This window comes from Natrix helvetica (genome assembly GCF_964273705.1).
Source record: "Natrix helvetica genome assembly, chromosome: 1".
In the NCBI taxonomy this organism is placed as follows: domain Eukaryota; kingdom Metazoa; phylum Chordata; class Lepidosauria; order Squamata; family Natricidae; genus Natrix; species Natrix helvetica.
In genome coordinates, this window is record NC_138548.1 from 329,561,438 (window position 1) to 330,534,745 (window position 973,308).

Consider the following 973,308-nt stretch of genomic DNA (forward strand, 5'->3'; position numbering starts at 1 on the left):
ACATAACGCAAGGTTCTTCTAGAGATGCTGGAAACTGTTGTCATAAATCAGTGTAGTCATTGTCACTTAGTGACAAAGTTATTGGTCCCAATTGCCATTGTTAACTGAGGACTACCTGCACATTTAGTTTTACTCATTAATGATTCCTCTGTTTGCTTTCTTGTGGGTGTGCATGTTTCATTACACATGGGATGGCAGATGTAGGGATGAAATATTTTAATTTGTTACTGTAGCAGTTTTCTTCATGGGATTTTACTGTGTTTATTTTAGCAATTTACCCTTGTCTTAAGTATCACTTTGTTTATTTTTCTTACTTGGACAAAATTGTCACCCATTTTAATCTCCTTCATTTGCTAAACAGGTTACAGTCATTCTAACTTTGTCTAACCCTCAACTTTGTGTACATCCTATTTAGACTTCTGTTACCATTGTTTTAAACAACTACCCAAATGGTTCAGTTGGGGGTGGGGAAGAGGGAGAATGTATACAATTGAATAGTATTTCCTAAATAATTTTCCATGAATATACATCAGGACTGTCAAAATTGCAGGCCGGATGCATCAAGTGCTCGCCATGCCTATGCCCGGTTTAATGAAGGTGGGGGGGGGAGGAGTCCCGATTTATTTATTTATTTATTTATTTATTGGATTTGTCAACCGCTCCCTCTCCCCAAGGGGACTCCAGGCAGTGTACAGACAGAATAAAAAACATTATATACAACAATTACAAAATCCCATAAAAACAAATTAAACACAAGTCTGTACAATAGTGCAAAAATTAATTAGTGATTAAAACCAAATTAAAATACCCCAAAATTTAAAATAACCGGCCAGGAGAGTCAAGGGATTAGATCATAATTGTGATTGGGCCAGGCCTGCTAATTGGAACAGGTGGGTCTTGAGTTTCTTACGGAAGGAGCGGAGATCAGTAATGATTCTAATGTCAGGGGGGGAGGTCGTTCCAGAGGGTCGGGCCCATCACAGAGAAGGCCCTACTCCTGGGCATCGCCCGCCGGCATTGTTTGGCGGACGGCACCCGGAGGAGTCCCTCTCTGTGAGAGCGAATTGGTCGCAGGGATGTATGGGGTAGGATGCGATCCCGCAGATAACTAGGTCACGTGACGCCATGGTGACGCAGCAAGTTTGACACTCCGGATGTACATCATTGGCTATTTTTCATTTAATTGTGGAGATCACCTAGAGGAGATCACCCCTGACTGCTCTTTAGAAGGCCAGATCCTGAAGATCCTTAAATACTTTGGCCACCTAATGAGAAGGAAGAACTCACTGGAGAAGAGCCTAATGCTGGGAAAGATTGAGGGCAAAAGAAGAAGGGGACAACAGAGAGTGAGGTGGCTGAATCGAGTGACTGAAGCAGTTGGCATGAGTTTAAAGGGACTCCAGAGGATGGTAGAGGACAGGAAGGCTTGGAGGAACGTTGTTCATGGGTCAGACATGACTTCGCAACTAACAACAACAACCACCTTCTGAAAGTCCAAATGGGACTAAGATAGGATAGGTCCCTGTTACTACATTCCTTGTTGTTTCTTATGGAAATAGCCATAATAGTAAAGTTGATTAGAATTAAATTTATCTGCATCCCTTGCCACTGAGAGTGTAGGAAAAAAAGCATAAGAACGATATTGATTCTAATTTGCACCGTTTGTAGCTGGAATGCTTGCAACCTTGATTTAGGGTGTTCTGCCCTTGACAAAAAGGACTCCTCCTTATTTGTATGCAAAAGTAGACAAGCATAAATACTTGGGTGATACATAATGATTGATATTATTGACCCCTTTTTAAATAATCAAAAGCAATTGTTTAGAGAGTGGCCCTATTGGCTGTGGTGTTTATAGAAGGGGATGGAAAAGGGCAGCTTATGGACTCTGCTAACATGAGTCACTGCAAAAGGGAACTGAAGACTTTTGAAATGGACTGGATTATGAAGATTTGCCTTTCCCTCTTAGACTGAGGCAATTGGATGAAAAAAACACTTGTCTATAAAACCTGAAAATTGTACACATAACCCCCCTCCCACACATCTAAAAAGATCATTAAGAGTGAAAAAAACTCCACATGTCAACCAGTATCGAAGTGTTTTTCTTAAAAAAAAAGAAAAGAAAAGTAAATTTACTTTGTAAAGTATAGGCATTTATTTGTGAATGGATGTTTATAGATCATGTCAGATCACTGTAAATATTTATTATCAGATGTGCCAGGGTTTAAAAATGTATGTTCTACAACCCTTTTTCCTCTGGAGCAAACATTTATTCCTTAATTATTGGAAAAACATTAGGATCCTTAATGCATTCTCATCCATCATCAGATTAAAGCTTTGGAGTCTGTGTCTTGGAAAGATGCACTGACTTTGAATGGTCATCATAATAACTAAATGGACAGCACAGTCTAGAGCCCCATATGCTGTTAATTATCTGCTAAAGAAATAGAAGGGATGCAGTGGCTTAGTGGCTAAGACGCTGAGCTTGTCGATCAGAAAGGCCGGCAGTTCGGTGGTTCGAATCCCTAGCACCGTGTTGTGAGCTCCCGTTACTTGTCCCAGCTTCTGTCAACCTAGCAGTTCGAAAGCATGTAAAAATGCAAGTAGAAAAATAGGAACCATCTTTGTGGGAAGGTAATAGTGTTCCATGCGCCTTCGGTGTTTAGTCATGCCGGCCACATGACCACAGAGATGTCTTCGGACAGCTGACTCTTTGACTTTGAAATGGAGATGAGCACTGCCCCCTAGAGTCGGGAACGACTAGCACATATGTGCGAGGGGAACCTTTATTTTATCTTTAAATGTATACATCTGAATGAAACTGTGTTGTCTTTATCTTTAAAGAAATAGAATCAAAGAAAGAAAAATGAGCTGGAACTTATTACTATCCCAAAATATTAAAGAGAAATGTAAGACTGTGCTGATGAATTTGGAGATTAGTTCATCATTCCTAGTGTGAGGAAAGACTTGGCAAAAACTAATATTCACATTATAGTAATTAGAATAACTTTTGTTAGACTCAGAATAACTTTATTGTCACTTTGAATGTACACTAATCGGCATATAATAAAATGAAATTTCTTTGCATACAGCCCTCAAAGGGTCACCACCTACAATATACACTACACAACCATGACTAAATAAATAAATAAATAAATAAATACATACATACATACATACATAATTATACGTATACCCACTTATATGACATGGAGAAACAACAAAGTCTCATTCAGATGTATACATGTGCATGGCAAAAAACCCTAATCTTGCAAGTTTACAAGACGGATAGCATAAGGAACAAAGCTGTTGCAGAATCTGCTAGAAATACTTTGAACCACCTCCCAGAGGGGAGAAACAGAAACATACCATAAAGTGGGTGTGTGGGGTCTCTAACAATGCTTTGAGCTCTAAGCACATAGCTCTTATAAGCAGTATCCTGAATGACAGGAAGCGAGGTTCCTATAATCTTCTCGGGTGTCTTAACCACTCTCTATATGGACTTTCTATCTGAAGCACTGCTGCCACCAAACAGTGATGCAGCTTGTTAAAATGCTCTCAATCATGCCTCTGTAAAAAGTGGCCAGGATAGAAGGAGAAAGATGTGCTCTACTCATCCGGCGCAGGAAATGCAGACCCTGGTTTGCACACTTCACTAAGTATGACGTGTGGAGAGACCAGTTCAGATTGTTATCTGCATCCCTAGATACTTAATACTGTTGACCATCTCTACAGCTGCATCCTTAATACTGAATAGAGTTTTAGATGTTTTAAATTTTAAATGTTGTAACAAAATATATAGAGAAGAAAGGCCAGAAACTTTAGGCACTAGACGAATAAGATATTTGGGCAAGCTGAAGGCTTTCTTTGTTTAGCGACTGAGTTTCATTTTAACAACCAGGTTGTTAAGTGAAATGATTCTCTTACTACAGTACACCAGTGTTACTTATTCCAGTGTGCATTGTTGTCAGGTGCACAAAATGTAGTCATAAATATGGACACGGATTGGAAAATGAATTATTGCCATTGTATTGGCAAATGGTCACTAACCAGGCTAGTTGCTAAACAAGGAGTGGGTTGTAGTGACTGGGCTACATAATGCAAGGCTTAGGACTTGTATTAGATTCATTGGAAATACTCCCTACCAAAGCTCATAGATTCATAAATTGTCTAGTAATTACATATCCCTCTGTAGTTTATATTCCCAAAACTTCATTTCAACGGTGTAATAGAAGGTGATGAATGCATGTTGATAATAATGTGATGCACTGTGTAACATACTGCCTGAAAATATTTTGGATCTATGTATCTCAATACATAGAGAACAGTGACCTACACATCGTTTTTTATACTATCGTTCTATTATGAAATGTTGCTCCATGCACTCCAGGTATTTCAAAATGTATGAAGCCATTCACTTGAAAGGAACAAGGATTTTGAGGACTGGAACAACTCATTTTACCTTTAAATACAGATTGAGAAGAACTGTTTTTAATTTTGTAAGCGAGTAAACTATTTCTTATTCATTTGAAAAGCTTTGTCCTATGCCACCAGTTTCTGAATTGGTTTTTTGTTTTATTCCTGAACAGCCTTTTGCTATTGACTTTTGAAATAAAACACCAGCTTTTGGTCTTTGAGCATTTTTCATTTTTTGATAAAGCGATTTCTTTGAAAAAAAACAATAAGGTTTCGGTGTGCTATTTTGCTTTCTCTACATGCCCATCCATCCATTACTCCCAGCTTTAAAGAGTTTTAAGCAGGTGTACTTTTTGCATTCCCATGTGTTTCATGCAATAGAGTGTATACTCTACACTGCGCAATTATTTTATATATATTTTAAGCACTGCAATGATTTTATATATATTTAAGGTGCACAATCTATTTTCAGGCTCCTTTACAGGTTTTTTTTTCAATATTTAATACGCCACTAGATGGTGCCAAAATACTGTCGGGTTAGGAATGATAATTCAGATGGGAGAATGAAATTTAGGATCTAAAAGCATAGTTTAGAAACTCCAAGATTCACCTATAATTAGATGTGAACACACTAACAGAGTCATTTAATTATTATGGGTTGGGTCTAGGCTTAATTATATCTAGATTAAATTCAATGAAATCAACGGAGCTTAAGTTAATCACGACGAATTGATTTCCATTTATTTCAATGGATCTACTCGAAAGGGTAGATCCAACGTGCGAAAGTTTATAATCCCCTCTTTTTATCAACTAGGTCCTCCAGGTGGCGTACAAACATAATTCCACAGCACTATAAAAATGTCAACAATAAAATGTACAAACAAGCTAACAAAAACAGTTTAATGTATTTAGCTGCAGATTAAAATGTTTGTTTTAATTGGAACCGTCCCTGTGAGCAGATGTTCGGTGATGATAGTTTGTTACATTTAACCTCGGCACATCTTGATGCAGAGAGCAGGCTTTTTCCAAACAATACATTATTTGCCTTCTGGGCAAATGTTAACCTTGACTAGAGAGACTCAGCATTTCAGATGTGTCTTTTCTGTGATAAGTGCCTCTGGATCTTCATAGACTATAGAAAATAGTGGGTTTTGCTTTTCCTCATATAGATTGAGCTGTCAGATTAAAGCTTTTTCTAAGTCTTGAGGAAAACTGAGGCATTCCGATGGGTAAAAAATATGACATATCAGTGACAACTATATTTGACTTTAGTGGTGTCTCCCAAAATCATACTGTTATGCTATAACTCTGTCATTAATTCTTCATATCTGAGGTATCCTTTCCCATATTTGTGATAGCCGTGTGACATGAAAGCAGTGATTGTGAAGCTGTTCTGTTCTGTCACACATACATAGAATTCTCCATTAAAAGCAGGAGAAGATGTAGGGAAGAAATTTAGGCAGAAAAAGACTAATTTCATCCGCTCAAGACATCCCACAATAGTATATAGCTAATAGATATAAATAGAATTTGAGATAACGTGATGTACCTCACTTTTGTATGAAATGACCGAGGCACAATTAAAACATTAATGAGGATCCTCCTAATTAAATAAATTAGGCTCAGTTTTTCAAATTAAGCTTGATGATAACAAAGAGTCTGGTTCCTTAGAAACACCGATACCCAAAATTTCCCCAATCCCCTGATGTCTGCAGATTCCTCAAATTAAATCCTTACTCAATTAGTATACATTATTATGGATATCGTGTATGCTGCTGTTCAAGTGCCAACTTGCTAGTTGTTTGTTAAAACATTTTTAATCTGGTTACTAAATTAATAGATTTTCTGCTAATGTAATATGCAAAACAATTAACCAGATTATTCTGGTTCATATAATTAAGCCACAGGACACCCCCCCCCCCCCAAATTTAGCACATTATTGCTGCTGCTAGTTTGGTACTTGACATGGTTAAATATGTCATAGGTAAAGGTTCTCCTCGCACATATGTGCTAGTCATTCCCGACTCTAGGGGGCGGTGCTCATTTCCGTTTCAAAGACAAAGAGCCAGCGCTGTCCGAAGACGTCTCTGTGGTCATGTGGCAGGCATGACTAAATGCCGAAGGTGCATGGAACACTGTTACCTTCCCACCAAAGGTGGTTCCTATTTTTCTGCTTGCATTTTTACATGCTTTCGAACTGCTAGCTTGGCAGAAGCTGGGACAAGTAATGGGAGCTCACTCCGTTACGCGGCACTAGGGATTCGAATCACCAAACTGCCGACCTTTCTGATCGACAAGCTCAGCGTCTTAGCCACTGAGCCACTGCCTCCCTGTCATACAAGTCAGCAATTATCTATGTTGCTGATCTTATTCTATGTCCAAGGTAAGTATAGAAAAAAGAAAGAGAGCCACTCTGATCTAGTCATTAAGGCCTCAGTCGAGAAAGCAGGAGTCCAAAATCTCTAATCCTGTCACTCCCTCTCAGCCCAACCTACCTCACAGGGTTGCCGTTGTGGGGAAAATAGAAGGCAGGTGTGTTGAATATGTTTGCCACCTTGAGTTATACAAAAATAATAAACCTTTATTGATATAAATAAAACAGACCAATCCCCAGCTACAGCATATAAACCGACAGCAAGCCCATTCTCACTTGTGCCGATGATATTTCCTAGATAGGTATTGAAATGCCTGCAAGTAAGCAATCAGCCTCAAAACTTAAAATTTCTTTTCCACAGACACAAAAATATTTTAAGAATCTATATGGCAGATTTGCTTGTTTACTTTGGCAAACTAGCACGCCAGTCAAAGCTTATTCATAGTGTGAATATCAGATCCCTATTCTTGCCTATGTTTTGGATCCATCCGGAAGATTAAATTAGTTATAATTTTAAAATGTATTACCAAGTTTCTCATATTCTATCCCCGTGCACTAAGATGAAAATGTGCCAGTATATCCTATAGACAGAAAAATGCTTATACATCATACACATACAATGCAGATTCTAGTGTATTGATAAACAGTGCATGTAACTCCATTAAATACTTTAACCTTCCGTATCCTAAGCTAGTTAGTAACCCCAGGACCTAAAGGATCAGAATTTGCAATGCTAATGGAATCCATTTACAAAGCAGAATGTTTTGAAGAGGGCAGTTTGAATAAATTTGCCTTCTGCTTTACTAATGGGTGAATAGGAAAGTGGAAAATCATTAGCAATGAAATTGTTTTGAATAGATACCCACTCCTCAATCACAGTTCATTTATAATGCAGTTTTTCTGTGCAGGATGAAACCTTCCTAGCACAAAGGGAATATTTCCACTGAAAAAGTCAAATGAAAGTCAACAAATGATAAGAAGAAATATAGCCTGTAAGCAACGAAGCAAAATGCCACTAATTTCCAGAACTTGGAATTAAAGCAAAAGCAATATAAAAGGACTTTAGATAATTTCTTCAGCTGCAGCCCAGTACAAGCTAACCTCTAACATGTTTTGAAAGGCAAAGGAATTTAGATTTGCCTCCTTACCATTCCTTCTTAACTCTCGCTTTCCAAAATCTGCATGCTGCACTGTCTACATTTAAAAAGAAAAAGTTTTCTCCAAATTGTGTTGCAAACAGGAATGTTCTATGTGATTTCATCACAGAAGTTGCCCAACCATCCCCATGCATAACTACCTCAGTATCACACCCATTTGGTGGAGGAGATTTGGTATAATACTGGATAAAGAAGGCATAATTAGATTAACGGGCAGGCTAAAATTTGATAAATAAAAGCAGTACTTTCCCCTAATGACCAAGCATGGGCCAATCTTACACTACTGAGGCATGCTGAAAATATTTTCTTTGCATTTGACACATGATTTAAACTGATCAACTATTCATGGGTACAGATATGTATAAAATCGATTTGTATAAAATAAAAGAAGAACTAGGGGTGACATAATAGCAGTGTTCCAATATTTGAGGGGCTGCTACTACAAAGAAGAGGCAGTCAACCTATTTTTCAAAGCACCAGAAGGCAGAACAAGAAAGAGCGGATGGAAACTAATCAAGGAGAGAAGCAACCTAGAATTAAAAAATTTCCTAACAGAACAATGAACCAGTGGAACAGCTTGACTTCAGAAGTTGTGGGTGTTTCATCCCTGGAGGTTTTTAAGAAGAGACTGGACAGCCATATGTCTGAAATTGTAGGATCTGCATCTGCGGGGGATTGGACTAGAATATCTCCAAGGTCCCTTCCAACTGTGTTATTCTGATTTTACATTGTACTGTTAAAATTGGTGTGACCCTTGGTGACACTTTTCCTGGAGCCTCTTGTAAGTCTTGTATCTCAGCTTGTGCACCCAATATAGAAGGACAGAGTTGATAATTTCCTATAGAAATATGAATGGGACAATTGCACATATTTTAGTCACTCATTCGTTTTATGCGTTATAATAATTCTCAGTTTTTAAAACACTGTCCAAAAAAACTTTTATCTGTGTGTGGTATTTAGAGGAGGGAGCTTTGTATCCAGGCAGAATAGTCTGGTAAAAATCTATACAATGGATAGGTGGCTTTTTAAAAACTAACTGTGCATGTGGGATTTTAAATATATCTAATATAATCTCTCTCATGAAATACTGCCCAAATGGCGGCAGAAGAAGATATGGACAACTGAAAACATTAGGTGAAGTATCTTTATTGGGTGTTCTGTGTTGGGATGCAGAGGTGCATATAAAGGTAATATATTGCCTTTTGGTGTTTTAAAAAGAACAATTGGTTGTGAAGGGCATTTCAGAAAGATGCTTTTTACCTGGCTCAAAAAAACAAAACAAAACAAAACATACACCACAGGTGAATCCCATTGATCGTAACGTGGTTAAATCTTCACATGACAACTCAATCTTTTATACAAGTCTAGTACTGCAGAAATGACTCTCGACTTAAAACCAGCGCTAAGACTGGCATGGCAGTAGCTTTAATACAATTAGTTCAGTCCTTCCTAGCTGCAGTGTTGATCCACGGTCAGTTAGCATTGTTCTTATAGTACTCCTATAGCAGACGGGCTCACTATGGAATCCCCCTGTTTCCATACCTCTACGTTCTGCAAATCGTAACAGAATAGCAGTTGGAAAGGATCTTGGAGATCTTTAGTCCAACCCTGTGCTCAAGCAGGAGACCCTATACAATTCCAGATAAATGGTTGCCCTCTTCTTAAAAACCTTAGTGATGGAGCATCCACAATTTCTGGAGGCAAGCCCTTCCACTGATTAATTGCTCTAAATGTAAGGAAATTTCTCCTTAGTTCTGGGTTGGTTCTCTCCTTGGTTAGTTTCCATCCATTGCTTCTTGTCCTGCCTTCAGATGCTCTGGAGAATAGGTTGACCCCCCCCTCTTCTTTGTGACAACCCCTTAGATATTGGAAAAACTATTCTCACAACACCCTTAGTCCTTCTTTTTATATCCATACAAGACATATCCAATTCCTGCAATCATTCTTCATATGTTTTATCCTCCTGTCACATGGCTTCCCACTATTTTGTACAGTGTGGTCCTTTTTCGTTACTTGTTGCTTTGCACGTACATTTGCTTTGCATGTAGATTGAGAGCTTCTGCAACGGAGATACATTTCTTGTGTGTCTAATCACACTTGGACAAATAAAGCATTTAATTGTCTTGAGGAATGAAGAATTATATTCCAATAATTGTCACAAGGAAATGTATCTTAAGCCAGGGTGATGTATATGTGTGTGTATGTGTTACATTCCTTGCTACTAATACCTAACTGTTCATGATAAATCCACTGGCTGTTCAGACTAATTTGAGATTCCAACCATTTTAATCACAGCCATTCCTTCTTTAAAAACAAATCAAAGTTAAGCTCCAAATGCTGCAGGTTACAAAGCAGAAAGGATCGCTTACTAGTAAAAAGGCAGTTGTGTCATCCTTGGATGGCCACAGCTTAAATTGTTTGTCTTTCCATGGAATAGGTTAAATAGATTAGCTGACAATCAGATCAAGTGCTAACCTTTCCAGTTCTGTCCTCAGACAAGTTTATCATGATAGGGATGAGAATGGCTGCACATGCGGGATTTTCTTCTACGTTATGAAGAAATATGATGCCTGACATGTAATAATTCTGTCAATTATTATATTCCTTCTGACTGTGTTCTCTGTCATAAAGAGCTCTGTTGCTGAAGGGTGCCAGCACTTTCTGACAGAAGGAAATAAGGGACATCTTATAATTTCATTTTGTAAAATGATCAATTGCTTTGTTTCTCCATGCTAAACCATTTCTCTGTGAATCACAACAAGAAAATGTACTATAAATAGACCTCACTTAATGACCCCAATTGGGATTGGCAACTCTGTTGTCTAGCAAAACATCCCATGACCATGCTGGACCTACAGCTTTGCTTTTACCAAAGTGACTCACCTGTGGTTATTAAGTAAGATGTCACCTGATCATGACTCACAATTTTACTGCAAGCCATTGATTTTGCTTGTTGGAAGCCAGCTGTGAGGTATGCAATGATTGGCCATGACTATGGGATGCTTCAGTATTCACAAGTCTGAGAACTAGATGTAAAATTACTTTTTTCAGAAGCATAACTTTGAATGGTATTTAAACAGGGCAGTCATTAAGGAAGGATTCTCTCTAACATAACAGACAACTGTCAATACAGTGGCAGAACTGACAGTAATATTAATAAATCTTTAATGGCCGAGTTTCCACAAACTCCTAACATTGGGGGCAGGTTTCTTTAATGAATCTATCCCTGGACTTGGGGTTCAAGCAAAAAATAATAATCCTTTCCATTAAGAATGTCATTCCCATTTCTAATGCACAAAGAGAAAAAAAATCTAAACCAATTATTTCCATTTGAGATAAATTTTAGTATAGAAAAGGCCACAGGTAACAGGCCATGCTTTTTCTGTGACAACTGAAAACAACATACGTTTCATTCAGACAAGGCCCAGACACAGGATCCATCATCTCTGAGAACTGTGAAGTCACCCTGAAATATGCAATTAGTAGGGATGTGGACCATTCTTGACTATTTAATTTGGGAGGGGAAGCAAACAATCTTAAGAGTTCAGGACAAAGAATTGATGGTATATGCATTTGTCGGAAGAAGGAAAATGAGATGAAATTAATTAAAATTAATCTATTTAATGTTCCCTTTATTTCTTCTGCTACATTAAAAGTTATAATTTGGCTGCCATTTCTTGATGATGCACATCCAAATTTTGGAGGGAACTCATATTGTCTTAGAATTCCTGGACCTATTGTATAGCAATATTCTCCCAAGGTGAGGCTGGCTCCAACACTGTGGGGCTTCTGGGAGACCCTCAAATCATAGCTTTGTCAAGTGGCTTGCTGATCCCATGATAGAAAGGAACGTACTAAATCATTACATGATGGCTTATTAAATGCACTTTCTGTATTTTTTATCTATTTGGATTCTTTTATTGTGTACGCTGCCCAGAATCACTACAGACATTGGGATCTATATATGTAAATGATAAATTAGTAGTCTTCATAAGGTAAAGGTAAACCCTCACACATATGTGCTAGTCGTTCCTGACAGTAGGGGGCAGTGCTCATCTCCATTTCAAAGCCAAAAAGCCAGCTGTCCGAAGACGTCTCCATGGCCATGTAGCCGGCATAACTAAATACCAAAGGCTCACGGAACGCTGTTACCTTCCCACCAAAGGTGGTTCCTATTTTTCTACTTGCATTTTTGCATGCTTTCGAACTGCTAGGTTGGCAGAAGCTGGGACAAGTAATGGGAGTAATATATATAGATACCTAAAATAAATAGAAATGCCCAAAAATGAATAACTTTTTAGTAAACAAATCAAAAGCCCTTTTTAACAAGACTGTTATTTATTTGGGTATTAACTTTGTGACAATTAATAATGTCAGAACTTTGACATATATTATTTACATATTGAAGAGAAGGACTAGGGGTGATAAGATTTCCAATATTTGAGGGCTGTCACAGAGAAATGGAAGGTCAATCTGTTCATCAAAGCATCTGAGGGCAGGACAAGAAGCAATAGATGGAAACTAATCAAGGAGAGAAGCAACCTAGGACCAAGGAGAAATTTCCTGACAGAACAATTAATCAATGGAACAACTTTCCTTCGGAAGTTTTGGGTGCTCCATGACTGGAGGTTTTAAAGAAGAGATTGGACAGTCATTTGTCTGGAATAGTATAGATAGAGTCTCCTGCCTGAGCAAAGGTTGGATTAGAATATCTCTAAGGCCCCTTCCAATTCTGTATTAATAAAAGAAAATATCTATAGCTCAAGGTTGAAATGAGTTATTAGCACTGATGGTGTTACCTAGTTTGGGTAATGAAATGTCTGCAAGAAAATAAACAAACTCAGAGAGCACCAAAGACTCATCTGTTCTGTATTCTACTCTGTATATATAACATCCTAATCTTTCAGACTTAATACTTTGTTTAGCCAAACCTAAGTTTCTAAACCTTTACTTCCTCAATCAGCAGATTCCATCTCTTATTATTACACCCATAAACCAAGCAAACAGGTAGGGCTGCTGATTTATTTATATAGGCATCTATATAGGTGTTTGGATGATGCTCAGGATTGAAGGCTTGTGCCCAGAGCTGATATTCCGCTGTTTGTCAGGGTTCATTATCGTAAATCCAATCCAATGATTCTGGACCTGATTAACAGGCACACTTTAGATTATAGAGAAGAAAAAGAAACATGCTGGCTCTGACAGTCATAATTAAAGGCCATTCTGATTATAACTGCAGTGGGGATTTCCACACTAATCTAGGCAGCTGGAGGCAAGAGAAGGAATGATTATTGATTCAAGCAAGGCTACTAGGGTTTCCTATTCAAACTGTAAGTTCAAGTGAAAAGGTTCAGGAGGTTATTGCAAAAGGGGGGGGAGGACCAAACAGAATTGCAATCAAATAGACATTGGGCATCTGTGTCAGCTGACTTGGCTGCTATATGCATGTGTGAAACTTTCCAAGTTATGTTTTCACACTGTTCCATGAGCAGAAGGTAGAACAGGTTGTCCTAATCACGAGAACTGAGTGAAATGATTTCAATTAACCTGTTTCAATCCAATCTAGTTTAGTGGCAGTGGTTTCACCAGAGGACTGGAAGGAAGAATTGGATAGTGGTATGTGCCTCTTGAGGAACACGGTGGCTCAGTGGCTAAGACGCTGAGCTTGTCAATCCCTAGGGCTGCGTAACCAAGTGAGCTCCCATTACTTGTCCCAGTTTCTGCCAACCTAGCAGTTCGAAAGCAGGTAAAAATGCAAGTAGAAAAAATAGGAACCACCTTTGGTGAGAAGGGAACAGCATTCCATGCGCCTTCGATATTTAGTCATGCCGGCCACATAACCATGGAGACATCTTCGGCTTTGCTTCTTCGGCTTTGAAACAGATGAGCACCGCTCCCTAGAGTCGGGAACCACTAGCACATACGTACGAGAGGAGCCTTTACCTTTACCTATGTGCCTTTTTCCCTAAACTTGCTGAATACACAGAACATATTACCATATAACTTTTGGTGGGGTTGGCCTTCAAGTCTTGACTTCTGGTGATTGTCTGGACATGTTTCTGCAGTTATCTCAGCAAGATTTTAGGCAGGGATTTAACATTGGCTAAACAACATCTGTTTCCTCTCTCAGGTTTCCTAAGCCTGAAAAAGAAAACAAATGGCCCTGGATCACGCAATAGGTTTCATCCCTAAGATGTAACTAGAACTCCCAGTCTCCCAATTTCTAGCCTGGTGCCATAACTGCTATCAAATTGACATAAAATGATTAAGTAGAATTTTAAAAATCATTTATTTGTAGTCGATAAATTATTATATTCTGCTTTGTCCAGTCTTTGATATGGGACACCTGTAGAGTAGGACTTTTTCCCATCTTGACAGCAAAGTCTTGAGATGGTTTTGTTGCTGCTAGTTGTAAACAAATGCTCCTTAATCTTCATGATTTCACCCTTGGCAGGAATAGGTAAAGCATTCCCAGAAAAAGATAACCAGGATTTGCCTTTTTTGTCCTTGTCAAAACCAAGTAAAACCCGGATCCATTGAAAGCAGGTGTAATTTATTATATGTTAGAGCCTATGTGAGCTAGTTGGAACAACTCCATTCGATAGAATTTCAACGCATATAATACATGCACTGATAATACAGAGATAATTGGGAGGGCGTGCATTGCAGCTGTCTACGAAGGCCTCAGCTTAGCTTCATCTCTGGAGTTCCTGACTGGCAGAATGGATGCAAGGAATTTCTTTTTAGAATAGACTAGAATAACAGAGTTGGAAGGGACCTTGCTACATCATTTACCTCTACTTAGGATCAAACTCAGAACCTCCTGAATGTGAGGCAAGAGCTCCACCGCTAGGCCATAGCAGTCCACTTTTTAAACTTTTTAAAAGTTTTTACTTTTACTTTTTAAACATGCAGTTATTTTAGGTCTTTGAAATCTATTCCCACAGTTTCGTTAGACACTACCATAGAGGGGATCAAAGATTCTTTTCAGATTAAAAAAAACATACAGAATCCTTGCCACTCTTACAAATACACATACTTCACATAAATATATGGGTTGCTGATGTTTAATAAACATATCTCAGGATGGAATGGAATTATGGCTTTCAAAACTTGTTCCATTCTACAATGAATCATTTTCCAATACTGTTGCATTTTGCAACTCTGCCACTCCATATGGAAGAAGGATCCAATCTATTCATTGGATTTCTGGCATTTTGCAAAAAAAGGAGATCTAGTTCCATAGTCCCTTTGCAAGCTGTGAAAATATTGAAACTCTTTAAGTGTGGAACTTCACAGGTTAAGGCAATTTTAATTTTATCCTATTAATAAAATCTTGTAATCTCACAAATTGTCGTCTCTTGTCTAAGCAAACTTAATTCCTTCCTCATAGAGGTTCTAGATATCTGAACAGGCAAAGGAGAGCACAGACAATTAGATGAGGACAATTTTTTAAACTTTTAAAAATATTTTATTTTATTTTGATTCAAACATCATCTTCCATTAGTGTATCATCTGGGTAGATACATTTTGTGCAAACACATACAATAACAATTACAATTTACAGCCATATTTATTTATCTATTCTTAACTTAATACTAATACTAATATATACCATATCTAATACTATAACAATTCTCTTCTTAACATTTAACTTCTTTAAAACATTTTCTCTATTTCATTCCTCTGCTTTTTTCCACTTTTCATATTTATTCTCTGTCACAATTGTATGATAGTAATATCTGCCAGACCATCTCATTCTATGGAATCCTATGAGTTCTTGAATTTAATCCTTGGCTTCTGTTAGTCCATACATAGTCCATTATTGTTCAATGCCAGTCATTTCATGTCATTTTACTCACTATAGATTGAAGTAATTCGAAATGAAACATTTAGTCTTGGTAATATATTCGATCTCTGCAATGCCTCCTAATCAAGAGAGGGTTGATATGTTTTGTTTATTTCTGTTGCTGTTATTTTATTGTGTTTAAATGGTAGCTACTTTGAAAACATTTGGGCTGAAGAAGAGAAGCTAAATTGTTTGAATTAAATAATTAGGAAGTGGAAATAACAGTATTAATTATTAAGTATCCATTTGGAGTGGCAACCATTTATGAATTTTAAAAATTAGCAGGAAAGCAGTTTGGGAGAATGTGGACAAAGGAAGCTGAAACTTTTTCTTAGTCCTGGGCTCTTTACATTTGATTGTTAGCAGCATGATATTAGTGCTAATCCAGATAGTACTAAAAAGATACTGAAACAGCAATAGTAACAACACTTAGATGTCTATACCGCTTCACAGTGCTTTACAGACATCTCTAAGCGGTTTACAGAGTCAGCATATTGGCCTCAATAATCTGGGTCCTCCTTTTGCTGACCTCGGAAGGATGGAAGGCTGAGTCAACATTGATCTGATCCCAATTGAACTCCAGGCTGTGGGTACAGTTAGCCTGCAATACGCATTCTAACCACTGTGCCACCAGGGCTCTTACAGGAAAACATGTAACTCTTTGCTGCCACCTGTGCTAAACTAGAATATTCCAGCCAGATTTAGTAGGTCCACCCTGCGGTAGATGGAGCACTGTATGATATTGTTATAAGAGACCATTGCCACCTATGGAAGTTTGCATATAGAGTGTCTGGTGCGAACCCAAGGCAGCCATTTCTGTTTCAATCTCGTTTCAATTTCATTTCCTGCAAACTGGAAAAGGTGGTTAAAATGACCCTCTACATCATGGACGTTTTGGGATTCCAGGTGGGCGGTGGGGATTTCGGAGGTTAAAACCTCCTTTTCAACTAATGCGTGCGAGAATGCGTGCGTTAGGGATTTCGGAGGTTAAAACCTCCTTTTGAACTAACGCACGCGAGAATGCGTGTGTTAGGGATTTCGGAGGTTAAAACCTCCTTTTGTGCAAGTGGGCAGGCGAGCGCAAGCGCATACATCAATGAACTAATGCGCGTGTGCACGCAAACAAGCAAACACGTGGGAAGAGGAAGGGGAGGAGTAGAAACTGATAGCAGGGACAGGCAGAAGCGGAGCAGAGCAGTTGCAAAATAGGAGAAAGAAAAGGCAGGAGAGAATTGTTGTTGGTTAATAATTTACTTTATTGTTTTCTAATTAAACTTTATAAAGTTAAAAACATTATAAGCATGCATAAAGTAGAAATAAAAAGATAAATGTATGTACATTTCTTTTTTTAAAAAACACCCTCCTTTCTAAAAAATATTCTGCACTTGCGCAAAAACTGGTGGGCGGTAAGGAAATTTTTCCATCAAGAAAGATCCATGCACAGTGTAATTAAAATTGTTCTGCGCATGCGCAGAACTGAAAAACAAGATGGCTCCACTGTTCGGGCAACTGGTTTGGGGGTGTGGCAGGCCTGGGTTGCTGCTGTTTCCAGCGATCCAGGCTGCCAAACAACTACCTATGTCTCTCAGGACATACAGTAAGCATGCATATACATTCTTATTTGGTGGGATGGTATCTTACATGCAATAAAGCAAATATTTCAGTCAGGGTTTTCAAATATTAGGAGTGTAAAATTTTCTCTTTCAAGTCTTCTATCAAAACTAATACTCTCTACAGAAGAAAAGATATGGAAATATCCTGTTTTCTTACCTGTTTTTTTCTAGCATCTCAGTGCAGATTCAGCTTTGGGGGGAAAAGTATTCAACAAGCATTAATGTTATTTATAAAGTGTTTCTCACCCAGGCATGGTCTAACCACATTAAAAAATTAAAAACTAAGCAATTAAAATTAGAGAAAAACTAAAAATCAATATACAACATGATATATTTATAGCCACAATAAAAATAACACACAATCATAAAATCCTCAGCCTACTTTATTAACGTTGCTAATAAGATTTACAGCACAACAGCCCTGCTATTATTCTTGGCATCTGGTGGCAATCACTTCCACTAATCAGTTTGCTTTAATAAATAAAATGTTTTCCACTCTTTCTTAAATGCATTCAAAGATCCATGCAGCCAGAGTTGGGGGCTAAGGATTCCTTAATTGGGGATCTGGGTCTTGAAATTCACATAACAAAAAACAAAACAAAACAAAACATAAAAAGCCATTTAAAAAAGGTCTATGGAGATTCTCAGGCATCCAGGTCATGGTTGTACCTCTTGAAAAAGCACTTTTGGGACATGGAGACCTGAGGTGATATTCAGCAGGTTCTGACCAGTTTGGGAGAACCAGTAGCGGAAATTTTGAGTAGTTTGGAAAACCGGTAAATACCGCCTCTGACTGGCCTTGCCCCCATCTATTCTCTACCTCCCGAGTCCCAGCTGATCGGGAGGGAATGGGGATTTTGCAGTAACCTTCTCCTGAAGTGGGAGGGAATGGCAATTTTACGCTCCCACCAAGCCACGCCCACCAAGCCACATCATGCCATGCCAACCAAGCCACACCCACTATGTCTGCCAAGCCACGCCCACCAAGCCACACCCACAGGACCGGCAGTAAAAAAATTTGAATCCCACCACTGATGTAGACATCTTTGGGAATAGAAAGAAACTTGTTTCATTGATTGCATTGTCTTATACACAGTAAATAGGACTATATCTTGAAGGGAACTGGGACAAATAGAGATGGCTTATTCCTGTTTACATGGAGTTTTGGGTCTAAGGGGGAGCCAGTGTAAGGTCTAGCAATTGAAGGCAGCTTTCAGAAACAAGGGAGGTCTGCTATACTGTGTACAGGTAGTCCTCGATTTACAAGCATTCATTTAAAGACCGTTCAAAGTTACAATGGCACTAAAAAAGGTGACTTATCACCAGTCCTCAAATTTATAACCATTGCCGCGCCTCCACAATCATGTGATCAAAATTTGGGAGCTTGGCAACCATCATGTACTTATAACCAATGCAGCATCCTGAAGATCACTACTTGTGACCTTCCCAGTCAGCTTCGGACAAGCAAGATCAGTCGTGGTGACTGGATTTGCTCAACAACCATGTGATTCACATAACAACTGAAGTAATTTGCTTAACAATTGCAGCAAAAAAAAAACCCTTGTCAAACTGGGCACAACTTGCTTAACAAATACGTTGCTTAGCAATGGAAATTCTGGTCAAAATTCTGGTCTTAAGTAGCAATAGCACTTAGCAATAGCACTTAGACTTATATACCGCTTCACAGTGCTTTACAGCCCTCTCTAAGCGGTTTACAGAGTCAGAATATTGCCCCCAACAATCTGGGTCCTCATTTTATCCACCTTGGAAGGATGGAAGGCTGAGTCAACCTTGATCCTGGTGGGATTTGAACTCCCAAATTGCAGTCAGTATAAGTAGCCTGCATTACTGCACTCTAACCACTCTGCCACTGAGGCTCTTACAGTAGGGTTGGCCCTACTGTACTTGGAAGCCTCCTGATCCTCCTTATCCCTTGGGAGTCCTCTGAGTCATCTTGACCCTGAGAACTGCAGTTCCTTGGCTGACAAGATCCTGCACACTTTCAAATATGTAACTGTGCTCATTTCCATAACACCCATATCCCTATCTATCTATTGGATTTCACATGGAGGCAATTGTGCAGGATTCATCGATGCTCCACTCTTCCCTGACTTCACATTCAGCATTTAGCAAATGTTGCTTTCCTGCTACATTGTCTACTACTCTATAAAAATATTACCAGAGGTTATCAGGATAGCAAGCTATCACAGTTGCAATACAACATTTGTGGTATAGAGAAAAGGCATTACCTTGAAAGGACTTTTGACCAGCATACTAGAGCCTATTAGTTCTATATGGCTATATGGTCCTCTAATCCACTGGTCATTGAACGCTTTGGAGATAAACTACCTAAACCTGGGATTGTTAGTACTGTATTTGCAAACATCATAAGATACAGGGCTATCTCAGATGACAGCGAGAAAACTCCAAAATTGTGTTCATATGTGTCTTTGAAAATAAAACCGAAAAAGCTTTCTGATGCTTGTTTGGGTAGGGTGCAACTGAACTCCTCCATGTAGAAAAAGAAGGATTAAAAAGTAATAAGAAATTATATATAGCAGAATAACACTTGGAAAGGACGTTGGAGGCCTTCTAGTCCAATCCTATGCTCAAGCAGTAAACCCTTTACTATCTCTATCTCTCTCTCTCTCTCTCTCTCTCTCTCTCTCTCTCTCTCTCTCTCTCTCTCTCTCTCTCTCATCCATCCATCCATCCATCCATCCATCCATCCATCTATTTATCTATCTATCTACATCATCCATCCATTCATCCATCCAACCAACCATCCACACATCCATCCATTCATCCACCCACCCACCTACCCAATCAGCTCACATTATCCATTTTGCTAATGCAAGAACAAATCAAATCAAATCTCATCTCATCTCTTAAAGCATTGCCCCCCACAGCCTTCCTTTTGCACCAAAATTTAGCACCTGGGCATTTTAACAGCTTAGATAAAAATTAGAAGTTTAAATTTATGAGTCCAAAGCATTCTTTGTATCTATTTAGGATATATAGTCATGCATTTGTGATTCATCCTTTGACCGGATTTTAAATATTATTTCAGAAAAGCGGCAAAACCCTTTGAAATCTCATTACAGTTTTGGAATCACTGTGTCTGTGCAAACTCAGTAAAAGTGGAATTATCCTCTGCGTACTGGAGACCTGACAGCCAATACGATATTCAGTAATCCTTCAAGAATTCAGGTAGAAGAAATTGTTGTACCAGTAAATGCTTCTGTTGAATATAGAAATCTATACCTGGCATATAATGGGCATAATGGCTTGTATAGCTTGTTCTGTAGAGGGATAAACAGATCATACTTTCTTCTGCTTAAAATAAAATGCAATCAGATTATTTTAAAATGCTGCATGATCTCCTTATTACAAAAGTTTCTTGAAAATCATGATAGATTATTATATTGTGTCCTGGGCATAAACAAGATGAATGGAAGGAATTTAGACACGATGGGATAATGATGGATTTGGGAAAGATCAAGTTTCTAGAGCCTATGAAGAATGCTTTATTTCTTTCCATCATTTGGAATTGCAGCCATTACCTAAAGCTGTTTTCAAAACAGTCTGATCTAATCAATAAAAGAGTTTTACATCAAATGACTGCAACAATATTTTTCCTCTTTTTTTCCTTTTTGTTTCAAAACACTTATCTCTCTCCTGGATTCCCTGCTTCAAAGAAAATCATTAAGGTTATTAAGTGTAGTAATGATTGATTTATTACATAACATTCCAAAGTGTAGGCTTTGAACACCGAATTAAAAGGTCTCATATTCTCATTTTTTTTTCCTTAAGGGCTGAATACTAAAAATGCTGAGCAGATATTATCAAAGGCAGCCTTGTAACCAAGGGCATTGGAAGGTGGCTTTGCAGCATCTGAACTCTCTTCCACATTTACTTAGCTGTATTTTAATGACATGTTTAATATTCTGCCTAGGATTTGGGTGATAGTTCTTTTTTTTATTTTCTGAGCAGGAAAAAAACCTGAGTGAGTGGGGAAGGTGAGTTTGAAGATATTGCTCCATACATGCCCTGCCGAGTTATTGATTTATTTATTAAATTTTTATGCCACCCATCTTTCCTGTAAATTGACTCTGGGTGGTTTACGAATTATAAAAAGACGAATGGAAAAATGATTAAAATATTAAAATGATGCAAATTAAAATTTGAAAGCTATGCAAACTAGGACTTACAGATGAACAGCATGGGACGAGGTCTTTGTATCCGGTCAAACATATCCAAAAACGGGTGCCCCTCTCAGGCTCCCTCAACAAGTTTTATTATATTTATTTATTTAGTTAGTTAGTTTGTCAAACATGTACGAGATTACAGGTATAAGTATAAACATAGACATGAACACAGGAAATGGTTACGAATAAATGGGGACATTAGAACAGGGACGGTAGGCATGTCGGTGCACTTATGCATGCCCCCTTACATACGTCTTAGGAATGGGGTGAGGTCCACAATAGACAGTTTAAGGTTAAAGTTATGGAGGTTTGAGGATGTGACAACAGAGTCAGGTAGTGCATTCCAGGCATTGACCACTCTGTTGCTGAAGTCATATTTTCTGCAATCGAGTTTGGAGCGGTTTACCTTGAGTTTGTATCTATTGTGTGCCCGTGTATTATTGCAGTTGAAGCTGAAATAGACGTTGACAGGTAGGACATTGTAGCAGACAATTTTGTGTCAGGCCGTCGGCGGCGTAGTTCTAGGTTGTCCAAGCCCCAAATTTCAAGCCTGGTGGCATAAGGTTTCTATCGTGAGCAGAGGAGTGGAGTACTCTTCTCGTGAAATACCTCTGGACTCGCTCATTTGTATTAATGTCTGTATACATTGTGGATTCCAGGCAGACGAGCTGTGTTTGAGAATTGGTCTGGCAAAGGTTTTGTATTACTAACTATCCAGTCTCTTCTTAAAAACTTCCAATGCTGGAACACCCACAATTCTGAAGGGCAAGCTGTTTCATTGATTAATCCTTCTTGCTGTCAGGAAATTCCTCCTTATTTACAGATTGTATCTCTCTTTGGTAAGTTTTCAACCCTTACTTCTTATCCTGCCCTCAAATCAGAGGTAGTATTCAGCAGGTTCTGAACAGTTCTGGAGAACCGGCAGCTGCAATTTGAGTAGTTCAGAGAACCGGTAACTACCACCCAGACTGGCCATGCCCACACCTATTCTCTGCCTCCCAGCTGATTGGGAGGGAATGGGGATTTTGCAGTAACCTTCCTCTGCCACACCCACCAAGCCACACCCACAGAACCGGCAGTAAAAAGTTTTGAATCCGACCACTGCTTCAGATGCTTTGGAGAATAGATTGACCTCCTCTCCTCTCAACAAACCCTCAACAGCCCTCAAGAGTAATATAAATATAATAAATATGATATGTAAAGAGTGATATAATTTTTTTCAATAAATAAATAAATATAAATTCACCATGACTGCAAATAAATATACAACTAAATAAGAAAGAAAAAGTTGTGCTGATTCAGACCAAGGGCCACTTTTGTCCAGTATGTGCTTCTCCAAATGACCACTCAGATAAGTTCAAGGAGATCATTGGCAGGACACCAAGAGCAATTTCTGAAGACATTCCCCAGATACTGGGGTTATATACAACTTCTGATTCTGGAGATAATGTATAGCCATCGTGATTAGTATCCATTAAGAGCTTTCTCCTCTATAAATCTGTCTCATTCCTTTTATCCCATCCAAGTCATCACAATATCTTGTGGTAGCAACTCTTCCTGGTTAATTATGGGTTTGTGCAAAAGTGCTTCCTTTCATCTGCCCTGAATTATTTGCCATTCGGCTACATTGGATCGCTCAAAATCTGGAAAAAAGGATGGGAAACAGGAACAAAAAAGGGGGGGAAATACTTTTTCTTCACTCCCCCTCCCCACAAGCAAGTATAATTTTGTATCACTTTATCTTGTCCCAGTTGACTATTTTTCTCCAATTAAGTTCCTTTCACTGCTGTTACCCTTTGTTGTTTGGCTTTTATTTTAATTCACAGTTGCTTCAATCTAATTAATTTATTTTAGATTTTACATAGTGCGTTATTACATTTGTGCGCTTAATAGTAGTATTACAAATGCTACTTCACAAATAACAAATGAAGTCCCAAGAAACTTGGCCATTAGGTATTGTAGAAATGCAGAAAGTAAAATAAATAAGCAAAATTACCAGTAACATATGGGAGGAAAAGGTTTTTTTAAAATACCTATAAATACCCACAGTATATTACTATTTTATATAACACGTAAAAATATCTATACAATATTTTCCCACGGAGATCAGAAAATAGAGTTCTGAATTCAATATTTTAAACAATATTTAATCAACACATAAATCCAAACTGCAATTTTTGCTTGTGTGATATTTTGCAGCAAAATCATTCTTAACCACACTTTTAAGCGAAACATTTTTAAATTTAATATATCAATATCATGACATTATGAGTAAAATAAATTATATATGTATCCTTTAATGTACTAGAAGACTGAAACTTTTTTCCACAAAAAAAATGTATATTTTTGCTTTGGCTTGTGTGTGCATATGCACACATTGAAAAACAGAGAAGATATTGGTTGATGGGATTTTCCTCCCTTTTATATTTTTTTAAAATGGACATTATTGAATACTTGCATAGATACACATCCCAAACTAGAAACTCATCAACAAATGTTACAGGCTTTTACTGCCAGTTGATCTTCTCCTTTGATGCCACCACATATTCATTCTTTCTTCCCATCCATCATAATGGATTAGGCAAGCAAGAATGCTGGATAAAAATGAAAAGAGATTATGGCTACTATCTGATCCCCTAACTCACCTATTGGTAAAAAGAACTGGGGTAGACCATTTGTTTGAATGGTCCTTTTTCCTACTGCTTAGTGCAAACATTCCAAAACTTGAAACAGGCCAGAAGTAGCTGTAAGTCAGATGAAAACAACAATAGGACAACCACATTTGATATGATGGCATTGCAAGTCCCTGAGTTCCTAATCATCAATATGGCCATATGGACACATAGCACGGAATTGAGGCATTTAAAATTCATATAAAAGGATTTTCTCTCCATGCCAGCCATTATGTTTTTAAATTGTTTTCAAAGTCGTCCAACTGTGTTTCATTCTAAACCAAAGTGGAACAAGAAAGTACTACCTAATTAAAAAAAAAAACCTCTTCTATCTAACAAATATATTATCACATAAGCTGGTGAACTTTTAGAAGGCCATAATAATACCTTGCTGAATCTAAATGGTTGCCTTTATGGAATCACTAACCAGTCTGAGTTGAGAAATGGAAAATATTTTTTTTGATAAGATGATGTAAAAATCTTGATGTCAGCATTAGACTACAAGGTGTGAAGGGAAGGGAGCTTTAAAAAGTCAGTAGGATCTAGGCTTCTTCAATAATGAATAATGATGCATCAAAGGAAGATGTCAGAGGGCTGAAAGGGCAGATGTGATATTTTAAAGTAACTTAGCACCATGGTAAATAAATTATGAGGAAGATTTGTACAGCCCTGAAAATAAATGAAGTTAGTGGAAAGGGAACTTTGGCTCTGTGACAATGTAACTTCAATATCCAAAGTGTTGTTTGCAAAGTGATGTTGTCTACCTATCTATCTCCTTCAGTTTCTAAAATAACACGGGAATAGGATCAAGATTCTGGTATTTTATCAAGACAGCGCCTTTCATTCTTGAAACTTTCATCCCCTCTTCCTTCAGGGCTGTGAACTGATTTTGATGTCAGTGACAAGGAAGCTCTGGACTCTGACAGATGTTGCACCGTTAGTCCTTTAGCCCTTTATAGTGGCAAGTGTTACCTTCACTTTATTGAACATCTATAGTACCAGAGGGTCCAGTGTATTGCCGCTGCATGCTTATTCATTCAAGTCCTGAGGGCCTTGGGCCTGAACTACTTCAACCATCTTTGAATGCTCTTTTGCTTTCTTTCCAAGAACAAGCATGGATATTGGGGAGTTTAAAATTGATTGATTTAGTGTATGTTTCTTCTCTTTTCAGGAATATAGCTGCACCCCCACCATATGAATAAGCATCAAAAAGCACTTTCTCATATCATTTTCAAAGACACACAGTCACAATTTTGGAATTTTCTTGATGCTACCAGTATCTTTATGATGCTTGCAAGTATGGTCGCCCCCAGGTTTATTTGGTTGCTCTCAAAAGCTTTCAGTAATCACTGATTTTTTGGTTCTTGTTAGTTGTGAAGTTGTGTCCGACCCAACGCGACCCCATGGAGAATGTTTCTCCAGGCCTTCCTGTCCTCTACCATCCTCCAGAGTCCATTTAAGCTCATGCCGACTGCTTCGGTGACTCCATCCATCCACCTCATTCTCTGTCGTCCCCTTCTTCTTTTGCCCTCAATCTTTCCCAACATTAGGCTCTCCTCCTTTCTTCTCACTAAACCACTGAATTAGAGAACCATAAAGCAGAACAAGTGGGCTATAATATACTGGTCAAAAGTTTTTTCAATGGGATACTTGTTCTCTGTACCATAAAATGTTGTATTGCAAATCGTCATATTATAGTCTGTTACACTGATAATTGACCTGCATCTAATAGTATGTCTATAGAGTACTAGACAATGTACCAAAAATGGCATTTGCTAAATCCTGAATAATAAGTTGGGGAAGAGCTGAGTGTCTCCAGTATGAATTTAAATGGATTGATGGATATATGGGGCATTATAGAAATGAGCACAGCTACTTATTTGCAAGGGTGCAGCATTTACGATCTATAAGCACTTGCCCTTCCTAGTCAATAGCTAAGAAAAGAAATGTCTCAGGCAATCATTGTTAATTTGTTGGTCAGCCAGGGAAGAACACCTCAATCTGCCCTCTCTGTTTTATGTGTATGCTTGTCTATGTATGTATGTCTGGTGTGTGTGTGTGTGCGTGGGTGGGTGTTGTGGGTATAAAATTTAGAAACCACCCATCTCATTCACAGAGCAATTCCCTCTGAGATGGAATATAATACAGTGATGGAACCCTGCCAAGCTGTTGTATGCCTAGACCTCTTTGCCGAGTTATGCCATAAAGAAGTCATGTCAGAATTAATAGGAGCTGAGAGAAGTGGGACCAGATATCCACTGGAATGCCTATACAAACAGTTTAACCCAACCAAATAAAATGTTACCCTTTCTTTAGTGCCTGTGGCTGCTTGAAATGGAAATGCAATGGTGAACTTAACTTGATGGTGACCACTAGCCATAATAGCATGTGATTAGCTAAGGGATCAAGTACCTACTAACTAGAGGTGGAATTCAGCAAGTTCTGACCAGTTCTGGAGAACTGGTAGTGGAAATTTTGAGTAGTTTGGAGAACCGGCAAATACCACTTCTGACTGGCCCCACCCCCATCTATTCTCTGCCTCCCGAGTTCCAGTTGATCAGGAGGAAATGGGGATTTTGCAGTAACCTTCCCCTGGAGTGGGGAGGAAATGGAGACTTTTCAGTATCCTTCCCCTGCCAAGCCCACCAAGCCATGCCCACAGAACTGGTAGTAAAAAAATTTGAAACCCACCACTGCTACCAACTGGAAGTGGCATATTTAAAATACAATTACAATACAATTTTATGGGAGTCTTGCCTGAGAATAGTAGGAAACTATGCCCCTGATTTTTAGCAAAGGTGAAGAGCCTGGGCAGCCCCGATGAGGCCTTCCCTAATCCAATACACCAATGTTTCTCAACCTTGGGAAATTTAAGATGCATGGGCTTCAACCCCCAAAATTCCCCAGGTAGCCAAGGTTGGCTGGGGAAATCTGAGAATTGAAATCCATGCATCTTAAAGTTGTCATGCTTGAGAAATGCTGCATTAGACCACAGAACACCATATCTTCTCCAATATTGCAAACTACTCTTGAAATTGAAAGGAATTTCCAAGTACTTTTAGATACGGCAATGAGGCAGGCTATTTAAAAACAAATAAAATTTTCTGGGTGCACCTAAAACCATTTTTTTTTTACATTGCCAGCTCCTCCATAAGCATTTTGTAGTTTTAAAAGCTTATTTGAATGGTTGTATACATCTAAAATAACCACTTACTGAAAAAAAAACACATTAGATAGTTTGTAATACTATAAGCATTAATTTCCCCGGGTTAATTAAAAGATAATGTCATTGAACTTGAAGATTGGAACTTGGTTACAGGCTGTAGCATTAAGATTAATGCAGTAAGAATAAGCAAAGGATTTGCAGAAAATTAAAGCAGGGGAAAATAGCTTGTTCCACAAAGCACTAGGTTTGCACACAGTAGTGAGATAAGAGAGATCAGTACATATACCTGCCTGCCTAAAGAAACAGGCTCCTCCAATCTGTATGTTGTGAATGGCTTGGACTTCAACTCCCATATTTCTCAGCTGGCATAATATTGATTATGGGAGTTAATATCTAGCAATTATGAGGATGCTGGAGTAGAAGTATGCTTTAGAGCAGGGGTGTCAAAGTCATGGCCCATGTGATATGACGACATGTCGGTGCGAGTTTGACACCTCTGTTTTAGAGTATAATTAACAGATCAGTTTCCAATCAGTCTGTTGTGGCCCACTAGCAGCCCGCAGAGCTGGCAGTAGATTTGGACAGTGAGGAGGTTGGGGGGGAACATGGGCCAATCCTGGACTCTGGGGAAGGCTCTGACGAGTGCTCTGCCAGTTATCAGCTGCCTTCACAGTCAGACATCAGTGAGGCAGATGAACAGCTGGAAACTTTTCCAGTTTGCGCATGCGCAGAGTTGCTAGATGAAGTGAACAGCTAAGGAACAAGGGTCAACTTGGGAGTAAGGCCACAGATGGATGGTGAATGGCCCCTCCCATAAATAAAATAAAAGAGGAGCGAAAGGGGAAGGGGTGTTTGCAGGAGACAATTAGTTCATTCCTGCCTTCTTGCCAAGTATTGCGGCATCTGAAACATATTGGCTTGGCCACTCTCCAAGTCTGATAAAGGTCGGTAATTGTGAACTATCTTGAAAGACTGTGGGAGAGGAAAGACTTTGCTGGAGAGGAATTCACTGTAAATTAAATAAAAAGGGTTTATTGGGACAAGGACTTGGCTTTGTGCTGCTATGTCAGAACACAGCCATACATATAATCCTGTATGTAATTTTGATTGTTCTATGGATGAAAGCCACCAATCAGCAAAAAGAGAGAAGGTTGTTTATGGTTCAAGCCCCTCCATCCCAACTGGTTAGCTGCAGAGGGACTTGGTCTTAACTGTTTCATCTCTCTCCTTCCATGTTCCATTACAGATAGTCCTCAATTTACAACAACAGTTGTAACAACAATTGTACAACAATTGTATAAACAACAATAAAAAAACTTGATAAGTAAATGACATGGTTGTGAAGTGAACCTGGCTTTTCTTATTGACCTTGCATGTAGGAAGCTGGCTGGGAAAGTCTCAGATCTCAATAACATGGCCTGGGACACTGCAACTATCAAACATGGCATTTGCTAAGTGCCTGAATTTTGATGCCATATCTGTGGGGCTGCTGTGTTGGTCATAAATACAAAGACCAGTCAGTAAGTCACTTCTTCAGTGCCACTGTAACTTTGAATGATCACTAAACAAATGCTTGTAAACTGAGGACTGCTTGTACTGGGGTAATACTAAATGAATGCAATCCATAGCTCCTCTGGTTTTGTAGATGACTTGATCATATTGCTAATCCCAGATAATCCCTTGCCAGCTTTCTCTTTAAAGGCTGAGCTTTTGATCAGCTCAGTAAAAATGCCAAATTCAGGTGCTGTCATGAACGGGGAGGGTGTGTATGAAGACAAGAATGGGCATTATTGAAGTTTAGGCTTTGGTGGAGAGGGGACATATGGGTTTCCTCCAGGCAGCAAAGTATTCTGTTTTACTACCATAAGTGGTCATTTCCGTGTCTGGATGGCATGAGGATCTGTAGCAGGGGTGAAATCCAGCTGGTTGTGACAGGTTCTGGAAAACCGGTAGCGGAAATTTCGAGTAATTTGGAGAACTGGCAAATGCCACCTCTGGCTGGTCCCAGAGTGGGGAGGGAATGGAGATTTTGCAGTATCCTTGCCCTGCCATGCCCACCAAGCCACACCACATCTATCAAGCCATGCCCACAGAACCGGTAGTAAAAAAAATTGAATTTCACCATCGGTCTGTAGTCTCACAGAGCTCTTATCCTCATCATTAACTCATCCGTGGGACCTTCAAATTAATCCAGGAATTTGAACAGAACTCCACAAACAGTATATGACCACACACATAGTAGTCTCCTTCCATTAGGTATCTTACTCAGTGTCTTGGACTACAAGTAGTCCTTGACTTACAACAGTTCATTTAATGTCTGTTTGAAGTTACAATGTCACTGCAAAAAGGGATTTATGACTGCTTTCCACATTTACAACCTCATTGCATCCTTTAATTGCAGCATTCCCATAGTCAGGTGATCAAAATTCAGAAGCTTGGCCACTGACTCATATTTATAGCAGTTGTAGTGCCCTAGGGTCATGTGATTTACCTTTTGCAATCTTCTTTCCCACAAGGTAATCAACGGATAATCAAGCCAGATTCACTTAATAGAGCTGACTCATATATTATTCTATTGTTGTTTGTATAAGGGGGTGAGAGATAAGTACCTTGATCCACATATGAAACATATGGCCCAGTGGGAGGCCCAGTGGGAGGCCCATATTAAAACAACGTACCTCATGTGTGGCCAGAATTTGAAAACGACATTTAATACAGCACAATTTCTGACTCAAATGGTCTGACTGAAATCGGCATATGTGGGCCTGATTGGCGTAGGTTGCAGGGGTGATACAGAAATGTAATTTTATTGTCATTTTATTCTATTTTACATATTTATGTATTAAATTATTGCATTTTATCCTATAAATGTTGTATTTTACCCTACTCTTATTTTAAATTGTTTGTATAGGATTTTATTGGTAATACACATTTGAACTTTGTACGTTGATGTGATCAACAGCAGTAATGGGGGAACCTTTTTGGCACCAAATCAGAATTTGTGTGCATGTGAGCCAGTGGTGGGTTTCAAAATTTTTAGAACCTTTTCTGTAGGTGTGACCTGCTTTGTGGGAGTGGCTTTCTGGCCATGTGACCAGGTGGGAGTGGCTTGCTGGCCATGTGACTGGGTAGGCGTGGCCAACTTGTAAAATGTGGTGAAACACTTAACAACGCTCTTGCTTAGCAACCAAAATGTTGGCTCAGGAACTCTGGCATTTGAAGCACACAAGTCTTAAAGCTGTCAAGTTACAAGACCCTTGCAACCCTAACCCTTTAGAAAAAAAAAAACCAGGGGTGTTCAAACTTGACAGCTTTAAGACTTGTGGACTTCAACTCCCAGAATTCCTCCTCTCGCTCTTCATCTTGATGATGTGCAGACGGGCGGGGGGAGGGAGCTGGAACCGGTTCTAAACGGCACTGTAGATTTGTGGAACCTCTTCTATAGAAGAGATTAAAACTGGCAGGAACCCACCCCTGAGGTGAGCTCATGTGCATGCATGCATGCACACTCTGGAGCACCGGAAACCTGATACATGCGCGTGCTGGCCAACTGGTCTTGGAGTTTCTGGCACGTGCATGCACACCAGCCAGCTGGTCTTTGCGGGCGCTGGAGCACCAGAAAACCCAAGACCAGCTAGCCAGTGTGCGCATGCTTGTTTTTGTGGCATTTTTTGCCATTTTTTCAGGCCATTTTCAGGCTGTTTTCCTGTGCTCCGGTGCCCACGAAGATCAGCCGGAAACCAGAAGAGAGCTGGCAATGGCACACATATCTACAGAGAAGGCTCTACATGTCACCTCTGGCATGCGTGCCTTAGGTTCGCCATCACACTCATATAGAATAAGAGAATCAATAAATAAAGAGAAAATCAAACCAAAATCAACGGAGAAGTCGTGTCAGTAACTTAACAACTTTAGTAACTTTAGTGATTCACTTAAAAATGGTGGCAAGGAAGATTGTCAAATGCGGTGAAAGCACACTTAACTGTCTTGCTTAGCGACAGAAATTTTGGGCTCAACTGTGGTCATAAGTCAAGGACTACCTGTACAATTTCCAAAATTGCCTTTTGGATACACTCGATTTGGAATTTTGAGATTGGAATTTAACACATCTAGAGGACATGCAGGTGGGCATGGCTAATTAAATTTTACTGCCAACGCTGAGGTGTCTTTTAAAAAATAGGATGAGACATCACCAGCAGCAGTGGCTAATCTAACACTAGCTGCAGCACTCCAATCCAAATGCTTGAGACAATCTGTTGCTTAAAAGAAGCAATGCTAAGAAACACTGATAACACCTTCTGTCATAAGAGCAATACCATTTTCTAATTAAACTTATTTCATGTCAACCATTGTGGGCAGAAAATAGCAAAGCAATATTTTCAAATTAAACTTACATATGGAAGATCTAAAAATTAATTCCTCCACCAGATGGAACTAACAATTCTAGATGACACAGACAAAATGTCTTATAAGAGCAGATCTTGGTTGCTTTCATGCCTGAATTGGGACTTCTTAAAAGGGCTGCCCAATGTAATAACAACTATCCATGCTGACTAATAAATCCATTGCACATTTACTAGCTGCTACCATGTATCTCTGAAACCAGATAAAAATGAATCACACGCCAAGTATCTCTAAGAAGACTTGCACAGAGGAGGACAATAGTCAATAAACAGAAATGTAGACATGTAGAACTAAGAGGTGACCAAGATGTGACCTTTAGAAGGCCAAGTGATCATGATTTGGGAATCTCCAAGTACAGTGCCAATGGGCGCCAATGTCTCTGCATATACTTTCTTGTTCTTTGCCAAATCTTTAATCCCACCTACCATTGAAAAAAAAAATGAAATGGAGTTGGCTTACTACAGCGTTATGTTTGTTTGTTTCCAAGGCTATCTCTGGAACCAAATTCTCTTATTTGGTATTTTTAGAAAATAATAATTGCAGATAGCAGCAGTCTAGTAGTTTGAATGGAGGAACATTTTACCCATTCATAAAATGTAAATTGGGTATGTTGTATAGAACGTTGGAAAGGCAGGGTCTTTGATGGAGCAGCATCCTCACTGGTTATTCTCTGGTAAATGAGTATGTTGTGATTCATGTGGCAGCTGTTTTGTGAATGAGCAATAAAGTTTCACAATGACTGATATTTTCTGATAGCATCTATTCTTAAAGTTTCAGATATACTGAGCAAAAGAGAAGGGGTGGACTTGTGTTCTCAGTCACTGTACTCAGTGATAATAGAATAGAAATAGTATAGAATAGAATAGGAATGGCAGAGTTGGAAGAGACCTTGAAGGTCTTCTAGTCCAACCCCCTGTCTAGGCAGGAAACCCTATACCGTTTCAGACAAATGGCTATCCAACATCTTCTTAAAAACTTCCAGTGTTGGGGCATTCACAACTCCTGGAGGCAAGTTGTTCCACTGATTAATTGTTCTAACTCTCAGGAAATTTCTCCTTAGTTCTAAGTTGCTTCTCTCCTTGATTAGTTTCCATCTATTGCTTCTTGTCCTGCCCTCAGATGCTTTGGAGTTTGATGTTCCACTGTTTTCAGTACCAGCAATTATAAATTCTCATTCATGGAAGTTATGTACAGGTAGTCCTCGACTTACACAGACAATTAAATCCAAATTTTCTGTTGTTAAGTGAGACAGTTGCTAAGTGAGTTTATCCCCAATTTACGACCTTTGTTTATATGTGTAAGTGAATAACTGCAGTTGTTATATTAATAACAAGGTTGTTAAGCAAATCTGGCTTCCCTAATGACTTTGTCAGAAGTTTGCAAAAGGTGATCACATGACCCCAGGACACTGTACCCACCAAAAATATGAACCAGTTGCCAAGTGTCCAAATTTTGAACACATGACAATGCGGATGCTACAATGCTTGTGAATGTGAAAAATGATCATAAGTCACTTTTTTCAGTGTCATTGTAACTTTGGTCACTAAACGAATGGTTGTAAGTTGAGGACAACCTGTACTAACGTAAGAATCATAAACATGGACAGTAATGGATTTTTTCAGTTGCGTGTGGGGAGTCAAAGTAAGTCTCTGGAATAAATACTGAAATTGTTTCTTCTAATTATATGAGCTAGAAACTTTGTCTGATTAAGCAAAAACAGAAGAAAATGTGATTCTGTTTGCTAGTAACAGTAATGCTTAATAAAGCATTAAAACTAACAAAATTCCCACGAGAATTAGCGTCAGTGTTTTATTTTTAGTTCTTAACCTAAGAACTCTAGAATTCCCTCATTTTCTAGCTCAGAGAAAATAAATGTCTACCTTGAGTGAATTCACATGTGCTCGTTCTCAGAATATGATTCATGTTATCTTTATTTCCTTTTCTATTTTCCCATATGCAAAATAATGTTTATATATAAAGGCCTTTTTGTAGACAATAATCCCTTAAAGGCTATATTAGAAAAAACATCAGTTGGCATTAAGGCTTGGACTGTGTGATGAATATTTTAATAGTTAAACATCTTGTGAGGGAGAAGAGACAGTGTTAATGTAGAAAATAAATATCACTGTGGCTTTTAATGCGCAAAAATGGACAGTGGTGCTTTTAAAAAGTTTCTACAAGGGCTTAGAACTGTACTTAGTCTCTCTACATCTGTAGCCACTGATGTTTTATTGTTGGCTTCAAGTAATGTGCAAACTTTTTTCTAGTTTCAATGAACTCTAAACAAAGATAAATAATAAATGAATTAAGTTAATTCCAGTCCTGTCAATTTCAACAGACAGTTCAAAATCACACTGAAATAAAATTAATGTAAAACTCAGCAGATTCGGCTTTCTCGCAGAGAAAACTGATATTGCTCTGATGTCTGTGTATAGAGCAGGTTCAGGAAAACCAGGAGAGGAAAGAGGCAAAGATGTATCTATAAAAGAGAACGTGTGAAGTTCTTAGTTGAACTGCGAGGTCCTTGGTCCTTTCTGAGATTGGTTGTTTGCTTGCAGACATTTCATTAACCGACTAGGTAGCACTGATGATGTTACCTAGTTGGGTAATGAAAAATCTGCAAGAAAACAAGCCCGGAGAGCTCTCAGGACTCAAAATATTTATCTTTTTAGTATGGAACTTTGGTGCCATAAGTCTTCTGTAAGGTGTTGAAGCATATAGCTTCCTGGGACAGCTTTATTTGTTTCTTCAGCTATTTCTCTGGACAAAAGGATACTGATATTGCCTTGATTTTTATTATCTGATCCATAAGCTTTAGAAATGCTTTCATTCAGAAAAATGAAAAAAGGTAGGCAAAGCATACAGAATATGGCTCCTAGAATTCTATTATCAGCGATGCCAAACATTTCTGTAAACATGGGCACTGAATACATACAGAATGCTACAGATATACTTACTATGGGTTGCACAACTGAGAAGAGGCAGCCAATCTGAATGTGCTGGGTTTTTCCCCGCTCCCTCCCATGGTTCCCAACTGGATTGGGATCATTTTCGAAGTTAATCTTTCTTTTCTGCAGGTTCACTTTTATATCAATGTTGGTCTCGTTCTGATCTGATTTTGGAGAGTTATTGTATTGATGATGAATAGAACATTCAACCTCCACACGATTACTTTTCTATACATTATTGGGTTGCAAAGAATAAATGATTCTTCAGAAAATAAAAAAGGGAGAAATAACCCTCCCATGAACACCCCTGCCGATCCAGCAGGGTCCCTGCTTACGTTCTTATCTTCTTAATCCATTTTTGCAAGAATTCTTGCAATGTGTTTTGTTAATTACTGTGAAATTGCCAGCTGCATTTGGTAAGTTTAAATGTAGGCTTTTTAACCGACGATTTGATAGAGAGAACTGAGGACTTTTTCATTCCCAAACTTTCTATTCTTCAAGTTGAAAAAAGACGGATAAGAATTAAAAACAAATGTTGTTTTTATTATGATGCCCACATTCATTCTTACACATAAAATACATTTTAAAAACGAAAAACATTTGCGCATTACTCTTCATGTGGAGAATCTGAAATTTACCCAGATAATGCACATTTTAAAATAACCCTTTCCTTAGTGATGCTTCATACTAGACTGAATATCATGTATTCAGGTAACTCTTTCCTAGACGTAGGTTTGCATCAGGCATTTGAAGAAAATTAAGCGTTATGGAGGATACTCAGATTTAAAGATAATTCGCTGATTTCTTATCTTTCCTACAAGGAGCTCTGTTGGATACACAGATCATTCTATTTTATCTTTAATGAAACCTGTAAAACAGACTAAACTAAATGTCAGAGCCTCTTAATCAGCTTCATGGCTGAATAAGGGTTTGATTTTCATGATCTCCCTGGCCCTTTTAGCATCACATCCAGATGTCTGACCTACTTAGTTCCCAATATTTATTGTGACTGGTCATATTGCTTTAAGCATATAGGAGATGATGTAGAAAACATCTCCAACTTGTCCGCTTTGGAGATATGGATCATCTGATGTGTGCAGGGGTGGTATTCACTTACTTTCCCTACCGGTTTGCAAATGTGAGCGCATGTGCTCGGCATGCGCTTTGGCTTGAAAACGTGCCTAAATAGCATAGAGCTGGGGTGGGTAGTTGGGCCCACCCGCAACTTCCACTATCAGTTTGGGTGAACCGGTTTGAACCAGCTGAATAGCACCTCTGAGTGTGTGTATCCATGTCCATAAGACTGATTATATTAATGCAGGGGTGTCCAAACTTGAGAACTTTAAGACTTGTGGACTTCAACTCCCAGAATTCCCCAGCCAGCATGGCTGGCTGGGGAATTCTGGGAGTTGAAGTCCACAAGTCTTAAAGTTCCCAAGTTTGGACACCCCTGCATTAATGTCATAGGAGCACTGATACAAGAAGCTCTGTCTTTATTCTGATGTCTTCATTCTTCATTCAAGAGAGGAAAAGAAATGGGGACCAGCCCACTGGGCTTGATACTTTTGGGGATTCTGAATCCTGATCACCCAGTTTCTATTTTGCTTTCAAGGGGGAAAAAAAATCAGTGTTATGCTTTTTGCAGCCAGAACACCTGGCATTCACTGGCTTTTATAAATTAATAATAGGCTGTTCCTTTCCATTAGCTTTACAAAAGAAAACACTGAGCAGTATTTTTGGCTAATTGCTCACCTAGGTCTAATGCTGAGGCAGAAGGCCTCCAGGTTTTTGTTGCACGCTCAGTAATTTGAGGGCGAGTATTTAGATCAGCCCTCCCCAGCTGCTAAGAACGTCCACGTGGGTGGGGCATATTGTCACAATTCCCTAACTGACAAGGGGCAGGGGATTATTAGAGTTACCCTGAGGTAAAATAGACAGCCAATAAATTTTCTAAATAAATAAAGTTCAATTCCATCTAATAGGCCTCAAGTTGGCAATCCCCTAACTGACAAGAGGAAGGGGATTATTAGAGATACCTGAGGTAAGATAGAAGGCCAATAAAACTTATAAATAAATAAATAAATACATACATACATGTAAAGGTTCGCCTTGCACATATGTGCTAGTCGTTCCCGACTCTAGGGGAAGATGTACATCTCCGTGGCCATGTGGCCGGCATGACTAAATGCCGAAGGTGCACGGAACGCTGTTACCTTCCCACCAAAGGTGGTTCCTATTTTTCTACTTGCATTTTTACATGCTTTCGAACTGCTAGGTTGGTAGAAGCTGGGACAAGTAATGGGAACTCACTCCGTTACGCGGCACTAGGGATTCAAACCACCAAACTGCCGACCTTTCTGATCAACAAGCTCAGCATCTTAGCCACTGAGCCACCGCATCCCTACATACATACACCATGCCCCTACATACCACTGGTGGGTTCCCACCGGTTTGGACCAGTTTGGCCGAACTAGTGGTGGTTTGGTGCCCTGGGTTGCTGGAACCAGCAGCGATCCAGGCCTGCCACACCACTGAACCAGTTCTCCGGGCGTCGCCATAGGCACCGCCATCTTATTTTTTGCTTCTGCACATGCGCAGAACAATTTCTATTGAACTGTGCTTGGGTGTGAAGAGTGCATCAAGCGCGCACAAGTAGCGTGCCCATGAGCAAACCAGCAGTAGTGCCTGCCGGAACCCACCCCTGCTACATACATACATACATACATACATACATACATACATACATACATACATACATACATACATACATAAATGCTGTTGAATTCCAGTCCACCTAATAGGCCTCAAGTTGGCAAAATTGCCCTAGAGAATTGGATCATCTTGCAAACAGATGTTTAAGAATAAATATAGGGAGAAGGAGCCAACGTCGTGACGATATGGACGTGCGGTCTCGATGCTTCGAGACCGCAGCCAATACTTTTGCTGCTGGGTGGTCCAATCGGACCTAAACTGTCCTGCAGATATGGTGAACAGGAAGAACACGTCTTGCTGATCTCAGGGACATTGCAAAGTCCCTGATCGATCCAAGAGAAGTTCTTCAAGCCGGCGACAAAAAGTCCAGCCACCAGGCTGATGAAGTTGGGACAGCTCCGAAACAGAAGGATACGGAAAGAGAAAGTGTTTCCAGCTGGTGAGGAATTTTTACCGTTTTAAGAGAGACTGCCTATAAAAAACTTAAAGTTAATTTAAATTTGAGAACAGGAGAAATAAGCAGCGGAATTAAGCTTTGAATGGTTTTGGACAGTGGGTTATCTTACTTTTTAAATGTTATTTTCATGGATGGAATTTATGCAAGCCTTTTAAAATGAATGGATTAAGTTTTCTTCTTCTTTTTTCATTATTATTTTTTGCAACCTATGGACTAAAATTCTCCTTCCTCATTACTGCATGTGTTTTTCCTTTTTTCTTCTCTATTTCATTCAAGAATTTGACTTTTTAAAAACTTGGAATAAAAAAGACACAAAAAGCAACAAAGAAAATTGTAATAACAGAGGCAAAGACGACACTGCTGCTTGGAGCTGGAGGTTTGTGTATTGGAAACAAAGCACTTTCACTTTCCTCACTGATTATTCTGGCTTGGCACTTCAAGATCTCACTGTTTTGTCTATAGAGAGTGGTAAGAAGAAAAGCATACACATGTTCCTTTGAAGTATATCTTTAACCAGAGAAAAGTGAAAATAAGACCTTATTGTGAATTTATGCTTAATCTTGTAAAAACCTTCCAAGTCAGAGCAGCAGTGTTTGTCAGCTGGAGATAATGGCACAATCTCAACAGCAGAAAGAAACTTTAAGTTTGCAAAGGATATTGTTAGAAATTCAGAAATTATCAAACACATTTGAGAGGATGGAGAAGAAGTTGGAAAATCTAGAGCATCTAACAGTAAAATATAATGAAGAAGTTGGAGATGTTTATCAAATGGAAAAAGTGGAGGTTAGAGTCCTAAAAACCAAAGAGAAAAATGACTACAAAGAAATTAAATCCACTGATATCTATGGTGATTGGTTTGGGTCTGGAAATGGAAAGAGTGGAATACGGAAAGAGGAATTAAATGGAGGGGAACTCTACCCCAAATGGCAAGATACAGAAGAAGAAAAAATAAAAGAATTTATGGATTCAAAGAGAGAAATTTTGTTAGCAACATCATTGAAAACACCACTGATAATTAAAGATAAGCTGATTAAGGAAACAGAAGAAGTGCATCGAAATTACATGAGAGACTTAATAAGCAATGAGTTGCAAAGAGGAGTCCATACAAATTTGATTAAGGAGATGATTAGAGGACTGATACCACAAATGGCAGAAGACGTGAGATTGTTTTGCTACTAGAAAGATACAGGTTGATAGATGAAAGGGTATAATATAAAACTAGTTAGTGAAATTTAGTCACAATAGATATAGTTAAATAAATAATTGATAATGATAATAATGTATACATATGTATTGCTATGATAAGTAATAATTGGATATGAATATTGAATGGGTACCTATGAAAGGAAGATTAGAAAAAAATGGTTATATATAAAAGTTAATAAAAAAGAACTAAGTTAAATTTAGTTAAGTTTTGTTTATTAGGGGGGAAAATGTTATGATAAAGGACACAGTAAAATAAAGAAGGGATAATGATAACAACATATATATATGCATGGGTACAACATAAGGAAAGTGGATGTAAATTGTAAACAGTGATTTAGAAAGGAGGATTAGAAATTTTTGTTACTAAATATTATGGACGTTTAGCAAGAATAGGCCATAAGGATTCAGTGTTTTTGGAGGATATTAGAAATAGCAAATGAAATGCCAGTATGTGGTTATGTTTTAAATCTTGATATATTTTATGATGAAGGACGTTTAAAAAATTACAGTCAAATAAAAATGGAGGTATGATGATGGTAATATGTATAAATATATCTGAGTTAAAATACTTGAGTTAATATGAATGAATTATGGAGGAGAGGCACGAAAGTCTTTTGTTACTAACTGAGGATTCTTTGTGTTGTGTCTGTGTATGTATGTATGTATGTATGTATGTATGTATGTATGTATGTGTATATATATATATATATATATATATATATATATATATATATATATATATATATATATATATATATATATATATATATATATATATATATATATATATATATATATATATATATATATATATATATATATATATATATATATATATATATATAAATAAATATGTGTTTGTGTTACAACCCCTGGTATGACCAATTATTTTATCAGCACAAATACAACATATATATATATGCTGGTTTTGTTGTATTCGGGTCTTTTCCCGTGTAAGGTTGAGATTGTCTTTGCAACGTTTCGGCAGGATCACACCTGCCATCTTCAAGCTGTGGGCTTTGCATTTTAAGCCCACAGCTTGAAGATGGCAGGTGTGATCCTGCCGAAACATTGCAAAGACAATCTCAACCTTACACGGGAAAAGACCCGAATATAACAAAACCAGCATACCTACACCCGTGAAAATCTACGAAAACATGTATGTATATATATATATATATATATATATATATATATATATATATATATATATATATATATATATATATATATATATATATATATATATATATATATATATATATATATATATATATATATATATATATATATATATATATATATATATATATATATATATATATATATATATATATATATATATATATATATATATATATATATATATATATATATATATATATATATATATATATATATATATATATATATATATATATATAATTATAATTATAAAATTATATAATATAATAAAAGAATAAATACAGGATTAATAGCAAGATAGTGGTCTGGGTAAGGGAAGTGGTTGGAAAGGGATGGTAACAAGTTTGCACGACTTATGTCATAGAAAAGAATGATTTGATGCTCCTGAGACTTCAAAATCAATAACAGTCAATAAGGAGGAAAAGGGAGAAATATTAAATTATGACAAACTATCTTCTGGAGGCATCTGCCAGTATCCAATTGTGAGCGCCAGCATATTCTTTTTTTTATTCTTTTTTTTTTTTCAAAGAAAGCCAAGCAAATCGTAATTTCAAAAGAAAGACCTGGCTTCCATTAGAGACCATTCGATTACTCTAAATGGAGTTGCAGTATTTTAGTATACCGGGTAATTGAGAATGGCTTTTGTTTCCTAGCTGGTCTCATTATGCTTCTCCCTTCAGAAAGGAAGATTGGAAATAATCTTACTTAAACCAAACGGCAAGCGACTTTAATCGCACAGCACGGAGAGCACCAGAACTACACAGAGGGGAGTTTAAAAAAAAATCTAAAAAAGGTACGAGAATCCTCTAATCTTTGGTTTAGTTGTAATGAAATTGTACAGGATAAAGAAGAAACAGATGGATCCTGATTAATTTTTCACTGAGAAGGGTGGAGGGTGGTGGTGGAAAGGGGGTCGGGATGGGTGGGGGGAGAGAGAGAGAAGGAAAAAAACAAAATAAAACAAAGCTGATCTTGATACCCAGCATCAACAAACAAACATTGACTGAGAACTCCTCATACACATTAAGCAGACACCAAAGTGCTACAGCCGAACATCATGATTCATATCTACGTTGGATACATAGCTCATGGGAGAATGACAGTATTTATCCTTCCTATTCAGCCAAACATTAAACAATGCAGATATGACCAACATTGTTTTTGTGGCCTTTCCTCAACACTTTTGAACTATAATAAATGGAATACAGGCATCTGCATGCAGCTGCCTTTCCTTCTTGCTAGGTTTCATTTTTTTTTTTTTTTTTTTTGCAGCTCACGGTTAACTAAAAAGAGTAGTTGTCATTGCTTCCCCATCAGAATAAGAGACTTTGATTGACTAATTTGTTCTTGCAGAAATTACGGCAAAATATTGGCTATGGGGAAAGGGAATATGGGACGCCACACAATTATTACGGCTATAGATCAGGTATAGATTACGTCTCTTCTAGTGTGATTCCTCCCAGATCTCTTAGACTACAACTCCCATTAATGCTGGACAGCATGGCCAATGAAAAAGCCAATGATAAAGCTTGATGAGACCAAAGGGCATCAGACTGCAAAATGCTAACGGGTTATTTTCTCCATCCAGTGTCTCTAACATATGTGGGAAAATATGCCATTCCCCCAAATGATATTGCGTTTTACAGTCTGATTCTTGGACTTGTCTCATTGAATGATTAAACCAATTCAATTTCAATTCAATTTATTAGCGCTTATAGACCGCCCCCTCTCCCGAAAGGGACTCGGGGCGGTATACAGTCCATGTCAAAGAACAAAATTAAAACAATTAAAATTACTAAATGGACAATATATATATACAAATATAAAATAGATGGATAAGAGGAGGATAAAAGATGTGCAGGACTGTATTGCTAATAAATAATTAAAATAAACAGACATTAAAATCCCAATACCCAATAAAATTAAGTCTACAGAATAATCCCCTAAAAACCAGTAAAAATATAAATGCCAGGAGATAGGCGTTGAAATTATGCCAGGCCAGCCAGTCGGAACAGGTGAGTCTTTAGTTTCTGCCGGAAGGAGCGGAAGTCAGTGGTGGTTCTAATGTCGGGGGGGAGGTCATTCCATATTAGAGTCTCAGTATGCAACAGCATCACCGGACCTTCCCGGCAACCCGAAGAGCAATTTTGGCTGTTTCAGTCATTGGCTATTTGTTGTTATTTCGACAATGCTTTCATCCCTAGGGTTCTCAACAAGGACCAGACAAAAAGCAAAGGGGGAAAAAAGAAACAGCAAAAGAAACGACCCTCTCTATACAGAGAGAATAATATCAACCAGTAAAATTCATAAAGAGCAGCTAGAATCATTATTAGCTTCACTGGAAACGCTTGGCTGAAGAGGAAGGATTTACTTCCTTTCCCAAAGAGGAGGAATTAGATGTTGCTGCAGAAGAAATCTATTCCTTTACTTGGGGGTGGGATGCAGGCCAGCATCGAAGAAATGGTGGTCTTTTAAAAACATCTGGCTGTTTTTGTTTCAAAAGCTATGACATCTTCATACAGTACCCAAAAGTTGAGATCCTTGTTCTGTTGCATTTTCAACTAGAGTTGTCACTTTAGGCATAAAGGACCAATCTCATGTTATTCTATGGATACATTATGCAAAGACTCAGCTCTCTCCAATGCTGGGAAAGATGGAAGGAAAGAGAAGAAGAGGATGGCCAGCTTACAAGGTGGGTAGATACAGTTAACAGTAGTCGTGAATGGAAGATCTGAAGGATCAAATTAGGGATTGTTTATCATAGACAAACATTGTTAGGAGTTCAAAATGACTTGGTGGCACACCATCAATCGATCACTGTTGCATTTTCCAATGATCGCAGTAGCAGCAGCAACATTGGATTAATCTTACAAAAACTAAGCACAACTGAATCTGGTTAGGGCTTCAATTGGGGGATCAAGAGGATCAAGAGGAAATCCCAGACATGAAAAATGGATTGGCCCTCTCAAAATGGAGACATCCCAGACATTAGTGAACCATTTTCTGCATTGGGCCAAACAAACAGAATGGAAATATCCACATAGTCACCAGAAGTGGTGCTTTCTGGATTGCCGAATGAATGTAAATGAGATCGAAAAGTTGTTTTCCTGAGTATAATGGCAGAAAACAATTTCAGTGCCGGTATAACTTTGAACAGTCATTGAGATAAATGGTTGTAAGTCGAGAACTATGTGTATCCTGAAGAGCGAATGTGCAATAGTAATAATATCGTGAAGAGCCAGGATATAATCCAAATGGGCAACATGGCTCCTTGAAACCTTTTTCCGAACACTGCAATGGGACATAGTTGTTCTGTTGTGCAGAAGTGCTGTAGTTAAAGAGTGCTGGTAGCAAAAGAGGGCAGGATGTACAGAAGAGTTTGTTTTTTTGATTATACTCCGTTTATGTGTAATTGAATTAGATTTTTTTTTGAAGTATGTTTTAAGCCTTTTGCATTCAGCCTCTCTGTTCTTAATTAATCAGACCCTGCTAGCTCTTGTAAATTATTATGAGGTTTTCCATTAGCATTCAATTAGGTTACAGGATTTAGGCTTCTAAATAAAATGCCTCACAAAGGGAAGAGGATGCTTTTTATTTCCTCCCTTGAACCACAGATTAATGAGCAATTGTTTAATATTTTCCATTTGCTGACAATCTGTACCATCTCGTGCAGCAAATATAGGAAGGGAAGAAAATTGAAGAACTGCTCTGTAACTTGCCAGAAATATTCATGTAACAGCAAAAATAACAATATAAATGTCGGGTTTATTAAACATACAGTGTACTCCTTTTGAGTGGGAGCAACCTCAGTAGAATGCAACCAAGGGGGCAAAATTAATTTGTGTACTGTAGCTAACACTGAAGTCCCACCAGTGACCTTCCGTTGTCTAATTTGCAACAAGAATCCTTTCACAGGCTTTGTAGGTGAACTTTTCTGAAATCTCAGGGTCCTTCTTTAAATCATTTGATGGCCTTCAGACATTATTGAATGCTGGAAGAGATCATACAGTAATAGGGCCGCTGGTTCTCACAGTCTCAACACTAGCATAGTGAAGGAAGGATAGGTTCCTTCTGCTCCAAATGACAGCATAATGGGAAGAGATGGCATTGGCTGAGTGTGAACTGGCAAGGTAAAAATGCACTATGTCACTGAAACGTGATGACAATTCACCACTTCCCCCATAGGAACAACTTGAATCTGTGAGTTACATGTGATTGCAGCTCCTGGTTGTTGACATCTGCTAGCGAATCACTTGTGATTGGAGGTGCGTTGCCTATCACATTTGGAAAGGGAGAAAAAAAATGTCATATATTTCCTGAAACCCGTGTCTGTGCTCAGCAAATATTGCAATTGCACCACATGGCCAGTGGGTAGGGTGAAATGGGAGCTGAGGAATGAAACTGAGCACCTTAATCAGAACTAAGAGTTACAAAGGATGTGGCAGATGCAAAGAATCAGGACCATAGGTTAAGTTGCAGTTAAAAAGATGTATTGCTCAAGCCTACTCACAAGTCAATTAACCTTCAGTACAAAATTGGTGCTAGATAAGGGTCAATGGAATTCAAGAGGGGTTTGACCTTTTGTGGGAATGTAATGACTCTAGGCTGATGACTTGCTTAACTCCAACTTCCCAGCTCTGCCAGCTCTTTTCCTACAGGATGCCTGGTTCTAAAATGAGTGAATAATAAGATCTTTTGTTGATGGCATTCAAATAATCCAATTTACCCTAAAAACAAAAACCAGTGGTGATACTTAAAGAAAACTGAACAGAAGGCGCACCCTTAGACATTCTTTTAAAGCTGAGCTTTATTTATAAAAAAAAAATCTGTCCACTGTTTTCTGCTTTTGAGAGATATTTTCTTTCTATCGCTGTTCCCTAAATAATGTTTATGGAAAAGTCAACAACAAAACATCTTCATTCATTGCTGGGCCCAGACTTAGCCCTCTTGGGAATCTGGAATGTCTTTGTTCTGTTACCGAGCTACCATCAAGTCAGAAGCAATACACAGGTGAGTTCTTATAACAAAGGCATATTTAAAAACAGTGCATCTCAGGATTGGTGATCACACCTGCCTCAGAGAAAGGGCTGGATTTTATGCAGGAATAACCTGAAGGCATGAAGGGGAATGACAGTGAAGGAGAAAATGGCAGTCACTGGGCAAACAGTATTTAAGCAGTACTGAGAGAATAGCAAGAGATCACCAGTAATCGATAGTAATCGAATAGCAGCTTTGGTGGTGAAAGCAAGCCCTGCTCTATTGAAGCCATCCTCTCTGCTTTGGATAATTTTGGATAACCTTGGAAAGAGGAGATTGACAATATAATACAATACAATACAATAGTAGAGTTGGAAGGTCTTCTAGTCCAACCCCCTGCCTAGGCAGGAAACCCTATACCGTTTCAGACAGATGGCTATCCAACATCTTCTTAAAGACTTCCAGTGTTGGGGCATTCACAACTTCTGGAGGCAACTTCTGTTCCACTGATTAATTGTTCTCACTGTCAGGAAGTTTCTCCTCAGTTCTAAGTTGCTTCTCTCCTTGATTCGTTTCCACCCATTGCTTCTTATCTACCCTCAGGTGCCTTGGAGAATAGTTTGACTCCCTCTTCTTTGTGGCAACCCCTGAGATATTGGAACACTGCTATTATGTCTCCCCTAGTCCTTCTTTTAATTAAACTACACATATCCACTTCCTGCAATCGTTCTTCATATGTTTTAGTCTCCAGTCCCCTAATCATCTTTGTTGCTCTTCTCTGCACTCTCTCCAGAGTCTCCACATCTTTTTTACATCGTGGCGACCAAAACTGAATGCAGTATTCCAAGTGTGGCCTTACCAAGGGATTATAAACTGGTATTAACACATCTACCTTAATTTTGGGAATCAAGAATTCAGCAGGACAAGGAGGAAAAGGACATCTGAAGAGCAAGGCTGATTTGGAGTAGCTGATCAGCAGAAATTCGTCGACTCCTCCAGGTTGCAATCACCAACTCAGGGCAGCTTGTGCTTCTGAGATTCAAGGGGGCAACAAACCAGGAGGGCTGCATTTATCACTTTCCTGGAGATGTGACTTCAAATCCAACCGAGTCGAGGATCTTGACAGGCCCCTGCCACCTTGTGGTCACATTGATTAGGCCAACGTCCTGTCCATTAAGAAAACATGGAAAATACAACCATTCGCAAAGATCCAAAGTGATTTCAATTCTCAATTAGAGAGGCAGAAAAGAGCTTCTTAGTAAGGGGTCAGACTTGAGTTTAATACAATATGCACTCAGTTGAGAGTAGTTAGGGAATGCAGAATCATCCTTTCACACAGATGAAATTTACAAGAGGCTTCCAAGTTCTGAGTACATACAAATATGCTATCGTTTTACATCTACTTTCAAGGTGATCAGCTTTGATATAATTTGTAATCCAATCAACCTTTCAGCAGGTTGTCTTCTTTCTTTTTCTCTCTCTACAGTGGCATTTTTATTCTTTCAGAAAGCATTAAATCAGAGCAACAGCTCCGTTTCTCTGGTGGGAGTGGAAGAGGGGATTCCCAATACATCCCATGTTATGAAGACATTTCTTTCTGTAAAACCATTACTGGGCTTTCAGAAGTGAGAGATTTCCCACCAGATGGGGGAAATGCAGGGGTGGGATTCAGCTGGTTCGGGCCGGTTTGGACGAACCAAATGTTAATTTGGCATCTGGTTCTCTGAACTGGTTGTTGCAAGAACCAGATGGCCCGCATGGAGGCTCAGGGAGGGTAAAAAATGGGTCTCCCAGAAGTCCAGAAACAGTCCCGTTTCCAGCCTCCGGAGCCCAGAGGAGACTGTTTTCGCTCTCCTGGAGGCTTGGGGAAAGCCTCCAGAGCCTGCAGAGGGTGAAAATGCCCCCCGCCCGTGCCGTGGTGTAGGAGACCGAGGCCACACCCACCATGGCCACACCCACCATGGCCACACCCACCCAGCAACCAGGCAGAGAACCAGTTGCTAACATTTTTCAATCCCACCCCTGGGGAAATCCTTTACAACTCTCTTTAAAAAAGGACTACTTCTATCACTTTTGCAAAGATCAAACTTTTACAGGAAAAGCAACAAAGGTTGCCTAACCTTGGAGGTGTTGGTGGTGGCAGTGTTGGTGTACCTTCATTTTTTATATTAAAAAAGACTCTTCTACATTCCTTTGCTAACCCAGGTAGTCCTTGACTTACAACAGTTCATTTAGTGACCCTTCAAAGTTACGATGACCCCGGAAAAAGTGACTTATGACCGTTTTTCAGTAACAACCTTTGCAGCATCCCCATGGTCATGTGATCAAAATTCAGATGGGTGGTGACTGGTTCATTCTTGTGACCACTGCAGCGTCCTGGGGCTCCTTCTGTGACCTTCTGACAAATAAAATCAATGAGGAAGCCAGATTCACTTAACGATGAGATTACACTGCAGTTGATAAACTGCAGTGATTCACATAACAACTGTTACAAGAAATGTCATAAAATGGGGCAAAACTCACTTTAAAAATGTCTCACTTAATAACATAAAGTTTGGGCTCAATTCTGGTCGTACGTCGAGGACAACCTGTTATATCAGTATGGGAGCTCTCCTCTCTTATGCAGCGACTTCTGAATATCATCGTCTCTGCACAGCTGTATGTGGCCCCTTAATCAATGTTGCAGGCTCTGGTGATCCATTTCCAGAAGGAGTTGCCAGATAGAGATTACCTGGACTGTAACATGAATGCATCTGGGAGGCCTTTTTAAAGTTGATGGACAAAAAGGCCTTCCACCATAATAACCTCCTGCAAAGAAAAGCCATCTGCTCCTTCTCAAAATTCCATTAAGGATTTTGAACAGAATTCTCACCTCTTTATTTTTGTTTGTTCCTGTTAAAATTCATTTGACTTCACAGTGGAGCATATTACAAGGCAGCAAACAGATTGGCATGGTGCTATTTTTGGAATTTTAAATTAGGTTTGGAACTTTTGGACAAAAGCATGTTGAACAGGTTCAGAGTGCCCTATCTTCAGCACCGAATAATCATGGCCCCCACTCATATGCTTAAAATTAGTAATAAAGTTAGAGACGAGGTTTCTCACAGAGGTCTAAGCTCTTTCGTTTTTATTACAAGTGCTAAATAATAATAATGATGATGATGATGATGATGACGACAACAACAATAATAATAATAATAAAAAAAGAACAGCTTATATCCTTCGAGAACAGCTTATATCCTTCGACGTTACCTTAACAGTTCCTAGGTCCTTGGTTAGGACTTGAGCTGTTGAGCTACCAACCAGCCCCAAAGGCTGTGAATCTCACCAAAGATTAACCATGCAATAATAATAAAAAAAACCCAAATGTTCAAACGGGTGTCATAGTCAAGGTTTCCATGACTGCAGCAAACTGGATAAATCAAATAATTTGTTAGACTTCGTTATCTGTCATCCTAATTGCAGCGTGCAAAGATGGAGCACTTGTTATAAGCCTATAAAAAGGATTTGCTCTAAAATCACTATTCTCCAACCTGATGTTTCTGAACCTGTTGCGGGTTGACTGAAAATGATGGGAATTGTAGTATCAGATTTGTGAAGGACAGTGTGGCTTGTTCTGGATGAAATTAGTTTGTCCATTATGTATTTTTACATTATAGACAAAAAGACCCAGAAGTAAAGATAGGACGTGGTGGCTCAGTGGCTAAGTTGCTGAGCTTGTCGATCTGAAAGGTCGGCAGTTCGGCGGTTTGAATCCCTAGTGCCATGTAACGGAGTGAACTCCCGTTACTTGTCCCAGCTTCTGCCAACCTAGCAGTTCGAAAGCATGTAAAACATAAATAGAAAAATAGGAACCACCTTTGGTGGGAAGATAATAGTGCTCTGTGCGCCTTCAGTGTTTTGTCATGCTGGCCACATGACCACGGCACTGGTCCTTCAGCTGGAAATGAGCAACGCCCCTCTAGAGTCAGGAACAACTAGCACATATGTGCGAGGGGAACCTTTACCTTTACATTCAAAGATGCTGAAGCAACTGGATATCTTTCAGTCTGGAAAAGACTGAAGACAAAGGATTGTTTTCTAAACATTTGAAGGGTTGCAAGATGGCCTATTTGTGTTTTATTTTTTTAATCCATTCCGGTGTTAGCTGTGATTCCAGTTTCAGTCTTGTGAAATTTGATTTGTGACTTTAATATTTCACTTTTACTATCTACGCCAGCACTACAGACACATCCACATGTGCAAGAGTCCTGATAACAATTCAACATTCCTGGAACTGAATGATGTAGTGAATGCAAGTAACATTGGAAAAGATGCACTTAAAAATCATTGGGCAGCTGAGTAGATAATATTGACATAGCGTCTGGACCACGGTATTAAGAATGCTGAATTATCTAATCCTGGGCCATTACTCCACGACTCAAGTACCCTGTGGTTTGAGTTGTCTATGACCCCTATTTTAATTTAAAGTACACACGACTGCAAGTGACAGAAGATCAAATATGGACGGAAGTCTGCTGTTTGTAAAGTTTCAGCAGCCAAAGCACACATTTCCAGGCGGCTCCAGGGATGCTGTGTGAGTCAGCAGAACGGTATAGATCTGTTCTGACCTAGGCTTCCCCAAAAAAGCACGAGGCAGAGTTCTGGTCCTGACAAAACTCCTTTTATTAAACAAATGTGAATTCCCCTCATTCACATTCAGAAAGGCCTGGGAAACAATCTTTCAAAGGAATATTTATGACTACAAACCTTATCTATCTTGGAAAGTTGCCATGTAAATATTTTCCAAATGCAGGGCTGTGCAAGGAAAGACTGGGCACAGAGTCTCTGAGATTCACGGATGGATCTTCACACTCCTGAAACGAATCTAACGACTGAACGAACTGTTCCCTGCAAAAGCCCACTCCCCTTTTATTTCCTATGGAGGGGCCTATCATCTTCCACTTGTGGCTTTGCTCCCAAGTCTACCCTGATTTCTGAGTTGCTCTTTTCTTCTGGCAGCTCTGCGCATGCGCACAGTGGGAACAGGCTCTAGCTGTTCCTCTGCCTCACTGCTGTCAAGCTCCGTAGGCACCTGATCATTGCCATATGGCCTCGGCCCCATCTCTACCTCCAATGCAGAGCCTCGTCCAAGCCTTCCCCAGCCTCCAGGACTGGCCCATACTCCTCTCCAACCTCCTCACTTTCTGATTCTGCTGCCAGCTCTGCTGGCGGGCCACAAGATCTCCAAGGGGTCATCTAAATAAAACAAGCCTGCAGAATGAAGCATTGCCCTGTTTTTAATAAGCAGAAGCGACAGACATCCCCCTTTGCTTGGTAACAACAGTCTTGTTACTGAGCAGCTCCTGCTTGTGAGGTGGCTAGTTTGAGCCAGAATGGCCCCTTCTAGTATATTATTTCACGGTACACATACCTCCAGGAAGGGAAGTGCCTCATCTAGGTGGATGATTCCCACTCTGAATGTTCTTTTCAGCCAGAACAGTCACAATGTCATCCCAAGTGAGCTATTACTGTTACGATATGCAAAAAGTCATGTTCCCACGAAGTATTGAAAATTATTTTAGCATTTGGAATTAAGAGAGCATTTCTTTCTAGCTGACCAGCTTAGGAATTACCACAATTCCATGTCTGGTGACACCTCTTTGTAGCCTAGCAGAACTGACCCATATGCAAAAGTTTGGCAGCAAACTACCGGTAGTAGATCATTTATAACCATCTCTGTTCAGTGGCTAAAAGGTGAGCTTTGTTACATACTGACAATCAGCATGGGAGTTTCCACCAAGGTCCTCTGTTCCGGCGGGAACAGTATTCAAATCTGATTGGTCGAAGGGTCTGACAGCTCCCTATAAAAGGGCTGCTGCCAGACATTGTACAAAGTTGTTACTTATTTATTTATTTATTTATTTGATTTGATTTGATTTCTAGACCGCCCCCTCTCCCCAAAGGGACTCTTTACTTAATAAAGAGCTGTTGTTGCTGAAGCCTGAGTCTGCCTCATCCATTCACCGATCTAACAAGCTTCATCTCATGGTGGTAATATCCCCAAAGTTTCCTGTTTCTGGTCCACAAAGCTGCCTAAGCTAATTGTGTGTGAAAAGTCCACCCAGAGTTCCCCTGTGATAAGGTGGAGGACCAATAAATTTTAGAAATAAATAAACAGCACTTAGCAATAGCATTTCAGACTTATATACCACTTAACAGTGCTTTATAGCCCTCTCTAAGTGGTTTACAAAGTCAGTGTATTGCCACCAACAATCTGGGTCCTCATTTTACTGATCTTGGAAGGATGGAAGCCTGAGTCAATCTTGAGCTTGTCAAGATTGAACTCTTGGCAGTGGGCGGAGTTAGCCTACAATACTGCATTCTAACTACTGTGCCATCTTGGCTCTTACAATAAATACATAAATAAATAAAACTGCTCTTCCAAAATAAATAACTAATGACAAACATGCTTGGAACTGAAATACATGCTGTTTATTAAAACAGAATCTTATTTTCAGAATTATAAAATGCAGTTCTTACTATTCATTTCCATTTAATTAATAAAATCACATCGAGCTTTTTGAAGAGCTACCTTTTTTTAACTAATATTTCTTATTTTGCTCATGCAGATAAACTTGTCTGATCTTGATAACCAACTGGTGTTAGTTCCATTTTTCTGCAATTGGATTTTGTGATGGAAAACTGTTAAAACACAACAATAAAAAATCACAATATATTACTATACTTAGTAGACTACTACTATATTTAAGACAAAGTGATCAATTGTTTATAGGATTTGTTATAACATGAGTGAACCTGTGGGAAACTAATTAGAACAGCTCATGGGGAAACACATTTTTAAATGTGTTGTGTAGCTGAGTAACAATCAGGGAGAAATGGATATCAGTGCTTGATTGGAATTTGATCAGGAATGGAAAGATGACATTAATTAGCCTTTGTTGTACATATATAATTTCTACATGCACAAATTTGGGCACAATGTTTAACAGGCTTGTAGCATACCAAAATATATGCAATATGTTTAAACATGCAATAAAATAGGTACACCTAAAATGGAGAATTACTACAGACCAAATCTAGTTCAGCTATTTTTTTTTCTCACAAGCATACACACTTGAACAATTTACAGTATAGACATAAGGTATCTGCTGCACCTTTTAAGATCTCAAATACATTTGGGTCAGTTTTTGTTTGAAGAATTATACTCTCAAAGAAGAGTATCAAAATGTTTGCCCCATTTGCTTTGCTGACACTGTGACTTTCTATGTCGCTAAACCTGCATAAAATGTAGACTACAAAAGGCTTATTTTTGTTTAAGGAGCACAATTTCCCATAAGCATCTCATCCTTCCAGATAGCAATCCCTGAACAAGACAGGTGACTTCATTCTTTCTTGAGCAATGGAATCAGGCTTCTCATTGATATTCAGCCAGTGATCCTCATTTATGAAATATTTTGATTAGTGTGTAAACTGTTTATAATAAGCAAGGAATGGAGAAAGGTCTGCTGTATATATATATAGTAAAAGGAAGCACTACAGGTAATCTTCAACTTACAACCACTCATTTAGTGACTGTAGTTACAATGGCATTGAAAAAAAACGACTTTTGATCCATCTTTGCAGAATCCCCACATAATCAAAATCCATCTGTTTGGCTACCAGCATGTATTTGCCATGGTTGCAGTGTTCTGGGGTCATGTGATTGCCGTTTATGACTTTCCTAGTCAGTTTCCAACAAGAAAAGTCAAAGGAGGAAACCAGATTCATTTAACAACCATATGATTCCTTTAACAACTGCAGCAGTTCACTTAAGCATGGCAAAAAAAAGGTCGTAAAATTGGGTGCAACTCAGTTAACATTCGATTTGCATAGCAATGTAAATTCTGGTTCCTAATTGAGGTTGTAAGATAAGGACTACTGGTATGCATTTTTGCATGCTAGGAATACTTGAGTGCTTATAAAATAGTAATGCTATGAGAATGAAATGTGCCAATTTGAGAAGAAAACAAATGTGCAAAAGTAGTTATAATCATTCCAGAAAAAAAAACAGAAAACAAAAATCTTCACTTTCAGGTTGTTCCTAGATAATTATGAAATATGTGGAAGTAGACTATTCCCTATATAGTTATGACTTCAACATTGGAAATTGAAATAATTGGCCATGTTGACACCTTTGAGGATTATCTTGACCAAAAATATCATTCCAAAGAAACTTCCGGTACAATCGGTTGAATGGAGAAATTAAGAGTGCAAAAATAGATGCAGCTAATGCAAACCTTTAGGCTTTCCAAAAGTTCTCAATGGCTGAGTTAACCATCACAAGTGGAAATGGAGAGGATGATACCTGTGCAGAGTTGGTATTCAGCCAGTTCTGACAGGTTCTTGAGAATCGGTAGCGAAAATTTTGAGTAGTTCGGAGAACCAGCAAATAGGCTGGCCCCACCCCACTGCCTCCCAGATGATCTTCTTTTGTTGCCCTGAACAGGAAAACAGAGCTGGAAAGCAGGTTAGTGGGGTGGGGAGGGAATGGGGATTTTGTAGTAACCTTCCCAGTGGTGAAATTCAATTTTTTTTACTACGGGTTCTATGTGCGTGGCTTGGTAGGCATGGCAGGGGAAGGATACTGCAAAATCCCCATTCCCTCCCCACTCCTGGGGAAAAGATATTGTAAAATCTCCATTCCCACCCCAATCTGGGGCCCGCCAGAGGCGGTATTTGCCGATTCTCCGAACTACGGTACTCAAAATTTCTGCTACTGGTTCTCCAGAACCTGTCACAACCTGCTGAATTTCACTCCTGAACCTTCCCCCAGGAGTGGGGAAGGAATGGGGATTTTGCAGTATCCTTCCCCTGCCATACCCACAAAGCCACACCACGCTCACAAAGCCTTGCCTGCAGAAGTGGCAATAAAATTTTTTGAATCCCACCACTGAACCTGTGGAATTAATCCACAAGACTGATCAAATTCTGGCCAGTGGTACCCCAAAGAAACAGACAAAGAAGGTTGGAAGACTAAATTGTTTCAACTTTAAGAATGAATAGAAACTACATGAAATTTTTTATTCTTTTGAGTTAGATGTACTTGACGAAAACAACTGATAAGCCATTATTTCTCAACCTTGGCAACTTTTATTATATGTGGATTACAACCAGGGATAAAATTCAGAAGGTTCTGAAGAACCGGTAGCGGAAATTTGAATAATTTGGAGAACCAGCAAATACCACCTCTGGCTGGCCCCAGAGTTTGGTGGGAATGGAGATTTTGCAATATCCTTCCCCCAGGAGTGGGGAGGGAATGAGGATTTTGCAGTATCCTTCCCCTGCCATGTCCACCAAGCCACGCCCACAGAACCGGGAGTAAAAAAAAATTGAATTTCACTACTGATTACAACTCGCAGAATTTCCCAGTCAGCATGCTGACTGAAGAATTCTGGGAGTTGAAGTCCATACATCTTAAAGTTGTCAGGGTTGAGGAATACTGGATTAGCAAATAAAATATTATGAAGGATTTTTAGATGACTGCCTTATTTTTTTCAGACATGTTTTCAATTGCCTTGGCTGCTGAATTGACTGTGATATATTATATTGTTATTGCTTATAGTGGTAATTCTCCAAGAGCAGTTTTAATCTTCGCAACAAAGGAAATACATAAGCAGTAGGCTCTCAATATTTATTTATTTAATGATTTTCAGGAATACTCATGTCAGAGCAATGATTCTAAGCAGTTACTTCTCTCATTCATAGTTTTCTATGAATCAACGTCTTGATTTGTTCCTTTTTTTCAGTTTCTTGAGTAGAGACAGGATATAAATTTTAAAAAATGCAAGGTTCAATTAAATCTGAATAGAGGTGTAGTATATCTGTGGTTTTCTACAACATAGAAGTGTTTACACTTTTATAGAAGTGTAAACTTCTATAAAATATTATTTTCTCTCCCTTTCCACCACTATGACGCTATAGAGCACTGCACACCAAGACAACTATACACAAGAACAGTTTTTCCCCGAAAGCCATCACTTTGCTAAACAAATAATTCCCTCACCACTGTCAGACCATTCACTAAGGCTGCATTACTATTACTATTAGTCTTTTCATCGTTCCTATCGCCCGTCTCCTCCCATATGTGACTGAAGGACTGTAACTTCGTTGCTTGTATCCTTACTATTTATATTGATATTGATTGTTTCCTGATTGCTTATTTGTACCCTATGACTATCACTGAGTGTTGTACCTTATGATTCTTGATGAATGTATGCAATTGTTCTATGCAATTACTCTGAGAAAAACTTTGCTTAGGAATCAGAGCAATTAGGTTGAACCAAATGAAGAGTGAGCTTAGGAGTGACCACTTCTCTAAGGTGGAGAGATTTCTGACAGCAACTAACAACCACTAACAACCAATAACTAACAGCCACTAACAGAACTCCAGTGCTGGAGTTTTCCTCACAGCTGAAAGCAAGGATTCCATGGTCCATAGCCCTTCCTTTTAAACTGATTAAAAGGATATTAATTATAATATCAAAGATATTAGAGTAAGTCCTGCAGGAACAAAGCATTACCTGCAGATATCATTTAATTAAGTTCTTCCTTGCAATGTGTTCTTTTTCTCAGGAAGTGACACATGGATGTGGTCTTGTTCCTTTGGTGTATCAGCATTAAGCACTGAAGTAAGAAATGGGGCTACAATCCTATATGCTACACCTGTCTTAAATAAATACTCTTGAAGCCCACACAACTTCCAGTGTTTGAGTAACAACTCCAAGCTAACAACATCAAGCTTAACTTTGCTTTCATTCAACCCCACACTTGAAGGGGGAGGAGGAGAAATCACTTAACTGCAGTGATTCACTTAACAATTGTGGCAAGAAAGGCCGTAAAATGGGGCAAAATTCACTTACAAATATCTCACTTAGCAAGAGAAATATTGGGCTACACTGTCTCTGCAAATTGAGGATTACTTGGTAGTTTTGTTTTGCACTTGGAAGAGTGGCAAAAAATGGAAGAGACATGTCTGCTTCACAACTGGCTGGCACAGGACAGCCTCAACTCCAGGATCTCCAGCTAGATAAAGTGCAACTCAACGTTCAACCAACAAAAGTGCATAGTCAAGGCTATGGTTTTCCCAGTTGCAATGTATGGCTGTGAAAGTTGCATCATAAGAAAGGCTGAGTACCAAACAATTGAGGCCTTTGAACTATGATGCTGGAGAAGACTTCTGTGAATCCTTTGGACTGCAAGACGACCAAACCAGTCAGTCCTAGAGGAGATTAACCCTGACTGCTCTTTAGAAGGCCAGATCCTGAAGATGAAACTTGACCATCTAATGAAAAGGAAGGACTCACTGGAGAAGAGCCTAATGCTGGGAACGACTGAGGGCAAAAGAAGAAGGGGATAGGAGAGAATGAGGTGGCTGGATGGTCACTGAAGCAGTAGGCATGAGCTTAAATGGACTCCAGAGGATGGTACACAGGAAGGCTTGGAGGAACATTGTCCATGGGGTCGTGATGGGTTGGACACAACTTTGCAAGGATCAGAGGATGGAATGTATGTACAGATGAGGCCGTGGGGATTAGAAGAAGGGTCACATGTGGAGATAGGACCCAGGTATGGATGGAATGGACATGAGAGTGAGGAATATGAATGCTGATAAAACATGTTCTCTTTTCTTGATTTCTTTGCCTTGACAATTAAGAGCTTTGCTCCTTTCCTGCCTCTCTCACTGAAGAGGGGGTTGCTGCCTCAGACAAAAGTTTTAAACTGCTTTTACTTTGCTCTGCAGAAGGAGTGGGGTCACGGGGGAGCTGCCTCAGATAAAACTGTTTGTTCTTTTATTCTGCTCTGCAATAGGAAGGAGGGGGGCTACACATGAACATTGAGACAGAAGTTAGCACTTTAAAACCACTAGCCAGGATATTAGGAACAAGAATAGCTCACTTATAAGAAAACCCCCAAAACTCACATAGCTGGCAAATTTGCAAGATCCTCCTGACCTGGGATGAAAAACAGGTGACATGATATTTAGCTATTTAACACAACAAGCATAAGGGTTGGGGGGGGGGGGGCTGAAATCCAAATAACCAATCAATCTGTTATGCATGCATTATTAGAAGGGCAAAGGCTTGAATGCGACCATCCCTTGACTATAAAAACTGCTGTAAGATCCTAATCTTGGCCCTTGGTTAGCTTTTCACACCGGGATCCTTATATCTTGATACCAAAATAAAAGTATAATTCTGTATCACACCTTGCGTCTGGTGACTTATCGGCTTAGACACCAAGTAAGAGCCCAGTTTTGGGGACAACCCAACAACAAACTCAACGTTCAGTCTTTGTGACAGGGCTCTCCAGCAGGCGGGAAGCGCTCCTTCGCGTCTCCGGGAGAAATCAGAATTCCCTCCTTCGACCTTACCTCGAACTGGGCACGGGGGAATAGTGACGTGCACCAGAGAGGGGGAGGAGGGGGGGGGGAGGAGAGAGAAAGCAAACAAGCCTTCACTTTGAGGCGGAGAAGAAACGCCAGAGCCTGGGAAAAGAGGCGGGTCGCTCCTCCTGTCGCCCAATCAGGGCCGCCCGACCCGGGGAGCTTTGAAAGAAGCTCAAGCGAGCGCTCGTGGTCTTCTTGCCGGCTTTCCAAACGGAGCCGGTGGCTGCTCGGCTTCTGCTAGCCTGTCAGTGATCGCAGATTCCCGTGGTGGTGGAACTTTTCCTCCTGCTCTTTCTTCCCGTTCGACCCTATTGCTGTTTCCCTCCTTTCTCCTTCTGGCTTTCACTTCTTCCGACGACGAAGACCGCAAACGCCCCCGGGCTCCATCCAATTCCCTTCGCCGCCGGGATTGAGCTTTGTTTTTGATCCTGCTCTTTTTCCCAGCCGCGAGCGCCGAAGTAGCCCATTTCGGTTCCTCGGCGCCACCGAAGCTTTACCGTGGGGAGGGGAGGGGGCGTAATAAAGGCAAGGGCGTCTTTGAATGGAGTCTTGCTGCTGTTTGGCGCCAGTCTCCTGCGAGGTATCCTGAGCATCCCTCCGAAACGCGCTCCAGGTAAGGATCGTGGGCACGCGCGCCGCTTTCTCTCCTTCCTGCGAGCGGGAGAAAAAGTCCTGCAAACGGGGTGTATAATATATCAGTGGCGCCGGTGCAGTCGTTAAGTTGCTGGTGTTTCACCTCCTACATAAAGTACTTGCGAGTGGGTGACATTGACCCTCTTTCCATCCGTTCTTTCCATCGATCGGGCGGGTTTGGAATCCACTGCGGCCAGCAATCGAGCGCTGCTTCTCATTCTGTTCCGGAGGAAGCCCGGTCCAGTCAAAGGGCGGGCTGTGCTCGGTTTGCGGGGAAGAAACAGCTGCGGCGAGAGGAGGAAGCGCTAGCGGGCGGCAGAGTAAGGAGTTTGCAAACCTTGGGAGCCTTGGGAGCAGAAGCGTTCCTCCTTTCCCCCTAGGGACCCGGAGAACTTGAGCCGAGCAACTTACAGAGCTGGCTGCCCCGGGAGCGATGGGAGAAGACCTTCGGGAGCCCGGTGGGTGTCATTTCCCACGCGCTTAGTTTGGAGAAATAGCCTATCCCCCCCTGGATGTACAGGTTGTCCTGGACCTACGACCATAACGGAGCCCGATCTTTCTGTTGTTAAGTGAGACATTGAGAAGTGGGTTTAGCCTCATTTTAAGACCTTTCTTGCCACCGTTGTTAAGGGCATCGCTGCAGTTGATAAATGAGTCACCCGGTTATTAAGTAAATCTGGCTTCCTCCATTGACTTAGCTCCTCAGAGGTCGCAAAAAGGGATCGCATGACCTTGGGGGGCATAGCAACGTATCATAAATACGAACCAGTTGCCAAGGGTCTGAATTTTGATTAGGGGACAGCTGCCAAGGTCATAACTGTGAAAAACGGCCATGAGTCCCATTTTTTTCAGCGCCGTTGTCACTTTGAACGGTCGCTAAATAAACTGTTGTAAATCGAGGACTAGCTTTGTGGCGATATGACCTCTCTCAAGGTTGGGGGGAGTTTTCCTTCCACCTCAGGCTTTACTTTAACACAGGGCTGTCTAGACCCCCATCCCTTTCTCCATAACTTGACTGGGGAAGAAAGCTGCGGTCACTCGTAGTCGAGCGTAGCGGGAGAACGAAGGCTGGCGGACAGCCCATTGCCGGCGCTTCTACTCCAGAGGCTTCAGCCTTACGGAGTTCCAGCAAACTTCGCTCCAAGACTGGAGGGAAGGGAGCGGCCTGCAAGACGGTCGTGTCTGCCGCCGGAAGAAACCCAGGCACCGGCTTGGAAAGCGGGGGGCCTGAAACGCTGCTCGGCTGGCGGGGACGAGGAGCGAACAGCAAAGCCTCGGCCGCCCGTTTGCTCCTGTGCCCAGGAAAGCCTTTGTTTCTCGAACATGTGATCGGGCTGACGGTGCCGCCCAGACGCAGCCTGCTCGCCTCTCTTCGGGTGACTCCTTGTTCTCTTTGGGTGGTTGCAGCGGTGTTTATCCCCAGGTGGACTTGCTCAGCCAACGAATTTGATTGAAAAGCAGCACCGAGTAGGTTGGGGGAGAGGGAGAGAACGAGGAGTCACTGCACCCTATCCTAGTAACTGCGCCCTATCCTGCGTTCAAAGGGCACGTGAGCGCAAAAGATCGGTCCCTCCTCCTGGCAAGTTAGGAGCTTCCTTTCCACCTGTTCTCTCCTAGACTCACCTTTGGTCCTCTTAACCCGTTTTGGCGAGGTGCCTTGGCGTGCAGAGGTGAAGAGTGGTCGGGGACGTTGGTGGTCATGGCTGGTGGACATGGATCTCTTGCCCCCCTCTTCCATCTCTGTTTCAGCAAGCTGCTCTCTTTTGCTTGCTTCCATATGTACACCCTGAACCTGGTTGGAAGGAGCTATGCAGAAGGAGCCGCTCCCCCCCAGGCTGTGACATTAACCAGGCTAGGTAGATTAGATTTCTGGCGTGGGTGAGATGGGTTGTCCACAGCAAAACAAAGCCTTAGCTTGCTTCATCTATAGAGGTTCCTAATTGGATACGGAGGATCCTTCCTTTTGTTGGAAGACAAAGAAACTGTTTGGGGAAGTTTTGGTTCATTTATTCCCCCTTGCAAAAGAATAATTAGTTTTCTAAGTTCTACTGTACAGCTTCTGAAGTTTTATATTCCTGTCACAACTGGGGAAGGAGTGGCTTTGCTGATGAAATACAGCCATAATGTTTTGTGTTCTTGTGATATTGGTAGACTTTCCTCACAAGCTGCATCTACCCACTTTAGGGTGACAGTAACATCCTACAGAAGAACATTTTTTGTTCAGGTGTAACTGCCTGCTGTGTGACATGCATTAATTGAATTCTGTGGGTGTTTCTTACAAGTAATGTAGATTATTAAGGAACATAATCTTGAGAAATGCAGACCTTTATAAGGGCAATGTAATAAAAATACTTACGAATATACAACCTTCTCTTGATCACATCTTTGCTTCTGCACTCTAGTATCAACATTGTAGCATCAACTTCAATATAATTAATATTTATTGACTTTTTCAGAATGGGTTTGGAATGTACCAAAGCTTGAACCAGGATAACTACCGGTATTTAATAATTCCATGCAGTTTTCTAGGCAACATTTTCAGAAGTGATTGTTAATTGCCTCCTTCCTAGGGCAGAGAGAGGCAGAGGGAGAGAACTGGTCCAAGATTACCCAGCTGTCTTTGTCTCTAAAGCAGGACTGAATGTTGGAGTTCCCTCAGTTTTTACCCTGGTGCCTTAACTACTGAACCAAAGTGACTACCTAAAAGGGAACATAAACAGATTTGGTTGTGAAAGCATTTCTATCCCTTAAAGCTTCAATTAGTAATTCCTGGAATGTTTAGGTAATCACTTGAAATAAGCACCACAAACACATCCAATTTTAATCCTATGTGCTACAAATACTGATATTTGCAGTATACCAGACAGTATATTCCAAGATACATGCTTAATAATTGCATGCATACCTTTGCACAGACATATTTCCAAATTGTTTTGACATATCCCCCCCTCCCTAAACAAGTTGCATTTACACAGCTGGCATTTATTTTCTGCATATTTTGAAACAAGGTATTTGAAGGAAAGCACCCTAAATTCATAGTTTTTAATTTTAGTGCTCTACTGAGTAATCGTGATTTTTCATAGCAAGTAATCTAAATCTCATATTATTTGGCAGAAGTAAACAGCTCTGTCACCTTGCCCACTAAACAATAGCAATATGTCTATTGTGATAACTTAAAGCAAAAAATGATAATGAACTGTGAAGATAGTCTGTTCCAAAGAGACCATCTGGCTGTTTGCAGGCAGTCTGCTGCTTCTATGGAAAATTATTAACAACTCACTGTATCACTTAAATATCCATATCTATATATTTAGAATTTGGAATATTTTCATGACCTGGTTATCTTGTTAAAGGTGTCATCTCTTGAAAATGTTGAATCAGGTGTATTTTGATTATGTGTAGCATCTATATGTATCTGCTCAGATGCCTCACAAGTGTGAACACGCTATGTTAAGCCATGGCTTCTTCAACTATAACATGGTTAGTTTCTATTTTATCATAATTTATTGAATAAGATGAAACAAATTACATGATGATTTAACGTGGTACATAAACCCAGCCACTGAGCTCAATAAAGCTTACTCACATTAAAGGTACGTAATATTCACAACCTTGCTATTTATCAAAATCTTATGGAAAAATTTAAATCTTCCTGCAAGGAAATTCTGGAAAGAGAAAGAAAGAAAGCTTTTGTAACTGTGGATTTTCCTGCTGACCACATACTGTTTTATGCCAAACTCCCTTAATGTTTCAACAGGTTATTGAAGTATGTTAGTAGCTTAGCAATACTCTCTCCACGTTAACACTTAGAGGAATATTTTTGCTTATAAGCTGCCTGAGAGGATGCCTAAGAGATGCTGAAACTACACTTAATAGAAATCAAGTCTGTGCTTACATTATTAATAAGAGGAAGCGGACCGTCCTCTGTTAGAAACGCTCTGTCATAATCAAAGCAAACTCAAACACGAGTTTTTTTTTAAAAAATCCAGTCATTTTTGGTGTTACTAGGCCTGGGCTGCAGAAATCTTGATCCCACTAGAGATGGCAGCAAGAACAAGGATTTTTGCTGCTAATTGGTCATCCAGATTTTTGTATCCCACAGTAGTTCCTAGCCATTTCAGCTTTGCTCTTAAGAACCTAAAGAATTTTTATATGTGTACATATGTATGCATGTGTAACACATATCTAGATGGAAACGATGCCTGTAGATTCCCACAGCAGTTTTTAAGAACCTTGCTTAAAGCAGAAAATTGGGATTGCTTCCTGAAGAAAGACATGTTCAATTGCACCGAGTGTGTTTAGGTTTTCCCTTACTATTAAAACTCTTAAATGTCTCATTTCTCAATGTGTATGCCTGAATGTTACCATTAATTTTGGAATCCTTGTTCCTGGGAGTTAAACGTGCAGCAAAGAGAGAGGTGCTGTTTTTGTCATGTTACCCTGAATGTTAAGTGCCAACCCCAGAAAGGTTTAGTTCATTTGAGTTTGATGCTTCTCATTGAAGGCCATGTTTAAGTAGCAAAATCAGTACTGCGTCTACTGCTTTGACCTGGATCTGTCTTTTTGCCTCATTGATTATCATTATTTTATGTTTGTACATTAACTCATTTGGGATATGAATACCTCTAAGGAAAGCAAGTTGATGTGATCAAATACAGGTAGTCCTCAACTTACGATGACAATTGAGCCCAACATTTATGTTGTTAAGTGAGAAATTTGTTAAATTGGATTTTGCTCCATTTTTACAACTTGGAATCACTGCAGCTGTTAATTAGTAACACGGTCCTTAAGTGAATCTGGCTTCCCCATTGATTTTGCTTGTCAGAAGGTCGCAAAACGGGAATCACTTGAGTCGGGGATATTGCAAACATCATAAACGTGAGTCAGTTGTTAAGCATCGGAGTGTAGATCACATGGCCATGGAGATGCTGCAATGGTCATAAGTGTGAAAAATGGTCATAAGTCACTTTTTAAAGTGCTGTTGTAACTGCGAATGGTCATTAAATGAACTGTTGTAAGTCGAGGGTAGCCTGTATTTCACTTTCCTGGCAAGAAAATATGCTGTAAATGTTAATGGTATTTTTGTTATTGTGATTCGTACATTGACCATCTTTAACAATTTTTGGTTTTGTTTATCTGCCTAGCCCAGCCCTATTTTTCAGATACTGTATTTTTCGAAGTATAAGACACACCGGAGTATAGGACGCACCAAGATTTTGAAGAGGCAAATTAAAAAAAAGAAGTGTCACTCTGCAGACCTCCCAAAAATGGCAGTTTTTTCATGAAAACGGGCCCGTTCCCCCCCCCCCCCAAGGCATGAGTAGCCTTTAGGCGGCTTGTAGAGTGCTAATGCAAAAATGGCCCCGTTTTGTGTCAAAAAAAGGGCATGCATAGCCTTTAGGAGGCTTATAGAGTGTTCCTTGGGGCTGAGGGGGACAAAAGTGAACATAAAACGGCTCATTTTTTGCTCATTTCTGCCCTCCCCAGCCCCCAGGAGCACTCTGAAAGCCTCCTAAAGGCTCTACATGGCCATGCTGGTGAAGGAGGCGGGGTTTCGGGAGACAAAATGCTGTATTCAGTGTATAAGACGCACCCAGATTTTCAGCCTCTTTTTTGAGGGGAAAAGATGCGTCTTATACTCCGAAAAATATGGTAATTAAATTGTATCTGTGCTGGTTGATTCTTCTACCTGATGTAAATCTGCATGTGGTCCAGCAAGGGCAATGAAGAGCAGCACCACTGATGATACTTTAGACCAGCCTGCCCTAAGCCACTGTCCTTCAGTCGTGCTTTTTCCTTGAGAGTGGTGGTGTCCATTCGGACTATCAGAAAAAATCGGAGAGTAGGTGCTGAGGAAAAGCCAGAACAATTTGGGTAGTGATTAAGGTACTGAACTAGAAACTAGGAGACTTGTGAGTTCTGGTTTTCCCTTCAATACAAACTCTGGCCAGGTGATTTGGGGCAAATCTCAATCAGCCCCCCCTCCCAACCCCCTCAATGGTTCTGGGCAAAATAGGAAGCGGTAGCATTATATCCTCTATTTGGGAGCTATATAGGTAAAAGAAGTGGAATATAAACCTAATATATAACATTTAGAGTTGCTTTATTGGTGAGATGGGCAGCATATAAATTTAACGAAATAAATATTTTGTGACTAAACCAGGCCACTTGTAAGGTAAAGATAAAGATAAACATATGTGCTAGTCGTTCCCGACTCTAGGGAACGACTCCGTTTCAAAGCCGAAGAGCCAGTGCTGTCCAAAGACATCTCCGTGGTCATGTGGCTGGCATGACAAAACGCTAAAGACGCACGGAACACTGTTACCTTCCCATCAAAGGGGGTCCCTATTTTTCTACTTGCATTTTTTTACTTGCTTTCGAATTACTAGGTTGGCAGAAGCTGAGACAATTAATGGGAGCTCACTCCGTTATGTGGTGCTAGGGATTCGAAGTTGTACATTATGCAATAAAAGCTGGATTTGGGAGTATTCATAGCCTAATCTTTTTACCAAGCCACCAGGGCAGAATATATGAAACTTTTTTTTTTTTTGCTATCATAGGGGTAGGGCCTTCAAATGTTTTGGGCATCAGCTTCCATTACCTAGCTAATATGGCCAGTGATGTGGGATTGTGGAAGCTATAGTTCTAATATTTGCAGACATGAATAAAACCTACCAGAGATTGAAATTGCCTACTCTAGTCTTTGCATACAAAATATGTGAGGCCGTTAGATTTGTTTAATCCAATTAAGAAAAGTATTTTCCTTGGCAGCTTGCATGGATAGGTGCATGTTGAAACAAACTCTATAGAAAAGGGTGGCCAGTGAATTCCTTGATTTAATTTATTTGTACTTGTGTATAATTTATTTTCAGTTGGCCAGAAAATGTTCCATGAGTTGAATTAATTTAAATTAGAAAATAGTAAATAACTATTTAGTTATCATGGGAATATTCAAATAAGCAGAATATTAACTTTGCTTGGTACGTTATTCCACTTTTAAAAAGCAAGTTGGAAAATGACATTGGCACCTGTTGATTAGGAAACTGCTAGGGAATAAAAGAAACTGTTATAAGTACACTAAGTTAGTTTTAATTGTTTAAATTGTGTTTAAGGTTCTGCCCTATTTAAATTTGATAATTAGGTTTATATGAAGAAAACAATCAAGTTGATTACAGAAAATAGGAACTGTAGTTCAACACATCAGCAATTAGGCAAGGTTAAGTACTGGAGCAAGGAATCACCCAAGTTGGAAGAGGCCATTAAAACTACTGAGGACTAAATGTGTGCCTATAAAGATCCGGATTTAAAACATTAAAAGATGGAGAGCATGCCCATTTCCCTTTGTGACTGATATTGCTGTCAGAGTCTCTTATTGTCTGGAGATTTGCTCTATATTCCAGAAGAATCTACCTTCCTGTAGTTTAAGTCCATGATTCAACCTTCCTCTGTGTAGCACCTACTCTGAAGTGTTATCGTTTGCCCTTGATCTTTCTTGTGCCTTCCAGTCATTATTGGACCAGCTTCCCAGATCCTTCAGCAGATATCAAGAGAGCTAAAAGTCCACTTAATTTAAAGCTCTCTTGTGAATCCCATCAATTGTCTTAACAGAAAATATTAGATAAAAATAAAGGCATTTTTGTCATCTACCTGTAAATGCATGAATGACCTCATTGTTTGGATCTTTTTTGTTAACTTTAAAATTAACTTTTGTTAACTTTAACTGACAGAAAATCCAATATTATGATTTCAGAAATGGCTTTGGTTTTTTTTTTATGCTGCATCTAATTGTTAATATCTATGATGATCAGTTAAGAATGAAAAGTGCAGCTTAGAGACTTGAGAGGGAAGACTAAATATAAGAACTAATAATTGTATTAGTTTTGTTGGAAGAAATATCCATGTGGTTCAGTTCCAAGCCAGGAGAAGGTCACTGGAAACCTAGAGGATGCTTGGAAAGATGGTTTAATGATGAAGCAGAACCACCAGCAGTCCTGGGTTCTGGGCAGCTGACCACATGGAGTTGAGAATGAGGGGTTTTTCTACCTTCTCTTGGGACTTTGAACTTTAGCTTCCTGTTCCTGTGCAAGAACATGTATTCTATTGACTGTTGTCAGACTCCAATGGGGGTATGTAAGGGTCATAGCTTGTCTGAGCTAAGTTTGGTTGAAATTTGGAGGGTAATGGAATGTCCTTAGAAGATTGTGCAATGTGGTGAGCTTTGCTGCTAGATGGTAGTGGGTTAATCCTATTATGTTCTGAAGGGTCATGTCTTAATCCAGCGATGGCGAACCTTTTTTGGCTCGCGTGCCACAAGTGGGGGGAGCGCGGGGGGGGGGTCGTGTGCGGGCGTGCCGCACCCATAATGCAACGCGCCCCCAGTGCGCATGCGCGCACAACGCACCCATTTTTGCATGATTTTTTCGCCTTCCCCAGGCTCCAGAGGCTTTATAGGAGCCTGGGGAGGGCGAAAAGAGCCTCCCCCGCCCCCCCCGGAGGCTTCAGAGAACGTCAGGAGGCTTCCCTGAAGCCTTCGGAACACTTAAAACCTCCCCGCCCCCCCGGAGGCTTCAGGTGAACGTCCGGAGGCTTCCCTGAAGCCTTCGGAACACTTAAAACCTCCCCGCCCCCCCCGGAGGCTTCAGGGAACGTCCGGAGGTTTCCCTGAAGCCTTCGGAACACTTAAAACCAACCTCCGAGCAACCCGGACTTCCGGGTTGCTCGGATGGTCGTTTTAAGCGCTCTGAAGGCTTCAGGGAAGCCTCGGGACGGTCCCTGAACAGGCACGAGACGTGCGTCTCCATCGCCCGGGCCCGGATCGCCTCCACCGCGCGGCGCCTCAGGCTCAGCGTCCTTGCGCCCGGCCTTCAAATCGCTGCCGCCGCCGCCACCGCCGCTAGGACGGGCTAGGCTTCAGCCGCGACGCCCTCGCCTCCTCCTCCTCCTCCTCTAGCCGCGCCATCGCAAGGATTAAGGCGAAAGGGGGCGGGGGCGGGGAAAGCAAAGGGGGCTTTGCATAGTCGCCCCGGCTGGGAGACAAAGGAGGGGAAAGGCGGCAGGCAGCCGAGTTACGACTATTGTCGCCGCTGCTGCCGCCGTTCACAGGACCCGCCTCTCACCCTCTTCCTCCAGTCGGCAGGCTCCGACTCGTTCGCTGCCTGCCGGGCCCCGGCGCCGCGTTCGAGCATTCCATGAAGCCTCCAGGGGGGCAGGGGAGGCTCTTTTCGCCCTCCCCAGGCTCCTATAAAGCCTCTGGAGCCTGGGGAAGGCGAAAAAATCATGCAAAGCCCCCTTCGCTTTCCCCGCCCCCGCCCCCTTTCGCCTTAATCCTTGCGATGGCACGGCTACAGGAGGAGGAGGAGGAGGCGAGGGCGGCGCGGCTGAAGCCTAGCCCGTCCTAGCGGCGGTGGCGGCGGCGGCAGCGATTTGAAGGCCGGGCGCAAGGACGGCGAGCCTGAGGCGCCGCGCGGTGGAGGCGATCCGGGCCCGGGCGATGGAGACGCACGTCTCGTGCCTGTTCAGGGACCGTTCCGAGGCTTCCCTGAAGCCTTCAGAGCGCTTAAAACGACCATCCGAGCAACCCGGAAGTCACTTCCGGGTTGCTCGGAGGTTGGTTTTAAGTGTTCCGAAGGCTTCAGGGAAGCCTCGGGATGTTCCCTGAAGCCTCTGGGGGGGGGCGGGGGAGGCTCTTTTCTCCCTCCCCAGGCTCCTATAAAGCCTCTGGAGCCTGGGGAAGGCGAAAAATAGCTTTTAAAAAGGTGAACTCAGCTGGCCAGCGCGCGCATGCGCGCTGTCCAGCTGACAGGGCAGCGCCTCGCGTGCCCTGACAAATGGCTCTGCGTGCCACTTGTGGCACGCGTGCCATAGGTTCACCATCACGGTCTTAATCCCATCACCCTGGGGCTGAAGGTCTTTTGCTTTGTAGATAGGATGGCCCAATCTCTCTAAATGGGCACAGAATATCTGCTGGTGGGGTGGGGGCGAGGGAGATACAGTCTGCTTTCTATCTTTTAAGAAAAAACATGTTTCTCCACTTCTGCCTTTGGGAAATATAATAGTCTGCCTTTTTAAATATTTCCTAAAACATTTCATTCTTCTAGGAGAGGGGTGGGTGCTAACATTCTACAGTTTGCATCCATGACAAAACAGGTACGAAAAAGCAGTTGGGATTTTGTAAACAGTAGAATGATAACGAATGTGATAAATCATTTTCTGGCTATTTCAGTAGTTATAGAAGAGCAAGGTTACTTGTCCTGCAAGCCATGAGTAGGCTGGATTCTATTTATTGGTAATTTTATAGGTAAATTGTCTTAGTTATTTTGTATTCCTAATTTCTTCTAGCAGGAGGTAATTTGGTCATTAACCTGAGATTTACAGGTTTTTTTTTTAAAAAAATAAGCATATACTCTCTGTGAAGTCAGACACAATCTGTACCCCCACCCCCTCGGTTTCAAAATGTATGAAGGGACCCAGTGTGGCTAGCCAAATGGAATGGAGCATATACAGCCAGTGCCTGATTCTAAGGATAAAGAAAGGTTCATTTAAAACTACAGAGAGAAACCAGAAGAATTAACATTAGAAAGAAAAATGGGTCCTATTGCAGATTTATTATCTTGATTTATACGTACATTTCTTATTCCTAATGTCATGTCCATATCATAACAGCTTAAAGCCATATCTGTCTTCCATTTATTTTTTTGAGAGAGAACATGACATGTCATATTTCTTACAAAATCTAGACAGCACAAAACTCAAGTGGAGCACAGAATGACATGCTGGTCTTTTAGAATGATTTACCAGGTATAATTGTAAAGTGGCAAGTAACAATGAAATACAGGTAGTCGTCCTCAACTTACGACCCGCAATTGAGTTCAATATTTCCACTGCTGAGCAAGAGAGTTGTGAATTGAGGTTTGCCCTATTTTATGACCTTTATTGCCATAGTGGCTAAGTGAATCACTGCAGTTGTTAAGTTAGTAACACAGTTGTTAAGTGGATCTGACTTCCCCATTGACTTTGCTTGTCAGAAGGTTCAAAAGGTGATCACATGACCCTGGGATTCTGCAACCATCATCAATACATGCCAGTTGCCAAGAGTTCAAATTCTGATCATGTGATCATGAGGGTACTTCAACAGTGGTAATATAAAAACTGGTCATAAGTCACTTTCTTCATTGCCATTGCCATTGTAATTTTGAATCGTTATTAAACAAACGGTTGCAGTCATCCAACTTTTATCCCTATTCACTCATCGTTGTAGACAACAATGCAATCCATTAATTCATCAAAGGTTCAAAATTAGCCATCTTATTACTGGCCTTATGGTTCCTCCTTTTTTCCCTGCTATCTTATCCTATTAATATTTGAACACTATCCTTCAGGTTATCTCTCTGTCTTCTCTCTTCCTTCCCAGCAACAGTGACTTCATAGTTTGTTTATTTATGTCCTACCATTATTATCCCTCCTTTCTGTTTGTGTTGGGTTCCTCTTTTTTAAAATTTATTTATAAAAATACACTTCTTGGGAGAAAGGAAGACAATAGGACAACTGGAAAACTCTTATTTTTCGATTGCTGAAAGTAGTAAATTTTATATTACTCACTTTAACATAAAATGGTTAGAAAATAATTTAAAAATTGGCCATGAGTGGATCATAAAAAGCTGTGGACTGTAAGAGATGTAAAAGTTTTTTAGGCTGAGAACCACAGTTCTTTGAATGATATATAAAAGCTTCAAAGTGCCAGATCAGCAAGTACAAAGAATTGGGCAGACAGCAAAATACTGAATGTGTTTGAATTGAATTTAAATATAATTAAACTAAGAGTTAGTTTACTATTGACTTTCTAAGCACACAATGATTACTCCCTTTTGTCACTTAGTACATGACAAACTCCTGATGTCTTTTGCAGGATTTCTGGGGCTGTCATCAAAGACTTTCATGAGCCTACTGGCCTGGGGTTTCAAGTTATATATTCCATTTACAAAAAAAGAAGCTTATTTTATCCATCTGACTCTTAGCAGTAATAGTCAGATGGATATGTGCCCAAGAGCACACTAAGAGAAGGGAAAATTGAAATTAATAATATTATGGAAAAAAAAGATTACGAAGATAATTGCAAATGAGGAGAACCTTTGCAAAATGAAATTCATTTTTTCTCTTTTCTTTATTTTGGGCAGAGGGAGCTAATATGCTATAACCAAACAGACATACAGTAAGCACAGTAGGAGACCACATTTCAATTGGCCTCTCACTGCTGCTACAATGAACATAATATATTAATAATGTGATTGATTTAAGATTTACCTGTTTTAAAAAGATATGCAATGACTGTGAGTGATCCTACAGCTCACTGTAGCGGAACAATGAGAATATCCCAGCAGGGTAAGTTGCTAATACCACACACAGAAATTAATTCTGCTTGCTTCAAGCATTAAATAATTAGAGGCAGTCATCAGGCTAACTTCATCAGTGCATCTAAAAAGAAGAAAAATGACAATCGGGTTTTTGTTCCCTTATCTCATCTAGCATTCATAGTGATAAAATTCAAAAACTCTCTGTGATTTGCTCCAATGAATTTCCACATTTCCAATAAGAAATGTTAGCCTGCCAACTTCTAGTTTTGGCCTATCTCCAAGGGTTGACAAACACTTGCTTTCTTGGAACTTGTATTTTAAAGCTTACTGTCTCTCCAGAACTTCAATTGAACAAGTGTGCACACATGCACAAACACTTTTTTAATGTGTGTGTGTGTGTGTGCATCACCTCATCTGCATTCTCTGCTTCTAGGTGCCCCTGACCTTCAGAGGATATCAATAGATGAAGCCGTGAAAAGGAAGGAGTTGTGATCCTTTTTTCCCCCAACCTCCGTAATCTCAAAAATAACATACAGCACACAATACTCATCCATATATATTTCTTCTATATAAATATATCTTTTTTGTATAGTGACAGACTGGTTAGGTGCTCTGTAGTTTGGTTGACGTGAGATACAACAGCTGTCCAGTTATTCCATAAATTTCCATAACTGAAGTTAGATTTGAACCTGAGATCTCATCCCTAATTCAATACCCTAACCACTGTACTGTTCTTTTTACCCCTGAGCTTGGATGAAATTTATAGTATAAGAATTCATTTGCATTTGTGTTTGGTTTAGATCTTGAGTTTAACAGCACAATGTTTTGCCAACACCAGGAGCTTTGTACTTTGGAATAGCGATTTGAAGAAATCGTCTTACAGATTTTTCCCCCCTAAATGAAAATCACACGGTGTTCCAAAATGGAATTTTTCATTGCACAAACAGGTGCACAGTTCACAAATCTGTTGGTATATCTTCCCATGTTTCCAGAGTCAAACCAGTATGGATTTGGAGAATCCTACACAAAGAAGTAAACATTTAGGAAAGCTGAGCAGACTCAAAAAAATATTTAGGAAAGATATCACAGTTGTAGTCTTTTGATAGCTTCTTTATTCTTAAAGATAATTCTTATAAAATTTGACAGAACTGACTAATTACTAAGTGCACGCAATATCGATACATGGATTGGATTTTTGTTGATCTGCACATCAATGAATTATCACATAGAATATACTTCCTTGCTTAAGGAATTATTTTGATCAGAATAAAGAACCTTTTCAATACATTGCTTGATGCTATTCTCTGAAATGTTGCGCAAAATCCCCTATATGAATCGAAACAAAATTCCAGGAAGGAAGCATGATGCTGTAGTGAAAAGTCATCTTCCATGAAGAGAACCTTTGATTTTTCAATTGTACAGGTAAATGAATAGATAAGGAAGTAGTAGAAGAGCAGACTTTACATAGCCTGCAACGTTAGAGGGGGAAAAAATGCAAGAAAAGAATTGTAAGGCAGAAGAACTCTTTAACAAATATAAGGAGGAGGGATTAACTTTAGTAGGTCACTATATCTAATTGCTTGGAGCCATTTTGTTTGAGATTGGTTACATTATAGTAGCTAAAAGAACATATAATTGCACTACATTTTACAGCTTTGTCCTCTCCCACATTTTATTCAATATCTCCCTGAAACCTCTTGATGAGTTCAGAGGGGGAGAGACTGAGTTGTATATCTCTACCCTAAACTCAGTGTAAGATTGTGGTGCAATACTAGTTCAATGTCTAAGGACTGTTCAAGAGAAAGGCAAGTCCAGATTCAACCGAGCAAGGTAGAGTTGTTCAAGGACTGTTCCATTTAAAAATAGTTGTGGAATCTGTTTGTGCGTGGTGTGTGGATATGTCTGTGTCTTTCTAGACTTAAGGCTCCTGCTACAGTAAAAGAGCAGGTAAAACATGATTGGGACAGGCTTCACCCAGCTTTCAAGGACTTTTCCATTTTAAAATAGTTGTGGAATTTGTTTGTGCGTGGTGTGTGGATATGTGTGTGTCTTTCTAGACTTAAGGCTCCTGCTACAGTAAAAGAACAGGTAAAACATGATTGGGACAGGCTTCGCCCAGCTTTCATAGGTATGCTAGTTGCCACCTTTCCTGGAATTAAGGGCGCTTCATACCTTTTCCAGCTTTTGATTGTTCTATTATAATTTGCTTTAATGGAGCTGATCTTGAAAATGATCAATACAGAATTCAATTTTCTGATGTGGTCATGTTTCAGACTCAGAATAATATTACACAATCTGCACTGGTTATCAATAGGTTTCTGGCAGAGGTGGGTTGCTCCTGGTTCAGCCTGGATCGGGCGAACCAGTAGTGGCGGCAGCTGAAGGCTCCGCCCACCCACCGGGACACTTCTGCGCAGGCGCAGAAGCGCCGCACACAAGCAAACCAGTAGTAAAAGTAATGGAAACTCATCAATGGTTTCTGGGTTGTATTTACAGTTATGGATATCACCGCCGTCTGGCTTTTGGGAGCTGGATATCTCTTGAGAGTTCTTGTTACAGATAGACTCTGCCTCTACATTTCATGCAAGCTGAAAGTGCTGATTGACAGCCCCCGGAATTGAGATGTTTGGTGAAAGCAGGCATTCTTTCTAGGAGTTGATGGGGCAAGATAGTACTTTCCCTTTTGCCATGCCTGAATGCCTTCCAGGAGTAGCTGAGAAGTATGTTGTTTATTAAATTAATGGCACCATCTAATATATCATAATTTAATGTATTGCATCTTTTTATTATTACCTTATTGTATTTTATTATTCTACTATAAGGATATAATATATCTTTTGAGTACCACTGATAGTCGGTCATGACTGTGGGATTTCTCTCTCTCTCTCTCTCTCTCACACACACACACAAACACACACACACACACACACACATTCTCCCTTTTTTGGCTTTTGAGTCAGTTTTTTTACTTCTGGTGACTGCTTCCAGTTTTCTTCAAAAATATTTTTTATAAATGGTGCCAGTGCCAGAGTGATTGTTGAGCAATACTAGTTCAGTGTCTAAGGACCGTTCAAGAGAAAGGCAAGACCAGATTCAACCGAGCAAGGTAAAGTTGTTCAAGGACTGTTCCATTTAAAAATAGTGGGCATTGTGACTAAGACAGGACTAGAACTCATGATCTAGTCTCCCTGTTCCTAATCTAATGCTATGCAGTTTGATATACAAACAAAATATATGGTTTACTTACGCACATTTAATGAGTGTAGATTACATTGGGAACCTATTAAGAGAAAAGATCTAATGTGTCCATTTTATTCAGAATTACACCAGGGCATGCAAGTGCCATCCTTTTAATGGAAGAAACTATTAAAATGCAGATTTCTGGGATTGCAACCTGGACTAATTTTGGAGACAGTGCCCTAAGGTGAAAAAAAGTTAAGTGGGTCCATCTTGTCATGCCTGCAAGTAGCCCATTTCATTTTTGCACCAGTGATCAAGCCATGATGGCAGCCATGTTTTCCTTCAATACCATAGGGGAGATGGCAATGGCAAGGAGAGAAAATCTTAGCAAATCAGCAGTGGATCATGTATATGGGAGATACATTCGAAGATATATATTCCTCCAGGTACGAAGGATGAAATTGTCAATAACCAGCTGCCATTTAGCACAGAGGGGGAATTGTGTAAACCAGGGACGGTGGGGAGAAGAGGTATTGACTTAAAATTCAGCAGGATAGAAGCTGTCAATAATCTTAGCTTTCAAAAATCAGTCCAATTGTTTGAAGTGGCATTCTTCCTAGGGTGAATTAAGGATGCTTTAGTAGTCTTGCCTTGTTGAGTGTATGAGAAATCTTCAGCCAGGTTGGAGCCAGTTAAATGGGGCATCTTAACACTGGCTGATGAGCCAGCAGTGTGCAGCAGCTGCCAAAAAAGCCAACACAGTTCTAGGCTGCATAAACAGAGGGATAGAATCAAGATGACATGAAGTGTTAATACCACTTTATAATGCCTTGGTAAGGCCACACTTGAAATACTGCATTCAGTATTGGTCTCCACGATGTAGAAAAGATGTGGAGACTCTAGAAAGAGTGCAGAGAAGAGCAACAAAGATGATTAGGGGACTGGAGGCTAAAACATATAAAGAACAGTTGCTGGAATTGGGTATGTCTAGTTTAATGAAAAGAAGGACTAGGGGAGACATGATAGCAGTCTTTCAGTATCTCAGCGGCTGCCACAAAAAAGTGGGAATCAAGTTAGTCTCAAAAGCACCTGAGGCAGGATAAGAAGCAATGGCTGGAAACTAATCAAGGAGAAAACCAACCTAGAACTAAGGAGAAATTTCCTGACAGTTAGAACAATTAATCAGTGGAACAACTTGCCTCTGGAAGTTGTGGGTACTCCAACACTGGAAGTTTTTAAGAAGAGATTGGATAACCATTTGTCTGAAATGGTATAGTGTTTCCTTCCTAAACAAGGGGTTGGACTAGAAGACTTCCAAGGTCCCTTCCAGCTCTATCATTTTGTTGTGTTCTGAAATGCTGTCAACATCTGGAGGATGAAAACGGGTTATCTATATAATTTATCAGAAAGGAATTGTGATGTTTAGGATGGCCACCTGCTCCTTACAAAAAGAAATGATGCTTTACATAAAATTTCCATGTATTAATTGATATATGCAGATGCAAATGTGGGAATAATTGTTAGAATTTAAAGAGATGCAGCAAAGGGGAAGACTCCAAGGATGCACCTGATGTGTTTGCTTAATCTGCTGCTTGCCCAGGTGCTGCTTATTGGTGAGAATGTTCAAGATCCTTATTCTTTAAATTTTGTGGATAAATTGTCCAACTGGAGATCTCTTTAAACCCAGATGTTCATCAGTAGGATGCATTCACTCTACTAATTTGGTTTGTTTTCATTCAAACTCTGGCACATTTCTAAGAGTCTGTTATCCTATCCCAACATACCGTAGTATTCCTCTAATCCAAGGGTGTCAAACTGCCCCCCCCGTCCCAGATACATCACATGCAGACCACGCCCACTGTTAACTCCATGAAGGGAAAAAAGGTCATGATACATCATGTGACAGCAACGTGATGCCACAACGTTGACACCCGCGCTCTAATCCTTGTGTCATCTGTATCCTGACTTGGCATACTTGAAAGGGCTGACCTTTGGCCACAGACAAATGGCCTCTATCTTGCCCTGTACTTTGTGAAAGTTTGTAGCTATTCCAGGCAGATGTTATTAATAGTCTTGAACCTGTCATTGCTTTTCTCTTTTTCTGCTTTCCTCAATTTTCATATTCTAGCCCAGAGATGTCAAACTCAATTTCATGGAGGGCCACATTAAGGTTGTGTATGACCTTAGGGGAGTGGAGCGGAGTGGGCTTGGCCAGCTTGACGTCACTTGTGTTAGAGGTGCCTGTGGTGGCCTGAACACTCTGCCAGTGAAAATGAGCTCCCATGCTCCTTTTTTTTTTGCTGCAGTGGCCTTCTGCAACCCTCTGCTAGGAAAAGGGAGCTCGGGAGGGCTGCCTGCGGCCCTCCCACGTTCTGTTTTTGGCTGAAATGGCCTCTTGAAACCCTCTGCCAATGAAAACAGCTCAGGAGGGCTGCCCACAGGAGAGCCGCCACTGTTTCCAGAGTGGCCCTGTAGGCCAGATCTAAACATCTTGTGGGCCGGTCCCCCTATCAGGCCCCTTGCTTTGAGTTTGACACTCCTGTTCTAACCCTTTTTCTAATTATTAATTTATAGAATGGAATTCTATATTGTCCAAGTGTACTTGGACACACAAGGAATTTGTCTTTGGTGCATATACGCCCAGAGGACATAAAGAAAAATAAAATAAAATAAAATACATTCATCAAAAATTGTAAGATACAACACTTAATGATAGTCATAGGATACAAATATGCAATCAGGAAACAAAATCAATATAAATCATAAGGATACATTATTTGCATCGTCTATCCACACATACCTCTTACTAATGTGTGTTTTGCTTCAGCCCTAATGATGCTCTTCTGAGTTTTCCAGTAAGGCTAATTTATTAGTCCTCAATTAAACAACCATTCATTCAGTGACTGTTTGAAGTTACAATAATGTTGAGAAGGGAGACTTAAAACCAGTTCTCAAGATTCTGGCTGTCACAGCATCCCTGTGGTCATGTGACGGCAATCTGGGTGCTTGGCATACTTAAGATGGCTGCAGCAGCCCATGGTCACATGATCACCATTTGATCATGTGACCGTACTGGCTTCACGCAAGCAAAGTCAATGGGGAAACTAGCGGGGAAGGTTGTAAGTTACTCTGGTAAGTTACTTGCACCCTCTTGCACCCAGCAGCAGTCTACCCTCACACCGCACCTCATGGGCCACTCTCGTATCTTCCCTTGCTTGGCAGCAGCCACCTATGGCTCCACTGCGCAGCTAGCAGGAAGTAAGACCACGTGCAGTGCCCTACTTGCCTGCTAGCTGCTAGAAAGCCACAATCTTTGCCTAACTACAACAGTCAATAGTGCTGGGATTGCCATCACTAAGTGATATAGTCATGTGATGTCATGCTTTACAATCACATTGCTTAATGAGGCATATTCTGGTCTGAATTACTGCATTGTCATTAATTGTGGATTGCCGGTACTTAGTTTTTATTGTCAGAGAGAGACTACCAGCTCTTTCTCGTATCTTGGTGACTGTCCCCATGTTGGAATGCATTTTTGTGGCAGGTGCGGAGAGCTTTAAAGTATCTGTTTAGGTCCACATTTAGCAAAACCAATCAGAACTGGTTTATGGGTATAAAAATGTTGTGGTTGTAGCATTGCAGCAGTAGTTACACTTTTAGCTGTTTGGCATTAAGGATTGTTTTTGCACTCGAGATCATATTTGTCAAATAATCCTATTGCCCAACTATCCCTGCTTAATTTTATTTTTAGAATTAATAACCGCTAGCTGCAAAAAGTTAACAAAAGCATATTTTGCTTTCACTATATCCACAAATTTAACTATATGGCTGTTCTACTTTTGAATGTGACTTCAGTAATGAATAAATTATCTAAGCTAATTTGGAACAGTATAGTAGATAGTAACAATGCTAAATGCAATTCTCTTGCCATATATTTCTTCCCACAAAACACAGTCTTATTCCTTTGCTTTTTATTATTCCTTACTAGTTTTAGCTAAATTGCTTTACTGAAGATATATATTTTTTTAAAAAAAGAAAATCCCTTTATGGATTTGGTGAAAGTAATGCTTTGCTGTTTGCAGGCCTCAAGCAAAAGATTTCGCAGAGAAAAAGGCATATTTTGAATCTATTCTTGGAGATGACTATTGTCAATAAGGTTAACAAAACTTACATGAGAAAAATGCATATCCAGATGACTTTGCTTTCAATAACAAGTTTGCCTTTAATTGCACATTCTGTAGTTGATATGCAATGGCTTTAAAAGTTTTAGAAGAACTTGTTTATGCTGCTAATTGAAATACTAACTATATAATTGCCTGAAAGAACAAGAGAAGGCTCGGAAGATATAGAGATGGTGTCTGGTGTCTTAATCTGACAAACAGGAGTTGGTTCCTGTACTGACAGAAGGACACTTTACCATCTGCTTAAGGAATAGAATTAGCGATTGATCTGCTTGTTAGATCAAAGACTTTCATAAACACGGCATGTTTATTCATTATAGTCATTACTTTGTGGGAAGTAGTTGTGCTGATAACCTGTAATACAAGTATTGAACTGTGCTTGATTTTTTTTTGTGCTGATTGACCCCCTTCTGTGTGAGTTGTATCAATGTACTCTTTGTCAGAATATACATAAATATTGCCAAACATCATCGGTTAAAGGGGAACAGAGTATAGCTGTATAGCCCCACCAATCATTAGCAAATGTTATGAGATGTACATATGGAAAAGCTTCCTTCTGAATTGTGTTAAACAGTGTTTTAGAATAAAAATATGTAGAAGTGTGAAATTACAAAAGACGTACAAAACCCTTGTGGCATTGGTAGAAAGTGAGGGAGAAAGAGGGTGGGATTTTTCTCTAGCAAAAATTAATTGATTATTCATTTGGAATAAACAAAAATCAGTTTAAATCAGCAATAGTCAATAGCTCAGCCTTTTTAAAAAATAAATGTATGCTTTTGAACAGATTTCTGTCACCATATTTTCTAATATATAAAGAAGATAAATAATCATTACACCAAAAGGAATTGATTGTCGGCACCCACAAAAATAAACACCATGCATTTTAAAAATATGAAAGCTAAAGTCACCCTGAAAAGATTCTTTGCAATGATTAGGAAGAAAAATGGGGGGAGGGGATGCAGAAATCCCAGCATCCTGAAGAAATTAGGATTCAAAGTTTACTTTTTTATATAGTTACAGCTGAAGGATCCCAAGTGTGAAAAACGATGTATTTTGATATGCAAATATTGTTAAATTCTATATGGCATATAAAATGAACATGAGCTTTCAAGCATATTAGCTTTAAAAATGGAGAAGAGTTCCCTTTGTTTTGGTTTGGTTTTGTACCTTTTAATCAGTGTTGATTCCTGGAGACTTCCTGGAAAGATCCCTGCAGTTTTCTTGGCTGGAGTTAAGAAGTGGCTTGCCCTTGCCTCCTTCCTAGGGTTGACAGAAAGTGACTGGCTCAAAGTCACCTCATGTTTAAGTGCCTTTAATGCCTTTAATCACTGCACTAAACTGGATCTAAGTCTATGATGGCCCCCCAAAAAATTAAAAAATAAAATAAAATCAAGAATTTGTAGCACATTACAAAGTATAAGCTCCCCCTGAACTGCTTCATTTCATTAGATGAATAGAATGACTGATGTTTGATTGAAACTGGGGGGAAGGCTGTGGGGGGGAGGAGGAGGGGAAGATAAGTTGGTTATACAGATGCAGGATACATAATTGTCACCTAACTCAGGGGTCAGCAAACTGTGGCTCTGGAGCTGCATGTGGCTCTTTCCTCCCTCTGGTGCGGCTCCGTCACCGGTTGGCACCACAATTTTGAGAGGAGCTTCCGGGGGGGGGGGGGCGGGGGCGGGGCGGAGAGAAGCACAGTGCGCCAGGAGAAGACTCTATGGCAAGGAGAGGATTTTCCAGTTGTCTCCACAATTGATAGGGCTTTTGGTTATGACAGGTAGAGGAAAAAGTACGCCGTGCTAGGAGGAGACTCTATGGTGGGGGAACTGAACTTCCGGTCAGTTCCAGAATTGAATGGGGGGCTTCCAGTTAGGACCTTTGTGGCTCCCAGTGTTTTCTTTTCTGTGGGAAACGGGTCCAAATGGCTCTTTCAGTGTTTAGGTTTGCCGACCCCTGACCTAACTGATGGGAAGGAATCAGTGGTGAAATTCAAATGGTTTTACTACAGGTTCTGTGGGCGTGGCTTGGTGGGAATGGCAGGGGAAGGATACTGCAAAATTTATTTATTTATTTATTTATTTATTTAATTAGATTTCTAGACTGCCCCCTCTCCCCGAAGGGACTCTCCATTCCCAGCCACTCTGGGGCCAGCCAGAGGTGGCATTTGCCAGTTCTACGAACTACTCAAAATTTCCGCTACCGGTTCTCCAGAACCTGTGAGGACCTGCTGGATTTCACCCCTGGAAGGGATGTCTTTTAGTCAGTCTTGACTCCTGGCATTTACATAAACAAGGTCCTGCAGTGTTCTTAGCAAGGCTTCTCTGCGGTTGTAAGTGCAGGCAGGCACCCGGATTTTGATCACGTGACCATGGGAGCCCCATAACTTCAGGAAAGGGTTGCAAGTCTCTCCATTCAGTACTGTAGTTATTGGTTGCTGAACGAATGTTCGTAAGTCGAGTACAGCTTGCAGTTCCCTGTACTGTCTATACGTAGAGTAGAGCAGTGTAATGATATTTTAACTGTAATGTGTTGTGTGTTAGTTAGGAAGATAATTTCCTTTTTTAAAAGTGCTGCTTTCTTAGGCCTATGTTCAGAACAAACTCTTGGACATTAATGCAGTGAGGCTGTTATTATTTTCATAATAGTAAATCATGCTACTTCCAAACCAGTCGCTTTAATTTTCATTTCCTCCACTAAAAGAAGATGGAGGTGTAAATATGTTTAATCTGTGACCAAAGGAATGGAGCCCTAGAGGGGTAACTTCTTGGAAGCCCTTACGCTATGGATTTCCTTTCCCCCAAGTTGCTGGGAGATTCCACCTTGTTCACTTTTCACAAGGTGGTTAAAAACATTGCATGGTTGGCTTTAGCTATCAGGGGCGAAACTGGGCAGCCTCAGTTGTTTTTTTCTTTCAAAGAGTCTGTAATCCCTTGCATCAGGGTGGAATTGGGGTGACTTGAATGGAGTTGAGCGTTTACTGGCCGGATGCCCTTCCTGATGCCTATGCAGAGCTCACAGCAGATATTTTTTCTTTGCACCCAGAGAGACAAATCTGCTGTTACCTAGGATCAAAGTCACAGCCTCCTGATCGTGAGGTGAGAGCTCCACCTGTAGGCCACTGCGCCACTTAGCTGGGCAGCCTCAATATTTTAATTTGCTTGGGTTATGTGGTTGATCCTCCTTCTGCCTGGGTTTGTTTTTATTTTGTTTTTGTTTGTATTTTATTATAAATTGCCTTGTGGATTCTGAAGTAGGGCAATATAAAGATCTATATAAATAAAGCCACAATTTGACTGAATAAGTATCTTTTTCTGCTTTTGCAATGGAATTTATCCTCCTTTGCACCCCTCTATAACCAGCCATCTGCTTGGCTGGGATTTTTCTCTTAAAAACGATAGCTATTCGGCAGATGGAAAGGCATCATTAGATGAAATGTGACCAAAAAGCATGGCACATGCTGGCAAGTATGTCATTGGTATCCACAATAAATGTAAATCTGTCTTCTTTTCTGAAGGTATATATGATTATTAGCATGGGCTTCCAGAATATAAACAGTCTCTGGTCTGTAGCATTTTATATGCATATGCTTAGTGCGTATGCTTCATTTTTCTCCTGCTAGGTTGTGCGACAACTATGGTACTGTTAAGATGTCAGAAGATACGATTATGCTCTTAAACATCAGCATAGAAATGGACTCTTAATTGTGAATTTAGGGCTTGTGTTAGAGCAATAAAGCAGCTTCAAATTGTTTAAGGCTATTAAAATAATCAAATATTCTTTAAATTACTTGGGAAATGGGTTTAAAGGAAGCCAATGTAGAGGGATGCACATTGGTGCAAATAATCTGAACAATGAGATTGAGGTCCATATTTTTGTGGAGATTCAAACTACATATAATGCCTCCAAAATGGAGCATTTTCTGTATGACTTTGCTGCCATCTAATGGTCACCTGGCTTTTACAGACCCGGATCAAAAATCATGCTTTGAACAAGGGAACTATTTTATGCTTCTTTGCAACTATGCTGACAAATAAAATACCCAATACCCAAGTGCCCAATGCTATAAGAACACTAGCATTTCCACTTTGTTAAAAGTATGCAAGAGGATTAGATGCCTTTCAGGCAAATTTAATGATGTACTCTTCTGACTAAATATTGGAGAGAGCACTGGCTCTCTCCAATATTTTTTACTGATGCACTTGGCGAGAATATCATGAAAGATCTATGAAATGCTGTAATGTAGCTAGTGTTGAAGCATGCTGGGAATTGTAGTTAAAATTACCCAGTTAATTCATTATGCACATTATTGCCAAACCTTCTGGTTATCAATGAGATCACTATGCAGGTAAGGAAAAGAATAAACATTTCTGGTTTTTTTTTAAAAAAATCATCATTGTTTGTTCTTTGCTACTGTTTGTTCTTTTTTTGTTGTTTTTCTTCTTTTTATTTCTGGCACATCTCCCAGTTCTAATTTTGATTAAACATATATTTGGTTTCACTGCAAAGAAGTTATAAACACCTGCTACTTTAATAAGGCTTTAGCTACAGATGAAGCAACAGAATGGGAGGTGATGTTTTTAGTTTACGAAATGGAAAACTATCAGAATCAAAGATGTAAATAAGATCTGCTGAACATTTTGTAAACCTGCCAGATCTAGTTTGTCAGCTCCCTCTCCTCCAGTTGTTGAAAACATGGCTTCAGAGATAAGATTGGCAAAGTAATATAATGAGAAAGTCCTCCTTTTCAATAAACCCGATAGTTTATGGAAGAAATAATCGTGTCATATTAAAGTAAAGAAAAAATAAAATAAATTAGAAGCTGTTTAAAGTCTGTCTAAGTTGATTAAAATTGCAAGTGATGAATTTAAAGTCTCGGTAAGACTAGATAAGAATAGTAAATCAACTTAAATTGCAAAAACTTGCATTACCTTACCCCATAATCCTGTCCGTATTTGCTTGGAAGAAAGTCTTGCTGTATTTAGAAGGGTAATATTGTTCTCTCCCTACTAAATGTTTAGGAAATAATCTAATATGTTCTTATTTTGTGAATTATTCTTGCTAATTTGCTGTGTTATCATGCTTCAGCCTCGTCTTCATTAATTAAGGCATAAAGTCTCTGTAGCCATTTAATAATATGAAAGTAGGAATGTGGGAAAAAAGGAAAAATCTTTCAATATGGAAAGAAGGAAACATCTTTTCATAGAAACAAAGAAATGGAAGGTATCCAAGAGGTCATCAGGCCCAACACTGCAAGATTCACTACAACAAAATTTTCTTCTTCTCTCTGTCTCTTGAACATAGATCCTGGTATAATCAAGTAACATAACTGGATGTGATGCTTCCTGCAGTGCATTTCCAAAGCTAGCAACTTCATCCCCTCTGCCGCCACCTGATCATTTTCTTATTCAGTTATCTATATATATAAAAAGCAAAATACCACTCACTCATCACAAAATCTCCATAACCGTAAAGCCTACAAACTTGAAATTTGGCACCTATGTTTCTCTTGGCTTCTAGGTGCTCACTAAGAAAGGATTTTTTGAAATGACCATCAGATCATTAGTATTTCTTATACAGCAATTAACATGCTGTGATGCTAAGGAGTTCTACTCCCCTCCCCCCCCTGAAAACAACTCTGTCTCAGCTGCCAGTTGCCTTATATTAATACGCTCTGATGATAAGGAGTTAGACATGCTACTCCCCCTCTCTACCTGAAAAGAACTCTGTTCCAACTGCAAGTTGCCTCACATTCTGTTACCTCAGTTCAAACTGGCAGACGTTCCACTCCTTTACTTGGGAGTGGTCTGGGGCTCCTTACAGTACTAAACATTGGTACCTCACCAAAATGTCTACGCCTTCCACCTATGGAGCTGCTTCCAGACTCAAGGCGGTGGGAGCGATATTCTCTTATGTATTTCAATCACTGACCACCACTGAACCAATGGATTGTGAGCCAAATTTCTCCTGCATAGACCAATCACATAGTTTTGTCGTGAAGCAAGGGTATTCAGCTGATTTTAAATAAAAAGAAGAATATGTGGACATTTGACATGGCTACCCCTTTGAACTTTGACCTCAAAACCCAAATAGAATAATTTAAAATATAGTAAATTAGATTTTTTTTCAATCTTATTTGTTCTTGGAACTGTAAAAGAAAAAGGAACTATCGATACATGGTGTCTAACTTATACAACACCACAAAAATACTTACAGGACAGATGTTGGTGACTCTCAGCCTTTCTCAATCTATTGGCTTTCTTTTTTTAGGTTCTTTTAACTAAAAATGTAAATGGGTTAGTAGTAAAAAGCATGTTCTTGCTGTAAGAATTGGAGGAAGCTTCTATTAAGCAGCTAATAATTATGGTTGATTTTGAAAACAGCTAAGCACACATAGATCTGATTAGTAATTTGATGGAATGCCACCAGAAAATTCCTAGATATAGGTTGGAGGAAGATGATGATAAACCAAGAAGACAAGGCGGATGAATCCATGTTGCATATTTAGAATGAAACAGAACGGTACAGTACAGTATAGTATATACTATGAGTTGGAAGGCACTTTGGGGGTCTTCTAGTCCAACCCCCTGCTTAGGCAGGAAACCCTACACCACTTCAGACAAATGGTTGTCCAATCTCTTCTTAAAAACCTCCAGTGTTGGTGCATTCAAAACTTCGGGAGGCAAGCTGTTCCACTGATTAATTGTTCTAACTGTCAGGAAATTTCTCCTTAGTTCTAGGTTGCTTCTCTCCTTCATTAGGTTCCATCCATCCATTGCTTCTTGTCCTGCCTTCAGGTGCTTTGGTGTTTGATGTTCCACTGTTCTCAGTACCAGCAATTATAGGTTCCTTTCGCTACTTTGGCAATTCTAGTATTCTGTTTAATAGGTTTTCCTGAGCAACGATATATTCCGCGTGCTGCTGTACTGCAGATGCATCCAACTCAGACCACAGGGTGAAATTATGGATCCCTCCCTGTTGCATTGGCATCCTTAACTAAGCAACCTATTAATTTCTCTAGACAAAAAAAGGATGAATCAGGAAACCTCACTAATCTGATACGTAGGAAAAGGGCTTTCACCATTCAAAGTAGATTTATTAAGTGAAGCAAGGAAGTCTACTTGTTGGCAGAAAGAACAAGGGTTAATGAATGAATGAATTAAAGTAATTAAAGTTATGAAGCCTAGATTTCATTGCAGTTTGTTGGAAAAGTCATTACTTTTAATAGGATGAGCATCCAAGCCATGCGATAAAGCATGGGTGGGCTGTATCAACCTGTGGCCATTCTTTCCATAGTTCCCAAAAGCCCAAACCATTTTCTCCTATGGTTGAGAGAAAGCAGGGCTTCCGTATTCTCACAGCTGCTTCCCTGCCATCAAAACTCTGGTTAGGATTATTAGGAGGAAAGATGCTGACACTTCTAGTTGTCTTGCTCAAGATAACTGCTTCCTCCTAATTGCTAGCATCAAGAAAACAGCAGGCTTTGGTTAAATAAAAGCTTGTAAGGAACACATAGCTGTGAGTAATTGGTTATTCTTCTACTTATTCATATTCAAAGGAATAAAAAAAATGCTAAGAGGGTCAGGCAGGGAGAAGGAACCTGGCAGAATACAGTTAGTCCTTGGTTTACAATCATTTGTTTAGTGACTATTCAAAGTTACAATGGCATTAGAAAAAAAAAGACTTATGAGCTTTTTTCACATGACTGTTGCACATCTCTACGGTCACATGATCAAAATTTGGGTCCTTGGGGACAGGCATACATTTATGATGGTTGCGGTGTCCTGGGGTCATGTGATCACCTTTTGTGACCTTCGGACAAGCAAAGTCAATGGGAAAGTGTGATTCACTGAACCATTGTGTTACTAACCTAACAACTATATTATATTATATTATATTTATTAAATTTATAGACCGCCCCCTCTCCCCGAAGGGACTCGGGGCGGTGTACAGACCACACAATAAAAACAGTATACAAAATTAAATATTCTTAGATACCCGTAAAATCAAATTAAATACTTGGCTGTACAGTATGATTAAAAATTAAAACAACCTAAAAACCTACCCCTAACAATTTAAAATACAGGCTAGAGGGACACAAAACTACAGTTAGGCCAGGCCAGCTAAGCTGAACAGGTGGGTCTTAAGCTTCTTACGGAAGGAGCGGAGATCGGTGGTTATTCTAATATCGGGGGGAGGTCATTCCAGAGGGTCGGGCCCATCACAGAGAAGGCCCTACTCCTGGGCGTCGCCCGCTGGCACTGCCTAGTGGACAGCACCCGGAGGAGTCCCTCCCTGTGAGAGCGAATCGGCCGCAGGGATGTATGGGGCAGGATGCGATCCCGCAAATACCTAGGTCCTGTGCCATGGAGCGCTTCAAAGATGATAGTCAACACCTTGAAACGCACCCGAAAAGCCACAGGTAGCCAGTGCAGCCCGCGCAGGAGAGGTGTTACATGAGAGTACCTAGTACCTCCCATAATTGCCCGCGCGGCTGCATTCTGGACCAACTGCAGCCTTCGGGTGCATCTCAAGGGAAGCCCCATGTAGAGGGCATTGCAATAGTCCAGTCGGTACATCACTAGCGCATGGGTGACTGTGTGCAGGGCGCTCCGGTCCAATAGGGGGTGCAATTGGCGCACCAGGCGAACCTGGTGGAACGCCCCCCTTGCCACGGCCGTCACATGGTCATCCATTGACAGCCGGGCATCCAGGAGGATGCCCAAATTGCGTGCCCGCTCCACGGGGGCCAGCTGTTCGCCCCCGATGGCCAGTGATGGAACCCACTGGTTGAACCGGGGTGCCGGTAACCACAGCCACTCCGTCTTGGAGGGGTTGAGCTTGAGTCTGTTACTGCCCATCCAGACCCGTACGACCTCCAGGCACCGGGACATCATTTCGACAGCCTCGTTGGGGTGGTTCGGGGTAGAGATGTACAGCTGAGTGTCGTCAGCGTACAGATGGTACTCGACCCCAAAACCACGAATGATCTCACCCAGCGGCTTCATATATGTGTTGAACAGGAGAGGCGAGAGGACCGACCCCTGCGGCACCCCTCTCTCAAGGAGGTGTTGACTAACTCCTGGAGCCAGCCTCGTGTAACCTCCCAGGATGCCAGTATAAGCCAGGAGGGACACGGGTCCAATAAACATGTAGTGGCTCGTAGTCGCCCACGCAACCTGTCCATATCATCGGCAGTAACAGAGTCAAACTCCTCCCAGAATGGTCCCTCAAGACTCGCCTCCGACGTCCCTCCTAGACCACTGAAGGGGACCCACTCGCTACGGATCTGAGCGATTTTGTCCTGCAGATATTCCCCAAATTCCTCTGCTCTACCCTGCAAAGGGGCTTCCCGCGGCCTCTGTAAAAGGAGGGAGCGGGTCACCCGAAACAGCGCGGCAGGGCGGTTGTCTGCGGACGCAATAAGAGCGGCACAATATTGACGCTTGGCCACTCTTAATGCCACAAGGTAGGTCCGTAAATAGGCTCTCACCTGTGTTCGGTCAGATTCAGAGCGTGAAGATCTCCATCTGCTCTCTAGTGGCGCTTCATCTCCCTCAGCTCCTCGGTAAACCAAGGGGCCTGGGTGGATCGCTGCTGCAGGCGAGGCCGCAAAGGCGCAACCCGGCGCAACCCGGCGCAACCCGGTCCAAGGCCCCGGCAGCCGCACTGTTCCATGCGGCCACCAGGTCCTCCATCCGGGAGCGGGTCAGGACTACAGGAAGTGGCCCAAGCTCCGTCTGGAACCTATCAGGTTCCATCAGGCGCCTGGGGCGGAACCATCTAGGACATTCCGGTTCTGCCTCCCCGCGATGGGGAGTAGCGCCCGGGAAGTCGAGCCGGAGAAGTGAGTGATCTGACCATGTCAGGGGTGTAATATCTAATTTCCCTACTCCCAGATCACTCCTCCACTGGTCAGAGACAAAAATAAGGTCCAGCGTGTGACCTCCCTCGTGTGTGGGGCCCTGAATTATTTGGGTCAGGTCCATGGCTGTCATGGAAGCCATGAACTCCCGAGCCACCTCGGATGATTCCCCTGTCGACGGCAGGTTGAAATCCCCCATAATCAATAGCTTGGGGGTCTCAACCGCCATCTTGGCGATCACCTCGAAGAGCTCTGGCAGGGCCGCTGATGCATAGCGAGGAGCCAAGTATACAATCAGCAAGCCCAACTGTTTCCCTGGGCCCCACTTCACGCATAGGGACTCACACCCGGATATCTGTGGCACAGTGAACTCTCTCGGCTCCAGACCTTCCCTTACAATAACTGCTACCCCGCCACCCCTACCCAGGGCCCGAGGCTGATGAAATGCGCGGTACCCTGGTGGGCACATTTCCACGAGGGGGAGGCCCCCCTCGCGGCCCAGCCAGGTCTCCGTAATCCCTGCAAGGTCCGGCTCCCCCTCCGAAACCAAATCATTAATGAGGGGGGCCTTATTGACAACGGACCTTGCGTTGCACAACATCAGCCTCAGGCCCTGCCTCTGTAGATCCTGGCCACCTAGAGTGCGGGGGTTGGAACAGATAACCGACTTCCGCTCCTTCCGACAAAAACTGAAGACTCACCTGTTCCGTTTAGCCGGCCTGGCCCATTCATAGTTCATTCTACCTCCTGGCAGATATTTTAATTGGGTATTTTTAGGGTTATTTAAATATTGTTTTTAACTGCTTTGCTTTTTGTACAGTTTCTTATTGCCTCCTCTTTTATGTTTGTATTTATGTTTGTATTTTCTATCTTGATGTGTTTTACCTGACTGTACACCGCCCCGAGTCCCTTTGGGGAGAGGGGGCGGTATAAAAGTCTAAATAAAAGTAAAGTAAAGTAAAGTAAAAAGGTCGTGTCCAATGACCATGGTCTCCCAACCGGCAACAAAATCTTTGTCTGCCCTTGCACCTATCCCTCCCCACGACCGTTGGGATGACAAGACCCTCTACTGGAATATCGTTATTCCCCCTTCCCCCCGTAGCTCCGCTCACTCCCCTACCAACGTCACCTGTCCGCCTGGCACTAGCCCCTCCCTCGGCCTGACTAACCCCACCCCCCACCCTGGGACCCACTAAAATATGTATATAACATTTCATTGAAAAACCCCTAAGTTTTCGCTTCCTCCACCTCTCTGGATTGATGAATCCCTCATCAAGGCGGGCCCTCGAAAGGGCGGAGAGCCATACTTGCGAGAGGGGGGACTCCCGCAGTAAGATCAGGTCTGCCCTCGAGTAAATGATAGACCATAATTCAGCAGGGCCTCAGATCGATTAAGGGTGCTACAGATGTTAAAATATATAGTACATAATGCACTGAATCCAGTAAGATGCAGAAAACCAGAGCTTGGGTACAGGTGGTAAGCTGGACCAGTCAGGTGCCGAAAGGCCAAAGTCCTAGGTGGGGATGGTGAGCTAGTCAGATAGTCTGCTGATGGTAAATGATAGGTGGTCAGTAGGTGGTCAGCAGGGGGCAGATGGTCAATAGGTGGTAAACGGGGCAGATGGTCAGTAGATAGTAAGCAGGGGGCAGATGATCAATAGGTGGTAAATAGGTGGTAAGCAGGGGGCAGCGGTGCTTCACTTAACAACTCTGGCAAGAAAGGTCATAAAACAGGGCAAGCCTGAGTTAATAACTGTCTTGCTTAGCAATGGAAATGTTGAACTCAATTGTGGACATAAGTCAAGGACTACCTTGTAATCTTATGGTCTGATAAGTGTTGTTTTGGTTATTGGAGCAAAATTATTAAAGTCTCCAGTGTTTTTCATCCCAAAGTAACATCCTGCCACTAATGAATTGAACAAAACCCATACCAGCTTCCACATTTTACCAAGGACATACATACATAGGATTTTTGTGTGCAACATTTTAAAATAAGCAAACAGTTTTAGAAGCATAATGTCTAAAACAAACATTTTTTATAGTGGCTGCAATCTAGTAGGAAATTAGGCCCATTGTAATTGTAACTTTGCAGGACATGGTGGCTCAGTGACTAAGACGCTGAGCTTGTCGATCAGAAAGGTCAGCAGTTTGGCGGTTCAAATCCCCAGTGCCTCGTAATGGAGTGAGCTCCCGTTACTCGTCCCAGTTTATGTCAACCTAGCAGTTCAAAAGCACGTAAAAATGCAAGTAGAAAAATAGGGACCACCTTGGTGGTAAGGTAACAGCATTTCATGCACTTTCGGCATTTAGTCATGCTGGCCACATGACCATGGAGACGTCTTCGGACAATGCTGGTTCTTCGGCTTTGAAATGGAGATGAGCACCGCCGCCTATAGTCGGGAACGACTAGCACATATGTACGAGGGGAACCTTTACTGTTACCTTAATTGTAATTTTGCTGTATTGTACTGCTAAGCAGTGCTACCCATGTTATAAACTTTGTGTCTGAATCAGGAACATCTGCTTCTGGATGTTGTTGTTTTTTTTAAAAAAACACCACACTCTTATAGAACTTGAATAGTGAAAGGAGTTCAGCGAGGAATCACTGTAACGTGTAAAGGTTTCACTTTTACGTCCCACCACATCAATCATTAAAGGAGACTCTCTGGCAGGTTAAGCAGGCCTAATTGGCTGATTTACAAGAAGAATCACTTTCAAAAGGGGGTTTGCAGTTCATTTGCAGCATGAAATTAAAAGCAAAACTCACCCCCACACTAAAATTCTCATTGGATGGTAAATTAATGCTCATGTTTGCGCCTCCTAATGAGAGCATCAGGGCCTTAAAAACAATCTCATGCTTGAACTGGAAAGCTCCCTAAACTTTCAAAACCTTTGATAAAATGTCCTAGAGGATTTGGGGGAAAATAGTGCATTATGAGTGATTTTTGTTTATGAAATTTCTCCTCTTAGAGATGCATATGTATCAAGAGCTGTCAAGATATTTTTATAACTTTCTGCAGCGCTAATGAAATTAATAGCACATTGGCATAATATGAGCCCACAAGATTAACCAACAGCTATGCATTGTGTCTTTAAGACTGTCCAAATTGCCTTTTCTGCTTGCTGCATTTCAGGGTGGCCAACATTATTTTTGGAAGTCTATAAAGTAACAAAAAAGTGGAGAAAGTATGTGGACAGAGGTTTACATTCTTACAAAATAAACAGGCTGGTAATCCATGAAAGATTATAAACTTTGTAAGCTTTAGCATGTGAACATCTTTCAAAGTACACATAGATGCAAATGTTGCACCTGTTTGCACTCCTTTAAAATAACGACAAAAAGCATTTTTTGTGAAGAAGCCACACAGATGCGGGAAAAGATAAGGCTGCTTTAAGGAGTTCTGGAAATACAGTTCATTTGTAGTTCTGTGCACTCCAAACTACTTCCCCCCCCCTCCGTCATATCAAAAGCTCCGTGCAGCCTTAAGAGATCATCTCCATTTAATGACCCCATAATTCCTTGCGGGGTGGAGTCTGGGCAACTGAATGGAGCTGAGTGTTTACTGGCCAGATGCCCTTCCTGTCGCCACACAGCCCTAAGATAACCAGTAAAGATGTACCATATTTTTCGGAGTATAAGACGCACCTTTTCCTTCCCCAAAAGTGGGTGAAAATCTGGGTGCGTCTTATACACTGAATACAGCATTTTTGGCCTACCGAAACCCCACCTCCTTTGCAAAAATGGATGTGCAGAGAGTTTGGGAGGCTTGCAATATGCTCCTGGGGGCTTGGCAGGGCAAAAACAAGCAAAAAATGGACTGTTTTTTGCTTGCTTTTGCCCCCCCCCCCCCCGCCACCAGGAGCTTTCTACAGGCCTCCCAAAGCTCTGCATGCCCTTTTTTTTCCTTTTGCAAAAATAAGGCAGAGGGTTTGGGAGGCTTACATAGTGCAAAAACTTTTTTTTTATTTACCTCTTCAAAATCATGGTGTGTCTTATACTCCGGTGCGTCTTATGATCCGAAAAATACGGTACCTCTTCACAGATAATCCTCGATGTACCACAATTTGGACCAACAATTTCTGTTGTTAAGATGGAGGTTGTTAAGCGAGTTGTGCCCAATTTTATGACCTTTTCGCCACAATTGATAAGAAAATCATTGCAGTTGTTAAGTAAATAATGTAGTCATTAAGCGAATCTGGCTTGCCCCATTGACTTTCTTGTCAGAAACTAGCAATTATGTGGCCTCAGGACACTGCAATCATTGTAAATATATACTGGTTGCCAAGCACCCATATTTTGGTCACGTGACCATGGGGACGCTTGCATTGGTTGCAAGGGCTGGTTATCAGCTCTTTTTTCAGTGCTGTTATAACTTTGACCAGTCACTAAACAAATCATTGTAAATCGAGGATTACCTGTATTCATTTCATAGCAAACTCATGAGAACTGTAGCCATAATTAATAACAATTTCCCTTTGTTTGGAATAAGAGCAAGCAACATGAAAATGTGAGCTTTTAGTCTAGTGGCTAAGATACCAGTTTAGGAAGCAGGAGGCTGTGGATTCTAGATCCACTTTAGGTCTGAAAGCTGGCTGGATGATTTTGGACTAGTCAATCTCTCTCAGTTCATGCTATCGGGCTCGGACAACAAGCTGGTCAGTCAGTTTCTGTTGCAATCAATGAATAAACCCTTGATTGATCGGAAAAAAGTCAAACCTGCACTTGTGGAAAAACGCTAGGATGAAAAAACAAGGTCAATTATAAATAGGAGGAAATTTATTTTACCTTCACCTCGAATCTCTCCATCTATATCTAATATGTAATAATTTAATCCACAATATAAAAATTTGCACGTGTATTTCATTTTGCTTTGCAGCAATTGAAATAAAATTCTCAAATAGATATTGTGAATTGCAGCCTTCAAAAATTCACCACCAGGTCAAGATTTCTGTCATTCATCTATATACCATTGCAACGGTTCCAAAACGTGGCAAAATTTGTGGGAGAGTTACCTGCCTGTTGAAAAGCAGAGGCTCAAGACATAGTACCTGAGAATGAAGTCTCCCAAGTTTTCACTGGCTGGTCTCAGTGTTGACACTGAATCTCTCCATAGAACAGAGCTGAGACAAGTTTTAAGCTCTCATTTAATGTACAGAACCTACTACGAGGAAAAGCTGTAACCTCTAAGCTGCTTTTTCCCAAAGGTGCTTTTTCAAGAGGCAACTGGACTTTCTGGTTTTTCTTTGAAGAGGTTCGCTTCTCATCCAAGAAGCTTCTTCAGCTCTGAAGAAGCTTCTTGGATGAGAAGTGAAACATCTTCAAAGAAAAACCAGAAAGTCCAGTTGCCTCTCGAAAAAGTACCTTTGAGACAACCATGACCTGAATGACTGAGAATCTCCATAGACGTATAGGCTGCTTTGCTTCCCTGCTATACTGGGGACATCGGACCAAAGATAAAAGAAGCATGTAAAGACATTTTAGCATTTGTATTCATTTGGGTGACCTTCCAAAATATATGCTAAAAGCAAGAAGGTCTCCCTGAGTGCAGTATTATAAGACCAGATAACAGATTTGATCTGCCTTCTTTATACGCTCTAATCTTACTTAATGTGCACCTTATCTCATGTAAAGCTAATCTTGTGTGGAGATTTTGAAAGATATGATTTGATATAGTACTCAAATGCTTGGATTCTCAAGGTGACCTGTAAAAATGACATCTTCCAGAGAGGAAAGATTTCTCAGTCAATGCTAGCCATGAGGAGTTATATCAAGTCTCCATGATTAGAGGCAATGGAGGCTTGTTTGCAGTGAGACAATAGCGACAGCAGCTGATGCATTCCATCCAGTTGCCATTGTTGGGAGACCAACTGGATAATTGATCAAGGCTGGAGGTTATTTTATTTTTCCCCAGCCAGAGGAATGAATTAATCTTGGACTGCATGCTAGTAGTGGAAAAGTCTATGCCAAACTAGAGAGGGAAAGCTGTGCTGAAAATGGATGGAGCCAATGGTGGCACATGCCACTTACTCACTTTATCTCTCTTATGGATGTAGACATGTTAAAAGGATCATGGAACCGGAGAGATGGATTGATATAAGGCATGATGGCTAACCTTTTTTGTCATCGTGTGTCGAAAGCGCGTGCGCGACAACATGCGCCCCTGCACCCATAATGCAATGTGCATGCAATTCACTCTGTGCCCCAAACCCTCTATGTATGTGGGCTTGATCCTCCTACATTTCCCCCACCCCAGACGCAGGTGTGTGCGACCTCCCTGCGCCCCATTCTGGGCTTAGTAGGCCTCCCTGCAGCCTCCTGCGACCAAAAATGCCTTCCATGCATGCATGCATGCATGCATGTCCCCATCCCCCATGCATGTACATGTGCCCCCTGCATTTGCACATGACTTCCCATTTCCCCATGCATGCGTGTGCATCTCCCACATGCACTTCGCCCCCCATGAATGCATGGCAGAAATCCGAACATCAGCTGGCCAACGGGAGGCGCACGTGCATGCACAGCAGAGCTGAGCTGGGGCGACGGCTTGCGTGCCCGCAGAAAGATCTCTTCGTGCCACCTGTGGCACGCGTACTATAGGTTCGCCATCACAGATATAAAGAATGAAATAGCTGGTTATTATGTGACTGATCCGATTTTATGACATATATTCTTCTATGGTCATTAAGCAAACACAATAGTTGTTAAGAAAATCCATTGTCTGCAGTGGGGTTGTTGTTTTGCCTGAAATCAGAAGTAAGTGTTGGTTTCTGGTAAAAAAAAAAAGATCAAAGGGTTAAAAACCCTAAATGCAATTAGATTCGAGAGGGGGAGCTGAATCCAGGTTGTAAGTTACCTATTGGGGGATCCTTCATAACTTTGAACAAATGCTAAGTGACCAGTTTTAGGCAAGAATTACCTACACATTTTGTGTCTATATGTTTTTATTTTTCTTCTTGTATCAAAGGTGAGAGGCAACTGGACTTTTGTTTTTCTTCTTCTTCTTCTTCGGATCTTCAGAACTGAAGAAGCTTCTTGGATGAGAAGTGAAACAACTTCAAGGAAAAACAAAGAAAGTCCAGTTGTCTTGAAGACGTTTCACTTCTCATCCAAGAAGCTTCTTCAGTTCTGAAGAACCGAAGAAGAAGAAGAAAAACAAAAGTCCAGTTGCCTTCTCAAAAAGTACCTTTGGGACATGACTGAGAATCTCCATAGACAATTGTAGGTTCTTGTAGGTTTTCAGTGATGAATTTGAATACATACCTGATGTTGTGGCAATCTGGCTGTGACATCTGTCACTCTAGGACAGGGGTCGGCAACCTTAAACACTCAAAGAGCCACAAAGGTCCTAACCGGAAGCCCCCCGTTCAGCTTTGGAGCCGACCGGAAGTCTGGTTTCCCCACCATAGAGTCTCCTCCTAGTGTGGCATCCTTTTTTCCTCTATCTGTCCTAACCGAAAGCCCTATCAATTGTGGAGCCGATCGGTGACAGGGAGCCGCAGCAGAGGGATGAAAGAGCCACATGCGGCTCCAGAGCCATGGGTTGCCTACCACTGCTCTAGGATGATTAAGTTGATTTGACTGGTTAGGCCTGCATTTTCCTCTCCCACTCCCCAAAGTTGTGGGCTCATCTGTGTCTCCCCAAAGCTGTGGTCTTAGTGGAAGAAGATAACCATCATAAATAGTGTTCTTCAGCCAAGAATATATGAAACTGGGTTCTCCTTGGTAGGACTTCCCAAAAGCCCAGGGCCCACTTGTTAGGAAAACATATGGTTGTTAACCTAAATGCATATGATGCCATTGTGGATATTTATGAAAACTTTAAATAAAATGAGTACTTTCTTCAGGATCTCATGGCATTAATTTGTAAAAGACTATGCTGATATACTGCTTTTAAGTATCACGATGTATCCTACTTGGATGGAGCAATATACTATCGATATAATTTCAAGTTGATTGTTAAGATATAACCTCAATATTATACCTATTAGGATCATTTAACACCTTTCCATGGTCTTGGAAAGGGTCCTGAAATTAAGCCCCTGGATTTTCCCCAATGCTGAGCTTTTTTAAAAAAAAAATGTCATAAGAGATAGAGGTATCTAGGCTATCAATATTCAGTGTCTGGCCTCCTGCAGCAGAGGCCCGGCTGGGGAAAAAAAAAATCAATGCTCCAGTGAGCCATACATTTTGGAAGCACTTGTGTAACATCATCTATAGTTGCCCTGTCTGATATTGGTAAACCAGATAAAGATATGTGGGAACTCTTTTCTGAATGTATTTTAGCCACTTAACTAGGAAAAAGATTGGATGAGATTGGGTTAATCTTTTAAGTGCAATTATTTATTGATCAGGCTTTGAATCATCGCCCTGGTACAAATGCCTCTGTAGCCTCTTACCTGTGTTTTGCTTTCAGTCTGTGAATTATAGAAAATGAAGAGTGACATTAAACATGCCATCTTCGGGAATAGTTACCAGACTGCAGCAGATGAAGAAGTCATGGAAATCAGCGTCAATGTTCTCCCATTTTAGAAGATGCAGAGAGGGGGAAAATGACATTTTATACTTTCAAGATAATTTTAGAAATGCATTCTCTGAAATGGACATAGTCCTTAACTCTAGAAAGAAATACTTTGCCAGTGAGATCAATGCTTCCCCTAAAGAAATAATTTGGAATAATTCAGGTTGGAAGAATGAAACAAACAAAGACACATTCTTCCTAATCTTTTAATGTTTTCCCCAAAATAAGACTGGGTCTTATTTTTTATGAGCCCCAAAATAAGCACTAGGCCTTATTTTTTTGGTGTGTGTGTGTCTGCCTGGCTGGTGGGGCCCTGAGATAAGCTGATGTGGGGTGCGTGGGGCAGCTCCACTCAGTGGTAAAATGCAATTTTTTAATTATCGGTTCTGTGGGTGCAGCTTGGTAGACGTGACAGGGGAAGGATACTGCAAAATCTCCATTCCCATTGCACTCCTGGGGAAGGATGCTGCAAAATCTCCATTCCTATCCCACTTCACGGGAAGGATACTGCAAAATCCCCATTCCTTCCCCACTCCTGGGGGAAGGATACTGCAAAATCCCCATTCCTTCCCCACTCCTGGGGGAAGGATACTGCAAAATCCCCATTCCTTCCCCACTCCTGGGGGAAGGATACTGCAAAATCCCCATTCCTTCCCCACTCCTGGGGGAAGGATACTGCAAAATCCCCATTCCTTCCCCACTCCTGGGGGAAGGATACTGCAAAATCCCCATTCCTTCCCCACTCCTGGGGGAAGGATACTGCAAAATCCCCATTCCTTCCCCACTCCTGGGGGAAGGATACTGCAAAATCCCCATTCCTTCCCCACTCCTGGGGGAAGGATATTGCAAAATCTCCATTCCCACCCAATTCTGGGGCCAGCCTGAGGTGATATTTGCCGGTTCTCCAAACTATTCAAAATTTCCGCTGGTGGCCAGCTGCACAGACTCTTAAGTAAGAGTTATTTGGGGGTAGGTCTTATATTAGGCACACATGTAGAAACATGCTAAGTCTTATTTTAAAGATAGGTCTTATTTTTGGGAAAACAGGGTAATTATTTATCCCTTTCCTCCCACTGAAAGTAAGTTGTTTGAGCCTTTTTTGTATTGTCAAAGAGCACATACGTCCTTTGGAGAAAAGAATGTGTTGCAGCTATATTTAACTTATTTGATATATTTCAAAGGTATATCACTTCCTTAAAGTCTCCCTTAAAGCCAAGAAAGCAAAATGTTTCTGCGTTCTCATCATCAGTCATCAGTTCAGTGTGATGCCCAATATATTAGTTATCCTGTGGTAGACGACAGGGGTGATCACAGAAAAAGTACATTATTTTGAGTGACGGTAAATTTAACTCTAATTCTACACAGGTTTTTCATTAAGTTGGATTGTCTTCATAATTTTACGCGGATATTTTTGAAATTTATTCTTGCAAGAGCCCAGAATTTTCTATTCCATCTGCTTCCCAGTTCCAAGATAGTAATTCATATAGGGAGTTAAATCACTTCCTTTTTCAACCTGTGGTTCCATGGGTATGGGAACTCTTAATCCTTCTGATATTTGGTTGCATGATCTGAGAAACTTAAGTTTCCCTTTCGAAAATTGCATTCTGATTTGGCAAACAATTATTAGAATCTAAACCTGTTCCCTGGTTCTAGGTCAGGTCTTGCTAGCAGGCAGCCACTTCTGTTTGTGGTTTTATCAAGTTTGTGATGGACCTAAAGGACAAAAATCTTTCTCTGTAATGAAGATTTGGTTGGTGAATGTAGAAGTGAAATGTTGTGTCTTACATGCAGCTCTAAGGATGATAAGAATGGTTATCAAGATATGCTTCCCATCTATATGGGATAAGGAGTGATTGAGGAACTTGTATGGATTAACATTTTGACTTCCTTCTTCTTCAGAGGTTAGGAATTTAGAGATTAGTAGTCTAGGTTCCATAGGACGCGGTGGCTCAGTGACTAAGATGCTGAGCTTGTCAATTAGAAAGGTCGGCAGTTTGAATCCCTAGCACCGCGTAGCAGAGTGAGCTCCTGTTACTTGTCCCGGCTTCTGCCAACCTAGCAGTTCGAAAGCACGTAAAAATGCAAGTAGAAAAATAGGAACCACCTTTGGTGGGAAGGTAACAGCGTTCCGTGCACCTTCGGTGTTTAGACATGCCAGCCACATGACCACGGGGACGTCTTTGGACAGTGCTGGCTCTTAGGCTTTGTAACAGAGATGAGCACTGCGCCTAGAGTCGGGAACGACTAGCACATATGTGCAAGCGGAAGCTTTATCTTTATCTTAGCCTAGGTTCCATCGATTATCCACAAGGCGAGATTTTAGCTCAGAGTGGGATAAAATACCAAGGTGGTTAGTGAAAAGAGCATTAGGGAAATGTAGTACAGGTAGTTCCCCCAGTTAAAACAATTCATTTAGTGACTGTTCAAAGTTACAATGGCACTGAAAAAAGTGACTTAAGACTGATTTTCACACTTTCAGTTGCAGCATCCCCATGGCCACATGGTCAAAGTTCATAAGATACTTATGAATTTTGCTGTGCCCCAGGGTCGTTTGATCAGCTTTTGCGACCTTCTGACGATCAAAGTCAGTGGGAAAGCCAGATTCACTTAACAACCATATTACTAACTACAGAGATCCGCTTAACAACTGTGGCAAGAAAGGTTGTAAAATGGAACAAAACTCACTTAACAAATGTTTCACTTAGCAACATAAAATTTGGGGTCAGTGGTGGTTATAACTAGAGGACTCACTGCAAATCAAATGGAAGTACAGGGTTTTTATATTATCATGGAACTATTGGGTCAGTTGGTTTTATGCACTAAAATTTAGGACTTGTGTTAAGTTTGTGTAACACTGGAAGGGATTTGTTTTTATCGTTGTTTTGGTCTTTTTTTACACTCGATACTGAGCCACAAATTTGGGCTGCAAAGGAGCCCCTGCCAAGGCAAAGCTAGGAAATTGCACAATGGTTTAACGTGCTGTAAACCAGCTGCTATTTCTTTAGGTGATTTTTACTACAGCGCGATTTTCTTTTTTGTAATGCTGTTTGATTCCAGTGTGTTCAATTCTGCTTAGTAGCTCAAGACTGAAAGCCAGATCGAGATTGGTGGGTCTGTCTGGCATGCTGATCTTCAGCCTTTGTTCACAATTGCAGAATCATAGCTAGTAAAGAGTTGGTGTGTAAATTTTTGGATGGATTATACCTGAATATTTCACTACCTTGCTTAGCAACTAAAATTCTGCTCCCAATTATGTTCATAAAATGAAAATTACCTGGAGTCAGATTTCTTCTTGCTTTTTCAAGTGGTTTTGTTTTACTAAGTAAGTCTATCCACAGAGATAAATACAAATTCCCCAGATGAGATGCTACCGTTAAGTACAGTGATACAGCTCAAAGCTGATTCGCAGGTCAGATCGCAGTTTTAAGTACATAACTTTGCCTTGAACATTAATTCATCTTTCACCAATGTGTAGAACTGACAATAGCCCAGGAAATGCAAAAGGCAAGTTATTTTTAAATGCAAAATCTCTGCCTAGCTGACTCCTTAAAACAAGAAATGGGCAGAGGAATATTTATCACCCTTTCTCGCTCTCCTGATCAATACAAGAGACTAAACAGCTACTGCTATCTGTTTATCAGGATTGGGGATTATGTATATAATTATATAAGCATCCCTATTGCTTCCTGGCTCCTATGGAGTTACTTTCTATGAGTCAGAGTATCGGCTCAAAGTAGTTTTCAACTGCAGTGTCAGTAGCTGTAGCTAAAATGCTTACAACCATCTCACAACTCTCAAGGGTCTGTCACTTTACACCATGTACTCCCTACATAGAATAAAATTTCTGAAATGTTGTGACAACCTGATAACAGTGAAGATCCCTTGAAATGGTATCTAAGCTTCAGAACCGGCTCAGGACATTTTGGTGACTGAACTGATGACATCCTGTGCATAGGATGGCATCTGAATCATATTTTGACAGGCTTCTGACCTTAGGCCCGCATACTAAGTGAGTGCAAGTGGGGCGTGTGACAATCCACATCATCCAACATCTCACCAGTACTTTGGTCCTCGTGCATTTACTTCGCGTGGGAGGCTCTTAGAGCATAGAACGTAGGACAATAGGGTTGGAAGGAACCTTTGAGGTCTTCTAGGCCAACTTGCTGCTTCACTCTGCTTAACAGAAGGATTTGCTCTGCTTAATTTCTTAGGAGATTGGAGGCACTGTACACTCTTGCAGATTTTGGCTTTTTCTGTTAGTGGTCCATGGATACCCAGAGATAGTAGCAGAATCATCATACTGGTCCACCAATAAAGCAGGAATGTCAAACTCAAGTCATGCGGGCCACATCTGGCCCACGGATTGATTAGATCTGGCCCCCTGGGATGCCCTGGAAATAGCAAAGGACCGGCCCATGGTGCCTCTGGCAGTGAAAATGCAGCTTACGTACAACCCTCCCTGGCGCTATTTTCTGCTGTGATCATTTCCTGCAGCCCTCTGCCAGTGAAAACAGAGGGTGTGGGGGGGACCGTGATTCAGATGCTTGGCAACTGACTCATGCTTACGACAGTTGCAGTTTCCTGGGGTCATGTGATCCCCTTTTGCGACCTTCTGACAGACAAAGTCAACGGGGAAGCTAACCTACCAACTGCAGTGATTCACTTAACACAGGGGTGTCCAAACTTGGGAACTTTAAGACTTGTGGACTTCAACTCCCAGAATTCCCCAGCCAGCATGGCTGGCTGGGGAATTCTGGAAGTTGAAGTCCACAAGTCTTAAAGTTCCCAAGTTTGGACACCCCTGACTTAACAAGTGTGGCAAGAAACTGCAGCAAAATGGGACAAAGTTTACTTAAGCCGTGGTGGTGTAATGGTTGGGCTTAATTGTGGTTGTAAGCAGAGGTGGTATTCAGCCGGTTTGGTCTGAACCGGTAGTGGAAATCGCGGTTGGGTCCACCCATCTGCCCCAGCTCCATGCCATCCTATTTAGGCACATTTTTGATGCCGGGTGACTGCGCGGAAGGGGTGCTTACACCCGCACTTGGGATGAACGGCTGGTAACAAAATGTGAAACCCACCGCTGGTTGCAGTTCAAGGACTACCTGTACTTTTTAATGCTATAAAGGCAGGGCTAGTATTGTTCCTCCAGTTCCAACCAGTTCCCATAGAACCTGCTCTTCTCAGTAAAAGAAGAACAATTTAATGGGAGGAAAGCAGCGTAGGCAGTCGGGCTAGAGGAAATCGGTCCCTGAAAACGGAGGCGTGCCAAAGTAACCAACCGCTTGATACTTCCGAATCCTGGTCCGAGGGGAGGAGCAGGACATTCCATTACATCTGTTCAATTTTCTGTCCGTGCACAACCCTGAGCAGACAGTCAGTGCATTGACAGTCTTGAGGTCAGGATGTCGTGGACCTTATTTACCAGTTATGTAGCTAGCTATCATCGCACAGCAGCTGTGTGGGGTCCCCCCCTCTGGGATCACAGGGTCCTTTCTGGCACCGTGTGTGCTGCCTTGGTTTTTGATTGAGGGTAAAAGGTGAATTGCTGGAGGGAACGCCGCTGCCTGGTTGTGTAGCTTAAGCTGTTTATTGCTGAGGCCAGTTTGCCTCCACGAAAGGAAAAATAGGATAAAGCTTGGTAACTCTGAAAAGGAGCAACTTTCAGGAAATAGTCTTTTGAGTGGTCAGCCACGGTGGGTCCGGCCAGAGTAGAGAACCAGGTAGGTACATACATATGCTAGTGATTGGGAAGCTTCTGTCTCAGTGGCTTGGTAACTGGCACAGTGCAGAAGGAAAAAGATGAATGCGAGGCTGTGATAGCCCTGGCACCTGAATATGAAGAACGGCGCAATTTAATTTTCACAGGTGATTCATATCCGCACAAAGGAGAATTCTCAGATTAGTAGCTTTGCAGCAAGGGTGGACGGCTTTGAAAGGATTTGTTGGAGGACGAGAAAGAGTAGGGAGAATAGAAGAGTATTGCACAGCATTCTATGAAATGAGTGGTAATGAGATTATGACCCAAATTAGAAATATTAAATATCTTTTTATCGCTGTAAATTATACGTATATAGTTTAATGATCTTCCTTACACTTCCCAGAAGGCAGGAATAATTTAATTGGACTCTGAGAACAAGGATAGATTTCGTTTAGTCCTTTTCTGATTATTTTTAAAGCACCACTGAAATGATAATGAAGTGTGCAAGCCACAAATGGCAGCAGCTGCTGTTGCTGGAGCCGATCTGAGGATTCTGTTTTAGAAAGCCACAAGAGGGCAACCTTGTAACGCTCAAGTCAGAAATTCACACAGTAAACTTGCAGAGTTCATGCTAAAATGCTTTATATACAGGTGCAGTTAGGCTGTCTCAACCTTTTAAGCTGATCCCTGATGTTTGTAAACTTTATGGATTTTTTCTAGGAAGTTTTGTCTCTCTGTCTCTCTGTCTCTCTGTGCCTCTAACTCTGCCTGCCTGCCTGCCCGCTTGCCTGCCTGCCTGCCTGCCTGCCTGCCTGCCTGCCCGCCTACCTACCTACCCACCCACTCACCCACTACTATCATCTACCATCTACAATCTATTACCTATCTCTGTCTGTCTGTCTTCTCATCTGTCTATCTGAAGGTATCTATCTACAGGTCATCACCTATATATCTATCTTTCTGTGTATCATTTATCTAAATCTATTGTCTCTATCATCTATCTATCTATCTATCTATCTATCTATCTATCTATCTATCTATCTATCTATCTATCTATCATCTATCTATCCATTCATCCATCTATACACCCACTACTATCATCTACCATCTACAATCTATTACCTATCTCTGTCTGTCTGTCTTCTCATCTGTCTATCTAAAGGTATCTATCTACAGGTCATCACCTATATATATATCTTTCTGTGTATCATTTATCTAAATCTATTGTCTGTCTGTATCTATCTATCTATCTATCTATCTATCTATCTATCTATCATCTATCTATCTATCTATCTATCTATCTATCTATCTATCTATCTATCTATCTATCTATCTATCATCTATCTATCTATCATCTATCTATCCATTCATCCATCTATACACCCACTACTATCATCTACCATCTACCATCTACAATCTATTACCTATCTCTGTCTGTCTGTCTTCTCATCTGTCTATCTAAAGGTATCTATCTACAGGTCATCACCTATTTATCTATCTTTCTGTGTATCATTTATCTAAATCTATTGTCTGTCTGTCTGTATCTATCTATCTATCTATCTATCATCTATCTATCTATCTATCTATCTATCTATCTATCTATCTATCTATCTATCTATCTATCATCTATCTATCCATTCATCCATCTATACACCCACTACTATCATCACCATCTACAATCAATTACCAACTCTGTCTGTTTGTCTCATCTATCTATCTAAAGATATCTACCAGTCATCACCTATGTATGTGTCTTTCTGTCTATCATTTATCTATACCTATTGTCCGTCTGTCTGTCATCTCAAGGGGATTGGACTAAAGCAAGTGGCAGGAAAATCCTAGTATGCTTTGTGGGAATTAACTCAAAAACAGATTAAGAATTCAGGCAATAGCAACATGCCATGGGTTGGAATGAGAGCAAGTGAGAAAAGATAGCCCATGGCTTTTTTTCCACGGAGAGGCATTTCTGTAAAATGGTGTGAAATATTTGATGGATGACTGGGTTATACATTTGTAACGTTCCTCTTGCTCGGATGCTGTCAAGGGTCTCTTGTACCTGGTATAAATGTTTCCTAGCCAAGTAGGCCTTGTCTCTGGAGAGAGCATGACTCAATCTATACCTACTAGATGCAGTACATAGTGTGCATACTGAACCTCGAACACATGTGGTTTTGCTCCTGCAGAAGTGCAGCAGGAGACTGAAATGATACCGCTTAGTCTTTGCTGAATGTTAATTTTCAATATCCCTGAGGATTTATTGTGTTTTAGACAAGTTCCCCAATTTTTATTTATTTTTGGTACAAAATAATTTGTCATTGACCAGCTCAGTGGTGAGGAGTTATGGCACTACCAATGACCCTAAATCACTGTTCTGACTTGGAAATTGGAGTTAGTCATAACTGAATAGTAGAAAATATGTTTTGTTCACAGATGGTCCTTGTCCTATTTATTTGCAATCTTTGTATATCATCATATTTCAAAACAACCTCAGTGGTTCACATAGAAAACTTTCAAACAAAATAACCAACAAAAAGGCAGTTAAAGCAATTCCATTCTAAATCATCATCATCATTGTCAATCATCCATCAATGTCCGAGACAGCGTGTTGTTCAAAGTTGCCACAAAGCGCTGTTTCGGAGTTGTCGCACACATGCAGGAGGAGGGGGTGCATGGGGGCCACAGATGGATGTCGGGGGATGAGAGGAACCAGGAAGGCAAGCCAACTGTGGTCGGTTCAGAAGCCTGAAGAGTACTTGTTGGAGCTGGCCAGGGAGCAACCGGGCTCAAAGAGTACTTTCTGAAGCCAGGCCCAAAAAGTACTTGTTAGGGATGTAACCCTAGTCTTGGCTTGGCAATGTATATAAGCCATGATTGTAACAAATGTATCTGTTACTTTAAATGCTAGAGAGATGTAATTGGTTGCTGTTACCTCAAGCAGCCATAAGAGGGAGCCAGAATGACTGTTAGCTCTCTGTTTGTTAGATGCTGATTGTGGATACTGTTTGATACTGCTCATGAGTTAATGAGTCTTGCTACTGTTAGCTACTTTGTGTGTTAAACTGAGAATATTGATAACTGACTGACTGAACTGTTTATGACTTGGACTGTAAATTGGACTCTGAATACCTCTATATTTCCACATAGTAAACTACTATATTTTATACTATTCTGTGTCCCTGTATGCTGGTTTGTGCGTGTTCTTGCATACCACTCTCATTACGCTTCTCTGTGCACTCGCTCTCCTAATGGGGAGCTTACTTACTTAACAGTACTTGCTGGAGCCAACCAGGAGCAACTGGGATCAGGAAGGCAGGGCGTGCTGAGTCCGTATAGCCAGCTGGTTAGCAGAAGCCAGTAATGCTGGCTAGAAATCCTTTTACTTATATTGTTCACCACATGCCACGCTGAGACTCGAGTAAAGAGACCCGTTCTGCTCACAGTGTGGCCTCTTCTTTTGCTGGCTTGGTTTGGAACTGTAACAACAACAACAACTACTACTACTTCTTCTTCTTCTTCTTCTTCTTCTTCTTCTTCTTCTTCTTCTTCTTCTTCTTCTTCTTCTTCTTCTTCTTCTTCTTCTTCTTCTTCTTCTTCTTCGCACATAACCCTACTGATAACAAATCAAATCTCTAATTAAAAGAGATTTAAAGCACAGTTATAGAGAACTAGTGGCCCAGGGTGTCAGCCTTCTCAGGTAGCTCAGATAGGCAACATGATCAGATGAAACTAATTCTACTTTATTGCAAGGCTACATTAAAAAAAACTCATAAGTCTGAAAGCACAAATGTCTCGCCTTCTCTTTTTACATCCTGATCAGTTAGGGAGGATCCCAAATTTGTTTCTGTTATGCAGCTTTGGGCTCTCTCTCTCTCACACACACCCCATTTATCTGATCGTTCCTAGGCTGCAGCTCTTCTTCCCTTCCCCTCTCCCAAGGCCATTCCCACATAGCACTACACAGGGGTTAAATGAGATCCAGCAGGAAGGTTGCATGTACAGTAGCTGCCTGTGAATTCCATGGTACTGTCCTTTATCCAAATGCTTTGTATGAAAAAGAGAGAATGCAGGGGGGGTTGGTTGGTTCATATCACCATTTTTTTTAAAAAAAATCTCAGAATCTGCTGACAATGATCACTATAAAAGCATGTGTAAAGACGAAACAAGGAGTTGAATCAATTAAAATAATATTAACACTTAATTACAGGTAGTTCTCGACTTACTTATGACTTCAAACTTTCAGTTGCTAAGCAAGGGAGTTGTTAAGTGATTTTACAACCTTTCCTGGCACATTTGTTAAGTAAATCACTGCAGTTATTAGTAACACAGTTATTAAGTGACTCTGGGCTTTCCCCTTGTCAGAAGGTTACAAAAGGTCACATGACCCAGTACACTGCATTTGCCATAAATACCGTCCAGTTGACAAGTATCCACACTTTGATCATGAGTATGCTATAACTGTCACAAGTGTGAAAATTGTCCCTAAGCCACTTTTTTCAGTGCCCTTCAGAGGTGGTATTTTGCAGGTTCTGTCCAGTTCTGAAGAACCAGTTGCGGAAATTTTGAGTAGTTCGGAGAACGAATAAATAGCACTTCTGACTGTCCTCCATCTATTCTCTGCCTCCTGAATCTCAGCTTATCGGGAGGAAACGGGAATTTTGCAGTAACCTTCCCCTGGAGTGGGAGGGAATGGAGATCTTAAAGTATCCTTCCCCTGCCACGCCCACCACACCATGCCCACCAAGCCATGCCACGCCTACCAAGCTATGCCCACAGAACTGGTAGTAATTTTTTTTGAATCCCACCACTGGTGTCGTCGTAACTTTTAATAAACGAATGGTTGTACATGAATGGTTGTAGGTCGAGGACTCCCTGTATTGTAATATATTTTTCCCTCACCTACATTTTCAAAATGCTTTCCCCCTTTTTTATCACGCTATAAATTACCCTGGAGGGGCAACTTTTAGTGGAATTTAGGAGCATTCAGAAGGACTGCTCTGACCATGGAGGTCTCCAATTGTGCAAATCTGTTTCAGTGTTATCAGATGAGCAGATTTATTAAAAATGGCAACAGCACTTTAGACTGAACATATTGGAGAGAAAATTGCTCTGAGGCTGGAACATTTTATACCACAAATTTAACTATTAAAAACACCTGTTAATACCTACTGTTCAGAGAGCTGGTAGGACTGTAGATTCCTGACAAACTGACAATTCTACTTTGATGTCAGGTTGCTCAGAATTCATTTTAAAAGTCTACATGCTTCATTGAAGGTCCATATAATGGAATTTTTAAAATTTTCATCTGAAAGTAAGAATCAGAATTATGAAGAAAATGCTGCATTAAAGGGAGATGCGTATGCATAGTGGCAATTACCCTGTACTCTTAGCAGGCTAAGCATGTACAGCAATGAAACACGGTGTGCAGACAAATAGAAACAGCTTCTAAAGTACAAGTAGTCCTTGATTTACATCCACCATTGTAAGTTACATCCAGTTGCTACTGCTATGTAAGTTGAATATAATATATTATAATATAATATATTATAATAATATAATATAATATAATAATTAATAATATAATATGATATGATATGATATGATATGATATAATATATTATAATATAATATAATATATTATAATATAATATAATATAATAATATATTATAATATAATATAATATAATAATATATTATAATATATTATATTATAATATAATATAATATAATAAATATAATATTATATTATATTATATTATATAATATAATATATTATAATATAATATAATATAATATAATTAATATAATATAATATAATTAATATAATAATATAATATAATATAATATAATATAATATAATATAATATAATATAATATAATATAATATAATATAATAATATAATATAATATAATATAATATAATATAATATAATATAATAATAACATAATTGGAAGGGACCTTGGAGGTCTTCTAGTACAACCACCTGCTTAGGCAGGAAACACCACACTTTATTAAGAGAATCATGTGATTGTTAACCAAATCTGCCCCCCTTCAGAAGCCAAGTGGGAAGGTCGCAACCAATCTGCAGCCAATGTAAACACAAGATGGTTTTCCAATCACCTAAATTTTGATCACATGACTATGGGTATGATGAAGTGGTCATAAGTGCAAGGATCAGTAATAACTACCTTTTTTTTGTTCCCTTGTAACTTTGAACATCACTAAGCAAATGGTTGTAAGTCAAGGATTACCTGTAGTTGAATAATCCTGTGGTTGATTTAATTATTAAAAAAGAGATGCTTCCTTTGGGCTCTGAAATATCTCTTTCTAAGGATTTGCATAACTATACCATCTGTGTCTATTCAGGTAGATAAGAAGTTTCTACAGACATAACATTCTCCTCATCAAAAATCTTGATTTATGAAGATACGGAATCAGGATGACAACACTCTGGAGTTGATAGGCACATTTAGACTGGATTATGTATATTCCCCAAGAATGGCAACCATTGGAAGAGATGGCTTCCCAAGATGGCTGCTTGGGTAGCTCTGACCTGTTGATGAAGATCTTCCCTACTTCCCAATATATTCTCTGCTTTCTTAGCTTAGTCTTGTCATTTTCTGGCCTGTGGGAGAGACATCTAAATAAGGCATCAGCGGTTGTTTGTATCTTCTAAGATGGCATATGAAACCAGGCTGGGGCTACACAAGCTCTCTTAAAAACCAAGAGACTTCAAAGGCTGTGACTTCCCTTTGTGCCAGCACAGCTTCCTGTTCAATTATTATTGTTTTTAATTAAAGCAATCTTTTGAAAATGAAAATTAAGGAAGGAAAACTTGGCATGTGTTGAGAGGATGTGTTCATGGGTACATAGGGGGTTCAAACACCTGTTTTTTTGTGAGTTCCTTTTTCATCCTGTCTCAGCGATTCCTGGAAATCCCTTGGAAGCCTGTAATTGTGACAAAGAGATGTTAATGAAAGCAGCAAGACAAATGAAGATCATCCTAATTGATTTGGTCATGCCCTCTGGTCATTCTATTTTGATTGAATATCCTTAATATGGTGAATCAGGTTCAAGGATGAGATTTAAAGATTTAATTAATTGTTGAATTATAGTCCCCAAATTTGGAATTATCTGTTTATGAAGAACTTTGGGTCTGTTGAATATTGCAAAAAAGACTGTTCTTGGAACATGCACATGTTCTTGGAAAGACATTTGGGCACCAGATACCAACATTTTGGCTTGATGAAATGTGTCGTCAGCCCTTGAATAGTTCCTTCATTGACATCATGAAAGCCTGAACAGAATGATTTTGGGGTAGTCAAGATTAACCTGCTTTTAAAAATCGAAGTGTGTTTACTTTGTATATATTTTAAGTTATTGAATTTTATTGTTTTTGTGGATTTTTCATGTTTTATTTCTGTGCATCACACCCACAATGCAATATGCCCCACCCCCTGCGTATGTGCGCAACTTCTCGGTGACACCCCCCCCCCCGCACATTTGTGTGACCCTCACACCCTGTTTTGGGCCTAGCAGCCCTCCATGAAGCCTCCTGGGACCAAAAATGGGGTGGGGGGCGCACTGCACCCCCTATGGCCCGTTCTGGGTTTAGCAGGCCTCCCTGAAGCCTCTTGAAACAAAAAAATGGGGCATCGGGAGGGGTGCCACTGCACCCTGCGGTGGAGCTGAGTTGGGTGACGGCTTGTGTGTCCACAGAGGGTCCCGTATGCCACCTATGCCATGAGTGCCATAGGTTCGCCATCACGAGTCTAGTCTGTGGCTCTTCCTTCTGTCTCCTAAGGTCATTTTCATATGCTATTACAAACAATCATGGGCAATATATATATATTTAATCAGAAAAGAGAAAACTAAGGAACCAAATCATAATAACTCAAGAGCAAGTGTTGTTTTCTTTATTTTTATTTTTTCACATTCATGGAAATTTACTCACTGTACGTGAAGTTAGGGCTAAAGCCCAATTTTTTAAAAAAGGTCCAATCATTTAAAAAAGTTGAATAGAAACAGATAATTGGCCTATGGGGATTTGATGTTAACTATCCATTACAGTTCACATTTATTTAGGCTATTAAAGGACAGTCTGACTTGGACAGCAGATTATGTTAAGGATTTGGTAAGTGCATTTTTGTTCTACTTTATATTTTTTTTGCTTGGATGATTTTTAAAGCTACCTGAACAATAGTAGCATGAGTTGATTTCCCCCTCTGTGCTTGTGCTTTTTCTAACATTTCTTGGAAAATGTAGCTCATTTACATAACATTTGGTGATAATAGATTCTTTCTCAGCTGCTTTTTAATAGCCTTCATTTTGTAAACATTGCAAATATGGTATACTTGTTTATTTCATAGTTATAAATGTTACACAAGCACTTCTTAAAATGGTGATACTGTAGAGAGAGTAAGAACAAGCAATGGACCACTTATTTTAAAACATGAAGGCAAACTGGGGAATAATTCAGATTAAATCCACATTCATAATTTAATTCATATTCAAATCCACATTCATATTTAATTGCTTTGCGTGTCTCTGGGTAAAATATCCCACCCATTAAACAAGATGATTTTGTGTGTGTGTGTGTGTGTGTGTGTGTGTGCGTGCGTGGTGTGTGTGTGCGCATGTGTGTGTAAAATTGCATTGAGAATAAATGATTATAGAGGAAAACTGGGCATGAGGGGATGTGGGAGGAATGCGTGTGGCCCCTCTGCAGCCTGTTTTGGCTGGCAGGATGCTGCAGGAGGTGTCTGTCCCATCTCTCCCTCCCCCTCTCCCTCCCCCTGGCTGGCCCGTGAAGGAGAACTATAATGCTGATCGGACCCTCGAAGAAATCCAGTTTGACACCCCTGTTCTACAGTAAAAATAAATCCTATCAAAGTAACAGTTATTGTAGTTACACCAGTAAAAGGGTGAGACTCACTGTTGTAGTGGAGGGTTTCAAATTTTTTTAGAACCTCTTCTGTAGGTGTGGCCTGCTTTGTGGGAGTGGCTTGCCGGCCATGTGACCAGATGGGAGTGGCTTGCCTGCCATGTGAATGGGTGGGCGTGGCCAACTTGTAAAATGTGGTGAAACTCACTTAATAACGCTCTTGCTTAGCAACCAAAATGTTGGCTCAGGAACTCTGGCATTTGAAGCACACAAGTCTTAAAGCTGTCAAGTTACAAGACCCTTGCACCCCTAACTCTTTAGAAAAAAAACCAGGGGTGTTCAAACTTGATAGATTTAAGACTTGTGGGCTTCAACTCCCAGAATTCCTCCTCCAGTCATGTTGGCTCAGGAACTCTGGCATTGAAGTGTGCAAGTCTTAAAGCTGTCAGGTTACAAGATCCTTGCACCCCTAACCCTTTAGGAAAAAACCCCCCAGGGGTGTTCAAATTTGACAGCTTTAAGACTTGTGGAGTTCAACTCCCAGAATTCCTCCTCTTGCTCTTCATCTTGATGATGTGCGGACAGATGGGGGGAGGGAGCTGGAACCGGTTCTAAACAGCACTGTAGATTTGTGGAACCTCTTCTATAGAAGAGGTTAGAACTGGCAGGAACCCACCCCTGCATTGTTGGGTTTGTAAAAGTTACAGTACAGGAACAAGAACTCAACTTGGGTAGCTGTTAGGTTGCCTCTTTCTGCAGACCACACATTTGGGAGCAGAGCCTGTGCAAATCATCGCGTAAACAAGGCTGCTAATTAATAACTTTCTTTTACCATGACACCAATGCTCAAGGGACTGGCTGCAGTCAAAAACCTCAGTTCTCCAGAAGGTCAGGAGAAGATTGTGTTGTTTATGCTATATGTGAGAGTCATTACAGGCTTTCTCAGAATAGACATGTCTAGTGTGAGCAGTACTCTATCCAAAAAACAACCCCTCATCTAGCAGGTCTTTCCCCTTACACACATGCTTCTGGTCTTATTCTGGATGCTACCCTTATTTACTTTAGGTTTCCTTCCATTTGGAGATTGTTTAAAATAGAAACCCAGTGAAAATATGGGTCGGATAAAGATTTTATCAATACATGTAGCAAAATCAGGCATTCTGTTCTCTGCTTCAAGCATTTATGAAATACTTATTTTTATACATTTTTCAGGGCATGTTTATCATTAGGAAGAACATGGGTACCATTTGTTGCCCTTTCCCTAGTGGAGAGGTCAAGAAGGACAAATAATTGTGTTGCATTCTTCAGATTTTTCAAGCTTTATGTTGAGGGTTGCAGAATTCTTTTTTTTAAATCCTGTTAGACAACATTGGTGAAGATGTTTTGAAGTGAGATTTTTAGTTGCTCCCCCTTCCCTGTAGGACCATTCACAGTTTTCACTTATCAGCTCCAATCAATAGGACTGGGATCTCAAGGTTGGACATGTGTGTGTGTGTGTGTGTGTGTGTGTGTGTGCCTCTGCCTCTGCCTGCCTGCTTGCCTGCCTACCTACCTACCTACCTACCTACCTACCCACCCACCTAACTACCTACCTAATATCCATCCATCCACCCACCCCAGAACAATTTTTGGGGGTGTAAAATTTTTTGGTGGTATTAAAATCATAACTTAGTACCATAAAACAGAAAAAAGAATTTGATAATTACAGAACCGTCATTGTCTAATAACGTACTTTCACTCAGGGATCAAGTATACTACCTATTTGGCCATGTATGAGACCCGGCTCAAGCTGTAGCTCTGACTGAAAGAGCCAATTATGTTGGCTTGTTTCATGGGAAAAAAAAGAACCAAGTTTGTTGGTGCTGAATAAAGAAAAATAATCACTACCCTCAAATTAACATGACTTGGACTGTTTTGTGGTATGGGGGAAAAAAAGAAAGGAGGAAGAGAAGCAGCATGCAATTCCGATGCCTCTGTTATTTGTTTGGCCTGGTTTGAGCCAAGATGTTTGAGAGAGAGAGAAGAAAACGGAAAATGGAGACTCTTTTATGCAACCCAGAATACAGGAGCGGTCCCTGATCAACCTGACCTACCAGGGTTCATGCTTCCGCTGTGCACCTCCCAGATATAATTGATCAGGTCAAATAAATCAAAGCCGCTATTCCGTTGTCAAGAGCTGAAGTAGCAGAATGGGATGTTATATTTCCTGCCTTGGCAGCCCTTCGCATATTCCCCAAGTGAACCCTCTTGTCTTCTCACTTCATCTCACACTGCCAATCCAATTTAATAGGCAGTAATAAAATGGGATGCAGAGTAGGGGCCTTAGTGCTTTCTATTTATGTGGGAAAAGTTCAGGTAGCGGATGCACATCTGGTCATGCAGCTGGTTCAGGATAATTGCCAGGGGGTCTTCGGAGTTACATTGGAACAGTGTTTCCTTGAATCCCATCACTCGACTTCCGTACAAGCAGGTTTTTGGTTTGGGAAATGCCTGGCATAGAAGTCCCAGTGGTCCTTACTGACATATGTCCCACAAAATAATGAGCCAGCGAAGCTCCTTCCATCTCATAGAAATGCAGAAGCTTTTGTTGCAACTGTTTATTGTTCCTCCCTCTCCAGTCCCTGGGCTCAACTTGACCTTCAGCTACCCAGGAGCTCAATACAAGCCAGGCTTATAATAATGAATTATGCAGTCCACCCCCCATCCCCCAATAATAGTTACATACATTGGCTCAAGAAATAAACATGACAGAATTGTCTCTTTTAATGAAATGTGGCAACCAACCGGTTGCATTTCTCCAGCAACCCTAAGTATAGGTTGGGAATGACAGGTTTTAATTGCTACTTTTCCCATGCTTCTTTAGGCTATTCAAGGAAATGAATTATGAGATGGGGGAGAGTGGGGAGATTGAAGATTTTATAAATATTATATGCTTGGAGAGGAATGTATATGCATGACACTTAGGTCTGGGATCAATTTATTATTTATTTTATTTATTTAGCATATGCCATACAATGTCAGGGAAATCTACAAATGCTAGATACAATAGCAATAGCTCTTAGGCATGCATACTGCTTCACAGTGCTTTTACAGCTCTCTCTAAGCAGTTTACAGAGTGAGCATCTTTGCCTCCAACAATCTGGGTCCTCATTTTACCGACCTCGGAAGGATGGAAGGTTGAGTCAACCTTGAGCCTGGTGAGATTTGAACTGTCAAATTGCAGGCAGCCAGCCAGCAGGCAGCAAAGGGAACCTGCAGTACTGCACTCTTAACTACTGTGCCACCATGGATCATATGAAGAATAACTCTAGCAATCTTTACAAACAATCTTTCAAAATTAATTTTATTGAACATGTAAAGATTGGAGGCAATGAAGGTGTGATCAGCAGAAGTAGCCTGCAGTACTGCACTCTAACCACAGCAGCACCGCAATGCAGTCTGGATAGCTTAAATTGCTAGCTCAGTCTGTTCGGCGCTTGCATGCCTAGCCTTGGTGCACCGCAGGGGGCGAACTATCTTACACTGATTAGCGGCACTCAGGTTATTGCCTCTTCTGGGCTCCTTCGCCGGTCTCGCCTCGGGTTGCGTGGCCTTGTGTCCGGCCAGGTCCAACATTGGCTTCCGCACAGATGAATGCAGCTAGGGATCAATTTAGAGAAGATGGATTAGGAATGTAGAAAAAGGTCCATTTCTGATTCTCATGGAACACATTTAGATGTTGCAGTACAATGCTACTTATAAACCTAACTCTGGTAGCAACCATACTTCTCTAAAACTCACCTGAGAATTCTTTGTGGGATATTGCATGGGTACATGTCTTATTTGTTAACTGGCCTATGCAAAAGAGCTTGCTGTTGATCGACTTTAGCGCTTGAAGGAAAGTGCTGGAAAAGGTCGCTAAAAGTTGACTCAGAGCCAAGCCACCTCACACAACCACTTTGCTTCAAGGCAAGTGGCTTCTGTGCATACAGAGAATGCAGAGGAACATTCAAAGTGAAGTGGAATGGCTGCTGTGATCTAGCAAGTAGAGTATTGCTTCAGTTTGCATCTTAACTGGCTCCAACTCAGCTTAGTACGTCTTTATGACTGAAGCATAAAGGGGTGACTGAAAAATGAATTCTTTTCTCTGTGGAGACACAAAGAAGAAACATCAGTATTTCTGGAAAATACTTATTATGGAAGAGCACATGATCAGTTGGGGATTCAAAGGAGTTTAGCATGAAGAAGACACATAGATTGAAGAAGCCTGCAGTTACAATAACCTCTATAAGTCTCTACTGTAATCCAGTCAGCAGAATAGCAAAATTAATAATTCTGAAAAGATTTGGCAGCATGGAACATCTAGCTGAATGACTGAGGCAAAGGAAAGTACCAATAGTGTTGAGTGCCTTGGGTGCAATCCCAAAACATCACTTGAGCACTGTCAGCATTGATAAAACCACCATCAGTCAATTGCAAAAACAAAAACAAAACAGCTTTACTCAGAACAGCTTACGTCCTGTGACAATACTTTTAATCTTATTAAACAATATCTGCTTATCCCAGGTCCTTGGGAAAGTTTATGTAGGTATATAAAAATGCCAGGTTCAGTCTAAACATCTGGTTGACTGTGTGACATCATCATATGCACATTGACAAAATTTCCATCTCACAATTAAAAAGACCACACTGGGATCTGCACATATACTACGCCATTACATTGCAATATCCTAGAACCCAGGTTCTTGGAAAGAACTTGATCCAGATGAAAGCCAACATCAGCTAAAGAACTCGCAGTTGTGGTTTTTGTCTATGTAATAATAATAACACGACCTTTTATGCTTTTGTCTAATGCATTGTACTTCTATTTTATTGTAGTCAAAATACAGTAGCATTACCATCTCTAAATGTTCATTCACATAGACAAGATAGATAAATAACTACCTACAGGAAAGTGCAGAATTTATGAAAATATGCATCTACTTTCTTGCTGATGTCTGTGGCGACCATTTTACTGGTAATTTTCTTGAATTTATTGCAACCTACTTGAATGCTAGTTTTCAAACAATATTTAACACTTGGTTAAGAGAACAAGGAGATTGCATGTATGAATTACAGGGTGTAAGGGTATCTGCGGGAGTGGGAGCAGTATCACAATCTAAGCGCTGCCTGTTTTGTATATGTAGGCAACATTGACACATGTACCTAAGGGTGTGGTTTGGATTATAATACTTGCCTCATGTACAGGTGTTGACCTCCTGCAGATCCCACTATTGATACAAAACTCAGGCATAGAGATGTCAGCATTCTCATCTAAGATCTTCTGAAAAGCCCCTGAAATTTTGCAAGATGTTGAAATATTGCACGTTTTTTCATTGTTCGGAGGCTAGGTATATTTCTGGCTCTGGAAGATGTATCGCTAACATGTTGTGATTACTGTTCCTAAAGACCTTCGTTCATACCTAGATGTGGGAGAATCATGTGAATAATGTTAAAGAGATTATTGTACCTTTCTTTGGTAGGCTGCTGTGTAACAATGTAAAAAAGTTTCTAATTTAACCAACCCCTATCCTCAATAATAATACAGTATTTTCCCAATCCATTTGTCCTCTAGGCTTCGAATGTGTAGGAAAATTTGGGTGCAGAAATGCTCGGATATATTTACAAATGGGAATCTGCATTTCTGGCAGAAGGTACCTGCTGCTAAGATTGCTGTCCTGCAATAAAAACCTGAAAAAATTATCAAGGTAAGAAGTGCTCCCTATCCTTTAAACAGATCCTGAGATTTCTGAAATATTTGGTGATAGCATAAGCGTAATAAAGTTCTTTGAAGTATTTTGCCTCCTTCAAAAGAGATGTCTCCAAACTCTTTAGCTCATTGACCCCTTCATGACATTTCATTAACCCCCAAACATTTATTATATGACAATAATTTAATACATACTATTTTAACTATACAGTACTTTGAATAATAATAATAATGGGAACTGAAGACTACTCTCACTGCTGGCTGACCATTTGATGCTGAGCAAGATTGTCTTGTCAATAGCTTCCTCACCTTCAATCTTAGGGACTGGCATGGAATTCTACGGAGGCCCCAGAAGGTTAATTGAGCCCAGTCAACTTCCCCCCCCTAATTAAAATAGAAGGTGAAAGATTTATACTTACTAATCCCCTTGACTCCCAGCCATTTTTGACCACTTTGGGGAACCTTGTTCTAAAACAGGAGTAGGCAACTATAGGCCCTTTATGGCCTGTGTACTTCAACTCCCAGAATTCCTCAATCTGCAACCTTTAGTGGGGCCACAATTTATGTGTATGGAGTTATAGAAGGCTAAGTGAGCCTGGGTATTTTGGGAGGGGGGATTTGCAGCTTATTTTTGAATTATGCTAATGTTATTTTAGAGGATGCGGTGGCTCAGTGGCTAAGACGCTGAGCTTGTCGATCAGAAGTTCGGCAGTTCGAATCCCTAGCAACATTTGGAAGTCACTAAAAGTTGACTTAGAGCCAGCCCACCTCACACAACCACTTTGCTTCGAGGCAAGTGGCTTCTGTGCATGCAGAGAATGCAGAAAAACATTCTTCTGCCCATTTGTGTACAAAACATTGTTTTGTATTCTTCCCAGAAGAATTCACCTGGGTTGACTGCAGGAGCACGGAGAGGCAGGAAGTGATTGGGGTGGTAGGAGGAGCGGGAGAGAGGCAGGCTGCAGCATCTAGTGAAATCCTTCTTTAGAATATCTTTTCTAAAAATGTAATCCAAATTGTTCAAATTTATGATTATGATGCCCATGTCCAGTGACTCTGGGTGATTTAAAAATCTAAACCTTATCTTAATCAAAATTTCTGAATATCGTATTTAAATAGGAAATTTATAGGTGTTGTATGTACGTTTTCCTTTGTACTTGATTTTTGCTCAGTATTCCTTTAAATCATAAGATCTATGCATTGGAAGGAGTTTGTGGACCATTTAGCCCAGTGTTTTTCAAACTTGGCAACTTAAGATATGTGGACTTCGACTTTCAGAATTTCCCAGCCATTTTAGGAATACTGAGAGTTGAAGTCTGCTCATCTTAAGTTGCCAAGTTTGAAAAACACGATATAGTCAAGTTCTTAAATAATGTTGTGTAAGAATGCTAGATATTAATAAATTATATTTTATGACAATAGAATCTATACTGCCTGATAATACTGTTTCACTTTAAAACACTTTTTAATTAACAATAACCAGAAAAAAATCTTTAATCTAGACATACAACAATTTCTAATTAATTGTTGCTCATTAACGTTTCATCTTAACTGCAAGAGTCTAGGCAATCAATAGGTAGAAATGAAGAGATTCAAAACATTCTAAATCTTTGCTGCTCTTTTTTCTGTGATCCTTCCTTCCTTCCTTCCTTCCTTCCTTCCTTCCTTCCTTCCTTCCTTCCTTCCTTCCTTTTTTCCTCCCTCCCTCCCTTTTTTGCTTGAGAATGTACAACAGACTAGCAAACTTTTGGATTGGTCTCTTTGGAATTTTGAAAGTAGACTGTATAGGAGGAGCCAACATCGCTACAAGACGGTCATGCGATCTCAAAGCTCTGAGATCGCTGCTGAAACTTTTATCACTGGGTGGTCTAATCGGACCTAAACCGTCCCGTAGAGACGGTGAACGGGAAGAATACGTCCTGCTGATCGCAGGGACACCGCAAAGTCCCTGATTGACCCAGGAGAAGTTCTTCTAGCTGGCAATAAAAGCACAGCCCCTAGGCTGATAAAGTTGGGATGGCTTCAAACGGAAGGAAACGGAAAGAGAAAGTGTTTACAGCTGGTGAGGAATTTTTACCGTTTTAAAAGAGACTGCCTACAAAAAACTTAAAATTAATTTAAATCTGAGAACAGAAGAAATAAGCGGCGGAATTAAGCTTTGAATGGTTTTGGTCAGTGTGTTATCTTGTTCTTAAATGCTATTTTTATGGATGGAATTTATGCAAGCCTTTTAAAACGAATGGATTAAGTTTTATTCTTCTATCTTTTTTTATTATTATTTTTGCAACCTATGGACTAAAATTCTCCTTCCTCATTACTACGTGTGTTTTCCTCTTTTTCTCCTCTATTTTACTCGAGAATTTGATTTTTATTTTTTTAACTTGGAATATAAAAGAAAAGAAAAGAAGGAAACAAAGAGAACTCTAACAACAGAGGGAAAGTCAGTGCTGCTGCTCGGAGGCTGGAGGCTTGTGTATTGGAAACAAAGTACTTTCACTTTCCTCACTGAACAGTTTGGCTTAGTAATTCAAAGTCTCACAGTTTCTTTATAGAGAGTGATAAGAACCAAAGGACAAATTGTTTATACAGGTGTCCTTTTGAACTATATCTCTAACCAGAGAAAGTGAAAAGAAGATTTTACTGTGAATTTATGTTTAACCTTGTAAAAATTCTTCAAGCCAGAGCAGCAATATTTGTCAGCTGGAAATTATGGCACAACTTCAACAGCAGAAAGAAGCTTTAAGTTTGCAAAAGATAATGTTTGAAATCCAGAAATTATCAAACACATTTGAGAGGACAGAGAAGAAGTTGGAAAATCTAGAGCACCTAACAGTAAAATATGATGAAGAAGTTGGAGATGTTTATCAAGTGGAAAAAGTGGAGGTTAGAGTCCTAAAAACCGAAGAAAAAAATGACCACAAAGAAATCAAATCCGCTGATATCTATGGTGATTGATTTGTGTCTGGAAATGGAAAGAGTGGAATACAGGAAGACAAATTAAATGGAGGGGAACTCTACCCCAGATGGCAAGGTATAGAAGAAGAAAAAACACAAGAATTTATGGATTTAAAGAGAGAAATTTTATTAGCAACATCATTGATAACACCACTGACAATTGAAGATAAGCTGATCAAGGAAACAGAAGAAGGGCATCGAAATTGCATGAGAGACTTAATAAGCAATGAGTTGCAAAGAGGAGTCCATACAAATTTGATTAAGGAGATGATTAGAGGACTGATAACACAAATGGCAGAAGACATGAGATTGTTTTGCTACTGGAAAGATACAGGTTGATAGATAAAAGTGTATAATCTAAAACTAGTTAAATCTAGTGAAATTTAGTGACAATAGATATGGTTAAATAAACAACTGATAATGATAATAACCGTATGCATATGTATTGATATGAGAAGTAGTAATTGGATATGAATATTGAATGGTACCTATGAAAGGAAGATTAGAAATTATTTGGTTATATATAAAGGTTAAAAAAAAAGAACTAAGTTGAATTTAGCTAAGTTTTGATTATTAGGGAAAAATCCTATGATAATGGATATAGTCAAATAAAGGAGGGATAATGATAACAACATATATATATATATATATATATATATATATATGTATATGTATATGTATATGTATATGTATATGTATATGTATATGTATATGTATATGTATATGTATATGTATATGTATATGTATATGTATATGTATATGTATATGTATATGTATATGTATATGTATATGTATATGTATATGTATGGGTACAACATAAGGAAATTGGATGGAAATTGTAAACAGTGATTTGGAAAGGAGGATTATAAATTTTTGTTACTAAATATTATTGATGTTTAGTCAGAATAGGCCATAAGGAGGAGGATATTAGAAATAACAAATGAAATGCCAATATGTGGTCAGGTTTTTAAATCTTGGTACATTTTATGATGAAGGACGTTTAAACAATTATAGTCAAATGAAAATGGAGGTATGATGATGATAATATGTATAAAAATATCTGATTTAAAATACTTGAGTTAATACGAATTTTGTGACGACAGTAGAAGAGACGTACGAAAGCTTTTTGTAACCAACTGATACACTTTCTACAGTATGTAAAGAAGGAGGATTCTTTGTGTTGTGTTTGTTTTGAAAATTTAAAATAAAAAAAACTTGTTATCTCAAAAAATTCTGCGTGTTGAGCTTTGCCAATTCCCAAAACATCTGTCAATGGGTACAGAACACCTGTTGTCAGAATTTAGATGAGTGAGTTTGTTCATTGTCATGTCTTCTAGCTGATCAAAATTATTTCTAGTACTGGATTTGTTCTTTTTTCCTTCATCAGAGGCATCATCCCCACCATTTTCTAAAATTGCTTTATCAATGAAAAAAGGCCTCCCCCCCCCAATGCTGGTACGTGCATTCCTCAACTTACAACAGTTCATTTAGTGACTGCGAAGTTACAACATCACTGAAAAAAGTGACTTATGACCATTTCCCACACTTATGACCATTTGCCACATCCTCATGTTAACTGATTTGGATGCTCAGCAAATGGTTCATATTTATGACGGTTGCAGTATCTCCAGATTTTGCAACCTTCTGGAAAGCAAAGTCAATGGGGAAGGCAGTTTCACTTAACAACTGAGTTATTAATTTAACAAGTGCAATGATTTACTTAACAACTATGGCTGGAAAAGTCAGAAAATGGGGCAAAATTCACTTAACAAATGTGTCACTTAGCAACTTAAATTTTGGGTTCAATTATAGTGGTTAAGTCGAGGTCTACCTGCATTTTGAGGTCTTCTTGGAATAGGCTCCTCCCAAAAATTGCCTCCTTTGGATGTTATTTGGTGATGGGTTAAGTGTCTTCAAAAGCCTGATAATGAACCAGACAGAGCTCATAGTCTCAGCCTCATAATGGAATCAGACAAAGATCATCTCCAGAGACAGAAATTGGAAAGAAAAGATGTGCTGTTCTTCATCCTTTCTTATAAAGCATGACTGATTAAGAATTGACCTCGGTTTAGGTTTGAATGTGATTCTACCCCCTTAAGTATTATGCTTTTATTAATCCGTTTCATTTAATTTCCAGTCTTCATTAACTTTTCCTCTCCCACCCCTTTTTTTATAGCTTTTGCCTTGTATTTTACCCTGTTCCAAAATTATTATTGTTCTTTCATTCTCAGCTCTTTCCTCCCCCCCCACTCCCCTGCCCTCCTTTTCTGCAGGATGAGCTCCTGTGCCAAATCAATGCTTCCATCTCAGTGGCTGTTCCTGGCATATGTGTTAATGGTGTGCTGTAAATTGTTGTCCGCAAGTAGCCATCCTCCTCGGGGACCGGCAGGTAGGAGCTTTCAAACTCATTAGGCACTACCGAGGCCAATTAATAACACTCTCCAAATGTTAAAGTCCACTTTTTCGCCATAGATAATTGATGAAACTGTTTGGCAATGCGGTTGTGAACAGAGTGAAAGAGACGAGAGGTTATGAACTCACGCATAAAGGAAGATGAATTATTGCTGAGCCTTTGAAGCAGTTCATGGTGTTGTCTATGTCAGACAATTTCCTGAATGAATTCATGAGACTCTGTGGATTTCAAATGTGCATGTTTTTCTTTTTTACATGACTCCCCTCCCCCTCCACAAAGCAGAACCAAAAAGTAGAATAAATATTCTCCAGAATTGTGAGGAGAGGAGATATTGTTCTCCTGCAAACAGTTTACACTGATTACCTGAATAGAAAAAAAATTCCTTTCCTGAACAGCTGTTGCGATCTCGAGCAGTTGGCATGTTCTCATCTATAAAGAGATAAAAACAAGTTGCCTTATGCTGTGGCCTCCTAGAGAAATCAGCTTTCAAATGATGGAAAAGATGGGAGGGCTTTCAGTTAAATTTGGGTCCAAGCGCAAAGCTTTGGCAGTGGCACTCATAGCAAACCATAAGAATGTAGAAGTAATGTTGAACTAATGTTGAAGCGTGATGGCTCAGCGGTTGAAGATGCTGAGCATATCAGCTGGAGAGCTGACAGCCCGGGTTTGAAATCCCAGTCAATGGCAGGGTTTTTGTGGGGGAAAAAATGAAACCACTTTCAACAATACTGTACAGGAAGGAAGGAGGTTATGAAATGAGTTATACCACTGGTTCTCAACCTGTGGTCCATAGACCCCTGGAGGGTTGCAATGTCCACGAAGGCTTGAAGAAATGTTATGATTTAAATCTTGAGTTTAGTCTTGGGGGTCCGTGACCATGGTCCGTGGCCACAAAAGATCCATGGGGGGGGGGGTCCATGGTGAAGAAAAGGTTGAGAACCACTGAGTTGCGCTGATTACTTTTCTTTGAATTGTTAGAATTCATACACTTAGAGTAGGGGTGAAATCAACTTGATAGCAGTGTTTCAATATCTCAGGGGTTGCCACAAAGAAGAGGGAGTCAAGCTATTCTCCAAAGCACCCAAGGGTAGAACAAGAAGCAGTGGGTGGAAACTAACCAAGGAGAGAAGCAACTTAGAACTGAGGAGAAATTTCCTGACAGTGAAAACAATTAATCAGTGGAACAACTTGCCTTCAGAAGTTGTGAATGCTCAAACATTGGAAATTTTTAGGAAGATGTTGGATAACCATTTGTCTGAAATGATATAGGGCTTCCTGCCTCGGCAGGAGGTTGGACTAGAAGACCTCCAAGGCCCCTTCCAACTCTGTTATTCTATTCTATTCTATTCTATTTTTCTGATGTCTTCATTTTGAGCAAAACATTACCATACACTGTGCATCTCTATGGCTTCACTCGTGCATGGACCTTTTGATGACTTCCAAGATGGTGTTTTGGGGAAAAACATTTCCCATACTCCACACATTTGTATGTCTTCTCCTCCATGTGGATTCTCTGATGAACCCAAAGCAGTGTTGCTGTGAGAAAACCTTCCCCACACTTCCCCACATGTATAGGGCCTCTCTCCTGTGTGCCTCTTCTGGTGTCTCCAAAGTCTAGAACACTCCACAAATCGTTTCTCACATTGTGGGCATTGATAGGGTGTGTCTCCAGTGTGAAGTCTCTGATGTTGAATTAGCTTTGACTTACCTTCGCTACCAGTTCGCAAATGGTGAATGTGTGCTCACTTAGCTCACATGTACCACCTCTGTGCATGTGCAGAGTGTCAAAAACAGGACATGTTGAAGTCTGGGTGGGTGGTGGAGCCTCCCGCCGTCAGCGCTACCGGTTCATCCGAACCAGATAGAACCGGCTGAATTTCACCACTGACATAGAGTGTGAACAGCTGCGTCTAGCCAACCTTGGCTGTTCTTAAAAAGCTAAGCAGGATTGGATGGGGTCGCCACTTGAATGGGAGACAACCAGAAAATCTCAGGGCTGTAGATTAGATGGGAAAGGTTTCATTCAAAAATAATTGTTTCATTTATTTATTTAATAAATAATTTATTAATTGTTTATTTATTTATTTAATTATTCTGAAAAATCTCGTCATAAGGTTTAAAGGACTCATATAGAAAACTAAAGAAATAAAAGCAATAGATTAATGCTTAAACATTATGTTAACGTTAAACAGCAATGTTTGAACTTGACGATATTAAGTCAGCCATTAATTTAATAATCACTATAGATATTATCTTTGTTTTACCATGGCTGTTTTAATATACTGTATATTGCCTCTATTGATGCTTTTGGTTTTGTACCAAGTGCATGGCATATAGATTTCATATACGTAGATTTATTTTAAAAAGAATTGTATGACCCCTTACATCTCTTTCTCAGTGAGCAAAATTGGTCTAATTTGGGAGGGGGGTATTTACGATATTAAGACATACTTTTGAATACAGGTAGTCCTCGACTTACAAGAGTTAATTTAATGACCATTCAAAGCTACAATAGCACTGAGTGATTTATGATCATTTTTCATACTTACAAACTTTATAGCAGCCCTGTGATGATGTGATCCTTGAGAGCTGACTCACATTTATGATGGTTACAATGTCCCAGAGTTATGTGATTTCCTTTTGTGACCTTTTGGCAAGGAAAGTCAATGAGGGAAGCCAGATTCACTTAACAACTGAATACTTAATAGCAATAGCACTTAGACTTATATACCGCTTCATAGTGCTTTTACAGCCCTCCTCTACTAATATCACTCTATAAAGCCTTAGTAAGACCGCACTAGAAAACTGCATCCAGTTTTGATCACCACACTACAAAAATGATGTTGAGACTCTAGAAAGAGTACAGAGAAGAGCAACAAAGATGATTAAGGGACTAGAGACTGAAACATATAAAGAACAGTTACAGGAACTTTGCATGGTTAGTCTAGTGAAGAGAATGACTAAGGGAGACAGAGAGAAGGTGGTCAATCTATTTTCCAAAGCACCTGAAGGCCAGAAAGGAATAATAGATGGAAACTGGTCAAGGAGAGATTCAACTTAGAAATAAGGACAAATTTTCTGACAATGAGAACAGTCAACCAATGGAATAGCTTGCTTTCGCAAGTTGTGGAGCTTCATCACTGGAAGCTTTCAAGAAGAGACTGGACTGCCAACTTTCAGAAATGGTATAGGGCAGGGGTATCAAACTGAATTTCTTCGAGGGCTGGATCAGCATTATAGTTCTCCTCTGCGGGCTGGCTGGGAGGGAGATGGGACAGATGTGTCCTGCAGCACCCTGGCTTGTGTGCCCTCCCTATGCCCCATTTTTGGCCTGGACGCCCTCCTACGGCACCCTGCCAACCAAAACAAGCCCCACCACACCCTGTTTTGGCTGCTAGAGGCACTGCGGGCCGGTCCTTTGCTATTTCCAGGCTGGCCCACGGGCCATATTTAAGCATACACGGGCCTTGTGTTTGGCACCTCTGGTATAAGGTATCCTGCCTAAGCAGGGGGTTGGACTAAATGACCTACAAGGTGGTTTCCAACTCTGTTATTCTATTCAATTCTTCAGTGGAAAGCAAAGCTTAGAGCAGAGAAGGCCAACCCAGCACTCCGTTTGAAGATAGCATTCTGCTCAAGGGTATGAGCCATGGAAATACAACTGTGCAAAAGCCTTAAACCAACCACTACTTTTCCAAAAAAGCCATCACACAAACAAGAGAGTCATACATTTAGCAATTCCCTCTAGTTGCATGGCTTCTCCTAATCCCATTATAGTTGGGGTTGCGGTGAGGGTTAGTCTCTATCCATAGATAAGGTCAAAATTATAGAGTACTTCTGCAAATAAAAATAATCCCTGAAAGGGGCAGGAAAAAGATGTGGCTCATGCTTTTTTGGGATAGATAACAATTAAATAGAGCTGTGATGTTCATAGAAATGTATATGTTGCAGTAAGAACAGTACTTGATATTCTGATTGTTTTGAAAAAACCATGGAAGGACGCCTGCCTTGCGTTGAATGCTATGTGTTTGGGATATAGGGAATCTTGTAGCTTCTGTGGGGATAAAAATCCGTGAATTTGTGAAGCAAATTAAGCTAAGTAAGTTCAGCTTATTTAAATATTTTCAAGGTGCGGAAATGATGTGTGTCTGTGGGAAGGACAGGCTAATTTAGAATTAATCCAGCTTTAGAATCAGAATTAGAATTCTAATTAGAATTATCCAGCTTTCCTGATAGTGCACTGCTCTTCTTTCATTTCATCGTAGCCAGATGCCATTGCAGCATTAAGATGAAATTTTTAGTAAATTATAAATTTAGAAACGCCTATTTTGCTACTATTACCTATTGCCCTTATTAAAACCAAATGTCTATGTTATGGTTCTGTGTTAAAGTTCTAATTAACACCATCTGTCTTTTAAGAAATCTGTGATTGCTGGCAATCCCTGACTTCATTTACCTAGTCCCCCATCTAACAATTCAATGTGCAGAAATCTGTGTGCTCTTATCATAAGGAGTGTCTAACATATGAATGTCTGAAAGTACAGTACAGGTAGTCTTCAACTTACAACCATTTGTTTAGTGACGGTTTAAGTTAGAACGGCACTGGCTTACAACTGTTTTTCATACCATTGCATGATCCTCATGGCCATATGATCAAAATTTGGATGCTTGGCAACTGGCATGCATTTATGATGGTTGCAGTGTCCCTGGGTCGTGTGATCATCTTTTGCGACCTTCTGATAATTTAAGTCAATCTGGCGGAAGCCAGATTCACTTAACAACAGTATTCTAACTTAACAACTGCCGTGATTCCCTTAACAACTATGGCAGGAAAGGTCGTAAAATGGAGCAAAACTCACAATTGTCTTGCTTAGCAACATAAATTTTGAGCTCAGTTGAGGTCACAAGTCAAGGATTACCTATAGCCGTGATGGTGAACCTATGGCACACATGCCATAGGTGGCACACGGAGCCATATTTGCTGGCACAGCAGCCCTCGGCAGCCCTCAGCTCCAGCGTGCATGTGCGTGCTGGCCATCTGATTTTCGCCTTTCCGGAGGGCTGTGGGAGGCCATTTGCACCCTCCCCAGGCTTCAGGAAAGCCTCCAGAGCCTAGAGAGGGTGAAAAACAGGCGCAACGGTCCAACTGGAAGTTCGCCCTCCCCAGGCTTCGGAGGCTTTCCGTAAATGGCCTCCCCCAGCCCCTGAAGGCCCTCTGGAAAGCCTCCACAGCCTGGGGAGGGCAAATTTCTCGCCCTCCCCACTTGTGCATGCATGGGGGGGGGGGCTTGCTAGCACATGCACAGTTTTGGCACACCTTTAGAAAAAGGTTAGCCATCACTGATCTATAGGAAGTGTAGCAAAGTTGTCCTTGAGGATGAACTTCAGGGTTCCTTTTGAAAACACCATCTACGGTTAGTGACCAAAATAAATGTGCATATTTTGAATGCATAAAATCCATCCTTGTTTAGCTTGTTAGCCATTAACGTCTAGACAAGTGTTCCAACTATATTTTAGGTTTTATTTTTCTGGAATGCAAGAGAAGATGCAGTGGCAAAAACATGTTGACATTGGAATTTGTTTCCAACCTAGGACTCAATCACACCTCTTTAAAATTCATTCACCATCCAGTCCCAAGAGAAATACCTGTGATGGGAATTTGATGCTGTGTGTTGTGTGCATGAAAGATAAGCACTCATTATAGGTAATGCAAACTCTTTAACTTTAGATTATGATTATACATTTTGGTAGGATTAAGACCGACTTTTAGACTTTCCAGAATGCACCTTCTGATATTTAAGACTTTGCAAAATGTGAACCACTTGATGTGAAAGAAAAATAGATGACCTTATGGGTAATTGCTTCTGGAAACCTCAAAGAACACACAAGCAATATACTGTTGTCATTGCTAAGTTTTGCTTCTTCTTGGGAATTGAAGCAAACAGTTTAAATTTGAGTGGAATGGAAGATTAGACTATCACATAGGCTAAAACGTAGCCTGCCACATTTTGGCCGAGATTCTCCCCCCCCCCCCCATAACCTTGCTAAGCTGCTTTGAGGTCACAGAATATTCCATCACATTCTAACTGCTCAGGTTGAGATCAGTCATTAGGATGTTGATAAACCATGAAGTCTTTGTGAAGGATGTGAAGAGACAGAGAGAGAGAGAGAGAGATTTACAGAAAAGGGGGAGGGTTCCTAGGAAAACAGAGGCTGGTGGATAAGAAATAAGAATAGAGAATAAATAAGTGGAAGAGAAGATAGAGAGAAATCAGAATGGCTGAAGGAAGGGTCAGATAACTAAAAAAAGTTGAGAGGAGGAAGCAGATAATTTAATTAAGATCAAGGATGTAATTGAGAAAAAGAAGAATTGGTCAAGAGAGCGATACACCCAAATATTGAGTCTCTCCAAACTGCAAAAGGCAAGGAGTACTAGGTGATTTGATAGAATGGAATGGAATGAAATAGAATAGAATAGAATTCTTTATTGGCCAAGTGTGATTGGACACACAAGGAATTTGACTTTGATGCATATGCTCTCAGTGTACATAAAAAGACAAGATACATTCGTCAAGAATCATAAGGTACAACACATAATGATAGTCATAGGGTACAAATAAGCAATCAGGAAACAATCAATATCAATATAAATTGATAATAAAATTATATGGAATGAGCCAGGAAGCTTAAAAGCAGAGGTTTGAGATGCTCAGTCTAGACAAATAGAAATCCCAGAGAATAGAAATGAAACTTAGATCCTAGTGTTAGGCTTCTGGGCTTTCGTTACAGGAATTTTTGCTGCATTTAATCATATCAAAGCAGTAAAAGATTTACTTTATGGGTATCAGTAAGAGCTGTGATGGTGCAGTGGTTAGAATGCGGTACTGCAGGCTACTTCTGCTGGCTGCTGGCTGCCTGCAATTTGGCAGTTTAAATCCCACAAGGCTCAAGGTCAACTCAGCCTTCCATCCTGCCGAGTTGGGTAAAATGAGGAGCCAGTTTGTTGGGGGCAATATGCTGACTCTGTAAACCGCTTAGAGGGGGCTGTAAAGCACTATAAAGCAGTATATAAGTCTAAGTGCTATTTCTATTTGTTGAGTCCTCGGATTTACGACTCTGTCAAAAGCCATGCCGGCTGCAGAACACCTGATTGACTAAGACGCGAGCAGCCTTTCAGCGGGAAAACGCAGCCTCCTGATTGGTTCAGCCATCTGACAGTTACTATATAAAGAGCTGTCAGACGGCTACTGTTGTGGCTGCTGGTTCGGGAGTTGCCTTGCACTTTGCACTGTTAGCTATTACAATAAAGGTTGAGCACTATTGCTAATACTTATACAAGGAACGCCTTTGATTTGTGATCATGGCAGTTGCTAATATTTCTGAGCAAGGTGCTCAACTGATTCCTTGGAATCTTCTCCTGCTCTTCAGTTCACTAACACCAGGCAAGTTTTAGCAGCCCCAACTGCCAGTTTTAGCAACGCCTGGCAGATTGATTTCTTCAAGCAGGCAGGAGTAGGCAATGAGATACCTATGGCAGTCCTTGGAAAACTCAAGCTTTATGCTACTCTCCCAGATTCTCCTCTTTATATATAGTTTATGTTTTTAAAACTCCATCTTCTAAATGGTAACTTAGAATCTTCATATACAGGAATGTAACTAAGGCATTTCTAGAATTTGAATTAAAATTATTGCTTATTTATTTATTTATTTCTTGGATTTCTAAACCGCCCCCTCTCCCAGAAAGGGACTCGGGGCGGTGTACAGTCAAATGCAGATAAAAATACAATAGTAATATAAAACAATTAAATACATTTGGATGGAGGAGATAAGGCTGTACAAGAAATAAATAGACTATAAAAACCCTAAAAACACCCCAATTAAAACCCAAACCCAATTAAGATATATCCCGGGAGGTAAACTAAGAGAGTGCCAGGCCAGCTGATTGAAATAGGTGAGTCTTTAATTTCTGACGGAAGGAACGGAGGTCGGTGGTAGTTCGAATGTCGGGGGGGAGGTCATTCCAGAGGGTTGGGCCCATCACAGAGAAGGACCTACTCCTAGGTGTCGCCCGCTGGCATTGCCTAGCGGACGGCACCAGGAGGAGTCCCTCTCTGTGTGAGCGGATAGGTCGCAGGGACATGTGTGGAAGGATGCGATCCTGCAGATAACTAGGTCCTATGCCATGGAGCGCTTTAAAGATGGTGATCAGTACCTTGAAACGCACCCGAAAGGCCACAGGTAGCCAGTGCAGCTCGCGCAGGAGAGGTGTTACGTGGGAGTAACGTGTACTCCCCATGATAACCCGCGCGGCTGCGTTCTGAACTAGCTGCAGTCTCCGGATGCGTCCCAAGGGAAGCCCCATGTAGAGGGCATTGCAGTAGTCCAGGCGAGACGTCACCAGCGCATGAGTGACCATGCGCAGGGCACTCCGGTCCAGTAGGGGGCGCAATTGGCGCACCAGGCGAACCTGGTGGAACGCCCCCCTTGCCACGGCTGCCACATGGTCCTCCATTGACAGCCGGGCATCAAGGAGGACGCCCAAATTGCGCGCCCGCTCCACAGGGGACAGTTGTTCGCCCCCTATGGCCAGCGATGGCGTCAGCTGGCTGAACCGAGGTGCCGGTACCCACAGCCACTCAGTCTTGGAGGGGTTGAGTTTGAGTCTGTTGTCCCCCATCCAGACCCCGACGGCTTCCAAACACCGGGACATCACTTCGACAGCCTCGTTGGGGTGGTTTGGGGTTGAAATGTACAGCTGAGTATTGCTGGCTACAATATATCACTTTGTTCAAAAAAAGGCCTATCCGTCTACCAGAAGGAAAAGATAAGTTAGCCCGGTAGAAAGTGTCTTAGGATATTGGAGGGAATGGTGGAGGATAGACTCTCATGTTTGCCTTCTGGTAAACAATTTTTTTACAATCACCTATGTATAATCTACACATTCACTGTGGCATCCATTTTGTGAGATAATAGTGATTTTTGTGAGAGCTGGTTTGGTCTAGTGGGTAAGGCACCAGTCTAGAAAGTGGAAAACTATGATTTCAAACCTTTGCCATGAAAGTCAGCTGGGTGACTTTGGCCCAGTTTCTCTCGCTCAGCCCAACTCACTTCACAGAATTGTTTTTGTGGGGAAAATGTATTGGAGGAAGGAAGGAAAGAGGAGGAAGATGTGTTGGATATGTTCTCAGGCTTGGGTTGTTTGTAAAAATAATAAAGGTGGGATACAAACAAATAAATAATATTTTCAACATTCCCTAATAATATTTTCAACCAGCCCCAAGTGGTTTCCTAGTCTTGCAAGAAAGATGAGACTAGAAATGCTCACTCGTAAGCAAAAAATGATGGCACAACAGGATTTTGAGCCCAAAGTTGCACAAATTCTATAGAAGATTTTACTTGATTTAATATTGCTGACCTCTATGACACAGCCCAGTTTTATAGCTTCTAAGAACTGCTGCACCCTCCCCATAGGATTTCAGGTGCTTAAATCACCCAGGCTGTCAGGGTTCCAATAACACCCCCAACAAAATTAGACTCCGAGGCTTGAAGTTCCTCAAAGTTCCATTTTATTAGTAATGTCATATTGGCACATCTGGGAAAACCTGAATCTGAAGCTCCCAGTTTTTTCCCACCCAAAAAAAAGTCCAAGCATCTACCCAGCACCCACAGGTCCAATCAAAGCACGTTCCAACTGGAGATACCTCCCAGTCACTCCTCTACATGTGCAGGGGAGAATGTCCTTGACTCTTGGAGAAAGGAATGTTATTATGACTAATATCTCCCCAGCTCCATACAATCCCCCCTTCCAGTTTCCCACAGACTAAATGTGGCAGGCCTGAAGATCCAATGCCCAAGATGGCTTCCAGGCCTGACACAGGCATTTTCCCCACACTTCCTCCTAATACAGGATTAATGCCCAGAGTAAAATTATAGATGTCAAGATGCCAGCTTCTATGGGTAATCAGAAAGAAGAGACTTTGTCATGAGACATGAAGAATGTGTCAATCCTACAGCTTGGTTCTCCATCTAAACAAACAGCTGCATCCTGTGGAGATAAAAATATGTGTCATTGACAGGACAGTAGGAGGGAAGCTGAAGTTAATACGTTCACCCCTCCTTCTGTTACCCATTCCATTTTATACCCTGTTTCTATTTCCTCAGTATCAATCTGAAGTTAATTTAAGGCAAGAAATGTTCGGGATGAATATATTTCTCTCTTTATCTAAATCTAATCAAATAAGTTTCCCCTGGGTTTCAAAGTGATCAAGCCATAGACAAATACTTTGACAGCAGTTCATGTGCCATTCCCCAAGCTTGCATGCATATACAATTGAGGTATTTATCTCCATCAAAATTTGCAAGTAATTCTAGAGCAGAAAGATTGGAATGGAGGGAAGGGAAGGGAAAAACTGTGTCATCAAGGGGCAAAGTGCAGTGGTGACAGTAGCATCATGCCAGTACAATGGAAGTTCTACCTCTTTCATACACATTGTGATGCCTCCCGCCATTTTGGCAAAAATAGTAGGTCTCACGGATAGTTCTGGGAAGAAAGTATCGGTTGGAATTTGATGGGCCACAGTTTTTATTTGGCTTGTAGTACATATATAATAGGGAGTATTGTAGTACATATATAATAGGGACACGGAGTACATATATAATAGGGAGTATTGTAGTACATATATAATAGGGAGTATTGTAGTACATATATAATAGGGACACGGAGACTCAGTGGCTAAGACACTGAGCTTGTTGATAAGAAGGTCGGAAGGTCGGCAGTTCAGCGGTCCGAATCCCTAGCACCGCATAACGGAGAGAGGTCCCATTATTCGTCCCAGCTTCTGCCAACCTAGCAGTTAGAAAGCACGTAGAAAATGCAAGTCGAAAAATAGGAACCACCTGTGGTGGGAAGGTAGCAGCGTTCTGTGCGCCTTGATCTCTGAGGGGGAGCTGGACCTTGCAGGGATAACGGAGACCTGGTTGGGCCACGAGGGTGGTTTACCCCTCGTGGAAATGTGCCCACCAGGTTTCCGCGCATTCCATCAGCGTCGGGCCCTGGGTAAGGGTGGTGGGGTGGCGGTAGTTATACGGGAAGGTCTAGAGCCGAGGGAGTTCACTGTTCCTCAGATATCCGGGTGTGAGTCCCTTGGTGTGAAATGGGGCCCAGGGAGGCAGTTGGGTTTGCTGATTGTATACTTGGCTCCTCGCTATACATCAGCGGCCCTGCCCGAGCTCCTCGAGCTGATCTCGGAGACGGCGGTTGAGATCCCCAGGCTTGTGGTTATGGGGGATTTCAACCTGCCGTCGACGGGTGCAGCGTCTGAGGTGGCTCGGGAGTTCATGGCTTCCATGACAGCCATGGGCCTGACCCAGTTAATTCAGGGCCCCACACACGAAGGTGGCCACACATTGGCCTTGTTTTTGTATCTGAGCAGTGGACGAGTGATCTGGGTATAGGGGACTTTGTTGTTACACCCCTGTCATGGTCGGATCACTCATGTCTCCGGCTGGACTTCCCTGGCGCTACCCCCCACCGCGAGGAGGCGGGACCAGATGGTCCAAGCTGGTACCGCCCCAAGCACCTGATGGAGCCGGATAGGTTCCAGATGGAGCTTGGGCCATTACCTGTAGCCCTGACCCGCGCTCGGTCGGAGGACCTAGCGGCCGCCTGGAATAGGGCGGCGGCTGGGGCCTTGGACCGGGTTGCACCTTTGCGACCTCTCCTGCGGCAGCGACCCACCCGGGCTCCTTGGTATACCGAGGAGCTGAGGGTGATGAAGCGCCATAGGAGACGTCTAGAGAGCAGGTGGAGGTCCTCACGCTCCGAATCTGATCGAACACAGGTAAGAGCCTATTTACGGACCTACCTTGTGGCATTAAGGGCGGCCAAACGTAGATATTGCGCTGCTCTTATTGCATCCGCGGATAACCGCCCTGCCGCCCTGTTTAGGGTGACCCGCTCCCTCTTGTCACAGAGGACGCAAGGGGCACCCTTGCAGGGCAGAGCAGAGGAGTTTGGGGAATATCTGCAGGATAAAGTCGCTCAGATCCGGAGCGGATGGGCCCCCCTCAGTGGACCGGACGGGCCGCCAACAGCGAGTCTTGTGAGACCATCATGGGAGGAGTTTGATTCTGTTGCCCCCGAGGATTTGGATAGGTTGCGTGGATGGCTGCGACCCACCACATGTTTAATGGACCCGTGTCCCTCCTGGTTGGTACTGGCATCTTGGGAGGTGACCCGAGGCTGGCTTCTGGGCCTGGTGAATGCCTCATTGGGTGAGGGATCCTTACCAGCCGCCTTGAAGGAGGCGGTGGTGAGACCCTTACTTAAGAGGCCTGCACTCGACCCAATGGAGCTAGCTAACTATCGTCCAGTCTCCAACCTTCCGTTTTTAGCGAAGGTTGTCGAGAATGTGGTGGCGCAGCAGTTTCCACAACACCTTGACGAATCCGAGTATCTAGACTCACGCCAGTCCGGCTTCCGACCCGGGCACAGCACAGAGACAGCCTTGGTCGCGTTGGTCGATGATCTCTGGAGGGCCAGAGATAGAGGTTGTTCCTCTATCCTGGTCCTATTAGACCTCTCGGCGGCTTTTGATACCATCGACCATGGTATCCTATTGCGCCGGTTGGAGGGGATAGGAGTCGGAGGTACTGTTTTGCGGTGGTTCGGCTCCTACCTCTCCGACCGGAGGCAATGTGTGTTGACAGGGGGACAGAGGTCGACCCCGAGGCCACTCACTTGTGGAGTGCCACAGGGGTCGGTCCTCTCGCCTCTCCTGTTCAACACATATGTGAAGCCGCTGGGTGAGATCATCCGTGGTTTTGGGGTTGAGTATCACCTCTACGCTGATGATACTCAGCTGTATATTTCAACCCCAAACCACCCCAACGAGGCTGTTGAAGTGATGTCCCGGTGCTTGGAAGCCGTCGGGGTCTGGATGGGGGACAACAGACTTAAACTCAACCCCTCCAAGACCGAGTGGCTGTGGCTACCGGCACCTCGGTTCAGCCAGCTGATTCCATCGCTGGCCATAGGGGGCGAACAATTGCCCCCTGTGGAACGGGCGCGCAATTTGGGCGTCCTCCTTGATGCCCGGCTGTCAATGGATGACCATGTGGCAGCCGTGGCGAGGGGGGCGTTCCACCAGGTTCGCTTGGTGCGCCAATTGCGCCCCCTACTGGACCGGGATGCCCTACGCACGGTCACTCATGCGCTGGTGACGTCCCGCCTGGATTACTGCAACGCTCTCTACATGGGGCTGCCCTTGGGACGCGCCCGGAGACTGCAGTTGGTTCAGAACGCAGCCGCGCGGGCTGTGATGGGGAGTACGAGGTACTCCCACGTAACACCTCTCCTGCGCGAGCTGCACTGGCTACCTGTGGTTTTTCGGGTGCGTTTCAAGGTGCTGATTACCATCTTTAAAGCGCTCCATGGCACGGGACCTAGTTACTTGCGGGATCGCATCCTCCCACATACATCCCTGCGGCCAATTCGCTCACACAGGGAGGGACTTCTCCTGGTGCCGTCCACTAGGCAATGCCAACGGGCGACACCAAGGAGTAGGGCCTTCTCTGTGATGGGCCCAACCCTCTGGAATGACCTCCCCCCCGACATTAGAACCACTTCTGACCTCCGCTCCTTCCGGCAAAAATTGAAGACTCACCTGTTCCGATTAGCAGGCCTGGCATAATTACAACTGTCCCTCCTGGCAAATGTATTATTATCTGGTTATTTTAGGGTTTTTTAATCTGTTGTGTCTGTTTTAGGGATTTTAAAAAAATTATATTTATTCAGCTTTGTACAGTTCTTTTAATTGCATTTTAACCTCCTCCAAACTGTACATATTTAATTTTTTATTGTATTTTTGTGATATTCTCTATGGACTGTACACCGCCCCGAGTCCCTTCTGGGAGAGGCGGCGGTCTAGAAGCACAAATAAATTGAATTGAATTGAAATTCCGCATTTAGTCATGCCGGCCACATGACCATGGAGAAGTCTTCGGACAGTGCTGGCTCTCCGGCTTAGAAATGGGGATGAACACGGCCGGAAACTATTAGCACGCATGTGCGGGGGACCCCTTATCTTACATATATAAAGTGATCTTGGTTAGACATTAATTCATGGCATACCAATATCTCATCTTGTATATCTTCTTCTAACTATAGTTGGGGTACTCTACATGGGGAAAAAATACAGGGGAGAAGACCAAATGACAGGGCTGTTCTACAGCATCCCCTATTCTTTTTTTTGCCCTTTCCCCTTTAGGTACATGTCCCCCTTAACCTTGTTCATATCTGGTAAACAAGTAAAATCTGTAGAATTTCAATGAACCTTTTATTCAGCTGATTTGATTCCGGGCACCTATCATAGACCTTTTGACCAAAGGATTTTTATTGTCCGGCTGGCTTTGTATTTTGTTTCTATGTTGCTCCACACCATTCAGACTCCCTCAGGGTAGATAAATGCTATTAATGAATAATAAATAAAATAATAATTCTTCTGTGGTGGGACCTCTAATAACTAAGCAGCCTAAGATGGATTTCCGTCTTGGTATTCACCTCATCCCAGACGTAACTCTTTTCCAATTAAAAATGAGGCATTTTACCAACTGTGCTCTCAAGCAAGCTCTTAACTCACTCGAGACTGTACCTACTTACATATTAAACTCTTTATGATTTCTGTGACCACTGTTTTCATTCATCATCTCGTTTGGAGCCATGCGAGACATTTCCCCTTAAACACTGGAATAGTCTAGACATTTACAAGAACATGAAATATTGGACCATGAAAGAACTTTCAAGGAAACACAATAAAGATACTAGCCTTAAATAATTTAGTGGAATAGACTTGATGCTTCCTGTTTGTGACTCACGACTCACAAACTTCTTCAAAAATAAGGTAGCAGGAGAGAGGAGTAGTGAAAGACAATATTTGGCATGCTATTGATTCATCTTTTAAATCTCCTCTACAGTTACCATTGGAAGTTGCCTACAGAGTGTTTAGGTGCTGCTCTTCATCATTTTAACTTAGTTGATTTCTACTTCTCCATCTCTGTCTCTCAATCTCATGCTATTTACGTATAAATAAGGCAAGGTAGCTCCTTCGTCAGGTCTGACAGGTGTTTTTCAGTGAAATGATCTTCTTCAGAAGTATATTTGTATCTGCGTTCTGAATATTTAAGATTTGTGGGGAATTTTTCATGTGCGCGTTGTTTAAACTTGGTAAAAGTTGCATGCATTTTGAGAATCTATACCCTCTGAAAAGCTATTATGATGAATGGTGCCATTTGCTGTTTCACACACAAACAGCATTGCATGCCTAATGAAAATTTAAGCAAAAGTATAATGTTAACCCACTTGAAGAGTCACCATGGTATAATGGTTATCGCCAGTGAAATTCATTGGGGTCAGGCTTGTCATTATGAAGAAAAGAGAGGAAATATTTCATAGGTTGACTCAGCCTTCCATCCTTCCGAAGTCAGTAAAATGAGGACCCAGATTGTTGGGGGCAATATGCTGACTCTGTAAACTGCATAGAGCTGTAAAGCACTATGATGCAGCATATAAGTCTACGTGCTATTGCTATATTAGGATTGAGTGTGTTCAAAAATGTTTTGGTGAAGTGTTTAAAACTTCATGTAGATGTGAGCACAGAACCTCTCTGCTGTTTATTAAAGCAGCCATGGCTCTTCAGGGAATCTGAAGAATCAAGAAGGAGCTTTTCCTAACAATTTCACAGATAGCCTTATCACACACTTGCTTGGTCCCTGAACCCAAGAGGGTGTCTAAAATCTAAAGATGAGATTCTTTCTGCATGGTCTTTTACCACTCAGCAATCTCAAACAACTCCTTGGTCCGCAGAAGAGCTGCAGAAGAAGAAGCGGTGATAAAGATGCTTAGATGAATAATGGCTGAAAAGCAGACTGAACACAAGTGAGTGAATCCATGCTGCAGCATGCTGGCTGGGGAATTCTGGGAGTTGAAGTCCATACATTTAAAGTTGCCAAGGTTCAGAAACATGGATGCTGAGGAGTGATTGGTGATGGCAGCTCAGTTCTTTGTTGAAACATGTCTCCAGATGCCCAGGAAAAAAAAGCTGAAGCTAAGATGATAGAGTTGAAATGGATGTATGGTTGGGGGCTGTATATTTATTTTGTTTGCTTTCTGGATGGCTGATTGCATCTCTCAGGACAAGTGATTTTGTGAAAAGCTTTATAAGTACAGGTAGTCCTCAACGTACAACAATTCATTTATCGACTGTTCGAAGCTACAAGGGCACTAAAAAAAAAGTGACTTATGAACGTTTTTCACACTTGCAAACATTGCAGCATCCCCATAGTCACGTGATCAAAATTCAAATGCTTGGCAACCGACTCATATTTATGACGGTTGCTGTGACCCGGGATCATGTGATCACCTTTTGTAAACACCTGACAAGCAAAGGGAATGTAGACTTGTTTAACAACCATTTTACTAACTTAACAACTGCAAGGATCCGCTTAACAACTGTGGTGAGGAAGGTCGTAAAATAGGACAAAATTTACTTAATAACTATCTCACTTAGCAACAGAAATTTTGGGCTCAATTGTGGTTGTAAATCAAGGACTACCCGTGGTCCAAAGTTGTTACAGAATCCCCACTTTAGACTCTGCAGGATTCAGATATTAAATGCATTTCTACCAGGGGTGGGCTTCAAAAAATTCAGCAATTCTCTGCCCGGTTGCTGGGTGGGCTTGTCCATCGTGGGCATGGCCTAGGTGGCCTCCTGCACTACGACAGAGAGGCTGTTTTCGCCTTCCCCAGGCTCTGGAGGCTTTCCTTGAGCCTCTGGGAGGGCGAAAACTGCCTCCCCGGGTTCCAGAGGCCCTTCGGAGGGCCAGAAATGAGCCCGTTTGAACCCTTCTGGAACTCCGGGAGACCCATTTCCCGCCCTCCTCTAGCCTCCTCATGGGCCCTGCACTTACCATGCATCCAAAACGGGCCGCGTGGAGACTCCTGGGAGGGTTGGGGAGGGCGGGGCGGGGCCAGCCAGGGGTGTGATTTGGAGGTTCTCCGAACTGGCCATAACGTTAGCTATGGGTTCTCCTGAACCTGGGCGAACCCGTAGCAGCCACCCCTGATTTCTACAAATCCATGCGCAATTTGCATAAAGAAGTCTGCTACTTTGAAGGACCCTTCTGAATATAGAAACCTGTGTCTCCACCCAGTCTTTCTTAGCGAAGGAAAGGAGGCCACACAGAACAATTCTTCAGCATTCTTCTTTTTTGTTTTGTAGTTTGTCGTCTCACTGTCCGTCATAGCTAGTGGGGGTGGGGGGGAGAAATGAAATTAAAAACGTTGCAATCCTGTCAAACCCACTAGAGGGCTCTGCAAGATTAAAAAACCAGACACCCAACTCTCTATCAAAGAATCAAAGTCACAATGCTGCAATTTGCTAATAAGCATAATAATAAGATGTTTGCCTTTTCACAGGTCAGGCATGGAAGATTCCCGCCGTTTTCTTGTGCTTGGCTCCTTTGATGTCTTAATGTTTTATTCCCAATGTATATTTATGGATATTGTTGCTCCTTTAAAAATATGAAATAAAAAGGCTAGTTGTGGTGGTGGAAGGCTGTATCAACTTGCTGTAGGTAATAAAATGAAAAAAAAAATCTGTAAGAAAAATGGTTTTGTTTAAATAATGAATACTGGATTTTGGAATACGTGCGTTGCTGAAAAATAAAGAGGGGAAGGGAAAAAAAGAATCTATAATTGTATCTGTTTTAAATACTATAAGGGACATAGTACACCCAGGTTTTTTGACAAAGTCTTCCATTTAAATGCATAGGTAAACTTTCTCCTGGGAGTAATTCAGTGTTAATTTAGTCTTTTATAATGTAAAATATAGCCTCTGGTATAGTTTCTCAGAACATGCACTTCACAATGTGTTACTGTAGGAATAAATTTATATATTCAAGGAAGCTGGATAAAAATTACAGATTAGATGATTAATATGTAGGTTTCAAAGGTCAGGTTTCATAATAATTAGGAAAGAATGATATTCCTTTTAGATATGTGAAGTGAACTTAAATTATCATAGCTCAAGCAGTGAATGTCAACTTCACTCTGGCTTTTCTTTACCTGTGATCCATATATCTGAATCTTATTTTCTCCACCCTACTCAGTAGGGTAGTCCTTCTTACTCCAAAATTACTTCAAGGTTGCTGCGGAGCACGCAACTTTTATTTAACTGACATTTTATCCAAAGTTCAAAATACAATGTAAAATATAACATAACATGAAATATAATATTGAACTCTACCCACATCCTGGAGTTAGATCCTGATGCGGCTCAATGTTGACTCATCCTTCCATCCTTCCAAGATTGATAAAATGAGGAGTAGGTTGTTGGTAGCAATATGCAAATAATGCTTCTACATTACAAACCACCCAGAGAGTGCTGTATAGCACTATTGGGTGGTATATAGGTCTAAATGCTATTGGTAATTAGAGACACTGTATATGGAAGACAGTTATCTGCTAAACTGGAAAATTACCATGTTTGAGTTCTGAGCTATTTTAAGAGAGAGATAGAGGCTCACATTGATGGTTTTACTAAGCAGAAATATGGTGACTGATATTGTCTCAAGCAATCCACAGATAACTTAGCCCTCAAAATAAAGTGTGTTCTCAAAATATTCTGGAAAGTGATAGACTCATGCTAGATGATGTTCTTCAAGTTGAGCGTTGAGATACCAAGTAAACATATACAAAATTCTCACTCTTATGGAGTTGTTTGATTAGGAGGTTTTTCTCTTTCAATGGTTTGCAAGTCAAATAGGCTGTTACAAACTAATTTGTGTGTATAACTTGCAATTATAGAATTTTCTTCAAGGTCTACCCCATTGGCTATCATAATGGCTGTTATTCAATAGCAGAGTTATATGTAGATGATCCTATGTTCACTATCTCTATGACCTAAAGTAGGATTGGAAAAGGCTCAACTCAAAATCATGGAAAGCCATTCTTAGTTGGCATTGGATTTGATGCACCATTGGTCTGACTCAGTATAAGGCAGATTATGAGTTGGGACGCAGTGGCTCAGTGGCTAAGATGCTGAGCTTGTCGATCAGAAAGGTAGGCAGTTTGGTGGTTCGAATCTCTAGTGCAGTGTAACGGAGTGAGGTCCTGTTCCTTGTCTCAACTTCTGCCAACGTAACAGTTTGAAAGCATGTAAAAGTGCAAGTAGAAAAATAGTTACCTTCCCCCTTTGGTGGGAAGGTAACAGCATTCTGTGCGCCTTTGGCTTTTAGTCATGCCAGCCACATGACCATGGAGACATCTTTGGACAGTGCTGGCTCTTTGGCTTTAAAACAGAGATGAGCACCACCTCCTAGAGTTGGGAATGACTAGCACATACGGTATGTGCAAGGGGAACCTTTACTTTTACCTATGAGTTGGGAATGTATTTTATTTTTGGTGCCTTCAAGTCAGTGGGATATCCTGGTGACTACCTGGACAAGTCCCTACAGTGTTTATTGGCAAGATTTCAGAAATGGTTTGCCATTGCCTCTTTTCTAGAGTTGAAGAGAGTGATGACCCCAAGGTCATTTAGTTGATGTTGTCTCTTAATGGTCTAACTCAATATAGGGCCGGTTCTATGTAGCACTGCTTAAAATACCATAGTTCTAAAGCAGCTCAAAAGCAATTTCTTGTTATTTGTTGGCTATAGGATGAAATGTAGGAATGCCATGTCACAGAACAGTTTAGCCACTATTTACAGAACTCAAATTGCAGGTTGGTGAACCTCTGAAAATCGCCTCCATTTCTGTGTTGTCCCATTCATCTAATACTTTTCTCTCTCTAGACTGCCTAAGAGGCTAGGTAGGCAATATGGACAGCTCTCTCAGAACAAGGAGTAATTTTATAGAATTTTGAGTTTGATTTCAGTTAAATACATTCTCATGAAACCTCTCTTCAAAGAAATGTAATGCAGCTATCTTTTTCTGACTGCAGTTGAACTGCTTTGTTTCACTTACACACGCAAAAGACAGTTGGAGGGCAATGCCTGTTGAAAGTAGGAGATTAGATATATCAGAGTCTGTTCTGTTAGGTAATCTCTTCTCATCAGACTGGAAATGATATCTGTCAGAACAGAATGGAACAAACATTGGGTATCCATTAACTTTCTAGGATAGCAATTTTTAACGGTATACTCTAAAATAAATTTAAAAAGTGTCCAAGGAGCTCAAACATTGATATTTGCATTACATGGTATGGAGTTTCTCTTCTTATTTCTATATAAGATTTAAAAGCCTGTTTAGTTCTTCAAAAATGCCAGGAAAAAATGCTTTCTCCTTTGCTGTGAGAAACACTTAGACACAGACAGAAATGTTGTTAGTTCCACAGAAGAACACATAGTCTAACTATAGAAAGGGGAAAGATGCTGGCCCCAAAAACCTTGCCCTATAATGTTGTTATATAATGTTACAGTCAATTCCCAGATAGATATGCAGGCATTAGGATAAACAGCAAAGAGGGATGCTCTATTTTTCATTGTTGTGCTGTTTGGAGAGATTTTACAGAAATGTTACGGATCAACACACTTTCGTAAATTTTCAGGTATCTTGCTTTGGCACCAAAAGTACATAATCTGCTTTAGCAAGTATTTCTTCTAGCCTAGTCATGATCAATAATCAAGGCTAGGACAATGTAGGTCATTCTGTCATAGAAAAGATAAAATGTGTTATGAAAAAAAGAACAACAGAGTCATTTCCTATAGCCCAAGGAGGAGTGGGACAAACACATTTTGTCTGTCGAGGATGTAAAGAATGTAAAGAACATTCTGCTCTTAATAAAATGCCAGTTGAATGCGGTGCAGTGGTTAGAGTGCAGTACTGCAGGCTACTTCAGCTGATTGCTAGCTGCAGTTTGGCAGTTCAAATCTCACCAGCTCAAGGTTGGCTCAGCCTTCCATCCTTCCAAGGTGGGTAAAATGAGGACCCAAATTGTTGGGGGCAATATGTGGATGCTGTAAACCGCTTAGAGACGGCTGTAAAAAGCATTGTGAAGCGGTATATAAGTCTAAGTGATATTGCTATTGCTGTTATGTTTCCTCCTTACAAGGTTTAGCAACAAGGGTGTATCCTAGATTGAACTGTCACTTCCTGGAAATTTGGTGAGTTTTTGCTGCTGACTTCATTCTTTTTGTTGGATGGGCCTCTTCAGAATCAAACCAGGAGACCCAACCAGAAGTGGAGATTGCTTTTACTTTTCCTGCCAGAGTTGTTATTGACTTTTTTTGTTTGAACCGTAGATGGAAGGACACTTCTGTCAAAAGAGGTTATGACCAATGGATACTTGGAAGAGGGCAAACATGCTTTTTACATCTTTGGAGCTGAAAGAGAAGGGGAAAAAATTGTTGCCGGAGGGTCCTTTGGGAGACATTTGCTGCAGCAAAGAGTCTTGAGGGCCCAGCAAGGTTCTGATTCTCACATGAAGAACCTAGTAATATATTGACGCTTAAACATAATTCTATTTTGCTAATGGCAAGAGACGTTTTTTCTATTGGAATTGAAGACTTGTTTGTTTGCACCAAAAAAGAACAAAGTCTGTGCTGAAAACATATCCCTTAGCTGTTTCACATTGTTGACCAAAAGAATGTTTCTGTGACAGTCCAAGGAGTAAGAAACTCATTCAGACCACTCTTAAAAAAAAAACAACCTTTCAAAGCACTGATAAGGATTTTATTTTGTTTCACTGTTTTCCTTTTAAGGGGACTGGAGCAGTAGTGGGATTCAAATTTTTTTACTACCAGTTCTGTGGGCGTGGCTTTATGGACGTGGCGTGGCTTTGTAAGCGTAGCAGGGGAAGAATACTGCAAAATCCCCATTCCCTCCTCATCCCACTAAACTGCTTTTCAGCTCCGTTCCCCTGTTCAGGGCACAAAAGAAGATCAGCTGCAGCAGGGGTAAGGCCAGCCTATTTACCCGTTCTCCGAACTACTCAAAATTTCTGCTACCGGTTCTCCAGAACCTGTCAGAACTGGCTGAATACCATCTCTGGACTGGAGATGGCCAGTATTAATGCTTCTAAGACAATCGTTCCTATCCTGTGGGTTCTGCTTGTGGCCCACAAGAATGGGGTGGTGTGGGCATCAAAATAGAACTTAACAAACACATGCAAATGATTGAATGAAGTCACCAAATCTCTCATTCGTTCACATAAGTTATCCGTTTAAATTAAAAACGTCATTGTTGCACTAACTGATATGGTGGAATAGGGATGCCAGTTAAACATCTGCTGCATTGGCAATGACATCATCATCCTGGTGGCGCAGTGGTTAGAATGCAGTATTACAAGCTAACTCTGCCCACTGCCAGGAGTTCGATCCAGACTAGCTTAAGGTTGACTCATCCCCAGATTGTTGGGCGCAAGATGCTGACTATAAACCACTTAGAAAGGGCTGTAAAACACTATGAAGTGGTATATAAGTCTTAAGTGCTATTGCTATCCATAATGATCAATGACATCATGGATTCCACATCATTCAGATTATCTCTTCTCTGCTATAGTAGCTTCTTCCACCCATTATTACTAGTCTGGCTCTATGGACACAGCTAAAGTTCAGTAATGAAACCTGATATTTAGGTTGACTCACTTAATATAAAATGCAGGATTATTTTGATTACCAAGAGTCATGGTGGTGCAATGGTTAGAATGCAGTATTGCTGACTAATTCAGTTCACTGGCATCAGTTTGATCCTGACTGGCTCAAGATGGATTCACCCTTCCCTCTTTCCGAGGTTGGTAAAATTAGGACCCAGAATTTTTGGGGTGATATGCTAACTCTGTAAACTGCTTAGAGAGGGTTGTAAAGCACAATGAAGCGGTATAGAAATCTAAGTGCTATTGCTATTATGGGGACTATTATCCAATTAGGTGTTCTGAGTAACCCCCAGTTCCTTTGAGATCATTGATTAATTTCCAATTGAACTTATTGGAATACATTTTTAAGGAATCATTTATAGGTATGTCAACCTTCTGATTGAATGTTCAAACACATTCTAAATAATAAAAGCAGTTTGACCTTGGAATCAATTATCCATTTGCTGGATATGCTCAGGCAGAGGCTTGATGGTCATCCATCAAAGATTCTTTAATTTGAATTTGTTTATTGGACTTAGTGACTCTTTCCAAGTCTATATTATCTACCTTCTTCTTCTTCTTGTGCCATATCTGTCATTGGACATTGGCGATCATGTTGGCGATCCTATTTTTATCAAGAGTCACACGAAAAAGTCCTGCTGAGTTTTGTCCAAACCAGTCCCTTAGATTTGGAAACCAGGATGTTCTTCTTCTTCCTGGACCTCGTTTGCCTTCAATCTTTCCCTGGAGAATTAAGTGAAGTATGCTGTATTTTTCCGGATGTCACATCACATGTCCAAAATACAGTTAGATGGTTTTGATTATTTCCCTTGGCTTTCCCAGATGGTTTATCACTTCCTCATTTCATAGATATTATCTATCTATTCTTGACTAAATATTGCAAACCTTTGTGTGTATTTTGGCCATGACTCTGTGACTACTGATTTTTGATGTGAATAAGCAGTAGACTGCTGCAGTGCATTGCTTGCTATAGAGCGGATATGCTGCTCCTACATCACAATGTGATGAGAAAGTAAAGCATGGAAAGATGGAAAAATGATAAGAGAATTTTGCAAATGGTTTCTGTTATGGCTGTATCCAATTTTAAAGAAGTTGCTTTTATTGATACTGTTGTTGTTATTTACTACCATAAATCATGGAACTGAAATGTACGGCATTGAGTAATGAAGACAAATCAAGCTTGAATTGATAAATCAAGTAAGATATGACAGTCTGTAGAGGGAAAGAAAAGGAAAACATTTTTGGCAAGGACAGGAATTTAAGTTGTTAGATACTTGCTCTAACTACAGTGGTTTCCACCAAGGTCCTCTTTTCCGGCAGGAACAGAGGTTTAATCCTATTGGTCGAAGGGTCTGACAGCTCCCTATAAAAGGGCTGCTGTCAGACTCAACCTTCGCTGGATTGTTCTCACTTGTTGTACTTAATAAAGAGCTGTTGTTACCGTTAAGCCTGTGTGTGCCTATCCATTACCCAATATAACACTGGCGATGAGGGTGGGATTGGAAGGCAACTAGGCGAACCGAAAGAGCGTAGCAATCCAGCAAGTACATCCAGCCTGGAGCTCAGCGCAGCTTCGAGCAGCCATTTTTGAGCGGCAAACTCAAAACTCCCTCTGAACACAAAATGGCCATGCATGCCCCACTGACTCCATAAGACCCAGTCACCGAGCACTGGGACTCGTACATGCTACGATTTGACTGCTTCATCAAGGCAAACGACCTCATGGGCGTTTCTGAAGGCAGCAAGAAGAACATGTTCCTCTGATACTGTGGCCAGGAAGTGTTCAAGACAGTGAAAGACCTTTCTGAGCCGACACTGCTACAATCAGTAACCTGGTCCATGCTTCAGCAGACGCTGAGGACCCACTATGCGCCCAAGCCATCTCAGCATGTTTGCCGGCATGAGTTTAACATCAGAAACCAGAAAGAGGGTGAGTCAATTAATGAGTACGTTGTGGCGCTCTGCAAGGCCGCAGCGTACTGCAAATTCCAAGGCCTGTACAAGCTGATTCTGGACCACATAATTTGCGGCATGTGGGACATTAACCTGCAGAGGAGGTTACTCGCTAAATCTAACCTTACTCTGCAGATCGCATTGGATGAGGCTAGGGCGTCTGAATCAGCCATCAAATCTACTGAGATTCTGCAGCACCAAAGCGCTCCACAAGACGCGCAAAAGAGTACAAACATACATTACGAGGCTGCAGAGCCCGAGAGCTCAGAAGACGAGGAAGATGACAGCTGCCGCATGTGCAGTAGCCACGCCCAGCTGGCACGCAAATTCAAACCGTGTATCCCTCCTTGCGCTAGCTGCGGAGGAGACCATGCCAGATTGGCTTGCAGTTTCCGTGATGCAACCTGCCAGTGCTGCGAGCGAAAGGGGCACATCGCCAAGGTGTGCCGGAACAAGTTCCCTGCCACTACCTGACAGCCTAGAAGTGCACCAAACTGCCAACAGAGGCCCAACCAGAAGCCACCATAGCGCTCAGAGGGCGACAATAGAGTCACCTACCACATGTCAATTGGCCAAGTCCACACCAGGCGGCCAAAAAAGCTGAAGGTCACAGTCCTCATCGAGGACTTTCCATGTGAGATGGAGATCGACACCGGGCCATCACTGACCATCATACCGTGGTCTACCCTAAAGCAGGCTATCCCTAGCCTAAAGAAGAGCATCTTCGCATCCCTGACATCCGCCTAGGCGATTGCCAGGGAACCGGGTCCCCATCGTAGGCCAAGGCACCTTCCAGGTGAAGTTCAAGCAGTTCAGTGGGAAACTCCCAGTGACAATGGTCAGCAGCAACCTGCAGAACCTCCTAGGGCTAGATTGGTTCCAAGCCCTGGGCTTAGAGGTGACCGGTATCAACACCTGGAAAGACGACGGCGCTGAAGCCATCTTTAAGAAATTCGAAGATGTCTTCGGCAGCAGTCTGGGCAAGTATGTGGGGACTCTAATTTCTGTTAGCTTGGACTCCATCATAGCCCCAATAAGGCTAAAACCCAGGAGAGTACCTTTTGCTCTCCGCCCCAAAATTGACAGGGAAATTGACCAGCTTGTAGGCCAGGGAATCCTAGAGCCAGTCTATCATGCACGCTGGGAGACCCCTATAGTGACACCTGTCAAATCTGATGGGTCTGTCTGCATCTGCACAGACTATAAGTGCACAATAAATAAAGCGCTACAGCAATTGTACAGCACCTGCTTCATACACCATCTTCCTAGCTGCCTACTCCTACTGTCTCATCCACTGATCAGGCTCCACTTTGGGGCACGCTGATGCTCTAAGCCGCTGCCCGCTGCCTGAACTTCTCGCTGAACCTACCCCCGAGATGCCAGTCCTCCTCATTGACTGCCTTGAGACTGGGCCTGTCTCATCCAGTGATGTTGCCCGTCACTCTGCTAAGGACTCCACCATCAAACAAATTTTGAACTGGGTGTGGAGGGGGTGGCCTAAGGATCATGTTGGGGCTGGTTTCAAAATTTATTTTGCCAAACGCGATGAGCTATCGGTTGTAAATGGCTGTTTACTGTGGGGGGACCGGGTTGTGTTTCCACCCAAACTGCGCATTACAGTATTAGAGGCTTTACATGTAGGGCATCCTGGAATTGTCGGGATGAAATCTTTGGCTAGGAGTTCGTGTAGTGATCGAAGAATGGGTGGCTACCTGCACACCGTGCCAGGAGTCCAGACCAGCTCCACCAGAGGCACCCTCTAAGGAGTGGGAGCGACCTCAAGCACCATGATCTAGGGTGCACATTGATTTTGCCGGCCCAGTTCAGGGCCAGACAATTTTCCTAATTGTGGACGCCTACTCGAATTGGTTAGAGGTAGTCCTGATGACCTCCACTACAGCAGAAGCGGTCATCGAGGTGCTACGGAGACTTTTTTCCATGCCCAATGTCTTGGTCTCTGACAACGGGTCCCAATTCACAGCCATGCAATTTGAGACCTTCCTAGCAGCTCAGGGAATCAGGCATGCCCTGGTCGTGCCATTCTATCTGGCCTCCAATGGTCAGGTGGAGAGAATGGTGAGATCTGCAAAAGAGGCCCTCTCTAGGATGGGCCCGGGAGATTGGCAAACACAGGTTGACCACTATTTGCTAATTCAGCACATCACACCCAGTGCCACCACAGGGAGAAGCCCCTCCAAGCTTCTCATGCTTCTCATAAATAAGTTTCCTCTACTGATTATATCACTTCTTGACTGAAATATTTAAGACAACTAGTTGTTAACCCGGTGTTGCCCGGGTATTTATTTATAGAGGGAAAATGTCTGGACCAAACATAATTTCTAATGTTGGATTTTCCCCCTTACCAGAAGGAGCCCCCTTGTGGAGTAATGTGAAGCCTTTACCATGGCAACTGCACTATGCTGCACAGTAAAAGCCATTTTAAGGCGCAACAGATTGTTTCTACAGAACACCCCCCCCCCCCAAGAGGTTTTAGGGCTATCTTACCTCCACAGTATTTATTTCCAGAGAGTAAGTCATCTGTTTACCAAGTTTGGTTGAAATTGCTTGAGGCATTCCAGATTTATGCTGGAACATACACACATAACCATATATCTATTCATTCTATCTCTATCTCTATCTCTCTATCTCTCTATCATCTATCTATCTATCTATCTATCTATCTATCTATCTATCTATCTATCTATCTATCTATCTATCTATCATCTACCTACCTACCTACCTACCTACCTACCTACCTACCTACCTACCTATATGCTTTTAAATATGCTTGGAAGTGTTTGTTACACCTGGGGAACATTTTGACCATAGGTTATGATGCCGCTTGGCTCAGTAGAGTGAGTCAAAGTATTGTCAGCTGTATTCCCATAGTCAACAATATTAATGGATGTTCTACCAGAGCAACTGATAACTTCAAGATGAGGTGGATGCTATTTACTATAGCAAGGTTAGGATTTGGGAGAGATAGGACTAACACATGTAAGATGAAGAAGCTGCACATTTACAGGTATAACTAATGCTGATCAGTGTCTTACAGAAAGTCTTACAGTGTTACATCTTCTATATCTCTAAATGTCATCCACAGAATTCCCAAATTATTATTATTTTAAAAATATAAAAATGTTTTTAAAAGTTCCAACATCTCACAAGAGGGTTTGAAACTCACAAGCTGTCAGCGTTCTTGCACGAGTTCTCACAGGGGAAGCAAAATCTGATAAACTTCCACAATTTTACAAAATTTGAGACAATTTTATTTTGAGGTGATTGATGACTTTTGCAATCCTCGATGAGGGCTCATTTTCAGAAACAGCTTTTCCTCAGCTAGTGAGAACTTGGCTCAAGTTGCCTGGCAGAAGGTGCAAATTTGGCAGAAGTTACTCTTTTGATACGGCATGGCTAAGTGAGAAACTATTGTATTGTATTGTTTTGTATTGTATATGTATTGTTCATTTGTTTTAAGCAATTGATTGTTTTCTGTAAACATCAATTGGAGACCAGCAGGGTTTTTAATTTCACTGCAGCTTTCTACATATTCCCCATGGTTTATTTTTGCTATGTTCTTCTCAGCCTTGGGAATAAAGAAATGTTGATTGTTGACACAACTAATATTTCCAACCTATTCCTATGTAACCACTTCTGACTCCATAGTTAAGTGGTTATTTTCCGAATTAATGCAAAACGCAATTGTAACTTTAATAATTTTGTGACCATAACTCTTACTTTTCATGTACTTTTATAACAGTCGTGGGAAGGAATATGTGTGTACCTTGTTTCCCTGAAAATAAGACCTCCCTGGATAATAAGCCCAATCGGCTTTTGAGCACATGCTCTAAAATAAGCCCTCCCAAAAAAATAAGCTCTCCCCAAAAATATTGCAACACAGCAGCAGCCAGGAGGTGACCATGCTTGCCGCCTCCTGCACCTCAAAAATAATAAGACCTCCCCGAAAATAAGGCAAAGTGCTTATTTTGAGGGTCAAAAGAAAATAAGACTCTGTCTTATTTTCGGGGAAACACAGTATGTGTGTCTTTATTGCATTTTTATGAGGGAAAGTTCAATGACATATCAGATACCTTTTATTCAGCATGTATCAAATTAAATCTTGCCATTTCCATATGAGGGTAGAAAATGTCCTTCAAAGTCCTTGGAGAACTGCTGCCATCCAGTACCAAACTGCACTGAACATGAAGGGCTAATAGTTTCACTAAGGAAGATCATATGATTGAAAGGAAAAAAAAACCCGGCAAAACATTAAGTCTACAGAGAGTCTCAATCATGCAAGTCATAGTTATCCCTGAAGAAGCTTCTTGGATGAGAAACGAAACATCTTCAAGGAAAAAAAATACCCCAAAGAAAGTCCAGTTACCTTTTGAAAAAGCATCTTTGGGACACTAAAAAAATTACATGTATGTGATGTAAGAAAATCCACATCAGATTAACTATTTGTACAATTTCATAATGTTTCTCTGGGCACACCAGCAGTCGTTCGTTGCTCTTCCAGGTTCTGGTGCGCCAGGGAGCTGCTCTTCCGGTTTCTAACACTCCCGAGTGCACAAAGACCAACTGCTCTTCCAGTTTCCAGCGCTCCAGTGCATGTTACCTAGTCTTCCATTTTTGGGTGTTTCCACATGCGCACATGCACTCCCGTTCGGTGCCAAAAAAGGTTCACCAACACTGGACTAGACAGTCACTTGTCTGAAATGATCACTTGTTTGCTTGAGCAGCGGGCTGGATCCTATTGCCATTACCATTGCCATTGCCAATTCCATCCCATCCCATGCCATTCTATCCTATTCTATTCTTTTCCTCATAGCATACTTTGAAAACACAGAACACCTTCTCTAACGCACTGATACTATTGCTAAAACACTTACGATACAAAGATACAAGTTTTCCAGTGGCTAAGTTTTGGTTGATAGTAGGACCAGATAAATGATACAAAATTCCTACAATAAAAATGCATACAACTTGAAAAAAATAATCAAGTGTCAATTCCCACGCAAAACACATCAATGTAAATTACTATTAAACAAAAATCTTAGTCAGATGTTGCACCTCAAGTGGTAACTAGCAATGATCTTTCAGATTCCTGGAATAAAATTGACCTGGAAAGTTTGTCTGATATTCCCCAAATTTTCTTCCAAAGTTTCTCTGCAGAGTTAGCCAGGAAGGAAAGACCTGAAGAAAACCAGAGAATCCAAATACTTTATGTATCATGATAGGTGTAATTAGAGCTAGTGTAACCCTGGGATTGCTACAGTTTGGAAGGGTGTCACTTGACAGAAGTCCTTAAGGTGATGGGCACAACAATATTTCTGACTGTCATTATCAAACTCTGGACCCACATAGTTATTCCAGAAACCATTAAAGTCCCTGAGAATGAGGTTAATATTGCTTCTTCTCTTACTATTTTTTAAATGATAGCTCTGGACATGTTCGTTCTTTCTTTCTTTCTTTCTTTCTTTCTATCTATCTATCTATCTATCTATCTATCTATCTATCTATCTATCTATCTATCATCTATCTATCAATCATCTATCATCTATCTATCTATCTATCTATCTATCTATCTATCTATCTATCTATCTATCTATCTATCTATCTATCATCTACTGTATCTATCTATCTATCTATCTTTCTATCTATCTATCATCTATCTATCATCTATCTATCTATCTATCTATCTATCTATCTATCTATCTATCTATCTATCTATCTATCCATCCATCCATCCATCCATCCATCCATCCATCCATCCATCCATCCATCCATCCATCCATCCATCCATCCATCCATCCATCTTACACCCTTATATGCACATATAGACACATACACCAGTGGTGGGTTCCTACTGGTTCAGTCGAATTGGTAGTGGTTTGGCGGCCTAGGTCGCTGGAACAGGCAGCGACCCAGGCATGCCACCGGTTCTCCTTTTGGCGCCATAGGTGCCGCCATCTTGTTTTTCAGTTCTGCACATCTGCAGAACAATTTTACTGCGCTTGCGTGCACAGCGTGCATCAAGCATGCGTGCAGCATGCACATGAGCAAACCGGCAGTAGTGCCTGCCGGAACCCACCCCTGACATACACGTAGATATAAATGAAATATATTCTGACAATATAATATTGTTCATTTCTAAATTAATTCTGTACTGCACAGTAACATGATATCTACAACAAAAGTAACTGCACACCGCTAAGCCTATTATGTTTGATATCTAAAGATTTTTAGCTGAACTACTGACCCTCATGGTTCTGCTGTCATATCAAATTATATTGTGCAGGGTGCTGAAACAACCAATTTGATATTCTCTACATTGTGATAACAATCAGCTAGGACTAGGTATAAGAGTCCTTTTTATATATATAGTTGTAACCTTTCTTAACATGTTTTTATATTTGTCTTGAGCAGCAGATGGCAGTAGAACAACGCACAGAAAGAAAGTGCATCCGGATTTAATTTATAAGTAGCATGTAACATTTACACCCTTACCACCTCCTGATTTTGTAGCACCTCAGCTTCTCTCCACCCAAAATTTGGTTGTGTGCCGTCAGGAGGTAAGACTGGTGCCTTAATTCAATAATTACCACAAGGATGAAGGGAAAAAACCCCCAGATATTCCCTTGCTGGTAGCTAAAGACGCAGGTGGCTGAGTCATACCTTGTCTATTACAAATATGCCAGGTTGAATTTCATGGGTCATATTCCTGGAATGAACAGAGAGTCAAGTCTAGTCAAAATCTTATTGGGAGAAAAAAATCCATCTAGATGCAAATCAAGCTGCTGTAATTAAAAGGTATAGAAATTTTGTTTCCATAAAAATCAAAGCGAAATATCTTCTCCTGAAAAAAACAAAAAGAATTAAACATTACAACACCGTAACTACATGGTTCAAATTTAAAAAAAAAACCACATTTGCCCTTGAGGCATTTGCTGTTTCCAATATTACTTGTAGATAGTCCTTCCATTGGAAAGAAAATATGATGATGCATATTTGTAATATGGGAGAATTTTTCACAACCAAGCATCAATTTCTTGTACTGATCCCCCACCCCACCCCCAAGCATGAATGCCCATATCTCTCTGCTACAGAGTGCTGGCTCTGAAATGGTGACTAGCAAAAGTTAGTCATCCATCACGAAGAAGTTCACACTTTTCAAAGTGCCTGCAAATGCCATACAACAATAAAAGTGAGATTTGTCTAGTAAAGGTCTTCCCAGTTACACTTGAAACTCCTGGATCCAGATTATTCTCCCAACCCCAGCAATTTGAGAGATAGCATAAGGATATTGATTGAATGTATTTTGTGTAGAAAATCAGGATATTAATTTAAAGAATAGCTGCAACAGCATAATTTAGTTCTCTGCTAGACAAAGCATCTACATCACGTGTGTCAAACTCGCTGTGTTACATTGTCATCACGTGCCTTTTCGTGACGTTTTTCCCATTTGCGGAGCTGGCGTGGGCGTGGCCTGCATGTGACCCATCTGGTGCGTGGTGCTGCCAGTTTGACAACCCCGATTACGTGAAAGAGAGACTTCCCAGCTTCGCTTCACAAGTTTGCTTTCAAACGGAGATAGCAGGCCATCGTGATACAGCATCATAGCTGCCCTGGCACCACCAGATGGGTTCTTATAGGCTCCTGATTAAGAAAAACAAATTGAAAGTGGCAGAGTGAACTAATCATATTGCCATATATTGCTAGTTTGATATCTTAGCACTTTGGCGTTATTGATTGATTGGGATATTGTGCTTTCCCATTATAAATGTGTTAGATGTTTTGTATCATTTGTATGAGTTGTGTTTTTTTAAGTATTAATTTACTGTTCTAGAGTTTTTAATGAAGCTACAACAGACAGTCACAGATAGGTGACAGCGAAGCTATCTAGGATTATTTTAAAACTGTCAAATATGGTAGTCATGCTTGGCAATGCATATTCCGTGATGTAACTAGTTTTATTTTTTTATTTAAACGGTTTCAATGCTGCTTCCCAACTTAAAAATCTGACAGTGGTTTACAGTTAAAAATGATGCTGACAACTAAACATAATAAGTTAAGATAATCAACAGAAAAATTATACACGAAGCTGTTTTATAGAAATATACTACAAAAATAGAAATGAGTAAAATAAACTAAAACCTTAAAACTAAAATCAATACAAATGTTCAAAATCACAGCAGATTTCATACTTTCTTAAAGTTATGTGTTACATAAAAAGCAGTGCAATCCTGAATCTGCATCCATTTAACTTTAATAAGCAACGTTCTAAGATTAGGAGAGAGAATGAAAATAACTTTTCTGCAGACAGTTTTTGCATCATATGCAAGATTTAAAATACCGCTGGTATAGCCTTCTTACTTTAAATTACCTGAAACACTCTAATTTTCTCTAAATGAGGAACTGCTCTATCCTTTAATTATTAGATATTGCCTTTTTCTGCATTTTTACAGCTGCATACTATCCTTTCTCAGATGATGTAACCAGGTTTGTGTACAGAGTATTCAGATATCATATCATAGATTAATAGCAGTTTTACTTCAATCTTCTGAGCAATTCCTAGCTGGAAATTCTTCTTTCTTTTAGCAGCCTTGACATTTTCACTAAATTATCTGGCATGACTTCAAAATCTTGCTCAGTTCCTGTCAGCTGTAGCCTCTTTATATTGTTTTTTTTAAAAAAAATATGTATATATCAATGTGCGTCATTTTGTGTTTGCTTGCATTAAGGTGTATTTGCTATGTGAAATTTCACTATTTTAGTTTGAAAACATTTTATAGAGGTCTGCATATTCCCTTTTTTTTAATGTGCCACAATTTGGTGTCATTAGTAGACTTGGTCATTTAATACCTGCAGCCAGGAATGGTCTTCACTTACCTTCCCTACTGGTTTGCAAATGTGTGTGTGCATGTGGTCGCCACACTCGCATGTGCCCCGTCCACGTACGCGCCTGTCATTCTGCGCATGCGCTTTGCTCTTGTTGAAAGAAATGTCCTTCTGGGTTCGGCCCCAAGTGGGGAAAAAGACACTGGAGACATGGAGGCTGCTTGGAAAGATGGTTTTATTGGTGGACAGGACCATATGGCTTGAGTCCTGAACAGAAAAGGTGATCATCAATGTTGGTAGAGAAGAGAAGGAAGGAAGAGAAGCCGAGTCCCTGGTTTTATGCCCTCTTTGGCCTTTGATCTTGAGCTTGTATTCTGATTGGTTGTCAGACTCCCATGGGGCCATGCAGGGCAACTCTCTAGGCTGCGTTTTGAATCCAGGTTTGGTTGAGTTCTCAGATGCCATGTGGTGAGTTGGGTAAAGGGCCAATATTATCATGTCTTAATCCCATCCCCCTGGAGCTGAAGGGGAGAACTCTTTATTACATAAAGGGACTGGCTTGGCCTTCTTAATGGCCCATTGACAAACTGGGTGAAGGCAGAAAGCTACAGGGAGCTATTCTCTCTTTATAAAATGTTTCTCCCTTTTCACATCCAGGGAAATATAATATTCTGCCTTTTCAATATTTCCTAGGATATTTCATTTTTCTGGGAGAGGGCTGGGTGTTAACTTTTCACACTCTCACGCATGTGATTCGTGCGTGCGCCTGGTGAAAAAAACGTTCCTAAAAAGGACGACATAGAACTGGGGCGGGTGGGCAGGCCCACCCGCGATTTCTACTACCAGTTTGGGCGAACCGGTCCAAACTGGCTTAATATCACCTCTGCTTCCAGTCCTGTTCTAAGGTAATCCCACCTATAACATGCAAAGGAACTAAATTTGTGTCTTTTTCACAGACTGGAAAGATATTCAGCCTCTTTACCACAGCCCAGGGCCAATTCTGTGCAATATGAAGGAGAAATTAATTATGAATCTCGATTGTACTGAGGATACCATATAGATTTCTGTTTCCTTCTGTTGTCATTATGCTGGTGCATCTGCCCTTTAATTAGAAAGTTTTGGAAGAATGACACATTCAGCATAGTTAAATATTTTGAGAGTTTAATCACTTGAAGTTTCGATAGCTAACAATTCAGTTACATTCTGTGTCTTTTTAAAGATATTGCTAAGACAGATTCTTAGAGACCCACTCTTCTTTATGCTGGATATTCATTGTCTTCATAATAGCCATGGGAAATGTAACACCTAAATGTTATTGAATTCCAGTGGTTACTGAACTCCCATGAAATCTAATCAGCTTAGTCCAGGGGTGTCCAAACTTGGCAACTTTAAGACTTGTGGACTTCAACTCCCAGAATTCCCCAGCCAGCAGAGCTGGGGAGCAGAGCTGGCTGGGGAATTCTGGGAGTTGAAGTCCACAAGTCTTAAAGTTGCCAAGTTTGGACACCCCTGGCTTAGTCAATGGTGATGGGAGTTGAAGTCCAACAATCTTGGGAGAACCACAGTAGCTAATGAATCTTATGTAACACAGATATATTTGGATGAGGTGTTTTGCTCCGTTCTGAAAAGAAATCCAATCCTAGATCACTACCTTTAACAGCTGTAACTGGATGAGCCTTGCCATAAAAAAAAAGATGGTTATTGGGTCTGATGGCTTGTTTGACTTGTGTTTGATAGCTTTTTAAATGGCTATTCCTTTTTGGCGTGACAGAGACAAATACATGCTCTTTAAATGCTGACTAATGCTTATTCAATTATTCAACACAAATATGAGCATCAGGATCAAGTTTTTTTTTCTGATTACTTCCGACGTGTATTTTACTTCAGTCTTACATTATGTCTCCTATTTAAATTTTACATATGTCTTGTGTGCGTAGAGCAGGGGTTGGCAACCTTAAACACTCAAAGAGCCATTTGGACCCGTTTCCCACAGAAAAGAAGACACCGGGAACCACAAAACCCTTCGCGTGCCTGACTATTTCCTGAGCAGCCACAAAACTAGTATATGTAGTTGAATTAAACATTCTGTTTTCTTCTGAAACTTTTCTTTTCTTGGATTTAACCATGGTTGGCCTTCCGGGGGTTGAAAAGCTCAATAAATCATGTTCCAGCAGGTGTTGCACATTGGCGGTTGTGACGCATATTTTGAGCAACAGGGAGCCGCAGCAGAGCCACGTGTGGCTCCATGTGGTTGCTGACCCCTGGTGTAGGCTAAAATTGTCCTTAAGAGATTTCATTGCAGAAGATTCTGCCCATGACAATCTCAAGCGGCTCAGGCTTGGAACAGAACAAGCCCGTTTGAGATAGGACCCTTCACTCTTAAGGATACCACCTAGCCATTCTCTTCCTACAGAAAGCATTGCTGCCTGGCAACGACCCTTTGTCCTCCCTTGCCAAAGGTCTGACTGCAGAATCAGCAATGCTGACTACATTTCAGAATATGCTACTCAGGGGAGGCGTTCAGCTGACCTTCAAGAAGGGTAGGCATCCTTGGAGCTTTGCTTCCAGAAACCTTTATAATTGGCTGAGTTGATGAATATTGAAGGCATTCAAGATACCTGCAGAGCAGTAGGTTGCCCGTTCCTGCTAGAAAATGTTGCTGAATGGCTCTGCAAACTCTTCCAAAGAATTGCTGTGAAACATGGAAGCATTTACACTGTGTCCAATGAAGCAGCTGTGTCCTTTGTTGAGGCTCCTTTGGTGGTTTTGGAAACAGCTCACAGATCAGAGGTGGTATTCAGCAGGTTCTGACCAGTTCTGGAGAACCAGTAGCGGAAATTTTGAGTAGTTTGGAGAACCAGTAAATACCACCTTTGACTTGCCCCGTCCCCATCTATTCTCTGCCTCCAGAGTCCCAGCTGATCAGGAGGAAATGGGGATTTTGCAGTAACCTTCCCCTGGAAGGGGGGGGGGGATGGAGATTTTACATGATCCTTCCCCTGCCATGCCCAACAAGCCACACCCACATAACCAGTACAATTTTTTTTTGAATCCCACCACTGTCACAGATACTTCCATTATGTATACGCCAGATTTATAGGGAACCAAAGTTGGGAAAGGCAGATATACACGCATATTTTATCCAACCATCCTATTTAATGACTGTGTATATCATTTCCTCTGCATAGTTTCTCTATATTAATGAAATCAGGCAAAATATTAAAATCAACATAGCATGAGACTCTTGCAGATGAAAATGTTTCAACATGTAGTTTGTACTATTTGTTGCTAGGTTTGTTGCAGCTAAGTGGATTTCTCAGATGTTTTCAGCTGTTAACGGGAATAATCTCCTGAGCAGGAATCACTTCAGCCCAAATAAAAAGCAGATTTGCTTTGCTTTTGATATAGAATCTGTAGCCTTCAGATCTTGGTAAATTAAAAGTCACACTTTCGCTCACCACTGACTATGCTGGCAGGGATGGCAAAGAGGATATAAGTGTCCTTGATCTTAATAGTGCAAGCTTTGTTGTGATTGCACAGAATCAGATTCTTTGAATTATTATATTTATTAAATTTATTTAATATACCCCCATTTTTTTCTACCTATAGCACATTCAAGGCACTACCCATCTACAACAAAGCACAGGCAACTGAAATCTAGGAATAGCAACTAAAATGATTATTTGTTTGGCTCAGAAGTTTTGGCTGAGAAGGAAGATCTTAAAAATGGGGAGTACATTCAACTCTCAAGCGAGCACACCCCATAATTTGAGCAGGAAGATACCATAACTGTGTTACTAATGGATAGGATAGGAAAACATAGGTATATTTCACAGGTTATCTATGGAGATTCTCAGCCATCCAGGTCATGGTTGTCCCAAAGATGCTTTTTCAAAAGGCAATTGGGCTTTCTTTGTGTTTCTATGAATACTTTTCACATCTCATCCAAGACGTTTCTTCAGTTCTGACTAATGGTGGAGAATGAAAGGATTTAAGGACTGCAAGGAATATAAATCCTTCCATTGTCCACCATTCAATCAGAACTGAAGAAGCTTCTTGGATGAGAAGTGGTACCTTCTCAACCTTTGTGGTATTGCATAGGTTCTTTCCTACCTATTTGAATGTTTGTGAAATTCTTACTGAATGAAGTGACCTCCTCAGATATTCAGCTTCAAAAAGCAAATAGCCATGTATTAACACTTTCCACAGGACTTTAATATGATTCAGGGTTCATGTGCTACCTTTTGCATCGTCCAGATGTAGCTACAAGTAGTACAATGGATTTGATTGTGTGGTAAGTGACAGTAGACTTTTACCTTAAGGTTCATGGCCAAGTTGTTCAACTTCAGCTAGGAAACTGCTTTGTAAGTTGTCTGGCACAACAGCGATAACAAATATAAATAGTAATAATGCCACAATCTCCATTTGCGAAAATTATTGATGGGCTAAAGCATGCTACTTTATGCTACATAAATTATCTTGCAGAACACAGCAGCAGAAGCTGGGTTGGAATTTAAGATTGACCTATCTGGCTGTTTGGATTAAATTAATATACCAAATGGTAGAAAAGCTAAAAAAAAATGGAACAATTTTTAAAAAAGGGATGTGTGGGGCAGGGACGTGCGGTCAGGGAAGGCAAGGGAGGCAGAGCCTCACCTCTCTTCATGAAATAATAGTATATAATATTATATTATTATTATTATAATATTATATACATCCGCCGGCCGCGCCCGGGAGCTGCGGAGGCAGAAATGTTGTCGGCGCTCCCGGATGACGAAGCCACGAAAGCGACGGATGTAGCCAGAGCGACGCCGAGGCGGTCCGGGCGGACAAAAGAGCGAGCGATGGATGATGAAGCCACGAAAGCGACTGGGGAACGATGAGAACCTTCCTGCCTCTGCTGGACTGCAAAGTCCAGCAGAGGCAGGAAGGTTCTCGTCGTTCCCCAGTCGCTTTCGAGGACTGCGGAGCGCGAGCCGGCGGAGCACGCTCAGGAAGGCAGGGAATGGGATCACGTGTGCTGGAGGCTGAGGCAGCCTCAGCTTCCAGCACATGTGGTCCCATTCCCCGGCTTCCTGATGACGTCACCAGCCTCACCAGCCATAAACCTCACCGCACGTCACTGGTGTGGGGAGGAAGAAAAAGAACCTACTCTTTTAATTAAGATAAATGGTGCCAAAGATGACTAACACAATTTTGTGATTGAACCTCAAAAATTACTCCTTTTATGTGTCTTAATGTAGGAGATGACCAGGGTGAGCCTGAGAGCAGGGTCAAATGCATCATTGGTTTGGAATTGCCCCATGACCAGCTGCCCCATAAATTCTGTTGACTCTTATCTAGTGCCACTTTGCCTTAAATGTTAGTAGATCAGATTCTTGTGTATAAGTAGCATGAAATAAACGTGTACTTTTGAACTCTACCTGGCTATGGTTTCTTGCACCTGACACTCAAGCAATATAAGGGCAACCAAGCTATTAAGAAATTATATGTAATATATTAAAAAAAATTCTAGACTGTGCAGAGATGAACAGATTGACTTTGAAAATAAAGGATAAAGAGGAACTTTACTTCAAGACATGGGGAAAATGTTATGAATGGTTAGAGAAAGACATACAGAAAAGAAAGTATGGGGAAGATATGGAACCCAGACGATATACCATAGAGTAGAAAAGGGAGGGAAGGGGGGGGGGAGAGGAAAAATAATAATATATAAGTATATATTTAAAAGTAAGATACAAAGGGGAAAAACATAATCAGGATATATTTGAGAAGGAAAGGGAACAAGAAATGATATTCAACTATTTTTGGCTCTGCAGAAATATCACCCCAAGAAAATAAAAATTAAGAGATGGAGGAGACACTTACAACAATAGAAAAAGAAAGGAAGAGAGGAGGAGAGGAGATGAGAGGAAGAAGAGGGAAGGAAGGTGAGGAGAGGAAGATGGAAGGGAGAAGGAGAGAGGGTAGGAAGAGGAAGAGAGGAGTAGTGGAGAGGTAAGGGAAGAAGGAAGGGAAAGGAGAGAGGAAGGAAGAAAGTAGAGAAGGGAGGGTGGGAGAAGAGAAAGGGAAAAGAAGGTGGTGTCAAAACAGGTGAGGTGAGGGATCGTAAACAAATCAACCCAAACGGTATAAGTTAGAACCCTGTAAATGGAGTGACAAATGTATAAGAACGATGAATGTAAAAAATAATAACTATGTGAATGTATACCTATAATTGTATATAGAGAACAAAAAATAAAAAACTTTTCAAAAAAAAGAAATTATATGGAAGTGCATACTTTATTATTAACATTTCTCTAATACTTGAAGAATTCACATTACTTTACAAATTTTATGTTATATATCTGTACTATGTGCAGTAAAACATAAGGTAGAAAACCTGAGTGATCTTCTCATCAGTATTGCAATTTCTACTGCTGAACATTTGTGGTTTTTTCTTCTTCCTCCTCCTCCTCCTCTTCTTCCTCTTTTTTTGTGTGACCTAAGGATTCTGTGGACTGCTGAGGCACTTCTCCAGATTTTTGGGAGGCAGAAAGTTCAAAACATTTTTAAAAAGCCATAAAACAGCTGAAAAACAAGTTCATTCCTTCACAAAAATGGGAGGGAATCCCAAAAGATCTTTTTTGTATGATGGATGTCCATCTACTTTATTCAATCACATTATCCACTAAGACCTCTGGACTTCCAAAATACTTCCCTGTCATCAAATGTTAGCCTGCTCTGGTTCTCAGTATGAAGAAGAATGTAATTTTGGTCAGGGAAAGAAAATAAAATAAATATGAAACTGCTTCTCAGATGTCCTTTGAGCTTTCAGGGCTCAAGTTGGAGACGAGAAATTTCAAATGGTAGGGAAAGGGGTGAAGGGGTAAGCCCGTTCAAGCCCATTATAAATTGCAGAAAGGATTTCAGAATCCACGGGCAGTAGATCAGTGGTTGTGCATTTGTGAGGTTTTGGGGGATTTATACTCAGCAGTGTAGGATATCTCAATGCAAGATTAATTTTTTTATTTTTTTATGATGTACACTGCCCAGAGTCACTTGCTGAGATGGGAGGCTATAGAAATCAAATAAATAAAACATAAATAAAATACATAGAAAGCTAGCCACTGCTACTATAGAGCCCCTAAGATGCTTGCCTTTAGCACTTGTACCAAGCTCTACATTTTTACCGTGAAGATCCTTGAGGTGAAATCTTCACATTTATTCTCTCATAGTAGGTGGAACACCATAAAGTCAGGATGCAGCAGCTGTTTTTTAAATATTTGGCCCCACATGTGGTGTTCTCAAGATATTTCACTTAAACCAGGAGATTCACATAATTGTCTCCATTTGGTAAAAGAGTGTTGACTGAGGCCTCACTTGGCTTTGGAATACCGCGTTTTCCCAAAAATAAAACAGTGTCTTATTTTTGTTTGACCCACCCCAAAACAAGTGCTTGGCCTTATTTTTGGGGAGGTCTTATTATTTTTGAGGTGCAGGAGGCAGTGAGCGTGGTCACCTCATGGCTGCTGCTGCATTGCAATATTTTCAGGGAGGGCTTATTTTTTGGGGACGGCATACTTTAACACATGCACTCAAAAACCCAACTGGTCTTATTATCCAAAGAGGTCTTATTTTGGGGGAAACAGGGTAGGAAACACCGTCGATTTTCCCCATCTGCAGTCATGTACATTGTTTCACTAAGAGATAAAATTGTACTTACTACCCATTAAAATATCATTTGATATTTTTAATACTACCCATTAAAATATCATTTGATATCATTTGAACCTTCCTGAAGCTAGGATTGGAGCTGCTGGAGAGAAGGAGGGGGTGAGTCACAAGACAAAGACACTGAGGTGGGGGCCCGCGCGCCTAACGGCGCGCGAATCATATATCTATAAACCAAAATAGCAATAATACATTCTGGATTAGTGTGTTTGAGATTGTGATTTTATTTATTTCAAAATGACTGGCTTAGTTCAATGTAATAGCTGTTTTGCACCTGTCTTTCGCAGTACTCTTTTCAAATTTGGATACTGTCCCCTTTGTAAACAAATTACGAGTCTACATAGGCAGATTACCTATCTAGAATCTGTAATCTGTGCTCTCCAAGCAGAAACTAGGTGTCTACGTCAGCCATTCCACTCTATGGTGAAGCCACACTATCAGCCCCCTCTACCACAAAGATCTTGCAGGAGAAGAGCTTTCTGGACAACTGTGGGATCTGGCAGGTTGAGAGCTGTGAACCATAAACCCAAAGCTTTTGCTGTGACCCAGCAAAACAGATATAGTGCCCTTGATGACCTTAATGGAGACATTAAAGAGATAGGTCAAGGTAGTTGTGATAATGACGACTCAAATAAGCAGGGGATCGTGGTCCAAAACGAAGAACTTTCTTCGGAAAGGCAAAAAGGGGAACCAGGTATCACACATCAGTCGCAGAAGAAGATCAAGGTATGTAAAAAGAAAAGTCACCTTCTGGTTGGTGATTCAATCGTAAGAGATGTTAATTTAGGAGAGGATAAGGAGGTTTTAAAAGAGGTCAGGTGTCTGCCAGGTGCTACTGCCAGCAGAGACAAGAGGCGTATTCTTAAGATAGTCAAGAATGCAAGTAAGGACTGTGACGTTGATGCTATTATACATCTTGGCACTAATGATCTATCCCAGAAAGATGTACTTTCTGTGCAGAATGATTTCCAGAACTTGGGGTATGAACTTAATAGTATAGGTTGTAGGCTTATCTTTTCAGAGGTTTTACCTGTATATAAGGAACAAAAAGGGAAGGGCCAGCGTGTAGCAGAGTTTAATGTTTGGCTAAAGGAGTGGTGTAAAAGGGAAGGCTTTGGTTTTATTAGTCATGAAGCCTGTAGCTGGTCCAATGAAAAACTGTACAAAAGAGATGGGTTGCACCCATCCAAGAAAGGAACTGAGTTACTTGGCATTAAATTCACAGATTTTCTTGATAAACATTTAAACTGAAGAGCGGGGACAGAGAATTAATAGATACAGAACATCTCTGTCCCCAGCAAACTAAAATTCATAGGGTTATAAATGCATGTAACATAGATGTGTGTGTGTGTAAGATTATCACTCCTGCTGTCAAGCAAAACCAAGCATGTAATAGTGATTGTCATACCATGTGCATGAATCACACAAGTGGCAAGAAAATAGGGGCAGTCAGGCATAATACAGGTTATGTAGACAGTAAACACAAGGTCAATCAAAATGGACTCAAATGTCTATATACCAATGCACAGAGTATGAGGAATAAACAGGGAGAATTAGAAATTCAAGTAAAAGAGGGCAGATATGATATTATTGCCATTACAGAAACTTGGTGGGATGAAACTGACAAATGGAACATACAGCTAGAAGGATTTAAATTATTTAAAAGAAATAGACCAAATAAAAGAGGAGGTGGAGTTGCACTATATATAAGAAATAACTATGTCTCTACAGAAATAGAGCACAACAATAATGAGAACTATCTTGAATGCATTTGGGTCAATATTAAAGGTTGTGGGGGAAATGACATTGCCATAGGTCTATACTACAGGCCACCCAACCAAGCAGAGGAAGAAGATGAACTTTTTGCTAGTCAGCTAACTAAGGTATGTAGGAAGCATACCACAATAGTAATGGGAGATTTTAACTACCCTGACATCAACTGGGAAACAAACTCTGCACCAAGTGGAAGATCCAACAGGTTCCTAACAAACCTAGCAGACAACTTTGTTTTCCAAAAAGTAGAGAAGGAAACAAGGGGATCAGCCATACTGGACTTAATTCTCACTAACAGAGAGGAAATGATAGAAGGTGTTGAAGCCATAGGAACCCTGGGGGCAAGTGACCATGCAATATTGGAATTCAACATTATCCAAACACAAGTAGTAGAACAAAGTCAAACTAGAGTCTTGGACTTTAAGAAAGCTAATTTCAATAAACTTAGAGAGAGCTTGGGAAAAATTCCATGGATGAGAATCCTCGAGGGGAAAACAACTCAAGAAGCTTGGGAAATTTTGAAAAATGAGATTAGAAAAGCCGAGTCTAACACAATACCAATGAAGAAGAAAAACAACAGCTCCCAAAAGAAACCAGCATGGCTGCATAAACAACTATCTGACAAACTGAAAGACAAAAAAAGTAAGTATAAAAAGTGGAAGGAGGGGGACATAACTAAGGCAGAATATCAGCAAATAGCCCGAGCCTGTAAAGATGAAGTGAGGAAAGCTAAGGCTCACAATGAAGAAAGGCTTGCCACAAAAGTAAAAATTAACAAAAAAAGCTTCTTCCAACATGTTAAAAACAAGAAAAAAGTTAAGGAAACAATTGGTCCATTGCTAGGAGAAAGTGGCAAGAAGGTGACAAGCAACAGGGAGAAAGCAGAACTATTTAACTCATGTTTTGCATCTGTCTTTACACAAAGGGATAAAACAGTCCAACCTATCAAAAGCAGCACAACAAAATTAGGAACACAAATTGAAATAGGGAAGAAAATGGTAAGTGAGCACCTGTCTACCCTAGACGAGTTCAAATCACCAGGACCGGATGGATTACACCCCAGAGTTCTGAAGGAACTAGCAGACGAGATCTCAGAACCACTGAATTATATCTTTCAGAGATCCTGGAACACCGGGGAACTACCAGAGGACTGGAAAAGAGCTGATGTGGTTCCCATCTTCAAAAAAGGGAAAAAATTAGATCCAGGAAACTACAGACCTATCAGCCTAACCTCAATACCAGGAAAGATTCTGGAAAAAATAATCAAGCAACGAATTTGCGAACACCTAGAAGCAAACAAAGTAATAGCCAAAAGCCAACATGGATTTGTAAAAAACAGATCATGCCAGACTAATCTTATTGCATTCTTTGATAATGTGACAAAATTAGTGGACCAGAGGAATGCCGTTGATATAGTTTACTTGGACTTCAGTAAGGCTTTTGATAAGGTAGACCATAACCTACTACTAGATAAAGTAGAAGAATGTGGGTTAGACAGCATCACCACCAGATGGATTGGTAACTGGCTGACCAACCGCACTCAACGTGTAGTTCTCAATGGAACTGCATCTACATGGAGGGAAGTATGCAGTGGAGTACCCCAAGGCTCTGTTTTAGGCCCAGTACTCTTCAACATCTTCATCAATGATTTGGATGAGGGAATAAATGGGGAACTCATCAAATTTGCAGATGATACCAAGCTGGCAGGAATAGCCAACACTCCAGAAGATAGGCTTAAGATACAGAAGGATCTTGACAAACTTGAACATTGGGCACTATCTAATAAAATGAAATTCAATGGTGAAAAGAGTAAGGTTCTACATTTAGGCAACAAAAACGGAATGCACAGGTACAGTATAGGTGATACCTTACTCAGTAGTAGTAACTGTGAAAGGGATCTTGGAGTCCTAGTGGACAACCATTTAAATATGAGCCAGCAGTGTGCAGCAGCTGCCAAAAAAGCCAACACAGTTCTAGGCTGCATCAACAGAGGGATAGAATCAAGATCACGTGAAGTGTTAATACCACTTTATAATGCCTTGGTAAGGCCACACTTGGAATACTGCATTCAGTTCTGGTCGCCACGATGTAAAAAAGATGTGGAGACTCTAGAAAGAGTGCAGAGAAGAGCAACAAAGATGATTAGGGGACTGGAGACTAAAACATATGAAGAACGGTTGCAGGAACTGGGTATGTTTAGCTTAAGAGAAAGAAGGACTAGGGGAGACATGATAGCATTATTCCAATATCTCAGAGGTTGCCACAAAGAAGAGGGAGTCAAACTATTCTCCAAAGCACCTGAGGGTAGAACAAGAAGCAATGGGTGGAAACTAATCAAGGAGAGAAGCAACTTAGAACTGAGGAGAAATTTCCTGACAGTGAGAACAATTAATCAGTGGAACAGCTTGCCTCCAGAAGTTGTGAATGCCCCAACACTGGAAGTCTTTAAGAAGATGTTGGATAGCTATTTGTCTGAAACGGTATAGGGTATCCTGCCTAGGCAGGGGGTTGGACTAGAAGACCTCCAAGGTCCCTTCCAACTCTACTATTGTATTGTATTGTATTGTAAAATATTTTCAGAGAAATGTGGGCAACCACTCCCCTCCCAGAAGAATGAAATATTTTAGGAAATATTAAAAAGATAGAATATTATATTTCCCTGGATGATAAAAGAAGAAACATGTTTTAAAGACAGAAAGCAGCTCCCTGCCCCCAGCAGATATTTGGTGCCCCTTAAGAAAGACTGAGCCAGCCTATCTACAAAACAAAAGACCTCCAGCTCCAGGGTGATGGGATTAAGACATGACATTTCAGGATATAATAGGATTAATCCATCTAGCAGCAGAGCTCACCGCATGGCACAATCACCTGGGGACATTGCATCACCCAGCAAACTTCAACCAAACCAGCTCAGACAAACATCATCCCTACATGGCCCCATGGGAGTCTGACAAAGCCAATAGAACACATGTTCTTCCACGGGAACAGGAAGCTCAAGTTCAAAGCCAAAAAGAAGATATAAATACCCCTCACTCTCAACTCCATGTGGTTCTGCTTCATCATTAAACCATCTTTTCAATCAGTTTCCAGTAGCTTGGAACTGAACCAGATGAATGTTTCTTCCAACAGTAACTTATACATAACCCATTGCTAGCCAGTTGGCTTGCAAGAAATTGCTATTTTTTCTGCATCTGGTCAAATTAGCCATATCCATCCATGATGATGTTAGTGAAACCATCGATCTGATGTACATCAGAGGATGTGGGAAAAAGAACCAGTGATGAACAAGAGGTCTTTGGAGCAGATATGTATGGTTATTTGTTTTTCAAACCATGTGGCATCAGTCATTTTGAACCTCAGATTCAGCCATCTGAAAGAGAAGGAGATGGGGGAAGCTTTAATTGTGGCAGATCTGCACAGACTACTCTGCCTGTTGCCACTGGAGTAGGAGGAGGTTGGGTAATCACTCTGCAGAGCTTTGAAAAACCCAGCAGGGAGAAGAGGACAGCCTAACCTCAGAACCTGGAGCGGCCTAATTTGACAATTCTTGCTGATTCCTTGAGGCTAAGGTTCTAACCATTCTTGCCCCTAGTGACCTAATTATGATACCTGCCTGCTGCACAAGAACTTTGTTCTCAAGTAAGATTGCCACAAGGCATGGGAGCTTTGTAGTAAAAAATTCCCTATAAATTTGATTTTATCTATGTGCTCCTGCTGCAAGCTGCTGACTTCAACAGTTTATCTGAGGTTAGAAAGCTTAACTTATTTTTTTTTGTTTATTTGTGTGTGTGTGTTCCTCCCCTCCTCCTTTTCTGAAAGAATAAGCCAATAATGATTAAAAAAAAAAGTTGTCATGTTAATCTTTGTCTACTCATTAGGGCCGGTACAATTGGAAATGAAGATGCTGAGTGAGTTGGTTCTCTCTTCCTCTTTGAAATTCTCCAGGCCTGTTATTGACCCCCAAGAGAGGGCCATAAAGAGAAGGGAAAAGATCAAAGGAAAATAATCACCCAGCAAGCGAAGTTCAAAACACAATTTTATCTAGGTTGGAGAAGAACTACCACTTGCCTCAAATCCCTGATATACTTGTTAAAATAAGGAGCTTCTAAACGATTTAAGAAGAAATGTCTAATGTGTGCTTCTTCCATGGAATGGATAGAGGCCTACATAGAATTTTATGTCGTGTCTGAAAAGACTCTTCCATTTAATATCGTTGACGATAAACATATTTGTGATAGCCCTGAGTATTAGAAGAGGCAATAAAGGTGCTTTTTGAGGCAAAATCTCTTTAAAGTTGCAAGAGACAGAAAAATCTCCCTTTACGGACAACGGGGGCCTTCATTGTCAGTGACTGAATGCAATCTGTATACCAGAAGCTAAGCAGTGATTTTACAGCTTTAATTAAAATCGGCCTGCGTCAACCAGCTTGGATAATTGCACTTTCTGTAGATTACATTATGGAAAACAATTTCACATAGGTTTGTTTTGAAGCAAGGAATGTGTGGGAAACATCAGTCACAGAGAACCAGTCATAATGTCATATAACTGGGTATGAGAAGGGACTGACATGATAGTGAAGCCAGAAAAAGTAAAGTTCAAAAGTGATTAAACAGACTTCTCACAGAACAGGTTTGTACTATGAGATTCTGTCAATGTAGCTGTACAATAAAGTAGAGTTAGTTCATATGGTTATGATTTTTATTTGGTGTATCTCAGAAGGCCAACTTCAATCTTGCAAGTCTGAAAGTACAATTTCCCCCTTTATAGACCAAGAAACTAGGGAAAGTCTCTTCTTAACTTCTTGTCCCACCCATTATCCAGCTGAGGATTATGCTGTCTCTTATCTCATTGTTCCCTTAACAGTGTCTCTTGGGCCAGTCTTCCAAGGTCTTCCCCACATAACAGCATAGAAAATAATTTTCCTGCTGTTTTAAAATTCTTTATCATCTGAGAAAAGATACTTTGAATACAGAGCTTTTAAACAAAAACTAACAATGCTCCCAAAGAAAGCTGCATAGTAAATTAATTAGAAACTAGAAAAAGTTACAGCATGTACAGTATTTCCATGAAAATGCAATTTTAATTAGTTGGGTAAACTCCAAAGATGAATCACAAGTTCCAAAACTATTTGCTAACCTTTTGTAAATGACAAAGATGCTTCATTGTTTAATAAGCTGTTCTCAGTTATTACTTAATTTACGATAGCATTAGTTTTAACGTTCTTGGTTATCTTGCTCAGCAGACTTAGCATTACTGTTGTAAACTTAAGAACATAGCCATTCATTTCATGGATATCCTTATTTCCTCTTGGAACTTGCAAGGCTCCAACAAATTTTAAAAGCTTTGAAGCCAATAATGAATCGGTTGTCCCAAAGGTGCTTTTTCAGGAGGCAATTGGACTTTCTTGTTTTTTCTTTTGAAGACGTTTAGCTTCTCATCCAAGAAGCTTCTTCAGCTCTGACTGGATGGTGAGGAATAGAAGGATTTATATTCCTTGCAGACAGCTGGTCATTTGCATCCTTTTAGAGGCTCTTTAAAGCTCTTGGAGGTTTATCTGTGTCCTCAGGGTCACCTGAGCCACCTGGTTGTGTAGCCTGAATTTTTTTCCTCTGGAAATTCATTCCTACTCACACACCATTCCAAGGGTGTTCATCCCAAATTGTATAACTAAAAGTCTGTAGAGATTCTCAGTCATCAATGGATTTCCAGAGAAAAATTGAAGACTACAGGACCAGGAGCACTGCTCAGGTGACCCTGAGGACACAGATAAACCTACAAGTACTTCAGTGATTCTCTAAAAGGATGCAAGTGACCAGCTGTCTGCAAGGAATATAAATCCTTCCATTCCCCAGAGCGGGAGAAATTTCTTGGATGAGAAGCGAAATGTCTTCAAAAGAAAAAAACAAGAAAGTCCAGTTGCCTCCTGAAAAAGCATCTTTGGGACAACCATGACCTGGATGATTTACAACTTCTACAGACTTATATGAGTTGGTTACGAGTTGGTTCGCTTGGCTTCAGAATAGTTTTGCTATAATCCTAAAATCCCTATATTGTTCTTTCCTAACACTGTTTTCAATAGGTATCATAGTTAGCTAGGAAATATTATCCAATGATAAATTCATTACTGGATCATTTACTTTTATGTGTCCAATGAAGTTAGGTTTCATTCTGAGCATTCCTCGGAAATGACTTCTAATTGTGTTGAGACATCTCGCCCTAAGGCCATACTTGGAGAAGTTGGTTGTAGGTATCTACATAATTTAAATCCAAAAGTTACTTTAAACATGGTTTATGTAGCTCACTGGTATTTTGAACACAACGGTCTCTTGCCATATTTCAAGTTTTAAAAATAATTCAATTCAGGAAAAAGGTTTTTCCCCTAACTGGTGCCTTCTAAATGTTAGCTTCCAAAATGCTAGACTGGAACTTTTCCAATTTGAATTGGATAGCCTCTAATTCAATCCAAGTCAAATTGGACTAATTTCCAAAGCACCAAATTAGGCTGAATCAAATGTTGTGATCAGTGCTTATCCTAATATATAGTTTTGTTCCCCTTGAAAAGCACACAATAGTCTTTTGTGAGAAATGACAATGCAGCTATATAAATTACCTCTAGCGGAAGCAACAATTACAAACCCAGTGTATTATGCTAACATGCACACAGACTCAGCACTAAATGCTGATTGCCTTTTATTAGAAAGCAGTGGCTCAAAATACAAAGAAGGCTGTGGGTATCATTAACCTTTTTCAGTCTCTGCATTAAATGATTAAAATAAACCAGCCAGCCTTAAACTATCAATATATCGACTATTAGCAGAAAACCTTTATCAGTTAGCAGAAAACCTTATATATGCATTATTCTTTACACTGCCACACATTTTTTTGATCTGCTGTATTAATTATACTTGTTAAATGATGTAGTGAATACTGTTTTATTAAATGTTAAAGATTCCATTTCTTCTTCCAATTGATACTATCCAAAGTCCTCTTAACTCTTTAATACTGAAATTTGTACACATAAAGGCCAATCCTGAACAAGCTATCATACTCCAGTCTGGCTACAAAAGCTTGTACAGTTAGAAGGATTAGGTTTGATTCTCAGTGGCTATCAGAAGTAGATAACAGGATTAAGATCTGATTCTAAAACTGCCTCCTGTATAACTGAAAAATAGGCACTCATCTAAGCAGAAAATTAAAGGCTGCCTTCCACTCTTGACAATGAATTTCTTTTCACAAAGAAATTCAAAGCCATATATAATGAATGTTTGGAGCTAGAGATGGAATTTCTCCATCCCTTACTTTTGCAGATTTCTTTCTTTCTTTCTTTCTTTCTTTCTTTCTTTCTTTCTTTCTTTCTTTCTTTCTTTCTTTCTTTCTTTCTTTCTTTCTCTCTCTCTCTCTTTCTTTCTTTCTTTCCTTCTTTCCTTTCTTCCTCCTCCTCCTCCTCCTCATTATTATTATTATTTCTGATGTCCTTGGTTATTATTATCCCTCCCTTCTCTGTGAATGCTATCTTTTTGCTTCCTGTGCTTTTTCTGCAGATCCTTTGACACTTACCTGCTTGTAGTTCCCAAATCTCTTGTTCAGCTGGCAATAAGAAGTGAACCATATCCTATTGCATTTTTAAAGTTTTGTATATTGTATTGTATAATTCCAGCACAAGATGTAGCTTTAAATGCTGAAGTTAAATAACATAAAATAATATTAAACAGTGCTAAATAAAAAGCATTGCACCTTCACAGATTCCTAGCACCAGGCAGTGCAGATAATAGAAGCTAAACTCAATTGATGGTGTGCTTAAATTATATCTGCTGGAGAACACAATAGAACCTCTGTATGAGTAGAAGTATTCAAGAACAATCTTTGATGGGCAGCAGTTGTTACACATTGAGTTGAGAATTCAGATGTAAAGGACCTCAGATGTAAAGGACGTGCCACAAAGAAGAAGAGGGAGTCAAACTATTCCCCAAAGCACCTGAGGGCAGGACAAGAAGCAATGGGTGGAAACTAATCAAGGAGAGAAGCAACTTAGAACTGAGGAGAAATTTCCTGACGGAATAATTAATCAGTAGAACAGAAATTGTGAATGCTCCAACACTGGAAGTTTTTAAGAAGATGTTGGATATCCATTTGTCTGAAGTGGTGTAGGGTTTCCTGCGTAGGCAGGGGGTTGGACTAGAAGACCTCCAAGGTCACTTCCAACTCTGCTATTCTATTCTATTCTATTCTATTCTATTCTATTCTATTTCAGGAATGTAGTTCCCGGAAGAAAATCGGTTCCTCATCCCTCCTATTTGTTGGTCCTGGCCAAAGAGATTCCTAATGGAGTCACTCTGTACCTATACTGATGAGGAACAGCTTAGTCCTAAACAGGATGATTATCCCACAGTCTAGGCTTCTAGTTTACTTTGGAACCCTACTTTTTTTTCCTGTTCCTGTATTCTGGCTTGTTTCTTGACCCAACCTCTGATTAGTCCTTTGGTTTTAATTTGCTAATCTGCCATGGCAACGTATAAGTACGGTAGAAGAGTAGTTCCATTCCTCATTCTCCTTCATATATTCATTTCCAATTATGCAAAAAGTTATACTTCAATTTTTTATTAATAAACACCCTTCCTCAAAACAGAATGTAACCTATAATTTTGTGCATATAGATGTCTGGTTTTTGTTTTTTTTGATGCAAATTATTTTTCCAAATACTGAACTTTGCCTATTCTAATAAACATAGTTTTCTCAGGCTTATTATGCCTAGTGTAAGGAATAGAATTTCTAGTATTGTACATTTTGTTAACATATGATCTAGCATTTACCAATGTTAATTAAAATCCTTCTGTTGTTGTTTATCCTTGAGAATCCGTTTCTCAGGATTACTCTAAATAAGGATTGATTTCAAAGATAGGCAAGATTCACATCTGTTGAGCATTGTCTCGCGCATCCTGTTTCTACTTCCAGTGCAATTCAGTGGAACTAACTGACTGGACAACAATTGTTCATCGTGGCTGAATGGCTGTTATTTTATGTAATTAAGGATTTGATAATTGTGAGCTAAAGGCTAATTTCTCTTCCGGATCACCAGATTCATCTGTTCTGTTTATTGCTGAATTGTATAACCTCAGACTCCATTCCCCCAAAGCCTTCCTTTGCATCCAGCAATTATATGCTTTTCTGTTTGATATGCTACCCCCACCCCCGTTTTAAAAATACACGTACATGAGGTGGAGCTAAAAGAAGCGAATGGGAAAGCCAGACAGAAAACGTAAACATTTTTTCTCCAAACTTCAGGGTAACATGCTGGGATCCTGCTAGGAACTGGTTGATTTTGCATTTATGCATTATTCTCATCATCCATTTCTTCCCATGAGATACGATTGGATAACTTAGATATAGTTTAGAGAGGGCTGTAAAGCACTGCGAAGCGGTATATAAGTCTAAGTGCTATTGCTGTGGCTATCATATCCCCTGTCCCTTATTTTCATTTTTATATATTTTGAGATAGGATGTTTCGTTCCATGTACATCATTCATTTTAATTTTATTTATTAATTTTTTATGCCTTTGCATCTTTAGTGCCCATTCACTTAATTTAGAATGACCTTTTTGGTGTTTCTCACAAATCATTTTCTTTTTTATTATTACTTTTTATTAGTTTTTAATATAAAACACATAAAAATACAAATGGTGAAACAGTGGCCAAGTAGCATAGATGAGCAACATGCCCTAGAGTTGGACACACCTTCAGGGAAATCTTTACCTTTTTAATCTGGTACTATTAACAAACATGGCCATTTCACTCCAGGTCCCCAAGTCCAGATCACTTATGAATATGTCTAAAAGTATGGATCTCAATTAAAAAAAACTGCAAGGGGTATGGCAACTTTCTATACCCCTCTAGGAGAAGCTACTTCTCTCTAGTGAATTTCTTTCTGGGAAATGGAGTGAAAGAATTGATCCGCATGGCATGAGTGCTGTAGAAAAGCTTTATCATTACTTATGCTCTTTTGACTTCTTCTTAGAACAAGAATAATAATAGATATTTCTCATAACAGCTTTGAAATTTTGATATGCTTCAAAACCAAAATGGATGTTGAGAAATAATTATTTTCCATTGTTGGACGTATTATTGAATTTGGCTGTACTTTTCTATGCCAGCAGTGTCATGCAGCTGCTAAAAAGGCAGCTATTATCTTGATGTACATTAACTGGAGCATAAAATCTAGATCTGGAAGGTAATTACTCCATCCTACTCTGGCTGGTCACGCCATTTGGAATACTGTATCCAGAACTGAACATGACAGTCTAAAAAGCACAAAGACAAAGTGAAATGAATTTCAGCTGAGGATTTCTAAAATGGTGAAGAGTTTGGAAACCAAGGCCTGTGAGGAAGGTTTAAAGCAGGGGTGGTCAAACTCGATCCTGTTGTGGGCCCAGTGAGGATTTTGTTTGCCCTTGGGGAGACGGAGTGGGCGTGACCTGGTCATCACAACTGACTGGGTGGGCGTGGCTGGGCCTGGTTTAAAGGATCTGGCTATGTTTAGTCTACAGAAGAATCAACTAAAAGAAGATAGAATACAGTCTTCAAATATCAGAAGTGTTGTTTTTATATATAGACATCACATTTCTAAACTGCCCATCTCCCTCAGAGTTGTTACATAGAACAGGAAAAGAACTTATTATTAAAAGTCTCAAATTGAGAATGGATGATCATCTGTTAAAGCACTCTAGTAGATCTTACATTGAATAGAGTTTTGAAATAGGTGAACTTAGTTCCTTCCAACTCTGTGATTTCATGAATCTGGAAAATAAGCAACTTAACTAATTTTGTAGTTCCAGTTAAAAGAAACTGTTTGTACTCTTTCTTTGATGGATATGATACACCTACCCTATTCTACAATGGTGGATAACACTTCTAATACTGAACGTGAACTGTTTCATTTTAATTGCAATAAAATAAAAATGAAATAATGGATAGTTTTATTACAAGGATAAAGAAACATTCTTTTTTTCTATGTGGCAGATTTCTAGAACCAGTCCTTAAAAAAATAAAAGCGAAATTACACTGAATTTTTTCTAAATGTTACAGATTAGGGAGATTTAAATAAAGTAGAGCTGGATATGGCTTGTAGATTTTGAACATTTCTTGACTTGCCAATCAAGTTCCTGCGTTTCAGGATGCAAAAGGCTGCAAATGGATGACAACTGTTTTATAAGCCCTAACTAGACAAAGCATAGAGAATTTGAGAACGGACAAGAATTTTTTTAAAATTAAATAGGTAAATAAACAAATAAACCACATCTGAAAGAACCTGAAAAACAAAGTCAGTGAGAAAGATTGTAGAACTATAGAGATATTATGGACAATGTTTTTCTCTGCATCAGTGAAGATTACACCTTCACTGAAGACTGTGTATCTGCTCTCTTAAAAGGCTATTTAGTGTTCCAAAAACTGAATTGGGTAGATGGCAAAGGAAAGGAATTAACAGTCGAAGTGTTTTTTGTTCTTACTAGCCTCACTTTGTTTTGTTCTACATTTTGTATTGCATACATATTGATAATATTGGCTGTCTTTGGAATGATTTTATGTCAGATTTGGATGGATTTGCATAGATCTGAATTGGATTTAATCCAGACTGAGTCAGTCAATGTGATGGTCACTTATATTTCTCTTATTCCCAATGTGAGTACTTCTGAGTGTTTTATATTTTTTTGCTGTGTTGCTTGTATTTTATTGATAACTTTTGTGAGTTACCTAGAAAAGTTTGATATAAGTTATAGTTAAAAAAAGTAAATATGAATCAGGGGTGGGTTGCTCCCGACATTAGTGCTGGTTTGCGTGTACCAAAAATGTGTTCTGCGCATGTGCAGAACATTAAAGAAGGAATTAAAAAAAACATGCTGGCAATGGCATGGGTCACCAGGGAACCAGTTCAGGGGCATGGCTGTCTGGCCATTCCTATCGGTTCGGTGACCCAATCACAATTTCCACTACCGGTTTTCCTGAACAGGTGCGAACCGGTAGCAACCTACCTCTGATATGAATGAATGAACAAATGTTTCCTGTGTGAAATTTCATTTAAGGTAACCATATTGGATTCATGGTAGTTCTAACAATGGTTGTATGAATTGAGATTGGATGTAAATAGCAGTTTCAGCTTAGCTCAATCTATTTTCTTAAGTGTTACCAAGCAGAAGAACCTGAGGCTATTACTCAGTAGACTTTTTATTTTTTTTCTTGTTTGGTGACAATTCTAATTTTATCTCAATGCCCTTGGAACATAGTAGAATCAACATCACTGACATGAAAGGATGCAGTAGAAGAATTAGAATGAATATATAATTGCCTGTGACAAAATTATGTACTGTACAGAATGGATACCTTCTGAAATGACCATTCTGCAACGTGAAGAAGAAACAAAATAATCAGAGTTATTTGTTCAACTTTACCTGTATTGGGAAGAAGTAATTGGGTAAAGTCAATCAGATTATCTTTTACGTTAAAATCAGGGTCATTCTGACTGAGGAGCACTCTTTAATATTTGGATTCCTAAATATTCACGAAATTTTTCGCACCTTTCTAGATTGGATCCACAATCTGCTTTTGTTCTATTAAAATAATGTAAGTTTTGTGAATTGCTTAAATGTTGGGATTCAAAAATGTCTATTGAGATTCTCAATTATCCAGGCCATGGGTGTCCCAAAGGTGCTTTTTCAAGAGGCCGCTTTTTCAAGGGGCAAGGATAAACCACCCAGACACAAACTGAGCAACATGATATATGCAACACAATGCAGCCAGCCATGTGCAGATCTGTATATTGGGGGAAAAACCCAACCACTTAAGAAATACATGACACAACATAAGAAAACAAAGCCATCAGAACTAGATTCAGCAGTCCATCTGCATTTAAAAGAAAAAGGGCACTCTTTTGAAGACAGCAGAGTGCACATTTGGGACATAGAGAACCCTTGTTTGAGAGAAGGGTCAAAGAGGCCATCTATGTCAAAATAGAACAGCCCTCTCTCAACAGAGGGGGAGGGATACGACATAATCTACCTCTAGTCTACAACACAGTGTTTTCAACAGTTCCAAGAAGGCTGCATGCCCATTTGTACCACTTAGGTGACTCTGATGATACAGATCCAGGTGGCCTTAATGACTCGCTAAAAGAATGCAAATATACCAGCTGTCTGCAAGGAGTATAAATCCTTCCATTCCCCATCATCCAGTTAAGTCAAAGAAGCTACTTGGATGAAAAGCGAAACGTCTTCAAAGAAAAAAACCAGAAAGTCCAGCTGTCTCTCGAAAAACCACGGTTGGGATTCATATAATATTGAGATGTGTCTTTTTCTGTTCTCGCTAGAATACCAGAATTGGTCCCAACATGGACCTCATAAAACACTTCAGCGAGCAGTACTTTAAAAGTGGACAGTTAATGAATGTGGAAAAAAGAGAAACTCACAATTTTGTTAAGTACTGTCATTTATTACTGAAATCATTAGGCACAGAACAGTAGACAATTTACTACTCATCTGTGTCTAATGATATATTTACAAGTGACAGTACTTGTATATAAAAGAATACACATACACACACTTAATATCTAAATACAAATATGCCAAGTAACAATACAATGGAGATTTTCATAACAAGTAATTTAGTTTAAGACCGAAATGTTTGTATATCATTGATGCATGTCTCAACATGTTCTTGTTTCATTTCTTGCTTTCCAGCATTATGCAGTATTTAACTTTGAATGAAAAAAACCAAATTATTGCCACATTCCTAACCCTGATATCCCAAATTGTAATTAATATTGATAGAATACGTACTTTTTTTAAAAAAAAAAACTTTTTTCTTCCTTATTTCCAACCATTGAAGGTATCTAACAGAATATCAATAATTTAATTATACTATATAAATATTGTTGTACTGAAATAATGTAATGCACTAAGCTTTATAATAAGACAATAAAAAGGGCAAAATGGTTGTAGATAATAGGTTTAACACATTTGGGGTATATGTTGTGTATAGTAAACCTATTAAACAATTAATAAACAAAAAGGAAAAATTACAGGTAGTCCTCAACTTATAACTACCATTGAGCCCAACATTTCTGTTGCTAAGATATATATTTATTAAATGAGTTTTGCCCCATTTTATGATCTTTCATGCCACCGTTTTTAAATGAATCACTGCAGTTATTAAGTTAGGAACTGGGTTATTACATGGATCTGGCTTCCCCAATGAAGATCACAAAACAGGATCACATGACCCTGGGATACTGTAACCATCATAGATAGAGTCAATTGCCTAGCATCTGAATTTTGATTATGTGACCATGGGGATTCTGCAATGGTTGTAAGTGTGAAAAACAGCCATTAGTACCTTTTTTCGCTGCCATTGTAACTTTGAACGGTCACTAAATGAACTGTTGTAAGTCAAGGACTAGCTGTACTCAGCTTCCTGATCTATGTTCTGCACCATACCTTCATTGTACTCTTGTCACACACTGTCGGGCAAACTCAAATGTGCTTTTGTTTTAATGTTTTAGGGGTTTTTTTTTTGCATACATATCGGCAAACACAAACTGAGATGGAAGTGCAAAGCATCAGCTTTACATCAATCTAACTGTCCCTGCCTAATTTCTGTAAAGTTTATTGGCTTTCGGTTCCTATAAATAACTGGAGGACATATGCCATTAACAACTGTTTGGTAGTGATTGTTTAGTAGTCTTTCTGCATTGTATTTTTTTTAAAGCCGCCTTTTCATCCTACAGATTCAGCTCAAGTAATACTAATGTGCTGATTACTAGATAAAGTTTCTCTTGTAATTTTACTATTACAACTAAGCAAAGCACTTGACATCACTTTTCCTGTTTTGGTCTAAACATGTCACACTACTGAGCTATTTGTTTGGGATTCTGTTTAAACAAAGCTATTTTCTGAGCTTTTATCTTTGTCTTGGCCCCTGCTGATAGTCTCAAAAAGACAGATTGAAAAACCTGTCAAATATCTACATTTCTGCAGTGCTGACAAGCCGCAAGCTTGGCTCAAAACTAGTATCTGTTTATCTTTATTTCTCCTTTTCCTGATGACCATTCCCTCTTTCTACATTGCAATTGGGCATTTCATTTGAATTTTTCTCATAGGGTTTTTGAATTTTCCATAAGCATTTCCAGCACATTTATTTTTCAGAGCGTAAAATAAGATAAATGAATGCTAAAGTATGTTAACTAATTTGTATAATTTTGCTGCTTTAATTGTACCTGCACTAAGAAAACCTTGGCCATTGGGCCGAGGTTTCAGAAATGTTCCTACTTCAGTTGGCTTACAAGTACATGTAGGCATAAAAAAGCAAAATCCTTGTAGCGTTCCTGTGATACAAAAACATAAAACGGAATCCAGATTATTTTGAAGCAACCATTGTAGAGTACCAATAGAACAGGTATATAGAGACCTAATCTTTTTCCAGGGAAATCATATATTTGGCATGTTTTGACCAATTTAACTCCTACTGATTTCAGTGGGGGGGTTTCTTAGTAGAACTGAATTTGGATTTCACCCATTAATGAGCATTGCTACATCAGATGAAAGGACTGTTAGTCCAGCCCTCTTTTCTCACAGTAGCCAGCTAGAATCCATAAGTAGGATATTTCTGTAATAATACATTATCTAGCAACTGAGTTCCTAGCCTTTGAATTTCCGTGTTGCAGACAGCTAAAAAGTTACTCTAGCCCAAGGAATAACTCTAATCCCAAGAAAGCCTGTGAAGGGATATCCGGAAGTTGAGTCATGGCAACTGGACTTATTATTTTGTGTTGGTTTGATACATTTTGCTGCTTCAAGCGGTCATTAAGTGTGGCCTTTCTGGTGAACAAGTGAAGTCTTAATCTTCCTGAAAACTGATGAATGAGCATCATAATATATTGGGGGGGGGGGGGGGGGGAGGTTGTGTCTGAGGCCTCCAGATCTACTATGGGAAGAAATTTCCACTTTGGCATAAATAGATTCCTTCACACTGTTGGAAGAAATGTCCTTGTGGGTTCAGTTCCAAGTGGAGAAAAAGACACTGGAAACATGGAGGCTGCTTGGAAAGATGATTTAATGGTGGACAGGGTCACATGGCTTGCGCTCCTGAACAGAAAAGGGGATCACATGCTTCAAGGTGTTGGGTGAAGAAGAAAAAGGGCCAAGATGCTGAAAGTCCTTGGTTTTATGCTGTCTCTGGCCATTGATCTTGATCTTGTATTCTGATTGGTTGTCAGACACCCATGGAGCCATGCAGGGGCAACTGTGTAGGCTGTGCTTTGAGTCTACTTTTGGTTACTTTGCTTGCTGATGTAATTTTGCCAGGTGCCTTATAGATAGTTTCTGTAGAAGGCTAATCCTACCATTGTTATGTAGAATAGACTGACCCAGGCTTTTAATGGCCCATTGAGAAAGGTGGGGGCTATTAAGAGTGAGTCTGTTTCCTGCCTTGAAACATGTTTCTCCATTTTTGATCCAGGGAAATATAATATTCTGCCTTTTCAATATTTCCCAGGATATTTCATTTTTCTAGGGGATGGGTAGGTGCTAACTTCCTACAACACCTCTCTCAAACCGTCTACTTTCCCTGTACATTAAGACCACTTCAGAGGTTCACCAGGCAGGTCACATTTAATCACCCTTAAAAATTTTTAGGAGTTGGTACATTCCAGCGAGACTCTGCCTACTCAGATGGCCCCTAACCAACTTGCTCAGACTGAAGAAGCTACTTGGATAAGCAGCAAAAGGTAACAAACCAATGAAAAAAATAAGTCTAGTTGGCTTAACATGGCTTAACTTCTAGATAAATCTACCTGCATGACTGAGAATCTTAATCAACATCCATTGGAGGGGTCTTTTTCCACCATCGCATTCCATCCATTTATATTCAATGGACTCTCTAAAGCAGCTGCTCAACTCATGGATTTCATAGCATGTCTTGGGACTGATTGGAGGAGTTTGTTTGTTGATCCCCATGTGCCGAATTCTATCTGCCGATGTATCACTTCTGAAGGGCATCATTATGTACACCTCATCGTTAGCTTTATTTTTTTATTAAAAAATATTTTTAAACAAACAAACACAAACATAAAGCATAAAACCATCTTCCAGTTACATACAGTGTGTTGATTGGTTACAAAACTTTTGTGCTTCCTCACCATAGTCTTCACTTACAATTTATATAGAATCTCATATTATCAATCTGATATATATGTATACAATTATTATCATTGTTAAACATTTATTTGACTATAACTATTATTACTTCCTTTTATGTGAGATATTCTAAATTTGGAATAAATTTATATTATGGCATTTCATTACATCATCTTAAAACCATCCAGTAGTAGTACATCTTTATATTATATTCTGTATAAATTTTTTTATCTTTGGTTACAAAATTTTTGTGCATCCTTTCCATATTCCTCACTTACAATTTATATACAATCTCACATTATCACTCTAGTATATATGTATACATTATTATCATTGTTAATCATTTATTTGACTATAACTATTATTACTTCATTTTATGCGTAATATTCTAAATTTAAATTAATTTTCATTATAGCATTTCATTACATTATCCTGTATCCATCCAATAGCAGTACAATCTTTTATATCTTGCCATTTGTAGTATTTGTGTTCTAATTGCTTTCTTGGTAGATCTTATATGGACTTCTCTTGGCAACTTGTTTTTCATTGCATATCTTGTAAAGACTCGAAACCCCTCATCTAATCCTTCGGTCAACTTCTCTTTGGTTATCACCGATACTTATGCCCAAATTTCTATCAGTACTTCTGCCAAATTTTCTCCCTTTTCTTCTTCTATATTCTGGAATCTGATGTAAAATTCTGATCTGTCGATCTCCCTTTCCAATATTCCACTCTTGTCTTTTTCAACCACGCTCAATCTGCTGTCAATATCTCCAATTTTCTTATCTCTTTGTTCATCTTTTTCTTCAATTTTTTGAAATCTGTCCTCATTTTTCATCATTGTTTGGTGGATATTCTCAATTTTTTCATCTGTTTTTCCTGTTCTTTGTTCAATATACTCTGTTCTCTTTTCAATGTTCTCGTTTCTTACTTGTATTTTTTTAATTTCTTGCATAATCATCTGCAATGTCACTTCCTTTTCTTTTTCATGCTGCAACATCATCTGTATTGATCTTTTCTTCCAGATAGTAAACACTGCCACTATATAGAATCCAAGGCTTTTTTTTATTAAGTTCCAAACAAGTTCACTGCAATCTTCTTCCTTTCAACTCCAAGCTTTCTTTTCACTCCAGTCCAGCTACTGATAGTACCCCAGAGGAGCACCTGTATAAACAATCCGTGCTTATCCCGCTATCATTTTCAATAAACAAGCTCAGAAACCTTGAAAAGTAACACAAACTCTTACTTTGCACAAGATTATCAAATGCCCAAAGAAAAGAAAATTGTTAGCTTTAGATGCCACTATTGTGAACATGATCACAGAGAGTCTTGTCAGGCTTCAAAACCCAAGAAAGTTCTTCTAAGCAGTTTCTTTTATCATTCCCCACCTATAAACAAGAATCTTGCCAAACTAAAGCTGACTATTTACGCCATCAAATATATAGTCTGAGTACTCCTAGGGAGGAGCTGTTTTGATTCTCTTCCTCCCAGACAAACTATTTAAACTTTTCTGTCTTTTGATCTTTGGGAACACCTTCATTGTCAGAATGTTCATGACTGGCAAAGGCATGGTAACAAGATCAGCCAATGGGAGCTGAAACGGATTGGAGTCTGGGCATGGTTTAGCCCTGCAGCTCTGAGTACTGTGCTGAGAATTGAAACTGAAACTAGTATGTGCTGAGAACTAAACTGGTCTGCTGCTCTGATCTGAAACTGAAGAACCACTTGTTGGTATTGTATACTTACTTATGTGTTACATTGTATATAAAGAGAAGTTAATGAGTCCTTCTGAATCTGTGTGTGCTTTCTGGATTTGATTTTTGCAACAAACTCTGACACTCTCCTCCTCTGAATCAGGATTACATTTCACCACAGGTCTTGGAAATACACTCCTCTCATATGTTCTAATTTTGCACACCGATTATGTCTTCATTTAATACGCTGTTTCATTTTTTCTTTTTCCTGGTGTTTTCCTGTGAATGTGTAATCCCTGTATTTTTTGATCAACCAAGTGTTGATCCATTGGTTGTAACAGGAATTGATCCACCAATCTGTTGCCCAAGCTTGATATTATGAGCTGAGAGAGTGTGTGTGACTGGTCCAAAGTTATCAAGCCAGCTTTCTTGCCTAAGGTGGGACTAGAACCCATCTCCTGGTTTGCAACCTGGTGCTTTACCCACTGAACCAAACAGGCTCTCTTTAAACCACATTTTACTGTAATTCTGCATCTAAACTAAGCAATTGAGCTTCTTTTAATTCTGATAAGTAAATCAGAACCAGACCTTTGTTTCAATAATGGGAAGCAGAAGAAAGAATGGAGTAATCAAAAGCTCATTCGTGGATCTGGAAACTATGGTTTCCTATTGTCGCTATTATCAGTTGTAGCCCTTATGTGACATCTCACTGAATATACATAATCTCTTTTTAAGTCAGTCTAAGCAGCTGCCCACCTCTACTTTTTGTGACAGAAAATTCTGCAAATAAATTGCTTTGGGTATTTGCCTTTATTTCTAAACAATCTTTCCGATTTTTTCATTATTCAGAAAGTCCCAAATGTTCTCACCTAAATTATCAAGCATTCTTTGCAGGCATTCAAGTGTAATATGCTGTGCTTCATTGAAAGCACCTGCAGGGCACTTTTTAAGTGACAAGTAAATAGGACTATTTTCTTACTATTGCTAAGAAGTTTTGTGATTGTCATTAGGTTGAATTGTTCGTGTTTCATTTAAATCATGTTTCCAGAATGTACATGTTTCTTTAGGACAAGCAGAAATGAAAGCTGACTTTGGGCCAGTCACTCTCTCTCACCTCACTGAGTTCTTGGGGAAAAATGGAGAAGGAAGAAGAATTAGGTATATTCACCACCTTTATGTTGCTTAGAAATATAATAAAGGTGGGATATCAATAAATAAATAATCACGTTTAAATTTCAACAGCACTCCAAAGGCAACTATCAAATTTGAGTTGGCTGGTCCAGATAAAAGAGCCAAAAAGTCATATTTGATTCAGTTTTAATTTATGGTACAGAAAACTCCAGTTTTGAATGATTGTCCTATTTTGTCTTATTAAAAATTTGAGTATGGTGTCAATTTTTAAAGTCTCTCTGGGTAGTATAAAGGATTCTCAGCTTGTCATTCCTTGGTAGCTGTCCATGGAACAAAACTGTTGGAAAATATTTTTTTTAGCATATTAATATTTGGATGGTTATTGGCATGCAGTAATATATTTTGTAACTGTTGTGGCCCAGCAGCGTCCGGCTGAGCTGTTGATGGACTCTGACAGCTCAGACTATTATGGGACTGCTCTGGAGGATGAGGAAGACTCTGGAGGGTGTTTGGAGTCAGAGCAGGAACTAGAGAGGCCGGTTGGCCACCAGGTGGCATCTGAGTCAGGGAGCAGTGAGGAACAGAGGGAGGTTGTCGCTGATGTGCGTATGCATAGAATTGATAGGAGAAAGGAACAGCTGTGGAGAAGACATCATAGAAGGAAGTAGGGACAGCTGGCTAAGGTTGTGGCCCCTCCCAAAGTGTTTATAGGTGGAGCGACAGGAGGGAAATCTTTGCAGGAAACAACTGTCCATTTTACTAGCCGTTGAGAAAGCATTCTGTAAGTTTTATCTTGGGTTTTTGAAGATAACTTTCTAGGCTCCTAGCCAAGGGGTGGCTTTATCTATGTAATTAGTCGTGGCAGACAGCCAAGCCTGTGTCTGCATATTCATTGGAATCACGGGACAGAACATTAACCAAAGATACCAGTGTGCACAGTAATACCCAATACTTGCATATTTTTGCGTGTATGGTGGTATTGATTTTACAAATTACCATACAAATCTCTACAGCATTTTCTTTTGAAAAAGGAAAAAAAAATGAATATTGAACATTCTTTTTCATTTGAACATTTGTGAATTGACACTGGAATTGATGTTGGTTTCATACAAAAACTATGGACTCGGAGGTTTCTCATAGAACAGGCTGTTTTCCTTTCTTTCTGAAAAGAATACTTTTAATAAATTACTTCCTGCGATCACAAGAGGTGGTTGCATCCTTTATTAATCAATTAATATATTTTATTCATTGGATTTGCTTGCTGCCCATTTCACTTCTTTGTTATTTATTCAATTCCTCGTCATTGTGAATGGAGCAAATAGTATCCCATAGGTTTGCCTGTTTTTCAAGCAAACCTGATTCAAGTGATAACAGAATATGGATTCTAATGCAAGTCTCTGAGAAAAGATTAAACATTTTTATGATTATAACAATAGCACTTAGACGTATATACCGTTTCACAGTGCTTTACAGCCCTCTTTAAGTGGTTTACAGAGTCAGCATAATGCCCCCAACAAACTGGGTCCTCATTTTACTCATCTCGGAAGGATAGAAGTCTGAGTCAACCTTGAGCCTGGTGAGATTCGAACTGCCAAAATGCAGGCAGGCAGCAGGCAGCAGAAATAGCCTGCATTCTAACCATTGTGCCACCACAGATGTTATTATGGTAATATTCTTAGATTATGGTGATGTCATGTAGTCCTTAGTACATATTGAGAATGAGATCCAATGGAATGTAGATCCCTTTTTCATGTTAATTGGTTTAAAAACACAACTGGCAATTTAAGCAGTTCCATTCTGATTTTCTCTTTAAAAATGGGTTTATTCGGAATTTAAATACCAGAATATTTAATACATCGATGCTGAACTTATAAATTTCTCTTTTAATAATTTTTTTTAAAATGGGTTCTGTTTATGGGTCTGGGCCTCAGAGGGAAAGTCTAACAGTACCAGATAGAAATCATGATTTTGTGTCCTGCCTTAAGTCATAAAACCTGCTGGATATCTTTGGGTCAGTCTCTGGCAGCCTTAGGAGAATAGCTAGAAAAAGTGCATGGATTTGTTCAGGCAGTCCTCGGGAATCAAGATTCACTCAATGGTGTGCATGTGTGTATATGCAAACACTTTCTGTGTGTCTCTCTGTGTGTGTGTGAGAGAGAGACAGAGAGAGAAAGCGAGGGAATGGGGGCTAAGAAATAGATTTTTAACGTCTTCATAATTGGAATATTACCTTGTTTCATCTGAATAAGCCTGCTTTAACTAAAAAAAGGCCTCTTAAAGGATGAGGAAAACACTAAAAGCAGTTTTCTAGTATTTGCGAAGAGCTGGGTCTTTCTGTAAGATTAATGATTAGCCAAGCAGCAACGAATGCCTCCAGCCCAACCTGTAGAAATACCTCTTGAGAATCCAGTCATCTTAGATTGTAATGTATGCCTCTCATATTAAAATGTTACTTCTTCTTCCAAACCCAAGTCAATTGGTGTCAGGCAGCTACCTCGGTTGCCTTCTATTCTGTAAGAGATATTAGCAAATCAATGCTTGGCGACCAAAGCTAGAAAATCATGGTTTAAACAGTTCATATTAAGAATAGCAGGACACTCCCTGGCACTTATCTTCAATATCAACCATTTTTATTTAATGTGACTTTAGCAGACATTTATTTATTCCCACCGTACAGATTCAAATAAATAGCGCATTTATATCTTTAGTGGCCAATTTTGACACCTTGAAACTTCTATTTCAGGAGGATTCACCAGGTGTAGATTGCTTATGCAGGATAATTTTAAATAGATAACATAGGGAGACAGTTATCGAAATCCTCTTAGGAGTTGGTAGATGTGCCAGAACCAGCTGATTTTCCCCCTTTGCCTATAAAGAAAGAGAAGGGGAAAAAAGAGAAAATTACATCTTGGATTAGTAGCCATCTCCCAATTTTACTGTTCAGGTATTTCAAGGAAACACACAATAGTGCCTACTACATATTTTACTGCCACCCCCCTCCCCCCGCCTCTCCTTGGTAGGAGCGTATACTCACAAACAGGCAATGCAATGTATCCACGTCTCTGTGGCAACTCCAGAAACTTTTTGTATAGGAGTATGATACAGGAGTTGTCCTTTCATTTGATGATAACATGCTGTCTTCCAAGTGAATCAAAAGCACTTGAAAAAAGAAAATAACGCCAAGTGCAGGGTATCCAGTGGGCCAGGGGTAGGTTCTACTGGTTTGCTACTACTACTGGTTTGCTCGTGGGTGCTCGACATGCGCACATGCTCAATGCAATAAAAATTGCTCTGTGCATGCGCAGAAGCAAAAAACATTTCAGGGGCGTGGCAGGCCTGGGTCACTGCCGGTTCTAGTGACCCAGGCCGCCAAATCACTACCGGTTTGGCCGAACCAGTCTGGACCAATAGGAACCCACCACTGGAGTGGGCGCTAAGGATGGTGCCAGGCAGCATGCTGGCCCCTGTGCACACCCTGGTAGCTGTGTATGGAACATAACTGTTGGAAAATATTTTTTTTAGCATATTAATATTTGGATGGTTATTGGCATGCAGTAATATATTTTGTAACCAAAGATACCAGTGTGCACATTATTACATATTGCATATTATTGCATGTAAGGTGGCATTGATTTTACAAATTACCGTACAAATCTCCACAGCATTTTCTTTTGAAAAAGGAAAAAGGAAAAAAAATGAATCTTGAACACTCTTTTTCATTTGAACATTTGTAAATTGACATTGGAACTGATGTTGGTTTCATACAAAAACTATGGACTCAGGGGTTTCTCATAGAACAGGCTGTTTTCCTTTCTTTCTAAAAAGAATACTTTTAATAAATTACTTCCTGCGATCACAAGAGCTGGTTGCATCCTTTAGCAATCAATTAATATGTTTTATTCATTGGAGTTGCTTGCTGCCCATTTCACTTCTTTGTTATTTATTCAATTCCTGGTCATTATGAATGGAGCAAATAGTATCCCATACGTTAGCCTGTTTTTCAAGCAAACCTGATTCAAGTGATGCTGGCCCCCGTGCACACTAAATTGCTTGCATTTATAACTGTATTATGCCGTGTGTGTGTGTGAATATTTGTCTGCATTGGCAATTTTTTTTGAGCACGTGGTTATGTCAAATCTGCTTTGATTTATCAGCCATTTTCATCCAGTGCTGTGCTCTTTTCCTAGGTGAGCCTTTGACTTGTATCTGATTTAAGGTCACCTGCACTACTTATTTTCAGGGGACTTCAATCTCCATATAGATGTGACTTCTGATGTTCACCAGTAAATGCTGTTATACTATGATCTCCTCTTACATTGTCAGCATTTTCTTTGGTTGGTACGTGTGAAAGGTCAGGCTTTTGATTTAGTTAACTTCTTGGGACTCTCATTACCAGGATTTGAAGGTGACCATCTTGAATTTTCATTTTACACCCACCTTCCCTCAGCTTTCTAATTTCGTACTAATAACGTGCTTGAAAGAAGCAGGCAGTTTTCTCAACTTCGTGTACTTGCGGGGGATGAAAGATAATAAAATTAATTGGTGTTTGTTTTCCATCCATAATGCAAGCTTGCATGTTTATATTTTGAGTCTTTATCATCATGTTTTCCTGTCCAGTTGTTAGCTTTTTCTCTAAACATTTGTGTTAATTCTTCAAAGTTTCTTCTGGATGCCCAGGATGTTTCCTTTAGTACGTTGATATTTCTACAAAGGGAGAATTGAGAGCAATGGAACTCAAGTTGAAGCACAGAGAGATGCGGCTGCTCCTGTTGGAATTCTCCATGTCCAAACCAGATCCGTAATTTGGAACTGACAACAAGATAAATTGTCTTGAATTGCTTGCAAGTTTGTGAAACAGGTCTCCGATCACCACTTTTGTGTGATGCATGTGTGCTGGTGGGGAAGCTATTGGCCTGAGAGGAAAGGATGTACGATGACTTTGAAGCAAACATCATATAATTGCATGACCTCTTACCCCGATTTTCTTGTTACCAGATGGCACAGATCTAAGCGCAACAGCAGCCGCATAAAAGGACAGAGAAGCAAAGGGTGGGAGAGGCATTCCCCCCATACCACCTATTTTCATTTCTTTCAGTCAGATCAAGACAGAGGGAAAAATAGTTGGACTTCATTCCGTGGGCGGTTGGAGCCTGATCAACAAAGTGCAGGGGGCAGGGAATGAAAAAGTTGTTCATTACTGTATTTATTTTACAAATATTCATGCCGATGTTAAAAAAAATGCAGAGTTCCATTTATTTTATTTGTATGTTATTTATTTATATGTTATTTATTTTGGATTCTTTAAATTCTAAAATTGTGATCAAAATTGTCATTTGTTTTGAATTAAAGGCAGCTTCAAACTTATTATTTCATGAGTCTCTAATACAGGGATCGGCACCCTTAAACACTCAAAGAACCACAAAGGTCCTAACCGGAAGCCCGCCATTTAATTCTGGAACCAACCAGAAGTCCAGCTCCCCCACCATAGAGTCTCCTCCTAGCGCGGCATCCTTTTTCCTCTACCTGTCCTAACCAAAAGCACTATCAATTGTGGAGCCGACCGGCGACAGGGAGCCGCAGCAGAAGGATGAAAGAGCCACATGCGGCTCCAGAGCTTCCTCTAATAGCTTAGAAACAATTAATGAACATTTTCTGAAAGTGATTAGAAAGTGAGGTTTGTGAACTTTTGTGAACTTTTAAAGTCTCCATCATGTTTATGAGTAAGATGGTTATTTCCATTGTTTCCTAGTGCTCAAAGTCATGGAAAAGTGACTACATTCTCCTTATGGGAAACAGTTGCCTGGCGCTCATGTGGGTGATCTCCCATCCTGTCTTAATCCAGAGAGGTTCCAAGGAAATAGTCTATTCACCAGTTCCTTGTCTTTGCCATAGTCATTAGCTACGCCTTTGTCTTTAGTTGTCTTTAGTTCACCATACCTCTCTTGGCAGTCTCCCTATTCAATGGACTTTCAGATGAATTTTACTGTGAACTTCATTCACAAACAGGAGATCAAAATCTGAGGATTTTTGGCATAGTTCAAACAGTTCACGTAATGTATTCCATTTATGTCAATATGTCAATTTACATCATTTGCATAATGATGTAATAGATGCTTTACGTCATTTGTATCAGTTTCCCTAATTTCCTTAATTGCATTATAGACATTTGCATCTCTTTTTGTCATTGGCGTAATTATATAATTGATGTTGCACGATTAACATAAATTGATGCATGCAATATAAAAATGTCAAGAACGATAATTATGCAAATGATATACATTGCATCAATTAGGTAAATTTGGATTTAATAGACATTTGGCTTTAACAAGCACCCTTGCTCCCCAAATAGTCCATTAAATTGAGGTTTTACTGAACAAAATATTGCAGTGTGGAATCATCACCTGAAGGCTCTTTAAACAGTTGTGATATGACCTTGCTATGTTTCTCCAGACAGCAATATACACTCTACAAATTAGAGATCTCTTTTTGCAATGCCACTCTGTGCTGTGAAATACCAAACATATATTGAAGCTGCAGCATGTCAGAAATGTTCTGGCAATTTTTTCAGTGATTTGGGTCTCCCTTAGCAGTTCAGATCTTTTACACAGTATAGGTAGTACTTGGCTTATGGCCTAAATAGAGCCTGCCCATTACAGATCTATAAGTCATAACGGTTGTAAAGCGGGTTATCCACATGACTCATTTGCTTTTACTACCTTTTTGTGGCAGTTGTTAAGTAAACATGCCAGTTGTTAAGCGAATTCAGTGGTCAATACATAAATCGATTTGTTCAGTATGGGCTACTTTTGCAAAAACAGGAAGTAAATGCCTTTTTTTTTTTGCAAAAACATTGTAAAACATGCTCATGTGATTACGAGACAGCCAAAAATGTGGGTTGATTCCCGAGCACTGTTCCAGTAAGGTGCTCCGGAGGGCCCACCGGCCTGCCTGTGCTCCTTACCTGTCTTTAAAGTCTTCAGCACTTCCACACACGTGCACAACGTGTACAGCGCCTGTGCAATGCTCCGGCGAGTAGCTGGAGTGTCGCGCAGGCTCGCAGAGGTGTCGCTGGACGGTAAGATGCATGCTCGTGTTGCGCGCGTCCAGGTGGTCAACGCTGGGCCCATTCCAACTGTACCGGTTGGAACAGGATCTGGAATCCACCATTGGTCAAATGGTTATAAACCATAGCCATGGGAAAAACCAAAACTCCATGGATAGTACCAAAAGGCTGTTTGCTGCTTTATCTTTAAAGACTGTTGTGGGAAGAGTTCTGGTGACTTCCTCAGGCAAATCAAGGAACATAACTTTTCTCAAATCTACTCAGGTTCCTTATTGAGAAGGGCATGGGAACAATCAGGGGTGTTATGGCTTTCAATGGAAAAACAAAACTCCCTGGAAAAAAAAGATCCCCTCATTAGCACAGAAAGAACCTCCGAAATTCATATGCAAGGAGAGGGAGTGACTTGGTTTGAAAACACAGATGTATTTATGTATTCCACTGACAAAATTTATTGACAGCAGAGGACCTAAAATTATGCTTTTTGTTCATGAATGTGCATACACTAGTTAGATTCATGTGGTTCTCTGCTTTGCATGGACATCACTGTTTTCATGTCTTAATAAGCAGAAACGGGGGTAAATATGAGAGGCTAAGAAACACTGTGCTGGATTAAATCAAAAGCATAGCTATCTTATAGCCTTCAAATATCAGAAGAATTGTCACTTGGAAAAGGGAGTGGACTTTGATGGTCGCAGAGGGCACGATTAGAATCAGTGGGCTTAAACTAAAAGGAAGCAGACCCAGACTAGAGATTGGGAAGAGTTGTCCTGACACAGCCACGTGTCTCTCAAAGATGTCCTACAATGATCTAGGGAGTTGGATAGGATGACCTCTAAGACATCTTCCAACTCTATGATTCTGAAATCCGTTTCTATATACACGTTGTAAAGCAGATGATATTGAGAGTCATACTTCCTTTGATTGCAGAATAAAATTTAGCCTTTAATACTAATAGCTCCATTCTCTATGAATTTCTCTAATTTAGAGCCACCCAAGCTGAATGTCATGACTATATCTGAGGGAATTCCAAATTTCAGTTGGGTACTGTATGAAGAAAGACTTCTTTTTGTTTCTTCAGGATCTCCCATCACTAAGCATTATTTGTTGACCCCAAGGCCTCTAACATTTCCCATACTACTCATTCATTTATTCATTCGCTCATTCACTCACTCACTCACTCACCCACCCACCCAACCACCCACCCATCATATTCTGTACTGCCCAAAAGCTCTGGGCAGTAAGAAGTGCTCTGAGTAAGTTATGCCTGCTTTCTGAACTGTCCTTCTAAACTAAGACATGATGTACCCACAACTTTCTAAACTGGAAAACCCTCTGGTATACTGTTCTGGATGTGGCCATATATGATTGTCAGGTTTGGAAGACATTCTTCTTTGGAGCTTTGAGGCTGCCACATTTAGTGCCTGTGAAAGTGGGAGGGGGGATTGTAAGGAGCGGTGGAAGATTAGCCACAACAACATTCCTTTCTCTGGGAGTCAAGGACATATGCCCTGCACCTGGAGGGGAGTGACTGGGGGTAGTCTCCAGTCAGGACGAAGACATAATTGGGCTACGTGATGGACTTGTGGGTGCAGGGGATGAATCTTTGGCTTCCTTTTGGGTGGGGAAAACCCTGAACTCTCAGATTCAGGTTTTCTCAACTGTGCCAATATTACACCTCTAATAAAATGGATCTTTGAGGAAATGCTATCCTCGGAGTCTTCTTTTCTGGAGGTTGTTACTTGGAACGCCGACAATAAGCCTGGATGTATCCATTGGGGAATTTGGGAATCAATGAAGGGTTCTAATGGATTTGAATGCATCCTGGCTTAGGTTCTTAAATTAAAAACAATTATTGTCTTCCACTTGATGCAGTTGGGATTCCTGGATCCGAATCTACAGAGTTTGAATAAAAGAAATAAGCAGGATATTACAATGGTCACCCCCACCCTCCGCTGATCTCTGACTGCTAATTTTGGGAATCACATGCTGGTGGTACATCATGACTTCAGGTCACAAAGCTCTATTGCTGTTTTATTCCATAATGCTTCATCTTAGTGAGTTTTACTCCTCATAATTTTAGTCTCTAAATTCAACATGCAATTGCTTAAAACTTGCTTAGGTAGATTGAATCCTATATTTTAAAAAATATCAACAGGTCTCTCCTACGCAAATTATCAAGAGAATAATCACCTCCATTAACTCCCGTTGGTGCAAGATTATTAGCAAGCTGTTAACCTGTTTAAGTCATTTAAGTGTACAGAACGGTACTTATTCTTTATTTGTTAGCAAAATAAAATCTTCTGTTATAGCAGCTTGGAAATATTCACAACAGATTTTAGGAATTGATTTTTTTTGAAAGATGTGAAGATATAAAGATGTTGCCTGCTTATTTATTTCTCACTTTGTAATGTGTCCATTGCCCCAAAGAGCTTTTTTTTTTTTTAAATGCTATTACTTAGATGTTAGATATATCCATAAAATATACAGGATGTCTATATATATAAAATATAATGGCTATGATCAACTTTTTTAGTACAATGATAACACCTTTTTGCAACTTTCAGTAAAATGGATGATTCATCCCAGAGATGAAGCATATTTTGTTAAAAGGGAGATGATATCTAGGAGCTGGGGAGCTTGAATAAAATCTTGTATATTCTATTATTTGTTTCATATTAACTCTTACATAGTTTTCAGTGCTGCTGTTTCAATAGTAGTTCTTTATTATACATAGAAATGATGCAGAGAAAATATATTAGAGGACTAATCTGAGTCTTCATTGGATCCAAATTCCAGTTGTACAATTTCATTTATCTATGGAGTAACTTCAGATTGTTCTCAGTGCTTTTTTAATGTTTAGCATAATATTAGTGTTAAAAATGCAGCTTTAAACTAACTTGAGGGTGTAAATGATCATCAATCACTGATTATTTTAGGATGTAGGCTATGTTGAATAACATGTTAGTTTTGGAATCTTAATTTAATAAAACAGAATGAGGACAAGTAGTGTCAGCCTCTGCTTTGCTGCTTGCTTTCGGCTGCCATTGAAACGGGGAGGGGGGATGACATGGTATTTGGGAGGGGAAGTTTTCAGCACAGGAGTGAAAGAAGAAGGGAGTGTTTTTCTTACCATCTACTGCGCATGCTGCAGATAGTGGAATTGCCGCCAAGGCCAACTCTCCGGCATACCTACCTGATGATGTTTTTTGAAGATGCAACCCACATGACACCTGTGGGGTGTGCGGATTGGACTGGGGGATGGGATACCAGGGGGAGGGATTTGGGTCACATATTGATATCTATGATTACGTGCGCTTTTGCCTCAGATCTTGCTTTGCCTAGCTGCTATCTACTCATAACCAGTAAAAATACTCTTAATTCTGAAAAATGGAGTTGAGTGGTTTCTTTCTTGGTTACTGATGGAGACTGCCCTGACAAGTAGCATACAAACAGAAAGGTTGCTAATCGCTTTGCATGAATGAGTAAATAAATCTTGAAGCAATACCTCCACATCAATCACTATCAGAAATCGTCTTAAAATATTATGGTTTAGTAAGCAAGGATTCATGGTTTAATTCAAGCTTATGCTTAGTTTCCATTCTCCTCTCTGAGGAAGTAAACAGGAATTTTAAAAGCTGTTTTAGCAATATGAATGACTCTGGCCTTTCAAAATTATAAAAGTAGTTTTGTTCTTATGTGAGAACATGTATCTTTAATTCTATATCCCTTTAGTTTCAAAAGTGAAGTCACATTTTTGCCTGGCTTTGCATATTCATGCAACCTGATGACCATGTTTTACTGTTTCCAAAAGACTGTTGCCACATTCTACTAGTAAATGAATAAATGTGGCTGTTAGACATACATATTAACTTATTTAGACCTTTGCAAACACTGTTAAACGCCCAAAGTACATTATATTACTGTATCAGAAAGTAAAGCAAAAAAAGGTCACTCTATCTGTACATTTAAATTTTGTCTGTAAGGATATGTGTCAATCGTTAGATTGCCTACTTTAATAGAAAATAAGGTTACCTGATTGGATTGCAATGCAATGATGTAAATAGAACCTTGTTGAATAATGCTTCCAATAGGTTATCATGAATTGCTCGAATACTTGTTTTTAAAACTATAAAGCAATTTATGGCTTGCTTCTCAGGTATCTTCAGGATTGCCTTTTTCAACTAGAATTAGCCTGAGCAGTGTACCTCTCAGGGAAGAAATTACCTTAATTTATGTAAGGTAAAGGCAAGAGGAAATCTGAAACTGGTTTTTGGTAGCCATCTATGCCCTTTGGCTGTGATGATGAACCTATGGCACGTATGCCAGAGGTGACAAGCAGAGCCCTCTTCTGTGGGCCCACGCCAGCTGCTCTTCTGGGTTCCGTAGCTGGTCCAGTGCACATGTACACTGGCCAGTTGCTCTCTTCCAGGTTCTGGTGCTGTGGTGCGTGCACACACACTCCAGTTAGGGCACTCGCAGGGGTGGGTTCCTGCCAGTTCTAACCTCTTCTATAGAAGAGGTTCCACAAATCTACAGTGCCATTTAGAACCGGTTCCCGCTCCCTCCCCCCATCCGTCCACACATCATCAAGATGAAGAGCGAGAGGAGGAATTCTGGGAGTTGAAGTCCACAAGTCTTAAAGCTGTCAAGTTTGAACATCCCTGGTTTTTTTTTACTAAAGGGTTAAGGGTGCAAGGGTCTTGTAACTTGACAGCTTTAAGACTTGCGTGTTTCAAATGCCAGAGTTTGTGAGCCAACATTTTGGTTGCTAAGCAAGAGCATTGTTAAGTGAGTTTCACCAAATTTTACAAGTTGGCTACGCCCACCCAGTCACATGGCTGGCAAGTCACTCCCACCCAGTCACATGGCCGGCAAGCCACTCCCACAAAGCAGGCCACACCTACAGAAGAGGTTTTAAAAAAATTTGAAACCCACCACTGGGCACTCGGTGCTGAAAAGGTTAACCATCACTGCCCTATGGAATAGTCCTGTTAAGTTCATGCAGGTGTTTAGTTATTGGAAGCCCATTTCATACCAAATTGCTTTTAGGTTTTACTATGTGATTACAACAGTATACACATTTGATAAAAAACAAAATATCCCATTGCAATGGATTGCATGACATGAGTCACACAGTGTAATAGGGGAAAAGCTGGGGTGAGAAGGCTGTAATAAGATCTCTCATAATTCATCCATGAACTGCTTTTTATGAAAAAAACAGCAAGAACGTGGAAACAATGTCCTTTGTAATCAGTGCTGAGTGAATAACCTATGCCTTTTGTTCGTAGGCCTCAACCAAGTTAAACAAGGGACCTGCGAGGTGGTTGCGGTGCATCGGTGTTGTAACAAGAACAGGATTGAAGAGCGGTCACAGACGGTCAAGTGCTCTTGCTTCCCGGGTCAGGTGGCAGGCACAACACACGCGCGGCCATCTTGTGTCGAAGGTAAGGATCTTTTACCCTATTGGCTTCAGAATTCAGAGACTCTCTCCATCTCCTTGACATTGTGAATTCATAATTGATAATAACAAGAAAAATCCCTCTCTTTATTAAAGCTAGACATATGTTTCTTTACATGTAATTGTTAATTAATTTATACAATTGATTCAGTTAATTAGTTATAGCAGTGCTCCTAACCCAAAGGGTCAATCTCCAAAAGTTAAGTATTTGTTCATGCAGTCTTCTGCCAGAATGATTTTTTGTTATGTAATAGATATATATTTTAACCTCTTTGAAAGGAAAAAATCTACTTTGAACAAGGCCTAAATTGAACAAAGGCCTTTTGGATAATTAATCTGGGAATGGCCAACTTGACCCTATTTGATATTTTTTTAGCCAAAAAAATCAGGATAAAGGAATTAGTTAACTATGCAAGAGCAGGTAGCTTCCACCAAACATGGCCATTACACCTTCCCCCCAACTCCACAAAACCAGAGCAGATCTACCATTTCTGTCCACTAAATCTCTTGAAACAGTGTAAAATCTGGACTTTGAAGCGTGGAGAAACACAGTAGGATTTCATAGTTGATAAAAGGAATGGCATTACCTGTTTCATTGAACCCTCGAAGGGCAGTGGTTAGAATGTAGTATTGCAGGCAAACTCTGCCCACAGCCTGGAATTCAATCCTGCCAGGGCTCAAGGTTGACTCAGCTTTCCATCCTTCTGAGGTTGGTAAATTGAGGACCAAGATTGTTGGGCGTAATATGCTGACATTGTAAACTTCCCAGCGTCGGCTATGGAGCAATACAGAAGTCTAACAGCTAAGTGCTGTTGCTATTCCTTATCCATATCCCACCTTTCTTGTAGGTGACTTATATAAGGTTCTGGCTTTACTTTTATCCCCATGATACCTAAGGAGGAAGATAAGTCTGAGACAGGGCAATTCACGCAGTCATCCATGGAGTTTCCATGTTTGAAAGAAATTAGGTCCATTATATACATATAAAGCAAATTGGAATCAGAGACTCAGTGAAGTCAGCAGAAAATGAAGGTTGTCTTCTGGTTACCTTCACAAGGCCATGCTAATAATGAAGAGAGGAATGATGAGACTTTTTTCTATGAGATTAAACTACATGTGGAATGGGCATTTCTGTCTTAGAGCTATTTAAAAAATACTTGCCATTTGAATTACACCTTGGTTTAAAGATAGAGGCACCATATGTGTGAATACCGGTATTGAATTTAGCCATCAACCTTAACCTCAACCTAAGGAGCAAAGTGAATTTGTAGTACAACTACTTGAGCTGAGCTGAAAGGGATGGATGTTCACTAAACTCTAATTCTCTTTGCTGTTTTCCAAAGGTCATCTTGATTTTTGTCGTTCAGGCTGGGTAACTCTGATAGTCTCCTGTTTACTGTTGCTTTCCATAATTTGCTTTTGTGTTTAAATGAGAATTTTTCTATATCGAGATATATCTTCTGTTTCTTTTCTTCCTCTGAATGTCTCTGGCAATGCATAAGAGCAGCCACCCTCATCTTAGATAGGTGGACATTTTGAAACAATATCTATTATTCGAATTTCTTCAGCAGGGTTTCCCTTCCTTGATGTATATTAAAGGCTGAAATTTAGATTGCTTTAAAGAAAATCAAGAAATTGCTTAATGTGACACTTTCCTTCCTCTCACTCCCAAACAGCAGAGTGATTAGTTTTCTCTCTTCTACTGGATAGTTTTTTGTTGAGCAATAAGAACTATAAATTCTACTTAGTGCTTCTGTCAACAGCAGTGAAATATCCTAAGATATAAAATGTTAAGAGATTTATATTTAAATGAAAGCAAAACAGTACGTTATTTAATAGCTTCCTGCTAATTAATATTGACATAGAAAGTATATTTATTAAGCTATGTAGAAGATACTTAACTTCTCTTTTCATTGCTTTCCAAACAAAACCATATCCTTCTAAAATGAATTAGCAATAACACAGAACTTCATTTTTTTCTAATTTCTCTGATGTTTTAATCTATGAATTAACCCAGGATTTTTCAATGGAAAAACATGCCCTAGTCAAATTATAGTTTATAGTTGTGCTGCTAACATTTGAACCTTATCTAATGTTTATGTATTCCACAGAGTTTGGAAGACATATCAAATTTATTTTTCAAGTAGCTTAAGTGTTCTGTGGAAAGACAGCATCACTTTATTGGCTTCTAATCAGTAATGTTTGTATGGGTGATAGAATTAGTACTGCGTTTCCCCGAGAATAAGACAGGGTCTTATTTTCTTTTGACCCCAAAATAAGTGCTTGGCCTTATTTTGGGGGGAGATCTTACTATTTTTGAGGTGCAGGAGACAACAAGCATGGTCACCTCATGGCTGCTGCTGCATTGAAATGTTTTCGGGGAGGGCTTATTTTTTTGGGAGGACTTATTTTAGCACATGTGCTCAAAAGCCTGTTGGGCTTATTATCCAGGGAGGTCTTATTTTCGGAGAAATAGGGTAAGATAAGGCATCAAGACAAAGGGAAGAAATCTGAACTGAAACAACAACAAAAAAACATATTATGGAGGGAAACGCCAAGGGTTGCCAGTAGGTGCAGATATAGAATGCAGAAAAAGAGAGTTGGAAGGGACCTTGGAGGTCTTCTAGTCCAACCCACATGGTCTCTGTCCAAATGGCTGTCGAAACTCTTCTTAAAAACCTCCAGTCATTGAGAAGGACAGAAACTCAGCTACAAGGATTCAGCTTATGTGGAACCTTCACAAGTGGTTGGTAAAGCAGGACGAATGGTGTAGTTCATCCATTTTTTTGGGGGGGGGATAAAATTGTTTGCACTAAGTCCCTTTGTTGACCTTTGGTTTCCTCCTGGTTAGAAAGTTTTTCATTCGGAGATGAATATAATGTAACTGATGTTTGTATTGATCTTATGTTTTAACTTTTATATTTTTTTTAAAAAAAACTTTGGCTCCTTTAAATGATCATCCGAGCATAAAGGGGGAGTATAAATTTTCTAAACATTAGATACACAGATATACACACATAGACACATACTTGTGTATGTTTTAATTGCCTCAGAAGATACCTGAAATACATTTGACTGAATCTTTTCACAAGTAATCCCCTCAGTCTGGAGAAATACAGAGTAAACTTTTATCTCCCCAAAAGCATTTGTGCATTATCTCAAGTTGGGTGGAACATCATTTATTTTTGGTTTGTTGAAATCTCAGGTATAAGATCAGTTCTCTGAGACATCTTATTTATTCCCAATGTCACATGTTAATTTCTCTTATTCAGAGATTAAATGTTGCTTGTATGTTTACGTTTAGTATCTCATATATTTGGGCAAGCAATTCAAAATGTACCGTAATCTCTCTTACTCTCTCCCGTCCTCTGCGCTCTCCCTCTCCTTCTCTCTCTCCCTCTCCCTTTCTCTATCTCCTTCCCTCCCCCTCTTTGTGTGTATCTGTGTGTGTGTTTGTATGTGTGTACATTTATTCCAAGGCAAAGCCGACAACTGTTTATATACTATGCATTGTGAAACAATACACCTTATGATGTGGAATAAATTTAAGATATTTACTTAAAATATGCATCTAAATGGCAGAAGTAGATTCCCTTTGGTTTCTTTTTTACAATATTCTAATATTTGCCCTAACAGATCTTTCTTGAAACTGTTTACTGTATGTGTTTTGAGATTTAACAAAGGAAATATTATGTATGCATGTATTGGATGTACAAACCAGGCAACTCTGCATTTCCCCTTTATTATGATAGCTTAGAGTGTGTTTTTTTTAAAAAATTATACTATAAACTCTGAGATAATTTATTCTCTATTTAGGGCAGGAATCCATGTATGTCCACTTACACTTTGCAAATCTTATTTTTTTTGGGGGGTGGGATGAAGGCAACTCTGTGAAGTTTCTGTACTGCAGTAGCCTAAAGGAGCTTTTTAATTAAGGTTGGCTGTTCCTGCCCTCACTTGTGTAGCTAATTATTTTCAGTATACATTTCTTTTTCAAAGAACTTGCCCATAGTCCTCAATTTGGGCTTAGTAACTTGAACATTTGTGCATGTGTGTATGTGTTTGTGTGTGTGTACAGCCACACAATATATATATATATATGAATATACTTAAAATCTGAGAGCAAAATGAAATATCAACTATGGCCTTAAATTTATTCAAGCCACTGTAAAGCTGCATCAAAATAGAATGCTAGATAGTGGATAGCTTAATGTAATGGAAAGATTCCATGCAGGGAGAAACACTAAAGTTAGGCATATATTGGCATCCTTCAGTCTTAAAAGACTATGGTATCGTGCTCTGGAAAGAGGTCCTAAAGCAGCATCTGGTGTGGCTAAAAAGGCCAATTCGGGAGTGGCAGTCCCTTTCATACTGAGAGCGGATACATTCTGTCTCCTGCCCACCTCCAGATTTTGTTGGTTCCGGGACTGCTTCTTTGCCTCAGCCTGCCAAACAAGTGTCTCTTGGAATTAGGGAAGCCCATGTTGCGTCTTTAGCCTCTAAGCTGAATGATCGGAGGTCAAGTTTCCCAGCTGTTATTGTCCATTCCCAAGGACTTTAGATCCCTTTTGCAGATATCCTTAGGTCACAGCTGTGGTCTCTCTCTGGGGCGCTTTCCCTGCACTAATTCTCCATACAGGAGATCTCTTGGAATCCAACTTTATCTTTTGTGATAAATTATTCTTGAAGCTGATATTTATGTGAAAAAAGATAACTTTCATTAGGAAATTGTACATTGATTGGTAATTTTAAGTGACTGAACTCTAGCTACAGCTAAGATGCATTCTGCATCTCCTCCATTAGGGAGAAATAATGATTCAGCTAAAATGGTTGAATTACATAGAACAGAGTCAGAAGAGACAGAAATGAGAGAAAGGAAGTGATAAAGGTTTTCAGGATATTAATCTAACCAATAGGAACATGTTCCACAGGGACCTACAGATTACATCTTTTAGGAAAGAGATAAAGTATAAGTCCCTCGGTTGCCCCTCAAGGTCTGTAGATAAAGAAAGCTGTTGCAAACTAAGCCGAATCCAAAAATTTCCCTTCTGAATGGCTGTGGCACCAGTAATCCCCCTTAGGTCACAAAAGAGTTTACACTGATCTCTTGACAGTGTCTTGGTGGGTGGTCTTCTTCTATTTTTCTGGGCAAAAACCCAAACAAACCACGTCTGTTCAACAAACCCATCTGACATACTGTATGATGGTGCTTGATATCAATATACATTGTATCTGCAATAGCTCTGAACTGGGAACTAGAAGGCAAATTTTTTTTTTCCAGAAAATTTTATTGGTTTTTTAAAACATTTATAAGGAAAAGGGTATGTGGAATGGTATACAAATTTTGGCAGTTGCAAGTATGGCAGACGCCCCCTCCTTCCAAACTCATAAGATACATCTATGTATAAAACATTAATACAAAATCGTATAAAATCAGCATATTAATTCTATAAAAAATTTTCAATCAACTTATATGTTATAATATATAGTCTAGATATAATTTCATTATTACTTTCGGTCTGTTTATAACAATGTGATTTTCTTATTCATTTTTGTGATCTGAGCTTTCTTAGTGTTGCCCCTTCTCCCCCCGCTGGCAGAGCTCCGGCCCCTCCCGTGTCCTGTGTGACCGTTGAAGAGTCTTCTGTTTTTTCTAGGTTCGCTTTATTTTTTTCCATAAAGGCCTGAGCCTCTATGGGTGTATTGATTCTGATTCTTGTCTCCTCCCAGAATATCAGCATCCCTTCAGGCATCAACCATCTAAACCACACCCCTTTCTGGTATAATTTATTCGCCAATTGCGAATAATTTTTCCTTTTCTCCCTAATTTTTTTTGGGATCTGCTTCAAGATGGTTATCTCCCTGTCGTGATATGTCAATGCTTGCCCCCTTTGTACACCCAGAATTATGTCTCTTGTGCTTTTCCTAAGAAATTTAATATGGACCTCCCTGGGTACATTGTGTGTTCTGGCATATGATGAGTTCACTCTATAGACCAGGTCTATCTCCCATTCCATCTGTTGTTTATCTTTGTGTATATATTCAGCTAAGATATTAGTCATGACGTCCCTTATGTTTTCCCCATCTGCTTCTATCACATTTTGAAATCTAAGATAAAAGGACATTCTCTCAAATTCTGTTTTCATTTGTTGGATATCAAGTTCTTTGTTACCCTTCTGCAAAGCTTCTACCCTTCCCCTCGCCTCCGCCACCCCACCCTCCACAAGGTCCAGTCTCTGTGAGTTCTTGTAAATTTGGACTTGATTCTCTTTAATTTCTTCCTTCATTTCCTTTAATTGTTTCTTAATTTCTTCCTGGCCCTGTATGAGTTGCTGAAGCATTTGTTGCAAATCCATCTCTGTACTCTTAGGTTGCATCAGTTCTGTAATCTTTGACTGTGTAGCAGGACTGGATGTTGCAGATGTCGGTGCAGAGGTAGCAAAGCCAGGTTTTCCAGGTGGTGGTCTTTTTGGAGACATAGTTTATAAAGCAGAGAGATCAGTCAGTGTAGAGACTGGACAGCTGAAGAAGTAGAGCAGGCAGGCGAGTTCAGGAGGCAGAAGATCCAAGCAGCTGGGAGTTTCTTTAGTCAGTCTAGCAATAGAGAAAAATTTTCTCTCCAGAGAGTTCAGGAAATAGCAATCCACAAGAGATTCTTCTGGGTGACACGGAGACAAAGACCGGAAGCCTGAATTTTAAAGGTGGAGTCAGGTTTCACAGTTCATGAAGACAACGGAAGTGTGCCATCTTGCCCTGCCAGCTTTGGGCTCAGAGGCATAACAAAATTTTAAAAGTTCAAAAGATTCTCAGTTCACCCATAAGTTCTGGAATTAAATCCAATGAAAGTCACTTTTACAGAGGTGAGGCATCATTAGTTGGCTCTCCCCCCTCCTCCTTCCCCTGGGGGTGAAAGCAAAATCTTCTCAAGCCGCTTGTCCAAGGGGGGGGGAATCCCCCTCCCTCTAGCCACACCTCCAGCAAGAATCCGAAAGTTTAACTTTTAAAAACGCTGAAAAGTCCATCAGTTCAAAAGAAAGGGAATGAAGAAAGGAAGCCTCTCACCATACCGCCGCTGCTTCCTTCAAAAGTACGTTGTCCGATCGGCATGGAGCGAGACGCATGCGCGCCCTCCGAAACTGCTCCCCGGTGCCTAGAGCGAAGCGGAGAAGCCCCCACCAGTCGCCGCCGGTGCCAGGCCCCTCCGCGAGCCGCTCCCTCGGCAGGACGCCTCTCCGGGGCGTCCTGTGCCCCCCCAGAAGCGGGGGAAGCCCACCGGGAGAGCGGGAGCGGGCAAAGGCTTGCCCGTAGCCGTAGCCGCCGGAACCGGAAGTCCACTAGAAGGCAATTTTTGTTGTCCGTATGCATGATTGTAGATTTGGACTCATCTATCCTGAAGATTAGTAGTAGTTGGTGTGGCCTGGTCAACTCTTGACAAGCTTGTGCCGCAGATATGTATCCTGGTTCTTTAATCAGATGTCTTGAAAAAGAAAAGGCATTAGGTTATCTTGGCAAGCAAACTTTCAATTTAGCACCCAGTTTATCTCTATGTTTGTAGGTAGGAAAGTCTTGATTCTCTTCAGTGATAGTTTGCTCTTACCATCACTACCGGTACGCTGCTCGAGGTCCATTTGTGCACGTACCGGATGTGCGCTATGCACACGCCTAACATGCGCATGTACACTCTTTTTTTACTTTACTTACTTTACTTTTATTGGATTTATTAACCGCTCCCTCTCCCCTAGGGGACTCGGGGCGGTGTACAGACAGAATAAAAACATTATAAAAAACATTATATACAGCAAATTACAAAACCCCATAAAAACAAATTAAACATAAGTCTGTACAATAATGCCTAGATTAATTAATGATTAAAACCAAATTAAAATACCCCAATTTAAAATAACCAGTCAGGAAGATCAAGGGATTAGATCATGATTGCGATTGGGTCAGGCCAGCTAATTAGAACAGGTGGGTCTTGAGTTCCTTACGGAAGGAGCGGAGGTCAGTAATGATTCTAATGTCAGGGGGGAGGTCGTTCCAGAGGGTCGGGCCCGTCACAGAGAAGGCCCTACTCCTGGGCGTCGCCCGCTGGCATTGTTTGGCGGACGGCACCCGGAGGAGTCCCTCCCTGTGAGAGCGAATTGGTCGCAGGGATGTATGGGGTAGGATGCAATCCCGCAAATAACTAGGTCCTGAGCCATGGAGCGCTTTAAAGGTGAGAATCAACACCTTGAAACGCACCCGAAAAGCCACAGGTAGCCAGTGCAGCTCGCGCAGGAGAGGTGTTACATGGGAGTACCTAGTACTCCCCATAATTGCCCGCGCGGCCGCATTCTGGACCAGCTGCAGCCTTCGAGTGCATCTCAAGGGGAGCCCCATGTAGAGAGCATTGCAGTAATCCAGGCGGGACGTCACCAGGGCGTGAGTGACTGTGCGAAGGGCGTCCCGGTCCAGTAGGGGGCGCAATTGGCGCACCAGGCGAACCTGGTGGAAGGCCCCCCTAGCCACGGCCGTCACGTGGTCGTCCAGCAACAGCCGCGTGTCTAGGAGGACGCCCAAATTGTGCGCCCGGTCCACGAGGGGGAGTTGCTCACCCCCAATGGCCAGAGATGGATCCCACTGGCTGAACCGGGGTGCTGGTAACCACAGCCACTCCATCTTGGAAGGGTTGAGCTTGAGTCTGTTGTCGCCCATCCAGACCCGTATGGCTTCCAGGCACCGGGACATCACCTCGACGGCTTCATTGGGGTGGTTTGGGGTAGAGATGTATAACTGAGTATCATCAGCATATAGATGATACTCAACCCCGAAACCTCGAATGATCTCACCCAGCGGCTTCATGTATGTGTTGAACAGGAGAGGTGAGAGGACCGAACCCTGTGGCACCCCACAAGTGAGTGGCCTCAGGGTCGATCTCTGCTCCCCTGCCAACACACATTGCGTCCGTCCGGAGAGGTAGGAGGAGAACCACCGCAGCACGGTGCCCCTCACTCCCAATCCCTCCAGCCGATGCAACAGGATACCATGGTTGATGGTATCGAAAGCTGCTGAGAGATCTAATAGGACTAGGATGGAGGAACAACCCCCATCCTTAGCCCTCCAGAGATCATCCACCAACGCGACCAAAGCCGTCTCCGTGCTGTAACTGGTCCGGAACCCGGACAGGCGCGGGTCTAGATAGTCAATTTCCTCCAGGTGACGAGGGAACTGTTGCGCCACCACACTCTCTACAACCTTCGATAAGAAGGGAAGGTTGGAGACAGGACGATAATTGGCAAGCTCTGATGGGTCCAGGGAAGGCTTCTTAAGTAGGGGCCTCACCACTGCCTCTTTCAAGACAGCTGGCAAGGACCCCTCCCTCAATGAAGCGTTCACTAGTCCCAGGAGCCAGCCTCGTGTAACCTCCCAGGCTGCCAGTATCAGCCAGGAGGGACACGGGTCCAGCAAACATGTGGTGGCCCTCAGTCGCCCGCGTAACCTGTCCATATCCTAGGCGGCAATGGAGTCAAACTCCTCCCAGAGTGGTCCCTCAAGACTCACCTCCGACGTCACTCCTGGATCACTGAGGGAGACCCATTCGCTCCGGATTTGGGTGATTTTATCCTGCAGATATTCCCCAAATTCCTCTGCTCTACCCTGTAGAGGGGCTTCCCGCGGCCTCTGTGAAAGGAGGGAGCGGGTCACCCGAAACAGGGCGGCAGGGCGGTTTTCTGCGGACGCAATAAGAGTGGCACAATATTGACGTTTGGCCACCCTTAATGCCACTAGGTAAGTCCGTAAGTAGGCTCTTACCTGTGTTCGGTCAAATTCAGAGCGTGAGGATCTCCATCTGTTCTCTAGGCGTCTCTTGTGGCACTTCATCACCCTTAGCTCCTTGGTAAACTAAGGCGCCAGGGTGGTTCGCTGCCACCGGAGAGGCCGCAAAGGCGCAACCCGGTCCAAGGCCCTGGCCGCCGCACTATCCCATGCGGCCACCAGGTCCTCCGTCCGGGAGCGGGTCAGGGCTACAGGAAATGGCCCAAGCTCCATCTGGAACCTGTGTGGTTCCATCAGTCGCCTGGGGCGGAACCATCTAGGACCTTCTGGTTCCGCCTCCCCGCGATGGGGAGTAGCGCCTGGGAAGTCGAGCCGGAGAAGCGAGTGATCTGACCATGACAGGGGTGTAATAACTAAATCCCCTATTCCCAGATCACTCATCCACTGGCCAGAGACAAAAATAAGGTCCAGCGTGTGTCCTCCCTCGTGTGTGGGGCCCTGAACTACTTGGGTCAGGTCCATGGCTGTCATGGAAGCCATGAACACCCGAGCCGCCTCGGATGACTCCACCGCGCCCCGGATGACTCCACCGCGCCCCGGATGACTCCACCGCGCCTGCGACACCCAGCTGCTCGTCAGAGGTCATGCAGACACCGCACGCTGTGCGCGCATGCACAATTGGCCCAGGTGCTTCAAAAACAGGTATGGGATGCGGGCGAGCGGGTGGGCCAAACGAGCCACCGTACCGGTACTACCAGTATGGCTGTACCGGGCAGTACCGGCCGAAACCCACCACTGATTCTCTTGCTACCAACCATTTAATGGACACCTCAGACTGCTGTCTACCTGACAATGCAAAAAGAAGCAGCTCATCCAAGCTAATAATGTTTTGCAAACTATTATCTCTTGAACTTGGCCTTCTAGGGCAGTGGTTCCCAACGTGGGGCCCACGCCCCATAGGGGAGCAATTTGATTTTTAATGGGGGCAATTGGAACCTTGTTTAAACCAAGTTAATGGCCTTTTAGGCTTCCTCGGCATGACTAGAGTTCACTTTTTGAGTAAAGTAAGAATTATATGTCACGCAGGGTGGGGGATCAGGATTTTAGAGATGCTTAGATGGGGAATGGCGAAAGAAAAGTTGGGAACTGCTGTTCTAGGGTAAACCAGAGAGGCACCACAACCACATGAGCTAACTCTATTGTAAAACTACATTAATACATTCTTCCAACCATGAAGATACAGACCACACTTGGAATATTGCATACAGTTTTGGTCACCACAATATATATAAAAAGAAGATGTTCAGTGCAGAGAAGAGCAACAAAGATGATTAGGGAACTGGAGGCTGAAATATATGAAGAATAGTTGCAGGAATTGCGTAGGTTTAGTTTAAGAAAAAGAAGATCGAGGAGTGATATGATAGCAGTGTTCCAATATCTCAGGGGCTGCCACAAAGAAGAAGGAGGCGGGGGGGCGATGTCTCCATAACACCCGAAGGCAGGACAAAAAGCATGGGATAGAAACTAATCAAGGAGAGAACCAATCTAGAACTAAGGAGAAATTTCCTGACAGTCAGAACAATTAATCAGGGGAATGACTTGCTTCCAAAAGTCGTGGCTGCTCCAATGCTGGAGATTTAAAAAAAAAGATTGGATAATAATTTGTCTGAAATCATATAGGGGTTCCTGCTTGAGCAGGGGATTGGGTTAGAGGACCTTCAAAGTTCCTCCCAAGTCTGTTATTCTGTTTTTTTCCTGAGCATCCTGCCTGCCATCCAGTTGCTACAAGTAGTCCTTAATTTACAACTGTTTTGTCGGTGTCCGTTTGAAATTATGTTGCTGAACAAAGAGAGTTATGACCCCTGCCCGAAGTCAGGTGTAACTTAGTCATGTGATCAAAATTTGGGCACTTGGCAATGTGCCTGCCCTTACAAATGTGATGATGCTGCAATTCCCACCCACCTCCTTATCTCTAATCCCAACTCAAGTCTCCCACCAGGCTGCGCAAAGTTGTTAGGGTCCTAGCGGCCACAGCTATTCCCTGGTGACTTCTCCCCACCCCACTATATCCAGATTGCCCGGAACTTCTTCCAGCCCCACCACTCAGTTTATTTACCGGTTTATGGTAGATAAACTGAAATTAAAATAATTAGTTAAATCCAAAGATATTTCCCACACTTTGACAGAAATACTCTGCTTCAGTTTCATCTGGATCTTAAATGTCTAAAAGACTCAAGAGGTTGGTGTGTGGCAATAACTACCTTCTGAAGGGTGAAGATAAATATGAAGGACTGCCGAACTTGTACTAAAATTTTATCCACAGATATGTGTTTGTGCAGTTTTTAAATATAATTATTTAAATATTTAAATTAAAATGTAATTAAAACATTTAATTAGTACCTTTAGGAGGGCATAGAGATGGGAAGGTTATAAAACTGCTAGGTAGTATGTTTTTCTAGTAAAACTAAAAATATGTCTGAATATTCCTTAGACTTACGTTGCTGAAGGTGTATTGGAAATCTGGAAACAGTTTTTTGAGATGAAAAATGGAATACAGGTAATCCTCAGCTTACAGTCATTTGTTCAACGACCATTTGAAGTTTTAACAGCAGTGAAAAAAGTGACTTATAGGTGATCCTGGCACTTAACATCTCCACAGTCAAATGATCAAAATGTGATTGCTTGCTAAGACGCTGAGTTTGTTGATCAGAAAGATCGGCGGTTCGAATCCCTAATGCCTCGTAATGGAGTGAGCTCCCTTTACTTATCCCAGCTTCTGCCAACAGCAGTTCAAAAGCATGTAAAAAATGCAAGTAGAAAAATAGAAACCATCTTTGGTGGGAAGCATTCTGTGTGCCTTTGGCGTTTAGTCATGCTGGTCACATGACCACAGAATTTTCATCAGACAGCACTGGCTCTTCAGCTTTGAAACGGAGATGAGCACCGCCCCATAGAGTCGGGAAAAACTAGCACATACACTATATTGCCAAAAGTATTCGCTCACCATCCAAATAATCAGATTCAGTTGTAAGCAAATACTTTTGGCAATATAGTGAATGTGCGAGGGAAACCTTTACCTTACAACTGTAATTCATTTATGATGGTTGCAGCATCCCAGGGTCATTTGAGAATTTTCCAGCAAGCTTTGGACAAGCAAAGTCAATGAGGAAAACAAGATTCACTTAACAACCGTGCAATTCACTTAACAACTGCAGTTATTCACTTAATAACTATGCTAAAAAAAGTCATAAAATCAGGTGCAACTCACTTAATAACCACTTTGTTTAGCAATGGAAATTCTGGTCCCAATTGTGTCCGTAAATTGAGCACTACCTGTATTTAGCTAGTCTCTATGAGGATTATAGAGAAAAAGATAATCCTTACGTTAGTTTGGAAGCACAAAAGAGAAAAAAAATTCTAGGAGCATTGTCCCTACTTCAGCACAACAGAAGTGAAGCTCTTGATACAATGTCAGTCAAGGCTTCAGGTCACACCATGCCAGGCAAGGTGATAGGTGCCAATATGGTCTGGGAAACCATTTATAACTCAGCATCGATCTGAAGCTGGTTATATTTTCTTGGGGAGAGTTATTTAAAAAGGCACAAGAGCCAAAGACATTACATAGCTGCCCTTACTAAGTCAGCAGAAGTGTCTCACCTTCAAAGCAGAGTTGTTTAATCTCACAGCATTCTGTTTGCAAATTTTTTAAAAAATATTGCCAATATTAGGTACTGCAAGGTGGTTTCATGTTAGAGAGTCCATTGAGTCCTCGCCCAGGGTTCACCTCCAACATTCAGATCAGATTAGATCAGATCAAATCAATCATTTACAGACCAGCATAAGGAGGATGGTGTGTGTGTGTGTGTGTGTGTACACAGACGCACACACCATCCTCCTTATGCTGGTCTTTGACTGTAAAAAAGATTGTTTTGATTTGATTTAATTTGATCTGAATGCATACATACATATATACATACCAGTGGTGGTTTCAAAAATTTTTAGAAGCTCTTCTGTAGGTGTGGCCTGCTTTGTGGGAGTGGCTTGCCCGCCATTTGACCGGGTAGACATGGCTTGCCAGCTATGTGACTGGGTGGGCATGACCAACTTGTAAAATGTGGTGAAACTCACTTAAGAACGCTCTTGCTTAGCAACCAAATGTTGGCTCAGAAACTCTGGCATTTGAAGCACGCAAGTCTTAAAGCTGTCAAGTTACAAGACCCTTGCACCCCTAATCCTTTAGAAAAAAAAAACTCAGGTGTGTTCAAACTTGACAGCTTTAAGACTTGTGGACTTCAACTCCCAGAATTCCTCCTCTTGCTCCTCACCATTATGATGTGCAGGGGTGGGGGAGGGAGCTGGAACCGGTTCTAAATGGCACTGTAGATTTGTGGAACCTCTTCTATAGAAGAGGTTAGAACTGGCAGAAATCCACCCCTGATACATACATACATACATACATACATACATACATACATACATACATACATACACCTCCATGTATTTTGAATACTGCTGCACAATATTACATGGGTGGTGATACACAACTGCACTTACATGCCTATTGCCTCTGTCATATTTTAGTTTTTTCATTTTGTTCATTCAAATTTATAATTTTTGCTTGATGGATGGACAGATGGACAGACAAACAGACAGACAGACAGATAAATGTGTGAAAAGGTGGTATAGAATAGTACAGAATGCCTAGGAAATCTATAGCATGTGTGAGACAAAGTACGAAATGCCTGTTATTTTAATGTGCTATGTCAGGGTGTCAAACTCAATTTCATTAAGGGCTGAATCAGGGATGTGTTTGACCGTGGGGGCCCAGGGTGAGCATGGCCAGATTAACATCACTCGTGTCAGGGGTGCCTGTGGTGGCCCGAGTGCTCTGCCAGTGAAAACGGGCTCCTGAGTTCCGTTTTAGGCTGCGACGGCCTTCAGCAACCCTCTGCCAGCAAAAATGGAGCTCCATTTTCGGCTGCGATGGCCTCCTGCAACCCTCTGCCAGCGAAAAGCAAAGCTTGGGAGGTCCGCACGCATCCCTCCCAAGCTCCATTTTTGCGGGCAGAGGCAGCTCCTATGCTGTTTCCAGAGTGTCCCCACAGGCCAGATCTAAGCACCCTGTGGGCCTGATCTGGCCCCTGGGCGTTGAGTTTGACACCCATGTAACCAAAGAGCATTCAGTCTCCCATTGTTTAAATGTTGTACTATATCCCCTTAAGAACCCTTGAAATAGTATGTGAGATATAAATATTGGCTACCAGTCTGCTTTGTAGAAACAGGGAAGATTATTGCCTTATACCTGCACTAGAGCAAGGAATAAACAAAGAAACAATTTAATTAAAAACATATATCTATACTCAAGGGTCACTCTGCTTTTATTTTCTATGTTTTGTTTTCTTCTGACCTTCTCATTTACAGTTTACCTCCCCAAACAGGATTTTTTAAAAGAAGATCTCACAAAATATCTTTTAAACTTTCCCTGTTACTATAATTATTTTTGCTCTGAGCAGAGGATTCTAAAGGTAGTTCTTGACTTACAACAGTACATTTAGTGACTGTTTAAAGTAACAAAGGCACTGAAAAAAGTGACTTGTGACCATTTTCCACACTTAACAATCATTGCAGCGTTCCCACAATCAAAATTCAGATGCTTGGCAACTTGTTCATTATTTATGATGCTTTCAGGGTCCTGGGGTCCTGTGATCGATCCCCTTTTGCAACCTTCTGACAAGCAAAGTCAGTGGGGACGCCAGATTCACTGAGCAATCGTGTTACTAACTTAACGACTGCAGTGATTCATTTAACCACTGTGGCGAGAAAGGTCGTAAAACGGCCTCCCCCAGCTCACCAGAACTCAGAAATGGCTTCAGGAAAGCCTCCGAAGGCTGGAGAGGGCAAAAAACAGCCCCAACTGGCCAACTGGAAGTTTGGAACCGATTCGTTTCTGACTTCCAGAGGGCCTCTAGGGGGCAGGGGAGGCAGTTTGTGCCTTCCCCAGGCTTCAGGAAAGCCTCCAGAGCCTGGGGAGTGGTTGCATGCGCCTGCGTGGGGGTCACGTGCGCATGCACAGTTGGGTGGGAAATTGAGTGGGCACGCAGGTGTGTGCAATAGTGCACATGCACGCAATTCTGGCATGCCGTAAAAAAAAGGTTCGCCATCACTGCTCTACGCTGTGTTTTGAGTCCAAGCTTGGCTGAGCATTGTTTCTTCCCAGGTGCCCTGTGGTGAGATGGGTAAAGGGCTAATGTTAGCATGCCTTAATCCCATCACCCTGGAGTTGAAGGGGGAAGATCTTTGTTATGTAGAATAGACTGGCCCAGGCTTTTTAAATGGCCCATTAAAAGGTGGGGGCTATTAAGAGTGAGTCTGCTTCCTGCCTAAAAACATGTTTCTCCATTTCTGATCCAGAGAAATATAATATTCAGCCTTCTTAAGACCCCGGGGAGAGGGGGCGGTCTAGAAATCTAATTTTATTATTATTATTATTATTATTATTATTATTATTATTATTATTATTATTATTATTATTATTATTATTATTATTAAATTATTAATATTTCCCAGGATATTTCATTTTTCTAGCAGAGGGGTGGGTTTTGTCACTACGTTATTTTGTTTTTCTACTTGAGCCTCTATTATGAGTTATACTGTAGAGAAGTTTTTCTTATCTGACAATGATTTACTGTGCATGCTTCTTAACACGTTCCTTAATACATCACACATTCCAGAGACTTCTATTGATCTTCTGTTCGTCTGCCAAGAAGGTGGGTGACAATTGCTCTTGCCAAAATGTAACAATTAGATAGATTTGTTTTCATTTTATTTTCATATTAAAAGTTTTGTTTTTAATTAGAACATGTTATCGGGTCTTATTTTCGCTTTTTCTGAAGATATGCTTTTTAGGAAAGCCGACGGTCTACACCTCATTAGCTCAGGGTGAAATTTCCCCTGACAGGTTTTACCTTCCTACAGTAAGATGAGGACGACCTGTACGTGATGACTTTAACAGCCCCTCCCCAGCCCCATATAAATTTGTGCATATGTTTGTGGGTATATTGATTGGTATTATAATTGTATATTTAAAATATCAATGACATACTAATTGCACATATTAATCAAAGCCCTATTAATTAATTAATTACATTTTGTGTGGTGGTTGTTAAGGGAGTCACCATGACTATTAAGTGAATCTGTGGCAGTTAAGTGAACCTATTTGTTCACAATGGTGGTGTTTTACATGAAAAACCAAAGTAAAAGTTGGATTTTGGCATGATGAAAGAAATGTCCTTCTGGGTTCGGCTCCAAGTGGGGAAAAAGACACTGGAGACATGGTTGGAAAGATGGTTTTAATGGTGGACAGGACCACATGGCCTAAGTCCTGAACAGAAAAGGTGATCGCATGCTTCAATGTTGGTGGAGAAGGGAAAGGAAGGGCTGAAGAAGGGCTTGCAGGGATTTTTATAATCTGTTCGGCCCCACCTCTCTGTTTCCTGTTCCTGTGTAATAAATGTATTCTGATTGGCTGTCAGACTCACATGGGCCCATGCAAGGGCAACCCTTCTAGGCTGAGTTTTGAATCCAGGTTTGGTTGAGTTCTCAGATGCCATGTGGTCAGTTGAGTAAAAGGCAATATTATCATGCCTTCATTCCCATCCCCCTGGAGCTGAAGGGGAGAACTCTTTATTATGTAAAGTGGACTAGCTTGGCCTTCTTAATGGCCCATTGATAAAGTGAGGATGGCAGGAAGCTGCAGGAATTTACTTAGTTTTTGAAATGTGTTTCTCCCTTTTTCACATCCAGGAAAATATAATATTCAGCCTTATCAATATTTCCTAGGATATTTCATTTTTCTGGGAGAGGGCTGGGTGATAACTTCCTACAGGCAGAAACATCATAAATGGCAGGATGCTATTGTTGGAAGAAATGTCCTTCTGGGTTTGGCTCCAAGTGGGGAAAAAGACACTGGAGACATGAAGGCTGCTTGGAAAGATGGTTTTAATGGTGGACAGGACCACATGGCTTGAGCCCTGAACAGAAAAGTGATCACATGCTTCAATGTTGGTGGAGAAGAGAAGAGAAGGGAAGAGAAGAGCAGAAGAGCAGAGAGAGAAAAAGGGCTTGCAGGGCTTTTTTATAATCTGTTCTGTCCCACCTATCTGTTTCCTGTTCCTGTGTAAGAAATGTATTCTGATTGGTTGCCAGACTCACATGGGCCCATGCAGGGGCAACCCTCTAGGCTGTTTTGAATTCAGGTTTGATTGAGTTCAGATGCCATGTGGTCAGTTGAGTAAAGGCTTATATTATCCTGCCTTCATTGTCACTGCCAGAACTCTACACCCATCCCCCTGGAGCTGAACTCTTTATTATGTAAAGTGGACTAGCTTGGCCTTCTTAATGGCCCATTGACAAAGTGGGGATGGGCCGGAAGCTGCAGGAATTTACTTTAAAATGTGTTTCTCCCTTTTTCACATCCAGGAAAATACAACATTCTGCCTTATCAATATTTCCCAGATATTTCATTCTCCTGGGAGAGGGCTGGGTGATAACTTCCTACACTATCAAGGGCCATAAATGCAGGCGATTGCTGAGCACCCAAAATACACTCACATGATTGCAAAGGCTGACCATCGGAACTTCAGAACTGGCTTGTAGCTAGCTTTGGAGGAGTTTAGGTGGCTGGTCATATGTAGTAGCAGTAAAGGAAAAATATTTTGCTTAGTTGTGCCTGCAAACGATGAGTAAAAAAAGTCAGGCTGATGACTGTTGTTGGAAGAAATGCCCATCTGGGTTCAGTTCCAAGTTGGAAGAAAGACATTGGAAACATGGAGACTGCTTGGAAAGATGGCTTATGTCTTGGAGCTCCTGGGTGAAAAAGGGGAGAGATGCTGAGAGTCCCTAGGTTTTATACCCTCTCTGGGCTTTGAACTTCCTGGGGCAAAGGAAGAGTATCCTGATTTATTGCTGTCAGAGGTCACAGCTAGCTTTGTAAGTTGTCAGTGTGCTAAGTTTGCTTGAAACTTGGTGAGTGGTGCAATGAAGGGCAATGAAATGGTTCTGATTTTTGTTATGTAGACTAGACTGGCTCAAGCCTTAATGGCCCGTTGATTAAAAAAAAGGGAGGGGGGCTATTAAGAGTTAGTCTGTTTCCTGCCTAAAAACATGTTTCTCCATTTCTCATCCAGGGAAATATAATATTCTCCCTTTTTAATATTTCCCAGGATATTTCATTTTTCCTGTAGAGGGGTGAGTGCTAACTTCCTTCACCGTTTCATACAAAACCACATCCTTTTTTTGGGGGGGGGGGATCAAGGACTGCTGCCACCTAACTTTACTAGTGCCTCCCCAGGGTCCCTGTGGGTTCAGACAAAATAGGGCTAGGATTGAGTAAAAAATGCAGGTACCACCTTTTGGGCTTTGCAAAGATCATAATTCTGAGCGTGCTATTAATGTTTTATGTTGGAGACCCTTTGCTTCTGGGAGAGAGAGAAAGAAGAGAGAGAGAGTTTTTCCGTGTGTTGATTAAAGCAGAGAAAGAAACACAGCCAAAGCGATCATTGGGAGCTAATAGCAATCAGCGGGAAGAAACTCAAATAGTAATTACACGTAAAACCCATCCTGCCAGAAGCCTGGAATCTGATAAATAAGGAAAGCCCAGTCTTTTCAATTGAGGCTTCACTTAAACACTATCTCATTTGTGAAATGGGCCTAATAATAGCTATCCTGTTGCAAGGTTTAATTAATGTTGGTACAACACTTAGCAGTTCCTCAGCACCGTTCATCTACAAAGGCAGATACTGTAGCCATAGAAGTAAAGGGAGATCATTAGAACAAAAGAATGGCAAGGAGGGGGTGAAGGGAGAGGAAAGAAAGCCAGAGAAAATTGGTTGAGTTGGAAACAGCTGGCAGGCTTTATTGACCTGCTTATCTTCATTTTTTATAAAGATAGTGAAATGTACTGTACCACTGTCCCCTGCAGGTCTGAAGGCTAAATGTCACAGGACTTTTATATATGTGAGAATATATATGTTGGAAGAAATGTCCTTCTGGGTTCAGTTCCAAGTGGGGAAAAAGACACTGGAAACATGAAGGCTGCTTGGAAAGATGGTTTAATGGTGGATAGGATCAAATGGCTTGCTATCCTGAACAGAAAGGGGGGATCACATGCTTCAAGATGTTGGGTGAAGAAGAAAAATGGCCAAGATGCTCCCTGGTTTTATGCTCTCTCTGGCCATTGATCTTGATCTTGTATTCTGATTGGTTGTCAGACACCCATGGAGCCATGCAGGGGCAACTGTGTAGGCTGTGCTTTGAGTCCAAGTTTGGTTGCCTTGCTGGCTGATGTAATTTTGCCAGGTGCCTTATAGTGAGTTTCTGTAGAAGGCTAATCCTACATTTGTTATGTAGAATAGACTGACCCAGACCTTTAATGGCCCATTGACAAAGGTGGGGGCCATTAAGAGTGAGTCTGTTTCCTGCCTAAAAACATGTTTCTCCATTTCTTATCCAGGTAAATATAATATTCTGCCTTTTTAATATTTCCCAGGATATTTCATTTTTCTAGGAGAGGGGTGGGTCTCCTCCCTTATCAGATGAGCCAAGCCTCCCATATTTGTGCATACCAGGTGCTTTGACATAACACAAACACACACACACTGCATACTGCAGTATGCTCCCTCCCATATTTGGGCATGCCAGGTGCTTTGACATAACACTTAATCATTTCCTTGGCTCAGCTGATATGGGAGGAGAGTTTGTGGCTTAGAGACTAATACAACTTCCTAATATGGAAAAACAGCCCAGGTTCAAATCCCAGAAGGGTATGGCTAGCTGATGAGAGCTAAATAGCTTGAAATAGATCTATACCATTCTCCCTTTATTTATTTATCAGCACAAATGTAACACACAAATGGTTTTCTGCCATATTTGGGCATACCAGATGCTTTGACATCTCTCTCTCTCTCTCTCTCTCTCTCTCTCTCCCTCCCTCCCTCCCTCCCTCCCTCCCTCTCTCTCTCCCTCCCTCTCTCTCTCTCTCTCTCTCTCTCACACACACACACACACACACACGTTTTCTCAGGACTCAGTGGTGTGATGTAAACCCTGCCCATTTTTTTGCAAATGCATATTGCACACTCGTGCAAAAGAGGTCGAGCTTGCAGCATGATGGTGTGATACTGTTGAGAAGAAGAGCAAATTCCAGGGGATACTTGTGTTGGGACTTTGAAGGATATCGTACCAGAGTGGGGAGGGACTTTAAACATGAAAGATGGGGTCCTTAGTGCTCTCTGAGCTTGATGGTTTTCTTGCAGACATTTCACTACTGTTGGAAAAAATTTCCTGTGTTCGTTTCCCAGCTGGGAAGCAGATACCAGTGCTGAGAAGAAATAGACATGGAAGCCAGCTGCCAGAAAAAGGGATCCTTTAATTCAAGAAGGCAAGAAAAGTAGTGACGCAGCTGGAGCATTCCTGGCTTGCAAGCAGATTGGGGGTGTGACTCTGCGCCTTTTATGCTTAATTCCTCTTTGAAGCTCCTGCAGCTTGATGGGTTTATTTGTGTGCATCTGGTTAAAGTGATTGCCCTGGTCCCTGTCTTCCTGCCTTAATGGGATAATCCTTCCACAGGACCTTTCCTATCCTGGGGCTTAATCTTGTCAGGGGCAGGAAATAGGGAGTTCTGGTTTTGGTGAGTTATTTTTAGCCTGATTCTCTTTATCTTTTTTTTTCTTAAAAACAAAGTTTTATTGGTTTTTAAGGAAATAATATAGGAAAAGGGTAAAGGAAAGGTTACAAATTTTGGCAGTTGCAATGTGCGGCAGGAGTCCCCTCCCTCCATACTCATAGAATACAATTACAAAAAATTCAATACTAAATAACAATATATAGTCAGCATGTAAATTCAGTTAATAATTTCGATCAATTTATATCAAGTGGATTTTCTTACTCATTTTTGTGATCTGAGTTTTCTTGGTATTGCCCCTTCTCCCCCCGCCAGCAGAGCTCCGGCCCCTCCCGTGTCCTGCATGTCTGTTGTAGGATCATCTGATTTATCTAGGAGTACTTTATTTTTTTCCATAAAGGCCTGCGCCTCTATGGATGTATTAATTCTAACTCTTGTGTCCTCCCAGAATATTAGCATACCTTCAGGCATCAACCATCTGAACCACACCCCCTTCTGGTATAGTTTCTTCACCAATTGCGAATAGCTTTTTCTTTTCTCCCTCACTTTCTTGGGGATCTGTTTCAGGATGGTTATTTTCCTATCTTGGTATTTCAAAGCTTGCCCCCTTTGTGCACTCAGAATTTCATCTCTTGTGATTTTTCTGAGAAATTTAATGTGTACCTCCCTGGGTACATTGTGTGTTCTAGCATAAGCTGAGTTCACTCTATAAACCAAATCTAATTCCCACCCCATCTGTTGTTTCTCTTTCTGAATGTATTCAGCCAAAATACTTGTCATAATGTCCCTTATATCTTCATCATCTGTCTCCACCACATTTTGAAATCTAAGGTAAAAGGACATTCTCTCAAATTCTATTTTCATCTGTTGGGTGTCAAGTTCTTTGTTCCCCTTCTGCACCCCTTCCATCCCCTCCCTCATCTCAGCCGTCCCACCCTCCAAAAGATCCAGTCTCTGTGAGTTTTTGTTGATCTGGTCCTGGTTCTCTTTAATTTCTTCTTTCATCTCTTTTAGTTGTCATTTAATCTCCTCTTGTCCCTGTAAAATTTGTTGAAACATTTGTTGGAATTCAGTCTCAGTGGTTTTGGGCTGCATCAGAGATGTTATCGTTGGCTGTGTACTTGGACTGGATGCTGTAGATGTCGGGGCAGAGGCAGCAAAGCCAGGCTTCCCAGGAGGTGGTTTTTTACGTGACATTATAGAGTTCAGTCAATACAGAGAATGATCAGTCAGAAAGATAGAACCGCCAAGAGAGTTCAGGAGACAGAAGGTCCAGGCAGAAGAGGATTTTTCTAGTCACACTGGCAGTAGAGTAAAGTTTTTCAGTCCAGGGAGTCCAAAAAGTCACAAACAGCAAGAGATTTATCTGAGTAGCACGGAGACAAAGACCGGATGCCTGAAGTTTTAAAGGTGGAGTCAGTTTTCACTCTTTATGAAGACAACAGAAGTGAGCCATCTTGCCCTGCCAGCTTCGGGCTTAGGAGGCATAACAAAAGTTTCAAAGTTTCCAAAGTTTCCAGATCATCATTCCATTATCAGTTTAAATCCGAAATTCACCTTTGCTAAGAGCGTGGCATCATTAATTGGCTCTCTCCCTGCCTCCTCCCCCAAGGGCTGAGAGCAACAATAGTTAACAGCCGCCTGTCCGGGGGGGGGGAATCTCCCTCCCTCCAGCCGCGCTTCTCAAAGCCAAGCCGAAAGGAGATTTTAAATAGCTGGCAATTTCTTCCGCATATACAAAGGGAATGGAGAGTGGATTCCGCCTCACCGCACCGCAGCCGCGTCCTTCTGAATGTTTATTCTTCCCACTGCCTCGCAGCGAAGACGCCGGAGCACCTCCCCATCATGCTCCCCAGTGCCTGGGGCGATGCCCCCCCCGGCCGCCGCCGACTCGGAGGATCCCCTGCGGTGCTGCCCCTCCGGCAGGAGCCTCTACGGGGCGTCCTGTGCCCCCCAAGGAGTGAGGGGCCCACCGGGAAAGCGCGGGGCGAGCAGAACCTGCCCGTCGCCGTCAGCAGCAGGAACCGGAAGCCGCCTGATTCTCTTTATCTTAATGGTTCTACTTAAGTGTTTCTATTGTCAGCTCTGTTAGCAGGGCTGCTCTGAGTTTTTCTTTCAGCTGGTGCTTCTTGGTTTTTTTAAGGAGGGGGAGGGAGGAGGTCTGGCTTGAGTTTCTTGGCACTATTTTCTGAGGTTTCTGGTGCTGTGAGGTTTCAGGCACTGTCCTTTTGTGGTGTACTTCCCACACTACCAAGCAAGGTAACATCATCAACATGCATGATAGAGCCAATTCGGTAACATGTTGATGTTATCTACCCAACTAGGTAACATCATCAACATGCACTAGTGATATTACCTAGTTGGGTAATAAAACATTTGCAAGGATCAAGCTCAGAAATCACCAAGGACCCCACAGTTCAATCCTGAACTACAAATATTCTCTTCTATTGGTAAAACACATGACTCACTTCAACCTCCAAAGAAGGTTTCTTTTTATTTTTAAAAAACTCTATGGCTACCAACACACCCTCCAGCATTTCATCCCTCCATCTGTGGAGAAGAAGCTTGCTAGGTAGAAACTTGTACCTATGATCTTCAGAATGTTATTGGGATCCAGCAAAGACCGTGATGGCACAGTGGTTTGAATGTGGCATTATAGGCTAACTCTTCCGACTGCCAGCAGTTTGATCCTGACTGGCTCAAGGTTGACTCAGCCGTCTATCCTTCCAAGGTCAGTAAAATCCACAGGGGGCAATATGCTGACTCTGTAAACTGCTTAGGTCTGCAAAGCACTATGGAGCAGTATATAAGTCTAAGTGCTATTTATTTTAACTATAACACACTTGATCATATTGCAGGGCGTGTCTTGCTTTGATTTGTCCTTGCTTACTGCTTTGAAAAAAGGATGAGTTCATTTTATTGAATAGTCTTGAATAGAATATTTTTCAACACAGTACTTTTTGTGAAGATGAGTAGGTAAAGCTGTTATCTGAGTACTAGGAGAAAGTATGGCGACTCATTTTAATTACTGAATGCAGTTCACTGTTTGAAGTCATCCAATATTTGAAGAACTGTCTGGTTTAAGTCTAGTTCAAAGATAAAGAGCATTAAGAAGGGAGAACAGTGATCTTTAAGCTGCCCTTCATTTATTAGAGGTGGGACAACATATGACATGTAAAATATTTATCAGGCAGCTTCTCTTTCATTTTGTATTTGGTTTGGGTGTATGTGCAGATAGCGTGATCTGGATTTGAATTGTTGAGCAGGAGAAGGGGAACTTCATTTTACTCACCATGATTATTATTTTAAAATATTCATCGACATCAATTTAAAGATGTCTTTAAAAAAAGAGTTTCATGAGAGTTTTAAAAAGAATTAATATGTCAGTGTTCCCAAATTAGATGGAAATTTGTTACCTTGAAAAGTCAGGTGCTCCCGTTGGAGCCAGAATTTGTGGAGGAGGAGCCAACGGAGATCGAGGGGGCAGCTTGGTTGGCTTTGGAGGAATGTGGGGGGAGGACGCTGATGCAACCCAGTGCCTCTCAGGATTAGGGTGGCTTGTTAGCAGGGAATGGGGGCAGGATGACTGAGCGAGGGCAATCAGTGGACATGAGGAACAACAGAGCTCAGGTGATGAGCAAGGACCACCTTCTCCCGATCCCCAAGCACGGAGAGTGGAGAGAAAGTGGCCAACCCAATGACTCAGGAGGAGAGGCCCCCGCCCTGCCTCTCTTCACAAGGCACACCTGGAGACTGAGATTTAAGGAGATGCTCTGGGGAGAGGCATTTGTCGGGAACAAACACTGAATTGGTCGAGTTTGGTGTGTCGGTACAGACATTTCAAGTTTGCGGAACTGCTTGCTTCTTTCTGACTCAGTGCCTTGTTCCTGACTATGTGGAGTTAGAAGCTTGTTCCCTATTTTGTGGACTCATTGTTCGTTCCTTGTTTTGTGGACTCATTGTTTGTTTCTTGTTTGTTCCTTGTTTCGTGGACTCATTCCTCTGTTCCCTTGTTTTGCTGGACTGGGCGCAGCCAGAGGTTACTGTTTGTGTGTGCATGAGCTTTGCTCTGGGACTTGCTTTGGGACTTGCCAAGAACTTTGGGAGTGTTTGGGGGAAAATTTGGAGCCTTAAAAGGTAGCTTGAACTCTCAGCTGGCTGTGGGACTTTCGTGTATTGTCCTGGGTCATCACAGGTTGTGAGAGTTGGTTGGGATTTGGATATGAGACCTACCAGGAAATACCAAGGTTATAGGCTAGACTGGAAAGTAAACTAAGAACAATAACAACAATAATCCCAGAACAAGGTAATGACAAACTACATGAATATTCCTTTTTTTTAAATGCAATTTTTATTGAATCAGTTTTTAACAAGAAAAAGGGGATACCAATGTTAGAAAAGAAGCAAAGGAAATAAAGAATAGTAAATAAGTAAAAAAAATAGAAAAGAAAATCAAGAAAAGATAATAAAGAAATGGCTTCCTAACTTTTTGACAGAAATTATAAATATATTTATATTTTGTCTTCTCTCTACGATGATATCATAATTTCCTTCTTTCATAAGCTGCACTTTCTAATCATCAAACTCATAAATCATAAGGTTCCCCTCCACTCTTTTTCAGAAATAGATTCATAGTTTCCAGGCAGTAATAGTTGACCTTACTCTAAGTAAACAAGTTAATTTTGCCATCTCTACTAATTGTGTCATCTTCATCATCCACTCCCCCCTTGGGGACATATCAGAATCTTTCCATGGTTTAGCTGAATCTTATTTTTTTTAATTCTTTATGTGAGCGTATGTATTGGAACTTAAAATTTTCTGGCTTTTTTACAAGTCTATCAGGCATGCTAAAATTATCCTTTATGTTGCCCACATTCACAACATAAAGTACCTTTATACATTCTGGCTAATTTTTCTGGAGTCATATATGGATATTTATCCATCATTTTATCGAAATGCTCTTTTGAATTGTAATGTAAATTTCAACCACATTTCCCCAATTTTCCAACAATACGTTACGTGATAATAGAGAAAACCTTTAGTCCATTTTGTCATACACTCTTTTCACTTGTTCATTCTCCAAATTTCAGCAAGAGTTTATGCATTTTGGCAATTTGATGCTCTTCATTTGTACATCATTCATTTTCAAAATGTGTCTTTCATTGCTCAATTCCAAATGTTCCGTTATCTAGCCTAAATCTTTTCCTTAGCTGTGAATATGAAAACCACATCTGTCTGCAGTCAATTGTTCTCTTGATTTCAATTTATTTACTCCATGAAACCAATTTTTATGCAGGAAGTCCCCAACTTACAACAATTCATTTAGTGACCGTTCAAAGTCACAACGGCACTGAAAAAAGTGACTTATGACCATTTTTCAAACTCATGACCGTTGCAGCATCCCTATGGTCATGTGATTTACTTTAGGATGTTTGACAACTGACTCACAGTTATATGACTCTTGCAGTGTCCCGGAGTTATGTGGTCCTATTTTGTGACCTTCTGACAAGCAAAGGCAATGGGGAAACCAGGTTCACTTAACAACTGTATTTCTAATTCAACAATTGCAGTGATTCACTTAACAAATGTGGCAAATAAAGTCGTAAAACGGGGCAAATCTCACTTAACAAAGTTCTCACTTAACAATATAAATTTAGGGCTCAATTGTGGTCCTAAGTTGAGGACTACCTGTATTCCATGAAACCACATCTATATCCCTGAGAAGAAAAGGTTGAAGAGTTTGCATTTTGAGGCCGTGTTACTGAACATGAAAGGGACGTGGTGGCTCAGTGGCTAAGATGCTGAGCTTGTTGATCAGAAAGGTTGGCAGTTTGGTGGTTCGAATCCCTAGTGCCGCGTAATGGAGTGAGCTCCCGTTACTTGTCCCAGCTTCTGCCAACCTAGCAGTTTGAAAGCGTGTAAAAATGCAAGTAGAAAAATAGGGACCACCTTTGGTGGGAAGGTACAGCGCTCTGTGCGCCTTCGGCGTTTAGTCATGCCGTCCACATGACCACGGAGACGTCTTCGTCCAGCACTGCCCCCTAGAGTTGGGAACGACTAGCACGTATATGCAAGGGGAACCTTTGTTTTTACCTTTTACTGAACATGGGGACATTTCCTACATCCTGTTCCTTTGCCTGATAGCCTTAATCCCGATTGGACCATCAAGGGTTAACCCACCCAAAAGCAAGAGAGCAGGCATGAAAGCCATTGATTGTATTCAACCCTATTATGTACACTATTTAAATTATAGCATTTATTCCTAATTGTGCCTCTATACGCATACATTAGCCTATGCAATTTTGTGCTAAGCAATATCATTGCCTTTTATTCATCATATGTAGCCACTCGAGAGCTTAATGCTGCAGCCAGAACCCACCCACTGGCAGGTCTCCGCTTTCTTTTCCTAGGGATCCTGCAAGGCTTAAAAAAATTGGTCTTGATGCCTGCTTCCCCCAGTTCTGTGGATTTGCTCAGCTCTCAAAGCAGCATAGCAAGTGAAAAGAAGAATTAAGAGACGGGAGGGAAAGGGAGGGAGAGCAACCACAGTGGTTTTCAACTGCCTTTCGCAGCAGTCGGAGGGCTCCAGTGGAGCCACGGGATATTGTGTTCTCTAAAGGTCAACCTCTTGTTTCTTTTTTAAACAAGCAGTAAACACTTGAAATTCATTGTGATCAAGAGATTTAGGCTTCTTGCCTTTTTTTTTGGGGGGGGGGAATAAACACTCTTGGCGTGGTCGTATCTCAAAGGAGATTGACAGTCTCTTTGCAGAAGACAGATAAGCTTTGTGTCCTGCCATTAAGTAAAATATAGTCCAAGCAAGGCACCTGCCAAACTTTAGGTTGCAATTCTGATGTTTGCCAGATAGCTAGGAGTGATAGCTAGGGGTTGTAGTCCACACACACTTGGAGAGCCCCACATTGTGAAGGTCTAACTACAGTGCGGTCGTACCACGAAGTATTCTGTATACAACATGACACTGAAAGGTTTTGTATGAAATATTACAGACAATGGGTTTTTTTTCCCCTTACTAATTTGTCTTAGAACATAATATTTAATAATAAAGTTGGAAGGGATGTTGGAGGTCCTCTAGTCTAACCCTCTGCTTCAGAGATAGGTAAACAGGGGTTAAATGCTACCGGTCCGTCCAGTTTGCCCGAACTGGTAGTAAAAAATGCTACCGTTCCCCTGAACTGGTAGTAAAAAAGTACTTTAAAAAGTAAAAAAAAGTTCCAATGATCAGCTGTGCGACAATCGGTTGTACTCTTTAAAAAACCTTTTTAAAGCATTTTTTTACTACCTATTCGCCCAATCGGTAGTAAACAAAATGCTTAAAAAAAAGCTGTCCGACTATCAGCTGTGCCTGATTGTCTGTGAAGTTCCTGTTTGTTGCAGGGGCCATTTTGTGTGAAGTCCAGCTGCTTTTGCATTGGGTGCAAGTCAGTTGTGCAGCTTTTGTGTTATTTTTGTGTAAATTGTGATAATTGGTTTTTGAGCTCTCTGTGGCTCTGTGAGGTTTCTGCTTGTTGCAGGGGCCATTTTGTGTCCAGCTGATTTTACATTGTGTGTGAGTCAGTTATGCAGCCACGCCCATCCGGTCACATGACCACCAAGCGACACCTGCCTGGTCATATGACCGCCAAGCCACGCCCGCCAAGCCACGCCCACAGAACCGATAGGGAAAAATTTTGAATTTCACCACTGTATGTAAACCTAAAAGATTTAATTCCATAATTGAAGTATGCATTCAGTTGCATTCATACCTAAAGTCTCCCTCAAAAATATGTCAATTCCCTTTTGTTTTTTTAAAGAAAACTTTTTCAGGAGAACTACTTCGAAACATTTCATTGCAGTAAGGGTAAAAATAGTTCTTGGTCCCATTGGAGTGCCTTCAGCAAATGTGATGTTGACATTATTGGTGTTATTCTGTAGCCTATATGAAAATGTGAAAGAAAAAAAGAATAGATATAGATATTTGATTCTGTGAGGAAGTTTATCTCTGGAAGAAGGGCGCAGTTGTTTGGGAAACTCCAGGCTTGTCTTCTCCAGTGATAGCAATTACTAATCTTAATGATGCCTAGAATCCTGTTATGAGGGGAGCTGCAGTGAGGGAAATGAGCCTTTTTTATACTGACGCTATACTGATCAACCTCTCTGGAGTTAAACTCCTTTTAAAGATTTTTCCAGTGGCTTTGTGAAAACAGTGAGGCTCCCTTGGTTTGGGGTAGGCCTGCCTGGGAAGAAGGATGAAAAGGTGAATAGATACTAATAAAGGAGAATATTTATAGCTCAGGGTTGAAATGAGGGATCCTTGGTGCTCTCTGAGCTTGCTTGTTTTCTTGCAGATGTTTCATTACCCAAACTAGGTAACATCAAGCTAGGCTAGCACTGATGATGTTACCTAGTGTGGATAATTAAATGTCTGCAAGAAAAGAAGCAAGCTCAGGGACCACCATGGACCCTTCAGATGAACAGATGTGTATACATCATATGCAGTGTGGCCTGGCTGGAGTGGGTGGAGGCCTAACCTGGAACGACAAGTAGCCTTTAGGACCAAAACTGTTACCCATGTATAAGATGAGCCCGCGATAGACACCCTGAGAGATGCAGGTATTCCTCCAATGGTACGTTCTACATCCTGGAGCCTTGCAGAAATTCTCCAGATTTGCTGCCAAGATTTAGAGGGCTAATTTGACAATATTAAGATACTGTTATCAGATTTAATGACTTGGAAGCATTAAACTAAATCGGGCCTTTAGTTAGGGGAAGAGAAAGTTGTGCTGGATTCCTCCCACCCACCTATTTTTTAAAAAACTTGCCCCACGTATGCCATTTTATTATTTATTTATTTATTTATTGATTCATAGCCTTAGCCACCCATCTCAATCAATGACTCTGGATGGCCTACCTTCTACCTGCAGAGAAAGTGCAGTTTTCTCCTGGAATAACTGTTTAAAAGAGAAACACTCCGACAGGGAGGGAGGGAGGGGGAGAGAGAGAGAGAGAGAGAGAAGGAGGGAGCGAGAGAGAATGTTAAGGTTAGGGGTTGAGACAGGCAGACTTTGGAGAGATTATTGGTATTTGATATTAAGTAAACTTCAGACATAAAGTTATTTCTAGCTGCTGCCTGCACTGAAATGCACAGGGGAAATGAAATAATTGCATCAGCACCCAAGCTAGCAAGTCTACCATTATCAATCTGCTGTCAGTTAAGCCAATTTAGATGTTGAAGCAAGAAAGTGCCCTATGAATTAATAATCTGCTGTTTCATCTTTATATATAAAAAGAGGGATTTTATGCCCCTTCTGTAGAATGAGGAATTGTAACCAGGAGTGAAGGTTCAGATATCACAGACATAATAAAATAATAATAGCTAACCAAGTTAATATTTGTTTTCATATTTCAGTTTCTAATTGAGTTTGTTCTGTGAACCAATATCTTGTCGAGTAACTTTATTTGAACTGATGAATAGCTTCCATTCAATCAGGATTATAAAGATGTCACCCAGCTACCCTGCCAGCTCATTTCACAAACCTCAATATGAATAACCACAATGAAAAAAATGAAAACGTAGACTGGTTATTAGAAGGAACTGTCTGTTTTTGCCCTGGTGCCCTGGAGCTGGTTAACTCCTGTCAAAATTAAAGGAATATAGATTGCAGCTGAGCAGAGTGAGACTTAGTTCTAGGCATACCTGGTTATGACTAAGAAACCTAATCAGTCTAAATGGGTGCAAGTTGTGTAAAGAAAGGAAGGTACAGGTGACCTTGCAGGATAGAATGATGCATGGAAGGTGGATCTGCAGAGAAGATTGATCAGTCTTGAGAAACAGGAAGACACAAGAAGGAAACACAAAATAACTCTTAATTTTGTTGATGGGAAGGAGTGAGCCTTGGGCAGATTGTTTAAAATTTATTATTCTAACTTAATAAAAGGGCATTCTTCAGTTCTCAGCTGTAGCTATTTCTTGGCCTACTTTAAAGGACTGACAAATTGGCATCATGACATACAGGTAGTCCTCAACTTAAATGAAGACCCAGATTGTAAAATGGGGAGCCAGGTTGTGGGAGCAATATGCTGACTCCAGAGATGGGCTAGTTTCGACCACTAGCTGGGCCTGCCCACCCACCCCAGTGCTAGCCTGTCCCATTTATCTCACACTCTGGTTTTCTTCCCTGCCCAAGGAGCCAGCTGATTGCCGTGCCTCACCTGATCTACTCACTGTGGCTGCCTGAGAAGATTTGCTTTGTGTTTGAAGCTGCTCGAAACTGAGGAAGGTGCACGCTCACATTTCCGGCAAACCGGTTGTTAACGTATGTGCAGCCCATCTCTGGCTGACTCTGTGAACAGCTTAGAGAGGGCTGTAAAGCATTGTAAAGCAATATATAAGTCTAGGTGCTCTTGCTCTTGCATAGTATTTGTCACTTTTTTTCAGAAAAAGGAAGCCTAGCACTGCTCATCCAGTGGAAACTGGCAAAAGTATTTCTATCTTACTCTATTTTTGCATTTTATTTGGGTTAGTGAGAAGCAGTTGTACAGCTGGCAAGCTGGCATTTTCTTTACAGGACCTGAAGTTCAGGAAGAAGGGTGATGTGAGAAGTGCTTCCATTGAGAAAATGTTGCAAGGCAATGAATGAAGGAAGCAAGGATTACAGCAATTTCAGCAGTTCAGTTTCAGCTACATCACACTACATCGCAACTTACCCAGACATAAATTTTCTGAGCTCTTCAATATTGTTGCTCTCTGGTTGCATCTCCCTTTTAGCAACATATTACAGCCGTGGTAGCGTAGTGGTTAGATTCCAACATTGCAAGCTAACTCTGCATTCCCAATACCAGAAGTTTGATCCTGACCGGCTCAAGATTGAGTCAGCTTACCATCCTTCATTGGTAAAATGAGGACCCAGATTGTTGGGGGCAATACGCTGATTCTGAACCACCTAGACAGGGCTGTAAAGCACTGTGAAGCGGTGTCTAAGTGTAAGTGCTATTGCTATTAATGGAGGCCACCTATTAAATAACCAAGGCTTACACTTATCTACACATAGAACTAAGGGAATCTGAAAAAGCTTATTCAGTGAAAAAGATTAAACCCTGGTAAAGTTGTTGAGATTGAGAGAGAGCTCATAGGGCAAGTTTAGTTCTTTTACAGAGATGGCAAGGCTTAGGACAGAAATAAAGTGTTGAGGCACAAGGTCATATCCTGAAACTAGGCAGGTGAGATTTCCCCCAAAAGTACTTTTCCTTGGTCACTGAGACTGACACAAATTTTGGAAGTGTGTTGTATTGTGCTTAGAATCATAATGGCAACTTGTAAACTGCTTCTCACCTTGGAATTACCATAACAAATTACAGTAATTGCAATAATGACTGCCTGTATCATCCAGATTCCAGAGAAGAAAAAAATCCAAACGTGATTGTGAAAATCTCCAAAAGGACTTCTTTAAGCTGTGTGAGTGGTCAACCAAATCAAAAACCCACTTCAGTGTTTTGCATAGAGGTAAAGCAATGTAATTGCACAAAAACTCTTTAATTTTATATAGACGCTGAGGAATTCTGGGACATCAGAAGCTCATCAGGCAAAAGATTTTGAAGTCACAGTCCTCAGCTGGAGATGTTAACTTGATGTGAGGCACCTGTGAAAAAGGCAGTGATCCAGGTTAGGGATCATTAGGAATGAAATCAAAACAAAAGTATCAATGCATGTTTACAACTCTGTGCACCTGGAGTGTTAGGAAGATTTCTGATTTTTGCTTCGTGAAAAGGAATAGAACAGGTGTGTGTGTGGGGAGGGGAATAGAGAAGACGACAATCAAAAATGATCATGGGACTTGAATGCTTTGTCTATGGAAGCGGTCAGTCTCAGAAATAAGAACAGTGTCTAGTTGTTAACATTTAGAAAGCTCTTAATGAGCCTGTTGTTTCGGAGAGATTGGGGGATTGAGAAAAGAACAAAGCACGTTCCTAGAATAAGTGCAGGTGCTGCTTATTATGCTTGGCCCCCATTGTGAGAAACAAAATACTAAATTCAGATGTACAGTACACCTTGGCCTGGTCCAGCAGAATTGTTTTTGTGTTCAGAGGAAGCATGTGTTCCTGAGCTCTGTCATGATGTGTTCTTTGATGAAGCAAATATGTGGTTAAGATGGCAAGAAAGCACTTTGACTAGAGTGATGTTTCTCACATTTGGCAACATTGAAATGTGTTCACTTCGGTTCCCAGAATTCTCCAGCTGGTATGTATGCCAAGGTTAAGAAACAATGAACTGAAGGTGTTTAAATTCTGTTTGCTCTGTTATAATTTATGAACACATTTTCCATGAATTGCCCAGTTACTTGGACAAATCCGTTAATTTAATATCCACAATATTCAAAGAATTTTCCTATAATCCAGAGATAAGGAGTCAGCTCATACCAATAACTAAGGTCTGGATATAGCAACCATGTAATTTTCAGACACCAGGGTGGCCAAAGTGAGAAATGGTCTCCAGGGTGCTTGTGACAATGTAGGAAGAACAGATATGTGTAGTCTCCTCCTCACCAACCATATTGATGGGTTTTACAACAATGTAAACCCTTTGAAAAATTAGTATCTTCTAATGAGCATCCCTCTCTCTCTTTCGCTCCCCCCCTCCTCGAAAGATGCAAAACGTGACACTACTATCATTGTAAGTGATCTGCATTCCCTGTCTTGAAAATCATTTTGTTTCAACAGGCAGTTGGTCTCTAGTCTGACTGTGGGCATTCATCCATACTAAAATTGTTAGTGTGGCTGGTTTTAACAGGTTTGAAATATTCTGTTTCTGGTTGTTCCTTGAATGCTTCCTTGAGTCTTGTTGCATGAGATATATATAAATATTGTAAAAAAGACATACAGCTGCTAATCTTCATTTGGTTATTTTGAAATTGCACTGTTGGCAAATATTCCCTTATTTTTAGCTTGTTGCATTAGGATACTGCATTGAAAGCCATTCTTGCTTCCTGAGGTTGTGTCCTAGTCATTCATATGTGAAATGGCTTGTGGGAATAACTTGGGAGACAGGAGGAAGAGCCACAGAGTAGGCAACAGGCAAATAAGAGGCATCTGAGCCTGCAGAAGGAATGTGGACATGTCAAGCTTCTCAGGGGGAGAGTTGTACTTTCAGATTTGCAAGGTTCTATTGGTGTAATCTGAAATGTTAATGTAATGTGAAAAGAAGGACTAGGGACAACATGATTGCAGTGCTCAAATATTTGAGGAGCTGCCACAAGGAGTGATCAGCCTACTACTACTACAATTTACAAGGTAAACTGCTGCAAATTCAATTAAAGAAAATATGACTTCAGCAACAGAGTGGTCTACGCCTGGAATGCTCTACTTGACTCCGTTGTTACATCCTCAAACCCTTACAGCTTCAACCTTAAATTGTCTACCGTGGATCTCACCCCTTTCCTAAGAGATCCTTAAAGAGGGCGGGCATAAGTGCACCAGCATGTCTACAGTCCCTGTCCTACTATCCCCATTTATTTGTATTAATTTCTTTTGTTCATGTCTATGTTCATACTTATACCTGCTGTCTGTACATGTTTGACAAACAAATAAATAAATACTTTCCAAAGCACCAGAAGGCAAAACAAGAAACAATGGTTGGAAACTGACCAAAGAGAACAATGGAACACTGGATGGATTCGTAACTGGCTAACCAACCGCACTCAACCTGTAGTCCTCAATGGAACTCCATCTACAAGGAGGGAAGTATGCAGTGGAGTACCCCAAGGCTCTGTTTTAGGCCCAACATCTTCATCAATGATTTGGATGAAGGAATAAATGGGGAACTCATCAAATTTGCAGATGACACCAAGCTGGCAGGAATAGCCAACACTCCAGAAGATAGACTTAAGATACAGAAGGACCTTGACAAACTTGAACATTGGGCACTATCTAATAAAATGAAATTCAATGGTGAAAAGAGTAAGGTTCTACATTTAGGCAAGAAAACCGAAATGCATAGGTACAGGAGAGGTGGTATCTTGCTCAATAGTAGTAACTGTGAGAGGATCTTGGAGTCCTAGTGGACAACGATTTAAATATGAGCCAGCAGTGTGCAGCAACTGCCAAAAAAGCCAACACAGTTCTAGGCTGCATAAACAGAGAGATAAAATCAAGATCATGTGAACTGTTAATACCACTTTATAATGCCTTGGTAAGGCCACACTTGGAATACTGCATTCAGTTCTGGTCGCCACGATGTAGAAAAGATGTGGAGACTCTAGAAAGAATGCAGAGAAGAGCAACAAAGATGATTAGGGGACTGCAGACTAAAACATATGAAGAACGGTTGCAGGGTTAACCCTAACCCTAATCCTAACAACAACGCTTTGAAGTGATTTGGGCTGAAAAAGAGTGCCTGGGCCAAAATCATGCAGCCAGCCTTAATGCCTAAAGCAGAACTAGAACTCACAGTCTCCAGGTTTCTAGGCCAGCATTTTAACCACTCAGTTGCATTAAAAATTTACTTGAGTGGCATGCTTGGTAAGTCCTTTCCTTGTACTACTTTCTGAAGAACAACCCAAGAATAGCTTTTTGGGTTATGGGTTAATAATGAAGGATAGATTTCAATATAGCTATTTTAGATCAAAAGTAGGAACAGCACTCATAAGTCACATTTCATAAACAGTAAATTGGTTAGTGTTCAGGACTTAGATTGAAGGTAATGTAGCTTCAAATTATCATATGACCACTGGGTATCCTTGAGCCACTCTCTCTCCCTTTTTCTCTCTCCAACTACATGCCACAAGCTTGTAATAAACGCAATATTTGAAAGACATCACTGTAAGCTACCTTGAATTCTCTTTAAGTAGGAATAATAATAGTAGTTATAGTAGCTTGTAGAAATTTTCTGTATGGCCAGTATCCATGTCCAAGACCAATTTAAATCTTACCTCCCAGTGCATGGACGTAATTGTACAGGGTGGGGGGAGTAAGGGAATAAGACAAAAGCCTATCGCCATTCATTTGCAGCTTTGATGGTGGTGTTTTTTAATTTAATTTTATATTTTTCGTCTTCAACTCCCTAATTGGGTAGTAGAGTAAACTGGATAATAAACTGGAAAGCCAGTTTGGTCTAGTTAAGGCTAGAAAGAGGGAGACTGGGAGTTCAAGTCCCATCTTAGCCATGAAAGCCAGCTGGGTGACTTTGAGCCAGTCACTCTCTCTGAGAACAATTCACCTCACAGGGGGATTGTTGTGGGAATAATAGGAAGAGGAAGGTGGGTTGGATATGTTCACCTTCTTGAGTTGTTTGTGAAAATAATGAAGGTGGGATATATACACACACACACACACATGCAGAGGTGGTATTCAGCCGGTCCGGTTTGGGCAAACTGGTAGCAATGCTGCAAGAGGCTCCGCCATCCCGCCCTGACATAATGCGTGAGCACTGCACATGCGCACAAGGTGGCACAAGGCATGCACAAGTGAAGCAAGCGCTCACATGCTCACATTTGTGAACTGGTAGGGAAGGTAAGTGAATCCCACCGCTGCACATATGTATATACACACTCATACACACATATACATATATATACATATATATACATATATATACATATATATACATGTTTTCGTAGATTTTCACGGGTGTAGGTATGCTGGTTTTGTTGTATTCGGGTCTTTTCCCGTGTAAGGTTGAGATTGTCTTTGCAACGTTTCGGCAGGATCACACCTGCCATCTTCAAGCTGTGGGCTTAAAAAGGTGTGATCCTGCCGAAACGTTGCAAAGACAATCTCAACCTTACACGGGAAAAGACCCGAATACAACAAAACCAGCATATATATACATATATATATATACATATATATATACATATATATACATATATATACATATATATATACATATATATACATATATATATACATATATATATATACATATATATACATATATATACATATATATACATATATATATATACATACATACATACTTACATACATACATACATACATACATACATACATATATATATATATATATATATATATATATATATAAATATAAAGTGTAGCTACATACCCAATGTAGTTCCAGCAAATTGAATTTGCTGATAATATGTGAATTAACATGCCCTGATTTCAGTCAACTCCTCCTACTGAAATGGTTAGATCCAGGTTTGTAATCTTAAACCAGAGGATTTGTTGTATGTGATATTTGCTGGAGCAAGCTGTACTTTGTAGAAACCAAGGCATCTTCTATTAAAAGTATTCACAAAAGGAAAGGAAGGAAGGATGGGAGGAAATAGGAGGCAATTCTTATGGCTGGCTAAGGGATCTCTTTCCCCTACAGATGAGGAAATCAGACTGTCAAATACTAGCCACTCTCCCTCCTGGAATTTTGTCATTGTGTGTCATGGGTAGACCCAGAGTAAGTGATAAGCTTGCAATCTTTGAGTAAGAGGCAGAGGTTTGTTGAGGAAAGAGCTCTATCCACTTCCCTGGAATGCAAAATTAGGATTGTGTCCAGTGGTAGTATTCAGCCAGTTCAGCCAAGTTCAGGTGAACTGGTAGCGGCAACCTGCGCTATGCTGTCCTATTTAGCCACTTTTTCTAAGCTGCGAGCATGCGTGGAAGGAGCGTATGTGAACAAGGCACATGTGCGGGAGGCACATATGCAAACAAAGCACATGCGTGGAAGCATGTGTATGAGCAAAGCGCATGCATGGAAGGCTTGTGCGTGTGAGCAAAGCATGTGTATGGCAGGAGTGCGTGTGAGCAAAGCGCATGTGTGGAAAGCGTATGTGTGAGCAAAGTGCATGCACGGAAAGAATGTGTGAGCAAAGCACATGTGTGGAAGGCACGTGTGCGAGCAAAGCACATGTGCAGAAGGCGCTTGTGCTCACATTTTCGGTGTGCGGTGAACCACTAGTAAAATTATGTGAAACCCACCTCTGATTGTGTCCATGGTCAGAGAAGAAAATGGCAGAAAAGAGGAGATGTTGACTGCACAGATATAGGAAAGGTTCTGGGTAGGGAATGAGCAGTAGATTGTCATCCAGCAGCAGCAAGTAAGGACAGTTCATAAGGTCTTTCTTTATGTTGATATGAATGATCAAACATTTTTTTATATAATTGCTCACTGGACTCCACCTTGTTCAGATCTGGACTCCACATTGGCAGAACCAAAGCAGCAAAGTGTGATGAGGTGATGAGGGATTCTTCTGAACTTGAGGCATCCCTCCATAGTAGGATCAAGAACAGAAGAATTAGCTCTTTTCAACAGCTATCCCATCTCTATCGAATGTACCCACCTCCAAATTCCAGAGCAGTCCAATGGTCCTGTTATTTCACAGAACAAAGATCTTTAAAAACAACAACAACCCAATGTTGAGCAGAGCAGAATACAAATATCAATGAATAATTAAATGCATGCATTTCAGTTCCTTTCAAACCATAGCTTGGAGAATTGAAAAAATGTGTGAGATGTGTGAATTCTTTTTGAAGATCCTTTTGATGTGAGAAGGAGGATACTGTTTACAGAATGCCTCCTAGAGGAAGTCCTTAAGGATATGCATATGAGAATAATTGGGCCTAAAAATTCATTCATGAAATTGTGGTGACTCAAGCAACTTCATTGACGCCTTTCCGTAAGGCACTTATTCTTGACCGTTATTTCACAAACAACTGTAAGAAAAAAAATGTAGAATTTCAGAAGCAATTTCCAGCTACTCAGGGGCTACTCAGCAGGAGAAGAAAATAAAATAAAAATGCCAATTTCTCTGTGTCCATAGAAATATTGTTTCTGTTTTGTTGTTTTTAACTGACATTGATTTTTTAAAATGTGGTTTTAAAATGTTTTTTTCCCTAGCATTTAACATTTTGGATCTCGTTTTGCCAAAAGAACCTTAGTTATTAAGTGGATTAGAAGGTAGGGGGTGAGGATATTCTCGTTGGAATCTGTTGAATGAACTGCAATTTATTATCCTTCCTTACACTGATTTCATAGTACAGCAAGGGCCTTTCCTTTTCAGATGTGTTGTCCCAAAGATGCTTTTCTGCAAACAGCAACTGGATTTGATTTCTTGATTTTTCTTGAAAATTTTTCACTTCTCGTCCAAGAAGCTTTTTCAGTTCTAACTAACTGGTGGAGAGTGGAAATGATTTACACTCTTCTCAGTCAGCCAGTAACTAACACCGATAGTTGTTGAAACCATTTTGGGATTAATTTGTGTCCTCAGTCACCTGAATCAGAGTGCAAAAAAGTGTGGGACTGCTGAAAGGACTGCACTGTAAGAGATAGGTGATGCCATGCTCCCCTGTCTCTGTTCAATTTCAACATAGATTTTTTGACTCGTCTTTCAAGCTTGTGGTCCTCTCTGTCTAGAATGTGAATCTTGTTCTCTTCAAAGGATTTTTCCTTTTCCCACAAGTTAATTAGAACTGAAGAAGTTACTTGGATGAGAAGCGAAATGTCTTCAAGTAAAAATGTCTTCAAGAAAGTTCAGTTGGGGGGAAAAAGGTGGAGGAAAAACACCTTTGCGACAACCATGACCTGCATGACTGAGAATCTCCATAGACTTTCAGTTGTGTTGGCAATGAAACTCCCAGAGTTCCTATCTAGTGTGACTTTTGGCCTGCAGCTTCAACACATTTGGAGATGCCAAGGATGGGAAGATCCAGTAGCTATTAGCTGCTTCCGAGCAGCATTTTCTGGGTCCCATTTGTTGCATGTTGTTCTGAAATGACTTCATTTTTGCTTTCCAGCTGCCATTGTTATCCAGAAGTGGTGGTGTCATATGGAACCTTGTCTGGAAGGAGAAGAATGTAAAGTGCTTCCAGATTACACAGGTTGGTCATGCAGCAGTGGAAACAAAATTAAAACAACCAAGGTAAGTGGTTGGATGAATGGCCTCACTCCCTGCTCTCAAGCTGACCAATAACAGGAGCTATGCTGACCTTAAAAAAAAGGATGCACAATAGAAACCAGATTATCATACTGCCACAAAGAAGGAGGAGTCAAGCTGTTCTCCAAAGCACCTGAGGGTAGGAAAAGAAGCAATGGTTGGAAACTAATCAAGGAGAGAAGCAACTTAGAACTGAGGAGAAATTTCCTGACAGTTGGAACAATTAATCAGTGGAACAACTTGCCTCCAGAAGTTGTGAATGTTCCAACACAGGACATTTTAAAGAAGATGTTGGATAACCATTTGTCTGAAATGGTGTAGGGCTTCCTGCCTAAACAGAGGGTTGGACTATAAAAAAAACGTAATAATAGATGGATACCTTCAAGTGTAGGATAAGCAAGGTCCCTTCCAACTCTGTGGGAAAGGAGTGGGAAAAGAGAGTTTAACTTACTCTGTTTTCTTGAGATCTAAATTTCCCCTTGAAATAGAGTTTGCTGCCACCCCGCTCCAGGATGGAAATCATGTATGCTATTATATGGAAACTATGTTTTTTCTCCATGGGTGAAATAGCAGAGGTAGAGGCTTTGTGTACTAAGGAAACACCCCTGCTGAACTGTGTCCTAATCCAATCTTTTCCAATTTTAATTCAGAAGTGGGACATCAAGTCACATCTCCCTCCATTTTTATAATTTTCTGCACTAAGCATGGAATTGTTACAACAAAGACCTACATGGTGTGCACAGGACCCATGCGCATATACAGATCATCAACAGATGCAAAGATCATTCACCTTGGTGCCAATTCTGTGGGAAGGGGACATGCATATTGCATCAGTCTTTTGGGACTGCAATTCCTCTCCTGTAATAGTTTAGTTACTGAAGATTAAGGCATGCAGTGTACGGTCAGTCTTTATTAATTACCATAATTTCCCCCCAAAGTCACTGATCTGTTCCTCCTATAATAAGGAATGAATGACAGTCTTTTACGGGAAAGAAGTAAAAGACTGATACTTGAGTCAAGGTTGCGCTGAGGTTGCAGCTTCTTTCTTTTTTTAAAGTGACACCCATCACAAATCATTAATACTGCCTTTCTCTCAGTATCCATGCATTGACTTTGATTTTTGGGTCATACTAGAGCAAGAATTCTCACCAATGCAGACAACATCATTGCCTGGTATTTCAGTGCAGCCAAGATCACTGGTATGGAAGGGATGGAGAACTCTACACATGCACAATGAGTGTCCCATCTTTATGTCCTATCTCTGAAGGTAGAATATTTTCTGTGGCAATCATCAAGTCTCCTCTACGCTTGTTTTTTTTTTTTTTTTTTACAAAAGTATAGGGATTATTTTAAATAGCTAGTCCTGGTTATCATCTCCATAGGGATCTCCATAGCTTCTACAGACTTAAAAAAACGTAATAATAGATGGATACCGTCAAGTGTAGGATAAGCAATTTGATGTCCTCAACAGCTTTTGCACTTCAGCACCCATCCAACTTAGCTAACATTGCCAACTGTGGAATTAGTGGTCCTAAATCTCTTTAAGGATACAAGTTGCCTTTCCCAAACCAGTGCTTTATTTGGAAATAGACACATTTGCTCCCTCTTTTCCTGCCAAAACAAAACAAGAGCAAAATCAGTCTGAGGACTTTATAAGGAGGACCTTGGGTGAGCCAAATCTGTCCATGAGGACAAATTCAACACATTTGCAAGATTTTTAAAGCTGATGGCAAAAAACAAACAAACCCTAAACCCAAATAGGCTGAAACCAGAGAGTCCTTTTTGGGGCTATATCTTTGTTGCCATTTATTGTATCATTTGGATTTTGCGACTGGTCTCAGACCTTCCAGCAAGGTGCAAATCGTAGTTTTCAATGTCCTTGTTTTGGAATGTTTTCATTCCAAATTTGAAAACCTGAGGTAAAACCTCTCTGAAAACTTGAGATGTATAAACGTAGGCTATAAAGAAGAAGAATTGACAACTAAGCAGGCTGACGGCACTCTGTGATTTGTTTGCCAACTTGCTAAATATATAGATAAAACCAAGACTAGCTTGTCAATTGAGGGGGAAAAATGCTCCTTTCCTAAAACACCTGGTTGGTTTTGCCTCACAGTACTTAGAATCACGCTTTGCTTTTGATATTGATATTTTTCATTCTTATACAGAGATGAATGTAAAGGATGGGCTTTCAAACCTTCCCGACAGCTTAAGCCTGCGTTAAATTTAAAGCATAAGGCACATAAAACGTGGCAAGCTAAGGAATATGCATGAACTCTGAAAAGTCTTTCTCCTTTTTGTGCAACAAACTTTTATTTCCTACAAAATGGAAGCTTTGATTGTGATACCAAAATACCCGTACATTTTGGAATATAAGACACACTCCCCCCACCCAAAAGAGGGTAGAAATGTTAGTGCGTCTTATACACTGAATACAGCCATTTTTGGCCTCCCCAAACCCCGCCCTGCACATCCCATTTTCACCAAACACGGGCCCGTTTCTCACACAGAAGTTTTGGGAGGCCTGCAGTTTTGGGAGGACTGTTCCTGGGGGCTGGGGAGGGGAAAACGGGATGCGTGGGGGGTTTGGGAGGCCAAAAATGGGCCCATTTTTCTCAAAAATAGGATGCACAGAGGGTTTGGGAGGCCTGCAGAGTGTTCCTAGGGGTCGGGGAGTGCAAAAACTATCTTTTTCCTTGTTTTCCTCTTCAAAATCTTGGTGTGTCTTATACTCTGGGGCTTCTTATAGTCCGAAAAATATGGCACTTTGAAAAGCATGATTGCCATATATGGGCAATAGGGGAAGATTACCATTTTCAACCATGAAAATGTGGGGATGGGGAAGATGAACTTCCATCAGTGTGAGTAATTTGCTGAAGAAGGAGCTTCAAAGTGCTCATAGTCCACAAGTCACTTCAGGTTAAATAAAAAAAAAGATGGTGCACGCATTCACATGTAAGCATGCATTTTCTACTTTGAAATAAATGGGGCAGTCCATGTTCACAAAAGCATTGCATGTATATTGGAGAGTGTGTGACTGTAATCACTAACTCACTAACCTTGGCCTAAAAATGGTTAAGTCTTAAAAAGGAACTCTATTTGCCTTAATACTGATCCATCCCAGTTAGCCAGAGAACTTCCAAGAGACAAACCAAATGCTTAGATCTAAGCTTAAGTGAGATGTTTTTTAATTAAGGTAACTAAATAAAAGGCTGGGCATTCAGGACTTTGTGGATTCACTTTTGACCGTCTCAAATTTAAAAAGAGGAGATGGGGGGGGGGGGACACACGGGACATGCTAAGATATGTGAGAAGCTCATGGTAGCCATAAAGGGCTCAATGGAGGAATATTTGATTATAATTATTTGAACTTAGCTCTGATCTGGCCTGCTTGAAAATAGGATGCTGATTCTAGGCACACTGACCTGAAGATAAATTCTACTGGATATAGTATGGGTTCTTTCTAAGACACGCACATGGCATAACTCTGCTACAGGCCTTTATTATAAAACACCAGCTGAAATTTTCAATCCGATCTGTATTGGTCATCTGATATTGATGTAAACTTCAGCTTTCAGAAACCTGTTGGGGTTGGTTGAAGTTTGCTTTGATGCAGAGATTACTCTCACTATTCACAAGCTGAAAACTCTGCTAGCTTGAAAAAAAGGTGCAGATGCAATATATTGCTACAAAACGAGAGGTGTGATGTTCCCCCTGTTGTACCAGTGCCAGAAGATCAGAGATTACTCAGATGAAAATTATTTTTTTCTGGAATGTATGATCTGAAACGAAAGAGAATGAATCTGTTCTGAGAATCTGAGTGGAAAGAGGGACAAAGAAAAATTCTTTTATACAAGTGAAAATGCTATTGATTTCACCTGGGTACTTCTGTTAGTTTACTTCTATCAATTTATGCTGGTTCCATTCAAGATTCAAGGCAGTTCACAATCTAATAAAAACAACACAAATAGTAAAACCACAAACGCTATCATGCACAGCATTAGGTCCTCGTATTTTAAAGTTCATAATAAAAATACCTCCGTCATTTCACAAAAGTAACCAGTCTTAAAACCGTGCATTAGATATTTGCCATCTGTGTTGCCGCCTTATACCCTGAGTGCTGTATAAAGAGGGCCATCTTTATAGACTTAAAAACCCATCAATAAGGAGAGAGATATTCTGACCTTTGGAGATAAAGTAATCTTATCCCAGGAAGTTAGCTTTTGCAACATGCCTTCTCCGCCCATATGCAGTAGATAAGCAGATTCTATTTGGATCAGATCACCGGCACTCATGCAGCATTGGCGTCATTTTACAATAAGACCTCTCATCTGTCTGCAGGAAGGCAGTGCTTCTTCCATCTGGGACGGCTTTTAGGTTGTCTTCAAGGGCAGCCCCATGTAGAGTGAGATAATAAGGTCATGTTCAAATCCATGGCGATAAGAGTATGATTCAGTATTACCAGAGCCTGCGGTATATGCCACCCTGGGTTATTCATTCAAGTTTTTCTAAGCTGATTTGAGGTGTAAGCCATAAAAAAGAATGATAGCAGGCTAAGAGACTCAAAGCATAACAGGGGGAAAGGTAAGCATATGAGTTGTTCGCACATGTAAGTAAGACGACAATGAAAATAATACCGGTTTCAAGCCCACTTATAATTCAGACTGGGTGGAGCAATGATCCATCACTGGTAGCCTCCCGTGTAGTTGGACATGTGATTAAAAACACTTGGGGAAGTCGCCAGAAACCAATACAATCTAAAGAAAAAAATGTCCATGCACCCCAAAGCAGGGGTGAAATCAACTTACCTTCTCTACCGGTTCGTAAATGTGAGTGTGCGCGCATGCACAGAGTGTCAAAAACGGGATGTGATGACCTCTGGGCAGGTGGGCGGAGCCTCCCACCGTTACCAGTTTGCCCGAACTGGATAGAACTGGCTGAATGCTAATTTACATAGAATGCAAATGCGCATAAGGAGTTTCTCCTCCTCCACAAGGGTGAATCTAGATTCCAAGTCTGATTTGGCCTTTTGTGCACATCTACAGTTTGAGATTAACTACTGTGCTGAATTAGCACCCGGGAGTGCCCTTAAACTGGCTTTGCTTCATTAAAGTAACAAGCTATTAACTCCCCTCTTCAAAGAAGAGAGCCCCGAGTGTGCAATCTGAGCCCCAGTGAAGTCAATGGCAAAGCTCACTTTGATCTTAATGGGTTGGCATTGCACCCAAAGGTGCTGCAAGTATCTTTAATTTGCTAATTTGCCTGTGATGAGGCTTTTTTCCCATTTTTTCTTCTTGGTATCTCAGTATGCTTTTCGCTGGGAGAAAAAAAACAAGTGGCAGGGATATTCAGATAAGACGTTAAGCTTCCTTTCATACTGTGAATTCGTGTAGGGTATAACGGTGAATGAACTGGCTCAGATCCCTTCTGTGCTAACTAAGAGAACAGAAGCAGCTCATTAGCAAAAAGCACCTCTCCATTCAGAAAATCCCGCACGCACACCTGCACACACCTGTGCCTACCGATCCATACAGAAACAAACACACCTCTTTATAGATGGAAGATAAATGGATAGTAGAGGAGGTAAAACTCATAGGGATATCAAGTATTCTGCTCCCCATCTCCTCTTTTGCACTTATAATTAAAGGTGAGTTTCAGTAGCTTAAAAATTCATGGCTTAAGTGAAAGCACGCAGAAGGATTACTACTTCCCTGGCCAATATTTTGTAAGTTGGCTGACCTCCAAGCTCCAGCAGGACAGCCATATCTTACCAACCAGAATAGAAGACCGCAACATAATACACTTGCACATTGTCAGAAAGATTTTTATCTTGGATGGCAGGTGCTGTGTTTTAAATTTTTAAAGAAGAAAGCCTCTCTCTTGGGCGTTTTGATCTGAAATCTTCCATGGAGCAGGACTCAGTGGCCTAAGAGGGTCTTCCAACTGGATTGTGCAAAAGAACAGGCAAGGGAGATCAGGCCTCATTTCCTTATCAGCATGTAAACAATATTCAGATAATGGAACAATGCATAGAAATGCAGTTGAATGTACATTTCTATATGTTTTTAAAGGTAGTTTAGAAGGAAAATATATGAATAGATTCTTGGAATTAAATGCATGACATTCTCATCCATTCCTATCCACTTTCTACCTTTTTGGCTTGAATCAGTCTTTATGCTAGGCCACAATATTATTTAGTTTCGGCTTAGCAGGTCGTGTGAACACAACCATAGTAAAGCATGATTTACAGGTAGTCCTTGACTTACAAAAAATTGTTTAGTGACTGTTTGAAGTTACAACAGCACTGGAAAAAGTGACTTATAACCATATTTCATGCTAACAACCATGTTGTGGCCTGCCAGTGGATCCGGTAGCAGATTTGGATAGTAAAGAGGTTGGGTAAGAACATGGGCCAGTCCTGGAATCTGGAGAAGGCTCTGATGAGGGCTCTGCATTGGAGGCAGAGATGGGACCAGGGCCATCCGACAGGATTCAGCTGCCTTCAGAGTTAGACATCAGTGGGGCAGAAGAACAGCTGGAGGCTGTTTCTGGTGTGAGCATGTGTAGAGCTGTCAGGAGAAGGGAACAGCTAAGGAATCAGGCTTGACTCGAGAGGAAAGCCACAGGTGGATGGTAAACGGTCCCTCCCATAGGGAATAAAGAGGAGCGAAAGGGGAGTGGAGTTTGCAGGAGACAATTAGTTCAATTCATTAGAGTGAAGATCTGTTCGTGACTTCTTTGTCAAGTATTGTCTGCTACAGAGTGGTGTTTGGAAGATATTGGCCTGGCAGCTCTCTAAGCCTGATAAAGGTCTGTAGTTGTGAAATTTCTTGAAAGACTGCTGGCTGGGATTTGCTGGAGAGGAATTCACTTTAAACTAAATAAGGAGGAGTTGGCTTCGTGCTTTTGGGCAGCCAAGATCAGAGTAGACCGTTGCAGCAACCTAGAATTAAGAAGAAATTTCCTGACAATTGGAAGAATTAATCAGTGGAACAAGTTGCCTTCAGAAGTTGTGAATGCTCCAATACTGAAAGTTTTAAATAAGAGATTGGACAACCATTTGTCTGAAATGGTATAGTGTTTCTTGCCTAAGTAGGAGGTTGGACTAGAAGACCTCCAAGGTCTCTCCTAACTCTGTTATTCCATTCCATTCCATTCCATTCTATTCTATTCTATTCTATTCTATTCTATTCTATTCAAAGAACAGTTGCAAACACCTACAATAAAACGATGAAAGGGCCGGAGCAAGTCACTTAATTGAGCAGACCCCAATGCAGTTGAGAAGTAATTTATTCTAAACTTGTTGAGTATTATGGATGAGGAAATCTATTTATTAGCATGTTGAATGTCACAGAGGGTGATGCTGTGAATAGATGTAGTCACTATTCCATGCCTCTCAAGGTCTCTGTCCCGGAGAAGTATCAATTTGGGCTCTTGCTACTTAATATTTTTTTGTAATTATAAATATCCTGAATATTATCAGGGTAGATATGATCATTCTTTGGTTGACCAAAGCGCCTGCACAACTCTTAACATTTATCTATTCAGAATCACCAGGGCAACATAGAAGAAATCCCTTATGTGCAAATTGCAGGAGTTGGTACAACTTGGATATTTCTGAGGTAGCTGAACACTTAAACAAAATTCTAATATAAAACTTGGTGTGAGTATCCCTTGGTCAATGGGGAATCATAGTCCAGAAAGCAAGTACCCTTGTCAGCAGATTGAAATATGAATAACTATTTAGATTGTGGATAATATCTCCATGGTGTACAGCACGGGTATCAAACTCAATTTCATTGAGGGCTGCATCAGGATTATGTTTGACCTCAAGGGGCTGGGTGGATGTGGCTGCATGACCAACTCAACATCACTTGTGTTGACGCCTGTAGTGGCCCGAACGCTCAGCAAAAACATGCTCCTGAGCTCTGTTTTCAGCTGCAATGGCCTTCTGCAACCCTCTGCCAAAACGCAGCTCGGGAGGGCTGCACGCAGCCCTTGCAAGCTCCATTTTTGATGGTAAAGGCACCCCAAGCTGGTCCTTCGCTATTTCCTTGGCAACCAAGTCTAAACATCCTGACCAACGGGCCTTGAGTTTGACAGCCCTGGTGTACAGGTTCAGAAGTTACACCACATAGGATTTCCAAAACCTGGTTAAAATAGGGTCCATTTAATAATGAATTTACTCAAGAAAAAATGAGGACATGCCCTCGCAACCAGTTAATGCAAGTAACCAGTTTTATGAAAGTTTTCAAACTCCGATGATGATACAAAAGCTAATATTGATATACTTTATGCAGCATTAATTTTAAAACTAGTTTGAAAATGGTTAATGGTTAACCTCTGTGTGAAACGCGGACAGAGTGAGCATCCACTTTGTATATTGATTATACAGATTGTGCCATCAACAGTGAAAGAAGTGGTGGGCTGAAACCAATTTAATAACCAATTCGGTGATCGCGTGCACACTTGCTGAACGCACTTGTCGCAGCATTTAAAATACAGCAGTTTGAATCTCAGTAAGCACCTTCTAAGGCAGCCCTGGTAAGCAGAGCAGCGGAGGGTCGGAAATCAGCTGCGCTGCACGAATCAGCTGAGCCAGAAAGAAGGAAATATAGGACAGGATAGGTCGGTTGCGGGTGGGCGGGGCCAACTGATCATCGGAACTACCGGTTCGCCCAAACTGGTCCGAACCGGCAGCAGCCCACCACGGAGTGAAAGCTTTGGTATTTACAGGGATGAGAGGGAAATGAGAACATTATTCTCAGGATAATGCATGAAAATCTCCTTACAAATGATTAGGTATTTGAAAAGTCGCTCAAAGCTTTTATCAAGGAAGGCTTCAGCTTCTTTAAAAGGAACTTATTCCTCTCAGCTGCACCGTGGAGCAGTGCTGAAAAAAATCATTTGATGAGAAAAAGAAAAAGAAAAACGCATCTACAAAACCAAGGCTAATGATGCTTTTGCATGTTGTTAATAGCTACAATAACTGTTTGGACAAGATGAATTCTAACACAGAGATAAGCCAGTTTTGAAAGGACTACAAAACTAAATAAAAATAAATGGAATGTACTTTATTGTTTACATTCAGTGAGCATAACTAACTGAGCTGTTTCAAAATGTACATAAAATGTATTGTGAAAGCTTAAAGTCCAAGGTAGTTATCCGAAACAAACTAAAAGCTTTTGAATATTCCTTATCTTTTGTGAGCATTTACCTAAGAATCTGAATAAAGTTCTTTTTCTCTCTGATTCCAGAGAGTCCTACCAATCCTTTAACTCTGCTGTTACCTACCTTCCCTTTATTGGGACCATTTTCTTCATGTACACTCCTCCTTTCGTGAAATATTTTGAAGACCAGGGTCAATATTATATATGATCCCCCTAGATCAGGTGTCCCCAACCCCTGGGCTGCGGCCCATTCAGAACCAGGCTGTGCAAGTGGCAGGCGAGTACATGTGTGCATGCAGCTCTACTTGTGTAAGCAGCAGGCACACGCACCTGCCACTTGAGCACCTGCCAAAATCGCTCAGATCCGGAGCGAATGGGTCCCCTTCAGTGATCGTGAGGAGACACAGGAGGCAAGTCTTGAGGTACCTATCTGGGAGGAGTTTGACTCTGTTGCCGCCGAGGATATGGACAGGCTACGCGGGCGACTGCGGGCCACCACATGTTTATTGGACCCGTGCCCCTCCTGGCTTGTACTGGCAACCTGGGAGGTTACACGTGACTGGCTCCTGGGGCTGGTGAACACCTCGCTGGAGGAGGGGTTCCTGCCAACCGCCTTGAAAGAGGCGGTGGTGAGGCCCCTACTTAAGAGGCCTTCCCTAGACCCAGTTGAGTTAGCCAATTATCGTCCTATCTCCAACCTTCCCTTTTTAGCGAAGGTTGTTGAGAGTGTGGTGGCGCAGCAGTTCCCTCGACACCTGGAGGAAATTACTTATCTAGACCCGCGCCAGTCCGGTTTCCGACCCGGTCACAGCACAGAGACGGCTTTGGTCGCGTTGGTGGATGATCTCTGGAGGGCGAAAGATGGGGGTTGTTCCTCCATCTTAGTCCTGTTAGACCTCTCAGCGGCTTTCGATACCATCGACCATGGTATCCTATTGCGTCGACTGGAGGGGATGGGGGTGAGGGGCACCGTTTTGCGGTGGTTCTCCTCCTTCCTCTCCGGTCGGACGCAATGTGTGTTGGCGGGAGAGCAGAGGTCGACCCTGAGGCCGCTCACGTGTGGGGTGCCACAGGGGTCGGTCCTCTCCCCTCTCCTGTTCAACACATACATGAAGCCGCTGGGTGAGATCATTCGAGGTTTCGGGGTTGAGTATCATCTATATGCTGATGATACTCAGTTATACATCTCTACCCCAAACCACCCCAACGAAGCCGTCGAGGTGATGTCCCGGTGCCTGGAAGCCATACGGGTCTGGATGGGCGACAACAGACTCAAACTCAACCCTTCCAAGACGGAGTGGCTGTGGCTTCCGGCGCCCCGCTTTAGCCAATGTGTTCCATCTCTGGCCATCGGGGGGGAACAACTACCCCCAGTGGATAGGGTACGCAATTTGGGCGTCCTCCTAGATTCCCGGCTGTCGCTAGATGATCATGTGACAGCCGTGGCTAGGGGGGCGTTCCACCAGGTTCGCCTGGTGCGCCAATTGCGTCCCTTACTAGAGCGGGACGCCCTTTGCACAGTCACCCATGCCCTAGTGACTTCTCGCCTTGATTACTGTAACGCTCTCTACATGGGGCTCCCCTTGAGATGCACCCAAAGGCTCCAGCTAATCCAGAATGCAGCCGTGCGGGTTATTATGGGGAGTACTAGGTACTCCCATGTAACACCTTTCCTGTGTGAGCTGCACTGGCTACCTGTGGCCTTTCGAGTGCGTTTCAAGGTGCTGATCATCATCTTCAAAGCGCTCCATGGCTCGGGACCTAGTTATTTGCGGGATCGCATTCTACCCCATACATCCCTGCGACCAATCCGCTCTCACAGAGAGGGTCTTCTCCGGGTACCTTCCGCTAAACAGTGCGGGCGGGCGGTGCCTAGGAGTAGGGCCTTCTCTGTGATGGGCCCAACCCTCTGGAACGACCTCCCCCCCGATATTAGAACCACCTCTGATCTCCGCTCCTTCCGCAAGAAACTCAAGACCCACCTGTTTCGAGCAGCTGGTCTGGCCTAATTATAATTATAATCGTAATTGCATTTAACATCTATTACTAACTTTCCTGGATGGCTTTTAAAATTTTATATTGGGGTTTTAAATGGGTTTTAAAATTGTTTTAATTATTTAAATTGGTTTTGGGGTTTTATATACAGACAGTATGTGTGTGTTGTTTTTGTTCTATGTCTTATGTTATGCTTCTGTTGTTTTGATCATGAACAGTCTGTACACCGCCCCGAGTCCCTATGGGGAGAGGGGGCGGTCTATAAATTAAATAAACCGTAAACCGTAAAACCGTGAGCAAATGGAGCTGTGTACACAAGTGCCTGATGTTCACAAGGAACCATTCCTTCTCCCCCACCCCCGCCCCGCTGGTCCGCAAAGCCAAAAAGGTTGACTTTTCATTGAAGCACCTCAACCATTGAGTTATCAGTATTCTTGCTTCAAATCTCCCAGTATTTGCTATTTGCAAGGTTTGAGCTATTAAGAAAAATGCCCCTGTGCTATGGGGCGCTTGCAGTTCACTTCAAAGTTCAACCACTACTACTGATTGGGAACTCTTGCTTTAGCTCTTGTTGAATTAGAATAACAGTTAGAAGGGACCTTGGAGGCCTTCTAGTCCAATCCCATGTTCAAACAGGAAACCTGGTACCATTTCAGACAAATGTTTATCCAACCGCCTCTTTAAAATCTTCAGTGTTACAAAACAGCATCATAATTAGTCTTTTATTTCAAAAGGACAAAATGGGGTCAGGTTATGTGAGAAATCACTTCTATCCCCACTATTTCTACCCATCCCAGTAGCTCTGGCAGAAAATGTTCAATACAATACAATACAATACCAGTGTTGGAAGGGACCTTGGAGGTCTTCTAGTCCAACCCCCTGCCTAGGCAGGAAACCCTATACCAGTGATGGCGAACCTTTTTTGGCTCACGTGCCATAAGTGGGGGGAGCGCAGGGGAGTCGTGTGCAGGCAGCCACATCCATAATGCAATGCACGACCCCCCCAGTGTGCAAGCGCGTACTACAGGTGCGACCCCCCATTTTTGCATGCTTTTTTCGCCCTCCCCAGGATCCAGAGGCTTTATAGGAGCATGGGGAGGGCAAAAACAGCCTCCCCTGCCCCCCGGAAGCCCTCTGGAGGCTTCAGGGACCTTCAGGACGCTTCCCTGAAGCCTCCGAAGCAGTCACAATGACCCTCCGAGCAAACCGGAAGTCACTTCCAGTTTGCTCGGAGGGTCATTTTAAGCGCTCCAAAGGCTCCAGGGACTGTCAAGAGGCTTCCCTGAAGCCTTCAGAGCGCTCAAAACGACCCTCCGAGCAAACAGGAAGTCAGTTCCTGAATTTCCGGTTTGCCCGTAGGGCCGGTTTTTTGCACTCCAGAGGCTTCAGGGAAACTCATGAAGCCTCTGGAAGGCCTCCGGGTGGGGGCGGCTCTTTTTGCCCTCTCCAGGCTCCTATAAAGCCTCTGGAGCCTGGGGAGGGCGAAAAATGGCTTTAAAAAAGGGTGAACTCAGCTGGACAGCGTGCACATGTGCGCTGTCCAGCTGACAGGGCAGCGCCTCGCGTGCCCTGACAAATGGCTCCCCGTGCCACCTGTGGCACGTGTGCCATAGGTTCGCCATCACTGCCCTATACCGTTTCAGACAAATGGCTATCCAACATCTTCTTAAAGACTTCCAGTGTTGGGGCATTCACAACTTCTGGAGGCAAGCTGTTCCACTGATTAATTGTTCTAACTGTCATGAAATTTCTCCTCAGTTCTAAGTTGTTTCTCTCCTTGATTAGTTTCCACCCATTGCTTCTTCTTCTACTCTCAGGTGCCCTGAAGAATAGTTTGACTCCCTCTTCTTTGTGGCAACCCCTGAGATATTGGAACACTGCTATCATGTCTCCCCTAGTCCTTCTTTTCATTAAACTAGACATACCCAGTTCCTGCAACATTTCTTCATATGTTTTAGTCTTCAGTCCCCTAATCATCTTTCAGATTCTCTCTTCTAATGAATGCAATCTGGTTGGGTCCAGAAAGGGAACATTTTCTGTCATGGCACCCACCCTTTGGAACATCATACCCTGGAGATCAGATTGGTCTTGACCTTAATTAGTAATGCCTTGAAAGCTTAGCTTTCCCACTAGGCCTGAAGGTCAGGAAGTGGCCTGAGCCTGTGCATTGCTTACGTTTATTTGTGATTGATGGGATTGTTTTGTATCCCAGTGGCTTTGTGATTGTGTTTTTTTTGGTTTTCTGTTTTTGTTATGATTTTATACTATTCAACATTGTTAACCCGGAGCCATAAACCTCAGATGTATGGCCATATAAACTGAAAAAAACCATGAAATAAAACATGAAATATACTTATGAACAATTTGTGTTTGTAAATATAGATTTATATTCCCAATGTACTTTTAGCTGAAGGAAAATTCACAGTGTAAAATGATACCCATCAAAAGCAACACAGACTTTGAAACTCCATCTGTAAAATCCAAAACACTCAATGGATCCCACTTTCTGAAAAATAGAGGAATAGCAATAAACACAGTATTGCCACAAGTGCTCAGTATTTTGTGAAACTCTAGAAAGAAGGGCTTGTAAAGAATCCCCAAAAACCTTTGATTCTAGCTACAGGTTTTGTCTTGAGAACAAAAGGAGCATTTCCCCAAAACAGATTGCCATATGGACCACAAATTTCAAAGTGCAATTAACCATAGTAATAGCACTTAGAGTTATATACAACTTCATAGTGCTTTACAGCCCCCTCTAAGCAGTTACAGAGTCAGCATATTGCCCCCAACAATCTGGGTCCTCATTTTACCTACCTCGGAAGGATGGAAAGCTGAGTCAACCTTGAACTGGTCAGAATCGAACTGCTGGCAGTCGGAATAATGGGGTTAACCTGCCACACTGCATTCTAACCACTGCACCACCATGGTTCTACAATTCACTGAAAACCAGGATTGGAAGTTGCTCATTGCCTTCCTTCAAAAGTGAAAATGGGAAAAGTAGGAAAAGAGAGGTTCATAGCACATCATTTAGAGGACATTACATCCTCTCAACACATGAACTGCATTTGCAGGTTTTCTTGTCCTATCATGTCCGACTAGTGCATGGTGCCCATCTCTGTTTCTTAGATAAGGGAACCCGCATTGTCTTTAGGCATTTTCTGTGGTCATGAGACCCGCATGATTATATGCCATGGAATTCTGTTACCTTCCCACCAAAGTGGTACCCATTAATCTATTCGTATTTGCATGCTTTCGGACTGCTAGTTCGGCAGGAGCTGGGGCAGGAACAGGACCTCACTCCTTCACACTCCCATTCCTGCCCCAACTCCTGCCTACTTAGCAGTAGCCTGCACAAAGGTCAAAACTGGAGTTCTGTGACTAAACCATTTGCAGTTGAACTACTACTATTGCTGGAACACGTCTAGCATCACCGCATTTTGTCAACAGGTTCAAACTCACCTCTTTCCCAAGACATTGGTTCTCTCAGATGCTACTGCAAAGATCTGTCTGTGGGGATAATGTACTGGTTTTATCTTTCTATGTGTTTTATCTTCATTCTGCATATTTAAACATTCTGAAGAGGTTTTAAAAACCAATTACCAGCAACAATATTTATACATACGATTCTCTCATTTCTCTTTTCTTTTGCTTGCAGGTGACACGGTAGCACAAAGTAAACATGTGTCAAAGTTGGAATAATGGGATTTACAACCAAATTTCCCGACTGCTGCACAGAGACATTTACTTGGCAAGGAAAGTGTCAAGTTTGTACTGTCAACTTTTCAAGTTAGCTGGCAAGAACTAGAACTGCCTTCTTTTTAATGATGACGGCACTCTTCAAAACACAAATTTCATATAAAGAACTGTAAAACAGGAACTGTAAGTCTAACCCTTTCATGTTCAGGATGAACAATTGTAAAAAGGGAAACCAAAACAGCTAAGTGGAGTATATCATCTAGGATCTGATTTATGATATTTAAATACTCAAACTGGGTTCGCATAACTTGTGGGAATAATTAGATGAGAAAGCAGAAATAATTCAGATGAATATGGTAGGAAAGACAATTGAATTAATGTTTAAATATTCACATCAATATATTTTTATGTAGGATTAATAAGAATTAAATGAGCTCATGAAGTAAAACGTTATGCTCAGTAAATTGTAGCTTATGCCAATCTTTATATTCTGTTAACAGTCTGTACAACTTTGTTTCTTTCCATTTGTACAGTGTTAAAGAGAGTAGAGAGAATACTTGTTCTACAAGTAGATAGTGTTTACAGCATCAGACATGTCCACCCATTTATAAAATAGAATTATAAGTACTGTTCTGTTTCACTGCAGCCAGAAACAGAAAGAAAATGTAAGCATTAATTCGAAATTTCACCCAACTCAAGGAATATTGAGGTCTCAGTTTTCACTTTGCTAGTTCCATATACATGTGGAAATTAATAAGCTAAACCACTTATTTAAAGTCCACAAGCAGTCAATACATTTTAAAGTTAATAAATGAAATAAAATGTATACATTGCTGGCATTTTCAGTTGATGATGGTCATGGACAGATGCACTATGGACTATAGAAATCAAATAAATGAAAAAGGAACTATTTTGTTCACAATTGAATGTGGATGAACTGTATTTACTGGAAAGGAAGATTACATTTCCTTATCCATCGCCCCACATCACCAAAACAGGAGAGTAACTTGTGGTATACACTAATGAACTATATTGTGCAAATGTACAATATACAATATGCAAAAAATCAATCTTATCAAAGTATTTTTTGCAAAAGCTCTGCAGTAATCAACATTGCAAACCAAAGTGTATACATATGAAGATGTGCACCAAATGATGATGCAAACCTGAAAAAAAAATACCAAGTTCAACAAACTGAACTTGATAGATCTGTCCATCCATACTGTATATTCCACATGCAAAATTCAAACCTTTACTCATGATAACATCTATAAACTCACACAGAGTAGCAGTGTACTGTATAACAACACACCTAGCCCTTTGTCTTTCACATATAATATTATGACCTTTTAATTTGGATGTCCATATCAATGCGCCAAAAGGTACAGGAAAAATCTTTGGAATGGGGACTGCCCATGTATGTTTTAGTTGCCCGTATCTGTGCTTAACTACGTTTAATCTGATTTCTGATCTTGTGAGCTGAGTCAGGGTAATGTCCTTCATGGTGCCAATGAAGCAAACTGGAAAACGGTGATTGTAAGACACAGAGCATCTGGGGACTTTGGATAAAACTGCCCATGTTTTACCTAGAATTTTATACAGTAGGTGAGAAGAATCTCTTTTTTTCCTTGGCTTTTGCTTGCTGTACACCACTTATTTAGAAGTATACTTACGTCCTATAAACAATGTTCAAGGTAGAACCTCTTTCAGTTAGTTGCTATTTATAATAATTAAATATGCAGTTCTTTAGGAGGCTACATTTTCTAGTTTATATGATTTCTAACATGTAACTGTTTCTTATTACTTTAATTGTATTTCATTCCTGGTCTCATCTTCCCCCAAGGGTTCCCTTTGTTTTGTTTCAGCTTATATAAAGGAAAATCTACGTTTAGTCTCGTCCTGGATGTATCAACTTTACTTTGAAATACATTAAAATATGTTTAAATCCATCCATCCCTGTATCTTTCCCTACAAATTTACCATAAGTGAGCCCGTAATTGCGGTATTTTATGTATTTTTTCTGCATTGACATACAGCTAATTTTTATAGATTCAGAAATTCCAGAAACATGAAGTTGATGTCGCACTAATGTATTCACTCGGGTGTGGGAATTTTCTTGTAATAGTGCGAAGTTGTTTAGAATAATAAGCATTGCTTGGCTTTTATCTTATGAGGAAGATTTTGAGACGCTCATACATCATTCCAAAATCTTGCCAGAACTCCATTTTTTAAAATCAGGATAACAGCTCTCCATTTTTGCTTCAGAGTTTTAATTTTAATAACTGGTTAGGGTTAGTTAATGGGGCAGCTGTTTCTCCCCTCTCACACACACATACTAAATCTTTGGAAAATTACTTGATTCTTTTCCTTGGAGACAATTAATGGATGATCAAAAATAGTTTTCGCCATTAATTAGCCACTCAATGTATTGGGACTTAATAATAATGGCCATGTAGCTGGAGCCTTGCTGCAAAATGGCAACCATAGTGAGCAATGCAGATTACCAGCAGATTGAGGTTGTTGTAACTTTTATGTGTGTTCATCCTTTGGGCCCTCTATAATATCAAATTACCCTTGATCTTTTCTCTGGACAGATGAACGTGTTCCTAATAAAGAATGAAGATGCAACAGCATATCTTTTTTTAAAAAATTTTTTAAAAATTATTTGTTTGGAATGCTTGTGGGAACTTAAAGGGCATGTTTGGAAATAAAGATGGAACTAGGGTACTGAGGATGGCCTTTTCACTCTACTAGCTACTCTACTGGACATGTAGTCTGACAGTTTCAAGGGGAGCTATCTGCAGACAGTGCAAGTTATGGATAAACAATTTCACCTTGCTACACTTTAAATTTCAATTTTCCATAATCCTTTTAAAATGTATATTTTAGAGATTTTTACACGCGCAAAAGATTAACATGAAAAAAGTACAGAAAATGAGATTAAGAAACAAAAGATAGAGGTAAAAGTGCAGAAAAAGAAAAAGACATTTGAAGAAGTGATTTCTGATCTTCTTTACAGCAGGTGCAAGTAAATTTCATCAATCAATCAATAGTTTTCCAGAAGGAATGCCAAGCATCACAGCATTTTTAAATATTTGTAAATGGAAAGTGGAAAAGTTGGAGAAAGAGATTCTGCCTAGGAAACCAATAAGTCAAGAGAGGCAGAATCTTAACAGTGTCTTAGTACTCAGAAGAAGAAACTTAGAAAGGACCCACACTACCAGATCAAACAATTAAAAGGGATGGTGGTGGGAAGTTTGTATTTATAGACTTGTAAAATTCTGTTAATGCAGCCTTACAATAAAGTGGAATTAGTCCATCCAATCCTGTTTCCTGTTTGGTTTATCTGAGAGGACTGACTATATCAATGTAAGGATTGAACCCGTGAATGTTCTGTACACAGAGTATTTGGTTAGTGATATGGTCCACTTGTGGCTAAGACGCTGAGCTTGTCGATCAGAAAGGTAGGTGGTTCGAATACCTAGTACCGTGTAATGGCGTGAGCACCCATTACTTATCCCAGCTTCTGCCAACCTAGCAGTTCGAAAGCATGTAAAAATGCAAGTAAAAAAATAGGGACTACTTTTGGTGGGAAAATAACAATGTTTCATGCACCTTTGGCTAAACATAACTTCTTTGAACAACACTGGCTCTTCAGTTTTGAAACGGAGATGAGCAACGCCCCCTAGAGTCGGGAACGACTAGCACATATGTGTGAAGGGAATCTTTACCTTTACCTATGGTCCACTTAACCTTTGGGCAGAAGTTCACATTAGAGAATGGTTTAAATTAACTGTTGGAGTTATTTTATGGACCATTAAATAGTTTTATTATTTGTAGAGGAGAAAAAAATACCAACAATTAAAAAAAAAATCTTACTAAGAGTCTGTGCTATCGTCGTTGTGTGAATATTTACTTCACAATGCCTTTTTATAAGAAGTTCAACAGCAGTTACTTCCTGGTTTTTACCCCACCCCCCCTCACAAAAAACCCCGCAGATAAAATATTTGTAGGAGAAATTTACATCCAAATAAGATTAAATTAAATATTGGCAATAAAACTGTCAGACCCTAGATGAAGGTGGTAGATCTCCAGTCTTGTATATAGTATTGCTTCAAAAGAGGAAAACTATATAATTATTCTTCCTTGCCAAGAATGGGCACTGAAAGAACTATGTTTGATAACATACATTCCTTTTATCACTGATATATTATTATGGATCAGTAACTGATTTAAAACAAACCAAAGACCAAGCAGGCATCAGATTGCAAGAATAAATGAATACTATTCATTGTGTGCAGATCTGTTGACCTGCACACTAATGCTTTGAGAGGCACCCAAAAATTTTAATAGAACTGTTCTGTTGAATGGGCTCCCTGTTGTTGGAAGGTCACCAGATCGGGGCTCTTAGGGGAGGAGCCAAGATGGTGATGAAACAGCAGCTCCTAAAATAAGCTCTCATCCTCCTACCCCATAACTTATTCCCAATGCAAGAAGGCAAGAAAAGAACCTGCGCCAAACATAATGACACTGGGGCCTATAAGTGCAACAAAGCTGAGGAACAGAGGAGGAGTTACTTCCATCTCCCCACTGCAGGGACAACGAAAAATGTGAGTAATGGATCTACAGTTTCAGCATCCCCCTTCCCAAAGAATATGACAACACAAAAGCCATTAACAAAAGAACTCCCCCGCAATTCTCCCAAGATCTCAGCTCCAGTCACTCCCCAGACCAGGAAGATAGTGGAGATAACTTTCTGGAACAAGTTCCCTGCACACACACAAACACACTCTATCTGTGTCTCTCTCTCTCTCTCTGTGTGTCTCTGTCCCCCCCTCTCTCACACACGCGCATGCACACAAACACACACACACACACTTCAACTTCCTTTTGTCCTTAATTTTCAGGTTGCACTAAGCTAAATGGCATTGAAATCAACGTGGACAGATTCCAACCATTCCTTGATCTGCAACTCCTCTCTAGCAAGCAGGAGAATGGCAGCAGAAGCTGGCCATGCTGATATTCCAGCAGCCTGTCCTATGTCAATAGCGCATCCTAAAGCACCCAACCATCATGTGTGCTGCAGAAAAAAACAATTAGAAATCTACTGGAATGCCCTTCGATGCAACAGGTGACAAATGGTCATGACCTGGATAGGAGCCACACACACACACACACACACACACACACATATTTGCATATATGCAGAATATATATATATGCAGAAAAAAAACAATTAGAAATCTACTGGAATGCCCTTCGATGCAACAGGTGACAAATGGTCATGACCCAGATAGCATATATATATGCTTCAAAAGTAGTAAAATAGACTTGCCAAGAGCAAGGGGGCTAAGCAAGTGAGAAACCTAAATATATATAAATACAGAATTCATTAAATCCAGGAAGAAAATTAGCAGACATCAAAACAACAATTCTGACATAGCCTCCGAGAGTTGCAAGTGATACGCAAGTCCAGCACCAACTTAACACATCTGCCCCATTGAGATGTTCATCTCATCACACACTGCAGCCTCTCCTTTGACTCAGACACACTGCCTCAAAGAAACAATCTTCAGCCAAAGTCTATAGCTATAGACTTATCGCGTGCCCACCCCCATAACTTAATGCCCCACCGCGCTGTGTCCCCAGTGCATGCGTGCATGATCCCCCTTGCTGCCCTGCGCATGCGTGCACGGCTTTCTTGGAGCCTGGGGAGGGCAAAAACAGCCTCCCCTGCCCTCCCCAGAGGCCCTCCGGAGGCTGGAAATGGCCCCTTTTCCGACTTCCGGTTTGCCTGTTGGGACATTTCTCGCCCTTCGGAGGGTGAAAAACGGCCCAACAGGCAAACCAGAAGTCCGTTTCCGAACTTCTGGTTTGCATGTTGGGTTGTTTTTCACTCTCCAGAGGCTTCAGGGGAGCCTCCGGAGGGCAAAAAATAGCCGAAAATGAAATCCGAAATTAGCTGGAGCTGACAGGGCAATGCCTCCCATGCCCTAGGAAATGGCTCCATGTGCCATCACGCGGACTATGGAAATCCAAACTAGAGGTATCTAGTACCTTCACCTACTTCCAAATTTCAGCAGACTCTCTTGCCCTGCAGGAACCTGACTCTCCATACATCTCTCACTGAACAAGCCAAAGGATGCTCCTCCCCTTGCTAAAGAGTTAGGATCCCTTCATGTCAGTGCACCCACAATTTTGCTGCTCATGCTTCTCTAATTGTTTTGATCTCTTTGCTAGAATATACACTGTCCTGCCCTGTCATAAAAAAGTGAGTCTTGGTAGACAAACCAATAGCAGAGAAGGGAGACCAGGGAGTACCTCATTCTCCCAGTGGGAGAAAGTACTGCCATGCAAAAATTACCCATCTAGCCCTTGGCTCACAGTGCACCTGCTTATCATCTTCACTTTCTCGTTGAAAGGTCCTCCTCCTGCAAGATAACCACCCTATATGTCACTTATATAGATTTCAAAATAGCTTTTGACTCCATATCTCCAGTTAAATTGTGGTGAAAATTGGAGCCCCTCCGACTGACTTATGCTGGCTTCATTTAATATGTGTGCCCCATGAAGGGACCTCACTCAAAGTAAGGGGATCATTCCTCCAGTGCCATTATAACTGAGAAAGGCTTCAGGCAAGCCTGCATATTCCTTCCTCCCTTTTATTCAATTTCTATATGAAGTCCATATAGGGCCATTGCCTCAACATGAATTTTCACACCCCAAACTTGCTGGAAGTTTTACTGTTCTAATTTACGGTTTACTCTATTTAGATGATACAATTGTTTCAATGAAAACTGTTGGCTTTCAATAACACAGTGTTGAAAAAAAAAAGACCAGTTTGTATTCAATTCTCAGAAAATTAAAACCATGGTATTTCCCAAAAGACACTCCTCAAGGTAGATAACTCCAAGACTGTTTCAAATATCTGGGAGTCAGTGGTGGGTTCCGGATCCCGTTGCAACCGGTATGGTGCAACGAGGCAGGGCTTCCACCACATGCATGTGGGCGGCACACATGCAATGCACACATTCGTACTTACTGCCCGCGACGCTCTGCGATGCTCGAGCTACTCGCCATACACTCCATGTACGTAAGCCATAATTGGCTCAAATACAGGTAAGGAGGGCGGGCGGGTGGGCCCACTGGAGCACCTACTGCAACGGGACCTGGTGCTCCCAGCAGGCACTGGTACGCCCGTACGGGGACCAGTCATATCCCACCACTGCTGGGAGTGGTCCCATATTCTGCCCACAGAAAGAAACCATTGGGACTATGTTGCTGAAAATGCCTAGAGGGGTTCATCTGTCATCCTCAAATTTCTCGAGTCAAGAGATGGCCACTATACATCTGCATCCCTCAAATTATTAGAAGCCAAGCCAATAGTGCCATTTCTTGGCCAGCTGGACCTTTTCTCCAACTTTGCACCATTAAAACTTGTTCAATCCAAATTACTAAGACTGGCCCTTCAAATTCCAAAATGTCTCTGATGACATTTTGAGATTGGACACAAAGGCTTATGACGGAGGAGACTAGAATATGAGTACTTATGCTTAACAACTGGCTCAAGCTATTTTTTTTCTCTCCTTCCCCTTGGCCTTATTACCTACGAAAGATGACTTTCACTCCACATGGAAAAATGAGGTGGCAACTAAAATCTCAATCTTGAGCTTCTCTCCAGGTGTTGTATTCAGCATGATCAGACCAAAATACTCCTTCAACAATGTGTGGCAGACACAGAATCCAAATGGACCTCATCTGGTCCTCAACCTTTGTTGCCAGTAAATCCAACAGGTACTTTGTCTCTCCTGGGACATACTTAACTAAGCTTGAAGTACCTAATCACAATGAGCCTTTACTCTGACACAATGTCCCCCAGCTGTCCTTGAAGGTTGATATAGGAAAATTCTCAGCTGGGGAGAGAATGGTCCTCTGACTCTGGACACATGAACACAACAGAGAATGTACCTGTATGCAGTGCTTGTATTACAGAGACATTGAAACTAGCCTTACCATTATTGTATAAATACCCAGGGAGCACAGAACAATTCTACATCATCCTGCTGGCTACAGGCTTATATACCGCTTCACAGTGTTTTACAGCTTTCTCTAAATGGTTTACAGCATCAGCATATTGTCTCCCAACAAACTGGGTCCTCATTTTACCCACCTTGGAAGGGTGGAAGGCTGAGTCAATCCTGAACCTGAAGAGATTCAAACTGCCAAATTGCAGTCAGCTGGCAGTCAGCAGTGTCAGGGGAAAATTTCACCCTGAACTAGATGAGGTCTTAGATCGCGGCTTTTCCAAACAGCATTTTCTTTAAGGTGCGAAAATGAAAATAAAATCCCGGAAACATATTCTAATGAGAAACAAAACTTTTAATACAAAAATAATAAAATAAAGAAATAAACAAATTAATTGTTACATTTTGGCAAGAGCAGTTTTGTCTACCAGCTTCCTGGCAGACGGACAAAGATCAAAAGGGGAGAAGTCTCTGGAATGGGTGATGTAATAAACATGTTAAGCATGCGCAATAAATCATTGTCAGATAAGAACTTATGACCTGCGCAGTAACTCTTTCTGTTCAGCTATTCAGTTCAGGCTAGCAAACAATTTAACGCAGTGACAAGCAGAAGTATCCTGCAGTACTGCACTTTAACCACTGTGCCACCACGGCTCAACATCTAAGGTTGCCAAGTTCTATGCAGAAGCACTTCAAATCCATCAGATGATAACCTGTGTCACAAATTAGTTTTAATGAGCATCTAGTTTGTTATTTAAAAGTGCTTTTTATTGTGATAGATTTACCGGTAGTTTACCTTACACTAATTTTTAGATATTTGCTTACATCTATTTATTTTACTCCTCTCTTTAGATTTTTAGAGTCTTCTTTTTGTATATACTTTCCATGTCTCTTAGCTTTTTTTTTTTTTTTTAAAAAAAAGATGTGTGTCTTTTATGCTTTTTAATCATGTGTACCCCAACCTCCTTATGTTGCTATGTTTTTGTTTTTATATGTACTTTTTTTATAGCTTTAGCTTTTTTACTAACGGTTTGCATCCCACCTTCCTGTTCCATGACCATAATCATGATTTGATTTGATCATCAGATTGGAAAAGCCTCTCTTAAAAACTATTTTGATACATCAAATTAAAAATAATACTCATGGGAGGAAAGGACAGAACTAACCTTAGATACTAGGAATATGCCTCTTACTTTCTTTTTTAAAAATATATTAAAGTTTATTGTAAGTTAAAATACAACTACAAAAATTAAGAAAATGAGAAAGGAAGGAAGGTGCAAAAAAAAATAAAGATAAAAAATAAAAAGAAATAGTAACTTTGGACTTTTTCAGTGCATTAGAGTACAAACAAAAGTTACAACCTCAGCTTTTTGTTTTGCATTTCTAATCATTTCAAGTCATTTCCATAATAACAAAATAATTAATCATTCATTTCATTTTTTTTATTTTTGAGTACAACCTAAAAATAATTTCCAAATGGAAACCAAACTAGATAAATTCTTCTATTTAATTTAAGCGGTCAATTTTGCTATCTTTGCAACCTGCAGCATCCATTCTGCTGCTGTGGGTATCTCTCCATCACTAGGAACAATCTTGCTTTAACAGGATTCAGATATTTTAAAAAAGCTTTGGTACAGTAAAGTGGTCCTGCGCTCTTACTCTTGTGCATTTTGGAACAACTCATAATATCCACTTCATTCTTGTTGGGATTTAGTTCGTGATCATTCTTCTGGAACGGACGTCCTTAGATTCATGGGGAATAATCTATTGAAGATAATTTTGTGCACTGATGGTGTGAAAAGCAAAGTCACTATAATTAGAGCAGGGGTTGCTTTTCCAAAAGGCAACTAAACTGAAGAAGCTTCTTGAATGAGAAGTGAAACATCTTCAAGGAAAACAAAAAAGTCCTGTTGCCTTTTGAAAAAAGTATTTTTGCACAACCATGACCTGGATGACTGAGAATGTCCATAAATAAAGAGCTGCAGCTCTGTATCATCATTTTTAAGGTTTGATTATCTCGTGAATACTGTCTACGTTTTGGGCTACTCCATTCACAAACTTTAAAAAAAAAAAGGCAATGGAAAAGAACATTTAAAAGCATGAATAGTGTGGATGGGTCACTTTCTATTTTACAGTGTAAGAATAAATATGTGTTCCGATGTTTAGTATACAAATACTGTATATATTTATAAGAGACAAGGCATAACTACATTTTATAATTGGAAAAATGGCTCATGCAATCGTAAGGCTGGTGCTATTCAATTGATTAGTTCCAACTATTTTCAGCGAAATGGGAAAAAATATTTTTTTACATAACAAACTGTAAACTTCCATAAGTGCTTTCTTCCTTTTCTAACTTGCTAGCAAAGGATCGATCAGTCTTCTGCTCTTTGATGTAATGGTTAAGGTGCTGACCCAGAAACCAGGAGAACTCTAGTCCAACTTTAGGCATGAAAATCGGAAGGATGAATTTGCACCAGTTACTCTCAGCCCAACCCGTCTCACAGGACTGGGGTTTTTTTTTTTGGGGGGGGGGGAGGACAAGGAAAGATTATTAGGTATGTTCACCACCTTGAATTACTTATAAAGTAATAAAGGTGGGATAAAATATTATAAAAACAACGATAAATAAAGTGGAACTGTTAGAGGGGAAATCAGCTTTCTGTTTGCCGATTGATACCTGAAGCAGAACAAATCCTATCCTTAAAGAAAGTTAGGCAGTTCTCCCAGCACCTAATTTTGAGTGCTCTGAAAGAACAGTAAATAATTACAGGCAGTCCTTGACTTACAGCAGTTCATTTAGTGACCGTTCAAGGTTACAACAGCACTGAAAAAAGTGACTTAAGACCATTTTTTCACACGACCGCTGCAACACATCCTTGGTCACATACTTTGGATTGGTTTGGAACCAGTTGTCATTCGGATGCTTGACAACTGGTTCATATTTATGACTATTGCAGTGTCCCAAGTTCATGTGATCACCTTTTGCAAACTTCTGACGAGCAAAGTCAATGGAGAAGCCAGTTTCATGTAGCAACTGTGTTCCTAAGTTAACAGCTGCAGTGACTCACTTAACAAATGTGGCAAAAAAAGTCGTAAAATGGGGCAAAACTCACATAACAAATTTCTCACTTAGCAACATACATTTTGGGCTCAATTGTGGCCGTAAGCCGAGGACTACCTGTTTGCAATCTGTAGCTATTATATTTGTATTGCTTGGTCCTGGTGTCCAAGTAACAATGCTGGTTTTTTTGAGTATTACTTATGTTGCCATTAACAATGGAACACAACTATAGCACGTATAGTGGCTTCAGTGGACTGATTGACTAAGCAGTCTTTGCCTAAGATCCTATTGATAGGAATTGCTCTTTGAAACACTTTTGGATAGAGCCCCATGAGATGTGTTGGGGGAAGAAGATGTTGGGTTGAAAACAAATTGTTTTGATCAAGGCTGTACTTCTGAAGGAAATTATGTTTCTAATTCCCAATTTCATTTTTGCCTCTGTTAATTAGCAATTTCAAAAATAGCGTTGTGTCTTCTTCTTCTTAGCATTATTCCCGTGCGGTGGCAGGGTCCCCTTAAAAATATCACAAAAGCTATACATTCCAAGGTTATATTCTCAAGAAAGGGAGGTACATCCCAGAAATCCATCTGAAATGAAAACTATGTAAAATATGTTGAGTTATAGTGTAGTCAAGCTAGGGCTTTATGAAGTTACATTTGCATTCCAGATGCCTCTGTTTTCCTGACAGATGTATGCAAGAAAATGGGACAACAATGAATAGATCAATAAGTGAATGCTTTGAAGTCTTTCCCTTGATTATCAGGTGTGATTAGCAAATGCACTAAGAAATACTTGAATCAATTTACACAGGTATAAATCAGATACTGCAGTCAGGACAGAAGGTAATCCTGACATCTTTGCCAATGCAATTATTTATAACAAAACAGTAATTGATTGGTATAAATTATTAGCAACCACATAAATAAATCTTGTCCAGGATGATCTGTCCCCATTCTGCCTCATCGAGTCTTTCAGTAATATACCCATCACCACTGTGAGTGAGTCCAGCCATCTGGTTGTTGACTGTCTTCTTCTCCTTCCTTCCACATTTCCCAGAACTACCCCACTTCTCAAAGGAGTTTGAGTTTTGCCTAATGTGTCCAAAATACATAATTTGCACCTGTGCATTTCTGCTGCGTGGGAATTCTGCATTGATTTGTTTTATAATTCATTTGTTTGTCATTTGGACTATCCAGGATATAATAAAAGCATCTTCTCCAACATGAACATTCAAAAGCATTAATATACTTTTTATTCTGATTCTTGGAGCCCAACTTTCACTTCTCCAGAGTACTGCAGGGAAAGTACTGCAAATATAGATATCACGACATCTGGATAGCTTTGCTAAGACTTTCATTGCTGTTCTACCAAATGTTATTATATGGTGTATTTCTTGACTGCTGATTCCTTTACTGTTTGGTAGTCATAAAGGCAGAAGCTATCTACAGCTTCAAGGTTTTCATTGCCAATTCAAAAGCTAATTGCTACATCTTCTGTCATTAGTTTGTCTTCTTTATGTTTAAGCCTGCTCCCATTTTTTTCACTGTTATTCTTGACTTTTATTACTCAGACTTTCAGATACTTTGCATTTTTGGCTGTCAGATTAATGCCATCAGCATAGTGGAAGTTATTGATGTTTCTTCATCCAATTTTAAAACCACACTCATCTTCTTCCAATCCAGCTTCCCTTAAAATATATTTAGCATAAAAGTTGAATAAATAATGGGAGAGTATACAGCCTTGTCTCACTCCTTTACCAACCTGGAGCCAGTCTATTTTGTCATATTCTTGTTGTGCCCTTCAGTGGCCAGCGGAGGCAGACTCAGAAGAGGTTGGGGAGGAACATGGGCCAGTCCTGGAGTCTGGAGAAGGCTCTGATGAGTGCTCTGTGTTGGAGGCAGAGATGGGGCCAGGGCCATCTGACAGTTATCACCTGCCTTCAGAGTCAGAGATCAGTGGGGCAGAAGAACAGCTGGAGCATATTCCCAATGTGCGCATGTGCAGAGCTGCCAAGAGAAGGGAACAGTTAAAGAATCAGGGCTGACCCAGGAGTAACGGCACAAGTGGATGGTGAATGGCTCCTCCCATAGGGAATAAAGAGGAGCGAAAGGGGAGTGGAGTTTGCAGGAGATCATTAGTTCACTTAATTAGTGTGAAAATTTGTTTGTGACACTTGCCAAGTATTTTCTTGTACAGCATTGTGTTTGGAAGATATTGGCCTGGCAGCTCTCCAATCCTGATAAGGTCTGTGATTGTAAATTCACCCTTCAAAGACTGTTTGCCGTGACTTTGCTGGATGTGAACGAGAGGAATTCACATTAGCTTAATAAAAAGGGTTTTTGTCGGGACAAGAAGTCTGCTCCGTGATTTTGTGAAGCCTAGGTCAGAACAATTCTGTCTCTACTGTGACTTCCTGATCTACATATATGTTTCATATGATGTTGTGGGATTTCCATGTTTCTAAGCATATTTCAGAACTTGACATGAAAACAGTTGAGGACTTTTCTATGATCAATGGAATGCCTACTGTGCAAAGTAAAGAAAATTATACAAATGATACAAAAACAACAAAGAAGAGCAAAACATTACAAGGCATATATAAGCGTCTCTGACAGAAACCCTCCTTCACATGAGAAAGGGAGAAGATAAGGACTTTCAAGATTCTATTACTGCAGCCCATCTTTAAAAAAATAGTTTAGCCTTCCATGGAGTTGTTTCTTTGGTCTGCGTTGTGGGATTGACATCAGACTTGCAAGTCTGATTATAGCAATAGCAATAGCACTTAGATTTAACACACTGCTCCATAGTGCTTTACAGCCTTGTCTAAGCGGTTTACAGAGTCAACATAATTTCCCCAACAATCTGGCTTCTCATTTTACTGACCTCAGAAGAGTGGAAGGCTGAATCAACCTTGAGCCAGTCAGGATCAAACTCCTGGCAGTCGGCAGAATGAACCTGCAATACTGCATTCTAACCACTGCGCCACCACAGCTCTTATTATGCTTCACATCCTCCCTTACTTATCATGAAAGGGATTAGGCTGTTTGGTATGTACATATATACATTTATATTTCTACTCCCAAGCAGAAAATAAAGCTTCCATGTCCCATGGCTAACTTCCACCATGCTTTCCTTAACTTTCCTTCCATGTAATTGTCGATTTTGTGTCTAGCTGTTCTCTTCCCTCCCAGTGATCCAACAAAGAAAATGTTACTTACTGACAGACTCTCTTGTAGAAATAGCAGTATTGTTTTGAAAGTGCTTCCCTCAGCATGTGACACCAGCTGAACTGTGCACTTCAAAGCCAAGCTGATGCTGCTAAGGACTCTGACATTTTTGTAGCACACCAGGCAGTCCAAAAACTGCTCCAAAGCCATTTTATAGCTTCCAATCTGATATCCAAAGCAGCAGGATACAAAAATGCTGGACACATTTGCCTTTGTTTAGAGATATAATTCAGTAACACAAATGCTGTCTGTCATTTTGTTGATCAGGTTTTTATTTTATAATGCAGTTGATATATAGCATTGCCAAGATCCATCTTGACATCGTTCTGAGGTCTACACTATTATTTAGCTTTAAACTAGAATGAAGTCAAATTTAGGGGGAAAAAATCTAAAACATTTTATAAAGTGGATATTAAACAAAAATGAATGATTTTTGTCATTGTGATATTACAAAGGCATACTATTTTCTTCTTTTAAAACATTTTATAAAATCTTGAAGCTGTTAATGATACAAAAACGAGTGCCATTCGACAATTAAAGGACACAATACTAAGGTTAAAATAAGCACAAGCTTATTTATTCATGACTTTCAGTCATAGGGTATGTTCACACATCATGCTAAATCATATAAATGGTTTACAACTATTGCGGTTTACCATCATGGTGGCTCAGATAATGACCAGTAAACTGTTTTGGTATTCTGAGTTATTGGAGTTTAGTAGATGAATACTGCCACTATGTTTTGTTAACTAAGCTTTGTGGTTATAACACATTCTGTGAACCCAGCTATATAGTGAGGTGTTTTGTTTTTGACTGAAGCTTTTTTAATTTATGAGAGATCACAGCTACTATGATCTATTAAAGAAACCATACTTAATAAGATGTATCAGTGCAATCTATTTATAATCTAGAAAAAAAACCATAGCAATTTCCTTCTTTTAATGTCAAGATGAGCCAGGCCTTTTCTTTTTCATAAATTGAATGATGGACATGGAACTTACTGATATATTGGTTCATCTCTACTCCCAAATTTTAGCAGAGCAAAAATATCCCATGAGCTCTCAGCAGTTCAGCAAACTCCTCTGAGACTTGGTCTTCCAAGAAGGACCATTTGACTGTGCAACATGGCCATGTCGTTCTTCTCGGAGCCCTGCACAAGGGAAACAGCCTCTGAGGAAAGTCCTTGTTGTTGTTAGTTACAAAGTCATGTCCGACCCATCATGACCCCATGTACAACGTTCCTCCAGGCCTTCCTGTCCTCTACCATCCTCCAGTCCATTTAAGCTCACGCCTACTTCTTCAGTGACTCCATCCAGCCACCTCATTCTCTGTCATGCCCCTCCTTTTGCCCTCCATCTTTCCCCACATTAGGCTCTTCTCCAGTGAGTCCTTCCTTTTCATTAGTTGGCTAAAGTATTTGAGTTTCATCTTCAAGGTCTGGCCTTCTAAAGAGCAGTCAGGATTGATCTCCTGTAGGACTGACCGGTTTGATCGCCTTGCAGTCCAAGGGACTCATAGGAGTCTTCTCCAGGAAAGTCCTACTTTGCTGCAATCTGTACGGCATGTTATTGTGAAGGGCAAGAAAACACCCAATGCTTCAGCCACTTTTCCATAAGTGTGTAAATCCTCTCCTATCCATATCTAGCCCAGCAGCATTATGTCGAGACATTTCATTAAATGTCTGCAGTATAAATTTAGCATCCAAAGACAGAAAATAATTTGATTTACACTGATCCATATATCCCTACTTCTGTTTTTTTTTAAGTGATGTGTATGATTTTCCAATTGCTCACTTGCTAATTTAAAAAAATAAATAAACCCTGCTGCTTTCTGCTTTTTGTGAGATTTTATCATCACAGTGAAATAGTTATTTTTTTAAATAGGTACTGAAATAATTTCTTGGAAATTTAATCAGACGGGGAAAGAAGCAACCCATACATAGCTTCCTGCAATGCGATGGGAGAGTACACACTTTGGCACAGCATTAACAAAATGCTGTGAGATCTGGGCAACCTTCTGGATGGTATAATTAGAGCTAGCTTATACAGGTAGTCCTCGACTTATAACATTTCACTGTTCAAAGTACAACGGCATTGAAAAAGGTAACATGCCAATTTTTCACACTTACGACCATTTGGCAGCATCCTCACGATCACATGATTTACATGCTTGATGAATGACTCACATTTATGATGGTTGCAGTGTCCTGGGGTCATGCGATCCCCTTTTGCGACCTTCTGACAAGCACAGTCAAGGGGGCAGCCAGATTCCTTTAACAACTGTGTGACTATTTAACAACTGCAGTGATTCACTTAACAACAGTGTCAAGAAAGGTCATAAATTGGGGCAAAACTCACTTAACACATGTCTCGCTTAGAAACAGAAATGTTGGGCTCAATTGCGGTCATTAGTCAAGGACTAGCTGCATTTATTTATTTATAGAATTTATACCCTCATAAAATTTATAAGATTGTGATTTTATTTTATTTCAAAATGACCAGCTTAGTTCAATGTAATAGCTGTTTTGCACCTGTCTTTCACAGTACTCTTTTCAAATTTGGATACTGTCCCCTTTGTAAACAAATTACTAGTCTACATAGACAGATTATCTATCTAGAATCTCTAATCTGTGCTTTCCAAGCAGAAACTTGGTGTCTACTTCAGCCATTCCACTCTATGGAGATGCCATGCTATCAGCCCCTTCTGCACAAAGATCTTGCAGGAGAAGAGCAGTCTGGACAACCGTGGGATCTGGCAGATTGAGAGCTGTAAACCATAAACACAAAGCTTTTGCTGTGACCCAGCAAAACAGATATAGTGCCCTTGCTGACCTTAATGGGGACACTAAAGAGAGATAGGTCAAGATAGTTGTGATAATGATGACTCAAATAAGCAGGGGTTCATGGTCCAAAATGAAGAATTTTCTTCGGAAAGGCGAAATGGGGAACCAGGTATCACACATCAGTCACAGAAGAAGAGCAAGGTATACAAAAAGAGAAGCCACCTTCTGGTTGGTGATTCAGTCGTAAGGGATGTAAATTTAGGAGAGGATATGGAGGTTTTAAAAGAGGTCAAGTGTCTGCCAGGTGCTACCGCCAGCAGAGACAAGAGGCGTATTCTTAAGATAGTCAAGAATGCAAGTAAGGATTGTAACATTGATACATCTTGGCACAAATGATCTGTCCCAGAAAGATGTACTTTCTGTGCAGAATGATTTCCAGAACTTGGGGTATGAACTTAATAGTATAGGTTGTAGGCTTATCTTTTCAGAGGTTTTACCAGTATATAAGGAACAAAAAGGAAAGGGCCAGCGTGTAGCAGAGTTTAATGTGTGGCTAAAGGAGTGGTGTAAAAGGGAAGGCTTTGGTTTTATTAGTCATGATGCCTGTAGCTGGTCCAATGAAAAACTGTATAAAAGAGATAGGTTGCACCCATCCAAGAAAGGGACTGAGTTACTTGGCATTAAATTCACAGATTTTCTTGATAAACATTTAAACTGAACAGCGGAGACAGAGAATTAATAGATACAGAACATTTCTGTCCCCAGCAAACTAAAATTCATAGGGTTATAAGTGCATGTAACATAGATGTGTGTGTGGGTAAGATTATCACTCCTGCTGTCAAGCAAAACCAAGCATTTAATAGTGATTGCCATGCCATGTGCATGAATCACACAAGTGGCAAGAAAATAGGGGCAGTCAGGCATAACACAGGTTATGTAGACAGTAAACACAAGGTCAATCAAAATGAACTCAAATGTCTATACACCAATGCACAGAGTATGAGGAATAAACAGGGCGAATTAGAAATTCAAGTAAAAGAGGGCAGATACGATATTATTGCCATTACAGAAACTTGGTGGGATGAAACCCACAAATGGAACATACAGCTAGAAGGATTTAAATTATTTAAAAGAAATAGACCAAATAAAAGAGGAGGTGGAGTTGCACTATATATAAGAAATAACTACATCGCTACAGAAATAGAACACAACAAGGATGAGAAATATCTTGAATGCATTTGGGTCAATATTAAAGGTTGTGGGGGAAATGACATTGCCATAGGTCTATACTACAGGCCACCCAACCAAGCAGAGGAAGTAGATGAACTTTTTGCTAGTCAGCTAACTAAGGTATGTAGGAAGCACACCACAATAGTAATGGGAGATTTTAACTACCCTGACATCAACTGGGAAACAAACTCTGCACCAAGTGGAAGATCCAACAGGTTTCTAACAAACCTAGCAGACAACTTTGTTTTCCAAAAAGTAGAGAAGGGAACAAGGGGATCAGCCATATTGGACTTAATTCTCACTAACAGAGAGGAAATGATAGAAGGTGTTGAAGCCATAGGAACCCTGGGGGCAAGTGACCATGCAATATTGGAATTCAACATTATGCAAACACAAGTAGTAGAACAAAGTCAAACTAGAGTCTTGGACTTTAAGAAAACTAATTTAAATAAACTTAAAGAGAGCTTGGGAAAAATTCCATGGATGAGAATCCTCAAGAGGAAAACAACTCAAGAAGCTTGGGAAATTTTGAAAAATGAGATTACAAAAGCCCACTTTAGCACAATACCTCCAGAAGATAGGCTTAAGATACAGAAGGATCGTGACAAACCTGAACATTGGGCACTATTTAATAAAATGAAATTCAATGGTGAAAAGAGTAAGGTTCTACATTTAGGCAACAAAAACGGAATGCACAGCTACAGTATAGTTACCTTGCTCAGTAGTAGTAACTGTGAAAGGGATCTTGGAGTCCTAGTGGACAACCATTTAAATATGAGCCAGCAGTGTGCAGCAGCTGCCAAAAAAGCCAACACAGTTCTAGGCTGCATCAACAGAGGGATAGAATCAAGATCACGTGAAGTGTTAATACCACTTTATAATGCCTTGGTAAGGCCACACTTGGAATACTGCATTCAGTTCTGGTCGCCACGATGTAAAAAAGATGTGGAGACTCTAGAAAGAGTGCAGAGAAGAGCAACAAAGATGATTAGGGGACTGGAGACTAAAACATATGAAGAACGGTTGCAGGAACTGGGTATGTTTAGCTTAAGAGGAAGAAGGACTAGGGGAGACATGATAGCTGTGTTCCAATATCTCAGGGGTTGCCACAAAGAAGAGGGAGTCAAACTATTCCCCAAGGCACTTGAGGGTAGAGCAAGAAGCAATGGGTGGAAACTAATCAAGGAGAGAAGCAACTTAGAACTGAGGAGAAACTTGCTGACATTTAGAACAATTAATCAGTGGAACAGCTTGTCTCCAGAAGTTGTGAATGCCCCAACACTGGAAGTCTTTAAGAAGATGTTGGATAGCCATCTGTCTGAAATGGTATAGGGTTTCCTGCCTAGGCAGGGGGTTGGACTAGAAGACCTCCAAGGTCCCTTCAAACTCTACTATTGTATTGTATTGTACAGTACCAATGAAGAAGAAAAATAACAGCTCCCAAAAGAAACCAGCATGGCTGCATAAAGAACTCTCTGACAAACTGAAAGACAAAAAAGATAAGTATAAAAAGTGGAAGGAAGGGGACATAACTAAGGCAGAATATCAGCAAATAGCCCGAGCCTGTAAAGATGAAGTGAGGAAAGCTAAGGCTCACAATGAAGAAAGGCTTGCCACAAAAGTAAAAATTAACAAAAAAAGTTTCTTCCAACATGTTAAAAACAAGAAAAAAGTTAAGAAAACAATTGGTCCATTGCTGGGAGAAAGTGGCAAGAAGGTGACAAGCAACAGGGAGAAAGCAGAACTATTTAACTCATTTTTTGCACCTGTCTTTACACAAAGGGATAAAACAGTCCAACCTATCAAAAGCAGCACCACAAAAATCAGATTAGGAACACAAATTGAAATAAGGAAGAAAATGGTAAGTGAGCACCTGTCTACTCTAGATGAGTTCAAATCACCAGGACTGGATGGATTATACCCCAGGGTTCTGAAGGAACTGGAAGACGAGATCTCAGAACCACTGAACTATATCTTACAGAGATCCTGGAACACCAGGGAACTACCAGAGGACTGGAAAAGAGCTGATGTGGTTCCCATCTTCCAAAAAGGGAAAATAATAGATCCAGGAAAGAACAGACCTATCAGCCTGACCTCAATACCAGGAAAGATTCTGGAAAAAATAATCAAGCAGCGAATTTGCGAACACCTAGAAGCAAACAAAGTAATAGCCAAAAGCCAACATGGGTTTGTCAAAAACAGATCATGCCAGTCTAATCTTATTGCATTCTTTGATAATGTGACAAAATTAGTGGACCAGAGGAATGCTGTCGATATAGTTTACTTGGACTTCAGTAAGGCATTTGATATGGTAGACCATAACCTACTCCTAGATAAAGTAGAAGAATGTGGGTTAGACAGCATAACCACCAGATGGATTCGTAACTGGCTGAGCAACCACACTCAACGTGTAGTCCTCAATGGAACTGCATCTACATGGAAGGAAGTATGCACTGGAGTACCCCAAGGCTCTGTTTTAGTCCCAGTACTCTTCAACATCTTCATCAATGATTTGGATGAGGGAATAAATGGGGAACTCATCAAATTTGCAGATGACACCAAGCTGGCAGGAATAGCCAACACTCCAGAAGATAGGCTTAAGATACAGAAGGATCTTGACAAACTTGAACATTGGGCACTATCTAATAAAATGAAATTCAATGGTGAAAAGAGTAAGGTTCTACATTTAGGCAACAAAAACGGAATGCACAGGTACAGTATAGATGGTACCTTGCTCAGTAGTAGTAACTGTGAAAGGGATCTTGGAGTCCTAGTGGACAACCATTTAAATATGAGCCAACAGTGTGCAGCAGCTGCCAAAAAAGCCAACACAGTTCTAGGCTGCATAAACAGAGGGATAGAATCAAGATCACGTGAAGTGTCAATACCACTTTATAATGCCTTGGTAAGGCCACATCTGGAATACTGCATTCAGTTCTGGTTGCCACGATGTAAAAAAGATGTGGAAATTCTAGAAAGAGTGCAGAGAAGCGCAACAAAGATGATTAGGGGACTGGATGCTAAAACATGAAGAATGGTTGTAGGAACTGGGAATGTCTAGTTTAATGAAAAGGACTAAGGGAGACATGATAGCAGTGTTCCAATATCTCAGGGGTTGCCACAAAGAAGAGGGAGTCAAACTATTCTCCAAGGCACCTGAGAGTAGAACAAGAAGCAATGGGTGGAAACTAATCAAGGAGAGAAGCAACTTAGAACTGAGGAGAAATTTCCTGACAGTTAGAACAATTAATCAGTGGAACATCTTGCCTCCAGAAGTTGTGAATGCCCCAACACTGGAAATCTTTAAGAAGATGTTGGATAACCATCTGTCTGAAATGGTATAGGGTTTCCTGCCTAGGCAGGGGATTGGACTAAAAGACCTCCAAGGTCCCTTCAAACTCTACTATTGTATTGTATTGTAAGGTCACTCTACACGTAATTATGACTCTGAGCAGAATATCCAGAATCAATCAAAATCAAAAACAGTAATTATCCAAAGGAAAAAAAACTGAATAAAATCAATATAACAACTATCAGGTTTCTGAAAGATGCCCTAATTAATTCATGAGCCTCAAGCCAAGTTTCAAAAGAAATCCAGTCATTTATTAGGAACACCATTTCAGCAATACCCTATTGCAGTCAGATCTGACCTCATTTAAATTATGGCTTAACTTTGCCCCTGTTACTTCCCTTCCCTCAGTCTGTGTCATAAATCATATTCTCCAACGAGGTGCATGCCTCAGAAGCCTGCTGTAGTCATCTGAGATCCGACTCTAGCCGAAGGGATGTGTAGAATGCACTCTCCCCCTTTCCTTACCATGGCAATTTGGTAACAGACATGTAAATGCTTTATGAGTTGACAACAACCTTATTATATACTTAACTGAGGTTGAGCATACCAAGCAGAATAAGCTCAGTTACCATCTTGGTCCAACTCAGAGGAGGAAAGGCAGACTTTCTCAACTCTTACCTGGCCCTTTGCCATTTAGAACCATGGTGGCACAGTGGTTAGAATGCAGAGTTGTAAGCTAACTCTGCTGGTTGCCAGAAGTTCGATACTGACCAGGTGAAGGTTGATTCAGCCTTCCATCCTGTTGAGGATGGTAAAATGAGGACCCAGATTGTTGGAGGCAATATGCTGATTCTGTAAACTGCTTAGAGACGGCTGTAAAGAACTGTGAAGCAGTATATAAGTCTAAGGGCTATTGTTATTTATTAGTGATAACCAATACTTAAATTACCACCCAGAAGCCTATGGGAATCTAGAGCACCTCATCAAATAATGATCTTACATGAGTGTTTTGAAGTGCATTGCTGTTTTTGCGTAGAACCGGCTGCTACAACAAATACGCTAAAAGATTTTTCAATCTATATCAACTTACATGGGAGCCAGTGTGCATATCCTAAATTGCCTACTCCATTCTAAAATGACAGGTTGCATTTCTAAGGGAAGGCAAGCATCATCCCACCGCTTTGACTTCTGATAGATTAAAAAAATGATATATTTCACACAAATATATCCATGAAACATAAAATGCGGCAAATACCTAGAAAGGCCAAACAAGATTTCACTTCTAGTGCTAGAAATGTGAGAGGTGGCTTAATATCTTTCTTAGGAACGTTGCCCCTAATTGTTTAAGAACTGACATATGTCTAAGGATAGCAAACATGGAGTAATTAGATTAAAGCAAACTGAATTGTGGAAAAATAGGACTTTTCTTTCACAGCAGATTTGCAGATCCACCTGCCAATCGATAGTACATTATAATTAGGTTTTCTAAATGCATAGCATACTGTCCAAAATCTGACAGCAAACAATAGATACAGTTGTTGTGCTGTTGTTTTCATTAAGTAAACAAGCAATTCTTTTTTGGATACAGTGTGAGCCAAAAAAATAAAAGACCAGCTCATGCATTTTCATCTTTGGAAATGCACAGGACTATTAGGCAAAGAGCTTGATGAATATTGTTTGCTCATTTTATTTCATGTACATCCATGGGAGGAGGTGCTTTAAAATCTGCAAGATGATGGGTGGTGCCTGGATCAAAATCTTTCATTGCAGCTTTTGCCCATTGCAACAGTCAACACAATATCATTTGTAGGACCACTCATTGCCATACAATTATAATCGTACCCTCTTAAAATTGAGGTATTATTAAATTGGGTACATTTTTTTAAAAGAATCTTATTAAAGTTTATTACAAAATACAAATAGAAATATAGAGCAGAAAAGAAAAGAAAAAAGAGAATGTGGAAAATTGCAAAGATATGGAATGAAAAAGAAAAAAAGCAGTGATTTCTGACTTTTTTTTAGTGTTGTAGAATACCCCCCCCCCAAAAAAAAACAGGTACAACCTCAACTTTTTGATTTATATTTCTCATAGATAAAAAAAAACATTTCTACAAAATTAATATCATCAAAATATGAAATCAAAGTTTCATTTGTTTTCTGTTTTCAGCATAAAGTCCAAAAATGCTTTCCAAGTGGAAACAAAACGGGATAATTAAGGCAGCCAACTTTGCCATCTTTGCCAACTCCATGAGTTGCAGAGATGGCAAAGTTGACCGTTTTAATCCATTCTGCCATTGTGGGAATTAATGTGTCTTTCTATTCTTTATGCAGACAGGATTTTCACCACTATCAACACATATCCCAATAAAGTTCTTCAATTGGGTAAATGTGAGATATGCAACAATAGCACAAATGTTTCCTATGATAGTCTTTCTTCTTAGTGTCCATAATAGAATAGGCTCCATATATTGCTGTAGTATTGAATTCAGTCGGAAAGTGGGGGGAAGGAAACAACAAGACTGATAATAATTTCTTTATGGACAACTGAATATTTAAAATGATATAAAGGTTTTTTAAAAAAATGTATGCAAATGATAGACTATTCTTCTAAATGATAACCATCTCATCACCAACAATAAATACTCTGAAATGGAGTGCAAAAATAACAGATGTACTTTCAAAATGCAACACCATGTACTTCATCATGCAAATTCATCCACAGATGCTTTTCAACAGAGATTAGAAGGGACATAAAGGTATTAATGCACAGAATAGCCTTGTAAACAGAATAGCCTTTCTAACAAAAGGCCAAGGTTAATAATTTATGCTTGGCAAGGGCAAGCTTCTGTATGGATCTATTTTTAATGTGAGCGATTGTAAACACCTTCTTGTCGAAAAGTCTCCTATTGTGGTGGAGGATGGTGCTACGGACATACATAAAATCACAGGTAACAAAACCAAGTGATATTTCCCCCTCCCCTCCCAACATCATTTGGATCAGGTTGCTCTTTGGTCCCAGCCTTCCTCTGTTTTATTGAAAAGGTTTCAGGCAAAAGTAATTTTGAAAAAAACCCATCAAGGATGCAACATTTTAGCTGAGAATGGGATGGTACAGAAACACCCAACTGCATTCTTTTCTCTTCTCTTCTTTTCCAAGAAAACTGATTAAGTTCTACATTAGTACCTGATGGTGATAATGAATTAGAAAAGGATAAGCAAATTAAAACTTAATACAAACGAGACAGAAGTGAATTGGGTTAATTGAAAGACAGGTCTGTAAGTAATAGCTGCTGGACAACTTTCACAACCTTAGAAGACTGTCCAAATTTCAGCAATGGACGCATATATTTTTGGGAGACATCAGAACTAACTATTATGACATATTCCTAAGCTATATGGACAGCCTTCAGAAACTTCAGCTTCTTCAGAATGCTGCAGGCTGGTGCTGATTCATGTATTGAAATAGCTCTATTGAGGCCATTCAGATTGCAGGTTTAAAGTCATATGCATTACAGTCAGTTATTTATTACACATCAGTTATGGTATGTCTATGGAGATTCTCAGCCATCCAGGTCATAGTTGTCCCAAAGGTGCTTTTTCAAGAGGCAACTGGACTTTCTTGTTTTTCTTTGAAGATGTTTCACTTCTCTTATAAGAAGCTTCTTCAGCTCTGACGGGATGGTGAGAAATGGGACGATTTATACTTCTTGCAGACAGCTGATTATTTGCATTCTTTTAGAGAGTTGTTGAGGCCACTTGGAGGTGTCTGTAACCTCAGGGTAACCCGAGTAGTGGTTCAATGCAGCAGAATCCCCTTAATTTAATGTATCAAAAGGAAAATTTAGAGAAAGGAATGTGTTTGAAATTAACTCTGAAGAAATGCTGATCAATTGGTGAGACTCCATCAACATTTGCTTTAAACAATCATCATAAAATTTCAAAGGAAAATTGCACACCGGAGATAGCTTTTCAAGACTGAATGTTACTTATCCCTCCTTTGGCATCATATAGAGTACAAAAACCTTGATGTACCAGCTTTTGACAGTTGAGTCCCACTTATCAGGCCATATCTCATTAGACCAAAATTAATGGATTCAATGTCAACAGTGTCCAATGTCAACAGTGGAATAGAAACAGCTTTGGTATTTAAGTAGTATTGTTCCTTCTTCTGAATAGTACAACACAGATGGACTATTGCTCAGTTCTCATGGGAGAAGCCAGAAGGGTAGTATGCTTTGAACTCTGCCAAATTACTGGTTTGTTAGGCATGATAGGAGAGCATCCAATAAGTTGCCTTTTGCTCCTGGAAAAATGTGGGATGTAAATCTAAATAATAACAACTAATTGATCATGATTTTATACCCCAGGTCTGCAACAATTTCGGAATGATGACCGTATTATGGAACCGCATGGAACTTGCCTCCCTTAATCCTCTTGATTAATTATTTACTTTCCTGAGAGTTTCCAATCCTCACTTCCCAATGAGTATCATTTGAGTAAGCCACTCTGTGAGTGGTTATGATATAAAGAAAGTGAAGTTATCATTTTTCCATTGTGACGTTTAATATGACATTTATATGGGATAATGACTCCTTTCTCGGGCAGGTGATTGGACTAGTAGATCTCCAAGGTCCCTTCCAGCCCTATGATTCTATGTTCTATGAAAGTGGGATATCAAGTAATAGCCACGTCTACATATGATCTAGAACAATCGAAAATCATTCATGAGGATAGCAGGCTATGGAGTGAATGTAAAGGAGTGGGATTACTGAAAAGGTGCTTCTCCCTCTCTCCCTTAGCTAGTAATCCCTGGACAGACAGGCAGACTATCAATACCTAGTAGAGATATAGGGAACAGACTAAATTGAAGTTATAAAGACTTGAAATATAATGAACAAACTTCACCATTTACCAAATCTTAAACAATGTTTCCCAATCTACTCTCCCTAATCCCTTTCACTTTGGTAATCATGGAAACTACAGCCTAAAATATGGAATCACTGATGTGGAAATGGGGGAGAGAGGGAGGAAATCCAAGTGCCAGTAAATAAAAAAAAATGGCCTGAATATTGCCAAACATGATTTCTTTTTTCAATGGTGCATCCGGAATGTCTGTGAACTAAATTGACCATTGATCATCAAACTGACCAAGACAAAAGAATCTGTAAACCCTAATTAATGTCTGTTTAATAAGATGAGGTGTATTTGCTTGTAATAGACAGTAAGAACTATGGCTTAAAATGTATGAATTGGATGCACTTGTCCCCATGAATACATGGACAGACGTATTTTTTAAATAAAATGGTAAAAAAGACATTACAGATGGACAAGTTTTAATTTCCTCTCAGGTAAAATGGCATTTTTGCATTATTTAAAAAAAATGCAGCATCAAAAAGAGAGAATAGGCTGTGCCTTAAAATTTAGGTGTACAGATACAAACACAGAACTTATCACATCACTTTAAAGGGGAGCACAATTCATCGTCCCACATAGGTGGAAAATAGATGGAGTGACCTGTGTACTATCCAAATAAGAAGTGTTGATTGGCAAATTATTAGGGTTCCTAAATAGATCTTTCTTTTTTAAAGCTATTTTCTCCCCAATGGCACAAAAGAGTGAGAGAATAAATGTCTGCATGTATTTAGCTATAATGGTTAAAAGCTATAAGGGAGGACCTCTCCAACTTGGTGCATGAACATCTGGAGCTCATAGCAGCCCCATACTAGAGAAACATCTGTGATCTTGATCCTTATTTGCATCAAGGTATTCATGACTGATGATCAGTCTAGTGCTTAGAACCACTTAACTCTGGACTGTCCTTGGACTAAATTTAAGATTTTACTCTGGTAGTTCAGCTCGCCTAGTGTTTCTATTGCAATGGTTAATTGGATTGTCCTTTGTTCATACTACTTTTGGATTTAAAATCTCTGCAGATTACAGGTATTTTTCTTCTCATGCTCTCCTCCTCTCCCAGGATAAGACTGAAATGCCAGAGCAGCTCCCTCTGAAAGTCTTCATTTGGATTTAAGGTTATTAGATTATTAGATTATGTTATGGTCCCAGGAAAGAAGTCTATTGAAGATTGATTGATTAATTAAAATGCGTTCTGCTCTAACCCCAAAAGCCAATTAAAATATTTATATAATAGGCAATAGTTGCTAGAATACATAACAATAAAAATAAATCTAGGTAATTAATTCAAAAGTTTCCAAGCATCAGAATGTTTAAAATTAGTACATTAATCGATTAGTCTCAGTTGCAATAGAAATAGAATCTACAAAATTGCTTTATCCAAAATTACTTCAAGCCAATTAATTCATTAATTCATTAATTCATTAATTCATTAATTCATTAATTCATTAATTCATTAATTCATTAATTCATTAATTCATTAATTCATTAATTCATCATTAATCCATCCATCCATCCATCCATCCATCCATCCATCCATCCATCCATTTGACCTCAGGGGGGTGGAGTGGGGGTGGCCAGGATGGGCATGGCCAGCTCAACATTACTCATGTCAGGGGCACCTGTGGTGGCCTGAGTGCTCTGCTGGAGAAAATGGGCTCCAGAACTCCATTTTTACTGGTGGAGAGTTGCAGGAGGCCTTGTAGCTGAAAATGGAGCCTGGGAGCCCATTTTCTCTGGCAGAACACTCAGGCCACCACAGGTGCCCCGATACGAGTGATGTTGAGCTGGCCATGCCCACCCTGGCCACACCCACTTCAGCACTCCAAAGTCAAACACATAGCCCTCAATGAATGATATAGCTCTCAATGATATAGCCCTCAATGAAATCGAGTTTGACACCCCATGTTTACATTAAAAATAAAGATTACTTTACAAAGTGAACTAATTACTTTGTAAGATTACCATATTTTTCAGACTATAAGATGCACCGGTGTATAAGATGCACCAAGATTTCAAAGAGGTAAGTCAGGAAAAACGTTTTTGACCCCCCAGGCCCCCAGGAGCAGTCTGCAGGCTTCAGCCGGGCTGAGGGAAGGCAAAAATGCCCCCATTTTCAACAAAATGGGGGCATTTTTCCCTTCCCTCAGCCCTGCTGAAGCTTGCAGAATGCCTCTGGGTGGGTGAGGGAACGCAAAAACACCCCTATTTTTTGCCAAAAGCGGCGCATTTTTCATCCGTTTTTCACAAAAATGGGATGCGAGGGCGGTGCTTCAGGAGGCCAAATATGGCTGCATTCAGTGTATAAGATGCACCAACATTTCCACACTCTTTTATGGGGGGTGGGGGGAAGGTGCGTCTTAAACTCCGAAAAATATGATATTTTTTAAAAATAAATAAATAAAATACATTGAGTTGAAGAAATGTTACAATGATCAAGAGTTGGTTGATAAGCAGAAATAAAGGATTACCTTGGAAAGTTCTGACCCAAGAGTGAGTGAAAGAAATAGTCCCATAAATGTTCCCATCTACTGGAAAAGAGAGTTCTTGGGATTATATGATCTGTCTCGCCTCATAAATACTGTTGTTCTCAGTGAGCATCATAAAATCATTCATAAACAATTCAGCTATATTACCAGGACTGAGAATTATTGTTAATCCAGTAAATTATCTCTATAAAATAGGAAGGGAGCCCATTTTGTTTTTTTATCCAAACAGGAAAAAAAGTCTTGGCATTAGCCAAGCATTATAGCATTAGCTATAATCATATCTGCATTGCTTAGAGAATTAACCACAGTTAATACTATAAATATGCACAAAATTGCACCATAAGGTTGGTGCATAATAAAATAAAATTTTGCAGCATTATAAATTTACGGCACAACGTTTCTGGCAGGAATTAAAATAAGCGAATGATGATAAGCCTCACTTGAGATAAGAGTTACTGGTGATGGAAGGGAGGATAGAAGGCTACCCCAGCTAATCTGATTTCTATTATTTTTATTTATTTATTTATTTCGATTTTTATGGCCACTCATTTCACCAATTTGTCTCTGGGAAGCTAGCACAAATTTAAAAAAAGGAACAATATGAAAGTAATGAATATTTTTAAAAAATATAAATAAAATAACACTTCCACCTGACTAACACTGATTCCCAAACATATCATTCAATTACAAGTGAAACTCGAAAAATTAGAATATGGCGCAGAAGTTCATTTATTTCAGTAATGCAACTTAAAAGGTAAAACTAATATATGAGATAGACTCATTACTTGCAAAGCAAGATAGTTCAAGCAATTAAGATTTGTCATAATTGTGATGATTATGGCTTACAGTTTATGAAAACCCCAAAATCCCAAATCCCTCAGAAAATTAGAATATTACATGCAATCAATAAAACAAGGATTGTACATAGAACAATATTGGACCTCTGAAAAGTATATGTACTCAGTACTTGGTTTGGGCCCCTTTTGCAGCAATTACTGCCTCAATGCGGCATGGCATGGTAGCTATCAGCCTGTGGCACTGCTGAGGTGTTATGGAAGACCAGGATGCTTCAATAGCGGCCTTCAGCTCTTCTGCATTGTTCGGTCTCATGTTTCTCATCTTTCTCTTGGCAATGTCCCATAGATTCTCTATGGAGTTCAGGTCAGGTGAGTTTGCTGGCCAATCAAGCACATTAATCCCATGGTCATTGAACCAGGTTTTGGTACTTTTGGTAGTGTGGGCAGGTGCCAAGTCCTGCTGGAAAATGAAGTCAGCATCCCCATAAAGCTTGTCTGTGGAAGGAAGCATGAAGTGCTCCAAAATCTCCTGGTAGACAGCTGCGTTGACCTTGGACTTACTCAAGCATAGTGGACCAACACCAGCATATGATATGGCTCCCCAAATCAACACAGACTATGGAAACTTCACACTGAACTTCAAGCATCTTGCAGTGTGTGCCTCTCCATTCTTCCTCCATACTCTGGATCCTTGGTTTCCAAATGAAATGCAAAAGTTGCTCTCATCAGAAAAGAGGACTTTGAGCAACAAGGTCTGAGCAACAGACGAGGTCTGTTTTTCTTTAGCCCAGGTAAGACGCTTCTGACATTGTTTGTTGTTCAGGAGCGGCTTGACAAGAGGAATGCGATATTTGAAGCCCATGTCCAGGATGCGTCTCTTGATGCACTGACTCCAGCCTCATTCCACTCCTTGTGAAAGTCCCCAACACTTTTGAATGGCCTTTTCCTGACAATTCTCTCCAGGCTGCGGTCATCCCTGCTGCTTGTGCACCTTTTTCTTCCACACTTTTCCCTTCCACATAACTTTCTATTAATGTGCTTTGATACAGCACTTTGGGAACATCCAACTTCTTTTGCAATTACTTTTTGAGGCTTTCCCTCCTTATGGAGGATGTCAATGATGGTTTTCTGTGCAACTGTCAGGTCAGCAGTCTTTCCCATGATTGTGATTCCTACTGAACCAGACTGAGAGACCATTTAAAGGCTCAGGAACCCTTTGCAGGTGCTATGGCTTAATTAGCTGATTAGAGTGGGACACTTTGAGCCTAGAATATTGCACCTTTTCACAATATTCTAATTTTCCGAGATTGTGGATTTGGGGTTTTCATGAGCCGTAAGCCATAATCACCACAATTATGACAGCTTGAACTCACAGCTTGAACCATCTTACTTTGCATGTAATGAGTCTATCTCATATATTAGTTTCACCTTTTAAGTTGCATTACTGAAATAAATGAACTTTTGCACGATATTCTAATTTTTTGAGTTTCACCTGTATTCTGAAAACAGCCAGGTCTTCTGTGCCCTTATAATTAGCAGGTTATTGGGAGAAAGAGAGCCTAGGTAAGCTTTCTGAACTGATGCATCTCCCAGAAACAAATACAGGTAGTTTTCAACTTACAACCATTCGTTTAGTGACCATTCAAAGTTACAACATTACTGAAAAAAAGTGACGAATGTCTGATTTTCATGCTTACGACCACTGCTGCATCCCCATGGTCATTTATTAGCATTAGACCATCCCGTGCTATTTAGCATTTTGGGCATTAAGGGATTTCTGGTCTGGGACAAATACTTCAGCATCTTCCCATTTGATGTTTAGAGTCTTTGACGCTTCCATGAATGTTCTTCGCCTTGTATTTCGAGAGTGTTCTCTTGGTTTTTTGGCATCAGGAGAGCTTCATCTCATTGCCACCTTGGGGATTTGATTGTTCTCCATGTGAAGAATATGACCTGCAAGTTGGAGTTTTCTGTGTGCAACAATATTATGTAGATTGCAGGAGAAACTCTTTTGGAACATTTCTTCGTTAGGAATATAAGCTCAGACTGCCCAAGGAGCTGCTGATGCAATTCTATGAGGGAATTATTGAGTCCATCATCTGTACTTCTATAACTGTCTGGTTTGGCACAGCAACCAAACAGGACAGGTTCAGATGTCAACAGATGACTAGGATTGCAGAAAAAAAAACAGTTGCAACCAACTTGCCTTCCATTGACGACCTGTATACCGCATGAGCCACAAAGAGGTCTGTGAAAACATCTATAGTCCTCTTACATCCTGGACATAAATGTTTTCAATTTATCCCCTCAAGATGACGCTATAGAGCATTGCACATCAAATCAGACACAAGGACAGTTTTTTTCCCCTTCATGCCATCACTCTGTTAAACATGTAATTCCCATATCACTGTTTTAGACCTAAGTATATCTAATCATGCAGTAGGACTGTATTACTATTATCCTTCTCACCTTTCCTTTTACCCACTCCTATCTTATAACTATCACTTGTTGGTTGTATCATATAATAATTATATCTTATGATTTATCACTTTGTTGCTTGCATATATACTGAGAGTTTATGCACGGGAAACAAATTTCTTGTGTCTCCAATCCCACTTGGCGAATAAAGAATATTCTGATTTTGATTCGGATTCTGAAAATGGAGAATCTTCAGGATTCCCCATGGTCACATGATCAAAATGTGGATACTTGGCAACTGGCGTGTATTTATGACGGTTGCAATGTCGTGAATCATGTGATTACCTTTTGAAACCTTTTGACAACCAAAGTTAGCAGGGAAGCTCCAGATTCACTTAACATTTGTGTTACTAATTTAACTCCTGCAGTGATTCACTTAACAATTGTGTTACTAATTTAACACTGCAGCGATTCACTTAACAATTGTGGCCAGAAAAGTTATAGAAGGGGGATGAACTCACTTAATAACTGTCTTGTTTAGCAACATAAATTTTGGACTCAGTTTTCATCATAAGTTGATGATTGCCTGTATGTTGCAAGGTATTTCTGGCCATTTTTAAAAGGGTCCAGTGAAAAGTCAGGCTGTTGCAATCAGCACTGCTGGTAGGATACTCCAGTGATACAATTATGTAATTTTATTCTCTGAATGTAATTGATCTATAAACCCTCAGATAGTGAGGGACATAATTTCATATATTCAAAATGTGGTGAGCCAGATAAGCTGTGCATGAGAGACCCTTTTGCATTTGGGAATTGATAACAACCACAGCCAATAGGCAATTTTCACTGTGTGCATTTTCTGTATTTCGACTTCTCTCTCATTTTCCAACTATCTACCATTTCCTAGTTTCAAGAAAATACTCCGTACAACTGATGAAGTGATTTGTGGTCCATAAAAGTTATCTTTTATAAAAAAAAAAAATCTATCCACAGTACACTTTTTTGGTTTTTGTCACTTTAAAATATACACTATTATTCCATGTTGTTTTTCACTCCAAAATGTGGCATTAAAGATGCAGGGAATATTTGTGTACACATTATTCAGGAAAATACGTGTTTGAGTTAAGCAAGTGCTGACATTATTGTCACTTCAATAATGTCGCTTTACTTCAAATACATCTACTTCAAGTACATCTTCCTCAAAGAAGTTACATCATCAAGGTAAAGAAGATATAGCTTCTTCGAGGTAATACCAGTAGGTGCAGTAGATACGTCCAGTCCTATTCTGCTTCAAGTATGCAAACCCATTTATACATCTCTCTCTCCCCCCCTCCCTCCCTCCCTCCCTCACCCCCCTCTCACATATAGTCCACACTGATTTCAGTATTTTAGAAGCTAGGCAAGTAATATGACAGCATTTATGTATTTTTTTTTACATTGCAAACAATGTAATATTATGGATTTCTTTTTACTTTTATTATTGTCTTCATCGGGCAAATAAATAGTTTTTTTTACAGACAAATAAATTCTGTAAGTTGTTTATATCATTTTGTCTTTCAGTGCCCTTGACAAAGGATCATGTCCATTATGCATTGGGCTGTTGACTATAAAATATTTACTTACACTCAGGACTTTTCAATCCACTTTTTTCCCCTTCTTGTTTGCCACTGAAAACCATTTCCAAGCAGTTGAGTTTCCATGTAACTTGTCAAAATATAGGCTTAAATAGATGAGCCCAATTACATGAAAAGACTCTTGGCTGGCACGGTCCCCTCTAGAGGACTGTTTCCATTGACTCTGAGATTTTCTTTTTGATAAGGTCAACGGGTTAAGTCATTACTCTGTGAGCAATATAAATTCTGGTGCAACCACATGGATTCCCTCATGGAGCAGAAGCATCTATAGATGGTAAATATCAGGCCTGCTAACGTATGATGTGGACCAGCATGAAATACTTCTAGTGCCATTCTTATTTCCCCCTCTGCAAATGACTTTAGAAGTCTTTTACCTAAGACTTATCCTCTTTCCAAAAAAGCACACTCTTCTTTAATTAAATATGAAGCAATTATATAAGGCATTATAGCTGTAATTTGAAATTCCCACAGTACTTTGGTTTTATAATTAGCTTGTTGGCATAAAAACTGTTAGCAGAGAGTGGCTCACACTAAAAATGTGTTTTGTCAGTGCTGACTAGCCAGAGACATGGCTGCCATTGCTTTCCATTACCTTAAATAACTTACTTAGTTCTCTCAACAGTACAAATGGGGTAACTCCACAAGCAATTAAGATCACTCCCTTTCTACCTCATGGTTTTCATTCTGGAGGTTTCACTGAGAAGTCATCAGTTTTGGGAGCAAGTCTGTGATAATACAGGGGGTCTAATCCCTACTTTGATATCATCAAGAAGTAATCCTTGGCACAACTATTTGACGCACCAGCTCAGAATGTGATGGATCGGAATCAAGTGAAAGCTGACATACATTAAAGTTTGGAACGACATTTCCTTTAACTCAAACTGAGCCACGGGAAGGGAAGCACACAACCCATCCAAGCTGAAAAGAGCAAACACAACAAAATCCAACTGTGGTGTGAAGCAACAACAGCTCCGTTCTGTTTCACGATCACCAAAACTGAAATTTCTTCAGTTGGGGAAGCTGTGTGACCCCTGTGCTCTTGCCGTGAGAATGTTTAAATTAAATTGTAGTCTCTCTGTGGAAAGGAGCTGTCACTGCTTAATTAAAAGCCTGCTCTCTTCTCATCTGCCTTGACTTCTAATTCCACTAATTCCACTGTGATGTGGAGACACACAGCACTTTGTCCTCCTGGCTTGTAATTAGACTTGGTAATGCAGCTTTCCCATTTACAGCACAAATCCCACTAATGATGAATGGAGTAGGCTTATGAAGTGCCTGACTGATACTAAAGGGGAACAGGGTGGAGGGGCTTCCCACACAGCTACTGTGTGGGCAAGTAAATCATTACCTTTTTAATGGCCTGATGATTGCTGGGGAAGGTCAAAGCATGGACTCTCAACAGGAAGCAGGAACAAAGCTTTCAAGATACCACTGCTTTTAAAGATATGTTTGTTGCTACCACTGCTTATAAATGATGGTTGGTTGTTGCCAGTTGTGATTTCTGTTATTTATTGCTGGGTCAATCCATGTAAGTTGCCATGATTATATTTAGAGGGACAGAGCAGAATTGGTTTACTTTACTTTACTTTATTTCGTATTTCTAGACCGCCCCCTCTCCCAAAAGGGACTCGGGGCGGTGTACAGTCAGGCTAAAACACAAATAGGATGCATATAAATAAATACATAAATACATAAATACATAAATACATAAATGGAGGAGGCTATATAAAACTGTACCTTCAAGTAAAGTATTAAAAGCAGTATTTAAAAACAACCCCTAAAAATACCCCAAAAATTGAATTTAAAATAATTACCCATGAAATTCCCCAATTAAATATCTGCCAGGAGATAAGATAAAACTATGAGTGGGCCAGGCCGGCTAATCGAAACAGGTGAGTCTTTAGTTTTTGTCGGAAGGAGCGGAAGTCGGTGGTAGTTCTGATGTCGGGGGGGGGGAGGTCATTCCAGAGGGTTGGGCCCATCACAGAGAAGGCTCTACTCCTAGGCGCTGCCTGTTGGCATTGCCTGGTGGACGGCACCCAGAGGAGTCCCTCCCTGTGAGAGCGAATTGGTCGCAGGGATGTGTGCGGTTAAGGGAGTGATGGATTCATTCTGGTTTTGCTGTTTCAATAAACATCATTCTAGAATCCTTGGGATGAGGGACAGTCAAAAATATTTTAAACAAATATTGGAAATCCTAAAGGGAAAAAAGGGACAGGTAGAAATTTAAGGATAGCTTGATAACTATCTAAAAAGCTATCTAAAATTATCTTTAAAATGTGTCAAAAAATTTAGCCATACAGATAGGGAATACACAAACATGGACTCTGAAATCAGAGTAATCAAAGTAACAAAAAATAGCTAACAATAATGCTTCTTGATGTGGATTAAAACATATTTAAAATTTTCAATAGTTAGAAAGAGCCATGGGCTTACTTTGAAGAAAGAAAAGAAGTTTCTCTTCCATTCTAATTATTCATCAAAATACTATCAACAATTCTCATTTCTTGTTCTGAGTTTCCCAACAGGAATATTAATATTTGTGGGAACTGGGATTCTTTTTTTGGTTCTAGTAGTTGCATATTGCCAACTAATGCTGGGGAATTTCAAAATCCAAAAATGTAATTACTGCATAAAAAAATCATGACATCTGTGGCATGGAATGTCAAATAATATGCCTACATACAAGAATACTATCTGAAATAGATTTATTCCAATTGCTTTATAAGGAATTTAAAGTGTATATACAATGAACAAAACTATCTATGTGTATTTACCATCTATCTGTATGTATCATCTGTATGTACCCTGTTTTCCCAAAAATAAGAACTCCCCAGATAAGACCAATCGAGCTTTTGAGCGCATGCACTAAATAAGCCCTCCCCCAAAAATAAGCCCTCCCTGAAAATATTGCCACACAGCAGCAGCCATGAGGTGACCACACTCGCTGCCTCCTGTACCTCAAAAATAATAAGACCTTCCCGAAAATAAGGTCAAGTGCTTATTTCGGGGTTCAAAAGAAAATAAGTCCCTGTATCTATAATACAGTATAAAATAAAACACAGTATCTATATTCATCCCAGTGGTGGGATTCAAAAATTTTTACTACTGGTTTTGTGGGTGTGGCTTGGTGGGCATGGCTTGGTGGATGTGGCAGTGGAAGGATATTATAAAATCTGCATTCCTACCCCACTCTAGGAGAACAATGCTGCAAAATCCCCATTCCCTCCTGATCATCTGGGACTCAGGAGGCAGAGAATAGATGGGGGCAGGGCCAATTAGAGGTAGTATTTACCGGTTCTCCAAACTATTCAAAATTTAAACTACTGGTTTTCCAGAACTGGTCAGAACCTGCTAAATACCGCTTCTGATCCATCCATCCATCCATCCATCCATCCATCCATCCATCCATCCATCCATAACAATAATGTCAAAGAATCTAAGCATCACTGTTTCCTTTGTTAAAAATCTTAGGACCGATTCACACAGACATGGACATCATCTGTCACAGTACTAACTCTAGACTTCACTGCTAAAGGTAAAGAACAAGAATATACATTTCTCCCCTTTTTATAAAGGAGATACAGTATATGTGGTTCTCCCATATTGATGAAAAGCTGGTATGATGCACCACAGCTGGAAGCCTCAAACTCACTTAATGGTTGAAGGATAAGTTGCACAACATCAAGTGCTCTCTTTCAATAAGCCGATGTTGTCACTGAATGATTTATTAGATATTTTTATGTTATATAATATTAAGGGTCAGTTTGACGATTCTTGCAACCATTCTAATTTTATAAGGAGGGATTTGTCATAGTACCTTAAAATACTGGCTGTGTTGATAAGGGACTCCTCTTACTTTATGGCCAACTGCTCAAGTAATACACCAAATATAAGTCAGATTAACTGTGTTAAAACCTTCTAACACAAAATAGATTTATGTTCATATTCAATTAACTGCTGATCTCATCATTATTCTCAATTTACCAACATTAGCCTTTAAATCAGCAGCAGGCCAGGAAGCAAGAAAGGGAAGCCATGCGTAGATAGTTCCACAGCAGGTTAGGGTTATTTCTTGTATTTCTTTTTTTTAAAAAGAGAACAAAACTTGAACATGTGATGGATTGCAGGTTCTCATAGATCATATGCTTTTCTTGCAGTTTCTTTCAGGTTCCGACTCCTTTATTACAAAGTTTGAAAAAGAATCAGAGAAGAGATAAGTGGTAAGATGTCTGTGATGAATGGTAATGATCTTACCCATTCAGTTGTGACTGACTCTTGGCCGAGGTCTCTCCACATCGTCTGATCTTGCACTATTCTTTGAGTTGTTCTATGCTCCGGCTTGTGTCAGCTTTGATAGTGGCCAGCCATTCTGTTCTTTGGTGGCTTGTTTTCCTTTTACCACTAACTCTTCCAAACATAGTTACTTTCTCCAGGGAATTTCCTCACATGACATGGCCAAAATAAGTCAGACGCAGTTTTGTGTTTTTTGTCTTCCAGTGACATGTCTGGTATACGATGCCCATTTGCGGTTCAAATCTGAATGGTTCAAGAATCTGGCCTCATATTAACTGAGCTTGTAATGTTCCTAATGTTTGCTCCAGGATAGAAGTTTCTGCATTTGAGTCCATTTAACTCATTATTGTTTGTCTAACTCTGCAACACTGATTTGCAGGCTCCAGAGGAAAGGGTTCATTTGCCCTCACCGATATCCTGTGGATTCTGCTTAAAATTCTTCCTTTTTCACTTTGTAAGACATTTCTCTACAAGTAATCTCACAGCAAAGGGGGTCCAAATGAACATCTTGGCTTCTTTTCAGCCTCACCCTGGCATTTTCAGGGATGTACAGATGTCCGGAGTAGCCTTACCTCACCCAGGCCCTTAGAGTACAAAAGTGAATGTTGACCAGTGGTAGTCAACCTGGTCCCTACCGCCCACTAGTGGGCGTTCCAGCTTTCATGGTGGGCGGTAGGGATTTGCTGTAACTCTGCTTTATAAATTTTATAAAGGAAAGTTACTTCCCTACTTTATAAATCACTATTACTGTGGAACCGGTGGGCGGTTAGAAAATTTTACTACTAACAAAGATACAAAAGTGGGCAGTAGGTATAAAAAGGTTGACTACCCCTGACTAAGACAGTGGGTGTATGGGTTTATGTGGGGAGTGTTGTAGGAGAAAAGGAGATCAGAAAGGAGCAAAGAGACATGGAAGCAGGAGTTGATGTCTGGAGATTTACAAACATTACAAGCAGGCAAGAGGACTATCAGTCAACTGCCAGGACCACAAGTTATGATAAGCTGGATTTTTCTCTGAAGTTTGGCTCCAGAGCTCAGTTGCAATGCCCCAAAGCAACACCGCTTAAAAGCAGAGCTTGGAGATTGACTTTGAGCTTTGAAGCAACTAGAAAGAGAAACTTCACTGAGGCAGCATCTCATTCCAACCACTGCAAGAACATTTTGGAAGGAGGCAAAGGTTGTCTGCTACTTTACCAACTTTGAGATGGAGTATTAAAAATACGCTGAGCGGAGTTCTGGTTCCGGCGGCGGCGGCGACGGGCAGCTCTTTGCCCGCTCCGGCTCCCCGGTGGGCTTCCCCACTCCTTGGGGGGCACAGGACACCCCGCAGAGGGGTCCTGCCGGAGGGGTGGCATCGCGGGGGTCTCCTGCAGCGGCGGCGGCCGGCGGGAGGTCTCTCTCGCGCCCAAGGCACCGGGGAGCAAGATCGGAGGGCGCTTCGCGCTTCTGCGCCTCGCGCCTCGCTAAAGCCGACCGGAGAATGCAACAATAGAAGGACACAGCTGCGGTGCGGTGAGGTTGCTTCTCTCTTCACTCCCTATTCTGCACGAAGGATTATTCAGCTTTCTTTAAAACAACTTTCGGAGCAAGTTGGAGGCGCGGCTGGAGGGAGGGGGGTTTCCCCCTCCCCTTGGACAAGCGGTGAGGAACAATTTTGCTCTCAGCCCCCGGGGGAGGAGGAGGGGGGAGAGCCAACGAATGAAGCCTCACCCAGGTTGAGATGATTTTCTTTTCAATTTAATTATATATATTACTGTGATTTGAGGACTTCTGGAACTTTTTAAAAAACTTTGTTATGCCTCTGTGCCCAAAACTGGCAGGGCAAGATGGCACACTTCCGTTGTCTTTATGAACTGTGAAACCTGACTCCACCTTTAAAATTCAGGCTTCCGGTCTTTGTCTCCGTGTCTCCCAGAGGAAACTCTTGTGGATTGGTATTTTTTGAACTTTCTAGGGGAAACTTTTCATCTATTGCCAGACTTATTAGAGAGATTCTCTTCTGCCTGGTTCTCCTGCTCCCGGAATTCACCTGGCTACCCTTCTTTTCTAACTGTTTATCTTATATATGGACTGAACTTTTAACGTTATAAAGGATGGCATCCAAAAGACCACCTCCTGGAAAACCTGGCTTTGCCACGTCTGCTCCAACATCTGCAACATCCAGTCCAGCCACACAGTCAAAGATAACAGAACTGATGCAACCCAAGACTACAGAGATGGACTTTCAACAAATGCTTCAACAAATTTTACAGGGCCAGGAGGAAATCAAGAAACAGCTAAGGGAAATGAAAGATGAAATTAAAGAAAATCAAGCCCAAATTTATAAGAACTCACAAAGACTGAACCTTGTGGAAGGGGGGGTGGAGGAGGTGAAGGGGGTGGTAGAAGCTGTGCAGAAAGGGAACAAAGATCTTGACATCCAACAGATGAAATTAGAATTTGAGAGAATGTCCTATTATCTTAGATTTCAAAATGTTATAGAAGAAGATGGGGAAAACATAAGGGACATCATGACAAACATCCTGGCTGACTACACACACAAAGAAAAACAACAGATGGGGTGGGATATAGACCTGGTTTATAGAGTGAACTCAGCTTATGCTAGAACACACAATGTACCCAGGGAGGTTCACATTAAATTTCTTAGAAAAAGCACAAGAGATGAAATTCTGGGTGTACAAAGGGGGCAAGCATTGACATATCATGATATGGAGATAACCATTCTGAAGCAGATCCCTAAGAAGATTAGAGAAAAAAGGAAGAATTATTTGCAATTAGCGAATAAATTATACCAGAAAGGGGTGTGGTTTAGATGGTTGATGCCTGAAGGTATGCTGATATTCTGGGAGGAGACAAGAATCAGAATCAATGCACCCATAGAGGCGCAGGCCTTTATGGAAAAAAATAAAACACTCCTAGAGAAAACACCAGACATTACAACGGACACGCAGGACACGGGAGGGGCCAGAGCTCTGCCAGTGGAGGGAGATGGGGCAATAGCAAGAAGACTCAGATCACAAAAATAAACAAGAAAATCATATTATTATAAATTGACCGAAAGTGATAATGGAATTATACTTGGATTTTATACTGTAATGTTTAATCTGATTGAATTTAGTAATAGAACTAATATGCTGATTGTAATCAATTATATACCAATGCATTATATATAAATGTATACTATGGGTATGGAGGGAGGGGCGCCTTTCACATTTTGCAACTGCCAAAATTTGTAGACCTGTCCATTTACCCTTTTCCCTATAAATGTTGAAAACCCAATAAAATTTTATTATAAAAAAAAAAATACGCTGAGCAACAAGCAAAGCAAAGGTGACTAATAAGCAAGTATTAGAGCACATAACCCCAGATAGGTCACTAGAAGGTAAAATCATAAAACTGTGGCTCACTTAATTTGGCCAAGTCATGTGAGGGAATTCACTGGAGAAAGCAATTATGTTTGGAAGAGCTAGCAGTAAAAGAAAACAAGGCCACCAAAGAACATGGTGGATGGACACCATCAAAGCTGAGACCAGCCAGAGCATAGAACAGTGATGGTGAACGTTTGTCGCCTCAGGTGTCAAAATCACGAGCGCACTATCATGCATGCTCGCGTGCCCCCATAATTTAATGCCCCCATGCCGTGCCCCCTGCGTATGTGCACGTGACCTCCCCCTGCTGCCCTGTGCATGGCTTTTTTGGAGCCCGGGGAGGGCAAAAATGGCCTCTCCCACCCCCCAAAGGCCCTCCAGAGGCTGGAAATGGCCCATTTTCTGACTTCTGGTGGGACCAGGAGGTCTGTTTTTTGCCATCCCCAGGCTCCAGAGGCTTTCTAGGAGCCTGGGAAGGGGGGAAAACGGCCCAACATGCAAACCAGAAGTCTGTTCCTGAACTTCCGGTTTGTGCGTTGGGCAGTTTTTCGCCCTCCGGAAGCTTCTGGGAAGCCTCCGGATGGTGAGAAATGGCCGAAAATCAAGGCTGAAAATCAGCTGGCCAGTGGGCGCATGTGTGCTGGAGCTGACAGGGCAACGCCTCGCATGCCCTCAGAAATGGCTCCGCGTGCCACCTGTGGCACACGTGCCATAGGTTCACCATCATGGGCATAGAATAACTCAAAAGAAGTAGTCCAAGATTGGAAAATTGGAGAAACCTGGCCCATAAAATCACCAAAAGTTGGACATGACTGAATGGATAACCTCATCATCATCATCATCATTAAAGATGATGTAAATCAATGGTAGTCAACCTTTTTCTACCTACCGCCCACTAATGGATCTTTCTTGATGGAAAAATTTCCTTACCGCCCACCAGTTTTTACGCAAGTGCAGAATATTTTTTAGAAAGGAGGGTGTTTTTTTAAAAAAGAAATGTACATACATTTATCTTTTTATTTCTACTTTATGCATGTTTATAATGTTTTTAACTTTATAAAGTTTAATTAGAAAACAATAAAGTAAATTGAAATTAGCTTTACTAGTGATTAATGAGATCTTTGAGGCTGATGCTGCAAGACTAAATATTTGATATCTGGTTCGATTTTCGTAAGGAACAAACGAAGTTCTCCTCTTTCGGTGCTTTTCCTTTTTATCTCCTTTTTATCTTCCTTAGGGCTATGTACAAAAGTAAGGCTGAGCTAGTTAGCCCACTTATTATTATTAGCCAAAAACAATTCTCTCCTGCCTTTTCTTTCTCCTATTTTGCAACTGCTCTGCTCCGCTTCTGCCTGTCCCTGCTATCAGTTTCTACTCGACTTCTCCTCCTCCTCCTTTCCCCCAACCCCACTCCCTTCTAGCAGTGATGATGTTACCTAGTTTGGTAATGAAATGTCTGTAAGAAAACCACCAAGCTCAGAAAGCAGCAAGGATTCCCCTATCCCCCACCTCCTCTTTCTCCCTTTCATTCTCCTTTTTGTCTTTTCTGCTCCTTCCCCCCCTCCAAGCTCAGAAAGCAGCAAGGATTCCACTATCCCCCACCTCCTCTTTCTCCCTTTCATTCTCCTTTTTGTCTTTTCTGCTCCTTCCCTCCCCCCCAAGCTCAGAAAGCAGCAAAGATTCCACTATCCCCCACCTCCTCTTTCTCCCTTTCATTCTCCTTTTTGTCTTTTCTGCTCCTTCCCCCCTCCACCCCCTTCTAGCACTTCACCAGCTCAGGCGTGACCGGAGAAGTTTCTCTTCTCAGAAATGTCTTCAGTGGAGCGGTGAGGAGCTGAGGAAACTTCTCCGGTCGCACCTGAGCTGGTGAAGCGCAGGCAAGCGCCATCCCATCGCCAGGGAAACAGTGAGTGAGGTGAATCACATGGTTGCTCAGATTACACAGGCGCAGCCCGACCGGAGAAGTTTCTCTTCTCAGAAATGTCTTCTTGGGCTGCGCCCGTATGATCTGAGCAACCCACGTGATTCACCTCACTCACTGTTTCCCTGGTGATGGGACAGCGCTTCTTGCGGGCGTTAATTCAAAAGGAGGTTTTAACCTCCGAAATCCCCACCGCCCACCTGGAATCCCAAAACGCCCACTAGTGGGCGGTAGGGACCAGGTTGACGACCCATGATGTAAATTAAAATTAAGATTAAAAATGAGTAGAAAGGACTGAGTATTAGACACAAATTTATGTGGCAACATCAACTTGCAAGGCCTAATGCAGAGCAATAGCCTGTTGTTGGTATGCCACAATAAAGCATTGTATACAGACTTATTATGCTGTGGTGTATCTGGTCTTTGAAAACAAAGAACCCTCACAGGGTTATACTGGTATATTTATTAATGATTATTGTATTATTTTATCATGACTGTTTTATTTATTACTGACTCGTAAGCCACTTAGAGTCATTCAATTTGAAGCTGCATAAAAGTTGTAATAAACAAGCGTGCCATACATTTTATCTTTTTATTATCTTTTTCACCAAGCAGCTACCTGAAATGATTTGCCCAGGAAAAACCTTCAGCATTTTTTATGGGTCTGAAAAATACCTGGATTCCTTCAGTTTGGGGGAGAGGAACATGTTATATTTTCTTTTTCCTTAGCTTTGGATATACATTAGTTACAGATAGTCTTCAAATTACAACCACAATTGAGCTCAAAATTTATGTTATTAAGCAAAACCGTTGAGTTTTGCCCCATTTAATGACTTTTCTTGTCACTGTTAAGTGAATCAGCAAGCTGTTAAGTTAATAATACAGTTGTTAAGAGAATCTGTCTTTCCCTTTGATTCTGCTTGTCAGATGGTCACAGATAACATGACCTCGGGACTCTGCAACCACTCATAAATATGAACCAAATGGCAAGCATCTGAATTTTGACAACATGAACATGGGAGTGCTACAAAGGTCATAAGTGTGTAAAATGGTTGTAAGTCACTTTTTTCAGTGCCGTTATAACTGCATGGTTGCAAGTTGAGGACTACCTATATTTTCCATAGGACAGACTGCCAACACAATTCTTAAAAAACAAATACCATCACTTAAAAATCATTCTCAAGCAATATAGCGCTGCACACCAGAACAACTTAGACACAAGAACAGTTTTTCCCTGAAAGCCATCACTCTGCTAAACAAATCATTCCCTCAACACTGTCAAACTCTTTACTAAGGCTGCATTACCATTACTATTAGTCTTTTCATTGTTCCTATCACCCATCTCCTCCCACTTATGACTGCAGGACTGTAACTTTGTTGCTTGTACCCTTACGATTTATATTGATCGTTTCCTAGTATGATTTGATTGCTTATTTGTACCCTATGACTAATCATTAAGTGCTTTACCTTATGATTCTTGATGAATGTATCTTGTCTTTTTATGTAGACTGAGAGCATATGCACCAAAGACAAATTCCTTGGGTGTCCAACCACACTTGGTCAATAAAGAGTTCTATTCTTTTCTATTCTATATCATTCGATGATACAAGACGAATAATGGAAGGAATGTTAATCTGGCTTCTTCGACCAATTGGCAATTAGAATTGAAAGTCAAAAAAAATCTCAGAAGGAGGCCAGTGATGAACCATCTCAAAGCAGCCCCTTGTGTGTCCATGTAATCACCCAGAATCAAACTTAATCCAAAGGAAACTTTATCTTTATAAATTGACAAAAGGTAATAAAGGAATTAAGTAGGGAATGCGAATTTATGGAGTTGGTTATATAGCAAAGGAGTTTTCCCTCAAGGTTATCTTGCATAAAATGTTGACTTATGGCAACTTTAGAAAGGAGTAGCTATAAAAACAAGGAAACGAACAGCAGACAGAGAAGATGTCAGGGAGATTATTAGTTTGATAGACTCAGGAGACTTAAATGCAGGTGCAGCCTAGCAGGAGCAGATTAAATAAATGCTGACAGTCAGGCAAGATGCCCAAAGTGTAAACAGGAGAATATTCCCAAGAGCCTTTTTTTTTTGAGCCGATGCATTTGGTGCAGAAATTGCCAAAGGTAACCTGGATGTAAGAAAATATTTAATAAGGTGCACCTGTGATAAAATGGATCACTGTTGATTTTTAATGGCCTCTTGTCAAATATCTTCTTCTTTCAATATCTTATCAAGAAATTGTTCCCTGGTTATATTTACTAGCTTGTGCTGTGTAACTTGGTTAAACCTGTCTCTTCCAGAAGTGTTTTTCATTTGAAACTGGAGGCACATAGGTTTTCTGGAATATTTTATTTCAAGGTACAATCACCAAACATTGTCTACAAACCATCATATCTCTTTTCTTTTCTCAATGATTTTATGGAACTTTTTGATAGCATTTGTGCGTAGCACTGATTTAATGTTTGTGCTGAAGGTAAATGTTTGCTACCTTTGCATTAGTTCTGAGGTTGCAAACAAGTTAATAGATGATGATGATAGACATACTGTATTTTTCGGAGTATAAGATGCACCTTTTTCCCTCAAAAAAAGAGGCTGAAAATCTGGGTGTGTCTTATACATTGAATACAGCATTTTTTTGCCTCCCAAAACCCTGCCCCATTCACCAAAATGGCTGTGCATACCTTTAGGAGCCTTGCAGAGTGCTCCTGGGGGCTCGGGGGGGCAGAAATGAGCAAAAAAAAACGGGCTATCAATTTTGAGCCCCCCAGCCCCCAGGAGCACTCTATAAACCTCCTAAAGGTTATGCATATTCTTTTTTTGACCAAAAACGGGCCTGTTTTTTGCTCATTTTTGCCCCCCCCCCCGAGCACTCTACAAGCCTCCTAAAGGCTATTCATGCCCTTTTTTTTGGAAAAAAACCGGACCCATTTTCATGAAAAACGGGTCATTTTTGGGAGGTCTGCAGAGTGCAAAAACGTTTTTTAAATTTGTCTTTTCAAAACCTTGCTGTGTCTTATGCTCCAGTGCGTCTTATACTCCGAAAAATACGGTAGATAGATTGATGATAGATAGATGATAGACAGGTGATAGATGATCAATAGATAAGCAAGACATTGATTCATTGCATTATATTTAGTAACCCATATTCTCAAAAAGAGAATATGTAGGATCTTTGCATGGTCCTGTTCTGACTTAGGCTTCCCAAGATCATGAAGCAGACTCCTCGTCCCTATAAAACCTCTTTTATTTAGGTTAAAGTGAATTCCTTTCCAGCAAAGTTCTGGCAAACAGTGTTTCATGAGATTTCACAACTACAGACCTTTATCAGGCTTGGAGAGTTGCCAGGCCAATAGCTTCCAAACGCCAAGCTGTAGCAGCAATTACTTGGCAAGAAGTCAGGAACAGATCCTCAATTGAACTAATTTTCTCCTGAAAACTCCCCTCCCCTTTCACTTCTCTTTATTCCCTATGGGAGGGGCACTCACCATCCACCTTTGCTTTTACTCCCAAGTCGGCCCCTGTTCCTTAGCTGTTCCCTTGTGCTGGCAGCTCTGTGTATGCGCACATCGGGAACAGGCTCCAGCTGTTCTTCTGCCCCACTGATAGCAGACTCCGAAGCCCTGGCCCTATCTCTGCCTCTGATGCAGAACATTCATCAGAGCCTTCCTAAGACTCCAGGATTGTCCCATGTTCCTCCCCAACTTCCTCACTGTCTGAGTCTGCCATCAGCTCCGCTGGCGGGCCACAACAGGTCCAGTATAAGCTTTATTATTTTGGATCTTTCTTTCTGAGTGCTTGATCAATTATTTACACATGGAGTACTGCAAGATTAGAGTATTTAAATGATAGAACGGCCTTAGGACTTGAGTTTCTGTTGTAGAAAGATAACTGCCAGTTATTTAATACTTGCCTCTATCCATTGTGCAAATAGTGACTTTCAATACTAGGAGGATATGTAATGGGATGATTTTTTTTTTAAAAAAAGCTTTCAGTATAATGTACTTTTTTCTTTTTACCATAAATTGGTAAAAATGAAAAATAATTCAGAACCTTATCTGTAATTTTAGAAGTATCTCTAGAAGTGAAAGAATATGTTATAGAATTATAATAAATATATTATAGTACATTTAAAACAGTGGTGGGTTCCAGATCCTGTTGCAACTGGTACGGTACAGCCCGACGTCTTCCACATGAACATGTGCAGTGTGCGCGTGCGTCTTGCCCTCCAGTGACGCCTCCGTGATGTTCCAACTTCTAGGCGGAGCATCGCGCAGACGCTCTATGTGCCTTGTGCATGCGCGTAAGCACTGAAGAGTTTAAAGACAGGTAAAAATGATGGGCAGGCAGGTGGGCCCTCCAGAGTACTGTACTGGAATGGTACCCGGTGCTCCAGGCAGGCATTGGTACTCCCGTACCGGAGCGTACCGCCTACAACCCACCACTGATTTAAAGCTACCGGTAAATATACTATAGTCTTTTAGTACTTTACTAAATGTAGATGCCTTGGCCATTCAAAACAACAAAACCAAACCCACAACTGTATTAGATTAACTTTGCTTTATTCCAGGACCTGATTTCAAAGAGAAATATGTTTGTAATAAACTTTAAAATCATTAGTAAATTGAGATTATATTCTCTGAAGAGACAATTCATTTTTCTCCCAGAAGTTTTTCATTTTATAGTTATGGCTACTGACATAGATCTCAAGAGCAAATTGTTTTTTTTATTAAAGCTTCTGGTTCTTGGTTAATATTTACTCATTAAAAACTTCTGCTTCTCATTAAGGAATAATCAATTAGACTATATTGCAATAACCTGAAGCCTTTAAAGGTGAACATTTTTGCCAATTGATGAAGATTTTATAATAAACCAGTTTTGGAAAACATGCATATGTATCTATCATGTCATTATTTTCAGGAATATTCACGTGCAGGAAAAGAGTAAGAACTAGTAAATCAAAAAAAATTAAGGACATGAGATATAAAAAAGAAATTTTAGAAATTATATAATTTTAGCTAAAAAATTATAGCTAAAAGATTATACTATTTTATTTAACAAATATATTTGCTGTCCATCTTGCAGTTCAGGCAACTCTGAATGCTAGCACCATTAATGATCCTTTTTAATATATATTTTTTACCTTTGAGAAACCTGCTTCCACTATTACCATACAGCACTTCATATTTTATCTTTTGTTCTTTGCATTTCTCATTTCTCTCTTTTTGAGGATATCAGTATGAATTCAACTATTTGTATCTTTTTTAATTCTTCACACACATCCGTGTTAATTTGTTTTGAGAGTAACTCATTCCTTTTAAGAGTTTATATGCTACCCTCTGTCTGTCAGCATTTTTAACATCTTAAAAATTGTCCATCAGTTTCTCCACGTTTATAAACATTCTACCAAGTGACACAGCAATGTTTACTTGCTCTTTTTTGCCATTTGTATATAACTTGTATCAGAGTGTTGCAAAAATTAAATCCAGAAGCACACGCATATAACTGATGCAGCAGGATTCATTAACTTCTTTATATACATAAGAAGTTGATGAATAAATGTACAAAACCAACAGGTGGTTCTTCCAAGTAAACGCAAGGCAGGAGAGTTACAGGCAAACACAAGCAGTTAGTTTCATATCAAGAGACAAGCCCAGACAGACTGTTTTCTTCTTAAGTTTCCTTCTCGGAGCAGCAGACTCAATATAGACAAAGATAAAGTCTATACAGGGCAGTTAAGCTAAGCTCCAAGTCATCTGGCATGGCTCTCAGTCACCAAATAGTTCTCATTGGCTGACCTTGTTCCCATGTCTCTCCCAGTCATGAATATTCTAACAACTTGCAATTCCCCAACCAAAATATACTTTTACTATAGGGTTACAGTAAGAGACACTTGTAACTCTGAATGTTTTCTTCCTCTCTGCGTATATTCTAAAAAAGCACTAGAGAGGGTCAACCTCAAAGGTGCTTTTTCAAGAGGCAACTGGACTTTCTGTGTTTTTCTATGAAGATGTTTTGTTTGTTATCCAAGAGGATTTTCAGTTCTGACTGAATGATGGGGCATTGCCTCTTGAAAAATCACCTTTGGGACAACCATGACCTGGATGACTGAGACGCTCCACAGATATAGGGAGGATAAAGTCCCAATACATTTTGTCAAGTTACATTGCTACTTTGGTCACAGATTTCTCTTATCTTACCATTGTCTTGGTTGTGGCTCTTCTTCCTGTTCCTCAAGGTTTGTCTCATAGTTTATGGTATTGCAATACTTTTGCTCACTCTAATTTTTTGCAGCAGTCATTTTTGTCTCATCCATAGCCCTTTGCAGTTCATCATTCCACCAAACATCCTTTTTCATAATTTCTGTTCCAATAGCTCCATAATGCTTCTGTTATGGGGTTCTGTTTTCATTGAGTTCTAAGCAATCCCATTGCGTTGTTGTTATTGTTATATCTACTGTCCATTCATTCTGTTCTGTTGGGAAATTATCTTTAATACAGTGTTTCTCAATCTTGGCCATTTTAAGATCTGTGGATTTCAGATCCCAGAAATCCCCAGACTATATGTATGTATGTATGTATGTATGTATGTATGTATGTATGTATGTATATGTATATGTATATGTATATGTATATGTATATGTATATGTATATGTATATGTATATGTATATGTTTGTTTCTTTCTTTCTTTATTTATTTAGCTGTCTACTCACCCATGGCGACTCAAGGCAGCTTAAACAAATATGAAAACATCAAATAATAACAACAATAATAATATAATAACAACAAATAATAAAATAATAGCCCCCGCATCCCGGCAACAACACATATTCATACAAGCCATTGAATGGACTCCATTCCTTTCTAGGTTCTCTAGGACCACTGGCAGAACCATGTCTTCAGTTCCTTCCAGAAGAGTGTTAGAGTGGGGGCCAATCTAATCTCTGGGGTTACTGACTCAATGTTACAGAGAGAGGGACCCACCACGGAGAAGGCCATTCTTCTGGCCAAATGTATTTCCCTAAGGGATGGGACCACAACATTCCTTGCCTCCCTGGTCTAGTGGGTCATGTAGATGTGACCAGCAAGAGACGATCCCTCAGATAACCTTTACCAACCGAATCTTCTGGATGCTCTTCAGGGGGAGCCCCATGTAGAGCACATTGTAATAATCAAGACAGAAGGTGACTAAGGCATGAGTGACTGTGAGAAGGGCTTGTTGGTCCAGGAAAGGGCATAACTGGCACATAACCTGCAGCTGCACAAAGGCCCTCCTGGCTACAATTGCCACCTGCTCTTCTTCATCTTAACATGGCCAAGGTTGAGAAACACTCTGTGATGTTATGCTGGCCACATGAGCACGAAAACATCTTTGGACAGCACTGGCTCAATGCCCTTGAAACAGAGATGAGCACCACTCCTAAAGTTGGTAACAATTAGTGGAGTAAAATTTGCAGGGACTCTGTTACCTTTTACTTTGGTTTGTAGATGTCAGGTGGAAAAAAATTGTAATATACATCATGGAATAGGTCCATAGATATTGTGGAGTAGTCACAGACATTATTTGGGAGTGGAGGAAGGCACCAACTTAATCTGACATAAAATAAGAATTAATGCAAACTGGGACCATATGTTTTTTATATATTCTTTTCTATTTTAAAATATTCCAGAGCTCAACAATAAAATCCCCCCCCCTTTTTTTAGATAGAAAAAACAAACAAATGTTGATGAATATAGAGAGTATTTTGCTCTATAAGGGCCCTGGTGGAGCTGTGGTTAGGATGCAGTATTGCAAGCAAACTCTGCCCGCAGCCTGGAGTTTGATCCTGATGGGGCTCAAGGTTGACTCAGCCTTTCATCCTTCCAAGATCCATAAAGTGAGGACCAAGATTGTTGGGGGCAATATGAAAATAATGCTTATATTGTAAGCCGCCCAGAGAGTGCTGTAAAGCATTGTGGAGCGATATATAAGCCCAAGTGCAATTGCTATTGCTATATTGGAGCTCTTAGAAGAACAGTGAATAAGCAATGTAGATAGCTGCCTGCACAATCAGTATTGGAATATTTCCCATAATGAAGTGTTCAAAAGGCATTTACCTGACCAAATCCATACAGGTTGGAATAGTTGCTAATTATTCTTGCAGTCTCAGGGGATCATTAACTGCTGACAGAACAGAGTTTTTGCAAACTAATTTAGCTAATCCCATCAGAGCATGTTGTTTTTCACGAACCAGATATTGCACCAGGAGAGGTACAAGTCAAGATCAAGGGGCTAAATTATAATGAAGAGTCCAGCAGGGATGAGTTTCCTGCTGAGTTTATTAATTTTTTAAAATGTAGACTATTGGTCCAACCATGTTCTGTATTTCTGCAGGTGTGCGATTAGGAAAAATGCAGAGATCAAAGGGTTTTGAAATGATAACATCACAAGGCCAGATATACAGCCCATATATATATATATATATATATATATATATATATATATATATATATATATATATATATATATATATATATATATATATATATATATATATATATATATATATATATATATATATATATATATTGAAGATGGTGAGTAAGACCTTGCTGAAATGTTGCCAAGACAATCTTACACGGGAAAAGACCCGAATACAAGAAGACCAGCGCGCGCACACACACACACATGTTGTATTTGTGCTGATAAATAAATAAAGCACAAATACAACACAAACATAGCAAAGGCAACATTAAAAATAAAAATATGGTTTTCTGCCTGGATGGTCTTTGTAGTGAGCCGAAGGACAGAAAGGGGGAGTAGTGAGCTCCCTCTTATATTTGGGCATACCAGGGGTTGTAACACAAATACATACATACATACATACATACGTACGTACGTACGTACGTACACACACACACACACACACACACACACACACACACACACAAACCCTCTCTAATATATAACATTAGAAACATAAATATTTACATTTCAATGAATTATGCCTGCTTACATGTATACTTGGGTTATTTGATAAATGATAATTAAAATAGAATAACAGAGTTGGAAGGCACCTTGGAGGTCTTCTAGTCCAACCCCCTGCTAGGCAGGAAACCCTACACCACTTCAGACAAATGGTTATCCATCATCTTCTTAAAAACTCCCAGTGTTGGATCATTCACAACTTCAGGAGGCAAGTTGTTCCACTGATTAATTGTTCTATCTATCAGGAAATTTCTTCTTAGTTCTAGGTTGCTTCTCTCTTTGATTAGTTTCCACCCATTGCTTCTTGAACTACCCTCAGGTGCTTTGAAGAATAGCTTGACTCCCTCTTCTTTGGGGCAGCCCCTGAGTTATTGGAACATTGCTATCACGTCACCCTGGTCCTTATTTTCATTAAACTAGACATACCCAGTTCCTGCAACCGTCCTTCATATGTTTTAGGCTCCAGTCCCCTAATGAATGACTAAATGAACTGTTGTAAGTCAAGGACTAACTTATTCTGCTTATAGAAAAGGAAGGGCTACAAAAGGGAATAAATAAACATTGTAAACATTTTATTGTAAATAAAAAATCATTTACAATATCCATACTGGCTAGAAATTGTAACACATCTGGAAGGCACCAGAATAGGGAACATTAAAATACATTTTAAGAGTTAGTATTCGTATATGTGCATAAACATGTTTTAACTAGATGTTAAAAATAGCATGAACACACAAACACATGCACACATATATGCTTATACAAATAGATATGTGTGTATGTGTGTATAAAGCCACATGTTAAAAATAGCATGGATAATGCTGATATATTCCATGCTATTGTACAGCACAGACATAGCAGATAAATGCCACCTTCTCTTTTTCATATACCTTAATAGTATTTTTATCATTAATATAAGATTCTTCCAACACAGTTTGCCAGAATTTCTTTTCCTGTGTAACATATAAAACCATTGAAATAACAGATGTCCAATTACATTCACTGATTTGCAAAGTCTTTAACTATTTTCACATCACCTTGAATTCTTTAAGCTGAAGATGGCAGAAGTAAACCTAAATCATCCTGTAGGCCAATGATGGCGAACCTATGGCATGCGTGCCACAGGTGGCACGCCTAGCCATTTGCCAGGGCATGCGAGGCGCATGCGAGCGCTGGCCAGCTGAGTTCACCCTTTTTTAAAGCCATTTTTCGCCCTCCCCAGGCTCCAGAGGCTTTATAGGAGCCTGGGGAGGGCGAAAAGAGCCTCCCCCCCGGAGGCCCTCCGGAGGCTTCATGAGCTTCCGTGAAGCCTCCGGAGCATAAAAAATCGGCCCTACGGGCAAACCGGAAGTTCAGGAATGGAACTTTCCTGAAGCCTTCGGAACACTTAAAACGACCCTCTGAATAAACCGGAAGTGACTTCCGGTTTGCTCAGAGGGTCATTTTGAGCACTCCGAAAGCCTCCAGATGGTCCCTGAAGCCTTCGGAGCGCTCAAAACCAAGCGGAAGAGGCTGTTTTCGCCCTCCCCAGGCTCCTATAAAGCCTCTAGAGCCTGGGGAGGGTGAAAAAAGCATGTAAAAATGGGGGGAGCACCTGTTGTGCATGCATGCGCACTGGGGGATTGCACATTGCATTATGGGTGCGGCACGCCCACACACAACCCCCCTGCGCTCCCCCCACTTCTGGCATGCGAGCCAAAAAAGGTTCGCCATCGCTGCTGTAGGCAATGACATGCTGTAAATTAAATGATGGCAGCTTCCCTTGAATGCATAGTTGGTTTCACTTTGTGAACAGTCACAGTATAATTTTTTGTTTCACATTGTCCATCCACCCATCCACTATATGACCTATCTATCTCTATGGAGCTATTGCCCACGTCATATGGAATATTCTAGCAATTTATTATGAACTCCTCGCATATGACATTTTTGGATCTGTAATGTTTAGCCAACAGGTTCATCTTCAGATTTTAATATCATTAAATAGAAAAACTATAGCAATAGAAAAACTCCCCTTCAACATCTCCATCTGTTTCCAAACCTAATCCTGATATTGCAGCAGTCTTTGAGAAAATTACTTTTCCCTAGTCTACTGTACTGGATTAATTTCTCTTCTTGTTTCTTACTCACTACAGCTGTCAGAGTGTTAGTTGCGCCAGTTATGTGAGTAAGAATTTAGAGGATTATTAGTTAAAAATAATCTGCATAGTTAATCAGACTCAGATTGTATCTTCTTTGTTTGTCCATCAATCCCTTTTCAATGCGAGAGTGCAGCTTGTCTACTCTCCATCCATCTATTGTATCATTATTCTTTAGTGGTTTATTGCTATTTTTTTGGGATTCTTGAAATATGGATGGCTATAAGGAAATAAGGCTATAAGGAAAACACAAGCCTTCTATGGCCACAGAGAGGTCACAAGTTAAATTGTCCTTAGTAAACATCCTAATCAGGGGTGTGAAATTCAAAAATTTCAGCAATGGATGCTCTGCCCGGTTGCTGGGTGGGCGTGGCCATGGTAGGTGTGGTCTAGTCAGCCTCCTGCACCATTGGAGGGGTCATTTGTCCCTTCCTCAGGCCCCGGATGCTTTCCTTGAGCCTCTGGGAGGGCAAAAACTGCCTCCCCCGGGCTCCGGAGGACTTCCAGAAGGCCCATTTCCCCCCCTCCCTGAGCACTGCACTTACCTCACATTCAAAACAGGCTGCATGGAGACTCCTGGGAGGGGATGAGATGGGGAAGTGGTGGGATGGGCAGGGCCAGCCAGGGTTGAGATTTGGAGGTTCTCCAAACTGGCCATAACATTAGCTATGGGTTCTCCTGAACCCGGGCGAACCCATAGCAGCCCACCCCTGATCCTAAGCAAAGCTTCTGGTTCTTTCCATTGTCTACTTGAATTGTTAATATAGTATGCAGTGTCAATGAGGGATAGATGCATAAACCACTGGTTTCCTCTACATAGGTGAGGATTCATATTTTCAACTGAAACCTCATAATGCCGAATACAAGCCAGCATATATTATGCACTCTAAAATGTATGGAAGTAACATTTTCAAGGTCTGGCAATCACCCCTCCATTTACTTCCCATTAATGAAAGAGAACAATGCCATGGGAACCTGATTGTCTTTCCCCCCTGGGGAACAGATTTGAGCTGCAAGTTTGTGTCAGTGGGAAGTATCCCCCGCTCCATTTGTTCCAGAACAATGAAAGAGAGCAGCAAAGTTTAGTTCTTCATCTGAGGACTAGAAGGTGGGTCTGGAGAAATAGCAAGACTTTAAGCTGCTTCTTTCCTTTCTGCGTTTTGTGGTGGAGTAGGTTCAGCTAGTGGAACAGCTTTCCTTCAAGGTTTTGTGTGCTCCATCACTGGAGGCATTTAGAAGAGACTGGGCAGTCATTTTTCTGAAATGGTATAAGGCAGAGGTTTCAAACTCAAGGCCCGTGGGCCGGAATCGGCCCATAATGTGGCTGGATCCTGCCCATGAGGCCATCTTGGAAAATGTAAAGGGCTGTCTGTGTTGCTTCGGCCCAGTCTACCCATGTCACTTCAGCCTGGTCTACCTATGTCACTTTGGTGTAGTCTACCTGTGTTGCTTCGACCCTGTCTACCCAATGAGAAGAGGAAACATTGGGCCAGTGTGGCTTCAGCCCGGTCTACCCAGTGCAAAGAGGAAACGTGGCAGCTGTTTGGGAAGTGGTGTCAAGCTGGCCATGTCCACCCAGTTGGCCATGCCCCATGAGTGGCATCAAGATGGCCACACCCACCCAGTCACCCCCAGCTCACCCCGAAATCAACCACATCCCTGATGTGGCCCTGAATGAAATTGGTATAAGATCTCCTGCTTGAGCAGGGGGATGGACTAAAAGACCTTCAAGTTCCCTTCCAATTCTGATGATAATGATGATCTCTGTTGATTCGGTTGACTGAAGTTTTAACTTCTGAAGATAAAGCATTCCACTTTTTTTTAATAACACCATTTTAGTTTGCATTACTTGATGAGTTTTTTTCTGTGGACAGTTGGAGATTTTTGCATTTTATGTTTTGGGAAAAAGCATATGCCTGGAAATATATCCAAAAACAATCAACCCCATGAACTTCCCCTTCTAAAGCATTGTACAATACCATAAATATTGGGAATAAGTCTTTCTCTTACTCATTGCTAACTTACTGTAAGTTAGCTGAAATTCCCACTTAATGTACAGATGTGCTTGAGGGATTGCTGCAACGAGACCAGTTTATGTAAAATATAGCTAATCTGGAGAGCCAGTTTGATGTCATGGTTAAAGTGTCAAGCTAGAAACTGGGAAACATGAGTTTTTTTTAAAGACAATGTTATTGGTTTTTAAACATTTATGGGAAAAGGTAAGGGGATACATAGAAAATTTTGGCAGCTCCCACACTAGTGATAGAAATCCATCCAAATCTCACAGTTTTTACAATCTTAAAAACAAAATATAAAATATAAGCAGAAAACAGAGTCTTATTCTATATTGTCAACCATGTGTTCAATCATTTTTCTTTTGTCACTTTCTAGATTATCAACAATTACTATTATTTCAAATACTTTATTTTTGTGACCTGAGCCTTTTCAATATTGCTCCTTCCTCCCTGTCCCCCGAGGAAACCACAGCACCCCCTTCCTTCTTGTCTTGTACCTTGCTACTCTTTTCACTACCTTCACTGTGTTCATCATCTAGGAGGGGGAAATGCTTTTTAATGAAGGCTTCATCCTCCTGCACTGTATTAATTCTAATCCTATTTCCCTCCCAGAAGATCAACATTCCCTCTGGCAATGACCATCTAAACCAAATTCCTTTATTGTATAATTTCTTTGATAAGGAGGAATACTTCCTCCTTCTCTCTCTTATCTTTTTCAGAATCTGCTTAAGAATAGCAATTTCTTCATCTTTATATTTCAGTGGTCTCTCCCTTTCGGCCCCAAGCACCTCATCCCTTGGGGTCCTCCTGAGGAATTTAACATGCACCTCCCTTGGAACATTATGACTTCTAGCATATGTTGAATTAATCCTATAAACCAGATCCATGTCCCACCACAACTGTTTTTTATCTCTCTTGATATATTCTGCTAAAATTGTACTCATAATATCTTTAAGGTCTTCATTTTCTGTCTCTGGTAGGTTCTGGAATCTGAGAAAAAAGGACATTCTTTCAAATTCTATTTTTGCCAAAAAGTTTTCCAGATCTACATTTCCCTTCCGGATTGCTTTAACCTCTTCCCCCAGCCCAGCCGCTCCCTCCTCCAACACCACAATTCTCTGTTTATTTTCTGCAATATTATGTTTAACGTCTCTGAGTTCCTCTTTAAGCTCTGTCACTTCTTTTTTCAACTCATTTTGTCCCCTCATGATTTCTTGAAACATTTGGGAGTCAGATAGTTCTTTTGGGCCCTCTCCAGTCCCTTCTTGATGTAACAATGAAATAATTTTCATTTGCTGCATACTTGGACTGGAGGTGGCAGATGCGGGAGCTGAAAATGACTTGCCCGTTGGTGGTTTCTTAGGCCCCATTTGTCTAAAATTTAGAGATGTGTATAAGTCTTTTCAAAGAAGATGGCATCCGAGGATTGCGCAGATGAGCCGATTCCGAGAGGCAAGCAAATCCGAATGTGAAGAGTTAACTCTCCTTTACAGTTCCAAGGCACTGAGGCAAACCAGAAAGAAGAAAATCAGATAGTCAAAGTCCAGAAAGACCACGTAACAGGGGGGATCCCGGTCTCCCTTAGGGAGAGTAATGAAACAGTTCCAAAGGAGTTTTTTTAAAAAGGTAATTTCAAAAGGCAGACTTCATTTGTAAATACCAAAACAAAGAAGGGTGGACGCCATCTTATCTCCTCTTTTCACAGGGAGAAGAAACAAAGATCTCTATAAAGCTTTTCAAAGGAAAACAGCTCAGCAATCATCTCTAGCAATTGTGATAACGATCTTTCTCACTTAGTTAGTTCAAGTGACGAGTCAGCCTTTGTTCTCTCTCCATTCTAATATAGAGGGAGATAGTTCATATGCCGCTTAATCTGAGGGGGGTAGAGAGAGGAAACACCCCCCTCTAATCTCCATTCAAGTAAATTGAACACAAATTTACAGAAGTCTGATGCTTTTCCTTTAATGGGAATCAAAGAGATCAGGATGAATCCTCCACCACCAGGATCCAGCCACACTTCTCCAGATAAACTTCTTCCTCTGGAGCCATTCAGAGAAAGGGCGGACAGCCCAAAGCTGTCCTGCGCTCCCCCTCCACTCCCTGGCTCCTAGGCGAAGCTGAAAAGCACCCCCGCCAGCTGCTGCTGATTCTGGGGGGCTTCAGCAAGCTGCCCTTTGGCAGGGGACCCCTCCAAGGCTCCCTGTGCTCCTTACGGAGCCAACTGGGGAGACAAATGGCTGACAACATGTCTGTCGCCAGCAGGAACTGGAAGTCATCCCGGAAACATGAGTTTTAATCTTGCTTAAACATGAAGCCAGCTGAGTGATCTTGGGCCAGCCACTGTGTTTCAGCCCTAGGAAGCAGGCAGTGCCAAACCAAAGATTCTGAAATCTTGCCGAAGAAACTGCAGACAATCCAGGCAGTCACTAGAAATCAACTCTGACTTGATTCCAACATTCAAACACACACACAACTAAAGTTCCACCATCTTCTTTATATGCTATTATAACTATGTTTTCTCTTCCAAAATTAGCCAATGTTTATCTGAATGACACTTTTTTACCACATTCCTCCATTGGCTCTTGTGTGTTCCTTTCCATCTTGTCATTACACTAACCCTGCTGTGGAGGCATAAAACACCAAGCTTCATGGTGACTAGAGTGCTGATTTTACCCAGGACCTTCCCAACCAGGCCCCCTTCTTGAGAGGAGGTACTTTCATCTTCCTTGTCGCTTTTTTAAAAAAAGTATATTCAAGTCAGTATTTACTGGACAAGTTTTACAGTTTCCTTGGCAGGATTTTTCAGCAGTGGCATGCCCTTGCCTCAATCTTAGGGTTGAGAGAGACTGAGTGGCCGAAGCCACCAGCTGGCTTCATGTGTCAAGTGGGAATAGAACTCATACTGTAGTCCCCTGATTTTTAACCTGGTGTCACATTCTCCCATTGTCCTCTTCCCTTTACAATTTCCCTTGGCAACATGATTGCCCATTACTCGGTGGCTAATTGCTCTTTGGAAAGCAATCTGAGGGGATTATTACAGAATCAACCTGAGAGGCAGCTATGTATAGAATGGCTGGTAAGAGCAGAAAGCAGCTTTCAACAGGAGCTATGGGCAGAAAGTTGGGAGAATATTAATGTCTGGACTCTGTCCTATGTACATCTGTAGGAGCTTGGATTTCTTTCTCTTCCTTAGTTATAAGTTTCGACTATAGCAATATGACTAGTGCCTAATCATTCCTGCTTTTTCTGTTTTTTAAAAAAATATATTTTTTATTATTTTTACATTTAAAACAATGCAGTACCGCGAGGTTGAAGGGACCATACATTCACATTATAAACAGCTAGTCTCAATCATTAACAGTTAGCCTACTTTATACATTGTCTATCCTTCTGTCCAATCACAATATATACAGTTGTTCCAGTCTTGTCACTTTGTCTTATACCAATCATAAAATCTGTTCCAGACTTCAAAATATTCTGATTCCCCTTTATTTTTAAGTTCAAGAGTGAGCCTATCTGCTTCCGCACAGGCCAACACTTTTCTGATTATATCTAGCTCTGATGGTGTATTTTCGTTTTTCCAATATTGTGCATAAGTTATGCGCACCACAGTTAGTACATGTATAATTAGATAAAGTGTATCTTTCTTAAACCCCTCCGGTATTATGGCATGGGACCTAGTTACCTGCGGGACCGCATCTCACCTCACACATCTCTACGACATATCCGCTCTCACAGGGAGGGACTCCTCCAGGTGCCATCCATCAAGCAGTGCCAGCGGGTGACGCCTAGGAGTAGAGCTTGTGATGGGCCCAACCCTCTGGAATGATCTCCCCCCCGATATTAGAACTACTATAGACCTCTGCTCCTTCCGACAGAAGCTTAAGACCCACCTGTTCCAATTAGCTGGCTTAGCCGATTTATAGCTCCATCTTCCACCTCCTGGCAAACATTTTATTGGGAATTTTTAAGGGAATTTTAATTTTATTTGTATTTTAACTAAATATTGTACAGTATATTTTCTACGTCCTCCGTCTACATCTATGTCTATGTCTATGTATTTGTATATGGTTTTAATAATGACTGTACACCGCCCCGAGTCCTGCTTAGGAAAGGGTGTGGTCTAGAAATAAAAGCTTATTATTATTATTATTATTATTATTATTATTATTATTATTATTATTATTATTATTATTATTATTATTATTATTATTATTATTATTATTATTATTATACCTAGGAGGAAAATTTCTGGTTTAAACAAGCTTTGGTCTCCCACCATTTGTTCTAACCATGATTGAATCATTTTCCAATATTTTTTTGCCTCATTGCATGCCCACCACATATGATAAAAAGTGTCTGGTGTTTTTTTACACTTCCAACAATTTGAGGGCAGATTTTTAAACATTTTGGAGAGCTGTGCTGAGGGGAGTTGCCATCTGTAGAACATCTTATAAAGATTTTCTTTATACTCCGTAGCCATTGTTAATTTCTGATTAAGTACCCAAAGTTTTTCCCACTTAGCCAATTCCACATTATAACCGAAATGTTTCGCCCAGGCAACCATAGTTTCTTTGACATGTACTTCCTCTAGCTTATATTCCAACAAAAATCTATGCAACACTTTGATCAGCCTGTTTTCTGTCTGTATCAAAAGTTTATCTAATATTGTGTAATCTTTGGCAATACCTTCATTCTTCCTATCCTGTGCAAACCTTGATTGTATCTGTAAGTAGAACCACCATTCTACTTGTACCCCTTGTGATGCCAATTCTAATCTAGTTTTGATCTCCCCCTGTCTATTCAATAACTCTTTATATTTAACTATATTTCCCATATTAATTAAATTTGGGTGTATGTATGCTTTCATTGTAGATAGCCAAATGAGTGTTTTGGTATAGTGGTCGTGTTTAATTTTGTTCCATATTAATAACAGGGACTGTCTGATGTAGTGTCTATTGAAATATTTGTGTGCAGATCCTTTTTCATACCAAAGGAAGGCATACCATCCTACTTGGAGGTCATGAACTTCCAATTTGAGTAATCTTTTATTTCTCAACATTATCCATTCTTTTATCCATGTTAGAGTGGTTGCAGTATAATAAAGTTCCCAATCTGGTACAGCAAATCCTCCTTTTTCCTTAGTGTCTTGCATAGCTTTGAGTTTTATTCTTGGTTTTCTTCCCTGCCAAATAAATTTCGAAACCAGTTGATTCAAATCCTTAAAAAAACCTTTTTCTAATTTAATGGGAATATTCTGAAATAGGAAAAGAAATTTTGGTAACACATTCATGTTTATGACTGCGATCCTACCCATCAGGGTTTTCCACCTAAGTCTTTCTTAGTTTTATTGATCGAATTAGTATAGTTATCTTCTTTGATGGACACACACCTCACAGATAAATGTATACCTAGATATTTGACTTTTTGGACAGTTTGGATACCCAATTTCTTTGTTAACTCCTCTTTCGATTTTGATGTCATATTTTAAACCAGCATTTTAGTGTTTGTCATATTTAACTTTAAACCCGTTACTTTCCCATACTCTGTCAATTCTGCAATAAGTTTCATACCAGACTTCATAGGATCCTCTAACACAAACACTAGATCATCTGCAAAAGCCTGCAACTTAAATTGTTCCTTTTTAATTTGCTTTTTCTGTTTTGAAGTCCTCAAGATTACCTTAAAAACACTTGCAGTGCCATTTGGCTAACCATTAATTCTTCTCTTCTGTCCACACATTAGCTTCACCTAAACAGGCCATTTTATCCTGCTTCTGTAGGAGAATCGGTGGCAAACTGTGGGGGTGGAGTTAAAAGAGGGAACAGCCTAGAATCCCATTGTAGCCTCAAGTGAACTAAGTCCAACCCCCAGCCCTTTAATTTTGTTGATCCTTATCTAACTCCAAACAGGTGCTAACTGTTAGTTGCGAAAATTCAGGTGCATAGGCATGGTTAGCAATAAATCAGTTTAATTGGCTCTTCTTGTGTGGATGTGATCTTTCACACCGACAGATTCATAATTTAGCTTCATACAATAATACAATAGCAGAGTTGGAAGAGACCTTGGAGGTATTCTAGTCCAACCCACTGCCTAGGCAGGAAACCCTATACTGTTTCAGACAAATGGCTGTCCAACATCTTCTTAAAGACTTCCAGTGTTGGGGCGTTCACAACTTCTGGAGGCAAGCTGATTAATTGTTCTAACTGTCAGGAAATTTCTCCTCAGTTCTAAGTTGCTTCTCTCCTTGATTAGTTTCTACCCATTGCTTCTTGTTCTACCCTCAGGTGCCTTGGAAAATAGTATGACTCCCTCTTTTTTGTGGCAACCCCTGAGATATTGGAACACTGCTATCATGTCTCCCCTAGTCCTTCTTTCTATTAAACTAGAGATACCCAGTTCCTGCAACTGTTCTTCATATGTTTTAGTCTCCAGTTCCCTAATCATCTCTGTTGCTCTTCTCTGCACTCTTTCTAGAGTCTCCACATCTTTTCTACCTCATGGCGACCAAAACTGAATGCAGTATTCCAAGTGTGGCCTTACCAAGGCATTATAAAGTGGTATTAACACTTCACGTGATCTTGATTCTATCCCTCTGTTGATGCAGCCTAGAACTGTGTTGGCTTTTTTGGCAGCTGCTGCACACTGCTGGCTTATATTTAAATGGTTGCCCACTAGGACTCCAAGATCCCTTTCATAATCTACATTACCTGCTAGCATCTGTTCAAATGGATTCTCATCTACGAAAGTTCCTACTCTTAGTATGAAACCACTTTTCTCTATCACGCTGTCCATCATCTCTGGATTGGGTTTCATGTTCAGCTTTCACATCCAGTTGGATTAGTCTGAACTGCTGAAAAGATGGAGTTTTATTTGCTAAAATCAGTAACTGCAAACTATCACAACTCTGAGCTTGTTTGGCATATGGGATTTTCTATATATTTCTGGTAATGGTAGTTCTACGTAGAGCAAAATATATTTAAAAAATATGAGGTAAAAGAAAGCAATGGCAGCATTTTTTTCTGTTCCTTTTCCCTCTTTATGATGATGAAGATGTTGTTTCTATTTGAGCAGCTGCTAAATCTTATGAATTATAGCTGAAAACAGTGCTCAAAATGGAAATTGAATCTGAATAGGACCCCTTGCTTATATGGTGAGCCATTCTACCAGCATTCATTTCCATTTCATTCGTATGTTTTTTGGGGTTAGATTTGGCATGTCTAATATATTGTAAAAGCTAAAGGATAAGTATTTTCCTCACTGTTTTATTAATGACCAATTGGGTTTGTACCCCCAAGGCCTACGTTTTAGCATAATACTTTCACATATGCATACTCCATACCTAAATGGAATAAATTTATGAAAATGGTTTAATTAATTCTCATCATGAACTAGAACAAAACAAAATAAAATAGGTAAAGGATTGTGGTGCATATTAATGTATTTTATCAGAATGTAAGCTTCCCAGAGTTGCATGGCTATGAGATGGTGGCCTATAAACTTAATAAATAAATACATACATGCTAGATATTTTCTTGAAGTATATTTTTTCATATAAAAATTACCATTTTGGGTTTTTAAAAAATATTTTAAATTAATTTTCTATTGATTACATTTCTTAGTGCTTAATAAACATCTTGTTGTCTGAGTATTTGATTTGCTTAACAATACAAAGGTCTGCCATTCTTACTCTCCACCCCTTTTTTCCAACCACTGGTAAAATAAGTTCCAAGTTTGATAATATTTTGTGTCTTCTTTCTGTTTGATTTTCAACGTAAGTCGGTCCATTACTGCACAGTCTAGTATCTTTTTAATTACATCTTCATCTTGAGGTGTTTCTTCATCTTTCCAATATTGTGTGGAGATAATCCTCTCTGCTGTTAAAACATGTAATACTAAATACATATTTATCTTATCAACTTTTTCTGATATCATCCCTAATAAAAACAGTTCAGGTTTAAAATCTACATGTTTCCCTATTATCTATTCTAGCCATCTATGTGTTTTGTCCATTTTTTTTATCACATTTTTTTATTATATATGATAAAATGTTCTTGCCTTTTGATTACATTTCCAACATTTGTTAGACATATTTTTAAAATGTTTTAGCTAACCTAGCAGGTGGTAAATGCAATCTCTAAAACATTTTATATAAATTTTCTTTATAAGAAGTTGCCATTGTTAATTTATAGCTACTTTCCCATAAGGATTTCCTTTTCTCTAATTCTATGTTATAGCGAAAGTCCCCTCCCCCACCATTGTACCATTGTGTATTTTATTTGTTCATCCTCCATTTTTAAATTTAGCAAAAAAATTATAATTTTGGACAGTACAGTTAGTCCTCAAGATATGACTGTAATTGAGCCCTGCAATTGTGGTCAAAAGTTGTGACTGTTATAAAATGGGTCACCATTTGTTTGGATCTGATTTTATGCCTTTTTCCCACAGAGGTTGTTAAGTGCATATGGTGGTTGTTAAGTGAACCCGGTTGTTAAGCAAACCCATTGTTCGCTATGGGGCATTTTTTGCTGGAAACCAGAAGTGAATGCTAATTTTTGGGCAAAACTGTCATAAATTTCAGTCACATGACCACAGGACACTGCAAGCAGCTGGGCTGGTTGCCGAGCACCCAAAATGCGGTCATGTGACTGCAGCGGTAGGGTTGACATCCCACATTATAAACTGAGTTGTAGGTAAATTTTGGAGGGTGGCGAATCCATTATAACTTAAAATGGTTGCTAAGCGACTGGTGGTAAGTTGAGGACTACCTGAAAAATTATTTTTCATGCATCTTGTCCTTCTTCTAGTTTTTAAGCCACACTTGGCATTATTCCTTTATATACTACAGCAAATGTTTGTTTTTTCTTAACTGAAGAGGGTTTTTTTCCTGCACAATTTAATTCCAGACATTCAAAATTATGGGTCATACCCAAACTGTGATATATATTCCCCATGGAGATGATTTTTTTACCTATTCTGAAAACTTGTTAAGAATTTCATTTTTAGCCAGGCTTGTAAAACTGTACTACTAATAATTTAGGTTTTTATACTTAAATTATTTATATTTTCTGTTAACCTCTTTAATATGGATAGAAAGTCAAATTTTATATATGTATGTATGTATGTATGTATGTATGTATGTATGTATATGTGTGTGTGTGTGTAAATATATATATATATATATATATATATATATATATATATATATATATATATATATATATATATATATATATATATATATGTGTGTGTGTGTGTGTGTGTGTGTGTGTGTGTGTGTGTGTGTGTGTGTTGCATTTGTACTGATAAATAAATAAAGGGAGACTAGTATAGATCTATTTCGAGCTAATTAGCTCTCATCAGCTAGCCATACCCTTACTGGGATTTGAACCTGGGCTGTATTATATCTTAAGCAGGAGTCTTAGCCACTAAGCCACAGGCTCACCTCCTTATCAGTTGAGCCAGGGAAATAGGTATGTATTTGTGTTACAACCCCTGGTATGCCTAAATATGGGAGGAAGGTCACTTTATTTATTTATCAGTACAAATACAACAAATTTATTTATTTATCAGTACAAATACAACAAAAATATAAAAAGGCAACATTAAAAATAAAAATATGGTTTTCTGCCTGCATGGTCTTCTGTGATGAGCCGAAGGACAGAAAGAGGTAGTAGTGACCTTCCTCCCATATTTAGGCATACCAGGGGTTGTAACACAAATACATACCTATTTCCCTGGCTCAACTGATAAGGAGGCGAGCCTGTGGCTTAGTGGCTAAGACTCCTGCTTAAGATATAATACAGCCCAGGTTCAAATCCCAATAAGGGTATGGCTAGCTGATGAGAGCTAATTAGCTCGAAATAGATCTATACTAGTCTCCCTTTATTTATTTATCAGTACAAATACAACAAAAATATAAAAAGGCAACATTAAAAATAAAAATATGGTTTTCTGCCTGCATGGTCTTCTGTGATGAGCCGAAGGACAGAAAGAGGGAGTAGTGACCTTCCTCCCATATTTAGGCATACCAGGGGTTGTAACACAAATACATATACATATACATATACATATACATACATAGCAATATACATAGGACAAACAAACAGGAGAATAAATGCACGCATCACAGAACACAAAAATGCAGTAAGAAAAAAAGAAAAAACTTCTTCCCTTTTCCAGCACCTTAAAGCTACAGGACACGAAATCAACTTTGAAGGAGCCAGGTTAATCTCCAAAACAGAACACCTCCACAAGAGAATAATCATGGAAGCCATCGAAATAGAGAAACATCCCCACAGCATGAACAAACGTGATGATACCTCCCGCCTACCAAACATCTGGAAACCAGCCCTAGCCAACAAACGAACACCACCCACCACCCAAGCCGTTAAAATACAAAACAACAATGCACACACAACCTGCACCAATCAGCACCAATCTACCAATCATGATACAACCACACAACCAATCATTCCACTTACTGAAACAAAGCCAGCACCCCATCCCCTCCCACCAAGACTTACAGAAAGACGGCAGCTCCGTTCCCATTTTAAGCCCACATTTTGAGCCCACGCTTGAGGATGGCAGGTGAGATCCTGCCGAAACGTTGCAAAGACAATCTCAACCTTACACGGGAAAAGACCCGAATACAACAAAACCAGCACACACACACACACACACACACACACACACACACACACACACACACACACACACACACACACACACACACATATATATATATATATATATATATATATATATATATATATATATATATACAGGGAAAAAAATAGTTGTAAATGAAATTATTATGTTCCCAGGCAAGTAGGACAGCATTCACACATCACAGTCAGTTAGGAACTGACAGCATGGTACAAGCAGGTACCATAGCATCTATCATCATCACCACCTCAGTATTCAAAATTACAAAAATGTCAAAATCTTGTGAAACTGTCAAACCTGAATGAAGAACTATCCCACAAGATCTTGCAGGATCTCAATATTCTTGTACAAATTGTCCTGAGATTTTTGGGACAAGAGTATGATATGAAAGCAAGCTAGCTTAAGAAAGTCCCCGGTTCTCTGTTTTATGGAGGACACTCGAAGTCTGAAAAGATTTGCAACTCCTACAGCTGTTGGCTTAATGCAACATGTAATCTCAGTCACCACCAACCAGTCACTGTTTCATTCTAATTCCAGTCTCAAGTTGATGCTGAATATGACTGGAGATCTACATCGGAATGTATTAGAAACAATGTGCTTCCTCAGCAGCATCATATGGAGTACAAATAGTTCTAAGATTAAGGATTATGATTGAGTCAGCCTATTTGCTTCAGGGGAAGTATTAATTGATCACCAATCAAGCAGTAAGCAATATTCTAAACAAGGAACTACCAACTCAGACATACAATCAAACTGTCAATAACAGCCTAACCAAGAAACTACCAAGAACACTACAATGAACACTGACAGGCAAAGCCACTTGTATATAAACAGAGATCAAACTTCCCTTTCTCATAGCACTAATTACCTGCTTACCTCAACCAGTTACCTGGTTGAGTAATGAAACATCTGCAAGAAAACAGACAAGCTCAGATAGCAACAAAGACTGTACTTTTCAACTCTGAGCTACAAGTATTCTCTTCTGTTTTTTCCCCTGTAAAAGCTCCATCACTTGAGGCTTTTAAGAAGATTCTGGACAACCATTTGTCTGAAATGGTATATGGTCTCCTGCTTGAGCAGGGATTTGGACTAAAAGACCTCCAAGGTCCTTTCCAACTTTCTTATTCTGTTATTTTTCTTTAATATTTGACCTCTTCAAGCAACTCGTCATAGGAAGGAGTGGTTCAAGATTTTCTCCTGATGGAAAAAACAGGTTCACTAAACCCATTTTTTTTTTCACTAGCATGTAACAATTGTGCCACATATACTTTGGGAAAATAAATTTTAATAGTATTTTTAAATGTTTCTCAGATAACATACTAAGAAAATTTTATGCATGACAACCATCTTTAGGTTTGCTGAGGCTGAATTTTTAATTTTTAACATTTGGGGGAACCTCCAGAGATACTAGAAGCACAGAGAGAGATGCTAGGAACCCCAACAGTGTGTGAGCTGACAATGTTGTCAATTTGTGTTGTTGTGAACTTGAAGGATTTATTCAGTTCAAAATAGTTCTGTTTAGTTCAGCAATGGCTTTAAATACTTCATTTAATTCTTATTTTTACATGCAACAGACCACCTGGAAGAATCATGTTGCCAAATTGCTTCAGAGTTAACCTCTTGATTTTGGGAAGCCTAGGGGCTGCAAACATAAGCTTAGATGAGATTAATATATTCCACAAGATGGGGTGAATATTTCCTGCATTAGAAAAATGAAAATCATATTCAACCAACAGGACAGTTTGTTTCTCTTCAGTAACTGAAGAGGGGAAAAAACCCTGTAAAACCTTTTCCTGCTTATTCTCCATGTTTATGCAGTTTGATTGAAAAGCCAGTTCCGGTGTCATATCCACAGGATCAAATATAATATTCCCCAATTCAAGGAATGCAAGCAGATAACATTAAGATCATGACTGTATAGCTTTTTTCTAACAGGAACAGACCTTTCCCACATGAGAGCTATATAGATTTTGCCTGCAAGGGCTGCAGAAGTTGTATGCTAGAAAGGAAAGGCTGTATCTTGAACATGGCAAAGGATGAAATAGTCGTCCCTGTTTATACATAGTTAACTCTCAGGGGGACCCTTTTTCGTAACACTCTCCATCTCATATTATGTACTGGGAGGACCAGGGATTGATTCATCACTAATGCAGGAAAATAAAAATTACCTGCTATTGATTTCACACATGCAGATGGGAAGAGTTTTAAAAAAAAAATTATTTTGTGCTGACAATTCTGGCACCAAGCGTGTGTTTCTAGCCATCCATTAACAATCCCCAGATGTCACTGGGAACATTTTTCTTCTTTTTCTGTCCACACCGAAAAGTATTGCTTTTTCATTTCATGGCTGACAAACAACAAGTGTAATTCTCTTTCTGGGCCTCTCATAACAACAGCCTTTTAGCCAGATTTCACCAAGAAGGGAAAAGCAAAATATCCGAATGTATTTATTTATAACTCAAATTTATAGGGCCACATCTCTCACATGCAATGACTCTGGCTGGGATACAGTAATCAATAATTTAGCTCGGGGACAATGCTTCAGTCTTTTCCCTTCTGACTTTGTTCCTATAATATAATATAATAATATTATAATCTATAATATAATAATAGGAGAAACATAGCAAAAGGCCATAAAGTGGATTTCTTCTACATAAGATGGATCAAAAGAATCTTACTAATGTTTTTTATCCTAGCATGCTTCTAGAATCATTTAGCAGACACTGGATGGTGAACAATTCTAAAACAATTAAAAATAGCATAAAATAAATGTGTATATAGCAGCCGAGAAAATTATAATAATTATCAGTAAAACTAAGATTTAACATTGATGATTGAATATTTCACCCTTGAAATTTGCAATTTATTCTTGCTTTGCTGTTGATGAAAATGACATAAATAATTTATGTTTATTGTACATGCTTTACTGTTTTATCATGTTCTGTAATTTTTATTGGTATTATGCTGTGGATGTTTTAGTGTTCAATAGACATTTTAGTTCTGTCATGATTTGATGTTTTCATTACTCTGATGGTGGATACTTTAACTGAGAATTAGTAATTACCATGAATGTTTTGATCAATACTTTTGTAGATTTTTTTTAAAATTGTGGAACTTTGGGAAACTGACATGAATTTACACAAGGTGGTGGCATATAAATCCAACCAATATCCCAAGCCACAGTTATCCCCTTTGTTACCCTTCCTGGGAACTGTTGAACCTAGAGAGCTATAATCAACAAGCAAAACCAGATGTCTTTATGGAATGTCTTCTTTTTCCAGAATCCATCGGATGTTGGCAGTGCGGTCTTAGTTGCTCTACTTAATCCAACTTGTACATTTATAGAGCCATGGAGGCACAGTGGTTATGCGGTACTGCTGACTGCCAGTAGTTTGAGTCTCACTGACCCAAGGTTGATTCAGCCTTCCATCCTTCCGAGATCAGTAAAATGAGGATCCAGATTATTGGGGGCAATATGCTGACTCTGTAAACTGGCAGTGTTCATTCCATATAGTACTGGAGGCTGAATTACAAAGTAATATTTTACCAGCATGTTACCAGTTCATCAAAGATTAAATTCCAGGAAAAACTTCCTTAGATTGATGGAAGACTTCAAAGAATTTGAAAGCAAAGTGGAACTTGGTAAAGATACAAAGAACCAAAACTGGATGGAATCAACAAAGGAACTGGCATCTGGGATTGGCGAAAGCTGGGAACTATGGAAATAGTTAAATAGACTGTGCAAAGGTACAAGATCCAGAAACACTCTGAACAAATGGAGTTATCTGGTGGTTTCTGCCATTTGCGATTGTGGTAACATGCAGACACCAATACATACATACATACATACATACATACATACATACATACATACACACACACATACATACATACATACCAGTGACGTGCAGTCAGGTGAGGCAAGTGAGGCACAGCCTCCCCACTCTCATCTTAAAAAAAAAAGTAAAAGGAAAAAGCTGAGCTAGTTGCTGCGTCACCATGGATGACTCTGCTCTCCCTCCCCAAGTGTAGTGACTTCCTCCCCAGGCCCCCATTCATTTCTCTCTCTCACACACACAGCTGGATAAAACTATATAAAAATCTAGCCCAGCTTCACTGATTACAAGTTTGAAAAGGCAACGTGGCTCCGCCTGCAATCAAACTACACTTGGGGAGGGAGAGCACAAGCGAGCACTGAGGAGACCACAGGAGGAGGCAGGAAGCCAGGCAAAGAGCCATGCTGTAGTACACACACTTCCCCCCAGCCTCTTTCTTTTGGAAGGCTCGGCTCGGCTCCCCTCCGGCTTCTCTGCCTCTCCTCTCACCCCAGCCTGCCAGCAGGAGGTGGTGGGTGGGCTTTATTGTGTTCCAGGCATTTCCCACCCAGACAGCAGGCTGCATTTGCAATGGTGGAGGTGTTTGGGAAAGGCAGCAGGGGAATTGGGGGGGGGGATGGCAGAGGAGCTGCTTTCAAGCCACTGGAAAAGATATCCAATCCAACTTTTGTGTGTGTGTGGGTTTGTTTGAGAGTGAGTGAGAGAGGGAAGGGGTAGGAGAGATAGTCCAATCCAACTTCTATCTCTCTCTCTCTCTCTCTCTCTCTGTGTGTGTGTGTGTGTGTGTGTGTGTGTGTGTGTGTTTGAGTGAGGGGGAGGAAGGGAGAGAGGGAGGAAGGAGGGGAAGGAGAAGAAAAAGAAAGAAGGAGCAAAGGAGAAAAACAAATGCTGTCGCTTTAAATTGGAACTGAGCATGCCTGGCTGTGGAATTCTGGGAGTTGAAGTCCACAAGTCTAAAAATATTTGAAACTCAGCACTGTGTCAGTGCCTCACCAGTCATAAACCTCACCGCACGTCACTGATACATACATACATACATCTGTCCTTTAGATCCTTGAGAACATCATTGTTGAATCCGTAGTGAGGAGACTGAGGCAGTGGTCAGTTCAACGTAGTTTTATTAGGAACAGGCTAACTGACAACGGACAAAACGCGATCCGGCTGACAGCTATTTATACTTACAGCTGTCAGCCGGTGGAACCAATAGGAAACCTTAAATTCTCCCGCCGGCTGGAGCGCGCGCCTTGGCCAATCAGAGGGCTTCCTCCGAACGCCCTCTGCTGGCCAGGCTCCTCAGTACTCAACACCCCTTTCCCCCGGATTGCGCATGCGTAATCTTCCAAATATCTTGGTCGTCTGCGCACGCGCTGGGAACGCCTTGGCATAGTTGGTGTGGCGTTCGAGGAGGAAGGAGTGTCGGCTCCGCCCGTGTGACGAGGCCCTGGAGGAGCGGCCGCTACAGGCCCAACCCTAGGAGATGGATGCGTCAGAACAGGTAAGGAACCAAACGCACCGGGGGCAACCTGCGCCGACTCGGAGCTAGAGTTTTTTGTGCAGTTGGGCCGGCAGGCGGCGTTGTTAGGGCCTGGCTGTTTCTGTCCGCTGGTTGCAATTCCGGGAACTTCTGCCGGTCGTCGCCGCAACAGGTCTACATGGCGCCTCCAAGATCTCCCATCGTTGAGGAGGACCCTGTAAGAGCAGGGCCCTGTTACATCTGAGATCTTTCCAGGCACCCATTTGGATTCCCCCGCATAATTCCGGGCGAAAACTTCCTCCCCCACTAGAAAAGATCTCGGGGAGGTGGGAGGGTGAAAGGGGGGGGAAGAACAGAGGGGATGCAGACGGTCTAAAGTAGACCTGAGGCGGCGACCCATGAGTAGCTCGGAGGGGGCTTTGCCCGTGGATGAACAAGGGGTGGTGTGTTGGGTACGGAGATACGTGTGAATGCGGTCTGGCCAAGGTAGTGCTGCCATACGGGCAAAGGCATCTTTTGCAGAACGGACCGCACGTTCCGCCAGGCCATTGCTGGCCGGGTGATATGGTGATATTGGGGCATGGCGGATGCCCAGGGAGGTGAGGAAAGAAAAGAATTCGGAGGAGGCGAATTGGGGCCCGTTATCGGAAACGATAACATCGGGCAGCCCATGGGTTGTAAACAGGGAATTGAGCACGCGGATAGTGGCCGCGGAGGTGGTAGAGGTCATGGGGAATAGCTCAACCCATTTGGACCATGCATCTACCACAACTAGGAAGGAATGGCCATCAATGGGACCCATGAAGTCGACGTGCAATCGACTCCATGGGCCTAAAGGTTGTTCCCACTCGCGGGGAGGTGCAGTGGGGGGGGCAGCCTGCACTCGCTGGCAGGCAGAACAAACTTGGACGTAGGAAGCGATGTCCGCATCCATAGACGGCCACCAGACATATCCGCGGCCAAGGGCCTTCATTCGGACAATGCCTGGGTGGCCGTCATGGAGGCGAGACAGCACAGAGGCGCGCAAGGACGAGGGAATTACAACGCGGGTGCCCCAGAGGAGGCAATCCTGCATTACTGAAAGTTCGTAACGGCGGCGGAAAAACGGCAGGAGGAGGGGGTCTGTAGAGTAAGCTGCCCATCCTCGAGTTACGGCGGCCATAACTCGGATAATGACAGGGTCGGTAGCAGACGCCGCAGCTATGTCCGAGACGGACATAGGAAGGGACAAGTCATCAATTAGGGAGACTTGAATAGTAGGAGCCGGGTCAAGAATGGGCACTGGCAAGGGGCAGCGGCTCAAAGCGTCTGCGTGGGATATATGGCCGCCAGGGCGATAGGCAAGAGTATAGGAATAGGCAGAAAGGAATTCAAGCCACCTTAACATGCGCGGGGAGAGGATGGGAGGAGTGGGGCGATCCCCGGCAATGATACCTAGAAGGGGCTTGTGATCCGTAATGAGGGAGAAGTGACGTCCGTATAGGTAGTGATGGAAGCGCTTTACTCCCGCAACGGCAGCCAGCGCCTCCTTATCAAGCTGGCTGTAATTGCGCTCAGGCCTTGATAAGGTGCGGGAGTAAAACGCTATGGGACGCTCCGAGCCATCAGGAAAGGAATGGCTAAGAACAGCGCCCACCCCAAAAGGAGAGGCGTCACAAACTAAAGTTAATGGAAGGGACTCGTCATACTGGGCGAGGACTGGAGGAGTGGTGAGGGATTGCTTGACAGCCGCGAGCGCCTGCGCTTCGCGGCTGCTCCAGCTCCAAGGGACTTTGGAGTCCAAGAGGCGGTGAAGGGGTTCGGCTAGGGAAGCTTTGTGGGGAATGAAAGAAGCATAAAAATTTAGAAGCCCCAGGAAAGCCTGTAGCTCTGCTTTAGATTGGGGTGGGGGGGCAGCTAGGATGGCGTTAAGTTTATGTGGATCGGGGTGGATGCCCGCGGCATCGATGCGGTAACCTAGGAAGGTTACAGCAGAGACCCCCAGTTGGCATTTTTCGGGCTTTAAGTGGAGTCCCGCAGCGCGGAAGCGCTGGAGGACAACGCGCAGCGTCTGAACGAGGCTCGCAGTATCGGGGGCTGCAATCAAGACATCATCGAAGTACGGGGTGACTCCGGGAATGGCATGGAGCAGGCGCTCCATTAATCCTTGGAAAATTCCCGGGGCCACGCTGACTCCGAATTGCAGCCTTCGACATTTGAAAGCCCCGCGGTGGGTTACTATGGTTTGCGCAAGCGCGGTGGGCTCGTCAACGGGCAGCTGCTGATACGCCTGCGCGAGGTCTAATTTTGCGAAAATGCGCCCATTGCCTAGTGTGTGCAGAACATGCTGCACCACGGGCACAGGATAGGGATGCGCTTGTAGGGCTTTATTTAATGTAGATTTAAAGTCCGCGCAGATCCTCACGGATCCGTCGGACTTAAGGGGGACTACTATTGGAGTTTCCCATGGAGAAAAATCCACGGGTTCCAATATGCCTTGGCGGAGAAGCTTATCTAGTTCCGCGTCCACCTTGGCTTTAAGAGCCAGCGGCAGACGGCGAGCCTTCAAGCGTATGGGGGCTACAGAAGGGTCGAGGTTCAGGGAAATGGGGGAACCTGTATAGCAACCCAGGGAGGGGCTGAAAACGTCAGCGAATTCAGTTAGGAGAGAAGAGGGAGAATTAGAAGAGGGAAGAGGAGAGGGAATTAAGGAATGCACCCCCGCTATAGAGAGCCCTAGTGCTCTAAACCAATCTAAGCCTAGCAAAGAGGATAGAGGGTTTTTTACTATGAGGAGCGGGAGCCTGGCGTGGCGGGAACCATAGGCAACTTTAAATCTGCCACAACCCAGCAATTCAATGGAGTTCCCCTGGTAGTCACGTAAGCGACAGTCTGGGGGCGATAGGCTAGATCGTTGGATTTTAGGTAGCAAAGAGTGAAATGTGTCCCATGACATTATGGACCTAGCCGATCCCGTGTCCACCTCCATGGATGTTGTCACTCCCTCTAAGGTAATTGGAATGTGCAGCTTACCTTGGCCCTCCGCAGAGGAAGAGGCCGAGTCCACCAGCCATTCAGGGAAAGCAGCGGCCGGGTCGCCAACGGTGAGGGAGTTTTGGCGACGGCCAGGGAAATTGGCTGGATTTCGGGGAGTGTGAGGGGGTTGTTGCGCGGGTCTTCTGTCAGGAGGCGCGGAGCGGCACACGGCAGCCAGGTGGCCCTTTCGGCCGCAATTGTGGCAAAGAGCTTGACGGAATCGGCATTGTGATCGTTGGTGGCGGCCGCCACAACTCAGGCATTGATGTCCGTCTCTGGTGGTGAGCGACTGGAGTCGGTCGACGGCCTGATCGACTTCATTTTGAAAAGTAGATGCTGTCGAATGCGCGTATGAGGCGGTGGAAGGCGCGTATGGGGAAGGCGGTACATAGGCAGCGTGAGGGTGCTGGCTGAGGTGGCTGAAATCTGGGGTGGATTGGTCAGCCATCTCATAGGCTCTGGCATCATCGACCGCGATTTTTAGAGTCAGTTCTGGTCGTGCGAGAATGCGGCGATGTAGTTTTACATCGCGGAGCCCATAGATAAATTGCTCCAGCAGCGCCTCTTCTAGGTCGCTGAACTCGCATAGACTCGCCTCAGCCCGAAGAGCAGCGACGTACTGGGCAATGGTTTGGCCCTCTTTCTGGATGCAACGTCGAAAGTACTGTCGGCGGGCGAAACGGGACGGCGCGGGCTCGTAATGATGCTTGAGGCGAGTCATCAGGTCTTCCCACGGCAGCGAATTCGCTGGTTCTGGGGCAGCTAGAGCCCTAGCAGTGGCGAACATCTCCGCGCCGCAGTAGTTTAGGAAGATGCCGCGTTTTCTCTCTTGAGAGAGGTTTATGAGGTCATGGGCTATGAGGAAGCAGTCGAATCTCTCTAGAAACGCTTCCCAAGCCTCAGCCTCTGGCCTGAAAGGCGAAAAAGCGGCAGAGGTAGCCATTGGTGGCACGACGAAGGGGTCCGTGTCGCCCGTCCTCGTCGCCAGTGTTGAATCCGTAGTGAGGAGACTGAGGCAGTGGTCAGTTCAACGTAGTTTTATTAGGAACAGGCTAACTGACAACGGACAAAACGCGATCCGGCTGACAGCTATTTATACTTACAGCTGTCAGCCGGTGGAACCAATAGGAAACCTTAAATTCTCCCGCCGGCTGGAGCGCGCGCCTTGGCCAATCAGAGGGCTTCCTCCGAACGCCCTCTGCTGGCCAGGCTCCTCAGTACTCAACAATCATGGCAGCATAACGTAGCACATTTAATGTTGTTGGTTTCTGGGCAAGATCTGTTTAACTTGTATATATTTTAATCTTTTATTTTATATTTTATGTTGTATAATATGCATTATTTTAATAGGGATGTTTCTAACACAAATAAACAACCATCTTGTAGGATAAGCACAATTGTTTGGTAGTTGACTCATTCTTTAGCACTCTCCTTTTTCGGTACTTGTTAGGATATTGAATGCAGTAGCTGGAACAGTAAAGTGTACAATAGGCCAGAACACACAGTTGTAAGTGATTAGTTAGATAGAGAGTGTTGACAAATGCATAATGCAATCTACGCTAGGATTGGTTGCTACAACTACAAAAGGTGAGTTTCTGTCTCACGTGTGTTATAAACTGTTTAGCTTGCCTCCTGATATTCCTGTGTTCCTGACTATCTTGTGTTTTTCCTTTTTGGATGATGCCAAAAACTGCTGTAAGTTTGAATGCTAAATATGTTTATATATATAAAAAAGACTACAAGTTTGTGTTGGTGCCCCCGACTTCATCTGGACAGCTGCCTTGCAGTTCATTGACTATATATTTAGATGGAAATATAAATACTGTAAATCCTTTCCAGTCCTTTGGCCAACTGCTGGGTTTTCATACCTGTTTAACAAATGCATGGAGAACTTCAACTGAATCATCCTGTAAGATGCCAAAGGTATTTTTGCTGGTATTTCATAAATTCTTGCAGCCTTGTTGTCAGCAATATTTTAGGGCTCGCTTAACTTCAGTTATTAGAATGTCTGGCTCTGGTTCAGTTATCATCATTATATTATAATGAAATGCAATATATATTTCTTTAATTTTGGTATAGTTTTTATAGATATTCATGCCACTTCTTCTTTATATCTTCTTTTTCCAGCAGAAAAAGAAAAAAAACAATCTTTGTGTTTTTTTGTGCTTGGTTTAAAAGGTTTTATGTAATTTCCTTAAAACAATCAATACAATACAATACAATAGCAGAGTTGGAAGGGACCTTGGCCTAGGCAGGAAACCATATACCGTTCCAGACAAATGGCTATCCAACATCTTCTTAAAGACATCCAGTGTTGGGGCATTCACAACTTATTTATTTATTTATTTATTATTCACACTTATAGACCGCCCCCTCTCCCGGAGAGGACTCGGGGCGGTGTACAGTCACTAAAATACGTTGTAAAATATATACATAAACAATTAAATTAATACTGGTGAAGGAGGTTGTGAGACTGTAATAGAATAATAAATATAATACGTTAAAAGCCTATAAAACCCCAAACCCAATTAAAATAAATAAATCCCGGGAGGTAAAACTAAGAAAGTGCCAGGCCAGCTGATTGAAATAGGTGAGTCTTTAACTTTTGCCGGAAGGAACGGAGGTCGGTGGTAGTTCGGATGTCTGGGGGGAGGTCATTCCAGAGGGTTGGGCCCATCACAGAGAAGGATCTGCTCCTAGGTGTCGCCCGCTGGCATTGCCTAGCAGACGGCACCAGGAGGAGCCCCTCCCTGTGTGAGCGGATAGGTCGCAGGGACGTGTGTGGTAGGATGCGATCCTGCAGATAACTAGGTCCTCTGCCATGGAGCGCTTTAAAGATGGTGATCAATACCTTGAAACGCACCCGAAAGGCTACAGGTAGCCAGTGCAGCTCGCGCAGGAGAGGTGTTACGTGGGAGTAACGAGTACTTCCCATAATAACCCGCGCGGCTGCGTTCTGAACTAGCTGCAGTCTCCGGATGCGTCCCAAGGGAAGCCCCATGTAGAGGGCATTGCAGTAGTCCAGGCGAGACGTCACCAGCGCATGAGTGACCGTGCGCAGGGCACTCCGGTCCAGTAGGGGGCGCAATTGGCGCACCAGGCGAACCTGGTGGAATGCCCCCCTTGCCACGGCTGCCACATGGTCCTCCATTGACAGCCGGGCATCAAGGAGGACACCCAAATTGCGCGCCCGCTCCACAGGGGACAACTGTTCGCCCCCTATGGCCAGCGATGGAGTCAGCTGGCTGAACCGAGGTGCCGGCAACCACAGCCACTCGGTCTTGGAGGGGTTGAGTTTGAGTCTGTTGTCCCCCATCCAGACCCCGACGGCCTCCAAACACCGGGACATCACTTCGACAGCCTCGTTGGGGTGGTTTGGGGTTGAAATATACAGCTGAGTGTCATCAGCGTAGAGATGGTATTCAACCCCAAAACCACGGATGATCTCACCCAGCGGCTTCACATATGCGTTGAACAGGAGAGGCGAGAGGACCGACCCCTGTGGCACCCCACAAGTGAGTGGCCTCAGGGACGACCTCTGTCCCCCTGTCAACACACATTGCTTCCGGTCGGAGAGGTAGGAGCCGAACCACCGCAAAACGGTGCCTCCGACTCCCATCCCCTCCAACCGGCGCAATAGGATACCATGGTCGATGGTATCAAAAGCCGCCGAGAGGTCTAATAGGACCAGGATAGAGGAGCAACCCCTATCTCTGGCCCTCCAGAGATCATCGACCAACGCGACCAAGGCTGTCTCGGTGCTGTGCCCGGGTCGGAAGCCGGACTGGCGTGGGTCTAGATAATCGGATTCGTCTAGGTGTCGCGGAAGCTGCTGCGCCACCACATTCTCAACAACCTTCGCCACGAAGGGGAGGTTGGAGACTGGACGATAGTTAGCTAGCTCCATTGGGTCGAGCGAAGGCCTCTTGAGCAAGGGTCTCACCACCGCCTCTTTCAAGGCGGTTGGTAAGTATCCCTCACCCAGTGATGCGCTCACCAGGCCCAGGAGCCAGCCTCGTGTCACCTCCCAGGCTGCCAGTACCAGCCAGGAGGGGCACGGGTCCGTTAAACAAGTGGTGGGTCGCAGCCGTCCACGCAACCTGTCCAAATCCTCGGGGGCAACAGAGTCAAACTCCTCCCAGAGTGGTCTCTCAAGACTCGCTGTTGGCGGCTCGTCTGGTCCACTGACGGAGGTCCACCCGCTCCGGATCTGATCGATTTTGTCCTGAAGATATTCCCCAAACTCCTCTGCTCTACCCTGTAAGGGTGTCTCCCGCACCCTCTGCGATAGAAGGGAGCGAGTCACCCTAAACAGGGCGGCAGGGTGGTTATCCGCGGACGCAATAAGAGCAGCGCAATGTCTACGTTTGGCCGCTCTTATTGCCACAAGGTAAGTCCGCAAATAGGCTCTTACCTGTGTTCGGTCAGATTCGGAGCGTGAGGACCTCCACCTGCTCTCTAGACGTCTCCTGTGGCGCTTCATCACCCTAAGCTCCTCAGTAAACCAAGGAGCCCGGGTGGGTCGATGCCGCAGGAGAGGTCGCAAAGGCGCAACCCGGTCCAAGGCCCCAGTCGTCGCCCTATTCCAGGCAGTCACTAGGTCCTCGGAGCGGGAGCGGGACAAGGCTACAGGAATTGGCCCAAGCTCCGTCTGGAATCTATCAGATTCCATCAGGCGCCTGGGGCGGTACCAGTTTATAGGGTCTGGTTCCGCCTCCTCGCGGTGGGGGATAGCGCCAGGGAAGTCCAGCCGGAGGGATGAGTGGTCTGACCATGACAGGGGCGTGATGACTAAATCCCCTATTCCCAGATCACTCGTCCACTGTTCAGATACAAAAATGAGGTCCAGTGTGTGGCCCCCTTCGTGAGTGGGGCCCTGCACTAATTGGGTCAGGTCCATGGCCGTCATGGAAGCCATGAACTCCCGGGCCGCCTCGGAAGCCGCTCCCATTGACGGTAAGTTGAAGTCCCCCATGACCAAGCTGGAGGCAAGCTGTTCCACTGATTAATTGTTCTAACTGTCAGGAAACTTCTCCTCAGTTCTAAGTTGCTTCTCTCCTTGATTAGTTTCCACCCATTGCTTCTTGTTCTACCCTAATCCTTTGACCTTCCCGTTTTATAATAATCCTGATTTCTTTACATTGCCATTTACATATAATTCATCTTTTATTGCTTTTGCTTGAAACTGAGTAGCTGAGCAAATTTTCTTCCATCTCTGCCTATTACTTTCTGCCTTTCTTCGGTCTATTTTCCATGTGCAAGTAAACAACCATTTTAAGTTCTTTGCTTTTTAAATTTGTGGGTATTGTTGTTTGCTTCATTTTTAACGATGTCATAAATTTCAGACCAGAGTTCTTCAGAAATTCTACCATTAAGTCTATTAAATCTATTATTTACCTTCACATATAAACAGAAGGAAAATTGCTGAGATTATAACTTGTTGATTGGATGATTTTATTTCCGTTGTAATTTGTTGATAGGGAGTTCATGATCTGAGCTACAGCCAGCACAAAGTCTTATTTTTGCTGTCTGAATAATGCTGTTTGTTAATCTTTGTTGCATTGTATGCAATCAATTTAATTTTAGCATTGTCCTTCCAGTAATGATCATATATAATCTTTTAAGCTGTTGGGAGAATCTATTTGCTATAAACGTTGCAATTTCTTGGCAGAACTCTATTAATTTTTCTTCTGGTTCATATTGTAAATACAGAGGCAAATTTCCTCATTATTTCAGATGCATTCTATTCATCTGCAACTTTAGCATAGCCTCTGTGGTGGGAGCATAGACTTGGATCGCCAATAATATTTATTGGCTTACTTTACAGTTGAATTCTATTGTTTTCTGTGTTGTATCCAAGCATTCACTTGATATTCTCAACTTAATATTGATGGCTGTTTCAAATCCTGTATGGTGTTTTTGTCTCTAATGGAAGACTGATATGAAATGACTCATTCCAATCTATTCCAATTTGCCACTTCCAAGACTTTTGGTATTTCGGCTTCACGTTTTTATTCTTCAATAACAACTTTGTCTTATTTCATGATTCTGACATTCAGAACATTTACAATACAGGTGCCGGCATTATACATATCTGTGCAGACCTTTTATTTGGCCTCTAGCTATATAAACAGCTGAATATCCTTTTGACTTTAATCCATTCATATTGTAAACATAATTAGATTTGTTCTTTTCTTTTTTCCTGCAGTTTATTGGATATTTTCTGAGCTGGGAGAGTCTACTGCCTCCTTCATCTCCTCCTCCCGCTCTTCCTCCTCCTCCATCAACAACTCAAATAATCATTTGAGTTTTTGGCGGAATGTAGGAAAGTTTTGCCATTTCCTTTAATGCTATGCTAATAAAATTGTATTGCTAAATGTGTTTCTGTGTGTGTGTCAATAATTCCACCAACTGGTTGAACAGAACCAGAGGACATGTTTGCTCATTGGTGGATGGGGTACGGGGGAACTCAGAATAAACCAAATGTTAGTGGCTATTGATCATTGGTTGAAATCTATCAACCTTGCATTGGACCTTTGTGGTAAATGACATTCCAGCCCTTAGAGACTTATAACTTCAAAGCACGGCCCTCATTTCCTGGAGACTAGATAACCACTTCCTATGGCAGCAGGAAGATTGGTTTGAAAGTACAGGATTCTAACATTCAGACTTCCCGTCAGACCTAAGGGGCAAACCTGACCAAGAAATAGACTCCCTGGAAGTCTAAAAAAATAGCTAATGGCTAGAGTAACATAATCATGTGAATCTGATTGTACTTCCCCTTTTCCCTCCAGTCTAACTTCAACTACTAGAGCTTGGTCTAAATAGGGACTATCTTTTAAGGTATTTTGGATTTTGACTATTGTACAAACTTTCAGAATGTCTATGGAAATTCTCAGTCGTCCAGGTCATGGTTGTCCAAAAGGTGATTTTTTTTTTCAAAAGGCAACTGGACTTTATTTTTCAGAATACTCTTTTCTCTTTTTTAAAAATCTTCTTGGAGTCAGTATCTTTTCCAATGATATCCTTTAGCTTACGAAATTGAGGTTATTGCTGTCTTCTAAGTTTGCAGATGTTATAGAAGACTTTGAATGTTTGTTTTAAATAAAAATAAGTAAATAAACATATATTTTCATAGAAATGAATTGGCTTATCTTCTTTTTTCAACTTGATTTGAAACTTGCACACAATCAGTTTGTGAACTTTTTCACAAACAGTCTGTGGCCAGATATTTACTGTTATAATTTAATTCTTTCATCTCCCTGTACTAGTAATAGAGTAAATTTAACTATTTGAGATTCTCAGTCATCCAGGTCCTCTCCTTCCTTCCTTCCTTCCTTCCTTCCTTCCTTCCTTCCTTCCTTCCTTCCTTCCCTCCCTCTCCTCCTCCTCCTCCTCCTCCTCCTCCTCCTCCTCCTCCTCCTCCTCCTCCTCCTCCTCCTCCTCCTCCTCTCTGGCAATGGTTTCTTGTACCTGACACTCAAATAATATAAGGGCAACCAAGCCATTAGAAATTATACAGAAGTGCATACATTATTATTAACATTTCTGTAATACTTGAAAAATTTACATTGCTTTATTTTATATATCTATGTGTGGTAAACATTAAGGTAGAAAACGTGAGTGATCTTCTCATCAAATAATTGTATGATTTTTATGACTGACCATTTGTAGTTTCCTCTTCCTCTTTCTCCTCTTTCTCCCCCTTCTTGAATAAGAAGTGAAATGTCTTCAAGGGAAAACAAAGCCCAGTTGCCTTTTGAAAAAGCAGCTTTGGGATGGTAAAATTTGACTTTTATGCACTTCATCTGGTGATGTCCACATATATAAGTTTAATCTTAGTTGTTGGAAGACAATTAGCAATGAGAAAACAATGGTTTGGAAGAAATTCTGCTTCATTTCTGCTACTTAGGCCTTATCATCCAGCTATGTTTTCCATCCCACTATTTCCTCTTTTGGCAGTTTAGTCTCCAGCCTATCGTGCTTGCATGTTCTGTTGATTTCAGATTGAACTTAACTGTTGAACTCATCAACCTGTTCTTCCACATTAGCGGTTGGATCATAAACTTGGATAATTGTCATCATAAAGGGTTCTCCACTAAGTTTAATTGATAATATTCATTGACTGCATTATATTCGAGTGCAGTCGTTGAGCTATACTTCTTGTCTCAGAAAGCAGTGCCATTCCTAATTTGTTCTTCGTGTTCTGAATACTAAACAATGTAATCTTCTGACTGAAAAATGCCCAGTCCAGTCCATTTCAATTTGCTGATGCCCAAACTATTTAATGGGTAGTCAATTCATTTCAACTTCCACCTTGTTGAGCTTCTTCATGTTCATGCTTCTTATGTTCAATTTTCTCTTTTTAATTCTGTTTTTGTGGCTTCAGATTATTTTTTTTTGGTATGGTATTAGCAACTAGATGTCCCAGAGACTTTGATAGAGCCACATCATCAACACCATTAGTATCCAAATATAATAATCCTCAGTAGCATTTTGAGTGGCATCTGACCTGAGAGACCCATCATCGGGCACCATATTGCCAATTGCTTTGATCGTGTCCATTCCTACCTATCTTTTATCCATGACTGCATTTCTTGGAAAACCAAACCCCACCTCTTTCCATACAGAATAAAATGAGGCAATTGGCATTGTCACTAAAATGAGCATATGCCCCCAGCATTTTTTTATATTAAATGTAAAGATTCCGCTCACATAAGTGCTAGTCATTCCCAACTCAAGGGACAGTGCTCATCTCTGTTTCAAAGCCAAAGAGCCAGTGCTGTCCGAAGACATCTTCATGGTTGGCATGACTAAACGCCAAAGGCGCACGGAATGCTGTTACCTTCCCACCAAAGGTGGTCCCTATTTTTCTACTTGCATTTTTACATGATTTCAAACTGCTAGGTTGGCAGAAGCTGGGACAAGTAACAAGAGCTCACTCCATTATGCGGCGCTAGGGATTCAAACTGCCGAACTGTCAACCTTTCTGATTGACAAGCTCAGCATCTTAGCTATTAAGCCCTCCTTTTTATATTACCACTATCCAATATACTATAGATCTCTGCATACTTTAGCTGGGCACCTGGAATTTCCCACCTCAGGTAACCCTGCTGTCTCTACTCCTAGGGCTCTTCACTCATGTGAAGAAGAAGTATAGCAAGACGTAAGGCAGACTTCACAAGTTTAGTCCTTGAACAAAATGTTTTGGTACCTCATGTTTAAAAATATTTCTAGCCCTGCTCTGCTAAGTGGCCTTTTTGGATTTGGAGTTTTGGTTGTACAATCTGATCTGGAGGATAATAAATGCCTTCTTTGTTCTTCAAAGGAACAAGACTGTCAAGAATCCACGTGTTTCCCATGAAGACTATCACTGGGGAGAAGTAATCCCAAAGGTCAATCAAGTAATTCATCAAAAAAAGAAAAGAAGAAGAAGAAGAAAGCTATGAATCCTCATTGCTGTTTTAGTTGTATTTTATGCAAAAACAGGGTATGTTGTTATTAAGTCTTGTCTTGCAAACATCACATACACAGTTCATGCATTTTTTACAAAATATTAAGGGACAATCCTAACTCACAGCCATTAACAGAAATAGTAAGGGCTCACACTCCTGAGAATTGTTCCTGAAATACATATGGATTTGCTATCTGACCTAATTTAAACAATGTCATGCAATAGAATAGATTGCTATCAACTCTGTCATGCTTGTCATAACATGGCAGTTGAAGAGAAGACGACCCTTTCCCAAGAGGAATTCCTGATAAAGAACTGTATTATTTAACAGAGTTCTTTTTATTTAAATTTGCCTATCTAACTTTTTGAATATCTCTCTCTGTTTATCTCTCTCTCTCTGTCTCTTTCTGTCTCTCTGTCTCTCCACTATATAATATGGTTTATATATATATATACATTATAAATTATATAATGTATATATAAATATATATATATATATATATATACATGTATACACATATATCATATATAAATGGTGTATGTATGTGTGTAAATACACACACACACACACACAAACACATACATACATACTAGAACACAGATAATGAAAAAGAAACACAAAAATAACAGAGGACTAAAAGTGTAATAACAAAAGTAAATAGAAGAAAGCAGAAAAAAATAAAGAGTATAAAGATATTTAAAAATAGAAGTGTCTGATATTCTTCACAGCAATAATTATATTTTAAGCCCTCTCTCTAAAGTCATACCATGAATGTCTTTCTATAATGTATTCTGTCGAAGCATCAAAATCTAAAGCACAAGTTCATTCCCCCCCATTCTTATGAAAAAACTCCATAAGGGGTTTCTAGTCCCTAACAAATGTAGATATTGTCTTTTCTCTATTCCGATAAGTCTGTTTATTTATCTCAGCAAGTTCTCTTGGTTTCACCAACCATTCCTTTATATTTGGTAGTGACAAATCTTTCCATCTTTGTGCATATCATAATATTGCCACAGTAATGATATATTGAAATAACCTTCTATGGCTTTTTTCTAACTTTTTATCCATTAAGCCTAAATGGAAAAGTTCTGACTTCAATTGAATATTAATCTTTAATATCCCTTGTATTAATGTATGAATTTGAATCATTTTTTAAAGCTTTTTACAAGTCCACTAAACATGATAAAATGTCCCTTTAGATTGTTCAGTTTTCCAACATTTGAAATAACTTTATACATTCTGGATAAATTCTCTGGTGTTGTGTACCAATGATACCTCCTTTTATAAAAATTCTCTTGAAGATCGTAACATACTGTACATTTCAATCTTTTTAACCATATATTTTCCCATAGATCTATCTGTATATTTTACAGGTACTTTGAATTTACAACCACAGTTGAGCTTGGAATTGTGGTTGTAAGTTGTTGCAGTTAAGTAGGACACCCATGGCCTTCCTCAACAACTGCAATCCCGGCTCTCTTCTTTGTGGTTGTTTTGTGACCACACAGGTCATTAAGATGAGCATGGAGTGTTTTAGGGCAAGAGGGAGGCCTATGTGTAATGGGTCCCATGGAAGCCAACTCAGAAGACGAGGAAGAGCCAGTTCTCGGGACATGAGAGAGAGACAATGGGGAGTGTCAGAAGGACCTAAAAAGCTTTGTGTCAGGAGATGACAGTCAAGGCAAGGTGATTCAAGGAATGTTGGGGGAAATTCATGAAAGAGCAACTGAACAAATTGGAACCAGCCCTAAATTATAGATACATCCATTGTCCTATCAAAGCAAAGCAGCTTGATCTATCTATCTACAGTTGAAAGTCTTATGAGGGAGAAAAGTCTTATGAGGGAGGGAGGGAGGGAGGATGCTGATATGGAAGCAGGAACCATTTTGAAAGCAGCTGCAATTCTTCTGATCTCTCAAAAGAAGGCAAAAGAGGAGAGCCAAATTTGTAGTTATTGAGGAAGCCTGTTTATTCATGTTAAAATAATCAGTTTTGATTTTGGACAAAATGCCAATGGGCTCTTGGATGAAATTGTTCTTGGACCAGCACTTTTGATTAGAGTTTAATTAAATGTAATTAATTAACTGAGCAGTTCCACTTTCCTTCTTAAATCAAATCCTGACAACATTTTTGGGTCTTGAAAATGCTCTGTGCATCATGTCCCAAGCAATATTAAGTAAGGTAACAAATCTCTCAGATTAAGAGGACTTTTTTGATGGCAATAGCTGTCAACCAATGGAATGGACATCTTTATGAAGTAGTACATGTTCCTGGAATCTGAATGGACATCTTTCTGAAATACTTTAGCAAACAGTAGCTGGATTGATTAGATAACCATTAAGGGCCTTCCAGTACTACACTTCAATGAACAAAATCAATGGTGAAAAAAGTAAGGGTCTACATTTAGTCAAGAAAAACAAAATGCACAGGTACAGTATAGGTGATACCTTGCTCAATAGTGGTAACTGTGAGAGGGATCTTGGAGTCCCAGTGGACAACCATTTAAATATGAGCCATCACTGTGTAGCAGCTGCCAAAAAAGCCAACATGGTTCTAGGCTGCATCAACAGAGGGATAGAATCAAGATCACGTGAAATGTTAATACTACTTCATAATGCCTTGGTAAGGCCACACTTGGAATACTGCATCCAGTTTTGAGCATCAAAAAAGACTCTAGAAAGTCTTTGTTGAGTCTCTATTGAGACTCTAGAAAGAGTGCAGAGAAGATCAACAAAGATGATTAGGAGACTGGAGGCTAAAATATATGAAGAACGGTTGCAGGAAAACGGTATGTCTAGTTTAATGAAAAGAAGGACTAGGGGAGATGTGATAGCAGTGTTCCAATATCTCAGAGGTTGCCACAAAGAAGAAGGAATCAAACTATTCTCCAAAGCACCTGAGGGTAGAACAAGAAATAATGAGTGGAAACTAATCAAGGAGAGAAGCAACTTAGAACTAAAGAGAAATTTCCTAACAGTTAGAACAATTAATCAGTGGAACAATTTGCCTCCAGAAGTTGTGAATGCCCCAACACTGTTAGTTTTTAAGAAGATGTTGGATAACCATTTGTCTGAAGTGGTGTATGGTTTCCTGCCTAAGCAGGGGATTGGACTAGAAAAACTCCAAGGTCCCTTCCAATTCTGTTGTTCTATTTTATATATCTTTTTATCATATCATAAAGTTGCTGAAGACATTATTCTTAAGATTGAATCACAATTCTGCTTCCACTCCTTGTTGATATCATGCAAATTGGAGGCACTGGAGAAAAAGACAACTGTATGCCCATTGGCTTCTACACAAGGTAGGATTCTGTTAATGTAGGGCTTAAAGTTGCATTAATGCCTTAATTGTGTATAATTGCAAGAGAAATGATTTTTTTCTGGAATCATTGCATTGAATTATATTGGATCTGTATGAAAGATAATGATGGAAGGGCATGTCTCAGAAAACAAGTGCCCCATTTATATAATCCCTGAATAGATCTGCCTGGAGTCATAAACTTTGGCGCAAAAGAAAAAAAAAGATTTTCCTAGAAAGTCTCTAGCCAAACTAATCTACCCGGTATGTAATAGTTGACTATAAATTTAGGAAGTATCTAGTGGAAAAAGTTACACCAAGAAATAGTTCTCTTGATGCTATTTGTTGAAATAGCATATATTTGTGTAGCATAATCTATAACTGGAAGGAAAGAATAAGAAAGGATTGGCTGCAAATTGCAGAAGTCTAGTCATATAAATGCTAATTAAAACATTTGGCAGCACAATTTCTCATATTTTTCTAAACAAAGTAGGAAGCAAAATAGCTACATTAAGGATAATGGAGCCTGTTTTATTATTATTAAGATTTCTAAAGAAATAGAAAATGACAGCCTCACCTTTCTAATGATGTCATGCATCACTGTCTTACCCAGTAATTGCTAGAAGCTATTTCTTTTCTTTATGTCTTTAAAAAAAAACCAGGTCCCTAATCTCAAAAACTTGCTCATCCTTTTTCTAGGTATACCATTTTAGACAGCAAACAGATATTGAATATTCTGCCACATCAAAATAAGCGGCCTACATGGAAAACTGCAGAGAGCAGGATTTCCAGTTTAGATTTCTGTGATATGCTAGTTTTTGATATATAGACCTGTTGAACTTCAACCGTAAAAACTAATTCGTACATAAGTAAGTTTGCTCTGTGTCTGCATAGACCTATTAAAAAGAGTCTGCTTCTTTCTGCCCCATTTCGGCAGTCAATTCTAATACAAATATATCCGTTTACAGGCAAGGTGGTATAATCTTTTTTTTTAAACCTATATAGAAGTCAGTCTGAATTTATTTGCAGATATAATCTCTTGATAGCATAAGACATAATGTTAATGCATTCAGGCTGAATCATTCCAAGAACCAAGTCTGGATAGCAGGAAGGCTCTAGTTTGATCAAATCCAGGTGGGATTGGGTTTTTTGATTTTTCCAAGTTGAAATTGTGGGCTACCCAGAAGCACCTGCCATTTCCATACTCTCACACTCAGATACACACACACACACACACACACACAAACACACACAAGCATTTTGCTAAAAGTGTTATTTTGGATCTGAAAACTCTGCACATCACAATCTCAAGAGAAGCAACCAAATGGAATATCTGAAATAAATGGAGTTGTAACAGGTGAGCAGACGGGAAAGAGGAAAAACAAATCTAAATTCAAATTCTGATCAGTTTTTAAGCTCCCCGATGAGTGAAGGCAGCTTTCTCTCCTTCTGTTATCCTTCCTTTGGCAGCCTGGATCACCGTTTCTTTCTTTCTGCTGATGTTTTAATTGATTTGTCTGGTATTTTAATTTAACATCTGCTTTTAACTGGATGATTGTTAGACACACCGAGTGACAGTTTTTGGCAGATATACATTTTTAAGACATAAATCCAATAAATCACGCTGAGCTATATGATGGGAACGACGTAACTGAATCAGAAAAATCAAGAACAGTCAAATGAATTTCAATATTAGCTTAATTATTTCATGGATCTGAACTTTGGGAAGAAATATGGAACTGGTATTTTTCAGAATATTAAAAAAATAGGACTACATTAAATCTTCTACTCTAAATCAAACTCAAGTTTACTGAAAGTTGAACTATTTCATTTGAAACGTTGGGACAGAGAAAGTGAAATAAGTTGTTCTAATCCCATAAATGCACTTTGGTTAGAACAATTAAGCAGAGCTGTTAAATATCCATTGGTATATTATGATTTAACTATTAATGGATTATTGCTATCAGGTTACTGTTACACAGTAAAGCTTTATTGGGACAAAACTGTCCATAAGAATATGGAATATTCTTCGGTAGATCTGGTTGGAATTTAGGCTCTTTATAAAGCATTTATACATTTCCCATGTCATCTCTTAATCAAAGAAATGATTGAAAACGAAGGACAATACAAGCTGCATATGAGAATACTATGACAACTGGAAATGCACAGTTTTTGTGTTTCTAAACATATTTCTTGTGTTTTAAATCAGTAACATTAAAATGTGTTTGCTTTTTTATATTTTATACATTCATTCAGTTATTTAGCTTACAGTGGGTTGTAATAAATCAGCGATGGCGAACCTTTTTTGGCTCACGTGCCACAAGTGGGGGGAGTGCAGGGGGTCGTGTGCGGGTGTGACGCACCCATAATGCAACACGCGACCCCCCCAGTGTGCATGCGTGCACAACGCACGACCCCCCCATTTTTACATGCTTTTTTCACCCTCCCCAGGCTCCAGAGGCTTTATAGGAGCCTGGGGAGGGCGTAAAGAGCCTCCCCCACCCCCCTGGAGGCCCTCCGGAGGCTTCAGGGACCGTCCGGAGGCGTCCTTGAAGCCTTCGGAACGCTTAAAACCACCCTCCGAGCAAACCGGAAGTGACTTCCGGTTTGCTCGGAGGGTCATTTTAAGTGCTCCAAAATCATCAGGAAAGCCTCTGTTTGCTCGGAGGGTCGTTTTAAGCATTCCGAAGGCTTCAGGGAAGCCTCCGGACGGTCCCTGAAGCCTCCGGGGGGGCAGGGGAGGCTCTTTTTGCCATCCCCAGGCTCCTATAAAGCATCTGGAGCCTGGGGAAGGTAAAAAATAGCTTTTAAAAAGGTGAACTCAGCTGGCCAGCTGACAGGGCAGCGCCTCGTGTGCCCTGACAAATGGCTCCATGTGCCACTTGTGGCACACGTGCCATAGGTTCGCCATCACTGTAATAAATCAAGGTCAAAATCCACGAACAACCAACTTCTTTTTAAAAAAATACTTTCTTTAAATTTTTGAAACAAACAGAACACAAAGAATCTTCCTTCTTTACATACTGTAGAAAGTGTATCATTTGGTTACAAGAGACTTTCGTGCATCTCCTCCACAGTCATCAAGCATAATTCATATTAACTCAAGTATTTTTACTCAGATATTTATACATGTTACCATCATTATACCTCCATTTTCATTTGACTATATTTGTTTAAACGTCCTTCATCATAAAATATAACAAGATTTAATACATAACCACATACTGGCATTTCATTCACTATTTCTAAAATCCTCCAATAACACTGAATCCTTATGTCCTATTCTAGCTAAACATCCATAATATTTAGTAACAAAATTTTCTAATCCTCCTTTCCAAATCACTGTTTACAATTTACATCCAGTTTCCTTATGTTGTACCCATGCATATATATGTTACGGTGAAAGACCGAAATCTGGTGAATGTCGACATTCACCGGTGAAAGACCGAATATTTCATTACATCGTTTTACATTCGGACCTTCACCGGTGAATGTCGACATTCACATAGTCGCTTGGTGTATGTCCGAAAATACCCTTATCCTCTCGACACCCTTACCCTAATCCCCTTACCCTAATACCTCGGCTCCTCGCTTCCTTTTAAGCGTCTTCTTAAGGATCGCAGGTTTTAAAAAAAAAAACTCCGCGAATAGAAGACGCTTAAAAGGAAGCGAGGAGCCGAGGTATTAGGGTAAGAGGATTAGGGTAAGGGTGTCGAGAGGATTACCCTTATCCTCTCAACACCCTTACCCTAATACCTCGGCTCCTCGCTTCCTTTTAAGCGTCTTCTATTCGCGGAGTTTTTTTTTTAAACCTGCGATCCTTAAGAAGACGCTTAAAAGGAAGCGAGGAGTCGAGGTATTAGGGTAAGAGGATTAGGGTAAGGGTGTCGAAAGGATTACCCTTATCCTCTCAACACCCTTACCCTAATACCTCGGCTCCTCGCTTCCTTTTAAGCGTCTTCTTAAGGATCGCAGGTTTAAAAAAAAAAAAGTCCGCGAATAGAAGACGCTTAAAAGGAAGCGAGGAGCCGAGGTATTAGGTTAAGGGGATTAGGGTAAGGGTGTCGAGAGGATAAGGGTATTTTCGGACATACACCAAGCGACTATGTGAATGTCGACATTCACCGGTGAAGGTCCGAATGTAAAACGATGTAATGAAATATTCGGTCTTTCACCGGTGAATGTCGACATTCACCAGATTTCGGTCTTTCACCGTAACATATATACGTTGTTATCATTATCCCTCCTTTATTTGACTATATCCTGTATCATAACATTTTCCCCCATAATAATCAAGACTTAACTGAATCTAACTTAGTTCTTTTTTATTAACCTTTATATGTAATTTCACTAAGTTTAACTAATTTTAAATTATACACTTCCATCTATCAACCTGTATCTTTCCAATAGCAAAACAGTCTCATGTCTTCTGCCATTTGTGGTATCAGTCCTCTAATCATCTCCTTAATTAAATTTGTATGGACTCCTCTTAGCAACTCCTTGCTTATAAAATCTCTCATGTAATTTCGATGCCCTTCTTCTGTTTCCTTAATCAGCTTATCTTTAATTGTCAGTAGTGTTATCAATGATGTTGCTAATAAAATTTCTCTCTTTAAATCCATAAATTATTTTGTTTTTTCTTCTTCTGTGTCTTGCCATCTGGGGTCACGTTCCCCTCCATTTAATTTCTCTTACAGAATTCCACTCTTTCCATTTCCAGACACAAACCAATCACCATAAATATCAGCAATTTTAATTTCTTTATATTCATTTTCCTCTTCGATTTTTAGGATTTTAACTGCCACTTTTTCCATTTGATAAACATCTTCAACTTCTTCATCATATTTTACTGTTAGATGCTCTAAGTCTTCCAACTTCTTCTCTGTCCTCTCAAATGTGTTTGATAGTTTCTGAATTTCTAAGACTATCATTTTCAGGCTTAAAGTTTCTTTCTGTTGTTGAAGTTGTGCCATTATCTCCAGCTAACAAACACTGCTGTTCTGGCTTGGAAGGTTTTTACAAGATTAAGCATAAATTCACAATAAAGTTTTATTTTCACTTTACTCTGGTTAACCATATACCTCAAAGGGACATCTGTATTCTTTTCTTCTTCTTAACAAGAAAGTTCCAGATGGTTCCGCCCCAGGCGCCTGATGGAACCTGATAGGTTCCAGAGGGAGCTTGGGCCACCTCCTGTAACCTTGACCCGCCCCCGGGTAGGGGACCTGGTGGTTGCGTGGAATAATGCAACTACCGGGGCCTTGAACCGGATGGCGCCTTTGCGGCCTCTCCGGCGGCAACGATCCACCCTGGCCCCTTGGTTTACCGAGGAGCTGAGGGTGATGAAATGCCGCAAGAGACGTCTAGAGAGTCGTTGGAGATCCTCTCGCTCCGAATTTGATCGAACACAGGTACGAGCCCATTTAAGGACGTACCTTGTGGCATTGAGAATGGCCAAACGTCAATACTGTGCCACTCTCATTGCATCCGCGGAGAACCGCCCTGCCGCCCTGTTTCGGGTGTCCCGCTCCCTCTTGTTTCAGAGGCCGCGGGAGGCCCCTCTACAGGGCAGGGCAGAGGAATTTGGTAAATATCTGCAGGATAAAATCGCTCAAATCCGGAGAGACTGGGTTCCTGTCAGTGATCCAGTGGAGACGCCCATGGCGAGTCTTGAGGTTTCCATCTGGGAGGAGTTTGACTCGGTTGCCATCGAGGATTTGGACAGATTGCGTGGGCGACTGCGACCCACCACATGTTTATTGGACCCGTGTCCCTCCTGGCTTGTACTGGCATCCTGGGAGGTTACACGAGACTGGCTCCTGGGCCTAGTGAATGCTTCGTTGGGAGAGGGGTCTCTCCCGGCCGCCTTGAAAGAGGCGGTGGTGAGACCCTTGCTCAAGAAGCCTTCCCTGGACCCTTTGGAGCTGGCTAATTATCGTCCTGTCTCCAACCTTCCCTTTTTGGCGAAGGTTGTAGAGAGTGTGGTGGCCTACCAGTTCCCACGACATCTGGAGGAAAATGATTATCTAGACCCGCGCCAGTCCGGCTTCCGCCCCGGTCACAGCACGGAGACGGCCTTGGTCGCGTTGGTGGATGATCTCTGGAGGGCCAGAGATAGAGGTTGTTCCTCTATCCTGGTCCTATTAGACCTCTTGGCGGCTTTTGATACCATCGACCATGGTATCCTGCTGCGCCGGCTGGAGGGGCTGGGGGTCCGGGGCACCGTTTTGCGGTGGTTCGGCTCCTACCTTTCTGACCGGACGCAGCGTGTGTTGACAGGAGAAGAGAGGTCGACCCTACGCCCCCTTACCTGTGGGGTGCCACAGGGGTCGGTCCTCTCGCCACTCCTGTTCAACACATATATGAAGCCGCTGGGTGAGATCATCCGTGGTTTCGGGGTGGGATACCATCTGTACGCTGATGATACTCAGCTGTACTTTTCCACCCCGAACCACCCCAACGAGACCATCGAAGTGATGTCCCGGTGTGTGGAAGCCGTACGGATCTGGATGGATGACAATCGACTCAAGCTCAACCCTTCCAAGACGGAGTGGCTGTGGGTACCAGCCCCCCGGTTCAGCCAATTAATTCCATCATTGGCCATTGGGGGCATCCATCTTGCCCCCGTGGAGCGGGCGCGCAATTTGGGCGTCCTCCTAGATGCCCGGCTGTCCATGGATGACCATGTGACAGCCGTGGCAAGGGGGGCGTTCCACCAGGTTCGCCTGGTGCGCCAATTGCGCCCCCTACTGGACCGGGATGCCTTGCGCACAGTCACTCATGCGCTGGTGACGTCTCGCTTGGACTACTGTAACGCTCTCTACATGGGGCTTCCCTTGAAATGCACCCGGAGGCTGCAGTTGGTCCAGAACGCAGCCGCGCGGGTAATTATGGGGAGTACTAGGTACTCCCACGTGACACCGCTCCTGCGCGAGCTGCACTGGCTTCCTGTGGCCTATCGGGTGCGTTTCAAGGTTTTGATAACTATCTTTAAAGCGCTCCATGGCTTAGGACCTAGTTACTTGCGGGATCGTATTCTGCCCCATACATCCCTGCGACCAATTCGCTCGCACAGAGAGGGGCTCCTCCAGGTGCCGTCCGCTAGACAATGTCGTGGGGCGGCGCCTAGGAGTAGAGCCTTCTCTGTGGCGGGCCCAGCCCTGTGGAATGACCTCCCTCCGGATATTAGGAATACCTCTGACCTCCGCTCCTTCCGTATTAAGCTTAAGACCCACCTATTCCAAGCAGCTGGCCTGGCTCAACTTTGATTTAACCATATCGCTCCTGACGGGTTTTTAACTGGGTTTTTAATTACATTTAATTTCTAGGGGTTTTAAATACAGTATTTTAATTGTTTTTATTAATCGATCTCCTCCTTATATATATGTATGTATGTTTTAGTGTACCTTGTTATATGTTTGTTTTGTTTGCATATTTATTTCGAATGTTTTGTTGTACGCCGCCCCGAGTCCTTCGGGAGAGGGCGCGGCTAAGAAATAAATATATTATTATCACTCCCTATAAACAAGCAGTGGGACCTTGAAGTGCCAAGCCAGGATAATCAGTAAGGAAAGTAAAAATGTTTCATTTCCAATACACAAATCTCCAGCCTCCGAGTAGCAGTGTTATTGTTACAATTTTCTTTGTTTCTTTTGTATCTTTTTTATATTCCAAGTAAAAAAAAAGGTCCGATTCTTGAATGAGTTAGAAAAACACCACAGTAATGAAAGAGGAGAATTTTAGTCCATAGGTTACAAAGAATAATAAAAGAAAAAAAATAGAAGAAGAAAACTTAATCCATTCATTTTAAAAGGCTTGCCTAAATTCCATCCATGAACATCTTAAAAAGTAAGATAACCCACTGTCCAAAACCATTCAAAGCTTAATTCCGCTGCTTATTTCTTCTGTTCTCCAATTTAAATTAATTTTAAGTTTTTTATAGGTAGTCTCTTTTAAAACGGTAAAAATTCCTCACCAGCTGGAAACACTTTCTCTTTCCGTATCCTTCCATTTTGGAGCCGCCCCGACTTCATCAGCCTAATGGCTGGATTTTTTGTCACCGGCTTGAAGAACTTCTCTTGCATTGATCAGGGACTTTGCGATGTCCCTGAGATCAGCAAGACCTATTCTTCCTGTTCACCATATCTGCGGGATGGCTTAGGTCCGATTGGACCACCCAGTGGCAAAACTATCGGCTGTAGTCTCGGAGCATGGAGATCGCATGCCCATATCGTTGTGACGTTGGCTCCTCCTCTCAACAGCCAACTTCTTATAGTTCCTAGGCGAGCATGTGAAATCAAAACAGGCTTTCCCAAATTACAGTGAGAGGAAAATATTTTGTTTGATGAGAGGAAATATAGGGAAGGATGGGGCCAGATTTGTTTTTCTCTCCATTCTCTGCTTAACTGCCCCCTCTAAAGCAAAGCCAGATTTGGGATGGTAGGATATGACTGTCTCTGTTGAAGCAAGGAGGTGCAGGAGGAATCTTACTGTATGGTTCAGTTGAGGAAATTATTCTCTCTTTTTTTAAAAACATATCACAGTCAATTGATATATAAAAAAACAGAGGAGAATATTTGTAGCTCAGAGATGAACTGTGGGGTCCTTGGTGCTCTCTGGGCTTGATGATTTTGTTGCAGGCGCTTCATTACCAAACTAGGTAACATCTATCTAGGTAATGAAATGTTTGTAAGTAAACCACTAAGCTCAGGATCTCCAGATATGTAAAACATTCCACTCTCCACTATTATATTTAATGTAGAATTCTATAATACCATAGTTTCTAAAAAATAAGCTTGATTTGTTCAGACTTTAGATTTACTACCTAGTGAGTGTATTCATTATATTGGTCCTTATCATGTTAAAGATTCCCAGCAATTTAAATCAAAATCAGCCTTACATCTTCTTTGGGATAGGAATTAGCCTATATCAAAAATGTGAATTTTTGACAGCATGTTGTGGAAAATTGTAAGAAAAATGTCTGCCCTGGAAGAAGAAATCTCCCATTTACCAATGGGTTTCTGCAAGGCATGTGGTCTTGTCACAAAATAATAACTAATCAAAAGTCAAATTTGTGAGTTTATTCCGCTGTCATATCTATCTCTGTTCTTCTCTTGTCACAATCAAACAAACCTTGTCAGAATATGTGATGTGAGATGCTAGCTTGCTTTTTTCTTTCTCTTTCTCTTTTTTCTTTTTGGGATCTTGCATCAGGATTTACTATTCTACATTTCTATTTTCTAATAATGCTTATGGTTTGCAAAATAGAGGGAGACATTATTCTGGTTAATACCAGTTCTGCATGGCAGTTATAGTGGGGAAAAAATCCTATAGGTGATGGTTCAGAATTAATACTTGGAAAGTTCATGGAGGTTTATTCTGTGTTAAATTTGTATACGTTTTGACTTCTGTTCTCTCTCAAAACCCTTCAAGTATAAAATCACAATTTATATTTGAATTCTAGGAATGCTCTGATAAAATGCACTGTCCAAAATTAATGAGGTTTTTTAAGTTATCTGAAGTGCACTAAAATAAATGTTGACAAAAATATTGCATTCAGCAACATGTGGTATGATAGATACAGTAGATAGATAGATAGATATATAGATGGATGGATGGATGGATGGATGGTAGGTAGGTAGATGATAGATGGATGGATGGATAGATAGTTAGATAGATAGATAGATAAATAGATAGATAGATGATAGAGTTGATGCATTGCTATTCCCCCCTCCAAATTCCACAACAATTAAATATGGTTTGTAAATCTGAAATGCCTAAATTCCGAAGATCTAAAATACTAAGCAAATGTCACTGAAAGAAAAAAAAACTTTCTCAAACGAGCTAGTTAATCAGATACAATTAAATATGGTTCACCTAACCTGATTGTATGGTCAAATGCCTAGCATCTTAACTTGTCCCAGGCAAAAATCTACCACTTCAGCTTGTTCAGTCATCTCCTTGGTGCTGTCTGCTCTTCTACCTGTTATCTTCTTTTCTAGTTCCTTTGGTTCTGCTAAACATAGTAATTTTTCCCAGACCACCCCTTCCTTGCTGTTGTGGCCTGCCAGTGGCCAGCAGAGCTGGCAACAGTGTCGGACAGTGAGGAGGTTGAGGAGGAACATGGGCCAGTCCTGGTGACTGGGGAAGACTCAAATGAGGGCTCTGCATCGGAGGGGGAAATGGGGCCAAGGCTGTCTGGCAGTTTTCAGCTGCCTTTGGAACTGAGACATCAGTGAGGCAGAGGAACAGCTGGAATATGTTCCCAGTGTGCGCATGCACAGAGCTGCCAAAAGAAAAGAACAGCTAAGAAATCAGGGTTGACTTGGGAGTAAAGCCACAGGTGGAAGATGAATGACCCCTCCCATAGAAAATAAAAGAGAAGCAAAAGGGGAGTGGGCTTTTTCAAGAAACAATTTGTTCGTTCATTCATTCATTTCAGGAGTGTGAAGATCTGTCAGTGAATCTCAGAAACTCTGTGCCAAATCTTTCCTCGCACAGCACCGCGTTTGGAAAATATTTACATGGCAGCTTTCCGAGCTAGATAAGGTCTGTGGTCATAAATTCACCTTTGAAAGAAGATTTACCAGGCCTTTGCTGAATGTGAATGAGAGGAATTCACATTTATTTAATAAAAAGGATATTTGTCAGGACCAGGAATCTGCTTCATGCTTTTGGGATGAGCCTAAGTCAGAACACTTATAATATAACTGAAATATATGAGTTTGGGCCATTGTGAACTTGTCCCAACTATTGTCACCTTTCTTAGAGCTTTTATTATGCCAGGCTGCATGCAGTATGAAGCTCAGCAAATGACTTTACAGTATGTACACTTGAGAAATAGCTACAAAGACAAGTCCTTTAGGCCTGAATCTTTCATTATTTAAATTAATGTGAATGTAGCTGTTGATGCCATGCAAAAGGAAGAGTTGTTTTAAAGAATAGGTGTTGAACACATCAAAAGCATCTGAGAATTGTACTTCCCACTCATGCTTTATTGAAAGGCAATATATAGCTCAGAACATACCAGATGCCTTTGCTTTCCATTCAATACGTTCAAGATATATAATAAATAATATCCGGTGAGAGTGTAATGAAAAAGATGCATTAACGTGTTTTGTGACTGCTATAAATTATACTCTGTGAATGCAATGGGTTCATAAAGAGGGAATTGATGGAAATGATCTCAGTTACTACAGGGGGTGTTAGAACTAGGCAGGCAGAACCTGCTCCAGAGAGACATGAATCTTTCATGCGCTTTCCCTCCGAATGCTGGATGCACATTAATGACAGGGCAGCGGAAAGGGAATGATGAACCAACTGGGGCAAACACTCCATTACCAAATGTAATTTTTTCCACTCAAAAGCACTTTGGCCCATCAAAGACTTTGAAGACAGATCCACGCATTACTATCTTAATGAAGGGAAATCCAAGAAAGAGAACTGGCCACAAGAGAACTTGGGCCAGCCCTTGGCGCCTTCTTGTCACCTTCCAGCACAGCTTATCTTTCCTCACATACATCTCACATTTGCCCTTCCACCATAACAAAAAAAAAAAAAAGGATTTGCAACACACACTTGGCAGAGTTTCTCCTTGTTCAGTAGACTACAGGCAAAACTTTGACACCTAAATATTTTAGAATGTCATATTTTAGTAGCCTTGTCAGGTACATCAGTGTTTTTCAATCTCAGCAAGTTTAAGATGCATGGACTTCCACTACCAGAATTCCCCAGCCAGGAGTTGAAGCCCACATATCTTTGCTGATTGCTGAAGTCTGTGCTGCTAAGGTTGAGAAATATCGATATGCATTACGATATTGGGGTAGGGGGTGGGGGTTAAGGTTAGCAAGGGTCCAGGCCAATGACAGAGAGAAAACAACTTGGGTTCCGAATCCATTATTATAAGGAGAGAGAAAAAACCCTTCAGTGCCTATAAAGGTATGTGAGAATGATCTTAGAAAACAGAAGGGAGAACTGCAGACTATCAATGGTTACAGAAGGTATGTAGGCAAAGTAAATGTGTATGAAGAGACCTTCCCTAGTTTCTTGGATTTTAAAGGTGGGGGGAGGGTGTTGTACTTTCAGACTTGCAAAATTCTGCTAATGTAACCTTCTAACCAAGATAGGATTAATGCTTCTGGGTGGGCTTCTTAATTTGCACTACTATGCAAGTGTGACACTGCTCTAAAGGACGATACAGATACATTTTCATTTTATTTATATAAATGGCCACATATGTGAGATTCACAGAATCATTATCTTTTTTATTAAAAGTTTTTTTTATTTTAAATTTTCAAAACAAGCACAACACAAAGAATCCTCCTTCTTTACATACTGTAGAAAGTGTATCACTTGGTTACAAAAAGCTTTCGTGCGTCTCTTCCACTGTCATCACAAAATTCTTATTAACTCAAGTATTTTAAATGAGATATTTTTATACAGATTACCATCATCATACCTCCATTTTCATTTGACTATAATTGTTTAAACATCCATCATAAAATGTACCAAGATTTGAAACCTGACCATTTACTGGCATTTCATTTGTTATTTCTAATATCCTCCAATAACACTATATCCTTATGGCTTATTCTGACTAAAGATCAATAATATTTAGTAACAAAAAATTCTAATCATCCTTTTCAAATCACTGTTTACAATTTACATCCAATTTCCTTATGTTGTACCCATACATATATATACATTGTTATCATTATACCTCCTTCATTTAACTCTATCCATTATCATAGCATTTCCCCCCTTCTAATAATCAAAACTTAGCTAAATTCAACTTAGTTCTTTTTTATTAACCTTTATATATAACCAAATAATTTCTAATTTTCCTTTCATAGGTACCATTCAGTATTCATGTCCAATTACTACTTGTCATACCAATACATATGTATACATTATTATCATTATCAGTTGTTTATTTAACCATATCTATTGTCACTAAATTTCACTAGATTTAACTAGTTTTAGATTATACACTTTCATCTATCAACCTGTATCTTTCCAGTAGCAAAACAATCTCATGTCTTCTGCCATTTGTGGTATCCGTCCTCTAATCATCTCCTTAATCAAATTTGCATGGACTCCTCTTTGCAACTCATTGCTTATTGAGTCTCATGTAATTTCGATGCCCTTCTTCTGTTTCCTTGATCAGCTTATCTTTAATTGTCAGTGGTGCTATCAATGATGTTGCTAATAAAATTTCTCTCTTTAAATCCATAAATTCTTTTGTTTTTTCTTCTTCTGTATCTTGCCATCTGGGGTAGAGTTCCCCTCCATTTAATTCATCTTTCCATATTCCACTCTTTCCATTTCTAGACACCAACCAATCACCATAGATATCAGCGGATTTGATTTCTTTTGGGTCATTTTTCTCTTCGGTTTTTAGGACTCTAACCTCCACTTTTTCCACTTGATAAACATCTCCAACTTCTTCATCATATTTTACTGTTAGGTGCTCTAGATTTTCCAACTTCTTCTCCATCCTCTCAAATGTGTTTGATAATTTCTGGATTTCAAACATTATCTTTTGCAAACTTAAAGCTACTTTCTGCTGTTGAAGTTGTGCCATAATTTCCAGCTGACAAATACTGCTGCTCTGGCTTGAAGGATTTTTACAAGGTTAAACATAAATTCACAGTAAAATCTTCTTTTCACTTTCTCTGATTAGAGATATAGTTCAAAAGGATATCTGTATAAACAATTTGTCCTTTGGTTCTTATCACTCTCTATAAACAAACTGTGAGACTTTGAATTGCCAAGCCAAACTGTTCAGTGAAGAAAGTGAAAGAGCTTTGTTCCCAATACACAAGCCTACAGCCTCCAAGCAGCAGCACTAACTTTCCCGCTGTTGTTAGAATTCTCTTTGTTTCCTTCTTTTTTTATATATATATTCCAAGTTAAAAAATAAAAATCAAATTCTTCAGTAAAATAGAGGAGAAAAAGAGGAAAACACACGTAGTAATGAGGAAGGAGAATTTTAGTCCATAGGTTCCAATAATAATAATAATAATAAAGATAGAAGAATAAAACTTAATCCATTCGTTTTAAAAGGCTTGCATAAATTCCATCCATAAAAATAGCATTTAAGAGCAAGATAACACACTGATCAAAACCATTCAAAGCTTAATTCCGCCGCTTATTTCTTCTGTTCTCAGATTTAAATTAATTTTAAGTTTTTTGTAGGCAGTCTCATTTAAAACGGTAAAAGTTCCTCACCAGCTGTAAACACTTTCTCTTTCCGTTTCCTTCCATTTGGAGCCATCCCAACTTCATCAGCCTCGGGGCTGTGATTTTATCGCCAGCTAGAAGAACTTCTCCTGGGTCGATCAGGGACTTTGCAGTGTCTGTGAGATCAGCAGGACGTATTCTTCCCACTTGCTGTCTCTGCGGGACGGTTTAGGTCCAATTGGACCACCCAGCGATAAAAGTTTCGGCAGCGATCTCAGAGCATTGAGATCGCATGCCCATCTCGTAGTTACGTTAGCTCCTCCCCTCCAGAATCATCTTCTTCATTACCAAATAAAGAAAAGAAAGAAAATAAATAAATAAAAAATGCAGGATGACGTGTTTAAGAAATTTGTGCATACAAATTTTAAATGATTATAAATAAAATTATTTCTCTAAAGAGAAAATCTCTCTCACACACAATTACCACCAACCCACCCACACATATACAGTTCATACACATTGTGTGTGTGTCAGTGGTGGGTTGCCAATTTTGTTAGTACCAGTTCGGGTGTGCTCCTGCGTGTGTGTGTGTGTGTGTATGCTTGCACAACGCTTCTGTGCATGCGCAGAAGCGTCCGGGTGGGTGGGGCAGAGCCTCCCGCCCCCGCTACTATTGGTTCAGCTATCCAGGCCAAACCAGCAGCAACCCACCTCTGGTATGTGTGTATTTCAATCATTTATATACTGCATCATCCTAGGATACAAGGTGGTTTGCAATTGGTAAAACAACATAAAAATAACATTGAAACCCTTCCACATCATAAAAATGGTCCTGATAATTCAAGTTGTTTCAATAACAATAGCAGCAATACTAGTGTACAGTGCAAATTGTGTACAACATGAAATCCTCTCCCTCCCTTCCCTCCATGAGAAGTTGTGGGACGTGGGCTAAATAGCTGGTCTTTTGTGCTGCAGTTCTTGTATTCTGGAATTTATTTTCCCTAGAGATTCGTTGACCTCTATCCTTTTATCCTTCTGTAAAGCACTAAAAGTACTTTGTCTTATGCTTCCCACAGTTTCCAGAACAGGGCAGTTTACAAATATGGTAAAACAAACAAACAAATTTAAACATTATTAGATCATTTAAATTAACAGGGAGAATCTTTATGCCTGGTCAGTTTAATGCCCAAATGATGATGGTTAAATTCTTGGCAGTTATTCCCCTTTTAAATCATTAACCTTTGATACTGAAAATAGTTTCAAATGTTGAAAATTAGGACTATCCTGATTAAAGTCAGGGATTCTGGTCATTTTAAGACTCAACAAGCAACTTTTAAACATTTAAATGATTAAGGTTTTCATCTCAAAGTGACAGAAAAGCAGAAGAACCCAAGAATGTATAATGGGGAATAGAACACAATTGCTTCTTAAAAAAATTTGCACCTCTGTCTCCAATCTCAATTATTTGACATATAAGAGTAAAGCTAATGGTAGCAATGGATTGATGTAAAATTTTATATGCCTTTATGAAAACATTATAATAGATGGATCATCATGGAGCTTCTTTGACCAATGCATAGTTCCCCAAAATTGGCAATGAACATGGGAGAATCCTTTTATGAAATGCATTCTCTGATCAACTGCATTACACTCCTATCTCTTCCCAAACATTTATTTGATTATTTACCTTATTTATTAGATTTGCATCCCAAGAGCTATGCTAGTTCAATGATTAGAATGCACTATTGCAGGCAAAACTCTGCCCAGAGTTAGGAGTTCAATTCTGATGGGGTCAAGTTTGATTTATCCTTCTATCCTTCTAAGGCACAGGTGTCAAACTTGATCGTGTCACGTGACATATATCATGACATAGCACAATTTTTTTGCCTTTGTGGAACCAGGGTGGGTGTGGCCTGCACATGATGCATCTGGCCAGCAGGATGCCAGTTTGACATCCCTGTTCTAAGGTCAGTAAAATGATGACCCAGATGGCTGGGGGCAACATGCTGACTCTGTAAACTGCCTAGAGATTGCTATAAAACAATATGGAATGGTATATACGTCTATGTGCTATTGCTATTTTATTTCTCAAAACTTAAGAGTCTCGTGGTTAGAGTACAGTAGTGCAGGCTTCTTCTGCTGACTGCCGGCTGCCTGCAATTTAGCAGTTCAAATCCCAACAGGCTCAAGGTTGATTCAGCCTTCCATCCTTCCAAGGTCGATAAAATGAGGACCCAGATTGTTGAGGACAATATGCTGACTCTGTAAGCCGCTTAGAGAGAGCTGTAAAGCACTGTGAAGCGGTATATAAGCCGAAGTACTATTTCTGTTAAGTTGATAAGCCTCCTTCTATTCTGTCTTCACAGCGACCAACTTGGTTGGGCCAAAAGCAGTGGTGAAATTTGTTTTTTTTAAACTACTGGTTCTGTGGGCGTGACTTGGTGGGCATGGCAGGAGAAGGATATTGCAAAATCTCCATTCCCACCCCACTCCTAGGTCTAGCAAGAATTGGTATTTGCTGGTTCTCTGAAATACTCAAAATTTCTGCTACCCGTTCTCCAGAACCTGTCATAACCTGCTGAATTTCACCCCTGCCCAGAAAGTAATGACTAGTCAACACAGGTCAGTGAATTTTTATAGCAGTGAATAAGATTTCTTGTTCCTAATCCTCTAAAGTTTCATCTCTTTTGGAGTTATAGTCCTTTGAACATATGAAGGATAAAAGCTATGTAAAGTGTTTAATACTTAGTATAACAATAACCTTTTATGATCAGCTTCTTCTGGTCTCCTCAAAAGCTCCATTAAATATTGCTGAATTCCAGCAAAATTCCTAAGGAACACTTAAACTGTTTTTAAATGCCTAAAAGGAATTGTTATAATTATGGATATCAAGAGTTTCCCCCTCCCCTCGTGTATGTACTTTCAGATTAGTTTTTACTCCTTTTTTTTTCCTTTCAGAAGTGGTTTGTCATTTCTTCCTTCCAAGGGCTGAGTAAGAGGGACTGGCTCAAGGTCACAGTTCCAGGTGGAACTAGAACTCACAGTGACCTGATTTCCAGCATGCTGCCTTAACCGCTACACTAAATTAGCTTATACGCATACATCTTATATGATAAGCTGTATATACTCCCAGGATCCAAAGGAAGCCTACAATACAAATAATAAGAGAGGGAATTTTTGTGTTGATGGGTGAACCCAAATAGATATCATTGGAACCGCTGAAGCTGATAAAAAACATTATGCAGTTAAAATTAGACAAGAATGGGTCAGAGACCTGGGTGACAGATAGATGAAAATCAAATTTAATCCTTTACTTGTTTAGAATGTGTCAGAGAATTTATTATACGCTACGGTATGAATTTATGATATGATACACCAGTAATATGCAATTCTTTTCCAGTTGAAGGACATACAAAGACACATAAAGGAAGGTGTACTCCAAAAAGTAGGTGGATTTATGGCAAAGAAGAGAACAGACTTGGAACAAAGTCTAAACTTTATTTCATTTAAATTTAAAATCACTTAAAATTAGATTATCCACTCCTCATATTTACATCTCCCATCTGTTATGTTTAAATGGTGGCATGGAAAACTGGAGTTTTTGAGGACTGCCTCTCAACAATCACATCTACTCACCCCCATCAGGTCCAATAGGAAGAACATGAACTAGGTGAGTGATGGCGAACCTTTTTGGTGCAGAGTCCCCAAAGCCCGTGTGTGTGTGCAAAACTCCAAAATGCTTTGCGAGTGTCCACCGTGTATGCAAATGTGTCACCCGCGCATACACTTCACCCCCCCCTCATCCATTTATGGCTTCCAGGTTGGTGCAGGAGGCTTTTCATGACCAAAATGGGGCATGGCGGGGGGGGGGCTTGCGCAGTACCCCTGCATCCTGTTTGGCTTCCGGATTGGCACAGGAGGCCTTCCAGGCTCAAAACGGGGTGCGGGGAGGGCATGCAGACATGCGAACCTCCAAAATGCAATGCGAGCACATCCTGCACATGCACCCTCCCTGTGCATGTGAATGTGTGTCCCACGCATGCATCCCACCCTCCACACATGCATGGCAGAGACCTGAAGACCAGCTGGCAGGCAGGAGGCACGCGCGCATGCATGGTGGAGCTGGGCTGGAGCGAAGGCTAGTGGGCTATAGGTTCGCCATGACGGATCTAGGTTTTGTCTCTCGAGGGGGCCAATCAGATGAGTTTCAGGAAGAGGGCCTTTTTGTCATGATGGCCATCTTTTGTAATATTATTTCCCCAGAGATTAGACTGGCCCCAACCCTGTTGGTCTTTTGGAAGGTTTTAAAGATAAGTTTCTGTCACTGGTCCAGAAGAACCAGGGATGGATATGAAGCTGTGCAATGGTTGTGTTGGTTTCTGTTGTGTGTGTGTGTGTTTTTCTTGGCTGTGGATACTGCACATGCTGTAATTTCTTTATTGTTTTATGCTTTTATCCTGATTTAATTATGGTTAACTATGCAAACTCATGCATTTGAGAGAGGCAACTGAAATAAAATAAAGATAAAAAATAAACTCTGGAGCGGGCTTGATCTATCGATCACATATTAGAACAAGCATTCTGCTGAACATTATTCTATAATATTGTAGCTGCCTTTTATTAAGTGCAACATGATTTACATCTTTATTAAAATAAAATGGTTCCATCTTTTGTTTTCTGTCTATCAATTTTTATGGAGGTATTTTAGTTACCAAAGACTCCCCCCCCCTAAAACAGTGAATCAACAACTGTTTCTTTCTTAGATGCAACATGGAACCATCTTAGCTCCTGATAAAACTTAATTTGAGAGTTCAGAACTCAGCCCAATATTTTTCTTTGCTACTGAATGAAAGCCCCTGGCTGTAATTTTAGCCATTTCCCACTCTCTATTTAAAATTGGATTAACACAAGGACCCATGGGAAATTAAAAGCTAGGCACACTTTTTGTTACTTTGAATTGACCTTTTATTTTATCTTAATGCATATTTTAAAGCCCAATAACAAAACAAAGTAATAGAGTTGGAAGGGATTTTGGAGGTCTTCTAGTCCAACCCCTGCTCAGGCAGGAAACGATACCATTTCAGAGAAAAGGTTGTCCAATCTCTTCTTAAAAACCTCAAGTGTTGGTGAACCCATAATTCACGAAGGCAAGCCATTCATTCCTATGATTAATTGTTCTAATTGTCAGGAAATTTCTCCTTAGTTCTAAGTTGCTTCTCTCCTTGATTAGTTTCCATCCATTGCTTCCTGTCCGGCTTTGGAAAATAGGTTAGTTCCCTCTTCTTTGTGGCAGCCCCTGAGATATTGGAACATTGTTATCATGTCACCTCTAGTCCTTCTTTTCATTAAACTAGACATACTAAATCCCAACAATCATTCTAGCTGGTTAATAGATGACAGCAAGTAGACCCATTGATCTCATTTAACATGAATAAAAGGGGAGGGGAGGAACATTATACGGAAGAGGTTAAGAGTCAACCCACATCAGTTGCAGTGCAAAACATGCCCAAAAGATACAATGTTCAACTCTATTGGTATAAGTCTGTATTCCAGGATATCCAATCTCTGCAAATAAGGCTATAGGAATCTGATGAATCTTTCTGGGTGAGATCTTTGTTTCTTGGACTGAGCTGTATCTTTGAAATTGGTTCAAAGTACAATACAATACAATAGTAGAGTTGGAAGGGACCTTGGAGGTCTTCTAGTCCAACCCCCTGCCTAGGCAGGAAACCCTATACGGTTTCAGACAAATAGCTATCCGACATCTTCTTAAAGACTTCCAGTGTTGGGACATTCACAACTTCTGGAGGCAAGCTGTTCCACTGATTAATTGTTCTAACTGTCAGGAAATTTCTCCTCAGTTCTAAGTTCCTTCTCTCCTTGATTAGTTTCCACCCATTGCTTCTTGTTCTACCCTCAGGTGCCTTGGAGAATAGTTTGACTCCCTCTTCTTTGTGGCAACCTCTGAGATATTGGAACAATGCTATCATGTCTCCCCTAGTCCTTCTTTCTATTAAACTAGAGATACCCAGTTCCTGCAACCGTTCTTCATATGTTTTAGTCTCCAGTCCCCTAATCATCCTATAGTCATATTATTTACCTATTATATAAAAATAACTATTTAATGTGGCCTATTATTTTCTCATCCCAGAGTTGCCTATGCTGAATTATCCTATTTGGACAGATTATGTGAACACTTAGTTCTCTGCAAAAGTCAGGAATTCTGGGAAAGATAGAAGAAAAGAGAAGAAGAGGACAACCAGCATCAAGGAAGATGGACTTGGTTAAGGTGGCAATGAGAAGAGGTTAAAGTGGCAATGAGTGGACTGTTGGAAAATCTGAAGGACCACAATATGGACAGCATAGAGAGAAAATCTGTTTGGCTGCTAAGAGTTGACATCAACTTAATGACACATAATTAATCAGTCAATCAATCAATATTATTTTCAGGATAAAATCCATACCATGTTTTCCCTTTTCTTTATGATGCATTTTAGAATAGAATAGAATAACAGAGTTGGACGGGACCTTGGAGGTCTTCTAGTCCAACCCCCCTGCTTAGGCAGAAAACCCTACACCACTTCAGACAAATGGTTATCCAACATCTTCTTAAAACTTCCAGTGTTGGAGCATTTGCAACTTCTGGAGGCAAATGGTTCCACTGATTAATTGTTCTAATTGTTGTCAGGAAATTTCTCCTTAATTCTAGGTTGCCTCTCTCCTTGATTAGTTTCCACCCATTGCTTCTTGTCCTGTCCTCAGGTGCTTTGGAGAATAGCTTCGGCCCTCTTTTTTGTTGCAACCCCTCAGATATTGGAACACTGCTATCATATCACCCCTAGTCCTTCTTTTCATCAGACTAGACATACCCAATTCCAGGCACTGTTCTTTATATGTTTTAGCTTCCAGTCCCCTAATCATCTTTGTTGCTCTTCTCTGCACTCTTCCTAGAATCTCAACATCTTTTTTATATCGTGGCAACAAAAACTGGATGCAGTATTCCAAGTGTGATCTTACCAAGGCATTATAAGTGGTATTAAAACATCACATGATCTTGATTTGAGTTTTCAATAGCTAATTTATTCATTTCGATGTATGAAACATCTCTAAAGTTTCTAAATTTCATACCAAAACCATGAGTTGATTATCTGCTGAAACAGCTATAATTAAAAAAAATCCTTGGTATTATCAATTTTGTATTAGCTAAATGCAAAATGCTATTAATATATGAATCAGTGAAAGCAATAATATATTATAATCTCCTGGGAACCTGGGTTGATAGTTATTAAAGATACATATTTCCAGCTATGAAGACTCCTTTTGTTTTATTCATATATCACTTGATACACAACTCTACTTCTCCTCCTGCAAAGTGATTATTTTGCTCTAAATACACAAACAAATCTCATTGTTATCATTAGTATTAATAGTAGGAGTATCCATCATTTTATTGTTTTATAATATGCAAGGCTTTCTCCAGTATGGAACCCATTTATTTTGCAGTTTCAACAAACAGTAGTTTCAACAAACCTAATATCAGTTATGCAGAAGTAAGCCCCACAGACTTCAGTTGGATTTATGCATAAATAGCTGCAAGCAAGATTGCATCATTAATATATATTTAATGTTAACAATGGGAGAGCCTTATATTTAACTTACTTGCTAGGTAGCCATAGGGAGCATGGAATTTCCTGCAGGCAGGTGAAGAAATAAGCATGCAAATAATTTCCCTGACAAATGACAACCTGTCCGTTACCTATAAAATTGCTTCTGTACTTAACTTCACTTATTTTCAAATAAGTCACATACGTTTCCTTGGGAGAAAGTTTAAAACAGTTTGACAGGATCAGCTAGCTAACAGTGGGGACAAATAATATTGCACCCGGGGCAGAGGCAATAGCTACTATCATTTCATTTGGACTATTCTACTCTGGGGCAAAACTCAGCATGGGATGATTGATCTATTTAGAGGGGCAATAACATAATTACCATTAACAATTGTGTTTGATCTGTTGCTATGATTGCGGCTAATTTGGCCTCAAGAGATATTAAGACTTGTGCCTAGGTCATATTCATGTCCTGCAGATTTTATTGATTAAACAAATAACTGCAGATTTTATTTATTTATTAAACAAAACTATATAGCTGCCCAACTCCACATAGTGATTCTGGTGTAGAATGTATCTTCCTTCCTTCCTTCCTTCCTTCCTTCCTTCCTTCCTTCCTTCCTTCCTTCCTTCCTTCCTCATTCACATATTTCCAACAGTATAGGCATTCTAACCAGGAAACTGTAAATTGGGAAAGAAATTCTAGGTTGAACAGTAGAATAATACATCTTTCTACATGTATTATCACTGATCTACTGGAGAACTATGAGAAAATGTCTATGGATAAAATGTTTGAAAGTTTGTAAGTGGAAGCTGCACACATGAATGTGAACAGTCTTCACACTCATGCAGATATCATATATGGGATGAGGGTATAGGATGAGGGTGAAGGTTTGTTCTCTGAGCTTGTGGGTTTGTTTCTGAACATTTCATTACCAGGCTAGGTAACATCTTCAGTGGAGTTTAGGGGATGTCGGTGTCAGTGTTCTTCCGTTTATAAGGGCTTCAGGTGTGGGTGTGTCAAGTGAGGGTCTGATAATGGGTCAAAATCAAAATCATCTTTAATCATTGCAACCAATTCTACATCATGTCAATTAAAAACCAGGATCCACAAACACTGGCTGGCAATCAAACACCACAATCTCACATCCTTAATCTCTACCCACCTGACACCAAACAGTACCAGTGCGATTGGAGCAATATAAAAGTCACCCGCCATGCTACCACCCACCATGCTGATGAGTTCATCAAAGCCTGGCACTCCACAAGCAATTCCATCAACAGACACATGGACCTACAAACAGCCTACGAACACTTCACAATCCAGATCAACTGTACAGCCAACCAGGGACCGCACTGAACCTCAACCAACCCACACAAGCTCCCCCCCCCACAGCAGCAGTTCACCTCCCAATGACCCTAACCTGATGTAATCTCCTTATCATATCACAAGACCCATCACAAGACTCACTGATGACTCACAGCTGACCCATAACAAAACCCTCACTTGACATACCCACACCTTTTTTCATGATAGATAGATAGATGATAGATAAATGATAGATAGATATATGACAGATAGATAGGCAGACAGATAAAAAGATAAATATAGACATACAATACAATACAATACAATACAATACAATAGTAGAGTTGGAAGGGACCTTGGAGGTCTTCTAGTCCAACCCCCTGCCTAGGCAGGAAACCCTATACCGTTCCAGACAAATGGCTATCCAACATCTTCTTAAAGACTTCCAGTGTTGGGGCATTCACAACTTCTGGAGGCAACTTCTGTTCCACTGATTAATTGTTCTAACTGTCAGGAAGTTTCTCCTCAGTTCTAAGTTGCTTCTCTCCTTGATTAGTTTCCACCCATTGCTTCTTGTTCTGTCCTCAGGTGCCTTGGAGAATAGCTTGACTCCCTCTTCTTTGTGGCAACCCATGATAGGCAGACACACACACACACACACACACACACACACACACACACACACACACAATTACGCATCCATATAATGCTGGTAAGTAGATTGTCAGAGCCATGAAACAAGGGAAATTTGATATTATCAGAGCAGAAATGTCAAGATTCAACACCGACATTCTTGAAATCAGCAAATTGAAATGGACTGGAATAGGTCATTTCTCATGAAAGGATCATCAGCTCTATTACTGTGGACAGGAATCATAGAATAAATGGAGAAATCATCATTATTAACAGAGGAATGCTAAAGTCAGGACTTGAATATCACCTGAAAAATGACAGGATGACCTACATTTCAGTCCAAGGCGAATATTTCAGTGTTGAAGTGATGTGGTCCGTGCCTGGATTCAGATACAGAGGAAGAAATTGAAGAGTTATACAGGTAGGCCAATTGGCAACACCTGGTCAATATGACACCAAAGAAGATATCTATGGATTCTCAGTCATCCAGGTCATGGTTCTATTAAAAGTGTTTTTTCAAAAGGCAACTGGACTTCCTTGGTTTTTTTTCTCTTGAAAATGTTTCACTATTCATCCAAGAAGCTTCTTCAGTTCTGACTGAATGGTGGGGAATGAAAGGATTTATATTCCTTGCAGTCATCTAGTCATTAGCAAGGTTGGTTGTTAGGTCTCTGAGAGTTGTTGAGGCCATTTGGGGGTTTATCTGTGCCAGATAGACAAATAAACTGGGGGCACAGATGATCCCCGCCTAATCTGAGATAATTCTGAGGTTGCATTCTACAAATTTTAAATTAACTCAAGACCATGTTTCAGGAACAAGTTAATCCAGACATATGTATGCTCAGAGTTGAACAATAATTTTTAATGTTCAGAATACTCATAAAGCTGAATTTATTAGGTAATAGAAGTTTAATGGAACATGTGTTAGAATATTTCTCCTTTCAGGACACATTAACAGTAGTGTGAACCTTTCTGATGATTTAAACAAAGAATTATTATTACTATTGTGTATGTTGCTAGAAAATTAAACATAGTAGAGTTAATCAAACTTCATGATGAAAATTCCCTTGAGAATGTAATTGTCAGTCTGGAAGCATACCAGCCTGCTTTGAACCATGAAACCAAAGGGAATTCACTAAACAAGATAAAAGGAAGAAATGTGATCTGTCATTACTGTAATAAAAGAGGACTTATTAAAAGAGAATGCCGATTGTTTTACAACTGAAAGAGATAATTAGTTCAAACGTCGTAAAAGAAAAGTCAGGCCTGCAGAGGAAAGGCAAACACAAGCTGAGGACATAAAAAGAAAACAAAGTAAAAATCAGTATATGTTGTCAGATAAATAGTTGAAATTGGACAGATTTTGAAATGTAAAAAGAATAACACTTTTTTTGTTGGATAGCAATGCACCAACACACTCCCTCCCTCCCCCCCTCTCCTCTCTCTGCCTCTCTGCCCCACCCCCCTCTGGTATCTATCTGTGTATATCTGTGTACATATGCATATGTATATGTCAGTGATGGGATTCAAATTTTTTTACTACCGGTTCTGTGGCCCTGTCTTGGTGGGTGTGGCAGGGGAAGTATACTGTAAAATCTCCATTCGCACCCCACTCCAGGGGAAGGTTACTGCAAAATCCCCATTTCCTCCCAATCAGCTGGGACTCGGGAGTCAGAGAAGAGATGGGGGCAGAGCCAGTCAGAGGTGGTATTTACTGTTACCGTTTCTCCAAAACTGGTCAGAACCTGCTGAATACCTCTGATAAATGTGTGTGTGTATGAATTCTGTCTCTGTGTCTCTTACTCTTTCTCTGTCTCTGTCTGTCTGTCTGTCTGTCTCCTTCCCTCCCTCTTTTCACTAGATGAGATGAGAGGCATGCAAATCTAATGAACAAATAAAATATCTACAAAAAAAAGGCCGATGATTCTTACCAAGGAACAGTTTGGGGGGTAAGTCCCAAAGGTGCTTACCCCCCAAAAGGAAACTTGACTTTGTTTTTGGTTAAAGATGTTTCGCTTACCATCCAAGAAGCGTCTTCAGTTCTGAACTGAAGAAGCTTCTTGGATGATAAGCAAAACATCTGCAAGGAAAAACGAAGTCCGGTTGCCTTTTGGAAATAAATAAATAAAGCAGAGAATCTCCATAGACATTAATTTGGAAAGTGGAATGTCAGTAGATAATATGCGGAAAAAGAAGCATTAGATTGAAATTGCCAAAAGAACAATAATCAACGCAAGAATACAATATTGCAAGAAGCAATATTGAATTGGATGCAAATTGCATAAATGTGTGTAATCTTACAGAAAATGATTGTATAATTTTGCTTCAAAATGGACTTTTTGCACCATTATAAAGGATAACCAAGTAATATTTGGTCTGAGACCCTGTTTAGTCTAGTGGTTAAGAGACAAGGCTGGAAGCCAGGGTACTAGCAGTATTCTAGTGCTGCTTTAGGCATGAAAGCCAACTGAGTGGCTTTGGGCCAGTCTCTCTTTCTCAGTTCAACTCACCCCACAGGGTTTTCGTAAGGAAAATAGGAGAAGAAAGGTGTGCGGGATATGTTTGCTGCCTTGAGTTATCTGTAAAAATAATAAAGGAGGAATATAAATAAATAAAAATGTCAAAAGCACAGTGAAACCAAATTGCTTTAACATAAAGGTAAAGGTTCCTCTCACACATATGTGCTAGTTGTTCCCGACTCTAGGGGGCGCTGCCCATCTCTGTTTCAAAGCCAAAGAGCCACCGTTTTCCGAAGACTTCTCCATGGTCATGTGGCCAGCATGACTGAATGCCGAAGGCACACGGAACGCTATTACTTTCCTATCAAAGGTGGTCTCTATTTTTCTACTTGCATTTTTACATGCTTTCAAACTGCTAGGTTGGCAGAAGCTGGGACAAGTAACAGGAGGTCACTCCGTTATGTGGCGCTAGGGATTTGAACCACGAGCTGCTGACCTTTCTGATTGACAAGCTCAGCGTCTCCTAAAACTTAACATACTGTAAAGCAAATAGAGTTGCAGCATGCATGCATACATGCATAATAATAATTCTGTAGAATAGAATAATACTTACTCACAGCAATGAATATGCTATTACAAAATAAAAGATGAGGACCTAGCAATTGGTTTTTGTCCTTGCAAGAAACAAAGGAAATCAAGTTGTGATTATTTTTTAAAAGGAAAAGGAACAGTTATTTCCTGGGTCTAAATTCAAACAAATCAACCAGCTATTGGGGCTTATTTTTGCTATCATTTGTGATTCCATGCTAACCAAAGCAAAGAATGGGAAAAATTAATCTGTAATATTCATATGTGGCCACTTAAATATATATTTGAATCTTTTTCTTAAACAATATGGGGAAAGTATTTGATAAATGCGAACTTTACTATATTCAGGTAAAAACGAGTTCCAACAGCAAAAGAAAGCAATTAATGTCTGATAATAGGGGAGAATATTGCAACTGGGAATTTGAAAAAGATTTTAACAATAAAGGCATAAAACATGAAAAAAACCTCCATAAAGGTACAGCCTAGAGCAAAATAGACTGCTGAAAGTAAAAATAAAAAATAAAAGGCTCAGGTGGACTGGGAGTAAACTCATAATGGCATCCTTAAAAGTATTGGGGTGCAAAACTTAAGTATATTTTCACAAGGAAAAAAAATACCATATTTTTCGGAGTATAAGACACACCTTCCCCCCCCCCCCAAAAAGAGGGTGAAAATATAGGTGCATCTTATACAGAGAATACAGCATTTTTGGCCTCCTAAAACCCTGCCCCCTTCACAAAAATGGACATGCATGGGCTTTGGGAGGCCTGCAAAGTGCTCCTGGGGGCTGGGGAGGGCAAAAATGAGTGAAAAGCAGGCCATTTTTTTGCTTGTTTTTGTCCCCCCAGCCCCCAAGAGCATTCTAGTAGCCTCCTAAAGGCAATGCATGCCTTTTTTCTTTGGGCAAAAATGGGCCCGTTTTTGCAAAAAAACTGGCCCTTTTTGCCCATTTTGTCGTCCCCCCCCAGCCCCCAGGAGCAATTTGCAGGCCTCTCAAACTCTCTGCATGCCCAATTTTTTCACAAAAATATGAAGCATGCAGAGGGTTTGGGAGGCCTGCAGAGTGCAAAAACGTTTTTTAATTTACTTCTTCAAAATCTTGGTGCTGCCTTATACTCCGAAAAATACGGTGCATGAAAGCCAGATAGGAATAATAATAATAATAATAATAATAATAATAATAATAATAATAATAATAATAATAATAATAATAATAATAATAATAATAATAATAATTTATTAGATTTCTAGACCGCCCCCTCTCCCCGGAGGGACTTGGGGCGGTGTACAGGAATAAATTTAAAAACATACAAACAATCATATACATAGCTAAAAATCAAATTAAACAACCCCTGTACGAATGTATAAAAATTAATTAAAAAATAATGCGGGACTATCAAATAGGAGCAAAAGTCTATTTAACTTTTGGACTTAAAACCTAGAAAAGCAAATATGTACATATTGCTTATGTTATTGAAGAAAAAATAACAAACCAAGATGAGTTGCAATATTTACCTGTTTGCCAACCTAACTGTTCGATGTTATCATAGTGCTGAAAAAAAGAGAGATTTACAACAGGTCCTTGTAGTTGTGGCTATCACATTGTCACCTAGTCACTAAATTGATTCCGGTTTGTGTGCTTGGCGGTCAAAGCATCCCACAATCATGTGCTTATAATTGTGACCTTCATTGACAGCTTCCAGGAAGTTGCAACTCATTGTCATGTGACATTGCATTTAACCAAGTGCTACATACAACAATAAAGCAATTGACATGTAGAAAGGGGAGATCCAACACAATAGAGAAAACAATTCAGTCAACCAAGCTAGGCAGGACATTCTGAAACAGTACACTTCAGTTTTAATCAAGAGAAATTGCCATACATAGAAGGTAAGTAAACCCTACTTCCGTGATGGCAAACAGGTGGAATGCGGAGTCATATTTGCTGGCACATCAGTTGTCAGCTCTGGCGCGCGTGTTGACTTTCAGCCTTCCAGAGGGCTCGGGGAGGCCATTTTTGCCTTCCCCAAGCTTCAGAAAAGCATCTGGAGGCTGGGGGTGGCGATAAACAGGCCTCATTGGGGCCGTTTTTCACCCTCCTCAGCCTCTGGAGGCTTTCCTGAAGCCTGGGGAGGGCGAAAAACGTCCCCAACGGGCCAAACGGAAGATTGGAAACGATCTGTTTCTGCCTTCCGGAGGTCCTCCAAGGGGCTGGGGGAGGCCGTCTTTGCCCTTCCCAGGCTTCAGGAAAGCCTCTGGAGCCGGGGGTGTGTGTCATGCACACACATGTGTGTTTGGGGGGTGTCACTCATGCATGCACAGGTGGGCAGAGAGGATTGAATTGGTGTGGGCACATTTGTGGGGGGTGATAGCCGCCACACACACACACATAAGAAAAAGGTCACTGCCCTACTCTTTTGTGTCAAAGCACCAATGGTATCTAGCTTGATAACAAAAACTTTGTAGGAAGAAAACCAGGCTTAGTATAAATGGGCATTCCAACATTTCAGCTCTGAGTTACTGTTGGGCATGGAAAAACCAGGTCCACATGGAAGATCCAATTTAACTGATTCATTACTAAAAGCCTATGCGCAGGAATCTTCTCAACTGATTGTTAGTACCTGGTTAAAGCTAGATAAGGTTCAGTGGCAATCGAGAAGGGTTGGACTTAGTTCGCTTGTGACTACATAAGGACTCTAAACTGATGCCTCTTTTTACCCTTCCCCTGGCTCTGCTAGTCCTTCTTCTACATTTATGTTAAGTTTTCTATAGAACTTGTCTCAGCTTCTTCGGTCCCAGTGAAGGACCTGAGATGCAAAGGGTTCCCTTTTCTGCCCTCACTCTTGTTTTCTTTCACACAAGATGGCCTCAACACCCCTTTGATTTCTGCTGAGCTCAAAAAGGGATGGATTTGAAACGAGACCTTTTCGAATCTGGACTTTCTGCTCTTTGTACTGCAGCTGGCTGACATTTCTCCCTCTAGAAAGAAAACATATTGGACAAATTAATCATGTTGTTCTCCCACTGCTATCTGATGCTTTTAGTTGATACGTTACTTTTTAATATTTTCTTTCATTTCTTCTGCTTCCTTCCAGGGCAAGACAACCAACTTAGAAAACTCCAAACCCAAACTACAAGTTAAACCAATTCATTCTGATTGTAAAATTATAGAGAAGTCGAACAAATGGAAAATCTGTGTAACAGGGGTAAATATCAGACCTTTCTCCCAAACAATCAAGACTAGCAAACCTAAAAATCTGATCAGCAATATTTGTTAGAGGAAAGGTTAAAATTATGACACAAGAATCTGAGCGAGCACTTAACTTTCAAATGAGGCACTTAGATACAAAAGAGTTTTCAGCTTATGACAATTTGTTTAGTGACCATTCAAAGTTATAATGGGACTACTAAAAAAAGACTTACAGCTGTGAACATCATTTGCAACTTTCTCAGCCAGCTTCTGGCAAGCAAAGTCAATGGGAGAACCAAAACTCCTTCCAATTTTTTTTGTCTGCTGGTAAATGAATGAATCTTGTCACCGAGAATTGTGAAAGAATTTTCCCTTCATATGGAGAAATTTTGAGGGGAAAAAAAATCTGCCTGCGCCCAGTTCTTGCTAACTATCAAGCAAGTAAGCATTTATATACCACACTATATACTTTACAGGATTCTCTGGGTGAGTTACAATGTCAGCATACTGCCCTAAACAATCTGGCTCCTCATTTTACACACCTTGGAAGGATGGAAGGCTGAGTATCAACCTTGAACTCCCGACTGTGGGCAGAATTGGGCTGAAATACTGCACTGCATCATCCAATGTCTATGGAGATTTTCAGTCATCCAAGTCATGGTTGTCCCAAAGGTCCTTTTTTCCAAGAGGCAACTAGACTTTCTGATTTTTCTTGGATGGTGAGGAATGGAAAGATTTATACTCCTGGCAGAGAGTCGGTCATTTGCATTCTTTTAGCGGCTCGTTAAGGCCACCTGGAGGTTTATCTGTGTCCTCAGGATCACCTGAGTGGTGCAATAGGTGGAGAGCCTATTTGGAACTGTTGAAAGGACTGCAGAGATTCTCAGTCATCCAGGTCATGGTTGTCCCAAAAGTGCTTTTTCAGGAGGCAACTGGACTTTCTTGTTTATTTTTCTTTTGAAGACATTTCACTTTTCATCCAAAAAGCTTCTTCAACTCTGACAGGATAGTGGGGAATGGAAGGGTTTATATTCTTTGCAGACAGTTGGTCATCTGCTTCCTTTTAGAAAGGATGTTGAAAAAACTGTGCTGTAGTTTGGAGATAGGATACAACATCATCTATCTCCAGTCTACTACACAGGCCTTTCAACAGTTCCAAGAAGGCTCCACACCCATTTGCACCACTCAGGTGACCCTGATGACACTGATAAACCTCCAAGTGGCCTTAACGACTCACTAAAAGAATGCAATGCTGTCTGCAAGGAGTATAAATCCTTCCATTCCCTACGATCCAGTCAGAGCTGAAGAAGCTTTTTGGATGAGAAGCGAAATGTCTTCAAGGAAAAACCAGAAAGTCCAGTTGCTTCTTGAAAAATGCACCTTTGGGACATACTGCATGGCCATTTGAAGAAACAGCAGAGATAAGGAGATTGTTCCTTCCCCTTCTTCTATTGATGCCCTCTCTTTCTTTGGTGATTTGTCCCCTACTTGGTCTATCCACACAAGTCTTTTTGCTTTCCTTTTCAAAATGTTGTTGTGCAGTTTCATTAGCTTCTGCACGGTTCCCTCTGTTGAAATGGTTTGTGATTGTGCTTTCAGTAATTATGGTACAAAAAAGGAAGAAAAGGGCAAACCCCAAACAAGACTAATTCAACATTTCTTGAGCATTGAGGCCGAAATAACACATTCACCATTAATACAATGTCATTGCATCTTTGTCTCATCTCCCATCTGACATTTACAGTGCAATGTTACAAGTCTTTAATCAAAATCATGTTCCAAGTTGTGGGCATATATTGTAGCACTAATTAAATAAGACCTGTAACACAACACCATTGTGTACTGTATCCTCTTATTCACTAGAAGAACTGATAGGAAGATACTCATGTATGTATGTATGTATTTGTGTGTGTGTGTGTGTGTATGTGTGTATGTATGTATGTAGAGAGAGAGAGAGAATGAAAGAAAGAGAGAGAGAGAGAGAGAGAGAGATCAATCTCAATTTGTGGCCATCATTGAGGCCAAAATTTCTGTTGCTAACTTACACACTTGTTAAGTGAATTTTGCCTCATTTTATGACCTCCTTGCTACAGTTGTTAAATGAATTACTCTAGTTGTTAGATTAGTAACACTGTTGTTAAGTGAATTTGGCTTCCCCATTGACTTTGCTTTGTCGGAAGGTTGTGAAAGGGAAATCACATGACCCTGGGAAACTGCAACCATGATATGAATATGAATCAGTTGCCAAGCATCTGAATTTTGATCATGACCATGGGCTGCTGCAACAGTTGCAAGTGTGGAAAATGGTCATAAATAACTTTTTAAGTACTGTTGTAACTTTGATGGCCACTAAATGAATTGTTGCAAGTCGAGGACTATCTGTGTATACACTGTATACACACACACACACACACACACACACACACACACACACACCAGTGGTGGGTTTCACATTTTGTTACCACTGGATTGCCATGCATACCATGCGCCCGGCATTCCACGCATGCACTTTGCTCTCTCGCACGCATTCTGTGCATGCGCCCGGCCTCAAAACATGCCTAAATAGGATGGCATAGAGCCAGAGTAGGTGAGTGCACCCACCCACGATTTCTGCTACCAGTTCAGGCAAATACCACCTCTGATACAGACACATATATATATAAGAAAAGAAATAAAAGAGAAAATTAAAAGTGCAAGAAAGGGAAAAAAGTAAAAGAAACCTCCCCAAAAGAAGTAGCTTTTATTATTTTCAGTACTTATTGGTACAATTATACATTTACCTTTAGTCTATAATTACAATTTAATTCTCTTCTTTCCATGATCTACCTTATCTAATCTTCCAATACATATATAAGGTTGTTTTTTTTCTATTTTATTCAAAAAGTCCATAAGGGGTTTCCAGTCAATTATAAACATAGGTATTGTTTTTTCTCTGATCAAAGAGCTCAATTTAACTATCTCATCAAACCCCTTCATCTCTAACCATTACTCCACTGAGGATAGTGTCGAATCTTTCCATCGTTGCGCATATAGTAATTTCGCTTCAATTGAGAGCCACATGTACAAAAACAAACTTCCATGATTTTTTCCTAATTGTTGGTGAATTAGTTTCAAAAAATGAAAAACCTCTGCCCAAAACAAGAAAGGAATATTGTTCATTTACCAGCTTTATTGTTTGTAGTCAAATATTTAAAACGTAGCCCCTAGGCTAAAAATAATTGTTTGCCTTTATTTTTTGTTCTACAATATTTGAAGGTATGGCATGAAGGCCTTCAAATTGATGTTCGAATGCCAGGATATGTCTATTCAAATATCCCGCTCATGCAGACAAGTGTTTTTCAAAGTGATACTTTATGGATGCGAAGACATAAGATAAGAAGTATAGTGATGCCTCTGAACTTTGGTGCCAGAAGAAAAGTCCAGAGTGTATTGTGGAAATCCAAGACAATAAACAAATTGATCATACAACAAATCAATTCAGAGTTCTTACTTGAGTCACAGGTGACCAGGCTCAAAATATCATATTTGGAACACATTTTGTGAAGACTTGGCTTTGTTGAGAAGTCAATAATGCTGAGAGAAGAGGATGAAAAGAGAAGAGGATGGCAAGCAGCAAGATGGATGGATTTGATTATTGTGGTGATGCTCCCCTGTAGGGAGAGAGAGAGAGAGAAAACGGTCCAGGTTGAGAAACTCCATCAACATGGTCATAAAGAGTTGACACCAACTTGATAGCACAAAGCAGTCGCTCTATTTGAGGGCTCTTGAGCCTTAACATGACTTTGGAGGTCTTCTAGTCCAACCTCCTGCCTAGGCAGGAAACCCTATACCATTTCAGACAAATGGCTCTCCAACATCTTCTTAAAGGCTCCCAGTGTTGGGGCATTCACAACTTCTGGAGGCAAGCTGTTCCACTGATTAATTGTTCTGTCAGGAAATTTCTTCTCAGTTCTAAGTTGCTTCTCTCCTTGATTAGTTTCCACCCATTGCTTCTTGTTCTACACTCAGGTGCCTCTTCTTTGTGGCAACCCCTGAGATATTGGACCACTGCTATCATATCTCCCCAAGTCCTTCTTTCTCTTAAGCTAAACATACCCAGTTCCTGCAACCGTTCTTCATATGTTTTAGCCTCCAGTCCCCTAATCATCTTTGTTGCTCTTCTCTGCACTCTTTCTAGAGTCTCCACATCTTTATTTCTTTTTGTCTCCCCCCTCCCTGCCCCGCACATCTGTGACTAATTTAACTCTGGGATGAGCTATATATCATATTGATTCAACCATGTTAAGACTACAGTGCCTCAGATCCAGAGGAAATCACTGACACTTTCATTATTTTGAAATTCCAGAAATTGTAAAGTTAAACAGTGAAATACGCCGGATGGTTCTTCTGGACCTCCCAAATTGTGGCATCCATTCTTGTTTTCCAGCTCTTTAATGCATACGCGGAGAAAGCAAATTATAGTACTGAGAAAAGATGCTTCTCTCTACCTATTCACACTATTGTATGAAAGAGTGTGTCAGAGTAGCACAAATCCCTGAATTATTTATAAAGAGCTTCTGTGGGATGATAGTTAAGGGTCTATCAGCATTTTCAGAACTCCTAAATTTGCAAGGTACTTTACCATTTCTGCAGCTACAAATTGTAATATGAGAAATGACATTTTGTTATACAGTATATTTTAAAAAGTATTACATACTTACACATATTCTTTTCCCCAAGGGCTCAAGGTTTTCTCCAGTTTAATTCTCGTAGCCAAGCTGAGAAATACAGACCAAAAAAAGGATCAGGTGACTGTAAGATACAATAAGGATTTAAATTCAGGTTCCTATACAGCTAAAAGTCCAAACTATTTTTTCCGTATTGATATTTCACAACAGCAGGAAAATAGAATCATAGCATCATTATGATTAAAAACCATCAATTCACTACACTATGCCATACATCACTTAAAAAGGTAAAAAAATCATTGATCCATAAATGTGTAAGATTGAGTTTCATAATATTTCACGCTCTTATTTTTTTAATTTCTAACTCGTTTTGAGACAACTCCTGGAAAGAGCATGTAACTACATTTTTCTTTTTAAGCAAAGTTGGTGTGTGAGATTTTGTGAGGTTTACAGAGATAACTGTGCAACAAGTAGCGCTCAGTGAGGCAAATGCTATTTATAGCATTTACCACAATAACATGACTTTGGGCCAATTACCCTTCTGAGCCCAACCCACCTCACAGGGCTGTTGCTTTGTGGAAAATAGAAGGAGGAAGGAATATTATACATCTTCAGTGCCCTGAGTTACTTATAAAATAATAAAGGTGGGAATGTATATGTATATGTACATGTGTGTGTGTGTGTGTGTATCAACACAAATGCAACACAAATGTAACAAGGCAACATAAAAAATGGCTTTCTGCCTGGATGGCTCCTAGGGTGAGCCGATAGACAGAAAAGGGAAGCAGTATGTTCCCTCCCATATTTGGGCATATATATATGACACCCCTATGACATATATATATATATATATATATATATGTATGTATGTATGTATGTATGTATGTATGTATGTATGTATGTATGTATGTATATATATATATATATATATATATATATATATATATATATATATATATATATATATATATATATATATATATATATATATATATATATATATATATATATATATATATATATATATATATATATATATATATATATATCCTCAATGAAATTGAGTTTGACACCCCTGAACTATGACATAAACCTGCATTGGCAACACATGATTTGCACCATAACCTCATAAGACTGCCTTTGTCTCACTTCTTAAGCCCTCCATGAATCAATTTAAATCCATCCTTAGATGTTCCAGTCCTATATATATCTTTCTCTGTGTTTGTCAGAGGTGGGTTGCTCCCGGTTCGGCCTGATTCAGCTGACTTGGTAGTGGAATTTAGGCCTAGGTCACAGAACCGGCAGCGACCCTGGCCTGCCATGCCCCTGAACTGGTTCCCTTGCCACTGCTGGGCTGCCACTATTTTGGTTTTTAGTGACTGTGCATGCGCAGTTCACCGTAAATTATTCTGTGCGTGCAGTATATGTATCTTCTAAATAATAAGAAACATTTTCCAATGTGAATTATTTTTTTTTAGTTTATACTAACTCAGTTGAATTTCTCCATTAAAATAACCTCCCGCTGCTTAGGCCTTTCTGCAGTTCCATTCAACTATGACAGGGGGTGTCAAATTTAAGGCCTGGGGCCCAGGTCCAGCCGGCGGGCTTCTTTTTTAAAAAAAATAATTTTATTGGTTTTTAAACATTTATGGGGAAAGGTAAAGGGGTACATAGAAACTTTTGGCAGCTCCCACGCTAGTGGTAGAAATCCCTCCAAATCTCACAATTTTTACAATATTAAAAACAACGTATAAGAGATAAGCAAAAAACAGAATCTTATTCTATTTTGTATCAACCATGTGTTCAATCATTTTTCCTTTGTCACTTTCTAGTATATCAACAATTACAAATATTTCAAATACTTTTATTTTTGTGACCTGAGCCTTTTCGATATTGCTCCTTCCTCCCTGTCCCCAGGTGAAGCCACAGCCCCCCCCTCCTTCATATCTTGTACCTTGCTACCCTTTTCACTACTTTCCCTGTGTTCGTTTTCTAGGAGAGAGAAATGTTTTTTAATGAACAGCCGGCGGGCTTCTTACATCTGTGGTGGAAACAGCAAAGGACTGGCCCATGGTGCCTCTGCCAGCAAAAATGGAGCTCCAGTTTTGCTGGTAGAGGCCGTCGCAGCCGAAAACAGAGCTCGGCCGCCTGTTTTCACTGGCAGAACATTCGGCCCACCACAGGTGCCCCTGACATGAGTGACATTGAGCTGGCCTGACCATGCCCCCCAGCCTCCCCCCCCCATGTCAAACACAACCCTGATGTGGCCCTCAATGAAATCAAGTTTGACACCCCTGAACTATGACATTGGTAATGCATGTTTGGCACCATAACATCACAGGACTGCCTTTGTCTTATTTCTTAAGCCCACCATGAATCAATTTAAACCCATCCTTAACTGTTCTAGTGCTAAAGTAGCATTTTCCCCTGGAAGCAGATTGCAGTTTTGCTATTTCTGCAATCTGTTATGATTAATTGACTATTTGATCAATGATGCAGTGACCCTCTAGAGGGTGAAATCAGCCTGGCATGTATTGGCCATATTAGGCTGCTCTTGGCATCCCTGCGGTCTTTTAGCACAATCTGTTTCTTTAAAACTGAATTTCCCCCCTGTGCCTACCAGGTTTCTGGCTCCGAGATTGGATCAGCGTGAACAGCAGCTGACCAGGAGAATGCATGATGAAGTGGAAGAGAAGGAGCTGGCTTGCTCTCAATTGATTTCTGATGTCCTTATCCCATAGTCTCTGCAACGTCCAGTCCCTGCAGAGAGTCCAAATGGAGGCTGTGCTCAACAGACCTATGAGAAAGTGCTCAGGAGGTCTACCCTCCCCCTATCTGGATCACAACAAAAGTCATCAATCAAGGCAACCAATGCTGTCCCAGGTCTGAATTTCTAAACCAGCTGAGATGACAGTATCTGAATCGGGGGCCTCAGTTTCCCATTAGCTGACTTGTTAAGAAGTTGGTGTTGATTGTCATCATAACTGACACATTTAGGGATGTTTTGGGGTAAGCAGGACTTGATAAACGATGAGTTTCCTTACTCTTGACAGCTTCTGGATTTATACTGTTCACAACAGCTGTTTTTACAAGATCTCCTGCCCTTCTGGGTGGTTTGAGAATAAAACAAGCATCCCTAAACTTGGAAGAAAACATACTTGGCAGATGCATGGTAATAGCAGCTGGGATTCTTCAGGCTTGCCTTCGCTTACACCTCTGTGCTATTTGCATATTTGTTTAAACTATTTTAGGCCATTTCCCCCCCAGGAAAAATGGGCTTCTTGTAACTTTCATTAGAATTAAACCACTCTAAAAAAAAGACCACCCCCAAAAACCCTAATGGCCTTCAAGAACTTTTTCTGAATGCTTGCTGGGCTTGATTAACTTCACTTAGGATTTATTCAGTGGAGGTGAGAGTATTCTGATTTGAAGCATGTAAGAGTGGAATACAGTGCAGTCTCTTTTGCTGTACTTCTAGACCAGGGGTGTCAAACTCATGTTGTCACGGCAGCATTATGTGACGTATCAAGACATTTCCCCCCTTTGCCAAACTGGGCGTGGGCATGGCCAGTGAATCTGGCCTGCGGGCTGGGAGTTTGACAGCCATGTTCTAGACTGCAACCCCTTTTTATCCTGATTGATCTCTTAGTGGCTTTTATACCATGGACCACAATACACTTTTGGTCCTCTTTGATAGCTGTGGGGGACCAGAGGTGCAGTTCTTCTGTAGTTCTGCTCCTTCCTGATCAGGGTTGGTGGGGGAAGGAAAATGGAGGCCTATGGGCACTCCAATACTAGATACCTCAGAACTTAGCCTCCACTGGTTTGGGCTGAGGTATCATCCCAATGTTGACAATTTATCATTCTCTCTCTGGAGTAGTGGGGGAGATATGGTGAGGGACTGAATGGGACCAACCAAATTTAGATTTAAACCCTACAATTGGTTATGAGCCTAAATTTTATTTTATGAGTACAAAATTTCTTTAATTTACACACATACACATGAAGAGACACATGGGAAGGGGGGATGAAGACAGAGAGAGAGAGAGAGAGAGAGAGAGAGAGAGAGAGAGAGAGAGAGAGAGAGAGAGAGAGAGATCTATATAACCTGAAGAGAAATCAGAAAATATAGTCAAGCATACATAAGCAAGTATAAATTCATGCATATAAAGATAAATAGATAAAGATAAATATCAAAACATATGTGCGTGCAGGTTCCACCACCAACTTTAAAATAAAATAAATCTTCCAAGCCACCACATTGTGTTCTTCTAAAGATCCTGTAAATCTTGTCAAACTAAATTCAGCAGAGGTGCTCTAAATATTGTAAATTCTGGAAAATCCCATTGTCATAAAGTGTGATAATACAATAGAGCCATTCTTATAAAGGAAATTTTCACAGAACACAGTGAATCTAATTGCTGATGCTTTGTCGTCTATCTCATTTTCTGCACAATGAATGTAGTGGCTTTGTCAAAATGATGAAATAAGAATTTTAGTATTGAAATGCCAGCTCCATTCTCTAAATATATGGCGACGAGCAGAAGTGGGTTGCCAATTTTTTCACTACCGGTTTGGGTGCGCTCCTGTGAACGCTCGTGCGCTCGTGCAATGCTTCTGCGCATGCACAGAAGCATCTGGGTGGGTGGGCGGAGTCTCCCACTGCCGCTACTACCAGTTTGGTTGATCTGGGCTGAACTGGAAGCAACCCACCTCTGGCAACGAGGCCACAACATATGTACAAAATGGGGAATTGTGTGCATTTTAAGGTCACAGTGTTTATTTGTTTATTTTATTTATATTATTACTTTCGTTTGCCGCCCATCTTGATGCAAGGTGAGTTGAGATTCATCTTGTTAAGTTCTGGGCGAGAATGGAGACGAGGCTAGAGTGACTTTTAGCAAAGTTCTTTTATTAGATCATTGGAACAACAGAAGTGACAGCCTGGCTGACAGGGCTCCTTTTATAGGGGGCTGTCAGCTGGTTAACCAATAGGATTTAAGTATTTTCCCACTTCAATAGAGGAACTGAGTGAGAACTTCAGCAACTAGTTCAGCTACTCATTTTAATACGCAACACATCTTGTCCTTTGTTCCCTTGTTCCCTGTCACCTCCTCCACACCTGAGGCCTATGGATCTATAATGGATATTGGGAATATTTTACAATTGAAGACAACTTTATCTCATCCTCTTTGTGGATATTGATCCCTCTTTTAAGGTCATATACCTTTTCCATCCTGGCCCTGTTGGAATCCAATTTGGTTCTCATCTTCTGGTTTGGTCCTCCATGGTCCTCCTTCACCCAAATCCACTGGATGATTCTTTAGTTGGTGAAACGGGCCAGGTTTTTTTTTATGCCAACTGAGCCTTCTAATCCTAGGCACTCCATTAGCTGCAGAGGTGATATTCAGCGGTTTGGACTGGCTCGGGCGAACCGGTAGTGAACATTTTGAGTAGTTCAGAGAACCGGCAAATACCACCTCTGGTTGCCCCCCCCTCCCGCCCCCCTCGTTCCCTGTCCTATATTCCCTTGTTTTTTTAGCTCAGCTGATTCACGCGGCAGAGTGGATTACCGGCACCTCAGCTGAGATAAAAAACAGCTCAGCTCAACAGCGCTGACACTGAGGGCGGTCTTTAGGTGCTGCGCGCATATGTGAAGCGTGCTCTCATAGAACCGATAGGAAAAGATTTGGAATCCCACCACTGCTCAGCTGCCTTCCTTGTGATAGATCTCAAGGGTGATTCCAGCTGTGCTGAATGCTATATGGAGAAATGGCTCGAACTGCAAGATGGGCAGCATGTAAATTTAAATGAATAAATAGCTTTTGCTTTCCTTTTACTCATAACTATTTCCCTCTCACTTAATATGTTGTTCCTTATAATACTGCCTCTTACTAGGCTAAACATTTTTTCCCCTTTCCTTTCACCTTCTAGGAATTACTTTCAGGCTATACGGCTACTTCTTTCCTCTTCTATGTACTGTATGTCTGTCTGCATCTGCTTGTGTCAAGAATCTTTCATTCATAACTTCATAATTCTTTCCCCAAACTCTGAAGTTTATTTCTTTCCTCTTTATCTTTAGGACAGATTTCTTCCCCCTCCCAGAGGTCCTCAATTTTGAATTCTTTTCAGGCTTCATGCTGTCTGCCAAGGAGCTCCTATCTCTTCTCTTGATCTTTACTTTGATTTATTCCATTTACCTTTAATATCACCAGAAATATATTTCTTCTGCTTTTGAAAATTTTCCAGCTAGAGACTTGTGTAACTGGAACCTAATACCCAACTAGGTTGCTTGTGTTAGCAAACCTGTCACTTTATACCAGACTTAGTTATTTTCCATCTCTATTGTAACTTTCAGGTTTATATTTGATTGATTGACATTCTGTCTTTTCTCCAGGAGTTCCTAAATTGCTGGAAAAGCAATTCTCTGCATTGTGACATTGCCAAATTTTGATCTGGCAATGTGATCTCTCTGCTCTGCAGTAAAGGAGTCAAGAGCCACATATAACCCATGGGTTGTTCACGTCTGCTCAAGATGTTACAGCTGAAATAAGTTAATAAATTATGATATTTTGGTTTAGTGAAAGGGCCTGGAGGGTATTGTTAGATACACAGCTTCACTGATTAAAAACAAGAGAAAACAAAATAAAAATATAGCAATTCAACAACAACAAAAAAAAAAACACCAAATACAAAAGAAAACCCAACCTCCAAACACAAGCTGAGAAGATCAAATGATCTAATTAATACAATTGAGAGAGTCCAGAGGTACTTAATGAGAAGAGTACTCCATTTCTCTGCTCACGATAGAATACCTTATGCTTGAAATTTTGTTCTTGGACAACCTAGAACTACACCGCCTATGGTCTGACCTAAGCGTAGTGCACAAAATTGTCTGCTACAATGTCCTACCTGTCAATGTCTACTTCAGCTTCAACCATAATAATACAACGGTAAAGAATATATACAAACTCAAGGTAAATAGCTCCAAACCTGATTGCAGAAAATACAACTTCAGCAACAGAGTGGTCAATGCCTGGATTGCTCTACCTGATTCCGTTGTTACATCCTCAAATCCCTACAGCTTCAACCTTAAACTGTCTTCTGTGGACCTCACCCCATTCCTAAGAGATCTGTAAGGGGGCGTGCATAAGCTCACCACCGTTCCTGTCCTACTCTTACCACTTTTTCGTATGTATTTCCTCTGTTCATAATCATGTTTATACTTATATCTGTTATCTTATACATGCTTGACAAAATCAATCAATCAATCAATCAATCAATCCATCAATCTTTGTGATTGTTGCTGACCCTAATTCTTTACTCAGTGTCTTTTCCACAGCCGAAAAATTGATGCAAAAGGAAGTTATCTTAATAGAAATAGTTTTCCAAACATTTCCCAGAAAGAATTAAAGAAAGCTTTGTTTCATACATGGTAATCTCTGAATCAACCTCTCTCTTGTTCTCTCTCTTTCTCTTTTTGGTGACAGTAAGCTTTGATACTCTGTTTCTTTAGAGGAAGGGGAAAAAACCCCTTGATATATTCTTTTCATCATGAGAAAAGGGGTTTTGCTGTTTGTTTTAATCCCTATTGACAATGTTGGTAATGAGATACGGAATTTCCTCTGATGGAAAAAATGCCTCTGATCAAAGGTTTCTGTTTATGACAAAGCCACGCAGATCAAATAAGGTAACATGAATTCATTAAAAAAAAACAAATTTGTTTAGGCTCTTTCTATGAAGGCAGGGAAGAAATGGCAGGATAATGAAATATAGCTAGTTCAGAACCTATTTTTTTATTTTAATTCTATTGCTTCTTCTTGGCATTCTTCACGTCACATTTGCAATTTTATAAAACATACCGATCTCACTGGCACAGTTTGCAATCTAATGAAGAGAGCTGTAGCTATCAGGTTTTTTTTGTCCCCACAGATTTTTCTGATTCAAACTCATAAAATATGCAAAGATAATATAGCCAAAATAAAAGCTCATAGTTTGTGCTGGTTTATGTTTTATTTCATTCATGTATACCTCATCACTAAGTCAACAAAAGACCATGGCTAGCCAAGCTCACTGGTGACCAAAGAGGGGTTACAACTGCTATTATTACAGTTTATTTATGTTTTGCATAAAGATTTTCCTTTAGAAGATGCTTGCTAAATTATCATTGAGGACCGCAAATCACAGGATAAGCCAGAAAGGGAGCAGCATAACAAACTACCCTGTTTCCTTGAAAATAAGCCTTCCACAGATAATAAGCCCTCCCTGAAATTATTGCAACACAATAATCCATGCTCGCCACCTCCTGCATCTCAAAAATAATAAGACCTTCCTGAAAATAAGGCATATTTGGGGGGGGGGGTGTTGTCAAAAGAAAATAAAACCCTGTCTTATTTTTGGGAAAACACAGTATGAGTTTATAGAACAATACTATACATCTGCTCCTGGATATGTCTCAATTGTTCATGATTATCATCTGCAATCCTGAGATAAAATATTGTGTTGGGAAGTGGCTTTTTAAAACTTCAGCTTATGTTTTTACCTAAACCATCCTAATTTTTTTTTTACTTTCTTTCTTGCGTTAGAGAGAGAAAGGATTCCCATTCTTACAGTTTCACATACTAGAAGTCTCTTTGAATGACCATTTGTCCATGATGCAAGCAATCTCCCATACCACTGATTCCCGCTGCATTTTCACCAACCCAATCCTAAAACTATTTTTTTTTAGAATTTGCTGCAAATGTATGTTATAAAGCATTGAAAATGTTCTTGTGCATGTTTTTTTTATAGGGGGGAATTGCTTATTTGTTGAAATAGGAAAGCTGAAACTGGGATATGTCTGTGGAGGGGTAGCACATTTAAATAAGTTTTCGGACAAGCTTGAGTATGGCTAATATTTTCAGTGCCGAGTCTCTCTAGAAGGATAGCTTTGTGCATAGACATAATTTGCAGTCAATGGTAAGACGAATGTGAGCTGCGCCACGTTGGGGTCAACAAATTTTGAAATCTCTAACAAATTAGATAGGTTATGTCATAGAAGTCTGTTAATTCATTAGGGGTTTTTGAGCCCAATGACAGTTTCTCCCCATGAATTGCATTGCTAATATTTAAAGCGTTTGCAATGTCCCATCTGCTCTCTTCATCAATACACGTTTGATTGGGCTTATTGAATACCAGATGGAATCTTTCATACAGGCTCCACATTTGATAAGGCACCAGCTTCTCCTCCAAGTTTTTCCCCCCAATGCCTGGAAAATTTGGATGGTAGAGTTGGGATAGTTGGGATGAAGCAGAGATAAGTAGGTGGTGACAGTGCAGAGAAAGAGCAGTGCAGAAAGAGGTGTGTGTGACAGAGTTCCATCTGCCTGATCTCCCCTTAAACCTAGTGCTAAAGAAGAGAACAGCTGGGTTGCTAGATAGAACTCTGTAAGCTTGTCAGGATGCTTCAGATTCTTCTTCTATTGCTTTTCTGTTTTCAAATTGTAAGTTGCCCAGTGTCATTACTGTAATGTCTTGGTAAGGCCACACTTACAATACTGCATCCAGTTTTAGTTGCCACGATGTAAAAAAGATGTTGAGACTCTAGAAAGAATGCAGAGAAGATCAACAAAGATGAATAGGGAACTCGAGGCTAAACATATAAAGAACAGTTGCTGGAACTGGATATGTCTAGTTTAATGAAAAGAAGGACTAGGGGTGACATGATAACAGTGTTCCAATATCTCAGGGGCTGCCACAAAGAAGGAGTCAAGGTATTCTCCAAAGCATCTGAGGGTAGGACAAGAAGCAATGGGTAGAAACTAATCAAGAAGAGAAGCAACTTAGAACTAAGGAGAAATTTCCTGACAGTTAGAACAATTAATCAATGAAACAACTTGCCTCCAGAAGTTGTGAATGTTCCAACACTGGACATTTTTAAGAAGATGTTGGATATCCATTTGTCTGAAGTGGTGTAAAGTTTCCTGCCTAAGCAGGGGGTTGAACTAAAAGACCTTCAAGATCCCTACCAACTCTGTTATTCTATTATGAAATCAAGTGGCTTCCAAATCCAATTACACACATACACATCCATGCTTTGCAGAAAATAAAACAGGAAAATTGCAGGTTTGAAAGGTTTGGTCTGAGGAAGCTTTAAAGAGCAGAATAAGAGAGATCCTAGCACAGTGAGTGAACCCAGCCCCAGATTGCTATTGAGGCACAGGGAGTTTTTGTATGAATTCAGTTCAGAAATATTCTTCAGCCTTCAAACAACGAGCTAAGGAATATAAGGTTCTTTCTTTTTTAAAAAAATGTGGAGTTTTCTTGACTGTTATTATAAAGAGAAAAATAATTGTGGAGAAGCAGGGCAAAATCTGGACAACAGAAGTAAATATGTTCATTTGTAACAGAATGTAGAAATATACTACTTCAGTAAAAAAAAAAGAAAACTTTTTAATCATAATTGTGCAGGAGAACATGGCGAGAGGATTATGTTATTTTGAAACACTGTATGCACTGAATTTAAATTACATTTAAAGCCAAAGAGAATAAAACATAAGGAATGGCTGCAGGAACCTGGTACAGTCTTTCAAGGACTTAAAGGGCTGTCACAGAGAAGAGGGGGTAGACCTATTTTCCAAAACACCTGAGGACAGGACCAGAACAGGTGGAAGATCATTAACCTAGAAATTTCCTGACGGTGAGAACAAATAATCAGTGGAACAGCTTACCTTTGATAGTTGTGGATCCTCCATCACTGGAGGTTTTCAAGAAGAGACTGGACAGCCATTTGTTCAGAATGGTATAGGATCTTCTGGTTGAGCAGGGATTGAATTAGAAAACCTCCAAGTGTCAACTCCTAAAGTTGTCATGGTGAGAGAAGAGGTGGGGAGTGCATTTCATACATACTTTCAGCAAAAGTTGGATCTCAGATTACTGCAGCAAGCTTGGGAGCAGTGCACCTCATTGGAGAATGTGATTTATGACACAGACTGAGGGGAGAGAAGGAACAGGGGTAAAGTTCAGCTATAACTCAAACAAACCTTGATCTGTGAAAAGCCCTTGCCTATGATGCTCCTAATAAATGACTAGTTTGGTATTGAAACTTGGCTCGATACTCATGAATCAATCAGTGCATCTTTAGGAAACCTGACACTAAGGTCATTTCCAACTCTATTATACTGAAACATTTATTATATTTAAACTAATATTATTCAAATGTAGCTTAGGTTCTGGTCCCATCAAATTTTTTGGAACATGGTTTGTGATATTGTTGGGATTACCTGTCTTTGATTGTCTCTTTCACCCCACCAGGAGCAATAAGGTGAACATTCTCTGAATTCCTTCTATTCAGTATAATAAATGCCTTGTTGTGGAACCCAAGTTCTGAGCCTTTTCTTTTGAGACACCTGTCCTGTGGAATGTCATCTTCTCAGTGATCTAGGTGGCCGTGTCCCTGTTGTCCTTACATAATGCCTTAAAAATCTGATTATTTCTTTAGGCACTTGAGATGGAGGGAGTTTTAGGTGAACTTGGTTGGTTGGTTGATTGGATGTATAGTGATAATTGTAATTCCTTTTTTAAAACTTATTGTGTTTTTTGTTTTTAATTTATTGTTGGTGGCTCAAAGTTGCTCTAGCAAGGTGAGCAATCATTTATTGTTTAAGTAAATCAGTCATTTAAAGCATGTTGCAGTCACCTATTCAGATGGTTGCTGTGCCCCTTTTCTTTTCCTAGCACCATTCAATGCGCATTACCCAAGATTGTGAGCTAGACAAGTTCATTTCTTTAATACTTTACTGAAAAGCCTTATAAATACCAAACTTATTCTCAAACCAATCAAGCATGTTAGCCCATTAGCAAGCACGATGCTACCTGAAGATTGCATTTGAGAGAGCAGGATTTGAGAATAGCTCACAGCCAGATATATCTAGCATCTTAGTTCATGCTCAGCACCAGGTAGATTTTAGTGTCCTCAAGAATTAGAATGTTCAGCTTCACAATTCCTTCAATCTGCTCATTTTAATCACTAGGCTTAATTGTTTGTTCAAAGTAGTCAGAAGTAACTCTAGGCTACTTGAGGTTGTTAAGCACTCTGCTGAAACTAGCTGGCAAACCAGGTGCAATATGATTATCACTTGGTTTTTTTGGGGGGGGGGATTAGGAAACAGAACAAAAAAAATGTTAATGTTCCAGATAGAAAATTGAAATCAGACACTAGAAAATACCATAAAAATTTGTAGTACAAATATAGCAATGAGATTTAGCCTAAAGAAAAAGCTAAAGTAGCAATAAAGTTTTGGGGGTGGGGTTTATCACAAACAGTAATGGAATTGAAATGCTGAATGGCCAAACCATCAGGATGAAGCCTACAAGTATAATTGGATGCTTTACAATTGGCTAACGTCAAGAATATAAAAGAAAAAAATGTGATTAGTAAAAAAAACAAGTAAAAAACAAGCATCGATGCAAGTTAACAATTAAAATTTACTGAATGTGCAGGAAACAAAACACATAACATCAAAATAATATAATAAAAGCAAGACAGAATGCTGGCAAGGAAAAGCATTGCAAGGTCAATATTTACAAAAGGTTGAAGAGAAAGTGGATAAAGATAAAACCTGGCAGTGTCTTACAATTGGAAGATTAAAAAGAAAAGATATTGAAAGTTTCATTTTGGCTGTTGAAGAGCAACTATTTTAGATAATGCCAGAACTGGAAAAAATGTTGAATTATTTGAAGGTGCAAATTGTGTAAAGAGGCAAAAGAAACAGTGGATCATATACTCAGCTCATACACAAACTGATTATAAGCAACAACATGTCATATCTGAAAAAATTATTTTGTGCTAGTAAAAATGGTTGGAACATAGAGTTCAAAAAGTAGTCGAAAATGAGCAAGTTAAAATATTGTGGGATTTCTTGAATACAAACCCCTAAAACCTTGGCTCATAGCACACCAGATTTAACTGTGGTTGAAAGGAAGAAAGTAAGGATAATTGATGTGGCAATACCAAAAGTTAGTAAAATAGAAGACCAAGAACTGGAGAAGAACACAAGTATCAAGATCTGAAAATTGCAGTGGAAATTGAAAAGGCATAAACCAGCTATAATAACAATAATAACAATAATAACAATAATAACAATAATAACAATAATAACAATAATAACAATAATAACAATAATAACAATAATAACAATAATAACAATAATAACAATAATAACAATAATAACAATAATAACAACAATAATAACAATAATAATAATAATAATAATAATAATAATAATAATAATAATAATAATAATAATAATAATAATAATAATAATAATAATAATATTTAATGCTTCTAGACCGCCCCCTCTCCCGAAAGGGACTCGGGGCGGTGTACAGTTCATACAAAATATAACAAGATACAATAAAATTAAATATGTACAGTTGATAATTGACATGGAGGAGGTTAAAAAACAGTTAAAAGAACTGTACAAAGCAGATATAAAATAAATTCAAACCCCTAAAAACAAATACAGTAAATTAAAAAAACCCTAAAATAACCAGATATAATACATTTGCCAGGAGGGACAGTTGAATTATGCCAGGCCTGCTAATCGGAACAGGTGGGTCTTCAGTTTTTGCCGGAAGGAGCGGAGGTCAGAAGTGGTTCTAATGTCAGGGGGGGAGGTCATTCCAGAGGGTTGGGCCCATCACAGAGAAGGCCCTACTCCTCGGTGTCGCCCGCTGGCATTGCCTAGTGGACGGAACCAGGAGAAGTCCCTCCCTGTGTGAGCGTATTGGCCGCAGGGATGTATGTGGGAGGATGCGATCCCGCAAGTAACTAGGTCCAGCTATGGTGGTCCCAGTGATTATTGTTTTGACCTAGGCTTCCCAAGAGCATGAAACAAACTCCTTGTCACAACAAAAAACTAGCACAATGCATAGTTTTTAAAAAAGAGTTGCTCTTGTATTTCCTCGGGGGGGGGGCATTCATCATCTACCTATGGCCTTACTTCCAAGTCGACCCCTATTCTTTAGCTGTTCCCTTCGTCTGGCAACTCTGCACATGTGCACATTGGGAACAGGCTCCAGCTGTTTGTCTGCCTCACTGATGTCTGACTCCAAAGGCAGCTGATAATTGGCATACAGCACTGTCCCCCTCTCTGCCTCCAACACAGAGCCCCCATCAGAGCCTTTCCCAGACTAGCCCATGTTCTTCCACAACTTCCTCACTGTCCGAATCTGCTGCCAGCTCTGCTGGCTACTGGCGGACTACAACAGTTATCAGCCTATTGGGTGTCATACCCCCCAAAATCTTAGATGGCACTTAGAAAATCTGCAATGAGCAACATTTCCATCATTGCTGAAGGCCATTCTGCTTGGTTCCACACATATTCTAGCTGATACATTATGACCTCCTAGGTTCTTGAGAAATACCTGTTGCATACGAAGGCAAACACCAGCTAAAGAACTAGCAGCTGTGACTCCACATTGTTATGTATATAGTATTAATAATACTGGAACTTCTAGATAGGACTTGAAAGAGCTAGATTACTTCATTGATCATTCAAACCACAAAGCTCCGTCAATATATGAAAAGAGAAAAGTAAATCCAACAGGGCAATCTGTCTATGTGAGCTTTATTAAAGTAAGCACGGCCATAGATCTTTGTTATCCCTAATACCTTGAGACCAAGGGATGTTTTGTTTTGCTTTGCTTTGAAATGAAAAACATTGCCCTCGCAAACAAGTTCATCGTTTTTCTGAACGTTTCCCAACACACTGAGCTAGCAGGGTCTATGGATAGCAGCTAGGCATAGCCGAAATCCTTCATAGCTCAAAACAAATCTGGATATCTTTTTTTCAAGTGCTATAAATAAAAGGATGCGCTAAGTCTCCCAACAAAAATAAAGAGAGCAAGTAAATGGTCAGATTGAAAGAAATCTGCCTCTTACATTTTTCCAGACATAAAATCGTGTCCTGTGGTTTCACTATTATTTTGCCCCTGAATTGATTCTCTGTTGAAACTCCTAGTTCTCATAAACCAAAGTACAAAGAAAAAAAAAGATTTTAAAAATCCTGCCAAAATAAACTTTAAAATAATGTTACAATCTCCAAAAGGTGGTATTATCTCTTTGCAATTTTAACTTGGCATTACAATTTTGGATTTTTAAGATGTGAAATTGAATAGCTTTATTTCTTTGGAAATGTATTTGGAAGTAAATCCTGTAACTAAAGTATTAAATGCTGTCAGGTAGAATCTGGATAGAGGCAATTATATTGGTTTGCAACCAAGTGTGCCAATTCTCTAACACAAGGATGAGCAACCTGGGCCCATTAGAGGTTGTGAAACTAAGCCAAATCAATGCTAAAGGACAATGAGAGTTTCAATTAAACCATTACAAATGTATCTTTCACCCCCTGTAGACTTCCAGCTGCTGTATGATTTCCATTCAGTGGCACTAATTCCTTCTTCTATGATTTTTCCTATGTAAAATTAAGGTAAGCCGCCAGCTCCATTTTGAGCTCTATAGAGATTCCCAAGATGACAACATTAATTTTGGGGGGAAATCTTCACTTTTGGGTAGTGCAATTTTTTTTCCATTTCTTTCTATAAAATATTGCTATATTCTGCCTTTCTGGTGCATATGTACCATTTAACACCAATGAACAGAATACAGAATTAAGACCTTTTGAAAAGCAAAGCAAAGCAAAGCAAAACACAATCACAATGATGAAATGAAAGCAGCAGAACCAGCAAGTAACACCTTTATGGAAAACATACACTGCCTATGGAGTGTAAGCTTTTCTGGACTTATTAGCCAAAATCCACTGATGTAGATACCACCTGGTTCTCAAGGCAGGAGGTTATATTGCTGAAGACTATGGAGACAATGGTTTTTCTTGTTCATAACTCATAAAGTTAGAAAACTAGGCCATGAAAGAACACAGTGACTGGACACCATCAAAGCTGACAGAAGCAATGTAAAATTGGAAGATATGGAGAGACCTGTACCATAGAATTGCTAAGAGTTGGGCATGACTGAATGAATAACATCCTCATCATTATCATCACTGCATAAAGTAGGTTGTTGTTGTTAGTTGTGAAGTCATGTCTGATTCATCACAACCCCATGGACAACATTGCCCCAGGCCTTCCTGTCCTCTACCATCCCCTGAAATCCATTTAAACACACACCAATTGCTTCAGTGACTCCATCCAGCCATCTCATTCTGTTGTCCCATTCTTCTTTTGCCCTCAATCTTTCCGCACATTAGGCTCTTCTCCAGTGAGTCCTTCCTTCTCATTAGGTGGCCAAAATATTTGAGTTTCGTCTCCAGGATCTGGCCTTCTAAAAAGCAGTCAGGGTGAATCTTCTCTAGGACTGACTGGTTTGATCGCCTTGTAGGCACTTTAAGAATTTATTTTAATACTGCATCTCAAACATACAAAGAACAAATGTGCAATATTCAGGAATAATCCAGCACTTTTCCTTCAGGACTGACAAGATTATATATATATGAGATGGGATCATAGTAAGGAACAGTATAGACAAGCGGGATTCCTGAAGGTTCTGCTTGGCTTCCAATGATCATAAGCAAACATTATTTTTAGATCTTGCTGATCAAGGTGGGAGATAGGATTTTAGAGAATAGGACTGCTATGAGTATTCCTAAGCTGCCTCTCAATTGGTTTCTGTCTTCTGAAAAGTAAGAAACTATTTTATGAGAGTCAAGTTCCATTTGGAAGTATTCCCACATAAAATTTGACCTTGGCCATGAGATGGCATTGTCGCACTTATCTTTCCAAGTCGTTAGAAGATATAATTTATGATACATTTTCATATTCAGGGAAAAAAAATTGCAGTATCCTTCTCAGTCTGTGGCCTTTTAACATTTTCAGCTCACCAGATGTTCCTCCTCTGTTTAAAAAGTTCTTGATGGTTGCAGAGTAAAATAATGTTGAACCATAAAGAGATTGGGGTCATACTATGAAGAAATACAGGTAAGTGACGGCGATGATAAAATATGTAACTCACACTAACAGCACACAGGATGGTTAATCTGTATGTGTTATATAGACAATTTCATTTTGTAGATGGTTCTGAAAACCGATCACCCTCCCCACCCCTTCCTCATTGTCCCCCCTACGGATGTAACAAACTGATCAAATTCCAGAAATACATTGAGTCCTTCACTTTCTGTTTGTAGGAATTCTTGAAAGAGGGTATAGTATATTAAAGACAATATTTGGAGGACAATTATTTATGTATATTTTAAAATAAAAAAAATAAGATTGTAAAGAAATAAAAATCAAATTAATGGAGACTGAAGTCATAGAAACAAGGACAAAATAAAATTGTCGGGAAGGTATATTGCAGATCCCATCAGTGAAAGAATTCCAAGTGGTGGGGTTGAGGAAGAGAATGTGTTCTTCTGTTGCCCTCATTCTGTGGAATATTATCCGCCCCCCCCCAGAGGTGAGATGGGCCCCCACTCTCCTAGCCTTCCAGAAAAGCATGAAAATATGGCTCTGCTATCTTGTTTAGTGCTCATGCAGGGGAGCATGCAGCCATGGGGACTAGTAAGTGTCCCAGAGGAAGGTATTTTGCTGGTTCTGACTGGTTCACCCGAACCGGTAGTGGAAATGGCGGGAGGCCCCGCCCACCCACCCCAGCTCTACGGCATCCCATCTAGGCCCTTTTTAAAGGCAAAGCGCATGCGTGGAAGGCAGAGCACATGCATGGAGGTAGCACATGCGAGGGAAGCAAGTGTGCAAGCGCGCATGCTCACATTTGTGAACCGGTAGGGAGGGTAAAGTAAATACTGCCCCTGAAGTGGCCTGCCATTTTACTTTTTAATCATCCTTCCCTCTTTCTAAATTTTAACTCTTATATACTGTTTTTTTTTTAAAAGCTTTTTTTACATTTTTAATGTTTTACTACCCACTGCCCCTCTTTGAGGGAGATGGATGGTTTTTAAAGTTTGACAAATAAATAAAGAATTGTTGGGAGGCAAAGTGCTGGAAGGTCAGATATCTCCACAGCTCTGTATCTCCAAGTAGTACATTGGGTGGCCGGATGAACTTTTTGCTCTTATTCCACTTTTTCCCCCATCTAGGATTTGTCTTCTTTGTTTTGATGGAAAAATTGGAACTTGAGGGAGTCTGAGAGCTGAATGCTTTAGAAAAGCAGGACAGATCAAATATATACTTTCATCATTTTCAGGCCTTAACTCCCACCTGCACACCTGAGAGGTCAAGCAATGAGTCTGAAGCCCTGCAAAACACAATCTTTCTGAACTGAGTTTTTGTTAGAACTGGGACATGCGGTCCATGCAGATGAGCCATAACCTTTCAGACAGATGGACAGTCAGAAAGTCAGTCAGTCAAACATACACACACAATTAACTGAGATTAACTCAGTCTTTTTCTTCTCTCTTTCCTTCTCCCCTTCTTTGTTTGGAAGAAACTTGCTATATTTTTAAAGTAAGACTTCCTATGCATATTCCAAGGTCAGAGAAATGGTGATATTTAGTGAGTACTTGACCCTTTCCTGGTATTTGAAATACCCTTCTACCATGCACATGGGTCTAAGTGTTTCCTTATCGTGCTATAAAGTGTGAATTAAATTACACAATATGATGGGGAGGGGTTCGGGAATGCAGTTTGTAGCAATTCCATATGTGGGGAAATCTTCAGTGGTGCATAAAATGATTCAGTGAGCTGTGGAAAACTTCAGAACAACACAAGCCTTCAAGTTTTTCCTTTAACAATCCAAAAATCCCCCCCCCCCCGCAAAGACCAAATAAACAAGCAGCCATAGCTAAGCATTTCATCTTGGACATACAGTAGCTTATAGAAATAATAAGACAAGTCAATTATTGTAATGCTCTGTTGCTTCAGGATAAAACATGTAAAGGGAAAAAAATATGGAGCTGTTTACCGTATGAAATCAAGCAACCATGAAACCAAGAAAATAAAAGAGGTTGGTTTCTCCCACTCCTAAAGAAAGAATAATTTCAGTCTATCTATCCATCCATCTCCCCAAAACATAGCTGCCAGCACAGGACTTCCTTAAAGCCTTTAAAATACTGTATTGTAGGGCTGTGCAAATCCTTTGAAAGAGGTGCTTTGAAACAGGAAAGCCAAGGATCTTCTTTTTGTTGCAATTATTAAAACAGTAATATCTTTTCCTTGGTATGTGCACCTATTTCAAATACTGCTCCCAGATATGTATGTTAGTGTGCACACACATATGGGTGCACATATGTGCCACCACTATGTTTTGCTTTTTCTAGCAAAAAAAAAATGATGTTGTACATCATGAGATTGCTTTTGACATTACATCTTTGACATTGCTTTAGTAAAACGGATATCACTTCTTTCCCTAGACTGTTGCAGTTTAAAAAAAAAACCAGGTTTATTTCTTCAGATCTATTTTAGAAGTTGAAAAGCTACGGGATGAATTGCTCTAACATTTGTAGAAAGATGCATTGCTAATATAAACCAAAGATCATTGAAGATTTTATAATCAACACATCACCTGTAAGTTGTAAACTTTATTGAACAAAATTGACAGGAGCAAATAGGCACGTGTTAACAATGAGAGTTCAAGATCATAGCAGCTAACTTAACTTTGCATTTTACTGAGCTCTGTTGCTGTGAATAATACAGCTCATGCACAGGTAATGACTTATTTGTACATTTTCCCCAAGTATTCACTGAATAGTACCAACATACGTACTTTTGTACATAAAATTTCAGAAATTTAGAGAAGTTATTTTTGTTGGCCTTTTGGAAGTGATCTTCTAAAAAGAAGGATATGTGGTTCTGGTTCATGAATCATATAGTGGACCCAGCCAAGTCTCTGCTGAATACCAAGACTTCCCCATTCTTCTTCAGTCATTAGATGTGTTTTTGGTACTTGCTTTGAGAGCTCTCTTGGCAACATCACATGCCAGTATTTGTAGTTCTCTTTGAAGTATTTATCCGAATAATAGATCTCCTTATGAGCCATTATGAGAGGAACCAGCAACCACAGTGAAATCCCCCTCTGGCCCCAGAGTTGGTCACTAACCGACTGCTGTCTAGACTGTTGCCCTTTGATTTGTTTCTCAGTCTTTTGATGGACGAAACTATGAAGTTGGCTGATTATAGAATGGAGGCTTTGGAGACCTTTTTTGCTGACCAATTCTCATCCATCATTTACAAAATGCAGGTATAAAAGTAGTTTGCATGTGTGTAAAAGCTCTTGTAGACTAATAGATGAGTCTTTGCATATGGAGGTGGAAATCATCCCAGTTCAAAATATGAGTGTATTCTAAATATGCTTTATGTGTTCACATACATAATCCAGGAATCATTACAATGGGTAAGGACATCCATAGGATATGATATTGTCAGGATGTGCTTCTTGTACTGCAAAGTCTGGCATGAATAACACCTGGAAATATTTGGAAAGTAATGAAGCAGAGAACCAACTTAGAACTAAGGAGAAATTATCTGAGAGTTACAAAAGTTAATCAGTGGAATGACTTGTCTTCAGAAGTTTGGGTGGTCTATTGTTGAAAGCTTTTAAGAAGAGATTGGAGGACTATTTGTCTGAAATGGTACAGGGTCTCCTGCTTGAGTAGGAGGTTTGGCTAGAAGACCTCCAAGTTCTCTTCCAACTCAGTTATTTTGTTATTCTCTTATTCTCCCAGTCTTTGAGGTAAGGTAATGTGGAAATGAATAATTTCAAATGTATTATTGGTGTTTTCCTCTAATCTCTATGATCTAAATTCTTTTATTACTAATTTTTATTTTTAAAGTTGTAAGCCAACCACAATCTTGTGGAATCGGGCAACTCTAAATTGTAACATCAAAGCATTTGTCAGTTAGGAAGTTTCATAAGAATGCTGATGGATTAGGTATTCTATCTTACTGCATATCCATTTCTTTTCCAATATATTCTCTGATTGTACAGAGCAGAACCATTTTAATGGATTATTTTACTTTCTCAGGTACTGGAGGTCAACACTCAGAGGACTGCCTTCACATGGCTATTAAATTGACAGATGTTTTGGTTTGTACAATATATTGAATCATGAATTAATGAAATGGGCTGAGTTCAGTGGTGAAATTCAATTTTTTAATTATCGGTTCTGTGGGCATGGCCTGGTGGGCATGGTGTGGCTTGATGGCTTTGTGGATGTGGCAGGGGAAGGAAACTGCAAAATCTCTATTCCCTCCCCACTCTGAGGCCAGCCAGAGGTGGCATTTGCCGGTTCTTTGAACTGCTCAAAACTTCTGCTACTGGTTCTCCAGAACCTTTCAGAACCTGCTGGATTTCACCCCTGGTTGAGTTCAAATAACAAAGTAAACTACAAGCAGCATAGTCACAACATTAACTAAACTCGGGAAGTCATGCCAACAAACTTACTAGATCTCTCTTGGATCAGGCTATGCTTACAATTCATGCCTAATCCACTGGAATCATCTTCTTTGAGTTCAAGGGGCTTATTTTCAATTACGTCGTGAATACAGAACTGCAAATGTATTGTGTGGAAGAAGAATATTTGAGGAGAGAACAAGGCAGTCTCTTCAGTTAAAGCTGCTTTTGATTTAGGCTCTGTTGAGATTTTGTTATCCTGTGTGGCTTTTAACATTTCCCAGTGGGAATGCAGCATTAATTCTACAGTTGGGAGACATAAGAGGTCCCAATTTGTATAACATCCAGGCCAACTAATGGTTTTATCCTTCCTAAACAGCATTCTTAATTAAAAATGGATGGAATCAAGTAGACCTGTGAATTCTGAAATTTGAAGAGAGAGATATTACCATTAATGAACTCTACTAAAGTCTTAGCCTGATAGCCTTAGCCTTATATAAGGCTAATGAATCATTTTAAAGGTATTTCTTGCTAGTAGAATTTGCACTGAACTTAAAAATGGTCCCTCTCTGAGCTTTGTTCTGGGGGATCTAAGAGCTCTGAAAGCCTGATGAGGGCAGGATATGGAGAAAAGGTTGCTGAACATCAGATTAAATCAAATAATTGCTATTTAAGAGAGAGAGAAAAAAAGGAAAGTGCTTATATGGGCAGAAATAGAGCTGAACAACCTGCAGCTGCTTACATCTCCCCAAAGCTTTGGAAGTAGCTTCTAAACCTTCTATAAAAAGTTATCAGATTGTAATTTTTAATGCCATATCAAAGGGAGATCATTCAAAACCTGGGGTATAATCATACGACAGTAATTAATTTCATTTCAATATCAATTGATTTAGTTTTTGTCCTGGTCCAATTAGTTTTGGACTACCTAAGACAGAACACAACTTTTACTTCTTCCAAATGTTTCTATTTCTGTATTGAATCCTAGCAGTTGTTTTCAGAGAAACAGACTTCTATGCAGAGGGAGCCTGCCGGTGGCTTGAGGGATTATCTGCAGGGAACTTTGATAAGGGAGGCATTTGCTAAAACCGGGGAAAGGAAGCAGAGGAGTTTTGCAGGAAGGTACCTATCTCATCTGGCTAGGGCACAAATTTCAATGTGCACTGAGAAAGGCAGATACCAGATTCTGAGAGCCTTCATTGGAAACAATATTAGCCAAGGGTATGTAAGTTACCAGGCAGGAGATTAGCAGAGCGCATCCATATATACCAAACAACAGTCCGAAGACATGATGAAAACGCCTTAATTTTACAATACAACAGGCTCAACTATAGTTACAACTGGGAAAAGATGAGCATCTTAAGAACATTACAAAAATGCTAGAGAAATCCTGGAAGTCTGGCACTCAGATAAATCAACCATCAACAGGCACATAGAGAAAAAATGATATCTACACATCATTCAAAACAGACAACTCAAAAACAAACAAAAAAACAAACAAACACCCAAACACCTCCTCACCAGCATTCAACACCCAAATGAGCAGAGATTAATAGCCGAGTCAAGGAACTACCAACTCAGACAAACAATCAAGCAATAAAAAGCAGCCTAATCAACGGTTCTGATTAATAACCAAGAACACTCCCATCAACAGTGACAAGGCAAGCCACTAGTACAGTGATGGCTAACTTTTTTGGCGCCAAGTGCCCAAAGTGTCTCCGTGCACACACACACACCCCATGAAGCAATGTGTGTACACTCCCCGCATGTGCCCCGTCTCTGTGAGTGTGACCTCCCCGTGCATGACCTTCCCCTGTGCATGTGCGGCAAAAATCAGCTGGCCAGTGGGAGGCACGCATGCACGCACAGCGGAACTGAGTTGGGGCAATGGCTTGTGTGCCCACAGAGAGGACTCTGCATGCCACCTGTGGCATACGTGCCATAGGTTCGCCATCACGGCACTAGTATATAAACTGAGAGCAAAACCCACTCCCTTCTAGCACTATTGTTGTTACCTGGTAGGGTAATGAAATGTCTGCAAGAAAACAATCATGCACAGAGAACACTTAGGACAGTTCAGCCCTGAACTACAAATATTCTCTTCTATCAGTATGTAAGTATGCAATCTACAAAACCTGCATAGTTCAGGGTTGAACTGTTTGTTAAAATACAAACAGACTTCCAGGTGATATCATAGAGTAAAGTTTCTGCATGACAGCCAGTTTGATCTAGTGGTTAAATCATGTTAACCACTAGATCAAACCAGGCTAGAAAGCAGGAGACCATGAGTTCAAGTCCTGCCTTAGTCATGAAAGCCAACTGGATGACCTTGGGCTGTCACACTATTTCAACCCAAATCACAACACAGAGTTGTTGCTTTAGGGAAACAGGAGGAGGAAGGTGTGCTGGATATGTTCACTGCCTTGAGTTATTTATAAAAATAATAAAAGCAGGAAACAAACAAATTAATTAATCTCTTTATTGCCTTCTAGTTGGCATCTGGGGTTTTGAAATCCAGCTCTGGTAGCCCTTATGCAGCATTAACATATTAGAGGAGAATGGAGGACAACAGCATAAAATGACGTAGTAAAAGGGCTGGTTCAAACAGCAAGGGGAAAAGACTTAATTTGATTCATGGCTTAATAAAGAGATACCTAATTTGGATTTCTGAGAATTATGCATTCAAAGATGGACTCAATAAATCAAAAAGTATTCATAAAACTTGAATATCAGTGAAAATGGTGCAGAAAAAATGCAAATTAGAGAAAATAGAGTGGGGATAATGTTAGACTTAGAAAAACAAGGCATGGAGATGCATATATTGTGAAAACGTGCATTGCATGGTGTGAATTTCTTTTTTTAAACAGTGAACAAAGCCAACTTGGTCCCAGAAGGATAATATGTTGGAGAGAAGATGAATTTGCTAGGTTCATTCTTTAAATCTTTGGTTCTTTGTCAAGATGTTTGTCGTGTTTCTCAGACTCTACTTCTCTCATGCCATTAGCACAAGTTTAGCCATCTACTTTCTCCCTACCATCACAGTCAACTTCCATTATCATATAGTGAAATTTTTTAAAAGAAGATTACAGAGCCCTCACCCCCACCCACTTCTCTGTTTTGCATGGATGTTCTTGTCCATTATTGAAAGTGAACAGATATGGGTGAGGAACAGCAGGATATAAGAACGTTGAAGACTTCTCTGCTCTAGTGGACTTTGGCAGATAAGCAGTGAGGAGCTCCTCCTTGCTCCAGGTGAATATTTACATTGTTTCTTCTCCTTTAGCTTCTTTCCATATGGAAAAAATAGAAAAGAAAAGAAAGAGAAGCTGAGAGAAGGTGGTGTTAGCCTTTTCCATGGCAGAGGCAGGGATGAAAAAGAAAAAAAATGACAGCAAAACACAAGCAGAACAAATTCTGTTTTGGAATCCATAGGACCAAAACCCTTATCTTGAGTATACGTAGGATTTCCCAAAGTGTTTGTTGATGGAATAAAAACCTATGTAAGATGCTTGTGCTCCTAAAAATATGGAGCAAAATATAAGAGCAGGATAGTATTGGAAACCATGTGTGAAGATGGACAAGATACTGTATGTTCAGAGAAGTAGATACATATAGCTATGGATATGAAAAATTGTTTGTATTCTAATGATTGCCAGGAATGTATTTCAATATGATAATACATATGAAGTAGACTCAAATTTTGGTATGTCTAAGGTAGTGAAGAAAGAGATGTGGTGGCTCAGTGGCTAAGATGCTGAGCTTGCAGAAAGGTCAGCAGTTTGGCGGTTTGAATCCCTAGCACCGCGTAACAGAGTGAGCTCCTATTACTTGTCCCAGCTTCTGCCAACCTAGCAGTTCAAAAGCATGTAAAAATGGAAGTAGAAAAATAGGAACCACCTTTGGTGGGAAGGTAACAGCATTCCATGATGGCATTGAAACGGAGATGAGCACTGCCCCTAGAGTCGGGAATGACTAGCACATATGTGCGAGGGGGAAATAAGGACTTGGGTTGATCTCCTCTTTTTCCGCACCAGTTTTTCACACTATCTCAGTTCTGCTGAGAGAACTGGCTTCGTCAATGTGAAACTTAGAGCATCAGAGTGAAAAGGCTAGTAAAAAGGACTAGAGGTGATCTCCTCCTCCTCCTCCTCCTCCTCCTCCTCCTCCTCCTCCTCCTCCTCCTCCTCCTCCTCCTCCTCCTCTTCCTTTTCCCTCCTCCTCCACACCAATTTTTCACACTATCTCAGTTCTGCTGAGAGAACTGGCTTTGTCAGTGTGGAACTTAGAGTACCAAAGTTTCTAGCAAGCCCAGTGAGCATCAGAAGCCATTGGGGTGTATGAGGCAACAGAGAGAAAGAATAAATAAATAAATTACATAAAAGCGACACTCTCCATGGCTCTTCGAGGCACACATGCTTGGTCTGCCAAACTTTTTAGCTCCACTACAGAGTGGCTTAGTCTTTGAGCGCCTGAAGGCTGAGCCGAATAAAGCATTAAATGAAAAGGAAGCTGCTTGAATGGAGAACTGAAAAGCACCATGGCTCGCCTGCTCATCTTAAATGCCTTTGAAGATATTTCCCTCCAAACCCTTTCTGAGAAGAAGCACTGGAAGAATGATAAAAATGTCTGATTGTAACTGTCCACACACTTCTAGCCTCCCAGAAATTTTTTTCCACCGAAAAACAGAGGCTGAATTAATGAAATTCATGTCTTGAATATACTGCCCACACCTCCAATGAAGCTGATGAAGCTTCCCCTAATTTAATAGGAAGCTGAAGGGCACCAAGAAGTTATAGGGGTCCAAATCCAGCCATGTAAATAATCCTCTGCCGAAAGACTTCAGGAGTTCAGTTTGTATGAATTTTCATTAGGACTGATGGTTAGGAGCATCTTTGCACAGACCAGTACGTTGTGCCAATTGCGTTCCTTCCTGAACCGTGGGGCCTATGGGTTACCCTTCATTTGTCACTTCCCATTTGGATTATTGCCAACTACTGTCCATGGGGTTGCCTTGAAAATGACTTGGGACTGATCCAGAATGCATCAGTGCACCCAGCAATGGGTACAATTAGATTCATTCACATTACACTCCTTTTGCATAAGCTGCACTGCAGTGGTGGGATTCAATTTTTTTTACTACCAGTTCTGTGGGCGTGGCTTGGTAGGCGTGGCAGGGGAAGGATACTGTAAAATTTCCCTTCCCTCCCCACTCCAGGGGAAGGATACTGCAAAATCCCCATTCCCTCCCAATCAGCTGAGACTCGGGAGGCAGAGAATAGATGGGGCCAGAGCCAGTCAGAGGTGGCATTTACCGGTTCTCCAAATGACTCAAAATTTCTTCTACCGGTTCTCCAGAACTGGTCAGAACCTGTTGAATACCACCTCTGCTGCACTGGCTCCTAGTTTCCTCCTGGTTGCAATTGAAGGTGCTGGCTATGGCCTTGAAAACCCCTATTCATAACAGTGATGTGCGGTGAGGTTTATGGCTGGTGAGGCTGGTGACGTCATCAGGAAGGCGGGGAATGGGACCACGTATGCTGGAGGCTGAGGCTGCCTCAGCCTCCAGCACACGTGATCCCATTCCCCGTCATCCGGGAGTGCTGACAACATTTCTGCCTCCGCAGCTCGAGGGCGCGGATGGATGGAGGTAGCCAGAGTGGCGCCGAGGCAGTCCAGCCGGCAAGCGACCGAGGATCAGACTGCCTGATCCTCCATCGCTTGCTCGCTCGCTCTTTCGTCTGCCCGGACCGCCTCGGCATCACTCTGGCTACATCCGCCCGGTCATCCAGGAGCGCTGACAACATTTCTGCCTCCGCAGCTCCCGGGCGCGGCCGGACGGATGTATATAATATTAGTTTATAATATTATATACTATTATTTCATGAAGAGAGGTGAGGCTCTGCCTCCCCTGCCTCCCCTGACCACACGTCCCTGACATAGCATGGGGCAGGTTATCTGCAGGGTTGCCTTTGCCTGAAGATAACTGCCCATCCAACCAGATTGGATAAGGTGGGCATGCTGCTAGTCCCTTCCATTAAATGTCGTTGTTTTATTTGTAGTCCACTGCCTTTTCTTTGGCAACCCCTGCCCTACGGAACACCCTTTCTCTGAACTTCAACAGGCTTCCCTCCACCCTTTTCACCTTCTGAACAGCTCTCATGCTCTCAAGGTTCCCCAAACCTCCCCCACCCCCCAACAAGTATTGGGATAGGTTAAGATTGATGAGAGCACTTTGTGACGACTTGCATATGAAAGTTTAACTACAGTACCAATTTCATTTATTTATTTTATTGGACACAATGTTTTAACTATTGGTTGCATGATGCCCAATGTTTGGTACAAGATGGTTGGCTATAAAAATATTTTAAGTAAATAAAATGTTTTAAATAAAGAAGTAAAATAAATACAGAAAAATATAAAAGAATGAAATAAAGCAGGGGTGTCCAAACTTGGGAACTTTAAGACTTGTGGACTTCAACTCCCAGAATTCCCCAGCCAGCTGGCTGGGGAATTCTGGGAGTTGAAGTCCACAAGTCTTAAAGTTCCCAAGTTTGGACACCCCTGAAATAAAGAAATGAAATAAAGAAATAAAATAAAAAAATAAAAATAAAATAAAATTTATGTGATGTATTGGCAATAGCACCTCACAAGAAGAAATATAAGGCCAAGGCAAGACAACCAGGACACAAAGTAGTTTTGATTTAATTTACTTTTGACTTATGTATAATTAACAACAGGCTGCAGAAATGACATAGAGTAATATTTGTTCCCTGCATATAATTATCATTATCTGGTAAGGATCAGAGGGATTTTCATTGCAGTAGATGGATAGAGTACCATCAACCTGTTGATTAGATTGGAAAATTGAAAAAAAATTTGGGAAGAAGGCAGTAGAAGTTAACAGTAACAGAGTTGAAACCCACCACTGGTTGGAAGGGACCTTGGTGGTCATCTAGTCCAACCCCCTGCTCATGCAGGAGATCTATACTAAGGATTCGAACTGCTGAACTGCCGACCTTTCTGATTGACAAACTCAGTGTCTTAGCCACTGAGCCACCGAGTAATGAGCCACCTTGCAATGGCAAGACACTTCATCACTGTCAGCAAGAAGTCAAGATGGTCAAGATACATAAAGAATTGACTTCAACAAAAGCTATAGGCTGATAGCTTTACTGAATAATAACTATAAGTTGTTTACCACACTTCTAGCTAATAATTTTTGAAGATTTGATTATGAGGATCTTTTTTTTAACCTAAAAGACAGTTAAAGGACCTGTTAAAAATGTGTTGGACATTTTGGAATATTTGAAATACCATAATGAAAAGCAAGATTTTCTTAGATGTAGAAAAGACCTATAACAATTTGTCTTGGGCTTCTTGTTCAAGGTTTTGGAAGATAAGAATTTTGGAGAGAGCTTTATAAAATGGGGAAGATTGATTTACACTTCATAGAAAGCACACACAATTGTTAATGGAGATCTAACAAAATCCTAAGAGATACAGAAGAGAACAAGATGGGATGCCGACTGTCGCCTCTCTTGCTTATTTTGATTCTTGAAATACTGAATAGAGACATGAGAGGAGAGGAGAGGATTGGGGGAGTAAAGATCAAAAAGGAAACTTGTACATTAATGGCTTTTGCTGATGACTTGGTGCTGGTTCTGGAAGATCCTTTAAAGGGAACGGAAACATTAATGGGCAAATTAAAATAATGTGGTGTGTTAGTAGGTTTCAAGGTTAATAAGCAGAATACAAAGATGCTGACAAAATATATGAAAATAAAAGATCCAACAGACTTGATGAATAAAAGAATAAAAGATTTGAAGACATTTAAGTTAAAATATCTAGGTATTACTATGAACTGCATGTTATTTTAAAACAACATATTAAGTCAAGGAATGAAGTTTAAAAAAGACTTGTTAAGGTAGGAGAAACTACAAGTGTCACGCTGGGGAGAATTTCCAAGATAAAAATGAATGTCTTGCCTCAAAAAATAGTATCGTTCAAGACAATACTGGTTTTGACAACTGATGCACTATAGAAACACTAGCAGAAGGATATATCTAAATTTGTGTGGCAGGGGAAATAAACCACAAGTTAAATATAAGGTGTTACAATATGAAAAAGAAAAGAGGATTGGGTTTACCTGATTTGAAATTGAGTTATGCAGCTTGTTGTTTAGTTTGGATGAATAGTGGGTGATCTTGAGAAATAGAAGGCTCTTGGAGTTAGGAGGACACAACTTGAGGTTAGGGTGGCATGGATTTTTGTGGTATGAGAAAGTTACGGTTAATGGGGATTTTAAAAATCATTATGTTAGATGTTCCATATTGAAAATATGAAATAGAAACAAACCAGGTTGTGTGGATTTTTTTTGTTGCATACAACAGCAGGACACTTCACTACAATCATCAAGAAAACAAGATGGTCATAGACATGTAATCACAAATAGCTGGGCTTCACTTGACGAAGCTGTTTCCCCTTCCCCATAAAAAAAACCAGCCCAAATTGTTTTATATTAGACAAATTGAATTTTGAGTTTTATACTTCTGGGCTAAACAGCAACAACAAAATCATACATGCATAGGCTGGGAGAGAAATAGATTTAGAACACCTATTTCAATGCACATCTTGTGTGGCTTTTAAAGGAAATTTAAATCAATGCTAAAGTTTGGTGATGCATGAAAGAATGACATGACCTTGGAAAAATCTGATTCGTCTCAATTTGCGGTGAATGCACATCCTTCTGAAGTGAGATGTTCTCATTCCAAATATTCTACATATACACAGATGATGGGCTAGAAGTTGTTTAGAATCTACTTTAGATGTTTCTTCCAAAAAGATTAATTGATCCAATTCTCTCTTCTGAAGCCTGACTACTACAGCTGAGAAACGTTTTGAAGAGTGACTGTTCTGACCAAGCCTTCGTAAGAGCATGAAGTAAACTCCTTGTCCCGACAAAAATCCCTCTTATTAGTTTACAGTGAATTCTGCTCATTCACATCCAGAAAAGTCTTTCAAGGGAGGATTTACAGTCACTGTCTTTATCTGGCTTGGAGAGCTGATAGGCCGATATCTGCAAAACTTGGCAGAGTCTCAGAGAGTCACGAATCAAGTGTCTCCTGCAAACTCCACTCCCCTTTCACTCCTCTATTATTTCCTCTGGGAGGGGCCACTCGTCATCTACCTGTCTCCTTACTCCCCAGTCAACCCCTGTTCTTTAGCTGTTCCCTTAGTCTGGCAACTCTGTGCATGCACACACTGGGAACAGGCTCCAGCTGTTCGTCTGCCTCACTGATGTCTGACTCTGAAGGCAGCTGATAACTGGCATATGTCTCTGGCCCCCTCTCTGCCTCTGACATAGAGCCCTCATCAGAGCCTTCCCTAGACTCCAGGACTGGCCCATGTTCCTCCCCAACCTCCTTACTGTCCGAATCTGCTGTCAGCTCCGCTGGTCACTTGGCAGGCCACAACAGTTCCTTTAAAATGTGAGGAAGTGCCTTCTGAACCCCCTGCTCAAAGCATGGAGATACCATGCTCCTCTGTGGTTCATAGCAACAGAAGTATCCTACATGTGTTATAATATGCATGTTCTGATGACATGGATAAGCCTTTAAAATACCCATGTTAAGCCTTCAAGAAGACATTTTGTGTTTGGAAGAGTCCAACCTCTTGAAATTACCTCTTCAGTGCTCCTTAGTAGCTGTTCTGACTTTAGTTTGCTGGTTGTTCTCTGAAAGATAAAATAAATCCTTTAACCTGGCATTTATTTATTTTTTGCTTTGAATTAGAGTTGGTATTTCCAATCCAAAGTTAGAACACAATAGTAGAAGCCTTCAAAGTTACCTGCTTTTCGTTGAGTCTTTTACACATTTTATGTGGATAATTATGCTCTGTAAAGATTATCGTTATACGCAAATTGGATACACAGATGTTTTCAACCATGTATAAATTGCAGACACACAAGTTAGAGTCAGAATTTGTGATGAACCCAGATGTTGGGTCTGTCTGTCATTAGGTTTGTAACAGCCTGTAATGAAGAGCCACGGTGGCGCAGTGGTTAGAGTGCAGTACTGCAGGCGACTTCTGCTGATCATTGGTTGTCACCATTCTGGCAGACCGAATCTCATCAGCTCAAGATTGACTCAGTCTTCCATCCTTCTGAGGTGGGTAAAAAGAGGACCTAGATTGTTGGGGGCAATATGCTAACTCTGTAAACTGCTTAGAGAGGTCTGTAAAAGCACTGTGAAGCGGTATATAAGTCTAAGTGCTATTGCTATTGCTAATTAAAGAACCAAGTAACTTTTGCTTTGTGATCACAGTCTTACATGACTTCCCTAGAAGTCAATATTTGCCTCTTATATATAAGACTTGGGCTATTTTTTCTATAACTGTTCCAATATTCTCTTGAATAGGAAGAAAGCAAGAATGTATTGTGGGTGTTTTTGTTTCTGGGTGTTTTGTGTGTGTGTGTGTGTGTGTGTGTGTATGTGTGTGTGTGAAAGAGAGCATAAAAATGGAACCAAAGTGGAGAATGATTAAATTCTAATGTTTGTAAACTATTCTTATTCCTATAACTCCCAACAGCCTTGCCTAGAATGAATGACAAATGCTGAAATTAAAATCAGCATAATCAGGCAGCTGGATAGAGCTAGACAAAACTAAACAGAGCCTTTAGCCTTAGAATTTTGAGGCCAAATTAAATCCAAATTTTATGCACATCTACTATATTAATCAGCATCCTTAACTCCTTAGCTGCCTCTAAGCATACAGTGTCTTTGTTCAGAATAATCTCTATCAAAATGAAATGAAGTAGGTTTGCAGGTTTGCCTAATAGTACATTAGATATCAATTTAACAATGACTGCACATGATTGCCGATCTTTCTGGGGAGCAAACATAAGGTGGCTGAAAAAGAGAGGTCATTTCCTACCTATCAGACTTCAAGCATTCAGTCCAATTTCCATTAGAAAAGAGTTAGATGTGCTTGATAGGATGCAAAAACTAACCCATCCCAAGTCTTATTGACTTACTGGACAGCATCAGAACTTTACAGGTTTGAAATAATTCCCTTTTCTCTTTTTCCATACAATTGTTGGGTCAGTGGCAAGAGATTCGTTTTCCATTTAATAGGTGATTGAATAAAAATTAATATGATAGTTGCCCTTTCAATGTTCATGCTCTCTTTCTAACTTATAGAATATATAGTCATCTCCTAAGCTTCCTTCTTGTTTTTTTAAAACATGGAATCCACAGGAAATTCTGAATGAATTGGCTGAAGCTTTCTGTTATATCAAATGAAGCTCAGTATTATGCCATATTTTATAATTGGATCCTTGTTGAGTTATAAATTTATATGCAAGCAGCTCCATGTGGATAGATTGTGGGTAGCATGTGGTATGTAGATAATATGTACAGAGTGTTGATAGCATTTAATTGGGCATTTTTCATATATCATGAAAGAAAATCTACTAAAGTATTTGTGGGCATTTTTCTGGATTCAGAGCATGTTCACCCATAATAACCTTTTTTTCCCACCTTTGCATGCAGGAGTGATATTTCAATCTGTCCCCAGTCTTATCTGCTTGAACCTCTGCACATTTAGCATTTACAGAAAGAAATAGTGGAAATGTTCCCAAAGTCATTTATGTCCTGTGAAAGTTAAAGGGGATGGACTGGATTTTCACTCTGTATATTCATTTAATTATGGTGATACTGCATGCTTAGATGTAAAGGGGCTCACACCATTGTCAAATCTAGAGGAATATAGGCTGAATTGATGAATATCTTAGAATATAATAACTTTGATTTAACTTCACATAAAGTACAGGTATATTTTAGCATTTTAACATCATCTCTTCCTTGTCCCTATTTTGAATCTTTATCTTCAGGAGAAAAATCCTATTTTAAGTGAATTTAAATAGCATGATTTTGATGTTTACCTCTTCATCTTTCCTTCATGTCTGAAAGGTTTTATATATATAGGCTGGCCTGGCTTGGAGGGTTTCTACTCCTGACTTTTGGGAATTCTATCCAATCAAATTTTATTTAGTTGGGAAATTCAGTCATGTTGCTGCTGTTGTTGGAGAAATAGACTGATTTATCTGAACCCACAACATAAATATTTTTTGTCTGATCTGATACCCTCTAAGATAAATTATTGTAAATTTAGGCCATCATTCAAAAGAAATATGTCAGAGTTAAAAGGTTGTAGAAAATGTACCAAACCCATCTGGACAAGATTCAGCAGACCACCTGCATTTAAAAGACAAAGGTCACTCTTCTGAAGACAGCAAAGTCTACATTTTGGACAGAGAGCACCACTGGTTTGAAAGAGGGGTCAAATAGACCATTTATGTCAAAACTGAACAGCTCTCTCTCAACAGAGGGGAGGGGAGGACTTACAACACCATCTATTTCCAGTCTACAACACAGTCCTTTCAGCAGTTCTGAGAAGGCTCCACACCCATTTGCACTACTCTGTGACCCTGAGGACACAGATAAACCTCCAGATGGCTTCAACGACTCTCTCGCAAATGACCAGCTATCTGCAAGGAATATAAATCGTTCCATTCCCCACCATCCAGTTGCAGTTGGAGAAGCTTCTTGGATGAGAAGCAAAATGCCTTAAAAAACAAAACAAAAATAAAACTCCAGTGGGTTCTTGCAAAAACACTTTTGGGTTTTGCAACTAAGGCATGACTGTAGGAAATATTAATCCTTCCTTTCCTGTTTTCTTTTTGTGGACTATGGAAGCTCTTCCCCTTCTATTTCGTCCTATGAAAAAAAATGTTCAAGTGATATATACATCTTAAAGACTCAGAAGTCGCTATCATCCAAGTGGGACATTTATCTCCAGGAATTATGATACCTTTTTCTTTGAGAAGTCCCTTCCATGGAGATATGGAATGAGAATTGTTGGAGGGAGAAACCAAGAGTGAAAGCTGAGGACTTTCTCTTCACCTCACTGCCCAAACTTCTCTTTTGAGCTGTGATTTTAAAAAAAGCCCATCTCCAGTTTTCTAAATGATCACTTTTGTAACAATCCCTTCCCAACTTAAATTTCTTTGGCACTAGCTGTATCAGATATGACAAGTTACCAGTGATGCGGATAGGTCAGTACCGGGTCCCATAAAATTATTCTTTCTATTTTATTCATCAGATACAGGTAGTCCTTGACTTATGACCACAACTGACCACAACATTTCTGTTGCTAAGCAAGACAGTTAAGTAAATGTTACCCCATTTTATGACCTTTCTTGCACAGTTGTTAAGTGAATCACTGCAGTTGTTAAGGTTAGCAACATGGGTGTTAAGTGAACCTGGCTTCCCCATTGACTTTGCTTGTCAGAAAGTCTCAAAAGATCACATGACCCCGGGGCACTGCGACTGTCATAAATATGAGTCAGGCCAAGCGGCTGAATTTGGTCATGTGACCATGGGGATACTGCAACAGTTTAAGTTTGTGAAAAATGGTCATAATTCACTTTTTTTCAGTGCCATTGGAACTTCAAACAGCCACTAAATGGACAGTTGTAAGCAGAGGTGGTATTCAGCAGGTTCTGACCAGTTCTGGAGAACCAGTAGCAGTAATTTCGAGTAGTTCAGAGAACTGGTAAATACTACCTCTGATTGGCCCCGCTCCCATCTATGCTCTGCCTCCCGAATCCCAGCTGATCAGGAGGAAATGGGAATTTTGCAGTAACCTTACCAGGAGTGGGAAGGGAATGGAGATTTTACAGTATCCTTCCCCTGCCACACCCACAAAGCCACGCCCACCAAGCCTCGCCCACCAAGCCATGCCACGCCCACAGAACTGGTAATAAAAAAAATTGAATCCCACCACTGGTTGTAAGTTAAGGGCTACCTGTATTGAGTTTGATCTTAACTATACTAAAGTAGCTTCATATACTTGGAGTAAGTACAACGTTATTCAGATTAGTAGAAGAAATACCATGGATCCGTTTATGGAAAGCAAGGGAACAATTCCAGTCATATTTTAAAATCTATTATTACGGTGCATATGACTTTGTTTTTAATTTTTCAAAAGTGTTGATAATTAAACCCATTGCTCTTCTTTCATGTAATATCGAAGTGGGACTTTTTCTATTAAAGTTTCTATCATTGTGACTGAAAAAGTCAAAGTTCCTTTCGCTAGAGGGGTGGCTATATAAATTTGTTTAATCAAATAAAAATAAATAAAATGAAACAGTAAGGCGAAACCCATGACAGTGCAAAATCTGTGTTTTCCTTAAAACATTATAAAAATGATTCTCATGAGCAAACCACAGAAGCCATGAAAGTTAGCAATCGGTTTTTCTTTTTGCTTTTTTTTTTTTTTTTTACTAGGCTTGTCTATATCAACTATACAAAGTCTGTAGGCAATTGTCTGTACAGGATTTTTCTTCTTAAATAAATGAAAACCTGCAGTTTATGAAAAGTTGTCCAGTGAATTTCAGAACGCAGGTTGGGTCTGTTTAATAGTAATTAGAGTCTCTTTCTCTGTGGGACAGTTCTTGGCCCCGAAAAATGTTCCCGGCATCACGTATCAATTAAGTAAAAGTATGGTTAATGTAAGCAAAGCCAGCATGCAAATGTTGCACGAAGAGAGAGAGAGGGGGGAGAGGGGGAACAAAATAAGACTGCGGAACACAGGAATATGAAAAACAAAAATGGAATTCCCTTCAACATCTGGCTGACACGACCATCATTGCAATGAAAAGGAAGCAGCATTCCAATTATTTGGTCAGTCTTCATCCTTATTCACGTTCTTTTTTTCACTGTTGTCTTGATGTCCAAAGCCCTTATCTCTTTGCAATTAAAATAAAGCAAAATTAAACAGTTGCAGCAAAGTATGGTTCTGTTCATTTTCTCAGCGCGTCAGGGTTTATTTCAAAATATTTTATATATTTATATATTTGTAAATGATACAAATAAAAATGGTCAATCCACCTGTACGGGACCATTGTTCATCTTTCAGAATTGTAAAACTTGCTTCTGTTGAACTGCTTGCCAATGTCTCTTCTCTTTCTCTCTCCCTTCTTCTTCTTTTTTTGCTGTCCTCTCTGGTTCATCATTTGTCTAGGGGTGTTTGGGCTCTACACAAGCAAAGCCATTGCAGTTTCCTCTGGTACAGACTTAAAGTGCAAATTAAAAACAAAAAGAAAACAAAAACCATTTGGCTTGTAGGAGCTGGAGATGGTTTAAGGTTCAAAGATTTCTGCCTTCTATCTGTCAGATAGTTCTTTCGCAGGTTGCTGTCAGAAGAATTTTTGTTAGGTCCTCGGGTGAATCTGCAAGAACAAACCAAAAAAGAAAGGATTATGCTCAGCCCAATGAAAAGCACCTTGATTCTTCAATTTGGTGGATGGAAGCAGACCTTTTCCCAAAGCTGCATAGCCAAGGTAAAAGTAGCCAAGACAGTGTGTTCAAAATCAGACCAGAGAGAAGTGGAAAATGTCAGAGTATGAATGTTCATAGACTGGAATAAACATGGTAACAGGTCAGCCAATGAGGACTGTTTGGAAATCGAAACATAGTATTTGTTTGTCTGGCGCCATAAGAGACAGTTTGGAGTCTGGGCATGGCTTAGACTTGCTGAACTGTATATAAGAGTTGGTTTGGCCTCTTTAACTTTGCAGCTTCTGTACAATATATGCCCTCTGTATCTCTACTCTGTAATGACTTGCTTCTATGAATATTGCTTCTGTGTTCCTGATTTTGTATGCTGACTTCTGCTGTATGGTATTGTATATAAAGAAGTTTCTTATGTAATTAAATCCTGCAAAAATGTGTGCTGGCTGGATGTGCTACACAAATCATGACAGAAAATTAGGGGAACCAATGCAAGGACTTCTCTCTCCAGATGGTCTGATTCACGTGGAGAGAAGCTGTGGGGGACTAGTGACTTCTTTGCAGGACCATTCAGCCTTAAGGTATTGTGCTTCCGTGGTCATTTCTCTGTTGCTTGCTGGATATAACATCTGGCAGTCAAAATTTTCTTTGTGGCTGCTGTTGGATTACCAACCTGCGGAAGGTATTCGTCTGCCATCTCCTGCCCTGCCTTTATTTCTACACACAGGGACCACCCTTTGAACTTCCTTTGCTTTCAGATGCAAACATTGAATTTGATATCGAACATAAACTATCCATTCTGGCCCCTGAAATTCTGGTTGTATGAATGAGGCAAAAACACTCAGCAGTCATCAACATTTGCTGCAGATTGGGTTAAGATTTGGCCAAGCTAGAAGAGTTTGGCTTCAGGGAATACATCTTTGTTTTTTGGGGTTCCTTTAAAAAATCCTAGTGAGTCGTTCAGTTTGCAATTTTCTAAAACTACCTCTGGGAAATAGAAGTCTGAAAATAGTCAGAATGGTTCTTTGTAAGGGAGGGGGGAAAAGGTTGCACATCATTATATGTGTCAGTACCCACTCTTGCACCTTGTCATGCTGAAATCAACTAAGGTAGTCAGTCATTTAAGAGAGAAAGGGGGGGGGGAGCTAACATTTGTACAAAAGGTCAGGAACATTTTCTAGAGTAGCAGAAATACATGAGAACTTTGTCAGGGAGGCCTGTTAGTGCTTTCACAGAGATTTTAATTGAGTTGAGAAAAATGGCAGCAAATCTTAGAGAGGTTAGGCTGCTTCCCCTCTCCCTATTCTTAAATGGGGAAGGTGGCAAGTTTTAACAGTAAGATTTTGATTGACTGATTGATCAATTTATGTATTTATTATCTATTCCTTCTGACTCCCAATAATTCTGGGTGGGATGCCTTATTGGGTATTCATAGGAAATCTCACAAATGTAGCCTTATTGCCAATTTCTAACAATGCTTTAATTTCATCTATCCATCTAATCATCTAATCATCTATTCATCTATCCATCTATTCATCTATCCATCCATCCATCCATCCATCCATCCATCTATCCATCTATCCATCTATCCATCTATCCATCTATCCATCTATCCATCTATCCATCTACCCATCTATGCATCTATCCATCCATCCATCTATTGATCTATTGATCATCTATCTATCTATCTATCTATCTATCTATCTATCTATCTATCTATCTATCTATCATCTATCATCTATCTATCTAAGCTCCCTTGTGGATGTTGTAGTATTATGATGCCATCATTAACAAAATTTTATGATAGCCCTGTGAAAAAATTGCCAGTCACTTGAAAAAGTTACAATTCCCTGCTTTATAACTCTGTTTTATGACTTTATGCAAATTTCATCCAGATCTGAGGAAAAACCCAGCCACAAGATGAGTTTTTAAAGCAGTTTCAGTGGTAGTGTTTTGCAGTAAAAAAACAAAACAAAACAAATGGTCTTGTGGCATCTGAAGACTAACAATGTAATTATCAGATATGTTTGGTGTATCACAATCCAATTTATCAGAGGCATAGAATATAGTCCTGGGAATGGAACATATACATGCAAAGAGAGAATGAGAGCGAGAGCGAGAGCGAGAGCGAGAGAGAAAGAGAAAGAGAGAGAAAGAGAGAGCACATAGCTCTTGCTGGAGAGAGAGGAAAGGAAAAGAGACAATTGCTTTAGAAGCAACTAAACATAAACCTGAATTCTGCTGTGATACAAATTTATATTGAATATCTGCTTAGCTTACATACTCTAATAAGAAATCTTGGATTTATCAAAACCATAAGAAATATATTCACTTTGCTTGATTTATTTTTCTTCTGCTAATCAGTGGAACAATGAAGATGCATCCCATTTGTCTTTCATTTTTTAAAAAAGGCAACTGGACTGTTTTTTCTTTGAGGAGGAAGAAGAAAATATTTCACTTCTTAGCCAATAAGCTTCATCAGTTGTGATGGCAGGATAGTACTGACAGTAGATACTGGGTGGTAGAGGGATGGACAGATAGGTTCTGATAGGATGATGGAGACGGGTGGGTGGGTGTTAGAAGGATTGTATTTATTTTTTAGTCATCTGGTTGTTAGCACTCTTTGAGATTTGTTGAGGCCACTTGAAGGTTTATTTGTGCCCTCAGGGCAGTGGTGAAATTCAGTTTTTTTAACTACTGGTTCTGTGGGCATGGCTTGGTGGGTGTGGTGTAGCTTGGTAGGTGTGGTGTGGCTTGGTGGGTGTGGTTTAGTGGGCGTGGCAGGGGGAAGGATACTGCAAAATCTCCATTTCCACCCCACTCTGGGGCTAGCCAGAGGTGGCATTTGCTGGTTCTCCGAACTACTTAAAATTTCCACTACCGGTTCTCCAGTACCTGTCAGAACCTGCTGGATTTTACCCCTGCCTCAGGGCCACCTAAATTAAGGTGCAATTGGTTATGGAATCTTCTTGGAATTGTGGCAAGGGCTGCATTATAAACTGGAGATAGGTGGCATCTTAGCCCCCTCCCCCCAATTGAGGAAGGCTTTTAATTCTAACATAGATGGATTATTGTACCCCTCTTTCAAACTAATGCTCCTCTCTATCCATAATGACTCTCAACTCAAAAAGTGGAGTCTACAAAATGTAGAGTTTACAATGCAGCCTTTGCAGGAGTTCCACAACCAATTTCACCCTAATCCAGGTGACCCTGAAGACACAGATAAACCCCCAAGAAGCCTCAACAGTTCTCAGAATAAGCGAACGACCAGCTGACTGCAAAGAAATACAATCCTTCCACAAACACATACCACCATCCTATCAGAACCTATCCTTCCATCTTCCTACCATCCAGTCTCAACTGACCAGTGGTGGGTCCCTATTGGTTTGGACTGGTTCAGCCGAACCGGTAGTGGTTTGGAGGCCTAGGTCCTGGAACCTGCAGTGACCCAGGCCTGCCATTCCCGCAAACCAGTTCTCCATATTGTTTTTCACTTCTGCACATGCACAGAATAATTTTCATTGCACTGAGCATGCATATTCAGCACACCCACGAGTGAACCTATCCTTCCCTCTCCCTGCCATCAGAACTGATGAAGCTCTTGGATGAGAAGTAAAATGTTTTCTTATTCTTCCTCCAAAGGGTGAGGGTGGGGGCAGTCTAGTTGCCTTTGGAAGAAAAAAACACCTTTGAGACAGCTATGACCTGATGACTGAGAATCTCCACAGATACATTTCATTTCATTTAATTTCACCAGAAAACTCTTTCTCCTTCCCCAGCTGCATCCATTGTCTCTTTGCCCAGTACCTTCCCCACTGTGTTCATGAATCATTTGCTGCTATGGCAGTCACAGGCACAAAGTGTATGGAGGAGTGGTGGGTTCTGGATCCCGTTGCAACTGGTACAGTTGCAACGGGGCCCGGTGTGCACCACATGAATGTGTGCAGCGTGCACATGTGTACTTACCTCTTGCGACGCCTCTGCGAGCCTACACAATGCTCCAGCTGCTCGGCGGAGTGTCGTGCAGGTGCCCTGCGCTCCATGCACGTGTGTGGAAGTGCCGAAAAGCGCAAATACAGGTAAGGACTCGGGTGGGTTTGCGGGCCCTCCAGAGCACCATACCGGAAAGGTACCCAATGCTCCAGACAGGCACCGGTACACCCGTACCAGGGCGTACTGCCTGCAACCCACCACTGGTATGGAGGTACATTCACATCAGTCCTGGATATTAAATACAATTTGGGAGATTGACCAGGTAGATGGATCTGACAGTGCCAACTGTCAATTCTTATTATGGTCTGTAGCAAAATTGATGAGTCTCAGAAGGATTCTTCTTCTTCTTCTTCTTCTTCTTCTTCTTCTTCTTCTTCTTCTTCTTCTTCTTCTTCTTCTTCTTCTTCTTCTTCTTCTTCTTCTTCTTCTTCTTCTTCTTCTTCTTCTTCTTCTAAAATGCTGCCTTTTACCAGGAGTTTCCTTAGAAATAAATTCTAGTTGAAGAAGGTACACATTATACTGATTTTTGAACAAGTTCAAAGTATTTGTTGACTACTTTTCAATGCCAAATAAGTTCCTATTCTGGGTCAATTATGCACTTTCTCCTCTATTGTCTTCATGTGTTCTTCTTGCTAAGTTCCTATCCCATTTACGTTATATAGACTGGGATGAATGGGGAAGGGAGGAAGAATTAGCATTCCACATTATCCCACTGTATCTCTCTTCCCTGGTTTTGAGCTGGCTTTTCCCTTTCTCATCCTCTAGCTTAGTTGTGCTTATTGTTTGTCCTTCAGATTTTTATCCACGGAGTTTAAATGGGTTTATTTATTTATTTATTTTATTTTTCAAAATTTATAGCCCGCCCCCTCTCCCCGAAGGGACTCGGGGCGGTGTACAGGCATCTCATTAAAAACAGGTACAAAAGATAAATACCCTTAATATATTCCCTTAAAAGCGAATTAAACCTAAATTCAACTGTACAGAATAATAAAAGTTAAAATCAACTAAAACGCATACCCCTAAAAATTTAAAAATACAGACTTGAGGGACTAAAATTGGTATTAGGCCAGGCCAGCTAAATTGAACAGGTGGGTTTTAAGCTTCTTACGGAAGGAGCGGAGGTCGGTGGTAGTTCTGATATCCGGGGGGGGAGGTCATTCCAGAGGGTTGGGCCCATCACAGAGAAGGCCCTACTCCTGGGCGTCGCCCGCTGGCATTGCCTAGTGGAGGGCACCCGGAGGAGTCCCTCCCTGTGAGAGCGAATCGGCTGAAGGGATGTGTGGGATTCTTATATGTGGATTTCCTTTCATCTTATTTTCTCAGCCACAACCTATAAGGTAGGCTGGGCCGAGAGACAGTGACTTTCTGATAGTCAACCAGTGGGCCTCCATGATTGAGAATGCTTTTGAGTTTTCATCTCCTCATTCTTAGTCCAATGCGAGCTGCATGATGGAGAAATCCACCGTCCACTAAGAAAATGAGCACTTTTTCTACTGAAGAGATGAATCCTTTTATTTCGCTCATCAGGTGGAGACTGAACATGAGATTTCAACCACTAACAATAATTTTACAAATCAAGACGAAACAGATCAATGATGTCAATATTGCTTAACACTCAGCATGCCTTAGCTGTGATGGTTATGTATTGGTGCTCACTTAATCACCATGTCATTTCTCATTGTGTGCTTAACTGAGTGCCATGTCATTTAGAAGTGAAAATGGATCCACTTAGTTTGGTAAGCCAGTTTGGACAGATGGCAAATATATGAGGAAAATTCAGAGGAGGAGAAAACATGGCCGTTTTCACTACAGGGTTTCATGCCTGTCTAGGCAAGTCCCTTGTTTTCCTAAGAAATGTGGGATAGAGTGGTAACTCCTTCCCCAGGCAGTAGGTGGCTTCCTGTGCAGTTCTATGGAAGAAAACAACACAGATATTGGAGGAGGGGAGATTGACGGTGAAACGGCATCTGAGCAGAGGCAGAAAAATTGGTTTTACATTTCAGTTTGCTCCTTCTAAGCACAAAGGCCTGAACTTTGACATCAGACACTTGTAGTACACCTTGTTCTCCTGAAATGCTCAAAGTAACTGAAGGGATGTTTTGTACTCATTCAGCTTTTGATGACAAAAGTGAGCTCTAAATAGCTCGTCTTTTGTTGGAAGGAAATTAAATAGGTCAACAAGTGACTCAATGCTGGTGCTGGAACAGGGTTTCTGCTGCCCAGAATGTTTTCTTAGATGACTTCTGATTTTTGTTAATTTCAGTAAGTGAAGGGGAGCGTTTTGCTTGACCCAGGAGGCCTAGGACATCAAAGATTAGTAAGGAAGATCACCAGGCTAGCAGCTATTAAAAGAATACTTCATTTTCGTTATGAAATAATTGAGGATGTTTTCAAGAAGGAAGTAGAAGAAGGAAAGATTGGAGAAGGGAAAACATTAAATGTTTCCTCAGGAATTGATAGGACACCAATCCACTCAGTGGTGGGATTCAATTTTTTTTACTACAGGTTCTGTGGGCATGGCTTGGTGGGCATGGTTTGGCTTGGTGTGCGTGGCAAGGGAAGGATACTGTATAATCTCCATTCCCTCCCCATTCCAGGGGAAGGTTACTGTAAAATCTCAATTTCCTCTTGATCATCTGTTACTTAAGAGGCAGAGAATTGATGGGGGTGGGACCAGTCATAAGTGGTATTTACCAGTTCTCCAAACTACTCAAACTTTCTGCTACCGGTTCTCCAGAACTGGTCAGAACCTGCTGAATACCACCTCTGAATCCACTCTAAAGGTATCATTTCAGTTTTTCAGGAACTTCAACGGGGAGGAGGAAAACTAATGCATGAATCCCAAACTTTTAGCCAACATCAGGGATTCCCCCTTTTTATTCACTGCAGCAGGAATGATGTTTTTTTGAAGTGAGGGCTGCTATTGGCCTTTGAGTAGAATGCAGGAGACTATACTCGCAATTTGGGCAAAGAAGTTGCTGGGAGCGGATCATAAATGGTATTTGATTTAATGATAATGTAATTAAATGAAACTGATTAAAAAGAAGTCGTAGAATCAGCTTCGCACATATTCAATATTTTCTCCCTTCTGTCACATTAAAAAGTATAATTCAGGAGCCACATTTGGCAGGGCTCTGGGGTAAGGGTTGCAGGTTGCACTTCCCTGTTTTAAATAAATGAAGGTGCACATATGCCAAACAGGATGTAGGGGCAATCTGGCATGGTTTTTCTTTTCTTGTAATGAAAGGACCCCAAATTAAAATTGCAATTGCATGCCGTAACAATGATTACCATGCCCCCACTGAGAAATCCTACAGAGGCTGGGAAAGTAATGGGAGAGATGACATAAACAATGAAGAGACTGCAGGTTATCTCAGTGGCAGCTTATCTCTTAAGTAGCAACTCAGCCCAGGTGGCAAGGAACCTGGGAAGAAGCATTTCCAATCATTCAGAGGCTCTACCTGAATGAACTCACGAGGGTTGGAAATTCCTCTTGCCCTTTCTAAGACTTTGCATTTACCCCAAGGCTGGCATTAAAAAGACCCTCCTGAAATCAAGGTAGTTCTTGCTTCCCTGATGCTGCCTTGTTGAGCGGGGGCTTTCAGGATGCAGGATTAAAAATCACTGTCAAAATGGTCTCCGACCCAAACTGCATGCAGGTAATACATATTTTTATTTTGCTCTTCTTCCTAAAGAAAGTCTAGAATGGTTGTTCAATAAATCATCTTCAACAAAAGAAGTAAGTAAAGCAATCCAGTCAACGTAAAGGGGCACAATTTGAGACCTGGGTCTGGCTGTGGCTTCTACAAGCCTGAATAGAGCTCCCAACTCCCAAAGGTGAACTGAGTTTATAAGGTGACTGAAGAGAAATTGTGAAATATATGGCTGAGGACTAACTGTAATAGCTATATTTAACTACTTGTACCAAATTTAGCAGCATTCCTTGCACCTTTGGCATTTAGTCAAGCTGTCCACATGACCATGGAGACATCTTCAGACAGCGCTGGCTCTTTGGCTTTGAAACAGAGATGAGCACTGGCCCCCTAGAGTTGGGAATGACTAGCATATATGTGTGAGGGGAACCTTTATCTTTACTTTTACCAAATGTAAACATAAATTAAATTAAATATAGTGCTTCACCAATTTCCCTGGTGCTACTCACTTGCTGTCAGGTCCACCATCCTGTCCTGCCATTCTGCTGGATGGTGGGGAGGAAGACCTGCTGGCATTTTTCTCATGCTTTTGCTGTAATCACTTGGGAATTAGGGAGGGGGATTGTCTTCGAGATGGAGTAGACTCCCTCCCAGCTGGTTGTAGCTTGGTTTCAAGGCCGCTGTTCCCTGAGAGTGAACTGTTATCAGCCTAGCACCTCAGCATTCTCAAAACAACCAGCGTCACATTGGCTGCCAGTGGTCTGGTCAGGGGGATTAAGTTTGGGGAAATAGAAGAATTGCTTTCTGCTTTACACGGGATTTCTCAGATTTCACCTTGCTTTCCTGCAACCATTTTCTCTCAGTAAAAGTTCTTTTGATTCAATTGAATGGATTCAAGAGTCATGCTTTCCTGAGGGGCCAGCTGGGACAGGCCCTTACTCTTGTTTTCCCTAGTCCTGTTCATACCAGGTAATACAATCCCCCATCATAATACTCAATGCCACCTGAGGGTCCAAGTCATTTCTGAATATATCCTATTGTATGTCTTTCTAAAGACACCTGTTGTGTTGACTCAATCACTATATGTCCTTGACTGAGATATTACTTCCTAATTTCACCCCATTAAGTTATCCTCACAAATGGCTGCCACAAATGGCAATTTCTGCAATATATTCAGTCAGTCAAAATATTGAAATCAGGGGTGATTTGCTGTTGGTGTTACTGCCGGTTCGGTTTGCTCGCGCGCCCGACACACGTTGCTTGCACATGCGCAGTTGCCTGTAGATTGTTCTGCGGATGCGCAGAACATTATAAAATGTCTAAAAACATGCCAGCAATGGCATGGGCGACTGGTAAACTGGTTCGGGGGCATGGCCAGTCTGCTGTCCCTACCAGTTTGGCAACCCAGTACCAATTTCCACTACCAGTTCACCCAAACTGGTGCGAACCAGTAGCAACCCACACCTGATTGAAATGCATAGATTACTTTAAACAAAGTTATGAAAATGAAGTCCTGCCAAGAAAGATTAAATAAAAGAAAATACAGGACATGGTGGGGTAGAGGTGTTACTCTATTTTGAAACATTTAGGAAGTTATCTTGGGAATTTAATTGAAATGAAATCCGATAATCCATACACAGTGGAATAAGCCATATATTTGAATATTAACAAAGCTTCCGAATGCCTAAAAAAGAAATTGAGATGTTAGGTATTAATCTATAGCTAGTGAGAAGCAGAAAATATGCAAAGAGAGTGAAGGGAACCTTATATGTAGATTACCGTATGCAACACGGATGGACTGAAAATGTATATGAAAAATGTTCTTCTGCAGTGCTACAAACTGTCCTCTAAAAGCTATATGATTCTTCATGCTTGAATAGTGATTTGCATTGGAAAGAAGTTGAAGAAAGTCTATATTAGGTGAACATACCATGTCTACTTAAAAAAGAAAAGAAAAGAAAAATATATGGTTTAATCTAGAGATTCTCACTCTGAGACTCAAGACTTCTGACATGAGGGGAAAAACCATAGTTTTAAGACATAATCACATTTTTAATATTCATACATTTCTCCTTTTATTGAGACTTATTGTTCAGAATGTTTTCTGAAATGTTCTGAACAAATCAGAAGCCACATTAGCACAGAATGCATAGAAAGATGGTCTTGTTCTCATATCTTGCTTAACTGGGTCAAAAATGGATTAGCATGTCAAAAGAATTCTCTAACCATAACTCTTATGTGGCGTCTAACTCAGAGGAGTATAGTTTTCACTCCCAACAACCCAAATTAGTCACTCTGTATCGTGAAAACTTATAATAACTAGCTGTCCTTTTCCAGTTCCCTATTACAAGATAAAGCCCTAGAGTTGCACTGTGAAAATTGGTTTCTCAAGGAATTCTTTTTTAAAGGTACGGTAAAGGTTCCCCTCGCACATACAGTATGTGCTAGTCATTCCCAACTCTAGGGGGCTCATCTCCATTTCAAAGCCGAAGAGCCAGAGTTGTCCGAAGACATAATGTGGCCGGCATGACTAAATGCCAAAGCTGCATGGAACGCTGTTACCTTTCCACCAAAGGTGGTTCATATTCTTCTACTTGCATTTTTAAATGCTTTCGAACTGCTAGGTTGGCAGAAACTGGGACAAGTAATGGGAGCTCACTCCATTATGTGGCAGTAGGGATTCGAACTGCGGAACTGCCGACCTTTCTGATCCACAAGCTCAGCGTCTTAGCCACTGAGCCACTGCACCCCTTAAAAAATTCTCTTTTAGGTTTTGCCCTATATATATGATGTGTGTGTATATGGCAAACATGGCAAGTTAGGGTCCTAGGAGAGGAAGATTCTATAGATCCTACCATGCAAAGAGAACCAATGCATTGTTCTTCTTCTTCTTTAGAAAATAGAGAATAACATGTGTTTTAATTCCATTTCTGAAAGTGTTCCAAATCAGGCCACTTTGGATCTTACCCAAAATCATGTTGCACCCAAATCCATGATGTTTGGAGTAAAAGCTCCCCAACATGTTCTCATAGTCCTGATTTCTGTCCCTGACTAAGCATGGAACATCTGAGAAAGCCAGAAAAGAAAATGCTCTAATAAAAAAGCAGGGAAAGAAGGAACACATGGCTGCTATTCCCATTTTGCACCAATATTATTGCAACCGCATTAACAGATTAACAGACTTGGAAGGGACCTTGCAGATCATCTAGTCCACTCCCCCACTCAAACAGGAGACCCTACACCATTTGTGACAGATGGCAGTCCAGTCTCTTCTTGAAAACGTCCAGTGATAAAGCTCCCACGACTTCTGGAGGTAAGTTGTACCACTAATTAAGTATTCTAAGTATCAGGAAATTTCTCCTTATTTCCAGGTTGAATCTCTCCTTGTTCAGTTTCTATCCATTATTCCTTGTCTGACCTTCAGGTGCTTTGGAAAATAGCTTGACCCCTTCCTCTCTGTGGCAGCCCCTCAAGTATTGGAACACTGCTATCATGTCTCCCCTAGTCCTAGACTTGCCATACCCTGTTCCTGCAACTGTTCATCATATGTTTATCCTCCACTCTCCTAATCATCTTGGTTGATCTTCCCTGCATTCTTTCTAGAGCTTCAACATCTTTTTTATAGTGTGGTGACCAAAACTGGATGCAGTATTCTAGGTATGGTCTTACTAAGGCTTTATAGAGTACCTCACTTGATCTTGATTGTATCCCTGTTAATGCAACTTATTATTGAATTGGCTTTTTTTGGCTGCTTCCATATACTGTTGACTCATATTTAATTGGTTGTCCACTAAGACTCCAAGATCCCTCTAACAGTTACTGCTATTAAGCCTGATTTCACCCAGTCTATATGTGTACTTTTAGTTTTTCCTTTCTAAGTGTAAGACTTTACTTTTCTGTACATTGAATTTCATTTTGTTAGATAGGGCCCAGTGTTCAAGTCTGTCAAGATCCGAGAGGTGGGGCTTGACATTGCTACAACACAACATGCAATCTTGGGGCTCTAGGATTGCTGTTGATATCTCTGTTGCTGGCTGATTCTTTTAGGATCTAAACCATTCTGAAGGAATGGTGATAGAGAAGGGCATGTCCTGCTGATCTCAGGGGCAACGCAAAGCCTCTGATTGATCCAGGGAAAGCTCTTTTTGCCAGCTACAAGAGAAGCAGCCAAAATGGCTGCAGAAGGTTGGGACAAGCCCCTGAAATGGAAGCAGTACAGGAGACACAGTGTGTCGAAATGGTGAGAAAAATCTTTATTATTAAAGAAGAGAAAACCCCAAACACTTAAAGTTAAAATAAAATTGAAGACAGAAGAAAGCAAGTGGCAAATTTACCCTGGTTTAAAACTATTGTGTTATTTTTTCCACTTTAATTTTTTTTTCTTTTCTGGATGGACTTTTTACAAATGCTTCTTACTTTTAAACTGGACTGGTCTTTTTTTCCACTTCTTCATCTATACTTTTCCCATTTTTTGTATTTGTGGATTAAAAGCCTCTTTCCTTGCAAGGCTCAGCCGGATCCTAATCTTTAAACAATTTTTTTCCTCTTCCTGATCGGAGTTAGAAAAGAGAGGCAAAAACAGAGGGAAAGATGTAACACTGCCATCTAGAGGCTAGAGGTATGGCAACATTTGATATTACAAAGCTATTTGGCTTTGTTTACTGAAAGGGAAACACTTTGTTTATACATGTATTTCTTTGAAGGAAAGAGAAAGTTTGACGTGAAAAACTTCACTGAATTTGTTTGAAATCTAGCAAAAGCCTTGGATGTTTTAGTGGCAGTGTTTATAACTTGGAAAAATGGCGCAATATGAAGAAGAAAAGGAACTAACATTACAAAAAAATATGATAGAAATTCAAAAAGTCTTAATAATCACAGAGAGAATTGAAAAGAGACTTGAAATTATAGATCAAAATACAAAAAGTATGGAGGAAGAGTGAGAATACTTATAAAACAACGATGTAATTTGAGGACAGAGTTCAAAAAATTACAGAGACATATGAAAGTGATAAGAAAATTGTTGACACTGACAGCAAATCGAGTGCGGAGAGAAATGATAAGTGTGAAATATGGAAAGATGAACTGGAACTCTATCTCAGATGTCAAAACATAGATGAAGAAAGGGGAAAAATTTGCCAGAAACAATGAGTGTAATTTCGGCAGAAGCACCAGTGATAACAAAAGTCAAGCTGATGAAAGGAACAGATGGAGGGTTTCGGATTCTTATAAGATATCCAATGAACAACAAGTTGTCAAGAGAAGTCCACACAAGACTTATCAAGAAAAGACTTAGAATACAGATTCTACAAATGGCAAGAGATATTGGACTGCACTATTTCTGGAAGGATACAGGATGATGAAATGAAATGTCGCAATAAAATTTAGCTAAATGTAGTTAAACTTTGAGTACTATGTATAAGATAAAGTAATAATAGCTATAGTCAAATAAATGATCAATAATGATAATACAGCATTTATATATACTAGATTGATAATATGAAATTTTATACAAACTGTAAGTGAGGATGATGGAGATGACGTTGAAAAGCCTTTTCTATAAAAGATAAATAATTCTATATAGAATAGAATATAAAGATGTAATATCATTGGATGATTTCAGGATGATGTAATAAAATGCCATAATATAAACTTACTTCAAATTTAATATGCCTCATATAAAAAGAATGTAATAATAGCAATGCTTAATGGATGTTTAACAATTATAACAATTTGTATACATGTATATTATGATGATACTAGTAATGGAAAAAACATGGAATTGAAAATTATTAGAGAATGTTATTAATGCTAAAATAATAGAATGATTTAGAATAGGATATAAAAAATTCTTTATTATTGGATATATTGAAGATGATATAATGAATCATTATAATATAAATGGATACATATTTAGAATACCTTGTTTAAAATGGAGAAACAATAGTGATAATCAAACAAATGAAGTATAATAATGTATACAAAGATATTTGATTGACAATATGTGATTTTTGATAAAGCTCAAGTGATGACTACGGAAAGGACACAGAAAGACCTTGTAACCAGTCGACACACTGTGTGCAGTTGAAGAGGGTTTTATGTTATATGTTTTGTGTGTTTTGTTTGTTTGAAAATAAAAATTTTATTAAAAAAAAAAGTCTGTCAAGATCCATCTGGATCTTGAGCCTATCATCTAGGATGTTGGCTATTTCTGCATCTGCAAATTTGGTAAGTTTCCCTTCTATTCTGCAAATTTGATAAGTTCCCCTTCTAATTCCCCCATCTAAGTTGTTGAGGAAGATATTGAAGAGTACTGGGCCTAAGAAAAACACTTGTGGTACCCCACAGCTTACTTCCCTCCATGTAGACGTAGTACCATTAAGGACTTACTCATTGAGTACAGTTTGTCAGCCAGTTACAAAGTCATCTGGTGGTAATGCTATCTATCCCATTTTTTTCTACCTTATCAAGAAGTAGGTTGTGGTCTACCATATTTTGCTACGAGAGTGGCCTCACAATCAGGAGGCTGTGAATTTGATCCTAGGTAGCAGCAGATATTTCTCTCTCTGCTATGAATTCTGTGTAAGCGACAGGAAGGGTGTCTGGCTAGTAAATGCTCAGCTCCACTCAACTCTACCCTGTTGCAAGGTTTTTCAGGATCATTAAAAGAAAAGATATGTATTTTACTATGTGAACTTACAGTGTTTTAACATCCAGTGATAAGGAAAGCATCAACTTACTCTGGTGGTCTTGACTTTATTGCCAGTTGCACACATCCACCCTGAATTGTCAGGTAATGTCTTGCATTCCTCACCCTCTAGGCAGGGCTCCATCTCACACCACCATTTCCCGATGACTATTGAGGCTGAAAGAGAATGGACAAAGCGTTTGTGAATCAACCTTGCTGCCTCCATCAGTTTCCTTTCCCCCATCAAGAAGAGGCTTCCCAAATGAACAGAGCTCATTCAGTCCTGCATCAAATCCATATCCTTTCGTGAAGATTGAGTGCCAGTCTGGGTTGCTCCAGACTGATGATAGGTCATCAGTCCCCAAATGGGATATAAAAAAGAAGGTGTAAATGAGAACGTCAGATGAGCCAGAGGGTGGCAAAGGAACAAAATCCATTCTGAGTGAAAAAGAAGGGATATGATAGCTCTTTGATCAAGCAATGCAATTCAGTTCAGAGAACACCATGTATATGGATCACATCACTTTGTAAACAGATTTATGTTTAGCTTATGTACCTTACTGCTGTGAGAAACATCCTGTAGAACATGAAAAATATCTTCCCCAGGCTCCCATCAATTCAGGAGATCTTTTTTTATTCAGGTGAAGATCCCTTGCAAGCGTTCTACAAGGAGCATCCAAGGAGCTTTTACAGAGTGAAAAGTTTGTCTGCTGAGGATGTTATAACGCTTGGTGAAGAGGTGAAATGAGCTACATGAGATGACCTCTTGGGGGAGATAAACATATGTGCCTCCTCGGGTCGTTTGATATCTGCCTTGATTCCGTAAATAACACCTTCCAAACTACCAGGTGCCTTGATACGCTAACCAGTGTTACAGAAGACATGCATTGTACAAAAAAAAATCGGTTGAAAATTGTATTATTCTATTGCAATGTTTCAGAATATGAAAACTCGCACTCTGATATTACCATATGCAATTCTGGGAGCAATTGAAATATGATACCATGGTATGAAAACTATGATACAATTTACAGCTTTTGGGGGGAACTAGATTCATTCTTTGCCAGTATGCTAGTTTATTTTTATCAAATGAAAAGGGGTGTGTGTGTGTGTGTGTGTGTGTGTGTGTGTTGTATTGTAAGAAATTGTTTCAAAATTGCTTGTACAGGGGATGGTACATTGGCCTAAAACTAACAGAGAACCATTTAACTCCCAATAAAGAAATCCTGGTTCTTCACACATTTAGTTGATACACTGATGGCTACCAGAGTCCTCTATAGAAGTTCCTGCATAACCTGCTCAGGGATGGGTTTCAGCATGCACAGAAGCAAAAAAACCCAAGATGGTGGCACCGTAGAACTGGTTCGAGGTCATGACAGGCCGAGTTATTACCTACTCGTCCGAACCAATCCGAATCAGTAGGAACCCACCTCTCAACCTGCTGCTCCTAATGCAAGGACAATGTCATCTTCAACCTGCGTGTAGCCCACTGTGCAAACAACGTCCACCCTGCACTCCATTTTTTCATGGAGTTCCATATCAAAAATACTGCTTTGGCTGCCAAGAGTGGTGTAGCTCAGACTATCTGCTGGGCAGCATCTCATGAAAGGCAAGGCATCTGCTTCATCATGCTAACATTTGTCTTCTGACTATGTTCTCCATGCCCTTCCTTTGCAATTAGTGTTTCATAAGGCACTAATTTGAATCAATATAGGAAAAGGTTCCCCTCGCACATATGTGCTAGTCATTCCCGACTCTAGAGGGCAGTGCTCATCTCCGTTTTAAAGCCAAAGAGCCAGAGCTGTCTGAAGACGTCTCTGTGATCATGTGGCCAGCATGACTAAACACTGAAGAAACACAAAACACTGTTACCTGCCAACCAAAGGTGGTTCCTATTTTTCTACTTGCATTTTTACATGCTTTCAAACTGCTAGGTTGCTTGGACAGAAGCTGGGACAAGTAATGGGAGCTCACTCCGTTACACGGCACTAGGGATTCAAACCGCTGAACTGCCAACCTTTCTGATCTACCAGCTCAGCATCTTAGCCACCGAGCTACTGCGTCCCTATCAATGAATCAATGTACAATAGGCTAATTTACAGAATGCATTCAAAATCTAGGACCCGATGTCCTCAAGGGGCTGAAATTCAGGCAGGCAATCCCCAAACCCTTTATTGACAACCATAAGGATGATAGAGAAAAAAAACCTGTGTATTCAACCCAGTCCCTCTTTCCCAAAGATGCCCCCCCCCCCCGCTCTTGGACTGGAATCTGTCCATGATTCCTGGGCTTGTTGAAGCTTTCTTAAAGGAACATATGAATGGGACTGGGAGAATGGGATTGCATTCAATCTGTTGGGCTGCTTAGGATAAAATTGACAAGAATTTGCCAAGTTCTTGTCAATTGACAAGAACTTTCTTTTCTAACTTAAGAAAAAGCAACTGTAAAAACTGGAATCGGCTCGTGAAAATCTCATTGTGAATAAGCAACTCTTACACTGAGCAGGAGGTTGGATTGGGTGACCTCCAAGTCACTTTCCAATTGAATGCTTCTGTGACTGCTGGATGCTGTTTGCTCATGAAAAAAAATAAAGCAAATTGAACTTGCTTTCCCAAATGGGGGCAGGAAGGATAAAGAAACAGGGAAATCTACTAACTGGAGGTCATGGTAACTGCTATCAAGACAGAGGGCCTGGTCAGCATTATTGTCAAATCTTGAAAACCAGACAGTTAAACTGGCTTCAATTCAGCTGATATCAGCATGGAAGGCAAGCAGTTTAAAGCTGATTAAAGAATTTTTTTTTAAATGGTCGTCTTTTTTCTATGAAGGTATTAATGTGGATGATTGCCAAGTCTGCAATAACTCCAGAGATATATACATGTGCATGGATGTATATATTAATCTATAGTATATTATCCTCATGTCTGTTTGATGTGTTGTAATCCTAAATTCATGGCAGGGCAACCATTTTTGAATCAATATACAATAGGCTAATTTCTAGAATATGCCCAAAATCCAGGACCTGTGACTCCTGTGGGACTGAAATTTGGTAAAGTTTTAGATGCTTCAGTGCCATCACACCTTCCAATGACATTTCCCAGAAACCCGTAAGTTGTATATCTCTACCTTCTTTCTCACCTCCCTCTGACCTCTGTGCCTAACAGGCTGTTAGCAAGGCCCCACAGGTGAGCAATCATTGATTGCTTTGGAATTGAGCCCAAAATTTGAAATCCCTTAATGGTGGCAGCCAGTGAGAGAAGAACAAAGGAGCAACTTGGATGTCTGCTGTCAAGGTAGCCTGGGTTGGGGATGCCAGTAGTTGATGGGTTAGCCCTTTTCTTCCCTGAAGGGAAGGGTCTCAGGCCAGAATGGGAAGTGGGATGAAGTTTACCCCATCTGTGCTATCTTTGATACACCTCCCCACAATTAAGCATCAGTTCCATGGGTCAGCTGAGGAGGGGGCTTCACCATGATCTCCTGAGGCTCATGAGGGGGAAAGGAAATGGCGGAAGTCTATATTATATATGGAAAAAGGAAGGACAAGGGAGAGGCTGGGATAACTACTGCTGCTGGGGTTGCCAGTGATGGATGACCCTTCTCCTCCTTGGAAGGAGGAGTCCATTGGAATGGTGAGTAGGGGTGCACTTTACCTCACATTCTGCTGCTCCTTTTGTCCCTCCTTACCCCAGCAAAATGGGAGGCTGTTCTGTGGGTCAGATGAAAGGGGGGGGGGAGGAGGAGGCTTCACTGAAGCTCTCCTGAGAGTCATGAGTGAAGGAGAAATGGCACAAGCCATTTGGGAAGAACATTTGGTAAGGACAATGCTGCAATAGGTCACAAGTTCACTAGTTTATATATCAAGTCTGGAACCCCATCATAATGCAATCTTATGTTAAATGGGAACAATGGGAGTTAAAATTAAATACTGTTGAAGGGCACCAAGTTCAGGTAGGTTGCCCTACTTTATGTAAAAATGAAATCAAGAAGTTTTATAAAAGACTTTAAATAGGTACAAATAACTACTTTTGATATATAACTAGATTAGAGATGAATCATTGCCTGCTGAGCTGAAATGTTGAAATGCTTCAAAAGCAAGGATGGTACAATGGGAATATTATTCCTCAATTCAGATAGGTAGGAGTAAATAATCATTTATTTGATCTGATTTTGGGAGAAACCATTGGTTTTTTTTTTTCTGTATTACGAATGTCTTTTTTAAAAATCATACATATATTTAGGGGAGTTTTGTTCATATATTATTATTTTCAAACTTATTTAGAAGGGCTGTGGACCATGCAGAGGTATGAAAAATAGATCTCTGCTATTCATTAAGGTATGGTATAGAATAAAATATTTTTTTCTGACTTCTGTGTGAACCTGAAAAAAGGACATGGCTGCTTTTAAAGCCATATTAATGATTCAGTTCACAATAGCAGCCTGTTTCAACAAATACTGGAGAATCCAGTTTTGGTCACTACACTATAAAAAAGATGTTGAGACTCTAGAAAGAGTGCAGAGAAGAGCAACCAAGATGATTAGGGGAATGGAGGCTAAAACATATGACGAACTGTTGCAGGAACTGGGCATGGCTAGTCTAGTGAAGAGAAGGACCAGGGGAGACATGATAGCAGTGTTCCAATATTTGAGGGGCTGGCACAGAGAAAAGAAAGGGTCAAGCTATTCTCTGAAGCACATGAAGGCCAGATAAGGAATCATGGATGGAAAATGAACAAGGAGAGATTCAACCTGGAAATAAGGAAAAATTTTCTGTGAGAGCAATCAACCAATGGAACAGCTTGCCTCCAGAAGTTGTGGGAGCTTCATCTCTGGGAGCTTTCAAGAAGAGACTGGATTGCCATCTGTCAGAAATGGTGTAGGGTCTCCTGTTTGGGTGGGTGGGTGGGGGTTGGACTAGATGACCCAGAAGGTCCCTTCCAACTGTGTTAATCTGTCACATTAGGTTGAAAGTCCTTATTCCCAATAATCTTGAAACACATATTGCTTATCCCAAGACCCACTAAATAGTCTACATTTCTTTGTTCCTCAAAGCAATATTCTTTAATAAATCAGGTTTACTACAGCAGAACAATAAAGTGTGCATTAAATAAAGGGATTTTTTAAAAAAATCTTCAAATGCCAAGTATGGGCCTATGAACAGTACATGGGAGGAAAAAAAGGAGAAAAAAATTCCCCACCTAATCAACTATTATACGTTACCTATAATGCCCTACATGCTATAGACAGAAGGTATCACCTGGATCCCATAACATCTGCCTGGTGATTCAATCCTATAAAGTTGGTGTGATGTGGATCCTTTGATAAAGCAATGACATTTATCAGGATCTGGAAATGTGCCTTCTCTCTAGCAGCACCTGCTTTCTGAAATCAGGCTTCCTCGGGGAAGGTGAGACCCCTGGTTTCATTGTTCTTGTCATGTTTTTAATCTTTTTTAAAAATGTTTTATTGATTTTATTGTAATTTCTTTGTTTGATTGTTGTGAGCCCCCAGGAGTTATTGAGAGTTCGGTGATGTCATTACTGAATTAATATAAGTAATTTACAGTGATTTTGGCTGAGGGGTTGAAAATAATTTTGCAAGGATTTATTCATGAAGACTCATGTGGGTTTTTAACCTTAAAGACAGTTAAGTATTAAAGATGGGGTGGACATTTTGCAATATTTGGAGTAACATAATGAAAAAACAAGCTGCATTGATTTTCTTACACATAGAGAAAGGTTTTGACAATTCAATCTGAGCTTGCTGTTCAAAGTTTTGGAAGATATGAATTTTGGACATCATGTTATAAAATGGGTAAGATTGATTTACATCTCACAGAAAGCACACCTAATTCATTAATGGAGAAGTAACAAAATAATCAGCTTTGTCTTAAGATTTGGTGCTGGTTTTGGAGGATCCATTAATGGGAATAAGAATATTAATAGAAAAATTAAAAGAATGTGATATGCTAGCAGGTTTTAAAATTAACAATTAGAAGATGAAGATGTTAACAAAAATACGAAAATAGACGATCAAATAGAATTGATGGAGAAAACTATTTTTTAAAGTGAGGAAAAAAATGAAATTTGCGGTTATTGCTATAACAAATATGAATTGTGTGTTATTTCAAAGTATTTCTGTTGAGATATGAAATGAAATTAAAAAGGACATTCCAAAATGGGAGGAACTACAATTGTCATTGCTGGGAAGAATTTCTGTGATAAAGATGAATGTTCTGCTTCGAATAATCTTTTTGTTTCACACAATACCTGATTTGATAACAAATGTACCATTTAAACACTGGCTAAAATATAATATCTAATTTTGGCAAGGGAACCACAAGTTAAATATATATACAATAGTTTTTAGAAATCTTTGTTAGATATGCCATAGTGAGAATATGAAATTGATACAAACTCAGGCTGTTCCCAAAAAACATTTTATAGATAGAAATAATAGGATTATTATTGTGTGTGTGTGTGCGTGCGTGAGTGTGTGTGTGTGTGTATTATAGTAGTCGAAGCCGTAGGCGTGAGCTTAAATGAACTCCGGGGGATGGTAGAGGACAGGAAGGCCTGGAGGAACGTTGTTCATGGGGTTGCAATGGGTTGGATACGACTTCGCAACTAACAACAATAGGATTATAGACAGAAATAAGTGGTTAACATAGCATGAGATATTAAAATTTGTTCAAGGAAAATTCAAAATAATATTCAAAAGAAAATAACTGATGACAGAGGAACACAAGTGTCAGGAGTTTTTCTTATTTACATTTGTTATAAAAATTTAAAACAAAAAAAGAATTTATGGTTTTCAACATAGGAAAAGTGAATTTGAAACTGAATTGTGTACAAATGATGAACCTATAATTGCTAAAGAGTATAAAATTTTATTGAAGTTTGAAACAGAAATATAACAAATGTACAAATATGTGACAAAGTGTGCTAAAACTTTTGGTCATAATCCATATATGGAACAATGGGAAAATATGTGGTTGAAAGTACTGAAATTTACATTATGTTATAATCTTAAAGAATTTTTTTATAAAATGATGGACTATTGCTATATGACACCAGATTATATCCAAAGATACTTCCAATTTATGTTGTAAGCATAAACAAGAAGGGCATTTTATCTTTCTTGGTGGATATGTTAAGAAAACTAGAACATTTTGGGTTCAAATACATACAGTAATTGAGAGGGTTTTAAAGATTAATATTCAATTGAAACCAGAACTTTTCCTCCTGACACTAATGGATATATAGTTAGAAATCAGCTCCAAGCATGATGAGGCAAATTGAGGTCCAACATTAACACATTGGAATGCTGGCTGCCACAGTGGTGGGTTTTAAACTTTTTTAGAAGCTCTTCTGTAGGTGTGGCCTGCTTTGTGGGAGTGGCTTGCCAGCCATGTGACTGTGTGGGCATGGCCAACTTGTAAAATGTGGTGAAACTCACTTAACAATGCTCTTGCTTAGCAACCAAAATGTTGGCTCAGAAACTCTGGCATTTTAAGCACGCAAGTCTAAAAGCTGTCAAGTTACAAGACCCTTGCACCCCTAACCCTTTGGGAAAAAAAACCCAGGGGTATTCAAACTTGACAGCTTTAAGACTTGTGGACTTCAACTCCCAGGATTCCTCCTCCAGTGATGTTGGCTCAGGAACTCTGGCATTGAAGTGTGCAAGTCTTAAAGCTGTCAAGTTACAAGACCCTTGCACCCCTAACCCTTTAGAAAAAACCCCCCAGAGATGTTCAAACTTCACAGCTTTAAGACTTTAAAGTTTAGATAGGACTCTTAGAGGCGGGCAGGGCAATTGGTGAGCCAGCCAATCAGTGAGCGGCGGGTGGGGCAAGCCTGGTGTGGACGGGCAGGGGAAGGGAGCTGGAACTGGTTCTAAATGGCACAGTAGATTTGTGGAACCTCTTCTATAGAAGAGGTTAGAACTGGCAGGAACCCACCCCTGGCGCAGCATCTCTTAAATGTTCAGAGATAATATTTCAAAATATATAATTTCAAAATGCAGAGAAAAAAAAGCAGATCCTCTGGAGAGTTTTTTTTTTGTTATTTATGATAGCTGTAGCCAGGGGTGGGGTTCAACATTTTTTACTATCGGTTCTGTGGGCGTGGCTTGATGGGCATGCCATGGCTTGATGGGTGTGGCAGGGGAAGGATACTGCAAAATCTCCATTCCCTCCCCACTCCAGGGGAAGGTTGCTGTAAAATCCCCATTCCCTCCCAATCATCTGGGACTTCGGAGGCAGAGAATAGATGGGGGTGGGGCCAGTCAGAGGTGGTATATAAAGATTCTCCGAAGTACTCAAAATTTCCGCTATCGGTTCTCCAGAACTGGCCAGAACCTGCTGAACACCATCTCTGTCTGTAGCTGAATGGAACCAAAATCCTATTATAGGTGAACTTGATTAAAACAGCAAACAAATTGTCAGGCGTCTCATAAAATATGTAGCTGGCACCTCAACTTTAACACAAACATTTGCTTGTGACAAGCAAAGGATACATTATAAATGCAAGCACATCAGCTCAGAAGGTATCTTTAATAGAAATCTGAACGGGGCTACAGGTTATTCCTACAAATTAGGTGGGATAGGATAAATGTCAATTATACCGATATAAGGGGGGAAAAAAACCCAAAACAAACTTGTGGATGGCAATGCCTGCAGGCTAACAGTCTAATGCAATCTTTCAGCATCTAGGATGCCTGAGGTTGGATATCTTCTGCATCACAGGAAGAAGGCTTATAGCTTTCCTAGGCAGAAGAAACTCGAGAAGATATTACCCAAGAAAATACAGGGGGTTTGGTGATTATACTTGCAGCTGTTTTGAAGTGAACACCTGGTTTCTAGAAATAATGCTGTCTCTGAGCAAAGCTTCAAAAAGAGCCTCTAACAAAAGGATTTCGGATAAGTCCTTTTTATCAATGGCTTGTTCATATTGGCTGAACAATTTACAGTCTTTAAAGCTAAAAGAAATTCAGACATTTTTTGTGTGAAATTGCTTATTTTTACCAAGGTCTTAGGACACATGTTACTTCTCCTCTTAAAATATTGACTTGAAAACTAGTAACTGAATGATATCAATTTATTATTAAGAACCTGATGTCTAGAAAATATTTCAGACTTAGATTGATATTTGGGAGTGGATTTACCTTGATGTGGATCCATAGACTTCATCTATGGGGTACTTTTCACAGCTTTATTTTCCCCAGAATTTTACAGTGCTTCCTAAAAGTTCATTCCATAGGACAGGAGAAATATGAACAATGCATGTGCAATTCCCAGGGAAAAAATAAATATGAGAAAATGGTCTTCTCCCATTTGTTGAAGGACAACTCTTATACCCAATCCATTCTTAACAGAATATTTGAAATAAAATACCTAAGTCATATTGGCATTTAGGATGAATATACTGATCTGAGCTTTCATCAATCAAACATTTTCATCCCCTAAAACTGGTGTGATCTTCAACTTACCTCCCATTCATAAGACTGCTTTCAGTCTAGATTTTAAAACGATATGCAGGACCGATTCAGTGAGAATTCATTCTACATATGTGTGGATAGGACTGCAGTGGTTCTGGAGTTAAATTATATGCAATGCTACATATTGTTCAAGTAAACTAACTTATTAATTTTATTTTTTAAATTGAAAATAGAGGACACAGAAAGTTTGAAAGAGAGCAGATCAATAGGGGTATCTGCTAATGCAGGATCGTTGAAAATCCACCTAAAGTTTAAGATGGCCAGATTTTGGCTGCAAAAATCTAGAACAGGTAGTGGGGGTAAAACCTGGTATTACTTTGTTGGCATTTAGTAGTCATCCAGGTTTGTGCAGTCCATCTCAGCTGAAGCTATCAGAGATACTAATAGCACCTTCAATCCAGTGACGTGCGGTGAGGTTTATGGCTGGTGAGGCTGGTGACGTCATCAGGAAGGCGAGGAATGGGACCACGTGTGCTGGAGGCTGAGGCTGCCTCAGCCTCCAGCACACGTGATCCCATTCCCCGCCTTCCTGAGTGTGCTCCGCCGGCTCGCGCTCCACGGTCCCCAACAGCAGCTGCTTTTCAGTGCTTTTCTGAGCGTCTGGCATTTAGGACATCCAGCTATCTACCTAAATGCCAGACGCACAGAAAAGCACTGAAAAGCACTTCACCTCCAAGCCACTTCGTCTTGATGACGTCACCGCAGCTGCTGGGTGCGGCCGGCCGGATGTAGCCAGAGCGACGCCGAGGAGGTCTGGGCGGACGAAAGAGCGAGCGAGCGAGCAATGGAGGATCAGGTAGCCTGATCCTTGGTCGCTTGCCCGCCGGACTGCCTCGGCACCACTCTGGCTACCTCCGTCCGTCCGCGCCTGGGAGCTGCGGAGGCAGAAATGTTGTCGGCGCTCCCGGATGACGAAGCCACGAAAGCGACTGGGGAATGACGAGAACCTTCCTGCCTCTGCTGGACTTTGTGCACTCCTCGCGACTGCAATATACGTCCAGAAGCGGCTTTTGTGGCTAATGGGGTTTGGGCTTCCAGCCCAACAGCCCCTGCCACTTCTGGACATCTATTGCAGTCGCGAGGAGCGCGCAAAGTACAGCAGAGGCAGGAAGGTTATTGGCGCTTCCGAGAACCCTCCTGCCTCCCCCGGTTGCCCAGCTGGCACCGCCCCGCGCACGCACCTCCTCCTCCTCCTCCTCCTCCTCCTCCCTCCTCTTCCTCTTCTCTCCCCAAAGGCTCTTCTCCTTACCGGAGCTTAGCGGGAGCCGTGTAAAAGGGATGGGAGGAAATGTATATTATTATTATATATTATTATTTCATGATAGGTGAGGCTCTGCCTCCCCTGCCTCCCCTGACCGCACGTCCCTGCTTCAATCCTTCTTCTGTCCTTTCATTCCAATCCATCTCATTCCCAATCATGCCACTCAACTTTAATAGATGGTAACATCTAGTTAGGTTGGCTGATATTGGGAGCTAAGCAGGTTGGGCAATATTTGGAAGAGGGAAGGTCTGGGAAGTCTAGGATTTTAGACAAGACCAGGAAGATAAAATGCTTCCCAGAAAAAAAGGCAAGTTCCATAAAACTTCCAAGAGAACTGCATTTATGCAGTCATTAGGAGTTGACGTGTGGGTATCTTTTCATATAATCCCCCCCTTGGCATTACCTCTTCAAAATTATGATATATTAGATTGTTCTCTAAAATATTTAAAGTAGCTTGCTGATTTTTTGATCTATTTTTTGATTTGTCTAATTAGTGCTTTGGAAATTGCTATAGACTCCTAATTCTCCTTTTCATCAAGAATTTATTTGTCTACAAATAAAAAAATATATGGATAAACTATCATAATCATCCTTAAGGAACTGTGTGAAGGTGATTTTTAAGGAATGAAACCTTACACTGGATTCTTTAACTTTTTTCAAAAATTGTACATTGTAGCAATAGCAATAGTGCTTAGACTTATATTTCACTTCATCATGCTTTACAGCCGTCTCTAAGTGGTTTACAGAGTCAGCATATTGCCTCTAACTTCATTTTACTAACCATAGAAGGGTGGAAGGCTGAGTCAATTTGAGTAGGTCAGGATTGGACTCCAGGCTGTGGGCAGAGTTAGCCTGCAATACTGCATTTTAACCACTGTGCCACTGCTCCGGAACCATACCGAGACTATGCAAGAATTTCTAAAATTATTTCAGAAAGTACTGTTTAAAATAGCATGCCATTTTTGTTCTTTTCATTTGAGATGTCCTGTTACATCATTCTGTGTAACGATATACGAAGAATTACTGCCGGGCGCTCTATTTCTAGCCATAATAATTTAAAAATCCCTATGAAAGGCTTGTCAATGAACTGCTTGAAATATTGGTACAGAAAAAAAATCAAACCAGTTGTAGTGTTTGGTGCGGTGCATTCCATTTTAATCTAATCCCCACTACCGAAGGGAAAAATAAATACCATTTCAATAGAGAACACATTTTAGCTGCTAAAAATGAGAAGAGTTTGTTAGCCTAATGAAAACCTATCCATTTTGTCTTCTTCATTCAATAAATTGTGAGTTATTTTCTAAATGGATTAGATTAAGGAAAAAACTAAACTCCCTGGGACTGATGTTTGCCACTGATGGAGACTTCATATGAGGAAAATGACAAAAAAAAAGCATGGGAAAGGGTAACAGCATTTTCAAATTCTGATCTATAAGAATTGGATGTTTAGGATGTTTACGGCCCGCTCACTTATTTCTTTCCCCTCCTCCCCAAATTTAATCAAAATTGAATAAGGACATATAATGTGTTCTTATGACATACAGGTCTACCTTCCTTATTTTATAACAAAGGAGTTAGAGTACTGGGAATGAGGAGATTCATGAAGAAAGTATAAATAGTATAATATAGCAACTGAAATACTATGCATTTCAAAAACAGAAATAATTTGCTTTGGGAGTTGTAAAGTTGGAATCTGACAGCCTAGAAAAATAAAAAATGGAGAACAAAAGATTTGGTGCAGAAAAAAAAACTGTATTAAAGAAACTGGATAATTCGCAAACATACTTATACATAGACATGAAGGCATACAGGCACATACACACACATATGTGTATATAAACATATATACATTTATAATGTGATTTGCTCTAAAGCAGGGGTGTCAAACTGGCGGCTCGTGGGCCAGATGCATCACAAAGGAAAAGTGTAACGAAATGTCATCTGATGGCAACGTGACACCACACGTTTGACACCCATGTTCTAAAGAATCAGTTTTAAAAAGTGGTGGTGGCTAGTATATGTTCTAGCCAACTCATTTCAGTAAACACCAGCTTCATTTAATGATTTTAACCCCAACTTCCTGCTGATGTTGATCATCAACCTCCCAGCACAGTGGAGATAGTTGATCGAATAACAATACATCCTATCTCCCCCCCCCTGCGTCCCCACCTTCCCCAATGTCTCCTTGGATTTTAATGTTGATTTTAATTATCTATGTTTTAATTGTACGTGTATAGATATATTTTTATGATTGTAAGCAGTTCAGAGTTATCATATGGTAAGATAGGCAGCCAGTCAATTAATTAATTAATTAATTAATTAATTAATTAATTAATAGTGGTGCTTGAACAAGTGACAAATCATATTGCGGTGGGTTTGCATCTAAGAAGGAAACACCTGCCCCAGAGGGAAATTCTGGGACATCTTGTTGTTGTTAGTTGTGAAGTCGTGTCTGACCCATCACAACCCCATGGACAACGTTCCTCCAGGCCATCCTGTCTTCTACCATCCTCTGGAGTCCATTTAAGCTCACACCTACTGCTCCGGTGACTCCATCCAGCCACCTCATTCTCTGTTGTCCCCTTCTTCTTTTGCCCCCAGTCTTTCCCAGCATTAGGCTCTTCTACTTCCTTCTCATTAGGTGGCCAAAGTATTTGAGTTTCATCTTCAGGATCTGGCCTTCTAAAGAGCAGTCCTTTAGGACTGACTGGTTTGGTCGCCTTGCAGTCTAATGGACTCGCAGGAGTCTTCTTCAGCAACATAGTAGAAAGGCCTCAATTCTTTGGCACTCAGCCTTCCTTATGGTCCAACATTCACAGCCATAAATTGCGACTGGGAAAACCATAGTCTTGACTATATGCACTTTTGTTGGCAGGGTGATGTCTCTGCTTTTTAATATGATGTCTAGATTTGCCATAGCTTTCCTCCCCAGGAGGAAGTGTCTTTTAATTTCTTGGCTACAGCGCCATCTGCGGTGATCTTGGAGCCCAAAGCTCTTGGACATCTTCTATGAAGCAAATGCAAACTCCAAATGAAGGCTGGTTTAGGTTGACTCTTAGGATGAAATCTGACTCCTCCATAATTCGAATGATGTGCCAATCTATGACTTGGGCAAAGACATATTTTTAGCAGATGTTGGCTTTGGACATCATTGTGACAATCCTCAGTTTTCCCAGGGGCGCAGCTAGTACCTTTCTTTTCCAATGAATTGTAACCATTTATAATAGCCATTTACAACTGTCCTTTGCACCCTTGGGCAGACTTTAAACAAATCTTTCTCATCTTCTTTTACTTTCATAGTTACTGCACCCTTTCCGAGGTCATTTTTCTTGAGTGTTTGATTTTTTAAAATTGTTTTATACTTCTTAAGTCTGTGTGTCTGTTTTCCTTAAATAGTTCTGCTTTTTCTTTGCTGAACTTGTAATTTGGAATTCTACTCTGTTGTACCACCACCTGTTTAATTATCCATTTTATATCATTACCTCTTATACTAATCTACTTATTAAAGTAATGAAACAAGTTTACAGTAAAATCACAACCATTGTAGAGCTACCTCAGAACAGAGCAGATGTTTTTATAATAGGCTGACTTTTAGAAAGGGGGGGGGGGAACCTGTGAAGTTATGTTTATAAAAGGGATATTGAGTACTGACAAACTTTGGGGCATTTTCACATTGAACAGTGACCTCATTTGGAGATCTATGATGTTATTATTAAATTTAAAATGCTCTAATATATAACATAGGGGGAAAGGAGCAAATTTTCAGAAAGCAGTGGGTGATCAGTAGATGAAAATCCATATACCAATAAAGACTGATTTTCAACCGAAATATAAGCATTGTCGTCTGTTGCTCAATATACTCCCTTGTGTCCTCTAACTTCTGATGTTAACCGTTATGTATGAGAAGCTAACATGCTGCAAAATGGAACAGCAATCACTAGCTTCACATTTCTTTCCAAAAATGCCTCTGGGCTTCAAAATTCCTACCACTGCCATCATTTTGTGAGGTCTGTAAAACTAGACTTTAATTTTCCAAATGTGTCCATAATCCAAAACGATTGCCCAAACTTCACTCCCTTGGCCATTATTTTTTTTATAAAAAAATGTATTCATGCTATAAATGCATTTCCATCCATGCTGATATGTAGATACACAAACGGTGTTCCTGATGCCCTTTTTAAAAACTAAAAAATAAGGAATAAAATTGCCTTAATCAAAACACATCCTGTTTGAAGAAGCTTGAGGAAACACTGGGATCATAGTTTTAGATGGCATTATTTAAAGTAGCTATCCACCTACTTGGCACATCCTACTATAGACTATACCAGTGATGGTGAACCTTTTTGGCACCGAGTGCTGAAAAGGAAGCAAGCGCACTTGTCGGGGCAGCAACCTGGAACAGGAGCTGTCCAGGGGACCTGCGCAGGCCAGTCAATGAACTTTACTAGTCTTCCTGTTACTGGTACACATGCACTCATGACGATCAGCTGACCGGCACACATGCTCACACTGGAAAACAGAAGACCAGCTCCTCCAGTTTCCAGCACTGCTGCATGCACAAGGGCCAGCTGATCGTCACGGGTGCATGCCTGCTGGAAATCCAGAGGAATGGGTGTGCCAGGTGATGTGGTTCCACGTGCCACTTCGGGCACCCATGCCATAGGTTCGCCATCATGGGACTCTGCCAACCTCTGAACTATATCAAATGGAGCTTACCAACTAGCATGCAAAACTTCCTTACTTTTGAGTGGGTGAAGGAGACTGAAACCTACACTGAACCAAAGGCCTCTCTGAAATTGGGACACAAAACAAGCTTTATTCTGTTTTGGATGAAGGCCAAGCTGTACTCTAAAAGTACACTTTCTTTTTGATTGAACAAAACCCCCTACTTTTTAAACCCCTTCCCAAAATTAGCTAGAGGATCTTCAGTTCAGCCTGTGGACTGCTTGAGTTTATGATGAACTCCAAATCCAACCATCACCTCCTCCTTTGACTCCAAAATGAGATGGGGGAAAACTTCCATTCAATGTGGATTTTGACACACTCTTTTCTTTTAAAATGTACTTCTATCATTGGAAGTAAACTATCAATTAATGAAGGATTAAAACCAGGAGAGGAGGGAAGGGATTGAAGGAAATAGCTACATAACATTGAGAGTATCTAAACGGGTCACTTACTTACTATTTACTGGTCATAATTAAGGCAGACGGCAATATTGGGACTAGTTGGGAGAGGACTGGAGGGGTAGACAGATGGTGAAGGGTAATGAGAAGAAGTTGGCATGAGTTCAGCTACCTAATTCATGGTCAAACAAACCAGAACTAAAGTGGAGAAAAAGGTAGATTGGCTAGCACTCCATGTTTCTGAATGGCCAGATACTTCTGGGAACCATTTATAACACACTGGCACTGAAGCATTAACATAATCAAAATGGCCTTCTTGATCAACATTTAGAACGTTGTGTAGGACATGGGTGTCAAACCCATGGCATCACATGATGTATCACAACTTTTTTCCCCTTTGCAGAGTTGATATGGGTGTGGCCTGTGTATGACGCTTCGGGCCCATTTGACACCCGTGGTAAAGGGCTACCAGATCTGGGAAGCAAACATACAGATGGCCACTAGATGGAAGAAAACCACTAGAGTTTTCAAAGTCTACTGGCTGCCATTTAATGGCTACCCCGAGTTTTGCAACCTAGTAGCATATATTAGAATATTGAAACTGATTTTTTTATTCATTTTTAATGCAGTGAGAAAATGTTAAATTCAAACGGCTGTTTTGCATTTAATACTTGCTGTGTTTAAAGAAAAGGAGGTAATGCCAGAGGTAGTTTTGACTGCTAGACTGACTATGACCCAAATGGTGTCTTTATGTCTGGAAATTATTTCCAAGAGTGATAATATGAGCTTATTGAAGAGCATTAAATCTTGGAGATTTCTTTAGAAGATGCCCAGAAAGATTCAGTGTCATACAATTTCAGGATTGTCCCCTTAAAATGCAAGCTGTTCAGCTGTATTGAAATAAACTTAATTAGTACATAGGAGTAGAGCTAGTGACTTGTACAAAAAAATTAAAATTCAGAAAGAAGATGCAGCTAGCTGGGAAGCAGAGTTACTATGAGGAAAATGTAATCTTTGGCAATTGAGCCATGGTGGTGCTGCAGGCTACTTCTGCTGCCTGCAATTTGGCAGTTCAAATCTCACCAGGTTCAAGGTTGACTCAGCCTTCCATCCTTCCGAGGTGGGTAAAATGAGGACCCAGATTATTGGGGGCAATATGCTGACTCTGTAAACCACTTAGAGAGGTCTGTAAAGCCCTGTAAAGCGGTATATAAGTCTAAGTGCTATTGCTATTGCTAAATTGTTTATCTGAAAGTCTTAGGAACTTTTACAAAGAACAAATGAATCACAAACTCTGCATCTTGCCGTACAATGTGCCACTGTTTCTACTAGATTCACATCCATAGATGCAAAGTGGTACATTGTATTATGGGAACACAATGCACAGAGTTGTATTCATCATTCAAAGTCATATCCTGATGAGAGTTAGATGCATGTCACATTTAAACCAGCTGTCTTTGACAAGTAAGTGATCTTTTATTTCATTCGGTAATAAAGCAGAATTTTAATAGAAGTTGGTCTACCTAAGCAAAGCTGCTAATACTTTTTTCTAGTCATCTGTGCTTTAAATTAAAAGCTTCCTATGAGAAATTCAGCCTGACGAATTGCTTATTTTTGAAAATGGGTAGGAAATGGGTGATTAATTTACTCTGGTTCCATGATATGGACAGGGAATTCCAGGGCGAGGAGGGGGAGGAGGAGGAGGAGGAGGAGGAGGAGGAGGAGGAGGAGGAGGAGGAGGAGGAGGGAGAGGAGGAGAAGGAGACAGAGGAAGTCTCATAAGAAAGCAATGGTAAGCCATTTCCATAGTGTCATTAATAAAATTGGATAGATGAGCTCATTTAATTGCCTGGGTCTAGCTTGGCTCAAGAGGGACCTTACCTTTACTTTATTTCTTAAATAGTCTTTTTAAAAGAATATCCTCACTTGTGATTTATAGCATCGTCCGATCATCCCTATGGCGATATAAAACCTGTCCAAATTAGTGATCTATTACTACAGGGATGGCTAGATGACAGTATAAATCACTAGCAAGGTTTAGCCTTTTAATTGCCCCGGTGTCAGATTCTCTTGGAGGAAGGAGGAAAGGATGTAATTATTTCTTTTTTCCCCTTCGTTTTCCAAAAATTGTGAAATACAGTATTCTCATTTCCAAACCTAATTGAGAATCATTTTAACGTAAATGATAAAAATAATATGAAGAACGGTTGCAGGAACTGGGAATGACTAGTCTAACAAAGAGAAGGGCTACAGGTGACGTGATAGAGGTCTTCCAATAGCTAAGGGGCTGCCGCAAAGAAGAGTGGGGGGGGGGTGTCACCTATTCTCCAAAGCATCTGAAGGCAGGACAAGAAGTAAGGGGTGGAAACAGCAGCACAACCTCAAACTGACAGGAGGGAAGTTCAAAAGTAGCCTTAGAAAATATTATTTCATGGAAAGAACAGGGGAAACTTAGAACCAACTTCTAGTGGCGGTAGTAGGTCAATCATCAGTAACTGAGTTTAAATATGTTTTGGATAAACACATGTCTATCCCCCAAGACAATAAATAAAATATTTGATAATAAAAATAATAAATAAATGAAATAGAAAACGAAAACAAACAAAAAACTAAAAGGGCAGACTCGATAGACCACTGGGTCTTTTTCTGCCATGAGGTTTACATGTTTTTAATCTATTAAAGACAGATCCAGTCTAAAATTGGGGAGAAATTTCCCGGCAGTGAGTGCAATTAATCAGTGGAGCAGCTTTCCTTCAAGAGGTTGTGGGTACTCCATCATTGGAGGTTTTAAAGAAGAAATTGGGCAGCCACCTGTCCAATGGTACAGGGCAGTGATGGCTAACCTTTTTCTAAAGGTGTGCCAAAATTGTGTGTGTGCCTGCTATCACAAATAAAAGTACCATTCCTCCGCTAAAATGTTTTGGTGTCTTTTGTGTAGTCATTTGCCCAGAGGAAAGCTTCTGCATTCCTCTTGTTAAATTGGCAGTATGGGACAGAACCAGTCTGTTGTTTAGAATCTGGATAGACTTGTGCAGAAGCTAAAACACCACGGTTGATCTCATTCCCCAACTGACGGTCATATCTCCCAAATCTACTATCGGTTGCAGGTTAAAATGCACCGGTGCGATAAAGAAACATTTAAACCAAGATTGGTGTTTTGTTTTGTTTTTATTGTTTCATCGGAACCTTGACAGTAGTATTAAGAGGAAAGAATAGCATTCATTGAAGAAGGAACAGATGTTCAGACTTGAGTTTTTTGTATCCTTCACTTAGTTAAAATTGCTCCTGAAACAAACACATCCAAGCCTCTTTGTGGGGATTTCAGATTACAATGTGCTTTACTTGTTCATAGACAATAGTAGCCATAAAAGAGCATTTTTAACAAAGTATTCTACGGTCAGCAAAGGTTTACTTTTAGATAAATAGTACTGTCACTGGTTGGTTTTGACTCAGCTGCACTCTTCCATAAACACATGACCTACAATGGACTTTCAGTATATTCAGGGCTAGACACTAGACACCAGTCAAGTCTCCTAAGACCCCAAACATTTCTGAGGAGAATTTCATAAATGGTGAGAGCACTATCTCTATCTCTGTATAATGCTGCTGCCTATTAAGGGAGAGGTGGGGTTTTATAGATTTTTATGTTGTGGATTTTTAATGTTGCAAGCTATCCTTGTCTGTGCCTGTATGTGAATTGGGTGACCATATGCACCAAAGGCAAATTACTTATGTGTCCAATCACACTTGGCCAATAAAGTATTCTATTCTATTCTATTCTATTCTATTCTATTCTATTCTATTCTATTCTATTCTATTCTATTCTATTCTATTCTATTCTATTCTATTCTATTCTATTCTATTCTATTCCATTCCACTCCACTCCACTCCACTCCACTCTACTCTACTCTATTCACTTAATCTCTTCTCTCCCTCCCTCCCCCTCTCCCTATTTCTTTCTCCCACTCTCCCTACCTCTCTTTCCCCCTCTCTTCCCCTTTCTCTTCCTCTCTCCTTCTCCCTCTCTCTCTCCCCCAATCCCTATCTCTCCCCCTGTCTCTCTGTCTTTCTGTCTCCCCCCCCCGCTCCTCCCTCTATCTCAATTTTTAAAGGTTGGGCCATTGCATGTTTAATTCATGCTGGCATTCTGCCTACATGGATTCTTTAATCTCAGATCCCCCAGATTCTGTAGCATTTGTCAAAACCTTGACTGGATGTGATTGGCTTCGAACGTGGTCTTTCCCTTCTTATGCTTCCTTTCCTTATGCTGACCACAGCACTTCAGTATTAGTAGCTGCCCACGAACTTTCTTCAACCTCAGCTCTCCTTTTAGAAAGCAGATTGCAGTTTATGCCAGTAGCATTTCTGCAGCTCATTCTAAATCTGCATGAATGCAAATTGATGGATGTAGTTATGCGGCATTGAAAATGACTCAGCTAATGAAGATTTCAACACTGGATGCAACAGTTACTAATGGCATGGATGTAGGAATTGATTAGTTTTTTCTCTAAAAGACAGAAATCAATAGTAGCTGGCTTTTCATTTCTGAACGGTATTAATTTATCTAAAATAAACTTGAATTGTTCTTCCTGAAGCCAAGAATTTAAGGACATCAGAATGTGAAAATCCTAAGCTGAAAAGTTGGAGACTGCAATATACTGTAATAGCCTTCCTTTATTTAGAAGATTGCTGGTCTACATGTTAGAGTCATGTATAGAGTTGTTTAGGGTTTAACTTTAAATTGAATTTAATTACTTATTAAAAGGGACTATATAAAAGGGATGTGGTGGCTCAGTGGCTAAGTCGCTGAGCTTGTCGATCAGTTGGCAGTTTGGTGGTTCAAATCACTAGCAGCGCATAATGGAGTGAGCTCCTGTTACTTGTCCCAGATTCTGCCAACCTAACAGTTCAAACGCAAATAAAAATGCAAGTAGAAAAAGGAACCACCTTTGTTGGGAAGGTAACAACATTCTGTGCGCCTTCGGCATTTAACCATGCTGGTCACGTGACCACAGAGATGTCTTCGGACAGCGCTGGCTCTTCGGCTTAGAAACACCACCCCCTAGGGTTGGGAATGACTAGCTCATAAGTGTGATGGAAACCTTACTTATTAAGCTCAGAAATATAAATTAAAGACTAACCCTAACAGAAATACAGCCAGAATCTTTCAATCCCTAGGAATAGCAATAGCCCACAAACCCACAACCACACTCTGCCAGGAACTATCCAGAAACCAAGATAAAATACAGAGGGATGAGAGAAACAATGTAAACTCTACAAAATAAACTGAAACCATTGCAACCAATTCTACTTGGGAGAAACTTCACGTCAATTAAAAATCAGGATCCACAAAGACCGGCTGGCAGTCAAACACCATGATCCCAAATCCTTAATCTCTACTCACACTGACACCAAACAGCACCAGCTCGATTGGAGAAACACAAAAATCATGGGCTACCACCTGCCATGCTCATGAGTTCATCAAAACCTGGAACTCCACAAGCAATTCCCTCAAGACACATTGACCTGCAGCCAGCCTACGATCCTCTCAGAATCCAAATCAAGCACAAAGCTAACCAGAGACAGCACTGACCCTCATCCAACCCATGCAACCCCCCCTCTCGCACACCAGCAGTTCACCTCTCAATGACCCTGCCTTGATGTAACTTCCTTATCACAAGGCCCATCACAAGACTCACTGATGACTCACACCTGACCCATCACAAGACCCATCACTAGAACTTCATTTGACACACCCATACCTGGAGCCCTTATAAACAGAAGAACACTGACACTGACATCCCCTAAACTCCACTGAAGATGTTACCTAGCCTGGAAATGAAATGTTTGGAAACCAACCACGAGCTCAGAGAACGGATCTTTCCCCTCATAAATTAAACATCCCTGGTATGACTAAAAAAGTACTTCTATCTTGAATGTAAAGAGTTGGATTTGAGAAATGTATATCATTATTTTTTTTTTAAAAAAAACTATTTTTCCTGCAAATCAAAATGATGCAGTATGTTTCCTTTGGCATACATTTCATAATATTTTGCAGGAATGTATACATTTTTAAGGGCAATTTGCTCTCTCTCTGTTCATCTATCATCTTGAAGGAGTCTCAGGAAAATAGAATCCGCTATGCCATATCAGCTGTATCCTGGTAAGCAGAAAGAAACTCGTTAGATTAGAACCTTTACTGAATCATAGAATCACAGCTAGAAAGGATCTCAGAGATCTTCTAATCCAATCCCCTGCTGAAGGCAAGGAGCCTTATAACATCCCAGTCAAATGGTTTTCCAGTCTATTGTTGAAAACCTCCAGGGATGGAGCACCTGCAACCCCAGGAGGCAAGCTATTCCATTGAATAATTCTGCTCGTAGTCAGAAAATTTCTCCTTACCTCTAGGTTGGATCTCTCTTTAACAAATTTCTTGTCCTGCCCTCTGATGCCTTAGATAGGGGTGTCAAATTTGATTTCATTGAGGGCCGCATTACAGTTATGTTTTACCTCAGAGGCTGGGGGGCATGGCCAGGGTGGGCATGGCCAATTTGATGTCACTTATGTCTGGGCTACCTGTGGTGGCCCTGATTCCCCCTCAGGCTCCATTTTCACTGGCAGAGGCATCACAGAATCTTTCGCTATTCCCAGGGCCGGCCTGTGGGCGAGGTCTAAGTACCTGCAGGCTGGATCTGGCCCATGGGCCTTGAGTTTGACACCCCTGCCTTATAGGATAAGTCAATCTCCTCTTCTTTGTGACAGTCCCTCAAGTACTGGAAGAAAGTTACCATACCCCCTCTAATCCTTCTCTTCGATAGGTTATACATGCCTCGTTCCCTCAACCATTCATCAAACAATTTAGCCTGCAGGCCCTTTATCCTTTTTGTTGCTCTTTTCTGTACACTTTCCAGGGCTTCAACATCTTTTTTTTTTGTATTGTGTTGATCAGAACCGGGTGCACTATTCCAAATGTGGTCTCACCAGTGTAGTATAAAGCTGTACTACCACTTCTTCTAATCTCCACTGAAAGTGTTACCTAGCCAGGTAATGAAACGTTCAGAAACCAAATCACAAGCTCAGAGAATGAATCTTCACCTTCATCCTACACCTGAGCTACAGATTTTCGCCACTGTTACCAAACTACCACTTCTCATTGTCTTGATGCAATCCCTCTGTTGATGCCGCCTAGGATTGTATTAGCTTTTTTAGCAATGCAAAGTATGTGAGGGAAGAGGGCAGTTGTAATTGGCATTCCGTCCTTTCTTCTTTACTTACTGTCTACTAAGAACAATTACCACCTTTGTCTGATTAAGGGGATACAACTCCTTTATCGTTCATTGGGAAGTTCTTTTTCCCATTCTCATTTATTATGTAGGGGTTTCATTCACATTATAGCTGTGTACAGCTATTCCTATGAGGATTCTTCTCTCTTTTTCCATTCCATGCCAAATAATAATAATAATAATAATTTTTTAAAAAAAAGTAAAGATATGATTGCCATCATTTAATTGAGATGCTGTCAGATCCTAAATTTTGCTCAGTGCAATGGGGAGAAACACTGCTGAAAAACCAATGTAACTCAAAGGCCAGACACTCCCACACCTTTCTGTCAATAAAATCTGCTCTGCTTTCTTGATCTTGTTCCAGAATCTCATAACACTGAGTGACCTCCATGTAGCAGTTCAACCAACCAGTCAGTAATTAATAACTGTACAGGCTTTTAACCCTTTTAACTCTTACCTAGCTAGTTTGCTGGGAAACTGACACCATACATCTTAATTTACTGTTTGTAGTGTCTGTTTGCAACAAAAATAAGAAAAGGGACCATAAGAGCAAAAATAAGAAAATGGACCATAAGAACAAAAGACCTTCTGAGAATTTGATCTGAGATAAGAACAGAATATAATCTGTCCCTTTTTTAAAGCTGACTATTAAATTTATATCCCAACTTTATCTCTAAAAAGGGTTCAGTATCACAATAAAACACACACACACACACACACACACACAATAAACCAGAAAGGATCAGGAATTGATAATAAAGTTATTGTTTTGCATGTCTTACCTATTATCACTAAATGCAGATATACATCTTTTTATTAATCTGAACTGCATAAATGTATATGAAGATAATTACATTGCACGCTAATTGGTAGAAGGGTTTGAAATCCCTAGAGCCTTGTAAAGGAGTGAGTTCCCGTTACTTGTCCCAGCTTCTGCCAACCTAGCAGTTCGAAAGCATGTAAAAATGCAAGTAGAAAAATAGGAACCACCTTTGGTGGGAAGGTAACAGTGTTCCGTGCACTTTTGGCATTTAGTCATGCCGGCCACATGACCATGGATTTGTCTTTGGACAGTGCTCACTCTTTGGCTTTGTAATGGAGATGATCACTGCCCCCTAGAGTTGGAAATTACTAGCACATATTTACAAGGGGAACTTTTCTGACCTAGGCTTCCTGTTCAAGCATTAATCGCACACTTAGTCCCAAAAACCCTCTTTTATTTAAATTGCTGTGAATTATGGTCATTCACAGCCCGTAATGATTCACAAGCAACCTGTAAAAAGTCCGACAGATGTCTGCCACAGTCTTTCAGGGTAAGGCTGATAAGCACCCACCTTCATCTTCCTTGAAACACTGCCAGAGACCTAATAGGCCCATTAGTTTTGCAAGGCCAAATGGAGCACAGAGTCAAACGGAGCTTCAGAGTTTGAACCGACCAGAGTGAGCAAAATTGCTTCTGCAAAGGCTCACATCCATTTCCTCCTCTTTTATGTCTTATGGGAGGGGGCGGTCATTTCCAAGCCTTACTCCAAAGTTGCCCCTTTCATCTTAACTGTTCTTGCCTTGTGGCAGTTCTGCACATGCACAAACTGCAAACAGGCTCACACTGTCCTTCTGCCTTACTGATGTCAGACTCCGAAGGTGCCGGAGGCAGCACATCACTACCAGATGGCCTTGGCCCCCTCTCTGCCTCCGATGCAGAGCCCTTGTCTGAGTCTTCCCCAGACTCCAGGAATGGCCCAAGTTCCTCCCCAACCTCCTCACTATCTGACTCTGCTGCCAGCTGTGCAGCCACCGGCAGACCACAACAGGAACCTTTACCTTTATGGCAGGAATAGGAGACAATGCTCTGATTTTCCCTCACCCTTTTACTAATTCTCATTCATTCAGTCAAGCATAATTGTTTTCAATTTTCCTTTAAAAAAAAAATCAAGGGAGCTCTTACAGCTGTTGTGTGATATTCCTGAACATGTTTTTTTTAGTGATGAGAATGCAAGGATGTACATGAATGTGTTTTCTTCAATTGCACCATAATTTCTCCAGTCATCTGAAGCTTTCTCACTCCCCATGCTTCAGGGAAATCCCTAGAAAGAATATTCCAAGAGAATATGGAGGATTTTTTTTCCAGATTGAGAAGCACAGGGAATTGGGAGAATGTCAGAATGACAGGAAGAAGAGAACACCATTTCCAATAACGCAGTAATTTGAAAGCACGAACAAGAAAAGCTCTTAAGGAATTCTTAAGCACCTTGAGAATAATACAACTTCCCATCCAAAAACAAAATGCCTGTTTCTCAGGGAAAGAAAACAACTCAGAGTTACTGGAAGGAGAGAGGAAACTGGAAATGATTTGATAGAGACATGTAGAGTTTTTGTCCACCATATCAGTTCTTTTCAAATACTTTGGCCACCTAACGAGAAGGAAGCACTCACTGAAGAAGAGCCTAATGCTGGGAAAGATTGAGGGCAAAAGAAGAAGGGGACGACAGAGAAGGAGGTGGCTGGGTAGAATCACTGAAGCAGTCGGCATGAGCTTAAATGGACTCGGGAGGATGGTAGAGGACAGGAAAGCCTGGAGGAACGTTATCCATGGGGTCATGATGGGTCGGACTTGACTTCGTGACTAACAACAAAATCAGTGCTTTGCCATTGTCTTCTGGGATGTTCCCCCACTCCAAAGTATTAGCTAGATCTAATCCTACTGTTATGAAGGGATGTGGTCCCTCCTCTCCTTTTACTCTCTGGAAAACTAGAGAGGTTCCCTTCTGAAATGCTTCCCATGTCCCCCTATCTTTCCCTGGCCTGAGATATCTTTTACATGCTGGTTGTCCAGTCTATATCACTTCCTTATGTCTCCCAAGATCATTCCACATGCCACCACACCTACATTACTTAGCTTCAAAGGCCAGACAACATCAGATAAATTCTAGTGCTTTTATTACTGAGTAAACTTCTCCTTAACCTAAACATTTAAGGGAACCATCTCCTCCTCTCTCTGTCTCTCTGTCTCTGTCTGTCCATCCATTGTCTGTCTGTCTGTCTGTCTGTCTGTCTACCTATCATCTACCTCTCTGTCTATCATCTATCTATCATCTTCTCCCTCCCTCCCTCCCTCTACATATGTATGTATGTATGTATGTATGTATGTATGTATGTATGTATGTATGTATATATATATATATATATATATATATATATATATATATATATATATATATATATATATATATATATATATATATATATATATATATAATCTACACACACACACACACACACACACACACACACACACACACACAGAGTGTAAGTATAATAAATATGACATCCTATGCTTTTAATGAGAAACCATTTATAATGGCTAAATGAAATGGTATGTGTGAATGACCTTGGAAGAAGTGGGATGCTGCCTAGAGAACAATTAGATAAGAGAACACATAACAACATAGTCTGCAGCTGCAGAATGGCTGACCAAGAGAAAAACTCAGGAAGGAACATACCTAACATCTATGGCTATAAAGGAGATGGGGGTAAATTTGTAGACTTCTAAGATTCTGTTAATGTAGCTTTAAAATAAATTAGAATTAGCTCATTTCCCCCCCCCCCCCAGTCTGATCTACCTGTGAAGGATAACAGTGGATGAGTAAATGACAGGTACGCATGTGACTAGTAGCCATTAAAGGTGGATAACTTGCTGCAATAATTTGTTCCCAAAGGAACGTAAGGAAGGTAATGAGACTTAAAAGATATTTGCAAGTAAAATGTTAAATTCCTGAATTTGAATTTCTGAATTTGAAATGTCTAATATTAAAGTCCAATATATACACACATATACATGCATATACACACATATGCACATACATTTCTATGGTGTATAATGATGATAATTTTATTTCATGTGTCAAGTTGAGAATAGACAGCCCTTTTCACCTTACAATGCAAGCTAAACCTAAAATTTTGTCATATGAACTTTATCATAAAAGGTAGTATGTATTAATTTATGATGACTACCTTTTGCATGGACTTCTCAATTATTTATATTGTAATTTAAATGATTAATGAAGCCATTTCTAATAAACAGTTTATATTCACCAAAATACTATAAACTTCAAGTTGTGTGTGTGTGTGTATGTGAAGAAATGTTTGATGCTGCAGATAGCTCTCACGAATACATTCTAAGCTACTATGGATCAAAGTTTATATGACCTTCTCTCAAGTTGTGAGGGATTCCCTCCCCCCAGGGGTGGATTCCTACCGGTTCGGACCAGTTCGACTGAAGCAGTAGTGGTTTGGCGGCCTGGGTCACTGAAACCAGCAGCAACCGAGGCCTACCACAGCCCTGAACCAGTTCTCCGGGTGGCGCCATAGGTGCCACCATCTTCTTTTTCAGTTCTGTGCATGCACAGAACAATTTTAATTACACAGCGCATGCGCACGCATAAGCGAACTGCCAATAGTGCCTGCTGGAACCCACCCCTGCTGCCCCCCATGTAATTGTAATTTGGTTTGTGATGCAGTGCATAGTCTGTATCAGAATGGGTCATTCTTGTTCAAAATAGGAAATTTGATATATGACTTCAAAGAATAGGATGGGTCTTTCTCTTGCCAACAACAACCATAGCATGAGCTCTAGCACTAGCACTTATATTATATACTGCTTTACAGTGCTTTACAGACCTCTCTAAGTGGTTTACAGAGTCAGTCTATTGCTCCCCAACAATCTGGGTCCTCATTTTACCCACCTCGGAAAGATGGAAGGCTGAGTCAACCTTGAGCCTGATGAGATCTGAACTGCCAAACTGCAGGCAGCAGGGAGGCAGCAGAGGTAGCCTGCAGTACTGCTCTCTAACCACTGTGCCACCTCACCTCTGTTGTTACAACTTATAATGGAGCCAATATTTAAAATAAGAGTTTGTATATTTTGCACTATGCGCAATCTTTAACTTACATCCACAATTGAGCCCAAAATTTCTGTTGCTAACCAAGACAGTTCCTATATGAGTCCTTCCCAATTTTACCACCTTTCTTGCCACAGTTGTAAAAATGAATCACTGCAGTTAAATTAGTAGCACAATTAAATGACTTTTTCTTCCCATTGACTTTACTTCTCAGAAGGTCACAAAAGGTGATGAAATTATTCTTGGACACCACAACTGTCACTGATATGAATCAAGTGTTTTCCAAGTGTCTGAAGTTTGATCATGTGACCGTGGGGATGTTACAATGGCCCTGTGAAAAATGGCTGCAAGTCACTTTTTTCAGTGCTGTTGTAACTTCAAACAATCACTAAGCAAATGGTTGTAAGTGAAGGACTACACCAGTGGTGGGTTACGACTGGTACACCCCGGTACGAGAGTACTGGTGCCTGCTGGGAGCACCAGGTACTGTTCCAGTACGATGCTCCATAGGACCCACCCACCCGCCCACGCTCCTTATCGGTATTTCAGGTTTTCAGGGCTTCCACGCAAGGAGCGTACGGAGCCTGCGCAATGCTCCAGCGAGCAGCTGCAGCATCGCGGAGGCATCACAGGTGGTATGTATGCATACGTGCGCTGCATGTCTGTGTATGCACGCTGCGTGCATTCATGTGGTGGACGCCAGGCCCTGTTGCACCGTACCGGTTGCACCGGGATCCGGAACCCACCACTGGACTACATATATTACCAAGAATTTCAAAGGACTCTTACCACTGCTAGACCTGTGTGCTGGAAACAACACAACTCCATTATAAACACCATAAAAGGTTTGGTTTTTGGAAGTTGCGTGTCTATTAAGACAATCATACATACATCTAATACATCGAAGTCACTTGTTTTCAGACCATGTCTGCATATGGAATTAGCCTATGAACACGCATGTGGGCTTTAGTATAGTTGATTTGAAATAGTGGCATATGTTAATCTCTTGGTATTAATTACTCAAAATTGGCTGATGATTTTTCTTCTCCTCCCTCCTTTCACATTTTAACCATAGCCTCAGGAAACTTGGATTTATGCTAACTGTTGATAATTTCCATTAATATTAATTGGATCATTATACTTACATTTTCCAAGCAAATTACCATAGTTTGAAATTATAGGTGAAAATCCATTTCCTTACGTTTCTATTTTATTTTTTAAGAGATAATTGTTTCTGTGCTCCCTCCCTGCTATGATTTTAAATTCCTATCCTTTATCTCACATTTTCCTTTAAATTGAAAATGCTATAGCATTACATGCAAAAAAGAATCAATCTCAGAAAGGAAAGAAGAACCAAATATAGATTAAAAAGCTGCCTCTCCAAAAGATTTTTGAAATATGAGGAGGTTGGCTGTGCATGTAAGATTAAGGGCAGATATGTGCATGAGATAAGTTCACATTTTTATCGCAGGGAAAGGTTTTTGGGTTGGCTTTTTTTTAAACTACATGAGCTGTTCCACATTCAGAAATATTTTTACCCCCTAAAGCTACAATCAAGATGTATATTGCTTTCTCATTTTGAAAAGAGAAAAATTAATGAGGAAGAGAAACAATAAGTGCAGCTAGATACTTTTTATGTCAAAAGGCCACCCCATCAAGATCTGTGCCAAAACCACAATGTCAACAAAACAGTAATAGCCATGTGGCCATGTCTTTATATTAATGCTGCCATTACATACTTGTGTCACAATGCATTTGTCTGAAACAAATGTATAAATTGCAGCCTGTTGGGGACGCTAGTAACCATACCCAGTGCCTTTATGCACTTGAGTTCATGGCTTTGTGTGAATAACCAACAAGCAAATATAAACACAAGGGAGAACATTAAGGGTACTATTTACTAATTCAGGATATCATAAAGAATCTAGTTACCTTTAATGTAACTTTATTGATATCTAGCCGATAACCCGGCGTTGCCCATGTATTTATTTATAAGGGGGAAATGTCTGCACCAAATGTAATTTCTAATGTTGGATTTTCTCCCTTACCAGAAGGAGCCCACTTGTGAAGTTCTGTGATGCCGTTACCATGGCAACTCCACTGTGCTGCACAGTAGAATCCATTTTAAGGCACAACAGGCTCTATCATAACAGAATACTCACACCGAGGAGTGTTAGCGGGTGCCTTACCCCACAGTATTTGTTTCCACGGGGTTAGTCATCTGTTTACCAAGTTTGGTTGAAATTGCTGGAGGTGTTCCAGAGTTATGCTGGAACACACACACACACACACACACACACACACACATACACGCACACACACACACAGATGTAATTATATTTATTTTTCCTGACTTTTGCAGGTGTTATTTATAGACTATTACAGTAGAAAATTTTGTCACTTCTAAACTCTAAACCTCTGGATCACATTTGTGGGTTGAGGACATGAAATGAAGAAGGGTAAAAATAATTGATTCATTCCTCGGGCAGATACTATTGTACTAGTGGATGAATATAACTGGATATTACTCTGAGTTTTAATTGGAAACTGCTTTAGATAAATCATAATAGACAAATGGTTGATAATAAATAGAAATATAACTAAAATTGTATTGGATCCAGATTTAGCAATGCTTAGACTCAAATAAATGGGCTGAGGTAGCAGATTAAGTTCTGTTGATTTTAATGGATTTACTCTAAACATGATTAAGACTACTTTCAATTTAAGAACTCCTATACCATGATAATTAATCTCCATTTATGAAAGGCAATGTCTTAATTTTATATTTAATTTTCAAGGCAGTAATCCTAAAGATAATTAAATAGCAGGAATTAATGATGCCCATTATATCATATCACCATGTCACCTTTATCAAGATTCTATTAAAATCCACCTGCTGCAAATCCTTCATTTATTTATTTTTCCTTAGTAGGGAGCGCCACATTCAAAAGCTGGTACCAAGAAATAGCAAATAATTCCTGTGAAATGAAGGAAGGAAAAAAGGAGATCCCAAAGTGCTTATTCAAGAGCAATTGGACTTGAAGAAGAAATTAAAGCCATGTTTTCTGCCGTGTGTCCCTTTATTGTTGAATACAGGTGCAGGCTGTTGGGGATAAATCTATGTTGTTTGCATCTCAAACTGAAGCGCAAACGGTTTCTGTAGTCTGCATTTCTTTTGGAAGTCCATTCATACTCCCACACCATTCATTCAAAGTGTGTTCATCCCAAAGTGCATAGCTAAATGGTGGGCTCCCTCTCTCTGGAACGTCATTTCCCCAGAGATTTGAATGGACCCCACTCTAATACTCTTCCAGAAAGCACTGAAGACCTGGTTCTGTCAGTGGGCCTGGGGAACCCAGAGCAGGGTGGAGCCCATTAAATGGCTCGTGTGATCTGCTGTTGCTGGAGCTGGGGGTGGGAGGTGGGAGACAGTGATGGGATTCAAAAAATTTTTATTACCGGTTCTGTGGGTGTAGCTTGGTGGGCATGGCATGGCTTGGTGGGTGTGACTTGGTGGGTGTGGCAGGGGAAGGATACTGTAAAATCTCCATTCCTTCCCACTCCAGGAGAAGGGTATTGTAAAATCCCAATTTCCTCCTGATCATCTGGGACACAGGAGGCAGAGAAAAGATGGAGGTGGGGCCAATCAGAGGTGGTATTTGCCAGTTCTCTGAACTACTCAAAATGTCCGCTACCGGTTCTCCAGAACTGATCAGAACCTGCTGAATACCACCTGTGAAGGCGGGTGATTTTGTTATATTGTACTATATTAATTTATTTGATTCTTTTGTTAGTTTTCATTGTTTTAAATGTGGTTTTATATTCTGTAAGCCACCTTGCGTCACAAATAAGTGGCAATATAAATTCAATAAACAAGCAAACAAATAAATGTCAATGGAAATTCTCAATCATCCAGGTTATGATTGTCCCAAAGGTGCTGGACTAGTTGCTTCTTGAAAAGGCATCTTTGGGACAACCATGAACCATAAAAAAAGGAGATACTTAAAGGTTGCTCCTTACATTTGATGCTTAAGTTGAAGGCTACTCCTAAGTTCTTTCTAATTCAAATTAGTTAAGCCTTGGTGTGTACTAGAGCTTGCTGATAGCATGAAATATTATTACAGAGCACAATTTAACTAGGAAATATTTAGTATGGGACAACTATGCTCATGGATAATTGCCTATATCTTAAACAGGATGTCTGCAAGATGTTTCTAATGACCATTGTTGTGTCCATAGTGCATTCTTTGTTTAATGAATTGATATCTCAATTTCTTTAAGCTCCTATGAAAAATCTTTTGTCTGGAACACTCCTCAATAGGAAAATAAATGATTTTAAGTTTAGCTCAGAAGTGATATAAATATCTCACTATTTACTTTATTAATCAAATTCTGTATTTAAAATTAGTGACTCCCCCCCCCCCCCGCATTCCACTTTGTCTGATTCTCGGAGGCTGTCTGGAAAAGTCCCTTCCGTTTTCTTGGCAAGGGTTTTCAGAAGTGATTTGCCATGCTTCCTTCCTAGAGTGGAGAGAAAGTGATTGGTTCAAGGTCACCCAGTAGGTTTCATGTCCATGTTGAGACCGCAACTCCTAGCCACCTGGTTTCTGGCCTGATGCCTTAACCACTACACCAAACTGACCCTTGATTTATACCATTTTACATTAAAATTATTTGCTATTAGTATATAATAAATAACTACAATTTAATGTAAAATATGGTACAGAAATATTAGTATAGTATAGTATAGTATAGTATAGTATAGTATAGTTAGTATAGTATAGTTAGTGTAGTGTAGTGTAGTGTAGTGTAGTATAGTATAGTATAGTATAGTATAGTATAGTATAGTATAGTATAGTATAGTATAGTAAGTATAGTATAGTTAGTATAGTATAGTATAGTATAGTATAGTATAGTATAGTATAGTATAGTATAGTCTTTATTGTCATTGTATAAAATAAATAAAACGAAATTGGTTTTAGCCTCATTGGTGCAAAATTATAGCGGAAATGAAAAAAAGAAAGAAAAAGAAAAAAAATAGTGTGTGCATGGTGTGAATCATCTCTGAGTATCTTCCTTACTCTGCTAAAGCAGCGAGATCTGGCAATGTCATCCAGTGGTGTCATAGGGCAACCAATGGTTTCTTGTGCCGAATTGATCACTCTGTGTACGGCCTTTCTGTCTGCAGCTGTTAAACCAACATACCATACTATAATGCAATATGTGAGGACACTTTCTATGGTGGACCGATAGAAAGATGTCATCAGCCATTGTTCCACCTTACAGAATTTGATTAATGATATAGACAATGGGTTTCTCCAAGAACCTTCACCAACTTATCCAATGAAGTAAATCAAACTAAACCAAAGCTACTACAGCTCCACTTTCAAGCACCACAATGTACCTCCAATCTTGGTGAATAGTGCAAACTCCAGCCAACCAAGGAACATATAGGCTGCTATTCCTCCTAAAATCATGACTCTCCTCTGGCAAACCCAAATCCAGGACACCTGCCTCCATCCACTGATAGCCTCTTAGGCTCTGATATCCACTATATAAATAAATAAAAGAAAATAAAGATTCAACAGCAGAGAGTAGATCTCTATAGAATGGAGAGACTTGCTGAGAAACAAGCTAGGTTTATGGATTCCTGGCCTCAATCTGTACGAAGCCTGGGATGATGTTTACAGTTGCCATTTTAAGGTATTGATACAAGGGGTCCTTTCTTCTAAAACTGTTGCTTAGCAAATCGTTGGACTGTGGCAAATATTTAGGCTGCTGTCTTGTTGACTGCAGTGCCAGCATTGAAAAGTTACACCTCTGTGCTGTGAGCTGCCTTGGGTGCAATTCAAGGGCTGATAGCTATCTACAAAGCCATTACTTGTTTGGGGCCCAGTTAGCCCTCGCCAATTGTTTCTACTCACACCACTGAGTCTGATAGAAGAGATATTGCTTCAGGTACCTGTTTGTCAAAATTGCCATCTTGTACAGGGCTGTCAAACTCGATTTCATTGAGGGCTGCATCAGGGTTATATTTGACCTCTGAGGGGGGGGAATTGGATGGCATGGCCAAAGTGGGTGTGGCCAGCTCAATTTCACTTGTGTCAGGGGGGATGTGGTGGCCTGAGTACTCTGTGGGGGCCTGAGTGGCCTCCCGAGCTCCAATTTCAGCTGTGACAGCCTCCTGCAACCCTCTGTCAGTGAAAACAGAGCACAGAAGTGCCACACGTTTTTGCTGGCAGAGGCACCATAGGCCTGTCATTTGCTGTTTCCAGGGCAGTTCTGTGGGTCAGATCTAAGCACCTTGCAGGCCAGATTTGGCCCATGGGCCTTGAGTTTGACATCCCTGATCTAGTAAGACCGAGATGGTAGGCCTTTTCTGCTATATTGCTTGCCTTTTGGGGCATCATTCACTGAACTTAGCATTTGCGCCAACTGCCAGCCTTCTGCATGGCCCTGAAAATACTGTGTTCCTGCATTTCGGATATGGATGGTCAGTCTCCATGATATATCTATAATTGTAAATTTTTGACTGTTTTTGCCTTGTCTTCTTGTTATATGTTTCATTCTTTCTGCTGGTTGTGTCTTAACTAAGATTAGTGGTGATATAATTTGAATCACTTCGTTAATTAACAACTCACTGAGATTGTTTACAAAAGAGACTGTGACCATGCTGTTGTCCCAAATCAACTATACAGTTCTAAGTGAGATTCAGACTGGGTTAGACAACTCGTGGCAGAAGTTACTGAATGACTGTTCTCAACAGTTGCTAGTATGGAAAGAGTATCTGGAAAAATTGGGATATCTCTGGAGTATTCCAAGTTGGCTAGCCTTCATTCAGCCTTCATTATTGTTAATTCTTCCATCAAACATTAATAATCTTTAAAGTAATTGCTAAGGAAAATATAGTTCTATAACTATATAGTGGTGGGATCCTCCCGGTTTAACAACCGGTTTGGTGACTGCACAACTTAACAACCGGTTCGGTGATCACGCGGTGATCATGTGCAGTTTGAAGAAATATTCACTTCCGGGTTTCTTCGGAGGAGTAACCCAGCTGATTTGCGCAGCAATTTGCTCTGCCGTGCGAATCAGCTGAGAAGATAAAGGTAGGAAAATAGTGCAGGTGGGCTGGTGGGCCCATCTGATTGTCGGGGTGAACTGGTTCATTCCCAGCTGATCATCAGAGCTACCGGTTTTCCTGAACTAGTCCGAACTGGTAGAATCCCTCCCCTGTCTATAACTGTCCACTAGTTTTTAATATTTAACACTCAGAACCATATCATCTTGAAATCTCAAAATAGATATTTTGCCCCAAAGTTGTCCCAGGAAAACAAAATTTAGCGAGATTATATTCATAAGAACACTCCAGTATTTCTAGTAAGGTAGACTGAATTATTTAATTTTCTACAAATACGTCTTGTGAATCTACCAATTTCCCAACCTTTCTTTTCTACCTGTCACATGTGTTCTATTTTACAAACCAAAGTGTCCTGTTTGGAAAAGTCAGAAAACATTCTCTTTGGAAAGGCTGTCTAGGGACAGAGATAAGTTTTTAATGATTCCCCCAATTCAAAATCATTTTGAAAATAAGGGCTAAATAAATAAATAAAGGAAACCAGTCCAGGAGAGAAAAAAACCTAGAACTAAGGAGAAATTTCCTGACAGCAAAAAGAATTAACCAATGGAACGTTGGCCTTCAGAAGTTGTGAGTGCTCCATCACAGAAGGTTTTTAAGAAGAGATTGGACAGTCATTTGTCCAGAATGGTATAGGGTCCCTTACCTGAGCATAGGACTGGAGTAGAACACCTCCAAGGTCCCTTCCAACTCTATTATACTGTTCTGTTATTCTGCCCATGGGAAGGTACATTAGGAACCCCACATTGAGTGGGCACTTGACCAAAGCTAAGCAAGCATGCTTCCATTTCCCCCACTGACTGTACTTACATTTGAATTACAGCCATTATTTTCAAAGTTGTGTTAAGACTAAAAAATTAGCCCAGCAGATTTCACACAAGTCTGCTTTCTTTTCTGGTGTCATGTAAGTGTCCACTCTAGTCTGTGGACGTGTGATTGCAGAACATAAAAACTAAAAATAAAGACAATAAAAGTTATTCAAGTCCACAAATTACTACATCTCCCCTTTGGCATCAGGAGGTGAACACCTTTTCTGATTAACCAAGACGAGAATTAAAGTGAGTCTTCAGATCAACTGCCTAAGTGGTCATACTTGAGCTGCAAATTATTTGCATGAATTAGATGATAAAACCATATTTTTCTATTATGCTTCAGCAAGCAGGTGCTAGCTAAATAACTCTTAACTTTCTTAAGTACCTATTGATTACAGCCAATAGCAATTAAAAGTAGAAGACAATTAAGTTTCAAAATTAATGGCGTTCAGTTCCTGTTAATTTACTGGATGTCCTAATCAATTCATTGTTCTAGGTAATAGTCTATTTCAGTGAATTCTAGTTTCTCCAAACTGCTTATTCTGAAAATATAACAACAGCAATTATTATTACGGACTGTGAAATAAATAAGAAAGGAAGATTAAAAAATGAATAGCCCACTGGCCTGACAAATGCAGTAGCTTACTGCAAAACACTTTGTTTCGCTTTACACCATGATAGGTTTATGCATTGATGAGACATAATATGTGAGAACATTTAGTTTTATCTCCATATTTGCATGGAACCTTGACAATCTTGACAAAAGGGGTATATCACTCTTGCTATGAGCCATAGTGCTACAGTGGTAAGAATGCAGTACTGCAGGCTACTTCTGTTGATTGCCTGCTGCAAGCAGTTCAGCAGTTTGATTCTCACGGGCTCAAGATTGACTCACTCTTCCATCCTTCCGAGGTCAGTAAAATGAGGACTCAGATTGTTGGGGGCAATATGCTGATTCTTTAAACTGCTTAGAGAGAGCTGTAAAGCACCGTGAAGCAGTATATAAGTCTAAGTGCTATTGAGGGGATTTGACAGGAAGTTCTCCAGCTGGACAGACATGGGAGATATGAGCTCTGAAGAGCTTCACATGAACCCTGTCTAACAAACCAACTCCAGGGATCCTTTTTTGGATAGAATCCCCCTAGAGGGGAGGCAAAGAAGGGACAGCATCTCATCAGACCTTGGAGGAGGCAACAAGTCTCTTGCAGAACGGAGATTTGCCCTTGAATCAGAGTGGTGGCAGCAGCCTGCAACATGGCTGACAAGATGCTGACTTCCAGTCAAAGCAAATGAACAGGAGGGTGAGAAGAGATGAAAGACTGGTAAGAAAATTTATCCAACCCACAATCATAACTCAAACCTGAATAAGGAAAGAAATATTAAGAGCATAAATAATATTGATGGTGAGATTGAGATTTTTTCAAAAAGAAAGTAAGAAAGAAAAGGAAAATGAAGTGTTGAAACACTACTCCCCCCCCCCCCCCCAAGTCCAAATTTGTTTGAAACAAATCCGGGCCGAAAGGGAGAAAGCATAGAAGTGACAAACCCACTCAAATACAAACTCTAAATCTGGATTTGAAATAGAAATCAAACATTCTGAAAGATTTACTTCGTTTGAACTCCTTCGACTAATATATCTTAAGCAACTCCAAAAAAATCAAGAAAAAAGCACTTCTTCTCACTGATAACTGATAACCTAACCTTGACTGTGCAGGAAGTTTTAATTAACCAACTGCCATAAATCAGAATTTGGAAAAGCAGGAGGCAAAGAGAAATGTACCCAAATCTGGCTGTTTGCAACTTTGTTCCAATTGATATATTTTGAGCAGCTATAATCAACTGGAGGTGGAAAGTGGCAAGGGAAAGAATAACAGCAGAGTCAAGAACTGGGAAATAAAAAGATTTTTCTTCCTTCCTTCCTTTTTTTTCTCTGCAAAATATTAAGATGGCCCCAGCTTCTCTTCCGGTTTCACAGTAGTTGAATTAACTAAATTTAAGGTGGACCAGAATCTCTAAATAAGACTTGTATAACTAACTGCAATTTTGGAACTGGACATTAAGGAAGAACAAAAGACCAAGATGGCTCCCATTGCTCTTCCCCACAGCAGTTGAAGTACATAAATTTAAGGTGGATCAGAACTCTGAAATAAGAACTGTATAACTGTATAACTAACTGTAACTTTGGAACTAGACATCGTGGAAAGCTGGGAATTTGAACTACATGAAATTATAAAAAAAAATGGATAAATCATTAAAATAAAGCCTAGATAGAATTCTGAACCCAGAGAAGCCAATATCTAAAGAAGAAGACAAAGAAGGGGGGCAAGACAATGAAGGGGTAGAAATGGAGGGAAACAAAAAGCAAACAAAAAACTCCATTGATCTTGGCAGTGGTAAAGGGAAAATTGTAAAAGGGGGAGGTGTCCCAACAAAAGGGAATAAAAAGCAGACAAAAGGTTAGAGGTTTTGGAAGTTGTTAGTGGCATAAGGAAAATTGAAGTAGGAGATTATGCCCCAACAAAGAGAAATATAAAATATCCTTTTGACGGTGGCCTGGGGGAAACTGAAGAGAGTGGATGTGTCAAAACAAAGAAAAGGGAGAAGACAGGAAGACAGTGGAACAAAAGATTTACTAGGAAAAAATCAGACAACTTGAAACTGTTATATGGGAAAATATAAAGCTAAGATAAGGGCTTTATTCCTAAATATGTCAATAAAATGGAGTTGCTAACTGGTTGAATAAAATAATGGAAAGATAGCTAAATAAAGATTAAATATATGGAATATGGACAAATATGAAACTGACATGGAGAGGTTATAAAGCAGAGGTTTGTGATTCACTTTTATACATGATAATTAAACTGAGTTGTGAATTGATTGAATATGACAATAGAAGGACAATTAAGTATGGGTTAAAATATATGGAACATGGACATATATAGAACTTTTAAGATGACGAATAAAGTGAGATGTTTACCACTTGTTATTGTAATAGATTAAGGGAATTGTAATGAACATTGAACAGCAAGGATTGCCATTTATAGACAATTAAGGGTAATCTAATCCAAGATATGGAAAAATGGAGAGGGAACATGAAATACACTTACAATGGGAAACTATTGAGACTTAAAGACAGAATCACAAATTGGGGGCATGTAAAGATGTATAATTATATAAAGATAAAGATGAGAATAGCTAGGAATTGTAACCAGGTCTACATCTTGGCCAAAATTAGGCTGGGGTGTGTGTGTGTTTAAAAGCACAATGACTATATATGTATACTTTTTTGTTCTATTTTTTTAAAAAAGGAGGAGAATACATGTTAAAATTAAATATGTATATTGAAAAGGAATTATAAATACCATCAATACAAAATGGAGCTTGCTCTGAAGCTTTAATACACCAAGTAAATGAGATGAAGAGTGGGAAGGAGAGGAGAGAGGTAAGGGAAAGAGAGAGGGCAAGGGGGCAAGAGGAGGAGAGAAAGGAGGAATGGAAAGGGGAGAGAGGAGGAGAGAGGAAGGGGAAGTAGAGAAGGGAAGGATGACAGAGGGAAGAAAGGAGGTAGGGAGGGGGAGGAGAGAGGGAGAAGAAAGTGATGGATAAGGTACAAATATGGTATATGGAGAGCAGAAGAGCCAATAATTGTTTGTGGGAGTTGATGGTAAGATGAATTGATGTAAACATTTAATAATACAATATGATGTTGGCTATATAATAGTATACATGTGATTATATATTATGAAAATGAAAAAATAAAACAAACTTTATAAATAAAAAAGTGCTATTGCTATTGTTATCATCCCTACTGGATAACATTAATCTAATATTTCCATGTCTGCTAAATGCACAAAGGGAAGAATGGGTCTGGATAATGTTATACACGGAGAAGCAAAATCTACCACGATATACTGTAGTCTTAAACAGCCTCTTCTTTTGCAAACTATATCACTACATTTGTGGTGAATAGAAGTAATTATAGTTGTGTGAAAGTTTTAGAGTAAGCAAGAAAGATGGAAGGCCAAAGACCGAAAAGAAAATATGGCTGCCTGCCAAAAGAGTTGATGGATTAATGTAAGGATAAATCTCAGCAAATTTCCCATAATAATGATAATGGGGACATATTTAGCTTTTAAATGGCACTTCTTCCATTTACATGATTATAACAAATCTGTAGACAGGTATCTGCCTTTAGTTTCTTTCTTTCTTTTTAAATGAATATTATGCAAGGGTGGCAAAGGAGAATAGGCTGCCATGTTTTCCAAGCTTTCATGTTTTTCTTCATATTTTATGGATAGGCTATTGTTGGCCATGGTGAGAAGTAAAATATTGGATTTATTCATTAATGTAGTTAATTAATCTCATATTAATGTAGATCCAATTTTTTGCATCCTTCCCAATTTTCCCTATTGACTGTAACACAGTTACATTACAATACTGCTGGTAGGAAATGTTTGTTTGTATGCAGATAATTTTGTAGGAATAGGCATGAGGAGACTGTGAGTTCTAATCCCACTTTAGGCATGAAAGCCAGCTAAGTGACTTTGGATAAGTTGTGCTTTACCAATTGTTGTGGTGGGAATATCAGGTATGTTCACCACCTTGAGTGGTGCGAAAGCCCTTGCTAATCATTTGAGATCTTGCCAACATAAACTAAAAAAATGAGAAATTGAGAAGTTTTGTAATACGAAAATAGTGAGTCTAATGGTAGCCAGAAATGGCAGACAGTCTGGATTCAAACTGCATGTTTAACCATAGGAAAACCCCTGGATATTTTATGGAGCGTTGAAGACCAAGAAAAAGTTGGTGACATGCATGCCGACAAAAATCAACTCAGTATGTTTTGCACTCTTTTAAGTAGCTGAACTGACTGAGAATGATGTAAGTGGTAGTTTTAAGGTCTCACTTAGGTGCCAGTTGGGGAAAGCTATAATCGTTTGCCCTTATTATTTAGTTTTTTTTAATGGTTTTTGTGGGCATAAGCATTCTAGCATTTTTTTCTTTAAAATTAGGTCTTTTAAAAACATTAGCATTTTATTGATATTAGGTTGGAAAAAATCATTTAAGTAATGCACTTACAAACAGTACTTCAATATAAATCTAATGCAATTAAAATACATGTATACCATATATATATATATATATATATATATATATATATATATATATATATATATATATATATATATATATATATATATATGGTATACATGCATTTTATGTATAAAATGTATACATAAAATGCATTTATATACATGCATTTATATATATATATAAAGCACAAAAATGATGAATATAAAAAGCACCTTGGGCGTTTCCTAAACATCACCAAAATTAGCAGCTGCACTGTCTTCTGTCCCATCTAATAGCTTTCAGCAATTACAGCAAATGATCAAGATTTGAAAACTCATTAATTCTTTGAAGTGGAGAACAGCTCTCTCTTTCCTTATGCATGTACTAAGAACTGCATATATTGCTGCCTATTTAAAATCTCAACAATATGTTCTTACTTTTGGATTGGAGTTTTCACTAAGACTCTGGTTTAAACCAAATCCCTTGAGATTGATTTGAAACACTACAGTGGGTTATGCATGTAAATTAGTTGGGAAGAGTTCACTGGCTTATCTGAAAAAACTTTGGTAGAATTTAGGAATTTCAGTTCTAACAATCATTAATTTTTCATAAGAGAGAAATCAAAGTTGCTTTGTAGCTATACCACCTGATTTGGAAACCTTCCCTTATTTCTCAGATACAGGGAAATAGAATGTAGTAGTTTTTGGTTAGGCAGAAATCCACTGCAGGTGTAAGAGTTTATTTTTTATAGAGGAGAAATAGGAGGAGGAGGAAGAAGAGAAGGAGGAGGAGGAGAAGGAGGAGAAGGAGGAGGAGGAGAAATATAAAAGCACCTTGGACATTTCCTAAACGTCATCAAAAGAGGAGGAGGAGGAGGAGGAGAAGTAGAAGTAATAGTAGAAGGAGGAGAAAAAGGAGGAGGAGGATGACAACAATGATGACAACCTTGGGCATTTCCCAAACATCACCAAAAGAAGGAGGAGGAGGAGAAGGAGAAGGAGGAGGAGAAGAAATAGGAGGAGGAGAAGAAATAGGAGGAGGAGATTGAATATAAAAGCATCTTGGGCATTTCCTAAACATCACCAAAAGAAGGAGGAGGAGGAGGAGAAGTAGAAGTAGAAGAAGAAGAATGATGATGATGAATATAAAAGCATCTTGGGCATTTCCTAAACATCACCAAAAGAAGGAGGAGGAGGAGGAGAAGTAGAAGTAGAAGAAGAAGAAGAATGATGATGATGATGATGAATATAAAAGTACCTTGGGCATTTCCTGAACATCACCAAAAGGAGGAGGAGGAGGAGGAGGAGAAGTAGTAGTAGTAGTAGTAGTAGTAGTAGTAGTAGTAGAAGAAGAAGAAGAAGAAGAAGAAGAAGAAGAAGAAGAAGAAGAAGAAGAAGAAGAAGAAGAAGAAGAAGAAGAAGTAGTAGTAGTTCTTGAGAGCTACTGAGAAAAAAATCTGGAATAACTGAAGACCAAAACATTTGAAAATTCTAGTAACAGCAATAGCTTTTTCAAAAATACATGCTCTTTATCTGCTTTTTTAGTTAAATTGTCACAAACGAAAGCCATGGTCTTTCATTATAGATCAACTGCTCAACCTTAAAATTCCTTGGCTTCCTATATCGAAATTCATTCTTCAGCCAAGACATCATGAGAAAATTCCTTCTATTCGTCATGTAGTAGACAACGAGGAACAGTCGTGAGTAAAGGAAAGGTGTGCTTTGGAAAACAAAACCAGCATTAAAACTGTTCTCATGTTCCCCTAAAGATTAAACTCAGAAATGCCATCACATTTTAGCAGAGAATTATTTTAAAATACCCATTAGTAGAATAATATCACTTTTTGTTTACGACTGACTTTTTTTTGTGACTGCTGATCCCCAGTCCTGTTGTTTGTTTGTTCTATTCTATTCTATTCTATTCTATTCTATTCTATTCTATTCTATTATTGCCTCTTTCTTTGATATCAAGAAAGTCATCCAGCTGCATCTGTGTCTAAGATGAGAGTAGAACTCATGGTCTCCCAGTTTCTAGCCTGGTGCCTTAAGCACTCCACCAAAATGCCTGTCATCATCATTATTATTTTTCTCTTGGATTACTACATTGTGGTTGAAGTACTATAACCTCCCTGGAAGTAAGTACCATTCTTTGTGAGTCAAAGGCATTCTCAAGATCTCAAGCTTTTATCAACGTAAGAACATAAGGGTTGTGTCTTTTGGGCGTGCCTGCGGGCTTAGATGTCCAGTCCAAGACACATCATATTATTTCTTCGTTTAAAGATTTTGAAGCGGCTACCCTTGTATGGTTTTGCCTCTTGTCCTGATTTTTTGTTTTATTTCACTGACATTTGTGCCGCTTTTGTTGAAATCCTATGTAGGCAGAAAAGAGGGAGCATACCACATTGAATGCTTTTCAACATTTTTTTTCCAGGCCGTCAAGCATATGGTTCTTATTTTATTTTCAGATTAGTTCCTGCTTATATTATGCTCATCATTAAGAGGACTTTGCTGCAAAATAAAAATGTGCATGGATGGCTGGTGCAGTTGCGGTCTTAGGCATGCTTATTTGGAATTAGAGTAAGGCCCTTCAGAGTGAATCTCCGAAGATGAGACCGCACATCGCCACATGTAATTATTTATTAAGCTCTCTTTCCTGATCTTCCAGATGATTCATTGTGGACGATGATATAATTTTGCCTTTCCATAGGAACAACTCTGTGAAGCGTGCTAAAGAGCAGTCAGAAGGAGGGGAGAAACGGTGAGGGCCCAGATGGGGCAGAGAGCATTTCTCAGTGGCTATGCTGTCTCTGATATTTTTTGTAGCAGAAAATAAACAAATTATTTCATATTTTTTGTAAGAAATTCATGAATGGAGATGGGAAGATGCAATCTCCTTATCTGAGGGGGCAGCTGTTCATTGTGTCTTTCCTTTCTCATTAGCAGCCATTAGTATCCAAGAATCATAAGCCATTAGCCAAGAATCATATATGGAGTCCTATAGAATAACAGAGTTGGAAGGGACCTTGGAGGTTTTCAAGTCCAACCCCCTGTTTAGGCAGGAAACCCTACATCACTAAAGAGAAATAGATATCCAACATCTTCTTAAAAACATTCAATGTTGGAGCATTCACAACTTCTGGAGGCAAGCTGTTCCACTGATTAATTGTTCCAATTCTCTCTCTCTCTCTCTCTCTCTCTCTCTCTCTCTCTCTCTCTCTCTCTCTCTCTGTGTGTGTGTGTGTGTGTGTGTGTGTAAAATCAGGCTAAGTTTTGCAAACACAACCCTATTACAGCCTTACATCAAAATATGGATCAGCAACATATTATGCCATAAAACTAATCCAGCAGCTGGTGTTTTAAGGGCGAATTATTCATTCTGTTTTTGGGGAAAAAACATAATAGAAGAATTTTGGGTTTCTAATGCGCTTCTTCCTTTTTTCCAAATGCTGCCATTTCAGCATATCCCCAGCTCTCTAGTGTTCAGCAGAATATGCTTTTAGCAGCTGCAAATTCATCCCAAAGCTTCATGCATTTGCTTGAAATAATTTTGCTTCCAACAGAGCTTTGTCGAGTTGTGTTTGTACCGTGTCAGATCTGAATAAATTTGTGACAATGCCGTGGAATGGCATAAAAGTCTCTTTTGTTTAAGTGGAAGCCATGTTCCCAGAGATGTGCAGAAACAAGCATCTGTGGGATCCCTAAGCAAATGCATAAAGGATTAGATTAGGTCTCTACTTTAGAAAATAGTACCCTGACAATACTTGTTTTCCTGTGCTTTAAAAGAGCAAATGTGAAGCTCATATGACTGCAAAAGAAAACATTGAAATCCCTAAGGTTGTTTACATCTTGATTAATGGTTAGAGCATCTGTTGCTCTTGAAATGTGTTGGAAGTGAAACTTCTAACCTTTTAGTACTGTGGGGTCTTTGATGTATCTGAGCATGGTTGCTTTCTTTCATATATATATATATATATATATATATATATATATATATATATATATATATATATATATATATATATATATATATATATATATATATATATATATATATATATATATATATATATATATATATATATATATATATATATATATATATATATATATATATATATATATATGTGTGTGTGTTTTATTTGTAATTTTCCTTTAACAACCATACATATTTTGTGGATAGTGTATTGACTGGGTCAATATACTTTTTACACAATGTTAACATTAATAACACAATTAAATATAAATACTCTTTGTCTTCCAACTTTTAACCTTAATATACACATTGTAATTATAATATATTCTTTTATATATCAGTGTATATAATGCTATTTACCAATTTGTATTTACCCCCCCCCCCCAATTTGTTGGGGTTCTTCTATATTCACATTTTTGTCTTTAAACAGTATCATTCTCTCTTTATGATTCTTTATCACTTTTTCCGCCCCAGGCGTCTGATGGAACCAGATAGGTTCCAGGCGGAGCTTGGGCCACCTCCTGCAGACCTGTCCTGCTCCCGGGCAGAGGACCTGGTAGCCACGTGGAACAGTGCGGCCACCGGGGCCTTGGACTGGGTTGCACCTTTGCGGCCTCTCCTATGGCAACGATCGACTCGGGCTCCCTGGTTTAACGGGGAGCTAAGGGCGATGAAACGCCACAGGAGACACCTAGAGAACAAGTGGAGATCCTCCCGCTCCGAATCCGATCGAACACAGGTAAGAGCCTACTTAAGGACCTACCTTGTGGCAATAAGGGTGGCCAAACGTCAATATTGTGCCACCCTTATAGCGTCCACAGAGAACCGCCCTGCCGCCCTGTTTCGGGTGACCCGCTCCCTGCTGTCGCAGGGACAACGGGACCCCCCCATTGCAGGGCAGGGCAGAGGAGTTTGGGGAATACCTGCAGGATAAAATTGATCAGATCTGGAGGGGGTGGACCCACTCCAGTGCTCCAGGGGGGGCGTCCGAGGCTAGTCTTGAGATTCCACGCTGGGAGGAGTTTGACCCTGTTGTCACCGAAGATTTGGACAGGTTGCGCGGGCGACTGCGAGCCACCTCATGTTTATTGGACCCGTGCCCCTCCTGGTTGGTACTGGCTTCCTGGGAGGGTTCACGAGGCTGGCTACTGGGACTGGTGAACGCTTCATTGGGTGAGGGCCTTTTACCAACCGCCTTGAAAGAGGCGGTGGTGAGACCCCTGCTCAAGAAGCCTTCTCTGGACCCAATGGAGCTAGCAAATTATCGTCCTGTCTCCAACCTTCCTTTTTTAGCGAAGGTTGTTGAGAGTGTGGTGGCTCAGCAGTTCCCGCGTCACCTGGAGGAAGATGATTATCTAGACCCGCGCCAGTCCGGCTTCCGACCCGATCACAGCCGGAGACGGCCTTGGTCGCATTGGTGGATGATCTCTGGAGGGCAAAGGATGGGGGTTGTTCCTCCATCTTTGTCCTATTAGACCTCTCGGCGGCTTTCGATACCATCGACCATGGTATCCTATTGCGCCGTCTGGAGGGGTTGGGGATCGGGGGCACCATATTGCGGTGGTTCCGCTCCTACCTCTCTGGCTGGACGCAATGTGTGTTGACAGGGAAGCAGAGGTCGACCCCGAGGCCCCTCACTTGTGGGGTCCCACAGGGGTCGATCCTCTCGCCTCTCCTGTTCAACACATATATGAAACCGCTGGGCGAGATCATCCGTGGTTTTGGGGTGAGATATCATCTGTACGCTGATGACACTCAGCTGTATATTTCCACCCCAAACCACCCCAACGAGGCTGTTGAAGTGATGTCCCGTTGTCTGGAAGCCGTGCGGGTCTGGATGGGTGACAACAGGCTCAAGCTCAACCCCTCCAAGACAGAGTGGCTGTGGCTTCCGGCACCCCGGTACAACCAGCACATTCCATCGCTGGCCATCGGGGATGAACAATTAGCCCCGGTGGAACGGGCACGCAATTTGGGCGTCCTCCTTGATGCCCGGCTGGCTATGGAAGATCATGTGGCAGCCGTGGCGAGGGGGACATTCCACCAGGTTCGCCTGGTGCGCCAATTGCGACCCCTTTTGGACCGGGAGGCCCTGCACACAGTCACTCACGCGCTGGTGACGTCTCGCCTGGACTACTGTAATGCTCTCTACATGGGGCTCCCCTTGAGGTGCACCCGGAGACTGCAGTTGGTCCAGAATGCAGCCGCGCGGGTAATTATGGGGAGATCGAGGTTCTCCCATATAACACCGCTCCTGCGCGAGCTGCACTGGCTTCCTGTGGCCTACCGGGTGCGCTTCAAGGTGTTAGTTACCATCTTCAAAGCGCTCCATGGCATAGGGCCTAGTTACCTGCTGGATCGTGTCCTGCCCCATACATCCCTGCGACCCATTCACTCACACAGAGAGGGTCTCCTCCGGGTGCCGTCCTCTAGAGATTGTCAGAGGGCGGTGCCCAGGAGTAGGTCCTTCTCTGTGGCGGGCCCTACCCTTTGGAACGACCTCCCCCCAGACATTAGAACAACAACCGATCTCCGCTCCTTCCGCAGTAAACTGAAGACCCACCTGTTTCGGCTAGCCGGCCTGGCATAATTCGACAACTTTTCCACCCCTAGGTCATTTTTAATTGTCAATTTTAGTTTTTAAACTATTAATGTTATTGGGGTTTTAACCTTTTTCAGTATTGTAATTATTTATTTATTTTTTACCTCCTCTGTATGACACTGTGCTGACTGTTGCTTGTGTACGTCACCCCGAGTCCCTGTGGGGAGAGGGGGCGACTAATAAGTTTAAATAAATAAATAAATAAATAAATAAATAAATAAATAAATAAATAAATAATAAATTTCCATAAAGACATTTAAACATCAGTAACAATGTTGTTTGTTGTCCTCTGTTTCATTTCTCAACTAGATAACAAGATGACTGCAGCAGTGATAATATTACCTAGTTGGGTAATGAAATGTCTGCAACAAAATAACCAAGCTCAGAGAACAAGAACAGTTCAACTTCAGATTCGAATAGAGATTGTTCTTGACTTAGCCGCTATTCAAATTTACAAGGACCCTGAAAAAAGTGACTTACAACCAGGGGTGGGTTCCGGCAGTCACTACTGCTGGTTTGCTCGTGGGCGCGTTGTGCGCACTGCTTGATGTGCACTGGGTGCGCATGCACAATACAATAAAAATTGTGCTACGCATGCACAGAAGCAAGAAACAAGATGACGGCGCCTATGGCACCACCCGGAGAACCAGTTCAGGGATGTGGCAGGTCTGGGTCACTGTCGGTACCAGCAACCCAGGCCGCTAAAACACTACCAGTTTGGCTAAACCGGTCTGAACCGGTAGGAACCCACCACGGCTTACAACCAGTTCTCACACTTATGACTGTCATAGCATCTCCACAATCACATGATCAAAATTTGGGCACTTGACAACTGGTATGTATTTAGTGGCCTGAGGTTGCATTATGACTGTTTGTGACTTTCCTAGCCAGCTTTCAACAACCAAAGTCAATGAGGGAAGCTGGATTTACTGGATGACTGCCCGATTCACTTAACAACTGCAATGATTCACTTAACAAACATGGGGAAAAAGATTATAAAATCAGGCTCTTAACAACCGCCTTGCTTAGCAATGGAAATTCTGATCTAAATTGAGGTCATAAGTTTAGGTCATAAGGACTATCATCAACCATTAGAATAGAGGTGGAAGGGACCTTCAAGGTCCTCTAGTCCAATCCCCTGCTCAAGCATTAGGCCTTTTACCATTTCACACAAGTGCCTGTCCAGTCTCTTCTTGAAAACCTCCAGTGATAAAACACTCACAACTTCTGATGGCAAGCTGTTCCACTGATTAATTGTTGGTATTTTAACATTGACCGGAGAATACCAAGTCCAGCAATGGTGGTCTTGTAGGCCTTTTGAAGATGGTCTTGTAGTCCTTTGGAGACTCCAAGACCATCTGAGAGTCTGGAGAGCACAGAGTACGCTATCTTTTCTAGGCTGACATCTACTCTATGAAGAAAATTACCAGATGATCCTTGCCAGTCACTATCGCACAAGCTAATGTACCTGACACAGTGGTGGGAAGCTTAGCACAAGAATCACTGGAGTAAAAGGAAGCACATTTAAGATTCTTTGAAAGGAGATGATCTGAACACAGTAAGATACTTGATGTATAGTTTGGTTAAAACCATCTGAAGTCAGTGAACCTATTTATCTATTTACAACTTTTTTACAAGTAACATGTCAGACCTTCAACAATTCGGATCTCCCCCTCTTCTCCTTCTCTGTGAAACCTTTAAACTTCTTTTCTACCAACCTGTATGTAGCATCATCAATCATCTCATTTTAACAACCCCATAATCCCTTGCGGGGTGGACAACTGAACAGAGCTGAGTGTTTACTGGCCAGATGCCCTTCCTGTCACCAATGTGGAGTTATATTCAGCAGATATATTCTCAATGTGCCCAGAGAGAAAAATATCTGCATCTACCTAGGATCGAACTCACAGCCTCCAGACTGTGAGGCGAATGTGGCATCATCAGTGATAAATGGGAAACTCAGCTGAAGTTATTGATGATTCTATGAACTCGTTCCACATCCTTAGGTAGAGATTATGTTTTGGATTTTTATATGTTGAAAACTGGGCAAACAAGACTCTGTTCTAATATTATATATAAGAAGATAATGGAGAGGCATAGTGTCAGGAGTGAGTCAAGTGATGTTATAGCATCACAACACAAACTCTTGTATGCAACTTCAGGGTGCAAGCAGTGTTTGCCTTGTGATATCAGGATTCATGTTTCTCATTTTGGTGAAATTATGGTTAGCAAAAAAATGTGGAGGCAGTCCAGTTGCTGAACTGCTTGATGCAGATGACATTAGATGGATAATAAATTTGAGCTGGAGCTCCTCTCTATATCCTTTCTCTCTCTATATATATATTAATCTTTTTTAAAAAAGTAATATTTTAAACATTACAATTAAAAAGATATAAAAATAATAGAAACTAAAAGAGAAAGAAAAGAATACAAAGAAAAAAAATAGAAAGTGCAGGAAAGAAAAAAATAGAAAGTAAAATAGAAAAGAAAGAAAAAATAAGAATATAGCAAAGAAAAATAATTTTAATAATTTATTACCTTCTCCTAAAATACAAAAAAAAAAATTCTTTCCATAGCTCATCTCTTATTTGTAAACAAATCCTTAAAACTCATCATTCCATCTTGATCAACAAAAGTCCCTTAAGGATTATCAGAGATAACAATGTATCAACTTAACCTTGATCAAATAAACCAACTTTATATTCCTTTTTTAAGAATTTCTTTTCATTTTTTTTCTTTGTCCCTTCTCACAAAATTTTTCAAAACTTTAATAAGCCTCCTTTGTAAATTCATTGTAGGAAAATTATCCAGATCGCAATTTTGGTTTGTTGTTTGCATATCCCTTTTAAATATTAAGACATCCGCTGTTTTCATTTGTATATCCAGTGAGGCATCTTTTTCCATATCTTTGTTGTAGCCTGTCATTTCTACAATGTTAGACCCTTGTAAAATTAACTCTGGTTATTCCCAAATATTCTTCAATATATCCAATCTTAAAGTACTTTTCTCCAGTCTGTATTTGTAAGTCAAATTTAAGTGTTATTCTTTAATTGTAATCTTTAGTTCCTCTAATGTTCAAATCCCATTTTATTATGTCTCTCCCCCCCCCCCCAAAAAAAAAGAATTCAAAATAGAATTTTGCCACAGGAAGAATTTTCATAATTAATTTCAAACTCTTATTTTAAATTTATCTGGCTGCTTAATCTGTTTGTAACTTTCCAAAATAAAAATCTAATTGCCATTTATTTCCTTCTCCCATAAAGGTGCTGACTGGGGTTTGGGCAATGACGGCATTCCCTCAATTCTCAGAGCACTATACCCACTGGAGACTGGTGTCCTCATAAGAAGCAACTGTCTGGAGCACTTGTGGGCAATCCCAAATCTTTTCTTCATCCAAATCTTCATTCTGCCATGGTAGTTAATTCTCCTTTTAGTGGAGCTACCTTCTGTTCACCGTTTCTTCGTATAGAATTTATATACATTAGTTTATGTGGAGAAAGAGCTTGAAGGGACTGAAACTGTTCTTCTTTGGCCAGATGTCTAACAATATTATTTTTAGAACATTGATCCTGTCAAACTGAGTGTAGAGAAAATGTACAAATCTTACTGAAGAGATAAAAACCACAATAAAACTCCAAAGAGAAACCTAAATATCTAAATGTATGATAAGGCTGCATCAATTATGTTAATCCAAGCATTCCATTCCCTCTTAAGTTTTAAATTTTACATTCCTGACTTTTAGAAGCTATTTAAGGGAATGAAATTTGACTAACTCATTACAATTATAGTTGACTGGAGCAGTGATAAACTAATTTCTAAACTTTTCTCCTTTCCTTTCCTCTTTTAATTCATTTGCATTATTGTTATTTTAAATATTTTTACCCAACCCTGAAGCAAAAGAGGTTCTGTGAGTGTCTTACTAAAATCGGCAATAACATCTCAGACAAACAACAGCTCAAATAATAACAATAACAATAAACAGAAATAAAGGGAGAAATAAACAGAAAACTGCAAGCCAACTCAAGAATGTTTCTCATTATATGAACTCTTGTGAAAAGAAAGAATTTCCAAACCACTGGTCTTTCTATATTATGGAAACTTCTCTATTACTTTATGTTCATAAACTGATGCAAATCAAGCACCTTTGCGATGTTCAGTCCATTCATTGAGCAGTTACAGTCATTTATTGTATTAACGTCAGAGTTGTGTTAAATTTCAACCGCTATGAAACCTGGCTTGATTTCATTCTTCAGTACTACAGAGCAAGTCCTTTGGCTCAGACCAATCTTTGACCTTTTCTTTATTACCTTGGATTTCTCTCTGAAAGATTTTCTTGCCATTTGGAATTCATACTCTGCCAGACCTTCAGACCAAAATTTCCAGTGTGGAGAACTTCAATAGCCACCAGAGGCAATTTAGTGAAATGTTTGATTGCGATTGATGGTTAGTTCATTTGCACTGATTTTGTATGGCTTTAAAAACTAGGCTGCAATTGGGACACCAGAATGAATGGAACTGAAGTGTAATACTCATCTCTCACTAGACATCATAATCCCTTTCCCATCAGAAAGGAAATGGGAAAACAATGGCTTCAAAAAGTCAACTGGATAGGGAATATCAGACTAAGGATGAGTTATAGTGAAAGTCTAGAACTTCCTCTTGTGTACTGTAGCTTTGGATTCAAATGTATTGTGGATTCAGTGTCATCTCTGTAAAAAAAAAACAAATTTATGGAGCCCTCCATATGTTGGACCAGAACATTGTAGAAAAGAAGAAACTCTCCCATTTAAACCACTTACTGTCCAATGGATTATACAAAAGGAAACCAAAGGTCAGGAAAACACTGAATTTGTGAGCAGGTGCAGTATAATTAAATAAGCATATGCATATGGATGAAAAGCAAGGATAGGAGCTGTCAGTGTATATTCATGAACTGGAATAGGGCTTAGTAACTAAGTCAGCCAATGAGGGTTGTTTGGAAACTGAAACAGTATTTGCTGCATGAGCAACAAGGCGACAGCAAGGAGCCTGGGCATGGCTTAGTTCAAATAATCTGTACTAAAGCTCTGAGTTTGTGCTGAGCTCAAAACTAGTCTGCTCCTCTGAACTGAAACTGTTCTCTCCTCTGCCTGTGATTCCTTGTACTTACTACCACGTTGGAAAACCTGCTTTTGGTATTATATATTTACTTCATGTGTTATATTATATGTAAAGAGAAGTTCATAAATCTTGCTGAATCAATTACCTGTGTGTGCTTTCTGGATGTGATTGCTGCGGCAAATTCTGATAGGAGCAAGCATGGGGAGATTAGGGAATTGGTAGTCTCCACCCAGTAAAAAAAAAAAAACATTTGGGATTTACAGGGAAGAGGGGAAAACAGCTGAGGAGGGATGGTACCAACTCAGAACAGAAGTGCAACAAAGCTGCATTTTGAAGGAAGCAAGTTGGTTGTGGGAAAAGATTGCCAGACTAGGGATCATTCTCTCCATATGAGGTGAGAAATCTTAGCAAAGCGATTTATGGGATTATTCCCATTTAGCAGAATAATCTTTCCCCTTTTTCTGAATTTGAAATAAGTTCTTGTGATGAAAAACTTGAACCCTACTTCAAATGGTCTATTTACCTTTTTTGACCCTTTTTTGCATAATTATGAAAGAGCTACAAATCAGGTATTTTTTATCACCGAATTTATAAAGGCCAAAATTCTTAGGCCAAAGAATTCTGCCCTTTGAAACTGCTCAATTAAGCTGAGTCAGGATGGTCAATAATGAGAATGACTTGAAGACATAGAACAGCAACATCTTTAGGTTCATCGATTCAGCAAACAATCAGTCCAAATATATTTGAATTGAATGTACCCTTGGGAAGGATCCAATCCAATGTTCTGATCTAGGCTTCCCAAGAGCACGAAGCAGCTCCTTGTCCAGACAAAAAAACCCTTTTATTAATTTACTGTGAATTTTGCTCATTTACATCCAGCAAAGTCTTTCAAGGGAGGATTTATAGTCACAGACCTTATCTGGCTTGGAGAGCTGACAGGCAGATATCTGCAAAACTTGGCAAGGAGTCTCGGAGAGTCATGAACCAATAAAGTGAACTAATTGTCTCCTGAAAACTCCACTCTCCTTTCACTCCTCTTTTATTTCCTCTGGGAGGGGCCATTCGTTGTCCACCTGTGGCCTTACTCCCAAGTCGATCCCTGTTCTTTAGCTGTTCCCTTTGTCTGGCAACTCTGTGCATGCACACACTGGGAACAGGCTCCAACTGTTCATCTGCCTCACTGCTGTCTGACTCTGAAGGCAGCTGATAACTGGCATACAGCTCTGGCCCCCTCTCTGCCTCCAACACAGAGCCCTCATCAGAGCCTTCCCCAGACTCCCGGACTGGCCCATATTCCTCCCCAACCTCCTCACTGTCCGAATCTGCTGCCAGCTCTGCTGATGGGCCAACAACATCTAAATCAGGGGTGGGTTGCTGCCAGAATTACTGCCAATTCACAACCTGTGCATAATGTGTCTGTGGGCACACACGCCAGACATGCACTGCGCAGTCACTAAAATATAAAATGGCGGTGGCCAAGTGACAGCGAGGGAAACGGTTCGGGGGTGTGGCAGGCCCAGGCCTGAATTCCACTACTGGTTTGACCACAGCAACCCACCTTTGATCCAAATCCTTACTTTCTTTATAAGCACACCTTTCAGTATGTCCTGAGATGTAGCATTTCTCAAATGAAAACAGTACACCAAAATGTAGATGGAGATTATACATGATCAAATACATAATACCAAGAATTCTGAGCAAATGGCTACTGTAGATGTTGAATATTGCTGTATGAGTACGCTTGTTTTCCTTCTGAAATGCCAAGTTCTGCATCTCCCTGACTGAAGATATTAAGTAGACCTGAGTGTAGAAAAGTACAATACAATACAATACAATATAATACAATAGTAGAGTTGGAAGGGACCTTGGAGGTCTTCTAGTCCAACCCCCTGCCTAGGCAGGAAACCCTATACCGTTTCAGACAAATGGCTATCCAACATCTTCTTAAAGACTTCCAGTGTTGGGGCATTCACAACTTCTGGAGGCAAGCTGTTCCACTGATTAATTGTTCTAACTGTCAGGAAATTTCTCCTCAGTTCTAAGTTGCTTCTCTCCTTGATTAGTTTCCACCCATTGCTTCTTGTTCTACCCTCAGGTGCCTTGGAGAATAGTTTGACTCCCTCTTCTTTGTGGCAACCTCTGAGATATTGGAACACTGCTGTCATGTCTCCCCTAGTCCTTCTTTCTCTTAAGCTAGACATACCCAGTTCCTGCAACCATCCTGCAACAAAGTGGTGGGATTCAAATCATTTAACAACTGGTTCTCTGCCCTAATGATTTCTTCCAACAACCAGTTTACCCAACCGCTCTGAAAGTTAACAACCGGTTCTCCCAAAGTGGTGCGAACTGGCTGAATCCCACCACTGGTGTAGAATGATAATTTTTTTGTGTCTGTTCTTGCATCTCTCTCGACAAATGAAGTCATCAGAAATAATTTAAAAAGATGGTATAAAGTCTGCTATTCAGTTTTGCAGAGGTGCTGTAGAAAAAAAGGCTATAGATTTTCCTGGAGTGAAAAAACAATTTACCTATCCAGCTCGTTTATTCCTACAGATACTGCATTAACAATAAGGAACCCTGAGATTTCTCCTTATGTAGGCTGGAGTACACCTAGAGGGAGGAGAAGCTGACTCATTGGATTTAAAATAACATTTTCCTTTCTTTCTGTAAAGCTAAGAATTGATTGAAAGTACTTTTTAAGGAGTTGAGAGAGAACTGTTCTTTGATAGCATCTAAGGTACATATTAGATAAATAGAAAACTATTGGCTTTTGGATTTTGAACAATTTCCCCTAGATTCAAAGGCTGATATGGAGGAGATATGTAAATAATACAAATTATTTATCAAGGACCGGCTCACAGGCTACCATAGCCAATTGCATGCCATTTCATTAGCTCCAAATTTCACATTATTTAACTCTTGTTCGGATTTATTTATGTGGAATTCTTCTGTCTCTTGCATTAAAGTTGTACCATGTTTCCCCCAAAATAAGACAGGGTCTTATTTTCTTTTGACCCCTGAAATAAGCACTTGGCCTTATTTTTGGGGAGGTCTTATTATTTTTGAGGTGCAAGAAGTGGTGAGCGTGGTCACCTCATGGCTGCTGCTGTATTGCAATGTTTTTTTTTGGGGGGGAGGGCTTATTTTAGCACATGCGCTCAAAAGCCTGTTTGGGCTTATTTTCCAGGGATGTCTTATTTTCAGGGAAACAGGGTAGGAAGTTACCACCTACCCCTCTCCTAGGAAAATGAGATATTTTAGGAAATATTAAAAGGATAGAATATTTCTCCTAAACTTGAGGCAGAAGCTCAGCCTCTCCCCCTTTGTCAATGGGCCATTAAGGCCTGAGTCAGTCTATTCTACATAACAAAGATCTACCCCCTTCAGCTTCAGGGTGATGGGATTAAGACATGGCCCCCAGGGCATGATAGGATTAGCCCTCTACCCATCTAGCAACAGAATTCACCACATGGCACCTGGGGAGATTACATCATTGAGCAAGGTTCAGCCAGGCCTGGGACACAGTCAGCCTACAAAGTTAGCTAAGACCCCAGCCCCTGGGAGTCTGACAGCCAATGGGATACATTTTTTGTATCTCAGAAAATGTCAGCAACCTCACACTTAAAGTCCCATACAAGAACAGTGAAGTCTTATGACATCTCAAGGCCATTTTTAATTTTGCACGGCACCCAAGAATGACAGAAATGATGCATTATTGATCCTTGCTGTTTTATTTTATTTTATTTTTTTCTACCCATGAGGTGTTAGATAATGTTGCACTTTTATAGGCTTCCCCCTACTTAGATCTTCCCAAAGACTGACAAACATCTGGGAATTTCAATTTCCTTAATTCTAAAATCTGACATCATGCCAGACAAATCTTTTTACATTCTTTGACAAAGGAACCAAATTAGTGGACCAGTGAAATGCTGTGGCCATAATTTACTTGGGATTCAGTAAGGCATTTGATAAAGTAGACCACAACCTATTACTTGATAAGAGAGAAAAATATGGGTTAGACAGCATCATCACCATATGGGTTCGTAACTGGCTGAGCAATCACACTCAACATATAGTCCTTAATGGAACTGAATCTACATGGAGGGAAGTATGCAGTGGGGTACCCCAAAGCTTTGTCTTAGACTCTTCAATATCTTCAATGATTTAGATGAGGAGATAAAAGGGGGACTCCTTTTCTTTTTACTAACATTTCAATGAGAGTGACTATCCTCTCTGCAAGAATCAGAAAGGATTGTAAAAAGTGGTACCTCTTTAGGCAAAAACAGTCTGACTTCATACACTATAATAATTTTCCTGTGCACATGATACGCAAGTTTACAAAATCCTGTTTTGTACTGTGCTCTGTACAGAAACTGGAATATATAAGCATAATGTGCAAAGATAAGGATAAAGGACTATTGCAGTCAAATGGTATCCAACGAAGTAGATTATTCCATGGAATCCAGAAAAAGAAGAAGAATATAATGGCTTTTTGAATAGTGATGAACAGGCTAATGCAAACTTTATGGCATTCCTGTCTCTGACTCATACATACAGTTTTTAGATCGCTTAGAAAAAAGTTTTTTTTTTCATTGTTCCCCTTGATTGCTTTTAAAATTAAATCTTACAATGAAAGAAATGGCAGTGTTTGGAACCTGTCTGATTTCTATTTGCAAAGTTGTTTTACTTCTCCATAGCAACTTCGTGACTTTCAGAAATCTCAACATTTTCTATTTGCTGTTAAGTTTTCAGATCAAGATGCAGCTTTAACGTTTGACAGTTTTAAACAAATTCATTTTGTTCGTTTCCAATTCTGCACGGAAGCCTTAAGTAACAGCAATATTAAAATCTTGGAGCAGGTCTCTTGATTTCAAACGTCTTTGCAGTTATAAAGTTTTACCCATATTCATAGGACATTCAGTATAAGCTACTTGCCGTCAACACATGATGGTCTGTTCCGTGTTGTCCCAGCCACTTTCCCCGGTAGACAGGAACACTTTACTGTCTGTGATCTCTCCTCAATTCGATTCTTATTACAACATCTGTGTGCTGCTATAACTTCACATGTTCCTCCTTCTGAAAACAAAGGAAAAACATAATCACTATGATTGCTCTGGGTAGCAAAACAATGATCTAACTGCTTTGTATTTGGGTGGAGTTAAAAGACAGGATTTCAAAAATGTAATCTGTGCCTACAATACAATACAGCATGATAAACTCACAATAATATGTGTTTATCCAAAAATACTGGAAAGCGATGCAAAGAAAGTGAAAAAAAATGTTACTTCTTTCTCCAATCTTCTGAACTATTAGGGAACTACACAATCATGCATGTATAGGTGTGTCTATCTGCAACCTAGCTATGAGCTGACTCTTTGTTTAATATCTAGGATGATCACTGTTTTATCTTTTTTAATATAAAGAGCCGTGGTGGCACAGTAGTTAGAATGCAAGATTGTGGATTGATTCTGCCCACTGCCAAGAGTTCAATCCTTACTGTTTGAAGGATAATTCAACCTTCCATCCTTCTGAGGTCAATAAAGGAAGGACCCAGATTGTTGGGGATAATATACTGACTCTGTAAGGTGCTTAGAGAGGGTTGTAAGGGACTAACAAGCAGTATATGAGGTTAAGCGCTATTAACCATGGTTTTCTTCCCATCCTTGGTTCCAAAGACAAAATGTGCTTATTTACCATATAATCCTAACCCTATCCAAGAGGAGATCCAAAAGGAGAGGAACCTGAACTCGAGATACATCTCCACCATCACAAAAAAGGGAAGGTAAGACAAAACTCAAATTTGCATACACATACATGAGTCTATACCATTCTCAAACTCTTCATCTTGTTAACCTGGAGTTGCAGTCATATCATAAACAAGCCCAAAGAGCCTCTCCCCCACCATATGAGTATGAAGATATGTAAATAAATCTGCCAGAACTTACACTGCAAAAAAAAAAAAAAAAACAGGATGAAAGCAAATTCTATTATCCAAAGACATAAATACTAGTTGAAAATTAATTGTCAGTAAATTAATTAATGGATTGGATGGCCCCGATTGTCAGCAACGTACTTTGAGATCCTGCTCCTGAAGAACTGGTGATGAACATGAAACTGGGTCAAAGAGACAACCTGAGGATCCAGCTGGTGTTCTGGATCTCCTACTGTCCATTGAAATTTCTTAGGAGCTCCTGGTTCTGATTTTTGGGCTGCTGGTAGAGCCCCACCTCAACTTTTTGTTGGTAAGGAATTTCAGTTGCTATTTCCTGAGGTCTAAGGCCCAGGAATTCATTGCCTTCAGGGCAACCATGAGCTAATCTCAGGAAATCTGTAGAACCAACACATATTAGCTGGTCTTATATTAGATCTTGGTTATGTCCCAAAGATGTTACATGGATTTCTATCACCTCCTTGCTATGGTCAGATTCCACTTAGTTTAAGATAACATGGAGTACTACCTGGGACCTTCATGGAATGAATGGACCCATTCCAATGATCTGCCCCAAGCATCTAATGGGCTGGGAGTTTTTAGGGCCATAATTTTAATGCAGTCAATTCCTAATATCTCATGGGGAATAAGAATTTCGGTCTGAAATCCTGGCCATACAATATGGCCATCAGTGCAGCCAGGATTGAATTACATGAACTAGATGGACGGCTTTGATATTATATCATTTTCACATTCCTTAAGTTTACAAATAAAGACAAGGTCTTGCCATATCATAGGTTCAGGGATCTCCAACCTTGGCAACTTTACCATTTGTGGACTTCAACTCTCAGAATCCATCAGCTTAGTGTATCTCAGTAATTCTGGGAGTTGAAGTCCACAAGTCATAAAGCTGCCAAGGTTGGAGATCCCTGGGTTAGCTATAGAGGAAGTCCTCGACTTACGACCACAATTGACCCCATTTTTTTGTTGCTCAGTAAGACATTTGTTAAGTAAGTTTTGCCCCATTTCACGACCTTTCTTGCCACCATTGTTAAATTGGAATAACTTTATTGTCACTAATCGGTGTACATTAAAATGAAATTTCGTTGCAAGTGAATCACTATCTTTCTTGCCACAGTTGTTAAGTGAATCACTGCAGTTGTTAAATTAGTAACACAGTTGTTAAATGAATCTGTCTTTGCTTGTGAGAAGGTCACAAAAGGGAATGCTGTGATGCCAAGTCACTGCAGTCGTCATAAATGTGAGTCAGTTGTGAAGCACCTAAATTTAGATCACATGACCGTGGGGATGCTGAACAGTCGTCAGTGTGGAAAACGGTCATAAGTCACGTTTTTCAGTGCTGTTGTAACTTTGAACACTCACTAAATGAATTGTAAGTCGAAGACTATCTGTACTCCTTCCTGGATGTTGCAGGGTACTGACCGATGTGGTATGGCTAGTTAGAATCTGTATTGCAGATAAGAATGAAACCACGTACTACAGTATGAGCTGTGGTGGCACAGTGGTTAGAATGCAGTACTGTAGGCTACTTCTGCTGACTGCTGGTTGCCTGCAGTTTGGCAGTTCAATTCCGACCAGCTCAAAGTTGACTCAGCCTTCCATCCTTCTGAGGTTGGTAAAATGAGGACCTAGATTGTTGGGGGCAATAGGCTGACTCTGTAAACAGCTTAGAGAGGGCTGGAAAACACTGTAAAGTAGTATATAAGTTTAAGTGCTGTTGCTATTGCTACTGCAGTATGCAAAGGTTTTATACTCTTCCTCCATAATTAATGATTAGCTTGTCTGCACTTGGTGCCTTAAAACTGTGAGATTGTTGCATGTTTACTTAATGGTCCTCTTTGGCCTGAGAATCACAGATTCCTACCTCACCTCCTCAGCTCTTGCAAATACACAGAGCTGCAAGGAAACCTGCATGAATCGGTTATTAGTCCAAGCAGCCACTGGGTAAGGAAAACTATTGGTCAGAGTGTCCTATCAGCTGACAGAAACCCAAGACTTTGAGCACTAAGTGCTAGAGTCCATAATGCCCATGTAATGCTTAAGTGTTTTCATGCGCAACTCTAAAAGCAAATCATGTAACCCGATGCCAAAATGAGCTTTACAAACATAATGTTGGAGAAATGAAAAAAAAAAAAAAAACTGAGCAAAATTGATGGGTCTACCCATTCCTTCCTGTGCTGGATATATTTCAAACTATGCAGATGATCGATATCTCTTCGGAAATATCACAGCAATTAAGTGATATCAGGATCTCTCTTGCAACTCCTTAATGTCACCTGTGTCACAATGACCTTATTGGGGATGGGGGGGGGGGTTGGTTTCCATTTTTGATGTATTGTTCTTGAGATAAGCTGGCCTTTCGAACAAGAAGGTGGAACCAGCCCAGCCACTTTAAATGTCATATCCTAAAACTGCTTTCTAAGAGTCAACCCCTATTGTTTGTAGAAAAAGCTTGATGTAATTTTAAATATTTAAACCTTCAGCTTTCAGGGTTGAGTCGATCAAAGCTGGTTAATGTCTGTTAAGGTAAAAGACTTTAGGTCATGCTCTCAGGGGGTTCAATATTGATGAGTTTGCAAACCGAAAACAAGATAGACCACAAGGTTAATATTTAATTCTTCTCATCAAGAACAGTTTCCTGTATGGCACAGATACAGCTTTAGTTGTCACTGATGAAAATTCTTTCTGGGAGCTTTATCAAAGCCCATGGCATTCTACTCCCTTTAAATCTCTCATAGCAGAAATGCAACGTGAAAGAATTAACATCTCCTGAGAGCCAAGCTTTGAATTTTACAGAAAGAAATTGTATGTAAGACCTGTTCATCCATTCCCATCCGTTGCCATTAAAAGGAGTTAATTGTTATGGTTAGTATCAGAACCTTCAAGGTATCAAGCACAGTAATTTTCCCTAAGATCATCTGCAATTAGACTTCTTAACTGTTATTTTTGCTGTTGCTTTCTTTTTCATAAAATGCAAATAGAAAAAAGGGGGTGGCTCAGTGGTTAAGAAGCTGAGCTGGACACCTGGAAAGATGACAGCCTGTGTTTGAAATTCAAGCGTTGTGCAATGGGTTGAGCTCTGTTACTCACCCCAGCTTCTGCCAACCTAGCAGTTATAAAGCATGCAAATGTGAGTAGATAAGCAGGTACTGCTTTGGCAGGAAGGTTACTGCATTCCACATTTTCATGCTGACCACATGATGATGGAAATATCTCTCAGACAATGCAGGCTCTCTCGGCTGAGAATTAGAGATGAGCACTGCCCCCATGAGTTGGGGTGGACAGGGGAAACCTTTTAACTTTTAAATAGGAAAATTTTGCTGTTGTTCAATTGCTCAGTCATGTCTGACTTTTCACAACTCCATTGACCATAGCATGCCAGGCTCTCCTGTTCTCCACTGTCCCCCGGTTTTTGCCCAAATTCATGCTCCTTGCATTGACGCTATCTAACCATCTCATTCTCTGCTGCTGCCTTCTCCTCTTGCCTTTCTGTTTCCTAACATCAGGGTGTTTTCCAATGTGTCCTGTCTTCTCATTTGTGACTAAAGTATTTCAGCTTCAGTAACTGTTCTTTCAAAGAACAGTCAAAGTTGATTTCCTGTAAGATTGAGTGATTTGATCTCCTTGCAGTCCAAGGGACTCTCAAGAGAATTCTCTAACATCAGAATTTGAAAACATCAATTCTTCGGCACTCAGCCTTCCTTATGGTCCAATTCTCACAGCCATATATTACTATTTGGAAAACCGTAGCTTTAACTATATGGATCTTTGTTGGCAAGCTGATATCTCTACTTTTTAATATGCCATTTAGGTTTGCCATAGTTTTCCTCCCAAGGAGTAAGCAACTAAATTTCATGGCTGCAGTTGCCATCTGCAGTAATCTTGGAGCTTAAGAAAAGTAAAATCTGTTATTGCTTCCATTTCTTCCCCTTCTGTTTTGTAGGAACCCTTCAAAGCCGGAAGGGGACATTTAGGAAACCAAATATTTTCATTCAACTTTGCTGCTAGGAATTTTTGCATGCCTTAACAGGGGCTGTTTTTCTATACTTGTTGTGCATTGTATAGTCAGTTATTCAGATTTTAGTTATTTCACAGTTTCATCACCAGATGTTCGAAATGTTGTAATTTGTTTGCAAATTGTTAACTGTAACACACTTTAGAAGCTTCTGGGAAGCAGGGGGTGAAATATCATTCAGAATGGTTTTATAAATACATAAAGAAAAATCAACTGTCCAGCTCTGCTATTTGCTAATTAGAGCTCTTGGAATAGAAAAAAAAAATGCCCTACCAGTGTGTGCTTCCCCCCCTCTCAACCTTGGCAGCCTATGCAACTATTCAGGCCTTCTGGTGGCTTATTTACATAAAAGATGTACCATAATATTGGTATAATTACAACTTTCCTGATGGTGTAGCAGGAGTCTTTTGGATGCTGATGCTACATCCTGTTAACTTCATGGGAAATCTTTTCCCTAAGATTTGACTTAACCATCTAGTTTTTGTTTTTATTTTAAACTAATTTTTATTTTCAGGATGGTACAGTATTTGTAAGCTGGGTCCCTACCTTGCTCTCTGAGGGATGATTTGCTGAGAGAATTTGTGAAATCTGAGAAAGCTTCATGGCTCTCCTCAGTTAGTACAATATTCTGTTCACTATAGTAGAATCCTGTGTCATCTTTACATGCCTGGTATCAAGTGTCCAAAGCTGAGGTCATTGGAAAGCCTGGCTAATAGATTCTGGAACACTTGTGTGACCTGCTTTACAGAGAATAGCTTTATATTTGAAGTGATGTCTAATCCAGTTAACAAGAAAAGGAACTTAAGAAGAAAACTGGATCATAAAATTGCTTCTTTTAATAGAAGAATAGAGTTGGAATGGACCTTGGAGGCCTTCTAGTTCAACTCCCTGTTCAAACAGGTGATCTGCTACCATGTCGGACAAATGGTTGTCCAATCTCTTCTTCAAAAAACCTCAGTAATGGAGCACCGACGACTTCTGAAGGCAACTGATTTTCTAATTGTCAGGAAATTTCTCCTTAGTTCTAGGTTGTTTCTCTCCTTGATTAGTTTCTACTCATTGTTTCTTGTCCTGTCTTCAGGTGCTTCGGGGAATAGGTTGACCCCCTCTTCTTTGTGGCAGCCCTTTAGATATTGGAACAGTGCTAACACGTCACCCCTAGTCCTTTTTTTTCATTAAACTATACATACAAAGTTTTTAAAATTGCTGTATTATACAAAATGAAAGGGAAATATAAGATAAGATACGTGTTACATACATACATACGTACATACACACATACATACATATGCACACACATATGCATACATACACATTTGTGTATGTATAAACATACACATTATGCACACATATTCTCTGCTTCTGAGTATGTATATGCATAGATGTACAAAAACATGTATCCTGTTTCCCCCAAAATAAGACCCAATTGGAAAATAAGCCCTAGCATGATTTTTCAGGATGCCCATAATATAAGCCCTACCCCCAAAATAAGACCAACTTAAGATCGTCAACCAGATGGATACATTTAGTACTGCATTTTTCAGAAACAAGACCTAACCATAAAAAAAAGCCCCAATGCATCTTTTGGAGCAAAAATTAATATAAGACCCAGTCTCATTTTTGGGGAAACACGGTATACACTTTTAAATATATACAAAGACATATACCCACACAAAGAGAGCTTTAAACATGGCATGAATGCTTGACCATATGGAATAATACTTATCAGTCTTTCCACTTCAGCAATAAACAAGCCAGTTTATAAGTGGAGAGTGAACGCGAATAATCAATATAAGACTGTAAATCCAGGATTGCATCACTTTTCTATCACAAAAGAATAACATTGTTGCTGTGTCCCATATCTGGTAAATCCATAGTCCTTTATATGGTGATAATTTCTAATTGTTTGGCATACAATTCACAGTTACTTTCAGATTTTTACAACATGTTATTCTTCTCAAAACTATTAAGGGCAGTAAATACAAATGGGACAATGGGAAGTCCTTATCAAATGGATACATTTTCCCTCCATCATTTGATATTTCCAGAATAATAAAACTGAGAGTAAAAATTAAAATAAAACATTCTGTATTTGAAGTGTGGTCTGATTCAGTTAAAAGATAATGGAACACAAATGGAAATGTGAAAAATGTTGAATTAGCCTCATGTACATATAATAAAAAGGTTACAAAATCTTTATTTATATATTTGTTGAACAGAATTTATAACCTCGCCCCACTCGGAGCCACTAATATAGTCCTTCAAATGTCCATCTTAATTCTATTCTTTAATCACCTATAAAAATACAGTAGATTTTTCAATAGTCCAAATCACAGTTCAACACCGACAGTAATTTAAAAAGTTTTTAATACTGCTAATGCATCTGGACCAAATGTAAAATCAAAAACTCTTTTAATTGCATATACTGTCATCCCACAATTTTAAACAATCGAGATTCTTCTTGAAAGAGTTCAGTTGGTTTCAGAGGTAGTATTCTGCCGGTTCGGCCCAGTTTGGTTGAATCGGTAGCGGCGGCGGCAAGAGGCTCCACCCACCCGCCCAGACATCATTGCGGATGCTCTGCGCATGCGCAGACGGTTCTGCGCATGCGCAGAAGCACTGCATGCACTCTCTTGGTTCCAAACCGGTAGCAAAGATAAGAGGACACCATTACTGGTTGGTTTAAAGTACAATTAGTAATAAGGGACAAAATTATACTTCTACCCAAAGACCATGTAGATATAACATATGATCTTTAACGCTGGGCATACAATTGATATTTATTATTTACTTGTAGTATTTATAAACCAATTTGACAAGGACTCCAGGAGGTTGTTTATTCTAAATATAAAATTCATAAAACTAGCCATAAGCAGGTTGATGAAGAGGCAGCATAAATTCTGGTGTCCTTATTTTTTTTAAAATAATTGACTAACATTAATAAAAACATAATTAAAATTTGTGGGAAAAAGCTCAGTGTTGACCACCTTCCTGGATGTCATAGAGATTGGTGCAATCTGGTTCTCCAGAGATATGCAGGATAAAATAAAAAGCATCATGCTCCTTCATGGGATTGATTGATTATTTATTTATTTACTTTCGAAATTTCTAGGCTGCCCCAAACTGTCATGACTCTGGACAGTTCACAAAAGAAGACAGCAAAAATGCACAAAGCCTTAAAAAAACAACAACCCATTTTTCCATATCTGGAAAATCAAGAACTGCTCCAAAACTCCCATCCAAAGGGTTCATCATCCAGTCTAACCTACGCCAGGGGAACGTGTTTTAATGGCTCATTTTTGTAGGGCCAGAGATGGGAGTTTGGATCCCAAGATATAACATATCATCTCTGTATAAAAATAGGTTGTGTTTACCTCCAGGTTCTTTAATGCCCAGATTGCACTTAAAGACCTGATATGATGGCCCAATATTAGACTAAATATATGAGATAGAAGGCATCCTTGACAAGATTCATGAGACATCTTGAAAAGTGAGGACATAATTCCCTCTCGTCCCAAAGGTGATTTTTCAAAGGGCAACTGGACTTTGTATTTGAAGCAAAATATCTTCAAGGAAAAACAAAGTCCAGTTGCCTTTTGAAAAAGCACCTTTTCCTGCCATGACCTGGATGATTGAGAATCTCCATAGACAATTCCCTCTTTTCTTTCTCTTACTAAAGGATAAGAGTACCAAGTGTCAGTGCTTGAAACACTGAATTTTAATACAAAAGAAATTAGATCTTGTTCCAAAGGTTTCTTCTGGGATCTGCGAGATACCCCCCACATGCACCACCAATTCAGGATACTGAATTTCAAAATTGACAGTTGTATAATATTATCCAAGGCTTATTGCCCTTTCATAAAACCAGATTGCACATGAGACGTAAAATGTCTTCCAATGTTTCTGTCAAAATTTTGGTATCAAGCATTTAAGAAGGAAATTAGACAGCACCTTGTACAATCTGTAGAATCTTTAACAGCTTTCAAAAATCAGTAATATAAAATTCCTTGTAGGAATTTGGAAAAAAAATGTTCAAAAGAGCAGTAGGTTTACAAGCAATATATTTCTTATATCCCCAATAGGATGACCACTGGGACTTTGAAGCTTTTCCTATTTTCATAGATTTAATAGAATCTATTATTTCCTGGAAAATTACATGTGGCTAGAGTGACCACGTAGTGTTGGGTAGTTTTTGGAAGAGTTATGTTATTTTTTAAAGTGATTGTTTTCATTCCGAGTGATCATTGACTCATTATCATGAGTTTAAAGTAAAACATGAAAAAGTGCTGATTAGATCATAAAGGATAAAATGTGTAGCTCGGGGTTGGAATGAGGGAGTCCTTGGTGCTCTCTGAGCTTGATTGTTTCTTGCAGACGTTTCATTACCCAAACTAGGTAACATCATCAGTGCACAAATATCTGCAAGAAAACAACTAAGTTCAGAGGCTACCAAGGCCCCCTTAGATTACAATCTGTTTGTATGTCTCTACTGTAACATTTTAAATTGTCTTTTAAAAAATCGATTCTTTCTCCTAGCTCTGTGTTAGACTGACATCATTTGCGGGCCACTGTTTTGTTCAGCTGTGTTCTGTTCAGTTTTGTACTAATTTTTTTCTTGATGTGTAAGCGTTGCATTGGTTTTAATTGTATGTTGTCCAGAGTCTAGGCTGAGTGAGCCAGGATTGATAAACCTACATTGCAAATAATAAATAAATAAATAATCCTGGGCCTCTTTGGTAGTAGAAGTAATATTACTTTATTGCTGCTGTTTCAGGTGATAGTCTTATAATTTACCTCAGGGGTGTCAAACTTGCGGCCTGCAGCCAGATGCGTCACATGCTGGTCCCACCCCCACCCGGTTTAGCGAAGGGGGAAAAAGTCCCGATATGTCACGTGATGCTACCGTGACAACGCGAATTTGGAACCCCTGATTTATCTAATATCCTCTTTTCTCAAAATCTTTGCTGGAGACAGAACAAGATTACTTCATCCCTTTTGTTTGTATCGCTAACAAGCTTTATTGAATGGTTTGCACTACTCAACCATTTGAGAAAACACATCTGGATATGCTATTTTCTTCTTTGCATTTGAGTCTTGCTATAATTAATGCAGGACATTATCCCTACTCTATATTTTAAAAATCTTACAGAATAAGGTTGGGCTTCTATAGTGAATGGAAACAAACCCATGTCATAAGCGGTTTCAATTTCCAAATTGCACTTGAGCTGCAGTTTAAGAAATGAAATAAAAATCTCACATATACATTTCTTTGTTAAAGATTGCTACAATAGATCCTGCGCAGTGCTATAAAGAATATTAAAATGATATTTTTAAAATGAAACTTGAATGTTTAAATGTTTAAATCACCCCAGCTTCAAAAATGGTTGTTTTTCTTTTTTCTTTTCAAAACTGTATTGGTGACATATTGTCATTTAGAATTTTCAAGCCAGGTAATTCTATTTCATGTGAATTCATTACTAAACTTCTAAATCAACTTCTGCTGATTTCTCTGTTCCACTAGAAAAATCAAGTCTTTGCTTCACAGCCCTCCCATTTCATTTTTTCCACTGTGGTTTTTATCTGTATGAATTCAGCTGGTGCCATAACTCCGTAAAAATGAGGAAGAACTGTTAAAGTCACAAGCGATCTACATAAACTTTCTTTTGCTGTAACTTTCCCTGTAACCTCTTCTTGTGAATTAAGAAGAATAACGTTCAGCATTTTCTTTGGCTTCCAGAAGCTTTGATGAGGATAGGGATATTTTTTCTTCCCCAAGTTTTCTGCCTTCACAGCCTCATACCATAATTTATCATCCCAGAACAGTAATTCAAATGATGAAGGACAAAGGGGGGCGTTTGCATACAAATTAAGCAATAGGACTTATCAAAAGATGAGAAAATTGCCCCTTAACTTGCTAGAGTACTGAGTTTGTACATTCAGCATCTTGCTAAATTAATCAAAATTAATTTTTAGCAGAAGGCCAACAGAATGCATTGGACATCGGGTCATGTACACCCTGGATACATTTTCATTAGTATATATACCAATCGGTATGTGTTCATTTTGTTTGCTTCTCTTGTAATGGATTCTTTGGAACAAGGCAGATTTCTCAAGTTGAAGAATAAGAAGTCTAGGAATTAAAACTGGAAAGAGTGGTGGTCAGATTTATTTTTCTAATCACCAGGTGATCGTGGCAGATTGGTCAGTCCTATGATGCTAACATGAATAGCTATGATTATTTTGAGAAAAAGAAAAAGATAGGCTTGGGTGAAATGGAAGATTTTGTTATTCAACTTTATTTCAAGTGGCTGTGAATTGTTATATCAGTAATCAACTATTCAGTTGATCAAAGTAAGATCAACTGAAAGAGTAAGATCAGTAAGATCAAAGAAAAAGGTGGTGGAAAAAGCAGTGGGTTTAAATTGTTATGGAGTGAGAATTGTTTTTTCTTGTAAGATGGACAGCTATGTAATAAACAAACCAACAACATTCTTACACTGAGAACAACCAATGGTTTCATTTGGCTTCAGTCTAAAATACAATAAAGATTCTTATCTATCCACTTCATGTTGAGTTATAGAGAGAGTTCTGCCAAGTCTGAACCAAATAAAGGAAACCGTGTTTTAACCAAGTTTGAATTTAGTAAAGACAACAGTATGTAGTCTGGAAAACTCAGCTCTGGCTAAGTGTTGTGTAGGAGTTGGATGCCTTTAACTGGAGAATAGCCCTGTCAGTGGCCTCTGGTCTCATTTCAGTTCAATCCCACATCATAAAATAAATTCTGATGCTTTTTTCCTCTCAAAGCAGAAAACAGAGGAAGGTAGAGAGATTGCACTGATTATAATCCAAATAAATTCTTAAGGAGCTCTAACAGTCCCTGAGAATGTTGTGAGAAAATCTTGTGAGATTTTTCACAAGGAGAAAAATGCTCAGGAATTTGAAACAAAGTTTAGCCTTCCAATAAGTAGAAGAAGGTCAAATATTTATGGTGATGTATGGAATTATAAGCTGCTAGGCTGTTGGACATGTTTGGGCTTCTTTTTAATTCATTTTGGGTGCCACTAGTCTTAATATGTTCGTATTCTTTCCCCCCCTTTTAAATAGTGAAGGAATATGGAACTTTTTAATATAAACAAACAGCCTCAATGACTCAGATGAAAGGGGAAATTAAAGAGTTCTAAATGTATATTCTAGTTCGTAGGCTTCTAAAAATGGATTATTGATTCAAGTGTTTTGCAACTTCCACAAAAACATTATTGTCCCTGTCATAATGCCTATTAAGGAACTTTTATAAAATATGCCTTATTGACCTCATACATCGTAACCGCACCAACAATTTGAAATGTTGTCAAGAAAGATGGTAGGGTATCCCTAAACATTTCATAGTCTGCAAAACAGTTCAGGTCCTGGCTATGTATAAGTAAGTTGAAAATGCTCCCTTGGCGTGGAGAATGGGGTATGCTGGCCCTTAGTAAAGAAATGTTTTGAAAAGTGTGGGATTTCTCCTCCCCCCCTTCAACATAAATATGGGAATTTTAGTTTCTTATTGTGTATTTGGTTGCTGCAACTTCTGCATTTTACAGCATGGTAAGAATATTTATCTGGGTAGGTGAAAAATCTGCCAGAAGATTTAGATTTAGAAGGTAGAACTACATTCCAGACAAAGCAGAAAATATGCAGCCTGTTTTAAAGTGGTCACTCAAAACGATGTGCTAACAAAAGAAAGGTATAATTCCTGATCAAATACTTTCAGTGCAACATATTCAGGACCATGTATTAATTAAGAAACTAATTGCTATTTTCATACCATTATTCGTGATAAAATCATGGTGAATCCAGAGGAGAAAAATACAGCATCTTAAAAGTCAAGGGGGTAGGGGCTTGCAAATCACCCCCTTTTTTGCTCATTATCAATACGGTGCTCTTCTAACTACGGATGTGGGTTTCCCCAAAGGAGGCAGGAGACTTTATCTGCCCACATCACCTGAAAAAGCAACAGAAGTCTTTAGCATCCACTAGGTTGGAATCTCCTGGGAGGAGGCTGAGGGTGTGATATATTGTATAGAGTTCAATTCTCCCGCAGAGGAACATAATAAGATAATCCGGGAACAATCACCTGCCACCCAGGCCTAATTTATATTAATACATTTATGACTTTAGTTGGAATTTTATGGTCTCTAAGGCAGCATTTTAGGAGACAAGACTCCAGCCTGGAAGAGGAAATTTACCCCACATGGACTAATCATAACAACAAGAAAGTGGCAGCATGCCTATGATGACATCATCATGTAAATACCACAATCATACTTGCATTCTAACATCTGATACAACTATGTAAGTCTCATAGCATTTGCAGAATGACAGTACACACATCTTCTCAATTGACTTCTGTGGATGGCCACTTGAAGGAAGATAAATGGAGACACAGCTGGAGTTGGACAAATGATGAGCTGATGATCTCGGTCTCCCAACCCTCATGGCAAGCAGACAAGGATATTCTTCTCACGTATTCCCTCCATTCACAAATCATTTAATGCCTATTCTTTGAATTATACCATCTTTCCTCCAATTCATTGTTTTTTTAAAAATGTTAACACATTAAAACACACTAAATTTTTCACAATCATGAATGTAACACTAGAGGAAAGAATATTTATTGAAAATTTAATTGAAAGTCTGAACACTTGAAAATAATAGCATTTATAACTATCGTAAAGCCATTTACCAAGTCATATATTCCCAGATTGATGAAACCAAAATATGTTGGAATCCTAGTGGACAACCATTTAAATATGAGCCAGCAGTGTGCAGCTGCTGCCAAAAAAGCCAACACAGTTCTAGGCTGCATAAACAGAGGGACAGAATCAAGATCACGTGAAGTGTTAATACCACTTTATAATGCCTTAGTAAGGCCACACTTGGAATACTGCATTCAGTTTGGGATGGCACAGTGTAAAAAAGCTGTTGAGACTCTAGAAAGAGTGCAGAGAACAACAAAGATGATTAAGGGACTGGAGGCTAAAACATATGAAGAATGGCTTTAGGAACTGGGTATGTCTAGTTTAATAGAAAGAAGGACTAGGGGATGACATGATAGCAGTGTTCCAATATCTCAGGGGCTGCCACAAAGAAGAGGGAGTCAAATTATTCTCCAAAGCACCTGAAAGCAGGACAAGAAGCAATGGGTGGAAACTAATCAAGGAGAGAAGGAACTTAGAACTGAGGAGAAATTTCCTGATAGTTAGAACAATTAATCAATGGAACAACTTGCCTCCAGAAGTTGTGAATGCTCCAACACTGGAAGTTTTAAAGAGGATGTTGGATAACCATTTGTCTGTAGTAGTGTAGGGTTTCCTGCCTAAGCAGGAGGTTGGACTAGAAGACGGTCCCTTCCAACTCTGTTATTCTATTCTATTCTATTCTATTCTATTCTATTCTATTCTATTCTATTCTATTCTATTCTCTGCTATGCTATGCTATGCTATGCTATGCTATGCTATTCTAAATAATGGAATATGCATTGTGATGTCTCTAGTTTAAGCTCTATTTCTGAATTGTGACACTGCAGGGTAGTAGACAAGGGATACAATTTATATCATGGCTTATATTTTATCAGTCCCTCTTGTCCCTCTTCATGGATGTCTATGATTGAGTAAGTTTATCTTGGAGAAGATAGAAGACACGATAGCCTTCAAGTATCCAAAAGTTTGTCGTGTAAAAGATGGAACCAAATTGTCCCAGAGGAGAGGACAAGAAACAATGGGTGTAAATGACAATGTGGTAGAGTTTAATTGGATCTCAGGGGAAAAAGTGTTTCAACAATGGGACAGACTCCACTGAAGGAATTGGAGAGTCATGCTAAGTGGATTTAGATAATTTCCAGGGTTTCTTTTTCTTCATTTTTCCCCTATGATTGTAGGTGAAATATTTTATTCCTAATAGGAACCTTCTATGTGTAACAATGACATAAAGAATATCATCAGCCGAAGGTTTGTCCTCACATGCCTAGAGGAAGCCGAAAGCTATTTCTTCATCACATACATCTCTCTCTCTATCTGGTTTGGAAGTAATAATAGTATATTTTATAGTTCAGAATTATAACATGCCGCTTACCAAATGTTAACACTAAGCAAATGCTGTTACATTTTATTTTAAAGACCTTATTTGATGACATGCTGTGGAAGTCATTAACGATGACTTAGGCAGGTAAACTTATTCTTTTTTAAAAAAAAACCAGGGATGGCAATTTAATCGTATTTGACTCTGCTGTGTTGCACAGAGCTTCCTGCGGCAATCAGAGAAGTTGTTTATCAAAATGATTAACAAGTTTTCATTTTGCTTCCCTGAATGCATGAATATGATCTGAAGCTAAGACCATCAAGAATTCACTTAATCTGGCCACCAGGTACACATTAAGCTATTCAGGGCCATCTGTGCTTGGAAAAAAAATCAGCTTAATGGACCTTCCTAGAGTAGGCTGGCCATAAAGAATGCATGTATGTGAGTGAGCGTATCAGTTGTAGCTGAACACTGTGGATGCTTCCTAGGTGTGTAAATAAAAGCTGGCAAATGTCATATGTGTGTATGTATGTGTATATTTCTATATAGATCTTGTACACTAATGCTGATTTTGTGTGCTTCAGTTCAGAAACTGGTGAATTGCATACACCTCGTTTAGTAACAAGGAACTTTTCCTCTAATTTATAGCCCTATGATTTTGGAGGCAACCCCCCCCCCCTGAATTCAGCTCTAGAAAGAAACAACAAAACAAGCTGTTGTCAAAAATGAAACTAATTGCTTTCTGATGGACAAAATAGTTCCTCTTGGTTGCTGCAACTTTTTGTGAGCAAAAAATGGACTGTGTAGTCTTTGATAAAGAAATGTTCTCCTTGGATGATTGTGATAGGAGCTGTGGTGGCACAGTGGTTAGAGTGCAGTACTGCAGGCTACTTCTGCTGCCTGCCTGCTGCCTGCAATTCAAATTGCAGTTCAAATCTCGCCAGGCTCAAGGTTGACTCAGCCTTCCATCCTTCCGAGATGGGTAAAATGAGGACCCAGATTGTTGAGGACAATATGCTGACTCTGTAAGCCACTTAGAGAGGGCTGTAAAGCACTGTGAAACAGAATATAAGTCTAAGTGTATTGCTATTGTGAAAGAAACAAGCAAACAATTTTTGAATTCATGTAATAGAGTCAATGACTAAAAAGGGACATTTGATAAGAGTAATTGACTCAATGAAGTCTTCAACTGATATTGGAATCCAAGTGACAAACCAGGAGAATGTGCTGTTCCTCAATGCCTGGCCTTCCATTTCCTTCAACATTATAGCCCTCTATGAAATTATATAGGAGCATAGGAGACATCACAACCATAGTCTAACCCAGCTCTGGCCTCTTTGGTGGCCTAAATTAAGAAACCTTACAAAAAAGACTGTTTTGGAGGCCAGCAAAGAGGCAAGAAGAGGTAAACCATGGTTATGTGCTCGTTTTTAACAATCTAGACTTGTTTCATAATGGGTTAAATATAAAACATACAAACAAGAGTAGACAGGCTACAATGGAATGTGTATATTTAATAAGCACTTCTTGAAATGCCAATGAACAAAATTCTCCATTAATCTGAGGATGTAATCCGAACCAAGGGTATGTTCTTTGGTGCTTTGGTGCTCTCTGAGTTTGTCTGTTTTCTGGCAGACATTTCAATATCAAACTAGGTAACATCATCAGTGCTAGTAGGGGGGTGATGTTTTCTCTCATTTTATATCCTGGTGGCTTGCCTTGTCAGTGTTGGGATATGTTTGCTGATAGATGAATTCTGTTTCTGTAATAATGACTGTCCTTTAAGATTTCCACCAACTCAAATCAATGCCCTCAATTCCCCTCCCCACTTTACAGTAGGAGTGTCAACTTCAAGGCCCCTGGGCTGGATCTAGCTGACAGGTTCTTAGATCTAGCCCCTGGGGCTGCTCTGGAAACAGTGCAGGACCGGCCTGTGATGCCTCTGCAACAAAAAGAGACCTCAGGAGTGCTTCATGGGCTCCATTTTCAGCTCTCATGGCCTCCTACAGCCCTCTGCCAGTGAAAACAGAGCTCGGAAGGGCTGCACATGCACAACTGAGCTCCATTTTTGCTGCCAGAGGGCTGCAGGAGGCCATCACAGCCAAAAACTGAGCTCGGGAGCCCTTTTCACTGGAACAGCGCTCAGGCCACCACAGGCAGCCCCTGACATGAGTGAAGTCAAGCTGGCCATTCCCCCCTGCCCACCCCCACCCCCAAGGTCAAACACAACACAATGAGATGGAGTTTGACACTTCTGATGTAAAGGATGGGCTTTGGAGGGAGGCGATTACTGCCTTCTAATCACTTTCTCTATAGCTATATTTTAAAAGTTTAATTACTCTGTAAGTTAGAGTTTTACTACATTTGCTACTTGTTCATAGAGGACAGCTGGGCAGAGATTCTCATACTTACAAACTGAACGTAATCTATTTCTCACTAACATTGGAACTTCAGAAAGCCAGGAATCATTCTGAGAGAAAGAATTAACCTGCTTTTATAAAATTAACCTTAGCTCTTCACTGCTGCTGTAGCCAAGTTGAACTGTGGACTAATCTAAAAATCACAGGCAATGGCATTTAAAATCTGGCTTAATTTTTTTTTAAAAAGGGAGAGTCAAACTTCAGTGAATCAGCCACAGGGGGAATGCATGCTTTTAATAATTTCTTTGCCTGCCAATTTCCTATTGCAGTTCTCCTCCCTTTCCCACCAAAAACAGCTGTTCTCTCCATCTGTTTCATGGATACACGAGGCTTAAAAACATACCTGGTTAGAGAGCCTCAGGTGATGAGCAAGAGATGCAGTAGAAACTAATATGCCAATGTGGCATAGTGGTTAGGGTCAGTGGTGGTATTCTGCTGGTTCTTACTGGTTCAGGCAAACTGGTAGCGGCAGCTACTGGAGGCTCTGCCCACCCGCCCCAATGCAATTTGTGACCTTCTGCACCTGTGCAAAAGGCGGTGCATGTGCGTAAGTGTGCTCATATTTGCAAACCAGTAGCAATACAATACAATGCAATACAATAGCAGAGTTGGAAGGGACCTTGGAGGTCTTCTAGTCCAACCCCCTGCCTAGGCAGGAAACTCTATACCATTTCAGGCAAATAGCTATCCAACATCTTCTTAAAGACTTCCAGTGTTGGGGCATTCACAACTTCTGGAGGCAAGCCGTTCCAATGATTAATGGTTCTAAATGTCATGAAATTTCTCTTAAATTTTAGGTTACTTCTCTCCTTGATTAGTTTTCACCCATTGCTTCTTGTTCTACCCTCAGATGCCTTGGAGAATAGTTTGACTCCCTCTTCTTTGCGGCAACCCCTGAGATATTGGAACACTGCTATCATGTCTCCCCTAGTCCTTCTTTCTATTAAAGTAGATGTACCCAGTTCCTGCAACCATTCTTCATATGTTTTAGTCTCCAGTCCCCTAATCATCTTTGTTGCTCTTCTCTGCACTCTTTTTAAAGTCTCTACATGTTTTCTACATTGTGGCGACCAAAACTGAATGCAGTATTCCAAGTGTGGCCTTACCAAGGCATTATAAAGTGGTGTTAACACTTCACGTGATCTTGATTCTATCCCTCTGTTTATGCAGCCTAGAACTGTGTTGGCTTTTTTGGCAGCTGCTGCACACTGCTATTTAAATGGTTGTCCACTAGGACTCCAAGATCCCTTTCACAGTTACTACTATTGAGGAAGGTACCATACGGTACCTGTGCATTTCGTTTCTCTTGCTTAAATGTTTATTTATTAGATAGTGCCCAATGTTCAAGTTTGTCAAATCCTTCTGTATCTTTAGCCTATCTTCTAGAGTGTTGGCTATTCCTGTCAGCTTGGTGTCATCTGCAAATTTGATGAGTTCCCCATTTATTCCCTCATCTAAATAATTGATGAAGATGTTGAAGAGTACTGGGCCCAAAGGTAAGTGAATCCCACCACTGGTTAGGGTAATTGACAAAGACTTGGGATATCCAAAAGAAGAAGATACAGGTCCTTTTGACATGAAATATTGCCAAACTAGGTGTCTTTAGTGCTGTATTTGAGCAGTTCATTTATCTCACCAACTTTCTATCCAATTCATTGATAAAAATGTTGGGGAATGGAAGGAAGGGAAGATAGCCCATGAAGGTGGGAAAGAGAAGACAAAGAAAAGAGAAATTGAGTGGTAAATATCTTAAAAATCCCAACTGATCCCCCAAAATCCCAAAAAGCCCAGTCTAACACAATACCAATGAAGAAGAAAAACAACAGCTCCCAAAAGAAACCAGCATGGCTGCATAAACAACTATCTGACAAACTGAAAGACAAAAAAAGTAAGTATAAAAAGTGGAAGGAGGGGGACATAACTAAGGCAGAATATCAGCAAATAGCCCAAGCCTGTAAAGATGAAGTGAGGAAAGCTAAGGCTCACAATGAAGAAAGGCTTGCCACAAAAGTAAAAATTAACAAAAAAAGCTTCTTCCAACATGTTAAAAACAAGAAAAAAGTTAAGGAAACAATTGGTCCATTGCTAGGAGAAAGTGGCAAGAAGGTGACAAGCAACAGGGAGAAAGCAGAACTATTTAACTCATGTTTTGCATCTGTCTTTACACAAAGGGATAAAACAGTCCAACCTATCAAAAGCAGCACCACAAAATTAGGAACACAAATTGAAATAGGGAAGAAAATGGTAAGTGAGCACCTGTCTACCCTAGATGAGTTCAAATCACCAGGACCGGATGGATTACACCCCAGAGTTCTGAAGGAACTAGCAGACGAGATCTCAGAACCACTGAATTATATCTTTCAGAGATCCTGGAACACCGGGGAACTACCAGAGGACTGGAAAAGAGCTGATGTGGTTCCCATCTTCAAAAAAGGGAAAAAATTAGATCCAGGAAACTACAGACCTATCAGCCTAACCTCAATACCAGGAAAGATTCTGGAAAAAATAATCAAGCAACGAATTTGCGAACACCTAGAAGCAAACAAAGTAATAGCCAAAAGCCAACATGGATTTGTCAAAAACAGATCATGCCAGACTAATCTTATTGCATTCTTTGATAATGTGACAAAATTAGTGGACCAGAGGAATGCCGTTGATATAGTTTACTTGGACTTCAGTAAGGCTTTTGATAAGGTAGACCATAACCTACTACTAGATAAAGTAGAAGAATGTGGGTTAGACAGCATCACCACCAGATGGATTGGTAACTGGCTGACCAACCGCACTCAACGTGTAGTTCTCAATGGAACTGCATCTACATGGAGGGAAGTATGCAGTGGAGTACCCCAAGGCTCTGTTTTAGGCCCAGTACTCTTCAACATCTTCATCAATGATTTGGATGAGGGAATAAATGGGGAACTCATCAAATTTGCAGATGATACCAAGCTGGCAGGAATAGCCAACACTCCAGAAGATAGGCTTAAGATACAGAAGGATCTTGACAAACTTGAACATTGGGCATTATCTAATAAAATGAAATTCAATGGTGAAAAGAGTAAGGTTCTACATTTAGGCAACAAAAACGGAATGCACAGGTACAGTATAGGTGATACCTTACTCAGTAGTAGTAACTGTGAAAGGGATCTTGGAGTCCTAGTGGACAACCATTTAAATATGAGCCAGCAGTGTGCAGCAGCTGCCAAAAAAGCCAACACAGTTCTAGGCTGCATCAACAGAGGGATAGAATCAAGATCACGTGAAGTGTTAATACCACTTTATAATGCCTTGGTAAGGCCACACTTGGAATACTGCATTCAGTTCTGGTCGCCACGATGTAAAAAAGATGTGGAGACTCTAGAAAGAGTGCAGAGAAGAGCAACAAAGATGATTAGGGGACTGGAGACTAAAACATATGAAGAACGGTTGCAGGAACTGGGTATGTTTAGCTTAAGAGAAAGAAGGACTAGGGGAGACATGATAGCATTATTCCAATATCTCAGAGGTTGCCACAAAGAAGAGGGAGTCAAACTATTCTCCAAAGCACCTGAGGGTAGAACAAGAAGCAATGGGTGGAAACTAATCAAGGAGGGAAGCAACTTAGAACTGAGGAGAAATTTCCTGACAGTGAGAACAATTAATCAGTGGAACAGCTTGCCTCCAGAAGTTGTGAATGCCCCAACACTGGAAGTCTTTAAGAAGATGTTGGATAGCTATTTGTCTGAAACGGTATAGGGTTTCCTGCCTAGGCAGGGGGTTGGACTAGAAGACCTCCAAGGTCCCTTCCAACTCTACTATTGTATTGTATTGTATTGTAACTGTGTGTCTCCCTGCCTCTGTCCAATGTCATCTCAAAAATCAGCCTTACTACAAAAATAATACATAAATAAACATGCAATCCTTATAGACACATAGTATAGTGCGTAGTTGATGTCCAATACACATGTACCTCTTAGAAAATGAAACAAAATATGTCCATGGGTTGGGATAAAAGTGATGCCACACAATTTGATAGACATGCAGACAGACAGACAGAGATAAAGTTATGGGGGCCTTTCCAAATAAGATCACATTTTTCTGATCCATAGTCTGCCAGTATTTTAATTCTATCTAGTTTCTACACCAGGCTGCAGAATGAACTAATTATACAGTAAATTGCACATTAAATTAGGGTGAAATCATACCCTAAATTGATTTGTACACTACATTAAGAATTCCATAACTTAACTATTACTATTTTTTTTTCATACTACAAGAAATCTTAAGATTCTTTTCCTTTGAGCTGGTAGGGAAATCTGGCTTTCACTCTGGAATAATCATCCATCCTATTAGGTGGAAAGATGATATATTGACTGGAGAAGAAGGTCATTATTAGCTTCTTAGACATTTATTAGCAGTTCATGAGACATTACCATTGTCTCTGCAAAATATTAGTGACCTGAAGTCAATGATCAAACATGAAAATAATAGACAATGCTCACAGATACGTTCTTGTATCTGTTTGCAGTACTAATATGCAATAATGCAATTTTACTGATATTTACTGATCTCGTGTTCTTTTATGAACATGATAGAACAACACTGGGCAGGGCAATGCCACAACAAATGTCAATAGAAACAAGCGGCCACAAATTTATGTGTCAAGTTAGCGAAATGATACAACTGTTCCCAGGTTATGCTAACAAGGATTTGTGAGAGTTGTGGACATCTTTCTAAACATCTCAAATTAATCTCAGGGGTTGCCACAAAGAAGAGGGAGTCAAGCTATTCTCCAAAGCACTTGAGGGCAGGACAAGAAGCAAGAAGAAACTAGACAAGGAGAGAAGCAACTTAGAACTAAGGAGAAATTTTCTGACAGTTAGAACAATTAATCAGTGGAACAACTTGCCTCTGAATGTTGTGAATGCTCTAACACTGGAAATTTTAAAGAAGATGTTGGATAACCATTTGTCTGAAATGCTCCAGGGTTTCCTACCTAAGCAGGGGATTGGACTAGAAGACTTCCAAGGTCCCTTCCAACTTTGTTATTCTATTCTAACTGCAAAGATGGGGATTGCTTCTCCAGTACGTACACTATTAACATTTGATTGACCCTGCTTAGAAGTAACGAGCAAATATTTTAGATCTCTGGTCATATTTGAAAGCATATCAATGACCAATAGGAAAGGAAACATGTACAAAATGAGTAAGGTCAAGCAGAAACATCTAACGATCAGGATGGCAAAATAGTGAGACTGCTGTTTTAGTGAGAATGCTGCTTTTGGCAAGCATTCACTCCTGCATCCTATTTAAGATTATCTATTACCCTTTACCACTCTAACAACATTTCCATATTACATTTTTCCAACTAGTTCTCTATTTTTAGAAAATATTTTACCAGGGAATATACATTCATCTACTCCCTCTAGTTCTCTGCCATTTATGTATCACTTGCAATGCTTATTCATGTCATTTTTCTTGTCAAATACAAGTCCCTTGGACTTAAGGTACATTGATTTCAATCTCATCCTCCTTCTTACATCTTTTGATCCAGCATTTGCTGGAAATCAATGCAGTATTGTTTGCATGCAACAGTAGCCATATTGTCCCCAACCAATAATTCTCATCACCAAGTCCCTCGTGGACTTCCCTTTGGATGGTAGAGAAGAACACAATATGCAACAACTCCCATGTTCTGATGTCTTACTTCTAGTCCTTGCAGAATTGCATCTCACCATGCTGGCTTGCTTCTGCTAACTAAAAAGCAAGTCAAAGCTGTGATGTAAACTACTTATATCTAAAAGTCAGGGAACATGATGGCGTAGTGGCTTAATAGCAATAGCACTTAGACTTATATAGAATAATATGCCGCTTCACAGTGCTTTATAGCCCTCTTTTTACAGAATCAGCCTATTGCCCCCAACAATCTGGGTCCTCATTTTATCCACCTCAGAAGAATGGAAGGCTGAGTCGATCTTGAGTCTGTTGACATTTGAAGTGCCAAATTGCAGACAGCCACCAAGCAGCAGATGTAGCCTGCAGTACTGCATTCTAATCACTGCACCACCACCGCTCATGGTGCTAGTTGTGTTGAGCAATTGCCAGGACTCCAGTGGTTTGACTCCAGGTCCGTGGAACAGGGTAAGCTCTCATCTCTTGACCCTAGCTCCTGCCCATCTAGCAGTTGAGAAGCATTGTTTGTGAGATACAGTAGATAGATACTGCCGTTTCGATGATGGGAAAATGTTGGCTGCATTCTGCATGGGCAGGTGGAACTGGCACTGGATCTGCCCAGACGTGATTGGCAGAGGATTGGCGGAGGAAAGCCCTAGATGTGCTGACTTCCTTTGAGAATGCTGCAGGCCAACTGGTGGTATGCTGGTGCAAAGAACAGACTAGCAACTGTCGGTTGCCAGGACTTTTACTATGTGCACAATATTGTAGCCTCTCTGGTCTTGTATGGCACATACTATATAAATAAATAAATCTGTAAGTCATTAAGCTTTGCCAATATGCCTTGCTTGCCTGCCATTCCATCAAAGTACTAAAGATACTTCCAAAATGGACCAAAACGAACCAGAGGCAATGAGACAAGTCAGTGGCTATTTGAAGTCCTGACCAAAAGAGATTTTGCCAACATGTCTTGCACAGTGCTGATGAAGTCTTCCTTAGAAGAGGTCAGTTTTGCTCTGTCAGTCCTCTTAGCTTCCCTATAATTTAGTGATCAAAAGCCTGGCATTCTTCGTGCCTTTGTGCTTAAGGCAGGATTAGAACTCATGGTCTTCTGGTTTCTAGCCCAGTACCCTTTATCACTTCATCACACTGGTGCTTGGGGGAAAAAATAAGAGCTTCATGTTTATAATTTATGAAAGGTTTTATTCTAAAGTTGGTGTGGAATGCATTCAGCATTGGGGCAATAGATACAACTTAAGGTCTTCGTGTGGACATTTGGAGCTAAGTTGCACTCCCCCCCTTCATCCTTACAGTATTCACGTTGAAATAGCTGCACTTGGTTTGATGCTTCCCCATTAGAGTCTACGGTAAAAAAATAAATACGAATCATATCTCAAATTTTGAAGTAGCTCAGATTAAATTTTATTTGCCCTTGAAATTTAAAGTGCCAACTCCAGTTGAATTAAGCTCTCTTTGAATGTTGACATTTCAGTTCAAATAAAATCAAGACTAATTTATACCAGCTTAGAAAAAAGATTTTCGGTATTCCTACCATCCGATCACCCTAGACTTCACAGAAAATGGTTTTGCTCTGTAAACTGAAATGCCTTTTGTGCATGGTTGTTACAGCAACACATATTTATTTGGTTATCAGCACAATTATGTGCAATTGTTGGATGAACAAAGGAAGAGACATTTCCTCTTGCTAGAAATTCTGCATAATGCTGCTACTTAGATGTCTCTTTCTAAGGTTCATTAACTCTGCCAATGGAAAATTATTTTCTCAGTCATAAGATGGAATGATTGGAATCTCCAGATAGGTGGTCTTTTCTATAATAATAAAGCTATTTCACTACAGTAGCTTTTCTGAGAAATTCAGAGTACAGTGGGGATAAAAATGGAAACACAGAAAATATAAACAAAAAGCAAACTTTGGCAAGGAGTGTTTACAGGAATCTCATATATGTACATAAAAAATAACAATTTGCTTCTGGCAAGAAATGGAGGGTGCTACAAATGAGAGTTATAAAAACAGCATAATCATCGGTTGAATTGGCTCTTCTGGTTTAGATGTGAAACTAGAGTACGTTCCATCTTGTTCTGCTTAAGTGTTCTTTGCTGACTTGGGATAAGGAGATGCATGTAATACTTTTACAGCCAGGAGCTATATTTGAAAATAATAATATCAGGGAGAGGCCAAAAATATTACCAAGATGGAAACATTTTTGGTCTCTGTTCTACAGAAGTGTGTTAACACTATGGAGTTATATTTGAGGGGTCATTGATGTTCTCTAAGCTTGCTTGTTTTCTTGCAGACATTTTATTACCCAAACTAGGTAACATCATCAGTTTTAGTGAGCACGGCACTAGCACTGATGATGTTACCTAGTTTGGGTTATTGGAAAAAATGTCCACCTAGATTCAGTTCCAAGTGGGGGTAGATCTTTGTTATGTAGAATAGATTGGCTCAGACCTTAATGGCTCATTCACAAAGGTGGGGGTAGCTGAGTTTCTGCCTCTCTTGAGTTTCTACTTCTCTTTCTAGAGGAAATATTCTGCCTTTTGAATATTTCCCAAAATATTTCATTTCTCTAGGAGAGGGGTGGGTTTTAACTTCCAATAGGGTAATGAAATGTCTGAAAGCAAATAAGCAAGCTTAGAGAGCACCAAGGACGCCTCATGTCAATCCTGAGCTACAAATATTCTCCTTGAATAGGATTTATATTTACCTGTTATATAAAAGCAAACAGGCCCTGGCATTTATTGTATGTCATTCTACAAATATCTGAAGGGGTGTTAGAGGTAACAAGATCACACTCAGACGCCTCCACAGGAGGACAAACCAGGTAGTCTGATGAAAACAGTGATGTGTTGCTCCAGTGCAAGCCCTACCTCTGTTGTATATCCATTGTGGCATTGCAATCATGTCCAAAGCAGGTAGCTTTTTGTGCAGTGGTATGACCCTGCTCATTTGGATCAAGCAACCAGAGTTGCAGACATTCATGGGCATATCTGTTCTTTTTGCCCTTGATGGCAAGATCATTTCTGTCAAGAATAGCTCAAGTTGGAACCAATTTCTAAGGAAGATGGTGAACTACTCTTCACTGAATATATTTAAATAGAGGCTAGATAACCATCTGTCAAGTGTGCTTCATTTAAGATTAAATTTAAAATTTAATTAGCATTGAACTACAGGGTGGATTCAATGTCATATGATCTATTCTGATCCTCTCCTACTTCCATCTTTTCTACCCCATTGTGTCCTTCCAGGAACAAAGAATTGTTCAGGGACAGGATAGCGTAGGGTAAAGGCAGCTAATTCAAAATTAGTCTCTCCCAAATAATTGTCTTCTCTGTTTGAATTAGGGAATTTGAATTATAACTCCCCTCAAGTGCTGGAGAACATTTCATTGTCACAGTGTCTGTTCACATTGTAGACCATGGTACCAGATACAGTATCTGGAGAAAAATTATCATGGATATCTGTATTATATTTCTTTACTACTCATGTGAACGCTTATTTCTTCACTTTTTAATGTCTTGACCTGTTTGAATAGTCACATTTTTTACATCCATTAAGAGAGTTGAGACTGTTTTATGGGCCTACAAATGCTGGCCTTCTCCAACAAGGCCTAAAGCTTGTGAGAAAAGGCCTAGAGGGAGTCTCTGCTCACATTCACTGGAATCTGCTTAAAACTGCTCTATATTTAGAAAGTCTAAAAAGGCCAAGGCAATAGACCCATGGAGGTGTCTAGTTTTTATATCTTTATACGGTCAGTAAGAAGTCATATATAGGCAATGAGTTGGGGCTACTCTTAGAGGATAGATGATCTGAGACATCTTCACTCTCTGGAGACTTTCTAATGCCCATTACCAGGGATGCTGGAGGTTTGCCAATTTTATGAATAAAAATAACTAGTGGAAACTAGTAACATTTCTGATCTTGTTAACAGAGGTACATTACTCTATCTTTTTGGCTCAAGAGTTAAGCATGGTCTCTGAACAGCATGCTGGATGGTTGCCCTTGAAAAAGTAGATGGAATGAGAGAAAGAAAAGGGTGAAGGAATGTGTCAACAATGAGTTTTATTTGATTTAATTACAATATGAAGCGCGAGGGGGAGAGAGAAAATGTCATACCCCAGCATATAACTTTTATATACTGTTGTTCCTTTCTAGCCCCATCTAGAGGCCGGAGGGACAAATACCAAATATATTGTGGGAAGCTGATACCACCCCTTTACCTGTCAGCCCACACTCTCAAAACAAGTATGTGCTGGGAAGTCAGACTCCATTTCCTTTAGCATTTGGAGAAGGCAGAACCACAAAGGAGAATCCATCTTAATCTGTGGCACATGGTCATCCAAGGGCAAACCCACATCCCACGCGCAGAGCATCTTTGGTGAGAATTAAATTGTTTGTATTTATTAATTGTTATGTTCAGCAGTAACTCAGTATTGTCTATCTTGTATTTGGTTCTCATTGTATGTATCCCTATTTTCCCCAGTTTCACCATCTCCTGTTCTTTCAACAAATCATTCAGATCTATGCACACAGTCTGTTTTATTGGAGGATAGGTAGGCTTAGCTGTATGTCGAGCTGCACACAGACTAACGTGTAGTGAGGACAGAACAAAAAGAGAGTGAATAAAGGTATCAGATATAAATAAAAACAACATAATCCATAAAGAATGTACAATGACAGTGAGGCTCCTACATTAGAGATACTGAAGACAGCCTAATATACTTACAGCACACTAGTTAACATTAATCTTCATGAGAGTGTTATTAAATAGAAATAACAAAAGTGGATTGGAAGTTGGCAATGAACATCCTCAGCAAATGCATCAAAGAGAAATGATAGGAAAGAATCAATAGGCTACCTTGCTAAACATAATATGATGGGTCAGTAATCTTGCTTTGTAGCTTAATGACATATGGAACTGGTTAACAGATTTTAAATGAAGGCATTTGTAACAGGTTACAAGGTAAGCAAATATAAAGCATAAATAATTGCAGACAAATCGAGATAGGCACAAAACCGCATGGGAATAAATATATAACCCCCTTTTCTTTGGCTGCTGGTCTAGAGTTATGGATGCATAAAAAGTGGAAAATGCTATTTCAAGTCCACATCCGAGCTGCAATATCTATAGATATACATACTCCATAATTACACTTCATTTCTGTATTTATCTAGATGTTATTGATTTCAGCCCAGCAAAATCCCTAAGCAAAATGAGAGGCCCTAAATGCTTATTTATAAAGTATCCTACTAAAATAAAAATGCTTACATGGGTCTTGCAGAAATGGCATCTAGATTAATGAATACTTAGCTCTAGGAAAGGAAAACACGAGAAGTCATTTATATGGGCATTCCTGAAAATAACTTAAAAAAAAACCCATACATGCATAATACAAATATAACTATCATGCTACATATTCCCTCTGGACGTGGCAATGTTATATTCAAAGCACTAAAAAGAAGTAAAAAATAATAAGGGCAAGAAATCAAAGGCATCAGATAAGAATAGGAAAATAACATATGGTCAAATCTAGCCTACACTGATGCTAATTGATTCAGTATCATCAGTATCTTCACCATATCAAAGCACTGTTTTCTACATGGCTTTTTTGTTCCTTAAATCAATCTCATTAACTCCATCCACTCACAATTTTCTTCATTTCCCACCTCAACATAATTTCTTCATACTGTGGGTTATGTAAAAAAGTCTAGTATGGGGATGTCTATTAGGGGTGGACAATGACATCAAAATGAAGAAGAAAGGAGGAAGGAGAGGAGGAAAGAAGAAGGTAGAGAAGGGAGGGTGAGAAGATGGAAGGAGTAAGGTTATTGCAAAATAAGATGGAGGCACTGGGTGGCAACAAAGTGAACCTAACTGCTATATATATAGATCTATCCTAGTCTCCCTTTATTTATTTATCAGTACAATTACAACATATATATATATATATATATATATATATATATATATATATATATATATATATATATATATATATATATATATATATATATATATATATATATATATATATATATATATATATATATATATACATATGTGTGTGTGTTTGTGTGTGTGTGTGTGTGTGTGTGTGTGAGAGAGAGAGAGAGAGAGAGAGAGAGAGAGAGAGAGAGAGAGAGAGAGAGAGAGAGAGAGAGAGAGAAAATAAGTATAGAAACTAATGATGAACAGACAAATGTTAAATAGCAATTATAAGAATGTACATCTATGAATGAATTTGAAAGGGAAAAATAAAAAAACTTAAAAATAAAACTGGTGGACATGACAGGTGACTGGCATGACCTACCCCTTTTAAAATGCATATGACACACATTTTATGATCCCTCCTCCTCTTCCTCTTCAAGGAAAAATTGTCAATTTGTACACTCTCAGTTTTTGGAGCGGCCATTCTAATATATCCATTTCCCCCCATCCCCTCTTGGTATCCTTCCCCAGCCCCTAGCTCTTCCTGCCACTGGGGTTCTTCTTCTTTGTTCTGTCGTATGAAAAGAAAGCCTTTAAAACAGATGCTGTGCTGAACATTATGGACATTTTAAATATGGAGAACTGCTCACCTTTGTGAAATGCACCTGTTTTCAATGCTTGCTCCCCTCCTGTGGACTAGCTTGCTCTCTTATATTCAGACCATCATCTCTTCAATGGTGTTTCTGCAAAACTGTGAAAACCTCTCCAAGACACAGGCATTTGGAGACTGTTAAATTTGGATTTATTCCTGGTGGTTGGCACCATGGTGATTTGTACTGAGAGGGTTTTTTTTTTTTTTTGGTCTTGCTGTTTTTAATCTTTTAAAAGTTGTGTGTCACTCAAAGTTTGTTGGGTAGAACAGCATAGAAATGAAAGAAACAAACATATTTTTATGCTTTGATGTTTGAGTATACGCAAAACATAGTCGTTTGTTTATTTTTTTTCCCTTTGATGTTCCATGTGATAGTGCCTGATTTCAATATCATTTGTGCTTATGTGAACATCTAAGTTACAAGAATTGCTGAAGGAAGCATAAATCAAAACGTATTCATTGGCTTCCTTAGCTGTTTTGTCCCATCCAAACTGTAGATGTGTTTTTCCCAACTGCCTGCAAGTTTTCTTAAAGAACTTAGTCTTGAATTCCCTTCTCTTCCGATAGATAAGACAATAACTTTAGAGAACAACATGTTGTGCCAGGCTTTCAAAACATGTTTAATGGCAGTTGCTAAAGAGATACTCATCTTTCTGCTTTGTAGGAACCTATTTATTCTGACCCTGAAAATTTGATCCAACCACTTTGGCAGTTATAGGCAGGCATTTGTTTGCACATTTGTTTGCTTTTCTGTTTAATTTGTGTTTATGGTCTTATTAGAAAGCAGAACAGAAGCACTATATATATAGTCCGTAGAAAATGCAACTGGAATTGTTTGCATTTGAATTAATTTGCTGCCCTGCCCTAGAGCTATATCTACCGAGTGAACGCTTAATGTTGAACATTAATTATTCAAACAAAATAAATGGTGCAAAGCCTGTTGTTTTCATTACTTTGCTCTCCCTAGATTAAGTCTTGTTTGTGTTGGTGGTTTTCCATAGGAAATAAATTACTAAAGAGGCTATTTGGTAAAAAGTGATGCTTAAGATGACGTAAAGTGTCCATGGATCAATGCCACCAGCAAACCAACTCCCTGCTGCTATTGTTCCCAAGCTATAAATATTGCTCTAATTGCAGCCTAGAGTTATTTCAGATGTTCTGGGTATTGCCATGATAGAGCAATAATCATAGATTTCTAATGCTTTCTGTCTAGGAATCTAGCACACCAATGCCAACCTATCTATGGAGTCCTTTGTGATGTTCCTTTATTGTAGAATTGGCTAGCAAATTAATTGGCATTAGCAATAGCACTTAGCAATAGCACTTAGACTTGTATACCACTCCATGGTGCTATGAGCCATGGTGGCACAATGGTTAGAGTACAGTACTGCAGGCTACTTCTTCTGACTGCCAGCTGCTTGCAATTTGTCAGTCCAAATCTCATTAGGCTCAAGGTTGACTCAGCCTTCCATCCTTCCCAGGTAGGTAAAATGAGGACTCAGACTGGTGAGGGCAATATGCTGACTCTGTAAACTGCTTAGAGAGGGCTGTAAAGCACTGCAAAATGGCATGAGCAGTGTAATGAGCCGTGGTGGCACAGTGGTTAGAGTGCAGTACTGCAGGCTACTTCTGCTGACTGTCAGCTGCCTGCAATTTGGCAGTTTGAATCTCACCAAGCTCAAGGTTGACTCAGCCTTTCATCTGTCGAGGTAGGTAAAATGAGGACCCAGATTGTTGGGGGCAATAGGCTAACTCTGTAAACCGGGGGTGGGTTGCTGTCAGTTTTACTACCAGTTCGCAACCTGTGCATGCAACTGACGCACACTGCATGCATGTGCGCTGTTCAATGTAAATTGCTCTGAGCACATGCGCAGAGCAATTTACAGTGAACTGTGCATGCGCAGTCACTGGAATCCCAAATGGAGGCGGCCCAGCAGCAGTGAGGGAACCGGTTCAGGGGCATGGCAAGCCTGGGTCACTGCCGGTTCTGTGACCCAGGCCTGACTTCCACTCATTGTTGGGTTCTTACTGGTTCAGATCTGTTCGACCGAACCGATAGTGGTTTGGCGGCCTGGGTCATTGGAACTGGCAGCGATCCAGGCCTGCCATGCCCCCGAACCAGTTTCTCAGTCGGTGCCGTCAGCAATGCCATCTTGTTTTTCAGTTCTGCGCATGCGCAGAACAATTTTAATTCCATTGCACATGCGCACACAGCACGCATAAAGTGCACACGGGTGCGAAGCATGCACATGAGCGAACTGGCAGTAGTGTCGGCTGCAACCCACCCCTGCTTCCACTAATGGTTTGGTCAAACTGGGCCGAACCGGCACCAACCCACCTCTGCTGCAAATCACTTAGAGAGGGCTGTGAAGCAGTATATAAGTCTGCTAAGTTCTTATAAGTCTAAGTGCTATTGCTATTGCTACAGCAGGGATGTGAAACCACACACACATAGTCCATGGAAAAACTGCCCTCCACAAAACAGTCCCTGATGCTGAAAAGGCCTTTTTTGGAATGCCTTTTGGGGCTCAAATTGACTCAGCCTTCTGTCATTTTGAGATTGGTAAACTAAGGACCCAGATTGTTGGGGGCAATAGGCAAATAATGCTTACATTGTAAACCACCCAGAGAGTGTTGTAAAGTATTGTGGGGCGGTATATAAATCAAAATGGTAAATGCTGTTGCTAAATGCTTCTAGTTTCATTTAGTGACACTGAGCCTGCGTCAACATTTGCTGCAGCAGCTCTTTTGAAAACTTTATTATATTACTGCTGCTTGGAAGATTTACAAATGGAATCTTTGCCCCAGCAATAGTTCAAAAAGACTTGCTGTTCAGAGCCATTGTCAGAAGATTGTGCATTATATTGGAAGTGGCAGAGTGTGAATAGTTGACATGGGGCTTTCTGTGGAGGAAGCTTTATACCCAGCACGCCTCTTTTGCTGAATACCATCTATGCCTATAAGGCATTGCATGCCAGTAAGGGATATGTCAATGCCTTTTGCAACACCGCTTGAGTTCTGATGCCAATCATCGAAGGGAAAATGGAAAAAAGCTAAAATGCTTTTTCCCTGTCAAGTCCTCCCCACTCCAATCACATCAAGGTAGGACATGCCAAATGTCAACCTTTTACATACTATGATGTAGGTGGCAAATATATGGAGGCTTGCATACATACTGTACCCATAGATAGTCGACCCTTTCACAAATATTTTCCTCCAGAGTCCAACTATTTAACTACAGTAAAACAGCTACAGTATGTCTGGATGGACAGTGTAACATTTATGCCAGAGAAGGGCAGGATGGAATAAATTCTTCAGGTTTTGGCCCGTAGCATAGCAGATTTGGAATTGAAACTGGAATGGAATGCAATCAGCAGGAAAGAGAAAGGGGTCCCTGGGTGGGCTGCAGAATGTATAAGTCTGTGGATGGAGGCAACAATCACAAATGCTCTCCAACTCCAGGAGTGAATAAGGGGCAGGGGAGGGGTAATGGATGTATCATGAAATCACTTTCTCAATTTCCCCCCTCAGGAACAGCCAAATTAGCCAGTTTGGTCCAGAGGTGAAATCCAGCAGGTTCTGACAGGTTCTGGAGAACTGGTAGCGGAAATTTTGAGTAGTTTGAAGAACCAGTAGTAGAAATTTTGAGTAGTTCAGAGAACCGGCAAATGCCACCTCTGGCTGACCCCAGAGTGGGGTAGAATGGAGATTTTGTAGTATTATTCCCCTGGAGTGGGGTGGAATGGAGATTTTGCAGTATTATTCCCCTGGAGTGGGGTGGGAATGGAGATTTTCCAGTATCTTTCCCCTGAAACGCCACCAAGCCATGCCCACAGAGCCGGTAATAAAAAAAAAATTGCATTTCACCACTGGTTTGGTCTAATAGTTAAGGCACTAGACTAGAAAGCAGGAGACCATGCACTCAAGTCCTTCCAAGAGGGGCAAGGCTTAGCCATGAAAGCCAGATGGGTGACTTTGGACCAGTCGCTTTCTCTCAGTCCAACCCACCTCACAGGGTTGTTGTTGTGGGAAAATAGGAGGAGAAAGGTGTGTTGCAGGGGTGGGATTCACTTATGTTCCCTACCTTCACTTACTTTCTCTATTTCCCCAGCCTTCCATGCATGAGCTTTTGACAAAAAAAAGGGCCTAAATGGGATGCCGTAGAGCCGGGGCGAGTGGGCGGCTCCATCTGTGATTTCCGCTATCGGTTCGGGCTATCTGGTCCGAACCAGTAGAATACCATCACTGGTGTGTTGGTTATGTTCACCACCTTGAGTTTGTTAAATAATAAAGGCAGGATACAAATAAAATAAATAATAAAGTATGCTGTGTGTTCTTCTAATGGTAATTGGGTAACGGAGCTTCCACATAAGCTTAAGGAGCTCATTGTTTCTAGCCCTTAGCTCACTCCCAAACATAATGCTTGACTTCTAACTCCTTTCCTGTTAAAAATATACAGAACACTTACAATTTAAAGAATGTAACCAGCAATCCAACTTCAAAAATATTAAAAGGGAAATAAAACTTGAAAAAACTTGAATTTTGGGTTTCCTGCCCGTCTCCAGGAAGCTTAAGATGCTATAGGAACAGTACTTTCAGTGGAAGATTGTGACTAGCTCAAGAATCCTAGTTTACTCTCATGGTTACACAGAGTGTTGACTATCATTATCCAAGGATCTGCCTGCCCTTTTGACCATAGAAACCATACTGGTTCTTCCTCTTCTCTCTGAAACTATGGGTAGATTGGATTTCTTTTCTACGTTAATTTTATCCTCCATAAATTCATTGAGTACCAGTGGGAGTTATTACACAAAAAAGGCCATTTATATTAACAATATGAAAAAAAAAATACCTAAAGCAATTTAAAACGCTTAGATAAAAAAAACTCTTCACCCCCCCCCCCCCCAAATTATAGAGCCATTTTTTGGTAAATATGACTAGTTCATAATTCAATGCAGAAAGGATATTCTTCTATAAAATAGAAAATCTGCACTAAATGCACAAAACAGACGTTCTTAAATTGTCAAACTATTCACTACTTTGCTAATCCACCCACACTGGGGGGAATGACAGTAGGTCTGATCCCATTTGAAGAAAAGGACAACATTTTTACTTTCTTGGAGCAAACTTTTCTCTCTGCCTTCTTCTGATAACTGAGAATGGCTTGCCACGACAAAGAATGAAATTTCAGATGGGTCCAGCATTTTGTTGCCTATGATAACAATTCTTTGGTGATTCACTTTTTGTCAGGAACAAGACAGTATCTCACATCTCAGAAATAGCCTTTCAAGTGTAAAAAAATAATGAAAGAATTCATCTGTAGATAAACACTTTCAAAAAGATAACTCTTTTCCATGCCTATGTGAAATTCTTACAACAGTTAATAAAACCAGAGTGGAAAATCCTCATTCTTGTATGTCATAATGAGCAAAAGATTAAACAGAGAATACTTACACTCCTTCTAAATTTTGGAAGACACCAAAATAGCAATAGCAACAGCAAAAGCACTTTGACTTATATACCATTTCATAGTGATTAACAACCCTCTCTAAGTGGTTTACAGAATCGGCATATGGCCCCCATCAAACTGGGTCCTCATTTTACTGACTTTGGAAGGATGGAAGACTGAGTCAATCTTGAACTGGTCAGGACTGGACTGCTGCCAGTGGGCAGAGTTAGCCTGCAAGACATCTACTGTACCACAATGGCTCTTAAAGTGCAGTGCTTTAAATTTAAAACCAAGTATTCTGCATTCAGTTTCAAGAAAGGAAGCAAGGAAAACTACACAAGCCACTGACTTCAGTGGAAGAGTTTCAAAGAGGCAATCATGCTAACAAAGTTGCAGGTTGCAGCAATTCAGTGTTGAAGAATTTGTAATGTTGGCCAACATATGTGAAGGAGTAGGAAGTCTGAAATATTTATGTATCTCACTGTTGATGGCTCTAACCTTATTACTTACTACATCAGGGTTTCAAAATGAAACATGAAGTTATTTGTTAGCAAAACCTCATTGTTTCTTACATTGGATAAACTGGCCAGGTCCTATGGAATTGGACGACAACAACATCAACAACAACAACAACAACAACAACAACAACAGCAGCAGCAGCTCTTGCCTAGCTTCATTATGGTAACATCCAAAACCAGCACAGGGACATTTCAATTTTCCAATGTCGCTGTCTTTCTGATGTCAAAATGTCTATCATAATGTAGAGGAAGGACATATTCATTATGTTGTGAATCCAGAGCTGGAATGTAGCTCTTTAAGCTTCTCATCCGGGCAAGAACATGTGTGCCACATTATACAGCTACCATCTGATTGAGTGTTGCCATTTGATAATTCGGTTTCTGAACCTTCCACATTTTGTGTTTTGTTTTTCCTGATTTCACCTTTGGCAGATAGATTAGATAGAGATAGATGGATGGATGGATGGATGGATGGATGGATGGATGGATGGGAATGTAGATGCGGATGTAGATATACATTTGAATTTAAATACAAGATACCACGTCCCTGATGATGTGAATTGTTGTCTACCTATGTTTATTCTATAATACACGTGTTTTTATTTATTTTTAAGGTGCCACAGGTCTTATATAACCAACCAACATGGAAACTGCTATGGAAATTGTTACAATGAATTGGTAACTTCTTTTGCTTTTTCTCTGAAGGATGTTTAGTTACCAACCCTCCTAGTCAAAAGCAGTGATGCTAAGATGATGGCGAACACAGATACAGTCATGACTTCTAAAATTATTTCTCCGTATTTCTCCTGAGTTCTTTTCTCACAGAATATCACATCTTAGGGATTGGAAGCATTGTTTATGGAGAGTCTCAATCATACAAGACATGGTTGTCTGAAGAACTGAGCTGAAGAAGTTTCTTGGATGAGAAGTTAATCATTCTCAAAGGAGAAAAAACAAGAAAGTCCAGTTACTTTTTGGAAAAAGGTACTATTGGGATTGGAATCATTTTTCTCTCTCTCCAGGTTCCTCCAATTTGTGGTCACATTTTGCTTTGGGGTAAACCTAAATATTCATCATATGCCCCCAGCTGCTTTATGCTATTCAATTGTGAGACATCTCTTTGACAAAAGTGCTATAGCAAATTTGATTTATGCGGCTTGGCAAAATAAGCCTGGCCTCTTTCAGAAACCAACCAGAATCATGAGGATAGGAAGCATGATTACTCTGCCATGAAGGTTTCTATGGACTTTTCAAATCAATTATGCCAATTTATATCCAGATATAAACCCCCAACATTTCTGAACATGTACATTGCCTAGGTTTGACATATCATTTGCAGGGCAATTACAAGGATATATTTTATATTACTCTAGTAGCGTGCACTTGGTCTGCCAATTATTCTGAGTTAGAAGATTTTAAAGTCAGGTTTTGCATTGAAGGAAGCGTACTACATTGTATCTATGGAGTGTATTCTCCATGTCTGAAAACCAATGTCTCTTCATCTAGTGGTCTCCGCATATTTTAGTGGTAGCTCAGATCCATGGCCATTAGCTATGTTGAATGTGGCTTACAGCAATTCTACTTCAAAACATTGCAGAGCTTAGAACTAAGAAGGACACAGTGAAAAAATAAATGATTTTAAAAGAAACCTGTTAATTCTTTTTTCTTGTGGTCTCCACCTCTGTTCTGCTTTTGCCTTGACCATCATGGGAGAATACTATGGAAAATGACCATGCTATTGAGAGCCATATGCTCTGAATCAAGGTGTTTGAAGATTTTATGTACTCTGTGTTGTACAGAGTGAGATATCTCCCAGACTGGTTCGCTTGTGTCTGTGTGTGTGCGTGTGTGCGTGCGTGTACTTGTGCAATGCTACTGGGTGGGTGGGCAGAGCTTCCTACTGCCGTCACTACTTTGCCCACTCTGGGCTGAACCGACAGAAACCCAACTCTGGGTTGGACCTAATCTTCACATTTCAAACATTCCTAAATACGTATAATAATGCAGCTCTCAATTCAGATTAATATGTATTACTAGGTATTTTTCAGTCAGGTTTGACCTCTGGCAACTAGATGGACAAGACCATCTATTTTTCCTGGCAATGCTTTCTGAAGTAGTTTTCCTAGAGCCTTCTTTTTAGGGCTGAGAGAAAGCTACTTATTCATACTTAAAAAATGGGGAGTGTGGCATTTGACAAAGGCTACTTTAAGCCCCTTCTGCAAATCACAGCATTGTATCATTCACCAGTTGCCAGTCCTTCTACATTAGTGTCAATCAGCCTAGCTAATATCATCCCAGATGACAGACTTTTATTCCTTATTGGCAAAGAGAGGAAATGGATGCTATTACCCATGTTTTAAAAAAAACAAGCCGAAGAATGGCATTATATTCCTATTTCTCATGTGCGTCGAATTTCTTAATTTAAAAGTGCTAGCGTAGATTACAGAAAGTCCTACAAACAGTAACCATGGTTAATAAGTAGCTGTTTTCATTAGAACACAATAAAACTTTTTTCTCCTCTGCCCTTGCACATTTTTGTCAACATGCTAATGTGGAATACAATAATTTCCTATTCAGCATCAAATGTTGGAATTTCCATATAAATCAAGCTCTTTTTAACATCTTTGTGTCTTAGCATGATGCCAAGCTGTGAATTTAAATAATGGCATGTCTCATATTTATTTGTATAGACTGTATTTAAGTGACTAACTACACAATATTAACAATATAAATTTGACAATTTTCAGCCTACCAAGTGAGCTGTTGTGATAAATATTGTATTAAGTGACAACCCTGCTGAGTAGCTAATGAGTTCATTGTGCCCTTTCCTTTTCTATCCATAGACCCTGCTTTGACTATCAGTATTTATGGGGTGATAGCTGAAGCTGTTGACAGAAGTGTGTGCTGGCAGTGACGGGACAAAGACTAATGGCTGGGACGTGTCACTGATTACATTAAGAACAAAGTGACAAAAGCTAAAGTCAGCTCCTGCAGTGGAGATGCCATTTTCTGCCATCTGAGGGGCATTCTTCCAGCTTTTATGGAGGACATTTACACAATTAACCACAATTCAGATATTGTAACCCTTACTGAGCCAAATGTATGTCAGGCAAGGCAGAATAAGGAACTATATATTTTCTATGGCTTCTTCTCATATATTTAATCATCTTCTCCCTTCTCTTCAGTGGTGGGTTTCTACCGGTTCGGACTGGTTCGGCCGAACCAGTAGTAGCTTGGCGACCTAGGTCACTGGAACTGGCAGCGACCCAGGCCTGCCACACCCCTGAACCGGTTCTACCGGCGACGCCATAGGCACCACCATCTTGGTTTTCTGCTTCTGCGCATGCGCAGAATAATTTTTATTGTATTGCACATGCGTGCGATGCTGGCAGTAGTGGCTGCCAGATCCCACCACTGGCAGTTTATGTTAAAAACTAGAATTCAGCAGTATAACTCACTCAGAATTTTGGAGATTGCATTTGGCTCTGGTGCTTCATAGTCTTTAGTCACGGTGTAAGGGAATAGAAATTAAAAGAAAACTTCACTGCTGACACTTGCATCATGTTGTATGTGTGAATGTATGCAAAACAAGCTTGTAATGCAGAGTCTATGGGCTGGCACAAGCACGTTTAAAAAGGGCAGACCGCTGTAACTTTACAATTGTATGTTCTGTGCTTCGCTCTGTTTATGGCTTGATCTAAATATCTAGCAAAACAAGAACATAGGAGTAAAATTGGATAGGAAAATTGTCTCATTTATGTGTTACTAGTTTTCTAAGTATAGAACCCAAATGTCCTCTATTGTCCAACCCAGTGGAGCATTATAAAAGCCGAGGCTCCTGTCTGTAGCCTAGTATAGTTCAGGGCATGCTATCAGCTCATAACCTTACTATTACATTATTCAGAATATAGAAATCTCTGATAAATAAAATTTACAACCTTAGTTTTACTTTGCTAGTTTTTAGAGGTCATCTGATTTTCTCCTGGGCTGTTTAAAAAAAATCCCACCTGTCATCTTGCTGAATAGTTCTTGCTAAGGATAGACCTGTTCTCGAGGATGTTATAGCTCCCAGCATCCATCTCCCCTGCTGTTGCCTTCAGTAAATTTCCTCTAAATAAGCCATTGTTTGTCTGGCTGAAGACAGTTTTCTGCTTGGATGGCTTAACAGGGCAGCCAAGGATTGATTTATGGTGTGTGAAAGAGGCTCTGTTCACATCTGAGAGGGCCAGAGAATACTTTTTTTTACTGTCTCTTGGAAAGCCAGAATTAGAGAGAGGACAAATCCTAAATCTGGGCTGTTCATGATACGTTGGTGCCATCATCTTTCTTCTGATTGCATTTGGGAACTATGAAGCTAGGTTTTCAGTTTGGATAAATTAAGGCTGATGGGATAAATTGAGACAAATGGGCCTTTATATTCCCCAGCACCTGATGTCACATGCTTCGCAGAATCAGACATCTGATTAGGTTCATCAGCCAACAGTTTGAAGATGTATCACAAAGGTGCTACATAGGAGCCAAGCCCAATGCAGGAAACGTCATTGATTCATCTATGTCTCCTGCTACTTTAGCCTCAGGATACACTTGAAGAATACTTTAACTCTTCCCCTAATAACTGCAACGACACATTTCCTTGCCAGAAGTATGGAAATTATTTGCCATTCAAATATTTTCCCCCCAACGTTCTAAGCTGGTGAGCAGCCTGAGATGTCCTGATGGATTCCCATCAAATGACTTACCAGATTTGGGGATCAGCCAATGTCAGCTAGTGCTGCCACCCACTGCATAGTGCTACAATATAAAAAGAGCCCAGTGCTTTGTTTTTGACCATGGGAAGCCAGAGTTCTATAAGAGCAGAAAAAGCAGATGCAACTGAAACCATCATTAAGAACATTTTCTCCAGAGATGGCTTCTAATGAGCACACCAACCTGTAGAATCATAGAAATGTAGAGTTGAAGAAGACTACAAGATTTATCCAACTGCAAAGTGCAAAGGAAACCAATTAAACCATCCTGAGAGGTGGCTCTCCAGGTTCTTCTTAAAAACCTCCAGACATGTAAAACCCCCAACCTCCACAGGCTGACTATTCCACATGACTACTATTCCTATGGCAAAGAAAAAAAAGTTTTAAAAAATGCTGTGTTATGATGAAACCTGCCTTGCAATTTCTCAAAAGTTTTATTTGCCTAATAAAAAGGCTTTCAACAGCTGGTGTTATTTTCTGTTACAGATCTTGCCACCTGTCTGAACCTTTGTTGGCTGTTCAGAGCTCCCAGTCTGAAAATAGAAGGTGGGAGAAGTTGTCTTCTCATATTTCCTGATTCCTGCCCTGGGTAGGTGTTAGAATATTCATGATTGGGAGAGACATGGTAACAAGGTCAGCCAATGAATTGGCATAGCAACTAAGTCAACCAATGGGAGCTTAAACAGATCTGAGTCTGTGCTGAGATTCGAAACTGAAACTACTCTGTCTACTCTGAATTCTAAGATGAAACTTGTTCTTTCCTGCTTGTGTTCTGCTTGTAACTTCTACCATGTTGAAATAATCTACCATTGGTATTGTACATTTATTCATCTGCTATTATGTATATAAAGAAGTTAATGAATCCAGCTGAATCAGTTATCTGTCTGTGCTTTCTGGATTTGATTTTTCTGCAACAACCTCTGATAGCAGGGCATTGGACTAGTAGACCTCTAAGATCTTGGTAGGTTTTGCCTCCTCTGATTCTAGGCCTTAAGATTTAATTGAAGCTTAGGTAGCCAGAAAGGCTGAAGTCTGCAGAACAGGTAACAGTCCACCAAATTAGGGAGGTGGATTTACACACATCGTTTGGACACTTTGTCATTAAATCAGTGCAAGAACACACTTCATCAATGAGAATTTCATAGCAATTCTCTTTTCCTGTGAACTTTCAAAAATAAGTTCCTCTTCATCAAATGTAAAAATTTATATCTTCAGTTAGTGGGTCTGAATACATTTAAAGGATAACAGGAGGGAAAAATAAAAAAGCTGGTGAGGTCAGCCAGAAATACAAAAGATATAGCTGGTGATAATTGCATGAAGGCTTAAACAGCTGTAAAATAATTACGCTGACAGCTCATAAAACAATGTGGATGACAACACAAACAACTTGGAATTAGTAAGTTAATTAACACTTTTGTAATCAGACAAAATCCCATTATCTCAATTCAAGCTACGTGTGGCAGAATTACCTCCTTCAGAATCACCTCTTTATTGAAATACTTGTGTATTCCTTTAGTCCCTTTCGGGAGAGGGGGCGGTATATAAACGCTAATAATAAATAAAATAAATAAATAAGTTCTTATATTAACTCAATGCATCTTCCAGCAGTCAACATCCAGAAAAGCAGGGATTAACCCCAGACAAAAAATCAAGCAGAAAACAATATCCTAATCAAGGAACTACCAAGGAGAAAATTATATTCCCATCAGCACTGGCATGGCAAACTATTTTTTAGAAAGAGGGAAAAAACCCACACTCTCTAGCACTGTTAATATTACCTAGTCAGGTAATTAAATGTCTGCAATGCAAACAACCAAGCACCAAGGACTCCACATTTTTATCTATAATTATATCTATTTAGAAAGTTAATATGTCTATTTCGAAAGATAATATCAGCAGACATGATTCCCCTTCTCATATACTAGAAACCCCGTGATTAGAATGTACACCTTCCTTTGGTATGGCAGATGTCCTGTTGCTTTTAAAATATAATTGGATTTATTATATGGAACATCTGGCTGTTCTTGCTCAAGTTACAGTAACCAACTCTATGACTATATCTTTAAAGTAACCGACATGATTTAAAAGCTAAGTAGTTGGTGCAGTTAAACAGGTGGAACATTAGCACAAAAGAGAATAAGAAAACCTCTACTAGATCACTCCACTAGCTCATCCTGTTGAACATTCTTATCTAAACTGGTGATTGGTATTCAGAGGTACATGACAGCTATTGTATAGCTCTCTTTCCTTTGCTCCTTGATATCTCTGTGCTGAAAATGCCATTTTGGACTCTTGGGATATATCAAGGCTAGTCACACAATTCCATATAAATGTTGCTTGGGACACTACAGGCGCACCCAACTCAAGTGTTGTCAAACTGCCCCCCCCCCCGGAGGTCAAACACAACCTTGATGCAGCCCTCAATGAAATTGAGTTAGACACCCCTGATCTTGGCAGACTTGAACATTGGCCACTAGCTAACAAAATGAAATTCAATGGTGAAAAAAGGTACTACATTTAGACAAGAAAAACAAAATGCACAGATGCTGTATAGGTGGTACCCCGCTCAATAGTAGTAACCGTGAGAGGGATCTTGGAATCCTAGTGGACAATAATTTACATATGAGTGAGCAGTGTGCTGCACCTGCCAAAAAAGCCATCACAGTTCTAGGCCGCATTGACAGGGATAAAAACAAGATCACATCAAGTATTAATACCATTTTATAATGCCTTGGTAAGGCCACACGTGGAATACTGCATCCAGTTTTGGTTGCCACGTTGTAAAAAAGATGTTGAGCCTCTAGTCTAGAAAGAGTGCAGAAAAGAGCAATAAAGATGAATAGGGACTGGAGGCTAAAACATATAAGAACAGTTGCTGGAATTTTTTATGTCTAGTTTAATCAAAAGAATGACCTGGGGTGACATGATAGCAGTGTTCCAATATCTCAGTCACAAAGAAAATGAGCTCAATCTATTCTCCAAAGCATTGAGGGCAGGACAAGAAGCAATAGATGGAAACTAATCAAGGAGAGAAGCAACCTAGAATTAAGAAGAAATTTCCTGACAATTGGAAGAATTAATCAGTGGAACAACTTGCCACCAGAAGTTGCGAATGCTCCAATACTGAAAGATTTTAAGAAGAGATTGGACAACCATTTGTCTGAAATGGTATAGGGTTTCCTGCCTAAGCAGGGGGTTGGACTAGAAGACCTCCAAGATCCCTTCCAACTCTGTTATTCTATTCTAGTTTTTCCTCCTCCTAATTTTGCAAAAACCTTGGAGCATTGTGTGAACAAACTGTCTGATCAAGCTTGACTGGGATTAGGCAAATTCACAGGAAGAATTTATGAAAAGTAACTTTTATTGAAAGACGTTAGGCTATGATAAACAAACAATTTTCAGCAATAGCTGTGGTTCAATAGCAAATCCTTTATATATGAGAATTGTTCAAACCTGCTTTTTCTCTTCTTTCTGCCATGGACAAACTATCTGGTCTCCTCTTTTAAGTAGATTGACTTGCTTTTTATCTGTCTTGTTCTTCTCCAATGGCCATATTTTTTTAATCTTACTTCCTACTTTTACTGCGTGAAAATTTGGTATATATAGTAAAGGCACCTATTGATATATATAGTAAAGGGATCTATAGCCTGATGTTTTTCATGCATTTTGTATTAAGGTTCTCTAGCCATTGTCATTATGACTTGGACTGACAAAAATTTCAATCTAAAATTTTTGGTAGGCACCAGATTGTCTAGGAACATTTCCAGCCCCTGACAAACAATTTACAGGATGTACATTTTCAGAATAACATTGATATTCTGTCTGAACTCACTCTGACTTTTCTAAGAGCAACTTTCAGTTCACAGGCAACTTAATCTTTGAGAAGTTCTTTTCCTCCTTCCTTTTGTTAAATTCACCTAATATAAAAGGTTCTTTAACTTGCAGAAGAACGATATTTCATATATGAAGAGCTCTAGACCATATGAGATGATATTATTGTTGTTGTGGTGGTGGTTGTGGTTGTGGTTGTTTGGTACAATTCTCAGCAGATTACCCAGCATGTCCTGTGCTCGGTGTAAAGTGCAGGCTAGACTTTTTGATGCTTTAAATCACCAAACACAAGGGAAAGTGGTTTTTGCTCCTGGAAGGATATTTGCCTACAGCATAATTCCAATAATGGCAGTAATATCAGATCACATAGAGTTGAGGCTTTCACTCTACAGAGCTGAAAAATTATGATAGCGTTACACTGGGAATTTTCTCTTCAGTTTAAATATTTGAGACACGGATGTCTCAGACAATCATAATCCTTTGGAAATTACCTTGCTATCACAAGAAGGGAAAGATGAAAGATATTATAATTAAGATGTGGAAATCTTATTTTCAGAAAGATTTTAAACAAAGGAAAGAAAAGCAATCCAGGGCTTATATTTCAGTTAGGTTATTCCTATGTTCAGCTCATAAATCCTGAAATTTTTTTAAAAAAGAAGTGGTGTTGGCAAATGTTTCATTTATTTCATTTACTCATGTATTTCTGTCTTCATCTCTGCTTTAAATGCATAGATTCTCCTCATTCATTCCAATTCGTTTGCTGTAACATTACTGTCAGGTAAATTATATTTAGTACTAACTGTAACGTGACTTGGATTTCCCTAACTGAGGCATTTTGAAGCATTCTGCAGCTTTAAGTAGAACTTGCAAGTAACCTCTGGATACATGAGTGTATAGCCAGAAACCTTTTCCAACAATTGTCCAACTCTTTCTATTAGCAACTTGGTACACTCTTATTTTAAGGTTCAGATAGGTATTTATGGGAAAAGGTGATCTTCCAGGTAACCTCTCAGCTTTCATTCATTTAATGAATTGGGCTTAGAAACATGCCTCTGTAGACCTTGATATAATTGCTCTATGGACTTTCTTCTCTTTATTTGTGTTTGATGGGATTTGGGAAGGAATTTAACAGACCTCGAAATCACTTGTACCTGGTAAGGTATCTGACTCTTGAGATTTTCCATCAGCCCATCAAGGACTCAAGTGCTGCTGCTGCCTGACCTTTTTTCACATGCATATCTAAGACAAATGAATAGCAAAGATCCTTGTCTAAGAAAAAGTTGAACATCCATCCCGAACATCTCTAAGGGCTCCTTACCTCTCCCTAAACTTATGAAGTAACATCCACTTGACTAACTGTGCTTACAGAGAGGAACATAGGTCTCTGATATAAAGATTATTGATCTGATAAGGGGAGATACTTGAGGCCATAAAACTCTTGAGGAAATGTAGTAGAAGGAAATTTTCTCTAAGAAAAAAGCAGCAGCTACAATCCTGAAACATAACAAGACTCAATAAAGGTTAATTTAGTTTGACAGAAAAAAAAATAAGTGATTAGAAAGCTAACTAACTGGACCTTTAGGTTTAATAATGTTCATAATGGGCCTGAAAGGCAAGTACAGGTTTTCATTTTTACCTCTCTTCTGCTCTTAACACAACGATGCTAAAGACATGTGAATAAGTGCTTTGATATGCATCCACATCTAAGAAGAAATTATTGAAGAAACTTGTACCAGACACTGATCTAAAGACATCTAGGTGCTCGCTAAGAAAGGGTTTTTCGAAATGACCATCACAGCATTAGTATTTCTTATACAGTAATTAACATGCTCTGATGCTAAGGAGTTCAACTCCTCCTCCTCACCTGAAAATAACTTTGTTCCAACTGCCAGTTGTCTTCTATTAACATGCTCGGATGCTAAGGAGTTAGACTGTTTACTCCCCCTCCTCACCTGAAAAGAACTCTGTTCCTACTGCCAGTTGTCTCACATTCCGTTACATCAGTTCAAACTGGCAAATGTTCCACTCCTTCACTCGGGAGCGGTGTGGTGTTCCTTAACGTACTAAACATCGATACCTCACCAAAATGTCTATGCCTGTTAGGGTGTGAATTCCGCCCTGAATTAAGGAGGTGTGAATCTTGGCATCCCTTGTAGCATACTTTTGAAATAAGCAAAATAAACCCGAAGCAAGATCTAATAAAAACATTTTTAATATAAAAGAAAATAAAAATACAAAACTTGCTAACTGAATTAATTACATCTTGGCAAAGCTATGTGCCTGTCTCCTTCGGCAGGCAAACGGAAGATCAGAAGAGAAAGTTAAGGAATGTGAAGGAGCATGCGCACTAAATCACTTGCAGATAAGAACTGTGACCTGCGCAGTAAATTTCAACGCAGCTAGCAAACCAATTAACGCAGTGACAATGCCATCCACCTATGAAACTGCTTCCGGACTCAAGGCGGTGGGAGTGATATTCCCTTATGTGTTTCAATCACCGACCACTGAGCCAACAAATTGTGAACTGAATTTCTCCTACATAGCCCAATCACATAGTTTTGTCGCAAAGCACGGGTATCCTGCTAGTTTTATATATGTGTATACCATAGTGTATACCATAGGAAGCATGCCAAGTCCTGACCATTTGCTGAAACCAGAGGATATTTCCATGCCTCCTCAAGCACACTAACATCGGTTTGGGGACGATGTCAGCTGCCACTTCAGACGATCATTTTGCCAGCTGTCATCAACTAAAGGGGGGGGGGGCAGATGGGAGGGGAGAGACTTCAAGGAAATGAAAGTTCATTGCATTTCTTCAGGACAACGTCAGAGGCTGGGAACAGAATGCAGCTGAAGTGACCGTTCTAATAACATCTTATTTAAATTTGATTGGACATGGGAGGGGAGGGAGGGATGGGAGGTAGCTATGGCAAGGAAAGGTTACAACCGGGGACTTTTGGCATGCACTTTTCAGTTCTGGTTTTGAATTACTGGCTTCTAGTAAACTATACCTTTCTCAAGCAAAATGGAGTTAAGGAATGTTTTTAATTAGAGATTCCCATTGAGACATGTCTAACAGAAGGCAGAATAGACAATAAAATATATATTTAGCTATCGAGCTTTATAAGGCCACCCATCTCATTTACATGCAACTCTGGGTGGCATACACAAATAATCATGGGACAGGTGAAATTTTCCTTAAATGAATGAATGAATTTAAGTGTGCCCATGTCTGCATGCCTTAAAGTCAGTATTGATTCTTGTGGACTACCTGGACTCCTCCCTGCAGTTTTCTTGGCAAGATTTTGGAGAAAACTTGCCTTCTTCCTGGGAAAGAGAGATAATGACTGACCCAGTTGGCTTTGTACCTAAGATGGGACAAGCACTCATAATTTCCCAGTTTCTAGCCTGGTGCTTTAACTATTATTTATTTATTTATTTTATTTATTTATTTACTAAGCGCTTATAGACCGCCCCCTCTCCCGAAAGGGACTTGGGGCGGTGTACAGTCCATATCAGAAATACATCATAAATAGCTATAAAATTAAACAATTAAAATTATTAAGTAGATAAATAGATAAGAGGAGGATAAAAAGATTTAAAGAACTGTACTGCTAAGTAAATAATTTAAAACCCCAACAAATATCCTATAAAATTAAATTTAAAAACAATCCCCCTAAAAACCAGTAGGAAATATGTTTGCCCTGAGGTAGACGTTACAATTATGCCAGGCCAGCCAGTCGGAACAGGTGTGTCTTCAATTTCTGTCGGAAGGAGCGGAAGTCAGTGGTGGTTCTAATGTCGGGGGGGAGGTCATTCCAGAGGGTTGGGCCCATCACAGAGAAGGCCCTACTCCTTGGTGTCGCCCGTTGGCATTGCCTAGTGGACGGCACCAGGAGAAGCCCCTCCCTGTGAGAGCGAATTGGCCGCAGGGATGTGTGTGGGAGGATGCGATCCCGCAGGTAGCTAGGTCCTGTGCCATGGAGCGCTTTAAAGATGGTGGTCAAAACCTTGAAACGCACCCAAAAAACCACAGGCAGCCAGTGCAGCTCGCGCAGGAGCGGTGTTACGTGGGAGTACCTAGTACTCCCCATGACTGCCCGCGTGGCTGCGTTCTGGACTAGCTGCAGTCTTCGGGCGCGTCCCAAGGGAAGCCCCATGTATATCAGACTAATTCCGTTTAAGCTTTTTAGCTCAAGTTGAAAAAAAAAAGTAAGAAGAAGAACACAATCAAAAGGCATATAATTACAGATAAATTAGGAAGAAGAATTTCAGAGGGGTTGTTTCTAACTGTTGATGAATCTGATTATCTTTTATGAGAACAAAGATTGAAAAGAAAGAGCTTTGGTCGGAGCCAACATTGCTCTCTACCCTATCCCATGCATGCTACACCTCTACTAACTATCTCCAGATTTGGAAATTGTACATTTTGAGAAAGTTGAGATGTATTATTTCCCTTTTCAATAGAAAGCCGCAAGCATGTTTCTTTTTCATGACACGATTCAACCCTTTTAACCCATCCTCCGATCTATCTCCCTATCAGATCTTTGGTGTCAGTTCTTCATCCTTGTTCTCTCATCACCTTAGTTTTTAGGATGGTCATGTGCTACTTTCCTTTCTTTTTTCTTTTTGAAAGCTTCCTTTCAAGGACTGTTTGTTGACCACAGCTATTAGAAGGGAGACCAAGGGCCTTAAAGTTGACTTCGCATGGCAGGACTCAGTCATCTAGAACCTGAGAACCAATTTGATGGCCCATTAAAGTGTTGGACTAGCCACCAAATTCAGGTTCATCTTCAGCCACAGAAATCCAATGGACCACTTTTGGCCACTCATATACTCTTTCAGCCCAATCATGGAGCTAATACAGTGGGTGTGGAGGGGAGAATGGGAAGAGAGAACTCTATGCATGCTCTGATTTGCTTCTGAATGAAATGTGAAGTTACATGAATGAATGAATGAATGAATGAATGAATGAATGAATGAATGAATGAATAGATGGATGAATGAATGCATCTTATTATCCCTAATATGCATTGACAGATACCATATGTCAGCCTAATTAAAAGAAAATATATTAAAAATGTCCGTTCTCACACTTTCCCCCCCTCTTGGTGATATTTAAGCAGCAACAAAGTTCTCAGCACGCGGCTAGTGTGACACCAGCTGAAAACAGCTGAAATCTTTCATTATTCATCCTTTGGTTGGCTTTTGAAGAATCTCTCTTTTCTTTTCTAGTATGGCACCATCATAAAAAACGCAGCATTAGGAACAGCCTCACAGTAAAGTATATGGGTTGTTGGGCTAGGAAGAAGGAAAGGAATAGTAAAATGAGGAGCGGAAGAAAGGCTTTTAAATGGGCAAGGAAGGAATTAAATGTTCTTGGGACCAGGATAGATTTTGAAACAGATTAAAATAAACATGTTATTTTTCATGAGAAAAGGTGGACATAATGGAGTTTATTTTAAATTAGTCTAAACAGAGCTATTTGTCTGTTCGGCCATGATTCCGGTGCAGGTTTATCATCCTTCTTTGATTTAATCTGGGGATTCAATTTATGAATCCATTATCTAAATTTACAACTAATGTGGTAACTCCTACACGGATATTAGAAGATGTGAGAAAAATACATTTTAGGGGGCTGATCCCAAATTTCAGCAGCTGTATCAAATAAGAGTTCTACAATTCTCAGTAACCATGGCAACACGGAATCACTGAATTTGAAAGAGAAATACCAAATCTGGCTTGACTGAAATGGATGACTTTTAATTTATTATCAATTTACATAATAACTTTTAAAACTTACATTCTTCATTATGAACATATTGCTATACCTATGGCTTCCTGCCTGAATTAACTTTTTTTTTAAACAAAATGTTGGCAAATGTACAATGTTTAGATCTATTATTTATTTATTTTTATTTATCTTGTATATTTCAAGAGGATGGGAAGTACAGGCTAATGGGAGGGGGAAGAGACTAAAAAAATACAATTATTTTTCCCAAATTCCAACTGGTTTTCATTTATTCTATTTTATTAATATGCAACAGGATGAACTGCATCTATTTTAAATGTGTGGTGGCCTAAAAGTGGAGCCTCTTGCCTCACAATCAAGAGGTTGTGAGTTTGATCCTAGGTAGAGTAAGATCAGTGGTTGGTTCGGACCGGTTTGCTGAATCAGCCGGTAATGGTTTGGCATCCTGGGTCGCTGGAACTGGCAGTGACCCAGGCCTGCCACACCCCCAAACTGGTTCCCTGGGCAGCGCCGTAAGTGCCGCCATCTTGTTTTTCAGTTCTGCGCGTGCACAGAACAATTTTAATTGCACTGCGTATGTGCACCCAGCGTGCACATGAGTGAAACGGCAGTAGTGCCTTCTGGAACCCACCCCTGAGGCAGATGTAGGGTCTCCTGCTTGGGCAGGGGGTTGGACTAGATGACCTGCAAGGTCCCTTCCAATTCTGTTAATCTATTACTATTAAATGCTGGAATACAGGGAGTCCTCATTTAGTGACCACAACTTGGATCAGCAACTTGGTCATTAAGTGAAGCTATCACTAAATGAAACCTAGATTGTACTTATGATCTTACTTCACCTTTTCTTTGCTTTATAGGCCTGCAAAGGTAATACATTTTTCTCAAAGGTGCTTTTGCAAAAGGCCACTGGACTGTTTTTTTCCATGAGGAAGAAGGGTACATTTCATTTCTCATCTAAGAAACTTCATTGTGATCATTCTTTTTCTTCTCCCTCAAGAAAAAAAACAAACAAAAACAATCCAGTTGCTTTTTGAAAAAGCACCTTTGAGACAATTATGACCAGGATGATTTGAGAATCTTCCCTAATGTTAATTTTATTTATAAATTTATAATTTATAAATGATATCGGGTCTCCTGCCTGAGCAAGGGGGTTGGACTACAAGACCTCCAAGATCCCTTCCAGCTCTATACTGATTTATTTATTTTATTATTTACTAGTTGATAACCCGGCATTGCCTGGGTATTTATTTATAGGGGGCAAATGTCTAGACCAAGCATAATTTCTAATGTTAGATTTTCCCCCTTACCAGAGGAAGCCACCTTGTGGAGGACTGTGAAGCACTGCACTGTGCTGTATAGTAGAAGCCATTTTAAGGCACAACAGGCTGTATCTTAACAGAACACATACCCCAAGGGGTGTTAGGGTTGTGTTACCCACACAGTATTTTTTTCCAGAGACTAAGTCATCTGGAAATACCAAGTTTGGTTGAAATTGCTTGAGGCATTCCAGAGTTATGCTAGGATATACACACAGTCATTTTTATACATAGGGATTTATGTATAATCTAACTGAACATAGGTTCAACTTGAAATCATGATGAATCTACAGTGCATCATGGACAGCACAAAATACAGTAGGTCCTCTACTTACGGCTAGTTGCTTAGTTGCCATTCGAAAATACAACAGACCCCCTAAAAGGTACTTATGTTCCAATTCCTAAATTATGACAGATAGGTCGCTCCCTCTCATGGTCATGTGACTACTTTTTAGGTGCTCAGCAGTTGACCTACATTGATGGCTGTTTGCAGTATTTCACAGCCATGTGATTGTGATTTATGACGTTTTTGCTCAAAACTGGCATTTTGAAGGGAGAGAAGCAACCTAGAACTAAGGAGAAATTTCTAATAGTGAGAGCAATTAATCAATGGAACAGCTTGTCTTCAGAAGTTGTGAGTGTTTCAAAAAGAGACTGGGCAGCCAGTCCAGAAACGGTATAGGGCAGCGATGGCGAACCTTTTTTGGCTCACGTGCCACAACTGGGGGGAGCGCAGGGGGGTCGTGTGCAGGTGTGCCACACCCATAATGCAATGTGCGACCCCCAGTGCGCATGCGCGCACAACAGGCGCGACCCCCACTTTTTACAGCTTTTTTCGCCCTCCCCAGGCTCCAGGGGCTTTATAGGAGCCTGGGGAGGGCGAAAAAAGCCTCCCACGCCCCCCTGGAGGCCCTCCGGAGGCTTCAGGGATCATCCGGAGGATTCCCTGAAGCCTTCGGAATGCTTAAAATGACCCTCCAAGCAAACTGGAAGTCACTTCCGGTTTGCTCGGAGGGTTGTTTTAAGCATTCCGAAGACTTCAGGGAAGCCTCCGGACGGTCCCTGAAGCCTCCAGGAGGGTGCGGGGGGTCTTTTTGCCCTCCCCAGGCTCCTATAAAGCCTCTGGATCCTGGGGAGGGCAAAAAATGCCTTTTTAAAATGGTGGACTCAGCTGGCCAGCGTGCACATGCGCGCTGGCCAGCTGACAGGGCAGCGCCTCGCGTGCCCTGACAAATGGCTCCGCGTGCCACCTGTGGCATGCGTGCCATAGGTTTGCCATCACTGGTATAGGGTCTCCTGCTCAAGCACAAGGTTGGACTAGAAGATCTCAAAGGTCCCTTCCAGCTCTAGTATTCTATGTTCTACATTCTTTGGTTTTCAACAAAAATGCCCCATACTAGTGGTTTCGCTTAACAACTACACATTCACTTAACAAACCATGGTTATTTGCTTAATGAGAACCATACAAAAGATTGTAAAATCAAGTTGATCACATGATGAATATTATGGGCAGACTCTATTATGATCGTAAAGTAAGGAGTACTCACTCCATATTCCAGAAATAATCCATAATTCCAGACAATAATTCAGACTATTGCGAGTACGGTACAACAATGGAAGGTGTGATTTTTCAGATTTTAAACGAGATCCTCCTGAAATGATATGCAAAAACATTTCTTGTCTCTCTTAGAATGAGCCACTGCAATCATACAGAATCGTACAGAATATTCCTTAATACAAGTCTGAGAAATTTTGTTATGACTAGGTCGTGTATCAAAGGCACGTATCCTTGTGATTTGACAGAAACAATTCTTATGTCTGCTTCGAAGAAACCAGGGCAATTGCATTGATTATTTCTGACATTACCATTTTATTCATTTATGTATCTAATTTATATAGCCACGCATATCATACCTTCTACTACTGGTATCTTATGATTATATTAGTTTGTCATTTGTTGTTTATGTATACTGAGAGCTTGTGCACCGGAGAAAAATTCCTTGTGTTCAATCACACAAAGGTCAATAAAGAATATTGCATTGTATTGTATCACCAAAAGTGACTATGAGTAGTGTACAACAAAGCTTTTGTACTAAACCATGGTATAAAGAGTGGCAAACGTGAAGATCAGAGGGATGCAATCCTAAGGAATTTTATGAATCTTCAACTTACAACAATTCATTTAGTGACCATTCTAAGTTACAACATCACAGAAAGAAGTGGCTTATGACCATTTTTCACACTTACGACTATAGCAGTGTCCCCATGGTCACATGGTCAAAATTCAAACTGTTGAAAACTGACTCGTATTTATGACCGTTGCAGTGTCCTGGATTCATGTGATCATTTTTTGGGGACCTTCTGACAAGCAAAATCAAAACGGGGAAGCCAGACTCAACAACTGTGTTGCTAACTTAACAACTGCAATGATTCACTTATGAACAACAATTGTGAAAAATGTAAAAAGGGGCAAAGCTCACTTAACCAATGTGTCATTTAGCGATGTATTCTTGGCATCACCTGGCATGACAAAGTTCCAAGTACTACAGTCTTGGATCGTGTTGGAATCTCTAGCATGTATATACTGTTGAAACAACGATGTCTACGCTGGCTTGGGCATGTCGTGAGAATGGCTGATGGTCGGATTCTGAAAGATCTCCTGTATGGAGAATTAGTGCAGGGAAAGCACCCCAGAGGGAGACCACAGCTGTGATACAAGGATATCTGCAAGAGGGATCTAAAGGCCTTATGAATGGACATTAACAGCTGGGAAACCTTGACCTCCGATCATTCAGCTTGGAGGCTAAAGACGCAGCATGGCCTTCTCCAATTCGAAGAGACACTTGTTCGGCAGGCTGAGGCAAAGAGGCAGTCCTGGAAGCAGTGAAATTTGGGAGGCTGGGCAGGGGACAGAATGTATCTGCCCTCAGCGTGGAAGGGATTGCCACTTTCGAATTGGCCTTTTTAGCCATACCAAATGTTGTTTTAGGACCTCTTTCCAGAGCATGATACCATAGTTTTTTGAGACTGAGGGATGCCAAAAAAATTAAGTTAGCAACATAAATTTTGGGCTCAATTATAGTAGTAGGTTGAGGAGTACACATATATGAAACCACCACAAATACATAAACTATGCCAACCACCAATGCCGGCATGAAATTGTGGTTGATGAAAGTCATCTCGAAGTCTTTGTTGGGCTGTCTGTATGTATCTCCTCTCAACCATTTTGGATGCATATGGAGTACTAAAAAGAAAATCCAGTCTGCATTTATTGCATTCACCATAAACCCAACTGTAAAAGGAAAAAAAATCTATACAAAGAAAACAGAGTATATCGCTGCAGGTTGAAAAGGAAAATTCAGATCAACAAAGCATAGCAAGAACTACACACACACACCCTCCTGGTCTAGTTGTATGTAAATATACATTTCTTCTCAATCCTATCCAGCTTTTAAAGTGGGCATGACTGTATTTGAAAGCAAATCAGAGGGAATAAAAAAACCCATCGCTGTGATTTTCTGCATGTATGAAAAATTGGTGATTCTTATTACCGCACTGAGAGAAACTTTGCAATTGTCAGATATGATAACGTAAATTTACTCCTGCTGTCAAAGATTTTAACCCTGCTAAATACAAGGATTCTTATAAAAAACAGGTTACTATAGTTACTATAGTAGTCTGGCTACTTATTTTTCTTTTTTCTTTTTGGAAAAAAATGTAAATGTTTTGGGTGACAGTGCTATATAAAGAGCTGAGCTGTGGGTTTTTTTTTTAACTTTAATCCAAGGCACCATATGAACAACTTTGATTCTAAATCTGCTGATCAAGCCCAGGACATTAAACGTAGAAGACTTTAAGGAAACGAGCACAATTCTTCAAGGCAGAAATGAAAACTAACAAGGGTATTACTGTCTTTTGAAAGCTTAAAAAAGATTAACAGTTTTTTTTTCTTGTAATTTTCCATTGAACATCAGCATAATTGTTGATGTGGGGAATGTTCTATGTAAGCCGCTATAATACAAACGTAATCTTTGAAAGGTGTCTAAAATGTGCAGGATGTAATGGCTTTCTGATTTTGTGGCTCTGCTTCAGTTGGCTTATCAATCCACCGACCTCCTCCCTCATTACCCTCAACCACTCCTATTTTGAAAAGCAAGGGGTTAAGTCTCTATAAGACAAAAATGTATTTCCATCTTTTAAGTTCCAAAGTCCTCCAAAATATAAAAATGAGCCAAAAAGTTTCATCTTCACCCATCTCATTTCATAATTGGATACACTCCTTGAGGATGTTCTACCCATCTTACTCTCTTCTTGAACAGGACACAGTGGTTTTAATGAGATTCTTCTCTACCTCTCTCATATGTTAATTAAGGAACAACTCTCAACTCTTGGATAAAATCAGATTCAGAGCTCATCTTTATACAATGGATCAACTTCCTTATTATCCAAATGCACCATATTTTTCAGAGGCAATTTCTTTGTCAAAGAAAGAGGGTTAGGTGAAAATCAGTACTGGGAATTCCTTCATTTTCAATCCAACCTCTTATTAAAGTTCAAAGAGTATGCCCTATGACCTATGGAAAATTGCTTCCCATTCACTGCAAAATAATGATTTTGATCACCGTTTTTCAGGATCAAAACCTACCTATCTCTTGAAAATGTTATTGAATACTGCTAGGTCGCTTAGAATTAGCTTCTTGAAATGATTTAGTAACCAGAGTTCTCTAGGCAAATAACAATGCATATTTAAAACTCCAAAGCAGTAAAAAATATAAAAATGATGCAACCATAAAAATAGTACAATTCATTCATTATGAACAATTTAATTAACCATTAATTAATATTAGTTAAGTGTTCTGACCCCCCTCTCCACACCTGTGAATAAACCAGAACACAGGCTTGGCTGTTTGCCAATGTTTAATTACTGAGATAACGAATCCTTTGGCTGAGGGCCCAGACAACTCATGTTCAATAGAGCAACCCGGATAATTCAAATGAAGCAACACACATAGTCCAAACGAGCAGACACGGCTAGAATACACAGATAGATTTTCTTAACTACTAATTCAAACGGTTGTTTCCTGCAAATGTCCCCTCCCAACGCCTCACCTATAATCTCTCTTGGGAGGAGCCAATCCGCAACCCCCTGTGCTTAATCATCTTCTGTGAGTCTGCCTACAGAGTTGCTGCTTCCGTTTCTCAGCCCTTCTCAATCTAGCATCAGGGACAAACTGCCTTTGATCCTCCCCACTGCTCCATGCCTCAGGCACCTCCTGATGGCCAACCAGCCTCTCTGGTCCCTGCTCTGAGTCTGAACCCTGCACAGGGTCCTCCACATCGTCCGTCCGTCCATCCATCCATCCATCCATCCATCCATCCATCCATCTTGACGCCTTACAACTGCCTGGACTAGTTTCTGTGTTTGGGGGGGGGGGGGCAAGATTTCAAAAGTGGTTTGCCATTGCCTTCTTCCAAGGGCTGAGAAAGAGTGACTGGCCCAAGAGCACCTAGCTGGTTTTTGGCCATGGGTGGGATTGGAACTCATAGTTTTCCAGTTTCTAGCCTGGTGCCTTAACCACTATACCAAATTCCCTCCTGGCTTTCATTACCTATAGATATATAGATTATTTTTATTTATTTATCAAATTTATACACTGCCTATCTCACAAAAATAATTCTGATAAAATCTGATAAAATATTACATTAGAACCCATCTCAATAAATACCATAGAGTGAAAAATAATAAATCATAGGAGAGGAAGGAAAAAAATGGCAAGTCTCTGGTTGCAAGGAGATGATGTTTTTTGGAACATCAAAATGGGAATATCATAATTCCTGGTGAAAAGCTGTTCCTTAATATTAAAAGACAAAGAGGTGTATTTTACCCTGGCATTAAAACAATATTCAAGAGTGAGTGGGCATTCCCCAGATTGTTAGTTGAGCATTGGGAGGTTCTTCTAATGATTATAGTTAGAAGATTAGAAATCCATCCATTTCTAAGGAAAACTATAGAAAGGTAGGAAAATCAGGTAGAAACTTCAGAAGTCATATAAAAATATATGCATACATTTATGTGTGCATGCATGTATATATCTATCTATACTGTAGACAAACACATACATATATATACTGTACATTATACATATATATATATATATATATATATATATATATATATATATATATATATATATATATATATATATATATATATATATATAATGTGTGTGTGTGTGTGTGTGTGTGTTGTATTTGTGCTGATAAATAAATAAAGGTGTACAAATACAACACAAATACAACACAAATATAAAAAGGCAACATTAAAAATAAAAATATGGTTTTCTGCCTGGATGGTTTTCTGTAATGAGCCGAAGGACAGAAAGAGGGAGTAGTGAGCTTCCTCCCATATTTGGGCATACCAGGGGTTGTAACACAAATACACACACACACACACACACACACACACACACATATATATATATATATATATGTGTGTGTGTGTGTATATGTGTGTGTGTATTTGTGTTACAACACACACACACATATTTGTGTGTGTGTATGTGTGTGTGTGTATTAGTATACATATACTATATCTACACACACACACACACACACACATATTGTATACTGTATAAACTTATGTATATGTATATTCTGTGTGTGTGTGTGCGTGCGTGTGCGTGTGCGTGCATGTGTATGTAGCTATAAGCACTGGTAAAGAAAGGTATCCAGCATGATTATACGTCAAGGTGTATGGGATATTGTTACCTTCCTACAGAACACACAGCTGTGATACAGAACACACAGATGATACACAGCTGTACATTTCCACCCCAGACCACCCCAACGAGGCCATCGAAGTGATGTCCTGGTGTTTGGAAGCCGTACGGGTCTGGATGGGAGACAACAGACTCAGACTCAACCCCTCCAAGACGGAGTGGCTGTGGCTACCGGCCCCCCGATTCAACCAGTGCATTCCATCGCTGGCCATTGGGGGCGAGCAACTGGCCCCCGTGGAGCGGGCGCGCAATTTGGGCATCCTCCTCGATGCCCGGCTGTCTATGGATGACCATGTGGCAGCCGTGGCGAGGGGGGCGTTCCACCAGGTTCGCCTGGTGCGCCAATTGCGCCCCCTATTGGACCGGGATGCCCTCCGCACAGTCACTCACGCGCTGGTGACCTCTCGCCTGGACTACTGTAACGCTCTCTACATGGGACTCCCCTTGAGATGCACCCGGAGACTGCAACTGGTCCAGAATGCGGCCGCGCGGGCAATCATGGGGAGAACGAGGTTTTCTCATATAACACCTCTCCTGCGCGAGCTGCACTGGCTCCCTGTGGTCTACCGGGTGCGCTTCAAGGTGTTAGTTACCATCTTCAAAGCGCTCCATGGCACAGGACCTAGCTATCTGCGGGATCGCATTCTGCCCCATACATCCCTGCGACCAATTCGCTCTCACAGAGAGGGACTCCTCCGGGTACCGTCCACCAGGCAGTGTCAGAGGGAATAGGGCCTTCTCTGTGATGGGCCCAGCCCTTTGGAATGACCTCCCCCCAGATATCAGGACAACGACCGATCTCCGCTCCTTCCGCACGAAACTCAAGACCCACCTTGTCACGATGTTAAAAGGTTTGCTAGGCCTGAACTGCCTAAACTGACATTCAAGAGTTAAACTAAGAAAGCTTTATTGCGCAGGTCATAAAACAAAATGTTATCTGAAAGTGATTTATTGCGCACGCGTTACACATTCCAAAAAAATTTTTTTTCTTTGTTCGGCAGCCAACTTTGGCAGGGCATTTTCTTCCCTGACACACCTGTTCCAACTAGCCGGCCTGGCTTAACTAGAACTTTCTAACCTCCCTGGCAATTTTAATATTTTAATATTTTATACGTAAATTTTGGGGTTTTTAACTGTTTTAACTGTTTTAATTTATTGTTATTTATTTGAACCTAGTGGCTTCCATTCGTATTTGAAATCTGTTAAATATTGGTGTTACCTCCTCCATGCCACATTTGTATTTTGATTTAATTGTACGTCGCCCCGAGTCCCTTTGTGGAGAGGGGGCGACTGATAAATCGAAATAAATAAATAAATAAATAATAAATAAATAAATAAATAAATAAATAAATAAATAAATAAATAAATAAATAAATAAATAAAGAAAGAAGTGGTATCTATATATTTACTCACATTTGCATGCTTTTTAACTGCTAGGTGGGTAGGAGCTGGAGAAGGAGGGGAAGTCACCCCGTTGTTTAGTGCTCAGGTCTCGAACCTAGGTTTTCAGCAGACAAGTTCAGTATCTTTAACCACAGACAGACAGACACACATACACACACACACATACACACACACAGAGAGACAGACAGACACACACAGAGACAGACAGACAGACAGACACACACACACACACACACACATACATGCCTTGTGTATTATATATTTATAGCCTTAAAATTATTAATGGTGTTATTTTATTTTTCTTACACTGGTCTAGGTTCGTAATAAAGAGTTTGATTTCATTTCATTTAACATATGCGTACATTAAAAAAATGTTTAAGGTTATAATCCTGAGCTCCTTCAACTGCAACAACAAATCCGGATGCTCAGACATTTCTTGCCTAGCTTTCATGAATATATATCACCATTATCAGTTTTAGGTATCCCCAGGAAAAGTTCTGGAGATGAGAACTTCACCTCACCAAATCAGGACATTGTGTTCAGGTCAAGCTAGTTTGTCATTGTGGCTGATATTTCCAGACAAATGTCAGGGTTGAAGTTCACATTCAAAGTTATCTGTAATACCCTTTCAGAGCAGAGTTGACTTTTTATATGTCCTGGGTTTTTAATATGTAACATCAAACCCATGAGGATTTCTTATCTGGTTGAAGTTTCATATTAACCCTTTTAATCTTACTTTTTGTTGTGATTTACATCAATTATGGAAACCAGGTGTTGTGTTTATTATGTTCATTATTTTAAATTAATCAGTTTGTTGTTATTGGGGCAAATGAGAAAGAGTGGGAGCTTAGCTTGCTTTGATTGCAATCTGTCTTTGAGCAGTCCTGTTTACCCACCCAACTCAGGTCGTGATGTGAAGGAGCCACAAAGTCAGTAAATAAGCAACAATTCTTTGCCTTCACTAAACACCAGAAGGGAGACTGCACTGTTTCAACTGACAATAGTATGGCCTGCATAAGTGCACACAAATATAATAAAGAACATTTGTCAAGCATCTATGAAAAACTATGTCCAACTGTGTCTCAATTCATACAAAAAACTAATTAATGTATTATTGTTTTTTTCCCCTAATCTGTGATGAAGAAAAAAAGATAATGCAATTTACCAAGAGCAAGTTCTACATTTTGTTTAGTGGTCTCTTTCAGAAGAATAATTAAAATTCACCTGCCTTTTCTTTCATCTGTGTTCTTGAAGGTTGCCACGTGCTACAGTTGACTAGCTAAATTATATGTATCAACTTCCATTATTTTGAATACTATTAATGATAAGTTGACAATCGTATCCAGGCAGAGCCAAGAGAGAAAACAGTAAAAATGTGGCAAGCGGAGTAGGCCAGAAACTAGTTTTAAAAGTATCAAAAGTTAATAAGTTTGAAATTAAATAAATAAAAAATCGATTTGGCATTAGGTGTCACACAACAAGACCAACCAGGATGAACTTGACCTATGACAAGAGCTTTTCTATAAAAACAAGTTTGAGAATTGCAATTCTAATGAAGGGATTGAGGGGTCTCAGCACCAGGAATGTCCTTTACCGTTTAGCTTAATTTTGGCATCAGGGTCCAATGCAACTTTAATTTTTCACCAGGGGCTCCTTTCACCTTCTCTCTGAAATTGAGTGGTCATCATCTGAGGTCATCATCTCAAATTATGTTATTATAAATACTTATGCATGTAAGGGAGTGTAATCTTGTCTTCCCGAAGGTCTTGGAAATCAGATTGCACCACCCCAGTTATCAAATCATTTCTGAAACAATTTGAGGAAGGCCAGCGGGCCTAAAATTAAGGTATTTTGAAAAAGCATGTGATGTGATGTCTATGGTTCTCTTAACCCTTATGGAAATTTGAACCTGGCATCTTAATTGCTAGTTCTGCTTGCAAGCATCATTTCAAGAATCCCCTTCCTTTTACAAAGGCAATTATTATTTTTTTGTTCAGCATTCAGTGGGGGAGATGAAAAATGACTTACAAAGACTTCCAAAATTCCTTTTTTCCCTAGAAACCAATTAGGGTCTCTAATTGTCAACCATGCTGCCCAAGGCAATATCATTTGTCATAGTCCAAGCACTGAAAAGTTAGGAATGAATAATTAAGGTTATCATGCATCTTTCACCAAATCAATGAAATTAAACAATAACAACAGATTAGTTACTTTTAAGCAAAGAAACAGTGTCTTAATCATGGAATTAATGACCCCCTTTGTTCTTGAAGGACATTATTCTACAAGCTCAAATAATGTGTGCTAATATTTGCCAGTGATAGATGACACTTTCCTTCCATTTTGTACCCCCAATGTCAGAGGATTTTAAATGTTCTACAATAATACAATAATACAATAGTAGAGTTGGAAGGGACCTTGGAGGTCTTCTAGTCCAACCCCCTGCCTAGGCAGGAAACCCTATACCGTTTGAGACAAATAGCTATCCAACATCTTCTTAAAGACTTCCAGTGTTGGGGCATTCACAACTTCTGGAGGCAAGCTGTTCCACTGATTAATTGTTCTAACTGTCAGGAAATTTCTCCTCAATTCTAAGTTGCTTCTCTCCTTGATTAGTTTCCACCCATTGCTTCTTGTTCTACCCTCAGGTGCCTTGGAGAATAGTTTGATTCCCTCTTCTTTGTGGCAACCCGAGATATTGGAACAATGCTATCATGTCTCCCCTAGTCCTTCTTTCTCTTAAGCTAAACATACCCACTTCCTGCAACCGTTCTTCATATGTTTTAGTCTCCAGTCCCCTAATCATCTTTGTTGCTCTTCTCTGCACTCTTTCTAGAGTCTCCACATCTTTTTTACATTGTGGCGACCAGATCTGAATGCAGTATTCCAAGTGTGGCCTTACCAAGGCATTATAAAGTGGTATTAACACTTCATGTGATCTTCATTCTATCCCTCTGTTGATGCAGCCTAGGACTGTGTTGGCTTTTTTGGCAGCTGCTGCACACTGCTGGCTCATATTTAAATGGTTGTCCACTAGGACTCCAAGATCCCTTTCACAGTTACTACTACTGAGCAAGGTATCACCTATCCTGTACCTGTGCATTCCATTTTTGTTGCACAGGTACAGTATAGGTGGTACCTTGCTCAACCTATTCTACAATAGGTTGCACTACTGTTTATCATTCATTTTTGTATTAGATTTAAGGTGAATTACATTTTGAAGACTATCGTGTTTCTATAATTCATAAAAAGAAGAAAAATCGACCCCAAAACGGGGGTGAGTCAGTTGTGGTTCTAGAAGCTACTAGACCCACATTCTTTATGTATGTATGTATTTATGTATGTATGTATGTATGTATGTATGTATGTAGCAGAGGTAGTATTGAGCTGGTTCTCTCCAGTTCAGGTGAACCGTTAGTGGTGGTTGCGGGAGGTTCCACCCCCGCCCCGACGTAATGCACAAGCACTAGGCATGTGCAGAAAGCAGTGCACATGCACAGACGAGGTGCATGCGAGCAAAGTGAGTGACCTCCCATTCGCAAACCGATATGGAAGGTAAGTGAATCCCACCTCCCCGAAAACATGGTCTTATTTTTTTTTGACCCCTGAAATAAGTGCTAGGCCTTATTTTCAGGGAAGTCTTATTATTTTAGAGGTGCAGGAGGCGGCAAGCGTTGTTACCTCATGACTGCTGCTGTGTTGCAATATTTTTGAGGAGGGCTTACCTTAGCACATGGGCTCAAAAGCCTGATTGGGCTTATTATCCAGGGACATTTTATTTTAGGGAAAGCAGGGTATGTATGTATGTATGCATGTATGTATTTAATTTGTTTGCTTCCATCTGACTTCAAGGCGATTCTAGGCAGTTTACAACATTAAAATAAATCCATAAACATACATATATCAATGTATAAAATCACAATAAAACTACAATGAAAATACACATTTGTGATTTCCACCACCTTTTTGAATCTTAACCATCAGCATTTTCTGGTAAATATAGGCATTTTAAATACTTGCTTTTTAAAAGCAATTTAGCAAAATTGTTTTCTACAATCTCCTCCCCTAAATAATTTAAAACCCTAAAAATTGTTTAAAACCTGAATCAAAGTTTCAGTTTTCCCAACTCAGGGATGTAATTGATTGAACCCATGGGTCACGATTTAATTTAAAGCTCATTATTGAAAAACATATTGATCCCCATCTAAGAAAAGTTGTTTATGCTTATTCTGTCATTTAATTAGTTTACTTAATTCCATGACGCAGTACTAAGCTTATTTAGAATTTTCAAACAACTAAATATTATCGTCAATGCGGGTGATGAATCACTGTGATATTAGATTCACAATCTTATAGTGGATATGAGATATCTATGTTGGTATACATATACAGTAATTACCTATGAAAAATGCTTTTGAGTTGTTATACTGTATATTTGTTAGCACAGATTATTAGGTTGTCCTCAAGTATCCATTAAAGTAATTACACAGTAGTTGCCATCATACCAATGAAGCATCCTATCCTGGATAGTCTATATGACATACATATCTATCACAACACTTAAGAACAATCTGTACAAAGCAATTAATTAACTGGAGCTAATAACAAACAAAGGCAGATATATTTTTTTTGTTAGATAGCTTCTGTATAGCTTAAGGAAAATGAAAATACAGCTAGTCTGGAAAGCCCTCTAAAGCATCTTTTAAAGCTGGAGCAGGCTACTTTGCTATGATTAATTTTCAGTTATTGCTATTATAGGCAAGGCTGCAAAGAGACAGGATTGAGAGCAAGGCTGAAGTTGGGCCTAGTTTTCAGATGTTGAGAGGATGTTTTGGGAAAATATGTTTAAGCTATTAGGAGATTAAAATATCTTTCATAGCCAATATTTTTGTCTCGTCATTATTTATTTAATAATATTATCAATTATTAATATTATTTATTGATTAATATTTATTTTAAACACTTAAGAATCATGCCCCTAAGATTTGCTATGAAATTTCAGAAGCATGATTTTGAGAGTTTCAAACATTGGGTTGGGGGAGTATATGGCACTTGTTGATCACAAATTACTCTATAGAATATTCTATAGAGGAAAAGTTTGTCCCTCGAGGTCTCAAGTTGAGAGAGAAAAAAAGTAATTGGTTTTCTGCTGGGGATCTGAGTGCAAAATTACACTTGGGGGTGTTTGTTGAACTATGGAACATCTTGATGATAGATCCAGAAAAAAAACTGGAACAGATCAAGCCCCAGCATTCATAATATGGCATGTCTCCAAGATTTCTGTGACATATTTCAGGCCAGCCATGAATAAAGAAATGCTAAATAAGTTGCTTAGGTGTCATGCAGCATGGCTGCACTTTTCTCTCAGAGTTTGCCCGCCACTCAACGAAAAGTGTCATTTTGTGCTGTAGTTACTGTGATGTTCTATGTTAATGAATTCACCAGGACCTTGTTCTATTTATCCAGTCATTTAGCTTTCTTTCATGCCAATTCCAAGCCTCTAAAGGGCACTGCCAATTTAAAAGAACTCACGTTAAAATATGCACATTAGTGCTGTTTTAGGAATAAAATCCTTTTTATTTTGCCCCCAATTATGGTATCTTGAATTTCATTACAGCAGGAAAGGTTAGAAACTTTTATCAAGCAGTCATTCACGGGAATTTATCTGAGTCTCAAATATAATTAATCATCTTTTGTCATGTCTATATTATTCTCCAGTAGCCTCTAGAGCCAATCACCTTTATTTCTTCTTCATTTGTATTCCTCTGACCTTCCTTTTGTCTCTGATACCAGAGACCTCAGGTAAATTCCAGCTGACTGCTCCAGAAGAAGTGGATATTGTTAAACCATTTGTCAGTCACGTTATCAGCTCACAAACACACAATCTCTCTGCAAATGTTTAGCATTTCCCCCATATAGTGCAACACTGCAAGTATTACCCGTGGATGGCATCTGCCGATGTTGACAAAAATGAAAGTTTTGACACTATTGTAAATAATAAAGCAGTCCTAGAAAGACTATTTCTCTGGAGCCTAAGCTATCCACAAATATGATTTGCATTTTGTGCCTACAGCTGTTTCAACATGACTTGTTTGCTGTGCTTCATTTAAATGTTTTGATTTGTCAGATTACAGGAGTGCTACAAGTTCTCAAATGGAACATCACAGGTATCCAAGTCAGGGGTACATCAGATGTTCATAACTGTGTATATGGATACTCTGAAGATCTGAGAAAAAATTGAAAGATCATTAGGGATACACTTAACAGCAAGAGCATGAGTTAGAGTATGAAAAGTATATCAATTTAAAGACTTCTCAATTTTTAAAGCTCAACAAAATAGAAAGCCCTTATTTAGAAATGCCATCTTGCACATTCTTTTCCTTGTTTATGGCAATTACCAAAGCTTGAGAATCCTATTACCATCAATCTGAAAACTAATTTAAGTGAATGAAGATTTAATACCTGTGCTTGTATTTTTAAAATGTTCACTTATAAAGAAGTATTTTCAACAGAGAGGATAAATATCCAGGCAAACTAGGACATTTGGGTAACTGATAAGTCCTTTGAACTCTCTCCAGCCCCTTCTTGTTGTAAGAATGATGAAATTTTTGTCTGTTGGGTCGTTGGGCTGGATGTAGAAGAGGTGGGTGCCGAAGCTGCCTTACCCAGCCGTGGTTTTCTAGGCCCCATTTGTTAAGTTCAGAGATAAGTGTAAGTCTTATACAAAAGAAATGGTGTCTGTGGAATGCGCAGCTGGGTGATGTCGAGGAGGCAGGCAAGCCCAGAAGTGAGTGTTAATCCTTAGTCACAGTTCCAAGCCAGAAGAAGAAAATCAAATAATCCAAATCCAGAAAGACCACAAAACACGGAGGGGCTCCAGGAAACCTCCGGGAGGTAATAATAATATAAAGCCAGAAATTCCTTCAAAGGTAGTTTCAAAAGGCTAATTTCATTTATAAGAGCGGAGAAGAAGACGGAAATGGGCCATCTTTCCCTTTCATAGGGAACCAGGGAGCAAAGGATCCAAAGTTTCCATAAGGCTTTTAAAACAGCTCAGGAATCACTTCTTGCAATTGTGATGTAAATCTTTCTCATAGTTAGTACAAGTGGGTAATTCAACGCTTTACTTTCTCACTTCATTCGGAGATCGTGAGATAGTCCAAATGCCGCTTTAACCGAGGAGTAAAAAACAACAACCCTCCAATCTTGCAACTTCAAATAGATTGAATCCACAACTTGCAAAAAGCTGTTGTTCATCAATTAAATGGTGTTAAAAGAGATTAGGGCAAACTTCTCACCTCCAACACTTCTACTGCAACTTCTGATTGATTATTTCCTTCTGGAATCCATTCAGCGAAGGCGCAGGCAGCCAACAGCTGCGCTATGCACCCCCCTTCGTTCCCCGGCTCCTGGGGCGAGACTGGAGACCCCCTGACGGCTGCTGCCACTTCCGGGGGCTCCAGCAAGCCGCCCTGTGGCAGGTGTCCCTCCAAGACCCCCTGTGTTCCTGAAAGGAGCCCACCGGAGAGATGAGCAGAGGACAGTAACGTCCGTCGCCTCCGGGGACCGGAAGTGATCTCAACAAGTTACATTTTTTGATGTAATCTCAAATTCTATCACAATCAGTTTATAAAAAGTGTATAAGATATTCTGCAATGATTCGAACAATACTGCTGGTCTTATCTTCTAAATTGCTTTGAAGCAAAGTTTTCCTGTGCCCTTGATCATGTTTGAAAGTATTTGTCTGCAGCTTCCAAGCAAGATGATCATTGACTTTGTAGCTTTCAAATATCTTAAGGTATACTTTTCTTTTAATAGCCACTGTCTTTCCTTGATGCCATTTTCCAGGCTGCTGATGGATGGTGGAACTTGGAAACTAGAGCAACATTCATTTATCAAATGGATCCCTCCGCAAAGAATTTAACTAGATAATAGGAGCAACACATACACACATACACATACCAGGTTGTGGGATTTAATAGCAAGGCCTAATGGTGAAAATCAAAAGGTTGCTGTTTGATAGCATCACACTGCATTCAGAGATAGTCTCTTGATGGAACATATGGCAGGAATGAAGGAAGAATTATTACCTTAGCATTAAGAGCAGTTCAGTTGCTAAGTTGTGTCCGACTCTTCATGGCCCCAAAGACCATAACATGCCAGGTCACCCTATCCTCCACTGTCTCCTGGAGTTTGCTCAAATTCATGTTCATTATGGCAATGGCACCATCTAATCAAGCACTGAAAGTAACAGTGGCTATATCAGTCACAAGGGAGGAAATTCCTATATAGTTTTATTAAACTAACGGAAAGATCTGAAAATACTTGTCAGATATTATTGGGAGGAGTGCGGAATGAATAAAACATTTGTAACACGTAACATTTTTTTTAAAAAATTCCTCCTGTTTTAGTGATTTTTAACCATTCTGCCTCAAAAGCAGTGTCTTGGAAAATAAAAACAGCATACACTGAAGTTAAGAAGATGTAAAACCGAGACACCTCAACCTTGCAGAGTTTTCCAAAGTATATAAATTCTTACTCTGTTCTGCTTGAAAGAAAGTTTGAAATATTAACCCTGCTGTACCTTGAACAGAATACTTTATTGTTTGATTTATTTGTTGATATGTTACGTTTATATTCCTCAGGAATTCAAGGTGCTATTTGTACTCAGTTCTCCATTCTTCATTTTATCCTAATAACACACTTGTACAATAAATTACCAAGAGAGATATTATAGGGCCTATCACTTGTGAGATTCAACCTGGGTTTTCTGTTCTGACAGCCACACGGCAATGGCTCCCTTCTGGTGACATCGTATTTATTTGTTTGTTAAGTTGTTCCCTCTTTAACAACCTTGATTATTTCTTACAAACATCCAGGCAAAAGGAACATCATTAGTTATCTTGATATCTATTTCAAACTGTAAATCTAGGATGTATTGTATGATAAATTTAGGAATTTATGTACAGAAGTGACCAATCAAGGAGAACACATAAATATTAAATGGCACCAGATTTCTGCTTTCCTTTTTTGTTATGAACAAGAACTGTAACATTTTTTAAAGTTCATCAGTCTAAGGTGAGGGGATTCAAAAATCTTGAAAAGCCACAAAATGCTCTGAAAAAAAAAAAGCTTCCTTGTACAGGTGTATTTGATAAATAATGGCAACAGCATTTAGACTTATATACTGCTTCACAGTGCTCCACCTCACTCTCTAAGCAGTTTACAGAGTCAGCATATTGCTCCCAACAATCTGGGTCCTTATTTTACCCTCCTCGGAAGGATGGAAGACTGAGTCAACCTTGGTGGGATTCGAACTGCCAAATTGCAGGCAGCTGACAGTCAGCAGAAGTAGCCTGCAGTACTGCACTCTAACCACTATGCGCCATTGCAGATGATGATGATGATGATGATGATGTTGATAATAATAATAATAATAATAATAATAATAATAATAATAATAATAATAATAATAATAATAATAATAATCTAAATTAAATGGTGGAAATACAATCAAGGCCATAAATACCTGGGCAATACCAGTTATAAGATACACAGCTGGTATAGTTAACTGGACACAAGCTGATTTGGACATTTTGGACCGAAAAACCAGGAAACTAATGACAATGCACTACAGTTTACATCCACGTGGTGACACTGATAGACTATACCTGCCCCGAAAATCAGGTGGCAGAAGATTATTACAAGTGAAGCAAATAGTTGAAGAAGAAAAACATGCACTGGCTGATTATTTAAAAGAAAGTCAAGAACATCTATTAATCGAAGTAAAGAACAAAAATCTACTGAAGGCCCAACAGATGAAACAAGAATACAGAAAAGATGTGATAAAATCAAGAATGGAGAGTTGGCAGAACAAAGCATTACATGGTCAATTTCTGGAAAAAATAAAAGATAAAGTGGACAGTGAAAAAACTTGGTTATGGTTAACAACAGGTACATTAAAGAAAGAAACAGAGTCACTAATCCTGGCTGCGCAAGAACAAGCTATCCGAACAAATGCCATTAAGGCCAAAATCGAAAAATCCTCTGTTGATGCCAAATGCAGACTCTGCAAAGAAGTTGATGAAACTGTTGACCACATACTCAGCTGCTGTAAAAAAAATCGCGCAGACTGATTATAAATTGTGGCACAATTCAGTAGCACAAATGATCCACTGGAATTTGTGCAAAAATTATAATATTAAAACAACAACAAACTGGTGGGAACATAAGCCTGAAAAAGTCACCGAAAATCAGATGGTCAAGATCCTGTGGGATTTTCGTATACAAACAGACAAAATACTAGCGCATAACACACCAGACATCACATTGGTTGAGAAAAATAAGGTTACAATCATAGACATCGCAATACCAGTGATAGCAGGGTCACCGAGAAGGAATATGAAAAAATCGCGAAATACCATGACTTAAAAATCGAAATCCAACGATTATGGCACAAACCAGCAGTGGTAATTCCAGTGGTAATCGGCACACTGGGTGCTATTCCAAAAGCACTGGAATTACATTTAAAACAGTTAAAAATTGACAAAATCACCATCAGTCAAATGCAAAAAGCTGCACTGCTTGGATCTGCACACATATTACGAAAATACGTTACGACGTCCTAGGCCCCTGGGCGGGGCCCGACTAGTAATTAATGCCAAATCCGGCGAAACAACTGGCCGCTGTGATACAATTCTGTTGATGCAATAATAATAATAATAATAATAATAATAATAATAATAATAATAATAACAACAACAACAACAACAACAACAACGTCCTAGGCCCCTGGGTGGGGCCCGACTAGTAATCAATGCCAAATCCGGCGAATCAACTGGCCGCTGTGATACAATTGTATAATAATAATAATAATAATAATAATAATAATAATAATAATAATAATAATAATAATAATAATAATAATAATAATAATAGCAGCCAACTTAATACAAAACATGTGCAACTGTGCACAAACACTTCCCTCCTCCATTAAAGCCTTATAATTATAAGTTAAGCTTAGTACAACCACCACCAATATTCTTCTTGCCTCTGAGACTGTAAGAAGATGACATTTTATCTGCTTCCAAGGAAAGTCATATGAACAGTGCATAGACATAAGTTGCCTAAGATAGGAAATCAATGAATTTTATAAGTCTCCCTTGTTCTGGATTGCCCCTTTCCTAAATTTTGTGATGAATAAGCAGGTTAGTATGCAGTAGCTTCTCTAATATATCACAGTTAGGCCTCATGGGAAGAACTGTCCGGCAGTAGAGAACTTTGCCGACAAAACTCTCAATACGGAGTGAAAAAAGTTACAGTTCTATGTTTAGACTGCAAGAAATGGGCCAGAGGGTTCATCTTCAGGACAAATATATAATTGGTTTGAGATACTTGATTGGGCCAAGGCAGGAAGTAGCAAGTGAGGTCTGGCAATAATGGAGAAGATTGTAGAATCATACAGTAGGTCAAGGACCTGAATGGGAAACCCTAAGCAGGAAAAAAATAGTGCTGTGCTAACCTACAGTAGAGGGACAAGGTGGCTCGGTGGCTAAGATGCTGAGCTTGTCAATCAGAAAGGTTGACAGTTTGGCGGTTCGAATCCCTAGACCCGCGTAATGGAGTGAGCTTCCGCTACTTGTCCCAGCTTCTGCCAACCTAGCAGTTCGAAAGCACATAAAAAATGCAAGTAGAAAAATAGGAACCACCTTTGGTGGGAAGGTAACAGTGTTCCATGCACCTTCGGCATTTAGTTATGCTGGCCACATGAAGATGTCTTCAGACAGAGCTGGCTCTTCAGCTTTGAAACGGAGATGAGCCCGCCCTCTAGAGTTGGGAATGACTAGCACACATGTGCAAGGGGAACCTTTATCATTTTAACCTACGGTAGCTTAGTTGCATTTAAAGAACAGTTATATTCATCTCAGAGAGTCCCACATGGGAAGAGCAATCACACAGCTTTTAGAGTACAATTCACTTTTTACTAATCCTCCCAAACTAAAAAGCTCAAGCCAGGAGACTCTTGATTCATTAGAGGTAAATCAGAAACACAGTATGTAACCCAAAAGAAGGCATGAAATAGGAGCAAACAGCTGATAGATAAGCATCTTCTGAACTGTCTTCTGAGAAGAAGATGCTTAATTTTTCTGATAACTAACCATCACTTGAGGCTGCAGAATTTTCAAGCCAAGATCAGAGGGATAGGCCTAAGAAGAATGGTCAAGGAGCATGGACAAAATAGAAGGAGACAATGGATGAATTCCCTGCTAGGGCTAAGACCCTGACAGCCTTAAAAGAGACAATCCAACAAAGGGTCACAACTGACCTTTGCAACATGGAAATGGCTACTAGGTAGGGCTCATATAAAAGTCATTTGATTTAATTTTCTTTGGTGGATCTTTGTGTCTCTGATATCAACTATTGTAACTCTAGACGTGTATTTTAGTGTCCATTGTTTTAACATTACAGATTCTATATAATTACCATTTCTGCCTTAAAAGCTTAAAGTCATATTTGATTTACACTGATGCCAGATAATGAGATTAAAAAAACCTAGAATGCCCACAGGTTTTGTAGGTTTTGCACCAAGTGTTAGGTTAGCTAATCGAGCAATTAAGCACATTTTTAATGATCTATGAGTGAGTTGAAAGAAAACAAACCCAAAGTGCAAAGTTGATTGTAAGTTGGGAAATTCAAGCACCACAGGTCATTAATTACCAAAGACATTGCGGTTATGCTTCCTGCATTATTATAGGAGCTACTTTCTCATTGGAGACGCATGAGGAAGCTGTTGAATAATGGGATGTGAAATATCCTTTACAGAAGACTCAGATCACAGTCTTTGGGAGATTTCTACATGTCTTTCTGTTCCTTTGATGGTCCACCTGCCACCTGTACTAGAGATTCCATCTCTATTTTGGCAGCCTTATCTTCAAGGGTGAGTAGAACCTGCCATTCAGAATGGAGGGGCATGATCAAAAGACCCAACTCATTTAGATTCTGCCTTTAAAATGGTGAAGTTGGAAGGTTAAGTCTACCAATCAGATTGAGGATTCAGTGTTTACAAGCATGCTTATGAAGGGAAATGTTCAACCCTGCCTCCTTAGCCAAATAATTTATTGTTAACATTTATATCTTGCCTGTTAACATAGTCCATTAAGTTGCTTACAGTAATTAAACATTAAAACAAAATTAAACAAATGTACCATTATTAAACAAAATTTAATATTTTTTTTAAAAAACAAAACAGTTAAAACAAAGAATAAAAACAAACTAATTAAAATCAAGGCCAAATTGAAATCAATATCATTAAAACAAATTTGTCTGGAAATTCATATATCCAAAGCACTGAAAGCAATGACCTAAGAAAGGCTTTTTTAATGATAATGTTCAAGCTGACAGCTAGCAATGCTCATAATTGACCCATACTATATTTTAGTTAACACATTTTCTTTTTGGAAGAAGAAATAAAATGAGAGATTTGCTCTTCCTCCAATGTGACAAATCACTGCTATTAAGAGAATGCTGTGGCTTTTTGTTGATATGATCCTGTGTTCTTTGTTGGAATAGGAAAAGATTGGAGACATCATCAATTCTAACTCCATGAAGCTATTTCTGGTCTTGCCATACTAAATGGATGGTTATAGTTGCATTTTACATAAACAGAAGTATCTATAGTTCTATCTCTATCTCTATGGACACCCTAATCACTTTACTGCCTTGACTTCTTCAAAGATATATATCCATCAAGTTTAAACATGGGGAAATGATAAAAGGAACTGAAAATAACAAGTCAGTCAACTGAATTTTTGCTGAATTGTGCATTTGACTAGGTGAATGTTCTGTCTGGTCTTGCTACCTACTGGCAGAAAAATATATGTCATAAAAAATTGTACAAATCTTCAGTCACACTAATCTTAATATAGATATTTTATTATGCACTTTTATGCACTTTGTAAGCAACTTTTCCTTGGGAAAATGCAGTTTACATAACTTTCTCTTGTGTCCATATTTCTTGCTAATGTTTTCTTTCTTTCCTATCTTCTGTCTGTCTGTTGTGCAGTGGGCTTCAGTAAGCAAGAACCAGGCCAGCATGGCTGCAACAGCATGTATTGACTCAAAAATGGAACTAAGGAACTTCAGGCAAATGCTTGTTATTTATACTGTAGGCTCACAGGGCCTTAACCAATCATAAACTAAGAAAAAAACACCATATAATTGTTATGAACTTCCTTCCAACAGTTGAAGTCATGTAAAGATTAGTTTCACTTTAGCACAATTTAACAGTCAGGGTCATCTAAAGGTTAATCCCCTTTAGCATAACTGTATACATTTAATACATAACACTATCTATCTAATCTATCTATCTACTTTCTTAATATTTATATAGTTGTCCAACTTTCAATGGTTGGGTAGCTCCCAATCAAAAATTAAAAGACATATAAAATCATTTTAAATGATTTTTAAAACCTCAGCCAAATAAACATAAAGCATTAAAAACAACAAAAACCTATTTAGGTAAGCAAATACTAATTCTACTCAGAAAACAATAATTCTAAATGCATGGTCTTTGATTTGCATATGTTATGGGGGATTCTTTATATATTTGGCAAGTCAAAACTTGAGAAAATTCTAATGAACGATATTTTTTTTCTACCTAGAAAAGGTAGAGTGAAAAAGAGGTAATTAAAAAGAACATTTCAGTGTACTAGCTTCTCCCTGCAGTTAAGCTACAAGATTCTGCACTGAATTTTATCCATGTAAAAGCTCATAATTTAAATAAGACTCACACGAGCTTCAAGGAAAGAGATTCAAAAGTGTATCAAAGACCAGTTTATTTTATTTTGTGTTAATATTATTGACATACAGACATAATTCCTTGGATCATGTAATATTCTGTTCAAAGTGCTTTGACAGCAAATTTATTTTGCTGCGTGCTACAATATCATAGTTCACACTGAAGTAACTCAAAAATCATGATTCATCCCATTTGTAAACCTACAAATTATCACATTTCATTCACCCCCCTATAGAATTGTTTGTTAACAATTGTTTATAGCCTTAGGCTAGACAGCGTATCTAATAGGATCAAAAGGTAGTTATACAAAGAAGTTTTCTTTAAAAAATAATGTATAATTCGGGCAGGTTATCTCATTAAATATTCATAGAGATAAAAGCTTGTAACTGCTTCCATCTAGCTTTTTTCAAAATATTTGCTTAAATTCTAGACAAATAGAGATTCCATTGTCAGGAAGTCTTGGCTGAGAAGCATCCAAAACAGAATTGCTGGGCTCTATTTTTTTTAAGGTCAACATGTGATCAGGAAATGAGGTTCAAGAACCTTACCCAAGGGCTACAGCCATAATCCAAAGGTTTCTTATCTGTAGTAAAGATAGACGTATAGTAGGATGAATTACTCAGTTCTGAAGCATGTAGAGCAGTATTCTACAATACTTTTGGTAGCGCCAAATAGGTGTCATCCCAAATTTAAAATGCAGCTCCATGATTTACCATTTTCTCTCCTTTCCTCATCTTGCCACTTACTTACTCATTGAGACTCTGATGTGATCAGAGGTGGCATTCAGCCAGTTCTCTCTGGTTTGGGGCGAACTGGTAGTGGTGGCTGCGCACAAGCGTGCTCACATTTGCGAACCGATAGGGAAAGTAAGTGAATCTCACCTCTGGATCTGATGTATCACTTCCTTTCCTCTCCTCTTCTGTATAACTGTTTTTGTTATGAATAGTATGTTCTTTCTCCATGGTGATTCCTTCTCTTGAATGTAGTGTTTCTGAAATAAGCTACATACAATTCTTTTTTTTTCTTTGTAAATTGGATTGTAATTCCTCTACCTTGCAACTAGAGCAAATGATAGGTTGCATTTTATTAAACCATATGAACTCCATATTTATGTTTAAAACGTTCCATAAACAATTTACAAAGCAGAGCTGTTTGTCTCAATATCTCCATGAGCTGAAGGAAGCAGATAGCTCTGTGAGTCTCATTCTGCCTGGGCTAAGGGAACCTGCCTGTTTGCAAATGCCTAATGGCAGAACACCTCCGCTATGCCAAACAATAGTAAGAGGCTGCGGTGGAAGCCTAAATGGATTTCCTTTCCTGAAATCATAATACAATCCCATTATGACTCCCTAAATAGGTAGATATTGTGTCAACACAATGCACCAAATGTTGCTAAACTATAAAAGCTCCAAAGAAATATGTAACACAGGACATAATTACCGAGGAAATTATAGTCTGCAAATTCATTTAGAAAAGATGGTTTACAGAAAGAAACCACCCGTAGAGGAAATATCGATTGTACTTCTTAAGTTTCTTTTGTGGAGAAAGTTCTATGGAGTAACAGTATATGCAGTAAGATGCTGCCTGCCTCTCATATAAAACAAGCAAGAAGACTGCAAAGAAGTAACCCCATATACAATTCCCAGAAGGATTTGCAAACTGCTGAATATTCTTCAGGAAAGCAACAGTTCATGGCTTGACAGAAACACCAGTCCGATGTATTATTTATTTCTACAAGAGAGATGCACACAAACATAAAAATACAACCCTGGAACTATAACCATTGTGAAACAGCCTTGAGTTACTCTCAAGGATATGGGGTTTCCTATGTCGCATAAGGTGAACTCAGCAGGAAGAAAATTTCCTGTGTAGTCACTGCAGTGATATGCCTTGCTACACCTTCATATCGTAAAATGTCACCAACAATAAATAGAAAAGTACTGTGGGAAAAAGACTGGGGTGGGTGGGGCCTGGTTAGCCCAGAGCAACCTGATCAAGCTATGTGGCTTTTTTAGAATTTAGAATCTGAACAAAACTGATCTACAAATGGTGCGTTTCAAGAGAATGAAAAGCTGAACGTTCATTCCAATGCATTCTCAACATCAATTGGTGCCTAATGTTTTATTTATTTATTTTACTAATCTTTTGCGCTGAAGAATCAGAGATCACTCATATCTGATTCTGACCGTCTTACATGCAGGAATGACCAACTCTTGACTTCCTTTTTGTTGCTGTAAATGAAAAATATATATTGATCTGCTTGTGCTCTGGAAAAGCTGCTCCTCATGAGGAGATCACAGAAATTTAGTTTCTTGTGGTCAATTGTGAGTCAAGCAGGCTGAAAGCCAAGGGATTCACAATGTGCTCTTAACTGCTGTGTAGCCTTGATGGACATTTGAACAGCAAATGTCTTATCTTCTTAAGCACTTTACAATTTAATTTTTTTACAACCTAAGAGAGATATTCTGAATGGTGACTGAGATCATTGATGTCTTCTTTTCAAAACTAGAAGGATATTCTAAAGGCTTTCAATTTAAAAGCAAACATTTTGTGATCTAGGAAAGTTTCAAACAGAGAAAGAGACCAGTTATTTCAAAAATAGTAGAAATACTTTTTCTGATGAAACTACCTTTGAAAATGGTAAAATTAATTAGATAAACAGACCATATCTTTTTGGAAATATTGTTTATTTTTAAGAACTGGTGTAATTCGTAGATTATTTTTTTTTTAAAAAAGATAAGGATGATATAAGCTAATTTTTGAGAGTATAACTATGGAGAGCTAATTGGGAATAAAGTATTAAAGATAGAGAGATGCAAAAAATAAAAAGAAAATAAAGATGCCTACCTTTTACTTTCACCATTGTAACTGATATACTTTAACTTTCTTAGCTTGGAAATCACAATGAAAGCTGACAGATTGGGAAAAGAGCCCAAGGGTTCTCTAGAACAACTTACAGATAAAGGCATTTCACAAGATTTATTGCAGAAAATGTTTGAAGAATTTGGCCAAAAGATGACTGCAACAGTTAAAAATGAAATGAAAGAAAAATTTGCAGTGATAACAAAAGATCTGAAAGAAGTTAAAAGAAAAATATTAAAGAAAATATTAAAGAAAACAGGGCAATTGATTGTAGACTTTTTAAAAATTACTGGCAAAGCAGAAGTTTGGAGAGTAAGACAAAAGTTATAAATAGAAAGATGGAAAAATATTTGGATAATTTTGCATGATTAGAACTGAAAGAAAAATAATTTTGCTTAAGATTCAGTGTGTTCCAGAAAAGCATGGAGATTATATTAGAGAAAATATTTAGTCCAAGAAGGAAAATGACATTGATACTGTAGTTGGTATGATCAATTTCAAAATTAAGTAACGTTCCAAGGAATCTCATTCTGCATTTTGTCAGGAAGAAGACAAGAGATTAAATTCTACAACAGTTTTTAAAACTATTGCTTTGGATAGTGAGATGAGTGACATATAAATTTAAATAATAAGAAAGGTTATGGACTGTGCTGAAATGGACAAACTAACTAAAGAAATTCAGGGAAAAGAAGAATCAGAATTCTACCAGATATGGGATAAATGGTATAGGTGGATGGAGGAAAGAAACAAAAATCAATGAAGGAATGTAACAAAACTAAAAAATAATAGTTATGAGTAAAATAAGAAAGTTAAGAATGGTGAAACTCAAATAAAATACAATTGAATGGGAAATAATATAGGGTGAATGCTATCGATTGATAATTGCTATTAGAAAGAACAGGAAGCTCCTGTTTGTATTGTACTGTGTAAATGTGTTGTACGTCTAAGTTTTGTGTGTGTGTATTTTATATGTTTGTTAATAAAATATTTTTTAAAAATAAATTTAAATAATAATGGTAGAATGAGTATTAAATGATACAAATGTAATTGCACTTCAGGAAATTCCTATTAGACTACTATGCAAGAGAAAAGTTAACTTTTTTTCCATGAAGTTAAACAGAAGGAAATTGGATAACTTGGAGGGAGGGATTTTTATTTTTAAACAACAAAGATTTAGACTGAACACTGTACAGAAAGCAAGAGACTAAAAAACAAATAAAGAAGAACTGAAGAAGACGCAAAGGGAAGTAACAATGATGGAGCGACTAAACAAATGCCACAACATATATAAGACACTTAAGAGAATTCCATGTTGAGTGATACAAGTGTTGACTTTTCCAAAAACTTGACCAGATTATAGATTGTAGCTGCTTAACATGGCATATAAGTGGCAAATGCCCCTTGAAAGAGAAAATAAAGGTTTCAGTATTTTTTTTAAAAAAATGAAAACAACAATTCACAAAACCAGGAATTTATTTCAGCAAGATTTAAAAATCAATGGAGCTGTTTTGTATATAAACCCCCAACTATATCCAAAACTTATATTGAGTAATAATTATGGCAGATATGTTGGGATGGAAGTTAATCTACAAGGGGCCAAGACTTTGATATTGGGAATTTATGCCTAAAATAAAGATAAAACAGCATTTTAGAAAGAACCAATAGATATATCTGGGCTTCTGACTGCTGTAGATATTTAAAGGTAGACTAGAACATGCTTTAGGGAAGGTAGAATTATTTTAATTCGTGTATATGCTCACAGAATTGACATGAATCAATGGATTAGCTGGGAGAGTGGATATAACTTTTTCTTGTCTATAATAATTCATATAATATATTTCAATTAGATACCTATCTATCTACCTAGGAGATATTAGGTATTTTGGAGGTTATCTAGTTCAGCTTTCCACAATCTTGGAAACTTACAGATGTCCATTCCTTCAACTTTGAGAATTATTAACAGAAGTCATGCTAATTTGAATTTGGGACACAGACGTGAAAGAATGAAGCTAAATAGCAATACAGACAAGGAAGAATTAGCTTGCTTAAACATCTCCAAAAGTAGCTCATTCCGTGGCTGTTCATTTTCCAACACTGGAAAGTCTACAGATATTAGGCATAGATTAATAAGAGAATAAGATAAGACTGTTATACATCATACCTTTTTCTTTTTAAATTTTTCTTCACAGCAGCAATATAGATATCAATTACTGAGCAAATTAGTTATACCTTTTGACTTACGTGCAAAGGAGAGCTTTGCTACTTTATTAAAAAAACCACACACACACAGTTCTTACGAAGGTGCTTTTCTAGTAATTAGAGAACTGTCAAAGCTTGTTATGTTATCTCCTAGCGTTTGGTGTGCAGTATCCTTCTTGCCATCATTGATTCAGCTGGTTTGCTATTAATATGCAGCTATAGTCTAGAAGAAGTTCAAAGGGTAGAATTTAATTATGAGACCAAATTCATAATTTTCAATTATTGTGGCACTAGGGAGCTGCCCTTGAGAAAGGGCAGATAAAAAACAGTTTTGCACTCTTCATAAATGTATGAATAAGTAGAAAAAGCTGACAGAAATATTTATCGGGTAAGTTAGCTAAGCCAGGAACATTTGTACCTTCTTTGAGAAGTAGTCCCTTATGTTCACTTCTGCTGTAAAGCAGTTCACTTGTGCAATGTTTGCACAAGCCTGTTCAAACCACTACTCATCCTTTTTGCTTCCTTTCCCTGCTGAGGAGTAAAAATTCAGAATCCTCCCATCCCATCTACACACATGCTACTTTTTTCTTATTAAGTCAGTCCAAGCAATGTCTGCCTTTCACTGTTGTTTGTAGCTCCCCAAATCTTCTGAGAAATGCAGGCAAACTCTAAACAATGGGAACACAACTTGCCAATTATTTTCAGCAGAAGACAACCTGTTGCAAAATTATGTTCTATCCGTGCTATTTCTAGAGACCTCTATGACAGCCTCTGATGATGCCAAAACGACAACATGCATGTGATGAGGTAGAAAATGACATCCAAAAATATTATTATGCCACTGTTTTGCCCACAGAGTTTCAGGCTGATCTCCCCCCCACCCACTTTTTAATATGGCCTCAGTTGCTGAAAATATTTGGGAAATACATTTCTCTATCTATTTAAGAAAGACATTGTTTCCACTCACAGTTTGTTTTCCATGATCTTTTGCTCCAGGAAACCTTTCCTTTTATAAGCCATCTGAGGTCATCTACATGTGAGTTGGGCAACTACGTAAATTTGTAACATGACATGATGTGACCAGTGGTGGGATTCAATTTTTTTTACTACCAGTTCTGTGGGCGTGGTGGTGGGAGCATGATGGGTGTGGCTTGGTGGGCATGGTGTGGTGGATGTGGATGTGGCAGGGGAAGGATACTGTAAAATCTCCATTCCCTCCCCACTCCAGGGGAAGGTTACTGCAGAATCCCCATTTCCTCCAGATCAGCTGGAACTCAGGAGACAGAGAATAGATGGGGGTGGGGCCAGCCTGAGGTAGGTATTTACCGGTTCTCTGAACTACTCAAAATTTCCACTACCAGTTCTCTAGAACTGGTCAGAACCTGCTGAATACCACCACTGGATGTGACTAAGGTAATGTAACATAACATAATGTAACCAGAGGTGGTATTCAGCTGATTCGGACCCGTTCATGTGAACCGGTTGCAGAAATTCTGGGACCATCCTGGCTCTAGGCAATTCTATTTAGGCACATTTTTGAGGCTGGGCGCATGGGCAGAAGGCATGCGCAGGAGCAAAGTGCATGCACAGAATGCCAGGCGCATGTATGTAGGGGGTGCACGCAACAAAATGTGAAACCCACTGCTGAATGCTGAATGCTGAATAACGTAACGTAACGTAACGTAACATAACATAACATAATGCCTTGGTAAGATTGCACTTTGAATATTGGATCCAGTTTTATTGAGAAAATATGTTGAGACTCTAGAAAGAGTGCAGGGAAGAGCAACAAAGATGAACAGGGGTCTGGAAATTAAAACATATGATGAATGGCTTCAGGAATTGAGTATGTCTAGTCTAACAAAAAGAAAGATTATGGGTGATATGATAGCAGTCTTCCAATATATGAGAGGTTATCATAGAGAAGAGGGGGGTCAACCTATTATCTAAACACGTAAGGGCAGGACAAGAAAAGTTTGAAAATTTATGAAGGAGAGATCAAATCTAGAACAAAGGAGAAATGTCCTGACAGAACAAATAACTAGTGGAATGGATTGTCTTCATAAGTTGCAGGTGCTCCATCAATGGATGTTTTTATGAAGAGCCATTTGTCTGAAATGATATAGGATCTCCTGTTTGGACAAGAGGGTTGGACTAGAAGTCCTCCAAGATCCCTTCCAAAATAACATAACATAACATAAAATAGAGCATCAATGGCTACTGGTAACAGAGGAGTACAAAATAGAAGATTATAAAATTCACAGCTGAGGATTGGCAGCTACAGAACACAGCTCCTAAACGTGATTGGGACTGCTGTACCACGGTTACAAAATGTATTAGAAGATCTTACTGAGAAATTGTTCCTTGTCTACATTTTTTACATTCATTTTGCCACTTCAAATAAATAAGGAAGTGCTAAGAATGAACAGGCCTTCCAGTGAATCGAAGATTGGAGTGCCCAGAAGAAATAAATCTGCCAGTCTTGTTTGACTTAAGTTGTTGTCATCATCTGACAAGAAGGCCAGATGCGGAGGGCTAAAGCTGCCATTGCCAAAACAAGGAGCCTAAGATCAGACAGCAGCATGATCAAAACATTGTGTTTTAACTTCAAATCATTTATCTCGGAAGCCAAAGAGCCAATGGAGCAATACCCAGGAGAATGATTGTCAGCATCATCACTCAAGTCTGTTCTCAATTCCATTCTAGCAATTGTAATGCTTGTGATATGCAGGAAAACCACAATTCTGCTCTTTTTCTACTTTAGCATTCATGGAATTTCACAATACAAATACTCGGTAAAGGAAATGGTTCCCCTCACACATATGTGCTAGTTGTTTCTGACTCTAAGGGGCAGTGCTCATCTCTGTTTCAAAGCCAAAGAGCCAGCTCTGTCCAAAGACATCTGCCATGGTCATGTGGCTGGCATGACTAAACAGCAAAAGCACACGAATCTCTGTTACCTTCCCACCAAAGGTGGTTCCTATTTTTCTACTTGCATTTTTACATGCTTTTGAACTGCTAGGTTGGCAGAAGCTGGGACAAGTAACGGGAGCTCACTCCATTACGCGGCGCTAGGGATTCAAACCATTGAACTGCCAACCTTTCTGATTGACAAGCTCAGTATCTTAGCCACTGAGCCACCGCATCCCCTACAAATACTAAATGTTATTAAAAAACCCCAAAGTCTCACATTTGGTAAGCTTGACAACTGACTCATATTTATGACAGTTGCAGTGTCCCACGGTCATGTGATCCCTTTTTGCACTCTTCTGACGAGAAAAAGTCAATGGGGAAGCCAGATTCACTTAACAACCATATTGCTAACTTAACTGCAGTGATTCACTTAACAAATGTGGCAAGAAAAGTTGTAAAATGGGGCAAAACTTACTTAATGAATTTGTCACTTAGCAAAATAAATTTTGGGTGCAATCCAGAAAACTTTCTCATTCCAAAATATTATATGACACCCACCCTGGTATATATTTTTTATTAGCATGCATCAGTTTGTGAAACTGAATTTTTAATCCTATTAGTGAAAATGGTTTGTAAAATGCCTGTATTGGATACATATAGATTTTATACAAAATTCACAGCTATTCTACCCCAAAATCACAAATCAGGGTGGAAATGGGATGACATGAACTCAGGATTAGAAAGCTGAGAATTTATGAAAAATTGAAATGAGGGGATGTCCTGATATCTATATATAGAAAGAAATAACTGGCCACACCTTTGTCTCCCCACTCCCCTAGGCTCAGAAGCATTGATTTCTGCTCCCACTTGATGAAGCCTGTTTTCAACTGTTGGAGAAAATATCATTGTTTAGTGATTGGAACACAGGAGGAGAGATTGCTCTGAACCATTGGAGAATTCTATAACTTCTGTCTGTGAGCTAAACTACCGTATTTTTTTAAACAACAAGAAAATGGTTTGCTGCTCTAGCCACTTCTATTTTTGATTGCTTCAACCTTCTCTTTTCAAGTATCCTTTTGCGTTGTTCCCGTTCAAGATTCTATTATTTAAATAACCTCTATGGCCATGTCTCCATCCAGTTCTCTGATCCTATATACCCTGACTCTTCCCACTCTACAATCTTTGATCTTCCACCTCTATCATCTGTCCCTCTCTCCTTTGCCCCACAGACCTTCTTCTTACATGATGCATGATGCATGCAAGATACTATTTCTATTCTGCTCATCACATTAAACAAAAAACAAAAAACAAAAAATGCCCACGTAACAAAGCTAGAAAAATGCAGAAGAGGGCAACCAAATTGATCAGGGTTTATCTTAAAGGCTACAAAATCAGTGCTGCCTCTGATTGGGAAAACTGTGGTGCAATCAGGGTGTGACCAATTATGCACAAAATGGAGAAAGTAAACAGGGAGAAGGGTTTTTTTTTAACCCCCTCTTAACATCAGACTTGAAGCTGATCTGAAGGAGGATTAGAAAATGATTTTATATACTGCACAAGGACAAATAGACTGGAAAACAGCTTATATCCCAGGACAGTAACTATACTGAATTCTAATGTATAGTGCAATATTAATGCAGTATCAGGAGTTTTCAATTCAATTGTATGGAATGCAAAGGATGTGTGTTTGTTTTTTATTTTTATGGTTATAATGTACACTGAAGATGGCATTTGATTTGACAATAAAGTAAACTAACTAACAAACTAATTAATTGGTGTAATTCATTACTAATGATGGTCACTAACATGGAGGATTTTAGGAGGTGATTGGTTATATGTGTGGAAAACAACTCTACTTTGGCAGATTCTTCTCACCTATTATTTGGAAAACAGGGACTTCTCTGAATTAACAACTCTTATTTATTATTGCAGAAAACACCAGTGTATTTTAGTCAGAGGTGCGCTGCTGCCGGTTTGGACCGGTTCGGGCAAACTGGTCATTCTGACCACTGGCTGTGCCACCCACCCGCCCCGGCGCTATCCTGTCCTATATATCTCACTCTCTGGCTGGCTCGCCCCGCCCATGCAGCCCAGTTGATTTCCACGCCTCGCCCCCCTCTACTCACCATGGCTGCCTGAAAAGGTGTGCTGGAAGCTGCACACATGAAATAGCTGTGTGTTCAAAGCCGTGTGCAAGCACGGACGGCGCACGTGCGAGCGAAGCTCACATTTTTGGTTCTGCACTCGGCAAACTGGTTGCTAAATTATGTGAACTCACTTCTGATTTTAGATATCTCTCTTTCTTTAACAAATTAATTAAATTCCTCCATCCTTCAGCATAACTTCTAAAGTTTAACAGTCGGTATATTTATATTGCTTATGTAATTTACATTTACTTTGATAAAAAAATCAAAGGATTAGTCTGCAATTTAAACAGATAGTATTCTGATTTTGGAAAGACATTAACAGTTTAATACACAAGGGACATAGAAAGCCATTCAAAAGAAACAGCAAAACACTAAGAAGGAAACAAAGAAGACCAGAACACATCCTCTTCAAATGCATCCTCTTTAGCAGCCAATACACAGATAAACAAGGATTAACCCCAGACAAACAATCAAGCAGAAAACAATACCCTAATCAAAGAACTATCAAAGAAAAAAATTACATTCTTACCAATACAGGCATAGTAAGCTACTGTATATAAACAGAAAGCAAACCCCACTTCCTTATGTGTGGTTGTGTGCATTTATGTATGTATGTATGTATGTATTATGGGCAACATACAAATTTAATAAATCAATTATATTTTTTTCTTATATAGTTCCTGCAGATTTAACCCCTGAGGAATTCGAGAGTCAAATTCCTATTTCAGCTTTCTTGAAAGAGACAGAACAGTGAATACCTAAATATTTTCTTTATGTTTATTGTATGCTTACAAGGGAAGGTAAATAAATAGCTTTATTTTTATTATTATTTAAATTGATTCACTGACAACTCCTGTGAATTTGTTCTACAGTCCAAACTGCTCCCCCATTCCCTGTTTCCCTCCTACATGTACACAAAACCACCTGCCTCCTCTTGATAATTGGAAAGAAGTTACACAGGGAGATCTTTCAAAAACAACTGAATGAACTGAAATGATCTCCCACTGGTGAAATGTCTATCCTGGACTATGAAGCAGAAATGGAATATTCAGATGCTGTCACAACATCTTATTAAACCAGATCATAACAGATGTGGTATTCAGCAGGTTCTGACCAGTTCTGGAGAACCGATAGCGGACGTTTTGAATAGTTCAGAGAACCGGTAAATACCATCCCTGACTGGCCGTGCCCCCATCTATTCTCTGCCTCCCAGCTGATCGGGAGGGAATGGGGATTTTGCAGTAACCTTCCCCTGGAGTGGGGAGAAAATGGGGATTTTACAGTATCCTTCCCCAAGCCACATCCACCAAGCCATGCCATGCCCACCAAGCAACACCCACAGAACCGGTAGTAAATTTTTTTGAATACCACCACTGGATCATAAGTAATATATTAATATACTAGCACTGATACTAGCACTGATGATATATTAGCACTAATTGGATAATGAACCATCTGCAAGCAAATAACCAAACTCAAAGCACCCCAAGAACTCCATAGTTTAATATATTTATTACAACTGTTCATCCCAGGCTATAGCACTTCAGTCATCCAAAGTCAAATGCATGCAGCCCTAACGATTGAAATAAAGCTCTGTTTTCTACCAATATATGTATTCCATTGAAACCAGATGCCTTCTTTCTACATTATTTTATACAGATCTCTTGCACTGGTCCTTTAATATTATTTTCAGTTTTGTTAAACAAAAGAGAAATGGTTGTATTTCTATGCCTTTTTTAAAAAAAAGAAATCCCCATCATTGCACAGAAGTGTAAAAAATAGAAAGGAGAAAGATGTTTTTAGGTCCCTTTCAAGTCAAGGGTGCAAGGGACTTCAACTTAAAGTGGAGTTGAAGAGGAATTGAGTGCTTGAATTTCAGATAAAAATGCAACTCAGTGGGATAATCATTTTCTGGAATGCTTTACATTTCAGGTTGTTGATTTTACCTTTGCTTACACAAAGTGTGCTATTAAAAGCAAGTGGCTGATGTCTGGCAGCATTATTTATTACTCTTCAAATGATGAAAGCATGTATTGTAAGTCTAGATCTGTATATGTTTTAGGGCATTGAGCCTGTAATTGCAATCCAAAGCAGGAATCTAATGGCAAAGCTTCTGGGATACTAATTCAGAAAGTTAAAAGAGTGGCAGAAATCTCTTTATAGAACAGAGCAGGAAAGTTTCAGGTGAGACCTTCCAAACGTTGCACCTTGAGATTTAAACCACTTACCAATGCCTGAAACTGCCGTCTATAATCTGATAGCAATTTGTTCTTCTATTCAGTTTTCTGATTTAAAGATTGGTGCAAGGACTTGGGTAAAATGTTACCAAATGCAAACATTAAGTAAGATCTCTAGACAGTGCACAAAGCTGACTCTAAATCAACTACAAAAACTCAAGGATATTTTTAAGGTACCAAACAAAATATATCTGAACTATTTAACAAGTGAAAGATGTTTATTTGGAAAAAAATGAGGATTATTAGGACTGCTGATTCCAGGCTGTAGCAGTTCAGTTATCAAAAGTCAAATGCATGCAGCCCTAACGTTTGAAATAAAGGTCTGGTTTCTACACACACACACACACACACACACACACACACACACACACACATGCACACACAAACACACACACGCACACACAAACACCATTGGAATAAGATGCCTTCTTTATACATTATTTTATACAGAACAATTTTTCAATATTATTTTGGTTATATCCAATATCATATCCAATATGGAATGGTGGCTCTATCAGAACAGGGCTCTAGAAGTAATGGTATATGGGAAACACTGTTTAGGAAATGTACAAGGAAGATCTGTCTCACCCACCAACACAGAGGTGGGGAACTATGGCCTCTTTATGACTTGGGGACTTCAACTCCCAGAATTCCCGCATGGCTGGTTGAGGAATTCTGGAAGTTGAAGTCCACGAGTTATAAAGTGGCCACCGTTCCTCATCTCTGTGTTAGTGTTGGTGGGTGGGACAGATCTTCCTTGTAAAATGGGGCAAAACTCACTCAGCAAGATAAATTTTTGAGTGCAATTGGGCTGTGGTGGCACAGTGGTTAGAATGCAGTACCACAGGCTACTTCTGCTGCCTGCCATCTGCCTGCAATTTGGCAGTTCCAATCTCGCCAGGCTCAAGGTTGACTCAGCCTTCCATCATTCTGAGGTTGGTAAAATGAGGACCCAGATTGTTGGGGCCAATATACTGACTCTGTAAACTGTTTAGAAAGGACTGTAAAGCATTGTGAAGTGGTCTATGAGCCTAAATGCTATTGTGATTGTGATCATACGTCGAGGACTACCCGTATGCTTTGGGATTTTCTCTAGAATAAGCAAATATGGTCCTGTCCTGTAACCTTCATTTAATATAGTCATTTTATTGAGTCAGGATTCTTAAAACTCACCAAAAACTTGATTTCATCCAGAAAACTTTCTCATTCAAAAATCTTACCTGACGGTCACTCTGGTCTATGCTTTTATTAGTACCTAGCAGTTTGTGAAACTGAAGAAGAAGGTGATGATGATGATAACTGTTATTACTGCCAAATCTCTAGAATAAGTTATGGATTTCTAACCATTTTTTTTTGCAGGATGGAAGATGAAAGGTGTCTTTTACACAAGCTGGATAAACAACTGTCTCTAGGAAGCTCAATGGGGAAAAGGATAAATAGCCTTTATGGAACTCTTATCTGTTGAGAATCTGTACGCCATGAAAGAGAAGTATTAAGGCATATTTTGGGATGTAGTTTTAAAACATTTAAAATGTATATAAAAGCAGCAGGGGGCACCTTTAAAGTTATTTAGCATGAAAGTCCAATAAAACCTCCTTAGGTTTCAGTGGTGTGAAGTGATCTCTTTCTCAGTAGGTATTGTTAGCCAATTCTTATACTCAGAAGTATTTGGAACAAAGGCTCTGTATTTAATGATCTGTGTCAAATCAAAGAAAGGTGGAGTAGGGAAGGACTGATTTTGCCACTCACTGGGATTTACATGTAGTACAAATTCAACTTGAAAATGAGACTTATTTGTCCAAGGTTGCTTAAGAAGAATGTAAAAAAATAAAAATAAAAAATAAAGCAAGGAATGAAGGGGGAAGAAAAAGGACAGAAAAGGTCACGGGCCAACCCACACACTTTATAATACAAAGCTTCTTGATTAGGCATTCTTTGCTGTTGGGAGATGGCTGGAGTACTTTTGGAGTAAGTGCTTCCTGTTGGGGGAGCATAATGGGTGCAGTCAGCTTTCAACAGTCATTGGATCCCTCCTCAGGAGAAGTCACTCCCACTGAAATCAAGGGAATCCACTTCACATAATGGACCGAAGATTAGAGCACAGAAAATCTCCAGGCACCTCTCCACCCCCCCACCCCAACCCCACCCCCAGTTTACAAGAGGGATATACACAGGGGAATGCAATACACTGGCAGAAAATCTATTCCAGTTTGTTTCCCCCTTCAAAGAAACCACTCTTGTGTAGGTGACAGTGAATTCATTGATTGGGTCTTGTTTCAAGTGGCTAAAAATTGTTTGTGTGGGATTGTATTGTTCTTTGTAACAACCACATGGGGTAATCTGGATTTATTTTGGTTGATATATTGTTTTTTCCAAAAAGTTTTTTTTTTCCTTTCAAATACATTCACAAATATGCATTCTTATAAGTACTATTAACATTTATCTGTTTAACCGTTAACATTTATCACTATCTTCTTACAAATATAGAAAATATAGTTTGGGTCACTTTCTTGTCACCCTTTGTCTCCATCTTATTTTGCAACAATCCTGCTCCTTCCTTCTTCTCAACCTCCCTTCTCTGCCTTCTTCTTTCCTCCTCTCCTACCTCTTTTCTTCTTCCCCTCTCTTTCCCCCACTCCTCCTCTCTTTTCCTCCTTCTTACCCTCTCTCTTACTCTTACTTCTCCTCCCTTACTTCCTCGGCTGTATTTTTTCTTCCTTTCCCTCCTTGTCCTCCCTCCTTTCTGTTGTTGTCCTTGCTTATTTGCTTACTCTTGGGGTAGCATTTCAGTGATCCCAACTTTATATTTACATAAAAATAATTTCCTTTGTAACATTTTACTTCCCAATAATAAATCCACATACCATTTTTAACTTGTATACTTGTATTTTAATACTTTTCTATTTCTGCTCCTGATGTAATAATGTGTCATCTGGGTTATTTATTCCATGCTTTTTTCCTTTCTCTTTCTTTTTGCATTTCTTTTCTAACCAATCATAAAATTGCTGCCATGTCCTGAAGTACACTGATTCCTCTTTGTCCTTTTTTTTAAAGAATGTTATTGGTTTTAAACATTTATGGGGAAAGGTAAAAGGGTACATAGAAAATTTTGGCAGCTCCCGTGCTAGTGGTAGAAATCCCCCCAAATCTCACAATTTTTACAATGTTAAAGACAACGTATAAAAGATAAGCAAAAACAGAATCTTGTTCTACATTATAAATCAACCATGTGTTCAATCATCTCTTTTTTGTCACTTTCTAGTATATAAACAATTACAATAATATTTCAAATGCATTTATTTTTGTGACCTGAGCCTTTTCAATATTGCTCCCTCCTCCCTGTCTCCAGATGGAGCCACAGCCCCCCCCTTCATCTCTTGTACATTACTACCTTTTTCACTACCTCCCATATTTTCGTCCTCTAGGAGAGAGGCGTGTTTTTTAATGAAGGCTTCTGCCTCCCCCACTATATTAATTCTAATTCTGTTTCCCTCCCAAAAGATCATCATTCCCTCTGGCAATAACCATCTAAACCAAACTCCTTTATTATATAATTTCTTTGATAAGGAGGAGTACTTCCTCCTTTTCTCTCTTATTTTTTTTGGAATTTGCTTAAGAATGGTAATTTCTTTGTCTTTATATTTTAATGGTCCCCCCTTTGAGCCCCTAGCATCTCATCCCTCATGGTCTCCTAAGAAATTTAACATGTACCTCCCTTGGAACATTATGTGTTCTAGCATATGCTGAATTAATCCTGTAAACCAGATCCAGATCCCACCACAACTGTTCTTTGTCTCTCTTAATATATTCTGCTAAAATTGTACTCATAATATCCTTAAGATCTTCATTTCCTGTCTCTGGTAGGTTCTGGAATCTGAGAAAAAAGGACATTCTTTCAAGTTCTATCTTTGCCATAAAATTTTCCAATTCTAAATTCCTCTTCTGGACTGCCTTAACCTCCTCCCCCAGCCCAGCCGCCCCCTCCTTCAACACCTTAATTTTTTGTTTGTTTTCTGTTATATGGTGTTGTACACCTCTGAGTTCTTCTTTAAGATCTGTCACCTCCTTTTTCAACTCATTTTGACCCCTCATAATATCCTGAAACATTTGGGTAACTGATAAGTCTTTTGAGCTCTCTCCAGACCCTTCTTGTTGTAACAATGAAGTAATTTTCGTCTGATGCATACTTGGGCTGGAGGTGGCAGATGTGGGAGCTGAGAATGACTTGCCCGTTGGTGGTTTTTTGGGCCCCATTTATCTGAGTTCAGCGTTGGAATAAATCTTTTACAAAAGAAATGGCATCAGTGGAGTGCGCAGCTGTGCTGATCCAAGGAGGCAGGCAAAACCGAAAGTGAAAAGTTAGTTCTCCCTCACAGTTCTGAGACACGGAGGCACACCAGAAAGGGGAAAATCAAACAATCAAAATCCAGGAAGACCATATAACAGGAGAGGTCCAGGGGTCCTTCAGGGGGGGTAATAATGCCATGCGAGGGATTTTTTCAGAGGTAGTTTGAAAAGGCAGACTTCATTTGTAAGTACAAACACGAAGACAGAGGGGAGCCATCTTGGCTCCTCCTTTCACAGGGAGAAGAACAAAGGTTTCCATAAAGTTTTTTTTTCCTTTAAGAAGACAGCTCAGCAATCAGCTCTTGCAGTTGTGATATGAATCTTTCTCACATAGTTAATGCAGGTGACAAGTCAGCCTTTATTCTCTCTCCATTCCGATATAGAGAGAGATAATTCAGATGCCGCTTTATCCAAGGGGGGTAGAGAGAAAAAAGGAACCCCCCTCTAATCTTCCAGCTTCAAATAGATTAAGCACGAATTTACAATAGTCTGCTGCTTATCCATCAACAATAATTAAGGAAATTAGGACGGATCTCTCACCACCCGCATTCCAGCCGCTCCTCCTAAATTGACTCCTTTCTCCTGGTGCCCATTCAGCGAAAGGGCAGACAGCCAAATGCTGTTCCCTGCCCCCCCTCCATTCCCCGGCTCCTGGAGCGAGGCTGGAAACACCCCCCGCCGGCTGCCACCGCATTCGGGGGGTTTCAGCAAGCTGCCCTGTGGCAGGTGGCCGCTCCAAGACCCCCTGTGCTCCTGAAACGAGCCCACCAGAGAGACGAATAGTGGACAACAACGTCCGTCGCCTTCAGTGACTGGAAGTGATCTGTCTCAATTCCTCTTTGTCCTTTATTCTCAATGTCATCCTGTTCATTTCTGCACAATCTAATATCTTCTTTATTATCTCTCCTTCTGATGGGATTTTATCTGTTTTCCAATTTTTACAAATACAATTCTAGATGCTGTTATGTGTTATGTGTACAATCAATTGTTATATTTAAGTCCTTTCTTTTTTTACTATGGATAGCAAATCAGCACTACTAAGTTCCTTAGCAATCTCCCAACAAGACCCAACTACCTCTAAACATCGTTTAGTTTCTGTCACATTGATTCAACATGAACATTAGTATCACAAATTCAGTATGGACCATATGGAAGTATTAGACAATTTCTCCCAAAGAATATAGGTATAAATGCTCCATGAAGGGAATATTGAGTAATGAATGTACAGTCAGGTTTTACAGATGGTTAACAAGTGTAGGGAGATCTAAACACAATATGGAGACGTAGGGATGAATGCAGGTATGTAAATGATTTCAAGCAAGATTTGGGAGAGGGGGGCACTTGAAGGACTTGTAAATGGCAACATTAATAGCATGGACATAACAGAAACTGGGTGGAATTTGTGAAATATTGATATATTCTTAGAAAAATTATATAAAAATCTGTTCTTAATCATGCCAAAATGTCATTTGTGGAATACGGAATTTGGGTCTCTATACTTGAAATCTGCTTTTTAGTATGCTAGGAAAAATAACTTCCTAATTTTTCAGCTCAGCAGTGAAACCAATTGCTTAGGAAAGGAATAGGCTCCCATTCAGTGGCTTCATTCAAGATAGTTATTGGTATTCAATGGAGCAACATTTGTTATAAAAGTTTTAATTGGGGTCCTTTACTGAGTGCAGGATTGGACTCAAAGATCCAGATTATCCCTTACAGTTCTAAAATTTTAGGAAATATAGGAAATCCCTGATCCATTGGGTCATCGTTTCACTGATATTTCCTAACCTAAACAGAGGAATGGACTGACCATGGATGGCAAAAAAAAAAAAAAAAAAAAAGCAGTAGGAGCAGGAATGACTTCTGACTTTGTTGGCTTCCCTACTGATTTTCCTTATGTGAAGCTGGCAGTGTGTTTTTTTCTTCCTTCCTTCCTTCCTTCCTTCCTTCCTTCCTTCCTTCCTTCCTTCCTTCCTTCCTTCCTCCCTCCCTCCCTCCCTCCCTCCCATCCCCTCCCCTTCCTTTTCTCCCCCCTGCCATTCTTTCATTATCTTCCATTCCTCTTTTTCCCACCATTCTCCTCCCTTTCCCAAAGCAGCTAAGGGAAATTAGTGGTGCTATAGAGCCTGCTAGATATAGATTATACTATACAAATTTTGCTCTCCTGCAGATTATGTTGTGGGGAGTTCATCACTGGAGGCTTTCAAGAAGAGATTGGACTGCCATTTGTCAGAAATGGTGTAGGGTTTCCTGCTTGGGTGAGGGGTTGGACTGGATGACCTACAAGGTCCATTCCAACTCTGTTAATCTGAAATCTATTTCAATTCTGGATTTAAGGTTAATGTTTTATAGTCAATTGATTTTATTTGTTTGGATTATTTATTAATATTTGTATTTTTTTTTTGTTATTTTTACTATGTGAGGCACCCAAAGTCACATAGATGAGATGGGCAGCTATATGGATGGATGGATGGATGCAGTGATGGGATTCAAAAAGTTTTACTACTGGTTCTGTGGGCAGGGCATGGTGTGGCTTGTTGGGTGTGGCTTGTTGGGTGTGGCAGGGGAAGGATACTGTAAAATCCCCATTTCCCCCCTATCAGCTGGGACTCAGGAGGCAGAGAACAGATGTTGGCAGGGCCAGTCAGAGGTGGTATATTTGCCGGTTCTCCGAACTACTCAAAATTTCTGCTACTGGTTCTCCAGAACGGATCAGAAACTGCTGAATACCACCTCTGGATGGATGGATGGATGGATGGATGGGTAGATCGGTGGAAAGGTGAGTGAGTGAGTGAGTGAGTGAGTAAGTGAGTGAGTGAGTGAGTGAGTGAGTGAATGAATGAATGAATGAATGAATGAAAGAAAGAAAGAAAGAAAGAAAGAAAGAATGAAAAAAATCTTATTCCTGGCTATGTACATTTCCTTTTGATTTATCAGCTTTGGCATTTATTGTATAAGTATCCTTTTTTCCCTTTGTTTTTTTTTAAACACCAAACTCTATGTAAAAAACCTGGGTCTTAGTAAAGTACAGTAATGATAATCTAAACCGTGAAAGACAATTATAGCTGCCAGCATCATGGTATGTACAGGCTTTGAAAAGGTCACGGGGGATATTTCTTTGTCCACCTAACAAGCTGGTAAAAGTTTTTTGATCAAATGACACCCCCCCCCCTCTGGAGTTTAGAGAATGCTTTAAATTATAAAGAGTACAGTATACACCCTGGTTATTCAAAGGTGTTCTTCCCTCCACTAAGGAGTAGCATTATGCTTGAATTAGCTCTGAACAGCTCTCACAAAGATAGGAAGTGAGAGAAGTTAAAGACCCAAATAATTGCAGAATGTTTGTTTACCAGGCCACTGGTTTCTGTTTTCTGAAAAATCCCACCCCAAGTTCAATGCAGTTTTATCCAGAAAGAAAAGAAGGGACATACCATTTTGACTTGTGTTGCTAAACATATTATTACTCCTACAATCCTCTCAGGACTAGAGTGATAATTTCTGCAAAGGGAAACAGAGCCTACTCTTGTAGAGCTAAGCTTCTTACACAGTTTACAACTTTGCTTTCCTGGAATTTAACTCTCCCCCTCCCGTGGATTGAAGGCTTCTTAGATGTGCATGAATGACCCCTAATGTGATTGTAATCAAGTGGGGAATTTGAATTTAGAGTCATAGCATAGATGATCCTGCAACCTGCATAGGCTGCTGGCTTTTAGTTATACCAGGGGGCTGCAACTTTAAACACTCAAAGAGCCATTTGGACCCGTTTCCCACAGAAAAGAAAACATCGGGGCCCACAAAACCTGAGTGGGCATGGCCAACTCGACATCACTCCCTCCCACCCAGTCACATGACCACCATGGCCATGCCATCCAGCCAGTCATTAGGGCAGAGAACCAGTTGTTAAAAAACACCAGGGACCACAAAACACTTTTGACCTCTCTCTCTCTCTCTCTCTCTCTCTCTCTCTCTCTCTCTCTCTCTCCCTCCCTCCCTCCCTCCCTCTCCCTCTCCCCCCTCTCTGTATCTCTCTCTGTCTCTCTTTCTGTTTCTACCTCTCCCTCTCCCCCCTCTTTCCCCCTCTCTCTATATCTCTGTCTTTCTCCTCCTCTCTGTCTTTCTCTGTCTCTTCCCCTCCCGCCCTGCTCTCTATGTCCATCAACCTGCATACTTACATAGAAATACCTTCCTGTTTTGAATTCTACAAAATAATGCTAAAGAAAGCATTGCCTGGACCAACCCCATAATCAGTTGTGTTGGGAGTACAATCTCCCCCCCTCCCAAATTTCCACCCAATATGATCAGGAAGGTTAGAAAAAAAATCTACTGCAACCTTCCAGGCTCTTATCAAAATAATATATGCACACAGAACACTTACCAAGGTGTTACATTAATTTGACATGGTCTCATAAAATCTCATAACAAAGCACCTAAATCTAGGAAGACTGGCAAAATGTGACGAGATTTTGTTGCAACCTTAGAAAGTTTTGGAATTTTCACAGAAGACCTGAAGGTACATTGATATTTTTATACAAGACCTGATGAAAATTTTGTAAACCTTGCGGGGTGGGGGGGGGGAAGGTCTTAGTGTGCTCCAAGTCGCGATAGTGAGATCCACATTACTATATTACTGACCACTCCTCTAGTTGTGGAATACATCCCACATATCGATGAAGAGGGAAAAAGGGGTGTATTTGTGGTTTAAATTTCATTTTGAAGTTTGCCCCTGATTTATTCTTTCTTTGACTCTCTTTCAAGAATGCAATATAAAAAGTGTCACTCTGGAGCCCCAAGATGAAACAGCAGTTCTTAGAAAAATGAATGCTGAGAGCAATTTCACACTTGAACTTTTCTCACTGGTGTGGTTTTCTGTCCCCATTGTGTATACTGGTTGCCCAATATTTGCAGCGGAAGAGAAATGAATTGTAACCTCTCCATGTGTTGCCTAAGTTAGATTAAGCTATCAGGAAAAGTAATCCCTGATATAGCAATAGCAACAGCAGTACACAAATACAGGGAGTCCTTGACTTATGACCACAATTGAGCTCCAGCATTTCGGTTGCTAAGCAAAACATACGTTAAATGAATTTTGACCTATTTTATAACTCGTCTTGCCATGTTTGTTAAGTGAATCATTGAAGTTGTTAAGTTAGTAACATGATTGTTATCCAAATCTGGTTTCTCCATCGACTTTGCTTGACATAAGGTCACAAAGATCACGTGACCCTGGGACAGGGGTGGACTGCTACAGGTTCAAATGGGTTCAGGAAAACCTCTAGCTAAGAATCAGTTTGGAGAACCCTCAAATCCCACCCCAGGCTGGCCTCGCCCACCCTTCTCCTCCCAGGAGTTCCCATGTATCCTGTTTGGGATGCCAGCTGAGTACAGGGTCCACATGGAGCCTTCAGGAAAGCCTCCAGAGGCCGGGGAGAGTGAAAACACCAACTAGGCCATGCCCACCCAGCAACCATGGCCACGTCCACCCAGCAACCAGGCAGAGAACCCATTGCTAAAATTTTTGAAGCCCACCCCTGCCCTGGGACACTGCCATGTCATCAATTTGAGTCAGTTACCAAGCATCTGAATTTTAATCGCATGACCATGGGGATGCTGCCATGATCATAAGCATGCAAAAGGGTCATAAGTTACTTTTCCCAGTGCCGGTTACTAAGTGAAATGCTGTAAGTCAAGGACTACCTGTATTTTATTAAAAAACAGTCTATGAATTGGTTTAGAACAGGGGTGTCAAACTCAAGGCCCAAGGGCTGGATCCGGTCCATGGGGTGCTTACATCTGATCTGCAGGGCCAGCCTGGAAACAGTCCATTTTCTCTAGCAGAGCTCTCAGGCCACCACAGGCACCCCTGACACAAGTTATATACATAGCTGGCCACCCTCACTCTGCCTCCCAAGATCAAACACAACGCTGATGCAGCCCTCAATGAAATAGAGTTTGACACCCCTGGTTTAGAAAGGTTGTGGATTGTTGTCCAAATGTCTCCCTACATTGCAGTTCTATATTGTATTCATGATCTTTTATTCTCTGAACTATATTGAGTTGTAATATACAATTCCAACAAAACATGGTTTATTGACAGATGAGTAAGTTCAAATGTATGTACCATTCTCTTTTCCCAGTCCTTCTCAGCTTTTCTGACAAGCTTCTGCAAATATTTCATTTTCTCACATCAGTTTCTACCATGCTGACCTGAAACTGCTTCTGAAAACTGAGGTCTAGAAAGACTTATCTATGTTTCATTGCAAGGACCAATTATAACTGATCACAGGCCATGCAAATCTTGACTTATATTCAATCACCTAAGGCAAAATAGACAAAATGTCAATTATATTGTTTCATATATATATATATAGCATGCAATCCAGTTGTGGCTAAAGTTTTTATCATCTGCACATCTCAAATTTTTCAACCCATTCCCCTTTCTATGAAAGAGTTTTCACCTACGTACATACTATTTTCTTCATCAACTATCTATTTATCTGTCTTTGGCTTTGGTACATGAATTTTCTGATCCATATTCCTTTACACATGACACATTCGGTTTAATATTTGCTGCAAGTTTTTCAGCTTTTCAGCCAAGGCACTTCATGGTCTGCATAGAAAAGTACAAACAATTCATGTCCCCAATCAGAAGACCTCTAACATTACCCAAGTGTTCATATATGGACACAGAGAGAGGTCTTGTGATTGAGGACACACATATCCTCACAAATATTCAGACGGACAAAACTTTATTTCTGTATTGACCAATACACAATCAATACAATCAATGCCACACACTCACACATAATCATCCTTTTGCATTATACATACTTATTTTATACCTTGTTTAACTTTACCACATTCACTAAAGTTCACACTTTATTTCCATCATACAGCATTCTCATTTCACTGACCAAACAACCTCGCACTTTCTATTGGTGTAAAAAAAAATTGTAATGAAAACCATTCTATCAGGGTTCCCACAGATGCCCAAGCCAAGCTTCAAAAGAAATCCAGTTATTTATTAGGAGCAGTATGTCGGCACATACCCAAGTGAAGCCAGCTCTGACCCCACATAATTGACAACCCAATTATGATCCTGTTTCTCACCTCCCCCTAGGGTGTGTCATAGATCATATTCTCCAACGGAGATTTTTCATGGACTGTAGAGATCAGTCCCCTCCAGCTGCTGTGGGTAACCTGGGAGACCGCCTTGAGAAAGATATGCATGGAATGTGCTTCTGTTTGTGACTGCTGTGCTGTGTCATCAGTTCCCCATCCCCCTTGCCTATGGCAACTCGAGAGCAGGCCAGGGATGTGAGTTGACACATTCATTATATCAAAATTATATCAAAATTGTCTCTAAACCAACAAATGTGCAATAGACCTTTCTCACATTCATACATACATACCATGCAAGGCATAAACCAGTACTATGCTGCCAGATTTTACAGAACTAAACTTGCCCCTCTACTTTGACACTCTTTCAAAAGGATTTGAAGATATGGTTTTCATAAAGGACCTGGACTTCGTCAAGTCATTGGTTTGATTGTTGTTATTGGGGCATGTGTGTGTATGTGCATGTGTGTTTACCAAGTCTTGTATTTGGGGTTGTATTTTTATAAGCCATCCAGAGTCACATGAGTGAGTTGGGGGGGGGAGGTATGCATTCTAAATATTATAATTAACATAATATAACATAGCATAGTATAGCTACGTATAATACAGTGGAGGAATGGTTGGTGACATTGATGGAACTAGTTGAGATGGCCATCCTGATTTTTTTCATCCCCCAAAAGGCAATATCTACCTTTATTGCCAATGGAAAACCCCTTATAGACTTCTTCTGTGAATCAGAAAAAAATGACATTATAATTTATGGTTTTGATAATTAGAAAGAATAGATTTTCGAAGAGTAGAGTTATATTGTAACCTTAGAGCAAGAGATAAATTTATAATTCTACTTACAACTGCTATAAAGAAGATTGGAAGCTATATCTTTTTTTTTCCTTTGCTTTTGCACTTTTAGCTTTCTCTTTGATTTCTTTTTTCCTTACTCTCTAGTCATCTCTATTAATTTTTTGCCTCCTTTCTTAAAAGTGTGTGTGTGTGTGTGTGTGTGTGTTCAGCCTATTTTTTCTAATCATTTTGACACCTAGATCTTTTGAAGCAATTGGGTTTTACATGATTCTGACTGTGATTTGAAAGGTCAGTTTGGAAGCCATGAGAAGATTCAATATTAAAGGGGCAATCAGCATTGCTGGCAGGAGATTTATGATCAGAGTGTTGACATTTTAAAACAGTTCAGAACAACTAGTTTTGTGTCAGTATGTATTGTGTTTCGATGTTTGTATCAGAGGTGGCATTCAGCAGGCTCTGACCAGTAGCAGAAATTCTGGAGAACCGGTAGCAGAAATTTTGAGTAGTTCGGAGAACCAGTAAATACCACCTCTGACTGGCCCCGCCCCCATCTGTTCTCTGCCTCCCAAGTCCCAGCTGATTGGGAGAAAATGGGAATTTTGCAGTAACCATCCCCTGGAGTGGGGTGGGAATGGATATTTTACACTATCCTTCCCCTGTCACGCCCACCAAACCATGCCACGCCTACAGAACAGGTAGTAAAAAAAATTGAATCCCATCACTGGTGTGTGTGTGTCTATATGTATTGTGTTTGGATGTTTGAGAGGGTGTCATCTTGAGATCCTGGTGTGAAATAATAATAATAATAATAATAATAATAATAATAATAATAATAATAATAATAATAATAATAATAATATTTTATTTGTTAGCCGCACCCTCTCCCGAAGGACTCGGGGCGGCGTACAATAAAAACACATAAGTACAAATATGGACAATACATACACAAATGTAGACATATACGTATACGTAGAGGAGGTAGACAAATGCATATAAACAATTAAAATCACAATTTAAAATCCCTTAAATAAATTACAAAATTAAAACCCGTCAGGAGCGATATGATCAAACTATGGTTGAGCCAGGCCAGCTACTTGGAATAGGTGGGTCTTGAGCTTTACACGGAAGGAGCGGAGGTCAGAGGTAGTCGTAATATCCGGGGGGAGGTCATTCCACAGGGCTGGGCCCGCCACAGAGAAGGCTCTGCTCCTAGGCGCCGCCCCTCGGCATTGTCTGGTGGACGGCACCTGGAGAAGTCCCTCTCTGTGCGAGCGAATTGGTCGCAGGGATGTATGGGGCAGGATACGATCCCGCAAGTAGCTAGGTCCTGAGCCATGGAGCGCTTTAAAGATCGTTATCAGAACCTTGAAACACACCCGATAGACCACAGGAAGCCAGTGCAGCTCGCGCAGGAAAGGTGTCACATGGGAGTACCTTGTACTCCCCATAATTACCCGCGCGGCCACATTCTGGACCAACTGTAGTCTCCGAGTGCATTTCAAGGGAAGCCCCATGTAGAGAGCGTTACAGTAGTCCAGGCGAGATGTCACCAGCGCATGAGTGACTGTGCGTAAGGCGTCCCGGTCCAGTAGGGGGCGCAATTGGCGCACCAGGTGAACCTGGTGGAACGCCCCCCTTGCCACGGCTGTCACATGGTCATCCATGGACAGCCGGGCATCCAGGAGGACGCCCAAATTGCGTGTCCGCTCCACGGGGGCAAGTTGTACGCCCCCGATGGCCAGGGATGGAATTAACTGGCTAAACCGGGGGGCCGGAACCCACAGCCACTCCGCCTTGGAGGGGTTGAGCTTGAGTCGGTTGTCATCCATCCAGACCCATACGGCTTCCACACACCGGGACATCACTTCGACGGCCTCGTTGGGGTGGTTCGGGGTGGAAAAGTACAGCTGAGTATCATCAGCATACAGATGATATCCCACCCCGAAACCACGGATGATCTCACCCAGCGGCTTCATGTATGTGTTGAACAGGAGAGGCGAGAGGACCGACCCCTGTGGCACCCCACAAGTAAGGGGGCTTAGGGTCGACCTCTGCTCCCCTGCCAACACACTTTGCGTCCGGCCGGAAAGGTAGGAGCCGAACCACCGCAACATGGTGCCCCAGACCCCCAACCGCTCCAGTCGGTGCAACAGGATACCATGGTCGATGGTATCAAAAGCCGCCAAGAGGTCTAATAGGACCAGGATAGAGGAACAATCCCTATCTCTGGCCCTCCAGAGATCATCCACCAACGCGACCAAGGCCGTCTCCGTGCTGTGCCCGGGGCGAAAGCCGGAGTGGCGCGGGTCTAGATAATCATTTTCCTCCAGATGTCTTGGAAACTGATAAGCCACCACACTCTCTACAACCTTCGCCAAAAAGGGAAGGTTGGAGACAGGACAATAATTGGCCAGCTCCGTAGGGTCCAGGGAAGGCTTCTTGAGCAAGGGTCTCACCACCGCCTCTTTCAAGGCGGCCGGGAGAGACCCCTCACTCAATGAAGCGTTCACTAGGCCCAGGAGCCAGTCACGTGTGACCTCCCAGGATGCCAGTACAAGCCAGGAGGGGCACGGGTCCAGTAAACATGTGGTAGGTCGCAGTCATCCACGCATTCTGTCCAAATCCTCGATGGCAACCAAGTCAAACTCCTCCCAGATTGATTCCTCAAGACTCGCCACGGACGTCTCCACTGGACTACTGAAGGGGACCCAATCCTTCCGGATTTGAGCGATTTTATCCTGCAGATATTTCCCAAATTCCTCTGCCCTACCCTGTAGAGGGGCCTCCCGCGGCCTCAGAAACAGGAGGGAGCGGGACACCCGAAACAGGGCGGCAGGGCGGTTCTCTGCGGATGCAATGAGAGCGGCACAATATTGACGTTTGGCCGCTCTCAATGCCACAAGGTACGTCCTTAAGTGGGCTCGTACCTGTGTTTGGTCAAATTCGGAACGGGAGGATCTCCAACGACTCTCTATGTCTCCCATGAGTCTTCTTTTTGTGCCACAGAGAATTATTCCTCTTCACAATTAATGAAACCATTTGCCATTTGCTGTCTTCCTCCTGAAGAGGGAATAATAGCAATATCACTTAGGCTTAGATACCTTTTTACAGTGCCTTACAGCCCTCTCTAAGTGGTTTACAGAGTCAGCATATTGCCCCCAACAACAATCTGGGTCCTCGTTTTACTGACCTCAGGAGGATGGAAGGCTGAGTCAACCCTGAGCCTGGTGAGATTCGAACTGCCAAATTGCAGGCAGCTGGAAGTCAACAGAAGTAGCCAGCAGTACTGAACTCTAACCACTGTGCCACTGTAATACATGGGGGGAATATCCTCAAAATTGTATTAGTTCATGAGTTCATTGTTAAATAAAATAGAGAGAAATAGAACAATGTTCTCCCATCCTATGCTCAGGAAAACACAGATAATCTTACCTGCTCACGTGAATGACACATTCATTTTACATAGCTAGCTTGATCAATGCAGATTTCTATTCTTGTAAATATTGTGAGGTTCTTAGTGCACTCTGAGTTTGGTGGTTTCCTTGCAGACAATTCATCAGAAAACTAGGTAACATTAACCGTGCAATGTGTGTTTTGCTCCTATGTTTCCTAACGTATTTACAAATATATGTCAGTGGATTTCTCATCACAAAACTAGTAGAGAAATTGATTGTTGATGCCTAAAAATACACAGGAAATAATTGACAAACTGAAAACTGGTGTTATGACTTTCTTATTAAAGATGAGGAACAACTCTGAGGGGTCCTTGGTCCTGGTGCTCTCCAAGCTTGGTTGCTTCTATTACCCAAATTATGTAACCTCCTCAGTGCATTGATTATGTTACTTAGTTTGGCAATGAAATGTCTGCAGGAAAACCACCAAGTTCAGAGAGCACCAAGGACCCCACATTTCAAGCTTGAGCTACAACTATTCTCTTCTATTGATCCCATAAACGTTCTCTGAAAAATATTAGGTTTGCAAATAGGTCCTTGGAGGGAAACAGGATTGCTTATGGGTATTTTTGTTTCTATCTTCTCTTTCTGAAGCTTAAAAATAATTGTTACAAATCCAGCTACAAGGCTGAGTCAACTGTATCCTCTGGATATTATTACATTGCATTGTAATGCAGAAATGCAGCCAGCTGAGCCAATGGTGATGACCATGATTTGCCAACTTTGGTACTGATTCAAATAATTTATCTGGAAATGTGTGCGCTTTTGGGATCTCTAACATAAAGTTGATTATGATTTTTCAAAATCCATTAGCTCTACATATGTCCACTATGAGGTCCCACTTAATGAATTTTAAAATCACCGTCTTTTAATATATAATTTCATGTTGTTTACTTACTGTATCATTTTTATAATATTTCAATGAAGAAAGAATTGAGGAAATAAACAGAAAAAATCTGTGTATTTTATGCAGGACAATCCAATCTTTTCTTCATTTACTATAAAAATCTACAACCTATAGTTTCAACTTGTTATAGCAGATAATAGACTTTAGCAAGCAATTTATCTTTCTCTTGGGGTCCAAAACCTATTTTCCAAATGTACACACATGTTTTTGTCTGTGTCTGTGTGTGTGTGTGTGTGTGTGTGTGTGTGTGTGTGTGTGTGTTGAGAATGTAAGGACTTTTCTTTAAAGAAAAAAAGTGATAAAAAGCACAACCATATTACAGTTTTATTAGTATTATTTTTAATTTATTCTTTGTGCAGTTTGATTCTCTACTAGAAAATAGGTTAAAAAAAAAGAAAGGCTGTGAATAATCCATCTAAACCCATCTAAAGATTGGGTGAAAATGACAGAATGCTGTAACAAAACACCATTTGTCTGATGAGATTGGAAAAGACCAATTGCCATCTCTCTGGACTTAAAGGAGCTTGGCATCTTTTGCTACTTGTTCCTATAAGGCAGCTGCAAATTCTGAACTGATGGGCTATAACAGGAGAGTTTCATTACAGACACCTTAAGATGAAGTCCATATTTTATTTATTGTTATGTCTTCCTTTTGCTAGCCTCCTATCCCATCTCTATTCACCAGGCGCCTCATTTTCTATGCCTATTGGCGAGTTCCAGGAAGATGCTGGATTTTGACCAGCATATATTTATTACATATAGATAGATGGATGGATGGATGGATGGATGGATGGATGGATGGATAGATAGATAGATAGATAGATAGATAGATAGATAGATAGATAAATAGGCAGGCAGGCAGGCAGGCAGGCAGGCAGGCAGGCAGGCAGGCAGGCAGGCAGGCAGGCAGGCAGGCAGATACCCTATTTTCCCCAAAATAAAACCTCCCCGGATAATAAGCCCAAGCTAAAGCTAAAATAAGCTCTCCCTGGAAATATTTAAGTGCATGCGCAGCTGATTCCCGCCATTTCCTCTGGTTGCTTGCCATACAAACAACACGAGGTGAGGAGGCGAGGAAGGAGTGGGGAAAGGGTAGGGGGAACATACACACACACACACACACATAGAGAGGGAGAAATAGATATAGGTATGCAGATATAGATATATATACTATTTTTATGTTTTATCAGTTTTAGATTTGTGTCACCTTGGTTATTTAGGTAAATACTGTTTAAAACAATAGAACATATATAAAATCAAGAAAGATGAGAAAGACACAGTTCAAATAATATAGTATAATTCTATAAATTTTTCAGAAGTTCATTTGAGAATAGGAGAACAGCTAAGAATTGGTGAGAAGAATAGGTTCATACAGTTAAATTATTTTTGTAGGATGAGGTGGTTGCAGTTCTTTTTGAGTCAGAATGAACTGCTGGTGACTGCCTGGATGAGTCCTTGCAGTTTTCTTGACAAGAATATTGGAAGTGGTTTGCCATTACCATCTTCTTCCTAAGGCTGAGAGAATGTGACTGGCCCAAGGCCACCTGGTTGACTTTGTGCTTAAAGTGGGATTAGAACTCCCAGTCTCCTGGTTTCTATCCTGATGCCTTAACTCAGGGCTGTCAAACTCGTGAGCCATGGGCTGCATGTATCACATACATGCCCGGGGTTTAGTGAAAGGGAAAGGGGTCACAGGCGAGTGTGACATCCCTGCCTTAACTACTACACTAAGCACACTCTCAGGATGAATTTAGAAAACAAGAAAGCTAAAAATGGAGTTTTCAGCACGTTGGACAGCTCACTGAAAGTTCACAACTGCCTGATGCTAGATTGAGTTTCACTTTAGTATAAAACTGTCATATACTCCCTCCATTCGTGCCAAAGGGGGGAAAGACAAGGAAGAAACGAGGAGAAAAGTGGGTGGTGAAATATTATGGCTCTGGGGTTGGCATTTCTCAGCTCAGAGATCGTACACTTTAGCAGCCAAAGACAGCAACAAGGACATTTTTTGATAAAGCTCCCCACTTCCTTTAAATTGTCTGTACTGCATGTAGGTTGGGACAGGTGAAACTAATATTTTAAGTAGTGGTAATATCTCAATTTGGGAGCCTCTTTTTAGCCCTAAGTAATGCAGTCCAACATCTTATCCTTCATGCCATGTTGGGTCCCTCCCTTTGTGAAGCAGGGTCACTGGTTGAAATAGCAAAAGGAAATTAGTTTGGAGAGGAAAGCTTTGCAAAGAAATAGCCTCTGCTACTGCCTATCATTACTATAGGTAAGGAATATGCTCTATCTACATCCACACCCACATCTATATCACCTACTGTATATCTATAGCATCTGTCATCTCTGTCATCATCTATTTCTATCTATCATTGAAAGTTTTTACGTAAAAGATAAACTTGAAAGAATGTACAGAAAATTTAGGAGAAGGAAAAAAAGAAAAAAAGTGAAAGCAATGCAGCAAAAGAAAGAAAATAAGAGAAAGAGATAATTAAAGCAATGGTTTCTGAGCTGTACAGCAATTACAAGCAAACTGATTAGCCTTCTTCCCTCTTTCAAATTGCATCACAGAGATGACTTCTGTCTTATATTTAGCACCTCTTTACCAGCAAATACCAGCAAATGCAGAAATCACATTTTTCTCCATTTTCAGCAAAATGTCCATTAGGGGTTTCCAGCCTTTTACAAAAGCACTAGTTGTTTTATCCCTCACCAGACAGCTCAGTTTTGCCATTTCTGCTGCCATCTTTCCAATCTATTTCTCCACTGTGAGCATTTCAGTTTTTCTCCACTGATTCACATATAATAATCTTACTGCAGTTGCCATGTATAAAATCAATCTTCTGAAGTCTCTTCTAAATAATTATCTATAAGTTCAAATAAAAAACAACCTTCTGGTTTTATCTTAATATTTATTTTCAAAATTATTTGTATCAACATATGCATTTATATCTATGTTTTTCTTTTTCAAAAGCATGGTAAAATGGCTCTTCATGCTTTTCACATTTCCAACACTGACTACAAATACCTTTATGTATCTCAGATCATTTCTCTGGTGTCATAAAACAGCACTACATCATCAGTCATGTATGCATGTATGTATGTATGCATACATACATATGTATGTTAGAACAATTAATCAGTGGAACAACTTGCCTCCCGAAGTTGTGGATGCTCCAACACTGGAAGTTTTTAAGATGTTGGATAACCATTTGACTGAAGGGGTGTAGGGTTTCCTGCCTAGGCAGGGGGTTGGACTAGAAGACCTCCAAGGTCCTTTCCAACTCTGTTATTCTATTCTATACATATATACAAAATCTGTCTTAAATTGTAACAAAATGTGAATTTTTATCCTTTTACTTACATTGTCTTCCATTATTCCTTTGTATGTTGTAACCAGAATTCTTAGTCCATGTTAGAATAGAACAGAACAGAACAGAATAGAATAGCTTTATTGTCACTTTGAATTTGCACTAATTGGCATACATTAAAATGAAATGTTGTTGCATACAGCTCTCAAAGGTCACTACCTTCAATATGCACTACATAACCATGATAGAATAAATAAATAAATGCAAAAGTATATATATAATATGCATATATTATATGACTGAGAGAAACAATACAGTCTAGTTCAGATGTATACATGTACATAGCCAGAAAAATGAATCCTGTGAGTTTACCAGATGGATGGCATAGGGAACAAAGCTGTTACAGAATCTGGTAGTCTCACTAGAAATACTTCAAAACCTCCTCCCAGAGGGGAGAAACAGAAACAATATTATCATGCAATCTTTAACCTGTTCTTCTTCCATTTCAAATCAACAAAAGTTTATATATTTTTGCAATCTTATGTTCAGCATTTGTTCATAAATCAGTTTCAAATTCCATCTTGTTATTAAATTCCAGTTACTTTTCCCCCTTTATTAAATCTTTCTCTTATTTGTCCATAGGGAAACAATAGGAAACTAAAACCTTTGCAGCCAATTGTTCTTCTGGTTTTTTTTTAAATGTACCCAATTATGGTTGGAGACATTAACACCCCAGAAGAGTTCTTCATGTTCTTGTACTAAGGCAATATACCTAAAATATTTTCTTGAAGATGCTACCTGAAAAAGAAAGCTGAGAAAATGAAGAAACACTTTATGAGCAATCCTATGTAGGAATCTCCAAAGGCAGGCTGCCCTATGCATACTCCATCCTTTGCCAAAAAATAGAGCATCTTAAATGACCAAATCTATTTTGGAGGTTTGCATCTGTTTCTATACTTTCTACATTTTTTCACTGGAGAGATTTCTCTCTCTGTGTATCTGCCTGTCTGCCTGCCTGCCTGCCTGCCTGCCTGCCTGCCTGTCTGTCTGTCTGTCTGTCTGTCTCTCTCTCTCTCTCTCCACACACACACACACACACACACACACTAACACACAGACAAACACACACACAATCTGACATGAACAGGGGGCATTACAAAAGATTCTTAAGAGTGCTTGGATTAGTCACTTGTCCATTGATATTTTTCCCCAACTTAAGCTATCTCACAGGAGGGTTTGAAGATAAATTGAGCTAGAGAGAGAACCTTATATAATCTTAAGCTGTAGCAGAATAGTAAATAGTTCAGGTCTCACTAGGCTTGGGATTTTTAGTGGTTAGCCTAAGGCTTGGTAACAATAGCCATATCCAGTGGTGGGATTCAGCCAGTTCTCACCTATTCGGGAGAACCAGGTGTTAACTTTCTAAGAGGTTCGGAAATCTCCTTTTGTTTTTTTCCACTCTACAGGGATAATCCTTGTTGTAGAGAGTGTGATGGCTTACCAGTTTCCGCGACATCTGGAGGAAAATGATTATCTAGACCCGCGCCAGTCCGGCTTCTGCCCGGGCACAGCACGGAGACGGCCTTGGTCGCGTTGGTGGATGATCTCTGGAGGGCCAGAGATAGGGGTTGTTCCTCTATCCTGGTCCTATTAGACCTCTCGGCGGCTTTTGATACCATCGACCATGGTATCCTGTTGCGCCGGCTGGAGGGGTTGGGGGTCCGGGGCACCGTTTTGCGGTGGTTCGGCTCCTACCTTTCTGGCCGGACGCAACGTGTGTTGGCAGGGGAGGAGAGGTCGACCCTAAGCCCCCTTACTTGTGGGGTACAACAGGGGTCGGTCCTCTCGCCACTCCTGTTCAACACATATATGAAGCCGCTGGGTGAGATCATCCGTGGTTTCGGGGTGGGATATCATCTGTACGCTGATGATACTCAGCTGTACATTTCCACCCCGAACCACCACAACGAGGCCGTCAAAGTGGTGTCCCGGTGTGTGGAAGCCGTACAGGTCTGGATGGATGACAACCGACTCAAACTCAACCCTTCCAAGACGGAGTGGCTGTGGGAGCCGGCTCCCCGGTTCAGCCTATTAATTCCATCTTTGGCCATCGGGGGCGTTCAACTCGCCCCCGTGGAGCGGGCGCGCAATTTGGGCGTCCTCCTGGATGCCCGGCTGTCCATGGATGACCATGTGACAGCCGTGGCAAGGGGGGCGTTCCACCAGGTCCGCCTGGTGCGCCAATTGCGCCCCCTACTGGACCGGGACGCCTTACGCACAGTCACTCATGCGCTGGTGACGTCTCGCCTGGACTACTGTAACGCTCTCTACATGGGGCTCCCCTTGAAATGCACTCGGAGGCTGCAGTTGGTCCAGAACGCAGCCGCGCGGGTAGTTATGGGGAGTTCCAGGTACTCCCATGTGACACCTTTCCTGCGCGAGCTGCACTGGCTTCCTGTGGTCTATCGGGTGCGTTTCAAGGTTTTGATAACGATCTTTAAAGTGCTCCATGGCTCAGGACCTAGTTACTTACGGGATCGTATCTTGCCCCATACATCCCTGCGACCAATTCGCTCGCACAGAGAAGGACTCCTCCAGGTGCCGTCCACCAGACAGTGCTGAGGGGCGGCGCCTAGGAGTAGAGCCTTCTCTGTGGTGGGCCCAGCCCTGTGGAATGACCTCCCTCCGGATATTAGGACTACCTCTGACCTCCGCTCCTTCCGTGTAAAGCTCAAGACCCACCTATTCCAAGTAGCTGGCCTGGCTCAACCATGATCTAACTATATCGCTCCTGACGGGTTTTTATTTATGTAATTTAATTGTATTTATTTATTTAGGAGTTTTTTAAACATCGTGATTTTAATTGTTTTTATCCAACAGCCTACCTCCTCCTTGTACACATCTTATTATATGTCTTTGTTATATGTATGTCCTGTCTAGATATGTATTCTATATGTTTTACTGTACGCCGCCCCGAGTCCTTCAGGAGAGGGTGCGGCTAAGAAATAAATATTTATTATTATTATTATTATTATTATTAATCCTGGAAGGAAGGAAGGAAGGAACATTCTGGTGATGTTTCTAGCCTAATCTTTATTGTCCTTCTTGTAGAAACTGCCTCACTGGTTAACCTTTATTACACTGTAACAGCTAAGACCCATCAACATGAGTGACATTGAATTGACCACACCCAGCCAGTCACATGACCACCAAGCCCCACCTACCCAGCTGGTCATTAGGCCAGAGAACCGGTTGTTAAATTATTTAAATCCCACCACTGCCCATATCCAATGTCTATCTGCAAAACTAGCACTTTTGAAATGGTTCACTGTTTCATCAAGGTCATGACATCTACTTGGCTGCCACTGAGCAATGCACTCTGTTGTGCACTACCACTGAACAGTAAAATATCCATTAAGAGTCTTGAGGCCAAAAAACTACTGTCAACCCTGAAGCTGACCTGGCTGTAGTCTTCTTGGAGCTTCAGTGTTGCCACACTGGAGCTAAGGGATAGGGAAGGGGGAATTAGAGATAGCTGGGATTGTGTAGTCAAAATAAAATACTTTCTCTTGGGAACCAAGGACGTTCTCACACCTGGCCAGAGGAAGGAGGAGTGATGTCACCACACCTGAGGATGCTGCAATGATTGGGCCATGTGACTGATTGTTTGATGTTGGGGGGAAAGCTTTTAATTTTAATTAGGGGAAAACCAGAGGCCTTTCAGAGTTGGTTTTCATCAGATATGTGTCAATATGGTATCTCAAATAAAACTATTCTTTGAGGAATTCACCTGCCTTGGAGTTCTTGCTTGCAATGGATCTATTACTTGGAACCCTGACAACTACAATGTTGATTTTTAAAACAATCGGAAGCTCTAAAGTCTCTCTGGCTAAATAAAATGAGATGGATTAAAATATATACTGTAGTATTTGAACATACAATAACTGGCTGTGGAAGTCAGATCTTACAGGCAAGATTACAGAATTAAATTTAAAAATCTTTATCCTCTGGAAAGAAGTGCAGCATTCAGAGTCATCTTCATATTTTTCTTCTATTGCCAATCATTAAGGCAAAATATGATATATTTAATATGAAAATATTAAAAAATAAAGGCTATTAGAGGTAACATGGCAGTCTTAACTTGAAGCAAAAAACAAAAACCTCTCAATATACTTCAAAAATTGGTTCTGTGGAAAAATGAAATTGCAATTACACGGCTCAAATAATCTCAGTTGTTTTAAGTATTATGATCCTTATCAAGAGGTGAAATATGTAATATATATATGCAAATACAGTACATTACTCCAGTTTATCAAGAGAAAATTGTATGTATGTATGTATGTATGTATGTATGTATGTATGTATGTATGTATGTATGTATTTGTGTTACAACCCCTGGTATGCCCAAATTTTTTATCAGCACAAATACAAATATCTGTGTGTATAAAATATCATATCGACCCTATACCCAACCATGAAAAATTGGTTGGGACAAACAATATCACCAGATTTATTTTCTTAAAGCAGTTTCCAATTATGTGGAATATAAATAACCCCAATGGATGCAGGAGAAAAAAATAAACATAACCATTTCTGAAATTGACTTCTTTGGCAATGCATTTTGTCTTTTAAGTTAATGTTTCAAACTTTTCACTCCTGCTTAAAAAATGCTGCTTTCTTAAAGCCAACAGGAGTAACTCCTGTTAAGACTCCAACTTGCCTCTATTTTTCACTCGATTAGCTGAGAAACATTTTTGTAAGCTATGCAACAAGGCATGCATTGATATTTCTAGCAGTTGTTTTTGGACATTTGGCTGGTGTAATGCTGTGCCATATCTCATCTGAACTTTTCATGCAAACAAATTTATGTGCAGACACCCAGAAAGAGCCACATTAAGCATATATTTCCATCAAGATTTCTTAGCTGTTTCCTTATGCCATATAAATGAACTCGGTCACTGAATTTTCATATTCTAATCAGAGCTAGTCACAAATACTGGTAAGGTAAGTTTTAGCAATTAGGTTATTCTTCATAAAATGTAGCAGAAATGTGTACAGAATTAATGAAACAAATAAATATTAGTTTATATTTTAATATTTTACATTGTATCATAAATCTGGAGTGGCAGACTTTTCTGTATAGAGAGGCCAAATTATTTAATTCTATATCTTTCAGTCCAGTTATATGATACAATGTAAAATATTAAAATGTACTTGTTTCATTATTTCATTGATTTTCAGAAAAGTGTATTTATTGTATAGTATAGTATAGTATAGTATAGTATAGTATAGTATAGTATAGTATAGTATAGTACAGTATAGTATAATTGTATTGTATTGTATTGTATTGTATTGTAGTGCAGTGTTTATATTATATTATATTATATTGTATTGTATTGTATTGTATTGTATTGTATTGTATTATATTATATTAGATTAGATTAGATTATTATAATATTATATTATATTATTATATTATATTATTATATTATATTATATTAGATTAGATATTTATATTATATTATATTATATTATATTATATTATATTATATTATATTATATTATATTATATTATATTATATTATATTATATTATATTATATTATATTATATTATATTATATTATATTATATTAATTTGGTATCTAAATCATTTCTGGAAATGTAAGATACATGGACCAGGCTGGTTTTTATGAAAGGAATTGGTGAGGGATTGATTTGAAATAGATTTATTCCGACTGGTAGAATTTTAATAATAATAAAAAAATAAGCTACCATGTCAATATAACTTTATGTTCTCTAGACAGATAATAAGTAGAAAATCAAAAAGGAAATTAACTGCTAAACAAATGGAAATAGCACCCAATAATTCAATCTGACAGTAACAGTTAAGCTGTTCTATGTTATCAGTCCTAAAACGATCAGTTCTTGAAAAGATATTCAAAAAGAAAAGAGATAAGGGCAATAACAGATCTTCTGAAAGCAGCCATTGTCATGCACAGGGTCCAATATTGAGAAGACTTTGACTTCAGTTTTCATGGGCCACATTTCCATCAGTATGGGCAACCTTGGTGTTTAGCAAATTACAATATATGAGAAGGCAACCCCTAAATAACCAGATGTATAGTACTCTATAAATTAAAACCATCCCTTTTGACTGGACTCAGAAATGCAGCTGAGGGGTTTCTTTCTTTCTTTCTTTCTTTCTTTCTTTCTTTCTTTCTTTCTTTCTTTCTTTCTTTCTTTCTTTCTTTCTTTCTTTCCCAAGATAAACTTTTTTGTTTCATATTAGTTGAGTCCTAGACTAGCTGTGGTTTCTGGACTGTCTTCAAATAAATATTAGTCATCTAGCCTAGAGGTTTGCTCATTTACTGTTTTAATTTATATGGACTTCCATGACTGCGGGTGGCTAGCAACAGTTAAAAACATCATAAAACACAGAACTATAAAAAAACAAAAAGCAAACACAAGTTAACAGCGATGGAATTACTAGAGCCAAGTTATGCCAAAGTAGATTTATCAGTCTCAGTTGATAGAAAGCTGCGGGTGCCAGTAAACCAACTGAATCTGCTGAAATTCATAAAAATGAATCAAAGACCATGTTCAGACCATAATGGCAACTCTTCCTAAATATTTATTTGAAATGTCAGGTCACAGGTAATAACATCTGGGATTGGTTTATGATGTAACCACATACATTTCATCACTTTCATGTTATCATGGTTTATACTGGAGGCCCAGGGATGTTACATATCAAAAGACACCTATTTTTTTTGCAAGAAAGCATTTTCAACATATGTACTCTTCTTACTGGGTCTTGAGTTCACATTATCTCTAATGCTAATCCTGTGAATTAGAGGACTGGAAGATAAAATATAAAAAGAACAGTTGCAGGAATTAGGTAAGTCTAGTTTAATAAAAAGTAGAGCTAGGAGTGACATGATAGCAGGGTTCCAATATCTAAGAAGCTGCCATAAACAGGAGGGAGTCAAACTATTCTCCAAAGCACCTAAGGGCAAGACAAGAAGCAGTGATGGAAACTAATCAAGGAGAGAAGCAACAATTAACCAGTGGAACAACTTGCAGCCAGAAGTTGTGAATTCTCCAACCCTGGATGTTTTTAAGAAGAGATTGGGCAACCATTTCTCTGAAATGGTATAGGGTTTCCTGCTTGAGCAGGGAGTTGGAGTAGAAGACCTCCAAGCTCCTTCCAACTCTATTATTCTGTTTTCTAATCTCTATTTGTCCAGCTCCTTCCCCAAATCAGCCAAGTTAAGATTTCTTCCTCCTTAAAAAACTAACATCTATGGAGATTCTCAGTTATGGTTATCCAAAAAGTGCTTTTCAAAAAAGGCAATGGAAGAAATGAACTGAAGAAGCTTCTTGGATGAGAAGGAAAATGTCTTCTAGGAAAAATTAAGCTCAGTTGTCTTTTGAAAAAGCACATTTGGCTTTAAAAACCCAATATTTCTCATTTTTGGCTTGAAACTGTCTCTCAAAACACATGTGAAGTCTCCAGCATATTTCTATAAGTTTCTCCTTTTTGGTTGAAGACTTGAAACAACTTCTTAATGCATATATCTTGGTTGCAACTAAAACAAAATACATGTACCCAAAATAGCAACACACTACTCCTCTGTTTGCTCATTTCTCTATTTCCCTCCCCTGTGTTTTTTCTTTCTTGGAAAACTAAGGACTTGTCACACTCATTCTTTATAAAGCATGTTGCACCCAGATGGTACAGTATAAATAGAGTCTCTAGAGTTGTAGAACAGAAAGCAAGGTGTTGTGGGAAGAAGAAGGGAGGTATACAGGCCATAGCTGCTTGCCCCTGTAGGTCTATAATACACCTCTGTTGTTTTCTTAGCCAATTATCCACTAAATCTCACGAGTCCACTGATAATAATTATATCTGCTCCTTATTTGCTGTTTTAAATATAACCAAGAGTGCAGAGGGAATGCATGTATATTTTTCTCCACAAACATTTTTGTAACGTAAAGCAAAAACTATGAAGATTTCACAGCTGCAGCAACAATAATTAAAAAGAACCATTTAATTTTTCCACCATATCTTCACTTTTGTAGGACAATTCCTCAATGATTCTGCTTATTGTGCTACAAATAAGTATATAAAGAAAATCATCATATCAAAACTCTACAAATTTTTGTCATGTGAAAAGGCAAAAATGGACTGTCATCCTTAAAAAAAAAAAAAGGCTCGAAGGATGAGACCGAAATCAGAAAGTGAAGCTCATCATTGCAACCAAGAAAGGTTTCCCCTTCACCTTATTAGTGGATTTTGTACCACTTAGTCAAGGAAATATTCTCAATCAATTTTATTTATTCTTGAAGAGCTGAGGCAAAATGAGACGTACCTTCTTTTGGAAAACTTTCACAGATTTCACCCATTGCACTGGGAGATTGCAACTTCTCTGTCCAAGCAGGCATTGTCCTCACATTTAATTGCCTTTGCAGTGTTGTAACATTGGTTTTATAGTATTTGTGCATCCTAGTGTCTAATGAATCCCAATTAGTTGGAATCCCTCTTTTTTAATTTGAAAACATTAATTTAATAAAGTCCATTTGGGGGAATTAGACCATTTAAAATGTGTTAAATGTTTCTCTTTTTTTTTAAAGGCAAACTTTTTGTATTGCTCTACAATCATATTCTCCATGATGGTAGAAAATATAGATATTAAAGAAAAAGAAATATGATTCTAATTGAAAAAGGAATCTCAAGATCTTTTTACTGCCTGCAAAAAGGAAGATCTATTTTTGTAAAAATCTCTCGTGACTTTCATAACATTTACAGCCCGAAAGGGGACAGATACAGCTGCATTATGCTGTTGAGATACAGCTACATTATGCCTCTTGAGATAGAACTATCAGTTTCAAACTCAACATTTAAAAGGACTAAATCAATCCTGACATCATGGTTACATTTATCAATGATGCTAGTTCTGACAAAGAATCTGTCCATGCAATAATTCAGATCCATTTCTTGATGTTCTTGACATAAATGCACATTAGTGTACATCATTGCTCTCTGTTCAGTATGAGGACATAATCAGACACCTCTAACTGTGGAATTGGCTAGAAAAAAATGATGAAATAACTGATTCTTGAACAACTCTTGAGTCAATGCTGTTTCTTGTAAATCAAAATAAGTAGCAGTGCACTACGGGTGGTAAATCTTAAAAGCTTGATCACATTCAACATACTATAAATTTGATCATTATTAGTCTTGTATGTGTGTTGGGAAGAGTAACTTGTTCTTCAATAGAACATATTCTTCAATAGAGCTAAAACATGCTTGTATGCTGCTATGTTGCTGTGCTTCTATGTTATAAATCCAAAACAGAGCTCTGCTGATATGCTTATTGTTTGCACGATTGGCAGGGAAGACACATGCAAAGAGAATAGCCAGTTTACTTCGCTTATGCTTCATGTAAGATTTGGGTACCCAATTCTGTTTTAATCAAGACTAAGGATGTTTTTGACTATTCTCATTTCTTGTTAGATCCATCATTGTTCTGGAATGTTCCAAAAGTACCATAAGAATGGGCTTCTGGTACTTTTCACTACTTAGAAGAAGTAAGATGAGATGGCAATCTGGAAAATTATGTTGCTATAATTGTATATGGTTCCAAGCTCTGGTGAATGCCTTATTGTAGGAAGAGGTGCTGTAGCATGCCTTAAAGAAGGGAGTGGTTTGACCTGTACTTAACAGAAGACTCTTGAATCCAACCAAGTTGGACAACTTTTACCCTGTCTCCAAATTTTCTTTTCAGGAAAGAATCTCTGAAAGTTAGGTGCTCATTTTAAGAGTCTCATTTTAAGTACGGGTCTGGATGGATGACAACCGACTCAAGCTCAACCCCTCCAAGACGGAGTGGCTGTGGGTACCGGCTCCCCGGTTCAGCCAATTAATGCCATCTTTGACCATCGGGGGCGTTCAACTTGCCCCCGTGGAGCGGGCGTGCAATTTGGGCGTCCTCCTGGATGCCCGGCTGTCCATGGATGACCATGTGACAGCCGTGGCAAGGGGGGCGTTCCACCAGGTTCACCTGGTGCGCCAATTGCACCCCCTACTGGACCGGGACGCCTTACGCACAGTCACTCATGCGCTGGTGACGTCTCGCCTGGACTACTGTAACGCTCTCTACATGGGGCTTCCCTTGAAATGCACCCGGAGGCTACAGTTGGTCCAGAATGCGGCCGCGCGGGTAATTATGGGGAGTTCCAGGTACTCCCATGTGACATCTTTCCTGCGCGAGCTGCACTGGCTTCCTGTGGTCTATCGGGTGCATTTCAAGGTTTTGATAACGATCTTTAAAGCGCTCCATGGCTCAGGACCTAGTTACTTATGGGATCGTATCTTGCCCCATACATCCCTGCGACCAATTCGCTCGCACAGAGAAGGACTCCTCCAGGTGCCGTCCACCAGACAGTGCTGAGGGGCGGCGCCTAGGAGTAGAGCCTTCTCTGTGGCGGGCCCAGCCCTGTGGAATGACCTCCCTCCGGATATTAGGACTACCTCTGACCTCCGCTCCTTCCGTGTAAAGCTCAAGACCCACCTATTTCAAGTAGCTGGCCTGGCTTAACTATAGTCTGAACATATCGCTCCTGACGGGTTTTTATTTTTGTAATTTTATTTAATTTATTTAGGGGATTTTAATATTGTGATTTTAACTGTTTCCATCCATTTGTCCACCTCCTCTTTGTATACGTCTTTGTATACGTCTTTGTATACGTCTTTGTATATGTCTATATTATATGTATGTTTGTCCATACTTGTATTTTTATGTTTTTATTGTACGCCACCCCGAGTCCTTCGGGAGAGGGTGCGGCTAAGAAATAAATATTATTATTATTATTATTATTATTATTATTATTATTATTATTATTATTATTATTATTATTATTATTAAGAGAACATTGAAACAGCATTGATTGTATATATGGATCATCTCTAGGAAACTCAAAATGAAATTGGTATCTGTTCTAGCCCAACTTAGTGACAGTAGATTGTCAATGGTGTTGACAATGATAATCTATTCTCTTGAATGACTTTAGGGCTTGGGAATGGGGAACACTGTTCTGGGATTGTTCTTTTCTTTCTTCTGTGGCCACTTCTAACGGCTGTTGGGGTGAGGATGGGAAGATATCAATCCGTGATGGTGAACCTATGGGACGTGTGCCACAGGTGGCACGTGGAGCCATATCTGAGGGCACATGAGGTATTGCCCTATGTCAGCTCCAGCATGTATGTGCGTGCTGGCCAGCTGATTTTTTTGCCTTCCGGAGGGCGAGGGAGGCCGTTTTTGTCCTCCCCAGGCTTCAGGAAAGCCTCCTGAAGCCTGGGGAGGGAGGGAAACACCCCAAAGGGCATACAGAAAGTCCGGAAGCTTCAGTGAGGCCTGCGCACATGTGCAGGGGGGTTCTGCGTGCACGGGAGGGGGCATTGCATTAGGGATATCTATGAGATAGGTCATTTTCTCCCTTTTCTTCTTTTTAAACATCTACATGGGATAGATGTATATGAGATAATGGAGGAAGTCATCTGAAGGCAGAAGGTGCAATATCATTGATATACATCACACCTGGCCAGTCAGGCTATGCTATTCAGGTGTTGGCCCAGTGCCTGGAGATTGAGAGGATTCAGATTGGCAGAATTGTCCCAACAAGATAGAATGGCTCTGAGTTTGTGCCACAGTATCTGATGATATCTCATTTGGACTCTATCTAGAAAGTATTCCTCTAGACAAAGCTGCACACAATTTGTCGGGGTCCTACTGGTCTTACAATCCTGCTTGAGGGACAAATCATGGCCAGGAGAGCCTTTGCCCAGATTCTTTCTGTGCATCAATTGCACTCATTCCTGGAACAGAATATCTTGCTTAAAATCACTCATATCCTGGTCACTTCCTGGCTAGATTATTGCAACATGCTCTAGAAGGGGCTGCCTTTGAAGACTAGTCAGAACCTACAATTGGTCTGGAATACAGTAATGAGTAAAGTGCCAATAATGGCACTAATACTGGAGCTGCATTGACTTCCAGTATTTTTCTAAATATAATCAAAGGTGTTGTTATCATCTTTAAAATCAAGAATGAATACAGTGGCAAGTTATTTGTCAGATTGCCTCTTTCTGAGAGCATCTATTTGTTTCATCCCATTAGATAAGTGGGCTCTAGTCTCTTCCCTTAAATGTAAAGGAATGTAATATGCCATATTTTCCTCTCTGTAAGACGATACTTTTACTTTAAAATATTTATCTAAAAATGGAGGGGCAACTTATATACGGGGGCATGAGGGGAAAACTGTGGTTGCAAAACTGCCAATACTATATCTCTGCAAACTAGCCTCACAAGCAAAACTTCCGATTACAGAGACAAGCTAACAGGTTTCCTCCAATCATGAGCCTTATGTAACTGACATCAGCTGATTCTGCGGAGCACATGTAGCCAGTGCTCAGATGCGACAGGGAATGGTAATGTTGGAGCATTCTGAGCCCATAAAAATGTCAGAAACAAAAATAAATAAATACCGGTACTAGTAAGTGAATGTCTTACTCTGCAAAATAAATGTCTTCTATTTAACGTTTTAAATATTGATTTCTGAATTTGGGGCAAGAAAAGTGGTGGTGGTGGGTGTCCTATACATGGGGGCGTCTTATAGATGGAAAAATATGGTAAACCATTGTGAGTCAAATAAAAAAAAAGTTATCTTAAAAGTCGGATGAAGCAATATAGCAATATTGGAGACAATGACTGTATTTTTCCTATCAATAGTATATATTGATTTGTAATGGTATTTGGAGTGGTAGACAGGCAAAATCCTGATATAACTGGACTCCTTGAAAATAAAACAGACCCAGAATCCAAAACAAATTTTTAGGGTGCAATTGATTGTAGAGTCCTCGGATTAATCTGTAAACCATCTTCTATCTTAAGCATCTTTTATGGACCTCCTTTTGAGAACCTGCAGATGACGCCAAAAATTATTGAGATAACCTTAACCTGTGCTCTCCTTTTACATCCTAGTGGATATTCTGATAAAATATGGCAAGTAGTTTTCATTAAAAAAGGAAAACGTTTTAGAAACCAATACTCTTAGAACACTAATGCTACTTGTTAACTTGGCAGCACAATCAATATGGTTCTAGCAGTGGATGTCAGTTTCTAAAGAGAAACAGCAGACATTTCTGTGGAGTGTATCAATAAGACATAATGGAATATTGAAATTAACACTAGCACATTCAAGCATGATGGCCTGGGGTAATGAGTAAGTGTCAACTTTTTTGAAAGTTTACATCTATTTTAATTGCTGTCATTACTCAACAGGGTGTGTTTCTTCTACTGCTATGCCTATAGGTGCCTAGGAAGGAAAAATAGAACAAGACCATCTCCTTGAAAGCAGATCTTATCATAGTATAAACAAAATAACTATTTAGTTACTATTTATCATGAGGACACATTGGAAAAGACCCTAATGTTGGGAAAGATTGAAGGCAAAAGGGGAAGGGGATGGCAGAACATGAGATGGTTAGATAGTGTCATCAACACAATGAACATACATTTGGGGAGATTCCGAGAGACAATGAAGGACAAGGTGTGTGGTGTGCTGGGGGTCCGGAAGAGTTGAGCATGACCAGTGGTGGGATCTTGCCGGATTAACAGACGGTTCAGTGATCACACACTTTGCACTTACACATGCCTGACGTGCACTGCACATGCATGCTCAGTTTTAAGAAAACTTATGTTCCATGTTACTCAGAGATGGGTTCCTACAGGTTCGGACTGGTTCGGCTGAATAGGTAGTAACTTGGCAGCCTGGGTCGCTGGAACCAGCAGCGACCCAGGCCTGCCAAGCCCCCAAACCAGTTTTCCTACGGTGCCGCCATCTTGATTTTCAGTTCTGCGCATGTGCAGAACAAATTTCATTGCAGAAATGTATTTTTTTCCTTTTTAACATTTTGCACATGTACATATATTTTAGGCGCAAATGCACACGTGCATGGAGCACATTTTTTTGCACGCTGAACCGGCGGTAATGCCAGCAGCAACCCATCCCTGGCGTTACTGCTGATGCACAGGAATCCACTATGCCGCAAATCAGCTGAAAAGATATAGGTCAGTAAAGGGCAGGTTCAGACGGGGAGGCCCACCTGATTGTTGGAGTTACTGGTTCACCCGAACCAGTCCAAACCGGTAGAATCCCACCCCTGCCTCATGACTTTGTGACTGAACAACCTAATGTTTCAGTGCAGCTGCTATAATCCCCATGTTATTTTTCTGTCTTCCCATGTTTGTTCAATTCCCACATAGTGAAAACCAACAACAGTGCTATATGAATGTATAAAGTACTCCACTTCTCTTTAAGAGCAGTTTTCAAAATATCCTCTAAAGGTTGCTAATCGTCTATGGATCATCTATCTTCATCTTTCATGGATCTGCTGCTAAATCTTGGCCTCTTGAAAAAGTATTTAGAATGTTTCAGACTGCACATTTCTTTCTCCTGGTACCCATCAGCAGAGGTTCATGCCCTAGAAAGTGCTTGACATTTAAGTATTGCTGGAGAATTTCAGAATGCGTGGATGAGGGCACAAGGTTGCAATTAGGGTATGCTAATTATGCACTGAACAATTTTGTCCAGACCTAGACTTTGTAACCATGTATGTCATTCTACTGGATTGCCTACTTTTGAGTTGGAAATGAGGAAACTTCACCATCATCATGATCAAAAAATATATAAATGTTTGTCTTATTCAAGTAGGGAGTCCTTTGAGCCTTCTGGGATATTTTTTCCCCAAACAAACTTGTACAAATATGCCATACTATAAAATTTATTTATTAAATTTATATACCACCCATCTCAGGGACTCTGAGAGGTTTACAAAATGGTTGGATATATTAAGAATGAGCTATTAATTGGCAGCAGGCTATTTATGGCCTCCAATATTCTGTTTGCATTCCCAGAATCACATCAAGATCTTGCACCGAAATTGGGCGATTGAGTTGCAATTTTCAAAGATATTGAAAGGCTTGACCTGGGAGTTTTAAGAGTTTTTAAAGGTGAGACTAGGAATATAAAACCTCTATGATAAAGCAACACTCCCATTTCTACTTTTAAACCATATCATTCCTTCTAAATTAATGACACAACAACATCAGCAGCAGCAACAAAATGACAATAGGTAAAGGTAAAGGTTCCCCTCGCAAATACAGTATGTGCTAGTCAGTCCCAACTCTAGGGGGCAGTGCTCATCTCCGTTTCAAAGTCACAGAGCCAGCGCTGTCTGAAGACGACTCTGTAGTCATGTGGCTGGTATGACTAAATTCCAAAGGCGCATGGAACGTTGTTACATTCCCATCAAAGGTGATTCCTATTTTTCTACTTGCATTTTTACATGCTTTTGAACTGCTAGGTTTGCAGAAGCTGGGACAAGTAATGGGAGCTTACTCCGTTATGCAGCATTAGGGATTCGAATCACCAAACTGCCAACCTTTCTGATTAACAAGCTCAGCATCTTAGACACTGAGCCACTGTGTCCCTACAAAATGACCATAGTAACATGCTTACCAGGGCAGGCACAATGGCTCTTTGGCAAAATAATAGATTTTATAGCCCTTGACACATAGGAGGTCTGGTTGATCTTCTGAGACATGGACAAAAATATATCTCTGCGTACTTCTATGAACCCCCAATGAAGACAACACAGCCTATCAAAATCAAGACAGTGGCTAAGCTCTGTATTTGTATATAAGAGAAAACCAGGTAGCTGTTGTCTTCTACCCAATTCAAATGGAAATCTTCTGTTTCCATTTTTGATGTAAATTTCTTCCATTTGGTTCCCAGAACTGTAGTGTGAACTAAATGTTAAGCTAAAAATAAGAATGAGAGGTATCTTCTTTGCATCTGTAGCGGTTGCTAGTTTTGACCCAAGTGGCCAGGAAAAGCTGCAGCTGTGTATCCTGGTTTCCAACACTGTCTGCATATTTAGGGAGGAAATATAGCAAGCAGAATCTCAGAAGGAACAAGGTGGCTCAACCATAGATGCTGTGCAAGAGTATAATTCTGGGAAAATGCCCCAAACCTTCCCCTCACTGATCCTATTAGCTTCAGAGCATTAAGCTTCAAAATCAGCCACTGATGCATAAAAGGTTTATCAAAAGCTTGAACTAATTTGGAAGTTGCTTTCTGAATGACTCTTAAGGGAAACCAACATTTAAGGGTCATTTTTAATATCTTAAGTAATAGTGTAATATCTACCTGACATAAGCAATAGTCTATAAATTGCAATAATTTTGTCCTAGCAAAGGTCTAAAACTGCCATTCTTTTGCTCTTTAGAAATCCCTCCTGGCACTTAATAAATGTATTTTTATTAACTGGGAAAGTGCAGTATATGGTAGCTTCTAATAAAATAGCACCTCTGCCCATAGGTAAGAGACATCCATTTCCCCTTCTAAAACATTCTAAAGCTGCAAATGATATTTATTTCCATATTTTCTTAGGGAAACTTTCTTAGGCACACCCCAAAGCCTTAAGTGGGGTTAAATGGAATATTCTTTCTCTCTTAAATTCCAATTTAAGTACTTAGGTGGATTGCTACCTTTTATTATGATTGAGAGTGGCACATCTATGGATAAATTCATTGTTATTATTATCATTATTGCATTGCCTACTTTGTAGGCTATTATGGCTTTTGACAAATGATCCCAATAATTTCAACATAATTAATTTGTGGTGACAGTCACTGGGATTTCAAAAGCACAAGCTGATTTCCATCTTTTAACCACACCAGTATTTACCTAAGGCTAAGATAAACTAGATAAATTGCATTTTACTTATTCAGGCAATAACTATTGAACTTTTCATAGATCTGTCAATAATACAGCGTATGCATAGTTTTTCAGATTCACAAAAGTTAAATGGAATCTTGCAACTAGGAGAAAGCATAGTATATTGTAGATAAGGTGTGGAACACCTTTGACTAAGCTAAATTTATGTTTTTGGTTCATGTGTTACACAGTTTGTATTAAGATTGGTGGTCCTTTGGGAAGCTTAAACCCTAATTGCTTGAGGGCATTAAGCTAAGTTCAACTCTTTGAGATGAGTCTGAAATGTGTATATCAAGATCAACAGATCATTCAGGCTATGAGTGATGAAATGCATAGTATGATGCATCATAACAACTGATACTTGAAGGACCTTTTCAAAATTATTGGGTGCTCTCAGATGGGAGCCACAAGAAGTAATATCAGAGCAGTTAGAGATGGCATTCTTAGGTTGTGGCCCATATCTTATGGAACAGTCTTCCCCCAGAGGAGACAATGTTGACAACTCTGGCATCATTCCATAATATTGGCATGTCCAATTTCTTGATAGCCTTGCCAATATGTACCTTGGTGACTGTCTGGATTAGGTGCATCTTTCAGTTAAGATAGCTAACTTTTAAAAATTTTGGGTTATTTGTAGGCCTTTGATTCAATTTTGAGCCTTTGGCAATATGCTGGGCTGGTCCTTGAAATTTTATTGGTAAAATTTCAGAAAATATTTGCCATTGCCTGTTTCCTAGGATTGGGAGAGAGGGACTGGCCAGTGGTGGGTTAGGGTTAAGGGTGGGAGGAGGCAGCCGAGGGATGGGGCAGGCGCCTCCCCGCCACAGACAGCAAAGGCCTGGCGGGAGGGGAGGAGAGAGAGGGGAGGGGGAGGCTGAAAGGCTTCGGCTCCCCTTGGTGGAAATGGTGAAGCTCATTGGAGGAGGGGCGGAAAGGGAAAAGGGTGCAGCTGCAGCCCAACCACACATATAAAGGGACCGCCGGCCCTCTAATGTTAATATTCTTTTATTATTTTAATTTTTTCTTTTTATTAACAAACATATAAAATACACACACACAAAACTTAGACGTACAACACATTTACACAATACAATACAAATAGGACCTTCCTGTTCTTTCTAATAGCAGTTATCAATCGATAGCGCTCACCTTATATTATTTCCCATTCAATTGTATTTCATTTGAGTTTCACCATTCTTAACTATCTTATTTTACTCATAACTATTATTTTTGAGTTTTGTTACATTCCTTCATTGATTCTTGTTTCTTTCCTCCATCCACCCATACCATTTATCCCATATTTGGTAGAATTCTGATTCTTCTTTTCCCTGAATTTCTTTAGTTAGTTTGTTCATTTCAGCACAGTCCATAACCTTTCTTATTATTTCATCTTCACTTGGAGTTAGTTTGTTTTTCCATTTCTGGGCAAAAGCAATCCTTGCTGCCGTAATTATATGTAGTATTAAATACTGGATTTCTTTTTTGTATTTCGCAGACATTATTCCTAATAAAAAAAGTTCAGGTTTCCATTCTATTTTAAACCCCGTTATTGCCTGCAGCCAATTTTTGATCTTTTTCGAAATTTTTTTAGCCTTCTCACAGGTCCACCATAAATGGTAATATGTTCTGTGTATCAATTCACATTTCCAACATTTGGGGGAGGTATTTGTTGATATTTTAGCTAACCTTGTTGGTGCCAGGTGCCATCTATGAAACATTTTGTATTGGTTTTCTTTGTATGCAACTGAGAGTGTCATTTTTAAGTTTGTTCCCCAAAATTTTTCCCATTTGTCTAATTCAATATTATATCCAAAGTTCTGCGCCCATTTTACCATTTGTTCTTTCACAATTTCCTCTTCCATTTTATACTTCAGGAGAAATTTATATATTCACCCTATCATCTTTCTATCTGAGCTTTGAATAATTTTATCCAATTTGTGTGCTTCTGTTTCAATGTCATATAATTTGAAATCTTTATTGTATTTAGTTTTGATTTGAAGGTAAGTTAGCCAGTCAACTTTCTTTTTGAAAATATTTTAGACATATGGATGGCTTGTTTTAAAATTTGAGTGAATTGGACTGAAGAATTTTTCTTTTCTCTCTTTCTTTTTTTTAAGTAAGAGATATTTTCTCTTTCTTCTCTTTTTTTCTCTTTCCATTTTTTCTATAACTTTGTATTTTTATAGCTGATACTTAAATTTTTGTGATACCCGAGTGGTTATTTGGGACTTTTACATTACTTGATATCAATTGGACTAGAATATAAACAGAAAAAAATTAGAAGATGAGTAGAAAGATAACACCTGTTGGCTCTACAACAACAACCCCTGCCTCCTCACCTGCAGAAGGACAAAGATCAATACAGTCGATGCTTCAACAAGAAAAAGTGAAGGGAATAACCTTAGAGGCAATTATGCAAGCAATACAGAAATTGCAAGCAGGAGCTGATAGTAACGATGAAAAGTTAGATACCATTGTAAAGAGGACTGAGAGTATAGAAAAAAGAATTGAGACAATAGAGCAATGAACTGAAAGCATAGAACAAAAAACAGCTAAAACAGAAGGAAAAATAGAAGATATGTAACATTGGATGATGAAATCGAAAAAATGAAGAAAATGTTAAACAAGAAGAGAAGGCGGCTGAGGAGTTTGACAGCAGATTGAGTGATGTGGAAAGGGACAGTAGTGGAATATTAGGATGGGAGATGGATAAGTCTGAATTTTTCTTAAGATTTCAAAACATAGAAGAAGAAAGTGGAGATAACCTAGTACAAATAATATTCGAAATTTTGACAAATGTATTAGAGATATCCCAAGGGAGGATGATGGATGGCATAGATGACGTGTTCTGAGTACATACAAGATATGCAATGAGAAATGCTCTCCTAAGGGAAGTCCATGTAAGATTTACTAAGAAAGCAACCAAGCTACAAATATTACAGAAAACGAGAGACAGAAAATTAGAATATAAAGGCAAGGAGATTGTAGTTCTGCAGAGTTCAGGAGGACAATGTGTTGAAACTATATCCTTTATGGGAAAGTGTGACCCTGCTCAGAGTAAATATCTGGACCAGTAGTAATATTTGGCAATAGACTGGGTGGCTAGCAATTCTATTTTGATACAATTCAATTTGAGATTGCTTTGCTCTATCCAAGTTTTCACAGCTCCAGACTTCAACACTTCCATCATTTCCTCAGGTTATGAGTGTCATTAACATACTATGACATCTTATTCTGAACTGACAAAGTAGATTTCATGTCATTGTTGAACCGTAGGTGAGGGCACCAAATGCGGTGATGCCCCCATTGAAGTAGTGGAGTCTTGACTGAAACTTCTCAGACATATAAAAGCAAATGGTGCTCCAACTGTTAACCCTTATACATAGTTGATGTCATAAAAATCTCTGGGAGATATAATAGGACAAATGGGGCACATTCTCCCCCCCCCATCCAGCAACCAACAAAAACCATATGCCAGGGTGATTAGTTTTGTTTCTTTCCAGTCACCAGGTCTGAATCCCACTGAATTCAACCACATATACTTTTAATAGTATAAACCAATTTATGTAATAAAGATTTCATTGAACTGTTGATCATGGTCAGAAAAATCACTCTGATATGCTGGGCTTTTCTTCCATAAATTATGAAGACATGGCCAATTCAAATGTGTCTCTACTGCACCTCTGTCCAAATCTTACATCTCTATCAGGAATGAGAGTACTGGGGGGAGGGAAAACCCACCTCACAGTTTCCAGAATCTTTTACTGATGTTTACAGCAAGGGCTCTGTATTTTCTGTTCCATTGTTGAAGACATACATAAATGGCTCAAGGCCCTTACAAAATCAGGACAGTCTACAAAGGACATGACTTAAAGCAATTGTAGGAATATACAGTACAACAAAACAATAAATATGTTTACTTTTCTATTTATTTGATTTATGCCTGCCTTTTCTACACCATCCCCAGAAAAAATAAATGGTTCTCAAGAGGGCTAAAAAAATGGAATATAAAATAAAGATAGAACTGAAAATCAAATCAAAATTAAGACAATATAAAAATTACACACATAGATGTAGGAGAATAAAGCAGATACACTGGCAGTTTTTATTAAAACAGCTAAAGAAGATGAGTAGAAAATATATTTATTTCGATTTTCTACACCTTAATAATATTCCTCCTCTGTTACTTTTCTTCCAAGCCAGAAAAATTTACTATGTTTTTTTAAGCAAAAAGAGGCATGCTGCCCTGCACAGAAAAAGTAATCACTTCCTTCAAACAAAGGGGTTAGTCCTATTTTTTTTTCATCTTAACTAGCCATGAAAGGTAAGATTTGAATGGATCCAGGGTAGATCTGAAAGAAATCCAGAAGAAATGGGGAGGGGGAGACCCATTTGCCGCATTAAAGATTTATGTCCAGATCAACACTGATCTGAATAAATGTATGTGCAAAGCATGAAACAAATTTGTGGTTTCTCTCACTGAAAGGGGATTGTATTAGACCAGGAGTGTCAAACTCAATTTCATTGAGGGCCACATCAGGTTTGTGTTTGACCTTTGGGGAATGGGATGGCCATGGCCAGCTTGACTCACACGTGTTGGGGAAGCCTGTGGTGGCCCAAGTTCTCTGCCAGCGAAAACAGGTTCCTAAGCTCTGTTTTCAGCTGCAACAGCCTCCTGCAAACCTCTGCCAGTGAAAACAGAGCTTGGGAGGGCCATATGCAGCTCTCCCAAGTTCAGTTTTTTCTGGCAGAGGCACTGTGGGCCGGTCCTTTGCTATTTTCAGGGCAGCCCCACAGGCCAGATCTAAGCATCCCATGGGCCAGATCCAGCCCCCGGACCTTGAGTTTGACACCCCTATATTAGACAATTTCCAAAATCTCCTTCAAATGTTACATTCTACATGTGTCTGATTTATGAATGATTGTTTAAGTTCTTTCTCTTCTGGTGAAAAAGAGATATGCAAAATTCAGACAACTTTACTAATAGAAGACAATATTCATAACAAAGGATTGAATAGTCCTTGATATTCTCTAAGCTGCATTCTTTCCTTGCAGATGTTTCATTACCCAATCAGGTAACATCAGCACTGCAAGAAAATATCCAAGGACACCAGAGAAAACTTTCCATGCAGGATCAATATTGACAAAATAAATGCTTTCATCACTGTCCTTATTTCTGTGAGATGTCTCCAAATAGACGCTCATTCATGTTACCTCTGATTTATCCTGAGGTGTTTCTATTAACATTTAATCCTTTACTTTTGCTATTTTGCCATGCAGAAGCAGGGAGCGTTTTTAAAGTAGGGGTTTACCAAGAGTTGATTCAGGCATGTAGTAAGGAAGAGGACATTTAAAAACAATACTGTCAACTATTTGAACCATTTCTGAATACTACAGATAGGCCAGGATTTAAAAAAAGTATTGTCAAGAAATGCTTTAGTAACGATCATTGTAGAGCAGGAGTGTCAAACACGCATCCCGAGGGCATCCCCTCGGGGCACGAGTGTCATGCGCTGGCCATGCCCACTCCCAGTTTAACGAATGGACACGGTATGCCACGTGACAACGTCGTGACATCACGCGCTTGACACTCATGTTGTAGAGGATCTGGAGGGATTATCTATGTGTATCCTTAATGATAATACATTTTCTACCAACTCCTAGGATGTGTGAAAATTATGATATGATCAAGTTTAAAATTTTGAAGCTAAACTAGTAAAGTCCTTGTATTAAAAGTTCAGGTAGTCCTTGACTTTTGAGCCCAAAATTTATGTTGCTAAGTGAGACAATTGCCCTTTCAAGGGCCCACCTTGAGGACGGGTTCATTAACCCAGAGAGGTGGAGGAAGCGCACGTTAAGGGGTTTTTTAATTAAATGTTTTTTAAAAGTTGTAAGGGGTTATAAGGATGGGGGGGGAGGGGCTGTAGGGATGGGGGGGGGGGAACCGGTTAGGAGGGATGGAAGAGCCAGGCACCTAGGTGTGGTCGAAAGAGGAGGGAGCGGAGTGGGGGAGGAGAGGGAAGATAGCATTCCTGTGCAGGGCTCCTTAATACCAACAGTCGTGGGGAGGGGCAGGTGCGAGGACAGTTTAAGAGCGCGTAGTCGGTTGGGAGACCGGGGTTTTTGGTCATTCCCAGTCGTCTGCACCAACCCCTGCATACTAGGTGGTCAGGATCTACAGACCCAAGGCCTGAGACTGCTGTTATGCAACGCGAGGTCCGTTGTCAATAAGGCCCCCCTCATCCACGATCTAATTTTGGAGGGGGACCCGGACCTCGCCGGAATAACCGAGACCTGGTTGGGCCACGAGGGAGGTCTACCCCTTGTGGAAATGTGCCCGCCAGGTTATCGAGCATTTCACCAGCCTCGGGCCCAGGGAAGGGGCGGTGGGGTAGCAGTGATTATCCGGGAAGACTTAGAGCCGAGAGAGTTCACCGTGCCGCAGACATCCGGGTGTGAGTCCCTCGTCGTGAGATGGGGCCCAGGGAGGCAGTTGGGCCTGCTGATAGTATACCTGGCTCCTCGCTATACTTCAGCGGCCCTGCCCAAACTCCTTGAGCTGATCTCATCGGTGGCGGTTGAGACCCCCAAACTTTTAGTGATGGGGGATTTTAATCTGCCGTCGATGGGAGAAGCGTCTGAGGGGGTTCGGGAGTTCATGGCTTCCATGACAGCCATGGACCTGACCCAGTTAATTCAGGGCCCTACTCACAAGGGAGGCCACACCCTGGACCTTGTTTTTGTCTCTGGCCAGTGGACGAGTGATCTGGGAATAGGGGATCTAGACACTATTCCCCTGTCATGGTCGGATCACTCACTTCTCCGGCTGGACTTCCCTGGTGCTACCCCCCGCCGCGAGGAGGCGGAACTGGAAGGTATTAGATGGTTCCGCCCCAAGCGCCTGATGGAACCGGATAGGTTCCAGACGGAACTTGGGCCACCTCCTGTGGACCTGACCCGCCCCCGAGTGGAGGACCTGGTAGTCGCATGGAATAGTGCGACTGCCGGGGCCCTAGACCGGGTGGCGCCTTTGCGGCCTCTCCTGCGGCGACGAACCACCCTGGCACCTTGGTTTACCGAGGAGCTAAGGGTGATGAAACGCCACAAGAGACGCCTAGAGAGTCGTTGGAGATCCTCCCGCTCCGAATTTGACCGAGCACAGGCACGAGCCTATTTGAAGACGTACCTTGTGGCATTAAGAGCGGCCAAACGTCAACATTGCGCCGCTCTTATTGCGTCTGCAGATAACCGCCCTGCCGCCCTGTTTCGGGTGACTCGTTCCCTCTTGTTTGAGAGACCACGGGAAGCCCCACTACAGGGCAGAGCAGAGGAGTTTGGGAATTATCTACAGGACAAAGTCGCTCAAATCCGGATGGGATGGACCCCTTTCAGTGGTTCAGTAGAGACGCCCGTTGCGAGTCTTGAGGGACCGCTTTGGGAGGAGTTTGACTCGGTTGCCATCGAGGATTTGGACAGGTTGCGTGGACGTCTGCGACCCACCACATGTTTATTGGACCCGTGTCCCTCCTGGCTTGTACTGGCATCCTGGGAGGTTACGCGCGACTGGCTCCTGGGCCTGGTGAACGCCTCGTTGGGTGAGGGGTCTCTACCGGCCGCCTTGAAAGAGGCGGTGGTGAGGCCCCTGCTCAAGAAGCCTTCCCTGGACCCAACGGACCTAGTCAATTATCGTCCAGTCTCCAACCTTCCTTTTTTAGCGAAGGTTGTAGAGAGTGTGGTAGCACAGCAGTTCCCACGTCACCTGGAGGAAAATGATTATCTAGACCCGCGCCAGTCCGGCTTCCGACCCGGGCACAGCACGGAGACGGCCTTGGTCGCATTGGTTGATGATCTCTGGAGGGCCAGAGATAGGGGTTGTTCCTCTATCCTGGTCCTATTAGATCTCTCGGCGGCGTTCGATACCATCGACCATGGTATCCTGTTGCACCGGCTAGAGGGGCTGGGAGTCAGGGGCACCGTTTTACGGTGGTTTGGCTCCTACCTCTCTGGTCGGACGCAACGTGTGTTGACAGGGGAGCAGAGTTCGACCCGGAGGCCACTCACGTGTGGAGTGCCACAGGGATCGGTGCTCTCGCCTCTCCTGTTCAACACATATATGAAACCGCTGGGCGAGATCATCCGTGGTTTTGGAGTGGGATATCATCTGTATGCTGATGATACTCAGCTATACATTTCCACTCCGAACCACCCCAATGAGGCCGTCGAAATGATGTCCCGGTGTCTGGAGGCCGTACGGGTCTGGATGGATGGCAACCGACTAAAACTCAACCCTTCCAAGACGGAGTGGCTGTGGCTTCCGGCCTCCCGGTTCAACCAGGTGCTTCCATCTCTGGCCATCGGGGGCGTCCAACTAGCCCCCATGGAACAGGTGCGCAATTTGGGCGTCCTCCTGGATGCCCGGCTGTCCATGGATAACCATGTAACAGCCGTGGCAAGGGGGGCGTTCCATCAGGTTCGCCTGATGCGCCAATTGCGCCCCTTATTGGACCGGGATGCCCTACGCACAGTCACCCATGCGCTAGTGACGTCTCGCCTGGATTACTGCAATGCTCTCTACATGGGGCTTCCCTTGAGATGCACTCGGAGACTACAGTTGGTCCAGAACGCGGCCGCGCGGGTGATTATGGGGAGGACTAGATACTCCCCTGTAACACCTCTCCTGCGCGAGCTGCACTGGCTGCCTGTGGTCTACCGAGTGCGTTTCAAGGTTTTGATTATGATCTTTAAAGCGCTCCATGGCACAGGGCCTAGTTATATGCAGGATCGCATCCTGCCCCACACATCCCTACGACCAATTCGCGCACACAGAGAGGGACTTCTCCGGGTGCCGTCCGCCAAACAGTGTCGGGGGGCGACACCCAGGAGCAGAGCCTTCTCTGTGATGGGCCCAGCCCTGTGGAATGACCTCCCCCGTGACATCAGGATTACTTCCGATCTCCGCTCCTTCCGTGTACAGCTGAAGACCCACCTCTTTCAATTATCCGGCCTGGCTCAATCGCAATCGTAATTTTCCCATTCCTCCAAACTGTTTTTAAATTGTCCTTAAATATTAATTTTTATTGGGTTTTTACAATTGGGGTATTTTAAAGTTGATTTTTAACTGTCTATTGATGTAATTTGTTTCCTCCTCCGTGTATGTATGTAGGTATGTTGTGTATGTATGTACGTTTGGTGTTGTTATATATTTTTTATGTTTTATGCTCCATTGTACGCCGCCCCGAGTCCTACTTGGAAAGGGAGCGGCTAATAAATCCAAATTTATTATTATTATTATTATTATTATTAAGTGAGTTTTGCCCCATCTTACAACGTTCATTAAGCCAGTCACTTCAGTTGTTAAATTAGTCACACGGTTGTTAAGTGAATCTGGCTTCCCCATTGACTTAGTTTATCATAAGGTCACAAAAGGGGATCCCATGACTCTGCAACTGTCATAAATATGAACCACTTATCAAGATCCAAATGTAAATTATATGACCATGGAGATGCTGCAACGAAACACATACACAATGGTCATAAGTGTGAAAAATGGTCGTAAGTCACTTTTTCAGTGCTGTTGTAACATCAAACAGTGACTAAATGAATAGTTGTAAGTCGAAGACTACCTGTAATTGTATTGTTTTTGTCTTTGAATTTAAAAATGAATAACTAAATTAAAATACATTTCATTCAAGGAATCATTCAGATCTATCAGGCAAGGGAGAAAACTGGACTGGAGTGGCAGTCAGCTGAAACACCAGCCCTCAACTGATTTGTCCACAACAACAAAATCACACACGTCTCTTCTACTTTTGGACAAAAAATTGAATACAAATAGAGTAGAGAGCTTGGGACCTATTACTAACTGGAAGAGGTCAGTAGTTGCCAGGTTAGATGTGACTAAGCAATCTCGGTGTGACAGTGGCAATCTTTCAGAGTTCATTAGGCAGTACAAATCGAAGCATGTACTTAAAATGAGAAGACTGCTTGATCATATAGTTGTCTAGCAATATAGAATTACAGACTATTCCACATTCCTGCCTTAGAAGAGAATATTTTGGAGAACAGACACAGAAAATATCCCCCAGCTGTTTCTCGGATACATTTGAAATCATTCAAACCAGAATCAGATCCCCTAGATCAGTCATGTCAAACTCATGGCCCGTGGGCCGGATACGTCACGCACTGGCCACTCCCATGCCCGATTTAGCAAAGGGGAGCAAGTCATGATAACGCAAGTTTGACACCCCTGCCTTAGATTAAATGCATCTTTGTATTAAAAAGAAAATATGTGGAGTGCCAGTTTGATGCACTGGTTAAGGCAGCAGGCTAGAAATTAAGAAACTAGTCTTAGGCACAAAGTTGGTTGGGTGACCTTGGGCCAGTTCTTCTCTCTCAGCCAGAGAAAGAGTAATTTCACTTCTGAAATTTTGCCAAGAAAATTTCAGGCCATTGCCAGAGTCAAAACTGGAAGGTGTCACTGTTCATATAATTTCCTTACTTAAACTGCAAAGGATAGAAGAAGTAAGTACACCTAGTATCTGTCCATCTTTTTCTACAGCAGCCAGACTGGATCTCTATTTCCATTCCTATGGCCTTCAAATCTCTTCCCCCAACCTGGGCCTACTAAAACTGCAAAACCATTGTTTCCAATGTGCCCCCCCCCATCAAAAATAGCCTTTAGAGGCAAGCTACAGAATATCAAGTGCAGAAGTGGTATTCAGCCAGTTCAGACTGGTTAGCCTGAACCAATAGTGCAGAGAAGAGGTGCAGAGAAGAGCAACAAAGATGATTAGGGGACTGGAGACTAAAACATATGAAGAACGGTTGCAGGAACTGGGTATGTTTAGCTTAAGAGAAAGAAGGACTAGGGGAGACATGATAGCAGTGTTCCAATATCTCAGGGGTTGCCACAAAGAAGAGGGAGTCAAACCATTTTCCAAGGCATCTGAGGGTAGAACAAGAAGCAATGGGTGGAAATTAATCAAGGAGAGAAGCAACTTAGAACTGAGGAGAAACTTCCTGACAGTTAGAACAATTAATCAGTGGAACAGCTTGCCTCCAGAAGTTGTGAATGCCCCAACACTGGAAGTCTTTAAGAAGATGTTGGATAGCCATTTCTCTGAAACAGAATAGGGTTTCCTGCCTAGGCAGGGGGTTGGACTAGAAGACCTCCAAGGTCCCTTCCAACTCTACTATTGTATTGTATTGTATTGTATTGTATTGTATTGTATTGTATTGTAATAGTGGAAATCACGGATGGGCCCACCCACTTGCCCCAGGTCTATGCCATCCTATTTAGGCACATTTTCAAACCACGCACATGCATGCAAGCTGCGAAAGCGATCAAAGTGCGTGCCCGGAAGGCTGAGCACATGTATGGGCGGGGCATGTGCTCACATTTGTGAACTGGTAGGGAAAGTAAGTGAATACCATCCCTGACCAAGTGGTGTAGTTTAAGTTTGTGATTTACCCTCTTCTACCACAGAAAAAGAAGAGAGTGCCTGTAAAGGGCATCTTAATGGGTGACACACTTTGGTGTGGAGCCCTAAGTGGCAACTACATCAGCAACAAAGCCTCCGCACACCAATGAGGTTTTAATAACCTCAGGCGGAGTGGTAGGTCCATATTGTGTCTCCATCCATGGGCTTGTCTACAGACAAGAATTTAGTGATCAGCAAGGTGATTTGAAGAAAGTTCTTTCATAAGAAAAATACTTTATGCGCAGGCATACAGCAGAAGCCCAGTTTTTCTGGGAAAGTGACCTCTTTCTGCCCCTTAGAATGTGGCCGCGCAGGTTGTCATGGGGATACCTAGGTGCTCCCATGTCACACCCCTTTTAGGCGGCCTGCACTGGTTGCCGGTTGTTTTGCGGGTGCGATTCAAGGTATTGATTATGACCTTTAAAGCACTCCATGGCTTAGGCCCAGGGTACCTGCGAGATCACCTACTACCACCAGTAGCCTCCCACTGTCCAGAGTGATCCCACAGAGTTGGCCTCCTCAGGGTGCCGTCGGCCAAGCAGTGTCGACTGGTGACCCCCAGGGGGAGAGCCTTCTCTGTGGGAGCGCCTTCCCTCTGGAATGAGCTGCCACCGGAGCTCCGCATAATCCCTGACCTCTGGTCCTTCCGACGCGCCCTAAAAAGTTGGCTTTTCCAGCAAGCCGGCCTGGCCTGTTAATGTTAATGTTAATTTTAATTTATTTTAAATGTACTGTTTCTTTTTTTAAAAAAAAATCAGTTTGGTCTTTTTGGAATTGGGTTTAATCTTTTTTTAACTTTTGTGATATGTGTTTTTAATGTTGTACGCTGCCCTGAGTCCTTTGGAGAAGGGCGGCATATAAATCCAAATAAACCTAAACCTAAACCTAAACCTTTCCCTGCCCACCGGTGTCATTGCAAGGTACTATTTCATATTATTTTTGCCTTCCATTTTATTATGCAGCCTATTCTTTTCTGGCTCTTCATTAGACGGACAATTGTTTGGTTCCACCTCTGAAGGTTGGTTTCACCTCCATCCCCTGGTGCAAACTAATACACCCAATTCACATAGTCTGGACTGAGTTGACCAGAACTGGGCTGCACAAAACCAATCACAGCACCAAAGAGGTACAACAAATGATAACACTTTTCTGATTCCTAGTGACTCTTTTAATTTTAGCAGCCCGAATATGATAGACCAATTCTGAGCTGATCCTGCAGTGATTATTCAATTTTTACACTGTTCCCATTTTTCAAACTTAGTCTCCAGGTTTCATAATGTATATTTTTTGTGGCACTGCTGAGGGACATTAACCTTGCACCTTTCTATGCTTTGAAATCATAGATTGATGTGGAAATTTGATACAAGAGACAGGAATAGATACATGCTGGGAAGTGGGCAGAGAAAGAACAGATTGACCTACCCATTTCTAATGGACAATTATTTCTCAGTCAGGATATTTGGACCCCCCAAAAAGCTCAATTTTTCAGCCAGAAGGCAGTCACATTTGGCCAATAAAGAATTCTATTCTATTCTACTCTGTTCTGTTCTATTCTATTCTAAAGATTGGTTCGGGAGTGGCAGGAACAAATGAAAAATACAGATTTTAATGCAATCACTTGTACTGTTGTTTTTCGATGGGGTTAACGTGGGCTGAATATTAAAAGATGTATTCTGTACCCATAGTGAAATATAATTCACAACTTTTTATTAAAAAAAGCTATAACTGCATTTAGCTTGGGATACAATTCAGTAAATAATGAATGAAGACAATTTATTCTGAGGGGGGGAAAAACCTCTCAGGTAAAAAATAGTTTAGTTTTCCATGGAAACCAAACCACTTCCAGGTTTTGGAGCAAATTAACAACAGCATGTTAATTTGAAGCCCAGAACAATACCAGAGTAGAATCCAGAGTACCTCTCCATCTTCTCTCTTTCTCACTCTTATTTTTTGTAAGTGCCTTTTATTTAATGCAATCTGATCCATCCAATAGGAGGGGAAAATGTTCTTGTTCAGGCTAGAGTATTTCTTCCAGGTCTGAGGAGAAGCAATGTCCAATCGGATGATTTAGCAGTACCCAGGAAGAGGCCAAACTTTATCAGTAGCATGGAAATCTTCTGCTTCTCTTCAATTTGCAGAAGTTTGATCAAAGGTCTCCTGAGAGAGGCACATACCAAACAGCACTGCTTTAAATGAGAATAAATGTCAAGCACTCAAAATTGCCTGCGCAGGGGAAGAGTGGAAAAGAAAAGCTCATAACCCTTATAGGCTTTATTAATATTATAAGATATAACAGCGAGAGGACCAAATGGAGAACTTTGTAAATACGTCAACTACTAAGCATGTTGCCCACCTCCCTGCTTTTTTTTTCTTTCCTTTTTCTTTTCTTATGGTCTCATCAAACCTTCAACACATTTTTGGGAGTGGGGGACAAAGCATATCTAAATAAAGGTAAAGGTTCCCCTCGCACATATGTGCTAGTCGTTCTTGACTGTAGGGGGCAGTGCTCATCTCCATTTCAAAGCCAAAGAGCCAGCGCTGTTCGAAGACATCTCTGTGGTCATATGGCCGGAATGTCTAAATGCCGAAGGCGCACAGAGCGCTGTTACCTTCTCACCAAGGTGGTTCCTATTTTTCTACTTGCATTTTACATGCTTTCGAACTGCTAGATTGGCAGAAGCTGGGGCAAATAACTGGAACTCTTATGTGGCACTAGGGATTCGAACCATTGAGCTTCTGACTTTTCTGATCAACAAGCTCAGCATCTTAACCACTGAGCCTATCTCAGAAATGTGAGATAATGCCTATCTAGAAATAAGTCAAAAAGTCAAATACAGCTCTATGAAGGGAAACTAGAACCTCAAATGTGTAAACCTGAGTTTCTGTCTGATTTCAAGGAATCAGCTTGTACATTGGAAAAGTAAAACCTTACATGATCCTTTCTCTTCTCCTCCCGCCCCCCATCAATTTCTAAAACATTTACTTTGTCCTTGATTCTTATACTGCGACAAAGGTTGTCCTTTCATAATTCTGCCATCATTCAGCACTATCCAACCCTCAGTCATGCTTTTTAAAAAAGCTCAGTCTTAGCAAGAATTCTCTGCACTGAGGTTAATTGAAGAATTACTCTCAAGGATAGATATTCTACAAATTATAGTGAATCAACAACTAAAGAACATTTTAGACTTTACCAATTTTGCCCACTCCACTAGAAATAAAGATGTTAAGTTTGGAACTGGCAGGTTACATTTTTAGCCAAAAGAATATTTCCTTTAATTATATTAGCATTACCTGTACATTATGTTCAGTTCATACCTGGCTGTCATACTTCTCTACAATAGCAATGGGCACATGAGCAATGACTGGGGATGGTGGGAGCTGTGATCCACAATACTTAGAATTACCCTGGGTCATCATCCTTGCCCAGCAAAATCTAAGTAAATTATTTCATTTCAGCCAGAAGGCAGTTTATACTGATAAGATACAATATGCACTGAAACCTTAGTGCAAAAACTTATAGACATTTGGAGATAGTGCTATAGGATCTATAGTGCTAAAGGTTCTAAAACAGTTGTGTTCCATATAGTTCAACATTAAATGGTCTTCTATCTATCTATCTATCTATCTATCTATCTATCATCTATCATCTATCATCTATCTATCTATCTATGAATTATTTAATATATTAGTAAAACAGTAACAACGAGACCCCATTCTCCTTAGTGTTTGGTAGCTAATGCGTTTCAGCTTTAAAAAGGAAAGTATAATAGCATTTTGCAGAAACAGAAACATGCTCATATTTGACTTTAAGTAAGCAGTCAGAGTTAGAATATGTCTACCATGATGGGAATAATAAAGAACTAGAATGAAGTTGTATAGAATTATTTTTCAGCCTCAAGGAATGACTGCAGGAAAGATCAATATGTCATGGATTAGGACTTCATTCTTTAAAATTAGCCCTTTAATCAACTGGATATTATTTAACTCTTAGATTTATATCCCTCCTTCCCTTCAATAATTCAGAGCAGTGTACCTCATTCTAAGAATTAGAGAAACAATAAGTTTGAAAGAGCCATTCAGGTCATTAGGTTTAACCAACTGTCCACTATGGGAATCCAGATTAAAGCCTAAAAGCAGATGGGTCTTCAACCCTCTGTTTGAACATAACCAGGAAAAGGAAGTCTATTAGTATCCCAACTTTTGCCAAATTGCTCTTACCATTAGGCAGTTTCCTAGCATTCAACTGCAATCTACTTTCTTATTACTCTACTAGGTTATTATTATATGCCCATCACTCTGGAGTGATGGACAATAGGTTAGGGATTCTTCTGTATGAAGTCATAAGGAATGCTATCATTTTTTCTTGGTTTTCTCCTTTTGAAATTAAGCCTTTCCATTTCCTTCAATTGCTCTTCATAGTTCCTTTCTACTCCTGAACCTCAGCAAGGGGCTATCCTTATCCAATCTTGGTTGCTCTCAGAAACCTCTATGAGATAAGTCCTAGTTATAATGTTGACCACGAAGAAAAACCAGTGTTTTAGAATAAAATGGGAATGGTACCACTGTCATTCAAGTGTTGACACCTACAACTATCCAGTGATCGTGCCAGGTTACCAGTTGCAAAAATCAGATAGTCAATTAAATTTGAATTTTAAATAAACATGGACTTCATATGTAAAGGGATGCACTCCTTCCTTGGGCAGAACATAAGGAATCTTGGTGAGAAGGTGCGTGTTAAGTAATTAAGCTCCCCGTTAGAAGAGCGAGTATGCAAAGAAGCGTAATGAGAGTGATATGGAATAACACGCACAAACCAGCATACAGACACACTGAATAGTATAAAAATATAGTAGTTTACTATGCAGAAATATAGAAGTATTCAGAGTCCGGTTAACAGTCCAAGTCATACACAGTTCAGTAATTCAGTTATCAAATAGTCTCAGTTTAACACACAAAGTAGATAACAGTTGCAAACCACAATACCTCACCATACACCAACCAGCTTCTAACAAAACAGAGAGAGAGAGAGATCTAACAACCATTCTGGCTCCCTTTTATGGCTGCTTGAGGTAATTAACCATTAATCTCTTAAGCATTTAGAGTAACAGTAACATAATCATAGCTTAATCTTCATTGCCAAGCCAAGCCTAGGGTTGCATCCCTAACAGTGCTGAACTTCAATTGTTCATGACTATTTAATAAATAGGATGAACTCCAATTGTGGGATAAAGAAATCTGACAAAATTCCATTGTTCACTTATATGGTTTTGCTTTGGTCTCTTTTCAAACAAAACCAAATTCAAATTGAAAAATGGATACTGCATCATTTGGCGACAAATATTTGCAATATGTTATTTTTCTAAAGGGGAAAATTATTTCACCCAAATAGGCATATTCTACATAAAAAAAACCCAGACAATTTAGTACATATAATAGATAGAAATATATGTTGGTTGCTTGTGTAAATTTGATTATGTTGCTTAAAGTGGCAAGCTGTATCTGGAATTTAGTAAATACATCTAAAATTTTAAAAATGGAGATCACTTCCGGTCACTGAAGGTGACGGACGTTGTTGTCCACTGTTTGTCTCTCTGGTGGGCTCCTTTCAGGAGCACAGGGGGTCACAGAGGGGCCACCTGAAGCAGGGCGGCTTGCTGGAACCCCCTGGATGCAGCGGCAGCCAGCGTGGGTGTTTCCAGCCTCACCCCAGGAGCCAGGGAATGGAGGGGGGGGCTTGGAACAGCAATGGCTGTCTGCCCTTTCGCTGAATGGGCTCTGGGACGAAGGAGTCAATTAAGGAGGAGTGGCTGGAATGCGGGTGGTGAGAGATCCGTCCTAGTCTCCTTAATTATCATTGATGGATAAGCAGCAGACTATTGTAAATTTGTGTTCAATCTATTTGAAGCTGGAAGATTAGAGGGGGGTTCCTTTTTCTCTTTACCCCCCTCGGATAAAGCTGCATTTGAATTATCTCTCTCTATATCGGAATGGAGAGAGAATAAAGGCTGACTTGTCACCTGTATTAACTATGTGAGAAAGATTCATATCACAACTGCAAGAGGTGATTGCTGAGCTGTTTTCTTAAAGGAAAAAAAAACTTTATGGAAATCTTTATTCTTCTCCCTGTGAAAGAAGGAGCCAAGATGGCTCCCCTCCGTCTTCGTTTTTGTATTTACAAATGAAGTCTGCCTTTTGAAACTACCTTTGAAAAAATCTCTGGCATTGTATTATTACCCCCCCACCCAAAGGACCCCTGGACCTCTCCTGTTTTAGGGTCTTCCTGGATTTTGACTACTTGATTTTCCCTTTCTGGTGTGCCTCCATATCTTGGAACTGTGATGAAGAACTAACTTTTCACTTTCGGATTTGCCTGCCTCCTTGGATCGGCACAGCTGCGCACTCCACTGACGCCATTTCTTTTGTAAAAGATTTATTCCATCGCTGAACTCAAATAAATGGGGCCCAAAAAACCATCAATGGGCAAGTCATTCTCGGCTCCCACATCTGCCACCTCCAGCCCAAGTATGCATCAGATGAAAATTACTTCATTGTTACAACAAGAAGGGTCTGGAGAGAGCTCAAAAGACTTATCCGTTACCCAAATGTTTCAGGAAATTATGAGGGGTCAAAATGAGCTGAAAAAGGAGGTGACAGATCTCAAAGAAGAACTCAGGGGTGTACAACACCATATAACAGAAAACAAACAAAAAATTAAGGTGTTGAAGGAGGGGGTGGCTGGGCTGGGGGAGGAGGTTAAGGCAGTCTGGAAGAGGAATTTAGAATTGGAAAATTTTATGGCAAAGATAGAACTTGAAAGAATGTCCTTTTTTCTCAGATTCCAGAACCTACCAGAGACAGGAAATGAAGATCTTAAGGATATTATGAGTAGAATTTTAGCAGAATATATTAAGAGAGACAAAGAACAGTTGTGGTGGGATCTGGATCTGGATTACAGGATTAATTCAGCATACGCTAGAATACATAATGTTCCAAGGCAGGTACATGTTAAATTTCTTAGGAGGACCACGAGGGATGAGGTGCTAGGGGCCCAAAGGGGGGGGACCACTAAAATATAAAGACAAAGAAATTACCATTCTTAAGCAAATTCTAAAAAAAATAAGAGAGAAAAGGAGGAAGTATTCCTCCTTATCAAAGAAATTATATAATAAAGGAGTTTGGTTTAATGGTTACTGCCATCTAAATGTTGATCTTTTGTGAGGGAAACAGAATTAGAATTAATTCAGAATTATCCACCTTATTGCTCTCTTGGTATTCCATTATTCAATTATCTATTGTATACCATTAAGTATACATGCATCTTGCTGCAATACTAATGACTTTTGTTATTGATTACACACACACACACACACACACACACACACACAAAATTTCTTTTTTATTCTCTCAGATATGGTAAGGATGAATGATGCAAAGTTAGAGTCTGTAGTTACGTCAGAATTTCTGCAGTGACTTCCCTCCTGTCTTCCTGGTATGTATTCCATCAATATATTGTAATACTATTCTGGCATTCATAAATAGCAATATCAGAATGGAATGTGCTATATATGTCAGTCTCATCCCATCCACTTGTAAATCTTATCATGGTGAATTAGGCAGTCTAAAGGGAAATTACAAACTAATTGTATTGTTTCTATCTCCTAAATCCTTGCATTTCTGCATTTGGGGTGTGTGGAACAACATAAAATCTTAACATTTTATTTTTTTGAAATCAACTGTGTCTTAATTAAAACAAGAGAGATTTATACATCCACATTCTTTTTTAATCACTGGAAAGACTAGGCATTATGACATCCTATTCAAATATAATGTGATATATGGAATCCAAAGCAGGAAGGCATATAATGGTCCAATTAAAGTGGTATTAGAATTGTGACTTTTAAGTTAAATTGATATTTATGCTGTAACTAATTACCATTTTCTTGCATTAGAAAAGTGCTTAATTGCACGTGTTGTGTGACACTGCACCATTTCTAATATGGCCTGTTCTAGGGAAAAAAAACTCAATAATTTTGAAAAATACTTGTTCAGTATCTAGAAGAATGCATGAAAGGATCACACATTCTCTGCTTATCTTCTCAAGTTTGGAACCAAAGGATATTCACATGCTATGTGAATGTGAAAGGTAATCTAGCATTTAGAAAATACTCAAAAGTGTTTATCAAAAAAGTTGATTCACTAACACGAACTCCAGGGGTAAGTTCCGGAAGGCACTACTGAGGGTTCGCTCGTGTGCATGCCGTGCGTGTGCACTTGATGTGTGCATGCACAATACAATAAAAATTGTTCTGCTCATGTGCAGAAGCAAAAAACAAGATGGTGGCGCCTGTGGCGCAGACCAGAAAACCAATTTGGGGGCGTGGCAGGCCTGGGTTGTTGCCGGTTTCAGCGACCCAGGCTGCCAAACCACTACCAGTTCAGCTGAACTGGTCCGAACCAGTAGGAACCCACCACTGGCACACATAAACGTAGAAGCATTTTCTGCAGATGCTTGAGAGAAATGTTAGAAATCTTTTTGAGATTGTCACTCCATGTATTCTCATTTACATATCAGACAATTATATATTTGGGGATAAAACATTCAAATTTCAAACCAATTATAGAAGAAGAATGATATTTACATATGCATTAAACAGGTCAAACCTAATACTTTACCATCAAGTAGATAAGACAGAATATAGTGCTGCTAACGATTGAACAATTAGAGATCATATTATCCTTGTTATGAGCATTAGCTATATGTCTTAAATAGGGGGTAATCTCTAGATAATTAACCAATAATATTCTGCAGCACCGCCATTCCATCAGCAAATGGCTCCTTAAAGTCCTATATTTCTGGTCAAATTTAAAAAATAATAATCTTATGCTTTATAATATTTAACTGGGTATATTTTTCCTTCCTATTTTTCTCCCTTTGTATTGATGCCTTTAATTTTAATCCTCAAGGCTAAGAGGTTGTAAGGCTGTTTAAAATTAAATGAACATTGCTTATTAACACCAGTCACTTTCTCTGATATATTGTTTCCCTTTTAGCAAAGCTGTTAAGACTTAAGCCAGAGTTTTTATCTTCAGCTGTAAAACCAAATTTATTTTGAGCAAGAGCAATTCATTATAAAATCCTTTTTTTAAAGTGCTGTTTTCCTGCATGTGCTTTTTCTTAAACTGGTACTGGGACATTGTTCTGTCCAAACTATCACATCTACTTCTTTATTTATTACACCATGCAGTTTTGAATTTGCTGTGACCAGCTCCCAACTGAATTAATTTGACATCCAGAATGTCTCCTTGCTATCTCTGTTTCTCTTGTCAACATGGTCCACTGTTGACAAGGGTAAGGAATGAATATCTACTGGGTCACCTTGAATGAATTTTTGTTACTTAATCTTACAATAGAATGTAATGTAGGTTTTTTTTCTCAAGTTTTTTATTTTTTTATTTTTTACATATCAGTGTGTGAACAGTATGGCACCTGAGTATCATACATTTCATGCAAAAATAGTTAGTATTATTCATATTTGTATCATGTAACAATCTTATATAATACTAGTAATAATACACATCTTTATATTACGTTTTAATTTTTTGTTGTTTAATTATTCAATATTTCAAAATGCTGTTTTTGTACCGATTACCCTATCTTAATTAAAGTAAAGTCTACATTATCCCATATTTGCTCATATAGCTCTTGCAAGTTTTGACATTTTTGTAAATGTATTTTAAATGAATAGACCATCATTAGATTAAAGGAAAGTTCACTGAACTAAAAGTAATTCTACTCTTTCAGTATATGTGAATTAACAAATAGTTGTACAGTATCTTAGGAACTGTAATTTTATTTTTTTGGGGGTAGTCAGACTCTAGAAAATCAAAAGTAAATCTGTGGAAGAACAATATGAACAGCCTCAAGGAAGAGAAGGATAACTACCCAAGAATATTATTCATTTCTTCATTGTTTGGGATATTTATAGTAAATTTACAATCTTGCAAACATATGGTGCCATTTAACAAATGTCTGGGTGCAATATTGCCATGCTCCAATTCAAATCTGAATAAGATAAAATTATGATAGGACAGGATGCAAATTCACTTAAATATTTGTATTTTTTAACCTTGACCACTTAAGATGTATGGCTGGGGAGTCCCACATTTAAAATGGCCAAGGTTGAAAAACAGTGGTATTTGGGAATGATGTGGTACTATTCCTCTATTTGCCCATTATCCAATTCTCCTCTTTTTTCTCATACCTTGTGGCTTTATTGCTATAATAAGTAACCAGATTGGTGCAAGATCTAGCAAATGTATGAAGACAACACCCTAAACTTGGTCAATGCTAAGCTTGATTTGCTTTTGATTGGTATCCTGTGAGAACATAGTTCCAACCTATCCACCTATGGTTCAATATATTTTGAGCACTGAAAAAAAAGATGGATTCAATAATCAGATTTAGTGTCCTATGTTACAGAGCACACAAAGATAAATACAGTTAAATGCTCAGTTAGGGACAGATACATTATTTTTATTCTTTTTTCTTCCCTCACACTAGCTGATGGTTCCTGAGGAATGCAGTTATAGGCACTGATTAAAACAATGAGAACAATTTATATTGTGAGAATTTGCTTTTTGGTACTGCAACCATTTGTACTTTCTACCGAGACTAATGCAGCACCAGAAAGAAATATTGGAAAAAGCAATGAACAGGAAAAGCCCATTGATCCTCATATGAAAAGTTACTCAAGCTTCAAATCCCACAAGGGTTCAAGTGACAAAGGCTTTGATGAGGGTGAAAGGTGTTTATATTTCTACCTTTCTGACTAATTTGGGAAAACACTTCCCATAACAGTTCTATCTTATTTCAAAGCATCAAATTATTTGTTCAATGATCAGATCAAGAGAGAGAGAGACAGCCATTTGTTCTAACACAAATGTGAAGGATGCAGTCAAGGAGATGATATGACTTCACCTGCCTTCTCCCACTTATGACTGCAGGACTGTAACTTTGTTGCTTGTATTCTTACGATTTATATTGATATTGATTGTTTCCTGATTGCTTATTTGTACTAGAGCGGGACGCCCTTCGCACAGTCACTCATGCCCTGGTGACTTCCCGTCTTGATTACTGCAATGCTCTCTACATGGGGCTCCCCTTGAGATGTACCCGAAGGCTCCAGCTGGTTCAGAATGCAGCCGCGTGGGTTATTATAGGGAGTACTAGGTACTCCCATGTAACACCTTTCCTGCGTGAGCTGCACTGGCTGGCTGTGTGGCTTTTCGGGTGCATTTCAAGGTGTTGATTGTCATCTTTAAAGCGCTCCATGGCTCGGGACCTAGTTACCTGTGGGATCGCATTCTACCCCACACATCCCTGTGACCAATCCGCTCTCACAGAGAGGGACTCCTCCGGGTACCTTCCGCTAAGCAGTGCGGGCAGGAGGTGCCTAGGAATAGGGCCTTCTCTGTGATGGGCCCAACCCTCTGGAACGACCTCCCCCCCCCGATATTAGAACCACCTTGGACCTCCGCTCCTTCCGCAAGAAACTCAAGACCCACCTGTTTCGATTAGCCGGCCTGGCCTAACTGTAACTGTAATTGTACTTACAGGGAACACCCACTACTGACCTTCCTGGATGGCTTTTTAAATTTTAAATTTTGGGGTTTTTAAATTGGTTTTAGAATTGTTTTTAATTATTTAATTAGTTTGGGTTGTATATACAGACGGTATGTTTGCGTTGTTTTGTCTGATGTTTTATGTTATGTTTTGTTGTCTTATACACGAACGGTCTGTACACCGCCCCGAGTCCCTACGGGGAGAGGGGGCGGTCTATAAATCTAATAAAACCTAAACCTAAACCCTATGACTATCATTAAGTGTTGTATCTTATGATCCTTGATGAATGTATCTTGTCTTTTCATATACACTGAGAGCATACGCACAAAGACAAATTCCTTGTGTGTCTAATCATACTTGGCCAATAAAGAATTCTATTCTATTCTATTCTATTCTATTCTATTCTATTCTATCCTATCCTACCCTATCCTATTTTATTCTAAGTGATTGGCTACACCTTGCTGGGATGGCCCCCCCTTTTCTACCTGGATTTGAACAGCTTTTGTCACACAAAAGCGAAACATGGCTGCTGTTTGACTGCTACTTTTCCAAGGTGATTGGGTTTATCTAAAAATGCATCCACCATTGTTTTAGCAGGAGAGAACTTCATTGTGCTTCCTAAATAGCTACTTCTACTTCTACACAGTCTATAGGAGGAAAAATTTACATTAAAAGTCTCAATACTTCACAAAATTTTGAAAATTGCAAATGAAATGGCAGGAACTTATAAGCAAACAATCATCCTGAAAATGGAAAAAAAAACTTCTCATGTAAAACTAAAACTAAAACTTTCAACTGAATAGAACATAATTGACAGACTGGATTTTATCATAGTTTTTAGTTGTTATTTATTATTTTATACTATAATTTTTAATTGTATATTTACTGAGTGTTTTTATTTGTTCTGGTCTATGATGGTAATAAACGGAATTGTAATTGTAACTGAATAGAATTGGATCAGTTTTGCTTAGACTGATAAACCTTAAAAATAGGAGTTCTGCAGTCCCAAATTGAGATTTCTTTATTTAGATTTTGTAATTGTCTGACTCCAGAGCAACCTTGGGTGGTTCACAGTATAAAAACACAGGATATATCAAATAAATAAAAATAATAATAAGGAAAACTGGCAATTTATATCCCTAGTTATACAATATATATCAAATACTTCTAACAAAGAGAGTTCTCCTTACTCTAGGCATATAAACTGTATGTGTAATATATGAACACATAAAGTAGAAAATGTGACTGTTCTAGTAGCCATACCCTCATCTGTATGCTGAGTATACACAATGGAAGAAGACCCTTTATATATTTACTCAGGACTTTCCTGATTTACTATCTGGTCTCAATTAGCAACAGTGTAATCCCACTCATTGTACTTTTTTTAAAAGGAAGACAATCCTGTAGGCCAGGGCTTTCAAATGCTTCATGTACTGGCCGTGCCCACATCCGGTTTAGCAAAAGGAAGAAAATGTCCTAATATGTCACATGACCACACCATGATAACATGACTTTGACATCCCTGCTGTAGGCAATGAATATTTATCGGTGGGAAAATCCTGCCCATTTCTCTCCTTATTCTTTATCATGTAAGACAGGGCTGTCAAACTCCCGACCCATTTTCTGATAGCACTTGGTCTTTTGGAAGTGGGCTTTTGAATTCCCCATGAATCATGACATGTACCATTGCTCTAATTTGATCTTTATTTTCTTCTTGCTGAAGGCCAGGTCAAGTTCAAATGTGATACATTGATTTTAAAATGGCTCATGATGACTCAAAGATCTATAACATTTGTCTGAAATGGTGTAGGGTCTCCTGTTTGGGCAGAGGGGATTGTACTAGAACACTTTCAAAGTCCCTCCAAGTTCTGATATTCCATGTTTTTACTCATTTTCTTTTCTTCTTTCTGTAATAGGCAACTAGGGGGCATGTTATGGACAGAACCCCCATATTTCCACCCTTTATGTTTAGATCTCACACCATCATTTAGAGGACCTAAGCGCAGACTTGTGTCTTAGCCTCTTTCCTCCAATATGCATCCCAGATAAATAATACCAAGACATTATTTTTTCATCCTTTTTGAATTTATGCCATAGTAACATCAGGGCCCACAAATATTTTCCTCCTTTTTTCCGTTTAAGGCAAGCAAACATTCACTCTGAAGACTTTTTGCTGGTTGCGATGGCATTTTCCTGTCAACTTTGTAAAAAAAAAAAAAAGAGTGAACCAATGCAGCTGCAAACATTTTACAAATTGAGCAATTAGTTTTAAAACTAGTTTTATCTGCCTTTTTCATTGCAGAGTCATGAATTATCTCCCTAAAGTCAATTTATCTTTCAAAGTATTTTGTCTATTTTGATAGACAAAACACTTAGCGAATGGCATTAGCATTCTTTCCCTGTTAGAGGATGTCTAGCATTACTGATGAGTGCTAGCTTGCTGGAATATCTTTCCACTTCTACCCTGATCGTTGACAGTGTGCAAAAATCCATATGGCCGTACCTACACTTCAGTGAAAATTAATTGCAGTTTATTTTTTTAAAAAATCTTTTGGAAATATTACTTTATAAAGCACATAGGAATGGTTCATAGATCTGAAGCTCCCCCTGCCTTCCTTTGGGATGTATATTTCACAAAGGAAATTATCGGGAAATTCTTTAAGATGCAGTAGGCAATTACTTCCATACACACTGGGCATGCATTTCCTGCAGACAGCAGCTACTCCAGCTGTCCATTAATATTCTTTCTTCATCTGTATCCCAGCTACAACTCTTTCCTGCTTATTCCCAAGAAATTTAACTGATCCATAACTCAGTGGCCCATATCTTGGCACCATAGCCAACATATCATGGCACCATAGGCAAGATACATACGACTATGTAACTTGTCTCAATTGCAAAGAACTGTGGTGGCACAAATAGCCATGATAGCACAGTGGTTAGAATGCCACTGGTTAAAGGTCAGCAAAATGAGGACCCAGAGAGTTGAGGGCATTATGCTGACTCAGTAAACTGCTTAGAGAGGGCTATAAAGCTCTATGAAGCAGTATATAAGCCTAAGTGCTATTGTTACTGATATTATGTCTCTGCATTATTGACAAACTATTTTTCCATCATTGCAATTGAAGGTATTAGTTTTAATCTATCAAGAGCTACATGGTTTGGCTCCAGATATCTGAAGGATTACCTTCTCTCTATATAAAAAACCCATTTGGTACATGTTCCTGATAAAACATATTTTGTCATTAATGAGAGGTAAAGTAGCAGGACCTACAGACAATATTTCTCGGTTGCAGCGCTAATGAAACTACCTATCAGTAAGTGTCCATACTGATGACCTTTTGGGAGATGAGAAAAACTGATGTGCCAGAAGATGCTTGGAGACTGCTGAGTGGACATCATCTGCCTTTACATTGTGGAATAGTTGTACTATCTGATTTCTAATCTGTTTTTACTATCTTATTGTTGTAAAGAGTGGGAATCCATGTCTGCTGATATACAATAAATTAATTTCGGATTTGATGGACCTTAAAAGCGTATATTGCAGAGAGAAGCATAAAACTCTCAAATCATAAATCCTAGAAACAAGAACTGTCTGTGTTCTTGGTCCAGACTATTCATTGGACACAACACACATTATTCCATTTTAGCAAATTTAACAACACCTCCATAATTAGAACAATAATACAAAGAAATCAGTTCCCAAACACTTCCACAAGAATAGTCTAACTTTAATAACCTCTTACTGCAATAAATTAAAGTAAAAGATTTAGTCAACATTAAACTGATCTTGAAAATGCAATGCTAATGCCAATTCCACGACATTTCAGAGTTGTTAGACTGGAAATTGACTGGAAATTGAAATAATATTCTTTTTTTAAAGAGGCAAAAGTAAGCTACTATTGTAGCTATGAAAAATACATGGAGGTCTCTAGTAAATCAATAAAAGTTGACTTCAGCTTTTCAAAAATGATTTTGGATGTATCTCTACTGCCAGGATGCCCTGTGGTGAGTACAATCTACCATTACGTTTTGGAAGCAAAAATTGACATTATGTTCTTCTACTTACCCTAGTCATATTTTCCTGCTCCAAATTGAATGTGGCCTTGTCCAGCTTGTGCTGGCTATAGATTTGCTGCCTCTTTTGCTCTGTAAGTGCTGGATAAGAAATCATTCTATCTTAAATGGCTGGGGGAGGATCATGAAATGGTGCACCAATGGACCTGTTCATAATTTCACACCAGGGATGTGTGAAGCATGTGTTTATAACTCCTATGCCACTAAGTAAAACCTAAGTAATTAAGTAACAAATATAGCAGCAGGTTTTAGTGAGAAAATGCTAGGAAAGGAAGGAAAGAACATTTGTTTTTTTTAAAATTGGGGTTGGGCCTGCCTGGTTGTACATTCTAATGCAATCATGGCGAACGTTTTTCTGCTCGGGTACCAAAAGGGTGTGCATGCAGTAGTACTCATGTGTGTGCCCATACCCATATTGCAATGCCCTCCCCCCGGCATGTGCACTCAGAACCCCTCCATATTCTCCCCCGCATATGTACGCAGGCTTCACTGAATCCTCCAGACTTCTGGTAGTCCTGTTGGGCCATTTTTCAGCCTCCCCAGGCTTCAGGAAAGCCGCTGGAGCCTGTGAATGGTAAAAAATGGGCCCAACGGGCCTACTGGAAGTTTGAAAATGAACTTCCAGTAGGCCCATTGGGCCATTTTTCACTACCCACAGGTTCTGGAGACTTTCCCTGCCCTCTAGAAGGCTGAAAATCAGCTGGCCAGTGCATGCATGCACACTGGAGCTGACATAGGGCAACACCTCGCATGCCCTCAGATATGGCTCCATGTGCCACCTGTGGCACACATGCCATATCTGAGGGCATGCGATGCCACTCTCCATCACGGTTCTAATGTATTAAAAGTGTTGGTTATGATTATTTGCCAGTAATTCATAGTTGACTCTTAAGAATCACATAGATAGATTTTCTCTGTGGCAATCTGTCCCTAATATGGTCTTTTCAGTTCTTGTACCCATTGCCACTTAACTAAAGTCCATCTGCCTGCTCTTTCTCCTCCTTATTTCCACTTTTCTCTGTACTGGAGCATTCTCCAGAAGGCTGGTCTTTACATAAAGTGTAGAAATAGGATAATTTGAGGCACAAAGGAGAGGGGGTCAACTTATTTCCCAAAGCACCAGAAGGCAAGACAAGAAACAATGGATGGAAACTAACCAAAGGGAGAAGCAAGGAGAAATTTCCTAAGAGTGAGATCAATTAATCAGTGGAACAACCTACTTCCAGATGTTGTTGGGTGCGCCATCACTGAAGGCTTTTAAGAAGAGATTGGACAGCCACTTGTCTAAAATTGTATAGGGTCTCCTGATTAGGCAGGGGTTTGGACTAGAAACCTCCAAGCTCCTTCCTACTCTTTTTTTCTGTGATTTTGTTATTCTATTAGTCTGTATTTTGCATATGTTTGTATACTTATTATTAGATGAATATATAAAAGTATTTATGGCAATATGATTGACCTATAGAATTGAAAGCAATTGGCAATTATTTTTCGAGAAAAGAAAGCTGGGAGGACAAGCCAACAGAATTGGCCAATTGGCAACTCTTAGAATTAAACAAGCAACAGCACAGAACAGGAACAGCTTAAGGTGCAGTATTGATACCTGAATCTTTAGTGGGTTAGAACAATATAGGTCTGCCCCCCTAGACTGTTGAATTTTACAGATGCATGATGAATGTGACATTTCATTTCAGCTGACTTTTACTCTTTAATAAGCGTGAATCGTACTTCTAAGGCGGTAGATTTTCTGAAACCAATGTGCCCTATATTCTGAATTGACAGAATACAAATGAACAGTTATGCCTTGGCCGCTTCATGGGTAGATTAATACAATGCATTCTATGTGGTTTTACCAGTAAAAACTGTTCAGAAGCTGCAGCTGGTGTAGAATGCAACATCACAAGCAGTGATGGGTAGATGAGACCAACTCTCATGGTCCATGAGTTGCACTGATTAGAAGTTGGTTTCAATGTTCAATGAAGTCTAATGTATTGATTTGTCAGTAACTAAAGGAACCACCTGTTTCTCATGGTTTCTTTAGGGTTGGCAAAGTTGACTCATTAGTGGTCCATCAATTAAGCAATGTCATCTGATAGGACCCTGGAGGCAAGTCTTTGTCACAGCATCTATTCTTTGGAACAGCATGCGCCTTGAGACTTCCATGTTCCTTCCACCTTACTAAGCTTTAAAGGAGCATTTTAAAGCAATTTTTTTTGGAAAAGGACAGTTATATAAATAAATAAGCTAGCTCTTCCCCCAGGTCTTGGGTCTTCGAGGGTCTTTTATCTGTTTTTATTTTTGTGGACAGGGAAGAGACTTGGCTGCTGCTATCTTTTGGGCTTTATTTCCCTTTTTTGTTGTGTTTCTATATTACAGTCATTTGAGTTCATTGAAATACAAATAAATAAACTTGGGTTTCATATTACAGAGGCAAGAGAAAAATTCCATCTGGCCTAATGAACATTTCACTTTTAAGCTGTAGGCACAGCAAAAGGAACGGAGCCAAAAGTAATAAAGGCAGAAACCTTGAAAACCATAAAGTACTGGAACCATCTCTGTCCATAACCCCCCCCCCCTCCCCTGGTGCCTTTTCATAATATCACTTAATAACATTACTCAGTGTGTGTTGAAAATACTAATTCTGAATTACATTGTTTGCTGGGCCTGTGATTAATAATTAAAGAAGGTGTATCACAATGGAAGACCTTCCAAGATGTGACAGAGGCTGCAGATTTATTCAATCCATCATCTCACTACTCATTGTATGCCTTTGCAATCTGTTGCAAATGTTTTTCTTTTTAAGAAAAGCGGGGGGGGGGGGGATGAGAGAAAATGCCACTGAGATCATTAAGATGTCTTTGCATGAGACCTCTGAACATTTGACTACCAGGCAGGCATAGTTATTTGCTAAGAGATTTAGAATGAGTTCCAAGCAAACACATCAAACTCCTTTGTTTCAATGAAAAATAGTCAATAAACATACCAAAAAAAAAAAAAATCAAAAGATCAAGCCTGGGTGATTGTCAAATATTTGAAAGGAACAACAATGACAACAAAAAAGGAACACAAATGATTAGGAGCAAAATTAGAAAAGAATCTTGTCTTCCTTTCACTTGGTAAGTGGGACTCTGCTCCTTCCTGCTCATTGCCTTGTCTCCTCAATATCTCTATGCTTAAGTTTCTGCTGCCCCAAAGGTGGCACCAAGTTGCACCACAACATGTAGGATCAGTATTGTGTCCCTTTTCCTATTAATTACACAGATCAGTGGTCCCCAACCTTTTTGGCTCTATGGACAGCCAGCGGCCTGGGGGAGCGGAATGGATGGTTTCATGCGTGCAACCTAGCTCCCGCACATGCATAGGTGAAGCTTTGTGCATTCACTGGCTACTTGCACAGCCTGGTTCCCAGTGGGCCAGTACTGGGGTTGGGGATGCCTGCCACAGATCAACTTTCATCAGAGCTCTTAATAATGCCATATTGTTGTATAGCAGAATTGGCCCATTTTCTATATGTCTACCTAACAGGAATCAGCAGGCATGGCAAAACTGCAGAAAATTTAGATAGTTTAGGCCAGTGGTGGGCAACCTTTTTTTTCAACTGAGCCAAATCTCGCCAAAACCATGATTGAAATTTACTTTGAGAGCCACATTTTTAAAACCGAAAATACATAGGATGGTACACTGTTTTTAGTTTCAATAAGTTTTTATTGAGAATATTCTGCATGCAAGTATCCACATAGGTCGGGAGGATACAAATAACACAACTAATAAAACAAAAACTTTAGAACGATATTATTTATCGATAACGTTAAATTCCGTAAAATTTGCCTTACAATGTAGAGAAAATTACATCCTGACATTGACTGACAAAGTCACAACCACTAATGTGAACATTGGCCTTGCATTTCCTTGGATAGTTTGAGTAAGTCAGGTATGTATGTTGTTGTTTTTAATTTCATCTCTCTCTCCCACTTTCTTCTTTTCGTTTTCTTTCTCTCTCTCTCTCTCTGGCTCTTTGTCTCTCTCTCCCTCCCTCCCCCATCTCTGTCACTCTGTGTGTCTGTCTGTCTGTCTCTCACTCACTCTGTGTGTGTGTGTGTCTGTCTCTGTCTCTCCCTCTGTCTCTCTCCCCTCCCTTCCTTTCTCTCTGTCACTCTGTGTATGTGGGTGTGTCTGTCTCTCACTCATTCACTTAATCACTCACTCTGTGTGTGTCTCTCTGTCTGTCTATCTTTCTCTTCCTCCCTCCCCCTCTCTGTCTCTCTCTGTCTGTGTGTGTGTGTGTGTCTGTCTGTCAGTCTCTCTCTGATTCCCTCACTCACTCCCTCTCTCTGTTCCTCTCTCTGTCTGTCTTTCTCACTCACACACACACACACACACACACTGTGGTCACCTTGTTGAGTGTTCCAATCACATTTGAAACACTCAACAACTGGCCTGCATTTATGGTATTTTGCAGCATTCTGCAGTCATAAGACCAAAATTGGTTGTCACTCGCCCGGGCTTTTGCAGAAGCTTCCCTCCGAAGCCTGAGAGGAGGGAGGGAAGCGGGCACCCGGCACACAGAAGAGCCGCATTAAAGGGTGTAAAGAGCCGCATGTGGCTCCCGAGCCGCGGGTTGCCCACCACTGGTTTAGGCAAAGAAACTTTGGCATATATCATGTTCTATTTTTTTTAATCTTTTGCTTCTTGTCCTTTTATTCCTCTTATGGCTCTTTGAATCCTAATTTGCAAGCTGCCTAGCAGTAGCTTGGTAATTGAGGCAGCATACAAATGGATACATAAGGAAATGAATAAAATGTACACGTAAAAATAGCTGAATGATATATTTTGGGGGGTATTATTTTCTTAAGGATGAGAACAATCCTGATCATCTATGTAGTACTTTCAAGTGGTCAATGAACTTCACATGCATTATTCTACTAAAGAAGCTCTTACCGCTGGAAGAAGCCCTGTGGCTCCACCTGTCAGACCGGGAGCCAGCCAGTTGGAAAATAATCTCACTGCTCTATCTGCAAGGAATCCAGGAATGTTATCTCAACAAATAGAGGAATTTTGACACGTCTGTCCTAGCTGAGGGACTGAGTCAAAAGCTGGGGACCATTGGCAGCTCTGACAAACTCAGTCCAATCAGCTAGTAGACAAGGTCAACCCATTCCTGGATTCTCTCTCCACACACTGGAGAAAGGAGCTAGTGTGATTAAGGTGTTGGGCTAGGGTCCAAGAGATCCAGGTTGAAATCCACCCTGAGATATGGTCCTCACTCAGTGACTTTGAGCTTGTCATTGTCACTTAGGCCAATCTACCACTCCTGGATGGGGGGACATAGGAAAAATGCAACATATGCTTCTTTGAACGCTTGAAGAGATGGTATAACGTGCAGTTAGCAAATGAATAATTAACTTTTACATTTGCAATGACTGCTTCAAAGTTGCTTGATGATTCTCCCAAGAGAGTTGCTTGCAACTCCTAGTAAGCAAAACCAGTTTCAGCATGCAGGCATTTAATATTTATTGTGTTTGATGAAAAAGGCATTTTGTAGACAAGTGGGTGTTATTCATATTGTAACTGATTCTTTTTTAGCCACACTAAAGAATTCTCTATAGGGGAAGAAATGGAATAAATATTTAACATCATTAAGGTAAGATACATTAGTACCATTGCAGACAAAAGGATTAAGAGCATGGATTCTGAGAAAGAGTATCTAAACCTATCCAATGCATTCATGGCAAAGGTGACATTTAATTTTGGACAATATGAAACATAGTTTAGTGCAGGGCTGTTAAACTCACTGCCTGTAGGCTGGATGCATCACGGGCTGGCCACGCCCACCCCCATTTTAGCAAAGGGGAAAAGTCACAATACATCGCATGACATTGCCATGATGATGCAAGTTTGACACCCCTGGTTTAGTGCAATGGTATGTTTGAGAATCAGTTTGGTGTAGTCGTTAAGTAATCAAGTTTGAAACAAGGAGATTGTGAGTTCTAGTCCTCCCTTAGGTACAAAGCCACTTAGGTAATCTTGAGCTAGGTCTCCTCCAGCCCTAGCAAGAAGCAGACAATGGCAAGCCACTTCCAAAAGCTTTCCAACAAAACTGCAGGAGCTGTGCAGGCAGTTACCAAGAGTCAACACTGACTTGAGATACACACCCACACACACACACACTTACAGCCTAACCGATATTCATATAATCACTTTAATCATATGAATATTTTTTTTCTTTATCATATTTTCTTTGCCCCCGCAGACAGTCACTTGTGCCCTGGTCATTCCCCAATTGGATTACTGCAATGTGCTGTACCTCGGGCTATCCATGAAAAGTATTTTGAAGCTACAACTTGTACATAAAGCAGTGCCACATACACTGGCACTGGAAGTCCTGCATGGTGGGAGCACATAGGGCACTGCAGTTTTATATGAGCTGTAGTGGCTGCCAGTTCAGTTCCGAGTCTAATTCAAGATGTTGGTTATCACATTTAAATCCCTTTAAGGAATGAGCCCAAGGGATTTGAGGAAGTGTTTTACCTTTTGGTACTAACATAGCTCATTCATTCGAGTGAAAAGGGCCTACTTTGGATCCCATTGGCCAAAAAGTTTCAGCTGGCATGGTTCAGAAGAAGAGTCTTTTCTGCTGTGGTCCCCACCCTCTGGAATATTCTCCCATCAGAGGTTATTTATTTCCCCACACTCCTGATCTTCTGGCTTTGCTTCTTGACCTAGGGCCCTGATACAATGGGGGTGGTTGACAGGGTAGAGATCAGTGATGAAATTCAAAATTGTTTAATACCAGTTCTGGGGCACATAGCAGGGGAAGGATACTGCAAAATCCCCATTTTCTCCCCACTTCTGGGGCCAGCCAGGTATTTACCGGTTCTCCAAACTACTCAAACTTTCCGCTACTGGTTCTCCAGAATCTGTCACAACCTGCTGAATTTCACCCCTGTTAGAGATGATTCCCAATTCCAGGATGTGTATTATTATTATTTTTAATTTCTTATTCTAATTTTAATTGTTTTTAGCAATTTTGAACTTTTTGTTATATGGTAACCTTGTCAGAATTTCTGTATTATTGGGATGGGTGGCATAGAAAATGAATGAATGAATCAGCCTTCACCCACCAGGGAGATAAACAGGATTTTAAAGGGAACAGTCCAGTTGTTGCACCTCATCTTGTTATCTTTCAATAAATCTTGTTAAAGAAACTCTGAAAGAACGAAATTTGCCTATAAAAGTAGAATTTGATACTTAAATTTTAAATAATGATTACTCTGCCAGGATGTTATTACATGGTTGCAGTTTGGCTATAATGCTCAATTCAGCTATAGGAAAACTGCTTTCAGTTCCTTTTACTACAAGTCCCTGGGGCTATAGACCTTTCCACCTGAGCTCTTCGTGAGACAACAACAGTAGTTCACATCTCAACATAGCACTATTCTGTTAGGTCACCAACTATTTATATGCAACACTGTCACTAAAAATGATTAGGATCATATTGGAGAAGTGTCACAATGTATAATTTTTGGCTCGATGGTAAGCGGCAGACACATGGTATTTTAATTACTCAAAGCACAACAAAGGAAAGGGCTGGGCTGCTAAATTATAATGCTTGGTAAACTTTCCAAAACATTATTGTTGGCTGTGCTGATTCGTAAATTGCTTTGTAATTTTAACCTTCTAAGCTAGGCATTTATGGTGCTTTTTTGAAAAATTCCAAAAGCCATATGTTTACACAATTTGGGATGCTCACATCAACCCTTAACACACATTTGTTCTGCCTTGACAATTTCCAAACATGTTGTTATTGGTAAAAAATAAATAAATGTGGGCTAAAAGTGGGAAATATTGTCTAGTCTTTCCTTACATTTTCTTAACTCTATTAAGTGGCCAAATTTAATTGTGTTAATAGAATCCTGAATCCCATTATGAAAGGATAGGATGAAGAACCTGGCAGTGAATGTTGAGATTATCTGGAAGATTCATTAATTATCCCCTATGAGTTGGAAACTTCCAGGAACAACATCAAGGCTGAGGGATTGATCCTCAGAAGATGTTCTGCAAAGTCATATGTACAAAAGTGATGGGATTTTGATTGTGATGCTGGATCTGCCATCTTTCATGGAGCCCTTCTGTGGAAACCAACCTTTTCATTTCCATCCCAGGATTCTATCTCCTATCAATAAGATACTTATCACTTCCCAGAGTAAGTTGATGGAGTAGGGAATCAGGAGAACATTTAGTTTTAAGAGCCAAGGTGGTGCAGTGGTTAGAGTGCAGTACTGCAGGCTACTTCAGCTGACTGCTAGCTGCAGTTCGGCAGTTCAAATCTCACCAGGCTCAAGGTGGACTCAGCATTCCATCCTTCTGAGGTGGGTAAAATGAGGACCCAGATTGTTTGGGCAATATTCTGACTCTGTAAACCACTTAGAGAGGGCTGTAAAAGCACTATGAAGCAGTATATAAGTCTAAGTGCTATTGCTATTGCTAGTTTAGCCTCTGGAAAATAAAAGTTTTATGATGCAGTCATGATCTCCCTCAGAGTTATTTATCATTCTCTCAAAGTAGAAAATGGGGAGCATTGCAACAGGTGGTTTTCTAGGGCTGAATCCATGTCCGCTTATTTTGATTTTTAGGCTGAAAATTGAAGCTAGCAGTAAGAAGGCCTGAACTATCTCCGTTTAATATTTCAATGTAACGCCTATCTTTGCTTTACAATACATCTTCCCTATTAACATACACCGAGGGAAAGAGAGTGGAAGAGAGCGAAACAAGCCAAAATGCTTAAATTGTATTTTAAATATAAACATTCCAATGCGGATGTTTGTGTGGATATATATTTTTAATTGGAGGTTAAGGCAAAAGAGAAATGGAAAGGATTTATAGGTGAAAGCATGTACAAGTGAAATGGATCAGAAATAACCTAATTTAGATGCATTAGATGAATTGACAAGAAAACAGGAACAGCTCAAATCCCTTGAAAGTCCTTGCAATGTTTTATTCAATTTCACTTTTAGAAAGGATTTGATAGAAAGAAACTGCTACATTGCCTGCTAGAGTAAAAAAGAAAAAAAACATAACAACTCTAGGAGATGTTTTCCTAGGAGATCTTCCAGGATGGATGGTAGATTGCTGCTGGTATACCTTACAGAAAAATAACTTTTAAAATATTTTTTTAGACCCTAAGTCTTTATCTAGGCTCACTACGAGTTCCTTTACCAGGCTAAGTTCTAACAATAGGCATCTGCTCAGTCCCCACTTTGGAATGACGACTAAGGACCACAGGTAAGTCACACAACAAGATACAGTAGTTCAGGGTGAAGCTTACAGTGCATCCTGAAGGGCTTAGCTTCTACTTGCTGCAATATTTGGGATTAATGTTCATACAGAAAGAAAAGCATACACAAAGGTCATTAGAGAACAGAAAGAGCTTTACTTCTTTTTCAGAGACAGCTTGACAAAAAGAATAAGTACTTCAAGAAAGTAAAATAAGTACTTAGCAGACTTTAACACAGTACAATACAATACAATACAATACAATACAATACAATACAATACAATACAATACAATACAATACAAGAGCAGAGTTGGAAGAGACCTTGGAGGTCTTCTAGCCCAACCCCCTGCCTAGGCAGGAAACCCTATATCATTTCAGACAAATGGCTATCCAACATCTTCTTAAAGGCTCCCAGTGTTGGGGCATTCACAACTTCTGGAGGCAAGCTGTTCCACTGATTAATTGTTCTAACTGTCAGGAAACTTCTCCTCAGTTCTAAATTGCTTCTCTCCTTGATTAGTTTCCACCCATTGCTTCTTGTTCTACGCTCAGGTGCTTTGGAGAATAGTTTGACTCCCTCTTCTTTGTGGCAACCCCTGCGATATTGGAACACTGCTATCATGTCTCCCTTAGTCCTTCTTTTCATTAAACTATACAACATACCCTTTTCTAAATTCAATCTAAACCATAACCTTTCAGTTTAATCTACTATAATCCCATCCCGAGAGGTGGTGCAGTGGTTAGAGTGCAGTACTGCAGGCTACTTCAGCTGACTGCTTGTTGCAGTTTGGCAGATCGAATCTCGCCAGGCTCAAGGATGACTCAGTCTTCCATCCTTCCCAGGTGGGTAAAAGGAGGACCCAGATTGTTGGGGGCAATATGCTGACTCTGTAAACCACTTAGAGAGGGCTGTAAAAACCCTATGAAGCGGTATATAAATCTAAGTGCTATTGCTATCCCAATACATCTTACCATCCTTGGGCCTGCCAGGATCCCATGCCACATTTGTGCATATGTGGAATCCAGGCAGCATGCAAAACCATGTCCCCAGGAATATTTGGGTTCTGCTGGGATTCGAGAAGACATAAAACTGAATTATTACCGCAATCCTATTGCATTATTGAACACCCAAGTTCAGGCTGTGAGACTTAAGGTGGCATATTTGTGGCGTAACCTTTCTAAAGTATGCACTGACCTTCCAGTTAGCTACACAGTGAATGCTAAACAAGACTTAAAAGTTTTAAGACTCTTGCATCCTTCAGAAAAACTACCCTCCGTGGAACTGGTCTCTGTCACTAAAAAAGATTGGGGGCCGCTGCTTTAGACAGCAGCTGGGGAATAAGGGATCACTCTCTCTGTGATCACTTTGTGCTGTTTTGAGGTTGGTCATTATCATGTGTGAACTCATAGCTTTTGATAGGCTTAAAGGAGTCTATTTTAAGAGGTATGTTTGATATGTCTGCATGCCAAGATAACACTGAAAAATTTCTTCAAAGTGTTACCATAAAAGTGGTAACTGTTGCCCAAAGTATTTTTCAGTTTTGAAGTCTTGGGCTGAGCCAGGTTGGTAGTTCCAAAACTTCTACCTGAATTTGATATCTGTTTTTTGTGTCTAAAGTAGGGTTTCACCCATTAACAACTTGTTGATCAGCAACCTGCACTGGAGATATGAGTACTTCACAGTACCAGCATCCACTTTTCCCTATCATCAACTAACTAACCCTAACAGTGGCTTATCTAGCTGATGCAATGCTAAAATGACTGATAAAGTGTCATTTGGACCACTCTGTAGTGTCAATTGCCTTTTGAGGACCTCACAAAATATTTTAATATTATTACCATTATTAGTGAGGTACTGATTTGCAAGGAGCAAAGTGTAACCTTACATTATGCATTTAACTGGCATTTTGTTTCTTTCAACCATGCAATTAAACCCAAATAGCAACTATAATTTATTTTGCTGAACTTTGGAGGGTATTTTATAAATGGTGGCAGTTCAGTGGTTCGAATCCCTAGTGCCGCGTAACAGAGTGAGCTCCCATTACTTGTCCCAGCTTCTGCCAACCTAGCAGTTCGAATGCGTGTAAACATTCAAGTAGAAAAATAGGAACCATCTTTGATGCGAAGGTAACAGCGTTCTGTGCACCTTCAGCATTTAGTCATGCTGGGCACATGACCGTGGAGATGTTTTCAGACACTTCTGGCTCTTCAGCTTTGAAACGGAGATGAGCCCCCTAGAGTCAGGAATGGCCAGCACATATGTGCGAGGGGAATCTTTACCTTTAATACAAATAGGGCTATCCTAACACATCTCTGTGATCACTAGTTGGAACTTTCTCCAGGTCTTTAAGTTGCAAAATCCATTGTTTCCCAATAGAAGTACTTAATAATGTAGCCAATGTAACAATGTAACATTGTCCCAATAATTCCTTAAAAGAAAGACACTTTTCTGGGTCAAAGATTATTTTTCCCAGACTGCTGTTGAGTCCATCTCCAACTTGGATTTCATTTGGTGAGACTAAAACAAATGTAAAATAAATGAATGTCATGGGAATATGTGCTGCCACACCATCTTTATATCAAGAGCCTTCTAGTAACAAATGAGTTCCATTCTGAAAAGGAGGTAGCATCTGTGGTGAGCAACTGATGACACATAAGCCAAGTATTATGCTGAGTTTCTTTTTGGTGGCCTACAGAGCTAACTAAGATTTTAGTCCTGAATAGTGGTGACAGGAAATTAATAAGTTCTTTATGCTCAAAACAGGGGGGAAGTGCTAGAATATATAAATATATTAGCTAGAATCATTGGTTTCCTGCTTTCCAGTTAATTTAAATTGCGTGCCACAGCTGATCATTGGAAATCAAAGGTCCTGCACATGTGCTCACATTTGCAAATTGGTAGCGAAGGTAAGTTGATTTCACCACTGGCTCAAAACCCCTGAAAGTGGGAATTTTTTAGGGCTTCTGTGCTTCTGGTATGCCTACTAGGCAATGAGTGTTGTGCTCATGTGTTTTCTCATATATTCTCAAATAGATGTCTGAACAGAGGATTTCTCATCATGCATTATAAAACTGACAGGAGAAAAATGTATGACCATGCCTAAAAATACACATGAAATATTTGACAGACTAGAAAACCGGTGTTATGACTTTCTTATTAAAAACTAGGAACAACTCTGAGGAGTCCTTGGTCCTGATGCTCTCCAAGCTTGGTTGCTTCCACTACCCAAACTATGAAACCTCACCATTGCACTGATTATGTTACCTAATTTGCTAATGAAACGTCTGCAAGAAAACAACCAAGCTCAAAGAACACCAAGGAGATGTCATCCCAACCCTAAGCTACAAACATTCTTCTCTATAGGAACAACTCTACCAGAAAGTACATATTATATTATGCATTTTTATAAATAAAAGGTACTTTGGCAAACACAAAAGCGTCTCCTCTTAACCCTACCTTCAGTGGCATTTTGACTTCATATGATGGTGTCTGCTTCATTGTTCACATCTTCAATTTATCCTACTCATGTCACCCACTTCTTCCAAGCTGGCTTTTGTAGTCATGCTTTGAAAATGGGTTATTCTTATTTGATTGATGGTGCCAAGAGCTACCACTATCCTGACAGGCAGGAATAACCCAACCTTTGTGAACAACAACAACAATATTCACGCCAACATTTCTTCAGTTCTCCCAAATACATTTTGATGATGCAGTTAATGTCATAGTTTTTTTGTGTTTTGTTTTCATAACAGCCTGCAAAACTGAAGGTTTGGTCCAAATCCGAAGCTCCACTACAGCTTTTTCCTCCACAGATTTCATTTAGTTTACATTATTATGACAGTGCCAAGGGCAAGGAACAATAAACTGTAAAGACATCAGTCACGCTAGATATGGAAGCAAAGACATGTGGCTCTATTAAAATAAAAGACACAGCACCATGGGAATCTTAACATGGCCATGCAGACGTCCAGTGGGTGGTGCTGGCTTCATTCATACATGGTCTTGAGGGGCCCTGTGACTAATCAGTGGTGAAACAATAACAAACAGTACTAAGAGGAGCTTCTGGTTTGTGCATATGATAACGCTGGTCAATTTGCTGCTTATTAAAAATGCTCCACAAGATGCTTGTTATCTGTAAACAGTCAATGAAAATCTCCCTTTCAAACTTATTATCATTACCAACAGTTGGGAAAGGTCACACTGACTGTCCCGTATACCTTGAGCTTTGCATAGAAATGAGCTGGGTAATTATCCTGCATTTTAATTCCAAAGACTTTTGATAGTAAGTAGCTTGTTGCAGTTTTGAAAATTGTTGCAGTGCAGGATTTTCTGATATGGCTGCTCTGTGCCATTCCAAAGCACAATTTGCAAATGGTACTAATGACTTTAAAATTAAATTCATTTCCAGGATCTATCTGAAGATCTTCCCTTGGAAGTCCTACCACCGTTAGGTGTGTACAAAGATAGGAAGTTTAATTAAGCCTTTGATTCACTTAGTCCAGTCTTTTTCAAACTTGAGAACGTTAAGATGTGTGGGCTTCAACTCCACACATATCCCAGTCAACACAGTTGCCAAACACTAAAAGACTGTTCTAGTCCAATGTTATCCACACTGGCAACATCTACTTGAGGTTTCAAAGAGAGATTTTTCAGCCCAACTTGGAGATGTGAAGAATTAAAACTGGGACTTTCTGTACTTCATGCAAAGTTTGGGGTCTACTATGAGCAATGGATGTGAAAGGGAGAATGACAGAGGAGAAAACTTGGTGCTGCACTTTCAATACCAGAAGAATTTTAAAACTATATTTAGTTTGAAATAATATTTGAAATATTGTCTTCTTATACCCCGTTTCAACATTTGTGCTGAATATAACACAAACACATATATATGTAACACAAACACACACACATATATATACATACACACACACACACACACACACACACACACACACACACACACACACACACACACACATATATATATATATATATATATATATATATATATATATATATATATATATATATATATATATATATATATATGTGTGTGTGTGTGTTTGTGTTACAACCCCTGGTATGACCTAATATGGGAGGGAGCTCACTCCTCTCTCTCTGTCCTTTCGGCTCATCACAGAAAACCATCCAGGCAGAAACCCATATTTTTATTTTTAATGTTGCCTTTTTATATTTGTCTCTTATACTAGTCTTTTATATTTGTCTTTTATACTAGTCTCCCTTTATTTTATCAGCACAAATACAACACACACACACACACACACACACACACACACACACACACACACACACACACACACACATATATATATATATATATATATATATATATATATATATATATATATATATATATATATATATATATCAATTGACTTTGTTCATTATTGATTTCGGTTCCATACTGGAAACATCTTTGAAAAGTTTTGTATTGACCATTTCAAGCAAATAAATATGTGCCAGAGGCATCATTTCTGAAACTCTGAAAATCAGACTAACTTACTAGGAGTACTGCAAAAGTTTGACAATGGAAGACAATTTTCTTCTGAAAAGACCTGCACTGATGCTGTAGGACCTGATCTAAATACTAGCAGACATGCAATAAGGCAAACTGTGACCGTTTCATAACCAATTTTGTTGTATTTATTTTGTACAAAGACAATGAAGGCTATATTACTTATTCTATTCTGACTTGTGCTCTCTGGCATTAAGAACAAAAAAGGAATTGATGACATAAATGAGAATTTTGGATTATACTGAATAGGTTAGATGGTAGTACACCTGGTTAATTCACATCTGTGAAATAAATAGAAGGAGACATTTAAATAAAGCTTCCATCATAGAGAAAGGAAGTTTTATGGTTGTTTTAGAAGTTTTGACTCTGTTTTGTAAACTGCTCAGGGATATGGCACCAGAGGTGGATTGCTGCGAGTACGGCCCAGTACAGCCGTACTGGTAGTGGCCGGGAGCAGCTGAGAACGTACCAGTACGGTGGCTCGTTTGGCTCGCCCGCCCACGCTCTATAACTGTTTTTATAGCAAATGGCAAAATGTGCATGCATGCACAACGTGTGGTGCCTGCATGAGCCCCAACAAGCAGCTGGTTGTCGCAGGGACAGTGGATTGTGCACATGTGCATGGTGCATGTCAGGCACATGCACAGTGGACGTCCAGTGCATGCATGAACAGACCGTGATGATCAGCATACTGGTAGTGACAGTAAAAGCAACCCACCACTGTATGGCACATAAAATAAGATATGGAGCTATATTCCTTCCTTCCTTCTTTCCTTCCTTCCTTCCTTCCTTCCTTCCTTCCTTCCTTCCTTCCTTCCTTCCTTCCTTCTTTCCTTCCCTTTAATGCTATAGCTTTATTTTATTTTTTACAAGACAAGTTCTGAATTCAAATATTTTGTGGTTATGCTGCTAATTTAGGGCTTTAGGATGCCACAGGATTCCAAATGGTATTGAGCCTAATCTTAATATAAAGTAATGTGGAAAATTGAAATGGGAGTTATTCCTAACCATCCAGAGTATTAGAAAAGGACTGATATGGACCAGGCCTGATGTGCAGTGAGGCAATTGGTGCCAGAAAGTAGCTATGTTTTGTTGTGATTAGAACCTGAATATTTGGCATGGGCCATGCTCACTTAAGCATAGATTTTTCTCTAACTCATTAATTCACAGTTTTGCAAGAATACAATAATGCTTTGAAAGGAGCCAGGAGAGGTATTTGTCAGCATCAGAGGAACTCTGCAATTTTGTTTCTTATAGTGAAAGCTTCAATAAAATTACTATCCCTTTATTTCCTCTCTTATTTACAGGATTAAGTGGCAAGGCAGATGGCTAAGTTTCACAGATACAAAGAGGGGTGTTTTTAATTGGCTTTTTTTTTTTCTTAAAAGGATTGTTTCCCAGTTTTGTTCCCACATATTTGGCATAGCATGGAGTTTTAGAGTTGTCTTAGGAAACACAGTATATGGCTTAAGCCTTCAAATACTTGCTTGGCTTCTCCAAGTTGTTCAAATAGGGAAATTATTTTACAAATGTGCATAAATGCCACAATACCTTGTTAATGCTAATAATGACATTTCAGGAATTTGTCCCCTCAAAGGTTATTCAATTACATTTCACAATGGATTTACCTCTTCCTTCCTTCCTTCCTTCCTTCCTTCCTTCCTTCCTTCCTTCCTTCCTTCCTTCCCTCCCTCCATCATCTCGCAACACCAGCACAGCATTAAGATTATGTAACCCAATAAAGACAGTCCAAATTACTCTAAACCATAAGGAAATGTTTCATTCTTTAGAGTAAAGCAACTTGTAGCTCCTTTTGTTACAAGATTAAGGTAAAGTCAATCAAGCAATGCATAATTATTGTCTGAATGAACTATGCCTTTCACTCTCATATGCCGAATCTTCTTTCACAAGCAACCACATATACTAAAAGTAAGCATTGCATCCAATTTTGCCTAAACATGTTGGGGGGGGGGGGGACTTTTTTTTTACAATATTTATCCAAAGGATACAAATGGGTGAAATTATTGTAATTAGATTAAAAGATAAAATTTCAGAAATAGTAACAGAAAAGTAGTTAGCTCTTATCCTCTGAAGAGTTGGAAAAATATATTTGTGCTAATACATAAAGCCTTTGGATAGCTTATGGGTTGTCAAATGCCTCAAAGCCTAAGAGAGATATCACTCTTTTCTTGGACCTATAAGGAGTTTGCATTAATCAATGGCATAAAATCATTTAGTCTGAGCAATAACCTGACCTCTTGTTTTGAACTGTCTCAGATCTGAAAACTCAGTGGGACAATGGGAGAAGATGGCTCTCCAGAGACAGATATATCACACTTCAGTCAAGCAGGCTTTCTTGCTTCAGTGAGTTGAGCATGCTTTGAATTAAAATCTCTATAAATATTGTAACTGTTCCAAATGTCATCCAAAATTAAATCAGTCTAAGGCAAAGCATTTCTCTAAGTTCCAATTTATTAAGAGACATGTTGGCACATCTGTGGAAACCCGAATCTGAAAACTTCCTGGGGTTTCCAGCCAGTTGAAAGTTCATGACCTTGCCCCCACACCCACAAGTCCATCACACGGTCCAAATTTCCACTGCCATGCTGGCATCTCCACCTATCCACTTCCGGTCAAGTGCAGAGGTGCAGAGGCAAAGAATGACCTTGGGCTTCTAGAAAGGAATGTTTTATTTTGACAAACACATTCTACTCCTTACTATTCCCCCTCCCGATTACCCTACTAGTGAAACAACATAGTAAAATAACAGAGAGTGCGGCAGGCCAAAGATCCTAAAAGGAATATGACTGCAAGCCTGCAGGTGTCTTTGCAAAGGGGAATATATATAGTATATTTTCCAACATACAAAGCATGGTTCCAGATCTGAATCAAAATTATTTGTAAAAGAACTTAGGAGTAGAAACATCGGAAATATCCCCCATTCATTATAAATCAGTTTAAAAGTCTTTTAACCTATAGTCCTATATGTATCTGTCTGTTCAATGGGCCTTATGACTGAAGGAATCATGGGCAACACATGGCTGAAATCAGAGGTGGTATTCTGCCGGTTCTGACTGTTTTGCCTGAACCGATAGTGGAAATCGTGGGTGGCCCCGCCCACCCGCCCCAGTTCTACAGCATCCCATTTAGGCCCTTTTTTTCCAGGCAAAGCACATGCGCAGACGAGGTGCATGAAAGCTTAGCGTGCTTGCATGCTCTCTCATTTACAAACCTGGAGGGAAGGTAAATGAATACAATCCCTGGCTGAAATTTAATTGGCAACAACTTTAAGCAACATGTCTCATAATGAGGGATATTTGGAACTGCATCTCAGCAACATCTTGATGACCACAGATTGCCTTTGCTTTGTTTTTTTTTAAAAAAACTTCTGCTTGTACTAGTTTCTCTACATGTCCCACAGAATTTGTATCACTGTGTCCATTATTTTAACACATTAAAGCACCTGAAGAACAGGATTATCTAAATTATGGTATTTTTGTGTTATTGTTTTAAATACAGCTTCAATTGCACCAGGACATTAATGTTCTAAGCCTTCTTATGGGTTCTTCTTGTGTCAGCCAATGTAAGAGGAGATTTGGGATATATATATATATATATATATATATATATATATATATATATATATATATATATATATATATATATATATATATATATATATATATATATATATTTGTGTTACAACCCCTGGTATGCCTATATATATATATATATATATATATATATATATATATATATATATATATATATATATATATATATATATATATATATATATATAACATAAACACACACATACACACACACACATAAATGACTTTTGACTTCTTTTTCCAAGGATATAAGGAAGACAAATGGATGTTGGACTAGAAGACCTCAAAGGTCCCATACAACTCTGTTATTCTGTTATTCTATTATGTTAATTTCTTCAGTGATTTTTCTCTCATAATGGTCATTAACCTAGCCATTGTTGCCAGTTCTGTCATCTTGACTAACTACTAGTCTATTGCAGGCATCATCAGATCTTTCCAATGCATATAAAAAATTGTATCACTTTAATCTTATATAACAAAAAAGCGCCATGTTTTCCCCCCCAATATCTTATCCATAAAATCTAACAAAAAGGTTTTTGGTCTGAATTGTATATTAATTTTCAATATGTTTTTGAATTACATTACTAATTTCTATCCAATATTGCTTAGCTCTTTTGCAAGTCCGCCAAAGGTAATAATAATTTCCTATTTACATTCCCAGCAACTATTTAAGGAAACTATATTCAACATCTTCTTAGCCAAGTCCCAAATGAGTTAGAAGTATGGAAGCAAATCTACTTAAAAATGCCATTTCACCACCAAAGCATAATATGAACGTAATGTATTAAAGGGCTACATTTGCTTGAAAAAAATACACAGGTACAGGTTTATCTCTGAATATGTTTTTTATGAACAAAATATCAGTAATTTTCTTAAATGAAGGCTCAGGTGACTTAAAACAAAAATCTAACAGTTTTGAAATGGCTAAAACCAAGAGAATTCTGCCACAGCTTCTATCTAGCAAAGTAAAAAGTAAATAAGATATTTGTTGTGTCAACATTCATTGCAAAATAATTCCTTGCTCATTCCTTGTGAATACCACCAATATCCTTTGAGTGCTGATGCTGAACCATTTTCTAATTTTCACAGCTCCATTTCATTGATGCTTTTCATATGGCTCATAATTTGTCAGGAAATATAGGAAAATCTAAACACGTATAATGGTCCAATTTGATTCTATTACTTTTCATTTTCAAATCAGCTAGTACAAACAGCTCAGGAAAGATGCAACTCTGAAATGTATATGTGTGTGTGTGTGTGTGTGTATGTGTGTGTGTGTGTACATATACACATATACATACACATACACACACACACACACACACACACACACACACACACATTCATTCTTCAGAAATACTCCAATCACCTTCAGATAGGAGGCAGCTTGGGAGTGAACTGATGGAAAGCTTAAAGGATACAGATACAGATTAACAGAGTTGGAAGGGACCTTGCAGATTATCTAGTCCAATCCCCCATGCAGGCAGGAGAACCTACACCGTTTCTGACAAATGGCAGTCCAATCTCTTCTTGAAAGCCTCCAGTGATGAAGCCCCCACAACTTCCAAAGGCAAGCTGTTCCATTGGTTTATTGTTCTCATGTCAGAAAATTTATCCTTATTTCCAGGGATCAAGGAATCTCTCCTTGATCAGTTTCTATCCATTATTCTTCATCTGGCTTCAGGTGCTTTGGAAAATAGTTTACCCTTCCTCTCTGTGGCAACCTTTCCAATATTGGAACACTGCTATCATGTCTCCCCCGGTCCTTCTCTTCACTAGCCATGCCCAGTTCCTGTGCCATTCATCCTATGTTTTAGTCTCCAGTCCCCTAATCATCCTGTTTTCTCTTCTCTGCACTTTTTCTAGAGTCTCAGCATCTTTTTTTACAGTGTGGTGACCAAAACTGAGTGCAGTATTCTAGGTGTGGTCTTACTAGGGCTTTATAGAGTGCTGTTGGTACCTCATTTGATCTTGATTGTATCACTCTGTTAATGCAAATTGGGATTGTGTTGGAGTTTTTGGCTGCCACCGCACACTGCTAACTCATATTTAAATGGTTGTCCACTAAGACTCCGAGATTGGAGGTTGGACCCTCAGGTTTTCGATCTGTTTTAAAACTTCAAAATGTTATTGTTCCAATGTGATACATTTTAAACTTTCACATGTCTACAAGCTAATTGGACAAAAATGCAAAACAAAATGAAACAAGGAAAGGTAGAGGAAAAACGTAGCTTTATAAATCAGGGTGTTTTTTTTCCCAGTAAAAAAAAATACTACATCAGAATTTTGCAGCAGCAATCCTTTTGGGAGAAACACTGATGAACTATATTATTGATGGAGAGATGATTCTTTCTTGATCAATCATGGACTGACATGATACCTATTCAACTTGGTTGCTGTCTATTTGTTATGTAGGCTTCAATATTAAATATGTCAGGTTCCATTTAATCTCCACACCCTGATTCAAAATCTCCCCTGAGGTTATGAGACTTTTGCTTCATCTCCCACTAAAGGCTAAAACTAGAGAGTCTGGTGCACTTGCTTTATTTCAGAAATCAGTGTCTCTTGATAGGAAAATTTATTCAAGGCACCACTTTTCACCAGGTAAAATCCACATAAATCAATGTTCTCTACCTATCCCTTATTTTTTACCTCTAGTGAGTTGGAAAATACATAATATCAGCAATAGAACAGAAGCCAAAAACCCTGGAGATATGTTAGCTGCAGGCAGGATGGGTTCAAATAATTTTAAAATTTATGAACAATAATTTTGGAGATTCATCTCTCTTTAACAGGTAACTGTAACAGCAGAGGAATTAATTTTGCAGGTCGGTGCTTCACTTGGTTAATAACTAAGATTTGTTAATCTTGAATGGTATTTGGGAAAGTAACATCCTGCTGTTTCTGGGATAAATGCTACTGTAATTTTGGGGATAAGTGTCATTATTATAGATACAGTTGTGTACTATGTTATTATTACTGTTTATTAAATTTATATGCTGCCCATTTCATGGTTCAAAGTGACTCTTACAGTTTCTCATATAATAATAGGATAGCTACCACCTGGCTTTCATGCCAATATGAATCTAGAAATATTAGAAGCTAATCAGGTGTTCTAAAGGACATATTTCTGATTCCACAATGTGTTCCAAATTGGCTGAGCATAGAACTTCACAAATAGAACAAGATTTAGAATGATGCTTGCTTAATAATACCCTAAGTAAGTATAGGTAATCCTCGACTTATGACCACAATTGTGCCCCAAATTCCTGGCGCTAAGTGAAACATTTGTTAAATGAGTTTTGCCCCATTTTACAACTATTCTTGCTACTGTTGGTAAGATGGTTAAGTTAGTGACACGGTGGACAAGAGAATCTGGCTTCCCCATTGACTTTGTTTGTTAGAAGGTTGCAAAAGCTGATCACATGATCTCGGGACACTGCAACTGTCATAAATATGAACAGTTGTCAAGCATTGACTGTTGAATGTTGAGTATGTCATCATAGGGATGCTGTAGCTGTTGTAAGTGTAAAAAATGGTCATAGGTCACTTTTTTCAGTGCTATTGTAACTTTGAATGGTCACCAAATGAACTTATTTCAGGACTATGTGTATATTACAGGTTTTGTTCCCACAAAGATAAACTAGAAGATTAAATAGTATGTATTTTTGAGTCTATTTATGTATATGTATAAATATACCCTTCTACATACACACATATCTCTACTACCTATACCAGTATCTAAATTTCTCTTTTTCTCTTTCCCCCTTCTCCCTCTTCCTTCTCCCTCTTCCTCCCTCCCTCCCTCCCTTTCTCTCTCTCTCTCTCTCACTCTCTCACACACACATGTACTCTCTCTCTCTCTCTCTCTCTCTCTCTCTCTCTCTCTCTCACACACACACACACACACACACACACACACACACACGTACAGAGATCAACCAGGGCAAAGAGAAACAGAGCTTACAAAGTATTCCCTTTTCCTCAAGCTTATAGCATATCTGGCTGTGTCATATTCAGCTTTGCAGAATTTCTATGATGTTTTGCATCAAATGAGAAGAAAACCAAATAAAAACAATTTATGAAAACTAATAAGTGCTATTTTTCCTTCAATACCCCTACATCTGTATCCCTTTTAATTTCCACATACAGAAAAAATCTTACCTGTGAATACTTCTGCACACCAGGCATTTTTTTCTCTCTCTAAAATGTCTATCATCAACAAATTGAAAAACATGAAAGGTGTCTAACTTCAACAGCCACAAAATTCCTTCATGTATTCGTCAAAGAAGTTTGTATGCTAGAATATTTCTTTGAATTCTGCCAAACGATATAAATTGCATAATATGAAAGATTTGAAAGAATCTTTGAAAGAAAGTGTTTGGGGGAAATGAGGAAAAAGTATGCATGGGAGCTGGATTTTAATGATTTAAGAAGGTCTATTTAGATTTTCTTTTTCCTCAGTAAGGGAAGTGCTTACAGTAAATTTATAGAATTGCAATCAATTTAGGTGTTTATATGTGCAAAAATATCTTGCTTCAAAAGATGCATTTGATCTCTTACTTGTAAAATAATGTTTCTCCCTTACATAACGTATTTTGGCTCGAAAATTTATTATTTATATCCCATCTTTATTATTTTTATAAACAACTGAAAGTAGTGAACTTATTCCTTCCTTCCTTCTTTTTCTCCCACGACAACAACAACCCTGTGAAGTGATTTGGGTGGAGAGTGATTGGCTCAAAGTTATCCAGCTAGCTTTCATGACCAAGGCGGGCCTAGAACTTGTGGTCTCTCAGTTTCCAGTCTGATGCCTTAACCCCAAAACCCAAAGTCTAAATGTCTCCCTTTCATTGCCTTTTTTTAGTTCAGTTGTCACCTACTATGACATTCCAGAGTTCATACTGAAATGATAAACTGTCTAAGCTTTTAAAGTGGATTTTGAAGTCGATATATATGGATACCTAATGCCCAGATCCATGTGTCAGTCCATTTATAGAATTATAGTTTAAAAATATACAAAATACTTCAAAACTGATGTTTCTCTCTTACAGCAAATACATTTTATACGTAGCAGGTGCTTTTGTTCACAAGTACTCTAAAAGTCACCCACAATATCTTTCCAAGCATCACTTTCAGGTGAATTATTTCATTTAAGAGATCTTTCAAAATAGACTGCAGATGATTTTTGTGAATTATACACTCATTAAGCTGCAACACTTTCTATTTTGACAGATCATAATAATGTATTTGAAAAGTAATCAATGCCATAGATTTCTTTCATATCCCTGTTTTAAAATGTTGGGACTATTTGATGTTGCTTTAAATAAAGCTAACTAATGAGTGATTTGTGATCATTTGTATCAGGAGGAGAATGGAAAGCTAAACTGAAATTAAGTGAATATAAAATAAGCAAATATGAGTCTGAACATTAACAGAAATGAATTTGAAGGACAGTCAAATAAGGATGACAATAAAGATGAGGAAGAAATATCCTGATTGTTGCTGCCATTCTTCCATAATAAATAGAAGCATCAAATAGTCACATCAACTATCTGGCACGAATGTAACTAAAGGCGAGCAAAAACAGCAATTGTGTTCCCTCATTCTCTCTCCGTGATTTCACCATTCATCCTAAAGGCTGAAAGCATGAGATCACAAGGGTCGCTAAAGCCCCATTCTTCTTCCTACTCAGTGCATTTTGCACAAACAGCAAAGCATTACACATTCTTCTTTTTCAATATGGTTGTTATGGCACCATTTTTTTTTACCATAATGGAATTTGCAGGTTCTGAAGTGAGATGAGGAAAGTGGAGAGAGGTTAGTCCATCACAGCTTAGATTAAGCCTCTTGAATGCCTTAGATCAGGGGTGTCCAAACTTGGGAACTTTAAGACTTGTGGACTTCAACTCCCAGAATTCCCTAGCCAGCTGGGGAATTCTGGGAGTTGAAGTCCACAAGTCTTAAAGTTTCCAAGTTTGGACACCCCTGCCTTAGATTAAGCCTCCACTGGGAGTCAGGTTCTTCTTGCAAGGTTTTTGAAGTTCTCTATGGAAGTTGAGATACTGGGCTAATGGATCTCTGAGTGGATTGATCAAGTCACTTTTTGTAACTACCCAACTCTTCTTGTTGTTATTGTTGTTTAAAAAAACACACACCAAAGAGAAAAATGTCCATCTAGTAATTGCAATAGCCCTAAGACCTACTGTATATTACCACTCCATAGTAATATAATACAATACAATAGCAGAGTTGGAAGGGACCTTGGAGGTGTTCTAGTCCAACCCCCTGCCTAGGCAGGAAACCCTATACCGTTTCAGACAAATGGCTATCCAACATCTTCTTAAAGACTTCCAGTGTTGGGGCATTCACAACTTCTAGAGGCAAGCCGTTCCACTGATTAATTGTTCTAACTGTCAGTGCTTTACAGCACTCTCTGAGTGGTTTACGGTGTCAGCATATCATCCCCAACAATCTGTGTCCTCATTTTATTGACCTTGGAAAGATGGAAGGGTGAGCCAACCTTGAGCCAGGATCAAACTCTTGACAGTGGCCAGAATTAGCCTGTGATACTGCATTCTAACCACTGCGCCACCATGGCTGTTATGTAGACATACTTTATTTTGGCTTAGCTCACGAATCAATCCCTGAAACAGACGAATAGATTTTAACAAGGACACCAAGAACTCATAACCCATATCTAGATAAATTTAGATCAGCAAGACCAGGATTTTATAAACATAAAAGTTTATTTAAAAAAAAAGAGGAACTTTATATCTAAAGAGAATTCTGTCTGCTCCATTTGGTGCAATTAAATAATAGAATTGCTGAAAAAAGTAATTTTTCATGTCTCAAGTGAAATATTAATCCGAACAAATCCTGCCTATTGCTCTTTCTTTTAGTCTAACACAATCTGTGTATATTAAATATCACCGAATGATATTTACAACTTGGTGTGTCTCCCACAGACCAGGTGTTATATTTCTGTTTAAAGCACAGACCTAAATAAGATGCCAGTGACAAATTCACACCTACCACTCAGGAACAGGCAGCCAATACTTATTAGGCATTAAAAATTACTCCAAATTAAGATGTGTGATACAGATGGATCCAGGCAAGCGAGGTGTCTGCCAAATGGTTTTGAAGACCAGATATTTTGCTCTCGTGTTGTGGGCTTGCCTAGGTCTTCACTGCTGCACTCCTATCTATTTTCCATCTCATGTGGCAATCCCACAGCTGTTGAACCTCATTTCCTTTTGCTTCAGTAGCATAGCCATCTGGAAGAATCTTACTGTGTACTTCCACTTAAATAGCTCTTCATCTATTTTCAAATCTCTGCAAGCATCTTCCATCTCACCTACCACCTCTGATTTCTTTCCCCATCTGGCTTTGTGTTTTTCAATGCAAGAGTGGAAATGATTAAAATGAAATGCAGCCATGAAATTTCATTAAGCTGGCTTCTCTGGCTGTAGCCTATCAACCCTCCTCTTGCAATCATTCAGCTTGACTGTATGAGAACATAAAGTAGATAGGGTTGCATGAACCAGGGCCCTCCAGAGGCTGACTCCATCTCCTGCTTTTTCTACCATTCTGATCCAAAGAAGACTGTTAGGACATTCACATGAATGTGTCTGTAAGGCTCCTCATAATAGCACCAGGTGGATAGAACTTCCTTAACATTCCCACTCAAATCTTATCTCTGACAAAGGATGAACTTAAGGCACCAGGCTAGAAACCAGGAGACTGTGAGTTCTAGTCCCACCTTAGCCATGAAAGCCAGCTGGGTGACTTTGAGCCAATCACTCTCTCTAAGCTCATCCCACCCCACAGGAAACTAGGAGGAAGAAAGTATGTTAGGAATAGCAATAGCACTTCGGCACAGTGGTGGGTTTCCATTTATTTTACTAGTGATTTGCTCATGCATGCGGACGTGCAACACTTCTGCGCAGAACTGTCTGGGCGGGTGGGCAGAGCCTCCTGCCACTGCTACTTCTGGTTTGCCGATCTGGGCCAATCAGGAGTAACCCACCTTTGCTTAGACTTATATACCGCCTCACAGTGCTCCACAGCCCCCTTTAAGTGGTTTACAGAGTTAGCAAACTGCCCCCAGCGATCTGGATCCTCATTTTATCCACTTCGGAAGGATGGAAGGCTGAGTCAACCTTAAGCCAGTGAGATTTGAACTGCTGAACTGAAGCTAGTATAGTCAGCTGAAGTAGCCTGCAGTGCTGCACTCTAACCACTGCACCACCTCGGCTCTTGTTGGCTGCTTTGAGTCATTTGTAAAAATAATAAAGGAAGGAAATAAGAAAGTAAGTAAATTCATAAGAAGGTATTGGATCAAACCAAATGCTCACTCATTCCAACATTCTGTCTCCATTGTGACAAATCTGATGTGTTTGGGAAGCAAGGCACAGCATGCATCTTGTAGCATTGTTCTGCTTGGGCTCTCTACTGATTGATATCAGAGGGAAAGCTGCTTCCAACAATAAAAGTAACAGATGCCCATTGCTACCTCTAGGTACTAGGAGATTTATTGTCGATCCATGTTTTCTAGTGTTCCTTTAACACTGTCCAAACTGATTGTTATTACAAATGTCGCCATTTGACTCTACATGTTGGGGGAAAGCACTTCTTTTTGTAGATCATGAATTTCACAACTCAGCTACTCCTGGTTTTTAGTTTTACATTAGAACAGGAACATTTCTCCCTATCGATCTCCACTTTCTTCATATTATTACCATATATCTTACTGACTTCCCTTATGCCTCCAACTCAATGTTTTTTTTTCATAACTTGAAAACCTTTAAGGAAGGTTGTGGTTGTTTTAGTTTCCTTTTCCTAGCGATGATCCCATTCAGAGGTGGTATTCATTAGGTTCTGACCAGTTCTGGAGAACTAGTAGCAGAAATTTTGAGTAGTTTGGAGAACCAATAAATACCACCTCTGACTGGCCCTGTCCCCATCTATTCTCTGCCTCCCAAGTCCCAGCCGCTCTGGAGGGAATGGGGATTTTGCAGTATCCTTCCCTTGCCATGCCCACCAAGCCACGCCCACCAAGCAACACCACACCCACCAAGCCATGCCCACAGAACTGGTAGTAAACATTTTTGAATCCCACCACTGATTCCATTAATGCTGACATTTATATTCTTTACTTTAATTTCTGGGTTGCATATGACTTAATGTCCTTCCCTTCTGTGTCCTTGTCCTGTTAGAATAGGCAAAAAGGCACATCTCCGCTCTGTGATGACAACACAAAACCTCTGGATTTAATGCCAGTGTCTTTACAGAGACAATTATCTAGGCTGGAACATGTTGGATTATGACAATTTATTTCTCTTTTTGTTGCGTGAGAAGCAAATATGCTATCTAATTATATGCTTTCAGACTATGTTCATAGGCCAAAGTGTGTTTTTTTGCCACTTAGGAATGTATCTCATACATTGTGGTAGAATGCTACAAAACTGTAGTTGGAAATAGCCTGCCCAAAGTATTTACTTCTCATGATTTGCATTTCAGATTTTAGGAAATAAAACAGATATAAAAATTATATATGATAATGTGACATTAAAGCAGGCATTGTCTTAGTATTTTTCCATCATTTCTTTCATTCTTCCCTTTACTCATTAAACATTATTTTTGTAGAAAGAAGCTTTTGAAGAGTGAAGAGAAGTATCTGAAAGATTTCTGTACAATGTTTCACAAAGAAAAAAAAAAGAGCCAGCAAAGTATTTTGCTTTATCTTCCTTGGCATGATGGGGCTAAGCTAAATACTTTCTAACACAACATATTTAATCATCTATTCTCACTTAAGATCCTGCCCACCTCATTCAACTCAATTTGGAAAGAAAAGATATTATTTCATTAATCAAAACCCAATCCTAAATTTTAATGCATTCATTTTTGAAGATCATGTTGCATTTCATCAGGTTGTTATTTAATATATACACCAGTGGTGGGTTGCAAGCGGTACACCCCGGTACGGGCATACCGGAGCCTGCCGGAGCAGTGGATACTGCAGGCCCACCTGCCTGCCTGAGATCCTTACTGTGTTTTAAAGCTTTCAGCGCTTCCGCGCATGTGCATGGTACATACAGCGCCTGTGCAACGCTCCACCGAACAGCTGGAGAATAGCGGAGGCTTGCAGAAGCATCGTTTGCAGCTGCAATGCATGCATGCCGCATGCATCCATGTGGGCGACACTGGGCCGTTCCAACCATACCAGTTGGAATGAGATCCAGAACCCACCACTGATATACACACACTCAGTCATATATATAGAATAACAAAATAATAGAGTTGGAAGGGACCTTGGAGGTCTTCTAGTAGAACTCCCTGCTGAGTCAGGAAATCCTATACCATATCAGACAAATGGTTGTTCAATCTCTTATTTAAAAACTTCGAATGCTGGAACACCCACAACTTCTGGAGGCAAGTCATTCCACTGATTGACTGTTTTCACCATTGGGAAATTTCTCCTTAGTTCTAGGCTGCTTCTCTCTTTAATTAGTTTCCACCCTTTGCTTCTTGTCCTGCCCTCAGATGCTTTGGAGAATAGCTTGATTCCCTCTTCTTTGTGGCAGCTGCTTAGATATTGGAACAATGCTATCATGTCTCCCCTAGTCCTTCTTTTCATTATGTTGCTGTTAGTCGCAAAGTCATGTCAGACCCATCGTGATCCCATGGAAAACGTTCCTCCAGGCCTTCCTGTCCTCTACCATTCCCAGAGTCGATTTAAGCTCAAGCCGACTGCTTCAGTGACTCCATCCAGCCACCTCATTCTCTGTTGTCCCCTTCTTTTCATTATAGAGAAACCTAATCCTCCGACCATTCATCATATGTTTTAGCCTCCAGTCTTTGTTCTTTGATCTTTTCTCTGCAATCTTTCAAGAGTCACATCTTTTTTTATATCATGATGACCAAAACTGGATGCAATGTTCCAAGTGTAGTCTTACCAAGGCATTATAAAGTGGTGCTAACACTTCACAAAAACTTGATTCTATACAAAAAGCTGTCAAATGTCACATTATCTTTTTCAGTGCAATGTTGATTACGACCTTATGCCAAATAGGAAGGCATAAAAATTTCTCAGGAAAAAGGATAGTATTTGAGGATCAAGATAGAACAAAATGGCTGCTATAGAACACTGAGGAATTGTGATAAAATATTATTTCAATTATAGATAGGATGGGATATACCAGTGGTTCTCAACCTGTGGTCCATGGACCTCTGGGGAGCTGTGATGTTGTCACAGAGGGTCTATGAAGTTTTCAAAAATGTTATGATTTAAATCTTGAATTAAGTCTTGGGAATCCGTGACTATAGTCCATGACCTCAAAAGGTATTGAAAAGAGGTCTGTTGTGAAGAAAAGACTGAGAACCACTGGGATATACTATAAAATTGTTCTGATAAATCAAATTGTAACCAAGAGACAGAATATAAGAATGCAAAAGGCACATGTGCTTGTTGAATGCACACAAATTAGTAAATGGAATCACAGGAAAATTAAAAGCTAAGTTAAGACTTGATTCTTGATTTCCCCCCCCCCCCACATCCATTCTTAGAGTCTATGTACAAGAAATAGGTTTTAAGTTATGGCATTCAATCCTTCCTTCCCCTCATATTTTGTAGCTATCCTTCTTATCATCTTTGTACAGCTAAAGATGTTTTGGATCCTCCGCACATATTTCTGAATAGGCATTGAACTTTTTACAGAAAGGTTGATACATTTTTTTCATTGAGAGAAGATCTTCGTAATTACCTCAGTAGCACTAAACCTTGTTTTCCTACCTAAAATTGTGGACAAACTGAAACATGTAACAAAGGATGTACAATGCCAAATGAGTCAGCCATAGTTTTCTCAAACATAATGATTCTTTGATGTGAAGCCAGCTTTCCAGCTCATAAATTAATTACCTCGTCAAATTACAACTAGATACAAATCATTCTTTGTTGAACCTTGGCTTTTCTTTGTACATGTGTCTGACTTGGACTCTGAATCTGTGCATGAGATGAAAGAAATAATTTTTGGCAGTTGGAATTTTATAGTAAATTGACTGCCAGCATCCAGAAATAGCAATAGCAATGACACTTAGACTTATATACTACTCCACAGCTCTCTCTAAACAGTTTACAGAGTCAGTCTATTGCCCCCAACAATCTGGGTCCTCATTTTATCAATCTTGGAAGGATGGAAGGCTGAGTCAACCTTGAGCCTGTCAGGATCAAACTCCTGGCAGTGAGCAGAGTCATCCTATAATACTGCATTCTAACTACTGTGCCACCACAGCTCTTTATGGTGAGAAAATTGGAGAAAAGGATAATTGGTGGACCTCAGGCAATGCCACCCATCCAGAACCAAAGGCATAAGGTTCCCAGAGCCAGAATAACTAAAACCCAGAGCTACCTAGTTCTATTTGTTGAGCTGATGCCTATTGCACCCCATCCAGGCCCCCACAGCCTCCCTCTGTACTGAGACAGAACCTCCACAATATTATTCAGGTGGCCTGGGGTGCAGGTATAAAGTTAGATGTCATCAAGCTACTGCTGATACTTAATCTCAAACTGTCAGATGACACCAAGCCCTGAGACAGTACATAAAGGAGGGGCGGATCCCTCCCCCCAGTCAACACTAACTGGAACCAAACCCAAAGAAAGAAGAAGAACCAGACAACACCATACTATCCATCACCAAATCCTAGAGATGCTCCAGAAAGAAACCATGATTGATAGTCATGGAAGCTACTGAGATTAAAGATGGGTGGACCACCACCATCCAGCTCCTTTCAGTGGACATCCAAAAGTACAATCAATGCTGCTTTGTCTCATGCCCAGGCCTGAACCCTTATGGAAAGGGTACAAGATAACCTGTTTCTTCCAGAATCCTCTAAAACAGTTTCTTTACAACCTTCCCTAGTCAGGGAAGGATGGAAACTGGACAAAAATTATCCAGAATGGTAGGGTCTAGTGATGGTCTCTTGAAGAGGACTGAAACATATGGCTAAAAGACAGGATTTAATTCCATTCTCTGTTCCTTAAGAGTGAAAGGAGCTAAGAGAAGGCAGGCAGAGATGGGTTTTTCCTGGTTCGGGCTGGTTCTGGTAGTATCTCGGGTGGACACGTGACCGTACTGGTTCTATCCTCGCTGGTGCCATCTTGATTTTCTCTTTTGCACATGCACAGAACAATCTTCATTGAAAAAATGTATTTCCCCCTTTTAAATGTTGTGCGCAGGCGCAGACCGTTTTAAGTGCAAATGCACACGTGTGCACAAAATTTTTTGAGTGTCGAACCAATAGTAATGCCGGCAGCAATCCACCCCTGAAGACAGGACAGTCTAGGCATGGCTTACATAGATGTGTATAACTTTGCAGGAGAGTGTACTGAAAATGGAACTAGATACTAGATGTTAAATAAAGGAAATTAGTATGAAATGGTATTTAATCCTGAGTTTTCTACCAAATCCTGAGAATTTCCAGGAATCCCCCAACCTACCTACCACACCATCAGAAGCATGAATACGTATGGGCCAGGGACGTGCGGTCAGGGGAGGCAGGGGAGGCAGGGGAGGCAAAGCCTCACAGCTCTCATCATGAAAATAAAAAAAAAGGGAAAAGGGAAAAGGCCCTGAGGAGCCTTCTGCACACGTGGTTCCATTCCCCTCCTTCCTGACTCCTGAGTCAACATGAAGGGGACCGCGAAGCATGAGCTGCAGTCCCGCGAGCACGCTCTGTGGTCCCCTTCATGTTGACTCAGGAGTCAAGAAGGAGGGGAATGGAACCACGTGTGCAGGAGGCTGAGGCAGCTTCAGCCTCCTGCACATGTGGTCCCATTCCCCGCCTTCCTGAGTCAACATGAAGGGGACCGCGGAGTGCAAGCCGCGGGACCGCAGAGCGTGAGCCGTGGTCCCCTTCATGTTGACTCAGGAAGGCGGGGAATGGGACCACGTGTGCAGGAGGCTGAGGCAGCCTCAGCCTCCTGCACATGTGGTCCCATTCCCAGCCTCCTGAGTCAACATGAAGGGGACCGCAGCTCGCGCTGATGGCATCACCAGTCTCACCAGCCATAAACCTCACCGCAAGTCACTGGTATGGGCGTATCTGTCTCTATTTCTTCTATCTTTTTACTGACAAGGTCAGGTGACAGAAAAGAGACAACTAGAGAAAGACATTACATTATTTAACATGATAAATAATTAAATTATTTCACCCAGTTACAAACATTTCATTAACAAACAATTTGCAAGAGGGACAAATGAATAAAATAAGGTGATTAAGTAAAAACTAGGCAATTGGGAAATGACTGCCCTTATCGACCCCGACAATCTCCCCCCCCCCATTAATATATTCATCTCCTGGAGGAATTCATCCCCTGGGGGGGGGAGAAGGAAAAGAAAAGGTGAGGAATGTGAATGACTGTCAAGAAAATATAAATAAATGAAGGAGATTCAATGGAGAAAAAATGAAAATGTTCAAAAATTATCAGTTGTTCAGAACTGTAATTTGATCAGAAATGGAAAGTCAAGTCACATAACCTCATTTAAGTTGGTAGTTTGTGTGACAACATTGATCTTTCATTCTCTCTTTTCCATCAATATAACAGTGTTTGGGTATCTGATGGTGGTTTAATTGTAAGACTAATTTTGATCTGATGATTGATCTATTAATTCTAAATCCATTTATTCCCCTTCTCTTCCTCTTCCATCAGATTGCTGTTTTTTTTTGTAAAAGCTTTTAATTTGTTTTCCTCTGGTTTTAAATGGAAACCATAGAATGGAAGTTTTTAAACCAAGACAAATGGAATTAACTCCAAGTGTGGATTAATTAATATGCTAAGAAAGAAGGCCTGGTAAATTAGAAATCAAAGTCATTGCTTCCTTCAATATAGTTACAAAACTCATTAACAGATTAACAGAGTTGGAAGGGAACTTGTAGATCATCTAGTCCAACCCCCGCAACCAAGCAGGAGAACCTATAACATTTCTAACAAATTGCAATCCAATCTCTTCTTGACAGCTTCCAGTGATGAAACTCCTACAACTTCTGAAGGCAAAGTGTTCCACTGGTTGATTGCTCTCACTGTCAGAAAATTTCTCCTTATTTCCAGGTTGAATCTCTCCTTGTTCGGTTTCCATCCGTTATTCCTTGTCTGGTCTTCAGATGCTTTGGAAAATAGCTTGACCTTTTCCTCTCTGTGGCAGCCCCTCAAATATTGGAACACTGCTATCATGTCTCCCCAGGTCCTTCTCTTCACTAGACTAGCCATGCCCAGTTCCTGAAATCATTCATAATATGTTTTAGCCTCCAGTACAGAGCTGGGTTGCTCCCAGTTCAGCCCAGATTGGGTGAATCGGTAATAGTGGTGCCGGGAGATCTGCCCACCCACCCGGACTCTTCTGCATCTTTGCAAAAGCATTGTGTGTGTGAACACATAGAAGCACGCCTGAACCAGTAGTAGAAAAATTGGCAACCCACCTCTGCTGCAGTCCCCTAATCATCCTGTTTGCTCTTCTCTGCACTTCTCAACATCTTTTTTATAGTGTGGTGACCCAAACTGGATACAGTATTCTAGGTGTGGCCTTACATGGCTTCATAGAGTGGTATTAGTACTTCACTTGATCTTGATTGTATCCCTCTGTTAATGCAACTGAGGATTGCTTTGGCTTTTTTGGTTGCCGCTACACACTGTTGGCTCATATTTCATCATATTGTCACACCACAATGCAATCTTGACCCTTTTGCACTTGTGTCATCATGTTGTGCATAAATATATAAAGGGCAGAGGTTGTGTTGCAATGTGATGATGTACATTTCATCCCTTGCCCTCTCTCTTCTGTTGTCCACGATATTAATCAATATTAATAATAATAAAATAATATTTAAGAATATTCAACTGGATGCATAGCTGTGTGTGATACTGAACATCCAATTCAAAGGCAGTTAAAAATTGGGAGGCCTGAATTTACCCAAATTATTTTTTTGCTGAAGCTCTCAATTATTTTCTGACAAAGTTTTGGCAAACGTCAGCATGGAACTAAGGAAAACTTTCACTAATTTTGAGTATATATTAAGAGTGGCCAGAACTTCATGAGATCACCAAATTTTAAGAAATTTTATATTTCCTCCTAAAAGTTACAGAATTTGATAATGTCATGAGTTCTGGGAATTTTGAATATGATATATTATTAGTTTAGTGGCCCAGGAGCTGAAGACAATTCATCCTGATATAACTGTTACAGATTTGAAGTTTGGGATCTTAGACAGTAATGAAAGGCTCGAGGGAACCCCAAACACACAGAGGTTTCTATTAACATTCACAAGCTTTATTAATGAAAACTGCTTAAGCATCACACACACACACACACACACACACACACACACACACACACACACACACACACCCCTCGGTGTCCTACAACCTAGCCAAGTGATCCATAGGGACCGAGGAAGACAGGAGTGCACTGTTGATGCAATCAGACACTGTCCAGCCTTCCCTTTTAGCCAGTGCCTGCCTTATTCCATTATGTATCACCTCAGTTGTCCTTCTGTTGACAGGTTGTGGGTCGCTTGTGATTTATTGCATGGCAGTTAACTCTCCTAGCCTACTTTTCAAGTCGATTTCCTTTCTTTTTGACTTGTTTGCTCTTGCATTCTTCTCTAGGGTCAAATATTTATCAACATGATGAAAGGTTGATCATTTTTCTACATGACTTTTTAGTACTTGAAATACATTTATGATATACTGTATTTTTTGGAGCATAAAACACACCTTTTTCCCTCAAAAAGGAGGGCGAAAATCTGGGTGCATCTTATACACTGAATACAGCATTTTTGCCCTCCTGAAACCCTGCCTCCTTCACCAAAATGGCCATGCATAGCCTTTACGAGGCTTTTAGAATGCTCCTGGGGGCTGGGGAGGGAAGAAATAAGCAAAACATGAGCTGTTTTTTGCTTGTTTTTGCCCCCTCAGCCCCCAGGAGCATTCTATAAGCATCCTAAAGGCTATGCATGCCCCCTTTTTTTGACAAAAACCGGGCCTGTTTTAACGAAAAACAGATTGCAAAAACTTTTATAAAAAATTTGCCTCTTCAAAATCTTGGTGCATCTTATAGCCCGGTGCATCTTATACTCTGAAAAATACGGTACTTTCCTATTTAGGTAAGGACCATATAGTACTGTTTTCCTTTTGGTATATATTAATAAACCCAACTATTAGTACAATCCTGTGCTTTCCAAATTACATGGTCTCTCTTCAAACCTTCAGAAAAATTATGAGTTTTCTTCAATCAAGCCTTCATTCTGATTTATTAGAGAAATGAAAATCCAGGATGCTTGTTTCTTTATTAAAATGTATACTAGGTTGAAAACTAGTCTATTGGACCTAGTGTCTACATTTGCAAACTACAGGAAGTTCGATTATGTTGGTGATTTATGTTTGGTTATTTTAATATTTTGCTCTTCTTATCTTATTTGCTGTGAGAACCCAATCCATTTGATTTATTATTCAAAGTATAGACCAAAATGAATGGCTTCAGTAAATAATTGTGTTATACAAACAGCCAGTGGATAACACTCCCTATTTTGAAGCTTTTTTTAATTTTGTGGAGTGTTTTTTTTTTAATATGCTTGGTTAAGACCTTGTAATGTAGAATGGTGCAATGTGATTCTATGATTGAAGTATGTGATGACTCCAGTGTTAAGTTTTTGGGTGTTATCATTAAAAAAGACCTAACCTGGGGCGCTCACATTGTAGCACTGGTCAAAAGGGCCTAGCAGAGATTATACTACCGGAGACTACTCAGGAAACAACCACTGAATGAAAAATTGCTGGTGACATTCCACCGCTGTATCATAGAGAGTATTTTAATTTACTGCACCTGTGCATGGTTTGGCAAGTAGGACATCACTCCAGAGGGTTAACATCATTGCCCAAAGAATCATTGGTTGCCCTCTCCCCTCATTGGAAGAGCTTTATAGCTCCTGCTGCCTTAAGAAAGTTCAAAACATTCTTAAAGATCCATCTCATCCTGGGCAGCCTTTTTTTGAACTATTACCATCTGGCAAACGGTACAGGACAATAAAAACAAAGGACAAATAGGCTGAAAAACAGCTTCTATCCCAGGGCAGTAACTATTTTGAATTCTACTGTATAGTGCAATATTAATGCAATATCAGGGGTCTTTAATTCAATTGTATGCAATGTGAAGGATGTGTGTTTTTGTTTTATTTTTTTATGTGTAATGTACACTGAAGATGGCATTTAATTTCATTACACTATGTGCAATGACAATAAAGTAAACTAAATTAAATCTTCCCAGTCCTAGAGCATTTCAATGAATTGTGTTTTACATAATATTCTTTCTGCTCTGGAATGATCTGTTCTCTTGGTATTCAACCCTGGTTCAAGAAGAAATCAACTGTCCTGGAGAAAAAGAAAATCTGGCAGCCTACTATCACCCCCTATTCAGTTTGACAATCCAAATGAAAGCATCTATGATAGATTATTCTTCACTTAAATCTTGAACACATTAGTGTAACTACTGTGCCAGTTTTCATGGTCTGAAAAAGTTTGAAACCTTCATTCTAGAATGATAAAGATGTGATTGTGACATTCTGTGGGACACCCTCTTGGTATTATAGCTCTTTGAAGTATAATATTGAAGAATGTTTCAGTGTTTCTTCATTGAGTTTCTATTTTTGGCAATAATCTTAGTGCCATTTTCTGAACATGTTTCAATTCTGCTGAATATTTCTTCAAGTGTGACATCCAGAATTCCACACAGTACTTGATCAATGCAAAATAGAATGGAACCATTTGTCTCATTATTTGAAAAGTACACTGTAATTCTGTCGAGGAAGCCTTAAAATGCATTTATTTATTTTGTTTCTCAGTTACATGGCATTGCTTGCTCCATTCTTTTAACTAAGAATGTGGGGGAAAATTGTATGTCTAGAAGAGTACCCAAACTGTAAGATAGCAGGTTAGATGGAACACATTTGTACATACCACATTTTTCAGAAGCACCAGAGTATAAGATGCACCAAGATTTTGAAGAAGCAAATAAAAAAAAAGGTTTTAGCACTCTGCAGACCTCCCCAAAACGGCCCATTTTTTGCACCCTCCCCAGCCCCCAAGAGCACTCTATAAGTCTCTTAAAGGCTAGGCACGGCATTTTGGTGAAGGGGCAGGGATCCAGAGGTAACAAAATGCTGTTTTCAGTATATAAAATGCACCCAGATTTTCAGCCTCTTTTTGGAGGGAAAAAGCTGAGTCTTATACTCTGAAAAATACAGTAGTCATCACATGTGAAGTTGGATGCTGTAATTAAAGCAAATTCTTATTTGAAACAAAGGTGCAAGAAAATGGATAGGTAAAGGTTCCCCTCGCACATATGTGGAAGTCGTTCCTGACTCTAGGGGACGGTGCTCATCTCTGTTTCAAAGCCGAAGAGCCAGCAGTGTCTGAAGATGTCTCTGTGGTCATGTGGCCGGCATGACTAAACACCATAGGGGCATCGAGCGCTTTTACCTTCCCACCAAATGTGGTCCGTATTTTTCTACTTGCATTTTTTACATGCTTTTGAACTGCTAGGTTGGCAGAAGCTGGGACAAGTAATGGAAGCTCACTCCCTTATGTAGCACTAGGGATTTGAACTGCCGACCTTCTGATTGACGAGCTCAGCATCTTAACCACTGAGCCACTGCATCCCTTAGAAAATGGATGGGTTGACCTAAAATCATAAAATGCAAGTGTTGGAAAGAATCTTGGGAGCCATGTAGTACAGATCCTTTGAATAGCCAGATGTTTGAGTGCTGCAGGGAAAAGTAGTGGCAAGAAGAACACATCAAGAATAAAATCACTAGTTCCACTAGATGGGTTGGAGAAGTCATTCCTTAGACAAGTAGCAATCAATGGGAGATTTAGTCAGCTAAGAAAAGAAAGCAATCAAGTACAACAAATGGGGCATACTTTGCCCTGTAAATGAAAAGAAAGCAGGTTGGTGATGGAATATCAAAGGCCACAGTCATCCATCCTTGAGTTGGCAGAAAACTACACTGGCAGGATTCTAATACTGTGTCCAAGTCATCTCCTACATTGTCAGCTCTGTCACCCTCAATACACTTTGCTAAGCTTGATGGCATCCTGCCATCAATGGAGGGAGAGGGGAAGAGTCATTTGGGAAGATATACAGGAGGAAGAAGAAGGAGGTAGAGGGGGGAGTGGCATTGACTGAATCCAGATGTGTGCTAACTGGACTAATCCACATTGATTGGAAAGCATACAAAGCCATTTCAGGGGTGCCTGACATCAAAGTAGTTCCCAAAACATTGCACTGGGATGCTATTGGACACTGGTGATCTAGTCGGAAGGACACGGAGAAGAAAAACTTGCAACTTTATGTGGGAATACTCAGTTCTAACCTGCTTTTGCTGCAACCACTAATCCTTAGTAAAAGAACATATCACTACAGCCAAATGGAACTGAGAATCTTTCTTTGCTAGGGACTTAGCTGGGCCAAGCCTGCTAAATCCCTAGCAGGCTTGCCCCTATTAATTCCTATTCTGATTCTACTGACTTTGTTTCCAACATCTCTTAATTCCCCAACTTTCGACTGAAGCAATGAATGACAAAGCCTAATAGATTTTACTTCCTTGAGGCCAGCTTTGGATGATGTTGAAATAAGAGCTAAACACTACTTAAACAATTATATAGCTAAGGGTTGTTTGCAGACTAATTGAAGGCAACCTCATAGGGACTTGGCAGGAAAAAAAAAAGGCTGCCAGGGGATGTTTCTGCCATGGTTAAATTTACTGGACAATGACTCTAATTTTTTTTTTAAAGTAAAAATATTCTTTGTTAACGGTAAGTTTCATGACAAATAACCACAGAAAACTTCATGAACAAAAAGATAATGTACACTTAGTATATTAGGATATCAAATATACTACGATTGATTGATTGGGCTATCAAGATAGCAAACCATACAGCGAATATAGCAATAAATAAAGAAAAGAAGGAAATAATGTAACTATGTTGCAAATTAATAGCAAACCCATAGACATTTATCCTGGGGCACACTTTGTTTTATTCCATTTCACATATTAAAAATTGAAACAGTTAACTAAAATATCTTCTACCTTACAAGAAAGATTCTCTGTGGTGGTGGAACTGATAGAAATGTGTTGCTTGCTCGGCTGACAGACTACTCTAAAGATTTATTTTTTAAAAGATATAATAGCCAAAGCCATATTTCCCTAGTGATAAAAAATCCTTTTCATAATCCCTATGAAATCCTGCAAGGCTAAAAAGCAATGAAGAAGATTTCTAATGGTAAGTTATAAATCCTTTTAGAAAACATCTTACTTTAAAATAATTCAAGGAGAATTGGGGAGAAAACTGAGTATCAAAGAATGAAGTGGCATTATTTAGAAATCCTTCAGCGAGAGCAAAGGGACTCCTTAGGATCAGCCAATTCAAAATTGGGAAATTGAAACCCAAGAAGGGACGATGAAAGAGAAGGAACTTTTCAACGTATAATACTGGATTTAGGAACCATAGCACATGGGTTGCCTTCATGTCTACTTACCAAGACTTCCATCAATTTAGCAAGTCCATTGCTGATCTCTAGTTCTGTTCTTCATCTCCTTACTTTTATTGTCTGTCCTTCTGCCTTCTTTGAACAGGCAGATAGGAAAAGGTGGAGCAACCACCAAATTCAATGGAATATTTCCCTCCCTCCCTCTCTCTCCCCCACCTCTCTCTCAGCTTGTCGATCAGAAAGGTTGGCAGTTCAGCAGTTTGAATCCCTAGAGCCGCCTAATGGAGTGAGCTCCTGTTACTTGTCCCAGCTTCTGCCAACCTAACAGTTTGAAAGCATGTAAAAATGCAAGTAGAAGAATAGGACCACCTTTGGTGGGAAGGTAACAGCGTTCTGTGCACCTTCGGTGTTTAGTCATGCCGGCCAAATGACCATGGAGATGTCTTCAGACAGCATTGACTCTTCGGCTTTGAAACAGAGATGAACACCGCCTCCTAGAGTTGGGAATGACTAGCACATATGTGTGAAGGGAACCTTTACCTTATTTATTCTGTACATTTTCGATATTAATCTGCTCATTATTTTTTAAATCTGCACAAACATTTATACTTTTATAATGCTGAAACTATCATATTAAAATACTTTGTAAAGGTGCCATGTAAAATATTCTGCCTATCTAGAGATTATTTTCTCTGAATGCATGTTTTTCTATTCTTTTTTTTCTAAGCTGAAAACAGCATTTGGAAGTGCCCAAATCTGAGGAAAGCAAAGTTTTCAATCTATATAAATAGTTTAGGAGGTATTTGGATCTATATCTGAATGTGAAACACTAGTTTCTTGAATCAGCTTTCATTGTTTTCTCTCCATCATTGTAACCTTCATCATGGACTAACAACAGGTAAAAAATAATAGAAAACATTGATGTTGCTAAGCACAATATAGAAAGACAATGTTTACTTCCATTACTTCATTTAGTAATGCAACTATGCCTTGAAATCTCAGCAATTCTTCAATCTACTTTGTTTACTATATTATATAGTTGGGAGGAAGTCAGAAGGCAAGCAACTGTATGTATTTTTTTAAATAATTAGAATTGTTTGATATTTATAATTGCATCAAACAGATGTGTTGCTTTTATATCAATGTTTAGCAAAAAATGGAGGACAGGTATGTTATTTACCACAGTTATATTGTTATTGTTATTGTTATTATTATTATTATTGTTGTTGTTGTTGTTGTTGTTATTATTATTATTATTATTATTATTATTATTATTATTATTATTATTATTATTATTATTATTATTATTGCATCAACAGAATTGTATCACAGCGGCCAGTTGTTTCGCCGGATTTGGCATTGATTACTAGTCGGGCCCCACCCAGGGGCCTAGGACGTCGTAACGTATTTTCGTAATATACGTGCAGATCCAAGCAGTGCAGCTTTTTGCATTTGACTGATGGTGATTTTGTCAAGTTTTAACAGTTTTAAATGTAATTCCAGTGCTTTTGGTATAGCACCCAGTGTGCCGATTACCACTGGAATTACCACTGCTGGTTTGTGCCACAATCGTTGGATTTCGATTTTTAAGTCCTGGTATTTCGCGACTTTTTCATGTTCCTTCTCCTCAACCCTGCTATCACCTGGTATTGCAATGTCTATGATTGTAACCTTCTTTTTCTCAACCAGTGTGATGTCTGGTGTATTATGCGCCAGTATTTTATCCGTTTGTATGCGAAAATCCCACAAGATCTTGACAATCTGACCCTCGACGACTTTTTCAGGCTTATGTTCCCACCAGTTTGTTGCTGTTTTAATATTATAATTTTTGCACAAATTCCAGTGGATCATTTGTGCCACTGAATTGTGCCGCATTTTATAGTCAGTCTGCGCGATTTTTTTACAGCAGCTGAGTATGTGGTCAACAGTTTCATCAGCCTCTTTGCAAAGTCTACATTTGGCATCATCAGAGGATTTTTCGATTTTGGTCTTAATGGCATTTGTGCGGATAGCTTGTTCTTGCACAGCCAGGATTAGTGACTCTGTTTCTTTCTTTAATGTACCTGCTGTTAACCATAACCAAGTTTTTTCACTGTCCACTTTATCTTTTATTTTTTCCAGAAATTGGCCATGCAATGCTTTGTTCTGCCAACTCTCCATTCTTAATTTTATCATATCTTTTTTGTATTCTTGTTTCGTCTGTTGGGCCTTCAATAGATTTTTGTTCTTTACTTCGATTAATAGATGTTCTTGACTTTCTTTTAAATAATCAGCCAGTGCATGTTTTTCTTCTTCAACTATTTGCTTCACTTGTAATAATCCTCTGCCACCTGATTTCCGGGGTAGGTATAGTCTATCAATATCACCACGTGGATGTAAACTGTAGTGCATTGTCATTAGTTTCCTGGTTTTTCGGTCTAAAATGTCCAAATCATTATTATTATTATTATTATTATTATTATTATTATTATTATTATTATTATTATTATTATTATTATTATTATTATTTTAATCTTTGGTGAGATTCACAGCCTTTGGGGCTGGTTGGTAGCCTAACAGCTCGAGTCCTAACCAAGGACCTAGGAACTGTTAAGGTAACATCGGAGGATATAAGTTGTTCCAAGTAGGGTGGTTTTTTGTAGAGTCAGAATGTTCAAGTCAGGTAAATTTAAAATTTTCAAATAGCGAGGTAGCCCTTTAGGTATTGCTCCAAGGTCTACAATTACAATTGGGACAACACATGATTTCTTTTCCCACAGTCGCTCAACCTCAATTTGCAAGTCCCGGTATTTTGTGATTTTTCTTGCTGTTTATCTTCAATTCGTGCATCACCAGGTATTGCAATGTCAACGAACCATACTTTTTTCTTTTCAACTATTGTTATGTCAGGTGTGTTGTAGGCCAAATGCCTGTCAGTCTGGATTCTGAAGTCCCACAAGATTTTGCCTTTCTCATTCTCTAAACCTTCTCAACCTGATGGTCCCAGTGGTTTTTGCTGTACTCAAATCCAAACTTTTGGCACAATTTCCAGTGAATAATCTTAGCAACGCTGTCATGGCACTGTAGGTAATCAGTTTGTGAAATTTTGCTGCACCTGCTGATCAAGTGGTCGACTGTCTCATCTTTCTCATTACAGAAGCAACATTTGCTTTTGGTGATAACATGTTGAATTTTTGCCTTCATGCAGTTTGTAGCTAAGGCTTGTTCTTGAGCTGCAAAAATAAAACCTTCTGTTTCTTTTTTCAGTACTCCTGATCTTAACCAGTTCGAAGTTAGTTTTTGGTTAGTTAGTTATTACTATTATTATTATTTTCAGTTTTCAGTTTCTCTATTATTTTTGCCATGTAATATATTGCTTATAGCCTTGGTCAATTGGGAAATCTCTGCAAATTCCAATGGAAAGAAGTAAGACACAACATTAAACCCAAACATGCATTTATCCCTTCTAAAGTGTATTCTTCAGTTAATAGTTGAATGCTTGGAAGTTGAAATGACCTATATGTTTAATGAAAAATGTTTTGTAACATAAATCAATGAACATGACTTTACATCCATGGAGACTACACATGACAGTGAGATAACAGTCAAAGAAAAAAAGAAATGAGAGTAACAATAAAGGGTTCAAATGATCTGTATGCAAAACACAAATAACTCAAGACCAAACTTTTGGAATCTTATTGTATATTGTGGGAGTAAGTGTGGTGTATTGGTTAAAAAGTTGAACTAGGACAGGAAGGACTCCTCCAGAAGCCCACTCTTTCTTATGGACACTCACTAGGTGATCCAAAAGTGCTTTTTCAAGAGGCAACTGGACTTTCTGTCTTTCTTTGAAGACATTTCACTTCTCATCCAAGAAGCTTTTTAGAGATGAAGAGACTTCTTGGATGAGAAGTGAAACATTTTCAAAGAAAAACCAGAAAGTCCAGTTGCCTCTTGAAAAAGCACTTTTGGGACAACCATGAGGTGGATGACTGAGAGTCTCCATAGACACACACTAGGTGATCCCAGTCACTATGTTTTTATACAGCTTGTCCCATCACTTTATTGTTATGGATTAAAAATTAAATGAATAATTGACTAATATTTAATCATACTAAAAGGCATTAAAAATAAAGTATTCCATATACTGCCACCCATCTTTACAATCACACTGGTTGATTGCTCCAGGGGTGGGTTTGCATGGTCACTACTGCCGGTTTACTCATGGGGGCACTATGCACACATGCGCAGTGCAATAAAAATTGTTCTGTGCATACACAGAAGCAAAAAACAAGATGGAGCTGCCCATGGCGCAACCTGGAGAACCAGTTCGGGGGCATGGCAGGCCTGGATTGCTGCCAGTTCCAGCAACCCAGGCCACCAAACTACTACCAGTTCAGTCAAATCTGTCCAAACTGGTAGGAACCCACCACTGGATTGCTCCCTTAAATTTTGTTTTTGTTTTTGGAGTCCAGTCTCTGGTAATAATTGTGGATGTCAACCTTGTTTTTATCAGGCAGCTAGGAAGATAATTCTAAATTTGAGTCAGTATGTCAGGATCCCTAAAGAAGTCATTATAGTTCACTTCATATCACAAAACTTCAAAATCTGTTGTAGTTTTGCAGTGCATTTTGCAACCTGGATCTATATATCTCTCCCTCTTGTTTCAGGGGAGGGGGGGAGTTGTCTTTCTTTCAACCTGCCACACTGTGGTGAGGTGGGGATCAGGCTGCCACTAGACAACAGGTTAAATTAAGCCCTGTAGCTCCACCAGTTGAATTGCTCAGATTCAGCTGTTAAAGACAATGATTGAACAGAAAAAGGTAAAGCACTATTTTAGAGGACTTAGCTAGCTAGGAGGGGTTTTGCAGATTCTGGCTCTGGGAAATCTGGGGAAAGAACTAACCACAAATTTCTGGACTATGCAAAAACTGCCTCATCTAAGTCTCCAGGGGAAATGCCTGAGTACAAAATAGGCAGAAAGAAAAGACTTGCTTATGTCTCTTCTGGTTCCTCCTTGCATTCTGTTGGCTCCAATTTACAGTTTGAAGATTGACTTCTTTCTGCTCATTTTTAGAAACTAACTTGATGTATGCCAAAACATCTTATAAAAAAATGTTTACAGGCTGGAGTTTAGAGGAGGAGGAAGAAGTGGAAGAGGAAGAGGAGGAGATCATCTGCATGTCCTCCTTTGTCTTCTTTACAACAGGCTAATGACAGACATGTGTCACTAATGATTTCCTTTCTCAAGATTGTTCTTTCTATAGTGTATAACTTTGTTTTACTTTGCTGTGCTGTAATATTTAAAAAAAAGAAAACTCAAATCTTGACAGAATGGCCAAGAAGGCATTTTATACCAGTGCAACACTTCCATTTCAGCTCAATATGCTTAGACTATTAGCTTGGTTCATAAGTTTATTGCAAGGTCCCATGGAAGAGTTTTATTAGCTGGACGGAATACTTTTTCAATTAATGCAATTATCATATAACGGTAAAGGTAAAAGTTCCCCTTGCACATATGTGCTAGTCATTCCCGACTCTAGGGGGTGGTATTCATCTCCGTTTCAAAGTTGAAGAGCCAGCGTTGTCTGAAGACATATCTGAGGTTATGTGGCCAGCATGACTAAATGCCGAGGGTGCACAGAATGATGTTACCTTCCCACCAAAGATGGTCCCTATTTATCTACTTGCACGTTTATATGCTTTCGAACTGCTATGTTGGCAGAAGCTGGGACAAGTAATGGGAACTCACTCTGTTACACGCGCTAGGGATTCGAACTGCCGACTTTGTGATCGACAAGCTCAGCATCTTAGCCACTGAGCAACTGCATCCCTTATTACCATATAGTGCATATTAAAAACATTTTAGAAATAAATGGGTTTCTCAATATATATAGTACCTGATATCTTATAAGACCTCTAATAAGATACTTCCAGAAAAAAGAAACAAAGTTTAACTTTAATGTGACAAGGCAGAGAAGTACTAACAATGCAAATGTACTATTGCATTCTCACAATGGATAGGTGAAGGTATGCTGAAAGTGATTTCTGAAATAACAATTTACCATAGGGTACAATATCAGGAATGGGATTGGGAAATGTTGATAAAGCTAGTATCATGATAAATGGCATTTTATTTTTAGCAACGATAAATGGCATCTTCCTTAGCATTTCTCCACCTTTGAGTTCTGTGAAGAAAAAGGAAGCTATTGGCTAGGTATCACATACAGTGCCTGCTTTGATATTGGGAAGAAGCTAATCTTGTGTCAGCTAAAGATTGCATAATTTTATTGGCCTAGGCACCCAGCCAAATTCAGAGCGGTTTTTTCTGCCTTTCCCTTTTCTCAGAAAAAAAAAAAGAGAAATCTAGATAAAAATACAGAGCCTTTACAGTTAAAATTGTACAGTTGCCTATTTTAACAGTTTGCAACTTTCTTCAATCCGGGATGCCATATTGTAATCTCAGTAAAAATATTAAATTGGATAACTGTGAAAGGATTATCTTAGACACGCAATACTTATTAAGCATTTGATAATGGAAAAAAAATATTGCCTGCACATTCAATTATGTCATAACAAGTGCCAAATCAGACAGAGAATATTTGCATTTTTTCACATCCCTTTTTTTGGCTGAGTTGGTTCACGCATTTAGCTGCCAATCAACAAGTCTTCAATTATAGATACATGAGGTCGGTATTGCCTGACAACAGCAATTCCAACCTTCCTGTGTAAACTACAATGCCATACTAGTAAAAATTTACATTATTCCAGTATAATGCTTTCTGGGACAATTAATTCATACATTCAGCTATTACCCTCAAAATGCATAGAAATTAAGTGAAGTAGATGCATACATGACTCAATGTTGATTGAATAATGACAAGAAACTAAGAAATGTATGTACATATATAATTGAGTTAGTCTGAGCAAAACTAAATACCACAGACAAGTAAATGTTACCTATGGAACCATCTTTGTCCCATTGCATTAGCCAGCCCCACCCAGTCCAGCAGGGAAAGTGCATTGCAGACACTATCAGTCAAAACATCACAACTGGTGGTGTCCAGGAACAGAGCCTTCTCTGCTGTTGCCCCCACCCTGTGAAAATTCTCTGTCCAGAGATAGGCAGGTTTCCTGTCTCCTGGCCTTCTGGAAAGATATGAAACACGGCTCCGCAGCCTTGCTTGGGGCATGCAGAAGAGCACACAACCATGGCACAGGTTAGCACCTTGAAAGTCCTTTCCTTGCCTTTTAGTTAATATTTAACATTGCTTGTCTCTTTTTAAATTTATATATTGCTTTTTACATTTTTAATATTTTATTACTATCCTTCTCACGGACTCTCTATAAGGGAATGAGGGCTGATGTTAAAATTAGATAGATGATAGATAGATAGATAGATAGATAGATAGATAGATAGATAGATAGATAGATAGATAGAAAGATAGATGACAGACAGACAGACAGACAGACAGAGACAGACAGACAGACAGACAGACAGACAGACAGACAGACAGACAGACAGACAGACAGATAGATGATGCAATAGATCATGCGCTGGCCACCTCCAACCCCAGTTTAGCAAAAGGGAAAGAAGTTGTGATACATCACAATGTGTCATCATGAGTTTGACACGCCTGCAATAGATAGATAGATGATAGATAGATAGATAGATAGATAGATAGATAGATAGATAGATAGATAGATAGATAGATAGATAGATAGGACAGACAGACAGACAGACTGATGCACTGCTAATGAGACAATTTAACACCATTAATACTCTTATTAAATGGATTAAGTAAGACTAAGAACAATTTAGCTTCTTAAACTGTGACTGCATTGTCATATTTAATTTCAGTTTTATTAGTGTATTCTGTCTTTTTCATATTAATCTTAACTTTGAATCAGAGAAACAGTTCTCTGTTTTCTTTGCTTTTCAGTTTGCCCTTAAGTTTAAGGAATTCCTGTAGCGGAGCAGTGATACAGCATGAGCTAAACAGATGAACAAATAGTCCTCTGAATCTTGCTTTGTAATCATGATACTGAAATTCAGTTTGCAGTTTGTTCTTTCATATACTGGCACTGATAGAAGTCATGCTAATATCATAAGTGTCATGATATCACACAAATGACACAAAATATCTTATTTTCATCAGAGGCCCAATAATGTCATGATGTAATTTTCACCGCTTGTTCCATTCAGTAATTATGTCATATTTATGTCATCTATTGCCTCTCTTGGTGATTCAAGACATACCCATGCTTTCTGAGCAGAGAAATTCAAAGTAATGTGTGTATGTGTGTGTGTGTGTGTGTGTGTGTGAGAGAGAGAGAGAGAGAGAGAGAGAGAGAGAGAGAGAGAGAGAGAGAGAGAGAGAGAGAGAGAGAGAGAGAGAGAGAGAGAGAGAGAGAGAGAGAGAGAGAGAGATATTCTTAATTGATAGATGCCCAGGCTTTTGCAGCCCACATATAGATAGATAGAATTCTTTATTGGCCAAGTGTGATTGGACACACAAGGAATTTGTCTCAGGTGCAATCTGCTCTCAGTGTACATAAAGAAAAATAAAATAGAATACATTCATCAAGAATCATAAGATGCAACACTTAGTGATAGTCATAGGTTACTAATACACCAACTTATATTTGGAAACAACTAAAACAATATAAATTTTAAAGATTCAACCAACATGGTTATAATCATAAGTGAGAAGAGATAGGTACTAGGAAGGAAGAAAAGAATAATAGTAATACAGTCTTAGTAGATAATTTGACAGTGTTGTGGGAATTAGTTGTTAAGCAGAGTGATGTCATTCGGGGGAAAAACTGTCCTTGTGTCTAGTTGTACTGGTGTGCAGTGCCTTACAGTATTATTTTGATGGTAGAAGTTGAAACAATATATGTGAGGGGTCTGTATACTGCATGAGTCTCTTTGGTAGCAATTGTTTTTGCTCCAGTTCTAATCCGTTGAAGTCTGTGTCTGTCTTGTTTGGTTGCAGAGCCAAACCAGACAGTTATGGAGGTGCAGATGACAGACTCAATAATTCCTCTGTAGAACAGAATTAGCAGCTCTTTGGGAAGTTTGAACTTTCCATGTGTTAGTGTGTCCTCAATATCCTGGAATGAATTCACAGACATTGGATTTTCTAATTTCACCTATTATGATCTGTTAGCTCTACCTAATTTACTCATCTTACTTTTAACAATTTTGCTCTCTGCTCCCTGCTCCATCAGTTCTAATTCTGTATACAGTAGAATTCTCCTTTGTCAACTATTTGAATATGAGTAGCATTCCAAGAAACTAAATAATCCTATCTTGTGAATAAAGTGAATGTTTATTCAATGTTAACTGAAGGAGAACACTAATGCCAAATCGCTACACATCTTAGAGAGAAGGACGCCCTCATTGAAATTATAATTATCTTTCAGAAAACTGATTTTATCTTTTGTTACTACATGCTCCGTATACTTTGAGACATAGAAAACTCACAGCTTTAACTGCAGTAGTGATTCATTATGGGTGTTGTTAAAACTGTCTTAATAGAGCAATTTCAGACTCCCTCTACTGCATTCTTAGTAGGCTTTCCTTTGACAAATATCCTGTTTTTAAATATAAAGATATATTCCAGCGGGGAAAATATTTGTAATTTATACAAGCATTCTGAAGCCGAAGCTGCCTCACCTACTTGAAACTATGAGTTTGTACTAGAAGTGGTATTCATCCAATTCAAACTGGTTAGCCTGAACTGGTAGCGGAATTCATGGGTGGACCAGCCCACCTGCCCTGGCTGCATGCTGTCCTATGTAGGCATGCTTTTGAGGCTGGGCGCAGGTGCAGAAGGTGCACGCATGAGCAAAGCACATGTACAGAAAGGCTGGGAGCATGAGTGGAACAGGTGAAGCGGGCGCGCACGCTGGTAACAAAATGTGAAATCCACCACTGGTTTGTACTTGTAGTTTTAGATTTTATTAGTGGGTCCTATACTTGCAGCAAGTGTCATCACTATGGTTCCTAATTGCCCCCTTGGTTCTGATGCCATGTTTCCCTGAAAATAAAACCTCCCCAGATAAGAAGCACAATCAGGCGATAAAATAAGTTCTCCCCTGAAAATAAGCCCTCCACAAAAATGTTGCAACACAGGAGCAACCATGAGGTGGCCACGCTCGCCGCCTCATGCATCTCAAGAATAATAAGACCTCCCCAAAAATAAGGCCAAGTGCTTATTTCGTGAGCCAAAAGAAAATAGGACCCTGTCTTATTTTCAGGTAAACACTGTAGACTGTCATGGAGATGCAATGTATGTATCGTATTCTTTGGAGTATAAGCTGCATCTTTTTCCCTCAAAAGAGAGGCTGAAAATCTGGGTGCATCTTATACACTGAATACAGCATTTTTGGCATCCCGAAAACCCACCCCCTTCACCAAAATGGCTGTGCATAGCCTTTAGGAGGCTTTCAGAGTGCTCCTGGGGGCTGGGGAGGGTAGAAATGAGTGAAAAACAGGCTGTTTTTTGCTCGTTTTGCCCCCCCCCCGCCCCCAGGAGCACTCTATTAACCTTATAAAGGCTATGCATGCCCTTTTGTGAAAAAAATTGAGCCTGTTTTCGCAAAAAAATGGGCCATTTTTTCCTTGGTTTTGGCCCCCACCCCCAGGAGCACTCTACAAGCCTCCCAAATGCTATTCATGACCTTTTTCTGGAAAACAATGGGCCCGTTTTTGCAAAAAATGGGCCGTTTTGGGGAGGTCTGCAGAGTGCAGAAACTTTTTTTTAAAAATTGCCTCTTCAAAATCTTGGTGTGTCTTATATTCCGGTGCATCTTATTCTCCGAATAATATGGTATGTATTAAATTTTTACACTGCCCACCTCACTAATTATGCCTGGGCAATTTACAAGAACCATTCATTCATAAATTTATTTATTGCATTTATAAGGCCATCTGATTCAAACAAAGAGACTCTGGGCAGCCTTATAAGAGTTGCCAAAAGTCAGACAGTATGGCACTTCTCACATCTTTCTTATCAAAACCTTAATACCACCACAATGTTAGATCAGAAGTTGAAGGGTCCTTTGCATTCTTCTCTCATTGTCTTTCTGTATTTTTACAAACTTCTTAATTCTTTCAGTGTTTCAATTCATCCACTAAACTGAGACATAGAATCAGAATCATGAAGTATTAGTACCACTTTATAAAACCTTAGTAAGACCACACTTGGAATTCTGCATCCAGTTTTGGTTACCACACTATAAAAAAAGAAGTTTAGACTTTGAAAAGAAGTACAGAGAACAGCAACTAAGACGATTAAAGTCCTGGAGAAATGTGAACATAGTTACAGTACCCTGCTAAAAAAAATATTCACAAACAAATTTGTATGATATCTGTAGCATTGATGCTTTTCCTTTTGTATTTTCTCTCCCTAGTAGGCATTTCCCATGTGGGTTACACAATCATGTTCATCTGGTCAGAAATTTGGAAAGGGTAGGGAATGTAAAAACTATGTGGGAAGAAAGGAAAGCTGAAAAATATTTCATATCTTAATGTATCTTCTCAGTGCGAGGATGACTGCAACTGGTTCCAGTTTGATGAACATACGATGTAAAATAAAAATGCTTAAGAATCCTTTCCACTGTGAAGTAATCCATCATATTTTGAAGCTCAAAAATTAGCTTGAACTCATAGTAATTGTTTGCAATCACTTGACTCTGAGTGAGTCTCTTGCAAGGATATGCTCTTAGTTCTTTTTTATGAAATTATATCCGTTTTCATGGGATCCAGGGTAGTGTGGTAATTTAGGTATTTGACTAGGAAAAGGTAAAACCAAGTTTTATTTCTCTCTTAGATAAAGATGTAGGCTAGTCAGAACCTTTCTCTCAGTGAAATAAAAAGAAAATCTATTTATTCACCTGCATTAGATCAGCATGGTCCTCTAAAATCCATAAACTTCAATAAAGAAGCTTTCATTCTGCAGTGGATTGATTCAGACCGGTGTTGACAATATATTTAGAAAACAAATGCATTAACATACTATACATATGCATAGTGGGATTGTTTTTCAGTGTCAGCATTATATAAACCACAAAAAGGGATTAACAATTAGTAAATCAAAGAAATTATAAAGGCATGATCATTTTTTTTAAAGGAAATGTAGCTACACTTTCTCAAAGAGCATACATTTTTATAGATCCCATGTTTTCTAATATTAGATTCCACATGAGACACATTTCTTTTAAATTCCAGTCACTCTACTGTGGATTTTTTATTCATCTTTCTCTTTGTCCACTTCCAAAATCAACTTTTTATTTTCAGCAAAATTGCTCTGCAAAATTGCTCTGCCTTGTTCACTTTTAATCTTATGTGTTTCAAACTCTCTGGGCTACATTTAAGGAAACTATCACCTTCTCTATGCAAAGTACACAATATCTTTCATCCTCATTTTTTTTTTGCAGCCCTCATTATTTTACATGCAGGGGCTCTTAAACTATTGGTCATGATCCTTCAGAGGAGTGCTAAGCATATTTCTTTACAACCTGATCAAAGTTGCTTTGGCTAAGTTGGATCCCTGTAAAAAAATGGCTTCAGGTTTGATCCTCCCTTTGGTTGTTAAAGTTTTCAGTCAAGGGTTTTGGTACTACAAAGTTCCCAAAACTCAGTAATATAGATTTTAAAACACTCCGCTGACAGAACAAACAAGTAAAGAAAAGCAATCTAAGCAGCAGACAAATGGGAGGAGGCAAGGAGATGGGATGTTGATTTCCAAAGAGCAGCAAGGAAGACAATGAAGTTTACTGGCATTGCAAGCAGCTAGAAGAAGACTGTAGGATAGGCCACAACAGGAATGCATTTGTGCAAGTCAAAAAAAATTCAAACACTGTTTATTGCTCATGAAAGCATCATCAAAAACAAGAAAAAGGCGGAAAAAAACCTGTCTGACCATCCAAGTCTCAAAAACAGATGGTGAGGATACACAGATGAGCTGTGTGCCAGCAACAAAGATGCCCAAGCTTCTCAAGGATGATGAGGCAAAAGGAAGCAGAAATAGAACAGCCATCCTTCAGGAAGAAATCACACGGGCAATAAGCCAGCTGCCATACATACAACAACATCCCAGAGGTTAATCTACTTCAGAATTGCTAAAGTCTGCAGAACCCACAACCATCAAAGCCTTGCACCAGAAATTTGGTGAAACAAACACATGGCCACAAGTTTGGAAACTATCATTGTTCATTCCATTGTCAAAAAAAAAAAAAAAGGAGGCAACTCCAGGGATTGCTCCAATGATTGCACACTTGCCCTCATTCCTCAGGCTAGTAAGATTCACCTTTAGATCGTACGGAAATATCTAGAGTCAACCATCAACAAGGGAATTACTAGATATGCAAGTTGGTTTCAGAAGAGGTCATGGCACTCAGGACCATATTGCAAATCTACTCTAGATCATTGTGAAACCTCAAGAGTACCAAAAGAACACCTACATCTGCTTTATTGATGAAAAAAAGGCTTTGGTTCAGAGGTGGTATTCAGCAGGTTCTGACCAGTTCTGGAAAAACAGTAGTGGAAACTTTTAGTAGTTCAGAAAACCAGTAAATACCACCTCTGATTGGCTCTGTGCCCATCTATTATCTGCCTCCCGAGTCCCAGCTGATCGGGAGGAAATAGAGATTTTGCAGTAACCTTCCCCTGGAGTGAGGTGGGAATGGAGATTTTACAGTATCCTTCCCCTGCCATGCCCACCAAGCCACGCCCACCAAGCCATGCCACACCCACTAAGCCATGCCCACAGAACTGGTAGTAAAAAAAAGAATCCTGCCACTGCTTTGATTGTGTTGCTCATGACAAGTTCAAGGAGAGCCCTAGAAGACCTGAGGATGCTACACATCAGATCAAGTTGGTGCAGTGGCTGTAATGTTTGTCCATCGTGTTCGAAGAGGACCTTGACATCTAACAGGTTGTGGGCTGTTCACGATGTGTCTGCAGGTGGCTGGTAAGGCCTATACAGGCACAAAACGTTTTGCAACATGTCGGGCAGACATGTGTGGAGACCATTGTTGCAGCATTTGCAGCTCTGGCTTTGTGGAATATTCACTTCTCTTGTGCTGTGGTTGTTCTTCTGTCCCCAGATGTCTGGCAACCTTGGTGGATCAGCGTGTGCCATGTCAATCGCTCTTGTGCCAGGGTTTCCCAGGGGGTGGTGTCAACATCCAGGGACTTGAAGGAGATTTCAACGTGTCTTTGTATTGCTTCCTTTGTCCCCATGTGATCACTTTCCTTGAGACGGCTCACCCTAGAGAAGCTGTTTAGGGATGTGATAGTCTGGCATCCTTGCTACATGGCCTAGCATGTCTGGGCTTTCACCAGTAGGGTGTGAACTGATGGCAGGCCTGCTCTGGAGAGGACTTCTATGTCTGCCACTGCTCCCAGATCCTCAGAATTCTAAGAAGGCAAGTTGTGTAGAAATGGCTCAATTGCCCAGCATGCCTTCTTTATACAGTCCAAGTCTCACTGGCATAAATCAGGGTAGTTAGTGGCTGTACACAATTCAGAAAACCACTGCACAAACACCATATGGAGACACCATTGCTTCAAGATGGCAAAAGAGTTATTCAATTTGTATGCTGAAGTGATCATGAAGAAACTGGAACTTGAAGAATCAAAAATCAAAGTAATGACTAGAGAGAGGAACATCAACAATGTTCAGTATGCTGACAACACAACTGTCAGAAACTAAAGAAGGCCTGTAACTTCTGATCAAAAGGATTAAAGAAGAAAGGGAAAAATTTGCTCTCTTCCTGAACATCAAAAAGAGTGAGCTCATGGCCAATGAGAGGAATGGCAATGTCAAAGTTACTATTGGCAGTGAAGATACTGAATGCTTTCCTTGGATTGTAGATTGATCAAAGCAATGAATGCAATCCGGAAAGAAAACATTGAATCACAGTGTATCACCCAGCATTGGTAGGCATGAATTGAGTATGGAAAAGTAAGAACATCAGCCTGGCAACTAAATGCAGGTTAATCTGCATTATCTTTTTTTCCATAGCTTTTTCCATAGCTTTAAAAGTTGGACCACACACAAACACACACAAACTTGGCAGAAAGAAAATCAGCTTGTTTAAACTGTGGTGTTGGAGAAGGCTCCTGTGCATTTCTTGGACAGCAAAGGTGACAAACAATCAAGTACTGGAGCGTATAAAACTAGATATATCACTGGAAGGCAAAATCACAAAACTCTGCTGTACTTATTTCAGCCACAGCATGCAATCAAAGTCATTGGAAAAGGCAGCTATGCTTAAAATGGTCAAAGGTGACACCAGACAGCATAAAACAACTGAAAAAACATGATCAGAAAATGAAGAGAGAACTAATCCATAGGATCGTTAAGAATCAGACACAATTGAATAGATAGCATTGCATTATTGAAAGTAAATAATGCAATTTTTGCCAACCTGTAATTCCAATTTTTTATTGCATCACGATGTTGTTCTGTTCTGTTCTGTTCTGTTGTGTTCTGCTCTGCTCTGCTGTTATGTTATGTTATGTTATGTTATGTTATGTTATGTTATGTTACTGTATGGTATGTTGTTATATATTGTATTGTTTTATATTACATTACATTATTTTACATAACATTACAATACTATACTATAATATACTATGGTGTTTTCCCCAAAATAAGACAGAGTCATATTTTCTTTTGACCCCTGAAATCAGCCCTTGGCCTTATTTTCAGGGAGGTCTTACTATTTTTGAAGTGCAGGAGGCAGCAAGCATGACCACCTCCTGGCTGCTGCTGTGTTGCAATATTTTCAGGGAGGGCTTATTTTTAGCACATGCGCTCAAAAGCCTGATTGAGTCTAATATCCAGGGGGGGGGTCTTATTTTGGGGGAAACAGGGTATACTATACTATACTATACTATACTATACTATACTATACTATACTATACCATACCATACCACACCATACCATACCATACCATACCACATGCACACAAACACGTATACATATACACATCCATCCATCCATCCATCCATCCGAGTAAGATTGCCCAAATTCATGTACCATTTTAAGGTATAAAGGTACCAAAACATTTAAGAACTCTGTCTTACGTGTATTTATCTCAATTGCCATGTCTTTCACTTCATTATTCTACCAAGTATGATTTTTGATACTCCACACTAGACTCAGTCCATCTGTGGCTATAACACAATTATTTTAACAGTGTTCCTAGCTGTTTCACATCCTCTTTCGTTCTTTTGCTTTCTGTTGTTGACATTCATTCCAGTTTCTTTTACATCTTTGTTTTTTTTAATGTCCATGATCCACACTTCATATGGGCAAAACAATGTTCTGTTCTACAATCTCATCACTTTTTTATCCTTCACCAATTAACTCAATAATTTACCACAGACAGCATGCTTTAGATTGATATCCATTCCTTCATGCTGTGCATAAATGAATAGACCTATGATCAAATACGTCCATACTCATCCGTATCTCTTCTCTATCATTCTTGGGTGCATAAGATCAGACCATTTTTTCTCAAATATATTATCTTCCTCTTTCTCTTAGCTACAGTGGTTAAGGTGCTAGACCAGCACTTAGGATTCCTTAGTCCTCAACTACTTTAGCAATGGATGCTCACTAGTTGACTTTGGGCCAATCTCTCTGGCTCAGCCCAATTACACTTATAAAGTTGCTGCTGTGGAGAAATATAGAAGAGAATACTATTGCCTTATACGCCTTAATATACTGGTGAAATACAAAACAAGCACCCAAAATAATCCTTCCTTTCTTCCATCCTCCCTCCCTCCCTCCCTCCCTCCCTCCCTCCCTCCCTCCCTCCCTCCTTCTCTCCCTTTTATATTCCAAGTCCCAGTCTTCTATATGCCATGATTGTCATCATGAATGTTGGCCTCTTATCATGGCTTTTCACATCATATGCAGGAAGGTACTATTCTGCGCAAGCAATGAGCTTTAATCTAGAGATTATCTTGCAAATGAACATATTGTTGCCTGCATCCTGCCAACCTGATGCATGATATCAGTGTACACCTAGGATGCACCAGGCTTTAAATTTATCTGAACATAATCTTATTAGCATGGGAAAGATCAATAGTTCCATTTGTAAAAGTGAAATGGAATGCATCATATAATTCCTATGGTACTATATTTTGTTACATTACTTAATATCAACCACTACTGGCTGCTTTGAGAAAAAAAATGTTTTCTCCATCTGTTTGGGGAGCACATTGCAGAGGGAGATAATTTTGAGCCGTACTTGTCAAATAAAGTTAGATTTAGTGCAACAACACTGCTAGTCATAAAGGGAAAACACAGATATTTCCTTCTTTATAATTAGATGTTTCCATTGATATCTTCAGCAAAGCTACGTTACAATGGGAAAACACATGTCTTGCCTGGAAGGGGCACTGCAATTCCTAAAATTTGTCTTGCCCTTCTGTGGATAGAAAAAGGCACCAGAGAGCCCTGTACTACTGATTGAACTGTCATAAATCTATCAGCTAAAAATGTGAGAGAATGTTTATATATCCCCTGTTGCTTCTGGTTATATTTTCACACTTCACATTTGGAAAAGGAACTGCAAAAGGTGATGCTCTGGAAAGGAAGGTACTTTCACATTAGTTGAGAACAAAACTCTTATTGAGTATGCATGGTCATCCTGTAAGGAAACCCTGCTGGGATAATCATACTAACTCTGCCTTCCTTCTGCCTCCATCTCCACTTTTGCAACCCTCCATATAGAATAGAGAATAGAATAACAGAGTTGGAAGGGACCTTGGAGGACTTCTAGTCCAACCCCCTGCTTAGGCAGGAAGCCCTACACCACTTCAGACAAATGGTTATCCAACATCTTCTTAAAATGTCCAGTGTTGGAGCATTCACAACTTCTGGAGCCAAGCTGTTCCACTGATTAATCGTTCTAACTGTCAGGAAATTTCTCCTCAGTTCTAAGTTGCTTCTCTCCTTGATTAGTTTCCACCCATTGCTTCTTGTTCTACCCTCAGGTTATTTGGAGAATAGCTTGACTCCCTCTTCTTTGTGGCAACCCCTGAGATATTGGAACACTGTTATCATGTCTCCTTTAGTCCTTTTCATTAAACTAGACACACCCAGTTCCTGCAACCGTTCTTCTTCTACATCATGGAAACCAAAACTGGATGCAGTATTCCAAGTGTGGCCTTACCAAGGCATTATAAAGTGGTATTAACACTTCACGTGATCTTGATTCTATCCCTCTGTTTATGCAGCCTAGAACTGTGTTGTCTTTTTTGGCAGCTGCTGCACACTGCTGGCTCATATTTAGATGGATGAATATATATATTTATATAAATCGAAATCTTTCTGAATACATATTCAGAATATATATATATATATAGATGATAGATAGATAGATAGATAGATAGATAGATAGATAGATAGATAGATAGATATTCAGAAAGATTTCGATTTATATAAAGAACCGTCCTTGTCCATAGTATTTCCTCCCAGGAAGTAAAGCCCTGTAAGTGCACACAAGCCTATAAAGGATATCTTTATATGATTGGATGGAGTTCATCAATCTTCCAAGCCCCACTTCCATGCCAGGACCATTAATTGCACACCATATCCTGCCCAATAGCTGAGATCACTGCTAGGTCCCCCTGGTAACAATGAAGTACATAAGGGAATCTTTCTGCTGTGCTTTGTCCTTCTTTGACTCAGAATTTTTTTATTTCTGAGGGGTGTCAAAGCAGGGGTGTCAAACTCAAGGGCCATGGACTGGATTCAGCCCATGGGGTGCATAGGTCTGGCCTGGTGGCCCCCCTGGAAACAGCGAAGGACCAGCCTGTGGTGCCTTTGCCACTGAAAATGGGGCTCAGGGGCCCTCCTGAGCTCCATTTTCACTGGCAACGGGTTGCAGGAGGTTGCTGCAGCTGAAAACGCAGCTTGGGAGCCTATTTTCGCTGGCAGAGCGCTCAGGCTACCACAGGAATCCTAGAAACAATTGACATCAAGCTGAGCCCCTACCCCCCAGATCAAACACAACCCCGATGCAGCCTTCAATGAAATCAGGTTTCACACCCCTGGTTTAATAGGTAGGCATCTATTGGAGATGGATGAATAGATTACCTAATACACTGTTTCTTTTTAAAATGTTCAAAGACATTTGGATATTTTCAGATATGTTCCCCTTGGGCATGTGGATCTCTACTTGGTCACATTTTGCTTTGAATTGCATCACTTGGGAGATGCTTATCCATTCAAGTTTCCTATTTTTTTAAAAATAATTTCTCTCTCATTCTCTTATTCCTATGCTTCTTGGTATGCATCTTTCTGAGACAAATGAAATCACAAAATTGTTACTATTGCTGAAATAAACCTGTAAAGTTCCGCAAAAGCAAATTGTGTTAGGGATTGGGGTATCAATAAGAGCTTTGGGACAGCATCGGAAAATTAGTTTCATTTCAAAGGGCTCTTGAAAATAGGAATATCTAAAACTCACCAAATAAATGCTGGAGGTCTGGGACCTTGAACAGCTCAGATAATGGGAGATAGCTAATTCAGGAAACAACATGCACCTGTTTTCAGTGACCCCCATCAAATAACCTCATCTGATTGGCTATACCTGATTGTCATCATTAATCATTTGGGATTATATATGAATAAACAAAGAAAAAAGAAAATCATTCTTTAAAGAAAACAAACATCTTTTAAAGAGAAAAAAATAATGTAACATTTGAGGATGATGATGATAATAATAACAATAATAATGCTGAAGGCAATTAGTTTTTCTTCTCACTTAAAATATTCTATTTTTTCTCCAGACCTATATTTAGAATATAATAACAGAGTTGGAAGGGACCTTGGAGGTCTTCTAGTCCAACCCCCGGCCTAGACAGGAAACTCTACACCACTTCAGACAAATGGTTATTCAACATCTTCTTAAAAACTTCCAGTGTTGTGGCATTCACAACCTCTGGAGGCAAGCTGTTCCACTGATTAATTGTTCTAACTGTCAGGAAATTTCTCCTCAGTTCTAGGTTGCTTCACTCCTTGATTAATTTCCACCCATTGCTTCTTGTTCTACCCTCAGGTGCCTTGGAGAATAGTTTGACTCCCTCTTCTTTGTGGCAACCCCTGAGATATTGGAACACTGCTATCATGTCTCCCCTAGTCCTTCTTTCTCTTAAGCTAGACATACCCAGTTCCTGCAACAGTTCTTCATATGTTTTAGCCTCCAGTCCCCTAATCCTCTTTGTTGCTCTTCTCAGCACTCTTTCTAGAGTCTCCACATCTTTTCTACATCATGGCAACCAAAACTGAATTTGAAGATGTCTACTAAACTGTGCATTTTGATTGGTCAGTTGCATCCTCAATAAAAGGTGGCATTTTTTTAAAAAGTGTCCACAGTGAGATTTTATATAAATTTCTATAAATGTATTTATGTTAGATAGAATCTGACATTAAATAAAATCTGACATTCTCCTATGAAACTCAGGCCTCCATTTTGATCCCAGTCCTGCCCAGCCGGTCTGTTTGGAACAACAACTTCATTGTGTGCTGTACCTATACATAAAGGAGCAAAGTCTGCAACTGGAAACCTCTTTTATGAATCACATTATTAATCATTCTGGCAGGGCTCCCTGGATGGTGCTAATTTAAGAGAAGTGACAATACAAGAGAGGCACTTATTGTAATTACTGGCAATTACAGAACTGCAGTTTAGCTGGCCAGTTTCACAGTCACTGGCGCTGCATACATTGTGGCTGTAATTGAAGAGAAGTTCTAATTGCTTTTTCCAACTCAGTGGCGGGTTGGCCTTATTCTGGAGGGGTTTCTAACAGAGAAGGGTACCTACAGAAGGGCAACTCATTGGTGCAAATCCTTGGCTCTATACAACATAGCGAAACCAACATAGTGAGGAGGTATTTTTATTATAAATATAATTTTATTTATAATATCTCCTCACTATGTTGGTATAGTGAGTATATATAGACACACACACACACACACACACACACACAAACACACACACAGAGGGACACAGTGGCTCAGTGGCTAAGACCTTGAACTTGTCGATCAGAAAAGCCGGCATTTGACAGTTCAAACCCAGAGCGCTGCATAATGGAGTGAGCTCCTGTTACTTGTCCCAGCTTCTGCCAACCTAGCAGTTCAAAAACATGTAAAAATGCAAGTAGAAAAATTGGGATCACCTTTGGTGGGAAGGTAACAGCGTTCTGTGCACCTTCGGCATTTAGTCATGCCAGCTACATGTCCACAGAGACGTCTTTGGACAGCGCTGGCTCTTTGGCTTTGAAACAGAGATGGGCACCGCTCCTTGGAGTCAGGAACAACTAGCACATATGTTCAAGGAGTACCTTCACCTTTACCTTATATACATAGCGAGCAGGTATAATATAGGAGGAGGTATACAATTCTTTGGTTGCATAAGCAAAGGCATAGAATCAAACTCACATGAAGTTTTAGTAGCGCTTTATAAAACCTTAGTAAGGCCACAACTGGACTACATCATCCAGTTTTGGTCCCCACCTTACAAAAAAGATGTTGAGACTTTGGAAAAAGGTGCAGAGGAGAGCAAGTTAGACAATTAAAGGCCTGAAGACTAAAACATATGAAAAATGATTGCAGGAACTTGCTATGGCTAGTCTAGAAAAAAGAAGAACTAGTGGTGACATGATAGCAGTATTCCAGTATTTGAGGGGCTGCTACAAAGAAGAGGGGATCCACTTATTTTCCAAGAAGGCAAGACAAGAAAAAATGAATGGAAACTAATTAATGAGAGAAACAACCTAGAACCAAGGAGAAATTCCAGAGAGTGAGAACAATTAACCAGTGGAACGGCTTGCCTTCAGAAATTGTGGGTGCTTCATCACAGGAGATTTTTAAGAGACTGGACATGCACTAAAGGTATAGGGTCTCCTGCTTGAGCAGGGGGTTGGACTAGAAGACATCCTTGATTGACATTGATTGAACTCTCTACTGCATCTTTAAAAGAAGCAATTAAGGTATTTTCAAGTCATCCTTAACTCTTACAAAACTGTGTAACAGTAAATAAATCCGAATGAAAGAAGATCAATATTTTGGTCCTATTGGCATTTTAAAGGTTCCATGGGTAACCATAATGAAACTTGAAGTGAAGCTGAATATAAGGTGGCTTTTGTGGTCTGCAAAATTAATAATTTGCTAGGGGAAAAAGAGTGCATATCAGAGAGAAAATCAGGGATAAACCTACTGTAAAAATCTACTTTAATTGGCATTCCTATGTGGCAGTTTCAAAAACTGGTGCAAATCTATTTTTTGACCCAAGAAACAAAAGTGCAGAGCTTTTGAATTAAAGATTCAGTGGTTGGGATTAAGTGGTGTTTTTGACCAGACAGAAGGATATTAGCAATCTGCATACATCTACCTCGTTGGCAGGGTTAAATGCAAGACGAGATATTCCCCATATCCAGGTTTAAAAGGCTTGTGCTGGTTTGCCAATGAATCTATAAATTATTTCCCCCCCCCTATAATGGTTTCCAAATCTCAAAACTGTGAACATTTTACATCAGTACCAGCTCTCCTTATTAACTTGGGAGAGATCCAATGGCAAGAGACCAGTTTCTTGCAAAGTCTTGCTTTCTGCATACATTATGTTGGAAGAGATTCTTGAATCAGTGCTGGCTAAGCAGGAATCACTCTTTGTAAGGATAGATCACCCTCATTCTGCTTGAGGAACAGCCAGTGCTACAGCTGCATGAGAAGAAAAGGGCTCTAAGCCTATGGCTTTGTTTGGAAAGTCAAATGAAATTGTACTAAACTCTTTCAGCTCTGCCTCCCTGGCCTGCCAATTAATCCTGAAACAATGATGAACTGTAAAACGCAGGAAGATGCTGGCAAAATAGATCTACGTTTAAAAATACCACCCATCCTGATGTTTTTTCAGCATGTTGCTACTATTGCTTTCACCATCGTCGTCGCCATCATCATCATCTCTGATTTTGGTGATTTTTAACTTTTAAAACCCCGTATTATATTTTCCCAAGTTGCTTGGTATGATTTGATAAATTCATTTGGTTATAATTGCATCATCATTATTACAGGCAACTCTTGATGTACGACCAATCATTTAATGGCTGTTAAAAACTATAAGGCACTTGAAAAAAGTTACATACAATCTGTCCTCAACGTTATGACTGCCACATTACCCTCATAGTCATAGAATCATATTTTGAATGCTTAGTAATCAGCTCACATTTATGACCAATTGCAGTATTATCATATTTTGCAAGGTTTTTTTTTTACCATTTTCCAGCAAAAAAAAAAAAAGCCCATTGCATAAGTTGGATTTAGAGTTATGACCACCTGATTGCATTAATGATTATGGTGACCCACTTATCGATCATTGTAAAAAAAAAGTCATAAAAATAAGTCCAGTCATGTGGTGATTCGACTTATGACCACAAATGACTTACAACCAAAATTCCAGGCTTAGTTATGGTCATAAGATGAGGACTACTTACATTATTACATTATTGTATTGTGAAGAAATGTTGTTCTATGTGGCATTTAATAAATGATCAATGTAGTACAACACTGTAATTATCAATGCAGTTATTTTACCAGGATTAAAACACTTCCAAAGCATAAACACATAAGTACGAAGAAAGGATCAAGTATTCTGCCCCTCGTGTGAAATTACTGTGTGTCACTGCTGGGCCCATCCCAGCTTTCTTCCATGCCTTTCATTTGAAGAGTAGTATTGATCATGCTCACCTTTTCTCATACATCTACTTTGGATGTAATTCTTTTTGGGCATTGTGTCTGGAGCCTTTATCCCTGTCCAGAAAATTGTTCTTTCTTTGTCTTTTCTAGAAATGCCTGACATACCAGCTATTTGGCTGCCCATGTGCCATTTTTCAAATACATACTGTATATAGTGTTATATATTTGGTAGCAAAAGTGTCATAAAAAAGAGATTTTAAGAGAGAGCAAATGCAAATTTGTAATGCTAGGCTGAAAAAGCAATTTGGCCTCATTCTTTCCAGGGACAGCAAAGCTTTTTAATCTTAGCTGAGTAGATGCTCTTTTTTAAAAAAGAAAAAGAAAAAAAAGAAGAAGAAAAACTTGACTATTACATTTGACATTTGAAGGCTTGAAAAATGTTTTGGCTATTATTCGAGTTCCTTTTCCAATGATCAAATGGCTAGAAGGTAGAGAGCAAAACTGGCTATTTTCAAACCACATTTCAATGGAATAAAAAGTTTAGAAACTAATTTTCTGCCTGCTTCTGCTTTTTATACGTGGTGCTTTCTGAGATGTTTAGCAAAAATGCACTATTGCATAATTGGACTTGAATTCTAATATTTTATTTTTACCTCTATATTTAATCTATATAAATGGGTTAATCTGCATTCACATTAGCAGCACTGATTTTCTATATTTTCCTCATTGCTTAATATTCTTCTAACTAAAAAGGACCAGGTGCCTTAACCAACTATCAATCGACATCATTATCAAGCCAGAAATGAATGATTGTATTCACTTTATTGCTTTGGTTCTTTTTTTACAGGTGTGATCCTTTAAAAAAGTTTCAACAGAGATCACTGCAGCTGATCAATCCATTGTGTATCTGGCAACAATGGCAACTGTAAAAGTGGATTTCTATTTTAAAATGTGTGCCTTGTGTCCTGGCTCACCATCTCAAATCACAGCTTCCCCCTCCACCCAATCATTTGTGTGGATAGTTTTCCCCACAGTTTGACCTTTTTTGCCACATGATTCAAGAATGCAAATACAGAAAGTTTTCAACAGAATGGCAGGACCAGAGCTTCATGGGAAGCCCATTGAGCTGAGCAGATTGTTCTCTGAAGCAGCCTGCATAAGGCATTGTTTCTAACAGTGATGTGCGGTGAGGGTTATGGCTGGTGAGGCTGGTGATGTCATCAGGAAGGCGGGGAATGAGACCACGTGTGCAGGAGGCTGAGGCAGCCTCAGCCTCCAGCACATGTGGTCCCATTCCCCACCTTCCTGAGTGAACATTAAGGGGACCGCGGAGTGCACTGATCCGCGTAGCATTGCTTCCTCCACTGGTGCCAGTCCCTTCCCCCCCCACTCCTTCAAGGTCTCCCACCAACCCAAAGCCCGATCCCCAGCTCCCTCGGGCCTTCTGCAGCCCCCTAACTCCTCCTGCATGGCTTCTTCAGCATCGTCACCTCAGCGAAGCCCTGCCTTGGCAGCCAGCAAAAGACCCGCCGGCTCCCGGGAATGGCCCCACATCAAACGAGAGACTCACCTACAGGGCAGGCCTTTCCCGAACCGCCGACTCTGAGAAAAAAATTGGGGTGAGGGAGAGAGACGCACAAAATGGGGGCAGGAGCTTCCCAGGGGTGTGGGAGAGGAAGAAGAAGAGCCCATCCAAGGCTTGCAGCCGCCGGCGTCCACAAACGCGGGCCCGTGGTGGTGGGTTGCTTTGCGTTTGCTTCCTAAAGACCCGAGAGGCAGCGGGCCGGCTGTGTGTTTGTCAAGCGGCTTCACCAATCGCTGCCCAGGAAAAGTGGCTCCGTGGGGCCCGGCGGCAAGGCTTGAGCAGGTTGAATGGGAAAGCAACGAAAGGGGCTGCACTTTCACCCCGCTCAAGCCTTGCCGCCTGCAGCCACTGCCTGCCCTCGCTGCCCCTTTCGTTGCTTTCCCGCCCGCCCTTGCTGCCCCTTTCGTTGATTTCCCATTCAGGCGGCTGCGCTTCCCATTCCCATTTCCCATTCAGGTGGCTTCCCATGCAGGCATTTTTATGATGAGAGCGGTGAGGCTCTGCCTCCCCTGCCTCCACTGACCACACGTCACTGGTTTCTAAGAAGCTAATCTACTGTTGATAGCATGTGTGAATCACACAGAAGAGAGACACTATTTGCAATGTGTGTATGCATACATATATACACACAGAGAGAACTGCAGCCAGACTTTATTCCAAGGAGTGCAATACACCTGCTTCTGTTATCTTGGGCCTCACTGAAATGTTGTGATGTTAAGACAGGGGTCAGTAACCCACAGCTCTCAAGTTTCATGTGGCTCTTTCATCCCTGTGCTGGGGCTCTCTGTTGCTGGTTGGCTCCATAATTGATAGGGTTAGGTTTAGGGTTAGGGTTAGGGCTTTTGGTTAGGACAGATAGAAGAAAAAGGACGCTACCCTAAGACGCTACACCACCTTTCTATGGTGGGGGAACCAGACATCCAGTTGGCAGAGGAAAAAGGACACCATGCTAGGAGGAGACCCTATGATAGGGGAACCAGACTTCCAGTTGGCAGAGTCAAAAGGAGTCTCTATGGTGGGAGGAACCAGACTTCCGGTTGGCAGAAGAAAAAGGACACTGCGCTAGGAGGAGACTCTATGGTGGAGGAAACGGACTTCCGATCAGCTCCAGAATGGAAAGGGGGGCTTTCAGTTAGGACTTTGTGGCTCTTTGAGTGTTGACCCCTGAGTTAATAGGATAGACCATGAGGGGATTAAATTCATTCAGTGGATTTTATAGCTAAGGAGCTTGTTGCTTTGGAGGAACAAGAGAAGAAGAATTGATGGGACAATTTTGTTCAGATATCACTGAATGAGTCCTTCTTACTAGATATGTTAGTTGGATTGCAGGGAACTACCGTTCAGCAGGATCTTCTGGAAAGCCACAAGTGAGCTCAAGATGTTCTTGAGTTAGGCTTGACTCCTGTAATTTAACTTTAATATATGTACCTTCGACATAGTTAGTTATTGCTGAAGGAACTTGTGCATGATAAACTTTTACTATTAAATAGTATTTTAATCATATTAAAACCACGTACTATTACTTACTACTAAAAACAACACAGAAATTACTACAATGGAGACAAACTGTTTCTTCTTTATTAACTTTTTTTTTTTTTGCAGTTTAACCTAGAAGGTACTAGAGATGTTATAGTTATGGTCTGTTCAAGATTACTTCATTGTTATCTTCTGCATGAGCAGCTCTACATTTCTTTGGGTTATTTCATAAACGTGCCTTTTTTCCAGAACAACTTCACAACATTTGAGCAACAATTGAAAATAATTTTATGGAATAAAGTTAGAATTTCACTGCCAAAATCATAATCCTTAAACTATCAACCTGGACAAGTTTATCCAGGAATTAGTCTCAACAGACTGAATGTGACAAACTTCCAAAATTATATTTAACCTTTTTCATTTTAGAACTAGTTGGCTAGGGTCAGCCATGTTGCTTAGTCCCCAAATGCTGGGTGAAATATGAAATCTAAAACATCTAGCAGTCTAGTCTATAACTGGTCAATGGTTGTTTTGCTTGTAAATGCACTCATTTGTCCAGAAAAAGAAAAGGAAGCAATGGAATCCAATCCCATACAGAAACCAACTTCTGGATGAGTGTATATAGGATTGTACTTTAATAATGGACAAAGAGAGTCAAATATTAGTCCAAGAAAGTATTTTCAATTGTTATTTGCATGCTGAAGCTCAGTTCTGGAGGCAAAGACAAAAAGTAATGTACCAAGATAAGTGTTATGACTATGGGGACATTGGTGTTCTCTGAACTTGGTGGGGGTTTTTGCAGATCTTTCATTAACAAACTAGTTAACATCATCAGTGCCCTCATATGTGTTATGATTAAATGGGTACTTTTGGACTAAACAACCTACTTTTGCAGGTATTTTATGAATATCTTATGAAAGCTCTATTTTTGTGAATGTCTCACAGCACGTTCTCAACATTCCAAAGGAAGCAATTGTCTCCAAAAGATTTCCTTACTTCAAGATCCCAGTACTCTTGGGACTAGCATTAGAATAACATACACTACTCCTGCCATATGAGATGGGGGGAAAATAAACAAAAAGGGACAGCATTGCGTATACTCCTTCCTCACTGCATGAAGAACGCAATGTCCGTGATAGTTGTATCAGCACCTCTCCTTTTAATGATGACTGCGGCTGCATGAAACTTCAAAGGAGAGCTTTGCTTTGACAAACTTCAAACAAAGCAAGCCCCCTCCCAACTGGTTTGCAAAGCTACATGCTCTCCTCGTTTTTTTAAGAGTGTAATAAAGTGACCCAGTTGTTTGCCGCTGCTCTGCTTTTAGGTTTCTGTCACAAAGCTTACACTGCTGGAGAAAATGGAAGATGCTTTCTTCAATCAATGCTATGAGGAGAAGCTGAGATGAGAAGTTGAGAATCCATAACCAAAAGAATTCCAGTCTGGGCAGTTTCATCAGATACAGAGTAGATGCTAAGGGCAACAGCCTAGTAGTGCCTCCAAGTTAAGAAGATGTGGTGCATAGAGGTAGTCCTTGACTTAAAACCATTTGTTTAGTGACTGTTCAAACTTACTTGAGCTATGGTTAGAATGCAGTACTGCAGGCTACTTCTGCTGACTGCTGGTTGACTGCAGTTTGGTAGTTCAATTCTCACCAGCTCAAGGTTGACTCAGCCTTCCATTTTTTCAAGTGGGTAAATTGTTAGAGCAATATGCTGACTCTGTAAACTTCTTAGAAAGGATAGTAAATCACTCTCATTTTTACTGACCTTGGAAGGATGGAAGGTTGATTCAACCATGAGTTGGTCAGGATCGATGGAAGGAATTGAACTCCTGGCAATGTGAGCAGAGTTAGCTTGCATTCTAACCACTGCACCACCACCACTCATTATCTTTCTATTTCAGGGTTAAATCTCAGCCTCTAAACCAGTGGTGAGTTCCGGATCCCGTTGCAACCAGTACGGTTGCAACAGCGCCCAGTGTCCTCTAAATGAATGTGTGCAGCATGCGTCCTACCTTCCAGCAATGCCTCCTTGAGCCTCTGCAATGCTCCAGCTACTCAGTGGAGCATTGCTCAAGCACTGTATGCACCAAGCATGTGTGTGGAAACGCTGAAGAATTTAAAGACAGGTAAGGATGATGGGTGGGCCCTCCGGAGCACCATACCAGAATGGTACCCGGTGCTACGGGCAGGCACTGGTATGCCCGTAACAGGGCATACCGCCTGCAACCCACCACTGCTCTAAATGTTTTAAAAGTTCAGCCATAGCTAACATGTCTCACTGCTGCTTGCTTTTATTTAAAAAAGAGTTAACTGCTGAACTTTCTTTCCTTGGGAGAAAATCCAATTACTTATGAGGAGCCATTTAATGTGCATTTGAAGAAGCTACTTCTGAAAACTGCATTCAGCTTCCATTCTGTTAATATGAGACACAATACATTACATCACACTTGAGACAATACACAGAGCCACAACGAGTTGCTGAAGTGTGCCGGCGCATGAGAGCGCATGGCTTCTAGTTCATTACCGCCTGATGTTTTGACTCTGCTGCTCCATAGTCAGCCTTAATTAGGGGACTCGAGGTTCTGCATTATCTCCTAATGAAGGCCAATTAAGAATAATTAACCTTTGACCTAATTCCCAGCCATGATGGACAGCGAGCAGTCCTGGGAAAATGGATTTGAAAAGGTGAACTTGAACTAGTAGCATGAATGGCTGCTGCTGTTTTGAAGGTGTTAGAGAAGTCATTCCTGACTCTAGTTTTAATTCCATCCAGAGTAACAGGACATCTTGATATATTGATTGATAAATGAGAACAATATATAAGCTATCATGCAGGCTAAACGTTTATAGTAATTTATGCTGAAACATGTACTTTTCTGCATTTGTAGCTGTTGTTCTGTGTTATCAATATAGCATATTGATGTAAACCATTACAGCCTTAATAAAATATTCATTAGCCGTGCATTATATTCACCTTATTTGTAGTTTGGTCATAGATACACAGACATGCCTGTATATTCCAGTAAAGAAAGTCAAAATCAAAATACAGACATTATCATCATCGTCATAGTTATCATCAAAATTGGGCAGATTGATAGATATTCAGCTTCCTAAATCTAGGATGTAGACATCAATCTGCAGGCAAAGATCAAATACGAAGGAAGCATCGGAATATCTAATGAACAGATCATGTCCATGATAAGCTGATGTTTTCAAAAGCATGTTTGCACAGTTCTTGCCCTGTGTTTAAGAAAAGATAAATATTTTCCCTGTCCAGTTGTGTCCTCCTCTAAGGGGCAGTGCTCATGTCTTTTTTTTGTTGAGGGAGCCAGCATTGTCTGAAGACATATTCACAGTTATGTTTCTAGCATGTCTATATACCATGATGCACAGAATGCAGTTACCTTTTCACCGAAGTGGTACCTATTTATCAAGGGTGGGTCCCTGCCAGTTCTAACCTCTTCTATAGAAGAGGTTCCACAAATCTACAGTGCCGTTTAGAACCGGTTCCAGCTCCTTCCCCCCGCCCTTCCGCACATCATCAAGATGAAGAGCGAGAGGAGGAATTCTGGGAGTTGAAGTCCACAAGTCTTAAAGCTATCAGGTTTGAATACCCCCAGGGGTTTTTTTCTAAAGGGTTAGGGGTGCAAGGGTCTTGTAACTTGACAGCTTTAAAACTTGCGTGCTTCAAATGCCAGAATTTCTGAGCCAACATTTTGGCTGCTAAGCAAGAGCATTGTTAAGTGAGTTTCATCAAATTTTACAAGTTGGCCACGCCCACCCAGTCACATGGCCGGCAAGCCACTCCCACAAAGCAGGTTACACCTACAGAAGAGGTGCTAAAAAAATTTGAAACCCACCACTGCTATTTATCTACTTGCATTTGCATGGTTTCGAGCTGCTAGGTGGGCAGAGGTTGGGCAGGAATGGAAGCTCACTCATCACATGGTGCTTGAGACTCAAACCCAGGCTGTTAGCTTGCTAGCTGATGAGCTCAGCATCTTTAACCACTGAGCCATCATGCCCCCTTATATTTAAGTACCATATGCATATTTTGCTTCTGACAAATGGGGAAAGTATTTTAATGAGTTTGGAAATATATAAAATGATGCCCTTCCCTAATTCCATCTAGCACAGATGGATTTGTTAGTTTTTAAGATAGCCAGAAACCCCAGCATAAAATGTCCTTTCTCTCTCTCTCTACTCCACCTTTGATTTCTTAGCAGCAGAGATAACTTCAAACAGCTCCAATCATATTATAGAAGAACAAAACCCAGAAAAAAATGTACAAGTACATGGAACTATCTACTTAAGAGGTGCGTGTAAGTTGATAGAAGAGAAGGACATCAGTTTTGGCCTAGTTCAATTAAGAAACAAAATGAAACACTACAAGTACACTTTTGAATTATTGAGCAATGAAAATATGTGTAGTTTTTTGAGTTTGGTTATTTTCTTGCAGACTTTGAAAACAGTTCATTATCAAACTAGGTAATATCATCAGTGCTAGAAAACAGTGCTAGAAAACAACCAAGTTCAGAGAGCCCCAAAGACCCAACTTTTGAATGAAGACGAAGTAATCTGAAGTTACAAGCTCTGTGAAATCCTGCATTTTGCTAGCGTTTATAGTCTAGTTTCCCTTCACCAGTTGTTTTTTTATTAAACTATACTATGTCCTGAATGGCAGCAACTGCCAGTTTTCTAAAAGTAATATCCAGAGAGGTTGGGGGGAGGCTGGATCCAGTAGGAAATGTAGTTGTGTAATTTTGGGTATGTATTTCTCCAATGGGATGCAGTGGAACACAGTGGCTCAAAGACTAAGATGCTGGGCTTGTCGATCAGAAAAGTCGGCCATATCAGGGGGTTGAATCCCTAGCACTGCATAACTGAGTGAGCTCCCGTTACTTGTCTCAGCTTCTGCCAATCTAGCAGTTTGAAAGCACGTAAAAATGCAAGTAGAAAAATAGGAACCACCTTTGGTGGGAAGGTAACAGTGCTCTGTGCACCTTCGGCGTTTAGTCATGCCGGCCACATGACCACAGAGACGTCTTCGGACAGTGCTGGCTCTTCAGCTTTGAAACAGAGATGAGCACCAACTCTTAAAGTCAGGAACAATTAGCAAATATGTGCAAGGAGAACTTATTGAAATCTGCGCTGTGTCGTGCTTCAGGATATTTCAAAAAGCTAATAATTCTCTGTTGAAGTGTTACTCAAATTAACACAACATATAAAAACACAAACATAAATTAAGGCAGCTTGTATACTACATAGATTATGACTTAAAATGGCTATGCCAAATGATGTGGCTCAAGGGGCTACGCTTATGAAAAGTGCAAGTGTGTAAGAAATTTTCAATCTTTATTTCTGTGCCCTTGAAATTCCTATTCATTCTTAGCATGGGGCTTTTCACAGGGAGGATTCTTCCTTATCAGCAATTCTTGGAATGCCCATGGGATCACACACAATTGCATGGTCATTCCACAATTCATTATTGAAGTAAACTGCTTTCTAACTGTGAACAGAACACATGTTAAAGTAAGAAAAACTAATGAAGTCGATATTCTCAGCCTACCCTTCTATCCATTAGATTCAGGAATTCCAATAATAGTACAATTAACTTTTTTTGCCACTCTATCCAAAATATTTAATCAGCCTAGGACTCCCTTCATATCCAACTAAGTCAATTAATCAGTCTGTCAGTCAGTAAAAATCCTTATGAATAATTGGCTGCAACGTAGATGGAACTCTCTGACATGTACTTCATTATATCTTGCAAAGAATGGAAGTCAATACAGGTGAAGGTTGTGCCCTGAGAATAATCCTATGTGTCATGAACCCAGCTTTCAATTGTTTGAGATGAAGGGTGACCTGTAAAATCTACTTCTTTCATTAAAAGCCAGAAGCTTTTATTTCCAGGATGTTAATTATCTCTCGCAAATCATCAGCATGAATTATTTTAATATGTGTAGATTAGAGATGCTCAGTTGTGTCCCGATGAAGATAATTTCTTCAAAAATAATGAAGACTCTGGATTCTAGTAAAGTGGAAAACCTGGGATTTTTGTATACTTATTTCAAAACCTTAGACTCTCAATACATTGAATAAAAGCTTTGTGTTTAATGCATCTTTTTAATGAGATCCATATTACCAGGAGAAGAGAAGTAAAGTTTGATCTTCAGTAAATTCAGATAGACAAAAGTACTTGCATTAAGTATGTTTATACTTAACTGTAGAAATCACGGCTTTAGTCCTATAGAAAGAGAAGAAATGAGCAGAAGGGCTGAAGAGTTTTGCCACATTCTCAAACCATGGCTCTATGTGATGCAGTTTTAGATTTAGTTCCTGGTATCTTTAGAGAAAAGAATTTCAAATACAGGTTGTGGAATAACAGAATAACAGAGTTGGAAGGGACCTTGGAAGTGTTCTAGTCCAACCCCCATACCTTTTCAGACAAATGGTTGTCCATTTGTTCTTAAAAGCTTCCAGTGAATTTTGATTGAATCCAACAAGACTCTTTTCATTATCATATAAGGAGCTGTGATATCCTATCATAGCTTTGCTGGCTTCTTAGGAAGGAATCCAGTGATGAGGTACTTACAACTTCTGAAGGCAAGCAGGATAATTGCTCCCACTGTTAGGTAATCTCTAGTTCTAAGTTCTAGCCTTTCTCCTTGATTAGTTTTCATCCATTTCTGGAAAGTAACCAAGAAGAAAATCAACCTAGAACTAAGGAGAAATTCCCTAACAGTGAGAACAATTAAGCAGTGGTATGGCTTGCTTTCAGAAGTTGTGAATGCTCCATCACTGGATTCCTTGCCAAGAAGCCAGCAAAGTTATGATAGTTCCTTATATCATTATAAAAAGAATCTTGCTGGATTCGATGAAAATTCTGATCAAAAGTCTAGCTAATTTTGATTCTCGACTCACAAGGACCAGTCAAATCACATTGGGAAATACAGAAGCAAGACAGAATTGTAACAATCATTCCTATTTACATTTCTCTGCAACTGTTATTGAGAATTATATCGCTTCTGATACTTGATGCTTGTTGACACTAAACAGCATTAGCCGTTTGTTTTTGTGATATATTTGGAGCACTCTATTGTTTCTTTTTGTTGTAGCCACTCCATATAATTTGGTGTCATTAGTAAAATTGGCCCTCTCTACCTACTGCTCACTTGTTGTTCTAATACATTTAGGAGGAAATATAAATTCACTACTCCCAATAAAAATCTTGTTGACATTCCTTTGCTGATAAAGCTGTCCGACTGTCTGTTTTTGCCAATTGCTTACCAATTCTTATTTTCTGGGGGTCTTTGAAGGCCACTGGAAGATCGTGCTGCCAGTTTTCAGCAATAAAAGACTGAAAATTGGTGATGTGCTTTCCTATCAATGTTTAGCAGGGAAACAATGGAAAAATAGGGGGAACTAAGCCTACAAAAGTAACTTGGCTTAATAAGAATAGCCCAAAACCACATGTACAAAAGATGAGACTAACATCATATTGCATGTTATGTCAGTCATCATTTGTGATTTTTTTACTATCTCCAACTAATGTTAAAAGTGTCCAGTCCTGGACTAAAACCATATTACCAAAACTAAAGAGATTTGGATCTGTCAATGCCCATATGAGAAGCTTTTGAGAAATCTAAGAAAAATGCTGTTAAATTCTGTTGTGAGGGATCCTTGGTACTCTCTGAGCTTAGTTGTTTTCTTGCAGATGTTCCATTATCCAAACTAGGTAAGATCATCAGTGAAACTGTTGTTCTGTAAATTCTGTGGTTTTTTTTTACTGTTCTTGATACTTCATAGCTACTTGCATCTGCCTCCGGTTGCTGGAGGGCGCCTATATTTACAGTGCCTGACCCCAAGGCAAAATCATGGCGCCAATATTCAATGGCATATTTTTAGACATTTAGAAAAGTAAGGGTGGGGATATGAATCAAGAGCTCCTGGAATCAAACCCTATTTCCAACCTTACATTTATCCCAAACCCTGAAAAGTACAGGAATTAAAATCATCTTTAATAAAGACAGATATCACACAAAGTAATAACATCTGAAGTTTGGTGTAAGATTAATCTGATGATAATTATTTGTCCTGACAAATTGGCAGAGCCAATTAAAATAAAATAAAAGCCATTAAACCCTTTTGCAATGCTATTTTCTTTCTCCTTTTTTTTTACCAGGTCCAGATTTTGTTTTAGGAATTCTTGGCAGGAATGAGGTTCAGTAGTAAAGCTCTTTGTACACTTGTGAGATACAAACTGAATTCTCATAAATGCAGCATATCGGCAACAAACTCTTCATCTGAAAAATTTATCTATGTCCTTTGCCTTCCTTCTAAGAACATCTCCAACCATCCAGGCACCATTTCTACGCAGTTCTTTCCCTCTATTTCTAAGTAGGATTCTAAGTTGATATCAAAACAAATTCTGCAATTCTCCCTCTCTTTAAGATCTATAAGAATTATTTACAACCATTTGAGATCTAAAGATCTGTCTCATGTTCAGCTTTTTTCTTTACCACTGCTTTCCCTGTATAATCTGCAGCATTTGAGATCTACCAATCATACCAGCAGATCTCAAATGCTTTCTACATAGAGTTGTCTGCATTGCTTAGGGAAGTTTTGAATTAGGTTTACCTCCCCCCACTCCGCCCTCCAATGCTCACAATTCAACTGTTTGGCCTAGTAAAGAGATGAGGGATTATATTTTTTGCAATTTAGAAATTTTGTAGGGAGTGCAAAAACACAAAAAAGCAACAAAAAAAGATTAGGGGGCTGGAGGCTAAAACATATGATGAACCGTTGCAGGAATTCGATATGTTGAACAAGGAGAAGAACTAGAAGTGACATGATAGCAGTCTTCCAATATTTAAGGGCTGATCTAGAGAAGAGGGGGGAGGGTCAACCTATCCTCCAAAGCACCTGAGGGCAGGACAAGAAAGAACAGATAAAAACATATTAAAGGGAGCTCCAACCTAGAACTGAGGAGACATTTCCTGTCAATGAGAACAATTAATTGGTGGAATGGCTTGTCTTCAGAAGTTGTGGGTGCTCCATCATTGAAGGATATTCAGGAAAGATTAAAGAGCTATTTGTCTGGAATGGTATAGTGCCTCCTGCCTGAGCAGGGAGGTGAACTAGCATAACTGCATGGACCCTTCCAACTCTGTTATATTGTATTATTGAAAACATCTAAGATTTGCCCGTAGATTGGTACAAGCTCAGTATTCACTCTTTCTATTTCAAGCTCTCTGGTGGCTGAATATAGGCAGTCCTGACTTACAAAACCATTCTGCTTTGACCCTTTACATGTTAGCCCACTTTTGCATAAATTGTATCACCATGTACGTTGTGCCCATATGCCACTTAGCACCTGCACAAAAATCCAGCTGTGCTCTATGGAGAAAAAAACCCCCATAAAGTCAAGTATATTTATATACTTATAAATATATTTATAATATAGTAAATATATTATAATATAATAAATATATTATATATTTAGGGGCGTGCATAAGTGCACCAGCGTGCCTAACGTCCCTGTCCTATTGTCCCCATTTATTTGTCCCCATTTCCTGTGTTCTTATTCATGTTTGTTCTTATTCCTGTTATCTTGTACATGTTATAAACTAAATAAATGAAATAAATATGTATGTCTATGCAACCCAAGGCATATACTGCTCACAGAACTTCACATTAATTCATTTGTGAATTAACAAACAACCTTTCACAAAAAGTGATACAAATATGTTTTATTGCTCTCTCCACACATATTAGTTTCATGTGCTTTTGTACATTCTTGGGTGGATTTCAAAACATTGCTCCTGACAGACTATTCTAGATGTTATTACAAGGGGAAATTAGTTTTTTAAACTATTAACAAATGCATTGAGAAGCCTTTGAATCCTTCAGTTCACCATGGTGTCAGAAATGCATGGTGGACCAAAGCCTATGGAAACAGCGTGCTAGCAAACCTTTTTTTAGTGTAATGTAAATGCAAATTCTGTAGTGAGGAAGACAGCTTGAAAGGAAAGACCACAGCAGCTCATTTCGAAAACCGCACTAAGTGAAAGTTAACCAAGGACTTGGAGGTAAATTGTAGGAAGTAGCCTCTCAACAGTGAATAAAATACTTAAAAGCAATGGATTCCAATAGTGACTGGGAAACCAAAGCTGAGTAAAATTCACCTCAGGATCATAACAATTGTGTACCTGATAGGGGCATGCACTGTCTGGGAGGGAGGGAGGGAGGGAAGGAAGGAGGGAGGGAGGAAAATCACTCTTTTGAAGAGCTTCTAACTGCAGCTAATTTCTCTTCATAGGAGAAGACAAGAAATTATACCCAACAAGATTACTTCAAGACATACCCCTAATAATATATTTTTCTACTCATATTTTGACGTGGCATGTGATGTAGAGACATGAGGACTCAGTGAGTCTGGACCATTAAAGGTCTATAGTTCAGCAGTTTGAGATCTGAGTGGCCCCAAGATGAAGTGAACTCCTGTCACTTGTCCCAGTTTCTGCCAACGTAGCAATTCAAAAGCATGCAAATGCAAGTAGATGAATAAGTACCACACATAAGCTTTCATCATTCTGTGTTTTGCTTATGCTTTGTGCTGCAGTGTGATGATTGCAGAAACATCTTTAGACAATGCTAGGTCTTTGGTTTAAGAAATGGAGATGAGCACTGTCCCCTAAAATTGGTAAAGGCTATCAAGGTTAAAACTAGCAGGGAGACCTTTACCTTTTACCTTATGTGATGTATACTGTATAGGTAAATCAGCTTTCTGATTAGGGAAAGTTTCTAATCAGCTTTCTGATTAGTCCTGATAAGATGGAATATCCAATGCATTGATGAATGTAAAGCCTTTCTCCACAAGCATCCAATTAGTGGTCTTGGTATAATGTTGGAACATATCCGCAGGTATTTTCCTGCTACCTCTTCACCAGAGGTGGTATTCAGCCAGTTCTGACAGGTTCTGGAGAACCGGTAGCAGAAATTTTGAGAGTGGGGAGGGAATGGGGATTTTGCAGTATCCTTTCCCTGCCACGCCCACAAAGCCACACCCACAGAATCGGTAGTAAAAAAATTTGAATCCCACCACTGCTATTCGCTCACTAATACCTCAAGGCCACATGAAAGGTTTAAACAAGTACCCTTAATATAGGAACTCATCCTTAAAGTCATAGCCAAAGGCTTTTCTACATTCATACTGATCCAAACAATCTATTATTTTACTTCTTCATCACCAACAGCTCTTCTCATCCTCACTATTTTATTTCTTTTGCCTAACTGAAGCTCTTCCACTGGAAACAAAAAACACAATAGTTTAATCCTTATTTCTCTCTGGATGAACATAAATCATTTGTGTTCTCCATTTCTTTGACACAAATGCTGAAATCGTGTTAGGAGATAATATAATGCAGTTTACTGAGTCACAGGGTAAGAGTTTCAGAATTTAGTTCACTGTAACTTATTTCAGCAAATGCCCAATTTGATAGACCTCTTCAACTGCTCCCTGCAAATGGTCAATATAGAGCACCATAAATATCCTCAACGCATACAGTGAATATGAACGCATCAAAGGTCAAAGAAAAGTATGAAACATTTCCCCTTCGTTGTTTCTTAAAAATAATATACTTGCTCAGTATATAAAAGCTAATGCTAACAAAGTCTGTATAAAACAGCCAGTGTATGTAGCAGAAGAGTGGGGGGCAACCCTACTATTTAGAAATAATAGTTGCAAGTAAAGTATGTCCCCTTTCACTCTGTATTTTTCAGTTTAGCTTTAAAAGATTGGATTGTTTGAAAATCTGAAGTAATCAATATTCCAACAGTGCAGACTTCCCATTGAATGCGTACTAAGAAGAGAATGCCATTGGCTATGTTACAGTGGTCACAAATAATTGGCTAGGGGAAAAAAAATCATTCTCCGTAAACCATTTCCAAAAACAGACCCATTAAAAGTGAGTGATGGAAAAAAGCGGGTGTTATATGGATCAGCAGGCTGAGGAGGGGTTAGCAGAGTGCTATTTTCAGTTGTAATTGCTGTTTTATTCTCCTCTTCCTCCTCCCTCAGTCCAAAAATATCTATGCTATTTCACAATATGGGCTCATTTATTTTAGGCCTCTATAATCTTGTCCAGATATACTGTATCTTACAAAACTGAAAATGGCCATGCACTAATGCAATGCAAAAAATTTCAACTCTTGCATTTTCTTTTTCTTTGCTATTAGAGCCTCAGTGGTGCAGTGGTTAGACTGCAGTGCTTTTGAGTGCCAGCTGACTGCAATTTGGCATTTGGAATCTCACCAGGTTCAAGGTTGATTCAGCCTTCCATCCTTCCGACGTCAGTAAAAGGAGGACCTAGATTGTCGAGGGCAATATGCTAACTCTGTAAACCGCTTAGGGAGGGCTGTAAAGCACTGTAAAGCAGTATATAACTCTAAATGCTATGGTTATTGCTATTAGTGTCAGGTGTTCATTTTTCTGTTTCTCTTTTTAATGTTATTCTTGTTGACAACAAAAATAAATATATTTTTAATCCTTGCATTATATTCTTCCCCTGTACTGTTTTTATTTAAGACATGTCCACTGTACTTTTTTTTTTTAAAAAATGGTTTGTATAACAGCATTGGCATTATGGCAAAACTTCAAAGTTAATTGCTAAGATAACTTAAAGAGGAAAAAACACATTTTACATAGTTTTAATATATAAACATATTTTTGTGGTATAGAAAGGAGGTTCCTTCTCAGGATAAATTTATGAAACTATGAACATCTATAATATACTGTATTTATGGACTTGTATGGGTTCTGTTGTCCTGTATTATAAATATATATTTGAACAATGATGAGCAGCATTATAGTTCCCTGCACAATTGTACTGTTTAGATGATAGTGGTGCCTGGCCTATTTAATGCTAATTAATTTCCTTTTTTGAAAAGTTATATACCCACTTCCAGGCAGAGGGATTTAAATCACAGTAACTACCGTGTTTCCCCGAAAATACGACAGGGTTTTATTTTCTTTTTATTTACAAAATATGGCCTTGGGCTTATTATAGGGGAAGGCTTATTGTTTTGGGGTTGCCGGGCGGCTGCTCCCTTGCGAACTGGCTCCCGAAGACCCTGGCACAGCCTCAGGGGCGAAGCAGCCATGAGTGACCAAGCTCACATGCAACCGCCTGGCAACCCCCCTCTCCAGCCGGGCAGAGCGCCATTCACTGACCTAGGGGGTATCTCTAATGTGCCAAGCCACAGGAGCTGGGAAGCGGACAGAGCACCACGTGGCTTGGCACCTTAGGGATGCCCCTTAGGTCAGTGAATGGCGCTCTGCCCGGCTGGAGAGGGGGGTTGCCAGGCGGTTGCTCATGAGCTTGGTCACCAGGCTGCTTTGCCCCTGAGGCTGTGCCCAGCTCTTTGGGAGCCAGTTCGCAAGGGAGCAGCCGCCCGGCAACTCCCCCCTCCGGCCAGGCAGAATGCCACTCCCCAACCTAGCGTTATCCCAAAGGTGGCAAGCAATGTGAGTGCCTTTCTCCCCCCCCCCCCCCAGCTCCTACGGCTTGGCACCTTCAGGATACCGCTATGCCAGTGAGTGGTGCTCTGCCTGGCCGGGGGGGGGGGGGTTTGTCCAGGGCGTTTATTTTTGGGGGTGGCCTTATATTTTTGCCCATGTGAAAAATGTGGCAAGGCTTTAGTTTCAGGACAGGTTGTATTTTCGGGGAAACACAGTATGTGAATGGTGGTTTCACAAAGCTATTGTGAAAATATAGGGGACAAATTCACTAATCTTTTCCATAAACCAAGTCATGAACCACACAACTCATTAAAAAACCCATTTGAGATGGGATTACAATGAGAGTATGATTGGGGTGATTATCATGGTGGCAGTTTGATAATAAGCCATTTCTTATTTAAAGATATACCTGTCACTAATTGAATCTAATCATTTTCTATTCTTCTTATAAATGAGAAAAAGGGTTTCCTTCCTTTCTTTCTTCCTTCTTTCCTTCCTTCCTTCCTTCCTTCCCTCCATCCCTCCCTCCCTTCCCCTTCCTTCCATCCTTCCCTCCTATCTTCCCCTCCCTGGCTTCCAATTTGCTTAAAGAAGGCATCTATTTCTAATAGAAAATGGTTAAACTTTGGGATTTCAGTTTCTATTTGTTACATGTGCTCAACCTAAGGCTCCTAAATTCTCAGTGCAAATTAAGAAAGTATGTTGAATATCAGCCTTTTACTCAAAATTTCAAGCTTGTTCATGTTTTCTGTAAAATCTTTCTGTATTAATAATATTAAAATTTCTCCAATACTTTCATCCAAAGCCATAAAAATCTTCATTTAATGCTGTTAAAAATCTCTGTAGTACATCAACATTATCTTCTGGTTGGTTCTGATCATTATATTTTATTTAGCATTTACCTTCCAGAACAAACAGTGCTTTACTTTTCCTAGCATTGAATGCTTCCTTTTTCCTTAAGTAAAGATAAAGAAAGGGTTAAATCAGGTATATTTTATTTTTTCCAACTACAACTTGATTTTTTTAACCTTTTATGAGATTGATTTAATTCCAAAGGAAATGCTCTAGAAACCTCTAGGCACATGTTTTTATGCTATATGGCCAGGGGCTTACACTTTCAAAGTTATTTCTATTTTTTGTATTTTTATCTTTTAATTGCCAAGAACACTGCTAGGGTCCTGACAATCTCTTAGGGGGAGGACAACAAATGAGGCATCCTGCAGATGGTTGACAATAGCATTATCTACTACTAAGCTTGTATGCTGAAGGAAGATTTCGAGATTTCCAACCTTCTACTTTAGGTGCTGATCAAACGCAACCGTATTCTCTGTGTTTCCTTAATATGGACATTATTTTGAGTACTTTGAATTTTACTGCAAAATTCTGAAAAGTGCTAATTATTATTTTTTTAAAAAAATAATTTTATTGGTTTTTACAAATATTTATAGGAAAGGGTAAATAGGTACAAGAAAATTTTGACAGCTACATCGTGCGAAAGGTGGAAATCCCCCCGAATCTCACAACTTTAACAGAAAAAAAGAAATCAAAAATTAAGAAATAAACATTGGCAGCTTTTTGTTTTGCATTATATCAACAATGTGTTCAATCGTCTTTTATGTCACTTCCAACAATTACATTATAACAACAATTGCAATAATGTTTCAAACTCATTTTTGTGACCTGAGTCTTTTCACTGTTGCTTCCTCCCCCCTGTCTTCTGGCAGAGCCATGGCCCCTCCCCCCAATATCTTGTGTACTGTCCCCTGCTCCATCTAGAAAGGCACTGTATTTTTCAATGAAAGCCTCTGCCTCCACAACTGTATTAATTCTAATTCTAGTGCCCTCCCCAAAAATCACCATTCCTTCTGGCAAAAAAGTGTTAATTGTTATGTAGGAAAGCATTCTGGACATTTTTGTACCGAGGTTTGAACTGCAGAGGTTCTTATTAAAATTAATATAATGGTTCATGCTCAAAAGATTTTTTTTCTTATTGTGCCATCATGATAAATGACTTTTTGAATTGGGCTTTGTTGGGGACATTAATTGTGCAATATAATATGAGGTGACTTATAAGATTATTGAACTTCCTATACTTATGGAGTATGCAATATTGAGTTAGAAGGACCTTCAATCCATCTCCCTGCCCAATACAAATTATAGCATCTTTGACAATTATAAGGAGTCTACCATCTCACTGAAGCAGTCGGCGTGAGCTTAAATGGATTCCAGAAGATGGTAAAGGACAGGAAGGCCTGGAGGAACGTTGTCCACGGGGTCACAATGAGTTGGACACAACTTCACAACTAACAACAACAAACCATCTCAATAGCTAACTATTGCTTCCACTGTTCAGCTGCTCTGGTCCACGGATCTGCAATTTGCTTTTCTGTAATTTAAATCATTATTCTAAGTCCTGCAGACTAGGATATTAGATATATCACGACTTTCTTCTGAACGGATGTTTATTTGGGTAGATGATCACAACACGTCTCAATTTCCTTCAAAGCTAAACATACACATACTGGGTATAATATCCTTAACTAATATAGTCTCAGTAATTATATAGATTTCCAGGTCAAATCATTCATGTAGCTTTCTTCTTGAAATCTTCCATTTTGCTAAATCATTCTTAACATGTGAATCTGGAATTGGCACAATGGGTCTAAACTTACCTCTTACGGCTTATGATCCTATGATCTTAAGTGAATTGCTAATATATTATATAAATATGGGACAGGTTTACCAAAATCAACAGCAGTTGTTTTTAAAATGTGTATGATGTATATAGTGTATATATATAATGCATTATATTTGTTATGCTTTCATTTATTTTACCTTATGTGGAGATGTTGGGATAACAGAGAATATTATTTACAATTTACCACCTACTGAAGAGCATAAAAAAAGCCCCACCAAAGGACCACCAAAACATAACCATGATAACTCAGTGAGAGAAGAAGAATATGGTTATTGCATTTTAGAATGAAAAGGGAATAAAAATTCCAAAGGATAAGTTTTTAATCCAAAAGGAAGAAACTTCTCAGTGCTTTGCAAAAATCATTATAGTATCCTTTAAAATACATGCTGTTCAGTTTCATTTATTTTATCCATCACAGAAGATGTCAATCAATTCTCCAATTGTGCATTAAAATCTTAGCTATGCCTCTTTCCAAAAGCAGTAATACAAATGAGAAACTTTATTTTTCCCTTTTTAATGGACCCCTTAGGAGCTCTTGTTACTTAGATTCCATGAATTTTTGTCTAATTTAATGAACTGTTATAAGTTAAGAAAGAGGCAAGTAATTGAAAATGTCAGGAAAGACATACAAAGAGCTTCAGTGCTGTGCCCAGGAACTTATTTTTGAGGCAATGGGAACCAGCCCTGGTAAACAAATGAACCCCACCCACCACCCAGGCCATTACAACACAAAACAATAATGCACCCACAGCCAGCACCAATCAGCACCAATCTACCAATCATGATACAGCCACACCTCCAATCAATCCACTTGCTGAAACAAAGCCAGCACTCCACACACCCCCACCAAGATTTACAGAAAGACGGCAGCTTTGGCCATGCTTTAAGCCAAAAACACCAGCCTGAAGATGGCGAGTGAGACCTTGCCGAAACGTTGCCAAGACAATTTCAATCTTACATGGGAAAAGACCCGAATACAACAAGACCAGCATATATGTATGTGTGTGTGTGTGTGTGTGTGTGTGTGTGTGTGTGTATGTTTCATTCTTTTCCCCATCGATTCTTCTTCCATGACAACTATTATAAGTGTACTTTTTTCAGGATAGGTGCAGCTTTGAGTAATGAACTGGATATAAGCCGTTGCTTTATATTGCTCAATCATGAAGGGAATACAGAGCTTAGCTTCTTGTTAGCTGCAACTGAATCGCCTTAATGGGCTCTGGATGTGCTAGTTGCTCTTGGCCCTGTTTCCACTTGGAAAGCAGGCTCTATCCTAATCCCTGATTCATCCACAGAGGATTCATAAGTAGATACTTTCATTTTATGCTTAACAAGAAAAAAAGTTTAACTTTCCCATTCTAAAAAAAGTCTCTCATCTCCCAATTCATTTTCTCTTTTGGGGGAGTTTTCCTCTTCTCTGTGGTATTGCTGGGTTTGGTGAAATTACAGCCACACAGACATCATTATTCTAAAATTCCAGTCAATGTCCATGGAGATTTTCAGTCATTCAGGTCATGGTTATCCCAAAGGTGCTTTTTCAAAAGGCAATTGGGCTTTGCTTTTCCTTGAAGATGTTTTGCTTCTAATTCAAGAAACTTCTTCAGTTCTTCAGTCCGAACTAAAGAAGCTTTTTGGATGCAAGGTGAAATGTAGTCAAGGAAAAACAAAGTCCAGTTACCTTTTGAAAAAGCACCTTTGGGCCAGTCAATACCTGAAATAAAATTCCCTCAAATAGTGGCCTACCATTCTTAGTTTATCCCAAATACCAATGTTGTCCTGGCTGCCTTGAGGTTAACCAAGCCATTGACTATCTAAATCAGGGGTGTCAAATTCAATTTCATTGAGGGCTGCATCAGCATTAAGGTTGCCTTCAAAGGGCCAGTTGCATATGAGATTATGATGACTCACAGCGGCCAGATGGTTGTGGTTGGGTAGGCGTGGCTGAGCGATCACAGCGCAATCACCATGACTAGGTCAACATGGCCGGGTGGGCGTGGCTGGCTCGACAGCAATACTCGGGGCAATAGTTAGAGTTGGCGTTGGAAAGAAGGCAAACTTAGATAGTTGTTTCTGTCTTTTGCTTTGGTGAAATAATCTATCAGGTCTATAAATATCTTCCTAATGCTACATAAGCAACATCTACTTGGAACATCACAATAAAATCACTTTCTTGGTATGGGAGTATCAATAATGGCATAAATAGTTGCTATGGCTTCTCCACTCTATCTTTAGCTCAGCCTGCCTAATTCAATAAATGGGCTGCAACTGCCAATCTGTAGCGCTCAAATATAGATATACCTATTCATGTCCAGGTACTGGACCTTTGACTGAATTAGTCCCTAACTCATATCTGTAAAATTAAGGATTGGATTGCTAGTGTCAAGGTATTATTTTCCAAGGGCTGAAAAGACCATGTTTTAGTGTATCGTATCAACCATTTGCAGTCTAATATGCGCTGGAATTCATTAGCCGATTTTATAAAAGGTAGAATCAGCCATCAAAAAACCACACTGAATAATTGATCCAAAATATGTGGAGGAGTCAGAAATATCCCACTTTTGATCTACCATTCAAGCCTAATTAGAAATATTCACTTAAAAGCTTTTTCCTTATTTATAGTAATTAATATAATGTAGAATTAGAAATATTCTAACTCAAGCTTCTCTGGTGGTCAAGCCTATTAAAGTATCACTGACCCAATAGGTTATCCTGAAAGTGCAAAACTCCTTATTGCATAATTCAGTGCTATAGCATATTTCGGACAACATACAGATAGTCCTTGACTTACCACCACAATGGAGCCCAACATTTCTGTTGCTAAGCGAAGCATTTGTTAAGTGAAGTTTGTACCACTTTATGACCTTTCTTTCCACAGTTGTTAAGTGAATCTCTGCCGTTTTAAGTTAGTAACACAGTTATTCAATGAACATGGCTTTCCCTTTGGTTTTTGCTTGTCAGAAAGACACCAAAGGTGATCCATGACCAATGGTCAGAAATATGAAACAGTGGTCAAGCATCTGAATTTTGATTGGGTGACCACAGGGATACTGCAAGGGTTGTAAGTGTGAAAAATGGTCATAAGTCACTTTTTTCAGTGCCATTGTAATTTTGAACGGCCACCAAACAAACTGTGGTAAGTTGAGAACTACTTGTACAATCAAAGGTCAGAGAACTGTTTGTTCCCCAAATCTGACTACCAACCAGATATTCTTTGAAGCCAATTTGGGAACATAATATACATTGCTATATCTATTTCTACATCTAGGAAGAGCCGAGGTGGTGCAGTGGTTAGAGTGCAGCATTGCAGGCTACTTCAGCTGACTGTTAGCTGCAGTGTGGCAGTTCAAATCTCACCGGATCAAGGTTGACTCAGCCTTCCATCCTTCTGAGGTGGGTAAAATGAAGACCCAGATTGTTGGGGGCAAAAGGCTGACTATGTAAACTGCTTAGAGAGGGCTGTAAAAGCACTATGAAGCGGTATGTAAGTCTAAGCGCTATTGCTATTTCTTTGGGATGCCATTTTTACTTAATTGTAATGGCTGGCACATCTGCCTAATTAACTGTTTTATATATTCCTGAGCCCACTGTGTAACTAAAACAATATATTCTATTGCGGGGGGGTGGGGGAGGCTGTACATAGTATATAGAATGTGAATTCTTTATTTCTGCTACTATTACTTGAATTGCAGAGAGTGAACTATCTGGGATCTAGGAAAATACCCTGATACAATTGGATTTGTAGCAAGGGGTGGGGGAATGATTGTGCCAATTTCTCGTAATAGTTATTCTTGCCACAGCTTTGCAGAAATGGCACTTGAAAGCTACTCACTTTCTTAAAGACACTTGCACAAAGCCACTGAGGGAGTCCATAGTTTATCAGGAATTTGGAGCCGGTTTACCTGAGCCTTAGCCCAAAAGCTCATGTGCTGGACTCACTAGGGAATCACATGCCAATAGTTTATCTGCTAAGTTTCTTATCCTTAGCTTGAAGATCAAAAATCATTAAAAAATTGTAAATCCTCAGGAGACATGTGATAAAGATTTAAACGAGGCAGTGCTGAAAAACGCTCTCAATCTGACACGTTTAGCAGATTAAAGTATTATATGGATTATGGCTGTAATCTTGTTGCAATTATGTGTTGTCATCGAATTTAGCAAGATCCCCTACTTGGAAACTTGAGAAAATGAGTAGGCAGGTAGCCAAGTAGGAAACTTAATATAGAGACATATTTCCTGTACATACTGTCCTGTACGTACAAAACAGTGGTGGGTTCCGGATCCCGTTGCAATCAGTCTTACCATCCAGCGACGCCTTTGCGAGCCTCTGTGACGCTCCAGCTGCTCGGCAGAGCTTTGCACAGGTGTTGTACGCGCCATGTGCAGAAGTGCCGAAGTGTTAAAGACAGGTAAGGAGTGCGGGCGGGCAGGTGGGCCCTCCAGAGGACCGTACCGGAATGGTATCCGGTGTTCCGGGCAGGCTCCAGTACAAGGCGTACCGCCTGCAACCTACCATTGTTACAAAATATGGGCAGAGAATAACCATTAAACTCTTCAGAGGAGTAGCCTGGCTAGACTATCCGATCCATGCCTATTTAGTTGGACACATGAGCATATTTGCATTTAACATTTTTGTTATTTTAACTTCTACATTTTTTTTTGTTTTTACTTCTATATTTCAGCAGAATATATCAGTTTGACTAGGTGGTAGCCCTTAGCTGAGCATGTTTGATCTTGAAAAGTTGAATAGGATCAGATGAGGCTAGAATTTTAATAGGAGGCTAGCAGGAAAATCTTCAGGCTATAGGCCAAACTGGATTTTTTAAAAGATGCACAACTTTTCCAAGAGCAATTTACTTCAACATAAAAATAATAATTTTAAAAAATTGTACCACTTTTGTTCACCAGCATCAGATTTGGCAGCTGGGTAACTCCAAGGACTAGAAAATAAGAGACCCTGTCTGTATACCATTTTAAACCAAGGTGCTATGGTGATGCTTGCACTGGAAACAATGTTATATTCAACTATAATATCTAGATAACTTTGAAGTAATACAGATTCTGAAACTCTGACCTTCTTCCCCATCGTGTTAGAGCTTGCAGTCTTGCAGCATTCATTGAGTTTGAGAAACAGTTCCAGAGATACCTTGTACACTTCATTGGTAAATGAAATTTGCTGAAACAGTCATAGATCAAATAATCTCCAGAAGTAGACCTTGCTCCTTTCCTACAAAAATAAGTAATTATTTCCTTGTGGCCCTACTTTCTTTCTAACAAAAAAGTGTTTTGCTATTTGTCCCCAACCTTGTTGACACATCATAAACGCATTTACTTATGTTATCATAGAGCTTTTATAGTATATTGTGTTATAACCAACTACAAACTGATATTTATATACCCAAAGATGTCCCCAATGTCTTAAACCCTCACTAACTGATCTGATATAGAGGTGAAGGGCATAACCTTCTTGTTTAAAAATCAATATTGCTTCCCAGTGCTGTTAAACAACTCTGTCTCAAGTTATAATATCTAGTGTATTACCTTGCTGTCACAGCCTACTCTTTAAATCACCAGAGCCTCAAATTTACTAGCTAACAAAAGTGGGGGAAATGCTGTGTCAGTAATAAAAGTGCTTTTTTGCAGCTTAAATTATGAAATTGTGGCTGCAGGATAGACACGGCTTTTTTGATTCTCCTCTACAATTGTTTTGTTTGGATCTCCTATTCTGCCTCTCTTCTTTAGATAGAAAGTATCTATGGTTGGCAATGGAAAAAACTTGTTTGCTCTCCTATTTATTACAGCTGTAACCTACCCTTTCCCTAAAGCTTTTAAGCAGTTTAACCCAACGTTTTCACTCAAGGCACAAATAGGTAAAGATAAAGGTTCCCCTCAAACATATGTGCTAGTCATTCCCGACTCTAGGGGACAGTGCTCATCCCCGTTTCAAAGCCAAAGAGCCAGCACTGTCTGAAGACGTCTCCATGGTCATGTGGCCGGTATGACTAAATGCTGAAGGTGCACAGAGTGCTGTTACCTTCCCACCAAAGGTGGTTCCTATTTTTCTACTTGCATTTTTACATGCTTTCAAATTGCTAGTTTGGCAGAAGCTGGGACAAGTAACGGGAGCTCACTCAGTTACGCAGCACTAGGGATTCAAACCGCCAAACTGCCGACCTTTCTGATCGACAAGCTCAGCATGTTAGACGCTTAGCCACCACATCCCTCGTATAATAAGGCACAAATAACTAGGCTTAAATTATCCTACTTCAGGCACATTATGTGAACAGCTCTCTGGAAGAAGCTCTGGGAAAGGTGGAAGGAAGGAGAAGAGGACAATCTACAGTAAGTTGAATGGATTCAGTTACAGTGGCAATGAGTACACCATTGGGAGACCTGAAAGAACAGGTTAAGGATAGATTGTCATGGAGAAAATGTATCTCCGTGGTTGCTGGGAGACTAAAATGACTTGATGGCACATAATCAATCAATCACAATTTCTTATCCATTTTACCTTGATAAAAACTCTGTGAAGTAGACTCTTGGTTTGTAAAAGAGATGACATGCAGGATGTATGGGGAGACATTACACCTTTGCTTTTTGCAGTGCCGATAGCCTTCCCCCCCTTCCACCCCATGCTTGCAATACACACTGAAAAAAGCTTTTGTAAACCATTTGTTAAATAAAAGTATATATACATACTAACATTTCCCCACGTTCAATGATTCTGAGTACTATTGTATTTCTAATCTATTAGAATTGAGACCTTTGAACTATGGGCTGAAGAAGACTTCTGCGAATCCCTTGAACTGCAAGGCAATCAAACCGGCCAGTCCTAAAGGAGATCAACCCTGACTGCTCTTTAGAAGGCCAGATCCTGAAGATGAAACTCAAATAGTTTGGCCACTTAATGAAAAGGAAGGACTCATTGGAGAAGAGCCGAATGCTGGGAAAGATTGAGAGCGGAAAAAAAGAGAAGGGGATGACAGAGAATGAGGTGACTGGATGGAGTCCCTGAAGCAGTAGACATGAGCTTAAATGGACTCCAGAGGATAGTAGAGGACAGGAAGGCCTGGAGGAATGTTGTCCATGGAGTCGCAATGGATTGGACACGACTTCACAACTAACAACAAGACTGGGGCTTTATAAATTGGTAGGCAGGTCTCTGTGGGGGAAGGGTGTGAAAAAATTCTGGGTGTGTGAATATGCAAAGGATTTTTTTTTTAGAAAACATCTCACAGCAAAAAAGCACTAATTTCTAAATAAAGATTGTGGGTGGGCTGTTGAAAAAGAAGGAAACACAGTAGATTGGTGGTAGAAAGGTGACATGTGGACATCTGATGAGAAGGTCAGCAGCAAATTACTGTGTGGTAAAAATACATAACATCCTTTTACATGCATACAATGGTGGACAGATAAAAGATACATCTGGGTAAGGAGAAGTAAGAGTTAAAAACAAACAAAGTAGCGTTAAGATGCCAAAGATTTTAAAATCCCTGCTTTAGATGATGAAAAGATGCTGGTTTTTAATTTCAAATATTACTTCATAGCTCATGATACATCCTGATGTTAGGAGTTTATTCAGCTGAAATATTAGGGGAATTTTCTGTAAAATCATACAAGCCTTAAAAATGTCTGACTCCTAAGTACTATGTATTTTCTTGGCCATGCTACAGAATTGGTTTCCTATTGCCTTCATCTTGGATTTTTCTTTAACTTTTCAGAATAGTTTTCAGACCCAAAATTTCTTAGTGGTCCCCGTACAAGTACTAATTAGGTCTTTCACTGCTTTTCAAATTGGCTAGGTGTTTTTTTTTTTTTTTAGTGTGCCTTATCTGTGTTAAATCATATGACTGCCTCATTTTAGTTTTTTTTTTAAAACTTGATAATGGCAAGAGTCCTAATTCACTATGATACTCAATTTAATTGATCTTTATCTTATGATCCAACTCTGTAATTCTGTATTTATGTATAGTCTGAGTTCACGTTCCTGCCCTATCATTCAATCCCTGTGCCTCAGCCAAACACACACACACACACACACACACACACACACACACACACATTAATCAGAGGCCATTTTGATTACATAGTGGAAAAAAGAATCTTGATAAAATGTCCCTTTGATGTTTCTTTCATTTCCCTCTTTTTTTCTTCGATGTTTGCTTTGCTGCTCTAGGTTTCATTGCATAACCACCCAAAGAATAAGATAAATAGAACAGAAAAAGCCAATGCAGTCCTAGACAGCATCAACAGACGGATTAGTATCAAAGTCACGTGAAGTTTTAGTACTGCTTTATACTGCTTTGGTAAGACCACATTTGGAATACTGCATCCAGTTTTGGTCACCACAGTACAAGAAAGATTTTTGAGACCCTAGAAAGGGTGCAGAGAAGAGTGACAAAGCTGATTAGGGGACTGGAGGCTAAAACAGAACAGTTGGGGGAGCTGGTTAGGTCTAGTTCAATGAAGAGAAAGACTAGATAACACTCTTCCAATATTTGAGGGGCTGTCATGAAGAAGAGGGGATCTACCTATTCTCCAAAACACCTCAAGGGAGGACAAGAAGCTTATCAAGAGAGATATAACAGAATTAAGAAGAAATTTCCTAACAATGAGAACAGTCAGTCAAATGGCTTGCCTCCAGAAGTGATGGGTGCTCTATCATTAGAGGTTTTCGAGAAAAGATTGGATAGTTATTTGTCCAGGATGGTGATATAGGGTCTCCTGTCTAAGTGGGGGAGGGTGGAGTATAAGACTTCCAAGGTCCCTTCCAACTCTGTTATTCTGCATTCTATTCTGTATTCTAATATTATTTAGGGTAATGGTGATTTTAAGACTGAGTTATGCTTAACACATTTGTTAAAGCTGTATGTTCTCAGGCTAGAAACATTCTGCAGCTTCTTTGGTTCACAAGCTATCTTCTGGACAAGTTAGGCCAACTCACAATGATGTATGTCTTCTGAATGTTTGCACATTACATTTACATTTTGCATGCATTTCATTCAGATAACTTTGGAATTTAATCCTGCTCTCGCTGTTATCATCACCTGAAAACTGGCAAGAGCTCAATTATTTAAATATTGAACGAACCGACATTCATAATAGCGGACTGTGTATTCTTGCTTCTTTTTCTTTCTTCCCAATCTTTGGCTGTATTGGCACTTACCCTGCCTGACATCTTTAGCCCTCAAGGATGCTCCAAGCCCAAGACGCCTCACAGAAACATGTTGCACTGTGCAATCATCTGGGAGCTCAGAATAGTTGGAAACTCAGCTTATAGGCAGCTTCCATTTATTAAGCATTAACATTGTGTAGTAACAAGAATATCCTAAAAGTTTTTGCTTCAGGGAAGCAACGCAGGGCAAAAAAAAAAAAGGCTCTTCTTAATGTGACTGAAACTGGAAACAGGTGGAAAATAGTCTTTATAAGAAAAGGCCAGCTGAATTTTCAGTTATATATACTTTTCATTGCATTTGGTTTTTAAATGCTAAACTAGTAGATTGGGACAAACTTGCTCCATGACAAACACCCTCACTTCCGAGGGGGAGGAAGAAGTAGCTGATTGAGTATTAATTAACCTCCACTTGGTTTTATTTCTTTTTCATCAGCTCCTCTTGAATTGAAGGGCAAGGTCCGACTGTCAACCTTGAAGTGAACCTGGCTGAAGCCATTTTTATGGCCTCAAGGTTTCCATAAGAGAGGGAAGGGGGGAAAATAGTTATCTGGGGTTTTGTAGTCAAAACAAAAAGTTTTCCTGGGGAACCAAGGACAGGTGGCGGGGAAGAGGAGGAGCAACCGGTTGGCATCTCTATTGGACAATGTGACTGATGCCTGGGATGGGGGAAAGGAAGAACTTTCACTTTTAATTGGGTGAAAACTGTGGGAACTTTCAGAGTCAGTTTTTACCAGTTGTGCCAATATGATGTATCCAATAAATTGTTCTTTGAGGAATCTACCTGCCTCGGAGTTCTGCTTTCAATGAGTGCTGACAGTATTGCTTTTAAAAACACTGTACATCTCTCCTTTTCCTTAGTCCCATTCCTGCACTTAAAGGTGTACAAGCAATCAGGAATGACATGTTCCATGATGTTTATCATATAATTATCACATTATTATTTTTGCAGCTTTTTCATTGTGCCTAGGGTTCACAACTATATGCACTAAGATTTTTGAAAATGAAAACTATTTCTTTGGTAATGCTGCAAAGTAGGTTCAAGTAAGAGACATCTCCTCAAATTACCCTTGGGAAAGGAACATGATAAAAGTTCATGTTCCAGTCCAGTTTCTTTCCAAATGGTGCCCTTCTGGTGTGATGAAATGCTATTTCCCAGTCATCATGTCCAAAATCTAGAAGGCATTAGGGGGAAAAAGCTGTATTACAAGCAGAATATCCCAGGTTTGGTTTCCTGACCTGAAAAATGTCAGTTTTCTTGAACATGCTAGTCAGTTCATGTCCCAGGAGCACTAATAAAAAAGAAAAACACGTACCAAAATATGTCAGGCCAAATTAAGAAAAAAAAATGTAAAGGCATTTGGCATTATTCCATTTCTCTCTTTTTCTCCTCCTAGATTAGCAAAACCTATTAGCTTTCAGTTGCTTTGGTGTATTGCTGTGGTGCATCACTTTGGTGTATCATTTGCAATGCTGCACCGTTACGTTTTAATATTTATAATAATGATCTTATACCTGCTTGTTCTTGTCTGCCTGTTGTATTTTTTTTTCCTGAATGGAATTATCATTTTATGAAAGATCCAAAATGATAATTCAGAACAATTTTATGGTTTCTCAAGTGAATTATTGTTATCATAACCTTTTGCCATGTTTGTGTTTCCTTTTGAATTTTAAAGGATGCTTTGGTTTGGTTTGGTTCCTGCCCCTAAAGTATACTTCACCCCTCTGCTGTCTTCTGACAAGGATTGGGAACATTGTTGACTGAGCAATTCAAAGGCTGTGTGATCTCATGCTCCTTTTCAACACTTCATAACCAATGAGATATAGTGGGAAAGGTATCGGTTGCACCAAGACTGGAAACCATAGACATTCACTAGATCAGTGTTTCTCAACCTTGCCCACTTTAAGATAGATGGACTTCAACTCCCAGAATCCTCCAGCCAGCATGGTGATTTTAGTCATTCAGTTCAATCTCCTCATAAATTCTATTCTTGGGAATAAAAGGAGTCCCTCACGGAAGCTGCTATGAAATCTTAGAGGAAAAGCAGCTCGTTGATCCAACATATACATTAATAAATAAAACTCCAGCTCTGTACATCTTATTTCCTCCATCAATGTCCCAATTAAACATAAATTAACAAGTATTGTTTTGTTAAATGAAGCACCTATAAATCCTAATCATAATCCAACTAGGGTTACAGAGAAAAAATACAACAAAAGAAAACATACATTTTACAATAACATTTGTTAAAATAATGTTTATATTTATGGGAAAGAAAATTTCATTTTACAAGGGCCATAAAAGGGTTATTTACCAAAACTGAATATGATTTCCCAAGGTAGATTGAAAGTTAGTTTGTAAAAAATCCCAAAACTAAATTATGTATTGCTTCTAGGTGTGGCAAGGATAAATACTGTGGTTAGGTAAAGTAAGCCTAATTTAATAAAATGAAGTCTCCTTTCCATATTTTTACATTATAAGAAACTCTCGGCACAAAGACACAAAATTTAGAGTACATGGATTGTTTGCAAACTCTGTTAAGATGTTACATTTAATCTTTAAATCCCCAAATAATTTAGGACATGCCTTCATTATTTTTGTTGTTATGCAGATGTTCAGTCACCAAGAGTGACTTTAAAGATTTTCCCTTTAAAGATTTTTCATTTTTTCAGAGAAATGTATTCGCTTTGTTATGTTCTTTGTCTTAGTAAAAGGAATTAAGAACAAATCTTCCCAGCCCTACTTTTGAATTAACTTTAAAAAGACAGTTAATTTTGGAGTTGTACTTTTAATGTATTAATTTTGGGCTGTTTATTTAAAAAAAAAAAAAACACGTGTTCATCCTAATGATAATTTTGGCATGCTATCTGTTATCCATTGGGGATGCCTCGTTGGTCCCTGACTTTGCTGCTATCAGGTGAACAGGACTATTTTATTTAAAAAAAATCTTGTTATACTTCATTATATATTGTGCCATGAATAATAGCACTTCTTAAACTATCTTAATACACTTATTGTCTCTAATTGCTTAAGAAGTCTTTTATTCCTTGTCATCGCCTTCTGTTTCTTATCCTCCTCTTTCATAAGGAGGAAGAAGAGGATAGTAAAGGTAGTCCTTGACTTACAACATTTTGTTTACCGACCTTTCAAAGTTACAACAGCACTGAAAAAAGTGACTTATGACCATTTTTCACACTTACAACCGTTGCATCATCCCCATGGTTATGTGATCAAAATTCAAATGTTTGAAAACTGACTCATATTTATGACGGTTGCAGTGTCTTAAGTTCATGTGATCACCTTTTGCGACCTTCTGACAAGCAAAATCTCAAGGGGGGGGAGCCAGGTTCACTTAACAACCATGTCACTAACTGAACAACTGCAGTGATTCACATAACAACTGTGACCAGAAAGGTCATAAAATGAGGCAAAACTCACTTAGCAAATGTTTCACTTAACAACAGAAATTTCTCCACTGTCTCCTGCCTTTGTATTAGGTGTTCAAAGTATTTAAAGTTCTGACTTATTATTGATGCCATTTAGTTTTATTCCACTTAGTGTTGCTTTCTTCTTGTCACCCAACAATTCTTATCTCAACAATTTTATCCACTGTATCCATTTTAAAAGCATCTCTTTTAATTTCTTCAGTCTTTTGATGTTCCAGCTCCCATAGACACATGTTACAAGTTTAAAACTAAGTTGGACAATGCTGAAGATCAACTCTCATAGATATGTAAGGAAGAGGGGACAAGATTTTCTCTCTGTGCCCTGCTAAATGTATAGAGGGAAGAGGAGGAAGAGGTAGAATAACAGAATAACAAGTTGAAAGGACCTTAGAGATCTTCTAGACCAGGGGTGTCAAACTGGTGGCCCATGGGCCAGATGCATCATGCGCAGGCCACACCCACCCCAACTCCATGAAGGGAAAACATTGTGATATGTCATGTGACACAGCGAGTTTGACACTTTATTCTAATCCAACCACCTGATCAAGCAAGAGATCCCGATTCCATGGCTGGAATCTCCAGTCTCTTTTTAAAAGCCTCCAAGAGATGGAGCAGCCACAACATTTGAAGAACTCAGTGGGGTCCCATCAGACAGAAGATTTACATACACAACAATCAATCCTAACAAAGTATACAAAAGCGAAGTACCCTAAGGTAATATTTATCTCATGTTTAGAGAACAAGATTTTTCTCTAAAGGAGATAACTTTTTTCCTTAGTTAATCATGCAAAAAGGAAAATACCTCCTGACGGAGGCAATTCATTAATTTATACAATAATAGGATTAACTTTATCTTACAATGTTTTGAGTAATTGTCATTGATATGTATAGCTGGATACCAACTCTGAAATATTAGTGGCTTATTTTAAACTCTCCTTAATCTTAGGGGAGAAAGAAATCTGTACCTCTGAAGAATGTGTAAGAAAGTCTAGTCAGTGAAAAGAAACAGAGCAGACGGAGACAAGGAAGGGTTTATCTGCAGAAAAGTGGTAGAAAATATACAGGTATAGGTACTATGGTTTTAAAGCAAAGCTCAAAATCGTGAAAGTGTGAGTTCTCTTTGATGATAACATTGTGACATTATTCAACTCTGCAATTCTTTTAACAACAACAAAAGAGAGACAACTCTTTTGTGTGACGAGAGTTAAATTGTAAACAGAAAGACGTATCAATAATGCTTTCTGAACAAAAGGAAGTATGGGTGAGTCTGATCTCCCCTACGTTACATATAATTTTCAAGATACCCTTTCATTGAACTCATCCAATTTCGTATTCAGAAAAGGTATGCCTGTCACACAGCAGATCATGGCCTCTGAAGATGGGTAGAAGATACTGAATACTGAATGTTGGCTTCCTACTTGCTTTAATGTTTCCGTAGTAAGTTAACACTCTCTAAATGGATTTCTGCATCACTCCTCTGATAAATAGCAAATTCAGGTGACAGGGGAACCAAGTGGGGAAACACAATGGAGTTTCCATATGGTTTAGGCAAGCAGAAGTAAACAAAGAAACAACAACCACAACCACAGAAGAACAAATAAATGGCTAAGGAAGCAACCACTTAGCAAAAACATCTCCCTGGTGAAGACTGAGCAAGTCTCTTACAACTTTTTGCAAACAACCATGCATAGATATGGCTCAGGGACATCTTTTTTCCTCTACACTTTGATGAAAACACTTTCATTTCATACCCAACCCATGAATGGGGCAGCTCTAAGTGTTAAAGCATCCTATTTTCATCCTATTTCAATGCTGTCTAAGGGCAGTTTCATGGAGTTTAATAGCAATAGCACCTAGATTTATATAAAACACTTTATAGTGTTTTACAGCCCTCTCTAAGTGGTTTACAGAGTCAGCATATTCCCCCCCCCCCCCCCCAACAATCTGGGTCCATATTTTACCAACCTTGGAAGGATGGAAGGCTGAGTCAACCTTGAGCCTGATGAGATTTGAACGGCCAAATTGCAGGCAGCCAACAGTACTGCACTCTAACCACTGCGCCACCACGGCTCAAAACTTCTAAACTTTGTCATGGAAGGAAATTGGGTGAGAAACAGGATAGGGATTGGCAATGGGATAAAAAACTTCAGACTGACAGAACTCTCTGCTGGTTGAAGAATGTATGAGGAGCACTTCAGCTCAGCCCTAGTGAAAGGCCATAATATTAGTGAGGATTAGTTGGGAGAAATGGGAAAGGAAGTGGGGTGGGTCAAATATTCTGCTTGGAAACAATAGCTGGCTAAAATCTTTAACAGGAGAATGGGAAGCTTTAGCATTTTCTTACTTTCTTTACTTCCCAATAGTTAACATATTTCCAGGCTGATTAGGTTAGGTTAAGGTTAAGGTTAAGCTTGAGGTTGAGGTTGAGGTTAAGGCTGAGATTAGTTTATTGTATCTTAGTTTAGTTTATTTTATTTTAGGATAGATTAGGATTAGATTATTTGTGTAATCTGTGATTAGAAAACACTAAGCAATGCATATTGCCAACTCATATCTTTGCACATATCATCAGCTGGGTTTGCCATTTAGATTTTGTATTGTAGTAAGAGCCAGTTGGCCTAGTAGTTAAGGCACTGGACTAGAAAGTGGGAGGCCTGGCGTCCAAATCTCACCTTAGCCATGAACACCTTCTCTTTGACTTCAGTCACTCTCTCTCAGCCCAACCCACATCAGAGGGTTGTTGTGGGGAAAATAGGAGGAGGAAAGTGTGTTGAACATATTTGCTGCCTTAAGTTATTGATAAATAATAAAAGCAGATGTAAATTAAATGCATAAAATAACTATATGTAGCCTAATTGTCAAGCTGTGGGCTTGCTATTAGACTGTTCATCTAAAGCCATATTATTGGCAAGGGATTTATACCAAGAGAACAGTAACTAGTTCATCAGTTATTCTTTAATATCTTACAGCGTGGGTAGGTCACTCAGGAAATAAATTACCACTTTGAAAGAACATAAAATTAAAGTAGTAGTGTATATGACAAGAACAGACCCTAAATATGATTTCATATTCCAGATCTGGAGACAAAACATATGATTTCATATTCTAGTTCTGGAGAGAAAATATATGTTTGGATGATTTTCTTTCGAAATGATATACTTTCCATTCTAGCCCACTGTTCTTATGTTTACAGAAATGCATCTTTCCATTAGGCCCTTCTGGCACAGTCCACATGTTGATGGGAGCTGCCAATTTCACTGCCTCAATGGTTTGGCCATCTGAAGTCCCTTTGAGCATCCCACTTCCCCAGTCTTCTCCTAGTTTTCTCTTCCAACATCTTGCCTACTCTACATTCCTCTGGGCCTAGGGCCACTAATAGCACCCACCACAGTTCTTCCACCCACCACAGAGTATAGCTAGTAAGCAAAATGTTATTCTTTTCCTCCGCATTCTGCTTCTTGCCAGCTATCTTTCAGCCAACAGCCATATTGCAAAAGGAGAAAGGTAAATCTGCCCAGACCTCAAACGGCACACTATTACCCCCCAGGAGACAGCGCCATGTCATGAGGGCCCACCAGATGGCAAAAGCCTCCTTTTCCCAGATAGCCCAGATGTAACCGCTACATCGCTGACATCCGCTGGCATGGCTAAGCAGTCAACAGTGTAGATGCCTCAGTATACCATTTTAAACTGTTTCCCCAACTTTATCACTAGCATTTAGACTTATATACAGCTTCACAGTGCTTTACAGCTGCTCTAAGCGATTTACAGTGTTAGCATATTGCCCCCCCCCCCCCAACCCGACAATCTGGCTCCTCATTTTACCCACCTCAGAAGGATGGAAGGATAAGACAACCTTGAGCCAGTGAGGTTCAAACTGGCCAACTGCTGGTAGCTGGCAGTCAGCAAGTAGCTTGTAATACTACATTCTAACCACTGCGTCACCATGGCTCTTAATTCAGCCATGATTTGAGTTACATAACACTGCCTTTTGCAATGCCCAGGTTCTTCCCATCCTATAGCATCTCCTCTGACCTCCACATTTTAGATGGATATTTAACAGGGAAGCTGGCATACCTCTATTGGCTGATGCAGGAGAAATCACATATGCAGTGTCAGTCTGATCAGGATTACAGCCAAAGGCAATAAACTGGCTGCCAGTTCACTGTGTTACCCTTCAACATTTACAAATGAGAATCGGGACACGCTGGTAATTCTTCAATTTCATACCGTGGCTTATGTTTGTGCCCTTTGCTCCACACTTACATATTGCTGAGGGCTCTGCTTTGCTTTCGTAGACTGTGTTTGTTGACTCTGCAATTGGTCTTCCCCCTTACCTATTTAAAAGCAGACCATTTTTTAAAAATAATAATAATAATAAAAAAAAATAGAATTGCTCTTTCAGCCAGAGATCGGTATTGAAAAAGGCATCTCCGACAATGCCTTATCCACGCTTCATAATATATCCCAATCATTGCAATTCAGTAAAGAGCAAGTGTGGATTTAAGGACAGCATAGCATTCGAGGTATCTGGATAGACAACAGACAAGGGGGATTTGGTCCCCACTCTAGCCTGATAATAGGTAAAGAAATTCCCCTGTCCAGTCATGTCCAACCCTAGGAGGGCAGTGATCATTTCCGTTTTCTAACTAAAGAAGCCAGCACTATCTGTCTGAAGACATTTTCATGGCCCTGTGCTTGGCATGACTATACACTGAGGCACCTGAAACACTGTAACCTTCCCATAGAAGTGGTACCTATTTATCTACTTCCATTTTTGTGCTTTTATGCTACGCTGTTTGTTTCTGACATTTAATTTCTCTTTAGATGATTAACATTGTTTGAGAGGAAGACTGTGCCACATCAGGCTTGTTATTGGCAGTACCATCCATGTGCTAGGGAATGCTACAGCTACAGAAACGACCCCGTTACACATGTATCAGAGATGGTATTCTCCCGGTTCACCCTGCTTCAGGCGAATCAGTAGCGGCAGCGGCAGGAGGCTCTGCCCACCTGCCCAGACGTCATCACGGACACTCTACGCATGCGCAGAAGGTTCTGTGCATGCACAGAAGCACCACGTGCACTCCTGGTTCCGAACTGGTAGTGAAGATAAGAGGAAAAATTACTGACATGTATGAATAGAGCATCTCATAATTCTCACTTATGGGATGTGAAAAAGCCACAAGAGTGGAGAGAAGGCTATCAGGCAGCATTGAGGAAAACAGCTGAAGGGATTGACACTTACACCTTCCCAGAGTGGGTGAACTGAAGCACTGACTAACTATCAAGCTAAGGGATGACAACCATGAAATGTGAGCCCACATTTCTTCTGAGAAAAAAAACAGGCAGAATTAAACAATAGTGTTTTCTGACATCTCATCTGTCTGTCTGTCTGTCTGTCTGTCTGTCCCTCCCTCACCCCTCTCACTCCCCTTTTCAAATAGATATGGGACAGCAGTTCATCTTACACTGACCCCTTGCAGAGAGATCTTCAAATAAGGCTAAGGATCACACTGAACATTGTTCAAAGGATTGCCCTTCACTGCTGATTCCTATTCTACACACAAGCCTCACATTCTAACCCCTGAAGCCGGATTTCTACACTTGAGATCAGGATATGATGAAATTTGATATAATTAAAATCGCACATATTCAGAACAGGTTTTTTTTCCCCCCAGTGCCATGAATTTCAGGTTGAGTCCTGCCACGGTACTTTGTGCCATGTTTGCTGATGACCAGGGAGAAGTAGGCATCAGACTTCATTACTATGTCAGCCCAGGAAAATGAAGCAGGGAATTCAGTTGTTAATCTTTTCTGAACTGGTCTAACTATTCATCTCAGCCTTCATAACATTTCCTATGTCCTTTGCATAGCAAAGCAATAATTTATATTAATGATTTAGCAGGCTTCTAGAGGAATCTTAAATGGGAGCTTTTAGAATACCAGAAGCTGAATGGAATTGTTTTCTTTCTTTTCTTCCTTCCTTGCTTGCTAACCACTCCTATACCAAGACAGACACTCACAATTTTTGATTAAATGCTAACCCTTGTGAGAATCATCAATATAAAGGATGAAAAATGCAAGCCAGCTTTGCAGAAATTCATTAAGCACTGTACCATAGATGATTGCAGGTGCACCTTAATGAATTACATGACTATCGAAATGCAATTAAATGCAGCTGCATATGTTTACAAAACTACAGAACCAAATTACAGGTATCGCTGGCACCCATAATTCATCCATAATTGACAATTTTCATATTACCGGAATAAGGAATCAAGTCATGCAGATGATTACTGTATTTGCCTTTCAGCACTGGAGACTTGGAGGCTCATTTCTTATGCAGCATCATAAATGAAATAAATTGCAGGCTTCCAGGTTAGGATTGATGGGAAAGTAAATGTGCCACTGAAAGTCAGATTCAGCATCCTTACACCCCACTCCACCCCGCCCCCAGCCCCATATGGGCATGGTTAAAAAGTGCTCAATCCAAACAGCTTTTCAATCACATCCATATCACTTCTTGTATGTTGTTGTTAGTTGCAAAGTCATGTCCGACCCATTGCAACCCCATGGACAATGTTCCTCCAGGCCTTCCTGTACTCTACCACCCTCTGTAGTCCATTTAAGCTCATGCCTACTGCTTCAGTGACTCCATCCAGCCACCTCATTCTCTGTCGTCCATTCTTCTTTTTCCCAGCATTAGGCTCTTCTCCAGTGAGTCCTTCCTTCTCATTAGGTGGCCAAAGTATTTGAGTTTCATCTTCAGGATCTGGCCGCCTAAAGAGCAGTCAGGGTTGATCTCCTCTAGGACTGACCGGTTTGATCGCCTTGCAGTCCAAGGGACTCGCAGGAGTCTTCTCCAGCACCATAGTTCAAAGGCCACAATTCTTAGCATTCAGCCTTTCTTATGGTCCAACCTTCACAGCCATACATTGCAACTGGAAAAACCATAGCCTTGACTATACACACTTTTGTTGGCAGGGTAATATCTCTGCTTTTTAGTATGCTGTCTAGATTTGCCATACCTTTCCTCCCCAGGAGAAAGCGTCTTTTAATTTCTTGGCTGCAGTCCCCATCTGCGGTGATCTTGGAGCCCAGGAAAATAAAGCCTGCCACTACCTCCATTTGTTCCCCATCTATTTTCCAGGAATTAAGAGAGCCAGATGCCATGATCTTAGTTTTCTTAAAGTTGAGTTTCAAGCCAACTTTTGCAACATGTTTCTCATATAACGGTTAGAATTCAGGCCCTCCAGTCATATTTGCAAGCCATTCTTAGGGAAACCATAAACCCAACTCTCCTCTCTTTCACTTTTTCTTCCCCAACTGCAGGTTGAAAATATTTTCAGCTGCTCACTACTGCTAGTCCTCCACTTCAGACAGGTTACTTAACAACTGTTCAAAGTTATAAGAGATGCCCCCCAAAGCTACAGAAGTTACAGCTGCTGCGGTACCCCTGTGATTATTTGAGATAGGACACCTATCTCCCCTCATCCCACTCCATCAGGTCTCGGTAGGCCTTGGGTCTATTCCCCCCTCCTCACTGAGTTACTACAGGGCTTGGCCTTTTCTCTGCCTCCCATTACCCATTCCTAAGAATCCATAGCAACTGGAGTTTGAGATGCTAGCTACAAGCCAGTCAGGACTTCCCATCCTCTCACTGCAAATGTCAGTGGGGTGTATTTGACAGCAGACAGGTGATATCCTCTCCCCATGCTAAGGCTCACTAACCGACGAACAGAATAGGACATGAACTGCATTTGTTCAGTCCAGCATCTGTTCCAAGGGCAATCAAGTGAACCGAAGCCTTCCCTGTCTAGCCTTGCTTTGGATGAGAGGAAATGTCCGAGTCTTCCCATACTTTGTCCATGTGGAGTCACTTCCTTGTTGAAACAGAAATAGGGGTCTCTTACTTTGCGTTTGCTTCAAAATATTACTTTGCCTTGAAGAAAGAGTGTTAAAAGGAAGTGGGATGGATGGATCACTGGGTGATTTTGCACAGGAGGATGTGCTGTGGGTTGAATGCCTAGAAAGGAAGTACAACTGAGGTTCAAGGCTGCTGTAGTCTAATCAAGCATGGTCTTGGATGGAGAAATTGGATGATCAACAAACTCCCCTGATTCCACCTTCTCTTAGTCTGATTGCTACCACCAACACAGTGTGTTTTCTCTGCATTCTTTTATATTTCAAATAGGGCCAAACGCTTTGAAAATCAAACAAGATTCAATTCCCTACATGGTGCAGGAGTAGAAGCTGCTCTCAGAACATGGTGAGATCAATGAAAAAGGTTACCTTCATTTTCATTTTTGTCCTAGGGATTCCTTCCTATTCTATTTTTTTTTCTGGGAAGAAAGAAAGACTTGGGGTTGTGCTTAGCAATTGTGTTTTTGGACGATGATAGAAAACACCCAGCCCTCACCCTCAGCTGCCAAGGGGATAAGAAAATAAATTGCCATCCTTAATTAAGGTTCCTACATCTTGGAAGTAGGATGCTTTACCAATCTGAGTGAGCTTCTAAATGACAGAATACAAATCTATTGGTGCAGGTGCTTTTTTTTTGGGGGGGGGGGGGGTTAGGGCAATCTATCTGTGATGCTGAGGAAAGCAGCCATGCCTTTTGCCACAGTGTATAAAGAAAAAAGAAACCTTCTGTGGCCATATTTCAACCCTGACAGGCCCCATGTCTCAGGTTTTTTTAAAGGAAGCAGTCATCTATCCTAATATTCTAGCCCTAGCAAATAATAAAAATCAATCTTTATATTTCTGTGTAGAGCATCCATATTATTCCCCACTGACTATACAGATAACTTGCATTCTCTTTCCATTTCCATGAACATCCTTAATAGCTGGACATTCAACTTGCTTGTAAACAGCTTCATTTGGTGTAGAGGTTTTTAGAGGCCTCTTTGTCTTCATTGCTGTGCATAAGAGAAAGAAGCAGGTTGTACTCACTGCTGCCATTTTTCAAGGCTGAGTCCATACATATATATACGTTGTGCTGTCTGTACATCTGTACGTGTACAGATGCCCGTTTCGGGTCTCTGGCTTTTTTGCAATTTATTTGTTTCCTTATAGTCTTGTCAATGATCAAAAGGGAAATTGTAATAGTTCGGTGTATTATGTCTAAGCACATTTACTCATGTAGTAGGGCTGTATTACTATTGAGCTTCTCATCTTTTCCACTACCTTCTCTTATTGGTATCATTGTTATGATTATTATTATTTTGTTGCTTTGTATGTACACTGAGAGCTTATGCAGCAGACACAAATTCCTTGTATGTCTAATCACACTTGGCCAAATAAAGTATTCTATTCTATTCTATTCTATTCTATTCTATTCTATTCTATTCCACTGCATTCCATTCCAGATGCAGTGGCACAGTGGTTAGAGTGCAGTATTGCAGGCTACTTCTGCTGATCACTGGCTGCCAGCAGTTTGGCAGATCGAATCTCACCAGGCTCAAAGTTGACTCTGTCTTCCATCCTTCCCAGGTGGGTAAAATGAGGACCCAGATTGTTGGGGGCAATATACTGACTTTGTAAACCGCTTAGAGAGCATTATAAAAACACTGTGAAGTGGTATATAAGTGTAAATGCTATTGCTATTGCTATTCCATCCCATCCCTTCCCATCTCCTTCATCTTGTTGGTTTCTACAAATACTAGGAGAAGAAGGGAAAGGAAGAAACAATATTTCAACAATTTCTAGAGTGAAAGCATATTAAATTCCCTGGTCTGTAGACAAACAGTTACTGAGAATGCAGACAGAGAGGGTGTTGTCCAGGAGGGAATTGAGGTATACCCCCATCAAATTTTTAGCTCTCTCGCTGACCTGCCACAAATGGTGCATTGTATTTCATCATACTATGCCTCTTAAATGAACTTCCTCCACTGAAAAAAAATCGGTGCATCTGAAACAATGTACAGATTTACCTGTAATTAATTACTCTACCTTCCCCTTTTACTTGATGTTTGATGAACATTGCTTGATGTTTTCTCTAATGCAGGAAAAAGATTTTTTTTTCAAGCTAAGGGCACTCTGGTGCTTTGAATAATGCACCAGGCACCGCACTCCAAAAAGCAGCAGGACCAAACAAAAACTACATTTGATTCCACTTTAATTAAAATGGATGAAACACAGTTAATACCGTATTTACCCAAAAGGAAGATTGAACAAAAGATAACGCCTCCCCCTGTTCCTGAAAGAAGATTAGAGAGAAAAAAAGAATCTCATATTGTAATATATTCTTAGTAAAACTGGCAATCCCCCTTCCCGCCCATTTTTAAGAGAAATAATTTGTGGGTGGAAAAAAAGAGACTTAAATCTTCATTTCAGTAACTACAGTGTCATTGCTTCCCACATACATTTAAATTATGTCCCCTTTCTTGACAGATTAAAAAAAATGGATTAAAAGTGTTTGAAGGGGCTCCATCAGGCACCCCCCAGGCCTTCTGTAAATGGCTAGAGCAGTATTTCTCAAACTTGAAACGTTGAGTTGTATAGGCTTCATCTCCCAGAATTACCCAGCCAACTATGGGGATTCTGGGAGTTAAAGTCCATACATCCTAAAAGTTCCAAGTTGAGAAACACTGGCAGAGAGGATAACCTCTCAGGCTTGGGTCTCATACCCACATACCATCTGTAAACTACATCGCTCTGAAGATCCGCCAATCTTTCATGTGATTCTGCCTGCAGCTGTGTAATAGAAAAAAGATTGGGGCATTCAGGCGGTTAATAGCAACAGGGAAGAACTAATCTGGAGAAGTTTAAGGCCTTCTCTTTCCCAGTAGAAGATTGCTGTTTCTCTGCTAATAATATGGCAGTGGTGAACGAGAAGTAATAGTATTTGTTAGAATTACGTTCCATCTTTCCCCCCAAATTCCTTTCCTTCAACCAATAAAACATGGCGATTGTTCATTTGGTCAAATAAATAACAATGCAGTCTATTTATATAATTTTTATATAATTTATATAATTATAAATAAAACATTTATGTAATTTTTTATTTCTCCAAAAACTGTCCTCTGTGAAAATATGCTTTTTAAAATAACAGTTTGATGTGACAAAAAAATAAATAGCCAAAGTTCCCATATCCTTAAGTGTTACTGCTGCCAATACTGGTGGCTTTCTACTTATTCTATTGATAAAGGAGAATATTTGTAATTTACAGTTGAAAAGAAGAGTCCTTCCTGCTCTCTGAGCTTGGTTGTTTTCTTGCAGATGTTTCATTACCCAAATTAGGTAACATCATTGGTGCTCTGATGATGTTACCAGTGATGGGTCTCTGCCACTTCACCCCAGATCGGGCGAACCGGTCGTGGCAGTGGCAGGAAGCTCTGCCCACCTGCCCAAATGCTTCTGTACATGTGCAGAAACATCATGTAAGTATGCAAGCGTGCATGCGTGCATGAGCGAACTGGTAATAAAATAAATTGAAACCCACCACTGGATGTTACCTAATTTGGGTAATAAAACATCTGTAAGAGAACAACCAAGCTCAAAGAGCACCAAGGATCTCTCACTTACTCTACTCTCATCTGTCCCTTGCTTTCTTTTCCTTCTTGCACACTTTCTTGTACAACTTCAAATATCCATCTTGTGCACCAATTATGGCTTCTCCTGGCTAAGAAGGCCTTGACCACTGTTAGTCATACTTTAGTTACTGTCAGGTCCCAGATATTTCTACAGGGACACTAGCATTTTGGGGGGAGGAAGAGGGGAGGAATGGAGTGATCTGTATATGAAGTTTCTGTTTCTTGCATTACTGTGCTACTCTCTATATGAAGTTTCTGTTCCTCTGCAATGAAGTAGTCTGGGAGGGGTTTGGTTAGCATTGCTTTAAATAGCTGGTTTTAAGTGAGAAGCTTCATTTCTTGCCTAGATCTCTTGTTATCACAAACCTTTCAATAAAAGCTCTTTTGGGAACAATTGGAGTTTCAAGAATCCCACTTTCTTGGGAAGATTGGAGAGTCAAGGCCTTACAGTCACCCATTTGGATTACTGCAATGTGCCAATGTGGAGTTGACCTTAAACATGTTAGCAGTTATGGGCACCAGTCAATTTAGCTATGTAACAGCTCTGCTTCAAGAGATATGCTGGCTACCATATGTGTTTCTTCATGCAATTCAAAGTTTAAGGAGATTCTCAGTCATCCAGGTCATGGTTAACTCAAAGGAGCTTTTTCAAGAGGCAACTGGACTTGAAGTTGAACTTGAAATTGAAACTGAAGAAGCTTCTTGGATGAGAAGTCTTCAAAGTAAAACCAGAAAGTCCAGTTTCCTCTTGAAAAAGTACCTTTGGGACATGCAAATTGAAGAATCTTCTTCAAGTCCCCTTATGTTTTAGGACTGCCTACTTTTAACCATTTCTAAAATGAAACCGTTAACAGTTTCATTAACATGGAACCATTCAACAGTTTCTAACATGAAACCATAAGTCACTGAAAGAGACTTATAGAGGAGTGTCATCTGCTGGGATCTAAGATTCAGAATTGATTTGCTGCTGCCCCATTTTTCTTTCTGACATCAGAGAAGCTCTAAATACCCCAGACTTTTGGAAAGCTGCTAAGACCTGCCTTTTTCAGGGGGCCTTTCAGCTCTTAGGAGTGACTTGTTTTGTTTCTTTCTGAGAGTGAATTTCTATGCTGCAAAATGGGCAGGATGAATGAATGAATGAATGAATGAATGAATGAATGAATGCAAAGCTTATTCTCAGTGTGGTGGATGTTGTTATTGGGAATTCAGGTTGTTGGGAATATTATAAGAGTGTTTTAATATTATACTTGGTGATAAACATGTAAGCCATTTATGGTTTAGGTGTAACTGCAGTAGCATATGTTTAGTAACATAAACAAAGAATCAACCCCACCCAGTTTCTTTCTAACCCTTTTCCCTTCTAAAACATGATCTATCCTCTTCCTTTTTGTATCATAGTCATCTTATAAAGACCATTTTCCTCAAACATCCCTAAAAGCAGAATTAGTTTTCACCAGATAAAATCACCTGAGTGTCATGGACCATAGACATAGACATAGGTAAAGGTAAAAGTTCCTCTCGCACATTCATGCTAGTCATTCCCAACTCTAGGGAGCAATGCTCATCTCTGTTTCAAAGCCAAAGAGCCAGTGCTGTCTGAAGATGTCTCCGTGGTCATGTGGCCAGCATGACTAAACACCAAAAGTGCACGGAACTCTGTTCCCTTCCCAGCAAAGGTGGCCCCTATTTTTCTACTTGCATTTTTACATGCTTTCGAACTGCTAGGTTGGCAGAAGCTGGGACAAGTAATGGGAGCTCACTCCGTTACACAGCGCTAGGGATTCAAACTGCCGAACGGCCGACCTTTCAAATCAACAAGCTCAGTGTCTTAGTCATTGAGCCACCATGTCCCCTAGTAGACATAGAGATAGACATACATATTCAGAACAGTTATCAGTATACAGTACAGAATTTGCAACATGAGAGTTTGTAGAGGGAACATCTGTTTTTTATACTAGTTGCAGTGAATAAGAGGAAAGATGTGCTTAAGAGATTATGTTAAAACCTACAACAACAAAAGAAAGAGATGCCTTGCAGTTGAGCTTCAGTCCAGCTGACTTCATGGACACCACTTTGCTGTTTCCTTGGCAAAAAATACAAAACACTTAGCCTTTGCCTTCATCTAGGATGCATAGTGCTACACAAATGACAAAATATGTATTATTACAATAAAAAGAGCTGCCTCCTGGAAATTGACTATTAAAAAGTAGAATCCATTAGCCCCTGTAAGGACAGGTATAAGCAATCCTGTTTCAGCACCAACTTTCTCCCCCTCTGGAGACTATTCATTGCATATAAATAGGCAAGCATTTAATATTAAGGGGGAGGGTAAGCTTAAACAGCAGATTAATTCACATGCCTTGGTGTGAGTACCTAAGGGACACATACAAAGCCCTGTCATGCTCTAATTGGAGGGAAGCCCCTTTGGGTGGGGGGATTGCTGCCGTGTAAGAGTTGCAGACAAATAGAGGGGAATTTATGCCACAGTCACCGCGAACCAGGCAAGCTATCTGTGCTATAGGGGAAACTGAAATAATCGCCCAAATGTCTAAAAGGTTTGACACCATTGAGAAATATCTGTGATTAACAACATGGATGATCTTGTAGAAATGTAAAGGTAACAGAGAAGCAAAAAGCGAAAAGCAAATATTTTTTTAATTTTTTTTATTTTTTTTATTTTATTTGTCAATAAATACAAGGAAACAAGTATGAAAAACACATGAAAAAATGGCACAAATAAATGGATAAAATAAGCAAAACATAGCGCTAAACACATAAAAAGGGTACATATAAATGGGACAGTAGGACAGGGGTGGTAGCAGTGGTGGGTTCCAGATCCCGTCGCAACTGGTATGCTGGGACAGGGTCGGGCGTCCACCTTGTGCACGAGTGCTCTGTACGCCTGCGCACATCACAGCCTGCGATGCTCCAGCTGCTCGGTGGCGGTCGCGCAGATGTCGTACTCAGCACATGCATGCGGAAATGGCCCGCTAGTTTAAAAAGAGGTAAGGAATGAGGGCGGGCGGGCGGGCCCAGCAAAAACACCATTCTGGTGGCAGCTGCTTCCAGCTGCCACCGGTACGCCCGTACCAGGGCGTACTGCCTGGAATCCACTACTGGATGGTAGGAATGCTGGTCTCACTTATGCACGGCCCCTTAGGGACCTCTTAAGAAATGCATAAGGTCCACGGTAGACAGCTTAAGGCAGGGGTGTCCAAACTTGGGAACTTTAAGACTTGTGGACTTCAACTCCCAGAATTCCCCAGCCAGCTATGCTGGCTGGGGAATTCTGGGAGTTGAAGTCCACAAGTCTTAAAGTTCCCAAGTTTGGACACCCCTGGCTTAAGGTAAAAGGTATGGGGGTTAGAGGAACTAACGACAGGATCTAGTTGATATATAAAATATAGAGAAGATAAACCTACCCATTATTTTACTTGAAAAGCACCTTAAATTGGCATCAGAAAAAAGAAAAATTCTGAATGTTTTGGCAAACATTTCCTTTTTACTACCTAAAAGTACAAGCTGTAATAGCAAGTTCCAAATAATGTCCATGGTTAACAGACTCAGGCATTACAAAGCAAGAGGATTAAATAAACAAGTCTTGGGAGAGAAAAGAGAGACAGAGAGAAAATTTAGAAAATGAATCTATTCGTATGTTTTACATAACCAGAAATGAAATCTGACAGCAGTAATTGATAAACACTTCATATTTACTAAGCATTTTCGAAGTTACAGAATATTGACAATTTAAAGCCTCACTCATAACTTTTCCCCTTCCAATTTTAAGGAGATTTTCATGACATTGATTGATTGATGAGATTTGGAGGCCACTTAACCACAAAATGATTCTTGGGGTGGGGGGGAGAAAGTCAGGGAACAATAACAAGGAAGATAATAACTAGAACATTTTCAGGTGTCCAGACAGCAGACTCCTTCAAACAGAATACATCACCGATGCTTGGAAAAACAGCCAACATTTTAAAGACTGAGCACATCATCAGGGTAGGTACTACATGAACTTCTGAGAGAATGCTGCATTTTACCAACTGTTCACAATTTGTTAAATTGTCATCACATAGATTATAGTTCAGAGAAGATCAGAAAATTGATGCTATCCATTCAGAAATGTACCATATGAGAAATTCTCAAATGTTATACAGTTGAAGCATAGTTATATTATGTTTCTCATATATTATATGTGTCTCAACTTCAACAACTTTAAGGCATGTGGGACTTCAACAGCCAGAATTCCCCAACCATCATGGTGTCTTGGAAATTCTGGGAATTAAAGTCCACACACCTTAAATTTGCCGAGATTGAGAAACACTGCCCTACAGGAGTAAGCAGTTTCTGCTGAAATTGAATATGGGAAAAAAAAGACCTCTTCTTGTTTCTAACATGAGCCTAGGGAGAATGTTCAATGAATAGATAGGCACATATTTTTCACCCATAAACATATTTGGAATTTTGAGGGCATATCATGGACAATTTTTCAAAATGGCTGACATGGTGGAAGTAGCTACCAGAAGATAAAGCACCAAAATTCTTCCTAGATCAACCACTCCAAGCAGTCAATAAATATTCTACAGCCCCAGCTTCCGGGTGGCACCGTAGGCATTGGAAGATGTTTCTCTGGGAACACCAGCCTCGAGATCGTGTTTAAGCTGCTAGAACAGCGTAAACCAGCTGTCAAGCAGCTTGAAAACTCTCCCCTCGGGAAAAGAGGGGGAGGAGAGCAGCCGGGCATTAAGGGTAGAACCCCCCCATAAACCCGCAGGAGTAATTCTGTGGTGATAAGGGTGAGAGTTCCCCAGCAGCCTGACAAAGCTCCGCATTTCGGGACGCTTCTGCTGCAGCAGAAACAAAACATCGCAATCACCCCCTGCAATCAATGCTTATCTACATTTGAATAAAAAGCAGGCAAAGCAAGTATGGGAGTTTTTATAATTGCGAGCACAAACCTTAACTCCGATGCAGTTTTACTTCCTTCTGTGAAAACTGAAAAGAACAAAGGGTAATAAAGATGGCGTCTGCAAGTCAAAGGGTGTGATCAAAGCAAAACTTAAAAGGAAAGCATTTGTTAATTGTTTGTTATCGTCGCCAAAAGTCTCAAGAGCTCATGTCTAAAGTTACAAGATTTAACAAGCTTGGGGATTAAGTGGACTTTCTGGACTCAATAAGTTGGTTGCTGGAAAGTGTGATTTGGATATTCGGAAATGCTTTTAAAACAAACCAATATAAGGGCCTCTAAGAGAGCTGGAACGGATACACAAATGGTGACATTTGAAGCTCTCCGGGGTGCTTTGGAGGCACAAGTTTTGTTTTTGCAGGAGGGGATTGCAACTGCCCTTAAAAATGTGTCTGATGAAATGTCTGAAATTAAGGACTTAATTCAAACCCGTAGTCCACAAATAAGAGATGCTACAGTGGATGTGTTTAAGGGTTCGTTTGTTTTTGCAACATCATTGGGCGATAGGGTGGAAGAAATCACTCAGTCTAATGGGAATTTGGAGAATAAAGTTGATGAGCTTCAAATCAAGATTGAAAAATCAGAGGCAGAAGTTACAATGATACAATACACAGTGATGGAATATGTTTTGAGAATAAGAGTTTTGAAAGAATATAACGAAGAAAATTTGAAAGAATTTTTTGTAGAAGCTTTCGCTCAGTTAACTGGTGAACTAAAAGCAGAATATGGTTGGCAGACTGAAAAAACTTATTGGGTTAGTTCATGGATTGTCAGACAGAGACAACTATCAAGAGATAAGGCAATTTACTTTGTTATCAGGGAAACAAGGAATGGAATACTACAAGCATTTCACGATCCAGGATAAATCCAAAAGAAGAATCAGAAAAATTAATAGGATGTGAGATAGTAAAAAAGGTTACATATTTAGGAGTTTATATTACAATTTTAAATGGGAGATTATATAAGTATAATTAAGAACATTAGGGCATAAAATATAGATAGAGATGGTAGATGAGAGAATTTACAATAGTTTTTAATAATGATGGGAATATGGAAAAAGATTTGGGTAAAAATGATAATTTATGCAAGAATAAAATTTGATAGATAAGATGTTTTTAGATGGCCTTTAGATCTTAAAAAGTTAGTTTGTGTGTATCTCAATTTATAATTTAAATGGAAATGTGATTGGGTTGATGCTATGTATTATTATGTATGGTGGATTTGTAAGGAAACTAAAGAATTTTGAAGTTCACTCCTCAGTTGTTATTGCTAGGTATAATTACAGACTGTATATTTATAGAGACTAGGTTGATTTTGAACTTAATAATGGCAACAAGATTGCGGGAAGAAGGAAGAACTGCTTATCATTCAAGATTGGACGTTAAAGGTAGTAAATCTAGCACAGATGGCGAAAGAATGGACTGACTTTAAAATAAACATTGGATGAAGGAACTTTAATTAGTCTAGGAATGAATAAGGAATGTTATAGTTTATCTAAATTTGGTTTAATAAAAGGGGAGTTAAAGTACAAGAGGGAGCAAAGATGTTATAGTTAGTTAGCCTATATTAGTGTATGATTGTTAAAGGTTTATACCCTGCATTTGCTTTGGGAAGTTGGGGGGAGGAAGGCTTGGAGTGGTGGTAGGGTTGGGGTGGAGGGATGGGAGGGGAAGGGTAAAATATTTGTAAAAATTTATTAAAACTTTTCAATAAAAAAAAAAATTCTACAGCCACTATTAGGGAGGGGAAAAAACTACTTTATTATTTCCTAGGGACACAGAGAGTTTCAATTAAGTCAATTCATTTCTTACTAATAAAATGTATATTGGATACTGTGGCCCCCAAAGCTCTATGGAGTGGATTCTCCCCCCCCACCACCACCACCATTTATGCTTTGCAGAGACATCAAGGAAATCTCATGTCTTAACTTAAAATTCCTGAAAGCAAATATAAAATGTATTTTTGCCTCCCGCCCATCATGCTATGCAAAGTCATATGCAGCCTTTGAGCTGGCAGAAGTGATGCACTTTTCTCCTTCTGTGTCTTGGGCTCTAATTAAACCTAAAGATAGACAAGCAAAACACTGTATATTGCTGCTTTGTTTACTCCTGTTTCCTCCACTCCCTTCCCATCTGCACTTGTTGAATCTTAGATGCGGCACTCTGTAGCGGAAACCCATCATCTTTGCTGATATTATATAAATAACAGTAAACAATGCGATCAGCACTAGAGATGAAAGAATTTTACTATGGACGCAAACATCCAAGCCACAAGGTCTTATCAAATTGCATATGAGAAAACTGGTGAGAATCTAAAATCTGAAACTGCAACATTTCTTCTATACTCTTTGAAAAAGTCAGGCATGTACAGTCTCAGCCCTGTTTTGAATGCTTGATAGCAGCCGAATGGGGCAACAACCATGAGCAAAGGTCATTTTGTGGAGTCCTTGGTTTTCTCTGGGCTTGGTTATCTGCTTGCAGAAGTTTCTTTATATCTGTAAGCAAACAGAGAAGAACCAGGACTAGTGATGACTTCAATGCTAGAAAATAGATTTACTTTCTGTTTATATATATCTAGTAGCTTGCCTATCAGTGTTGGTGGGGTGGTGTGTTGGTGGGGTGGTTTTCTCCTGTGTAGCTCCTTCATTAGGCTACTTGATTGTTTATCTGTGAGATGGCAATTCCTTGATTAGGTATTGTTTACTGCATGTTTCTTAGTGTTAATCCCTGTTTATCTGTGTGCTGATTGCTGGTGCAATGTTCTGGTCTTTTTGTTTCCTTTTTAGTTTCTTTCTGTTGTCTCTTTTGAATGATGTGGAAAAAAATGGTTTATCCTATCTGCCTTTTGATGGCTAATTCATCTGAAATGTGTCCGAACCAGGAATTACCTAGTGTTTTTGGATTTACCTTGGGTTTTGAGTGTTCCCAGTTTGAAACTATGATTACGTCTGCCCGTGTATTGTGAAATTAAAAAGTTTTCATTGTGTCTTCTGACTATTAGTTGGTATTCCTGGATGCACTCTGCTAGTCTTCTGCTTGTCTATCTTACACTGCAGCTATTACAGCCTTTACACTATATTGTATGTTGTAGACGACTCCTGTTTCTATTTCTTGGATTACTGGGTCTTTAGTTTACTTAAGAGGTTTTGGAGGGTTTGAGATAGTTTATGTGCTGTGATGGCCCTATTGTAATAAGAGTCTGTGGTGGTTTCTGGTATGTTTTTGATATTATCCTTCACATAATTTGTGTTGATTGTGTTATAGTGGGCTGTGTGTTTGATAAAACTGTTTGGGTATTTACTTTGCTGGAAGATGTTGTATAGGCTGTTTCCTTTTTCTGATGTTCTGTTACAATGCATTTGTCTGAATAATATTCTTTCCCAGCTACATTTGTGAAAGGTTGGGTTTTTACTTTCATAGTGGAACACTTGATTAGTCTGGGTGACTTTGCAATAAACTTGCGTTTCTAATTTGCCACTAATTTTTTCTGCTGGTGAGGGTATCCAGAAATGGGTAATGTGGTGTTGTTCTCTTCTTCTCTTGTGAAATCTTATTCTTTTGAAGACATTGCTGATTGTTTATTTCATATGTCTTTTCCAGTTGTCCCTTTTTTATTATGATGGTGTCATCGACATATCAATTCCATACTTTAGGTTGTATGAATGGGAGAGGTTGCTATAGTTTCTAAACACTGTACTATCATCTCTGCTTTGAGTCCTGAGAGTAATGATCCCACAGGTATTCCTCTGCTTTGACGGCATATGTGTCCACTAAATGGTTTGTTTGCGCTTTCTGAACAACGAGAAATGCCTTTTCCCTAGAATGAAGGAGGGATATGTCTCCCTACTATGAACCTTTGACTTGTGATTTATAATTTCATATACCATTGAAATTATATACCATTAATAACATTGTATGCATTAAGATTGTGGCGCTGGTGATATTATTTTATTGGGTTTTTCTTTTGTCCAATCATTTTAAGCAGAACCAGAAACCCTACTGGTTAGCTAGCTATCATATTGCACCTGCCACAGTAGCCTGATTCTAGAACCGTGAATCAGGCTACTGTGGCAGGTGCAATATGATAGCTAGCTAACCGGTAGGGTTTCTGGCGAACCTATGGCACACATGCTGGCACGCACTCCATTGCCCCAGATCAGATCTCCGTGGTGTTTCTTTCGTGAGATTCTGTTGCCCTGCAAATGACAAAACAGAAACTCACAAAATAAAAAAGCTCTTATCTCTTGCCGTGCTGCCAGTGTTGGGATGCCCTGCCTTACGCTGTTTAGCTGAACTTTGGGTCTCTGCTGCACATGTGCGCATGTCCACGCATGCATGCATGTTCATGCATTCACACATGTGCACACATCTTTCCATTTGGGCATGCGTGTGCATGCAGTTTGAGCACTCAGTGTCTAAAAGGTTCGCCATCACTCTCCTAGAATGATGTGGTAAATTTGGCATGAACTGGAGGTGAAAATGGTGACCACAAAATGATGGTGTTACAATACAATACAATACAATAATACAATAATACAATACAATAGTAGAGTTGGAAGGGACCTTGGAGGTCTTCTAGTCCAACCCCCTGCCTAGGCAGGAAACCCTATACCGTTTCAGACAAATAGCTATCCAACATCTTCTTAAAGACTTCCAGTGTTGGGGCATTCACAACTTCTGGAGGCAAGCTGTTCCACTGATTAATTGTTCTCACTGTCAGGAAATTCCTCCTCAGTTCTAAATTGCTTCTCTCCTTGATTAGTTTCCACCCATTGCTTCTTGTTCTACCCTCAGGTGCTTTGGAGAATAGTTTGACTCCCTCTTCTTTGTGGCAACCTCTGAGATATTGGAATAATGCTATCATGTCTCCCCTAGTCCTTCTTTCTCTTAAGCTAAACATACCCAGTTCCTGCAACCGTTCTTCATATGTTTTAGTCTCCAGTCCCCTAATCATCTTTGTTGCTCTTCTCTGCACTCTTTCTAGAGTCTCCACATCTTTTTTACATCGTGGCGACCAGAACTGAATGCAGTATTCCAAGTGTGGCCTTACCAAGGCATTATAAAGTGGTATTAACACTTCACGTGATCTTGATTCTATCCCTCTGTTGATGCAGCCTAGAACTGTGTTGGCTTTTTTGGCAGCTGCTGCACACTGCTGGCTCATATTTAAATGGTTGTCCACTAGGACTCCAAGATCCCTTTCACAGTTACTACTACTGAGTATGGTATCACCTATACTGTACCTGTGCATTCCGTTTTTGTTGCCTAAATGTAGAACCTTACTCTTTTCACCATTGAATTTCATTTTATTAGATAGTGCCCAATGTTCAAGTTTGTCAAGATCCTTCTGTATCTTAAGCCTATCTTCTGGAGTGTTGGCTATTCCTGCCAGCTTGGTATCATCTGCAAATTTGATGAGTTCCCCATTTATTCCCTCATCCAAATCATTGATGAAGATGTTGAAGAGTACTGGGCCTAAAACAGAGCCTTGGGGTACTCCACTGCATACTTCCCTCCATGTAGATGCAGTTCCATTGAGAACTACACGTTGAGTGCGGTTGGTCAGCCAGTTACCAATCCATCTGGTGGTGATGCTGTCTAACCCACATTCTTCTACTTTATCTAGTAGTAGGTTATGGTCTACCTTATCAAAAGCCTTACTGAAGTCCAAGTAAACTATATCAACGGCATTCCTCTGGTCCACTAATTTTGTCACATTATCAAAGAATGCAATAAGATTAGTCTGGCATGATCTGTTTTTGACAAATCCATGTTGGCTTTTGGCTATTACTTTGTTTGCTTCTAGGTGTTCGCAAATTCGTTGCTTGATTATTTTTTCCAGAATCTTTCCTGGTATTGAGGTTAGGCTGATAGGTCTGTAGTTTCCTGGATCTAATTTTTTCCCTTTTTTGAAGATGGGAACCACATCAGCTCTTTTCCAGTCCTCTGGTAGTTCCCCGGTGTTCCAGGATCTCTGAAAGATATAATTCAGTGGTTCTGAGATCTCGTCTGCTAGTTCCTTCAGAACTCTGGGGTGTAATCCATCCGGTCCTGGTGATTTGAACTCATCTAGGGTAGACAGGTGCTCACTTACCATTTTCTTCCCTATTTCAATTTGTGTTCCTAATTTTGTGGTGCTGCTTTTGATAGGTTGGACTGTTTTATCCCTTTGTGTAAAGACAGATGCAAAACATGAGTTAAATAGTTCTGCTTTCTCCCTGTTGCTTGTCACCTTCTTGCCACTTTCTCCTAGCAATGGACCAATTGTTTCCTTAACTTTTTTCTTGTTTTTAACATGTTGGAAGAAGCTTTTTTTGTTAATTTTTACTTTTGTGGCAAGCCTTTCTTCATTGTGAGCCTTAGCTTTCCTCACTTCATCTTTACAGGCTCGGGCTATTTGCTGATATTCTGCCTTAGTTATGTCCCCCTCCTTCCACTTTTTATACTTACTTTTTTTGTCTTTCAGTTTGTCAGATAGTTGTTTATGCAGCCATGCTGGTTTCTTTTGGGAGCTGTTGTTTTTCTTCTTCATTGGTATTGTGTTAGACTGGGCTTTTCTAATCTCATTTTTCAAAATTTCCCAAGCTTCTTGAGTTGTTTTCCCCTCGAGGATTCTCATCCATGGAATTTTTCCCAAGCTCTCTCTAAGTTTATTGAAATTAGCTTTCTTAAAGTCCAAGACTCTAGTTTGACTTTGTTCTACTACTTGTGTTTGGATAATGTTGAATTCCAATATTGCATGGTCACTTGCCCCCAGGGTTCCTATGGCTTCAACACCTTCTATCATTTCCTCTCTGTTAGTGAGAATTAAGTCCAGTATGGCTGATCCCCTTGTTTCCTTCTCTACTTTTTGGAAAACAAAGTTGTCTGCTAGGTTTGTTAGGAACCTGTTGGATCTTCCACTTGGTGCAGAGTTTGTTTCCCAGTTGATGTCAGGGTAGTTAAAATCTCCCATTACTATTGTGGTGTGCTTCCTACATACCTTAGTTAGCTGACTAGCAAAAAGTTCATCTTCTTCCTCTGCTTGGTTGGGTGGCCTATAGTATAGACCTATGGCAATGTCATTTCCCCCACAACCTTTAATATTGACCCAAATGCATTCAAGATAGTTCTCATTATTGTTGTGCTCTATTTCTGTAGAGACATAGTTATTTCTTATATATAGTGCAACTCCACCTCCTCTTTTATTTGGTCTATTTCTTTTAAATAATTTAAATCCTTCTAGCTGTATGTTCCATTTGTCAGTTTCATCCCACCAAGTTTCTGTAATGGCAATAATATCATATCTGCCCTCTTTTACTTGAATTTCTAATTCTCCCTGTTTATTGTTGGTTTATTGTATGTGTTGGTGTTGATGGTTTTGATTTTTGGGTATTGTTTGACAAACATGGCAAACATTTTTTTTCTCTCTACAGCAACTTGGCTACTTAGCAAAAGAGCTATCTCAAATACCTTCTGAGACATTTTGGCTCAGTTCTAATTAGCAGTCACAAAAGAGTAAGTAAGTAGCTTATTTTTGATTTTGAGTTGCGACAGCCGTATCGAAAAGTAACTAGGATGCCTGTTACTCTATAAATAATAATAAGGCAAAGGGTATATTAGGCAGGACTCCTTAATGCTTTATTTAGATGAGCATGCAAATACTTTCCCCCTCCTCTTTTTGCTATGGCATCCCACTCCTCCACAATGCCAAATTTACTACATAGACTCATTAGCACCAGTGATGAATATTGGAGGATCAGCGTTTGTTTTATGCTGTGCATTCAGATTGTAAGCCAACTGCACATGTCCTGAATAATATCCAGATCCCTTCAGATTCAATGACCCTGAAGAATTGTTTCTGTGCAGCAAAAACTCCATCCCAGCTGAATTTGCTTACAGCAATGCTTCATTTGATAACCCCTCAGCAGGAAAGAATGAGACAGGTGTCCTGAGGAAAGCATTAGAAACATTTTAAAAATTAGGTTAAAGTGAAATAGTCCTATGGACAGAAGAGTGTGTGTGTGTCTATGTGTGTGTGTGTGTATGTGTGTGTGTGTCTGTGTGTGTCAGATGTGGTATTCAGGCAGTTCTGACAGGTTCTGGAGACCCAGTAGCAGAAATTTTGAGTAGTTTGGAGAACTGGCAAATAGGCTGGCCCCGTCCCTGCTGCCTCCAAGCCTCCCAGCTGATCTTCTTTTGTTGCCCCGAACAGGAGAATGGAGCTGGAAAGCAGGTTAGTGAGTTGGAGAGGAAATGGGGATTTTGCAGTATCTTCCCCCAGAGGTGGAGAGAGAATGAGGATTTTGCAGTATCTTCCCCTGCCACGCCCACAAAGCCACACCCACAGAATCGGTAGTAAAAACATTTGAATCCCACCACTGGTGTGTGTGTGCGTGTGAGAGAGAGAAGGGGAGGTTAGGAATGGATTAACCTGGCTGCCTACTTTATATAGTCAGAAAAAACAGCATAACACCTTTGTTAATAACAGAATAACTTGAGGGGGGGGGTGTCTTCTAGTCCAATCCCTGCTCCCTATAACATTTCAGACAAATGGCTGTCCAATCCTTTCTTTAAAACCTCCAGTGATGGAGTACCCACAACAACTGAAGGCAAGCCATCCCACTAATTCTGTCAGGAAATTTCTCCTTTGTTCTAGGTTGGTTCTCTCCTTGATTAGTTTCCATCCTTTCCTTCTTGTCCTGCTTTCAGGGGCTTTGGAGAATAGGTTGACCCTCTCTTCTTTCTGACAACTTAGATATTGGAAGACATGCTATCATGTCACCGCTATCCTTTCCTTTGATAGACTAGACCAAGGGTGTCAAACTGATGGCCAGTGGGCCAGGTGTGTCACATGCAAGCCATGCCCATCCCAGATCTGTGAAGGGAAAAAAAAACCATTGAGATACATCATGTGACAGCAACATGACGTGGCTAGTTTCACATACCCAATTCTTGCAACCATTCCTCATGTTTTAACCTCCAGACTCCCAATCATCTATGTTGCTCTTTGCTGATTTTTTTCCCTAGAGTCTCAACATCTTTTTATTATTGTGGTAACCAGAACTGAATGAAGAATTCCATATGTGGCCTTACAAAGGCATTATAAAGTGATACTAACGCTTCACATGATCTTGATTCTATCCCTCTGTTGATACAGCAAGAGTTCCAAGAATGTTTCTATTTTTAGAGCATTCTGCCCCATCAGCCATTTCTGACCTATCAACCCTTTAAGTTAGTCCAGGTCAGGAAACAGACTCCGCAAGAAATACTGGAAATCTACTTATCAATATATTTATTAATTAATTATATTAATAACCCATCTCACCAAGTGGGTCTGGATGGTGGACAAAAATTTAAAAATAAAAGCAAAATAGTACAAATGTTAAAGTACATCACAGCCAAGAACAAAGCACTCATCATGATGACTAAATTAAACCATTCAATGGGCCCCTCTTCACACTCATGGTCCAAATTCTGGGTACAGAGTCAGATCTTATGAAAAGTCAGCAGGATGGGTAACATTCTGATCATCAAAGTGATAATCTTCCATAAGTTCAATGCCATGGCAGAAAAGGCACATCTTCTAAGCTCCATCAGCTGGCATTCTTTGGGCAATGGGACCTAAAGCATGCCTCTCTTGACAGACTGCATCAAATGGGTAGAGACAGTAACTCAGATCCAAGCCATACAAACTTTAAAGGGGACAACCAACACCTTGTCTTGCACCTGGAAACACACTGGCATCCAATGAATCTCACAAAATAAAGATATTATATTGTCAAGCACAGGAAATCAGGAAACCAGACAGATCAAATGAATATATACGTTTATTGCAAGCTTAAGCTCTCTACAAGAATCTAAACTACTAATGGTCAAAGAGAGTTGGCGGTAGGTAAGAGTCAATGGAATTCAAGATAGGCTGGACTTAGATCTCTTGTGGGGGTCAAGGGATTTGACACTGATGATGATTTGACCCATCCCTCAGAATTAGTCTGGTCATCTCCTACATCCATGTGCCAGATAGCTGGCACCACTTACTAGCCATTTGGTACCATTTAAACTTTCTGGGTCCTCTTCAACAGCAGCCCATTTACATTGGATTATAGTAGTCCAGACAGGAGATCATGCATCACAATGGACAGAGCCTACCAGTCCAAGAATGTGTGTAACTGCTGCACAACCTGAAGGTGTGCAAAGGACCTTCTTGCCACAGGTGGCACCTGCCATTTCAGCAGGATCCATGACTCCAAGAGAACCCTCCAAATTCTGTATTGGGTCTGTCTGAGGCAGTGCCACCTCTCCCAACATCAAGGACAGAAAAGCTCCAGCACCAGAAAGTACAAACAGCCAAAGTCACTCAGTATTGCTATAGAGTTTTGCTGAAAGTTTGCTGAAACTTTTGTGCCCCATCCAGACCCCACAGCCTCCAGGCACTGAGACAGGATGTCCGTGGCACCAATCTGGCAACCTATACAGTAGAATATAATAACAAAAATTTGAAAGACTGACAGTCGAGTCACACCTTGCCACCTGCCCCATTCATTAATCCTCCAATGTTCTCTGTAACACCTTATTAATCTCATTTAATTTCATTTAATTTAATCTTAAACAAATTATAAACCAATTTGCTCATGTGCTTTCAGGAGTGTTATCAGTCACCTTTCAGTAATCCTAGAGAAAGGATGATCATCCATACAAAGGAGAAAGAGAAAATATCCCTAACTTTAAAGGATATAGAATAAAGGAAGATGATAGATTTTGATTAAACAAAGAACCCAAACATCTTGCTTTCAATGCAGCTTTTGATAGAAATAACCAGAGACAGGGGGGGGAAATCATGCCAAACTGTTTGGTTGTCCTTTCCTATTACTTACCTTTGCATATTGGAGAGGTATTAGGAATGTAATTTATATTGAACTCACACAGTATTTGACAAACGTCCAATGCTATTTTGGCTAGAAATCATGTTAAATTGGCGCTAGACAATTAAGTACTAATCAGGGAGTAACTTAGAATACTATCAAACTGGATAACATTCTAAATGTCAACAAAGAGATCTGCAGCATGTAAATATGTCTGGGAAAGGGCTACATGCAGGCCATCACAATTATCAGGATGCAAATTGCAGCCCAGATGTCAGGCATGAACAGAGCCAGAGAAATCCGTCACTCTTGCCTAAAAAAGCTGGTGCAGAAGGGTTGCCTTAAAATCGACACATTTTGGAAAAGGTGACAACAGAGGCAACAAAGTTAACAATATCAGTCATGGAAAACAAACACGGAACCAAGCTGAAATTGACAGATTCATCCGTCTTTAGCCATCCTAGATTTCATCCCACACACATGTGCAGGAAAATGTTCAGGAACTCAGGCATGGGATTTATTTTGGTATTTATTAAGGATGTTTTTAACTCACTATGTGGGTCTATGTGGGGAGAATCTCTAAATAATCTCCCCAAAACAACCTGTTTTTCGTGAAAATGGGTCCTTTTTTTCAAAAAAAGGCATGAATAGAGTGCTTCTGGGGGGATGCCTCCCCCAAAACAAGTAAGAAATGGCCCATTTTCTGTCAAAAAAATTGCATGCATAGCCTTATGGAGGCTTATAGAGTGCTGATGGCGACTGGGGGGGGGGGAATGCCAGTTTTTGCTCATTTCTGCCCTCCCCAGCCTCCAGGAACTCTCTGAAAACCTCCATACAGGTATGCACATCCATTTTGGTGAAGGGGCGGGGCTTTGGGAGGCAAAAAATGCTGTATTTGATATTTAAGACCCACCCAGATTTTTAGCCTCTTTTTTGAGGGAAAAAGATGTGTCTTATACTCTGAAAAATACGGTACTTTGCAAAAAAAATTACTACTGGTTCTGTGGGCATGGCTTGGTGGGCATGGCTTGGTAGGCATTGCAGGGAAAGGATACTGTAAAATTTCCATTCCCCCCCCCCACTCCAGGAAAAGGTTAAGCAAAATCCCCATTTCCTCCCAATCAGCTGGTACTCGGGAGGCAAAGAATAGATGGAGGCGGGGCCAGTCAAAGGGGGTATTTACTGGTTCTCCGAACTACTCAAAATTTCTGCTACCGATTTCTGCTACAGACCTGGTCAGAACCTGCTGAATATCACCTCTGGTACTTTGCAACTAATTAGTCTTAGTCACAGAAAAAAAATACAGCACCATTTAACTTATTTTTATAGGGAAACTGTTGTTTGTGATGTAATCCTTTAATTCAGAGGTTTTAAAACTTTTTTAGGCTGTGGAGCAGATTACTTAAAAATAAAGCTGGACCCCCCCCCCCTCCAATCAAGAGGCAAGATAGAAAATTGGCTGTATAAAATGAATTATTTTTCTCTTTGCTCTTTGATGGAAACTCATCACGTTCTAATAGAAAAACCCTCAGTATCCTGGGACACAGTTTGAGGAAACCCTGGTCTAATGCATAGAGACTAGATTTTTGCATTATTCAGCTGTGAAGAAGGTCTGGGTGTGTTTTCATCTAATAAAAATGAGATACATTTTGTCAGATTATTGTATCATTTTCATGCATCAGCTATGAAACTCATCTTCAGGTCATCTACTTTTGAATAGCAGCCCAGTTTAGACTGAAGTACAACAAGCATTTAAAAGGCAGGATATTTATAAAAGGCAATTTTGTATGAAAACACTGTCCTTTCTTTCAGACCTTTGAAGTAAGCCAGACCACTCAAACTGCTTGTGGACACATAATGATTCCAGGTTGCTTCCTCTCTTGGCTCCTTCCTCAAGTTCTGTCTCTCCTTCTCCTATAGTACAGGACACACTGAATCGCAAATTCAGTGGTACCTGTACCATGTTCTTCCAGATGTCAAGCCTATGAGATCTCCTTCTCAATAGCTGTGCCTTGTTCCTTTTAAGTGGATCCAGTACAGAATGAATTAGAGAACTTTTGCTTGAAAATCAGTCAATAGTTCTTGGGACAGATTGTCTTTACATATTTGATATTATGGCATCAAACCCAAAATTTTAAGTCACGTGCTTATGTTACAATGGACAATATAGAATCCCACTTCCTCTCATTAGAATTTGTTCTTTAAAATAATAGGTTGAAAGTCAAATTTATATAAGCAATCTTGGCTTCAAATATTGACACATATGAATTGCATGCTTTTTAGTGAAATTAAGGGATCAAGGAAACAACAAAGCCAATGTAATTTTTTAAAAATCCTTCCTTTTGACAAAAATGCACACCTACCAAAAGAATGACCAATCTCCATTTGATGAGGAGAAAGCCATCCTGTTCCCACACTGTACTGAAAGCAAATGGAATGGCTTTAGTCTTGCCTCAACCAAGATAACAATTAGATAAGAGGAGCTTGAGTCCAGGCCAAGAAAATATCGCGAGGAAGCTTCTCAGACAAGACTCTCCCTAGCTGAAACCGAAATAAAGTGAGGGAGGTGGAAGCACACCTCCAGATATGGAAGATTCTGTTACTAGAGCTGTTCCAATAAAAGTAATTCTGACTTATATGGCATTAGTTTCTTATTCTGGTCTATCCTGTTAGGCCAACTCATTGTCATAGATTTCATTAAGGACTCTTTTGTAGCAGTAAGTAATCTGAACATTGACAGATACGCTTCCAAAGCTGGATTCAGATACTATCATTGCTACTATAGAACTGAAGCTGCCTCGTAAGGAAGATGGGCATTTCTAAAAAAATAGAAAAAACCTTCCACAGCCACTAACTGTTTCTCTAAAGTCTGGTCTTTTTGAAGTTTTTAAACTAAATGCCAATTGCCACCTAATAACAGCAACCGAGAGCCAGTAGAATTACAGAATTTAATTAATTAAGCTGAAGGCAACTTATTTAAAAACCTTCCCACAATGAGTTCTGTAGAGAAGTTCAGCCAAGCAGTAAATGCAACCAGAATCCCAGCACCAAAGCCTTCTGTCTACCAATTCTTGACTCTGTCCAAGTAGTTATTAAATGAGATAATAACCACTGAAGTGAAGTAGTAATAGCCCTACATTTACCGACAAAGCTATTGAACATAATCATTTGCACACCAAAGTGGATTTACATTTTTTTTATATAATGAAGTTCAAATTGCATCTGTTTAAAAACCTGTCCATTGGCATGCCGAAGTGAATACATGAAATGGCAACAGAAAGGTCTGAGCACAGTGTCAATTTCAAATGAGTTACCAGTTGATGCATTTAATTAGTGCAGACTTAGAAAGAAAGAATGAGCAAACAGGACATATAGGGTGCTTCAAAGATCTCCAAAAATATTTCAACATTAGCCAGGTCCAATGATTATATTCTCACAAATGAGTTCAATTGCTGACACTGATTTTTTATTTATTTACCATGTATTAATTCTCACCAATAACCATTTTTCCATTGTTCTAGAGACAAGCAAGCAACTTTAACGAGAACAGAGAAAATTATGTGGTTCCTATAAATGCATACTTTCTACTTTCTATCTTCCCTGCCTAAATGGTAAATCCAATCCAATTATTGGTCCTGTTGTTTTCTAATTTACTATGGATTATGACAATACATCTTACATATATTTAAGAAAAGGACGAGCCACAGGAAAAATGACAGGAGTCTAATTTTCTTTACATTATTTCCATAACTTCATAAATATTTTGCAAAAAAAAAAAAGCTCTGTATGAAACTTCACATGGCAGAATGAGAATTAGAACTTGCCAGTATATATTAGAAAGAAAGAAAAAAGAAAGGAAGGAAGGAAGGAGGAAGGAAGGAAGGAAGGAGGAAGGAAGGAAAGAAGGTGACTATGGCTGTTAATTGTACTTGTGCAAGCCATTTGAAGTCATGCTTTGCCTTGACAAAAATCAGTGTGAAGCATCCAAATGTGCACCCTTTCTCTGTGGAAGGTGCTAAAGTGTTTCATTTTGTGTCATTTTGATGACTTGTCTAGTAGTTTCAGTAGCCAGAAGGGGCTGGAACCTTTGAAGAGCTTATGTGATCTATGTTGCAAACATGTTCTAGTTCCTGCAACTTCTGCTACTGACTGATGATATTTCTGCAATGCAATATGCTTTTTAAGATGAACTGTGTCACCCCTGTGGCCCAAGGTGCCTTAACAAGGTGAAACAAAGTGTTGCTATACAGGATTAGTTTTTACAATTACCTAAAGTGATAGGTAAATTTTGTCTATGTGGTTACTAGGAGTTGAAAACAACTTGATGGCACATAATCAATCAATCAATCAATCAATATTGGAAAATATTGGCTAATTTATCTATCGTATCTCTCTCTCTGTCTTCTACCTACCTACCTACCTACCTACCTAACCCACCCACCCACCCACCCATCCATCCATCCATCCATCCATCCATCCATCATTCCACACAGCTGCATTCTGCTAACTGGAAGTACTCAGAAATAACTAAATGAGTAAATACTTTAAGTAATAATAGAGTTGGAAGGGACCTTGGAAGCCTTCTAGTCCAAACCCCTGTTCAACAAGGATACCCTATACCACGGGTCCCCAAACTTGGCAACTTGAAGACTTGTCCTCAAGTCTTCAAGTTGCCAAGTTTGAAGACCTCTGCCCTATACCATTTCAGACATAAATGTATATTATAGATATATAAATATCAATATTATATTTAGTTCTACCTTATACAATATATAATCTTTGGTAAGAGGCAAAATGTACCCATAGTATGTATCTTGTAGTTCAGAATCTTCTCAGTGTCTTGAAGTTTTGGCTTGCTTTTTTAAAATAATTCTCACTTTAACACAATGGATTACCACAAACTAGCACAAGTCAGAAGATTAGTGCTTAATAAGAACTTCAGTGAATGAGAAACTAATGAGAGCAGCCGAATTGTCCATGAAAAAAATATATGTTCAAATTAGAAATAACAATGAACAATGGGCTTTGAAATACTTTTTTTTAAAATTCATCCTTTAAAATCTTGCTCTGTTAATTAGTAGCATCAAAAAAAAAAAACACAAATTGTGGTATTGGATTCCAGCCAAGTTTGAAAATGTACAGTAATCTTGTGCCAAATTAAACAGCCAAGATAAAGTTTCTTAGTGGATGGAGGGAAAAAGAGAATCCAGCCATTAATCAGCACAACTGCAAGAAAACACTCAGAGGTACTTTTCCAATTTGCATGGCATTTATAATGTAGGGACAGAATTATGCAGATAACAATGGAAACTCACAAACTAATCCCTCAGTTCATTTGGGAGTGATAGCATAGCTCAGTGGAAACAGTGTTGGACCAAAGCATGGAGTTCAAATTTTCCAAAAGCCCAATTCAGTACTGGGATGTAAAACCATGTGTTCATTAACTTCAAGTATTCCCTGGTCATAAACTAATCAGTTTTTCCAATGTATGTTTGCTTTTCTCTGAGACATAAAAGCTTTGGGACATTTTTAGAATATATATTTTTTTTAAAAATTAAACACAGCAAAAGAAAAAGGAATGGGAAAAAAAAGGAAAGGGATAAAAAAGGGAAAAGCCCCCAAACAATAGCAACAATAATAACAGCAGCCACTCAATTGAAGAGCCAGTTTTTGGTGCAGTGGTCAATGCTAGAAGACAGGAGACTGTGAGTTCTAGTACCACCTTAGGCACCAAGCCAGATGGGTGACCTTGGTGTCAAGGTTCTAAGTAACAGACCCAAAGCAATCAAAGCTCAGAGGCCTGGGGTTTCCTCAAAGTATGAATTTATTAGGCTTGTCATATTGGCACAGCTGGTGAAAACCCGACTCTGAAGAATCTGAAGTTTTCCCCACCCAAATCAAACCCCAGAGTTCTTGCTCCCAGGCCACGTGTCCATCACATGGTCCAATCAGGGCACAGTCCCAACTCCAGTTGGCTTCAGTCCACACCTTCCTAGCACCTAGTGAGAACATTCTTGGTTCACAGGATGATTTTATTTTGGCTGCACGTCCCCAGCTATCTCTATCTCCCCTCTCCCATTCCCACAGCTTCAACCGGCCTTGCTGTGGTAGCCCTGGAGATGCTCCAAAATGGCTTCAGGGCTGACACTTGGGCCAGTCACTTTCTCGCTTCCCTCTTGTCAAGTGAGAGCTGCTGCAAAATATAGCATCAATTTGGAACGTGTCCATCACATGGTCCAATCAGGACTGTGCCCCGATAGGACCATGTGATGGACACGTGGCCTGGGAGCAAGAACTCTGGTTTTTTGATTTGGGTGGGGAAAACTTCATTAGCTCCCAATAGTTTTCCAAGGAATATTTAATGCTGGTTTTATAAAGTCAGTTATGTTTGGCTTGGCTCCCAGGATGGTCCAGCTCTATCAAATAAAATGTCCAAGCAAATCATCTCAACAAAGGATGTTCTACTGCCTTTTTGTGTGTGTGAAAAGGCAAGAGGCAATATTCTTCCATCATTCCGCCATCTTTCTGGAACAGCTAGACCCCGGAATTTTGGGTGGCACACTCTCTACTAATGTTCAGATGGCAGTTTGGATAGAAAACATGTAATCTATAATGTAGGAGAGTGGATGGAAAAGCCTAGGAACAGAATCAAAAGTGGGATCAACCTACAGTCACTATGTAGCTACCAACAGACCAAGTCTGACCAATCTTGAATTCAGATGACTCTTATTAGTGTCAAAATAGTGCTAATAGTTAACTGAGTAGATTCTTGTGCATAGCCATGAATGATAATAAATCAGTCTTGTGGTCCTTGTTTTTCAGGTCTTTTAATAATAACCATTGGCTTGGTTTGCAAATGACGGTTGAATTGGTTTTCTTATTAATTTTCATCATTTTATGTTTTTGTTTGACAGCTATTTTGCTTCTGATGACATTGTAAGATGTTCCTGGTGTATGGTGGTAAACAGAAACAGTGAAGTCAATAATTCTGTGACTTAAGTTATTTGCATCTTTATATAATGACTTAATTATGTAAATGACATTGATCATCATAAGCGACAAAATTAGTGATATAATGGACATTTGGGAATAAATCCTAAATTGTCCATTCAATTAAAGTTTCATTGTACTGGGTGATTATATGTTGACCTGCCTTATTGAACCTTATTAATTGATAATTTTAAATTAATTAACACTTGCCCTGGTTTTAGTTCCTAAAACTCAATTTGCTTATTCAGAGATAGTCATCTAATTTTGTGAGTATGCGATATGTTAAATAATGGAATGCATTGAATCTCGTAAGTAAATAGAAATGATGAAGAACACAACCATGTCCAAGCACACCACTTGTGTTTGCAAATAGCAGCTATGATGAGATAGAAAAGGTGGCAAAGGGCTAAATTCTCATCCTATTTCATCCCTAATCACACACTCAATCCGAGCCTCATTCTCATGTTTGATAATTTTTTTTTTAAAGTAGTTATATCGTGTTCGATCTCCCCATTGCAGTTAAAATGAAAGCAGAGTAATTGTGTTTTTGTATTGAGGCAAACATGAGTAATTAGTAATAAGAACTTGATAATTTATGAATCATCATTTAGGAATAAAGTCTTTCTGTTTTATTCACAGCAAAGCAATGTGCAAGTAATACACTCCAACTTTCTGAACCTATCGGAAAGTTGTTATTCAATAGTAATTTTTAACATGACAATATGGAAAATTAAATACGAGGAAGAAGGATAATTGTAGCAAGTATCTTTGATTGGTTTTAATTGGATTATATGGCAATTTAATGAAATCACATCTAGTTTTTGTCCTACCCCCATCTGCAATATGGTACAACATCTAAGACATACATATAAAAAAGAACAAGACTTTGATTTTTGTCACAATTGCTATCTTTTTCTTAAACCACCCCACCCTCCTCCTCAACTCAGCTGAGAAAATGTTGAAGAACCCTGTTCAAATTGTTTTTAGGAAAACAATATCATGGTCAATAATTCAGTGTAGTTTGATTGGGAACTATTAGAAATATGAAACTTATCCTGAAATATGTATGTCTATGCTTTTTACATTTTCTAATTATATTTAAAAAACTGAAACAGCATATTGTTTGTTTCCCCAAAATCCTTTTCTGACTCACAATAACATCATCCTCGTCATCAATTGCAATGGAATTACTGTACCCGTTCAAAATAATTCCTTATGCTATGCAGATACAATACTAATTAAATGGTGTCAAGGTATACATGATTAGAAATAAGATTATAGTAATTCCAATAATCCCATGGTTGCACAGTGGTTAGAATACAGTATTGCAGGGAAACTCTGCCCACTGCCTAGTGTTCGATCCTGATCGGCTCAAGGTTGACTCAGCCTTCCATCCTTCTGAGGTTGGTAAAATGGAGACACAGATTGTTGGGGGGGGCAGTGGTGGGTTACGACCGGTACGCCCCGGTACGGACATAACAGTGCCTGCTGGGAGCACTGGGTACCATTCCGGTACAGTGCTCCAGAGGGCCCACCTGCCTACCCACGCTCCTTACTAGTATTTGAGCTGTTTGGGGCTTCCACCGAGCAGCTGGAGCATCGCGGAGGCATCCTGGAGCATCGCAGGCGGTAAGTACGCATGCACATGGTGCACATGTGTGTGTGCAGGCTGCGCACATTCATGTGGTGGATGCCAAGCCCCAGTTGCAACAGGATCCGGAACCCACCACCGGCGGGGGCGGGGGGGCCATATGCTGACCTTGTAAACCACTCAGAGAGTGCTGTAAAGCATTATGGGGTGGTATATAATAATGTCTAAGTGCTATTGCTATTGCTAATTCACCTACCCATAGGCATATATTTGCAGTACTATGTTTCACAATAAAGGTATGAAAAAACAGGTTTTAACAAGATTGGTTTGACAATTCTGAACAATTTCTGTGTGTCTTTTTCAAGATTTAACCATCCTTTCTCCCCTTTAAAATAGCACTTTGTACATAGCTTTGCAACTGTAATGCCTGAAAAAAGGGTAAATCTAAAATGCTATTTTTAAATCAGCTCACCAGCAAACAATTATTTACCAGGATAAAGAAAAATCCATTGAATTTTTTTTTTAATCTGCTTTGAAGAAGAGTTAACAATCATTCTCAGGGCATCCTGCAAACTCTAAAAGCTTTGAAATAAAGCTTTGTGCTTCCCATTGTTGTGAACGCAGAACCTCTGGTTGGAAGGCAGATGGTTTAGCATTGTGTTTAGCTACATTCTGAACGAAGAACAACAAACAGCCTTGCAGGAAAGCAAGCTTAGTAGCGATTCTAAAATCACTCCAAGCAATCTCTTGAAAGAGAGATAAGTGTGTATAATTTTTAACTAATTCATACTGGATTTTCAGGAAAGGCTATAATATCTCGTGTACTTGGTTTGTACAGCATACTAAGCTATGATATGTTTAATTATATTTTGACTAAAAGAAAATTGGCTTGATTCAAACAAAGTAAACACAAACATTATGAAGTTGGCATAACGTGTGGACCCATTCATTCCCACCAGTTTAACAGAATAATAGAATAACAGAGTTGGAAGGGACATTGGAGGTCTTCTCCTCCAACCCTTTGCTCTGGCAGGAAACCTTATACCAGAGTTCTCCAACCTTTCTGGGTTGGCAATAGCAACCCAAGGGGGGTGGGGACAGACGCCTTCAGGCACACATGCATATGAGCAAACGGGGCTGCAAGCACTCGACACTTGTGTGACAGTAGTGCCCACGTGGTGCTCACAGTGATGGTAGTACCTGTGTGGGGCTCACAAAATGCTAGTGCAAATGAATGTGTTCACACACAAATATGTGAGCACACTGATCAGCCATTCATGTAGCCAAGAGTCCATGGCTTAGTAGTGGGCCATGGCCCACAGGTTGGGCCTTATGCCATTTCAAACAAATGTTGTCCAATCTCTAATTTCCAGTGTTGGACAAAATGTCTAGTGTTGGAATTTAATGCCATAGACATCTATTTCTTCCCTTTCTTTGGGATATACTATCTCAATCCTACAGGAGAAACTCGAAAAATTAGAATATCATGCAAAAGTTCATTTATTTCAGTAATGCAACTTAAAAGGTAAAACTAATATATGAGATAAGACTCATTACATGCAAAGCAAGATAGTTCAAGCCGTGATTTGTCATAATGGTGATGATTATGGCTTACAGCTCATGAAAGTTTCTACAAATTGTACATTATTTCCTCTGTGAGTGGATCCAGCCAATGATAGAATTATTTGCACAGCTATGAGTCAGTATGGGGTAAAAGATAAAGAGAAATGTTTCCCCTGCCCAGTTCTATCCGACTCGAGGGGGTGGTTCTCATCTCTATTTCTTAGCTGAGGGAATCAACATTGTCCAGATACCGTTCCAGGGTCATGTGGCCAGCATGACTGTATGACGAGGTGCACAGAATACTTTACCTTCCCAGTGAAGTGGTAGCTATTTATTTACTCACATTTGCATGCTTTTCAAACTGCTAGGTGGGCAGGGGCCGAGGCAAGTAATAGGAGCTTACCCCATTGTATGGGACTCAGGTCTTGAACCCAGGCCATCAGCTTTCATGCTGATAAGCTCAGCATCTTTAACTCCTGTGCCATCATGCTCCTTACCCATACCCAGCATGGGGTATGACTCACAAACTGAGAGCAAATCTAAAATTTGTAGAGTCTAATTTTTTTTAAAAAAAAATCCATATAAGATTTTTTTCTATTGAGTGTAGAATATCTCTTTTTGCAGTGGAGGAGTTCAGTCATTTTTGATTCCGCATCTAATGGTCTAACTTGCTGGACAATGGTCTAAATTGCATGCAGGAAATTTCGTAATATCTTCTGACTGCTGGTTGATGTTCATGGATGTACTCTGCTAGTCTTCTGCCTGTGTCTTACATAGTGACTGTCACAGCCCTTACATTCTATGTTGTTGCTGAATCCTGTTTTTTCCCCCATTTGGGCTACTGGCTCTTTAGGTTTACTTAGGATGCTTTGGAGGGCTTTAGTTTGATTTGTGTGCTACAGCAATACCCACGGTTCTAATAATCTGCTGGATGTTTCTTACCCAGCTAAATCTAAAAATGCTAGGGAATTCCTGGAAGCTTCGCAGTCAGACAAACAGCCTTCGTTAGGTACCATTAGGCTCCCAAAACCAAGAAAGACATGTTTCAATTCTTCTAAGCAGATATTTCTATTGGTCCTCACCTCCATATATTAATCTTGTCAAACTAAAGCACACTATTTGCATCATAAAACATACATAAGGAAAAGTCATCTTCATCATATATATATATATGCATTTGTGTTACAACCCCTGGTATGCCCAAATATGGGAGGGAGCTCGGGTCTTTTCCCGTGTAAGGTTGAGATTGTCTTTGCAACGTTTCGGCAGGATCTCACCTGCCATCTTCAAGCTGTGGGCTTAAAATGTGATCGGAGCTGCCGTCTTTCTGTAAGTCTTGGTGGGAGGGGATGGGTTGCTGGCTTTGTTTCAGTAAGTGGAATGATTGGTTGTGTGGTTGTATCATGATTGGTAGATTGGTGCTGATTGGTGCAGGCTGCGTGTGCATTGTTGTTTTGTATTGTAATGGCTTGGGTGGTGGGTGGTGTTCGTTTGTTGGCTAGGGCTGGTTTCCAGATGTTTGGTAGGCGGGAGGTATCATCACGTTTGTTCATGTTGTGGGGGTGTTTCTCTATTTCGATGGCTTCCATGATTATTCTCTTGTGGAGGTGTTCTGTTTTGGAGATTAACCTGGCTCCTTCAAAGTTGATTTCATGTCCTGTAGCTTTAAGGTGCTGGAAAAGGGAGGAAGTTTTTTCTTTTTTTCTTACTGCGTTCTTGTGTTCTGTGATGCGTGCATTTATCCTTCTGTTTGTTTGTCCTATGTATATTGCTGGGCAGATTTTGCATGGTATTTTGTAGACTCCTTGGTTTTCTAGCTGGATTTTGTCTTTGGGGTTTCTTAAGATGTTGGCTATTTTTTGGTCAGTGGTGAAGGCTGTCCTGATATTGTGCTTGTGGAGAATTTTGCTGATTTTATCTGTGGTGCCTTTGATGTAAGGGAGGAGGGCGATGCCATTGTCCTGTTCTGTGTCTTGGTTTTTTGGGGGAATCTCCTTTTGGATTAGGTTGGTGATTGTTTTTCTTTGGAATCCATTGGAGATTAATACATTTGTGAGTTTGTGTAATTCAGTTTTCAGGTGGTCTTTGTTGGCTAGGCATTTGGTTCTGGAGATGCGGGTCTTGGCTACAGAGTTGATCTGTGCAGAGTGGTGATGGGATTGTGCATTTAAGTAGCGGTTGGTGTGTGTGTTTTTCTGGTAGATGGTGTGTCCTAGGGAGCCATTAGGTTTTTTGTAGATTAGGACATCCAGAATGGGAAGTTGGTTGTTTGCTTCTATTTCCATGGTGAATTGTATTTTGGGGTGTAGGCTGTTGAGATGTGTGAGGAAGTTGTCCAGTTTTTCTTTTCCGTGTGGCCAAATCACGAAAGTGTCATCAACATATCTAAGCCAGAGTTTGGGTTTATGTTCAGGGAAATAGGTATGTATTTGTGTTAGAACCTCTGGTATGCCCAAATATATATAGTGAGCTCCCTCCCATATTTGGGCATACCAGGGGTTGTAACACAAATACATACCTATTTCCCTGGCTCAGCTGATAAGGAGGAGAGTCTGTGGCTTAGTGGCCAAGACATCTGCCTAATATGTAATACAGCCCAGGTTCAAATCCCAGTAAGGGTATGGCTAGCTGATGAGAGCTAAATAGCTTGAAATAGATCTATACTAGTCTCCCTTTATTTATCAGCACAAATACTGATAAATGTGTGTGTGTGTGTGTTTGTGTGTGTGTGTGTGTATGTCACACAAACTATTTAAACAGCATTGTCTCTTGCTCTTCTGGAATGCACCCCTCCCTCCTGGGAATCTGGACAACATTTTCATCACAGATACCTAGAGATAAACCATATTTACATACAATTGGAAAGAAGCAATGGAAACACTAAGAATGAATCAAAAAGACCAGAGCACATACTCTCTATCAACCAACACCAAGACAAGCAGGTATTAACACCAGACAAACACAGACAAACAATCAAGCAGAAAACACTACCCTAATCATGGAACTATCACCAACATTTGCAGGGCAAGCTACTCTATAGAAACAGGGAGCAAATCCCACACTCACCAGCACTGATGTTGTTATCTAGTTGAGTAATGAAACATCTATAATCAATCAACCATGCTCAGAGAGCAAGGACTCTGCAGCTGAATCCTGAGCTATATATATTCTCTTCTATTAAATATATAATTTCATTATAAAAGAGGATCCTTATTCGATTTTCCTTTCCTCAGCACATATTAATAAAATGAGCCGGAAAAGTTGTCCTTCCATTTAAAAAATGTAGTTTTGTTCTGTTCAATTAACAGCGCTCCCCAATCCTCTCAAGATTTTTTAAAATTCAGTTTGAACTTTATGTTTTACCTCAAGCCTTCGGCCAAATGGATAGATAACTCTTCTGGGTTCCAAGCAACTCACATTTTATTACCTTTCATGCAGTGAAGGCATTGCTTTCAGGAGGAGAAAAAGCTGCACTAATTTCCATGATCATGGTTCTTGCCCAGATTTAAAATTAAGACTTAGAATCATAATAGATGTCCTGCCATCAATCATAATAGATGTCTTGCCATCAGAACCAACTACTGGGGTGAAAATATAAATTATGTAAATTGCAACTGGTCTTGTAATGAAAATCAGAGACTATAATTCTTCCTCCATTTTTCCATGAAGAGTACTACACTTAATTACTACTAGAAAACTAGAAAACAAAAGTTGAAAACAGCTTTTTCAACAATTGAAAGCAAAAGGTTGACATCATGTTTCCTTAAGTCTTTGAGGATAATAGTTCTATTATGACAAACAGGATTCACATTGCATGGGGAATCAAGGCACAGAATTATCTTCCAAGGTGAACAAAGTTTTGGTGATCAAAAGAGGATGCATTATGAAGAAGAAACAACATGCATGGGATTGGTGATGATGATACATACTGATAGGTCAATGAAGAAAACTAGGCGCCACATCATGTACAGAAAAATTCTCTCTCTTTCTCTCCCTCTCTCCCTCCCTCTCTCCCTCTCTCTCTCCCTCCCTCTCTCTCTGTCACTGTCCCCGTCTCTCTGTCTCTGTCTTTGCCTCTCTCTGTTTCTCTCTGTCCTCTCTCTGTCTCTCTCCTTGTCTCTGTCTGTCTCTGTCTTTCTCTCTCTCATTCTCATCCTAGATTTTATAAAGCTGCTTCATTGGATAGCTTTACTATAATTTCCTGCAACTGTGTCACCAAAACTTTAGCTATTGGATGCCAAGAACTGAATTCGATCTCTACCCATGCAAAACATGAGCTATGCTACCAAGCTGTGTTTTCTCAAATTTTGAGCTACAACTATAATTGTTTGAGATTCAGTCCAGCAAGAGAAACAGATGATAAGTAGCAGCAAAGAAAGAGATGAACAATAGCACCAAAACAAGGAGATTTAACCATGTGCAAACGATCAAACAATATCCTTCATTTCATCGGCTAGCAAAATCATTCTTAGGATTATCCAGCGCGGATTAAAGTCCTACATGGAAAAGGAGATGCCAAATATTCAAGCTGGCTTTAGAAAAGGCTGAGGAACATGAGACATAACTGCTGATGCGTGCTGGATAATTGAAAAAGCCAAACAGAATTTAAAAATATGTCAGTATGGGCTTCATTGATTATAGAAAAGCTTTCAGTTATGTCAATGATGTCAAGCAATGGAATGGAGTTAGAAAAATGGAAGACCAACAACAATTCATTATTCTCATTAGGAACGTATATACAGGCCAGGAAGTCTCAGTATGGATAAAACATGGTGGAACCGACCAGAAGTGGTATTCAGCCAGTTCTGACAGGCTCTGGAGAACCGGTAGTGGAAATTTTGAGTAGTTTGAATTACCAACATATATATCGATGGCTTCCATGATTATTCTCTTGTGGAGACTAGAAAACCAAGCTAGAAAACCAAGAAGTCTACAAAATACCATGCAAAATCTGCCCAGCAATATACATAGGACAAACAAACAGGAGGATAAATGCACGCATCACAGAACACAAGAACGCAGTAAGAAAAAAAGAAAAAACTTCTTCCCTTTTCCAGCACCTTAAAGCTACAGGACATGAAATCAACTTTGAAGGAGCCGGGTTAATCTCCAAAACAGAACACCTCCACAAGAGAATAATCATGGAAGCCATCGAAATAGAGAAACACCCCCACAGCATGAACAAACGTGATGATACCTCCCGCCTACCAAACATCTGGAAACCAGCCCTAGCCAACAAATGAACACCACCCACCACCCAAGCCGTTACAATACAAAACAACAATGCACACGCAGCCTGCACCAATCAGCACCAATCTACCAATCATGATACAACCACACAACCAATCATTCCACTTACTGAAACAAAGCCAGCACCCCATCCCCTCCCACCAAGACTTACAGAAAGATGGCAACTCCATTCCCATTTTAAGCCCACGCTTGAAGATGGCAGGTGAGATCCTGCCGAAACGTTGCAAAGACAATCTCAACCTTACACGGGAAAAGACCCGAATACAACAAAACCAGTATATATATATATATATATATATATATATATATATATATATATATATATATATATATATATATATATATATATATATATATATATATATATATATGTTTGTGTTTGTTTGTTTGTTTATTTGTTTATTTGTTTATTTATCAGTACAATTACAACACAAAACATATATATATTACAATTACAACACAAAACATATAATAAATATATATATATATATATTAATCCCACCACTGGAACAGACTGATTCCAAGTTGCCAAAGGACTGAGACAAGGTTCTAGAATTGTTTATTTGTTTTATATGCTAAATATATATTAAGGGAAACTATATTACAAGGTAAATAGAATTTTTAAAACTGGAAAAAGAAAGATCAATTATCTGAACTATGCTGATTAATACTACTGAAAATGATAGTCCAAAATTGCAAAGGATCTACAGTAACATTTCACTGCTTGCAGCCCTCCCAAGCTCCATTTCCACTGGCAGAGGGTTGTAGGAGGTCATCTCAGCCAAAAACGGAGATTGGGAGCCCATTTTCACAGAACCCTCTGGCCACCACAGGTGACCTTGACACGAGTGACATCAAGCAGGCCACACCCATCCTGACCACGCCCCCCCAGGTCAAACACAACCCTGATGCAGCCCTCTATGAAATCGAGTTTGACACCCTTGTCCTAGTGAGTCAAAAACAATTCTACATGCTGCCATCTATGGTCTGTACCCAATTATGCAAAAACATAAAACACATACATTTACCAGTATTCTTCTTTATCAGCACTACTGAAAGCTTCCCTGAGCCTGTCCTTCCTTCAAAACTATTTCCAGGTGGATCAAAATAATGTACTGGGTAGTTGGGTTTTTTGATATAACAAATATGTCTTTAATTCTTTCTTCCGCATCCCACTTTTATGTCATAATTTTTTATTTTAAAAACTGTACGTGTTTTTAGAAACAATAAACTGGATGGATGAGATTTTATTGCAATTTATTGCATAAGCTATTCAGTGGGTGTTTTAATATATTTATTTTTCTTGCTAAAGTGCAAATTAGAAACGCTCAAATATATAAATAAAGGTTGCCCTTTAACCGCAGAGCCTTGGGTTAGATATTGAAGTCCCTTGCTAATTTTTTTCCGTCCCAAACAATTAAGCACCACACCTTCAACTTATACCCTCAAGGCCATGTGTATACTGGTAAGAGCCAGTGCTAATTGCTTGTGGAATCTAACAGTGAAATCTAAGTCTAATTGCTTACTAGATTTACTGCAACAAGCAGTAGTGTGATTAGTCACAGTCTCCAAGACTGAGATATGACCATTAAGCCTCTAGAATGTAGTATCTGTTCATAGCTTATCATAAAGTAGTAAAAGATAAAGGTAAAGGTTCCCCTCGCACATGTGTTCTAGTCATTCCCAACTCGGGGGGGGGGGTGCTCATCTCCATTTCAAAGCTGAAGAGCCAGAGCTGTTCGAAGACATCTCCGTGGTCATGTGACTGGCATGACTAAATGCCGAAGGTGCACAGAACGCTATTACCTTTCAACCATAGTGGTCTCTATTTTTCTACTTGCATCTTTACATGCTTTCGACCTGCTAGGTTGGCAGAAGCTGGAACAAGTAACGGGAGCTCACTTCGTTACGCAGTGCTAGGGATTTGAACTGCCGAACTGCCAACCTTCTGATTGACAAGCTCAGCATCTTAGCCCCTGAGCCACCAAGTCCCTCTGATAAAGTACTACAACATCCTAATTATTAATACCGATATGTGTCTCTTGGAAGCGCTAAGAGGATGGGCAGAAAGAAAGAAAAAACCAATAGGAAATGCTGGGGGTTGATAAATGTGTTCACCTTTCAATAAAGAAGAAAGGTGAAACACTCATCATCAGTGATCAATAGACTCCTAGAGGTTGCATCAGATTGGCTTGGAATAAGCTGACTTTCTCCCTCATTCTCAAGAAAATAGCTTGTTGTATTTTGAAGTAAAGTCAAATTCCTTATTAAAATTGATGGAGGCAAAATTTCTTCCTTGATTTCTATAGACAGGCTTGAAGAAGGAGAAAGCCCTGAAAACAATGTTTGGGATCCAAGTGCTATTACTAAAAGCCTTGCTACTTACTGAAATAGTTTTCTTTCAACTGGTGCTCTCCACATATGCTAGACTACAACACTCAGCTGATGGGAGGTGAAGTTATTGGATGGATACCAAAAAGATTCTTGAAAAGTTAAAAGTTAAGATTCTTCTGGCTTTCATATATTCTTTCAAACAAAACACTTTTTGAATGAATTTCTCCAAGAAGTTTTTAATGTCCTCATCACTATCCCTTAGAAGATGGATTTTAATTATGAGATAGTTTCTTCATTCCTACTCATTCCAGCTTGGGGCAAAACTTGTTTTCTTTCTTACATTCCTCAAGAAGATGTCAGAACAGCTTGAGTCATCCCCTCACCTATCAGGCCAAATAGGTTGTTCTTCTCCCACCCCTATGAAGGACCAGGTTCCTCCTCTTCAGAAGGATGAAGGGGCACATAATAACTACCTTTCAGTTCTTGAGGGATTGTCACAAAAAAGTGGGGACTGACTTATTCTTTGCAAGGACATACATTGAGACAAAAATCAATCATGCTGTGGTCACTGTTGGAAAAAGGTTCTTTAACTTGTAGACCATAAATTGAGTTTAAACTATTGCAGAAGATAAGATCTAGGCAATTGTTGAGCCTGGTGTGGTTCCTTACCAATTGATCCAACCCCAGAGTTGTAACAACATTGTACAGGGTTGCATGTATAGGTTCGGTTGCACATTTGTTTAGGGTCCAATTCATAAGAGGCAAATTGAGGTCACCAAGAAAGATAAGGGGGGGTGGGCAGGAGGCTGCCCATGTTAGTAATGTAGCTAGCTTATTCATATAACCAAGGTCATAATTATCTAAGAACCAGAGGGCAGGATAAGAAATAATGGGTGGAAGCTTGTTACAGAGAGATGCAACCTAACAGAAAGAAGATTTTTCTTCTGACAGTGAGAGCAATTAATTAGTGGAATTGCTTCCCTCCTGGGGTTTTGGGTTCTCCATCACTGGTGGTTTTAAAAAGTAGACTAGACAAACATTTGACTGGGATGGTGTAAGTCTTCTGCCTTGAGCAGGGGACTGGATTAGAAGAACTCCAAAGCCCCTTCCAAGCTTATAGTTCTATAAAATACATCATTGTTCCTTCTCAAAGAATAGATATTTATTCTCCTCAAACTTTAGGCCAACTCTTTCTAGCTACGCTGATTTCTTTCTCCAAAGTGCTCTTAACCTTTTTTTCTGACATTTATAATTATTTAACCTTTCACCATTCTTAGTACTGACGCTACTTTTTCAGAATTCCGAATAGCATCGTGTTTTGTAATATATCATGAAATCTTACTCAACACATGTGCACATGTGCAGACATTCCTACAGCAAAATCCTCCCCCCCCCTTTTTAAGAGAAATAGGCAAATTGTCTTTTTTTTTCAGAAAAAAATGTCATTTTTTTCTTTCCATCCATGCTGACCAATAATGTAGAAACTGTTCTGCTTTATAGGCCAACATTTTTTTTTACCCTTTGATTCATTTTCATAATTTGAAAATTGTGTTCTCCATTTATCCAAACAATCGATGTTCTGTACAGGGCATAGATAATGTACAATAAACACAGAGGAAATATTTAAATCAATACTTTTATATTTAGTACTCTGCCTTGCCACTCTGAAACACACCATCTGCCCATTCTTTTATGGAATACTCCGCTCAGATTTGAGAAGAAAGCCAAGATTTGATCTCATTCATCACTTTCCCTTTTGACTGCGCCTGAAGTAGATTTTGAGGATGCAGTTAAAATGCGACTCATAACGGAGAAGAAATGATTAGGCTGACTAGAAAAATGACACTTTCAAATACTAGCCTAGAGAAGTGGAAACTTGTTGATGAAACAGGGAATAGGGTCATTTCTTTTCTGCATAATAAATGAACTCTTTGAAAATAATTCAAGAAAAATGCTTCGGACTCTGCCCAAACATCAACACAGCAGCTTCTTGCGATTCACTGAAAGAGCTTGACTTTCCCTGTTGCTGTTTAAGGATTTGATTCATTAAATTTAACTTTTCAAAGCAGCTGCCTTTATTTGTTTGTTTGTCTGTCTGTTTGTTTGTTTGAAACAAACAAACTCCACTCTTCTGCACACAATAGAATCCCTTATGCCACCAGGCTTGAAATGTTGGGCTTGGACAACCTGGAATTGTGCCACCTGTGGTTGGACCTAAGCATAGTACAAAAAATTGTCTGCTACGATGTCCTATCTGTCAACAACTACTTCAGCTTCAACCACAATAACACGTAGTCAAACAATAGATACAAACTCAAGGTAAACAGCTCCAAACTCGATTGCAGAAAATACAACTTCAGTAACAGAGTGGTCAATGCCTGGAATGCTCTACCTGACTCCGTTGTTACATCCTCAAACCCTAACAGCTTCAACCTTAAACTGTCTACTGTGGACCTCACCCAATTCCCAAGAAGGGGGCCTGCATAAGTGTACCAGCATGCCTACCGTCCCTGTCTTATTGTCCCCATTTATCTGTATTTATTTCCTTTGTTCAATTTTTATGTTCACACTTATGCCTGTTACCTTGTACATGTTTGACAAACAAACAAACAAATAAAGTCTGAAAAAATGGGGGAGAGTTTTGAGAACTAGCTGCGAGTCAGTCTACTACACCAAGGATCAAAGCACTTTCAAATCTTCGGTGAGAAATGCACAGAATATTTATTTATTTATTTATGAAATAAATATTTCAAAAGCTCACCAGTTGCAAGTACAATCTGCTTTTCTTAAATAGTGGTAACACTAGATGCTGCAAATAAAGATCCATTGCTATAAGCTCAATGTCTATGGAGATTCTTAATCATCCATGTCAGGGTTGTCCCAAAGGACTTTCTGGTGTTTCTTTGAAGACGTTTCTTCAGCTCTTTTTCTTTCATTCACCATCCAGTCAGAACTGAAGAAGCTTCTTGGATGAGAAGCGAAATGTCTTCAAAGAAAAACAAAAAAGTCCAGTTGCCTCTTGAAAAAAACACCTTTGCGACAACCATGAATTGAATGATTGAGAATCCCCACAGACATTTAGCAATGCACTTTTGGATGAGCATTCTTCGAATGGTGTGGGAATATGATTTCCAGAAAAATTGCAGACTACAGGAACCATATGCCCTTCAGTTTGAGATGCAGATAGGACAGACACAACAACTTCTGCCTATTTATTTATTTTTATTATTTAATTTGACTTCTTAGTCGCCCCCTCTCCCCCCAGGGACCCGGGGCGACGCACAACAGCAACATCATAACAATATAATATGGAGGAGGTAGAAAATAAATAAATAAATTACAGTACTTTGAAACAATTAAAATCCCAATGACAGTTAAAATTTAAAATTAAAATTAACAATTAAAAATGCCCAAGAGGTGGAGAAGATCTAAATTTAAGCCAGGCCGGCTAGTCAGAACAGGTGGGTCTTCAATTTCATACGGAAGGAGCGGAGGTCAGTTGTTGTCCTAATGTCTGGGGGAAGGTCAGACATTATGCCTCTGCTCAACAGTGAAGGGACACCGAGCAGAAAATATCCTGCAGAAAGCAGAGCTCCAACTCCTCAATAAAAGAAAGTTCCTTCCATTCCCCACCATTAAGTCAGAGCTGAAGGAGCTTCTTGGATGAGAAGCAAAACATCTTCAAAGAAAAACCAGAAAGTTCAGTTGCCTCCTGAAAAAGCACCTTTGGGTATAAGCTCAATAAGATCACTTCCTTAGTCTGCTGAAGGTGCTAAGTGGTATTTATTGTCAATCAACAATAGTGAATTAGATGTGTGAACGGTCTGACTCTTCATGTCCCTGGGGAAGAAAATGCACAGGTATTGACTTGACTTACGACCATAAATAAGCTCCAAATTTCCATTGCCAAGCAATGCAGTTGTTAAGTGAGCTTTGCCACATTTTATGACCTTTCTTATCACAGCTGTTAAGGGAATCACTGCTGTTTTTTAAGTTATTAACATGAGTGTTAAGTGAATTTGGCTTCCCCATTGACTTTGCTTGTCAGCAGGTCACAAAAACTATTCATGTAACCCCAGAATAATGCAACCATCATACATACATGCCATTGACAAGCACCTGAATTTTGATTGCATGACCGTGGGGAATGCTGCAATTGTTGTAAGTGAGGAAAAGCAATACAATACAATGCAAATACAATAGTAGAGTTGGAAGGGACTGTAGGAAGTTATCACCTAGCCCTCTCCCAGAAAAATGAAATATCCTAGGAAATATTGATAGGGCAGAATGTTATATTTTCCTGGATGTGAAAAAGGGAGAAACACATTTTAAACACTAAATTCCTACAGCTTCCTGCCCATCCCCACTTTTGTCAATGGGCCATTAAGAAGGCCAAGCTAGTCCACTTTACATAATAAAGAGTTCAGCTCCAGGGGGATGGGTGTAGAGTTCTGGCAGTGACAATGAAGGCATGATAATATAAGCCTTTACTCAACTGACCACATGGCATCTAAACTCAATCAAACCTGAATTCAAAACAGCCTAGAGGGTTGCCCCTGCATGGGCCCATGTGAGTCTGGCAACCAATCAGAATACATTTCTTACACAGGAACAGGAAACAGATAGGTGGGGCAGAACAGATTATAAAAATCCCTGCAAGCCCTTCTTCAGTCCTTCTCTTCCCTTCTCTTCTCTTCTCTTCTCTTCTCCACCAACATTGAAGCATGTGATCACCTTTGCTGTTCAGGGCTCAGGCCATGTGGTCCTGTCCACCATTAAAACCATCTTTCCAAGCAGCTTCCATGTCTCCAGTGTCTTTTTCCCCACTTGGAGCCGAACCCAGAAGGACATTTCTCCCAACAATTGGCACACCACAGATGGGACTCCAAGCTAGCCTAACAAATGGATATGGCCCAGGTAAGCCTCCCATGCCGGCACAGACCCCATTGAGTCTGTGGGTGGACTTTATCTTGGCCTTAGCCATTTGGATCTAGGCTTTAAAGGGGTTTTGAGTTTGAGCTCAAAGGCTGCCTGGAAAGAAGGTGAGTACCTCTAAATTTTAATTCTCTAAAATTTAATTTTAAAGCATGGGAAATGTGTGTATGCCTGCCTGCCTGTGACTAGTGTGTGTGAAAATGGATGGAAAAGTGAATGGATTTTTTATTTTTTGTTGTTGCTGCTGTTTTTGTCCTGTGAGAGAAAAAAGCTAAAGCCCATAAGAAAGTTAGTGAGAAAAAGGGAGGTACGCATACCCGCTCCGACAGCACCCCTCCTGGGTCACTGTGCGGCTGGTCCTCCGGGTCTCTTTCCCCAAGACTTGAAACTGTAAGAAAAGTCCCTGCGTGAAAGGGCGCGAATCGAGAGAAGGTTCCCGCGGTGAGGAACGCGTCAAAAGTCCCTCCGAAGGGCACCCCCAGAAAAGTCCCTCCGAAGGGCACCAATAAGACCCTCCGAAGGGCAAACAGAGAAAGTCCCTTCAAAAGGGCGCGAAAGGTCCTCTAAGGACGCGAAAGTAAAGTGGGGAAATACGAAGTGGCAAACCCGGCTAGGACGAAGTGAACCCACATCTAAACGGGATCATGGGAAGCGGTAGCTCGAGGGTAGCCATGGAAACCCCCCTAGGGGAGTTGTTGGGGGCCTGGGACGAAAAGCAAATGCCCGTCCTGGCCGGAATGAAGAAAAAAAAGAGCAGATTGTAGAAAATGGGCTTTGCTGAAAGATGATACAGGAAAAACTAATTTGGCTGAAAAGGTACTTAAAAGGAAATGGTGGGATTTCTTTTTTTTTTTCCTCTTGTCTGTCTCTTTCTCTGTCTTCTATGTAACCACGTGGTTTTTGTTTGTTAAGATTTGTGCCTTCCCCAATTTAACTGAAATTCATGGTGGGAATGATTTTGTTTTTCCCTCTTTGTCTGTGTGTGTGTATGTCTAAGTCTTTGTGCACCCTCAAGGTAATTGTAACTAAGATGTCTCCAATCCAAAAGACAAGAATTTTAAAGTGTTCAAAGAAAGAAAGGAGTAAACTGGCAGAAATTGCCTTCGCTCAGTTTGTTGGGCCCACAAAAACTGAGTGAAGGTGGAGGGAATCTTTGCTTTGCATCTGTTTTGGCCAGCAGAGACAGAGTAAAGATACTTTTTTCTTCCTTCCTTCCTTGCCTATACCTTAAAGTAACAACCCAGGAAATGTTTGCAAGAAAAGTTTCATCCTTGCATTTATTGTGTGTCTAAATGATTTTACCTGTCCATTTCTTTCCTGGAGCATGTGAATCCAGACCCCATTTCTCATCTGTGATATCCCCATAATGTTTATCTGTTTATCTGCTTAGTAACTAATGGTTTTATTTTTTTTCAAACTCTGCCTGCAAGCTATCTACCCCCTCCCCACGCCCCTCCCTTACCTCTAATCCTCCAACAATGCCTTTTCTGTGGGGGAGGGAACCTTGTTCTCATGTCTTTCAGCCCTAGAAGATTGTACTCTTCAGGTGAGTATAGATTTTTTTCCCTTTGGGGGGGAGGAGGAGAGTGTTGCCTTGTGTGTGCATGTATGAAATGAAGGAAATTCCTACTAAAGGTTTGCCTTCAACCTGAGTAAAAACCCTCTGCACATTTTTCTGACCAACCTACTCTTATTAGTCCTAAAGTAAAAACCTGGCCTCCAGAAGGCAGTTTTGATTTAGATTTTGTCAACAAATTTGCTGATTTTCTGGCCACCATCAGATGAATCAAGGGCCCCACCCAGATGCAAATGATGTGTTAATGAAAGTCTCCATACATCTTGATATTTAAAAATGCCAGCGCGTGCTGGGATATCAAGATAGAATTTGGATCTTTAAAAATTAGCCAGCATCCGCTGGCAGGTCCAAATTAGAAACGAACACCCCAGGGCAGAGACAGGTATTAACAATCTAGTGCTTAAGGAAATAGGACAACGGGGTCACTTCAAGCAAAAGTAAGAAATTTAGCAGGTAACAAAAAGGTAAAGCCTGTCTGAATGGAAGACCTAGGTAATTGGACTTGATTAATTTGATGTAATGTCTGTTAAGAAATTCTGTGTGTGTGCGCGTGATCATTTCCAGACCTGGAGGGAAGTTGAGATCCTTTAATAATAGAAAATGGAGCTCATTGGCTTATGTACAGCTCCCTGAAGTAATTGTAATAACTGCCTTGCATGAAGAACGAATGAAATGGGATTTTTGTATGTGAAATTAATGATTGCAGTGCAAATGTGAGTATGTTGATGGTAAAGTTGGTATGAATGTAGTTTGATTCCCTTTCATATAAAGAAGCAGTCAGTTACAAGGTTGTTTAATGGTATGTGTGTGTATGCATGTGTGTTATCATTTCCAAACCTGAAGGGAGGGTGAGATCCTCTAATAAAAGAAAATGAAGCTTGGTGGCTTGTGAAAAAAAAAAAAAAAAAAAGCTTCCTGAAATACCTATGATTGTTTGGCATGAGCAAGCACGAAGGTCTGATTGCAATATGAATGTGAGTATGTGTCCCTCATGCCCCAGGGAGTGATAAGTGAATGGATGCAGAGATCCACGTGATTGCCTGTGTGAATCCCCCCCCCCCTCCTTCTTTCCCTCCTTCCTTTTGGGTCATTAAAGGCTGAAATTTTTTCTCCTCACTTTAACCACTTTTCCCCCCCCTCTCTTCTGAGAAATTTGGAGTAAATGGGTGATCTGCTCCGCTTACCTTTCACTATTGTGATCTTTTATCTGCATATAAAATTATGCAGTTACATTTCTTTGCTCTGAATACAATTTTGATTTTTTTTTCTTGAAATTTTTGAGGTTTAAAATGCTTAATTAAACCTATAAAAAGGAATGATTTTGAGATGTTTTGCTTACATTTGTAAATGTTTTAACATACTTAATGAGAATTTGCTTCCATCTGAATGGAATTTGATATTTTGGAGTGTTGACTCAAAGTACCTTTTTTTTTTTTAAATTGCATTTTTTTTTAAAAGCTGTTCTTCTTACCTCCCTCTTTTACACCTGAGTGCATTTTTAAACGCTTATGAGTCAAGGTGCTCTACCCTATGAGATTTTGTTTGTTTGTTTGTTTGCAACACAAGTTGTTGTCCCTCTTGGAAATTTACTCATCTTACTGCAAAAGTGTTTCAATCATACAGGCAGTGGGAATGTCATGTTCCATGAAATTTACATCGTCTACCTCCTGAAATAATGTTTGGATTTCCACACTTGGACAGAATGGGTGATATTCCACAACATGAGACTAAAGATATGTCTGTAAAGAACTGTATTCTTGGCCTCTCCTTTTTTTTTAACCTCAGAAACACAGGACTGCTAGCTCAAACCATAACTCTCCAATTTGCTGCTGGTGATTGCCTCCTGATAAAACCTGACATGAGGAGAAAAAAAAAACTTAGCCAAGCCTGGGACAGACTACCAAGACTGACTGACCACTCTTACCAGCCTTACCACCAAACCAAGCATGCCACCCTAGCAGACATGAAAGAACCCTAAAGGAGATGAAGAAGTAAAGACCAAAAGACTCTCTTCTATCCCCAGAAGACAGCTGTAAAGACTATGGGGGAGGGTGGAAACTGATTGTAAAGTTTTGTTTCTTTGCCTCCCTCACAGAAATTGTAATTGTAATTCTTCTTTCCTGTCTCATTTATATTGTAATCAGTTTAATGTATTCATGTAAGAATTGTATTTGAGAATGGCTAGCACAGCAAGTTCTGAACACCTTAGATTTCTGGCTGGTGGGAGGGAAATTTTGTCCAAAATGTCTGTATTTTCTGTATTGTAGAAGCAGCTACACACACACACACACACACACACACACACACACACAAAGAGAGAGGGAGAGAGAGAGGCTCCATTCAGAACTAGATTGAAACTATCTCCTTGACTTAACTCCACAAAGCTTTTCCTAGGTTGATTTTGCCCTTGCACAAAAGCAGATATCTCCCTTTTAATCCCATGGGGGAGGGTCAGTTCCCCTCAGGCAATTCCCCCACTTGAAGAGTAGCAGAAAGGATCTTCAAAACTCAAACCCTGTGACTCAATTAAAAAAAAAAAAATGCTGCTGCCCAGTTGCCCAGTAAAGCAGGACATGTTGCACTGGTGGTCTCTGATAGGAGTCCCTGGGCTCATTGTGTGTAACTTTAAAAAAAATACTAAATAGCTTGTATTGCACACTAGCTAAACTCAATTTGGCCTCACTAAAATAGGAGCCAGGGCAAGTTAAAGAAATCCCTTGGAAATGGGCAGCCTGTACTTCTTTAAAAGGAAGAATCCTTCAATGGCTGTGAAGTTTTTTTGGGACTTCTGCTTGCTTGTAGTCTGGAAGCTCACAGAAAGTGATATCAAACACCTGAAAATAATTGGCCTGGTAAATTGGATATTGTAAATTTCTTTCCAGAAATTGTGCCCTGGTTGCTAAGACCTTCATGGTTGAAAGCTCTCTGGGAGCCACTGAAGGGATCCTTCTGCTGTCTCTTTCAATGCTTTTCCATCAGAAAAATTAAGTTTCCCTGATCTGACCAATTTTATCTTTTGTCAAAAACATGTGCGTCCCACTCACATTTTTTTGAAAAAAAAAAAGGAGGGATTGTAGGAAGTTATCACCTAGCCCTCTCCCAGAAAAATGAAATATCCTAGGAAATATTGATAGGGCAGAATGTTATATTTTCCTGGATGTGAAAAAGGGAGAAACACATTTTAAACACTAAATTCCTACAGCTTCCTGCCCATCCCCACTTTTGTCAATGGGCCATTAAGAAGGCCAAGCTAGTCCACTTTACATAATAAAGAGTTCAGCTCCAGGGGGATGGGTGTAGAGTTCTGGCAGTGACAATGAAGGCATGATAATATAAGCCTTTACTCAACTGACCACATGGCATCTAAACTCAATCAAACCTGAATTCAAAACAGCCTAGAGGGTTGCCCCTGCATGGGCCCATGTGAGTCTGGCAACCAATCAGAATACATTTCTTACACAGGAACAGGAAACAGATAGGTGGGGCAGAACAGATTATAAAAATCCCTGCAAGCCCTTCTTCAGTCCTTCTCTTCCCTTCTCTTCTCTTCTCTTCTCTTCTCCACCAACATTGAAGCATGTGATCACCTTTGCTGTTCAGGGCTCAGGCCATGTGGTCCTGTCCACCATTAAAACCATCTTTCCAAGCAGCTTCCATGTCTCCAGTGTCTTTTTCCCCACTTGGAGCCGAACCCAGAAGGACATTTCTCCCAACAGGACCTTGGAGGTCTTCTAGCCTAAGTCACTTTTTTCAGTGCCACTGAATGGTCACTAAATGAAAGATTGTAAGTCGAGGACTATCCGTACGTGATGGTGTATATTTTAAAACACTTGGCTCACATATCAGGGAAAACTGAAGGACAGGCATGCTCATGGGCATTTTGAATATGTGAAATAAAGAGATCTGAATGTGTCAATGTCTTGTCCTTGACAGTTTTGCTGGCATGCATAGTTAATTTCTATTTCTTTCTTTTCTATCCCAAGAACAAAATGGCTCACAGTGTAAAAAATACCAAAGAAACAAGGGAAATACCACAAAACTGTATACATCGACCTTACAATCATGCAAAATATTTGTGGCCTCCATCCATTGCCATCGGTCTCTATGTCCTTCCATAAATTTAATCAAAATGCTAACATGTTACATTCTTTACTCTTTCCTAGTACTATCTCTTTTCTTCTCCTCAAGATCATTGCTGGCTTGTTAGCTTGGATGGATCCTTTTATCCCCCTGACAAAGCTGCTGTTGAACCCAAAGCATGGTTGCCTGCTGTTTGAGTCTTTTATTTTTTAATGCTTGCCAGGAAGAAATCAAATTCTGCTTTTGAGACCCATGGTTTAGGGAACAGTTGGAGACAAACTAAGATCTTGTAATTATTAACTGTTTTTCAGAGTATATTTTAATCAAACTGCTTTGCTCCATGGTGCCAAATAATGACTTAACTTTCTCTTAGTATCCCCATGTTGCCTTTAAAATAAATAATTTCCCTGACATTTTTGGATGTTTTTGTTCTCGATTGAGCTTGGAAGTGATGGACTTCTTTCTCCTCTATATTTGAAAGCTTTGTCTCTGCTTCCCACTAGGAGGCAGAGACAGATCTTGCTCTATCAAAGTGCAAGGAGAAAAGATCTGCTGCGAACTCCACATAAGCATCAGGAAGGGCATCCAGTCAGTAAACTCTCTGCTCCATTCAGTCACCTTGACTCTACCCCAGTCAAAAGGATTACCGTTTTCCCTAATTACAAAAAGCATGAAGAGTCCTCAACTTAGGACTGTAATTGAGCCTGCCCATTAAAGTTGTAGGTCATGATAATTGCAGAGCATGTCACCTAAATGACCCACCCAATTTTGCAAATCATTAAGCAAACACCACAGAAATTAAATGAACCCATTGTTTGCTATGGGTCATTTTTTGTTGGAAACCAGAAATGAATGCTAGTTTGGGGCAAAAGCAAAGACAATTGTGGTCATGTGACCATGGGATCCTGCATATAAATATGGGGTAGTTGCCAAGCACCTGAAATATGGTCATATGACCACAGAGGGAGAGCTTGGACATTAAAACTTCAGAAGTGAGTAATAAATAAATTTTGGGGAAAGGGTCTGTCATAACTTCAAATGTCATGAAATATTCCTTACCTGGTTCTCAAACATGACAAGCACATGGTTTGTTAACTAAATGTTCCCTTTATGAGGAGCACCAGCAAACCCAGCAGAGAGTCCCTCTCTCTCAGCAGGCTAACGAAGTCTCTAAGTGCCTGTGGAAGGGGAAGCTCGCTCTCCTTCCCCCTGAAGTGGCTTCAACACACCAGGAGTCTGTCTCGACTCACTACCCTCATAACGAAAGTCCTGGAAGGTGCGCTTACTCTTTTTCCAGTAGCACACACACACACACACACACACACACACACACACACACTGAAGGCATGCCCGATTCTCATGCCGCAGATTCCAAGAAAGAAGTCCAATACAGCATTCAGAAGTTCAGACTATCAGACCGACAGGAAGGCTAATAGTTGTCTGTCACAAGTATTCTTCTCCACCTCCTGTCTTTTACCCCAGAGCTAGTGTGGGACTTAGCTAGCAGTGGTGGCTCTTCCATCCCAAGATCCGGCCCATAGAGTCCTGCTGCTCTCCTCTCCTCTGCCTTCTGCACATTTGCATGTCAGGCACCAGACCCAGCTGTTCCTCCTCTTCCTCATCAGCCACCTCTGGACCTGGGGGCTGTTGACTCTCCATCTGGGGGCTAATGGATGACCCAGGCTCCACCTCTATCTCTATCTCGGACAGCTCCATTCCCTCTTCCCCCTCAAAGCGCTCAGATTGCCTTGATGATTGATTGCCTTGATCCCACTCTGCCTCCTCATCTAATTTGGCTGGCAGAGGGAGCCGGTAGCCAACAGGCCACAACATTAGGCCATCAATCGTAAGTCAAGCTGTACAATACACAGTGGTCATAAATCAAGACCTAGCGGGTACAACACACAATGGCATTTATAGTGCTCATATACTACCTCCCTTTTCACCAAAGGGAAGATCACCCTCTGGTTTCTATCTCTTTCTCCAGTATCATCAAGAGATTTGGCTCCTTTCTCATCCTTATGCCATGGAGAATTCATTAGACACATCCACATTCCCATATGGGCTTTTTCTGTCACAAAGATAAAATAGCTAGAACTACTATTCTGATTCACAGGACACAGTGCAAATATTTTATCTCAACCAGTGTTTTTTTTTTATTATTATTATTATTATTATTATTATTATTATTATTATTATTATTATTATTATTATTATTATTATTATTATTATTATTATTATTATTATTATTATTATTATTATTATTATTCTACATGCCTTTGGGCATATACAATCAGCTGGTAAGTCTTTTGAACTTGAATGCCTGTCTGACCTAATTCTTCCCCATAGTATAAAAGCATGGATGTTTATCAGACCAAAAAATTCCCCTTCTTTAAGAATCAGAATGGCAATTTGGACAAATTATTCCCCAGATTAGAAGTCAGCAGTAGCTGTTCCCCATGGTAATGAAAAGAAAGTATAAAAATTTGCTGTGTTCAGGACATGGTTCTGAAAATAATCCTGCTACAGGACGCTCTCTAAATATGGGAGTTTGCTTGTAACAGAGGATACCCAAGTACAGATTCTGAACATGACTTTATCTTTTTTTTTTGTTCTTTTTCCCACCAGAAGTGGTTTTCTATGCAGATTATCTTCATAAGGAATAGCTGTACTGTAAATGATGGATACATATTTAATGTCTACTACGTTTTGCTAAAGATCGTGTTCAGCCAAGTGTTAGTAAATTATACAAATTGAAAGAAGTCTTAGCAGCATACCGGACATACAATAGGTTTGACATTATATAAATAAATTTTGTTGTTGTTAGTTGCAAAGTCATGTCTGACCCATGGACAACATTCCTCCAGGCCTTCCTGTCCTCTACCGTCCTCTGGAGTCCATCTGCGCTCACACCTACTGCTTCGGTGACTCCATGCAGCCACCTCATTCTCTCCCGTCCCCTTCTTCTTTTGCCCTCAACCTTTCCCAGCATTAGGCTCTTCTCCAGTGAGTCCTTCCTTCTCATTAGGTGGCCAAAGTATATGAGTTTCATCTTCAGGATCTGGCCTTCTAAAGAGCAGTCAGGGTTGATCTCCTCTAGGACTGACCAGTTTGATTGCCTTGCAGACCAAGGGACTCGCAGGAGTCTTCTTCAGCACCATAGTTCAAAGGCCTCAATTCTTTGGCGCTCAGTCTTCCTGATGGTCCAACTTTCATATATATATTCGTATATATATTCGTAGATTTTCACGGCTGTAGGTATGCTGGTCTTGTTGTATTCGGGTCTTTTCCTGTGTAAGATTGATATTGTCTTGGCAATGTTTCAGCGAGCTCTCACTCGCCATCTTCAGGCTGGGTTTTGGGCTTTACCCAGCCTGAAGATGGCAAGTGAGACCTCGCTGAAATGTTGCCAAGACAATATCAAACTTACACAGGAAAAGACCCGAATACAAAAAGACCAGCATATATATATATTGAACAGCATATATATATTGAACAGCCCAGGTTCAAATCCCAGTAAGGGTATGGCTAGCTGATGAGAGCTAAATAGCTCGAAATAGATCTATACTAGTCTCCCTTTATTTATTTATCAGCACAAATACAACACACACACACGTGTGTGTGTGTGTGTGTGTGTGTGTGTGTGTGTAGATTTTCATGGGTACAGGTATACAGATCTTGGTGTATTTGGGTCTTTTAAGGTGGTCTTTCCAGCTTTAAGGTGCTGGAAAAGCAACAGGACATGAAATTGATTTTGAAGGAGCCAAATTAATCTCCAAAACTGAACACTTCAACAAGAGAATAATTATGGAAGCCATCGAAATAGAGAAACACCCCCACAACATGAATAAACATGTCGATACCTCCTGCCTACCAGACATCAGGAAACTAGCCCTAGTCAACAAACGAGTTCCAGCCACGAAAACTGACACCGGATGCAGAACAACACAGAATGCCACCACCACCAATCACCCTCACCGGACTCAAACCCAAACCCATCCCATAGACGAAATGCAACCACCATCCAGAAGCCAAACCATGGCAGCCTCACCAACTGCTGCACACCATTCTGACCCCCACACAAAGCAAACTGACACACACCATGAACACATGGCCAGACCGCAAACTCAGAGCCAAACCAAAGCCTGGGATGTTACATCACAGCCATCTGCTCAGGACCTTACATCACAGAACTCAGGAGGTTACAACATAAAGGCTCAGGATGTTACAATGCAGCCAACCTCCCAGGATGTTGCAGCAGAGGACTCAGGATATCACTACACTAGAGCTCAGGATGTCATCACACAGCCCTTTACCCAGGTCGTTACAACACAAAAGACTAATGGGCACACAGCTAGTACTTCAGCCACACAGGACGTTATGAAACATCCGACTAATCTGCATACATCAACTCCATCAACTAATCAAGATGTAACAACACAGCCAACCAACCCGCTTACAGCAACAAAGCCAGCACTCCACACACACACACACACCAATATTTATAGAAAGACGGCAGCTCCGATCAAGCTTGGCTCACACAAGCATGAAGCCGAAGGCACCAGCCTAAAAATGGCGAGTGGTACCTCATCAAAACGTTGCCAAGATACTCTCAATCTTACACGGGAAAAGACCTGAACATGCCAAGACCTGCATACCTGTACCCATGAAAACCCACAAACACACACACACACACACACACACACACCTGCAAATAAAATATGTATCATGTTCCCAAATCAATATTATCTGTGAAATATATGATGGGTGCCTGTTATATCCCTCAATATCTCTCATAAGGCTGTATGCAACAATCAGAAACAATTTTGGAAAGTGACATTTCAGCCAAAGAAAAGAAAAGAAAAGAAACAGCAAGCTTGAAAAGACAGCAAAGCCCAGAAAGGCTATTGGAAAAATTGGCAAGAATATTGTTATAGGATTGGAAGATTTGCCTGGAAAGTTTAACAGATGCAGACGAACTTCTGAGAATTCCGTTGGTTACATTCTCAAGTCATTTTAGTAAAGAAATTCTCAGCTGATTAGTAAAGTCTCACATAAGTCTTCTGAAAAGATACAATATTCCTCCCAGCAATGACCTGTCTCACCTCAGTGTCTCTGAATGTGAAAAGTAAAATAGATTTTGAATTTTGTAATCTCTAACCAGGGATGGGCTTCAAAAATTTCAACAACAGGTTCTCTGCTCAGTTGCTGGGTGAGCTTGGCTATGGTGGGCATGGCGTAGTCAGCCTCCTGCACCATGAGAGGTGGGGGTGGGGTGGGGCGTGGAACTTTCACCTTCCCCAGGTTCTGAAGGCTGTCCTCAAGGCTCTAGGAGGGCAAAAACTGCCTTCTACGGGCTCTGCTTGCCCTCCAGAGGCTGGAAACAGGCCCATTTCTGGAACTTCTGGAGGCCCATTTTTCCCCTTTCCTCAGACTCTGTGCATGCCCTCCTAGAGCACCCAAAACATGCCATGTGGAGACTCCTGGGAGGGGAGGGGAGGGGTGGGCGGAGCCAGCCAGGGATGGGATTTGGAGGTTCTCCGAACTGACCATAACATTAGCTACAGGTTCTCCTCAACCTGGGAGATCCTGCAGCAGCCCACCCCTGTCTCTAACCATTTTGTAGGATGGTGAATTTCTGGACCCAGAATTTAAACAGTATCTCCACCATACCAGCAAGTGTGTAGATAAACTAAGTATCTGTAAGTATCACTGTTAAGTATTATTTGTTTGGTTGTGATGTAGAAGACTAGAAAAATTAGGTCTCATGATATTACACATAAAAATATACATCAAAAACTGTAATTGACTCATCAGGAAAAGAAGAAATGCAATAATGGATTTCTTGGAAATATGAATTACTGAGAAGAATGGACAAGTACTTTAGCCAGATTCTTGTTTGTAATGAAAGACTAATTATAAACCAGAGAAAAATAAAGAACATCTTATTTAAAGCAGAAGTGGGTACTTGGAAGGCCTTTTTTTAAAAAAAGTTGGGAGACCTTACACTTTATAAAAACAAATCAGTCCCCAAGCACTAAACAAACAAACAAATAAATTGCAGCAGCCTCATGGAAAGCTGATTTGTTTGGCCTCTGTTATGTTGGGTGTGTGTATGCATAAGATAAACTTGGCACATTAATCTTAGCAGAGATTGAACATATTTATTCCACTTATATTTCCTTGAAACACATATATGTATATACAAGATCACAATGGGAGAATTGCCCATGGCATTAAGTAGGGCTCTTGGGGAACAAACATTGATTTGGATATTTCACATGCTCTTTTGGCCATGGGTTAACAACCTTTGTATAAAGGTGTCCTCTCAGTAGTTTGAATAAGCCTTCAAGATGTATTTTCTCCCATCCTACCAAATGCCAATTAAACCTAGCCAAATTCCAATTAAACTTACCCACTATACTTCGGCACAGCTTTATCAGACATGAAATTAGTTTTCAACCACACCATGGAAATGCTGGAAATGAAATAATTAGGTATTTCCCTCAAGATGTGTGGTTGGCCTTGAAGCTGATTAACAAGCAGCAAAATTTGTCAACATTTCCTACTGACCTTAGAGGGCTGCTGGAAAGTTGATCTTGGCAAGGCAGCTGCATTTGGCCTCAGAGAGGTGCTTGGTGCCACGTTGTTGACATGCTGCACTGCAGCACACAGACTGACAACACAATTTGCCGCATCAAGATGTTTCTGGAGCCTCTCCGACAGCAGAGCCAATAACTCAACGAAGATTCTGCTTAAGTTCTATACATACTATTACGGATGGCTAATAACTTCAACTGTAACATGGCTATATTGCATGTTGTGATGGCTTCCTATGTTGTGCAGGGTAATCCTACCCTGGTAGTGATTATATTAAGTTTTTCACACATTACAATTAAGATTTCTTAATAAAGTTGTATGTAAACCCTATAACCATATTACTAACATATAACAACCATATACTTTAGATTAGAAGAAAGAACCTAACTATTATTTAATAGACTAGATCAGGGGTGTCAAACTTGCAGCCCACAGATTGGATGCGTCACCCACTGGCCATACCCATGCTCAGTTTAGTGAAAGTGAAAAAAGTCACAATAGTCATGTGACACTGCCATGATGCCATGAGTTTGACACCCCGGGACTAGATGCTTTAAAATGAAAAAAGAAACTAAACTATCTAAAAGTTAAAAACAGAAAGCAGGAGAAAAGAAACAAAATCTTGAGGCAATAATATCCACTGAATCTAAGCTAAAATAAGCTAAGTTAACTTAACCTAACCCAACCCAACCCAACCTTCCATTGGTAGTAAGTTAATAAACTTATGAGGCTACAAATGAAGATACAAACTAATAGAAATCACCCAGATGGCAGCCACTAGTTTTCAATTTTGAATAGAAGCATGGTGAAATAGTGTTGGATCTTCAAAAAGTAAAGAGTTCCAAAGTACAACAGCTTCAAGCGAGAAAGTCTACCAACCAGTCCATATTTCTGTCACATCACCCACATGGGGACTCTAAGCAAGCCTTCTTGCAGCGATCTTAGGAGATGGGCAAATTCAGTCTTAGTACCAAGTGTTACAAGGTCACTCCATGCTTTTTGATTAATGATTTTCTAGCACTTTAAATTGGACCCAGAAAGCTGCAGATAATCAGTGCAATCAATTTAGTAGTGTAATGTTACTCTACTAAAATGAGACTTTCCTAGCTGCTGAGTTTTGAATCACCTGCAACTTCCAGGGGAATTATATTGTGAAACTTTGACTCTCCTTTGATAGAAAGCTAATTCAAACACTGACAGCTGACAAATTTCAGTAAGTCAGCATTTAGAGTCTTTCACATAGGCATTGAGTAGAGTACTATAATCCCCTATTTGGCAACAATCCAAGATCAAGACAGGTTATTCATAGATTGAGAGATTCCAAATTTGAGGGATTATAATGTAATAAAGCAGATATTTTTGATCAATTTGATTCTTAATAAAGTGTGGTAGTTTTGTATCTCTAAATTCACCATTTTATTTTAACAAAATCTAGCAACTTCAGTGTGAATGCTAACTTTTGAAAGCAAACAATATAGTTTAGATAAAGAAAGCAATAATACTTTATATTCAGTTTATTTCTGCCATTTATAGCAACTTAATCTGATATTTGTTTGGAAGTCGCTGAAGTATTCAGTTCTGACAAGAAAAAGGTGTTATTAAGCCATACACTTTAGCAACAAAATTTCAATTTAAGAGAGACATTGTTTTCATTTATAAGCATATTGAAAGGTAAATTGCCCTTAATTCTTTGATGTTTTTATTCCAAAAATCAAAGGATGCTAAAGATATCCTACTTAGAACAAAGCTGTTATTCCTTCCAATATTTTTGTCATATGATGTTTTATTTGCCTTATTAAAATCTTGTAGCATATGTAGGTATTTTTCATACATCTATCCATTCTTCAGGGATAGCATGAAATTTTATTGGTAAACAATTCTCTCACTGTGTGCGTGTGTGTGTGTGTGTGTGTGTTTGTGTATGGTATCTGTACACATATAGCTTATACCAGGGGTGTCCAAACTTGGCAACTTTAAGACTTGTGGACTTCAACTCCCAGAATTCCCCAGCCAGCTGCTTTAAGTCCACAAGTCTTAAAGTTGCCAAGTTTGGACACCCCTGGCTTATACAGATAACACTGGGCAACAAAGATTTTGCTTCCTGAACGCTTATTTATTGTATAGATTTTCCCACTGCTAATCATGAAAATAATTTAATAATTTAATCTATCATGAACAGATTTATAGAAATTTTCTGTTTTTATGCAATGGCAATGTACACTCTTTAGTGCCTGTAGGCTGGGACAGAAACACATGATAGAAACATACAAAAATATGGAACTGTTGTTGAAGCACATTCAGCATACCAAGCACAACTGAAAAATCTGTGGAGATCTTAAAAGTAGTGGCTCTCCTGCTTGGAATGCGCACAGATATCCCAAGTACTGTTGTTACATATGTGAATGAGACAGACATACAAGAGAGTTGCATTACATTAAAAAGAAATGGTCTCCCCAAAAGAATTTGGATTCAGGGCATAAAAGAAAACATGGCAGGTGAACCTCTTGTCGAGCCGACAAAATATATTTTTGCATCTGCTTCACATAAAACTTGGACTGGTGAAAAATTTCATGAAACAATTGAACAAGGAAGGTGAAGTTTTTTGTTATCTGAGACAGATTTATGCATTTATGTATGTATGTATGTATGTATGTATGTATGTATGTAAATATGTATGTAGATCAGTGGTGGGTTTCAAAAAAATTTACTACCTATTTTGTGAGTGTGGCCTATTTTGTGGGCATCGCTTGGCAGTCATGTGACTGGGTGGGCGTGGCCAACTTGTAAAATGTGGTGAAACTCACTTAACAATGATCTTGCTTAGCAACCAAAATCATGGGCTCAGTTGTGGTCATAAGTTCTCTGGTGCGGATGGGCGGGGTGAGAGAGAGAGCGAGTGGCACCCAGACGCCCAGGGGCAGCGAGTGGGACAGGCCAGGGGACCGTACCGGTATGGGGGCATGGCCTGGCTGTCATCGCCAACAGTATGAAAAGATACGGCCGATTTCTGGTACCTATACACCCATACCGATCCATACCAGGAGCAACCCACCTCTGATGTATGGATGCATTTTTCATATTTCTTAACTGATACCAAGATCAAGGAAAACAGTTTTGTTGGTCCACAGATCAGATAAATCATCAATGACAAGCAGTTGGAGCAACTATTGATGGAACCTAAGAAAATCACCTAAAAAGCACAGATGTCATTGAAAAGTTTCTTGGCTACTACAGAGCACAAACTGCCTTCAATGGATTGACAACCATCTTAAAGCATACAAGACCACAAAGTGAAATATGTTGCTAAAGATCCATTTTCTGCATCCTCACTGCAGTGAGATGCACCAGACACCGAGTACAAATGAAAACCAACATCAAAACACCTTTAGCCCTATTGAATACATGCAGGGTGTTGGAAAATTATGCAATTCAATACATTATAGTCATTAAAAATCAATTTCATATTTCTCAGGTTTTCTACATGATACATTCATTCTGAAATTATATTTGTGTTCAGTTTGAAGGTGTCTATTTTAATCATCCAAAATGTTTCAAGAAGGAAAACTTGGGGGGGGGGGGATATAATCTATATCTATACTGCAGTGGTGGTGTTATTTTGTACATACTATAATTAAGCACAGTATAGCTAAATCAAAAGTATATGCAATAGAAGCCAATGTCACAATATAATAATCAGTACAAACCACATTTTATACTACACAATAGTCAATGTATAACAATCAATACAATTCTTAGTAAGCAGAACTTTACTATAAACTAAACTAGCAAATAATCGGAATTCCCCCTCCCCCACTTTCATAAAGATCCTTCAAAATTGAACTTCAGAGGTAATTCAAGGGGGAGTAAATTCCAAAGAATAGAAGCTAAATGGCAAAAACTCTAAAAAGCGATTTGGCATCTCAACGTGAAGAATTTTAATGTGAGAAAAAAAAATTGACCTTGGTTGTAGAATTGGGTTGACTGCATAGGAAATCCCAGTTCCAGCTCCTAACTACCTAGCAATTCAAAAGAATGCAAATGTGAGTGGATAAATAGGTACCACTTTGATGGGAAGGTAATAGTGTTCTATGTACCTTGGTGTATAATCATGCTGGCCACATGACCATGGAAGCATATTTGGACAATGCTGGCTCCCTCAGCTAAGAAATGGAGATGAGAACTGCCCCTTAGACTGGACGAGGAAATTTTTATCTTTACCTTTGCATAGGTAATCAAGTTATTCAAATAATTGGATGTGTCTGTATAAACAGTCTAGGAGGTCAGTACCAGCAATTTAAACCAGTAATGTTCCTGAAGAGCCAATAATTTTAATACAGCTCATCAACCTGGAACCCACACTGCACATCAGACATTAATACGATTGAGCAGGTCCAGAAGTACTTCACGAGAAGAGTACTCCACTCCTCTACTCACAGTAGAATTTACTAAGCCACCAGGCTTGAAATGTCGGGTTTGGTCAATCTGGAACTGCGCTGCCTGCAATTCGATCTAAGCATAGTACACAAAATTGTCTGCTATAATGTCTTGCCTGTCAATGACTTCTTCAGCTTCAACCACAATAATACACAGGCAAGCAATCAATACAAACTCAAGGTAAACCTCTTCAAACTCAATTGCAGAAAATCCGAATTCAACAACTAAGTGGTCAATACCTGAAATGCTCTACTCGACTCCGTTGCTACAGCCTCAAACCCTCACAGCTTCAACCTTAAACTGTCTACTGTGGACCTCACCCCATTCTTAAGAAGTCCATAAAGGGGCGTGCATAAACGCACCAGTGTGTCTACCATCCCTGTTTTACTGTCCCCATTTATCTGCATTTACTTCCTTTGTTTATGTTCATACCTATACTTGTTATCTTGTACATTTTTGACAAACAAACAAACAAACTGTAGGGAAAGGCAAAAAGGGGGGAAAATGAACTATACTGGGAGAGATTGAAGACTGCACAATAACTGCTTTTTTCTGGACCTGCATTAGTGGGGATAGAGCAGAAACAGTAAGACCTACTAAACAAAGTACTACAATAATCCACGTGGGAGACCATCAAGGCAAGAACTAACAGCTTAGCTGTTTCTAAAGTAAGGTGCGACTGAATTCTTCAGGTATACAAAAGACAAAAAGTTCAAGTTCTTGAGCATTTATTGATGAAAGGATTTTAAAGTAAGCTTCTCATCTCTAAGAACTCCCAAATCAAACATCACTGAGGTTTGCAGTAACCACCAAATCTGGAAAGTAAAAGAACCAAGACAATGTGAGAGAGAATAAGGATGAGGATGAAAAGTAATAAAATCAAATTTAAGGCTATAAGAGTTTATCCAATTGGAGATCTCAGCTATGCTGTTAAGGAAGGAAGACTGAGGCAAAAGAAGAAGCTTGTCTAATATCAGCACAGATTTGATAGTTAAAAGGAGAAAGAATATAATAAAAAAACTAATGACAACATGTACAAGCTAAATTAAAATCCTCAAGGAGCTCCACAGTTATGTGAAAAAGCTAATGCAAAGGCCCTTCAAGTTAGCTAGAAATATGTAATGAATAATGTTAAGATTGAAACCAATAAGGAACTGTATCATTGGCGACTAGTTAAGTTACAGAAGATAGCATTATTTTACGATCATGGATGACAAATGATACAGGTAAATTTAGCAGCACTACACTGGTGATTGGTGATTTGCCCTAGCCATCAACATATAATTGATAACTTAAGACTGGACTGATTGAATAAAACAATGAATCCAAAGGTTGATTGAAATGAGTCCCGAAATTATTGATTTACCTATAAGGAAGCAATTGGGTAAGAACAATATGTTCAATAATGTTTTTTTCCTCTTTTTTTAAATGTAAATGTTTTATTGGTGAAGTACAACAACTAGAAGATTCGAAGAAGTATAATTAAAAAGAAACATTGCTGATATAATCAGAAAAAAACATACAATTAGTAGTTACTCAAGTTTTATTTAAAGAAATTAAAAATATATCCATAAAGCATTAATAATAATAATAATAATTTGGATTTATTAGCCGCTCCCTTTCCAAGTAGGACTCGGGGCGGCGTACAATGGAGCATAAAACATAAAAGATATATAACAGCACATAAACATACATAAATACAAAACACACATACACGCATACATGGAGGAGGTAACAAATTTCATCATTTAGACAGCTAAAAATCAGCATTAAAATACCCCAAATTGTAAAAACCCAATATGCAATTAAGAATTAATATTTAAAGACAATTTAAAAAAACAGTTAGGAGGAATAAGAGAAATTACGATTGAGCCAGGCCAGATAATTGAAAGAGGTGGGTCTTCAGCTGTACACGGAAGGAGCGGAGATCGGAAGTAATCCTGATGTCACGGGGGAGGTCATTCCACAGGGCTGGGCCCATCACAGAGAAGGCTCTGCTCCTGGGTGTCGCCCCCCGGCACTGTTTGGCGGACGGCACCCGGAGAAGTCCCTCTCTGTGTGAGCGAATTGGTCGTAGGGATGTGTGGGGCAGGATGCGATCCTGCATATAACTAGGCCCTGTGCCATGAAGCGCTTTAAAGATCATAATCAAAACCTTGAAACGCACTCGGTAGACCACAGGAAGCCAGTGCAGCTCGCGCAGGAGAGGTGTTACAGGGGAGTATCTAGTCCTCCCCATAATCACCCGCGCGGCCGCGTTCTGGACCAACTGTAGTCTCCGAGTGCATCTCAAGGGAAGCCCCATGTAGAGAGCATTGCAGTAGTCCAGGCGAGACGTCACTAGCGCATGGGTGACTGTGCGTAGGGCATCCCGGTCCAAAAAGGGGCGCAATTGGCGCATCAGGCGAACCTGATGGAACGCCCCCCTAGCCACGGCTGTTACATGATCATCCATGGACAACCGGGCATCCAGGAGGACGCCCAAATTGCGCACCTGTTCCATGGGGGCTAGTTGGACGCCCCCGATGGCCAGAGATGGAAGCACCTGGTTGAACCGGGAGGCCGGGAGCCACAGCCACTCCGTCTTGGCAGGGTTGAGTTTTAGTCGGTTGCCATCCATCCAGACCCGTACGGCCTCCAGACACCGGGACATCATTTCGACGGCCTCATTGGGGTGGTTCGGGGTGGAAATGTATAGCTGAGTATCATCAGCATACAGATGATATCCCACCCCAAAACCACGGATGATCTCGCCCAGCGGTTTCATATATGTGTTGAACAGGAGAGGCGAGAGCACCGATCCCTGTGGCACTCCACATGTGAGTGGCCTCCGGGTCGAGCTCTGCTCCCCTGCCAACACACGTTGCGTCCGATCAGAGAGGTAGGAGCCAAACCACCGTAACACGGTGCCCCTGACTCCTAGCCCCTCTAGCCGGTGCAACAGGATACCATGGTCGATGGTATCGAACGCCGCCGAGAGATCTAATAGGACCAGGATAGAGGAACAACCCCTATCTCTGGCCCTCCAGAGATCATCAACCAATGCGACCAAGGCCGTCTCCGTGCTGTGCCCGGGTCGGAAGCCGGACTGGCGCGGGTCTAGATAATCATTTTCCTCCAGGTGACGTGGGAACTGCTCTACCACCACACTCTCTACAACCTTCGCTAAAAAAGGAAGGTTGGAGACAGGACGATAATTGACTAGGTCCGTCGGATCCAGGGAAGGCTTCTTGAGCAGGGGCCTCACCACCGCCTCTTTCAAGGCGGCCGGTAGAGACCCCTCACCCAGCGAGGCGTTCACCAGGCCAAGGAGCCAGTCGCGCGTAACCTCCCAGGATGCCAGTACAAGCCAGGAGGGACACGGGTCCAATACACATGTGGTGGGTCGCAGACGTCCACGTAACCTGTCCAAATCCTCGATGGCAACCGAGTCAAACTCCTCCCAAAGCGGTCCCTCAAGACTCGCCACGGGCGTCTCTACTGAACCACTGAAAGGGGCCCATCCCATCCGGATTTGAGCGACTTTGTCCTGTAGATATTTCCCAAACTCCTCTGCTCTGCCCTGTAATGGGGCTTCCCGTGGTCTCTCAAACAAGAGAGAGCGGGTCACCCGAAACAGGGCGGCAGGGCGGCTATCTGCAGACGCAATGAGAGCGGCACAATGTTGACGTTTGGCCACTCTTAATGCCACAAGGTACGTCTTCAAAAAGGCTCGTGCCTGTGCTCGGTCAAGTTCGGAACGGGAGGATCTCCAACGACTCTCTAGGCGTCTCTTGTGGCGTTTCATCACCCTTAGCTCCTCGGTGAACCAAGGTGCCAGGGTGGTTCGTCGCCGCAGGAGAGGCCTCAAAGGCGCCACCCGGTCTAGGACCCCGGTAGTCGCACTATTCCATGCGTCTACCAGGTCCTCCACTCGGGGGCGGGTCAGGTCCACAGGGGGTGGCCCAAGTTCCGTCTGGAACCTATCCGGTTCCATCAGGCGCTTGGGGCGGAACCATCTAATACCTTCCAGTTCCGCCTCCTCGCGGCGGGGGGTAGCACCAGGGAAGTCCAGCCGGAGAAGTGAGTGATCCGACCATGACAGGGGAATAATGTCTAGGTCCCCTATTCCCAGATTAATATAGAACTAGTTCAATTAAATCTACCTATAAACCATTCATTGTGCCACCTTTCCAATTTTAATATATGTTATTGCAATTCAATATTGATATAATTTATTTAAATGTTTAATATTCTGTTATTTAGGTGCCTCAAGAATAATGAATATAGGTAAGAGAAAAAGAAGTAGATATTCTATCCATATGAAATACAATTATTTGACATTTTCTACTAAACTAAATATAACATTGGGTATGAAATGAAAAAAATAAAGTCAGAGCATACGTCAAGTTATTTGTTTTATAAAAAAGGTTTGGTCTTAAGCTAATTTACTAGATCCGAATCAGAATAGAACTGGAAGGGACATTGGAGATATTTTAGTAATGGTTGTCCACTAGGACTCCAAGATCCCTTTCACAGCTCAGTAGTAGTAACTGTGAGAGGGATCTTGGAGTCCTAGTGGACAACCATTTAAATATGAACCAGCAGTGTGCAGCAGCTGCCAAAAAAGCCAACACAGTCCTAGGCTGCATCAACAGAGGGATAGAATCAAGATCCCGTGAAGTGTTGATGCCGCTTTATAATGCCTTGGTAAGGCCACACTTGGAATACTGCATTCAGTTCTGGTCGCCACGATGTAAAAAGGATATGGAGACTCTGGAAAGAGTGCAGAGAAGAGCAACAAAGATGATTAGGGGACTGGAGACTAAAACATATGAAGAACGGTTGCAGGAACTGGGTATGTTTAGCTTAAGAGAAAGAAGGACTAGGGGAGACATGATAGCAGTGTTCCAATATCTCAGGGGTTGCCACAAAGAAGAGGGAGTCAAACTATTTTCCAAGGCACCTGAGGGTAGAACAAGAAGCAATGGGTGGAAACTAATCAAGGAGAGAAGCAACTTAGAACTGAGGAGAAACTTCCTGACAGTTAGAACAATTAATCAGTGGAACACCTTGCCTCCAGAAGTTGTGAATGCCCCAACACTGGAAGTCTTTAAGAAGATGTTGGATAGCCATTTGCCTGAAACGGTATAGGGTTTCCTGCCTAGGCAGGGGGTTGGACTAGAAGACCTCCAAGGTCCCTTCCAACTCTACTATTGTATTGTATTGTATTATAGTACAGCCACCTGCTGAAGCAGGAGACTCTGCACCATTTCACACAAGTGACTATCCAGTGTCTTTTTAAAAACCTCCAGTGATGAAGCACCCACAACTTCTGAAGGCAAGTGTTCTACTGGTTAATTGTCCTCCCTGTTAGGAAGCTTCTTCTTAAATCCAGGTTGCTTCTCTCCTTGATTAGTTTCCATCCATTGCTTCTTGTCTGGCCTTTGGGTGCTTTGGAAAATAAATTGACCCCCTCCTTTTTGTGGCAGTCTCTCAAATACTGGAATACTGCTATCATGCCCCCCCCCACTTCTTTTCTCTAGATTAGCCAAACCCCAATCCTGTAAGTGTTCTTCATATGTTTTAGTCTCCAGGCCTTTAATCATTTTAGTTCCTCTTTGCACTTTTTACAAAGTTTCAACATAGTTTTTTTTTATAAAAAATTAATACTAAAATATTACATCTTCATCATGATATTGTTTGGCAGGGTGGGTGAATATATATAAATGTCAATAAAAGAAAAGCCGGTGAATAAAGCAAGTTTAACAAATTTGAAATACTAAAAAAATAAAAATAAAGAAAAACATTAAAAAAAACAGGAAAAAAAAGATTAAAAACCCAAGTTGTTGAATTTCTCCCCTTTTATGCTTCTGCTAATTTGCAATATTTACACGGGTTTAGGCCTCATTAGAAACGAAGCTGTAGATGATAATATGCATCATCCTGCATCATGTGTTCTATGTATGGGAACTGATCTTGCTTAAATTTAGTTAAACTTCTATTGGGGACACACAAACAGAGAGAGAGAGAGAGAGAGAGAGAGAGAGAGAGAGAGAGAGAGAGAGAGAGAGAGAGAGAGAGAGAGAGAGAGAGAGAGAGAGAGAGAGAGAGAGAGAGAGAGAGAGAGAGAGAGAGAGAGAGAGAGTTTTGCCATTGCTGTGTATTGTCCTATTCACTAATCTTGACTAAAAACAAAAGACTGGATCTTGAACAATAATTAGAACACAATGAAGTAGCATGGAAGGTTTTTCTTCAGAAAAGTGTATCATAAACATTTTCTAAAGAATCTGGAAAAACCCCTGCCATCAAAGAGCAGTTAACTAATTTGGTCAATAACATCAGGAAAGAAGGAAGGATAAAATAGATGAATAGAAGAAAGAAAAGAAAGGAACTAAAGGTCACATTATATAGGGAGGTTCTGGTACTATTTCTGCTACCACTTTTTTTAATAACTGGAGAAAATATGTATATAGATAAAAGAAAGCATACTAATTGCAACAGCACACAAAGCCTGCATATATGAAAAGCAACTGAGATCTTATCAGTTTTGACCAAAATATATCTTCCAAACTTATTAGGTGCAAAAGAAGAACTTTCAGTAGCAATCTATGACAAAGAGAGAGATAAAAGAGATTGAGATATAGCAGAAATATGTCTGGGACTTTACCATTCATCTTTCCAGATTTTTGTCCTAGTAAAATCAAAGAGGGAAGCAATCTAGAACCAAGGAGAAACTTCCTAACAGTGGGAATATTTAAGAGTGGAATGGCTTGCCTTCAGAAGTTGTGGGGGCTTCATCACTGGAGGCTTTTAAGAAGAGACTAGAGAGCCACTAGTCTGAAATCATATAGGATTTCCAGCTTGAACAGGGTGTTGGACTAGAAGACCTCCAAGGTCCTTCCAGCTCTATTATTCTGTATTCTATAAAATATTTTAATTATTGCCATTCATGCCAGAAAGAAATTTTGGGGGATAAAAAGTTTAATTTTTGTCTATGTCAACTTTGGAACAAAATGTGTTAAAAATAGAAATCAAAAAATTTAATCTATTCTTGCCAGATGACAAGAAGCATGGGAGAAAAACATATAGTCCTCTCTTAACATTTGAGACCAATCATTTCTCCACTACCACAATTTTCTGATTTGTGTACACATTTTGGACACTTGGAGTTAAAAATAACAACTGGAGGAAGGTTCTTGTTTTATGTCCCTTCAAGTCAACTTTGACTCCTGTTTGGACTAATCCCTGGATTAATCTCTTAATTTTACTTGGAAAAGACTTTTTAAAATTGGTTTGCCCTTCCCTAGGTGTGAAATGGGGCCCAGGGAGGCAGTTGGGCCTGCTGATTGTATACTTGGCTCCTCGCTATACATCAGCAGCCCTGCCCGAGCTCCTCGAGCTGATCTCAGAGACGGCGGTTGAGATCCCCAGGCTTTTGGTCATGGGGGACTTCAACCTGCCGTCAACGGGAGCAGCATCTGAGGTGGCTCGGGAGTTCATGGCTTCCATGACAGCCATGGGCCTGACCCAATTAATTCAGGGCCCCACACACGAGGGCGGTCACACACTGGACCTTATTTTTGTATCTGAACAGTGGACGAGTGATCTGGGAATAGGGGACTTAGTCATTACTCCCCTGTCATGGTCAGATCACTCATGTCTCCGGCTCGACTTCCCTTCCGCTACCCCCCACCGCGAGGAGGCGGAGCCAGCCTCTCCAAGCTGGTACCGCCCCAAGCACCTGATGGAACCGGATAGGTTCCAGATGGAACTTGGGCCACTACCTGTAGCCCTGACCCACGCTCGGTCGGAGGACCTAGTGGCCGCCTGGAATACGGCGGTGGCTGGGGCCTTGGACCGGGTTGCGCCTTTGCGACCTCTCCTGCGGCAGCGATCCACCCGAGCTCCTTGGTATACCGAGGAGCTAAGGGTGATGAAGCGCCATAGGAGAAGTCTAGAGAGCAGGTGGAGATCCTCACACTCCGAGTCTGATCGAACACAGGTAAGAGCCTATTTACGGACCTACCTTGTGGCATTGAGAGCGGCCAAACGTAGACATTGTGCCGCTCTTATTGCGTCCGCGGATAACCGCCCTGCTGCCCTGTTTAGGGTGACCCGCTCTCTCCTGTCACAAGGGACGCGGGGGGCACCCTTGCAGGGTAGAGCAGAGGAGTTTGGGGAATATCTGCAGGACAAAGTCGCTCAGATCTGGAGCGGATGGGCCCCCTCCAGTGGGCCGGATGAGCCGTCAACAGTGAGTCTTGTGAGACCATTCTGGGAGGAGTTTGACTCTGTTGCCCCCGAGGATTTGGACAGGTTGCGTGAACGGCTGCGACCCACCACATGTTCAATGGACCCGTGTCCCTCCTGGCTGGTACTGGCATCCTGGGAGGTGACACGAGGCTGGCTTCTAGGCCTGGTGAACACCTCATTGGGTGAGGGCTTCCTACCAACTGCCTTGAAAGAGGCGGTGGTGAGGCCCTTGCTCAAGAAGCCTTCACTGGACCCAATGGAGCTGGCTAATTATCGTCCAGTCTCCAACCTTCCCTTTTTAGCGAAGGTTGTTGAGAATGTGGTGGCACAGCAATTTCCACGACACCTTGACGAATAAGAATATCTAGACCCACGCCAGTCCGGCTTCCGACCCGGGCACAGCACAGAGACAGCCTTGGTCGCGCTGGTTGATGATCTCTGGAGGGCCAGAGATAGAGGTTGTTCCTCTATCCTGGTCCTATTAGACCTCTCGGCGGCTTTTGATACAATCGACCATGGTATCCTATTGCGCCGGCTGGAGGGGATGGGAGTCGGAGGCACCGTTTTACGGTGGTTCGGCTCCTACCTCTCCGACCGGTCGCAATGTGTGTTGACAGGGGGGCAGAGGTCGACCCTGAGGTCACTCACTTGTGGGGTGCCACAGGGGTCGGTCCTCTCGCCCCTCCTGTTCAACACATATGTGAAGCCGCTGGGAGAGATCATCCGTGGTTTTGGGGTTGAATACCATCTGTACGCTGATGATACTCAGCTGTACGTTTCAACCCCAAATCACCCCAGCGAGGCTGTCGAAGTGATGTCCCGGTGTTTGGAAGCCGTCGGGGTCTGGATGGGGGACAACAGACTCAAACTCAACCCCTCCAAGACTGAGTGGCTGTGGCTACCGGCACCTCGGTTCAGTCAGCTGACTCCAACGCTGGCCATAGGGGGCGAACAACTGCCCCCTGTGGAACGGGTGCGCAATTTGGGCGTCCTCCTTGATGCCCGGCTGTCAATGGACGACCATGTGGCAGCCGTGGCTAGGGGGGCGTTCCACCAGGTTCGCCTGGTGCGCCAATTGCGCCCCCTTCTGGACCGGGATGCCCTACGCACGGTCACTCATGCACTGGTGACGTCTCGCCTGGACTACTGTAATGCTCTCTACATGGGGCTTCCCTTGGGACGTGCACGAAGACTGCAGCTAGTCCAGAACGCAGCCACGCGGGCAGTCATGGGGAGTACTAGGTACTCCCACGTAACACCGCTCCTGCGCGAGCTGCACTGGCTACCTGTGGTCTTTCGGGTGCGTTTCAAGGTTTTGACCACCATCTTTAAAGCGCTCCATGGCATAGGGCCTAGTTACCTGCGGGATCGCATCCTCCCACATACATCCCTGCGGCCAATTCGCTCTCACAGGGAGGGGCTTCTCCTGGTGCCGTCCACTAGGCAATGCCAACGGGCGACACCAAGGAGTAGGGCCTTCTCTGTGATGGACCCAACCCTCTGGAATGATCTCCCCCCCCCCCGACATTAGAACCACCACTGACTTCCGCTCCTTCCGGCAGAAACTGAAGACTCACCTGTTCCGACTGGCTGGTCTGGCATAATTCTTAACGTCTACCTCCTGGCATATATATTTCCTACTGGTTTTTTAGGGGACTTAATTTTATAAGACACTGGGGTTTTAATCTTTGTATATTTTAAATTATTTATTTAGCAATTACAGTTCTGTCTATTTTATCCTCCTCTTATTTATGTATTTATCCATTTAATAATTTTTAATTGTTACTATGTATGATGTTTTTGATATGGACTGTACACCGCCCCGAGTCCCTTTTGGGAGAGGGGGCGGTCTAGAAGTGCTAATTAAATTAAAATTAAATTAAATTGCCTCCTTTCTAAGGCTGAGAGAGGGTGTCTGGCCCAAAGTTACCCAGCTAGTTTTGTGTCTAAGACAAGACTAGAACTCAGGATGTCCTGGTTTCTAAGCTTGTGCCTTAACCACTGTATACCAAACTGTCTCTTTTCTGAGAATATTAGTATCATCTTTTCTTGTGTGGATATAGCACTATAAGGTTATGTTAAGAATTCTGTTACTAGCTTTAATGTCATATCACATGGACTCATGAAGAGCAGATATGAAAGAATAGGTTTTTATATTTCAAGATAAGGTAAAGGTAAAGGTTCCCCTCGCATATGTGTGCTAGTCGTTCCCAACTCTAGGAGACAGTGCTCATCTCCATTTCAAAGCCGAAGAGCCAGCGCTGTCTGAAGATGTCTCCATGGTCATGTGGCTGGCATGACTAAACATCGAAGGTGCATGGAACGCTGTTACTTTCCCACCAAAGGTGGTTCCTATTTTTCTACTTGCATTTTTGCATGCTTTCGAACTGCTAAGTTGGCAGAAGCTGGGACAAGTAATGGGAGCTCATTCCATTACACGGCACTAGGGATTTGAATTGCTGAGCTGCCAATCTCCTGATCGACAAGCTCAGTGTCAGCCTGAGCCACCGCATCCATTATATTTCAAGGTAACATAACATAAAAGATTAAAATACTGGAAAAAAGCCAATTACCCAGAAGTGTTTTATGCCATTGTTTCTATTATATTAACACTTAAAATCTTGAACTATTACCCATTTCTCATGATTAAAAATCTCTTTACTCTTGTGAGACATAGCCATTTCCTTCTAATGATAAGACATTTCTAACCATCCATGAGGAAAGAACAAACCTATTTCGACAAGCTTAATTCTGCAAGACTACAAATAATAATAAAGTCAAGTCATTTCAGGAATATCACTGATCTCAGAGAGAGATTCTTTGGTGAACATTCCCATGAAAATTTACAAAATAGGGAGCAAACACTGCAAATTGTGTAGGTAATATTTGCATGTATGAAGCAGAATTTGCTTACAAATACACAACATCCTATGCCCATAATTATCTTCGTAGGGTAATTAATATGTGTTCCACAATCAAATCATCATCATCCTCTTTTAATGACCCCATAATCCCTTGCATGGTGGAGTCTGGGCAACTGAAAGAAGCTGAGTGTTTACTGGCCGGAAGCCCTTCTTGTTGCCTATGCGGAGTTATATTCAGCAGATATATTCTCAGTGTGCTTAGAGAGAGAAATATCTGCTCCTACCTAGGATTGAACTCACAGCCTCCTAATTGTGAGGAAAGAGCTCCACCTCTAGGCCACCGCACCACTCTATTGCACAGTCAAATGATGCATGTGCTTAAATAGATGTACTTCACTTTATTCCTTCTTGGAGTAAACAGCATTAAGCCAAGGAATAAGAAATAAATTAAAGGGATGAAATGAAGGAAAGGAATGGGGGAAATAGCTAAATCTAATCTACAGCTACATCATTCAGAAACCCTCTTGATGCCTCCAATTATGTCCCCAGAAAGTCTGTACACCCATTTATACAGCACCTTTATTCTTTCAAATGCTCACAACCTGTTTTTTTTCCCCCAAGATCTCATCAATTCTACCCAGCCACAATTTTCTTGGTTTCCCCCTTCTACTCAATGCATTAACTCTGCCTTTATATTTGTGTTTTGGGATTTGATCACATTCATTTTCTCCATATAGCCAAACAACCTCAGTAGGCTCCTTTTTCACTGGTTAACTCACTTTTATATTCAATCCACATTCGTTCATCACCCAATCATTCTTGATTTTATCTCTTCTTATTTTTATTCTTAAAAACCCTGTTCCTGTTATATTCAACTTTTATATATCTCCTGACAGACCTAACTTTCACTTCTGTTATAATGAAATGGGGAAAACGTGCTTTTATACACAGTTTTGCCTCTTGGGAAATATTCTTTCCTGACTTTGGGCCAAGGGCTATTCAATCCTTTTCTGCTCAGATTTGCATGGCTGAAAATATCTTCAATCCTTTCCCCCATCTTTAACAATTTTCTCCCAAGGTACACAAGTTCATCTACTTGATCTCATTTTCACCATGCAGTAATTCACTTTCTTCTCTCAGATCCTCCTTACATCGTACAATCTACCTGACTGCTACAAATCACTCAGGTTTTTAGTGAACAACAAAACATCCTCTCAAATTACATTCGTGTCCTCTATCTCTAATATCACCAAAAAGATTCCTTATACAATTATCCATCGTTGCATTAAAAAAAAAATAGGATAAGAATCACACCACCTTCTCTTAATCCCTTCCTAATATTGAAACATTTGCTAAGCATTTGTTTATTCATTTATTCACCCACACGCTTCTCTTCCATTATATATCAGCTCTTTTCATACTTAGCAACCCACTTTTAACTCTATATTCACTTCTCTAAGCAAAAAAATGTGCAATAAAATGTTCTTTCTCATATTCATATATTTCTTTAAAAGCTGCTCTGTTTGCCTGATAAAAAACCTCAATGCATTCGCTAATTTTTGTTCACTGTCACCTCTTGCACCTTTATGATCAGAATTCTGCCTGGCATGTTCTCAGCCATACTTAACAAATTCCCCTATAGTTTTTACATCAATTCTTGCTATTTTTCCTTCTGCTCAGGGGAAACATCCCAGCATTCTTCCGATCAGGCACAGATGGAGTTTTCCCACAGAAGCTAAACAATTTCCATACGCAAACCACATCCATATTTCAACATCCCTCTAGTTGCACAGAGGGTTAGACTATCTGACAAAAATAGTCAGATTCCCACTCAAAAGTGAAACTCAATGGGATGGCTTTGTGTAACCATCATTCAGCTTCACCTAAGAGATACTGTGTTAGATAAGGAAAAAAAAACCTTGAATTCCTTTAGGGAATGCTGAACAGTTTTTTTTTCTTCTTTGGAGAAAAAAAGGAGGTGTTAATATTTATTTATTGTTCATTAACTTATTAATTTTTATTAAATGTGTTACTAATTTGTTAAATTTGTTTGCCCTCCATCTCTCTGCAAGGTGACTCTGGGTGCTGAGCGCCAAAGAATTGAGGCCTTTGAACTATGGTCTTGGAGAAGACTCCTGCGAGTCCCTTGAATTAATGAATTAATGGATATGTCAACTATTGATCAAAGGTCCTGTGAGAGGTGGCATAGGCCTTAAAGTGGGCAAGTCTGGAACACAAAATATTTTCTTCTTGATCCACTGATGGCACTGTCCATTCACTGAGGGGTCAGGAAAATGAAGATGCTAAAGAGAAAAAAAGGGTGAGGAAAAGAAGAGCTGCAAGATAAATGATGGAGTCTGTGGTGTATGTGTTGATGACAGGCAGATTCTCCCAACCACAGAAGTGACAGCAACACCTGAAGGGGGTAATGGTGATGGTGAGAAAGAGCTAAGTAGTGTTGAGGAGAGAAGCTCTTTGGGAATCACAATTTAAAGTAGTCAGCTTTTCAGGAAGGAAGAGAGAGGAAGGAAAGCTGTTTTCAATCTTCTCCTTCCACTTTGTCTTTAAAAAAGCTAGCATACTAGAAAAAAAGAAAATAAGGTCAAATTATTATCAGAGGGGAGTTAATGTCAGAAAGCAAAGCAATCAAGTAATGGGATTAAAATAGCTAAAGGCAAGTTAAGGAAGTCAGGTCCTGCTCTACTTAGTTCTTAGGGGAAGAAAATAGCTGTAGAAATAAGAATAGAATTAAAAATAAGTTTACGGTTATAGGATATGATTAAGAATTACCTAGGTAAAGAGAGCATTATTTCTGAACATGCAAGCATGCATAATTCCACCTGTTATTTACTGTAACAATTACATCAATTTAAATGATAGATCATCTTTATATCCAGATCTCTTTCTCTCCTTTCCTACCCTGCAGTAGGAGGGTTACTGCAGCTGAGCTTTTGATTTCCAGTGACTTTGAGAAATTTGGCTTTGCCAATATATTTATGTGATGGATTCAGAAACCAGTCATAGCAAGGCATCCAAAATGTCTGTCTGCCTTCGCAGAGTTTATTGCTTTTTATACAGTTTTAACAAGCAGCAAAGAGGATATATATAGCAACAGCATCATTATTGGCGTATTCTCCTTGTCAATCTCTAAGAACATCATGGCAGTGTGCTGCGCATGCCTCTACGTAACCTTTCCTCTATCTCTACATTTATGTCTTTTTGCATATTTATATCCTGCTTTTTTATTTTTATGAATACGTTAAGGCAACAAGCACACAATGCTCCTCCCTCCTCCTATTTTCCCCACAACAACAATTCTATGAGGTGAGTTAGGCTGAGAGAGAGAGCGATTGGTCCAAAGTCACTCAGCTGGCTTTCATGGCTAAGGCGGAAGTAGAACTCATGGTCTTCTTTCTAGCCTGGTGTCTGAACCACTAGTGCAAACTGTCAGAGGGAGGGAGGGAGGGAGGGAGGGAGGGAGGGAGGGAGGGAGAGAGAGAGAGAGAGAGAGAGAGAGAGAGAGAGAGAGAGAGAGAGAGAGAGAGAGGGAGGGAGGGAGGGAGGAGAGATCATATGCGATATACAATAGATAGATAGATGATAGCTAGCTAGCTAGCTAGCTAGCTAGCTAGCTAGCTAGCTAGCTAGATAGATAGCTAGATAGCTAGATAGATGATAGATAGATAGATAGATAGATAGATAGATAGATAGATAGATAGATAGATAGATAGATAGATAGATAGATCAATAGAGACAGACAGATAGACAGACACAGCTGTGTGCTTGTATATATGAATGTGTATACATGATGGATTAGTGGTTAAAATGCTGGGCTTGTCAATCCAAAAGGTAAGCAGTTTGAGATCCAAGTATAGAAGAACCTCTGGTCATGACCATAATTTGTTCCATAACTTTAGTCGCAAACCAATTTGGTTGCGATCCAAACTGATTTGGTTGCGACCCAAACCTAATTTTGGAAATTTGGTGCTTACAAAAAAGATGGTGGTTATATTATAAAGGTATATTATTATTGTTAAATAGACTAAGAATGATGCAATGGAATGTTATTATATATACAAACCCAATACCTAGAATATCTTGTTCAAAATGAAGGAATAACAATTGCAGCTGAACAAATGATGTACAATGACAATAATGTGTGTGTGTGTTGTATTTGTGCTGATAAATAAATAAATAAATAAAATACAACACAAATATAAAAAGGCAACATTAAAAATAAAAATATGGTTTTCTGCCTGGATGGTTTTCTGTAATGAGCCGAAGGAAAGAAAGAGGGAGTAGTGACCTTCCTCCCATATTTGGGCATACCAGGGGTTGTAACACAAATACATACATACCAGTGACGTGCGGTGAGGTTTATGACTGGTGAGCCACTGACACAGTGCTGAGTTTCAAATATTTTTAGACTTGTGGACTTCAACTCCCAGAATTCCACAGCCAGGCATGCTCAGTTCCAATTTAAAGCGACAGCATTTGTTTTTCTCCTTTGCTCTTTCTTTCTTTTTCTTTTTCTTCTCCTTCCCCTCCTTCCTCCCTCTCTCCCTTCCTCCCCCTCTCTCAAACACACACACACACACAGAAGTTGGATTGGACTATCTCTCCTACCCCTTCCCTCTCTCACTCACTCTCAAACAAACCCCCCCACACACAAAAGTTGGATTGGATATCTTTTCCAGTGGCTTGAAAGCAGCTCCTCTGCCATCCCACCCCCCATTCCCCTGCTGCCTTTCCCAAACACCTCCACCATTACAAATGCAGCCTGCTGTCTGGGTGGGAAATGCCTGGAACACAGTAAAGCCCACCCACCACCTCCTGCTGGCAGGCTGGGGTGAGAGGAGAGGCAGAGAAGCCGGAGGAGAGCCGAGCCGAGCCTTCCAAAAGAAAGAGGCTGGGGGGAAGTGTGTGTACTACAGCATGGCTCTTTGCCTGGCTTCCTGCCTCCTCCTGTGGTCTCCTCAGTGCTCGCTTGTGCTCTTCCTCCCCAAGTGTAGTTTGATTGCAGGTGGAGCCACGTTGCCTTTTCAAACTTGTAATCAGTGAAGCTGGGCTAGATTTTTATATAGTTTTATCCAGCTGTGTGTGTGAGAGAGAGAAATGAATGGGGGCTTGGGGAGGAAGTCACTACACTTGGGGAGGGAGAGCACCAGTGAGGTTAAGCAGAGTCATCCACGGTGAGGCAGCAACTAGCTCAGCTTTTTCCTTTTACTTTTTTTTTTCATGATGAGAGAGGTGAGGCTGTGCCTCACTTGCCTCACCTGACTGCACGTCACTGATACATACATACATACATACATACATACATACATACACACACACACACACACACACACACACACACACACACACACACACACACACACACACACACACACACACACACACACACACACACATATATATATATATATATATATATATATATATATATATATATATATATATATATATATATGATGGATAATTTGTGCTTTTATATACAACTGAAAGTGGTGACAATGGAAAGGATGCACAAAAGCCTGTAACCAAACAACACGCTATATATAATTGAAGAAGGTTTTATGTTTTATGTCTTGTTTGTTTTTGTTTGTCTAAAAATTTACAACCCCCCCCCCCAAAATGGTGCAGAAAGAGAAATCAGCTGCATTAAAAAATGTGTATTTTTTGGTCAGAAACCAGTTTGTTCATGATCAGAAGCATTTGTGAGCAGATCAGCCCCTGCTCCTGCCAACACAGCAGTTCAAAAGTATTCAAGTGCAAGTAGATAAAAAGGTGCCACTTTGGTAGGAAAGTAAAAGCATTTTGTGCACCTAGGTATGTAGTTGTACTGGTCACATGACCATGGAAGTGTCTTCAGACAATGCTGGCTCCCTTGGCTAGGAAACAGAGATGAGCATCACCCCCCTAGAGTCAGATATGACAGGACAGGGAAACCTGTTTTTACCTTTTTATAAGATAAAATACACCTGTATGGCTACCAGTCAGTAGGGTTCCAGTCTCACTCAGAGGGGTCAGATGATCATGACTAAACTGATGTCATTTATCAAGAACATTTGCAAAACCATGAGCCAACCTGACAATACAATAGCAGTAAATTCTAAAGCAATCTAACCCATTATCTGCATATATACCGTATTTTTCAGAATATAAGACGCACCTTTTCCCCTCAAAAAAGAGGCTGAAAATCTGGGTGCGTCTTATACACTGAATACAGCATTTTTTGCCTCCTGAAACCCCTCCCCCTTCACCAAAATGGCCATGCTGAGCCTGTAGGAGGCTTTCAGAGTCCTGGGGGCTGGGGAAGGCAGAAATGAGTGGAAAACAGGCTGCTTTTTGGTTAACCTTACCCTCCCCCCATCCCCCCAGGAGTACTCTATAAGCCTCCTAAATGCTATGCATGCAATATTTTTTGACAAAAAACGGGCCTATTTCCATAAAAAATTGGCTGTTTTTGCTCATTTGGGGGGCAACCCCCAGGAGCAATCTGCAAGCTCCCTAAAGGCTATCATGCCTTTTGGGGGGGGGGGCTGACCTGTTTTTGCAAAAAATAGGCCATTCTTAGGAGGTTTGCAGAGTGCAAAAACTTTTTTTTTAATTTGCCTCTTCAAAACCTTGGTGCATATACTCTAAAAAATATGGTACATATTTGTGCATATAAGATCAGAAGAACTAGAAATCTGCAGGTTGCAGGTTTTTTAATATGTGCAAAAGCACACTACAGTATTTATTCCATAAGTTGGGTTCTGGAGTCATTCAACATTCACTCTTTGTTCCATAGATATCTAATAGTAACTAAGCAGCAACATTTGAACACATCAATATTTATGCTGCTCTAAAAGCCACAAATGCCAACCTCTAAAGTGTGTGAAAACATCCAAGGTTTCTATCGCCCAGAATATAACTGCAGTCTTGGGATTCCTGGGAGGCACTTGCTGGAAAATAAGAAAAGCTCTTTTGTTCCAAACAATAGTGACAACAGCTTCACCAACTTTACAAGTAGAAAAGTGTTCTAACATTTGTTTTCATCTTGATTTTGCTGATCAGGAAAAAAAACAAATCTCATCTGGTCTTCATGTAAGAAGAAATTCTGTTCTTAACTTACATGATATTTCTTTAGAAAACAATACGCCAAATGAACTGGGAAATATTTTATCCTTCTATGTCTGTGTGCCAAAAATTCTGAGAAAACCAAGAGTTTTATTTTTTAATAATATCAAATAAATCAAACTGATTTTGCTAGTGAATGAATCTTGCATTTTTATGCACCTACTTTCAACTTGGAAAAAAAATGTTCAAAGACACCCTGCCCTCAAATTTTATCACATACTCTTTGCTTGCTGCTGAATCAAGCAAAAATATCAATCAAGCATAGAGTTATGAAGGCAGGTTAAGGGGAAAATCCTACTAGTTATTGGGAAGTTCATACTTGCTCTTATTCCCCATTGATATGTCTGAAGCAGAGGTGAGTTCCTATAGGTTTGGACTGTTTCAGCCGAGTAGGTAGTAACTCACCACCCATGCCCCTGAACCAGTTCTATCGGCGCCACTGTAGGCAAGCACAGAAGCAATTTTTTCACTACTGCGCATGAACATGTAGCATGCATCAAACACATGCACGCCTGAAGCACGTCCCTGAGTGAACCAGAAGAAAAGCAATCTGGAACCCACCCCTGGTCTGAAGTAATTCTTGAAGTACTTAGCTTTTTCCTGTTCCTTGTTTTGAAATGCACATTCCTACCTGAACAAGTGAATCCAATCAGTGAAAAAAAAACCTGATTGGTCCCTTTGGGACTCCAATTTTGAGTGTCCCAGGACTTAATCCCTTCTCTAATCCTGTTTGACATCGACCTAAAGCCATTGGGAGAGGCGTCACTCAATTCAGAGTATCACCAATATTTCAATATCAAGTTCTCCTGCTCGAGCAGGGGGTTTGGACTAGAAGACATCAAAATGTCTCTTCCAACCTTGTTATTCTATGTTTTAATTTCTGTAATTTGCAATACATAGACGATATCCAGTTATGTACAGTATCTCTAAACTGGGCTAAATCAGGGATGAAGTAGAAGTCCTTCCTTAGCGCCCAAAGGATATATCAGAGATTAGGAAAAACTAAAACTCCATGCAACCACAATGGAACAACTAGTAATTCAGAAGCCTACTGACTCCAGGGCAATACCAACTTTGACTTTTGACAGAGCTGTGCTTCCTCAGAGGAAGCAGGCTTACAACCCGAGGCATCTCTCTGGGCTTGCATCTCCCGCTGAAAGAAAAACTAGAATCTGTGGTGAGCACAGTTTTGCCTACCTCCAATTGGCCTGTCAGTTATAGTGTTAACTAGACTTGGAGGTATGAGGACAGCCGCACACATTCTTGTTATTCACTCCAGATGGGGCTGCCCCTGAAAACCAAGTGGGAAGTTTAGCCATCTACAATGCAGCAGTCTTGGCTCCCATACATACACCATGGTTGTGGGGGATGCATTGTGTTGTGTTCCACCAGGCGCGGCCAGCAGATGGCATTGGAAGAAACGCCTCTGATTGGTTCAGGCACGCCTGCCGAACGGCGGGAGAAAAGCAAGCCACCCATTGGTTCCCCATCTGACAGCTACATGTATAAATAGCTGTCAGAAGGGTTAGTTGTTGTTCATTCCAGTCAGTTCTTCTCTGTTAATAAAAAGTTAGTTGGACTTTCGTCTCCTCAGTTATTGACGCCTCAAGCTTTAACACTGGCGACGAGGATGGGCAAAGCGGAACCCCACCAAGTACCTCCCATGGCTACTGCTACTATTTTTTTTCCGTTCCGCCCTGAAGCTGAGGCATGGGACACGTTCCTTGAATGCTATAAAATGGGTTTTTTTAGCCCATGACCTCACCAGCCTCTCCCTCAACAGAAAACAGGGCTAAACTATTGTGGCCCTGAAATGTTTCCCACTGCGCGGGCGTTGTTAACACATTGATTACTGGCAGAGGTGAAGCGGTAATGGAAATTGCGGGTGGGCCTTCCCACCCACCCCAGCTCTATGCCATCCTATTTAGGCATATTTTCAAGCTATGCACATGCATGCAAGTTGCATGCTTGATCAAAGTGCATGCACGACAGGCTGAGTGCATGTGCTCACATTTGCGAACTGCTAGGGAAAGTAAGTGAATACCACCCATGATTACTGGTATGGTTTTGAGTTCAATTTAAGTGTGACTGATACCTATAAAGCCATATATGGCTCAGAGCCTATGATCTACATATGTATCTTTCTCAGGTACATCCTGCATATTGAGTCTGGCTGACCAGGGAATACCAGGGTGACTAACTCTCTTTCTGTTGAGAAGTATGATAGAGGAAGGCATTCTCTGCAGATGCTGCTTTTATCTGGAACAGTGAGGGTGATTCCTACGCTCATAGCCTTCTGTAGGTTTATGCAAAGTTGGCTTTTCCAGAAGATCTTTGCAGATTAATCTGTGTGGAGCTGCTGCTACCAGAATGATTTCATAAACCTGTAGAAATTTGTTTTATATTGTAATTATATAGGTCACATTATAATGTTTTATTCATTATGGATATTTTATATTGCCTAAAATCCCAGGTGACTGAGGCAACAAATGTATTCCATAAATAAATAAATAAAATGTGTGTACTCATTTGTTTTTGTGCTATTTTTTAATGGCACTGTTTATTTGGATTATCTTTATGACCACCCAACTTGTAATAATGGTTCTGGGGTAGCTTACACGTAGTTACAAGCATAAAACAGAGGAACTACAAATAGAATCCAAATACCTAATAAGTAAAGACAATCAAAGCACCTTTGCATTCAAACTATTTCCTGTCTAGATGGAGCCATTCATCATTCTAGTCCAATAGCCAGTAGGAAAAAAAAAAACAGACAGGACATTATACAAAGCTAAGAGGACCATCTGAATCTCAAGGGCAAAACTATAGGCCAAGCACTGCGGTACAAAGGACACATTTTCTAGCTCCCACATTGTATGAGAGAAGGGCCCTGAAGTATCAGTCCCACAAATAACCCAACCCTATGACATGAAGGGCTTTATGGGCAATAATCAGCTTCTTAATCTCGGAAGCTTATAGTTTACTAGTGCAACTTGCAAAGTACTAGCATTATATGGGCATCCCGTGGCATCCCATGACATGTCAAGTGCAAACAACCAGATTCACACATGAAGGATACAAGTTGTCTTACTTTATTGTATTCTATCTATAATACAAGAATCTCCCCCAGTCTGCTCGCCTTTTCTTGGGAACAAACCTTCTGTAAGGGCCTGAAGACCTGGGTGGAAGACAGTGGAAGTGGTTGCTAAATTAAGAGGCAATCCTATCTCCCTCCCCATGCATCCTGCTCGCCCTTCCCCATCTTTTAACTATAATGTTATTTTTGATTGTAACTCCATCTTTATCATTTTAATCATATTGATCTTTTATAGTTTTAATGCTTTGTTGTTGTGGTGTTGTTCTCAATTAACCTTTTATAGCCCTGGATTTTCCAAATGCTTCTGACCCTTCCCTATTTAGCTTTCTAAATCAGCCAATGCAACTTAGGTGCTACGTTTCAACCAGACCTCGTTATTGCTATTATGAACCTGCAGTCTAAACCCTTGTTCAAAAACCTCAAGTTTGTAAGTTTATAATCCAAGAAGGAGAGGAGCATAGATGATAGCAGGAACTTATCACTTTAAATAAGTGCCACCATGTCTCATTTCTGAACACCATCCAGCATTAAAGAAAATCCCTGTAGGTAAAAGGGAGTGTATCAGAAAGTATGCTAGAAACTTTCATTTTTTGACATGACAAGGTTGTGCCTCTTAAACTTGAAGGGAACATTTTGTATCAAGGACCAAGACAGCTTCCCACAGGCACATAACTGCCAACTGTAGATACAGGATGAAGGACCCAAATGGCTTTTAGATCTGATCTGTCATGACTCTTAGAGAAGCTACTCTGATGTTCTTAAGGACACAATAACATCCACCTTGGTATTTAATTCTTATTGTCTGTCAGAATAACAAGGGTTATGATAACTGTAAAACACAGAGAACCCACCCGTGATTTTAGACTGAATCACAATCTTCTGTTTGGAACAAAAGACACATTGCAAGTAACACACAATGTAGCTGCAGACAATGTTGACTGAAGATTTTAAAGCACCATTTTAAATCTAAAGAAAAAAAACCCATTATTTTTCCAATGAGTACTTCTTAATCAAGGATCCTGATAAAATAACATTACCCCCCCCCCTTTTTTTTTTTTTTTGCTGCCCTGCCATTTCTATCTGTTTAAATATAATTAGGTCACTCTGCAGGATGGATGTCCCAAGATTAGATGCTTATTTCAACTGAAATAAAACTGAAGTTGTAAAACAGAAGAGGAAAAATCTCCTGAATTACATTTCATAGATTATGGTATCGTACCTGGGTTGTAAAAACTGCTAGATAGCAGCGAAGAGTTTTCTGTGTAATTGTTACACAGTAATCAACTAGAATTTGGGAGCCAGATATGGTAGGCATAGACATTTTCCAGTGTCTTCTACTCCTGCTCTTAATGTCGTACATTAAATAGTCCTTTATTGTGTGGCAAAAGGTCATTTGGACTATAATATTTAGTGGGATTCATGTACGGTATTAAACTGCAATGATATTTGTGTGGTTTTGGCATAATGCATTTATGAACCCATATATTGCAGTTAATAAACTATGGGTAGTGAAATATCTTCGACAAAGTATCATTAAACTGTGAACCCACAGTAATACACCAAGAAGACCTACATATGGCTGCCATATCTAGCTGGGTACTTTTAGTGAAAGCAAGAAGATTTAGAACTGTAAGTGAAATGGTCATCCAGATTTTAAAGCCCAAATATAATAAACATAGACCTTTGTGCAAAAGAGCCTGCCCTGTATTTCTAGTAATACTTCTTCCTTTGCTACCAGAATATACAACATTATTAATTCACAATCTAAAAGAAGACATCAAAGCAAAGATGGAGGTAGAAGAGAAAAAAAATGCAAATATAGGCACTAATTCTTGAAGTTCACAACTCCATCAGCATCTATTAACCTATTCAATGCACAGAGGTACAGTAGTTGATGATGGCTATTCTAAACATGGAGGGATGCGGTGGCTTAGTGGTTAAGATGTTGGGCTTGTCGACCAGAAGATCAGCAATTTGAGACCTAAGAACCATGTGATGGGGGGGAGCTCATGTTCCTGCCTCAACTCCTGCCAGCTTAGCAGTTCGAAAGCATGAAAACACAAGTAGATAAATAGATACCACTTCAGTAGGAAGGCAACAGCATTCCATGCCCCTTGGCACATAGTCTTGCTCACCACATGACCATGGAAGTGTCCTCAGACAACACCGGCTAAGACTCAGACACAACTAGACAGGGGAAACCTTGATCTTTGGCTTTATTCTAAACATCCAAAGAGCAGCTGGTTATTGTTGTAGTTATACTCTTTGAGACTTCTTCTCTGCCTTCTGCTATTTTATCACCCAAAGCAGGTCTCTTCATTAGACAGACCCAGCCCTAAAATGACAAATAAAGGCTGGGAAGATATATTGGAATATGACAATAACAATTAACTCTAGAGGAACATTTCTGGAAATAACAATCATGGTCTCTTGATTAGTAGACTCAATATTACTTTTTGACTATGTTTCGATAAAAGCTAATGTTACTCCTATTGCCCATTAAAGTTTAATTAACTCATAACTGCCCACTCTGCTTCACCTCCTTATCCAATCCAAAGGATCTGGCTACAGAATCTACAGACAAATCAGATGGATAAATCAAGCTCTCCCCTCTTATTATTAGCCCCAACCTTCTCTGATGAGTAGAGTTTACACAGTTCAATATTGAATGTCTCTTCCCTTCAACTGAATAAAGGTATAGCTGTATTTCATGCAAACTTCATATTTTTTCTGTTTAGTTATGTCTGTCAGTCTGTCTGTCTGTCTCTCTATTTAGCTATCTACAGCATCTCTCTCTCTCTCTCTCTCTCTCTCTCTCTCTCTCTCTCTCTTCTCTCTTTTTCTTTCCTTTGATTGTCTCTGTTGTTTGAAATGACAGTATTTATTGAGTAGATTAAATATATACTAAATCAAAATATTTAAAATCCATAGAAGCACACACAATTTGCCATATACCATGTTAAACAAACTCTCTGTATGTTCTGTGTACCTTTCACAAGTATATTCTTTTCAAATTCCTTCCTTCCCTCCCTTCCTCCCTCCCTGGCATGTGTGTGTGTGTGTGTGTATGTGTGTGTGTGTCGTGTGTGTGTGTGTGTAAAGGAGAGAAACCAATTCTAATAAACAAATTATGTTTTGGTGTTCCTGTTCTTTTTCTTTTACATTTATATTCAGAGATTAGGATTCAGAATCATAGTGGTGATCTATGGTTTTCGTTATTTGGGACACTGGTAATTTGACAAGCAAAGAGATTGACTTATGCCTTGAAGATACATATCCTGCATGAAGAAATAAGGCCTGCCAGCACTGAATACACCAACATTTAATTTTATTTACATTTAAATAAATATCCCCCCCTCTTTTTTTTAACTGATGTTTTGATGGTTGTCCCTGTCGTCCCTGAGGAAATGACTCTGTGGATAATAGATAACACTGTTTTGTTTGGTTTTTTCCAGTGTGATGTATGCAGAAGATGGAAACATCAAACGCTTTACATCTCAGAAGTTTAGGACATTGTGGATTTGCCTGTCAGTTACTGACACATGATTACTGGTCAGATTTCTTATCTGACAGAAGGAAATTAACAATGGCTTTAATAACTTGAGATATTCCTCCCTACAAGCAAGCAACACTGACAGTGTAACTGTCTTCTTGTGCGGGAAAAGAATCCAAGTAACATTTAACTGCATTTTAACAGCTGAACTGAAAATACAGATTTCTGTTCAGGTCAGGAATTCTGTGTTTCTCAGTTCCCATGGTTAGTGATTCCCATTTTGTTTGTTTGTTTGGCTCTACCCCTCTCACTGGTTGTTAAGCCATTTCAGTGAACCTTTTCAATGAAGTAAGAAAAGGTGGACAGCAAGACCCAAGGGTTTTCCAATTTACAAAGCCTTGCTTCCATGATAAAGAGTGAGCTCCTTCCGTCAAGTCAAGTCTAGCTTCAACAATAAACAAAGTGGACTGCAATCAACCAATGCTCAAGTGCTCATCAATGCATTGCCTTTGAATCCCCATTGAAACTTTTCTTGGGTTTGCAGCCCATTATTAACTCAGCTCTCACTCTGGAAACTAAATTCAACAATGGTATCTTGAGCCCTGTTGGGGATTTCAGTTTAGGGGCTCCTGCTTTTTTTTGCTATCAGTTTTCATTCAATTTGTTGAAAGACAAATTCCTTCCTTCCTCCCTCCCTCCATCCCTGTTTTCTTACCAGTTTCTTTCTAAAGGACTATGGGGAGCTGCTGAGCCCCCCCCCGCCTGCTATGGACTATCTGCTCACTCTCTTACGGTTTTTAAGATCTGCCTAACCCCCTACTATTAAGAACTGTAGATTATAGGCCCCACTTATTTTTTAACTACTTCTACCTATTTCTCTACCCATCTCTCTCATCTCTTTCATCTTGTAATCTTGGTTGCCGTTCTGTTATGATTTTTAACGGGCAGAGTTATTTAACACCTTTAGCACCCAGTAACCATCTTTAGCCCGATGTATTTATGTATCTATTATTTACCATTTATTATGTATACGAGGTCTGACCTTATTTTGATGCGGGAGTCCCCCCTCTCGCAGCTATGGCCTCCTGCCCTCTCAAGGGCCCACCTCGAGGACGGTTTTATTAACCCAGAGAGGTGGAGGAAGCGCACACTGAGGGGTTTTTTAATTAATTGTTTTTTAAAAGTTGTAAGGGGTTCCAGGGGTGGGGGGGGGAAGTCAGGAGGGATGGGAGAGCCAGGCACCTAGGTGTGGTCGAGGGGGGAGGGAGCGGAGTGGGGGAGGAGAGGGAAGATAGCATTCCTGTGCAGGGCTCCTTGATACCAACGGTCGTGGGGAGGGGCAGGTGCGAGGACAGATCAAGAGCACGTAGTCGGTTGGGAGACCGGGGTTTTTGGTCATTCCCGGTCGTTCGTACCAACCCCTGCAGACTAGGTGGTCAGGTTCTACAGACCCAAGGCCTGAGACTGATGTTATGCAACGCGAGGTCCGTTGTCAATAAGGCCCCCCTCATCCACGATCTAATTTTGGAGGGGGTGCTGGACCTCGCAGGAATAACCGAGACCTGGTTGGGCCACGAGGGTGGTTTACCCCTCGTGGAAATGTGCCCGCCAGGTTATCGAGCATTTCACCAGCCTCGGGCCCAGGGAAGGGGCGGTGGGGTAGCAGTGATTATCCGGGAAGACTTAGAGCCGAGAGAGTTCACTGTGCCACAGACATCCGGGTGTGAGTCCCTTGTTGTGAGATGGGGCCCAGGGAGGCAGTTGGGCCTGCTGATAGTATACCTGGCTCCTCGCTATACGTCAGCGGCCCTGCCTGAACTCCTCGAGCTGATCTCATCGGTGGCGGTTGAGACCCCCAAACTGTTAGTGATGGGGGATTTTAATCTGCCGTCGATGGGAGAAGCTTCTGAGGGGGTTCGGGAGTTCATGGCTTCCATGACAGCCATGGACCTGACCCAGTTAATTCAGGGCCCTACTCACGAGGGAGGCCACACGCTGGACCTTGTCTTTGTCTCTGGCCAATGGACGAGTGATCTGGGAATAGGGGATCTAGCTATTATTCCCCTGTCATGGTCGGATCACTCACTTCTCCGGCTTGACTTCCCTGGTGCTACCCCCCACCGCGAGGAGGCGGAACCGGAAGGCATTAGATGGTTCCGCCCCAAGCGCATGATGGAACCAGATAGGTTCCAGACGGAGCTTGGGCCACCTCCTGTGGATCTGACCCGCCCTCGAGTAGAGGACCTGGTAGACGCATGGAACAGTGCGACTACCGGGGCCCTAGACCGGGTGGCGCCTTTGCGGCCTCTCCTGCGGCGACGAACCACCCTGGCCCCTTGGTTTACTGAGGAGCTAAGGGTGATGAAACGCCACAAGAGACGCCTAGAGAGTCGTTGGAGATCCTCCCGTTCCGAATTTGACCGAGCACAGGCACGAGCCTATTTGAGGACGTACCTTGTGGCACTAAGAGTGGCCAAACGTCAATATTGTGCCGCTCTTATTGCGTCCGCAGATAACCGCCCTGCCGCCCTGTTTCGGGTGACCCGCTCCCTCTTGTTTGAGAGACCGCGGGAAGCCCCTTTACAGGGCAGAGCAGAGGAGTTTGGGAAATATCTACAGGACAAAGTCGCTCAAATCCGGATGGGATGGGCCCCTTTCAGTGGTCCAGTAGAGACGCCCGTGGTGAGTCTTGAGGGACCGCTTTGGGAGGAGTTTGACTCGGTTGCCATCGAGGATTTGGACAGGTTGCGTGGACATCTGCGACCCACCACATGTTTATTGGACCCGTGTCCCTCCTGGCTTGTACTGGCATCCTGGGAGGTTACGCGCGACTGGCTCCTGGGCCTAGTGAACGCTTCGCTGGGTGAGGGATCTTTACCGGCTGCCTTGAAAGAGGCGGTGGTGAGGCCCCTGCTCAAGAAGCCTTCCCTGGACCCAACGGACCTAGCCAATTATCGTCCTGTCTCCAACCTTCCTTTCTTAGCGAAGGTTGTAGAGAATGTGGTGGTACAGCAGTTCCCACGTCACCTGGAGGAAAATGATTATCTAGACCCGCGCCAGTACGGCTTCCGACCCGGGCACAGCACGGAGACGGCCTTGGTCGCATTGGTTGATGATCTCTGGAGGGCCAGAGATAGGGGTTGTTCCTCTATCCTGGTCCTATTAGATCTCTCGGCGGCGTTCGATACCATCGACCATGGTATCCTGTTGCACCGGCTAGAGGGGCTGGGAGTCAGGGGCACCGTTTTACGGTGGTTTGGCTCCTACCTCTCTGACCGGACGCAACGTGTGTTGGCAGGGGAGCAGAGTTCGACCCGGAGGTCACTCACATGTGGAGTGCCACAGGGATCGGTGCTCTCGCCTCTCCTGTTCAACACATACATGAAACCGCTGGGCGAGATCATCCGTGGCTTTGGGGTGGGATATCATCTGTATGCTGATGATACTCAGCTATACATTTCCACCCCGAACCACCCCAATGAGGCCGTCGAAATGATGTCCCGGTGTTTGGAGGCCGTACGGGTCTGGATGGATGGCAACCGACTAAAACTCAACCCTTCCAAGACGGAGTGGCTGTGGCTTCCGGCCTCCCGGTTCAACCAGGTGCTTCCATCTCTGGCCATTGGGGGCGTGCAACTAGCCCCCATGGAACAGGTGCGCAATTTGGGCGTCCTCCTAGATGCCCGGCTGTCCATGGATGACCATGTAACAGCCGTGGCTAGGGGGGCGTTCCATCAGGTCCGCCTGATGCGCCAATTGCGCCCCTTATTGGACCGGGATGCCCTACGCACAGTCACCCATGCGCTAGTGACGTCTCGCCTGGACTACTGCAATGCTCTCTACATGGGGCTTCCCTTGAGATGCACTCGGAGACTACAGTTGGTCCAGAACGCGGCCGCGCGGGTGATTATGGGGAGGTCTAGATACTCCCCTGTAACACCTCTCCTGCGCGAGCTGCACTGGCTTCCTGTGGTCTACCGAGTGCGTTTCAAGGTTTTGATTATGATCTTTAAAGCGCTTCATGGCAGAGGACCTAGTTACATGCAGGATCGCATCCTGCCCCACACATCCCTACGACCAATTCGCTCACACAGAGAGGGACTTCTCCGGGTGCCGTCCGCCAAACAGTGTCGGGGGGCGACATCCAGGAGCAGAGCCTTCTCTGTGATGGGCCCAGCCCTGTGGAATGACCTCCCCCGTGACATCAGGATTATTTCCGATCTCCGCTCCTTCCGTGTACAGTTGAAGACCCACCTCTTTCAATCATCCGGCCTGGCTCAACCGTAATCTTCTCATATTCCTCCTGACTGTCTTTTTTAAATTTTAAATTTTTATTGTATATTGGATTTTTATTTGTTAATGGTTTTAATTTGTCTTAATGTTTTAATCTATTACCTCCTCCGTGCATGTATGTCTTTTGTATATATGTATGTTTATATATGTCTTGGTGTACGCTGCCCCGAGTCCTGCCCGGAAAGGGAGCGGCTAATAAATCCAAATTTATTATTATTTATTTATTTATTTCTACTAGCTGTCATTCAATTGAGTGGAAGACAAATTACTCTTCTTTCTTACCACTTTCTGGTTTTGTTACCAGTTTTTATTCATTTTGATAAAAGACAAATTACCCCCACCTCCCAAAGTAATTTTCAATCATTGCCTTATTGACTTTCAGGTAGCTTTCAGTATCATTGACAGTGTATCCTTCTGGATTAACTCAGATGATTAGCGGTAGTCAGCATAATGTTGTACTGATTCACCTCCCTTCTCCAGGGTTAATTCAAGTTGGTGATGACTGGGGAGGAGATCCACTCTCATCCAACAAAGATGAGCAACAAAGATGATTAGGGGATTGGAGACTAAAGCATATGAAGAACGGTTGCAGGAACTGGGTATGTCTAGCTTAAGAGAAAGAAGGACTAGGGGAGACATGATAGCAGTGTTCCAATATCTCAGGGGTTGCCACAAAGAAGAGGGAGTCAAACTATTCTCCAAAGCACCTGAAGGTAGAACAAGAAGCAATGGGTGGAAACTAATCAAGGAGAGAAGCAACTTAGAACTGAGGAGAAATTTCCTGACAGTGAGAACAATTAATCAGTGGAACAGCTTGCCTCCAGAAGTTGTGAATGCCCCAACACTGGAAGTCTTTAAGAAGATGTTGGATAGCTATTTGTCTGAAATGGTATAGGGTTTCCTGCCTAGGCAGGGGGTTGGACTAGAAGACCTCCAAGGTCCCTTCCAACTCTACTACTATTATTATTATTATCCCCTACTGGGTGGAATGTCACAGTGATCAATGTTTTGACTTGTCCTATTCAACATATACTTGAAACTGCTAGGTAAATGCATCCATTACCACCTAATTGTACATCTTTGCTCCTGGCAATTAAGTGATGCTCTGGATATCTTATCCTGGTGTCTGGAGGCAGTGAGAGTCTGGATAGGGAACAACAGCTTCAACTGAAGACTGGGAAGAATGAATGGCTGTGTGTTTTGGGGTCCACCAGTTCTAGGCTTATATGGCTCTTGGTGGTACACGGGGCTTCACTGCCCCCAAACAGACCCCATGTGTAAGTTGGGAGTGTCAGGCCTGCAGCCAGTTCCTTTTGGGATCTTTGGCCTGCCACACTAATATTCTATTCTACTATGCTGTTTCATTAGTGGGGAATTGGGAGGGGGAATAGTAAGGAGTAGAATGTGATGTTGCCAAAATAAAATTCCTTTCTAGAATCCAAGGTCATCCTTTGTCTCTACACCTCTGCACCTGACCAGAAATGGATGGGTGGAACTGCCAGCATGGCAGTGGAGGATTGGACCATGTGATGGACTTGTGGGTGTGGGGGCAAATTCTTGAACTTTCAACTGGGTGGGGAAAACCAGGAAGCTTTCAGATTTGGGTTTTCCCAGATGTGCTAACATGACTCTCTTAATAAATTGGAACTTTGAGCAATACTTTGCCTTGGATTCTGATTTTCTTTTGGATGCTATTTGGAACCCTGACAGGGGGTCCTCCTAGACTCACAACTTCTGCTTAATGAGTGGGTGGCATTCATGTGTAGGAGGGCCTTTGCACAACTCCATATTGTGCCGGTTCCTAGATCTAGTTCCTTGTGCTCTTCCAAATAAGTTCTGCTGCCTTTTTTCTCACAGGCATTTTTGATGCACTGATTCATTTAATTAACTAATGAACCTTGATTGACCTTAAAAGGCTGAGCAGGATTATACTTGGTTAGTGTTGGATGGGAGATGACTTGAGCTGTGCAGAGACTGGGAAGTAAAAAAAAAGGACATTCCTAGAAGGAAGTACCAAATGTCTTCCATATTGTTATCAAGAAAATTACATGATGGGGGAGGAGCCAACGTCGCAACGATACAGACGTGCGGTCTCAATGCTCAGAGACCACGGCCGATACTTTTGCCACTGGTTGGTCCAATCGGACCTAAACTGTCCCACAGAGATGGCGAACAGGAAGAATAGGTCTTGCTGATCTCAGGGACATCATAAAGTCCCTGATCGATCCAAGAGAAGTTCTTCAAGCAGGTGACAAAAAATCCAGCCATTAGGCTGATGAAGTCGGAGCGGCTCCAAAAGGAAGGATACAGAAAGAGAAAGTGTTTCCAGCTGGTGAGGAATTTTTACCATTTTAAATGAGACTGCCTATAAAAGACTTAAAATTAATTTAAATGGGAGAACAGAAGAAATAAGCAGCCGAATTAAGTTTGGAATGGTTTTGGATGGTGTGTTATCTTACTTTTTAAATGCTATGTTCATGGATGGAATTTGTGCAAGCTTTTTAAAATGAATGGATTAAGTTTTCTTCTTCTATTTTTTTTCTTTTATTATTCTTTGTAACCTACAGACTAAAATTATCTTCTTTCATTACTGTGGGTGTTCTTCTAACTCATTCAAGATTCGGACTTTTTTTAAACTTGAAATACAAAAAAGATAAAAAAGAAACAAAGAAAATTGCAACAACACTGCTACTTGGAGGCTGGAGGTTTGTGTATTGGAAACGAAACACTCTTACTTTTCTCACTGATTATCCTGGCTTGGCATTCACTGCTTGTTTATAGAGAGTGATAAGAAGAAAAGCATACAGATGTCCCTTTGAAGTATATCTTTAACCAGAGAAAAGTGAAAATAAAACTTTATTGTGAATCTATGCTAAATCTTGTTAAAACCTTCCAAGCCAGAGCAGCACTGTTTTTTAGCTGGAGATAATGGCACAATTTCAACAGCAGAAATAAACTTTAACTCTGCAAAAGATATTCTTAGAAATACAGAAATTATCAACACATTTGAGAGGATAGAGAAGAAGTTGGAAGACTTAGAGCATCTAACAGTAAAATATGATGAAGAAGTTGGAGATGTTTATCAAGTGGAAAAAGTGGTGGTTAGAATCCTAAAAATCAAAGGGGAAAATGACTATAAAGAAATTAAATTTGCTGATATTTATGGTGATTGGTTTGTCTCTGAAAATGGAAAGAGTGGAAATTGAAAGAGGAATTAAATGGAGGGGCAAGACACAGAAGAAGAAAAAAACAAAAGAATGTATGGATTTAAAGAGAGAATTTTTATTAGCAACATCACTGATAACACTACCGACAATCAAAGATAAGCTGATTAAGGAAACAGAAGAAGGGCATTGAAATTACATGAGAGATTTCATAAGTAAGGAGTTGCTAAGAGGAGTCCATACAAATTTGACTAAGGAGATGATTAGAGGACTGACACCATAAATGGCAGAAGATATGAGACTATTTTGCTACTGGAAAGATACAGGTTGATAGATGGAAGAGTATAATTTAAAACTAGTTAAACTTAGTGAAATTTAGTGACAATAGATATAGTTAAATAAATAATTGATAATGATAATAATGTATACAATGTGTAGTGTTATGATAAGTAATAATTGGATATGAATATTGAATGGTACCCATGAAAGGAAGATTAGAAATCCTTTTGGATCATATATAAAGGTTAATAAAAAAGAACTAAGTTAGATACAGTTAAGTTTTGATTATTAGGGGGAAAATGTTATGATACAGGGTATAGTCAAATAAAGAAGGGATAATGATAACAATATATATGTATGTATGTATGCATGTATGTATGTATGTATGTATGTATGTATGTATGTATGTATACAACATAATGAAACTGGAAATTGTAAACAATGATTTGGAAAGGAGGATTAGAAAATTTTGTTATTCAATATTAAGGATGTTTAGCTAGAATAGGACATAAGGATTCAGTGTTATTGGAGGATTTTATAAATAGTAAATGAAATGCCAGTATGTGTTTATGTATTAAATCTTGGTATATTTTATGATGAAGGACATTTAAACAATTATAGTCAAATGAAAATGGAGGTATAATGATGGTAACATGTATAAATATCTGAGTTAAAATACTTGAGTTAATATGAATCATGCTTGATGACTGTGGAAGAGATGCATGAAAGCCTTTTGTAACCAACTGATACACTTTCTACAGTATGTAAAGAAGAAAGATTTTATGTGTTCTGTTTGTTTTGAAAATAAAAAAAATATTTTTTAAAAAAGAAAATTACATGATGGGTCCAGAAGGTCATTAATAATTGAGAACAAAATGAAGGAGATTTTGTCTTTAGTAAATTAAAGGTGATTTACTTCCATTCCCCTTGGAATGAACTTTTGAAACAGATGGTTGTAATAAATGTTATTATTGTCTGGTTTATTCAGAAACCTTCTCTTGTGCTGTCAAAAGTTTAACTGAGCAACTATGAAGGTTGCTTGTTTTACTTACAGGAATTTGAGAGGAAATAGACTAGTTTACTCATGAAAGACCAGAATGTAAAAGCAGGAAAGCATAATTACTATATTAAGTACTATAGGTACTTAACTTTATCCTAATGCAAAGTCAATGCAACAAGATGGATGTGAAATTAGTACTAGTATAATGATCAAGGATTTGGGTTAGGATTAGTAAGGAACATGTTCAAATCCTGATCCAGGTACAGTGAATCAGTCAATCTCTCATCTCAATCCACTAGTTTTGTTTTTAGTTTTTATTAGCAATGAATCAATCATTGCTCACATATTCCCTTCCCTGAGTACTCAAGAAAAAGAACACAATGCAAACCAATGATTCAATCTGTCAATCAAATAATTACTAAAAACACTTCCATGGACATTTTTTACTATTGATACACAAGTAAAAAACTGGGGGACATGATAGCTCAGTAGTTAAAGATGCTGAGCTTGAGAGGTTTGAGACCTGAATGCCAGGAAACAGGGTCAGCTCCTGTTCCTGTCCACCTAGCAGTTCGAAAGCATGAAAATGCAAGTAGATAAATAGGTACCACTTATTGGGAGAGTGAAAGCATTCCATACACCTTTGGCATATAGCCATTCTGGACACATAACCATGGAAGTATATTCAGACAATGCTGGCTCTCTCATCTAAGAAATGGAGATGAACATCAATCCTTAGAGTTGGACATGACTTGACAGCGAAATGTTTACCTACTCAAGATTAATTGATTTGGGAATAAGTCTATGGAGATTCTCGGTCATTTAGGTCTCAGTCATCCAGGTCATCCAGGGTCCCAAAGCTACTTTTTCAAAGATGCAAATTACCAGCTGCCTGCCAGGAATATAAATCCTTCCATTCCCCGTCATCTAGTTAGAGCTGAAGAAGCTTCCTGAATGAGAAGCAAAATGTCTTTAAAGAAAAAACAAGAAAGCCCAGTTGCCTCCTGAAAAAGCACCCTTGGGACTTGGGAATAACTATTGGAAGTTGAGATGTGAATGTGAGATTTTCTAAAAGAATGCCTACTTGAGAACCAAATCAGATTCTAAAGGATTTAAATGGTAGATGGCACTCAAACAGAAATCATAAGCATTTAAGTGATGGTGATAAATAGAGAGGGAAAAACTAAATACATGTGGAAAAAATGTATTCAATTCCTCTTTAGGTTCCAGGATATCTCTCGATCAACAACCAAAACTGAACTGATGTACAAGGAGGTTAATATCTGCCATTGTTTTTACAATATGTATCTTAGCAGGGAGCCTTACTCTGCAATTAGGACAGCATAGAAACAAATTTAATAGTTCACAGATTCTTGACCAAAGAACTGCAGTGTTCTAATGTATTAATTTGCTAATACATTTCCTTCCCTTTCTGCTTAAGGTAACAAGTTGGCCATGTTTACAGGGCTTGATAATGCAAGAAATAAATGGCATTACCTTGTATTTTCCTCAAATTAACTGGAGAAATGAACTAATGCCTTTTCTGTCTTATTGATATTGTAAAGCACACCTTTCTAATGCTGGCTTCATGATTTATTTCTAATGATTAGTTTGGTGCTAATTATCTAGAAACAAAGGTGCATCAGTGAATCTGGACAATTTCCTAAGCCACTTATATAGGTCATTTCAGTTGATAACCATTTATTGATAATACTAGATTGTATCAATTCAATCCCTCTGGCCAAAATGGAAGAAAATGTTGCTTTCCCTGTCACTGCTGGAAAGGTAAGTGTTTCAGTTTTGGGGCATGATCTTTTTTTTTTAAATGATTCCTGTTCCAGCATCCACTTACCAGATAGCAGCATGGAAATCCTCCTCTTCTCTCTGGCTTCCTTCTCCAATAACAACTGGTACAGAAGTGGGTGGCTACTGGTTCGCACCTGTTTGGGCGAACTGATGGTGACAATTGCGACTGGATCGCCGAACTGGTAGGGACGGCAAGCTAGCCATGCCTCCGAACCGGTTCCCTAGTGGCCCATGCTGTTGCCGGCATGATTTTTTGTCATTTTATAATGTTTACATGCAAATGTGCATGCGCAAGCGACAGGTGCGTGCACGAAGCGAACCTGCAGTAACACTGGCAGCAACCCACCTGGTACCTGGTTGAAGTGGTACCAAAAATATTGGAAACATAATATGACTTGGAAGGTTTGGTTGGATGATTTTCCAACTCCATAATCCTATGGCAGTCAAAAGGGTCAAAAAATTGCAATTCAGATTGATTTAAAAAGATGAACAGAGGGGTAAGAAATAGAATGAGGCTTATTCTCACCTCCCTATTGGTGTTTATGCAAACTTGTTATTTTTGTGGGAAATGAGAAGACACCTGGAAGATAGACTAAAACTCAGAGTGAAAGAGTTGCATTTAAACGTTTTAGAAGTTTTTTTTTAAATGTTACCAATTCCCCTCAATAAGTAGGCCGCAATGGATTTTGTGACATCTAACTTCTTCAGTATTTAACTATGGATGTAGTAAACATCAAACTATATTTCCAGTAATGTGGAAATGATATGTAAATGAAAATTATGATGAATGTATTTTTATGATGACTATGATCATGGTTTATCACTTATATCTTTTATGTACACTGAGAGCTTATGCACTGAAGACAAATTCCTTGTGTGTCCAATCACAATTGGCCAATAAAGAATTCAGTTCCATTCCATTCTATTCCATTCTACCCTACGCTACCCTACCCCACTCCACTCCACTCTACTCTACTCTATTAAATGGGTTTTTAACCAAATGTTATTTAAATGTTTTAGTGGGTTCCAGGGTGGGGGGGTGGGGGGTTAGCCAGGCCAAGAGAGGGGTTAGTGCCAGGCGGACAGGTGTGGTTGGGAGGGGAGTGAGCGGAGCTGGGGAGGGGAGGGAGAATAACGATGTTCCATTAGAGGGTCTTTTTCTCTCACAGAGAGGGACTCCTCCGGGTGCCGTCCACTAGGCAATGCCAGCAGGCGGCGCCCAGGAGTAGGGCCTTCTCTGTGATGGGCCCGACCCTCTGGAATGACCTCCACCCCGACATCAGAACAATCACCGATCTTCGCTCCTTCCTCAAGAAACTTAAGACCCACCTATTCCAATTAGCTGGCCTGGCCTAACCGTAGTTTTAATCTTCAATCCTTCTGGCCGGTATTTTAAATTTTCAGGGGTAGACCTTTCAAGCTGCTTTTTAATTTTTATTATTATTGTACAGGCTTTGTATTTAATCTGTTTTAAGGGGTATCTAATATTTTCTACTGTGTATATGGTTTTTTTAGCTGCTGTCTGTACACCGCCCCGAGTCCCTTCGGGGAGAGGGGGCGGTCTATAAATTCAATAAAATAAAATAAAATAAATAAATAAAAATAAATAAATGCCACCCAAAATTTCTTGTGATGCATCCATCCTTCGTTGCTTGGAGTTTTACAGGGTTCTGATATAATCAGCTTATCTGCTGAATTTGTAGCAATACTTCAAGCATCAACAAGAGAGAAAAAAGAAAAGAGAAACAGAGTAAGAGTGGAGAGGTGTGGAATGAAGTGGAGTGGAGTGAATCTCCACCCTTTCTCCTGATTGCTATCATAGCAATCATAGAAGGGGCTTGTTCAGAAAAAGCCAACAAGTTCTCAATAGGAGTTACATACACACATTCATCTACAATGCCTCCATGAGCAAATTTAAGCTTAGGCTTTCTTTCTTTCTTTCTCTTTCTTTCTTTCTTTCATTCATTCATTCATTCATTCATTCATTCATTCATTCATTCATTCATTCATTCATTGCTTTAGTTAAAATTTTGTTTGTTTTGGGGAAAATATGTATTTATTTTAATTGACTCTAGGCATTTCAAAGCAGAACAACCACAACAAATATAATTAAAAAATAATATTACAGTAACAACCCAAACATATCAAACACCAACAAGGGGGGCAATTTTCTCAATGGTTCATAACCTTCTAAAATGAGCATTTAAAATGCTAAAATTAAACCATTTATTAAAAATTGCACAAATGTAAACCCTTTTGAAATGCCATAGCACATTGTAAAAAATTAAGTTGTCCATATCTCCAAACCTGAGAGGTTAAGTGAGCTGTCAAACTCCCTTTGTCGTGTATATTTGAAATAAACAGACTACCTCCCTTTATGTGGGTTATAATGCTTAATAAACCTCAGCCAGCATATTTAAGGGTTGTATTTATAAAGAAGGAAAGGCTCTTCTGTTTGAGCACTAAGTTCTAAGGAAGCAGGGCAGGAACGTTTCCAGATATTCTGAACTATTAATCCCATCAGCTCCAGGCAGCATGGTGATTGACACATGTTCATGGGCATTGTAATTCAAAATATGTAAACTACTGGCACGTAGTTGCCAGTTGCTGGAGGAATTTGCTGTCAATTCACATAGATTCTAATATGCTGGTGTCATGTCTAGTGATTTTTTTGCTATGATATTGGTACATTAAAAGGCCTGGGAAACCAAAATCATCTTTTCTTGGGAATGGAAGAGTAATCAAGTAGGAAGCAGCCATATTGCACTGAAAAAGCCATTCTGAACTCACCGAAAATGCTTGTTTCCTAGGCAGTTACTTACCATATTTAAACTCGGTTTTTTTATATGGATTAACTCAGTCTGTATTAGTTCATTATATGTGTTCTAACTCCTGAAACCAAATAAATGAGTTCTGAGTTAAAATGTGTTTAGTTCTTCAAATACTATGCCATCAATCAACTCAAGTATCAATCCTAAGAAAAACTCACCCAATACTCAGGAAGAACAGAAGATAAGAGTGTCATGGCATTGAGCATGAATAACTCCACATAGTTTTCCTGGTAATGCAATGGAAGTGGTGATCATTGCTTTTAGAAGACTGAAAGGATCGATATGCAAAAGTATAAATAGGTGCCCTCCTCCTCAGCCATTTTCTTCTTGCAATTGTTGGCCGTGGGACTCCATTCCTTATTGCTCAAGGACTTTGAATCATTATTCAAAAGAACCAGCAGAGAACACTCCTGCCAACTCTGAGAGGGCAAACCACTTGTATAATACCAAGGTATATAAACAGAGAACAAACCCTTTCTAGTAGTCGCTGGGTAATGAAATGCCTGCAAGTTCAGAAAGCACTAAGGACCCCACAGTTCAACCCTGAGCTACAAATATTCTCTTGTATTGATAGTCATTACTTTGAATGACATCTAGGATTCCATATTCTAAGAAAACCATTGTTGATGCTAATTAATTAATTATTTAAAAGACCTGCAGGGGGAAAGGAGTAGGCCAATCCATTCTGAAACACCTGCAGTTTTCTTTGTTTGTTTCCTTGTCTATAAAATCAGTGAATCAGTGGTTCGCTATAAAATCAGTGAAATGAATAAATAAATAGTCTGACACTTAAGCATTTGTATATATGTATACAATATGTATATGTCTGTGTACACACACACACACACACACTTATGTATGGAGGAACATTTAATGGCAAAAAATAATCTGATGAGTTGTTTTTTCTAACAGATCGTTTTCCAGATAGAAAAATATAAGGGAGTGGAATTGTTCTGTGCCACATGAATAGGCTTTCTCGGTCAAGTTATGTTGCAATGAAATATTAATGCCTTATCATTTGTCATGTGTTAATTAGCAGAGTAAGCTGTAGGAAGTCTCGATTGCCATGCAAATGTTAATTAGGTCATAATTTATGTTAAGCATTTCTAAGCAAAGGAGTCCAACATCTCATTTAGTAGCAACTGAACTTTGGAAATTATTTCCATTTGTAAGAGCTTTTTTCCCCCTATATAAAACTGACAATTGTTACAGGTTAATAAATACTGGGAGAAATATTGAAATACTTATCATCTGGATTAAACACCCACACATTACAGGCACTAAAGCTTGATTTTGGTTTTGTATTTCCTTGTATTCATAAAACGTAGGTGTTAAAGTTTTATTTTTTTCCTCTTCTTCTGTGCTACAGCGCTTTTCAAGCTAGAAGCTTGCTTATAAAATGCCTAACTGAACTGTGATCCTATCATAGACACAATTGTCGCTAACATTATTTTGTTCCGGTGAATGGCATATTGAAGTTCTTCAAACATTATTTCAAATATCCAGTAATCCATTTGAGAATCTATTGGATATTCAAGGTGAGCAGCAGGCACTCAGACCTATAATTCTCTGTTGCCCTGCTTGATGCAAGCACAGCTGAATTCAGAGGGCCATATTGTGCTTATAATGTGAATTTTATATGATGATAAATACAAGAAATGTTGTTATTGTCTATGGTGATGAAAATTATTTTTTTGCTAGAAGCTTACTACGGTTCGTTGCACAGCCAGATGTTCAGATTGGATTTGGCTGTTTTTTTAATGCCTATTGAATCCTTCCCAAAGATCTGGGATAGGCAGATGTGGATTCTTGATAGGGTTACAAATATCATCCAGGATTTAAGTTGTCCCAAGTAAATTTGTCTTTTGCAGTTCACTGATGGTGAATTTGCCAATGCTGATGGTGTTCAAGTGATGCTCCAAATGTTTTGGAGTCGCACCCAAGGTGCCTATTACTACTCATACTATCTTTGCTTTCTTTTGCCACAGTCCTTCTATTTCTATTTGCAAGTATTTATGTTTTGTAATTTTGTCCAGTTCTTTCTCTTCTGTTGTCTCCAGGCATTGCCACGTGTACCTGCACTGTCCAGGTAATATGCAGATTTTTTTTTGTCTTTCTTATCGATCATTTTTAAGCTTGAGGTTTTATGGCCCAGTCTCAGACAAATTTAGCCTCTTCATTTTCTATTACTTTATCTATTTTGTGGTCCCACTAGTTTTTCCTAGCAGGCAAATGTGCAGAGAAGAGCAACAATTTTGTCTTTTTATGTACACTGAGAGCATATACACCAAAGACAAATTCTTTGTGTGTCCAATCACACTTGACCAATAAAGAATTCTATTCTGTTCTATTCTATTCTATTCTATTCAAAGATGATTAGGGTACTGGAGGCTAAAACATACTGGAATTGGGTATGTCTAGTTTAATGAAAAGAAGGATTACAGGTGACATGATAGCAGTGTTCCAATATCTCAGGGGCTGCCACAAAGTCTAGGGAATCAAGCTATTTTCCAAAGCACCTGAAGGCAGGACAAGAAGCAATGGATGGAAACTAATCAAGGAGAGAAGCAACCTAGAACTAAGAAGAAATCTCCTGATAGAACAATTAATCAGTGGAACAACTTTCCTCCAGAAGTTGTAAATGCTCCAACACTGGAAGTTTTAAAGAAGAGATTGGATAACCATTTGTCTAAAGTGGTGTAGGGTTTTCTGCCTAAGCAGGGGGTTGGACTAAAAGACCTCCAAGGTCCCTTCCAATTCTGTTATTCTATTCTAATCTAATGGTATTTCTTGCAGATCTCCCAATGCACTTTTGTCATACTGTTGTTTGCAGACAGTCTGTTTGATCTTCTTGCAGCTGCTAACTAGGTGATCCACTTCAGATTCTTCGCAAATGTGTTGGTGTCTTTTCAATTTTGGCTTTTTCCTTAAGTCCTGGTCTTGTGCAGCCACAATTAGCTCCTCTGTCTCTTTCTTCAGCTTTTCTGCTCTTTTATTTGTTTTTATTTTATTTGAGGACATTTATATTGCTACCTATTCACATATGATGATTCAACTACTTTTACCAGTACTTGTTGTTGTTTCCTTTGCCTGCTTTTTTTAAAAAAAGTATTGGCTATATAATACTTTGCTTTGCCAAGTCTCTTTTTTCCTTCTTCATTTGGTCTTTCTTGTAGGTCAGTTTAGTGTCTCCAATACTCAGTAAGCCTACCATGATATACTAGCTTCAGTGCATTTTCTTCATCATCCTTCAGATATTCTTTCCAATGCTCTCTTTTTTTTCTTCAAGTATTAATTATTTGCAACATTCCACATCTACTTATTTTCCTTGTAAGTAAAGTCTTGCTATGTGGATGAAAATCATGAGTCTATTTTGTTATTTTTCTAGTCTTCCTAGAATCCATGGCTTTTAATTCTGCTTGAGTCAATCGAACATTCTATCAGTCTATCTAATGACTAGAATTGTCCAGTGTTAATTTACCTTGATGGTATTACCTCCACTGAGTTTAGATTTCAAGAGCTTCTTCACTCGTCAAAATGTATTCATTCCTAATCTTCTTGACTTCAGTGTGGTTACATTTAATTATTCTTTGTTAAAAGAACTAAAAGAATTAGTGTGTCTAATACTTCAGACTTCCCAAACCTCATATCCTTCAGATCTGCTAGTTTACAATTCTCTTTATATCTGATTAGCAATTCATCTGGAAGGAATTATGAGACCTGTGGGCTACAAAACTTATAAATTTGTAGAATGTGATTATAATACAATATTGATTCCTAATTCTACTACCACATTCTGGAAAAAAAAGGAAATGGGAAACAGAGGGATTTAGCATGTTTGGCCAATCTAACAGTAGAGTCTCATGAACAGATTCAACCATATTTTCAATTGGGAAATTGTTGGTCTAAGCATCTTTGACCAAGCTAGACAAATAAACAAACACTAGGGAATTCCTTAAAGTTTGCCATTGAGACAAATCAGCCATAAATAGACATATAGAGGTAAACCACATTTACACACCATTCAAAAAAGATAATAAAAATGCTGAGAAGGAAACAAAATGTTCTGAATACATTATCTCCAGCAGTCAAAACCCAAATAATAATGTATTAACACCCGAGAAACAATCTAGCAGAATCCAATACCCTGATAGAGGAAGTACAAAGGAGAAAATCACACCCCACCAACACTGGTAGGGCAAGCTATTGTACATAAACAGAGAGCAAACCATCACTTGCATTGATGATGTTATCTATTGAGTAATGAAATGTCTGGAGATAAAAACCAAGCTCAGAGACCATCAAGGACTCTATATTTCAAGTTCAAGTTTCAAGTTTATTTGATTTATAGACTGCCCCCTCTCCCCAAAGGGACTTTCAATCCTGAGCTACATATATTCTCTTTTATTACATACTAAAAGCATCTGGATTATGATGGAAATCACAGAGTGACTCTAAGATGAATGAGTTGAAGCCTAAGAGGTACATATAGTTATTGTAAATATCACATGCAATGCTGACATTATTAAAGGTGAAGCCCAGAAAGTAGTAAGCACATCCAGACACTATTGAAATCAGTCAGAATGCAAAAGCTGACCCAAACATAGATTCCATTCAAGGTGAAATATTAAATAGAAGCAGAAGCCAAGACAAATAATCCACAATTCAACAGTAAAAGTCTAACCTTATGGGCAGTCCAGAAATCAGTAGGAAAAGATCTGGTTGAACATACAGGGTTCATGAAATGGGCAGGATCCAAAGCCAGGACACATTGTTTGGTTCTAGCTGTCAGAAACAGAGTTCTCAAAACAACACATATTAATCAGTTGTCTGTAGGCATACTGTGGATTTTTTTTTTACATTTAATTATGATTGAAATTATTATTCACTGTCTTTCTTTAAATTTCATACACTGGGGTAGAGAATCAGCCTATCCAGGTATTGCTGAATTACAACCCCCAACAGACCCAATCAGTATGATCAGTGGTGAGGAGTGCTGAAATTTGTAATTTAACAGTATCTAGAGAACTACATTTTCCATCCATCATAAATATCAAGTTACCTGTCTCACTGGAGCCAGCAAGTCTCACTTCTCATATTTACTGGATATCACCATGCATCATTAAAATAAAAGAAGTGCATGTTCCAGATCATAATCTCAATTTGTAATATGATATGTAATTTGATCTACAGAATTATAAGAAAGCACTTGTAGTCTCATGATTGTTCCTTTAGGATAAAGATATAATCAATATACAAGAAGGAGGAGCAGGAACTTTAACAAGTAGTAGAATAATTTTCGCTGCATTGATATCCCACCACATATCTATCAGTTCCAACTCATTAATTAGAAGTTTAAAAGTGTTTCTCTGGTTATTTTTCTTCTTCTTTGAAGGTCACACTTGAAGGTTTATCTGAAAGGGGACTCAGTGCTAATTAAATTCTAACTGATTGCTGCTAAAGAATGAAATAGGCCTGCCAAAGAAAATTGCAATGTAATGGATTGAAATCTCTATATCTATCTTTATCTGTATATCTCTCTCTATCTCTTTCTCTCACTCTATCTCTTTTTCTCTATCATCTCTGTGTATCATCTCTAGCTCTACCCCTATTAGCTCTAGCTCTATCACAGGGGTGTCAAACTCACATCATCACGGCAGTGTCAAGTGACCTATCAGGATACTTTTCTCCTTCACTAAACTTGTGTGTGTGTGTGTGTGTGTGTGTGTGTGTATCTGTATCTCTAACTCTAACTCTCATTCTATTTCTGTCTTTATCTCTATCTCTCTATTTCTACCTCTACCACTAATCTCTATTTTTTTATCTCTATCTCTCTATCTAATTTGTGTAGCTGCCCATCTCACCAAATGTGACTCTGGGCAGTACACAACAAAGCTAAACTAGTGAATAAATTCATAAAACCACTTATCAGTATTAATTATAAAAAATGTTTTCATAAACCTATAAAAACAGAACAAACATAGAAAAATCAAACACTGTCATTGTTAATAATAATGGATGTTAATAATAATGACGCCATCTCATAAGTCATCTCATAAGCCTCATAGAGTTACCAGGCTTGGTATACCAGCATAACCAAGTCTTCGAAGACTATTGGAAGCTCAGAAGTGATGAGGTCCACCTCACCTCAGAGGCACTACTGCAGAAAAGGCTTTCTACCTAGGGATGGCCAAATGTAGCTCCCTAGCTCACAACACCCATAGCGTACTCTCTCTGCTGAGTTTGGTATGATGGGAAGATAAAATCTGAGAGGCAGTCAAGTAACTGAGTCGCATGGCATGAAAGGCTTTAAAGGTTGACACCAGCAGCTTAAATTGGACAAATGTAACTAGTGTAGCTCACGAAGTAAAGGTGAAATGTGTGTTCTACGAAAAACATGCATAACTGCTCACTCAGCTGCATTGTGAACCAGTTAGATTTTCCAGATGCTTTTCAAGGGAAGCTTCATGTAGACTGCATTCAGGGGCGGATTTAGATGAAAAGAGGCCCTAAGCCCATGATGGCGAACCTATGGCACACGTGCCACAAGTGGCACGCGGAGCCATTTGTCAGGGCATGCGAGGCGCTGCCCTGTCAGCTGGCCAGCGCGCATGTGCGCACTGGCCAGCTGAGTTCACCTTTTTAAAAGCTATTTTTCACCTTCCCCAGGCTCCAGAGGCTTTATAGGAGCCTGGGGAGGGTGAAAACAGCCCCCCGCCCCCCGGAGGCTTCAAAATGCTTAAAACCACCCTCCGACCAAACCGGAAGTGACTTCTGGTTTGCTCGGAGGGTGGTTTTAAGCGCTCCGAAGGCTTCAGGGAAGCCTCCGGACAGTCCCTGAAGCCTCCAGAGGGCCTCCGGGGAGTCGGGGTAGGCTCTTTTCGCCCTCCCCAGGCTGCTATAAAGCCCCTGGAGCCTGGGAAGGGAAAAAAATTAAAATGGGGGGGTCGCGCATTGTGCACGCATGCGCACTGGGGGGTCGCACATTGTATTATGGGTGCAGCACGCACGCACTCGACCCCCCATGCGCTCCCCCCACTTGTGGCACGTGAGCCAAAAAAGGTTCGCCATCACTGCCTTAAGCTTTTCCACTTATGGGGCCCTTTCACCTCCCATTTTTAAGTTTGTAAATTACATGAGAGATAATAAAATACATCATTACTGTGATATATATCAATATATTAAATGAAACATGTTGTAATTGGTACTAACCTTTATAAAAAATGTGGCACGGATAATAAATAAAAATAAAAGGCCCCTCTTGATCTTGAGGCCCTAGGCTGAAGCCTAGTTAGCCTATAGGAAAATCCGGCCCTGACTGCATTGAAGTAGTCGAACCAGGAGATAACCAGGGCATGAGTGACCATGAGTATTACAACCAAAAGCACACACAAATGGTTAAAATGACATACTCCACTATTTATGGACTCTGATTCTGCTGGTCAGTAGGAAGCAATCCTAATCTAAATGCTGGTTAGAAAAAGAAGATTGTAAACTCAGGGTCATTGGGCAGCACATAAATTTAAATAACAATGATATCTGGCTTCTAAGGATTATCATCTGGTCCAATCAGTTTAATAATATTATTATTGAAGCAACACAGAGGGAGTGAAAGTTACTGCAACTGCACTTTATGGATAGTAAAGGTAATTTCCCTTAAAACTCCATAGTCATGTCAAAATGTCGCTTCTGTGGAATTACTTGATGATCATGACTTTGCATTATAAATATTGGAACTGTTAGCACTCTTTTGTTAAAAACAACTCAGGATGTTAATTAAACAGGTACATAAATTTATCACAAGAACTGCCAGTTGCTGAGAGCCTCTAAGAATAAACAACTTTCTGAATAGAAAAATCCATGCTATGGAGTTAGCAGAACATTGAAGAAAGAAACAGGTAAATCACTGTATTTTTCTCACCTTCACTTTGAACTGAACTGAACTATAAATCAGTTCCATGTTGGCTTCTGCACTGATTTTATTACCATGTTATTATTGTTACTATTTATTATTGATACTATTGTTTTACGATGATACCCTTGCAATATTTCCCAACACAAACTTAAATGGAGGTTGTTAATCATGGATTCCCTTAAAAGCCGTATTTATTTTTTATTTTACTTCATTATCTTATCAGTTGTGAACTAGGTTTGGATACGTCTGTGGTGGCAAAAAGGGACCTCACATATTTTGGAAAGACAAAATGCTTTTAGGAGATTACAATAAAAATACAAAAACAAATAATAGGAAAAATGGGGGAGGGAGAAGGGAAGAGAGAAGTGTTGAAAAGAAGGGGAAAAGAAAGAAAAGGCTTTGACGCCCTTTGGTGCAGTAGAATAAAACAGTAAAATCAAATCTCAACTTTTTTCACTTTTTACATAATAGTATAAACTAGCCATTTCTATAATAATAGCAATAGCACTTAGACTTATATACCGCTTCGCAATGCTTTTCTCTAAGTAGTTTACAGAATCAGCATATTTCCTCCAACAATCTGGGTCCTCATTTTACCCACCTTGGAAGGATGGAAGGCTGAGTCAACCTTAAGCCAGTGAGAATCGAACCACCAAACTGCAATCAACAGAAGTAGCATGCAGTACTGCATTTTAACTACTGCGCCACCATGGCTCAATAAGAAATCTATCTAATCAGTAAAACCCAAAATCAAAGTTTAATTTTTTTTTCCATGTCAGGCACAAAGTCCAAAAGCAGAAACAAAAGTAAGTGTGTTTTGGAAAGATAAAATGTTCAAGAAAGGTTAAGGACTGATTAGCAGCTAGAGTTCAGGACTGTCTTATATTAGGGGGACCCCTGTGCCCCTTCTTCACATCAACTCATGTAGGTCATGTGAAGAGAGAGAAGAAGAGACATTTTACCATACTACTGATAGAAAAAATTCTAAAAGCAAGTCATTGAGAGAACTCTGGTCCTCTAACACACAACATGAGTAAATCAGCAAAGATGGTGGCGTCTTAAATCAGGTAAATCATACAAAACTAAGAGGTAGCTGAGTTCATTTAGGCCATAAGCCCAACCTGATCAATGCAAGAGTCCCCAGTTAAAACATCCCTGACAGATGGCTTGCCATCTCCTTTCTCAACAATTTTAGTGAATGGAATCTCTCTCAATCATTTGTTCTATTTTCAAGCTGTAAATATGCACAGTTCCCTAAGTTTCTTCTGATCATCCAGATCTAGTGTATCTGAAATTATCTTTAAAGGGTTGCATCTAAAATTGGAAACAGCACCCTCTCCACTCTTGCTTAATGATCCCTTTATATATAACTAGACAAATTGTGCTCCATTGGTTCATTGTTTCAGAAATACTTCCTTATCTAATCACAAAAACAGAATAACCAAGAGTGGGCACTCCTGTTGGAGCAGGAGTGACTTCCAAAATCCTGCCTCCTTCCCCATTGGTTTTCTTTGTGCGAAGCTGGCAGTAAATGTTAAAAATCCCCTTCCCGTTCTTTCCTTTCCCTTCCCTTCCCTTCATTTTCCTTCCCTTCCCACCAGGCAGGTCATTGGCTGCTGTTGAGGCAGGGTGGGATTGAATGAACAAATGAATAGCTTAGTATGAGCACAGACGGACTGGGCCATTTGTCCATTGACTTTCTCCCTGCAAACTTCTCATAAGCAACTTTGCTAGTGGGAAGGTGGCAAGGAGTGTAAGAGCATTGACAACTGTTATCACTTCCTTCTGGCTTCTCCATTGACTTGTGGGAAACTGTCAGGGGGTGTTGAAAATGAAGATTATGTGATTGTGGTTGACTGCAGCAGCAGCACTGAATAGCATTAGTACAGTAGTGCTGAAGTGGCAAAAATATAATTCATTCTCTCAGCAGTAGTGGGACCTAACATTCTTTAAGCCCCTTTGAGGTACCTTTGTTGACAAAGTTTTGCCCTGTGATCCAGCATGTCACCCAACTGATGCTTACAAAGTATCAAATCGACACAAGAGTTTGAGTTATATGGATAATGAGATCAATATATTGGTTTAGAACCGTGAGGATTTCCTAGGGAAAAGCCGGAGAGCCAGCTAAGAGTCCCTGATTTAAATCTCATATCATGCAGACTCACACAAGGCAATTTTATTTTCTTGGCCTTGGCTCATCCTTTGCAAAATGTATTTATTTATTTTATGTATCCTACTAGTAAAGTCACAGAGGAGATAAATATACCTACTGCAATGGTCTGTGAAAGGAATAAGTGAGAAATGCACTGAATGTAGGAACACACACTGTCAATATTTACATGGATGGTTGTCCTTGTGTGTTAACTGGGACAACTCCAGGGTGGATAACATTTTCAACAAAATGCTATTTAGTGGACCTCCTATCTTGATTGCTGTCCTATCCACAATTTTTTTTTGCAAAAGCAAATAAATAGCCATCACTTTACATGTTGGAAAACACCCGCAACAGCTTAGCGCTCAAGGGCAGTAGGAAATTTAAAAATGTATTTCCCAGAACTACATATATAGAGGGAGATTGAAACAGCAGCCTTCTTAGTGATATCCACTACTTCCCAATCATTGTGTGAAGCCCATCCATAATATTATTGATTTCATACCACCCTAGAGATGTGAAAATAATACAGAAGTATTTCATAAAGAATATTAGCCCAAAATCTTTGGTGCTCACTGAGCTAGAACTGCATTGCACTGATGATGTTACCTAGTAGGGTGATGAAATGTCTGCAAGAAAACAACCAAGCTGAGAGAACAGCAAGGATCTCACAGTTCAACCCTGAGCTACAAATATTCTCTTGTTTTGGGATGTGGTGTATGTTACTATTCCTCATTGATGGGTCCTCTCGAAGGCTTGAGCAGTTGTGTTGAAGATTCTGCCTGTGACAGTGTATGCATAGACAGCTGCTTAGTTTCTCTGATGTCCCAGCAGAAGACTGCCCATGCTTTGCAGAGCCTTATTACACACAAATGAACAATATCAAATTTTCCTGAGTATTAGAGAAATAAACAAGGGAACCAAAATGACTTTCCTATGACACATGTGAGATATTGTTCTTGAATAACCAAATAACCAATTATCGAAAATTCTCTGCAGAACCTTTTTTATATATTACTGTAATGTTTTTTTAAAAATTCAATTCCCTCTACAAAATGAATACTACATGGGAGTCTTAAGAAGTTATAATTGGTATTAATTTAATTGATTGGACATTCAGATAATATGTGCATAAATGAATTCAGTTTCTCTAGGGAAAATAACAAAAGTGGCCAATCAGCGACAGTCACCAATTACTTTACACACAAAAATAGAGGACCTGCAGATAAGTAATTAATTAGCACAGTTGACAAAGAAAAGAGAATCTAGCAAGTTATAAAACAAAAGGAAAAAACAAACAAAAGAAAGCTCAGCAGAGAAAGTTTGAACCAGTTGCTTCACATGTTTCAATCAATAGGAAAAAAAAGACACTTCTTGTGGGTTTGTGTCACATATAGTGTGTTTGTTTTCATTTAGTTTCCTGCATCAACTAACCTACTGTTTTGCAAAATCCCTATGATCCAGTTTGGGATGGTGGTTAAAGTATGTAGCTAGAAACCAGGAGACCAGGAGTTCTACCCTTAGGCATAAAACCAGCTACGTGACTTTGGTCTATTCAATCTTTGCCAGCCCTAGCAAGAAGGCAAGGGAAATTCATTTCTGAAATCGTTGCCAAGAAAACAGAAAGGATCCCTTGAGACAGTTGACAAGAATCAAGACTGATTTGAAAACAGGAAAAAAATGTATATGTTAATAGGTCAGCATCATAAGGTGAAATCAGCCAACTTTGGGGACATCCATGCATTACAATGTACAACTATTCTTAGTTGGGTAGCTAAATTATCTAACATATTAGCAGAACAATAAACAGCTTCAGGGAATGTGTTAAAGAGCAGTAAATTAATTGCACTTAAAACTTTGAATAGAAGTCATGTAAATGCTGAAGCTGCTCCAATGCTGTAACAGATTTCAAGAAAGTTTTGATTTATAGGATGAGCTCTTTTGTGATCCAGCATTGTACCCTTTCTTTCTTTCATTAAAAATACATCCTTATGATTCTTCCTTCACTTTGGAAGTAAAGGCTGGATGGCCACCTAACACTAATAACACAGCAGTGATTCCTTTGCATTGGCGGAAGGTGAAGATGACTTTACAAGTCCTTTCTGATCATGTGATTTGTTTATTATTTGCCTGAAAGTATTCCATCGGATCTTTAAAAAAGTTGGTAAACACCCCAATGAGCCCATTTTATCTCCAAACCAACTCTCAGTATAACTATGAGTTCAGAAACTAGTGACATCTGCCACATGACTACTGGCATGTTACAGGTTCATGAAAACAGAAGTGTCCTCTTGAAGTAGCTGCACTGAAGATGTCCTCTGCAGTCGATGGATAGCTTACCAGTCCCATTAGAGCAGTGGTTCTCAACCTTCCCAATGCTGTGACCCTTTAATACAGTTCCTCATGTTGTGGTGACCCCCCAACCATAAAATTGGTGTCTCGGTTCCTAAGACCATCTAAAATATGTGTTTTCCAAGGGTCTTAGGCGACCCCTGTGAAAGGGTCATTCGACCCCCAAAGGAGTCCCGACCCACAGGTTGAGAACCACTGCATTAGACTCATTCCCCACGCTTTGCATAATGATGAACCAAAGTGTGAACAATATCAAACTCTTCTTCTGTCTATTAGATAAAAGAACGAACCAAGCTTTTCTCTTATAACATAATATACTCTAGACTAGTGTCCAACTGGCAGCCCACAGGGCGGATGCGGCAGTGACATGCAGTCAGGTGAGGCAGGTGAGGCACAGCCTCACCACTCTCATCATGAAAAAAAAAGTAAAAGGAAAAAGCTGAGCTAGTTGCTGCCTCACCGTGGATGACTCTGCTTAACCTCACTGGTGCTCTCCCTCCCCAAGTGTAGTGACTTCCTCCCCAGGCCCCCATTCATTTCTCTCTCACACACACAGAGCTGGATAAAACTATATAAAAATCTAGCCTAGCTTCACTGATTACAAGTTTGAAAAGGCAAGTGGCTCCACCTGCAATCAACTCTGCTTAACCTCACTGGTGCTCTCCCTCCCCAAGTGTAGTGACTTCCTCCCCAGGCCCCCATTCATTTCTCTCTCACACACACACACACAGCTGGATAAAACTATATAAAAATCTAGCCCAGCTTCACTGATTACAAGTTTGAAAAGGCAAGTGGCTCCACCTGCAATCAAACTACACTTGGGGAGGGAGAGCACAAGCGAGCACTGAGGAGACCACAGGAGGAGGCAGGAAGCCAGGCAAAGAGCCATGCTGTAGTACACACACTTCCCCCCAGCCTCTTTCTTTTGGAAGGCTCGGCTCCCCTCTGGCTTCTCTGCCTCTCCTCTCACCCCAGCCTGCCAGCAGGAGGTGGTGGGTGGGCTTTATTGTGTTCCAGGCATTTCCCACCCAGACAGCAGGCTGCATTTGCAATGGTGGAGGTGTTTGGGAAAGGCAGCAGGGGAATGGGGGGGGGGGATGGCAGAGGAGCTGCTTTCAAGCCACTGGAAAAGATATCCAATCCAACTTTTGTGTGTGTGTTTGTTTGAGAGTGAGTGAGAGAGGGAAGGGGTAGGAGAGATAGTCCAATCCAACTTGTGTGTGTGTGTGTGTGTGTGTTTGAGAGAGGGGGAGGAAGGGAGAGAGGGAGGAAGGAGGGGAAGGAGAAGAAAAAGAAAAAGAAAGAAGGAGCAAAGGAGAAAAACAAATGCTGTCACTTTAAATTGGAACTGAGCATGCCTGGCTGTGGAATTCTGGGAGTTGAAGTCCACAAGTCTAAAAATATTTGAAACCCAGCACTGTGTCAGTGCCTCACCAGTCATAAACCTCACCGCACGTCACTGGGATGCGGCATGTGCAGGCCACGCCCACCCCCATGAAGGGGAAAAAAATCATGAAATGTCATGTGATGGCAATGGAACACTGCAAATTTGACACCTGTGCTCTCGGCCCACATTGACTATGAAACCTAACTCTAGATCTAACCATGTTTTAGGAGGCTGGTAATATCTGCCATGAAATTACTCACATATTACCTTAAGAAAAAAAACAATAACAACCAAAACCCAAATCCTAGTTCTTGCTATAGGAGAGGTATAGGAATGTATCTCTTGGTATACCTCTTGGTATAAGGAGAAGTGACTTTTATTGATCCAATTAAGTGTGCCAGCACTTGATTTGGGTGTTTAATTGAGCCAGCTCCTGAATCCCAGCTAATGGTTATAGATTAATAAGGAACAACTGTAAGTGCAGCTAGGGAGGAGAAATGACAGCTTAGCCTGCGCTGGACACCTGTTTTCTCCATGCCTTTTAAAAAGATCTATTTTTTTTAACTTGAGGTTCTGAAATTCTATTTTCACTAAACTAGAGGTAGTTATAAAACATCCCAAAAACAAATGGTGAAATGTCATATATTCTGTGATACTTTGCATCAGTTATGACCTTTAAAAGATTAACAGATTAACAGAGTTGGAAGAGACCTTGTAGGTCATCTAGTCCAAACCCTCACTCAAGCAGGAGACCTACATCATTTCTGACAAATGGTAGTCCAATCTCTTCTTGAAAGTCTCAAGGATGAAGCTCTCACAACCTCCGAGAGCAAGCATTGGTTGATTGTTCTCACTGTCAGAAAGTTCATCCTTATATCTAGGTTGAATCTCTCTTTGGTCAGTTTCCATCCATTATTACTTGTCTGGCGTTCAGCTGCTTTGGAAAATAGTTTGACCCCCTCCTCTCTGTGGCAGCCCCTCAAACTTATATGGTTCACCACATAGCATGAAAACTACACAGGGAAAACCATATAAAGCACCAGAAAGCAAGAAAAGAAGAAATGGAGAGAAATTAACAAAGGAGAGAAGCAAATAAACTAATCTTAGCTTCCTTAATTCAAAATAATAAGTCAATGGGAAATGTTTGGTGATTTTGACATTTTTAGTGCAATTTTGTGATGAAAAAAGTGCAGCTTAAAGACACGTATTAAAAAAAATGCCTTATTAAATGTATACATTAGGGGAACTTAATTTGAAAAGTGGTGTGTTAGGGCAAAGGATCAGCAAATTGTAGGCATTATAAACAGCTGCATCTTTTGCTGACAACCTTTTGCTACCTTCTGACAAGCAAATCTAATGGGGAAGTCACGTTCACTTAACAACCGTGTTACTAATGGAACAACTGCAGTGATTTCCTTAACAACTGTAGCAAAAAAGGTCATAAAATGGAGCAAAACCCACTTAACAAAAGTCTCGCTTACCAACATAAACTTTGGGTTCAGTTGTGATTGTAAGATGAGGACTACCTGAAGGAAGATGAATGCACATGAAAATGTACAAACAGTTGTATGCAATCTGTGTGTCTCTCTGTATTTGTGCTGTGTGTGTGTATGTGTGTATGTATGTATGTATGTATGTATGTATGTATGTATGTATATGTAGAGGCAATATGATGACTCCCCTGGATGCTTCCCCATATACGTCTCCAGATGTCATCTTGGAGGAGGGTGAACCAGTTCCAGATATGTCTGGAGGGGAGTTGGTCAATGGTGTCGAGCAGCCAGCTGAGAGTTATTTGGCTGAAGATTGTTGTGATTTCTGCCTTGCTTTGGATTGACATGTGCATTGACTTGGATTGTGCCTTATGAACTCAAGACTTGTCTTGCTTCATGAAACCTCTTGTATTGTAGATTTAATTTTGCCTGGTGGGTTTATCTTGTTTGGGAAACTTTCAAGTAACTTTTGAACCTTCCTGAAGCTAGGATATCATTTGAACCTTCCTGAAGCTAGGATTGGAGCTGCTGGAGAGAAGGAGGGGGTGAGTCACAAGACAAAGACACTGAGGTGGGGGCCCTTAAACTCCATATCATTTGAATCTTCCTGAAGCTAGGATTGGAGCTGCTGGAGAGAAGGAGGGGGTGAGTCAGAGAGACAAAGAGACTGAGGTGGGGGCCCTTAAACTCCATATCATTTGAACCTTCCTGAAGCTAGGATTGGAGCTGCTGGAGAGAAGGAGGGGGTGAGTCACAAGACAAAGACACTGAGGTGGGGGCCCTTAAACTCCATATCATTTGAATCTTCCTGAAGCTAGGATTGGAGCTGCTGGAGAGAAGGAGGGGGTGAGTCAGAGAGACAAAGAGACTGAGGTGGGGGCCCTTAAACTCCATATCATTTGAACCTTCCTGAAGCTAGGATTGGAGCTGCTGGAGAGAAGGAGGGGGTGAGTCAGAGAGACAAAGAGACTGAGGTGGGGGCCCTTAAACTCCATATCATTTGAACCTTCCTGAAGCTAGGATTGGAGCTGCTGGAGAGAAGGAGGGGGTGAGTCACAAGACAAAGACACTGAGGTGGGGGCCCTTAAACTCCATATCATTTGAATCTTCCTGAAGCTAGGATTGGAGCTGCTGGAGAGAAGGAGGGGGTGAGTCAGAGAGACAAAGAGACTGAGGTGGGGGCCCTTAAACTCCATATCATTTGAACCTTCCTGAAGCTAGGATTGGAGCTGCTGGAGAGAAGGAGGGGGTGAGTCACAAGACAAAGACACTGAGGTGGGGGCCTGTGCGCCTAACGGCGCGCGAATCATATATCTATAAACCAAAATAGCAATAATACATTCTGGATTAGTGTGTTTGAGATTGTGATTTTATTTATTTCAAAATGACTGGCTTAGTTCAATGTAATAGCTGTTTTGCACCTGTCTTTTGCAGTACTCTTTTCAAATTTGGATACTGTCCCCTTTGTAAACAAATTACGAGTCTACATAGGCAGATTACCTATCTAGAATCTGTAATCTGTGCTCTCCAAGCAGAAACTAGGTGTCTACGTCAGCCATTCCTCTCTATGGTGAAGCCACACTATCAGCCCCCTCTACCACAAAGATCTTGCAGGAGAAGAGCTGTCTGGACAACTGTGGGATCTGGCAGGTTGAGAGCTGTGAACCATAAACCCAAAGCTTTTGCTGTGACCCAGCAAAACAGATATAGTGCCCTTGCTGACCTTAATGGGGACACTAAAGAGATAGGTCAAGGCAGTTGTGATAATGATGACTCAAATAAGCAGGGGATCGTGGTCCAAAATGAAGAACTTTCTTCGGAAAGGCGAAAAGGGGAACCAGGTATCACACATCAGTCGCAGAAGAAGATCAAGGTATGTAAAAAGAGAAGTCACCTTCTGGTTGGTGATTCAATCATAAGAGATGTTAATTTAGGAGAGGATAAGGAGGTTTTAAAAGAGGTCAGGTGTCTGCCAGGTGCTACTGCCAGCAGAGACAAGAGGCGTATTCTTAAGATAGTCAAGAATGCAAGTAAGGACTGTGACGTTGATGCTATTATACATCTTGGCACTAATGATCTATCCCAGAAAGATGTACTTTCTGTGCAGAATGATTTCCAGAACTTGGGGTATGAACTTAATAGTATAGGTTGTAGGCTTATCTTTTCAGAGGTTTTACCTGTATATAAGGAACAAAAAGGGAAGGGCCAGCGTGTAGCAGAGTTTAATGTTTGGCTAAAGGAGTGGTGTAAAAGGGAAGGCTTTGGTTTTATTAGTCATGAAGCCTGTAGCTGGTCCAATGAAAAACTGTACAAAAGAGATGGGTTGCACCCATCCAAGAAAGGAACTGAGTTACTTGGCATTAAATTCACAGATTTTCTTGATAAACATTTAAACTGAAGAGCGGGGACAGAGAATTAATAGATACAGAACATCTCTGTCCCCAGCAAACTAAAATTCATAGGGTTATAAATGCATGTAACATAGATGTGTGTGTAGGTAAGATAATCACTCCTGCTGTCAAGCAAAACCAAGCATGTAATAGTGATTGTCATACCATGTGCATGAATCACACAAGTGGCAAGAAAATAGGGGCAGTCAGGCATAATACAGGTTATGTAGACAGTAAACACAAGGTCAATCAAAATGGACTCAAATGTCTATATACCAATGCACAGAGTATGAGGAATAAACAGGGAGAATTAGAAATTCAAGTAAAAGAGGGCAGATATGATATTATTGCCATTACAGAAACTTGGTGGGATGAAACTGACAAATGGAACATACAGCTAGAAGGATTTAAATTATTTAAAAGAAATAGACCAAATAAAAGAGGAGGTGGAGTTGCACTATATATAAGAAATAACTATGTCTCTACAGAAATAGAGAACAACAATAATGAGAACTATCTTGAATGCATTTGGGTCAATATTAAAGGTTGTGGGGGAAATGACATTGTCATAGGTCTATACTACAGGCCACCCAACCAAGCAGAGGAAGAAGATGAACTTTTTGCTAGTCAGCTAACTAAGGTATGTAGGAAGCACACCACAATAGTAATGGGAGATTTTAACTACCCTGACATCAACTGGGAAACAAACTCTGCACCAAGTGGAAGATCCAACAGGTTCCTAACAAACCTAGCAGACAACTTTGTTTTCCAAAAAGTAGAGAAGGAAACAAGGGGATCAGCCATACTGGACTTAATTCTCACTAACAGAGAGGAAATGATAGAAGGTGTTGAAGCCATAGGAACCCTGGGGGCAAGTGACCATGCAATATTGGAATTCAACATTATCCAAACACAAGTAGTAGAACAAAGTCAAACTAGAGTCTTGGACTTTAAGAAAGCTAATTTCAATAAACTTAGAGAGAGCTTGGGAAAAATTCCATGGATGAGAATCCTCGAGGGGAAAACAACTCAAGAAGCTTGGGAAATTTTGAAAAATGAGATTAGAAAAGCCCAGTCTAACACAATACCAATGAAGAAGAAAAACAACAGCTCCCAAAAGAAACCAGCATGGCTGCATAAACAACTATCTGACAAACTGAAAGACAAAAAAAGTAAGTATAAAAAGTGGAAGGAGGGGGACATAACTAAGGCAGAATATCAGCAAATAGCCCGAGCCTGTAAAGATGAAGTGAGGAAAGCTAAGGCTCACAATGAAGAAAGGCTTGCCACAAAAGTAAAAATTAACAAAAAAAGCTTCTTCCAACATGTTAAAAACAAGAAAAAAGTTAAGGAAACAATTGGTCCATTGCTAGGAGAAAGTGGCAAGAAGGTGACAAGCAACAGGGAGAAAGCAGAACTATTTAACTCATGTTTTGCATCTGTCTTTACACAAAGGGATAAAACAGTCCAACCTATCAAAAGCAGCACCACAAAATTAGGAACACAAATTGAAATAGGGAAGAAAATGGTAAGTGAGCACCTGTCTACCCTAGATGAGTTCAAATCACCAGGACCGGATGGATTACACCCCAGAGTTCTGAAGGAACTAGCAGACGAGATCTCAGAACCACTGAATTATATCTTTCAGAGATCCTGGAACACCGGGGAACTACCAGAGGACTGGAAAAGAGCTGATGTGGTTCCCATCTTCAAAAAAGGGAAAAAATTAGATCCAGGAAACTACAGACCTATCAGCCTAACCTCAATACCAGGAAAGATTCTGGAAAAAATAATCAAGCAACGAATTTGCGAACACCTAGAAGCAAACAAAGTAATAGCCAAAAGCCAACATGGATTTGTCAAAAACAGATCATGCCAGACTAATCTTATTGCATTCTTTGATAATGTGACAAAATTAGTGGACCAGAGGAATGCCGTTGATATAGTTTACTTGGACTTCAGTAAGGCTTTTGATAAGGTAGACCATAACCTACTACTAGATAAAGTAGAAGAATGTGGGTTAGACAGCATCACCACCAGATGGATTGGTAACTGGCTGACCAACCGCACTCAACGTGTAGTTCTCAATGGAACTGCATCTACATGGAGGGAAGTATGCAGTGGAGTACCCCAAGGCTCTGTTTTAGGCCCAGTACTCTTCAACATCTTCATCAATGATTTGGATGAGGGAATAAATGGGGAACTCATCAAATTTGCAGATGATACCAAGCTGGCAGGAATAGCCAACACTCCAGAAGATAGGCTTAAGATACAGAAGGATCTTGACAAACTTGAACATTGGGCACTATCTAATAAAATGAAATTCAATGGTGAAAAGAGTAAGGTTCTACATTTAGGCAACAAAAACGGAATGCACAGGTACAGGATAGGTGATACCTTACTCAGTAGTAGTAACTGTGAAAGGGATCTTGGAGTCCTAGTGGACAACCATTTAAATATGAGCCAGCAGTGTGCAGCAGCTGCCAAAAAAGCCAACACAGTTCTAGGCTGCATCAACAGAGGGATAGAATCAAGATCACGTGAAGTGTTAATACCACTTTATAATGCCTTGGTAAGGCCACACTTGGAATACTGCATTCAGTTCTGGTCGCCACGATGTAAAAAAGATGTGGAGACTCTAGAAAGAGTGCAGAGAAGAGCAACAAAGATGATTAGGGGACTGGAGACTAAAACATATGAAGAACGGTTGCAGGAACTGGGTATGTTTAGCTTAAGAGAAAGAAGGACTAGGGGAGACATGATAGCATTATTCCAATATCTCAGAGGTTGCCACAAAGAAGAGGGAGTCAAACTATTCTCCAAAGCACCTGAGGGTAGAACAAGAAGCAATGGGTGGAAACTAATCAAGGAGAGAAGCAACTTAGAACTGAGGAGAAATTTCCTGACAGTGAGAACAATTAATCAGTGGAACAGCTTGCCTCCAGAAGTTGTGAATGCCCCAACACTGGAAGTCTTTAAGAAGATGTCGGATAGCTATTTGTCTGGAACGGTATAGGGTTTCCTGCCTAGGCAGGGGGTTGGACTAGAAGACCTCCAAGGTCCCTTCCAACTCTACTATTGTATTGTATTGTATTGTAACTTGTGGAGTCATTGGTCATTGCTCTGAGGACTAGCCTTGGTCTGCTTTTGGCTGGACTTAATTGGGACAGTTCTCAATTTTTGGTGAAGGGAATTAATTGCTGGGGAAAATCAATAAATCCCCTAAACCACCATTATGTGTGTGAGTGAATGGGACACGACAGGACAGGCATTGTGGGATAAAAATATGTAAACTACTTGACAATATATAAAAGTGAAAAATAAAGATTGTCCAATCTCTAGATTCTTCCAATGCAAAGACGCAATGGCTGGGATCCAAAGAATTACTAAACCATCCCCAAAGAGATAAGCATCAGCAGACAAATCAGTTATTCATTCTGCATTATAAACTCCTTTTGAAAAAAAAAAAAAAGCCCACTTCTTAAAAAAAAAAAAAACTCGTTTCTTGCAGTATCAGCCATTGCTATTCAGGAAATATAAGCCTGGATCACTTAGGTATGCATAAGTGGTCATATATTTCTTTAAACCCTAGGAATGAAAAACAAATTATCCTAAAACCAGATTATAATTAAAAACAGCTGGCTGCAAATTTGCAAAATATTATCTGTACCAGCTACTTGTTGACTTATTTGTCAGAATTATTTGTTGGATTAGTTCTTATATTGCATTCAACTGTAATGTATTTTGGTTTTGCTAGAATGATATATGAACCTTTTTTTCATTTTGAAAATTATGGTTGATGGCTCAGATCTTAGTATAGATCAATTGTCAAAAGTGGCTGATATATAAGCCAGGGCTAAAACAAACCAATGCTATTCAAACTATCCCCGCAAGATGATACTCAAACGAAAAGAGAAATATTTTCCTTTTAGTTTTGAATCACTGAAAAAAATGTACAGGGCAATACTTTCAGAGGTTCAGTAAAACATGTTGTACCTATTTCATTTTTTATTGGGAAGAGTCTTAGAATAATCAAGTGTGATTAAGGTTTTGGAGCAAGGAGACCAAAGGTACTTTTCTCAAAAGGCAACTGAACTTTCTTGTATTTTTTTCTTTAAAAATATTTTGCTTCTCATCCAAGAAGCTTCCTCAGTTCTAACTGACTGGGGTATGGAAGGATTTAACTTCCATCCCCATTCCCACAACTATCAAAAATGGGGGATCAAAACCTCTCTCTTCTGTTTTTAAATTAAATATAGTTTCCCATTGTGTCTGATGTGAAATAAATCTGGGATTTATTTAAAGTTCCAATGGGAGAAATGAGGTGATGCCTTATTCAATCTGGGTCAGTCACCCGGACCAGAGGATTAGTTTTAGGAGCTTTCAGGCTCGTGTTGGAGTCCATCCTTAGGGAACTTCTCTCCTGAGGATGGACTCCAGTATGAGTCCAAAAGCTTGGGACTAAAGTTCTAGTCCTGTTGACTGATCCAGATTAGATCTTGCAACAATATCCCTGAGACACATATATTTGCCTTCATTCGTAATGGGTATAAAACTTAGATGAATGTATGTGTTAAGGTGCCTTTGAGTTAGTCTTGGCTCCTGATGCCTGCCTGCAGTTTTCTTGGCAAGATTTTTTAAAATTGGTTTGCCTTTGCCTTCTTCCCAGGGCGAGAGAGAGGGACTGGCCCAAGGTCCCTCCAGGAGACCATATGCCTGAGGCAGGACCAGCCAGCGTTTAATTGCCATTCCAACCTGGTGCTCTAAATGCATAAAGTATAAATATTGGCATCAAAATTAGTACACCTCTTCAGACACATTTCTACCTTAGCAAGTACCTACTTTTTGTATATTATTATTTTGAGTGCTGCAAATTAAAAAAAAGTGATGCTCTGCTGAAAATTAAAACCCAATCAGAACTAAACTAAACTAAACTATCATAAGAATTCTCCAATAATTCAATTTTAAAATGCAGTTAAGTTAAAAAAACATAGAAAAATAATTTAAAAGAAGGTCTATGGAGATTCTGAGTAATACAATACAATACAATACAATACAATAGCAGAGTTGGAAGGGACCTTGGCCTAGGCAGGAAACCCTATACTGTTTCAGACAAATGGCTATCCAACATCTTCTTAAAGACTTCCAGTGTTGGGGCATTCACAACTTCTGGAGGCAAGCTGTTCCACTGATTAATTGTTCTAACTGTCAGGAAATTTCTCCTCAGTTCTAAGTTGCTTCTCTCCTTGATTAGTTTCCATCCATTGCTTCTTGTTCTACCCTCAGGTGCTTTGGAGAATAGTTTGACTCCCTCTCCCTCTTCTAGGTCATGATGTCCCAAAGGTGCTTTTTCAAGAAACAATTAGATTGTCTGGTTTTTATTTGAAGACGTTTCACTTCTCATCCAAGGAGCTTCTTCAGCTCTGACTGGATGGCCCGTCAGAGCTTCCATTCCCTTGAAGAAGCTTCTTGGATGAGAAACAGACCGTCTTCAAAGAAAAACCAGAAAGTCCAGTTCCCTCTTGAAAAAGCACCTTTGGGACAATCTGAAAGAACAAGCGCCATGCCCATTACATGTTCTGTACACATTTATTTAACACTATGGTCCAGTTCCTCATCTATTTGAAGGAAAGAATTCAATTGTTAAAATACACATGTAGATGAAATGACATTGAAGGAAAGAAAAAGTGTAGATTTCTCAATGCAAAACCATTCATAAATGGGACAATTGGGAAAACCGACAGCCTAAATACTAAATAATACACACAAACCTCCAGTTTTGCTTTAATTGCAAACTAAATAAAATTACTAATGTTATATTGCTACAGAATAAACTAAAATTGTCTAGAAACACTAAATCAAAATATAATGCACATATTCAGCCTCTAAGGATGTGGAGTATATGGATCCATCAAAGAGAACAGAATCCTTTTCTCTTGCAGAAAGGGAGTTATGACCTCATTCTGAAAGAGAATGAGTCATCTTTTATCTTCTTTTTCTACCCAGCAGTCTCCCATTGCTAAATATCATTTTTATAAAGTCCTTCCTTTTGTAGTGCTTTCTTTGCTGTGACTATAGTTCCTGAAATCCTCAAGGCCTACCGCTATGTCCCCAGTCCTTTCTTTAAGTACTCTGTGGTTATTGTTAGCTGAGGGTTTCATTCAATCTGATCATAACACATATTCCAGAAATGCATTTACGGTTACAGTCAATCGCACAGGAGAAATGCCTTTGAAAAATATTGGCCTTGTCTTTTAGATATACAAACGGCTACACAGGGAGGACACAGTATTATTGCACATGAACATGCCATCGTTCTAATGCAATGCAGGAAAGGGAAATGAACAAACTTTTCATGACCTCAACAATTTTAATTAAGGAGAAATTTCCTGTCAGTGAGAACAATTAACCAGTGGAACGGGCTTGCGTTCAGAAGTTCTCCAACACTGGAGGTTTTTAAGAAGAGATTGGACAGTCATTTGTCTGGAATGGTATCGGACTGTGATGGCCAACCTATGACACATGTGCCCAAAGTGGCATGTGGAGCCATGTTGGCTGGCATGCACAGCATTGCCTGTTCCTCTTCTGGGTTGTTGGTGCACATGTGCCCGTGACGATCAGCTGTTTTTTGCATGTGTGGCAGTGATGGAAACTGGAAGAGCTAGTCTTCTGGTTTCTGTTGTGCGCATGCGTGCTGGCCAGCTGATTGTCATGTGTGCATGCACGTCAGTAACCAGAAAACAAGCTGACTGGTGCGCATGCGCGTGCTGGAAACCGGAAGTTCATTTCCCAGCACACGCATGCCCACTTCGCAGCTTGTGTTCTGGGGTGCATCCCTGATGAGCGTGTGTGCCTGCTCCCTTTTTGGCATTCAGTGCCGAAAAGGTTCACCATCACTGGTATAGGATCTCCTCCTTAGACAGAGGGGTTAGACTTGAAGACCTCCAATGTCCCTCCCAGTACTGTTATTTTGTATTCTGTAATTTATTAATTGGATCTGAGAGATCACTCAAATACATATCAAACCTGTGTCTATAAGCAAATGTACTTTATTTTATGACTGAAGCAATTCAACCGCTTCAGCACTGTGTGGGAGATGAATTCTTGCACATATTTGCAATACTCAGGTCTTTGTTAATTTGAAAACTATCCATTGGTTTTGCTTCCTCTAGAGCACTTGAAGCCAGTCACTTTTAGAAACATATCAACATTTTTTAGCATCCACTTACTGATCCTTTAATAGAAAGAAGGACTAGGGGAGACATGATAGCATTCCAATATCTCAGGGGCTGCCACAAATAAGAGGGAGCCAAACTATTCTCCAAGGCACCTGAGGGTAGAACAAGAAGCAATGGGTGGAAACTAATCAAGGAGAGAAGCAACTTAGAACTGAGGAGAAATTTCCTGACAGTTAGAACAATTAATCAGAAGTTGCCTCCAGAAGATGTGAATGCCCCAACACTGGAAGTATTTAAGAAGATGTTGGATAGCCATTTGTCTGAAACGGTATAGGGTTTCCTGCCTAGGCAGGGGGTTGGACTAGAAGACCTCCAAGGTCCCTTCCAACTCTGCTATTGTATTGCATCATATGTTAACACTGTGTCATAACCTAAACATCAATGTGTCAACAAAACACAACCATATGATCCATTGATTCCCAGACTGAAATGGTGACCAAATAATTATTTTCTCTATTTTTTGAAGATTAGGGGTCAATTTAGTTATTTGGTTCTAACGTCAGGTGTATGCGTGAACAGTCTTTTTGATATTTCTAATTTTGAAAGCAATAGATAGTCATGGTGTTCTATACCTCACAAGAAGTGTCATATGCAGTATTTCTTCTTCATTTTCTTGCATTGTTGATTCTGTCATGGTGCCGAAAGCTGTGTCTGCATTCATCTGACACTTTTATATGAAGTCTCTAGCTCAAAATATCCTTGTGTCCCGCAAAAATCTAAACACTCTTTACTCTGAGGTTAAGTAAATTTTCTAGAACCATATATTGCATTGAATTTTTTTTTAAAGTCTCTAGTTATCTATAGTAGTCGATGTTTCAAATTAGAGAATAAATGACTGTGGTTGCATCTAACTTTAAATAAGCTCAAATTCAGTTGCAAGCAAATGGAGAAAAGGACAACTCCAAACAACTGTGTAAATCATTTAAATTTTATAGGAAATGTGATATGGTGATTATGGTTAATCTGGCTATTATAAACACTGAAGTGGGAGTGAAGAATGGAAGATTAAGTTAAATGCGAGGAAAGAAATTGGTTCCTGGCTCAGGCTACTATGAAAATTTCCAAAACAGTATAAAGCTTTATACATTTAGCTATTTAGTTTGCTTATCACAGTACACCTCACTTACTATTTTCTGAGGATTTACCCTGGCAATGTACTCCTCCATTTTATAGGCATCCCACGCTGCTGAACACAAAAGAGATGCAAGTAGTATTTTTCTTAGAGAAATGGAATAAATCTGCTCCTCTGGATAATTCATGATATCTGAATGATGATAATGAAGAGCCTAAGTGATGTTGGAGACAAAATCTGATGAGTCCCAATTGGCCTAGCAAGTTTGTAGTGGAACTTTTCATTTCAATCCACTTTCCAGACTTCATGCCTATTTGACAATGTTGTGGTTTGGAGACCAAGGTTCTGGTTAGAAACCCAGAACTTCTGCAGCCATTACTGTCCATCTCTCTGTCTCAATTTCTTTTTTCAACAGGTTTAAAGCTACAAAGTGTGCTATCATGGTACTGCGGGAAGCCCCCACCCTCAGAGAATGAAATATTTTGGGGGGATATTAAAAGAGGCAGAATATTATATTTCCCCAAAGGAGAAATGAAGAAACATGTCCTTAAAGGCAGAAATCACTCCTAGTCTTCCTGTATATGGTAGTGAAACAGCATCCAGCAGACTCCCGAAGTCTTCAAAGATGGAGTTTTTGTGCCCATTAAGAAAGACTGGGCCAATCTATTCACAAACAAAATACCTTCAGCTCCACCTGATGGGATTAAGAAGGGCTTTTAGGACATTATAGGATTAACCCACCACCATTAGAATAGCAAAAGGCACAAGGCTCACTACATTGCACAACCCTCTGCAACATCTCAGAAACCTATAAAAATCCATATACTCAACAAGCTAATTTGTCAGCTGCCCCAGAACTAAATGCTGTTGTTCATTCTGCTCATCAATAAACAGAGTCCTTCCAATCAGCTTCCATTTTATTTCTAGTGCCTTTCTTCCGGCTTGGAACCAGACCGGATTTTTCTTCCAACAGTACTAAGTAGTTTGTCCTAAGTCTACAATTTGCTAAGGAAAATGTGACTGATTTGTTTGATCCTATAGATGGCCTGATGAAGAATTCCATTCCTAATGGTTACCTTCTCAGGGAAGTTCCTGGCTCCTTGCTTCATTTCTTCATTAAATAATCTTGAAAGTCCAACCCATCATAGGATGTAACCTGATACAGAAATGGCCTCAACATACAGCCTCATTCTTTCTTCTTCTATATTCTGGATGATCAGAGCTGCACGGATGTTCAGAAATCAGTAAAGAGATTTGTCTAACTCCGTTTTCCCCCAGGAGCTGCATCTCAATGGCAGCAATCTGGACAGCTAGATGGCAGCTAAAAAAGACAAAAACCTCTGACTCTTTGCTTCAACCTAGTGTTGAACAGATTGACAGGTGAAGAATTGCTTTGGGAAAACAATGAATCCAAGTGGATGTATCCAAGAGCAATCTTAGAAATGATTGCACAGAGCAGCTGGACTTTACAAGCACCTCCCTGGCCTACATTCTGTATGGCGATTGGTGGCAGCTCTTCTGAACTGGGCTAGATGACATTTGATTTTCAGCCAGAGAAAACTGCCAGTCACTGGTCTTACAGGGTCACACAGATCAGCTGCATGGACAGAAGCAGCACAATATGGCCTTCTTCTGGATGTATTTGCTGAAGAGACAGCATAATTTGTGCAGGTATGATTTATCCCTAGTTTCAGAAAGGGAGGAAGTTCTAGTAAAATGGCTGTATGATTCAGTCCTGTGTCACTATGTAACAATTTATCACTTAAAAAAACCCTCTTATCCCAACATCACACTTTCCATCAGCCATGTTGGGTAGGGATTGTAGAAGGTAAAATCCAAAACATCTGGTTGGATATTGGGAAAGTTCAGGAAAGGCTGTTCCAGATGTATTGTTGTGCAATATCTGACTTCCCATATATTGCAAATATTTCCATGTTTAAAATTAGAAGTCATTCAGCAGAGAAAACCTCTCATGATTTATCATTTTTTACATCTCATACTTCTCAATTGCATACTAAGGTTGCAGAACATTTATATTAATCTGGAATGTGATCCTCAATGACCATAGCTTACATACATCACAATGAATCCATGCCACAGCATAAGCATCATCAGCAAAAAAAAATTACACCCTTTTGCAGCAAACTTTTGCACAATAAAATAACATAATTGCAGCCAGATAATACCCTAATTTTTATTTATGGAAATTTTAGAAATATTTTGGAAAGAGTCTCTCCCCCCTCCCCCCGCTTTCATTTAATAAATGGTATTGATTCTAATTTAGCACCTGCTGTTAAACTATCAGATTACATCTCCTAATTAGGAGAACATTTATTAGGGCGAGAAAAGGAAGAACTGCTACTGATAATCCTGCCGTTTTGGGTCTCTGCCTAGATACAATTTCATATGATTAAAAAGTACCTCACTAAAAAGTGGAGGGTTGTCTACTTCACCTTTATTTCTGCTCAGTGGTACAAATGGGTTTTCACAAGAGTTTACAAGAAGAAGACTCAGTTTAAGGTACAAAAATACAACATAGCAATACAATGGGTTTGCTGGATCAGATCATGGCCTAATTTAGTTCGATTTTTTCTTACAGTGGCCAACAAGAAGCTTCTGGGCTTCTTTCAAGCAAGCGGTGATGACATGTGTCCCTTCCATCATGGTGTCCGAAAGTAGGTTGGCTCGAACCCTGAGGTAACTTTTTGTGTTTAAGGCCACCAAGCCTTGATTTACCTGTCTTCATAAATTACTCTAAATCTGCTTTTAAAGACAGTCGCATTAGTCCCCTCTTGTAATAATGAATTCCCTGGATTAATTATTCCATGAAGTCTGAATGGTTTAAATAAGGTAAATAGGTAGACTTGGATTACTATGAAGTAAAATAGGCAGATTTTCTCTGGTTTATGGATTCATTCTAATCTTCAATAAAGCAGCCAGTCTAACTATCACAGTCTTGCTTTTTTCAATTATGAAACCAGGCTCTGAATAAGGGACAAAACAACTGGAAAAGAGACTTTCAATGATGCTCGGAGCAAAGTCTGTCACCAAATGTTTGCAAAGATTAATTTAAGCTTTTCAGTTTTCATGATTCTGAAAGCTACTATCTTTTCTATAAACAGTGAGAAAGGCAGACTGGAGAGACATCCATTGCATATTCAGATGTGTTTGCTAAAATCAATAGAAATCACTGTACCTTTTTTTCCTTTAAGTTGGCTGTGGATTGATTGTTTCCTGTTTACATCAAGAAGAGATCCCAAAAGTGCTTTTTTTCAAGAGGTAACTGGATTTTCTTTGTTTTTCCTTGAAGATGTTTCCCTTCTCATTGAAGAAACTTCTTCAGTTCTGACTGAATGGTGGAGAATAGAAGGATGTATATCCCTGGCAGATATCTGGTGATTAGCACTCCCTCTGAGAGTTGTTGAGGGAACAGATAAACCTCCAAATGGCCTCAATGACTCTCAAAGAGAGTGCTAATCATTAGATGTCTGCCAGGAATATAAATCTTTCTATTCTCCACCATTCAGTCAGAACTGAAGAAGCTTCTTGTATGAGAAGGGAAACATCTTCAAGGAAAAACAAAGAAAATCCAGTTACTTCTTGAAAAAAAAGCACTTTTGGGATAACCATGACCTGGATGACTGAGAATCCTCATAGACATTAAGAAGAGATATTTGGGGATACTGCTATTGAAATATGGCAGATCTTTGTCTTTGTGCTATGTCTGGAAGAGTTGATTGCTACAGAAATCACCAGCCAAAATGTCCTCTTGAACTCAGTATGCTATGCTAAAATTGCTACACCTTTGGGGGAAATGCAAAATGCTCTTGATGAATCAGGTTCAGGCGACTGAAGAGAAAATCACATTTCCTGCTGCTTGGATAACTTGAGATTTGCCCCAACTTGCTCCTTTTGTGGTGGTGAACAACTGAATTTTCTCCAGACCTACGTTGCTATTTGCAGTGTCCTAGCTGCTGAATTAAGGAGATCAAATTCTTTGTTTCCTGTTGAAAATAGCCTAAAATCTACCTTTTAAAACAAGGAAATAGCTACTGTTTTTAATGACTGTCATTTGCCATTTGAAATTGGCTTTAATGCTTCCTGGTTTCAAGCTGGATACTCTGTTTTATCGTAAACTGCCAAGAGACCTCAATGATCTGCAGCATAATGAGTTTAATAATTAAACACTCTGATACTCAGCTATGTGCATGGCTGGAAGAGAGATTCTTTTAGTATATTCTTGTTCAGTGTTCCCTTATATACTTGTTCATCCCTAAATATTATAGTGCAACCTCTGTGAGATAAAATCAGCTTTATAGGGTAGCTACAACTGTAATGAAATGCTGTGGCAGTTTCCCAAAGAATTCCACAAGCATTTTGTTTTGGGGAGAGGGGGTCCATGATACTACTCTTACTATGCAGTTTTTATTGTGATTTTATAGTCATAGCTCATGGCTAATAGAGAAACAGAAAGAAACCAATCCTTGATAGATACAGAAGAGATAAACCCTCAGGAAAACTACGCAGCTAATGTCCATTCGGACATTCTGGAACTGCTTTCAGGATGCCATTGAACTGAGTTATTATAAAACAGTGCCTTCTCTTCAAGGATATTAGTCTTTGTGTCAGATTCAATGGAGGCCTCTGTAAGTGTGAAGACTCAGGTGTTCTCTGGTGCTGCACAGCATCCTTTATGGAATTTCCATACTCTTTCTCTCTCTCTTTCTGTCCCACTTGGAAAATGATGGCCATGTGGCATAGGTAAAGGTTCCCCTCACACATGTGTGCTAGTCGTTTCCAATTCTATGAGGCAGTGCTCATCTCCGTTTCAAAGCCGCAGAGCCAGCGCTGTCCGAAGACGTCTCCGTGGTCATGTGGCCAGCATGACTAAATGCCGAAGGCACACGGAACACTAAGGTGCTCCCTATTTTTCTACTTGCATTTTTACATGCTTTCAAACTGCTAAGTTGGCAGAAGTTGGGACAAGTAACGGGAGCTCACTCCGTTACGCGGCGCTAGGGATTCGAAGCACCAAACTGCCAACCTTTCTGATTGACAAGCTCAGTGTCTTAGCCACTGAGCCACCACATCCCATGCGGCATAAAATAGCCTAAATAAAATCAGCAATACTGCTACATTGCCTGTGGACTGTGGTGATATCATAGGCTTGGAGCACATCCAGTGGTTGGACACTGTTCTTTGGGCTTATCTTTCTCTGACATTTCTCCAGCTTCTTCAGATCAATCACTCCCTATGGTGGATTTTCTTTGCAAAGCATTGAAAGTTTGTGCAATATCTTTGAGAATTGCAACTGCAGAATCAGCAGGTGGCCATCTTTTGAGACAGAAAACAAGAAAACCCATACTTGAAGCAGAAGGAGCACCAGCTGCTCTCCTCCACAAGACCACTCCAACACTCTCCCTGCTCTGCTGTGTATCCTTTGTCTGGCTACAACAGCACCAAGACTCCCCTCCAGCTCTTAGTGGCCCTATTGGGAAGTCTGTAAATGCAATGCACTATTTTATTTTATATTAAATAATTCTGAACATGCCTTTCTAATGCAGATTACAAGCTTCACTCAGGACGATGACCTAATACACTGAAGATCACGGCAACATTTATGATGTTTAAAATTTCTCAAAATAAATTTTATTTACCCAGGGACAAATCTAAAAACACTTACAAAAACAAAACATTTGATAAAGATGGTAATGTATGCAAAGCCAAAATATAGCATCTTTTCAACTTGATATTGCCTACAGAGAAGGCATAATGTGTTTTGAAAAGGAAAGTCTTCATTTATCCACAGAACACCAGCCTTCTCTAACATAGAACCCATGCTAATGTAGCTAGAGAAGTAGAAAGTGAAAATCAAGTACAGTTTGAGTAATTCAAATGTAAAGCATAAAGATATAATCGGGAAGAAAATAGATTAGAATGCACCAATGACAGGGGAACCCTAGGAGAAGAAAAAGGGGTAGACCTAGGGATGGAGTTAAGAGAGTTATCAGTCTGGTGTGATTATGTTGCCACAAGCAATCCAAGTCCAGCCGTTCTTGAATTCAGTTGGCTGGTGTTCTGGGTAATTCTAGGAGTTGAAGTCCACAAGCCTTAGAGTTGCCAAGGTTGAACACCCGGGTTGGATACCCTGGGATAATGCGTATATAGTAGACAATCAGGGAATGCAGGATATAGATTGGACCATTGAGAAAAATCTTTCTGGATGTTCATATTGTTGCTCCCAAAATGACATGAATCATATTCATCATGAGGGAGTCTTTATCTTTTTATCCTTACAGTTAGAAGGATTTCTCAAAACTAGCTAGATATTCTGCATGGGGACTCTATCCAATTGACACTTTATGACAGGCTAAGTCTCTCTGCAATAAAGCTGGTCCTTCAGTAGCCAATATTTTGCAACTCACAAGAGCCGGTAAAGCCTAAAACATGCAGTGCAGTCAAGAAGAGGAGATTTTAATTTTATAAGTCCCAGGTTGCTTTAGTCAATAAAGGCATGTGTTGTCTGGGCCTCAGGATTTTTGGATTCAGTAGGCATTGCTTTCTCAAACAATGTGACTTTGTAGCAGGAAGAACAGATTTACAAGTCTTACACTCAGAGCAAATGATCAGCAAGGACAATTGCAGTAGTAAATATCCCTTCCTTATGATGGTAGTATTTTATTTTGAAAGTCATCACATAAATTCTAAAATAAAGGATTATGAATATTTTCTCTCCTTGAATTCACGTTTTGGCTCTTCCAGCTCTCCCTCAAACATGCTGGAGTACTTCTAAGTATTTGGCTCCAATATTAATTCTTTGGCCTTGCAAATCTTTTATTTTTAATCCAAGACCAATTTTTGTGCCAGGTTACAACTCTAATCTTTTTGTTTTTTATTTTATTAAACATAAAAAGTCAATGTCTACATAAACTGTGTTGTCGGGATACAGTTAATTTTGAGAAATAGTAATAATAATAACAATAATATCCATAAAATTAATAGTGATTGTATAATGATAATGATGATGATGATGATGATGATGATGATAATAATAATAATAATAATAATAATAATAATAATAATAATAATAATAATAATAATAATAATATAATAGATTAGTTGCAACTCTAATCTTGTCCTAATTGTGTCTGCTTGTACTATCAGTAGGAAAGAATAGGAAAAGACTATCTGCCAGACAGAAGAGAAGATTCATGCCAAAGAGAACAGCTGCTTATATTCAGTAGGTAACTCTCCATTGTCTCCTTTTTACTTTTATAGGTTAAGATCAGATGTTTCATCTGAACAACGTATCTGACTACTATTCTTCTTCCTCCCAGATGAACTGAAGAGCAACAGTAGGTGGCACATCTTGGCTGGAAAGCCTCACCCCTCCAAGGAGGCTACCTTTACCTGCTAAGCAGAAGGATCAAACTCTCCTATCCTAAATGTTTATATCACTTGTCAACTCTACTCTTTCTCTTCTGGATAACCTGTGTATTGTACATCACAAGACTGGAGGGAGTGGGGTTTATGCTGTCACTTCTTGCCATGTTTCATTAGAAAATCTAGTGGAATTTTACAGTCGATTCAACACATTTAAAAGAAAAGAAAAGGGTCAGAGTAGGCACTCTCAAATAAGGACAGGTTTCACACGCAGATGACACAGCTCTGTCTACTTTGTGTAACTTCTCTGCCACTTCCCACTGTTACCACATCACCCTGGCTCTCTGTTACCATAAATATTATACAGGTAAAACACACTGATTACAGCAAAAATTGATACAAGCTAGTAAAGATTGTCTCCTTGTGTTCACAGGATGCAGAGAAAATGAGAACCTCTGAGATGTTGAAGTTAATAGAAAATTAGAGTAATGATAATTGACTTCTTTCAAGACATCCTGATGCTATACATAAGATGTGACCAGATCCTTAAAGTTGAAAGAGTGGGAGTGAAGTTAGTTGGACAAGGGGAACAAATTTGTGAGGAGGGCAGAGAGTTGGTTTAGAAACAAAGCAAATCCCCAGGTTGTTGAATAGTAGAGGGAGAAGAAAAGAAGAAAGAAGGTGTGATGGAAAGCAGCTGAGTGGGAAGTATTCCATCAGAAAGACTGCATGAATAAGTAACAGGTATAATTTTCTCCCTGCAAAACTTTGCCCAGTTGGGACATCACTCTGAGCAGATAACTAACGAGGGAAAAGGACAATTGGGGACGTGCAAAGAATTCAAAGGAATTGGTAGCTTGCCCAACAGAAAGAGGAAGAAGTTGGGAGTTTCATTAATGAAGAACATGGAATAATAGGGCTTTTCCAACCCTAATATTCTATGTTCTTCATTAATGAAATTCCTAACTTTTAGTCCAAGTCCAACACACACACACCCCCCCCCCCCCCCCCCCCCGCTGAAGCAGGAGACCCAAATGGCTGTCCAGTTTCTTCTTGAAAACCTCTTGAAATCACCCAGATCACTTTTGGGATTGTTGAGGTTTGAGCAGCAATTAAAGAACAAAGGAACAAAGCAAAACTTCTCAATAGGAAGGAGCCAGCAGAAAGAGAAGCTACCTGCCTGAGACTTCTTGCTGAGAGCAGTTAACAGAAGAGGAAAATGAATTGGCTTGATTAAGTGTGTGCTGTGTTTTTGAAACGCTCTGCACCTTTGAGGCGGCTGCTCAGTCTGTTATGTGAGAAAGAGAAAGCACTGCGAGTTTAGAACAAGGCTGCCTGCAGGACATGAGAAGACACTCTTGGGTTCAACAGCTTCGTGTTGTTTGTACCTGAGCTAGACTGTTCGTGCATCTAAATGCTGTTTTGATAAAGTCTACAGGGGCATTCAGGGAGTGGGGAAGGAGGGTAAGTGATGAAACATATTGCAATCCAATCATGAAATGACAGAGCTTGCATTCTGATGCCACAGTGCCTTTTTTCCCCTCACATTGGCATCATTCTAGTGAGGGGTTAGACATGTACACCTCTTCTTTAGTAATATAAATAAAAAATGTGAAAGGTATAACTAAAATGGAGAATATTTTCCCCCAAATGGAGAGAAATTGCCCCTCAGAGTCCCCCCCTTGTTGGTAGCAGACTTGATTAAATTAAATAAATAAATGGAGGGGTTAACATAAATTCTGCTTTGAAACCTCAACTTCATTTATATGATCAAATAATTTAATTTATTGTGGCATTACAAAAAAGGGGCCGTAAATGTTTTCAGAATGAATGCGTGCAAAAGAATACCTGAGACAAAAAGGAGAGAGAAAGGAACTGAGAAACGGGGGGGGGGGGGGGTATGACAGGAAGACGGATAAAATGTTTTAAGATTGTTAATGAAATTCACACTTGAACTACTAAAGCTGACATGCATTCTTTTTTTCCTCTTTTTAAATTCACAGGGAAAAAATGTCACTATGAAGAAATATATCACCAGTCTCAACAAGGACCAGAAAAGAATTGATAGAAAATTCAGTGCATAATGTACAGTTTTATATTTTTCATGCAATGGTCCAGCTGTTTCATCTTCTGCAGGAGGAAGAAGATAAAATTTTCTCCCAAAAGATACAACTTTTTAAAAATATTATTGATCTATTTTTTTGGTGCTGAAAATGACTATTTTTTAAGATTTGATTTGTTTCTAATTATTCCAGGATCATGGTTTGAAGATTTCAATTTTATTCCATACATTGTAGTTGTTGGACTGATAATGGTAATCAACTCCACTCTTATCAGATGATAGAAAGCTTTGCAGATGACACTAAGCTAGCAAGAATAGCCAACACTTCAGAAAACAAGCTCAGGATCTAAAAAGAACTTGACAGACTTGAACAATGAACCCTATACAACAAAATAAAATTTAATGTGGAGAAAAGCAAGTTTTACACTTAGGCAGGAAAAACCAAAGGTATAAATACATATTAGGCAAAACCTGAATCAAAAACAGTAACTGTGAGAGGGGCCTTGGAGTCCTACTGGATGATCAATTAAATACGAGCCAGCAGTTTACAGCAGCAGCAGCAGCCAAAAAAAGCTAATACAATCCTTGATTATATAAACAGAGGCATAAAACCAAGATCACATGAAATATGAGTAACACTTTATGAAACCTTAGTAAGACCACACCTGGATACTGAATCCAGTTTTGGTCATCCCATTACAAAAATAATATTGAGACTTTGGAAAAAGTGCAGAAAAGAGCAACTAGGATGATTAAACACCTGAAGACTAAAACATATGAAGAACAGTTGGAGGAACTGGGTATGGCTACTCTAGAGAAAGAAAAGACTAACGGTGACATGATAGCAGTATTCCAGTATTTGAGGGGCTGCCACAAAGAAGTGGGGGTCAACTTATTTTCCAAACCACCAGAAGGCAAGACAAGAAACAATGGATGGAAACTAATCAAGCAGAGAAGCAACCTGGAATTAAGGAGAAACTGCCTAACAGTGGAACAGCTTGCCTTGTGGGTGCTTCATCACTGGTTTTTAAGAGATTGGTCAGCATTTGTCTAAAATTGTTCGGGTTGAGCAAGGGTTGGATTGGAAGATTTCCAAAGTTCCTCCCAACTCTGTTACTGTGTTACTTACTATCTTACTATTCTACAAAAGATGTCAGGTACCAACTGAGAAGGTCTTTCTTCATGGAACCTATAGATGGACTCACTATAACACAAGGGAGGGACCATAAAGTCTTAACAGACAGGCAAAAACTATGGGTGCTGATAGTATAATATTTGTAGCTCAGGATCAGTACACTAATGCTGTAACTAGTTTGGATAATGAAACATCTGCAAGAAAACAACCAAGCTCTTGTATGAAATGGTATAGGGTCTCCTGCTCGAGCAAGGGATTGGCCTAGAAGACCCCCAAGGTCCCTTTCAGCTCTATTCTGATTGATTGATTGATTATTACTACTTGTGCATTTTGTGTTCTTTGCATGTTTTATGTAATCCAGGGGGAATTTCCTGACCCCTAATAAGACTGCTACAAATCAGGAAAGTTGGAGAAATCACTAGAAAAATCTCAGCACAAAGTGCAGCAACTGCGCATGGAGTTAAGTCAAGTAAGCTCCTTTCATGCATCAATTTACACTCAGTACATGTGCGATGGGCTGTTATATTCTGTGTGCAATGCCGTTCTGACCTGTTTTTACATATAAAATATCAGGTGTTTCCTTGCATACATTAAAAATCTTGATTGTGCATGGAAGAAAGCGAGACTGCAAGTCCATCAAAACATAAAATGTTTCTGTCATTGGTCTGTCCAGTTGAATATCACTTATTACTGATTAATATCAGCTCTCCGAAATTTAAATGGGGTCAGATTTCTTATCTATAGTAAGTCAGATGATCAATAGATGGGAGCAAAGAGATAATATAGAATATCTACCAGTATTGCTGCCCTGAAGATCCAAAGAGAAAGATGATCCCCGGGGCTGGCAATTGCATATTGATAATCTAGATTTTGCACTGTAGATACAGAAGACTTCCTTGAAACACAGAGAGGAGGGGGGTCAAGCTCTTTTCCAAAGCACCTGAAGGTCAGACAAGGAATAATGGATGGAAACTGATCAAGGAGTGATTCAACCTAGAAATAAAGAGGAACTTTCTGACAGTAAGAACAATCAAATAGCTTGCCTTCAGACGTTTTGGGGGCTTCATCACTTGAGACTTTCAAGAAGAGATTGGAATGCCATTTGTCAGAAATGGTGTAGGGTCTCCTGCTTGAGCGGGGGTAGGATTAGATGATTTATAAGGTCCCTTCCAACTCTGTTATCTGAAACCTTGACTTATGCCTGGACTGAGGTTTCAGTTCTGGTATCTCATCTTATAACTTTTGTGATCATTCATGGCCTTGTGGAAATGGACTGTGAAAGTCCAGTGATAGGCATACAGGGTTAAAGGTTATTTTCGACAGTCATTTTGCCAATTTTTCATTTGTCCATAAATAAACTTCATTTATCCATGAAGAAATGCATTCAGTTATAATCCTCATCTGTCTTCTCAATTGCATAACCAGGATATATTTTTGCCAAGGGGAAAAAGTTATGAAACAATAATTCAGAGTTTTCCTTGCCGATATGAAGAGACTGCCATAGGTGACTAATTTTAGTTACTATTCTAATCTCCACTTCTTTGGGTTAAATCAATGGTGTGTTGGAGCCATTGTGTCCCAAAAGCCTGTTGCTAAATCATTGGGGATTTTGTAAATCAGCTGAGAGCAGAGCTCAGCTATGACACCTACTTTGCCAATCAATTGTTCCATGATTAAAAGCATCTGATCCAGCAAAGCCACATCTTAAACATTACTAACACAGCATTGGTTAAAATCCAAGGTACATTTGGAACAGAACACTAAATGGCAGTGAAGCAAATTATCCAATACAATATAATGAAAATATAAAAGAACTTTTGTGTATAAATACAGAAAAAAACTGAACCAGATGTTTCCCCTTTAGCGCTCCAGGGAACAACGTGATTTGAAAATGCACAGGTACACCTTGACTTACAGCAGTTCATTTAGTGACTGTTCAAAGTTACAACGGCACTGAAAAAAGTGACTTATGACCATTTTTTACACTTACAACTGTTGCAGCATTCCCATGGTTACCTGATTACAATTCAGATGCTTGGCAACTGACTGATATTTATGACAGTTGCAGTGTCCAGGGTCATGTGATCATCTTTTGTGACATTCTGATGAGCAGAGTCAAAGAGGAAGCCAGATTCACTTAATAACCGTGTTGCTAATTTAACAACTGCTGTCAGGGTTCCAAATAGCATCCAAAAGTAAATCAGAGTCCAAGGCAAAGTATTGCTCAAAGTTCCAATTTATAAAGAGAGCCGTATTGGCACATCTGGGAAAACCTGAATCTGAAGGCTTCCCAGTTTTCCCACCCAGTTGAAAGTTCAAGATCTTGCCCCCACACCCACAAGTCCATCACATGGTCCAATCTTCCACAGCCATGCTGGCAGTTCCACCCATCCAGTTCCGGTCAGATGCAGAGGTGCAGAGACAAAGGATGACCTTGGCTTTCTAGAAGGAATTTTGTTATGACTACATAGCATCAACCTCCATACAATCTCCCCTCCCATTTTCCCACAATATAATTTGCATAGTAGAATAATAGAAAGTGTGGCATGCCAAAGATATAAAAGAAAATATGGCTGCAGGCATGACAAAAGCAGTGATCCACTTAACAACTGTGGCAAAAAAAGATCATAAAAAGGGGCAAAACTCATTTAACATGTGTCTTGCTTAACAATGGACATTGTGGGCTCAATTGTGGCCATAGGTAGAGGACTACCTGTATATGTATTCACTACTTCAAGCATATTAAAATGTGCTTGATTCATTTTTATGGTCTAAATTGCCGAGCATGAAGCTTTTAGAAATGAGAACCAACTGGAGAAAAAAATGGTGGATCACTACATTTGATTGAATATGTAAAGCCATCCTTTCCAAGCCCTCTTTCTGGATAAATCTTTTAGTATTGCTACCTTGTCATCTTTGAACCTTGAGTTCTTTTGTATTTAAGGAAAGTACTTCTGAATTTGTGGAAGTTCTTTTTACATAACATGAATTTTATATTCTTTTCCATCCCTAGGCCAAAGGTGTGGCAACATTTGTTATTTTCTTATTCTAACAGACATGGCCACAGATCGATCAGTCAGCAGAATATTTGACAAGAAGAGAAGTCGTGTTCTTTAATTTTTCTCCCTCTTGATTAATAAGGTCACAGTTTGTTACACCCGATTGTAAGTGGCTAGAACTGGCCTTAAAGCATATTTAAGATAATAGGATTGTGTTAATGAGATCTTTAAGTCAGACACATCATTAAGCTATGCTTTGAGTTATTCAGAAGCCACTGCTGGGCTGCAGCCATCAAAAGCATCGGTAGATTTCAGGCAGCCCTGAATGCAGGAAAGAATGCTTAGAAAGAGAGGACCTTCTTCTAAGAAACTATCATAATTTATTTTTGACCCCAAAGAAAGCAATCCAGCAAATAAAGGCAATTTGGGTTGGCTTCATGGCCTTCCAATGGGATTTCCTTAAGGAGATTGGATTCACTTCAGTTCTCTATGCTCTCTCAGATTATACATCAGAGGGTTTCAAACTCTGGTTCACAACGTGGAAGGTGTCAAAAAATAAAATAATAATTTAGGAAATTTAGGAAATAATAACAATCAGGTTTTGGCAAACAATAATAATGATTTGGCAGACAATTTACAATAATAATCAGGTTTTGGCAGACAAAATGGGCAGTTGCTTAAAATTTGTTCTCCTCTGCCTGGGAAAACTAGAAATAAGTCTAAAGTTACCTAACAAAGTTTAAGCTATGTTGTGAGTGACTTGTGGTTGGTTTCATGCTGACTGGTGTATATTTGTTGTCTCTGGAGCATGTACAAAATTGTACGTGTTGGTGAGCTTTGGTGTTTTTATTAACTGTTTACAATTTCTCACCTATCAAAATGGAAAATCGAGTATTAAGAGAAAAGGTAACGATGATCTTTCGACTGATAGTGATGGTAAAAATAAATCTAAGCCCAGAAATTGTGAAGTTGAAAGTACCTTATCTTTTAATGAGAGGTTATTACATATTTGAGGTGGGATGTGGTGGCTCAGTGGCTAAGATGCTGAGCTTGTCAAGGTTGGCAGTTCGGTGGTTCAAATCCCTAGCGCCGCGTAACGGAGTGAACTCCCGTTACTTGTCCCAGCTTCTACCAACCTAGCAGTTCGAAAGCATGTAAAAATGCAAGTAGAAACATAGGGACCACCTTTGGTGGGAAGTTAACAGCGTTCCATGCACCTTTGGCATTTAGTCATGCTGGCCACATGACCATGGAGACGTCTTCGGACAGTGCTGGCTCTTTGGCTTTGAAACGGAGATGAGCACTGCCCCCTAGATTTGGGAAGGACTAGCACCTATGTGTGAGGGGAACCTTTACCTTATATATTTGATTCTTGCTTATTACTAAACTGAGTGAGAGTTAAATAAATGAAGGTATTATCCCAGTATAGAGTTATGGTATCAAAAGTTTGAAACCCCTCCTAAAAGTATTGATTCAGTCCAATTATTAGGAAGTAAAAAAAAGGCACTTCCTTTGTTTGAAATTATTCAGACTAACATCTGTATTCCCAAATACATGAAAGGTAAATTATAAGTCTAAGTGGGGACTTTAGGTTGCACCTAACTAGTTTTCCACACAAGACCAGGGCAGCTACTTGGTTACCATCTTTTCCAGTGACAAGGTAATTTGCATTTCTATTTAAATTACAATCGCCATTTAAAATTTTTCACCTACACATACAGATCATTATTTGCAAATCTGTATTCCTCTTTATGCTTTTTTTGCTAAGCTGTCTTCCTGGTTGAAACTCTTCAAGTCTCTTTATGCTAAGAAAAGGGCTCCATCTGACAAAACTATCATCATCCACTTAAAATGTGCAACTCTTTTTTCGTTCAAAACATTGTGTTAGGTTTTCATCTTCAGAGCAAAATGCTAGTTGTTTCGAAGGGGGAAAAATCAGTGTTTTTCAAAGCCCTGATTTCATCTGCAACAAATGTCAGTCTTTTTAGTTCTTTTCTTTCTCCCTTGAAGGATTTCTTTTCTTTTTCTCTTTATTTCTTTTTCTCTTTCTTTCTCTCTTTCTCCTTGCACAAATGCACAAGGAAGGTTAACCCATATGGATCTAACTGTAGTCAATGCACAATTCTAGAGCCTGAAATCTGCCATCTTCCTTGATTTTCTGACTGTGCCAATGACATAAAAGCTGGTGGAATGACAGAATGGAATAACTTGCCACAGCGAACACGCCATGGCCAACTCACTACGGCCAATTCATCAGAGTCAACTCGCTACAGGGCAACTCCCGGCAGGACAATCCAACAGTTCAATTTAATTAATTAAAATTAATTTTTAAAAATGTTTTATTTTTTGCCATTCTCCTTTGGCATCCTTTCTTCAATGGTTCGATTCCACTGTTTCTTTGATATTAGTGTAATTTTTGTAACATGGCAAGTTGCTCTATAGTGATTTGGCCACAGGGAGTTTTCTGTGACGAGTTGGTGATGACGAATTGATGTAGACCTGATGCAATGTAGCTTCCTGTTTTCTCCAACTCTTCTCCTACTTTTTCATCTTCCTCTTCGTCTCTGTTGCCAATGGATCATTTGTAGTTGGGGGAAAAAGCCTTCAGCGGTAACAGCTTTGCCAATAAGAGGCAAGATAGTGTTCAGCCATCTAAGAAACTATGACAGCAAGCAAAACCAATAGGACAGAATAAGACTGAGGGGAAATTGAAATGGACTAAGACCTGATGCTTTGTTATGCCAAATCTATTTCTCCAATCCACCCTCACATCGTGTACTGTAGCTTTCCGCAACTTGGTACCCATCAGATGTGTTAATCCATTGCAACCATGAATTTTGGGAGATCTAGTTTCAATTTGCTGGAGTGTACCTTGGTACATAGTTAGGGATGTTCTGACTATAAAGCACATGTTATTGGTGAGCAGTGGATTTCTGAGATGTGAACTTTTCTGCTACATTTTAAAGATGAGCTTAAGTCAGGACTTGAGATAATGTTGCAAGTTCACTTTTCCATAGCTATATTCTATAGTTAGCAATAGCAATGGCACTTAGCCTTATATACCACTTCATGGTGGTTTACAGACCTCTCTAAGTGGTTTACAGAATCAGCATATTGCCCACAATAATCTGGATCCACATTTTATCAAACTTGGAAGGATGAAATTCTGAGTCAACCTTGAGCCAGTGAGGATTGAACTCCTGGCAGTGAGCTGAATTAACCTGCAATACTGCATTTTAACCTCTGTGCCATCATGGCTCCTGTTGAATAGAATGGAAATAGAATGGAAATAGAAACAATACCATAGGCCTGCCCAACTAATGATCAAGAGTTAAGGTAGCCATGCATCTGGGCCAATGCAATACATGATTTCTTCCCTGCACTTCTCAGAATATAAACTGAGAGCAAACCCCATTCCTTACTAGCACTGATGATGTTACCTAGTTTGGGTAATGAAATGTCTGCAAAAAAAAAAAAGCAAGCAAGCAAGCTCAGAGAGCACCTAAGACCACTCGCTATGAGCCACGGTGGCACAGTGGTTAGAGTGCAGTACTACATGCTACTTCTGTTGACTGCCAGCAGCTCAGCAGTTTAAATCTCACCAGGCACAAGGTTGATTCAGCCTTCCACCCTTCTGAGGTCGGTAAAATGAGGACCCAGATTGTTAGGGGCAATATACTGACTCTGTAAACCGCTCAGAGAGGGCTGTAAAGCACTGTAAAGAAGTATATAAGTCAAAGTGCTATTGCTACACTTCTTTTCTACAGGTGCAAAATATATATTGATCAGGCATATGAAGCCTGAATAGTGAGCTTTGTTTGAAGTAATAATCAAATATTATGCAGCCACACACATTGAGACTTCGTAAAGTGAAACACATTTGTTGCTCAAGAAAACACCTTAAGCTATTTCCAGGCATTTGATCCACAGCAAATAGAACAGATTGAATTATCTGTGCTCAGGACAAATTTACTTCAGTGGATGGTAATACCGTTGCATTGATACCATTGTAATCTCAGAGCAGGATCAAAGGAGAAGTGGAGCTAAAAGGTTAAACACACACACACATACACAAAACAGCACTACAGTTTTATTCAAGCACAACTGGATAATTGCAAAGGTTAATTCAATAATGGCGGAAGGATAATTGCTTTTGTATATTTTAAAACTTTGCAAATGGCATTTAAACCCCATTTGTTCAGCAGTGGGATCATTTGCAATGTTTGGATGGGAAAGGCAGAAGGGAAACTATATTTGAAAGCAGGCTTTTGTTCCAAGAGTTTTAAATGCAATTAAATATTTTTGTAGCAACTGGGTTCTGAAGAAGGCTACCAAAACATTCAAAACCTGATGAGCTTAGTGCCTGCAATAAAGGCCTGAGGAATGGGGAAAACAAATATATTTTGTTTGTTTACTAGATTTATAAGGCCTCTCAATGTAAGCAAACAATAAGCCAAAATGAGTATGGCATACAAAATATAAAATGATGACCAAACACCATGATAAACTACTAGAAGGGGATTCCAATCAACAACCCTTAATACTTGGGGGAAGGGAGGTTTTAATGGCTTTTCTAAAGGTGAGAAGAGTAGAGGACTTTGGTATATAGAGATTATTCCTGAAAATAGCTACCAAGAAGCCACACTTCCTAGAAATAGCAATAGCGCTTAGACTTATATACCACTTCACAGTGCTTTAAAGCACTCTCTGGATGGTTTACCATGTCAGCATATTGCCCCCAACAATCTAGGTCCTCATTTATTAATTTCGGAAGGGGATTGAAGTCTGAGTCAACCTTGAGCCACAACAGGATTGAACTCCAGTCTGTGGGCAGAGTCAGCCTGTAATTCTGTATCACTACTGTGCTACCAGGGCTCCTAGGTCCCATAAAGTCCAAGCTACAAAATAGGGAAATCTAGAACATACTCTGTGAGAGCATTTGTGACTGGAAGATGGGAGAAGATGGTCCTTCAAATGTCCTATTCCTATGCCCTGCATGCCTTCATAGGTAACAGCCAGCACTAGAAACTCACCCAGAAGTCTATCAGCAACCACTGCAGTTTGTAGAGTACTGGTGTTATATGGTAAAGCAAGCTGTTCCCATAACTACTCATGCCACTGCATTCTGTATCAAATGAAACTTCTAGATCAGTGATGGTGAACCTTTTCAGCACCGAGTGGCGAAAAAGGAGTGCGCGCATGCACACACTCATCAAGCCCACAACTTGGAAGAGGAGCTTCCCAGGGTGCATGCACATGCCCAAAAATGAACTTTAGATTTTCAGCATGCGCAACGGCCAGCTAATCTTCTGCTTACTGGCTCTTCCAGTTTCCAGCACTGCCACACACACAAAGGCCAGGTGATCATCACACATGCATGTGTGCCAAAAACCCGGAAGAGGAACAGGCGACGTCGTAGGTGCCAGGTGACATGGGTCCATGTGCCACTTTGAGCACACGTGCCATAAGTTCACCATCACGGTTCTAAATGGTCTTCCTTAGGTAGCCATGTAGAGTGCACTGTGCTAGTCCAACTGAGAAGTGACAAAAGTGTGAGTGATCATAAACCCAACAAACCCAAAACATTAAGTAATTCACTCCAATAGGCCAAGGAGGAGAAATGGTATTATGAAGTGGCTCACTTTCTAAAGTGGTTTATCAGAAGGATTTTGCTGGTCCTTTAAGCACACACATCTGGAAAGAAGCTTGACTGAATCCAGCAGGAGGTGTTGTTAAACAGACGTGCAAAGTGTTGCATTGTCGATTTTTGGTTCCCTTTCCCTTGACCGATGGGGGAAAAGGAGATCCCCTTAAATCTTTGCATTTATTTTTGAATAGAGCATCTTTTGTTTGGTCTTTTACATTTGCAAAAAGGCAGTAAACAACCTAGCTTTTTAAAGCAGCCATCTTCCCCAAGCAATTCATTGGCACCTATCAATGTCTGCTTTTCAGCTAACTTATTTGAAAAATATTGTAATGAAATAATATGAATTAGGAAGCTGCAAAATAAAACAGAAGCCTGCAACATCATATTAATTAGCAGCAATTTGCTGGTTCCTGGTAATTGAGTGTTTTATGAATGCTCATCATCATTTTATGAATATGCCTACCATATGGTCTCTAAATTCAACATCTCAAGGTCCAAAAATGTTGCCTACTCTGAGTTTACATACATTCATGTAACATATGCACATACACAGTCAGAGAAAGAGAGACAAATCCATATATGTATGTATGTATGTATGTATGTATGTATGTATGTATGTATGTATGTATGTGTGTGTGTTACAACCCCTGGTATGCCTCTCTCTCTCTCTCTCTCTCTCTCTCTCTCTCTCTCTCTCTCTCTCTCTCTCTCTCTCTCTCTCTCTCTCTCTCTCTCTCTCTCTCTCTCTCTCTCTCTCTCTCTCTCTCTATATATATATATATATATATATATATATATATATATATATATATATATATATATATATATATATATATATATATATATATATATATATATATATATATATATATATATATATGCTAATGTCCCCCAAACCCCAAAGTCTAGCAAGTCAGATTTAAAGGGATAATGAAGTAATACATTTTCCTCCTCTTACCATATTTCTTTTGGGATGGTTGCTAAGAAATTATTCATCCCACTTCTATACCCTCTAATTAGAATGCAGTATAATTAAAGCTTCAGAGAAGAAATCAATCCAGAGTTCTCATTTGAGGCACAAATGGCCAGACTCAAAGTATTATATTTTGGACATATTAGGCAAAGACCAAGCTCTCTTGAGAAGCCCTTAATGCTGGAAAAGATGGAAAGAAAGAAAAGGGATGATCAGCAGACAGGTGAGTTACAGCAGCAAAGGGTGCAACATTAGAAGACTGAAGGTACAGACTGGGGAACATACCATCCTGGAGAAAACCTACATGGTGACTAAGAGTCAACACTGATTTAGTAGCACATAATTAATAATAATCATAATTAGGACTAGCAGATTGGGGTTGCAGTAATCGAAATCCTTATTAATTGATATAAAAGAAATACATGAACTTTCTTATATAAAAAAAAGATGTTGAGAAGAGGGGGATCAACCTATTCTCCAAAGCACCTGAAGGCAGGACAAGAAGTAATGGATGGAAACTAATCAAGCAGAGAACCAACCCAGAAATAAGGAAAAATTTCCTGACAGTTAGGACAATTAATCAGTGGAACAGCTTGCCTCCAGAAGTTATGGATTCTCCATCACTGGAGGTTTTTAAGTAAAGACTGAACAACCATTTCTCTGAAATGGTGTAGGTTTTCCTGCTTGAGCAAGTTTAGACTAGAAGACCTCCAAGATCCTTTCCAGTTTTGCTATTCTTTGTTGCCATTTAGTAATTGTCTGAATTTTTGGAACCTCAAACCTGGTAGCCCTACTGTAATGATAGTGTCAACATCCAGCTTGAGTATCCAAATAAAAGTCCAGGATCATGTATTTTCTGAAAAGCTTACTGTTTGTTGAATACATAGCATGATAATGGCAAAGTAAAACTAACTCTGATTTTCTCAGGCAACAGTTCACAGTGTTAAACAATTAAGTTCTCAGTCCAACTTCCAGAATCCATGTAGACCACGGATGTCAAACTTGTGGCATCACATTGCGTTCAAATGACGTAGTGTGGCTTTTTTCCCTTTGTGAAGCTGGGGTGGGCATGGCCTGCATGTGATGCATCTGGCCCACTGGCATCCAGTTTGGCACTCCTGATGTAGACCATGTAAACAAGTTCTCTTTGTTATGGGAACCATCTGCCCTCTTCTTCACACCTGTTGATACATCCTTGAAAAGTTTCCAGGCTCTCATGAGTTCAAGCGAACTGCAGAAGTTTTTTTTTCTCCAACTAACCCATTTGTAAACAACACTTCCTCTCCCCTCCTCTATTCTAATGACAAGTTGAAATGAAGAGGCACGCAGCTGCCAATGCTTCACTCTTGACAGATAGCTCTGAAAATGAGATAGGCAGTCTCCAAAGTTGTCAAATAAATAGATAAATAGATAGATAAACAAACAAACAAACAGAATGTCAATGGGCATTTTACAAAGGGAACTATTTGGATTATCTTTAAAAAGTCTCATAATAAGGATTTCTGAGGAAAGCTAAGCTTCAGTCATTCTAATTCTTACAAAAATATTTCACTTCATTTCTGAAAGATGTCTAAAACTCTGTCAGATGGCTGAGAAGTAGCTTCCAATTGGTTCAGCCTAGACCTGGTCTTTTAATTTGAACGTTGGATTCCCGACAAATTCAGAGGAAAGTGTATGTTCCCTTTTTTTGAGTATGACAAACTGCTCATCTACGGGAAGGTAGATTGTTTGAATATGACTTCTTTCTAGTTCGTGCCATTAATCTATCCCCCAGCTTCCTGAGATCTTTTTCAATGTCACATAGCTTTAACACTAACCATGTATCTTTTAAAGTCTGTCTCTTGATGAAAAATGGGGAGCGGGAGGGAAAAACCTCCTTGATATCCTTGGAAATATTTCTAACAGCACTTTGCTACTAAACCGATCTGTTAGAAATACTGACTGGCATTTTCACTGGCATTTTCCTTATTAGTTTGAAGCATGAAAGCAAATGTGGTTTAGAAATTATTTCTGAAGGGAAGAGAACTTCAGGGAAATTCTCGTGGATGATAAGCATTCTTGCATTTGTGACTTATCAGATATCCAATATTTGGATATTCTCCCTTTCCTTGTACTGCTCACCAATTGTCTACAGCCTCCCTGATTTACACATTTCAGTTACATATCAGATAAGGAATCATGATAAGATAATTCATCCTACTTTTTTCCCCCTCCAATAACTACACACTGTTTTAAATGATATCAGGAAGTCCTGATCTTCCCACAAAAATGTGAAATTTCTCCCCCATTTAAGTCTATTTTGCACCACATACAAGTTGCAAAATAAAGGCCCAATCCTATACAGTAATATGCTTTTGATAAATCAAGGAAAAACAAATAAATCTGACATGATGTTAAACTTTGATATATATATTTTTATCCAGGGGACATTTTACCACAGTGAAGAAAAATACCGAAGTGAAATTTTCAATTTATTGTGATATAACTTAATTAAAAGGGCAGGGACCTGTGTGAGTGTATATCAGAAGTGGGTTGCTGCCAGTTTGACCCAGATCAGCAGAACTGGTAGTGGTGGCAGCGGGAGGCTCCGCCCACCCACCCACATGCACAGAAGCATTGTGTATGAGTGCGTGTGTGAGCGCGCCTGAACCGGTAGTAAAAAAATTAGCAACCCACCTCTGGTGTATATGTGTATGTGTTTATTTTTTTTTTAAGGAATTCATTAATTGTTTTTGAGGGGGAAACAGATGGTAGTGTTCATTATTTTTTTTTACTCCATAAGTGTACTCAGCTCCTTATAAAATTTTGCCCCTATCTCATCAAAACATTGTAATCCATAAAAAAATTAATTGTAATATTTTTTTTAATTTGATCCATAGCTACTTCCTATTCCTCACAGAATACAGAAATGATTTGGGGAGAGAAGGCAGGAAAGAAGTCGGACACACAAAGAAGAAATAAAAATCTAAACAATGCTTAGGACGTTTTTTAATGGATCATCTTTTGCGATTAATATCTGTTTGGGCAGTTTCTTGGAACCAGTAATTATTCTTACTCAAGAAAAGGCAGCATTCCAACACACGAAGGAAACAAAGCACATTTTAAAATCCTTTGTCTGAAGTGACTGCAGAGGCAATAGGAAAGTGTGAATTGATAGGAATGAGCTGAAAGTCACAGCTCCACCTGGCTGTTCAAAACTTAATTAGAACACATTTTATAGTTGAGGAAGAACTTGGGGATTATCCAAATCATTCAACACGTTCTACAGCTCAGAAAGACTGGTTAATACATGAGCAATTTGAAGTGAGAATTATTACCTAAGCAAGCCTAGATGGGTGGCATTCAGGATATCTAAAGGACCAGGTTTTTCCACATGTTTTTCCACAGAAGTAGGTCAAGACCAGTGGTGGGTTTCAAATTTTTTTAGAACCTCTTCTGTAAGTGTGGCCTGCTTTGTGGGAGTGGCTTGCTGGCCATGTGACTGGGTGGGAGTGGCTTGCCAGCCATGTGACTGGGTGGGAGTGGCCAACTTGTAAAATACGGTGAAACTCACTTAACAACGCTCTTGCTTAGCAACCAAAATGTTGGCTCAGAAACTCTGGCATTTGAAGCACGCAAGTCTTAAAGCTGTCAAGTTACAAGTTTGCACCCCTAACCCTTTAGAAAGAAAAACCCAGGGGTGTTCAAACTTGACAGCTTTAAGGCTTATGGACTTCAACTCCCATAATTCCTCCTCTTGCTCTTCATCTTGATGATGGGCGGATGGGCAGGAGGAGGGAGCTGGAACCGGTTCTAAATGGCACTGTAGATTTGTGGAACCTCTTCCATAGAAGCGGTTAGAACTGGCAGGAACCCACCCCTGGTCAAGACACTCTATCAGGTTGTGACATGATAGCAATATTCCAATATCTCAGGGGCTGCCACAATGAAGAGTGGTTCAATCTATTCTCCAAAGCACCTAAGGGCAGGACAAGAAGCAATGGGTGAAAACTAACCAAGGAGAGAAGCAACTTAGAACTAAGGAGAAATTTCCTGACAGTTAGAACAATTAATCAGTGGAACCACTTGCTTCCAGAAGTTGTGAATGCTCCAACACTGGAAGTTTTTAAGAAGATGTTGGATAACCATTTGTCTGAAATGGTGTAGGGTTTCCTGCCTAAGCAGAGGGTTAGCAGACCTCCAAGGTCCCTTCCAACTCTGTTATTCTATTCTGTTCTATTCTCATCAGTAACTAAGACACATCACACTTCTTAGTGCTAATCTGACTGTCATCAACCATCATCACCTTCTTCATACCCAATAAAAGTTTTATCTGGTCCTGCTGATGGAAAGGACAATGTGGAACTTTGAAATGAGAGTTGAATTCTCAATTCAGGACTCTGTTAGCATCATTCCCTGAGATTTCCAAAATGCAATGGCTAAGGTGATCTCTACATCAAAGGGAACAGTCATGTAGAACTGTCAAAGCACCCACATAAACAAACTGGCAAAAGCTTCTTTTCATTCTTTATCCTTATTCTACAAAACCTGGTTTGGACAAGAAACACAATTTTGTTAGCAGTCATTAATTAAATAATGGATTTATTTTTTAGTATCCCCAGAGGTGGTTCACCTAGACAAGTTCCTTCAGATCAATCCAAAAGCAGAAGTACCACCTATAAAGGTAAAGGTTCCCCTCACACATATGTTATATGCTAGTCGTTCCCAACTCTAGGGGGCGGTGCTCATCTCCGTTTCAAAGCCAAAGGGCCAGCACTCTCTGAAGACGTCTCCATGGTCATATGGCCAGCATGACTAAATGCCAAAGGTGCATGGAATGTCATTACCTTCCCACCAAAGTGGTCCTATTTTTCTACTTGCATTTTTTACATGCTTTCGAACTGCTAGGTTGGCAGGAGCTGGGACAAGTAACATAAGCTCACTCTGTTACGCGGAACTAGGGATTTGAACTGCCGAACTGCCGACCTTTCTGATTGACAAGCTCAGTGTCTTAGCCACTGAGCCACTTAAATACCACCTACATACAATATCAAACCCCAAACCCAACCTCCTTTATACAGCCTTATTTTATTTTGAGAAAGGTACACTTGCTGGCACGTCTATGTTTATATTGCTGAAACACAGCAATTTGGCGGGGATTTCAACTTGTAGACAAGGTGTAGCCCCTTTCTGTCTAGCTCAACAACCTATGGATTGTGACCTTATCCTCTTACTCAAATCTCAACATTCGAGGTCCCTTTCTCTATGTACAAAAAGATAATTCTTTATTATATTGATTCAGCAGCAGGAATAATTGTGCTTGATTGTTCTGAGAATTAGTCAGAGGTGGTATTCAGGTTGTGACCAGTTCTGGAGAACCGGTAGCGGAAGTTTTGAGTAGTTTGGAGAACCGGTAAATACCATCTCTGACTGGCTCCAGCCCCTTTCTATTCTCTGCCTCCTGAGTCCCAGTTGATCAGGAAGACATGGGGATTTTACAGTATCCTTCCCCTGGAGTGGGGTGGGAAATTTTACCTGCCATGCTGACCAAGCCACGCCCACCAAGCCAGGACACACCCACCAAGCCACGCCCACAGAACCAGTAGTAAAAAATAATAATTCCACCAGTGGAATTAGTGGACAGAGAAAGACAGATTTGAGAACAGAACTTTTTGGAGGCTGGAGCACTGGTTAAGAGGCAAAACTCTGACATTTCTATTTCCCATTTTCAGATGCTTATTACAACATAAATATTACTTGTGTCACCTGTAATCAGCAAAAATACCTATAGAGAACACAAAATCAGTTTCTATTAAGTTTTATAATATTATCGCAAGCTTCTTAAGAGAAACGGACAGTTCTGCCAAATTCAATTTCAAATTGCCCCACCAATGGTTTCCTCCTCTTTCTTCAGTTGCAGGGTTTTTGTAATGTATACACCTTAAAACATACACATGTATTTTTTTCTGAATATACATATATTGCAAAGCAATTTCCTCTAATGCAATGCAATTTTATACACAATTTTCCTTAATACCATTTTTTCTACTTTTGGAAAAGTGCAGATATTAGTGTATAAACTGCACTCTGGGTAAGATATAGTGATACTCCACTATTTGTTGAGGTCACAGATTCTAGAAAACCTGACCTGCAGCAAAATGAGATTCATTCTAATGAAACAGGAGAGATAAAGGACCACTGAGGTAGACAAAGCCTGAACAGAATAAGTAGGTGGACAAATGGACTATCCCAAATAATTTCTCTGGTTACACCAGACAACATTTTTAACAGGTGGAATTCAAATGAGGCTAACAAATATAAATTCCAAGAATGAAATACAAGTACAGAAACCGAACCTTCTCAAAAGCCACATCAAACCCAAAATAATTAAACAGAAAGTATCTGACAGTCAAGTAATAATTTTAATTTGTTCAAACAAAGAATTTCATTCCATTTTTCTGTAGTTTACATTTGCTATAACAACTAAGAGAAAAGAGGAAAGCCCTTTAAAATCTTGGATTGTTATCTGTAAAAAATTTGCTCACCCAGTGTAATATAATGGATAATAGTGTTGGATTAGAACCAGCGCGAACCGTGTTTACATTCATTCTCGGTCTAGGAAAGTCACAGGTTGATTTGAAGGCAGTTCTATTTTAGATGGATTTACCAGAGAAGATTGTTGTTATAGGGAGAAAAAGGGGGAAGGAGTGGAAAGTACTGTGCCTTGACATTGTAAAACAGGGGTGGGTGACTATTGCCCTTTTATGAATTGTGGACTTTAAATCCCAGGATTCTTGAGTCAGTCACCCTGGCTCAGGAATTCTGGGAGTTGAAGTCCACAAGTTATAAAGAAGCAAGGCAGGATGTGAGTATATAAATGTCCAAGTTAACATCTTTAGGAAACTTACAGATGCTGTAGAAACTTGTCAATCAGCCAATTTAAAAAAAAACATACTGAAAAAGAAAACATGCATGGCCAAATGTAATATTCAAAACGAACTAAAATTGTATTATACCATATTATTTCTGAACATGAAGACCTTTTTTTTAGAAAAAATGCATTTTTAGATAGAGCAGACAGAAACATCTTCTGTTCTTCCACTAGAATCTTAAATTTCGGTATCTGTTCTACGATGCCATTTACAGTTGTCAATACATTACTTTAATTTACTGTTTTGCCCAATTTTTAATATGCATTTTGGCTCTTTCCATTGCTATTACATTCTAAGCATGATTAATACATTTTATTAATCTGCAGCTATATGATGACTAATACATTTTGGAAATAAACAAATAAATAACATCTTGAAAAATGTTCTGAAAATGTTTGTTCCCCCCCCCCCCGTTTTTTTTTTTACTCTTAAAGTGCAAGGGTGGGTGGGGAACATTTGCTAACCAACTTTTAAAATCTTTGGAAGGCTGAGGGAGATGAAGCAGATGGGACAAATCTCACAAATGTGGGTGGAACTATGGTTTGAGGAGAAAGTGTGGAAAGATTGTTCAGGGTTGTCCCTCTTTTAGGCCTTCCATTACAATACTCACATGGGTCCCTTCTCAAAAATAGTAAAAAAAAAAAATCTATCAGGTTTTCAACAGTCAGGGATATCTTATTGTATCAAAACTTTATAGTCAGCCCAGTACAGTGGTGGGTTGCAGGCGGTACGCCCCGATACTGGCGTACCGATGCCTGCCTGGAGCTCCTTACCTGTATTTTAGCTCCTTACCTGTATTTTAGCATGACGCCTGTGCGATGCTCCGCCAAGCAGCTGGAGCATCGCAGAGGCTTGCGGAGGCATCACATGTGGTAAGAATGCATGCATGCACTGCACATGTGCGTGCATGCTGCACACATTCATGTGGTAGACACCGGGCCACATTACAATTGTACCAGTTGCAACGGGATCCGGAACCCACCACTGGCCCAGTACTTCCATTTATTGCTGATCAATAGTTTTTATCAACATTTTACTTTTTTGTGGTCCATAAATGCCTTGTTCTCCATCAGTATCCCATCATGAATTTCAGATCTGAGATGACATTGTGGCAGGGATTCCACCTATACAGTGAGTTAGAACAGCAGTGCAGGCCAAGGGTGACTGAGACTCAAGAAGGTGGGGTCATCATGATTGGAGAAACCTTGCTAAGTCTCAGAAACAAGAAAACATCCTGAGGAGACATAAATGTAAAATAAATTCTGTTTAGCAGCTAGAGAATACTGAATGGAAGGTGGGAGAGGCAGTAGAATTAAACAAGGCAAGAGTGGAGTACACTACATGATTCAACAAAGCAAGCTATCTGTCAGGGTTCAAAATAGCATCCAAAAGTAAATCAGAGTCCGAGACAAAGCATTCCTCAAAGTTCCAATGTATTAAGAGAGCCGTATTGGCACATCTGGGAAAACCCGAATCTGAAAGCTTCCCAGTTTCCCCCACCCAGTTGAAAATTCAAGATCTTGCCCCCACACCCTCAAGTCCATCACATGGTCCAATCTTCCACTGCCATGCTGACAGTTCCACCCCTCTAGGGCCAGCCAGGTGCAAAGGTGCAAAGACAAAGGATGACCTTGGCTTTCTAGAAAGAATTTTGTTATGGCTACATAGCATCTAACTTGGTACAATCCCCCCTACCATTTTCCACAATATAAAATGCATAGTAGAATAATAGAAAGTGTGGCAGGCCAAAGACGGAAGGCCAAACGGAATGCACAGGTACAGTATAGGTGATACCTTACTCAGTAGTAGTAACTGTGAAAGGGATCTTGGAGTCCTAGTGGACAACCATTTAAATATGAGCCAGCAGTGTGCAGCAGCTGCCAAAAAAGCCAACACAGTTCTAGGCTGCATCAACAGAGGGATAGAATCAAGATCACGTGAAGTGTTAATACCACTTTATAATGCCTTGGTAAGGCCACACTTGGAATACTGCATTCAGTTCTGGTCGCCACGATGTAAAAAAGATGTGGAGACTCTAGAAAGAGTGCAGAGAAGAGCAACAAAGATGATTAGGGGACTGGAGACTAAAACATATGAAGAACGGTTGCAGGAACTGGGTATGTTTAGCTTAAGAGAAAGAAGGACTAGGGGAGACATGATAGCATTATTCCAATATCTCAGAGGTTGCCACAAAGAAGAGGGAGTCAAACTATTCTCCAAAGCACCTGAGGGTAGAACAAGAAGCAATGGGTGGAAACTAATCAAGGAGAGAAGCAACTTAGAACTGAGGAGAAATTTCCTGACAGTGAGAACAATTAATCAGTGGAACAGCTTGCCTCCAGAAGTTGTGAATGCCCCAACACTGGAAGTCTTTAAGAAGATGTTGGATAGCTATTTGTCTGAAACGGTATAGGGTTTCCTGCCTAGGCAGGGGGTTGGACTAGAAGACCTCCAAGGTCCCTTCCAACTCTACTATTGTATTGTATTGTATTGTAAGATCCAAAAGAAAAGATGGCTGCAGGCTTGACACTATTAGGCCTGAACAATATCTGAACACCTATTCTAATACAGCCTAAAAGGATTTAAAGGGGACAAAACTGGGGAATTTACAGCCTGATATATTGATATCTGCATCATTACAGCAGAAACAATTAGAGCCAGTTACAAGATTCCATCTGGTTCAATAGGCATTTAAGGACTGGAGGAATGGTGACCTAAACAGAGCAAGCTGTCTAATTCCCCATGCATGCTGGTGATTTGCTTTAGCAACAGAAGACAACTAAAATTGTTTCAAAGGTAATTAAATGTGGGTGACTCCCATACTGTACTCCCAAAGTTCCTGAAGATTTTGCCCTAGATATCATATCCTTGGGCTGACTCTGATAGCAATAGCACTTAGACTTACGTACTGCTTTACAGTGCTTTATAGCCCTCTCTAAGCAGTTGACAGAGTTGGCTTATTGCCCCCAACAATCTGGGTCCTCATTTTACCGACCTCGGAAGGATGGAAGGCTGAGACAACCTTGAGCTGGTCAGGATCAAACTCCTGGCAGTGGGCAGTCAGCCTGCAATACTCCATTCTAAGCACTGTGCCAACACAGCTCTTATTGATATTGTGAGTTGAGCATGAAGGTCTGGCCCTCCTTTATGCATAATTAACTTGTGCAGTTCCTTTTGAGCTCACTTGCAAATCCAGAAACCACTTTATCTTCAAGTAAGACTAATACAGGTCCAGAACGAATAAGAGAATTTCACTATATAAGACTGTACTTTGGGTTCTTCGAAAAGGTAAGTCCCCTTCCTTGAGGGATCTCCTATGTCTGGGGGTGTTAAGCTTATGGCTCGCAGGCCGGATGCGTCACATGTTGGCCAAGCCCACCCCCAGTTTAGCAAAGGGGGAAAAAGCCATGATACGTCATGTGATGACATGACACCACAAGTTTGACACCCCTGTCCTATGTGTATCATACTGTCTGCTATAATTATGGTAATCTGACACACTTATTAATATTTGAAGTGCCAATCCTTTACAAGTTCTAAAATGTATCCCATGTTTAAACCGTTAATGTTTCTGTACAATTACACCTGTTATCTTCATAGAAAAGACAGACAATAATGTATCTATCTAAAGAGAGATAATAGTGTGACCTCTTTGTTTTGTATCAGTGTGAAGAAACAATTTCCTGATTCTAGTTTGATTTGGATTTTCAACAAGCTTTAAAACTACAGTTGCCCTGTAAAATTTAATGGAAAGAATGGGGAGGAAGAGAGACGTGTATCATCCAGAGTTGGATTCCTACCAGTTCGGACCGATTCAGACTGGTTCAGTGGAGTAGGTAGTAATTTGGCCTGCCGTGCCCCTGAACCAGTTCCATCAGCAGTGCCTACGGTGGCGCCATCTTGTTTTTTGCTTCTGCGCGAGTGCAGAATTTTTTTTACTACTGCGCATGTGCGCGCCCAAAGCGTGTCCCTGAGCGAAGTGGCAGTAGCAGAAGCCGGAATCCACCCCTGGTATCATCACTAGGTTTATTCTAAGTTTGGGAATATTGAATCTAGTCAGGTTGATGAGATTCCCTTAATATAAAAGTATTATCTTAATTAAAAGAGTTATTAGGAATACAGTGTACCGATGTTCATTGGACTGCCAAATAAGATTTCATCTTTAACCTTTTAGGAAAGCTATTCCTAAATTCCTGGTGTTGGGATTCAGTTACATATCCAGGTAGACCTCCTTATTTATTATATGATTCTACAGACAATATAATAAAACTGAGTTTACAATTGCTGCTGAGCTGTTTCTGATAGGCAGCCGCCTCTGCAAATTTTCAATTTCCTCTCTTTAGAAGCTACAAATACAAGAAAGAGGTGAGGTAGAGATATTACAACAATAGAAGATTGAAAAAGGAGGTCAGTAGCACATGAATGTTGTTTGGTACACATAAACATTCATTTATAGAGAATGAATGGACATACTTCCTTCTTCCTTTTATTTTAGAAGGAATATTCCAAATCATGCAACCTACTTCTTTGTTTATGGACTGCAATGAGTTGTTCTATTGCTTAGTAACTTAATTCACCTCCATTAATAGCCAAAATTCTTCAACAGGACAAGATTTATTTTTTAGGGGGGAAAAAAATCATAACACCAATGTATGCTGTATTCCAAACCGCAATTACCTGCCCAAAACAAACAGGATGGAGTTCCCCACACATTATTTAATTCCTAAATAAAGTTTAGCAATACAGAACAGCTCTGTTTAAAGCCTCTGAAGCAGGGGTGAAATTCAGCAGGTTCTGAAAGGTTCTGGAGAAACGGTTGAGGAAATTTTGAGTAGTTCAGAGAACCAGCAAATACCACCTCTGGCTGACCCCAGAGTGGGGAAGGAATGGAGATTCTGTAATATCCTTCCCCCCAGGAGTGGGGAGGGAATGGAGATTTTACAGTATCCTTCCCCAGGAGTGGGGAGAGAATGGGGATTTTGCAGTATCCTTCCCCAGGAGTTGGGAGAGAATGGGGATTTTGCAGTATCCTTTCCCAAGCCACGCCACAAAACTGGTAGTATTTTTTTTGGAATTTCACCACTGCTCTGAAGCTAGTGAAAAATAAAAAATCCCAAGAAGAGGCAAAACCTTGCTCTTAGCAATTTGTGACGGACTAGAAATGAAAATGTATTTTCTGTTCGCTACAACAGCAGGAAGAGGAATGACAAAAATAATCATTTATTCTTAAGTGGAAAAGATACCTTTTTCACTCATGGTAAGTCTATACAAGCTAATAATTAAAGGCAAGCATCTGAAACAACCCGAGCAGAGAATGCGGGTCTCATCTTTGAGGGATGCATTTGTCAGTTTGTAATTTTCCTGAGGCCTGAAGAATCAAAGCAATGCCTTCTTGTAATAATGACAGCAAATACACAAACAGGCTCTGAGTGCTGAAAGGCTCTGGTTGAATCATTCAGGCTTCCAAATTTGCACTTGAAGAAAGCCAAGCATGATGTGTCAGTGTGGGAGAGGGCCAGAAAAGGCATCTCACATTGCACATGACAAGGCACCAGAAAGAACAAGCTGGGCACTTAAGGCCTTCACCCTTTTAAGGGAGACTTTCATATTCTGCGAATTTTCAGATCAAGTGCAAACCCCATGCACGCTAAATGGATGTAAAATTAATGCTGCCGCTACAAGATGAGCAAATAAGAACAAGAGAGTTTCGTGCTCTCTTGGCTGTGGGTTTTATATTACATTTGTTGTTGTTAGTTGCAAAATTATGTCTGACCCATCGTGACCCCATGGACAATGTTCCTCCAGGCCTTCCTGTCCTCTACCATCCTCTGGAGTCCATTAAACTCATGGCAACTACATCAGTGACTCCATCCAGCCACTTCATTCTCTATTGTCCCCTTCTTCTTTTGCCCTCAATCTTTCCCAGCATTAGGCTCCTCTCCAGTGAGCTTACACTATGTAGCAGATCACAATTTATGGATGCTAGGCTCATTCAAGATCATCATGTTGAGTACCAAAAGGTCCATCTTGGCACCCTGTTTTATTCCCCCTACAATGGGCAATGTGAACAAAGAGCACCCCCCCCCCAAAAAAGGAAATTAGAAGTAGTATTCCTATCATCCAGTTCCTCTGCAATGGAAATGTCTCCCTCACTACATGTTATGTACAGTGAAGTTTCTAATAGAAAAACCCAATCCCATCTACTTGTTGCCTCTCCCTGCTCCATAATTTTGAAGCCAAAAGATTAACAACCTTAAGTAAAAAAAAAAAAACAATCCTCAACTCTAAGGTAAATTATTATAATTATTCCAGTGTTGCTCTTTTATTCTACCAGGGGTTAAAGCGAAAAATTAAGAAGTGATTTATCCTTCTAGCTTGGCCTTCCATAATATATTAGCATCCACGTATACTGAACTGCAAATCTTGTTATCTCCTACCAAGTTAACTATGGATAATGAGAATTATATTTCAGGACATTTTGAAAGCTCTGGCTTGGAGAAGGCTGCTCTTGTTTATTAATTCAGTAACTCGTAGATTGATGTTTTCCTTTACATTCCTTGTGCTTGTACTTCTAATTTCCTCTGTGCTTCTAATGCTTTTGAATATTTGGATAGCTGATTCTGGCTTGTTCTGTTGTTTTACAAAGATATTGGTGACATCATTCTCAAGTCTATTTCCTGTATGTTCCCCTGTATAGATTAAAAGGCTTTTGGGTGACCATAGTTGTGCAGTTTTACATCCCTACCCCAAAACAGACATTTTATTGCACTTACCAGAGCAAGTGTAGCAGATTTCAGTTGTGCCTGACAAATAAAGAACTCAAACCTTGAACCATTACAATTCATAAAAAGCAGAGCAAACCATTGTATCTAAGTCAGGGGATCTGGCCTGTGGGGTGCTTAAATCTGGCCCATGGGGCTGGCCTGGAAATAGCAAAGGACTGACCCGCAGTGCCTCTGGCAGCTGAAATAGTGTGTGGGAGGGCGCATGTCCCCCCCCCCCGTGGCCCATTTTTGGCCTGAACAGCCTTTTGCACCATCTGGCAGCCAAAACAGGCTGCAGGAGGACTGTGCAGAGCCCTCCACAGCCCATTTTGGCCGGCAAAATACTGCAGGAGGCACCCATTCCATTACCCCCACCCTGGCCGACCCGTGGAGGAGAACTCGAAGAAATCTAGTTTGAACCCCTGATCTAAGTACTCAATGTGTTGTTCTGCATATGAAGTAACCTTATAATAATAGCCACCTTGTACCAAAGGTGCTTTTTCAAGAAGCAACTGGACTTTCTTGTTTTTTTCTTTGAAGAAGTTTTCCTTCTCATCTAAGAAAAGCGGAAGAAGTTTCTCCTTTAGGACAACCACGATCTGGATGACTGAGAATCTCCATACATTCATACTTGGCCCTAAAAAGACATTTTAGCTAAGCATGTATATTCTGAAAGCAGTTTGTATGATTTCTTGGAGTGTCGGTATGTTCTGCGAACTCAGAAAATCAAGCAAAATGGGTAAACTTCAGGTACCCATGAGTGAATGTACTGTGCAAGCAAAGCCTGCAATTGCTGACACTAGTAATTGACTGTCATGTTGTCGTTTTCACATTGGTAACAAAATGAAAGCAAAAAGATTAATTCCTACTTCTTGCAGCAGATGTTGTACATCAAAACTGCATTACAGATATTTGAAGCGAGCAAGTTCTAAGCAAACCAAGAAAACAAGGGCTGTGGTGACCCTTCCCATTTCTTCTTCTTTTTATATTCCCTTTTTTTTTTGTTTCCAATTCAATGGATTCAGGATTGAAGAGAAAGGTAGGATAGATCCAACAGAAAGCCAGGTGCTAAAGAGGACAAACAAAACCACTATAGGGGAGCCATGGAATTGAAACAGCAGGTGTTTCATCATGAAAATCCCTCATCTAAGCTTGTTTTTTGAGAGCAGAAGTAGAAACTATCGAGCATGCCCTACATGTCTTGTGCCAACACAATTTAATTAAAACAACTGAACATTGTGCTCCAATTTTGCTATACTAACCTTTCAGGGTTTGTTTGTTTTTTAAATAACAGCTAACCCGTGTTTATGAATCCCATTTACAGTTCAGTTCAAGAACAATAGAAGTTGTTTACATTTGAGAATATTTAACATGCTATACACTGATCTTTAATTTACAGAGGCAAGGATGCAGAAGACAAGTTGTCTTCTTCCATTTCTTTGCGCTTTGATAGTTCTACTCCCAAATTTGATAGTTTAGAAAGGCCCTTGTCTCTTCTAAATTAGGGACCCAGACAAAGATTATAAACTAGCAATGAAATATTGTAGCTCATGATGATGGAGGAGGAGATATAGCTGACAATCAATTATGGCTGGTTTTGTTCTATTAAAAACAGTGAAGTGTCATAAAACAACAGTCCCACATTAGAAAAATTATCTATTTATCCAACTTGTCTGATTTTTAATTCCGCCCCCTCCCCCCTTGCTTCAGTATTTCAATCTTCCTTAAACAGTGGCTAAGTCAAAGTGGCTAACTCAGAGTAAATGATGAATTCCTAATAATATCTGTCTGAAAAATAGCAAATGCTTGGAGACCAAGCTGAATATGTTAAAAACCACTGTTCATTTTCATCATTAGCATATTTTCATTCTTTGCTGGGTGTATCTCCCACATGCATTATCCAGTTAGATCACCAATGTGTATGTGTCTGTGTGCACAATTTCCACATTATGCCAACAGAACCTTCTCAAAAACAACGTGCAGCTGTATCTTTCTACAGGTTCCTTGGAGCCTTGCCCTCTGCAGACTTGTAGCAATGTGAAACCATCGTGAGCATTTCTGTCAAATTCCACTCATCTGTCAGAGTAGTGGATTATTTCTTGAGAGACTGAAATTGGTTGCCTTGGATCAGAACACCATCAATCTTACTCATGTAGGGTGCAGGCTGACTGCTTCGAACTCTCACAAGAGGAGCAGCTCTGCTGTTCCTAAGCAGGTGATGAGACAGTTGTAAAATCTTTACTCTATCTATATCACAGCCCCTGCGAAAGGCATGTCATATTTCCCATTTCTTCAACATTCTGTATGCATTCTATGCCATTCTCTTCTACTTCAATAAAGGAGGCAATTTTTCAAGCTTAGGCAAATACTCTAAGCCACAGGAATATCTATCCCTCATTTTTTTCCCTCTCTCTGTCTCATCATGTCACTTGTTTCACCCGATTGTGGAAAAATGAGATCCCATTTTCCTTTTCACTGTTTTTTTTTAAATGTATGGACTTGCTAATCCATTGCGTCATCATCAATGTCATATAACAGAGAGCCCTTTTCTGTATCTATAGGCATTTGGTATACTTCTTTTGATGTTCTTCCATCTAAACAGTTCACCTTCTAATAATTGTTATTTTAATCATTAAAGGTAGAAAGTCACACATAAACAATCAATGTTTAAAGCTTAAAACTGAATACATCAAATGCAATCCATTATCATTTTCTCATCTATTAAAATTATGGATGTACTAGTAATGTTTCAATAGAGAAAATGGGTGCTCTAGTGCAACTTGTCATTTTTGGGCTTATCTAGGAAAAGTCTTCAATCAATCATTTTTCTATTGTCCTTATTAATTATTGTTAGTCATTCTTTGCCAGACTATTCCATCTTGGATCAGAGATTCAGTGAAGTCTGAAGTTGAATCCTACATTAATTTCTCAGTCCACATTGTATGAGCCCATGCTTTCATCCTTCCATTCTCATACATTTAGATCTGATTTTTGAGAGTACATTTTAGAATGGTTTCACGTCATTTCATCTTGGAACAACAAAGCCCAAACAAGCAAGCCCCACCACCATCATTTTGTCTTCCTAAACCCTTCTGTCCAAAGCCAAATTTCCAATAGAGTAGTCTTCTATAGTTCATAATTGATCACTATGATTGATCATTTCCTGAATCATAAGCCATGAAGCAAGTCCCAAACAAACCGTCAGCCTTGAAATATTGCATAGCCTGATCCTCACTTGAGGAATAGTGTTGTAATGAAATGCCTTAAACTCAATCTTACCTTAATCAATTTCTATTTCCAACACAAATATCCTTTTCCTTCCTTCAACCTACAAGCATCTTTAGAAATACTTCTCATTGAATGACCATAAATCACCATCTGTGACAAAGTCAGGCAATGGGTCACTGTTGTTCACACTCCGTGCCTCATTTTGGGAGAACAAATATTTTTACAGCATAGGAATTAAAGCAAAGGGTCGCCAAAAGCTGCAATTATAGACTCACTTGCCACAGTGTAAGTCCAAATGGTACAATGGTATACAAATAGGACTAAGAATATGCATATCATGTATAATATATGCTTATATTTTCTCTGAAATTTTTCTGACAGGTCTCCAAGGTGTTAAAATATGCCCACTAGGAAAGATATTGCTTTCTTCTTGGTTTTTCCTACCTTTTCCATACCCACAATTTAGGCACTGGTTCCTTTGTGGATATTTGTTTTTAATACATGGATCTAATGTCTCAGTTGCCCACTCCCCAGCCAATAAAATCTATACCTTAAACTCTGTAACCTGTGAGTTTTAATAAGGTTGATTTTCTATCCACCCCCACATATATCCCAGTGCATTAAGCAAAGACTGAATTGTAAACGGTATGAGTTACCCACAGTTACACACAATGTAAAGTGGGAAAAAGAAGTCAGAGAGCGAGAGAAAGAGAAAAACACAAATGCACAACCTAAACAAGTGTTGTACTTCCTTTCCAGACAAGCAAACATTGAGTTGCCTACATTATCAGATTTTTAAATGTGAGCTGATTGCACATAATCCATTCTCACAGGCCTATTCTGGCATCTCTAGCAGTATCCACTATGTATAATCTTACCTGGTCTGGGCAGATGCTGATGCTGCTGGAAGGTTTGCTGAAGGGAGCCTTGACAGAGCAGTACAGCACAGGCACTTATCCACAAATACAGGACCCAGGACATTGCAGAGACCATGGCCATCCTCTGAAGGGAAGGAAGGAAAGGCAAGAGTTAGCATTCCCACCGAGTAGGATTGCCTTCTAGTTTCTTTCAGGTCTATTAGTCCTTTCCTATCTTTTATCCGGGCTCTGGCTTTCATATATCAAAGAGCATATTCAAGGGACCTTGAGACCTGCTTCTACACCAACTTTAAATAATTCAGGAGCATAAATGAAATTTATTTGTAAAAGAAGCCCAGGGCTAGTGGAAGCCAAGCTGCAGCTTGATGAGCTTGGCTTGAATTACAAAAGTCACACTAATGTGCTGGTCTTCCGGAGGGCACATTTGAAGGCAGAAGATTAGACATTCATGCCTTGCTGTTTATTTATTTATTTATTTTAAACCATGCCATTTATACTTTTGCAGTAGTTTATACCTCTGGGTTTTCAGCCGTCCGCTATAAGTGACACTAGCATTTCCTTTGGCTTATGCACAGTTGACAGTCAACTGTCTGAAAGGATAACTCTCGTTTTCAAGAGTTATTCCACACAGCAGCAAGAAGAAGCACAAGGGGCACATTTGAGCCTATTTTCTCCCTGTTACATTCTGTTGAACAGGAAACGGGAGCATCACTCCTACAACATATCCTTTGTGCTATTGAGGATTGCTTATTATAGCACTAACTCTTCCATTTACATACATCAAAGTATCATCTCAAAGCTTCATAAAAATACTGGCTGTACGGCTGAAAGTTATTGCGTATAATCTCCCTGGCCAGTCTGGGAATTCTGATACCATTCAGTATCATACTTAACTGCATCAGGCTCAACTCTCAAGCCATTAAATTTTTATTATCATCTGGTCTGCCAAGCAAAGGAACGGTTTCTCAGAAACATATGCTTCCTTCCCCCATTTTTTTAAAAAAAAGCAAAGCAAAGCTGCCACCTTTCTCCAACCTTGTATTTTATCTAAATTCACCTAACCAAAAAACGCATTTGTCTGCCCTTGGACAACTAATAGAAAAGAACATTAGTCTGAATGAACATTGGGAAGACACACTTATCCCGCCCTCCCCCAAAATGGAAGATCCCTCTTTGTCAGGGCCTGGTATGTCATTTCATTTCTGTTGTATCAATGATGGTATGGTTCAGATGACCTCTATGTGAAAGTGTGTGTGTGTGTGTGTGTGTGTGTGTGTATGCATGCATAAAGTTCACATCCTCTCTGCAATGCTTTTGATGCCTGCCAAGTGTTGGCTATTCTGTGCATGTCCAGTGTTTCGAGCAATTCCTTCTGTTGCTTTTCACATTGCCAAATTAATCAAACCACGGGCACAGTCCTTCCTCAGCCAATGACAAGATGGCATTTTCTTTCTAATAACCCAATCAGCAGAGTATCAGGTTTTTTTTTTTTTTTTTTTTTTTTTGAAGACGAGGGTGAGAAAAGACTTCTAGACTCCAAGAAACCTCCTTCGATTCTCAGGGTTAATTTGGAAGCAGTTAAGACTAAGGCTAAAAATGAGAAAGGAATTGGGGGGGGGGGAGAATCTCCCTTCTGTTTTGGTTAAGCAGAAAAGATCTGATCCACTTCAACTTGTCAATGTCAAGCCGAGATGTAACTGTTTTTGCGATTATTTTAAAGCATCGCCTAACAGTGATATCTGTAAAAGGCTGTTGGTCGGAAAGAGGACAGATCAAGTCCAACTTTTTAAAGGAGATGCTTAATGTTGCAAAATGGTAAGAGAGGATTGTCTCCAGCAGTTGCCATTTAAATCACCTTCTCTGCCTCATCTAAGATACTTGCCCAAGTAAACAGCAGTTTACTTTATAACTTCACAGCTCTTGCTCTTTCTTTCTTTTTTTCTTTCTCTCTGACTGACTTTCACTTCACTCCAAATGAAAGTCCCTCTCTCTCTGCTTCCTTCTTTACTCCCCCCACCCCACACCCAGAACAAGGCATCCTGCGATCCTACAGTCCTCATATATCCAAAACCCATGCAGAACCAGATCGATTTAGAGAGCAGTCTTCCTCCTCCTCCCCACTTTGCAAGGGAGGGGTTCACTTATGACATCAACAAACATTGAAGAAGAAAAGGATGAGCCTCAGCTGAGACTTCCATCCGTCAAGTGCTCTAATTCAACTTGATCATCATCATCATCATCACCATCATCATCATCATCATCATCATCATCATCATTATTATTATTATTATTATTAATCAATTAAGCAGTGAGCAAAAGAAGAAGGAAAAAGAGGTGGTAGGAGGATCATAATAAAGAGTTTACGAACCCCTCCCTCACCTTAGTATGATCTTTCAACCGCATGGAAGACATTATTTTAAATCCCTTTCCCCTTTAATTGCCCCCACTTCCAGTTTCAGCCTTTCATCTTGAGATGAGAGGGGGGGGAGTCATCATTTGAATGAACTTTTATTTTCTGGAAATCGCCCCCGTTCTTCGCCTTTCATGAGCAATGCTTCGCCTCCTCCCACCCTCCGCTCTTCCCAAAAACCTGCCCGATTCTTGTTTTCTCCTAACCCCAGCGAAACCCTGGGAAGCTACGGGGCGGAGGAGGCTCTTCCTCCCACCCCCTGGCTTGCGCTCGGCTGCCTCTGAAGTCTCGGAAAGGCTGCCTTACCTGAGTACTGCAAGCCAAAGCAGAGCGCTCTGGGCGCATACATTGGAAAGATGTTAACACTTTTTCAAATCCATTTGGATGGACCACAGTGTCGGGGTGGAAGGGGTGGGTGGCGATAGAAATCCACTTCGGCCCTCCGGGGCAAGCAAAAAAGAATCGTCTTTTCTCTCTCTCTCCTCCCTCGGGATGTCTTCTCCTGAAGACCAAAGGCAACCCCAGGCGTCTCGGATGGGCTGGTCGGCGTCTCTCTCTCTCTCTCGTTCTTTCTTTCCCTCCCTCTCTCTCTCTCTCTCCGCCGCCTCACCACGGTCTCGCTGGCCGGACTCCTCCGTCCAACTGTTAGAGAGACATCCAAGCTGGCTCTTCTCTGCTCCCGGTCTCTCACAGGCGGCCGTAAAAGTAGCCAAGGTTGGTGGGACGGAAAACCCCCGTCATTTCACCTTTAAATCAATCTCCCGAGCGTCGCTCTTCTGCTTGAGGAGACCTTTTGGAGCGATCTGGAGATAATGCGTGGCTTCCCGGACACTTCGGTGGCCGCGGAATGACAGACCGGCTCGCTCAAATCGTTCGCTCTCCAAGGTACTCCGCGCCTGAGTGAAAGCAGATAGATGTACCGTTAGGCTAAAGCTCAGCCTGGCAATACCCGGTGCCGATCGTCTGTTTTATTATATATTCCCGGTTCGGTTTAAAGTCTCGCCTCTCTTAAAGGGACACGACCCTCTGACGGTAACCAGCAGCCCCCAATTGCCTCACCTGCTCAACTCTCCTGCCTTCCCACACTCTCCGAAGCTGCCTTTTTAAAGACGGGCAGGGTCGAGCATTTCTGCCACTCGGTGTGTGCCAACCAGCCAGCCAGCCAGCAGCCAGGGGGTTCTCCCTCCTCCCCGCAGCATCAGAGAGAAGGGAGGGGGAAACCCCGGGGAAGCAGGCTGAGCATGGGCAGGAAAGCGTCGGCAGTTCGAAATGTGACCAGGCAACGAGGGAAAGTGGGGGGGGGGAGGAAGAGGGGAAGAGAAAGGTAACCCAATTAGTCATCAGGGAAAGGAGTGTGCAAAACGGAGTCCTCAGCTTTTTCCCTAGAGAGCACGCTTGGCATTTGAGGGTGGCTATCGATCCCCCCTGGGAGAAATACACAACACCCCCTTCCTTCATATCACCAGGGGTCCTGTGCCACCTTGCAGAGAGACAGAAGGGTGATTGTGGTGTTATTTCCACTTCATCAGAGGGAAAGCGGGAGGTTTTGGTGCATCCGATCAAAGGCTAAATGAAACCAGTAACTCTCTGACTATATAAGTTGACACAATAACCAGATCGACGTACCAGTCCTCTTTTTCTTCACACTGGTCACCTTCCACATGGTCCCCCAAATGGCTACATGATTACAAATGATTAAAAACTGGTCAGTGTGAATGTTGGCAATTTTAGCTTTGTGCAGGTATGTCAATAACCAAGCCCTTCATTATCTAAAAATAAGTACAGCCAAAAATCTCTAGAAGGTGCCCGCATATTTTTTTTGAACCATTACTGTTATATATTAAACTGGAGATCCAAAATAAATATTAGCAGTCAAAGGATAATGCTCTGAATCTCTCTCTCTCTCCTATACATAAACACACACACACACACCTTTCATGCAGATGTGAATGCTCAGAATTAAGTTATTAATCATAAACAAGACTTTTGACATTTATGGGCTCCCAAAACTGATTCATTTTTTTTTCTTTTTCCCTTATTGAATTTTTACCCCGTGTTTCTGTTTTAAGCACCAAGTTTGGAGTTATGACAAAGACATCCAACTTACAAATTTAAACAATCCAAAGGAAAAGAAACACAAAATATAAATTAAAACCACATTAACTTCTAATATCAGAATTAAAATGAAACATAGATATAAATCTGATCTCCCACAACCTAGGAGCCAGGCAACCTTTCTTGCATACTGCACAGACAAGTTCCTAATTGAAAGATGATCTTCACTTTTGAAATAAAGGCCTCTTCTCCTGCTGATTTTAGTATCCAGGAAAATTCATTATAGGAAAGACAGATCTATGGATGGCTAATCCCAAAGGTATTAAGAGCTTTGTGGGTCAATACCAATATTCTGAACACAACAGAAGCCCTTCCTGATCTTGGAGAAGTTTCCATTGAGTGCTATGTTAGCTGATGGGTCAATACCAATATTCTGAAGGCCACCATAAGCTAGTTCTGATCTTTCAGAAGAAACATCACATGATCCCCATAAGTAGCCTAGCTAGCACATGCTTCATCATTTGCAGACTCAGAATATATTTCAAGGGTAGCTCTGCTTACAGAATATTGCAGTAGTCAAAGTGTGTTGCAGCTGAGGTGTGGATAATGTTTACTAGGTGTGGTTGCTTCGAAAACAGAAGAGAGAGAGAGAAACAGAGAGACAGAGACAAAGACAGAAAGAGAGACAGAGAGACAGAGAGAGGGAGGGAGGGGGAGAGAGAGACAGAGAGAGGACTTTGCACTTAGTACTTATGATAAATGCTGATTTTTTTTTACAAAATAAACATAAGCCAGGCAGAATGAACTGCGATTTATTTCCCATTGAATGGAAAAACTTGCTAAAACTTGTAAACATCTCTCTTGTTTGGATCAATGAGAGAAAACACTGGTTAATTTTGCAAGACATGTTATTGTATTTTAATTTTGAAATAATGAAGGACATAGTACATAGAATAATAGGGTTGAAAGGAATCTTGGAGTTCTTCTATTCTAACCTCCTGCTCAAGCAGGATACCCTATACCATTCTGGATCAATGGCTGTTCAAACTCTTCTTGAAAACTTTCAATGAGTACCCACAACTTTCAGAGTTAAGGTGTTCCACTGATTAATTATTCTCACTGTCAGGAAAATTTTCCTTAGTACTTGGTTGGATCTCTCTTCAATGATGTTCTGTCTGTTACTTCTTCTCCTACTCTCAGGTGCTTCGGAGATACATCAACACTTTCTCTGTGACAAACCCCTCAAGTACTGAAAAACTCCTATCATACTCCCCCCCAATCCTCCATTTTGTTAAACTAGACATACTAGTTCCCTCAATCATTCATCATATGGTTTATTCTCCAAACTCCTTATGATTTTTGATACATTCAAAAATATACATTCTCTACAATTTTTCCTAGGGTCTCAAAATGCTTTCTGTATCATGGTGACCAGAACTGGATCCAGTATTCTAAGTGTAGTCTCACTAGCACAGTGTGTGTGGACATCTTTTTTTGGGGGGGGGGGGGGGATAAGACAAGCACCTTCTCTCTTCCACTCTGATCATACCCTACCATGAGGGCTTTCTTTGATGAACATTTTTTAGATTATTACATTTATTTGATGCCAACAGTTTAAAAGCAGGAATGGAATGGAATGGAGGAATAGAATAGAATAGAATGCATTGTTTTCTGCTACATGCAAGGTCTTTATATAAAGGCATACACTATTTCAGTAGCAATACAGCAAGCTACAAAATGCACCACAAATTCAAATCTACCGTAACCTTCACACCGGCTTTAAGCCACCAACATGTTCGTCCTTTGCACCCCTTCTCCATATCAAGGGATTTCTCTAGAATAGATGATTCAGGAATGGTAGATTTAGATTTTCACAATGTTCCTTCCTTTTTAACATGCAAATTATCCCACTTGCCAGATCAATTAATAAACAGCTACAATTATCATTATGCCAATAATCTTCTTTGCTAAGTTTCAGAGATATCAATTAGCACTGAGAAATGAAGGAGGTAAGACAGTGGCATGCTAATATCTCCAAAGGGAACACAACTAAATTTTTCATTCCTTTGTTCAGAGGGCTATTTTATATACTAGTAGCTCTGCTAAGCCTGTCAAATACTACCCTATTCTTCATTGTCATTCTTCCCTGCCAAAAAACAAAAGGAAATTGCTTTGTTGTAATTGGGTAATTTGGCACCAAATCTCAATGGTGGGATCTAGGGCTGGAAGGGGTGTGTGCAAGAATCATAAAAATGAGCTTGGGGTTACATTGATGGCACTTCCACTAAAATGCACTCAAGGCTGATCTAGGTTAGTTTGACTACCTTCCAACTATATATATTGTGAGCTAATAAAGATCTCCTCATCAACCAGCCCTTTGTGACCAATAACTGAGCACAAAGAACTAAAGCCAATCAATGTTTTCTTGCCAGACAGGTAATAAGAGTGTTATTCCATCTCTTTAAATCCAGGATGAAATGCACATCTCTTCTTTTTTTCCAAAATAAAAGTGTGTCCAATACAAGAAAACACACATATCCCAGACTTGAACTGTGGAATCCTTGCTGCTCTCTGATCATGGTTATTTGCTTGCAAATGTTTCATTACCCAACTAGGGAACATTATCAGTGCCAGTGAGTGTGGGATTTTCTCCTTGTTTATAAACAGTAGCTTGCCCTGCCAGTTTTAGTAGGAGTGTGGTTTTCTTCTTGATAGTTTCTTGATTGGGGTATTGTTTTCTCCCTGTTTCTCAGGTGATAATACTTGCTTATCTGGGTGTTGGCTGTAAGAGAGAATATGTTCTGATCTTTTTGTTTTCTTAACTTTTTTTGTAATCATTACTTTTGAATGGCAGATAAATATGGTTTATTTTGATGGTTTATTTATGGCATATTAATGGATTATTTGTTTTCTTCTTACCTTTTTTTTAATCATTACTTTTGAATGGCAGATAAATATGGTTTATTTTGATGGTTTATTTATGGAATATTCCTGGGTTATTTGTCCAAATGCCAAGCTTCCAGGAATCTCCAAGAGGTTTTAGATTTAGCTTGGTTTAGGATGCTCAAAGTTTCCCACTTGTGATTATGGTTGAGTTTGTCCCTGTTGTGTTGTGAGATTGAGCAGCTTTTGTTGTGTCTTCCAAATGCTGGTTGGTGTTCCTGGAGCAATGGGCATTCAGGAAATTTTAAATAAGCTGAACTATTTAGATTGTTAACTGACCTATTTTTTTATCTCCTTGAGAACAATAAAATACATTCTTAGCACATATCCCATAGTGGTTGCTTTCACACCTGCTTTGAAGTTGTGGTTGCCAATTTTAACTTCCAGGGAAAACACAAAGCAGAGGAAGCTCATCTTCCTGGGATCCCACTAGACATACACATGGCTGTTACCTGCAGCTGCAAATTAGCTCAGAGTAGCACTTTGAAGGGTTCCTTTTGCCCACTTGTCTTATACATCAGCACTTTCTAAAAGCAGTAAAAACAAGGCTGTGTGTAGCAGATCGAGCCTCTGTGTCATATTCTGAGCTCCAAAAAAAAACCCCAGAAAAGAGTTGGGAAAGAAAGGGGGAGAAGGAGAAAGATCTCTTCAATGATAACCATTGCAAGCCGAAAAGGAAAATACATCCGAATTATTCATGCCACATTTGAAAAATAACAATTCGACTTGCAAAACAAGCTCCGTTAAAGAAGACTCAGAAGCTATAACAGGGGTCAACGAGGTGAGATATAATCAAGCTTCCAAATAACATAGGGAAGAATGGGTATTAGAGTCTCTAGCGCTTATGGTGTGACTATATGTCTGTATAACGTGTCAAATGCTTCTTCAGTATCTAAGTGCAGCTGGCTCAATTGCTCTCTGGAGATCTCCCCAGGCTGCTTTTATGCTGGCAGGCATGTCAGGGCACGTTTCTAGTTTCAGATTTCTCTCAGTGCCATTGATTCAGGACAGTATGGAAGAAGTTTGCTCTCATCGTGGGTGATTGAAAATGTCATATAGTGCCCCACCAAGGCAACCAAGCTACGATAGCAACAGCACCCATTCTAAGAGGCCATTTTCTGGCATGTTCTTGTTGGAAGAAATGTCCTTCTGGGTTCGGCTCCAAGTGGGGAAAAAGACACTGGAGACATGGAGGCTGCTTGGAAAGATGGTTTTAATGATGGACAGGACCACATGGCTTGAGTCCTGAACAGAAAAGGTGATCACATGCTTCAATGTTGGGGAGAAGAAGAGAAGGAAAGGGAAGGGGCTTGCTAGGCTTTTTATAACCTGTTCAGTCCCACCTCTCTGTTTCCTGTTCCTGTGTAAGAAATGTATTCTGATTGGTTGTCAGACTCACATGGGCCCATGCAGAGGCAACTCTCTAGGCTGAGTCCAGGTTTGGTTGAATTCTCAGAGTTCTCAGATGCCATGTGGTCAGTTGAGTAAAGGCTTATATTATCATGCCTTCATTCCCATCCCCCTGGAGCTGAAGGGGAGAACTCTTTTATTATGTAAAGGGACTGGCTCAGGCTTTAATGGCTCATGGACAAAAGGTGGGGGCAGGAAGCTGCAGGGAAAGTTACCTTGTCTTTTTGAAACATGTTTCTTTTCACATCCAGAGAAATATTCTGTCTTTTCAATATTTCCTAGGATATTTCATTTTCTGGGAGAGGGCTGGATGATAACTTTCCACATTCTGAACCCTGAAATTCTCAGTGAGCCTTTGCAGTTATAACGGTTTCCCATAAGTACTCCTTCTTCACCCTAAGAATCTGGCATATTCACTGAAAATGGGGTGTTCCTGTGTAGGAAGTTAGAACCAACCCTTCTTCTAGAAAAATATTTTAGGAAATATTAAAAGGGAAGAATATTTCCCCTAAAAGAGGCAGCCATCTCCACCTTTGTGACTGAGTCAGTCTACTCTACATAACAAAGATCTACCCCTTTCAGCTCCAGGGTGATGTGATTAAGGCATGGTCCTTAGGACATGATAGGATTAGCACTCTACCCATCTAGCAACAGAACTCACCACATAGCACCTGGGGAGATTGCATCATCCAAGCCTGGAACACAGACAGCCTACAAAGTTAGCTAAGACCCCCACCCCACCCCACCCACCCCCTGGGAGTCTGACAGCCAATGGGATACATTTTTTGTACAGGAACAGGAAACCTTAAGGTGGAGCCCAGAGAGGGCATAAAACCAGGGACTCTCAGCAACTCTGCCCCTTTTCTCCAAGATCTTCAAGGCATAAGATCCCATTTTTCCCCAGGACCTCAAACCACGTGGTTCTGTCCATCATCAATAAATGATCTTTCCAAACAGCCTTCAAGTTTCCAGTGTCTTTCTCCCCACTTGGAACTGAACCCAGAAGGACATTTCTTCCAACATCTGCAATACTGATCTGCAGACTGAGAGACTGCTATAAATGCAGAGTTTGTTCGGGTGTAATAATATCCAGCCCCAAAGTTTCTCCAAACATGCACCCTCATTTCTCCGTACCCTATGTTGGCTATCATTCAGATCGAGGAGACCTCTGAGTTTTTCAAACTCCTACTTGATGTTTTGCAATTTTCTGCTTGGTCCTAATACAGATAGTCCACAACTGGGACCAGATTTTTTTTTATATGAGTCATTCTCCAATTTTTTGATAGTTGTTAAGGGAATTGTTGTGTTAGAGTTCCAAGTAACACCCACAACAAAAGAAGACTCCAAGGCTTGAAGTTTCTCAAAGTTCCATTTTATTAGAGATGTCATATTGGCACATCTGGGAACCCAAATATGAGAGTTTCGGGTTTTCCCCACCCAAAAGAAAATCCAAGATACATCCCCTGCACCCACAAGTCCATCACATGATCTAATCAATTCACCATCCCAACTGGAAACAACCCCCAGTCACTCCCATCCAGGTGCAGACCAAATGCCCTTGACTCCCATAGAAAGGAATGTTGTTATGGCTAATCCTCCTCCACTCTGTGTAATCCCTCCTCCCATTTTCCCAGGCACTAAATGTGGCAGCCCTGAAGCTCCAATGAAAAAGATGGCTTCCAAGGCTGACATGTTGCAGTTGTCAAGGGAATCTTGCGATTGAGTGAATTTGGCTTCCCTCATTGACTTTTCTTGTCAGAAGCCCCCTGGGAAGGGGGCAAAAGGCTATCACATGATCCTAGAACATTGGAACCATTGTAGATACACACTAGTTGCCAAGCGCCTCAACTTTGATCATGTGACTCTGGGGATGCTTTGATTGTTGTAAGTACAAGGACTTGTTGTAAATCACATTTTTCACTGTCATTGCGATCTTGAACAGTTGCTAAATGAATGATTGTAAGTCAGGATTACTTTTACATCTATGACCCAACTCTTTGATTAGAGCAGAATTAGATAATTTCTATTGACTCCTTATATCTGAGTTGCTGGCATGATCTTGTTGGAAGAAAAATCTGGTCTGGTTCCAAGCCAGGAGATAGGTGATGGAAATAAAATGGAGGGTAGCTGCAGGAATGATCATCTCTGTTTACTTAGATGCCAGAAACTTCAGTGTCAGCAGCATGTTTCTGGGGTCGCTGACTAAATGAGGTTGAGCTTTTATACATTATTTGGGGCTTTGTGATTGAGATGCCTGTTTGTTGTGAAATGTACTTTGACTTGTGCTTGAGTGTGTCCTTTTAGTATTCTAATTATTATTTCCTGACTCCCATTGTGGCTGGGAGGTCATGCCCTGTCCTTGGAGCTGGGTGTGGGATGTAGATTTTAGGAGTTTTTGTTTTTCTATTTTTTAATTCTATCAGTTCCAGTCTTCTGTGGGAGCTGTGGTTGAAGGTGTTTTGTTTGTGAATAGGGTGGCTTGGCTTTCTTAATGGGTACAAAATATCCATCTCTAAAGACTTCAGGCTTCTTCTGGGGGCTGTTTTCTATTAACAGGAAGACTAGGGCTACTTTCTGCCTTTAAGAACATGTTTCTCTTCTTCTCCTTTAGGGGAAATGTAATATTCTGCCTCTTAATATATCCCAAAATATTTCATTCTCTGGGGGTGGGCTTCCCACAATAACATTTACAATTCATTTGGAATGACACATCCAGAAAGTGTCCCATGCAGAAACCACAAAGTAAATCCTCATTTTCTTCCTCATCCTCATGAAAATAAAAAGTCAATGGGACATGACTTCCGAACTGGGGCCAAAAGAACTGCATTGCTGTGTCCAATGTCAAGCTAAATTCAAGAAAAAGTTATTCTTTATAACCCAAGTAGAATTGCATAGTGCTTCCATGTATGCCATTTCATTTATTTATTTAACTTTTCTCTTACATTTATTTGGGTCAACTAAAGCAATGTATACACTTAACCCTCCTGCCTCCTGCTTTGCTCACAATATCAGTCCTGCAAGCTAGGTTAGGATGAGAGAGAGTGAATGGTCCATAGTCACCCAGCCAACTTTAATGCCAAGGGAGTATTAGACATCACAGTCTCCCAGTTTTTTGCCTAGCTACTACATTAAACCAGTTCACACATTTCACATAGCTTTTCCTTTTTTCTTTAAAAATACTTTATTGTTAAAAATAAAAGTTGGACCTGGTGCAAGTGTCCTGGCGTTATCTCCACCATACAAAATAAAAGTATAACACAAATATCTTATGCATTCTGCATACATTACTAATTATAGACACATACTTAACCCCTTATCAACATTACATGTACATAATATAATGCATATACTACATCTTCTTTTGATCGATACATCTTTGTTCTTTTCCGTTCCGACTTCTATTCCTCAAATCCAACCATTAGTGAAATCACACAGCTTTCCCTATCAGCTGGAATTTTATTTTTTTCTCAAGTTTCAAAAACATTCAATTCCTCTTGGAAGATTTTGTTGTCAATATTAACATTTTTTGTTCTCTTGTTTGTTAACTGATTTTACAAGATTTATTGTTATTCTTGCAAATTTTGCAAATTTCTCCTCCAATACACAAACACACCATCTCATCTATGAGATAATTTGCTCTGAAGGAATAGTACCAGAAGATTTAACTAATGAATAAATACAAAATCATCTTGATTTTGGGGGACGGAAAGGAAGTAATGGTATTAGTGTTTTCAGATTCCACATTCACAAGTGACATCCCGTCCTGTTCCTTGTATATATGCACATTTTAAGAAAAATGATTCTAATGGCACCTCTTTCCATGGCTGGCACTGGGAACTACCATCCTAGCAATACACTACAGGTAGTCCTGTACTTGTCACCACAATTGAGCCCAAGCCTTCTCTTGATAGGACATTGTTAAGTGAGTTTTGCCCCATTTTATGACCTTTCTTGCCATAGTTATGAAGTGAATCACTGTAGATGTTAAGTTAGTAACACAGTTGTTAAGTGAATCTGGCTTCCCCATTGACCTCTCCCCCATTGACCTCTTCCCCATTGACCTCTTCCCCATTGACCTCTCATTGATTCCCCCCACATGCATCCCAGGCCCCATACATGCATGTGTAGGCCCCCACATGCACCCTCTCCCAATGTGCATGCATGCGCAGCCCTGCACATGCACCCCTCACATGCATGGCAGAGATCCGATGACCAGCTGACCAGTGGGAGGCACACGCATATGTACTATGGAGTTGAACTAGGGCGACAGCTCCTGGGCCCACAAGAGGACACTGTGTGCCACCTGCGGCATGCATGCCACAGGTTCACCATCACGGCCCCAGAGATTTCCCATTCAAGTGACAAGCAGACCTGGTGCTATTTGATTTCAGAGCTCAGTTAATTGGCTTGCTGAAATACTTATGTCTCAAAATTTGCAAAATTAGATCCTCTTGCAATTGTAAATGAGGATGTGTGATTCCCCCACAAGAATAAAATTGATGTGCTCTGCAGGCAAAATGACAAGGTTGTCAAAATGTACTCCAAACTTTGCTTCCTGTTTTGCTGTGCAAGTTTGAGTGGGGGCCAAAAGGAAGCAGGTTTTAAGAGGGCCCCTTCTTTGCGTGCACATGTCAAAAGTTGTATCCTCTTCCCCATGCTCTCCCCCTACTGCAATGTAGCAGTAGGGTTAAAAATACCTAAAATAGCATTTAGAATGCCTCTGTGGGAAGCCTCCCTTTCTAGAGAATGAAATGTTTTGGGGAACATTAAAAGAGGTAGAATATTATATTTCCATAAAAGAGAAATGGAGAAAACATGTCCTTAAAGGCAACCCGTCTTCCTGCATAGTAAAACAGCCTCCAGCAGATGACTGAAGTCTTCAAAGATGGAGTTTTTGTGCCCATTAAGAAATCCGGGCCAATCTATTCACAAACAAAATGCCTTCAGATCCAAGGTGATGGGATTAAGAAGGGCTGGACAGGACCATTAGGACATCATAAGATTAATCCACCACCATTAGAATAGCAAAAGACACAGAGCTCACTAGATTGCATAATATCAAAGCACTTGAAGGCAGAACAGGAAACAATTGATGGAAACTTATGAAGGAGAGAACTAACCTAGAACTAAGGAGAACTCTTCTGACAAGTAGAATAATTAATCAGTGGAATGGCTTGCCTCCAGAAGCTGTGGGTGCTCCATCACTGGAGGTTTTTAAGAAGAGATTGGACTGCCATTTGTCTAAAATTGTATAGGGTTTCCATGCTTGAACAGGGGTTTGGACTAGAGGACCTCAAAGGTCCCTTGCAACTCTGTTACTGGGTTAATATCTGGGAGACTATTGTTCAAGAGACGTCAAAAGATGTCAGGTAGCAGTCAAGGAGGTCTTTCTTCATGGATCCTGTAGATCAGGGGGTGTCAAACTCGCATTGTGATGTTGGTGTCACATGATGCATAGTGACTTTTCCCCCCTTTGCTAAACCAGGCATGGGTGTAACCAGCGCATGATGCATCCGGCCCATGGACTGCAAGTTTGACAACCCTGCTGTAGATGGACCCTCCCTAAGAGAAGGGACCAGAAAAGTCTTAACAGACAGGCAGAAACTATTGGTACCGATAGTATAATATTTGTAGCTTAGGATCGAGATGAGGGAGTTTTGGTGCTCTCTGAGCTTGGTTGTTTTCTTGTAGACATTTCATTACCCAAATTAGGTAACACCATCAGTGCCTTAATGCTGTTACCTAGTTTGGGTAATGAAACATCTGCAAGAGAAGAACCAAGTTCCAAGAGCATCAAGGACTCCTCAGGAGCTATTGGCCCAGGTAATCCTGACAATATCATTTAGGGCTTTAAATATACAATACAGGTGAATAACGAGATTTAGCTGGGGACCAAAGCTGAATGAGCAGCCCTAAAGAGGCACACAGGACTCTCTACCAGAAGTGCTACTCCTTCCTGGATAACCCAATACACCATCTTTACATTATAGATATTATAAATAAAACTAAAAGTTCAATTCCTTATTTTTATTCCAGTAAAGCAAAATCAAATGAAAATAGCCAACAGGACTACAAGTCTCACCTGTCCACGTATGACAGAGATGCTATTTTGAAGATATCATCCTTCATACCAGCCCTGTTCTGAGTCTATGGAACACATACTTTCAGAAGAGTATAGGGAAAAATGTGCCAGGATGCATCTCTTTCCCAAAGTTGTTAAATGATTTGTGGGCCTATTTTTAACATTTTATGTTCTGTTTTTATTTTTGTTTCTTTTTTAAGCCACCTTGAATATTTTCCAAAGTAGAACAAAGAGGTAGAATGCAAATGGAGGAATACACGAGGCTGGAAGGTATTGCATGAATCATGACATCATCCCACAAATGATATGAAATATGCAATTCTATAATGACACATGCATCATGATGCTATCCTTCAATTGATGTGTCTTACCCATTTATTTCAGACTTATAATACAATTGCATAATTGCATCCTTTGTGGGTGGATGTCATGATATGTGTGACATCATTTTGATGACATTGTGACTTGCTATGGATATTGTGCTGTGAACATTTCTACCAACGCATACTTAAGTGGATTTGTTGTGGACTCTACTCTGAACATCTCTACCAATGAATACTTAAGCAAGAAAATGGAAGGAAATCACATCTTCTCCTTGACCAGCTTAACCCCTTTTTCTTCCAAAAAGTTGATTTTTTAAAAAAAAGAGATAATTATGACTCATTGGGTCCAGATACAAAAACATTGTTCTTTTTTTTTTTTTTTAGATGCTAGGGGAAGAAAGAATGCGCCGCTCCCCCCACCTTGATTTATTTGTCAAGGAAGTTTATATGAAACATTTATTTTTAAACAATAAATGAGTGTACTGCAGAAGCCATCAATAACTTGGAAACAATGATGTACAGCCATGTCCATACCCTCCCCCCCAAAAAAAATAACTGGAAAGAATAGCTAAGAAAGGTGACCCATCTCAGGGAGTGGAGAAACCATACCAGAGCCTCTGGAGTCCCTTTGACAGATTGGTTTACATAGTACAAAACAGAAATATACTTGACAATCAATATTTCAAAATTATGTTTTCGTGTTGCATAAAAGTGAATCTGACAGAGCATAAGTTCAAGACTACTTTGTGGCAATGAGAGAGATGAAGTCCTTTCACTTCTTCATCCTTATTGCATTGGTGGGCTATCACCCAGCAGTGGGGTGTTGTTGTTTTTTAAGTATGGCCAATTCCCTTCTAGAGAAAGCACAGCTGTCAGCGTCCAAGCTGGCTACTGGAACTGTTCAGCACTGACTTTACTGATAATGTCATTCAGACTTGCCAAAGTTTTGAATCTTCTTGGGGCGCTTTGGCTACTTCCAACTACAAGCCTTTGTGTTAAAGGTGCAAAGCAGGGGTGAAATGCTACTGGTTTGGACCAGTTCCCCTGAACTGGTAGTAAAAACTGGTTTGGGCAAACCGGTATTTCCGATGATCAGCTGTGACGTGCAATTTATATAGCCAGAATTGTGGGATTTCCTACTTTTTAGCTAATTTAAATCACATGGCACAGTGGATTTCTTCCCCCCCCCCTTGCTGTTCTACTTAACTTTGCAGACTCGGAAGGCTTCAAATGTTCCTTTTGTAGCGCTGCCAGGTGCGCCTCAGGTGCACATGCATGCAAACCGTGCACGCATGCACAAAGCAGGCACTCAGCTGCAGACTCACCAAACAGGTAGCAGACTTCAGAGTATTTCACCGCTGGTGCAGAGATATATTATGAGCAGGGGAGAAGGATACTCTACAATGACTTTCCAGTATTGTGGGGTCCTTAATTGAGCTTGCTTGTTTTCTTGCAGACAATTCTTAGGGTTTGCTCTCTGTTTATGTATAAGTGACTTGCCCTGCCAATGTTGGTGGGAATGTTCTTTGTAGTTCCTTGATAGCATTACAGTCTCTGCTACAAATCCTGAAAGTGACTGAAAAATGCCAAGCTCTAAGGAATCCACAATTTAACCCCGACCTATTAGAGTCTCCAGTAATTTACACTAATTTAATTTATAATGTTTATTGTTCATTTGTTTATTGACTTTCTACACCGCCTATCATGCTTGCATTCTTCTGGGTAGTTTACAGACAAAACAGTGACATGAATATAAATGCTATGGGTAAAAGCAAGTTAAAACCAGATTAAAGCAAACTTGAAAGGGGCAATTATGTTTAAAAAAGCAAAGGGGATCACTAACCTCCCGTAGACTCACCTCTTGGATCTTCAGTCCAGTTGGTAGAGCCAAGTCTTAATGTACTTCTGGAAGACCAGACAGTGGGTGGGGATCTGACTTACCTGTGGGTGCCAGGCCAGCTGATCCATGGGACGAGAGAGGATACTAAGATCTGTTGCGCAGCCAATAAGACTGCCTTGTGTCATAGCCCAGGCTCATGCCTCAGATTCTGAGTCTGAATGTGACACTGAAAAGCTCCAGTTGAACCTGTGCTATGTCAGCCTCAGGAGGAATCCCATGAGGCTGATCAAACACAGGCAACAGCTGAGAGAGTCAGAAGAGGATGACATAAGCTCTCCCAACCCACACAATAAATAAAAGAGGAGAGCAGAACATCAAAAGTCTACTAGGCTCCTCACCAAGCAAAGAAGTTAATCTTTTGATTAGTGACAAGTGGCTGCAGCTTATATGAGACTCTGCTCTGCCTCTATTCTCTATGCTGGAAAACAATATCTGGCCTCTGGCTTGTGCATGATCCCTATATGTGAATCTATTCTTGAACCTCTGAATCTTTGGCTGGCTGACAATCTTGACCTGGCTCTTTGAAACTTGGACCAAATTTGTGTTAAAACATTTGAACACTTTTGCTTTCTTGACAGTCTTACTTCTTGTTAACTCTGCTGCCTGAAAGTAAAATTGATAACCCACCCCCAACCTGAGGCAGTACAGATTGAGGAACTGAATTGGGTTAGATGTTTTGTGGTTGAAATGCAGAGCTTAGTTGATGTTAGGTGAGAAGAAAAGTGGAGAAGGAAAATCAAGGATAGTTCCTCATTAGTGACTTACATTGTGCCCTCTGGATTGACTGAAGTGTAGATTAGATTTAGGATGAGTATGGGTGGACTGCCTGCATGATCTGTACTGTTGAATCTCAGACAATCTATTGTTGTTCTTATTGTTGTTAAGTCGCTAAGTCATATCTGATTCTTTGCAACCCCACGCACCATAGCATGTCAGATTCCCCTGGAGTTTGCCCAAATTCATTTTCATTTAGCCAATGACACTCTCTAACCATCTCATTCTCTGCTATTCCCTTGTCCTCTTGGTCTTCAGTCTTTCCCAACATCAGTGTCTTTTCCAAGGAGTCCTCTCTTCTCATTAGGTGGCCAAAGTATTTGAGCTTCAGCTTCACTATCTGTCCTTCAAAAAAACCAGATTTGCTTCAGGATTGACGGATGACCTATTGTTGGAATGCAAATCAGTTAGACGTAGACTCTGTTGACAAGGAGAAAGGCAGGTATATTCTCATTGTGATTGGTCAAAGAAGCTGTGATGGGACTGGGGTTGCCTTCAAAGGGAAAGGTCACCACTTCTGGGATTGATCCTGTCCCTCCTAGGGCCTGGGAGAGGGGGGGATTGTTCTGCAGTGGTTCCTTTCTCAGTGGTCAGATTCACTCAAGGAGGTGGAGGTCAGCCATGCAACCCATTTATTTTGTGGTCCTGAAGTAGGCTGAACCAATCATTCAAATAAATAAAAGCATACTTTCTTTTTTAAACTGAGTCTTGAAACTGGGAATTCCTAATAGCGTAATTTCCTTTTTATAGACGACTTTATATTAGATTTGGGAGAGGGGCAATATGCACTTGGGGGATTTATGGGGCTTTTCATAAAGTGGCCACGGTAGTCGGTATCATTAAATACCTATTTAGCAGAAGGAAAACTAGTGCAGTTTCTTCTGCCTCCATTCTAGCTTTCCAGTGTATTCTGCCATCATAACTTACTGTCCTGTGCTTGACCTACATTGTTCAATTAACACCTGGAAGAGAGGCTGCTTAGACAAGCTAATTCTTCCTATTTATTCTTGCAAGTTGGGAGATAACAAACTTTTTGCTCTAACCCCAATCAGATAATTATTTCTCTTTTGTTGTAGCAGGCACCCAATGCCTGCTAGATACTTAATCCTCATTAACATCTAGCCTTCTTTTGCTAGTGGAGGGGGAAAGAGGTTGCAGGGCTATAAAAATTACCCAAAGAAACCAGCCCTTTCATGAGTCTTATTCCAGAAGTGATCCTTAAAGTTTGGGATCGTCTGGTAGATTAGGAAGGCACACTCTGGCTCTGTGAGTATCAAGGTTATGACTAATGAACCCAACCAATGCAGCACTTCGAGACTTTCAACTTTCTCAAAGAACTGTTTTATAGAGTAAAATTTAAAAAAATTTCCCCTCTCCTCTAACGTGCGGCAAGCTGAGAAACAGAAAGATGGGTTTGGCAGACCTGATCCATTTCAAAGTCGACAGTGAGTTTATTTGAGGAAAAATTCTTAATAAACTTTATGCAAAGTTTGTTGCTATCCTGGATGTCCCTTTGGTGCATTTATTCTTTGGCATCCATCCTGCAAATCCTAAATAAAGTGTGGGCATACAAATTAACAGCAAGACTTACTTCAATTAATCTTATTCAAAAGTCTAGGAAGGTTCTCAGTCATCCAGGTAGAGCTGTGTGGCTCAAAAAGTTTTGCTGCTTATCCAAGTAGCTTCTTCAGAAGCTTCTTCTCAAGAAAAGAAGTCAAATTCCCATGACTCAACTTCCAGATTCAAAGTCGTCCTGAACCAACCAATCATTTTAATTTTGAAGAATGCCCCTGAGATCTAAACGAGACCCAGATAAATTACTGAAGGTACAGATTACCTTACAGATCAATATGTCTTCATACTGATACCTAAATAATAGTTTTTGAAAGCATTCTCCACTTTACTTTTGTTCCAAGAGGTTCCATAGTTCTGTCCATAGTGTAGTTCTGTTCTCTCTAGATAGCTATGCAATTCTCTTCTTACTCAGATGTGATGGATAGCAGCTTCAACTGCTGCGCTTTTCAGATCTCATAATCTTGTTCCATACTTTAGACATTTAAATTGATTTCATACTTTCAAAATTTGGAAGGTTTTTTTTTTTGTTTAACACCATTAATTGGTAGTCTTTATTTAATGGTAACCTACTTTGGATTTTATAAAAATGATGAAAATGCAGGATAGACCTATCAATCCATCTGTCACTTTTCCATGAGACAGTTGTGTTCTGAGAGGAATTGGAAGAGACTTCCACAACCTCCTTTTTGTTTTGCAGAGATTCTATAGGCCTTCAAATAATAAGCATTCCTGACAGGAGACTGGGGCCTAAGAAAACTATACCAATGAATTTATTTTTGCAACACAGCTATTAAAGAGAGATGTTGTCTGTCACATAAAAGATGGTGGGCAAAATCTGCCTGTCAAATTTGAACTTCTAGAGATCTGATTGTAAAAGATGAATAAGACAACAAATGCTCACCATACAGGAACTTAGAGGAAGATTGTAGTAAGGACCTTAAAATGATTCAAAACTATGATCAGACTCCACATATCAACTTTCACTCTAAACTAGGGGTGTCAAACTGGCGGCCCATGGTTGAATGTGTCACGTGCAGGCCACGCCCACATCAGCTCCATGAAGGGAAAAATATCATGATACATCTTGTGATGGCAATGTGATGCCACGAGTTTGACACTCGTGCTCTAACTCTTTCTACATTCTTATAAACTCAATGTCTCCACTGAAAGAAAGAATGTACTGCTGAGATTCCTCCTTTATTTTATCTAATCCCTGAATCAAAGGCATTTATTAGTTAAGTACAAAATTATTATTTCACCCATTGTATGTATTAAAGAGCTAGAGCAACTTGTGTGTATGTTTGTGGGTATGCATGTTTATTCTTATGACACCGAAAGGGTTAAATTGTTAAAGATTTCATGCAGCTGTTGTGATGAAATGTGCAGCTGAAGAAGAAGCAGAGGGAACCTTAGCAATTGCCTTTTGCTTCCCGGGAAGGTGGCAGGACATTCCAGAGAGAGGCCCAAAACAAGAGACTGCACAGCCCAGAATTGAATAGAAGAGGGAGAAAAAAGTTCAGGATGGCCACACCCTAGAATTCTAATGCCCCCATTGGAGTCTGAATCTGAGGGTGAAGACAAACAGCTGACAGAGAGCAGGAGAGTGGCTCTGTTGGCTGTGAAAGAAACTGGGTAAGGGCAAAGTCAGGCTGGGCAGAGCAGGGGAGAGGTAGAACAAGAGAGAGAGGGTTCAGATGAAGACCAAGGCCCACCACTCCTCATCCTAGGGTATGCAGGGAAGAACGGAGAAGAGAGCAATGTGGGTTGCATGGTTTACAAGGGAGGAAAGGACCCCAATTCCCTTCACAAGGCACACCTGAGGATGGAGTTTAAAGGCGAGGAAAATGGGAGGGGCGGTTGTCGCGAACAAACACTGAGTTCATCTGGTATTAACTGCTTATCTGAGTTCTTGGCATCCTCCCAACTGGTTTGATTTACTGCCATGCTACTTAACTTCAGGAACTCCTTATCTTGCTTGCCCTGCCCAATTAATTACCTCATCTTTCCTTGTTGGATTTATAGTTGGAAGTTTTCTGCTTACAACGTTTGGACTGGAGTATTTTCAGCCAAAGGCTGTTACAGGTTCGTGGAAGAGTTTTTCTATGGGCTGGAGAGTTGAAAGGGATGTTGGGGACACAGTTGGTGTTAATAAAGGGACTTATACCAGTTCTCTAACTGTGTTGCCCTTGTTTCATGCCCAGGTCATCACAAGAATCTCCCGGGGTTTATCTATTAATTTAGACGGTTAAGGATTTAGTCGAGAAAGATTCTATCTATTAGGTGGAAGCAAATAAAGACCTGGACACAACTGGATTTCACCATGTGTCTTTGCGCTTAGGCCTGACATTATATTTCTCTTCAGAAATGCATTTGTCTTCTGAACAGGAAATTCTAAGCATGAACTCAAGACAACATTTATCAGCAGGAAAACAACCATGCATTAGTCAATTTTTTCACACCTCTGCATCTACAACAAAATAGCACAGAGGCTGTAGTTGACTCTATAGCCTGTGATTCTAAACAGCCATATCTTCAAATCCACGTTCTGTCTACTTCTACTGGCATGGAATATGAAAAAAAATATGAGATGTTACTTGCTTGGTTCTCTGGCCAGAAGAAAATTCAACATTTGGATATAATAACTTGTACATCCTATGGATCATTTGGGTTGATCCAGCAGACTAAAAAATAATCCCAGCTGGAATTTTCTTTATTCATGTAGTAATTGATGCTGCAGAATTATTTAGTGATGATTCCTACTGAAATCAATACACTTATACTTATATAATTGGGCACAGCTTTGCTTGTAGCCGTAAGTTGCTCCCCGGTTTCTGTTATGCTCAGTTTGCCTCCACTAATATTTCATGTTTGTTTTCCTTTAAGATATTGTAAGTAACCTACAGTAAATTCTTGGTCTCCGATTTCTTGTTCTAGTCAGAGTATTCAGAACACATAATTTAGGAGAAGAAAAATTAAGCATGTACTGTAACATAATGTCTGTGATCCCTTTTTAAAAATATCTAAAGTAGCAATTGAGTGATAACTTTACTGGGACCAGCAAAAATGTAACAGAACTGAAAGCAATCTTTTGAGTTTTCCTTAAACTCTTATTCAGGCTGAATGGCAGAGGGAAAAAATGGGAGGGTTGAAGAGGAAAGAATGGAACTCCTTCCCTGATGGTTGAGACCGATCAGAATGAACATTCACTCTAGATATTATATCATAACAAGAAAAAGAAATGCAAAGGCTAAATACTAATGATTCCTAAGATGTCAATGTTCAGTCTTGTTATCTCTTGTTTATCCAGCTGGATGGAGTCACTGAAGCAGTCGGCATGAGCTTCAATGGACTCTAGAGGATGGTAGAGGACAGGAAGGCCTGGAGGAATGTTGTCCATGGGGTCGCAATGGGTCGGACACGACTTCGCAACTAACAACAACAAAAAATAAATGAATAAGGGTTTTGTTAGATCTGGGCAACGAGAGAACAGACTGCGGACACGAAGTGACTTAACAGCTCTTTATTAGTAGTAGTAGTGATCCAGCTTACTCTGTGGTCGGAGGGTTCCCCTTTTATAGGGATCGGGTACGCCCCTCGACCAATCAGAACGATACCTGTTTCCCGCTGTAGCAGCGGACCAGAGAGGAGACTTCCTACGATATATGCTAATATCTAACACCCCTCCCCTCTTAGACGGAACATTGCGGTTGGTTATGTAGTCCTTAAGGTATGTTGGAGTTTGCCTTACTCGAGTGGAGCGTCGCAGTTCGGGTTGGTCAGGAGTAGTTGCAGGATCAGTTGCTTTCTTTGCTTCGAGTTCTGGTGTTTTCAGACTTTCGTTGCTTGGGCGTTCGGGGGTCTGCTCGCTTATGTTGCTTGGGGGTTGTTCTGTTTCGCGCTCGACCTCTTGCTCTGTCCTGGGCTCGCAGGTGTCGTAGTTCTCTGTGTTGGGCCTCTCGAGTGGCTGACTTTGCATTGGTAGGTAGCTCTCGTCCTCGGCTCGTAGGTCTGAGTGCGCCAGGCGACCCCGAAGTTGATCGATGTGCTTCTTCCAATTCCGCCCATCTTCCAGTTCTAACAGATACGATCGTGGACCCGTGATGCCAATGACCGTTGCCGGCATCCACAATGTTCCCCCTGCATAGTTGTGGGCGTATACCGAATCCCCTATGCTGAAACTCCGAATTTTGCTTGTGGAGTCTGGGGGTGCTGTGGCAGAGTAGTTGGGGTGAAGACGGTCCAGGTGAGACCGTAGACGGCGGCCCATGAGCATTTCAGCGGGGCTCCTTCCCGTCGTTGCACTGGGGGTAATGTGCTGAATGAGGAGGTAATGGTCTATGCGTGTTTGCCAATCACCTGGACCCATCCTAGCGAGGGCCTCTTTTGCGGATCGCACCATTCTCTCTGCCTGTCCGTTTGATGCCAGATAGAATGGCGCGACGAGGGCATGCCGAATTCCCTGACCTGCTAAAAACGTTTCGAAATGCATGGCCGTGAATTGGGGCCTGTTATCGGAGACCAGGAGGTCGGGCAGGCCATGAGTGGCGAAAAGTCACCGTAGAACCTTAATGACTGCCTCTGCCGTGGTTGAAGTCATTAGGACTACTTCTAGCCATTTGGAATATGCATCCACAACTATAAGGAAAGTCTGACCTTGAACTGGCCCTGCGAAGTCGATGTGTATTCTCGACCAGGGTGCTTTTGGCTTTTCCCATTCCGTGGCGGGCGCTTCCGGGGGTGCTGGTCTCGATTCTTGGCATGGATCGCAAGTGGCCACCCACTCCTCTATCTCTTTGTCCATGTTTGGCCACCAAACGTAACTTCTCGCTAAAGCCTTCATCCTAACGATCCCCGGATGCCCAACATGTAATGCATCTAACACATTTTTACGTAAAGCATAAGGAATAACAACTCGATCCCCCCACAATAAGCAACCTTGTAACACTGAGAGTTCGTCCCGTTTTGACCAAAACACTTTGAATTCTGGGCCCACGTTTCCCTTCGGCCACCCCCTCCAAACCCAAGTTTGAACTTGCTTTATTAAACTGTCTTTAGAGGAGAACCTTGCAACGTCGCAGGAAGAAACCGGTCCAGAGTCCAAACAGTCAATGAGCAACACCGGTACTTCGGGAGTGGGGTCTGGCAAAAGGTCCGGTAGTGGGCAACGGCTGAGTGCGTCTGCGTGTCCTAGAGTGGAGCCCGGTCGATGAATTAACTTGTAGGAGTACGCAGCCAGGAAAACAGTCCACCTGGTCATGCGTGGAGAGAGGGAGACCGGGGTAGGGCGGTTTCCCGCCAAAAGTCCCAACAGCGGTTTGTGATCAGTAATTAGTTCAAAATCGCGGCCGTAGAGGTATTCATGGAAACGTTTTACTCCAGCTACCGCAGCTAACGCTTCCCTGTCCATCTGGCTGTAGTTCCTCTCGGCCGATGAAAGAGTTCTAGAGTAGAAAGCGATGGGTGCTTCTTTTCCATCTGGCATCCTGTGGCTAAGGACTGCGCCGACTCCAAAGGGTGATGCGTCGCAGGTCAATACTAGCGGTAGTGTCTGGCTGTATTGGACTAACAGCGAGTCAGTGGTGAGCAGGCGCTTTACCCCGGCAAAAGCTGCTGCTTCGGATCGTCCCCATCTCCATGGTGCGTTTCGCTGGAGTAGTCGATGTAGCGGCTCAGCAACGGTCGCCTTCTGTCTCAGAAAAACGCTGTAGAAGTTAAGTAGTCCGAGGAAGGCCTGCAGCTCGGTCTGGTTACGTGGTATGGGGGCATCCTGGATCGCCTTAATTTTCTTTGAAGTGGGGTGTATTCCCTGACCATCGATTCTATATCCCAGGAATTCTACGCTAGGCACGTTAATTTGGCATTTTTCTTTTTAAAGGCGGAGACCCTTCTCTCTGATTCTGGCCAAAACAGTTCTGACTCTTTTATTTAATTGCTCCTCGTTTGCAGCGGACACCAAGATGTCGTCGAAATAGGGGACGACTCCCGGTATCCCTTGCAAAAGCCATTCCATGACGCTCTGGAACAAACCTGGAGCAATGCTCACACCGAATTGCAGCCGGTTGCATTTGAATGCCCCTCTATGCGCCACTATAGTTTGGGCCTCCGCTGTGGCGCTGTCCACAGGCAATTGCTGGTAAGCTTGTGCCATGTCTAACTTTGCAAATATCTTTCCTGGCCCCAACGAGTGCAATAAGTGCTGAACTACTGGCACAGGATATGCGCTTTGTTGTAGTGCGACATTAATTGTGCATTTATAGTCCGCGCAGATGCGGACTGACCCATCTGGCTTAACTGGGGTCACAATGGGCGTTTCCCAGCGCGCGTGATCCACCGGCTCAAGGATTCCTTGTTCCACTAGCTTATCTATTTCCTTATCTATTTTTGGGCGGAGTGCAAAAGGCACTCGTCTCGGTTTAAGTCGGATTGGCGCCACTTTGGGGTCTAAGTTGAATGAGATTGGTTTACCCACATACTTACCAAGACCGGGGCTGAACACATCCTCGAACTCCTTAAAGATCTGCTCAGCGCTGCTGTTCTCCACGCTGTTGATCCCAGTGACTTCCAGCCCCAAGGCTTCAAACCAATCTAGTCCTAGAAGGTTCTGTAATGGTGCGGTGGTGACGGTCATGGGCAGCTGGGCTACGATGTCCTTGAAACGGATCTGGAATGTGCCCTGGCCCACGATGGGGACTTGGTTCCCCTGGTAGTCTCGCAGCAGGATGTCTGGAACACGTAGTTGGCTCTTTTTGAGGCTAGGGATAGCCTGTTTCATGGATGCCCATGAAATGATCGTCAGGGACGATCCTGTGTCAACTTCTAGCTCGCAAGGTGAGCCCTCCAAGAGGACTGTGACTTTCAGCTTTTTTGGCCGCTTGGTGCGGACCTGACTTATTGTGGTGAGATACGTTCGCAACTCCTCTCTCTGGGTCAACTCTATCTCAGCATCTGTATCCTGAAAATACTCTCGTTGAGCGTCTTGATAGAACGCTCTTTCAGCTCTTTGTGTGTAATCTCTCTGGGGATACGCCCGCTCAGCTCTTTGGGAATTTTCTCTCTGGGTAAACACTTGTGGATTTCTCTCTGGGCGCCCTTTTTGATTTCGCCAAGCCCCTGGGTTGGGCTTCTGTTGGCGGTACATGGGTGGCTGCCTTGAGGCAGGGACTTCGCTCCGGCACACTCGTGCGATGTGCCCAACTTTGTTGCAGTGCGAACAAACAACGTTCCTGAACCTACAGGTAGACCGGGGGTGATTCCCTCCGCAGCTTGCGCAGGGCGGCAAACAGAATCCGGGTCTCCCCCCAGGTCTCACGTGACTGCTCTTCATCAGGTGACTTTCCTCGAGCTCGGGATCCTCGAAATCTGGAATGGTGTCCTCGTAGTGGACTCTGGTGTGTCTTGGCGCTGGCTGGCCTGTGTTGAATCTGTGTTGAATTGTCTCCGCTGATCTGTCTGCTGCTTCTGAACTCTTGCCTCGTCAAGTACAATCTGTAGGCTTAAATTGGTTTTGGCTAACAGCCGTTTTTGTAGGGAAATGTCTCTCAGCCCGCTAACGAGTCGATCCATAATCTGCTCATCCAGGTCTCTGAATCCACAATGTGTGGCTGCTTTTCGTAGAGCTGCAACGTACTGGTTGATAGATTCTCCCACCTTCTGGTTCCTCGTGTTGAATGCTTGGCGGCAAACATGGCGGGAAGGTTTTGGCGCGTAATGAGTCTGTAGAGCCTGTTGCAACGCCGTCCATGATACTGCCTGTATTGGAGTAGGCGCGGTGAGGTCTCTGGCCGTGTTGAAGACTTCTTTTCCGCAGTAGCCGAGGAAGATGTTTTTCTTCCGGGCGTCGGTGATCCCCGTGTATTCGTTCGCTTCGAGAAAACACTCGAAACGAATCATGAAGGCTTCCCATTCGTCGTTCGCTGGGTCGAATGGAGCGGGGGGAGTGTGCATCGCCATCTTCTCTCGTTTGAATTTGTCGCGCTGTGGTGACCTGAGATGGCTGCCGGAATTTCTGCCGAATTCCTAGGGTGGATCAAATCCGGAGATTCTGGAGGTAGCGTTCTTCGTCCTATCTGTCTCTCGATCCCACCTTCGTCGCCAATGTTAGATCTGGGCAACGAGAGAACAGACTGCGGACACGAAGTGACTTAACAGCTCTTTATTAGTAGTAGTAGTGATCCAGCTTACTCTGTGGTCGGAGGGTTCCCCTTTTATAGGGATCGGGTACGCCCTCGACCAATCAGAACGATACCTGTTTCCCGCTGTAGCAGCGGACCAGAGAGGAGACTTCCTACGATATATGCTAATATCTAACAGGTTTGGGATCGGGTTCGGGATCGGGTTAGGGTTAGGGTTAAGGCAAAGATTAAAGTGGACACAAATATGAGGAACTGTCTCACCTAAATGGGATTGGTCTCCCCACTTGCACCAGCAGAAGGGGCATGCTGCTGACCCCATTGGCCTAGGAATTGCATCTCACATGACCCAGGAGAACTTTTTCTGCTGTGGTTCCCTCCCTTTGGAACACAGTACCCCTCAAGGTGAGATCCAGCCACACCTTCCTGACTTTCCGTAAGAGCCTCAAAACATGATTCTGCCGGTTGACCTGGGGCCTGGATAAGGCATGCCATACTAGATTGGGTACAATACTTCTGAGTTGGAATCACTGTGGGGTACTTTGGTAGGGAAAGGATTTGCCTCTGATATCATCATAGCCTGGGAGATGCCCAGTTGGGGGTTTCTTTCACGTCCCTTTGAAATTGCTCTCCAAAGTAGTACCTATTTGTCTCATTGTAGTTGCCTGCTTTCGAACCACTGGATCTGCAGGAGCTGAAGTGTGTGACAGGTGGTCACTCTGCCCCGTGGTAGCAATGGGTCTCAATCACGAAGCTGCTGATCATCAGCCCAGTGTTCTAACTTCATGAATCACCATGCTTCTACTTCTGGATCAGGTTATTGGATTAAATAGATGATCCCACCTTCACCCCATTGTATACTCCCTCCACCTTGACTAATTCACTGTTAATTGTATTATGTTTACTGTTTTAATGTTTCATAATTATTGTTTTTAATCAAAGGGTAAGCTTCCCGTGTGGAAGTGAGCTGGGCAGCATATACATTTAATGCATAAAATTAATTAAATAAATGGAACAATGATATGCTATCATTTAAAATACAGTCACACCACCAAAACCAAACCCTGAGCAAATCTTCATTGGCAAACACTAAACCAATTTGTTTCTTAGAGATACATTAGTACTACACAGAATCATAGAATGCACTTCTCTTAACTGAGATCCTTCTTCTCAAAACTGCTTCAAATAATAACCAAGTATTAAAATAAGTACTTCCTAAATACATCAGTGTATAACAGGCACAGAACTGGAAATGGGAGAAGATCAGCTAAATTTTCCTGCAAAAAAGATGAACGAGTGAACAATAATGTTGATTACCGCCCTATATTATGCTATAATAATTAGCAGTATAAGCTTGTTAGCTGTTTTGCATTAACTATGTTCTTCTTTTCTGGGTTATATACCACATTTAAGACCCCACTAAATTCAAATCCCCCCAATCAGATGTTCCATATTTATCATTCATTGGTCCCCTAAAATGTGCAGCAGTGTGTTCTTGCCAAGGGCTGTACTGGAATCTGACCATAATGAACTGGATTTGGAGAGTCAATTTGCATTTCATTAGCACATAATTTATATAATCAACATAAAAGTTGCATGATCATGTTGGATGCCAGCCGCAGTTGATGGATAAATTGCCTTGTGTGCAATTTCTATTATGAGAAGTAACTGTTCAAAGGATGTTTGGGGGGAAATGAGCAGACATCAATTGAGATTTCGAGTTGTACTCATCATGGTTCAGCAATAAAAATGTTTGCTCATGAATGGAGAGGCACTGCTGAGAAAAATGAGAGGGGCTAAGAAAGTTTGTAAATAAAAAAGCTCGCAATCAAATTTCTCAGTGTCCACAGTAGGCCTTTTTATTACCAGTCTGGCTCTCTTAATGTCATTGTTATGAGCTGTTTTTAATGAATAACAAAATGATTCGAACAGTCACTTAATTAAGGTATTGCATTGGGAGAATGGAAGATGAATCTTGATGGAACAGGGGTTTGCTTTAGTGGATGTGGCCATCACCTTGGCAGTTCCGTGGGGTGGAAGGAGATGACATGCATTTTATGTGATCTTGAGAAGGTTGTCTACAAACAGGAAGTTGTGAGCACAGGATGCTTCATACAGACAGACTCAGAAATACTGGAACAAGATTAGCCATACTGAAGTTGGTGTTCTGGAGCTTTATGGATAGATTTATGCATAAATATGAGCTGCAGTGGTGCAGCGTTTATAATGCAGCATTGCAGGCTAATTCATTGCTCACTCCAGGAGCAGCTCAAGGTTGACTCATCCTTCCAAGGTCAGTAAAATGAGGACCCAGATTGTTGGGGGCAATGTCCTAACATTATAAACTGCTTAGAGATGGCTGTAAAGCAATATGAAGTGGCATATAAGTCTAAGTGCTATTTTTATTTAGTGGAAATATGATATGAGCAGATACTGTATAATATAATCATAAGAGCTCAGTTTTAAGCACACACCCTCCATTGCACTTGATTATATTTCTTTATATTTATATTTATGATTATATTTATATTGATTCCCAGCCATCATGGTGATATTGTGGTCCACTGGCAGTTTGCGGAGCTGGCAACATAGTCAGACAGCGAGGAGGTTGAGTCTGGAGTCTGGGGAAGGCTTGGACAAGGGCTTTGCATCCGAGGCAGAGAGGGGCCAGGGCCATCTGGGAGTTATGTGCTGCCTCCAGAGCCTCCAGAGTCGGACATCAGTGAGACAGAGGAACAGTCTCCCCCTGTTCCCAGTGTACACATGCGCAGAGCTGCCAGAAAGCAAAAACAGTTAAGACAGAAAGGACAACTTGGGAGTAAGGCTTGGAGGTAATTGGCCCCTTCCATAGGACATAAAGGAGGAGCAAAGGCACATGCAGGAAGCAATTTGGTTCATACCAGTCAATTTACCTTCTGAAGCTCTGTTTTGACTCTTTGCTCCATGTGGCCTTGCCAAGCTAATTGCCTATTAAGTATTTGGCAGCGCTTCAAGGAAGATAAAGGTGGGTGCTTATCAGCCTTATCCCAAAATACTTTGGCAGCCTACTGTAGGACTCTTTACAATGATCTGGGACTCATTACGGGCTGTGAATGAACATAATTCACAGCCTTTGAAATTTAAAAAAAAGGGTTTTAGGACTAAGCATGTGCTTTTTACTGTATCAGGAAGCCTAGGTCAGAACAGGTGAATAGGCCTGTTGACTGGGAATGAGCAGTCTTAGGCTCAGAATGAATCTATTTAAACCATGTCTTTCCACCCAAAAATGAATCTCGGCACACATAAGAGAACAGTTCTGCTCAAGAGACAGAGCTCTGTTTTTAGCTTGAAGCAACTTGTTATTCATTCAGCTAGAGACATCATCGTAGTGGCAAAACACTGCAGATGTATATTTTATCTTTATGTTAGCAGTCAACATGTGCACTTCCAAATTATAAAAATATGTGACACATGCAAATATGTAAGGAACATGTTTTTCTTACAAGAAGTTACCACATATATTCTGTCATTTGACAAATCTCAAAACTCCTGAACTTAACTTTAGACAGTATTCTTTGTTTTGCATGCCACATCTATTCTTCCACGAGGAAGAAAGGAAGGAGAAAGGAGAAAAACAGAATACCTATCAAGTTAGCTCTTCTGCCTTCACCATCATAGATGGAAAAAGCTACAATATGGTACCAGAGCCATGGATGCTGCATTTCATACTGGATGGTGTTTTTTTTCTTCATAGTATAGAATACAAGGCTTGGAAAGGACCTTGGAGATCATCTAGTCCAAATCTAGCAGTGTAGAAATTTTTCATTACAACATCCTGGGAAGATTATAACACAACCTCCTTTTAAACATTTGCAATGAAGGAGAGATCAGCACTTCCTGAGATAAATGTTGGACATCTTTTAATGGAAAGGGATTTTTTTTCCCTCTGCTATTCAGCCGAAATCTACTTTCTTAATATTTGAACCATTGGTTCCAGTCCTGTTATGGAAATTATTCCGCAAAGTGATTTCTCCACTTTTCATACAGTTGGAAAGGAACCTATCTCCCTACAATCTTTTTTTCTCTTCCAAGACAAACATTCCCAGTGCTTCTAATCATTCTTCTTCTTTTGTTTTTCTTTCCAGGTTCCTCATTATCTTGTTTGCTCTTCTCTGGACATCTGTCAGTTTGTGACTGAAAATGTGGAACCTTGAATGTGACACCTAGAACTGGATAGTCTAGATACGTGACATATTGCAATGTTTTTCCCCTTTGCGGAGCTGGGGTGGGTGTGGCCTGCATGTGATGTATCTGGCCTGCAGGCTGCTGGTTTGACACCCCTAGTCTAGAACGTGGCACCTAGAATTAGTCATATTTTTCCAGGTGCAGTCTGACCATGCTAAGTGGCAAGCAGCTATGAATTCATGACACTGTACTTCTAATCAATCGCATATGATTTTTATTTTTATTTTTTGCAGTTGCTTCACACTGTTGTCTCATGTTCACACCAACTTGCATCACATTATTGACATAATAATTATTAATTAATCATCAAGAATTCCCTTAAGGAAATTTCAAGGCACCTGGGAGGACCTCCCTGCAGCCACACCAGAAGCAGTCAGATGGTTAGCTTCTTTAGACATTGAATTATAACATCTATCCCATCGCAATTCCATCGCTCCATATTATGGTGATTTTGTTATGGTATAACCTCAGACCAAATTTATATATCAGTGATTGTATGTCCTCAGTAGATGCCATTCAGTAAATAAATATAAAATTTATTAAGACCCCCCCCCCCCATATTCTTTTCACATTCATCATTTCCCAGCTTTGTACCTCCCTTCCCCTTCACATCATATGCTCATACCCAAAATTTTCTTACTCCAGTTGAGGTCATTTCCTTTACCTATGTTGGCATTTCTTTTCTGCCATTTTGACTCTCAAAACAGCCTCTGAAAATATTAAATATATAAGTATATACAGAACAGAGAGATGCAAGGGGAGGGGGGGATATAGTTAGGATAGGTTAGTGAAGGTAAGGGAATAAGAAATGGTATCAATTATATTTGGGTTTGCCGAAATACCATCTCAAGGAAACATAAACTGAGACCTGAAAGAGACACCTACAATAATAGAAAATAAAGAGAGAGAGGAGGAGAGAATGAAAGGAAGATGGGGGAAAGAGGGAAGGAGAGGAGGATGGAAGGAAGAGGAAGAGAAGGAGAGAGGGTAGGAAGGGGAAAAGGAAGAGTAGGAGTGGGAGAAAGGTAAGGGAAGAAGGAAGGGAAAGGAGAGGAAAAAGGAGGAAAGTAGAGAAGGGAGGGAGGGAGAAAAGAAAGAGAAAAAAAGGTGGTGTTACAACAGGAGGAAGGGATGCTAAACAAAGCAACCCAAACTGTATATGTATATTATAACCTATCAAATGAAATAATATATGTATAAGAATGATAAATGTAAAGAAGAAGAAGAATTATGTGAATGTATACTTAAAATGGTATGAAAGAGAATTAAAAAATAAAAAATTTCTGGGGCAAAAAAACAGCCTCTAAGGTATTGGCTATTTCCCCTATCTCTGTGCCATCTTTAAATCAGATAATAATATTTTCCAAGCCTATATTTAGCTAGGGATGCAGCGGCTCAGTGGCTAAGACGCTGAGCTTGTTGATCAGAAAGGTTGGCAGTTTGGTGGTTCAAATCCCTAGGGCCGCATAATGGAGTGAGCTCCTGTTCCTTGTCCTAGCTTCTGCCAACGTGGCAGATCAAAAACATGTAAAAAATGCAAGTAAAAAAATAGGAACCACGTTTGGTGGGAAGGTAACAGCATTCCATATGCCTTCAGCCACATGACCATGTAGAGGTCTTCGGACAGTGCTGGCTCTTCGGCTTTGAAACGCAGATAAGCACCGTCCCCTAGAGTCGGGAACGATCAGCACATACTGTATGTGCGAGGGGAACCTTTACCTTTACCTACAGTATATCTAGATACATTGCAAATATGTTGAACAGAACAGGATCCTTCATTATTCCTGTTTACTTTTCATTCTTGCACAATGCTCATTTATTGACTACCATTGTTCAACCAGCCCTGTATTCATCTAACGGTACAGTACCACAGCCCAGCCACATTTTGTCATCTGGGAGATTTTGCTGAATTCTTTGCTAAAGTCAGGGTACTTAATATTCATTGCATTCCCATAGTCAAATAAAGGTGTGTGTGTGTGTGTGTGTGTTGTATTTGTGTTGATAAATAAATAAAGGGTATGACTAGCTGATGAGAGCTAAATAGCTTGAAATAGATCTATACTAGTCTCCCTTTATTTATTTATCAGCACAAATACAACACAAATATAAAAAAAGGCAACATTAAAAATATGGTTTTCTGCCTGGATGTTCTCCTGCAGTGAGCCGATAGACTGAAAGGGGGAGTAGTGAGTTCCTTCCAATATTTGGGCATACCAGGGGTTGTAACACACACACACACACACACACAGAGAGAGAGAGAGAGAGAGAGAGAGAGAGATCAAGCTGGTTTGGCAGAATTAAATCTCAATAAAATAAATGTTGGCTCCTGTCGTTCTATCTTACCTTGTGCAGTTATTGCTGGTAAAGTTCCTTGGTGACTATACCTATTTAATTATTTATTTGTTTATCTAACTCACCTATCTCTGGACAGCAAAACAATGATAAAAACAAAGAATTCCTTTGAACCCTCTGCCATCAAATAAGATACCCCGGAGACACACTAAAACCACAAAACTGCTAAGCAGATACATCTGAGCTAGCACTCTCATGCTAACGTCCTGACTGCAGTGCCTGGGGGAAGTACAGATCTTCTATAGCCTTGCAAAAGACCAATAGAGTAGGGGCAATTTCAATTTTGTATACATGTCTCTTTTAATTCTTACCTCAGACAAAAATTTCCAATGCACTACAGAAGTAGCCTATGAGCTCTCTCTGCATCACTCTCACTCTCTCTCTCTCTCTGTTTCTCTGTTTGTCTCTCTCTTTCTCTCTGTCTCTCTCTGTATCGCTCTCTGTCTCTCTCTCTCTCTCTCTCTCTCTGTTTCTCTGTATGTCTGTGTCTCTTTCTCTCTGTCTCTTTCTCTCTGCATCGCTCTCTGTCTCTCTCTCTCTCTGTTTCTCTGTATGTCTGTGTCTCTTTCTCTCTGTCTCTCTCTCTGCATCGCTCTCTGTCTCTCTCTCTGTATTTCTCTGTTTGTCTGTCTCTTTTTGTCTCTGTCTCTGTCTCTGCATCGTTCTCTGTCTCTATCTATGTTTCTCTCTCTGTCTCTCTCTCTCTGTCTCTCTCTCTCTGTCTCTCTCTCTCTGTCTCTCTCTGCGTCTCTGTCTGTCTCTCTGTCTGTCTCTCTGTCTGTCTGTCTGTCTGTCTCTGTCTCTCTCTGCATCTCTCCCTGTTTCTGTCTCTCCCCCCTCTCTCCTCGCTCTCTGTCTGTCTGCCTCTCTCTGCATCTCTTTCTTTCTGTCTCTCTCTGTCTGTCCGTCTCTCTCTCTCTCCCCTCTTTCTCCCCCCCTCTCTCTTTCTCTCTCTCCCCTTCCATGCTCTCTCCCTCGTTTCTCCTGTGAACTCATAGCATCAGGAAGGGCATCTGGCCAGTAAATGCTCAGCTTTATCCAGTCGTCCTGACTCTACTTCGAATTAAGAAATCACAGGGCTGTAAAAAGGCTTTTTTTTTTAATTGTCAAACTATGCAATCATTTTTCCAGTACTTTATTTTGGAGGCTTTTGTAACTCATGTGCATTGAAATATGCTCAAGTTTTTTTTCTTTCTGTAATATCCTGAACTTCAGGTTGATATTGTTTCTTGAAACAATCTGATGCTTTTACCTTACCAATAACTCTTCCCTTTAGATCAGGGGTGTCCAAACTTGGCAACTTTAAGACTTGTGGACTTCAACTCCCAGAATTCCCTAGCCAGCAGAGCTGGCTGGGGAATTCTGGGAGTTGAAGTCCACAAGTCTTAAAATTGCCATGTTTGGACACCCCTGCTTTAGATACAGCCAGATGTAGACGAGCCAATCAATTGTATCTTCAACTTTCTGGAAAATGAAACAACTTATCAAGAAGAGTTTGGGAGACCATACAGTGTTATCTGGATTGTTTTCCAGACTTTTGAAATGTCCAGATGTCTGGAGGCGGAAGTGTTTTTGTGTGAGAATAAGTGCTCCTGGGAGTTGGAGTCCAACTTGGGCGATGAAAAAGATTTATTTAGATGTCAGAGGGATGACAGGAATAAATAAAGCTTGTCACCTGACTAATTGCATTCTTCAGGAAAAGAAACAAAGAATATATGTTCCATCTTGTGCACCAGTTAAGGGAAGCAGAAGGAAGTGACTTCAGAGTAGCAACTTCTTAGACAAAAGAGTGGAGAGAGAGAGAGAGAAAGGGAGGGAGGGAGGGAGGGAGGGAGGGAGAGAGGGAGAGAGAGAGAGAGAGAGAACTTTATCCCTCAATCCATACTCCTACTACTCTCTTGTGGTCAATATATCATGAATTGTGGGAGAATGATTGAATTTGGACATCAAATAAAGGTTTCTCCTATTTCTACACCTCTCCTCAAAATTCCATAAACTGTTTCAGGAGAGCATTATCCTGATTTTCTGCGTAGCTTGGTGATCTCTAACGCTCCCACAATAATGCCTTCATGTTTCCTTGCCTTTATAGTCTTACTCTAAGGTTATCAACTGGATGCTTGGGCTCAAATACCAGGATTTCAAGACATGTGCATTTTCTTTGCATCGAATGCTATTCCTCCTCCGATTTTGTCTGTTTTGTTCATCTGGATCTGCATAAGAATGACAAAAGAAGCCTCATTCTGGAAGCTTTGTGTTATGGCTCCCTGCATGCGCAATTACACAACACAAACAGTATGGCTCTCTGCATGTGCAATGATACAACACATACAGGACAGTATACAAAACAGGCAGAGCTCAAGTCACAATAGTGCAATGCTACTTTTGCTGTTTTGTCCCCATTTCCCCACTGGATCTCTTCCTTTTGAACATAAATGTGAAGGTATTTGCATCCAAAATGGGCAAGGATACTTCAGTGCTGCTCTAAGCATATGTCCTATAATGCCTAATAGCACTGTACAAAGTTAGTAAGTACCCAGCCCTCTCCTAGAAGAATGAAATATTTTAGGAAATATTAAAGAAGGCAGAATATTATATTTCCCCTAAAAGAGAAGTAAAAAATCTTAAGGGAGACAGAAACTCAGAGCTTCAGCTCCCTGCCCCCAGCAGATATTTTGGGCTCATTATGATGGCAAACCTATGGCAGGCGTGCCAGAGGTGGCATGCAGAGCCCTCTGTGTGAGCACGCACAACATCACCAGCTGCTCTTCTGGTTTCTGGCATGTGCATGCATGCCAGCCAGCTGGTCTTAGCACCTGGAAACCCACAAACCAGGTGGCTGGCACCCGCATGCACAATGGCCAGTTGGTCTTTGGGTTTCTGGTGCATGCATGCATGCCAGCCAGCTGATCTTCGTGCATGCCAGAGCTCCAGAAACCCAAAGACCAACTGGCCATTGTGCATGCGGGTGCCAGCCACCTGGTTTGTGGGTTTCCAGGTGCTAAGACCAGCTGGCTGGCATGCATGCACGTGCCAGAAACCAGAAGACCAGGTGTCCGGCATGTGCACTGGCCAGCTGGTCTTTGAGTTTCTGGGGCTCTGGCACGCACACATGCATTCCGCTTTGGGCACTAAGTGTCAAAAAGGTTCACCATCACTGGATTAAGACATGACCCTTCAGGACCTAATAGGATTAACCCACTAAAACACAGAACTCACTAAATTGCACAATCTCTTAAGGACATTACATCACCTACCTGCAAACTTCAACCAAACTTAGCTCAGACAAACATGACCCCTACATGGCCCCATGGGAGTCTGACAACAGCCAATAGAATGCATGTCCTTGCATAGGAACAGGAAACTCAAGTTCAAAGCCCAAGAGAAGATATAAATATCTTCACTCTCAACCACATGGGGCTCCCCTTGAGATGTACCTGAAGACTACAGCTAGTTCAGAATGCGGCTGCGCGGGCCATCATGGGGAGTACTAGGTACTCCCAGATAACACCTTTCCTGCGCGAGCTGCACTGGCTGCCTGTGGTTTTTCGGGTGCGTTTCAAGGTGTTGATTACCATCTTCAAAGCGCTCCATGGCACAGGGCCTAGTTACCTGCGGGATCGCATCCTACCACATACATCCCTGCGACCAATTCGCTCACACAGGGAGGGACTCCTCCGGGTGCTGTCCACCAAGCAATGCCAACGGGCGGCGCCTAGGAGTAGAGCCTTCTCTGTGATGGGCCCAACCCTCTGGAATGACCTCCCCCCCCGATATTAGAACTACTACCGACTTCCGCTCCTTCCGACAAAAACTTAAGACTCACCTGTTCCGATTAGCTGGCCTGGCCCACTTATAGTTCTACTCTTACCTCCTGGCGGATATTTTATTTGGGATAGATTTTAAGGTTAATGTTTTTAAATTTTTAAATTTTTAAAAACATTTTAATCTAACTTACAATACAAAACAATAGTAGAGTTGGAAGGGACCTTGGAGGTCTTCTAGTCCAACCCCCTGCCTAGGCAGGAAACCCTATACAGTTTCAGACAAATAGCTATCCAACATCTTCTTAAAGACTTCCAGTGTTGGGGCATTCACAACTTCTGGAGGCAATCTGTTCCACTGATTAATTGTTCTCACTGTCAGGAAATTTCTCCTCAGTTCTAAGTTGCTTCTCTCCTTGATTAGTTTCCACCCATTGCTTCTTGTTCTACCCTCAGGTGCTTTGGAGAATAGTTTGACTCCCTCTTCTTTGTGGCAACCTCTGAGATATTGGAATAATGCTATCATGTCTCCCCTAGTCCTTCTTTCTCTTAAGCTAAACATACCCAGTTCCTGCAACCGTTCTTCATATGTTTTAGTCTCCAGTCCCCTAATCATCTTTGTTGCTCTTCTCTGCACTCTTTCTAGAGTCTCCACATCTTTTTTACATCGTGGCGACCAGAACTGAATGCAGTATTCCAAGTGTGGACTTACCAAGGCATTATAAAGTGGTATTAACACTTCACGTGATCTTGATTCTATCCCTCTGTTGATGCAGCCTAGAACTGTGTTGGCTCTTTTGGCAGCTGCTGCACACTGCTGGCTCATATTTAAATGGTTGTCCACTAGGACTCCAAGATCCCTTTCACAGTTACTACTACTGAGTAAGGTATCACCTATACTGTACCTGTGCATTCCGTTTTTGTTGCCTAAATGTAGAACCTTACTCTTTTCACCATTGAATTTCATTTTATTAGATAGTGCCCAATGTTCAAGTTTGTCAAGATCCTTCTGTATCTTAAGCCTATCTTCTGGAGTGTTGGCTATTCCTGCCAGCTTGGTATCATCTGCAAATTTGATGAGTTCCCCATTTATTCCCTCATCCAAATCATTGATGAAGATGTTGAAGAGTACTGGGCCTAAAACAGAGCCTTGGGGTACTCCACTGCATACTTCCCTCCATGTAGATGCAGTTCCATTGAGAACTACACGTTGAGTGCGGTTGGTCAGCCAGTTACCAATCCATCTGGTAGTGATGCTGTCTAACCCACATTCTTCTACTTTATCTAGTAGTAGGTTATGGTCTACCTTATCAAAAGCCTTACTGAAGTCCAAGTAAACTATATCAACGGCATTCCTCTGGTCCACTAATTTTGTCACATTATCAAAGAATGCAATAAGATTAGTCTGGCATGATCTGTTTTTGACAAATCCATGTTGGCTTTTGGCTATTACTTTGTTTGCTTCTAGGTGTTCGCAAATTCGTTGCTTGATTATTTTTTCCAGAATCTTTCCTGGTATTGAGGTTAGGCTGATAGGTCTGTAGTTTCCTGGATCTAATTTTTTCCCTTTTTTGAAGATGGGAACCACATCAGCTCTTTTCCAGTCCTCTGGTAGTTCCCCGGTGTTCCAGGATCTCTGAAAGATATAATTCAGTGGTTCTGAGATCTCGTCTGCTAGTTCCTTCAGAACTCTGGGGTGTAATCCATCCGGTCCTGGTGATTTGAACTCGTCTAGGGTAGACAGGTGCTCACTTACCATTTTCTTCCCTATTTCAATTTGTGTTCCTAATTTTGTGGTGCTGCTTTTGATAGGTTGGACTGTTTTATCCCTTTGTGTAAAGACAGATGCAAAACATGAGTTAAATAGTTCTGCTTTCTCCCTGTTGCTTGTCACCTTCTTGCCACTTTCTCCTAGCAATGGACCAATTGTTTCCTTAACTTTTTTCTTGTTTTTAACATGTTGGAAGAAGCTTTTTTTGTTAATTTTTACTTTTGTGGCAAGCCTTTCTTCATTGTGAGCCTTAGCTTTCCTCACTTCATCTTTACAGGCTCGGGCTATTTGCTGATATTCTGCCTTAGTTATGTCCCCCTCCTTCCACTTTTTATACTTACTTTTTTTGTCTTTCAGTTTGTCAGATAGTTGTTTATGCAGCCATGCTGGTTTCTTTTGGGAGCTGTTGTTTTTCTTCTTCATTGGTATTGTGTTAGACTGGGCTTTTCTAATCTCATTTTTCAAAATTTCCCAAGCTTCTTGAGTTGTTTTCCCCTCGAGGATTCTCATCCATGGAATTTTTCCCAAGCTCTCTCTAAGTTTATTGAAATTAGCTTTCTTAAAGTCCAAGACTCTAGTTTGACTTTGTTCTACTACTTGTGTTTGGATAATGTTGAATTCCAATATTGCATGATCACTTGCCCCCAGGGTTCCTATGGCTTCAACACCTTCTATCATTTCCTCTCTGTTAGTGAGAATCAAGTCCAGTATGGCTGATCCCCTTGTTTCCTTCTCTACTTTTTGGAAAACAAAGTTGTCTGCTAGGTTTGTTAGGAACCTGGTGGATCTTCCACTTGGTGCAGAGTTTGTTTCCCAGTTGATGTCAGGGTAGTTAAAATCTCCCATTACTATTGTGGTGTGCTTCCTACATACCTTAGTTAGCTGACTAGCAAAAAGTTCATCTTCTTCCTCTGCTTGGTTGGGTGGCCTGTAGTATAGACCTATGGCAATGTCATTTTCCCCACAACCTTTAATATTGACCCAAATGCATTCAAGATAGTTCTCATTATTGTTGTGCTCTATTTCTGTAGAGACGTAGTTATTTCTTATATATAGTGCAACTCCACCTCCTCTTTTATTTGGTCTATTTCTTTTAAATAATTTAAATCCTTCTAGTTGTATGTTCCATTTGTCAGTTTCATCCCACCAAGTTTCTGTAATGGCAATAATATCATATCTGCCCTCTTTTACTTGAATTTCTAATTCTCCCTGTTTATTCCTCATACTCTGTGCATTGGTATATAGACATTTGAGTCCATTTTGATTGACCTTGTGTTTACTGTCTACATAACCTGTATTATGCCTGACTGCCCCTATTTTCTTGCCACTTGTGTGATTCATGCACATGGTATGACAATCACTATTACATGCTTGGTTTTGCTTGACAGCAGGAGTGATAATCTTACCCACACACACATCTATGTTACATGCATTTATAACCCTATGAATTTTAGTTTGCTGGGGACAGAGATGTTCTGTATCTATTAATTCTCTGTCCCCGCTCTTCAGTTTAAATGTTTATCAAGAAAATCTGTGAATTTAATGCCAAGTAACTCAGTTCCTTTCTTGGATGGGTGCAACCCATCTCTTTTGTACAGTTTTTCATTGGACCAGCTACAGGCTTCATGACTAATAAAACCAAAGCCTTCCCTTTTACATCACTCCTTTAGCCAAACATTAAACTCTGCTACACGCTGGCCCTTCCCTTTTTGTTCCTTATATACAGGTAAAACCTCTGAAAAGATAAGCCTACAACCTATACTACTAAGTTCATACCCCAAGTTCTGGAAATCATTCTGCACAGAAAGTACATCTTTCTGGGATAGATCATTAGTGCCAAGATGTATAATAGCATCAACGTCACAGTCCTTACTTGCATTCTTGACTATCTTAAGAATACGCCTCTTGTCTCTGCTGGCAGTAGCACCTGGCAGACACCTGACCTCTTTTAAAACCTCCGTATCCTCTCCTAAATTAACATCTCTTACGATTGAATCACCAACCAGAAGGTGACTTCTCTTTTTACATACCTTGATCTTCTTCTGCGACTGATGTGTGATACCTGGTTCTCCTTTTCGCCTTTCCGAAGAAAGTTCTTCGTTTTGGACCACGATCCCCTGCTTATTTGAGTCATCATTATCACAACTGCCATGACCTATCTCTTTAGTGTCCCCATTAAGGTCAGCAAGGGCACTATATCTGTTTTGCTGGGTCACAGCAAAAGCTTTGGGTTTATGGTTCACAGCTCTCAACCTGCCAGATCCCACAGTTGTCCAGACAGCTCTTCTCCTGCAAGATCTTTGTGGTAGAGGGGGCTGATAGTGTGGCTTCACCATAGAGTGGAATGGCTGACGTAGACACCTAGTTTCTGCTTGGAGAGTACAGATTACAGATTCTAGATAGGTAATCTGCCTATGTAGACTCATAATTTGTTTACAAAGGGGACAGTATCCAAATTTGAAAAGAGTACTGCGAAAGACAGGTGCAAAACAGCTATTACATTGAACTAAGCCAGTCATTTTGAAATAAATAAAATCACAATCTCAAACACACTAATCCAGAATGTATTATTGCTATTTTGGTTTATAGATATATGATTCGCGCGCCGTTAGGCGCGCGGGCCCCCACCTCAGTGTCTTTGTCTCTGTGACTCTCCCCCCTTCTCTCCAGCAGCTCCAATCCTAGCTTCAGGAAGGTTCAAATGATATGGAGTTTAAGGGCCCCCACCTCAGTGTCTTTGTCTCTGTGACTCTCCCCCCTTCTCTCCAGCAGCTCCAATCCTAGCTTCAGGAAGGTTCAAATGATATGGAGTTTAAGGGCCCCCACCTCAGTGTTTTTGTCTCTGTGACTCTCCCCCCCTCCTCTCCAGCAGCTCCAATCCTAGCTTCAGGAAGGTTCAAATGATATGGAGTTTAAGGGCCCCCACCTCAGTGTCTTTGTCTCTGTGACTCTCCCCCCTTCTCTCCAGCAGCTCCAATCCTAGCTTCAGGAAGGTTCAAATGATATGGAGTTTAAGGGCCCCCACCTCAGTGTCTTTGTCTCTGTGACTCTCCCCCCTTCTCTCCAGCAGCTCCAATCCTAGCTTCAGGAAGGTTCAAATGATATGGAGTTTAAGGGCCCCCACCTCAGTGTTTTTGTCTCTGTGACTCTCCCCCCTTCTCTCCAGCAGCTCCAATCCTAGCTTCAGGAAGGTTCAAATGATATGGAGTTTAAGGGCCCCCACCTCAGTGTTTTTGTCTCTGTGACTCTCCCCCCCTCCTCTCCAGCAGCTCCAATCCTAGCTTCAGGAAGGTTCAAATGATATGGAGTTTAAGGGCCCCCACCTCAGTGTCTTTGTCTCTGTGACTCTCCCCCCTTCTCTCCAGCAGCTCCAATCCTAGCTTCAGGAAGGTTCAAATGATATGGAGTTTAAGGGCCCCCACCTCAGTGTCTTTGTCTCTGTGACTCTCCCCCCTTCTCTCCAGCAGCTCCAATCCTAGCTTCAGGAAGGTTCAAATGATATGGAGTTTAAGGGCCCCCACCTCAGTGTTTTTGTCTCTGTGACTCTCCCCCCCTCCTCTCCAGCAGCTCCAATCCTAGCTTCAGGAAGGTTCAAATGATATGGAGTTTAAGGGCCCCCACCTCAGTGTTTTTGTCTCTGTGACTCTCCCCCCCTCCTCTCCAGCAGCTCCAATCCTAGCTTCAGGAAGGTTCAAATGATATGGAGTTTAAGGGCCCCCACCTCAGTGTCTTTGTCTCTGTGACTCTCCCCCCTTCTCTCCAGCAGCTCCAATCCTAGCTTCAGGAAGGTTCAAATGATATGGAGTTTAAGGGCCCCCACCTCAGTGTCTTTGTCTCTGTGACTCTCCCCCCTTCTCTCCAGCAGCTCCAATCCTAGCTTCAGGAAGGTTCAAATGATATGGAGTTTAAGGGCCCCCACCTCAGTGTTTTTGTCTCTGTGACTCTCCCCCCCTCCTCTCCAGCAGCTCCAATCCTAGCTTCAGGAAGGTTCAAATGATATGGAGTTTAAGGGCCCCCACCTCAGTGTTTTTGTCTCTGTGACTCTCCCCCCCTCCTCTCCAGCAGCTCCAATCCTAGCTTCAGGAAGGTTCAAATGATATGGAGTTTAAGGGCCCCCACCTCAGTGTCTTTGTCTCTGTGACTCTCCCCCCCTCCTCTCCAGCAGCTCCAATCCTAGCTTCAGGAAGGTTCAAATGATATGGAGTTTAAGGGCCCCCACCTCAGTGTTTTTGTCTCTGTGACTCTCCCCCCCTCCTCTCCAGCAGCTCCAATCCTAGCTTCAGGAAGGTTCAAATGATATGGAGTTTAAGGGCCCCCACCTCAGTGTTTTTGTCTCTGTGACTCTCCCCCCCTCCTCTCCAGCAGCTCCAATCCTAGCTTCAGGAAGGTTCAAATGATATGGAGTTTAAGGGCCCCCACCTCAGAGTCTTTGTCTCTGTGACTCTCCCCCCCTTCTCTCCAGCAGCTCCAATCCTAGCTTCAGGAAGGTTCAAATGATATGGAGTTTAAGGGCCCCCACCTCAGTGTCTTTGTCTCTGTGACTCTCCCCCCCTTCTCTCCAGCAGCTCCAATCCTAGCTTCAGGAAGGTTCAAATGATATGGAGTTTAAGGGCCCCCACCTCAGTGTCTTTGTCTCTGTGACTCTCCCCCCCTTCTCTCCAGCAGCTCCAATCCTAGCTTCAGGAAGGTTCAAATGATATGGAGTTTAAGGGCCCCCACCTCAGTGTCTTTGTCTCTGTGACTCTCCCCCCCTTCTCTCCAGCAGCTCCAATCCTAGCTTCAGGAAGGTTCAAATGATATGGAGTTTAAGGGCCCCCACCTCAGTGTTTTTGTCTCTGTGACTCTCCCCCCCCTCCTCTCCAGCAGCTCCAATCCTAGCTTCAGGAAGGTTCAAATGATATGGAGTTTAAGGGCCCCCACCTCAGTGTCTTTGTCTCTGTGACTCTCCCCCCCTTCTCTCCAGCAGCTCCAATCCTAGCTTCAGGAAGGTTCAAATGATATGGAGTTTAAGGGCCCCCACCTCAGTGTCTTTGTCTCTGTGACTCTCCCCCCCTTCTCTCCAGCAGCTCCAATCCTAGCTTCAGGAAGGTTCAAATGATATGGAGTTTAAGGGCCCCCACCTCAGTGTTTTTGTCTCTGTGACTCTCCCCCCCTCCTCTCCAGCAGCTCCAATCCTAGCTTCAGGAAGGTTCAAATGATATGGAGTTTAAGGGCCCCCACCTCAGTGTCTTTGTCTCTGTGACTCTCCCCCCCTTCTCTCCAGCAGCTCCAATCCTAGCTTCAGGAAGGTTCAAATGATATGGAGTTTAAGGGCCCCCACCTCAGTGTCTTTGTCTCTGTGACTCTCCCCCCCTTCTCTCCAGCAGCTCCAATCCTAGCTTCAGGAAGGTTCAAATGATATGGAGTTTAAGGGCCCCCACCTCAGTGTTTTTGTCTCTGTGACTCTCCCCCCCTCCTCTCCAGCAGCTCCAATCCTAGCTTCAGGAAGGTTCAAATGATATGGAGTTTAAGGGCCCCCACCTCAGTGTCTTTGTCTCTGTGACTCTCCCCCCCTTCTCTCCAGCAGCTCCAATCCTAGCTTCAGGAAGGTTCAAATGATATGGAGTTTAAGGGCCCCCACCTCAGTGTCTTTGTCTCTGTGACTCTCCCCCCCTCCTCTCCAGCAGCTCCAATCCTAGCTTCAGGAAGGTTCAAATGATATGGAGTTTAAGGGCCCCCACCTCAGTGTCTTTGTCTCTGTGACTCTCCCCCCCCTCCTCTCCAGCAGCTCCAATCCTAGCTTCAGGAAGGTTCAAATGATATGGAGTTTAAGGGCCCCCACCTCAGTGTCTTTGTCTCTGTGACTCTCCCCCCCTTCTCTCCAGCAGCTCCAATCCTAGCTTCAGGAAGGTTCAAATGATATGGAGTTTAAGGGCCCCCACCTCAGTGTCTTTGTCTCTGTGACTCTCCCCCATTAACTAAATTGTACAGGGAACTTTCACTACCTCCTCCAGTCCTATGTTTAATTTATTTATTTTATACTTATAACATGTATATTTACTGTTCAACTATTTTATATGACTGTACACCGCCCCGAGTCTCTTTTGAGAGAGGGGCGGTCTAGAAATTCAATAAAGTTAAGTTAAGTTAAGATTAGCTGCCCAGAATCACACATGCTTGGTGGTTCTGCTTCATCAATAAATGGACCCTCGGCCCCAAATTGTTGGAAGTGTAAAAAAACACCAGGCACTTTTTATCATATGTGGTGAACATGCAATGAGGCCAAAAGATATTGGAAAATGATTCAATCATGGTTGGAACAAATGGTGGGAGACCGAATTTTGTTTAAACCAGAAATTTTTCTCCTAGGCATAATACCAGAGGGGTTTAAGAAAAATGTACTCTATCTAATTATACATATACTAACTGCAGCACGCATAACTTTTGTGCAGTATTGGAAAAAAGAAAATACACCAGCAGAGCTAGATATAATCAGAAAAGTATTGGCCTATGCGGAAGCAGATAGGCTCACTCTTGAACTTAAAAATAAAGGGGAATCAGAATAATTTGAAGTCTGGAAGAGATTTTATGATTGGTATAAGACAAGGTGACAAGACTGGAACAAACTGTATGTATTGTGATTGGACAGAAGGATAGATAATGCACTAAGTATGCTAATAGTTAAAGGTTGAGATTAATTGTATATAATGTGAATGTATGGTCACTTCGACTTTGTGGTACTGCATTGTTTAAATGTAAAAATAATAAAAATATATTTCAATGAAATAAAATAAATAGACCCTCTTTCCAATCAGCCTCCAGCCTACATTTTGTCTCCACTGCCTTTCTCCAAGCTTGGAACTAAACCAGATGGATATTTCTTCGAACAGCACTTTAAAGATTCTGTTCCTGGTCTTTTATGGTACATACACAGTTTCAAAAGCATAAAAAATGAGTTTCAGAGGAATTAAGCAGGCAATGAAATATAATTAATTGCACCCTCGGATAATCTCTTTAACATTTCCTCAACCCAGTCACATAACATTTGTGTACTCCTGACAGATCTGAAGCAACTTTCCTGCTCTGAATCTGAATATTACGCATCTTTATTTTGGGGTAAGTTCGTTATATTCTTTAATCCTTGCACACCTATATGAGTATATGCTCTTTGATTCATCTCCTGATACAGTGTAGAGACCTGGTGTTTTTCGTATTTCTGTCATCTCTAAAATTAATTGTGAGTTTAAGCCAATGAGGTTTCACAAATCTCTATCCAGAATTAATGTGATGTTCTTACTGAACCACAGACTTCAGATTAGGAATTTATCATAGAGTCTCTTCCAACTGGAACAGATTTAAAAACATATTCAGCTTTATTTTTTTACTATTAATGACAGCCTAACTTCTGCAGCTCTAAATGGGACAGTACTAGGATATTGAATCTGTCCATTCAATTCCTTTTAAAGGGACATAAGTATGAAGGAAGACAGGGGCTCAGTGGCTAAGACACTGAGCTTGTCGATCAGAAAGGTCAGCAGTTCGGCAGTTCGAAACCCTAGCGCCACGTAATGGAGTGAGTTCCAGTGACTTGTCCCAGCTTCTGCCAACCTAGCAGTTCGAAAGCACATAAAAAATGCAAGTAGAAAAATAGGAACCACCTTTGGTGGGAAGGTAACAGCATTCCGTGCACCTTTGGAGTTTAGTCATGCCGGCCACATAACCATGGAGAGGTCTTTGGACAGCGCTGGCTGTTCAGCTTTGAAATGGAGATGAGCACCACACCCTAGAGTCACAAATAACTCATACATATGTGCTAGTCATATGAGGGGAAATCTTTACCTTTTCCTTAAGTATGAAGGAAACAATAAGCTTTCTCTGTGAAAGTCCCCACTTCATGCAGCTCTCATATGCAGCCTGCCATTCAATAAGCAGGCTAAATCTGTTTTTATTTCATAGTGCTTTTGAACCCCTATGATTGATTGTAACCATCTATCCATCAGGTTTTATTTTGATTCTGTTCTTGATATTTATCTTGATTTAACTTTCCATTATTACCTAGGCATTTCTCTTTGCTTTGATATTTTATGCCATCCAGAGTTTTTCAGGGGTTATAAATACAAATGAATAAATACCTCAAGGCAAAAGAATTTAAAGCGATGGCTTGGGCAAAGAATTCTGAAGAATTTCAAGGAAATCTTTTCAGTAAATCTTTTTTCTTTAAGTCACACAACGTTAAAGAAGAGAAGGACTTATATTCCACAAATGTGTGTCCCCTCCCCCCCAACAATTTCTGCCAAGCATTTAAGAATGTCTAAAGTTGGATCTTGGAATTTTAAACAGAAATAGATCTGAAAATGAAAAAAAATAGACTCACTTAGTAGCACATTGCCAACCTTTCTTTTGGATAGCAGTGTGTGAAAGCAGATGGCAGCTTAGAAAGACGACATGTGCTAAAGATAATTGCATTTGAGGAGCAAATATTCTGACATAAATGTTCAAAAGAGCATTGTCTATATCAAAAAATAGTTTTGTAACTTACAGTTTCCCATTTGCATGTATTTCTTTTCCCCAAAGACTTACCAATGCTGTGTGGATGATGAAACAACACAGATCAATTCTAGAAAAGTAATTTTGATATGTGACATAACACAATGACCTCAATGCAGCCTATTCATTTTCTGCATCTCTTTTCTTTTCTTTTCTTAAAATCCTAAACCTCTATTATCTGATCTACCATGGGCAAATATTTAAATCCTTTTATAATTAGTAAAATGTTATGAGTTAATAAGATTTTTGCGTAGAAAATATGGGAAACATTTTAGGAATCCTCTAGGAGAATATATTTGTTTTCGTAGCCCAAAACCCAGCCTGAAGATGGCGAGTGAGACCTCGCTGAAACATTGCCAAGACAATCTCAATCTTACATGGGAAAAGACCCGAATAGAACAAGACCAGCACACACACACACATACACACATACACACAAACACACACACACATACTATTTATTTTCATAGATTTTCATGGGTACAGGTATGCAGGTCTTGGCATATTCGGATCTTTTCCCGTGTAAGATTGAGAGTATCTTGGCGTATTTGGATCTTTTCCCGTGTAAGATTGAGAGTATCTTGGCGACGTTAAGTTGATGGAGTTGATGTATGCAGATTAGTCGGCTGTTTTGTAACATCCTGTGTGGCTGAGGTACTAGCTGTGTGCCCATTAGTCTTTTGTGTTGTAATGACCTGGGTAATGGGCTGTGTGATGACATCTTGAGCTCTAGTGTAGTGATATCCTGAGTCCTGTGCTGCAAAATCCTGGGAGGTTGGCTGCATGTAACATCCTGAGACTTTGCATTGTAACCTCCTGAGTTCTGTGATGTAAGGTCTGGTGAGGGTGATTGGTGGTAGTGTCCTGTGTTGTTCCTGGTCCGGTGTCGGTTTTCGTGGCTGGGACTTGTTTGTTGACTAGGGCTAGTTTCCAGATGTCTGGTAGGTGGGAGGTATCATCACATTTATTCATGTTGTGGCGGTGTTTCTGTATTTTGATGGCTTCCATAATTATTCTCTCATTGAAGTGTTCAATTTTGGAGATTAATTTGGTTCCTTCAAAATCAGTTTCATGTCCTGTTGCTTTAAGATGCTGGAAAAGGGAGGAAGTTTTTTTCTTTTTTTTTTTCTTACTGCTTTCTTGTGTTCTGCGATGCATGCATTTATTCTCCTATTAGTTTGTCCTATGTATGTTGCTGGGCAGATTTTGCATGGTATTTAATAGACTCCTTGGTTTTCTAGCTGTATCTTTTCTTTAGGGTTTCTTAAGATGTTGGCTATTTTTTGGTCAGTGCCAAAGGCTGTCTTGATATTGTGCTTGTGGAGAATTTTGCTGATTTTATCTGTGGTGCCTTTGATGTAAGGGAGGAGGGCGATGCCGTTGTCCTGTTCTGTGTCTTGGTTCTTGGAGGGGGTGTCTCCTTTCGGATTAGGTTGGTAATTGTGTTTCTTTGGAATCCATTGGAAATTAATATGTTTGTGAGAGTGTGTAATTCAGTTTTCAGGTGGTCTTTGTCGGCTAGGCATTTGGTTCTGGAGATGAGGGTCTTGGCTACAGAGTTGATCTGTGCAGGGTGGTGATGGGATTGTGCGTTTAAGTAGTGGTTGGTGTTTTTTTTTTTTCTGGTAGATGGTGTGTCCTAGGGAGCCATTGAGTTTTTTGTAGATTAGGACATCCAGAAAGGGAAGTTGGTTGTGTTGGCTGCAGAAGGCGTCACCACTCACCCTCCCCTCCAATCACTGCCTTCTTCCCAGGAGAGGGGTGCACGCCACTTCAATTGCCCCCCCCAAGTTGGCACGTGGAAAGTAAACACCGTGCAGGAGAGGAGAGCCAGCCTAGAGTCAGCAATCAGTTCTAGGTCCACAAGGCAGAAAGTAGCTGAGAGAAAGGGTGTGGGGATTGGGAGAAGGCATGGGATGGGCTCCCAACAGTGGCTGCTCGGATTTGCCATTTGGGAGAGAGGGAGAGGGAGAGCACAAGCGTGTGTATCCCTCCTTCCTTCAGCCCAACACTCTCGCTGGCATCCCGGCCAGATGAGAGGGACTGCAGAGGGTCTCCTCGAGTCTAGGGCAGCGAGTCATTTGATGAGAAAGTTGCCTCTTGGAAGGAATGACCCGGCTTGGCTCCCGCGTCGTCTCTCCTGCCTCTTCGCTTCTCTGTTCAGTCATTGGGTGACAGATCGGAAGCGGGAGCCAAGCCGGATCATTCCTTCTAAGAGGCAAGTTTCCCATCAAATGACTTGCTGCCCTAGACTCGGGGAGACCCTCTGCAGTCCCTCTCATCTGGCTGGGATGCCAGCGAGAGTGTTGGGCTGAAGGAAGGAGGGATATTCTCTCTCTCTCTCTCTCTCTCTCTCTCTCTCTCTCTCTCTCTCATATTAAGAGAGAGAGAGAGAGAGAGTTAGTGGGCAGACTTAGCACGTTGTTAAGTTTGTTTCTCTCTGTGTTGTGTGTATATATATGTCTCCATGGATGCAATTGGGCAAGCATTTTTTTTCCTCTTTAAAAGAAATTTTGGATTTCTCCTCACCAAACCTTTAAGACTAAAAGACTTAGAGTTGAAATATAAAGAGATTGTCAATCACCATACTGTTAGATTGATAGGCAATTATGGACTATTTTGATTATATCCTCCTTAGAAAGAACATGCTACTGTATGGTTGAGAAAAAGATCAAACTTCATTCCATGGAAACCCAACAAAATTCATAGGGAGGGTTTCTTTCTACAATGGGCTTCTTGGGTCAACAGTGAATATCAGTTATCAAAAATGTAGGTAGAAAATTAAGCAGACAATAGGCAACTACAAAAAGGGAAACCAACTTTCTGAATTCTGTTTCTTTGCACTTAGTGACTTATAAATAGACTAATGTTCTGAAAACCTGACCTAAATTACTATATATTTTAAATAGCTGTAAAGCTATGCTGAAAAAGTTGTTCTCAAGGTATTGCAATAAATTCAATAAAAAGAAGGGAATTCTTGATGAACTTAAGGAGAAATGAGAGTATTGGATAGTAAATGGACAAATAAAATTACCAATCAAAGAGAATATTTGCACCTCAGGGTTGAAATGAGATGTTCTCTCTTACTCTTTCCTCTTCCTCTCTTCTCTCTCTGTCTCATCATCTTTCTCTTTTTCTCTCTTCTCTTTCTCCTTCTTTTCCATTCTTCCTTCACTTTCTCTCCTCCCTTCTCTCTCCTCTGTCTCTTTCTATCTCTTTCATCCTCTTTCTCTTTGTCTTTCTTTCTCTCTCCTTCTTTCCCATGCTTCTGTCACTTTCTCTCTCCTTCTCTGTCTCTTTCTGTTCTCTTCCCTCTTTTTTCTTTCTCTCTTCCTCTCTCCCACTCTTTTATCACTTTCTCTCTACTGCCCAACCTGTCCCCATACTTATCTTCGACTGATCATGTTTGCAATAATTTACCTTTTATAAATAGGCACAGTTCCCTTACCGGATCCCTCGCTCACTCAAACACACACACACACACCCTGGTATCAATGGATCATGTTCAGCAATTTTGTTGAATTAACATTAACTAAAAAGGTTTTTAAATTAGATTTTGAATAAATGTGCTATTGTTACAGTTTTGATTTTTACTGTTACTATCTTCCTTCCATCGTGCAAATCGCCCAATCACATGACCCCCCCAGCCATGCCCACCAAGCCACACCCACAGAACCGGTAGTAAAAAAATTGAATTCCACCACTGGGTGGGAGGCACTGAAGATCAGTTTGTAGCACCAAGGGGGCGGTGGACTGAAAAAGTTTGGGAACCACTGCATTAGAACATAGAATATAGAATAATAGGGTTTTGCGAGACCTTGGAAGTCTTCTAGCCCAACGTCCTGCTCAAACTCCTATACTTTTACAGAAAAATGGCTGTCCAATCTCTTCTTGAAAATCTCCAGTGATGGAGCACCTATAACTTCTAGAGGTAAGGTGGTCCACTGATTAATTCTTCTCATTGTTGGGAAATTTCTCCTAAGTTCTAGATTGAGTCACTTTTTAATGATCTTCCACTCATTACTTCTTGTCCTGCCTTCAATGCTTTCTTTTAGTTTACTTTATTGTCATTGCACATGGTACAATTAAATTAAATGCCTTCTTCAGTGTACATTATAATTATAAAAATAATTTGCAGAAGAAAACCAGTTCTTCTCTGTGCTACTCCCTCAATTACTGGGAGACTGCTACCATATTACCCCTAATCCTTCTCTTCATTAAACTAGAGATACATAGCTCTCACAAACTTTCATCATATGGTTTGTAGCTCCAGATCCCTTAGCATCTCTGTAGTTCTTCTTGGCACTCTTTCTATGGTCTCAACTTCTTTTATGTATCATAATGATAAGAATCGGAGGCAGTATTCCAAGTGTGGTCTCACCAGTGCACTATAAAAAGATGCTATCACTTCATGGGATCTTGAAACTATCTCTTTGCTGATACAATCTAGGATTGCATTTGCGGGGGGGGGAGTGTTTGTAAGCTGCAATACACTGCTTACTCATACTTAACTTGTGGTCTACTAGGGCACATAGATCGTTCTCACAACGGCTACTGTTGAGCCACATACCACCTATTTTATATCTGTGCATTTGGTTTTTCTTTCCTATATGTAGGGCCTTACTTTTCTCCTCACTGAATTGCATTTTTTTGGACAGGGGCAGTATTCCTGCAAATTAAAGCACAGCACAGCACTGATGGAATCCATCATCCTGAACTCTATCATCATCACAGCAACATTTGTTTGCTTCTTTGTAAACTCAGTAATTTCACTAGGATGCAAGTATTCAGCTTGAGTGACTGTCTTCTTCTCTCTAACCCAGATCTTAACTGCTTCTTTCATCTCTATGCCTGACTCCTGATCAGATCTTAATCAATAGCAGCTGATGTGGCTAGTCTATGCTTGCTAGAAGGGAGAAAGGTGGTAAAAACAGTATAGTCTTAGTTCACAAAACAGCAGCTCATTTTGTCTGAAAATCAAAGCTCTTTAAAAAGTTCAACAATTTCAGCCCCAAATCCCTCTTTGCATATTCAAAAAATGTTTCAAATTCAGAATATTTGAATGTGAAATATTTTTCCGCTCTTATTTTTTACAGTAAGTGTATACACGAGGTGAATATATTATAAGGTTGATACATATATAATAGTATGTGTGTGTGTGCGTGTGTGTGTGATATGTCAAAGCACCTGATATGCCCAAATATGGGAGGTAGCATACTGCCTACCAGGTGCTTTGACATAACACTTCCTTATTTCCTTGGCTCAGCTGATAAGGGAGGAGAGCTTGTGGCTTAGTGGCTAATACAACTGCCTAAGATGTAAAAACAGCCCAGGTTCAAATCCCAGTAAGGATATGGCTAGCTATATCTATATATCTATATATCTATCTATATCTATACAAACACACACACACACACAATACAATACAATAGCAGAGTTGGAAGGGACCTTGGAGGTCTTCTAGTTCAACCCACTGCCTAGGCAGGAAACCCTATACCATTTCAGACAAATGGCTATCCAACATCTTCTTAAAAACTAACAGTGTTGGGGCATTCACAACTTCTGGAGGCAAGTTGTTCCACTGATTAATGGTTCTAACTGTCAGGAAATTTCTCCTCAGTTCTAAGTTGTTTCTCTCCTTGATTAGTTTCCACCCATTGTTTCTTGTTCTGCCCTCAGGTGCTTTGGAGAATAGTTTGACTCCCACTTCTTTGTGGCAACCCCTGAGATATTGGAACACTTCTATCATGTCTCCCCTAGTCCTTCTTTTCATTAAACTAGATATACCCAGTTCCTGCAACTGTTTTTCGTCTGTTTTAGCCTCCAGTCCCCTAATCATCTTTGTTGCTCTTCTCTGTACTCTTTCTAGAGTCTCCACATCTTTTTACATTGTGGTGACCAAAACTGAATGCAGTATTCCAAGTGTGGACTTACCAAGGCATTATAAAATGGTATTAACATTTCATGTGATCTTGATTATATCCTTCTGTTTATGCAGCCTAGAACGGCATTGGCTTTTTTGGCAGCTGCTGCACACTGCTGGCTCATATTTAAATGGTTGTCCACTAGGATTTCAAGATCCTTTTCACAGTTACTACAATTGAGCAAGGTACCATCTATAATGTACCTGTGCATTTCATTTTTCTTGCCTAAATGTAGAACCTTATTTTTTTCACTATTGAATTTCATTTTGTTAGATAGTGCCCAATGTTCAAGTTTGACAAGATCCTTCTGTATTTTAACCTTATCTTCTGGAGTGTTGGCTATTCCTGCCAGCTTGGTGTCATCTGCAAATTTGATACCCATTTATCCCCTCATCCAAATCATTGATGAAGATGTTGAACAGTACTGGGCCTAAAACAGAGCCTTGGGGTACTGCATACTTCCCTCCATATAGATGTAGTTCCATTGAGGACTACACGTTGAGTGTGGTTGGTCAGCCAGTTATGAATCCATCTGGTGGTGATGTTGTCCACATTTTTCTACTTTATCTAGTAGTAGGTTATGGTCTACCTTATCAAAAGCCTTACTGAAGTCCAAGTTAACTATATCAATGGCATTCCTCTGGTCCACTAATTTTGTCACATTATCAAATAATGCAATAAGATTAGTCTGGCATGATCTGTTTTTGACAAACCCATGTTGGCTTTTGGCTATTACTTCGTTTACTTCTAGGTGTTTGCTAATTTCTTGCTTGATTATCTTTTCCAGAATCTTCCCTGATATTGAGGTCAGGCATATATATTATGTGGTGGCTCGGTAGCTAAGATGCTGAGCTTGTCGATCAGAATGGTCTGCAGTTCAGTGGTTTGAATCCCTAGCACCGCGTAACAGAGTGAGCTCCTGTTACTTGTTCTAGCTTATGCCAACCTAGCAGTTCAAAAGCATATAAAAATGCAAGTAGAAAAATAGGAGCCACCTTTGGTGGGAATGAAACGGTGTTCCATGCGCCTTCAGCGTTTAGTCATGGCAGCCACATGACCACAGAGACATCTTCAAACAACACTGGCTCTTCAGCTTTGAAAGTGAGATGAGCACCACCCCCTAGAGTCGGGAACAAGTAGCACAAATGTGCAAGGGGAACCTTTACATACATACATGCATACATACATATGGGGGGGGGGGATTTTTACATCCCACAGTTCTAATAGAGATTGAGTTTTTTTCCCCTGATAAAGTCAACTTCTATCCAAAGCATTTGTCTCTTTGCTTTTCTTATGTAAAGACCACCATATTAGTCCTTTCAAACAGGCCTGAAGGCCTCCTAAAATTTGCCTAGAGGAAGATGAAGAGTGTTAAGCTAATATCTTTGCAATTAAATTAAGAAAATACTTTAATTCTGTGAGAGGCAACAGCAAAATAATGTATTCTTGTAACATTTCGGGCCCTGAAGCAAATGTAAACGGCCTGTGATGTTCAAGCAGAGATTTATGGCCAGTGCTTAACAGAGTGTGGGCCGATTTGTTTGGAATCTGGCTGGATTTTTCTGGGAGATTTATGAAATTGTTTACAGAATTTCAGTCACAAAAGTTAATAGCAACTTTGAATGAACAGGATTGGTGGTGCCAAAACATGGCTGACGTATCAAACAACAAAGTTGTATGAGTATAAATGTGAAGCCAAGTAAAATTAATAAACTGGACTGTAAACATGAGCTATTACTACTTTATCCCATGTGTTCAGCTAAAGAACCCCAAACCCCCAGAGCGAAGAATGCCAAATGTAGAAGCAAAAAGTCAGAATAAACTTTGCGGAGTTTAACTACCTTAGACAAATATAATCCAAATAATCATCTTTTAAAACCCCATATTAAGATTCACTGTTATATTTGTTTTTTTCTATATTTCTTTATAATGGGACATTTTTATATTTAAAAACATACAATTTTTCATCATGGAAAATCATACTCCCAGATTGATTAGCATGGAGAAATTCTCCGAGAGACGGTGGCATAGCTTGAATGGGATCAGAAGTGTGGTATAATATGTGAGAAACAAGATCTGTATTCACATAATACTTCTTTTGTGAAACTGTCCACATTTATTGTTAGCAGCAGCAGCAGCAGTAACAGTAGTAGTTAATTTTATTCCTAGTGGTAGATTGGAAAGAGCAAAATACAGTGATTCTGTTTCCTCCAGTACCTTGTTGTCTTGTTCATCTTAACACTGATGTGCATTTTATAATAATTACTTTGAGAAAACATAGTCATGGATTTGAAAGATAGTTCTTCATTATGAAGTAGTATAGGTAGTCCTTGACTTACACCACAACCAGGCTGGAATTTCTTTTGCTAAGTGATGCAGTTATAGAGTTAGATGTTATGTGACTGAACTGCTTAGTGGCTGCAATCCCAGAAGCCCCAGCTGCTGTTGTTAAGTCCAAATGCACAGGTCATTAAGCAGAGGGAATTCTAGGTAAGAAGTTGGGAGGTACAAGGGGGATACAGGGGGGGGAGACCCTGGGAGGCCAAGAGCAATCCATGTTCAAGTGGGGAGGGCTGCAGTATGACACTAACTCATGGAGACCAAGAAAAGAATATACTATAGCTCAGGGACTTCTGCTTGCCACACAAGGACATAGGTGCTCCTGGAAGCCTCAGCTGTCCCATCCTGACCAAGGAAAGTGGTGTGAAGCTGAAGCCCAGTAGCTCAGTACTGCATGCCCAAGCCCAGCTCCTTTGAACTTCCCAGGCCTTGCCTTTACCCAACTGGTAAAGGTTTAAACTTTATTCACTCATGGGCCTTACCGTCTTTCCCGCTCACGCCACCCTGCAGGTGGATCCCAGGAGTCCTTCCTCACCCCAGCCGGAGGAGCTGCTCTTCGGGGGTTTTGAGAAAGCTGCCTCCCCGGGGACTGGGCTTGGCGGTCGACAGGCTCCACAGCCCTCGGCGCTCTGCGTCTACTGTCAGATAATCAGTTTTTGTCAGTCAAATTGATCTACTTAATCAAATAATGAGGGCTAAGAGCCAAGGTGGCACAGTGGTTAGAGTGCAGAACTGCGGGCTACTTCAGCTGACTGCTAGCAGCAGTTTGGCAGATCGAATCTCACCAGGCTCAAGGTTGACTCAGCCTTCCATCCTTCCGAGGTGGGTAAAATGATGACCCAGATTCTTGGGGGCAATATGCTGACTCTGTAAACCACTTAGAGAGGGCTGTAAAGCACTACAAAGAGGTACTGTATGTAAGTCTAAGCGCTGTTGCTATTGCTAAAATGAGGGAAGATCCCACTAGATTCTGCCTTGGGATCTCAAGGGAAAATTTGGGAGACACTGTAAATGCAATAATAAATAAATACCTAACCATCACCAATGTGATTATGACACTAGTGACTATCTCTTTGATATGACCTAGTTTTTATAATTCCTGAATACAAAAGTGATGGATCGTATTAGGGATGGCTTAGTTCTAAAGAATTGGCTTGATAATGTGGAACATTCTTTGCAGCATCTAGTTAGAAGCATGAGTAACTACAGGCCAACTGAGCTCTCATTCTTTGTAACAATCAACCTTTTTATCACTGTAGCATTGCACTGGGATGGATGTTTGGCATGCTGGCTCCTTTCCACTCTCTGTTAACATTGGGTTATTGGTTTGATGCTAACTGGAAAAGGCTTCCGGCATAGCAGCTGGCTGAATGCATGATGGGAACATGCTGAGAACCAAACCTCACAATAACACCATTTAATTCTGTGAGCAGCGGACATTTATTTTGTTTCTCCACCAAAGTTATATTTCATAGCTTCTAGAATTCCAGGAAAGTTCTTTTACATGATGCTTGGAGTCTGAATGATGGTTCAACTATGTGCTGGATCAAGCACCTGCAAATAAATTAGAATGGGTTTTTGACTTGGATGTTTTGGAGTAGAGCCAATGCTCCAAGTTTAGTTTTGGCTTCTTGCTGGTCACATAACCCTTTTGCTGGAAAAGTACTGTGGATACTTTCCAGATCAGTTTGCATTTGGCACAGTCCCAGTCAATCCCTAGATCCAGATTAGAGCAAGGACACAGGCTTCTCAGTTCAGATAGCAAAACATATAATTTGATGTTTATTTATTAAACATCAGAAAACATCAAAACATTTTACTGGCAAAACAAAGCAAAAGGCAAGCAAAGGCAAAGAGAGAGAGAGAGAGAGAAGAGCAAAATGTCTATCAATTTAAACATCTGTCTCATGCAAGAGAGCTCAGAATGACCATATGTTTCAATAATGCTTCTGTAATTCCCTTAGATGAAGTCAATTTGTCTGATTTAATAGCTGACAGGAGAGACAGTTTGGTCTATTGGTTAAGGCACTAGATTAAGAGACCTAAGATTAGGGAAAGGCACAAAGCCAGCTGGATACATTTGGGCCAGCCACTGTCTCTCAGTCTAGGAAAATGGACAATGGCAAGCCACTTCTGAACATCTTGCCAAGAAAACTGCAGGAATATGATTGATTCAAAGCAAAACACACACACCCCCAAAAAAACCTGACATGAATTTTCTGCCTGAAGAAAATGTGTTCATAAACATTACAGTAACATGTCTACTATGGAGCAGAATCATATCTTGCCAAATTATTTAGGTTGGGAGGAGAGCTAACAAAGATACAAGCACAGTTGCCAGTCACAACCCCAACTCTCTTAGCCCTTAAAATATACAGAAATGTTATCCAAAGATCTGGCATCTAATATGTCAAATATTTCACTTTGGAAGAAAGGTAGATGACAAAGCTAAGGTTAGCAATTTTGGGCAATGCAGCCTGAGGTACAATAATCACATCCTGGGAAAAGAAATTGCCTCAGCAAGGAAATACATTCAGGGAGCTGCAGATAATAATCCTCTTTATAAAAACAGTCAATATGGTTCTAGCTCTACAGGGACAGGATAATATATAATTTATTTCTGTTCAAGCCCAGTATTCCTAACAATGATCCTAGTGTAATTCATCCTTCTAATTTTGCTAAATAAAGTCATGTGGTCAGATTGAACATCCAGTTATTTTGTGCCCTGAACCAATGAACAAATCCAATATATGGTGTAGACTGATAGGAACTGTATGAGCAGGAAAGAATGAATCAATCTATGGCTGTGGTGAAATACATTTTTTTTACTACTGGTTCTGTGGGCGTGGCTTGGTGGGCATGGCAGGGGAAGGATACAGAAAAAAAATCTCCATTCCCTCCCCACTCCTGGGGGAAGGATATTGCAAAATCTCCATTCCCTTCCCACTCCTGGGGGAAGGATATTGCAAAATCTCCATTCCCTCCCCACTCCTGGGGGAAGGATATTGCAAAATCTCCATTCCCTCCCCATTCCTGGGGAAAGGATATTGCAAAATCTCCATTACCTCCCCACTCCTGGGGGAAGGATATTGCAAAATCTCCATTACCTCCCCATTCCTGGGGAAAGGATATTGCAAAATCTCCATTACCTCCCCACTCCTGGGGGAAGGATATTGCAAAATCTCCATTACCACCCCACTCTGTGGCCAGCCAGAGGTGGTATTTGCTGGTTCTCTGAACTACTCAAAATTTCCGCTACTGGTTCTCCAGAACCTGTCAGAACCTGCTGAATTTCACCCTTGAAAAGGCTACTAATGCTGAATTAGCAAATACAGACCTCATATCTGGTTCTACAGATAATAGCCCTCACATGATGAATGAAAATTGACCTTGCTAGAGTCAGATGGCTTATCCATCCTAGTTTGGATAAAAATGAATATATTACTCTAATCTATGTTTACTACATAGATAAATTTTGTTCAGGGTGGTCTGTCCCCTGCTTAGTACATTAGGTGTTACAATGGTGCACCCATCACCGCTGTAATTATGACCATCCACCTTGCTTCTGGTTGTTCTGGGCTGACCCAGCAAGGAAGTAACATTTTATGAGCTATCCTTTGAGAAATATGTCTGGGGAATGAGGGGTGGCTAAGTAGAATCTGAAGACAGTTCAGGTTTGGTCTAGTGGTTAAGGCACCCAGCTAGAAACCAGGAGATGGTGAAATCTAGTTCTGCCTTAGCCATGAAAGCAAGCTGGGTAACCTTGAGCGAGTCCCTGTCTCTTAGACCAACCCATCTCACGGGTTGGATATGTTCACTGCCTTGAGTTATTTGTAAAAATAATAGAAACGGGATAGAAATAAATAAGTAAAACTCACTGATAGGGAGATTCAGGATTATAAGTGAGCCTGCCCTAATAACTGTAAATGTTAATATGCTGTCTAGAAGCACCAGTTTCCAAACTCAAGAGTGGCAAACAGTCCTGGAAAATGCAATACATGTGATAGATAGTCCCAAAGGTGCTTTTTCAAAAGGCAACAGGACTTTGCTTTTCCTTGAAAATGTTTCGCTTCGAGAAATGTCTTCAAGGAAAAACAAAGTCCAGTTGTCTTTTGAAAAAGCACCTTTGGGACAACCATGATCTGCATGACTGAGAATCTCCATAGCCATATGATAGATAGCTAGGCAGATAGATAGATTAGAAAGAGTTCCAGTTGATATTATCATACTTTCTCAAAACTTCAGTATAGGAATAGGGCCAATGAACATAAAATAACAGAACAAATTAATCTTGATGAACTTTAACTTCAACGGATAACTTATATTTCATTGGTTTTTGACTGTAGTGTTCCAGTTTGGACCAATATCTTTTTATAATCCTTACCTCCATCTTGTAGGAAGTTGTCCAAATTGGCCACCACAATGTCGACCTAGTGTCAGGTAAATATATTCTGCCTGTTAGAATATTTCTTTCAATGCTACTATTATCACACATTTGAAGTTTGTCATCAAATTTATTCATATTCTGTCTCAATCTTTGAGGGAGATTTTTTAACATTCATCTTTCCCTTGTACATTTTGTGATTCAGAACTTTCCTCCTCCATCCGATTCCCATAAGTTCCACACTTCACACACATAGATCATTGCTGGAAGCACTATGCTGTTGGATCATATGTCCTTTTCATGATGTTTTCCCATCTATTTGACAATTTTTTCATGTGATTAAAGTTGAGCATTTTGCTGCTCTTCTGTGCTATTTCTTGGTTAATTTTGTGAATGATTTCTTGCCAAGATGCCTTGTCTATCTGTTCATTTCCCAGTTTCATTTCATAGTATTGGGAGATTGGGTTCACATATATTAGATTTTGTTTTTATTGATCTTTATTTCAACTCTTTAACTCACCCAGTTGAGTAAATTTAAGCATATTTGAACTTCCTCAACTTTGCCACTGAAAACCACAATGTCATTAGTAAATTGAAGGTGAGTGAGCTCTTTGTCATCTATATTAGTCCTGTCCCTTCCAAATTAAGTCATCTAAAAAGTTTTAAGAAGACTTTTGTCTTGCCTTGTTAACTTATTCATGTATTAATTGAATGGTAAATTTATATAAATATTGGTTGATCTGTATTTATTTCAACAGATAGAATCATTTGTTATCATATCCTTGATTTCTTAAGGCCTTTACAATTACATCTGACTTTATATTGTCAAATGCTTTTTCATTACATAGTAAACAATTACAAGGGATAGCAACATTGCTCTTGTAGTTTGTTTCATGGTCTAGATTATTGTATGTAAGTGGTTCATGGCCAAATAGACAAAAGCCAATTTGTAGAAATTAGGCAGGTAAGGTGGTTGTTTCTAAACTTTCAGGGGTCTCCTTTGGAGGATTGTTTCTGAATTTTTTCATGGTTAAGGAATATTTCCTGCATTTAAGTAATCACCAAATTACTTGGCCAGTGGTTTTGCTAGTGCCTCTCCATCTGATTTGTAAACCTGTGAGGTTACTTGACTCGACTCACATGATTATGGCAGTATCCAGTGGAGTATCCTTTCAAACAGTAATATTTTGAAATAACAAATTTTTAGGTGAAGAGACCAGTATAGAAGCTCCAGCACTCTTTTTCAGTTTCTCTTCAGTTGGTTGTAGTGGTGTTATCATCTTTCTTCAGAGCTTTCAAGAGTCTTCCATTGTATTTTTTTTCTGGTCCGTGATGATGTTACCTTCTTCTTCTGTTTCCTTAAGAGTTATTGTAATATATAATAGTCTGTCACGATGTTAAAAAGTTTGCTAAGCCTGAACTGCCTAAACTGACATTCAAGAGTTAAACTAAGAAAGCTTTATTGTGCAGGTCATAAAACAAAATGTTATCTGAAAGTGATTTATTGCGCACGCATTACACATTCCAAAATTCTTCTTTTCTTTGTTCGGCAGCCAACTTTGGCAGACGTAGCTTTCATTATCAAAATGTAACCAATTAGTTATTTCTGTTTCATTTACTTTTATTATTTTATTATTAAAGTTTGTTTATTAATTAGAATACTTTTGAAGATTTTTATTTTTTCTCAATATCTCAAAAGATATGCGGAAGGGAATCAGCCACGGTCCATTGATCTCAGATATCAGGCGTTTTTTTCCCTGACATAGTCTTCCTCTATTTTTTACTTTATTTTAGTTCACAGGCAACAATCTTGTCAAGGATTTCTTCCCTTTAAGTTATTGTTTCTTTGCTAAAACTTCTTTTTTTCTTTCTTTTTCTTTTTCTTTTACTCAGAAGAGATACAAAAGAAAAAGGTTTTACATAGACAAATAAATAGACAAGAACATTTAAAATATGAATTAAAGGAAAGACAAAAACACATATTATCCCTCCTGGTTAAACACTGAATCTATTGCAACAACAATTCCCCTAGTAAAGCAGGTTCCAAATTTATACTCTTTTTTTTAATGGTGAAAATAGATGCAACAGAAGAAGCTTTAGCAAAGCTTATAAATTCTTTGCTAAAACTTCTTGTGCTGCATCTATTTTCACCGTTACAAAAAAAATCAGTTCTTCATGTCAATTTTTCAATGGTTGGGACAAGTACTGTGTTCCCAATTTATAAAAAGGGATCAAAATTTGGCAAAAAATTATAGGTCTTTAATCTGATTGATGTGCAGGATATTTAGCCAATACGTTAGATTATTGGGTTATTGACAATCTTGGGAAAGAGTGTGACATTCTATAACTGATCATTGTTTGCTTTTAGACAATTCGACAAAGATATGCAAAACATGCCAAAATGAATATTTGTTGATTTTGTAGTTTTTGTGTATTTTTTTCACTCCATCAGTATAGGCTATCTGTGTTACAAATTGGATCAGCTAAACCTTAATAGAAGATTACAACTATTAATTTAAACATTAAATAGGAATCTTCAAATAAATAAGGGACATTTGATTTTAAAGGGATGAAAAAAGGACGTTTGCTATTTCCTGTTATTCAAAAATCTTTAAATTCAAATATTGCCTGTTTCAGAAAATGTCTTGCAAGTAATAGAAAGTTGCCAGTATAATGAAAATGTTCTATCACTTATTTCACATTCTCAGACAGATCTTTATAAATTATTATAAACATTGGACAAATATTGTTCTAAAATTTTCTTAATGTTAAATAGAGCTAGATGGTACTACTTGGTGAACAAATGAAAAGACACAAATGGGAACATGCCATAGATAAAGTGATCTCTTACCACATCTTGGTATTTTTAAAATGGGGATTATTATTATAATATTTCTGAGTAGCTGACATTCTCACTATCAGACCCAACAAATCAAAACTGAGCAATCTGGCCATAATAGTGTAGTTTTGGTGCACAAGTAATAAAGGCTAAATTTCTACAGTTGTACATCTCGAGAAGTAAGTTATCCCAATATGTTGTAGGATATGGGAAATTTCAACCCTCAATGATGTGGCTATGGATATCAAAAATCGTAAATATATTTATAGAGCTTTCTTAAATATAGGTAAAGGCTCATCTGCTTTCTTTTGCATGCAGAAACTAGTATGCACCCAATTATTGTTACAATAATTGTCAGGGTTTTTAATAATAAAATAACCATCAGGGCATAAACTCCTCTCATTACTGACTTCTGGCTGACCAACCTGTTCCTTTTGGAGCAAATGATTTCTGCCATCTTCTTGCATTAGCTGATTTGCATTCCAACCACTCATAGGAATTTTCACCATAATTCATTCAAAAGTTGAACAATTTAATTGGTACCCAGCTTTTAAGAAATAGGTTTGGGATGTTGTTGATCAAAGGGGTCCTTTTAAAGTCACACAAAATAACATTGCCCTTTGGTATGCACTTAGCAAAAGTAAAGCCAAATGTATGTATGTGTTTAAAATGTATAGCTGTGCTAGCTCTCCAGTTTGAACAAATATCATCAACTATTAGGGATGCCTGACTCAGTGAAACATCCTATCATTTGTGCATGTTCTAATAATAATTCACAAGAACTACTTTTAAAAAAACATTCACTGCCTTATTAATTTTGTTGTTTTTGAAAGGAAAATCCTTCTGGCTTGATTCATGTAAAATGGAACATCTGATGAATCAAGTTAAGGGGACCCTATTTCGGTGGCTGGCAAGCTTTGCTTGAATAGCCTCTAAACAAAGAAAGCATTTATTGAATCATCTTGTGATTAGCTGTTGTTTATACAAGCATTGTATTAACTTTGCTATTTATGTTTTAATAGCTTTCATGTGTTTTTTTATGCATTTTGTTTATGATTGGCTGCTACCCTAACCAGACATTGCATTATTTGTTAATCTGTGGTTAAAGCAATAAATGGATGGATGGATGGATGATGTATTTGTGATGGCAATAGAAAATTGCAATTCCTGTGAGAACAAGTGATCGTAATTATGGGAAGAAAAAATGAGGGACATCAATTAGGTTTTGATTAGTTACAAGCTGGAGATATTGCAGTAAATGAGAGTGGAAATTTAGGGAAGAAAATAGAAGGGAATGGAGCAGAGATGGTATTCAGCAGGTTCTGAACAGTTCTGGAGAACCGGTAGCGGAAATTTTGAGTAGTTCTGAGAACCAATAAATGCCAATAAATACCACCTCTGACTTGCCCCCCCCCCCCCCCCCCACCTGGGAATGGAGATTTTATAGTAACCTTTTCCTGGAGTGGGGTAGGAATGGAGATTTTACAGTATCCTTCCCCTGCCACGCCCACCAAGTCACTCCCACACCCATCAAGCCACGCCCACAGAACTAGTAGTAAAAATTTTTGAAACCCACTACTGGAATAGAGTAGCTGTAGAAGCTAAATGATGGGACAGGAAACAAAGTAATCCCACATACAGAATCTGGGCTTGAGTATGAGAGGAGGCGAAGACTGATCAAGTGGAATAGGTAATAAAAGAAGAACATTGGAGACTGAATGACCAGGAGGGAATGAGTTTGCCTGCATTGGTTTGCTTTGCTATGAATGCTGTCATGCCTCAGACAAGGATTCTGGGCAGTGGGTGTGGCTAGAGATAACCTGTTTGCCTGAGCCTTGCAGCTCTCACAGTCAGGTGCTTGTGGACTCCCCTAGGGAGAATACAGAAGCAATATGAGGACTGTGAGCAAGAACTGTTGCTGAGGAAATGGATTGGAGGGAGAAGAGAAATTAAGACGAGAATGATTGAGAAGCAACATGAACAAGCAGAGATGCATTTTCAGTTCTATCCCTCACCAGTCTGGGCTTCTTACCCTTTCTGAAGAAGGAATGGACAACATTGTCTTCTTCTGATCCCGTCCTATTGCAAATGTGCCCATGCTTTCCAGTTTCAATTCAAAATTGCTGCGCTGAGACCTGAACTATCTTATGGCTTTAGTTTCCCCAGGGCTTTGACCTATTCAAGAAACAGCCCTAGCTCTGATTGGCTCTAGTCCTGGAACAGTCCCTTCCTTCCAATGGCTAGTCACTTCCCTGTACAGATATAAGTTATATGTGGGGCTGCTTTTCTCTTACTGCTTTACCCACCCTGCTAGATATAGTAGAGAGAAAATGATCCAGGCTCCTTCTATTAAGGAGCCTTGAGTGGTGATATTTGCTCTGTGGGACAACATCTTCCCGAAGATTCAGATGGCACTAACCATGTTAGCATTTTTGCATGAAGACCTAGATTTACTTTGGTTACTAGGGGATGCTATGTTTGGGGTGGTTTTTTTTTTTTTTTAATCTTGTAAGCTGTCCAGAGTCACTTATGTGTGAGATGTAGCTATAGAAGCTACAATGTGTGAGGCGGTAATATAAATGATGCAAAAAATATTTATTTTTGTCCTGGGATTCTACAATGCTATGTTCTTTGATGGTCCATCGTTTCTAGTTTGGCTTGGTTTTTAAAATCTTGGTTAATTTACTGATGTCTCATAAAATCAACGATCTACTCCAGTCAACTTTGACATCTTCTACTTGGCAACTTCTTCGATTCTGCCCAGACTGAATTGCTTCCCATCCCGTTGCTCACGAGCCTGCTTCTTTCCCTTTACTTTTATTAATGCCTTCAAGGTGCAACACAGGAATGCTGCTACTACTTTGTTTCTGTGTGAAGTTGAACTATCAGTTCTCCAATGTCACAAACTTTCCATGGATGTGTTAGGAAGGTAAAAATGAAACAACAACATGTTCCATATTGCAATGACTCTTATAGAATCTGAACTATCATGGGTGTAGCATAAGGGAGATAAAAACAAGGCAAAATTGTGTTAGTGTCAAAGGAGATCCTATGGGAAGGAGGACAGAAGAGATGAAGGCAAACATGCTTGCAAATAAAAGGAAATATGTGAGAACCAGCAAGGACGGATTGCTTCCTAAAAAAAGGAGAAATTGTAGGTTTAGTTTAGTTTAGTTTATTAAATTTATAAACCGCCCCCTCTCCCCGAAGGGACTCGGGGCGGTGTACAGACAATAAATATACAATAGACAACAAAATATAAAACCCCAGACAAAACAACCTAAGCACACAGTCTGTACAATAACCATAAACTAACTGATAATTAAAACCAATTAAAACAATTAAAATACCCCAGAATTTAAAAATTTTAAATGCCATCCAGGAAGGTCAGGATTAGATTATACTTATAATTGCGATTGGGCCAGGCCAGCTAATTGGAACAAGTGGGTCTTGAGTTTCTTACGGAAGGAGCGGAGATCAGCAGTAATTCTAATATCAGGAGGGGGGAGGTCGTTCCAGAGGGTTGGGCCCATCACAGAGAAGGCCCTACTCCTGGGCACCACCCGCCCGCATTGCTTAGCGGATGGTACCCAGAGGAGTCCCTCTCTGTGAGAGCGAATTGGTCGCAGGGATGTGTGGGGTAGGATGCGATCCTGCAGATGGGAATAGGTGCTGGGAATTGGTCCATATAGAACATTGGTCCATATAGGACAGGAAGCCTGTCTCAGTTGGCTACTCTATGTGAATGGGAAGGGCATGGAGCCAGGAAATAATCAATTAAGTCTTGAGGTAGCCATTGCAGACATGTCTTCTCTGTCACTATCCCTGCCCTCTCGGTTTGCATCCCCCTCAAAGTTCACATTGTCTCAGTCTATTGTCTCTTATGGAAGCATTAAAATTGTTTTTTTCCCAGTAGGCCCAGCCTTGGGCACAGTATTTTGTGAAGTCACATCAGAGGTGGCGTATTTTAATTCTTTTATAAAAATGTCCAACATGATACCTTGAACCTTTTGGTTCCTATTATTTGTTTCCCATTTATTTATTTTTATTATGTGTTTTCAATTTTTGTATATCTCCTCGAATTGCTATGTTATTGGCAGTTTAGAAGTCAAATAAGAAATCATCATCATTGGATGCTCCCAATAGTATCTCCATGTTCAGTTGGATTTGGTTGAATGGCCTTGTTTCATATTCCTTCATTCAGAGAATGTCATCTTCAGGAATCACAGAACTGAGCCTCCTGAGTTGTTTCTTGTCTGTGAAACCAGCTTCCCCCAAATCTTCACACATTTCTTCCCCATGTTTGTTGTCAGGAAGACCATTAGGCATAGCTATTCCAACAGCACTTTGGCCTAGAATATTGTGGTGTTGTTCAAACAATGGAATTTCTTTGGCTTAATGAATCAAAATACCTAGATTCATTATTATTTTTACAAATAACTCCAGGTGGTGAATATATCCAACACACCCCTCTCCTCCTATTCTCCCCCCACAATAACACCACTGTGAGGTGACTCAGGCTGAGAGTGTTATGATATTTATCAGAGGTGGAATTCAAATTTTTTTACTACTGATTCAGTGGGCGTGGCTTGGTGGGCATGGCAGGGGAAGGATACTGTAAAATCTCCAGTCCCTCCCCACTCCAGGGGGAAGTTACTGTAAAATCCCCATTTCCTCCCAATCAGTTGGGACTTGGGAGGCAGAGAATAGTTGGGGGCGGGGCCAGTCAGAGGTGTATTTACTGGTTCTCCAAACTACTCAAAATTTCCGCTACCGGTTCTCCAGAACTGGTCAGAACCTGCTGAATACCACTTCTGATATGTATGTTGTTGATAGTTTTAGATATTTTGTGATACTTTTATGTTTTAATCTGATTTACTTATCTGATTTACAAATATTGAAATATTTACTACTCAGAAGTTATGTTAGGAACCCACTGCTTACAATTGGACAGGTTTACAAATCCAATAAATTAATAAATTGATTGAACAATGAAATATCTTCCCTGAATTAGCATGGTATTGCATGTTTCCCAAACCTTTTCTTTCTCTTTATTTTTCTTTAAACTAGCATTTGCACATTATTTTCTATATTTGCTTGGCTATGGATGGAATGTCTCCAAATGCCTTTTGAAATTACTGTTGAACTCTTGAATCTGCCATTACAATCAACTTTTGCTGCATCCATTCATGGGGTTGTTTTGTTTTTCTACTGCATGTCAATTTAATCACAGAAGCTTAGTTATGAACAACAGGTTGTTAATTATCATCTGCTACCACTTAACTGTACTTTCCACTGTTCAGACAGCCTTTATAAAAATATCTACATAGAGTCAGGGAGAAAAGATCTCAGATCAAATAAGCATTTCAACTACTCTTCGAAGGAAGTGGACCGTACTAACAAAGATAATACGTATGGAGACATCCTAATTAGACTGACACACCTTGACTTGTATGTATGCATGTATCAGTGGTGGGATACAACCGGTACACCCCTGTATGGGCGTACTGGTGCCTGCTGGGAGTACCAGGTACCGTTCCGGCACGGTGCTAAGGAGGGCTGCCCCGCCCCGCCTTACCTGTATTTAAGCAGATCGGGGCTTACGTGCACGGAGCATACAGCACCTGCGTGATGCTCCGCTGGAGTGTCACAGGTAGTAAGTATGCATGTGCCTGCTGTGTGATTGCTGCATGCGTGCATATGGTGAACACCTGGCCCTGTTGCACTGTACCGGTTGCAACAGGATCCGGAACCCATCACTGGTATGTATGTATGTATGTATGTATGTATGTATGTATGTATGTATGTATGCATGCATGTACGTACGTACACACACACACAGACACACACACACACATGCTCAAACACACTGAGGCAGTAATTTGGAGAAAAACAATATACACAGAGGCAACATGTAACTTTAGTAACAGAAGAAGCTCTGACCTCTGTTGGTAAAGAGCTTGGAAAGAATTCCAGAAGCCAGCTTTGCATGTTTCCCAAAAATTGTTGTTTTTTAAATATATACCAGATGCTTTGAAATGTATTTCCATAGTCAATAGTAAAATAATTTGAAGCTCCTTATATATAAATAAAAGATCAACACAAACTCTCTCAAATTAAAAATGAAAGAGCTCTCGCTATGAATACAGCAATATAGTTCAGGAATCGGTTTATATATCTTTGTTGAATAGGAGGAAATCTATGTCGCTCTAAGGCAATGTTTCTCAAACATGTTGACTGTAAAATGTGTAGACATCAACTCCCAGAATTCCCCAACGGTGGAGAAACATTGGCCTACATTATCCTAAAATGAAGAGCCTATCAGCAGCTTTTCCAAGTAACACATTTTATTAAAAGCATAAACTTTCCTGAGCTGCTTAAAATAGGGACACTCTTTTCTGTGTGTCATTTTTGCCCTTGTTCTCCATTCTTTCCTTTGATTCTTTTCTCTCAGCACCACAATTACATCAGTGGTGGGATTCAATTTTTTTTACTACAGGTTCTGTGGGCGTGGCTTGGTGGGTGTGGCAGGGAAAGGATACTGTAAAATCTCCATTCCGTCCTGATCAGCTGGGACTCGGGAGGCAGAGAATAGATGGGGGCGTGGCCAGTCAGAGATAGTATTTACCGGTTCTTCGAACTACTCGAATTTTCCGCTACCATTTCTCCAGAACTGGTCAGAACCTGCTGAGTACCACCTCTGAATTACATTATTTTGCCATGTTCGTTGGACATTGACACTGCCTGTAATGTACAAAATTCAGAAAGGCAAGTTTAGAGAAATTCTCAAACAACCCAGCCATACTTTCTGCAGTTAAAAGGAGTTAGATTCTCGAGTCCTGGACCAACATAGTGCAAAACCAAACTGAAACAAACTGGATAGGATCAAGAATCAGGAATGACACTAATTACTTGTCATACTATACGTCTTATAGAAGCTTCCAGTCTAAAATGCAAAATGCATAGAGTGAGATTGCTTTATTATTCATGTTTTAAAGCAATAATATTTTTCTCGTTACATAAAATGAAAAGTACATTTGGACTTTTATCACAAAGGGGGGCCAGTTTACAAGTGTCAGCTGTGAGAAATGAACTGCCTCTGAGCAAACGTGTCTTTTTTACCATAAGAATGTGAATAACTGTGGGTGGATTTCATAAATTTATGTAATGACTTGGTAAAGTCATAAAATGAACTGAAACAACAGTGATCTAGTGGACAGTCTTACGCACCTAATTTTAACTCATTACTTAAGTGATCTAGTGATTAAGGCACCAGGCTAGAAAATGGGAGACTGTGAGTTCTAGTCTGGCCTTATCCAGGAAAGCCAGCTGGGTGACTTTGGTCCAGTCAATCTCTCTCAACCCAACCCACCTCACAGGGTTCTTGTTGTGGTGAAAATAGGAGGAGGAAGATACGTTGGATATGTTTACTGCCTTGAGTTATTTGCAAAAATAATCAAGACAGGATGTAAACAAATAGACGTGGCCACCAGGAGTTGAAAACAATTTGATGGCACATAATCAATATGCATTATAAATCCCTTGAATATTATAAGTATCAGCTCTTATGACATCAGCTCTTAATCTGTTCCCACATTAGTTATTTTGTGGGGCCCTTGCAAATGATCATCTGTGTTTAAAATGAATTGCATACATAAAAATGCATGTATACCCCTGCATGTACCCCTGCATTCAATGGGCCTTACAAGCAGGAAATTCATAAGAACCATAAATCTCAGGGTTTGATTAAATCTAGGCAAAGACGTCAGCTCATACGTTTCAGTGTATTTCAGTGTTCATGTTCCTTTATATATAAATATTATTATTTTATATTGTATGAAAGGTGTTTTAATTTTGCATGCTGCTTATGGTTCAACAGTACAGCAGATGGTACACATTTTTTTTAAAATCAATCAAGTAAATGAAGAAGTGAAAAATGTATGTGTTTATTATTCTATTATATTAGCATATTTCTGTCGAAACCAGCAAAAGCAAGAGAAAAATGTAAGCTGAACTCCTGCCGACTTCATGAACACATCCATGCAAATTTCCTAGCAACACAGTGGAAGTCATTCACCGTAGTTTTCTTCCAATAATCTTTTTCAGCTTTCCTATCTTACAAATGGTTCTAGGATTTCCTGTTGTTTTCTCATCAAATAATAGTCAGCTGGACCCTGGCTAGCTTCCAAGGTCAGCCACATCATGCTATGCTCTTACATAAGGGGGCAGGTATATGCAAGCTATTTTAGCAAATTTTCAAAGCAAAAAAAACAAAACAAAATCCCTTGGCAACAATATCCATGGTAAGATATTAGTAGTGTTAAAACTTAAAACAAAACTTCAGAAGAATGACCAAACAAGATGAAAAGAATGTGAATCTTCACCCTAAAATATGGCAGCCTCACATTAGGAATAAAACTGGCTGGGACGGTGCATTCTATCTATTGCCTTCAATGGTACTGGCTCACTTTCTGGAGATGGGTAAGTGGATAATAAGTGGGAAATGCAAGGGATGAAAACAGAGATCTTTAAGGAGGACATGGAGTTGTTGTTTAGTTATTAGAATGTTAACTGACAGAACCAAGAAACAACTGATTCCATCTATCAAAAGACATAAAATCAGACAGAGATAGACAGAGGACCTAGGAGCTGGAAGAGTAAAGGATGCATAAGCAGAATCTGAAGAAAGCTTTTAATAACTGATGAAGAACCTCGGTGGTTCAGTGGTTAGAGTGCAGTACTGTAGACCACTTCTACTGACTACCAGCTGCCTGCAATTTGGCAGTTCAAATGTCACCAGGCTCAAGGTTGACTCAGCCATCAAAGGCCAGTAAAACTAGGACCCAGATTGCTGGGGGCAATTGGCTGACTCTGTAAAACCACTTAGAGAGGGCTGTAAAGCAGTATAAAGTGGCATATAAGTCTAAATGCTATTGCTATTGCTAAGAACAAAATAATATCAAAAACCCTTAGTACCAGTCAAGCCTCAAACCAAAAGCAGAATAATGCAAAATCGAGATTTATCTTAGGAGTGTTGTCAGGATCCTTTTAAACTGGAGAGAGAATGAGATGGAAACAAATACTCATTCCCTTTCTAAAACGAAGCCCCTTCTAAACATAACTTAACATTTGAGATCAGATTTATAGATATTTTATGATCAAGTGTCCAAAATATGGTAAGTCACTAAAAATGTGAGTGCACAAGAGTATTAGTCTTTCTGGATATTAAAACGGCCATCACTGAAATTTCTTGACAACTTTAGTATGAAAACGATACTACTTAAAAAAAAGATGATTGATGAATGATGAAATGGTAAATATAAAGCAAACTGAAGCCCCTTATTCTGATTACCTCCATTTCTAGTCACAGAGGTTAAGAGGAGTTACACATCACTGCAATTCAACCAATGTTGGAATATCCATTAACTGTCCATTGTCAAAAGACCACCATAATTGTCTCTAGACCAGGGATCAGCAACCAGCGGTTCTGAAGCTGCATGTGGCTCTTTCATCTGTCTGCTGTGGCTCCCTGTCACTCAATATATGCATCACAACTGCCAATGTATGGTACCCATTGGCACGTGATTTTTTGAGCTTTTCGATCCCTGGTAGGCCAACCATGGATAAATCCAAGAAAAGAAAAGCTTCAGAACAAAACAGAACACTTAATTCAACTGCATATGGTAGTTCTGTGGCTGCTCAGGAAATAGTCAAGCACAGAATTTTGTGCTCCCGGTGTTTTCTTTTCAGTGGGAAATGGGTCCAAATTGCTCTTTGGGTGTTTAAGGTTGCCGACCCCTGTTCTAGACAGATATTTCTTATGCAGGTGGAGAATCTGTAGATCTCTAGATGTCATTAGAATTCAGTTACCATCATCCTTGATCAATAGGAGTAGGGATCCCATGCTCTCCGTAGGTCTACAGGTTTCCCCAGACTGCTTTATAGTCAGGAATGCCATCTCCAATACCATGAGCAGTTCACTGGCCTTTCAGAAATTAGGATCTTACCAAGCCAAATTT

The 973,308-nt window shown here is 40.1% G+C and overlaps 3 protein-coding genes across 6 annotated transcripts; 1 reads left to right on the forward strand and 2 right to left on the reverse strand.

Moving 5' to 3' along the window:
* The first annotated feature begins 58,279 nt into the window (after positions 1-58,279).
* On the forward strand, positions 58,280-256,108 carry TAFA4 (TAFA chemokine like family member 4). Its single transcript, XM_081934049.1, has 6 exons — positions 58,280-58,381; positions 116,670-116,802; positions 122,033-122,148; positions 197,454-197,609; positions 237,801-237,925; positions 252,758-256,108. The coding sequence occupies exons 2-6, from the start codon at positions 116,723-116,725 to the stop codon at positions 252,767-252,769; spliced, it is 489 nt and encodes a 162-aa protein (XP_081790175.1). The 5' UTR covers positions 58,280-58,381; positions 116,670-116,722; the 3' UTR covers positions 252,770-256,108.
* Positions 256,109-374,382: 118,274 nt separating this feature from the next.
* Positions 374,383-903,117, reverse strand: TAFA1 (TAFA chemokine like family member 1). Of its 4 annotated transcripts, none has more exons than XM_081934046.1 (6): positions 902,284-903,117; positions 899,568-899,691; positions 484,467-484,607; positions 426,827-426,951; positions 375,787-375,843; positions 374,383-374,736 (listed from the first exon to the last, which is right to left on the reverse strand). In XM_081934046.1, the coding sequence occupies exons 1-5, from the start codon at positions 902,320-902,322 to the stop codon at positions 375,826-375,828; spliced, it is 447 nt and encodes a 148-aa protein (XP_081790172.1). In that variant the 5' UTR covers positions 902,323-903,117; the 3' UTR covers positions 374,383-374,736; positions 375,787-375,825. The 4 variants fall into 4 exon arrangements, 3 of the variants coding, with proteins under 3 accessions (XP_081790172.1, XP_081790173.1, XP_081790171.1); XR_014173677.1 differs by lacking the exons at positions 374,383-374,736; positions 375,787-375,843 and adding exons at positions 411,259-412,382; positions 423,057-423,155; XM_081934047.1 differs by lacking the exons at positions 374,383-374,736; positions 375,787-375,843 and adding an exon at positions 411,259-412,382 and having other exon boundaries at positions 484,467-484,604.
* LOC309385169 (cyclin-dependent kinases regulatory subunit 2-like) lies at positions 395,341-395,755 on the reverse strand. Its single transcript, XM_081939300.1, has one exon. It carries the CDS (start codon positions 395,738-395,740, stop codon positions 395,501-395,503), a length of 240 nt encoding a protein of 79 aa, XP_081795426.1. The 5' UTR covers positions 395,741-395,755; the 3' UTR covers positions 395,341-395,500.
* Positions 903,118-973,308: the final 70,191 nt, after the last annotated feature.

Bases quoted from the DNA above. Each gene is read 5' to 3' on its own strand.
- TAFA4 (XM_081934049.1), top strand. From the start codon at position 116,723: ATGGGAATCTGCATTTCTGGCAGAAGGTACCTGCTGCTAAGATTGCTG. The intron at 122,149-197,453 runs GTAGGAGCTTTC...TTTTGTTCGTAG, and splicing joins TCCTCCTCGGGGACCGGCAG to GCCTCAACCAAGTTAAACAA. The intron at 197,610-237,800 runs GTAAGGATCTTT...TTTGCTTTCCAG, and splicing joins GCGGCCATCTTGTGTCGAAG to CTGCCATTGTTATCCAGAAG.
- LOC309385169 (XM_081939300.1), bottom strand. From the start codon at position 395,740: ATGGCTCATAAGGAGATCTATTATTCGGATAAATACTTCAAAGAGAAC.
- TAFA1 (XM_081934046.1), bottom strand. From the start codon at position 902,322: ATGCGCCCAGAGCGCTCTGCTTTGGCTTGCAGTACTCAG. The intron at 899,692-902,283 runs GTAAGGCAGCCT...CCTTCCCTTCAG, and splicing joins CTTTGGCTTGCAGTACTCAG to AGGATGGCCATGGTCTCTGC. The intron at 426,952-484,466 runs GCAAGTAGCTTA...ATTCTCTTTCAG, and splicing joins CAGACCATCATGTGTTGACG to CCTCAATAGTCATCGGGAAA.